The sequence below is a fragment of the Dendrobates tinctorius genome, unplaced genomic scaffold (assembly GCF_039654945.1).
Source record: "Dendrobates tinctorius isolate UK_male_01 unplaced genomic scaffold, ASM3965494v1 ptg000143l, whole genome shotgun sequence".
NCBI classification, from domain to species: Eukaryota; Metazoa; Chordata; class Amphibia; order Anura; family Dendrobatidae; genus Dendrobates; species Dendrobates tinctorius.
In genome coordinates, this window is record NW_027361810.1 from 15,016,888 (window position 1) to 16,135,907 (window position 1,119,020).

At 44.3% G+C, this 1,119,020-nt stretch overlaps 3 protein-coding genes and 3 long non-coding RNA genes across 9 annotated transcripts; 3 read left to right on the plus strand and 3 right to left on the minus strand.

Annotated features, from left to right (window-relative positions):
* The first annotated feature begins 4,470 nt into the window (after positions 1 to 4,470).
* Positions 4,471 to 29,709, plus strand: LOC141049093 (uncharacterized). The gene is made up of 4 exons (XR_012220246.1): positions 4,471 to 4,572; positions 11,065 to 11,204; positions 26,196 to 26,365; positions 27,518 to 29,709. It is a non-coding gene; the product is annotated as an uncharacterized lncRNA (long non-coding RNA).
* Positions 29,710 to 75,605: 45,896 nt separating this feature from the next.
* Positions 75,606 to 80,830, minus strand: CXCR4 (C-X-C motif chemokine receptor 4). Its single transcript, XM_073545558.1, has 2 exons — positions 80,448 to 80,830; positions 75,606 to 78,521 (listed from the first exon to the last, which is right to left on the minus strand). Exons 1-2 carry the CDS (start codon positions 80,457 to 80,459, stop codon positions 77,457 to 77,459), a joined length of 1,077 nt encoding a protein of 358 aa, XP_073401659.1. The 5' UTR covers positions 80,460 to 80,830; the 3' UTR covers positions 75,606 to 77,456.
* A 45,941-nt stretch (positions 80,831 to 126,771) lies between these two features.
* LOC141049094 (uncharacterized) lies at positions 126,772 to 135,110 on the minus strand. The gene is made up of 2 exons (XR_012220247.1): positions 134,703 to 135,110; positions 126,772 to 127,038 (listed from the first exon to the last, which is right to left on the minus strand). It is a non-coding gene; the product is annotated as an uncharacterized lncRNA (long non-coding RNA).
* A 239,686-nt stretch (positions 135,111 to 374,796) lies between these two features.
* Positions 374,797 to 876,108, plus strand: THSD7B (thrombospondin type 1 domain containing 7B). 2 transcript variants are annotated; one of them, XM_073545559.1, is made up of 28 exons: positions 374,797 to 375,033; positions 475,945 to 476,117; positions 531,591 to 532,401; positions 539,674 to 539,919; positions 566,763 to 566,926; positions 590,373 to 590,528; positions 590,756 to 590,956; positions 625,332 to 625,520; positions 626,143 to 626,377; positions 626,690 to 626,805; positions 643,352 to 643,484; positions 652,559 to 652,662; positions 695,109 to 695,303; positions 718,745 to 719,008; positions 729,324 to 729,502; positions 760,072 to 760,205; positions 786,571 to 786,724; positions 794,518 to 794,659; positions 814,708 to 814,823; positions 816,005 to 816,122; positions 829,312 to 829,457; positions 853,329 to 853,488; positions 854,620 to 854,793; positions 858,385 to 858,480; positions 864,786 to 864,868; positions 870,734 to 870,923; positions 874,378 to 874,465; positions 874,853 to 876,108. In XM_073545559.1, exons 2-28 carry the CDS (start codon positions 475,976 to 475,978, stop codon positions 874,932 to 874,934), a joined length of 4,818 nt encoding a protein of 1,605 aa, XP_073401660.1. In that variant the 5' UTR covers positions 374,797 to 375,033; positions 475,945 to 475,975; the 3' UTR covers positions 874,935 to 876,108. The 2 variants fall into 2 exon arrangements, with proteins under 2 accessions (XP_073401660.1, XP_073401661.1); XM_073545560.1 differs by lacking the exons at positions 814,708 to 814,823; positions 816,005 to 816,122.
* Positions 517,925 to 653,666, minus strand: LOC141049286 (uncharacterized). The gene is made up of 3 exons (XR_012220318.1): positions 653,423 to 653,666; positions 531,572 to 531,710; positions 517,925 to 518,327 (listed from the first exon to the last, which is right to left on the minus strand). It is a non-coding gene; the product is annotated as an uncharacterized lncRNA (long non-coding RNA).
* Positions 876,109 to 912,245: 36,137 nt separating the features above from the next.
* HNMT (histamine N-methyltransferase) lies at positions 912,246 to 926,146 on the plus strand. 3 transcript variants are annotated; one of them, XM_073545564.1, is made up of 7 exons: positions 912,246 to 912,367; positions 915,784 to 915,928; positions 920,670 to 920,722; positions 922,277 to 922,384; positions 922,531 to 922,661; positions 922,858 to 922,951; positions 924,128 to 926,146. In XM_073545564.1, the coding sequence occupies exons 2-7, from the start codon at positions 915,792 to 915,794 to the stop codon at positions 924,484 to 924,486; spliced, it is 882 nt and encodes a 293-aa protein (XP_073401665.1). In that variant the 5' UTR covers positions 912,246 to 912,367; positions 915,784 to 915,791; the 3' UTR covers positions 924,487 to 926,146. The 3 variants fall into 3 exon arrangements, with proteins under 3 accessions (XP_073401665.1, XP_073401664.1, XP_073401663.1); XM_073545562.1 differs by lacking the exon at positions 912,246 to 912,367 and adding an exon at positions 915,536 to 915,657; XM_073545563.1 differs by lacking the exons at positions 912,246 to 912,367; positions 924,128 to 926,146 and adding an exon at positions 915,534 to 915,657 and having other exon boundaries at positions 922,757 to 922,858.
* Positions 926,147 to 1,119,020: the final 192,874 nt, after the last annotated feature.

The following is a 1,119,020-nucleotide window of genomic DNA, read 5'->3' on the forward strand; positions in this document are numbered from 1 at the left end:
AAAAGGTTTGCACATCTCTCTTTTGTCTATTTTATCAATATGTAAATCTTTTTTCAAATCGATGGATGAACAAGAGTGGGCGCCATCTTTCCACACATCGGGAAAAAGTGACTTATTAATAGTTTTAGCACTTTGATACGTTTTTTAACACTCTTCAAGATGGAATATTATTCTTTCGAGATGAAGGATAAGCGTCACCACAGGATCGAGCTTCAGGCTGGAACATCTGCCTAATGCATTCATGTAAATTCTCAGAGGTGAGAAAAGATTAATTAGACCATTATCACAACGTGAAGATAATAACCTGATCTTATCTGCATGGGAAAATGTAACTCTGCCAAGGGACAGAATCTGAGCTGACATTCATCACCGCGCTGCGCTGTTATAAATGAGGAAGCTCTGGCGCCAAATGGAGCAAAATATCAACATGGTTGTTGAGCTGGAAAGTGACATTTGAGTCTTGAATTTCAGAATAAAGAATGTGACTAAATGTAAATGGTAAGATTAGGAATAGGAAAACATGAAACCGCACCAGTCTTGTCCTTGGTTTTGTTTGGTAATGCGGCATTTTACTTAAAGGGATCTATCACTTGCTATAAAGATATATGTTTTTTTACCTGGTATAAATGTCGCCGTTGTCCTGAGTCCGGCGATGTTTTTCTTTTGTTCCTGAACCTCTCCATTCCTGAGATATCACCCTCTCTTTACTATATGCAAATCTAGTCTTGTTAATAAGTGGGCGTGGTTATCAATTCTTCCAACTTGGCTAAAGAGATTTGATTTATATACAAGGACGAGGAGGCCATATCTCAGGAACGGAGAGGCGCAGGAACAAAAGAAAGACATCGCCGGATTCAGGAGAACAGCGGCATTTATACAAGATAAACAATTATATATTTATGGCAAGTGACACATCCTCTTTAAATGATGCTCAGCTGCAACCCCAGATGAAGCCATGGACAATGGTGATGCTGTGTTATGCTTTTTTTTTAGGTCATATGCCCCCTATGGATCTCCAAGACTGTGAATACTTAGTTTTTAGTTTTGGAAGGGACACTAAGCCTAAACTCAGGAGCAAGTAGAGAAGGACTAAGGCTGTAAATGTTCCTCAGTGCGGAGATATGTGATATATGGTCATGATTATTGGGGCATAGTTTTCCAATTAAAGAACGCTACAGTCTGATCTTTCCCAACCTAATATGGCTGGTAACAAAGGACAATAGATTTTATTTACTCGCTTGTAAATGGAAATGAAGACATATGAGGAGCATGATTAGGGATGCAGAATCCTCCGCCCAGCTGTATTGTCCGCAGAACATAGGAGAGGGACTGTTCCTCAGATTTCGACACCCTTAGCAGCATATTGGTGAAAAATTTAATTTTACTGATATATTAACCCCTTCTCGACAGGGCAGTTTTCAATTTTTAGGCTTTTGTTTTTAACTCCCTTTCTTCCAAGTGTCATAACTTTTTTTTTTTCCATCAAAATAGCCGTATGAGGGCTATCTGTTTGCGGGCGAGTTGTAGTTTTGAATGCATCCAATTTTTACGGATACGTTGCCGTTATTAACCTAGAAAACTATTCTATAAGGTACATTTTCTGATGTTGATGTATAGGTACAGATGTCACATAAACAAAAACCGGACTCATGAATGAAATACGGCTGTTACACAGATGTAAGAAACAGACACACAACACACGGAGGACAATATGAATGAAAATCATCCTAGTTTTCTGTATGAAACTCGGATGATTTTTCATACACTTGTCTGACCCCAACCTTAAAATCTGGGCTAACATCCCCGGCAGGTGGTGGGAAAAATGTAACAGCTCAGCTGACATGCGACCTTGGTTGTTTTCACACTGAGTTTTGCGATGTGGATTTTTCAACCAGAAAAACCCAATTCAAATAAAAAAAAAAATAAATAAATAAATATTTTAAAGTGGTTTTTGGGATTTTTTTTGTTACTTTTTTTGTATATGAAGTATTTTTCTTCTTTGGTTAATCTAGAGGTTATATTTGCACTATTTTTAAAGCACAAGGGGCATGCTCACATTCTTGTTTTATTTTAGCGGATTTTGAAGCAGAATTTGTATAAATAAAGGTACCCAAATGCCTCAATTACATGTTGCTTCTTTTTCCCCATGGAAAAAAACTTGCACTATGTGGATTATTTGTCTGTTTTCCCTATTTGGATTAAAATAAATCCAAGTGTTCTTTGAGTAAGCTTCCTATTGATTTTCTTAGGAAAACAAACAATTATCCATGTGGAAAAATAAACTTTTCTGCTTGAAAAAAACCCACTCCCAATTTGAATACTTAATCAATAGAATCAGGATAAGAACTTTTTTTTAATGTTAGCCAGAAAAATACACATAAAGGAACTCCTTGTGAACATCCTATATTCGCACAGAATTTTTTTGACAAAGATTTTTCATTCTGCTCCTAAATCCACACTAAAAACTGCTTGAAATACTCTGGTGCTGTTTTTCCCAACTTGCTTCCCTGAGTACTTCCTATTAGAGTATGTATGCACAGAGTTTTTGGAGGAGGAAAAATCCGATAGTGTTTTGAAGAGAAAACCAAGTCAGGTTTTTTCAAAGGTTTTCAGATTTAATTCTCATCATAGAAGTGGCATGTCACTTTTTTATTTCCTTTTCAAGGTTTTTAAAACTTTGTCGGAAAAACCTCACAAAAAAATGCATTAACAACAATCTGCATTTACCACTAAAAGCAAATTCAGAGTATTAGAAATGGTTTGTGATTTGCATTTTCAAGGCATTCCGCTCTCCACTCCACCTAAAACAATAAGAAAGCTGCGACAATGCTCACATGGAGTAAATGCACATCATAAAGATATGACTTACTGTATATTTGCTTGAAAATCCATGGTAAAAACATTAAACAGAACCTTGGAGTTTTGCCCCAGATGTGCAGCTTGTATTATCCCATTCCTATGGATTAGTCCATGGAACCCACTTCAAAATTGGATTTTAGAAACCATTTAAAGGGAATCTGTCACCCCATTTTTCGACTATGAGCTGCCGGCACCGCCATCAGGGGCTTATCTAGAAAGGTCCGGCACCTTCGCACTGCAGTATTCTGCTCTGCCCTCAGCAGTGCGCCTGCGCAGGAGCCACGACAGGCAGCAAAGAAGATGTCACCATTCGAAGAAGGGAGGAGCCGGACCGCAACACCCATCGGACCAAGACCAGACCTTCCCCCGGTGAGTATAATATAACTACTTTTTCTTCTCTTCAGGTTACATTGGGGGCTTATCTACAGCATTACAGAATGTTGTAGATAAGCCCCTGATGGCGGTGCCGGCAGCTCATTGTCAAAAAATGGGGTGACAGATTCCCATTAAATGGAACATATCACATGGTTCATGCTGCCTGAGGCATGATACAAGAAACATGAGGCCTGGCATGTCAGAGTGAGGAGACTTATACGCCATGCATGCTCCTCTGGGAAAGTAAATATGCAAATTTCCTGTTTAGAGAGGAAGAGGACTTGAACTCTAGCGCCACCTATTGGAAGTAGCAATCCTAAAAGTCAATATCGACCCTTCAGTGAGCCTTGCAATGTGACTTATGATAAAAGCCAAACCAGAATCTCAATTTACAGAGACAGTGTTTCAGGGTATTGCCCCTCATCAATGCAAAGCATGAGATCTGATTAGGCTAGGAGAGAGTGTTAGACTGGAATCTAAAGGGTAATATTTCTCCTTGTGGAGAGTGCCAAGCCAGGCCTGATATGTCATAGTGAGGAGACTTATACACCATGCATGTTCCCCTCTCCACAAGGACAAACTTACCCCTTAGATCCCAGTCTCTCACCTAGCCAAATCAGATCTCATGCTGTGCCCTGACGAGGGGAATTACCCAGAAACACCATGTCTGTAAATTGAGATTCTGGTTTGGCTTTTATCGTAAGTCATATGGCAAGGCTATCAGGAAAACTGATGTGAAAAGGATCCCAGCGGACGCAGAACAACATGGCAGCATGTACTAAAATCTTTTCACCTGAAGCCACCGAATGTCAACAGTGGCTAATTGAGAGAGAAAAACAGAAACGTGTGGGGGTATTGTATTGGGCTACTGGATAGAATTGTAGATGACCACTGGTTGGACTTCCAGCATCTCCTGTAAACTATATACTGCAGAATGGTCCATTTTTTGCACTGGATTTATTTTGGAAGCAGATGCTTACAGGGTTAATAGCATCTCTTATGCCGAGCTACATATAATTAATTTCAGCCAGCGATCAGTGACAACGATTGTTATCTGGTGTCTGCCGGTAATAACATCACGAGCCTCCCGCTGCTTAAATACAGTTGATTACTAATTAAACATTACAAGTGCAAATTTGGATGAAGATGAAAGTGAAACCCTCGACTTATTTTTTTTTTTTTGTTTTATGAACTTTAATTCTTTTTTTTTTCTTCCATTGAATATTCATGAAGTGTATAAACTTTTGGGGATCATTCACCCATCATCCTGGGCACATAAGGAGCGCAGGACACAGTGTTAAACCTTCGGATCCAGAAAATAAACCATACAGAAAAAAGGTAACTTGTATGTAAATGTTTCCATTCATCAGTTTTTACTTTAACAATGCATTGAAAATGAAGCTTTTTAAATAATCTTGATTAAAATAATAATATGACTATCGATAGGTTATTAATATGTGAGTCCCGGACAAACCCTTTAGTCTGAAAACGAAGGAATTGACCGTGTCAATCTTGGTCTCTCACTACACACTGCACCGACAGATACAATAGAAAGAAGAGAAGGCCGTGACGTGATTTACCTCTGTTGCTGTGTCTAACCTTCTCCTGCTGCTCCATGATACACAGGAATCCATCTTACATCTCTTATCTAACTATATCCCAGCATGAAGTAAGATAGCAGTACAGAGCTCCCCTGTGCTTCTGTACCCACCACACACAGTTTCTACCCCCAATGTGATATCTCTCAAGTCAGAAGCAGGAAGTCTCATAAACTCTTCAAAATAGTGAGACACCAGAGAGCCCGAGTTCAGCCAACTTCAGTCTCCCTTAATCCTATAGGGCAGTAGCAATTATCACTAAATGACACAAGATTTTTTTCATTTTATTTTTCTAATTTTATGCATTTGATAATTTGGTCTCCTTCTGTTACTTGAAGTTTGTTTGGAGGTGTCATGTCTTCTTTACGTTACAGCTGAAAATAATTTTTTAAAAATTTGATAGAGAACAATCTAAATGTGACCTCCAATCTTTCATGATATGTCTATTTTGTAAATGCAATACTCTAAAAACATTCAAATCTAGAGAACTATATTTTGGAGTATCCCTCTGTTATTCCTCCTGGAAATGCATGTACAGATTGACAACTAGGTCAGATCATTCATATTGTCAATGTGTCAATGGGGTGTTTCTTTCCAGTCTGAAATTGTACATTCTATTTGAAGAGTGCAAGATTGTATAGAGACATCCCCATTAGCAAGGGGAATGTTAATGCCCAGTGTTAAAGGAAATCTGTCACTGGAAAATTGCGGGCTATGTAAATGCCCTGTGTCCGGTCCGATGGGCGCTGTTTCTTCTTTTCTCCACCCCATCCATGGCCGCCGTCCACGATATTTTCCGGAATTAGAGTAGTTCTCCATACTTTGCGCGTGCGCTAAGCAATCTTGCCTCGCGCACGCGCAGTATGCTTTGCCCAACTGCGGGCAAAGCCGAAAATCATTACTGCGCATGCGCCAGTGCACTATGTCTCGGAACACAGCAAAATACTTCCGGGACATAGTGTATCGGCGCATGCGCAGTAATGATTTTCGGTTTTGCCCGCAGTTGGGCAAAGCATACTGCGCATGCGCGAAGCAAGATTGCTTTGCGCATGCGCAAAATATGTAGGAGAACTACTCTAATTCTGGAAAATATCGCGGACGGCATCCACGGATGGGGTGGAGAAAAGAAGAAAGACCACCCATCAGACCGGACACAGTACATTTACATAGCCAGCAAATTTCCAGTGACAGATTTCCTTTAATTTTTACATACATTTCCAGGAGAAAAAACAAAGGAACATCACAATGATAGGTTCTAAAATTGTGAATTCATGGAGCGTACAAGCATTTAGTAAAAAGCCTTCTCTTCTGATTTTTAGTTTGTTTAAGCGAAGTTCACACTAGACGTTTTTGATGCGGTTTTTTTTATTCGTTTTTCATGCTAATTCTCAGCTGCATTTTACAGTACCAGCAAAGCCTATGAGATTTCCGAAATTTCATGCACACACATTGTTTTTTTTTTTGTCATCAGTATTTTGTGCTTTGCATGGTTTTTTTTTTTTGGGACATAGAGCATGTCACTTTTTTCAACGTTTTTTCACTATTTTCCACCCATTGACTTGAATGGGTGTTGAAAAAAATGCTGAAAAAATGCACCAAAGCGCTGATATCATGTTTTGCTGCGTTTTTGTGCCAAAACCTGATTCTATGGAATAGAACTTTTTTTTTCAACACTAAACTTTATCAGCATCAGAGACAAATCTAGCATGATGCCAAAACTGCACAAAAAACTCACAAAAAGGTCCCCCCCAAAAAAACAAGAGAAACCAAGGAAAGCATGCTTTTTTTCTGCAGCTTCTTTCTTGCCAAGAGATCAGGTTTTGCTGCAAAAAACAATGCTGGAAAAATGCCTAGTGTGAACTTACCCTTAAGATGGAAAACATTTGAAGGTGGCTATAAGTGTTTTGTGTAATCCTACTTTTGAAATGAAACAAACCCCATCCTACCATGGAGTCATTCTCCAGCAGCCGGGGTGAGTGCAGCCCAGACAGCCGCAGACTTATTTGTCTCCTCGTAACAAGAAGCCACCATTGATTCCAGCAGTAGGGGAAGCAGCTGAGGGGGTGACAACAGAGTGAAGATTGTCATCAAATGGTGCTGATTCTGCCAAATTGCTGTGTAAATTACACACAGATGACATCGCTCCGAGCTGACACAGAGTTATGTATTTTAATGCCGGGACAAAGCCTCCACAGAGGAGAGAAGCGTTTGATCGATCTATCAGTAATGTTTTATCAGACCCATGAAAATATCTCTTTGTGGAAAGAAAACAACTGAATCCTATACATTAGCGTCAGTAAGTGTCCGCTGCTGTCTGGAATCCTGAATCTCCGCATCAAAGCTCGCCATCGTGAAACGCGCTGGTATCAGAGGGGCCTCATCCCCAATCCCCCTGCACCGATGTCTCTGAAAACTGTACTGATAATGAGGCCTGCCTCTCAGTGTACTGGTAGTCTTTTTTAGAAAAAAAATATCTGTTGTGTCTATCTCTCTATCTATTATCTATCTATCATCCATCTATCTATTATTATACGATTAGTCCCCAATCCCCACAATTTTAAGCGTGCCCTGAAAACGCATTTATTCAGACTGGCCTATCGCCTCAACACATTAACCTAACCTATCCCTGTGTGGCACAGCCAAAAGTTTTACCATAACCAGGTTCCCCGCATCATGTTCCCACATGCTTTATGCCTCCATTAGCCCTCTGTGTCTGTACTGTTACACACTTAACATTATGGCTGGTCCATACAATCAGCGCAACTGTTACCACCCACCTTTCGTGTCTCCCTCTTTCCTCATAGACTGTAAGCTTGCGAGCAGGGCCCTCATTCCTCTTGGTATCTGTTATGATCTATGTGATTATTGTTATGCTGTAATGTCTATTGTCTGTACAAATCCCCTCTGAAATGTAAAGTGCTGCGGAATATGTCAGCGCTATAGAAATAAAAATTATTATTATTATCTATGTATCTATTATCTATCTCTTATCTATCATCTATCTATGTTTCTATATATTATCTATCTATCATCTATCTATCTATTATCTGTCTATTATCTATCATCTATCTATGTTTGCATCTATCTATCTATCTATCTATCTATCTATCTATCTATCCAGAGGTGTATCCAGGGGGGGCAGCCGGGGCAGTTGCCCGGGCGCAGCCAGCAGGGGGGCGCAGTCGGGCCGCCTAATGCAGCGTTCCGCAGTGTCTCCCCCCCCCAGAGGCTGCGTCCTTTGAGTCGGCTGTCCTCTCTGACGGCAGAGAAGGAGGCCGCGGCGGCTCCCAGGCAGCAATTGTACTGGCGTCTACACAGACGCCAGTACAATTGAAGCTCTGACAGCCGGGTCAGAGCGACGTCAGCAGCGTGATCAGGTCATGTGATCACGCTGCTGACGTCACTCCCCGGTGCCCAGAGCAAACGCTGGTGGAGGTGGTAAGTGTGCTCCACTGTGGAGCTGAAGAACCACCGATGGGAGATGGGGGGGAGTTAATGTGTGGAGATGGGGGTTATTGTGGGGATTGTGGTTAATGAGTGGAGATGGAGGTTAATGAGTGGAGATGGGGGTTAATGTGTGGAGGGTTAATGAGTGGGGGGGTTAATGAGTGGGGATGGGGGTTAATGTTTGGGGGGTTAATGAGTGGGGATGGGGGTTAATGAATGGAGGGGTTAATGAGTGGAGATGGGGGTTAATGAGTGGAAATGGGGGTTAATGTGGGGGGGTTAATGAGTGCGGATGGGGGTTAATGTGTGGGGGATTAATGTGTGGGGGGTTAATGAGTGGGGATGGGGGTTAATGTGTGGGGGGATTTGGAGTGGGAGGTACATAATGAGTGGGGGCTACATAATGAGTGGGGGATTTGGGTATAGGGACGGGGGTTATTGAGTGGGGATGGGGGATACTTAATGTGGGGGGATTTGGAGTGGGGATGGGGGATTTAATGTGTGGGGGGGATTTGGAGTGGGATGGGGGTACTTAATGTGTATGGGGGATTGGGGATGGGGGGATTGGAGTGGGGATGGGATTTAATGTGCGTGGGGAGATTTGAGGACACAAAATGAAGAGTATGTATCAGGGCTTGTAAGAGGAATACTGGAGAGAACGGGGTGCTCACTGCCAATTTAGATGCTCAGAGTTAAAAGACATATATTGTACAGTAGAAAAACCTCGGCACACAAAATTTATGAAATATAATGCTCAACTTTATAAGACTAACGCAATTCTGATAAAGTTATTTCAATACATATATGCTGATACAAAGAAAGTACCTCAGATTACCTCCACAGAGATAAACAGTATAAACACTATTGCTTATCTCTGTGGTGGTAATCTGAGGTACTTTCTTTGTATCAGCATATATGTATTGAAATAACTTTATCAGAATTGCGTTAGTCTTATAAAGTTGAGCATTATATTTCATAAATTTTGTGTGCCGAGGCATGTATCTGCTAACAGCTAAATCAAATGGTCACTACTCCATGCTAATTCTCTTGGATCTCTCTGCAGCATTCGACACTGTGGATCATCAGCTCCTCCTCACTATGCTCCGTTCCATTGGCCTCAAGGACACCGTTCTCTCCTGGTTCTCCTCCTATCTCTCCGACCGCTCCTTTACTGTATCTTTTGCCGGTTCCTCCTCCTCTCACCTTCCCCTTACTGTTGGGGTTCCTCAAGGATCGGTTCTAGGCCCCCTCCTCTTCTCTTTGTATACTGACCCTATTGGTCAAACAATCAGTAGATTTGGTTTCCAGTACCATCTCTATGCTGATGACACCCAATTATACGCTTCTTCTCCTGACAATCACGCCAGCCTTTCTAGAAAACACCGGCGATTGTCTAAACGCTGTGTCTAATATCATGTCCTCACTATATCTGAAACTGAACCTGTCAAAGACTGAACTCCTTGTGTTTCCTCCCTCTACTAATGTACCTACACCCGACATTGCTGTTTCTGTGTGTGGTTCCACTATTACTCCCCAGCAACATGCCCGCTGTCTTGGGGTCATACTTGATTCCGAGCTTTTCTTTGCCCCCCACATTCGATCACTGGCTCGCTCTTGTCATCTGCACCTCAAAAACATTTCTAGAATTCGACCTTTTCTTACTTTTGACTCTGCAAAAACTCTTACTGTTTCTCTTATTCATTCTCGTCTCGACTATTGTAACTCTCTTCTAATCGGTCTCCCTCTTACCAAACTCTCCCCTCTCCAATCTGTCTTGAATGCTGCAGCCAGGATCACATTCCTCACCAATCGTTACACCGATGCCTCTACCTTGTGCCAGTCATTACACTGGCTACCCATCCACTCCAGAATTCAGTATAAACTTATTACCCTCACCCACAAAGCCCTCCATGGCTCAGCACCACCCTACATCTCCTCTCTTGTTTCAGCTTACCACCCTACCTGCGCCCTCCGTTCTGCTGATGACCTGAGGTTAGCATCCTCAATAGTCAGAACCTCCCACTCCCGTCTCCAAGACTTTACACGTGCCGCGCCAATTCTTTGGAATGCACTTCCCAGGTCAATACGATTAGTCCCCAATCCCCACAATTTTAAGCGTGCCCTGAAAACGCATTTATTCAGACTGGCCTACCGCCTCAACACATTAACCTAATCTATCCCTGTGTGGCACAGCCAAAAGTTTTACCGTAACCAGATTTCCCGCATCATGTTCCCACATTCTTTATGCATCCATTAGCCCTCTGTGTCTGTACTGTTACACACTTAACATTTTGGCTGGTCCAAACAATCAGGGCAACTGTTACCACCCACCTTTCGTGTCTCCCTCTTTCCTCATAGACTGTAAGCTCGCGAGCAGGGCCCTCATTCCTCTTGGTATCTGTTATGATCTATGTGATTATTGTTATGCTGTAATGTCTATTGTCTGTACAAATCCCCTCTGAAATGTAAAGTGCTGCGGAATATGTCGGCGCTATAGAAATAAAATGTATTATTATTATTTATGTATGAGGAAATAGTTTGCGGGATGGGTGCAGACAGTAAGGGGAGCGAATGGGTGAATGTATGTGGACACAGTATGGGGAGTGAGGGTGATGTGTGAGCAGACAGTATAGAGAGTGAGGGGGTAAATATATGAGGAGACAGTATGGTGAACAGGGGGGATGTTAGAGGAGACGGTATGAGGAGGGAGGGGAACAGTGTGAGACGACAGAATATTGCAGATATTTTTATTTAGGAGCATTATAATGACACTTCTATCTTTAAGGGCATCGTGTGGAGAATTGGTGCAGAAGACCGGAGAAGATGGAAGTCTGCTGAGACGAGATGTGGATGAGAAAACTCATCATGGGGTCAGGACAAGAAGAAGAAAAGGAGAATGACTGCAGAGACGACGTCATATATAAGGTACCTGGTTGTAAATAATATTTGTGATACTGACTAATTCTCATGCTTTTATTTATGTTAGGAACATTAAAGGGGTTGTCCAGGTTTGTGCTGAGTCTGCAGACATTCTATGTGACTGCAGACTTCTGAATTCTCACAGTGCTCACTGAACGCTGTCAGGATTCTCTTGTGCCAGTAATTTACATACATGCGGTCACATGCTGACTAGACATGTGTGGCCTCACTCAATGAAAATGAACGGAGCGAGGCCGGGCACGTCTAGTCGGAATGTGGCCAGAAGTATACAAATCACATGCTTGTGCTGACATGACTGTACATCGGCAAGGGAGAATCCTAAAAGTGTGCAGTGCATTCGTTGTGAGAATTCAGTCATCACTAGAGTTGAGCGATACCAGCCGATACTTGAAAATATCGGATCGGAATGGATCGGCCGATCTTAAAAAAAAAAAAAAAAAGTATCGGTATCGCCGATTCCGATACCGGGAACCAATGCAAGTCAATGGGGCCAAAATATCGGAATTAAAAAAAACCCTTTTTTTCCTTGTAGGTTAATTCTACATGAAGAAAAACAACTAAGAATAATGTAGAATATATTGTGGGAGGTGGAGGAGACATTAAAGCCAGAGAGGTTTAGCCCAATCAAATGGAATAGCAGGAATTAAACTTTTTTTTTAAAGACGTTAGGAGTTACAAAGATATTGACTATGTTAGCCTCATTTATATTTTGCCAGACATGTATGTCTTCTTCTTCTTTCTTCTTTCTTCTTCTTCTTCCTTTTTTTACCTTCTTCTTCTTCTTCTTATTCCTATTTTTACATTCTTCTTCTTCTTCTTCTTCCTTTTTTTACATTCTTCTACTTCCTTTTTTTACATTCTTCTTCTTATTCCTTTTTTTACATTCTTCTTCTTCCTTTTTTTAAATTCTTCATATTCTTCTTATTCAACAATTATTATTCTACATATTCAACTTCTTCATCTTCTTCCTATTCTTCTTCATCATATTCTTGTTTGTGTCAGGCATTCCTGTAGTTGTTATCTAGAAAAGTTAGAAGTTTACACCTTCCGTTCTGCCTGTCACAAAAGATTTACAACAGGATTTGTCCGCGTTCAGTTTGGCCTGCAGCAGCAGGCCTTTTCCAGGGGCACCACGAGGAGGAACGGACTCACCCCCATACACTGCTTAGTCTTCTTCTGTTTATAAATAAGATAATATCATTTGCTCAGAGTATTAGTCTTATGCTTAATGTTCTTCTGCTTTGTTTTTTTATGCTTCTTTGTCTTCTCTCTCTTGTTGTTCTGCATCTTGGTGGTTGTCTTCCTGTTCTTTGTCCTCTTGAACCAGCTGACGGTACTGGCACCCGTAGGGGCAGCAGAAGGAACAAGAGCCAAAGGCACTACCGAGGACCAGCTGACGGTGCTGGAACCCGGTTACTAAGCAGGAGGTACCTGTGCTACAAAGCACTACCAAGGACCAGCAGACGTTGCCGGAACTCGGATACCGAGATGGAGGCACCTAGGCCAAAGGCTCTGACGAGAACCAGCTGACGGTGCTGGAACCCGGAGGGGTAGCAGAAGTTACCCCTGAAAAGCAAAGTTGGCATGCCGCAAGCTGGCCGCAGTTACCGAATCACACAGTCCTACAGGGGGTGCTTGTCCTACTGGCACTACGGAACAAGCCTTTCTTACCAGAACCCGCAGTCCACATAGGAAGCACCTAAACTGCTGGCACCCTAGCCTCGGCTAACCCAACCGCAACACGACATGGCAACTTGGGGTGGCAAACTGACATTGACACTTCCCGGAAACAGCAGGCAGGGCTGGAACCAAGCTGGGCAGGAGGGAGTACCCGTGCCAAAGTCAGTTATGAGCAGCAACTGGCGATGTTGGAGCCCAGGGACAAGCACTTAGCAGGCTGAGGCCTGATGTGCTGTCAATTGGGAGGCAGCAGGACAGATTGCCATCAAAACAGCAGGGGAACAGCTGACGTTACTGAACCCCACAAACACAGGAGCTAGTGTTTTACTCTGTGAAGACGGCACTTCCGAGCAACAACTGGCTGTGTTGAAGCCCAGGGACAAGCACGGAGCAGGCTGAGGCTGCATTGAAGAAATTTTAAGATCGGTTGAAGACTTCTACTAATTTTAACCAAGCTCCACTTAGGCCTGTGGCTTCACTGATTTTCGTATTTCCCCTGTCCTCCAACCCCGCCAGTTACAGCTCCGAAGTGGCGTCTGCACAATCCACACTTGTTCCTGTGTTACAGGTGTTCAGTCCGGTCAGTTAATCCCCTGATGTGTGTCCGGCAATGTCGCCTGCTCTGTCCACATTCCCATAACTAGTTATGGGAATGTGGACAGAGCAGGCGACATTGCCGGACACACATCAGGGGATTAACTGACCGGACTGAACACCTGTAACACAGGAACAAGTGTGGATTGTGCAGACGCCACTTCGGAGCTGTAACTGGCAGGGTTGGAGGACAGGGGAAATACGAGAGACAGTGGAGCCACAGGCCTAATTGGAGCACGGTTAAAAATCAGTAGTGGTACGACTATGTAGGCAGCAGGAGACTTTGCCATCCACACAGCAGGGGATCAGCTGACGTTACTGAACCCCACTGAGACACGGGAGCAAGTATCTCTTTCCGTGTGGACGGCACTTCCGAGCTACAACTTGCTGTGTTGAAGCAAGGAAATAGGAGGGTGTAGGCAGAGGCCTACTGTATTTGGAATGTGGTGACAGCAGGAGAGACTGCCATCCACACAGCAGGGGATCAGCTGACGTTACTGAACCCCACTGAGACACGGGAGCAAGTGTCTCTTTCCGTGTGGACGGCACTTCCGAGCTACAACTGGCTGTGTTGAAGCCCAGGAAATAGGAGGGTGTAGGCAGAGGCCTACTGTCTTTGGAATGCGGAGACAGCAGGAGAGACTGCCATCTCCACAGCAGGGGAACAGCTGGCAGTGCTGAACCCCACTAACACTCGAACGAATGTGTTTGGCTCTGTGGAGACGAGACTTCTGAACACCAACTGACGCTGTTGGAGCCCAGGATTAGGCGTGGAGCAGGCTGGGGCCTGTTGCTTTTGGCAGGTGAAGGCAGCAGGAGACGTGCCATCTCCACAGCAGGGGAACAGCTGGCAGTGCTGAACCCCACTAACACTTGAACGAATGTGTTTGGCTCTGTGGAGACGACACTTCTGAACACCAACTGACGCTGTTGGAGCCCATGATTAGGCGAGGAGCAGGCTGGGGCCTGTTGCTTTTGGCAGGTGAAGGCAGCAGGAGACTAGCCATCTCCACAGCAGGGGAACAGCTGGCAGTGCTGAACCCCACTAACACTCGAACGAATGTGTTTGGCTCTGTGGAGACGACACTTCTGAACACCAACTGACGCTGTTGGAGCCCAGGATTAGGCGAGGAGCAGGCTGGGGCCTGTTGCTTTTGGCAGGTGAAGGCAGCAGGAGACTAGCCATCTCCACAGCAGGGGAACAGCTGGCAGTGCTGAACCCCACTAACACTCGAACGAAGGTGTTTGGCTCTGTGGAGACGACACTTCTGAACACCAACTGACGCTGTTGGAGCCCAGGATTAGGCGAGGAGCAGGCTGGGGCCTGTTGCTTTTGGCAGGTGAAGGCAGCAGGAGACTTGCCATCTCCACAGCAGGGGAACAGCTGGCAGTGCTGAACCCCACTAACACTTGAACGAATGTGTTTGGCTCTGTGGAGACGACACTTCTGAACACCAACTGACGCTGTTGGAGCCCAGGATTAGGCGAGGAGCAGGCTGGGGCCTGTTGCTTTTGGCAGGTGAAGGCAGCAGGAGACTTGCCATCTCCACAGCAGGGGAACAGCTGGCAGTGCTGAACCCCACTAACACTCGAACGAATGTGTTTGGCTCTGTGGAGACGACACTTCTGAACACCAACTGACGCTGTTGGAGCCCAGGATTAGGCGAGGAGCAGGCTGGGGCCTGTTGCTTTTGGCAGGTGAAGGCAGCAGGAGACTTGCCATCTCCACAGCAGGGGAACAGCTGGCAGTGCTGAACCCCACTAACACTTGAACGAATGTGTTTGGCTCTGTGGAGACGACACTTCTGAACACCAACTGACTCTGTTGGAGCCCAGGATTAGGCGAGGAGCAGGCTGGGGCCTGTTGCTTTTGGCAGGTGAAGGCAGCAGGAGACTTGCCATCTCCACAGCAGGGGAACAGCTGGCAGTGCTGAACCCCACTAACACTCGAACGAATGTGTTTGGCTCTGTGGAGACGACACTTCTGAACACCAACTGACGCTGTTGGAGCCCAGGATCAGGCGTGGAGCAGGCTGGGGCCTACTGGATTTTGGCAGGTGTAGGCAGCAGGAGACTTGCCATCTCCACAGCAGGGGAACAGCTGGCAGTGCTGAACCCCACTAACACTCGAACGAATGTGTTTGGCTCTGTGGAGACGACACTTCTGAACACCAACTGACGCTGTTGGAGCCCAGGATTACGCATGCCGCATGCAGAGGCCAATGGGCAGCGGTTTTTATGGAGGTTGTTGACTACTACTGATTCTAACCATGCTCCACTTAGGCCTCTGGCTCCACTGTCTCTACTATTTACCCTGGCCTCCAACCCCGCCAGCTACATCTCTGAAGTGGCGTCAGCACAATCTACACTTGTTCCTGTGTTACTGGTGCTCAGTCCCGTCAGTTGATCCCCTGATGTTTGTCCGGCAAGTTCGCCAGCTCTGTCCTCATTCCCACTACTGGTTATGGGAATGTGGACAGAGCAGGAGACCTTGCCGGACACACATCAGGGGATAAACTGATGGGACTGAGCCACAGGAACACAGGAACAAGTGTAGATTGTGCTGATGCCACTTCAGAGATGTAGATGGCGGGGTTGGAGGTCAGGGGAAATAGTAGAGACAGTGGAGCCAGAGGCCTAAGTTGGGCACGGTTAAAAATCAGTAGTGGTATGAATGTTGATGGAGCTGGTGACTTTGCCGTCCACACAGCAGGGGATCAGCTGGCATTACTGAACCCCACTAACACAGGAGCTAGTGTGTTTCTCTGTGCAGACGACACATCTGAGCGACAACTGGCTGTGTTGAAGCAAAGGGATTATAGTTCAGGTGGTAGAAAAATGAACACACCAGCAGACCTGGATACAGTTGCCAACCACTAATTTAGTGTGTAAGAGGAATGGCAAAGTCTTTGGAGATCCAGGCCTTGTTCATTTTCAGAAAAGTCAGCCGGTCAACATTATCGGAAGATAGTCGCGTGCGACGGTCTGTTAGTACACCACCTGCGGCACTAAAGACACGTTCCGATAATACACTGGCAGCAGGGCAAGCCAGCACCTCCAATGCATACTGGCTAAGCTCTGGCCATGTATCCAGCTTAGAGACCCAAAACTTGAAGGGGGAAGAGCCATCTGGGAGTACAGTGACAGGGCAAGACATGTAGTCTGACACCATCTGACGGAAGCGTTGCCTCCTGCTGACTCGAGGCGTCGCTGATGGTGAAGACAATTGTGGTGGACACACAAAACTTTGCCACATTTGGGCCATAGTGGTCTTGCCTTGTGCTGCGGCGCTGCCTCTGCTCCCTCTTTGTGCAGAGTTTCCTCCACTGCCTCGATGCACAGAGCTGCTTTGTAAAGCAGTAGCAACAATGCTGTCGGGTGGAATGGAAAACATTATGGACTGCACCAGTGACTCTTCGTACTCCCGCAGTTTACGCTCCCGGTTCAACGTTGGTATGAGCCTTTGTACGCTGTCCCGGTAGCGAGGATCTAGGAGGGTGTACACCCAATAATCAGCCGAGACGAGAATGTGGGCGATGCGGCGGTCGTTTCTCAGGCACTGCAGCATGAAATCAACCATGTGCTGCAGACTCCCAACTGCCAAAGAACCGCTGTCCCCTGTTTGAGGCGTGACCTCGGCCTGCTCTGCATCACTCCACCCTCGCTGTACATACTGAGTAGACGTTTGTGTACCTCCCTCCTCTGGAGAGATGTCTTCCTCCTCCATCGACTCCTCCTCATCCTCCTCACAAAGTGTCCCCTGCCTAGGCCTTTGTGAGGAAACATGTAGCGCAGACTGTCCAGAAGCAGATGGCATTTGGGACTCCTCATCCTCCACCTCTTCCGAAACCTCATCCCTTAGTGTTTGCAGTGTTTGTTGAAGCAGGCAGATAAGGGGGACAGTCATGCTGACTAGTGCATCATCTGCACTCGCCATCCGCGTGGATTCATCGAAGGCACGCAAAACGAGGCAGATGTCCTTCATAGAGGCCCACTCAATGGTGCTGAAGTGTGAACGGCGCACAGTGCGACTTGTTTGCGCCTGCTGCAGCTGGTACTCCATGACTGCTGCCTGCTGTTCACACAACCGCTCCAACATATGTAACGTTGAATTCCACCGGGTGGGTAGGTCACATATGATGCGATGTTCCGGAAGGCCAAATCGTCGCTGCAGAGCAGCGAGGCGCGATCTTGCCGTGCTGGAACGCCGCAAGTGAGCGCACTCTATGCGGACCTTGTGCAACAGTGCATCAAGATCCGGATAGTCCCTCAGAAAGCTCTGCACGACTAAGTTAAGCACATGTGCCAGACATGGGATGTGTGTGAGGTTGCCTAGGCCAAGAGCTGCCACCAGATTTCGGCCATTGTCACACACTACCAAGCCCGGCTGGAGATTCGCTGGCCCAAACCACACATCGCTCTCCTGCTTGATAGCATTCCAGAGCTCCTGCGCTGTGTGGCTTCGATTCCCCAAAGAAATTAATTTGAGTACAGCCTGTTGACGTTTGGCCACGGCTGTGCTCATATTGGTCGTAACAGGCTCCTGCTCTGCTGTTTCTGAGGAACTTGAGTAGGAGGAGGAGTCTATGTGTACAGACTGGAGTCCTGCAATCCGTGGCGTTGGAAGAACACGTACAGCGCCACTCTCCAGATCTGTACCCGGCTCCACAACATTGACCCAGTGGGCAGTGAGGGAAAGGTATCGTCCCTGTCCATGGTTACTGGTCCACGCATCGGTGGTCAGGTGGACCTTGCTACTAACGGCGTTTAGTAGCGCATGTTTTATTTTGCCCTCAACATGTTTCTGCGGGCAGGGACGGCTCGCCTGCTGAAATAAAAGCGGCTGGGCACGTTGTATTGGGGGACTGCCAATGCCATTAAGTCCCGGAAGGTGTCAGTGTCCACCAGCCTGAATGACAGCATTTCAACTGCCAGAAGTTTGGCAATGCCAGCATTCAGAGACTGTGCTCGGGGATGGTTTGCCGAGTAAGGGCGCCTTTTATCCCATGCCTGTGCTACCGATGGCTGTGATGGATGGGAACGTGCTGCTATGGGTGGAATCTGACAGGGTCTCCGGACAACAGTGGCAGAGGTTCTTCCTTGGCGATCCTGTGAGGAAGCCGAACCAGCAGTGTGTGAGCTGGAGGAAGAGGCCCCAACACGAACTGAAGAGGTGGTTGGTGGTGCTGTACGTTGGCCTACGTCTTCAGGGTGTCTCTGCAACTCCAACTCGTGCTTGGTGCGCACATGTTTCCACATATTTGTGGTATTGAGGTTGCTGACAATTCTCCCTCTTTTGACTATCTGATGACACAGCTTGCATTTGACAAAGCAAATGTCATCTGCAACTGTGTCAAAAAAGGACCACGCACTGCAACTCTTGGGAGCGCCCGTTTTGCCTTTGGAATGAGGAATGCTCCTAACGGGTGCCGAAGTGGAGGGTACAGGCAACCAAGTCTTCCCCCTCCCTCTGCCTCCTGTTTTGGCCGGTAGGGGAATCTCTTCCTCCGAGCTGCTCCCACCACCTTCCTGTTCCTCACGCCATGATGGGTCAAGGACCTCATCATCTTCCCTCCCCTCTTCAAACAGCTGCTTCTCCGGGGTTGTCTTGCCAGCACCGTACGCACCAGAAAGTGGCAACTGAGTCTCGTCATCATCTGATGCGTACTGAGGTGTGCTGACCATAGGCACTGGCCCACTCGCCTCTTCAGATTCAGAGGGACAAAGAAGTTGCGCATCACTGCATACTCCCTCTTCTTCACATTCAGGAATGCTGCTTGGCTGGCCCCCTCTTTCCAAGCCAACAGATTCCGAGAACAGAAGTAGAGACTGTGATGGCTCCTGTCCATGTCTCTCTGACTGCCTGGGCACTTTGGCAGGTGGTGAAGAGACAGATGGTTGCTCTTCGGTGCTCTGGTCCTGAGAGGCTGTGGAAGTAATTGAAGTCGATGCGTTAGCTGCCATCCATCCGACAACGGCTTCAATTTGTTCCTCCCGCAGCAGTGGGGTACGTTGAGGTCCTACAAAGCTGCGCATAAAGGACTGTTGCCTGCTAAAACTGGGGGATGCTGATCCACTGGTGCCCGCAGCAGGCCCAGAATCCCCACGTCCTCTCCCTGCAGAATCCCCACGTCCTCTCCCTGCTGAAACTCCACGCCCACGCCCACGCGCCTTACTCCCTGCCTTCTTCATCTTGCCAGACTGCTTAAGATTGGCAGAAAAGTACAACGGGGGGCCTTAGTGTGCTTATTCCTGAACAGCTGGTTACAGGTACAAGAAACACTAATTTTATGAAGTGTGTGTGTGGACTACACTTTAATAGGAGCTGATGTGGCCTACACAAGTTCCAAATGTAGTGTTTGGTGAACTTTTTTTGTGGTTTCTTTGTTGGAAACAAACTCAAAGTATGTGAACAAAGAATTGAAACTGATAGTATCACCAACTTTTTGGAGCTATTACAATGCAGGCAGGTAACCTACAATGCAAAAGATGAGGCTCCAAAAAAATTGGGTAATACTAATCTGGCTGCGCCGGCAGGGCACAAGCCAGAAAAAAAGGCTCCTCTATCTACTCCTATATAGTGTTTGCAACCAACCAATGTTGATGGATACGGATGGATGCACACTAATAGGAGAAGAAAAAATGAGCTGCACTCAAAGACAAATATGTGTGAGGCAGTGACGCACGTTGAGCGTCCTACAACCAGACGTAGCTGCAGGACACTCTACTCAGCGTGAGCTGCACTCACACACAGTCAGAGGCCTCTCAGACAGCCGTCAACAGTGCAGCTAAGTGGGCACTGGCACTGACAGGCTGCAGAAAGGCTCCGCTGTGTACTCCTATATAGTGTTTGCAACCACCGTAGATGGAGACGGATGGATGCACACTAATAGAAGAAAAAATGAGCTGCACTCAAATAAAAATATGTGTGAGGCACTGACGCACGCTGAGCGTCCTACAACCAGACGTAGCTGCAGGACACACTACTCAGCGTGAGCTGCACTCACACACAGTCAGAGACCTCTCAGACAGCCGTGAACAGTGCAGCAAAGTGGACACTAGCACTGAAAGGCTGCAGAAAGGCTCCGCTGTCTACTACTAGTGTTTGCAACCAACGTATATGGATACGGATGGAAGCACACTAGATTGAAATTATGTAAAAAATGCAGCTCAAAAAATAAAAGATGTATGAGGCAGCAGTGATCACACTGGGTGGCCTACAGCCTGACGTGGCTGCAGGACCCACTCCACAGCGTGAGCTGCACTCACACAGCCCTTGCAGACAGCTGTGAACACTGCTGCTAGGGCAAAGAAGGCTACAGTGGTGGTTTATGTAGCCTGGGTAAAGCACTAGATGTTTGGTGGAATCGCTATTTCTAACTGTCCCTCACAGTCTTCTACAGCAGCCTGTCCCTAACTGAATTCACAGCAGAGTGAACCAGAAATGGCGGCTGCGGTGGCTTTTATAGTGCATCATGACATCATTTCGGCAGCCAATCACAGCCATGCCAATAGTTAACATGCCTACATGCCTAACAGGATGTGCCCACACTTCGGAGGATTCCCATTGGCTTAATCAAAGCAAGCAGGCTCATAGCATGATGGGAACTTCCGATTCCGATTCCGGAATCCGATATGACAAAAGTATCGGAAGTCAGTATCGGAATTCCGATACCGCTAATATCGGCCGATACCCGATACTTGCGGTATCGGAATGCTCAACACTAGTCATCACATGGACACTTCACTCATATGCAATTTTCACAGTTATGGTCCTGTGACAACGAGCTTCTCATCCTGCTTTCAGTTTTTTACTGAACATTGAGAGCATTAGGGAGAGCAGCTCGTGGGTACTTGCAAGTCGCATATGTACTTGGGAGGAGCGCCGAACCAAATTCTTGCCCCGGGTGCCAGAAAGTCTAGATACATCTATCTATCTATCATCTATTACAAATCTATGTATTTATCTATCTATCTATCTATCTATCTATAATAATAATATCTATCTATCTATGTATTATCTATTTATATATTATTTATTATTTTCACCTTTACAAGCTGGTGTGCTGCCTCCATTTTTTTCTACAATATTGAAGGTTTGGTATTTGCCTTTGGGCACGGCACCCAGATACATTGCTGTTGCTGCTTCTTCTTTTCTTTTTTTTTGTATCTATCTATCTATCTATCTATCTATCTATCTATCTATCTATCTATCTATCTATCTATCTATTTGTCTGTTTGTCTTTATATTATCTCTTTATCTATCTGCATATCTTTCTATTTCATATCTAAATATCATTTATTATCTAATTTTGATATAAATAATATATATCACTTGCTCTACCCATTTTCTCTCTCTTGTTCTATCTATCTGCTTTTATATCTATCTTTCTTAAATTTTTATAATATTTTACACTGTTCACAATTTTCCAGCCATCAAATACAATGTGAGAAACAATTCACCTTATTGACATTTGCAATGTTTATAAATCAAAAGCCATAAAACAAAGTGTTTGTAAATATTTGTAAACACACTATGCTTTACATGTTATATATACTGTGACATTGTATTTAAAGTGGAAGTACGCTTTAAACTGACCTTCAACTTCAAACAGGAAAGTGCAGCTATTTTTTTTTATTACTACTGATTGCCTTGTGAATGGCTCATAAATACTAACTACGGTATATCAGACCCTGGTGTGGAGTTGCAGTACATTGGAAATTTTCTTTAAAGCGTGTTTCCAGAGATTTGGATGAAAGTTATTAGTGGCATTTTTGGGCAATACATTAGCCTGCTTCATGTGCATAATAAATCTTGCATCTTTGATTTTCTTTCTATTCAGGAAGGTGTAAGAGAAATTATTATTTTTACAACCCCAATAGGAAGAGAAGTTGGCTACTTCCTTTTATAAAAAACCCATATGAGAAGTTAGCGTCCTCCCTTTTCTTAACTTTTAGAACAAAAATTGATATACATCCGTCTTTGAAACCTGTAAAATGAAAACTCATTGGAAAAGAAGCTAGCTACTTCCCATTATAAAAATCCATGTGTCCTGATTCCACCCCTCAGTGTGTCTGGGATGCAGATACTGATGGCTCAGCTGTCCAATCTCGTACAGCGACATGCTGAAGCTGTCAGTACTTTGATTGACAGCTCAGTCATCCAGTCTGGTGCAGGAGTGTGCTGAGGTGTCAGTGTTTTGATTGAGAGCTCGGCTGTCCAATCTGAGACTGGCGGGTGATGGCTGCTTCCAGGTGTTCATTGTCCCAGGTGATCGCCAGACTATTTAACTGTGCTGTTAGTCCCAGATGTACATTCAGCTACTGTGTGGTTTGTCTCTCTGTGCCTTGCGTTCTGTTTGTTGATCTTTTGTTGCCCGACCTTGGATCTTGTTCTGACCATCTGTCCGTTTAACTCCTTTTGCTCTGATCCGCTAGCCTCCTGGTATTTTGACCTAAGAACCATTACCTGACTACGCCTTTGTTTCTTCCTTCTGTTTATGACGTACCCTCCTGGCTTTTGACCTCGGGCTCCTTGACTTTCCCATCTCACGGCTTGGCTGTGAGAAGTGACTCAGCTTCACACCAGGTGAGAAGATAACTACTTCTCATTGTAAAACCCATGTGAGAAGATAGCTACTTGCCTCTTTGAAACCTGTAGAACAAATTATTAGCTATTTCCATCTTAAACCTGTAAAAGGAAATGTTATATACTTCTCTCTTTGAAATCTATATGTGAGGAACTTAGCTGAAAAGTTAGCTACATCCTGTGAAATCTGTAGGACGAGAAGTTAGTTACTTCCTTCTTCAATGTCAGTTTTCAACAATTCTTACACCATTTCGAGGGCCCTCGCAGAGCCAAGGTTCTAGCCTTCATTTGTCCCATGAAGGTTACACTGCATTCCCTTAGCTTATTATGTTTGAAGCTTTTTGACTCTGACAAAAGTTAACATGGTGATAATGCATATTTAAAGGGACAGATTTAGTTCAATGAGATATCATGACTACTTTCAATACACCATAGCTTCAATCAAATATATGTATAATTATTGTGTGTTGCAGTAGGTTACGTCCTCTGATACCTAAGTGGTTACGTAATTTTTCCATTTTCGTGCATGACCTCATCTTCTGCTATAGATTCTTTCATTAAGAGATAACTAAATCTATTTAATACACTCGCAGTGATTAAAGAGCAGGTCACATCTGCTGAGCTGCTGCATAAAGTGTATTCCCCAGTGTCCCCTGGGAATACTATGCTCACTTCTAGTAGTAATGACCTAATCCGCTCTTCTGTGTTTATGTCATTCAATTAAAATTCAGACAGTTGGTGATGTCACCAGGACCTATCACTTTAAATGTAAAAATACAATAACCCAAGCTGAGATATATATATCTGTTCAGTGAAGTTCTCGCTATGTTGAGCTGACGAGGACATAGAGGCAACACTGTGATTGGCTTTTCTTGGTTAATAAAATAGTAGAACTGAAGGGTCAAGGAGTTAAAATGAAATTTTCCTTGACTCTGCAAAGCTAATATTTCACCAGGTATAGTGCTATTCTTGTACATTAGGATCAATATCCCCATAGTTATTGTTACGCTCGCACCCTGGCAGGTTGGCGTGAGCCAGGGGGTTGTGGCCCCACTGTGCCACAAAACCAGACTACCCTGGAAGGGGAGTGACTAAGCAACTACCTTGGTGTTCATTTGAGCCTCTGATGGTGAGGTCAGGCTTGTGGGGCAGGTAGCTGCCAGGTACCACTCCAGGGTGGTGTCTGGCTGTGGCTGCTCATCCCACTGGGGGACGGAACACTAGGACAGGAGCAGGCAATGGGCTTGCCTGGCAGGCACGGCTGAGACACTGGCAGGCGGGCATGGCTGAGACACTGGCAGGCGGGCACGGCTAAGACACTGGCAGGCGGACACAGCTGAGACACTGGCAGGTGGGCACGGCTGAGACACTGGCAGGGCAGGTGGGCATGGCTGGCTCTCCAGCAGGACAGGTACTGACTTGGTAGGGACAGGAATATGGGCAGGTATATGGAAACAGGTAGGGGCCTGTTCAGACTGGAGGGTATATGGGAACAGGTTCAGACCTGTTCAGACTGGAGGAACTGGAGCTGATTTGGGAACCAGTATAGACTGGTAGGACAAAGGTCCACAGGATGTGGAACCGAAGCAGAGCAGAATCGCAACGTTGCGGAGCAGAGAAAAGCTGTAAGGTTGCGGAGGAAGTGCTGAGCAGATCTGCAGGTATGTGGAGCAGGGCAGAACCGCAGGTATGTGGAGCAGGGCAGAACCGCAGGTATGTGGAGCAGGGCAGAACCGCAGGTATGGGGAGCAGGGCAGAACCGCAGGTATGCGGAGCAGGGCAGAACCGCAGGTATGCGGAGCAGGGCAGAACTGCAAGGAGCGAAGCAAGGCAGATCTGCAAGGAGCGGACCAAGACAGAACCGCAGGGAGCGGAGCAAGACAGAACCGCAGAGAGCGGAGCAAGGCAGAACCGTAAGGAGTAGAGCAAGGCAGAAACGCAAGGAGCGGAGCAAGGCAGAACGGGACCATAGAGCGAGAGCAGAGCGGGACCGCAGAGCAAGTCACAAGAGCAGGGCAGATGGAGAGGACACGAGGATACCCACAGCAGGGAAAAGAAGCCAAAGACAAGGAGACAAACAGACAGAGGTTAGGACTGAGTTCAGACAAGGTTAGGTACCGGAACAGGATAAGGTACAGGAATAGGACACAGTACAGACAAAGACGGACATAGGAACAGATACTAGACAAGGACACAGGCCTGAGTATGCAGCCCTCAGGGAGGCGGAAACATAGGACACAAAGCACACGGTAAAAGGTCTGGGAATGCAGCCCCCAGAGAAGGCGGAAACAAGACAAGACCTGGCACCTCAGCAGCAAGACACTGACTGAGGGAAATAGTTGCTCAGGCATCCTCTTATGGGCGGGGATGCCTTAAGTACTTGAGGCCTCTTGACAATTGGCTGGGGAAACCTTAGGAAGGTGCACACTGACTCAATAAGAGCCAGGGAGTGTCGGCGCTGCGCCCTATGCACACAGCCAGGAAGTATGCAGAGAGCAGGTGTGGTAAGGGCCCAGATTGGGGGTTGGTCCACTGCTTACTGCACACAGCAGACACACAGATGAGACAGAGGCAGATTTCAGTTGCAACAGGTCTGGGTTTTATTGGCCGTCCTCCTGACGACCGTAGCCATACACCGCAGTTCCTTTACAGCTCTCCGTACTCAGGCCCAGGTACCCTCACCTTTCCTTCAGTCGTAGTGATGTTCCTCGTGGATCTTTCACTGGGGCTGTCCTAGACCTATCTACCGCCAGCGCTTCACCTGCCCGAGGTCGTTGTCCAATCGGTACCCTCGGGGCCTCGTCTGTCCTGCGGTGCTTGATATCAGGGCCACCCCCCCGACTGTCTATTCCTGTCAGTCCCCTGGTCGAGCTCTCCACCGTTGTCAGTCTTCTGCTCCTGAGCTCCTCCCGGGACTAGAACTCTCTGGAACCCACTCCTGTTCTATTTATCCCCTCTCTCACTGGGAATTTCCCTCCTGGGTTCTTATCTCCTCGCCCCCCATGACTAAGCGGTTTCTTAAGCCCTAAGCTGATGTCAAGTCCTGAACTACACTCCCCCTGCCATCTTGTGGTCAATTCTAGGTACTGAACTCCATTTTCTATCTTTCCCAGCTGTTACCCTTCTGTCATTGCCAAACTCCGTCAACAGTGCATAAACCGTCCCCTCCTACTACCAGTCAAGTCTGTCCGTCAAGTCACCTTCCTCACACAGGCAGGAGACAAGAGGCACCCAGCATGGAGCCGGCAGAAGACAGAACTCACAGCATGGCCCGGAGTAGTGAGTAAGTTGGTGTGTAAGGCAGGTGGGGGATGGGAGGCCATGCAGTGATGCCGCAGGGTTGTTACAGTTATATTCATCTACGTAAGGGGCAGTATTATATTAGATATATTCTTGTACACGGGAGCAGTATTATATTAGCTATATTCTTGTACATAGGGGCAGTATTATAGTAGTGTATTCTTGTACATAGGGGGAGTTTTATAGTAGTTATATTCTTGTATATGGGGGCAGTATTATAGTAGCTATATTCTTGTACATAGGGGGAGTTTTATAGTAGTTATATTCTTGTATATAGGGGGCAGTATTATAGTAGCTATATTCTTGTACATAGAAGCAATATTATAGTAGTTATATTCTTGTACATAGGGAACAGTATTATAGTAGTTATATTCTTGTACATAGGGGCCAGAATTACAGTAGTTATATTCTTGTACATAGGGGACAGTATTATAGTAGTTATATTCTTGTACATAGGGGGCAGAATTATAATAGTTATATTCTTGTACATAGGAGCAGTATTATAGTAGTTATATTCTTGTACATAGGGGCAATATTATAGTAGTTATATTCTTGTAAATATGGGACAGTATTATAGTAGTTATATTCTTGTACATAGGGGGCAGAATTATAGTAGTTATATTCTTGTACATAGGGGGTAGTATTATAGTAGTTATATTCTTGTACATAGGGGGTAGTATTATAGTAGTTATCTTCTTGGTACATAGGGGCAGTATTATAGTAGTTATATTCTTGTACATAGGGGCAGTATTATAGCAGTTATATTCTTGTACATGGGGAGCAGTATTATAGTAGTTATATTCTTGTACATAGGGGGTAGTATTATAGTAGTTATATTCTTGTACATAGGGGGTAGTATTATAGTAGTTATATTCTTGTACATAGGGGGTAGTATTATAGTAGTTATATTCTTGTACATTGGGGCAGTATTATAGTAGTTATATTCTTGTACATTGGGGCAGTATTATAGTAGTTATATTCTTGTACATAGGAGCAGTATTATAGCAGTTATATCCTTGTACATAGGAGGCAGTATTATAGCAGTTATATTCTTGTACATAGGGGCAGTATTATAGTAGTTATATTCTTGTACATAGCAGCAGTATTATAGTAGATATATTCTTGTCTTCTCCAGCGATGCTCTAGGAGTGCTGAACGCCTATGGAGAAAAACCCACACACTAGAAGACTTCATCCACTTCAAATTTATGTTAAGAACCTATAACTCTGCCCTTCACCTCGCCAAACAGACCTACTTCACCACCCTGATCTCCTCACTAGCCAACAACCCCAAGAAACTTTTTGACACTTTTCACTCCCTCCTCAGGCCAAAAGCACAAGCCCTTATCACAGATATTTGTGCTGATGACCTGGCCTCCCACTTTACAGAAAAAATAGATAATATCCGTCAGGAAATCTGCTCCCAACCACCAAATGCTGTGACTCCGATCCCTTCCTGCATCTCCCCTGGTTCACTTTCCACATTTGATCCCATCACAGAAGAAGTGTCCAGACTCCTCTCTCCTCGTCCGACTACATTGCACTACCAACCCGATTCCCTCACATCTCCTCCAGTCTCTCTCTCCAGTCGTCACAACCCACCTAACTACAATCTTTAATCTCTCCCTCTCCTTGGGCATTTTCCCATCCTCCTTCAAACACGCCATTGTTACTCCATTACTAAAGAAACCCGCTCTCGACCCATCCTGCACAAACAACTACAGACCAGTCTCCAATCTCCCCTTCATCTCTAAACTTTTGGAACGCCTAGTTTACTCCCGCCTTACCCGTTACCTCTCCACTCACTCCCTTCTAGACCCTTCACAGTCCGGCTTCCGCCCCCTACATTCGACTGAAACTGTGCTCATCAAAGTGACCAATGACCTTTCTGACAGCAAAACGTAATGGTGACCACTCTCTGCTCATTCTTCTTGACCTTTCTGCAGCTTTCGATACTGTTGACCACCATCTCCTACTCTCTAGGCTCCAGTCACTAGGCATTAAGGACACTGCTCTCTCCTGGTTCTCTTCATATCTTTCTGACCGCTCCTTCAGTGTTTTGTTCTCTGGCTCCACGTCATCTCCTCTTCCTCTTGCTGTCGGGGTACCTCAGGGCTCAGTCCTTGGCCCCCTTCTCTTCTCTCTCTACACGGCCCCAATTGGACAGACAATCAGCAGATTTGGCTTTCAGTACCATCTTTATGCTGATCACACACAACTATATACGTCATCCCCTGACCTTACCCCCGCTGTACTACAGAACGCCAGTGACTGTCTGTCCGCAGTCTCCAATATCATGTCCACTCTCTATCTGAAACTCAACCTCTCCAAAACGGAACTTCTTCTGCTCCCGCCGTCTACTAACCTCCCTAAATCTGACATTTCCCTCTCCGTGGGTGGCACCACAATAACACCCCGGCAGCAGGCGCGCTGTCTGGGTGTTATGTTTGACACCAATCTCTCCTTCACATCCCAATATCCCATATACAATCTCTTGCCCGCTCTTGCCGCTTACACCTAAAGAACATCTCTAGAATCCGCCCTTTTCTCACCATGGAAACAACAAAAACCCTCACTGTAGCATTGATCGACTCCCGCCTGGATTACTGCAACGCTCTATTAATTGGCCTCCCCGTCACTCAACTATCCCCTTTCCAGTCCATACTTAATTCAGCAGCCAGGGTCATCTAGCTGACTAATCGGTACTCGGACGCATCCGCTCTTCGCCAGTCCTTACATTGGCTGCCCATTCATTATAGGATCCAAGTCAAAGTACTTGTTCTCACCCACAAAGCTCTCCACAGTGCAGCACCCCCCTACATCTCCTCCCTCATTTCTGTCCATCGGCCTAACCGACCGCTGCGCTCTGCAAACGACTTTCGACTAACCTCTGCATTAATTCGTACCTCCCAGTCCCGACTCCAAGACTTCTCCCGTGCTGCGCCAATCCTCTGGAATGCTCTACCCCAAGAAATCAGGACTATCCACAATTTGCATAGTTTCAGGCGCTCCCTCAAAACACATTTGTTCAGAGCGGCCTATCACGTTCACTAATCAGTCATTCTATGTGTAAGTGTGCCTGTGTAGCCCATTCACTATCTCCATCCATCCCTCACTCCCTCAAGATGGCTGGACCTTCATTGTAAATACACCATTGTAAATACACACCTGTACTCTGTATCTCCCTCACCTCATTGTAGAGTGTAAGCTCTCACCAACAGGGGCGGCTTATTTTGCTTTAATTATTGTATTGTTAACGATGTTACTTATGACTTGTGTTTTGAAACTGTTAAACTGTAAAGCGCTGCGGAATATGTTGGCGCAATATAAATAAAGATTTATTATTATTATTATTATAGTGGCAGTATTATAGTAGTTATATTCTTGTACATAGGGGCAGTATTATAGTGGTTATATTCTTGTACATAGGGGCAGTATTATAGTAGTTATATTCTTGTACATAGGGGGCAGTATTATAGTAGTTATATTCTTGTACATAGGGGCAGTATTATAGTAGTTATATTCTTGTACATAGGGGCAGTATTATAGTAGTTATATTCTTGTACATAGGAGCAGTATTATAGTAGTTATATTCTTGTACATAGGGGCAGTATTATAGTGGTTATATTCTTGCACATAGGGGCAGTATTATAGTAGTTATATTCTTGTACATAGGGGCAGTATTATAGTAGTTATATTCTTGTACATAGAGGCAGCATTATAGTAGTTATATTCTTGTACATAGGGGCAGTATTATAGTGTTTATATTCTTGTACATAGGGGCAGTATTATGGTAGTTATATTCTTGTACACAGGAGCAGTATTATAGTAGTTATATTCTTGTACACAAGGGACAGTATTATAGTAGTTATATTCTTGTACATAGGAGCAGTATTATAGTCGTTATATTCTTGTACATAGGGGCAGTATTATAGTAGTTATATTCTTGTACATAGGAGCAATATTATAGTAGTTATATTCTTGTACATAGGAGCAGTATTATAGTAGTTATATTCTTGTACATAGGAGCAATATTATAGTCGTTATATTCTTGTACATAGGGGGCAGTATTATAGTAGTTATATTCTTGTACATAGGGGCAGTATTATAGTAGTTATGTTTGTGTACATAGGGGCAGTATTATAGTAGTTATATTCTTGTACATAGGGAGCAGTATTATAGTAGTTATATTCTTGTACATAGGAGCAGTATTATAGTCGTTATATTCTTGTACATAGGAGCAGTATTATAGTAGTTATATTCTTGTACATAGGGGGCAATATTTTATGTCATGACTGCTTAAAGGACGTATAGTACTCAACAGGGGGTGAAAGTGTACACAGAAGAAAATTTGTTGTAGATTGTGCCTCCCGCTAATCATGAGAATGAGGTTCTGAATTGCATCATTTGAATGGAGTGATGGTCGCGCATTCCTTTGTCCTTGTACTAATGGCATGTCCAGCCACTGCAACACAGAGCCCTGTTCTCGAGTTGGGTGAGCTCCAGTGTTTGTCCAGAGTAGATTATTTATTACTTATCCAAAGTATAGGTGGGTAACATATTAATTGGTGGGGGTCCGACTGCTGAAATTAAACAGCAGAACGGAGCACTTTTATCCCTGTTGTGCTTTCCGGAGTGCTGCTGCATTCATTCGCTATGGAACTGATGGAAAAAGCGGAGAGCAGAGCACGACAGGCCCATAGAGAGTGAATGGAGCAATGTTCGAAACTGCGCTAACAGGGATTTAAGTGCTCCGTTCTGCCGGGTCTGACCCCCACGATCAGTAAATTATTATCTATCCTGTAGACAGGTTATATTTTGTTTTCACCAAACCTCTTTTAAATACCGTAGTTTGTTTCCATGAAAACTTGGGTTACAACTAAAAAAAAGTCATGACTAGAACCCCACAGGGGAATATAGTTTGTAGTTTATCCCCCTAAGCCATGATGGCCATGTTGGTATCTTACAGCTAAGAAATCTATTAATTAGGATCACTCAAGGTCTTGCACTTAGCCGGGCATTTTTCCTTTTTGCGCGCGATTCCTGCCTAATGTGCGGGAAGATCCAGGACTGTGCGTGTGACCATTCTAACTTCCCATAATTACATGGCTACATGAGGTTAATGGCACCGCACGCTTATTACATGCTCTTTTATGGGATAGCCGTGTATTTTTTAGGGCCGCATGTGAAGTCAAAGGTCAGGGTGAGGTTTCCGAAGATCTGAGGAGGGGGTGGGGGGGGTCTGGAGTCAGATGTCAATAAATCCATACGGGGGGGGGGGGGGGGATTGTTGGCTTTCTGCAAAGTGGTCGAATGTTGTAGGTAGGGTCACATTGTTAAAATCGCACGTGCAATGAAGCTGCCAGCTAAGGCTCCATCTGGGCCCGTTCCTTAGAGACCTCCACACTTAACACGATCAGGCCATTCTATCTGCGCTGCTTCTTACCACTCATTAACTGTATCCGGTTACATAGGCTCCTAATTTTCACCTGTTGCGGGGGGGGGGGCTTTTTGCCTTTGTTTTTTTTCTCCCAACTTTTTTGAGAAGTTCAGACACAGAGCAGGATAAATATTTTCTTAATTTAATTTGCACAAATTCTGATTTTATTGGTTAAAAAAGTAATTAAATTGTTATGAAAACATTTATAGTAAACTAGATGGAGGCCCGCTGCTATCGCATCGGGAGGCCGGTGACGTCCCGATGGGGGCAGGCTTTGCCGCTCTGAGTCGTCACCAAGCGCTCACCCACCTATCCACTATCCCTTTTCACCATGTGCTGAGTTATCCCGTTTGTACAGCGTGTATTATTTTAGGTCCAGTGGTCCAGCGACATGCTGTAACGTGTCTTCTGTAGGTCCAGCGACATGCTGTAACGTGTCTTCTGTAGGTCCAGCGACATGCTGTAACGTGTCTTTTGTAGGTCCAGCGACATGCTGTAACGTGTCTTTTGTAGGTCCAGCGACATGCTGTAACGTGTCTTTTGTAGGTCCAGCGACATGCTGTAACGTGTCTTTTGTAGGTCCAGCGACATGCTGTAACGTGTCTTTTGTAGGTCCAGTGACATGCTGTAACGTGTCTTCTGTAGGTCCAGCGACATGCTGTAACGTGTCTTTTGTAGGTCCAGTGACATGCTGTAACGTGTCTTTTGTAGGTCCAGTGACATGCTGTAACGTGTCTTTTGTAGGTCCAGTGACATGCTGTAACGTGTCTTTTGTAGGTCCAGTGACATGCTGTAACGTGTCTTCTGTAGGTCCAGTGACATGCTGTAACGTGTCTTTTGTAGGTCCAGTGACATGCTGTAACGTGTCTTTTGTAGGTCCAGTGACATGCTGTAACGTGTCTTTTGTAGGTCCAGTGACATGCTGTAACGTGTCTTTTGTAGGTCCAGTGACATGCTGTAACGTGTCTTTTGTAGGTCCAGTGACATGCTGTAACGTGTCTTTTGTAGGTCCAGTGACATGCTGTAACGTGTCTTTTGTAGGTCCAGTGACATGCTGTAACGTGTCTTTTGTAGGTCCAGTGACATGCTGTAACGTGTCTTCTGTAGGTCCAGTGACATGCTGTAACGTGTCTTTTGTAGGTCCAGTGACATGCTGTAACGTGTCTTTTGTAGGTCCAGTGACATGCTGTAACGTGTCTTCTGTAGGTCCAGTGACATGCTGTAACGTGTCTTTTGTAGGTCCAGTGACATGCTGTAACGTGTCTTTTGTAGGTCCAGTGACATGCTGTAACGTGTCTTCTGTAGGTCCAGTGACATGCTGTAACGTGTCTTTTGTAGGTCCAGCGACATGCTGTAACGTGTCTTTTGTAGGTCCAGCGACATGCTGTAACGTGTCTTTTGTAGGTCCAGCGACATGCTGTAACGTGTCTTCTGTAGGTCCAGCGACATGCTGTAACGTGTATTATTTTAGGTCCCGTGACACACTGTAATGTTTATGCTTTAGGTCCAGTGACAGGCTGTAAGTGTAACCTTTTTTTTATGTACACCGATTCAGAGTCCTTTTTTTTTTTTATGTACACCAGTGCAGAGTCTGCTGGCAGGTGCAGCACAGCAATGACATGCTGTGACGCAGTTCATAAATGAGCAACTGAATTCACACATGCGCAGTGGCCGGGATCACAGACTGAATTCACACATGCGCAGTGGCCGGGATCACAGCTGCGTCCTGAATCCGAGCAGCATCACTTGGGTGTACCAAAATGGCGGTTGGCGTACTTCCGGTGCAGAGCAGTGGATTGTGGGATTGGGGGACATCCACACGGAAGTGGATGACAGACTATTTAAGGCAATTATATATATAGATAAGATTTATAAAGCTGGAAAAGCTACGACCCTTCTCTTTTGGCACATATGGGCCATATAAAAGGGTAATCGTCAAGCCCTGTGCCACTGTATGCGGTATTACGGAGGTACTCTACCCTGGAAGCAAACAGTGACACGTGGTTACCCACTACCCTGTGATATGCATTCATAGAGCAGGATGACATCACTCGACGTGGAGATGACATCATTACATGGGAACAGCTACAACACTAAATAAATGTCATCAACTGTATTACAGTCGGTATCACATTGCTGAATTTATTATTTTTGTTCCCTTTGGAGCTGAACTCTGTGTGCAGCATTATTTACCATCTTAGTATCTGCATAGAGCTTGCATTATGGGGCGTGCAGTCTATAAAGGGTTGCTCCCAGGGGATAATTTACCGATCGCGGAGGTTCCGACTGCTCTGACCCCAAGTGATCCTGAGAACAAGGCTTTGCACGTATCTGTATGGAATGATAACAGAGATGCACATCCTTCATTCATTGTTTACGGGCCTGCTGGAGAAAGTCAACTACAGCATGCAACTATTTCCGGTATTCCCATAGGACTGTGGATAGGGATGAACTTTAATTTCTGGACAACTCCATTAACTTTACAAAAATGAAATTTAGTACTTGTTCCCCAGGAAATAATGTGTTTTGCAAAAGTATTACTGACTGTTTTCATTCAATGACAATCAGCAGAATAGTGAGTGCAGCTCTGGGGTATAATACAGGATGCAACTCAGGATCAGTAATGTAATGTATGTACACAGTGACTGCACCAGCAGAATAGTGAGTGCAGCTCTGGGGTATAATACAGGATACAACTCAGGATCAGTAATGTATGTACACAGTGACTGCACCAGCAGAATAGTGAGTGCAGCTCTGGAGTATAATACAGGATGTAACTCAGGATCAGTAATGTATGTACACAGTGACAGCACCAGCAGAATAGTGAGTGCAGCTCTGGGGTATCATACAGGATGTAACTCAGGATCAGTAATGTAATGTATGTACACAGTGACTGCACCAGCAGAATAGTGAGTGCAGCTCTGGGGTATAATACAGAATGTAACTCAGGATCAGTAATGTAATGTATGTACACAGTAATTGCACCAGCAGAATAGTGAGTGCAGCCCTGGAGTATAATACAGGATGTAACTCAGGATCAGTAATGTAATGTATGTACACAGTGACTGCACCAGCAGAATAGTGAGTGCAGCTCTGGGGTATAATACAGGATGTAACTCAGGATCAGTAATGTAATGTATGTACACAGTGACTGTACCAGCAGAATAGTGAGTGCAGCTCTGGGGTAAAATACAGGATGTAACTCAGGATCAGTAATGTATGTACACAGTGACTGCACCAGCAGAATAGTGAGTGCAGCTCTGGAGTATAATACAGGATGTAACTCAGGATCAGTAATGTATGTACACAGTGACTGCACCAGGAGAATAGTGAGTGCAGCTCTGGGGTATAATACAGAATGTAACTCAGGATCAGTAATGTAATGTATGTACACAGTAATTGCACCAGCAGAATAGTGAGTGCAGCCCTGGAGTATAATACAGGATGTAACTCAGGATCAGTAATGTAATGTATGTACACAGTGACTGCACCAGCAGAATAGTGAGTGCAGCTCTGGGGTATAATACAGGATGTAACTCAGGATCAGTAATGTAATGTATGTACACAGTGACTGTACCAGCAGAATAGTGAGTGCAGCTCTGGGGTAAAATACAGGATGTAACTCAGGATCAGTAATGTATGTACACAGTGACTGCACCAGCAGAATAGTGAGTGCAGCTCTGGAGTATAATACAGGATGTAACTCAGGATCAGTAATGTATGTACACAGTGACTGCACCAGGAGAATAGTGAGTGCAGCTCTGGGGTATAATACAGGAGGTAACTCAGGATCAGTAATGTAATGTATGTACACAATGACTGCACCAGGAGAATAGTGAGTGCAGCTCTGGAGTATAATACAGGATGTAACTCAGGATCAGTAATGATGTACACAGTGACTGCACCAGCAGAATAGTCAGTGCAACTCTGGGGTATAATAATGGCTGTAAGTGAGAAACAGGTATAATTCATTTTTGATTCATGCTAGCAAGTTGGGATCCAGTTCTTAAATTAGTAATAAGAAAAACTAGTATGTATAGTTTTATCAGTATAGAAAAAATTTAATGTTTTTAAGTAATAGCGCCACTTTTGAGAATGGCTGTAGCTGGTATTGCAGGTTATCTCCATTCCCCGAGTGAATGTTGGAAAAAGCCTATGTACAAAAGGAGCGCCGTTTCTAAATTCATACTTTTTCAGTACATCTAAAACATGGCTGGAAACAATAAAATGATGGCTCCATTAAAAAATCTCACAAAAATTTAGCATTTTTGTTTTGCTACATTTTCAGTCGAGTATCATGAAGAAGCCAAGTCACCATCTTGAGCGATGTTATAAGTGGCCTCGTCAAGTAATAAATGTACAGGAGATCCTCCAGCCCTATAATGTAATGTGAGAGGCTCAGGGGCTGTTAGGCCTGAGGTTTGTCCGCTGTCAGTATATATTACAGCCTCTATGTGACAACTGCGAACAAGTGATCAGGGAACATTTGTTTCTTTTATTCTAATTGACTATTTGTCAGGATGCCTGAAAAATTACCCAAACTTGTCCAGATTTATGGCCGCACCAAGTAATGAGGTCCAGGTCAAGAGGCTTTTCTGCCCCCTGATAGGATTGTCCAGATCAAAGCATAAATCTTAAGGAGCGACACTTTAGGAGATGGTCACAGAGGGACTGCATTATGGAGAAGAGTCCTTGCACTGAAAGCTGCCTCCATCCTTATTGGAAAAGATTTATAAGACACATATTATTTACTATACAAACTTAATCGGGTGAGAAATTTTAGTGCATGTGGCCCTATTGTCACTAACTAGCCTGAAGTCGGGGTTATGCACTCGGGCTCTTGAATAAATGAAAGGTCTTTTTTGTTCAGTTTTTAGATGGGGAAAAAATGGCAGAATTCACTTTGAAAATTGGTTAAACTTACAATAATTTTGCCCAGAATTTCAAAATAAAATACCGTATTTTTCAGACTATAAGACGCACCGGACCATAAGACGCACCCCAATTTTCAGAAGGAAAAAAATAATATTGTGTCAAATGGGGGTCCGTCTTACAGTCCGAATTCAGCTTACCTGGGAAGGGATCCGGCACAGGTGGAGGAGTGGTCACAGGGGTCATTCAGTGGTCCAGGCTCGTGCGGTGGCGGCTCTGTGCTGGGGCAGATTGGTTGTGCTGGAGCAGCTGGGCTGTACTGGGGCAGCTGGGCTGTGGCAGCTGTGCTGGGGCTGGGGCAGCTGGGCTGGGGCAGTTGGGGCTGGGGCAGCTGTGCTGTGCTGGGGCAGCTGTGCTGTGCTGGGGCAGCTAGGCTGTGCTGGGGCTGGGGCATTTGTGCTGGGGCTGGGGCAGCTGTGCTGGGGCTGGGGCAGCTGTGCTGTGCTGGGGCAGCTGTGCTGGGGCAGCTGGGCTGTGCTGGGGCAGCTGGGCTGTGCTGGGGCTGGGGCAGCTGGGCTGGGGCAGCTGTGCTGGGGCTGGGGCAGCTGTGCTGTGCTGGGGCTGAGGCATCTGTGCTGTGCTGGGGCTGGGGCAGCTGTGCTGTGCTGGGGCAGCTGTGCTGTGGCTGAGGCAGCTGGGCTGTGCTGGGGCAGCTGGGCTGTGCTGGGGCAGCTGGGCTGTGCTGGGGCTGGGGCAGCTGGGCTGGGGCAGCTGTGCTGGGGCTGGGGCAGCTGTGCTGTGCTGGGGCTGGGGCAGCTGTGCTGTGCTGGGGCTGGGGCAGCTGGGCTCTGCTGGGCTGGGGCAGCTGGGCTGTGCTGGGGCTGGGGCAGCTGGGCTGGGGCAGGTGGGCTCTGTGGGGTGAGAGTAGCGGCTCTCTGTGCTCCGGTGCAGGGGCGGCGGCTCCGCAGGCATTTCCTCCAAGCCCGGAGGCCCCCGCACATCTCTTGCTGGCCGCCGCCATGTTGCGGTGGCCTCCGGGAACATGGACGCTGGGAAGATGGCTGCCGGTCCGGGGACGGTGCATGCGCAGGTTCAGATTTCGTCCCGAGATCTTGGGAGACGAGATTCAAATCTCGGCAACGAGATCTCGTCCCCCGAGATCTCGGGACGAGATCTGAACCTGCGCATGCGCCGTTTCCGGACTGGCGGCCATCTTCCCGGCGTCCATGTTCCCGGAGGCCACCGCAACATGGCGGCGGCCAGCAAGGGATGTGCAGGGGCCTCCGGGCTTGGAGGAAATGCCGGCGGAGCCCCTGCACAGGAGCACAGAGAGCCGCTACCCCTTCACCAGAGCACAGCCCGCTGCCACCACCGCACTACAAAGCCCCGCAGCACCCACACCAGCCTCCAGCCATGATCGTAGGTTAGTATATTGCGACCATAAGACGCACCCCCCACTTTCCCCCAAAATTTTTTGGGAAAAAAGTGCGTCTTATGGTCCGAAAAATACGGTAACAGTTTGTATGTAAAAATATAATCCCCTATATATATTACATTTGGGGTACAGCAAGGGAATGTGCTGGAGGGACATGTGCCTCGTATGTGAGGGATGTGAACAAGTCAGTCTTCGCCAGAGCAGCAAACTGGACCTTTGGCAAAGTGTTCAGGTACAGGAGCTTCTCAGAAAATTAGAATATCATCAAAAAGTGAATTTATTTCAGTTCTTCAATACAAAAAGTGACTCTCCTCTATTCTATAGAGTCATTACACATAGAATGATCTATTTCACGTGTTTATTTCTGTTAATGTTGATGATTATGGCTTACAGCCAATGAAACCCAAAAGTCATTATCTCAGTAAATTAGAATACTTTATAACACCAGCTTGAAAAATGATTTTAAAATCTGAAATGTCCTACTGACATGTATGATCAGTAAATGCACTCAATACTTGGTCGGGGCTCCTTTGGCATCAATTACTGCATCAATACGGTGTGGCATGGAGGCGATCAGCCTGTGGCACTGCTGAGGGGTTATGGAAGCCCAGGTTGCTTTGATAGCAACCTTAAGCTCGTCTGCATTGTAGGGTCTGGTGTCTCTCAGCATCCTCTTGACAATACTCCATAGATTCTCTATGGGGTTAAGGTCAGGCGAGTTTGCTTCCAATCAAGCCCAGTGATACTGTTGTTTTTACACCAGGTATTGGTACTTTTGGCAGTGTGGACAGGTGCCAAGTCCTGCTGGAGAATGACATTTCCATCTCCAAAAAGCTTGTCAGCAGAGAGAAGCATGAAGTGCTCTAAAATATCCTGGTAGATGGCTGTGCTGACTTTGGTCATGATAAAACACAGTGGACCTACACCAGCAGATGACATGGCTCCCCAAACCATCACTGATGGTGGAGACTTCACACTAGACCTCCAGCAGCTTGGATTGTGGCCTCTCCACTCTTCCTCTAGACTCTGGGACTTTGATTTCCAAATGAAATGCAAAATTTACTTTAATCTGAAAACAACACCTTGGACCACTGACAACAGTCCAGTTGTTTTTCTCCTTGGCCCAGGTAAGACGCTTCTGGTGTTGTCTATTGGTCATGAGTGTCTGACTCAAGGAATGTGACACTTGTAGCCCATGTCCTGGATACGTCTGTGTGTTGTGACTCTAGAAGCAATGACTCTGTCACGTCACCGTCAGATGCGAGGCCTGCTGTTCCGCCCTCAGCCATTTGGAGGCGACGGACTGTCACGCCGCCCTCGGGCTCGGGGCATGCTGTCCAGGCCTCGGCCACCAGGAGGCGTCGGACTGACACATCGCCGTCGAACTCGGGGCCAGCTGTTCCTGCCTCGGCCACTGGGAGGTGCCGTGGCTCACGCCCGAGTAATGGCGGCAACAGTGAAAGGGCTTCTGCGCAGACGTCTAGTGGACGCAGACTCCGCTCCAATGTCAGTCATGAAGGGGTTGGTGCATCATCATCGGGTCTGGTCCTGGGGGCGGTCCTGATGACATCAGCAAGACAGGAGCCTGTGAGAGATGACCTGATCCCTCAAATACTTTGGGACTGGGCTTGCAAGCCACCGGATATATTTTTGGTTCCCCTGCGTGCTACTTTGTGATTCTATAATTAACTCTGACCTCAGCCTGGATTCTGACTATTCTATTGCCTGCCGTTTTCTTACGTTTGCCTTACTCCTGACTACTGACGCTGACCTTGGCTTGGATTCCCTGACCTCTCTTCTGCCTGCTGATTCTGTACCTCTGCTATTCTCCCGGTTTGTGACCTTGGCCTGGATATTCGACTCTGCTACCGCCTGCCGTTTTTGCACCTCAACCGCTCGCCTGGTTTCTGACTACGTTTTTGGCTCCCTTCCTGCTTTTCTATTGGCGACCGTCCTGCTCTGGCGCACTGCTCCTATTCCGACAGCGCCTCCTGGGCTCTGCTGTAAATCCTGATCCCTGTATCGGGGTTACTCAGGGAGCTGTCTTTTCGCTGCCCAGACTTGCAGACGGACGTTACAGACTCCAGCAGCAGTCCACTCCTTGTGAATCTCCCCCACATTACTGAATGGCCTTTTCCTAACAATCCTTTCCAGGCTGCGGTTATCCCGGTTGCTTGTGCACCTTTTTCTACCACACTTTTTCCTTCCACTCCACTTTCCATTAATATTCTTGGATACAGCACTCTGTGAGCAGCCGGCTTCTTTAGCAATGACCTTTTGTGGCTTCCCCTCCTTGTGGAGTGTGTCAATAACTGCCTTCTGGACATCTCTCAGGTCAGCAGTCTTCCCCATGATTGTGGAGCTACTGAAACAGACTAAGGGACCTTTATAAACGCTTAGGAGCCTTTGCAGGTGCTTTTTGTTAATTATTCTAATTTACTGAGATAATGACTTTTGGGTTTTCATTGGCTGTAAGCCATAATCACCAACATTAACAGAAATAAACACATGAAATAAATCACTCTATAATGACTCAATATAATATATGAGTTTCACTTTTTGTATTGAAGAAGTGAAATAAATTCACTTTTTGATGATATTATAATTTAGTGAGAAGCACCAGTAGGTGTAGACTCTCTTTAGGCTAACTGCACATTTTCTGTCTTTTACAAAAGGATGGTGATTTTGCTGGGTTTCTCCAATTAGTGACAATGAAGGAAAATACTACAATCCTGGCCAAAAGTTCTGGAACTGACACAAAGTTTGGTTTACACATTTTGCCGCTTTAGAGTTTTTCGGTGTTTTAGTTTGCTGTTTCTATGGTCACTGATGGACAATTATCAGCATTTTATAGGTTTTTAAACTTTTATTGACAAAAGAATCAAGTTTATGTGACTCAATAGTTACAGTGTTGACCCCTTTTAAAAAGTTTCTCCACCTTCTCCTATGTGACAGTCCGATGTTATTCAAGTGCGACTTGATCTTTTCATGGATCCATAGACTTGCACTGCTGATTTTGATCTGATGCTGGGATCAATATCGGATATGTTTATGTACTTTTTCATGGACTGCTTGGTCCCCAAAAAGTCCTAGACATGTGAATGGCCCCATAGACTATCACAGGTGCTGTACGAGTTCTGTCTGTGAAAACCACATAAAGCACTCGTGCGAGAACATCGGACGTCTGAATGAGGCCTTTAAGGGTTATTCCCAGAAAGTCAAGTTATCCAATTTCCATAGGACCCCCAGTGATTAGAAGATTGGGGCTTTGTAATCCCGCAAATTGACACTTTGCGGTCCCGTCCTGCATGGAGCCGAGGTGCACTTGTGAGATCTCTTCTCCATTCATTGTCTATGGGAAATAACTAAGCACTGCACTTGGCAATCCCATAGACAATGATTGATGGGTAGATCAAGCATGTGCACCTCCAATCTATATGAGATGAGGCTGCAATGCCTGGATCTTGATTGCTGGGACCCCCTATTGATACGGTGAAACTTTTTTGCCATTGGAGATGAATTGGCCTGAAGTTTAGCAAGAACACGGGATACCCATTATTGTATCATAGTCTGATCCACCGTAATAAAGCATTTGAGGTGGAAAATGGACCCACATGTGCCCCATATTACAGATTCTAGAATACTGACATGTTGCATGTTGATGTTGGGTGGTCCTTCCTATATCTGCAGAGCCATCCTCGCTTCATCCACTCCACAGTGTCTAAACGATATACTACTCCAGCAAACACTCAGCTGTAAGCAGGACTTATATTTACATACATTGAAAGCAAGCAGAGATGTTGAAAATATTGAGGAACTGAAACACAAAGGGCGATATTTATCAATACTGTCTAACACTTGAACAATGCAAACATTGGGACTTATAGAATTTGCATCTTTTTTGGAATAATTTTCTTTCTGTACTGTTTTTTTTTTTCCCACCTAATTCACTGTTTCCACCTTTTTTATGTTTTCTAGATACAGTTACACTTTTTTTGTTGTCCATGTGGGTGTGGATAGCCAATTTCGGTTGTTTATCAATTGAAACTTTTGAAAAAAAAGTCTCAATTTTTTGGCGCAAATGTTCTCCACTATTCCCCTCCTTGGTGTATGTTGTTGTTGCTTTTTTGGCGTAGTTGAAAATATGCAACATTTTTAAGGATCATGCAATTTCTAATTAAAAAAAGGCACAGGACAAGGAAAAGATCTCCATAGAAACATCTTTCAATTTGCACAAAATTAAAAATCATATTCCAGTGTAATGAATTGATGGAAAATGCGCTGACGCATAAAGAAAAGCGAGACACATAAGTGGCTTAAACGTTATGAATCAGTGACTTAGACAACACAGTCATGTGATGCGCCAGATTTGTTATAATGGTTCTTGCTTCTTAATAAATCTGGTGTCTAGTATAAGTTTTTCGCACTTATTACGTTGCTTACTTTGTGCTAGAAACTTGAGCCACAATTATGGTGCCTTTTTCAGTGTGCAAGGGTGTGACGGGCTGTCATATGCCTTTACTTCTCAAAACGGTGTTTGTAGAAAGTATATGATTTTATTGTATTTTTGTGACTGTATTAATATGTGGAACTACATAGAGTTTTATAGGCATTAATGTGTGCGGTTAATGTAAGTACTGTGATAAATGTATATAATGTGATTTATGTATAGTATATAGGGAGAGTATTAAGTTAAGTATTGGATTTTAAGTATTGGACATAGGAATAGCATAGGACATAGGACTACACTTCTCTCATACCCCAAGATCAGACAATAGAGCTGGTGGAGGCGTTGGTCTGCTCCTATCACCAAAATGTACCTTTCATGTTATCCCTCAAGTACCCTCACTTGTCTTCCCTTCTTTTGAGGTCCATGCCGTCAGACTCTACACCCCCTTCTCCATGCGAGTGGCGGTGGTATATCGTCCTCCCGGCCCCTCTCATCAGTTCCTGGATCATTTTGCCACTTGGCTTCCACATTTTCTCTCCTGTGACATCCCTACCCTCATCATGGGAGATTTCAACATCCCCATTACTCTTCCCCTCTCCCCATCTGCTACTCACCTTTTATCTCTAACCTCCTCATTTGGCCTTTCGCAGCTTACTAATTCTCCAACGCATGAAGACGGAAACTCCCTCGACTTGGTCTTCTCTCGGCTTTGTGCAGTGGATGATTTTGCAAACTCCCCTCTCCCGCTCTCTGACCACAATCTTCTTTCATTCTCTATAAAGAACTGCCAGGCTGCTCAGGTCACCCCCACTGTCCAGACTTATAGAAACATACAGGCCATTAACACCCAGAAACTTATGAAGAACTTGTAGTCTTCATTGGCCCCTATCTCCTCCCTCTCATGTCCTGATTCTGCATTGAAGCATTACAATGAAACACTTCAAAGTGCCCTGGATGAATTTGCACCCCCTATAAATAGAACACCACAACGCAGACGGCGACAACCCTGGCACACGGTGCAAACACGTTTCCTGCAGCGGAGCTCCAGGTGCGCCGAACGTCTGTGGAGAAAATCCAATCTACACGAAGATTTCATCCATTTTAAGTTTATGCTTAGAACATACAACACTGCCCTTCACCTCTCCAAACAAACCTATTTCAACACCCTCATCATCTCACTGTCCAATAACCCGAAACGTCTCTTTGACACTTTTCATTCTCTACTCAATCCAAGAGTACAGGCCCCAACCACGGAGCTCCGAGCTGACGATCTGGCCAATTACTTCAAAGAAAAAATTGACCAGATCCGACAGGAAATTATCTCCAAATCCCCTCATACCATGCACTGTCCTCCCTCCCCCACTGCATCTAACTCACTCTCTGATTTTGAACCAGTCACAGAAGAAGAAGTAAGCAGGCTCCTTGCATCTTCTCGCCCAACTACTTGCACCAGTGACCCATTTCCGTCACATCTCCTCCAGTCCCTTTCCCCTGCTGTCACCCCTCACCTAGCTAAAATATTTAACCTCTCTCTCTCTTCTGGTATTTTTCCCTCCTCATTTAAGCATGCCATCATACATCCACTACTTAAAAAACCATCCCTCGACCAAAACTGTGCCGCTAACTATAGACCTGTCTCTAATCTTCCCTTCATCTCTAAACTCCTGGAACGCCTGGTCCACTCCCGTCTTATCCGCTATCTCTCAGAAAACTCTGTTCTCGACCCTCTCCAATCCGGTTTCCGCTCTTTACACTCCACTGAAACTGCCCTCACTAAAGTCTCTAATGATCTGCTAACAGCTAAATCAAATGGTCATTACTCCATGCTAATTCTCTTGGATCTCTCTGCAGCATTCGACACTGTGGATCATCAGCTCCTCCTCACTATGCTCCATTCCATTGGCCTCAAGGACACCGTTCTCTCCTGGTTCTCCTCCTATCTCTCCGACCGCTCCTTTACTGTTTCTTTTGCCGGTTCCTCCTCCTCTCACCTTCCCCTTATTGTTGGGGTTCCTCAAGGATCGGTTCTAGGCCCCCTCCTCTTCTCCTTGTACACTGCCCCTATTGGTCAAACAATCAGTAGATTTGGTTTCCAGTACCATCTCTATGCTGATGACACCCAATTATACGCTTCTTCTCCTGACATCACACCAGCCTTTCTAGAAAACACTGGCGATTGTCTAAACGCTGTGTCTAATATCATGTCCTCACTATATCTGAAACTGAACCTGTCAAAGACTGAACTCCTGGTGTTTCCTCCCGCTACTAATGTACCTACACCCGACATTGCCATTTCCGTGTGTGGTTCCACTATTACTCCCCAGCAACATGCCCGCTGTCTTGGGGTCATACTTGATTCCGAGCTTTCCTTTGCCCCCCACATTCAATCACTGGCTCGCTCTTGTCATCTGCACCTCAAAAACATTTCTAGAATTCGACCTTTTCTTACTTTTGACTCTGCAAAAACTCTTACTGTTTCTCTTATCCATTCTCGTCTCGACTATTGTAACTCTCTTCTAATCGGTCTCCCTCTTACCAAACTCTCCCCTCTCCAATCTGTCTTGAATGCTGCAGCCAGGATCATATTCCTCACCAATCGTTACACCGATGCCTCTACCTTGTGCCAGTCATTACACTGGCTACCCATCCACTCCAGAATTCAGTATAAACTTATTACCCTCACCCACAAAGCCCTCCATGGCTCAGCACCACCCTACATCTCCTCCCTTGTTTCAGTATACCACCCTACCCGCGCCCTCCGTTCTGCTGATGACCTGAGGTTAGTATCCTCAATAGTCAGAACCTCCCACTCCCGTCTCCAAGACTTTACACGTGCCGCGCCAATTCTTTGGAATGCACTTCCCAGGTCAATACGATTAGTCCCCAATCCCCACAATTTTAAGCGTGTCCTGAAAACGCATTTATTCAGACTGGCCTATCGCCTCAACACATTAACCTAACCTATCCCTGTGTGGCAGAGCCAAAAGTTTTACCATAACCAGGTTCCCAGCATCATGTTCCCACATGCTTTATGCATCCATTAGCCCTCTGTGTCTGTACTGTTACACACTTAACATTATGGCTGGTCCATACAATCAGGGCAACTGTTACCACCCACCTTTCGTGTCTACCTCTTTCCTCATAGACTGTAAGCTTGCGAGCAGGGCCCTCACTCCTCTTGGTATTTGTTATAATCTACTGTATGTGATTATTGTTATGCTGTAATGTCTATTGTCTGTACAAATCCCCTCTGAAATGTAAAGTGCTGCGGAATATGTCGGCGCTATAAAAATAAAATTTATTATTATTATAGGACAAAAGGATTAAGTTAAAAAGGGGAACGATTCAGTTGTGGGCATACTAGATATCGGAAGTAAATTGCACAGGTTAGGCTTCAGTTACATGTTTGGGATCAGCCCAAGCATGGGAAGGGGCAGGGGCATTTAATAAGAGGAGCATTTCCTGGCTTTAGCGAGTCTAAAGTTGGAGATAAAGTGTTAGCAGGAGTTTAAGGCCAGAGGACTGGAGGGCACGAGAAGTATGAACTGTTTGGCAGTATGAGAACGTCGGCAGTTGTCTTTAATGGACATTGCTGTAATATTCCGATCCTAAGGTCTGAACTAGGCACTGGGAAGCGTGAGGGACATGGGAGGTGACTCATGGAAACTTTGAAGCCGGGTAGAGTATCCCAGGGGCCGAGGGAGCCATTAAGCGAAGGGATAGCTCAGGCGGAACAAAGAGCGTGGAAACATATTGTGCTGTTGCTGCAATAAAACTCAAGATGCTAAGTAAAGTTAAACTGCTTGTTAAGAAGCGAATGTCCCATGATTTATGTGCGAATGTCCCTGGTTCTGGAATCGTGGACACAGAGGAGGCCTGCGGCTGAAACGTGAGTGTTCTGCACCACACCACATCCACAGCACACAGGGACATTGTTTATTTGCAGGATGCCTGGGTATGGTAACACAGCAGCCCCTCGCCCATGACTACCGCCCTGTGCACCTTACAGGTGTACGATGTTGATCGTTAGACTATACCCCAATTAGTGGAGTGCCCTAAAGTTCCCATTGTGGATGGAATGGTAGTGAGCATGTGCGACCATCACTCCGATAGACAGTGGATGTAGCTTTGGGTGCACATGCTCACTACCATTTCACTCAGAGGACTCACAATCCTAAAGATCTTGTCAGGAACACTGCACTGCACTTGCTCACTGAGCCAGTGCGCATGTCCTGAGTACAAACCTGTGCCCAAAGATACCTGTGGAGCTGGGCAACAGTGGTGACGATGCATGCTCCAGGCTCACAGGACCTGTGTCACTGAAGGTAGAAAGCAGTGAAGGACCCACGATCATGTGACTGCAGGGGGCGGGGCTTAGCATCCTGCTGCTGGAGATAAATGCAGAATTCTACTACAGGGATCCTCAAATCAGACAAACGGGGGTCATACACAGAGAGGGCAGCGCGGTACCAGAGGGACAAGCAGAGAGTAGTCAGAACGTAAGCAATGAGTCATACACGGAGATAGCAGCACAGTACAAGAGGGGCAATCAGAGACTAGTCAGGACATAGGCAATGAGTCAGAAACCAGGGAAGCAGATAAACAGTACAGAATCAAGAGACAAACTCACAACAGGGGACAGAACCAGGTCAGAACCATATAAGCAAGGTAGAAGACAATCAGAAGGCACAGGCACACAGGGGTCACCACACTCGGCCAAATGCAAAAGTATAACTGACAGGGATAGGAGTCTCCCAGGGCTATAAGAAGCTCTCCTTGAGCCAAAGAGAGGCTACAATAATTAACCCCAGGCGTGCAGGTCAAGCCTGCACTGAGCTCAAGGCATTAACCCCTGACGTGCAGGTCAAAACCTGCACTGGGATCATGACAGATCTAAGGGGTAGGATGCATAACAATCATATATTTACCATCTATTGTGAATAAGTAATATATTATTTATGGGTCATTGCTTATATGCAGTGGTAGACACAGACTGAAGAAGGCCTCCTTGCAAGAACAATATATTTGCCCTTTGCAGCCCAATAGCTCATCATAATGCACAATTCCACCTGCTTTGGAGATGGATGTGGCCCCTGACATCTCGGGCATTGTGCAGCTGCACAGGTTGCACCAATGATGTGTCCACTCCTGCTTTTAAGGGCGCCTGACAGTGGATTCTTCCTTCCCTAACCACAAGGAGCATTAATTAGACACCATGTTTTACTCTGAAAATCTTTGAAAAGCCGGTAATTATGCATCTCAGGTGACTAGTCCCCGACAGCTTGTCCCCACCCCACTGCTTTTGACTGACAGGTCTCACCCCATGCACATGCATACATAAAGACAAGTCATTTCAGCGGGATTAGGGCAGGGGGTAGCTGCTGGAGAGCGGTTTTGGACTAGTCAACTGTGATGCATAATGCCCACCCGGATTTTTGCCACAGCGTAAAACATATACTGCTGCAATAACGCTGCCAGGCCCTGATTTATGCTGCCCATGAATCAACTAACAGGTTCCCTTTTAAGCTTTATGTATATAAATTCAGGATAGCCTGCACCTCCTCCTCTATTGTTACATCTGCCCAATCTCCATTGTTTTCAGGGAATCATCATGGGTTCAGCATCAAAACAGTACAGTAATTGAAGAGGGTAGGATAAAAGCATGGCTGCCGCCCTACCTGCCTATTATACGCAGCGGCAGGCACCTGGAGTTATTATTACTGCCGTGCATTATAGGGTCTCGTGTTTCAGCACCAACTGCGCACAAAGGGCCGCTAGCAACATAAGTGCACAACACAATCCGGAGGCAGGAGGGAGGAGGCGCTCCCCAGACATGAAAGAAGCCGCGTTTTCCTAGGGGATGGCCGCCTGCGTCTACAAGTGTTTGACAAACACCATACAAAAAATACTCGATTTGCAATTTCTTTTGTGCTCTCGCCCAAGGTCCGAGTCTCTGAGACAAGAGTAATTTTCATTTTTGGATGAAGTTGCTGGTTACTTTGGCAGCGGCGCTGTCGCAGATTGCAGGCAGATGCTCTACAAACTCCAGCGTGGAGCTGAGTCATATCAGCTTTGGTGAGGGTGACATCTCTTACAAGATCAGGACGGTAGATTTCTGTCCCGAGAACAATAAAGTATCCAGATCTGTATGTTCTCAATGTCTGAGGGTTTTTTTTACAAGGATTTTGGAGCAGATCGGCTTCAAAAACCTCAGTGTGAACATGCCCTAAAGCATCTGGGTTTGATGCAAAGCTTGTACTACGTCTACATCATAAATACATTCTTTTAAGGTGTTATACACCAAATATGAAGTTATCCCCTAGCCACAGAATAAGGGATAACGTATTGACCACTTACTGATTGCAGCTAGTTCCAGCACTCGAGTGTGTGCACGTCTGCTGCATTTAAGATGGCACTCTACAGAAACAGATTCTTGGGATTCAAAACCCAGACATCTCGCCATCTGTGTGTCCCACCAGTCAGACCCCCAGCAATCTGTAAGTTATCCCCTATCCTCTGAGTAAAGGATAACTTCATATTTTTCGAATAACCCTTTTAAGGGGTTGTAGAAAAAAGCATTTTGAAATACCCTTTTGTGAGGGTCACGTGTTCAGAATCTTCATAAATTATATAGCTACAAAGAGCATTTCTTTGGAGGACACGGCATATTCGGGCATTGCTGTTGATTTTAATGAGAACGGTGTAATACTTTATTTTACCTCTGGGAGTGCTGTTGAGAAAATGAATACTTGCTGCCCGCTTACCCCTCAGATCCCAGCAGATCACTGATGATCTTACCAGCAGTCCAGGTAATGGTAATGACGGTCACAGAGGAGCGCCAGCCGTGCGTTATTTGGGGAGAACAATGCAGCTCCAGCCGGGTGCCTCAGGGGAGGAAGTAGGTTGCGGTGACTGCCACCTGACGAACACAAATGCTTCAGTCGAAACGCGTTGTGGACTACAATAGTAAAAGAAGATTTTAAATCTACTTTCCCCTCTCTTTGCGCTCCGTCCGACCGGGTTCATCCAGCACCGCGATCTTACCAGCAGGACACCCTGTGTTAGGGTGGAAGTCAGGGGAAAGTTTGACAAGTCATGTACCCTGGATGCTGGGGCAAGGGTAGAAACAAGTCCTCTGGCTTTGTACAGGGTATTTATATACGGGCCTATGACAAAACTGAATCTTTATCCTAAGTAAACAAAATCATATCTACAACTCTGCCAATATGTTGATCACTGCAGGCTCTATCCTACAAAACCCACCGGGCCCTTTATTTGCAGGGAGTGCCACACCATCTTCATTCCTCTTTGTGTGGATGGGTTCCAGCTTCAGACAATACTTTTGTTCTCCGCGCCATCTTCCGCCCTTTGTATTATTGTGTTTTGCGGTTATTTCTCGCTCACACTCGCAGGTGTCTGTAACCACATAAGTAACCGGCTATTCAGCTCACTGAGTGTTAAGTGTTCTCCTTTGTCCGGCTGAGATGTTGAGAGGTGCAGATTATGGCTCCTAATCTATTTACAATATATCAGCCTGAGGCATCGCAGTCTCCTGAGTAGAAGACCTTCAACACTAGGCCTGTCCAGGTCCGAGGAGCATCCAGGGGTCTGCGCAGACATCAAAGTGGTACCAGAACTCTGGAGCAAGAGGACGCCCAAAAGACAGTGGCATATCTTGTGCTGCAAGCGCCCTGGGCAAGTCAAGAATTGCGCCCTCATGATTGGTAATAATGTCCTCTGACTGTCCCCTTTAGAAAGTGTTAATGCCCCTTTAGTGCCTCCTCCAAATATAATGATGCTCATCGAACTCCCCCTCCAAACGTAATAATGGCACCTTTATGCCACCGCGCAAAACACCAAACTTTATTCTTATCCATACTGCTGAGTTCTCTTTTCCACTAGGCGCAATGCAATGGCGTCATTGATCTGCTGGCGTCAGGATGCTGACATCTTGTACCCTGCAAGATAGAGTGGTGGGGCCTATGGCTCCCTTCTCCACCTGCTCTCTGCAGTTAATAAACCAGCAAGCTATACTGGGAGATTACAGCTGTGAATTCTAAATAACTGAGAATATGGTTTATGATATTTTACTTATCCTTAAAGCGGACTTCCAGTGAGCTGCTGAGATCAGTAATGTCAACTTGACATAGCCACTGCAGCCAAAACACCGGAACCCAAGCAGTGGGAAGGTGTGCTGGACCCTGGGAAGGTGTGCTGGACCCAAGGAGGGTGAGCACATGCTCCAATTGTTATTTTAGGTATACAAAGGGTACAGAACATATTCAGACACCTTTGAATTTTTCACTCTTTGGTTCATTGCAGTCATTTTGTAAATTCAAAAAATTTATTTTTTTTCTCATTAATGTACACTCTGCACCCCATCTTGACTGGAAAAAAAAAACAGAAATGTAGAAATTTTTGCAAACTTATTAAAAAAAAACAAACTGAAATATCACATGGTCATAAGTATTCAGACCTTTGCTCAGACACTCATATTTATGTCACATGCTGTCCATTTCCTTGTGATCCCCCTTGAGATGGTTCCACTCCTTCATCGGAGTCCAGCTGTGTTTAATTAAACTGATAGAACTTGATTTGTAAAGGCGCACACCTGTCTATATAAGACCTCACAGCTCACAGTGCATGTCAGATCAAATGAGAATCATGAGGTCAAAGCAACTGGCCAAGGAGCTCAGAGACAGAATTGTGGCAAGGCACAGATCTGGCCAAGGTTGCAAAAGAATTTCTGCAGTACTCTAGGTTCCCAAGAGCACCGTGGCCTCCATAATCCTTAAATGGAAGAAGTTTGGGACCACCAGAAATCTTCCTAGACCTGACCGTCCAGCCAAACTGAGCAATCGTGGGAGAAGAGCCTTGGTGAGAGAGGTAAAGAAGAACCCCAAGATCACTGTGGCTGAGCTCCACAGATGCAGTAGGGAGATAGGAGAAAGTTCCACAAAGTCAACTATCACTGCAGCCCTCCACCAGTCGGGCCTTTATGGCAGAGTGGCCTGACAGAAGCCTCTCCTAAGTGCCAGACATAGGAAAGCCCACATAGAGGTTGCTAAAACACACATGAAGGACTCCCAGACTATGAGAAATAAGATTCTCTGGGCTGATGAGATGAAGATAGAACCTTCTGGTGATAATTCTAAGCGTTATATGTGGAGAAAACCAGGCACTGCTCATCACCTGCCCAATACAATACCAACAGTGAAACATGGTGGTGGCAGCATCATGCTATGGGGGTGTTTTTCATGTGCAGGGACAGGACCACTGGTTGCAATTGAAGGAAACATGAATGCGGCCAAGTACAGAGATATCCTGGATGAAAACCTCTTCCAGAGTGCTTGACCTCAGACATGGCTGAAGGTTCACCTTCCAACAAGACAATGACCCTAAGCACACAGCTAAAATAGCAAAGGAGTGGCTTCAGAACAACTCTGTGACCATTCTTGACTGGTCCAGCCAGAGCCCTGACCTAAACGCAATTGTGCATCTCTAGAGAGACCTGAAAATGGCTGTCCACGAACAGTCACCATCCAGCCTGACGGAACTGGAGAGGATCTACGAGGAGGAATGGCCGAGGATCCCCAAATCCAGGGGTGAAAAACTTGTTGCATCATTCCCAAGAAGACTCAAGGCTGTACTAGCTCAAAAGGTGCTTCGACTCAATACTGAGCAAAGGGGCTGAATACTTATGACCATGTGAGATTTCAGTTTTTCTTTTTTAATAAATTTGCAAAAAAATCTACAATTCTGTTTTTTTCACTCAAGATGGGATGCAGAGTGTACATTAATGAGAGAAAATGAACTTTTTTGAATTTACCAAAGGGCTGCAATGAAACAAAGAGTGAAAAATGTAAAGGGGTCTGAATACTTTCTGTACCTACTGTATAAGAGCATCTGGGGTCCATTTGTCTTAAAGTGGAAAACCCCTTTAAAATAGGTAATCAGAATATTGCGGGTCTGATTCTCGCTTCCCTTTACTAAGCCATAACCCAACCTTGTGACTCTTCATTCACTATCCGGGACCGGGACCCCCACAGAACCCGAGAACGAGGCTGGAATTGAGCGGAGACTGCTATCACTTTCATAATAAAATGTCATAACTTCAAAGAAAGAGGAAACTGAATACAAATATCATGCACTGTCCTCATTATAATAATTGTACAGTGAAGCAGAAGAATGGAATGGGGTATTCCAATGGAAAGTAAGAATAGAAACTGACTAAATAATGCACTTAAAGGTCAAAGTCTAAGTAAACGCCCCGAGGATTCCAAAATCCCCTTATAAAACACGATTAGACTGTCCCCTGACCGTGGGTGAGGCGGCATGTAGCTCACAGGGGTGTAGCGGATCTTATCGCAGGATTTGTCAGAGCCACGCAGGGCACGCTGGGTCGGAGAGAGCTTAGTTTTTCAAAGTTTGTACCACGTTATCTGTTCCTTGCTCATTGTCTATCCCGGTCTTTTTTTTTTTCTTTCTCCATGAAAAACCACTTGTAAAAAAACATTACTATTCAGATTTTTTTTTTGCATGCTTTAGTCCCATTGTAGTTTTTTTTGACTATTGCACAAAAATTGCAATGGAAACAATATAGGGCCCAACTAATGAATCTGCATGTAATGGGACATGCAAGAAGTGTTTCTAGGGGAGAGTTTATGCTTTATGTAGAAAAAGGACCTGCCCGGACTCCGAGTGGGCACGTGGCAATGCTGTGTGAATGCGTCCTTAGGCCACATGGACATGATTTCCTATGATGTTTCAATGTGGTCTGAGAACTCCCACAACATACATTCTTAGCAAATGCTGTGGATTTTTGCACACGGCTCACTTGCCATTGACTTCCATGACTTCCGTGCCACTTGCCATCAGTTTGGCCAATTTTTACAGCAAAAATTGCATCCCTAAAATACTTCCAAGCCAACAAGTTGCACAAATGTTTTATTTTCTGGTTATAAGTGAGTCTGAAATTTGCTGGCATGTAACATATGTCGCTGCTCGGCCCTTAGCCATATGCGGGCCACTTGCAGCAAGGTAAGACTTCTCATGTGTGATATGGAGGATGCTATATGGCACCTTCACTTCATTGCTGCAGGAGTCTTGATGATTCCAGCTTATACTTTCCAAAAAGCATAAAAAAAGGTTCAAGATGTAACAAGCCCGGCTACAATTAGTACAAGAGGCTAAAAATACGGCTTCTATTTACACGAGAGGCTTAGAAGTCCTCGCACTCAAACTGCCGGAGAACCTGCCCATCTTCTGAGATACATTGTTCTGAGCGGCGCTCCCTCGGGCTATGATGTCAATGGCCTCCTTTTAAGAGGTTTTATGCATAAGTCGGGAATAAATATCAAACTAAAGAAAATCAAAGATGTCCCTGAATACAGTCTTCTCTTTATCTGAGGACACATTTTTGTGCAGATGAATGCTTTGTTTGCAGATCATAGCTGCTGCAGCTCACCCTCTACCCTATAAAACAATTACAGTTTCTGTTTTATTTAAAAAAAAAAAAAAAGCAAGCAAAAAATCCAAAGTTTTTTTTTTGCTTTTTAGACATTTTTAAATCAGAGCTGCTCAATGACTGATCAGCGAACGTCTTCAGATATGCATTTTCCCTGCAGCGGCCACTACAGGTGAAATGTAGTATTACATGTCAACCAATTAAATGTCTGCTGCAGCTGACTAAGTAATATATGGGTGCTCTGTTACATACTTTAGTTTAAATAGAGAATGGAAAAAAGACAAAGTTTATAAAGGTTCAAGGCGCCTCCCCCCAAAAAATAAATTACATAAAAGTAATATTTATTTATTGAATGTGCAAAAATAGCAAAGAATAGTAAAGTGCAATTGAGAGTTTATGTGATCACAGTATTGAAACAAGCCAAGAAATAAAATCAGAGACAGAATGAGAGGGTTATATTAAAGATGAATAGGTAATGTCAAAAATAAACACTAACAAGTAGTAAACAATAATAGAGCCACCAATGCACACCCAACATGCGTTTCGCCAACGGCTTTGTCTGAGACTCTAATAGAGCGTATGAAAAAGGAGTTGTCTATATGAACAAATCACTGCACGAATATTGTGACTTCTTTGTGTAGCCTTCTCGTAGCTGTCTTTAGGAATAATCGAGTACTGTTAAAAACCTACTAATCATGTGACAAATGGCACTAACTGCTTTTTATTCTCTTAGAATGCCTTTTTAATATGGAAGTCAATGAGGATAAAAAAGAGCCAAAGTAATTCAAAAGATGGCAAGGAAAATCACAACTTGATCAAGAAACTGTGCTCAGGGCTAACCCTAGGTTTGGGGGGCCCGTGGCATACTTTCCAACATTTCTGTTGGCAAAATAGTTCCACTGCAAGTTATGCTAGACAAAGCCCCCATACAGAGTGAACCCCCGAGGGTTGGTTTTACAAGTTCTTTTCTGTCCAGGGCATCCCCAAATTTTCTTGGACTGTTTCTGAAAAATCAAGAGAGTTCCGCCAAACTTGGGTCTGTTGCAGATATGCCATGACAATTTGCTTAAACCTGTCCTACATGCAAAAGCCGTGAGTGGAGTTCCCTTGAGGTCCAGACAGTTGTGACTCTGTTATCAAGAGCCCATATACAGTTAATTTGTTTGTACAATAGAAAACATGGAAATATCAAATTTTCCCCAAAAAAATAAATCTGGGAAATAAACTTTCCTTGGCTTGTCCTGAGCTATCGGAGCAGTAAATTGTAGACTTTCTTTGGGTTTTTCTCTGTAGAGTTTCAGCTTTCCTCTGGGACTATTATAAATCTATTTCATCTCATAAAACTAAAGTTTACACAATGTATTTCTGGATTTGGAATAACAGCAGAATATTATCGGAGTCATCAAAGGGCCTGTACGAAACATTAGTAAATGTGGAAAGATTTGGAAACTTACATTTTACATAATAGATCAGTTTTTTTATATAATGAATCATTTACAATGTAATCAGGTTCCAAAATTAGTTTTCCAAAGGATGTTATTGGGTAAATAAAAAGGAATGATTTAGAAAATATTTAAGAAAACACTTTGGGAAAAACAGAACGTTGTGTAATTCCCAGTTCAGGGTCCGAGGGGGTGGGGCCTGACTCTTTTCCTTAGATGTCTGTGTCATGCTCCGCCCCCACGGAGCCATTCGTAAATTGAACTGTTGTGAGCTCATCTGTTCATTCACCTTTTGTGTCCGAGGATCTCCCTCTTCTGGTGAAGGAAGGTAGTGAGGCTGATTTGGATGAAAGAAACCAAACACCTGATCAGGTGGATTGTGACTGGGTAATGGGAACTTCAGCCTGGATATAAGGCAGCCGACGCCCTTCTGAGTGGCTGGTCATTTCTCTGCTGGATTCTTGTAGACCAGTCTGATTCCTGCTTCCCAAAGATAAGCTTTTGCTCTGCTATTGAACTTATTAGTTTTGGTTTTGTTTTCCTTGTTTTCTGAGTTCAGCCATCCCCGGCTGGGGGTATGCTGGATTCTTTTTCCTTGATCAGTGTTCTCTTTTGCTCTGCTTTCAGAATATTCTGAGTGCTGATATAGGGTTTGAAGTCTAGTGACTTCAGGGTCCTTTTTGCTTATCAGTTGTGTTGGTAATATTTTTAGCAGGGTTTTCTTGGATTGCAGACAGCAGCTTTTCTGTCCTGTCCTTTTTAGTTAGCTTGGGCCCCATCGTTTGCTCAACCTATCTTTCTATCTGTGTTAGTGTTTTCATCTTGCTTCACCGTCATTATATGTTGGGGGCTACCTATTGCTTTGGGGTCTGCTCTGGGGCAGTCAGTTTTTCCCTTTTCTCTCTTTAGGCTTATGTAGATCTCCGGCTGTGACGAGGTGTCTAGGATCACCGTAGGAACACTCCATGACTACTGCTAGTTGTGTGATAGGATTAGGGGTCCGCAATCCGCTAGTTTCCAACCTCTCTGATTTTCTGGACTGAGCTTGTGTTTTGTTTTTTCCTCCTCGGTGACTCAATCATAACATTGAACAGTGTATCAGATTAATTTGAAGTGTCTCTTTAAATTTACATATACTATGTTGGTGAATTATTACTATGTTATTCAAGATTATGAAAACATGGCTGCCTTTTCTCAAAAACAGTACCACGTTTGTCCGTGAGTCACTGCTTCGCCCTGCATAAATGCAACAGAAAGCAAAGCTTTGTATGTATGCCAAAATGGTACCATTAAAAACTGCAGCACCGAACACACAAAAAATCAAGTCTTTACACAGCGACATTGATGGAATAACAAAAGACTTATGGGTCTCAGAAAATAGAGACACAAACCAATTTTTTGTAATAATTCTCTTAAACCACTGAAACAAAACCTAACAAATAATGGTGAAAATGCTTTTTTTTTTGCCAATTTCACCGCATTTGGATTTTTTCCCCCCATTTTTCAGTAAATTGTCATTGATGTCATTTTAAACGATAGATCGTCCTACAAAAAACAATCCCTCGGACGGCTATAAGAATGGAGACGTTAAAAGGTTATGATTCTCGGAAAAAGGGAAGAGAAAAACGAAAGCATGAAAACGAAAATTGGCTGTGGTCAAAAAACAGTAACATCTTAATGATACTTATAACTGGATGTAATGACCTTCCTATGCCCCGATAAGACATTTAGACATTGTGAGACCCCTTCACTGGTTGAGTGTCTAAGCCTTTTGTTACAGCGCCACTCTTGCCCACAGGTTGTACTTGGTATTGCGACTCAAACTCCATTAAGGGATTAGGCTGGGTTACAATTCCACTCGTGGCCCATGCAGGATTGGCACTGTTTCAGATCTCATAATCCTTTATTATTAAGTCTTTTAATATGGGCGTAAATTTGGACATGGCTTTAAAGTTGCGACAGGAGATAATTGCTGACAGCCGTTATCTTGATCTTGACCGTCTGTCAGGGTGCACGTCATATGGGCATGGGGCCAGGACGCTGGGTCTGGAGTGATAAGGCTACTTCTGTAAGTGTGGTCAGCTTTAGGGTATGTTCACATGTTTGTGGTTTCCATTCACTTTCAACACATGGAAACCACATGTGAAAACACCAAAGATACCAGTTGACGTGACCATGCCCATACTCGTGCTTGCTCTGGTATCAGAACGTGCCAATCGTGATGGGTTCAATACTTCTTTCATCTTATCACTCGTCATGTAGTGACCATAAGCTTCTCAGAATGACGCCTATAACTTATAACATTTTAGTCATTGACTTCCTTGGGGTCCATAGAGGCATTTTCAGGTCATGTAAGGTGTCTAAATCCAAGGAGCAAATCTCATACTAGAGAATCAAGTGGATGATCAGTTAATTTTAATTTAATGCAACTTTTTGAAACTTTCATAAAGTTAATACAAGATGCTGATTATTTGGGGCACACAGAAAAATAAAAGCATGATCCCCTTTATAAGAGATGTGACATTAGGGCAGCCCCCGGCCTAGGCACATATGTGTCACCGAGGTAGAGATGTGCAATTCGATTTGTGCTGCCCAGATCTGGCGTCCAATCTGGTCCTCCCCGGCAGCCAGACTTTACTAGATCCTGGGCGCCTTTGGCTTATACTAGGCCCCATAACATCGTGATAGTGGGTGAGGCCCAGTCCCTAGACTAGTAATGCGACATCATTATGCTGCAGGGCTTAGCAAGCGACATAGCCACCCAGGATGCAAGGTTGAGGATGCCGGGCTCAGAAGTGAAGACCGTCTGCCAAGGAAGACCGGACTGGATACTAAACCAGGGCAGTATAAATCAAATCGCTCATCTCTATAGAGGGGGAACACCAACTCTCGAAACCCTCATTATTAGAAAGACTTTTGACTTGTTGACGCTCATAGTGCTTTCAGAATTGGCCGTATTGGACTTTAATCTCTGAACTTCTAATCTCCATCACTTGCCACAAAATATATATATTTTTTCAACCTGGTGAAAAAGCCCCTGTTCTCCTGATTCTGGCGTTGTTTTTCTTTTGTTTCTTCTCCTCTCCATTCCCGAGATATGGCCTTCTCTTCCCTATATGTGAATCTGCTCTTTATAGCCAAGTGGGTGTGGTCCTCAGTTCTACTCCCTGGTCGTCTTCTTGAGGACCATGCCCACTTGGCTAGATTAATATAAAGGAAAGAAGAGGACATATCTCAGGAACGGAGAGACCCAGAAACAAGAGAAAGACATTGTTGGATTCAGGAGAACAGCAGCATTTAACCCCCCCCAAAAAATACAAGTGACAGGTCCTCTGTAAAATATGTCACACTAGGGTTTTCAGGCAGCAATGTCTTCTTACTCCTTTATATTACCAGCCACGGTTGTCCCAGATGAATGTGCTCATGAATTGAGGTTATTTCATAGTAAGCGCCATTATTGCATTGATTGACTGAAGGAATTACAGATGGATAGTTTATGGGTTTTCGGGCCTAGGAGGAGGTACCGTGCAGGTCTATGTGTGTCCAGGACGTTTGGGTGTTAATGTGTTGGTGTTTCTCAGCAATTAGCAGCAGCTGTTTCCAATATAAAAGCTGGCTGTATGCCTGGTAAATGGCCTCCAAGGGTCAGAGTCAGCCCTTGTGGCTCCTGCCATTGTCCTGTCCAAGTCCTTCACACAGCTGCGCTTCTGCGGCCAAAAGGCAGGGAAGTCAAATGGCTTCACATCCATCTCTCCGTCCCAGGCTCAGTAATAGCAGGAATGTCGGACCTTCCTCATTCCAGGACCCTTAACATTCTCTTCTCCACCAAATTCTTCATTGTCTGTGCCCTTCTTATATGTCCTTGCTTTGACATTATTTCCACCCAAAATTTCAAATAATCCCTGAAATCGTAAAGCTCAATAAAAACTAATTTATTAATTAAAGGGAATCTGTCACCAAGTTTTGGCTGAACCATCTGAATGCAGCATGATGTAGGAGCAGTGAGCCTGATTCCAGTGATATATCACTTGCTTTACTGGTTGCTGCAGTTTTGACAAAATCCCTTTTTTATCTGCTGTAGATCTATTGGTTCTCTGACTGCTGAGCTCTGTATAACCCCGCCCACACCACTGATTGGCAGCTTTCTAGCTATGCACAGTGTACACAGAAAGCAGCCAATCAGTGGTGAGGGTGTGGTTAGCCAGAGCAGGAGGACTACATGGCACAAGACAGCTAGTCCTCTAGTAATAATCTCCTGCTGATAAAACAGTGATCTCATGAAAAGCACAGCAAACAGCTCAGTAAGTGACATATCACTGGAATCAGTGTTTCTGTGCCTACATTTGACATTAGGTGTCAAAAATGTGGTGGCAGAGTTCTTATAAGGCTATTACCTAGTATTTAGCTTTACCTCCATGCCAATCCACTCACCTCTCCTGTCACCGCAGCTCCCCTCTTGGCTCAGGTCTTCCCTTCGGTCTGTGATCTGGATCTTCTGTCACTGACTTGGCCTCACGTGGTCACTTGGGCCGAAACCAATGTCATTGACTGAAGCGAAGGCTGAAGAGAAGACCGGAGGTATCTGGTGGAGGGACGGCCAGGGGACAACGACGTCAGGACAGGTGAGTATATTCTTACTTAATTTTTTGCCACCTTTAGCTTTGGGGTCTGCAGAGATCTCAGAGAATAAGAAACATGATTCCAGAACAGAATTTTATTTGGACCGAATCGAATGTTCCTGAAGCAAATTTCGTGAGATTTGCTCATCTCCAGCGAGCATGGCTCTATTCCAACGGGGCCCCCGTTCTCAGGATCGTTTGGGTTCCCAGTGGTCAGTAACTTATCGCCTATCTGTGGATAGATTATAACTTTCAATGGTCGGAATCAGAAAGCTGCAGCGCCCCTGCCCCAACCCCCCATGGGCCCTGTTGTCTGGGGCTCAGGACTGAAGGGTTTGGCCTGTGTTGTGAGCATTTGCCTCCCATTACAGATGGCCCATAGAGACATGCAAGAAATTCTTTGATATTTTGTGGAGGATCGGCCCCGTTGGCTCGGTGCATGGCTTCTCCTCGCATGGCTGGCTCTCCAGCTTAATCCGACATGATAATGAAGGCCGCCTGCCTCTGATCATCGCTCAGCTTTGTTTTTCATTTTCATGGTCCGACCTCTGTGGAATTGACTAAAATCCGGACTTAATGGGGCACTAAGGATTTCAAAAACATTTTGGGAATGAGAAATTACGTACTTAAAGTGCGGAAAACAAATGACCCCCACCGGGGTGATATCGGAGGGCTGCGAGACTGCTCCCATCCACAGGCCAGAAGGAATGGGTTAAATGTCTATACAGGACCCAGCTGAGAAGGGAGGGGGTCCTAAGCCGAAAAGTAAACAATAACTTTCTATACCAGGCCATTGTGTGATATGAAAGGGCGGCGCACAAAGGGCGACCATTGTGAAGTTTCCGAAGACTATTTTTTAGTGTATATCCCATTCAGGAATATATTTCCTCAGGCGATTTCCTTTCCCAAACCAATAAAGGAAACTCAATGAAACGAGAACCTGCGGATAGTTCTCTGCCGCCTGTTAGACGTGTTCGCTGGTAGTATCCGATTATTGCTGTAAATGACAGGCATCACTCAGCCTGGTAAAAGGAGGTCATATACTGTCTCTCCTCTATGTATTTACTTTTTCTTATCTCATAGCTCATATATATCTCATATCCATCTATCCATCCATCTATCTATCCATCCATCCATCTATCTATCCATCCATTCATCCATCTATCCATCTTCCAAAAAAAAAAAAAACCCAGCAGCACTCCTAAGGCGTGGAGAGTAGAGAATATTCATTCCCTTTAGTAGCGGGCACACATGATCGCCCGGCCGCTGCAGCCAGCAATGAATATTCACTCCTCTCCACCCACATAGTCCCGCATGGAGAGCAGTGAGTATTCTGGCAGCTGTCCTCTGCTTGTAGGCAGCACATGACATCCCTGCCATGCGCTGCTTACAAGTATAAATCAGCTGCTGGCATTGGAACAAGACGCTGCGAGGGAGCGCAGGGAAGGTAAATAGGATGGTTTATGTTTTTTTATGTTTTTCTGATAGGGGCCATGCATACCAGGATAGGGATGAGGAGGCCATACATACCAGGATAGGGATGAGGAGGCCATACATACCAGGATAGGGATGAGGAGGCCATACATACCAGGATAGGGATGAGGAGGCCATACATACCAGGATAGGGATGAGGAGGCCATACATACCAGGATAGGGATGAGGAGGCCATACATACCAGGATAGGGATGAGGAGGCCATGCATACCAGGATAGGGATGAGGAGGCCATGCATACCAGGATAGGGATGAGGAGGCCATACATACCAGGATAGGGATGAGGAGGCCATACATACCAGGATAGGGATGAGGAGGCCATGCATACCAAGCTTATACTCGAGTCAATACGTTTTCCCATTTTTTTGTGGTAAAATTAGGTGTCTCGGCTTATATTCGAGTATATACAGTACTTGTTTTCCCCACTGTGTATATGTGATACATAGATAGATAGATGATAGATAGATATATAATAAATAGATAGATAGATAGATAAAATACAGATTTAGTTGAAGTCAGTCTTTTTAGATGGACAGAAAAGTTGTGTCTTCTCATTTTTTTTTTTGTACAGCAAATTACTGCTGGATCCGTTCTAACTGATGATTCCTGGACATGTGAACATAGCCTTACTGAATGGAAACAAGAATATTTTCATTCACTGACAGCAATCTTAAATACCATGAAAATAGTGACGAAAGTAAAAGTCTATTAAAAAATTGTAGAACTTTTAATTTTTATATTGATTCAGCTTTATTAACCCCTTCCTTTGCCAACATAGGACATACCAGCACATCCTTTGTCCGGTGGGGATGTATGGAGAGCTCAGGAACTGTATCACACAGCCGACACCTGCTACTAACAGCAGCAACCAGAGCGAGTCAGTGACAGCGGCATTTAAACAGACTGCTTGCCGGTGCGCAATCACTTACCTTTTCCCAAAAATAAAGAAATAAAGAAATAAAATGGTAAAATGGATGTTATCATTCAAAACTACAACTCATCCCGGAATAGACAAGCTCTCTTTTGGATATGTTGACTGAATAATAACAAAAATATGGTATTTGGAAGAGGGGGAAGAAAAAATTAAAGTGAAAAAATGCATACTCGCCACAGTCATGAAGGGTTTAAATTAAAATATGAAAATCTGCTTAAAGGAATTGACCAGGCAAGATAGCTGCCGGCCAAGTGATTGTTCAAACCACCCTTTGGCAGGAAGCCATCTAAGATGTATAGGGACTTAAAGGGACTGTCTGGCCTTAGACTAAAAGTCTGCAGTCACTCTATGTGACTGTAGACCTGTGAATCCTCACATCTCATGCACTACGCCTTGGGAATTATCTGGTGCGGGTGGTCATGTGACCACAAGAATGCAATTGCATACCCTGGCCACATTCCGACTAGACATGTCCAACTTTGTACCCGCTGCTCCCGGCACCAGAGAGTTTTTACAGTGTGCATGCATTGAGAATTCATAAGTCTACAGTCACATAGAGTGACTGCAGACTTGTAGCCTAAAGCCCCCCGTCTCACATAGCGAGATCGCTCACCGATTTTGTGACACAACAGCGATCTTGCCACGTGTGACACATAGCGGCGATCGGGCCCCTGCTGCGATGTCGCTGATCGTGCTCGAATGTCCTGGGCCATTTTTTGATCGCTGATGTCCTGCTGGCCAGCATGCATCACTGTGTTTTACAGGAACAACAACGAACAACCTCAATACTACAGGTCTGAGAGACAGGATCCCAACGACCGTTGGATCGTTCCGTATCGTTGCTGCATCGCTGGTGCGATCTGACTGTTCAACATCTCACCAGCGACCACGTAGCAATGCACCAGCGATTCCTACTAGGTCATATCGCCAAGTGTGACGGTACCCTAACACCGGACACGGCCTTTAAGCCTCTCTACACTTTAGATAGCTGCCTGCCAAACAATGGTTAGGACAATCATTTGGTTGGTAGGTAGCTATCTTGCCTGACTTGCCCATACAGAAGAGTGGTCAGTCAAACTCAGCCGAGTGTTCCATTGTTCTCTATGAGAAAGCCACTGCCAGACATATGTGATGGCGGCTTATCTCAGGCACAAAAAAAGGACCAGCAGTCCAAAATCGGACATGCCGGATCCTTAACTCCCCCGACAATCTTCACACAGAGGCCCCCATATACATTGGACTGTGGGTCGAACTCATCGATATTGGCAGGTTTGGCCAGCGTTCGTCTGATGTGTATGCGGAGCTTTAGTCCTGGATAACCCCTTTAAGTCATCTGTATGAGCATTGACTATATAAAATGTATACAAGCCATTTGCCTTGTAGTTGGGACAGCATTTATCCCCTTAGCTGCAGTTTATAGGAAGAGGTCCCACTAATGGTAAATGGCATCTTTATCTCCTCCTCTGACTTTATAATGTTTGCTTTTCTCTGAGTCTAATGAATGTCCACAAGGACAAAAAAACCTTTTATCCCCGTCCCATGAAACAAATGGACGCAGTGACCATTTGCAGGGTGACATTTTAATTTAATCAATGAAACCCACCATAAAATAACAAGTCAGCTAGATAAGGAAGACAGATCACAAGGGCGCATGCCATGACTTCTACAACTACAACTTCCTTCCAATGAACTTCAATTAAAGAAAAATAAAATCAAGTGAGATTGGACAAGCGGAGAATAAAGGGTCGGGTGTTTATTAGGGCGACTGTAATATAAAGAAAAATATACAAACTCCAGGGACTCCCCGCGGGGCCACAGATCGTTATACCTCCGGCTTCTCATTTTTAACTTCTCAGCTAACTAGGTTTATCTAACTGTATCCTCTGACATTTAGGGCATGTTCGCATTAGGGGGATTTTATCTCGTAATCACATGAGACATTAATAGCAAAAAAGATAAGATCTTACACATGCTTTGGAAAAAAAATCTAACCACAGGATGGGGGGATAACTTTCCAATTGCAGGGCGTCTGACCGCTAGGACCCCCACCAATCCTGTGAACCAAGAGCCTTTTGTGAATCGAGCATTGGTTGATCATCCACAGCGCTGCTCCATTCATTCATAATGGGAATCCTGAAGACCAGCCATATGCTGAACTCAGCCATCTCCGCTGGTCCCATAAATTCCGAGAGATCTGTCTACAGCCCATAATTCTGATGTGAAGACATCAGCTACATTCACTATTAACTGTAAAGTGATGATCTTTTTTTTTAAGAACCTTCGGCTCGATCCCGATCCATGATGACTTGATGAATGAGTGCTTTGTAGGAAGGAAGATCGATCTTGTGCAGCCTAGATAGGTCCACCATGGTCTTCTCCGCCATTTTTTTGATAGTACCAAGCCATTGGGTTGCTGGTCTTCCTCTTTGCCTTGTTCCTTCTATTCTTCCGACCATGATGTCCTTCTCCAGTGTTTGCTCTTTTCGTATGATGTGTCCAAAGTAGGAAAGTCATAGCCTGGAGATCCTTGCTCTGAGTGACATGTCTGGCTTGATTTGTTCCAAAATTGTTCTTCTTGCCATCCATGGTATTGATAACGTCTTTACAGTCACAAAAATCTGAATGGGTTTCTCCATCTTTAAAAATCATGGACCCATCACAGTTGCTTTTATGGGTTGTGAAAAACATTGCTGCATTTTTACAGACTGTCCAGGAATTTCTGGATGGTTGGTAACATGGTGGTATAACTTGCTGTGGTCCAAACTGTACAATGGAGATGATAATCAGATCTCTATATATGCACCATAAGGAATTCTGACTTTTTATTTCTCTTTTAAGATACGTATTTGACAAAGTCATAACTAGAATTTATAAGGCCACACAACAAGACAGGAAACTGAAAAGCAGCATCGGTAGCGATGACCATACATCATGTATCAGAGAAAGCAGCCAATGTGTTATGCCATAGAAAAAGATGCACCTGAGTGGCCCCTCTGTAACATCTGGGCCCCATAGAAGCTACCATGACTGCTACGGCAATAATTACAACCGTGACATTGGGTTCTAACCCTCTCGTTGGAGGCCAGCACTAGAGTCCCTGTCCCCCTGTTGGAGGTTTCCCGATATACAGTTAGGTCCATATATATTTGGACAGAGACAACATTTTTCTAATTTTGGTGCTAGACATTACCACAATGAATTTTAAACAAAACAATTCAGATGCAGTTGTAGTTCAGACTTTCAGCTTTCATTTCAGGGTATCCACATTAACATTGGATGAAGGGTTTAGGAGTTTCAGCTCCTTAACATGTGCCACCATGCTTTTAAAGGGACCAAAAGTAATTGGACAGATTAAATAATTGTAAATAAAATGTTCATTTCTAGTACTTGGTTGAAAACCCTTTGTTGGCAATGACTGCCTGAAGTCTTGAACTCATGGACATCACCAGACGCTGTGTTTCCTCCTTTTTGATGCTCTGCCAGGCCTTCACTGCGGTGGTTTTCAGTTGCTGTTTGTTTGTGGGCCTTTCTGTCTGAAGTTTAGTCTTTAACAAGTGAAATGCATGCTCAATTGGGTTGAGATCAGGTGATTGACTTGGCCATTCAAGAATATTCCACTTCTTTGCTTTAATAAACTCCTGGGTTGCTTTGGCTTTATGTTTTGGGTCATTATCCATCTGTACTATGAAACGACGACCAATCAGTTTGGCTGCATTTGGCTGGATCTGAGCACACAGTATGGCTCTGAATACTTCAGAATTCATTCGGCTGCTTCTGTCCTGTGTCACATCATCAATAAACACTAGTGACCCAGTGCCACTGGCAGCCATGCATGCCCAAGCCATCACACTGCCTCCGCCGTGTTTTACAGATGATGTGGTATGCTTTGGATCATGAGCTGTACCACGCCTTCACCATACTTTTCTCTTTCCATCATTCTGGTAGAGGTTGATCTTGGTTTCATCTGTCCAAAGAATGTTCTTCCAGAACTGTGCTGGCTTTATTAGATGTTTTTTAGCAAAGTCCAGTCTAGCCTTTTTATTCTTGATGCTTATGAGTGGCTTGCACCGTGCAGTGACCCCTCTGTATTTACTTTCATGCAGTCTTCTCTTTATGGTAGATTTGGATATTGATACGCCTGCCTCCTGGAGAGTGTTGGTCACTTGGTTGGCTGTTGTGAAGGGGTTTCTCTTCACCATGGAGATTATTCTGCGATCATCCACCACTGTTGTCTTCCGTGGGCACCCAGGTCTTTTTGCATTGAGGAGTTCACCAGTGCTTTCTTTCTCAGGATATACCGAACTGTAGATTTTGCCACTCCTAATGTTGTAGCAATTTCTCGGATGGGTTTTTCCTGTTTTTGTGGCTTAAGGATGGCTTGTTTCACCTGCATGGAGAGCTCCTTTGACCGCATGTTTCCTTCACAGCAAAACCTTCCAAATGCAGCACCACACCTCAAATCAGCTCCAGGCCTTTTATATGCTTAATTGAGAATGACATGACGAAGGGATTGCCCAAATAGCCTTGGAGTCAATTGTCCAATTACTTTTGGTCCCTTTTAAAACAGGGTGGCACATGTTAAGGAGCTGAAACTCCTAAACCCTTCATCCAATTTTAATGTGGATACCCTCAAATGAAAGCTGAAAGTCTGAACTTCAACTGCATCTGAATTGTTTTGTTTAAAATTCATTTGTGGTACTGTCTAGAACCAAAATTAGAAAAATGTTGTTTCTGTCCAAATATATATGGACCTAACTGTATGCAATTGGTCAGATCCTAGATTGCTTAAGATTTTGGAATAATTTATAATCAGTCAGTCTTTCTTGCCTTCCCCCCCTTCTGGCTGCATCCGTGTTTTTTGGGGGGGATAAGCCAAGCTAAAGTCATATGGGAGCCGCTTATCCTTCCACACAAATAACTTGCTTCCAATACTATCTGGATCACCACCCTGCGTTCCTGGAGCCCTACACGCAGTGATGTAGTTTCTGCTTCTATCTACCTGTGAATATTTAGTATCTGAGAGCTAGGGAAGCCGAGCTGACAACCCTTACGCGACCATATTTAATGTTTTCCAGCTTTCCTAGGAATCTGTAAAGCGCTGTGGAATTAATAGCGCTATATAAATGAGTAAAACAAATAAATAAAATAAAACGGATAAATAGAATTTTTGCCAACATTAGAGACTTTTTTTAAATTTTTTTTGAGGAAATGTCCTTTTTAGACTGTGTCCTCATCGCCCGGCACAGTCTCATAGTCAGCAATGTAATTAGCTCCATGATGTGCGTTGGATTAACCCTTTAGCGATCCATTCTTACATAAGACGACTTTGCAGATCACGGACTGAAGCCCTTGAATTCTTACATGCCAGTGTATAAATCAGCCGATTCCTGTCCCTGACCATATAATGTGGCCATGAAGATGAAGGATTCTGTTCTTTGTTGCGAGACATGAGTTATGTAAATGGTGAGATCAGACATATTTTTACCTCCCTTCCCCCCAACTTGAGGCTCTTCAATGTATATTCTCAATGAACTTCTATTAACGAACATTAGAAATCTGCTCCCTGTCTGGAAAGTTTCCACATATTTTCCCAACCACGGACCCTACATGATCAAATTTTGATATTCACCGCTTTCCCCAAAGCAAATCTACAGGACATACAATGTATCTAAGAATGTTTATAAATTCTTCATGTATCTTGTAATAATGGGTCTCGCAGAAAGCTACAAGCACAATTCGTGGGAACAATGTACTGTCATTTTTTGGTGCAAATGGACCATTTGGGTCCCTCTGGTTCCAGGGCCCCAGGTGCAACTAAAAGCTCTGCACCACTAGTATTAATGGGGTTCGTGCACAAAGAACATTTGTCATTAAATCACTGACTGTATAAAGGCATGGGGGGGGCCTACCAATCACAGGAACAGGGGTCCAGTGTTCCTGACACACGTGGGCACATCCACTCCGCTCATTATCCATGGGATCGATAGAGAATTTACTACTTATGTGAGTCTGATAGATAATGAATGGAGAGGTTGAATCAAATGGGGGACAGTGGGACCCCAGTTCTTTTGACCGATGGGACTTTCAAGGATCATTTATAACTAGAGATGACAAAATAAATTAGTTCATTACAATTTTCCACTACCTGAACAAATATGGCAAGCTGTAATTTTACTGATTTATTCATTTGTAGGGAAAATGGGCTATTATAGTCAATGACAGCAAAAACTGATATACTGATGTCCTACACTGATACATTGTAGCAGAAGAATCAGGGATCAGCTATTATGGAAACTGTAACTCACAGCTTTCCCTGACAACCACGTGATGGCAGGTGACTGTTAGGGCACATTGGGAGTTGTAGTGTCATAGAAGCTTACAGAGGATTGCATTAATAATAATAATAATTTTATTTCTATAGCGCCGACATATTCCGCAGCACTTTACATTTCAGAGGGGATTTGTACAGACAATAGACATTACAGCATAACAATAATCACATAGATCATAACAGATACCAAGAGGAATGAGGGCCCTGCTCGCAAGCTTACAGTCTATGAGGAAAGAGGGAGACACGAAAAGTGGGTGGTAACAGTTGCCCTGATTGTATGGACCAGCCATAATGTTAAGTGTGTAACAGTACAGACACAGAGGGCTAATGGATGCATAAAGCATGTGGGAACATGATGCGGGGAACCTGGTTATGGTAAAACTTTTGGCTGTGCCACACAGGGATAGATTAGGTTAATGTGTTGAGGCGATAGGCCAGTCTGAATAAATGTGTTTTCAGGCGCGGGTAGGGTGGTATACTGAAACAAGGGAGGAGATGTAGGGTGGTGCTGAGCCATGGAGGGCTTTGTGGGTGAGGGTAATAAGTTTATACTGAATTCTGGAGTGGATAGGTAGCCAGTGTAATGACTGGCACAAGGTAGAGGCATCGGTGTAACGATTGGTGATTAATATAATCCTGGCCGCAGCATTAAAGACAGATTGGAGGGGGGAGAGTTTGGTAAGAGGGAGACCGATTAGAAGGAAGTTACAATAGTCGAGACGAGAATGAATAAGAGAAACAGTAAGAGTTTTTGCAGAGTCAAAAGTAAGAAAAGGTCGAATTCTAGAAATGTTTTTGAGGTGCAGATAAGAGCGAGCCAGTGATCGGATGTGGGGGGCAAAGGAAAGCTCGGAATCAAGTATGACCCCAAGACAGCGGGCCTGTTGCTGGGGAGTAATAGTGGAACCACACACAGAAATGGCAATGTCGGGTATAGGTACATTAGTAGAGGGAGGAAACACCAGGAGTTCAGTCTTTGACAGGTTCAGTTTCAGATATAGTGAGGACATGATGTTAGACACAGCGTTTAGACAATTGTCGGTATTTTCTAGAAAGGCTGGCGTGATGTCAGGAGAAGAAGCGTATAATTGGGTGTCGTCAGCATAGAGATGGTACTGGAAACCAAATCTACTGATTGTTTGACCAATAGGGTCAGTATACAAAGAGAAGAGGAGGGGGCCTAGAACCGATCCTTGAGGAACCCCAACAGTAAGGGGAAGGTGAGAGGAGGAGGAACCGGCAAAAGATACAGTAAAGGAGCGGTCGGAGAGATAGGAGGAGAACCAGGAGAGAACGGTGTCCTTGAGGCCAATGGAACGGAGCATAGTGAGGAGGAGCTGATGATCCACAGTGTCAAATGCTGCAGAGAGATCCAAGAGAATTAGCATGGAGTAATGACCATTTGATTTAGCTGTTAGTAGATCATTAGAGACTTTAGTGAGGGCAGTTTCAGTAGAGTGTAAAGAGCGGAAACCTGGAGAGGGTCGAGAAGAAAGTTATCAAAGAGATAGCGGATAAGACGGGAGTGGACCAGGCGTTCCAGGAGTTTAGAGATGAAGGGAAGATTAGCGACAGGTCTATAGTTAGCGGCACAGTTTTGGTCGAGGGATGGTTTTTTAAGTAGTGGATGTATGATGGCATGATTAAATGAGGAGGGAAAGATACCAGAAGAGAGAGAGAGGTTAAATATTTTAGTTAGGTGAGGGGTGACAGCAGGGGAAAGGGACTGGAGGAGATGTGATGGAAATGGGTCACTGGTGCAAGTGGTTGGGCGAGAAGATGCAAGGAGCCTGCTTACTTCTTTTTCTGTGACTGGTTCAAAATCAGCGAGTGAGCTAGATGCAGTGGGGGAGGGAGGACAGTGCATGGTATGAGGTGATTGGGAGATAATTTCCTGTCGAATCTGGTCAATTTTTTCTTTGAAGTAATTGGCCAGATCGTCAGCTCGGAGCTCCGTGGTTGGGGCGTGTACTCTTGGGTTGAGTAGAGAATGAAAAGTGTCAAATAGACGTTTAGGGTTATTGGACAGTGAGGTGATGAGGGTGTTGAAATAGGTTTGTTTGGAGAGGTGAAAGGCAGTGTTGTATGTTCAAAGCATTAACTTATAATGGATGAAGTCTTCGTGTAGATTGGATTTTCTCCACAGACGTTCGGCGCACCTGGAGCACCGCTGCAGGAAACGTGTTTGCACCGTGTGCCAGGGTTGTCGCCGTCTGCGTTGTGGTGTTCTATTTATAGGGGGTGCAAATTCATCCAGGGCACTTTGAAGTGTTTCATTGTAATGCTTCAGTGCGGAATCAGGACATGAGAGGGAGGAGATAGGGGCCAATGAAGACTGCAAGTTCTTCAGAAGTTTCTGGGTGTTAATGGCCTGTATGTTTCTATAAGTCTGGACAGTGGGGGTGACCTGAGCAGCCTGGCAGTTCTTTATAGAGAATGAAAGAAGATTGTGGTCAGAGAGCGGGAGAGGGGAGTTTGCAAAATCATCCACTGCACAAAGCCGAGAGAAGACCAAGTCGAGGGAGTTTCCGTCTTCATGCGTTGGAGAATTAGTAAGCTGCGAAAGGCCAAATGAGGAGGTTAGAGATAAAAGGTGAGTAGCAGATGGGGAGAGGGGAAGAGCAATGGGGATGTTGAAATATCCCATGATGAGGGTAGGGATGTCACAGGAGAGAAAATGTGGAAGCCAAGTGGCAAAATGATCCAGGAACTGATGGGAGGGGCCGGGAGGACGATACACCACCGCCACCCGCATGGAGAAGGGGGTGTAGAGTCTGACGGCATGGACCTCAAAAGAAAGGAAGATTAGTGAGGGTAGTTGAAGGGTAACCTGAAAGGTTGCATAAACTTGATACAACTATAAGCACCAAGGACTATCAGCTCCATTCATCATTTGAGGTTTTTATTTTAGGTCACTTTTCTTTTCCTGTCTTGCGTTCATTCACATTTTTAGCATCAAAATCGAATAGGAATATTGAGCAAAGTAAAAAAAAAAACAAAAAACAACCTTTTATTTTCGTCTCTGGCCTGTTTTGTAGCATCTCAGCGCAAACAAATTGCAAGTTGCATAAAATGGCACAAAACTGGTGACAAAATAACCGTCAGACATAAAATCACTCCAGGAGGATTAGAATACTCGTACATTCGCGCCAAATTTTTATGAATTTTTTTTTGCAATGTAGCCATTGTTGAAACCCCATTATGGCAAAATTTAAAAAAAACAAACAAACTGAGAAATGCGTGTAAAATAGACTTTAAAAAGGTGCAAATGGCAAAGATATGTAAAACACAAAAAAACTATACAAAAAAGGCGCAACACAATAATGAATTGGGTCTTAATCGATACATGCTTCTAATCTATTGATGCTCCACAGGAAGCAGAAATACAGAAAATGGTTAAGAATAAAGAAAATAAATTTATATTAGGAACTTCTACAGCAATTAATTCTTATTTAGATAAAACGGTCCCGATCGATCGAATGTACAACCAGTGACCGGGTCGCCAGAAAGACTGGTAATCCACATAAGCGGGAAAGTCATTTTATGTTACCTGATGACATAGATTGTGCTTCTTATCTAGACCTCCATACTCGTCCGACCGGATCGGAATCTGTATTATCTGACGACAGCAATAAAATGGAGTTTGGATTTTAACTTTGAGAACTGCTAAATAGAGGAAATTCCTGTTTACTGATCCTGGATAAGGCGACTTCACATGCAAGTGGATCCCCTTAACATATGCAAACAGATTTTAGAAAGTGATTGTTGGGAGCAGCTCGGAATAACCTGTTTAGCGCTAGACATAGGTATACAGATAATTATGCAGATTAAACCCCAGAAAACATCTGTATCCATGATCTCAGCCACCACAATGAAATCATTTCTGCCCATTGACTGATCGGACTCTTCTTCCATTCCTCCATTTCTTAGATATGTCTTTTTCTAAGAAAATCTGGGAGACAACTAATATGTCATTTGCAAATCCTGCCCCCAACTATGATGCACCATTTATATTACTGACATCTTCCTATATTGTCACCAGGATGAGAGCGGCCATTACAGCTGTCCCAAATATGGCTACATGACCAAATTCTAACTTCCCTCGGGATCAATAAAGTGTATCGTATCGTAATTGTACCCTTGAAGGAGTTTTCCCATCTTAGGCATCCATAGGAGACGCCATACTGTACATGATAGATATGAATCCCACCTGTTGAGCGAAGAAGGTCCCTTCTAGCACCACCAGGAATGCACATGCAGAGCGCTCTCCATTCACTTCTATGGGAGTTCAGAAAAATGTGAGATGGAAATACCCCATTAAATGGAATATTTACATATTGACAAGTTTTCACCCAACCACATGATTGCTGGGGGTCCAATGCTGCAATTCCCATCAATCCTGAGAAAGGGGTTCTGAGATGCTTTATTAAAATGGAGCGATGGCCATGCACCTGCAGCGTGGCTCTATTAATGGTCTATGGGGCAACACTGGGCAGTCTCATTGACAATGAATGGAGCAGTCATGCGAGAGGGTGGCCATATCGCCATTCTACGGGGGTATTGCTGAAAATCATTCTCGGGATCTTTGAGGGTCCCAGTGATGAAAATTATGTCAATGCTCTTTCATCACGGAATTATAGGTTTCTCACAAACTATAACAAAAGACATTTTTTAAGGAAATAAATCTTTAAAAATTAGTTGATTTTTTAAAAATATTTTTTAATTTAACGAAAATATTTTATTTTGTATATTCTACCATTTAGAGAACAGAATGAAAAAGGATTTTGCACCTATTGATACCAGAATTTTTAGGACACAGTCATTTTTCATGTGTCACTTGTCATATATACTTGCCATTTAAAAAAAAATAAAAAAATATACGATATATATATTTATTTTTTATCTACGGATCAAATACATTACACAGGCAACGTATTGATATTTAAGCTTTGGTTACAAAAAGGCGACGTGACTCCCAAATCACAGTGTCGCATTGGAACATCGCAAGGAATGATTTCCAGTGGTGTCGCACTGAGACCTTCCAGTTGCAAAAGTTTCCGAAAGTTTTCATTTTTGGGTCGCTGGCCGCAGCTCTTATGCATCTCACTGGCCGTAAACTTTAATGCATTTCCCTGCGACTTACGAGCGACTTCTCTGCGATTTGGCTTTTTAGTATTAGCTCTAAAAAAGTTGCGCCGAAGCAAGTTGCAGACAAACTGCACCAATGTTTTTGGTTGCGCGACTTGTCTGATGACTGCAGTCACGCGACACATGTCGCCATATAGCCAAAGCCCAATGGGCATTATGTAATGCTTCCTTTCTCCTGTGGTGGCGCTGCAGGGGGCAAATATTTCCTGGGAACTTTCTTTGCTCGTTTGGGGGCTTTCGTGGCATCGCATTTCCCTGGATAATCAATGTACATGTATTTGCCTCCTAATTCTTCTCCATTACACAGACCTACCAGCAGTGTGACAGGTCCAGTGTAGACGCCAACTTTCATGTTTTCTTCTTTCCCATTATCACTTCGCTTTCTGGGACTTTTACAGGTAAATACTTTATCCTGTTTGGACGTAATTATCAGCATTAGGGCTACAAGTAGAAAATCAGACGGTGGGGCCAAATATCAACTCACACGGGAGAAGGTAATAGACATTATCAATGGGAAGGGTCACAATTCCTCCCCATTCATATCTTGTACAGAGAGCCCCGGAGTTGTCTTGGGTCACAGAACTTAGTAATTTGGAGTGGAGGTTACATTATTTCTTGAAATGTTCACCTCAGCTGCTGCAGAACATTATTTTCAAGAGGAAGAATGAGATCTCCATCCATCTCTCATTAACATGAAATGTCCTCCTCCTTGACAAAGGGGTTCCGCAGCAGTTTTGATGTGTATTATGAGGTTTTGCATTAGCTGAGGTGTATTATGAGGTTCTGCAGCAGCTAAGGTGTATGAGATTCTGCAGCAGCTGAGGTGTATTATGATGATCTGCAGCAGCTAATGTGATTATTATGAGATTCTATAGCAGCTGAGGTGTATATTATGAAGTTCTACAGCATTTGAGGTGTGTATTTTGAGGTTCTGCAGCAGCTGAGGTGATTGCTATGAGGTTCTACAGCAGCCTATGTGTGTATTATGAGGTTCTGCAGCAGCCAAGGTGTGTATTATGAGGTTCTGCAACAGCTGAGGTGTACTATGAGGTTCTGCAGCAGATGAGGTATATTATGAGGTTCTGCAACAGCTGAGGTGTATTATGATGATCTGCAGCAGCTACTGTGTTTATCATGATGTTCTGCAGCAGCTGAGGTGTGTATTATGAGGTTCTGCAGCAGCGAAGATGTGTTATGAGGTTCTGCAGCAGCTGAGGTGTGTGTTATAAGGTTCTGCAGCAGTTGAGGCGTCTACTATGATGTTCTGCAGCAGCTTGGTGTGTTTTATGAAGATCTGAAGCAGCTGAGGTGTCTATTAAGAGGTTCTGCAGCAGCAGAGCCGAGTACCATGTATCTCACTGATTTTACTCTATAAAATATGGAAGTTTTAAAGCAGTTGCATGGAATCAGAATAACATGGCTGCTTTCTCTAGATACAGCGCCACCCCTGGGTTGTGTCTGGGATTTATATGCACATTGCTTTGCTGCACTTCTCGCCCCATCTCCCAGTCAGTAGTTGCATTAATGCTATACATGAAGCATCTTCTAATTTGTGAATAGAACGGAATTGCAATAAAAAGAAACACGACAACGATTTCATTTTTGAAAATTGTATTAAGAAACACTCTGTACAGCGCTCAGTATATGGCTTGTAAGGACGGCAATACTGAATCGGAAGCACGAGAAGACCTAGGTTAACAGTCATATCATATCATATCGATAAGTGCAATCACACAACATGGCGCAGTCCATCCCCAGCGCTCCCCAACCATCAGATAACGGCTAGACGATCGATCGTATCCACCAATGAGCAACAGCAAGTGTTTAATCACGGTAATATACCCTCAGATTAGTGTATGTGAACGTCGGGGTAATACTAAGTCATGGCTAGAAAATAGACATCTGGTCCAGTGTTCTGTTTCCTGAGATCTGTGAGGTCAACTGGTCCAAATGTATGGAATTATAGAAGGGGTCATTCAAAGAGGGGGTCAAAAAATCTTAGAAGGGTCCCCCACAAAGGTTCTAGTACATTGCTTAGTGGATGGTGTCAACTTGAGCCAGGCTTACACCAATAAGGGGGGAAACAACTCAAGGCTTCCCGAGTCTTGGTCAATGGAGGTGGCAAACAATTGTGAGATATGATGGAAGACATGGATATGATGGAGGTGATATGGATATGATGGGATGATATGGATATGATGGGGGTGAAATGGATATGATGGGGTGAAATGGATATGATGGGGGTGATATGGATATGATGGGATGATATGGATATGTTGGGGTGATATGGATATGATGGGGGTGAAATGAATATGATGGGGTGATATGGATATGATGGGATGATATGGATATGATGGGGGTGAAATGGATATGATGGGGTGATATGGATATGATGGGATGATATGGATATGATGGGGGTGAAATGAATATGATGGGGTGATATGGATATGATATGGATGATGGGGGTGAAATGGATATGATGGGGTGATATGGATATTATAGAGGATTTGGATATGATGGAGGATATGAATATAATGGGGTTATATGGATATGATGGATGATATGAATATTATAGAGGATGCATATATGATGGAGGATATAGATCTGATGGGAGAAATGGATATAATGGAGGATATGGATATAATGGAGGATTTGGATATGATGGAGGATATGGATATAATGGAGGATTTGGATATGATGGAGGATATGGATATAATGGAGGATTTGGATATGATGGAGGATATGGATATTATGGAGGATGTAGATCTGATGGAGGATATGATGGGGAATACGGAGATGATAGGAGCTATAAATATGATGAGGGCATAATGTGGAATATGGATATTTTGGGTGATATCGATATGATGTGGGATATAGATATGATGGGGGATATGGATATGATGGGAAGATATGGGAATGTTCAATTGATTTCTTCTATGGGACCCCATTCCTCTATGAACACCCCTGTGAAATCACGAGATTGTATACTGGAATACACACTGGCCATTTTGCTCTACTCTACTATATGGAATAAAGATCAGATCAGATCTGGCACAGATTCCCATTTACAAATAAAAGTGAGCCTAAATTGACAATTACTGCTAGCTAGCCCTCATAGTCCACCCTCCACCCTTAACCATCTACACACAGAATAAATAGCACACAAGACAGTAATGTTGTATACATATATACAGATATAATGGGGTCGGGAGCGCCACATTCAGGAAATGCTGGACGGGTCCCTGAGACCGTAAATTTGGCACTGTAACAGACAAATGTAAAAAACTTTATTGTGGATCAATCAAGAGTCCTTAGGTCCGGCCTACAATAGAGATACAAAAAAAATGAAAAAAAAATTGTATAAATAAGGTTTATGCCTCTCAGTCAATATATGATATATATATACATACATATTACAAAAACAAAGTCCTTGGCATCCAGACCGTTAGCTGGAATGGAAACTGGAGGATTCTGACTCTGTAGAGACGGATGAGAGTCCAGCGCGCTTTTTAGACAGTATTTTTAAGCTGGACCCTCTGCTGACGGACGTGAAGGCATTTTGGGCAGAGGTCTTGAATTTAGCCCCAAGAAAGGCATATAAAATGGGGTTGAGGCAGCAGTGGAAGAAAGCCAAGGCTTCTGTGATGGAAATCCACTTGTGAAGCAGGTTATCGATGTAGCAATCAAACTTCAAGAGTCCCAGTAAGCCAAAAGTGTCGATGGTAAGGCAGATATAATACGGGAGCCAACAGGCGAAGAAGGCCAGGATGAGAATCACAGTCGTCTTCAAGGCTTTGCGTTTTTGATGGCCCTTTGAGTGAGACAACTTTGAGATGATGACGCAGTAGCAAGTTAAGATGACGAGTCCGGGCAGAACAAGTCCAACTGTGATGTGGAGGAAACGGAACCCAATGGTCCAGTTTTCCCTGTTCGTTACCGGGTAGATGCGGTCACACACATAGGTGCCTTCTATGTCTGACACACTGGCAAATACAAGGTCGGGCACAGTCAACAAGACAGCTGGGAGCCACACTCCGGCATACACAATCTTCTCCGCCAAGAGCTTTCTAGATCCTTGACTGTTGGTGGCATGGACAATGGCCAAGTACCGATCCAAACTTATAAAGGCCAAGATTAAGACGCTGCTGTAAAGGTTGACTGTGTAAATGACGTGAACCGCTTTACACAAGAACTCCTTAAAGTACCAACCAATGGCGGCATCCACAGACCAGAATGGAAGCGTGAACACAAACAGCAGGTCGGCGACGGAGAGGTGCAACCTGTACTTATCGGTCATAGTTCTGGACTTCTTCTGATAACCCATGACCAGCACCACCAATCCATTGCCGATAATTCCAAGTAGGAAGATGAAGGAGTAGACGGTGGGAAGGAATATTCGGTTGAAGTCATTGTTCTCTTGGGTGAAACATGGACCCAGAAGATCTAAAAAGTCTTCGGTGTTATTCGGATCTGTAGTATTGTCATCAAAAAAATCTATTGACCCGGAGAACTGGAAAAAAAAGATAAAAATAAGTTATGAATTTCGATAGAAGGTAGAATATAAAACCGAGAATCAACTACAAAATCCCCTATAGTCTTAGTAGTACAAGGCGTGACGTGACACATTCGAGATACTTTGCATGTGAAAGACGAGATGGTTCAGAGCCTGTTCACATTAGTGCTGCGCCCTGCGATCACTAACACTATATGTGGCTCATGTCATTGTTAAGTGCCCAATATTTGCATTATAGGAACACACAAAATATTTCTCCCGTGCAACAACTGACAAGGTTTGTTTCCAAAAATCCATATGCAAACACATCGGCATTAAACGTTCAGCTGGCAGATGGCGAGTGATCGACACCGGCCCAACTGTGGAACAAGTGCCGACAGCTTCTAGACAAGTCAGAGGAAGCAAATGGGGACGGAGCAAAAAGAAAGTCGTTCTACTGCCGCAACAGGTCAATGTGGCTTTCAGAAATGGCTCCTTTACAAGGAGCCAAAAGACCAAATGGGCACCTAGATAGGAACTAATGGTTACGGCAACTAATAAAATCGTTTTTAAAGACACAGTCCACATAATTCAAGGCAGCCAGCAAAAGCTGACAATATGGATGTAATGGCGCCCTCTAGCTGAGATTCCTGGAATCTCCAAATGTAACTTGCACTAGTGTCCTTCCTAGACCTGTTTAAGGCTAGACATGGATAAAGAGAATCCCGATTTGGCTCCCATCTTTATATTTTGTATCAAATATGTCTAAAACCATTCATGCATTTATTTTTAACCTGGATTTCAACATTTTACCCACTTGTTATTGTAATGGAATTAAATTATCTGCATTAATGATCAGATTGTCACTTGCTACAATTCAGTGATAATGACTCCTTACTGATAAAGCGTCCAGTGGATCCAGTAATTATGCAGGTAGATTAGGATCATTTATTGATCTTTTTATTGTCGCACATGATAAGGTTTGTGCTCCAGGCAGGTTACCTGGGGACTGTAGCATCGCCTGTTTGTAAAGTTTTTGTATCATAAAAGGGAAGTATGATTGCACAAATTAACGATTTTAGGGCAGTGACCTAAAGACCAAGCGGGATTTTTAAAAAGGTGAGTAAGGGCGCACAATTGCCTAAATGTTGGGGGGCAATCTGGCCAGAAAAGGAGCAAGTTGGGAGTCATTGTAGACCAAATATGACTGAATACTACAGATCTCTAGCCAGTGTCTTGTATAAGAATAAATCTCCTTACAGATCTGACTCCCAGCAAATCCATAGGACTCTACCAGAGGTTTCTCTTGATCAAGCCCTATTTTCTCATCTTTGTTCCTAAAGTGTTCGGTAATTTCCACAAATGCAAATATTGCAGCAGCTCATCTAGCGATGTATATAGGGCGGATGATGTGCAGGTCTTTCTCATGTATCTCAACACACAAAAGGGACTTTCTAAACCTCATTTACTGCCCTATTTTCCAGGTAGAGATTCTCAGGACAGAATACCACTAATATAAGTGAAGAGTGAAGTACTCAGCAAAGCAACAACTAGATAGAAAGACAGAACTGTGCGCAACAGAACAAAGATGCCAAGGAGCAGAAAGTGATCACTGTGCCCACTGTCACCATCCCAAATGTCAGGACCACCTGGAATTGCTGTAAAACTCCTGGTGGTCCTATACATTTCTTCAACCTTCCAAGCCAAAATCTTCAGCGCAGGAGATTTTTACTCCCTGCACAAGTTTACAGAGTTGCACTAACTCGTAATAAACTTGTAACTCAAGTATTGTAAGAAACTCTCATAAGAAATATTAAAATAATGTTCAAAAAGACTGCTGATAAAAAGTAAGTGCAACATGAAGAGCTGCACTCTGCTGGATCTGATGCTGCAAAAACGCATGGCAAAGTGATCTGGATCTGTGATCTAGTCCTGGGTACTTACTATCTGCTCCATGTCTGTGTTTCCCTCTGTTTCCAGGATGGAGATGAGCTGGAGGTCTATGCAGGGACTGTGTGCAGCGCTTCTCAGTGAGTCCTTGCTGCAGGGACTGTGTGCAGCGCTGTCAGTGAGTCCTTGCTGCAGGGACTGTGTGCAGCGCTCTCAGTGAGTCCTTGCTGCAGGGACTGTGTGCAGCGCTCTCAGTGAGTCCTTGCTGCAGGGACTGTGTGCAGCGCTCGCAGTGAGACCTTGCTGCAGGGACTGTGTGCAGCGCTGTCAGTGAGTCCTTGCTGCAGGGACTGTGTGCAGCGCTGTGAGTCCTTGCTGCAGGGACTGTGTGCAGCGCTCGCAGTGAGACCTTGCTGCAGGGACTGTGTGGGATCGTCACTCGCAGAGGAAGAATTGAGTCGTGTGTGCCGGCTGCACTGCTTTATATAAGCACCCACCCATCAGCCGCCCATCCAATGCCCTCAGCCCTCTCTGCACTCATTGTGCTGCTCCAGGACCTCCTGTTGTTTATCCTGCAGCTGGCAAAGGTTTTGTGTTCAGATAAGCATCTGTAAAAAACATCAGCTCGAAAACAACTCCAGAAATGTCAGTGTTCTGCACAGGAGGAGCCTGCCACACCGAGGGGCAGCTGCACATGTTACTAGAGCTGCCTTCTGCCTTGTAAACTGGCTGCTTCATACTTCGGTTATTGTTTAGGAGAGGTATAGCGCTACCTTGATATGTATAATAATAATAATCTTTATTTATATAGCGCTAACATATTCCGCAGCGCTTTACAGTTTAATAATATAATCTTTATATAGCGCCAACATATTCCACAGCACTTTACAGTTTAATAATATAATCTTTATATAGCGCCAACATATTCCGCAGCGCTTTACAGTTTAATAATATAATCTTTATATAGCGCCAACATATTCCGCAGCGCTTTACAGTTTAATAATATAATCTTTATATAGCGCCAACATATTCCACAGCGCTTTACAGTTTAATAATATAATCTTTATATAGCGCCAACATATTCCGCAGCGCTTTACAGTTTAATAATATAATCTTTATATAGCGCCAACATATTCCACAGCGCTTTACAGTTTAATAATATAATCTTTATATAGCGCCAACATATTCCGCAGCGCTTTACAGTTTAATAATATAATCTTTATATAGCGCCAACATATTCCGCAGCGCTTTACAGTTTAATAATATAATCTTTATATAGCGCCAACATATTCCGCAGCGCTTTACAGTTTAATAATATAATCTTTATATAGCGCCAACATATTCCACAGCGCTTTACAGTTTAATAATATAATCTTTATATAGCGCCAACATATTCCTCAGCGCTTTACAGTTTAATAATATAATCTTTATATAGCGCCAACATATTCCACAGCACTTTACAGTTTAATAATATAATCTTTATATAGCGCCAACATATTCCGCAGCGCTTTACAGTTTAATAATATAATCTTTATATAGCGCCAACATATTCCACAGCGCTTTACAGTTTAATAATATAATCTTTATATAGCGCCAACATATTCCTCAGCGCTTTACAGTTTAATAATATAATCTTTATATAGCGCCAACATATTCCACAGCACTTTACAGTTTAATAATATAATCTTTATATAGCGCCAACATATTCCGCAGCGCTTTACAGTTTAATAATATAATCTTTATATAGCGCCAACATATTCCACAGCGCTTTACAGTTTAATAATATAATCTTTATATAGCGCCAACATATTCCACAGCGCTTTACAGTTTAATAATATAATCTTTATATAGCGCCAACATATTCCACAGCACTTTACAGTTTAACACTTTCAAGCACAACTGTCATAAGTAACAACGTTAACACTAATATAATGATTAAAGAAAACTAAGCCGCCTATGCTCGTGAGAGCTTACAGTCTACAATGAGGTGGGGGAGATACAAAGTACAGGTGTGTATTTACAATGAAGGTCCAGCCATCTTGAGGGAGTGAGGGATGGGAAATCAATGGGAAATAAAAGTTGGCATTGAGCGGATGACATTCATCCACTCAATGCCGACTTTTATTTTCCATTGACTTGCATTGGGGTCGGGTTTCGTACGAAACTCCGACTTTTTTTGCCCTAGTCGGACCAGTTTCATCTGAAACAAATTTTGTTTCATGAAACCCGATTAGACTAAAGTCGCTCAACTCTAGTTGAAAGTCGTTTGCAGGGCGCAGCGGTCGGTTAGACCAATAGACAGAAATGAGGGAGGAGATGTAGGGGGTACCACACCATGGAGAGCTTTGTGGGTGAGAACAAGTACTTTGAATTGGATCCTTTAATGAATGGGCAGCCAGTGTAACGACTGGCGAAGAGCGGACGCGTCCGAGTACCGATTAGCCAGATGGATGACCCTGGCTGCTGCATTAAGGATGGACTGGAGAGGGGAAAGTCAGGTGATGGGGAGTCCAGTTAATAGAGCATTACAGTAGTCCCGGTGGGAGTGGATCAGGGCAACAGTGAGGGTTTTTATCTATGTACATTGGTGGTTCTGGATATTTTTGCATGGTCCAATGTTATGTACAGCTTAGAGAATTTGCAGAAAAAAATGGAATAATACAATAATATTATTACATTAATTATTAATACATTTGTATCCATGCTATATTTATAATTCATAAATTAATAATCATATATAGTAAAAATATCGAAATGACAACCACAAGGACTCACAGCTGTTTGCACAGATCATGTATGATGGCACATGGAGGTTCTACAGTTTCATTCTATGGAGTGGTAGCCTTTCCGACTGACCATGCGACATATGGTGCATCATTATGGAAGAAGCCACAATTTTCCTGTTCTTTATAGATACTAAAAAATCCAGCACACAAAATCTTGGTATGCCAAGAGACCGTTAGATGCACTCATAATAATGCACAATTCCACCTGCTTTAAAGGTGTAAATGGGCTCCCTTATTTACTGGGCCCCTGTGCGGCTGCACAAGTTGCACCAATGCTACATCCGCCCCTGTATAGAGGAATATAAGTGCCCCATGGAGCCCTATTGGTGCTGTAGTAGGGAGCCCAGCTGTGTTTTTTGAAGTTAATGGTCTCCAATGCAAAATCTGCAAAAGAGCTCCGAATTATCACAGGTCTTTCATAGTATTTGTCTTCTAATGAGCCAATACAGATGGGCCGAAGAAACCTTTTGGGGTCCCACTTAGTGATGAGCGAGCATGCTCAGATATAGTGTTATCCCACCATGCTTGTGTGGTAACCGAGTGATTTCGGCGTGCTCGAAAAATATGTTTGATTCCCGCGCGCATGTCTCGCAGCTGTTTGATAGACGCAACACATGCAGGGATTGCCTGATTGTTATGCAATTCCTGTTTGTGTTGCCCCTGTCTAACAGCAGCACGACATGCAGGCGCAGGGTCTTGAACATATTTTTTGAGCACGTCGAAGTCACTCAGCACCAGAGAATGCTCAGATAACACCTTATAAAAGCACGTTCGCTCATCACTAGCCTCACTGCATCCCCTGCAGCCACTATACCTAAACCCCCGATGATGCCATATGACGGGAGGTTTAGGCTACTTTCACATTTCCGTTTTTAAGCATCAGGCACGCTGCGGCGAAAAATGTAAAAACCGGATCCGGCACCGGTTGCCACTGGATCCGGCTTTTTTCCCGTAGACTTGCATTATCGCCGCATTGCGCCTGATGGTCATGCGGCGTGTCTGGCTTTTGCCGGATATGGCAATAAAAGCCTCTCCGGCGTCTGCAAAAAACATTCCCTGCAACGTCTTTTGACAGCGCCGGACCGCTTTTTTGCAGAGCGCATTCCCGAAGACTCTCTCTCCCTCTCCTGCAACGTCTCCGGCCTAAACATATGATCCGGTGGGCTGAGGCTTCTACCGGATCTGTTTTGACAACTTTTCGCCGCAGCCCGCCGGATTAAAAGAACGGAAATGTGAAACTAGCCTTATACAGAATAGAATATACCCATGTGCATGAGCCCTAATTATTATTATTATTATTATTATTATTATTTATTTATATAGCACCATTGATTCCATGGTGCTGTGCATGAGAAGGGGTTACATACAAATTACAGATATCACTTACAGTAAACAAACTAACAATGACAGACTGATACAGAGGAGAGAGGACCCTGCCCTTTCGGGCTTACATGCTACAGGATGGTGGGGAAGGAGACAGTAGGTTGGTGGGTTGCAGCAGTTCCGGTGTTGGTTGAGGTGATATCACCGGTAGTGGTGAGAGAGAAGGAGGTAGCGGGGTCATTGCAGGCTGTAGGCTTTCCTGAAGAGATGGGTTTTCAGGTTCCGTCTGAAGGATCCAAATGTGGTTGATAGTCGGACTTGTTGAGGCAAAGAATTCCAGAGGATGGGGGAAATTCGGGAGAAGTCTTGGAGGCGGTTGGGTGAGGAGCGAATAAGTGTGGAGGAGAGAAGGAGGTCATGGGAGGACCGGAGATTACGTGAGGGAAGGTATCAGAAGATTAGTTCAGAGACATATGTGGGAGACAGGTTATAGATGGCCTTGTAGGTCAGAATTAGTAATTTGAACTGGATACGCTGAGGGAATGGGAGCCAGTGAAGAGATTTGCAGAGGGGAGAAGCAGAGGAGCAGTGAGGAGAGAGATGAATTAGTCGGGCGGCAGAGTTAAGGATGGACTGGAGAGGTGCGAGGGTGTTAGCAGGGAGACCACAGAAAAGGATGTTGCAGTAGTAGAGGCGGGAGATGATGAGGGCATGCACAAGCATTTTAGTAGATTGAGGGTTGAGGAAAGGACGGATTCTGGAAATATTTTTGAGCTGGAGGCGACAGGAGGTTGAAAGAGCTTGGATGTGTGTAATGATGATGTTACAATAAATATTAATATTCTCTGGAGAAGAGATAAGTGACCTGCGGGACTCCAGCTGTTGTGAAACTGCAAATCCTAACATTCCCTGACAGCCACAACCTGTTGAGAGTTGTAGTTTGGCATCAGCTGGACTACTGAACATTGCTTATCCAAACCCTAAAAGATTGGTATCCTATAGCTAACAGTTTATAATTTTATATATGTGGCTTGTAATTGAAATTTTTCACCATTTTGACAAATCCTGAAAGACGAGAGGTCAAAAACTTTCTATTCTTCTGAATATCGTTTAGTAAAATAAAACAACGCCGGCCATTATTCTGTACGTTACATTTTTGTTCTTCATTCTGACACCTGTTTTGTTTAAATATCATAGATGTATAATATATTTTTATGACACACGGGAAATAAATGGAAAAGAAATGTTTTACTACTACTCTAAAATGCCAAAAATAATTTGGGGTAAAAAAAAATGATGTTATTAATTATCATCTTCATTATTTAATTTATTTCAATATCTAAAAAAAATATGAAAGCTAATATTTGCTATTATTCCAGTGAGTGGAGCTGTGTAATGTGACATGACGAAAGTAGCTACAAAAAAACCCCCAGTTTGTGCTTATTATTCTGTACATTTTCCCTCCCCCAGTACACACAGCAATGTCAGGAGCTCCAATGTGACCACTGGAAATGGATATATCCTTGTACTGCAATGGTTTATGGCGGGAGTGCAGATTGTATCAGTGAGGATGACTGTATCATTGTGATACTATATACTATCAGAGTTATATAGTAACTCCATGATGATGTAGCAGCTATGTGGGTTTAGTATCTATCCTTTGTGAATTACATAGGGAAAAGCAACTATTGTATGTAAAGAGGGTGATTAGGGATAGTGGGGGCTTGTGCCAGGGCTCTTATATGGCATTGTGATGTTAATGAGCCATTATATTCCGGCAGGATGGGAGGCCTTGGTATCTGTGATACACTTTATAGTGATTTGTAATACACAAAGTCACTTGTAGATCTGGATTTACAGCTACAGGGAGGACACATAACAATATGTTTTATGTAGATGGCTCTAACATATTCTGCAGCGCTGTACAGTGGGGCAACTTCTAGTCTTTAGGGTAACAGCTTCACCAGCAAGTTCTATCTTTTAGGGTAGCATCATTATCCATCATTCTCACATGCTGGGGTAACAGTCTACATTACTTTTTCTAATCCTTGTTCCCTCCAATCTTTAGGATAACAGCCTCATTTGGTACCACAAAGCCTTGGGGTAACATCCTCTCCTTTATTTCCAATTTTGGGGATAAGAGTCTCCCCTTTACTTCCAAATCTTGGGGTAAAAATTTTATCTATACTTTGAAATGTTGGAGTAAGAGTCTCACTTGGTTCTTCCAATCCTTGGGGATTGTTGTAAGACCTAGTCTTTGGGGTAATAGCCTCAATAGGTCTAACAAAACTTAGACGTAACACCCGCACCTGGCCCTTCCAGTCTTTGGGAGGACACTCTCGCCACCAGCAACTTCCAGTACTCAGGGTGTCAGCCTCACGTACTTTTTCTAGTCCTTAACAGCTTGGTGTAACACCTACGTAATATGTACAGACCCTGAGTGTTAGCACTTTCCCCTGGCATCTCTAGACTTTGGAATTATCCCACAATACTGTGACTTTCAGTCTTGGAGACATATCTTCTACCAGTTCTTCTAGTCCTTCGGGGTTACATTATTCCAATCTTTAGGATAAGCCGTAACTCCAATCTGACAGTCATACCCGTATCTGGGGAGTACAGTTTTTAGAGTAACGTTCACGTCTTCACCTGGTACATCGTGTTTTTCTGGCAGCTTCATCTGATTCTTCATAATTTTTACTTTTATTTTAGGTAATATTTGGATCCAGGATTCTGAGTTGACTCTCCGTGTCTTCCAATTTGACCCCATTTCCTCATCATCAGGGATCTCACATTAGGAGTTGAGATGTGTAAATCTACTGCTGCCAAAATAATGCATCTGTCTCCTAACCCTGGGAAGAGCCTTCTCCATACCTGCCACAGACAATTTAATGTGTGTTATTTAAACACCTCTATTGACCTAGTCATGACAGATCTCTCCAGGTTAGAGATTTACCAGTGTACAGACCCAAACATGCCAAGGTCACGTGAAGGTGAGAGACATTTATACCCCCCCTGTTTAACAATTGGCCATACACATTAGATGGCTGCTGGCCAAACGATGCTTCCAAACGCTCCTGTGGTCTCCATGAAAAAAAACACCAACTGACATGTTGACCGGTGACTTATCTCTCCCGGAGAACAATGTGATCGGCAGTTGAAAATCAGACATGTGTGATAAACATCTCCCCCCAATCATTCGACCGGTGCTCCCATACACAATGGACAGCCGGCGGGCTCGACCAACATTAATCTAAATTGTACAGGGGTCTTTACTTATAATGTCTTCCTATTGTCAAGTTTAGAGTTTACGGTCCCTAAAGATGACTGGTAGGGCAGCCAAGACCCCAGTCATTATTTAAGCTCCATTGCTGGTTGATGACACAGAACCATTATTCCCTGCTTTAAAAGTAGGGATGCAACTGACGTCAATCGATCGTAATGATCAGTGTGGTTGTAAGACAACAGACCGCCAATGCTATAGCTCCCCTAAATATGTGTTGTTCCCAAACCTCTCTTCTTGGAGGTGGATGTAAAATCCATGATCATGATATATATGATAACCTCTGCACTAATCCGTACCTCCCACTCCCGACTCCAAGACTTCTCCCGTGCTACTCCTATCCTCTGGAATGCTCTACCCCAAGAAATCAGGACTATCCACAATTTGCATAGTTTTAGGCGCTCCCTCAAAACACACCTGTTCAGAGCGGCCTATCACATTCACTAATCAAAGTCATTCTCTGTGTAAGTGTGCGTGTGTAGCCCATTCACTATCTCCATCCATCCTTCACTCCTGCAAGATGGCTGGACCTTCATTGTAAATACACACCTGTACTCTGTATCTCCCTCACCTCATTGTAGATTGTACGCTCTCACGAGCAGGGTCGTCTTATTTCGTCTTACTTTGCTTTAATTATTGTATTGTTAGCGTTGTTACTTATGACTTGTGTTTTGAAACTGTTAAACTGTAAAGCGCTGCGGAATATGTTGGCGCTATATAAATAAAGATTATTATTATTATTATTATTATTATATGTGGTATCACAAGTTACTCAGAAAGGATGAGGGATCAGCGGCGCCGGAGCAATACAGAATCAATGACATATGGATTTTTTCAGCAGAATTCCAGCAGGCAGATCCTCACCGATCAATAAGTGGATAGGTGATAACTTGTTTTCACCGGACAACCCCTTTAATCTAGGCAACATTGGAAAATTACAAATCGTCGCGTGTATATGGTACTTTTGAACCTATTATTTTGTCAGTATATTTTATGTACAATCGGCCGTAGATGCACAGGTGCTTTTCTTGCACCAATAATTGCTCTTTGCATCTTCTTTTAGTTTCACTGGGGGGGGAGGATGTGACTGTGTATTGGGGGCTCATTTGGTGATTTAGTTTGTATTTATATATTCAGAATGGAGGCTTCCACTGTAAATAAAGCGCCATTTACATCTCAGTCATTTACTCCAATTATACATGGTTAAACCCAGCACCTCTCCTGGGAGCAAAATGCCCTTTTGTCCACACAATTAATGGTAATTTTGTCTCTTGTGTTTTCGCTTGAGAAACCAGTTGGTGTTGAACATGTCTGTTCTTGCACGGCCGCATGCTTGGACTTGTAGGTTCGGAGATTCGGAAGGCTTTCACATACAATTTTGGTTACCCTTTTTTAGATTATGGGTGCTCAGCTCATTGTTGGCGGTCCCTACGTAGAGAAAATGACTCTCATGATTCCCACTAAAACCATGTGGCCTTGAGCCAAGAGCCTTGTTGGGCCCATCATTTGGCCTTGTATCATTTTTTTATTCTTGATGTATATAAACCGATGATGATACAGGTGAAAAATGGTCCTTTGTTTCTAGATGAAAAACGGACAGTTTTTCATACCCTCCTGTGAACTTATGCCCTTCACATGTCGGATATTGTGGTATCCGTTTTTTTTCACAGATAGAACATCTTCTCATATTAGCCTAATAGCCTTTTTACATGGTCATTTTTATCCAAGACGTCCAATTTTGAACCAAATTTTTGGTTTTTGATCCAAATGCATCGGCATAAAAAATGGACAGCACACATTTTCACTGAGTAGATGCTGGGGAAGCTTGAGAAACTTCCATCATTTTTTTTCTCTTACACGGATAGTAAAATCTGAGACAGACCAAAAATGGATGAATTTTTTTTTGAGTAAAGCTCATACAGACATCTGTGCAAATCAGTCCGATCATGGACCACAATGCATGGACCGACCGCTGCTCTCTCTACCTAAGTGTGACAGCGTCATAGAAATATATGAAGCTGTCATGCTCCGGTCGGGAGACCTTCAGCCAGTCCGTGTATTGTGGTCCGACACTTGCAGGGATGTCTGAATGAGCCCTAAGAGTAAGAAAAAAACCCCTTTTGAAGCACAATATGACCCGTAAGACATGTTCCCATTTCTTTTTTAAGATTCCTTTCTTAAAAGAAAAAGCCATAAAGTATAAATCCTATAGTTAAAGGGTTTATTTGGCTCTAAAAACTTAAAGGGTCCTCTGATTAATAAAACAAAAATGCCTACAAAGAACGTCTCTCTTTATGGAGGACCTTCCATGTCCATACTTTACACAGGCACCATGTAATCCTTCATTTATCCTGTGGAGGCATTGCAAAGGAATTGAACACTTGCTGTCAGGTGCTATTACAGCTGAATTTTGGGGGGGCCTGTGTAAGAGGGGGCCACAGGAAATCCTGGCCTCCTGCCACAGGAAAACTTCCAACTTCTACCGGCGTACCTGTTTGGGTTGCTGGTCCACGGACAGGGATTCCACTGCGGTGCGACCCAGCTCCTGCACACTTGGTTCCAGTGCTCAGGGTAGAAATAACGGCCACAGATACCGGTTCTGATGCCAAATCAACGACTTTACTTTCTTCTTCAACGGTCCCGGACACATCAGTTATATTACAGTCCACACAGCATCCTGCACCAATTAAAATAGATTATACTTTATATGGTAACCACACACATCGGTACTAGGTTTTCCAATTACTGACAAAACTATTTAAGGTATATACCCCCTCCTGATGAAGGGACAAAACGTGCGTTGGGGCGCTTGTGGAGGACCGCATTAAGCAGACCACGAATAATGTAAGTGCTTTGAAAATATCTCTCATGTTATAATAGCCATTGTTCAGGCATCATTGTACTGTAGCTGTTGATTACAGACTGCCAGTACTGGGAACTGTAGATATTTTATGGCTATTTTAGTGAATTATTCTGTGCACTAGGTTACATAAAAAGTAGGTTAAGCTTATGATGTTGTTTACTCCCATAATGATTTAGTAGTGACCTTGTAATGTGATTTGATGTTTTTGCATATTATTTATTCTAATTGTGAATTTATTGAATAAAGTATAATCTATTTTAATTGGCATGTTATACTGGTTTTCTCTTTTGTATGATCATTGATTGCAGTTAGCTGTTGTGCCCTTTTCATTTTTCATGGGTTTTTGTGTTATGCTTCTTTTCTACAAGTTGTGTAGCTGCTATGGCGTCCTGGGCTTAGAGCCCTTGTGGACACTTTGGGCATGCTCGCCCTTCTGCCTAAATCTTATAGCCTACACTTACTTAACCCATAGCAGCTCTTCCTACCGTTAAGCCCTATGTGAACTACCTAACAGCTATACCTAACAAGGCCTACTTGTATACCCCCATATAGTGGCCCACAACAGAACTACGCTTACCCAGTCTATGGAACTATATACTAACAGTGCCCTCCACTATTGAACCCAAAGGATGCACTGGCTTACCTTAATCTAAGCATTAATATGCGGCATACAATACAATATAATACAATATACTGCAACATGGAAACAGATAATGTGGCAGCACCAATGAACAGGAGGTAATACACCGTAGTGTAGCAGTACTGAAACATCATAATATCTGTACATCATTTACAATATATGTTAATATTAGAACTCCTTAAAGGGGAGGTGGCATTAACCCCTTCACGACCTTTGACGCCACGTAGGCGTCATGAAAAGTCGTGCCAGAACGACCCATGACGCCTATGTGGCGTCATGACTTTAAAGCCCCCCTGCGGGTCGGGTGACCTAGGTCACTGAAAGGTCACCCGACCCGCAGATACAGGGGGCTTTGTTCTTCGCCACAGGGGGCGTGGCTTCGCCACCACGTGGCTACGATCGCTCTGATTGGCTGTTAAAAGTGAAACAGCCAATCAGAGCGATAGTAATATTTAATCAATGAAAATTGATGAAATATTACAATCCAGCCATGGCCGATGCTGCTGTAGCATCGGACATGGCTGGAGACACCGATTCCACCCCCCCCACCGGCGATCGCCCCCCCGCAACTGAATGACAGCGGCGATCTGCCGCCGCTGTCATGATCTGCCCCCCTCCCATTCCCTTCGCTCCCCGCCAGCTTCCGGTCCCCCCGTCGCTCCCGGTGTCCGGCGGGTCCGGTTCATGGGCGCCGCCATCTTAGAAAATGGCAGGCGCATGCGCAGTGCGCCCGCCCGAATCTGCCGGCTGCAGATTCAATTCTTTCATTTTGATCACTCTCACAGTGATCAAAATGAAAGAAAAAGTAAATAAACCCCCCGATTATCACCCCCATAGGTAGGCACCACTAATAAAATAAAGAAAATATTTTTATTTTTATTTTTCCATTAGGGTTAGGGTTAGGGTTGAAAAGAGGGTTAGGGTTAGGGTTGAAAAGAGGGTTAGGGTTAGGGTTGAAAAGAGGGTTAGGGTTGAAAAGAGGGTTAGGGTTAGGGTTGAAAAGAGGGTTAGGGTTAGGGTTGGAAAGAGGGTTAGGGTTGGAAAGAGGGTTAGGGTTGGAAAGAGGGTTAGGGTTAGGGTTGGAAAGAGGGTTAGGGTTAGGGTTGGAAAGAGGGTTAGGGTTGGAAAGAGGGTTAGGGTTGGAAAGAGGGTTAGGGTTAGGATTGGAAAGAGGGTTAGGGTTGGAAAGAGGGTTAGGGTTAGGGTTGGAATTAGGGTTAGCGTTGGAATTAGGGTTAGGCTTGTGGTTAGGGATGTGTTAGGGTTAGGGCTGTGGTTAGGGGTGTGTTGGGGTTAGGGTTGGAGTTAGAATTGAGGGGTTTCCACTGTTTAGGCACATCAGGGGGTCGCCAAACGCGACATGGTGCAACCATTGATTCCAGCCAATTTTGCGTTCAAAAAGTCAAACGGTGCTCCCTCCCTTCCAAGCCCTGACGTGTGCCCAAACAGTGGTTTACCCCAACATATGAGGTATCAGCGTACTCAGGAAAAATTGCACAACAACTTTTGGGGACTAATTTCTCATGTTACCCTTGGGAAAATAAAAAATTGGGGGCTAAAAAATTATTTTTGTGGAAAAAAATGATTTTTTCATTTTCACGTCTCTGCATTATAAACTTCTGTGAAGCACTTGGGGGTTCAAAGTGCTCACAACACATCTTACATACGTTCCTTGGAAGGTCTAGTTTCCAAAATGGGGTCACTTGTGGGGGGTTTCCACTGTTTAGGCACATCAGGGGCTCTGCAAACATAATGACGACCGCAGACTATTCCATCAAAGTCTGCATTTCAAAACGTCACTACTTCCATTCCGAGCCTTGACGTGTGCCCAAACAATGGTTCCCCCCCACATATGGGGTACCAGCGTACTCAGGACAAACTGGACAACAACTTTTGGGGTCCAATTTCTCCTGTTACCCTTGTGAAAATAAAAAATTGCGGGCTAAAAAAATCATTTTTTGAGTAAAAAAAGATTTTTTATTTTCACGGTTCTGCATTATAAACTTCTGTGAAGCACTTGGGGGTTCAAAGTGCTGCTCACCACACATCTAGATAAGTTCCTTGGTGGTCTAGTTTCCAAAATGGGGTCACTTGTGGGGGGTTTCCACTGTTTAGGCACATCAGAGGCTCTGCAAACGTAACATGATGCCCGCAGACCATTCTATCAAGTCGGTATTTCAAAACGTCACTACTTCCCTTCCGAGCCCCGACGTGTGCCCAAACAATGGTCCCTCCCCACATATGGGGTATCAGCATACTCAGGGCAAACTGGACAACAACTTTTGGGGTCCAATTTCTCCTGTTACCCTTGTGAAAATAAAAAATTGTGAGCTAAAAATTCATTTTTTGAGGAAAAAAAAAGATTTTTTATTTTCATGGCTCTGCATTATAAACTTCTGTGAAGCACTTGGGGGTTCAAGGTGCTCACCACACATCTAGATAAGTTCCTTGGGGGGTCTTGTTTCCAAAATGGGGTCACTTGTGGGGGGTTTCTACTGTTTAGGCACACAGGGGCTCAGCAAATGTAACATGACGCCCGCAGACCATTCCATCAAAGTCAGCATTTCAAAATGTCACTACTTCCCTGCTGAGCCCCAACGTGTGCCCAAACAGTGGTTCCCCCCCACATATGGGGTACCAGCGTACTCAGGACAAACTGGACAACAACTTTTGGGGTCCAATTTATCCTAGTACCCTTGTGAAAATAAAAAATTGCCAACTAAAAAAATTTTTTTTAGGGAAAAAAAAAGATTTTTTATTTTCACTGCTCTGCATTATAAACTTCTGTGAATCACCTGGGGGTTCAAAGTGCTCACTATGCATCTAGATAAGTTCCTTAGGGGGTCTAGTTTCCAAAATGGGGTCATTTGTGGGGGAGCTCCAAAGTTTAGGCACACAGGGGCTCTCCAAACACGACATGTGTCCGCTAACGATTGGAGCTAATTTTCATTTCAAAAAGTCAAATGGCGCTCATCCCCTTCTGCGCCCTGCCGTGCACCCAAACAGTGCCCCCCCCCACATATGGGGTACCAGCGTACTCAGGACAATCTGTACAACAACTTTTTTGGTTCAATTTCTCCTGTTACCCTTGTGAAAATAAAAAATAGCGTGCTAAAAAATCATTTTTGAGGAAAAAAAATGATTTTTTATTTTCACTGCTCTATGTTATAAACTTTTGTGAAGCACTTGGGGGTTCAAAGTGCTCACTACACATCTAGATAAGTTCCTTAAGGGGTCTAGGTTCCAAAATTGTGTCACTTGTGGGGGAGCTCCAATGTTTAGGTACACAGGGGCTCTCCAAACGCGACATGGTGTCCGATAACGATTGGAGCTAATTTTCCATTCGAAAAGTCAAATGGCGCTCCTTCCCTTCCGGGCCCTGCCGTGCACCCAAACAGTGGTTTATGACCACATATGAGGTATCGGTGTACTCAGGAGAAATTGCCCAACAAATTTTAGGATCCATTTTATCCTGTTGCCCATGTGAAAATGAAAAAACTGAGGCTAAAAGATAATTTTTGTGAAAAAAAGGACTTTTTTTTTTTACGGATCAATTTGAGAAGCACCTGGGGCTTCAAAGTGATCACTATGCATCTAGATAAGTTCCTTGGGGGGTCTAGTTTCCAAAATGGGGTCACTTGTGGGGGAGCTCCAGTGTTTAGGCACACAGGGACTTTCCAAGCGCGACATGGCAACCGATAAATATTCCAGCATATTTTCCATTCAAAAAGTCAAATGGCGCTCCTTCCCTTCTGAGCCCTGCCGTGCGCCCAAACAGTGGTTTTTGACCACATATGAGGTATCGGTGTACTCAGGGGAAATTGCCCAACAAATTTTAGGATCCATTTTATCCTGTTGCCCATGTGAAAAATGAAAAAATTGATGCTGAAAGAAAATTTTTGTTGGAAAAATTAAAATGTCCTTTTTTTCCTTCCATGTTGCTTTAGTTCCTGTGAAACACCTAAAGGGTTAATAATCTTCTTGAATGTAGTTTTGAGTAGCTTGAGGGGTGCAGTTTTTAGAATGGTGTCACTTTTGGGTATTTTCTACCATATAGACCCCTCAAAGTAACTTCAAATGTGAGGTGGTCCCTAAAAAAAATGGGTTTGTAAATTTTGTTGTAAAAATGAGAAATCGCTGGTCAACTTTTAACCCTTATAACTTCCTAACAAAAAAATATTTTGCTTCCAAAATTGTGCTGATGTAAAGTAGACATGTGGGAAATGTTATTTAGTAACTATTTTGTGTCACATAACTCTCTAGTTTAACAGAATAAAAATTCAAAATTTGAAAATTGCGAAATTTTCACAATTTTCGCCAAATTTCTGATTTTTTCACAAATAAACGCAAAAATTATCGATCTAAATTTACCACTAACATGAAGCCCAATATGTCACGAAAAAACAATCTCAGAATCGCTAGGATGCGTTGAAGCGTTCCAGAGTTATTACCTCATAAAGGGACACTGGTCAGAATTGCAAAAAATGGCCAGGTCATTAAGGTCAAAATAGGCTGGGTCATGAAGGGGTTAAAGGGATATTCTACACAATCCCCTACACCTGCAGCTGGACAATCTGTGAGCAGCTTATTTTCATGGGACCATTTTAACAACAAAGTGATTGTTCATGGTGGATAATCTGTTTCATGGTTACATCTGGTTCTTGGTAAACTTGTGATCAAGGTGTCATTTTACATGTTTTTTTTCTCAAAAATCATTGCCAAATATAACTATAATGTGTGAACTTTTCCTGATACTAAATAGATAAATTACTCATCACAGTTTTGTTAAATGACCGGTCAGATAGGTCCATCCCTTTTAAAGGGATTTATTCTATAACAAATAATTTGCAGAATTTTCCGTTCCTCGGTGTCTGTGCAGCCTCTGAATTTACATCACTAATGAACATGACAGACTAATTTAATCAATTTGGTCTGACAGATTCAGGGTTTTATCCGCTAAGTCTATTAACTATTGCAGTAATTACACTCAGACATCAGAGGAAAACTCAGGATTCTGTTTACTAAACTCAGTAGTGTTAATGCACAAAGACCAACATTCCCTTTAAATGAGGATGGAAAAGAGATTAATTCGGACACCTATTTCTACCACTGCCCCTTATATAAGAACACTCAGCCAAGAGCTCCTGTGTTCTCTATGACAGAGCTACTGCCAGACTCCTCTATCCCTTTCAGACTCCTCTTCACTCCAGACTCCTCTCTCCACTCCAGACTCCTCTGTTATTCTTCAGACTCCTCTGTCCAATCCAGACTCCTCTGCTCTTCTCCAGAGTCATCTGCTTCATCCAGATTCCTCTGTCCCCTTCAGACTCCTCTGTCTACTCTAGACTCCTTTGCCCTTTTCCAGACTCATCTGCCTCCTCCAGACTCCTTTGCCCCCTCAAGACTCCTCAGTCCCTCCTCCCAGACTCCTCTGGAGCCTCTAGTCTCCTCAGTCCGTTCCAGACTCCTCAGTACTCATCACTCCTCTGTCCTCCCTCTCAACTCCTCTGTTCCCTCCAAACTTCTTTGTCCATCATCCACACACCTATGTTCACTCCAGGCCCTTCGGTCGTTTTTTCTGTCCCCTCCAGTCTCCTTAGTCCCTTCCAGACACCTCTGCCTGCCCTCCATACTCCTTTGTCTGCCCAAGAGATTCCTCTGTCCATCCTCCAGATTTCCCTGTCCACCCTCCAGACTCCTCTGGTCGCCTCCTAGACTCCTCTGTTCTCTCTAGACTCCTCTCTCCCTTCCAGTCCCCTCTGCCCCTTCCAGACTACTCAGTAATCCAGACTCCAGACTCTTCTTTTCCCTCCAGACTCCTCTGTTCCCTCCAAACTCTTCTATTCCCTCCAGACTCCTCTGTTCCCTCTAGGCTACTCTATCTACCTTCCAGACTCATCTTTCCACCCTCCAGACTCCATTGATCCCTTCAGACTCCTCCGTCCCTTCCAGACTCCTCAGCATTCCAGACTCCGCCTTCTAGACTCCTCTGTTTTTTCCAAACTCAAAGCTCCCTCCACCAGACTTCTCTGTCCTTTCCAGTTTCCTCTGTCCCCTGCTGTCTACTCTGTCCCCTCCAATCTCCTCAGTCCCTTTCAGTCTTTTTTCTCCCCTCCATTCTCCTCTGTCCCCATTCCCCTCCATCCTCCTCTGCCCCTTCCTGACTCCTCAGCAATCCAGACTCCGCCCTCTAGACTCCTCTGTTCCCTCCAGACTCCTCAGTCCCTCCACCATACTTGCAGTGGCTTATCTCCCAGAGAACAAATTAATCAGCTATTGTTCTCTGGGAGAGGCAGCATGGATTCTTTTCTCCCCTGACATCATCTTTTGGGGCAGAAGCCCTCAATCTATAGACATTAGACTGCTGGCCAATCCCGCTGATACCAGAGGGTTTGACTGATTTTAATCCAATGTGTATGAGAGCCATCAAATTAAGAGGCGAATGCAAAATATTCAACACTGACCAACATAAGTCCTAACCTTGGCCCATTAACAAGCGTCGATATACTATATATATGAGATAATTGGCGCTCGTTCATGTCTCTGTTTCCAGAGGCCGACAAAAACTGTACCATCAAATGATGGTTCTACTTTCATACAGTAACATATTATTGGCAGCACATTTCCTATATGCTGCCAGCAACAATGAATTTTATACTGTAGATGCATAAACTAGCTAATCACCCACCGAATGTTGCATGTTTACACGGGATGAAACTCATTCACCTTACTGACCTATGTAAAGAGTCTTATTCTTTGTGTTTCCGTCTAAATTATAATGATCTCTGCTTACTGCCAGTACATAAATGCTTTGGGGTCTGGAGAGATCTTAGAAGATGGTAATCATCTTTTTGGGGAGGTTTCGATTTGGACAGAATTTGCCCATTGTTTCGAGTGCATCTGACCACATTTCAGACGATCTGCTCTTCTCCATTGGCTTCTGTTATAAATGGAAATCATGATGCTCTGATACACCAGTTCATGGTGGCATCAGCTCCTAATTTTCCGACTTCCTCCTACTATTGAATATTAGACGTTTACATTTATTTTACTTGATTTAAAAAAAAAAAATGTCCCCTCCTTCCGGCAATGATCTATCGAGCGTCCGCCATTGCCTGCCTTCGTCCAATCATTGAGCCATTCTTCTGTGATGATAAAATCATCAGCCGCCTCATTTCAGCCGCCGCTGGACGCGGCCTATTTGCCTGATTGAGTCAGTTTCCTGCATTAGCCATAAGATTACTTATCTGAGTGAAGTCATTTTCCCGGTGGCGAGTGATTGCCTCGGATATGATGAGGGTCTTGAAAATTCAGTAATCACCTGTGGTTGGGTGGGCAGGGGGGAGAAAAAAAAAAGGACAGCAAATAAAAGCATTGAAAGGCACCAAATGGAGCCTACAGAAATGCAGAGAACAAGAGCGTAGATGTGCAGAAGAAGCAGAGCTGAGTTTGTCATATCCATAGAAGTCAATGGAAATACGGATCCGTAAAGTTTACCGCTGTTTATGGTGTAAAGAAGAATCAGAAATTTTTTTGCTGGAGTCAAATATAAAAGTATTAGGGGTTCAGCGAAGACATGAAACCTGCAGGAAATCGAAAACTGCGGGCAGACTGTCTCTGATCTTTAATCAGATGATTACATAGGACTGCAGTAAACTCGCGGGATATATATCATGGTGCACAAAGTGAAGGAGTATTCACAAATTCTAATCGAATCACATTTTCCTGCAATTTTGCATTTTTTTTTGCCATCTTCCAAAACTTGGCAATTCATCCATATTTTGGCAGTGCGTTGTGTAAGGCCGTGTTCAGACAGGGCACATTAACCGCTTAACGATGCAGCCAATTTACGGTTGTTGCATTTTCATATTTTCTTCCTCTTCTTACAAGAGCCTTAACATTTTTAATCTTTTATAGCTGCCTGAGGTCTTGTTTTTCACGGTACAAGTTGTAATTTTGAATGACATCGCTCATTTTACCATATAATGTACTGAAAAACGGGAAAAAAAATTCCTGGTGCGATGAAATGGGGAAAAAACCCCCCCACAAATCCGACATTGGGTTTTATTTCCATGACGTTCACTGTGCTGTAAAAATGACCTGAAAACGTGTTTCCACAGGTCAGTATGATTACGGCATTACCAAACTATATTTATTTTTCGTTATTTTAGTGACTTAAAAAATGATAAAAACTTTGTAAAAAGCATAAATAAACTGGTTTGTGTCGCCATTTTCCGAGACCCATAATTTTTTTTTTATTTGGAGCTGTGTGAGGTCTTGTTTTCTGCCTTTGTTGACGTTATTATTGGTTACCACTTTGGGATACATATGACATTTTGCATTTTTTTTTGGGGGGGGGGGGGGGCGGGGAAACTAAAAACTAGCAATATTGTCCTTTTCTTCTCTTTCGTTTTTTGTTCTTACTGTTCAGGTTACATTATTTAATATTTAGATAGATTGGACTTAGATAGAGTGGCCGAGCTTCACAGTAGCTCCAAGCAGGAGGCTGTGCGGCCTACAGAAGGTCCTGGGTTGCCCTACTCCATGACAGATATACACGTCAGGGCATTTGAAGGGGTTATCTGCTGATATCGGTGTTGACTTTGCACTAATCAGCACCAATGTACAGTACAATACTAGATATATAGATATTATCTTGCTTTAAAATAAAGGGGGCAATCTAAAGACCCCATACCGATTATATAGCTGTCTTCCTATCTCTCTTTGATTCGGGATGCCTCCATTGCTGTGTATGGGGTCCTGATATTATGCTCCACTATACCATTATAACATCACATTACGAGACCCTCAGGAAAACTGATTGCCATGACACAATTTCCTCCCCATTCTGTTGTAACACCTCTCCTCAGGATGACATACACTTATAAGCCAAATGGACCCCTGAGGTAATGAATCTAATCCTGATATGTCTGTAGGCACTGACTTCCAAGAAATGACCACATCATGAAGTCACCCAAGCATTCGATATCTCCTCTCCCCAGTGTCTGGAGGTCGACAGCAATTAATTTACCGAAAGTTCATTCGGGCCTTGAACCCTCAGAGACTATGAGCCCCATTCATTATTGTATTTGCACTTTTCTTTGCCTCGTTTTTATCGTTTTCTGCCTTTTTCTCCTTATAATTTGCTCCTTTTTAAAGTCTATTTTCCAATGTTTTGTTTGTTGTTTTTTTGTATTTTTTTATTGTAGACAGGGTTTTGTGTAACTATAGGAGGAGGAGTCCCCGTTATGTAGGCGGGCCGGAACCAAGGGGACTGTCACCCAAGTTCCTAGGGGGACTGTTTCCGGGGGACACAATTAGAGGATGGACGAGAGAGAGTTCTGGAAGGGATGGGGCAGAGCAAGGATAAAAGGGACTGAGGACGCCAGCAGGGGGTAGTCTACCGAGCAGGAGAGAAGGAGCAGGAAGGCTAGAGGGCACCAGAGAGCCATAGCAAAAGCCAGAGTGAGAGCTAGAAGAAGAGAGCAGTGACTGGAGGGATTGAAGGGAGACACACCGGAGACAGGCGAGAGATGGCACCAAGCTGTCCAGCAGAGAGACACCGACCGCCCGACTGCGAGCCTCACGGCAGACTCCAGCCCGCGGCTGTGGCCTGCCCGCTGCCACCCGCAGCCTCCCTCCAGCCTGTGGCTGCGGCCTGCCCGCTGCCGGCCGCAGCCGCCACAGCCCGACTTCAGCCCGCGGCTGCGGCCTGCCCGCTGCCGCCTGCGGCTGCCGCAACTCCTCTCCAGCCCGCAGCTGCGGCCTGCCCGCAGCCGCCACAGCTTGACTCCAGCCTGCGCCCTGCCCACTGCTGGGCTTCTCGGAGCGCCTACACCTGGAGTCCTGGTGGCCCGCACCTTGGCCACTGTGTGGAAAGGGACTGTCCTGGTGCGTTGCGTCAACCTAGAAGACAAAGACATCGTCCTGAAGCTGCGGTTCGAAATTGCGAAACTGGTGAGACCTCTAGAGGAGGTGTTTCCGACCCTGGCGTTCCAGTTAAGAGTGCAGACGGGGGACCCATTGGTGGTCACTATCTGATCCCTTCGAACCACCGGGTCCTCGGTCGAAGAAAAGGGCCAAACCATCCTGGAGAAAATGCGATCAGAACTCTCTGACCTTACCCCGGCCCAAATACTCCAGGTAGAAGTACTTCTGGGCCAGTACCAGGAGGTATTCGCCAACCATGAGGACGATTTCGGATGTACCACAGCCATCATGCACGGCATTCCCACTGCAGGAACGGCTCCTATTAGAGAATGATACCGACAAGTTCCTCCACAACTATACCAGGAGGTAAAAACACTACTAGGCCAAATGCTGCGGAAAGGAGTTATCCGAGAAAGCCAGAGTCCTTGGGCGGCCCCCATCATGTTAGTCCATAAGAAGGATGGCACCTTGCGGTTCTGAGTGGACTATCGAAAATTGAACGCCTGCAAGGCAAGGACTAGTACCCGCTGCCCCGGATAGAAGAGTCCCTATCTGCCCTGGGAAAAGTAACATACTTTTCGACCCTAGATCTGGCCAGCGGGTACTGGCAGGTGCCCATGTCCGAGGAAGACCGCGGCAAGACCGCATTCATCTTACCCATGGGACTGTTTAAATTTAATTGCATGCCGTTCGGGTTGGCCAACGCCCCTGGGACCTTCCAACGGCTAATGGAGCGGTGTCTGGGAGATCTCAAATTCGAAGCCACGTTGATATACCTGGATGACATTATCATCTATGCTGCCACATTTGAGGATCATCTGCGGCTGTTGGGGCAGGTGCTCGGTCGACTGCAAAAGTACGGGTTGAAGGTAAAACCCCAGAAATGCCACCTGTTCCGGACGCAGATCGAATACCTAGGGCATACTGTCTCCACCGAGGGCGTTAGACCGTCCATGGAAAAGGTCGCAGCTATCCAAGGGTGGCCTACTCCTGAGACGGTAAAAGACGTACGAGCCTTTCTGGGGTTGGCCGGATATTACCGTCGCTTCGTAAAGAATTTCACCCGTCGAGCCCGAGCCCTGCAAGACCTGCTGAAGGGGGACCCTGCAGGAGCAAATGGTTGGAAGATTCAGTGGCAAGAACCGCAGGAGGAGGCCTTCCGAGATCTCAAAGCCGCACTTTCGGACGCCCCAGTGCTAGCTTATGCGGATTTCTCGCAGCCGTTCATACTGCACACCAACGGGAGCCTACACGGGCTAGGAGCTGTATTGTCACAAGTCCAAGATGGCCGTGAGAGAGTGATCGCTTATGGCAGCCGATCACTCCACGACTCTGAACGTAATCCCGACAATTGCAGCTCCTTTAAGCTTGAGCTCCTTGCAGTAGTGTGGGCCATGACGGAGCGGTTCGCGGAGTACCTGGCAGGCTCTGAGGTAGTGGTACGAACTGACAACATCCCGCTGGCCCACCTTGATAATGGCAAACTGGGGGCCCTGGAGCAACGATGGGCCGCCCGCATGGCCAAGTTCAAATACAAAATCATCTATAAATGGGGAGCGGAGAATGTGCATGCCGACGCCCTCTCCAGGATTCGACGTACGGCCCCAGGGCGAAGCTGAGACGACGAACTTGAAGGGGAAGAAACACCGTTCACTCTGGCCCCCGCCGGACTCACAGCTGCGACTCGAGAGCAACCCCACAAAGGCCCCGCTAGGGGCATATTAGAACAATCCTGGGATAAATGGATCCAACAGCAACAAGAAGATGGAGAGATTGGACCCCTGCGTCAATGGGTGGCCACGAACCGAATACCCAGCAACACTCATAGGCAGTCTTTGACTCAGGACACTTTGCTAATGCTACGTCAATGGGAGAAATTGGTAATCAAAGTAGGACTATTATACTGAAAAGCAGTGTCGCGGACAACATCAGCGATAGCTTGGCAGTTAGTAATACCGGGAGCCCAACTTAGTGAACTTGCTCGTGAGGCCCATGAAAAGGGGGCTCATTTTGTGGCACAGAAGACTTTTCAGTGGTTACAACAAATGGCCTACCATCCCCGCTTGCAGACCGCAGTGGAAGAAGTTTGCCGTGCATGCCGCCTGTGTGAACTAACTAAACCACCCACGCAACGGGCCCCAGTACAGACAATAGTAACAGCAGCACCCCTTGAACTCTTGATGATAGACTATTTAACCATTGGGCCCACGCACCAGGGATATGAACACTGTCTCGTCATGGTGGACCATTTCACCAAGTTCGCCGTGGTGACCCCTACCCGGGATCAAACCGGCCGCCTGCGCGATTTGTAAAACCTTTATTCAAGTATACGGCTGCCCCCAATGGATCCATTGAGACCAGGGTGCGTGCTTCCTGGGAAAAGTAATGGAAGAATTACACCGCCTCTATGGTATCGATAAATTCTAAACTACTCCGTACCACCCTCAAGGGAATGGGGCCTGCGAGCGATTTACCCTGGAAAGTGACCGAAAGGCCCGCTGGCCCGAATACATCCCTGAACTGGTGTGGTTTTATAGCAACCGGGTACATTGAGTCACCAGCTACACTCCATACTCGCTGCTATTCGGCCGGGAAGGCAAGGGAATCATGGAGGTAGAGTGAAATCCAGAAGAGAAGCAACCATGGACGGGGGTCTTCTCGTGGGTCCGAAATCACCGGTATCGGCTACAAACCCTGCACCGAATCGTACACACCAAACTTCAGGATCTGGAACACCCGGGAGGGGCTCTGCCTCGATCTGCAGGCAGGAGATCGGGTACTTGTACGAGATCAGCGCCCCCAACGCAAGTAGGAACCCCGCTGGGAAGAAAGTCCCTATCGGGTGTTGCGCCGAGTAAGCCCTGATGGGCCAGTGTACGAAATACAATCTGAAAAAGACAGGACCACCCTTCCCGTACCGTACACTGCAATATGTTACGACCCTGTACTTGCACAGACCCTGCACGACCCGAGGCCCCTCCTCAGGTCTCAGAACCTCCGCCAGCAGTATGGGATGAGGACGACGAGGATGACCCTCCAACAGTATGGCCAGACACTTCAAGAAATAATATACCAGCGAACCCAGTTGACACATCACCTTCCACCACCCCAGAGGATCCCACCACAGTCGAACCACGACGCTCCCAGTGGTCAACAGCTGGCAAACCTCCCGAACGCTATGAACAGGATCAGTTTGTGTGGCAGAAAAAACTATCATCTCGAGAGACCGTCCCAGGACCCTCCAAGCCCTCGCCCGAGGACTGGCGAGCATACAGGATGGGGGAGTGTAGGAGGAGGAGCCCCCGTTGTGTAGCCGGGCCGGAGCCAAGGGGACTGTCACCCAAGTTCCTAAGGGGACTGTTTCCGGGGGACACAATTAGAGGACGGACGAGAGTTCTGGAAGGGATGGGGGCGGAGCAAGGATAAAAGGGACTGAGGACGCCAGCAGGGGGCAGTCTACTGAGCAGGAGAGAAGTAGCAGGAAGGCTAGAGGGCGCCAGAGAGCCATAGCAAGAGCCAGAGCGAGACAGAGATGTTACAGCATAGTGGATGGGATTTCATGAAATCCCATCTCCACTATGCATGCAGGGACGCCTCCGGTTTCCCTGTGTAACTGGACATGCGGCGCTTCTTTCCAAACCGCAGCATGTCTATTTATATTGCGGAGACACTCCATCTCCGCAAGATAAAGCCACCCATAAAATGTAATGGGATGCGGTGATTTCGCATGGTTCAATGAACACATGTGGAATCACCGACGTTCAAAAGCGTGCAGCACTTTGGCCGGAGCGGACATGTGCTGCGTCCAAAGCGCTGCCATTTACTGACCGTGGAAACATAACCTAGCATTACATTAGTGTAACACGATGCGACCAAAAATGAGCTAAAACTATGTGAAGAATGCGGTGCCACAATCCACCTGTCATACACAAATTTTATCTTTATTCGTACGTAGCGCCGGCGCCGTAGAAATCACATTTGTCTTTTATGAAAATCACAATTTTCTTCATCTGATAAATATTAGCTTTTCAGACATCGGCCGCATCTTCAGGTGGAAAGTTATAGTATAACCATTCCTGGTAATAGGTTTGTGATGAATAATTCATGAGCCATAATGAGTTAAATTTAAACATGAGCTGGAAGCTGCGGGGCGCATCTCATTACCCGGCACCGTGCCGCCGTGTACTATATAATGACATTCATTTCATTCTGCTTGTAGTCCAATTGTCTCTGATTTACGATATAGAAATACGGTTTGCTGGGGAAGGAGGGGGGAGATTTGAGACCCTCGAAATATGCACTTAAAATCATTTTTTCCCTTTTATGTCCCTTCACCATATTTTTTTCTTCATTTTTTCATTCCTTTTATGTTATTTTTACTTTGTAGATGTGCTTTTGTGTGTATTTTAGTATATACTGTAGAATATTTTATGCACAGTTTGGGATTAGATATGATTTATCAACATTTTTAAATAATTTAATAAAGGTAAATAATTTTGCATCTTATAACACAAATATGACTGTTAATGGACAAGTTGTATTAATATATTGTATCATATTTTACCTTGTTATATTAGTTTTGACTGATAATAGTTGAGACTTATTATATTTTTTTACGTTATATTTATCTTAGGCTTATATTTATTATGTTATATTTCAATCATGAATATAACTATACATCAAAAATAGCTGCTATATAATATTTTTGCATCTTATATTGTTATATTACTATGAACTGATAGTATTTTCTATTTATTTTTTATCTTATGTCCTATTATTACACACTGATAACAGCTGATATTTATTATACAAATTTACTATACTCTAATTATAGCTGATAATAATTTGTGATATAATTTATTAATACAAATTTCTTTTTGGAGTTATATAAGAACTAGAGGTGGGCCCGATGCTATTGCATTGGGAGGGAAGTGTGTGTGTCCAGCACAGGCCGCAAGCCGCGGTCTTTCCTGCTGGCTGTGACTGCACGGAGGTGGATGGGCAGGCAGCGGCGGGATCCAGCATGTGTAGTCAGGCGGCGGCGGGTCCGGCGGCAGGGTCCGGCGGGGGGTCCAGTGGCAGCGGGGGGGTGTCCCGGCGATGTCCCGCTGGTGGTACTGCGAAAGAGCCTGGTACCACCACCAGGTGCCATATTGGAATACCCATCACTTGGGTATTCCAATATGGCGGTCAGCGTACTTCCGGTCGGTGCGGTGAATTATGGGATTCGAGGACATCCAGAAGGAAGTGGATGACGGCCAATTTTAGGTAAATATATATTAGATGTGTCTATGCCTCATACTCATTTTGAGCATATTTTATAGTCATAGGGACTCATTTGATAAAGGAGGTGGGATTCTTTACCCTAAAAGAGATTCTTTGGTTTGAATCCAAAAAGTCCCTCTACCCTATATGAGAACAGTAGTACCATAAATGACTTCCAGAGCTTGTTTCAGATTTTGCGTTCATTCCTGGAGCTTTCGGTCACCACTCGGGTCCTCAGGACAGGTCTGAACGAAGTTCTTGGCTTTACTATTTGATCAGTGTCCTTGAATAGAGGTGTAAATTGAAATGCGGCTTGAACGAGGATGCATATCCTTAAACAGGTTGTAAGTTCACACCAGTATTTATTGGCTCTTTCCCCAGTTGGAAACATTTTTTTTGTAATTAGTAGAATTGTAAAAAAAAACAACTCACCAAATGCAAACTGATTTTGGATATAATGTCATCAAGTCCAAAATGTTTCAAGTCAATAACAGATAAGTTTTGCCTCTATTTATTTTGTGCACTTAAGTTGGAGTCACACATAGCGACTCACCAGCGATCCCGACAACTATATCAACGTGTCAGGATCGCTGGTAAGTCGCTATGTGATCGCTGGTGAGCTGTCACACAGACAGCTTCACCAGCGATCAGCACTGCGACGCCGAGCGCGCGGCGTCGCTGTGTTCGTTAGTTACCAGCAGATCGCTGGTCTCCCGCCTGTCACACGCAGCGATGCGTGCTGGCCAACGGGAGACCAGCGACAAAAGAAATGTCCAGCGGTTTCCTACAGCGATCAGCGATACCGGCAGGGGGGCCGGTCGCTGATCGCTGTCACACACCGCAATCTCGCTGATGAGATCATTGTTATGTCACAAAACTTGTGACTCAGCAGCGATCTCGCTAGCGAGATCGCTATGTGTGACAGGGCCCTTACTCTTAAAGGATATTTGGTTGTCCAACTTTATGGAAAAAAACCAAAGAAAGATAAAAAACAGATATGTCCGGCCACATTGCCCCAATGTTTATACAATGGTGGAAAAAAATATTCAGGTTGCTTAAATGGTTCTAATTGGTCAGTGACAGTGACTACTTATTTGTCCTGCTGTGCAAATTTAGTTTAATCCTAAAAAAAACATTGTAAATGTTAATCCCATAAGTAAACCATTAATAGAGTAACAAAACACAATGTAATGTAACTGGTCGACATGTGAAATGTAGGGGCAGCAATGGCTTTTGAACCATAAGGGCAGCAATTGCTTCAGAATCATCAGTCAGCAATGGCTTCCGAGCCATTGGGGGCAGCAATGGCTTCTGAATCATTGGGGCAGCACTGGCTTCCACACCATAAGGGTAGCAATTGCTTCTGAACCAATAGGCTCAGCAATGGCTTTCAAACCATTGGGGCAGCAGTGGCTTCCAAACCATTGGGGGCAGCAGTGGCTTCCGAACCATCGGGGACTGCAATGGCTTCCAAACCATAAGGGCAGCAATTGCTTCTGAACCAATAGGCTCAGCAATGGCTTCCGAACCATTGGGGCAGCAGTGGATTCCAAACCATTGGGGGCATCAGTGGCTTCCAAACCATTGGGGGCAACAATGGCTTGTTGTTGTTTTTAGTGACAGAACCGCTAGATGATTATAATTTGAAAACTAATGGGTATCCACAGGTATCGATTAGGAACATAAAGTGATTCTGGAAGGAAGTCTAAATTGGTCTTGTGTTGTAGGTGAGTCCAAACTGGTAGCAGACCTGGCCAATATAAGCAGATGACTTGGATTAGGGCAGCTTCCATTTTTCACTGTGTAATCAAAATTGTCTCAAAGGCACTATGCCCAATTGGACATATTGTCAGTCCACCCCTTGGTTTAAATCACCGGATGTTCAGGTCCTTCAGGGTGAGCCAGTTAGTGACCCCCTTACTTTCTCGACATTACCCAACAGACTATTTAGAAACGTGTTGTTCCAAAGGGTCTTCTCCTTTTGTCCCAAAGGTCAAGTAGACTGGCAGTCTTCATGCATGCTATGTAAAGTTACCTAATGTCTTGGGACCTGATATGTAGCTGACCCCACCAGTGTCACATGTCGAAACTCACACCAGCCCATCCTTATATAACTTTTAGTATTACTAACAAAGTTATCAGGTGAATTGATGACCTCCACCTAAGAGCCAATTCAGAAAAGTGATTTTGTCCAAGAGCAGACAATTGGTAGACGATGCTGAAACTGATCTGATACCCGAAATAATGGGCTGTGGTTGTGGGTCGCCCTCCCAGGGCTGTGGGGTACTCGGTATTGGGCCGGTGTCAGGGGAATGTGTCACAGCAGCGGTGACCCGGTCTGTGGCCCTGGGCGCCCAATATCAATGGCAGTGGTGTTAAAGGTGTTAGAGTTTATTGGTATAGTTCGTGACGCCACCCGTGGTATTTGGCAAGTGAGTTGTTAGCCAACGCTGCGTACAGATCCTCTGGGACTGATGATGTGGTGCAGCAGAGATGGTATAGCTCCCCACAGGTGGAGCTGTAGTCCCAGGGCAGTGTAGGTGCAATGGATGAGGAGAGGCACAGGATGTTGTTACCCAGGTATAGCGATGCGGGAATAACTGGAGGACACCAGAGTATGCGGTTCCAAAGCTTTACTCACTGTTTGCAGTTCACACCACTGCCTGCCTCCGTACTGTGTTCTCCAGGTCAGGGCTCCAGCCAACCTCCAGGCAGGACAGGACTCTCCCTTCCACACTCCGCCAATATGTACCTTCACTGAACGACTCCTCAAATGCGCATTTAGGTGCGAAGCACTCCAGTACTTAGTTACCCTGGAATGCCTCTCTCTAGGTGTTCCTAGTCTCTACTTGTATGACAGACAGCTGTAGCCTGCTTCGGGGACTCCTCTCCTGAGTCCCGGCTCTCTATCTGTTTCGCTGTTGTGTCCCAAGTCTATGGTGGGAGTAAGGCGTTAGCGGCTCACTACTCCTCTGGTGTCTGTTGCCGGATATAAAGATCCAATCAACCTCGGGGACCGGGCCCCGGCCTTTGCGCTGAGAACCTATAGGCAGGGTTCCTATCCAACCCAATCCTCCTCTCTGTTCTCCTTCTCCTTCGTTCCGATCTGTTCTATCTCTCTCTTATGGAATCTGTAGTCTTCAGTCTATGTCTCTTTCTCCTTCTCTTCCTTCCCTGAGAAGCTCGTTCCACTAAGACCAGTCCTCAGCCTCTCGTGTCTGACAGCCTTCCACCGCCTTGAGCTTCTCTCAGGCTGACCTGCTGTCAGCCTGCTCTCTTCTCTGGGTCTCTCCCCAGACTGACCCCTTCTGGGTCTCTCCCAGACTGACCTCTTCTGGGTCTCTCCCAGACTGAACTGAAATCCTACACTTTCCCTCTCTTTTATATCATCTAACTCCACCCGCATCCCAGCACATCTCGTGTTACGAAGCAGGGTTCCACGAGGGGTGCTCTGCTAACCCCCAGCCTGTAGCTGTTAGGTGGCCCCACTGAACTATCCTGTGTGTGGAATGCAGGTGTGGAGTGTGGTCAGGAGTTCCCACCTTACCTGGAGGATGGTGGGGCACTACACCTTAGGCGAAGGTGCAGTACCTCTGTGGCGACTGAAGCCTCAGGGGCGCCACAGTTGTTCTTAGCAGACGTGCAAATCTTAAGTCATTGTTTAAAGCCCGCTGAAACTAAACAAAACTTTTTGGAAAACCAAAAAAACAGAGATTGGTATTTTTGGAAAATTTTTGGCTGCTCAACATAAAGGACACCATGTATATTTTTGTAGGTTGCATATATTCTGATGAAGAAATTGCTCATAAGGGAGTTTTTGGATTAATTGACCTTTAAATAATACTAAACATGTATTTTTTGTTATTTTTACAAGGATTTGTGCCCCAAATTCCCAAAGTTTAACCCTAAACAATGATATTATTCCTGTATGTGGCTTTGCTCCTTGCTAACTGATTTTTTTGTCAGGATATGTCCAATTTGCATTTTGCTATAACTTGTCCAGTCATGTTGGTGCAATGGTTTGGCAGTCCTAAAATCTGACCATTTAAGCATCATTTTATGGAAACCAGAGGTGGATTTGATTTCTTCCATTTTACATTGAGGCTAAAGGGGGTTTTACACATAGCGATATCGCTAGCAATATCGCTAAAGCGTCAACGATTTTGTGACGCAGCAGAGATATTGCTAGCGATATCGCTATGTGTGATACTTACCTCTGACCGGCTCCCCCGCTGTCTGTCTCTGATCGCCCGAGATTGGCCGGGTCCATTTCTCGTCAAGCACTTCCTGCTGGCGCCGACGAGCGACGTGGGGACGCGGGCGGGAGGACGTCAGCATTGCTGCGTCTGAAAGGTAAGTAACGACCGCTGCTGCGTGATGAGATCTGCCTGTTTGGCAGCTCACTAGCGACCATTTAGCGATGCACCAGCGATCCCGACCGCGTCGTATCGTGGTTGGATCGCTGGTACATCGCTAAATGTAAAGGGGCCTTAACACTGTGATCAGCTGATCAATAAAGATCCGACTCCTGAACCTGTCGACCTGCTAATTGGGAATTTTCGACAGCCAGCACATGAATGGCTGACCTGATGGATTGACTCGATCAAGATTTTCTGCTCTGCGTCTATGACATTTAGATGTGCCCTAATTGGACATTCTCCCTTTTTAGTCTGCCTCTTTAAAGCACAATGGTACACTGAAAGAGTTAATCCTAACATGAAAAGTTATCACTTATCCAACAGATCCACACTGAATCCGAGAAAGGGGCTCTGAAATTCTCCATTCATTGTTGGAGATAGCAGATAGCTCCATTCTAAAGGGGCATATGAGTACCCCTTTATTGAGATCTGTGGGGGTTCCCATGGGTGGTTTCACTAGTGAATGTTAGCAGAACCCTTCGAAATCAATATGAGAGCCAACGTTGTTGGGAAAGGTTGGTTTGGCTCCCGTGATTTTTTTTTAACGAAATAAATCTTTTGCATATTTTGTTATTTTTTTTATTGCTATTAAGATGAAAATATGCCCAAAATTTCCCAAGTCATTCTGGAAGATGCCGTCCGACCATTGATTGACTGGGAATGACTGGGATCCGCTCATTCCTCAGCCGTGAAACCACAAAAACACTAGTGCATGCTCTTATCATCTCCTGCCTCGACTACTGCAACCTCCTACTCTCTGGCCTCCCCTCTAGCACTCTGGCTCCGCTCCAGTCCATCCTACACTCTGCTGCCCGACTAATCCACCTGTCTCCCCGCTATTCCCCAGCCTCCCCCCCTATGCCAGGCCCTTCACTGGCTTCCTATTGACCAGAGGCTCCAATTCAAAACCCTAACCATGACATACAAAGCCATCCACAACCTGTCCCCTCCATACATCTGTGACATGATCTCCAGGTACCTACCCGCATGCAACCTTCGATCATCTCAAGATCTCTTTCTCTACTCTCCCCTTATCTCTTCTTCCCACAACCGCATACATGACTTCTCCCGTGCTTCCCCCATACTCTGGAACTCTGCCGCAACACATCAGGCTCTCACAATCAACGGAAACATTCAAGAAGAACCTGAAGACCCACCTGTTCCGACAAGCCTACAACCTGCAATGATCCTCGGTCTACTGAACCACCGCATGACCCGCTCTACCCTCTCCTACTGTATCCTCACCCATCCCTGTAGACTGTGAGCCCTCACGGGCAGGGTCCCCTCTCATTATGTACTTGTGTGTCCCTTGTCTTACACATGTTTATTATACTTGTCTATATTTCCCCTTCTCACATGTAAAGCACCATGGAATAAATGGCGCTATATAAATGCATAACAATAATAATAATAATAATAATAATAATAATAATTTAATGCAGTTTCTGTTAGTGAACTTTAATGGTGGAATGAAATGAGCTCCATTCGAGCCTCATCTGCTCACCTCTGACCAGAGAGACAATCGTCAGGAGAAGACTTTGAGGGGTATTGAAGTTTCAAAATGTGCAAATAAATACATTAAGTTTTAAAAAGGAATTGTGGTTTCCTTTGGACACCAACAACCGTTTCTGAAGCTTTTTGTTCCAAAAAAAGGAAACCAAATTTCAGGGTCACATTGTTCGTGCGGATCAGCCATCCCAAGATAGGCGGAAGATTGAACAACTCATTAAAAAAAAATTACTGGAGCCAAATGCAATCTTTCCTAAAAACGTTGGCTAGAATAGTGACTCAAAAGGGTTCCGCAAACATTCACAGAGTGGTGGAAACTTGTACTGCCAGCGCACTGGCCCCCAGAAGATGATTTCTGTTTCTTTTGGGGACCACCTTGTTTATAACCACCTTTACAAATGTCCTATTAAAAAAAAAAGCCAGTCCACATGTGCCCCCGGTCCGTAGTGCAATGTTTATGGCCACTGTGGATACATTACAGATTTTTATGTCAAGTGTTTTGGCTTGTAAAATTAGCGCTCTTAGCAGAACGGCTGCATTGTCGCCCATTACCAAATGAAAGTGATTTACAACCATTTCTTAATAACGGAAGAAAGGAAACAGGTAGCACATTTAGGAGGAGTGCTTTTAAAGGGACTGCGATGGATGACGCCCATTAGGACTGGATGTTGATTGCTCTCTTTATTACTATCGATGGACAGATCCATCCACTTATCCATGTTGGTGTCAAAGTCTCTAGTGCAAAAAATGTCTCCACGTGTTTCTGAGAATTTCAACAGTGTTTAATGTCTCTTGTATTTTGCCATCACTCAAAAATTTTAAATTTTAGATTTAAATAGAATGTTTTTAAATCTAATAAAAAAGCAAAAATATTTAAATAATTTTCCAACATGTCATCATAGGGAGTCCTGAACTCAGAACCCAGCACCGTTTTGTTTCCATTGCAACAAAAATCTGGCAAATTTGATTTTTTTTTAAGCAAAAGGGCAACACATATAATCATTTTTCTTCATTTGGTTATTATATGCATAACGCCAATGCAGAGTGTACCCAGTAATGTCACTGCCTGTCTCTATTTAATTTATTTTATTTTTACACAACTATAAATTCCACAGCGCTTTACAGACGTTATTATTGCTCTCCCCATTGGGGCTCACAATCTATATTCCCTATCAGTCTTTGGAATGTGGGAGAAATAGGAGGCCCTGGAGGAAACCCACGCAACCACGCAGAGAACATACAAACTCCTTCTGTAGGGATGTGGACCATCTTACCCTGTTCCTGCCCCAGAAGACAGCAGATGCATTATGTGAATACTGTTGTGCAGTTTTATATGTGAAAGTAACGTGTGTCTAATGTAATGTAGTATGGTGATGTACAGTATAAGGTGTTAATGCATAATGTGAATGTAACATAAAGGTAAGCTTTGGACAACATATAGCATAAAGGGGGCTTTACACATAGCGATATCGCTAGCTGATTTTGTGACGCAATATTGCTAGCGATATCGCTACATGTGATACTTACCTCCAACCAGCTCCCCCACTGGTTATCGGTGATCGCGCAAGATCGGCCTGGTCCATTTCTCGGCGGCGGCTTCCTGCTGGCGCCGACGAGCGACGCATGGACGCGGGCAGAGGACGTCATCATCGCCGTGTCTGACAGGTAAGTAATGACCGCTGCCACATCGCTGTCAGATCTGCCTGTGTGGCAGCTCACTAGCGACCATTTAGCGATGCACCAGCGATCCTGACCGGGTCGTATCGTGGTCGAGATCGCTGGTGCATCGCTAAATGTAACGGGGCCCTAAGGATAATAGGTTAGTGAGATAGGAACGTTAGGGTTAGGATTATCCCAGTGGTGATAATAAGAAGGGGGGCACTGCCTGGGTAGAGGGAGTTCAGTATTAGCCAGTGAAGCGTGGGGGAGAGTTCAGGTTCAGGTGGGGTGGGTTGCTAGCATGGGCCAAACATTCAAGCTAGTGGGAGCTCAAATGGAGATCCCTGATGGACATTCCAACAGAGTCTGGAGTCTAGGACTCGGACCAGGTACCATGGAGCGGGAATGGTCTTCCGACATTCCGAGGTCGGTGGACATGGAGTTACATGAGGGGCAGGTGGCCGGTCCCGAGTGTACTGCCAGATTGGACAATGAATTCTTGAGGCTGATGGAGCCAGTGGGCTTTAAGGTAGTCCAGAATGAATGGGTGGCAGAACAGAAGAGAAGTTGTACTAAGGAGGAAGGTAGTGTGAATTGCTGTGCCCTATCCCACCTGTACTCGCCTGATAATCTTGGACTGTTTAGTAAAAGTTTGACCATTGCAAAGAACCTGGTGTCCCATGCTTTATGTGCGGTGTTGGCTCCTGAGTACGGAAGCTTGGAAGCAGCGGAGGCCTGCAGCCTACAAGTGAGTGTGATTCACACCACACCGGGACTGGGACACCACTTGTTTGTAAAGTGCCATAGCACAACCATACAGCAGCTCAGTCTTGACAAAAGGCCCCGTCACACTAAGCGATATCGCTAGCAATATCGCTGTAACATCACTGGTTTTGTGACGCAGCAGCGATATTGCTAGCGATATCGCTATGTGTGATACTTACCTCCGACCGGCTCCCCCACTGGTTATCGCTGATCGCGCGAGAACGGCCTGGGCCGTTTCTCGTTGTCAGCTTCCTGCTGGGCTTCCTGTGGCGCCGACGCGTGGGCACGGGTGGGAGGACGTAAGGATCGCCTTGTCTGACAGGTAAGTAACGACCCCCGATTGCTGCTATGTCGCTGGTGAGATCTGCCTGTGTGGCAGCTCACTAGCGACCATTTAGCAATGCACCAGCGATCCATATCGTTGTCGGGATCGCTGGTGCATCGCTAAGTGTGACAGTACCTTAATGCTCTCGGACACTTTACATTTGCAAATGTTGTCCTTGGTTGGATTTGAACCCAGGACCCCGACACTGCAAGGCTGCAGTGCTAGCCACTGAGTCACCATGCTGCCCTAATCACCATTAACCTATAAGAAGTTTTATGAGAGGAGATTGGAAACCTAATAGAGAGAACATACAAACGTCTTCCAAATTTTGACTCTGGTCTCACTTCCACCCATGGATCCAAGAATGACCTTGTTTTCCCAATGTACCTGCTGTGAGTTGTACTGTCTAAAAGGGTGATTAGCTGAATAAGCATAGTGTCCAATTCAGAAAGGTTTCTTTGATGACTTGGAGGACGTCACTGATCACTTTTGTAGGTGGCAATATACAGTGCAACCATTGGGCCAAGCATGAAAAAGGGTTTCAGGTGGAACAAAAACATTATACAGTATGTCCTACGAGGAACAGTTAAAGGATCTGGGAATGTTTAGCTTGCAAAAAAGAAGTCTAAGAGGAGGCTTAATAGCTGTCTACAAATATCTGAAGGGCTGTCACAGGGTAGAGGGATCATCATTATTCTTATTTGCACCTGGAAACGCGAGAAGCAATGGAATGAAACTGAAAGGGAGAAGATACAGGTTAGATATGAGAAAAAACTTTTTGAGTGAGGGTAATCAATGAGTGGAACAGGAGGCCACGAGAGCTGGTGAGTTCTCCTTCTATGGAAGTCTTCACACAGAGGCTGGACAGACATCTGACTGAGATGGTTTAGTGAATTCTGTGTTGAGCAGGGGGTTGGACACGATGACCCTGGAGGTCCCTTTCAACTCTAACATTCTAGGATACTATGATTTTATGATTCTGGGATTCTATTTTCACCCAGAGAGGGAAATATGTGTTTGAGGGTGTCCCAAAAGAGTCCCAAACGTGTGGGTCAAATGTGTGCTTGTCAGATGTAAAAAAAAATTTGGCTGGAAAAATTTTTTTGGGATTCAGAATATTTTCGCCCTGTGTCAGATTTCCAGAGACAGAAATATGTCTGTGAGTGCGTCCGAAAACAGTTGCAGAGTGTTTGGCTCAAAGTGTCCTTGGGACTTAGTCGTTTTTCATCACAATTCTGGACTTTGTCAGAATCTAGGAGAAATCTCTATTTTCACCCAGAGAATTCACCCACACTATGATTCTGTGCATTATCTATTCTATTGTGTCTGTCTGTCTGTCTGTCTGTCTATCTATCTATCATAATTAAAGAAAATTTGGCAGCACTACCAAAAGTAGCCAGGCGCAATAAAACCTGTTAGGGTAAGTGCACACGTAGTATTTTGGTTGTGCGAATTTTGTTGAACAATCCGCAGGTAAATCCGCTGGACAGAAGTCCTGCGGTTTATCTGCGGATTAGCCAGCGGTTTTTACCTGCGGTTTCACACCTCATAATGATAAGGTGTGAAACCGCAGCGGAAACTGAACAAAGAATTGACATGCTGTGGATTGTAAACTGCAGAAAAATCCGCAGCATGTGCACAGCATTTTTTTGATCCATAGGAAATAAACGTACTGTACAACGCAGCAAAATCTGCTGCGGACCTGCAGAGCCAAAACCACTGCGGATCCGCAGCAGAATCCGCAGCGTGTGCACATACCCTTAAGGTGTTATCCAAACCTCCAAAATAGAAAATCAGAAAAAAACAGGCAGCACTCCAAAAATTTAAGTGAAAAACCGTGGCTTACCTGATCTATTAGCAGCAACGTTTCGGCAGCATGCTTGAGAAAGGCAGAGTATTCTGCCGAAACATTGCTGCTAATGGATCAGTTATGCCACGTTTTTTTACTTTAATTTTTGGAGTGCTGACTGTTTATCTATCTATCTATCTATCATCTACGTATCAATAATCTATCATCTATCTATATATTATTTATCTATGATCTATCTATTATCTATCTATTGTGAGGTAGCGCTGTCATTTAAGTAGGGGATCACTCGCTTGGCAGCTAATAAATCAGATCCGGCACAGGTTTTCCATAAAACCAAAACAGTCCATGTGGTTTATTCAGCACCATAAACCCATAACAGCAACATAAAGATCACCTAACAGCATAGCGTCAGTGACAGAGTTCAGCTCTGTTACTCTGTAGTCATACAGGTTATGCCTACACAGGCTTTCTAGCCTCGGTTATCTCACCCACGTCAGGGTAACCTCATGGTTCCTTTATCATACTGCAGATATCCATTCCCTCCAGGGAACTATCAGGCATGTGAAGCCATTCACCACAGCCACTTCACAGGCTGTTAGTGGGTCGCCCTCCCAGGGCTGTGGGGTACTCCGTACCGGGCCGGCCTCTCAGAGTGGGTTGTCACAGCAGCGGTGACCCGGTCCGTGGCCCTGGGCGCCCATGTAAAAGGGGTTGAGTGATGAAATAAAGTTTATAAGTGATTCGTGACGCCACCTTTAGTGTTCGGCAATGAAGGTGTTAAGCCGACGCTGCAGACAGATCCTCTGGGACAGATGGTGTAGTGCAGCAAAGATGTTGTAGCTCTCCACAGGCAGGGCTGTTGGTCCCAGGGCAGTGTAGATAGGTGTTGAGGAAGAGGGTGCAGTGTCTGGCACAGAGATGTAGCAGAGCTGAAGAAGTTGCAGGCAGAAGGCAAGGACACAGCGGAATGTAGTTTCTTTACCTTTACTTGTAAGTGCAGTCCAGGGTCCAGATTACAGATGGCACAGGAGCTGATTAACCTGGAAGCAACTTAGGAATCTCTGTCAGATGGGTTGTGTAGTCTCCTCTCTAGCGCTTACTTGAGGTACATGCAGTACTGTGTTATACTGACGTTCCTCCTTCTTCCCTTTTGGATCTACCTCGTATGGCAGACAGCTGTAGCCTTCTATCTCTCTTGGCTCACCCTTCGCTGTTGTGCCTCCAAGTCTTAGTTGGGAATAGAGCATTTACAGCTTCCTATTCCTCTGGTTTCTGTTGCAGGACCTTCAGTATCCATACAACCGTGGAGACCAGACTCCAGATCATGCACTATCACTGGGAGGGAGCTCTCTATCCTCAGCTCAACCTCCAGCTTCTCTCCACACGTCTACACTCATTGCCGTCCTCACACTAACTGACTAATTTCCCCTCCTGGCCCCCAGAGAGAAGCTCTTCCCCTTAGTATTGGTTCAGAGCTCCCTCTGCTGACCTGGAGTGAGAACTGTGTTGCATGTTATGATTAACTGCCAGAGAGACCCTTCATTGCTTCCAAGCATGACATCTCACTCCCTAGGAGGAAGGTAATGCCACTGCGGTGACCATACTCCTGGGGGCGCCACATTCCCCCCTAGTGCAATTCAGCACTCCTGGGCTGATGAAAAACATACACAACATATAAACGAATAAACAAGTTTAAATGTGCAAGATTTAGAAAAATGAAAAATTACAAAAACCAAAAGCTCCAAAAATAGTCCTGTGATGATAAGTCCATGCATCAACGTCCATGGTCTATTCCTGGGCAAATGGTGAACTATGTACAAAGTTAGTGACCACACTTAGTCCAGTGGCCAAAATGTCCATAACACAAACGAGAAAACTCAAAAAAAGAATTTCTTACAGAATATCTGTAGGCACAAAATTTGAACAGTTACATATATACGTGTTAACACTTACATTGCTTTAACTTATTCATATGCGGAATCTGAGAGGTGGTATATCTTGAGTAGTACGGGTAGATCTACGTAACACTGGTGTGGTTGAGGATCTTACTGGTTGCCTGATGCTAACTACTGGTGTAGTGTTGGAGGTACTGGATACACTACTGGTGGTTCTGCGTAGCACAGGGATACTAGATTTCCTAGGACCACTTCTACTCACTGTGGGCATGACAGATTCACCACTGGCAGGGCGAGGGTTCTCTGGCTCCACTGCTGGTGTGGCATCTGCTGCCTGATTTTACTGATTTTCAGGATTTCCTTGAGTCACTTCTTCTTGTACTACCAGTTGGGGAAATGTCAACACTGGCACCACTATGGCATCATTTACTTTAGTCCAATTTGCAGGGAATTCTCCAAGTATAGTGCTGACCTTTTCTTCTTCTATGGGTTGGATGTTATTTTGTTCTTCTATTCTTTCCTTTAGCTGGTTAGGGCATAATTTCAAATGATCCCTTGATATTGCTGCTGAGGTTTCTCCTCCATCTTTACTAATAAGACACACCTTGGTATTGTAAAAGTTTTAGGGTAGAATGGTGTAGGGTTCAGCTTCCCATTGGTCATCCAATTTATGCATCCTTCTTTTCCTCTTTAGGACTTGTTCTCCTGGTGACAAGGGAACTGCAGGTGCATGCTGATTGTAGTTCCTCTCTTGTTTTTGTCTTGCCTGAGCTAGACTCTTCCACACACTCTTGTACTCTACGGTACTGTTGCTGCCGTTCTGTATCCCAGTCAGCATCTGGTGATGTCACCTCAGGTGTAAGGACTCCCATATCCTAATCAATAGGTAACTTGCCAGGCCTCGCTCTCATTAGGTAGGCTGGAGTGCAGTTGGTGGAATTCACAGGAATGTGGTTGTAGAGGTCTACCAGATCTGGCAACTTTTCTGGCCACAGATTCCTCTCTTCCAAAGGCAAGGTCTTCAGTAGGTCGATCACCACCTGGTTCATCTTTTCACACATGCCATTGGTCTGTGGATGGTACAGTGTTGTCCTGATCTTCTTACAACCATACAAGTTACAGAATTCCTGGAACACTTCTGCCTCAAAAGCTGGACCTTGATCTGTAAGCACTCGCTCTGGATATCCGTGTGGTCTACAAAAGTGCTGTTGGAATGCTCTGGCTGCTGTTCTGGCTGTTGATCCTTGACAGGCACGACTACCAAGAATCTTGAGTAGTGGTCAGCGATGGTAAGAGCATAAATGTAGCCTGAATGGCTTGGGCTTTACATGGTCCAGGGCGACCAACTCAAGTGGCTATTTGGTTATTATCGGCTGTGTAGGAGCTCGCTGGCTGTTACAGTCCTTTCTGCGCAGGTTGCATTGTCCACACTCCCGGCACCAATTTTCAATGGCTTTCCTCATACCAGCCCTGTAGAATCTCTCCCGGAGCAAGGACTCCAACTTCTTCCATCCGAAGTGTCCAGCTCCATTATGGTATGATTCCAAGACCATTGATGCTTCTCTCTTTGGGACTACCACCTGCCAGACCAGCTCATGAGTGCGGGCATTGATACTCCTCTGACACAGCTTTCCTTCATAGATGAACAGCCGACCTCTTTCCTTCCACAACTGTTGGGTTTCTTCAGGAGCATCCGACTCTGGGCGTGAGTCACCTTGTGACAGTAGCTCCTTCACCAGGCCGACTGCGGGGTCGCTATCCTGCGTTTCTGCCCAGTCATGATGCAGCAGTGGATTTAGGGTGGCCTCTTTCAAGCCAGACCGTCTGTTTCTCACTCCTTGGGCACGTTGGGCCGCAATTGGCCGGTGGAAGGCAGGTAACTCGATTTCTTCAAGTGCCTCGGGGTCTTCTCCTGCATCTGGCAGATTAGGCATTCTGGACAGCGTATCAGCATTGGCATTCTTGTGCCCCGCTCGGTACTTGATGGTAAATTCATAGTTAGACAGCCGAGCCATCCATCGCTGCTCCAGTGCACCTAGCTTGGCAGTTTCCAAGTGAGTCAACGGGTTGTTGTCCGTGAAGATGGTAAACTTGGCTGAAGCTAGGTAATGCTTGAATCTTTCAGTCACAGCCCAGACTATGGCGAGGAACTCCAGCTTGAAGGAACTGTAGTTGTCAGAGTTCCTTTCGGTGGGACGCAGCTTCCTGCTGGCGTAGGAGATCACTCTTTCTTTGCCATTCTGTACCTGTGACAGTACTGTTCCCAGTCCCACTTTGCTGGCATCCGTATACAACACAAATGGCTGGTCATAATCAGGGTAGGCTAGAACTTCATCTCCTGTGAGAGCCATCTTCAGTCGAGTGAAGGATCTCTCCAACTCCTCAGTCCATTCAAATGTGGAACTTTTCTGTTTGGCTTTCTCGGACTGTCCCACCAGAAGATTTTGCTTAGGAGTGGCTATTCCAGTGAAGCCCTTGATGAACCTTCGGTAGTAGCCTACCAACCCAAGAAATTGACGTACTTCATGGAGGTTGCTGGGCTTCGGCCAGTCCCGGATGACTGTGACCTTGTCAGGGTCCGGTGCCACACCTTCTGCACTCACTACATGACCGAGGTACTGAACCTTGGGCTTCAGGAGGTGGCATTTGGAAGGCTTCACCTTCAGGCCAAAGTTGGACAGGGCTTCAAACACCTCAGCCAGGTGCTTCAGATGGTCTTTATAAGTCTTGGAGAAAACAATGACATCATCAAGGTACAACAGGACCGTCTCGAAGTTCTTGTGTCCCAGGCAGCACTCCATCAGTCGTTGAAATGTTCCTGGGGTGGTGCAGAGCCTGAATGGCATATAGTTAAACTCACAGAGACCCATTGGGGTGGTAAATGCTGTTTTCTCCTTGTCTGCCTCTGCCACGGGAACCTGCCAATACCCACTGGTGAGATCTAAGGTGGAAAAATAGAAGTTTTAAGTGCAGCTAATGATTCTTCAATTCTGGGTAATGGGTAGGCATCCTTATGTGTAATGCTGTTAATTTTCCTGTAATCAATACACATTCTCATGGTATCATCCTTTTTCCTTACAAAAACTATTGGAGCTGCCCAGGGGCTACAACTGTCTCTGATAACCCCTGCTTCCTTCATCTCTCTCAACATACCTTTGGCACATTGGTATTGTGTTGGGGGTATAGGTCGGTACCTTTCTTTTATGGGTGGATGATCTCCAGTGGGGATATGATGTTGAACCCCTTTTGCCTTCCCAAAATCTAGAGGGTATTTACTAAATACCCGCTCATATTCCTGGGTCACTCTGTAAACCCCATTCTTTTGGTATGAAGGGATGGAGTCAGTTCCCACCTGCAGTTGCTGACACCACTCCTCCAGCTGCTTTACAGAGCCGTTGTCCTCTACCTGGTCGGATGAGACCAAGGGCTCTGCTGCCGGCATTGCATTATTACTGACAGTGATCAGCTTAGCAACTGTGGCATACCGAGGTATTGTGGCCTCCTCCTCCCCACAATTCAAAAGGCGTACAGGTACTCTCCTTTTACGTACATCAACTACCCCTCTGGCTGTCAGGACAGTGGGCCTGCTCTCGGAGTATACAGGTTCTACCAATGCCTGGTAATCTCTCCCTCTGAGGCCTATGGCTGCCCGACACCAAATCAACATTTCACATCTGGGGGGTATTGCAATGGGGAAAGCATCACTCACTCTGACGCTGCCAATTTCTCCGCCAAAGAGTTCTACCTGCTGTCTTTGCATCAGGGCCTTGATCTCCTTCTGCAGGACTCGTTGTTCACTGGAACCAGCAGTCTCGGCCACCTGTTGCAACAAGACAATAACCTCGGAAAGACAATTTTCAATCACATTGGTACCAAGAGTCATCATGGGATTACATTCTCGTCGATCAATATCCACAACTATCAGACCTTGAGATTTTAACTCTACCTTACCCACTTTAACAGTAATTTCTTTACATCCCACTTGCGGTAAAGACTGACCATTACTGGCAACTACTGTCAGTTCATCACTTGGGCCATGGGTAAGTTCAGAGTCAGCCCAATACCGCTTGTAGAGGATATAGGGCATAGTGGTCCCCTGGGAGCCAGTGTCCAGCAAAGCGTTCATGGGGTTGCCGTCAATCACCACTGGAAGGATCGTTCTCCCTCCAACATACTTGGCTCACCAGTTCTTTGGGCCTTGTGGTCCTACTCCTGGGGGTTGGCCCTCTGCCCCAGGGGTTGCTCGTTGAAATAACAGAATCTTGCACGGTGACCTGCCTTGTGGCAGTGACGACAGATGGGACGTCCGTCCTGGTCATAGCGATCGTTGTTCACCCCTCGGAGTGGCGGGGTTCTCCTCTTCCGGAGCCACGGGACATCCTCTGGACTGGAAGCAAGCTGGATCTTCTCCTTGGAGGACACCTGCAGGGACTGCACGGTTTTAGTAAGTGCAGCCATCCCTTTGGTCAACTCCTGGACCTGAAGACGCAGCTCTTCGGGTGGATCTTTATCCAGAGTCTGTGCATTAGCCTCCACAGGGATGGAAGGGAAAGATGTTGCTTCCTGGTGGTAGGTGATCGCTTGGCGCCTAGGGGGCGCTGGACGGCTGACGGTTGGTTCCTGCAGCACCCGGATAGCCCTGTCCTTGAAATCAGCAAAGTCTAGATCAGGGTTCTGTAGGGCTAAGATGCGCAGCTGTGCTCTCTGGGTGCTGGATAAGAGTCCTTCAATAAATTGCTCCTTTAGCAGTTCGTCTCCATCTTTCACATTGTCAGGGTCAATCTGCTTGACGGCTCGCAGTGCCTCCTGCAGGTTAAGAGCATAGTCCCTTATATTGTCCTGCACCTTCTGTTTACATCCAAAGAACCTCATCTTGAGTTCAGCTGCAGTGCGGGTGTCAAAGGTGCTTCTTAGCTTGGCCAAAATCTTTTAACAGTCTCTTTGTCAGTGTCCTGCCAGGCTTTTACTTCTCTCTGTGCTTCACCTGTTAGCTGCCCAATCAGGTTGTTCACCTTCTGGCTTTCAGATAGAGGATACACCTCAAACAAACTGCACAGTCTCTCTTTAAATTCACTCAGGGTATGTGACTCCCCTGAATACTGCGGTAGCCAGGCTGCCCCGGTATGTAAGGCATAGACAGCGGCATTATGGGGACCGCTGCGGTGGGTTTTATTGGAGCCGCAGCCGCGTTGGGCACTGCATCTTGCGGCGATGAGGGGCTGGCGGGGGCGTCTGCCGCTGCATCGGTGCTTGCCTCAGACATTCTCCTTCCCCCCTAGTTAACGGTTGCCAGGCCCCGGGGTTGAGCGGCTTACCGGCTGTAGGCCTCAGCTTCTCCCCTCATCGCGCGCTGTCCTCTCTTCCCGCGCAGCACTTCACTTCTTGCGCTCTTTGGCAGGCTCCGCCCACGACGGCCCACCTCATTGGGTTCCCACGCGCGCCAAGCAGCGGGATAATGGCGGCAATGACGCCAACAGTCCACAGTACTCAAAACAGTCTCACACAGGACCCGGGGATACCGGGCTCCGTAATCCTGTTTGTGATGCCAAAATGGGTCACCCTCCCAGGGCTGTGGGGTACTCCGTACCGGGACGGCCTCTCAGAGAGGATTGTCACAGCAGCGGTGACCCAGTCCATGGCCCTGGGTGCCCATGTAAAAGGGGTTGAGTGATGAAATAAAGTTTATAAGTGATTTGTGACGCCACCTGTGGTGTTCGGCAATGAAGGTGTCAAGCCGACGCTGCAGACAGATCCTCTGGGACAGATGGTGTAGTGCAGCAAAGATGTTGTAGCCCTCCACAGGCAGGGCTGTTGGTCCCAGGGCAGTGTAGATAGGTGTTGGGGAAGAGGGTGCAGTGTCTGGTACAGAGATGTAGCAGTGCTGATGAAGTTGCAGGAAGAAGGCAAGGACACAGCGGAATGTAGTTTCTTTACCTTTACTTGTAAGTGCAGTCCAGGGTCCAGATTACAGATGGCACAGGAGCTGATTAGCCTGGAAGCAACTTAGGAATCTCTCTATCAGATGGGTTGTGTAGTCTCCTCTCTAGCGCTTACTTGAGGTACATGCAGTACTGTGTTACACTGACGTTCCTCCTTCTTCTTCCCTTTTGGATCTACCTCGTGTGGCAGACAGCTGTAGCCTTCTATCTCTCTTGGCTCACCCTTCGCTGTTGTGCCTGCAAGTCTTAGTTGGGAATAGAGCATTTACAGCTACCTATTCCTCTGGTTTCTGTTGCAGGACCTTCAGTATCTATACAACCGTGGAGACCAGGCTCCAGATCATACGCTATCACTGGGAGTGAGCTCTCTATCCTCAGCGCAACCTCCAGCTTCTCTCCACACGTCTACACTTGTTGCCGTCCTCACACTAACTGACTAATTTCCCCTCCTGGCCCCCAGAGAGAAGCTCTTCCCCTTAGTATTGGTTCAGCGCTCCCTCTGCTGGCCTGGAGTGGGAACTGTGTTGCATGTTATGATTAACTGCCAGAGAGACCCTTCATTGCTTCCAAGCCTGACATCACACTCCCTAGGAGGAAGGTAATGCCACTGTGGCGACCATACCCCTGGGGGCGCCACATTAGCCAGGAAGCTCCATCTCAGAGGGACCTTCTACACTGGACCAATCGGGTCCCAGCATTCACCACATGTGACCTACCCTGACCACATTATATGGTTCATAGCCACGCCCACCGGGTCACATGACTCTGACCTCATCACAGGTCCTTCAAGCATTTACACACTCTTTACAACAATTTTCTTTAAACACACCCCCTGGGTGGGTTTGTAGGTAACTGGCCCGCCCATCTCCCTAGTTACCTGGAGACTTCTCCCTGTCACATTAAAGCAGCACCTCAGCAGTATCACTGCTGATCAACACATAAGTCTCCATCTCAAAGCCACCCACTTTGAGATACATAATGGCCATTTAGTATTCTGCCATTCATCCTTTCTCCTGGGACATCCACACAGCGCCCCCCAGCGGACACAGTGGTTACTACACCACACTATCTATTATCTATCTGTGTATTATCTATCTATTATCTATCATATATCTATCTATTATATATCTATTATCTATCTATCTATTATTTATCTATGATCTGTTATCTATCTATCTATCTATCTATTATCTATCTATTATTTATGTATGATAAATATATCTATGATTTGTTTCTTAGAACTATATATATTCCTTAAATGCTCTTTTTTTCTTAACAGTTTTCTGTAAACGATTCCACTGTAATTAAAAAATCAATTAGGAGATGTAAAACACGGCTACATAAAGAAAGGGGGGGTGCAGAGACTTTTTTAACACCTAAAGTGACAAATAATTCAGTTTTGATCGCGATATTGAAAAGACAGTGAGCCAATGGGCCCGGCCGCTCCCTACTCCTGCTCCTACTGGGCGTATGATGGCTCCAGCGCTCATTGTAATTAGTGGCATTGAAAGATAATTTTCTATAAATCCAAAGGTACTGTCACACTTAGCGATGCACCAGTGATATGACGCGGTCAGGATCGCTGGTGCATCGCTAAGTGGATGCTAGTGAGCTGCCACACAGGCAGATCTCACCAGCGACATAGCAGGGGTCGGGGGTCGCTACTTACCTGTCAGACGAGGCGATCCTGACGTCCGCCCCCCCCCGCGTCCACGCTCGTCGGCGCCGCAGGAAGCTGATGACAAGAAACGGCCCAGGACGTTGTCGCGCGATCAGCGATAACCAGCGGGGGAGCCGGTCGGAGGTAAGTATCAGACATAGCGATATCGCTAGCAATATCGCTGCTGCGTCACAAAACCATTGATAGCGATATTGCTAGCGATATCGCTTAGTGTGACAGGCCCTTAAAGGCTTAACAAGATATTGTACCAAGATAAATAATAAAAGGCAAAAAAATACTAAAGGTCTGACCATTTTTCAATATTAAGTTGTATTTCCATTGATGGTAACAGGTTTGATTGAAACAGATATTAGACAAAGGAACAACAGATCGCTGATGGAATTGATCTGACATGAATCCGCAGATGGTGCTGCAGGACAGATACGAGTCTTCGCTCTTTCTTGATGGGATCAGGTGTTTTTATAGAGGCTTTAATTCCAACCTTGACAGGGTTTAATACTTTTCGTCTGATCCGGTTATTGCAATAGAGCATCATCTATCTTCTCCCAATAATGGACCTTTGTAAAAAAAAAAAATTGTTATACTTTTGATTTGTTTTTATTATCTATTTCTTTTCTGTAATATGTCTCTGTTTATGTTTTTTTAGTTTACTTTTATTTTCCTTTTACTGTAAAATAAAATTCCAGAATCATTCATTTGATTTAGCTTTTTTTTTTTTTTTTCCTGCTGTCAAATTCAAGTCCAACTGGCATGAGGTCAGCCCGCCATATTTATCAATTAGGACAATCTGTTTCATTTTAATAGAGATGATTTTCCTCAATAAATCTGCTTTATGGCTCCAGACCACGCTGATTAATGATCTCCCCTTTCACTTACATTAGATAAGGCTTTTTTTCGGGAAGGAATAGGGTTCAATGGCAAGGGCATTCAAAAATAAAAACAATGAAAAAGTAATAACAAAAAAAGGCAAAAAGTATAAAAAAAGATTATGTGCACATAAATACACAAGTATTCATGTATATATATATATATCTGGTCCATACAATCAGGGCAACTGTTACCACCCACCTTTCGTGTCTCCCTCTTTCCTCATAGACTGTAAGCTTGCGAGCAGGGCCCTCACTCCTCTTGGTATCTGTTATAATCTCTGTGATTATTGTTATGCTGTAATGTCTATTGTCTGTATAAATCCCCTCTGAAATGTAAAGTGCTGCGGCATATGTCGGCGCTATAGAAATAAAATTTATTATTATTATTATTATATATGAAAAAAAAGATTTTTTGGCACAGCCAGCTCACCGCTTTGAAGAAAACCAGGAATAAGTCCAGCCTATGGTAGCAGTTCGCACGGAAACGGATTGGGATAAATCCTTGCATGTAAAAGAAAGTGTTGGTTCTCCAGCAATCAGTCCAATGGTGGGGTAAAATATAACTTTTATTTTTCCATTAAAAAAGTTCCCGGTTTCTTCAGTGACAATTTTGCATATGGTCAATCCCTTTTGGACGACATGTTTCGACACTACGTGTGTCTTCCTCCAGGTCCAAGTCTTGGAGAACCAACACTTTCTTATATATATATATATATCGCAAAACAACACATAAACCAGCTAACCTCCGAACTCTGGATGGTAAATACCTGTTTCCTCTGTGTTGCACGGACCAAGACTGGGAACAAGTCCAACAATGTAGAAATCAAGGCAGAAAAGTCCAGCAAGCGGAAACTTCAGGTGGTATAATAAAATCCTAGAATTTTTATTGTTTGAGACCGTGAAGAAGGCGGCAGTTGTTACCGCTGAAACGCGTAGTCTGTTCAGCGTTATGTCCGCATTTTGAATATATACACATGTATATATGTATATATGCTTTGAGCAGGGGGTTGGACCAGATGGCCCAGGAGGGCCCTTCCAACTCTATGATTCTATGATATACACAAGCATATGCATTAGCACTAGAATGAGTATAGTCTATATGGCAGTATTGCTGGTCAGACTCCATATATCCGTTGCCTACGTGTCTTGGTGCACACAGTGGCTGCTCCACTCTTCTATGTATATATTGTAGTTACAGACGCTAGTGCCTGTTCACATTTGCTTCATTCTTTCAGGAGGTACTGGTCGGTTCTTTGTTTCTTTGTAGCACATATTTGTAGGTGGTGACGGTTTTTATACAGTAATTGGATGAGCACTCCTAGAATCATAGAATCGTAGAGTTGGAAGGGACTTCCTGGGCCATCTGGTCCAACCCCCTGCTCAGTCTCAGGCCTCATTAAGATTTTCACCGATATCATTTGTACCTGTGATAGTCTATGGGGCCATTCAGATATCCGACTTCTTTCTTGGAAGCGAGAGGTTTGCAGAAAATATGGGACATGTCTGATTCTGAGCCAAAGTTCGGATCAAACTCAGTAACGCAAGTCCATCTGCGCGCGGTCCGGTTTTCATGAACTGTCGGAATTGAGAAGGTGGAGATTTTTGTTTTTCAATTTATTTATGTATGAGAAAATCGAATGACGCTTGTATCACACCCTGATCGGAGCTTGATCAGAATATCGGTACAGTTTTCTTGTACGCAAAAAAAATAATAAAATAAGATATCTGATTGAAGCTTTAGGTAGAATTCAGGTGTCTGTGAAATACAGTCTGTATAGGGACCAAGATGTCGAGACAGGCCGCGGGGTCTCCTGACACGACATAGACCTATATGAGCCTGCTGAGATCACATCGGGAGACCCCATGGCCGGTCTAGACATCGTGGTCCATATGCAGACTGTGTTTCATAGATGTCTATCTATTTAATTATCTATCATCTATCTATTGTCTATCTATCTATTTATCTATTATCTATCATCTATTTATTATCTATCTATTATCCATCTGTTAACTATCTATTTATTATTATCTACCTATCTAGACATCTACATATTTATATGTACTGTATGTCTGGCTTTATACTTATTAATGCATATGCACTAGACAAAAAAACCTGTATCTTCGTATGGAGGTTCCTAATGACTGGAGAATGTGGCAGCATGTTGATTTCTCCTTATGTTTCTACCAGTTTGTGCCACTGTCACTCCATCATCTATTTGGCATTTTTCCAACCTGTATAAATAATTCCTCCGTTGCACAGATGGTTGCATATTAAGTGGGTTGCATTGATCTGAAGTCTTTGTCTTCCTTGAGATAATGTTATAAAATCTAAGAATTGCTGCAGGCATACGGTCAGCAAGCATTAATTAATTACTAAAGAAATGGATGAGAATATTAGTGAGATTATTGATATCACTAATAACGAATGTTGATTTTACTACTAAAATCACATAAAAGAGAAAACCAAAACCTGATGTGAATGCGGTGTTTAAATCCAGTATAATATTTGTATGTCTACTTAATAAAAATATATATGTACATTTTTTATATAGAAATAACCTTGGACATATAAAGGGGTGGATTCTCTGTCAGCTCAGATTTCCGCAGAGAAGCAGGAGTTGGGCCTGGAGTAATCACCTGCGAGGATCCCGTGCGGGGCACAATAGGACACCTGGGAGACATGTCACATTGCGAGCTGCTGTGTTTGCGGTAAGAAGCCGTTTGAAGGTTTTGTACATGGAGTTTACCTGAGATTGTTTGGACGGTTTTTGTTTTCATTATTTCTGAATGCGATGATTTTTTTGATCTTTTTTGGCTTGTGACTAAAAGTACATAAAAGCTAAAAGGAGAATCAATGGTAACGGCCGGTTTAAGTAGCCGCCTAGCATGAGGTTGGAGCCGCTTTGCTTTCTTTCATTCATGGGAAATGCCATTTACAATGTGATCAAATACTTTGGGAATGATCCTCTTGAGTGCACTACAACTCTGCAGTGTGAGCGGTGATGGTTTCTGACCATAGTGGATGACCTACTGTACTGCAGACACCTGCGGTATCCTCATAGTAGAGTTTAGGCCAATCAGGCGAGTCATTACGGTGGGATCTGCAGAGGTCAGGCTGCTGGAATAATAATCGCCGTCACGTCACTTGTGACCTGATGAGGTTGGTATTTTTACTTTGAAAATCTGAAATTGTTAGAATGGCTGTATAATCCTCTTTTGAAAGTGTAACCCCAATCTCTGCCCTACAAGCATGTAAGCTCCTTAGTGTCCCTCCTTCTCTGTTGCTGCTGAATTTCCTCCCACCCAGCATGACTGACATCTCCTAGTGTCTCTCCTCCCTGCTGCCAAATCTCTGCTCACCCAGCCCGACAGCTCCTCAGTCCTTTCTCCCTGCTGCCAAATCTCCGCAAACATTGTCTGAGAGCTCCTAATTGTCCCTCCTCCCTGTTGCTGCTCAAGGTCACCCACCTAACCTGATAGCTTCTCAATGTTCCTTCTCCCTGCTGCTGAATCTTTACCCACCTAGCCTGATTCACAGCTCCTCAGTGTCCCTCTTTCCTGCTGCTCAATCTCCTCCCATCCAGCCTGATTCACAGCTCCTCCATGTCTTTCCACCCTGCTGCTGAAATCTCACAATGCTCAGTACAAGCTGCAGCTGTCAGACATGTTGAGTGGGAAGAGACTGAACATCCTAGACTCATGAACAGTTGCATTCTTTAGCTGGACTCAAAAAATGCTCATTTTAGCATACAGATTATACAGCCATTCAGACTTGAATTATCAAAGTAAGTACACCAGTCTCATGAGGGCTAAGAGATCTTTGTAATAATATATGCAGTTTGCATTGTTGATGTATACATATAAGACTAGGGTTGGCTAAAATTGCCAGACGGCCAGACCATCTCATGTGATCAGGATCATACATGTTATATTTCAGTATGCCCAATCATTTATTCTCAAGGAAAATAAGTGATGTGACACTTGTCAGTTAGTGGAATAAGGTCATCTTCCCAAGAGACTAGTCAGTCAAAAACACTGATGCTTCATACCAGAAAGTAGATGTGGACTTTACTTCCAAAACTTCCCCATACTGGGGTCCCGGTGGTTGGACCTCCAGCAATATCTTGTGTATATAATCCCTTTAATTATCTTTCAGTCCACAAATTATCTATTTTCTGCATCCACCTGAGAACTTTGGCTTCACAACTTATTACACTGAGCTCGACTGAACACCTGAGCAATAGAAGGCAAAGCAGCACGGAAGCAATAGAAGCAAAATGGCGAAAATTCTGCAATGAAACTCAATTGCATAAATAATTTTTAGCCCAAAATATATACATTTAATAGAAAAAAAAATGTCCCCATAGGTCAGAATTCTGCTTGATGAATTGGTTCCTTGGTCTACATATTGCAAGTCTTATTTTCTGCATTTGGAGACATTTTGGGGACCACATTTATTGTAGTATCAGCTCCCTATGTGGCTCCGAAGGGCCGGGGGAAGAGCTCGACTACAAGACTGAGTTGAGCAAGTTTCCTGAGGTCCGGAATTACAGAATTCTCCTTGCCCTCCTCTATTTACCTACCAGTCTTAGCTCCATAGACTGTAAACATTTCAGCTTGTGGTTTTCTAACCGTCTTTTCTTTGTGGTTTCTGTAACCAGAAGTGGAGCAATCTGTTTTGATGCAAATTCAATTTTTTTAAGGCGGCTTTTAGTGTAGGTCTATGGTGAATTGTACTGAGAAAGGGTAGGGGACTTACAGTGTATTAAAAGGAAATTAATTGCATGGTGATTTATTTATTTATTAATTATTACTTATTTATTTACTTTAGAAAAAATAATAATATTTGATGCTCATTTTAGAACATTCCCAGTATGTCATTTCCTATATACCCACTGGACAGGTTATTACAGTGCTATAGGTAAAGTCACCAGTTTATTTTAATCCTTACCTATATGCGCATCATACGAATAGTTGTGGAAGGGTCTCAGAACTGGAGATACATGACACAAAGTAGTGATGATGGAAGCTGGGGTTAGGATTGGGTGTCATATTGCTGCAGCACCTCACGCAACCCGTGGACAAGTGTGGATCTGGTTTTGGAAGGAAGCAGCGATGGTTTTTATACATTTCTGTCTGCCACAAACCTCAGTCCCGATTCTGAACTATTTTTATGAAGATAAGTGAATGATTTTTGGACATGTATCAGTGTAAACAAGTTAACTAAAATGTGACTTGCAAAGGGAAAACTAACTTGTGAAAAAAATCCATATTGCAAGGACAATAGTAAGAAAAACATGAAATACAGGAAAAGGGGGCATAAAAAAAAAACAGGAAAAAAAAAAGGTGACCCTTTCCAATAAAAGAAATCTCTAAATGTCCCTAGAAATAGCCATATCTGGCCACGGAGGTTGGCATCGTCTAGATGGCACCCCGCTCCCCGGAATCTGGCCCTAACAGCCACTGTTGAACCCTAAAAATACTCACATTAACAGATGTACTGTACCATAAAGGACAACAATGCAAAACTATCAGATACAGGTTGATACACATTAACATCCCTTTACAAAGCAATCATGCAGCTTGTGGAGCTGCAAGTTCAGATCTCAGTGGGTGTTTTCGGTGAAGCATGCGCCTTTTTGCCATCTCTCTAGCTCTAAGGACAGGTGAGAAAGATCAAATAACAGGGATCCTGTCTTGGGAGTGTTGGAACCAAAAACCATAATGGGAAGTCAAGATTGATATTTGCTGTATGTCCCTGTATTATTCATGTATGCTACTGAAATGGAAAGAATTAACTAATGGTTCCCATGGATCACGATCACTCCTTCCATTGTATTCCTGGTGAAGAGGATCCTAGAGTGTTGACCAGCACCAGTTAATAATCTCATGGTCATTGTTTTTTTTTACCTTAAAGGCCGCGTCACACACACAGCGATCTCGCTAGCGATAGCGCTGATTTTGTGACGCCACAGCGATCTCGCCAGTGAGATCGCTGTGTGTGACGGGGATCAGCGACCGGCCCCCCTGCCGGGTATCGCTGATCGTGCTCAATCCGCCTGGTTTTTGATCGCTGGTCTCCCGGTGGCCAGCGAGCATCGCTGTGTGTGGCAGCGAGAGACCAGCGATCAGCGACGCTGGATGCTGGTTTCTAATGTAAATATCGGGTATCCAGGAGCGGCAGCCCCTGGATACCCGATGTTTACATTAGAAACCAGCTTGCTCGCTGGTCCTGATCGCTGGAGGGGCTGTCTATGTGATAGCTCACCAGCGATCTATGTGAGAGCTCACCATGTCGGATCGTTGGTGGGATCGCTGGGACATCGTTATGTGTAACGGGGCCTTAAGAAAGGCGCTGGTTCAGTTCAGAAACGCGTTGGTTCTAATAATATTCATATCTGAAGCGCCAAGGCTCCTCATTTCCCGCAGCGCAGCCCGTTTAATGTAATTCTCTCCATTCTATAAAATGTCAGAGAGTAGCTGTTTGAGAGCAAGGGCCCTCATACTGCTTTTTTCCATAGGGCCCCTAATTATTTGTATGCCTATGGTTTGTAGAATTATCTCACCCTAGGTAATGAAATACATAGATCAATCTTTTCTACTTTATGATGGCCATATAGTACTTTACTTTGGGGCTCAATGTTTTGGCACTATTCATGCCTTGGAGTGTGTAAACAAGATTTTCCTATATGTTGAGATGTTTCCTATTATGCACAGGATACCTGAGAAAAGTTAGATGAAGGGGGTAACTATAGGGGGTATTAGAGATAGTTGTTGCACCTGGGGTCTAAATCCCACTGTAACAGAAGAAGACACCGGTAAAAATGGCACATAGGAAGTGAGGTGGGGGTATTTTAGATTTTGCATTATTGTCCAGGAGTTTCACATTGCACCTCTGGGCAGGGGGGTCACAATCCATTGACTGAGCCTATTTTTTCTTAATCTGTACGTATATTTTCTTGTATCTCCTCCGGACTGCTGATTACATGGACATCACCCTATATCCTCTCTTTGAATTACGTCACTTGCTGTTCACTAAAATAACATTGATTTTGCATTAAGGAAAGCGGAAAAATAAATTCAGGCAATTAGGAGAAGGTAGAGAAAAAGGTAAGAGGACAAAGGGGAATCGAAGAAATTGTGATGAGAGAGCTGGGGGATGGGCTCCGCAGAACATCTATAGAGGAGGGAGATGAGATTGACAAAAGCTCTTTTTCTTCGTTTGTCCTTCTGGTACAACAAAAGATGTTTTCTTGATGAGAATATTCTTAAAGCAACATAATTATGAAAAAATCACTGTGCGACTTGCCCGTCTTACATATGCATTGTCATGTATTCTTTTCTGAACTTACGTGTTCCAGTCTTCCTTCCTCATACTAATGTGACCTTCTGTTTCCGTTCTACCTTCCCCATTACTGTCCTACCTTGTCAATGCCTACTTCATTCCTATTCTATTTTTCTTCGTGACTTCCTACTTCATTCCTGTACTACATTGTCTCCTGCCTTCCACTTTTATTCCTGTCCTACTTTGTCTTCGTCCTGCCTCCTTTCATACTATGAATAAGGACAGTTCTATGCCCAAAACGCGTTCTTTTTTGCCTACATGCATTATTTTTATTATATCTAGAATGTTTTAAGCTGTAAATTTGTGAAGTTTTATTTCCAAAAGGCTGGATATCTTTGTTTGCCTTGTCTTTAGCCTGCCTCCTTCATGCATGTACTACCTTTTTAGGTCTACCTCTTTCATGTCTTCTGCGTACCACTTTCAAGCCTATCCTACTTTGTCTTCAACCTGCCACCTTCATGCCTGTCCTATCTTGTCTTCATCCTGCCTCCTACATGCCTGTACAGCTTTGTTTTCAGCCTACTTCATTCATGTACTGTTTTGTCTTCAGCATGCCTCCTTCAGGCCTGTCCTACCTTGTCTTCAGCATGCCTCCTTCAGGCCTGTCCTACCTTGTCTTCAGCATGCCTCTTTCTTGCCACTCCTACCTTGTCTTCAGCCTACCTCTCCTACCTTGTCTTCAGCTTGACTTCTACATGACTTGACTCCTACATGACTGTTCAATCTTGTCTTTAGCCTGCCTCCTTCATGCCTGTCCAGTGTCCTACTGTCTTCAGCCTTGTGCCTGCCCTGCTTTGTCTTCAGCCTTCCTCTTTCTTGCCTGTCCTACCCTGTCTTTAGCCTGGTGCCTGCCCTACTTTGTCTTCAGCCTGCCTCTTTCATGCCTGTTCTACCTTGTCTCCAGCCTGCCTCCTTCATACTGCCTTTTCTTCTCTCCTGCCTATCACTCCCTTGCATGCAGGTCTCTCCTGCACTGCCTCCCCATAGCAGTCTTACCTTTCCTCCTGCCTGCCTGCCTCCCTCATACTCATCCTCACTTATCTCCTGCTTCTCTCCCATGCTGTACAAATGCATAGCTTGGATTCTCTGGTCTCTTTGGAATAAGCCATAAACTATCTACGTACAATGCATTATACCATTTATTTATTTATTTTTGTAGCTCCATCCTGTACAATAAGGCTGGGTTCACACGTGCGTACCGCGAGCATTCCGGAATTCCATTCCGCTGGAAAAATCGCATTTTAAATTCCCGTGATTTTCCCGCAGAAAAACTAGCATTTTGCAATCGTAATTAGCTTGCAGAATGCTAGCGTTTTCCAAGGGATCTGTAGCATCGCTTGGAGAACTGATTGACAGGTTGGTCACACTCGTCAAACATAGTGTTTGACGAGTGTGACCAACTTTTTACTATTGAGGCTGCCTATGCGGCATCAGTAGTAAAAGATAGAATGTAAAAAATAATAATAAAAAAAAAAATATTGTTATTCTCACCTTCCGACGTCCCGCGCAGCCTTCCCGCCTCTCTCCACGCTCCCGGTCCCAGTAATCCTTTGCGACAATTACCGCGATGACGTCTGTTCTCGCGGGATTGTGACATCTCGCGGTCATTCACGATGACGTCGCGCGAATGACCGCGAGACTTCGCGATCCCGCGAGAACGGACGTCATCGCTCGCAAAGGCTTACTGGGAGCGTGGAGAGAGGCGGGAAGGCTGCGCGGGACATCGGAAGGTGAGAATAACAATATTTTTTATTTTAAATTCTATTTTTTACAGGGATATGGTACCCAAAGCCCGGAGGACAGTCTCCTCTCCTCCGGACCGTGGGTACCATCCGCAAATGTTCTGCTTACTTTTCGCATGGTGTGCACAACCACATGTGGAAAGTAAGCAGAGCAATGCATTCCTATGGGTGCGGGATCACTGCGATTCCGCTAAATTAATGAGCATGCTGCATTTTTACCGCGAAGCGATTCCGCCACGGTAAAAACCGCAGCATTGGCACAGCATTGTGGAATCCCATAGGAATGCATGGGATGCTTACTTTTCGCGTTTTCGCGGCAAAAACGCGCAGAAAATAACGCCGCGGAAACGTGAAAAAATGGTACGTGTAAACGAGGCCTAAAGTATTTGCACCACATTTGATAATCCAGCTTTGTTGTGTGGCTGGGGACTTTGGACCCCTGTGCCTCTATGTTGTCTTGGTCCAGATTTCTAGTGCTACCTCTTCATCCCCCAAAAGTTACAGCACCACAAAAGCTCAATCTTGTCTCCTGCTTCCATATTTATGTCTCCTCTTGCTGAAGCCATGTCTTTTGTTTGTGACACGCCCCAGAGGCTGGGGGATACTCCGTACCAGGCCGGTCATCTTAAAGTGATGTGTCACAGTGGCGGTAACCCAGTCCGTGGCCCCAGGCGGTCATGTAAAAGGGGAGTATTGATTAGGGATAAAGTTTATGCAGTGATTAGTGACGCCAGTTGGAGTGTTCGACTATAGTATAGCCGGCACTGCAGATGAACCCTGGGAGAGTAGATGGTGATGGCAGTGCAGATGTTTAACCCTCTCCAACCAGGGCTGACCCCAAGGGATTGTGATGGAAGTAGAAGGCACGGAGTAATCAGGCAGGAGACAAGGAAAGTCACTTTATCATTTACTGTAGTTCAGGTGCAGTTCAGAGGAGATATTATAACTCTCACTAGGTTACAGTCTGCTCTGCAGAATGGGAGTTATCCTTCACTCTGCTGTGACTCATTGTAAGCTTCCTGCTATTCTAATCCCTTCTGGGACCAAGGCTTCCCGGAGTCTAGAACTTCCAGTATAGTCCTTACTCACTGTGTTTTCCTCCTCTGGCAACTTGCAGCTTGGATCCTGTGTGAAGCTTCAGTTTCTTCTTGCACAATCCTTCACTAATCCTAGTTTGCTGCAGTCTTCCCAGGGAAAACACTCTGCTGTTGGTTGTATAAACCCACACAGTCTCTCAGCTTACCACCCTGCTCTGAAAGCATGGATGGCCTAGGGGCTGACTCCCTGATTCTTATTAGCTTTGATCATGGAGGAAGCGCATGTCATGGCTTCCAGGAGCGTTCTTCATTCTCCCCTTTTTCTCCACTGAAAACAACAACTAGGCTCCTCCCCCTCCCAGTTAGGGTATGTCTGCCAAGCTCTAAGCTTCAGACAAGTAAGGGAGAGAGGTAAATTGTGTGTGTGTGCTGTGGTCTCTAGCAGAGAAAGCATAACTCCCATTGCTCACAAAACACATGCAAAACAGTACATATTTAACCCTTTTGTGGCGGTAAAGACACAGGGCACCACATTTGCACCTTCTTGGTGTATTCTGTGTTTTGTATGGAGCCATCGCTTGCATTTGGAGCCCCACAAATACTACTACACCCATCGCAGCCACAATAGTATCCATTTCTCAACTGTATTTTCTTTAACAGAGAAATCAAATCTTCATCGTGAGTTGGGATATAAGATGTTTATGGTCTCAGGTGGCTTCATACATACAGGTTTCCCCTGCTGTTTATGAGCTGTGACACAAGAGACGATGAGTAAACCTGTCAGGGACGGTCTTCGCCTCTATGGCACCTAAGAGCATTTGGCGAATCCTCATTGTTACCTTAAGCCAGCCAAGAAATGACAGATGGGCGCAAGACTCCTGTAAGTAGCTTTTTGGTGCCTTGCCATGCTGGGTAAGCGAACATTATTTACCCTGTAGACAAAGAGATATGGATTAATGATGTTCTCTATTAGCGTATGGCAATGTAAGGGCTTTATATCTTTTGTGTTACAAAACTGTCATTCTTCGCAGTCTACCTGACATTCAACGGACTAATATTCCACCGACTAAGGGCTTACAACGTGGCTTATTTTTGCTGGACCAATGCTGCAAGCATCAATTGTGCATCATATGCAATGTGTCTCAGAGTTCGTCTCATGGATTTCTGTAAGATTGGAACCATAGAAGCAGCTAATATCTTCCACACTTTTGGATACGAACATTTCTGGGGACATTCAGCACTGCAGACTGTGGGATAAAGTTGTGATCCGGGAGGGCCATGGATTTTTCTTGACTTTCTTCCAGTTTTCCCACAATTCATCAATGTTTTATTTTATAGTAATCCGTCCCTATGCCGGAATAATAAAATATATCTTCATCATAGGCCAAGAGATTACGACTTCACTAATTGCAAAGCAAATGTAACCACTATGTGGAAATAGGATGTGGAGAAAGTCTGCTCTGTACACACCCTGGATTACAGAATACAGCTAGAGATCACACCTCTACTATTACTACTACTACCAGGGGTGTAACAATCACAATCGCAGAGGGTGCGACTGTGACCAGGCCCATGCGAGAAGAAGACCCTCCGATACCAGCGCCTTAATTCAGTAGGATGTGTTTTCAAGGAAGCACAGTTAGCTGAAATGTATTTTGGTGCTGAGACCCGCTGGCTCTCTGCACTGCAATACAAGCCGCCAGCCAATCAGAGACTGGCAGCTGACATTGGCGTGCCTGTCACAGGCGACACATGGCAGTGACATAGGCAAAACCAATTGCCATCTCCTGTGCCAGGTATAGAAGTGGATGTTGTGCATTTTGGGAGTGGAGGAAAGTAAGAAAAATATATATATATTTTTTAATGTGTTGGAATGGAACCAGGAACATTATACCAGGAAGAGCCCCAGGAATGGGGGACATTATTACTGGGAGGGGCCAGGATGGGGACATTATACCAGGAATGGGCCCAGAAATAAAGGACATTATTACTAGGAGGAGCCAGGATGGGGGACATTATTATAGGAAGTGGTTAGGATGGGGACATTATACCAGGAAGGGGCACAGAAATAAGGGACTCTAATACTGGGAGGGGCCAGGATGGGGGGCATTATTATAGGAAGGGGCTAGGATGGGGAGATTATACCAGAAAGGGGCCCAGAAATAAGGGACATTATTACTGGGAGGGACCAGGATGGGGGATGTTATACCAGGAAGGGGCCCAGAAATAAGGGACATTATTACTAGGAGGAGCCAGGATGGGGGACATTTTTATAGGAAGGGGCTAGGGTGGGGATATTATACCAGAAAGGTGCCCAGAAATAAGGGACATTATTACTGGGAAGGGCCAGGATGGGGGACATTATACCAGGAAGGAGTCCATTGTGGGAGTAGAGGAAGGTAAAAAAAATGATTTTTTTTAATGTGTTGGAATGGAACCGGGAACATTATACCAGGAAGGGACCCAGGAATGGGGGACATTTTTACTGGGAGGAGCCAGGATGGGGAACATTATTATAGGAAGGGGCCAGAGTGTGGAACATTATACCATGAAGGGGTTTGGGATGGGGTTATTATACCAGGAAGAGGCTTGGAATAGGGGACATTATTACAGGAAGGTTGCCAGGATGAGGGGCATCATTGTATGAGGGGGCAAACACATATGTCTATAGGATTTTGAACACTACGAGAGCCCTTACATCTCACCAACATGAAGGGGGTACCAGGTCTTCATGTGCTAGCATCATGGCATAGAGTAGCAGAAGCTGAGCAGATTGAGATGCAGGATTGTGGGAAAACATGTAATACAAAGCGATGTGCAGACAGAGATTTTTGGAGAGGGTCAGCTCCAAAATGCACCTAAAAAATATCGATTAAAAACGCTTTGCGCGTTTTTTTTCCTACTTCACGTTTTGAAAAATGACTGACGGGAACAATATAAAGTTCTAAGTTACTTATTTGAAATGGCTCCTAATAGAATCTGCTCCAATCTAGGCACTGTCCAATCAAAAGGCTGCAGAAAAAAAATACCAAAAATGTTTCAAAAACTCTTCAAAATTGCTGCAGAAAATGAATAAAAATTATCCAAAAACTCTCCAAAGAAGCAACATTTCCTGGTGTGATTTCCACTAGAAAACTCCATGTGCACATTATTATTATTATACATTTTTATAGCGCCATTTATTCCATTTATTTACATGTGAAAAGGGGCAAATATAGACAAGTACAATAAACATGAGCAATACAAGACACACATACAGTGGGGAAAAAAAGTATTTAGTCAGTCAGCAATAGTGCAAGTTCCACCACTTAAAAAGATGAGAGGCATCTGTAATTTACATCATAGGTAGACCTCAACTATGGGAGACAAACTGAGAAAAAAAAATCCAGAAAATCACATTGTCTGTTTTTTTTTCATTTTATTTGCATATTATGGTGGAAAATAAGTATTTGGTCAGAAACAAGCAATCCATATTTCTGGCTCTCACAGACCTGTAACTTCTTCTTTAAGAGTCTCCTCTTTCCTCCACTCATTACCTGTAGTAATGGCACCTGTTTAAACTTGTTATCAGTATAAAAAGACACCTGTGCACACCCTCAAACAGTCTGACTCCAAACTCCACTATGGTGAAGACCAAAGAGCTGTCAAAGGACACCAGAAACAAAATTGTAGCCCTGCACCAGGCTGGGAAGACTGAATCTGCAATAGCCAACCAGCTTGGAGTGAAGAAATCAACTGTGGGAGCAATAATTAGAAAATGGAAGACATACAAGACCACTGATAATCTCCCTCGATCTGGTGCTCCACGCAAAATCCCACCCCGTGGGGTCAGAATGATCACAAGAACGGTGAGCCAAAATCCCAGAACCACGCAGGGGGACCTAGTGAATGAACTGCAGAGAGCTGGGACCAATGTAACAAGGCCTACCATAAGTAACACACTACGCCACCATGGACTTAGATCCTGCAGTGCCAGACGTGTCCCACTGCTTAAGCCTGTACATGTCCGGGCCCGTCTGAAGTTTGCTAGAGAGCATTTGGATGATCCAGAGGAGTTTTGGGAGAATGTCCTATGGTCTGATGAAACCAAACTGGAACTGTTTGGTAGAAACACAACTTGTCGTGTTTGGAGGAAAAAGAATACTGAGTTGCATCCATCAAACACCATACCTACTGTAAAGCATGGTGGTGGAAACATCATGCTTTGGGGCTGTTTCTCTGCAAAGGGGCCAGGACGACTGATCCGGGTACATAAAAGAATGAATGGGGCCATGTATCGTGAGATTTTGAGTGCAAACCTCCTTCCATCAGCAAGGGCATTGAAGATGAAACGTGGCTGGGTCTTTCAACATGACAATGATCCAAAGCACACCGCCAGGGCAACGAAGGAGTGGCTTCGTAAGAAGCATTTCAAGGTCCTGGAGTGGCCTAGCCAGTCTCCAGATCTCAACCCTATAGAAAACCTTTGGAGGGAGTTGAAAGTCCGTGTTGCCAAGCGAAAAGCCAAAAACATCACTGCTCTAGAGGAGATCTGCATGGAGGAATGGGCCAACATACCAACAACAGTGAGTGGCAACCTTGTGAAGACTTACAGAAAACGTTTGACCTCTGTCATTGCCAACAAAGGATATATCACAAAGTATTGAGATGAAATTTTGTTTCTGACCAAATACTTATTTTCCACCATAATATGCAAATAAAATGAAAAAAAAAAACAGACAATGTGATTTTCTGGATTTTTTTTTTCTCAGTTTGTCTCCCATAGTTGAGGTCTACCTATGATGTAAATTACAGACGCCTCTCATCTTTTTAAGTGGTGGAACTTGCACTATTGCTGACTGACTAAATACTTTTTTTCCCCACTGTAAGTACAGAAGGAGAGAGGACCCTGTCCGCGAGGGCTCACAGTCTACAGATGGATGGGTGGGGATACACTAGGAGAGGGTTGAGCTGGTCGTGCGGCGGTTGAGTAGACTGAGGATCACTGCAGGTTGTAGACTTGTCGGAAGAGGTGGGTCTTCAGGTTCTTTTTGAAGGTTTCCATGGTAGGTGAGAGTCTGATGTGTTGGGGTAGAGAAATCCAGAGTATGATGGAAGCACGGGAGAAGTCTTGTATGTGGTTGTGGGAAGAAGAGATAAGAGGAGAGTAGAGAAGGAGATCTTGAGAGGATCGGAGGTTGTGTGTCGGTAGGTACCGAGAGACCATGTCACAGATGTATGGAGGAGACAGGTTGTGGATGGCTTTATATGTCATAGTTATGGTTTTGAACTGGAGCCTCTGGAAGATAGTAAGCCAATGAAGGGCTTGGCATAGGGGAGAGGCTGGGGAATAACAGGAGACAGGTGGATTAGTTGGGCAGCAGAATGTAGGATGAATTGGAGTGGTGCCAGAGTGCTAGAGGGGAGGCCAGAGAGTAGGAGGCTGCAGTAGTCGAGGTGGGAGATGATAAGGGCATGCACTAGTGTTTTTTTGGTTTCATGGTCAAGGAATGTACGGATGCGCAAAATATTTTTGAGTTTGAGACGGCAGGAGGAGGCAAGGGTTTGGATATGTGGCTTGAATGAGAGGGCAGAGTCGAGGATCACCCCGAGGCACCAAGCGTGCGGGACGGGGGATAGAGAGCAGCCATTGACATTGATGGATAGGTCTGGTGGAGGGGTAGAGTGACATGGGGGAAAGATGATGAATTCTGTTTTGTCCATGTTCAGTTTTAGAAAGTGAGCAGAGAAGAAGGCTGAGATAGCAGACAGACATTGTGGAATTTTGGTCAGTAAGGAGGCGAGGTCAGGTCCAGATAGGTAGATCTGCGTGTCATCAGCATAGAGAAAGGGTGTTGTAAATCGGTAGATCTGCATGTCATCGGCATCTGCACATACAGTACCTTAACAGTCCAGTCTGTGGTCCTAAACAGTGACGGACTATCTCTGTAATGGTGGTTTTACACTTACCGTATTTTTGCGGGCTGATTTGCATTTCTATGGGGCCACAAAATCGGCCGGCAAAAAATCAATGGTGCACCGTTTGCCATAAGGCCTTGAGGGCCGTGTATTCGGCCGTGATAAAATATCACCCATTTAAATCAATGGGGCCGCAAAAATAAAACGGAAGTTTGTTTTTGCAGCGCGCCGACAGTTCCAGTTTTGCGGAACGCCGTTTTTTTCTCCAATACTATTTCCATAGTATTGGAAAAAAAAAAACGGTGATCCGCAAACATTTTTTGTGGCCTGTTATTGCGCTATACTGAATGGTTGCACACAACACTATATACCAATCCTGCTCTATAATATGATGCCAGTAGTTTGGATTTTTTGGGCGGCATTTTCATGGTGACAGATCCATTTACAACACCCTTTCTCTAAGTTTTTTTCATATACTAGCACTTGATTGGGAAAAATGAAGAGGATGGGGGAGATAAAATGAAGACTTCCCAGCGAACATCATTTACTACCTTCTCTTTTTGGAATATGATATGGGAGCAGTGTTGGGGATAAGGCTCTCATGATCTATAACTGTAGTGTCGCTTTAAGACAGCTTGGTCCTTACTTGAAAATCGTTATGGGCAGCAAAGAAGCTTGGAAAGTCGCTCGCCCATCAATCTGCTTCCAAAGTGAGCTGAAAAGAGAGCTCTATTGTGTGCAGCGAAGGAGGCAGGCTGAGCCTGTAGTGCCCTTTATAAGCAGCTCACACACAATATGACCGAGGGAACCTTCACGAATAATACCCGCCGATGATGTAAACCTTAAGAGTCACAGAACATCTTTTGTCACCGGGTCTCCTTGGCAATCAGACAGTGGAGGAGCAGACTGGAATCTTCAGCTCCAAAGGACCCTTGGAAAATAGGTGGACGGCATACTAATCGTAACCTCACCAGCCCAACAATGATTTCCATTTACATCTGGGAAGATCTTTGTGTAAAAAAGGCTTTAAGAGAAAAGATTTACCAGGCGAAATGTTGTAAGCCCACCAACATCTCATTGTGTCATCGTCATCTATTCAAGAAGAAGAAAACCCCACTGTAGATGCTTACATTAGAAATATGGCGATATAATATGATTACACTCTGACCACCTGCCCTAGAACTAGCCAGGGAACCTGATATTAGATGGGAAAATCTTCTTTAATCATTGTATAAAGAAAAGTTTTACAACTTTGTAATGATTGTGTTTCGATTCTTCATCTTTTTTGGTTTTAACTTATCTTGCTGTCAAGTTGATGGAAAATTTACAATTTTTATTTTTGCACCCAAAGACTGAAAACCTGTGGAGACTTTTGCTATGATTTCACTGCGCTCAGTCAAAGCAAAGCTCTCCACTCCAGGATTATATATTTTACCTACACTGGATACAACATAACAAAAAAAAAAAAAAAAAAGATTTGTGCTCCTGGTGTGTTAAATGGAAGCTGTACTTTCAACAAACTAAAAATCAATACTACAGGTGCATGTATCTTCACAGAGAAATCTGCTTCTTTCTTCACTCCAGAGTCACTTCTTCCCCCTTCACCCTAAATAAAGAATTCACCATTCACGTTGAAAAAAAAATCAGCTCAAAGCCCATCTTGTCTGAGATAAGATAGACTCCCTGCTTGGTGAGTTGTTGGATTGCGCACTCCATTGGGAGAGGGGATGAGTCAGGAGCAGAGTGAGAAAACAGAGACACAGAAAGATCATACTGAGCTTTGTAAAAAGTCTTTCATCTCACCCCGGATCTGGATATACATCTACACTGCTCAGTATTGCAGTGTAAGGCCGGAGTCACACTACAGTGAGATACGGCCGAGTCTCGCAGGTTGAAACCAAGCTCTGGCACCAGCACTCCGGAGCGCAGCGTGCAGCTCCATGTATTGCTGTGCGGCTGCACGCTCTGCTCCGGAGTGCCGGCGCCAGAGCTTGGTTTTAACCTGCGAGACTCGGCCGTATCTCGCTGTGTGTGATCCCGGCCTAATGTCCTCCATCCTATTGCTGATTTGGTCTGTGTGCTAACTAAAGCTGGAGTCACACATAGCGACTCACCAGCGATCCCGACAACAATATCAACGTGTCAGGATCGCTGGTAAGTCGCTATGTGATCGCTGGTGAGCTGTCAAACAGACAGCTTCACCAGCGATCAGCACAGCGACACCGAGCATGCGGCGTCGCTGTGTACATTAGTTACCAGTGCGCTGATGCAGGGAGCTGGTAACTAAGGTACGCATCAGGTATCTATAAGGGACGCACGTCCCTTAGATACCCGATGTGTACGTTAGTTACCAGCTGATCGCTGGTCTCCCGCCTGTCACACGCAGCGATGCGTGCTGGCCAGTGGGAGACCAGCGACCAAAAAAATGTCCAGGGCTTTCCTACAGCGATCAGCGATACCGGCAGGGGGGCCGGTCGCTGATCGCTGTCACACAGCGGTCTCGCTGGTGAGATCAATGTTTTGTCACAAAACTTGTGACTCAGCAGCAATCTCGCTAACGAGACCGCTATGTGTGATGGGGCCCTTATGAATGAAGAACAGGAATCGCTCACATCTGTGTATGCTGCGTACATCAAAAAGCTAGTATCTACTCACTAGCTCAGTGCCAATTGCAAATGAAGAGATAGAAAAATGCAGGATATAATGTCAAAAATAGTGTTATTGTTCATGTGCCCATATAAGACAGATTATTCTGGAAATATACTTGAATGTATGGGTACTCTCTAAACTTCACATAGGACTGCTTAGATGGATATAGGAAGAACTTCATTTATCAAATGTGTCTTAGGGCTCATACTCACTTGCAAGAGACTCGCACGATTCTGGTGCGAATCTCATGCATGAACACCCGGCACTGCCGCCAGCACTGGGACCGGAGCGTGCGGCTGCATAGAAATACATGTAGCCGCACGCTCTGGTCCCAGTGCCGGTGGCTGTGCCAGGTTTTCATGCAAGGGACTCGCACCAGAATCGTGCGAGTCTCTCGCAAGTGAGTATGAGCCCTAATGGAAGAACTTTATTGATCATGGCATCCAATTATCTCTATTTCCTTTTCTGAAAAAGTAGCACCCTTAAACAATATGGAAATGCCTCCTTTTAAAAAGATGTCTTTAGGTGCACCGGACTAATCACTCAAGCAAAATTATTGTGTTGAGACATCCATTTTTTTTGCATGCGAGAAAAATATGAACTGGTGTACTGAATCCAATTTTCACCCATTTTTTATGTGATGTTCGTTTTCATCACCAGTGTGTCATGTGTTTATCTTGAATGCAAAAAAATTATATTTTGCAAGCTTCCACTGTCCTTCCAGTGAAAAATGGATGGCACATGAACGACACCCATGTGCGCTGTCCGTTTATTTCATGGATCTATTGACATTAATGGAAGAGTTTGATCTATGACTTGGATCAAAAATGGATGTGTCTTGGTTTGCCAGAGAAGAATGCGGACATGTGATTCCCGACTCTCCCCTGACAGATATTTAAGCACCTTTTGTTTGGTGGGTAGATAAAGATTCTGGCAGTGAGTCTCACACAGAGAACATAGGTGCGAACTATCAATCTTCAGGAGTGCACCACCACCGACAAAAAGGAAGTCAAGGGGCAGAGGAGCGGAGTGCACCTGGAGAGAAGTTGAGACAATTCCTTTAAGCTTTTAATACAGCTTGTGATATAATTTGTAAGTGATCATTAGTGGCCGGGATTTGTAGGGGTATTACCCATCAGTCATCCCGCGACAAGCACTACAGCCAACTTCTCCAATCTAAAAGTTAGAGCTACACGTAGACATGAACCTCGCGGCATTGAGTTCGCAGTGTCACGTTGCGTCATTTCATCCAATGGTATGCTACGGTGTTGCATTTGCATTACGACTTGTGATCTACTTTCACTGCAACACAGAGTTCCAAATGTGCTTCCAAATGTGTTGGATCTTCTGTCGCTGGTCGCAAGTTGCCTGTGGTCCTTGTGCAAAGTCGCACAACAGCAAGTCGCAGGCAAGTTGCACAAAAGTTTTTGGTTATGAGACTCATCTGAGAACTGCTGCTGCTCGACAGCAAAGTGCGCGGGGGAAAAGACAAAAGATCAACGGCAATGTATAAGGCCGTGCACCGGGTCTTCATCAATATAGATCCGGTCACTAATATTCCGCAGGATGATGAAAGCATGGCCGGCAGAATGATGCCGTCACTCAATGTTTGAGTGCAGTGAAGTCATTGCTTTGAAACTGGAACTTGGGACGTAAGGAAATAATAATAGGGGTTTAGGTTTATTTTCTCACAATATAACCTGCGTCGGCTTCCAAAAGAAAAAAATAGCAGCCCGTAAACCTGCGTTTTTGACAATACTAAAATACACTGATTAAAATCCGGTTAATATTTGTCCGCCTGTATGAAGACATTGTTGGCACCGATACATTCTTGGACGGGATCTTAGCATGGCTCTCTTATATCGCTGCCAAGAGGAGAAGCCGACAATCCACGGACTAATAAATCCCATCTGAGGGAGGCGCTGGGCAACGTTCAGCGAGGTCACAATAAAACCCTAGAAAATTCCGTATACAAAGAATATCTCAGTAATATCCACAGGGGGAATCCTCCATAGCAATAAATTGTAAATTAGATTCTTAGGAGAAATTCCCCCTTTTATCTGAAGTTTGGGGCTGAGGCCCGTAATATGTAATGAAAAACATTTTTGTTCGAGAAAATCAGAATTTTGGCTGGAAAAAGGCAATAAATATCAAATGCCTTATCGTAAATAGCTGCAGGTAATAAGGGCGAGTGCATTATATGGATACAAGTGTTCTAGATGTGCACTGTATGCCTATATATGTTATATGAGAGGCAGAGCAGGCGTGGGATTTTTCCTCTTTGCTTTGTTGGAATTTATTGTAATAAGCTGCAATGCAAAAGATCCATTAACCAGTTCAGCTTCAGGGTGATTTAGGCCCTTGTTACCAGACACGGTTTTGGTGGATATAACTTTTAAATGATTTTCTTTTTAACGGCTCATACTCATCTGTGAGAAAAACGGACGAATTCAATAAGATAAAAAATTGGATTGCAATCTGACCAATGTTAATCTATGAGTCCCGCTCATCTGCAATTTTTTTCTCACCTCAGAATCAGCATGCTGTGACTGTACTCATATATCGGAAGACTTGCCAATGCAAGTCAATAGGTGCGATTTAAAAAAATCGCATGGCACTAGGACCATGCGAGTGCCGTCTGATTTTTACGCATGGAGTAGATACCATGAAATTTTATTAACCCGCAGAGGGAAAGCATACAGCTTGGGACAGATGATTATAGCCTGGAAAGGGGTTAATACCAATGAAGCTTCCCAGGCTTTTAAAATCAGCTCACAGCTGTATACTAAGCCTTTACTGGTTATTTAAATGGGGGACCCCCCCCAAAAAAAAAAAATGACATAGTGTCCCTCTATAATTAATAACCAGCAAAGAGTAGGCAGACATCTGCGGGCTGATAATAATAGGCTAGGAAGGGGCCATGGCAGTAGTGTAGCTACCGGGGGGGCAGAGGGGGCGGTCGCCCATGGGCCCCGAGCTCTGAGGGGGCCCACCAGAGCTACGCTACTGTAACTGTATCGGCGTGCACAGCACGCCCATACAGTTACATTCTGCGGCAGAGCAGGGAGAATCAATCTCCCTACTCTGCCCCCAAGCCGCTATGGGCCCCTGAGAGGGCAGTGGGGGGCCCCGGTGCCAGCAGTGCGCCCCCCACCTCACAGCCAGCAATGTCGTTATGAGCTTTTTTGTGTGCACAGGACCTGTGATGATGTCACAGGAGGGGCGGAGTCAGGGGGGTCACATGATCAGGAGCTTCAGCGGCTGCAGGGCTCTGCTGTGCTGGTTGTCATGGTGCTGGATGAGGTGAAGTAAGTTTCTGTATGGGGTCAGGATTGGTTTACAATGTGGATGTAGCAGAGCTGTGTGTATGAGGTGTACAGAGCCGTGTGTGTAGAAGGTGTACGGAGCAGAGATATGCATGTATGAGATGTACGGAGTGGAGCCGCGTGTGTATGGGGTGAGCAGAGCTGTTTGTGTACGGAGCGGAGCCAAGTGTGTACGGGGTGTACAGAGCAGAGCCGTGTGTGTAAGGGGTGTGCGGAGCAGAGCCGTGTGTGACGGCGTGTACGGAGTGGAGCCGTGTGTGCAAGGTGTACGGATTTGAGCCGTATGTGTACGAGGTGTATGGTGCGGAGCCGCGTGTGTACGGGGTGTGTGGAGCAGAGCCGTGTGTGTACGGGGTGTACAGAGCAGAGCCGTGTGTGTGCGGCGTGTACGGAGTGCAGCCGTGTGTGCAAAGTGTACGGATTTGAGCCGTATGTGTACGAGGTGTATGGTGCGGAGCCGCGTGTGTACGGGGTGTGTGGAGCAGAGCCCTGTGTGTACGGGGTGTACAGAGCAGAGCCGTGTGTGTACAAGGTGTACGGAGCGGAGCCGCATGTGTACAGCATGTACGGAGCAGAGCCTTGTGTGTATAGGGGGTGTGGAGCAGAGCCGTGTGTGTATAGGGGGTATCAGGTGCAGTAATAGGGACACATACGGCAGCAGCGGTTCAGCATTGAGGTATCAGGTGCAGTAATAGGGACATACACAGCAGCAGCGGCTCAGCATTGGGGTATCAGGTGCAGTAATAGGGACACATACGGCGGCAGCGGCTCAGTATTGGTGTATCAGGTGCAGTAATAGGGACACATACGGCAGCAGAGGCTCAGTATTGGGGTATCAGGTGCAGTAATAGGGACACATATGGCAGCAGCGGCACAGTATTGGGGTATCAGGTGCAGTAATAGGGACACATACGGCAGTAGAGGCTCAGTATTGGGGTATCAGGTGCAGTAATAGGGGCACATACGGCAGCAGCGGCTCAGTATTGGGGTATCAGGTGCAGTAATAAGGACACATACGGCAGCAGAGGCTCAGTATTGGGGTATCAGGTGCAGTAATAAGGACACATATGGCAGCAGAGGCTCAGTATTGGGGTATCAGGTGCAGTAATAGGGACACATACAGCATCAGCAGTGGCTCAGCATTGGGGTATCAGGTGTAGTAATAGGGACACATACGGCAGCAGCGGCTCAGCATTGGGGTATCAGGTGCTGTAATAGGGACACATACGGCAGTAGCGGCTCAGCATTGGGGTATCAGCAGGATGATGGGTTTGTGCAGGTTGGGGATACATGGTGATGGGGCTAGAATATGAGAAGTGAAACGTGTCGTTGTTGTATTCTCTGTAGCCGAGTCCTGACTGGAGGAGTTGTCATGTCGGTCTGCGCCAGATGGAAAAGATGTGAAAAGTGACCGATTCCATCAGAAAGAACGTCAGCGGTAAGTCACCAACTATACCTGTGCAGTAATCACATATGTTTTGTAGGACTGGTATTTACCACTGACCATATTGCGGTAATATCCATGTTGGTCTTTATATAGGGATTATTTTCAGTAACAGCGCAGTCATCTCCTACATCCACTATTAGGGGGCGTCACCGAGTTGTAATTACAGTTACCTAGTTAGGGGCCCACTCAGAAGTTTCGCCCCCCCTGAACCGAAACCCTAGCTACGCCTCTGGGCCATGGATGTTGGTCCCCTCCCCAACTAAAATCATCAGCTCTCAGCTGCCCCCAATAAGGTGCATCCACTAGATGCTTGATGACAACACAAAGCTGACATCAACCCCAATATTATCACCCCACTCGCACACGCACCAGAGTAAGCAGGAGGCGTGAGAACAGATTGGTGCATCTTATGGATGCACCTTTTGTTGGGCAGCTGAGAACTGATGTTTTTATTCTGGGATGGGACCTATATCTATGGAGCCTTCCTAGCCTATTAATATCAGCCAGCAGCCTTTGATGGGTATTAATTATAGGGGCACCCTATGTCTTTTTTGGGGGGGTTCCCCATTTTAATAACCAGTAAAGGCTTAGTATACAGCTGTGAGCTGATATTAATAGCCTGAGAAGCTCCATGGGTATTACCCCATTCCCAGGCTATAAACATCTGCCCCCAGATGTCCTCTTTCCCTCTGCTGGTTAATAACATTTCTGTGGATTGCACTCCATTTTTTTCATAAAATAATTTATTTAGTAATAAAATACATGTGCAGTAAGCTACACACGCAAAGCACTGATAATATATTTCACTCACATATCTATCTAATCTATACAGTAGTCTATATATATATATAATATACAGTATATGTATAGAAGAATATTTCCTTGCAAGCTATGTTTAAATGACAGAATTATTCTATGTAAAAGCTCATAGAAACCTTCTCAGTTAGATATGAATAAACAAAAATAAAGTCCAAATTGATAAAGACTTAAAAAAGTTTTTATTTAATTACGCAATAAAAGGAAAACCAAACAAATTGGACATAATACAATACCATAAAATGTCATAGTATAAGGAGATGGTTACATAGTAAACACATGGGCCATGAATAAATATAGTGATCATGAAAAATCCATCAGCAATCTAAAGTGCATATAGTAAGCAGACACAGGGTCTGAAAGCTCAAATAAAGTGCATAGGAAATGTAATAAGATCATAGATACCCGTGATCAGTGGCTCAGTGTGTCTCCAGCTCCCTCCAACGTACGTTTCGCCTACCGTGGCTTTCTCAAGGACGGGTATCTATGATCTTATTACATTTCCTATGCACTTTATTTGAGCTTTCAGACCCTGTGTCTGCTTACTATATGCACTTTAGATTGCTGATGGATTTTTCATGATCACTATATTTATTCATGGCCCATGTGTTTACTATGTAACTATCTCCTTATACTATGACATTTTATGGTATTGTATTATGTCCAATTTGTTTGGTTTTCCTTTTATTGCGTAATTAAATAAAAACTTTTTTAAGTCTTTATCAATTTGGACTTTATTTTTGTTTATTCATATCTAACTGAGAAGGTTTCTATTGTCTTTTATGAATATTCATATATGCTGTGTATATAGTGAGTGATTCTCGCTGATTGTTGGCTTATGTAAAAGCTCATGTTAAAATCGCATTGCATACGGATTACATTTGCATGTGATTTGGATGTCAATCGGATACTAGGTGATAAAAATTGTATTGTACTCTCATGAAAATTATAAGACAATTGCACAACACTTGTCTGACTTTTCAGGAAAAATATCAGACCTTTTGTTCAATATTTGGTCAGTATTTTACATCAGTACTTGTAAGCCAAAATCAGGAGTGGAACAATCAGAGGAAAAGTATAATAGAAACACCACTCACCACTTCTGCATTTTGTACCCACTTCTGATCTGCATTTTTCGTCCTTTGTCATTAAAGACGACCTTTAACTGGATTTTTTTTTCCATTTAAATTGAATGCCTCCTCCATTTGCCGCTGCTCCACTGATTCTGTAACAGTTTTTTTTTTCTGCTCCCCTCCGTTTCAGTGTTATGTCCTCCGGTAATAAAGATGCTAATTTTCCCTTTGACCAACTGGGCGTATACCATAGGACTTCTTTATAGGTTTTTCTTTTTTCTCGGACAATCAAACATGGGTGCGCCTACAGAGAAGTTCTGTGATACACGCCCAGTTGGTTGATGGAACAATGTGCACCTTTATTTCTGGAAACATAACTTTGGAACATAGGGGCAACAGAAGAAAAAAGAAAAACTGTTCCGGAATCAGTGGAGCAGCAGAAATTGGACGAAGTACGTTGTTCAAATTAAAAATTGCAGTGAAAAGTCCTCGTTAAAGGGGTTTTCTCATCTTTGCAAATAGTTTCTAAAACAAACAACTTTGCAATTTATTTATTATTAAAATTATTCTCTGCTCAAGAACGGAGGGCTTTTTAATTTTATTGTTTACTGCCCATTGGCCAGTTGGCCGTCTGCCTCTGCAGTCTATCAGCTATTGTCAGTCTCCTAGACAAGAAGCGCAGCGCTTGCAAGCGCTTTGGTATAAAGCTTGTAAGCGCTACATTGAAGCTTGTTAGTTCTTTAGCACTGGCCAGCTTTGGTGCACCTTTACTGCCCAGTTGCTGCAGAGGCAAAGCAATAACTAAGTCCCTTATGTTATTTTCATATAATTTTGCTATTTATTTACTGCAGGGTATTTGCTCATTTTATTTTTTATTTTTATCTTAGGTTTTGTCTGTTTAGTGGCCAGTGTGAACATGCGCCTACAAGCTGCATGCACACCAACTTATATTCCAGTTCATCTGTTTAGGTTTTTGTTTTCAGGTTTTGCATGTCATTAGACACATGATTTTAATACTAGCCGTTAGCACTTTCCCGAATAGGGTCAGGTTGACGTGGTGGGATGACTTTTATGTTATTTTTTTTTTTAATCAAAATCATGTTTTTATCTTAGGCTTTTCCAATTGGTTTTTAGTCTCCCAAACATGCTCCAATTAAGGTAATTCGGAGTTGGTAATCCCCTACGACTGCCCACATTGGGTTTCTCTCTCTCGATTTGTAAATGAGCCTTATTTATTTCACTGGGTACCGTGTAATGCTTAATTTTCCCTGTGGTGGCGCTGTAGGGGGATAAAACATTTCCCAGCAGAACAGCTGAGGATTGCCGACTTTCCCACCAGAAGGATCAGGTTATTGTTCAAAGACCCATCTGACTTAAAGACATTGCTTAAAGTGATCAAAACCTTTAAGAGCCGGAGCCCTTGAGCCTCTGCAGACCTGAAGGGGCAAACAATGAAGGGTTGTCTTAAAAGGGGGGCTTACACCAGAACTCATGCTTCTTGTATAATGATTGATCCCACTAGCCAGGGTCCCATTCACACTGTGGGTGGCCAAGACAATGCTATGCTGATAAAGAGTGAAGGGTCACTTTGACTTTCAAAGGTTCCAAGTGATACTTTGGTGGCAGATTCTTAAGTGCAATATGTAGTGTAGACCATGTCCTACGTGACCCCTAAATTTGGGTCTGTATACCAGGCTCTGTCTAAGGAGGAAGCATCCTGGTGCCAGGAAATCTTATGGTAAGACTCTCTTGGAGGCTTTTGTGGTGCCATGAGCTTTTTCGGATATTCGGGAGGTCTTACATTTTATTGTGTCGCCTTCTTGACATTTTGGGAGACTTGAAAATTCTAGTAATAAACTTCATTAGATGTTGGAGAAGATTTTTTTTTTATCATGGAGTACCGAAGCTTTCATCCTCTAAAGTTTTATTGGTCCACCGTATATTGTAAGGAGGACGACCGCTTTAATTTGAGCCCGACCTCAGATTTTACATTCTTTTCCCCCCTTTCTTTCTGTATCAAACATGTATTACTGGATGACGATCACCAGTTCTACGGTTTATATATCACACTCATCTCACTGTTTTGGCAGTTGTGCGTCACGTCTCTCTCCTCTGTGTACGTGTAAACCGACTTTTCGAGAAATGAGCAGAAGACAAACCCGAGGTCATGAATTTGTCGTCTAGACTTCACGGCTGAGTTTCAGTGGTTCCTCTATAGGAGAAGTAGTTTGCACGAGGTGAAATTTATTGTCCCACCCACTTGTTCTGTTCTAATCTCAGAGACGCTGGTTCCCAGGTTTCATTTATATAAACTTTCATTGCGGTCAAACAAACTTCTCAACAACCCTGAACATTTGCTTCTTTTAGATCTTCCTGACAGTGGGAAACATCAACCACAAGTGTGATGAAGTATCATTTATTGTAGAAAACAAGTAGCAAACAATGGCTTAAAGGGGATGTCCACCTAGCACTACCCCACCTCCTGATGTAGATCCCATGCCAGTGGTCCGGGTTATGTAGTCCTCAAATGTAATATCACAATGCACTAATTTTTCAAAGCTCCATTTTTTTATGCAAAGTTCGAGATCCCAACATACAGCTGCATAGGGGGCTCAGCGAATCAGTATTTAAAGGGGTTTTCCATCTATCGGGATATTTTTTTTCTGCTTAAATATACGTTTGGGGTTAAAAATTAATTTGTCACCGTTCTTACAGGCTCTTTGCTTCCTTGCACATTCAACTTTTATGTGATGTGCGGTCATATATCAATTTAGAGGGCTCAGATAAGACAGATAAAAGAGTTACAAATGCTCCCAAGACACCATCAGAAGCGCTCACTGATATATTCTCAGTTAACTCACTGTGCAGCCAGCAATAGTAAATGCAACACAAAGCATAGAGAATGCAAATGGTGGAAAATGACATGTCGCCTAGAGAGATAAATTACTATGCATGTCATATGAAGTCCTGCACAACAGAGCTACTGCTTGATAGGGGCAACCAGACCTACGTGCACATGGACCAGGGTCACTGGGGATATAGTTTATGTCACTATGTCAATGAGTAATTTAGTATTGCTCTGCACCGTCATGCAGTGGAGAACTCCAGAGACTAGATTAATTCAATGAAACAGACAGACTTGTCTTCTACAAAAGGAGCGACGTGGTTTTGACCACAGCAACCAGCGAAATCGCTTTCATTCTCTAAAGTGGTAAAAATGACAGTTACCCTCAGTTTCCATACAAGTTTCCTGACATTGACTCACCACCTTCCGACTAACTTATGTACAAAATTGCACCAGGTATTTTATCTGAATTTACCTGGTCAAGGAATTTTTGAGGAAACCAAGATTAGTACTTTCCGTTTCTGCTCCCTTCTCTCACACCATGACGGCTCTGTACATGAACGGCTGCCATACCATGGCAAATCTTTCTAGATCTCTGGTAGTACATCCATGTATCAGTAGATATCATAGAATGTTGGAGCTGGAAGGGACCTCACGGGTCATCTGTTTCAATGCAGGATTCACTACACCATCTCAGACAGATGTCTGTCCAGCCTGTGTGTGAAGACTTCCATTGAAGGAGAACTCACCACCTCTTTTGGCAGCCTGTTCCACTCATTGATCACCTTCACCCTCAATTTTTTTTTTCTAATATCTAATCTATATCTTTTCCCTTTCAGTTTCATTCTATTGCTTCTCGTGTTTCCATGTGCAAATGAGAATAATGATGATCCCTCTACACTGACAGCCCATATGCCATTCAAGAAGCTGAAAACTTGTGACAACTCCCATTGAAGCTATGATAGTAGCCATATCGGTGGCCCTTAGGTACTTCAGGAAAATGATCTATGTAAAGTAATTTTTGGTTGAGTAACCCATATATTAGGTTATTGGGGCATCTCATCACTAAGGTACAATGGGTCTATTGAGGTCCAGTGGTTTAGACTTTGAGTTCTAAACACATTGAGAGCCATCATTTCCAGCCAAGCAAACCTCAATTTAAGGCTGACAGTACATTGCTTGCTCCTATGGATTTTGAGATTTAGCTGTAAGCTGTATAGCTGTAAGTTGAGCCCCTTAGACACTCTTCATTTGGTGGGTTCAGGTGCCTTGGTGGCTCTGGTCGAGTCCCTCTGATTGGTTGACTACAGGAAATGAGCACTCAACAATAAAAGTTTATGCCCTCAAAAACAAGTCATCCCATAACTTTCTGATTGTTGGGGGGTCCAATTTCTGGGACCTCAGTAATCCTCAGATCGGGGCTCTGGAACATTGAGAATGGGGATCTATAGCCCATCCTGAAAAGTCGGTGCAGTCCCATAGACAATGAATGAAGTGGTCGAGCATGTGTACCTCCACTCCATTTAGAACGGCACCTCAGGACCCCGCTCTTGGGGCTCCAGAATCCTGATCCTGGTTCATTGGGGGGGGGGTTCCAGAAGTCAACTTGTTTAAACCTTCTTATTACCTTCTTTCACTGTCTCTGGTAGTTCTGCTACAAACAACGGGTCCAATATTACTCCTACCACTAGTATTAATTGACTGTCAACATGTGGTTTTCACTCCTGGAGTAATCTGTCTTCTGTACCAGTCTGGTATAACACTGGTCTTTGCAAAATGACTCTCCAGGTTTCATGCAAGACCCCATGAAGCCCTTCAGACCCCAGGCAGATGGCCTTTCCTTTACAGTGTGAATGTTCTCCCTGGCGGCTGCCGACCATTACATAAGAGACTGTATTGTCTTCTATTCGTTTCTTCATTACTGTACAAAAGTAGAATTGTAACATTTTCAAACTGGAAATCTCATGGCAATCTTTCCATCCGTACAGTTATTGCTTTTAGGCTTTTCATATAAGTTATGGTCACAGTATTTCCTTTTGGGGTTGACTTTTTTTTTTTTACACCTATAACTGCCTTTACTAATGTATTATACTGTGGACTCCTGTGTCAGTAGGGTAAATTTACACAATGCATACAATTGTTAAAGAAGCAAAGTGTGGAAACCGTCAACAAGTAGCTTGGCTGATCCATTAATGTAAGAAGGCAATTAGAACTAAACATCACACCTGAGTGATGCCTGATCCGCGGGCAGCATGAATCAGTTCGGCGTACCGTCAAAAGGACGCATGCGCCGCCAAACGCATACCTGCGCACAGCCTGCGTCCCCAGTGCTAAAGATAGGGGACGCATGCAGCGTCATGCGCCCGTAGGCAGAGCTACCGGAGGAGGCGGGTCTTAGCCGCGGCTGCTGCCTGAAACGCTAATGTGAAACCACCCTTAGGCCTCTTTCACACATCAGTTTTTTGCAATCAGTCACAATCTGTCAAAGTGTGAAAAAAACAGATCCTGTGCAGATTGCAAAAAACTGATGCACTGGATGGGTTTTTATGAAGGATCCGTCGCAGCAGCCTTGCTGCAGGAAGAGGAGGGAGAGAGGGAGAGAGAGAATTTTTTGGTGCCAAAAAGGTTTTTGGGGTTAAATTAAAGGAACAGAAATGATTCCAGGCATGCTCATTTGGAAAAAAAGGAATCCGACGACGGATCCGTCTGTTGACGCACAGCGACGGAACCTGCGCCCATAGGCTTCCATTATAGCCAACGACCGATAGCGCTGGATCCGTCGCTGTCCGACTTTTCGACGTACACAAAAAAGTTACTATGTCCGTTGTATCCAGCTAACAGACAGAATTTCCGACGGATCCGTCGAAAGACGGATGAAACATGTGGCCATCTGTCACAATCCGTCACTAATACAAGTCTATGAGAAAAAAACGGATCCAGTAGCATCATTTGCTGGATCCGTTTTTTTCACAAAATGACGGATTGTGACTGATGGCAAAAAACTGATGTGTGAAAGAGGCCTAAGTCTTTCTCTGCAATGCTGTGTTATTTTTGGGAAAATGTACTTTGAAAACCCAAGAAGTTTACAATCTCACCGGGTGTAGATAGACTTAATAAAAGGCACAGACCGTGCTCCTGTGTAACATTCCAATGAAGATAAAAAATGCATCTTTAGTCTCAAAACGCGTAAGCTCCATACTTCACTTTATGTGGTTACAACATGTTTTACTCAATATTCAGTAAACAAGATGCATTTTTGGATACTTTAAAAATCCTTCCGTGGGGAGCATGTGGTTCAGGTGACTAGTCCAAGAGGCCAGACCCCAGCTGCTTATCCCCACCCCTCTCGCCTAAGGCTATGTGCACACGTTGCGGATTCTGCTGCGTTTCCGCAGCGGTTTTGGCCCTGCGGAAACGCAACAGTTCCGCTGACATAGTACAGTACAATGAAAGCCTATGGGTTTTCAAAAACGCTGTGCTCACGCTGCGGTTTTTTCCGTGCGGATTTGCTGCGGTTTTTTTTCCACAGCATGTCAATTGTTTGGGCGGTTTCCGCAGAGGTTTCACACCTTTAACATAGTAGAGGTGTGAAACCGCAGGTCACTTTACCTGCGGTTTTACCTGTGGTTCCGCGTGGGAAAACCCGCAGCGGAATCTGCAACGTGTGCACATAGCCTAACAGTTCTCTCCATATACAGACATATAGGAAAATACATGGTACTCAATAGGAGTGATTTGGTGAAAAGCCACCGGGGTCCACCATCGTGGAACGCATGGCCCCAGGGGCGTATCTAGGGGGGGGCAACCGGGGCAGTTGCCCCGAGCGCAGCCGGCAGGGGGCGCAGTCCGGGCCGCCTAATGCAGCGGTCCGCAGTGTCCTCCCTGGCGGCTGTGTTCTGCCGCCCCCCTGGCCTGAGAGTCGGCGGTTCTCTGTGTCAGCTGTCTAGCTGACAGCTGGCGCAGAGAAGGTGCGCGTGCCGGCTCCCAGGGAACAATTGTACTGGCATCTGTATAGACGCCAGTACAATTGCAGCTCTGACCGCCAGGCCAGAGCGACGTCAGCAGCATGACATGTCATGTGATCATGCTGCTGACGTCACTCCCCGGCGCCCAGAGTGAACGCTCAGCGCTGGTGGTAAGTGTGCTCCAATGTGGAGCTGAAGAAACCACCGAAGATGGGGGGGTGTTAATGTGTGGCGATGGGGTTAATGCGTGGGGGGGTTAAAGAGTGGGGATGGGGTTAATGGATGGGGGTTAATGTGTGGGGATGGGGGTTAATGAGTGGGGGGGTTAATGTGTGGGGGGTTAATGAGTGGGGATGGGGGTTATTGAGTGGGGATGGAATTAATTTGTGGAGGGTTAATGAGTGGGGATGGAATTAATGTCTGGGGGTTAATGAGTGGGGATGGGGGTTAATGTCTGGGGGGTTAATGAGTAGGGGATGGAATTTGTGGAGGGTTAATGAGTGGGAATGGAATTAATGTCTGGGGGGTTAATGAGTGAGGATGGGGGTTAATGTGTGGGGGATTTGGAGTGGGGGGTACATAATGTGTTGGGAGATTTGGGAGTATGGACGGGGGGGTTAATGAGTGGGGATGGGGGTTATTGTTTAGGGGGGTTAATGAGTAGGGATGGGGTTAATACGTGGGGGATTTGGAGTGGGGGGTACATAATGTGTGGGGGGGATTTGGGAGTGGGGATGGGGGTTATTTAATGTGTGGGGGATTTGGGAGTGGGGAGATTTGAGGACACAGAGCATGTATGAGGAAACAGTATGGGGGTTGGGGGCAGACAGTATGGGGAGCGAACGGGTTAATGTATGTGGACACAGTATAGGGAGTCAGGGGTATGTGTGAGCAGACAGTATAGAGAGTGAGGGGGTAAATATATGATGAGACAGTATGGTGAACAGAGGGATGTTAGAGGAGGGAGGGGAATAGTGTGAGGCGACAGTATATTGCAGATATTTGTATTTAGGAGCATTATAATGACACTTCTATCTTTAAGGGCATCGTGTGGAGATTTGCTGCAGAAGACCGGAGAAGATGGAATTCTGCAGAGACAAGATGTGGGTGAGAAAACTCATCATGGGGTTTGGACAAGAAGAAGAAAAGGAGACCGACTCCGGAGATGTCATCTATAAGGTACCTGGATGTAAATAATATTTGTGATACTGACTTATTCTCATGTTTTTATTTGTTAGGAACATTAAAGGGGTTGTCCAGGTTTGTACGGAGTCTGCAGACATTCTATGTGACTGCAGACTTCTGAATTCTCACAGTGCGCACTGAACGCTGTCAGGATTCTCTCGTGCCGGTAATTTACATACATGCGGTCACATGCTGACTAGACGTGTGTGGCCTCACTCAATGAAAATGAAAGGAGCGAGGCCGGGCACGTCTAGTCGGAATGTGGCCAGAAGTATATAAATCACATACTTGTGCTGACATGACTGTACATCGGCAAGGGAGATTCCTAAATGTATGCAGTGCATTCGTTGTGAGAATTCAGAAGCTGCAATGTCAGGATTCAGCTCTGCAGGTTCCAGTAGTCATCACATGGACACTTCACTCATATGCGATTTTCATACTTGACAACGAGCTTCTCTTCCTGCTCTCAGTTTTTTACTGAACATTGAGAGTATTAGGGAGAGCAGCTCGTGGGTACATGGCTAAGGCTGGAGTCACACTAACCTGCGCAAAATACGGTCAGTATTTTACATGCGTAATACGGATGACAGACCCCTAAACAGTGCTCCGTATGTCATCCGTAATCAAGGTGTGGTCGCGTATTTTGCGCATGTCAGCATCCGTATGTAATCCGTATGGCGAGATTTTCTCGCAGGCTTGCAAAATGGACATATAATGGAGCCCTATGACAGGGTTTCTAAAGACACTTGGTGCGTATTTCTCGCAAGTCACATGTGTGGTCCGTGTGTAATCCGTATTTTTTCCGCACCCATAGACTTGCATTGGCGTATTACGGGCGTAGTACGCTGACAATCGCAGCATGCTGCGAGTGGCACGGAGCGTAGAATACGGATGAGAAATATACGGCTGGTGCGAAGGACCCCATAGGGAATCATTGGTCCGTGTCTAATGCGTGCTTTTAACGCCTCTCACTCTGCCGTATTCCTCGCCAGTGTGACTCCGGCCTACGAGTGCAAGTCGCATATGTACTTGGGGGGGGGGGGGGGGGGGCGCCGAACCAAATTCTTGCCCCAGGTGCCAGGAAGCCTAGATACGCCTCTGCATGGCCCGGGACAGTTTTTCAAAGTATTTGATTCTGATGGAGCTGGACTCTGATTCATGCCGCCTGTCGTTCGGCAAACAGGAATCAGCTGTCAAGTTCCCTGTAAAATATTTCTGGGGGATTGGAGTACTCCAGCAGAACCAAGAAATCAGGGTCGGCATCAAAACCAGGGGCACATGCCCGTGCTTGGTTTGGGGAGTAACTTCATGATTTTGGAAAACATGTTCTGCAGTTATCAAGTTGTCCTGCAAACAACAATATGAATGACATTTATTTCTAAATCTCAAATTTCCGTTCGGGCCAAGCAGTTAGCAACTCATGGCACCTCTTAATAGGTGGATAAAACTACAACTCCCAGCATGTTATAAAAGGTGTAAGATTGCAGTGTATGCTAGGAGTTGTAGTTGCACGGCAGATGGTAACTCACAGGTTGCAGACCAGTAGTGTTAATTCCATTTACTCGTTGGCCGGAGACTATACAGTATTTCTTCTGAGCACTTTGCTAATGTAAACACTCTTAAGTGCCTGATGTCATAAAGCCGGGGACAAAGACCCTCACTTGTATGGTTCATTTCATGCATCAACAAAGCTGAAAAAAGGGAGAAAAACCCAAAGAACCCAGACAGGCCCCTCAGTCTCTCGACCCCATATCAGCTGCCTTAAGGCCGTATTCGTCAGAAAAACACAAAGGAGGATCAAATACCGAGAGGCCCTGAGGGTCTTACCGATCTCTTCCACTATACATTATTATGGGGGAAAGCAAGTGCCAGGATGGTGGATTAAGGTGGTATCATTTAGTGGCAAAAAAAAAAAAAGAGGGGCTATTCTGCCATGAGTATGGACCCCATGTCTCCCGTGTTGCACCAATCCTCTGGAATGCTCTACCCCAAGAAATTAGGACCAGCCACAACTAGCACAGTTATAGACGCTCCCTCAAAACACATCTGTTCAGAGAGGCCTATCACGTTCCCTAATCAAAGTCATTTTATGCGTGTGTGTGTAGCCCATTCACTGTCTATCTGGGAATAACCCTCCATCAAATTCCACCGCACCCAACAGTACCACAAATAGTGGCTGGTGACTACATCATGCAGCCTTTATCTATCTCCATTCCCTTAAGATGGCTGGAACATCATTGTAAATACACACCTCATTGTAGATTGTAAGCTCTCATGAGCAGGGTCGTCTTATTTTGCTTCAATTATTGTATTATCTTTAATGTTGTTACTTATGACTGTTGTGTATGAACTGTTAAACTGTAAAGCTCTACAGCAGGGGTCCTCAAACTACGGCCCGCGGGCCACATGCGGCCCGCCGAGGACTTTTATCCGGACCCCTGGGCCCAGCCGACATTGAACTTCACTGCAGTTCAATGCCGGCGGGCCTGTAATCGCGGGTGGGACGAGGCGCCGAGGAAAGGCGCTGCGCATGCAGCCCTCACTATGCAGCACAGACCACACAGACGAAGTGATTGTCATCACGCCGCCTGCGCAGCCTGATGACGTCACGCCGCTTGTGCTGGAAGAAGACGGAGATGAGAGGGGCGCCACACAGACGACGTGATTGTTATCACGCCACCTGCGCAGCCTGATGACGTAACACCGCCTGTGCTGGAAGAAGACGGAGATGAGCGGGCGCCTCTTCAGAGCAGCGGGGGACATAGGTGAGTACTGTTTTGTTTTTTTTTACCGCCGGGTTCTATTGGGGACCTGTGCTGTCTATTGGGGACCTGTGCTGCCTATTGGGCACATTTACCTGCCTATTGGAGACCTGTGCTGGCTATTTGAGACATCTACCTGCCTATTGGGGACATTTAACTGCCTATTGGAGACCTGTGCTGCCTACTGGGGACCTGTGCTGCCTACTGGGGACGGTTACCTGCCTATTGGAGACCGGTGCTGCCTATTGGGGACAGTTACCTGCCTATTGAGGACTATGCTGCCTATTGGGGACCTGTGCTGCCTACTAGGGACATGTGCTGCCTATTGGGGACATTTACCTGCCTATTGGGGACCTGTGCTGCCTACTGGGGACCTGTGCTGCCTACTGGGGACATTTATCTTCCTATTGGGGATCTGTGCTGCCATTTGGGGACTATGCTGCCTACTGGGGCCCTAATGATGCTTATTGGGGACCTAATGCCTATTGGGACATTTACTTTCCTTATTGGGGACCTATGCTACCTATTGGGGATCTGTGCTGCCTATTGGGGACCTAATGATGACTACTGGGACATTTACTTCCCTTAATGGGGACATGTGCTGCCTATTGGGGACTATGCTGCCTATTGGGATATTTACTTTCCTTAATGGGGACCTATGCTGCCTATTGGGGACCTAATGATGACTACTGGGACATTTACTTCCCTTAATGGGGACCTGTGATGCCTACTGGGGACTATGCTGCCTATTGAGGACCTATGCTGCCTATTGGGGACCTGTGCTGCCTATTGGGGACATTTACCTTCCTATTGGGGACATTTAACTGCCTATTGGGGACATGTGCTGCCTACTGGGGACATTTACCTGCCTATTAGGGACAGTTACCTGCCTATTAGGGACATTTACCTGCCTATTGGAGACCTGTGCTGCCTATTTGGGACAGTTACCTGCCTATTGGGGACATTTACCTGCCTATTGGAGACCTGTGCTGCCTATTGTGGACAGTTACCTGCCTATTGAGGACTATGCTGCCTATTGGGGACCTGTGCTGCCTACTGGGGATGTGTGCTGCCTATTGGGGACATTTACCTGCCTATTGGGGACCTGTGCTGCCTACTGGGGACCTGTGCTGCCTATTGGGGACATTTACCTTCCTATTGGGGATCTGTGCTGCCAATTTGGGACTATGCTGCCTACTGGGGCCCTAATGATGCTTATTGGGGACCTAATGCCTATTAGGACATTTACTTTCCTTATTGGGGACCTATGCTGCCTATTGGGGACCTAATGATGACTACTGGTACATTTACTTCCCTTAATGGGGACCTGTGCTGCCTATTGGGGACTATGCTGTCTATTGGGGACTATGCTGCCTACTGGGGACATTTACCTGCTTATTGAGGACTATGCTGCCTATTGGGGACTATGCTACCTATTGAGGACCTATGCTGCCTACTGGGGACTATGCTGCATATTGGGGATCTGTGCTGCCTATTGGGGACTATGCTACCTATTGAGGACCTATGCTGCCTATTGGGGACTATGCTGCCTACTGGGGACATTTACCTGCCTATTGAGGACTATGCTGCCTATTGGGGACCTATGCTGCCTATTGGGATATTTACTTTCTTTAATGGGGACCTATGCTGCCTATTGGGATATTTACTTTCTTTAATGGGGACCTATGCTGCCTATTGGGGACCTAATGATGACTACTGGGACATTTACTTCCCTTAATGGGGACCTGTGCTACCTCCTGGGAACTATGCTGCCTATTGGGGACCTATGCTGCCTATTGGGATATTTACTTTCTTTAATGGGGACCTATGCTGCCTATTGGGGACCTAATGATGACTACTGGGACATTTACTTCCCTTAATGGGGACCTGTGCTACCTCCTGGGGACTATGCTGCCTATTGGGGACCTATACTGCCTATTGGGGACATTTACCTGACTATTGGGGACTCTCTCACCACACCAGTCTGAGCCTGAGGTAAAAGCGGAGTTCGACCAATATGGGCACTGGTGAGACTACATTGGTGGGCACTGATCAGGCTGCATTGATGGGTAGTGTAGTCTGTATGTCTCTGTGTGGGCAATTTTATTGCTGGTATAGTTTTTGTAGCGCTGTATAAATATTGGTATTTTACTAATAGCAATTTTGAATCCCTAGGAAACAATGTTATCAAGAAAGAGAAAAAATTGACTCCAAGTGTAGGATATTCAAAGAACCCATTAAAAAAATCGGTAAGTTTGTTGATTTAACTTTACTTATTCTTCATATTAAATATTGTATTTGTTCCTATTTTGTTTTATTACTTCAAAATAAGATATGTGCAGTGTGCATAGAAATTAGCAATTTGTTCATAGTTTTTTTTTTTTTTAAATTATATTCTGGCCCTCCAATGGTCTGAGGGACCATGATCTGGCCCCCGGTTTAAAAAGTTTGGGGACCCCTGCTCTACAGAATATGTTGGCGCTGAATAAATAAAGATTATTTTTATTAATACTAGATGGAGGCCGTATGCTATCGCATTGGGAGGGCGGTAATGTCACGATGGAGGCAGGCTTTGCAGTGTTGAGAGTCTCCCCCCCCATGTGCTCACCCTCCTATCCTCTCTCTCTTTCCCCATGTGCTGACTTCTCCCGTCTGTGCTCTCTTCTTTGACCTGTCTACCCCATGTGTTATCCCCCTTGTCTGCTGTCTCTCTCCTTCCTGTGCTGTGTTCTCCCCTCATGTGCTGCCCCGTTTGAGCCGTCTCCCCCCTGTGCTCTGTCTCTCTCACCCGTGTCTGACCATGTACAGAACATACCACAGCTCCTAGGCAGGGGAGGAAGCAAAAGACAATACTGACATTACAGCAGGAGATCGCAGAGGATACATTTTGTGAGGTAAAATATTGTTTAAAAACAGTCAGTGAAATATTTTACTTCACAAGATGAATCCTCTGTGATCCCCTGCTGTAATGTCAGTATTGTCTTTTGCTTCCTCCCCTGCCCAGGAGATGTGGTATGCTTCATACACGGTCAGACACAGGCAATTTTTAAAATGAACTTTCATTCGTGGGAAAACCCCTTTAATGTGACCGGCTTCCTCTGCCTGTAGACACGTTGCATAACTGCCACTGGGATCAGCCAAATGATTCACTGCACCTGCGCGGAATTTGCGCAGGCACAGTGCAATGGTGTTCCGCTGGTGGTACCGCGCAAGAATCTGTGTGAGTGAGTGTGAGTGTGGCTGTGAGTGTTTGAGTGTGAGCGTGACTGTGTGAGTGTGACTGAGTGTAAGTGTGTGAGTGAGTGTAAGTGTGGATGAGAGTGTGACTGTGAGTGTGACTGTGACTGAGTGTGTGTGTGTGTGATGCGACGGTGTTCCGCTGGTGGTACCGCACAATAGGTTGGTACCAGCAGCAGTGTCCATATTGAGACACCCATCACTTGGGTGTCCCAATATGGCAGCCGTGAACTTCCTCCCCTTGGAATTCTGGGATACAGTGACATCTGGACAGAACAGGAAATGAAAACATTACAAGGCAATTATATAAATAGATTATTTTGCTATGGACTTTTGACACCACATTTTAACAAAACTTTTGCAATCTGATTACTGTGCATAAATTTATGGTCGGTCCATAAAAATAGTGCCAATGGGAGGGGGAAATAATACAGGTACTGATCTACTGTGACTGTGCCTGGTACTGATCTATAGTCATTGTGTCTGGTACTGATCTAAAGTTATTGTGTCTGGTACGGATCTATAGGTGCCGTGTCTGGTGCTGATCTATGGGCACCGTGTCTAGTAGTGATCTTTTAGTATCATGTGTGATACTGATTTATAGGCATCGCTGTCTATGGTGGCGATCTATGGGAACCGTCGTGCCTGGTACTGATCTATAGGCATTGTTGTGTCTGGTACTGATCTATAGGCACAATAGTGTCTGCTACTGATCCATGGGCACCGTGTCTGGTACTGATCTATAGGCACAATAGTGTCTGCTACTGATCCATGGGCACCGTGTCTGCTACTGATCCATGGGCACCGTGTCTGCTACTGATCCATGGGCACCGTGTCTGCTACTGATCCATGGGCACCGTGTCTGCTACTGATCCATGGGCACCGTGTCTGCTACTGATCCATGGGCACAGTGTCTGCTACTGATCCATGGGCACAGTGTCTGCTACTGATCCATGGGCACCGTGTCTGCTACTGATCCATGGGCACCGTGTCTGATACTGTTCTATATATAGCTTTATGTGAATTGTGTCTGCTACTCTCTTTTATGAACATTATAGACAGCCATATCTCCATATTGCCGATGACCCAGACCCGGGGAGACCTAAGAATTACTTTTGGATCTGTCAGTCATTTGTGCATGGTGATTATTATCTTAGTTGCTTTCCTTCATATGATTAACCCCCGCACTACCCCTTCCACAATACTCCGGAGTGTAATTCTGTACCTAGCAGCTCTTTGATTCATTATTTGCCGTTGATTTCTCTCTGTTCTATGAATTGGATATGAATAGCTGTGCATTCAGGGCATGTTTAATATTGTAACCACAGGGCAATGAATAATTCAGGTTCTGTTAGGGGAGGCTTGTGCCCTATTACAGCATTGTCATAATGGGGTAATATGCCCAGGAAGCGGATAACAATCCTATCAGCCTGGAAGCAAAGCCCTTCTCTGGGGACTGTGGAGATTAACACACAAAACACCTGCTAGTTCGGTTGTGATATGGAAATCAGGTAAATTTATGGATTAGTAATCGGATTAACCCTAGAACTACCTGCAAAATGCATTAAAAACAGAGATAAAGAAAAACAGCTGAATGTTTTAGGAGAGAAGAGAGATAAGCGTGTGCCAGACACCTTTTTTGCTGCTTATCTAAGAGACAAAAGGATTGAACTAAAATAAATCCTTACTTTCCCAAATAGCAGTCCCATGATAAAGATCTGCCAGACCCAATAGACATGCTACTGAAATCAGCCACATGATGATCTCACTAAAGAAGGTCTGTTCCTTCCTCTAAATCACATGAATCAGAGTGAATGGTGGAGACAGCAAATATTGCAGTGTAATATCAGTAATTAGTGCTACTGCTATCCTTATCAAAGGGGGAACAATTGAGGAACTGGTGCTAATAAAAGTGTGCTGCAGAAGAGTAAAGCTAAATGATGGCAAAATAGAAAGGTAGAAGAAAAGGAGAGTAAAATACAAAGGATGGAGGAATGGAGTGTAAAGTGCAAACGATGGAGGAATGGAGAGTATAGTGGAAAAGAAGGAGGAATGGAGAGTAAAGTACAAAGGATTAAGGAATGGAGAGTAAAGTGCAAAGGATTGAAGAAACGAGAGTATAGTGGAAAAGATGAAGGAATGGAGAGTAAAGTGCAAACAATGGAGAGTAAAGTGCAAAAGTTGGGAGGAATGGAGTGTAAAGTGCAAACGATGGAGGAATGGAGAGTATAGTGGAAAAGATGGGAGGAATGGAGTGTAAAGTGCAAACGATGGAGGAATAGAGAGTATAGTGGAAAAGATGGGAGGAATGGAGTGTAAAGTGCAAATGATGGAGGAATGGAGAGTAAAGTGCAAAAGTTGGGAGGAATGGAGTGTAAAGTGCAAACGATGGAGGAATGGAGAGTATAGTGGAAAAGATGGGATGAATGGAGTGTAAAGTGCAAACGATGGAGGAATAGAGAGTAAAGTGCAAAAGTTGGGAGGAATGGAGTGTAAAGTGCAAATGATGGAGGAATGGAGAGTAAAGTACAAAAGATGGGAGGAATGGAGTGTAAAGTGCAAAAGATGGAAGAAACGGGAGTATAGTGGAAAAGATGGAGGAATGGAGAGTAAAGTACAAAGGATGGAGGATGGAGAGTAAAGTGCAAAAGAAGGAAGAAACAAGAGTATAGTGGAAAGGATGGAAAAAGCGAGAGTAAAGTGCAAAAGATGGAAGAATGTAGGGAAAAGTGAAAAAGATGTAAGAAAATGGAAAAGAAGGAGTGATGGAAAGAAAGATACGAAAGAAGGAAGAATAAGGTTATGTTCCCACGGTCAGTAAATGCTGCGGGTTGGACATGGCTTACATCTTGCTGCAGCGGCCAGATGTTACAGCATAGAAATCCCATCCCAGAGATGTCCGCGGCTTACCCGCAGAGACAGACATGCGGCGCATCTTTCCAGACTGGAGATGTGAGTCTCCGCAAGATAAATGTCACCTGTACAATGTACTGGACGTGGTGATTCAGCACGATTCAATGAACACATGCGAAATCACATGCATTCAAAAGCCGGCAGCACTTTGGACGCAGCGGACATGTGCTGCGTCCAAAGCGTTGCCGATTACTTACTGTGCGGGCGTAGCCTAAAGAGAAAAGTGCAAAATATGGAAGAAATTAGATTAAAGTGCGGAAAATGGAAGAAATGAGAATAAAGTGCAAAAGATGTAGGATTAGGGAGTAAAGTGCAAAAAACAGCAATGGCAAGTATAGTGTAAAAGATGGAGGAAAGTAAAGTATAAATGATGGAGAAATGTAGAATATATGGTAATGCAAAAAAAAGGCAATGGAAAGAGTGTGATTTGAAAGAGGGTGCAATGGAGAATGTGTTACAAAATAATGTAGACATTGATATCATGTGATGACACAAGGAACAATAGAGAAAATAGTTTAAAAAAAGGGAATCAGTGGAGAGAGTGTTATCTAAAGGAGAGGAGCAATGGAGTTAGTGCTACAAAAGATGGTGCAAAAGAGAGGATTCTGTAGAATGTGATGTAAAAAAGTGGAGAATGAAGAGAGTATCATGCAAAAGAGGGAGCAGTGGAGAGTGTGCACAAGGAAAGGGCAATGTGTAGAATGTGCTGCATAAAAGAGGCCAACAGAGAGTATTCTGCAAGAGCAGGGGCCATTGTGAGAGTGTAATGTAGAACACTGGAGCAGTGGAGACATAGTAATGGAAATAATGTGACCCAAAAGAGGGAGCAATCGAGAATGTAGCAAAAAAGGTAGCAATAGAATCATTGTCAGATTTGATGCAATGCATGTACACTGAGCAATGTTGGACCCTAATAAAACTAAATGTAACCGATAATATTCTTTATTACGATTGCCTTCTGTTGGATAAATCTTTGCTTTCTGAACTCTTGAACTTATACAGCCTGATCTATTTTCTCATGCTCCCCTGCTGCCATCCAACATAATGGCACTTAGAGACAATGGCTAACCCTGCAGCGTGATCTTTTATCGCCTCTTACAAATGTATCGACATGATAACAACGAGCTTCTTGCTGAATTGTTTTGACCCAGAAGTTATCGGGGAAGCCACCCAGCTAGCCAAACAGTCCTGCGGCCTTAACATCACAGTATAAGCAAGGACGGGAGGAGAACTTCCTTGGCTGATGGCTCTGCTCCATAACCTGCCCCCAACCTCTAACTTCTAAAGAGAAATATCTTTTCTGTAGCTTTTTCCTATTTCCTTTGCTACTTCCTTCAGATATTTGGGATGTAATTAATCTTGGACGACTCAGAGCTTTGTCAACTTTATTGCCTAATAACCCGGTCTTGCCTAATTGCTTACTGGTCTACAAAAGGGGGGTAGACTGGTGGAAAAAAAGCCTTTTTGCCATTTCCTACCCCCATTATTGCAGTCTTGTGTAAATGACACATTTGCTACAATTGAGCGATATTATGGCTTTTAAATAATACAGCGAGCCGAGTAATTGTAAAACAAGTACATGTCAGTGAGGTCCGGAGTGGACGGCTAGTAAAGTGCCTAAATGTACTACAAAGTGGTAAAGCTGGCTAATGACACGGGGACGTGCACGGTGGAAGGAGTGTCTCATAGAAAATGTAAGTTTACAGTTTTAGAAGCAAACCTGTCCTTGTTGTACCAGACTTCGTTCCATAAAATACCAGCCACAGTGACCTTAAAATGTCATGGTGTTCCTCGAGAATGGTGCTCTTCAAAGCCCCATCTTCAATGGAGCAAGGTTAGAATGGCTGAAGGAAATAGCAGAGAGCTCTTCTCAGCTTTCTCCAGCAATGACTGAGGGTCATAGATGTTGGACCCCCAGCAATCAGCAAGTTATCCCCTTTCCTTCAGGTAGGGATTGATTTGAGCTTTTGAGAAAAAAACCCTTAAGACCATTTTACTCAGGTTAATGTGAACTGTATGGGGGAAGAAAGACCATTAATACAATCCTCATACAATTTGCATATTGTCAGCAGCACATCCCCTCGCTCAACTTGATCTTCAGATTATTGACACATGTGAAGGGCCTTTAGTTTGACCCCATAACTGCAATAGCGATGCATATCATTTTCCTTGTCTCAATCTCTTTTGATCATCTACAGTCATGGCCGAAGGTGTTGGCACCCTTGAAATTGTTCCAGAAAATGTAGTATTTCTCCCAGAAAAATTATTGCAAATATACTTGATTTGTTATTCACATGTTTATTTTCTTTGTGTGCATTGGAACAACACAAAAAAAGGCAAATTGGACACATTTTCACACAACACCCCCCAAGAATGGGCCAGACAAAATTGTTGGCATCCTCAACTTAATATTTGGTTGCACACACTTTGGAAAAAATAACTGCAATTAATCGCTTCCACAGGTGTTCAATGGGCTTTAGATTCCGACTCATTGCTGCCACTTCAGAACTCTCCAGTGCTTTGTTTCCATCCATCTCTGGGGACTTTTTGAAGTCTGTTTGGGGTCATTGTCCTGTTGGATAACCCATGACCTAGGACACAAACCCAGCTTTCTGACACTTGGCACTCAATTGCGACCCAAAATCCTTTGGTAATCTTCAGATTTTATGATGCCTTGCACACAGTCAAGGCATCCAGTGCCATAGTCATCAAAACAACCCCAACACATCTTTGAACCTCCACCATATTTGACTGTTGGTCCTGTGTTCTGTTTGTGTCAGCCTCTTTCCATTTTCGGTAAACAGTAGAATGATGTGCTTTACCACAAAGCTCTATATTGGTCTCATCTGTCCACAAGACACTTTCCCAGAAGGATTTTGGCTTATATATGTACATCTTGGCAAACTGCAGTCTAGCAGTCTTTGTGTCAGTAGTAGGGTCCTCCTGGATCTCCTGCCATAGCGTTTCATTTAATTCAAATGTCGACGGATAGTTTGTGCTGACACTGATGCACCCTGAGTCTGCAGGACAACTTGAATTTCTGTGGAACGTGATTTGGGCTGCTTATCCATCATTCGGACTATCCTGGGTTGCAACCTTTCATCAATTTTTCTCTATTGTCCATGTCCAAGGAGAAGAGCTACAAATTGTAACCTTCTTTATTATGTTGCGCAACGTGGACAAAGGAACATCAAGATCTCTGGAGATGGACTTGTAACATTGAGATTGTTGATATTTTTCAACTATTTTGGTTCTCTTCTCCTCTTTCTGTTCTCCATGCTTAGTGTGGCACACACAGACACACAATGTAAAGATTGAATCAACTTACCCCCCTTTTTATCTGGTTTCAGGTGTGATTTTCATAATGCCCACACCTGTTATGAGCTTAAAACAAACTTGTTTACCCACATTTTTTGGAAAAGTGACACAATTTTGTACAGATCATTTTTAGGGTTGTGTGTGAAATTATATACAATTTGCCCTTTTCCCCCTGTTTTTTTTTGTGTTCTAATACACACAAAGGAAATAAACATGTGTATAATAAAACATGGGTAGCTGCAATAATTTTCTGCGAGAAATACTTTATTTTCTGGAACTATTTCAAGGTTGCCAACACTTTCGGCCATGACTGTTAGCACCTGACTCTTTGGCATCCTAATTGTAAAAAGACTGGGTCGGGTACAAATCTTGCCATCTATGGCCAGGATTACTAGGCAAAGCCAATAGTCCATAGTCAATCCACCCACTGACCGCAGCCCTACAACACTTGGATAGCTTCAGCTGTCAATAAAACCAAAAGGAAGGCTGTGGAGGCCCATAGACAGTGGAGGTTCTGGGAAACTTGCACATTTTGTCCAGCTCTGATCAGTAGTTATATTCCGGTACGTCTCTTCTTACCATAAAAAATAAACCTCCACTGGTATGAATCCTGGAATCAATCCTTAGTTTTACCCTTCCATGGAAAGCTGGAAGTGTAAGACCAGTAAGGCCAAATATATAGCTACTGGAAAAGTTCTCTCGTCCTACCGTAATATGTATGCAATATATCTTGGCTGATTTGCTATCCATTCGCTAGGCTTGGATTCTGCTGTAATGGCGTCCATATTGGTTGTTGACCATCTTTCCCATTAACCAAAACATCCCAAAAAATTAGTAGCTTAAAAAAAAAATACACAACTTTTTAAAACTACGAATGAGAATCTACAACTTGCATTTTCCTCCATGCACAAGGATTCTAGGAATAAGTCGACAGAATATCACTCATTGCCGCTTCCTGACTCTGGACTGATTGTCAGTGTTTACTGATGATTAGGGAAACGCAGCAGACACAATGAGAGGAGATGCAGCCGGTGACATTACTAATTCATTAAACCCACAATATGCTGCTGACGCTTCGTTCCAGAAAATCCAAGATTCACGCTGCTCCACAAAGGACTGAGATTTGGAGAAGACTAATGAGATGGATGTATTTGTGCTCCCCAAACCCCTCGGTGGGACTCCCTCCGGCTCAGGCGTAATATAAGCAGATGCTGATAACCTTGATTTGGAGAGTGTGCAATTAACAGAAATTGTAGATACAACAGAGTTGCCGTTTGGCTCCTTTGTTTGGAAGGAACTTACGAGATGTTCAGAAAGCCAGCGTTACCACCGAAGCTGTGAGCTGCATCTGGTGCAGGCGACATAAATGGGATTAAAGAGCTGAATATGGGGGTGGATTTCACAAATGAGGACTGCTGGGTCATATTCTAAGGAAAAATGACCCTGAATGCTCCCTTGTCAGTGAATCGTAGGCAGTTTGTTTGCTTTGCTCTCCACCCCACCTCCCCCCCAAATATTATGTGGTGCTCGTAATTGAATTGTATGCAGTTCCAACTTGGCACCTCCTGGATCCATCAGTTAATGTCAACTGGATCCAGATAGCAAATATTTTATTTTTGATACTGATGATGGAGCTATAGGAAGTTCAAAGGCAGTAGTCCCAGAGCATGAGGGGGCCTGAAATGCCATTTTGCCAGCTAAGAATTGTAATAAATGACATATGCTAACCTTCATGGATGTCCCTCCAGGGCAAACATTTTTCCCCCTTTTCAGGCCTTTGCATTGGAGCATAAAGTTTCACAATACCCTGGTCCAGTAGCCACATCAGTATTCGGACCAAAGCCCCGGAACCTCCTCCTACTTGTCTACAGCCCATCGCCCATTAGTGGGCTCAACGCGATGTCACTGTTGTGGTGCAAGTGGACCTACTAATCAGAAGAGGCAGGAAAGAGGGGTCTTGAAGGGCTCGGGTCTGACAACCACAGACTACTGATGGGTCCTCTGAAACTTTTTGCTCTACTTTACAGGTCAAGTTTCTTAAGTGCCCCCCTGCAGTCCTCTGCCAAACCCACTCCATGTCTCTTGCACACCCTTTGAATGATCGTTTGGATGTCCTGCTCAATAAACTCTAAGGGAACGCGGCTTTCTGGGTGGTTTTAGGAGGTTTTGGCAAGTAACCAGGATATTTGCAAACTCCCCCAGGATTTTAGGAGGCCTCCCCTTTTCCCAAGAGCCTTAGGGATGTTTTGGTAGAGTTGGCACCTACTGTATGTGTTGAGCGAAGGACCCTGTTAGAGCCAACCATGGGAATAGAAGCGTCACATTGGATTTAACTTTCCCCAATAGCTTAGCGCCATGTGGCGCCCTTTGTAGCTTGCCTACAACTGCTGTACAAGAGTGTGGATAGTGCCCCATTAAAGCACCAGTGAACACCACTTTGTTTTTCTTATCATTTTGGCCCCAGGGGTCATGTAAGGAATGAGGGAACATGAAAACCCCCTGCTATTGTCATGTAAATATGGACCAGTACGGTTCCACCTGTTTAGTCAGCACCTGTCGGATCTATAGGATTAATTATCACAAGACTCCTGGCCTTTTCTGCTACATAGGAATTCCCTATTCGTACACCCAGAACCTTTTAAAGGGACAGCACAAAAATGTAGGACACATTCCTTGCCCATGCGGCATAAAATAAGCAACAGTTGTTCAGCCTGGGGTCAGTCTGATCTCTCAGGTTTCACTACTGACCTGACTCTGGTAATGACTAAAGTCCAGGCTGCTCAATTACAACCAACACTGACCCCCCAAGTTCACATTTGCTGGGGCACAGCTATTTTAAAAAGTAAATGTTTACCCTACTTGGCGATGTAATAAAATCATGCCAACTGCCCACAATATTGCCGCTCTCTATCCTGTCTCATGAGTGCAGGTATATATCGTACAGTTAGCGAGAAGAGACTGATATTAGGGGATTAATAGTTAAATTTACTATGAGGGGGTCAAAAGTAGTGCCTACCGAAGAGTAAAGGTAAAGTACACCCCAAAGAGACCAAGATTTGAAGACTCTACTGATCTTCCTACGCAATATGCAAATAATATAATGAAAGATAATACTTTGTACAAAAGCTGTGAAGATGAATTGGTTCTTTACCATAAAGCAATAGGGGCGTGGAATAAACACTGCGTTACAAAAATCGGAACAACACCCCCTAATCTCCAATGCAAAGTCAGGCCCCCTACTAGCTATTTGTAATAACTTTGCACAATTATGCGCCATCTTACCCATGCACAATTTGCAGTGGTTTTGCCTACTTATGGCATGGCAGAAATGCTTTTTTGGGTTAGTTAAGTGACGTGTGCACCTCCTATAACTTTACTACTGAAAAGTGCTATGAGATGCCTTCACGCACCCTATGGTGACTTCATTGCTCTGTTACATCTGCCCATCAGTCATGTTTACCCTTACAATGGGGGCATTGTGCCTTCTAATAAGTAAAGTAGTGAGGAGGAGAAGATACTTGCGCCAAACCTGTTTTGTCAACTTCTACATATAGGGGCTGGGTCCTTGAGCGTTTGGTAGGGCCGTTCGGTAGGGCAGCATACATGTAGAAAAGGTGAGTGGGCATGCATGTAAATGGCTCTCTCCATTAGAGTCTATGGGAGGTAATTTTGGAATCTCACTTGGACTGCACCTCTTCTCGATCGGAAAGGATCGCAGACAGTTGGCAAAAAAAATCCCTGTTGGTTGGGATGCTAAAGGAGAGCAATGAACATGCTACGCATTAAAATAGTGACTACCAGAGGTGCAGCTAGAAAAAGCTCATCTAAGCAGATTAGATTAACCTACCTGGGCAGAGAGGTGGAGGATCTTTAGACCGTAAAGGGAGTAAAGGCCTTCCTCATAATTTGGAGAAGAGTCTGATAGTCCAGAAAAGGTAACAGTTTATAGGACATTTTTTTTGGTAAGTTTATATTAGGTTTTCTCTACATAACATTTGACTCTACATTTGTTGTCTACACCAAACATATCCATAGGGCACCATATAACCAATGGTGGTCAAAATATTGTCCTTTTGGTCTTTGTTGACATGGTTTATATCAATGTACATATTTAAGTTTGTAGAAATGACTAATCAAAATGTTTTTCTTTGCAGAGACATCCCACAAAAATATATACTGTTTACTCCGTAATATACATTTTGTTTTTTTGCTTTGTGATGTATGTCTCCGCTTTTGCAGTGGCGGCGTACACTAGAAGTATAAATTAGGAAAGTCTCCTGATCTATCTATCTGGCATCAAAGACCTCGCCCTATCCTGGATCTCCTCATACCTTTCCAGCTGCACATTCAGCGTCTCCCACTCCCACACTACCTCCTCATCCCACTCTCTCTCTGTTGGAGTCCCCCAAGGCTCTGTTCTAGGACCCCTACTCTTCTCAATCTATACACTTGGCCTGGGACAACTCAAAGTCCCATGGATTCCAGTACTACCTGTGTGCTGATGACACTCAGATCTACCTCTCTGGCCCAGACGTCACCTCTCTGCTCTCCAGAATCCTGGAGTGTCTATCAGCCATATCCTCCTTCTTCTCCTCTCGCTTCCTCAAACTCAGTGTGGACAAATCTGAACTGATCATCTTTCCCCCAACCTATCTATAACAATTGACGATATCACGCTTTCCCCATACCGGAGGTCCACTGCCTCGGAGTAACCCTTGATTCTGCCCTGTCCTTCAAACCGCACATCCAAGCTCTCTCCACATCCTGTCGCCTCCAGCTCAAAAATATTTCCAGAATCTGTCTTTTCTTCAACCCTCAATCTACTAAAATGCTTGTGCATGCCCTAATCCTCTCCCACCTCGACTACTGCAACATCCTTTTCTGTTGCCTCCCTGCTAACACCATCGCACCTCTCCAGTCTTTCCTTAACTTTGCCACCTGACTAATTCATCTCTCTCCTCGCTACTCCTCTGCTTCTCCCCTCTGAAAATCTCTTCATTGTCTCCCATTCCCTCAACGTATCCAATTCAAATCACTAATACTGACCTACAAGGCCATCTATAACCTGTCTCCCCCATACATCTCTGAACTAATCTCCCGATATCTTCCCTAATGTAATCTCCGGTCCTCCCAAGACCTCCTTCTCTCCTCCACACTTATCGCTCCTCACCCAACCGTCTCCAAGACTTCTCCCGAATATCCCCCATCCTCTGGAATTCTTTGCCCCAACATGTCCGACTATCAACCACACTCGGATCCTTCAGACGGACCCTGAAAACCCACCTCTTCAAGAAAGCCTACAGCCTGCAATGACCCTGCTGCCTCCTCGTCACTACCGGAGATATTGCCTCAACCAACAAAACACCGCAACTGCTGCAACCCCCCAACCTACTGTCTCCTTCCCCACCATCCTGTAGAATCTAAGCTCGCAAGGGCAGGGTCCTCTCTCCCCTCTGTATCAGTCTGTCATTGTTAGTTTGTTTACTGTAAGTGATATCTGTAATTTGTATGTAACCCCTTCTCATGTACAGCACCATGGAACCAATGGTGCTATATAAATAAATAATAATCTATACTTCCAATGGAAGGTGTGAAAGGAGCCTTACTTGTACTTGCTGCATATTCTTCTATATTCATCACATTAGATGCCCAGGTATATAAACGCCTTTAAGGGGCACAGTCCAGGAAACAGTTGTACAGTGCATGAGGGCACTGATGAAATATTACAATTATACACGTGTGCACAAGGAGATGATACCTCATACCAGCCATTCACATTCCACTGCGTGCTATTGATACCCATCCCCATCTTCCCATCTCCACAAGGGGCCAAGAGGATTCCTCGCCCGGAGGCAAGCAGAATAGGAGTGTGGGCTCACAACAAAGAAGAATGGAAAATACTGTGAAAATTAATTAAGTGATGATAAATTGGGGGAGCTTTATCTCCAGAGGGGGAATTGAGCTCTCATACTGTGCTAATTAAAGAGAAATAGCAATTAAAGTGTTTAATGAACTCCTTGCATGCAAATGAAGCCTTCCAGAGAAGGGGTGAGATACAAACGATGCTCCTCCAAGTTCAGGAAGACATCAGAAAGTTGCACGGAATCCAGGATGTTCTCCTGCTATCAGATGGGTCCTTGTGATTCTTGTGATCAGTGTATGCTTGCAGATAGTTTGTTGCTCCGGTAACAGCGATGAACTCCGCTCTACAGTCACTTCCATAGAGTATATTTGCATTATTAAGGGCATACTATTGACCTGATGATTTTTAAAAGGAAATTTCGGCTTCTGAACAGCAACTTACAAAGTTCCAAAGTTGAAAACTGTAAAGAATGTGAATCAACATCGCAATTGTTTTCTGATTGATTCACAGGGCAACAGTGGGAAACCGGAATTTCTCTTGAGCTTTCCTGTGCGGCATTGATATTTGGACATGATATGATGATATTATTATTCAGCAGATGTATGACAATATTTTTGGGAATGTTGTGATGCTATTATTTAGATACTAAGAACAATTTCCACTGATACATGTCACTGCATAAATTGAAAAATACATATTTCAAGGATAAAAAAAAAAAAAAATCAGAGGACCCTCCAACAAATATAGATCCTACACTAGAAAAAACGGAGTACATAAGTCCAAAAAATTGTAAAAATATCAGAGATTTCATTAACATAAATATCCACATAAATGACAAAATACTGTAGTATACAGACTCACAAACACAAAGCGTACTCCAAAAGGTCATGTGTGAAGGTCACAAAAACACTGTAGTAGCAGCATGGGCATTAGCAAACAAAGCGTAAATGAGATTTACAAAGAGATAATAACATCATAACAGGTAAACTGCAAAAAAGTGCATAGTGCATATGAATTGCAAAGGAGGGATTTCAAATAAAATACTAAAGAGCCAAAGAATCACTAGCACTCTCATACAAATCCCAATTATAAAGACCCCAGTAAGAGAATACTTGTCTTACCCATGAATAGCTGCCAGTGTATGTGTCCAATATGCAGCCCCGACGCGCGTTTCGCCTGGGCTTCCTCGGGGGGCTATAATTTCAATGCCCATGCTGCTACAACAGTGTTTTTGTGACCTTCACACATGAGCTTTTGGAGTACGCTTTGTGTTTCTGGGTCTGTATACTACAGTATTTTGTCATTTATGTGGATATTAATATAAATAAAATCTGATATTTTTACAATTTTTTGGACTTATGTACTCCGTTTTTTCTAGTGTAGGATCTATTATTTAGATACTGTATAACACGATCACTTGGACATGCTATGATGCTATTATTATTTAGACAATATTTTTGGGCTATGATGCTATTATTTAGGCACTGTATAACACATGCTATGATGATAAAATTATGAAACCACTTTTATTTGTGCATACTATATTGATGACATTATTATTAGTAGTAGTAGTATTATGCTGTGATGGTAACATTATTTAGCAGCTCTGTAGTACTAATATTTGGACATGCTATGATGCTAATATTTAGCCGCTATTTGTCACTGTTTTGGATTTGCTATGATGGTATTATGATTTAAGCAATGTGCAAAGGGGAAAATACGCATTTGATACACTGCCGATTTTGCAAGTTTTCCCACCTACAAAGAATGGAGAGGTCTGTAATTTTTATCGTAGTTACAATTCACCTATGAGACAAAATTTAAAAATAAAAACCAGAAAATCGCATTGTATGATTTTGAAATAATTAAATTGCATTTTATTGCATGAAATAAGTATTTTATCATCTACCAACCAGCAAGAATTCATGTTAGTATTTCTACTCAGCTCTTATTACCTGTATTAGTTGCCCCTGTTTGAACTTGTTACCTGTATAAAAGACACCTGTACACACACTCAGTCATTCACATTCCAACCTCTCCATCATGGCCAAGACCAAAGAGCTGTCTAAGGACATCAGGGACAAAATTTTAGACCTGCCCAAGGCTGGGATGGGCTACAGGATAATAAGCATACAGCTTGGTGAGAAGGCAACAACAAATGTTGGCATTGATATTAGAAAATGGAATGAAACACAAGATGACGGTCAGTCTTCACTGGTCTGGTGCTCCCTGTAGGATCTCTCCTTCTGGAGTAAGGATGATTCTGAGAAAGGTCAGGAATCAGCCCAGAACTACATGGGAGGATTTGGTCAATGACCTGAAGAGAGCTTGGCCCACGATCTTAAACACTACCGTTCATAACACACTACGCCGCCATGGCTAAAAATCCTGCAGGGTATGCAAGGTCCCCCTGCTCACTCCAGCACATGTTCAGGCCCATTTGAAGTTCATCAATGACCATCTGGATGATCCAGAGGAGGAATGGTAAAAGGTCCTGTGGTCAGAAGAGACCAAAATTGAACTTTTTGGTGTCAACTCCACTCGCCGTGTTTGGAAGAAGAAGAAGGATGAGTACAACTGAAAGAATACAGTCCCATCCATCAAGCATGGTGGGGGAAATATCGTACATTGTGGGTGCAAAGGGGACAGGACGACTGCACCGTATTGAAGGGAGGATGAATGGGGTAAAGTATTGCAAGATTTTGGCCAACAACCTTTTTCCCTCAGTAAGAGTATTGAAGATGGGTCGTGGATGGGTTTTCCAGCATGATAATGACCCAAAAACACAGCCAGGGCAACTAAGGAGTGGCTCCATAAGAAGTATTTCAAGGTCCTGGAGTGGCCTAGTCAATCTCCAGACCTGAACCCAATAGAAAATCTTTGGAGGGAGCTGAAACTCAATGTTGCCCAGCGACAGCCCCATAACCTGAAAGATCTGGAGAAGATCTGTATGGAGGAGGGGGCCAAAATCCCTGCTGCAGTGTGTGTAAACCTGGTCAAGAACTACAGGAAACATCCGACCTCTGTAATTGAAAACAAAGGTTTCTGTACCAAATATTAAGTTCTGTATTTCTGTAGTATGAAATACTTATTTCATACAGTAAAATGCTAATTAATTATGTAAAAATCATACTATGTGATTTCCTGAATTTTTTATTAAGATTCCTTCTCTCATAGGTGAAGTGTATCTATGATAAAAATTATAGACCTCTCCATTCTTTGTAGGTGGGAAAACTTGCAAAATCGGCAGTGTATCAAATACTGATTTTTCTCACTCTATATCACTGTTTTTTTTTTTTTAAAAGCTATGATCTTAATATTATTAGGGCACTGTTTGTTGGGCATGTTAGGATGGTATTATTATTTAGCCACTGTATGTCACTATTTTGGGGCATGATATGGTAATATTTAGGTCTTGTGTATCACTTATCTGGACATGCTATGACCGTAAATTCACTAAAGCAATTTTATTTTTGCAACATTTTTTTAGGAACTGTAATATTGCTAGTTGGACATGGTTGGACAGTTACTTGCAGTGCAGTATGGCGGTATTATTTATTGATGCACAATATGGTTCTGAGACAGGTTTTTCTGAACCCATTATGAATGGTTCCACAAGTGTTTAGTCCTCCCCTGACCACGATCAGGCCTCTGTTACTTCGGTATTCTTGCATGTAGATAAGTTGTTTGAATTTTACCATATGTAAAATCTGCAAGAAGTTTTAATGTCTTTTATGTTTTTTTCTTCTAGGTTTCCTCCGTGTTATTCAGATTTTTTTTTTTCTACATGCCAAGATTAAACTAACAGGTTAATTGGTTTTCTATGAAATTGGCGCTAGCTTGAGATATGGAAATTAGACTTTGAGCCCCACTGGGAAGAAGGATTTTCTGAGTGCATATCTAAATTACCTAATTCCTGCATTTTCTGTTTTATTTCAATATCTCGTAGCCAGACATAACCCGTCTCAAACTGATTACATTTTAATAAATCCCGCTGATTAGACATAATTACTGTAAAATAAGAATTTTGGCAGGATCAGTAATAAAGAAGTGGATGTAAAGGAATAAAATGAGAACAATGAGCAGGCGCGCAGCGGCCTTATCATTACACATGTACGGCTCCTGTGATTAGCCGATTGTACAACATATCGCTGCTAAAAATGCTGTACCTGACACCGACATTCCCGCGGTCACCCTGGGAAAATTAATTGGTGGAAACATCACACAAAGAACTTTGTGCAGATCAAGACGTCTCAATCAGACGAGGAACACAAAACCCAGAAACGAGAGGGAGGAAATGTATGAAAGGGGGTCTAGGAGGGGCTGCTAACAGATCGCCTTTCCCACATTGCGCTCCGCATTAGTTAGTGCATTGCAATAACATGGACTAATGACCGGGGGGGGGGGGACAGAAAAGAGAAAGAAAGTAAAAACTGAAAATTAAAATTACATTTTTTGGAATATTAATGGACCCTCAATAAGGGCTCATCAATTCGCAGTTAGTGCAGACTTTCCTGAACATCAGACCCAATGCCAGCACCAAGCAAACCCAGCGACGTGTATCGGGGGTGCATTCAACCAATGTACGGCATGGTCTCAGGAACTGTGCAGCCAGCACCCAAGTCTAACTAGTGTAACCCCCTTAAATTCTGCAGCATTTTAACCCCTTGTATTCTGCTGGACGGCCCCCCTAGTCTTACTGCCGCAATCTGAGCATGCTCCAATTGCAGCAGTTTAACCCCTTAGAGTACACCGACTGGCCCCGGCTGTCGACTGTCTCAGGTTGGAAATGGTGTGCGGACGGCTCTGTCATGGCAGCCTGGAGCTTATTGATGACCCCTGTGTCTGCCACTTTTGTACATCTCTAAAGCTCAGTCTGTGGCCGGGCCGAATAGGAAATTGGACATTTTACAATACTCAATTTTTTACTGTATATTGTAGAAGCGAATGTAGGTTCATATCCCTTAAAGGGACCTATAATAAAAGTGAAAACAAAAAAAAAAAAAAGATATATATTTACTATCTCAAATCATCTCCCTCTTCCAGGAGCAGAAATACAGGGTGGGCCATTTATATGGATAGACCTAAATAAATGGGAATGGTTGGTGATATCAACTTCCTGTTTGTGGCACATTAGTATATGGGAGAAGGGAAACTTTTCAATATGGGTAGTGACCATGGCGGCCATTTTGAAGTCGGCCATTTTGGATCCAACTTTATAAATGGCCCACCCAGGTGTATCCATATAAATGGCCCACCCTGTAAAATCTAAAAAAAAAAAAAGAACATATTTGGTATCTATCTAAACTAATAAAATATGTGTATCCCATATGGTGAATAACAGAATCACTGTTTTCTGTTACTTTACTGCCCCAAAAGAATTGATTAAAAGAGATCAGAAAGTAGAACGGACTCCAAACTGATACCACATCTAGGACCTCAAGAATGGCGTACCATCACACACTGTTATCGGCACCTGCACATATGGAAATCACTTATTGTGTATTTCCAGCACGACAAAGTTAAAATAAAGGATTAACCACTTAGTTCATACATGACAGTCATGACACTTTTTTTCAGTCTGATTAAAAAATCTACCTCACTGATCATAGCAACCAATCATGGAGCACCTTTCATTTTTTAAACTGCCCTGATAAAATGAAAGCATCGTTGTGATTGGATGCCAAGTCTATTGAAGCCTGTATTTACGTTGGTTGTGATCTCTAAGGCTCAATGGGCCTTTGTTGCCTATAGCAACCAATCATAGTCCAGTTTTCATTTCTTAAACTGTTCCGATAAGATGAAAGCATTGCTGTGATTGGTTGCTAAGAGTAAAGAGGCCGTCACTGCACAGAACACGTCTCCTCCAGAGTCCAGTGGTGTCGGCTTCACACCACTGCATCCGACACTCGGCATTGTGCTTGGTGAAGTACGGCTGCATGCAGCTGCTCGGCCATGAAGCTCCCGGTGGAGGGGCAGTGTTTGTGCTGATGTTAATACCAGATGGGGTCTGGACTCTGGAGTTATGGGGTCAGCAGAGCCGGTGGTGACTTTTCTGCTCTCTGCTCCTCAGCCCCCCGCCCTGTAACGTTACGGGGTCTCCTCTTCATGGCTGAGTTGCTGCAGTTCCTTCTTTATTCCATAATGTCACTCTCATGTGATGGGGAAATATTTGGGGATAGGGTTATTATCCATGCTGGGGAGGGAGAGCGGAGTGGATGGCAGGAGTGATAGCGATAACAGGGTTTTCAATCCATCTACAAATAATAAAGTGCCATTAACGTGTCCGTATCCACAGCTTTCAGGGATTCTGCAAGTTAAAAAAAAAGCTTCAAGGAGACTTTAAAGTTGTAGAAGTGAAAAAAGGAGGACATTCAGGTGTTGGGACTGGCGGCTGGAATGTGTCAAGTTTTGTCACTGGATTTGGGGCAATATAATTGATGTGGTCAGTTTGTTGGTGCATTACTGGAATTAACACCATCACAAACAATTGCTGAAGTAACGGAGCGTTGTTATTCCCAATGTCTTCGCTAAACGCACTTTCGAAAAAAGAATACATATAGTATACACTCCCATCAGCCATAAGTTTAGAATCCCGGTAGTGACTACAATAGCACCTGTTAACGAGAGGGATTTATTTAGCAGCAAGTGAGCAATCAGTTCTTGGAGTTAGATTGGATGCAGGAAACATGAGCAAGCGTTAGGGTATGTGCACACGTTGCGGATTGCTCTGCGGAATTTTCCCCGCGGAATCGGTATCTTTTGGCAGAATCCGCAGGTCAAAATCCATGCGTTTTTTATGCGGATTTCCTGCGGGTTTCCTGTGGATTTCGCCTGCGTTATTATACCTGCGGATTCCTAGAATGGAATGGGTGTAAAAACGCTGCGGAATCCGCACAAAGAATTGACATGCTGCAGAAAATAAACCGCTGCGTTTCCGCGCTGATTTTTCCGCAGCATGTGCACAGCGGTTTTTTCCCCCCATAGAATAACATTGTACTGTAAATCACTAGCCAATCTGCAGTGGCAAATCCTCAACGTGTGCACATACCCTAAGAATCTCAGGACCAAATTGTGATGGCTACATTGATTTCTGATAGAAGTGTTGCTGGCTATGTAGAAGGGTGCCAGATCTCACAGACTCTATATACGCTGGACTCTTTTGCATGGGACCCTCTCCATTTAAGACATTAAAGGGGTGGTTCACTGATAGTCTGTAGCATTTCACAAATTTATCAGATCCAAGCAAGAAGGCTGCAGCAGATCAGCGGATGCTAACTGGCTGCAGCAATAATGTGACTCAACAATATTCAATGATAGTCGTCATCACAGTGCTGACATCACAGATAACCCCTTTAAAGTATTTGGGAGTTATATACGGAATGAGAAAGCTCCAGAATAACCAGAGCAAGCTCTTGTGCCCTGACAGCGCCCATCCACACTCATTTACCCGGCTGGTGTCCATATTGGAGTTCTGGGGCTTATCAATAATTAAGCACGTCTTTTCTTCAATATGAAGTTACACTTTTTTTTTTTGGAAGGGGTGGAGGTTGGGGCAACAAGATTCGAAAATTATCACCTTATTGTTAAATGATTAATTTGCCTATCTTGAGCGATCATGTAAAGCTGCTGCGTTTGTGGTTTCACATTGTGACAGATAAACTCGAGTAAGAAAAAGAGGGAGAAGGCTTAAGCCGATATTAAGAGCAAACAGCTAAGACAAAGGTGGGCAGCCATGCGGACGTCAGGAAATGTTTGTCCATGTGATTTCTGGAAGTGTCCGGTGTCGACAAACACTACGCTGCTACACGGATTCTGCATCGATGGATTACAAATTGCACTTCCCCTTTAAAAATATATGACTGACATTTTTTGACATCCACAAAACAGTAAAGAACCAACAGACCCCATCACTAATGGTTTCGGCCAAGAGTGGACACATCATTGGTGTAACCTGGGGCCCAGGAAGTTAGGGGCCACATCTACCTCCAAAGCACTCACCTATAGTGCGTGTTTCGAGTCCGCGGCACTTTCTTTTGCGGGTACATTGCGTTTTCTGTGCTGATTTTCTCCATAGACTTACATGAAACGTGGAAAGAAGACGCACATGTGTTTCTAATGTGTTTCTGCTGCGGAAATGCATCAAAAACACATGTAATCTGCACCTAAGTATAAGCAAAAAAAACCCAAGAAGTATCAAGAACAAAGCATGACACACCAGATGAAAATGTAGCATCAAAAACATGATAAAAATGCAAGTAACCTAATTTAAATAATAGATGCAGAAATGGTGCTGAAATTCTGCAACATCAAAATGCACCAAAGGCTCATTGTGGCAAAGTAGCCTTAGGCCTCTTTCACACATCAGGTTTTCGCCGTCAGGCGCGATCCGGCGCTTTTGACAGAAACCGGATCCGGCGAAATGCAATGCCGGATCCGGTTTCACCCCCATTGACTTGCATTTGCGCCGGATCGCGCCGGATGGCCATGCGTTTCATCCGGTTTTCGCCGGATCCGGCAATGTGTCGCAATGTGTTGCGATCCGGCGTCTGGAAAAAACGTCTACTGTAACGTTTTTTGTCTCCGGCGAAAAAGCCGGACACGCCGCATCCGGCGCGTCCGGCTTTTTCACACAATGAAAGCCTATGAGCGCCGCAATGCGCCGGATCCGGTTTTTTGGTCTGAGCATGCTCAGTAGCTCTGCCCACAAGACATATATAAAAGCAAGACAGTGGGACCCACAGCCACACCCAACATGCCACCCAAGAAAGCAACCAAGCGAAGCAGGAGAAGGCAGCAGACATCTGCAGCACCATCAGCACCACCACCACCACCACAAATGGAGCAGCAAATAGAACATGCTGAGGAGGGGAGGCCAGCAGCAGATGAGAGACGGTAATTATCAAATCCCCCATTCCTCCAAACTAGGGCCATGGAATATCAAGATATTCATTGGCCCTTTGTTTCTCTTTATTCAACAGCCGCCAAAGAGATGCAGCCGCAGCACCATCAGCACCACCCCAAATGGAGCAGCATGCTAAACGGGAGGGGAGTCCAGAAGCAGATGAGAGACGGTAATTATCAAATCCCCCATTCCTCCAAACTAGGGCCATGGAATATCAAGATATTCATTGGCCCTTTGTTTCTCTTTATTCAACAGCCGCCAAAGAGATGCAGCAGCAGCAGCAGCAGAAATGGCATCACTGGCAGCAGCAATACCCACAGCCATGGAGTCTGGCCATCAACAGGACAGCACATCTTCTTCTGGGAGCCCTCCCTCGCATCGTCAGCATTTGACGGTAAGTTTTTATTTCCAAAATCCATCATCTCTGTAATATATGTCTATTCATTGCCTTTTATTTCAAAACAGGAATCACAAGATGAAGAGGAGCTCCCAGAAGAAGAAGGAAGGGGTGGACAGACGCTTGGAGTGGGCTCACAATTCGTAAGTTTTTTGCATCAAACGCAGAAACACAACATCACACTACACACAACACATAGAAAACAATGTTCTGCAGACCACACACAGCAAACAAATGCCTACATCCAAACTCATAACATTTTTCGTTTTCTTCTCTAGTCTTCCCAATCTGGTGCTCGGCCAAGAGGTCCTCGCAGTGCCTCCCAGGGTCGTCGGCGACAGCAACGCGGCGGTCACCAGCGTGTAAGTATAAATATTTTTGCTTTGTTTTTTTGCACTTTTTATTTCATTTCTTTTGTGGAGGCTAATTATGTTATTTTTGTCTTTTTCTTTAACAGCCTTCACAGCGTGCTCCCGACTCTGACGGTGAGGATGGAGGGATTGATGTGGACCGCCTCATCGATCTCGTCAGAGAAAGGGAGCCGCTCTGGAATATGGCTGACCGCCGCCACGCTGACCTGATCATTACCCGACGACTCTGGGAGGAAATCTGTTCTCTCCTTGTGGGCCGCTGGGAGGACCTCAAAGCTCGGGCCCAGATTAAAGAGCGTAAGTATATACAGTACCGGTTGCTTGATGTAAACCAGTGTTTCCCGAACTCCAGTCCTCGTGGTCCCCACGGATCATGTGTTCAGGATTTCTATTTACTATGGAAATCCTGAAAACATGACCCCTGGGGACCATGAGGACTGGAGTTTGTGAAACACTGATGTTGTATACTAACCACTCCTTTCTCGTTTCAGGGAACAGAATTGTGAATCGGTGGCGGTCTGTGAGGGATCGTTTCAAGAGGGAGTTCAATAAAGAGATGCGGGCCCCGAGTGGATCTGGAGGACGCAGGAGCAAGTACAAGTAGGCAGAAGCCCTGTCGTTCCTCCGGGAAACAATGCTCACCAGAAGGTAAATATTACACACCACATGTGAAAAAAATGTTAGATGTAACTTTTTTTTTTCAGCCAGGGCCATACCATGTCAGTATTTTAATTGTTTTTTTTTCTCTTTATTCCACAGCACGGTGAGCAGCACTCGGGAGCCTGCACGATTGGACCCTTCTGAGGCGATCCCTGAGGAGACCGGCACCGAGGGACACTTCGACCGCCCCGGTACATCTGCACCTTCCCAGCCTTCCCACACATTCGACCCATCTGTCCCATCCACCAGCACAGGAGCATCGTGGCCGCCTACATTACATGAAGCTGCTGGTGAGGAGATCGCTTTCCCTTTACCCCACCCTTCTGCCCCTGCCACCTCTAGTACACCTGCGGGTACTGGGCGGCAGCGGCAGAGGGGTCAGGAAAAGACTTATGCGCAAGAGTTATTGCATCTGAATGCATCTTTCCAGAACTGTCTCAAAGTCTTGTCAGAGCAAATCTCCGCAGGCTTTCAGCAGATCAACTCCAGCATTCTGGAGGTGAAGACACTTCTGCAAACCATGCATTCAGAAGCAAGATCTTCGCCAAACCACACCTTTTTCAGGTCTGTTGTGGAGCGCATGGAAACGCTCTCTCCTGCCCAGCAGATGCATGTAATGCATTCGTGCCACGGTGCTCTCCAGCAAGTTACCTCCCAACCTCCACCTCCCACCACTGTAGTTCCTCCACCTGCACCCCCTCCAGCCACTTTCCATCCTCCCCCTCCTATTACATCTGCACCCCCTCCAGCCACTTTTCATCCTCCCCCTCCTACTACATACCAGAAACCTGCCCAGTACCAGCAACCTCCCCAGTACCAGTCATCTCCCCACTTCCAGCAACCTGCCCCGTACCAAACTCCTTCCCCATACAACTTTCCATCAACATCATCTGCTCCTACAGTCCCTGCCCAACCCTCCACTCCACCACCCACCACCTCTTCTGCTTCCCACATGTCCACCCATTCTGTAGTTTTTTCCACACCTTCACCTCTAACTGTTCCTTCCCCACCAAGATCCCAGTCCTCTCTCCACACACCCAGTGTCGAAGTGTCCCGCAGCCCCTCCAGCAGTATTTCCACCCCACAGTACACAGAATTGTAATGTGTGTTTTTTGTAATAAAAATGCCCATTGGGTTTAAAACCTTTCTAAAAAAGTTTTTTTGCACTTTAAAAACATTCTACAAAAAAAAAAAAAAATTTAAATAAAAGTTAAATTATCGTTTCACAATGGTTGTCTGTCATTTCTTTCTGCGGCGAACTATGTTTTAAAAAAAGGTTAAATACAGGGTATTTCAAAGGTAAAAAGGTATTCAAAACCAGGTATAACTGTGGGTAAATTTTAGCTTTTTGCCACAGTTGTGTTCCTGGTTGTGTTTGAAGCAAAGTATTTCACCTAAAAAGTTGTGTTTATTGTTGGTGATTTCCTACCAATGTACACAACTTTTGTTAAAAGGTGAAATACTTTGCATAAAACACAACCAGGTACACACCTGTGGCCTAAAGGTAAAAATAGTAAGACCATGACAGGATAGCCAACTTTGGTTGGCAAAGGTATATACTGTTGGTCCAGAAGGTACACAAGTTTAGGGCAAAAATCTCTCACACTCTGTCATCCCAGTGTACTCTGCCTTGAGGTGACATAAAGTATAGTGGAAAATTGTCCCTGAAACCGTCACAGAACTTCTAGTGGTAATATTTCCAATGACAACATCCATCTTCGCCAGTAACTTGCTCTTCTCTCCAACCTGCACTTTCTTCTCTACAACCTGTCAAAGAAGGGCTGTAGGAACATGCTATATCTAGTTTTCCAGTAGCCAATCCCGTTCGGAAGGCCACAAGGGTCAATTTTAAAAACCGGATCCGGCGTAATCCGTCGAAAAACGGATAGAAAAACGGATGAACCGGATGAGACGGATCCGGTTTTGTCTGTCAAGAAAAAGACGGATCCGGCAGAAAACCGGATCCGTCACATCCGGTTTTACGAAACATTTGCCGGATCCGGCGTTCCGGCACGACGCCGGATCGCGCCTGACGCCGAAAACCTGATGTGTGAAAGTAGCCTTAGAACCATTTTCGCTGCAAAAAAGTGTATTACAATGTAGCAGAGGTACAGATGTAATACTTCCAGTTTGTTACTAATTGGTTTTGCATGTGCCAGGTGATGAGTAGAGGACAGGACTTGCATTTTGCTGATAGATGTAAATTCTCCACGGTAATGAGACCATATTGAAGGAACATCCCATTGATGGGATATATTAAACAACCGTCACTTTAAAATGTAGCTTTTGGTGCACTGCTGACGCTTTGGGTAGAAACCTCACATAATCCAACTTTACAAGCCTGTAAACGGAAACCTTTTGCCTAACAATATGGCCGACGAGCCCCTGACAATCTGACCTCCATTTGCTCAGGGGCTCCATCCTGCACAGTCTTATTCCTCCTTACAGTTAGGTGACATAGTAGAAGTAGTAATAGATGCCATCAATTTGGTCCAAAAATTTTGCTTTCATAATACAAGAGCATTTGAGCATCCATAATATAGTCTGGGGTTCTACTGGACTAGACCTAACATTCACTTATTCAAGTCCTGTTCAGTAGAACTACACCCAGTCCAGATATTTTCATTAATTAATATTGATATACTGTATATGTTTAGTCCTTTCTTGGTTTTCTCTGTTTTTGTGCCGCCATAGCTATGCCTCCAGCGTCAGATTCCCCTTCTGAATTTGCAGATTGATGCCATAGCTCCACCTGAATGGAGCATCCTGGTGTCACAGACAGAATCCTTTTGGAGAGATGTTTTTTTAAGAAGTTCATGGAGTCTAAGGCTATGTGCACACGGTGCGTATTCTGCTTTGGAATTTTCCGTGCAGAATTTACTAAATCCGCAGGTCAAATGACCTGCATTTTTCCTGCGGATTTAGTGCATGTTTTGTGCGGTTTTCCACCTGCGGATTTCTAGAATGGAGCAGGTGGAAAACTGCAGCAAAAGCGCACAAAAGAAGTGACCTGCTGCATTTTTCATTCCGCACAAAATCCGCGCGGAAAAAAACCGCAGCATGTGCACTGCGGATTTTGTTTTACATAGCCATTAATGCTGCTGTACATCACATGCAGTTCTGCTGCATATCCGCAGGGCCAAAACCGCTGCAGATCTGCAGCAGAATCCGCACCGTGTGCACATAGCCTTAAGGGTTGTTATGGAGACTTTTCACGTACAGGAGACAGTCCCACGAGTCTGAGAGGCAGTAGTGGGGTAGCTAGAGTCTGATGGGCCCCAGTGCAAGATTTGGACCCCCCAACCTGGTGTATATAATGTATATATGCCCTCCATCCTGGTGTATATGGATGTTCCCCATCCTGGTATATATATCTCCCATCCTGGTATATATGTCCCCTATCCTGGGCTCCATCCTGGTATATATATATCTCCCATCCTGGTATATATGTCCCCTATCCTGGGCCCCATCCTGGTATATATATATCTACCATCCTGGAATGTAAGTCTTTTATATGTCCCCTGTTCAAACACTGTTCTTTAATGCATAGAAAAAAATAAACCAATATACTCACCTTCCCTTTGCTCCCCCACCACACGGCGTCCTCTTCTGAAGCCGGCAGCTGACTTCAGCGTATAAGTGACAGGAGCGCATGACATAACTACTGTACCATGCGCCCCCCCAGTCACGTGCACACCAACGTCAGCGGCTGGCCTCTGATAGGGGGGCAGAGTGTATTGCCACACATGGACCCAACAGATCTCTGCACCGCAATACACTTCAGCTGAATGTGCGTCCGAGGAAAAACATCCAGTTGAAGTTTGTGCTGGCGTCGGCGGGCCCCCACCCATCATGCGCCCGCCCGGTCATTACGCCCCTGCTGAGAGGTCTTCCAATTTTTCAAGAACATGTCGACAGAGTTGGCAGCTATGAAATATGGAAAAGTTGGGAAAAATATAACATTTTTGATTGCCGCACAGGCATTGGAGGGTGACTACATGTTTATTTATTTTCCCAGCTTTTTAGTATTTCAGGGAAATTCTCACCAGTGAAATGACCCAAGTGTTAATCAAGCTCAGCGCAGATTTACCAAATACTAAATCCTAAAACAACAAACTTATTTTCCTTTCCATCATCTCTGGTTGTGCACATGAATGACGCTCTGGATACAGGTCACTTCTGCTGAGAGGTTTCCCATAGGTAACAGGATCCCGCTGACCAGTGCAGTGTAAGGACCTGTTTACCTCTGTAGCCCCAGAGAGCAAATTCTACATAAACAAGTGTCAGGATCAACTCAGCAACGTCCCTTTGAAGGAAACCTGTGAGGCTATGTTCACACTAAGCATTTTTTCAGCTTTTTTTTCTGCCGCAAAACTTAATCTCTTGGCAGTAAAAAGCTACGGCAAAAATGCTGTGTGCATGAGATTTCTGAAAGCTCATAGACTGCTGGTACTATAAAATGCAGCTGAAAATTTGCATAAAAAACAGCTGCAACAATGCCTAGTGTGAACATAGCCGACCTGTCAATTACCTGAAGCGACACTGGGAAAAGCCGTCCGGGGGCTGCACCGGAGTAGTCTCGTCTCCAGCTACAGTCCCTGGATGAATCCCATAAAAAACATCTGTAAATGAATGTCATCTGTATCTGATAAAATCCATTGGGCTTCAACTCAATGTTGATGATGTAGATAGAGGCGCGTCGTCCATGTCAGAGCGAGACAGAGTTCTAAGGGTAAGGCGTTTTCGGAGCTATGTGCACAAAGAGGTTTTTGAGGAGTTTTTGGAGTGAAAACTCTTCAAATCCTTCACAAAAAATGAGGTCTAAGTGGTATCATTTCTCCTGGAGAGTGACATACTGTCTCTGGCATGCCAAGCAAGGTAAGGCTGTGGCATCTCAAAAAATGAAAACTTTGGATTTTTTGCTCCATTTCCATTCCAAAACGTCAGCAAAAAGAATCTTTTTTTTTTGGTGGCCTACAACAATAAGTTTTTGGAGCAGAAACTAAATGGAAACGCAAAGTTTTTGAGGAGTTTTGAGATTTGGAGAGTTTGTGCTAAAAATGATCCTTGACCAAACATAGCCTTGGGGAGGTCGGAGTATGTGAATACAATGTCATTTAGACCCTGGCAAAGCAACCGAGTTTCTCCAGGGGAAGACGCTCCCGTTTTCCCCCCCAGTCAGCTTCTCCACCACCGCTCGGAAGCCGCCTGAAGAATGAACGTTACTTCTTTTCCGCTTCCTGAATCAGTTAAAGGAAGAGACATAAGATGAAACATACGCAAGGTAATGTGAGTTCAACATGGCTGGTAGATTATGTTCATTTTTTTGGCTGCTTAGCTTTGGTGGAGCTTTTTCTTGTCGACCCCGGGCAGAATCCACCTGAAATAAATGTTGTGTGCACAAACCCTTGAAGCGTTTTTTCCTTTTGCTGCCCTTTGACTGGACCTTGCCTACTTCAGATTGTTTTCCATCAGGAGCCACTTCATTGGAGTGACTACACACACTTTTTCTTTCCCACCAGACAATTTTCAAAATCAGAAACGAAAAGAAAAAAAAAAAAATATAAAAAAACTCCTCCTGCACAACAAAGTGGATTTCCAATATAAATGAATAGAAATGGTTTCTTTTTTAAAGTGATTTTTATGTGGTTTTCGGAGTGCATCTTGGTGTAAACATAACCTAAAACTAACAGAATGTGCCAAGAATGGTCCATACATGCCATCGCACCGCTCACTTGATTTGCCTATCGAGCGGGAAAATTAAATAGTGGATTCCATCAGATAAAGTCGGCCATACACTGGACAACTGTCGGCCAATCGCTGCTTCATACACGTTTTACCAAAATGGGGAAAGTCTCAAAGTCCAAGAGCCCGACTTCTCTCACGCCCAATAAAGTCAGTACACCCCCCCCCCCCCATACACATCAGAAGGGCAAAATTACCAAATTCTTTTTTTTTTAAGTTGTTCATCAGAAGAAAAGTGTTAGGTCGTGTTCACACATCGCGTTTCTGAACTTTTTTTCCCCCCTTTCTTTTTCATGTATGAAAATTGCAGCATTTTACATTAGCAACATAATAAATCAGAATTTTACAATCTCATTCACATGGTGCATTTTAATTCCTTGAGTATTTTAAGCTGCTGTGTGACTTTTTTTTTGTAAACAGCCGCATGTCGATTCTTTCCACTTTTTTTTTTTAACCGTTCAATTGAATGCATAAAAATGTTCAAAAAGCACATTAAAATTGTGCATGATATATGCAGCGTTTTCCCTACCAACATGCTGTAGTTTTAATACAGGGAAAAAAAATGCTGCAAAAAAAGCACTTACTAGATGGTCACTTATCTGTGTACACGAGACCGTCCACAATCCCCACATGCCGCTGTGTCTGTGTTTTTACGTAAGCACCTGTCTACAAGCCTCAGCTGAACAGTCTCCCTCTCGACAAGCCATTGTTTGTTACCTCCTGGTTATATAGATGGTGTATCTGCTGGAACAGACTTACGTGAAGCACCAGGCTCTGGACACATCATTTTCTAATGCCGTAATTGGAATTTGATTCCATGGACCATCTCCTGTTCTCTGACCCACTGGGCCAGAAGCTATCTGACATTGAGATGCAACCCTATCAATAACCCAATGTCTGTTATTATTCTATGTGACCGTTAAGATTTCTGCTAATTATGTTTGATGCCAGTTTAGCCGGGAGTCGCATTCCAGACAATCAGATCACCTAGAAAATGGACAATGCCCCCAGTGGTGGACACAGACAGAAGAGGCCCCTGTGCAAGAACAGTATATGGGCCCCTTGTAGCCTAATAGATCCTCATAATACACAATTCCACCTGCTTTGGATGTCATAGTGGCCCCTACACTTTGTGGGCCCCTGCACAGGTTACACCAATGGTATGGCCACCACCGAGAGTCCCCTTAATAATACCAGGCATATCTGCGTATCTGTATCAATAATAGATAACAGTGCCCCTATAGTGATGAGATCTACACCATTGCCCCCATAATAATAACTTCTATTTCAGTGTCCTCATAATAAGGACATCCACGCCAGTGCCTCCATAATAAAAATATCTACTCGAACCCCCATAGTAATGGTTTCTCCTCCAGAGCCCCCATAGTATTGGCTTCTCCTCCAGAGCCCCCCATAGTAATGGCTTCTCCTCTAGTGCCCCCCATAGTAATGGCTTCTCCTCTAGTGCCCCCCATAGTAATGGCTTCTCCTCCAGAGCCCCCCATAGTAATGGCTTCTCCTCCAGAGCCCCCCATAGTAATGGATTCTACTCCAGAGCCCCCCATAGTAATGGATTCTACTCCAGAGCCCCCCATAGTAATGGATTCTACTCCAGAGCCCCCCATAGTAATGGATTCTTCTCCAGAGCCCCCCATAGTAATGGATTCTATTACAGAGCTCCCCAAAAGTCAGTGTCTCTACAATCCTAGCGTTCCCTAGGCCGGTTCCGCACCGGGCGCCGCTCAGGATACCTTTAAACCCTAGCTCGCCCTGCACCTAAACCCTCACTAGGGAAATGGTCGGTGCAGAAACTAATCCCACCACTGCACTAAACACACAAGGAAAAGTGACAAAACAGGGGAACACCACTTAGCTTTGCTCTGTTGCTTACGCTCCCAGCAACAGAGCCCACCACCTGCGTGCATCTTTTCCTCCGACCGGGTCCAACACCATAGTGCAGCCTTGGAGCAAACAGAGTCCACCACCCGCGTGCAGCTGTCCAGAAAACAGAGTCCAGCTTTCTGCAAAAGAGTCCTGCATGTTGAGTCCAGCTTTCCAGCAACCGAATCCAGCATCATGAGTGCAGCTCTACACCATAGCTGCCACTCCACCAAGCCATGCAAGAACTCCTTGCTGACACCATAGCTGCAACTCCACCAAACCATGCCAGCCCTCCTCGCAGACACCATAGCTGCCACTCCAGGACTCTCACTGAGCTGCCCGGGACTCTCTTTCAGCTCCATCCTTCACCCAGGCTTGCATGAAACTGAGGACTAATCACCCAACTGTGATTGACACACCTGACACTCTCTTATAGAGCAATCACACCTGTTACATAATTGCGTGCACAAACTAAAGTAACCAAGTGCAATGACGCTCACCACCACCGGGGGGCAAATTTAGAACAAAAGACACCACAGTGCAATGGCCACCGGGGGCAAAAACCAAACCTTGGCACACAGCCAAAGGAAAAAAAAGGTTACTTTGTACATATATCTGTCAGATCCAACCTGGATCATGACACAGAGTTCCCTAATAGTAATGGCTACTACTCCAGAGCCCCCATAGTAATGGCTTCTACTCCAGAGCCCCTTAAAGTAATGGCTTCTACTCCAGTGTTCCCTATAGTAATGGCTTCTACTCCACAGCCCCCTAAAGTAATGGCTTCTACTCCTGTGCCCCCATTTTTGAAGGGCCACTGAAGGGGCATCAATACTTTTTGATTGGGCACTAAAGGGGCATCATTACTTTTTAATGGGGACACTAAAGGTGCGTTGTTATTATTTTATGAGCATCACTCAGGTCATGACTGTTTTATTAGGGGGCACTTGGGTCATTATTACTTTACAAGGGAACATGGGAGGCATTATTACTTTACAGGGTGCACTAGAGTAATTATAGCCCTCAGAGGCGCACACAGGCGGCTTCTAAGGTTTCTTCGCATGTTTCTGGTGGTCGTGTCTCAGAGCTGGATGTGGGTCTCAAGATTATAAATATTGAAGACCCCATCCTTATCATACTCACCCAGAGTGAACGAGTCCTGTTATAAGGTTAGGTGGGGCTGAACCTGCCCTAAAGACGCCTCTGGCAGTCATACATGTCATTAGAAACCGTCCCATGTGCGACACTGAGAATATTCGATGACATTTTTCTTGGATCAGATGGATTTTTTTAACAGATAGAAGTGAAGCGTCTCCAGACAAAGCCTTGGGCAATGACTGGAGATTAGGAGCTGAGGGAAATCTTTACGACTATGGCTATCTAGAGGAATTGAAAACTGATATGATATTTCCAGACATGTCCGGAGCCCGAGTTTGGACCTCCACCTATTCCCCAAGCTAAAGCTGCCTAGACAGGTAGTTGTCAGCTGTAAGATTGACTGTCTGGCAGCCGTCTCTTCTCTGACTCCTCCATTGATATAACCATTTTATCAAACTTGACAGACCAGCTTTTTCTATTGGGGATTGGAGATAAGCAGCCGCCAGATCCCTTTTGCATCACTTATCTCAGGGCAAACAAAGCACTGGACAGCGGGCCATACACTGTGGACAATTTTGGCAGGACTAGTGGGACGCGTAATGGGGTCCCCAACAACTTATGTCGGAAGACAAGAAGGTTCAGGCTGATAGATTTAAACATGTCCCCTACTTTTATTCTTCAGGAAGCTGGCTGAGAAGATACCCGACCCTCTAATAGACATGATGGCTAGAGAAACAAGCGTGTGGCCACCTTTCGTCAACTTTTCTAATCTTTGCTGCTCGCATTGACGGTCTGGCTGTCTTCATAAATACAAAATTCTTAGAGGACCCAGTGGCGGTGGTGTGTGGGTCCTTTTAGGGAAGCCAAGTATTGAGCCACCTAATTCTCCCTAAGTGCTCCATTAAAACAAATACTGACTCCTGAGTACCCCCTTAAAAGAAGCTATGCCTAGTGACTGCCCCTTTGAAACAAATAATGCCACCATTAAAAAGTATTGTCTTTCAAAAGCGATAATGCCGCCAGAAAAAGAGAGCGTTTACTACATATACTCCGATAATGTGAGATTTGGAGTCCTCTTCTCCGCAGCACCCAGAGCGGGCACAGGTGGCGCAGAGCAGTGACGTCATTGTGCTGCCTGGTGCATCGGGAGGCTGCGTCCTACTAGACGGATGGTCGGACGTCAGGACGCCATGCTGTACAACATCAAAGTGTCGGAGACCTGGAACACCCGGTCAGGAGTCGAGGGCATAGCACTAGTCATTCCACTTGTTTGTTCTTTTTTTTTTTTCTCTTTCTGCAACTAAAAATTTTGCGCCAAGGGCATCCATACTTGTGCCTACCGTCATGCTACGACGCTGAGGAGCCTTTCGAAATTGTAAGGATCACTGATAAAGATCTGATGGCCATATAGGGTGCTACACTGTCCAAACCCCATCAGTTCCCTTTAAGTCACTGGAATCCCAGCGATCAGCGTGGAGTGATCGTCAGTGGGAAATCCCATGTACTAAGTGTTTAGCTTCCCTGCAGTGCCTCCACTGGTGAAATGATGTATTACACCGCTCCTATTGAAATCAAGGGTAGCCAGTGTAATACAGTGGGGTCCTCCACACTTTTTGTTGCTGCTCTTTGTGGTCACAAGAGCGTTTTTCTCTCACCCGAGAAAATCAGTCCGATTATGATAAATACACTCTGATCAGAGCGTGATCTGATTTTCTTGGATGTAGAGAATTAAAAAAAAAAAAAATTCTCCATCTTCTCCATTCAGCGTGTCCATGAAAATTGGACCACACTTGGACGTCATCCGATGTTTTCCATGAACCCATAGACATAAATGGACGAGTGCCATCCGATTATCAGAGGCAACTTGTGCATGCTGTGATTTTTTTATTTTTTATTTTCCTTCGGACTGACAAAAATTGGACATGTGCACGACCCTATAGAATAACATGGGGACGAGTGCTAGCCATCAAAATGACGGATAGCGCTTGTCCGATTTTTACGGTTTTCTGCACGAGCCCTATCAAAGAGCAGAGGTAATTCAGAATTTCCTAACGGGGTATTAAAAATGGGTTTTCTAAAGTGGACACCTCTGTGACCCTATAGTAATAATCAAACCCTGTACGAAATGAAATTGCACGTCCCACAAGGCTGACATTTTCATTTGTTGTAGCGCAGGTCCTATTTGCGTCTTTTACGGGGGTAATTTTAGATAAAGGATGTTATGGAGAGATGGAATGGTTCTAGCACGGATTATAGTAATACCACCTCGCTCCTTGGGTTTGATGTCTTAATTATACCCCGTCTCCTCCCATCACGATCTATAGGGAGCCACGTATTATATATCTGCGTATATTGTCTGCTTCAGCCTCGAATTTCTCGCCACATTCCTCGGATCTGCTGTTCTCAGCGCTCGGCTGGCCAGTGTCAGACATTCACCTGCCCGCATCATATACACTGCAATTTTACAGTGAATGCGCAGGTAATGGGAATACGGAATACGCCGAGGAAACCCGTCATTAAATCTGAGAGTGGAATCTGCAGAACAAAAGACCTGTAATCGCTCAGGAGAGAGTGCGGCACTTAGAGCAGATGGGGGCTTTAATGTAAAGGAGACATAGTGAAAGCGGCGGCATATAGGGAGCGGGGGGGAGGGGAGTTCTGCGCTTCAGGGACAATGCTCATTTTACATGAAAAGGTGAATTTACACGTATTGTGATCAGATTTTATTCATGGTGCCTTACAAAAGTATTTAACACCCCAATATGTGTATAATATGGCTACATTACAACTTATGGCATCCAAAGCATTATATACAAAGAACAAGATCCGCATTGCTGCCATACAGAGACCATAAAGGGGCTGATTATACATATGTATAAAGTGTCGCCTTTCACATTTTTAGGTTACATTCTTTCACTTTTCCATCTTTTTCATCCAACCCAGACCACCACGAAGACTTCTTCCAGACACGACTCAACTGCAGAGTTGGCAACACAGACACAGTTGACTCCCCATCTATTCCCAACAGGCCAGTTTGCTGCTACCCTGAATTATGTCATTCTTGCAGTCCCTGTTCTTGGGGGAGTACTCTCAATATTGTACTTTAAAAAAATACCGATTTCATTGTAGTGTCCCCCAAAAAGTGATAATCCCCCTTCAGCGCCCGTCTAACACGGTAGGTAATAAAGCACTTGAATGCCCCATAGCAAAATAATAATTGCCTCCTGAGTGCTCCCGAAAATGTAATAATGCTCCATAACAAAACAAAAATGCCTCAAATGCCCCCAAAATGTAATGATGCCCCAATAACAAAATAGGGCCCCCTGAGTCCCCCCAAAATGTAATAATGCCCCAATAACAAAATTATAGGGCCCCCTGAGTCCCCGCAAAATGTAATAATGCCCCATAACAAAATAATAGTGCCCCCTGAGTCCCCGCAAAATGTAATAATGCCCCATAACAAAATAATAGTGCCCCCTGAGTCCCCCCAAAATGTAATAATGCCCCATAACAAAATAATAGTGCCCCCTGAGTCCCCCCAAACTGTAATAATGCCCCAATAACGAAATAATAGTGCCCCCTGAGTCCCCGCAAAATGTAATAATGCCCCATAACAAAATAATAGTGCCCCCTGAGTCCCCGCAAAATGTAATAATGCCCCATAACAAAATAATAGTGCCCCCGAGTCTCCGCAAAATGTAATAATGCCCCAATAACAAAATAATAGTGCCCCCTGAGTCCCCCCAAAATGTAATAATGCCCCATAACAAAATAATAGTGCCCCCTGAGTCCCCGCAAAATGTAATAATGCCCCAGTAACAAAATAATAGTGCCCCCTGAGTCCCCCCAAAATGTAATAATGCCCCAATAACAAAATAATAGTGCCCCCTGAGTCCCTGCAAAATGTAATAATGCCCCAATAACAAAATAATAGTGCCCCCTGAGTCCCCCCAAAATGTAATAATGCCCCAATAACAAAATAATAGTGCCCCCTGAGTCCCCCCAAAATGTAATAATGCCCCATAACAAAATAATAGTGCCCCCTGAGTCCCCGCAAAATGTAATAATGCCCCAATAACAAAATAATAGTGCCCCCTGAGTCCCCCCAAAATGTAATAATGCCCCAATAACAAAATAATAGTGCCCCCTGAGTCCCCCCCAAAATGTAATAATGCCCCAATAACAAAATAATAGTGCCCCCTGAGTCCCCCCAAAATGTAATAATGCCCCATAACAAAATAATAGTGCCCCCTGAGTCCCCCCAAAATGTAATAATGCCCCATAACAAAATAATAGTGCCCCCTGAGTCCCCCCCAAAATGTAATAATGCCCCAATAACAAAATAATAGTGCCCCCTGAGTCCCCCCAAAATGTAATAATGCCCCATAACAAAATAATAGTGCCCCCTGAGTCCCCCCAAAATGTAATAATGCCCCAATAACAAAATAATAGTGCCCCCTGAGTCCCCGCAAAATGTAATAATGCCCCATAACAAAATAATAGTGCCCCCTGAGTCCCCCCAAAATGTAATAATGCCCCATAACAAAATAATAGTGCCCCCTGAGTCCCCCCAAAATGTAATAATGCCCCAATAACAAAATAATAGTGCCCCCTGAGTCCCCCCAAAATGTAATAATGCCCCATAACAAAATAATAGTGCCCCCTGAGTCCCCCCAAAATGTAATAATGCCCCAATAACAAAATAATAGTGCCCCGAGTCCCCCCAAAATGTAATAATGCCACATAACAAAATAATAGTGCCCCCGAGTCCCCGCAAAATGTAATAATGCCCCAATAACAAAATAATAGTGCCCCCTGAGTCCCCCCAAAATGTAATAATGCCACATAACAATATAATAGTGCCCCCCCGAGTCCCCGCAAAATGTAATAATGCCCCATAACAAAATAATAGGGCCCCCTGAATGCCCCCTAAAATGTAATAATGCCCCATAACAAAATAATAGTGCCCCCTGAGTCCCTGCAAAATGTAATAATGCCACATAACAAAATAATAGTGCCCCCTGAGTCCCTGCAAAATGTAATAATGCCACATAACAAAATAATAGTGCCCCCCGAGTCCCTGCAAAATGTAATAATGCCACATAACAAAATAATAGTGCCCCCTGAGTCCCTGCAAAATGTAATAATGCCCCATAACAAAATAATAGGGCCCCCTGAATGCCCCCTAAAATGTAATAATGCCCCATAAGTGCCTGTTTAAAAAAAATGCCCCAGAAAACTAAAGGATACTCACCTCAAATCCAAGATGAACCCATCTGCTGAGTCTTTTTCTCTTACATCCAAGTGCAGATGGAGCAATCCGCTCCAACCATGTTCTCATGTCAAACTCATTACATTGTTTACATCAAGTGAGCGCTGCAGCCTGTCGACGGCCACTGATGGGCTGCAGCCTTCACACTTCTGTCAGATGGAACCATTCAGTGGCGTGTTTTGGGTGCCACAATCATATTTCTCCCACCTATGTTGTTCACATAGAACACACAACCAGACCAACCTTTGGACAACATCGCTCCTGCTGCCATTCCTACAAACTAATTATGAAGATGTCATTTTTTTTTTGCTACAAAGCTCCAAATCCACTGCTTGGACAGACGCTACTGACTGCACTATACTGATTAACGTGATAGAATTGTGTCTACCTGCAGCTGCCACTAGGGGGAGCTTACTCTATACTGTTTATATACCCCCAGCTCCCTCTAGTGGTGACTGCAGGCAGCCAGATTTATGTCATTACACTCTAAGCAGATTTGTTGCCCTGTATCAGAAAAACTGGCCTCACACCCTTATAAAGATACGTTATAAAATCAAAACAGAATGGTAAACCAAAATACAAAAGCTCATTAAAAAAAAACGGAAAGTCGCTTTGAAATTCATTGTGTCCAGAATCTTTATTTAATGTTTAATGTAAAGAAACAGAAACCCGGGCGTAAGTTTCCACAACTTCAATGTGAAAGTTTCTCAAAGCTGTCATCTCATGACGCGAGTGAAGTAACGTTATTTCACCACCGCACTTTGTCTTGTTTACTACAACAGATGGAGCAGTCTTTAGTGAACTTCCGGATCTGTTGAGAACACTTTGTAGCTTTTTTTCCTAATTTACATGACAGTAGTACAAAAGTAATAAACACAAAGTTCAGCTGCTACAAAGCTCTCTGCAAACTGATCCTTCAGAGTAGTCATCCCATGTCGTCCCATATATAATCCATGGTGTGAACCCATAAAGCCCCAGAAAATTTGCACCTCTCGTTCCTACAGCCCATCATATAATATTTAGACTTGGCACCCATTGTCAATAGTCACAGAAACCCCATTGACCTATAATAGGAAATTATCAGAACACTGCCCTCAATCTGAATTTTTTTTTTTTTTAAGGAATTCAAACTTGTAAGAGTCTGAGTCTTACAACAAGGCAAGGAGAAGGAGAGTATCATTTCTCATTTATGGTGATGGAAAGACAGAGGCTCATCATAACTTCAGTGCTCATCATCGACATTATAACTCCCGCAAAAATGGTTAACCACCGCCCTGTTGGACTTCAGGTGGATCAGAGTGGAAAAAAAACCCTTCAAGGAATAGAAGATTAATTTAAAGGGAACCTGTCAGCAAGGAAGTAGTTGCACAACTGTGTAGATGGTTGTATCCCAATAAAAATGGTTCTTTTTTGTACAGATTTGATGTGCCAGTCATGAGAAATCTATTGTAAAAATCGCAAGTATATCAGGCTGAAAGTGCACTTGGAGCGTGTCAGAAGGCTCCTTCTAAATGCCTTGACACACCTCTATTGTGTCAGGACTCTGTTGTTGGGTGTCCCGGGACCAGGGGCTCCTTCCTGTCCTTAAAGCTAGAGGTACCCTAGCTCGCCCTGTTCCCAGATTACTTCTGATGGTGAAGACGCCGGGGCCGCGTACCTTACCTTATGTCATGATCCATGCTGGATCATGACAGATAAAAAGCACTAGTAACCTTTTTTTTCCTTAAGCTGTGTGGTTTCAGTTCTAGTTTTGCCCCCGGTGGCCGTTAGGTCATTGCACTTGATGTTTTCTTTGCTTTGCCTTTTGCCCCCAATGGTCACTGGGATTATAGCAGCTTTTGGCCCCTGATCATTTGACCATTCCCTTTTCCTATATAGGGTCACATGGTCTATGAGCAGGTGTTGGTGATATTGCTCATTTCCAACCAAGACTGGTGAAGGAAGGAACTACAGAGAGCAGCTCAGGGGAGCTCTGGTGTAAAGTCTGGTGAAGGAAGGAATTACAGAGAGGTGTTCCTTGCAGCTCTGACAAAGCTTGGAGAAGTAGCAGCTATTCTTGAGGAAAGCTGCATTCTGGTGGTGGACTCTGTTGCTGGGAGCAATAGCAACAGAGCAAAGCTAAGTGGTGTTTCCGAGTTTGTATTTTTCCCTGGTGTGTATTAGTACAGCGGTGGGGCCAGTGCCTGCACCACCCAGCTCCCTAGCAAGGGATAGGTGTAGGGTGTGCTAGGGTGACAGGTATCCGGCTCGGAGACAGGTGAGGAGCCTGTATAGGGAACGTTAGGAGTGTGAGGGACACTGACTCAGGGGAGTGCAGGAGGTCTCCACGTCCCCGTTCCCTATCGCAGGGCCCACCGTTGTAACTGTTGCCCCTTCCCCCGTGTTTTGCTGTTTCAGTTACCGGCCTGCGGGTCGTGTCACACAGGACAGTTACACGTGCCGTGTTTTGTTGTTTTAGTTACCGACCTGCGGGTCGTGTCACACAGGACGGGTCAACGTGACACCTTAGCTCTTGATTCTGCCCTCAGTCTGTACCCTTCCCCCACCCAGGGAAGAAAGAAGTAGTAGTGTACCGTAATACACCAACCAGACTAACAAGGTAATACAAACAGGGATAAAGGAAAATACCAATGATACAAATATACTCACACAAACAGCAGAGGTTACACTGGGGAGTGGAGAATGGGGAGATTAGACAGACCCAAAACCTAGCAACAGTCTCAGATAAAGCCACCAAATGCCTTCTCAAACAACAATCGCAAACCACCATTTCCTAACCATGTAGCATAAGCTAACTCTGACAGTGAGTGCTAGCCAGGACCCAGATTACATAGGAGATGAGAGTGGCAACAGTGAACAGCTGAGAGCCTTAATGCGGGAAAGCTTCCAAGAGTTCTCTACTGAGCAGATTAACCCCTGCACTGCTAATATGAAGGTGAAGTGCTTTTAATCAGTGCAGGAGTAGGAGAAATCGGACCCTGGCTACTCTCTGCTGCAGTAAAACCCATGACACATTGCACTTGCAGCCTGATTTGCATATAGTTTCTATGCTAAATATCTCACAACTGGCACATCAGATCTCTGCAAAAAAAGGTAGCATGTTTATTGGAGGACAAGAGCCTATACAACCATTTCACTACTTCATTATGTAAATCCCTGCTGACTGGTGACCATTTAAAGGGTTTTCTAACTATTCCAAACCTTACTTTGTTCTTAATGAAAGTAAAGATAAACTTTCCCAAATCTCTGCCGATTGCTGCATCTTCAGGCAATATGCACATGGTGCGGATTCTGCTGTGGATCCACAGCGGATTTGGCCCTGCGGATCTGCAGCAGAACTGCATGTGATGTACAGTACCATTAAAGTCTATGTAAATCAAAATCCGCAGTGCACATGCTGCATTTTTTTCCTCGCAGATTTGCTGCGGATTGAAACTTCTTTTGTCCGGTTTTGCTGCAGTTTTCTACCTGCTCCATTCTAGAAATCCACAGGTGGAAAACCGCAGGGAAAAAACGCACAAAAACTTCAGTAAATCCGCAGTAAATCGGCACTAAATCTGCAGGTAAAATGCAGGTCATTTTACCTGCGGATTTAGTAAAATCTGTGCGGAAAATTCCTCAGCAGATTCCACACCGTGTGGACATAGCCTCACCCTGGTCAGGTGACGCCCCTGGTGTAAGATTAAGGCTATGCCCCCACGTATGCAGAAAACTTCTGCTTCAGAAACGGACTCCTTCCCAGAAACCGCGCGTTTTTTGACGCGTTTTTTTCCGTGCTTCTTCTGGACTCATAGGAAATAGCTAAAAACGCGAACTTTTCCGCAAAATTAATGAGCATGCTGCGTTTTTAACCGCTAAGCGTTTCTTATGCGGAAAAAAGCGCATCCATTGGCACAAAAAGGCCAAAATGCATTAAAATGAATGGGATGCTTATTTTAAGCATTTTTTAAGCGGTTTGACCCCGAAAAACGCTTACGTGGGCACACAGCCGTATAACGTTCTCTTCAAGATGTCTCATCCTTGGCAATGTACTGACATTCGAGGCCGGATGTGCCCCTTGGAGTATCTGCAGTTTAAAAGGTCATTAATAGCAAAGTGCTGGAGAGCTGGACCATGCTGGATATCGCAGCTAAAGAGAGCTGGAAGTGCCGCGAGTCAGGGCTTGCGCGCACCGCAGTATTTTCGGTCCGAGTGCGATCCGACAAAACATTGGATCCCACTTGGTCCAATGTTATTCTATGGGGCCGTGCACATCTGATTATTTCCTTGGGCTGAGCAGGTCCAAAGAAAATATTGTGGCATACCCAAAATTGATCCAATTATCGGATGGCACTCAGCCATAAAAGTCAATAAGTCCATGGAAAATATCGGATGACAATTTCCACGGACTGACAGAATGGAGAAGATGGCAACATTTTTTTTTCCACCTTCTCCTCATCTCAGAGAATCGGATCACACTATGATCAGAGTGTGTTTACATAATTGACCCGATTCTCTCGAATGGTAGACTATTAATTCGTGTGACCCGAGCCTAAATGCCCGTGGCGAGACATCGGGCTCAGGATTGCCAGGAGAAGAAACAGCAAAAGTGCAATTTGGAAGCTATTGTTGAAAGCTTTCAACACAGGGAAAACCTTTTTTTTTAAGTTTTTTTTTTTAAGGTATACTTTTGTTTTGGATTCCTCCACTTAAACATCTTGTCAAAAATAATCATCTTGGAGCTGAAAAATACATTTAGGGTTAATTGTGTTCAAAATTCACCCAAATCTTGTATTCATGCATGGATGCTGATCACATCTTTGTAGGGACACACAACGGGTGGAACCACAATTTTACACATGAGCAGCTGCCAAAATGCTGAGATCGTTCTTCATCCAACTGATTCTATTAACACTGTCAATCACGTCAGACACAATCCTGGAATTAGAAATGTACAACTGAATATATAAAACCGCCGTTTACATCACTATACGGACACATACTTTGCATTGTATGATAACTTTATACAATGTCTCTCCTGGCGGCCCCCCGCCTCCCCCGCATGGTCCGCACTCCGCAGATACAAATAAGCTTTACTTGACTGTGCCCTTTGGATGTCCATAGTCCATATGGTACTAGACTTTACGTAGTCTCTGCGCCCCATCTCCAGCCCATCAATCACTGTGTGGCATTCATTCTACCTGTTTAGGATAGATCCACAGCTGACACAGTCCCAATTACTCAATGAGTAATGTCCTTAAAGGGACGGTTTCCCCGCACAGATGGTGGAAGTCTATTGATTCTGTGATGAGTGAGTCTACGAGAGTCTTTTTCACTCACTCACTTCGTTCTTAGGGCAATTATTGCTGATTTTACGTAATGTGCATTTTGGCGGAATTTGCTATGGAATTGCTGTTGCATGGGCCTGGTATAGCTGCAGACTGGTCAGAGCGCCCATGCGGATTAGCGTCCACCACTAAAGGCGTCTGCGGTGGGCATCAGATCAATGAAAGAAGATGCTCGGATGAGTGTGCATCACTTACCTGGGGAAGAGATGGTGCCATGATGCAGTATGGGAAGAAGACAAGCTGGTGGACGCAATGGATCCCTGCACTGCAATACAGCCTGTTGGCCAATCAGAGGGCGGGAGCTGACTTTGGCTTGCCCGTTATGAGCGGTGCACGGCACCTGCCGGCTGCAGAAGAAGATGCTGCACTTTAGAACGAATAGTTTTTTTTTTAATGTTTTGGAAAACAGGACATTATACCAGGAAGGGGCTCAGGATGGGGATTAATTACACCAGAATTGAGGTCATTATACCAGGAAAGGGCCCAGGATGGGGGACATTATAGCAGGAAGAGGCCCAGGATGGGGGACACTATACAAGGAAGGGGTCCAGAATGGGGGTCATTGTTACAGGAATGGGCCAGGAAGGGGGACATTATAGCAGGAAGGGGCCCAAGATGGGGGTCACAATACAAGGAAGGGGCCCAGAATGGGGGTCATTGTTAAAGGAAGGGACCAGAATGGGGGACATTATTATACCAGGAAGGACCACAGGATGTGGGACATTATTACTGGAACGGGCTCAGGATGGGGGATATTATAACAGAAAGGAGCCCAAGATGAGAGACATTATTACAGGATAAGGGCCAGGATGGGGAACATTATTACAGGAAGGGGACAGGATAGGGCACATTATTGCAGGAAAGTGCCATGATGGGGACACTATTACATGTATGTCCTTATCTATCTATCTAGCCATCTATGTAGCTCTCTATCTATGTTCCAGGCTTTGCATTTTTCTTGTTGGTGTATGTTTCAGCTGCTGGCTGCATGTTTCGCTCCATGGCTTTGTGACCCCATCCTGCTGTAATTTTATTACACCTTTTGTGATTTTATTAGCGCAGTCAGTTATGGGAATCCATCCCAAGAATATCAAGTAACATTTTCTTTTTTCATCTGCTCAAGAGAAAAGACAAGGAAGTAAAAAAAAAAAAAGATACCCGGAGCGCTGCATGCATTAGACAGTCCTGTAAGAGACCGCCATTGATTTTAAGCAGTGGTGGAGGGGTGAAGTCATACATAGGAGTATTGCTGTGAAGATTAGCACTGTTTTGTAGTGCAGGATCATATTTTCTTAAAGTTGGAAATGTGATGAATATTTATGAGAGTTGCATGGATGCATCTCGATAATACTGTGCTATCATTGGGATTTCTCTTGGTAACAGTTTAGATGGGGGGGGGCAATTAATTTTCCCCAGGGGCCACATGAGAAACCATGACTGTTGTGGAGGGCCGAACCAATAGCTTGAAATTAATTCTACTCAATATTAATTTATTAATATTAATTGTATCACTTAATATTGAGCAGAATTAAGTATGCTGACACTCCCCTATATCTCTTTAACCCCCCACAGCCCCTTATATACAGCATGACCCTCACACAGCCTACTACATATGTGGTATGAACCCCACACAGCCTCCCTATATACTGCATGAGCCGCACACAGCCTCCCTATATACTGCATGAGCCGCACACAGCCTCCTTATATATGGCATGAGCCGCACACAGCCTCCTTATATATGGCATGAGCCCCACACAGCCTTGCTATGTACAGCATGAGCCCCACACAGCCTCCTTATATATGGCATGAGCCCCACACAGCCTCCTTATATATGGCATGAGCCCCACACAGCCTCCTTATATATGGCATGAGCCACACACAGCCTCCTTATATACGGCATGAGCCCCACACAGCCTCCTTATATATGGCATGAGCCCCACACAGCCTCCTTATATACGGCATGAGCCCCACACAGCCTCCTTATATATGGCATGAGCCCCACACAGCTTCGCCATGTACGGCATGAGCCCCACACAGCTTCGCCATGTACAGCATGAGCCCCACACAGCCTCCATATATGCAGAATGAGCCCCACACAGCCTCCCCATGTACAGCATGAGCCCCACACAGCCTCCATATATGCAGAATGAGCCCCACACAGCCTCCCCATGTACAGCATGAGCCCCACACAGCCTCCTTATATACAGAATGAGCCCCACACAGCCTCGCCATGTACAGCATGAGCCCCACACAGCCTCCCTATATACAGCATGAGCCCCACACAGCCTTTCCATACACTGCATGACAGTATACAGCCTTCCCATAGCCTCCCCATGTGCTGCATGTCACCCCCATAGCCTCCCCATGTGCTGCATGTCACCCCCATAGAATCCCCATGTGCTGCACGTCACCCCCAACAAAGAATTGACTTGCAGCAGATTTGAAACAAAAAAATGCTTTGATTTCAGAAATCTCCTTCACTTTGCTGGTAGTGTAAAACAATGTGTATTGTCCACAACACGAGGGATAAAAACAAAACAAAAACGCAGTGTGTGAACAAGCCCCAATGTAGACAAAGTGACAGGTTTTCTCTGAAAGGAGCAGCAGACTCATTTACAAATTGAAGTTGACTTTGTGTAACCCTCAGAAGAATCATCTGCAATTGACTCAATAACTTAAGTCATTTGTGGTCTGACTCTTTGTGACCAGCGAGGAGCAGATCGGGGCGACATCATCCGGCTCAGCAATGTGATCCATCATTAGCCTTTATTGATTACATGCAGCTCTGCACTCCGAGCGTCGCCCTCTACACCCCGGCCCGCAGCCCGCCCTGTGTCGCTGTGTGATCATCGATCTGTTATGTAGCGCTGATGTGTGGCATATTGACAAGTCATCGACTAGAGGGGCTGAACCGGCACGTCTGGATACAAACCTATATTTTTAGAACAGATTAATGTATCTCCATAAAGAAAAGACTTACAGAATAACAGTAATTTTATTTATTTTTCCCTCCTCATAAATCAGTAGCACATATGAAAATAAGAATCTTATAAGATATTTTACTAAGAGAAATCTGCTTCTTTCTCCTCCTGGACCAATCAGTCTTACATTTCTAAATTCACAGGTAAAATCTGTTTTCAGAGAAAATTGTCAAAATTTTATCCATCTAAAGAAACAACAAATTTTCAATATTTGTTATATTTTTTATGTCATATTTGTGCTTCTGAAACTGGAAGATGTTATTGCAATGTCACAAAATCTCTCAAATAAAAATCCCTCTACCTTCTCACCAACAGTCTTTAATTTCACTGCACAGTCACATTTGTATACGGTACCTTGTGCATTTCTTTCTTGGGTGAAAGTTAGAGCTTAATCTTCCACAATTTGGGATTGAAATATTGATGGCGGGCAGAGTAGAATGAGAGAACAGCCAGAGGAAGACATAAACTTGTAATTAACTTTCAAGTAAGGGTGTATGTATGCTTTGTACTAAGTGTTTTATTTAACCCCAGTGCTAGATTCATGTCTAAACTGCTTTGTACCGCTGTATAAGGTCCTCCAAGATGCTGCTTTACAATTAGTGTTTTATTTCACCCCAAAGCTGGATTCACATCTACACTGCTCAGTAATGCTGTATAACATCCTCCATGTTGCTGCTTTTAAGCTAATGTTGTATCTCAACCTAAGATCTGGATTCACAGCTACACTTTTTAATATTACTGTAGAAAAACCTCTATGCTGTTGCTGCTTCAGTACATCTGCTACATAGAGACTGGGGATCAGGAATCCTTCATGGCTTTGTGTGCTGGGTATGGTAGACATCATAGCAGCTGAGTTATGCTAGTGTAGCTACTCACTTTGGATAATAGGTAAAGCTAAAAACTGCAACTGACGCTGCCGGTTACTGTACAGACTAGAGATCGTGACCCCGACGTTCTTAGTGGTTCCTGCATGAGCAGAGATAGCCCTATCCACAGACTTGAAGATGGCAACTTGGACCTATGTTGCCTGAAAGGCCGTCGAGAGCTTCACGTTCTTCCTAAAGAACCAGAGGGCAGAGCAGAGTACGAATTACCTAAAAAATGGAAAGTGTGCTCAGAAAAAGAAAAATCACAGAGTGAGTAAAACCACAAAATACAAAATGAAGTATAAAGTACATACTGTTAAACTGTATACTTCCTAATTCCTAAAAAGAAACAGAAGATAGGTAGAGCGCAAAGAACATAAACAGCAAAGAGAGAAACCCTAGCTAGAATTTCACTGACTGACTTTAAACTACAGCAGATTGGCTGGATATCCAAATGAGAATATCACCAGCAGGAAAGAATATAAAGCCACACCTTAAAGGTGATAGGGCAGACAAATGAAAACACCTGTGTTATGCTAAACTGACTGCAGCGAAAATAACAGCACCTAAACATTAAGAGAAAAGGTGCATTTGCTGTGGCTTGGCAGAAAGAGAAGCTGACCACAAAACATAGGCTCAAGGGTTCGAACCCAGGAGCATGACAAGCTGGTCTCAGCACACTGAGGGATCAGATTACAGCTACCTGTTGAAGTTCATATAGAGGGAAAAACCAAGAGGGAAGAGAAAAGCAGAGAAATTGGGCTATTCCTTTGTACTAGGTGTTTTATTTCACCTCAATGCTGGACTCGTATCTCTACTGCTGTATAATGTCATCCGTACTGCTGTTTTAGAGCTAATGTTTTATTTTACCCCAAGAGCTGGATTCACAACTACACTGCTTAATGTCATGGTCACATGTGTCTGGACGCAGATGTTGCCGCAAGGCGAACCCATAACACACATGACCCTGGATACAGCGCCTCCAGTGGCGAATTTAAATAATAAGGGGGAACCTGGGAAACACTAACAATGGTGGGTCCTGCGATAGGGAATGGGGACATGGAGACCTCCTGCACTCCCCTGAGCCAGTGTCCCTGCACTCCTCACATTCCCTATACAGGCTCCGCACCTGTCGCCGCACGCGAACCTTAAACCCTTGCTCGCCCTGACTCTAAACCCTCACTAGGGAATTGGTCGGTCCGGAGACTAATCCCACCACTGCACTAGAGACACAAAAGGAAAGAAGACAATACAGGGGAAACACCACTTAGCTTTATGCTCTGTGCTTATGCTCCTGCAACAGAGCCCCACCACCTGCGTGCGTCTTCTCCTCCACCCGGATCCATCACCATCCTGGATCCTACACCATAGTGCAGCCTTGGAGCAGAGTCCATCTCCAGTTGCAGCAGTCCAATAACAGAGTCCCAAGGATGAGTCAGCCTCTGCCAAAATTCTAAGCATGCTTGAGTCCAGCTCTCGGCCACCAAGTCAAGCATGCCGAGTGCAACTCTCTCCATAGTCGCCACTCCACAAAGCCATGCACGCACTTCCCGCCGACACCATAAACTGCGACTCCTCCACGCCATGCCAGCAATTCCTGCAGACACCATTAGCTGCCACTCGTCTCCTCTGGCTGACTGCGCAGGACTCCTCTTCAGCTCCATGTTCACCCAGGCTTCACAAACTCAGAATTAATCAATCAATGGCTTGGCAATACTAGAAAATTTTGCTATAAATTTCCGATAAAAATTAGCAAAACCCAAAAACTTCTGGAGGGCATTCAAAGAAGTGTGCTGAACCCAATCGTGAATGGCCTGTACCTTGGCCGGGTCCATTTCAATAGTTGACGGAGACAAAATAAAGCACAAAAAAGAAATACTCTGTACTCCAAAAAGGCATTTAGATCCTTTGACATACAGGGAATTCTCCCTCAAAATCCGGAACACAGTCCGAACATGTTCCACATGAGAGTCCCAATCCTTGGAGAAGATCAAAATATCATCCAGATAGATAATCAAAAATTTATCCACAAAATCTCGGAAAATATCGTTCATGAAGCACTGTAAGACAGAAGGGGCATTAGTGAGCCCAAAAGGCATCACCAGGTACTCAAAATGTCCCTCCGGAGTATTAAACGCCGTCTTCCATTCATCCCCATGTTTAATGCGAATAAGATTATACGCCCCCCTGAGGTCAAGCTTGGTAAACCAGCAAGCACCTTTAACTCTGGAGAATAGATCCGAAATCAGGGGTAACGGATACTGATATTTAACAGTAATTTTGTTGAGGGCACGATAATCAATACAAGGTCTTAATGATCCATCCTTTTTGGCTACAAAAAAAAAACCGGTGTCAGAGACACCGCACTACACTTGCTCATAGAGCCAGTGCGCGTGTCCTGAGTACAGAAGCAGTGCTAAACGATGTACAGGAGGAATAAACAGATCGGCGATCAGACAAAGCCAAAGGTCATACACAGGATCACAGTACAGTACCAGGGATGAGACAGAGCGGATAATCAGGGCCAAGCAGAGATCAAAACCAAACAGACATAGGAGGTACCAGGCAGAATCCAAAGCGATATCCAGGGAACAGACCGAGTCATACACAGAGAATCAAGCAACCAGAACACAGCACTAACACACTCAGGGGTCACCACACAATGCCAAGGGCAAGAGTATAACTGACAGGGATGGGAGCGTCCTGAGGCTATAAGAAGCCTCCCCCAGAACCAGGGAGAGGCCACAATCATAGCCCCAGGTGTGCAGGTAAGCCTGCACCGGGATCACAACCTTTAACCCCAGAAATGCCAGTCATCAGTACTGGTTCCATACATTAACCCCACGTGTACGAGTCAAACCCGCACTGAGATCATGACAGTACCCCCCTCTCAACGTGGGGCCTCTGGACCCCCAGGCTTGCCCGGGTACTTAGCATGGAAAGCCCGCACCAGGCGATCAGCATGCATCAACCGGGCCGGTACCCAGGACCTGTCCTCCGGTCCATACCCCTTCCAATGAACCAGGTACTGTACCGACCGCCGTACCAACCTGGAATCTACGATATGACCAACCTCGTACTCCACCTGCCCCTCGACCAAAACCGGAGGAGCAGCAGACTCGGAGTCTCCCCGGACTGCTTCAAATAGTTTCAGTAGAGATTTGTGGAAGACGTTAGGGATCTTGAAAGAGGGTGGAAGGCACAGCCTATACGCCACTGGATTGATTTTTTCCACAATGAATTTGGGTCCCAACTTGGCTGACGGAATCTTTAAGTTAATGTTTCACGTGGAGAGCCAAACTTTCTCTCCCACCCGAAACATGGGACCAGGTGTTCGTTTCCTGTCCGCGAAAAACTTATACCTGCCTTGAGACCTAGATATACGCCGTGGACTTCTGCCCATGTATCTTTTAACCGCTGAACAGAGTCCTCAGCCCCGGGACACCCCGAATCCAGATGAGAAAACTCACCGAAATGAGGACTGAACCCATAATTGATCAAAAAAGGAGTCATACCCGTGGATTGACTCACCCGACTATTGAAGGCAAATTCAGCCAACGGCAGTGCATCGCACCAGTCATTCTGTCTAGCAGAGGTTAGACACCTGAGGATCTGTTCCAGGGACTGGTTAGTGCGCTCCGTCTGCCCATTGCTCTCAGGATGGTATGCAGACGAAAAGGACAGAGACATACCTAATTTTTTGCAGAAAGCACGCCAAAACTTAGCCACAAACTGCACACCACGATCAGACACCACATTCAGGGGTCACCACACAATGCCAAGGGCGAAAGTATAACCGACATGGATGGGAGTGTCCTGAGGCTATAAGAAGCCTCCCCCAGAACCAGGGAGAGGCCACAATCATAGCCCCAGGTGTGCAGGTAAGCCTGCACCGGGATTACAACCTTTAACCCCAGAAATGCCAGTCATCAGTACTGGTTCCATACATTAACCCCACGTGTGCGAGTCAAACCCGCACTGAGATCATGACACTTAATACTGCTGTAGAATGTCCTCCATGCTCCTGCTCCTGAACATCTGCTACCTAGAGACTGAAGAGCAGGAATCAGTCATGACTGTGTGTGCATTCTACAAGAGGCATCATATCAGCTAGTCTATACTCACCACCACAAGCTCAGGCCTCTTTCACACTTCAGTTTTTTTGCATCAGTTCAAATCCGCCAAAAAGTCAGACAAGCGGATCCGTTCTTAACTGATGTCAACGGATGGCACAGGATCCGTTTTCAGACGGATCCTGAAAATGAGGAAATTTAAGGGAAACGCTCTCCGGGAAGAGAGAGAGAGAGAGAGAGAATGAATTCGGGTTAACTCAGTGTCTGGAGGATCCGCCAGAGAAAAAAACGTTACAAGCTCCGTTTTGAAATCTTTGAGGATGGTGACGGACAGCAACTTTTGGCGGATCCTCAAAAAAAACGGATGCAACGGACAGCAATCCGTCACAATCCGCCATTAATGCAAGTCAATGGGGAAAAAAACGGATCCTCAAAAAAAATTGAGGATCCGTTTTTTTTCAAAACCTGGCGGATTGTGACTGATTGTAAAAAACGGAAGTGTGAAAGAGGCCTCAGAGACAACTGAAAGTTATAGATAGAGTCTGCAGAGGGAAAAACTGGTGAGCATGCAGGATACAAGTCATATAATGAGCAGGAATAGTGCTGTCCCACATGATAGCTTAATTTGAACAGTCACCTGAAACTGCAGGGACGCTTTAAGTAATGATTCAAGGATTTGAACTGATTTCATAGGGTCACTTTAAGGGCAGCACATTTTTAGATTGTTAAAGAATGAGGATCAGTATGTGGGAATGTAAGTACGGCACACTTGCTACCATCCCTATGGGATTTCAGCAGGTGGAGGGCACAGTTGAACCTGAGACAGCAGCTAAAGATACTATTAGTATTACCTTGTTTTTTCATTACAGATGAGTTATCAGGTCAGGACTGAGCTCTCTTGGACTCATGAGAGAAGATAAAGCTAATGATCGACCAGTTGCATGTTCTTTTAATAAGGTTCCATCTCAAAACCATTTATCTCCATTGATCTCCACTACGCATGCGCAACTGACCTATCCCGCGCATGCGTAGAGTGATACAAAGGGGCACAGGACTAGGTGATAACAAGACTGTCTAGACAGCGGGTACAAGGATTTATTTGAAATTTAGTTCAGAATTCACTGCTGGAACTGAGTCCAACATGTCTACCCACCAGAAATGCAAGAAGAAGTGTTAGCGACATTAAAAAAGGAAGCAGCCATGTTTTGCAAATCCTGGAAATTCCTTAAAAAGGAACCTGACAGCTGATATATGCTGTCCGATCCACTGGAAGCATCTATCAGTCACTGGCTGGATGATCTCAGCAGGGTATGTTTGACTCAAACACTGAAGTGTTTCAGAAAAAAAAACATAGTTTAATAGCCGAACTCAAGACTAGTCAGACAGGTGGATCCCTGGTGGCTTCTCCCCGCCTGCTGTCCTGGATTGACAGGTTCTGTCTATACACGCACATATGGCAAATCAGAGATCATCACAATGCGCAGAGGGGATGAGATCCGGAAAGTATAAGCAGGGTTTTTTTTATTCACACCAACAGATTTCGGCGCAGGATTTGCCCCTTTTTCAGGTTTAAAAACCAAATGCCACATAGGTGGAGACCCGACAATCCAGAGCAACGGGCGCCGAGAAGGCAACGAGGACCCGCCTATCCGACTTGTCTCCCGTGCGGCTCGGTCCTCGGCGGCTATTCGCAGCGTTTTAGAGTTAAACGTTATATTTTTGCTGGAATATATCTTGATCTTCTGTTGCAGTCTTTTTCAACCTTCATTCCCGTAAAGGGACACACAAAAAGACATAAATCTGCTTATCTCTCGTCTCGGAGACAAAGGCAGTCACATCCTCCTGCCTCCTCCACACAAAATATGCCATTTAATAGGTATGAAGCTGTAAACCTGCGTCCCGGAGATCACGGAGCCTCAGAACCTATTAAAGAACCTGTCCTATTAAATGGAGACATCACGATGACCTTCTTCACACAGTCCATGAAATATACAGCAACATAAAAGTGATGCACGGCGCCCGCGGCCGCCTCTCTTCCGCTCTCGCGATGGATATAACTTATTAAGAATACATAGTGCACCCCGTATTATCTCCAGCCGGCCGCAGGCCACCGTGCACACAAATTACTTTTTAAATGCCGTTTTGCTGCTCACGGATAGACATGGCGGCCATTATACCAGTCCGGGAATTGCCATCATTTGTCTTATTTGATCTATGTCATAAAAGTGACAGTGTCTCTGTGCTACAAATGGGTTTTCCCTTCTATTATGGCGACTTTCATCAGTTTTCATGGCTTTAAAGTGAACACACCTTCAGAAAACAACCTATTTGTTTAAGTCAGGTTTTTGTGTTACATGTGTTTTGTTTTTGGCAATTATTTTTTCATATCACGATTTTTGTTTAAAAGTAAAATTAATCATCTTGCAATTTTCACACAGGGAAATGGGGTTATTTTAGACCCCAAGCTCCTCTCCTTTCAGGAACAGCTTTCATTTGGATTTCTTTGGGGGGGAAAATTTTGAAAGTTCTATAATTGATATTCTGGTCTCCAAAAAATTGAAATTAAGATTTCATGTTTTCTCTGATCACTTTGTAACCTTCTGAGCTCTCGAAACACGGCCTTAGCTGGCCTTACTTTGGAGACTCCTAGCCTTTTATTTAAAGGGTTATTGTCAAGAAATGAAGTTATCCTATATCCACAGGATAAAGGATAACTTGCGGATTACTGAAGGTCCAACTCCTGGGACTCCCAGTGGTCCCAAGAATGGAGCGCTTAAACCCAGAGATGGAGGTTCTTCAGACTCTCCCTGAATGTTCATGCTCGGCCTCGGTTTTGTTTGTTGTCTATGGGACTGCCAAGCACAGAACTTGGCTATATCCGTCAGTCCCATAAACAGTGAATAGAAGAAAGGCCAAGCATTCAGGTTATGGCCGTAGATCCCAATTCTTGAGGTTCTCAGAATTCCTGGCATCCCCAGCAGTCGGACCCCTTGTTATCTCGTATCCTAAGGATGTTGCTAGCTCGATTTCATGGGAATAATTCATTAAATGGAAAATCGCCTGTTTCAATAGAGCTTTTATTCTGCTTGGTGAAGTGCTACATGGATGACAAAAGTAATTCGCTCATTCAACACTTTACATTTTTGGTACAGAAATGAAACCTTTTACTGGGACAGATCCCTTTAAAGAGTCATGTGCTCTGGTGAAACAGGGCCCATGGTTTAGAATGGCATTGCTTAAAGCTTCTGGAGATTACTCATTTACTTCTATGGGAAAGTGTTATGGACATGCTCTGTGACCTGTGCAGAGGTCATTGTACTGGAGGAGGAGGAGGCGAGATGTGACATAACCCAGGTTCCTCTATTCATAATGTGTTGTCTACTGTATATAGAAGTTATATCAGTCATAGTACAGGAGGAGGAGGTGAGCTGTGATATCACCTGTAATGAATGGTGCATCCTGTGTTATCTACTGTATATAGAGGTGTTATCAGTCATTCTACAGGAAGAGGAGGAGGTGAGTTGTGACATCACCTATTGTGACTGATGGATCCTGTGTTATCTACTGTATATAGAGGTGTCATCAGTCATTGTACAGGAGGAGGAGGTGAGTTGTGACATCACCTATTATGAATGATGGACCCTGTGTTATCTACTATATATAGAGGTGTACAGTCATTGTACAGGAGGAGGAGGTGAGTTGTGACATCACCTATTGTGAATGGTGGAACCTGTGTTATCTACTGTATATAGAGGTTATTATTCATTGTGCAGGAGGAGGAGGTGAGCTATGACATCACACCATATGTACAGTATATTTGTGATATACATAGATATTGTTGTGATGTTGTAAGGGGGTGAAGAGAAGGAGGAACTTAAATGGGGTTATCTCTCTTGCTCCGTGTCTGGAACCACCTGGCCAGGCAGCAGTGTTCCCTGGGGGAAGGTTATCGGACCTGGACCGACCTTTCCATGTGACAGCAGGGGGCGGTGACCTGTTAGAAAGGGGCTGCACGCAGAAAGCAGAGCAGAGTCAGAGCGGGAAAGTATAGCGCGCAGGAGAGAGAGCTGTCAGCTGTGCCGCATTCCCTGAGCGTGAGGGTCCTCCGGCTGAGAACTGAGACAGACAGGCAGTACGCTGTGAGCGTCCTTTGTGTGAACGTGGACCCGCCTGCCTCCGTGACCGGAGGAGACTCTGCTGACAGGTCAGAGACAGTCACTAGTGTGTGCAGGCCTGGTGTATACAGTGACAGACCTGAGCCCCTGAGAGAAGTAGCTGGACTGACTGAGGAGCCCGGCATCGTTCCTGCGGTGACACATTCGGAGTGTAAACTTGTGACTAAGAGTGGTGAGAGCAGACCCCCTTATAATAATAATAATAATAATAATCTTTATTTATATAGCGCCAACATATTCCGCAGCGCTTTACAGTTGAACAGTTTCAAACACAACAGTCATAAGTAACAACGTTAACAATACAATAATTAAAGCGAAATAAGACGACCCTGCTCGTGAGAGCTTACAATCTACAATGAGGTGGGGGGGATACAAAGCACAGGTTTGTATTTACAATGATGTATTTACAATGACGGTCCAGCCATCTTCAGGGGGTGGGGGTTAGATGGAGATAGTGAATGGGCTACACACACACAAACATGACTTTGATTACTGAATGTGATAGGCCGCTCTGAACAAATGTGTTTTGAGCGAGCGCCTAAAACTATGCAAATTGTGGATGGTCCTAATATTTTGGGGTAGAGCATTCCAGAGGATTGGCGCAGCACGGGAGAAGTCTTGGAGTCGGGAGTGGGAGGTACGGATTAGGGCAGAGGTTAGTCGAAAGTCATTTGCAGAGCGCAGCGGTTGGTTAGGCCGATAGACAGAAATGAGGGAGGAGATGTAAGGGGGTGCCGCACTGTGGAGAGCTTTGTGGGTGAGAACAAGTACTTTGAATTGTACCCTGTAATGAATTGGCAGCCAGTGTAACGACTGGCGAAGAGCGGACGCGTCTGTGAAACGATTAGCCAGATGGACAACCCTGGCTGCTGCATTAAGGATAGACTGGAGAGGGGAGAGTCGAGTGAGAGGGAGGCCAATTAATAGAGCATTACAGTAGTCTAGGCGGGAGTGGATCAGGGCGACAGTGAGAGTTTTTGTTGTTTCCATGGTGAGAAAAGGGCGGATTCTAGAGATGTTCTTTAGGTGTAAGCGGCATGAGCGGGCAAGAGATTGTATATGGGAGGTGAAGGAGAGATCGGAGTCGAACATAACACCCAGACAGCCCAGCACCCTGTTGTTTTCCCCAGATGCCGTTTCTTCATCGTGGACAGAGACTTGAGAGTCTGCACGTGCCGCTGTTGATGTTGCCAACGTTGGAGAATTAGACCCTTCAATCAAGCCTTCTATAGACTGATAAGTTTATTCCTGCCTTCGTTTATTTCCTTTAATACCGTATTACCGTTTACTTGTTGCAATTACCCCCCTCGTTGCTCCTCCTTGTGTGGAGTGAACATCCCTGTAAGTAAACCTTTATCTCTTGGTCTGCCTCAGATCCGTGGCAACATGCTCCGTACCTGCAGGTTATTACAATGTCACAGGTTGCAGTGTTGTTGTACCATACATTGTGTGGCCCTCTATCAGCAACAACCAAATGAAATGACAGAACTGTGTAAGGAAACTCAACAAATCAAACATAAGAGACCAAGCCATCCATCCCACATTCCTGCATTTTGGTGGCACTGGAACATCCATGTAATATTGATTACTGTCCTTTAACCCTCGCCGTCATGGGCAGTATTTATAGTGTTGATGCAGGTGTATAGTAAAGGCAGTGATGGAGCGGAGAGGTCAAGTGATTTGTTCTGCTGGGTACATGATATGTTCTGCTATGTTAACCTTGTGACAGGAAACAGGTGAGAAGTCTGTGATGACCATTGGGGTCTAACAAACTGATGGCCACTATGAAACGAATCCTCAGGAATGCAGCAATGGCCGATGTGGAATTCACAGTGGTCGGCGGTCATACATGATCAGGGGCACAGAGGGCTGTGAGATGTAGCAGATTGGGCACTGCTTTAATATACTTTGGATTCTTTATATATGTTGCACTGTACAAGCAGAGCCTTAGTGTGGCCTGATTGCTCCTGGTGTCAACTGTGGTCAGTTTATATCGCCCCCTCTGGACTGGGGTAAGGTCTGCACCGACTGCGCGGGAACGTTCTAAAACAACCCCTATATTAAAGGTCCTTATCAATTTCTGTAACATAAGGGTCATATACTTTATGTCAAGAATAGTAGCGTTCTTGGTCAGGATTCCCTGCTTTATGCTAAGGATATGTGCACACGTTGCGGATTCGTCTGCGGATTTTTCTGCCTGGATTTGGCTAAATCCGTAGGTAAATCATAAGGTTAAATGACCTGCATTTTACCTGCGGATTTTCTGCAGATTTTGTGCGGATTTCCTCTGGGTTTTGACACCTGCGGATTCCCATAATGGAGCAGGTGTCAAAAGGCTGCGGATCCGCACAAAGAATTGACATGCTGCGGAAATGAACCCGCAGCGTTTATGCACAGTGGTTTTTGTTTTAGGCTCACTTTAAAGGTACTGTACAACGCAGCAAATTCTGCTGCGGATCTGCAGGACCAAAGCCGCTGTGGATCCGCAGCAGAATCCGCAACGTGTGCACACACCCTTATGGCATTATATCCTGTCCTTGGCACGTGTTCCAAGAGATCACATGACTGCAGTCTAAATACTGCCCATGCCAGGGCACTTATCGCATGGATCAATGATATTATCAAAATCAGGTGGATACAGACAGATGGGCTGGATCAGTACAAATACTGATTACTGAGTATGTATCTAAGTGCATTTGGAATGTTTTAGTTAAAGGGGTTTTCTGGTGTTGGAAAAATCCCTGTTGACGGGCAGTAGTTTGCTGTAAAAAACAAAACAAAATGGTATTTGCTCATCCTCCCCCGGTCTAGAGCTGAGTCTCTACTTCTCCTGGAGTCTGTCATTGTCTGCAGTGTTGTTATCACCTCCATAGCGCTTCAGACAATCACTGAGCTCAGATGTTTGCTGTAGAGCTGGCGGCGTGACTATGTGGAATTGGCCAATTTGTGACTTAAGTGCCTTAATTCCATAAGTGCAGTCTATAAGGTAGTAATGCGGCTAAGATTCTATACGTTCAAGGTTTGTATAAATAGCACATATGGTGTGCTGCTGCTGGTATCTATCTATTCATCTATCTATCTATCTATCATCTCTCTCTCTCTTATCTATCTAGCTCTATCTTTCTCTCTCTCTATTATCTATCTATCTATCAATCTATCTATCATCGATCTATCTCTCTCTTATATCTATCTATCTCTCTATGTATCTATTATCTATCCCATATCTATCTGGTTATGATCATGTGCATATACTATTTGCATTCTGTCAGTGAAATAGAAATATTCCATTAAATAATCAACAAGAGGAGGTAAGAGAACTGAAACTGCTTCAGAATCATTGCTATGGAAACAGTTTGTATTTGGGGCCACACCCGGATAATTTTGTAAGATAGCGCTTGTTTATAAGCGATGGCACAAGGTGTCCTGGACGTGCAGTGTTCTCCTCCCCCCCCACCAGTCGGCACTTTTATCACGTGACGCGATGTTTATATTGCTTTATTTTTAACCTGCGTATATAATATGTCTGCAGAGTGAGTTTCTAACTCCAGATGTGGAGCCCAGCGAGCGTGCGAGCCTCTGATCACAATATGGAATAAATGGTGCTATATAAATGCATAATAATAATAATAATATCAGCAATGTGTTATTACACGTTAATCATTGCCTGGTAGAAGAGAGTCTGCGACTTTGTAGCATGTTATTTCTGAATGTTTTCAAATCTCTGCTTGCTGTTAATTAATGATTGTTTGCATTCAGAGGCCCTGCTCACACCAGGGAGAGTTTGTTACAATGTATCAATTGCAAGTACACCTGCAAAGAGATACACAAAGCAGCTTTTGTATCTGACATTTCAGCCAACGCTGAGACTATGTGACAAACGCTCAGCTGGGTGATCCAAACTGCTTTGGTTTCGGAACACAGAAAAAAACAGTATAACAAACGTATAAAAATACTCTGTCGTGCAAAAATAACAGTAAACAGCAAGTGCTAGTAAAAAGATGATAACAAAACAGGGTATTTGGTTGATACATTTTTTTTTACAAAAAATGTATACTAAGGCTACTTTCACACATCAGGTTTTCGGCGTCAGGCGCGATCCGGCGTCGTGCCGGAACGCCGGATCCGGCAAATGTTTCATAAAACCGGATGTGACGGATCCGGTTTTCTGCCGGATCCGTCTTTTTCTTGACAGACAAAACCGGATCCGTCTCATCCGGTTCATCCGTTTTTCTATCCGTTTTTCGACGGATTACGCCGGATCCGGTTTTTAAAATTGACCCTTGTGGCCTTCCGAACGGGATTGGCTACTGGAAAACTATATATAGCATGTTCCTACAGCCCTTCTTTGACAGGTTGTAGAGGAGAAAGTGCAGGTTGGAGAGAAGAGCAAGTTACTGGCGAAGATGGATGTTGTCATTGGAAATATTTTGAAGAATTTGGCGGATTTTATAGCGGAGGCGAATCGTTTGAGGGTGATTGTTCTGGAGAAGGAGAGAGCGAGACAGCAGCGCATCAGGCATCGTAGACGACGTTTGTGGATCCACCCCATCACAGCCAAGAGAATGACGCGTGGGGTCTATTCTACATTCTGCATGGACCTTCGACGAAACCCGGATAAATTTTTTGGATATGTTAGGATGAAAATGGAGAATTTTGATTACTTGGTGGAGCGCATTGCACACCTCATAAGAAAAGCGGACACCTATTGCCGCTTCTCTGTTTCACCCGCAGAGCGTCTGATGGTGACTTTAAGGTAAGCCACATTTATTGGATGTGATCGCATCAGAGCACACTTTCACTGCAATCTTGTTGATGGTAGTTTGTATCTCCAAGTGTTATAGGTCAGTTTTGGTATGTAATGCTGTGATTTAAAACTAATTTATTGTTTTTTAATTCCCCACAGATTTCTTGCAACTGGAGAATCCCTTTCGTCACTGCATTTCCAGTACAGACTCGGGATTTCCACCATATCTGGAATTGTGAAGTACACATGCCGTGCACTGTGGGACTCCTTAGCTGAAGAGTTTTTACCAGAGCCCACAACAGAGAGGTGGATTGAAATTGCTGACAAGTTTCAACAGATATGTCAGTTTCCCAACTGCTTGGGCGCTGTGGACGGGAAACATATCCGCATTGTAAAGCCAGCTGGATCGGGATCGGAATATTTCAATTACAAGAAATATTTTTCAATTGTCCTCATGGCCATCGCTGACGCGGAATACAAATTTATTGCGGTTGATATTGGGGCCTATGGCCGCTCCAATGACTCTCAAGTTTTCAAACTGTCTGCCATGGGGCGTAAACTGTATGTAAACACCTTCCAGTTCCCACCACCTAGACCGCTGCCGCAAACATCTGGTCCACCTATGCCATTTGTCTGTGTAGGGGATGAAGCCTTCCAGCTGTCAGAACACCTTTTGAAACCGTACTCTAGCAGAGGATTGACAAGACCAAAACGCATTTTTAATTACCGCCTCACAAGAGCAAGAAGAATGGTTGAATGTACCTTTGGTATTCTGACAGCCAAATGGCGGGTCCTATTGACTGCGATCAACCTCAAGACAGAAACTGTGGACGAGGTGATCAAAGCGTGCGTGGTACTCCACAATTTTGTTATCTGCAAGGAACCCATTTCCATTGAGGACACCTCTGAAGAAACCACCTTGCAAGATTACCATGACATTACCACTAGAAGTTCTGTGACGGTTTCAGTAATGAGGGACAATTTTGCACTATACTTTATGTCACCTCAAGGCAGAGTACACTGGCAGGATGACAGAGTGTGAAAGATTTGTGCCCAACCAAACTTGTGTACCTTCTGTACCAACAGTATATACCTTTGCCAACCAAAGTTGGCTATCTTGTCATGGTCTCTATTTTTAGCTTTAGGCCACAGGTGTGTACCTGGTTGTGTTTTATGCAAAGTATTTCACCTTTTAACAAAAGTTGTGTACATTGTTAGGAAATCACCAACAATAAACACAACTTTTTAGGTGAAATACTTTGCTTCAAACACAACCAGGAACACAACTGTGGCAAAAAGCTAAAATTTACCCACAGTTATATACCTGGTTTTGAATACCATTTCACCTTTTAAATACCCTGTATTTAACCTTTTTCGCCACAGAAAGAAATGACAGACAACCAGTGTAAAATAATTTAACTTTTATTGAAAAATGTTTTTTTTAGTAAACTTTTTTAAAATTTTAATAAACTTGTTTAATAAAGCTTTGAAACTATAAAACTGAAACCATAAAACTGGTCATTTTTATTTAAATACACACATTATAAATCTGTGTAGTGTGTGGTGGAAATACTGCTGTAGGGGCTGCGGGACACTTCGACACTGGGAGTGTGGAGAGAGGACTGGGATCGTGGTGGGGAAGGAACAGTTAGAGGTGAAGGTGTGGAAAAAACTACAGAATGGGTGGACATGTGGGAAGCAGAAGAGGTGGTGGGTGGTGGAGTGGAGGGTTGGGCAGGGACTGTAGGAGCAGATGATGTTGATGGCAAGTTGTATGGGGAAGGAGTTTGGTACGGGGCAGGTTGCTGGAAGTGGGGAGGTGTCTGGTACGGGGCAGGTTGCTGGAAGTGGGGAGATGTCTGGTACGGGGCAAGTTGCTGGAAGTGGGGAGATGTCTGGTACGGGGCAGGTTGCTGGAAGTGGGGAGATGTCTGGTACTGGGGAGGTTGCTGGTACTGGGGAGTTTGCAGGTACTGGGGAGGTGGCTGGTACTGGGGAGGTTGCTGGTACTGGGGAGGTTGCTGGTGCTGGGGAGGTTGCTGGTGCTGGGGAGGTTGCTGGTGCTGGGGAGGTGGATGGTGCTGGGGAGGTGGATGGTATGTAATAGGAGGGGGAGGATGGAAAGTGGCTGGAGGGGGTGTAGATGTAATAGGAGGGGGAGGATGGAAAGTGGCTGGAGGGGGTGTAGATGTAATAGGAGGGGGAGGATGGAAAGTGGCTGGAGGGGGTGCAGGTGGAGGAACTACTGTGGTGGGAGGAGGAGGTTGGGAGGTAACTTGCTGGAGAGCAGCGTGGCATGAATGCATTACATGCATCTGCTGGGCAGGAGAGAGCGTTTCCATGCGCTCCACAACACACCTGAAAAAGGTGTGGTTTGGCGAAGATCTTGCTTCTGAATGCATGGTTTGCAGAAGTGTCTTCACCTCCAGAATGCTGGAGTTGATCTGCTGATAGCCTGTGGAGATTTGCTCTGACAAGACTTTTAGACAGTTCTGGAAAGATGCATTCAGATGCAAGAACTCTGGCGCATAAGTCTTTTCCTGACCCCTCTGCCGCTGCCGCCCAGTACCCGCAGGTGTACTAGAGGTGGCAGGGGCAGAAGGGTGGGGTAAAGGGAAAGCGATCTCCTCACCAGCAGCTTCATGTAATGTAGGCGGCCACGATGCTCCTGTGCTGGTGGATGGGACAGATGGGTCGAATGTGTGGGAAGGCTGGGAAGGTGCAGATGTACCGGGGCGGTCGAAGTGTCCCTCGGTGCCGGTCTCCTCAGGGATCGCCTCAGAAGGGTCCAATCGTGCAGGCTCCCGAGTGCTGCTCACCGTGCTGTGGAATAAAGAGAAAAAAAAACAATTAAAATACTGACATGGTATGGCCCTGGCTGAAAAAAAAAAATTACATCTAACATTTTTTTTCACATGTGGTGTGTAATATTTACCATCTGGTGAACATTGTTTCCCGGAGGAACGACAGGGCTCGTGCGTACTTGTACTTGCTCCTGCGTCCTCCAGATCCACTCGGGGCCCGCATCTCTTTATTGAACTCCTTCTTGAAACGATCCCTCACAGACCGCCACCGATTCACAATTCTGTTCCCTGAAACGAGAAAGGAGTGGTTAGTATACAGCATCAGTGTTTCCCAAACTCCAGTCCTCATGGTCCCCAGGGGTCATGTTTTCAGGATTTCCTTAGTAAATAGAAATCCTGAACACATGATCCGTGGGGACCACGAGGACTGGAGTTCGGGAAACACTGGTTTACATCAAGCAACCGGTACTGTATATACTTACGCTCTTTAATCTGGGCCCGAACATCGAGGTCCTCCCAGCGGCCCACAAGGAGCGAACAGATTTCCTCCCAGAGTCGTCGGGTAATGATCAGGTCAGCGTGGCGGCGGTCAGCCATATTCCAGAGCGGCTCCCTTTCTCTGACGAGATCGATGAGGTGGTCCACATCGAGTCCTCCATCCTCACCGTCAGAGTCGGGAGCACGCTGTGAAGGCTGTTAAAGAAAAAGACAAAAATAACATAATTAGCCTCCACAAAAGAAATGAAATAAAAAGTGCAAAAAAACAAAGCAAAAATATTTATACTTACACGCTGGTGACCGCCGCGTTGCTGTCGCCGACGACCCTGGGAGGCACTGCGAGGACCTCTTGGCCAAGCACCAGATTGGGAAGACTAGAGAAGAAAACAAAAAATGTTATGTCTTTGGATGTAGGCATTTGTTTGCTGTGTGTGGTCTGCAGAACATTGTTTTCTATGTGTTGTGTGTAGTGTGATGTTGTGTTTCTGCGTTTGATGCAAAAAACTTACCAATTGTGAGCCCACTCCAAGTGTCTGTCCACCCCTTCCTTCTTCTTCTGGGAGCTCCTCTTCATCTTGTGATTCCTGTTTTGAAATAAAAGGCAATGAATAGACATATATTACAGAGATGATGGATTTTGGAAATAAAAACTTACCGTCAAACGCTGACGATGCGAGGGAGGGCTCCCAGAAGATGATGTGCTGTCTTCCTGGTGGCCACACTCCATGCCTGTGGGTGGTGTTCCAGCTGCTGCCATTGCTTCTGCTGCTGCATCTATTGGGCGGCTGTTGAATAAAGAGAAACAAAGGGCCAATGAATATCTTGATATTCAATAGCCCTAGTTTGGAGGAATGGGGGATTTGATAATTACCGTCTCTCATCTGCTGCTGGCCTCCCCTCCTCAGCATGTTCCATTTGCTGCTCCATTTGGGGTGGTGGTGGTGCTGATGGTGCTGCAGTGGTCTCCTGCCTTCTCCTTCGCTTGGTTGCTTTCTTGGGTGGCATGTTGGGTGTGGCTGTGGGTCCCACTGTCTTGCTTTTATATATGTCTTGTGGGCAGAGCTACTGAGCATGCTCAGACCAAAAAAAACGGATCCGGCCACCGGATCCGGCTTTCGCCGGATCAGGCGCATTGCGGCGCTCATAGGCTTTCATTGTGTGAAGAAGCCGGACGTGCCGGATCCGGCGTGTCCGGCTTTTTCGCCGGAGACAAAAAACGTTACAGTAGCCGTTTTTTCCAGACGCCGGATCGCGACACATTGCCGGATCCGGCGAAAACCGGATGAAACGCATGGCCATACGGCGCGATCCGGCGCAAATGCAAGTCAATGGGGGGGAAACCGGATCCGGCATTGCATTTCGCCGGATCCGGTTTCTGTCAAAAGCGCCGGATCGCGCCTGATGGCGAAAACCTGATGTGTGAAAGAGGCCTAAGCCGCTCTACCAAACGTCAAGGTAACCCCATCTCAGAGCAGTCCTATCTAATGTATTTAAAAACCTGACCATCTTATACGTTTGTTATACTGTGATTTTCTGTGTTTCAGTCTTTTGGTGGTGTGAACATCGTCCTACAGACTTGATCACTGTGTGCATGGCCCATGTGTCTGTATTGCTTTGGTTTTGGAGTATAAACCGTTCACTCTTCCAACAAAAATCTTTTCTACAAATAAATAAAGCTGCATTGATAGGAACACTGCTTTAAATCCTGCATCCCAACTCTTGTAGCTGTAGAATACAGAGGGTGCAGACTTTTGTGCTACAGATGAAGGCAGAGCACCCAGTCATCATCGGGTTGCAAGTGCCCAATGACTGGCACCACAGCCTACAATCACTGCCTCTCCGGTCCTTCTTCTCGTTCCTTAGATCAAAAGGCAGCATTTTAATGAAATCTAAAGAAAACATTATTCTGTCGACTGGGAGACAGGAAGCGTCAGACGTTAGAGGCACGAGGAACAATGGAGGGACACGCAGAAATTGTACTTTTCTGTAATGTATACAAAATATAGGGATGTCAATTTCCTGCACTGAGAGTCAATGTATCTGTGGGAGATCACTATTCCCACCCATGAAGGAATGTAGAGTATGTGGACTGATTTTTACCCAATATCTTATCTTCTTAAAGGGAAGCACCGCCATGGGGCAACGTCATACAGTGCGTCAGTAAATTACGTAATTACCAATTAATTACACACATAACCCAAAGGCCACAACACTTTCTGATATATTCCCATGTGGGGACCATACATACATAGATACACTTGTGGCTAAAAGTTTTGACACTGACACACAAAGTTTGGTTTTCACAAAGTTTGCTGTTTCAGTGTTTTTAGATCTTTTTAGGGCTCATTCAGATGTCAGTTTTCCAGATAGTGCTCTAATAATAATAATAATAATAAATAAATGGGAAATGTTTAAGAACATCCTTAATAGGCACTGTAAGTGGTTTATACCTTGTGGGAATAAAAGGGCAAGAAATAGGAAAAACCCAATGTGGCTAAACAAAGAAGAGGGGCAATTAACAGTAAAAGAAAGCATCTACACTACTAAAGCAGGATGGCCCCGCTGAAGATCTAAAAACTACAGGGAGAAAAATACTTTATCTTAAAAACTAATTAAAGCTGCCGAAAAGGAAACAGAGAAGTACATTGCTAAGGAGAGTAAAGGGGGTTTTACACATAGCGATATCGCTAACAATATCGCTAAAGCATCACCGATTTGGTGACGCAGCAGCGATACCGCTATGTGTGATTCTTACCTCCGACCGGCTCCCCCGCTGTCTGTCGCTGATCGCGCAGCTCCATTTCTTCCTGCTGGGCTTCCAGCTGGCGCCGACGAGCGACGCGTGGACGCGGACAGAGGACGTCAGGATCGCCGCGTCTGAAAGGTAAGTATTGTCCGCTGTATCGCTGTTGCATCGCCTGTGTGGAAGCTCACTAGTGACCATTTAGCGATGCACCAGCGATCCTGACCGGGTCATATTGTTGGTCGGGATCGCTGGTGCATCGCTAAATGTAAAGGGGCCTTAACACTAATCCCAAGCTGTTCTTCAACTATATCAATAGTAAAAGAATCATAAGTGACAGTGTAGGCCCCTTAAAAAATTGTGAGGAAAGAATGGTTGTAGATGACGAGAAAAAAGCTCATATATTAACACCTTCTTCTCCACGGTATTCACGGTGGTAAATGAAATGCCGAGAGACAAAGAAAACCCTATATTAAGGGTCACCAATCTAACCCAAGAAGAGGTGCGAAACCGGCTAAATAAGATTAAAATAGATAAATCTCCGGGTCCGGATGGCATACACCCACGAGTACTAAGAGAACTAAGTGATGTAATAGACAAACCATTATTTCTTATATTTAGGGACTCTTTAGCGACGGGGTCTGTTCCACAGGACTGGCGCATAGCAAATGTGGTACCAATAGTCAAAAAGGGCTCTAAAAGTGACCCTGGAAATTATAGGCCAGTAAGTCTAACCTCTATTGTTGGTAAAATATGTGAAGGGTTTCTGAGGGATGTTATTCTGGATTATCTCAATGAGAATAACTGTGTAACGCCATATCAGCATGGGTTTATGAGGAATCGCTCCTGTCACACCAATCTAATGAGGTTTTATGAAGAGGTAAGCTATAGACTGGACCAAGGCGAGTCATTGGATGTGGTAGATCTTGATTTTTCCTAAGCGTTTGATCCCGTGCCACACAAGAGGTTGGTACACAAAATGAGAATGCTGGGTTTGGGGAAAAATGTGTGTATATGGGTAAGTAACTGGCTGAGTGATAGAAAGCAGAGGGGGGTTATAAATGGTATATTCTCTAACTGGGTCGCTGTGAACAGTGGGGACCGCAGGGATCGGTGTTGGGACCTATTCTCTTCAACATATTTAGTAACGATCTGGTAGAAGGTTTGCACAGTAAAATATTGATATTTGCAGATGATACAAAACTATGCAAAGCATTCAATACAAGAGAAGATAGTATTCTGCTACAGATGGATCTGGATAAGTTGGGAACTTGGGCCGAAAGGTGGCAGATGCAGTTTAACAATGATAAGTGTAAGGTTATACACATGGGAAGAAGGAATCAATATCACCATTACACACTGAACGGTAAACCACTGGGTAAATCTGACGTGGAGAAGGACTTGGGGATCCTAGTTAATGATAAACTTACCTGGAGCAGCCAGTGCCAGGCAGTGGCTGCCAAGGCAAACAGGATCATGGGGTGCATTAAAAGAGGTCTGGATACACATGATGAGAGCATTATACTGCCTCTGTACAAATCCCTGGTTAGACCGCACATGGAGTACTGTGTACAGTTTTGGGCACCGGTGCTCAGGAATGATATAATGGAACTAGAGCGGGTACAAAGGAGGGCAACAAAATTAATAAAGGGGATGGGGGAACTACAATACCCAGAGAGATTAGCAAAATTAGGATTATTTAGTCTAGAAAAAAGACGACTGAGGGGCGATCTAATAACCATGTAGAAGTATAAAAGGGGACAATACAAATATCTCTCCGAGGATCTGTTTATACCAAGGAAGGTGACGGTCACAAGGGGGCATTCTCTGCGTCTGGAGGAGAAAAGGTTTTTCCACCAACATAGAAGAGGATTCTTTACTGTTAGGGCAGTGAGAATCTGGAATTCCCTGCCTGAGGAGGTGGTGATGGCGAACTCAGTCGAGGGGTTCAAGAGAGGCCTGGATGTCTTCCTGGAGCGTAACAATATTGTATCTTACAGTTATTAGGTTCTTTAGAAGGACGTAGATCTGGGACTATAGGCTGAACTGGATGGACAAATGACTTTTTTCGGCCTTGCTAACTATGTCACTATGAATCTATGATAGTCTACGGAGTAGTTCACGTCTGATTTTTTTTCCTCCCTGAACCGAGTGGTCTTCACAAAAGCACAGAGACGGGATCAGTGTCGGATCGATGCAAATCTGTGGTCCATGAAAAAAATTTGACACCACTCGAATGTCATCCGTGTGCTGTCACAGATTTATGAATGAGCATTTTTAGTCAGATATTTCTATTGTTACTGAAGTACAATTAAATGTTCCATAAGTTTTTACACTTTTATTGAAAGTTTTTACACTTTTATTGACAAGTACATCAAGCTGATGTAAAGACTCAATATTTACAGTGTTGACCTTTAGGTTATGTGCACACGTTGTTTATGTCATGTTTATTTTTCTACGCAGTTTTGTCACAAAAGCTGAAGGATTTCCTAGTACCAGCATAGTGAATGTGCTTCTTGAAGGCTCATGCACATTGCTTATTTTTTCTTTGCAGATTTGCAGCATGGCAATTCTTTCAGAGTTTTTGCTGCACATTTCACCCATACTAATGAGTGGGGAAAAATCTGCAACAAAAACACAAGTAAAAGATACAAGAAAAATAAATATAATTTAAGCAGCGCTTTCCTGCCAAGTGAGGCAAAAATGATGCAGACACTTCTGCTGCAAATACTTAACTTGTCATTGTCTCCATCATGCTGGAAAAGGCATGGCCACCAGATTGCTCCTGGATCATTGGCAGAAGTTGCTCTTGGAGGAGGTTTAGATTCCATTCCTTGACGGCAGCTATGAAAATCACATACTTGCAATCATAAGATGACCAATATAGCAAGAAACGGAGCGAAATCCTCACAATGTACTCATTGCACTGTCAGGATTCAGCAATCTGAAGCCCAGAAAGCCCATTATAGGCTGGTTTCACACTTGCGTTTTTTAGCTCTGCGCCTCGAGCGCTATCGTGCGCATGCACATTGCTCCCCGATCTTTAACATGGGTGCATTTCTGTGCGCATGCGTTTTTTTGTAGTGTGCGCCTAGGCGCGCCGGACGCAACCTGTTGCATTTTCGGTCCGTCTGACCTGACTAAAAAAAACCCACATGCGCACGTTAGCGCACGGAATGCGTAAAAAAAAGCATTGCAGTCAATGGGAACACACGCGTGCGCTAGGACATGCGCACGCATGCGTTTGAAATCGCATGCGTTTTTTGAGTTAACATGGTGACAAACTGGTTAAATTGCATGTGCAAAAAAAACAGCAAATGCATGCAAAACGCATGATGCGTTTTTTGCATGCGTTTGGTATGCGCACGAGGCGCAGCACAAAAAAAGTTAGTGTGAAACTAGCCTAACTGCGATATTCTTAAAGGAGTTGTCTGATTTGGAAACCTCATTTTCAACTATCCTACTAGAGAAATATAAATTAAAGTCTACATACATTATTAAATAGATCTCTTAGACCTGACGATGATGATGTACTTACTTGGAAAATCACCAACAGTTACACCGATGCGTCTACCTTGTGCCAGTCATTGCACTGGTTACCCATCCACTCTAGAATGCAATATAAACTTATCACTCTCACCCACAAAGCACTCTACTGTTCAGCACCACCCTACATCTCCTCTCTTGTCTCAGTCTACAACCCTACCCGTGCCCTCTGTTCTGCTGACGACCTGAGGTTAGCATCCTCAATAATCAGTACCTCCCACTCCCATCTCCAAGACTTCTCACGTACGGCGGTCCACATTCTACTCTGCAGTGACGTTCTGAATAGCAATTGCACAACAGCTGCCGGAGAAGTGAGCCGGATGTCGGACACAGCCAGACTTCCCTTTGAGACAGCAGAGATGGTATATTACTGCCACTGCCTTCTCTATTACGGTATACACTGCGCTAAAGAAGTGCCGTGCTTATGGAATAGGAAGCGCTCACAGCACTTCCTCCTTTGGACCTTTATGGACATGGGCACACAGCCACTATCCACCACCGAGCATCTAGATCAGCAATCACTTTTTTTTTGAAGTAGGCCTCTATTGGGATGACCTATTCCCAACAGGCCTCCATTCACATAGTGACCTTTTACGATTATATCTTGAGCAGTCGGTATACTGATGAAGGTCCATTAACGACTGAAACGTTTGGACCTATTTTCGACTGCATTAAAAATTCTTCAACGGATTCCTGTGAGTTGAGTGCCAAATTTTATGTTCATAATTGTAATATACCAGCACCACTTACAAGGTAAAAAATCAGGTTAAAAAAAAAATGTGATTGTTGAAATGCCCTCCTAAAGCCTTTTATAAACTTATAGAAGGCAAAATGTGCGAAATAAATAAAAACTAAATACATAAATAAGTATATAAAGAAAAAGCAGAAAGAAAACAAATTAGAAAAAAAAAAGCCGAGGCTAATCCAAATCACTGTTTCTAGCCCCGCCTGCAAAAAAAAAACAAAACATGTCCAATATATATATAAGCAACAATTGTTATTTAAAGGGGAACAAAATTTTGTAAGTATTTCAGTGGTCCTTTGTGGTCATAATCACATGAAAAAAAAAGTGAAAATCAGAAATGTATCTGTTTTATTTTCCCACCGATATCGCCCAATTTATAAAAAAAAATTGAAATAGTGAGTATGACAATAACATAAAAATTAAGCCTCATGTATAACAAGTAAAAAAACAAAAAAAAAAACGGAAACATACGTGATCAGGATTGCAGGAAAAATGGCATGGTGTTGGTGTTGAACTGGTTAAACAGGAGCATTAAGGGTGTGTGCACACGCTGCGGATTCTGCTGCGGATCCGCAGGAAGTTTTTGCTGCGGTGTACAGTAGCATAATATCCTATGGAGAATAAAAAAAACGCAGTGCAGACGGTGCAGAATTTTCCGCGCGGATTTGCTGCGGTTTCAAAACCGCAGAAAGAATTGACATGTCAACTCTTTCTGCGGATTCCGCTGCGGTTTGCCATCTCCTCCATTGTGGAGATGAAAAACCGCAGGGCAAAACCGCAGGCTAATCTGCAGGTAAAACCGCAGGTCTTTTTTACAAAATCCGCGCCGCCAAATCCGCACCCCAATCCGCAGCGTGTGCACATACCCTAAGGCTTTTTTGATGCTTTTTTCCCCTGTTCTCTTGGCAGTAAAAGAGTAAATAGCAGAGGACGATGACGTTGCTTGTAGTGAATATTGTGATTTCTGCTGCGGAATCCATTGACATCCTCATTAATAATAGAGGATACACAGTAACCAGTGTCAGTGAGTCTCTGGTGATGTATGTATCGGAAAATACCGCCTGATGTTTGCCCACAGTGTAGCATGCACATACTGCAGCATGTGGGATTTCTTCGCCATATTCAGATGTCATTAGAGTGAAATATGAATTTCATTTTACATTCACTGACATTTCCCAGAGTTTTCCATCATCCCTGATATCCAAATACACATTAATAACTAAATACACAGACCAAGGTGCAAAAATCTTGACATTTCAAGCTTCATAAATAAATTACACCTACACGGAGAACAAACAATATTTTTTTTTTTTACCAAATCAATATGGATTGTTAGGAAAATGACTGATGACATCACTGAGGCGCAGAGTGATGTCACATTTTGGTAGTGCTATCTTAAAGCAAAAGGTCATCTTGGTGGACATAGCGGAGAGAGTGGGCCACGTACCTGGAAGGAGTGAGACGTGTCCGCCTCGTGGTGGTGGCTCATGCCAATGTGCTGTTGTCCTCTGACCCACCTCTATAACATACATACGACTTTTGGCTTTATTTGGGCGGCTTTTTCCTGTAGTTGCTAATATGAAGACGTCTGCGAATATCAAGCCCTGTATCCATGAAAAAGAAGGACGTGACAACTTTATTTGGACTGCCATCTTTGATGGGCATCACAGCAGTCAATTTGACAGCTTGTATGACACATTGCATGGCTGCATTCATTCGTCCAAAACAGCGCCACACCTATCTGCAGGTTGTGTGAGGGATTGCGGTTCATTACCAGTAAGGTGAATAGGGTTTAGTTCTATTATTCTAATATTGGGCACCCTCTTTAACACCTCCATGTGCATGAACTCTTAGGGTGAGTGCACACAGTGCGGATTGTGCTGCGGATTTACAGGTAAATCCGCAGGTAAAATGACCTGCGGTTTACCTGCGGTTTGCCCCTGCGTTTTGACACCTGGACAATGGAACAGGTGTCAAACCGCAGCGGAATCCACAGAAAGAATTGACATGCTGCGGATTTAAAACCGCGGAAAAATCCGCAGCATGTGCACTGCAGTTTTTAAAATCCATTGGTTAACATTTTACTGTACCTTGCTTGCGGATCCGCAGCAAAATCCGCACCGTGTGCACACACCCTTAGGCTATGTTCACACTTTTTTGCTACATTTTTATGCTAATTTTCAGCTGCATTTTACCATCAAAGTCTGTGAGTTTTCAGAAACCTCCTGCACACACCTTGTTTTTTCCTTTCCTGACTGTTTTGTCAAAGAGCTGCAATTTTGCAAACTGCGGCATGTCACTTCTTTCAGCGTTTTTTTTTTCACTCATTGAAAGCAGTGAGTGGTGCAAAAAACGAAGCAAAAAAACGCAGGTATCAGGTTTTGTTGCTTTTTTGGTACCAAAACCTGATGACGTTGAATCAGATTATTTTTTCACGCACTAAACCTCATCAGCATGCACAAGAGACAAATGTACCCTGATGAAAACACGGCAAAAAACGTGACAAAAACTAAGCAAGACCTCCTTTTTGTAAGCAGCTAAAACTTTGCATGAAAAAGCCGCAGCAAAAATGCAACGTCTGAACATAGCCTTACGTTCACAGACAGTGCCCATAGTTTTATATATTTTGATGAAAATACCAGATGGCTCTCAGAGAGAGTAGAAAATTTGTTATACATCAGTATGAGACACTGAGGCCCTTAAAATAATTTTAAACTGTTGTCCCTGTAGGAAAAATGAGAACGTGAATCCAAGAGCAGATTCCCTCCATATATAAAGAGTCTGCAATGCTATGGTGGCAGAGCAGGACTCCAAGTCAAAGGCCAAATGATGCTTTCCCAAGAACCAATTCTGGAAGCCGTATGTGGTTTGGTGCCATGCCACTTCCATGGCCGCACAGTGGAATAACATTGGCTGGTGCAATGCTACAAGACAGTAATTACATAGGATATCATGATTGATAGAGAAGGGTCCGGCACACGCACTACAGTAGTGTTATCGGTGCGTTTATGTGACTCACAGCGTGTGTCACTTGTTTTACCATCATCCAAGTCATAAACTTCCCACATGTTGTGTTCAATCCTTTGGAGGTCTCGGAAACCCGGTAGGAAGCAGCCTACAGAGTATACGGAACAGGGGTCAGACCGAATATAGAGACCCTCTGCCATCCAGGATGTCCTTTTGTAGGAGATCAGAGATGGGATGAGTACAGACACATTATTAGCTCGTCTTTACAAGTGGAGGCAGGAAACTACACGTGAATATTGAAATAACCTCACAAAATAGAAATAGACCATCATTCCCGACAAATAGAGTTCGGTAAAGAGTCTGGTATCTGGAATTTGGAAGGAGGAATAAACCGGTCTATGTACTGCTTGTGTATTGTCTTCAGTTATTCTTCATAAGTACAAAAAAACTAAATTATTACCTAAGTAAATGATTAGAATAAGCAAAAACAGCAACTAGCATACATGGAAGTCTGTGACCAATGTGACCACTGAGCACCTCCAGATGTCAAGATCAAGAGGTCAGATGACTATGTGCCACAGATTCGGGTCTTCTGAAGTCACATTGGATTAAATTTGGCAAACTTGCCAATTATGGGGACTATCTAATGTATTGCAGCCCCCAGGGACTAAGGATCGGGACCTTATGTTCTTAGGGCAGCTTATCCTCCGCCAGTGGAATCTGGCAGCAGCTTTCTCCCCTATGTCCAATGATGGCACCTGACCTCTTGAGTTGACTGAGGGTTTCTGTGTATGTGGGGTGGTATCTCAAAGATCTTGTATAGAAGCGGTACTTCAGCTCCGTGTCGATTATCCTCCATTATTTCCAAAATGGAGGGAACATTGTCAATTAGCAAAGAGATAGGAGTTATACAGAGAAACCCATTTGTGATCTTTTTTTTAACAAAGTCTTCTCTCCTTCTTTATGTATATCTCATCTCACCAACACTGACAGTTGTAATACCCATCGTTGCATCATGTACATTAGTGTTTCCCAAACTCCAGTCCTCACGGCCTCAAACAGATCAGGTTCTCAGGATTTCCTTGGTATTGCACAAGTGATGAAATTACTATCAAGATATCAGAAGTTGCCACAAGTTCTCCCACCTGTGCAACACTAAGGAAATCCTTAAACATAATGTGTTTGGGGGACGCGAGGACTGGAGTATGGGGAAAAAAAGGCCATCATTCTTTTCCTTCTTCATAGAAATAGAAGGATTGTTTTCATTCCAAGGAAATTCTCCAAAAGTTCAGGTCAACTTCTGTGATGTAAATGGAAGTCTTCTTTTGCGTGGACCGGTTGTTGATCTTATTTCTGGTTGTTGACCTGATCTATTTTCATGGTCTTATCTTAGTCCCCCCATACACATTAGATGGCTTTTGGCCAAACAATGCTTCAACTGATAGTTCGTCCGGTAGCCACCACGATGGTTTGTCCCCATACACCGGAGCGCTCGCTCGGCTGAGCATTCTTTTGTCCTCTATGAGAAAGTCCCTAACAGACATCTCTTCCGGCAGTGTATCTCCAGGTTACCTGCAGTGTACCTCCAGAAGAACTTCCCCAATAATTAATTACCCGGTGCTCCCATACATATTAAAGTGTCAGCTGAACCCAACGATGTTAGCGTGTAGTGTGTGTGGCAAACATTAGTCTATTGTGTATTGTTGGCTTTATTCGACATTTCCTATTATAGGAACTCAGATCTTCAAAAAACCCTTCTTTACTTACCACTATTGGACTGTCTGCCATAGTTGAGGCCTGTTCTGATACTATGAGATTTTTGGGACAGTATAGATGGACTGATTTCCAATCATTTCAAGCAAACTTTGCAAATGTTCTTAAGATCTTCTTGTGTGATGTAGATTGTTCCGATTGTCCCTTCATTTGACCTGATTGTCCTATTGCGGGGGGCATGGAGAATATATTTTTTTTAAGGCTCTTGTAACAATTATATGGGTACTACGGAATCTGATTGCGTGGGATAATACGAAACTGAGACCCAAGTTGATGCAAATGAGTATATTAACAAGAGAAACAAAACTAACAGAGCACTTCCTGCAATAGTAACAAAAACACAGTACAATATAGAATGATGCAAGTAAAGCAAAACTAACAGAGCACTTCCTGCAACAGTAACGAATGCACGGCACAATATGGAAATATCTAGTGTAACTGAAGAGTGGGGCTCGACCGCTAATATGAACCAGTCCAACAGTAATATGACACAGGTGTGCACACAACACTAAACGTGGGAGTCCAGCAGTAAGTGTGAGAGTATGCACACCACGTTTAATACGAAAGTCCAGCTATATTATGAATGAGCACGCACACAGCACTAAAGCATAGAAGTCCAGAAATCATATGGGTGTAAATGCACACGGCACTTAAACGTAGAAGACCAGCATTATACAGGAGTGGTATTAACAGGAGAAGGTCACTATATGTACCTTTTTGGGCTGCAAGTCCAGCACATGTCCAGCACTGCAGCCCAGCAAACACAGGCCTAGAGGAGATGGCAATGTCAGGATTCTGTACAGGCCACAGCAGATGCAGAGGCGAATAGCTCCACCCTAGAAGTCCAGACAGTAGTTAAGCACAGACAGTATCAGGGAGATGCACAGAGGACTGTAGGTAGTAGAACGTGGAGAGGCAGAGCACTGAGTAAAGGGCCCGTTACACACAGCGATCTCGCTGGCGAGATCGCTGATTTTATGACACATCAGCGATCTCTCCAGCGAGATCGCTGTGTGTGACATCCAGCAGCGATCGCCCCCCCCGTGGGGTATCGCTGATCGTGCTGGATCGTCCTGGTCCAATTTTTCATTGCTGGTCTCCCGCTGGCCAGCGCGCATCGCTGCGTGTGGCAGCGGGAGCCAGCAATGAGCCCCGCAGCCTTAGAAACCCGATGTTTACATTGGTAACCAGCGTGCTCACTGGTCCGGATCGCTGGAGGGGCTGTCTATGTGACAGCTCACCAGCGATCAGCTAACAATGTCCCAGCGATCCCATCCACGTTGGATCGTTGGTGGGATCGCTGGGACATCCTTATGTGTAACGGTTCCCTAACGAGCAGCAGCAGCAGGGAGTCCACCAGCAGACAGGCAGGAGCACAGGAGCCAATAGCCACAAAATACTCAGGCAAAGAGGAGCACACGACCCGGACTTAAATAATCAGAACAGACAGGAAGTTCCATGACAAAGCGAGATACAAGACTCCATCTTGCATAAGGGCAAACAGGCACAAAGGAAAATCCAGAATCCTTACATCTCTATTGCCAGGTTCCATGTTTTTTGAGAAGTCTATATTCTTCCTTTTGAATCGATGGCTGATTGACTTATGTGAGACTGAAGAGGTCTCCTTAACAGTCCTTCTATCGCCTTCTACTCCCCTTCCTATGTTACATTACGCTCCCTAATAGCCCCCCCATGCCACCATATAAATCCATAACTCTCACTCTTGATCAGTCATTTCATTCATCCATAGCTTGGACTATCAGTGGAATCACCCTGATGGTCGTTCATAGAAGATACTCCCACACGCGGTATTCTCAGCCATCTTCCACATGTCCATCTGATTCTGAGTGATTGCTACTTTCGCATTCAGTCCCTTATATTGCCCATAGATAATTGATATATAGAGCGGTTTCCAAACTCCCAAGTGAATAACTAACTTGAAGGAATGACTCAATCTACAACAATGGCTGCTCCAACAGCACTACTTTCCCAAGATAATATATGGCAATCCCCCCCCCCACGCTTCTTTTCGGAACGGCACCATTATCTCCTATTAATTGTGTTCCAAACATTTTATGGTTTCTTAACTGCACACAATTTGAATGGGCCTAAATCCTCTTTTGCTGATGGACGTCAGAGTGGAGCCTACAAAAACTTTTCTTTGTGATCCGTCCCATAGACTTTGTGATCCCACCAATAAAAGGTTTTCTTTGCAGGACAAAAGGATTTTAGAGGGCACCAGTTTACCTAGGGGATGATTTAACACTTCACTGACAGTCTAAACATCCTGCTGTTACAGAGAAGAGAGTCAAGTCTTCCTACACAGTGTCAGGATGGCGGGCGCACAGCTCAGCAGGTGGGACGCTCATTGAGTAGTCAAGAACCATTTTTTCTGTGTAGATGAAATAAACACAAATTAGCTAAAGTTCATCAAGGACAGGTTAACAGTGCAAACTCTTTACAACTTTATAGAGCCACAAGGGTCATTAACATCACATCACGAAGACCGATAATGATGTTTCTTTGCTTTCCTAGCTTCTTGGCTACATTTCTGACCTTGTCTTCTGACCATGTTATGACTTTTAGCTATGTCTTCAGGTGCTTTCACATTGAGTTCTGGCACCCGTTCGGTGGCACTGTCGAGGCTTATGTCTGTTACGTTTGTTTCAAACTCAACACTCAATACTTTTGCTTTCAGGGGAGATAAGCCACTGCCAGAGGTGTTTGGCAGTGGCTTTCTCCTCTCTCCCTGTTGAAAACCCAAAAACATTGAGCTTGGTGAATGGAAAAGTTGGAAGAGATAGAGGAAAAGTCGGGAGAGGTCATTTTGTTTGGCTGACAGTTACCTCATGTGTATGCCCAGTGTATAGGCCGGGGTCACACTTGTGAGAAACTCGCACGAGCCTCGCGTCTCAATACCCGGCACTGCCGCCGGCACTCGGGACTGGAGTGGGCGGCTGCATGCATTTCTATGCAGCTGAGCGCTCCGGTCCGAGTGCCGGGTATTGAGACGCGAGACTCGTGCAAGTTTCTCGCAAGTGTGACTCCGGTAAGACTGTACTTACACTTTGGTATATGAGCACACCTGACTCACGATATTCCACTGTATACCTTATACAGTGGTGTATGTTGGAGGCTTTTATAGCAAGTATATATATGAGGGAATACTCCCAACACGTACCGTACCTGTAAAGAAGCAGGAACATAGATGTAAATATGTGCTGCAAATACTTTAATTGTTCAGCTTAATACACAGATATTTGGTGTCATAACTTGTAGATAAATCAAATATCATCAGAATGCACAAATAATACTGCTCCATGGCACATAAACAATGCCAATATGTGATGTTTAGATAAAACCGGCCCCATTTTGCCCAAATTGCACTGCCACAAATAAAACCTTCATATAATATATAACAAATTATATAGTGCAGTGCACAAATAATACCTCTCTACAGTGCGTAAATAAAATGGTAGTACTGCGCACAAATAATAATGCCGTGCAGTGCACTAATTAAACCATTCTATAGTGAATATATTTAACAGAAATATGGTGCTATTATACACTAATACTGTCCCACAATGCACATAAAATAGCATCACATGGTGCTCATATAATACTGCGCCACAATGCATAAACTATACTTACATATAGGACACAAACAACACCTTTGGAAAAAGCAAAACAAGTAATATTATGCACTCTACAAATAATACCTATATAAAGTGCATAAATAAATGGCACAACATTGCACAGATACTACTATAATACAATGCACAAATCCAACCTCTTCACAGTGCATTAATAAAACGTCAGAATGGTGCACAATATTGCCCACCAGTGCAGGATTTCATTTAAATCATATGCACTAATGCTGCACCACAATGCACAAACAATACGATCATATGGTGTGCAAATAATACCGTCCCGCAATGCATAAACTATACTGCAATAGGGAACACAAACGATGCATAAGCATTGCATAATACCGTATTGTAAAAGAAATACTGTCATAAAATTCATGAAAAATAGTCATCAATCAGTGCAGAAATAACAGTTCTTGGTGCTCAAATAGCACTGCGTAATCAGCGCTGGTACAAATAATACCGCCATATAATCCATAAAACATAAAATAATACCTCTCTACAATGCAATGATAAAACTGCAGCATGGTGAACAAATAATCCCTTTTTGACATCTGAATATGGAGGAAATGGTGGAGCCACTGCCCGCTTTTTCCTGTGCAGCTTTTTGGTTGGGCGTATAACTTTCTGCTATCTGATGGATTGATACATGGTGTGGATTTGGTCATATTTAGGCGCCACACGCGTAGAATTATTTTTTACCCAATTTTTAAGGATGTAGGAAGAGTTTCTGATTCCTGGGGTCTCCTCAGTGACTCTTCTGTAAGGAAGCTTTGTAAGGATGGGGAAATAGTTTCCTTATTGATAATACAGATCTTGCTTCACTTCCCAGTAACTTATCTAACATCTGTCACATCACACAGCCAGAGAGGGAAAACACCAGGGACTGCTCCCTCCAATGTTCACGCTCTCCGCAGGAATCGAGGCTCCTCTTTTGATGTTTCCTGATTGCACAAATCATCCATATTCCCAATGTAAATATATGAGTGGGTACGGTATTTTTTTTTAATCGATCGGTATAGGGTAACCCTTAAAGATCATGGTGTAAAAGGTATGGACTAGTGTCATACACATTGTTCCCATCCTGAGGGTGGGAGTTTGGAGGTCCCCGTACACACCAGATGGTCGTCCAGTCCTGCAATACTGGCAGGGTCAGCTGCCTTTTATATAATGTGTAGAGGATGCATTTTCAGGACACGTTTTTTGGACATTTTTTCTAGGTAAACCCTTCACGAAGGCCATGCTGCCATACCAAATCTACAGTGACCCCAATAAGAGTGCCATAAGAGCGACCCCATTAACAGTACCAGCCAGCAGATTGAGACCCATAATAAATCTCCCCTACAAATGGGGTCAACTCAGTGTTCCCAATAAAGAAGGCATCCCGTAATCTGTTGGGGAACCTGGTAGCGAGTGTTTGGTTCCCCCACAGGAGAAATGCAGCATTACATGGTTTCTATTACTCCAGGGGTCTGTCTATGCAATGCATGGACTTGCAGGGTCTTTTACAGAGAGAGTGGGTCCGCTTCTCTTCAAAATTCTCTAGTAGGGTGTTGAAAAATGGGTCTTTTATACTGGCAAACCCCTTATGCATTACACAGCAACCTGATATCAATGAACTCTCTGTGTACCGACAGATGTCAGAGGAGGTCCAGCTATATGAAGTCCATGTGCCCTAAGACCCACATATGACAAGGAGGTTAGAGAAGCCCCTGAGGGAACCCTCCCACCATTACCCACAGAGGCTCAACAACTGGAGGACATTTTTTGGCAACTAGACTTATTTTTACACTTTCTCTTTTTGTAGTGTGGACTACATGAAAGGTGTTAGATGCTTATAGGAGGATGCAAGATGTCCGCCCCCACCGAGGATGGTCAGTCCTATTCTTGAGAAGATTCCAGATGACAGCGTTTTTTCTCTTTGGCTCTTTTACAATGGTCCTTGGTGTGTTGACCTCCCTTCTCACCTTTGTCCTCTTGGGCCTCTAATCTTTATCCCGTTCAGCTTTGTACTCACCATTTGGGCACTGGGCACTCACACCCCTGCCCTGTCCAGTGTCCGGGTCCCCGGTGTTCCTTTGTGTTCATCACAATGGGCATGGAGCATTTTATTGTCTGTTTCTTTATTGTTTTTTTGGCTTTTCAAAACCATTGTGACCAGTCTCTTGATCCTGTCTCCAGAATGGTTCTTTGATTGTAAAGCACTACGCAATATGTTGGCGCTATTCAATCCATCATTTCCCATTATTTTCCATGTGGACGCAGTATCTAGATGTGAAATTCAGCATTTTGCAAACATCACACAGCCCGGTCCTGGGACACTTCACGCAGTAAGAAAATGTAAAAAAATCCATAATCCAGTCTTCTAGATTACATTTTTTTTTTAACGTTGCTTCATTAAAATGAGCTAGGGTTGATCCACCGCTACTCCGAGCAGCAGCCATTGACATTCTGTCGCACAGCGGGCGCCCGAATCTAACCGCTGCGGCTTAACCCTTTAGATACACCTGTCAATTGTGACCGCAACATTTAAGAAGTTGCCATTCCAACCTCACTTCCCCCCCTCCGCAACGTAATTGGCAATGGCAACTTATTGAAGACCTCATCAGAGTCTGCCATTGTTTCCACAGGATTGCAGTGTATTTTACAAGCAATGACAGGTTCAAGACCCTTCGTGGGACTGATAAAAAAATAAAAAAAACCCAATGAATATTATTTAAAAAAAAACAAAAGTTGATTGTTGCCCCAACCTTTTTCCGGAACACAAATAAAATCTAAAAAATAAATTAAAAAAAAGTTATATTATGATATTTATCCCATTCGGTCAATAGTGAAAATCTAAATGGCAGAATTGCTCTTTCTTGGTCACTTTGCCACCTAAAAAAAATTGAATAAAAAGTAATCAGAAAGTCGTATGGACCCCAAAATGGTAAAGATAAAAATTACAGCTCGCACAACAAAAAAAACAAGTCCCCATATAACTCTGTTAACAAAACAATAAAGCGATTATGGCTCTTGGAAGGCAATAGGTAAAAATCAAAAGAAAAGAAAAGCACCATTTACCATACTAGATATTTTAGAGCAATTTTGTTACGAAACAATCACTGACCTCAGGGAGACCAGTCAAAGAAAACACTGTGGCAGCCGGCAAAGGCGCTCAATCACAGTGAAATCCTAGGTGCATTGCTCCCCGGGAAATACAAATATGCAAATAAAGTCCGTGGAGCCTCATTTAAGAGTCTCAAACACGGGACTAGCCAGATCTTCCTCCAGGGAAAATAGAACGAGTCAGAAAATAGTAATATCATTGTCTTCCGGTCCGTGTGTGGTAACACCTGCTCCTCTGCATCGCGTAGGCTCTTTACGTGGAGGGAGAAGTCTCCAGATGTTTTTCTCATCATATGTAATCATTCCTCCCACCATCGGGGGCAGTAGAGAGTTTCACTTTTGTGTTATGTTACGGTATGTTATATATATGGCTGCCGCTGCGTCGGGGTGCGGCATAGGGGCCATTCACCACAGTTCTCCATTGTCTTATTAGACTGGTTTCTAAGACAATGCATTTTATAGAAATATAAAATACGTTATAACCCCCTGTCCTTATGTCGCTCGTCCTTCAGTTATTCTGCCAGTCCCTCCCGGAGCGGAGGCCAGAGACCGGCCTCACAAGATGGCGACACACGTCACAGACATCAATAACACGTGTCGTCTTCCCTCCATTTGACCGTGTGAAGCCAATTAATGGGCACCCCACCACAGAAAAACTAGGCATTTATTGTTTTAATTTCTTCATGTCCTTTGAAAGAAGACAGAAAAATGGTGTATTTTTTAATTGGAGGAGACTGATGGACACGTATGTTCGTATGCTCCTCCATCGGCGGCCATTTTGATAAAAGGCAAATGCGGTCTGTCAGGAAAGCTGTAGTAACATGATCAGGAGGAGAACCTGTAAAACTTATATACATCTAGACGCCACATAACCATGTCCCTAAGAAACACGTGAAGATGAAGTGGATAATATGTGAAACTCATGTAATATATGACCAAGCAAGCTCGGTTACCCGTAACACTTGACTTCTTGTTCTTAGAACCGCCGTTTTCATCAGTGAAATTTGCACTTCCGACATCAGGAGCCACAAAACCACCAACTATCTCGTCGACCATTTGTAACCAACCCAGGGCAGGTGCTGATCAAATACCGTAATAGACGTAATTGTGGTTTCATAATTGCTTGTTTGTTATTTACGCTCCACCAGCCCCAACCGAAATAGCAAATGAGCAAACAAGTCCTCAAGATGGACGTCTGCCGTCACCTCACAACACAGGACTCCTATGATAAGAAGATACGCTGGAGGCAGAGAGCTTCACAGAGCTGCTAACTAAAAGGCCCCGTCTCACATAGCGAGATCGTTAGCGAGATCGCTGAAATGTCACAGATTTTGTGACGCAACAGCGATCTCGTTACATGTGACACATAGCGGTGATCGGTCCCCCGCTGGATATCACTGATCGTCCTCGAATGTCCTGGGCCATTTTTTGATCGTCGGTGTCCCGCTGGCCAGCATGCATCGCTGTGTTTGACACCGATGAGCGACCTCGTTGGCGACGCAGAGCTCAGGGACGCAGAACTCAGGGACGCAGGCGGGAGTCGTCAGAATAGCGGCTGTGTGACAAGATCCCAACGCCCGCCGAGGTCGTTATATGGATCACCGGATCGTTGCTGCGTCGTTGAGTAGATCTGCCTGTTTGACAGCTAACTAGCGACCATGTAGCGACGCACCAGCGATCCTTACCAGGTCGCATCGTTGTCGGATCGCTGGAGTGTCGCTAAGTGTAACGGTACCCTAACATAATGATCTACGCCAGTAGTAATAAATATTAATATCAACTATGCAACAAACATGTTAATAAGTTTTTACATTTTGAATTTCCTAATACTAATCGTGCTTCAGGATGCAGCACAAATGTAATATTGTCTATACCTCAAGTTAGAAGGAACTTTGCTCTGTGCTCATTGTCATCCCTTAATGATGTAAAATGGTGGAAATAAAATAATTGTGATCTAAAGATGATTCTTCAGGCTCACAACATCTTTCCATTACACTCATAATATCTTTCTATTCAACATTAGTAGGGAAGACTGTGGAGAAGATTTTATCTACATTCTATCCCCTATGTACAAGAATATAACTACTATAATACTGCTCCTATGTTCAAGAATATAACTACTATAATACTGCCCCTATGCACAAGAATATAACTACTATAATACTGCCCCTATGTACAAGAATATAACTACTATAATACTGCCCCTATGTACAAGAATATAACTACTATAATACTGCTCCTATGTACAAGAATATAATTACTATAATACTGCCCCTATGTACAAGAATATAACTACTATAATACTGCCCCTATGTACAAGACTATAACTACTATAATACTGTCCCTATGTACAAGAATATAACTACTATAATACTGCTCCTATGTACAAGAATATAATTACTATAATACTGCCCCTATGTACAAGAATATAACTACTATAATACTGCCTCCTATGTACAAGAATATAACTACTATAATACTGCTCCTATGTACAAGAATATAACTACTATAATACTGCCCCTATGTACAAGAATATAACTACTATAATAATGTCCCTATGCACAAGAATATAACTACTATAATACTGCTCCAATGTACAAGAATATAATTACTATAATACTGCCCCTATGTACAAGAATATAACTACTATAATACTGCTTCTATGTACAAGAATATAACTACTATAATACTGCCCCTATGTACAAGAATATAACTACTATAATACTGCCCCTATGTACAAGAATATAACTACTATAATACTGCTCCCTATGTACAAGAATATAACTACTATAATACTGCCCCTATGTACAAGAATATAACTACTATAATACAGCCCCTATGTACAAGAATATAACTACTATAATACTGCCCCTATGTACAAGAATATAACTACTATAATACTGCCCCTATGTACAAGAATATAACTGCTATAATACTGCTCCCTATGTATATTAATATAACTACTATAAAACTGCCCCCTATGTACAAGAATATAACTACTATAATATTGCCCCTATGAACAAGAATATAACTACTATAATACTGCCCCTATATACAAGAATATAACTACTATAAAACTGCTCCTACGTACAAGAATATAACTACTATAATACTGCCCCCTATATAAAAGAATATAACTACTATAATACTGCTCCTATGTACAAGAATATAACTACTATAATACTGCTTCTATGTACAAGAATATAACTACTATAATACTGCTCCTATGTACAAGAATATAACTACTATAATACTGCTTCTATGTACAAGAATATAACTACTATAATACTGCTCCTATATACAAGAATATAACTACTATAATACTGCTCCAATGTACAAGAATATAATTACTATAATACTGCCCCTATGTACAAGAATATAACTACTATAATACTGCCCCTATGTACAAGAATATAACTACTATAATACTGCTCCAATGTACAAGAATATAACTACTATAATACTGCTCCTATGTACAAGAATATAACTACTATAATACTGCCCCTATTTACAAGAATATAACTACTATAATACTGCCCCTATGTACAAGAATATAACTACTATAAAACTGCTCCTACGTACAAGAATATAACTACTATAATACTGCCCCCTATATAAAAGAATATAACTACTATAATACTGCTCCTATGTACAAGAATATAACTACTATAATACTGCTCCTATGTACAAGAATATAACTACTATAATACTGCTTCTATGTACAAGAATATAACTACTATAATACTGCCCCAATGTACAAGAATATAACTACTATAATACTGCCCCTATGTACAAGAATATAACTACTATAATACTGCTCCTATGTACAAGAATATAACTACTATAAAACTGCTCCTACGTACAAGAATATAACTACTATAATACTGCCCCCTATATAAAAGAATATAACTACTATAATACTGCTTCTATGTACAAGAATATAACTACTATAATACTGCTCCTATGTACAAGAATATAACTACTATAATACTGCTTCTATGTACAAGAATATAACTACTATAATACTGCCCCAATGTACAAGAATATAACTACTATAATACTGCCCCTATGTACAAGAATATAACTACTATAATACTGCTCCTATGTACAAGAATATAATTACTATACTACTTCCCCTATGTACAAGAATATAACTACTATAATACTGCTCCTATGGACAAGAATATAACTACTATAATACTGCTCCCTACGTACAAGAATATAACTACTATAATACTGCCCCCTATATGCAAGAATATAGCTACTATAATACTGCCCCTATGTACAAGAATATAACTACTATAATACTGCCCCTATGTACAAGAATATAACTACTATAATACTGCCCCTATGTACAAGAATATAACTACTATAATACTGCCCCTATGTACAAGAATATAACTACTATAATACTGCCCCTATGTACAAGAATATAACTGCTATAATACTGCTCCCTATGTACATTAATATAACTACTATAATACTGCCCCCTATGTACAAGAATATAACTACTATAATACTGCCCCTATGTACAAGAATATAACTACTATAATACTGCCCCTATATACAAGAATATAACTACTATAATACTGTTCCTACGTACAAGAATATAACTACTATAATACTGCCCCCTATATAAAAGAATATAACTACTATAATACTGCTCCTATGTACAAGAATATAACTACTATAATACTGCCCCTATATACAAGAATATAGCTACTATAATACTGCTCCTATGTACAAGAATATAACTACTATAATACTGCTCCTATGTACAAGAATATAACTACTATAATACTGCCCCCTATATAAAAGAATATAACTACTATAATACTGCTCCTATGTACAAGAATATAACTACTATAATACTGCTCCTATATAAAAGAATATAACTACTATAATACTGCTCCTATGTACAAGAATATAACTACTATAATACTGCTCCTACGTACAAGAATATAACTACTATAATACTGCCCCCTATATAAAAGAATATAACTACTATAATACTGCTCCTATATAAAAGAATATAACTACTATAATACTGCCCCCTATATAAAAGAATATAACTACTATAATACTGCTCCAATGTACAAGAATATAACTACTATAATACTGCTCCTATGTACAAGAATATAACTACTATAATACTGCCCCTATTTACAAGAATATAACTACTATAATACTGCCCCTATGTACAAGAATATAACTACTATAAAACTGCTCCTACGTACAAGAATATAACTACTATAATACTGCCCCCTATATAAAAGAATATAACTACTATAATACTGCTCCTATGTACAAGAATATAACTACTATAATACTGCTTCTATTTACAAGAATATAACTACTATAATACTGCTCCTATGTACAAGAATATAACTACTATAATACTGCTTCTATGTACAAGAATATAACTACTATAATACTGCTCCTATGTACAAGAATATAACTACTATAATACTGCTTCTATGTACAAGAATATAACTACTATAATACTGCCCCAATGTACAAGAATATAACTACTATAATACTGCCCCTATGTACAAGAATATAACTACTATAATACTGCTCCTATGTACAAGAATATAATTACTATACTACTTCCCCTATGTACAAGAATATAACTACTATAATACTGCTCCTATGTACAAGAATATAACTACTATAATACTGCTCCTATGTACAAGAATATAACTACTATAATACTGCTCCCTATGTACAAGAATATAACTACTATAATACTGCCCCCTATATGCAAGAATATAGCTACTATAATACTGCCCCTATGTACAAGAATATAACTACTATAATACTGCCCCTATGTACAAGAATATAACTACTATAATACTGCTCCCTATGTACAAGAATATAACTACTATAATACTGCCCCTATGTACAAGAATATAACTACTATAATACAGCCCCTATGTACAAGAATATAACTACTATAATACTGCCCCTATGTACAAGAATATAACTACTATAATACTGCCCCTATGTACAAGAATATAACAGCTATAATACTGCTCCCTATGTATATTAATATAACTACTATAAAACTGCCCCCTATGTACAAGAATATAACTACTATAATACTGCCCCTATGAACAAGAATATAACTACTATAATACTGCCCCTATATACAAGAATATAACTACTATAATACTGCTCCTATGTACAAGAATATAACTACTATAATACTGCTCCCTATGTACAAGAATATAACTACTATAATACTGCCCCCTATATGCAAGAATATAGCTACTATAATACTGCTTCTATGTACAAGAATATAACTACTATAATACTGCCCCTATGTACAAGAATATAACTACTATAATACTGCTCCCTATGTACAAGAATATAACTACTATAATACTGCCCCTATGTACAAGAATATAACTACTATAATACTGCCCCTATGTACAAGAATATAACTACTATAATACTGCCCCTATGTACAAGAATATAACTACTATAATACTGCCCCTATGTACAAGAATATAACTGCTATAATACTGCTCCCTATGTATATTAATATAACTACTATAAAACTGCCCCCTATGTACAAGAATATAACTACTATAATACTGCCCCTATGTACAAGAATATAACTACTATAATACTGCCCCTATATACAAGAATATAACTACTATAAAACTGCTCCTACGTACAAGAATATAACTACTATAATACTGCCCCCTATATAAAAGAATATAACTACTATAATACTGCTCCTATGTACAAGAATATAACTACTTTAATACTGCTTCTATGTACAAGAATATAACTACTATAATACTGCTCCTATGTACAAGAATATAACTACTATAATACTGCTTCTATGTACAAGAATATAACTACTATAATACTGCCCCAATGTACAAGAATATAACTACTATAATACTGCCCCTATGTACAAGAATATAACTACTATACTACTTCCCCTATGTACAAGAATATAACTACTATAATACTGCTCCTATGGACAAGAATATAACTACTATAATACTGCTCCCTACGTACAAGAATATAACTACTATAATACTGCCCCCTATATGCAAGAATATAGCTACTATAATACTGCCCCTATGTACAAGAATATAACTACTATAATACTGCCCCTATGTACAAGAATATAACTACTATAATACTGCCCCTATGTACAAGAATATAACTACTATAATACTGCCCCTATGTACAAGAATATAACTACTATAATACTGCCCCTATGTACAAGAATATAACTGCTATAATACTGCTCCCTATGTACATTAATATAACTACTATAATACTGCCCCCTATGTACAAGAATATAACTACTATAATACTGCCCCTATGTACAAGAATATAACTACTATAATACTGCCCCTATATACAAGAATATAACTACTATAATACTGTTCCTACGTACAAGAATATAACTACTATAATACTGCCCCCTATATAAAAGAATATAACTACTATAATACTGCTCCTATGTACAAGAATATAACTACTATAATACTGCCCCTATATACAAGAATATAGCTACTATAATACTGCTCCTATGTACAAGAATATAACTACTATAATACTGCTCCTATGTACAAGAATATAACTACTATAATACTGCCCCCTATATAAAAGAATATAACTACTATAATACTGCTCCTATGTACAAGAATATAACTACTATAATACTGCTCCTATATAAAAGAATATAACTACTATAATACTGCTCCTATGTACAAGAATATAACTACTATAATACTGCTCCTACGTACAAGAATATAACTACTATAATACTGCCCCTATGTACAAGAATATAACTACTATAATACTGCCCCTATGTACAAGAATATAACTACTATAATACTGCCCCATGTACAAGAATATAACTACTATAATACTGCCCCTATGTACAAGAATATAACTACTATAATACTAACTTCTTTTTACTGTACATGAATATAAAGGGCCCGTCACACTAAGCAAGATTGCTAGCGATATCGCTATTATTATTATTATTATTTATTGTTATAGCGCCATTTATTCCATGGCGCTTTACATGTGAGGGGGGTATACATAAAAACAAGTACAAATATGTGTGATACTTGCCTCCGACCGGCTCCCCCGCTGGTTATCGCTGATCGCGCGAGAACGTCCTGGGCGTGGACGCGGGCGGGAGGACGTCTTCATCACCGCGTCTGACAGGTAAGTAACGACCGCTGCTACGTCACTGGTGAGATCTGCCTGTGTGGCAGCTCACTAGCGACCATTTAGCGATGCACCAGCGATCCTGACCGGGTCGTATCGTTGTCGGGATCGCTGGTGCATCGCTAAATGTGACGGTACCCTAAGTATATAAGAGCAATAACACTTTTATATGTAAATATATCCAGTTGAGGTCATTGCAGGCTGTACATTTCCATATGCAGTGAGCTCCCCCTAGTGGTGACTTTATGAGCTAGAATTGGATTATATTTCAAGTCTTACAAGCAGCCCCTTTTATGGACCTAAAACAGATTGGGGGATATTAACTTTACTAAGATAGCGATTTGGGTTTATGCTAAGGTTTGCTAAGTGATGCCATGGTCTTCTTTTTTGTACCCAGTGCTCTGAGGTTTCCATACCTCTTCATGCTGACTGGCTCCAAGTCTGGTACTGATCTGTTCTTAGGATTCGGGTCGGTTCTTGTAGATGAACTTCCTCCCACCTTGTTGTGAATTCAGATCAAATTGATTTTAGTGTTTCCCTTTAACATACGAGTTTAACAGCAAAAGTCATATCAATAAGTCGCCCTCCGCCGCACTCCTCTCCGTGGACACCGCTATAACCCGGGGCGGTTGTGCCCCAAAAATCAGCTAGAACTGACAAGTGCTCCACGTTTGTGCAGCTTGAGATATTTCCCATGATATGCTGACGCTCACTTTAAATTTTACATTCAGATGATGAATTCGCTGCTCAGCAGCCGGGACCGCGCTCCACTCACTGATCGATATGTGTTCGGTCCCCGATGATACATTGCTGCAGAAAATATCGACAAAATCTAACTCAACTGTACAATAAACAATAGGACAGAATAAAAGCTCAATGCTGGAATAATTATTGTCTTTGCATGTGAAATAGAGAATTTGGGATTTTTTTATGTATTTGGAAGCAGCTTGTAATGAGTGCAGTAATAGGGATCAGAGCAGGATAATGAAACACTACTGCCACCTATTGGTCATATGTGGAATTACACAGAAACTGGATATGTAAACTGCACTTTTTTATCTCATTCTTATGACTATTCTATTTAATTTGTTTACGCTACTATCACATAAGACAGCACATCTGATATGACCTTATTTGCTTAAAGGAACAATCCAGGCAAAATATATATAAGTTACTCATGTCTCCTTTCTCCAGCTCCAGGCTCCCTGCCATCTGTCTGACACTAATAATAATAATAATAATCTTTATTTTTTTATAGCGCTAACATATTCCACAGCGCTTTACAGTTTGCACACATTATCATCACTGTCCCCGATGGGGCTCACAATCTACACAATCACTATCTGCTTCCTATGCTTTTGGGTTACTATGATAAACTATTGATGTCTTGTTCCCTGGCCTGGAGGATGCCTGAGTACTTTGGGGGTCTGCATCCTCTCCGCTATTTTACATGTTGGCTCTGCTACATCCAGATTGTTAGTCTCCTAACAGACCGAGCTCTGCTCCACATGCTTGGCTCTACTACATTCAGATTGTTATTCTCCTGCTGAACCCAGCTCTGCTCCACAGGCTGCACTCTGCTGCATCCAGATTGATAGTCTCTTGACAAATCGAGCTCTGCTTCATGCGCTGTGTGCTTTGCTACAGTTAAAAGCAGGGATGGAGGAGGGAGTGTCAGCTGATGCTTCTTCTCCCATCATTCCTCCTTTGCATCTGATGTCTCATTACAACTTGTTCTCTGTACCCAAATGTGTAAAGCATCTGCAGACACCATGAAGTGACCGAAGTAGCGAGGGAATTGGCAAAGGCAAGTATTTTTTTTTTTTTGTGGGGCCTATAATACTGTATGGAGCACTATGTGGGATCATTATACTATACGGATCACTATGTGGAGCCATTATACTGTATAGAGCACTATGAGAAAAAACGCTCATGAACACAACCAGTGCTAGAGGACATGTACCTAGATGCCTCTACCGTTGTGTAGGACCTAAATGTAGACCAATCGCTGAAAAGCTAATACCCTAGGGTGGTGGAAAAGACCTCTAATATGCGACTAAAGATCCAATATAAAAAATATATAAATCTTTATTGGACAGTTTTACAGGAATCGACAAAGACAGTGTTCAGTAATGCGAAACCGGACAAACTAGCGCCAACAATGGAAAAGGCGCTGCGTACCCCACCGAGACTCCCGAAAGTAAATCAAATGTCAGATGATAACACACTGCAGAATATTATGTATCACATAAACCAACTAACCATAATTATAATACCGCTATGGGTTAAATATATAACTGTGATCTTGTAACACGTTACAGGATATTAGATATCACATACATCACTTTTATATAATCATCATACAACAATGTGTTAAATATATGGCTGTAATATCCATCTCAACTTGTCATGGTTTGTACAGGGTTCTTGCCCTGCACTCACAGGGTTAAGTGTTCGTGGCCTCGTTCTGGATCTGGGAGGGGTATTTATACTCACTCTTTACCAGGGTTCTCTGTCAGCTATACTGCTGTTCTGGTGTGTCTGACCCCTGGTGTGCGTGTACTCTGCGTTGCTTGTTTGCTTCCCATGTATGACCCGGCCTGTCCCCTCACTCTGAACTCCGTCTCACGTTTTAGGTACTATTGTCTTCTCTGGTTCTGTCTTCCTGGCTTGGCTATTGTTATTCCGCTACCGTTTGCCCCTATTGTACCGTCTATTGCCCGTTCTGGTTTTCTGGCCTTTTGCTACGTCCTGACTATCCGCTCTGTCTAACCCTTTGGTACTGTATTGCTATCTCGTGCTTTGACCCTGGCTTCATCTGGTTTCTGTCTCTGTCTATGCTCCTTGGTAACATTGTCCCGTAGTTACCTTTCTAGGAGTTTCCCTGCAGCTCCTAGATCTGTGGAGCTTAGGCCAATCCCCCAGCAGTCACGTGCTTCAGGTCCTGATAGTCTGAAGCACGCATCGTCACCGCTGCTGCCCTGCTCCACAGGTATCTTTGAGCACTGTTTTTGTACTCAGGACACCCGCACTGGCTCAGTGAGCAAGTGCAGTGCGGGGCTCCTGACAAACTGACCGCTACAACCCTGGTCAGATTTGGTGCAATTATCAATATCACATAGGCAGACACTCTATATAATATGTCACCACAATGGGTTAAATCCATGGTTGCCACGTAAATTTCATATTCCAATCTGACAGCTACTGGCCTAGATCTACTACACAGTCACTATGGTTAAATCTTGTCCTATGTCATATCTGACAGCAATAAGTTCTCACCATAGCTATATATTTATATATAAGACATTTTTCCTCCCCGAATGCCCAGTTCCAAGCTGTCTATCCCTTTAACTCTAAAGATCTTACTGTCGCATTGGTGATATAGCTTGAAACAACTCTGAGGGTAATAATAAGTGTCATTTTTATGTAACATGTGCGGTATATGGCTGGTGGTATCTAGATCCATTTTGATATGGATATAGAACTAGGTGGTACTCATGGTGCCATGTGCTGTGACATCTTGTGGGAATTATACAGGGGTTATTCAACTAATGTCTTATATATATATATATAGCTATGGTGAGAATTTAGATGTTATTATATGATCTGTAGGAACTAAATAATATGTTCTACCTTCTGATCATGGATACCATTTATGGATATCCTTAACTATTGACAGACTTAGATGGGGGTTACTATTATTATGTCCCACTTTTTATACTTCAGCACTGGCATGATTTGTTCGACCAGCACGCATGCGCGTCATGGTCCGGGCTGCGTCGCGGCCTCTGACGTCTGTGGTCGGCGGGTTACCATGGTGTCCCTGATGCCCTGGCCTACGCTGAAAGACGCTGGTGCCGCTTCGCATCCCTGGTCATCATGACTGCGGATGCGTCATTTCCGGTCCACGCCTCCTGACTTCCAGGTTGACAGCCTTTTTAAACTTCCCGGTTTCTATGTATTACATGCCCCCTGACGAAGGACAAGCATCCGAAACGCGCGTCGGGGTAGACACGCGGACCCCCGAGACCCGATATTGTGCTGCCTACTACTGGTAACATATACAACATGATTGGTCATATTGTTGTCAGATAAGACATAGGACAAGATTTAACCATAGTGACTGTGTAGTAGATCTAGGCCAGTAGCTGTTAGATTGGAATATGAAATTTACGTGGCAACCATGGATTTAACCCATTGTGGTGACATATTATGCAGAGTGTCTGCCTATGTGATATTGATAATTGCACCAAATCTGACCAGGGTTGCAGCGGTCAGTTGAGATGGATATTACAGCCATATATTTAACACATTGTGGTATGATGATTATATAAAAGTGATGTATGTGATATCTAATATCCTGTAATGTGTTACAAGATCACAGTTATATATTTAACCCATAGCTGTATTATAATTATGGTTAGTTGGTTTATGTGATACCTAATATTCTGCAATGTGTTATCATCTGACATTTGATTTACTTTTGGGAGTCTCGGTGGGGTACGCAGCGCCTTTTCCATTGTTGGCGCTAGTTTGTCCCGTTTCGCATTACTGAACACTGTCTTTGTCGATTCCTGTATAACTGTCCAGTAAAGATTTATATATTTTTTATATTGGATCTTTAGTCGCATATTAGTGGTCTTTTCCACCACCCTAGTGTAAAGAGCACTATGTGGAACCCATTTTTTTATGGAGCACTATGTGAGGCCATTATACTATATGGAGCACTATGTGGAGCCCAGTATACTGTATGGAATACTGTGTGGGGCCATTATACTCTATGGAGCACTATGTGAGGACATTATACTGTATGGAGCACTATGTGGTGCACATTATATGGCATGGAGTATTATGTGCTGAACATTATACTGTATGGAGCACTATGTGGTGCCCATTATACTGTATAGAGCACTATGTGGGGGTCATTATACTGTATGGAGTACTATGTGGGGCACATTATACAGTATGTAATATAGTGTGGTGTACATTATACTGTATGGAGCACTACGTGATACCCATTATACTGTATAGAGCACTATGTGTGGCCATTATGCTATAATTAGCCCTATGTAGGGCCATTATACTGTACAGAGTACTATGTGGGGCCTTAATACTGTATGAAGCAGTAGGTTGGGCGCATTATACTGTATGGAGCACTATGTGGTGCCCATTATACTGTATGCAACACTATGTGGGGCAATTATCTTGTATGGAGCACTATGTGGGGCCATCATACCGTATGGAGCACTATGTGGGGCCATTATACCATATGGAGCACTATGTGGAGTGCATTATACTGTTTAAAGCACTATGTTATGTCCATTATACTGTATGGAACACTACGTGGTGCCCATTATGCGATATGGAGCACTATGAGGAGACATTATACTGTATGGATCACTATGAGGGGCCCATTATACTATATGGAGCATTGTGTTATGACCATTATACTTTATGGAGCACTATGTGGTGCCCATTATATTGTATGGAGCACTATGTTGTGTCCATTAAACTGTATGGAGCACTCTGTTGTGTCCATTGTATTGTATAGAGTACTGTATGTGGGCCCATTATATTGTATGGAGTACTATCTGGGGCCATTATACTGTATAGAGTACTATGTGGGGCCATTATATTGTATTGAGCACTATGTGGGGTGCATTATAATGTATGGAGGGCTATGTGGTGCCAATTGTACTGTATAGAGCACAACATTGGGCGCATTATACTGTATGGAACACTATGTGGTACCCATCATACTGTATAGAGCACTATGAGGAGCCATTATACTGTACAGTATTGAGCACTATGTGGGGCCATTATACTCTGTAGAGTACTATGTGGGTCCATTATACTGTATGGAGCATTATGTGGGGCCATTATATTGTATGGAGCACTATGTGGGGTGCATTATACTGTAGGGAGCAGTATATGGTGTCCATTATACTGTAGGGAGGGCTATGTGGTGCTCATTGTACTCTCTTTATAGAGCACTACATTGCGAACCTTATACTGTATGAAGCACTATATTGTGTCCATTATACTGTATGGAGGACTATGTGGGGCCATTATACTGTATGGAGCACTATGTGGGGCCATTACACTGTACAGAGCACTATGGGGCGCATTATGCTGTATGAAGCACCATGTTGTATCCATTATACTGTATGGAGTGCTGTGTGGGGATTACAGTTGGAGAATTATTCTGTGATAGGGTCACCATTCTTTGTTGGGTGGATTAATGGAGGGAAGGTACAGTGCGGACATCATACCATGTATATGGAGGGTTATGTGGAGGAATTCACAGTGGGGGTATCATACTGTGTTTGGGGGCATTTTTGTTGGCATCATATGTATCTGTATTATTCAAGGTTTTTTATCCTTTGTTATTACATATGTAATTAGACCATTTGGCCATATGCTTTTACTGCCCTTATTTAATATATTAGACAGTATTATTGCAATATTTTATTCTAAGATCTATTAATTAAAATATACTTTGTTCATGGGGCAACCTCTTTTAGTTGGTTTCCATATGAAAAAGTTAATTGTTATGTTTGGTGATAAGGAAAAACTTCCTCAATTGTAGACATTTTTTTAATAAATGTTAAGCTTTGCCCACAACTTTGTCCAAGCTTTTAATTTTGACCTTATGTGTATTTGAGTTTGACATCCCTGTTCTAGAGAAAGAGAGTAGATGAAAAGTATTGGGATTTAGTATCGAACACAAGATTAGAACTCCACGAGGTTATTATCTTGTTTCTCTTGACGAGAGCAATAAAACTAGTGTCCAACTTGTATCAGAAAACACAAATATAACAGGAAAACAACAACAAATAAAAACGTTTGTATATACTGTATATACTAGCTGAAGAGCCCGGTGTTGCCCGGGCATCGTAACTAACTGCCGTCCCACTCTGTCCCTCTGCAGCCCCGCTTTCGCTCCGCTGCCCGCTGTCTCCCTCCGCAGCCCCGCTCTGCACTCGCCGTCCCGCTCTGCACTCGCCATCCCGCTCTCTCCCTCTGCAGCCTCTGTCTCCACTTGCCGTCCCGCTGTCTCCCTCAGCATCCCCGCTTTCTCTGTGCAGCCCTGCTGTCTCCCTCCGCAGCCCAGCTTTCGATCCACAGCCCCGCTGTCTTCCTCCGCAGTCCAGCTCTCCATCCACAATCTTGCGCTCTCCTTCCGCAGCCTCACTCTCCAATTGCAGCAGCTCCTGTCTCCACTGGATGTCCCCCTGTCTCCACTGGATGTCCCGCTGTCTCCCTCCACAGCCCTGCTCTTCACTGGCCATCCCACTCTTTCCCTCCACAGCCCCACTCGCCACCCGCGTCCCACACTTTTCCTCTGCAACCCTGCTCTCCAGCCGCCAGTGGGGGGGGCCTATGTGGAGTGGGCGTGATTTGATACACACACACACACACACACACGCACACACACATACATACACTCAGCTTTATATATATATATATGTATATATATTTTTTTGGTTGCTTGCAGTCACCATTAGGGGGAGCTCACTGCATACATACTCATACAGTGAAGTCAATGGGAGAAACATGCAGGAAATACATGTGCAGCAAACTCCCCCTAGTGGTGGCTGCCCGAAGTCTCTGTTGGAGGCTGATTTGCTTGGCTGCTGTTCTTATTTATTTCTGGAAGACAACATTTTGGATATGCAGACACAGTAAACTTGAGCAACAAGATTTGCAGGACCCTGGTTGGTACTCTGTGGCAGCTGGACCAGGGCATGGTATATTTCCTTGCACTTGAATGCTGGCATCCTGGGTGCGTGCAACTTCCGATTTCTAAGCCCTAACAATGTCATATTGTAACCAGGTGCTCATGACTTTGCAAGGAGCATTGGAGTGAAAGTCGAGGAAGTTTGCCCAGCCTTAGTCCAGCTGCCATGGAGCACCGACATGAACTTCAAAGGTCGGGTTAATCTTTTCTTTTTTGCTCAACTCTAAAACTTTGTATCAAAAGGTTTTGTTGTCGGAGTTCCCCTTTAAATATCATAAACCTTCTACCGACAACTTTTTTCGGCTTCAGCAAAAAAAACTCAAAGTTTCAGCTGCTTTTTGTACATTTTCCTGTAAATTGAGCAGTTCTGAAAAATGACAAATTAAGAGACTGATGGCGAATTCAAACGGAGCCGGTCAGGTGCAGAAATCTCTCAGGAAAAAAAACAATCTTTCATATGCTGGAAGCTAGCGTTAAATCATTGATCACCACATCGTCCTGACAGAAGAATATGTTTTACCCCGTCAGTGCCGAGGGGAGCAGTCATATTTTTCCTGTTGCCGTATTTCTGGTCTCTACAGTGATGCGGCGCGGTCAGCGCCAGGAGTGCGGGAGACGTTGGCAGCGATGATGGCTCAAACTTAATATCTCTCTTGTGTTCCAAATCACAAAAACTACTGGTGCTTCAACATCATTTGGACAGCCGAACCCACCGGGGACACTTCTGTAACGCCGCACGCTGCAGAGCGATGGCTACCGAAAATTAATAGAACTCGGATCCATGAATCTTCTTGTTTATGGAGGAATATTTGACACCGCTATTTTTCTTTGTCAGTTCGACAAAAATTTTGTTTCCTCTCCTTAGAACTCTCCGTTGATGACTTTTCTTCATTTCAGGGACAGAATCCACAGAAATCTGAGACTCAGGATATATCACCCTGAACCCCTTCACTCCGCGTCATAGACCACCACGGACTTTACCATTAATGTAAGAGATTTGTGTAGCAAAAAGTAAAATGTATAATGTTGTTCAGTGGCCAAATATGATGGGTGTTGGCTCATGTTAAAAGCAAACTAATACCCTTCTCTATCTGTGCATTGCCCACGACAGAGAAGGGGGCTGGCTTGGCTACGGAAAAGCGCTAATAGCCAGCCCCTTCACACACATAACTGATGTAACACTGACAACACAAAAAAACCCTTTCCAACACGAGGCCAGGAGTGGAGCCATCAAATATAAAACTGGAGGAAACCTATGAGGATCGGGGCACCTGGGGTAATAGAAAAGTTAATGAACTTAATATTTCACATACTTTTTAATAGAATTGTGTTTACCTGGACAACCCTTTTATTTCGGCATTGTTTGGCGGTAATTAGAGAGGAGCAAAATGATGCACCCTACTCTGGTCCGACGTCCACGTCGGTACCCCATGACAGCAGGAGCAGGACTGTGTGAACTTGAATCTTTGTACCCTGGGTGCCTCTTGCAATTTGTATGTGAATGACCTAGTTAGACCTCACGCAACAGCATGACGTGCGTGACACTGTAACATTAAGTCTTGGGGGTCTAGAAATTGCAAGAAGCACCCAGGATGTCGGCATGCAAGTATTTCACAGGTCTGGCTACAATGGAATACTAACATGGATGCCGGATCAGCATAGTGCTAAACTTTTAGCTTATCTCTAGTAATAATATTAGAACAATGAGCCGTAGTTCTAATTGGCCAATGAAAAGTAGTATTGTATGGGAAATAAATGATATTTTTTAATCTCTGTATAACGGTAATTTTTTTAGCATTGCTGGTGCTATTATTTAGGAATTGAATAGTATTGCGTGGACCAGTCCGTTCCTCCGTGGCAGTAAATCATCACTTCTGGGATTGGCACCAGGGCACCTCCGGTGCTTACTAGGTCCTGCAACGTCATGACATTGGATGAGGCTTAGTAAGCGCAAATAAAGAGTGGACTTGATGCAGGACAAGGGCAACACAAACTAAATTTCTCATCTCTACTAGCCACATGGCTACTGATGACTTGCTGACGTCATAGCACCGCTGAGACCCGCACGGATCCGAATAACGAGGCTCTGAAGGACTCGGTTCCACAGACATAGTCCCACTGATGAGGGTCCAGAGGTAGGTCACCAATTCTTTGGATACCTGATAACTAGCTAAAGTGGGGTGGCCTCTTTAAGTGCTCATCTAGGACGAAGAAGTCCGCAGGGACCTCGTTATATTGCCTCTTGTAAAGAATAGATCCACATGGTGCTGTGGACTTCCATTCCGGATTTCACCCTTTTCAAATCGGCAAAACAATCCACATTTCATGCAGATCTTGCTACAAATTCTCCATATATACAGTATGTTCACATTTACTTATCCTTAAATTGCCCCGAAAAGGCATTAAACATAAAGAGAAAGACAGGTGTTGTGCACTGACAGCGATACCCCCCATCACTGGGAAATGCTATAACTCAGGGGCGCTCTGACCTCTGGGTCACCAGACGATCCTGAGAAGGTTTGAACGACTACATATTTTTTCTGTTTGTTTCTTCAGATCTCGGCTCCTGATGTAACATAAAGTCACATTTCACATCTCAACTAAAAGCTTTTTAACAGATCATTGTGTAAATCTGCTCTGCCATCAAGAGAGTTTGTCTCCAGAATTTTCTACTTTATACTATATAGATTATTCTTTGTTTATGAGTAAAGGAAAAAAAATTACAGGATATTTTGATGCATATAACGTTTTGAAGTTTTGGTTGCCTTAAAGGAGACATATGCCTTTATATGAAAACTTCAGTGAGGGTGGAGCTAAAGTTCAGCAAGGGTGGAGCTAACATTCAGCGATGATGGAGCTAACATAAAGTAAGGGTGGAGCTAAGATTCAGCGATGATGGAGCTAACATAAAGTAAGGGTGGAGCTAACATTCAGCGATGATGGAGCTAACATAAAGTAAGGGTGGAGCTAAGATTCAACTAGGGTGGAGCTAATGTTCAGCAAGGATGGGGCTAACATTCAGCGATGATGGAGCTAACATAAAGTAAGTGTGGAGCTAAGATTCAGCCAGGGTAGAGATGAGATTCAGCCAGGGTAGAGCAAAGATTCAGCTATGGTGGAGCTAAGATTCAGCGAGGGTGGAGCTAACATTCAGCCAGGGTGGAGCTAAGATTCAGGCAGGGTGGAGCTAAGATTCAGCGAGGATGGAGCTAACATAAAGTAAGGGTGGAGCTAAGATTCAACTAGGGTGGAGCTAATGTTCAGCAAGGGTGGGGCTAACATTCAGCGATGATGGAGCTAACATAAAGTAAGGGTGGAGCTAAGATTCAACTAGGGTGGAGCTAATGTTCAGCAAGGATGGGGCTAACATTCAGCGATGATGGAGCTAACATAAAGTAAGTGTGGAGCTAAGATTCAGCCAGGGTAGAGATGAGATTCAGCCAGGGTAGAGCAAAGATTCAGCTATGGTGGAGCTAAGATTCAGCGAGGGTGGAGCTAACATTCAGCCAGGGTGGAGCTAAGATTCAGCCAGGGTGGAGCAAAGATTCAGCTAGGGTGGATCTTACATTCAGCCAGGGTGGAGCTAAGATTCAGCCAGGGTGGAGCAAAGATTCAGCTAGGGTGGATCTTACATTCAGCCAGGGTGGAGCAAAGATTCAGCCAGGGTGGAGCAAAGATTCAGCCAGGGTGGAGCAAAGATTCAGCTAGGGTGGAGCAAAGATTTAGCCAGGGTGGAGCAAAGATTTAGCCAGGGTGGAGCAAAGATTCAGCCAGGGTGGAGCAAAGATTCAGCCAGGGTGGAGCAAAGATTCAGCGAGGGTGGAGCAAAGATTTCCTGAGTGGCCTTGAAGTAAGCAATAGTGTTTTGTAGTCATTAGTAACACTTACCTGCTCTATTATTTGTAACTAATGAGCCGGACTAGATGACTGGATTTTTTTTGATCATCCAAAGAAATGATTCTGGGGTCCCACCGTACATCTACAAAATACACACACATAGATTTATAATTGTATTAATATCATTGTACACACTGAACTTATCATCAATGCAATTCAATAGGTTATTTATGTCCAACCGATAAAAAGTAGTCACTAGTGAAAAGTGAATGGATCAAAACAAAAGTCACCGGCAAGTGAGGTTCTCTTCTGCTGTATGCTTAGCCCATTAATGGGCTACAACCTGGACCCATTAGAGAATGCCCAAGGCAGCTTGCTGATGTGGTTACACTTGCCAGGGTATATGTCTGGATAAGAACATGAGGTCTATATTGATTCTCCATAAGTAACTTCTGACTTTGTGTAACACTGATAACAGTTGATCAGTTTCTGATGGTGCAATCAGAAATCAGAAATCTTCATTTCGGGAAGATTTTTTTGACTCCTCCTTATTGTGGTGCTGTTACATACGTTCTCCAGCAGAGGGCCTCAGTGATACCCAGTGGTTGATTTTCTGTGCGTAGAACTTTTCAACCTGACGCTTTCCAACTGTTGCAAAACTTTTAACTCCCGCAGTCAGCGGCATGCTGGGAATTCTAATTTGGTATGAATTGGATAGTCATAAATTGGAAACCGCTGGTGTAGGGAAATAATCCCATGATACATAGATATAAAATAGAGGCACTGGTTATGGCCGATTTTGGAAGCGTTAAGCTCCTCTAAATTTATGCTATAAAATAGGAAGAACAAGGAACAATTACAAGTTAAGCGACCGGCACCTGAGATTTATTGGCTACATTATAAATAAGATCACCTCATTTCTAATGCCTCCCCGATATCCTTTAAAATCCAGTTTATGACCCAGAACACACTGAACTCAGTAATGTGGGTCCTGGGAGAATACGAACCTCCGCGAGCTGGAAACACAGCCGCCCCCCACCTCACCCTGTATATCCCACCGGACAATTAAATGGCACCGCGGAGCAGGGAAAGTGGTGTTATTTTCTATTTTCTGTAAATGGTTTAAGCATTGAAGTCTTCCCAGAATACAAATATCCATCAGCTAAGCAGGGTTGTAATCCACAAATCCCTACCAGCTCATTTACTGCTGGAGGGGAATATATTATTTACCAGCAATTGTCTAAAAATCTAATTAGTTTTATAACTTGCGTAATCAAGCAAGAAATCACATCAAACACCCATTTATTAGTTGTCATTCATTTACTGGCACGCTATAATTAATTGCTTTGTGATCAACAAGCGGCGATGTTCCGGGCTTCCCTCCTGCCCTGTGATGTTGCCCAACACACAACGCGTAAGAGTCGCGGTTCAGCCGTCGGTACATGATGCCATTTTTGGTTCTTTGTGCCATTTTCTGTTTTCTATTTATTTTCACTCATGATTTTGCCTCCTCTTCATAACCTGTTTTTTCTTTCCGTCTTCGTAGCTGTTTAAGGGTTTAGTTTTGGGATGAGCTGTAGTTTTGAGTTACATTTATCACTAGTCATCGCTGATACAGCTCTGCTACACCAGTCGTTGCCAATCTAAATATGCTGCACCAGTCGTCACTCATCTAGCTCAGCTACACCATTCAATCCTGATCCAACCCTGCTACATTAGTTATCACTGATCCAGCTCTGCTACATTAGTCATCACTGATCCAGCTCTGCTACATTAGTCATCACTGATCCAGCTCTGCTAAACCATTCATTGCTGATTCAGCTCTGCTACACTATTGCCGATCCAGCTCTGCTACATTAGTCATTGCCGATCCAGCCCTGCTACACCATTTATTGCCGATCCAGCTTTACTATATTAGTCATCTGTGATCCAGCTCTGATACACCATTCATTTCTAATCCAGCCCTGATACACTAGTCATTGCTGATCCAGCGCTTCTATTCCAGCCATCACTGATCCAGGTCTGCAACACTATTTATTGCCTTTCCAGCTCTACTACATTAGCCATTGCCGATCCACTCTGCCACACCATTCATTGCCGATCCAGCTTTGTTATTTTAGTCATTGATGATCCAGCTCTGCTACACCATTCGCTTCTGATCCAGCACTGCTACATTAGTCATCTCTGATCCAGCTCCGCTACATTAGTCAACTCTCATCTAGCTCTGCTACACCATTCATTGATGATCCAGCTCTGCTACATTAGTTATCTCTGATCTAGCTCTGCTACACCATTCTTTGGCGATCCAGCTCTGCTACACCTGTCATCTCTGAATTTGGGGTTTCCAGGATGCGTATGACAAAAATTAAAAAAACAAACAAACATTAATTATAAAAAAATTGATTTAGACAATAGATGATTTTCCGGTGACATCTTCCCTCTAAATTTCCTCATCACACCTCTAGTGATAACAGATGGAGCGCATTCCTTCGCCTAATAGCAGCACAGACAGGGAGGCCGGAGACGTGCAGATTCTGTGAACGCAATGTGGCGAATGTTCGGCTTTCCCTCCTGTTACGTCGCAAAATTGAAATGATTTTGTTTTGTTTTGTTCCAAAAATGAATTGTTTTTTCCATAATTCTCATAGGATCCTGGGGCTGATTTACCTGTCGTGTCGCATCCATCTCCGCTCCAGCTCCCTAAGGTCGGATGCATCCTCCTGCGCGGTCCGACATCGCCCTGAGAGTACTTGCCCCGCCGCTGGCCCGCAGATTATCTAGTGTTTATTCCACTCTTATGGTGGTGACTGCGCGAACCTGCAGGAGATTAAATCTTGTGGATAAAAGGCTCTGCTCCAGATTTACAGTCGACAGAGAAGAAAGAGAAAAAAAAAAATCGCCATAAAACAGAGACCCTGCGATCCGGTAATAATGGTGCACGGTCCCCTGTGAAAATTTTACATTTTATTATTTCTACATCTCAGTCTTAGAATAAACGATTTATAGCTTGCAGACTCGTAAAACTGAACAACTGGTTTTACTTAATGCACAATTCACCATTAAACATAAGAATAGTTCTGAAATCCAGAACCCAAAAAATGCAAATATGTGCAGGGTCCGGAGAAATGGGGGAAATGATGGCCAGGGAGGGTTCTGCTTGAGATATTGGGAAACTGAATAATCCCATGACTCATTATTCGTAGCTGTAGGAGGTCCCAGGGGGTATAATATTATTTAACTTATCAGGTATAGAAAAAAAAAAATAGAAATGCCAAAATGGCCATTTTTTGGAAAAATAGTGACATCAATCCATTTTTTTTCAAAGTTCAAAACTTTTTTCAAAATTTCTTTCAGTTTTCCAGTACATTATTTGTTACAATAAACTTTGTCATTCAAAAATACATTTTGTCCCGCCATAAACGACAATGTCGATGGAAATATAAAAAAGTTATGGCTCCGGGAAGGTGAGGAGGAAAAAACAAAAGTGCAAGAGGTTACGGGAAGAGCCCCGGGAGGCCAGGAATTGTGGTATTCCTAAAGATAGAGGGTGCAATCTTTGCTCAGAACCCGTGTAACCGAATAAATAGAATAAAAAAGTCTCACTGTATTTAGTGTTTGCTGCTATCACTTGACACAGGAAAATCATTGGTATTCAACGGGGCCAGGTCAAAGTCTGTGGAGGTCATGCGGAAAAACATTGTATCAGTCACTTCTTTTATCAGGCCAAAGGGGATGACAGAAGATTCTACGAAAAGCAAGATAATAGTGGAAAGTAACAGCTAGTACTTACAGTACACAGCTAGAGAATATAAACAGAAATCGCACAATAGAGTATCATACAGGGACAAAATAACAATAGTGGGACTAAGGCCAGTTTCACATTAGCGCTTTTTAAGCGCACGCACGGCCGGGGGTAGCTCCGCCCCCGAGCCGGCTCTCTGCCCGGCGTGCCCGCCCCTCGCTTGTAGCGCCGCCTACTAGCGGACAGCGGTGCCTGCGATCGGCGCACCCTATCTTTAGCATAGGGTGCGCAGATCGAGCGCAGGCCGTGCGCTAGTTGCGCTTTGACCTGCGCTGCGCACTTTTGACGGTGCGCCGTGCGCGCCAAAATCCGGCGGCGGCGCTACAAGCGAGGGGCGGGCACGCCGGGCAGAGAGCCGGCTCGGGGGCGGAGCTACCCCCGGCCGTGCGTGCGCTTAAAAAGCGCTAATGTGAAACCGGCCTTAAAGGGTTATTTTTTCATCTTCATAAATGGGTATTGTTGGATAGAGCTTGTAAATACAAGCAATTTTGCAATTTACTGCGTGCTAAGATTGTCAGCCATTCTTGAGATATTAACACTTTTCATTTCAATGGAGACCGACCTTTGCTGCTAGACAGCAGAACACGTGCAGCGCTTACAAGCTCTTTTCTGTTGAGTTTAAAAGTGCTGTTTTGAAGCTGGCCAGGATTGCCGGAGCGCTTTGTTACCGGCTAATCCCAGCCAGCGTCAACGCAGCAGGTACAGGCTAGACAGCAGTAGCAGCGGTGGTCGGTCTCCTAGGCAACGAGCTGTAAACTGTTAATATCTCAAGAATAGCTGCAAATTTTAATAAGCTGTAAATTGCGAATGTGCTTGTTTTTACAGGCACTATCCACTGATATATATCTATTAATATGGGGGAAAAAACACTTTAAATCATTACATCATAGAGATGTCAAATATATAGTGGGCAAAGAACCAACATATAGAATCATAGAATCATAGAATCGTAGAGTTGGAAGGGACCTCCTGGGCCATCTGGTCCAACCCCCTGCTCAAAGCAGGATTCGCTGAAACATCCCAGTCAGATGTCTGTCCAGCCTCTGTTTGAAGACTTCCATTGAAGGAGAACTCACCACTTCTCGTGGCAGACTGTTCCACTCATTGATTACTCTGATGGTCAAAAAGTTTTTTCTAATATCTAATCTGTGTCTCCTCCCATTCAGTTTCATCCCATTGCTTCTAGTCTTTCCTTGTGCAAATGAGAATAAAGTTGATCCTTTAGTGCATGATAGGTCATACAATGCCCATACAATGTTATCTTAAAGCACTTTCATGATTGCGAGGCCTTAATAATCAGATCATAGAAAAATAAGATAAAGTTCCTTAAGAATACCACCATACAGAGCCCAGGTAAGGGTGTCCAAATAACAGCAACTTAAGGAATTGAATAGCACCAATTAGAACCAGCTCTTTACTTCTGTCTTTGGTCACAGGATGATTTGTGGTCCGTTACTGATTTGGATTGCCCATGGTGAGGGTGGTCATTGTTTTTGGACATTTGTTAATTGTCGACTTTGCTGTAGAAGCTAGCCGTCTATGATAGCAGATCAATGTGATGCTTTGTCTAGTCTAGGCCTATTAGTTATAAGTGCACAAAAATAACCCCTAGTAAATTGCCATCATTCGTGATGATTTGTGAAACTGCACTCAAGTCTAAACGCGCAGTAATGGCCGAGCATCCCTCCGACTTTACGGAAACCATCAGATGCTCATAATGAAATAAAATGCTCACGATCAATGGACATCCATCTGTAGACACTTAACTTATTATCTCCGAATCAATGTTAGTAAGATGGAAGAGGAGCGGAGCGGCCGAGGCCCGGCCTGGGAATAGTTCATTAGGTGTCGGAGAATATATGAAGGATAGGTGCGAAAAGACAAGTCGCCTAGCCACCGGGGGGTAATTCATTAAGTTAATGAGATATCAGGACCTGACAGGCCGCACGCACAAAGGTCAGGAATCGGGACAAGCTTAACCTATTAGTATAATTGGGACGGATGTTGTATAATCAGACATGTCTCTTAGCCTTATGAGGGTACTGAATTGTCACAGTCCTAGGGCTCTCCGAACAGTAGTCTTATAACACATTATATAGGAAGGCATGACACTTTAAGAGGTTGTACAAGATTAGAGAACAAAAATCAAGGCTTTTTCTAAAAACAGTGCCACCTTTATCTACAGGTTGTATGTGGTACTGCAGCTGAGCCTCATTTACTTCATTAGACCTGAGCCCTAAAACCACACACAAGCCAAGGACATGTTTGTCGCTGCTTTTGGAAGAAAGAAGACATGTCTTTTCTAATCCTGTACAAACCCTTTCAACTCCGTTGATAGCAAAATCCGATTCATGATCGGGTCACTAATAGCATTGAAACAATTTGATACTTTCTTTTTGACTTTTGGTAAATCGATACAAATGATCAGGAGGATATCGAATCACCCATTATATTTGTGTTTTGTCTTGCAAGTGTAAAGAATGAATCTTCTCTCCAGCCCTTCCAGTATCTTTCACACAGTGCAGTGTAGCAGTTTATATACTTAGAGATTTGTCAGTAAAAAAAATTAGGCCTGTGACCGGAAAGAAGGAAAATGAGCTCCAGCCCAGGACATAGAAGTATCAAGCATCAAAGAGAACAGGGTTATTAACTTGTTCTTAGAAAGTGCCACCTACACCTCAAAAACATCTCTAGAATTCGATCTTTTCTCACCTTTGACTCTGCAAAATCTCTTACTGTCGCTCTTATTCATCATTCTCGCCTGGACTACTGCAACTCACTACTAATCGGTCTCCCTTTTACTAAACTCTCCCCTCTCCAATCCATCCTGAATGCAGCAGCCAGGAACATATTCCTGTCCAACTGCTACACCGATGCCTCCATCCTGTGCCAGCCATTACACTGGTTACCCATCCATTACTGAGTCCAGTATAAACATATCACTCTCACCCACAAAGCTATTCACAGTTCTACATCAACCTACATCTCCTCTCTCGTCTCAGTCTACTACCCTACTACTCTCTGTTCTGCTATTGACCTAAGACTAACATCCTCAATAATCCGAACCTCCTACTCCCATCTGCAAGACTTCTCATGAGCTGCTCCAATTCTCTGGAATGCACTACCCAGGACAATTCAATTAATTCCCAATACCCACAGTTTTAAGAGTGGCCTACATACGCATTTCTTTAGACTGGTTTATCGCCTCACCTCATTTGTGTAACTGTTCCATGTCTTTGATTTTTCTTAGAGTTGCATTTGTAAAAGTCAGGGAGATCTTCTTCAGCCTTTTAATGGAATTTCCAGTTTCTTGTCCAATGTTCTCTTGGGACCTTTCTTTGGGGAGCCAGAGCAGAGAACTTTTTTAGGGTACCTATCCAGTTGGCCATTTCTTCCCTGCAGGGGATGAAAGAAAACTCCCTCTGATCACTGATCTCCAGAGTCATTGGGAGTCAGACACTTAGAAAAAGTCTGATCCCCAGGTAGGACGTCCATTTAATGAGGTTGCCTTTATAAATCGACACCTCTACATGGAATATTTTACCGGTCGTTGGACCTCCTAGGTTTCTCCACCAGGAATTGTACTGCATATAAGTATTTCCCAGATATGAAAAATGTCAAAACATTTTCAAAATTTAGAAAATGTATATAAAGTGCATGGAATGATTAGCAAAGAATCTCGCACCGAGTCACCATCATAAGGAGATGGAATTAATAACATTTCGTGCTAAGAATAAATGCGGTGTGTTAACAAAAAAAATAAACAAAAATAGTTTTTTGACATGAAATTAGGAAACGTTCCATTTTCTTATACTTTACAAATCACTGCTGCTTTCAAAGCTGAAAGGTCTAAGATGTCAATAATCTGGGCATGGAAGTTTACCGGAAAGAACACAACATGTGCCGTTCCCGCATTGTGTATCTACAGAGGCTGACCTCCTCCTGCCGTCCTCTGAAGGTGCTCCACTTGTTAGCAGAAAACCTGGAAACCTGGAAAGGAGATGAACATGTCAAGTGTTGACTCTCTCCTCTTCAATAAGAACCTGTATCTCCTCCACCAGCTTCTTGGACATCTCATCCAACCAATTAGTACTTTGCTATTTACTGATAAGGGTCAATCACTCACAAGACAGCTGTCTGTAGATGGGCGTCTCTTCCTTTTGGAGAAGTCTATGGATTGGCTGAAATACGATAATTCTCAAACTTTTTGAGATTTTGCTTGCATTTTTGTTGATTGGGTAGGTAAAAAGTGAAGCTCCTCTACAGCTCTTCTGTTATGGCTCGCCTGGTGAGGTGCATTCTCTAAGCAGGGCTGAATAGCACATGAAATGAGGAACAGCAGCGCTGTATAGGCTACACAGCACCTTGGCCATGGAATGACACAGCTGAGAATGTGGGCAGGCACCTTGGAACAGCAGAGCTGTATAGACTACACAGCACCTTGGCCATGGAATGGCACAGCTGAGAAGGAGGGCAGGTACCTTGGAACAGCAGAACTGGATAGACTACACAGCACCTTGGCCATTGAATGGCACAGCTGAGAAGGAGGGCAGGTACCTTGGAACAGCAGAGCTGGATAGACTACACAGCACCTTGGCCATGGAATGGCACAGCTGAGAAGGAGGGCAGGTACCTTGGAACAGCAGAGCTGGATAGACTACACAGCACCTTGGCCATGGAATGACACAGCTGAGGAGGGCAGGAACCTTGGAACAGCAGAGCTGGATAGACTACACAGCACCTTGGCCATGGAATGACACAGCTGAGGAGGGCAGGTACCTTGGAACAGCAGAGCTGGATAGACTACACAGCACCTTGGCCATGGAATGACACAGCTGAGGAGGGCAGGAACCTTGGAACAGCAGAGCTGGATAGACTACACAGCACCTTGGCCATGGAATGACACAGCTGAGAAGGAGGGCAGGTACCTTGGAACAGCAGAGCTGGATAGACTACACAGCACCTTGGCCATGGAATGGCACAGCTGAGAAGGAGGGCAGGTACCTTGGAACAGCAGAGTTGGATAGACTACACAGCACCTTGGCCATGGAATGACACAGCTGAGGAGGGCAGGAACCTTGGAACAGCAGAGCTGGATAGACTACACAGCACCTTGGCCATGGAATGACACCACTGAGAAGGTGGGCAGGCACCTTGGAACAGCAGAGCTGAGTATGCGGACAGACACCTTGTGAACAGCGGAGCCAAGTTTGTGGACAGGCAGAGAGGTGTTTTTCAGGAGACCGGCAGATAATCAGTGCTGGATTTATATTAAAACACAGTCCAGAGACGTGGAAGAGGCGAGGACTCAGCGTTACTGGTAACGAGAGAACCAGATTCCAAGAATGATAATGTATGAAATGTCTTGCACTATAGTGCGGCATTTTCTCCATTTTATATGGAAATAAGAACAGAAATCACTGTCCTGTTCGGCTCATCCTGTGACCTGCGCTTCGGTGTTTCTGCTGCTGTAAAAACATATTTATGCGATGAACCTAAGTATTGTGACATTTTGTGAATAGACTGTCTCCCCGCCACGGCGCCGTCACCGACAGACTGGAGATTTGGTGTCATTAATACAAGTAATAATTCATTTTTTGAAAGTGCAATAAAAATGCCCTCTGTCGCCAGGAGCCTCTCCACTCACCGGACATGAGAGTTTAGCATAAATGTCTGGAATTAGCCACAGAGCAGGCATTTAAGATGCTTTTGATTAGGATCCAGTATTTTCTTGCTTTTCTGTAGTGTCAAAGTAGCTAGAACGACCTATGTCTGTCATAGAGGTCCATCTAGTTGCCCTAAGCGATGATCGGGTGATCGGGGTATGGTCATCAAATTAGGATGGCGCATGGAAAGTGCGTTCTTATCACCGGAGGGCTCGGCATGTCCATGCGGTACATGGATTGTCTATTACTTTCCATAGGAACTGTGTAATACTTAATTTGTCCAGTGGTGGCGCTGCAGAGAAATTGAATACCTGGTGCCAGGTTGCATTACAGATTGCAGCTGATCACAATGTGATTGTCTACACCTTCTAATTGTTCCTGATCATAACTGTATTGGTTCATATCCCAGCTTAAGCCAGATAAAAATGAGGAATTGGAGAGCAATTTGCTAATAAATTTTCGCATATTGAAAAAATATTGCCTCCCCCACCATTCTACACCAGCCAGAGAAGTCTCACATCACCTCAGGCTAGGCCGGGCAGGCTTCCTCTTAATACCTTGCAGCAATCTCAAGATACAGCGCAGCCAATAGGGAGGGATGGTCATAGCCTGAATAAAAGCCAAGGCAGGGAATTCAGAAGCCCATTTTGGGGTGAACCTGGATAGTGGAACGTTTTCACAGCTCATAGGTTAGCTGTTACTTATAGTCAAATATGTTGAGGTCATTTTGACATTACCAATGCTGTGTTTGTGTTAAAGAGCTTGAAAGGGGTTGGATTCAGTCCTAGGAGACCTCGGAGTGTTACACTCTTCTTTTCAGGACACTTGACAGCTGTGCAATTCTTGCAATTCGCTCTACATCAATTTTTACTTATTTTTTTAGTGAAGCTGATGAAATCGAATTGCAAAATATTATCTTTATCTCATCATTTGCATTGATATTGTATTCATAATAAAATCATAGTTACATAGTTATATAGGTTATAAAAACACTTAGGCCCATCAAGTTCAACCTTTCTCCACCAGTTACACATTATCCAGCACTAGTTTACGAGCCACAATGCCATTTTGTTTTCCTTTCTCCACATTTTTACTTGCACTACCACATCTGACCACATGGGGTGCTGTAAGAAAAGATTCCTCTCCCAATGCAGCATAAGATACAAGTTTCTCTCATTCAAGCACAGATGTAGCGAATGTAAAGGCTAAATGAACGCAGTGCATAGCTGGAGCCGACTTTCCGTGCTGATTTGAGGGTGGAAAATCCACAGAGGAATGCCGTGCAAGCTGCAGAAAAAAATATAATTTATGCGTTTTGGAATTTTTTCCCAAGCTGATTGAACTGTGTTGCGGTTGCTTAATGAAGCTGGTCAATCCTTCCAATTTGGATGTTTTGCCCTTTTCTAGGCATGGGGTGAAATCTGCAAGAGATTGTGACAATTGTGCCTGTTTCTGCTTTGACCGCTTTGTGGCGCCGCACCTTTGTTGCGGCTGATGCTTGACAGCATCAATCCTGTTTTACACCTGAGACTTGTGGCTCTGGCCATTCCAGAAGCTATGGGGTTAATCCTGTTGATTTGGGTTTCTTCCAGAAGTCAGCACTGGATGGGGCTGCTCACTATATAAACTCCTGAGAGCCAGTCTCCTCTGCCAGTCAATGTCTCCTCTGCCAGTCAATGTCTGTGCTACCTGGTTTTACCTGTTTGTGCATCTGTTGTTTTATCTAATTTAGCCTGTTCTCTGACTAAGGCCGGGGTCACACTTACGAGAAACTCGCACAAGTCTCGCGTCTCAATACCCGGCACTGCCGCCGGCACTCGGGACCGGAGTGTGCGGCTACATGTATTTTTATGTAGCCGAGCGCTCCGGTCCGAGTGCCGGGTATTGAGATGTGAGACTTGTGCAAGTTTCTCGCAAGTGCGACCCCAGCCTTAGGGAAATTTATTGATATTTCTCCTAGATTTGACCCGGCTAGATGACTATCCTTCCTGCCAGCTTGCACCACCAAACAACAGCCGACTCCATGGCCCCAGACTAGGGTCCCCTGTGTAAGTCCTAATCCCTGTACAAGGGTTAAAAGATGAATGCAAGGGAAGCCCCAGGGTTCTGCCATTTTGGAGCTGCCGGGTGACCACGAATACTGCCCACGTGACACAAATTTGCTACAAAATTCACAGCAAAATCTATAGGTAACATTAGGGCCCAAGAGCTTACACCTCATGTAGCGCATTACTCTATATAGTGCCATCTAGTGCTCAGTCATGTTAAAGATTAATACCCCGCCTTATGCTTAAGAGGATGCCCTCTACTTCTGCAGGTCAATCATCCCTACAACCTGGATTTAATCGATCTGCTGTAGAAAAAAAAAAAGAGACGAGATTCAAGCTCCTCTAGGAAAGATCCGAGTCAGTAATTCCCGCAAACTGAATTACAAAGTAGGTTCTTCTGGAAAACTTGAAGAAGAAAATGATAAAGAACTGAAAGCAGAACAAAAGAATTATTACACTTTATTGGCTTTGAATGGATTCAGTCCCTAATGGCTTCCTACATAAACTCCCACGCAGCATACATTACCTGATTCTCCTGCATTTATTGTGTTACATCTTGTTTTAACAATTATATATGGGGAGGCAGACATGACTCTATATGGTGCAAACTTATTTTTTAGCTAAAGTTCTCAAACTTTTTTTTTTTTTTTTTTAAGTAAAAAATGATTTAAAAACATCAGAATCAAATCTTCCGTAAAGGGAATGTGTCATCAGAAATGATCTATTGTTTCAATAAAGTATTCAGGTTACATTTTTTTTTTTTTATATATATATAAAACTGAACTTTTAGAAAACTTATTTTATGTAACATTGAGACATGCCAGAAGTTTTGATTGGTGGGTTTTAATTTCTGCTCATTCCGCACTTTAGGTTATCACTCTGACCATTCTTTTATACATGTGCATACAGAGATGGTTGTCAATCAGCAGGTAGAACCACCCACCGGACTCCCCAGTAATTAAATGCTAACTATCTGCAGCCACCACTAGGGCGAGCTTTGGAGCCGGCTGCATAAAGTTATACATAGTAAGCAGGAAGCACCCTCTAGTGGTGACTGCAGGCAACAAAAACATGTGTTTGTGCAGGGGATTTGGAGCTCTGTATCAGAAAAAAAAACCACGGCTCTGAACACTGTAAACATAAAATAGTCCTAAAAGAATTTCAGACTTAAAATCAACATGATGATGAGAGATGAAGAATCGCTTCAAGTTGGGATTTTCCTTACATTTTCTTAAAATTCGAAATTACTTGGAATAAAGAAAAAAAATGAATTTTTAAATTGTATTCAAGTTATTGATGATTTTTTTTTAAATTTTCCTTCTACTTTTTGATGTTTATCTCTGGTGTAAATACCTGATATTTCCATACAATGGCAAAAAATACAATACTGACCAAATCATACAATCACATAAAGCTCTAATTATATCATACAGTATGTATATATTATATAGTATTATATACATTATGTATTATTTGTATGTTACACATTCTGTCCACATTTCCTACACAATGATGCCATTCAATGTCCAAATAATATTACTTAACAAATTATAAAAATGCAGTAAAAAAAATCTATAAGCCAGATTTATTTCTTTTATTTTGGTCGCTGCACCCCGGACTAAAAATGCAATATAAAGTGATCAAAATGTCATTTGTACCTTAAAATAATCCCTATTAAATCTACAGAACGCCACAAAAAACAAGCCCCCCTACTCTGCTCCAACAAAGGAAAAATGGCAAAGGGTTTCAGAAAATGTCGGCACCATTTTTTTTTACAAACTTTTGAATTTTTTTTTTACTTTTTTATTTTTTTTTATAACTATACAAGTTTGGTACCTCCATAATCATACACACCTGAAGAATCAGGATATTAGGACATTTATTCCCGCACAATGAACGCTGCAAAAATAAAACTCAACAAATAATGTCGGAATAGCTTTTTTCTCCATTTTTCAGTACATTATAAGATTAAAGGAACTAATGCCATGATGTCAGACTAAACTACAACTTCTCCCGCAAACAACAAGCGCCCCTATGTAGACGGAATTATAACACAAAGTGCAGGAAAACCAGAAGGCAGGAAAAAATGATTAAAAGGGGAAAAGTGAAAATTGGCCCCTGCAGGAAGGGGTTAATATTGCATTTCTATTTCTGCCATCAGATTTAATGTAATTTCTTTATGTGCCGAGGCCTGAATCTTATTTTGTATAAACGGCTTTATTTCTGTACAAGGTGAAATATTTTAAACCGATGTTTTCTGCCGAATGCGTTTTACTGCGCTGTGCGTGATTGTTTTTTACTTGCTCCTCTATGTATTTGTCCTTGCAGGATATAAATATATATATTTTTTTTTCATCAGCCATTCACTGGTATAGTCTGGTTTTAATGTTACATAAATTAGAGGGCACCAGAAGGTGATGCATCTGCACAGATAAATTCAAAGTACTCTGCAGTCAGATATGGCGGTGGCGTTACAAAAATGGAAAACAGTTAATGAAAGTTCAAAAAAGTAAATATGCAAAAGGCTCCTTAACTTGCTTCGTGCCACTTATTGCACCAGAGTCTTAGGTGGTCGGGGAGCCTTCAGGTGCGATTTATAGTATCAGAGGCTTAGGTTGTCGAGGGGAACCTTCTGGTGTCACTTATAGTACCGGAGTCTTAGGTGGTCACGGAGCCTTCGGGTGTCACTTATAGTATCAGACACTTAGGTTGTCGGGGGAGCCTTCAGGTGCCACTTATAGTACTGGAGTCTTAGGTGGTCGGGGATGCCTTCAGGTGCCACTTCTAGTACTGGAGTCTTAGGTGGTCGGGGATGCCTTCAGATATCACTTATAGTACCGGAGTCTTAGGTGGTCGGGGATGCCTTCAGATATCACTTATAGTACTGGAGTCTTAGGTGGTCGGGGGAGCCTTCGGGTGCCACTTCTAGTACTGGAGTCTTAGGTGGTCGGGGATGCCTTCAGATATCACTTATAGTACCGGAGTCTTAGGTGGTCGGGGATGCCTTCAGATATCACTTATAGTACCGGAGTCTTAGGTGGTCGGGGATGCCTTCGGGTGCCACTTCTAGTACTGGAGTCTTAGGTGGTCGGGGATGCCTTCAGATATCACTTATAGTACCGGAGTCTTAGGTGGTCGGGGATGCCTTCGGATGTCACTTATTGTACCGGAGTCTTAGGTGGTCGGGGATGCCTTCAGATATCACTTATTGTACCGGAGTCTTAGGTGGTCGGGGATGCCTTCAGATATCACTTATAGTACTGGAGTCTTAGGTTGTCGGGGGAGCCTTCAGGTGCCACTTCTAGTACTGGAGTCTTAGGTGGTCGGGGATGCCTTCAGATATCACTTATAGTACCGGAGTCTTAGGTGGTCGGGGATGCCTTCAGATATCACTTATAGTACCGGAGTCTTAGGTGGTCGGGGATGCCTTCGGGTGCCACTTCTAGTACTGGAGTCTTAGGTGGTCGGGGATGCCTTCAGATATCACTTATAGTACCGGAGTCTTAGGTGGTCGGGGATGCCTTCGGATGTCACTTATTGTACCGGAGTCTTAGGTGGTCGGGGATGCCTTCGGATGTCACTTATTGTACCGGAGTCTTAGGTGGTCGGGGATGCCTTCGGATGTCACTTATAGTACCGGAGTCTTAGGTGGTCGGGGATGCCTTCAGATATCACTTATAGTACCGGAGTCTTAGGTGGTCAGGGATGCCTTCGGATGTCACTTATTGTACCGGAGTCTTAGGTGGTCAGGGATGCCTTCAGATATCACTTATAGTACCGGAGTCTTAGGTGGTCGGGGATGCCTTCGGATGTCACTTATAGTACCGGAGTCTTAGGTGGTCGGGGATGCCTTCAGATGTCACTTATAGTACCGGAGTCTTAGGTGGTCAGGGATGCCTTCAGATGTCACTTATTGTACCGGAGTCTTAGGTGGTCAGGGATGCCTTCAGATATCACTTATAGTACCGGAGTCTTAGGTGGTCGGGGATGCCTTCGGATGTCACTTATAGTACCGGAGTCTTAGGTGGTCGGGGATGCCTTCGGATGTCACTTATAGTACCGGAGTCTTAGGTGGTCGGGGATGCCTTCAGATGTCACTTATAGTACCGGAGTCTTAGGTGTTCAGGGATGCCTTCGGATGTCACTTATTGTACCGGAGTCTTAGGTGGTCAGGGATGCCTTCAGATATCACTTATAGTACCGGAGTCTTAGGTGGTCGGGGATGCCTTCGGATGTCACTTATAGTACCGGAGTCTTAGGTGGTCGGGGGAGCCTTCGGGTGCCATATGTAAACAGAGCAACGCTTACTGTCCATGACTTATCTATCCTCGGCGCTGTCCTGGTCTCCTACATTTTCCCACGTATTCGGTACCAATATGAGGTCACAAGATGGTGTGTGGTGTGATGCCACATTACAACACCATGTGTATCAAGCATCAGGCATAGCAATCCATGCAAGTATTGTGCTGATTTTGGATTATAGTGCCCAGCGGTGACCCCCACTAATCACGAAATCGATGGTACCGTAATCCATTGTGTGAATGAAGTGATTAGTGAGCATGTGCGACCAAGCACTGTCTATAGTAGGGGTGGTCGCACATCTCACAGAAGGGACCTTAGGACCCCCATTCTCGGGACCAATGAGGGACTCAGTAGCCAGACCCACCAGTGATTACAACTTTATTAATCTGTAGATATATGATTTTTTTTATGGAACAACCCCACAAAAAGGGAAGATATCTCCAGAAAATGATCTATTATTTAAATCTTTTCATGTGTTACATGTTTTTCTAAAATATTTTTGGTAATGTGTGTTTTTTTTTTTTTTACTTATCACAATCTGTAATTAAAAATAATATATAGAAATCTTGCAATTCTCACACTGGCCACTAGGGCTTCCTGTTCTTTCAGGAAATTGACACGTACATTAGCCACAATGAACAGACTCTGATACTATCTTTTGTCTTAATGCATCTAATGAGCGTACGCAAATGTCATTGTGAGGGAATGTGACGTCACCTATTGTGGTTGGTGGATCCCGTGTTATCAGCTGTGTATAGAGGTGTTACCTGTCACTGTCATCCTGCCTCTGATGATAAGGAAACTGCTGAAAACTCTTCTTGAAAAGATAGGAAATACGAGTCTAAATTAGCCCCAGAGGTCAGTGAAAAAATTGTAACCGTCCCCTTTTAGGCGGAGGTTTCATAAACCCTGCCTCTTTTTGGGGAACTGTATTAGGTTGGAGGTCTCCCTTTTTTTCTAAGAGTTTCCCCAAAGTTATAGGAGTGTTGACAAGTTTGTGCCCAATGTAGGACCTATGGGGTCGGTGCATGACACTGGACTTTAGAAAAGTGAATACAAGACATGACGATGCATGACACACCGGCGAGGTTTGCTAGAGCTGATCTGAATCGGTGCACTTAGCCACTGAGCCACATCCTATCCTAACCATAGAGTCAAATATTTAGCTAATTGTTATTGTTTCCTCGCTAATCCCAGCTTGTTTGTCTTTTGTAATACACATTGCTCACTCCGCCAGTTAATTGTGCCGCTCCTTACTGCAGTCGTAACTCCGCGCACGTTTAGGCCCTCGGCATCGACGCAAGAACATCTTGTCATCAGACCGGCTCTTAATGAGGTTATTAAGGACAGAAATGATGGAAAGTTGTCACCAAGCAATTTGCAACGTTGACAAAAACATGTCACTTCATTTCCAGAGGTGGCCTTGAAACCTCTCTCGCCGCGGCAGTCGTTTATAATCAACGGCACGGTGAGAGTGATTGTACATGACAGTAAACATGGTGTTCACACTCCCGGCATCACCTGGTGCGGCAGGAATCCTCCACATAATAAGAAAGTCACATCAATATTCAGCGCCAGGGTAATCTCAGCCTCCACACAAGCCGCGCAGTCTCTGCAGACAATTATAGGTCGCGATACCGAAAACTGCCCATCTCCAGCCGTAGAGAGCCGTCCGCTGGACCAGGGGCAGCCGGTGTTTTTACTCTCTCACTTTACAATTGCTATGCAAAAAAATGAGGAAAGTCCAAAAGTTTTGGACCAATTAGAAAAATGTTAATGACAAGATTAAAGGGGTTTTACCCCTGTTATTTCCATTGGAACTAGAGAGACATTTTTCTACAGTGCCTCCAGAGGTGAAATGAAGAATGACATGATGCCCCTTGATATGGTGTAATGCACAAATGTGCCAGGTTCTCCAGAGGGTGAAAGTGAAAGATTTTTTTTTTTTTTTTTTGTGGCACTTTTTTGCTTCGGTTAGTTGATTGTTTAGGGGCCTGCACAGATGAGTCAGGTTCTCCAGAGATGGGAAGGAAGAAAGAAAAAAGAAAAGAAAAAAGAAAGACAAGAAGAGAAGAAAGAGAGGACAAAGGGAAGAAGGAAGGGTGAAAAAAAAGAGAGAAAGACAAGAAGAGAAGAAAAGAAAGAAAGGAAAAAAGACAAGAAGGGAAGAAAGAAAAAGAAAGGAAAAAAAGACAAGGAGGGCGAAAGGAAGGAAGAAAGAAAGAAAAAGAGACGAAAAAAGACAAGAAAAGAAAGAAAGGAAAAAATAGAAGAAGGAAAGAAGGAAAAAAGAAAGCGAGAAAGAAAAACAAGAGAAGAAAGAAAAAGAAAGAAAAGAAAATCTGTTGTTTATGGAGAATGTAGGGTTCATTGTCTGCCCAGCTTACAGCCCCCACAAGTGCCAGGTCCACACACAGCCTGTGTGCACAGAGTCCTGCGGAGACACTTTCTTGGCTTGCTTCCTTTTTTCTGCCGCTATTTTCTAACTTATTGCAATAAGTGGTTTTAGCATTGAAAGTGTCACATGGAGCTTGTAAAAAAATTGCCATCCCATGCTGGCCTTTGCTGAAAAGCAGTTCAGCCATGAAGGAGCGCTCTAAAAGCTGCCTTATATTTTCATCAAGTTCCAGACTTAAGAAAAAACCTTTGAATTTCTCCCCTAATCTGAATTTCTGGCATTTCTTGTCCTGTATATACAATGTATATATAATGTGCATGTTATAGTATGCTCAGGTGACTAATGTGATGATTATCCACTTAGGGGTCCTGGGGTCCTGGACTGACGGGTGGGCTTTGGGACTCATGGGGGCTGGCATGCCTTGGTGAGGTCGTTGGCAGCGAGAATATTCGGCTTCTCATTCGTCAGGTAAGAGGAGGAGATGCCAGGATCAATAGGCGCCCAGGATAATGGTGATGAGGGTAAGCGAGCTGCGACTCCAGATCTCTGAGCCATGAAGATAATTAGATGGGATGCAAGGAAAAAATAGAAGGGTACATTTTGGTTCCAAGGGGGCCGAGTGCAGAGGCCGGGGCCGGGCGCCACGAGAACCTGTGATTGACCTATGAAATATTTGGGTCGGTTCTTGCCCATTGATAGCATTTTGGTGAGCTTGTAAGAAGGTCAGTGGCCCTTGAACACAAAACATAACTCCCCAAATGACAATGGCTGGTGACAGAAACAGACAGACACAGGGCACACTTTGCTGGTACTGTAAAACGCAGGTGAAAATTTGCATGAAAAATGCAGCGTGTGAACAAAGCCTAAAGGTCCACTGCACCGAGCCAGGCCAATAGCCAACCAAAGAAAGGTATAGAGTGTGGCGAGTCAGGGGTGTACTTATTTCTGTTTTTACAATACCAAGCAGCATGAAAGTTAAATGAGTGATGATAATGACACACAGCTCCATTACCAGTACATTCATCTTATGATGTAGCAGAGCTGAATCTAACGCTGGCCTGGAGCTGTTCAGTATCATTTTGCCTTTGGATTTTAGCCAATTTTCAATTTGTGCATTTTTTTTTTCCTAATAAGAAAAAAAACCCCAGAAAATAAGCTTTTCTATGTTTTCTTAAGGGCCGGTGCAGATGAGCTTATTTTTGGTCCTAGTGCCATCCAACAAAATATCGGATCTCACTCGGACCAATGTTTTCTATGAGGTCGTGCACATGTCCGATTTTTTCCTTGGACAGAGACTGTTCAAGGAAAAGATCACTGCATGGCAAACATGTTTCAATATTCACATCGCACTTGGCAATCCATGTCAATGAATGCTTGGGAAACATCAGACTGCACTCAGATGACATATTAGTGCAGCCCGTTTCCATTTGCTGACAGAATAGAGAAGATGGAGAAAAGTTTTTTCCCCCTATCCGAGAGATTAGCGTTTGATCAGAGCGTCATTTTCATAATCAACCCGATTCTCTCGAATGAGAGATTGCAATGTCCTCTATACCTGCCCTAACCTTAAAGAAAATATTCATTCGCAGAAGCTGCAGCGAGTACCTGAGACAGAGAGAGTACTAATTGACGACGAAGGGAATATATTCAGCAGTGCAGTCCTGGACCCGTGCGGTGGAGGGGCCTGCCGACACCAGAGCAAACTTCAGCTGGACGTGCGTCCCCCACAGGGTCCGTGCACTGCAATACACGCTTCCAGCCAATCAAAGGCCAGTATCTGATGCCAGCATACATGTGACTGGGGGCGCATGGCAGTGACGTCATGCCCTCCTGTCACTTGCACTCTGAAGTCAGCAGCCGGCTTCAGAACAGGACGCCGCACAAGGGGGAACAAAGGGAAGGAGAGTATAATTGTTTATCTTTTCCCTATGCATTAAAGAACAGCGGCAGAATGGGGAACGTATATCAGGATGGGGCCCAGGATCAGGGACATATATACCAGGATGTGGCCCAGGATAAGAGACATATATAAAAGGATGGGGCCCAGGATAAGAGACATATATACCAGGATGGGGCTCAGGATAAGGGACATATATACCAGGATGGGGCCCAGGATAAGAGACATATATACCAGGATGGGGCCCAGGATAAGAGACATATATAAAAGGATGGGGCCCAGGATAAGGGACATATATACCAGGATGGGGCTCAGGATAAGGGACATATATACCAGGATGGGGCCCAGGATAAGGGACATATATACCAGGATGGGGCTCAGGATAAGGGATATATACCAGGATGGGGCCCAGGATAAGAGACATATATAAAAGGATGGGGCCCAGGATAAGAGACATATATACCAGGATGGGGCCCAGGATAAGAGACATATATAAAAGGATGGGGCCCAGGATAAGGGACATATATACCAGGATGGGGCTCAGGATAAGGGACATATATACCAGGATGGGGCCCAGGATAAGGGACATATATACCAGGATGGGGCTCAGGATAAGGGACATATATACCAGGATGGGGCTCAGGATAAGGGACATATATACCAGGATGGGGCCCAGGATAAGAGACATATATACCAGGATGGGGCTCAGGATAAGGGACATATATACCAGGAAGGGGCCCAGGATAAGGGACATATATACCAGGATGGGGCCCAGGATAAGGGACATATATACCAAAATGGGGCTTAGGATAAAGGACATATATACCAGGATGGGGCCAGGATGGGGGGAAATATATACCAGGATGGGACCATATATACCAGGATGGGGGACATGTATACCAGGATGGGACCAGGATGAGGCCAGGATGGGGGAAATATATACCAGGATGGGAGCATATATAACGGGATCGTGAACATATTTACCAGGATGGAAAATATACGAGATGAGGTTCATTCATATATAGTAGAATGGGTCCAGGATGAGGGGACATAAGTACCAAGAAGGAGCCCAGGATGGGGGATATTAGTACATAATGTTAGAGGTGGGGCATCTTGTATGTCCTTATAGGAGTTACAACGCTACAGAGGCCCATATATCTGACCAACATGCTGGGGAAGGGGGAGGGAGGTGGCCCAGGTCCAAATTTTACATTGGGGGAAAATCGGCGATAGTCACATCACTGCCGGCAGTCCTATGTAAAACCACATGTAACATATTATCGCAATGCGCTGAACTGAGCGTAGCGTCGGCTCTGCTAGATGCGTCTGTGCGTTAGAGAATAGAAGTTACGCCAGTTGTAATTGATTCAGCTGCATGTGACCATTAAAAATTCTAATAGGAGCATGGAAACTTGTGAGACGAGAGGTCGTCTGACCGACTTTGATGTGGATTTTACAATGATGAAAGAAGTCACGGAAGGCTTCATGCTAGTCGGAGAATATTAAAGGAAAACTCTCCGCTGTCACAGCTGGCGATCGGCCGCCTTGCTTCACTTTCACCTCTTCAGATTGTTATTGGCTGTTAGAATCTGACATTTGTAGATAGACAGAAAAAGGCTAAAATCCGAGACAATCACATGATGTGAAGGAACGCGCTCTGTCAATCAACGCGCCCATGGAAAGGAAAACCCAGTGCAGCAGTTCACACCTTTGCTCTTAAAAGAAATCAAATTGGAATTCCCATTGATTTATTGATTTTTTTTCCTTGTACACATAAAAGAATAGGCGACAGATGAGCCTGACGGTCTCGTGGAAACCGGTGAGAAGACTCTCTGCATTTCAATTAACTCCTTACTGAATAAAGAGGTTTTCTTGGAATAGATTTTGGTATCATATAGATAGGATATGATTCCGATGCATGACTAATAATTCCTGCTCTGCCAATTGAGACTTTCATTTTCCTGACTATGCCTTTAGATCGCTGCCTTTGTCCCCCCCCATATCCCAAGCTGTAATTCAACAGTGTCCACTGGCCTTTGCCAATCAGAGTGGGTAAAGGGAAACCTCACCAGGTGACCACCCTGTTACTGAAAAGTGAAATCTCTATACAACGACCAAGACCAATACCACCGCCATATGGTGACCATATAGTGGTAGATACCAGTCCTGCAGAGCATGTAAGAGATCCCAGTACAGTTATGGATGGTGAATTACAGCTGACGTTCGTTCTCATGAAATTGTTCACTTTTCTCATGTTTTCCATCTGGCCCAGACCGACATGACAACTTCTCCAACCAGGACTCGTCTATAGAGCTTACAGCAAAGACACATTTCCAATTTTACATTTCCCATCTATTTCGAACATACACAAACTCCTCATCCTTCTAATGCCCTAATTCCGAGCCGCGGCTGTATTCATCATCCCATCAATAAGTCATAAATTAACTTAAAAACACAAGCTACACTGGCATGTAAAAGTTTGGGGCCCCCCTGGTCAATATTACTAATGTGAACAGTTAAACAAGGTGAAGATGAAATGATCTCTAAAAGACATTGTTTAAAATGAAAAAAAATGACAATTTTTTGCTTTGCCAAAAATATAAAGGAAATGTGTCATCTTTAATTTTAGGCCTTTTAGAGATCATTTCATCTTCAACTTGCAAAACAGTCCACAATAACAGTCATTTTGACCAGGGGTGCCTAAACTTTTTCATGCCAATGTATGTCCTTACTAATATACTTTAGTTACACCAGGTGTTACACTCTTCTGGTAGCTACTCTGGTCAGAGGTTTACCAAACCCCTGGTTTTGAGGGTTTGCATTCATCCCCATGTTATTGTATGGGGCCGTGCCCATGCCCAGTTCTCCTTGGGCCACCCACAGCATGCCCAAGTTGCATCTGATTATCGGATCGACCATTCTTGTCTATGGGTCCTTGGAGAATATTAGATCACACTCGGATGACATCAGATTTTCACAAACTGACAGAATGGAGAAGATTGAGAATGGACCGATTTTTTTTTCGGAGGAGGGAAAGATGGTTGTGTGACGCTTTGCCAACCAAAAGATGCTGTTTTCTGTATTAGAAGATGAGCAGAGCTCAGTGCGGAGGAGGCTGGCTGACTGCTCATTGTAACAGCTAAGTCAGCCACCTTCTTTATCTGGGCATGGGCTGTGACGGGGAAAAGTGCTGGCTCCGCTGCTGAATAGAGGAGTCAGCCAGCCCCCTACTTATCTGGGCATGGGCCGTGATTGAGGAGGGTGCTGGCTACTGAAAGGAGCAGTCAGCCAGCCTCCTTCACATGCAGAACTATTTGCTTAATGAATTTCTAATTTCTCATGAGTCCAGGGCCTCACACGATAGACCAAAGTGTGCAGATGACTCCTATCAGTGAGTCGGGTGAAGATGATGATGTCATGTGTGATGTCGTTCCCTCCCTACTGTAGTGTTTTCTGCCCTCTCTGCGCCCAGTGGAGATGGGTCAATGTGCCTCCGGCATCGGCCCTCTACATTTTTTTTGTCCTGGCTTCTGCCCTCAGACCGTACTCTCAGCCACTGCCTGAGCATTAGTAATATGTATCATTGTACGCAGAGAAGGAAAATGAGGGTGCATGCTGGGGGGGTGAGGGTGCATGCTTGGGGGGTGAGGGTGCATGCTGGGGGGGTGAGGGTGCATGCTGGGGGGGGGTGAGGGTGCATGCTGGGGGGGTGAGGGTGCATGCTGGGGGGTGAGTGTGCATGCTGGGGGGGTGAGGGTGCATGCTGGGGGGTGAGGGTGCATGCTGGGGGGGTGAGGGTGCATGCTGGGGGGTGAGGGTGCATGCTGGGGGGGTGAGGGTGCATGCTTGCATGCTGGGGGGGTGAGGGTGCATGCTGGGGGGGGTGAGGGTGCATGCTGGGGGGGTGAGGGTGCATGCTGGGGGGGTGAGGGTGCATGCTGGGGGGGTGAGGGTGCATGCTGGGGGGTGAGGGTGCATGCTGGGGGGTGAGGGTACATGCTGGGGGGGTGAGTGTGCATGCTAGGGGGAGGTGAGGGTGCATGCTGGGGGGGTGAGGGTGCATGCTAGGGGGGGTGAGGGTGCATGCTGGGGGGGTGAGGGTGCATGCTGGTGCTCCCCCATCGGATGCTGATGCAAAGAAACCGGCAGACGATGCAACACTGAGTACAAAAAAGCGTTGCCAGTTTGGGAGGTGAGAATCTTTTTTTCACTTTCCCGGGTGCATTAATAAAAAACTGTCCAATAACCCCTTTAAGCCCCATCAACTCCAACCAAAGGCAACCCCATCAATATGTTAAAAACCTCCCAAAGTACCAGCATCGAGCCTAAGAATTGTCAGGAAGAAATGCAACACTGCATCGGTGCAAGAATAATGTGAAGTTTGATGTACCAGGAACAATGTATGCAACAATGAGTATTATTGTAAAATATTGATACATTTTGAAATGTTTCTAGTATCAGCTGCAATTCCCTCTAAGGCCTATTGGTGTCACTGTTGTCACTGCTGTCTATGGGCAGATTCATGGCCGTCCTTGCACCTCTCTCCAAACATCAACTCATTTTTCTGGCTTTGCCCCCAAAAAAATCAAATGAAGGAAGATATGGGCAATTTATAAAACAGTGAAGGGGAAGTTCAATGTGAATAATGACGGGTTTCTCAGAATAATTTCCATTCCCATTTTTGTTAATTCCAAAGAAAAATCTCTGTAGCTCAAAAAATCCATATAAAAATCTAGAGGGATTCAGATTTTACAAGATGCAGTGCAGAAAAACTACAATAAAAGGGCCGGGTTCTGCCTGTTAAAGGATATCTAAGTTTTGGTAAAAAAATAATAATTTAAAATTAAATATTTACATAATTGTAACAAATCTGATACGTTTGAGAAATAACAGTTCTGGAGAATCTTTTATAGAATCCTGCACTATTTGGTTCCTCTGTTGAAGCCCTTGGAAATGATAACTGGGTGTTACCGTTCCCTTTGTCAATAGGACAAGGCCATATATACGCGGTGTAATTAGCCGTGGCTGCACCCCATTAACAAGGGAGATGGTAAAACTTAGTTGTTAATTTCTTTGTACATTTCCAGGAGGATTAATAGAGGGACATTGCAATGGAAACATAGCTAATTATTGGTCCGGGAGAAAATACTTCATGTGGACCTGCATAATGGCTTCACGTGGTACTCAACGGCAAGGTATTCATGTGCATTATCAAATATATTAAGTTTTATAATCGGACAGCTCAGAATGGCCACATTAATGTGAAATTATGTCTTTAAAGTGGTCGGAGTCGTGCTTTCCTAAATCTACTGCCCAGAGATGGAGCGCTAGATGGCCTGACTGTTATCAGCCACCACTAGAGGGAGCTCAGAACATTATTGCAGACAGTTAATGCATTGAACTCAATAGAAAATCTGAATGCAGCAAGCTCCCCCTAGTGGTGACTTCAGGAATTCTGACTTCTATTATTTATGTATATCTGTAAAAAGAATTTGTAGCTTTGTATCATTCAAAAAAAAAAAACGCTCAGACAATTAACCAGCGCAGAATTTATCAACTGGTGTTAAAAAGCGCACATTCCCTTTAAGCACAACACACCGCAACTACCGATCTCTTCCAAATTTTTCTTTGTTCAGTCCTGTAGTAAAAGAAAGAAAAAAGAACTCGCTGGGTCCATAATTCAGAAAGCAAAAGTTGTTCATTTCCCTTGTTGTACGAGGATGAATGAGGACTGCGGTCCTGGGAACATCATCCATTGCTCCGGCCGGAGCTGACTTGACAATTTTACGACCTTTAAATTTGTGCACATCGGTAATATAGGTTAATCCAAGTGCAAGTCCAACAGCCAGAAACTCGTCTACATCTTCCGTTATGTGAAATTTTGGCTTGGACCGTGGGTCACATGACCTGATGGAGCGCCGTAAAATGCTACAGTTCATAACTCTGGAGGAGCCGGCAGCGCTAAACCGGGCAGGATGTCCTGATGAATTGTGCAAAGAATTCTACCTCCTAAGCAAGCCCATGGGGTCAGCCTGACATCGATCATAAAGAAACCCTTTCTCCTTCTCTTACTTCTCATTACGGCATTTTAGACTCGTCAGCTTTTTGGGGGGCTGATTTTACTTTGAAAAGTTAAAAACTGTCAAAAATCAGATTTAAAGGAAAGTTCCACTTTCTTTGGCATGTACATTAAGTACATACAGTAAATGAGGGTTTATAACACAGGGCTCTACAGTGTGCACATTGTGCAGCTATCTGAAACCAGTCTACACAATGTCATATAAACCCATCAGCTGCACAGGTCTCCTCTGTAGTCGGTATTTGGGTTGGGCACTCGGGTGATTATCTGGGGCACAGAGTATATGGGGCATTGTTTAGATAATATTGTTCTAGCACTATATATGTGGGTCACTCTGCTGGTGCCAACAGTCTACTGCCACTGTTTATATGGGTCACTTGGCTGTCATTGATGCATATGGGGGGCACACTCTGGCATTGTTTATGTAAAAACTATTCTTGCTCTATTGATGTGAAACACTCTGATGGCACTGTTTATGTGGGAGCGTTTGATGACACTGTTTAAGTCAGGCACTCTGATACTGTGTGTGGGGCTCTCTGATGGCGCTATTATGTGGGACCATGTAAAGGCACTGTTTAGGTGGGGCACTCTGATGGCACTGTTTAGGTGGGGCACTGATGGCACTGTTTAGGTGGAGCACTCTGATGGCACTGTTTAGGTGGGGCACTGATGGCACTGTTTAGGTGGAGCACTCTGATGGCACTGTTTGTGTCAGGCACTGATGGCACTGTTTAGGTGGGCTCTCTGATGGCGCTGTGTGTGGGGGCACTCTGATGACACTGTTTAGGTGGGCTCTCTGATGGCACTGTTTAGGTGGGCTCTCTGATGGCACTGTGTGTGGGGGGCACTCTGATGGCACTGTTTATGTGGGCTCTCTGATAGCACTGTTTAGGTGGGGCGCTCTGATGGCACTGTTTAGGTGGGCTCTCTGATGGCGCTGTGTGTGGGGGCACTCTGATGACACTGTTTAGGTGGGCTCTCTGATGGCACTGTTTAGGTGGGCTCTCTGATGGCACTGTGTGTGGGGGGCACTCTGATGGCACTGTGTGTGGGGGGCACACTGATGGCACTGTTTATGTGGGCTCTCTGATAGCACTGTTTGTGTGGGGCGCTCTGATGGCACTGTTTAGGTGGGCTCTCTGATGGCACTGTGTGTGTGGGGCACTCTGCTGGCACTTGTTTAGGTGGGGCACTGTTGGCACTATTTAGGTGGGGCACTGATGGGACTGTTTAGGTGGGGCACTGATGGCACTGTTTAGGTGGGCTCTCTGATGGCACTGTGTGTGGGGCTCTCTGATTACACTGTTTAGGTGTGCTCTCTGATGGCACTGTTTAGGTGGGCTCTCTGATGGCACTGTTTGTGTGGGGCACTCTAATGGCACTGTTTAGGTGGGCTCTCTGATGGCACTGTGTGTGTGGGGCACTCTGCTGGCACTGTTTAGGTGGGGCACTGTTGGCACTATTTCGGTGGGACACTGATGGGACTGTTTAGGTGGGGCACTGATGGCACTGTTTAGGTGGGCTCTCTGATGGCACTGTGTGTGGGGCTCTCTGATTACACTGTTTTGGTGGGCTCTCTGATGGCACTGTTTAGGTGGGCTCTCTGATGGCACTGTTTGTGTGGGGCACTCTGATGGCACTGATTAGGTGGGCTCTCTGATGGCACTGTGTGTGAGGGGCACTGATGGCACTGTTTAGGTGGGGCACTCTGTTGGCACTGTTTAGGTGGGCTCTCTGATGGCACTGTTTAGGTGGGGCTCTCTGATGGCACTGTTTAGGTGGGGCTCTCTGATGACACTGTTTAGGTGGGGCTCTCTGATGGCACTGTTTAGGTGGGGCTCTCTGATGGCACTGTTTAGGTGGGGAACTGATGGCACTGTTTAGGTGGGGCACTCATGGCACTGTTTAGGTGGGCTCTCTGATGGCACTGTGTGTGGGGCTCTCTGATTACACTGTTTAGGTGGGCTCTCTGATGGCACTGTTTGTGTGGGGCACTCTGATGGCACTGTTTAGGTGGGCTCTCTGATGGCACTGTTTGTGTTGGGCACTGATGGCACTGTTTAGGTGGGCTCTCTGATGGCATTGTTTAGGTGGGGCACTGATGGCACTGTGTGTGTGGGGAACTCTGATGGCACTGTTTAGGTGGGGCTCTCTGATGGCACTGTATAGGTGGGCTCTCTGATGGCACTGTATAGGTGGGCTCTCTGATGGCACTGTTTAGGTGGGCTCTCTGATGGCACTGTGTGTGTGGGGCTCTCTGATGGCACTGTTTAGGTGGGCTCTCTGATGGCACTGTTTAGGTGGATTTCTGATGGCACTGTTGGTGTGGGGCACTCTGATGGCACTGTTTAGGTGGGCTATTTGATGACACTGTGTGTGTGGGGCTCTCATGGCACTGTTTGTGTTGGGCACTGATGGCACTCACTATATTTGCGGCTGTCTGATGCCACTGTTTGTGTTGGGCACTGATGGCACTGTTTAGGTGGGGCACTGATGGCACTGTGTGTGTGGGGCTCTCTGATGGCACTGTTTAGGTGGGGCACTGATGGCACTGTGTGTGTGGGGCTCTCTGATGGCACTGTTTAGGTGGGGCTCTCTGATGGCACTGTTTAGGTGGGCTCTCTGATTGCACCGTTTAGGTGGGCTCTCTAATGGCACTGTTTAGGTGGGGCTCGCTGATGGCACTGTTTAGGTGGGGCACTGATGGCACTGTGTGTGTGGGGCAGTCTGATGGCACTGTTTAGATGGGGCTCTCTGATTGCACTGTGTGTGTGGGGCTCTCTGATGGCATTGCTTAGGTGGGCTCTCTGATGGCACCGATAAGGTGGGCTCTCTGATGGCACTGTTTAGGTGGGCTCTCTGATGGCACTGTTTGTGTGGGGCACTCTGATGGCACTTATTAGGTGGGCTCTCTGATGGCACTGTGTGTGAGGGGCACTGATGGCACTGTTTAGGTGGGGCACTCTGTTGGCACTGTTTAGGTGGGCTCTCTGATGGCACTGTTTAGGTGGGGCTCTCTGATGGCACTGTTTAGGTGGGGCTCTCTGATGACACTGTTTAGGTGGGGCTCTCTGATGGCACTGTTTAGGTGGGGCTCTCTGATGGCACTGTTTAGGTGGGGAACTGATGGCACTGTTTAGGTGGGGCACTCATGGCACTGTTTAGGTGGGCTCTCTGATGGCACTGTGTGTGGGGCTCTCTGATTACACTGTTTAGGTGGGCTCTCTGATGGCACTGTTTGTGTGGGGCACTCTGATGGCACTGTTTAGGTGGGCTCTCTGATGGCACTGTTTGTGTTGGGCACTGATGGCACTGTTTAGGTGGGCTCTCTGATGGCATTGTTTAGGTGGGGCACTGATGGCACTGTGTGTGTGGGGAACTCTGATGGCACTGTTTAGGTGGGGCTCTCTGATGGCACTGTATAGGTGGGCTCTCTGATGGCACTGTATAGGTGGGCTCTCTGATGGCACTGTTTAGGTGGGCTCTCTGATGGCACTGTGTGTGTGGGGCTCTCTGATGGCACTGTTTAGGTGGGCTCTCTGATGGCACTGTTTAGGTGGATTTCTGATGGCACTGTTGGTGTGGGGCACTCTGATGGCACTGTTTAGGTGGGCTATCTGATGACACTGTGTGTGTGGGGCTCTCATGGCACTGTTTGTGTTGGGCACTGATGGCACTAACTATATTTGCGGCTGTCTGATGCCACTGTTTGTGTTGGGCACTGATGGCACTGTTTAGGTGGGGCACTGATGGCACTGTGTGTGTGGGGCTCTCTGATGGCACTGTTTAGGTGGGGCACTGATGGCACTGTGTGTGTGGGGCTCTCTGATGGCACTGTTTAGGTGGGGCTCTCTGATGGCACTGTTTAGGTGGGCTCTCTGATGGCACCGTTTAGGTGGGCTCTCTAATGGCACTGTTTAGGTGGGGCTCGCTGATGGCACTGTTTAGGTGTGGCACTGATGGCACTGTGTGTGTGGGGCAGTCTGATGGCACTGTTTAGATGGGGCTCTCTGATTGCACTGTGTGTGTGGGGCTCTCTGATGGCATTGCTTAGGTGGGCTCTCTGATGGCACCGATAAGGTGGGCTCTCTGATGGCACTGTTTAGGTGGGCTCTCTGATGGCACTGTTTGTGTGGGGCACTCTGATGGCACTGTTTAGGTGGGCTCTCTGATTGCACTGTGTGTGTGGGGCTCTCTGATGGCATTGCTTAGGTTGGCTCTCTGATGGCACCGTTAAGGTGGGCTCTCTGATGGCACTGTGTGTGGGGCACTCTGATGGCACTGTTTAGGTGGGGCTCTCTGATGGCACTGTTTGTGTGGGGCTCTCTGATGGCACTGTGTGTGGGGCCTCTCATGGCACTGTTTGTGTCGGGTACTGATGGCACTGTTTACATGGGCTCTCTGATGGCACTGTTTAGGTGGGCTCTCTGATGGCACTGTGTGTGTGGGGCTCTCTGATGGCACTGTTTAGGTGGGGCACTGATGGCACTGTGTGTGTGGGGCACTCTGATGGCACTGTTTTGGTGGGCTCTCTGATGGCACTGTGTGTGTTGGGCACTGATGGCACTGTTTAGGTGGGCTCTCTGATGGCATTGTTTAGGTGGGGCACTGTTGGCACTGTGTGTGGGGCACTCTGATGACACTGTATAGGTGGGCTCTCTGATGGCACTGTATAGGTGGGCTCTCTGATGGCACTGTGTGTGTGGGGCTCTCTTATGGCACTGTTTAGGTGGGCTCTCTGATGGCACTGTTTAGGTGGGCTTTCTGATGGCACTGTTGGTGTGGGGCACTCTGATGGCACTGTTTAGGTGGGCTATCTGATGACACTATGTGTGTGGGGCTCTCATGGCACTGTTTGTGCTGGGCACTGATGGCACTCACTATATTTGCGGCTGTCTGATGCCACTGTTTGTGTTGGGCACTGATGGCACTGTTTAGGTGGGGCTCTCTGATGGCGCTGTTTAGGTGGGGCACTGATGGCACTGTGTGTGTGGGGCTCTCTGATGGCACTGTTTAGGTGGGGCACTGATGGCACTGTGTGTGTGGGGCTCTCTGATGGCACTGTTTAGGTGGGGCACTGATGGCACTGTGTGTGTGGGGCTCTCTGATGGCACTGTTTAGGTGGGGCTCTCTGATGGCACTGTGTGTGTGGGGCTCTCTGATGGCACTGTTTAGGTGGGCTCTCTGATGGCACCGTTTAGGTGGGCTCTCTAATGGCACTGTTTAGGTGGGGCTCGCTGATGGCACTGTTTAGGTGGGGCACTGATGGCACTCTGTGTGTGGGGCTCTCTGATGGCACTGTTTAGGTGGGGCACTGATGGCACTGTGTGCGTGGGGCACTCTAATGGCACTGTTTAGATGGGGCTCTCTGATTGCACTGTGTGTGTGGGGCTCTCTGATGGCATTGTTTAGGTGGGCTCTCTGATGGCACCGTTTAGGTGGGCTCCCAGATGGCACTGTGTGTGGGGCACTCTGATTGCACTGTTTAGGTGGGGCACTCTGATGGCACTGTTTGTGTGGGGCTCTCTGATGGCACTGTGTGTGGGGGGCTCTCATGGCACTGTTTGTGTCGGGCACTGATGGCACTGTTTACATGGGGTCTCTGATGGCACTGTTTAGGTGGGGCACTGATGGCACTGTGTGTGGGGCTCTCTGATTGCACTGTGTGTGTGGGGCTCTCTGATGGCATTGTTTAGGTGGGCTCTCTGATGGCACCGTTTAGGTGGGCTCTCTGATGGCACTGTGTGTGGGGCACTCTGATGGCACTGTTTAGGTGGGGCTCTCTGATGGCACTGTTTGTGTGGGGCTCTCTGATGGCACTGTGTGTGGGGCCTCTCATGGCACTGTTTATGTCGGGCACTGAAGGCACTGTTTACATGGGCTCTCTGATGGCACTGTTTAGGTGGGGCACTCTGATGGCACTGTTTAGGTGGGCTCTCTGATGGCACTGTTTGTGTTGGGCACTGATGGCACTGTGTGTGTGGGGCACTCTGATGGCGCTGTTTAGGTGGGCTCTCTGATGGCATTGTTTAGGTGGGGCACTGATGGCACTGTGTGTGTGGGGCACTCTGATGGCACTGTTTAGGTGGGGCTCTCTGATGGCACTGTGTGTGTGGGGCACTCTGATGACACTGTATAGGTGGGCTCTCTGATGGCACTGTATAGGTGGGCTCTCTGATGGCACTGTTTAGATGGGCTCTCTGATGGCACTGTTTAGGTGGGCTTTCTGATGGCACTGTTGGTGTGGGGCACTCTGATGGCACTGTTTAGGTGGGCTATCTGATGACACTGTGTGTGTGGGGCTCTCATGGCACTGTTTGTGTTGGGCACTGATGGCACTCACTATATTTGTGGCTGTCTGATGCCACTGTTTGTGATGGGCACTGATGGCACTGTTTAGGTGGGGCACTGATGGCACTGTTTACATGGGCTCTCTGATGGCACTGTTTGTGTTGGGCACTGATGGCACTGTGTGTGTGGGGCACTCTGATGGCGCTGTTTAGGTGGGCTCTCTGATGGCATTGTTTAGGTGGGGCACTGATGGCACTGTGTGTGTGGGGCACTCTGATGGCACTGTTTAGGTGGGGCTCTCTGATGGCACTGTGTGTGTGGGGCACTCTGATGACACTGTATAGGTGGGCTCTCTGATGGCACTGTATAGGTGGGCTCTCTGATGGCACTGTTTAGGTGGGGCTTGCTGATGGCACTGTTTAGGTGGGGCTCTCTGGTGGCACTGTTTAGGTGGGGCACTCTGATGGCACTGTTTAGGTGGGCTATCTGATGACACTGTGTGTGTGGGGCTCTCATGGCACTGTTTGTGTTGGGCACTGATGGCACTCACTATATTTGTGGCTGTCTGATGCCACTGTTTGTGATGGGCACTGATGGCACTGTTTAGGTGGGGCACTGATGGCACTGTTTACATGGGCTCTCTGATGGCACTGTTTAGGTGGGGCTCGCTGATGGCACTGTTTAGGTGGGGCTCTCTGGTGGCACTGTTTAGGTGGGGCTCTCTGATGGCGCTGTTTAGGTGGGGCACTGATGGCACTGTGTGTGTGGGGCTCTCTGATGGCACTGTTTAGGTGGGGCTCTCTGATGGCACTGTGTGTGTGTGGGGCTCTCTGATGGCACTGTTTAGGTGGGCTCTCTGATGGCACCGTTTAGGTGGGCTCTCTAATGGCACTGTTTAGGTTGGGCTCTCTGATGGCACTGTTTAGGTGGGGCACTGATGGCACTGTGTGTAGGGGGCACTCTGATGGCACTGTTTAGATGGGGCTCTCTGATGGCACTGTTTAGGTGGGGCTCTCTGATGGCACTGTGTGTGTGTGGGGCTCTCTGATGGCACTGTTTAGGTGGGCTCTCTGATGGCACCGTTTAGGTGGGCTCTCTAATGGCACTGTTTAGGTTGGGCTCTCTGATGGCACTGTTTAGGTGGGGCACTGATGGCACTGTGTGTGTAGGGGGCACTCTGATGGCACTGTTTAGATGGGGCTCTCTGATGTCACTGTGTGTGTGGGGCTCTCTGATGGCATTGTTTAGGTGGGCTCTCTGATGGCACCGTTTAGGTGGGCTCTCTGATGGCACTGTGTGTGGGGCTCTCTGATTGCATATATAGGAAGGAGAGAAGTCCGGCTTTCAGGATCGCGCTGTTCCAGTCCAAAGTTCACAAGGAGTTAATCCAAGGACCAAGCAGTGATTATAACTTACTTTTTATTCCATAAACTCTACGCGTTTCGTGTACACACTGTACACTTCCTCAGGAGCAAAGTTCATCGGATCCTACCCATTTGTGCTTATGGTTGTTGTGTTTCACACAACTGAACCAGGTGAGTGGATCCATATCTGTTGAAACGTTTATATCATTGGATAAGACCCTATTGTGCGCTTCTGTCTCCCCCTTTTTTGGGGCTCTCTGATGGCACTGTTTAGGTGGGGCACTGATGGCACTTTGTGTGTGTGTGTGTGTGTGTGTGGGGCACTCTGGGCACTGTTTGTGTCGGGCACTGATGGCGCTCTGGGCACTATATTTGGGGCACTCTCCTGATACCGATATTCTAATGTCACTGTTTATATGGGTGACTTGATAGCCACTGTTGCATATGGGGGCACACTGATGCATATTGGGGGGATTTCAGCTGTCATCAGAGGGGCATGGTTTGTACTTGTTGGTGGTGTTAATGTAGAACTAAAATACATGTTGTCTCCAAGTCGGTGAGATATTCTCCATACTCCAAGCCAGATACAATGTGGTGCAGAGACGTCTGGTGTCACAGTATAACCTGGATTTTTGCCTCCACTGTCATCTCAGTGAATATAGATCTTTGTATCCCACCCTACAAGGCACGAATCCCCCCCACAGCACTGCGCCTGTACTTGAGATTCAGAATACATCCCAGACCCCGATGAACCCTGATCACTGAGCACAGCTTTGTCTTTGGAGAATATTCCATTTACACAGAGCGTGGTTTAATTAATGATCTCTTCTTTGTTCCATCCCTTATAACATATCTATATATTTTATACTCTATATAGCAAAAAAGTCAATAGCGGGATAAAGAAATACAATCCAATCTCCCGCTGATCGATACTTCAGAGAAAAAAAAATCAATTTCCTGTTTTGACAAATTATTGGCTGTTGATGAATGTATCATTAATGTGTAGGGCTGGGGGGTGAGCGGGACCTGGGGATAGCACTGGCAATGGGGCCCCGAGCTTCGAGCTGCTGCATTATGTCATTGGCTCAGAAGAAGCTGATTTAAGGGAATGAGTTTAACAATCAGACAAGTAGTATGGCTGTGTAGGTCATAGAGCAACGCAAAAAATGACACCTGTCTTGTATTAATCCGATGTGCCAGCACTGAGAAATCGAGCTTTGAAGCTACATACAAAGTGGCACGCCCACAATGCACTCCCAGGCTAATTTGCATGCAGCCTAAAAGCTTAATTTCTCAGTGCTGGCGCATCGGATTAATAGAAAACAGGTATCTTTTTTTTTGCTTTTCTATGACCTATACTGCCATGCTAATTGTTTCAGTAGTTAAATTGTTCTGACAGGTTCCCTTTAAGTGGCCGCTGTCCTTTTGGAAAAAGTATTCCAATATTGGAACTATAGAAAGTGTAGAAACATTTCAGAGTTTGCGCTAGTTCACACCATAGGATCAACTCGAAGAAATCGGTCTTTAACCCAGTCCTTGCCGTCTTGCCGTCCTGGATGCCATTCTACCAGGAGAACACCGAATCCTTCCGAAATATGGGCTTCCCTGGTCACTCCTGAAGGGGGCGCCACTCACTTATGGTCATGACACTTGGAACTTGCACCCCTTTATGGCAATGTCATGAAAGCGCTTGTACTATACAAGCTCCAGATGACCTGCGCAGCGAACGGTGAGCTTCTGTTATTGCACAAGAGCCAATCAGAACAAGCAGAGCTGCAGTGTAAAGTATGAGGGTCAAGCAAAGGAAGAGCTTGAGGGTGAATTTTAGACTATGCAGCTCAGCTGGAGTCGCTGATCAAAACCCCAAATAGTCTAAAAACCATCTTTAAAGATTGCGGCGGCTGGACATTTATTTTTTTGGTGTGTTGCTGTATACTTCTCGTGGCGCAGCCCTTGCAGTTTAACCCTAAATCTGCAGACTAGTGTGACTAATCAGCCAATTACAGTATATAGAAAGGGTACAATAAAGCCATTTGTTGCTGTAGGAACATTTTGCAGACATGATACGTGTCCATAAATTTTGCCGATGTCATTCTCACCGACTCTTTGTTTTGGTCTACTTGTGAATGTACAGACCGGACCGCCTTTATAATTATAGGGCTCGTATAATTAGGGCGCTCTATAGGCAGAAGTAAATTAGCTATACTGTAAATTGCTCTTTCTATGATGAAGACCGGATTTTAATTACATACCATAATTATATTACATACTTTAATGAGCATAATGGCTTTCCTCACACTTTTAATGTATCAAATAGGACAGGATGCAATAAAAGCCACAAGAGGATCATTTCTATGTGCCTACTCTCACACACTGTTTGAGAAAATAATCCTTTAGAGGGGTCGTGTCAATATTAATAAGGGTTAAAATTGCAAAGTGCCTAAAAAAAACCCAAACAACTTTGCAATTTTTGTTTTGATTAAAAATCATCTCCTTCCTTAACAACAGACACAGTTTTAGCATTAATATACAGTAGTTTGGGGGCAATGGCAGAGTATGTAAACAGTGATGATTGGTGCAGCACAAGAATCAGCCAAAATTAGTGCCCCTGCTTTACTGTTAACCTGCTGTAGGATCCAGTGTCAGAAGTAGCAAAACAACCCCAAAACATCTTTGAACCTCCACCATATTTAACTGTAGGAATGGTGTTTTTCTGGAAGCAATTCTTATTTTTCTTGAACAATTTCAAGGGTGCCTATGTGGCGCCCCTGAAGGTTCAGTCGCCACAGAGGTACTGCACCTCCTCCTGATGTGTGGTACCCCACCATTCAGGTAAGGTGGAGACACCTGACCACACTCCAACACCTGCATCCCACACGACACAGTAGTGTAGCAAAGCACCCTTTGGTGGCTCCCTGCTTGGAACACGAAGCGTGCTGGGAGGTGGGTGGAGTTTAGTCTGCACTAAAAGAGCGGGAAGAGGATAGGATTTAGTGAGTTTTGTCACAGGAGTCTGACGAGGTAAGTCTGTGAAAGGAGATCCCCGGAGTGGGATGGATGAAGGAAGTGCTGCAGCCGACCTCGGTGACCTGGGTCCGCTGGCACAGGAAAGGAACTTTGATAGAAAGCCTGACTCTCCATAAGAAGGAAAGGATTAGTACGGAACAAGAGGAGAAGAAGAGAACTAAGGATTAGGGTTAGAGGAGAACCCTTCCCAAGTTCTGAGCGCAAGGCCGGGGTCCGGTCCCCGAGGTTGTATGGATACTAATGGTCCTGCAGCAGACACCGGAGTAATAGAAGTTGTCACCACTTTATTCCCACACAAGACTTGGGGGCACAACAGCATCGATAGAGAGCCGGGACTTAGTAGCAAGGAGTCCCGGAAGCAGGCTACAGCTGTCTGCCGTACAAGTAGAGTTCATAGGAACATCTGACAGGAGGAACTCCAGTGTAACTCAGTACTGTGAGTACTTCACTAAAGGCGCTAAGAGGGAGACGTTCAGAAAAGGCACATGAGTTGGCGGAATGTCGGAAAGGAGTACTTCATCTTGCCTGGAAGTGGGCTGAGCTCCTGACCTGGAGGACACAGCACAGATGCGGGCTCTTGTGCCACAACAGACTGAGTAAAGCTTTGGAACTACATGCCCTGGTGTCCTCCACTTATTCCTGCGTCAACCTGCCCGGCACTGCTACATCCCCTGTGCCCGACACTACACCATCTAAGTGTCACTTCACCTACACTGCCCTGGGACTAAAGCCCTGCCTGTGGAGGGCTATAACATCACTGCGGCACCCCACCATCTGTCCCAGAGGATCTGTCTGCAGCGTCGGCTTAACACCTCCCTTGCCGAACACCACAGGTGGCGTCACGACTCATTCATTCTAATCATCAAAAGCACACTGAACATTTCCCCTTTTACAATGGGCGCCCAGGGCCACGGGCCAGGTCCCAGCTACTGTGACATCTCCTATTGAAGCTCATCGGGCCCGGTATCGAGTACCCCACGGCCCTGGGAGGGCGACCCACCAACACTTTCAGCCATGACTGTATAAGTCCCCCTATTCCAGTTTGGCTGTCTCCAGAAGGATATACAGTAACCCAGCCTACTCCTTTGAGAATGGGCTTCAAAACAACTGTCTACAGATGTAGGGTTTTTCCATTTGGAAAAGTCTATGCGCTATCTTATCTCCAGAGTCACTTGACAAGGCTTATTAAGGGATTTGACACTGACTTAAGAGGCCTTTACACATAGCGATATCGCTAAAGCGTCACCGATCTTGTGACGCAGCAGCGATATTGCTAGCGATATCGCTATGTGTGATACTTACCTCTGACAGGCTCCTCCGCTGTCTGTCGCTGATCGCACGAGATTGTCCAGTTCCATTTCTCGTCGGGCGCTTCCTGCTGGGCTTCCTGCTGGCGCTGTCGAGCGACGCGTGGACGCGGGCGGGAGGACGTCAGAATCACCGCGTCTGAAAGGTAAGTATCGTCCGCTGTATCGCTGCTGCATTGCTGTGAGATCTGCCTGTTTGGCAGCTCACTAGCGACCATTTAGCGATGCACCAGCGATCCTGACCGGGTCGCATCGTCGGGATCGCTGGTGCATCGCTAAATGTAAAGGGGCCTTTACTGGGTGACTATCTGCAATAGTTTACATTATAATGCCAGTTTTTCTCCTTTTGGAGAAAAGCTCATTTGGATGGCTCCGCTCACACGTAATCTCTGTTTATTTCCCTTTCATGTACACTTCCCACCCCCCATTGGTGCTTTCTGCAGGTTGCTTTATTTGCTTGACAGTCCAACTGAGATATGCCTCAAAACGACCCCTGTAACGGGGTCTACCCAAGCTGGGGTACCTCTTTCAGTACCACCCCGTGTTTTCGGAGGTCCGCTCTGCGTTGGCTGGAGTCTGAATGAATGACGTTGGCTGGAATTCCTTGGTTACATGGGCGCATATAAAAGATCACTGCTTCTCCACGTAATTCCAGTCTGACAACACTTTACTCACAGGACACAGAATATATCACACAGATACAGAGGGCAGGCCAATAGAAAAGCGGCAGGCCAGACATGCATTACAAAAGCCACAGGTGGCTGGAGCCTGCCGATGTTTACTGTGGGAATTACAAAGGTGGGGGGAGGGCGGACAAATTAGGGACATACATCTGACATAGAACCTATTATACATACATATAACTGCACAACATATTCTGGGTGCTAAGTGGTTCTGTAACACGTAACAACCCCCATTTCCTATACTATTACATAGATACCATCAGGAACGGTGAAATCCGACTTGGTTCATACAATCAACAATTGGTGAATATAAAATCTCAGCTACAGAATGCTGAAGCAGCATGGGGTTATTCTCAAGGCTTCTCAAGCATGTCAAAGCAGGGCAGTCTCCTTAGTTTCTTTAATTCTTGCTTTCTAGCAGGGCGGCTACCCTTTTCCTTGAGAGACAGCTCGGGTTAAAGGTAGAGCTGTGGTATTAGTAGAACTAGAAACTGAACACAAGTTCTGCTGTAACACATTCAGCTATCAGTGGTTTGTTCCGGAGTGCTGCACTATTATCTCTGCATTTGCACATAGAGATAACACGACATTTGAACAAGCACATGGCTTTGGACAGTGAGAGCAATGATTAGACATCTCTTCAGAAGATGAGATGGAAAGGGAGAAAGGAGAGCAGCTAACTGCTGTATAGAAATCAATGGGCTGGAGAGAGGTTGGCTGGGATGTTAAGAGTTAAGCCCTCTTCTGGAATGTAGCTCCCATCCTACTCTTCACCAGGGTCTGGAGGCCGGTCCCATGGAAATGAGCTGTACACTGTAAAAGATAAAACTCTCATTGTAGGAGAATGATAGCAGGTAAACATAGCAACTCAATTACAAACCCAGGTTGCTCACTGACTGCACATAGGATTAATCTTCTAATCACTTTCTGAGTGAGCGTCAGATCCACTGAACTCCACTTTCTTTTGGTCCTTTCCTCCAAAGATGACTTTTTGGCCTCGAGGGTAACGCTCTCTGTGTTACAGATACAAAAAGAGGAGTCACAGGAAGTTACCTTTGCCACCATTGCATGGTACACCTACTGATTTTAATAACACTCAGGCAATGAGAATCTAGAGGATACAGCACCAAAAATGGTGCTTCTTCAGGATCTAAGAAGTCACAGGATAATGGACATGTATCTTCATAGACCAACCATTCCTATAAGAATAATAATCTTTACTTTTATATAGCGCTAACATATTCCGCAGCGCTTTACAGTTTTGCACACATTATCATCGCTGTCCCCGATGGGGCTCACAATCTAGTTTCCCTATCAGTATGTCTTTGGAGTGTGGGAGGAAACCAGAGTGCCCAGAGGAAACCCATACAAACTCCTTGCAGGACCCCAGCGCTGCAAAGCAACAGTGCTAACAACTAAGCCACCGTGCTGTCCAGCCTTATTAACCTTGGGAATGGGGGTTGCTTCACTTGAGACACTCCTTCATTACCCAAATTGGCAGCTCGTGCTTTGATGAACCCATGTAGCACATGGATGGTCAATCATTTTGACTCACTACAGACATTAGTGACTTATCGCTTGGCTATACCATCAATATCAAGTTGGCATTGATCCAATCACTAGTCAGAGACCTCCAGACGAAGCCCACCCAAGCTGACCCGCGCTCTAAGATTTTTCAAGATTGGACGGATTTATTTGCGTGAACCTTTTGAAGATTTCTCCATTTATACGGATATACTTGTATATAGGATTAGTATCGTTTTTTATATATATTACGTATATTTTTCTCTATTTTGCTTTGTTCCTGTACAAGCTCTGCACCCAACATCTCCTCTACAGGGTGACAGAAAGGCTAATTCTATAGAAGTCTCAGATACCGACGGCTGCTTCACTTCCATCACTCTTATGTCTACTGTACTTTGGAGCTGGAAGAACTCGTCCTGTTATTTTCGAGGACACAATAGACTTCTCTGCCGAGGACGGCTGTTCTTTTTCAGCTACCTGCTTATTACATGTTTCAATCAAAGGAGCGACACATTTACAGTACACAGATGACAGAGGCTGTGTGTACATAAAACACTCCGCTCCGCAGCCAGACTGAGATGTTTGACGTCTATTGTAAAGATCGATCTTTATTCAGCAGTTTATTGGTGGAACTGTGCTGCAGACTTGCTTGATTTTCTTCTTATCATAACAGAACGGTGGCCGTTTGGAAGTTTTAGGTAAATTACTACTTTATTACATTATTCTAATAGTCCACAGACACGTAGCAAACCCAATGGGGCATTCTCTCCAGGGTCTTCATATGCTGTCTCCCCTATCCCACCTACTCCACTCCCTATGAGGTTCTTTTTAATTTTCTGTGTAGCATCGTTATTTAACTTGTCAATGTTATTGAGGAAAAAATACTTTGCATAAATAAACAGTGCAAGTGAATATAAGAAACTTTGTAATATACCTTACCAGAGAAATGTTTCTTTCTCCACTTATGAGCCACTCTCTTGCCTCCTGAACTCATACCAAAGTCAGAAAAACTGCTAAAATCCGTCTTACGAGAAAATGTAAGACGTTGGGATCTGACTACTGCGGCCTATTGAAGTCTGTGAAGAAAGAAGGAGCATGAACAGAGTCACAAGCAGAGTAAACGAGAGAGTCATGGAGAAATGTAAATTTAGTGTTTATCTTACTCTAGACCTGGATTCACATATACTCAGTCACAGTACTGTTGGGAAAAGAAAATGGTATAAAACCAAAGCCAGCTCACCAACCAGACCATCAGGTGCACGGAACTCCATCCCGATGCGATGTCATCTTGTAATGATAAGAAAAGAGAAAAAGGTTTGTTCCAGCTCCTTTAAAATTTTTTATCCTTTAATGATTCCAAAAAAAGTTTTCACCCGATTAAAAACTCCACAGACAGTGTGCAAATATGAGTGCAAGCGACATGTTTCGATCTATTACAGATCTTTCTCAAAGATCTGAGAAAGGTCTGTAATAGATCGAAACATGTCGCTTGCACTCATATTTGCACACTGTCTGTGGAGTTTTTAATCGGGTGAAAACTTTTTTTGGAATCATTAAAGGATAAAAAATTTTAAAGAAGCTGGAACAAACCTTTTTTTTTTTTCTTATCATTACAGTACTGTTGTATTTTGTCATCCAGTCTGCTTCTTTCTAGTGAGTGTTTTATTTCTACCTAGAGCTGTAATCACAGCTATATTACTTAATACTGCTGTACAACATCCTCCATGCTGCTGCTTTTTAGTAAGTGTTTACTTTACCTGATGCTGGATTCATTGCTTCAGTGCTCAGTACTGTTGTATAATATCACCCATGCTGCTGCTGCTTCTGGACATGTGTTAGAGAAAGGAAAGCAGAAAACCCTCAGGTCTGTGTGCACAGTGAACGTAAAGCGGCATAGCAGCTAGCATAAGTCAATGGTACAATTAAATATGAGATGTTTATATTCACATATGTTATAGGATAAATCTGCTTCTTTCTCCACTTATAAGCCACTTCTCCAACCCCAGCTCCTGAACTCATCATTTACTCTGAAAAACCGCTAAAATCCATCTTGGTCAAAGCAAAACAGATTGGCAGCTCACTGATGGATCAGATTAAATCTGTCTGTTTTTAAAATATGGAGAGGGAAAAGGGAGAAGGTGGGAAGAAGAGAAATGTGATTGATGCTTTCTATGGTTTTATTCCAACTGAGTGCTGGAATCATATCTACACTGCTTAGTATTGCTGTCTTCCATACTGCAGCTTTCTAGCTAGTGTTTTAACTCACCCAGGAGCAGGATTCACATCTGTATATTGTCCTCCACACAGCTGCTTTTCAGTTAGCGTTTTATCTCTGCCCTGAGCTGGATTCACATCTACACTGCTCAGAATTTGCTGTATAATGTCCTTCATGTTGCTGCTGCTCCTAATCATGTGCTACATAGAAACAATGGAGCAGGAATCCCTCATGTCTGTGTGTGCTGTGCCTGGGAGACATTACAGAAACTAGATTCCACCCTCTAGCTCAGAGACAAAAGAAAAGTGGAGATAGAGCCTACAGTGGAGAAAACCGGTGAAAAATGCAGGATACAAATCCAACAATGGGCATAAATAGTGATATTATTCTGAAAACTGACTTGAATTGACAGCATGCATAAAGCACTGCCTGGCACTATTATTTAGGCACTCCATGGCACTGTCCATTGTACGGCACTGTATTGTTGTGGTGCTGTTTTGTGTTCACTTATCTAGGTGGCATTTTTATATAGCGCTGTATTATGTGCGCATTATAGAGTACTGTTATTTATGCACTACATGCTATTTTATGATGCTGTTGTGTACCTTCTGTGGGTTTATATGACATGAGACGGTACTATTATAAAGGCGGTATAATATAAGCACTGTATAATACTGCTAGGCTCAGTGTGGCTTCTGAAACCTACTGCAGTTGTGATATGGTGCTGTGTGCTAGCTTTGAACAAATGCCAGAATCATCTCAGAGGGTTTATAAGGACCATCGACTTTAATCCTGGGCATTGGATAGTGTTCACACTCATGGCTTAATGGAATGACTGAATTTCCTTGGCACTGGATCAACTAAAACTTTTACTTTCTCCGTTCCACCATTTATACCAATAAGGAAACGCAATTTTCAGGAATAGAAATCTTTTTTCATACTTTCGGTAATAATTTAAACTCCCCATATTAGCATGTCTGATGACTTTGCTCAGTAATTTGCCGCTCTACTTCACCGGGTTACTTGATGATTTATAACGGGATCTTTGCAGTCTAAACAGGTTGTGGCGAGATTGACATATCTATTATTAAGCCGCTCTGCAGTCCCATCTCGTTCCTTACAATTATTGGGTTTCCTTCCAATTGTTAACACTTTACAATGACTACGAGGCGTCAGGAAGTGATGGGGCGAGTTATGAGATGAGTAGACGTGTCATGGCTCTGTTCATGGTCTCGGTGGATCTCAGTATTGTTTTACCCAAAGTTTCCAAATTGCGGTCTACTTTCCATCACTCTACTGCATGGTCTCCAGCCTTTGGATTTCCAACTCCCACCACAGACAGTTAGACTATGTGCACACGTTGCGGAATAACCGCGGAAATTTCCGTGGGAATTCCATTCAGTGAGAAATATGCGGGAAAACCACATTTTAATTCCTGCCTATTTCCCGCGGGAAATTCCAAGCGTAATTAGCTTGCAGAATGCTAGCATTTCCCAAGCGATCTGTAGCATCGCTTGGAAAACTGATTGACAGGTTGGTCACACTTTCAGACATAGTGTTTGACTAGTGTGACCAACTTTTTACTATTGGGGCCGCCTATGCAGCATCAGTAGTAAAAAGATCTAATGTTAAAAATAATTAAAAAAAATAAAAAATTGTGTTTTTCTGACCTTCCGGCGTCCCACGCAGCGTTCCCGATCCTGGCGATGCTCCCGGCAGGTCCCGTTCCCAGTGATGCATTGCGACAATGACCTTTGATGACGTCGCGGTCTCGTGAGACCGCTACGGTATCGCGAGACTGCGACGTCATCAAAGGTCATTGTCGCAATGCATCAGTGGGAACAGGACTTGCCGGGAGCATCGCTGAGGCCTGGTGATGCTGCGAGGGACATCGGAAGGTGAGTATACCCCGATTTTTTTTATTTTTTACAGGGATATGGTACCCAGAGCCTAGAGGAGAATCTCCTCTCCTCCAGACCTTGGGTACCATCCGCAAATGTTCTGCTTACTTTTCGCATGGTGGGCATAGCCACATGCAGATAGTAAGCAGAGCAATGCATTCCTATGTGTGCGGATTTTCCCGTGATTCAGCACAAAAAATGAACATGCTGCGTATTTTTCCGCGATGCAATTCTGCCGCGGAAAAATCCGCAGCATTAGCACAGCATGTGCGGAATGCCATAGGATTGCACGGGATGCTTTTTTTTGCATTTTTGCGCGTTTAAAATCGCCACAAAAACGCAAAAAAAAAGCTACGTGTGAACACAGCCTTATACTGTAAGACATCGCTGATGACTGAGACCCACCAAGCATCATCCTGTGCAAACCACAAAATGGAACAGGACAGAGGCTCATTTTTTTGTAGCCCACCCTGTACAACAAGAGCAGACATTGTGATAGTTACTGCTGCAGACATTTCTACGTGTCCATCCTTTTGGAGGTAGCGCGATCGTAGAGACTTGTGGAGAGAATCGCCTTGAGCTGAGCGTTAACCTTTCCGACAATGAATATTTTACGTCTTATCATGGGCATTAGGCATCCAGTTGTGAAGAAGCGTCCTCATGTAGAAGAGCCAGAGTCTATTTCATGTCTCCATGTTTCTATGAATAGCTCGGCGCACGGGTTCAGCTCACCAAGAAGATATTACGCTGGTATTTATGACGGCGAACGAGAAAATCCGACAAGGTTTCTCCACTGCATAAATCCATTTAGCGTCCTCGGGCCAAGAAGCTTCTTGGCATGATGAGGTTTTTTATTTAATTAAATGTTGGGAAAATTAGTAAATAATTTATGATCGTTTTCTTCAAGTTTGCAATTTGTGGCATGGGGTGTATCGGGCGGTTCGGTTTCTTCAGTTCAAATCATTAATGGTGGGATTTTCACTGTCCACATTTTATTGATTGGCACCATCCACCGAGGTTCTCAATAAGAAGAAATGGAGTTTGGCTGCAGGGATGATGTTAGAAAGATCTGAGCTCCGTGCAAAAAATGGATCAGGACCCCAGCATTCCTTATTATACTGTATGTGGCAATCGCCATTTTGCACTCACTTGCCTAAACTTGTAGGGATGTTGTTAATCACAAGGAACCACTGATTCGCAAACGAAGGAGAATGAATTGAACCTTATGCAGAGTCTCCTATATGTTTTGAACCTATTGATGAAGGAGAGAAAAATAGTAATTGGGGCTTCTACATTTACATGTATGAGCAATAAAGGGCACTGTGTGGGGAACCAGTTTTGCCCATTTTACTGCTAAAGTATTAATTGTATAATTGAAACTGTAAAGGATTTGGAGACTTTTGACATGGAAAAATTATATTTACATGCCAGTAACTAACTTTAGTCAATAAATTTTCTCTAATATACAATCTGTAATCTTCATTCTCTCCCAGTGTCTCTCCAAGAAATAAAGGCTGAATGTGAGCTCTGCGTGTCTCTCTCAGTAATATAAGCTGGATGTGAGGTCTGTGTGTCCCTCCCAGTAATATAGGCTGGATGTGAGGTCTGTGTGTCTCTCCCAGTAATATAGGCTGGATGTGAGGGCTGTGTATCTCTCCCAGTAATATAAGATGGATGTGAGCTCTGTGTTTCTCTCCCAGTAATATACACTGGATGTGAGGGCTGTGTGTCTCTCCCAGTAATATAGGCTGGACGTGAGGGCTGTGTGTCTCTCCCAGTAATATAGGCTGGGTGTGAGGGCTGTGTGTCTCTCCCAGTAATATAGGCTGGATGTGAGGTCTGTGTGTCTCTCCCAGTAATATAGGCTGGATGTGAGGTCTGTGTGTCTCTCCCAGTAATATAGGCTGGATGTGAGGGCTGTGTATCTCTCCCAGTAATATAAGATGGATGTGAGCTCTGTGTGTCTCTCCCAGTAATATACGCTGGATGTGAGGGCTGTGTGTCTCTCCCAGTAATATAGGCTGGACGTGAGGGCTGTGTGTCTCTCCCAGTAATATAGGCTGGGTGTGAGGGCTGTGTGTCTCTCCCAGTAATATAGGCTGGATGTGAGGGCTGTGTGTCTCTCCCAGTAATATAGGCTGGATGTGAGGCCTGTGTGTCTCTCCCAGTAATATAGGCTGGATGTGAGGTCTGCGTATCTCTTCCAGTAATATAAGCTGGATGTGAGCTCTGTGTTTCTCTCCCAGTAATATAAGCTGGAAGTGAGGGCTGTGTGTCTCTCCCAGTAATATAGGCTGGACGTGAGGGCTGTGTGTCTCTCCCAGTAATATAGGCTGGATGTGAGGGCTGTGTGTCTCTCCCAGTAATACAGGCTGGATGTGAGGTCTGTGCGTCTCTCCTAGTAATATAGGCTGGATGTGAGATCTGTGTGTCTCTCCCAGTAATACAGGCTGGATGTAAGGTCTGTGCGTTTCTCCCAGTAATACAGGCTGGATGTGAGGTCTGTCTCTCCCAATAATACAGGCTGGATGTAAGGTCTGTGTGTCTCTCCCAGTAATATAGGCTGGATGTGAGATCTGTGTGTGTCTCCCAGTAATACAGGCTGGATGTGAGGTTTGTGTGTAGCCAGACTTCAGGTGGAATAAGCATTGATCTGCACAGGTCAGTCCTTCTAATGAGCCCAGGTGTATTCATTCTCCGCAGCGGAGTTAGTCACGGTGCCTGGTGATAAGTGGGAAGGATGCAACCTAATGAATTACTGAATATGCATTATATATGGATCTCATTCCCCAGCTACAGCGATTCGGCTTCACTCTTACATGCTTCGTGTACTGAATAATTTGTATATTTTTAGTAATAAGACAGAATTATACATAACATAATAAAGTAATAAAGAGGCTGCGATCACAACTGCAACTTTAATGCAATCCGTTCCATTGTCAGCACAATTTCCGGGAGAATCCATCATTATATGAGCAGCATGTATAATAGGAGAATTCACCGTGTACGGTATAGAATCATATATCCACAGCCCCATGTCATTACCCGCTTCACGTCTTATCCTAATAATACATTTTCTCGCAAGAATTTACATATTTGACCCCAAAGTATTATTAAAAAATATCCATAAAGTAATGCGAGTCTGTAATGTTTCACATAGCGGAACCCAAAGTGACAGTTGGCTTATTAACAGCGCCAGACCGATCCCTAACTGGGCGATATATTGTGAAAGTTTCAGCTCTGCTACATCATCTCATTATTCCTGCTCGGTCTCCTTCATAGAAAATTGATGCTGGTGACAGATGCTGAGCGCAGCAAGTGCAGAGTCCGCCCAGCTTTCCACATCAAATGACGTATGAATCTGGACTACAACTTCCCTACGTGGCTTTTTCACTGACAGTTCAGCAATTCTGGAATTATTTTCCTGAACCGGAGGCTTAAAGGGGTTGTTCATGCTGAAATATTCACGTTGTAGCCTGAAAATAGGTCCCTAAGATCAGAATGGTGGGAAGTCGATACCCAGTACCCAACACAACCAGCTGTTACCAGGTCTCTCACAAAAACTGAAAGTTAGAAACAAGCAAATTTGTGCAAGATCAATGGAATCTGCCTGAAATTTAACAAGGAAATTATAGTCGCCAGAATTCAAAATTTTTGCGATTTGTGCCATGCAGATCCAGGGCCAGAAAGGGGTTAAGTAAATCTAAAAAATGAATACTCACTTTGAAGAAAACCCAGTTTGATGCTAATCAAATGTAATGGTAAAATTCAGGGGAACTTCCCAATACGAAAATTTGACAGGTTTGTGTGGCGCCCCTGAGGCTCAGTCACCACAGTGGTACTACACCTCCTCCTGAGGTGTGGTGCCCCACCATCCAGGTAAGGTGGAAACTCCTGACCACGCTTCAACACCTGCACCCCACACCACAAAGTAGTGAAGCAAAGCACCTTCGGCGGCTCCCTGCTTGGAGTATAGCAAAGCACCCATTGGTGACTCCCTGCTTGGAACACGAAACGTGCTGGGAGGTGGGTGGAGTTAGATTACATTTCAAGGAGCGGGAAGAGTTTAAGTCAGTCAGTCAGTAGTTGGTTAGAGAGAGAAGAAGATCCCTAGAGAGAGGGATAGATGGATGGAAGTGCTGCAGCAGATCCCATTGACCTGGGTCTGCTGGCACGGGAAAGAGAGAACGAGAGAGCAACATAGACTGAAAGCTTGACTCTCCATAGAAAGAAAGGATTAGTACGGCACGTGAGGAGTAAAAGAGAACAGAGGACGTGGGTTAGAAGAGAACCCTTCCTAGAAGTTCTAAGCACAAGGCCGGGGTCCGGTCCCCGAGGTTGTACGGATACTAATGGTCCTGCAGCAGACACCGGAGGAATAGAAGTAGTGACCACTTTATTCCCACACAAGACTTGGGGGCACAACAGCAACTGGATAGTGAGCCGGGACTTAGTAGCAAGGAATCCGCGAAGCAGGCTACAGCTGTCTGCCGTACAAGTAGAGTTCATAGGAACATCAGACAGGAGGAACTCCAGTGTAACTCAGTACTAGGAGTACTTCACTCAAAGGCGCTATAAGAGGAGACGTTCAGAAGGGCACAAGTTGGCGGAGTGTTGGAAAGGAGTATTCCATCTGGCCTGGGGGTTGACTGAGTCCCAGACCTGGAGGACATGGCACAGAAACAGGCACCTTTTTGTACGACAGACTGTGAGTAAAGCTTTGGAACTACATGCCCTGGTGTCCTCCACTTATTCCTGCGTCAACCTGCCCGGCACTGCTACCTCCCCTGCACCTGACACTACACCATCTAAGTGTCACCATATCTACTCTGCCCTGGGACTACAGCCCTGCCTGTGGAGAGCTATACCATCACTGCTGCACCACACCATCTGTCCCAGAGGATCTGTCTGCAGCGTCGGCCTAACATCTACATTGCCGAACACCACAGGTGGCGTCACGACTTATTCATTCACATTGAACATTTACAATGGGCGCCCAGGGCCACGGCCCAGTCACAGCTACCGTGACAACTTCCATTGAGATCCACCGGGCCTGGTACCGAGTACCCCACAGCCCTGGGTGTGAGGGCGTCCCATTTGCTCATTACTACTGGAAGTACAGAACAAGAATGCTACAGCATCGCACACTTACACTATGTGGGAGCTGAGCTGCAGTACCAATAACGGCCAGTATACAGTGTACAGAGTGTCAGTATTAGGCCTCTTTCACACTTCAGTTTTTTTGCATCAGTTCAAATCCGCCAAAAAGTCAGACAAGCGGATCCGTTCTTAACTGATGTCAACGGATGGCACAGGATCCGTTTTCAGACGGATCCTGCAAACGAGGAAATTTAAAGGAAACGCTGTCGAGAGAGAGAGAGAGAGAGAGAGAGAGAGAGATAATGCAAGTCAATGGGGAAAAAAACGGATCCTCAAAAAAAATTGAGGATCCGTTTTTTTTCAAAACCTGGCGGATTGTGACTGATTGTAAAAAACGGAAGTGTGAAAGAGGCCTTACACATGCTTCTGGTGCACCTGGTAACAGCCGATCAGTCGGTGTGCCATGGGTTGGATGCGCACCAATGTGATAATGATAGATCTTCAAGAACTTACCCCTTAACAATGCCTTTAAGATGAGCACTATATAAAAAAATTAAATAGTGCTGTTTATCAGGGCCCTTATTGCCTAAAATTGTGCATTAGTGCAATGAGCTATGGACAGTTTGAATCTGTGCTGATGCTGCTGTAATCACAGGATCACATGTCGAACATACAGACACTCAGACATATTGCAAACCCCTGTTTGGATGAGATATTCAAGTTGTCTATCGATCTACAGTTAAAACCAGAAGTTTCCATCCAGTATATATAAAGACACATCTGCATGTTTTTCTCAATATCTGAAATCAATATCAGAATAAACCTTTCCCATTTTAGGTCAGTTAGGATTACCATAATTATTAATATTTGCCAAATGCCAGAATAATGAGAGAGAATGTTTCAAGGCATGTTTATTACTTACTGCAAAGTCAAAAGTTTACATAAACTAAGATCACTATGCCTTTAAACAATTCTGGACTGCCCATATGATGATATGTGTTTGGAAACTTCTGATAGCTTCTGAGTTAATTAGAGACACACCTGTGGATGTATTTTAATGCACACCTGAAACACACTGCTTCCTTGTGTAGCATCATGGGAAAGTCTAAAGAAATCAGTCAAGATATCAGGAACAGAATTGTGGACTTGCAGAAGTCTGGCTCATCCTTGGGTACAATTTCAAGATACCTGAAGGCGCCTCGTTCATCTGTACAAACAATTATACGCAAGTACAAACAAGATGGGAATGTTCAGCCATCAAACCGCTCAGGAAGGAGACGGATTTTGTGTCCCAGAGATGAATGTGCTTTGGTCCGACATGTGCATATCAACCCAAGGACAAAAGCAAAAGACCTTGTGAAGATGATGGCGGAAGCTGGTAAGTTTGTGTCAATATCCACATTGAAACGAGTACTGTATCAACATGGGCTGAAAGGCCACTCTGCCAGGAAGAAGCCATTACTCCAAAAGAAACATAAAAAAGACAGATTAATGTTAGCAAATGCACACAGGAACAAAGACCTTAATTTTTGGAGACAAGTCCTGTGGTCTGACAAAACTAAAACTGAACTTTTTGGTATAATGACCATTATTATGTTTGGAGGAAAGAGGGAGAAGCTCGGAAGCCTAAGAACACCATCCCCACTGTGAAACATGGGGGAGGCAGGGTCATGTTCTGGGGTTGTTTTTCTGCAGGATGGACTGGTGCACTTCACAAAATAGATGGCTTCATGAGAAAAGAAGATTATGTGGCATTACTGAAACACCATCTCAAGACATCAGCCAGGAAGTTAAAGCTTGGGAGGAAATTGGTCTTCTAAATGGGCAATGACCCGAAGCATACTGCCAAAATGGTAACAAAGTGGCTTAAGGATAACAAAGTCAATGTTTTGGAGCGACCATCACAAAGCCCTGATCTCAATCCTATTGAAAATGTATGGGTAAAGCTGAAAAGGCCGGTGCGAGCAAGGCGACCTACAGACCTGGATCAGTTACACCAGTGTTGTCAGGAGGAATGGGCCCAAATTCTGACCAACTATTGTGAGAAGCCTGTGGAAGGAGATCCCAAACGTCTAACCCAAGTCATTCAGTGTAAGGGCAATGGTAAAAAATACTAAGGAAATGGATGGAAACTTTTGACTTTGCAGTAAGTAATAAAAATGCCTTAAAACATTCTCTCTCTCTCTCATTTTTCTGGCATTGGGGAAATAATAATTATGGTAATCCTAATTGGACTAAAACGGGAAAGGTTTATTCTGATTTCTTGTCAGATATTGAGAAAAACCTGCAGATGTGTCTTTATATATAGAGGATGGAAACTTCTGGTTTCAACTCTATCTATCTATCTATCTATCTAATTAGCTCCTCCCGCCACCATTGGCAGGGAGAAAGTAAAGGGCTGCAGTATGTCTCCTCCTATCTCTCCCTAGAAATAGAGTGAGGAGCCTGCAGGGAGATGAAGCTAGTGACCATTAAAACTCACACATTTTTAATTCTATGTTGTAAACTTGAGCTTACACCATGAGGTGTGTTGCATAAGAAGAGGTTACATTTCTTGCTGCGGCCCCTTGTTTTTGGCAGCAGTCATACCCCTACCAAACAGGCAGCTAATGCATAGTCTGATGGCAGTAACACCCCGTTAAGAGCCCTGTATACACCAGTATATGCTGTGAATAGCTTCCCTGTACAGCAGTGTCTATATGATCTTGCTGTACATATTAATATTACCCCTCCAATGACGTGTAGTAGTTTTTGGGGTTGGCTTTTCGGCTCTTACCGTTGGGTTTTCCTTGCGTAGAGCGGATCATCATTATTCCCCATGTGTCACCATATTACAGTGCCGTAAGATCTGCTCATGGTAACCGGCCATGAAGGAGTCTGATGGAAAAGTTCTTTGTTTTTCCTGTTTAATTTCATCTAGATGAATGTGTTTCATTAAGATACTGTGTAATTATTGCATGCAGCAGATCATTGACAGAGAGGCAGAAGGCTGCACCGCGCAGGCAAATCTGCTATCAAAGATCCCAAAACTCAGCGCCTTGTAAAAGCAGCATATGCTCGACGGTTCTGGGAAGACTTAAACCCGAGCTTCCTGCAGCGCTCAGCCCGTGTCACACCGAGCACAAACCTAATCTGATTTCTTCCAATTTAAGGAGCTTTTACACTGAATATATTCACATTAGTGCAATTATGTCTCATACAGAAATTCAGAATGTGAATGATTTAAAAGGAACAGCTCAGAAAATACAGAAAAGAAATAAGAACATTCTCTACTAATGCATAGGCCATAAATCACTGATTGCTGGATCCTTCCTCTGCAGCAGACTGCCGCATACTCCGCCTCCACTCATTGTCTACGGGACTATCGGCAAAAGGTGACTACAGCACCGGGTATTTCAGGCAATACGTAATTACTAGGGATGAGTGGACTTCGGGTTCTGTTACCCGACCTGAGCTTCATTCCATAGTTCGGTTTGGGTATCAGAAAATTCCCAGAACTTGAACCAGAACCCCATTGAAAATAATGAGGACCTGGACTTTTGGGCCGTAAAATTTCTCTCTCTCTCTGTCCGGTACAAACGCCAAACTTTTAAGTTCAGTTTCGCTCACCTCTAGTAATCACCTACTATTGTATGGAGATAGGGAAACTTTCCATTGTAGGGAAAACCTTTTAATTTCCGACATGATCCTTCTTTGTATCATTTTTTCAATACAAACTAAGAGATAAAACTAAAAATTCTTTGTCTCTAAGAAGTTTATCTGTTTCTCCTCTTTAGTGTCCTGCGTCTGGCTGAAAGACACATTTCTGCAGCAGGAGCCTCCCCCCTCTACATTACTCTACAGTGTACAGATCGCTATGCTTCACCCCTTGGAAAAGCTTCACCCCTTTTGTTCCTCAACCAAAAAAAAAGGAAAAGAAGAGCTGGAGATTCTTTGTAAGATGACGCAGAAAATCTTGCAGACTGATAAACTGTGAAGGAAACTTCTCTCCTAATTACTTTGATCATTTCTTTACAATTTTGGAGCTCCATTAAAGATAAGCTTTGTGCATCATTGCTCCAATGCATCTAAAATAGTTAGTGGAGCAGCTGTCCTAATAGTCTGGAAAATCTGCTAATATTTTGGGTATACAGAGTTAATTATCCATCATGTGATACCATCAGGAGGCGTCTGGTTGGCTCCAAATTTATTATGCAGCCGGACAACGACCCCCAACATCGAGCCAGGAGTCCTGGAGGTGATGATCCAGTCCCCAAAGAGCTCTGATCTCTCATCATCCCATCTGTCTGGGATCACATGAAGAGACAGAAGGATCCGCACAAGCCTCATACACAGAAGATCTGGGGTCAGGTGTCCAATATGTTTGGAACAGGCTCCCTATCGTATTTGCCAAGAAAAACTGATGAAGGCAAAAGGTGGTAAAAAAAACAATATTACATTGATTTAGATTTCATCTTTTGGTCATTCACTTTCCATTTTGTTAAAGGAATCTATCAGCAAGATTTTGCTATTAAATTTAAAAGCAACATAATATAGGGTAAGAGACTGATTCCAGTGATGTGTCACTTACTAGGCTGTGTGTTGTAATTTTAATACAATCAGTGTTTTATCAGGAGTAGATTATCCCTGCAGGACTTTGTCTCACATGCACAGCAGTCAGGCTAATCTGTGTAACCCCGCCCACACCTCTGGTTGGCAGTCTCCTGTGTACAAGCTGCCAATCAGAGGTTTGGGCGGGGTTATACACAGCTCAGCATTCATAGCACTGCTCCATGTACAGCAGAGAATTGGATTTATTCAATTGCCCCCATTCATTTTACTCCTGTTCATATTTATTTGTCCCAGTGTTTTAGGCAAGAGCAAAATCTTACAAACAAAATAAAAAAAAATTCTGAAAAGTAAAGCAAAACTTTTTACAAAAATGACTATTAAGATGAGAATTGTTACAGTAACACAAAGAGATGGCAGAAAAGGTCACTTCAATCTAATGCAGAATGAGACTGGCCTCAAAAAAACTGTAAGAAATTTACATCCGGCAGGTGGCTGGTGAGGATCGCTGCTGGTATACTGGGGGCTGTCTATTACCGACTGCCGTGTCGGGGGCTGTCTATTACCGACTGCCGTGTCTTCAATGGTCTCAAACAGTCAGCCGAATAATGAAGGAAAAGTGAAGAGCCTGAACACACGGAGCAAGCGCTAGGGGACGGAAGGAAAGAAGAAGACAAAACACACAGCTGGGAAAAGAAGAGACAGAAAACAAATATCAGTAAATGTAAAATTAATAGGCACAGAATCTTGCGCCAAAAATGATGTGGGGTTAAAAGGCGACAACATTAACAGAACATGTCAATTATTTTTTTTTTACTTCATCTTGTAAGATGAATTGTATCAATAAATCCTCGATTCTTACAAACTCCATAAAGACCTTGAAAAATTACAGACAGACAAGTGGAAGAAATTATTTTAAAGTGAATGTTTTTGAACAGCATTTAACAGCACTTATACATACAGAAACCTGAGAAAAACTGAGCATCTAAGTAAATATATCACATTACGGTACTTATCTTGGGTGTCCTTCAGAGCTGCCCTCACTATTCTGCTGGTGCAGTCACTGTGCACATACATTACATTACTGATCCTGAGTTACCTCCTGTATTATACTCCAGAGCTGCACTCACTATTCTGCTGGTGCAGTCACTGTGTACATACATTACATTACTGATCCTGAGTTACCTCCTGTATTATACTCCAGAGCTGCACTCACTATTCCGCTGGTGCAGTCACTGTGTACATACATTACATTACTGATCCTGAGTTACCTCCTGTATTATACTCCAGAGCTGCACTCACTATTCCGCTGGTGCAGTCACTGTGTACATACATTACATTACTGATCCTGAGTTACCTCCTGTATTATACTCCAGAGCTGCGCTCACTATTCCGCTGGTGCAGTCACTGTGTACATTACATTACTGATCCTGAGTTACATCCTGTATTATACCCCAGAGCTGCACTCACTATTCTGCTGGTGCAGTCACTGTGTACATGCATTACATTACTGATCCTGTACTGATCCTGAATTACATCTTATATTATACTCCAGCAGAATAGTGAGTGCGGCTCTGGGGTATAATACAGGATGTAACTCAGGATCAGTAATGTAATGTATGTACACAGTGACTGCACCAGCAGAATAGTGAATGCAGCTCTGGAGTACAATACAGGATGTAACTCAGGATCAGTAATGTAATGTATGTACACAGTGACTGCACCAGCAGAATAGTGAGTGCAGCTCTGGAGTATAATACAGGATATAACACAGGATCAGTAATGTAATGTATGTACACAGTGACTGCACCAGCAGAATAGTGAATGCAGCTCTGGAGGATAATACAGGATGTAACTCAGGATCAGTAATGTAATGTATGTACACAGTGACTGCACCAGCAGAATAGTGAGTGCAGCTCTGGAGTATAATACAGGATATAACTCAGGATCAGTAATGTAATGTATGTACACAGTGACTGTACCAGCAGAATAGTGAGTGCAGCTCTGGAGTATAATACAGGATATAACTCAGGATCAGTAATGTAATGTATGTACACAGTGACTGCACCAGCAGAAAAGTGAATGCAGCTCTGGAGGATAATACAGGATGTAACTCAGGATCAGTAATGTAATGTATGTACACAGTGACTGCACCAGCAGAATAGTGAGTGCAGCTCTGGAGTATAATACAGGATATAACACAGGATCAGTAATGTAATGTATGTACACAGTGACTGCACCAGCAGAATAGTGAATGCAGCTCTGGAGGATAATACAGGATGTAACTCAGGATCAGTAATGTAATGTATGTACACAGTGACTGCACCAGCAGAATAGTGAGTGCAGCTCTGGAGTATAATACAGGATGTAACTCAGGGTCAGTAATGTAATGTATGTACACAGTGACTGCACCAGCAGAATAGTGAGTGCAGCTCTGGGGTATAATACAGGATGTAACGTAGGATCAGTAATATAATGTATGTACACAGTGACTGCACCAGCAGAATAGTGAGTGCAGCTCTGGGGTATAATACAGGATGTAACGTAGGATCAGTAATGTAATGTATGTGCACAGTGACTCCACCAGCAGAATAGTGAGTGCAGCTCTGGGGTATAATACAGGATGTAACGTAGGATCAGTAATGTAATGTATGTGCACAGTGACTCCACCAGCAGAATAGTGAGTGCAGCTCTGGGGTATAATACAGGATGTAACGTAGGATCAGTAATGTAATGTATGTGCACAGTGACTCCACCAGCAGAATAGTGAGTGCAGCTCTGGGGTATAATACAGGATGTAACTCAGGATCAATTATGTAATATATTTCAGGGCTGTGGAGTCGGAGTGGGAGTCGGTGCTCATTTTGGTGGAGTCGGAGTTGGAGTCGGTATAAAATGGACCGACTCCGACTCCTAAAATATATAATAAATTGGGTACAGTAATTCAATGCAGGATGTGCTGAATATTTTTTCATAGGAGTTTGGGAAAGTTATGAAATGTCCTATAAATGGCTGTTCTATTCCTGATCTAAGGCTACATTCACGCACAGCGTTTTTCCTGTGTTTTTTGAGGATACGTTTTTCAGCTGCAAAAGCTGATCATCTTTTTAAAAAACTGCATCACCTGAAAGGTTTTTAAGCTCATAGATAATGTTTTCAATAGCAAAAGCAGATTAGAAATCTGCTCTATCCATTTATCCATATCTGTCTATCCATATCGTATCTGTACCAAAAAGAATGAAAACCGGGTAGTACACCAATATATATTCTGTTCTATCTAAATATCTTGATTATTGGATCATAAAAATGATTAAATGTCTGAGGTTCACATTGTACTACAATAAATTTTTCACTTAAATATAAGCAATATGTGTGGGAGTCGGAGTCGGAGTCGGAGTCGGAGTTGGAGTCGGTGTAAGGGAAATTGAGGAGTCGGAGTCGGAGTCGCAGGTTTGGCTTACCGACTCCACAGCCCTGATATATTTCCTAAAAGATTAGATTTTATACGTTGTATTTATTTTTAGAGGGTAAATTAGCGTGGGAATGTGGACATATGTTTTATCATTATTAGGTAAGAAAATATTACTCATCTTCATGGAACAATTTATTATACAGGAACCTTTCTAACACGTCTATTACTAACAGATTATGTGAATGTTTTGTATTTAAAAAAAAAAATCAGCCAAATGCCAGATCTATATTTAAAGTGCCTGCACTAGATGAAAGTTCTATAACAATATATTGAAAATTTAAATTAGAGAAATGGAAACTAAGTAAAGACAGAGTTAAGGTTTCAAAGTATTAGTTGAGGTGCAAAGTTTATACAGACAAAGCACAAACATTGGAATAGAAATAGACAAATAATACAATTCTGCCCTCCCACAGTCACCACTAGGGGGAGTTTAGAGGCTTATTATTGAATTCCATGGGAGCTGTTACTGGTAGCTGGGGTTCACAAACTTCTCTTTGATAAAATCTTATTTATTAATCAATTCATAATTACTTGTCTATATCATTTCATATATTCTGCTCTCTTTTTCTAGATGTATGGTTTATATAAAACTTTTATCTTAAAGATATGTGCATAGATAAGTATATAAGAAAAGATTAAACACTTCCCCCAATGGGATTGCCAGTGCTGCTAATCTTATTTTCATCTGTGCATTTCTTTAATATTGTATGAAAATGTTTAGCAACTTTTTAAATGATTGCTATATTGTTGCAAGCCTAAAGAAATAGCCCACTGCTGTGTGTTTACAGCTCCTTTGTTGATGTATGTGTCACCATGGTGACAGACTACAAACAAACCCCGTGTAGTCTGATCCTGCCGTCAGATGTTACTCCACTTCTGCCTCTTATTAATTAGTAAAATTGCAAAAAAACAAGCTTGGAAAAAACATCAAAATTACAATTTCTCGCTTATTAATAATACTCTTCGTTTTCAAGAAAAATAATCCCAAAAAGGGTTAAATACATTAAAGCTCATCCATAAGAGTACAGCAAAAATCCCAAAAGAAAAAATAGGATCAAAGAGCAATAAATAAAATGTGTAAATTTTATTGTTTACAAAAATTGAATAGAAAGTAATATATAATATATAACAATATGAAAAAGGGAATCAGCGACACCTAGATACCACATTCAGACTGGGTCTAGTATCTAAAAGGCAAGTTAGTTGATAAAATCCATATATAACATATACCCAAAGAATATACAATTAGCCATAAGGAACAGCAAGTGTGGAGATATAAATAAACAATAGCTGCCAGATAGAAAGTTTATAAGTAGTTGTGGGTCGCCCTCCCAGGGCTGTGGGGTACTCGGTACCGGGCCGGTGTCAGCAGTGGTGACCCGGTCCGTGGCCCTGGGCGCTCAAGTAATGGGGAGATGTAGTTAATGGTGGAATAGTTCGTGACACCACCCGTGGTGTTTGGCAAGTATGGTGTTAAGCCAACGCTGCGTGCAGATCCACTGGGACTGATGGTGTGGTGCAGCAAAGATGGTGTAGCTCCCCACAGGTGGAGCTGTAGTCCCAGGGCAGTGTAGACGTAACCAGCACGGGGATGTAGCAGTGCTGGAAGCGTAGGGAACAGACAAGACACAGCGATTGTAGTTTCTGTACCTTTACCGAGTACATGCAGTCCAGGGTCCTGATCACAGATGGTATTGGAGCAGGTTAGCCTGGAAGCAGATCAGGATTCTGTCTCAGCAGAAGGGCTGTGCAGTCTCCTTCCTAGCGCTTTGTAGTGTGAAGCACTCCAGTACTTAGTTACTCTGAAATGCCTCTCTTCCGATGTTCCTAGAACTTTACTTGTATGACAGACAGCTGTAGCCTCTCTCGGAGACTCCTCTCTTGAGTCCTGGCTCTCTAATCAATTGCTGTTGTGTCCCAAGTCTTTACTGGGAGCAGGGCATTTACAGCCTCCTACTCCTCTGGTATCTGTGGCAGGACCGTCAGTATCCGTACCACCGTGGAGACCAGGCTCCAGTTCTGTGCGCTCTCAAGCTGAGGGAGCTCGCCTTCTGCAGCTCGACCTCCAGCTCCGCACTCCTCGTCCGCACACTTCACCCTCCGCAGACTATCTCACCATTCTTCCTCCTGGCCCTCAGAGGACACTCCTCTCCAGAATCCTGGTTCAGAGTTCCCCCTGCTGGCCCGGAGTGGAACTGAGTTGCATGCATTAGGTTAACTGCTGGAGAGACCCTTCACTGCTTCCAAGCCTGGCATTACCCTCCTGTGGAGGAAGGCAAAGCCAGTGTGGCGACCATACCCCTGGGGGTGCCAAAGTTGAATAAGTAAATATCTCTCAATTTAGTGAGTATAAAGTCCAATAGTGCAATATAGGTGGTCCAAAATACGGACCTACAATTAATAGTGCATAAGAGATAATATATCCTGACAGCGAAAACAGCGTTCAGTAATATCGGCCATAAGAATACATAGAGAAGGTATATGGAGGTAAGTAAAATAATGAATGCATATAGTCGAAGACCAACCTTGCTGAAATGTGGACAGAATGACCCCAACGCGCGTTTCGCTTCTTTGCATTTAATCATATAGGATAAAAAAAACCACCGCGAAGGACATAAGCAGAGTATTTTTAAAATGTGCACATTCTGACTTTTTTTTATCCTATATGATTAAATTTTAGGTTTTACCTACTTTCCTTTGGTGCTGGAGAACATCCACTTTGGACCAATGAGCCCTAAATGAACTACGCATTCTCCGTGCACCACACCCAGGCCACAGACTGTCTACCCTGGAAGTTTCCTGGGATACTTATCTCTAACACAGGACTTCTGAGATGAATTGAAGCGTTTTATATTTTTGGTTTTTACTCGAGAGCCCTCTGAAGGTGGCCCCATCACCGGTAATCCGGCAGTGCCTCGTGCACTTGTCCGGCGCTGCAGAGCTGCGCCTCTGGTCCAAACTGCGTGCACAGGCGGCTTTGCCTCTGCAGTATGGAGGATGTGCAGGGAAACTGAATCAGGTCGCCAATTTTCATGAGTGCACATAGGAAGCCGGGAGACTGGGGAGCGGTGCACTCCTGAACACTGCGGCATCAGACTACACAGTGTTTGTTTGTAGTCTGTAACCATGGAAGCGCATCGATCTGCGCAGCCGCTGCTTACACAAAGCTTTAGAAGATTTTAATACAGTGTGTAAAGATGCATATTTCTTTTATATTTTGATAAAAAAAAACAAAAAACCCAGAAGTATTTCAAGAGTATACGCGCCATTTAAATTTAGTATCCTTTCTAATTATACAGTAACAAATTTAAAAATCGAATGATCACATCCATTATATATAAATCTGCTGCAGGCAGTGTAGTGGATTTGATGTTTCAAGCGACTTGTTAGTTTGGAAGCTCATGCACTGTGAAGGAAAGACGCGTTCTCCCCAGAAGACATTGAAGTTAATAGAGAAGGCAGATCCGTGTTCCACCAGAGTGATTACATTTTCACCACGGAGCATCGCGACCGCCGCTGTCACAGGAGAGGAGCGTTTCCTCTTCACTTTAATGCTACGTAGCGGGAGCGTGCCTTTCCTTCAGGGTGCCAGGGACTCCTTAATCACTGGTTTCACCATGCCCTTAGATCTTCCTGTATGATACGAACCTCGAAGAAAGGAGCCCAGCACTTTCACACTTCTGGCAAATTACAAGCTGCCCTGTCCCCAACAACAAAACGCAGCAAACCCTGAATTTTCATCAATTCCCTGAGATGGCAGAGGTATCATTACTTTCCACTATTTCCTTTCTATCAATATCTGACAACACATTGAGGCGATGTCTGGTTTCCCAATATTTCACCTGTTGCCTCATCCAAAATCTTTGCATTCACTCTGATGAACACCTGAAACAAGATGAGTGATCAGATTACAGATGCCTATTGAAGTCTATGGACAGGGGAAGGAGTGGAGGAAGAAAGAGCAGAGAGACACAAATGTAGTGCTGCTGTTTTATAGGAAGTATGTTATTTTACTCACTGCTGGGTTCACAGCTACACTGCTCAGTACTGATCTATTTATTCTGCTGCTCCTTATGAACATGTGCTACATAAAGACTGGAGAGCAGGAATCCCCTTCTATTATTGTGTGCTGTGTATGGGAGATAACATAGTGGCTAGTCTCCACTCACCAGCTCAGAGACAGCTGAAAATACATAAAGCCTGTAGAGGGGAAATGATGAATACGGTCACACAGAAGAGCATGCACCCTTTTTATCCAGTCTCGATAATCCTCTGTGAGCTAAATGCATCATCAGCACAAGTCTTGCACCTGCTCTGACAGTTTGATACAATGTGTCAATGCCCAGACTGCTGCAAAGGCCTGTTTCACACTTTTTTGACATCATTCAAAATACGCCAATTTTTAAAAAAACCGGATCTGCCAAAAAAGGGGCGGACCCTTTTCTTTTCTCCCATAGACATACATTAGCGGCGGATGTTGACCGACGGTCGTCCGTCCCACCCGTTTTTTGACAGATCCGTCAAAATTTTATCGTCTCCCGGGCGGATGAAACGGACTCTGCAACGTTTTTTCCGAGCAACGGTCCGCTAATTTCTACTGCGCATGCCCGGCAGAGTCGCTGTGGCAGGGATTTTAACCCCTGAGCGGCGTTCCGGGACAGCGGTGCAAAGAAAAATCTCTCTCTCTCTCCTTTGTTCCGGGCAGCAGTTCCTTTAAAATTCAGCCTTCGCCGGATCCGTCAAAACAACGGTCCGGTGGCACACGTTGTTGTTAAAACGGACACGGATTCGTTTTCCGCCATTTTCACAGATTTCAACTGACATCAAAAACGTATGTGTGAAACAGGCCTTAGAATGGACACAACTGCAATTTCAACTGGGAGAACTTATTAGTTGTGACCGAGCTTTTCAGTCTCTGGCGAAACGATCATATTCACTGACAGCAAGGAGAGATCTTAACAGTGGTGACAAAATTAAATGCAATCCACATTAAAATCTTATCTCATGGTCTGGCTCCATTAAATAAAACTGCCCCTCAGCTGCTGCATAACCTCTTTTTTTTTTCCAAGACTTTCTTTGCAGGGGGAGATTCCGGATTCATCACAAAGCTGCATCATGTGTAAGGCCGGGGTCACACTGGCGAGGAATACGGACGAGTGAGAGGCGTTAAAACCACGCATAACACACGGACCAATGATTCTCTATGGGGCAGCTCCCAACAGCCGTATACTTCTCATCCGTATTCTACGGTCCGTGCCAATCGCAGCATGCTGCGACTGTCAGCGTACGACGGCCGTAGTACGCCAATGCAAGTCTATGGGAGCGCAAAAAATACGGTTTACACACGGACCACACATGTGACTTGCGAGAAATACGCAGGTCTTTTGGCTGGTGACAGGTAATGGGCCAGTCCATCATCAGGAAGCCTAGACATGCAAATGAGCTCAAAAAGCGCTGCAGACATCCCGGAAGTACAACTCCACGGAGTACAGCAGCGTCATGGCGCCATGTTTCCTGAATGTGGAGATGCTCATTGTACTGGTGCAGGAGCGGCCAGAACTCTGGGACCAACGTGATGCCCATTATGCCAACCGGGCAAGAAAGGAGGCGTCATGGAGGCGCATATGTCACCAGATGTTCCACGATTTTGGTGATCGGCTACGTGAGGAGCAGCAGAAACTGAGTAAGTACAAGGCCAAAAACTGTTTAAAAATTCCTCACATCAAAAGATGCATATAGATAGAATCAGCCCCCCCCCTTCCTGTGCTTGTACTTTTTCCTCATGAGGCGGGTAGATTTTGATGTGACAGATGGTTTTACACTGCCATCATTTGGCCCAGGCCACAAGCTCCTCATCCTCCTAGCCAACCAAGTTAGTAAGTGTAGTTACTTGATACCTGAACTCTTGTGACCCTGTGTATCTGAGCTGGATGCCCCAATTATATATGCCACCCTGGGTAGAAAGCACACCCCAGAAGGCCACATGCCTAGACTACTGGTAGCAAATGTGACCGATCAAATATGTGAAATTGAGAATATTTCCTGTCACATTGCAGTGGAAGATGTGAGGAGACGCTGGCGCAGCATCCGTGACCAATACAGGCGGGAACGTCAGCAGCGGTCCAGGAGTGGTGATGCGGGCCACATAAAGAGGAAATACATCTATTATGACCGCCTCTCCTTCCTCGCCCCTGTTCTGGATCTGAGACCGTAAGTAGATACCTCACACCACATTACACCCATACTTTACAGGGCCAAAAATATTGATTTATTTTTGCCTCTGTTCTATTTCATAACAGAACTCAGTCCAACCTTACGGATAGAGGAACGGGCTCGGATACAGAGCCCATCATAGATCCTGTAGAGGATGAGGTGGCTGGCCCATCTTCTCCCCCTACAAGAAGCATGGGTGAAGAATCCTCTCAGGAAAACCCGGTGCCTGCGCCCCAAACCCCACCACCAGGACCATCTGCTGCTGCACCATCAGCCATACAGAAGGAGCAGGGCAACATGAGCAGCAGCCCAACTGCCCAGATCCGGGGCTCCCCACAGCCTGCTGGACCATCCCGGCGAGGACGAAGAAGGCGCCAGATCCCTGCCCAAGATACCCGGACCAATGTGGACACAGGGGTCCTCAACTATCTGGCTAGAGTGAATACAGATGATAGGCATACTCACATAGCCTGGCCCTTAATCTACGTGCCCTTTCCCGTGAGGTGAGGCTCCGTATTCGAGGATGTTTTCAGATCCTGCTTGATGCAAGCACACCCCCCGATACCCCATATGAGCTGTTTGAATATCTGGAGAGGTGGCAGCTTTCACCCAGAAATCTAATGCGCCTTAGACACCCCACACAGATGCTTGCTCAAGCAGGCTCTGAGGATCCTCAAATACGTGGGCCTACACCTCACCCCCTTCCTCCTCCTACCCAACCTTCCCAACAGCAGCCACATATGTCAGCCTCTAGCCAACCCCACCAATATGGCCACTTTTTCCCACCCTGTGTTGGAGGCTGGTCCCAACCTGGTTGGGGACGACATGGCTATATTGGTGGGTATGAGACACGGGCCTACCCGAGCCAACAAGATGCCCCTCTTCATTATTACTCTGGCCAGTACCCCCAACAATCCCAGGATGAAGGACACTACCCACATCATGGGCAACAGTATGCCCCCACACAGGGCGATGTTGGGCAAAGTAGCAGCAACCACAGGCTGCTCTTCCGCCTTCTCCAACTTACCACAATTTATAAGAGCATAAAAACATGCAAATTCTTTACGCATACCGTACATCAGTGTCCATAAGCGGTCTGATGCCAGGAGATGTCCAGTGTGGTTCAACTGGTGCTCTAAATCCCAATACAAAGGAAAAAAGAGGTGTTCTCCATCAGCAAAATTATATAAAAAAGATAAAACTCACATTTATTATGAAGGTTTTCAAATCATATTAATAAGCCACCATGACAGGCAAGGCTACCTTACGGGTTTCTGACACATATTACATGTCTGTAAAAAAGACAATATTTCACTGCGCTATACTGGGAAAGTCAAAGGATCAAAATAGACTACTCACTTGATAATACATAGAGAGCGCGTGATGTTCTTCAGGCTGTTCGCCTTGATTTGGGAATATAGTTAGCTGCCAAAAAAAGTGACTAATTGAATAAGGGCAGCACGCCTTTTCTAGGCATTATCAAGTGAGTAGTCTGTTTTGATCCTTTGACTTTCCCAGTATAGCGCGGTGAAATATTGTCTTTTTTACAGACATGTAATATGTGTCAGAAACGTGTAAGGTAGCCTTGCCTGTCATGGTGGCTTATTAATATGATTTGAAAACCTTCCTAATAAATGTGAGTTTTATCTTTTTCATATAATTTTGCTGATGGAGAACACCTCTTTTTTCCTTTGGATTCAAAATGTCTAATGTAGCAATTTTGTTATTACATTCTGTTTTTTTTGGATATGTGTGAAAATTGTATTTTTCTAAAATGTTCACATCTGCAAAAAGGCCAATTTGGCCCATTGCCCCAGTTATCATATGGCAATAATATGTTTGCCTTTAAAAACAAAACAAAACAAAAAAAAGGCAAAAGTAAAAATTTGTCTACTACAGTTTACGTCTCTGTCTCAATTCTCAAAAACCGTATCAACATACGCTAACCAATGCAATTAAACAGTCATAGAATCAGAAGGGGGAGAAATATATATATTTAGACACACATAAAACCAAAAATTCTAACATAGACACAGCATGCTCTTGCCAAGACGTTTCCCCCTCAGGTGACATAAAGTAATTAGTGAATATATCACGCACTTTGAGGCCAGAGAGCGGTCTACGTTGAGGGATGATAGGTGGTCTCACCCTGCGCACACTGTCCGGCCTACGCACAACACCAGCAGAGGAGGAACAATCATGTATCCTGGTGAAGTTATGAAGAACCACACAGGCTTTCACAACTTCATTCACATTTTGTTCACTCAGCTGAATGGCAGACTGGAGTACCCGCCATTTGGCACAAAGAATGCCAAAGGAACACTCCACCAGTCGCCTAGCACATGATAGGCGCAAGTTAAAAATTCTGCGCCTGTGGTCAAGGTTGCGCCGGGGATATGGCCTCATGACATTGCGCGTTAGCTGAAACGCCTCATCTGCCACAAGGACATAAGGGACTGATTCTTGAGTGGAGCCTGGTAGCTGGCGTGGTGGTGGTAGATCCAACTGGTTGGTGCGTAGCCGCCGAGCCATAATGGAAGTATTGAAGACTCTAGAGTCTCCCGTCCTTCCATAGGCCCCAATGTCAACAATTATAAACTTGTATTGAGGGTCTACCAGAGCCAACAATACAACAGAAAAGTATTGTTTATAATTGAAGAATTGGGAGCCAGAGTTCGGCGGCTTACGCACCCGGATATGTTTGCCATCAAGGGCCCCAATACAATTAGGAAACTGGCAGTCCTCCTCAAAGTCCCTTGATATCCTCAACCAGTCTTCCATCCTGGGCTCAGGCATGACCACTTGATGGAGTCTTGACCATATTTGACTACATCTTGACCTGACTATGCCAGAAATGGTAGATCTTCCAATGAGAAACTCATGGTGGAGGGCAGCATAAGACAGTGCAGTGGACAGGAAGCTGAAGAACAACAGAAAAGGAAGATTTTAGAATGCACAAATTACAAAAAAAGCAGATACATACATACCAAACTTGTGAGGAATTCAGAGCCACTAACACACACATATTTGGTTGCACAATTACTAAGTGATATTCAGTACATATTACACATAGCATTCTGGTCTGTAAGTTGAAACATGTGGACTAAGATGAGGGCATTAAACTTAGTCCACGAAGCAATATCTACATACTTTGGCCAACACATTATGAACATAGAGAATGTGGTTGTGTAGTACATACCGTATTGTGAGTAGAAGTCGCTCCTCTGCAGATATGGCTTTGCGCATCCTTGTGTCCTGAAAGGTTATCCCAGGGCGCACTGTCTCCAAGAGTAGATCAAATGTTGCAAGGCTCATGCGACAGTATTGGTAGAATTTTGCAGGATGCTCCCGCAGAGAAGAATAGAGGCGGTGAAAATGACCTCTTGTGAGTCGTTGCCTCAAAAGTGGATGGACCTACATGCGTCTCCTCCTCCGCGGATCCACTATCACAGGATATGGTTGGCCAAAGCGGCGTGACAAAAGCCAGTTGAAGAGAAACTGCTCAGTTGTGTTGAAACTCAGACTGTCTGCTATGTTGCACAAAGAACACCAACACACCTAGTGAAGGCAAGGTCAGAAATGGACAGAATGGAGGCAGCCACCTGTTCCTGAGCCAATAAATAGGGTGCAGGCTAATGATTTAAATAGTTAGCAGGCCTCAAAACCGTTAAACGTCCATTTTGCAAGCTTGCGAGAAAATTTCGCCATACGGATTACATACGGATGTTGACATGCGCAAAATACGCGACCACACCTTATTACGGATGACCTACGGAGCACTATTTAGGGGTCATTCATCCGTATTTCGCATGTAAACTACGGACCGTATTTTGCGTCGGTTAGTGTGACCCCGGCCTTACTGTTAGGAGGTTGGGCGATGCAGCAGTTGAGTTAATCAGGAGGTTCTGCAGCAGCTGAAGTGTGCATTATAATATTCTGCGGCACAGCAAGCACAAAAGCTGAACTGCAGCTGCTGAAAAACTGATTTTTTCAAGAGCATCATTAAATCGACACGAGAAGAAGTTTTCCTCAATATTAATCTGCGACAGACGTTTTCTGTAGGGATAGATAAGTGACAATGAGTGGCGCCGCTCATCTCTAGGTAAGAATGTAACATCCGATGTTGATCTTGGTTGGATAAATAGGGGAAAATAGTTGCCGTTCTCTTTACGGTGAGTGCACACAGTGCGGATTCAGCTGGGGATTTTTCCGCGCGGATTTGCAGGTAAAAACGCAGGTAAAGTGACCTGCGGTTTACCTGCGGTTTGACACCTGGACAATGGAACAGGTATCAAAGCGCTGTGGAATCCGCAGAAAGAATTGACATGCTGCGGATTTAAAACCGCAGCAAATCCGCGCGGAAAATTCCGCAGCATGTGCACTGCGTTTTTTAAATCCCAATGATTTACATTGTACTGTACACTGTCTGCGGAACTGCTGCGGATCCACAGGGCCAAATCCGCGCGGATCTGCAGCAAAATCCGCAACGTGTGCACACACCCTAAGGCCGATACATTTTATTTTTTTCTTTACTTCTAAGTGTAAAACTTACTTTTCAGAGACAGAAAAAAAAACAAGCGAATTCCGCGTCCGCCGATCCTTCTGCTGCCAGGACATGACATTTTTACACTTTCCCTGCAGGAACCGGAAAACAATCCACCGGTGGCGCTTTGCTCGGCTGAAATAACATCTTCCCTCTGCTATTAGTTTACAGCCCGTGGATTCATATCTCAGATGAGCGGGATAAGAAATCACCGATATAATTCATGTCACCCGTAAAGCGTTTTGTGGCGGGGGCCGCGCAGCCTTCAGGTATTAACTGGATTTTTTATTAAGGTAACGAAGCTCTCGCTGTCTGTCTGGTCTGATGAAAGACAAATCTCTGGGCTGGAAGTTTCCCAACGTCCTGTGTGACTTTCACTGTATCTCGCTGACGTTCCGCCGGCTGTCACTTATACAGATGGGAGCTCACACTGTTACCTTGTAGCATTGGGGTCCTGGGTTCACATCAACCCAGGGGTGACATTGCTTGGGTTTCCCTCTTAGTAAATAAAGTCAGCTCTTTTCCATAAGGCCGCATTCACACTTTAGGTTTTGAGGGACAGTTTTTTTTATACTTAAATGCATGTATTTGGGGCCAAAAAATAATGTTTGCAATTGGGTTTCATTAAAAATTTTGTTCCGTTTTGCTTTTACAGGCTCTTCGTTTCCTGCATATTCAACGTTGATTTGGTCTGTGGTCATAAATCATGAGAGGAGCTCAGATAAAAAGACAATAAAAACTAGTCACAAACTCTCCTGTCCTAGCCAGCTGACAGGTTCTCAGATAACTCATTCTGCAGCCAGCAGTAGACAGTGCAGCACAGCAGCTGTAGAAGGCAAACGGTGCCAAATTTGTTTAATTAAATCCAATTGCAGGAATGATTTTTAGTCTAAGATACATTTAGGCATATATACGCAAAAAAAAGAAAATGGTCCTGAAAAGTGGCGACTTCTTGAACCCTGGATGTTAATAGATGGGTCAAGATATTTCAATGCCCAGCTTGGCTTTCTGCCCCCTGTGACTTTGCCCCTTTGACATTGAACCCAACAGTCCCAGTTATGCCAATACCATGAGATCTGGACATTCTGATACAAACGTGCCCCGGTCAGAGGAGAGCGCAGAAATTACTAGGTGCCATAAGAAATCTCCGAATGCGTCCAACAAATGTTCACTTGGGTGCATGGAGTGCGGTGGGTGCTGCTAACAGAAGCGAGCAAGGATCGAGAAATAATTATAGGGGAGTAAATAGAGAAGAGTTAGATTAGGAAATGTAATATTCCTGCCTCAAAAAATGTTTTTTAGGACACTCATAAAACTATGAGTTTTAGCGAATGAAGCCAATTGCCTGGGGTAGCGCATTCCAAAGCGCTGGCGCAGCTTGAGAGGAGTCTTGTAGATCAGAGACAGGATCATATTATGAAGGATATTGAAGTCATTGTACTCTAGCTTTTTTTTTTATTCTAAAAATGGGTCTTTGTGGGATATGAAAACCCAGAAACCCACACAACCTACTGGACCACTTATATTTCTCTGCTAGTCTGCCCATGTTTCCCATGAGTCTTCTCATGTCCCCTTAGGGCAGAGATTGTCATGTGACCAATGCAGACAGTCAGGGTCCATTAATTAGCTGCAGCAGTTAATTGTAGTCTGAGCCAGAAGAAAGAATGTGGAGAGGTCACGTCTGGCTCAGACTAATGGAATGTCACCACTGCAACTAGTTAGCGGCCACTGATTGCCTGCACCGGTCAGATGACATTTCCTGCGGGGCAGCAGTATAGAGGAATGGAGGAATCTGGTATCTGTTTTTTATTTAAAGACAGGTCATTTTTCTCCTTATGGAGAGTGACATGCCAGTGTAAAGGCCATGCAATGCTCCTCTGGGAAATTACATATGCAAATTGGCTCTTCAGAGAAGAGGATGACTTGAACTCTAGCGCCACCTATTGGAAGTGGCAATCCTAAAAGTCACTATAGACCCTTTAACGAGCCTTGCCACATGACTTAGGATAAAAGCCAAACCAGAATCTCAATTTGCAGACACAAGTTTCGGAATATTGCTCCTCATCGGTGCAAAGCATGAGATCTGATTTGGCTGTACAACGAGAGACCTCTGACTGGCTTCTATAGGGTAATGTTTCTCCTTATGGAGAGTGACATGTCTGACAGAAATGTTACCCCTTAGGGTGTGTGCACACGCTGCGGATTGTGCTGCGGAATTTACGGCGCGGATTGGACTAAATCTGCGGATTTTCTGCAGATTGGTCTGCGGTTTTTCCATGCGGTTTGACACCTGTCATGGAGCAGATGCCAAACCGCTGTGGAATCCGCACAAAGAATTGACATGCTGCAGTTTTGAAACCACAGCAAATCCGCGCGGAAAATTCCGCACTGTGGGCACTGAGGTTTTTGTTTTTCATGCGTTATAATGGTACTGTACACCGCAGCAAAAACTGCAGATCTGCAGCAGAATCCGCAGCGTGTACACACACCCTTAAACTTCAGAGGCCTCTCATGTAGCCTAGTCAGATCTCATGCTTTGCACTAAGGAGGATGTAACAGCCCGAAACATGTCTCTACAAATTGAGACTAAGGTTCGTTATAGGGTCGATATGGACTTTTAAGATTGCTACTTCCAATAGGTGGCGCTAGAGTTCAAGACCTCTTCTCTGAAGAGTAAATTTGCTAATAATAAGACCAGCATGGGACGCTTTTCAAAATTAAAAATATTAGTTTGCAATTCCTTTAATAGTAAGACATCCCCTTTAACGCGCTTCTATTGGTTTATGGTCTTAGCCATGTACACAATATATAACACCAGGTACAGATTACCCCCCCCCGCAATAATATAATCTTTATATATCGGCATATAACGCTCCGGCCTGTGATAACCGCAATTACATTAATCTCATAATCGTTGTTTCCATAAAAGCAAGAAACGTCGGCGCACAATAGCCGCAATGTGACAAGCATTAGGTCCGTCCTTTATCCGTCACCTCTCGTGGGCTGAATGTCGGAGTCTCTTAGAAATGAATACGCCGGTGAGTATTTAGAAATTCTATAGAAGCGCCGGCACCTTAATCCGCTCTTTGTCTCTGATTATAGGATGGAAAATCCGTGTTTTGTGGAAAAACAATGTACAAACTCAATTTCTCATGGTATTGTGACACCGACGTCCAAATAGCAAAGCCGATGTGCGGGGATTTCAGGCACCGAGCCATCGATACAATGAAAGGATTGTGTCGGGGAAGAACCAATGATAAATGGAGAATTCCTGGATAGGAAACATTGTGGAGTCATGTTCTCCGTACAGGAGCCGCCATCGCTACACTCACCTGGGATTGTGGGAAAGGATACAGCAATGCCATTGTTATACACACTATATGGAGAAAAGTATGTGCCCCCTCCACATGTACTGTACCTCCATAGCGTTTGTGTAAATGAGACTAAGCTGCAATACCAGGCGCAGCCACCGCAGGATGTACGGCGCTGTGTCTGATACAGCTGTTGCTAGAATCCTCCAATCGGCTGATCGGTGGGCGGTGCTAAGAGTTTCATCCCCCGGCAACCTGACATTGATCACCTATCTAGGTCAGTTCATTCCATGTTGGGTTTTCTTTACAGATTTTGAGTGACTAAATTGTGTCGATGTCAGTCTTTACTGCAGTGTCACGGGGCAGTTGCGGGGAAACAGGAGACGTGGAACCAGGGCCCCTGAATGGCCCCTCAGGCTAAAGGGGGTGCCCTGACTCTCCTTAACTTGGGGGTACACTTAATGGTAGTGAGGCCCAAGTCCCCGACCTGTCCCTATCTCCTGTTTAGCCCTGAGTTAAACACCCAACCCCCTCCCCAGGAGGTGAGACAGGGAATAAAGTGAACTGCACCAATAACACAAAAGGAAACATAAACAGACACCATGGGATTAAAGCAACTAAAAACCAAAACTTAGCTTTATCTGCTGCCAATGCTCCCAGCAGCAGAGTAAGGCACCCGATCAGCATCCAGCAGCATCACCACTGCTCCAGATAAGCTGAACCCCCCTCTGCACCAGGTAGGTCTAGTCTTCACCAAGGTTGGTTAGCAAATGACCAGTTTTACCAACAGTGATCTGCAGTAGGTGGCCTTATAAAGGGAAGGAGGAATGGGCACACCTGCTGACTAATTAAACATGTAGTAACACCAGCGGCCACCGGGGGGGGGGAACCCAGCAGCAGGCTCACTAGACTTGTAGTAACACCAGCGGCCACCGGGGGCAAAAACCCACATTAACCCCCGAGGGCCAGAAAGGAAAAAGGTTTATATAAAAGAGTCCAGAATGGATCGTGACATGCAGCTCTGGAATTCTCTTCCCGATCTATAATGACCACTCTCTCATGGATAGCCAAGAGAAGCGTCTATGACCATTTCAGGGCACAATCTGATCTCCGAGTTGTCAGATCTAAGAAATTTGCTAAAGATTTGGAAAAAAAAAAACATGTTTTGATACGTTCTCAGCGAGAATCTAATATGTTTTATTACAGGATTAGCATTTTAATCTGCAATAAGCCATCAGCCTCTGACCGTTACACGCACGGGAGCGCTATGAAGTGCGCGGATGTAGGTCAGCCGGGATCTATACAGAACAAATTATTCGCGTGGGACAACGTGATCCATATTGATCCCATATACACCTATAGGGAGATTCTGCAGCGACCGTCCACTCGCAGCTCTGAGCGCCGGCCATGTGTGTTCACGTACAAAGTCAGAACAATGAACGTCTTCCCGGCAGGAGACGTCGCACGCATAGGTGGTGACGGAAAAAAAAATAATAGTTACATCTTAGATCATGCTGAGATTCCTTCTCCGACTTTGCTAGTAATGGGGGTTTTTATTGTTTTGCATAATAATAAAGTGGGATATGGAAGAAGAAATTGGCAGGAAGTCAAAGAGAAGATCTTATCTGTAAATAATGCACGGATCAAGCGGCGGCGGCGCGTTTCGCTGCCTCGCCGGAATGAGCAATGTCTATTGTAAATTATAGAGAAGGGACAAGTCTGCAAGAATGCTCAGCTTAGCGGATGGCGGGGATCAACGCAGCGCTGCGACCGGACCACCAAAAAGCATAGACTCAGAAATGACTTAAGATATACAGGACTATTAGTTGGCAGGGGCCCGGTGCTATCTCTGGAGCCCGGACCACCTTATAGCAGCCACATAGGAGACCTTTACGTCTCTGGGAACTCTCCTCCAGGACTATGAAACCTTTAGAATAGGTCAATATCGGATCTGCTTTTTACGTCCCAGAGGTGCACAGTGCCGATCACTGTAGTGGTCATTTTTGGTAGTGCATCTCAGCCCCTATTGAAGTGAATGTGATCTGAGCTGCAGTACCGGGAATGGCCACTATACGGTGTATAGAGCCATGCTGTATTGTACATCTGACCTCAAAACAGCTGATTGGTGGGGACACCGTGTGTCACCTAAACGGTGTGCTGACATAAAGCATTTTTTTTTCAAATTTAATGCAAAACACAATCATTTTACCGCAATTTCAGAAATAAAAGAAAAGCGCATCATAAACACGTCATATATCGTACCCTAACTGACATCCCCTTTAAATGAGATAGCTGAGACAGTGACTACCATATTCGCGGCACAGTTCTTCCTGCTCGGCTCAGAAATGTGTGGGGAAAAATGCACAAAGTTTTACCGTGAATTGGTGAAGTTTGCGTTTTAATGAGCCTGAAGCTAAAATGTGGCACGAAGTGCGGTACAGCTGCCACTTCTGAACGCGCACCTAGGCTTCTGTCATACAGAATTTTTTTCTAGCTTCTAAAAGATATTATGCTTTTCATGTGTTTTTTTGCAAGCACCAAAGGTGTGAAAAAGACACAAAAATACAGATTGTAGTGTATTTTCTATTTTACAATTTTTTTTTCAAAATGGCAAACAGCTAAAAAAAAGCCACAAAATAAACTGCATTTATGTAAAAAAACTCTGAGTATGAAATCATACAATGACTGTACAATAGAGACACGAGCATGAAGCGCCAGAGATACAAGATGGTACCAACATAACACCTCCGCAATAGTACCATGCACTGAAGTGGAGCCCATAATACTGCCACATAGTGACCATATAATACCTCCACAATATAGTATCATGCACTGAAGTGGAACCCATAACACTGCCACATAGTGACCATATAATACCGCCACACTATAGTACCATGCACTGAAGTGGAGCCCATAACACTGCCACATAGTGACCATATAATACCGCCACAATATAGTATCATGCACTGAAGTGGAACCCATAACACTGCCACATAGTGACCATATAATACCGCCACAATATAGTACCATGCACTGAAGTGGAGCCCATAACACTGCCACATAGTGACCATATAATACCTCCACAATATAGTATCATGCACTGAAGTGGAACCCATAACACTACCACATAGTGACCATATAATACCTCCACAATATAGTATCATGCACTGAAGTGGAACCCATAACACTGCCACATAGTGACCATATAATACCTCCACAATATAGTATCATGCACTGAAGTGGAACCCATAACACTACCACATAGTGACCATATAATACCTCCACAATATAGTATCATGCACTGAAGTGGAACCCATAACACTGCCACATAGTGACCATATAATACCTCCACAATATAGTATCATACACTGAAGTGGAACCCATAACACTGCCACATAGTGACCATATAATACCGCCACAATATAGTATCATGCACTGAAGTGGAACCCATAACACTGCCACATAGTGACCATATAATACCTCCACAATATAGTATCATGCACTGAAGTGGAGCCCATAACACTGCCACATAGTGACCATATAATACCTCCACAATATAGTATCATGCACTGAAGTGGAACCCATAACACTGCCACATAGTGACCATATAATACCTCCACAATATAGTATCACGCACTGAAGTGGAACCCATAACACTGCCACATAGTGACCATAATATACCCATACAATGTAGAATCACACATTGAACAGATACCAGTATAAATATTGTGCTCATTTAACATGTCCCTATAGTGTATCTATATCTAGGATATCATGCATTAAACAGTTACAAGTATTGCGCGGTGCCAGCGTAATTCTGCCATATAGTGTCGACACAATATTGTAGTATCATGATTTGAACATACAACAGCACCATACACTGTCTATGTAATAGTTCTATACAGAATCTACACAATAGTGTCATGCATTGAACTAATAACAGTACCATAAGTGCCTGTATTATACTGCCATATAGTATGTACAGAATAGTGTCCTGCATTGTACTGATAATACCATGTGCACCCATATAATACTGCCATATGGTATCTACACAATAGTGTCCTGCATTGTACTGACAATAGTACCATACAGTACCTACACAACATAGTAGTATCAAGAGTTGAACTTATAACAAATACTGCCATACAGTGTCTATATAATACTTCCATATGTCTACACAATAGTGTCACACATTGTATTGATAACATTACCATACAGTGCCCATGTAATACTGCCATATAGTATCTACACAGTAGCGCCAAGCATTGTATCGTACTGTGCCCATATAATACTGCCATGTAGTACCTACACAATAGTGTCCTGCATTGTACCGTACTGTGCCTATACTATGGTAGTATACATACTGTGCATGCCTCAATACGATGACGGTGGCTTCATGACTTATTTGAGTGGTGATTGCCCAAATGTTGGAGGCCCTGGTGCAATTGCTCCTTTGGACAATACTAAATCCCAGCCTTGATTCTCGTCATATGGGACACATATCTTAGAATGTCATAATATTTAATTTTACAGAAGTCAATTAATGATAACGGATTCACTTGATTAATAATCTCGGAGAATTCTCTGTTCGCAGTCATTATTGGGTCGCGATACTCCGTCTCCTGGTGCTCTGCTTGGCACCGTCTAGTCCTCCACCAGCCTGTATCTTCTGGGTATCTGCCCACAAGAATCTGAAGACACGAAATATAAATTCTAAAATTATCTCAATTATTATCCAAACTGTGGCTCTTCTGCAGGTTTCTATGGTGCTCATCTGCAACAATGTTTTCTTAATTTAGCTGAGCGCATTTCAAATTAAAGGAGCACTCTGTCTAACCAGACTCGCTGGCATGCCATTTTTTGGGGCAGGGTTTAGGTCGATTATCATTAATAGGAAAGTTGAACAGATTTTTCAGTCCTAGTGAGATTCCAGAGTGGTACAGATGTGATCACTGACAACTGAATTCAGACCCCTAAAAATAATGCAGACCCCAGACCAAGCTCCTATAAATAATTCAGACCCCAGACCAAACTCCTAAATATAATTCAGACCCCAGACCAAACTCCTAAAAATAATTCAGACCCCAGACCAGACTCCTAAAAATAATTCAGACCCCAGACCAGACTCTAAAAAATAATTCAGACCCCAGACCAGACCCCTAAAAATAATTCAGACCCCAGACCAAACTCCTAAAAATAATTCAGACCCCAGACCAAACTCCTAAAAATAATTCAGACCCCAGACCAGACTCTGAAAAATAATTCAGACCCAAGACCAAACTCCTAAAAATAATTCAGACCCCAGACTAGACTCCTAAAAATATTTCAGACCCCAGACCAGGCTCCTAAAAATAATTCAGACCCAACACTAGACTCCTAAAAATAATTCAGACCCCAGACCAGACTCCTAAAAATAATTCAGACCCCAGACCAGACTCCTAAAAATAATTCAGACCCCAGACCAGACTCCTAAAAATATTTCAGACCCCAGACTAGACTCCTAAAAATAATTCAGACCCAAGACCAGACTCCTAAAAATAATTCAGACTCCAGACCAGACTCCTAAAAATAATTCAGACCCCAGACCAGACTCTAAAAAATAATTCAGACCCCAGACCAGACCCCTAAAAATAATTCAGACCCCAGACCAGACTGTTAAAAATAATTCAGACCACATACTAGGCTCCTAAAAATAATTCAGACCCAACACTAGTCTCCTAAAAATAATTCAGACCCAAGACCAGACTCCTAAAAATAATTCAGACCCCAGACCAGACTCTAAAAAATAATTCAGACCCCAGACCAGACCCCTAAAAATAATTCAGACCCCAGACCAGACTGTTAAAAATAATTCAGACCACATACTAGGCTCCTAAAAATAATTCAGACCCCAGACCAGGCTCCTAAAAATAATTCAGACCCAACACTAGACTCCTAAAAATAATTCAGACCCCAGACCAGACTCCTAAAAATAATTCAGACCCCAGACCAGACTCCTAATAATAATTCAGACCCCAGACCAGACTCCTAAAAATATTTCAGACCCCAGACTAGACTCCTAAAAATAATTCAGACCCAAGACCAGACTCCTAAAAATAATTCAGACTCCAGACCAGACTCCTAAAAATAATTCAGACCCCAGACCAGACTCTAAAAAATAATTCAGACCCCAGACCAGACCCCTAAAAATAATTCAGACCCCAGACCAGACTGTTAAAAATAATTCAGACCACATACTAGGCTCCTAAAAATAATTCAGACCCAACACTAGACTCCTAAAAATAATTCAGACCCAAGACCAGACTCCTAAAAATAATTCAGACTCCAGACCAGACTCCTAAAAATAATTCAGACCCCAGACCAGACTCTAAAAAATAATTCAGACCCCAGAGCAGACCCCTAAAAATAATTCAGACCCCAGACCAGACTGTTAAAAATAATTCAGACCACATACTAGGCTCCTAAAAATAATTCAGACCCCAGACCAGGCTCCTAAAAATAATTCAGACCCAACACTAGACTCCTAAAAATAATTCAGACCCCAGACCAGGCTCCTAAAAATAATTCAGACCCCAGACCAGGCTCCTAAAAATAATTCAGACCCAACACTAGACTCCTAAAAATAATTCAGACCCCAGACCAGACTCCCAAAATATTCAAAATATTTATACCCCAGACCAGGCCCGTAAAATGACTTTAGATCCTAACCAGAACCCTTCAGCTAATCCAGATCCCAGACAAGACCCTAAAATTAATTCAGACCTGACTCCAGAAAGAAAAATCAAAAAAAGCCTGTTGCATCCAAGTTTCCTACACTTCCATGCGCAGCCACATACATGATGCTGATGCTGGTCATTCCTGCAAACAAATGGCCTCAACCCCACCAGGGAACACTCTCATCTGGCGGATGCCCTCACATTTCGATGGGGTTTACATAAACTTCATATCTTTCTACTGAAAAATCTGTACAGTCCCGGCAAATTCAGGACTATTTATGTCAATGAATTTCATCCCTGATGGCTGGTCTGTGGGACTCGGGACTGATGGAGTCTACTATACAGATTTGAACCACGGTCCACCAGATGAGAACCCCTGCTTGGTGCTTTCTACACCCGGTTGGAGGTTGACATGGGGTGTGGGGGGGTTCACTGTTCCCCAATGGTCCAGCCACATGGGATTCACTAGAAGCTTCGATAGGCTTCAACCCATGGAAGACCTTGCATCGTCCTTACAAAAGCGACATTGTGTCCCTGGTCTGACTAGCTAATGACGCCCTTCACTTCACCCTATATTTAATACGCTAAAAGGTTACAAATGACGATAAAAATAAATGATCTAGAGTTTTAAGGATAAATGGGATGGTGCGACATTAGCCGCCGCTCTTGAGCAGACGTCCCGGTGACCTCCGCAGGAGACTGGAATACAGACAGACGCGAGCGTCCTCTAAATGTTTGACATTGTGAATTATTTTATTCAAATGCAACATCCGACTAATGTGATGCCGCGCCGAGACCTGAGAGCCTTCAAAGCCGCGGAACAAAGGGAGCGAACGCCGCCACATTCTACCCAGAGGTTTAAGACTTTTAGGGACTGTGCTGCGCACCATTGAGCTACAAAGCCACGAGCGATTCAGAGGAGACATGATCGTTAGTGCAGAGGCGCGGACGACGCTCAGGTGACCTAGATTTATATTTTTTCATTTTCTTTCCATGAAATTTAAATGATAAAAAAAATAAGGCAAATTCTCATATTTGTAGCCAAAAGTTGTTTAAAAATCTTTGTGCCCCCGGATCAAAATGATGCAACCCTGACAGACTGTATTAGAGGTGAATGGACTTCGATTGAGCGCCATAGGGATGTGACAAGTTGGATCACAAAAAGGGATCAGAGTTCCTTTATTAAGGCAAATCTCCGTCCGGCTGTATAAACCTGGGGGCGACATATCATCCAGTGTGACTCAGATTTACAGACTTGCATCAAAATAGTGGAGAACATGGTGTGTGACCAAGTTACCATGGACAATTTTGGCAGAATGAGGTGATACCAAAAAAAGAGGGACGTGTATAACATACCAAGCAGAATGCACCAATTATATTGTGCACTATTTTAATAATTATAGTGTCAATTGTACCTATACTTTTGATTTTAGACATAGGCTGAGATGATATCTGCACTTAAGGTATTTAGAACTAAAAGTTATGTCAGCTAAATTACATCCTGTATTATACTCCAGAGCTGCACTCACTATTCTGCTGGTGCAGTCACTGTGTACATACATTACATTACTGATCCTGAGTTATATCCTGTATTATACTCCAGAGCTGCGCTCACTATTCTGCTGGTGCAGTCACTGTGTACATACATTACATTACTGATCCTGAGTTATATCCTGTATTATACTCCAGAGGTGCACTCACTATTCTGCTGGTGCAGTGACTGTGTACATACATTACATTACTGATCCTGAGTTATATCCTGTATTATACTCCAGAGCTGCGCTCACTATTCTGCTGGTGCAGTCACTGTGCACATACATTACATTACTGATCCTGAGTTATATCCTGTATTATACTCCAGAGCTGCGCTTACTATTCTGCTGGTGCAGTCACTGTGTACACACATTACATTACTGATCCTGAGTTACATCCTGTATTATACTCCAGAGCTGCACTCACTATTCTGCTGGTGCAGTCACTGTGTACATACATGACATTACTGATCCTGAGTTACATCCTGTATTATACTCCAGAGCTGCACTCACTATTCTGCTGGTGCAGTCACTGTGTACATACATTACATTACTGATCCTGAGTTACATTCTGTATTATACTCCAGAGCTGCACTCACTATTCGGCTGGTGCAGTCACTGTGTACATACATTACATTACTGATCCTGAGTTATATCCAGTATTATATCGCCGAGCTGCACTCACTATTCTGCTGGTGGAGTCGCTGTGTACATACATTACATTACTGATCCTAAGTTACATCCTGTATTATACCCCAGAGCTGCATTCACTATTCTGCTGGTGCAGTCACTGTGTACATACACTACATTACTGATCCTGTTACATCCTGTATTATACTTCAGAGCTGCACTCACTATTCTGCTGGTGCAGTCACTGTGTACATACATTACATTACTGATCCTGAGTTACATCCTGAATTATACTCCAGAGCTGCACTCACTATTCTGCTGGTGCAGTCACTGTGTACATACATTACATTACTGATCCTGAGTTACATCCTGTATTATACTCCAGAGCTGCACTCACTATTCTGCAGGTGCAGTCACTGTGTACAGACATTACATTACTGATCCTGAGTTACATCCTGTATTATACCCCAGAGCTGCACTCACTATTCTGCTGGTGCTGTCACTGTGTACATACATTACATTACTGATCCTCAGTTATATCCAGTATTATACCCCAGAGCTGCACTCACTATTCTGCTGGTGCAGTCGCTGTGTACATACATTATATTACTGATCCTGAGTTACATCCTGTATTATACCCCAGAGCTGCACTCACTATTCTGCTGGTGCAGTCACTATGTACATACATTACATTACTGATCCTGAGTTACATCCTGTATTATACCCCAGAGCTGCACTCACTATTCTGCTGGTGCAGTCACTGTGTACATACATTACTGATCCTGAGTTACATCCTGTATTATACCCCAGAGCTGCACTCACTATTCTGCTGGTGCAGTCACTGTGTACATACATTACTGATCCTGAGTTACATCCTGTATTATACTCCAGAGCTGCACTCACTTTTCTGCTGGTGCAGTCACTGTGTACATACATTACATTACTGATCCTGAGTTATATCCAGTATTATACCGCCGAGCTGCACTCACTATTCTGCTGGTGGAGTCGCTGTGTACATACATTACATTACTGATCCTAAGTTACATCCTGTATTATACCCCAGAGCTGCACTCACTATTCTGCTGGTGCAGTCACTGTGTACATACACTACATTACTGATCCTGTTACATCCTGTATTATACTTCAGAGCTGCACTCACTATTCTGCTGGTGCAGTCACTGTGTAGATACATTAGATTACTGATCCTGAGTTACATCCTGTATTATACTCCAGAGCTGCACTCACTATTCTGCTGGTGCAGTCACTGTGTACATACATTACATTACTGATCCTGAGTTACATCCTGTATTATACCCCAGAGCTGCACTCACTATTCTGCTGGTGCAGTCACTATGTACATACATTACATTACTGATCCTGAGTTACATCCTGTATTATACCCCAGAGCTGCACTCACTATTCTGCTGGTGCAGTCACTGTGTACATACACTACATTACTGATCCTGTTACATCCTGTATTATACTTCAGAGCTGCACTCACTATTCTGCTGGTGCAGTCACTGTGTACATACATTACATTACTGATCCTGAGTTACATCCTGTATTATACTCCAGAGCTGCACTCACTATTCTGCTGGTGCAGTCACTGTGTACATACATTACTGATCCTGAGTTACATCCTGTGTTATACTCCAGAGCTGCACTCACTATTCTGCTGGTGCAGTCACTGTGTACATACATTACATTACTGATCCTGAGTTATATCCAGTATTATACCCCAGAGCTGCTCTCACTATTCTGCTGGTGCAGTCACTGTGTACATACATTACATTACTGATCCTAAGTTACATCCTGTATTATACCCCAGAGCTGCACTCACTATTCTGCTGGTGCAGTCACTGTGTACATACACTACATTACTGATCCTGTTACATCCTGTATTATACTTCAGAGCTGCACTCACTATTCTGCTGGTGCAGTCACTGTGTACATACATTACATTACTGATCCTGAGTTACATCCTGTATTATACTCCAGAGCTGCACTCACTATTCTGCTGGTGCAGTCACTGTGTACATACATTACAATACTGATCCTGAGTTACATCCTGTATTATACCCCAGAGCTGCACTCACTATTCTGCTGGTGCAGTCACTGTGTACATACATTACATTACTGATCCTGAGTTATATCCAGTATTATACCCCAGAGCTGCACTCACTATTCTGCTGGTGCAGTCGCTGTGTACATACATTACATTACTGATCCTGAGTTACATCCTGTATTATACCCCAGAGCTGCACTCACTATTCTGCTGGTGCAGTCACTATGTACATACATTACATTACTGATCCTGAGTTACATCCTGTATTATACCCCAGAGCTGCACTCACTATTCTGCTGGTGCAGTCACTGTGTACATACACTACATTACTGATCCTGTTACATCCTGTATTATACTTCAGAGCTGCACTCACTATTCTGCTGGTGCAGTCACTGTGTACATACATTACATTACTGATCCTGAGTTACATCCTGTATTATACTCCAGAGCTGCACTCACTATTCTGCTGGTGCAGTCACTGTGTATATACATTACTGATCCTGAGTTACATCCTGTATTATACTTCAGAGCTGCACTCACTATTCTGCTGGTGCAGTCACTGTGTACATACACTACATTACTGATCCTGTTACATCCTGTATTATACTTCAGAGCTGCACTCACTATTCTGCTGGTGCAGTCACTGTGTACATACATTACATTACTGATCCTGAGTTATATCCAGTATTATACCCCAGAGCTGCTCTCACTATTCTGCTGGTGCAGTCACTGTGTACATACATTACATTACTGATCCTAAGTTACATCCTGTATTATACCCCAGAGCTGCACTCACTATTCTGCTGGTGCAGTCACTGTGTACATACACTACATTACTGATCCTGTTACATCCTGTATTATACTTCAGAGCTGCACTCACTATTCTGCTGGTGCAGTCACTGTGTACATACATTACATTACTGATCCTGAGTTACATCCTGTATTATACTCCAGAGCTGCACTCACTATTCTGCTGGTGCAGTCACTGTGTACATACATTACAATACTGATCCTGAGTTACATCCTGTATTATACCCCAGAGCTGCACTCACTATTCTGCTGGTGCAGTCACTGTGTACATACATTACATTGCTGATCCTGAGCTACATCCTGTATTATACTCCAGAGCTGCACTCACTATTCTGCTGGTGCAGTCACCGTGTATATACATTACATTACTGATCCTGAGTTACATCCTGTATTATACTCCAGAGCTGCACTCACTATTCTGCTGGTGCAGTCACTTTGTACATACATTACATTGCTGATCCTGAGCTACATCCTGTATTATACTCCAGAGCTGCACTCACTATTCTGCTGGTGCAGTCACCGTGTATATACATTACATTACTGATCCTGAGTTACATCCTGTATTATACTTCAGAGCTGCACTCACTATTCTGCTGGTGCAGTCACTGTGTACATACATTACATTACTGATCCTGAGCTACATCTGATCCTGCATTATACCCCAGAGCTGCACTCACAGTTCTGCAGGTGGATCACTGTGCATTACATAAGGTATCCTATGTTGGTGCTCTTCTGAGCTGTTAGGTTTGTGTCTGATCATTCAGCTTCCAGGTTGTGTAAGTCCAGGTGAAGTTCAGCATTTGCTTCATATGTATAGCACATATTCACACTGTGGCATTGAAGGAGGTATAGCACAGAACCACAGATATAATAAGGAAACGTGTTTCGGACCAGTGCGGTCTTTAGCCTCTGTCACAGGCTCTCGGGCAGACACTAAGGACCGCACTGGTCAAAAATGTGTTTTTAGTAACAAATACAAGCTGGAAGCTAATAATTACATCCACATGATAGAGGATTCAGCTCTGCTACATCAGGAGCGAGATACATAGCTTTCAGTATTTAGCAGTCTAGTCTTGGGGGGTTTATGCCGTCTGATGAGCGTGGCGTTCCCACTGGGGAATCTCATTATTGCGCTGACCTGCTGCGTCACGGGACGTTTTACCAGGTAACACCAGCTGCGGAGCGTCTGGGCCCGGCTGGTCACTGAGTCACACTGACACAGTTCAGACTAAGGGAATGATTAATTCCATCTCCTGCGCCCGTTAGTCCGTGCAGAACAGTCCGCCCCGGTGTGTCGCTACCTGCGCGCCTCATCTTGTTCCCATGATTACATTAGCAGACTTGCTCCGGGGATGTTCAGTTCTATCTGTTCTGCTGCCATTGAAATGGAACCTTCTCCTCACCTTCTATAAACTCATAAAACTATTTCAGAGAAATATGTGAGAGATTGGAAACGTGTTCACTGCACAGAGGAAAATTCCTTTAATCCGGCACCGGTGGGACTTGACAGGTAGCTTTTAGGACAGGACCCAAACACCTCTGGCCTGTAGACAATGGTGCAGGGTGTTTGCACTTTATAAATGGGAATTAGTAGACAGAAATGTATCCACAGACTGATACAGTGCCCAGGAGGTGATTTACATAGCCCCTCAAAAACCTTGGAGGTCTAACTCCCTGCACCCTCACCATTTACATGTTAGCAAGTCATCGGAAGTACAGAGCCAGAAGAGCACAGCTCCATACAAAGCCAGTGTCAGAGCCACAATCACCTGAACTTGATTACTTATCCTAAATTTAAAGAGATTCTGTCAGCAGATAATCTGAGAGCATCATAATGTAGGGGCTGAGACCCTGATTCCATAAATATATAATTTGCTGTTTTGCATGCTCTCACTTTGATACAATCCTTGTTGAAGATCTAGCACAGCTCAAATGCTGAGCCCTGTATAACTCCACCCACATCACTGATTGGCAGCAGTGTACACAGGAAGCCGCCAATCAGGGGTGGGGGCGTAGTTACACACAGCAGTTGACTATGATGCACGAGACATCTAGTCCTGTAGTGATAATCTCCTGCTGATAAAACACTGATTTTATTGAAATAGCAACACACAGCCCAGTAAGTGACACATCGCTGGAATCAGAGTCTCAGCCCCTACATAAAGCTGCTCTTGGATTACTCAGACAATCTGCTGACAGATTCCCTTTAAGAAATCAATCTCTTAGTCATTATTTATGAGCAGAAAAGTGAGCTGCAGAAAACAGAGAATGCCAGCTTATACTATGTACACAAAATACCGTAACTTTCAGATGATACGTTCCCTGTAAATAGAAACATTTTGTAATTGTTTGAGAAGTTTTTCGTATTGTTGCAGTTTTCTGCCGGATTATCAGATTACGGCACATTGGAAGCAAAACATTTTATAAGGAAAAATAACTTTTTGAATATCAGCAAAAAAAAAGTAAAATTTCCCACAACTTTGATTTAGCTGCTGTGCAGAGTGGCGGTGCCGCCCCAGGTTTCCTCCCTGAAGCCATGTCATGCTGGCAGAGACTCAGCGATATTCCCTATAGGCAATCCTGCCAGCTAGGAAAAAAATCCAAGAAATGTAGAACATATCTGTTTCTGGCAAAGCTGGGTGACAAACAATCTGCAGACCTGTACTAATCCCAGAAACTGCAAATTAGCCGACTATTCGGAGATACAGCGGGGAGGTCGATGTCATCATACATCTAGGGACATGCAGGAAACTGGAAAAGCTGGATTACCAGGAGGAAAATGGGCTCTAGGGTAAAAAGTAAAATAGCCTGCCCTCCCTAAAAGATATAAATGCACTTATACTTGAATGTTTAAGCCATCCAAATGCCCACAAAATATGGGCATGAATAAGATAGTGAAGGGGTTAAAGGGTTATTGCCGACAACGAAATGACAGGACAGGAGCTGTCTTATTGATCGGTGAGGGTCTGACAACTAGACCTCTTACCCCTCCCAATAAAAGGGTCCTGAAATGCCCCTCTGGAATGGCCCGTGTGCACGGGTGCTGTATTAATTCCCTAAGGGACCACTAGAAAAAGCTGAGCGACCACGACTCCATTTTGCCCAATCATATCATGGTCCCATTCTCGGGGTCAGTCGAGATCTCTGTAATCTGCTCTTTATGTATCAGAAAGTTATCGCCTATCTGCAATATTCAGAACGGGAGAATAAGGATGGGTAATTCTGTGCAGCCGTGGAGAAAAAACGACGGATGCCAATCCAATTTCGGGTGGTTTTATTCGTCAACGCGTTTCAAAGTATAAAAAGTATAAAACTTCTAAACGCGTTGATGATTAAAACCATCTGAAATTTGATTGGCATCCTTCATTTTTTCTAAGAATAACCCATTTGTTTTCTCCAGTTCCATGTATCTATATCTTCGTGGGTCTACAGCAGCCTTACAAGTATTTGTGTGAACACATCCCACCCAGATGAGGGCAATCATGCATTTCCTTCTATATATAATTACCCAGATGAGACTCTATTATGTAATCTAAGAGCAGCATGAAGTAGAGGCAGAGACCCTGATTCCATGGATGTGTCACTTAGTAGGCTGTGTATTGCTGTTTCAATACAATCAGTGTTTTATAAGCAGGAGATCATCACTACAGGACTAGCTGTCTTGTTTTTCCTAGTCCAACCACAGGAAGCTGCCAATCAATGGTGTGGGGGTAATACAAGGCTCAACATTCAGAGCTCTGCTAGATCTCCAGGAGAAAAAACTGTGATTCTATCACAACTGCTGCACGCACTAATCTAAGTGACACATCGCTGGAATCAGGATCTCTGTCCCTACACAATGCTGCTGTCAGATTATATAGCTGACAGATTCCCTCTATTAAAGAAATACTTGGCTTCTGATTCATCATTTGCGGGGGTTTTTTTATGTTACGGTACTTTTCTGTTTTGTCTTTTGTTTCTTCTTACTGTTTTTGTTCCAAATTCTTCAAAATGGTGCACGTCTTTTATGCTTTTGGCGCCAAATTAAAAAATGCTGTTTTTTCTATTTTTGATACTTTGCATTTTTTTTTTTGCAAAATAGCACAAAATTGTACAAAAATAGCTGGCGCAGGGGCGGAGATGTCATGGGTAGTTGCTTAAGGCAATAAAGGGGTTAATGGTTATGTTCTTAGTGGTGTATGGAGGTAAAAGTGTAAATGTTCTATGTCACTTCTGAGAATCGGGGGGGGGGCACACTATAAGACGCCGGGGCGATGCTGGGGTAACAACCCCCTTGAATTCAGCTGCTTTGGATCGAGTTGTTTTCACGTTTTGTCATCGCAACATTGAATAATGGATCAATGAAACATTCGCTCGGAATATTAGTTTTCCGTAATGCGACCCTTATTCTTCCTGTTTGTACGGAATATCCATATCATTGACGCCCTTGTTGATTATATACCCGGCAGGTGGACGGCAAACTGAAGGGGCCCAGACAATGCCGGCATTTGGGGACCTGATTCTATACTAAGAGTGAAAGTAAAAGGGATTAAATCATTAAATAAAGAAAACTTTTACAACTTTCACATCTGCCTCCATGAAACTGGAGGAGTCAACTTCATTTTAGCACCTTGGACAGAGGAAGGTTTCCTGCTCTGATTCATTCCAAGACTGTGACATCAGGTGGTTCTCCTGTAAGGTCTGAAAGGGGGTGTCCAGGACTGAAATATTGATCTGTTTTTAGGATAGTTCATCCATATCAGATGACCGAGGGTCCACCATCATCAATGAACAGTTTACTGGTCAAATTCACAATGAATGGAAACAGGTCAGCACAGCGCTGTGTAGTGGCTGTTATCAGGTACTGCATCTCACATCACATTCATTTCATTGGGAGCTGAGTTGCAGTACCGACAATGGCCACTACACTATGCATGGCGCTGTGCTGTTCCTCTCCATACATCCTGTACTTCCAGCAGCCTCTGCACCAGCTATCAGCTGATTGCTGAAGGATCCTGGGTATTGGTATTGGACCCTCACAAATCCGCTGACCTATAGATCCACCATCAACCAAAGCACATGAAAACACAGCACTCCAATTCCTACTACATAAGATATAGGTAAATAAGTCACTGGGATCACATAACCCCAAATCACAGACTTATTCTTATTTAAAGGTGGTGTCCCAATAGGACCCCCTCTCTCCATATGCCTTATAAGAGCATGTACTGTTTGACACAGTCACTCATTCCTTTAATGGGGCACTAAATAATACCACAGTTCCCCAAAAGCTCCCTGATCACAACATGATTATATCTGTTTCCCCAGTGATCAACTGATTGAAGGAGCTCAGGTGCAAGCATTTCGTTTCCCTGCAGCGACACCACTGGGTGATGAGGAGCATTACATGGTCTCTATTGAAACCAATGAGCTATTCTTGCAATGCACATACATACAGGGTGTGACAAAATGTGAAGGAGCCACACCTCACCACCCTGTCAGACGTCAATAATATGTCAGCGGGATCACATGGTAAGATCTCCCCACTTGTACCAATGTGACGCTCCGCACCCCTTAGGGACACGTAAGGTCAGCTTGGTACAGATTTATACAGACCCCCCCTGTCCACACTGGCCCAGGGAGGTATGGGAAGTGAGAGAAGGTGGCCCACACAGTCACTAACGTGGCACCACACTCGTCCACAACCCTGACAGGCTGAGAGGCCCCTTTCACTAGCCCCAGTGAAACAGAACCTTATCAACCTAGTAGGACTGCCACCAGTTCCTCGTTTGACATATGTCTGGTCCGCTAACAGAGTTATATCGGAGCAGAAACCAGCCCCAGTAGCATGTGAGATTAGGTTGAGATCCGACCGGGACCCTGCTACTCATAGAGACTAAACACGATTTTGCTACTTAGTTGCTAGTGGCTGTTCTATGTATCTCCCTTCCCTTGAGTGCTAAAATGACTCAAGACCCAGGCAGGCGCTCGCCCTATTCTGGGGATCTCAGATTTATATACGATGTACGGCAAGGAAGTACAGTATTTACAGAACTCCTTTATGAAATCCTAGCTGGCTGAACAAAAGCCTCAGACCGCATGGCCTGGATCCACATGGGGTCTTCCTGTAGAAGGTTGCCTACCAGCTAGCTGTGGGGGGGCTGAATCTTTTGTTTGAAGCTGGCCATGTGTCATGTTACCACAGCATATGCTGAAAGGGTTTTTGTAATCAGATACTAAATGGGATACAGATGATTGACATGAAACTGTATCTCTAATATTCTTCACACAGGGGCTTCCAGATATCTTGCACCGGAACGTAGGACCCCCCCCCCAATAGCGTGTTTCACCTAAGATGTTTTAACGTCTTTTAGGTAAAAGTATTTCAGATCTTATAAAGATGGAGTTATGATTTTGCCCCCATCTCCAGCTCTGTCTGTCCATCCGGCACGCCATCTCCTGACCTCTCAATGACGCCATTCGTGCCTTGAGCACCGAAAGGGGAGACTTGTCACTGACTGAGTGATAGCAGCAGGAGGGGACCGCCGCTCGGGCTGAGAACTCTCATGTTGAATAATGGGACCCTCCATGAGCCTGGAGCGCACAGAGAACAAAAACCCCATTTGTTTCCTTTTTTTTACAACACATCTGCCGCTCTTCAGGTAGTGGACACACGAATAGGAAATGCGGCTTTAATTATCACGCCGGGTTGCACATTTATCTGTACGTGTGCTCCAAGTGATAATGGAAGGGTGATTAAATCTAATCAAAGTCAATTATTAATGCAGGGAGCTATTAACACCCCCCCCACTCCCCACTGCTTCATTTACGTGTAATGGAGTGCAATTATTAAGTGTTTTAATAGTTTTTTTCAATCTCACTTAAAGTATGTAAAACAACAGAATGAGATTCTTTCATATGCATCATCTCGTATTAGTTAACTCGAATTTGGAGCCAACATTCTGCGCTTCCAGATTTATTCATTTATCTTTATAACCCCATTTTACTGATACAGAGATCCAAATCCCCTCCATAGAAATAGAACTAAACAATTACATTCTGTCTGCCTGCTGCCACCACTAGGGGGAGCTTAGGAGCTTGCTGCATACTGCCTCATTGTGGAGCTCAATTTATGAACAGTATTCAGCTCAGCTCCCCCTAGTGGCAGCTGCAGAAAGTTAGAAACTTAGGAATTATAAAAATATCAAAAAATTAACGAACACGATATATTGAACCTATTTAATTAAAAAACAAAGCAAGGCTGAACCCTTAGAATATGCATGCATTAAGGTCTCAATTCCTGATAATGCTTATAGACTCCTGTGCTGTGCTCGACATTGCAGATGTATTTTGGGAGTTCCTTCTAAATTACAATATTGTAATTAATATCTTATTTTAAAAGGTATACTCCATTAATAAGCTTCAAGCGATTTTGAACCACATTGCAAGATGACATCAGGGTTATGGTACAGTGAAGGGGCTTCTGGTGTTGAATCATTTCCACCAGACAGCCATAGCATTTACCTGCAGCTTCCACTAGAGGGAGCTCACTAGAGATTTCTATAGCTCCCATTGAGTTCCATGCTAGTTGTATTAATCCATATTGCAATGAGCTCCCCCTAGTGGTGGCTGAAGGCAGCCAAAATGTTATCTTTTCAGCAGGGACGTAGCTCATGCTTCAGGTGTTGGGTACAAGGGAAAGGGGGTACTAACAATCCATTTAGCTGTATCCAGCGTAATCAGAATTATGGGTAGCACAGCAAGCTGAACCTTTACCCCAAATGACAGAAAACGCACGTGTGTTATACCCTCTGATATATCATTTCTCCTGTTGCATTATAATAATAAAAATAAAAAAAATAAGAGCAATGTCGAGGCAGGCCCCAATGGCACTTTGCAGATCCCATTGACTTTAATAGGGTGCACTTGGTTTATGGTGTCTATCAATTTAGGTGGACTCATCTATGGTGGCTGTAGAGCAGGTGTGACCCTCGCCTTCCACTCTGAATATGCGAAGAGAATCAGCGATGTGAACGTTCTAAGCAGGGGCGGGGCCAGTTCTAAGCCGAACTCTGATTGGCTGCTTAGGTCAGTGTAACTCTGTAGCAGTTCTCGTTGCCAGCAGCATTTGGCGGCACTATGCTAGGACTCATTAGGACTTTCTACGAAGCAGCAGCTAATTGTAACTATATATTCTGCGCTTTACCGTCCGGGGTGCCGAGTTCTGGGTTAATTTCTAAAACAACATTTTAATGGGGTTGTAGACGAAGCTAATGAAATTAACCGTTCTCTTCACATTTTAGTCTACATATTGTCATCGGCTTCTCACTTGATTATTTGCCAGGAAGACATTTCAAGTGAAATAATTTGAAATCAAGTCGTCCATGCAATTCCAATTTATTTTTCTAATGATTTTGGAGCCTTTTGTCTGACTGTCTATTTATTCAGCGCAGTGATGCCATTTTTTGATCTAACTTGCAGAAAGGAGCGAAACGCCGGGATAAAATGTTTCATTAAATAATTAAAGGGGAAATGCCAGGAATTTCTGCAACATTCACACTGATGGAAGGGAAAAGGAAACAGACCAGTGATATATCCGCCCCGGACTCCAGAGCTGTATTCACATTCTGCATGTTTCAGTGCTGTACTCTCCCAGCGTCCCGTCTATCTCTTACAAAGGATCGTCTTTTCTCCATTCACTGTACAATCATCCTACATACGAAGCCGAGCAGGAACAGCGAGCAGCGTTTGTGACCTCCTAGGACACTGGTGACTGGTGGGACGTCATTGTTTTATTGCGTTCTAGATCCCATACATATTTTAGCCCTTTTTAGTTCTCCTAAATAAGGGTCTGAACAAGCTAAATTGGACTGAATGTCCCCATGACGATGGCTATCTGCTACTGGGTGGAAAACAAGTGCAGTCATAGGGGCTGCAACCTCGTCTGGACCCGCAGACAAGGCACCACCGTACGAGCATACACAGATGCCCTGCAGCAAAGTTTGCCCCACTGGCCATGAGCCTAACAGTGTCTCCAGATTCTATAGCAGCACTGAGCAGTGAGGCAGGGAATCCACCACTAGCTAGAAAGCAGCAGTAGGAAATTCTACAACAATACTGAGCAGTGTACATGTGAATCCAGCTCTCAGGTGAAAGAAATCACAAACGCTTTTAAATTCCCATAATATGCTTTCATCCGCTCTGACTCCTCTGTCTTCATGTGCCGTGCACAGTACAATGTCATGAGCTGAATCAGAATCGATCAATGATGGGAACTTTCAGGAGCAAAATGGTTCAATGGAATAATGAGAATAAAGATGAATCCTGTTCTCCTCCAGAATAACTGAAAACTCCATAATCTGATTAGTCCTGATGTCATGTGATTACAGATTGGATCCATACATAGTGGTTGGTCATAAGTGCTCAGTGCAGGCTGCGGACTTAGAGGAGCCCATGACGATAGTTATCTTTTATTGGGTGGAAAACATGAGCAGGGGCTCAACAGGTGCAGTCATAGGGTCCGCAACCTCGTCTGGACCTGGAGGAGTGAGGTGGCCTCACCGTCCAACCATACACAGTTGCCCTGCAACAAAGTTTGCCCCATATGACTAGTTATCCCACTGGAGATGAGCCTAACATTTCCTCCAGACTGATGAAGCTCTCGGCACATAAGGTTTCCGGGGATGGTATCCCACCTAATGATGGCACATGTACACTTGTTACGTTCTTACGAAATATAACTATATTTTTATGTCACTTAGCTATGTGTGTATTAAAGACTTTTTAAGGGAAAGTGTCTTATTGAGGGCTGCCACCAGGACTCTTCCCAGGAACCACCCAGCTCCGCCTTCCACCTCGGACCTTCCACAGTCCCACCGCCCACTCTTGGAAAAACTCCACTTCTGCACCACATCCACACCAATCACACATTAAGGGTAAGTGCACACGTTGCAGAAAATTTCTGCACAAAAACCTGAATCCCTTCCCAGAAACCGCACCTATTTTTCCGCGGGGGTTTTTGTGCGTTTTTTGCGCGGTTTTGATGCGTTTTTTACCGCTGCGGTTTCTAAAAGCATGGGAGAAGCCTAAACCGCATAAAAAACTGCAAAATTAATGTGCATGCTGCGGTTTTTACCGCGATGCGGTTTTTTCGCGGTAAAAAACGCATCAATGTGCACAAAAAGTGCAAAATGCATTGAAATGACTGTGCACCTTATTTTTAGCGGTTTTATAGCGGTTTTATAGTGAAAACCACGGTAAAAACCGCTAAAAAAAAACTGTGTGTGAATGCTGCAGTTCCCACTGGACACCATAGACACATACATAGCCAGCAGCTTTTGTTTTGGCCAAAAGATTTGATGACAAGGAGACTTTTTTTTGGCAGGGCTCTACTCTGCTCTGACCTATTAAACATTTGTTAAAATATCCAATATTCTTTTTATGTATATTTTATGTTTCTTTAAGGGAGTTTGTCAAATACATTTTTTTTTAAATGATCAATAATACCATATACAAGGGACAATATTGCCAAACCAAGGCCGGACCACATATTACCACCACATAGTGACTGAATAATGCCACATATAGAGACAAATACATCACACCATGACCAAACCACATATTACCACCACATAATGACTGAATAATGCCACATACAGGGACAAATACATCACACCATGGCCAAACCACATATTACCACCACATAGTGACAAAATAATACCACATACAGGGGACAAATACCATCACACCATGACCAGACCACATATTACCAACACATAGTGACCAAATAATACTACATATAGGGGACAAATACCACCATATCATGACCAGACCACATATTACCACCACATAGTGACTGAATAATACCACATATAAGGGAAAAATACCACCACACCATGACCAGACCACATATTACCACCACATAGTGACTGAATAATACCACATACAAGGGACAAATACCACCACACCATGACCAGACCACATATTACCAACACATAGTGACCAAATAATGCCAAATACAAGGGACAAATACCACCAAACCATGACCACATATTACCACCACATAGTGACCAAATAATACCACATACAAGGGACAAATACCACCACACCATGACCAAACCACATATTACCAATACATAGTGACCAAATAATACCACATATAGAGAACAAATACCACCATTTCATGACCAGACCACATATTACCACCACATAGTGACAGAATAATACAACATACAAGGGACAAATACCACCACACCTTGACCAGACCACATATTACCACCACATAGTGTCCGAATACTACAATACTGATCATTAAAAAAAAACACAATGCCACAATGCTAAGATTACCATAAGCGCCATTATACAGGAGCTCTGTCCATAGTTCACGATATATAGTGTCTGGCTCCAGGACCTCAGCTGGAAAAGTAAAAGGAGTCCATACACCTTATATGACCAACGGCTGTTAGGGGTCCTTTTCCGACACATAATCTATAGGTCACAATCCCCTAACAGGGACCTAAACATTCTCCTACATTAGGATCTAGGAATAAACTCATGGTTACAATCATATAAATCATCATAATTAAACCCCATGGAGCTAAAACTGTAAATTTGGTTAATGAATGCCCCTTTTGCGCGACCGCATAATCAAACCCTCGGCATAAAATCAGCTTTTACAATATGAGGCCTTCGCTGATGAGATGACGGAAACCATCGTCTAAATCATGGAAATAAAACTCAAATTAGAATCATCTATCCCGCAATAGTATAAACAGACTGGATGCAATTAGCCGCTCGCTCCAACATCCGCCCCATCCGCGACGTGATCTATCAGCCCAGATCCAGTTACAGCTTCCTCTCTCTTTGTGCTCGCAATTACCCGGTGTCCCGCGAGAGGATCCCGGCGATATGGATTGACTGTCACCCAGGTAGTGCGCGGTGCATTGACAAGGGAATTAGTTTTCTCACCATAGAGTCAGAATTCAGAAAAGCTTTATATCTCACCGTGCCATAACAAGCGCCTTCAATCTATTCGCTGCGTTACTTTGATTTATTGGCATTGCTTAAAATTAAAAAAACCCAGCAATTTACTCTTCTTTTTTTTATATATGCTGACACCTTCTCCACAGATGAGGGAAGGGGAATTTCGGCACTTAATTAAGACGTAGCTCGTGGCGTGGACGCTCCTTCCGCCGGCGCACTCCTGGTGAAGCTGATAATAATCCACTCCGGGTTTATTAACACCTCATTTCTGCCGACCGAAGTTGGAGAGAAGAAAACTTTTGCAATGCTGTGACGGAACGAAAAAAAAAAATGCAAAAGTGTAACGTCGTGGTGTAGGAATCGGTGATGGTAAAGCAGTTATTGTAGGAAGGGAAAGATTCGCAATGAACGGTCCCACGAGTCATAGACCCATTGGGATGAAGAGGAGACGTACAAAAGTTACAAAGGAGTTACAAAAAGCGTAAAAACTTTCCAGGAAAATGGCTACATTGTATTGTGTCTATTCTCCTTTAAAGCTGTTCAAGCTCTGAGTAGTCTACAGCTGTCCTGTGTGTGTACATGAGGAATAACACTATTTCTGGCCATCTTCTAACCTCTAACTTGCATTTTTCCACCGGTTTTCCCCTCTGCAGGCTTTATCTCTAATTCTCAGCTTTCTCTGAGCTGGTGGTGGTGAGTGGAGACTAAGGTCTATGATTGCTCTTGTACGTTTCACACACAGACATGAGGGATTCCTGCTCTCTGGACTCTATGTAGCACATGGTCAGCAGGAGCAGCAGCGTCGAGGACACTCTACAGCAGTACTGAGCAGTGTAGCTGTGAATCCAGCACTGGGTTGAGCTATAACACTTGCTAGAAAGCAGAAGCATGTAGGAAATTTTACAACACTGAGCAGTCTAGATGTGAATCCAGCTCTGGGGTGAAATAAAACACTAGCTAGAATGCAGCAGCATGTAGGAAATTATACAATACTGAGAAGCGTAAATGTGAATCCAGCTCTGGATTGAGCTAAAACACTAGCTAGAAAGCAGAAGCATGTAGGAAAATCTACAATACTGAGTAGTGTAAATGTGAATACAGCTCTGGGATGAAATAAAAGACTAGATAGAAAGCAGCAGCATGTAGGAAATTCTACAACAATATTGAAAAGTGTAGATGTGAATCCAGCTCTGGGTTGAGCTAAAACCCTAGCTAGAAATCAGCAGCATGTAAGAAATTATACAACAATACTCAGCAGTGTAAATGTGAATCCAGCTCTGGCATGAGATAAAATACTAACTACTTGTACCTTCGATTTTGGAATGTGTAAAGCAAGGCTGCACTCTTTAGTTGACCCCTGCCCACTTGAAGGATGCGTCATGAGATGGGGGTGTGGACTCGCTCAATGCAAGTGTATGGAGCGAGGCCGCACTCGCTACACGGGTTCAGGCCAGGAATATGTATAACTCATACATACCTTCCCGATCCTCAGAAACGGCAAATCCCCATACTGCACAGTGCGCACACTGGGGGGGGTTCAAAAGTCTGCAGTCACACAGAGTCACTGGAGACTTATTGATTTGGGCCAGACAACACCTTTAATGATTAAATCATTAAATAGCCCCATAAATAGGATGGAGTCTAGTTGCTGAGACTGAGACCCCTATAGATTCCCAAAACAGGGGCCCAAAGTCTCCTCAATCCTACAGACAGTGGATGGGGCAGTGCTGCACATGCTCAAACACATTTGACTCACACAGGGTCTCAGACCCCGAGGGATCATACGTTTGTCACCAAATGAGACCCTGGAGTGGGAGCAAAGAAGGTCTCTTAGTTATCACCTGGAAACAGTTCAAAAGAGTTTTTACCAACTTTTTTGGAGTATTTTTTCTTCTCATTACAGAATCTATGCCAACAGTATGCAGCATATAGCAGATTTCCCCTGCGTCCTTGCCGCGGCTTTATCTCACTCGTTTGCTCATCTGATTAATCCCTAACAGGATAATGTTTAGCGCATGTGTCATGTGCTGACAGCTCCTCACCGGCGAAGCAGATAATGCGCCACCAGGTTTAATAAAGAGAAAAAAGTGCCGGACCGCCGCGGCCGAGACCTCGCAGATCAATGTTAATTTGCGTCCTACAGCTAAGACCGCCATGGTGGACTGACTTTATGGATTTAGATGATAACTTATATGACCTGGAGACTATGAAGGAAAATACCATTTATTGAAGTCTGCCTATAAAACTTTGCCTTTAAAGTGCCCCGGATGGCAGAAAGCTGAATTTTATTTTTTTTATTTTTTTTTAAATAAGGCTAACTTTTAAGGAAGGAATTCTGTTCCTGGACGGAAAAAAAAAAAGCATTATATGAGATAAGAGAAAGATTGCTGCATTTTACCAGAAAAAAGCTCTTTGTGCAAAATTGCAAGCTCTATGCGCATGCAGCAGCGCCCTTAGGCTGTGTGCACACGTTGCGGATTCTGCTGCGTTTCCGCAGCGGTTTTGGCCCTGCGGAAACGCAGCAGTTCCGCAGACATGGTACAGTACCATGTTATCCAATGGCATTTCAAAACCGCTGTGCTCACGCTGCATTTTTTTCCACGCGGTTTACAAACCGCAGCATGTCAATTGTTTCTGTGGATTCCGCAGCGGTTTCACACCTTTAACATAGTAGAGGTGTGAAACCGCAGGCTAATCCGCAGGAAAACCGCAGGTCACTTTACCTGCTGTTTTACCTGCGGATCCACGCGGAAAAACCCGCAGGTGAATCTGCAGCGTGTGCACATAGCCTTAGGCTCGTAGCCGTATTCATGCTGCTCAGATCTACAGTTCGGCACTTGCCAAAAAGTCAAAGTTTGCTCATCAGCTTGTGCAGCAATTCCTTCTCCAATGTGACTGTAAGCGAGAAGCTGAGTATTTGCCCCAAGGGTCCTGGAAAAGACCCAGAGCAAGAATTAGGCCAGGATCACACATGCAAGAAACACGGCGGAGTCTATCATGTTAATACCCGGCAGTGCCGCCAGCACTCGGGAGCGGAGCGTGCGGATGCATATATTGCTATGCGGCCTCACGCTCCGATCCGAGTACCGTTGGCACTGCCGGGTATTAACATGATAGACTTGGCCGTGTTTCTCGCATGTGTGATCCTGGCCTTAAACACCCGGTTTGATGGCGATTCCCGGCCCGTTGCAATCTTTGCTTTGTAGCCTCGTCTCATTATTATTCCATTAGCCATTGGCTTGCTAGTGACCTGTCGGGACTTCTGCGCTTTCTTACATGAATTGACCTTTTTGAGGTCAGTTACATACAAAATAGGACAGCTGGCCAATTTAATTCCATCTATACTTTTAAGTCATTTTTTTTAATGAAAAATTAATTTTAAAGAAATAATACCGCCATATAGTGCCAAGATAATGTTGATGTAAACAGTCTGCAAAATGCCAACATATAGACCCCAAACGATATCAGGAATTTTAGTATTACTTCCTATAAGCCCAAATAATACCGTCCTGTAATTACACTGCAATTCAATGCACATAAAATACCACCATACACTATTACAGTAGATAGTACCCGCTAATTCTGAGGTTTCTGTCTTCAGGAGTCTCCTATTAGTTAAGGTGGCTTTTGTCATTGCTCAACTTACTGTGTCCAAATAATATTTAGAATCAAAATGATATTCTTTAAACATCCCACATTATACCGCCATATAGTTACTACACGAAACTGCAGTTCAGTACCTAAATTACCCGATGCTGAAGAACTCTGGGTGATTTTACTTTGCTCCTGCGGTTTCTGTCATGGGGGGGCCCTTTAATACTGGGCGATTTGGTTAATTGCCCACATAATACCACCATATAGCTATTACATTGCAATGCCAATCAATATCCAAATAATACCCCCATACAGCGCTAGCTAATACTTGCTGATTGGCCTCCTCAGGGCTCTACTAGTAACTGAAGAATTTGGGCAATTGCTCAACTTGCAATTCCATTAAAAGCCGCTGCGGTTGTCTGTAGGAAACGCGTCTGCTCCATGTTCTCTAGAGCAGCACTCCCATTCTCTCCACTACTACCCATAAGACATATCCTGTGTGATGCATCATAGTAAGAATAAGAAATGGCCATTTTCACCTTTTTTTTTTTACATTTTTTTATTTTTGTGTTTTTCACTTTGTACCGGTCATTGGAGAATTGCGCGGTCTGAGCGGTTATTATCACAGCGGGTTCGCCGCTGTACATAATACGGAGGGGATATTGATCAGGAGCTGTATATGGGATGGAGCATGTTTACCGCACAGCGGTGCATACAAATCAGGGGCCGGAGCCTGGGCCGGGGGGCCGCCATTCATTTCCTGGGGAGATTGGATCTCCAGGATTCATCTTCTTTAGGTCAGGACAGATGGAGACGAACATGGTGGAAAATTACCCCTCCGATGTGACCTGAAAGAAAATCCTCAATCCTGACATCCCCGAGATTTATAGCGACTGATAGAAAGATATAGTTTATCCTTTGTTGTGTCGTGAATATTAAAGAGTTAATATATAATATTCAGTATGTCCGCTGTTATCCAGGAGAAATTGTCACCCGGATTTCCCAAATCTTTAATACAGAGAGGGATGATACATGTATCACTCTGTATCTAAGCTATTAGCCATCACTGTTTCTCTTATTCATTCTCGTCTGGACTATTGTAACTCTCTTCTAATCGGTCTCCCTCTTACCAAACTCTCCCCTCTCCAATCTGTCTTGAATGCTGCAGCCAGAATCATATTCCTCACCAATCGTTACACCGATGCCTCTACCTTGTGCCAGTCATTACACTGGCTACCCATCCATTCCAGAATTCAGTATAAACTTATTACCCTCACCCACAAAGCCCTCCATGGCTCAGCACCACCCTACATCTCCTCCCTTGTTTCAGTATACCACCCTACCCGCGCCCTCCGTTCTGCTGATGACCTGAGGTTAGTATCCTCAATAATCAGAACCTCCCACTCCCATCTTCAAGACTATACACGTGCTGCACCAATTCTTTGGAATGCACTTCCCAGGTCAATACGATTAGTCCCCAATCCCCACAATTTTAAGCGTGCCCTGAAAACGCATTTATTCAGACTGGCCTATCGCCTCAACATATTAACCTAATCTATCCCTGGGTGGCACAGCCAAAAGTTTTTTTTACCATAACCAGGTTCCCGCATCATGTTCCCACATGCTTTATGCATCCATTAGCCCTCTGTGTCTGTACTGTTACACACTTAACATTATGGCTGGTCCATACAATCAGGGCAACTGTTACCACCCACCTTTCGTGTCTACCTCTTTCCTCATAGACTGTAAGCTTGCGAGCAGGGCCCTCACTCCTCTTGGTATTTGTTATAATCTACTGTATGTGATTATTGTTATGCTGTAATGTCTATTGTCTGTACAAGTCCCCTCTGAAATGTAAAGTGCTGCGGAATATGTCGGCGCTAAGGAAATAAAATGTATTATTATTATTACCACTAATCTGGATGCTGTAAGCTGCCTTTAAAAAGGGACGTGGCTCCTTTAAGAGCCGACAGATAAGGTCTGTTTCACACTTCAGTTTTTTTACGTCAGTCCAAATCCGCCAGAGTGTGAAAAAACGGATCCGTTTTAGCTGGTAGTTCATGAAATTTAAAGTGACATGACTCTGAAAAAGGAGAGAGAGAGAGAGAGAGATATTAATTAAAGGGGTTGTCCATTGCTTTAAAAGATTTTATTGACAAACCCAAGAAGGTTACAAAAATGTAATAAAAATGCTCCTTTGTTGGGTGCAATTATTTTTATGCTAAAGTCATCGTTATTAGCAGCACATCGTCCTGTGTAAACATGTGCTGCCGAGTACAAGTATGCACAGGATAGCAGAATTAGGCCGGGGACAGAATTGCGAGAAACTCGCACGAGTCTCGCGTCTCAATACCGGAGCGCTCAGCTGCATAGAAAATAAATACATACAGCCGCACACTCCGGTCCTGAGTGCCATCGGCAGTGCCGGGTATTGAGACGCAAGACTCGTGCGAGTTTCTCACAAGTGTGACCTCGGCCTCAGCAATAGTCCTGTGCACAGGGAATGGCTCTCTGAACATTGCACGACCCGCGGTTGGCGGCATTTTAATGACCTGACTCGATATGTGCCGAAGAGTAAGAATGTCTGTGATTGTCAGCAGTCACTAGACACCGCGGGCGAGCCAGAAGTTTGGAGCGGAGGCTTAGTAAGGTCCATGGTGGCGGCTTTACACCACTTCATCCGACGCTCTGCATTGTGCTTGGTGATGTACGGCTGCATGAAGCTGTTCAGCCATGAAGCTCCTGGCAGTGCTTGTGCTGTTAGGGTTCCTGTCCGGATACCTTTCTCCATGTAGTGTTACATTGTTTCCATTCTCCAGGACACATCTGGCATCAGACTACAGATGGCGCCGTCACATCCGGTCACACATTACGCGTACGGATGACGTCACACTTGTCCTCATTGACCGCTTCTTCTTCAGTGGAAACCGGTAATTTGGCGGTAAATCTGGAGACGTTAGCAGTCGATTTCTCTCCCATGAATTTCTACATCTTCCCTTGAAATGTCAGGCCACTTAGTCCTTTTCTTTTTCAGGTCGTCTGAACAGTTTCTTCTGAACCTCTACGTCCATGTAATAAATAATGGATGATATCATGGAGGCCGCTCTCTGATTGGGCGCTGATGTGGCCCTCGCTCTGCATCCGGGGCCTCAGTAATAATTTAAATCCACCTAAATGGATCTTCTGTGCGGTTTCTTTTCTCGTGGGCAGATGAGCAGGATCCGGCACGCGCTGTAACCTTTCACCTATCGCTGAGTATTGGATTGCGCCTCTGGGGGGTGCAGCCATCTGTTTCATCAGTCTGTGAAAAGAACCATTTTATAGATTTGTTCCTCTGTGATTTTCGCATTTAAAGGGACGTTGTCAGGTGCGGAGCTCTTTTTATTTAATATGAAGTTCAAAGCAGCCGGATCCGAGCAGCGTTTCCATTCATTTCTCTTCCATTCCGCTCCGCTCGTCCGGTGACGTTCCGGTTACATTCTTTGTGACAGGTTCGTTTCTGCACTGAACGCCTTTCTGCTTCACGGTGATTATTATTTTTTCATTACTTTGAGGTTCGGACACTCGGAGATCTGACGCTGGACTAATGTGCTGTCACTATTAGTGCCATCCCTACTGTATGGGCTGCTGGAGGTATTGGTGCACCAGAGTCGATGCATTGGGCACTCGCGACCACCACAAGTCTTCTACTCCCATCTAGTATAGATTGACAGAATATGTCATAAATGACCAACAAATGCAAGTCCCAACTCTGGGACCTGCATCTTCACCCAGGGGCGGTCCGGGTGCGGTCCGGGTCCGATGGGTGTTGCAGGTCCGGTCCGGCGCCTCCCATCTTCTAGCGAGGACGTCCTCTTCTTTGCTTCCCATCGCAGCTCCTGCGCAGGAGTGCTACTCTGCCCAGTTGAGGGCAGAGTACTGCAGTGTGTAGGCGCTAGGAAAGGTCAGAGAGGTCCGGCACCTGCGCATTGAAGTACTCTGCTCTGCCCTCAACAGGGCAGAGCAGTGCGCCTGCGCCGGAGCCACGACGGGAAGCAAAGAAGAGGACGTCATCTCTAGAAGATGGGAGGACCCGGACCAGACCGCGACACTCATCGGACCCGGACCGGACCGCCCCTGGGTGAGTATAATATAACTCGTTTTCCTTCTCTTTCAGGCTACATCGGGGGCTTATCTACAGCATTACAGAATGCCCCAGATGACAGTGGCCGCATCATATATACGAAAAAATAGGTGACAGATTCCCTTTAAATTGGCAAGCAACCCTGTTTGTCAATTGTTCCAGTTCCCATAGAAGTGAATGTATGGTGGTTCATGCCTCTTCTCTGTGGACAGCAGCACGCAATGAAGCCCGGTTCTCCAGATAAATGCGGGTCCTCCTACTATTTATCATACATTTTTGGCATATCCTGGTCATTGTATGTCGTCATTTTTTTTTAACACTGTGTGGCGGTATTTATTTTATGCGGCACTGCTCTATAAGTTATCCTTACAGTGTATGATGGTAGTGGTATTTTGTATAATGTCATAACTAAAGTATTCAATGCCTAATTAACAGGGTGGCGCCCAAATAACAGAGCCGAAGGTACCCCGGACGGCGGCTGTAACTCTCATGATCACATAGTTACATTTTGTTACATAGTTGATAGATCTGAAAAAAGACAAATGTTCATCAAGTTCATCCAAGAAAATGGTAATAGATGCGAAGTGTAAAAGACAAAAAAATGGGCAGCACGGTGGCTCAGTGGTTGTTCGAATCCCACCAAGGACAACATCTGCAAGGAGTTTGTATGTTCTCCCCGTGTTTGCGTGGGTTTCCTCCGGGTACTCCGGTTTCCTCCCACACTCCAAAGACATACTGTGATAGGGAATTTAGATTGTGATGAAAATGTTTGCAAGCTGTAAAGCGCTGCGGAATATGTTAGCGCTATATAAAAATAAAGATTATTATTATTACATATCACAGGAAAAAATGTGGGAACCACTAGCAGCAGCTTGTGCACTACTGACAACAGCCGCCCAGTCAGTGGTGCAACCAAGCGTATGCCACAGATGCCCTCGTTTGACAATTGGGATGACCACCAATTAATGGGAATGACTGCTACGTGAAAATTGATATGGAGTATTTGGAACTTCATCACTCATCTCAATTACAACAGGACAATGTTACCTCTGACAGCGACACCGTCAGTGTTCGGCAATGAATGGTCTGCCTGATCACAAATGACTATGAGGGATAATTTTTGGGCTATTTGTAAATTTATCGGAAGTTTACCTATTTGTGTCACCACACTACTGCATGCGCAACATCACACATATTACTGCGGAAGCAGCAGAGGTAAGCGTCGCCCTCTGCATCTACTACTGAGCCGCTGATGTCAAAGTGACGGCGCTAATGTGATCGGTCTGTCTTCTGACCGCCGTTATGATGGTAAGCTGGAACTGGGACAGGAATCCCATTGATGCAAAGGAGGATGGGAGCAGATTGGGGATTGTATCTGTCCGTGTGTGGCTCCTGGGAGATTGGCCAGCTCTTCCAGGAGTTAGGAAGTGTTCCCCTTGTTGCTCTGGGAGTCACATATAGTTACAATGTAGAAACCATACTGTAACCGTGAATATAAGCAGCTTCTACGTTGTGCAGATGGGCAGTCCAGGATTGAGCTATATTCCAGCAGATTTTAAATTTTGACCATCAGTTTTGAAAATGTTATATTAGATATATAGTAGATATTTGATGTCCCCTCTGTTATATATTCGGGACACCGCACGTTCTTGAGGTTTCTAATACCGACGTTTGTTACAAATCTCCCCCCAATGACCGCAGGATTGAATTACGGCAATGTCAGGGTTTTAGGTCGAGCGACGCTTATGTTCTGGAGAAGCATCACGCCAAAATAGATCTCACCCAGAAGGGGAGTTCTGCCTCGTATAAATGGATCCATAATTCATGAAGATTCTCCTACTACAAGTACGAATGTTTATTCACGGCCAAGTTTAACATCAAGAACCAGAGACAACTCTTGACTTTCAAGTCTGGAATCCTGGATATTTATTTTCAGCCTCTCCAAGACAAATTCAGATTAAAAAAAAAAAACATAAATAAATATATCTATACCAGGTTGTATCACCTTTCATAAAAAGCTGTGGGTAGAATCAGCCCTTAGGGCCTCTTAAAGGGAACTTGTCCTACTGACCTTGGTGTCTGATCTGCAAGCTATAAGAGCTGAGGAGATATATATATATTGCTTCATTCTAACTTGTATATTACGCTTTTAAATCCTTCTTCGTTTTGGGTTTAAGAGTCCAGTGGGCGGTCCTAATCATTGATTGACAGCTATCTCTCTACTCACAGTTTTATAAGAAAAGCTGGAGTGTCAATCATTGATTAGGACAACCCACTGGACTCCTAAGTATAGATATGCCACTCCCTCTTTAAGCCTGCTCAACCATTCAGCAAGCTGCCTTGACTACAGATTCAGGGGGTGGAGCTATCTTCAACTGAGCTCCACCCCACTGACTTTTAAACATATCACTCCACATGTAAATGTATCAGTGTGTGACGTGACCCACGACATTTCGAGGGATATTGACCCCCTCAAAGCTTGTTAATCAAATTAAATAGTTGTTTCTAGTTCTGCTTTAATAAATCATTTCAGAAACCAAAACTGAAAAGAGATCTATCTTAAAGGCAGCTTTCCCTAAAAAAGTAAGTGTTACATTAATACAGGAGGGCGGCCATTTTGTTGCTGTGGTTACTTTAAAGCTAATTACATCCCTCAAACGCGGCTGAACTATAATCTATGAGAAAAAAAAAAAACTCTATTGCTCTGTTTATAGCAACAGACCAGAATATGACCGGTCCCCCGTGTGTATTGATGAACCTTTAAATTTAAAGGGGCAGGGAAAATTAAAACAAAAGTTTTCACAATGACAAAAGCCCTTTATGGAGCAAGAAAAGGAGGGGTCAAAATATAAATAATGTTGATAATATTTTCAGCCAACATGACGGATAGATCCACCGTCACCTCACCTTGTTCTGATGTGAATGTACAGTAAAACCCAGGACACAAAACTGTGAATGTAAACGAGGCGGCGGATACTGTGTGACATGTAGATAACAGGAAGAAATGTAAATCTGCCGCACTATGGATCGTTAATTAGGTTGTGGGTTGCTCTTAGCTGTAGGATGTGTTTTAATTAGACACAATGTGAGTCTATATGTGCATACATCAAATACAATGTAGAAGATGGATAATGAGATAGATTTGGGCAATTCATTAGTCGAGGCATTTAGCTGCAGTCAATAGATAGATAGATGGATAGATAGATGATAGATGACAATTAGACAATAGATAGTAGATTATAGCTAGATAACATGAGGTGCATTTAAAAAAAATATATGTTATGAGATTTAAGATAAATATTATAGATAATTGAACTCCATAAGACATACAAATAGGGAATTTAGATTGTCAGTCCCAATGGAGACAGTGATGATATCTGTAAAGCGCTGTGGCATACAAAGGCGTTATATAAGTGTGCAAAATAAATAATAAATAAACTATAATATTCACATCATATCTATTATCTAACATCTATTTCTTCATTCTGTCTATCCCATATACACATACCATAAGTGGTGTCACTTAGGAGCCCTATCTCTATAACAGACCTGTGCTTCTGCTCTGATGACCCTATCCTGATGTCCTTGCCCTGGTGGCCCTGCCCTGATATCCCTGTTCCCCTGCCCTGATGCCTCTGCTCCGATGCCTCTGTATTGGTGCCACTGCCCTGATGCCCCTTTCCTGCTGCTCCTGTCCCATGCCTCTGTATTGGTGCCCCTGTCCTGGTGCTCTTGCCTTGGTACCCCTGCCCTAATGCCTTTGTATTGGTGCCCCTGCCCTGATGCCTCTACCCCGGTGTCCATGCTCTGATGCCCCTGTCCTGTTGCCCATGTCCTAGTGCCCCTGCCCCATGCCTCTGTATTGGTGCCCCTGCCCTGATGCCCTGGTACCCCTGCACTGATGCCCCTGTCCTGGCTGTTACCCTTGTCCTGCTGCCCCTGCCCCTGTCCCGGTGCCCAATGTCCTGATACCCCTGTCCTGCTGCCCCTGCCCCATGCCTCTGTATTGGTGCCCCTGTCCTGCTGCCCCTGCCCCATGCCCCTGTCCCGGTGCCCCTGCTCCATGCCCCTGTCCTGCTGCCCCTGCCCTGCTGCCCCTGCCCCATGCCTCTGTCCCGGTGCCCCTGTCCCAGTCCTGGCTGTTACCCTTGTCCTGCTGCCCCTGCCCCTGTGCCCAATGTCCTGATACCCCTGTCCTGCTGCCCCTGCCTCTGTATTGGTGCCCCTGTCCTGCTGCCCCTGCCCCATGCCCCTGTCCCGGTGCCCCTGCCCCATGCCCCTGTCCTGCTGCCCCTGCCCCATGCCCCTGTCCCGGTGCCCCTGCCCCATGCCCCTGTCCTGCTGCCCCTGTCCCGGTGCCCCTGCCCCATGCCTCTGCCCTGCTGCCCCTGCCCCATGCCCCTGTCCTGCTGCCCCTGCCCCATGCCCCTGTCCCGGTGCCCCTGCCCCATGCCCCTGTCCTGCTGCCCCTGCCCCATGCCCCTGTCCTGCTGCCCCTGTCCCGGTGCCCCTGCCCCATGCCCCTGTCCTGCTGCCCCTGTCCCGGTGCCCCTGCCCCATGCCTCTGTCCTGCTGCCCCTGCCCCATGCCTCTGTCCTGCTGCCCCTGCCCCATGCCTCTGTCCTGCTGCCCCTGCCCCATGCCTCTGTCCTGCTGCCCCTGCCCTGTGCTGGCAGCCTGGAGGGCACATGTGTGCATGGAGCTGCGCACACCCATGTGCTGAGCCTTGTGCAGACAGGTGGCAGCACTGGCAGGAGGTGGGTCTTCTTGTGCTGGTGGCGCTGGTGCTGCTGGAGCTGGAGCAGTGTGCGCTGAGCTGGCGGCTGGGATCCGCTCCTCTCCGCTGATAGTGGATTACCTCCAGCCATGGACCCTGCAGCCCCGGGACCGGCCGCCGTTAACCCCTTCCACGCCGTGCGGCTGTGACCCGAGGCTCGATGACACTTTCCTTGAGGCTCCAGCTTCTTCCCAGATGCTCCAGAGCTCGGTCCATGGAGCCCGGCTCCAGGGTGCAGGGTCTTCTTAGAGGTAGGTGCTCCTCTCTCCTGGGTGTCTGGGAGAAACTACAAGTCTCTGGCCGGCTGAGCATGCTGGGGGTTGTAGTAGAGCCGCTTATTATCAGCAACAAAACAGGGGAATGGCTGATAACAGAGAGCAACAGAGACAAAGCAAGTGGTCAGTCTGAAGTTGGATTGTTCTGACCTGTATGGGATTAATTGTACTTCAAAATGTCTATCAATCATCTATCATCTATCTATCTATCATCTGTCTATTATCTATCATCTGTCTATTATCTATCATCTATCTATCATCTGTCTATTATCTATCATCTATCTATCATCTGTCTATTATCTATCATCTGTCTATTATCTATCATCTGTCTATTATCTGTCTATCCATCCATCTAAAATTCAGATCTTCATAGTTATTAGATACTATAATTGTAGGACTCTGAGGGGAGGTCAGTAGCAAAACCTACTTCTTAAGATGTTGAATCAATGCAGACCTATGATGGCTATACACATATATTAGAACATTATCTATCTATCTATCTATCCATCTATCTCTCTTCTTTATCTATCGGTAATGTTACTCCTGTAATGACTGCAGACATTCGTTGAGCCTCCATTGATACATCTGATAATTACATAACATTCTGTTGGATATTTCCCCGGGATAGTAATGTAGGGAATCTCCTCTCTCCGGTTCCCTCTGAGGTTTTCTGAATCCCCCTGACTATTTTGTGATTCCTAAGGATTTTATATTTGTGTAACTCCCTGTCAGATAACTGTGTCTCCAACGGGAGTGACGTATCAGTACAGTACCTGGGACGCCCATGAGCCCGGTGCTGTACATCCCCATAGTCCTGGTGCATACACTGGCTCATCCTGTAATCCGGCACTAGATTCTAGCACAGAATGGAAATCGAAGCTCTACCTAGTGGGGAGCTCTGTTACCTTACAGAGTTGAGGTCTTGGGTTCAAATCCCCCCATTGACGATCTGTAAGGAGTTTGCATGTTCTCCCAAGTTTCTGTGGGTTTCCTCCAGTTTCTTCCTACACTGAAAAAACATACTGATAGTGAATGTAGACTGTGATTCCCAATGGGGACAGTGATGATGATGTCTGTAAAGCTGTGGAATATGATGGCGCTATATAATCAGATTAATAATGTCACATGATTTATAGTCTTATGTGTTTTAAATTCCTTTCAAATATTCACTGATTTTTCCAAATATTTGATAATCTTGTATCTATCAGATCACATTGATAATGGAATGCAGAGGCTGAAGGGAAACTTTTCTTGGCAGTTGTCAGGAAATAAGAGAAAGGACCAAACTACAACATTTATAATGTATAGCGGCGATGATGATGGTAGTAGTTATTGTAATGACGATAATAATACCCGTCATTGTGTTAAAGGGCTCATGTGTCCATCCATCCATCCATCCATCTAACCATCCATCTACCCATCCATCCATCCCTTCCTCCATCTACCCATCCATCTACCCATCCATGCATCCCTCCCTCCCTCCATCTACCCATCCATGTATCCATCCATCCATCTATCCATCCATCCCTCCATCTACCCATCCATCCATCTACCCATCCATCTACCCATCCATCCCTCCATCTACCCATCCATCCATCCATCCATCCATCTACCCATCCATCCATCCCTTCCTCCATCTACCCATCCATCTATCCATCCACCCATCCCTCCATCTACCCATCAATCTACCTATCCATCCATCCCTCCCTCCCTCCATCTACCCATCCATCCATCCATCCCATAACCATCTACCTCATCTGTCTGCAAGGCATAGAAAGTGATGAAGCCAAAACAGTGCATGCGCCAAAAACAGACTATTTTTCCTTCCTGACCAATTTTCACCGTTTCCACCAGACTTTCTGGTTTAAAAACAACTGTGCAAGTGAATCTGTCCAGTGCCCAGTACATGGGCATAGTAAAAAGAAAATATTCCAAAAACACAATCTCCATATAATATATACATATAATCAATATAATATTACAGGTTATGAACACCAGATTCTGTGATGGGGCGTTGATCCCGGGAACTCGTCTGACTGCCGTATGGAGCCGGGAAGGAATTTCCCCTAATTTGGAGCTATTAGTGTCTGCCCCATGGGTTTTTGCCTACCTCTGTGTCAACATGTTGGGCGGCTGTGAAAATGATCTTTATTCTGCGCATGCGCCGATCTCAATGGCACGTTTGTGTCATCAGCGTCATCATTTTCCGGTGTTGCTTCAATACTAAGTGGGGGGCAACTCGGTAAGCGATGAAGCTGAAGCGGCGCATGCACAGAGAACCGGTTCATTTCTCTGCCAAGAACAAGGCAAAGTAAATCGTGCATGCACTGCTCCTGTGCTGCATGGCAAACCTATCAGTCAACATGTGGATTCCTTTAATTCCTTCTACCACGAAAATACAACTTATATGATGAGATTACTATTCTATATGTCTGGAAATATTCCGAGCGCCTCTGATCAGCGCAGTCATATCTGCCAAACAGAATTTAATGAGATGTTTAAGGGAAATTTCTTATAAATGCAAATATGTATTTATTTTATTTTCAAAATCAGCGCCCCCTTTGTCCATGGCTATGTTTGGTATTGCACCTTAGCGCAAATTCAAGTGACTATTGCCATACCAGATACAGCCTATGGACAAGAGTGGTGTTGATTCTGGAAAATAAGAGCAGACTCTTTTTTTCCAATCACATATAGTCATTAACATGAATCTGGTATTAATAAATAAGATTGGGGTTGGCATTTTACGGAGGAGATTTATCTGTCTGTGTGATTATTCCTTTTGTATTTTATATGTTATTTATATAGGCTAAAAATTGTGAAAATAATGTTTACATTTTCTGATTTTTTCCCCCATTTTTGTGACAATATCACCACTAGGGGCGCCATTTCATTAGACTCTATAGATAATCCGACTTTCTGATGACAGCGTTGCTTCAGCATTTAGAGATAGAAGTTGGATGATTCTGCACAAATTTGTCTCATTGTGAAGAAAAACTATAGAAAAGGGTCAGAAGTTGTGGGCCGGGGTCTTAGAGGCCTCAGTGCAGCTTCGATTCGATGAATGAGCTCGGTAAAACTATGCTCTGTATTACACACTGTCCCTTTAAATTACAGCTTTACTTTACAAAGACAGAATTATTCTGCAATGCATAGATTGGCCGCTCTCTAATATACTTTGTGCTTCACTTTCCTACTACTTTTAAAGGGAGTGTCTCATCCCAAATTGACAGTATGCACCAAGCACTTCACCTTGTAAGGGATATAGCCCTTATAATTAGGACACCATCAATGCCTCAATTCTGCAAAAAAAAATTAAGTTTAATCAAATATGCTAATTAGGTGCTCAGTGCACCCTAGGTGTGGCCAAGAAGCTCAGTTCCAGTAACTGGATTTACATGTGCCCGCCTTCCTCACTGGAGATTGACTCCATGGGAATGCCTGTGCTTTCTCTGTAGTCCAGTGAGAAAGTCGGCGGCACGACAAAACCAGCGTTGGTAATGGTGCACTGAGCCTCTTGGCCACACCCAGGGTGCACCGAGGAACTTTATTAGTATTTTTGATTGAACTTCAATTTCTGCAGCAGGAAGGCAGCAGTACTGGTGCAATTTTTGTAGGGTCTGTATCTCTCCTACAAGGCTATGTCCTTAATTTATACAGACAGTTTGAGTTGACAGATCTCTGCTTGTTGTCAGTGAATGAGCTCATTGTGGATTGCAATGGGTGGATCGGATCTGATAGAAAACTTATACGTCAATTATACAGTTTAGATGATCCTCTGTGAGCTAAATAAATCTAAAGCAGCCCCCACATTTCTCCTACACATTCTTCAGGGCCTGGAGTAAGCGCTAAATGACTTTACCCAGGCTCTGACTGGCCCATAAGATAACAGGGGAATCCCCCGGTGGGCTCCAGTGCAGATCTGGGCCCCCAGCCCCACTATATGGATAATACTTGGCATAATTCACTTGATTCACTCTGTACAGAAAAATGCATCATCTCATCATTCACTAACCAAACTACCCAGTTTATTGTTATATAGAGATAGAGGTAACTTTGTGATCGAGGGCAGTGTAATATTTATAAGCAGCTAAAAAGTGGCCCCCCCAAAGTCAATGTTACTGGTGGGCCCTTGGCACCCCTGTCCAACACTGACTTTACCATTTTATGTGACATAATTATATTTTACTATAGAGCGGTAAAACAATCCAGCTACAATGTATCCGCCTGGCTTCCAAGCTGCTGAGCTTACAGAGCATGGTCCAGGCTGCTGAGCTCACAGAGCATGGTCCAGGCTGCTGAGCTCACAGAGCATGGTCCAAGCTGCTGAGCTCACAGAGCATGGTCCAAGCTGCTGAGCTCACAGAGCATGGTCCAGGCTGCTGAGCTCACAGAGCATGGTCCAAGCAGCTGAGCTCACAGAGCATGGTACAGGCTGCTGAGCTCACAGAGCATGGTCCAAGCTGCTGAGCTTACAGAGCATGGTCCAGGCTGCTGAGCTCACAGAGCATGGTCCAAGCAGCTGAGCTCACAGAGCATGGTCCAGGCTGCTGAGCTCACAGAGCATGGTCCAAGCTGCTGAGCTCAGAGAGCATGGTCCAGGCTGGATACATTGTGTTCCGCTTGTGTGAGCAGCACTGGGGCGGGATATTCAGCTTCTGGATGTAGAGAAGAAAACTATTGTTTACAGAAAATCTTAATAAAGGTGAGGAATCGAGGTGTGAAATAAACGATAAAGTTACAGATCTTCTTATACACAGTAGTAATGGTAATCAGCTGTATAAACCTCTTTCTTTAATGGCGCAGATCAGCGACTCCTTCGAATAATGGAAGGACAGCTGTAACCAACGTGTCCTTATCTTGTTGATCAAGGGATTAAATGGGTGATCAGATGGCAAGGTGAGTGGGCACAAATACCCCATGCTGCCCCTTGCTTTTATATGTGATAGCAGTTGTATAGCGCCCCCTTTCTTTTGTCCTGTACATACTGTAGGGTAATGTGACTGATATATTTATATCCCATATTTATGATGAGGTTATCCAGGATTTTGATATTGATAGGTATTCAATATCAGTTTCTGGGGAGGGGGAACCTACAGATCAGAATTTTGCGGCGGCCGGATCAATACAAATCCAGAGCTAATACAGCACAATTCCTCACACTGTGTAGTGGTTGCTCTTGGGTCCTGCATATCAGATCACATTATGTTCAACAGTATCTGAGCTGCAGTACCGAGAGTGGCCACTACATGGTGCATGGATCATCGCTGTTTCGGCTCTCTACACTGTGTAATTCCAGGAGCTGCACACAGCTGACACCCAATGATATCATTTTTTGTTAATAGAGGTCCTTCCTCTATGAATTCTCTAAGCAGCAGAATCAGGCTAGAATACAGTGGCCAATGGTAAAATATTGCATCCCCTGGGCACCACATGTGGGCATGTTTTCAGCCCAGTCTAACTAAGCCAACGTAAAAGTCATCTACAGAGATAACCTCTATGCAGGACCTAGTAGCCCATTGATTTTAATAAGAAATGTGTAATGCTTTATTTAGTCTGTGGGGGCGCTGCAGGGGAATTGAACAATTTCTGCCAGGTTCTCCCTCAGTTTAGAAAGGATCTGGGGTAATAGTTGGGGCAATAAATATTGAGCAGACTATTTTTGGAAGGTAAAAAGGATTTTCTGAGGTTAATTCTTTTAAGCCTTTTTCTATTATATCAGGTCTCCTTAAAGCCATCTTTTAGTACACAGATTGCATTTAAAGTAGGCTTGTCACTTGTCATAAATATGTAATTTTTTTTACCTGGTGTAAATTCTGCTGTTCTCCTGAATGCGGTGATGTTTTCCTTTTGTTCCTGCTCCTCTCCGTTCCTGAGATATGACCTCCTCTTTCTATATGTAAATAAGTCTTTTTTCCTCTTTGCAAAGTGGGCATGGTCTTCAAGAATACGCCCATGAAGTAAAGACAATGACCACGCCCACTTAGCTACCAAGGCTAGATTCATGTACACCGAAGAGGAGGTCCTATCTCAGGAATGGAGAGGAGAAGAAATAAAAGAAAAACATCGCCGGATTCAGGAGAACAGCGACATTTACACCAGGTAATTAAATTGCATATTTATGGAAAGTGACAGCTCCCCTTTAAAGTCTGTCTTGTTCCTGCCCTTTCCTATCTAGCCTTTTTTTAATGCACTAGATGTAGTCTGGGTAAGAAACACCGTAAATCAATGTAGAATGGAGAGGTAGCGTAATGTACAGAAGCAAATGTCCTGTGGCCGCTTCCCGTAATGGTCTGGAGATGACTGAATCTGAGCTCACAAGCCCCATAGGCTACTCAGCGGTGGAAGAACAAAAATGCCTGTATAAGAAAAAAAATCCTGCTATTCAGTCAGAATTGTCTAACACGTCTCATCACTTTTCAGATTGAGCTGTGTACACTGGGGTCCACTGTCAACTTATTATTATTATTATAAATGGTAACATCCTAAACCTGAAGGCAGATAGCATAGGGTCACACTGCACTACTGACCATAGGGGTAGAATGCAACTCACCTCCTCCAGTCTACAAAATAGCTACTGTATATTACAGATAACTCAATGCAAATTGATTTTTTTTTTTAACTTTAGGAAATTTGCTGATGCCAGAAAATTTTAACAATTTGTGAATTGACAAAAAAGCAGAACAAAGCACAAGACTGTATTAGTCAGAGAAGGCTCACGTGACTTTGACGTAGTCTGGCAGGATTCCCTATAATGACTTGCAGCTATCGCATCACGTGGTATAGCACAGCCTATCTGTATTGATTAAAATAGCCTGTATAAAAGCCAAGGCAGGAAATGCAGCGGCCACTTTGATGTGAATCTGGATAGTGACAGCTTAAGAACAAAGACATTTGGAGAAAGCTATAAAACACTGAATAAACATTACAGGTAGTGTGCGTGACTACACAGCAGTGAAAATAGTGACCATTCATTTACCCATAGCAATATATGCTGAGGTTGTCCCATGACAATACTTAGGGCTCGTGCCCATCACCGTGAAAAAAAAGTTCCGATCTCGGTCCTGAAAAGTGGGATGAGTATCATGCAATTTTCATGCGAGTACAATCTGATTTTAGCACCTAGCATCCGATTTACATGTGAATGCAATCCGATTACAATGCGATTTTAACATAAGCTTTTACATAGAGCAATTCTGTACGTCATTTACACATAGTTCTCCAAGGGAAAAGTCTTTAATACATTATATATAGAGAGAGATAAGATAGATCTACAGACAGACAGACAGATAGATAGATAGATAAAGAGCTAGACAGATAGATAAAGAGCTAGATAGATATATAAAGAGCTAGACAGATAGATAGATAATAGATAGATAGAAAATATAAATATGTGAGCGAGATATTTAATCAGAGCTTTGTGTGTGTAGTTTACTGTACATGCTTTTTTCAAAGTGCCTTTGGGGGAAAAAAAAGGCATGGGATACCCCATATCCTTTGAAAAGTCGGCAATTCATTTGCCGCATACAGTAAAATCACAGCAGGACCCCACAGAATAGAATAGATAGAATATATATTTACACATAGAATAGATAGATACTGTATAAAGATGTCAGTCACATATATGATCAGTACAGTGCGTGTGCAACTTACTGTACATGTATTTTTTTTTAACCTTATAAAATATTTTCTGAAAAAAAATGGTGTGGAATCTCCCGACATTTTATTAACCAGCAGTGGGAAAGGGGACTGCAGGGGGCAGGTGTTTATAGCCTAAGAAGTGGGTAATGCCCATGAAGCTTCCCTGGCTGTTAACATCAGCTCACAGCTGTATACTTAGCCTTTCCTAGTTATTAAAATGTTTCCCCCCCCCAAAAAAAAGATGTAGGGTTCCACTATAATTAATAACCAGCAAATGCTAGGCAGCTGTGGGCTGATGTTAATAGCCTATGAAGGGGCTATGTATATTGTCCCCCTCCCAGACTAAAAACATCAGCTCTCAGCCGTCCCACAAATGGCGCACCCATAAGATGCGTCAATTGTACCACTTAGCCTCACTTTTCCCCCTTGCCCTTGTTTGGTTTCAAGTGGAGTGATTGTTGGGGGGGTGATGTCACCTTTATATTGTCAGGCGACATCAAGCCCAGACGTTAATAAAACGCCTCCATTACTAACCACATAGTGATACTGTATAAAAAAAACACACACCAAAAATAAAGTCTTTTTATTGAAAGAAATACACAGACTCCTTTAATGAATCCAAATTATACCATACTTATGGCATCACCCAGTCCACTGACGCCAATGTCCCCTGTAACAGAATTAAAATAATGTACAACAATATTCCTCCCCTGTCTGCCGAGAAGATAATTCATTTATCCCATGACACGTCTAGCTCTGTTACATCTAGATGGCACACTGCATTGTTGCATGATGCAACCATACAGCCTGCCATCCAGCAGAGACACTAACCTGTGCATGCTTGCTCAGTATCTCACTCTGGACTCCTTTCACCTCACTGACGTCACCATGAGTGTGAGAAAATTCCTGCGAGTTCACAGCCAATGAACTCAGTTCAAGTCACTCTCATCAGCATCGAATATTTAACGGGTGCACATACCCTTATTGTAGCAGCTCAGAGACAGAACATCACCCCGAAGTCATGTAAAGAAACTAGAGAACAAAAATTGTAATCAGACAATAAAAATAATAATAAACAATAATAAAACATATATGTGAGATGATACATTTCATCTAAACTCAGAACCATTTCTTCATGTTCTCTTTCATCAGAAGTCAGTGCTATGGTGATAGTGTGGGGGACATTTATGTTTTCTTTGATATGAAGACCCTAAGCAGCAATAAAGGGATCGTGGAACTTTTTAAGGTTCTGGAAGCAGAGGGAGATGCCGGGACAGAGGGAGAATATTTTCAATGAATGCCCTCTAATGCTACAGGTCACCTGGCAAATAATTTTTGTACCGCTACCCTCAATAACCGCAGCGCTGTTACTACAAGATCCATTGATACTACAGGATACCATGTATTCAGTCAATAGACTGCACAGAGAGTCTGTCCGGATACACACGGAGAACTTTCCCATTTTCAGCCGATGGCGCCTGGCGGGATGCAAAAGGGGAATTTGATTTTACTTCTGCCCTGCAGGGTAATTATCAGATCTTTCCAGCATCTAAGAAACTATCGTAGATGCAATAACAGGATATTAGGAAATTCAATATACCATGCAGAGTCTCCATTTATCAGGATATTCACTAATCGAATCTACAGAAAAAATGTCATGAGAAATAAAAAGTCAAAAAGTGAAATGTGTTAGAAATAGTTAACGCCATTAAAAGAGAATCTCCACTTTAGAAAACTCTCTTTCCAATGCCGTGCTAGAGAGGGGGTCCTTGTTTCAGGAGACTTCTATATTATCCTGAGACCATTCACTCTGAGCAGCAGCAGGATTCTGCGTGTAGTGTTAAATGTTTAATGTTTCTTTTAAGGTAATGCTGCTGGCAAACAGAATATATTGTTGATTTCTAGTAGTTATATTCTTGTACATAGGGGGCAGTATTATAGCAGTTATATTCTTGTACATAGGGGCAGTATTATAGTAGTTATATTCCTGTATATAGGGGCAGTATTATAGTAGTTATATTCTTGTACATAGGAGCAGTATTATAGTAGTTATATTCTTGTACATATGGGCAGTATTATAGTAGTTATATTGTTGTACATGGGGCAGTATTATAGTAGTTATATTCTTGTACATAGGGGCAGTATTATAGTAGTTATATTCTTGTACATAGGGGCAGTATTATAGCAGTTATATTCTTGTACATAGGAGCAGTATTATAGTAGTTATATTCTTGTACATAGGGGCAGTATTATAGCAGTTATATTCTTGTACATAGGAGCAGTATTATAGTAGTTATATTCTTGTACATAGGGGCAGTATTATAGTAGTTATATTCTTGTACATAGGAGCAGTATTATAGCAGTTATATTCTTGTACATAGGAGCAGTATTATAGTAGTTATATTCTTGTACATAGGGGCAGTATTATAGCAGTTATATTCTTGTACATAGGAGCAGTATTATAGTAGTTATATTCTTGTACATAGGGGCAGTATTATAGCAGTTATATTCTTGTACATAGGGGCAGTATTATAGTAGTTATATTCTTGTACATAGGGGCAGTATTATAGCAGTTATATTCTTGTACATAGGAGCAGTATTATAGTAGTTATATTCTTGTACATATGGGCAGTATTATAGTAGTTATATTCTTGTACATATGGGCAGTATTATAGTTGTTATTTTCTTGTACATAGGAGCAGTATTATAGTAGTTATATTCTTGTACATGGGGCAGTATTATAGTAGTTATATTCTTGTATATAGGAGCAGTATTATAGTAGTTACAGTATATTCTTGTACATAGGGAGCAGTATTTTAGTAGTTATATTCTTGTACATAGGGGGCAGTATTATAGTAGTTATTTTCTTGTACATGGGGGCAGTATTATAGTAGTTATATTCTTGTATATAGGAGCAGTATTATAGTAGTTATATTCTTGTACATAGGGAGCAGTATTATAGTAGTTATATTCTTGTACATAGGGGCAGTATTATAGTAGTTATATTCTTGTACATAGGAGGCAGTATTATAGTAGTTATATTCTTGTACATTGGGGGCAGTATTATAGTAGTTATATTCTTGTAACATAGGGGGAAATATTATAGTAGTTATATTCTTGTACATAGGAGCAGTATTATAGTAGTTATATTATTGTACATAGCAGTATTATAGCAGTTATATTGTTGTACATAGCGGCAGCATTATAGTAGTTATTTTCTTGTACATAGGAGCAGTATTATAGTAGTTATATTCTTGTACATAGGGGGCAGTATTATAGTAGTTATATTGTTGTACATAGGGACAGTATTATAGTAGTTATTTTCTTGTACATAGGAGCAGTATTATAGTAGTTATATTCTTGTACATAGGGGGCAGTATTATAGTAGTTATATTCTTGTACATAGGGGCAGTATTATAGTAGTTATATTCTTGTACATAGGGGCAGTATTATAGTAGCTATAATCGTGTACATAGGGGCAGTATTAAAGTAGTTATATTCTTGTACATAGGGGCAGTATTATAGTAGTTATTTTCTTGTACATAGGAGCAGTATTATAGTAGTTATATTCTTGTAAATAGGGAGCAGTATTATAGTAGATATATTCTTGTACATAGGAGCAGTATTATAGTAGTTATATTCTTGTATATGGGGCAGTATTATAGTAGTTATATTCTTGTACATAGTGGCAGTATTATAGTAGTTATATTCTTGTACATAGGGGGCAGTATTATAGTAGTTATATTCTTGTACATAGGGGCAGTATTATAGGAGTTAATTTCTTGTACATAGGGGCAGTATTATAGTAGATATATTCTTGTACATAGGGGCAGCATTATAGTAGTTATATTCTTGTACATAGGGGGCAGTATTATAGTAGTTATATTCTTGTACATAGGGGCAGTATTATAGGAGTTATTTTCTTGTACATAGGAGCAGTATTATAGTAGTTATATTCTTGTACATAGGGGCAGTATTATAGTAGTTATATTCTTGTACATAGGGGCAGTATTATAGTAGTTATATTCTTGTACATAGGGGGCAGTATTATAGTAGTTATATTCTTGTACATAGGGGGCAGTGTGATATGTTATGTGGATGTCATTTTTTGTATATTCCTATTTTTAACAATTCCAGTTATTTTCATAGTGTCTTTCTTATCACATTGTAAGTCTACAGCCTCACTGTATCTGTCTCTTGATGACCCCCTGTAGTGCATTAATCCCTAAAGCCCCCGTTACACACTGCGATATCGCTAGCAATATCGCTGTAAAGTCACCGATTTTGTGACGTTACAGCGATATTGCTAGCGATATCACTACATGTGATACTTACCTCCGACCGGCTTCCCCGCTGGTTATCGATGATCGCGCGAGAAGCTCCTGGACCATTCCTCGTCGGTCACTTCCTGCGGCGCTTCCTGCTGTGATGATGAGCGACGCGTGGAGCCGGGCGGGAGGACGCAGGATTGCCGCGTCTGACAGGTAAGTAGCGATCCCCGTCCCCAGCGATGTCGCTAGTGAGATCTGCCTGTGTGGCAGCTCACTAGCGACCACCTAGCGATGCACCAGCGATCCTGACCGCGTCATATCGCTGGTCGGGATCGCTGGTGAGTCGCTAGGTGTAACGGTACCCTAAGGCCCTTTGTTCTCTTCTGGGAGGCAACTTGCTTGATTACCCCTGGACAAGGAAGGGGGTGGGGGGAAGAACGGCAGCTGGACAAGTCAGTTCCGGTATAGACAAGATGGTGAAAAGGCTGCATTTCAGAGAGAAGGACCCATTTTTATCCTCTGGATGCTAGAGTTGTGGAATCTCGTTTCCCTGGACATTTTATCCTGATACTAGACTGCATTCTTATTCTGGACTATCTTATCCTCAGTGTGGTGGACTGAATATGGACCTTTTCGTATTTTTGCCTGAATAAAGGTCTAGGAATTGTTCACTCTTCGCTTGCTCTGTTGATTGTGTGATACCAGAGAAGGACCCCGTGACAACTGGTGGCAGCAGTGGGATCAACAGAGCGTAACCCAATGGAGAACCACCCACAGAATGATTACAGAAATTGGACTGTATCCAGTTTACAGGAGAGAGCCAGAGACCTGGGCCTGAACTACCAGGGACTTACTAAACAGGCCTTAATCGATCTACTGGTGGGCGCTAGCCCGGCCACCTCCTCCCAGATGTCTGAAGGACGAGCACTGGAGACAGGGATCCCCATCCAGAAAAGCCAGTGGTTGGTGTGGTATGAAGAAGAGATGGCGGTTCTGGGCCCCGGCGTCTCTCAGGAGTACAAGGAGGAGGCTGCCCGCCGGGCACAGAGGAGACAGGAAGCAATGGAGCTTGAAAAAGGGAGTAACGCAATGTGGAGTGTAACCCCAACAATCCGGGAGCCTGTACGGGTCACCCGGACAGAGTTTAAGCCATTTGATGAGGCTTCTGGAGATGTGGAGGGGTTCTTAAAAGACTTTGAGCAGCAGTGTGCTGTGATGGAGGTGCCCCACTCTAGCTGGATGCGTTTGTTAGTGGGGCTCCTGAACGGAAGCTTGGCGGAGGCTTACCGAACCATTGATGCACTGCGGAATCGGGATTATAACATTGTAAAGCGGACTATCCTGGATTACCATGCTTTCACCCCAGACTCATATAGGGCCAAGTTCCGAGACCTCCCATGCACCACGGGGGGATCGTTTAGGATGTATGCACATAAGATGTTCGAGGCATGTCGGAGATGGCTGGAAGCAGAAAACGCCTTTACTGTGGAAGATGTTATACAGGCGTTCCTTATAGAACAATTTCTTGCCAAGTGCCCTGCAGAGGTACGGGAATGGATCCGGGAGCGCACGCCGTGTACCGTGGATAGAGCTGCAGCCCTGGCCGATGAAGCCCTTACTATCCGGCCGCAATGGAGGAGGCTTCTGGACAATGAACCACGGCCTGCTCCCGCGCCCCGTCCCCATCTAATTATATCTGCCCTTCCACCTAGTCGCAAGCCGATGACAATCACGCCTCACAATCCTAGGCCCCAACAGTTCCGACCACGACCTGGGGGTATCACAGAGAGGAGATGTTATGGGTGTGGGCAACCTGGACATTTGCAGTCTGGCTGTCCCTCCAAGATTCGGAGGGAGCCCCACGCAGCCCCACCTCGTCCAGTGCATCTTGTAAATTCCACCACACCTGAGGAAGAGCTACCACCACCCCCACCAGAGTGGACCACCGACTACGGCACCATAGATACCCCTCCTGGAGTGTACGGACTCCAGCCTCTGTCCTTTAGCTACTCAGAGCAACGACAACGCCACCTGCAGGATGTCTTTATTGATGGATACAAAGTGTCAGGATTTAGAGACACGGGGGCATTCTTGACTATCGCTGACCCCCGTGTGGTTCGACCCGAGGCAATTTACCAGGGTCCGGGAATTCCCATTGTCCTGGCGGGCGGTGCCCGCAAATATATACAGCGAGCTTCTGTGCGTTTGGATTATGGTTGTGGAGAAAAACTGTGTTGGATTGGAGTTATGGGAGGACTTCCTGCAGATATCCTCCTTGGGAACGACATTGGGGAGTTACAGTGCCAATTTGTGGGAGCAGTCACCCGACTACAGGCCCTTCAAGCACTACGTCATCCGGACCCCACCGGGGAGCAACCACCACGAACCGCATCAGAGTCGGTAAGCAATACTTTCGCTGCTACTACATTGGGAGAGTCTTGGGACAGAGAGGAGTTTAGGAGAGAAATAGAGGGTGACACTACCTTAGCAGCCATTAGGCGAAAAGCAGAAACTGGGCACTTGGGAGATAATGGGGATGGCTTCACTCGAGAAAACGGACTGTATTATTGTGTAACAAAGGGAAGTGACCAGGGCAACCCTGACGCAACGACCAGGCAACTCATTGTCCCTCAGAAGTACAGGGCACAGCTACTTCAACTGGCCCATGATATCCCCTTGGCTGGGCATCATGGGAGAAAAAGGACTGAAAAGAGACTCAGCCAAAGTTTTTACTGGCCGGGCGTCTCGCAGTCGGTAGCCCATTATTGCCGCACCTGTGATGTGTGCCAGCGAATGCGGCATCCAGGAGCTCGACATAAGGTACCCCTGCAATCCCTGCCCATAATTGAGGAACCATTTCAACGTGTAGCCGTCGACATCATAGGTCCTCTGGCCCACCCCAGCAGGTCGGGGAAAAAATATATCCTGACCGTGGTGGACTATGCCACTAGGTATCCTGAAGCTGTGGCCCTGTCCAGTATTACAGCAGTAAAGGTAGCCAAGGCCCTTGTTACCATCTTTACCCGGGTAGGGTTTCCTAGTGAAATATTGTCGGATCAAGGCACTCAGTTCATGTCAGATCTGGTCCAGTCCCTATGGCATACCTGTGGTGTTCGAGCCATTCGCACCACCCCATACCACCCGCAGACCAACGGACTATGTGAACGCTTTAATGGAACCCTAAAAAATATGCTGAGGGCTTTTGTTGACGTTGAAAAAGACCACATCTCCTCTTCGCCTATCGGGAGGTTCCCCAAGAGTCCACAGGGTTCTCTCCCTTCGAACTACTGTTTAGCCGGAAGGTCCGTGGGCCTCTCACTCTTCTGAAAGAACATTTGGAGGTTGACATCTCAGATACTGGAATGCCCATCGTTCCCTATGTTCTAGAGCTCAGAGACCGTCTCGCCCAGCTAGCTACCTTCGCTAAAGAACATCAGCGAATGGCCCAGTCCAGACAAAAAACCTGGTATGGCCGTAATGCCAGGAACCGGGAATTTATGGAAGGACAGCAAGTGCTCATGATTACTGCTTCCCCTACCAACAAGCTTCAAGCAGTGTGGGAAGGCCCTTATCAGGTTGTCAAGAAAATTAATGACACTAACTATGTTATTGCCCTGGACTCTAGTGGTCGACGACAGAAAACCGTCCACATTAACATGCTGAAAGACTACCACGACCGATCTCTGCCTGTTCTAGCTGTCTGCCACCCCCCTAGTGATACCGCGGACGACGAGTATCTCCCAGATCTCCTCCAGGTTGCCCAAGCGGGAGGATCACTGGAACAAGTGCCCCTGGGCTCCCATTTATCGGATATACAAAAGAACGATATTGTCGCCGTACTGAGGCCAAGGGCTGCTGCTTTCTCCTCAAAGCCGGGGAAGACTACTCTCACCAGTCACCATGTGGAAACCCCCGGACAACGCCCCATCCAGCATGCTGCCTACCGGGTTCCAGAGGCTGTTCAAGGCATGATAAAGAACGAACTGGAGGAGATGAAACAACTGGGAGTTATTCAGCCATCTCACAGTTCTTGGGCCTCTCCTGTCGTCCTGGTCCCCAAGAAGGATGGTACAACACGATTCTGCGTTGATTACAGACGACTAAATGATGCCACCAAGAGTGATGCTTATCCCATGCCCAGGATTGATGACCTATTGGATCGTCTGGCCAGTGCCCAATTTGTGACCACGTTAGACTTGAGCAAGGGGTACTGGCAGATACCCCTAACGGAGGACGCTCGGGAGCGCTCAGCCTTCATTACTCCATTTGGGCTTTATGAGTTCCTGGGAATGCCCTTTGGGATGAAAACTGCCCCCGCTACTTTCCAGAGACTGGTGGATCGACTGTTACAACAATGTCAGGACTTTGCCTGTGCTTACTTAGACGACATCGCCATTTTTAGCACAACCAGGGAGGAACATCTTAAACACTTGGGCATAGTGCTGGACTGTATCCTTACTGCAGGACTTACCATTCGCCCTGATATGTGCCAAATAGGGATGGCTGAGGTGCAGTACCTTGGGCATAGAGTAGGGGGTGGGACACTAAGGCCTGAGCCTGCCAAGGTGGAAGCCATTAGCAACTGGTGTAGACCCCAGACTAAAAAGCAGGTACTTGCGTTTTTAGGAACTGCTGGTTACTATCGCAAATTTGTTTCTAACTTCAGCACCTTGGCCAAGCCCCTAACCGACCTGACCCACAAGAACATGCCTAGGAATGTGACGTGGACGGCGGCATGCGAGGATGCCTTTTCAGCGTTAAAGACTGCCCTCGTCACTGCTCCTGTCTTGGCTGCCCCGGATTATAAATGCAGGTTCCTCGTGCAGACAGATGCATCCACCTTTGGGATTGGGGCAGTACTTAGCCAAGTGAACACCGCCGGAGAAGAACATCCTGTTGCTTTTGCCAGTCGGAAACTACTGGATCGGGAAGTTGCCTATGCCACTATTGAAAAGGAGTGACTTGCCATCGTATGGGCGCTAAAAAAATTGCAGCCCTACTTGTATGGCAGAGACTTTACAATTGTTACAGACCACAACCCCCTCAGGGGACAATGGAAGATTGCTGCGGTGGAGCTTGTCCTTACAACCCTACAGCTTCTCCATCCAATACAAGCGAGGAAGCCAACACCAGAACGCCGATGGACTGTCTCGACAAGAAGAACCATAGGCTCCCCAGGCCGACCTACCCCTGCCACTGTACAAGGAATTATAAATAACTGAGCAATGTGGACTAAAGTGAGCAGGCCAGAGGTCTGTGTAGACCTCATGGCGTGCTCACTTGTTATGGGGGGGGGAGGTTGTGATGGTGTGATATGTTATGTGGATGTCATTTTTTGTATATTCCTATTTTTAACAATTCCAGTTATTTTCATAGTGTCTTTCTTATCACATTGTAAGTCTACAGCCTCACTGTATCTGTCTCTTGATGACCCCCTGTAGTGCATTAATCCCTAAGGCCCTTTGTTCTCTTCTGGGAGGCAACTTGTTTGACTACCCCTGGACAAGGAAGGGGGTGGGGGGAAGAACGGCAGCTGGACAAGTCAGTTCCGGTATAGACAAGATGGTGAAAAGGCTGCATTTCAGAGAGAAGGACCCATTTTTATCCTCTGGATGCTAGAGTTGTGGAATCTCGTTTCCCTGGACATTTTATCCTGATACTGGACTGCATTCTTAATCTGGACTATCTTATCCTTTGTGTGGTGGACTGAATATGGAACTTTTCGTATTTTTGCCTGAATAAAGGTCTTGGAATTGTTCACTCTTCGCTTGCTCTGTTGATTGTGTGATACCAGAGAAGGACCCCGTGACAGGCAGTATTATAGTAGTTATATTGTTGTACATAGGGGCAGTATTATAGTAGTTATTTTCTTGTACAAAGGAGCAGTATTATAGTAGTTATATTCTTATACATAGGGGGCAGTATTATAGTAGTTATATTCTTGTACATGGGGGCAGTATTATAGTAGTTATATTCTTGTATATAGGAGCAGTATTATAGTAGTTATATTCTTGTACATAGGGAGCAGTATTATAGTAGTTATATTCTTGTACATAGGGGCAGTATTATAGTAGTTATATTCTTGTACATAGGGGCAGTATTATAGTAGTTATATTCTTGTACATAGGAGCAGTATTATAGTAGTTATATTCTTGTACATAGGGACAGTGTTATAGTAGTTATATTCTTGTACATAGGGGCAGTATTATAGTAGTTATATTCTTGTACATAGAGGCAGTATTATATTCGGTATACTGTTATACAGGGGAGTATTATAGTATTTGTCTTGCTCGCTTTTCTGGTATTATTAATATTAATCTCAAATTTGACTGGGTCTTTTAAGGTGTCAATTATTATTGTTATTATTCATGTTATTTATTTTATTATTAATTCTAATACTTATTTTTACCAGATAAGACAAAACATTGAGATGTGTCTTTCCTTCAGCTCGTCCCCTGTAGATAAATCTTGTGGACTGATTCTGTCAATAAATGTCCCCCGCTGCGTCGCTGCATTACTATTCCTCAGTCTCTATCAGGCTGGAGAAGGTGCTGTATACAACATCTTAAGTACGTCTTGCAGCATGCAGGATTGTCATAGGTGATGGATGAAGCATGCTGCAATGTTCAGCTTCCCCAGTGTGGTAATCACTTGTAAAATAGGATATATTCTACCTCCAACATGTTTTTATTAGATTTCACAAAGCATTGGTGCATGCCCGCTTCTGAGACTTCTGCAGCTGGGGTGTGTATTTATATTAATCTCGCTCTCTGGCATGGACTCTTACCTGTGCCGACATCACACAGCACATACATTCCACGCGTTTCATAGGCCATTACGTGGGTAAGAACATGTATTAACCTCTTGGTCCTGGCTGACTAATGTTGTGTGACGCTAACATAAGATTGTCACCCCAAGGCCACATATAATTCATGGGTTAGACTTCATCTGAGGTGGAAAAATTGAAAATAGAAAGGCTTATAGGGCACAATAAGGAAGAGAAAGCGAAAGAGAGAGAAAGGGAGAGAAGAAAAGAGAAAGGGAGAGAGAGCGAAGGTGTGGTGTTTGCAGGTACGCAGGATGCAGTGACGAGTCGCGAGACAGTTAGGTGCTTTCTATATTAACGTTTATAAGACTAGAGGGAACTTTCCTCAGGCCCGGCCTGATCACCAAAAGGGGTAACACGAGTTGCCCTCGCAGGGGTTCTATACAAGCAAACACAAACGGGTAGAACACAACTACTTCCGGCAACAGCCGGTCACTATAGGGCCGCGGTATGGCCGACTACGGGTCCTTAATTACAAAGTCAACTTAGCCGTCCAGACGTCCCTCGCCGTTCATGTTGGTGGTCTTTCGGCGTAGTAGTTGCTGGGCCCAGTTGCTGAGGCGATGACGGAAGTCTTCGCGCACTCCGGCGCGCTGATTACACTGGAGCCCCACAGGCTCCGGCGGAGTCCTTGGACGGTTGGGCCTCAGTGATGTGTGGTGGCGAATGACAGGTCACCTGCGCAGCTAACGACTGCGACGGGAGGTCCGCGGTCAGCAGAGGCCCAGCCCCTGCTGCAGACCGGAGCGGGACAGTGGTGGCCGCCGGCGGTACTGTACTTGTCGCGGCCACTGGTGAGACCAGGGCGGCCGCAGGTGGCAGGGAACAGGCCGCAGCCACGGGCTGGGGCGAGACGGCAGCGGCCACAGGTTACCGCAGGTAGGCCACAGCCGCGGGCTGAGGGGAGGCAGTAGCTGCCGCGGGTTGAACTGGGGCCACAGTGGCCGCGGGCTGGAGCGGGGCAGCAAGTCCCGGATAATCGCCTCGGTACCGTCCTTCTGGAGTCCTCGGTGAGCGTCCTCCCTGGCACTGGTGAGTCGCTCTCGCTTTCAGCCACTCCCACGGTCTCTTGCTGTCTCTGTGTCGGTCTGCTGACGCATCGTCCCGGGAATTCCCCGCATCTTTTATACTGGTCCCTCCCCCAGCCCATCTGTCTGTCACAACGGTCCGTCCCTGAATAATGCCCCCCGGGCACAGTTTCTCCCGGAACCCAGATGACGGCTCCCTTGGTTCCGGCCCGGACACTCGACGGGGGCCGTTCCTCCCAGGAAAGGAAAGGGAGAGAAAGAGCGAGAGAAGGAGAGGGAAAGAAAGAAACAAAGAAAATAACAAAGAAAAAGACAGAATGAAAGAGAAAGTAAGGAAAAGAGACAAAGAAAAAAAAGAAACAGAAAAAGAAAGAGCGAGAGAAAGAAAGAAAGAAGAAAATGAGAAATAAATAAATAGAAAAATAGAAAGAAACAATAAGAGAAAGAGAGAGAAATAAAGAGAAAGAGAGCGGCAGAGAGAAAAGGCGCCAGAACGGGTACAATGCCAAGGCAGGTACAGAGAAGAACACTGCTGTACATGAGATCCACAGACAGGTCGCCCACTCAAGAGCCTCACTTGACTGGCCTCCACAACCTGCCACCAGCCTTCAAGTGGTCCAAACAGGTAGCCACTGAATACAACAGCATGATCGACAGAACCGAGACTCAAGAACTACTTGTAAACTTTAACACAAGTGCCTATACACCAGACCAGCAAGGGGTCAACCTGGCAGTGAACGACTTTATTAACATCCTATATACCAGTGATGGCGAACCTTTTAGAGACCGAGTGCCCAAACTGCAAACTAAAACCTACTTATTTATCGCAAAGTGCCAACACAGTAATTTAATCAGAATATTGAGGCTTTAGATTAGAAAAACAACTCCTATATTAGCGCGCTATAGCGTCTATAGAAAAGAGCTTGTAAGCGCTACACTCCAAGCTTAAAATACTAGCCACCGATTGCAGTGGAGGTCTGTTCTTCAGAATGAAGGGGATTTTTATTCAAAAGTAAAATTGACAAATTGTTTGCTTTTTACAACCTCTTTGTAATTGTAACCCTTTATCATGATGAGAATAACCCTTTAAGCATGGGATGTGAAACCAAATACACAGAGGGCCAAAATTAAAAGCTTTTGGCAAAGTCGCGGGCGAACCTTGATGTTTGTTAAAAAAAATGGAAGTTTTTCCTTATCAAATAAAATGATTAACTTTTGAAATTGTAGTGGAATAATGTTATGTAACAGCAGTAAAAAGCATATGGCCCAATGGCCGGATATATAGGATACATAAACACAGTATTCCTCCATGCACAGTTTGATGACCCTACTTTATTCCCCTCCCTCAATTCTCCAAACAAAGAATGATGAACCCATCACAGTGTGATTCTCCATAGGTAATCCCCACACAGCTCTCCATACAGTATAATGTGCACAAAATGTCCTCAATACAGTACAATGGTTCAACATAGTCCTAGATACAGTGTAATGGGCCCCACATAGTGCTCCATAGAGTGTAATGGGCCCTATATAGTCCTGGATAAAGTGTAATGGAATCCACACAGTGCTCTATAACAGTATAATGGACCCTGCGTTGCCTTCCATACAGTATTATGGCCCCACATAGTGCTTGATACATTATTGCCCCACATGTTGCTCCATTCTGTATAAATGGTCGCCCATGATGCTCCATTCTGTATAGTGGCCCCAAATGATGCTCCATACTGTATAATGGCCCCAAATGATGCTCCATACTGGATAATGGATCCACATGATGCTACATACTGTATAATGGCCCCACACGATGCTCCATACTGTATAATGGGCCCACATAATGCTCCATACAGTATAATGGCCCCACATGATGCTCCATACTGTATAATGGCCCCACATGATGCTCCATACTGTATAATGGATCCACATGATGCTCCATACTGTATAATGGTCCCACATGATGCGCCATTCTGTATAGTGGCACCAAATGATGCTCCATACTGTATAATGGTCCCACATGATGCGCCATTCTGTATAGTGGCCCCAAATGATGCTCCATACTGTATAATGGCCCCACATGATGCTCCATTCTGTATAATGGTCCCACATGATGCGCCATTCTCTATAGTAGCCCCAAATGATGCTCCATACGGTATAATGGCCCCACATGATGCTCCACACTGTATAATGGTCCAACATGATGCTCCATACTGTATAATGGCCCCACATGATGCTTCATACTGTATAATGGTCCCACATGATGCTCCATAATGTATAATGGATCCACATGATGCTCCATACTGGATAATGGCCCCACACGATGCTCCATACTGTATAATGGGCCGAGATAATGCTCCATACAGTATAATGGCCCCACATGATGCTCCATACTGTATAATGGCCCCACATGATGATTCATACTGTATAATGGATCCACATGATACTCCATACTGTATAATGGTCCCACATGATGTGCCATTCTGTATAGTGGCCCCAAATAATGCTCCATACTGTATAATGGCCCCAAATGATGCTCCATACTGTATAATGGTCCCACATGATGCGCCATTCTGTATAGTGGCCCCAAATGATGCTCCATACTGTATAATGGCCCCAATTGATGCTCCATACTGTATAAAGGCCCCACATGATGCTCCATACTGTTTAATGGATCCACATAATGCTCCATACTGTATAATGGCCCTGCACGATGCTCCATACTGTGTAATAGGCCCACATGATGCTCCATACTGTATAATGGATCCACATGATGCCCCATACTGTATAATGGCCCCACATGATGCTCCATACTGTGTAATGGGCCCACATAATGCTCCATACTGTATAATGGCCCCTCATGATGCTCCATACTGTATAATGGCCCCACACGATGCTCCATACTGTATAATGGATCAACATGATGCTCCATACTGTATAAAGGTCCCACATGATGCGCCCTTCTGTATAGTGGCCCCAAATGATGCTCCATACTGTATAATGGCCTCAAATTATGCTCCATACTGTATAATGGCCACACATGATGCTCCATTCTGTATAATGGTCCCAAATGATGCTCCATACTGTATAATGGTCCCACATGATGCTCCATACCGTATAATGGTCCTAAATGATGCTCCATACTGTGTAATGGCCTCAAATGATGCTCCATACTGTATAATGGCCCCACATGATGCTCCACACTGTATAATGGCCCCACATGATGCTTCATACTGTATAATGGTCCCACATGATGCTCCATAATGTATAATGGATCCACATGATGCTCCATACTGGATAATGGCCCCACACGATGCTCCATACTGTATAATGGGCCCAGATAATGCTCCATACAGTATAATGGCCTCAAATTATGCTCCATACTGTATAATGGCCACACATGATGCTCCATTCTGTATAATGGTCCCACATGATGCGCCATTCTGTATAGTAGCCCCACATGATGCTCCATACCGTATAATGGTCCCAAATGATGCTCCATACTGTGTAATGGCCTCAAATGATGCTCCATACTATATAATGGCCCCGCATGATGCTCCATTCTGTATAATAGTCCCACATGATGCGCCATTCTGTATAGTAGCCCCAAATGATGCTCCATACTGTATAATGGCCCCACATGATGCTCCATACTGTATAATGGCCCCACTTGATGCTCCGTACTGTATAATGGTCCCACATGATGCTCCATACTGTATAATGGTCCCACATGATGCTTCACACTGTATAGAAGCCCCAAATGATGCTCCATACTGTATAATGGCCCCACATGATGCTCCATACTGTATAATCGCCCCACATGATGCTCCATACAGTATAATGGTCCCACATGATGCTTCATACTGTGTAATGGATGCACATGATGCTCCATACTGTCTAATGGTCTCCACATAGTGCTCCATACTGTATAATGGCCCCACATGATGCTCCATTCTGTATAATGGTCCCACATGATGCTCCATACAGTATAATGGTCCCACATGATGCTCCATACTGTATAATGGCCCTACATGATGCTCCATACTGTATAGTGGCCCCACAGGATGCTCCATACTGTATAATGGTCCCACCTGATGCTCCATTCTGTATAGTGGCCCCACATGATGCTCCATACTGTATAATAGTCTCCACATAGAGACAGACAGACAGACCCTGATTTCCGACAGCCTAGAGGTGGAAACAGGGCAGCACCGACAGACATACAAGCCACGGGAGAACAGACTGTGCAAGCACTGCCAGCAGGGGGCACTAGAGGATGAGGCGAAATTCTTGCTGCACAGCAGCAAATACTCAGCAGTGAGGGCCCAACACTTCCAGAGAGTCGCCACTCACATCCCAGACTTCCCAATCATGAATGATAGGAGGAAATTACGCATCCTACTGGGGGAAGAGGAATCAATGGTGGAGATCAACGCCCAATATGTCACCACACATCATAAGCTGAGAGAAACGCAAGACCCCCAAATGGACTATTACTGCCAAAACTGTGCCCCCTAAAATCCCATCCCCATAACCCTGATCCCCTTTCCGGTCACATTTTTTTTTTCTTGCTTTAGCAACACTCACTGTATTTTGATCTTGACATTAAAAAACTGTTGGAATTTGAGAGAAAGAGAAAGAGAGCGTGAGAGAAAGAGAGAGCGAAAGGAAGGAAGGGAGGTAATGAGAAAGAAAAAGCAAGAGAAAAAGAAAGAGAGAGAGAAATAGAGGGAGGATGGACGAAAGGATCGCTGAGAGAGACTAAATAAATAAGAAAAACTGAAAGAAGAGAGAGGGAAAAGCAGGAAAAAAGAAATAGAAATAGAGGAAGAAAAGGAAGGAAAGAAGGCAGGAGAGGAAAGAGAGAAGAAAGGAAGGAAGGTGAAAAAAAATGAAAAAGAAAAAATAGAACCATAATGGAGGAAATAAAGAAAGATTGATTTATCTTGTAGGAAGTTCATAATAGACAGATAGATGATAGATAAATAAATAAATAGATAATAGTTAGATAAATAGATAGATAGATAGACATGGGATAAATAGATAAATAATAGATAGATAGACATGGGATAAATAGATAGATAAATAATAGATAGATAGATAGATAGATAGATAGATAGATAGATAGATAGATAGATAGATGGATAGATATCCCACAGCATTTCTAATTTCTGTCATTGCGACACAATGATCATTTTCTGTTTCCATTACTTGATCAGTTCCCGGCGCAGTGAATGATTCCAAGCTTTGGCTGAGGATGGATGGGCATCTGGTCGTCTTAGGATGGATGGCTGCAGAACGTCTGAGGATGGATGAGACGGGGGTCATCACTGTTCTTGCTGCGGTGACAGTGGTTTGTATGTTACTTGTAATGATAAACAGCATCTCTTAGTCAATACTGGGAGTCATTTACAGCCGGGCACCACGGGGCAATCTCATTTACTGGAGGTTATACTTAATTTCATCTGATTGCTCATCTTAGCAGAACATTTGTTACATTGTGTGTAATTCTACATTCACACAATCTGGTTTAGTACACGGACCCAGCTTTATTACAGAAGGCTGATTGCATGGTTTCCTGGTGATTGTCAAATGCTTTAAATAATAATAATAATCTTTATTTATATAGCGCCAACATATTCCGCAGCGCTTTACAGTTTAACAGTTTCAAAACACAAGTCATAAGTAACAACGTTAACAATACAATAATTAAAGCAAAATAAGACGAAATAAGACGACCGTGCTCGAGAAAGCTTACAATCTACAATGAGGTGGGGCAGATACAGAGTACAGGTGTGTATTTACAATGGTGTATTTACAATGATGGTCCAGCCATCTTGAGGGAGTCAGGGATGGATGGAGATAGTGAATGGGCTACACACGCACACTTACACATAGAATGGCTTTGATTAGTGAACGTGATAAGCCTCTCTGAACATCAAATGTGTTTTGAGGGAGGGCCGAAAACTATGCAAATTATGGCTAGTCCTAATTTCTTGGGGTGGAGCATTCCAGAGGATAGGAGCAGCACAGGAGAAGTCTTGGAGTCGGAAGTGGGAGGTACGGATTAGTGCAGAGGTTAGTCGAAAATCGTTTGCAGAGCGCAGCGATCGGCTAGGTCAATAGACAGAAATGAGGGAGGAGATGTAGGGGGGTGCCGCACCGTGGAGAGCTTTGTGGGTGAGAACAAGTACTTTGAATTGGATCCTATAATGAATGGGCAGCCAGTGTAATGACTGACGAAGAGAGAGGACACGTCCGAGTACCGATTAGCCAGATGGACAACCCTGGCTGCTGCATTAAGTATGGACTGGAGAGGGGATAGTCGAGTGACGGGGAGGCCAATTAATAGAGCGTTGCAGTAATCCAAGCGGGAGTGGATCAATGCTACAGTGAGGGGTTTTGTTGTTTCCATGGTGAGAAAAGGGCGGATTCTAGAGATGTTCTTTAGGTGTAAGCGGCAAGAGTGGGCAAGAGATTGTATATGGATGTGAAGGAGAGATTGGTGTCAAACATAACGCCTAGACAGTGCGCCTGCTGCCGGGGTGTTATTGTGGTACCACCCACGGAGAGGGAAATGTCCGATTTAGGGAAGTTAGTAGATGGCGGGAGCAGAAGAAGTTCAGTTTTGGAGAGGTTGAGTTTCAGATAGAGAGTGGACATGATTGGGAGACTGCGGACAGACAGTCACTGGCGTTCTGTAGTACAGAGGGGGTAAGGTCGGGGAATGACGTGTATAGTTGTGTGTCATCAGCATAAAGATGGTACTGAAAGCCAAATCTGCTGATGGTCTGTCCAATTGGGGCTGTGTAGAGAGAGAAGAGAAGGGGGCCAAGGACTGAGCCCTGAGGTACCCCGACAGCAAGAGGAAGAGGAGATGAAGTGGAGCCAGAGAACAAAACACTGAAGGAGCGGACAGAGAGATAGGAAGAGAACCAGGAGAGAGCAGTGTCCTTAATGCCTAGTGACTGGAGCCTAGAGAGTAGGAGATGGTGGTCAACAGTATCGAAAGCTGCAGATAGGTCAAGAAGAATGAGCAGAGAGTGGTCACCATTACGTTTTGCTGTCAGAAGGTCATTGGTCACTTTGCTGAGTGCAGGTTCAGTCGAATGTAGGGGGCGGAAGCTGGACTGTGAAGGGTCTAGAAGGGAGTGAGTGGAGAGGTAACGGGTAAGGCGGGCGTAAACTAGGCGCTCCAAAAGTTTAGAGATGAAGGGGAGATCGGAGACTGGTCTGTAGTTGTTTGTGCAGGTGGGTCGAGACCGGGTTTCTTTAGTAATGGAGTAATGATGGCGTGTTTGAAGGAGGATGGGAAAATGCCCGAGGAGAGTGAGAGATTAAAGATTGTAGTTAGGTGGGTTGTGATGACTGGAGAGAGAGACTGGAGGAGATGTGAGGGAATGGGGTCGGTAGTGCATGTAGTCGGACGAGAAGAAGAGAGGAGTCTGGAGACTTCTTCTGTGATGGGATCAAATGTGGAAAGTGAGCCAGGGGAGATGCAGGAAGGGATGGGAGTCACAGCACTTGGTGGTTGGGAGCAGATTTCCTGACGGATATTATCTATTTTTTCTGTAAAGTGGGAGGCCAGGTCATCAGCACAAATGTCTGTGATAGGGGCTTGTGCTTTTGGCCTGAGGAGGGAGTGAAAAGTGTCAAAAAGTTTCTTGGGGTTGTTGGCTAGTGAGGAGATCAGGGTGGTGAAGTAGGTCTGTTTGGCAAGGTGAAGGGCAGCATTATAGGTTCTTAACATAAATTTGAAGTGGATGAAGTCTTCTGGTGTGCGGGTTTTCCGCCATAGGCGTTCAGCACTCCTAGAGTATCGCTGGAGAAGTTGAGTTTGCGATGTGAGCCAGGGCTGTTTAACTCTGTGCTTGGAGGTTCTGAGGGTTGAGGGGAGCTACTTGGTCAAGGGTGCTTCTAAGAGTGTCATTGTAGTGATGAACAGCCAGATTAGGTCAGGAAAAAGAGGAGATTGGGGACAGTGATGAATGTAGGGAGTCTGAAAGTGTCTGAGGGTTAATGGCTTGTAGATTTCTGACTGTGTGGTAGGTAGGAGTGAGCTGGGGTGGGCGAGGATTTGTGAGTGTGAAGGAGAGAATGTTGTGGTCAGAGAGTGGAAGCAGTGAGTTATTTAGGTGGGAGATGGAGCAGAGCCAGACAAAGACCAGATCAAAGGTGTTACCGCCCTTGTGTGTCTCAGAGGTTGAAAGCTGCGAGAGGCCTAGAGAGGTGGTTAGTGATAGAAGCTGGGATGCAGATGTGGAAATAGGGCTGTTAATGGGGATGTTGAAGTCTCCCCAGGATAAGGGTTGGAAGTTCTGAGGACATGAAGTGTGGCAGCCAGGCTGAAAAGTGGCCAAGGAAGTGGGTGGGTGAGCCTGGGGGCCGGTATATGACCGCTACTCTGAGGGAAAGGGGACGAAAGAGCCTGATGGTGTGGACCTCAAAAGAAGGGAATAAGAGTGATGGGACTGGGGGGATGACCTGGAAAGTGCATTGTGGGGACAGGAGTATGCCGACTCCACCACCATGTCTGTTTGTGGGTCTCGGGGAGTGGGAGAATTGTAAGCCACCATAGGAAATGGCAGCAGGAGAGGCAGTGTCAGAATCCTGAATCCAGGTTTCAGTGAGGGCCAACAGATTAAGAGAGTTGTTCAGAAAGTAGTTGTGTAGGAAAGGAAGCTTGTTACAAGTAGACCGTGGATTCCAGAGGGCACAATTAAAAGATGGAGATGAGGGAGTGCAAGTAATATTAATAAGATTATTATGGTTTCAATATGAGGTAAGGTAGGGGTTGGGGGATGGTGGGCCAGGGTTGGGGGAGATGTCCCCTGAAATCAGTAGGAGTAGGAAGATAAAGAGCAAATAGTTGTTGGAATTGTAAGTAGTTTTTTCTGCGATGTGTTTGGGCAAGATGGGCTGAGGTTTCTCAGGAAGGTGAGGAGTGCATGGGAGCTGTACATGGGAGAGGGAAGTATAGAGGGGCTGATGTGTATGAGTTGTGATGGAGGGGGGATAGGGTGGTGAATGTGGATGGCAAGGGAACACAGGAGGATAAAAATAAAGCACATGGTCAAAGGGGAGAGCAAAGTGTGGGTTACCTGACTCCTGCCCTGACTAACTGCCATGTATAACTGCCGTTTTCATGATGCTTAGCTTCTGTGATGCTTTGCTTATGGGATGCTTGCGTGCTGCACCCCACACTGCGTGCTTCCCCTTAGGAACTACCACATATACAGGCCACACTACAGGGTCAGGAGAGAGGGATTGTGGGAGCTGGTTGGGTATAATTTGGCAGCTGGGGCCAGCACACCAGGGGATGGTTAGATGATCAAAGGCACTAGACCATGCTGTGTCAATATGCTATAGCGCCTTCCACCTGATAAGATCTAGAGAGGCCCCAGTCACGGATCTAAAGCAGTAAGTATTACATACAGTGCAACAAATGAATTATACCAAAGCTTTAGAAAGCACATTAAAATATGCAGCAAAATGGTAAAGCAGCAGAAGTACAGAGTTGTACCATTTGGATATATTGCGGCAGAGAAATAGAGGCAACAGAGGTGGGAAGTTGTACCAGTCAGGATGCTTGCAAGTCTGCACAGTGGACCCTAAATGCTCTAAAATACCAAAATTAACAAGCAGACCACATATTCACCCTCCCGGGTCCAGCGCCAACTCCTGGTGTTTTGGCAGTAACATTGACATCACGTTGAATGAACGTCACCGCTGCAGCCAAGTTCAATTATAGGCTGCAGCGGTGATGCATGCTGTTGACTTGATACCACCATTGCAGCCAAAACACTGAGTCGGGCCGTGGCAGAATCCTGCGCTGGACCTAGGGAGAGAGAATATATGATCTGATTGTTAACCTACTGTAGGTGTTTTTGAGTGTTTCCGGTCCACTTTCCTGAAAGCGGAAAACTGAAACTTATCTTATTCTTCTGAACACATAACTTCCAATCCTATATGTCCTGTGAAAAAAGTGTAGAGTAAATAGAATCTCTCGTTCTGCTCATTCTGAGCCTCCTGGTTCATGTACAGAATCTCAGGCCTCCTGAATATATTAAGAGGAAAGAGACCATGATGGCGTCAGACACAGTCTGCTTATTGTATGCGGATAAAATTTGATGAAAGAAGGTTAAATAGATAGATGGATAAATAGATAGATCCATAGTGTGGTAGACCAGCTCACTCGGCCACTTAACGAGGTAGTCAAAAGAATGCTTTTCGTTTAAATTTTCAGCTGGTTTATTAAAACATGCCTCAAAATCCAGTTGAAAACAAAATAGAAATTCAGTCTTGTTGGCCTAAATAAACATCGTACATTACAGTCAATATAACTGCGGGGTCCGGACGCTCAGAAAATCATGGTTCAGCTCTTTTAAGCAAGAGCCCAGCTCTTTAGGTCAGCTCTCGTACAGAGCACACAGAACAATCTTTAAGACCAGAGGCTTCACCTTTTCCTCCTTGTCATCAGTGTGTCACGTCCTCCCAGGAGATCTGGGGTCAGAACATCACTACATATTGCCAATCGCAGATCTTCTATTTAGCCTGTGTGTTTGTGTCCCACATTAAATGGATTTGATTTTCTTTGATGCTGAAGAGGTTAACGACCCTTTCTATGCTGATCAGAAACTTGCATCCCCATTTTCAGCTGCTTCTGATCAAGCCATTACCTCTTCCTATAAAACCTGACCAGACCTTCTCTGCCTTGCCAGTGAAAGCTTTGCTTCCTAGCTCCTTGGAGATGCTGTGCTGAAAAGGAGTTTGTTGTTGCTACTAGAGATTTATCTTCCTGTACTGAGTGCTAAAGCTAAGTGTCTGGAGTGGTGATCTTTAGTTTGCTGTTGTACGTTGGTGTTTATCTCCTGGGCTCTATTGCTATTTGGCTGGCACATTTCTATCCTTCACTTTTTACCTCTCTACCTTTGGTGAGTGTTTGTATGTCTGTTGCTTTCTGTTATCCCTGTTTTGTTTTGTGTCTTGTTTACATTACTTTTCTACCCAATGTCCCAGGGGGTTGAGGGAGGGGATAGATCAGGGGATAACAGGAGCAAAGTAAGGTCAGAAACTCTCTACCTTCAAGATTACCCCTCGGACAGGGATAGTTAGGGTCCTAGTTCCATGGACAGTTTGAGACCCCCTTCCTTGCCGAGGACCGTCACAGCGTGACACTCCTGGACCACACCCTAGGGTGGAAATATGGTGAACAGCCATCCCTACCAACTCTTTAGCTGTTCACAATAAACTTGGCCCTTTCGTGGCAGATTTAACCCTCTCAGCACATAACATGCTGGAGCAAAACTTCCAGATTCATATCACTGATGCTAATAACCTCAGTGAAACATATCTCCCCTCCAGCACATTACCAGTGACCCTCTTACAATAGATAGAAACATAGCTAGACCCCAATCAATTGATCAATCAAGTTATAGATGCATGAAAAAACACAAAAAAGTCGGCAGCAATCTCTAGCAAATCCCATGAAAAAACTGGTGAATTTATTGACCCATGTGAACAGGTCGCAACGTTTTGGCTCAAGAGCAAGTGAGCTTTTTTAAATGGAGTTTGCTATGGAACTCTGTCCATTTTTTTTGCCTTGGCTTACAAGTTGTGCCCTGGCACCTACACATGTACTTTTGCTGTTATTGGATGCATTATACAAAATAGATTTCAGTATAGCAGTAATATATTATGGGATGGTTGATGAATTAAAGGGGATGCCTAGTAAAACGAGATTATCAAATGTACATAAACTAGTAAGTTATACATCCTACTAATATGCTCCACATGTCCACCCAATCCTCAGATATCCCCCCAATTTTCAGATATCTGATCCTTTGACATCACAGATGGGGACTTTGCTATGTGATGGGAAAGTTTCTAAAAGTTGCGCCTACTTTTTCATCCAGTACGAGCCCTTGTGATAAATGTTCAGCTTCTGTTTGCTCTGCAGGATTCTAGCATTTGCCCCATTACTTGTCATTGTGCCTTGTTCTGCAGCTTTTCGGCCCCTGATAATGGGGCATACAGGCACGGGTACATGATGCCCATGTCTGACATTTCCCTATATTGGTGCCTGTTATTACTTATCCTCAGCAGCATTTACACTTTAGTCGGTATATATAATTGGAAGCAGGTCATCGCCGCTGGTGCTAATTACTGTCCACAGCTTGAGACCCGGGGAGGGATGTGGAGGATCTCTCTGTGGGTCATGAATATTACAAAACTCCTGTGACTTCCCAAGTCCTGTTATGTGCGTCTCCAGCTGATCGACCATAGGTGGGATCATTATAAGATCCTGCTCCTTAGTCTTCTCCAGTCCTTGGTGTCAATCAAAAATCACCCATATACCGTGTAGTGGCGGCTCTCGGTACTGCATCTCAGGTCACATTCACTTCAATAGGAGCTGAGCTGAAGTACCCCAGAAATGTCACTGCGCAGTGCATGGTCCTGTGCTATTCTGGAAGCCATCTGTGGGGACACTGGGAATCGGACCCCCACAGATCTACTATTGATCATTTCTCAATATATATGTCCTGAACAACCCCTGTATCATGCAGCTTTCCAAGAATTCTGAATGGCAGATTTCTATCTTTTTTACAGATTGGATGCAGGGGATTTATTGTCTATCAGTGATTAGACACATATCATCCAGCTTTCCCCGCAGCACAAATATCCAAGAAAATGTGAAATAAGATTTTAGAAAGTTGGTTCAAGGATTTATATTTACTACATATTTCAATGGAGAAATACTCTTTGAATTCAATACAAATCATATTACATTCAGTGGAAATATTTACTCATGAAAGAGAATATGTGATAATGTGATACATCTAAGCCTGCAGGAAACTACAGAACACAGAAAATCTTTGCTTGACTAGAAACAAATTTATTATTCATCTCTAAGGATAAGAAAGAATGTAATTGCCATAATAATGTCTGCTTTGAAGTAAAATATAAATCCTAGTATACTGCCCTCTGCATAAAGCAGAACAACCATTATAATACTGCCCCTAAACACAAGAATAAACGGTAACTACTATAATACTGCCCTATTCACAAGAATATAACTACTATAATACTGCCCCTATGTACAAGAATATAACTGCTATAATACTGCCCCTATGTACAAGAATATAGCTACTATAATACTGCTCCTATGTACAAGAATATAACTACTATAATACTGCCCCTATGTACAAGAATATAACTACTATAATACTGCCCCTATGTACAAGAATATAACTACTATAATACTGCTCCTATGTACAAGAATATAACTACTATAATACTGCCCCTATATACAAGAATATAACTACTATAATACTGCCTCTATGTACAAGAATATAACTACTATAATACTACTCCTATGTACAAGAATATAACTACTATAATACTGCCCCTATGTACAAGAATATAACTACTATAATACTGCCCCTATATACAAGAATATGACTACTATAATACTGCCGCCTATGTACAAGAATATAACTACTATAATACTGCCCCTATGTAAAAGAATATAACTACTATAATACTGCCCCTATATACAAGAATATAACTACTATAATACTGCCCCTATATAAAAGAATATAACTACTAGAATACTGTCCCTATGTACAAGAATATAGCTACTATAATACTGCCCCCTATGTACAAGAATATAACTACTATAATACTGCCCCTATATACAAGAATATAACTACTATAATACTGCCCCTATATTAAAGAATATAACTACTATAATACTGTCCCTATGTAAAAAAAATATAACTACTATAATACTGCCCCTATGTACAATAATATAACTACTATAATACTGCTCCCTATGTACAAGAATATAACTACTATAATACTGCCCCTATGTACAATAATATAAGTACTATAATACTGCTCCCTATGTACAAGGATATAACTACTGTAATACTGCCCCCTATGTACAAGAATATAACTACTATAATACTGCCCCTATATACAAGAATATAACTACTATAATACTGCCCCTATGTACATGAATATAACTACTATAATACTATGTACAAGAATATAACTGCTATAATACCGCAAAGAAATAAAAATCCAGCTCCACGAAAATCCAAAAACTCTTTTTTATTGGTGTGAATAGAAAACACTCCAGTTGGTGAATTAAAATGCCATGGTAGTGGATAAAACAGCTACTTTCAGGTAGTGAAACCGTTAATCATGTTACCACAGAATGGGAAGGGTTGGAACATACATGGCAGAGTCTGGTTTTAACATTTGATGTCTAATTATTAGCAATCAGATTAACCCCTTCACATGCACAGAAAAAAACCCCATGAAAATACTGACAAGAACAAGTGACATATAATGTACACAATATACAGAATGTGTGATGCACCTACAATAAAATAATACATGTACAAAAGATGCATCACATATACAACACTGTGCAATAATTGTGCACAAATTAATCATATGGAAATGCATTATGTATACAATACGCATGATATATGCAAAAATTCAAGGTATATTATATTTTACATTTTATGTTATTGCTGTTGCAGAAGCATATATGTTTACAGAAATTATAAATAATTTTTGTTATAAATGCATTCTTGTTATTACAGTATTTCTATTCTCCATAAACATCTATACCTCGATTTAACATAAGCAATGAGAAGAATAGGAACATTATGATCCAAACCCATTCAATCCTTCATCTACTTTCATGGTAAATATGGATAACTAATAATGGAGGATAATATCTTTTCTGAGATTCAGAAAGCATAATATCCTTAGAGAGGATTGTATGCTCCATTATTAGTTATCCATATTCTCCATCAAAGTAGATGAAGGGTTGAATGGGTTTGGATCATAATGTTCCTATTCTTCCTATTTTCTTATGTTGCATCGATGTATAGGTATTTATGGACAATGGAAATACTGTAATAACAGGAATGCATTTATAACAAATATTACTAATAATTTCTGTAAACATATATGATTCTGCAACAGCAATAATAACATAAAATGTAAAATATAATATACCTTGAATATTTGCATATATCCTGCGTACTGTATACAGAATGCATTGCCGTATGATTTTATTTGTGTACAATTATTGCACAGTGTTGTATATATGATGCATCTTTTGTACATTTGCATATTTTATTGTAGGTGCGTTCTGTATATTTTGTACTTTATATGTGACTTGTTCTTGTCGGTGTTATCAAAGGGTTAATATGATTGTTAATTAGACATCAAATGTGAAAACCGGATTCTGCCCCATATATGTTCCAACCCTTCCCATTGTATGGTAATACCTGAAACTAGTTGTTTTATCCACTACCATGACAGACTGGAATGTTCTCTGTTCACACCAATAAAGAACAGTTTTGAGATTTTCGTGAAGCTAGAATTTTCTTTCTTTCCAATCATTCACTTCCAAGGCGCTGATGCTTTCTTAGCTCCGGATCTTGAAGCAGTGCATGCGGGTGAGCTGGCCTCTATCCTTCCCTGACTATAAAATACTGCCCCCTGTCTAAGGGAACATAGGTACTACAACTCTGCACTGATGTCGTACCGATCCCGCAGATGAATCCTCTTTAGAAAATGGTCTTGGCACTTGCTGGACTTTCTTGGGCTCCATGAATCCTTCTTCCTGGCAATTGAACCTCTATCTTTGAAGTTCTTGATGACCCGATCATTGATTGATTGACATTTGCATTTCTTCTGATCGTTCTTCCTAACAATCAGAGTTATTACAAACTGCTACTCTAAAAACTACAACACAGAAAAACACAGTATAGCAAACGTATAAAAATCCTCTGCTGTAAAAAAGTGACAGTAAAGTGCAAGTGCTAGTAAAAAGATAACAAAACAGGGTATTTGGTTGATACGGTTTTTGCAAAAAATGTATACTAAGCCGCTCTACCAAACGTCAAGGTAACCCATCTCAGAACAGTCCCTATTTGCTATATAGGTACTATACACATGGTCAGGTTTTTAAATACATTGGTTAGGGACTGCTCTGATATGGGGTTACCTTGACGTTTGGTAGAGCGGCTTAGTATACATTTTTTGCAAAAACCGTATCAACCAAATACCCTGTTTTGTTATCTTTTTACTAGCACTTGCACTTTACTGTCACTTTTTTACAGCAGAGGATTTTTATACGTTTGTTATACTGTGTTATTCTGCGTTTCAGTCTTCTAGTGGTGTTAACACTGTCCTACAGACTTGTTCACTGAGTGCATGGCCCGTGTGTTTGTATACTATAAAAACTACAGCAGCAAAGTTTGTGAAAACCAAAATCTGTTCAATTCTCAAAACTTTTTGTCCGTGACTTGTGTTTGTGTGATGTTCCTAAAACAATGAAATCACGGAGGAAAATTCACTATAGGAGTACAATAACTACTACACGGACGAAACCGAGTATCGCAGACGAGGCTGCTATGTTCTATAAGGAGCCCATTATAACGCCGTGCCAAGGAAGAGTCGCACCTCGCGCGGGGGGGGGTCTCGTTAAGTGACAATGTTGAAATCCAAAGGTCATGACTATAAAAAGCATCTGACAGGTTTTTTCGAGGCTCGGAATCTAATTACTTGAGCACAGGAAGAGGAGGTGAAAATTAATTCTGGATCCGATGGAGCCAGACAGTGAGAAATCTCAAGGCGGGTAAGATTTGTGCTCTGTGGTAGCGTAACGCAGCACGGAGGGAGAAGCCACATCTGGGCCATGTATTCCCGTAGATCTCACCGGCATTGGGGTCTGAGGGGGATTTTTACATAGAAAAAAATACATATTGAGTGAAAATAGAGACAGCACCCAATAGTATGCCTTCTGCGTCTCCCATCATCTTTGATGGATAATATAAAAGATTTGAACATTTATTTAAATTAAATTCATTTATAAAAGATTTTTTAAAAAAGCAAATACATCAATAAAAAAACAACAATAAAAAAACACAATCATTGTCAGGTAGAGCCCTGCCAGGACCTTCTTCCTTATGTATTTCAGTGTATGAGGACACAGTCATGGCTGCTTGATAATTCACAGAGACATGGGGTGAAACCAAAAGAGTAAGCAAATCCCAGACAACATACTGGTGTATTGTAGGTGGCCTTGTAGAACAGGTGGCCTTGTAGACCATGTCTGTGTGTGCTGTGTGTGAGAAATCATTGCATCCGGTCTCCACCCACGTGCTCATTGACTGAAAGACTGCAGAGTGGAAAGCTGGTGAAAAATGCAGGATGCGAGTTATTTAAAGGCCAGAAGTGGCGCCATCCCTCGGCCTATTCTACAAGTTATCTGAAATCAGGCTCGGACTGGCCCATGGGGTAACAGGGGAATCCCCTGGTGGGCCCCTGTGCAGATCTGGACCCCCAATCCCAATGTATGGGTGGTACTTGGCATAATTCACTACCTACAAAAAAAAGCATCTCATCATTCATTAACCAAACTACTCAGTTTATTATTATATAGAGATATAGGTAAATTTGTGAAAGAAGGTAGTGTAATATTTGTATGCAAGTGAAAAATGGGCCCCCAAAGTTGATGTTACTGGTGGGCCCTTGAGCCCTGTACCTACCACCTTATTGAGTACTCATGGTAACTTGAATCCTAATCCTTCCTTCCTGACTCACCATGCACAATTTACTCCTATTTCTAACACTGAGAGAAAGAGAAAAAGAAAAAAAAGAAAGAACGAATGAAAGCTAGACAGGAAAGAAAAAAAAGAACGAAAGAAAAAAGGAAAGAGACTAAGAAAGAAACAAAAATAAAGTAAAAGGAAAGAACGAAAAGAATAAAAACAACGAAAGAAACTTAGAAATAAAGAAATTATTCTGTCCTCAATAACTGAAGCAGACTTCATGTAGCTTAACAGGCAGTTAAACCGCTATACCGGGGTCTAATAAGGAGACTGTAGTCGAATCTGTATTTTATTGAACATAGGGTATATTGGCGCGGTGAAACTACAATACAAAAATATTTACACAGAATCAGTATTGGGTTCATAGGCACACATAATAGCTAACCAGAGGAGAGCTGACTAAGCAGGGTGATCTAAGACAGGAATAGATGTGGGAAGCGTGATTACCTACCACCGATGCTGACACAAGGGGAGTAGAGGAATGAGATGTTCCAGAATGCAGGCTTGATAGAAAATGGAAGACTGGAGAGAAAAATGGGGCTAGAGTAGACCATAATGCTTTTCAAACTTACCCAGAATACATTGTGAATTGGAGGGAAAGAGATGATTAGAAAGTGAAACTAAGACACACTATAACACTGCAGTTGTGACTTTGGTCAGTAGATGGAGCCAAAGATACAGAAAACATTAAATCTATGACTGAAACTGAACATTATGGATATTCATAGCAAATCATTGTAGATATTATCAAAATAGACAGTCAAAGGTTGTGAATTATGTCGGAGACAGAACAGAAATAAATAGGAGAAAAAAGTAGAAATACGGAAAGAACGGAAAAACAAGAAAGAAAAAAAAAAGCAAGAAGTTATAGGACAATTCTTGGTTTCTTAATTTTGCATTTAGGAGCCAATTGAAACCCACCCAAAAAAATCATTGTGAGGCTAAGTGCACACGTACCGGAACTCTTGCGGAAATTACCGCGAGAATTCCGGAATTCCATTCCGCGGGAAAATCGCATTTTAAATTCCCGCGATTTTCCCACGGAAAAACTAGCATTTTGCAAGCGTAATTAGCTTGCAAAATGCTAGCGTTTTCCAAGCGATCTGTAGCATCGCTTGGAGAACTGATTGACAGGTTGGTCACACTCGTCAAACACAGTGTTTGACAAGTGTGACCAACTTTTTACTACTGAGGCCGCCTATGCAGCATCAGCAGTAAAAGATAGAATGTAAAAAAAAATAAAAAATGGTGTTATTCTTACCTTCCGACGTCCCGCGCAGGCGTTCCCAGTAATCCTTTGCGAAAATGCCCGCGATGACGTCCGTTCTCGCGGGATCGCGATGTCTCGCGGTAATTCGCGATGACCGCGAGACTTTGCGATCCCGCGAGAACGGACGCCATCGCGGGCATTTTCGCAAAGGCTTACTGGGACCGAAAGCGTGGACAGAGGCGGGAAGACTGCGCGGGACGCCGGAAGGTGAGAATAACAATATTTTTTATTTTAAATTCTATTTTTTACAGGGATATGGTACCCAGAGGACAGTCTCCTCTCCTCCGGACCGTGGGTACCATCCGCAATTGTTCTGCTTACTTTCCGCATGGTGTGCACAGCCACATGCGGGAAGTAAGCGGAACAATGCATTCCTATGGGTGTGGGATCGCCGCGATTCCGCAAATTAATGAGCATGCTGCGTTTTTTACCGCGAAGCGATTCCGCCGCGGTAAAAACCGCAGCATTAGCACAGCATTGCGGAATCCCATAGGAATGCATGGGATGCTTATTTTTCGCGTTTTCGCTGCAAAATCGCGCGGTTAAAACCGCCGCGGAAACGCGAAAAAAATGCCACGTGTGAACTCAGCCTAAAGATTTCAATAGTCGTTAACACACACTTTTGGCTCTTGAGTGCACAGACGTGGACATGGAAAGACTATAAGAGCATAAATGATGATTTGTCCCCTCTACCTTATGGATCACTGAGAATACTTCATATTTGGTAAAGGAGCGCTCATCATGCTCTACTCCTCATGTTATAGAATAATATATTGCAATCCCAAACAATAAGACGTTTCGGTCGTAACTCGGACCTTCCTCAGACAACACAGATTGCAGCAGTAGAAGACGTGCTGCGCGCCCGGCCAGATGCTCAGCTCCCCGCACTTCTGTACTAACTTACACTTGTCTTCTACTGCAATCTAAGTCTCTGAGGAAGCTCCAATGTACGACCGAAGCGTTGTTATTATTTTTTGGGATTGCAGTAAAAATATTCTATAGTATTTAAATTTTAGAGTAACGAGGGTCAAGTTTTGCTTTACTGCTGAACCCTACTTGAGCATCCAACAAGCAGAAGTGCTGTGTATTCAAAATACCCGTCTACTTCATATTTGTATACAATCACATGCATGCAAGGAGCCCAGGAGCGTCCTCTCTGCAATGTATAGAGCCACACTTCATATATGGCTTACATCTGGCTGCCGCAGGTAGTGGCGGATCGGTCGGGTGTGTCGGCGGACATCTCATCATTATGTTAAAACCGGATAAACCTTTTACCCTAAACCTCATGCACACAAAAGAAAATGATCTTCGTAATAAGTGTTGGATGTTCCAACAATATTTCTGAATGTATCAGAATTCCGACCGGACAAGTGGCGTCTTCCAGGTCAGGCCTCCAGGAACAATTGTCTGCTTTAATGAACATTGGTTGTGAAGCCGCTATTACTTCAGGGGGTAAAGCTTAAGATGGAACTGCAAATTGTCAGTAATCCGTGGTTAACCGCGTCCAAGGCCTTTTATAAAATCAATAAGACATTTGCCGCATTCACAGAATTTAAGCGCTCGCCCTGTAATTGTAGCGGTGAGGTTTTGTTGCCAAGCGGACGACTGTGCTTAAAACGTGCCGGAAAATAAAAGGACCGAACGGCAATTTCTCCTAAAGGTTTTTGGTAAAAAAAAATTTAATCCATTGACTTTATCTGAAAAAACGGTCAGGATGTTTCCTACAGCAAAGGGAACACACTGGCCCCCAAATCATCAAAAAGTTTGTGGCAAAAATCTGGCATAAAACTGCATGAAATCATTTTTTTGCCAGCTCCGAAAAGTTTTTGAAAGTGGCAGAGCTTAGCGGGACGGTGGCGCGGCTGAGCGTGGCCGACAAGCTCATTATAATTTACGCCCAAAAAAGTGGAATCAATTACAACTGGAATGTGCTACAGTTCATACTGGCGTATACTCCTTACACTGGTGCACGGCGGCTGGAAGACGAGCCAAGGGCACATGGAACAGCAGAGCTGGATATGCTGACTGGCACATGGAACAGCAGAGCTGGATATGCTGACTGGCACATGAAACAGCAGAGCTGGATATGCTGACTGGCACATGGAACTGCAGAGCTGGATATGCTGACTGGCACATGGAACTGCAGAGCTGGATATGCTGACTGGCACATGGAACTGCAGAGCTGGATATGTTGACTGGCACATGGAACAGCAGAGGTGGATATGCTGACTGGCACATGGAACAGCAGAGCTGGATATGCTGACTGGCACATGGAACAGCAGAGCTGGATATGTTGACTGGCACATGGAACTGCAGAGCTGGATATGCTGACTGGCACATGGAACAGCAGAGCTGGATATGCTGACTGGCACATGGAACAGCAGAGCTGGATATGCTGACTGGCACATGGAACTGCAGAGCTGGATATGCTGACTGGCACATGGAACAGCAGAGGTGGATATGCTGACTGGCACATGGAACAGCAGAGCTGGATATGCTGACTGGCACATGGAACAGCAGAGCTGGATATGTTGACTGGCACATGGAACTGCAGAGCTGGATATGCTGATTGGCACATGGAACAGCAGAGCTGGATTACACCTTGATTAGGCAGAGCCAGTCTGGAAGACTGCACCTTGACATAGCAGATGGGTGTGCAGACAGCAGTTTGGAATAGCAGAGCTGGATTTGCAAACAGGCAACATGATGATGCTGCAACAAGACCTAGCAAAAGCAAAGCTATTTTTTTTTTATTGTGACTAAGCAAAGTATCAGCAGCACATGGGAGCAGCAGGAGCATGCTACCTGAATTCAACAACTCCTGAGCCGGACCTAGAAGGAGTGCACCATTTTTCTTTGGTAGCCTGATGCAAAGAGGAAGGAAGACGCACGGACCGCCGCTGGAGCCAGGACAAGAAAGTAACACAACTAGGAGAGGATTTTGCTAGCATGCATTGATTTATCCTGAGAAATTAGAGTCCATAAAAGGGATGTCCAGGACTATGATACTGATGACCTGTCCTAAAGACCCAGAAACAGTTTGTCCCATCCTTGGTTTTCTGCATAGGCTCCAAGTCTAAGGTCTGGGTGGGCCCAAGGGCTACAGCTATCGGTGCAGCAGGTAGGTGAGGCACCCAGGCAGCAGGCAGCAGAGGTCCTGGAGGCTGCAGGCAGGTAGGAGACCGGGAACAGGTGGCAGAGGTCCTGGAGGCTGCAGGCAGGTAGGAGACCGGGAACAGGTGGCAGAGGTCCTGGAGGCTGCAGGCAGGTAGGAGACCGGGAACAGGTAGCAGAGGTCCTGGAGGCTGCAGGTAGGAGACCGGGAACAGGTAGCAGAGGTCCTGGAGGCTGCAGGTAGGAGACCGGGAACAGGTAGCAGAGGTCCTGGAGGCTGCAGGCAGGTAGGAGACCGGGAACAGGTAGCAGAGGTCCTGGAGGCTGCAGGTAGGAGACCGGGAACAGGTAGCAGAGGTCCTGGAGGCTGCAGGCAGGTAGGAGACCGGGAACAGGTAGCAGAGGTCCTGGAGGCTGCAGGTAGGAGACCGGGAACAGGTAGCAGAGGTCCTGGAGGCTGCAGGCAGGTAGGAGACCGGGAACAGGTAGCAGAGGTCCTGGAGGCTGCAGGTAGGAGACCGGGAACAGGTAGCAGAGGTCCTGGAGGCTGCAGGCAGGTAGGAGACCGGGAACAGGTAGCAGAGGTCCTGGAGGCTGCAGGTAGGAGACCGGGAACAGGTAGCAGAGGTCCTGGAGGCTGCAGGCGGATAGGAGACCGGGGACAGGTAGCAGAGGTCCTGGAGTCTGTAGGCAGATAGGAGACCGGGAACAGGTAGCAGAGGTCCTGGAGGCTGCAGGTAGGAGACCGGGAACAGGTAGGAGAGGTCCTGGAGGCTGCAGGCGGATAGGAGACCGGGGACAGGCAGCAGAGGTCCTGGAGGCTGCAGGCGAATAGGAGACCGGGAACAGGTAGCAGAGGTCCTGGAGGCTGCAGGCAGGTAGGAGACCGGGAACAGGTAGCAGAGGTCCTGGAGGCTGCAGGTAGGAGACCGGGAACAGGTAGCAGAGGTCCTGGAGGCTGCAGGCAGGTAGGAGACCGGGAACAGGTAGCAGAGGTCCTGGAGGCTGCAGGTAGGAGACCGGGAACAGGTAGCAGAGGTCCTGGAGGCTGCAGGCAGGTAGGAGACCGGGAACAGGTAGCAGAGGTCCTGGAGGCTGCAGGCAGGTAGGAGACCGGGAACAGGTAGCAGAGGTCCTGGAGGCTGCAGGTAGGAGACCGGGAACAGGTAGCAGAGGTCCTGGAGGCTGCAGGCGGATAGGAGACCGGGGACAGGTAGCAGAGGTCCTGGAGTCTGTAGGCAGATAGGAGACCGGGAACAGGTAGCAGAGGTCCTGGAGGCTGCAGGTAGGAGACCGGGAACAGGTAGGAGAGGTCCTGGAGGCTGCAGGCGGATAGGAGACCGGGGACAGGCAGCAGAGGTCCTGGAGGCTGCAGGCGAATAGGAGACCGGGAACAGGTAGCAGAGGTCCTGGAGGCTGCAGGCGGCCAGGACTCAGTGGCACTTTAAAGTCTTAATACCAATGCACAGGTGTTTGTCTTGGTGAGCCTTATATAGGCCCAGGCATATGATCACGTGGGATAACGTTTGGCCGTTTACAAAGCCCGACATGGAGCACAACAGAGTTCAATGGACTGGAGTGAGGGGAGCAAAGTCCGGATCCGGGACAGGTGCATAACACAAGCACTGAAACAGCAGGAGATGCGAGCTCTGCAGCCTGCAGGTCTGTGTCCAAGCTGGATTTGATAAACCCGCACAATTTCTTGTATGAGGTCTCCATACCAAGTGTCCAGAACACATTGCTTCTACGTACAACTCTCTGTGAGCAAAGTTCGTTGTTTTTCGAAAACCCTTTTAAAGGGGGTGTTCAGCATTAGAAAAAAACATGGCTGCTCTCCAGTGCCATCCGCAATATGACAACGTAGCTTTATTCAAATGAATGGGGAAGAGATGCAATTCCACCCACAACCTGTGGAAAGAAGTGGCACTGTTTTGGTAAAAAAAACATTTTTTCATCCTTGATGGAAATTGTCAAGGATGAGAAATGTGTGACCACTGAAGAACCTAAAAGTCTGCCCTTTTTCTCGTCTGCGTGGAATAGTCTTCAGGTCAGGGGGCCGGGGTCAGCTAAAAAAGTGACAACTCATGGCGCCACCTTGTGGAAACAAGAGGAATTGTCCTGCCCCAGCAAATATAGCAGTGGACAGAAAGGGAAAAAATCCTCACTGAGAATTGCCGCTGTAAGGGTGGTTTTACACTTACCGTATTTTTGTGGGCCGATTTTTCGGCCCCAATAGCTTTCTATGGGGCTGCAAAAATCGGCCCGCAAAAATTCAATGGTGCGCCGTGTGCCGTACGGCCGTGAAAATATATCGAGCTTGCTCGATATATTTCACAGTGTGCGGAAACGGCGCCTATTTAAATCAATGGGGCCTCAAAAACAAACCAGAAGTTTGTTTTCGCGGCGCCCCGTCACTTCCGGTTTTGCGGAACACCGTTTTTTTTTTCTCCAATACTATTTGCATAGGATTGAAAAAAAAAATGGCGATCCGCAAAGATTTTTTGCGGCCCGTTATTGCAGTACACCACAAAAACTGCGGCGATACGGCCCGCAAAAACGAGCCGCAATAACAGACTGCAAAAAATACGGTAAGTGTAAAACCACACTAAGGGCTCATCCTCACTTGCGAGAGACTGGCACCATTCTCCTGCATGTCTCTCGCATGAAAACCTGGCACTGCCGCCTGCACTGGAAATGGAGTGTGCGACTGCATAGAAAAACATGTATCATAAAAAAAGAAGAAAAATGCAGCACTCACCAATAGAGCTGAAAAACTGTGCGTCTTTATTTCACATGAATTCCATCCACAGGTATGTGGACATGCAGGAGGTTAGAGGAATGCTAGCGGAGGCAGGTGCCGGACAACGGCCGTTTCGCGATTACTCGCTTCTACGGGTCTCACTTTTATGGATCCTGATCTATTTTCAGCTCCGGGAAATTTAATAGAATTTCCCTAATGAAATAATGTCACAGTTCACAAACAAATTGACCTTTAAGTATAGGGTGAGTATACGATGTGCATAATTACGCGAGCGCCTTTGCAATTGCATCTCTGATCATTCTGGCGTAGACGTCGGCTAGGAGGAAACATAATGGGGGAGAGCGGGGGATCTATGGATTATAAATCTCAGAAAAATCTTCCCACAGGTAGGATACTAACATTTTTTAGATAAAGAGTAATAGCTGTTTAGGGAGCCGCTGACTGAAAAGGAAAAAAAAAATAAGTTACAATATCAAATTCGGCTTTTTCATGTTCTTTGCTCCACATGGGTGAAATCTCTCAAATCTGTCTTATTCCAAGACTTCTTCCTGCAATAAATTATTACCGAGTCTTCTAAAAAGCAGAGAAGAAATTGAATCTAATCAAACAGAGAAAGTTTTCTTCAAATGTGTTACATTTACACCCAACTGTGCACTGAGTTCACGTTGTGCTCTAGTCACATCCAAAGCTGCTTTCAAAAATTCTCCAAATACTTAGATATTGTTCACATAGAATAATTGGTCTGACACTGGCACCCCCACTGCGGACTGTACAAAGAGCCAAAACAGCACCGTGTAGTGGCCGCTCTCGGTACTGCAGCTCAACTCCTGTTACAGTGAATGTGATCTGAGCTGCAGTACCGAGTATGGCCACTACACGGTGTATGGAGCTGAACTGTTTTGGCTCCGCACACTGTGTGCGTCTGCCTACAGAGGGGGTAATCTAACATTGCTGACTTCTAAAGATCAGTCATTACCGTCTAAGTACTGGACAACCCCTTTAACATTAAAAGCATCAACCTCATTTTTATTAGTAAGGATCCTGCAAATAAACTGGCCACAGCTGTAATGTGTTTAGGAAGCCTAGAATTAAGTGTTCAGCTCGCCTACAGCGCCCCCACAGGAGAAATGAAGTATCGCATGGTGCCCATTAAAGTCAGTGGTTGTTCTTATAATGCACCGACATGCTCAGTCCTCCAGAGGCGCTCTTCATAGCTGCTCTGCGCTCCTTTTCTGAGCCCCGTTCATTCTTTTGTTCTCTGATAACACAGAATTCTGAATGCAGCTTTGGTTGTGAGTGGAGTAGAAAGGTCATATCCGTTACAAACTAGAGGCTTAAATCATCATCTTACAGATCCTTTAGGATTACAAAGGTGATGGGGAATATATATGATATATTGAGCGATAACATATAATGTAATAATCATATAATGTAATGATATATTGTTTTGTTGGAAAAGATTCAGTACAGCTTTTATTTCATTCTTTCAATCTCTGTTCTTTCTCAGGTAAGGAGTCCAGTGGGTGGTCCTAATCAGTGATAGACATCTCTAGTTACAATCATACAGGGAATGCAGTCAAAAGAACCGCCCACTGTACTCTTTAAAACAAAGCAGGGATTTAAAAGAAGAAACTGCAATTTATACTGAAAATATTCCCACAAACTACAGTGAAAGATATAAATATTTGATCCCTTGCTGATTTTGTAAATTCACCCACTAACAAAGACATGAACAGTCTATAATTTTAAAAGTAGGATAATTTTAACATTGAGAGATAGAATATCAAAAATAAAATCCAGAAAATCACATTGTATAAATTATATAAATGTATTTGCATTTTGCAGTGAGAAGTAAGTATTTGATCCCTCTGGCAAACAAGACTTAATACTTGGTGGTAAAACCCTTGTTGGCAAGCCCAGCAGTCAGATGTTTTCTGTAGTTGATGATGAGGTTTGCGCACATGTCAGGAGGAATTTTGGTCCACTCCTCTTTGCAGATCATCTCCAAATCATTAAGATTTTGAGGATGTCGCTTGGCAACTCAGATCTTCAACTCTCTCCATAAGTTTTCTATGGGATTAAGGTCTGGAGACTGGCTAGGCCACTCTATGACATTAATGTGCTTCTTTTTGAGCCACTCCTTTGTTGCCTTGACTGTATGTTTTGGGTCATTATCTTGCTGGAAAACCCAGCCACGACACATTTTTAATGTCCTGGCGGAGGGAAAGAGGTTGTCACCCAGGATTTTACGGTACATGGCTCCATCCATTCTCCCATTGATGTGGTGAAGTAGTCCTGTGCCCTTAGCAGAGAAACTCCCCTAAAACATAATGTTTCCACCTCCATGCTTGACAGTGGGGACGGTGTTCTTTGGGTCATAGGCAGCATTTCTCTTCCTCCAAACACGGCGAGTTGAGTTAATGCCAAAGACCTAAATTTTTGTCTCATCAGACCACAGAACCTTCTTCCAATCACTCACAGAATCATCCAGGTGTTCATTGGCAAACTTCAGACAGGCCTGCACATATGCCTTCTTGAGCAAGGGGACCTTACGGGCACTGCAGGATTTTAAACCTTTATGGTGTAATGTGTTACCAATGGTTTTCTTGATGACTGTGGTCCCAGCTGCCTTGAGATCATTTACAAGTTCCCCCCGTGTAGTTTTCGGCTGATCTCTCATCTTCCTCATGATCAAGGATACCCTACGAAGTGAGATTTCGCATGGTGCCCCAGATCAATGTCGATTGACAGTCATTTTGTATTTCTTCCATTTTCTTTCTATTGCACCAACAGTTGTCTCCGTCTCACCCAGCATCTTACTTATGGTTTTGTAGCCCATTCCAACTTTGTGCAGGTTTATGATCTTGTCCCTGACATCCTTAGAAAGCTCTTTGGTCTTGCCCATGTTGTAGAGGTTAGAGTCTGACTGATTGAGTCTGTGGACAGGAGTCTTTTATAAAGGTGACTATGCAAGACAGCGGTCTGTAATGCAGGTAACGAGTTGATTACGAGCGTCTAACTGGTCTGTAGGAGCCAGAAATCTTGATGGTTGGTAGGGGATCAAATACTTATTTCTCACTGCAAAATGCAAATAAATTTATATAATTTATATAATGTGATTTTCTGGATTTTATTTTTGATATTCTATCTTTCAATGTTAAAATTAACCTGCCCTTAAAATTACAGACTGTTCATGTCTTTGTCAGTGGGCAAACTTACCAAATCAGCAAGGGATCAGATACTTATTTCCTTCACTGTATACACTCACTGGCCACTTTATTAGGTACACCATGCTAGTAACGGGTTGGACCCCCTTTTGCCTTCAGAACTGCCTCAATTCTTCGTGGCAGAGATTCAACAAGGTGCTGGAAGCATTCCTCAGAGATTTTGGACCATATTGACATGATGGCATCACACAGTTGGCGCAGATTTGTCGGCTGCACATCCCTGATGCGAATCTCCCGTTCCACCACATCCCAAAGATGCTCTATTGGATTGAGATCTGGTGACTGAGGAGGCCATTTGAGTACAGTGAACTCATTGTCATGTTCAAGAAACCAATCTGAGATGATTCGAGCTTTATGACATGGCGCATTATCCTGCTGAAAGTAGCCATCAGATGTTGGGTACATTGTGGTCATAAAGGGATGGACATGGTCAGCAACAATACTCAGGTAGGCTGTGGCGTTGCAACGATGCTCAATTGGTACCAAGGGGCCCAAAGAGTGCCCAGAAAAAATTCCCCACACCATGACACCACCACCACCAGCCTGAACCGTTGATACAAGGCAGGATGGATCCATGCTTTCATGTTGTTTACGCCAAATTCTGACCCTACCATCCGAATGTCGCAGCAGAAATCGAGACTCATCAGACCAGGCAACGTTTTTCCAATCTTCTACTGTCCAATTTCGATGAGCTTGTGCAAATTGTAGCCTCAGTTTCCTGTTCTTAGCTGAGAGGAGTGGTACCCGGTGTGGTCTTCTGCTGCTGTAGCCCATCTGCCTCAAAGTTCGACGCACTGTGCGTTCAGAGATGCTCTTCTGGCCACCTTGGTTGTAACGGGTGGCAATTTGAGTCACTGTTGCCTTTCTATCAGCTCGAACCAGTCTGCCCATTCTCCTCTGACCTCTGGCATCAACAAGGCATTTCCGGCCACAGAACTGCCGCTCACTGGATTTTTTTTCTTTTTCGGACCATTCTCTGTAAACCCTAGAGATGGTTGTGCGTGAAAATCCCAGTAGATCAGCAGTTTCTGAAATACTCAGACCAGCCCTTCTGGCACCAACAATCATGCCACGTTCAAAGGCACTCAAATCACCTTTCTTCCCCATACTGATGCTCGGTTTGAACTGCAGGAGATTGTCTTGACCATGTCTACATGCCTAAATGCACTGAGTTGCCGCCATGTGATTGGCTGATTAGAAATTAAGTCTTAACACACAGTTGGACAGGTGTACCTAATAAAGTGGCCAGTGAGTGTATATCAAGCTGCTCAGCTCCTAATTCTCTGCAATCTGCTGATCAGACACCATGTCCAGCGTGACAGCTTCACTTTAAACTTATCCTAAATCATGGACTTATTTGCAGTAATTAGTATTTCCAGTTTACTTCAATTGTCCAATTAATAGCAGTTTTAGGTAATTTGTAAAGACCCTTCTGTTTCAGGCTGTTCGTTAGTGCCTCCTCCATGCTTTACACTGCAGGACTGCTTGTTGGCATTAGCTGTTGTGTTTCATAAAAATAAATAAGAGCAGATTTCTAATGCAGGATGGTTGGATTAATCATAATCCATAAACACCTAAACTGCCAGTGAGAAGAGAAGATTATCCGGTGACTCCTGCATATTCACGGAGGGGAACGCGCCTGAAGAAGGGGCGGCCCGCGGATCCAATTTACTTTGTTAATACGTGTGCTCTGTGTATTCTCTGCATTTTAAAAATTAAACGTTCCTGGAATCTTCATACATTTCTTTATTCTTTGCATGATACTTTTCATAAACTAGTTATCGTCTCTCAGCCATAAAATACAGATGACAGGAGATGAGGTGCGTGGCACATTCAGCCATCACTCAGCATTCATTTCCAGGGTAATTTGATTTATACAAGTTGAATATAAATGTCACAAGCTTTATTTATCCTCCAATCTAACCTGGGACTATGAGAGAGACATTAGCAGAGGTAGCGGTACTGTGTATACTGCATTCATATGGTACAGCCAGCAAGAAAGAGAAGCTACAGGTCTGTACTGGTCAGCGCTGATGTCATATCTACACTCACTGTGTCATCAACATGTGCCCTCATCACAGTGCCAGCCTCAGTGCTACATATCACTACCAGTAAAGTGCCCTCATCACAGTGCCAGCCTCAGTGCTACATATCACTGCCACTATAGGGCTCTAATTACAGTGCCAGCCTCAGTGCTACATATCAGTGCCAGTATAGTGCCGTCATAACAGTGCCAGACTCAGTGCTACATATCAGTGCCAGTATAGTGCCCTCATAACAGTGCCAGACTCAGTGCTACATATCAGTGCCAGTATAGTGCTCTAATCACAGTGCCAGCCTCAGTGCTACATTCAGTGCCACTATTATAGTGCTCTAATCACAGTGCCAGCCTCAGTGCTACATATCAGTGCCAGTATAGTGCCAGCCTCAGTGCTACATATCAGTGCCAGTATACTGCTCTAATCACAGTGCCAGCCTCAGTGCTACATATCAGTGCCAGTATAGTGCTCTAATCACAGTGTCAGCCTCAGTGCTACATATCAGTGCCAGCCTCAATGCTACATATCAGTGTCACAGTATAGTGTTCTAATCACAGTGCCAGCCTCAGTGCTACATATCAGTGTCACAGTATAGTGCTCTAATCACAGTGCCAGCCTCAGTGCTACATATCAGTGCCAGTATAGTGCCTTCATCACAGTGCCAGCCTCAGTGCTACATATCAGTGCCAGTATACTGCTCTAATCACAGTGCCAGCCTCAGTGCTACATATCAGTGCCAGTATAGTGCTCTAATCACAGTGCCAGCCTCAGTGCTACATATCAGTGCCAGCCTCAATGCTACATATCAGTGTCACAGTATAGTGTTCTAATCACAGTGCCAGCCTCAGTGCTACATATCAGTGTCACAGTATAGTGCTCTAATCACTGTGCCAGCCTCAGTGCTACATATCAGTGTCACAGTATAGTGTTCTAATCACAATGCCAGCCTCAGTGCTACATATCAGTGCCAATATAGTGCTCTAATCACAGTGCCAGCCTCAGTGCTACATATCAGTGCCACTATAGTGCTCTAATCACAGTGCCAGCCTCAGTGCTACATATCACTGCCACTATAGTGCTCTAATCACAGTGCCAGCCTCAGTCCTACATATCACTGCCACTATAGTGCTCTAATCACAGTGCCAGCCTCAGTGCTACATATCAGTGTCACAGTATAGTGCTCTAATCACAGTGCCAGCCTCAGTCCTACATATCACTGCCACTATAGTGCTCTAATCACAGTGCCAGCCTCAGTGCTACATATTAGTGTCACAGTATAGTGCTCTAATCACAGTGCCAGCCTCAGTGCTACATATCAGTGCCAATATAGTGCTCTAATCACAGTGCCAGCCTCAGTGCTACATATCAGTGTCACAGTATAGTGCTCTAATCACAGTGCCAGCCTCAGTGCTACATATCAGTGCCAATATAGTGCTCTAATCACAGTGCCAGCCTCAGTGCTACATATCAGTGTCACAGTATAGTGCTCTAATAACAGTGCCAGCCTCAGTGCAACATATCAGTGCCAATATAGTGCTCTAATCACAGTGCCAGCCTCAGTGCTACATATCAGTGCCAGTATAGTGCCTTCATCACAGTGCCAGCCTCAGTGCTACATATCAGTGCCAGTATACTGCTCTAATCACAGTGCCAGCCTCAGTGCTACATATCAGTGCCAGTATAGTGCTCTAATCACAGTGCCAGCCTCAGTGCTACATATCAGTGCCAGCCTCAATGCTACATATCAGTGTCACAGTATAGTGTTCTAATCACAGTGCCAGCCTCAGTGCTACATATCAGTGTCACAGTATAGTGCTCTAATCACAGTGCCAGCCTCAGTGCTACATATCAGTGTCACAGTATAGTGTTCTAATCACAATGCCAGCCTCAGTGCTACATATCAGTGCCAATATAGTGCTCTAATCACAGTGCCAGCCTCAGTGCTACATATCAGTGCCACTATAGTGCTCTAATCACAGTGCCAGCCTCAGTGCTACATATCACTGCCACTATAGTGCTCTAATCACAGTGCCAGCCTCAGTCCTACATATCACTGCCACTATAGTGCTCTAATCACAGTGCCAGCCTCAGTGCTACATATCAGTGTCACAGTATAGTGCTCTAATCACAGTGCCAGCCTCAGTCCTACATATCACTGCCACTATAGTGCTCTAATCACAGTGCCAGCCTCAGTGCTACATATCAGTGTCACAGTATAGTGCTCTAATCACAGTGCCAGCCTCAGTGCTACATATCAGTGTCACAGTATAGTGCTCTAATCACAGTGCCAGCCTCAGTGCTACATATCAGTGCCAATATAGTGCTCTAATCACAGTGCCAGCCTCAGTGCAACATATCAGTGCCAATATAGTGCTCTAATCACAGTGCCAGCCTCAGTGCTACATATCAGTGCCAGTATAGTGCTCTAATCAGTGTCAGACTCAGTGCTACATATCAGTGCCGCCAGTATAGTTCTCTAATCACAGTTCCAGTCAATATTAAATGGATTTAGTTTCCTCTGGTGCTGAAGAGGTTAATGACCATTTTGATGCTGGTCAGAAACATGCAGCTCCATGTAGATTTGTCTCAATTTCTGGGCTAGGTCCCCTCCCTCCCTTAATGTGTCCAGACATGGGGATAAGACGTCTGACAATTTCAATAGTGGGGACGAGGGGGGTACCAAGAGGGTGTGGAGGCTCGACCAAACCCTGATCAAAGTCAGAGAGAGGGGATTGTTGGGGGGAAGTGATTCCATCCCCTAGTATATGTCAACAGTAGAGATCTAAGGGGTATAGGAGAAAGAGTGTTTTCTATGTTGACCCAATGTTTGTCACTAGAATTCCTAATGAGGTCCACTGATCAAGAAAGCACCGCTGCATAGTAATAGCTTTTGATGTCGGGGGTTCCCATTCCCCTCTATGTTTTGGCAATGATAATGTGCGCGAGTTAATGCGGGGTCTTGCGCCCCTCCAGATGTATTTGAAAAACAAAGAGTTCACTCTAGAGAGGAAATAGTTTAGTACTTGGATGGGTAAAGTTGAGAATAGGTATGTAAATTTGGGAAGGATCAAGGTTTTTAGGAGATTCTTCCTTCCCGTCCATGGCAGAAAATGGTCTCTCCACGATTTAATAATGGACTGCACCTTGTCCAGTAAGGGGTAATAGTTAAGTTGGAAAAGTTCTTTATCAGATCTGGCTAACTTTATACCTAGGTAAGTAATACATCTACTAGGCCAGGCAAATGGGTACAGCTCCTTCAACTTATCCAGCGTGTGGGCTGGCACGTTTAGGTCCAGAACTTCCGATTTTGACACATTCACCTTAAATAAGGTTGCCATATTCCTCAAGAATTCCCAGTAAGGCAGGAAACCCTCGTAGTGGGTTCGTCATCAAGACCAACAAGTCGTCAGCAAAAGCCGCAGATTTATGGTGGTTTTTGCCAATTTTGATGCCCTCAATCTCTTTAGTTTGCTGGATTGCACACAACAGCGGCTTCATCGCTAGTATGAAAAGGATCGGAGAAAGAGGACATTGATCAGATAATGGCGGATGGGGCGCTCCTTCCGCTGACTGAATTGAGTGATCTCTTGGCCCTCTCAAGCTTCACTTTTCTCCACTATAATTCTTTGAGAGAGCTATTGAAACGTATACAATATTGCCAAGACACTCCACTCAAGCTTACACCATATGAAGTTCTCTACTCCAGGGCATCAAGACCAACCAAGGTCCTCTCTACAATTTAGCAGACACTCTTATCTAAAGACCTATCCCTGAAGAGAGCATACATTGCCCACTGGGAAAAAGCAATCACTTCAGTTGTATCTTGTAAGATCTCAAGATCATCAGATTTAAAAATTGAAGATGTCAGCTGTCCCTCTGATCTCCTGGTACAGTCATCTGGGTAGTCATATGTAGGAATCTCCTCTTTACACCGCTCATCACCCCCACACATGTCTCTGTAGTATTAATATGGGTCAATTCTTCACCCTGATGATCCTGAGGAACACTAGGATCTTCTTGTTTACAGTCCTGTGGAAGAAGAGGACGGGGACATCTCTCTAGTGTTGTCCTCTTGCTGGATAGATCTGGTGGTGTGAGGATCTGGGGAACCTCCATCATGACATTCCTGTACAGATCTCTGTGTCCTTCTAAATACTCCCACTCCTCCATGGAGAAATAGACGGCAACATCCTGACTAGAGCTGAGCGACTTTGGTCAGATCGGGTTTCATGAAACAAAATTTGTTTCAGATGAAACTGGTCCGACTAGGGCAAAAAAAGTCGGAGTTTCGTCCGAAACCCGACCCCAATGCAAGTCAATGGGAAAAAAAAGTCGGCATTGAGAGGATGACATTCATCCACTCAATGCCGACTTTTATTCCCCATTGACTTGCATTGGGGTCGGGTTTCGGACGAAACTCAGACTTTTTTTTGCCCTAGTCGGACCAGTTTCATCTGAAACAAATTTTATTTCATGAAACCCGATCCGACCAAAGTCGCTCAACTCTAATCCTGACACCTTATAGGAACCTCTCCAATCAGCAACACAATCATCTTGTAGGTGAGTTCTAGGATCTTCTGGTCATCAATATACTCATGTAACAGGGGGTGAGGTGGAAACCCCGTGATTGGGCTCAGGGGTCTTCCCCATCCCTCAGATACAGGGTCCTGACAGCGATCACTAGAGGTCTTCTTCAGTGCTGTGTAATTCTCTCCAGTAAGCCGGAAGAGGATCTCTAGGGTTAGATGTAATATTTTCTCTGCAATCTTTTATCTGTCCACAGACTTGGACCTGACGGACGGGGGCTCAGGCCAGGTGTTGGCGTTGTGAGGAAGAGGAGGGTGATTACCTTCATATATGGTGGACTTGCCCTGTCCTCCGACCCTTTTGGGCGGCAACAGAGAAATTCGTCAGAGATATCACAGAGTCCCCAGTGCCGCTGACACCCGAGACAGCTCTGCTGAACCTCCCTATATACTTCAAACAAAAGAAGACTCCCACCTTAGTCCACAATATTATAGCTGCGGCCAAACTCCTAATCCCGACTTACTGGGGTACAAAACAGATACCCACTTCCCATCAACTGCTGACAAAAATTGACCAACTATATCGTATGGCTGAGATTGTTGCCTCGGTGAACCATTCACAGTTATCTTTTGAAGAGAACTGGCGCTCCTGGATTAAGTATAGATCTACCCTCAAGCCTCTATAAGTATGAATATTTGATTAACATGAAGCTCAGTCAGTGATGTTTGCGGAATACTCACCCTCTCTCTCTATCTCTCCTCTATTCTCCCTTCCTACCCCCCCACCTCTCTCTTTCCTTCTCTCTTTCCCCCATCTTCTTTACAGCTCTCTCCCTCCTCATCTCTATTGTTAGTTCTACTCTTTCATAAATGAAAATATTTTGCCTTTGCTAAATGTTTTACACCATTACAATCCATGTTACCTTAAATTGGTTATTTCTATGTGGTGTTATAATCTTTTGATTAATCAATAAAAAGATAATTGAAAAGAAAAGAAACATACAGCTCCATGGTCATTACCTCTTCCTATAAAAACTGGTCTTCATGTCCCTGCCGGTGAAAGATTCATCTTCCAGTGCTGAGTGCTAAAGCTAAGTGATTGGAGTAGAGTTGTTGTAGTAGTGTTCTGTGGTTTGCTGTAGTATGTGAGAGTTTATCTTCTGGTCCTTGTTCCCATTTAGTTTATTCCTCCCTGTCCCTATCCTCCTCCCTTTTGCTGGTTTGTGTTTTTGTATGTTAGAGAATTTCTGTAATTTCTGTTTTGTCTTTGTGTCTTGCTTACGTAACATTTCTATCCCATGCCTAATGGGGTGGGGGAGGGAATAGATCAGAGTTTATCAGGAGCATAGTAAGATTGGAGACTCGGGTCTCTCCACCTTCAAGAGTACCCTCAGGATAGGGATAGTTAGGGTCCCAGTTCCAGGGACAATTTGAGGCCCCCTTCCTTACCGAAGACCATCATAGCATGACACTATAAGACTCCGATAAAAAGCCGAGCTCTGTGCTCTGTTATTAAGTGCCATATACAATGAATGGAGCGGAGGCTGAGCATGCATTTCCCCATTGTTCAAAACGGGGCTACACAGCCCCTTTTCAGTTTTCCAGAGTCTATCACATTTTATAACAAAGAACATTTTCTTTGCCCAAAAAGTTGCATTTTTCTTATTGACCGTCGTCAAGTTATTTTAGGTTAATTTTCATTTCTTAAAATATTACTTTTTCTAAACGAAGTCTAATTTCCAGTCATCATCGTTTTTGTGAATAGCTTTGGAGTCACATAAGGATTAGCCATGGCCCGCGGCTCACCTTGTAACAAGCCCTCTTCATCAATTAGAAGATTGGATTTTTATAACAGTTGGCATAATCATTTCAGAAGCCAACAGGGGGTGTATTTTTTTTTTTCATCCAATTACCCACAATATAAGAACTATAGGACCTCGGGCGCTGGCATTGTTCATACTTCTAAAAATAATTAATTTCCCACCAGGGTGCGCAAATTCTAGAACCAAAAGTCAACAGAGAAGCATTAATGGGTTATCTTTCCCTCACGCTGACAGCTGAGCGCACACAGAGCAGTTCTTGGTGGGAGAGTCCTTGTAGAAGGGAACATTCGCCGCGATTCTAAAGGAATACAGACATTGCTACATAAAGGAAAGTCAGGACTATATCTGCAGAACCATAACGTAACATAACCTGCATCGTCTTAAGGATGACTCGTCCCCCCGACAATGGTATTCTGTTATTGTTACTGTATCAACTTATTTGTAAATATTTGAAGTTTGTATCGATGTGACCATTCAGGTCATGACATGTATCACCAGTGGGAACTATTTCTAATCATTTCTCCTCTGCTGAACAACATGGATCTTAATGTAGCTGGGACCACCAGAGAATCTCTTAACCCAGTGCTCTCCAAATCTAGCTATCGCAATCCTCTAAGGCTATGTTCACGATGAGTTTTTCCAAACTCAGATCCGCTTCAAAATCCACATCAAAAACTCCTTGAATATGGATTTTTGAAAAGGATCTATTTGAAAATACTCTTAAAAAAGCTTTGTATGAACATGCGATAACCCTTTACATGCCTGATTCATCCTAATATGGCCGGGATAGAATCCGAATGATCATGTTTAAGATCTGCAGCTGCGGCGAGAACTCTCTGCATACCCGGACTGCACCTACCAAGATGGACTCTGGTCCAGTTCGGCTTGAACTGGGACCTTTATTGGATCCTTTTGCCCACTTCTATCACTCAAGCCCCTCCGGCTGTTGCATAAGGAAACCTGATGTGATGCAGTTGTAGTTTTGCTCAGAGGGTTACTAGCAAAACTTTGGAATGGCTCCCCTCTCCCATACATACTATGACCCCCCCCATAGTGATTAAGCCCTTTGGGGCATTTTTTCAGTAGTAATTCTGCCTCCTGGCAGTGGTGCCCTCTTAGTTTCCATCTCGCAGTATGACGTCCTCTTAATGTCCCCTCATTGCCCCCACACTTCACGTTAGCACCTCAGGTCACAGAGTGATAGGTGGAGCCGTCACTTCCCTGCTCCTCCGCTGTACTCCACTATCAGTGCCCACAGGATGGTGGCGGATGTCCCCAGGCACCATGGACACCATAGCAGCTGAGTGCACTGTCTCCACTGGATGTTTTGCTGCATCTGGAGACGTAAGGGTATGTGCACACGTTGCAGAAAATTTCTGCACAAAAACCTGAATCCCTTCCCAGAAACCGCACCTATTTTTCCGCGGCGGTTTTTGTGCGTTTTTGATGCGTTTTTTACCGCTGCGGTTTCTAAAAGCATGGGAGAAGCCTAAACCGCGGAAAAAAACGCAAAATTAATGTGCATGCTGCGGTTTTTACCGCGATGCGGTTTTTTCGCGGTAAAAAACGCATCAATGTGCACAAAAATTGCAAAATGCATAGAAATGACTGTGCACCTTATTTTTAGCGGTTTTATAGCGGTTTTATAGTGAAAACCGCGGTAAAAACCGCTAAAAAAACGCTGTGTGTGAACACAGCCTAAAGGCTTGTGAGCATAGGATTGTAGGTATAGGGGGTACGGTGGTAGTGATTCTACAAAGAACCATGTTTCCATGGGGGGGGGACTTTGTTTTGCAAGTTAACACCAGTATTACAAATGGCACATGGTATATTGGGGCCGTATTACAGGTTTTGCATTGGGGGTCCAAGAGCTTGGAGTTACCCCTGACACCAACTCTTACCAATACCGCACTTTTCCCATCATGTTTGGCTGCTTTAAACCTTTAATAACGATAAATAGATTTGACTTTTCTTACCTTTTTCTCTTTATCTTGACAATTCCCAACATGATCTGTTGAGCCCGAATGGAAAAACACAAGATTTTGCAATAATCTTGGAGTTATTTGTTGCTGACGTTGTGGCCGTGATGTGCATTGCGGCCTGTTAAGGCTTTTACTAATCCCATCGCTACAGTAGAATGAACAGATGCACTAAACGCACCAGATAAAGACAAAATAAAAGCAAAACGTCGACCGCGACCAACCTGCTTGTTGATGGTTTCCAATTACAGCCCCTATTTATCAAGGAGGTTTTTTTTTGCAAATTTTCTGGTGTAAAACTCCTTAAAAATGACAAATTTTTTTTTTGCACCTGTTGGCGTTTTTATGTCAGGCCTGGCCGGCTCCGTCAAAGAGGATGGAGCTGGTGTGGGACGCGATTTCCCGGATGCTGGAGTAACATCTCTGGCGAAGGTGCACGTAGCGAATGTGGTCGTCTTACTCCAGTGCACCTTTAAGCCTTAATCACCCATGGCCGACACGGTTTATACACCAAGATTCCAGGTTTTGTGTGTGCGTCAGTGATAATACACAGGTGGAGCCGCGGCAGATTTCCGTGATGGATTGGGGAATTTATATTTGTTGCTTTTCCACCTGCACAAATCAAACGAGTCTGAGAATGATTGCGCGAGACTGATGGGTGAATGTGCCGCGATGTTCTCCTCCCGTCAGACGGTACCTGGTTTATGAATAATTTCATGCTTATGTTTTCTTTTTTTGGAGGGATAAGAAGATGTAAGTATGGAGGGAATCTGCCACTAATTAGTGAGATGCACATAATTGCTCATTCCATCGGTTATCACATGATTGCTTAGATACCATTAAAATCCAGATGTTGGAGCCGGATTCTCCCCCACTCAAGAGCCACATTGTGGCTCTAAACTCCCCTGAAGGAGAAGTCAGGGCCGGCCCACCAGAGGATTCTCCAGTTCTTCGGTGGGCCAGTCTGACCCCTGCGTTTTCTATGAAGAGAAGAGCGGCCAATCTGCTCCACATCCTGCAAGAATCGTACTACGGACAAAGCTGCTTCATGACTACCTGTTGCTTTGAACAATATCCGATTTTCTTTTTTTCCCATAAACAGCGCCATCATTGTCCGTGGCCACATCTGTTATTACAGTGTGGCACCATTGAATTCTATAGGGTTTAATAGAAAATGGCTTTGAATGTTCTAAAAGCGTCAGAATCCGAGTTGTGAGAGAGTAGCTTAGGTCCTTATTTTGACTTTTCTCACTTTCAAAACATGTTTAGATGTTTGGGGGTTTTTTAAACCCTTTTAAAGGGTCCGACATTTTGGTGAGATTCGGAATGCTGCGATCTCTATGGATCGCTGCAACAAAGGTGCAGAAATGCTCTTCTGAAGATGCACTCAAAGAAGAGGGGCACTCGGCTAAGCTCTTCTGCCTCTTCATTTTTTGGGGGTCTCAGAACTCTCAAAGTCAGTGAATGGAGCTGAGGTAGAGCATGCGCACATCCATTAAAAATCAGGCCCTGCACCGCCCCATTCTTGTGGTAAGAAGCCCCCCAATAGTTGGGTATCCCTATGATTGAACCCTCAGTAAGACGACAACTTGTGATACTGGGAATAACTTTTTAAAAGAAAGAGATGAGCTGCAGTACCTGACACATCCTATAGGCAAAAGGGGCGCTGCTACTAAAAAAAATAAATAACCCGACCTGTTTTTAAAATCTCAGATAATTTCTTCATTGTTGTAGAAGATCATAATCCTCTGCTGTTACCACCTTGCTACCAGCTATACTTTTTCATATAGTGCCACAGGATGCTCACAAGGGGAATGGGAGATATCTCATTAACCAAATATATATTTATCTCAGATAATCAGATTTAATAAACTACTTTTTTTAATTCCCTTTAAAAATCAAAAGAAAATCATTTTTTTTAAACTATTTGTCCCTTTGGATTATATATATTAAATTTGACCTCCACATATATTCCAATCAAATGTATAAGTTTCTGTCATTGTTATGAAATCTTAGAAAAATCTGAGTTTTATTTTTCTCAAAATATCCTTCTAACGCAGTCATCAAGCGAGATGACGATATTTTCATCACCTTCAGGCACCACCAGGGAAACGAGTGAGCTTGCAGCAGTACATATCTGTCTTCGGTAAACTCCTTGGCTCCCCCTTGTGGTGACTGCAGGCGGGTTGAATTATGTCATTTTATGGAACGGAATATGAGGATTAAGATTAATTCTGGCCAATAAATAAAAGGTCTTGAACATCCACTAATAGAATATTTAGAAAATGTTTGTTTTTTTTCCATTCTGACAACCCCAGTAATTTAAAACTTTTTCAAAACTTCTATATTTCTTGTGTGCTTCTCTGTCCTTATAAATACAATTGGCGAAATAGAATTTAGTTATTTTGTAGTTCATTCAATGGTAACAACTCGACAAAACCCCCCAGACGTTTACAGACTGTATAAAATGTGGCTTTCTTCGGTTTAATACCTCATGGCGTCCCTGCGGGGGAGCGGGATGTCATTCACTGAACACTTTACTTGCCGCTACAATCATCACTAGATTGGAAGTTGCCATCTCTCATCAGTCGGAGTCCCTTGATACAATCAACTTGTTTCACCTTCAGCCTTATTGAGCTTGAAGAGCCCTGTACATTCAGTGCTTGTGACAACCGGCCGGGTGATTACCACCTGATTCCCCTGTTCAGGTAATTGTTGCGGAGACTCGGCTGAATCGCCGCTCGCTCCCCCACTGCCGCTGTGACACTAAATTGCTCACAAAGCACCCAGACATGGCACAGAGCATCAATCCTTCTCCCTTGCACCTCGCTCACTTTGCAGATATTGTATTAATTGTATAACAAAGTGCGTTTGACTTTTCCAGCAAATTGAATTCCAATTATGCTTCCAGGACGAACAGATTGCGATTGTCGCTGCTCTTTTTGTTGCTTCGAAAGGTGGAAATAATGTTAATGATTATTCGAGCGCTGAACGTCGTGGGAAATATTAATGGAGCTTATGGAATCGAATGACAGAAGTTTAACAATATCTGGATGAAAGAGAGGCTACAAATGAAGTGTATTACAGCTGTACAGTACCTCGAGGGCGGGGCTAGGATAGAGGCCAGTGCTGAAACATCCAATAGAAAAATCAGGGCACTGCTCTGGGGAGGGGACAAGTGACCTCATGGTAACTCCTCTACTAAATCCTCCCCTGCAGTGCAGTATATTAATCCAGCATCCGACAGGTTTCTAAATTGGCCAAAAATAAAGAATATCCTGCAACCATCAGGTGCCACTACTTCCAGATTTAATTGTTGCTAAGGTTTCTTTCAAAGTTTTTTTTTCCTCCCTAGCCCTTTACTTGACAACTTTTTGAGAGCTGCTTCCGGGAGGTAAACTTTTATCTGTAGTTTTTGAGAACATGACCCTCCATTTTCCAGTTCATCTTCTCCACGACCCATTACCTGCACTATCTGAATAGAGGAACCGTCTAGAACCACTAGCTTGTAGGAAGTTTTCACTTTCGGCAGACCCTGCTAGAATTGCTGTGTCATGATCCCAGTGCAGGTTTTTGAGCTGCACACCGGGGGTTAATGTCTGGAGCTCTGTGCAGGTTTTGACCTGCACACTTGGGGTTAATGATTGTGGCCTCTTTCTGGTTCTGGGAGAGCTTCATAAACCCCTGGGTAGCTTCAATCCCTGCCAGTTATACTTTTGCCTTTGGCCTAGTGTGCTGACCCCCGTGTGCCTGTTTGTTGCTATAGCTTGTTTATATGGTTCTGACCCGCCTCTGTTTCCCGTTGTGAGTTTGCCTGTTGATTTTGTACTGCATTATTATCTGTGTATGACTCATTGCCTGTGACCTGACTACTCTCTGCTCGCCCCTCTTGTACCTTGCAACTATCTGTGTATGACTCATTGCCTGTGACCTGACTACTCTCTGCTCGCCCCTCTGGTACCTTGCAGCTATCTCTGTGTGTGACTCATTGGCTACGTCCTGACTATTCTCACTGTCTATGCCCCTTGGTAACTTTGCCTCGCAGTTACTCTGCTAGGAATTGTCTGGCAGCTCCTAGCTCTGTGGAGTTTAAGCCACGCCTCTAGCAGTCACGTGCTTCAGGTCCTGTGGCTCTGAAGTACACATCTATTCGGTTGCTGCCCGCTCCACAGGTAGCTTTGAGCACTGTTCGCTTTACTCAGGACACGCGCACTGGCTCAGTGAGCAAGTTCAGTGCGGTGTCTCTGACATTATAACTGGCCTACCATTTTTTTTTCTCTCCTCACTTCTGCAGCATGGACCCAATGTGTGCTTTATCTGAGCAGGTGAAAAGCTTGACTCAGTCACTGCAGAAGCTTAGTTTGGAACACCAAGCTCTGGCCCAGTCCCAACGGCGGGTTGAGGACTCAGTTCAGGGGGTACTTTCCGCAGGCTTCCAGCAGGTGGGGAATAGAGATGTCATTTTAGTCCCACCTGAATCCCCGGTTAAATTGCCCGGTTCGCATGGATCGCAGGCTGCGGGCTAGAGGCATTATGCAACGGGAATTGCCCTTATTCTTCAGTGGCGATGAGACCCAGACTCTTCCTATGGCTATGGAGGTGAGCGCTGTCACCTGTGAGGGAAAGGAAAGAAGACGCCGCCAGGAAAAGCAGTTGTGCTTCTATTGTGGGAAATCTGGACATTGGACGAAGGACTGCCCCTCCTGTCCGTCATCCTCCAAGATGGCGGGAAACGACTAGGTCTGGGTAGTAATCGAGGAGGCTACCCAGACCTTCAGGTACAATTTTCCTCATGTGTAAAAATGGTGCTGCAGGTGGAACTGGAACTTGGTTATGGTCCTGTTCAGACTACTGCTTTTATTGACTGCGGTTCGGCTGTGAACCTGATTGATACCAAGGTTATGACTCTTAATAAGATAGGGACAGTCAGGCTTCATGATCCTGTTAAACTTGTGGCAATTGACTCATCTCCTCTTACCCAAGACGGTATCTGTTGCAGGTCTGAACTTTTTTCTCTAAAAGTGGGTTCCACTCATGTGGAGAAACTAAGTTGTCTGGTGCTAGATAACTTGCCTGCAGGACTGGCACTGGGGATGCCTTGGCTTCAACGCCATAATCCTACCATTGATTGGGTTACAGGGGAAATCACTCAATGGGGATGCAATAATAAATGTGGTAACCAGGGACATCTTGTTAACGCTGTTAAATCCGTGTCTGTGTCGTCTGTCGATCTGGAAGGTATTCCGGAGTACCTGAAAGATTTCTAAGACGTTTTTTCCGAAAGTGAGGCTGAGGCGCTGCCACCACATAGACCCTATGATTGTGCCATTGATTTAGTACCCGGAGCCAAGTTACCTAAGGCTCGATTGTTCAATTTGTCTGGGCCTGAGCGCCAAGCCATGAAGGAGTACATAGCTGAGAGTCTCCGCAAAGGGCATATCAGGCCTTCTGTGTCACCTGTGGCAGCAGGGTTCTTCTTTGTGAAGAAAAAAGATGGTGGTTTGCGGCCGTGCCTCGACTTTCGGGAACTGAACAAGATAACGGTTAGGAACTCTTACCCGCTTCCCCTCATCCCAGACTTATGCAACTAGTTAGCTGGGGCCCAATGGTTCTCCAAGTTAGATCTGCGGGGGGCCTACAATCTGATTAGGGTTCGGGAAGGGGACGAGTGGAAAACGGCATTCCTCACATCAGAAGGACTCTTTGAGAACCTGGTAATGCCATTTTGGTTAACTAATGCACCCGCTATTTTTCAAAATTTCATCAATGTTGTGTTTTCTGATCTGATAGGCCGTTTTGTTATTATTTATTTGGATGATATTTTGGTGTATTCCCCGGACAGCCAATCTCACTTGCAACATCTAAAGACAGTTCTCCAGAGACCCAGGGAGAACCAATTGTTCGCCAAATTGGAAAAATGTTCGTGTTTTGTACAGGAGCTGTCTTTTTTGGGGTTGATTGTGTCCTGTGAGGGTTTTCGTATGGATCCTAAGAAGGTGCTGGCGATCGCTGACTGGGTTCAGCCTCGAGATCTCAAGGGGCTCCAGCGCTTCTTAGGATTTGCGAACTATTACCGGAGATTCATTAAAGGTTTCTCACAAGTGGTGAAACCACTCACGGATCTTACCCAGAAGGGAGCTGATGTAAAAAATTGGTCTGTACTCGCTAAGGAATCCTTCTCTGCGATTAAGAAATGTTTTATGTCTGCCCCGGTGTTGGTGCAACCTGACCCGTCCAAACCATTCATTGTGGAGGTGGATGCTTCTGAAGTGGGGGTGGGGGCTGTGCTGTCCCAGGGTCCGGCCACCCTTACCAATCTCAAACCCTGTGCCTTCTTCTCCAAGAAGTTCTCTTCAGCTGAGAAAAACTATGATGTAGACAATAGAGAACTTCTTGCGGTCAAGCTGGCGTTTGAGGAATGGAGGCACTTTTTGGAAGGAGCGGCTCACCCTATCACGGTTGTCACGGATCACAAAAATTTGGCATACCTTGAATCTGCTAAGAGGCTTATTCCTAGACAGGCCCATTGGTCACTTTTTTTTTCACGATTTCAGTTCTCAATTACTTTTCGACCGGGGTCCAAAAATGTTAAAGCGGATGCCCTGTCCAGAAGTTTTGATCCAGTGTCTCCCCCTGAGCCGCCATCCTCCATTCTTCCCCCAGGGGTGGTAGTGGCGGGGGTATCAACTGAGTTGGAACAAGAAATCCTAAGGGCTCAGGCCCTAGCTCCGGCAACCAGGCCAAGCGATAAACTGTTTGTTCCAGATTCATCGTGGCCTAGACTTCTGCAGGAGTTTCATGATTCTAGGCTGAGTGCTCATCCAGGTATCACGGCCACTAGAGAGGCAGTAGCCAGAAAGGTTTTTTTTGGTGGCCTTCATTAAGGTCCGATGTCAAGGAATTTGTTTCTGCTTGTGACATATGTGCCCGTTCCAAAAGCTCGCATAACCGACCGGCTGGGGAACTCATACCTTTACCGGTTCCTGATAGGCCATGGGCTCATCTTTCCATGGATTTTATTACCGGCCTTCCACCTTCCAGGGGCAATACCGTGATCTGGGTGGTGGTGGATAGGTTTTCTAAACAGGCCCATTTCATTCCCTTGGCAGCATTACCTTCAGCAGAAACGTTGTCAAGATTGTTTGTGCAGCATGTGGTCCGATTGCATGGGGTACCCCTGAATGTTGTGTCTGACAGAGGTGTGCAGTTTGTGGCCAAATTTTGGAGGGCGTTCTGTATGAAATTGGGCATCTCACTCTCCTTCTCGTCGGCATATCACCCGGAGAGTAATGGTCAGACAGAACGCACCAATCAATCCCTGGAACAAATTCTCAGGTGTCTGACCTCCGCCAGACAGGAGGATTGGTGTGATGCGTTACCATTGGCTGAATTCGCTTTTAACAACCGGGTGAGTCAGTCCACCAACATGTCCCCATTCCTGATTAACTATGGCTTTAATCCGCATTTTGGGGAGTTTTCTCGGGTGGATTCCGGTTGTCCAGGAGCAGAGGGGTCCGTTCAACGGTTAAAAAACCTCTGGGCTGAAGTCCGGCGTAATATCTCTCGAGCCCAGGGGAGATACAAATATTTTGCGGACAAAAAGAGAGCCTCGGGAGACATGTTTCAGGTGGGAGAGAAGGTTTGGCTCTCCACGCGTAACATCAACTTAAAGGTACCATCAGTTAAGTTGGGACCAAAGTTCATTGGTCCGTACGAGATTATGGAGATAGTCAACCCTGTGGCATATAGGTTGCGTCTCCCCGCCTCCTTAAAAATATCTAATGTGTTCCATAAGTCTCTGTTGAAACCAGCAGGATCTGTCAAAGAGAACTCTGAGACTGTTGTTCCTCCAGTGCTGGTGGAGGGTCAATTGGAGTATGAGGTCGGACATATTGTGGACTCTCGGCGGGTGCGCCGCTCTTTGCAGTACCTGGTCCACTGGAAGGGATATGGACCAGAAGAGCGCTCATGGGTCCCTGCTCGCTCGGTACATGCAGATCGCCTGGTTCGGGCTTTCCATGCCAAGTACCCGGGGAAGCCTGGGGGTCCAGAGGCCCCCCGTTGAGAGGGGGGTACTGTCATGATCCCAGTGCAGGTTTTTGAGCTGTACACCGGGGGTTAATGTCTGGAGCTCTGTGCAGGTTTTGACCTGCACACTTGGGGTTAATGATTGTGGCCTCTTTCTGGTTCTGGGAGAGCTTCATAAACCCCTGGGTAGCTTCAATCCCTGCCAGTTATACTTTTGCCTTTGGCCTAGTGTACTGACCCCCGTGTGCCTGTTTGTTGCTATAGCTTGTTTATATGGTTCTGACCCGCCTCTGTTTCCCGTTGTGAGTTTGCCTGTTGATTTTGTACTGCGTTATTATCTGTGTATGACTCATTGCCTGTGACCTGACTACTCTCTGCTCGCCCCTCTGGTACCTTGCAGCTGTATCTGTGTGTGACTCATTGGCTACGTCCTGACTATTCTCACTGTCTATTCCCCTTGGTAACTTTGTCTCGCAGTTACTCTGCTAGGAATTGTCTTGCAGCTCCTAGCTCTGTGGAGTTTAGGCCACGCCTCTAGCAGTCACGTGCTTCAGGTCCTGCGGCTCTGAAGTACACATCTATTCGGTTGCTGCCCGCTCCACAGGTAGCTTTGAGCACTGTTCGCTTTACTCAGGACACGCGCACTGGCTCAGTGAGCAAGTTCAGTGCGGTGTCTCTGACATGCTGACTGTTTTCTGAGAGTTCTAAAGGTCTCCTCTTCTTCTGGAAGCCTACAAATTTTGGTAAGGACTAAGATAAAGTGTCCTATTGGTGAACTGCCCAAAGCTTTCTCCCCTTGTGCTAATACCTATATCAAATAAGCAGGGGTGAAAATAGACATCAAATGTCACCATACCAAAAGTCCGAAATACCCAACAACCAAGAAGAGTAGTGGGGGGGTCTAATTTCCACATTTTCTCCAATTTCTTGTTCGTGCCTATGTGGGGAGGTTGACCTGACAGAGGCACTGAAAAGAAGAGAAAAGGGTGTCATATTGAGAGTGACCATTAGAGGGCAGTGGGGAGCTTGTAAAGGGTAGTTATATAACTGCCATGAGAGAGGTTATGTAACTGCCAGAGGTCAAGGTCACTCTCATTGGTCAGAGGTGACTGTCAGGTGACAGTGGGCGGGGCTACCTAGGCTGTGAGTATAAAGACTGAGGTAAGCTTCTAGAAGCTTCAGTCAGCCAGGGGAGCTCACTAGTAAGGAGGGTCTGCTGCTCAGTGGAGAGCCCACAGAGAGCACCAGGCAGTAGAGACGGTCACAGGCGGTGACCCAGGCACACAGGAGCATCAGACGGAGACAATCTGAGCAGAATAGGTACCGGTGTACTCTGATCGGGGAAACGCTGTGGTGGAAGTGCCTAGGGCAGTCACAGTGAGGAGAACCGCAGAGGACACCACGACAGTGACACAGAACAAGTACAGGTACCCGGGTCTGTGTGAGAAGAAAATTGTCAAAGTCCTGTCATGAACTGTGGAGGTCGTCAGGAGGGTGTGAAAAAAGCACGGACCTGTTGAATGCACTTTCCTGTCTCAGTCTCCAGTCTGTCTGCGTCAAGAAGTGGGTCACCCCCCCCAGCCTGTTGGATCAGCACCACCTAAGCACAGCACACCTTCCCCGCCTATCAGCATCATCACCAGCATCACCACCTAATCACCTTCCCTCGCCACCCTTACACCTACTGCCACCAAGTTAATACCTCCATCTCTGTTCCGGTGCCATCCTCCTCCTCCTCCTCCAGGGTTCTTTGCGACTCACATGTCTTAATAGGTTTATACCCATTATTAAAAGTCATGATTTATGGAATGGAGGGGGTCCAACTACTGGGACCCCCACCAAGAGTAGGGCTGTGGAGAAAGCTAGGCTGCCTTTAGTAGTCCCATGGGGGATGAATGATGCCGTGGCGCTCCTGATCCCCACCCCGTGACATCTGCACGTTTCGCCGCTGTGACTCAGAAAACTAGAACTAAGGACCCATTATAAATTCATTATGAAAATATTTTGCAGAAAAACAATACAAAGTGTTGAGAAGGGAAAATAACCCCGTGAGCTCCGCTGGTGACTCGGGCTATGTACTGCACTGCGGAACATGTTGGTGCTACAGAAGCAACAGTATAAATGCATAGGTAAAGATGGCCGGCCTTATTATTTAGCCATTTTGGTAGGGATCTGAGCCGAAGCAAAGTTTAGCTCAAAGAAATAAGCAAAATTGCTAAGGATGCAAGTAACAAATCTGCCTCGGCGTGAGCCAAGGAGCATGCTATGCCAGCCTTGCAGAATGTAAGCTCTGCCTGATTAACGGTCCTTTTGGCTGCCATCATTTATAACATCATGGTGGCTGCGGCGTCTTCAACTCTATTTTCTGAGCCATTTAACAGGAAACTGACAACCCCGCTGATTTCATCTCTAGGGTGTGAAAACAATGAAAACAGATAAATCATAGGCTTGTATGGCGGCATAAATGCCGTTATATGGTCGCCCCTGGCTACTGGGAATTCTCGGAGAAACAGGAAAATTGCTATCGAGGATTTGGTCATCGGATGAGCTCGGGACTTGTCTGTCGGCGCTGAGTTATGTCTTATCGAGAGCTCAATCACCTACCGTGGATCTGGTCATAGGAGACATCCTGGTGTTGGCTGAGGCTGGGGGGCTCACCTCTTCTGAGAGACTAAACCGACCCCTGGTTCAGTTTTTGGCGCAGCAGTCACATTTGCGAGCAAAGACCGGGAGCAGTTTTCATGTTTTGGTTGGATGGCGTGTTTATTTAGGGCGTGCATGGCTGTATTTTTTTTGGAGGCTGTAAGGCAGCATTATACGGTAGATTGGCATGTTAAATCTGTAGAATTTATAGTAGTATTATTTATATCCTCTATGGCGGTATTATTTAAGCATTGTTTTATTCTGTTGGTATTTATTGTGTGGGGGAAGTATAGCAGTATTATTTTGATCCAGTATAAAGGTCATTTGTAATCATTGTATGATAGTAATATTATTTAGTTTTATTTAGATTTTGCATGGAGGTATTATTAAAGGTGCACTAATTATATTGGTGTTTGTATGGTAGCATTGTTTGGATTTTGTACGGAGGTATTATTACTTTGACATTGATTGTGTGGGTATTATATGGCTGTATTATTTTAAGCATTGAGTGTAAGTATTATTATTTAGGAATTGATTGTGTGGATGTGGTATGGTCAGGTTATACAGATCCTGTAAGGAGATTTTATTTAGGCTGTATATAGCAGTATTATTATTTGGGCACTGAATGTGTGGGGGTTATGTGGTAGTGTTATTTAGATCCTGTATGAAGGTATTATTTAAGCATTTATATCTCTATTATTACTTGGTTATGGGTTGGCTGTGCATCTAATTTACATAGTTTATGAATGTATTTTTATGTATTGTATGGCAGTGTTATGTGACAGTATTAATTATACCCTGTAGGGGGGTGTGTTATTTAAGCATTGCATGGCAGTATTATTATATGGCTCTTGATTTTATGTGCACTGTATGGTAGTTTTATTATTTGGATATTGATTGTCTGGACTTTGTGAAGTAGTATTATTCAGCTTTTGTATGGCGGCATTATTTTGGCGGTATTATTATTTGGACATTGATTGTGTGGTGCATTGTACGGTAGTATCCCAGAGATGATATTCTGGAGGGACTTACCGCATACACATTACACATTGAACTCAATGATAATTCTGTCTGTAATGAGCTCCCCCTAGTGGGGAATAATGATATCATTTAACCGAATACTTAGAGCTCTGTATCAGAAATAAATGGAGCTTCCTATTAAGAAAGTAATCAGCACAGCTCATAGACTTTATATCCCCATAGTAGATGACTTATTGGTAGCAGCTTATTCCCCTCTCCCCTCTGAGAACACATGCACGCTCATTCTAACTGAGTGGGCATAGATATGAGGCAGTTGGAATTGAAAAATGTCAGTCAGCAGGTGTTTGGATTATCACTGTCTAAAATATCAAGGTGACTTTGGTGTTAAAAAGTGGAGCCACCTTTTCAGGATATAGTCTAGTTGTAGGAATGTGTGCAGCAATGTGTGACGTTACCCCAGATATTACACTAGATACTATTGAGTGTGTCCAGGATTTATTGCACTGTGATCACTTGTCCAATGCTCGGTCTCATTATTCCGAGACGTCCTGGGGTCCTGTCCGGCTCGTCATCCGGAGGAGGCGGTGATTCATTGGGTAGGTTTGGAGATACACGACATGTATCCAAGCTCCCGGTGGCAGCTTTTCCATTCTGTAAAGAATTCAAATATTTGTCAGAGCTGAATTGGTTGGTGCGACGCTGCGCGGGATGACACGGTAGAAGAAAAGGCTTTTGTCTGAATTAATTGTGGCGGTGACAGAAGTTTGCTACAAAGAAAATCTGATATGAATTCATACTGTCATCTCCAGATGCGCGATAAGAGCGGGCGGGAGGCGGCGACGCTTCGTCCTGTTCTGTCATCCGACAAAGTAAATTTATGATTTCGCCAAGGACGCCGATCATTAAAGAGACTTTGCCTTTAAGAGGAAAAACTGCTCAGAAAATAAAGATCCTTAAGTCGTTCTCTTTCGTCTTTCATGCCATCTTTAGTTCTATATCTATGTGGTGTAACAAGTCTATACAAGCGTACATCCAAGGAAAAAATGGTATCAAGAGCAAGAAATACTCAGGTCTAAGGAAACGGTAACGGCAGCCATGTTTCCATCACTAACTGTGAACAGATGGACCCAAGAAACGGGGCAAAATAGACTGTAACCGCTTAGCCTCTATGTAATATAATATACTGTAACATCAAATATCTGTGCGAAATATTGTAGCCACCGAGCATCTGTGCCGAATATTGTAGCCACTGAGCATCTGTGCCGAATATTGTAGCCACTGAGCATCTGTGCCGACTATTGTAGCCACTGAGCATCTGTGCCGAATATTGTAGCCACTGAGCATCTGGGCCGAATATTGTAGCCAACGAGCATCTGTGCCGAATATTGTAGCCACTGAGCATCTGGGCCGAATATTGTAGCCAATGAGCATCTGTGCCGAATATTGTAGCCACTGAGCATCTGTGCCGAATATTGTAGCCACTGAGCATCTGTGCCGAATATTGAACCCACTGAGCATCTGTGCTGAATATTTTAGCCACTGAGCATCTGTGCTGAATATTTTAGCCACTGAGCATCTGTGCTGAATATTGTATCCATTGAGCATCTGTGCCAAATATTGTAGCCACCGAGCATCTGTGCCGAATATTGTAGCCACCGAGCATCTGTGCCGAATATTGTAGCCACTGAGCATCTGTGCCGAATATTGTAGCCACTGAGCATCTGGGCCGAATATTGTAGCCAATGAGCATCTGTGCCGAATATTGTAGCCACTGAGCATCTGTGCCGAATATTGTAGCCACTGAGCATCTGTGCCGAATATTGAACCCACTGAGCGTCTGTGCTGAATATTGTAGCCACTGAGCATCTGTGCCGAATATTGTAGCCACTGAGCATCTGTGCTGAATATTGTATCCATTGAGCATCTGTGCAGAATATTGTAGCCACCGAGCATCTGTGCCGAATATTGTAGCCACCGAGCATCTGTGCCGAATATTGTAGCCACTGAGCATCTGTGCCAAATATTGTAGCCACTGAGCATCTGTGCTGAGTATTGTATCCATTGAGCATCTGTGCCAAATATTGTAGCCACTGAGCATCTGTGCTGAGTATTGTATCCATTGAGCATCTGTGCCGAATATTGTAGCCACCGAGCATCTGTGCCGAATATTGTAGCCACCGAGCATCTGTGCCGAATATTGTAGCCACCGAGCATCTGTGCCGAATATTGTAGCCACTGAGCATCTGTGCCGAATATTGTAGCCACTGAGCATCTGTGCCGAATATTGTAGCCACTGAGCATCTGTGCCGAATATTGTAGCCACTGGGCATCTGTGCCGAATATTGTAGCCACTGAGCATCTGTTCCAAATATTGTAGCCACCGAGCATATGTGTCAAATATTGTAGCCACTGAGCATCTGTGACGAATATTGTAGCCACTGAGCATCTGTTCCAAATATTGTAGCCACCGAGCATATGTGTCAAATATTGTAGCCACTGAGCATCTGTGCCGAATATTGTAGCCACTGAGCATCTGTTCCAAATATTGTAGCCACCGAGCATATGTGTCAAATATTGTAGCCACTGAGCATCTGTGTCATATTAGGTAATCACCAAGCCTCTGTAAAATATATTGTAACCACCAAGAATCTGTTCTATATTCCATAGAAGCCAAGCAACTGTGCCATTGTTGTGTGCGCATTACATGACAATATAATGTAACAGCTGTAGTATATTCTGCATGGTATGGCGGCATTTGGGCATTGATTGTGTGCACATTATATGATAATATGATTTAGATCCTGTAATTGTATGGCAGAATTATTATTTGGGCATTGATTGTATGGACATTGTGTAGTAGATATAGATATTAGAAGATCATTACTTATTTTATTTTTAACACCATTCCGAGCATCGGTTTTGAAAATTTGAAGTGTCCGGACAATTTCTTTAAAGAGGTTGTCCGCTACTTTTACATCGATGGCAGATAGGCCATCAATGTCTGATCGGCCGGGGACCGATACCCAGCACAACACCCCGCCCCCACAGATCAGCTACTATAGGTGTCTGCGCCGACCGCCGTCCAGAAGTACTCCCTTGCGGAGCTGGCTGTCTACTTTTAGTGGCTGGGGATTGGTAGTCACATCCACCTCCTATGCAAGTCAATAGGAGGCGGATGTGTAGTACCCTGCAGTGGCCACTACAAGTAGACGGAGCTGCTCAGCAAGTGAGTACGCCGCCACCGAAACAGATAACAGATGATCAGCGGGGGTGCTGGGTGTCGGACCCCGGCTGATCAGACATCGATGACCTATCGTAAGGATAGGTGATCAATGTAAAAGTAGTGAACAAATCCTTTAAGTAAACAAGAAAAAAAAAAAAGATTACTTTGTGATCAGCCCGACTACTAGAACCAAGACCAGAGATCTGAAAACCCCCATCACAATGGAATAGATCTGTTAGATCTCGAGATCGTGGGGTTCCCTAGAGGTCGGACCGCCACCAATGAGAAAGTAATTTCCTGGGGCTAGTTGATTACTTCAGTCGTGGCGGACACATCTGTAGGTTTTCTCCCAACTTTCGTAGGGTCGTATGTCCTGTAAGAAAAGTCTAAATAGAAGTTGTAACAACTTGGAAGAAAAAAAAAGTCTGAAAGTTTTATATTTACCGGTGATTATTTATTTCTTTTAGTTTTAGAGAAAAGTTTCAGACAACTATAAATGTGTCATATTTCCATGATATTTTTATCTTCTCAGTTTCTTTTGTCTGCGCTGAGATCTGTATGTTGAAAACCAGGAGCCAACAAGCTCAGGAGATCTGCGCGCGTCCCCGCGTGTGCACAGCATATCCACAGCCTGTGGGATAGAAGGCTGCGCACAGCAAACTCGGCTCTGCTATTCCTCCCAGCATTGTGACTGATGATATGTGTCATTATGGCTGTAATGAAGTTTCCGCTAATTAGCCATCAGCATTGTTATTATCAGCACTGTCATTATGTGGCTGTGATGAGCGCTGGATAAAAAAGTTAAGACAAAGTTAACAATATGGAAATAATTGTATCCTTTTATATGGAGGGAAATCGGCTGGAAACATAAGGTGCGATTCTGCTACATCACATAAATCCTGCTCTACAGAGCTGTGGGGGGAGATCTGCCAACTGGTCTATTGTTATATGCCCCTATAGTCTATTCCATCAGTGCAGCGGGTTTATAGCGTAAATACGGTGTAATAGATGGCGACATGTTCTAGCACTTGGCAGCCATGAACCGGCTATAGTCAGGTTTTGTCCCACATCGCTACATGCCGAGGTTACATAGTCCATAGTGATCAACCCGGAAATTGAACCCTTATCTGACTGCTGTCGCATCCAGTCGCCAATTACGATCCGTCTGTTTATCCTCCTTTATCTCAGGTGATGTGATTTCAGTAGGTGACAACATGTTGCTTTGCTGGGATCATTTTTTATCGACTTCCTGGACCGTCTCATAATAATCTATGACGATACTAGTCCAAACACATAGGTCTCAATTTTTTTGGGGGGTATCAGCCATGGATCCTTTGTTAAGCCACTTCCGCACCAAATCCTGTCCCCTGCTTTTAATCAGAAGGTCCATAAATTGCCCTGCGGATCAGTGGTGTGTTCCTGTGAATGAGTCAGTGTTCGCCTAGGTCTTCACCAGGCTTGGACTGGCCCACAGCAGAACAGGAGAATCCTCTGGTGGGCCTCTGTTCACCACCCTCTTATATGAGCAGTAGTTGGCACAATATACTGGAATCACAAAGGCGGCAATTTATTCATTTAGTAATCTACTAAGCTCATTGTTATATAAATTTGTGATTGAGGATAAGGCCACCTTTGCATGTAGACGAAAAGTGGGGTCCTGGAGTTGGTTACTGGTGGGCCCTTGGCACTGCTGTCCAACACTCCACTATCACAAGGCACCATGTTGGGCACTCGAACGTAACACGACAGCCCTCCAGGACCACCCCTGATAAGCGTCATACTGCACAAACCACACAAGGGGAGCAGGGGGCTGGTTTTCGTGTCCTAATATCTGTTCAATATGAAATCCATATCTGTTCAATATGAGCCTGAGAATAGGTATAGTACCACAACTGTGGAAATTATCGTGTGTGGTACCAGTTCCGAAGAAACCTTATCCGAAAGACCTTAATGACTATAGACCTGTAGCATTGACATCACACTTGATGAAGGTACTAGAGAGATTGGTTCTCACACGTCTCCGTCCTCTAGTGAGCTCGGATATGGACCCTCTCCAGTTTGCCTACAGGCCGGGCATTGGTGTGGATGATGCCATTATCCACCTTCTAGATAGGACGCTCTCTCACCTGGAGAAACCTGGGAACACTGTGAGAATAATGTTCTTCGATTTCTCTAGTGCTTTTAACACCATACAGCCAGGTCTACTGAGAGACAAGCTGGGCCTTGTTGGTGTGGACCTCCAACTCTTCACCTGGATCCTTAACTACCTCACGAACTGACCTCAGTTTGTAAAGGTTCGGGACAGTGTGTCAGACACGGTGTTCTGCAATACAGGGGCACCTCAAGGTACAGTTCTTGCCCCTTTTCTCTTCACACTGTACACTGCAGATTTTAAGTGCAACTCATCTAGCTGCTACTTGCAGAAGTATTCTGATGACTCTGCAATAGTAGGCCTCATCACAGGAGGAGATGAAGGAGAGTACAGAGATACTAACCAAGCTTTTGTGAAGTGGTGTCAGAGGAACCACCTTAGGATTAATTCCGGGAAGACCAAGGAATTGGTGGTGGACTTTCGCAAGGGAAAAAATCCACCAGTAGTGGTGAACATTCAGGGAAATGACATTGAGATAGTCGACACCTATAAGTACCTTGGTGTGATCCTCAATAATAAGCTTGACTGGGCCCATCACTTGGATGCAGTGTACAGGAAGGGCCACAGTAGGCTTTATCTGCTCAGAAGGCTGAGAGCCTTCGGAGTTAGGGGGGCACTCCTTGCATCCTTCTTCAAATCTGTTGTGGCATCAGTCATCTTCTTTGGTGTGGCGTGCTGGGGTAGTGGCATATCAACCAGGGACAGGAATAGGCTGGACAAACTGATTAGAAGGGCCAGCTCTGTCCTGGGATGCCCCCTTGATCCAGTTCAGGAAGTAGGCGACAGGAGGATACTGGCCAAGGTGAGCTACATGGTGCAGACTGATTCCCATCCCATGCATGAGACCGTGACAAAGATGTGCAGTACTGTCAGTGACCGGCTACTTCATCCTAAATGTGAGAGGGAGCGCTATCGAAAGTCCTTCCTTCCTGCTGCAGTTAGGCTGTATAACCAGCACTGTCCAAAACGGAGAACGACCCAAACAGAGAACTGATAGATCCAAAGTTGTGATAGTCCGGTTATATCTTTTTTTTTTTTTCGTATATGTACCTACCTACTGTCAATGTAATGCCTTTATGCATCTGTATCTGTACTTGTTCCTGCCTTGCTGCTGTAATGCTCTGAATTTCCCCATCATGGGACAATTAAAGGATTATCTTATCTTATCTAAATCCTTATCTACAACTAACGTTCCACCTCCGGATCTTGGCTGCCATCTTTTGTTCTCGTAGGCAGCCAGAGTTTACTGGAAACAATGAATATACCATATGTCTCCATTTCAAAGTAGGTGACAATACTTGGTCTACAGAAAAGTACATAGATCAGGGATCTTCACTAGAGTTGAGCGACTTTTGGTTTTTTATGGTCGAGTTTTGTTTCGTGAAACCCGACTTTTCCAAAAGTCGGGTCGAGCAAGATCGGCCGATTATAGGGAAAAGTCGGGGTCGTCCCGAAACACGAAACCCAATGTAAGTCAATGGGGAATAAAAGTCGGCAGTGAGAGGAGGACAGGAAACACACCTACAGTGCTCATTTGAATGCCAAAAGCATCAATTCTTCTTACTTAAGCTTGTCAACCTTAATTAACTTCATAACACAAGTTACGCACTGAAAAATGGGGGTTATTTGGCTAAAGTTGTGGGGGGGTAGGGCTGGCTCCAGGTTTTCATGTGCCCTGGGCGAAAGAGCGCCCCTTTAACACATAATACCACAACTCATCATGCTCCGATACGGCAGAGAAATAGCGGTATAGTACAATGAAAAATACTTCACTTTTTACATCTCATGACGAGGCCCATCTATTTCTCCATACAGAATCATTGGTCCCATATAATGTTTGAAACAGTATATGATGAGCTCCACATAATGTTACAGTATATGTTGGTCCCCATGGATGAAGCTCCACTGTCTTATGGGCCCAAATAATGCTCCAAACATAATGGGCCCCATTTCTAATGCTCTAGTGTATAATGGGCCCTGTAAATGCTGCTCCAGTGTCTGATGTCCACCTTTGGAATGTTCCAGTGTATGGTGGGCCCCAACTATCATTCTCCAGAGTATAGTGCTCCCCAAAAATTGCTGTCCCAACATTGAAAACAATCAAATAAGTCTCCTCGCTAGGGAATCCCTGTACTAGTCTGGACTCCTCGTCGTCCCCATCTTCCATCTCACTGCACAGTATTTCAACCTTGCAAGTGCTGTGATCCTGAGCAAGCAGGGGGGGCCCACTCGTTGGCGACGGCACTGGCCCAGGGCCCCTGATAGTACGGTGGTGTGTCTGATGGCGGGTGGGCCGAACCTGCACTTTCATCTGCAGCTTCCTCTTTGTCACCGTGTAAGATGGAACTGTATATGGGAAGGGTAACCTGAGTTTCATCAGGGTCAGATTCAGGCCGGGTAGCGTGCGAGGGGAATGTAGTGGTCTGGGTGATTGTACCAGCAGATTTATCGAGCAGTGGCTGGGCATCAGTGCACTTGTGTCGCCCCCAGGAGTACGGTCGCCACAGTGGCATTACCTTCCTCCTAGGGAGTGTGATGTCATGCTTGGGAGCAACGAAGGATCTCTCCAGCAGGTTAACTGATTGGGCGGCGTTATTCCCACGAGTCATGACCCTCCAAACAGCGTTCATGAAGGCAAAGTGTTTGTTTTACGTGGGCAGTATGGTTGCAAAGCTAAACCTTAAAGGAATGTCCAGAAGGGCACCACCAGGAGTAATTTGACTCAACACGGGCAACCTCAACCATGCCAGCTACAGAACAGATGCACACATTGCAAGCTTAATTCCGTTAACGAACGAGACTCCGTCATGCCCCGCGGTCCGAGTCCGGCTTACTAGAGGGACAAGTGAGGCTCTGGCACATGAGATTGGCCAATAACTGGTGTGTCATGCCCTTACATGTCCGTGGCTGCATGTGCGCTACACTGAAAAGGCCAGCGTTTGTCGCTTATAGGTGCAGATAACCCGCTGAACAACGTTAGTGATGGGGATCCTTGATTACAATTATTACTCGCGAGCGATGATTTCCCAGTAAGTGCAGGTCAACCGCAGTTCCGGAATTAGGCCTAACCGTCATTCCTGAAAAAAATGAAAAACTTACGTGTGCAAACCACAGGTGCTGTAGCTTGCTTAACAGCTCACCAGCCGTTCTCACGCCCAGTATGGGTTACACGTGATTGCACAAAGGTGAGAAAGGGTACCGTATCCCCGGATAACATGTATGGATAGCGTACACATTCAAAAGATATGTCTATACATCAGGAGGCAGGCTCAGACGGTGTTAGGCCCAGTATGGCTTGCACGTGATTGCACAAAGGTGAGAAAGGGTAGCGTATCCCCGGATAACATGTATGGATAGCGTACACATTCAAAATATATGTCTATACATCAGGAGGCAGGCTCAGACGGTGTCAGGCACAGTATGGATTGCACGTAATTGCACAAAGGTTAGAAAGGGTACCGTATCCCCAGATAACATGTATGGACAGCGTACACATTCAAAATATATGTCTATATACACCAGGAGGCAGGCTCAGACGGTGTCAGGCACAGTATGGATTTGACAGCCCAGACTACACAGCGGAGGAGCAGGGAGAGGTAAAGATTGCAAATGCTGGGGCCCTGCCCAAGCAAGGGGGGCCCACTCGTGGGCGTCGGTACTGGCACTGGGCCCCTCATAGTACGGCGGTGTGTCTGACGGCGGGTGTGCACCACCACCGTCAGAGACACTTGATTGCACTATGAGGGACCCTGTGCCAGTGCCCGCGCCCAAGAGTCGGCCTACCCACCTGTCCAGGGCAACGGCACTCGCACGGTGTCATGCGCTAGGTGGTAACCCCGGCCATGGGGGGGGGAGGCAGCACAGTTAGGGAGTTTTAGAAAGTGGCATATGCTGATGTTGGACATTCAGCTGATGCAAAAGGCGAAATAGGTCAAGTCCCAGGAAGAGGTGGACCTAAACAAGCCATTTTTCTGTCACCCTATGTGTCATCAGGGGAAGGTGGGACAAAATCCTTGGAAACCCATGCATGGTTCATTTTAATGAAGGTTAGATCATCCACATTTTGGGTTGACAGACGGGTCCTTTTTTCTGTCAGGATTGATCCAGCTGCACTGAAGACTCTTTCCGATAGCACACTTGCAGCTGGGCAAGCGAGCTCCTGTAAGGCATATTGTGCCAATTCAGGCCAGGTGTCCAGTTTAGCAGCCCAATAGTCAAAGGGGAATGACCTGTGTGGGAGAACATCGATATGGGAGGAAAAGTAGTTTGTAACCATAGTTGACAACTGCTGTCTCCTGTCACTTTCCTTCGATGCTGTATTACCAGTTGTGTGAGCGGTACTTGAAAAATCAGTCCACAACATTGTCATGAAACCCCTGTCTCCATCGCCACTTCTGCTGTGTGCACCACGAACACCTCTGCCAAGCTGCCCCCGGCCCGTACGGCTCGTGTGAGAACCATCACCGCTGCTGTGTGCTGGGAATGCCTCAAGCAACCGATTTACCAGAGTTGCTTGTTTATTAGCCAATATTAGGTCCAGGTTCTCCTGTGGCATGATGTTTTGTAATTTGCCTTTATAGCGTGGATCCAGGATGCTGGCCAACCAGTAGTCGTCATCGTTCATCATTTTGGCAATGCGGGGGTCCCTTTTTAGGATCCGCAAGGCATAATGTGACATGTGGGCCAATGTTCCCGGTGTCAATGATGCACTGCGAGTGCTGGTTGGAGGAGCACTTTCTGGCAAATCCACATCCCTCCAGTCACGCACAAACCCTGTACCAGACCTTGCCACGCCAACATTTTCACTTGCCCCACGAGATGCATCCTCTTCCCCTAAGTAATCATCCCCATCATCATCCTCCTCCTCTTCTTCCTCCAACTCGTCCAGGAGAGGTCCCTGAGCAGACAATGGCTGAATGTCATCAAGGATTCCCTCCACCTCTTCCTCCTCGTCAACATTGGCTGCAGACGCCTGCTCCTTAAGGTGCGTCAAAGTTTGCATGAGCAGACGCATAAGTGGGATGCTCATGCTTAGGATGGCGTCGTCTGCGCTTACCAGCCGTGTGCATTCCTCAAAACACTGAAGGACTTTACAGAAGTCTTTCAGCTTCGACCACTGCACACCTGTCAACTCCATGTCTGCTCTCAAAGTGCCTGGCCGTGTATCCTCCCACAAATGCATTATGGCCTGCCTCTGCTCGCACAGCCGCTCCACCATGTGCAGGGTGGAGTTCCACCTTGTTGCAATGTCGATAATGAGGCGGTGGTTGGGAAGGTGGAGCAATCGCTGCAGCTCTTGCATACGAACGGAGTGTACAGGCGACCGGCGGATGTGCGCGCACAGTCTTCGCACCTTATGGAGCAGGGCTGTTAACTCCGGATAATTTTTGAGGAAGCACTGCACCACCAGGTTCAAGGTGTGAGCCAAGCAAGGTATGTGGCTGAGTTTTGAAAGGGCTATGGCTGCCACAAAATTACGGCCGTTATCACTAACTACCTTACCTGCCTCAAGATGTACACTGCCCAGCCATGACTCAGTTTGTCGCTTCAAGTACTCGGCCAGCACCTCGGCGGTGTGTCTGTCGCCCAAACACATCATCTGCAACACAGCCTGCTGACGCTTTCCACTAGCTGCTCGATAGGGGGACACCTCGTGTGCAACAGTGGCAGCTGCAGATGGAGTGCTCGTACGACTGCGCTCTGTGGACGAGCTTTCGCTTCTGGAGGAGGAGGAGGAGGAGGGTGGAACGCCTACAGCCAACTGTTTCCTATACCGTGGGCTAGGCAGCACTGTCCCACCACCGCTATCCCCTGTGGACCCTGCATCCACCACATTAACCCAGTGCGCAGTGATGGACACGTAACGGCCCTGGTCATGCCGACTGGACCATGCATCAGTTGTGAGGTGCACCTTTCCACTCACTGACTGCTTGAGTGCATGGACAATGCGGTCTTTCACATGATGGTGGAGGGCTGGGATGGCTTTGCGAGAGAAGAAGTGGCGACTGGGTAGGTCATAGCGTGGTACTGCATAGGCCATGAGTTCGCGGAAAGCTGCGCTTTCCACCAACCGATAGGGCATCATCTCAAACGAGATTAGTTTGGCAATGTGGGCGTTCAAACCCAGTGTACGCGGATGAGAGACTGAGTACTTTCTTGACCTACTCATAGTGTCTGGGAGGGTGAGCTGGACTTGAGAGCTGCATATGGTAGAAGTAGCGGTGGACAGGGCGGACTGAGAGAGGGTTGATGATGGTGATGGAGTTGGTGTTCTTTCTGATGGCCTAGATTCAGTATTTCATTGATATAACAGTGGGATTCCCTGACTGCTGTGGCCTTGCAACGACACCTCAACATTTGCTGCTGTGCTAACCGGTGGGCTTACAGTGGGGGAAACAATGTAGCGTTGCTGACTACCTTCTTTGTGATCAGTTGCACATGTGGCACTTGAGGTTTGGTGTTGTGTCCACGCTTGCAAGTGCATGCTGGTTAAATGTCTAAGCATGCAACTGGTATTCAAATTTTTCAGATTTTTCCCTCGGCTAAAGGTCTTTGCGCACTTCTTACAGATAACCTTGGCCTGATCATGAGGATTTTGTTCAAAAAAGTGCCACACTGCACTCTTCCTACTTTGGCAGACATTTTGCGGCCTAGCACGCTGTGATGTTTTGACCCTCTGGACAAGCTGTCCAGCAACTCTTTTGATTTTTGGAACCTGTCTTTGGAGTGCTCCGGGCCTGCCAGATAACAGCTGTTGCGATGTCGATGTCTGCTGTGGATGCTCCTCATCTGAGCTATTGGAAGCAGCACCCTCTTCCCCCAATGGATGCCAATCTGGGTCAACAACTGGGTCATCCATCACCTCCTCTTCAATGTCATGTGCACCTTCCACTGTGTCACCGTGTATGGTGGTATAGTGTGCGGGAAGGGGCACCTGAGTCTCATCAGGGTCAGAATCAGGCTCTGTACACTGCGAGGACAATGTAGTGCTCTGAGTGAATGTACCAGCAGAATCATCTATCAGCGGCTGTGCATCAGTGCCCTCCATGTCAGATTCATCTTGGCCTGGGTAATTCACCATTTCACTTGATAATCCAGGCATGGTATGTGAAAACAGCTCCATGGAGTAATCACTAGTATGTCCTGCGTCATCCTTCAATCTTGGTTGTGGTGAAGGACACAAGTAAAGGTGTGGTTCATGAACATGAGCCTCCAATGACGACTCAGTGCTTTTACTTTTTACAACTTCAGAAGAGGAGGCGATAGAGCTGGAGGCTGAGTCAGCAATGTAAGACAAAACTTTTTCCTGATGCTCTGGCGTTAAAAGCGGTTTGCCAACTCCTAGAAAACTAAGCCTTCGAAGCCTTATGGAGCCAGACGATGACACAGGCTCAACACCTCCTGCATTCGGTCCTATTTTGCTTTTGCCACTACCATCAGATCCACCACCAACACCATCATTACCAGCTGCCAACCCCCGCCCAATTCCACGGCCTCTTCCACCAGCCTTCCTCATTTTTGGTAGAAATGTAGACAAAATCCAACAAACTATATAGTAAGGTAAAACAAGGTACAAGGTGTCTATAGGACAGGGGAGATTTAGATTTTCTGCACACACTAGTGGACACTGGACACTTTTGGATTGTGTGAGGCCCACTGAATATCAGAGCGCTATGTCACAGGCTCGATGGCACAGGTGTGAAAAAAGTGACTACAGGATAAGGGAGATTTTGAATTTCTGTGAGATTTTGAATTTCTGCAGACACTTGTGGACACTGGACACTTGGATTGTGTGAGGCCCACTGATTATCACAGCGCTATGTCACAGGTTCGATGCAGCAGGTGTGAAAAAAGTGACTACAGGATAAGGGAGATATTGAATTTCTGCAGACACTTGTGGACACTGGACACTTTTGGATTGTGTGAGGCCCACTGAATATCAGAGCGCTATGTCACAGGCTCGATGGCACAGGTGTGAAAAAAGTGAATTGTAGAATTGGGCAGAATAGGAATCTCCCTAGAGTGTAGGTCTGTAAGAACGGAACAAGTCCTCCACAGTGACACACAGATAGCTTCACTGTGGCTGTGATAACAGCCGTTACACGGTACTGTGTGAGGAGCGTACACCGCTGTATGGTGTGAATAAATGCACGCTCAGTGCCTTAGCAGGACAAAAAAAAATTGGGATTGCTTTTAAAAAAGCAGTTTGCAGAGCAGTGGGGAAACAGCAATGCAGCTGTCAGGAAGCCTTAGAAGGCAGCCCAACAACCAACACCGCTGATCCACCACAATATAGCCTCCCCTTGCACTGCACACACAGTGACTGGTGTGTTGTGCAGGCCAAATCGCTAGCAGCAGAAGCAGTTTTTTTGTCTTCTTCCCTGCCTAACGCTCTCCCTACAGAATCAGCAACCTCTCCCTATACTAAGATCGGCAGAAGTAAGATGGCGGTCGGCGTGCACGCCCTTTTATAACCCCTGTGATGCCCACCAAAGCAAGCCAATCACTTGCATGCCCTTCTGAAAGATGGTGGCGACCCCTGCCTATGTCATCACGTTGCCCACAGTGTCCGTGGATCCTGATTGGCTGAAAAAGAGCGCTAAACAAACTTTTGAAACGCGACTTTGGCGCCTAAGTCGCCGACCTCGTGGCCGACCTCATCCTAGGGTCGGGTTTCGTTTCATGAAACCCGACTTTGCCAAAATTCGGCGACTTTTGAAATTGTTCGACCCGTTTCGCTCAACTCTAATCTTCACCTATAAGGAATGCTGGGATATTTCAGCTGTGAAGCCTCCAGAATTAACCACAAGGACAAAGGTAATCGTAGCGCTCCTGCTCTGTGGGTGCACAAGTCGTGATCGTCTCCCTGAAATCAGGCGAGATAGAGAGCTGGCACTCTTTTTGGAAAAACACCAAGTTCAATTCAATGCAGCAACTTATAGAAAAATCCCTAATACCCGTGTTATAGCGGCCAGACGCGGATCAGATGCTGCTGCCGTTAGCTGTGATACGACACGGGGTTGTAAAAGGGTTTTTTTTTTGTAAGACGTACAAGAAAAGCTTTTTACTTAGTGAGAAAAACTGACATGTAACTTCTGTAATTGCTCCTAAGGCGTCCATTATTTGCCACTGCCTCCTGCTCTTACGGCATCTCAATTAGTGGCGGGGCACAGTGCTGACTTAGCGGAGTGCGCGTTTTGTTAGCACTGCAGTTTGACGTATCTCACGAGTCAACAAAAATGTTTGTTCTAAGCACCTTGTGTTAGGATAAGAAAAATCCTCATCATCGAGCGGAAATGGGGCGATACATCGCGGCTCCTGAATCCGCTTTCAAGGGGAAAGTGCAACATATTAATCTGCCGCCTTTTTCTGCTCTTTTTCTGGAAGCCATCACTAAATCAGCCGTTCCATGGCTTCCCGCGTTCAACATTGCCGAGTCTTGGAATAATTCCATCCCGATAGACTGCCCTCTCACAATCAATGATCAGATGTGATCTGTAGAGGAATCCTGCAGCAAGTATTTCATTTCCATACAGCGCCCCCAGAGGAAGAACTAAGCATGACACATCTCTCCTTAAACTTAATGTCTGCCCAGTGAATGGCCATGCTGGATCTTTGAGGAAAAAAAAAAGAGATTGTCCTTGAACCAAGGCCTGTAAAACCACTTTAGTACCAGACCATTTTTTTTGACCAAAGGGACAACACAAAGTTTTTGGATTTTTCACCTTTTTTTTTTTTTTTATCTATGTGGAGAATAAACCCATTTTCATTTTTATTTTTGTCAAAAATATGTGGTCTTATTCTTTGAGGGACAGATTGTAGCATCTACTACACGTACAGATATGTTAGCTTTTTTCTTAATTTATTTAATTTGGGGGGAGGGGGGCAAAAAAAGAACACTTCAAGTTTTTTCCTTTTTAAAGGTGATCCTTACCTACAATAACCGTATATATTTACACTGCATGCTGTGTCTATTAAGAGGATGAAAAATATATGATGGTTTTGTTTGTGCATTTTCTTTAGTATAAATATTGTATATTTATATTTTTTTTAACAATTACAGCGTACTGAAATACTTTTGTATTTTGGAATTTTTTTTATTTTTTTAGAAAAAACGCACCTCTTAAGAGTTTTTTTTTTTTTTTTTGCCTTAAAGGGAATCTTTCAGCAGGATTTCCATCCCCCAAACTATTTCTATGCACATGTACCTCTTTCAAAGACAAGCCCGAAAATATCTCCACAAGGCCAGTCCTTCCTCCGATACTGAAAAATCAGGCTTTAAATTGATATGCAAATGAGGTAGAAGAGCTATGGTAGATCTGAAGCCTCTGTCACTCCAGCTCTATTCCCCGCCCAGTGCTGCCTTCTCCTGCTTGTCTTACTGCCCCTTTACTTTATGTCACGAGGAAAAGAGGCTGTCAAACAGCAGGAGGTGGCACTGGGCAGGGAATAGAGCTGGAGTGACAGAGGCTTCAGATCTACCATAGCTCTTCAGCCGCATATGCATATCAATTCAAACCCTGATTTCTCAGTAACAGAGGAACTTTATGCAGAGGAGGCATTAGTGAAGCAGGGGTATAGATACTGGGCTGGGAATAGAGCTGGAGTGACTGAGGTTTCAGATCTACCATAGCTCTTCAGCCTCGTTTGCTTATCAATTCAAGCACTGATTTCTCAGTAACAGAGGAACTTCAGGCAAAGAAGCCATTAGTGAAGCAGGGGTATAGATACTGGGCTGGGAATAGAGCTGGAGTTACAGAGGCTTCAGATCTACCATAGCTCTTCAGTCTCATTTGCATATCAATTCAAATGCTGATTTCTCAGTAACAGAGGAACTTCAGGAAAAGGAGCCATTAGTGAAGCAGGGGTATAGATACTGGGCTGGGAATAGAGCTGGAGTGGCTGAGGCTTCAGATCTACCATAGCTCTTCAGCCTCGTTTGCTTATCAATTCAAGCACTAATTTCTCAGTAACAGAGGAACTTCAGGCAAAGAAGCCATTAGTGAAGCAGGGGTATAGATACTGGGCTGGGAATAGAGCTGGAGTTACAGAGGCTTCAGATCAACCATAGCTCTTCAGCCTCATTTGCATATCAATTCAAATGCTGATTTCTCAGTAACAGAGGAACTTCAGGAAAAGGAACCATTAGTGAAGCAGGGGTATAGATACTGGGCTGGGAATAGCGCTGGAGTTACAGAGGCTTCAGATCTACCATAGCTCTTCAGTCTCATTTGCATATCAATTCAAATGCTGATTTCTCAGTAACAGAGGAACTTCAGGAAAAGGAGCCATTAGTGAAGCAGGGGTATAGATACTGGGCTGGGAATAGAGCTGGAGTGACGGAGGCTTCAGATCTACCATAGTTCTTCAGCCTCATTTGCATATCAATTCAAGCACTGATTTCTCAGTAACAGAGGAACTTCAGGCAAAGAATCCATTAGTGAAGCAGGGGTATAGATACTGGGCTGGGAATAGAGCTGGAGTGACTGAGGCTTCAGACTACCATAGCTCTTCAGCCTCATTTGCATATCAATTCAAACTCTGATTTCTCAGTAACAGAGGAATGGACCGGCAATGTAAAGGTATTGCTGGACTTGTCTTTGAAAGATCTACATGCGCATATAAATAGTCTTGAAAATTAGATTGCTGGGATCAGAGTGGTCTCTGACTCTGGGTGTCATGGTGGGAGGGCAGTTGTGTGTTACAGGACTGTTATCTTTTTTTATAGGTAGCAGGGTTGATCCAAGCTGATATTTCTGCGGCTGTATCATAGATTTCTTACTTATTAATTTGTGTTTATGTTCAGAGCTCTCTAGGTTGTAGAGGGTCTTGGAGGAGTAGTGGGCTCCACTATGGTAATTGTGTTCCTCCGTTTTCTGTTGTGTAGATAGTTGGGGGGGGCATCGGCTAAGTAGTTAGTGTCTCTCCGGCACAGTTTTTCTTTTCATACTGCGTCTGATGGAAACTCGCTGTTTTTTTTTATTCTTTTGACACGAAGCCTAGAAATTATCCTATTTGCTAGTCACTCAAAATTGATTTCCAGGTGAGTTTGAAACTTTAGCGCCTCTATAGAAATTGATTCTGCGCCTTTTCTTTGCCGCATGCTGTGCCCTTACTTTCAGGATAATAGTCAGTCTTTCACGCCCGCATTTTAGTCAGTGATTCCTTTGTAAGTCACCTGGGAAGTCTGAAAAGGCGAAAAATTATTGTGATTGATTGGGACTTTTACTCGTAAATGATTCAGATCAGTAGTTCAAGTGAGAGCGCCATTCCAAAATCTGTCAGCGACACCCGCAGATCTGCAGCAGATGATGTGTTTACCTTAAATAAGGATTCAGTGAGGAGCCGCTTTACCTTTTATCAGGTCATTAGTGGGAAGTTTTTGCTCTTAATTTATTTCCGTTGCTCCTCTGAATATTCTGCCGCCGTACGGCTTCAGGGATAGGACCCTTTATACTTAGTTCAACTTTTTACAGGAGAAACTGGTGCCCCCCTTGATTAAGACCATACAAATTTCCACTAAAAAGAAAAGCCCATATCTCTAAAATTGTATGGGGGGATTTAAAAATAACAAGATGAGAACAAAAGGAATAAAATAGCAGGAAAAACTGGACGCTTTTGACCTAGTAAAATATCCATTATAATAGTGAACTACATAAACCTTAAGGTCCCTCCGCGTCCTTTACCATAGCAGTGTTTTCATAGTTACACTGTATTTTGTGCCCACCCCATTTCTCTTTTGATTGCCTAAAAGAAGTTTTCTGGTAGCAAGAAGTTATCGCTAGCGGAGAGCAAATCATTTTTGTGATGACATCAATTCATATCAAATTTTTCTTAAAATTTGAATTAGGCATTTTTTGGATTAACTGGCTGATATTTTGTTGGATTCTTTATATTGAAAGTAAGGGGTTAACTAGTTACTACTACTACTACTAGGAAAACTACTCGGACAACCCCTTCTCAATCCCTTCTCCCTAGTAACATAATAACACTTTTTCTCACTTCTGGTGCCGGTGTCATCGGTGTCGGCACTGGCTCTCCTGGGGATCCGGTGACAGCTCTGACTTCCTCTGGATATAAGTGATTCATCCAAAGGAGAGAAGTGTGAAGCCATTACTGTATGGCTGCAGGGATCGCGTGATATAATAGGGTCGCACGGTCCCCAGGAGAGCCAGTGCTTACACCTCTGGAACCATGCCGGCACCGGATGTGAATATAGGTGTTATTATTTTACTATGGGGAATCATAAGGATTGAGAAGGGGTTGTCCAAGTAGTGGATGATCCCTTTAACAGCTTATACTCACCTGTCCGGACCTTCATCCATCTTTCTCTGCAGCTCGCCACTAGGTCCCCCGCTGCCACTATTCACTCCTCAATCTTCAGATTTTTGGCCGTTAACTAGGTCTTACACAGTTACCTGGGGAGTGACACATATCAATGACGTGCTTTCACCCAAAATCAACACGAAAGGGTGTTGTGCATCGTGCCCAAGTTGACCTTGTTTTCTGCAGGCCATACGCATTTGATGGCTGTCAGTTGACTAATTTTTCAGCCGACAGCCATTTCAGCCAACGCTTTGCCGAGAGCTCCCGTGTTCTCTATAAGAAAGTCATCCGCTGATTGTCATCTTCCCAGATCATCAGTCGGCCGCATCCCCCATACACATTGGACCGTTGGCTGAACCCATCGATATCGACAGGATTGGCCAACGTTGGTGTAATGTGTATGGAGGCCTTAAATCAGCACCAGGAGTACTTGAAGAGTAAAGACTGAAAAGAGGGCTCAAGCGGGGACCCAATGGGAAGCTGCGGTGGCTCATCAGGATGGACGAGTCTATTGCTTATTTTTTAGCCCCTTCCCATCCCTCGGTTTACTATGCTTTGAGATCTAGAGAGACGTATAATAAATGTCTTCTCCCAGCCATTTCAATTTGGATCTTGATGCCTTTTATTCAGACCACTATCGAGGGAATCTGTTACAAACTAATTTTGGGAAATTCACTTGTCCATCTCTAGCTATCAGCTATCCAGAACATAGGTGAGATCTTCTATATCAGTGAGGTTTTGACCTCTGAAACCTTTACCTTTTATCAGAATGGGGAATCTTTGTTTCCCCGTCTGAAAGGAGAGGTTCAGGCTTGACCACTGGTCCATTCATTTTCTATGGGACTGTTTTTGATGGCCAAGTATGGCGCTCCTCTATCTCCCATACAGAATGGGGTAGAGGTTGAGCATGAGCACTGTCGCGCCATTCAGATGGGGGACAGTAGTATCCTACTCCAATGATTGGTGGGTGCCGGACACGCGCTAATTTAGAACTTATCACCTATTCTGAAGAGAAGATAACCTCTTGATACCAGGGTAACCCCTTTAAACCCGATGTCTTATGGTAAAAGTTTTGTCTCATGTACAATGTTCTTCATACAGCAGGGACTTTAGCTCCAGGTCCAGTTCTGGTAGATTTGAAACATCCTGGGCTTACGTGGACAATCAATAATTTTACTAGCCACCACCTAATACTACATTTCTTGTTCAGCGGCTGTTACAAGGGAAATGATGATGGGACAACCGCTATAAAGATAGGGCCGCAACGGGTGTAGCTAGAGACGGTCAGAGGTTTGGAAGAAGGAGGCCAGGAAATGGATAAGAGTCAGATTTTCATGTACAGAAAAGAGAAGATAAGGGCGGCGTTGGGGTTTTTTGAGTTCAAGTCACGTTGGTTGGGTTTTAGTATAGGATTGGGTAAGAAGTTGTAGGTGGGGGTGGGGAAAAAAGTTTAAATGTACCTTTAAAGACAAGGATCATCCGGGATTGTCCTCTTCTCTGCAGATTCAGGACCATTGCTCCTTATGTTATCGCTTTGTTTCATTAACATAAAACTCTGGCGGTAGAATGGTGGAATATGGAATTATTTGTGGCTATGTCATAGCAGCTGGAGGTGAGGAGGTCAGTGATGGCGTTGGTTAATGGGGTAGCGTCATCTCGGAGATATGTTGACCCTTCATTATTAAGTTATGGTTTAGTTCCTGCAAGGACGGTTCCTCACGGGGAACATGTAAAAATTGGAGGAGGGACAGGACTGTGATATTTGTCAACCCTGAGATGGAGTGGTGCGAGTGGGGAGTATTTATTCTGGTGCTGTTCACTGTTATTAGGCCATCTCTGATCTCCTCAGAGAAAAAGAGCATTTTATGGTTATTTTTTTAATATATGTTGTAATCAATAAAGGTTGCTGTGGCCATATATTGCCATGTCACTCAGCGTTATGTCTTATTTGATAAAGCTATAGACACTTTACAATACCCTAGTGATGCTGAACTAGCAGAGTACACCAATTTGGGGCCAAATTAGTATAAACATAGCCCTTTGAGATTTGTTTCAGTGGGAAAACTCATATGAAAAAAGATATGTCTGTTAGGACTCGTGCACAATGCCATATTTTTGGTCCCAATAAACATTAGATCGCACTTGGATCAATGATATTCCATGGGCCTGTGCACATGTCTGATTTATTCTTTGGACCGAGCCAACCAGAGGAAAAAAAAAATCGCAGCGTGCCCGAAAGTGATCCAATATTCGGATACTCAGCCATGGAAGTCAATGACTGCGTGGAGACCATCGGACCGCACTCGGATGACGTGTGAGTGCAGATCCATTTCCACGGAGTGACCGAATGGAGAACATGGAGAAATGTTTGCTTCCATCTTCTCCTCATCCAAGAGAATTGGATCACAATATGATCACACTGATCAAACTCGGATCTGGGTGTGATTTGTATAATTGACCCCATTCATTCGGATGAGACAATGCATAGTCGTCTGCACCTAGCCTTAGATTAAGAAAATAATTTTAACTGAAAGTTTTTGGAAACCAATTTATGGGTGGTAAGAACAGAAGAAATCCAATAATTTCCAATAATCTCCAGGAGTTTTCTGGAGTGTTCGTTTATTTTACACTCCTCATTATTATTCTATAAATACATTTCGGTGACTAATACCTGTTAGCAGATAGCAAAATTCACAGCTGCATAACAAGTAAAAAGACACTTGCTTTGCCTTCTAGCTTTGGCCTGAAGACATTAATCCCTAATGTGTCTAAAAGGGGGTTATTCACAGTAGACCACACCTTTAAAAGCAAAGAAGTCCAAAAATAACCGGGTGATAGATCATAAGAACTTCAGCAAGGTTACACAATAGTCGGAGGACTTGTATATGCTTGCTGTATACTTGTGATGCATAGCGGTAGCAGCGAGCCTCAGGCATAATTACATTAGGTTGTATAGTCATGTACGTACCGCATTGAGGATTTCACGCTTAATTAAAATATGGGACAGGTCCCTCTCCGGAGCTTCTAACTTTAAACGTCGTTAAGTGTTTCCTCTGATGTTGGAGGAGCCACGTTCATTAAAATACTTCTATCTACTTTTGTAATTAAGATTCTCAATAAGTGTAATGAGGTTCAGAGTCTCCAAAGAAGATAACAAAAAGTTACCGCAGTGCAACTTGTAATGAAAATGAGTGGGGGCAGGTGTCAATAGCGCCTTCTGTACAGCTTTATCTCTGCTGCAGTGCCAAGGATGGTGGTCTGAAAAGTTATACTAATGTTAGAAGTTGAACTGATGAGGAGCTTGTATGTCAAACTAAGAAGAAGAACTGGCGAGAAACTTGTAAGTCAAGCTAACTGGTGAGGAGCTTGTATGTCAAACTAAGAAGGAGAACTGGCGAGGAGCTTGTATGTCAAACTAAGAAGGAAGTGGTTTGGTACCGTGTTAGCCAGTAGAAAAAAATATATAAAGTGCTCTCAGTGAGAGAAACAAAATAGGAATCTTGTGGGTATGATACCTTTTAATGGCTAACAAATAATAGTGAATGTTGTTACAAAGCAAGCTTTCGGGACTGCTTATGTCCCTTCAGCCTGATGAAGGGACATAAGCAGTCCCGAAAGCTTGCTTTGTAACAACATTCACTATTATTTGTTAGCCATTAAAAGGTATCATACCCACAAGATTCCTATTTTGTTTCTCTCACTGAGAGCACTTTATATAAACTAAGAAGGAGAACTGGCGAGAAACTTGTAAGTCAAACTAACAAGGAGAACTGGTGAGGAGCTTGTATGTCAAACTAAGAAGGAGAACTGGTGAGGAGCTTGTATGTCAAACTAAGAAGGAGAACTGGCGAGGAGCTTGTATGTCAAACTAAGAAGGAGAACTGGCGAGAAACTTGTAAGTCAAACTAACAAGGAGAACTGGTGAGGAGCTTGTATGTCAAACTAAGAAGGAGAACTGGTGAGGAGCTTGTATGTCAAACTAAGAAGGAGAACTGGTGAGAAACTTGTAAGTCAAACTAAGAAGGAGAACTGGTGAGAAACTTGTAAGTCAAACTAAGAAGGAGAACTGGTGAGAAACTTGTAAGTCAAACTAAGAAGGAGAACTGGTGAGAAACTTGTACTGTAAGTCAAACTAAGAAGGAGAACTGGTGAGAAGCTTGTATGTCAAGTCTAAGAAGAACTGGTGAGGTGCTTGTATGTCAAACTAAGAAGGAGAACTGGTGAGGAGCTTGTATGTCAAACTAAGAAGGAGAACTGGTGAGGAGCTTGTATGTCAAACTAAGAAGGAGAACTGGTGAGAAACTTGTAAGTCAAACTAAGAAGGAGAACAGGTGAGAAACTTGTAAGTCAAACTAAGAAGGAGAACTGGTGAGGAGCTTGTATGTCAAACTAAGAAGGAGAATTGGTGAGGGCCTTGTATGTCAAACTAAGAAGGAGAACTGGTGAGGAGCTTGCATGTCAAGTCGAAGAAGGAGAACTGGTGAGATGCTTGTATGTGAAGTCTAAGAAGGAGAACTTCTGAGAGGTTTGTAGGTCAAGTGTAAGAAGGAGAACTGCTGAGAGGTTTGTAGGTCAAGTGTAAGAAGGAGAACTGCTGAGGAGCTTATATGTCAAGTCTAAGAAGGAGACCTGCTGAGGAGCTTGTATGTCAAGTCTAAGAAAAACTAGTGAGGAGCTTGTATGTCAAGTCTAAGAAGGAGAACTGGTGAGGACCTTGTATGTCAAATCCAAGAAGAACTGGTGAGGAGCTTGTATGTCAAGTCGTCTAAGAAGGAGAACTGCTGAGAAGCTTGTATGTCAAGTCTAAGAGGGAGAACTGCTGAGGAGCTTGTAAGAAGGCGAACTGTTGAGGAGCTTGTATGTGAAGTCTAAGAAGAACTGGTGAGGACCTTGTATGTCAAATCTAAGAAGAACTGGTGAGGCGCTTGTATGTCAAGTCGAAGAAGGAGGGGCGTAACTTCAACATCAGTTTATAGTGTAAAATCTGCAATAGGGCCCTAATATACCCAGTGCCATTTATAATACTGGTGTCTACATATGGGATGGGGAGACTGCCAGGCTGTAACCTCTTCACCCTTAGCACTGCACCCCTGGTAATTCTGTTTTATTTTAGTGGCTATAACCAATACATGAGTTTTGTGTCATGGTGTGGAATTAAGAAAGAAGTATAGCTACTGTATGCTCAAAATTGTTGATTGGTGGGAGAGTCTGAGGAACCACAGGGATGGCGGTCCAGTGTCCATCATTTCTGAGTTCAGAACTAGGAGGACCTGAGAGTTGTCCATACATTTACAGGCACTGAGGCACTCACTACTTATATTCTATGAAGGTTATGAAAACAGATGAGCCCAATGGCAAATGTAACACTTATGGATTAATCTCTGTATTATGTTAATGTTATACATTGCCCTAATCCAGCTTCTGCTTGATCTTTTCTGTTCTCTCAGTGTTTCTGCATTATTTCAGTGGTTGTAATGTGTGTCTAGGCTACCGTTGCACGTTGCTTACTTTGCTTCCATACCCTGCATTGTGTTTTTTATTTCATGTCTCCAAGTCGTACTGCTTCTTGCAAATCAGGAGTTAATTGTTCTAAATTTTGAGCTATTTCTGATGCTAGTTCAGTCAATCAGGACCTGAGTGTCAGTTTTGGTGCCTGCCCTGTCTACCCAGTATTATTCCCACTTGCTTGCCTGCTGATGTTCTAGGTCTGTTCTACACCCCAGACAGAGTGATTTCTGTTAATGTTGATGGGTATGGCTTACAGCCAATGGAAACCCAAAAGTGATTATCTCAGTAAATTAGAATAATTAACAAAAAACACCTGCAAAGGCTTCCTAAGTTTTTATAAAGGTCCCTTTGTCTGTTTCAGTAGCTCCACAATCATGGGGAAGACTGCTGACCTGACAGATGTCCAGAAGGCAGTCACTGACACACTCCACAAGGAGGGGAAGGTCATTGCTAAAGAAGCCGGCTGTTCACAGAGTGCTGTATCCAAGAATATTAATGGAAAGTGGAGTGGAAGGGAAAAGTGTGGTTTTTGGAGATAGAAATGTCATTCTCCAGCAGGACTTAGCACCTGTCCACACTGCCAAAAGTACCAATACCTGGTTTACAAACAACAGTATCACTGTGCTTGATTGGCCAGCAAACTTGCCTGACCTTAACTCCATAGAGAAGGTATGGAGTATTGTCAAGAGGAAGATGAGAGACACCAGACCCAACAATGCAGACAAGATGAAGGCTGCTATCAAAGCAACCTGGGCTTCCATAACCCCTCAGCAGTGCCACACGCTGATCGCCTCCATGCCACACCGCATTTATGCAGTAATTGATGCAAAAGAAAAAACAATTCAGATCATAAAATCATTTTTCAAGCTGGTGTTATAAAGTATTCTAATTTACTGAGATAATGACTTTTGGGTTTTCATTGGTTGTGTAAGTCATAATCATCAACATTAACAGAAATAAACATGAGAAATAGATCACTCGGTGTGTAATGACTCTATAGAATATAGGAGGCTCACTTTTTGCATTGAAGAACTGAAATAAATTAACTTTTTGATGATATTCTAATTTTGTGAGAAGCACCTGTATTTGCTAAAACCAATTCACACTGCGCCTACAGGAATTGATGCGTACAACAGATGCAGTAAAATCTCTTAACCCCTTGTTTTTTTAGGCGATGTGCACACATCCGGAATTTCCGCATATTTTATGCGTTTTTGCAGCGTTTTTTCGCCGGCAAAAACACATAAAATAAGTAACCCATTGTATTCAATGGCATTCCGCACATGCTGTGCTAATGCTGCGTATTTTTCCGCGGCAAAATCGCTTTACGGAACAATACGCAGCATGCTCATTCTTTGTGCGGAATCACGGGAATTCCGCACACATAGGAATGTATTGTTCCGCTTACTTTCCGCATGTGGCTATGCCCACCATGCGCAAAGTAAGCGGAAAATGTGTGGATGGTACCCACGATCTGGAGGAGATTCTCCTCCAGGCTCTGGGTACCATAACCCTGTAAAAAATAGAATTAAAATAAAAAATTGTGTTCTTCTCACCTTCCGACGTCCCAAGGCCTCAGCGATGCTCCCGGCAAGTCCCGTTCCTAGCGATGCCTTGCGACAATGACCTTTGATGAAGTAGCGGTCTCGCGAGATGCTACGTCATCAAAGGTCATTGACGCAAGGCATCGCTAGGAACGGGAGTTGCCGGGAGCATCGCTGAGGCCTGGGGACGCCGGAACGTGAGAGGAACACGATTTTTTATTTTTTTTATTATTTTTAACTTTATATCTTTTTACTACTGATGCCGCATAGGCAGCCTCAATAGTAAAAAGTTGGTCACTCTAGTCAAACACTATGTTTGACGAGTGTGACCAACCTGTCAATCAGTTTTCCAAGCAATGCTACAGATCACTTGCAAAACGCTAGATAAAACACGGGAAATATGTGGGAATTGTGCATGTGGATTTCTCGCGTATTTCCCGCGGCATGGAATTGCGGAATTCCCGCGGAAATTTCCGCGGGAATTCAAGACGTGTGTCTGTCTCTGCCTCCAGCTCTTCTACCTCCTCTTCCATAGAGTCTTATAAGCACCAACTATCTTCTCCTATCATAATTACAGGAGATTTCTCTTCACTGAATATAGATTTTACCCATGAATTGAGAAAGAAAGCATCAGTTCAGGAGAACAAAGAAGCAGATGTCTCTGATAAGATATATTACAAAGTTTCTTCTTTTCATGTGTTCTATTGATTTAGGAAATAAAAGTTAAGATGGCACGGAGGACCCCAAAGACATTTCAGGAAAAAGAACACACTCCAGTGTTTTCCTGAAGTGTCTACCTCTTTATCTTTAAGGCGTCACGCTCATGTCACGCATACGGCCAAACGTAGCACTGTTATCACAAACAGAACTTTATTAGGAACTTTGGGAAAGATGTGCACGGAGCCGTCGGCTTGTGATCCTTGTTGTCTTCTTTGGAAATGCTGAATTTTGTTAATAGCCTAAAAATAAAAAATCGTAAGATTAGCATCTTCACGGAAAAGCTGTAAAGTAGTAATAGAAATGTTCTCAAAGAGCGACGTGAATATCATTTTGAAGAGCTGAAAACAAAAAGCACTAAATGTATGAATTATTCATGAGTGGAGTGTAAGGATTGTACTTGGTTAATGCTCTTATATAAGTGAGGCAGGGATATAATTGGAGCGGCTGATGTCTGATACATACTGTATCTATGGATGGGAATGACTCCGGAGGTTCTCAACAATGGACATATGTGATCTATAGATGAGATCATGTAAGTTAAAGGGGTCATCATTTAAAGACACCACAGTCATATTTACTGAAGCCTGAAATGTCTGATAACAGGGAGCAAAAGATTGTATATAATGGAATAGGAAATGAGGCCCCCGTACACATTAGACTAATGTCACCCGATCCCAACCGTATCGACAGCCGAGGGTCTAGTTTTTATGGGGACTGATGGTCGGGATAGATGTCAACCAAGCATGTCTGATTTTGGACTGCCGATCACATTGTTCGCCCTGAAATAAGCAACCGGCCAATAATTGTGGCTCGGAGCTCACAGTAGAATGATCGGTTGTCAGTTCCCTTTCTCAATCTTTAAGTTAGAAGAAGCTAATTTAGCCGGTTCTGCTTCGGGAACATATGGGCACATGTTCCCTTGGACTAGTCCCAGGCTCTGCTGCTGTAATCACACCTACATGGTGTGATTGACATCATATATTGCAGTCTCCATTCATAGCTTCAGTGCAGGAGCTCTCACACAGAACACAATGTCCTGTCCAAAATCCCACCTTAAATTATTTCAGTGGCGTATTAGTTTTATGATTTGGCCTCTTGTGGATCTTTATTAGTGTGTGGAGATGAGAAGTGGAGGTTACATTGCCAATGTGAAGGAAACTCTACCACCTCAGCGCTGAGCCTCCTCCACCACCTCAGCGCTGAGTCTACAACACCATCTTGCCACCGAGTCACCTCCATCACCTCGACCCCGAGTCTCCTCCAACACCTCGAAGATGAGTCTCCTCCACCACCTCAGCGCTGAGTCTGCAACACCAACTCGCCACTGAGTCACCTCCATCACCTCAACCCTGAGCCTCCTCCACCACTTCAGTGCCTAGTTATCTCCATCATCTTGCCACTGAGTCACCTCCACCACCATGGAGCTGGGTCTCCTCCACCACCTCGCCACTGAGTCACTTCCATCACCTCGACCTTAAGTCTCCTCCACCACCTCTACACTGAGTCTCCTCCACCGCCTTGGTGCTTAGCCTCTTCTACCACTTCTGCACTGATTCTCCTCCACCACTTTAGCGCTTAGTTGTCTCCATCATCTCGCCACTGAGTCACCTCCACCACCACACCACCACGGAGTTAGGTCTCCTCCTCTATCTTGGCACTGAGTTATCACCACCATCTCGGCACTGAGTCACCTCCACTACCTTGGAACTGAGTCTCCACCACCCCTTTGCTGAGTCTCCTCCATCACCTCGGCACTAAGTCACCACCATCTTTTTGCGGAGTCTCCTCCATTTAATCCTCTTCACTTTCTGGGATCTTTGCTCCAGTGGGTTGTCCTATCAGTGACTGACAGCTATCTCTCTATGCATTCTTGTACAAATAAAGTTGTCAATCACTGATTGATCCAGTAGGTGGTACTAACATCCCAGAAAGAACAGAGGTTTGTAAGACTAAAACACAGCACTGAGTCTCCACCATCTTGGCTATAAGTCACCTCCACCACCTTCGGCATTGAGTCTCTCCCAACACTTTGGTGCTAAGTATCCACCACCACCTTGGCACTGAGTCTCCTCCTCCACCTCGGCACTGAGTCTCCTACACAACCTTGTTGGCGAGTCACCTCCTCCACCACGTCATTGAGTTCCCTTTACTACCTGGGTGCTGAGTCTCCACCACCACCTCAGTGCTGAATCTCCTACACAACCTCGGCACTGAGTTTCCTACACCACCTCGATGGCGAGTCACCTCCACCACCACATCATTGAGTCTCCTCTACCTAGATGCTGAGTCTCCACCATCACGTCAACCCTGAGCCTCCTCCATCACCTCGGTGCCAAGTCTCCTCCATTTAATCCTCTTCACTTTCTGGGATCTTTGGTCCAGTGGGCGATCCTATCAGTGACTGATATCTAACTCTCAATGTAAACTTATGCAAATAAATCTGTCAATCACTGATAGGACCGCCCACTCGATCAAAAATCCCAGAAAATAGAGGATTAAATGACTAACAGACAGGTGATACTGAATATTTTCTCATTAATTCTCAATCTACTCACCTCCCCCTGCTCTATAACATATTGGACAGCATTTTCATGGTGACAGGTTATCTTTCAGTTATATATTAATTTTTACATGAAAATTATTTTTAATTTTCAATGACATTATCTAAGTTTAAAATAATTTGCGATCTGGCAGTACGGTGAATTCTGAACTCGACACAGAGCATGCCCACAACATTGTCCCATGGAATTAAGAGGTTGTTCTCCAACTTATAAGGAGTACCCCACTAATTACTGTCATCTCGCTGGGGGTCTGATCACTGAAACAAACAAGGATCGAAAATGCCCAAAGTGAATGTATTGGTGCTGCGCCTGTGAGATCGCCGGTCATTTCATCTCTGTTGGACTGACTAGAGTAGCCGCCATCACATCAATCAAACGGCAAACTGCGATCCGTGTTCTGCTGAGTCATTGGTAATTAACTTTGGATTAATCTGCCGCACTTTAAAAAGGAAACGAGAGCAGTAAAATTTAATAGTTCGCTTATTTAAAGGGATATTCCCATCTTTTACGAAAAGTATTGGCGCATTGCTAGACGATCAGGATATGATGACAACACAACAATTCTGGGATTATTCTCACTCTCTTCACCAATTTACTGTAATGTAGATCGTGTATTACCCTGACGAAGGAAAATTAAATATACAGTATATTTTTATAATGTAGCAGAGACATCAAATTAAAACCCCAAATAGAGAAGCTAATAAAGATTACAGGCAGAGGAATCGGAGACAAATTACATCAGATCGGATTTTATAAGGGGAGCACAGATGGAGCGCACAGAATGATTAAATACATAATTTCTTTACTGCGTGCCGTAATTAAATTGCTGTTTTGTTTATTTTGAGCTTAGACACATTAGTTGATCTTTTGCGGATTCACAAACTATTGACAGAAGGGATTCGCCCTTCACGCACTCTGTGCTCGTCCTTGGGAAATACCGACAGCGACGTAGACTGATCATACATAGACGTCAATAATAAAGCAGTATGCAGTAAGCTCCTTATCTCCCCCTAGTGTTGACAGCGAGAATTTTAATATATCCTCCTTTGGGGACAAAGTTCTTTCATTATTTACCGTATTTATTTTATTATGTATTTTAGGATAAGAATCAAGTTTGCAATTTGGTTTCATTGAATATTTTGCACCATTTACCTTCTATTGCTCCTTGTGTCACGCTGCGTACTGCTGGCTGTAGAATGTGTTAACTGAGAATCCATCAGTGAGCTTCTTCTGATGGTCTGATGGGAAGTTTGTAACTCTTTTATCTGTTTCCTTTTTCTGAACTCATCTCAGCTGATTTATTTCCCTGTGCTTGGGATATACCGACAGCTTCATAGACTGAACATTACCTAAGACGTCAATAATAAAGGAGTACGCAGTAAGCTCCTAAACAGTGAGAATATTAATATATTGATACGTATAACAGTCTCATCAGCAATGTGATTGCATTCAGGTCACCAGGGGTTTGAGAAAGAAAGTAAAGATCTTCAAAACAAAAAAAAAAATTAAAATTAATTCTTGGCAATCCCGTTACATGCAGCTTAATGGAAGCAAAAGTATCACGAAACTATCACAGTTTGATTTGTATAAATTCCATCAAGAGGTGGATTTTGATGGCGTAAAAAGGGGTTAGAATTATAAATCCATTGCATTCGCCTCTTCTTGGCTTTCCCCATTCCTGCTGATGGTCCTCCGATCGTCCTCATCCTTCTTTCTTCTATCTTATTCTGCCAGAAGGCTTCTGGCGCTGCCGGGATCCACTAGATCACGCGGGACCCCATGTACGTTAATGATGTGGGTTGTGCCACGTGTAATCAGGGGTGAGATAGGTACTGTATGAAGAGGGCCGAGGACAGAGGAGCATAAAAGGGGTTTTTTTTTTAATCCCTTTGTTACGGATTTTATATGATGCAAAGAACATTTCTGGGGTGAATTAGAATTTTGGGAGATTTGCTAACTCTAGTGGCGACCCTCATAGGAGCCTCACAGGCAGCCATATATGTTATCATCCAGATTTCGCAGAAATTGCTATAATTACATATTTTTTTTCTTATTTTTAGGAGCAGAAAGTCAGTGAAGAACGACAGCAGAATGTACGTAAGAAATGGAGCATCTCCAGGCACCTGCCCCAGACTGACCATGCGCCGGTATCTCCTGCTCATGGCGATGCTCCTGCCTCTCACAGAAGCCGATTTTACACTTCAGGAAATCAAACCGTTCACTTGGAAATCAGGTAATAAGTTTTATTATGTGGTGTAAACAGACGAGTTATATCTCACTCTCTGCAGGATCCTGTAGGCACGTGGACTGCGGTGGCTTTCGGTGGGGGTGTAATTATAGGGGGGTGTAATTATAGGGGGTGTTCTACCAAGAAGCTGGTGCTTGAGGGAGTCCAAAATTCCACCCCCCCCCCACCCCCCCCGGGCACATGAGAAGGTGCCAGTATTATCAATGAGACATCGTAGTTACAGATTTTGCAATAATCCCAAGAGCTTCAAGTTAACGCTTTTTTTTCCAACAAAATTGCCAAACCAAGCCTATCAGGAGCGCCATCAGTTCAGCTTTAATTGAGTCGTATGAGTTCACCAAAACCTTTATTTTTAGCTTAGAAATGTCATCATTCTCTCAATAGGGCACAAGCTGTAATTCCAGAAAGAGCCATCATTGTTGCCTCCTATCATAAACAGCGCCACATCTGTCCATGGGTTGAGTTTGGTATTGCAGCTAAGCTTCATTTAAAGGGGGTCTGTCAGCACAGAAGTACAAGAGCTCAGTGCACCCTGGCCACACATTTAAGTACTCCCATCTGCTTGTTTTCCATGTATCTACGACCTTCTCTGGCTCTATTAATACAGAACTGTCAATCAAAATAGAGGAGGGGTGGATGTAGGGAACAAACTACTAGGTGGCAAGGAGCACTTAAATGTTTGGCCACGCCAAGGGTGCACTGAGCGCCTGTGCTTGGTTTGAACAGTCATTCTGTGCTGACAATCACTTTAAGTGAATTGGGCTGAGCTGCAATACCACACTCAGCCTGTGATCAGTAGTGGCGCTGTTCCTGAGTGAAACTCTGATCCTCTGATATTCTAATGCTAATCTATCCATAAACTAATCCCATACAACCCAAATAATCGCTCTTACAAAGTATTAGATCTCTTTATGGACGTCCAGTTGGTATGGGGTATCTTACGGGCAATGCTTGCTGGGAAAAGCATGCAAATGAACTCTCCAACAAAAGGAGGACAACAGTCTCTCTAGTGCCACCTATAGGTAGGTACCTTGTATGTCAGTGTCCAGCCCATATCAGCGCCTGCAGACAGCAGTGTTTCAGACTTCTCACTCCTCATCAGTACAGAGCAAGTTTCTCAGCGAGATCCCTGATAATCCCTGATCAGCTGCAGTTCTCCCGATCTGAACGCAGCAGTCGAGTCAAGTTCAGGACCGGGATTCATGATCCATGCTCCCTATGTAAATCGGATCTGAACAGCATACATTAACTCTTTCCTGACACTGTAGATCCAGAAAGCCAATGAATGCCCAGAGTAGACGACACCCGCGTATTTTCAATCATTGCTATCTTATTTTACTGTATATCCAACCTGACGGAGATTGATTGTGTGATTGCAAACTGCGGCTTCTTTATTTCAAACTTCCAACAATTGCTCAATTTTCAGTAATCCCCTTTTTTTTTTTTTTTTTTAAATTGATCTAAAAAAAAAAAAAAATGAGACATTGTTATATAGGATCTCAACAGCAGAAATGATTTATTGCAGCGGGAACCTGCACTATTACTGTTGCCAAAGGCTATTTGTTTAGCATTTATCAGTGAAGAAGAAGCATTGTACATATAGCGGCCGCATGCAAATTGCCCAAATACCATGTATCATTTTCTGCAGCCCCATCCCCCCACTCTTCGCCACCCCACATTTCTTCCCTGTCCGTTACCATTATTTTATCTGCAGTGAAACGAAACTATGAATTTTCATACATTTCTGCGGCTTGTGTAGACAGAGCAGCGAGCTAGTTTGTACATCTATCATAATCATACTGATAAATACGGCGGCCGCGGGATATAAAATACACCGGTTTTATATTCTGCCGTACGCCTTCTGTTCTCCGCTTATTATACCGCCAGAGTGGGAGCTTTGTCTATTAACATGCCCTACCAGTTTAATAATTTACTGCAGTTATCTCACTCCCGCGCCTCTCTCTTCCCCATCGGAAATTAATTAACCCTTTATCACAGTCATTTATTATTTTTCTTTCCCCGCTTTGTCAAGAAGTTTGAAAACAAAAAAAAATGAATAAATAAAAAGAAAAATATTAAACACCGGAATAAATATTTCACAATTTAAAGCTAAACGTTCTTATTGTCGAAATGGTAAATATTGAGGGAAATGGAGGGAATATCTCATGGGTTAGATATATATATATATATATATATATATATACACACACAGAACATCTCTGTAGTTGTGTCCCAAAGAGAAATATTTGCTTTTGTGTTCTGCTTTTTTTCTATGAATATATAGCGAACAGTATGTAAATCTAGCACTTTGGAATGTCTTAGACTCTCTAGGACTCCTGTGCTGGATGTGCGGCACATTGATCCAGTGGTTTGTTTGTAAATTAATCTTCTCTTTTTATATTCTTTTTTTTGCGGAACCGGCATAGGGAACGTTAGGAGCGTTAGGGACACTGACTCAGGGGAGTGCAGGAGGTCTCCACGTCCCCTTTCCCTATCGCAGGGCCCACCGTTGTAACTGTTTCCCTTCCCTTTGTCTTGTTGTTTTAGATACTGGCCTGCGAGCCGTGTCACACAGGACAGTATCACATGCCGCGTCCTGTTGTTCTAGTTACCGGCATTCTGGTCGCGTCACACAGGGCGGGTCCACGTGACACCTATGTGCCAAACTGGGAGCAGATTGGTCCTGTTTAATTATAAATTACAGTAATATTTGCTTTTGTACTCCGTTTTTTTTCACGGACAAATATCTTAAACATGGTAGGTCCTATAGAAACCTGGCCTGAAACCTTCGGATGAGCCTTATTTACCTATTCACTAAATTTGGCGTGGATTGGTCCATTCATTTGACTGCAAATTAATATTTAATGTCATATTCAGTTTTTTAGGGGCGAATATTTCAAGAATAGCATTTCCTACAGAGCCGTAATGTTGTCTAAAACCTTTGGGAGAGCCTGATTTACCTGTGGACCAAGTTTGGTGCAGATTGGTCCAGTCATTTGGATAAAGAACGGGCATCTGACAACAGAAATTCAGTTTTATATATAGAGATATAGGACGTTATTATTATGCTTTGTTGATATAACGCTATCTTATTCCGCAGCGCTTTACACACATTATCATCACTGTCCCCAATAGGGCTCACAATCTAAATTCCCTATCTGTATGTCTTTGGAGTGTGGGAGGAAACCGGATAAACCCGGAGGAAACCCAGGCAAACACGGGGAGAACATACAAACTCCTTGTAGATGTTGTCCTTGGTGGGATTTGTGTGTGTTATGGACCAGCGAGTGGGAGTCAATGGTCAATCATATGTCCAGGTAGAGACCAGGGGGAGACACGAGAGCTACACACACTTTATCCATGTCTGTAGTGTTAAGGCCCACATACATGGTAGACTGATGGTAGATGAACCCCGTCGTCGTTGACGGATTTGGACGACATCCCAATGTGTATGGGGCGCCAGCCGACTGATCATCAGGAGAGATGTCGATCGCATATGTCCAGTTTTGGACTGCCAATCGCATTGTTCTCCCAGAGATACGCTGCCGGCCAACATTTTAGCCAGTGGCTTTCTCATAAATAACACAGAGCGCTTGGAAGAACGAGTGCCCGAGGGTATGGGAGAGACGGATGAGACAACTGTCAGCCAAAGGATCAGCTAAAGCATCCCACCAATACTGGGAGATCTGGGTGCTTTTAATGTGTAAGGGGGCATTTACTATCCTGCTTTATCAAGACCTTCATAAGTACGACAGAACTGTTATGAAATCCTCTATTTTATAATAATGAGATAACTCAGCTTATTCAACCTCAGTCTACACAGCAAAGCTAAAAAATTGAAAATTGCACATGAGTAAATAGAAAATGTTAGCCTACCATGCATATGCTTCAGTGGCCTTGAATCTGGAATATTTCAAGATATTTTTGAAATGAAAAACAAAGAACTAGCAAAAAAAATTCAACAAAAGTGTAAAAATAATTATACAGTTTTACTTGCTCATGAAACACTTCTTTTACCAGTGTTTTGTTATTTTATCTATGTTAATAAAAAACTATTTTGACTCTTAAGCCGATTCCATCTGAAATTTATTAAAATTTAATTTTAAAAAAATGGAGCGCTGCCGAACTGATTACTTAGAAGCAATGAGGCGGAGCTTTAGGAAGGGTTTTGCAACTTTTTTTTTTGTTTGCAAAAATAATTGTATATTTTGTCATACAGCATTTTAGCACAAAAAAGTTTTGTAAACTTTTTGCCACTTTTGAAAAGTTGGTGGACAAATGGAAAAACAGCCTTAGACAAAAGTTTCCTATTTTTTTTTTTATCACCCTTTTGCCGTCCATCTCCAGCGACTGTAGTGAATTTAGTCCCCAATAGACCCCGACATTGTAATTCTGGGACTGAACATCCTTGTAGTGGAATCAGTGGGTGGAGGAAGAGATTATTACAGGGAGAATTCTCAGCTGGACCATTATCTGCATCGTGATTAACACTGGTAAGAAATCAGTTCATTACTATGAACGTTCAACATTTGGGTTCCGCTAAGTGTTTTCTTTTGATAACGTAATGAACGCAATTTACAGCTATGGAAAAGTCCCTGGCGGATCACTATCGACTTCCTGATAGTTTGCAGCCTCTTGGGGCATTCTATTAATCTTTCATTAGCAGCCACTATGGGTAATTGGAAATTCTTAGCTTGAAAGAAAACTTCTGTAAGTTTCAAGATCAGTTCAGGTCATAGGAAGAGTCATGGGTGTAAATATGTAGATTGTGTAGGAATCTTATGGCTTGGACAATCCACCCCATTTGTAATTATCCAGACTGAAAATGATGTGGGTGTTCTCACTTCTGACACCCTCACGTTTAGTGATTTCTATCAAGAAAACTATAATGTAAATGCTCAATTTGGATCATAAGAAGATCTTGCAAAATCGTCAGTGTACAAAGACTCATTTACATTATAGGATTCAGTATGTAGTAATCCAAAATGTGGTTAGAGTAGCTAAACTTTTATTTTTTACTTTGGATAAAGTTTTGTAATATATTTAATTACCTTATTTTTCTTCCTTCTAAAAAGCCAAATTCTTGTTCCTTTAGAAGCTGCTTTGAACAGCTGCACAACAAGGTAATATAATATATTTAGAGAATCAGTGTGCTGATTATGGAAAGTGTATATTTGGTTCTGGTTAAAGTTCGCGAGAAGCAATTCTTATGATCCGGCCCGTCGGACATGTCGGTAATTTGTGTCCGTTGGATAGGAGCCCTGAGAATCGCCTCTTACCTCCCGTCATCCATGGGTCATCCTGTGATTAACTGGCCTGGCGCAATGTCACATGTGCATCACGCACAATGATGACATTGCACCAGGCCAGCTAACCAAAGGAAGACCCATGGATGACGGGAGGTAAGAGGTGGTTCTCCAGGATCCCGTCCAACGACCACAGATTACTGATGTGTCCGATGGACCGAATCCTGCGAATTGTGATGCCTAATGAATTTTTCTCATCGGGCACCGGAGTTAGTGGGCATCCAACTGGTGTTTAAGCCTCAAACTTTTGCAATATGGATGGATTTGAACAATTTGACAGACCCTTTGAATCTTTTTGGATTTCTCGTACCTGGTATATTAATTTTGAGCTGCATGATAGGAAGCGGAAACACAAAAGCTTTGAGAGTCTGATGGAGGCTTCTCATGAAAGTAGGATGGAGCAGAATAATTGAGCCCATGCTTCATCATTCTGGGTAGGACGTACAGGGAATATTAAGGTAGAAGCCTCTGTTAGACGTGTCAGGATACGCTCTGCTCTCCAGAAATGTTCACAGCAGCCGAGCGGCCTCTGATTTTGGATGCTGCAGCTCATTTGTCAATGTCCCAGCAATTTTATAGGCAGCCAAATTTCTCTATTAGAGCGTACGGCTACAATTCATTCATCCCTTCTCACTCGGCTCCATGCTGGCAAAGTGTTGGAGTCCAGAACGGGTCTTAATTAACATCAGTCAGACAATTTATCACTGCAGAGATCCCTGTCCTGGTCCATTAGGCCCTGAGATGTGTGACTGGCAAATGTATGTGGCTCAGAATTGCCAGCTATGTAAGACCAGTTACCAACATGACTGATGTGAGCCCGATGGGAACGACCCCATCACCACACGAGAACACCCATTTACGGGTGGTGACGATAAACCACATCCTCATTGTCACCAACTGTCTCAAATTTTCTGAGGCTTCTAAAGTGCGGTTAGGTCAAAACTGGGCACTATAGGTGAATGTGAGGGCAATGCCGCTAAGAGACCCTGGGGAAGGGTCATGGGCAAAACTTTAACAATCCAAGAACAGTTGCCGGTATGGGACATCCCTGAGTTTCCGAAACATCTGCATAGTCATAGCAAATCCGGTACTCTTGATATATGAAATGTGATTGTCAGGTTCACGCCATGATTGGGCTATATAATGTGGAATGAGTCTCTGAGGTGGTGTCCATGGGCGAAACTCAGTGGAGAGGAAACACACAGTCTCATCCATCCCATCCACTCAGCGGCACCGATTAAAGGTTCTGATAAACTGTCTCAGCAGACATATGTCACACATGATACGCTTAGCTACAATGGCTCGGCACCAGAGGCATAACTATAGTGGTTGCAACCATATCCGGTCCTAGACGCAGAAAAAGTCCCTTTAGCATCTATGAGAAAACCAGTACTATTAAAGACCGGTTATATTTAGAGGTCCTGTTGGAGATTTTGTATTGGGTCCATAAGCTTCAAATTTTGTCAGTACTCAGCATCACACAGTGCCACCATTAGGTTCAGATACATAACTCAGCCGACACCAGCCTTAGATACACAGCGGCCTTCACGGCACAGCGCCCACACCCGATGTGATGATTGCACGTAGCATAAAGTGGCAGAGAATCACAGACACCGTGCGCTCGCCTCTTGTCCTCGTCCAACCTAATGTTCAGATCAGACTGGGAGGAATCGGAGAAATAACTTTCTTCTCTTTGTTTTGTTCTCTGCTGTTAAATATCAAAGTAATTTCCTGTAATCAATAGTGGAGAGGAGTCAAGTGATGTCTGCTCCATGTTTACTGAGAAAGGACTGCACCGAGGATCCGGCACTGGACGATCGAGCTGACACCCTGCAAATGCAGCACAGGCAACCTTGTCACGTACTGTATGTGTATTTATATATATACACACATACATAAGTCCTTCACTATAAAGGTCTAAATAGGTATAATATTAATAAAAAATATTCTAAAAATATTATTTTTTTTATTATACAATCATTACTGGAAATGTAAAATTTATTTTTCTTTCTTTTAAAAGGCATTCCAGCAACAACAAAATAAATAAATTATATATATATATATATATATATATATATATATATATTTTTTTTTTTTTTTTTTTTTTTACTTATATAGTGCACCATGGGCTGTTATTAAAGAATAATGTAGAGACTCTTGTATACGCGCATTATTATAAACCCTTGTTTTTACTGATGTGCCATTTTTAGATTTAGATTTAGTTTTCTAACCCTAACTAACTAGGATTAGGTCTAGGATTAGGTCTAGGATTAGGACTAGGGTCATAAAATAGTTCAATAAAGGGAAAAAAATAATAAATTAAAAAAATGTTCTGTTGGGTTTCAGCAAAAAGATGAAAAAATAGAGAACAAAAAGGCACCATGATTTTCTTAAAATCCATTGCAAGTGTTTGAGTACCTTCCTCAAGTTCAGTATTAAACCCCTTATCCCCCCACAGTGCTATCGGTCCACGGGTTTGGGAAGAGTAAAATACTTTCCCCAGGTGCCGAGAACTTTTACTATGCCACAGCATGACCCTAATGGTCAATAATCTAAAGGCCGACAGTAATAGATCTGTGACGTAGATCTGCTGAAATGTAGTACAGAGTCTGAGTGTATGCTATGTGATGCAGCTTCAGTCTGTTTCCCCTGCCTCCTGCTGATGATAAGTTTCTCTGTCAGCTCTTAGTTGTATGAAGCTGCATCTCACAGGAATCCACTGCAGTTCTTCACACAACACTTATACATATAGACAGGCAGTGTAAGTCAGGTCTATAACTTTACAGCATGTTCTCATGTACTATATCACTGCTTTCTTTTATAAAGCAGAATTGAAGGTGCAAATAAATGACAACTGTCTAAAAGAAAACTAAAATGTGTCTGCAGTAACCCATGACAGTGTAGCTTTTATCTTTCAAGGGCAGAATACAGTTGGAAAGCATTGCTTTCCTTTGATTGATTGCTCTGGATAAAGAGAGTTTTTCTTCTAGACTGTTTCATAAATCTTCCTCATCAGATAGCTTGAGCTACATTGGAGGACATAAAGGACAAGGAAGGCAGAGCTGGGTGGTGAAGGGTCTGAGAGCTGCTGGCAAAGATTTGCTATGTAATTATGTCATCATGGAGTTGACAGGAAGTAAGAGACTGACTTCCTGTCTGCACAGTAGCGCACGTACAGAACTGGTGGTCACACTCATAACAAAGGGGAAGGGGGATTGATGGATGTAACTCAGCTGGGATGAAACAAATTACACAATGCTGATGGCTCATTAGTTTTATTTGTGTAAATATAAATATATATTTTTTATGGAATACTAAACTTTGAAAACTTTATTTTTTAATTATACCTGCAGTGCAAAGAACAGACAGATATGTATGTATGTATGTATGTATATATAGCAATTCTTATTTTATATATATACTGTATACATATCTGGCCATTGTGATTTTTGCCAAAAAAAAGCATAAAAAAATGCATTGAAAAAAGCATGTTTTTCCTCAAAATACTATGTATGTACTGTGTGTGTGTATATATATATATATATATATATATATATATATATATATATATATATATATATGTATGTACACATACACACACAGCTCTGGCAAAAATTAAGAGACCACTGAACAGTTTTATAAAAATCGGCTTCTCTCCATGTCTGACAGCCATTCCATTCCAGTGTCAGTTGAATTCCAACCAGAGTACACCTCATTCTACTTACTGTGCTTCTGATTAGGTGATCACCTGAACCAAATCTTATTTAATGAAGGAAAGTATAAAAAAACCCTGCTGTGGTGTTCACAATCCTCTTGCAATAGGACAAGCTGGATTACAAAACAAGTGCTAGTAATATCCCAAAAGTAATACGAATGAAAAAATAACTTTTAACCATGCCAAAGGAGTTGAAAAGAAAAGTCTCGGGTGAGGAAAAGAAGGGCTCAATTCTGGCTTTACTAGCAGAGGGATACAGTGAGCGTCATGTTGCATCCATCCTTAAAATTTCTAAAATGGAAGTCCATTACAACAAGGTCAAGCAGCAGATATTGGGGACAACAAAGCTTTTGACTGGCAGAGGGTCAAAACGACTCTCCACTGACCAGGATGACCGTCATCTTATTTGAATGTCACTCAGCAACTGCAGGATGACATCAAGTGACCTACTAAAGGAATGGCAAATGGTAGCTGGGGTGAAGTGCATGACAAAAACAGTTCGTAACAACAGGCTCCTAGAGGCAGGGCTCAAGTCATGTAAAGGTAGAAAAAAGCCTTTCATCAATGAGAAGCAAAGGAGAGGCAGGCTGAAGTTTGCCAAAGACCGTAAGAATTGGACCATAGAGGACTGGAGTAAGGTAATCTTCTCTGATGAGTCTAATTTTCAGCTTTACCCAACCCTGTCGTCTAATGGTTACTCGGAGACCTGGAACGGAGTACAAGCCACAGTATCTTGCACCCACTGTGAAATTTGGTGGAGGATCAGTGATGATCTGGGGATGCTTCAGCAAGGCTGGAATTGGGCAGGTTAATCTTTGCAAAGGACAAATGAATCAAGCCGCATCCAAGGGTATCGTGGAAAAACAGTTGATTCCTTCTACTCAGGCAATGTTCCCCAACTCTGAGGAGTGGTTTTTCCAGCAGGACAATGTGCCATGCCACACAGCTAGGTCAATCAATGTGTGCATGAAGGACCACCACATCAAATCCCTGTCATGGCCAGCCCAATCTCCAGACCTGAACCCCATTGAAAACCTCTGGAATGTAATCAAGAGGAAGATGGATAGTCACAAGCCATCAAACAAAGAAGAACTGCTTACATATGTGTACCAGGAGTGGCATAAGGTCACCCAAAAGCAGTGTGAAAGACTGGTGGAAAGCAGCCAAGACGCAGGAAAGCTGGGATTAACAATCATGGTTATTCCACAAAATATTGATTTCTGAACTCTTCTTGAGTTAAAACATTAGTATTGTTGTTTCTTAGCATTATTTGAGGTCTGCAAGCACTGCATTTTTTTTTATTTTGACCATTTCTCATTTTCTGAAAATAAATAAAAAATGTCATGCTTGGAAATTCAGTGACGAGGCAGTGACTCAGCAAAGTTCAAAGCAAAGCGTCTCTTTAATGTTCAACTCAAAAAACACAGCACACGATGTCCTCTGGTTTGCAGACGGGAAAATGGACAGTCCACCTCCGGAACATAGCCGGGAATAAGACAGTCCACCTCCGGTTCGCAGCTGGGCACATATCCTCTGGATTACAGTCACTAAACATGCCAGTCCACCTCTGACCCGTTGTTGTGGGCGACTGCACCGTGGTGTTAATGTTCTACTTACAGCATTGCACAATACACGATATCCTCCGGATTACAGCCAGTAACCATATCCTCCAGTTTACAGTCACTAAACACGCCAGTCCTACTTCGAGCACAGGATAGTCTACCTCCGGTTCCCCGCCGGACACGGCAGTCCATATCCGAGACCAGTTGCCTTGGGCGACTGCACCACCATGTACACGGTGGGTGCCAGGCTTTCAGCTGCCTTGGCTGTTTGGCTCTGCTGGCCTGTGTTCCCTCACACAGGTGGAGCTCTGCAGACCCTCCTGCTCTGTACTCCTGCCAACACCAGACTGACACTGACTCTGAACCTGACACACCCAAACCTTATGCTGCAGGGCTTTCAACTAGAATCTGTGGCCTTCAGCCACATGAAAAACCCGGCCAGGAATGAAACGGACTGCACCACTACCATCTGTAGTCTGTTTCAAAGCACAAAAACCCAGAGCAGGTTTTCCCTAAATCTGTCTTGGACAAACAGCCTGTCATAGACCAATACTCACTTTAGTCTGCATTGCAACCACAGCTACGCCTGTGACTGCAATGCCCTCTTATGGCCTCAATACGCCTCCGTGAGTATCCTGGGGGGAACATATAGTGACCCTCACATGTAACACATATATATGTATATATATATATATATATATTTGTTTATGCTCATATGTAGATATTTTTCTCCCGTTTTCTTACCATCTGTGAGACACATGGAGTTGGCGCTGTCTGGACGACGTACAAAACTTTGAAATTTAATATACAAAGATGAAAAAGTGCCCGTCTCCCGCTTGTTTATTTCCATCCCGTGGCGTGCGGTTGCTATAGTGAGAACCTCCTGGTGGATATGGAATCCTGAACAGACAACTCTAAAGAATAATTCTCCAAATTAGAACTTCACAAAAACTTTTCTTTTTTTTTTTTTTCTCGGAGCGGTAAGCCTGTCTCCCAGGGCGATTAGCAGTTTCATTCCTTTCTCAGCAGTTGGGTAATGATTACGGCTCCAGATGCTGCCGGAGTGATAAAGAGATTGATTAATTTTGCTTGAAAGGGCATATGTTCAAAGCGAATCCAATCGGAACACAGAGAAGGAGCATTTGACATCCTACAAGTCAGACTACCAGGACTTAGTGTCGAGCAAACAAGAGTTATGTATCGTGTTTAGCACGTAGGGAATCAGATTTGTTATGCAGCCGTTTAATACGGGGATTGAGCTGCGGCGGGAGTAAGAAACGCAAGTAACCACAGTCAGCCCGCTATCTTAGAGATTAATACGCAGCACAGATAATCTGTGCAGCAGCTCGATACAGTATCAACTGCGCTAAGCTCCAGATTCTGTACCATTCATGTATTTCAAAATTTACACCCATTTGGTTTTCGGTTCCTCTATCCTTGGAATTGAGGATTACATCCTGATCACTGGGGGTCCGACTTCCAGGACCCCCCCACTGTGCCCAAGAACTGGATGTGTAAATGGAGTGGATAACGATCCCGTGCATTGCTGCTCCATTCATTCTTAAGGGAGTGCCAGCCGAGCCCAATGCATTCTCGATATCGGTGGATGGACCCCCAGCAAGTAAGAAATTACCCAATATCCCAAATTTTGTCGTCAAATAGACTTTCATGAAGTTTTTGAGGGACAAAATTGAACACACATAGAGCAGTATCGCCTGGTAAGTAGAGTGAAAGGCGGGAGTATGTGCTCATCTAGTGTTCTGTGAAGGCACAACACCTTCAGATGCATGTAACTGCTGCTGCTGCCCCGTGGCTACAGGAGGAAAACTTCTTCCAGATGAATAACATTAGAGGAAGACGAAATCACGTTGAGTGAGCGGAGCTGTGGTAAATGAGAGTCTTTTTCTGTTCCAAAATAGTTCTTTTAACATGTTTCAGCAACTATATTTGTTGTGGCCAAAACGCGTTGGTCCCAAAAAAATAAAAACAATTTTGAAACAGAAAAGGCTCCTCATGTATCGCAGCACAGCTCGTTCAACATAATATTGTCCGCTACTAAAAAGACGTTCATGAAGCAGTGGTGAAGGGAGACAAAGGTGCACATAGGGTGATAGCCAACAATTTTTGCATTATTGATGCGACAATGTTCACCTTGGGTGGTTGCGGCAGGCACAGCTCCTACAGTAGCATAAAAGCCCAGTTGCTGCTGCTCCGTGTTTTGAGCAGTCCATCAACATAAAATTTGCGTGCAGGAATGAATGTGATGTCCCCGAAGTCATTCTCAAGGTCCCGGGTCTGACGTGATTGCTTGATAATTAATTTCAGACAGGTTTTTTAAAAAAATTATGAATATACATAAAATTTACATAACTACACATCATATGGCACGAAACAATAATAAAAATCAATAATACTAAAAATTGTTTAGAAAGGAGACAAAAGTAAAAAGTAAGTACAATTCAAATACTCCCCCCCCAAGATCCCAACCACTGGCTCCACCAGATATGGATCAAGAATTGTTTGGCCAGGACTATTTGTGTTTATAGACAGAACCCATAAATGTAACACTAATATTAATCAGAACCTCGCCTAGCTAAGTTATATGATGTTCAGCCAATGGGTGCGCTCAATACTAAGGGTCAATCCCTCCGGAGAAAGAGAGGCCAACTTATATACCCAGAAGGATTCTCCGTTCCTCAGCCTCTATCCGATCCGGACTGGTCTCAGGTTTATGTTCAAGAATGGTCAAACGTAAATTATCAGGCCTTTTATGGTGATACATTCAATCAATTCTTGATCTAGATCTGGTGGAGTCATCCAGGTGGTTGGGATCTTAGGAGTATTTGAATTGTACTTACGGTACTTTCTATTTTTTTCTCCTCTTTCCAAACAATTTCTTTTTAGTGTATAATGGATGTTTATTATTGTTTTTGTCTCATATGATGTATATTAATGTAAATTTTAGGCATAATCATGATCATTAATAAACCTGTAGGTTATAAATTATCAACCAATCACGTCAGTGCCTGTCTAACTAAAGCACTGAGCGTGGTATTCATTTTGTACCCACCTGATGAAGAAGACGGATCGTCCCCGAAACGCGTTGTGTGTTGAATAAATCGACTTTTCTTGTCTGACCCGGGTGGTGTCCTGTGGATCTACATTGAACGCCTTTCAGTCGGTTTTCACCAAGAAGATATTCAGGGCATACATCGGATAAATGGGGCTCTGAGGATAAGTTTGATGCACATGCTTAATAGTTTTGAAGGCACATGTGAAAATGGCTATAACATGATTACACATAATATCCCTCGAATTCCGCCCCATTTTATTTCTCTTCGCTTCCAGTTGGTGAATGCACACAGTCATGTAAAAACTAAGCTCCACCTGGGATAAAAAAAAATTAATTAGCATTAATGTATCATTGGAATTTATATTCTCATATTTATAATAATAATAATAATACATTTTATTTTTATAGCGCCGACATATTCCGCAGCACTTTACATATTTAGAACTGGAATCCATAGTAATATATGATAGAAAACAGCAATTTATTAATCATTTTCTCAATAACTTGTCCTTATATAAATTATCATTCAGCATAACAATCGACATGTTAACATCCTCTATAATGAATGAAAGTTAATGAACCGTTATTTATTCTCTAATGGACTCTCACCATATTGAACATGAAAAAGGTAAAAATAGATTCCATATTGCCTGAATCTGTTCTGTTACCCCCCACGGCCCGTAGAGTCCTGGTCTCTGTACACAGTTTTTTAATAGCCAAGTAATGAAATCGTTATCACACTGCCAATATCTCTGCTCATTGCAGCTAGAAAGATTGCTGCTCTCCTGCAACCTCAGATCTCTTGTGGGGTTCTGATCAAAAAAAAGAAATGAGGAAGCGTCATGATCAATCAAAACAATTAATTGTCGGAGATTGCATCGGGAATGAATGACATAGGCTTCATAAAAAGCAAATGATCTAATGATTTTGTGTGAAACAAGATAACATCCAATAAATGGAAAAGAATGTGCAAGAAACAACTACAGAACAAATGAAAATATCTCAATTTATATCATAGTCATAAAAGAAGTATTATAGTAGCTATATTCTTGTACATAGGGGGCAGTATTATAGTAGTTATATTCTTGTACATAGGGACAGTATTATAGTAGTTATATTCTTCTACATAGGGACAGTATTATAGTAGTTATATTCTTGTACATAGGGGGCAGTATTATAGTAGTTATATTCTTGTACATAGGAGCAGTATTATAGTAGCTATATTCTTGTACATAGGGGGCAGTATTATAGTAGTTATATTCTTGTACATAGGGACAGTATTATAGTAGTTATATTCTTGTACATAGGGGCAGTATTATAGTAGTTATATTCTTGTACATAGAGGGCAGTATTATAGTAGTTATATTCTTGTACATAGTAGCAGTATTATAGTAGTTATATTCTTGTACATAGGGGCAGTATTATAGTAGTTATATTCTTGTACATAGGGGCAGTATTATAGTAGTTATATTCTTGTACATAGGGGGCAGTATTATAGTAGTTATATTCTTGTACATAGGAGCAGTATTATAGTAGTTATATTCTTGTACATAGGAGCAGTATTATAGTAATTATATTCTTGTACATAGGGGCAGTATTATAGTAGTTATATTCTTGTACATAGGGGCTGTATTATAGTAGTTATATTCTTGTACATAGGAGCAGTATTATAGTAGTTATATTCTTGTACATAGGAGCAGTATTATAGTAGTTATATTCTTGTACATAGGGGCTGTATTATAGTAGTTATATTCTTGTACATAGGAGCAGTATTATAGTAGTTATATTCTTGTATATAAGAGCAGTATTATAGTAGTTATATTCTTGTACATAGGGGCAGTATTATAGTAGTTATAGTCTTGTACATAGGGGGCAGTATTATAGTAGTTATATTCATGTACATAGAAGCAATATTATAGTAGTTATATTCTTGTACATAGGAGCAGTATTATAGTAGTTATATTCTTGTACATAGGAGCAGTATTATAGTAGTTATATTCTTGTACATAGGGGCAGTATTATAGTAGTTATATTCTTGTACATAGGTGGACGTTATAGTAGTTATATTCTTGTATATAGGGAGCAGTATTATAGTAGTTATATTCTTGTATATAGGGGCAGTATTATAGTAGATATATTCTTGTACATAGGGGCAGTATTATAGTAGTTATATTCTTGTACATAGGAGCAGTATTATAGTAGATATATTCTTGTACATAGGAGGCAGTATTATAGTAGTTATATTCTTGTACATAGGGGCAGTATTATAGTAGTTATATTCTTGTACATAGGAGCAGTATTATAGTAGATATATTCTTGTACATAGGAGGCAGTATTATAGTAGTTATATTCTTGTATATAGGGGCAGTATTATAGTAGTTATATTCTTGTACATAGGAGCAGTATTATAGTAGATATATTCTTGTACATAGGAGGCAGTATTATAGTAGTTATATACTTGTATATAGGGGCAGTATTATAGTAGTTATATTCTTGTACATAGGGGCAGTATTATAGTAGTTATATTCTTGTACATAGGAGCAGTATTATAGTAGTTATATTCTTGTACATAGGGGCAGTATTATAGTAGTTATATTCTTGTACATAGGAGCACTATTATAGTAGTTATATTCTTGTACATAGAGGCAGTATTATAGTAGTTATATTCTTGTGTATAGGGGGCAGTATTATAGTAGTTATATCCTTGTACACAGGAGCAGTATTATAGTAGTTATATTCTTGTACATAGGGGCAGTATTATAGTAGTTATATTCTTGTACATAGGGGGCAGTATTATAGTAGTTATATTCTTGTACATAGGGGGCAGTATTATAGTAGTTATATTCTTGTACATAGGGGCAGTATTATAGTAGTTATATTCTTGTACATAGGGGGCAGTATTATAGTAGTTATATTCTTGTACATAGGGGCAGTATTATAGTAGTTATATTCTTGTACATTATAGCAGTTATATTCTTGTACATAGGGGTCAGTATTATAGTAGTTATATTCTTGTACATAGGGGGCAGTATTATAGTAGTTATATTCTTGTACATAGGGGGCAGTATTATAGTAGTTATATTCTTGTACATAGGGGCAGTATTATAGTAGTTATATTCTTGTACATTATAGCAGTTATATTCTTGTACATAGGGGTCAGTATTATAGTAGTTATATTCTTGTACATAGGAGCAGTATTATAGTCAGTGTATTGTTTTTACTTTTATTTTCTCTGCAGCTTTTTTCTTATTTCTTGTGGTTTCAGGATTTCTGACTATATACAATAAGCCAAACATCACTTCAGAGATGCAAAAAGTCATTTATTGCTATTCCATCCTTCTATCTTTGAAGAAAACTTGAAATATAATCATTTTTTCCTACACAATATGTAAACCCAGAGGAAAAGGAGAAGAATTTGAGGATCTTTTCATGTGGGCTGAGCTCCAGCTTCTGAGCATTGTTCTGGATTTTGTTTTTTTTTAGCGTTTTGCTGATTATCACATCTCAGTTGGGAGTTACTGTACAGTCAGCTTTGTGAGTGTAATGGGAAAGCCAGACTGAATAGAATCACAATATAACCAATGTCTTGTAAACTGTAAGCTCCTGGGACCAGTAAACCAAAAATACTTTGCATTGCTAAAGTGCGCCTGTCGCAGCGGATTAACATTTTAATAGTGCAGTAAAGACGCTCACACTTTATGCTTTAGTCTGCTCCTGAATTCATAATGTTTTGTGTGGGTTTTTTTTCCATTCTTTATAACTTGAGAAGGGTAAAATGATAAGTCAAGTCTGAGATGAAAGTTACTAAATTGCAAGGTTTGGACGGACAATTTCCGGAGCCCAATGCTTAGTGTCTAGAGCTATCAATGGAGTAGTTTACTCCTACATTAAAGTCATGTGCCACAAGGTAAGTTTTCTGGGCCTGGGTTTGTGGGCATCTGTGTCGCTCCATCTAAAGGTGGTCGTAAATGAGAGAGCTGAAAGCCAAGATCTCATTCAACCGCGCCTACCAATTCCCGCATGGACATGAGCGCTCGACTCGACCAAACAAAACAAAAAGATAGGCCAGTTACATTTCAAGGGGTAGAATTGGAAGTGACCCATAGGTGGTCGGCCAAATCTTTCAAAATTGTTTGGTTCGGATGACTTTCATCTTCTGTTTATGGTGGCCTTATAGGAAGACACACCTAAACAACTTCTATATTCTTTGAGACTCTATGAGCCAAGACTATTTCTTAGAATAAAAAAGCTGCAGCGATTTTGGTAACCATTGGCAAATATCTTAGAGTGGTCTGTGCAACTTTTCGGACACCTGGGAGTTGAGTTTGATCGAAGACTCCACTAAACATCTTTGACTAACAAGACGAATCTCAACATTGTCAGTGGTTTAGGAGACTAGACCACCATCGATTGCTAAGATGAAGTGCCTGGGACAGGGTCCAGTCTTCGGAGTAGAGATTTTAGAACCACCCCCCCCAGAGGGTAATATTTTTCAGCCTTCATTTATGTGGAAAAGATCGGCTACAAATGAGGCTATCTTATGCCGGATATTCGGGATCCATTATTTTGTTAGAGCCTTAATCTACTAGAAGTTCCTCTAGACATCTGGTGGGCCAGTCCAACTCTAAATAGGATTGGACCAAACACTAGAGTGCACTCAAGTAGTCTTCTGAAGGAGCTAGAGAATGGGGGTGAAGTCTCCTAAATTAAGTTCACCAGTTGAAATCAAGAGAAGTGCAATTTGTGGATGACTTCATATGACATGAAAGCATTGGCAGAAGGCTTGTCCAGTCTGGAGAGTCATAACCATCAGTACCACCGGTGGTATCAAAATGTAGGAACAGTGGTGAGTGGTCGTACTGAATTCATAAAGGAAGTATGTCAAACATCTCTCCTTATTACCAGCTGCATTAGAGGGTATATTGCTTTTATTAAGTCATGTTTGACCAAAACGGATTGTCAGCACCGATATATCAACATTGAATTCTTCTATTAATGTAATGAATCTTGAGTACTGTGACTAATTATGCCGTATTATGGTTCCACCTTCCAGTGATTGCCGTCAAACAACTGTAGGAGATGTAATGGTGGCCATATCGGCTGACCCCCAGTATTTACCAGAAATTACTGACTAGTAGGAGATTTTACCTTCATAGAAAAAGGGAGTAATATTTACTGTAGATTTAATATGAAAATTCTCTTAAGCTGCTGATTGTATTACAACTATGAACAAAAAGTCTAAAACGATTCTTCTAGTAAGTTCTGACGGCAGGAGAGGCCCCCAATCTGCAGAACTGTATAAATACGGATATACGACTCCCCACTTCATAGTTATCTATAGTGCAGAAATTGCTCTTCACTCTGGTAAAGAGCTCTCAAGGGCTGATTTATAAGAGCTCTTCCCTCTGCATACATCCAAATTAAATGTGAGAACCTCTGACTAAAATTCAATTGCTCGGAGGCTATGATTCAAAAGGATAAAAAATAAATCAATTTTAGTTTCATTTAAAAGGAAAGTAACTTAGATCCACATTTGCCTCCCACCTAATACTGAAATCATTGATTGAGCTAGTTTACATTGTAAATAAACACATTTCTTGCAGTAATGCTGATACTAAGAAAAGAGAAAAGTGGAGAAGTTGGCAATTATAATTCAATCATTTCTCAGGGGCCATTTTTATGCGTTAATTTATAAAAGATGATATTTACTGGAATATTGCCTCCCCAGGTACAACAACATGACTATTATAATACTGATCCTATGCACAAGAATATAACTACTATAATACCCCCTATGTACAAGAATATAACAACTATAATACTGCTCATATGTACAAGAATATAACTACTATAATACTGCTCCTATGAACAAGAATATAACTACTATAATACTGCCCCCTATGTACAAGAATATAACTACTATAATACTGCCTCCCCATGTACAACAACATAACTATTATAATACTGCCCCTATGTACAAGAATATAACTACTATAATACTGCCCCCTATGTACAAGAATATAACTACTATAATACTGCCCCATATACAAGAATATAACTACTATAATACTGCCCCTATGTACAAGAATATAACTACTATAATACTGCCCCTATATACAAGAATATAACTACTATAATACTGCCCCTATGTACAAGAATATAACTACTATAATACTGCTCCTATATACAAGAATATAACTACTATAATACTGCCTCTATGTACAAGAATATAACTACTATAATACTGCTCCTATGTATAAGAATATAACTACTATAATACTGCTCCCTATGTACAAGAATATAACTACTATAATACTGCCCCTGTGTACAAGAATATAACTACTATAATACTGCCCCTATATACAAGAATATAACTACTATAATACTGCCTCCCCATGTACAACAACATAACTATTATAATACTGATCCTATGTACAAGAATATAACTACTATAATACTGCTCCAATGTACAAGATTATAACTACTGTAATACTGATCCTATGTACAAGAATATAACTACTATAATACTGCCCCTATGTACAAGAATATAACTACTATAATACTGCCCCCTATGTACAAGAATATAACTACTATAATACTGCCCCTATATACAAGAATATAACTACTATAATACTGCCCCTATGTACAAGAATATAACTACTATAATACTGCTTCTATGTACAAGAATATAACTACTATAATACTGCCTCTATGTACAAGAATATAACTACTATAATACTGCTCCTATGTATAAGAATATAACTACTATAATACTGCTCCCTATGTACAAGAATATAACTACTATAATACTGCCCCTATGTACAAGAATATAACTACTATAATACTGCTTCTATGTACAAGAATATAACTACTATAATACTGCCCCTATGTACAAGAATATAACTACTATAATTCTGCTCCTATGTACAAGAATATAACTACTATAATACTGCCTCTATGTACAAGAATATAACTACTATAATACTGATCCTATGTACAAGAATATAACTACTATAATACTGCCCCTATGTACAAGAATATAACTACTATAATACTGCCCCCTATGTACAAGAATATAACTACTATAATACTGCCCCTATATACAAGAATATAACTACTATAATACTGCCCCTATGTATAAGAATATAACTACTATAATACTGCCCCCTATGTACAAGAATATAACTACTATAATACTGCCCCCTATGTACAAGAATATAACTACTATAATACTGCTTCTATGTACAAGAATATAACTACTATAATACTGCTCCTATATACAAGAATATAACTACTATAATACTGCTCCCTATGTACAAGAATATAACTACTATAATACTGCCCCTATGTACAAGAATATAACTACTATAATACTGCCCCTATGTACAAGAATATAACTACTATAATACTGCCCCTATGTACAAGAATATAACTACTATAATACTGCTCCTATGTACAAGAATATAACTACTATAATACTGCCCCTATGTACAAGAATATAACTACTATAATACTGCCCCTATGTACAAGAATATAACTACTATAATACTGCCCCCTATGTACAAGAATATAACTACTATAATACTGCTTCTATGTACAAGAATATAACTACTATAATACTGCTCCTATATACAAGAATATAACTACTATAATACTGCCCCTATGTACAAGAATATAACTACTATAATACTGCCCCTATGTACAAGAATATAACTACTATAATACTGCCCCTATGTACAAGAATATAACTACTATAATACTGCTCCCTATGTACAAGAATATAACTACTATAATACTGCTCCTATGTACAAGAATATAACTACTATAATACTGCCCCTATGTACAAGAATATAACTACTATAATACTGCCCCTATGTACAAGAATATAACTACTATAATACTGCCCCCTATGTACAAGAATATAACTACTATAATACTGCTTCTATGTACAAGAATATAACTACTATAATACTGCTCCTATATACAAGAATATAACTACTATAATACTGCCCCTATGTACAAGAATATAACTACTATAATACTGCCCCTATGTACAAGAATATAACTACTATAATACTGCCCCTATGTACAAGAATATAACTACTATAATACTGCTTCTATGTACAAGAATATAACTACTATAATACTGCTCCTATGTACAAGGAATATAACTACTATAATACTGTCCCTAATAATGCAGGCAGGACTGACTGATTTTTTCACACAGGGTGGGCGACAGCCAAAATTCACGTATTCATGTTCCAACAGGAGCAGTAGGATAGATTTTGCTTTTGTCAGTCCTACTGAGGCTGTCGGCGCCCTGAGTGAGAAGGTCGTCCCTTACTCTGATCACCTCGCCTTGTGCTTCTCTTTGGGGACCTCAAACCGTCCGGACATTGGTAGAGGGTGGTGGAAGCTCAATTCAAGTCTACCGGATGATTCCTATGTTCAGAGCCGTGTTCACTCCCTTATCCAGCTTCATCTAGACAGGGTTGACTTCTATGACAACATGACCGACTGGTGGGAGGACGTCAAGGAGGATATTAGATCCCTCTTAAAGAGACAGTCAGTTAATAAAGGGAGGAATAAGTACAGCCAGTACCTAAAGCTGCGCAAAGAATTGGAGTCGCTGTATTCGGCGGGCAGGGATGACAAAGTGAAGATCGACCGGCTGAAATCTGAGATAAAGCAGTATCAGTATAGCAGGTATATCTCCCTGGTTCTTGAACGGGATTATGGGTCCTTAGGGGCCCCTGACCCCTTTGGGAATTGCAGGGAGAGGGTGGCCAAAAAAATGGTCACAGGTCTCACCGACTCCCAGGGTGTATTGCAGGATTCACGGGAGGGTATCCTGGAGGTGGTGAGATCTTACTATGCTGACTTGTTTCAGAAGAAAGTTTTGGATAATGATAAGATGGCACAATTCTTGGAGGCAACTCCAGTGCCTGATACTAATGATTTGAACTTTTCTCCTTTGACAGCAGAATTAACAGTGGAGGAAGTTAAGGAGGCTATTGATAAGTTATATCTGAAGAAGGCACCAGGTCCGGATGGTATAACAGCAGAATTTTATAAGAAATTCAGAGACCTCCTGGCTCTTATCCTCGTGGATGTGTATAGAAATTGTCTAGAAAATCAACTGATGCCTCCATCCATGAGAGTGTCCTCGTTAATTCTGCTGTCTAAAGGTAAAGAGCCGAGCGACATCAAGAACTGGAGGCCAATTGCCCTCTTGAATGTGGACAGGAAGATTCTAGCAAAGATCCTATTTTCCAGATTGTCCCTGGCACTGTTGGCAGGCTCTCAGTTTGGCACAGTAAAAGGGCGGAACATCTCTGGAGCGGTCATCTCGATACGGGAGATGTTTGAGAGATGTAAAGCTCTGCGGTGTGGGAGATATGTTGTCAGTCTGGACCAGGCTAAAGCCTTAGTCATGATCAATCCTGTCAATCTGTGGGCCACTTTGTCAAAGTACGGTATTCCCGGACAATTTGTGGATTGGCTGAAGACGTTGTACAGAGAGGCGGTGAGCTTTCCTCTGATTAATGGTTGGCAGGGTGACACTTTTGGAGTTGGGGCGGGGGTGAGGCAGGGCTGCCCACTGAGTCCGCTCCTGTATGTTTTTGCCCTAGACCCGTTTCTGAGGTCACTGCAGGATTGCGATTTTCAGGGGGTGCCGGTCCCCCCACTGCCCGCCTCTGAATGTTGTTGCCTATGCGGACGATGTGACGCTGGTGATCTCCAATCCTCGTGAGGTGCAGATGTTATCTGCGTCCATCAGAAGCTACTCAGAGGCCTCCGGGTCTCTGGTCAACCTTGAAAAGAGTCAAGCTCTGTGGACATTAGATACTGAGCCCAGCTTTGATCTGCCGCAGTTTGCAAAAGCCTGCACCCATATTAAGATCCTAGGGGTTAATTTTGGGAGGGATGATAATGCCACGCTAAATTGGGAGGAGAAATTGGAAACTGGAAATGCAAAGGTTCAGCGATGGAAGAACTGGAGGCTGACCTACAGAGAAAGGGTCACAATGTTTAAGACGTATCTGGTCCCCGTTTTCTTGTATGTCTCTGTCGCTTTCCCTTTGCCAGAATCTTTCTCAGCGAGGCTCTTCAGCCTGTTCTTCCAGCTCTTGTGGGGGAATAGGTTGAACCTAATAAAGAGGGGAATAACGTACCTATGGCGGAGAGAGGGTGGGCTGGATATGTTGAATCCAAGGGTTTTCTTTGACTCCTTGTTTCTAAAGGTGAATTTTGGGAACATGGACTCAAACAGTAGCTCCCTGTGGGTAAATAGTATCAGGTACTGGATATTGCCTTTTGCAGACTCTTGGGTGCGAGGCGGCAGTCTCAAGAGGAGGAGATGGACAGGTGACCACCTCCCCCAGTATCTGGACTATGGTCTGAAGTGTGTTAGGAGGTGGGGACTGGAGAGGTCTTACATTGAGAGCAGTACCAGAAGAGACCTGTATGCTCGTGTATGTAGGACTTTCTTCTACTCCCCACTGGCCCTGAGAGATTGTGTCACCACCACCCTGCAGGAAAGTCTTAGGTTCCTAAACGGGAAACGGCTACCTCCTAAACTGTTTGATGTCACTTGGCTTTCACTGCATAGTCGGCTCTTTGACAGGGGGAACCTGAAACATCTGTGTGTCTCTGATCGGAATTTTCCCCTTGGTTGTCAGCAGGAGGAAACTATGGAACACTTTATATGTGATTGCTGGGGAGGGAGGAAGATCTGGGAGGAAGTGTCAGATAATCTAAAAATCCCCAGACTGCGGACCCTAAAGTACCCTGACACAATCTATGGTGTCCCCTCCACTGTTAGTAACATCGACAGAGAGACAATGTAAATTATAATCAGTGTCATCAAATATTATCACTGGCACATGAGAACCCGGGTGTCACTGCACAATGAGCTGTTCGATCACACCGCTGCCGCCAATCAGGTTATGTCAGAACTCCGGTGGATAAAATCACTGGAAGTTGGAAGGAGTCCGTGAAACATAACGTTATGGAGAAACGTAAAATTCAGTTAGGAAATATGATTTATTTATTTTTCCCCAGTTGTGGACACTTCAATTTATTTATGAATATGATCTGATTATTTAGTGCTTGTGTATATATAACCTAAGTGACTTGTGTTTTGTAATGCTGGATGATTTTTGTTTTGTTATAACTGTATTTATGTTTGGTTTTATAATAAAAATTGCCCCTATGTACAAGAATATAGCTACTATAATACTGCTCCTATAATAACTACTATAATACTGTCCCTATGTACAAGAATATAACTACTATAATACTGCTCCTATGTACAAGAATATAACTACTATAATACTGCCCCTATATACAAGAATATAACTACTATAATACTGCCCCTATGTACAAGAATATAACTACTATAATACTGCCCCTATGTACAAGAATATAACTACTATAATACTGCCCCTATGTACAAGAATATAACTACTATAATACTGCTCCTATGTACAAGAATATAACTACTATAATACTGCTCCCTATGTGCAAGAATATAACTACTATAATACTGCCCCTATGTACAAGAATATAACTACTGATCCTATGTACAAGAATATAACTACTATAATACTGTCCCAATGTACAAGGATAAAACTACTATAATACTGCCCCCATGTACAAGAATATAACTAATATAATACTGCCCCTATGTACAAGAATATAACTACTATAATACTGCCCCTAGGCACAAGAATATAACTGCTATAATACAGCTCCAATGTACAAGAATATAACTACTATAATACTGCTCCTATGTACAAGAATATAACTACTATAATACTGCTCATATGTACAAGAATATAACTACTATAATACTGCTCCCTATGTACAAGAATATAACTACTATAATACTGCCCCTATATACAAGAATATAACTAATATAATACTGCCCCCCTATTTACAAGAATATAACTACTATAATACTGCTCCTATGTACAAGAATATAACTACTATAATACAGCTCCTATGTACAAAAATATAACTACTATAATACTGCTCCTATGTACAAGAATATGACTACTATAATACTGCCTCCTATATACAAGAATATAACTACTATAATACTGCCTCCTATGTACAAGAATATAACTACTATAATACAGCTCCTATGTACAAGAATATAACTACTATAATACTGCCTCCTATGTACAAGAATATAACTACTATAATACTGCCCCTATGTACAAGAATATAACTACTATAATACAGCTCCTATGTACAAGAATATAACTACTATAATACTGTCCCTATGTACAATAATATAACTACTATAATACTGCCCTTATTTACAAGAATATAACTACTATAATACTGCCCCTATGTACAAGAATATAACTACTATAATACTGCTCCTATGTACAAGAATATAACTACTATAATACTGTCCCAATGTACAAGGATATAACTACTATAATACTGCCCCCATGTACAAGAATATAACTAATATAATACTGCCCCTATGTACAAGAATATAACTACTATAATACTGCACCTATATACAAGAATATAACTACTATAATACTGCTCCTATGTACAAGAATATAACTACTATAATACTGCCTCCTATGTACAAGAATATAACGACTATTATCCTGGCTCTACAGGTAAGTTTTTTCCTACTATAATACTAAAAATCTCCAAATAAAACAATGCACATACTTGAAAATGGATATTTTAGTATACAGGGATATGAATAATTGATACAACGATGGAATATTATGTAGGGACATTTATTGCTCTTTAAATCAGCTGTTTTATAGTTTTTATTGTCTAAGCTAAGAACGTTTTTCAGGAATCTGAAGAAGAATTGCTGCAGTTTCTTTGTTTTGTGTTGATTTCATCCCGAGTCGCTTACATCGGACGCTTGGCTTCCCATCTGTTCGCTGTGAGGCTGCCAGGTATTACCAGCTGAGCACACCGATACCCACGAGGCAACACTAACTGGATTGGACAGTAACTATTCATGTGCTGACAGCCATTACTGGGCGGCTTATCTCAGTCCCAGAGACAATTCTCTGATATTAGCTAAGATTTAGGGAACTTTGTATTTACACTGAGATTTATGGGGTAATTCCACTAAAATGCAGAACAGACTCATTTGGTTTCTTTCCCATTTTCGCAGTGTCGATATTAGATGCATGTGTTTGCTAAGCAATCAATGTATGAACTGACCACCTCTTATTTCTGGAAAAACTCTTATCCTTTAATGAAAGGAGTTGCTTGTGTTAGGCAATGCCTTTTTGGTTGGTTTGGCTTCTTCCCAGTTAGTCACAGGCTGCCATGCCACTGGGATCCCTATAGATCAACTGTAATATGTGGGAATACCCAGTAGAAAGCATTTAGTTCTCCTGCAGTGCCTCCACAGGAGAAATTAGGTATTACACAGTTTTCACGTCTTTGTTGCTGGCTAAGAGATGAGGATCCCTAAATGTGGACTTTCTCTATAAAATAAATATTCAAGATTGCGGTATTTAAAGTGGATCGGTCACCAGATGTCACAATATCAATTGCACACATTATTAAATAGATCTTAGACCTGAAGTTGCTAGTGTATTTACTTTGAAATTCCATGTCTGAATGGCAGTATAATTCTGATATTTAAGTGAGCTTTTTATGAATCTTGCAATAGAATGAAATAGCCTGAGGCCGAGTGCATTCATTCTCTGTCAACTCAGTATAATGGAAAGCTGCAGCTTGTACTGGGCAGTGTGAGATCTCAGCAGCAGCAGTGAGGAGGGACACTGAGGAGCTGTCAATCAGGCTTGCTGGTTCGAGATTCAGCAGCAGCAGAGAGGATGAACAGTGAGCAGCTGGCAATCAGTCAATCAGGCTACATGGTTGCAGATTCAGTAGCAGGGAGGAAGGACATGGAGCAGTTATCAATCAGGCTAGCTGGGTCAAGATTCAGTAGCAGCAGAGAGAAGGAACAGTGAGCAGCTATGAATCAGGCTACATGGTTGTTGATTCAGTACTTAGAGAGGAAGAACAATGAGCAGCTGTCAGTCAGGCTGCATGGACGGAGGTTCTGCAACATCAGAGAGGAGGGACAGTGAGCAACTGTTAATCAGGCTAGATGGTTAGAGATTCTGCAGCAGCAGAGAGGAGGTGCACTGAGGAGTTTGTCAATAAGGCCAGATGGGTGGAGATTCTGCAGTGGAGAGGAGAGACAATGAGCAGCTGTCAGTCAGGCTAGATGTGAGACTGGTCAGACCCATCAACCCTATTTAACTCAAAGTGTACAATGTAATGAAGACAAAACACTTATTCAATCCAAACACTTTTTTCTTTTAATGGGTGAAGATCGGTCACAGCTAAAGGGGCGTGCACAGTATGTGAGTATCAAAAACCACAGGTAAGGCACTATTGGTCAGCTGAACAGGTACGAATCGATACGCCCAGCCGGACTCCTGCTGCAAGTCTGACATTGTACATACAAAAAACTCTTTATGGTATAACAATAGTCCGCGGCGGTGACTTGTATACAAAACACAATATCAACCACGACACTGAAGAAACAAGAGGTAAGGGAGGGAGGGTGGAACAATGCCGCCTCTGAGTCCCACTGTTGTGAGTAGAGAGGCAGGAAGAGGCTGGCACATCCTTTATATGAGGGGGCACAAAAGGAGGAGAAAAGGAGGGGTGACATATGACAAACAGGAAGGGAGGCGATAAGGCAAACCAGGAAACATGGAACACAAGCCTTTAACCCTTTCTAAACAGGGCCCAGCAGTCAGGGCCCAGGGGGCATGCAATAAAGAATGGAAGTGCCCCACATTCTGCGGTAGCAGGGAGGACAGACAGTGAGCAGCTGTCAATCAGGCTGGATGGGTGGAGATTCAGCGGCAGAGAGGAGGTGCACTGAGGAGCTATCAATCAGGCTAAGGCTGGTTTCATATTAGCGTTTTTTTGCGCAGCACATCGTGTGCGTCCATGCGCATGCGTCATGCATACCTATGTTTAACATGACGTGCGCATGGTCTTGCATTTGCACTTGATTGTATGCATTTTCGTGCGCATGCGTTTTTTTCGTCGTGTGCGCCTAGGCACGCAAGACGCAACCAGTTGTTGTTTTGGGTCCGCCAAAAGGTGTAAAAAAAACGCATGCGCACAGAATGCGACAAAATAATGCATTACAGTCTATGGGAACGCAAGCGTGCGCATGGACATGCGTACGTCTGCGTTTTCGGCGTAAATATGTGTAGACACTGGTTTTAACCCCTAGAGAACGAATGCGCATAAAAAATGCAAACGCATGCAAAAACGCATGATGCGTTCTTTGCATGCGTTTGTATTGCGCACGATGCGCTGCGGAAAAACAGCTAATTTGAAATTATCCTAAGTGGGTGAAAATGGAGTGAAATTTTCATAAAGGAATATAGAGCCTTACTGACATAGATATTCAAAGTCAATACAAGATCCTTATCAGGACTAGAGATGTATTTGTGTATGCGGTTTGCATTGTGAAATTTGGAGACCGCGCAGCTGAACAGCGGGTTTTTCTAACCCAGACAACCCCTAATCATCATATGGAGGTCCAGCTGACATTTTCTCTCTAAAGTAGAGTAACTGCTTTTAGTTTTTCGGTCCTACATTGTAATCTGTGTCAATTATCTTTTTTTTTTTATATATAGAGTGCTTCCAAATTTTCCTTCATACAGCAATAGATAAAGGGGTTGTTCAGGACTACAATACTGATGACCTCTCCTCATGACAAGTCGATATAAGATCATTCGGGGTCTGACACTCGGCCCCCCGCCAGTTAGCTATAGGTAGGGTTTAGTAAAGGCCAGAAAGTATGAAACTAAAACAGCACAGCTCCACACACTCTTTAGTGGCTGCTCTCAGCTACTGCAGCTGAGGTCCTATTTACTTTAATAGAAGCCGGGCTGCAGTACCTGAGAAAGGCCACTACACAGTGTAAGGCGCTGTGCTGTTTCACCTTCGTACACTTTGTACCTCCAGTGTTTGAGGAACCTAGTAGCAGCTAATCAGTGGGTAAGCCAGATAAGACCTCACCAATGTGATATTGATGTCTTATCCTGAACATATGTCATCAATATCATAGTCCTGTATAATCCTGGACAACCACCATAAAATTGATTACATTCTGGCTGTCTGCAGCCACCACTAGAGGGGGCCAAGAAGTTATAAAAAAACTGGTTTAGTCAATTGTACATGGGCTGGGATGCCATCGATCACCAAAATAGGGGTCTCGGGTCCTCCATTTAAATAGAAAAGTGATTGGGTATTCACGTCGTTGTTCAATTTAAATTTTGTGGGATGGATGGAGTGGAGAACTCAGATTTGCTGAATATAACCCATTACATTTATAATAATTCAATAGATGGATAATAAATATATCTTTACTGTGGGTCCGACTGCTGAGACGCCCATTAATCAGGAGAACACAGTAGGCTTATTTTCCCGTGTGACTGAACTGATCGTGAGCATGAGAGACCACCACTCCTACAAGTGGTCACACATACTTATGCACATAGGACTTATACATCCCCATTGGGGTTGTGATGTCGGCGCTGGGATCCCCAGTGGTCTTACATTTATCTTCTATGTACGGTATATGTCATACGCTGACGAGCAAAAGGGTAACAATGTTTTGCCCTTCTGACTTTCAGGCTCCATATCTCACTATATACTGCTGCTGATCGTGAGACCACCATCATTTTATAGACAATCATCTTGGATATCTTATACATAACTTTGACTTGCAGCTATTTAGCATGTGATTAGTTATGCAGATTCTCGTCATGTCATTGCATTGTTACTGTTTTGCTCCTGGTGGTGGAAACATCTTTTTCTTCCTGAATACTACAACATACACCCTGTTCTCACATTCCCTAATAGCTCAGTGTGTTATTAGGTTGATTCCCAAGTGAGAGGTCACTGGTTCGTATCGAGGAGCCGCCATGAAGATTTTCCAAGAAAAAAGAAACAGCCTCATCCAGCTTATCGGTAGCAGCGTCTCGGCCAAGAAAATTGCCAAACTGCAACATGTGAGCGCCATGACAGTTGGAAGTATACGAAATGAAGTCCATCCATTCAGAAACGAAAAGGTGGACGTCCAGGCAAAATATCGTAGTCAACAAGGCGGCTCATACCAAGGTCACACAGCAGTGGAGGAGGCTCATATGCTTCATAATGGTGAGATCACAGACGTCCACCGTGTGACGCACAAGTTGGGAATGGTGACCTGAAAAAAGGTGAAGAACCTTGACTTCCATATCATCATAAGAAGCGTCGGCTTGAGTTTGCAAAAAGTACGAAAAGTGGAAAGTAGAAGATTGGAAATGGGTGATTTGGAGCGATGGCACAAAAGTCAATGGACTAGGCTCTGATGGGTGCAGATGGGTCTGGAAGAAACAAGGGAAAAAGGGGCTAATGGATGGAGAAATTGAAGGATCTGTCAAGTTCGGTGGAGGAAGCCTGATGATGTGGGGTTGTTTCACAGCCAAAGGTGTTGGATACTTGACCAGGATCGATTGTGGTCTCAATGCTGAGCTATATGTGAGTGTCCTACACGACGAGTTACTTCTTACACTCGAGTACTATGGGTATGAAAAGGACAACATAATCTTACAGCAGGACAACGACCCGAAGCATACGGCGAGACTGAAGAATAAATGGTTCAATGACAATGAAGTAGAGGTGCTGGATTGTCCCCGCAGTCCCCAGACCTGAACCCAATCCAACACTTGTAAGTAGAGTTGAAGAAAAAGCTGTATACAGACCCAGGTGAGACGACCAGTGTGCACCAACATGGGGAATGTGTAGAAGAGACCTGAGATCAGATTTCGGTGGAGACATGAATGAACCTGATTGAGAGCAGCCTAGAAGGATTCAGACAGTGCTAAAAACCAAAGCTGGATTTAAAAATACTAATAAAATAATAAAAATTAAAATGTAGACTTGGAGGAGCAAAACAGTAACAATACAGTGACATTACAAGAATCTGCATAACTAATCATATGCTAGATAGTTGCATGTCACATTTACGTATGAGATATCCAAGATCATGGTCTATAAAATGATGTTCGAGGCAGCAGTGGATGGTGAGATATGGAGCCTGAAAGTCAGAAGATCAGGACATTGTTACCCTTTAGCTTGTCAAGGTATATGTTTATGGGACAACCCCTCTACGGTCCTATTTTCCCCAATTAGTGGCTGCAGGCCAATAGACGGTTATCATTTACCTATACGTCTGTGCAAAAGAAATCAGAGTATATGGAGCTGTGGATCAGGAAAATTAAGCTCCTGGATATTTACAGTTGCAAACTTTCTTCAGAGTTTGTTTAGACCCAGCGGGTCAATATATAAGGTAATACGGTATAGATTGCTTTGTGCTCAGATTAATAAGCGTCTAACACAAAATCCCATTTATTCAATATGTTCAGTACATCCACATGCCGCTCAGGGATCTAGGGCGGCTGGTCTCATTAAAAGGATCCTAATTAAAACCGTATTTTTTTTAATTCTCTTTACAATTCTTTGTGTGTGAGCCATTGATGTCTGCTATGCGCTGGGATGTGAAAAACATTTTGCTTTTTTCAGGTGCCTCTATTATTGCTTATTTGTCACATTGTACGGTATTAAATAAAATGTAACCTTGAATAAAGGAAATGGTATTAACCACGGAGTATTGTAATCATTACAATATCAGTCTTCCCTGAAGCCCATCATGATGAATCTAAACCCCTTTATGTGCAGCGATCACCACATTGTACAAGGAGAGTATTAAAGACTTAAGACAAAAGAGGAAGCCAAAAGTAAAAAAGTTTGGGGAACGGGAAAAAAAATATTTCTATGGTCGTCAAATGGTCGTAGTCAATATAAACGCATTAGGAGCTGCTGGAAGTAATTTTTGCGCTTGTTCCAGTGTTTTCAGCTGATTTCATACATCCGTGTAGCATGGTCCAAGTACGGATTATGATTTACGGACCGGCCAAGGATCTCCTGACCCAAAACTCAACAGCCTAATACATTCCTATGATGTTGTTGAATTCAGGTTAGGAGACGGGCGACTAGTCAGTACTCTGACGTAATACACAGACGTATGAAGTTAGTCCTAGTAAATCTTTCCAGTAACTTGCTGACTACATATAAGGTATAATATGGCAGTCTGATAGTGAACCACCCCTCCAATTATCTTACTATCATACGTTGACGTTTCGTCGCCCCCCCCCAGCAGCAGCCATGAACTTTACCGTGTGCACAATGTACCCAGACAGTATTTTTAAATAACATTTATTACACACAGCACTTGGTGTTAGGAAAACAGTGCTCTTAAACAGATGGATCCGCTGCTATAACTGCCAGGAGCAGATGGTCTTATTAGGTTTTAATAGAAAAAGTTAGAGAGGAGAAATGTATGAGGAACGATTTTGAGTTTTTCCGGAAAAAGAAAATAGTAATCATTGAGCGGGAGCCGAGTATAATGAGTCCGGCTGGATCCATATAACCAGGCTGTGCATTATAGTCGTAGAAGTGGTGAGAAAATCTGTTCACTGTTCTTTGTGTTGTTGTCATTGAAGCTCAAGTAGAAGAGATGGAAGGAAATATCATAATGCAATCTTTACACAGAGGTGCACACACCTCCAAGATGTCCCTGTTTTGGAGGGACTATCTACGTTTGACCAAAGTCTTTCTGTTCCTTCTCGTTCCTTAAGGAGGTAGTGTGATAATAACCTTTTCCACCCATCCATATGATAAGTGGAACATGTCTAATCACTGGGGGGCCCCATCATTTGACCTTTCACCAATCACTAGAATGGCAGTATGTGGCGCCCCTGAGGCTCAGTCGCCACAGAGGTAATGCACCTTCTCCTAAGGTGTGGTGCCCCACCATCCAGTTAAGTTGGGGGCTCCTGACCACGCTCCAACACTCGCACCCCACACAATAGAGTAGTTCAGCAAAACCACATTGCGGCTCCTTGCTTAGAGAGAAGCAGAGCACCTTTGGTGGTTCCCTGCTTGGAACACTAAATGTGCTGGGAGATGGGTGGAGTTTAGAACACATAAAAGAGCGGGATGGTTTAGGACTACAGGTCAGTGAGTCAGTGAGTGAGGGAGAGAGAGGAAGCCACTCGGAGAGGAGTGGGGATCCCTGGAAGAGGGATGGAGGAAGGAGTGCTGCAGCTGCCTCAGTGATCTGAGTCAGCTGGCACGGGAAAGGAAAATGTCATGATCACGTGTGTCTGGACGCAGATGTTTCCGCAAGGCGAACCCATGTGACACACGTGACCCTGGATACACCGCCTCCAGTGGGGCGCATTTAAATAATAAAACGTGCAGGTGGATACGCCGCCTCCACCTGGCAAATTTGGGTATTACACGTTATACATACAATCTGGAAACCCCGCCTCCAGTAAGGCGAATTTAAATAATAAGGGGGACCTGGGAAACAATTACAATGGTGGGCCCTGCAATAGGGAATGGGGGACGTGGAGACCTCCTAAGCTCCCCTGAGCCAGTGTCCCTGCACTCCTTACGTTCCCTATACAGGCTCCGAACCTGTCGCCGCACGCGAACCTTAACCCCTTGCTCGCCCTGAACCTAAACCCTCACTAGGGAATAGGTCGGTGCGGAGACTAATCCCACCACTGCACTAATAACACACATGAGGAAAGAGACAATACAGGGGAAACACCACTTAGCTTTGCTCTGTTGCGGGCGCTCCTAGCAACAGAGCCCACCACCTGTGTGCGTCTTCTCCTCCACCCGGATCCATCACCATAACAGGATCCTTCACCTTAGTGCTGCCTTGGAGCAGAGTCCACCACCAGTTGCGGCAGCTTAGTTACAGAGTCCCAAGGATGAGTTCAGCTTCTGCCACGAAGTCAAGCATGCTTGAGTCCAGCTCAGCGGCTAAGTCCCACATGGTGAGTGCCACTGTCCATAGTAGCCACTCCACCAGACCATGCAGACACTTCCCGCTGACACCATCACTGCGACCCCACCACGCCATGCCAGCCCTTCGTCCAGACACCATAGCTGAAACTCTTCCCCCCTGGCTAAGCTGCGCAGGACTCCTCTCCAGCTCCATCCTACCAACAGGCTCTCCAACTCAGAGTGAACACAATCTCACAATATCACAGGCAGTGATTGCACACCCCTAGCACACCTTTATAGGGTGTCACACCTGATCCATAATTAAGTGCACAAAAACCTAAAGTGCAATACCACTAACCACCACCGGGGACAGTCAAGTCACTTGGCACTTGCCAAAGTAAAAAAAGTTCACCCTGTGCAATTTAAAACTGTCAGATCATGACAGAAAGAAGGAGAAAGACATTGAACTGAAGCCTGAGCTTCCATAGGAGAGAAAGACAAGTACGGAACGTAGGAGTAAAAGGGAACACAAAGGACGTGGATTAGAGGAAGAACCCTGCCTAGAAGTTCTAAGCGCAAGGCCAGGGCCCGGTCCCCGAGGTTGTATAGACACTAATGGTTCTGCAGCAGACACCGGTGGAGTAGTGGGCTGTAAATGCACTACTCCAATCTAAGACTTGAGGGCACAACAGCAACACGGATAGAGAGCCGGGACTTAGGAGTAGAGAGTCCCCGAAGCAGGCTACAGCTGTCTGCCGTACAAGTAGAGTTCTTGGGAACATCTGTCAGGAGGAACTCCAGTGTAACTCAGTACTAGGAGATCTTCACACTTAAAGGCGCTATAGAGGAAAAGGCACATAAGTTGGCGGAGCGTGGAAGGGAGCATTCCATCTTGCCTGGAGGTTGACTGAGTCCCTAACCCGGAGGACACGGCACAGAAGCGGGCACTACAGACTGTGAGTAAAGCTTTGGAACTACATGCCCTGGTGTCCTCCATACCGTTCTGCGTCCATCCGCCTGGCACTGCTACATCCCCTGCGCCGGACACTACACCATCTAAGTGTCTCCACATCTACACTGCCCTGGGACAACAGCCCTGCCTGTGGAGGGCTATAACATCATTGCTGCACCACACCATCTGTCCCGGAGGATCTGTCTGTAGCGTCGGCTTAACACCTCCCTAGCCGAACACCACAGGTGGCGTCACGAACTATTCATCTAACTACATTCTACCATTCACAACATCCCCTATTAATTGGGCACCCAGGGCCACGGTCCGGGTCACCACTGCTGTGACACTTCCCGCTGATACCGGCCCGGTACCGAGTACCCCACGGCCCTGGGAGAGCGACCCAAGTACGAAAACTCCTGTTTTTTGACGTGATGGAAAGCTGTACTCCAGTGACTCCACTGTATTCCATTAAAGGGAATCTGTCACCCCTTTTTTTGACTATGCGCTGCCGGCAACAACCATCAGGAGCTTATCTACAGCATTCTGTAATACTGTAGATAAGCCCCCGATGTAACCTGAATGATAGGAAAAAAGAGTTATATTATACTTACCCAGGGGGCGGTCCAGTCCGATGGGTGTCGCCGTCCGATCCTGCACCTCCTATCTTTTAACGGTGACATCCTCTTCTTTGCTGCCTGTCGTGGTTCTGGCGCAGGCGCACTGCTCTGCTCTATTGAGGGCAGAGCAGAGTCCTGCAGTGTGCAGGCTTCGGGAGAGGTCCGGCGCCTGCGCACTAATACAATATTTGTTAGTATTTGACAACTCCTTTAAATCATTTTCTTTCGTTGAAATTTGGAACTTAAACATTTCTATGTTCTGACGGGTTTTGTTTTAATTTGCTAAAGATTATTTAAGCATATACAATGCAGATGTATGGAAAATGGACCTTTCAGGAAATTTAACCAAATTTTCCTCTTCGACAGCCCAAAAAGTTGGAAGCTATGGAAGAACAGCTAAGCATATCCTCTTGTCTGACCACTGCAATAAGTCCATGCATCATTTCCAAATCTGCAGCATATCCCTGATGTCTCCACATGGCTAGAGGGGGTGCAGCCAGATCCTGCAGGAAGTTAACCCTGCTGTGTCCTGCAGGATTTTTATTCCCCAGCCAATCACCATCCAGCATGAGCTATATCAGGCAGCACCGCCTTCCTCACCTTTTGTCTGAGCTTAGGTTCCAGTTTGCTGTTAGCATCTAGTGCCAGTCAAGGTGTTTTGTTATTTATCCCTCCCGTTATTGACCCGGCTTGTCTTCTTATCCTGTCTGTTCTCTCTGCTCCTGACCTCGGCTATGTATTCTGATCCTGTGCTGCCTGTCCTGACTCCGGACTGTCTGACTACACTTCTGTTTTGCCTCTCTGTACCTCGTACACCTGCTCTGTGAGTCAGCTGCTGCACGTCCGGACACTGCCCTGGAGTGGCACCTGGTGGTTATCGGTGTTATCTTGTGGCCCAAGCCTATCCTCACCATCAGAGCCACTAGTGAAGACCAGTTAGCCACTTAGTCACGTCCCTCCAGGGTAAGACTGGCCCAAGACGCAGTGGATCCACACCCGCCAGCGTTACACACAGTTTGAAACTTTTTACAAGGAAAAACTTTTAACTTGGTCATTTTGCAGTATATGTACAAGTCTTGGTTCATTCATCCTTCTCATCTCTTATTCTGACTCCATAACTAGGCTCAGTGGGTGGGGCACTTGACAAACAGTTTCTCTGTCTCTCTATGTACCGTTACTCACAAAATGGTTTCATCAGTAAGTTTGAATAGACTGTAGAGGAACGTGTGAAAATTCCAGAAGAAGGATTATTTTCCAGTTGCATTCTTCCAGTATGCACAATTACAGTAGGTAAAAATAACTTATTCTGAACCACGGATGCAGACACGTATGCTACTTAACATGGCTCCTTTTGGATAGAATATTTAGGCTTTAATATCTATATCTATTAGTACCGTTACCTCAAGTAAAAGAAAATATTTTCTCCAAGCCCCCCATAATCAAAACCACTAAAATGACTGCACCACTTATCGAAGCCATGAAACACCTAGAGAATATTAAAGAACAAATGACACGTCTCAATAATGATAAAATTATTAATTTTGATAAAGAAAAAAATCTTATGGACACGATTAATCCTACTCTTGACACTAATCAAATAATCACACCTATCCACATCGAAATTTCGTCCCCAGCACTTATGGAATTCCCAGAAGGAACACAAGAATCACTTTTAGATCTTTCAGTATCAGATACACCCAAAATGAATACAATTTTAATTGATAATTCCAATACAGATAACACTACTGTCCCTTTTTTACCACGAGCACTAAAACCTTCACACATAAACAGTTTTTTCTCACCAAAAAATGGAAAAAGGAAAGGGTCTTTAGAGAAACCAGAGGGGGGAGGAGAAAAAAAGAAAGGGAAAATTATATAAAAAGTAGCTCTGGCATAGAAGATGATAATATTTTCAACCTATCCTCATATAGCCTCACACCTGATGAAATTCAGGTCCTGTCTAAAGGACTCACTTTTGTCCCACATTTAGAACAAACGATTTTAATCTGTTTTTAGATCTACAAATTTTTATAAGGAGATTGACTCTTAAACGACATTTCGCATTACAGGAAACTGGTCAAATAAAAACTAGCGATATACTTATAGAGGATCCAATTGATACAGGTAACCTGGGATTTCATTTGGAAGTACCAAAGAAGTCCAAATTCTATCCTATCGAGAGCAAAGGACATCATCTGAACGTATTTAACGATATGGTACAGGAGGAATTTAAGGATTTATTCCGCAACAAGAAAAATAACTATAAAAATAATATGACAAAAAATGAGAAAGTAGCACTTAATATGTTAAAATCCCGTACTGACATCGTTATTCGTTCAGCAGATAAGGGAGGAGGTATAGTCATCCAGGATTATAAGGATTATTGTGGTGAAGCCTTGAGAATTTTATCCGATAAAAAATATTATATGAAAACTACATTTGAAGCACTAACAAAAATCCAGACTAACTATGATAAACTTATTTCCGAAGGAAGGGATCATCATATTTTCGATAAAAATGAATACAAATTTTTAACTATATCCAACCCTCGTACACCATTTTTTATCACCTTCCTAAAATCCATAAAAATATGGATAATCCCCCTGGTCGTCCTATTATATCCAGTATTGGTTCCATTACCAGTAACTTGTCACAATATATAGATAGAATCATGGTGACTCATATACCCTTACTAAATAGCTATATTAGAGATTTCACACACCTTATTCAAATACTTCAAACTATCCGATGGAAACCGCAATATGTGTTTTTAACCATGGATGTGTCCTCCTTATATTCCAATATTCCCCATGATCTGGGATTGGCTTGTTTCAATAAGGTTCTAGTGAAAGATAAGAGACTGTCACCTCTGCAAAAAAAGTTTTTATTGAAAGGGATGGAATTTATTTTAAAAAATAATTATTTTACTTTTGATGAAAGCCTGTACCATCAGCGGCTTGGGACTGCAATGGGGTCCCAGGTCGCACCTACATATGCAAATATCTTCATGGGAGTGTTTGAGGATTTTTATATCTTTAAATCTAAATTTCATAATAATATTATTACTTACAAGAGATTTATAGATGATTTATTTTTTGTGTGGGATAACTCCAATAATGATATTGATGAATTCATCATGGACATAAATAATAACTCTTGGGGTCTGTCTTTTTCCTCATCATATAATTCTTTTACTATTAATTTTTTAGATATCACCATATTTATTCAGAGTAATAAAATTTTAACGAAAACTTTTTTTAAACATGTTGATAAAAATAGCTATATTCCTTTCAGCAGCGGTCATTTTAACAAATGGCTAAAAAATATACCTGCCAACCAATATAAAAGAATTAGAAAAAATTGTACTGACACAAGTGATTTTGAAAACCAAGCTGGAATATTGAGAAATAGGTTTTTAGCTAAGAAATACCCTGAAGGATTGGTTAAAGATGCGTATAATACTAGTAAGAGTCTCTCTCAGAATCTTTTAATTTATGGAACCAATAGGACTACAACCGATAGTGGGAGATTTGCTGGCAATTTTATTACGCAATTTTGTGCTGAGAATATTAAGATCAGAGAAATTCTGACAAGAAACTGGCATGTTCTTTTAAATGATCCCATTTTATGTAAAATTATCCCGAAGAATCCTGGTATCACCTTTCGTAGAGCACCTACTATTAAAAATCTAATTGCTCCCAGCCGCCTCAGAATAAAACCATCTTCCTCTCCCTTGAATCCAATAATAGGGATATATAAATGTGGCAAAAGGAATTGCTTATGTTGCGGCATTATTTCCCATAAAGAAAAAACCTTTGAGTCCACTTTTACCAAAGAATGCTTTCCCATTAAAAGTTTCCTAAATTGCACTACAGGATTTGTGATATATGTAATAGAATGCGACTGCAAAAAACAATATGTTGGAAGGACAACTCAGCCCCTACATCGAAGGGTTAATTCCCATAGGCATAACATTAAAATAGGTTTTATGCAACATGGTCTTTCCAGTCATTTTGCTCTTAAACATGGGAAAAACTTCAATGGGTTAAAAATAAGTCCCATTGAACATATACCTAGTGACCACCCTGACAGATTGGGACAATTGAACCGTAAGGAGATATTCTGGATTTATAGACTGAATACGCTGAAGCCCAATGGTCTCAACGAAATTACAGAAGTTTTCCTATAATTTTATTTTTTTAAAATATCTTCTTCTTTTAATAATTTTTTGGAGTTTTTTTAAAGAGGATTCATTGTATATTTATCCTGTCTTCTATTAGAGCGCTCTCACTGATTGATTAATTTAATTTTAATTATTTCCCTCAAGAATTTTTTCTTATTCAGGCGAGCTTCTCCTTCAGGTTGCGAACCTACTTCTGCATCTTCATTTCTGTAGGTCCGCTCCTTTCCTCATGCACCCATCAATTATTTTGATATCCTCACTGGAGCCATATTCCCAAGCCTTATAAAAGAAAAAAATCTTCTCCAAACAATTATCAATCCAACTCAATTTTAATAATATACATATACAGTTTTTTATATATACATTTTTAACAAATTCATATTTTTAATAAAGGAATTTTTAATGACGTTTTTATATATATATATTTTATTTATTTTTTTCTCTCCCGTAAAAATATATAGATTTTTGTTTACAGATATTTTATTACTCTTTTTTCCTTTTAAAAGTGTTCATATATACATATATCAAAAAATCAAGAAGAACCAACAGTCAAAAAAGACCCATAAAAAAGTCATACTTTATTAATTCATTTACATCATAAAATGACACAGGTAATCGTGAAAAAGGGGAATGAAGAAGCATACAAATTGGCAAGAATAGGCCATGCGTGCTGTCAAGAATTCAGGATTCTAAGTGAATATAGGAATCCCTATAAATCATGTAACACCAAGCCCACAAAAATCTTCTTATTGTATGGCAATATAGGTAAATAAAAGTAATTATGCTTATAAATATCAAAAAAAAGGGCACTGGTGGTACATGATAGAAGTTGTCACCTGCATGCTCACAAATCACAGCAGTAAGCCTAGCAGTCATCTGAAAACTGTGCAACATATAGGAAACGCAAGTGCATAACTGCCTATACTGTGAATCAACCAGGCTCACTGCAGGTAAGTGAATGGGAAACCAAACATGACGCATATGGAACCAGAAGTTATTACCTGATAAGAGACAGACACGCAGGCCGGACCCCGACGCGTGTTTCGGAGCAACACAGCTCCTTCCTCAGGGGGCGTGGCTAAAGCGCGGCTATGTAGGACTTATATAGCGCTAGCCAAGAAATTATTCGTCATGTCGACTGTCCGTCATGCACAGGGCAGCACCTCCCCAGAGAAACCGGAAACACGCGGGCCCCACGTGATCCGGCGCATCAGAGGGAGGAAGCAGTCACTGGGCCGACTGGACAGTGTACAGAGCGCATGACAGGAAGGACACTATCCACCATCTTGGAGGGGGCAGTTAAGACAACATAGGTAATAATATATAAAAAAAGACAGTACAAAACAAGACATATGGAACAAAAAACAAATAAACAACAAAGCGCTATCCATCATATTGCAAAAAGCAACTATATAGTGCAAATAGAAATATATACACACACATGTGAAAAAACAAAATAAGCTCAAAAACGCCCCATGTCCAAGGTAATATAGAACGGTCATAGTATAAGAAAAATACCAGGTAAGCTCTATATAAAAGGAAGCAGTATAATAAATGTTGGAGCGTTTGTAGATCAACAACTGCACACATAACAGGCATATCAATCGGTATCAAAAATGCAAATCATGAGAATAATATCATGTGTATCTAAACTTAAAAGGTGCAGTATGCACCCATATAAACCATCGCCATATAAGGCAACTAACATTAGATCGGCAAAGTGGAATAGATACAGATTGAATAACCATATATGCAAAGATATATAGATACGTTATTTTAAATAATATATGAAGATCGATGAGAGCGCTTCCAAGGTCTTCATCCAAACATGGATAGAGCTGAGAATTTGATTGAAAAGGTATCACCGGCATACTCCATATTGATGCATAGGTCATATAAGCAAACTGAAACAAAAAATGTGTATGTTAAAACCAATAAAATATAATATTAAAATATAATGCCAAATTGATGCCAATGTCCAAAGAGCAGGGACTACAAAATTGGGGCATATGATATATTTTCATTCAGGCCATCCGGATGTAAAGTGCCAAGTGTCCAAATCCACCTGGTCTCTAATTGAGCCAGGCGGCCAGAGAGTCTCCCACCTCTTATATTTATTTTAAGAGCATCGATGCCACGGAACCTCAGTACCGTGCTATCACACTGATGAGTCTCTTTAAAGTGCCTAGGTAAGGTTTTAAGAAGGGAATCATCTGTGCAGGCTAATGCAGCCTGTATTCCCAAGACGTGTTCCCTCACGCGCACTTTCAGCTGTCTCGTGGTCATGCCCACGTAGATCAAACCACAGGGACATGTCGCATGATAGATTACATAACGGGTGGTACAAGATATCCAATGTCTGATTTCAAAAGACTTTGTACCATCATGGTTGGTAAAGGAGGTGCACCGCTCAATATTAGAGCAGGCCACACATTTATCACACGGAGAACAACCTTGTCTGGGTACAGAATTATCCAAGAAAGTACGTATTGGGTGACCCCCATAGTGACTGGATACCAACCTATCACGCAAATTACTGGCTCGCCTAAACGTAATGGGAGGCCGGTCCGGAAGAAGTTTGCTAAGAATCGGATCGACCTTGAGAATAGGCCATGCCTTCATCATTACCCTACGCATCATCTCATGTGAAGAATGAAATGAAGTAATAAACCTCACTGAATTATCTTTTTTAGGTCTATTTAAAGTGGAATCCCTGTAGAGGAGCTCATTACGGGCTACATGCTTGGCACGTTGAAAAGCTCTTTTGACACAGCGCTTACTATAACCGCGTGACAAAAAACGTGCCTGTAGTTCCTTAGCTCTTATATGAAAGTCACCGTCGGATGAACAGATTCGACGTAGACATAGGAACTGACCCACAGGGATTGACCTAATAAGATGGTGTGGATGGCAGGAAGAGGCATGGAGAAGCGTGTTAGTAGCAGTTTCTTTACGATATATATCTGTCTGGATAAATCCATCAACATCTTTCCTAATAGTAACATCAAGGAAATTAATCTCTCCCATATCCCATACTAAGGTTAATTTAATGTTAAGGTCGTTGCGGTTTAAGAGAGATATAAATTGCAGAAGGTCGATGGAACTACCCTGCCAGACAAAGAAGATATCGTCAATGTAGCGTGCCCAAATTTGGACACGCTCCATTGACCCCTGTTTGTCGGACAGGAAGAGGTCCCTCTCCCACAGCCCCAGGAAGAGATTCGCATAGGCAGGCGCAAAGGCCGCACCCATAGCGGTCCCCTGGAGCTGCAGGTAAAAGGACCCCTTGAACACAAAAAAGTTGTGTGTGAGAGTGAACTCGAGCAGCTCCAAGATGAGGTCCCTGAGTGCCACCGGAATATTAGATGTATTGAGGAAGAACCGGACAGCCGCCAATCCATCATGATGTTTAATACTGGTGTACAGGGACTCAACATCAACAGAAGCCAAAAGAGTATCACTCTCCATGTAGAGTCCATCGACCTTCCGCAAAAAATCAGTCGTATCCTTTAAGAACGAAGGGAGGCAGGTCACCAATGGCTGAAGATGATGATCAATCCACTTGTTCACGTTTTCGAGAAAGTTCCCCCTGCCCGATACAATGGGCCGTCCTGGTGGACAAGAAATATTCTTATGAATTTTTGGCAAAAGGTAGAGAGTAGAAATGGTGGGTTCCTTCACAGTAAGTGCCAGGGATAACTGTTTGGTAATAATACCATTGATGACTGCTTTACTAAGAATGTGGTCTAGTTTGGCAACAAATGCTGAGAGGGGATTATATTACCTATGTTGTCTTAACTGCCCCCTCCAAGATGGTGGATAGTGTCCTTCCTGTCATGCGCTCTGTACACTGTCCAGTCGGCCCATTGACTGCTTCCTCCCTCTGATGCGCCGGATCACGTGGGGCCCGCGTGTTTCCGGTTTCTCTGGGGAGGTGCTGCCCTGTGCATGACGGACAGTCGACATGACGAATAATTTCTTGGCTAGTGCTATATAAGTCCTACATAGCCGCGCTTTAGCCACGCCCCCTGAGGAAGGAGCTGTGTTGCTCCGAAACGCGCGTCGGGGTCCGGCCTGCGTGTCTGTCTCTTATCAGGTAATAACTTCTGGTTCCATATGCGTCATGTTTGGTTTCCCATTCACTTACCTGCAGTGAGCCTGGTTGATTCACAGTATAGGCAGTTATGCACTCGCGTTTCCTATATGTTGCACAGTTTTCAGATGACTGCTAGGCTTACTGCTGTGATTTGTGAGCATGCAGGTGACAACTTCTATCATGTACCACCAGTGCCCTTTTTTTGATATTTATAAGCATAATTACTTTTATTTACCTATATTGCCATACAATAAGAAGATTTTTGTGGGCTTGGTGTTACATGATTTATAGGGATTCCTATATTCACTTAGAATCCTGAATTCTTGACAGCACGCATGGCCTATTCTTGCCAATTTGTATGCTTCTTCATTCCCCTTTTTCACGATTACCTGTGTCATTTTATGATGTACATGAATTAATAAAGTATGACTTTTTTATGGGTCTTTTTTGACTGTTGGTTCTTCTTGATTTTTTGCTGTTAGTCTTTAACAGTTGCCCTTCGTAGTCCTGTATATATATACGTATATATATGTGCCCTAGAGTGTATTTCTACCATGTACTATGGGTAATCCTGGTTATATACACATATATATTATGTACATCACAATCTTATTATAATATATACATATATACATTTTTCTGCAATAATTTCTGATCTCTTCTTGCATCTGACGCTATACTCATACAGTATCTGTGATCAGCGTAAGTTTCTTTTGTTTTATTTTTATGTAACTGTATATGCTGTATTGTTTTGTCCCCTTTGTAAAATATTTTGCACATTTTTTTATAAACACTGCCTATCGTTTTGGATTAAATATAACACTTAATAGTTCTATTCCTTTTGTTCTGTAACCCGTACCCCAAGGCCTTATGTTACCAGAACCAGGCCTCCAGTCAGCTTGTATAAAAAACAACTGGTGGTGGAGTAAGACTTGGGTTAGTGTGAAGTGACCATATCGGGATTTATACATATATTCCATGCATTAGAATCGGAGGTGTATACTATACGCTCACTGTTAGTTTCCCGATAACCAGCCTATTAGTGGAAACGGCCTGCGGCCTCCTTCGTTGATCGTCAGTCAAACACGTAATTGCCTGGACGATAGGGGGCAGCAGAGAGCTGTTTGCTCCAAAGACAACGCGGTAGTTCTGCACAATCTCCCAGGGTTCGACCTTTGACAAATTGGTGGCTTTGGGATTCTGAGTGAACCCTCCGATGCCGCCTCCTTGACAAATTGGTGACAGCGGTGGGGTTCTGAGTGACCCCTCCGGTGTCCCCTCCTTGACAGTGCTCTTTAAAATTACTTACATGGTTGTTACGGTCTTTGTACCTGATAGAAACTGAAAGAAGATTCATCCATGACAAATCTGCTTTAAATAGATAGTTCAAGTTAGAAACTAATACACGAATGTCCAATTCTAAGTAAAATGTGGGGGATGGAGTAAAATGGAGAGTAAAAACATTCTGCTCCCCACACATTTCCAGTAAGACATAATATCATTTATGGTGAGCATTATGCCCATCTAAATTATTATATTAACCTATAATCATCCAGTATTTTTGTTAGCAGTGTATGGCGGTATTATTTTGGATTTGAATTACATTATAATGTAACAATCATATGTTGTATGAAGGCTTATTAACATAGCATCATTTGTATATCGCATTATGTGGTGGCATTTTATGGGCTTTATATGGCAGTATTATTTTGGCACTATATCGTTGCACTGTGCGTGATGTACGTAGCAATATTATTTTGGCACTATGAAGTGGAATTATTTGCAATGTAAATATCAGTATTTTTAAACTATATGGCGACTTTGGTTTGGGCTATTATGGCAGTATTATTTTGGCACTCTATGGTGGCATTATGTGTGTTTCCTGTGGCGGTATTATTTTGGCACTGTACAGTGGCATTGGTTGTGCTGTAAATGGCAGTGTTATTTTGACACTGTTTGGTGGCATTGTGTAGGCTGAATCCAGCAAAATTATTTTAGCGCTACATGGTATCATTGAATGTGTTGTATCTACAGTATCAGTATTATTTTAGCTTTGGTGGTATTGCGTGTGCTGTATGTGATAGTACTATTTAGGAATTATTTGGTGGCATTGTGTGTGATATGTGTGTGATATATGGTAGTATTATTTTGGCACTACATGGTGGAATTATTTGAGCTGTAAATATCAGTATTATTTTCACACTATATAGTGGCTTTGTGTGGGCTATATATGACAATATTTGTCAAGGATATACCATGACAGAGAGAAGCCAGAAGATCATGGAGTCTGGTTTCATGAACTCCTGCTCTGGTAAAGGGCCTGTCACACTAAGCGATATCGCTAGCAATATCGCTATAACTTGTGACGTTATAGCGATATTGCTAGCGATATCTCTGTGTCTGATACTTACCTACGACCCGCTCCCCCGCTGGTTATCGCTGATCGCGCGAGAACAGGCTGGACCGTTTCTCGTCGTCAGCTTCCTGCGGCGCTTCCTGCTGTGACGAGCGACGCGTGGAGCCGGGTGGGAGGACGCAGGATCGCCTGGTGTGACGGGTAAGTAGCGACCCCCGTCCCCAGCGATGTCGCTGGTGAGATCTGCCTGTGTGGCAGCTCACCAGCGACCACTTAGCGATGCACCAGCGATCCTGACAGCGTCATATCACTGGTCGGGATCGCTGGTACATCGCTAAGTGTGACGGTACCCTTAGAAGTACTTCACTATTTTATTAAACAGTGCAGATTTTTTTCCTTGCTGGCTGTGCAAGGGTTAAACTGTTCAATTGGAGCTTTCCTAACTGGATTGCGTTAGCTGCATCCCTCTGTTACAGTGGGTACAGAAAGTATTCAGACCCCGTCAAATTTTTCACTCTTTGTTTCATTGCAGCCATTTGATAAATTCAAAAAAGATCATTTTTTTTTTCTCATTAATGTACACTCTGCACCCCATCTTGGCTGAAAAAAAAACAGAAATGTAGAAATGTTTGCAAATTTATTTAAAAAAAAAAAAAAACTGAAATATCACATGGTCATAAGTATTCAGACCCTTTGTGATGGAGTGCCTGTCACGGTGTGACACGACCCAATGGGTGTTCGGTCAACTAATGGCACAACTCACATACAGCGGGATGGAAAAGGTGAGAGGAAGGCCCTAACGATAGGGAATGAGGGATGTTCACCACCTGAGCTCCAAACTGAGCCTGTCCCTGCACTCACCTAATGCCCTATGCTGGTCCTTCCCCCCCCCCCGCCGCCGCCTTCAGGATACCTCGTCCTTATTTGTCACCTAACTCTGCCCTGGCTAGTGCTCTGGCCGACAAGGAGCACTCGCCTCACCTCTGCAGATAATAAACACAGGGGGAAGTGACACTCCAAAGGGACAAGGTAACAAAAACACCAGACTTAGCTTATGTACACCGCTGCTAAGCTCCACACTGCAGATAACAGCAACTGGACTCCAAACGCCAGACGTGGCTGACACAATAGAACTGTTCCTGCTTGGCTGGTCTCCAGAAAAGAGCTGTATCACCAACAGTCCCCACCCACATCAGCATGAATGCAGCCAAGTACAGAGATAGCCTGGATGAAAACCTCTCCAGAGTGCTCTGTACCTCAGACATGGCTGAAGGTTCACCTTCCAACGAGACAATGACCCTAAGCACACAGATAAAATAACAAAGGAGTGGCTTCAGAACAACTCTGTGACCATTCTTGACTGGCCCAGCCAGAGCCCTGACCTAAACCCAATGGAACATCTCTGGAGAGACCTGAAAATGGCTGTCCACCAACGTTCATCATCCAGTCTGACGGAACTGGAGAGGATCTGCAAGGAAGAATGGCAGAGGATCCCCAAATCCAGGGTGTAGTGTCGTGATGTCGGCGATAAAGAATTCAGAGACGTACACTGATGTGCTGGTGCTTGGCTGCTAGGCCGTGCTTTTCTTTTATTCCTTACTTCCTCCTTCCTCTCCACGTCCCTGCCCCCGACTCCTCCTCTCCCCTACATCACTGTTACTAGGCAAAGAATGCAAACAAGGGCAACAGCCCACAAACAACAGGAGATGTGACAACATCACACCTCTTCTTTTCTCACAACAAAAAAAAACTGAAACATTTGAAGAATATTGTCGTTCAAACATTAAGTCTCACTGCAAAACATAGTCTGTAAGGTGGGCAGGTGGTCTGCGATAGGTCCTAGTCGGATAGCGGTGAGACGGCCCATCACCAGATAAGCCCTGAGTATCCCCGGAGACATCCCCTGTTAGGCTTACGGCATCTCCAGTCTCTGGCAGGAAGTCGTCGCTCTCCGCTTCCTCAATAGGCGTGGTTTTTGGGACGTGGCCCCGGAGTTTTTTAAAGTGGGACACATTTCGTGTGACCTGACGACTGATTCCGGGCAGTAACCATGGTGCCCTTAACGCCTATAACTTGAAAGGGTTCCGGATAGTACGGTGACGCAAACTTGCTAGTCGCTTTTAACCTTTGTGCCAGGACCCAATCGCCCACCTGTATTGCCGGCTGTCTGCCTCGATGGTTGCGCTTATCTGCATACCGTTTCATCTTTTCCTTTGATATGGAGTCATTAATAGAAATCGGGGTCTGGACGGAGATTGCTGGAATGCTTGGAAGTTTGACCCGTAAGGGCCTGTTGAACAGTGCCGTTGCAGGTGGTATTCCCGTTGTAGAGTGGGGTGTAGCCCTGTACTGTCTGAGGAATGCGTTCAACTCTTGCTGTAAGTCCTTGTGCTCCATGGTAGCAATCCTTATGGTCTTGTTGAGCGATTGCATGAATCGTTCGACTTCACTGTTGGCCTGAGGCCAGCAAGGAGTTATTTTCCGGTGTGTGAAACCCAGGTAGGTTGCGAAGGACTGAAAGTCTGTGCTATTAAAAGGCGGTCCATTGTCAGATTTCACGATCTCCGGTATGCCATATGCCGAGAAGATCTTGTCTAATTTTGGTAAAACAGCCTTGGCCGAGGTTGTAGAAACATGTTCGATGACTGGAAACCTTGAAAAGTCATCCATGATCACCAGCAGATAGGAGCTATCCGGTAGACTGCAGAAATCGATGCTAACAGCTATCCATGGGCCGGCTGGCAGGGGTGTCATTTGTAATGGTGCACGTCTATGGGCAACTGTAGTGGCTTGGCACGGTATGCATGTTTCAATGAGTGCCTCCACCTTTTTGTCAAGTCCGGGAAACCACACTTTCTCCCGCAGTAGCTGCTTCGTTTTCACGACCCCTTGATGAGCTTCATGCGCCAGATCCAGTACCCTGCTCTGAAGTTTCTGAGGTATCACCAGGCGATTATCTCTTAAGAGCATATATGAGTCTGATACTGATAGTGAATGTCTCGCATTAAAGAAAACCTCCAGGTACCCAGCTTGATCAGTAGGGTGAAGGCGGGCCTCAGCGAGAAAACTGCTCCAGTTCTTAGACCGAACCGTCTCTATCACAAATTGAAGTTGGTGATCGGCATCCAGCGCTTGCTTAATTTCCTGTATGGTCATAGTTTTCGGTACCGAATGGGCGACGACAAAGTTGACATGCTCCTCCGCCAGAATCGTCGCGGGGATGTCGTCTGTGGTGGGCTGTGGTGCTGGGTGTCTCGAGAAATAGTCTGCAGGATTTCCAGCTCCCGCCTCGTATCTCAACTGGAGATGATAGTTCTGTAAGCGGAGCAACCAGCGTTCAAGACGCGGGGGAGGCTTTGAAGAGGGCTTATTGAAAATTGGGACGAGTGGCTTGTGGTCAGTTATCACTGTGAATTGATGTCCAAAAAGGTATAAATGGAAATGAAGGCACCCCCACACAACTGCCAGGGCTTCTCTCTCAGTTTGTGAATATCGCTGCTCTGTATCCGTTAGTGTCTTGCTGGCATATGAGATTGTGGATATGTCGCCTGCGCTAGACACTTGTGTGAGAATTGCCCCTAGGCCTACTGGACTAGCATCCACCAGTAGCTGTGTGGGTTTTGACGGGTCAAAATAGGCCATGACAGTGTCGCTGGTTAGGTTGGTTTTCAATGCGTCAAAAGCTGCTTGCTGCTCAGTGCCCCATGTCCACGGAGAGTCTTTCTTTGTGAGCTTTCGCAGAGGTTCAGAAACAGTGGCTAGGTCAGGTATAAATCGCCCACAGTATGTGACCAGTCCTAGGAAGCTGCGAACATCTGACACATTTTGCGGTGGGCTAGCCGATTTTATGGCAGCCACTTTCTGTGGGTCAGCTGAAACTCCTTGTTCAGAAAATATGTATCCAAAAAAAGTTAATGATTTTTGGTTAAATTCACATTTTGACGGATTGACAGTGAGATTGCAGGCTTGGAGTCTTTGAAATACTTGTTCTAGGCGATTGTCATGTTCCTCTTGGGTTGTGCCATAAATGAGAATGTCATCACTGACGTTGAGGACTCCTGCAATGCCAGACAGAACCTGGCTGACGATATTCTGAAAAATTTCTGCGGCCGATGAGATGCCAAAGTTCAATCTCTTAAATCTGCGTAGGCCCACATGCGTGCTAAAAGTTGTAATGTACCTGGAGTCTGGATGCAATTCAAGTTGATGATAGCCTGAGTTTAGGTCAATTTTTGAAAATACCTTCGCTCCATTCAGGTCTGCGAGAATGTCATCAATAGTGGGCGTGATGTGCCTTTCTCTTTGGATCGCCCGATTGGCGTGGCGCATATCCACACATAGTCGGATTTTACCTGGCTGCTTCGGTTTAGGTGCAACAACGATTGGTGAAACCCAGGGGGTCGGGCCTTCAACGCGTTCGACGACATCGGACGCCTCCAGGTCTTGCAGTTCTTGCTCCACAAGCTTGCGGACATGGAATGGAATGCGCCTGTGGGGCTGAATAGAGGACTGTACTGACGGATCTATATGCAATTTTATTTGAACATCCTTTAGCTTACCTAGGCCTTTAAAGAGATTTGGGTACTTCTGCATAATGTGGCGGGCCGAAGGACCTGTAATGCTGTTGACAAGGTTCACAAGGCCCAGAGATATTGCACTGGTACAGCTGAGAAGTGTGTCCGCAGAGCATTCTACCACATAGAAGGTGTCAGTGATGGACTTTCCTTCAGCTGCTACTTCTGACTGAAATTTTCCGCACAGGGGCAGTGCAGCTGCTGAGCCATAAGGAAAAATCTTTATGTTAGTACTTTGTAGAGTAGGTTTGTTTAGGAGCTGGTTGTAGACTGTATGACTGATGACATTGACTGATGCCCCCGTGTCCACCAGGGCTTCTATTGGATTGCCATTTACTAGGATTACTCGTTTTGGATTAGTAACTGCGTGCACAGTATTAGATCCCTCTTCCGTCACGGAGAATAAATAGGTGCTGTGGGACTCGTCATTAATCTGCAGTGTTTGGATCTTTGGTGGCCTAGGTTGTGCGGTGGTATGAGGAGATTGTGGCTTGGATCTACACACCTTTGCAAAATGATTTTGCTTTCCGCAATTATGACAAGTTCCTCCCTTTGCTGGGCAGACATTCTGGTGAGGATACGATCCACCGCAGTTGTAACATGTGGCTGCCTGCGTGCGAGGCACATTTAGTTTCTGTGTAAGGTTTGCTATAGAAGATGTCGCGTCTGGCTCATGCTCGATGTTCTCTATCAGTTTAGCTTGTTTGTCTGCAGCATCATTTATACGCGCTGTATCTAGCAACTTCGCTAACGTCATGGTGGGGTCTCTGAGTGCTTGTCTCCATAACTTGGAGGAAATACATCCTTGTACGATCTGCATTTGGATTTCTTTGTCTACCTCCGCAAATTCACAGTGCGCTGCAAGGTGTCGTAGCCGGACATGATACTCAGCCATGCTTTCTGTTGGCGACTGCTTTGACTGCCTGAACTTAAAAATTTCAAATGCCGGATTTCTGTGAGGGGAGAAGTGCTTGCTTAACGCAGCTTTGCTGAGCTCATAGTCCTTGTCCTCCCCTGTATTCGGCAGAGTAGTGAATATATCGTAAACCTGCTCCCCTGCGTAGTGTAATAGCATGGCTTTTTTCCGGGTATCATCAGAGACATTCATGGCTTGCAGAAATATCTCGAATCGCTTTAGCCATTTATCACAAGATACTGCCAGGTTTGCTTGGGACTGATGCACATCAAAAGCGGGAAATGCGGGTAGACAAGCCATAGTGAGTGCTGATAGCCTTGTAGACTGTTCGTGGGACTGAAATACCTGTGGCTGATAAATGAACGCTTCCTCGTCGCCAGTTGTAGTGTCGTGATGTCGGCGATAAAGAATTCAGAGACGTACACCGATGTGCTGGTGCTTGGCTGCTAGGCTGTGCTTTTCTTTTATTCCTTACTTCCTCCTTCCTCTCCACGTCCCTGCCCCCGACTCCTCCTCTCCCCTACATCACTGTTACTAGGCAAAGAATGCAAACAAGGGCAACAGCCCACAAACAACAGGAGATGTGACAACATCACACAGGGGTGAAAAACTTGTTGCATCATTCCCAAGAAGACTCATGGCTGTACTAGCTCAAAAGGTGCTTCTCCTCAATACTGAGCAAAGGGGCTGAATACTTATGACCATGTGATGTTTCAGTTTTCCTTTTTTAATAAATTTGCAAAAATTTCTACATTTCTGTTTTTTTTCAGTCAAGATGGGGTGCAGAGTGTACATTAATGAGAACATTTTTCCGCTTTTTTGAATTTACCAAATGGCTGCAATGAAACAAAGAGTGAAAAATGTAAAGGGGTCTGAATACTTTCCATACCCACTGTATATCTGCTCACCTCTTGCATTTAGGAATTACCAGTGTTAGTTCTTATTGCCTGGTTTGGAGTTGGAGGTGTAGTTTGTGGTTGGAGATTGTTGAGGAGATTGTTCCTGTTTCTTGGAGTTTTTTCTGTGTGCAGATCCTCATCCTCTCCTATTTGGTTTCTCCTTCGTTATACTCCCTTGTGTCCCACTCTGTTGTTTGGTGAGTGTATTTTTTATGATTGTTATTTTCAGTTATCCCTGTCTGTCTTCCCTTGTTTGTCTGCTTAGTGTGCTCCTATATACTTCAGCTTCCCACCCACTGCACTGGGTGGGTGATGGCACAGATAAGAATTGATATAGGAGCGTAGGAAGGCACTTGTCATCACCTTCAAGAGTAATCCAGGGGACAGGAATAGATAGGGCAGCCCTTTTTCTAGGGACCTGGTAAGTGCTCACAGTCCCAAGACTCTGCGTGGCAAATTTATTTTAATATTATTTTTTCACTTTATAGTAGCAACGTGTGTGATATAAATGGCAGTATTATTTTGACACTCTATGGTGGCATTATGTGGGCTGTGTATGGTGGTATTTTGTTGCAAGATTTTGTGGAAGCATATTGGCTGCATATGCAGTATCATGCGGACACTGTATTACAATATTATTTAGGCACGGTTTGACAGTATTATTTGGATAATTAATAGCCATCCACTTTGAGCAGTTTATTCAGCATATTAAAAAATAATCTAAAAGTGTCGAGCATTGTCTTTACTTTGCTCATTGTCCAATGCCCCATCTTCTATAAAACCATCCCTGAGACATAGTTTTCACGCGGGCGGTTATCCAGCTTTCCCAGACTTCATCATGGTAAATTTATCTCGTTACACAGTGACAGTCATAGCCCCTAACCTGAGAATACCGCCTAACCAGGCACACTTAAAGAGCGATTGGTGAGCTGGGTGTTGTTTATTAAACCGCCAGGACTGGATGTCCCTCAGATTTCCCACACAAGGATATAACTAAGCAATATATAATATATATGGGTCTCGTGACCCTGCTTCTGAGTGTTTGTGCTCCAGAGTTTGGAGATTGCTTATTAGTTTGTGCAGAATGAATGCAATCTCATTGTGTTCAGCCAAGTTTTTCTCTTTTCTTTTTTTACAAACTGCAACCTTGAGAAGAGCTGGAATACAGAAATATGAAATATGACTAAGCTGAATAGAGAATCCCACGTAGACTGAGAAATACAACAAACCCAGCAGCAAACAATGCAGCCGCTAACAATTAACATTTGGGAGCACAGACAAAGTGTATTATGTAACGAGACAGTTATCCTTCTGTGCCCTCCCTATGATTGTATGTGTGTACATGAACTTATATTGTTACTGCAGCTACAGATCTTATAGATAATTACATCCCTGGCACCAGTGCATCATTTACATTTACCATAGAGGAAAAAACACATTCTTCATTGTATCAGGTATAAGTTGTAATGAGGTATACAGCCGAGCCTGTTCTGCCTGACAAATGTGGTGATGACATTTAATGATCATTCAGTTTAAGGATCACTAAAACTACAGACCTCTATTCCACTGACCCATTTTATAATGATCATAAAATACCACATCTAAGGATGAGATTATAACTACTATAATACTGTCCAATATATACAAGAATATAACGACTCTACTACTGCTCCTATGTACTAGAATATAACTACTATAATACTGCTCCTATATACAAGAATATAACTACTATAATACTGCCCCTATGTACAAGAATATAACTACTATAATACTGCTCCTATATACAAGAATATAACTACTATAATACTGCCCCCTATGTACAAGAATATAACTACTATAATACTGCTCCTATATACAAGAATATAACTACTATAATACTGCCCCTATGTACAAGAATATAACTACTATAACACTGCTCCTATGTACAAGAATATAACTTCTATAATACTGCCCCTATGTACAAGAATATAACTACTATAATACTGCTCCTATGTATAAGAATATAACTACTATAATACTGCCCCTATGTACAAGAATATAACTACTATAATACTGCTCCTATGTACAAGAATATAACTACTATAATACTGCTCCTATATACAAGAATATAACTACTATAATACTGCTCCTATATACAAGAATATAACTACTATAATACTGTCCCTATGTACAAGAATATAACTACTGTAATTAGATTACAGTTATGTAGTGCATCTAATGAAATTAGTTTTTATTATGCTTTCCTATAAATAACAATATACAGTTGTATAGATGGGGAGAACATGGCATATACTTATGATTACTTACTCGTATTTTTGTTTTCCAGGCACATGGGGGCAATGCATTGGTGAATGTGGATCTGGTGGACTACAAAGTCGATCAGTTTGGTGTGAGCATGGAGAAGGTTGGGTGGCACATATCAAAAACTGTGATCCACAGGATGAGCCTGCAAGCCAAAGGAACTGCTTTAAAATCTGTGACTGGCACAGTGACCTCTTTCATTGGGAGCCTACAGATTGGGACACTTGTATTTTTATCCCCTACGCGAGCAATGAGGTCAAAACTAGAACCTCAGAGTGTGTGACTGCTCAGCGGGGCGTACAGCACAGAGATGTCACCTGTATCCACAAGATCAACAGGTCCGTTGTACATTCCGAAATCTGTGGACATTTTTCACCGCGGCCACCAACAGAACAAACCTGTCTGGTTCCTTGTCCTCAGGATTGTATTGTTTCCGAATTTTCCCCATGGTCTACATGCAGTAAAAGCTGTGGGACCCATATCCAGCACAGAACACGTTCCGTCGTGTTTCCGCCTGCTTACGGCGGAGCAGATTGTCCCAACCTTACGGAATGGAGGTCATGTCCATTACTCAGCTTCTGCTCTTTCGGAGAAGAGGAACATACATACAGTCTTAAGGTTGGGCCATGGAGTGAGTGCAGGCTGCCTTATTTGAAGGAAATTAATCTGAGTGGAAGGACCATGTTGGATTTTGGGTCGGATTCTGGAGAAAGAAGCACATTTAGACAAGAGGGTTCGAAGTCCTATGAACGATCGGATTCCTGGGATTTGGAGACTGGTTATCAGACAAGGCAGGTGCAGTGTACACGGAGCGATGGAAAGAACGCTTTACTAAGGTAGGAATGGCTACTATGCAATATTATCTTAACTTATTATAACATGACATTAACTCCAGGGCAAGGTATGGACCTAAAAGTAGAAGAAAGGGTGCACAGTACGTAACAGAAGTGTAAAATAATACATAAGATAAGAATATAAGTAACGCAAAAAAATAAGTGCTATAAACAGGATACTGGAGAGAGGACCCTGCCACATGCGCTTACTCTCTACAAGGGAAGGAGGCACTAGGGGAGAAGCTGCTTATATGGTAGTGGGTCGTCCATGGGGTCATTGCTAGAGTTGAGCGATACCGTCCAATACTTCAAAGTATCGGATCGGAATGGATCGGCCGATCTTAAAAAAAAGTATCGGTATCGCCGATTCCGATACCGGAAGTCCCATTCAAGTCTATAGGACTTCCGGTATCGGAATAAGAAAAACCCTGTTTTTGCCTTGTACAGCCTCTCTGGGGTCTGTACGGGCCTTTCGGGGGGCTGTGCCGGCCTGCCAGGGGGTCTGTGCAGGCTCCGGGGGGCTGTGCCGGCCTGCCGGGGGGCTGTGCCGGCCTGCCGGGGGGCTGTGCCGGCCTGCCGGGGGGGCTGTGCAGGCTCCGGTGGGCTGTGCCGGCCTGCCGGGGGGCTGTGCAGGCTCCGGTGGGCTGTGCCGGCCTGCCGGGGGGCTGTGCCGGCCTGCCGGTGGTCTGTGCAGGCTCCGGTGGGCTGTGCCGGCCTGCCGGGGGGCTGTGCCGGCCTGCCGGGGGGCTGTGCAGGCTTCGGGGGTCTGTGCAGGCATCGTCCGATGGGACTACAAGTCCCATCGGGCGATGCCTGCTACCATGACAGTGATTGACACATTAGCCAATGATGGGACAGTAGTAGTCCCATCATCCGGCTAATGTGTTGAATGTAAAAAAAAAAATAAAAATTACATGCTACATACATGCTACATTCATACTACATACTACATACATGCTACATTCATACTACATATATACTACATGCAACATACATACTACATATATACTACATGCATGCAACATGCATACTACATATATACTACATGCAACATACATACTACATATATACTACATGCATGCAACATGCATACTACATATATACTACATGCTACATACATACTACATATATGCTACATATATACTACATGCATGCTACATACATACTGCATGCTACATACATACATACTGCATGCTACATACATACTACATGCTACATACATACCACATATATACTACATACATACTACATGCATGCTACATGCTACATACATACCACATACATACTACATACATACTACATGCATGCTACATACATACTACATGCTACATACATACTACATATATACTACATGCATGCTACATACATACTACATGCTACATATATACTACATGCTACATATATACTACATGCTACATACATACTACATGCATGCTACATACATACTACATACATACTACATGCATGCTACATACATACTACATGCTACATATATACTACATGCATGCTACATACATACTGCATGCTACATGCATGCTACATACATACTACATACATACTACATGCTACATACATACCACATACACTCACTGGCCACTTTATTAGGTACACCTGTCCAACTGTGTGTTAAGACTTAATTTCTAATCAGCCAATCACATGGCGGCAACTCAGTGCATTTAGGCATGTAGACATGGTCAAGACAATCTCCTGCAGTTCAAACCGAGCATCAGTATGGGGAAGAAAGGTGATTTGAGTGCCTTTGAACGTGGCATGATTGTTGGTGCCAGAAGGGCTGGTCTGAGAATTTCAGAAACTGCTGATCTACTGGGATTTTCACGCACAACCATCTCTAGGGTTTACAGAGAATGGTCCGAAAAAGAAAAAAAATCCAGTGAGCGGCAGTTCTGTGGCCGGAAATGCCATGTTGATGCCAGAGGTCAGAGGAGAATGGGCAGACTGGTTCGAGCTGATAGAAAGGCAACAGTGACTCAAATTGCCACCCGTTACAACCAAGGTAGGCAGAAGAGCATCTCTGAACGCACAGTGCGTCGAACTGTGAGGCAGATGGGCTACAGCAGCAGAAGACCACACTGGGTACCACTCCTCTCAGCTAAGAACAGGAAACTGAGGCTACAATTTGCACAAGCTCATCGAAATTGGACAGTAGAAGATTGGAAAAACGTTGCCTGGTCTGATGAGTCTCGATTTCTGCTGCGACATTCGGATGGTAGGGTCAGAATTTGGCGTAAACAACATGAAAGCATGGATCCATCCTGCCTTGTATCAACGGTTCAGGCTGGTGGTGGTGGTGTCATGGTGTGGGGAATTTTTTTCTGGGCACTCTTTGGGCCCCTTGGTACCAATTGAGCATCGTTGCAACGCCACAGCCTACCTGAGTATTGTTGCTGACCATGTCCATCCCTTTATGACCACAATGTACCCAACATCTGATGGCTACTTTCAGCAGGATAATGCGCCATGTCATAAAGCTCGAATCATCTCAGATTGGTTTCTTGAACATGACAATGAGTTTACTGTACTCAAATGGCCTCCTCAGTCACCAGATCTCAATCCAATAGAGCATCTTTGGGATGTGGTGGAACGGGAGATTCGCATCAGGGATGTGCAGCCGACAAATCTGCGCCAACTGTGTGATGCCATCATGTCAATATGGTCCAATATCTCTGAGGAATGCTTCCAGCACCTTGTTGAATCTCTGCCACGAAGAATTGAGGCAGTTCTGAAGGCAAAAGGGGGTCCAACCCCTTACTAGCATGGTGTACCTAATAAAGTGGCCAGTGAGTGTATATACTACATACATACTACATACAATACATTCATACAATACATACATAGACATACAGTACATATAACATAGAGTAACATACTTACCAATACTTGTCACATTGTTCCCCGAAGCCATTGTCTTTTAAAGGAATAAATATTAACATAACAAACCACAAAAATACTCACCCACGATCCGAAGCAGTCCACGAGTGTGTCCCACGACGATCTTGGGTAGAGAACTGCAGCATCAGCTGATGCCGCCGTTCTCTACGGGCTGCAGGAATCCAATGACGGAAGGTAGGTATCCTTCCGCACTGTATTCCTCCGCCACTTAAAAAAAAAAAAGTCCCTAGTCTCACTTTATGCCATTGCTGTGTGGGAATTTTTTTTTTTTTTCAAGTCGGTATCGGAATTCCGATACAGCAAGTATCGGCCGATACCCGATACTTGCGGTATCGGAATGCTCAACACTAGTCATTGCACTTTGTAGACTTTCCTGAAGAGATGGGTTTCAGGTTGAAGATAGCGAAGACTCTGACCAATTGGAGCAATAAGTATGGGGGATGCAAGAGCCAAATCGTACGGAGCACAAGAGAGGAGTAAGGAAGCGGGTCCTCTGAGAAGAAGAGGTAACGTTCAAGGAGCTAGCTGGGATTAGAGCAGATATGTATGGAGGGGTAGGTGATGAACTGGAGATTAGGTGTGTGGAGGCGTCGGGAGATTAGGGCATAGATGTATGTTGAGGACAAGTTATGGACCAATGATTACTTGTAAGGAGATAGCAGGAGATTGGGTCAGACATGAATGGAGGAGGTGGGTCGCCCTCCCAGGGCTGTGGGGTACTCGGTACCGGGCCGGTATCAGTGGGATGTGTCACAGCAGCGGTGACCCGGACCGTGGCCCTGGGCGCCCAAGTAATAGGAAGATGTGAATGGTGGAATGTAGTTAGATGAATAGTTCGTGACGCCACCTGTGGTGTTCGGCAAGGGAGGTGTTAAGCCGACGCTGCATGCAGATTCGCTGGGACTGATGGTAGGGTGCAGCAAAGATGTAAAAGCTCCCCACAGTTGAAGCTATAGTCCCAAGGCAGTGTAGATGTGGTTGGCACGGGGATGTAGCGGTGCCGGAAAGGTAGGAAGCAGACAAGACACAGCGGGGTGCAATTTCTGTACCTTTACTTGATAACTGCAGTCCAGGGTCCTGATTACAGATGGTACCGGAGCAGGCTAGCATGGAAGCAATTCAGGGATTCTCTCTCAGCAGATGAACTGTAGCCTGTTCCAGGGATTCCTCACTCCTAAGTCCCGGCTCACTATCCGTGTTGCTGTTGTGCCCTCAAGTCTTAGATGGGAGTAGTGCATTTGCAGCCTCCTACTCCTCTGGTGTGTGCTGTAGGACCATCAGTGTCCATACAGCCGTGGAGACCAGGCTCCAGTTCTTGCACTCTTACGGGAGATGAGCTCTTCCTCTCAGCTCTATCTCAGCGCTCCTTCCACATGTCTGCACACTTCACCCTCCGCAGACTAACTGACTACTCCCTCCTCTTGGCCCTCAGAGAGCGCTCCTCCCCTTAATCCCGGTTCAGAGTTCCCCCTGCTGGTCTGGAGTGGAACTGTGTTGCATGCATAGATTGACTGCGAGAGAGACCCGTCATTGCCTCTAAGCCTGGCATTACCCTCCCTGGAGGAAGGCACAGCCACTGTGGCGACCTTACTCCTGGGGGCGCCACATTGGCAAATGTTATGGATTTGAGGTGATCTGAGCAGATGGCTAAATGAGATTCGAACAGAGATGTATGGAGAGGACAGGTTATGTGTAAGGTGGTATCGGGAGGTTAGGTCAGATATATGGAGAGGAGAGTTTATAGACTGGAGTTTATATATTGGGAAATTGAGTGAAGGGTGTATGGAGAAGACAGATTATGAACTGGTGCCATCAGGAGATTAGATTAGAGATGCATGGAGAAGACAGGTTATGGATTGGAGATTATGTGTAGAGAGGTAGTAGGAGATTAGATTACAGATGCATGGAGGGGACAGATTGTTGATGGCTTGTAAATCATTGTCGAAGTTTTCCAGTAGGGAATCTGGGCTCAGCCGCTCTTGTATTGTAGACGGTACGGGCCAACATGACTGGGGCAACAGCGCAGAGCAGGGGAGGGTGAAGAACTGTTGAGTTTATTTTCAAGGAGCACAAGTCGATGGAGCTACACAAATGATCATTGAAAACCTTTTTATTATTGGGAACTGAATTTCATAAGCAATAGCTTGTAAAATGAAATGCTTGCTAGAAGAAGGGAATTAACCGGTATGGCTGGATAAGAGGTGCGACTGCTTACTAGATGAGAGGCCACAGAGACAATGTTGCAATAGCCTAGGCTGAGGATTATTAGGAGTCGGACATGTTTTATCACTTTGCTCAAAGTTAGGCTTCATTCAGACATCCATTTTTTTGCATAAGAGTGCTGTCCGTGCTTTTCATGGATCGCACTTGTACCTACAATAGTGAATGAGATCACTCACATGTCCGTGATTTTCTGTGGACCGATCTTGATCTGAGTGTTGGATCAAAATTGGCAATGCAAGTTTATAGGTCTGTGAAAAAGTTGGACTGTTTTCAGAGGATATCCAAGTACAGTCCGATTTTCATCCACTCTCGCGTAGCAGAATTTTTTTTTTTTCTCCACCTACGAGGAAAACTGATGACACTTGGAGAACAGTCTGATCAAGCTCTGAATACAGTCTGATCAAAATAATCTGTGCATTTTTCTGGTAGGTGAGACAATTAGACATCTGAATGAGGCCTAAGGGATAGAGCAAATTTAAGAAAATTTGAATAAGTTGGAGGAGGGCAGGTCTTTATTGTGGGGTTTGAAAGGCAGGGTGGAATCAAAGGTTACAGCAAAGTGGTAGATTTGTGATACTGGGGAAAGTGTGGAGCTATTAAGTAGGATTCATAGTTCTGTTGAGGAAAGGGGCTGAGATGGTGGGAAGATGATTACGGTAGTTTAGTTCTTTCTTTGCTGTTGCTTAGAAAGTGGAAGGAAAAGTATGAAGGTTTGGGTAGGTTCACAAGACCAATTTCTCCACACCCCAGAAAAATCATCCGATTTTGATCAGAGCTTGATCAGAGTTTCATCAGAGTGGCATTATAATTACCCAGACTTGGAGAAAAAAAATTTTTTTCCACCTTCTGCTTTGTCAGTTTTTGAAAACTGGACTGCACTTGAATGTCATCAAATTTTTTTCATGGACCACACGTGAATAACATTGCAGTGCCGTTTTGATTTGACCCACAGATCAAAATCGGACAATTCTCCAATTTTTTCGGTGGAGCAATCGGTCTACAGAAAAATCAGACACATGCACATCCTCATAGAATATCATAGGTAAGAGTGCTATCCATAAAGCCCACGGATAGCACTCTTAGGCCGGGATCACACAAGTAAGAATCTCGGACGAGTCTCGCATGTTTATACCCGGCACTGCCGCCGGCACTCGGATCGGAGCGTGCAGCTGCATAGCAATACATGCAGCCACACGCTCTGCTCCCGAGTGCCGGGTATTAACATGCGAGACTCGTCCGAGTTTCTCGCAGTGTGTGATCCCGGCCTTATGAGAAAATCGGTCATGTGCATGAGCCCTTTATCTGATAGACACTGCTTTTGGATAGCAGAGCAGGGAGGTGACATCTGGTCAAACGTCAATATGGTGCATAAAGCTGGAATTCTAGGATTTGTACTCATAACACGTCAGACATGGTAGAACTGTGTATATTCCAATCCAACTTTTCATGCAAAAAGTTGTAGTTCTAAAAAGTGACTTTTATGACACATCAAGTCTGACAAATAGAATCCCAATTATTGGGATCCTGACAAATCCCAGAAAGTGCCAATACAGGTGAGATGTATCTACTGAACAAAGACTGCCTATCATGCAAGATCACTCGCCATTGAAATGTAACCTCTGGGAACTTGTACCTTGCTACAATTCCAGTTCTATGGTCATGCCCAACTGCTTTCTACCTATGTTGGCACCAAAACAGGAATATAAGAAAGTTTTCATTATTTTAATTACAGTTTACTAAATTAAATGTAAGGGCTCATTCACACGGCAGTTTTTCACGTAGGAACGGTAGAACTCGTACCCATTATAGTCTAAAGGGCTCCATGTTTATCTGAGGATCGAAACACAGAGGCATGTCCAATTTTTATCCGAGACATAGATAAAACTCGTCAATACAAGAGGAAAAATTGGAAAGCACTTGGATAAAATCTGAGTGCCATCTGTGTGCTATTCGATTTTTATGTTAATTCGATAGAAGAAGATTGAGAACTTCTGGTGTATAAGAAAAGAAGACAGCATTAAGTTTTTAGTGATAATATATTTGCATCTGAAAATATGTTTTTGCCCCTTGAATGGTTACAATGTATAAGGTAATGCAAAAAAGTACGATACATACAGTAATTATGGTCATCTGTCTTCTTAGCATTTGTACCCAGGACAACATGCCTCTACATTATCAGTCGTGTGTGATGCCAAAAGACTGTGAAGTATCAGAATGGTCTGAGTGGAGCGTCTGTTTTAAGACCTGTCAGCCCGAAGGGACCATTCTTGGACTGCGGAGCAGGAGGAGGACTGTGAAACACATGGCCGTTGGAGGAGGGAAACATTGTCCGGCCCTGGAAGAAGAGGAGGCTTGTGAAACAGGAGGACGCCTGCCTCCATGTCTTGGGTATGTTGTTGATTGTCTAGGTCCCATCCTACCCCTTGGCGTAATGCAAGGACCTTGCAGACAGATGACCCAACCCAGGTTGGAGCGATACCCTACTGGCTAGTAAGGATTTTCTGATTGATCTTTGGCCTCAGTAGCATAGGACATAGGGTAGAGCAGAAAAATACACCAGATCCTTCAGTTCTGGATAACAAATTTCAATATCATGTGGTCAAGATTTAAGGGCTGATTCTGTAAGGTGTTTCTGCTAAAATTCTGGCATAATGCAACTTAATAAGTCGCAGTAATTTTCTATATTTTCATATCTCACGTATATGTATGCGGAGTCTCATTCCGTACTTTCCGCTCACTTGGACATTGATTGACTTACTGTGGTGTACCTCTGGATGATTACTGCTCTCAAAAGAATGGGAATGGCCATGGTTGTAGATTTCTCTTTATTAAAAAGCTTAACTGGACTAACCACAGTTAATAGCAATCACTTGCATAGCTCATCACGTATACAACGTCAGGCATATTGGTTTTAGGTGGCAGTACAAGGCTTAACATTTCCAATCTTGATGCACACATCTTACACAGGCTATAATTAGTGTTGATTGATCAGTGAAATGCTAGAGTGCTCAGTACTCGAAACGAGCACGTCGGGCGCTCGGACGTCCTCGACTTGAGGAACGAGCATAATGGACGTTAATGGCAAAGATGAGCATTTTTCCGGAGGATGGAAAAATTCTCTCTAATTCACTTACATGGATCCAAGCACTCGTGAACCACGTGATATTCGGCACTGCTCTCTACTCAATCTGGCGCCCCGATTATTCCTTGCTAGCAGTGCAACTGTTAATCAGTTCAGTTGAGAGCTTCTGGATGTCAGGACTCTAATGTCAGGACCCTGTCAGCATCGGCAAACTGCCACGCAGGGCAGGGTGACTTACCCACACTATGGGAGAGCACGGGGTCCAACACTGTAGTGATGGTTCAAGCAGACAGGACCTGCGGCACAGAAAATAGTAAGGAGTCCTAGGACCTACAATCATGTGATGGCAGGGGGCGGGGCTTAGTATCCTACTGCTGCAGATGATGTAATGTACCTACTGCAGGGCAACTGTTGTAGAGGAGAGGAAAACGCAGGTCAGACAAGCGAGGGTCGTACACGGAGAGGGCTGTGCGGTACCAGAGGGACGAGCAGAGAATAGTCAGGTCACAGGCAGAGGGTCATACACGGAGAGATAGCACAGTACAAGAGGGTCAGGCAGAACTCGTAACAGGGACAGAACCGGATCAAAACCAAACAAGCAACAAGTTATCAGGCACAAGGCACACGTACGCACGAGGTCAACTAACTCAGCCGAGGGCAGGAGTATAACTGACACCGGACCAAGGTCGAGTGAGCATTAAATAGCCGTCCTCTGCCAGAGAGAGGCAGAAACAATTAACCCCTGTCTGACCAGGACGGGCCAAAGACAAACCCCATCCTGGATCATGACACTGGAGCTTTCCTGCTTTGATGGTCTTAGCTGTTCAGTGTTGGCCACTCACCTCTGCTATGTATACTTGCCTCTGGCATTTAGGGATTGCGAGTATTAGTTTCATACTGCCTGGTTCTGGAGTTGGAGGATTGCTCAGAAGATTGTTGCTTGGAGTTTTGTGTGTGTGCATATCCTCATCCTCTCCTATTTAGTTTCTCCTTCATTTTCTCCACGGTATTCCACTCTGTTGTTTATGAGTGCATATTAGTATGATTGTTATTTTCATTTATCCCTGTATATTCCCTTGTTACTCTTGTTTGTGAATTCTTATAAGCTACTACTCCCCACTTCCCTGGATGGAGACGTATCAGGGTAGATATAGGAGCACAGCAAGGCACGTGGCCCCGGTGTCTTCACCCTCAGAAGTAATCCAGGGAGCAGGGATAGACTAGGGGCCCCCATAGTTTGAGGAATAAGGAATGAGCCCCTAGCCCCAGAATATCCTACTACCGAGCCGTGACACTAAAATAGTTAACTTTCTTCTGTCTGGAGAGTAAGCACACTGTCCAATCATGCCTGTCAACCCCTTATGTTGAACACTTTCATCACAGGTCAGTAAGGAAAGTGTGGAGCTGGCTCAGGAGATGTGCCTGCTGCATACCAGGTAGATGCTGGCTGTGTAACAAAGCATTCATCTGCCTGCAGCTGCAGAGTCCGGAGCGCACTCCGATTGCAGCAATTTAACCCTTTAACTGTATCTGTCAATTTCTGACAGGGGTATTTAAATGGCGCAATTTCACATATGTTCCCATGTCCACACGACACAATTGCGTGGAACCGATGGGCTACCATGGCAGTAGGGAGCCCTATAACTGTCATATCGTTCGTCGTGTGAAGTGCAGCCAGAGACTAAGCTTCATAGGAGAACCACAGTTTCTCCATATACTGCAATACGCTAGTTTCGCAGATTCAAATCCCCTATGTGGACTAAAAAGTACGAGTAAAAATGGAAAAAAGCTTTACTTTTTTTTAAAATAAACAATATATAAAAATTTAAATCCCCCTTTTTCACAATTAAAAATAAATGTAAAAAATATTTGATATCAAGTTTGATCTTTCAAAATATAACATTATTTTAACCACATTGAAAAGAAAAAAAATTGGACTGCCAGAATTGCCATATTCCCTCCAAAAATACAAGAGTCAAAATTTCATATCTACCTCCAAATGGTATTAATAAAAGCATCAGCTCAGTGCGCAAAAATAAAATAAATACCGTAAGTTACTGGTCTCAGAAAATGGTGACAGAAACAACAATTTTTTTTCCTTACAGATTTCCAAAAAACCTGGACAAGTTTGGTATGACCATAATCATATTGACCTGGAGAATCATGTTTCCTGGTTACATTTAATATCTTATACAGTAAAATGAAAGGTGTATTTCAAAACTAAGATCAGTCCTGCAAAAAGTAAACCCTTAGGCTAAGTGCACACGTAGCAGAAAATTTCTGCTGGAAAACCTGACTCCCTTCCCAGAAACTGCGCGTTGTTTTCTGCAAGTTTTCTGCGCCTTTTCTTGCGCAAAAAATGTGCGGTTTTTATGCGTTTTTTTCCCGCGCGTTTTCAAAATGCATAGAAATAGCCAGAAACGCAGAAAAATCAGCGAAATTAATGAGCATGCTGCGTTTTTTACCGCAAAGCGTTTTTTTTTTTTCGCGGTAAAAAACTCATCAATATGCACAAAAAGTGCAAAATGCATAGAAATGAATGGGAAGCTTATTTTTAGTGGTTTTTTAGCGGTTTTATTGGGAAAACCGCTAAAAAATGCTGTATGTGAACACAGCCTTATACTGTCATGTCGATGAAAAAATAAAAAATTAGTTGTGGTTCTTGGAATAAATGGAGGAAAAAACTAAAGTGCATAAGTAAAAAAATGCTGTATCCTTAAGGGGTTAAAGTGATGTACACCATAAAGTATTTACAATATATAGAGTGAAATGAGCTCTCCCAGACCTCAAGGATATAGATACATTACAGAAGCGCATTCACTATTCCGGTGATGGGGTCACCTTTTCATACAGGTTGCGAGCAGCTTAGACGTTGGCCTCGATTTCCGCGATATTTGCATTATGCATCCATTAGATTGTTTGTTCGCAGCCAATAATACTGTAAGTAACTGACTTTATAGCAAAAACTTATCAACAGGAGAAGATGAAAACTGAGACCTGGCATTGACATCACACCAGCTACTGCACAGTTACTCTGCTAAGAAATGCCACGGTTTCCAGATTTCCTTCTGCTGTTGTCTTTCTCTCTTTTTTGGCTTCATCTAGTGAATGCAATCACAATTTCTAATTTATTGCTGATAAAATTAATGTTTTGTCTCTTTTTGGCTCCCAGTAATACTCTAGAAAATAAAAAGATACTGCTGTAGCACAAATGTGCCTGATATCCCGGGCTCCACTCTCTTCTCCTGGGTCCGCCGCCTTCTGTTGAGCTCCACGTCGGGTTTTGCAGGTTGCCTGATCCTTGTATATGGTGTGACCTAATTCTAAGACTCCTCTTGTAAGCTAAAAGTTTTCTAAAGGTTGGAAACGAGTTATTACATATCCACAGGTAGGCAGAATGGGGAGTTTTTATCCAGACGGGGAACTTTTATCCCCATTATGAAATGGAAGGGCAGGTTGGATACCTGACCGCAGCTCCAATTCCATTTATTCTCTGGGGGCTGTTGGAAAAAGAAAGAAGCAGCCCTTTAGGGAATGAATGGACCCTACATTCTAAAAGGGTCTGATTCCGCCAATCAGTGTAGATCCCCGCGGTCAGACCCCCACCAAACAATAAGTGTCACCTATTCTGTGGATAGGTTGATAACATGTTTTCAAAGAACAGTCCTTTTAAAGGTTCAATGAGATGGATGATAACCTATCCTGTTGACCCTTTATTTTTTAAAAGGTTGTCTGATGGACTGCAATGGCAGACAGGGGATGGCTGAAAGCCCTTGTCTCTGTCATCATGATGCTCCAGCGAAGCTCAGCCACAGGCTGGGCTTCATTGGAGGTCATTATTTGCACTATATCCTGCAATACTGAAGAGTTTCAGTACTGAAGACCACAGGCTCAAGTTTAAAAAAAAAAAAAACCCTAAACAATAAAGTGAAAAATAAAGTAAAAAAGTCAAATCCAAAGTAATAAGACATCTCCAAAACATTTTGTTCTACCCCATGATATTCATAAAAAAATTCTAGTTTCTTCAAGTCACCTTCTATCTATACGATCAGTGGAAGTCTGACCACTGAGAACCCTCCGATCGCCAGAACAAATCCCCCATCATCACCTTTGTCTAAAGTAGAGCAAACGTTCTTCAGCTTTGCAAAGATGCCGCCGGTTGCAATTCTGAGAGCTTGGATTCCGCTATGTTTTTTTTTGTGTATGTGTCTGAAATTTTTGAATGTCATCAAATAAAAGACTATTTTGGCTGTCAGGACTATTTCAGCAATCTGCAAACACAATTTTAATTTCAGCTATTTCTTTTCTTCTGTTGTCTTGGGTAGTTATAAAACGGCTTTTTTACTCGGCAGACTAATGTACTATAAGTGCCCGTTATTCACTCTATTAAACATTGTAAACATTACTTCTCCTCCTGGAAGATGAATTTATCGAGACGTTAGAAGAGATAACAAGTTATTGTGCCTATTGATTAGAAATGAAAGATGCAATTTTGGAAATTGTCGGAGCTCATTGTGTGTTTCTAGAAATATTAGTGATGTGGGAGATATTACATAATCGATGTATTGTAAGAGGACCAGAAATGGTGAGGGAATGCATATATGAGATAGTAATGGAGATAATGCCTCCATCCCTGATGGTTTAGACTAATGGAGAAGTCAATGTCAGGTTTCCTTGTAGTCCAGAGTATTGGACATGTATCTTCCTGTTTCCCTGGTGGGCTACAGTTGAGGACACCTTGTGGTGTAGGATAGTAATTGATGGGTTATTGCCTTCTTTTCTGGTGATATAGGGGATATTTTTGAGTAATTTAAAGGGTAATATTACTTCCCTGATGATTTTCAATAATAGATGGGATAATATTGCTTCCCTGGTGGTCTGCAGTAATTGAGCAGTTACTATTACTTCCCTGGTAGTGTCGAGTAATTGAGAGGATAATATTATTTCCTTGTTGGTGTAGAGTAAATAAAGTGGTTAATATTACATTCCGGTTGGTCTAGAATAGTAAAACATTGAATATAGGGGTGTAGCTGGGGGAAGGTTGTCAGAGCATCAATGCATGATACAGGCTTCACTTGTGCTCTAAAGCAGTAGAGAGATTAATATTGGTTTCCCTGGAGGTCTAGAGTAATTGAGAGGATAACATTACATCTCTGTTGGTCCCTGGAGATATAATTATAGACTCTTGGTGGGACTAATGTTCCCTTACCTATAGGTACAGGGTAGGACAATGGTTTAATTTCCTCTCCAAGTACCAGAGATGTGTCTCCAATTGTAAGTTGAAGGTATTGTGGTGACTGCTGCCCGTCCTCTAGTGTACGCAGCACCACATGAAATGTGATGGGAAGTGTCAGAGCATAGTGACTTATTAGTGGGGACAAAGCCAGTGTCAGTAATAATAGTTCTACTGAAGCCAGACCACAATGAAGTGTCCTCGGAGATACGTATTCTTCCCTGATACTTATTAATAATTAGATGGAGGAGACAAGCAGAATTTTATCCTTGGTGAGCGCCAATTATCACGATATCTGTAGTGACACCTCTTAGAGAGATGAAGGTTTCTCACTTTTTTGTAATTTTTGTGCAAACCCTGTCTTATGAGGAAAGGTTGCAGGATTTGGGAATGTTTAGCCTGCAGAAGAGAAGACTGAGAGGAGACTTAATAGCGGTCTACAAATATCTAAAGGGCTGTCACATTGTAGAAGGATCAACTTTATTCTCATTTGCACAAGGAAAGACTAGAAGCAATGGGATGAAACTGAATGGGAGAAGACACAGATTAGATATTAGAAAAAACTTTTTGACAGAGTGATCAATGAGTGGAACAAGCTGCCACGAGAAGTGGTGAGTTCTCCTTCAATGGAAGTCTTCAAACAGAGGCTGGACAGACATCTGACTGGGATGATTTAGCGAATCCTGCTTTGAGCAGGGGGTTGGACCAGATGGCCCAGGAGGTCCCTTCCAACTCTACCATTCTATGATTCTATGAGAATCACAAATAATGAGCAATTCGATATCGGCATGGTGTCGTATAACGCCATATAGTGTATGCGTCATACGGCTCATATTCTGTGTTGGAAACAAGTGCTAGATTATTAAACAATATTATTAGAATTTCCAGATTATGTGATTCCAGATGAAAGAAATGTCTCTGTAAGGAAAAAAATAACTTTGTGCCCAGTAATCAGCACCAATATGTCATACTTGCTGCAGTTATGATGAGTGACTCCACCTTTGCTGCACTGTCTAGTGATTGTCCCGCGGTAGTCTGAGATTTCCTATCTACTTTTAGGCTGCTGTTCTTCACGCAGAATGATTGAATCTATAAATTATAGGAATCCTTATCCAGAATGGCACATTATAGTAGGTGGGGAGCAGGTACAGATTTTGCATTGGGGCTGCGGATCTTCACTAAACTCAATTTTGTCCTTTGCTTGTTGTTACCTTGTTACTTCTGTAACAAGTGTTATAGGTGACGGCATCTCCTGCTGACTACCTATAGAGGTCACGGTACCGTGTGCAGCCTCAGGTCGGGGTTGGTGTTGTGACTCGGCATTACTGTACAAATTATGGAAGAACAATGTTTACCTTCTTAAGGTTCATTTTTATTTCTTCCAGAGTGGGAGACGTTCTTGGTGACAATTTGTTCCAGGTCCCAAACTACAGATGTTCCCCATTAATCCCTTTATGACATGTAGGGGTTCAGCCTCCAACCCCCCATTGTGGGGGAAATAAGTATTTGATCCTTTGCTGATTTGGTAAGGTTGCCCACTGACAAAGACATGAACAGTCTATAATTTTAAGGGTAGGTTAATTTTAATATTGAGAGATAGAATAACAAAAGTAAAATCCAGAAAATCACACTGTATAAATCATATAAATGTATTTGCATTTTGCAGTGAGAAATAAGTATTTGATCCCCTACCAACCATTAAAAGTTCTGGCTTCTACAGACCAGTTAGACGCTCCTAATCAACTCGTTACCTGCATTAAAGACAGCTGTCTTACATAGTCACCTTTATAAAAGACTCATGTCCACAGACTCAATCAGTCAGACTCTAACCTCTACAACATGGGCAAGATCAAAGAGCTTTCTAAGGGTGTCAGAGACAAGATCATAGACCTGCACAAAGCTGGAATGGGCTACAAAACCATAAGTAAGATGCTGGGTGAGACGGAGACAACTGTTGGTGCAATAGTAAGAAACTGGAAGAAATACAAAATGACTGTCAATCAACATCAATCTGGGGCACCATGCAAAATCTCATCTTGTGAGGTATCCTTGATCATGAGGAAGGTGAGAGATCAGCCTAAACCTACACTGGGGGAACTTGTTAATGATCTGAAGGCAGCTGGGACCACAGTCACCAAGAAAACCATTGGTAACACATTACGCTGTAAAGGTTTAAAATCCTGCACTGCCCGCAAGGTCCCACTGCTCAAGAAGGCACATGTGCAGGCCTGTCTGAAGTTTGCCCATGAACACCTGGATGATTCTGTGAGTGATTGGGAGAAGGCGCTGTGGTCAGATGAGACAAAAAATTGTCAGATGTGGATCTATGGGACCACCCCCCAGATTACAGGAACACCGACAAGGGGTATATGGAGGACTCTTACCCACAGCTGTGAGGGTCCGGTGTATAGCGTGGGTATGAGCAGACAGGATCCAGGACCTGCGGGAGGCGGAGCAATTGTGAATCGCTCGATACCCACAGGACCTGCGGTCATGTGACCGCACATCAGGGAGAGGGGCGGGTTACCACCAAGCCCCTCCGGGAGCTGACAGCAGTACTTGCAATACAGCGGCGAAGAGGAGTAAACAGTAGCCAGGTCAGACAAGCAATAAAGTCATACACAGGGCGGGCGGCGAGGTACAGGCGGGATAATCAAAGGGAGGTCAGGATATAGCCATAAGTCATACACGGAGCGGGAATCAAGGTACAGAATCAGTAGACAAGAGACGTTAACCGTGACGGGACCGGATCAAACACCAAGCAGACATACAATGATAGGCATGAAGCACAGACAGAACAGGGTCAGGCAAACTCAGCTCAGAGTATAAACGACAGCGAACGGCTCCACCATGAGGCTATAAGAACCCTCCCCAGATCCATAGAGAGGCTTTCCATGTTAACTCTTACACCACCTGGCCTGTAACCCCAATAAACCATGGCAAAAATGAGGTCTTTGGCATTAACTCAACTCGCCGTGTTTGGAGGAAGAGAAATGCTGCCTATGACCCAAAGAAAACCGTCCCCACTGTCAAGCATGGAGGTGGAAAAATATGTTTTGGGGGTGTTTCTCTGCTAAGGTCACAGGACTACTTCACCGCATCAATGGGAGAATAGATTGAGTCATGTACTGTAAAATCTTGAGTGACAACCTCCTTCCCTCCGCCAGGACATTAAAATTGGGTCGTGGCTGGGTCTTCCAGCAAGATAATGACCCAAAACATACAGCCAAGGCAACGAAGGAGTGGCTCAAACTCTTTCTGCGGATTCCGCTGCAGTTTGCCATCTGCTCCATTGTAGAGGTGGTAAACCGCAGGGCAAACCCGCAGGCTAATCCGCAGATAAACCACAGGTCTTTTGACCTGACAATTTACCTGCGGATTCTTCCAAATGCGCAGCACCTAAAACTACATGTGCATATACCCTTATGGAGGGAGTTCAAGCTCCACGTTGCCAAGTGGCAGCCTCAAAATCTCAATGATTTGGAGATGATCTGCAAAGAGGAGTGGACCAAAATTCCTCCTGACATGTGCGCAAACCTCATCATCAACTACAAAAAGCGTCTGACTGCTGTGCTTGCCAACAAGGGTTTTGCCACCAAGTAATAAGTCTTGTTTGCCAGAGGGATCAAATACTAATTTCTCACTGCAAAATGCAAATACATTTATATAATTTATACAGTGTGATTTTCTGGATTTTATTTTTGATATTCTCTCAATGTTAAAATTAACCTATCCTTAAAATTATAGACTGTTCATGTCTTTGTCAGTGGGCAACCTCACAAAATCACCAAGGGATCAAATATTTATTTAACCCAATGTGTAACTTCAGCAATTGGGGTTAGCTATGAACCCTGCAGTTTTACGCCTTAGATGCTATCGCTGATTATGACTGAGGTATCTAAGGCGTTATGCAAAGGACAGTCCTCTGTCTCCCATTATCTGCAAGCTTACACTACAGCTGGTGGAGACAACCAACTTCCGTAGGCATTAGATAAAAATGAGCTGAAACCACTGATTTCGGAGGGATTGGTGACCTTCTAATGTGTATGGGGGGGGGACTTCAAATAGATGAAGTTGGGGAGAAAAGGACCCAGGCATTGAAATTTCAACAGCCGATACTTTTGTTCGCCAGGAAGATAAACCGCTTCCAGAAGAGACTGACGGTGACTTAACAAAAACCCAAGAACGCTCCGCCAAGCCGGTTCCTCTGTATGGACAAACTGGGGAAAAATGACTGGTAGTCGAACAATTGCCCAGCCATCGGCTGTCTAATATGAATGGGGGCATTTATGCTTGTCCTCCTATGCTATTTTACAGTGAACTGGCCTCCCCTATAAAGGATGTAAAAAGTACTCCAAAATGGTTCTTATAAAAACTACAACTCGTTATTAAAAAGTAAATAAATAAATAAAAAACAAATAAATAAAAAACTTACTTCTCTATGGATAAAAAAAACCAAAAACAAAACATGAAAGTGGTATTTCCATCTCCAAGATCCTATCCCAATATGTAGTTGGTGTAATAATGATGTTAGAAAATACCTCCAATTAGAAATATAGTATAGTTCTTCTGATTCGCTATGTCTCTTTCCTCATGTGCAGGACAGGACCTTAGGTATTCATAGTTGTGACCACTGACAGCTAGTTACTAGTGGTCGTAACCATGGATCCCTTAGGTCCTGCCATGCCTACACATGAGGAAAGAGACATGGCGAATCAGAAGAACTAAAGTATACTACATTTCTAATTGGAGGTATTTTCTAACATTATTATTACACCTACTACATATTGGGATAGGATCTTGGAGATGAGAATACCACTTTAAGTGTCTCTAAATTAGCCACACAATCTATTTTTTTTACTTTAAGGCAAAAAAATATATAAAAATTGGCCATAATTGTACTCAAATGTTTTTTAAAAAATCTTTCGCCTTACTCTACAGGTTTGCAAAAGTTAAGATAAACCCCGGGATAAGGGATCACCCAATGCTGTCTCCACCGCTGCTGTCTTCGTTCACATGCTGCAGCGCTGATTTTACACCTAAGGTCGGGGTCATGCTTGCAAGAAACTCACACGAGTCTCGCGTCTCAATACCCGGAACTGCCGCCGGCACTCGGGACCGGCGCGCTCAGCTGCATAGAAATACATGCCGCCGCACACGCCGGTTCCAAGTGCCGGCGGCAGTGCCGGGTATTGAGACGCGAGACTCGTGTGAGTTTCTCGCAAGTGTGATCCCAGCCTTACGCACATATCAGCAGCCAATGACTGGGCTCAGCATTCTCCTTCCCGCTACCTTGTTGTTTTTAACCCCTGCAGTCCTGTTCAGTAAAAAAGAAAAAAAATTATGGGAAAACCCTTTTATCAAGTCATTTCTACAGCAAAAATGAAACAGAGAAAATAAGGTTTTTTTCGTCCAGTTCATCCCACAAAAGTTTTTTATTACATCCGGCCAAGGTCAGAGTCAACGGCACCCTGTCAGATAGTTTTGGGATTAGCAACGGGACTAGACAGGGTTGCCCCTTGTCGCCTTCTTTGTTCATTTTAGTTATAGAAACTTTGATACAAAGCATCAGACAAGATCAACGTATAGAGGGGTTGATGGTGGGTCAGAGGTCACTTAAGACTCTAGCTTTCGCAGACGATTTGCTTTTCCTTATCTCCAATCCATCCCAGGCCTTTCCAATTATTCTCCAAGCCTTTCATCATTTTGGTCTCCTTTCTAATTTCAAAATCAATTTGTCAAAATCTGAAGTGTTAAACATTGGTCTCCCTCACTCTCAGACCTCCACCATTCGTACGCAGATTCCATTCTCTTGGGCCACTAATTCTATTAGATATTTGGGAATAATGATAACTAGAGACCCCACTAACCTATTCCATGACAATTACACTCCTTTAATTCAAAAGGTCAAAAACCTGATGCAGAAGTATAGCTTACCCACTTTATCCTGGATGGGTCGTATTAATGTGTTTAAGGCATATATAATGCCCATTATACTATATACCATGAACATGGTTCCGATTCGGATTCCCCTGACATTTTTTGGAACATTAAAATCCCTTATTGGAAAATTTATATGGAAAAATAAAAGGGCTAGGTTACCTTATAAGTTTCTTTCTCGTCCTCTCTCTTTTGGAGGGTTAGGGGTTCCAGACCTTCTTTTATATTATAAGGCTATCCATCTCAGTAGATGGTTAAAGGTGGTGTCCTGTGCTGAAAGGGAGGAGGGGGATAGTGTTGACTGGGCTTTACTGGGCCCGAGAGGTTTGCCGTATCTCTGGACTAGGGCTAAGCCGCCGGCCTCTCTTAGGTTGGATGATGTAACTACAACTACGTTGCGTATTAAAAGATTGGTAATGGGAGAGTTCCCGGAAGATACTTTCCCCTCCACATTGACACCGATTGGCTCAATTCCCTATTTGTTAGAGCAAGACTTTCAGGATCCATACAATTTATGGTCCAACCTCCCTAGAGAAACGTTAAATAGTTTTTATAGTAATAACACTTTGCGGGAGGGATCTTGGCCACAGGGGGCATCGGTCCAACCAACAAATTTTCTCCAGAAACAACACATCAAACGCATACTTTTACAGTTTGGAAGGAGATTCCCGTCTAAATCTAATTGGTCCTGGCTAGATATTATGATTAAACTTCCATCCCCACGGCAGAAAATTATATCCCGCATTTACTCACATCTCATCTCTCCGAATGTACATTCTAAACCCTCATTTATACACTCGTGGGAAATTGAACTTAATATCACGTTTACAGAAGATCAAATATCTAAAATGCTGTCAAATGCTAGGGGTTTTTCTAGATGTGTACTTTTGCAGGAGAATTCTTATAAAATATTAACTAGGTGGCATTTAACTCCAGCTAAGTTGTTCCAGTTAGGCCTCGTGGATAATGATGATTGCTGGCGATGCCTCAATCCTAGAGGACATCATACGCATATATTCTGGGAATGTCCTAGATTGCGAATTTTTTGGGAGGGAGTTGAGTTAGTTCTCAAAAAATTAGGATTAATAAAGGTGGATCTTGGAGCCACGGAAGCTCTCCTTTCATGCCCGTCAAAAGATTTTTTACCAAAAAAACATGGGCTTCTTCCACTGATGTTGAGTGCGGCGAGACAGTTGATAGCTACCCATTGGAAGGATGTAGCTCCTCCCACGTTGGGAGAATGGTATACGAAAATAAATCAGATTTATCGTTTAGAGGAGCTGTCTAGCTGGGAAATTTATAATCATAAAGCTTTCGTGTCGACTTGGGCCCCTTGGAATAGGTACTTAGAAGACAATCCTCTTTAGGAACATTCTGGAGTTTTTTGTTTTGTTAGGCTCTACTGAATTGGGTGGCTTCTGCTTTGGGGCTCCTGGCCTTACTACCCCATATTAGATAGCTCAATTGTAATACATGGAGAAGCGTTATTTTTTGAAGTGCACCCATGCAATGATTGTGCTCATGTTGTCAACCACATGTTGTTATTGTTAATGTTGTTGATATTGTATATGAATATGTTCCCTTTTCCCCTTCCCTTTCTTTTTTCCTTTCCTCCCCTACCTATTTTTTCCTTATTTTCTCCTCCCTTCCCGCCCTAAACCAGACACTATTTAATATGTCGCCAACTGTACCTGAGAATTGGTGTTGTGTTTAATGGTGATGTTCAAAAACTTAAAAAATTCTAAAATAAAGAATTTACAAAAAAAAAACTTAAAAAAAAACTTAAAAAAAAAAAAAAAAAAGTTTTTTATTACATCTTTCAGTACAATTTATAAAGAAATGTCCCACAGAGGGAAAAAAAGGGATAATAAAAAAAAAAAACAGCAAAAAGTTTCAATCGTGGGAAAGGTTAACACGGAGGATTTGAAAATGGATTATTTAATCCGGCTATACCTGAATCATTTTAAAGGTATAATACCTAATTTCTCCGCAATCTCTAAACTCAACTGATTTGCATAGGTAGATCCCCCGTAAGTTGCAAGCAAATTAATTTGTCACCGTATCACTTTGCTTCGTACCAGCGCAAGTGACGAAAAACCCACCGCTACGTAACGGAGTGTTGTAGTGCTGTCAGCATTAGAACATTTCCTTTAAATTACAGTCATTACCAGATCATCAGATTGAGCTGTTTCCTCACTTAATGACACCCTGCTGCTTGTGACTCGGAAAGCCCGCAGGTTCGCTAAAAGAAAAACTCGGCGGCAACGTTGTAATTATATGTTTATATTAATGTTTCTCCGTGAAAAAGTCTGGGAGTTATTTACTAGAGAACAAACAAGCGTCGCTGCTAAAATATTAATGCCACAGTTTCTCCGGGTAGAGAAATGAGTGAAGACTCCATCATTAGCGGGGACTGTGCCTGTCACCTCCGATCATATAATCATCTCCTACTGGGGATTATTATCTTTATTATATTAGTTTACAAATAGTCGCCAATTTCGCAGATTGCTGAAATGTATCTGCATCGGCGAGTGCCCACTGAAAGCAGAAGGGATATAGACACTTGATACATAATTGCAAATATTAAGAAATGAGGGATTGCTACCTGGATAGTGTGTCGAGTGCCCGGCGCTCGGGGATGGCAGTGTTGGGAGGTGGATTATGTTATCGCCAGTCTCGGATTATTTACTTACTGCACTAATTAGTAAGTAAATACATTGAGTTAGGAGCGCACATTGTCTAGTACGGCGGCCGCGGCCTCGCTGCAATCACTGTAGACTGTCACTTCTTGCAAGACTGAGTCGCGATGAATGGGCATCGAAGGCAAACAATTTCAGGCCCTTTTATATGGGCCGATAATCAGTGAACGATTGTTCAGTACGCCTTTGGTCAACCCAACAAACAAGGAAAACGCTCAATTTCTAAGTAATCTGATGGTTGGGTCGCAAAAGAACAGAAACAAGATATTTATGGATGTTCTTCCCAATACAGTTTTTGTCACCTTGTGTTAATTGTCCAGTAAACGAGCACCGATGGAATTGTATGCAGTCCATCGCCGCTCGATGATGGCCAAAATCGGCCAGAGTAAATGAAAATTAAAGTGATCCACCGCCCCCAATCTTCAATGTGACATTTGGGGATGAGCGGAACCGTGGAATTTTGGATTCTGATACTTGAATCCCATTGAAATCAATCGGGACCTGAACTTTGTAGTTGGAACATATCTATCTCTCCCCCTCTCCGGACTCATGAACTGTAAAACAGACTTCAAGGAGAAGTCTGAGTCCGGAGTTGACCATCGTGTCCGGTACGAACCCTGAATTTTATAGTCTGGGTTTGCTCATCTCTAGTGACAATAGTAACAATACATTTCACATTCCTGCTGCCTCTTTATCTCTCTGTCGTATTGGCAGCTTGTTTTTCTCTACTATAGAAAATGGGGAACACTGTGAAAAGTCTGAACCACACCTCCCCCGCCTTTCCATTGGTGTAGGATGGACCAACGGCGATGACAATGAAGAAAGGCAAAGGAGGAGAAGTTTAGGCTTTCCACAACTCTTTTCAGGCCTCGGCAGTGATGATTGTGCAAAAGATGAGAGTGGGCTGCAGATAACAAAGGCAATCAGGAGCACCAGATAATGGCGCTACACGTGGGAAATGTTGAGTCAGGTTTACTTTTAAGGTCACATAGTGAGCTAGCATCGTACTGACGCATTTCACATTTCTCCTTAGTAGGATTGAGTAAAAACTCCTTGTACGGGGCCGATAACACAGTGAGCAAGTCTTCATAAGAATATACTTTCCTGATCACTGGCCCTACAATGCCTTCCTCACTTGGCTAATCGGTTCGTCTATACCAGTGGTTTTCAACCAGTGTTCCGCGGCACACTAGTGTGCCGCGACACATGGTCGGGTGTGCCGCGTGTCCGCATGACTAATTTACATGCGATGCAAATTAGCCATGTGGAGGCAAGCAGGGCGGCGGGTCGGAGAGGCAGCAGTCCCGTGTTCCTGTGTCGCTTCCTCCCTGACACAGCAGTCAGCGGCGCGGCTGGATGACATCATCATTCAGCCCCGCGGCTGCTGTGCCAGTGAGAGGAAGCTGCCGGTGAGGAGAGGTGAGGGGTGTGTGTGTGTGTGTCTAGGTGAGAGGTGTGTGTTTGTGTGCGTGTGTAGGTGAGTTGATGGATGAGTGTGTGTGTGTCTAGGTGAGAGGTGTGTGTTTGTGTGCGTGTGTAGGTGAGTTGATGGATGTGATGAGAAGCAATGATGGGAGTCATGGAGAAGGCGGTGATGGGGAGAGGGCAATGGAGAAGGCGGTGATGGGGGTGATAAGAAGGCGGTGGTGGGGTGAGGGCAATGATGGGGTTGTCGAAAGGGCAATAATGGGGTGGTGGGGAGAAGGAAATGATGGAGGTAGTGGAATGGGCAATTTCTACATGAAGGGGATTATGATGGGGCATATTACTACAAGAAGGTGATAATGATGGGGCATATTACTAAAAGAAGGGGATAATGATGGGGCATATTACTAAAAGAAAGGGATAATTATGTGGCTCATATACTGCAATATAAAGGGGTACAATGAGAAATACTATGGCCATGAGGCTGGAGTACAAGCGCCAGCTCCATATACTATATATATATATGGTATATGCTGATAATTATGTGGCTCATATACGTGGGACTGTATGTATGACTTTACATGGGACTGTATATATATATGGGAATACATGGGATTGTATGTATGAGGTTACATGGGATTGTATATATGAGGGGGTTATCCTTTTTTATTTAACTTTTTTAAAATAAATAATTTATTGAAAGGACCTCTGCCAGGCATATTTCACTCTTGAGGGCTTAAAAAGCAGCTCTTGTGGTGATAAGAAGCTGATTTAAAACCCCCAAGAGTGAACTCCGTGAGAGCTGTATGTGTGGAATAATAAATGATATTTTGCCGGTCTTCAGCAGTCATGTCCTGCTTGAATTGTATTGAATTGTACTGTTTTAGTGTCATTTTGTGCCATTTTGGTTGGTGGTGTGCCCCGGGATTTTTTACGTATAAAAAGTGTGCCGCGGCTCAAAAAAGGTTGAAAATCACTGGTCTATACTGCTTAAAAATCATTATTGTCTGCAGCACATCTCTTTATGTAAACAGGGAATGTGCTGCCGACAATTGGCAAAATGTCTGGAGACCAGAGGATCATATTATGACCCTGCGCCTCCATTAGACCTTAAATGTGTGCAAACCGACTCGTTATATCGTCGTTAGGCATTCATAATGGATTCGAATCTGCCAGTGTAAACCCACGCTAGGAAAAAATAGGCACAAAAGATTTTTTTTCTGTAGTAATAGCTCTGATTAGAAATTTTGGGGCTAAAATTAAATCTAGGTCTACAGAGGTCACTGAATTTTGCATTTCTTAGTTGTAGCAGAGGCCGAGAATACTAAGGGTTTGTGAGGCTCAAAACAGATTAGCCCCCTATACACGATAGACCCATGTCGGCCAATACCACCGATATCGAGAGATTCTACCAATGGACTAATGTGTATGTGGCCTCCAGCCAACTGATCATCTAGGAAAATGTGGATCAATTCTGTCCGATTTCGGACTGCCGATCACTTTGATTTCCCCTAGAGATAGGCCGCCAGTTGAGATGTCTGTTGGCGGCATTCTAATAGAGAACACAGGAGCACTTAGCCGAACGCTCCAGTGTATGGGAGAGATGGCCGACATGGCTGTCGGACAACCGATCGGCCAAAGCATCGTTCGGACGACAGACAGCTGATGTGTATGGCAGACTTAAGAGTCATTGGGTCCTGAAATGTGCTTCACGTCTCTTTGTGTTGAGATTCTCCAGCAATTGCAGATGTAGGAGGAAGGAAGGGAAGGGTTGACCTTGTTGGATTTCGACATTCCCCATCCCTTAGTTATTTTGTGAAATAACCAACACCATAAGTGTCTGGCAGCTGCTTGGTCCCTTCTAACATTAAGAATTTATGTTTCAATTTTGCATGAGTGTGTAGGAATTAGAAGGCTTCATCCCACAGCCATATTAGGTGTTTTAGGTTTCTTTGTAATGGCTGTGAATAAGTCAGTCGAGCTTAAATTGCATTTCATGTTTATTTGTGACAGCTGTGACCAAGGGCCCATTAAGACAGGCCCTTATTTTCTGATTTTCAACCTGTCTAAGCAAGGAGCCACTCACCCGATGAATGAAACGTTCATTCGCCGGGTGAGATGATTCTGAAGCTCGTCGTTTAATGGCCGCGGTCGACCTGTCTAAATGCAGCATAAGAGTTATTGAGCTTTGAAATGGTTTCTTTGTCTCTAGAAGGTATTAGAAAAAGTCAGTGTGGCTCAAAATGCAGATTGCTTTTTTTTATGGAAGGTTTGTCTAAGGACGAATCTACACTACCTCACCCCAGCTTTTAAATGATCAGCTACATACAAGCCAATTGGTGGTCATTTAATGGCTTGTTTAGACTGGCTCACCAAAATTCATACAGAACCGTCATTAATACAATTATTCAGTAGAACATAAAGTTTTCGGCAGCACATGTGCTGCAGAGCATGATAATTTTGAAGCAAGTTTAAAGCACCACTCCAGCCTAGAGTTGAGCGACTTTTGGTTTTTTAGGGTCGCGTTTCGTTTCGTGAAACCCGACTTTTCCAAAAGTCGGGTCGAGCAAGATCGTCCGATTATAGGGAAAAGTCGGGGTCGTCCCGAAACACGAAACCCAATGTAAGTCAATGGGGAATAAAAGTCGGCAGTGAGAGGAGGACAGGAAACACACCTACAGTGCCCATTTGAATGCCAAAAGCATCAATTCTTCTTACTTAAGCTTGTCAACCTTAATTAACTTCATAATACAAGTTACGCACTGAAAAATGGGGGTTATTTGGCTAAAGTTGTGGGGGGGGAGGGCTGGCTGCAGGTTTTCATGTGCCCTGGGCGAAAGAGCGCCCCTTTAACACATACCACAACTCATCATGCTCCGATACGGCAGATAAATAGCGGTATAGTACAATGAAAATTACCTCACTTTTTGCATCTCATGACGAGGCCCATCTATTTCTCCATACAGAATCATTGGTCCCATATAATGTTTGAAACAGGATATGATGAGCTCCACATAATGCTACAGTATATGTTGGTCCCCATGGATGAAGCTCCACTGTCTTATGGGCCCAAATAATGCTCCAAACATAATGGGCCCCATTTCTAATGCTCTAGTGTATAATGGGCCCTGTAAATGCTGCTCCAGTGTCTGATGTCCACCTTTGGAATGTTCCAGTGTATGGTGGGCCCCATCTGTCATTCTCCAGAGTATAGTGCTCCCCAAAAATTGCTGTCCCAACATTGAAAACAATCAAATAAGTCTCCTCGCTAGGGAATCCCTGTACTTGTCTGGACAGGTGCTGTAGCTTGCTTAACAGCTCGCCAGCCGTTCTCACGCCCAGTATGGATTGCACGTGATTGCACAAAGGTTAGAAAGGGTACCGTATCCCTGGATAACATGTATGGATAGCGTACACATTCAAAATATATGTCTCAGGAGGCAGGCTCAGACGGTGTCAGGCCCAGTATGGATTGCACGTGATTGCACAAAGGTTAGAAAGGGTACCGTATCCCTGGATAACATGTATGGATAGCGTACACATTCAAAATATATGTCTCAGGAGGCAGGCTCAGACGGTGTCAGGCCCAGTATGGATTGCACGTGATTGCACAAAGGTTAGAAAGGGTACCGTATCACTGGATAACATGTATGGATAGCGTACACATTCAAAATATATGTCTCAGGAGGCAGGCTCAGACGGTGTTAGGCCCAGTATGGATTGCACGTGATTGCACAAAGGTTAGAAAGGGTACCGTATCCCCGGATAACATGTATGGATAGCGTACACATTCAAAATATATGTCTTAGGAGGCAGGCTCAGACGGTGTCAGGCCCAGTATGGATTGCACGTGATTGCACAAAGGTTAGAGAGGGTACCGTATCCCTGGATAACATGTATGGATAGCGTACACATTCAAAATATATGTCTCAGGAGGCAGGCTCAGACGGTGTCAGGCACAGTATGGATTTGACGGCCCAGATTACACAGCGGAGGAGCAGGGAGCGGTAAAGATTGCAAATGCTGGGGCCCTGCCCAAGCAAGGGGGGCCCACTCGTGGGCGTCGGTACTGGCACTGGGCCCCTCATAGTACAGCGGTGTATCTTACGGCGGGTGTGCACCACCACCGTCAGAGACACTTGATTGCACTATGAGGGACCCTGTGCCAGTGCCCGCGCCCAAGAGTCGGCCTACCCACCTGTTCAGGGCAACGGCACTCGCACGGTGTCGTGCGGTAGGTGGTGACCCCGGCCATGGGGGGGGAGGCAGCACAGTTAGGGAGTTTTAGAAAGTGGCATATGTTGATGTTGGACATTCAGCTGATGCAAAAGGCGAAATAGGTGAAGTACCAGGAAGAGGTGGACCAAAGCAAGCCATTTTTCTGTCACCCTATGTGTCAGCAGGGGAAGGTGGGACAAAATCCTTGGAAACCCATGCGTGGTTCATTTTAATGAAGGTTAGATCATCCACATTTTGGGTTGACAGACGGGTCCTTTTTTCTGTCAGGATTGATCCAGCTGCACTGAAGACTCTTTCCGATAGCACACTTGCAGCTGGGCAAGCGAGCTCCTGTAAGGCATATTGGGCTAATTCAGGCCAGGTGTCCAGTTTAGCGGCCCAATAGTCAAAGGGGAATGACCTGTGTGGGAGAACATCGATATGGGAGGAAAAGTAGTTTGTAACCATAGTTGACAACTGCTGTCTCCTGTCACTTTCCATCGATGCAGTATTACCAGTTGTGTGAGCGGTATTTGAAAAATCAGTCCACAACATTGTCATGAAACCCCTGTCTCCAACGCCACTTCTGCTGTGTGCACCACGAACACCTCTGCCAAGCTGCCCCCGGCCCGTACGGCTCGTGTGAGAACCATCACCGCTGCTGTGTGCTGGGAATGCCTCAAGCAACTGATTTACCAGAGTTGCTTGTTTATTAGCCAATATTAGGTCAAGGTTCTCCTGTGGCATGATGTTTTGTAATTTGCCTTTATAGCGTGGATCCAGGATGCTGGCCAACCAGTAGTCGTCATCGTTCATCATTTTGGCAATGCGGGGGTCCCTTTTTAGGATCCGCAAGGCATAATCTGACATGTGGGCCAATGTTCCCGGTGTCAATGATGCACTGCGAGTGCTGGGTGGAGGAGCACTTTCTGGCAAATCCACATCCCTCCAGTCACGCACAAACACTGTACCAGACCTTGCCACGCCAACATTTTCACTTGCCCCACGAGATGCATCCTCCTCCCGTAAGTAATCATCCCCATCATCCTCCTCCTCCTCCTCTTCTTCCTCCACCTCGTCCAGGAGAGGTCCCTGAGCAGACAATGGCCGAATGTCATCAAGGATTCCCTCCTCCTCTTCCTCCTCATCAACATTGGCTGCAGACGCCTGCTCCTTAAGGTGCGTCAAAGTTTGCATGAGCAGACGCATAAGTGGGATGCTCATGCTTAGGATGGCGTCGTCTGCGCTTACCAGCCGTGTGCATTCCTCAAAACACTGAAGGACTTTACAAAGGTCTTTCAGCTTCGACCACTGCACGCCTGTCAACTCCATGTCTGCTCTCAAAGTGCCTGGCCGTGTATCCTCCCACAAATGCATTATGGCCTGCCTCTGCTCGCACAGCCGCTCCACCATGTGCAGGGTGGAGTTCCACCTTGTTGCAATGTCGATAATGAGGCGGTGGTTGGGAAGGTGGAGCAATCGCTGCAGCTTCTGCATACGAACGGAGTGTACAGGCGACCGGCGGATGTGCGCGCACAGTCTTCGCACCTTCTGGAGCAGGGCTGTTAACTCCGGATAATTTTTGAGGAAGCACTGCACCACCAGGTTCATGGTGTGAGCCAAGCAAGGTATGTGGCTGAGTTTTGAAAGGGCTATGGCTGCCACAAAATTACGGCCGTTATCACTAACTACCTTGCCTGCCTCAAGATGTACACTGCCCAGCCATGACTCAGTTTGTCGCTTCAAGTACTCGGCCAGCACCTCGGCGGTGTGTCTGTCGCCCAAACACATCATCTGCAACACAGCCTGCTGACGCTTTCCACTAGCTGCTCGATAGGGGGACACATCGTGTGCAACAGTGGCAGCTGCAGATGGAGTGCTCGTACGACTGCGCTCTGTTGACGAGCTTTCGCTTCTGGAGGAGGAGGAGGAGGAGGAGGGTCGAACGCCTACAGCCAACTGTTTCCTATACCGTGGGCTAGGCAGCACTGTCCCACCACCGCTGTCCCCTGTGGACCCTGCATCCACCACATTAACCCAGTGCGCAGTGATGGACACGTAACGGCCCTGGCCATGCCGACTGGACCATGCATCAGTTGTGAGGTGCACCTTTCCGCTCACTGACTGCTTGAGTGCATGGACAATGCGGTCTTTCACATGATGGTGGAGGGCTGGGATGGCTTTGCGAGAGAAGAAGTGGCGACTGGGTAGGTCATAGCGTGGTACTGCATAGGCCATGAGTTCGCGGAAAGCTGTGCTTTCCACCAACCGAAAGGGCATCATCTCAAACGAGATTAGTTTGGCAATGTGGGCGTTCAAACCCAGTGTACGCGGATGAGAGACTGAGTACTTTCTTGACCTACTCATAGTGTCTGGAAGGGTGAGCTGGACTTGAGAGCTGCATATGGTGGAAGTAGCGGTGGACAGGGCGGACTGAGAGAGGGTTGATGATGGTGATGGAGTTGGTGTTCTTTCTGATGGCCTAGAATCAGTCTTTCGTTGATATAACAGTGGGAGTCCCTGACTGCTGTGGTCTTGCAACGACACCTCAACATTTGCTGCTGTGCTAACCGGTGGGCTTACAGTGGGGGAAACAATGTAGCGTTGCTGACTACCTTCGTTGTGATCAGTTGCACATGTGGCACTTGAGGTTTGGTGTTGTGTCCACGCTTGCAAGTGCATGCTGGTTAAATGTCTAAGCATGCAACTGGTATTCAAATTTTTCAGATTTTTCCCTCGGCTAAAGGTCTTTGCGCACTTCTTACAGATAACCTTGGCCTGATCATGAGGATTTTGTTCAAAAAAGTGCCACACTGCACTCTTCCTACTTTGGCAGACATTTTGCGGCCTAGCACGCTGTGATCTTTTGACCGTCTGGACAAGCTGTCCAGCAACTCTTTTGATGTTTGGAACCTGTCTTTGGAGTGCTCCGGGCCTGCCAGATAACAGCTGTTGCGATGTCGATGTCTGCTGTGGATGCTCCTCATCTGAGCTATTGGAAGCAGCACCCTCTTCCCCCAATGGATGCCAATCTGGGTCAACAACTGGGTCATCCATCACCTCCTCTTCTATGTCATGTGCACCTTTCTCTGTGTCACCGTGTATGGTGGTATAGTGTGCGGGAAGGGGCACCTGAGTCTCATCAGGGTCAAAATCTGGCTCTGTACACTGCGAGGACAATGTAGTGCTCTGAGTGAATGTACCAGCAGAATCATCCATCAGCGGCTGTGCATCAGTGCACTCCATGTCAGACTCATCTTGGCCTGGGTAATTCACCATTTCACTTGATAATCCAGGCATGGTATGTTAAAACAGCTCCATGGAGTAATCAGTAGTATGGCCTGCGTCATCCTTCAATCTTGGTTGGGGTGAAGGACACAAGGAAAGGTGTGGTTCATGAACATGAGCCTCCAATGACGACTCAGTGCTTTTACTTTTTACAACTGAAGAAGAGGAGGCGATAGAGCTGGAGGCTGAGTCAGCAATGTAAGACAAAACTTTTTCCTGATGCTCTGCCTTTAAAAGCGGTTTGCCAACTCCTAGAAAACTAAGCGTTCGAGGCCTTATGTAGCCAGACGATGACGCAGGGTCAGCACCTCCTGCATTCGGTCCTATTTTGCTCTTGCCACTACCATCAGATCCACCACCAACACCATCATTACCAGCTGCCAACCCCCGCCCAATTCCACGGCCTCTTCCACCAGCCTTCCTCATTTTTGGTAGAAATGTAGACAAAATCCAACAAACTATATAGTAATGTAAAACAAGGTACAAGGTGTCTATAGGACAGGGGAGATTTAGAATTTCTGCACACACTTGTGGACAGTGGACACTTTTGGATTGTGTGAGGCCCACTGATATCTGAGCGCTATGTGACAGGCTCGATGGCACAGCTGCCTGTGACCAAAGTGACGAGAGGATAATGGAGATTTTGAATCTCTGCGCACACTTTTGGACACTTGTGGATTGTGTGAGGCCCACTGATATCTGAGCGCTATGTGACACGCTCGATGGCACAGCTGCCTGTGACCAAAGTGACGAGAGGATAATGGAGATTTTGAATCTCTGCGCACACTTTTGGACACTGGACACTTGTGGATTGTGTGAGGCCCACTGATATCTGAGCGCTATGTGACACGCTCGATGGCACAGCTGCCTGTGACCAAAGTGACGAGAGGATAATGGAGATTTTGAATCTCTGCGCACACTTTTGGACACTGGACACTTGTGGATTGTGTGAGGCCCACTGATATCTGAGCGCTATGTGACACGCTTGATGGCACAGCTGCCTGTGACCAAAGTGACGAGAGGATAATGGAGATTTTGAATCTCTGCGCACACTTTTGGACACTGGACACTTGTGGATTGTGTGAGGCCCACTGATATCTGAGCGCTATGTGACACGCTCGATGGCACAGCTGCCTGTGACCAAAGTGACGAGAGGATAATGGAGATTTTGAATCTCTGCGCACACTTTTGGACACTGGACACTTGTGGATTGTGTGAGGCCCACTGATATCTGAGCGCTATGTGACACGCTCGATGGCACAGCTGCCTGTGACCAAAGTGACGAGAGGATAATGGAGATTTTGAATCTCTGCGCACACTTTTGGACACTGGACACTTGTGTATTGTGTGAGGCCCACTGATATCTGAGCGCTATGTGACACGCTCGATGGCACAGCTGCCTGTGACCAAAGTGACGAGAGGATAATGGAGATTTTGAATCTCTGCGCACACTTTTGGACACTGGACACTTGTGGATTGTGTGAGGCCCACTGATATCTGAGCGCTATGTGACACGCTCGATGGCACAGCTGCCTGTGACCAAAGTGACGAGAGGATAATGGAGATTTTGAATCTCTGCGCACACTTTTGGACACTGGACACTTGTGGATTGTGTGAGGCCCACTGATATCTGAGCGCTATGTGACACGCTCGATGGCACAGCTGCCTGTGAGCAAAGTGACGAGAGGATAATGGAGATTTTGAATCTCTGCGCACACTTTTGGACACTGGACACTTGTGGATTGTGTGAGGCCCACTGATATCTGAGCGCTATGTGACAGGCTCGATGGCACAGCTGTGACAAAAGTGACTAGAGGATAAGGGAGATTCAATTGCTTTTAAAAAAGCAGTTTGCGGAGCAGTGGGTAAACAGCAATGCCAGCGTGTCAGGAAGCCTTAAAAGGCAGCCCAACAACCAACACCACTGATACACCACAATATAGCCTCCCCTTGCACTGCACACACAGTGACTTGTGTGTTGTGCAGGCCAAATCGCTAGCAGCAGAAGCAGTTTTTTTGTCTTCTTCCCTGCCTAACGCTCTCCCTACAGAATCAGCAGCAACCTCTCCCTATACTAAGATCGGCAGAAGTAAGATGGCGGTCGGCGGGCACGCCCTTTTATACCCCCTGTGACGCCCACCAAAGCAAGCCAATCACTTGCATGCCCTTCTGAAAGATGGTGGTGACCCGTGCCTAGGTCATCACGTTGCCCACAGTGTCCGTGGATCCTGATTGGCTGAAAAAGAGCGCAAAACAAACTTTTGAAACGCGACTTTGGCGCGTAAGTCGCCGACCTCGTGGCCGACCTCATCCTAGGGTCGGGTTTCGTTTCATGAAACCCGACTTTGCCAAAAGTCGGCGACTTTTGAATTTTTTCGACCCATTTCGCTCAACTCTACTCCAGCCTTTATTTTTTTCCTTCCGGCGACTTCACCTCTTACCAACAATACTCCGGTCCCGCGGCAACATCTTGTGACAGTAGCTTCTGACTGTCCGGAAGCTAGTCAGAAGCTACATCACAATCTCTCAATGCATGTGTATGAGAGCCAGAATGAGGATGTCATAGACTTGTATTGAAAAGTGACCTCCGACGCGCTCCAGCAGATACTGAAGCGCCCCGGCAAGTTACTTTTTGCTGGATACGGACCTGAGCGATGCTGTAAAAGAATGAAGGGGACGACAGGTGAGTGTGAGACAGCAGGCAGGGGACTTAAATGTAAAGCACCATTCCTGTGGTGCAATGAAAAAAAAAATGCTGGAGTGGTGCTTTGAAAATCATTTCACCTGACGAACAAGCGTTTTGCTCGTTCGTCGGGTGAGTGCTGGTCTGTTTAGACAGGCGACGTAATTTCCTGATTGCTAATTTATCTGAAGGGGCTCTAATAGTTCACTGTCATTTGCTGTTTTATTACTCTTTGTGGTACCTATGACTAAGGTCCCATTTACAATACTCGATTGTGGCCGTTAAACAACTAACGATCAGTTACGTATAAACCGATCAGAAATTTTTTTTACAGCTGGTGTACACAAACTGACTGCACTTCCATGCACACAGAAAGATCATGTTATCGGCAGCACGTTTACACAAAATTACGTGCTGCCGAGAATGATGATTTTTAATGAAGCTTCAAAACCATTTCACTTGACAAACAATTATTTTGCTTGTTCGTCGGGAGATTGCCCACCTTTTTAGACAGGCCAATAATGGGAAACAAATGCTCCTAGGAAAATATACACAGTTTTACGTTGAGGAGAGGAGCGATATAACCTTTTTGCCATCCTATGAGCTTTCAGTCTTAAACAATTATTACATGTGTCACTTTTTTGTATTCTTGTTTTCCTTCAGTTTTCTTTGGAAAACGTCAGAATGGACAGAATGTAAGATCTCACTGCTGACGGACCAGAGTACTGCGTCCCGCGTGGAGGATGCAGCACGTTGCGGTGGTGGCGTTCAGACTCGTCAGGTGTTCTGTGCCCAGCGTATCATGGAGTCTGGAACAAATAAGGAAGGTGAGCGGAGTGACCGTGCATGGGTCGATCATCATCGATTATTTCATTGATTTAAGGTTAAAGTAAAACACAAATCCATCGAGTCCAATCTACAACCAAACATGAGAGCGTTAACTTGTTTTTAATAATTATAGTAAAGGGATATTTTGGGACAAAAAATTCCTTCTCCATCGAGTAGGTAATAGAAGTTGAATCATTTTGTTTGTAAAGCTGCGATTCCCATTAATTGTGACGTTTTATGCCTAATATCATGGGCGCTCAATATTTTTGTAAGTCAATGATTTAAAATTTAAAGTTTGAAAATGTTACAATCCTTGAACACCAGCGGGTTTCTAAAAGAGTGTCCAACATATTTTAAAATCTAAAAAACAATGAAAACCTTCACACTTTTATGTCTTTTTGATTACTGCTGTCCCAGGTTTCACAAGCTTCGCATCCTTCCCCTGGATTTTCTGCCCTCTGTTGTGCTCCATGTTGCGTTTTGTATATTGCCTGGAGTGGATCTGTGGCATCATCCCCTTAGACCTATTTAGGGCCCATTTAGACACCTTTGTCTTGGGATTGAGACTCTAGTCTTTTGTTTGGTGTGCTCCACTATCTGTGCTTTTTTGTTTGTGCGTCCATTCATCCCTGCCAGGTTCCACTTCATTTGTCCTGCTGCTCATGAGATTTCTGTGTTGTCAAGTCCTCGCTGCCCACGTGCCTTCCTTCTTGCTGCACCAATGTCCGCAGTCCGTGTGCCCACCGTTACCTGTGCTTAGTGAATCAACCTCAACTGGTGTGCCTAACAGCTTTAATACTTGAACCGTAAGGCTGGGTGCACACGGTGCGGATTGTACTGCGGATTTACTTGACATGACCTGCGTTTTACTTGCGGATTTAGTGCGGATTAGCCTGCGGTTTTCCACTGCGTTTTGACACCTGGTAATGGAGCAGGTGTCAAACCGCTGCAGATTCCGCACAAAGAAGTGACATGCTGCGGATTTAAAACCATAGATAATCCGCGCGGAAAAATCTGCAGCATGTGCACTGCGTTTTTCATTTTCCATTGACTATAGTGGTACTGTACAACGCAGCAGAAACTGCTGCGGATCCACAGGGCCAAATCCGCTGAGGATTCGCAGCAGAATCCGCAACGTGTGCATACACCCTAAGGATATTTTCAAAATAGGTTGTTGGTCTTTTTTTTTTTTTTTTTTTTTTATATAAATGTCCACAAAAAAAATCCAAAATTCGATCAATGGACGAAACCATGTATTGTCTATGGGACTGGTGGAAACAGTCAAGCACATCGCTCCGTCTACACACCATGTAATATGTTATACCTAATATAAATTTGGTAAAACATAATTTATGGCAAAATGCAACAGTCTATTGTAGAAATGTTGGGGTACTTCTAAGGTGCCTTGCATGGATGTGGTTAAGAATGATTCTTTAACACTTTTAACGGTACGATCAAAAGTGAAATAATTGGAAGGGGGTCCCCTTGTCCCCATCTTCCTCCTTCAGCCCTGGCAGCCTGATGGCTTTATTTGGCATGGTCCCCAAGGCTGCCCCATGATATACTTGAGTGTTGTGGGCTCATTTTCGGGTTTGCCTCTGGCTTCTGGTGAGCGTTATGGAGCTGGCTGTGCTGACAGAAGAGTAGTGAGTTCTCTATCTGGACTCCCTCTGTTGGTGAAGGGAGGTAATGAAGCTGATCTAAATGGCAGAGACCGGCCACCTGAGGAAGAGGACTGTGATTGGACATCAGGAATTTCTGATTGGATTTAAGGCAGCCGACTCCCTAGTTTCTTGCTGGTGATTCCTCCTGACTGTGGCTTCTGGTTTCCAGTTTGGTTCCTGCCTTCTCAAAGCTAAGTTTTCTCTGCTATTGTTCATATGACTTTTCGGCTGGTTTACTTAGATTTGTGTTCAGCCAGCCCTTGCTGGGACTTGGCTGAATTCTCATTTTGTTTCTGATCAGTTGATCTCATTTGCTCTGTCTTCAGAATATACCTGAGTGCTGATATAGGGAATTGAAGTCTAGCGACTTCAGGGCCTTTTTCTATCACACGTGTTGGACATTTTTTGGCAAGGTTTTTTGCGTGATTGCAGACAGCAGCTTTTCTTTCCTGTCCTTTCTAGTTAGTTTGGGCCCCATCGTTTGCTCAGCCTATCTTTCTATCTGTGTTTGTGTTTTCATCTTGTTTCACCGACAATACTTGTTTGGGGCGGTCTATTGCTTTGGGGTCTGCTCTGGGGCAGTTTAGATTTTCCCTTTCTTTCTTTAGGCTTATTTAGTTCTCCGGCCGTGACGAGGTGTCTAGGATCACCGTAGGCACGCTCCACGGCTACTGCTAGTTGTGTGGATAGGATCAGGGGTCTGCAATCCCCTAGTTACCAACCTCTCTGGTTTTCTGGGCTTAGCTTGTTTTTTGTTTTTTCCTCCTCGGTGACTCATTCATAACACTTGAGTCAAGTATCTTGGTAATTTATTGACAGTCACATTCTCATGACCTCTGTTAGATGTTTCCATTATTAAGCCAAATTAGAATGTAAACACTGCATTCCTTAAAGAGTTAATTAAAGTTAATAAAAAAAAGCCTGCTTCTTCCGAAAGTAGCGCCATTCCAATCCACAGGTTGAGTGTGGTGCCAGAGCTCAGCCCCCTTCACTGCAATTTGGGATAAGCTCCATAGACAACCCATGGACAGGTGTAGCGCTCTTTCTAGAAGAAGGCAATGTTTTTTTTTTCCTAATTCCGTACAACCCCTTTAAATGTTATAAATAATACAAGATTCACCTGTAAATGGAAAGCAATTTTTTTTTTTTTGGTGGGAGCAGCGATAACATTTTCCGCATTTTCAATCCTCCGTCGTCTCTTTACTGCATCTTAAGCTGTGTAATTGGTTTACATTTTCCGAGCTTGTAAGATGAAAGTAGCGATTTAACACGGTGAACGCAGCTTTAATTAAAATTGATGGCCACTGGAATAACTATTAAAGAAGAGCTGCTATGATCCATCGAGGCTTTTTCTAATCGAAAATTTTCAAATTATTAGAGCGGCGCGAGCGTGATACATAATTTGCAATGTAAACACATCTTCTCCCCAGAACCTGAGATATAGCCGTATGGGTTCATTAAATTATTCACTGCGATGTCTCCGAATAGTTTGTATTGTCAGATAAAAGGATGTTCTGAGTAATACTCCCCGATAGGAGCCGAGCGCCGCTTCTCTCTGAACCAGTGTGAATTTAATAGCAGTTTTGGAAATAGAATGTATGGATTGTATTTGTAATCCATTGTCTCCAGATTTAGGCATGCAAATTATTTTGACAAGTTCAATTTAATTACTGAAGAAATTCACAGTTTTTTTAAATTTAGAAGGTGAGACTCGGCTGAGCAATTATATCGTTATATCGCTTTGCCTCCTTTGGTTTCGAGGGTGATTTCATAACGGGACGGTGAAGGCAGCGAAGTATAGAGCAAGCCGAGCCGAGCAGATTGATATATTGTTTTATGGAAAACAAAAATCAGTATATTGTAATTTTATCATCAATTATCCCTATACTGTTGAAGTTCAAGAGTCCGATGGGTTGTCCCACTCAAATGATTGACAGCATGTCATAAGCAGGAGAAATTGAACAGATTGATATTTAGTTGTATGAAAGCACATTCAGTAAAACAGTAATTTATTATATCTTACAAGCATGTTCTATTTTTGCTAACTTAATTCCTTCTGCTTATAACATGCTGCCAATCACTGAGTAGGACCGCCCACCGGACTCTCAAACCTACGGAGGAGGTTGCAGGAGGAATTAAGTAGAATAAGATATAGTTTTATGAAAACAAGTTCAGTGTTATAGTAATTTATTGATTGAAATGATTGCTGTCGGGGGGGGTTTAAGAGTCCATTAGGCGGTCTCAATTAATGATTGACAGCATCTATTTATATAATTGCCTTGTGATGTTGTCATTTCCTGTTCTGTCCAGATGTCACCGTATCCCAGAATTCCAAGCAGAGGAAGTTCACCGACCGCCATATTGGGACACCCAAGTGATGGGTGTCTCAATATGGAAACTACTGCTGGTACCAACCTATTGTGAGGCACCACCAGCGGAACACGTCACACCACACACATACACACATACTCTATATGCCATACACTCACACAATCACACAGCCTCTTGCGCGGTACCACCAGCTGAACACCATCTCACTGCGCCAATTCCACGCAGACGCAGTGAATCATTCAGCTGATCCCACGAACGAAAGTTAATTTTAAAAATTGTCTGTGTCTGACCGTGTACGGAGCATACCACAGCTCCTGGGCAGGGGAGGAAGCAAAAGACATTACTGACATTACAGCAGGGGATCACAGAGGATTCATCTTGTGAGGTAAAATATTTCACTGACTGTTTTTAAACAATATTTTACCTCACAAAATGTATCCTCTGCGATCTCCTGCTGTAATGTCAGTATTGTCTTTTGCTTCCTTTCCTGCCCAGGAGCTGTGGTATGTTCTGTACACGGTCAGACACAGGGGTGAGAGAGACAGAGCACAGGGGGGAGACAGCTCAAACGGGACAGCACACGAGGGGAGAACACAGCACAGGAAGGAGAGAGACAGCAGACAAGGGGGATAACACATGGGGTAGACAGGTCAAAGAAGAGAGCACAGACGGGAGAAGTCAGCACATGGGGAAAGAGAGAGAGGATAGGTGGGTGAGCACATGGGGGGAGAGAAAGCTTGCCCCCATCGTGACATTACCGCCCTCCCGATGCGATAGCATCGGGCCTCCATCTAGTGGTATTAATAAGGAGGAATTGAGCAGATTGACATATAGTTTTATGAAAACAGATTCTATCTAACTTGTAATGTATTAATTAATATCCCTGCTGTCAGGGGGTTCAAGAGTCCAGTAGGCGGTTCTATTCAGTAATAGCTATCAATCTATGTCTCTATTTCCTTACAAAGAAGGCTGTCAATCAAAAAATGAGTTAATTCTGTCGGCTCCGGAATCCATATCCGGTGATATCATTGAGCAATTTCATTTGAATACAAACATGGCAGCACCCCTTTTTACAAGAGGGGGCGACAGGTGACAGATGGGACCCCCCCCTTCCATCCAACCATTTTAATGCCAGTGTCATGACTGGAAGCTGCATATATAGCGTTAAACGGAGGCAGATTTGTCTGGATCACACTTTGCTCGCTCACCTGCACATTTCATTACCATAGAGATTCCTATTGCAACGAGCCCTGCAGCCGTGTGAGCGGCACAAGAACATTAATATTCATCCACTACAAACAGTGAATCTAAATACAGTGCATCACTCAGCTTTATCGGCTGAAAACTCTCCTGTCCTAGACCTGCTCGCACAGCTGCTGGTTTGTGACAGTGTATCAGTCTAAGACAGAGCAAGATTCATGGATATCTATGTAAAAAAAATAGGTATAAAGGGTTCAGAAAACAATTGCCCACTGCCCATAGTTTATCTATAAAATGGAGGCTCGGATATAAAAAAGAAATACATTTGAAAAACAAAATAATTCTGGAGTCCCCGATAATCGCACATAGATGACAGCTACGACCCCGACTAATAAAGCTCCGTAAGTAACATACGAGTCGTTGTCATTTCCTTGTGAAATCCTGAAATGTCGCTAAGCGCTGGAAATTACATTTGTGTGACTGGCAAATGACTAGTTCATTTACACGGCCGTCCTTCCCTGGAGATCGCTCCCTCGGAGAAAGGAGATATAACTTTATAACCCAATTTATTATCCCCAGCCGGTGAAAATGAAGTGAAAATGATTGCAAATGGCAGAAGGCAGACTATTGGCAGAACATTGATGTTAGGCCGCGGCATCATTTAATCCGATGCTCGGTAGATCGGGGGCTGATATCTCCTGGGCCGAGATTAGAGATGCAAACAAGGCGGTTTTATGGAGGTGCAGATCAATCACCGGAACAGGGCAATGTAAATATTCGAGATGTGTGAGATGGAGGATAGTAAAATATCTCCCTCCACGCCACGGGAACTGTGGTTTTTGGAGAATTGCTTTAATTTGGCATTTAACAGAATCATAGTCCAGTAAGAGCGAATAATAATATGGGGCCTCGATGGTACCAGGACACCCAGAACCAAGGCAACCTAGGACAAAAGGACTCAACTTTTTCATCATCTCCTTTCCATAACCCTTGGGACATAGGGGGTCGCCCTCCCAGGGCTGAGGGGTACTCGGTACCGGGCCGGTGTCAGCGGAATGTGTCACAGCAGTGGTGACCCGGTCCGTGGCCCTGGGCGCCCAAGTATTAGGGAGATTGAATGGTGGAATGTAGCTAGTGGAATAGCTCGTGACGCCACCTGTGGTGTTCGGCAAGTGAGATGTTAGGCCGACGCTGCATGCAGATCCGCTGGGACTGATGGTATGGTGCAGCAAAGATGTAAAAGCTCCCCACAGGTGAAGCTGTAGTCCCAGGGCAGTGTAGATGTGGTTGGCACGGGGATGTAGCAGTGCCGGAAGGGTAGGAAGCAGACACAGCGGGGTGCAATTTCTGTACCTTTACTTGATAAATGCAGTCCAGGGTCCTGATTACAGATGGTACTGGAGCAGGCTAGCCTGGAAGCAGCTCAGGGATTCTCTCTCAGCAGATGGGCTGTGCAGTCTCCTTCTTAGCGCTTATTTGAGTGAAGTACTCCTAGTACTGAGTTACACTGAAGTTCCTCCTAATTCTCTTCTACTAGCACTCCTCGTATGGCAGACAGCTGTAGCCGCTATTCCTCTCTTGGCTCACTCCGTGCTTAGATGGGGGTAGGGCATTAACAGCCTTCCTACTCCTCTGGTGTCTGTTGCAGGACCATTAGTATCCGTACAACCGTGTAGACCAGGCTCCAGTTCATGCGCTCTCACTGGGAGGGAGCTCTCTTTCCTCAGCTCAACTTCCAGCTTCTCTCCACACGTCTACACACATGACCCTCCTCACACTAACTGACCACTCCGTCCTCTTGGCCCTCAGAGAGCACTCCTCCTTTCAATTCTGGTTCAGAGTCCCCCCTGCTGGCCTGGAGTGGAACTGTGTTCCATGTATAGGTTAACTGCGAGAGAGACCATTCACTGCTTCCAAGCCTGGCATTGCCCTCCCTGGAGGAAGGCAAAGCCACTGTGGCGGCCATACTCCTGGGGGCGCTACATTCCCCCCTAGTGCAAGTCAGCACTCCTGGGCTGAACAAAACATGAAAACATATAACCAATATAGTTGTACAAGATTTTGAAAAATGAAAATGTACAAAAACCACAAGTTCCAAAAATAGTCCTAAGATGACAAGTCCAAGCATCAATGTCCATGGTCCATTCCTGGGCAAATGGTGAACTATAAACAAATTGGTGACCACACAAGTCCTGTGGTTCAGTGTCCATAAAACAAGATAAAAAACTGGAAAACTTCAAAGGAAACTCTCTGGCTCCACTGCTGTGTGGCATCTGCTGCCTGATTTTCCTGATCTTCAGGATTTTCTTGAGTCACTTCTTCCTGTGCTACCAGTTGGGGAAATATCAACACTGGCACCACTATAGAATCATTTACTTTAGTCCAATTTGCAGGGAATTCTCCAAGTATGGTGCTGACCTTTTCTTCTTCTGTGGGTTGGATGTTATCTTGTTCTTCCATTCTTTCTTTCTTTCTTTTAGCTGATCAGGGCATAATTTTAAATGATCTCTTGATATTGCTGTTGATGTTTCTCCTCCATCTTTACGAATAAGGCAAACCTTGGTATTGTCAAAGTTTGAGGGTAGAATGGTATAGGGTTCAGCTTCCCATTGATCATCCAACTTATGCAGTCTTCTTTTCCTCTTGAGGACTTGTTCTCCTGGTGACAAGGGAACTGCAGGTGCATGCTGATTGTAGTGCCTTTCTTGCATTTGTCTTGCCTGAGCTAAACTCTTTTCCACACATTCTTGTACTCTTCTGTACTGTTGCTGCCTCTCTGTATCCCAGTCAGCATCTGGTGATGTTACTTCAGGTGTCAGGGCTCCCATGTCCAAATCAATAGGCAGTTTCCCAGGCCTCGCCCTCATTAGGTAGGCTGAAGAACAGTTGGTGGAATTCACAGGAATGTGGTTGTAGAGATCCACCAGATCTGGCAACTTTTCTGGCCACAGATTCCTCTCCTCCAAAGGCAAGGTCTTCAGTAGGTCAATCACTACCTGGTTCATCTTCTCACACATGCCATTGGTCTGTGGGTGATACGGTATTGTTTGGATCTTCTTACAACCATACAAGTTACAGAATTCTTGGAACACTTCTGCCTCAAAGGCGGCACCTTGATCTGTAAGCACTTGCTCAGGATGTCCATGTGGTCTACAAAAGTACTGTTGGAAGGCTCTGGCTGCTGTCCTGGCTGTTTGATCTTTGACAGACACGACTACCAGGAATCTTGAGTAGTGGTCCACAACGGTAAGAGCATAGATGTAGCCTGACCGGCTTGGAACCAGCTTCACATGGTCCAGGGCTACCAACTCAAGTGGCTGTTTGGTGATGATTGGCTGTAGAGGAGCTCTCTGGCTGTCTCGATCCTTTCTGCGCAGGTTACATTGTCCACACTCCCGGCACCACCTCTCAATGGCTTTCCTCATACCAGCCCAGTAGAACCTCTCCCGGAGCATGGCTTCCAACTTCTTCCATCCGAAGTGTCCAGCTCCATTGTGGTATGCTTCCAAGACCATTGATGCCTCTCTCTTTGGGACTATCACCTGCCAAACCAGCTCATGAGTGCGGGCATTGATACTCCTCCGACACAGCTTTCCTTCATAAATGAACAGCTGGCCTCTCTCCTTCCACAACTGCTGGGTTTCTTCAGGAGCATCTGACTCTGGGCGTGAGTCAGCTTGTGACAGTAGCTCCTTCACCAGGCGGACTGCAGGGTCACTATCCTGAGTTTCTGCCCAGTCATGATGGGGCAATGGATTTAGGGTGACTTCTTTCAAGCCAGACCGTCTGTTTCTCACTCCTTGAGCACGTTGGGCCGCAAGTGGCCGGTGGAAGGGAGGTAACTATTTCTTCAAGAGCCTCAGGGTCTTCTCCTGCATCTGGCAGATTAGGCATCCTGGACAGCGCATCAGCATTGGCATTCTTGTGCCCTGCCCGGTACTTGATGGTAAACTCATAGTTAGACAGCCGAGCCATCCAACGCTGTTCCAGTGCACCTTGTTTTGCAGTGTCCAAGTGAGTCAACGGGTTGTTGTCCGTGAAGATGGTAAACTTGGCTGAAGCTAGGTAAGGCTTGAATCTCTCAGTCACAGCCCAGACTATGATGAGGAACTCCAGCTTGAAGGAACTGTAGTTGTCTGGGTTCCTTTCGGTGGGACGAAGCTTCCTGCTGGCGTAGGAGATCACCCTTTCTTTGCCATTCTGTACCTGCGACAGTACTGCACCAAGTCCCACGTTGCTGGCATCAGTATACAACTCAAAGGGTTTGTCATAATCTGGGTAGGCCAGGACTTCATCCCCTGTGAGAGCCATCTTCAGCCGGGTGAAGGACCTCTCCAACTCCTCAGTCCATTCAAATGTGGAATTCTTCTGTTTGGCTTTCTTGGACTGCCCCACCAGAAGATTTTGCATAGGAGTGGCTATTTCAGTGAAGCCTTTGATGAACCTTCGGTAGTAGCCTACCAACCCGAGGAATTGGCGTACTTCATGGAGGTTGCTGGGCTTCGGCCAGTCCCGGATGACTGTGACTTTGTCAGGATCTGGGGCCACACCTTCTGCACTCACCACATGACCGAGGTACTGTACCTTGGGCTTCAGGAGGTGGCATTTGGAATGCTTCACCTTTAGGCCAAAATTGGACAAGGCTTCAAACACTTCAGCCAGGTGCTCCAGATGGTCTTCATAAGTTGTGGAGAAAACAATGATATCATCAAGGTACAACAGGACTGTCACAAAGTTCATGTGTCCCAGGCAGCACTCCATCAGCCGTTGAAATGTTCCTGGGGCAGTGCAGAGCCCGAATGGCATATAGTTGAACTCACATAGACCCATTGGAGAGGTAAAAGCTGTTTTCTCCTTGTCTGCCTCTGCCACGGGAACCTGCCAATACCCACTAGTGAGATCCAGGGTGGAAAAGTAGTTAGCAGTTTTAAGTGCAGCTAATGGCTCTTCAATTCTGGTTAATGGGTAGGCATCTTTATGTGTAATGCTGTTAATTTTCCTGTAATCAACACACATTCTCATGGTACCATCCTTTTTCTTTACAAAAACTATTGGAGCTGCCCAGGGGCTACAACTGTCTCTGATGACCCCTGCTTCCTTCATCTCTCTCAGCATACCTTTAGCACATTGGTATTGTGTTGGGGGTATAGGCCGGCACCTTTTTTTAATGGATGACCTCCAGTGGGGATATGATGTTGGACCCCTTTTGCCTTCCCAAAATCTAGTGAGTGTTTGCTGAATACCCGCTCATACTCCTGGGTCACTCTGTAAACCCCATTTTTCTGGTATGAAGGTGGAGTCCGTTCCCACCTGCAGTTGCTGACACCACTCATCTGGCTGCTTCACAGAGCCATTGTCATCCACCTGATCGGATGAGACCAAGGGCTCTGCTGCCTGCAAAGAGTTGTTATTAACAGTGACTAGCTTAGCAACTGTGGCGTACCGAGGTATTGTGGCCTTCTCCTCCCCACAATTCAAAAGGCGTACAGGTACTCTCCCTTTATGTACATCAACCACCCCTCTGGCTGTCATGACAGTGGGCCTGCTATCAGACTATACTGGTTCTACCAATGCCTGGTAATCCTTCCCTCTGAGGCCTATGGCTGCCCGACACCAAATCAACATTTCACATCTGGGGGGTATTGCAATTGGGAAAGCATCACTCACTCTGACACTACCAATTTCTCCGCCAGAGAGTTCTACCTGCTGTCTTTGCATCAGGGCTCTGATCTCCTTCTGCAGGACTCGTTGTTCACTGGAACCAGCAGTCTCAGCCACCTGTTGCAACAAGACAATAACCTCGGAAAGACAATTTTCAATTACATTTGTACCAAGAGTCATCATGGGATTACATTCACGTCGATCAATATCTACAACTATCAGACGTTGAGATTTCAACTCCACCCTCCCCACTTTAACAGTAATTTCTTTACATCCCACTTGTGGTAAACACTGACCATTACTGGCAACTACTGTTAGTTCATCAGTTGGGCCACGGGTGAGTTCAGAGTCAGCCCAATACCGCTTGTAGAGGATATAGTGCATAGTGGTCACCTGGGAGCCAGTGTCCAGCAAAGTGTTCATGGGGATGCCGTCAATCACCACAGGAAGGACCGGTCTCCCTCCAACATACTTGGCTCGCCAGTTCCTTGGGCCTTGTGGTCCTACTCCTGGGGGTTGGCCCTCTGCCCCAGGGGTTGCTCGTTTACAGGACAAAATCTTGCAAGATGACCTGCCTTGTAGCAGCGACGACAGATGGGACGTCCGTCCTGGTCATAGCGGTCGTTGTTCCTTCCTCGGAGTGGCGGGGTTCTCCTCCTCCGGAGCCAAGGGACATCCTCTGGACTGGAAGCAAGCTGGATCTTCTCTTTGGTGGACACCTGCAGGGACTGCACGGTTTTAGTAAGTGCAGCCATTCCCCTGGTCAACTCCTGGACCTGAAGACGCAGCTCCTCAGTTGGATCTTTATCCAGAGTCTGTGCATCCGCCTCCACAGGGATGGAAGGAAAAGATGTTTTTTCCTGATGGTGGGTGATCGCTGGGCGCCTAGGGGGCGCTGGACGGCTGTCAGTTGATTCCTGCAGGACCCGAATAGCCCTGTCCTTAAAATAAGCAAAGTCCAGATCAGGGTTTTGCAGGGTTATGACGCGCAACTGCCCTCTGTGGGTACTGGATAGGAGTCCTTCAATGAACTGCTCCTTTAACAGTTTATCTTCCTCCTTCACACTGTCAGGATCATCTTGCTTAACTGCTCGCAGTGCCTCCTGCAGGTTAAGAGCATAGTCCCTTATACTGTCCTGCGCTCTCTGCTTACTTCCAACGTATCGCATCTTGATTTCAGCTGCAGTGCGGGTGTCAAAGGTGCTTCTCAGCTTGGCTAGAATCTTTTTAACAGTCTCTTTGTCAGTGTCCTGCCAGGCTTTCACCTCTCTCTGTGCTGCACCCGTTAGCTGTCCAATAAGGATGTTCACTTTCTGGCTTTCAGACAGAGGGTATACTTTAAACAAACTGCACAGTCTCTCTTTAAATTCACTCAGGGTATGTGACTCACCCGAGTACTGCGGTAGCCAGGCCGCTCCCGGAAGGTAGGGCATAGACAGCGGCATTATGGGGACCGCTGCGGCGGGCGCAACTCCTTGCGGCGCTGAGGGGTTGGCGGCGTCCGCCGCTGCATTGCTGCTTAGCACAGACATTCCCTTCCCCCCCTAGTTAACGTTAGCCAGGGCCGGGGGCTGTGTGAGCTTACCGGCGGCCGCTTCGCAGGCCCAATGCTCCGGGCTGTAGGCCTCAGCTCCTCTCCTTCTCGCGCGCTGTGCTCTCTTCCCGTGCGGCACCTCACTTCTTCGCGCTCTGCGGCAGGCTCCGCCCATGAAGGCACGCCTCTTTTGGTTCCCGCGCGCGCCAAGCAGAGCGGCAATGGCGGCGATTGGCACCAACACAGTCTTTTACACAAACACAGTCTATGGCACACAGGACCCGGGGATACCGGGCTCCTTAATCCTGTTTGTGACGCCAAATTGGGTCGCCCTCCCAGGGCTGTGGGGTACTCGGTACAGGGCTGGTGTCAGCGGGATGTGTCTCAGCAGCGGTGACCCGGTCCGTGGCCCTGGGCACCCAAGTATTAGGGGAGATTGAATGGTGGAATATAGTTAATGGAATAGTTCATGACGCCACCTGTGGTGTTTGACAAGTGAGATGTTAAGCCGACGCTGCATGCAGATCCACTGGGACTGATGGTATAGTGCAGCAAAGATGTAAAAGCTCCCCACAGGTGAAGCTGTAGTCCCAGGGCAGTGTAGATGTGGTTGGCACGGGATGTAGCAGTGCCGGAAGGGTAAGAAGCAGACACAGACACAGCGGGGTGCAAGTTCTGTACCTTTACTTGATAAATGCAGTCCAGGGTCCTGATTACAGATGGCACTGGAGCAGGCTAGCCTGGAAGCAGCTCAGGGATTCTCTCTCAGCAGATGGGCTGTGCAGTCTCCTTCTTAGCGCTTATTTGAGTGAAGTACTCCTAGTACTGAGATACACTGAAGTTCCTCCTAATTCTCTTCTACTAGCACTCCTCGTATGGCAGACAGCTGTAGCTGCTGTTCCTCTCTTGGCTCACTCCGTGCTGTTGGGCCTCCGAGTCTTAGATGGGGGTAGGGCATTTACAGCCTCCTACTCTTCTAGTGTCTGTTGCAGGACCATTAGTATCCGTACAACCGTGAAGACCAGGCTCCAGTTCATGCGCTCTCGCTGTGAGGGAGCTCTCTTTCCTCAGCTCAACTTCCAGCTTCTCTCCACACGTCTACACACATGACCCTCCTCACACTAACTGACCACTCCGTCCTCTTGGCCCTCAGAGAGCACTCCTCCCTTCAATTCCGGTTCAGAGTCCCTCCTGCTGGCCTGGAGTGGAACTGTGTTCCATGTATAGGTTACCTGCGAGAGAGACCCTTCACTGCTTCCAAGCCTGGCATTACCCTCCCTGGAGGAAGGCAAAGCCACTGTGGGGGCCATACTCCTGGGGGCGCCACATTAGCGCCCTAAGGATGTCTGCACACAACGTTTTTAACAGATGGGCAAAAAGGATGACGTTTTCAAGCTGGAAATGATAGCGTTTTTTAAATTTTTTTAAGTATCTTTTTGCATGTTTTGGGGAATTTCCTTAAAATTCCACTACTAGGACAACCCCTTCTTAAACTAAATGTTTGGCCCCCATAAAATAAAAAACCTATACTCACCTCCCGTGCTGGCGCTGTTCCAGCGATGTCGGCAGTCGCGGTTCCGGAGCTCTCATGTGGTGTTGTGACTTGTGAACCTGGCGTCCAATCAGCACTGGCATTACTGTCCCCGCCTTCATACGGATTGAACATGAAGAGGAAGCCAGAGATCAGCAGTAGTCCGGACCTCCTCTTTATCGTCAATCTGTATGAACTAAGGCGGAGACAGTGACACCAGCGCTGACTGGGTGCCGGGCATCAATTGTCACAGCATCGCTCAAGAGCTCCGGGACTGCGAGTGCTGACAGCGGGGGAACGGCGCCGCCACTGGAGGTGAGTATAGACTTTTATTTTATCGAGGAAAAACGTTTAGTTCAAGAAGGGGTCGTCTTCGTAGTGGACAACCCCTATTATTATTATTATTATTATTATTATTAATAAGTAGTTTCTAAACTTTCCATTATTATTATTATTATTATTATTAATAAACAGTTTCTACACTTTTTTTTTTAATTTTCTTAAGTGTTTTTTTAGTCAATTGGTGTGAGTTTTTTTTTTTTAGTCTATTAAGCAATTAATAAAATGCACATGTTTTCTTAGGCAAAAACCCATAAAAACTGCTCTGAAAGACGCCCATCCAAGCAGGAAAAGGCCGGAAGAATGGATCGCTCACAGTGTCAGACGGGTCTGCCATCAGTAACCAACTTCAGTCCCCCACTTTTCAGATACAAGCAAATGTGACATTACCTGCAATCACAAATTTATATAACAATGAACTGGGTAGACTGGGAAATAAATAAGATACCGCCTTTGTCTGTACATAGTGATTCAAGTATATAGTGCTAAGGACTGCTCATATAAGAGGGTGTTGGCCCAATACTGCACAGGGGCCCGCCAGAGGATTCTCCTGTTCTTCTGTGGGCCAGTCCAAGCCTGATCGCTCATTTCTTTTAACTGCTTGTTGTTTTTGGAAATCTGAAGCAGTTAAAAGAGGCTCAAAAGCCTGAACATATGACAAACAAGTTGTTTTTTCCATATAAATGAAGAGGAAGATGTGTTATTTCTGAGTGCTTTTTTTAAGGTGTTTTTCGGAGTAGACCCACTCCAAAGAAACCTATAAAAAGCCTATCATGTGTAGGGTGCGTTCACACTGATTTATTTGCTGAGTTTTCAGAGCAGACACTCTCCGACTCTCCGATCACATCTCGTGGCCTTTGAATTCCAATAGTTTTTTTTAAAATTTCTGCTTCAACAATTTAAAAAAAGAGAATAATCAGTGTGAACACACCCCTTGGTACGTTGCCACAGGCCATCTTACAGCGGATTGTACATTTTTCTGAATTGCATGTGGATAAACCGCTGGGCATTACAGCAGTACCAGTGTGTGAGGGAGACTTTGAGACGCCACAAAGAAAACCCGGAGCATATATTGATCGACACTGAAGATTTGTAATCTGGAGCTAGTGAATGCATGTGGTGGCTATCATCCCTCTGCCTTTGTGGCACCCCTGAGGCTCAGTCACCACAGAGGTACTGCACCTCCTCCTGAGGTGTGGTATCCCACCATCCAGGTAAGGTGGAGACTCCTGACCACGCTCCAACACCTGCACCCCACACCACAAAGTAGTGTAGCAAAGCACCCATTGGTGGCCCCCTGCTTGGATCACGAAACGTGCTGGGAAGTGGGTGGAGTTAGTTTACATTACAAGGAGCGGGAAGAGTTTAGGAAGGGAGGTCAGTTGGTTAGAGAGTTGGAGAGAAGAAGATCCCGGGAGAGAGGGATAACTGGATGGAGGTGCTGCGGCAGATCCCGGTGATCTAGGTCTGCTGGCACGGGAAAGGAAGAGAGAGAGCAACATAGACTGAAAGCCTGATTCTCCATAAGAAAGAAAGACTAGTATGGAACGTGAGGAGTAAAAGGGAACAGAGGACGTGGGTTAGAAGAGAACCCTTCCTAGAAGTTCCAAGCGCAAGGCCGGGGCCCGGTCCCCGAGGTTGTGTGGATACTAATGGTCCTGCAGCAGACACCGGAGGAATAGAAGTACAGACCACTTTAATCCCACACAAGACTTGGGGGCACAACAGCAACTGGATAATGAGCCGGGAATTAGTAGCAAGGAGTACCCGAAGCAGGCTACAGCTGTCTGCCGTACAAGTAGAGTTCATAAGAACATCGGACAGGAGGAACTCCAGTGTAACTCAGTACTAGGAGTACTTCATTTAAAGGCGCTATAAGAGGAGGCGTTCAGAAAGGCACATGTTGGCGGAGTTTTGGAAAGGAGTATACCATCTGGCCAGGAGGTTGACTGAGTCCCTGACCCGGAGGACACGGCACGGAGGCAGGCACCTGTTTGTACAACAGACTGTGAGTAAAACTTTGGAACTACAGGCCCTGGTGTCCTCCACTTATTCCTGCGCCAACCTGCCCAGCACTGCTACATCCCTTGCGCCTGACACTACACCATCTACGTGTCACATCATTTACTCTGCCCTGGGACTACAGCCCTGCCTGTGGAGGGCTATAACATCACTGCTGCACCACACCATCTGTCCCAGAGGATCTGTCTGCAGCGTCGGCTTACATCTTCATTGCCGAACACCACAGGTGGCGTCACGACTTACACATTGATACTGAACATTTACAATGGGCGCCCAGGGCCACGGGCCAGGTTCCAGCTACCGTGACATCTCCCCTTTGAGGACCATCGGGCCCCGTACCAAGTACCCCACTGCCCTGGGTGTGAGGGCGTCCCACCTTCCGTTTCCCCAGTATGGTCTCCTTATGTTCCACGGCTATTCAAAAAAAAGGCTGCAATAACTCGTGTGATCTCTGCAGAAGTGGACTGGAGACAAGTCTGTCCTGTCTGATGGCGCTGATCTGGGAAGGAAAGCTTCTGTTCAGTCTAAAACAGTGTGGAAGGACAAAGCTCCCCAATTAAAATTATAAGAACTGTTTCCGACAACGTGGAGGGGTGAGAAGAACTGAGGGGTAAAACAAAAGGGTCGATTTGTCAAAGCTTTCATGCCACAAAAGCTAAATTATTTGTTTGTTTTCCTGCACATTCAACTTTGATGTGATCCGTGGTCATAAATCAGCTGAAAGGAGCTCAGAGAACACAGATAAAAGAGTTTCAAACTCTTCCATCACAGTCATAGGCCACTGATTGATGGATTCTCAGTTAATTCGTTCTAAAGCCAGGGATAGTCTGTGCAACACAAGAAGCAAATGGTGCAAATTTTTGAAGAAAACCTAATTGCTAATTTTTTTTTTAGTCCCAATTGCATGCATTTAAGTAACAAAAAAGTCCTTTTTTCAACCTTTTAACAAGCTGAGCCTGCAACTTTCCCGGCAGATGATAGCTGTGTTAATTAGCCATCATCTGCCTATAACAGCCGCGGGTGGAGCAGAGCTGTTAATGTGACAAATGCCACTGGTAATCTGAGACAGTGCCATTGATAGCACACTGGCAAGAGGGCGCACACTTCTAACTGCTCCGCAGCGCTCCCGCATTGTGATCGCGAGGTGCTGATCGGTTTCCATGACAATCAGGGATCTGCTGAAGATTCTCATGCCTGACATCATGGTACTCTTGTGAGGGCTAGCCCATGGCTGTTTTCACTATATACACCAGTACTATGGTATTGCTATGTACGGCACAAACGACCGGATGATCACACATTTAAGTCCCCTAAGGGAGCTAACAAATACAGCGAAAAGTAAAAAAAAGAAATAAAAAAAAATCTGAAATAAAAAGAAAATAAAAGTTCAAATCACTCCCCTTTCCCCCCCTCCCCCATTAAAAATTAAGAAATTAAAAAACTCACCCCGTAAAAAAAAAGTTGTCTAAGCTATGTGGATGGAAAAATTAAAAAATTATGACTCTTGGAATAAGGGGAGGAAAAGAACGATAGCACAAAAATGAAAAATCGCTTATATTATGGGGTTAAGGGAACCATATCAGAAGGTAAGAAAGGTTGAAGACTGCGGACAACACAGAAGAAGCACAGTAGAATGATAATAGCCTATGTTCCAATAGATAGGGAAGATTTCTTTTTTTTTTCTGGAGTGCTCCTTTTAAGAAACGATTATATTTAATATATGCAGCGATAATGAGCTTTATACATATATTAAATATAGATAGAAGATAATTGGTCAGAGTTTCAGCTACCGATTCCTTATTCCAGCTCAACGTACATTTATCGGTAATTATGAGAACTTTGAGTCACGTTAATGGTTTTACTTGGATCGGCGTCGGACCATTTAGATACATCTGGGCTGTTATCATCTCAATTTTACAAGTATGTAATTACTCCCGATGCCGGAAGCGTATGCGCCTATTATTACTAATTCTGCATGTGCTCAGTCTTCGAAGCATCTAGAAGTATTTTTAAGTAGTTTTTCAGTTTTGCTCTTTTGTCTGAGACCCAAGCGGCAATGAGTCCCAGCGTGTTGTGCTGCCGTACGATAATATCCTGCGAAATTATATCAATTAGAGAGAAATTTCCTATCAGCTCCCTTGGGGCCCTTTCTGGTATTATTATGTAATTGCTATATAGGGATAATCCAGTAATAAGGTTTTTTTTTTTGCATGAACTGTCCAGACGCTTTTGCTGGTGGCTGCAGAATTTCTTATGTGGTTGTATTAATGAAGGGAGAAAGTTCACTCAAAGTTTTAATAACTAGAAGGCAAGTTGCTGCTGCCCTGATATAACCTATTAGTACGGCTCCTTCCCCTCTTGGAAAGCTTATATCGCCCAGACGGCATAGGACGGATTGTCATATCATACGGTTATTAATCAATTAAACAATATAGTAATTATGGCACTTCTGTGGATGGGGCCCAAGTAGGATCTTATTCCATACAAAACTTGGAGAAAACTTGGCACTCGGGTAAAAGATGAAACAAGGTAATTGTATTGTGCATAGGCGATCTAAAATGAAGAAGACGATTCGGTCATACAGTGACCTTCATCAGTTAGACTGCACATAAGGAACAAAAAACAGATATATATATATATATATATATATATATATATATATATATATATACATACATACACACACACACACAGCGTCGGACTGGAGCACCTCGGGCCCACCAGAGAAAATAATTCTTTGGGACCACTATGTAACGGTGTGGTAAAATGTGCTAATATCAGGGTATAATATAAGGTAGTACACGTCTTAATTATGTAGCAGGGGTTGGGGTAGCCCCCTCATAGAATATAAAGTACCATCCTATCATTGCCTCTTCCCCCACCACCACCATTGTCCTTTCCACCACAACTATTATTGCCTTCTCCCCCACCACCCCATCACTGCTCTCTCCATCACCCACATCATTGCCAATCTCCAATACACACACAGTACAACACCACTCTCTCATTCACACTCACACACACAAAGCACCGCACCACATACACACACAGACACGCACGCAGACAGACACACACAGCACCACTCACCTCTCCGCATGTTCCCCGCAGCACATCCCGGCAGCATTTTCGCCGATGGCAGCTTCCTCTCTGAAACAGCTGCGCACTGAATGATGACGTCATCAAGCTGCACTGTGTCAGACAGGAAGCGCCGGGCAGGAAGCAGGACAGCATTGGATCCCTGCAGCTCCACTCCACTGCCAAGCTGCAGGGATCGCTCCCTACCCACCGATTGCCCTCGGGGCCCGGATGCAGTGCACCAGCTTTACATGCGAGCAGTGTTAGCCTCTGCATGCAGCTAACACTGCCCCCTATTAAAGTGAAATGAACATTCATTCCTCTCCACGCCCGTGGGGGCATGGGGAAGTGTGAATATTCATTTCTCATTAGCAGCGGGGACAGGCTCCTGTCTCCAGCTGCTGCTCCGCTGGCATCGGGCGGGCCCCCCTAACTCAGGGGCCCCATAGCAGCTGGGTGTGCTGCCATTAGCGACATGCCACTGGCTGGGGGCCCCTGGAGCAGTGGGGGCCCTAGGCCTGGGCCCACCGGAGAATCCTCCGGTTTTCCAGTGGGCCAGTCCGACCCTGTATATACATCAATCAACCGAAATGAAAATAAACTATAGAAATGGGATAATGCAACAAATCTCCAATCTACTAAGGAAGCAGAAAAATAATGTGCCCAAACAGAGTGAAAGGGGAAGACCAGAATGATACATATGAGGGAGTAGCAAAGAATGAATGGCGAAAAAATGAGATATGAAAAACAGGAAACCATTTTTTTTTCTCTTTTTTTCCCTTTCATTTTTGTCTGACCTTCTGGTACCTGATGTTGGCTATTCCCCTGACTTTTCTTAGTCACCTGATATTTTTTTTTTTTTACAGTTTTTGACACCTCAATTATTACACTTGTCCTTTTTACCACTCTTTTACTCTTTTGGAGGAGAGAAGGTTTTTCCACCATTGTAGAAGAGGATTCTTTACTGTTAGGCAGTCAATTCCAGAATCTCACTGCCCTGAGGAGGTGGTGATGGCAAACTCAGTCGAAGGGTTCAAGAGAGGCCTGGATGTCTTCCTGGAGCGTAACAATATTGTATCTTACAGTAACTAGGTTCTTTAGAAGGATGTAGATCTGGGGATTTATTCTGACGGAATATAGGCTGAACTAGATGGATGAATGTCTTTTTTCGGTCTTGCTAACTACGTTACTATTCCTCGCTCAAAATTGCCATCAGATACTTCATGAGTGCAACCCGGGGGCCCTAAATTCATATTTCTTTTTGATTCTCCTTTGGCTGACCTTCTGGTACCTTATCTTTGCTCTTCCCCTGACTTTGCCTGATAAACAAATTTTTTTCCCGTTTTCAACACCCTAACTATTGCACTTCTCTTTTGACCACTCCTCTATCAAACTAGCTATTAGCTACTTTGTGGATGCAACACAGAGGGCCCTGATGTAACTTCTGACCTCTGTATAGGAGTTGAAGGGTGAAGGCCAGGGTACCTCGGGAACCCACTAAGCGGATTTACATGTGCCAGGTCTGTCAAAGGTTCCAATTTTTAACTGATGGCCCTAGACAGACCCATACAGGAAATACCTTTGTGCTCTAGTAAGCAACGTAAAAACTGCAGGATTTGGGAATTTTTGAATTTCTCAAGATTTATAAAATAAAATTGACTTCCAATTCCCTGGCGTCCGATCACCTGGCTCAGTTGACTGTTCCTCCTAATTGCATCAACTCTTTTTATTTCATGTCAGTTGTGATTTTCCTATTGCAGGAAGTTTATAGTAATTGCCCAGGATGGTTCAGTTTAGAAAGTTTAGAAAGAAAATCAGCCCTGGAGTCGAGCGTGGCTGATTAGGATAGATAAATGTTGCAGATATGGTGAATGTCAAGTTGTTGCTGCATTTTCAGAGCTTCAGATGGATGAATAAATGGTTGCAAAGTCCCAATCCTCAGCCCTGTTGTTTGTAGAGAACGTCTCTTCTTATCAAGACAAAGCTTCACTTGCCGCGTGGAGAGAAATGAGAAGTTCCCCGGCTCAGATGTGGTTTTTATCTTACAGAAAATGCACTGAACGGAGTCTAAGCAATTTTATGTTTTCTTATGAGCGCCAACCAACCACGCTTTTATTATCTGGATAGAAGATGGATAATATCTTCTTAGCAAAATGTTTTTTTGACTCTGATTTTTGATCCTTTACATTCAAAAATTAGACCAAGTATGAAAATTGATAAAATATAGAGAATCTCACTGCTGACTGCACTGCAGCAGCCGCCTGTCTGGAAGAATAGCAAAGACTATGTTCACAAATATGTAGATTGATATGTACTCAAAATGGAAAATATACTATAAGGGTTTACAAAAATAAATACCGCTATGGGCAATGGCATACCTTGAAACTCATGGGCCCTAATGTAAAATCAATAACGAGGCCCCCAATTATTGCAAATCTTTAACAGTATTGGTCTTTTTATAAGGGCCAAAGGGACCTTTTTTGGGACCCCTTAGGCTCCAGGGCTTAGGTGGGATTGTATCTCCTGCACCTATTGTAGTTACGCCCCTGTCTATAGACAATATTATAACCAGCATCATTTGCAAATAGGAAAGGAAACGGGGTCTCAAGTGCCACCGACTGGAAGTAGCAATCCTAGAGGTCAACATTGACACTTTAAAGAGCCAAACCAGAATCTCAGTATGCTTTCAGCTGTTTTGGAGTTCTTGCCCCTCTTCAGAAAAGCAAGTCACATGGTGCGGTTTTTTTAAAGGGTCAATATTAACGTGTAGGATTGCTGCTTCCAATAGATGGCGCTAGAGACTCTGTCCTATTTGCTAGAGATGAATGAATTGATTTTGCTCCAAATTTTGCTTGAATCCATATTTTAGGGGATTTGATTTGTGCAAATTCTGAGGGCATAGATATAAAAAAAACAAGAAACTCACGTACAACCTCCCCTCCCTTACACGTCCCACAGACGCCGCTCCTCTTCCTTCTTCTTGTCCCTCTGTGTTTCTGGTGACAGCGCTGATGACTAGTAGAGATGCCGGCACATGACGCACATCAATGTAGAGAAGCCAGATGTAGGAAGGAAGAGAAGTGGTGGTACAGATACGCAGAGGTCCGAAGAGTGGGGGCAATAGTTTGGTTTTATCCCCAGCCGTCAGAATTTGTTCAAATAGAATCCCCCAAAATTTGGATTGAGGAACATTTGTCGCAAATTTGTTTTTTTTTTAGAATCCGTTCACTCATCTCTAATTGAATGGACAGCTTTTTGATTGCCATCAATCGGAAGCAGCAATCATGTAAGTCTATATAGAGCCTTTTAAGGCCTCTCAACATATAATTTGCCCTTCCAGAGAGGTGCAAGAACCCCGAAATAGAGGTTTGTTTTTTTTATAATCCCTTCCTAGCAGATTCGATTTGCACTAAACTTATTCGATGCAAAATTGAATCTCACCACTGAATGGAGAAGATCTGAGAAAAACGATTTTTGGGAGATTTGCTTATCTATTATTTGCATATCATATTTCCCAGGAAGCATTGCATGGCCTATATGGCCTCCAATGCCAAATAGGCAGTTTCTTTATGGAGGAACTTCATCCCATAAATCAGCATTAGGACTCAATTCTCTGTCCAGAATTGTATGATCCTGAGAACAGGAACATTTTAGCGGTGGATGCTCTTATGTGGCCGATGAAATGAATGTGCATTATTGGCAGCAAATGCTTATCAGGAGTGGAGGCACCTGCCACGAGAAGTGGTGAGTTCTCCTTCAATGGAAGTCTTCAAACAGAGGCTGGACAGACATCTGACTGGGATGATTTAGCGAATCCTGCTTTGAGCAGGGGGGTTGGACCAGATGGCCCAGGAGGTCCCTTCCAACTCTATGATTCTATGATTCTAGGTGCCGGAAGGCTTCTCATCCACACAGCGTTATAAAGGACTGACCATTTATCAAAATTTCCCACCAAGGTTTAGGATCTTATGCCTCTGAATGGTGGAGACAAAAGCTCTGTTGCATGTAAACCCTTGTAAATACCAATGACGTGAACCCGGAATGGTTTCTATATTTTAAGTGTCACAATTTTGTCTCGTCTTGCTTAGTCTTCAGACCCGCGGAGCTGGAATTTTGTGAGAAGCCGGCACCATCGACTGTTCAACTGTGCAACGTCCCCTGTCCATCAGATTGCTTGCTGACTCCGTGGACGGAATGGGGGCCATGTAGACATGAAAATTGTCTGGAGCCTCATGGGAGAAAAGGTTTGTTATAATTTTTTTCCCTGTTAAAAAAAAATATATATATATAAATATTTTAAAAAGTATTGATTTGTGTCTGCAAGAAACGGTAAAAAAGCCCACGAATGGTCATAAATCTGAACAACAGCCCATAAGTGGAACATTTTGATACATGTATCTATATAATTTTCAAAAATAAATTTGATACAATGTATTTATTAATTAGATGAGAAAAAACTTTTTTTCCCCAGGTTTTAAATTCAGAAGAAGACAAGTTGTGGCAGAGCCCAAAACAGCGGCTGGAAACTGTCCCCATCTAGTAGAATCAGTCCCATGCGAGGACCCCGTGTGCCATCGGTGGGCGGTATCAGGACAATTACACTGCGTGCCCGAAAATGGAGAATGTGGACATGGAAAATACGACATAAACACAACGTGCCGAGGGGAGAATGGTGAGTATCGGGGTCATTATCATTCTCTGGTTTGTGATGTCTGTGTAATTGAAGGTGATCGTCATCAATTGTGGAGATCCGGCTGAAAAAAATGTTTTCAGACCCGGACAACCTTTTAAGTGTCTTCACCTGTCAACTTTCATAAGTAAGGGTTGCATTAGCTTGTGGGTATAGTAATGTTTCTGTTCACTGTCAGCGTGTAGACATCTGGAAAATGGTGAAAAATACAAAGGATATTAGAATTTTGGAACTTTTCAATATATGATGAATAAGGGTCATTCACATTACAGCATGTTGCATTTCGGCGCACACGGCGCACCGTCAAAAGTGCGCAGAACGCTACTTTCACACTGGCAGCGCATGATCTGCGCACCCTATGCTAAAGATAGGGTGCGCCGAACGCATGCGTGCAAATGCGAAAGTAGGCGGTGATCCCGGATGGGGCGGGCAGGGAGCCGGATCGGGGCGGGGCTTACCGACGCAGTGCGCAGCGTTGTTTCAACGCGAATGTGAAACCAGCTTTAGCGATTTCCACATGCAATCAGCATTCAGGTTTACACAGCACAGATTGTGGAAAATCTGCAGAAAATGGTGATCTGGTCACATTACTCGCTGCCTGATAATTCTGCACAGTGTGCACAGGACGTCCAAAGTTACACCATCTAGTGCACCAAAAATAGCTTGTTAGTGCCAAGGGCAGACATCCCGTTCCTGGCGCTGTGGGATAACATAAGGTTAATCCTGTCCCCTACATTTCCATCCCCAGAGCGCTGGTACAGAACAGATTTTGATTAACGATTGTCCTGGGAATCAGCGCGTTGCTTATTATCGTGGCAGGGGTTACTGATATATGTAATAAAAAAGAATTACTTTCAGCCGGCTGCTAGGACGCCTGTCCCCATATATATTGTGGTTTATGTCTAACTCCGCTCGGTGCATGAAATCAGGACTTTTACACTTTCCACAACACTATGAATATATTTTCATTCCGCAACTTTGAAAAAAAGTTTGATGCATGTGGAGATGTGATAAATCACGATATAAGATTACAGATAAGAGATCCAGTTTAGATAATTATTTACCAAACCCCCTGATTTCACCACAGTCGGCCATTGAATATCTATGAGGATGTCCCGACTCGAAAGAAATGAGGATCGGGCATCTTGCATTTCAACATGCCTGATCATTTGAGCAAAAAATTGCCACCAGAAATGTCTGGGGATGGATTATTCCCCTCTCCCCATTGGGAATGCGTGCAGCACTGAGCATGCATGTATACAGGGAAGTAGGAAGGAATAGTTGTCAGCTGTCGCCTAATGATATCCAGATCACTGGGTGTTTCCAGCAATCAGCTCAGATGTGTTCAATTTCCCTGCAGCAGCTCCACAGGGCAAATTAAGCATTACACTGCCCTCATGTAAAGCTATGGTCTCTCATCTCAATACCCGGCAGCAGTACCAGAGCGTCTAGCTCGGACCAGAGCGTCTAGCAGCATACAAATACATGCAGCCACACACTCCGGTCCTGAGTGCCAGCGGCAGTGCCGGGTATTGAGACGCGAGATTCGTGTGAGTTTCTCGTAAATGTGACCCCTGCCTTAAAGGAAGTCTGTCACCCCCAAAACCCAAATTTAAATTGGACAACCCTTTTTGAATCTCTATGTTTCCCCCCAGTAAAATAATAATACCTAAACTCACCTCTGGTGCCGACGCAGTTCTAGCAGCGTCGATTCTCCCGGGGATTGCATGACATTGCTATGTTACACCATCCCTGGGGACAGTCAGCATTGGCTTCACTCTCCTATGGACATAGTTGACATATGGAGCAAATGTGAGGTGCTTCTGCCCTATCACTTCCTCCTGATGTCTTTATTTTTCCAGAGGGGAGAGTGAATCCAGCGCTGATTGGCCCCTGGGATAAAAATGTCACACAATCCCTGTGAGAGCCAGAGCAGGCACCTGAGGTGAGCATAAGTGTTTTATTGGGGAGAAACATAGGAATTTGGAAGGGTCTGTCTGGGTAGTGGACAACCTCTTTAATTAACATTGCTCGCTTGCTCAGGGTGAGCTCTGCCTGAACTTCAAATTCCACGCTGCGTGCACACTTACTGACAAAGCTGAACCAGTGGGTATACACACACATCCTCCTCTCATGTCTTCTGTGGTCATCACAACACTGATCCACAAAAGTGCATTGAGCTAGTGGCTCCAGTTAACAGGAGAGAAGGATGTGTGCATGCCTGCTTGATTAGCTCCTACAGGGTCAGTGTGCATGCCCAGGGCATAGTCTTCAATCTAGGCAATTTTTGCCCTGTTAGTGTCAATCAACATGAGGGGAGAGGTAGAATGGTGCACTGAGAACTTGACCAAGCCAAGGCTGAGCTGAGCACTCTCATTTGCTTAATAGATCAAGATTGTTTTCTTGAAAATCATTAAAAAAAAACAAGTCTGCAGTGATAATTTTAGCAGGGCTAGGTCCCCTACAGTGACTTGCAAAAGTATTCACCCCCTTGCCTTTTTTTTTTTTTTTTTTTTTTTTTTTTACCTATGTTGTGACACTACAACCGGTGTTTAAATAACTTTGTAATCCAATTTGTGTATGATGCATCAGTGCTAAATAGTGTAAGTTGGTGAAGTGAAGGGAGAAAAATATAGGCAGAAATTAAAATTTATAGGATGAAATAACCAAAAAATGGCATGTGCATATGTATTCACCCCTTTTGGGGTAACCTAACCTATCCCTGTGTGGCAGAGCCAAAAGTTTTACCATAACCAGGTTCCCAGCATCATGTTCCCACATGCTTTATGCATCCATTAGCCCTCTGTGTCTGTACTGTTACACACTTAACATTATGGCTGGTCCATACAATCAGGGTAACTGTTACCACCCACCTTTCGTGTCTCCCTCTTTCCTCATAGACTGTAAGCTTGCGAGCAGGGCCCTCACTCCTCTTGGTATTTGTTATAATCTACTGTATGTGATTATTGTTGTGCTGTAATGTCTATTGTCTGTACAAATCCCCTCTGAAATGTAAAGTGCTGCGGAATATGTCGGCGCTATAAAAATAAAATTTATTATTATTATTATTTTGTGATGAAGCCCCTAAAATCTCTGGTGCAAGCAATTCTCTTCATAAGTCACATGCTTAGTGACAGGATATCCACCTATGTGCAATCTGTCACATGTCTGTCAGTATATTCACTTTACCTTTTCTGAAAGGCCACCGAGGCTGCAATGCACGCCATTAACAATAGGCACCACTAACCACATACCATGAAGACCAAGGCGATCTCCAAACAACACCATGAAGGCCAGGGAGATCCCCAAACAACCCCATGAATACCAAAGAGATCTCCAAACAACCCTATGAAGACCAAGGAGATCTCCAAACACCGTGAAGACCAAGGAGATCTCCAAACAAACCCATGAAGACCACGGAGATCTCCAAACAACCCCATGAAGACCAAGGAGATCTCCAAACAACCCCATGAAGACCAAGGAGATCTCCAAACAACCCCATGAAGACCAAGGAGATCTCCAAACAACCCCATGAAGACCAAGGAGATCTCCAAACAACCCCATGAAGACCAAGGAGATCTCCAAACAACCCCATGAAGACCAAGGAGATCTGAAAACAACACCATGAAGATCAAGAAGACCTCCAAACAAGTCAGGGACAAGGTTGTTGAGAATATCTCCCAATCTCGGATGATCCCCCAAAGCACCACCAAATCTATTATCATCAAATGGAAAGCACATGGTTTCAAAACAAACCTGCCAAGAGAGGCCGCCCACCAAAACTCTCAACCTGAGAAAGGGGAGCATTAATCAGAGAAGCAGCACAAAGACCAAAGGTAATCCTGAAGGAGCTGCAGAGTTCCCCAGCTGAGATTGGAGTATCTGTCCATATGACCACAATAAGCCGTACACTCCATAGAGGTGGCCTTTATGGAAAGTGGGCAGAAAAAAAGTCTTTACTTACACAAAACAATTGTAAGACTTGTTTTGAGTTTGCCAAAAGACATGTGTGAGAATCCCCAAATGTATAGAGGAAGGTACTGTGGTTAGATGAGATCAAAATTGAACTTTTTGGCCACCAAAGTAAACGCTATGTCTGGTGCTAAACCAACACAGCTCATCACTCCAAGAACACTGTCCCCAAAGTGAAACATGGTGGTGGCAGCATTATGCTGTGGGGATGTTTTTCATCAGGAAGGACAGGGAAAATGGTCTGAGGTAAGGGTAAGACGGAAGGTGTGAAATACAGGGATATTCTTGAGCAAAACCTGTTTATCAGTGATCTGACATGTGGACGGAGGTTCACCTTCCAACAAGACAATGACCCAAAGCATACTGCTAAAGCAACACTTGAGTGGTTTAAGGGGAAGCGTGTAAATGTCAAAGTCCAGACCTTACTCCAATTGAGAATCTGTGGTCAGACTTGAAGATTGCTGTTCACCAGAGGAAACATCTAGCTTGAAGGAGCTGGATTAGTTTTATCTTGAGGAATGGGCAAAAATCCCAGTGGCAAAATGTGGAAAGCTCATACAGACATATCCAAAGCGACTTGCAGATGTAATGACAGCAAAAGTAGGCGCTACTAAGTGCTGACTTTACGGGTGTGAATAGTTCTGCACACTGAAGTTTACGGTTATTTTGTCCTATTTGTTGGCTGCTTCACAATAAAAAGAAAACCAAATGTTCACAGTTGAAGACAAGTTCTTTACATGATCATACAAACCTTCAAAAAAATAAAAATAAAAAAACAGCGAAATTCCAGGTGTTGAGGCAGCAGAACACAAAAATAGCCAAAGAGGGTGAATACGTTCGCAAGCCAATATATATGACTATCTGATTAGTATAAATTGGGTTTTGGGGATGACAGACTCCTTAATTATTCTCATGTCTCAACATTACTGGTAAAGTTATTATAGGTAAGAATGGTACAGGGACTGTCATCTAAAAAAAGGACTTGCCAAAGACTCGTTAGACAGTGAAAAAGGGGCAGGCATTCTGATGCTGCACATTATCGACCTCTCCGAGCAAGCAATGTATATGTCAAACTCTATTGATAGATCAATCTTAATTATGGTACCATAGCATAAGTCTGACCTGATTTAGTCTGGAACATTCTATATATGAGGACCATCATTTTTTGGCAGCATTTTTTTATAGTGCCACAAAGACCACCATGGGGAATGGAGAGTTCCAGGAACTTCAAGTTTTATGCTTCTTTTCTAAAATTTTAATGCAATCTTTAAAAGAATTATGAGTAAAGTAACACTCAGAGCAAAGGAACATCCAAGAACCATTAGGATACATCTATGTATTTACGTCTCGCTACGTCGGATGAATTTCAAGCTCCTCTAAAATGCATGTCATTAGTGTTTGAGGACAAGTCAAAACCAAGGCAAGCTGCAGGCAGGAAAAAAGTATCATGTCCATAGAGGATCCCTAAATGTGGCGCAGAATTAAATATTCATTAGCCATTGTGTTGTGCGTATAATGGTCTCCACTAATGTCCATATATTGTTTAAGACATGTCTTTGTAGATGTGTTTGAGTGACTTTCTGAATATTTTGTTTATTTTTATTGGCTTATATAGCACCATTAATTCTGCAGCACTTTACAGACATCGTCATCATGTGCCTCATTGGGGCTCTCAGTCTACATTCTCTATCAGTATGACTTTTGAGTGCTGGAGGAAACCCAGGCAAAAACACACAAACTCCTTGCAGATGTTACTCTAGGTGGGATCTGAGCCCAAGACCCCAGCGCTGCAAGGCTGCAGTGCTAACTACTGAGCCACCATAAATAAAGGGGAATGTAGAAAAAGGTGAAGTTGAATATTGGAGCCAATTGATTTTTTATTTTCTATCCTTTTTTATTGTGGATTTTCAGCTTCATAAAAGTTAAGATCTTGGTACAGAAAGAAACACAGAGGCTTGAGCCATGAATTTGCTGCTTCTCCTGGCCACAGATCCAGATTAGTGATGAGCGAGTATGCTCGTTGCTCGGGTGTCCTCCGAGTATTTTGGAGTGCTCGGAGATTTAGTTTTCGTCGTCTCAGCTGCATGATTTGCGACTTGTAGACAGGCTGAATACATGTGTGAATTCCATAACAAACAGGCATTCCACACATGTATTCAAGATGTCTAGCAGCCTCAAATCATGCAGCTTAGACGACGAAAACTAAATCTCCGAGCACGCCAAAATACTCGGAGGACACCCAAGCATGCTCAGGAAAACCCAAGCAACGAGTGTACTCGCTCATCACTAAACCAGATCTAGACAATTTAAATTTGCTCAGGACCACAAAATGTATAATTAATCCTTAGTATAGACCATCAATATCAGATCCGTGAAGGTCCAAGATATGCACCGGCATTATTCAACTCATTGGAGGGGCCGCAATGATCCCATTCATTGTTTGCTAGGTGCAGCTCCAGAATTTATGTACTTGCTGTATCTGGTTTTGGAGCTCGGCCCCATTCCCTTGGCTGCCAAAGTTTCCTGCTGTCAAGACCCTCTGCAACCTTGCGCCTTGAGATGCACATTCACAGGGACAGCAAGGGGTATGGCTTGGGCTTTGAAGAGTCTTGGAGGGGTTTGAAAGAGTCTTAGAAAGGAACAGAATAGGCAAGGCTTAAAAAAGGGGAATGTCATTCTAGTCGTGCCATTTGTGCACCACAATCATTGTCTCAGAAGGGCAGCCCCCCAAAAAATTGGCAAGTATCAACTATGCTTTGCAAACAATGAAGGAATGTGGAGCCTACCTGATATAATGACCTGTCCATTAACAAACCTTAACTTTGTAGTTTCTGAGATCTTCTTTCATGCAAAGCTCCTTGGGATAAGTGTGCCGATTAGGTCTCCTCTCTATGGGTGGCCGTACAATGTAAGTAATGCATTAAATTTCAATTACATTTTAGGGTTGAGATGGCAGTCTCCCTATAATGGGGTCTTATGGAATCCAGGTTTTGTAGGAATAATAGGAACACAATTATGGATATGCAAAACCGTTCTTAGATCTTGGTGCAGCGGCTACCAGTTTCTCAGCTTGGGCACGGAGTGGGTGAATATATATATATTTACCTGGTTCCTTAGACCCCTCCGAGCTCATAAAAAATTCTCATCATGTGCAAACTTAATTCATATTCTGGACATACATAATAATGACTGGTGTTTGTCGCCTTTCACCTCAGAAATGACAAGATCTCAGACAGCAGTGCCTCCGCCACATGAGGATTCTCCAGCTCCTTGTGACTCATTTTCCTGAAATACATACTAGATGATGCTGCAGACGTAAGAGAAAAATCTGGATTAAATAACAATATATGACAATCCACCGCTGTTCAAGAGGGTCAGAAAAAGGGTCCAGCTGAGCCGCTATTATCATTACTAACTAGATTGTGTGTGGAGATTGGATAAATGCGATTTTCGAGTATATCCGGCTAATGTGCAGCTGGCTGGTCAGATCCAAAGAACTGAAACGCTCATGAAATGACAGCATTTTATCTGAATAAAGCCGGCATGTGATGCCACAGAAGGAAACTGATTGAAACTTGTTTGTGATGTCACAATAACTGAAGCATCAACCTTAGAGGCCTTCTGACTGTATAGGGGCTCCAGCATCTACTGCAAATATGTAACAGTGGGGAGCAAGTCATAGATCTCCTCATTTATGGCTCTGCAGAAAATTCCTCACCAGATGAGTCAGTATGCTGCACATTCATTCATGTTTTACCCAGATCAATGATTTGCGGATGCAGCACTGCATTATCTGCCTGGCAGTTTTTAGAAACTCACAAGCCTAAAAGGAATCTGTCCCCACATTTGACATAACTATTAATATGGGCATACAGGTTATAGACGGCTGAGAACCGTCCTCCCTGTGTCTCAAATCAGCTGTGTTGTTGCCAAGAAATCATCTTTTATCACGTGATATAAATGACGTCTTCCAGGCTCCAAGGCGGATGGTGTCTGGAAATAACTCTGGTAACTCTGACTTATGTATAAAATAAGCTCTGGAGGCAGAGTTATGTGTGATGGCCACTCTCTGCTCTCCTGATCTGGCTGCAGAGCGGTGTGTGATTATACCCGACATATCCACAGGTTCCTCTGGGATTCAGTTTCCAGCTCACAGGCAGAGTGCAATATTGTTACAATACAGCAGAGCTGAGAGAGAAGGAAAAATGTATTTGCAAGAAGACAAATTTCATTTTTCCTGTCACGTGTTAGTTACTTGTCTCACACTGGGAACACCTCCTTCATGTGAAAGAAGCTCTGGAGGCAGAATTATCTCCCAGGCTGTGTGTGCAGAGGAGGAGGAGACTGCTGTGTGGGGAGGAGGAAGAGACTACTGTGTGCAGAGAGGAGGAGACTGCTGTGTGTGCAGAGGAGGAGGATGAAGAGACTGCTGGGTGTGCAGAGGAGGAGGAGGAGACTGCTGTGTGCAGAGAGGAGGAGGAGCAGACTGCTGTGTGTGCAGAGAGGAGGAGACTGCTGTGTGCAGAGGAGGAGGAGACTGCTGTGTGCAGAGGAGGAGGAGGAGACTGCTGTGTGCAGAGGAGGAGGAGGAGACTGCTGTGTGCAGAGGAGGAGGAGACTGCTGGGTGTGCAGAGGAGGAGACTGCTGGGTGTGCAGAGGAGGAGGAGGAGACTGCTGTGTGGGGAGGAGGAAGAGACTACTGTGTGCAGAGAGGAGGAGACTGCTGTGTGTGCAGAGGAGGAGGATGAAGAGACTGCTGGGTGTGCAGAGGAGGAGGATGAAGAGACTGCTGTGTGTGCAGAGGAGGAGGAGGAGACTGCTGTGTGCAGAGAGGAGGAGGAGCAGACTGCTGTGTGCAGAGAGGAGGAGACTGCTGTGTGTGCAGAGAGGAGGAGGAGACTGCTGTGTGCAGAGGAGGAGGAGGAGACTGCTGTGTGCAGAGGAGGAGGAGACTGCTGTGTGCAGAGGAGGAGGAGACTGCTGTGTGCAGAGGAGGAGGAGACTGCTGTGTGCAGAGAGGAGGAGACTGCTGTGTGCAGAGAGGAGGAGACTGCTATGTACTGTACTTGCAGTCAGTCAGGACTGAGAACAGACATTGCCTCCTTGCTGCTGGACTCTCCCTGTAATACATGTGCACTGTATAGTGATCTCTCGGTTCTGGCAGATCCTGCCTCCATGTTATTTTGACCTGAGTTAATGGGTCTGTTAGTGACAGTGACGGTATAGCCGCAGCTGCTGTTGGGATGATCAATGTTTTCTTAGTTCATCTTCTTAATAAAGTGGCTTAGATATTATAAGTTTAGTTCTGCTGTACAGAAAGTCGTGCCCTGAGTCCTTCACCCTCCTATGATCCTGCAGCTTCTCTATGGCTGTACACTCAATGACTTGGCTGCATTTGAAATTTATCCTGCTCACTTAGGAATGCAATATAGAGGCAAATGGATTATGTTACCAAATGTTCACATCTCCACGACCGAGAATGCAAAATGCAATATCTCCCCCGCCTCCAATACAATGGCCGTTTCATTGCTCATTTTCATGAGGATTACTTTTACTATCGGCTTCTTTGAGCATAAATATTTTGCAGAGACTCAATCAGAAGGAGAAATATTCAACTAAAGGACATTTTGAGAACAGATACATGCTCATTCCGGATTCTAGAAACTAACAAGATTCCAGCAAGCCACCATTGCCTAGTGTGATAAATTCATAAATCATATATGTGGATAATATTCTGCTCGAGTTTCTAAATTACTTTCTGTTTCTCGGCTTATATTTATCTCACCTCTGAACTCTTATTTATTGCGGTTTCCAGCACCTGGGAGAAGTAATGCACTGCTGTCTGGATTATATTCATGCATATTAAATGGAAATTCTGCAGACTCCACCACTTCTTCTCATGTCGTGGATGGACTGAGCGTAATGGCTTGGCCTAGATTTACCACGATCATTCGTGTTGAGATCTAGAATGGATTAGGATTGCTCTCTGTCATCTAATTGGTGGGTTGTAACATTAATATAGCCACTTTCTCTGTGTCCTACTAGAGCATATGGACAATACAGGCACAGTAAGTTGTTTTTCCATTCAAAAGTCTAGAGAAAACTGGAGACCATCCATATTACGGCTGTTCCCCCCCTCCCAGAGCATACGGTCATCCATGGGATCACCGTAGGGCAGCACAGTGGCTCAGTCGTTAGCGCTGCAGCCTTGCAGTGCTTGAGTGCTGGGTTCAAATCCCACCAAGGACAACATCTGCAAGGAGTTTGTATGTTCTCCGCGTGTTTGCTTGGGTTTCCTCCGGGTTCTCTAGTTTCCTCCCACATTCCAAAGACATACTGATAGGGAATTTAGATTGTGAGCCCCATCGGGGACAGTGATGATAATGTGTGCAAACTGTAAAGCGCTGCGGAATATGTTAGCGCTATATAAAAATAAAGATTATTCCTATTAGGAGGACTAGTATGCTCCACACTATGCGATAACTGCAAGGTGTTAAAGGGAACCTGTCAGGAAGATATTACTGTTGCCGATTTTAGCTTTCAGCGGAATCATTCAGCAATCAGACACTTGGGAGAATGAACTGTTTTACTTAAACGCAGCAGTCATTGTCTTTACCATCGCAACATAAAGGCTAAAGAGAAGAACTGTCACTAACATGGCTGAGAGGTCATACAGTACAGTATAGATGCACACATTAGCAAACTTTGTTAAAACAGTGCCTTCTGCTATCTGCTAGAGATAGACCCCCTCTAGCATAAGTCTGCAGCTGTTGTTAACTCCAACCTTTAGCAATAACACTTGTGTGGGCGTAAAGCTCATAGTACAACAATAAAATGATACCTGTCTTGTAGTAATCCTATTTGACAATGCTGAGAAATCATGTATTTAAATGATATGTAAATTAACTTGGAAGTGCATTGAGGTTGTTAATAAATGTAGTGCACTGACACCCCCCCAATGCACTTCTGGATAATTTGCATTGATTTTTCAGCACCTGCAGATCAGATTAATACATAACAAGTATTATTTTTATTTTTGCACACAGACCTACTATACACTGTAGGTGCCCTGTAAAGGGAAATTTGTGCCACTCAGTCTGGACTCCAGTTTTATCTGGAGACATATGGCAGAAACCACAATGGGGAAGGCTGCAGACTCCTTTATAGTGAATGGAGTCTGCAGAAGTGAACTAAACCTTTCTGTACTTGGACAGATACTTTGTATCTATCAGGAAAGGATAAAGTGTTCTTGTTTACCTTTTTTGTGTTTATATTTATTTAGCCACAAATGAAAGTCTTGTGCGGATACAATCGTAAACGTCTGACAGCGGTGACCACTATTAGGTCTGTACAGGGATTTTCAGCCACTGAGTGATAACAAAACCAAGAAGTTGACAATTGTTTGGTCTTGTGTGAATAAGGTCCTGGGAAAGAGAGGAAGAGGGGAAAAAAAGAGGGAGAGGGGAAAAAAAGAGGGAGAGCGCTAGCTAAGCCTAGTAGATGAGTCAATTCTGCTTGGTGAGAAAAGTACAACTTCAGACTTGCTCACCTGGTGTGGTTGTACAAGGAGGCACAACACTGGGAAAAGTGGGCAAACAAGGGTGATCCTTCCACCGGTGTGCTGCCCGTCTGTAATAGCATGGAAATACTCTTCCTCTCCCAGAAAGAAATTTTCCTCCATGTGATATTGCGAATAAAGAATATAGGAAATCTGAGACTGTGCAGTTTCCATCCCGTTTATTTGACGCTGACCATCTCTCCAATTAATTAAATTGAAAAGATATCTACATTTTCTGCAAATGCAGCATCCCCAAAAATGTATGGCTCTTTGTGCCAGAAAAGTAGTGTAAAGCCGTTGATAAATACTTAAACGTTGTTAGAAATAACTTTAAACACCATTTTTTTCAAGAAAAAGGGTTATTATTCAATAAAAAAAATAAGTTATGTTTTATATATAAGATAGGGAAGACCTTGCTGATTGATGACACCCCCAGCAGGGTTCCGGAAACAGGGAACCAGCCTCTGCAGCCTCATCCTGAAAGGAGAAAAGGTACCGGTGCGACCTCCACTCCATTCATTGTCTATAGGACTGCCGGCTATTTCCATCAGTCCAAAAGACAATGAATGGAGCAGAGGCCGAGCATGCGCACCTCTGCTCCATTCAGGATGGGGACAGTAACTGCAGTATCGGCACATTATATAAGTATAGCAGCATTATAAGATGAGCGGACAATATTTTTTGTGGTTGTTAACACTGGCGATATACTTGTATAACATACAGTAGCGAATGTGATAAAAATGGTATTTTCTGGACTTCAATTTTATGGTTTCATTAATGAGCTTAATAGTTGGTTTTAACCTGAAGCGGCTGATAAAGAATAGTGACTGCAATTCCAATGTGGATCGGATAGAGACTGAAGGGTCTCTGAACTGATCCCAATGATCACTTGCAGTGTCTAGCAGTCGCAGCGCCATACATTCAGCAGTGGTTGTGTCTGGTATTGCAGCTCACTAGTATAGAACTGCGCTGCAACACCAGGCACAATTCCTTACAGTCGCCTGATCTGTGGGGGGCGCCGGAAGTCAGACCTCCACCAATTCAAAACTGAAGCTGTATTCTAAAGCTGTCATCTAGTGCAAGTCTGTGTGTAGCTTCAGCCTAAAAGAAGAAAATCGTGTTTATTCCTGGTAGTAAATGTTCACTGGAACCAAATGAATTTTTTTTCTGTCCAATTAACGTCAGGATGAAGTAGCAGAGCGACTCTGAGAAATTAATCTTATGAGATTTAATAGCAGAATAAAACCCGCTCGTGTGGTCGGGAAGCGTTCCCTCTGTGTAAGAGTCAGTGATTTTATGTCCTGCACTCAGAAAGTACTAAATACATAAAATATATTCTGCTATTATTATATGGAGGGTATAAAACTTAGAATGGAATTCCGTCTTTAAAAAAAAAAAAAATTTAAACAATCTTTTTTTTTTTTATTAGAACGTTTTTGGCTACAGCTTCCTTGTAGATCTATGCGTCTCCATGGTAATAGACTACAAGCAAACCCTGAAAAGTCTGATTTTGCAGCTACACTGGCTGACATCTGTTCCCTCGCTAAACTATTGAAAAAGTAAAGAAAGGATGAAAGTGAGTATGGCTGCAGGATCAAACTTTCCACGGTTTGTTGTCTGTTACCATGGCGATGTATAGATTTACATGAGAGCTGCAAACAAAAAACTATTAAAAATTTAAGTCTTTCCAAGAGGAAGGCAAACTACCATGAAAGTGTCGTATACTAGCGGCATGTACCTCCACAAGTCAATCTTGGACCCATGCAACCTATCCTAAAATATTGACTAAGCCAGACAACCATATGCAGACAGCTGTTTCAGGGGATTTGCCCCTCAGCAGTGCAGAGCAGAGTTTGGCTGATTGAATGTGATATCCTTGATGCTGCTATAAGAAAAGGTTTGGTACAAAGTTACTACCTCAAAAGGCAACATTAGCAAGGAAGCGATCTTTTCTTAGTTCCCGTGAAGCCTTTCCATTTTTTTTTCATTTCCATATATAATAATAATCTTTATTTTTATATAGCGCTAACATATTCCGCAGCGCTTTACAGTTTGCACACATTATCATCGCTGTCCCCAATGGAGCTCACAATCCAAATTCCCTATCAGTATCTTTGGAACGTGGGAGGAAACCAGAGAACCAGGAGAAAACCCACACAAACACGGGGAGAACATACAAACTCCTCGCAGATGTTGTCCTTGGTGGGATTCAAACCCAGGACCCCAGCGCAGCAAGGCTGCAGCGCTAACCACTGAGCTGCCCTGCCCATATATCATAGAATGGTAGAGTTGGAAGGGACCTCCTGGGTCATTTGGTCCAACCCCCTGCTCAAAGCAGGTTTTGCTAAATCATCCCAGACAGATGTCTGTCCAGCCTCTACATACTGTATACATTGTATTCCACTACATTTCCTATTCACTTATAGAGTAAAAACATAATTTTTCTGAGACTTAGTTGACAGATGATGAGAACAGAAGACATGCCCAGGCTTGTCATGGTCAGCGCTCTCCAGGGTCTTGCTGGAGTGTTCATATATTTATAGGCTTCATGAATATAGGCGTTCCATACATATAAGTAGGAGCGTCTTACATGTTAGCAAATAGCAGAATTCATGTTGCCTAATAAGTAGAAGGCACTCCTTGTGTTCACTCGGCTTAATCTCATCCCTCTTCAGTTTTTTTCTTCTTGTTCTCCCTCTAGAACTTCCACACCCTTCAGAGAATTTCACACAAGTGTATAAAATAATTGTATGATTTTCATCCAGTAAAAATGGATGAATTTTCATTTGCATGGTCATCCGTGCTCCCACGTTTATACATTAGTAGTTATTAAAGGGGTTATCCATGGCTTTTTTTATTTTTTACCAAGGGCCTACATACTAACATGCAAGTAGTTGTTACCTACCTATATGTTGTGCCCGACGCAGATCTCCGCCGGCATAGAGCGGTCAAAGACCATTCCTGCAGCCCATTCAGGGGCCTCTGCTGACGTCACATTGACAGAGCAGTGGCTTTTCTTTTGCCCTGTTGATGTGATATGATTGCTGACTGCCTAACTGCGGGGAACGGGCTGTCAATTAGCATGACGTCAGCAGTCACGCCCCATTGATCAAGCAGCCTGGAAGAAGAAGAAAAACTGCTTTGTTGACGTGGAGCAGCTGAATTGCTGGCAGGAGCGGACGGTCACCATTCAGAGCCAACGCCAGGTTGAACAGGCAGGCAGTTAGCAACTACCTACATGTTAGTTCTTACCCTCAGAGTAAAAAAAAAAAAAAATGGTCCTGGACCCCCTCCTGTAAAATGGACAAAAGCAAATACAGTTTCCTATGTTAAAAACTGCAATCTGTAAAGATTGGATGCTATATAGTTGATCCGTACGACATCTGTTTCGTTTTTTTCTCATGCACTAATAGGCGAATCTTATCCAAAGTCCGAGAGACCAGTATGCACTGAAATAGTTTTCTTCCACTCAGTCCATGTAAATAGAAAAATGGTAATCTGAGCAGCCATATGGATTAACATTGATCCGAGCGCTGTCAGTTTTTTTTTTGTTTTAGGAAAACAACACTTGGACCGAAAATATTGCCTGACTGTGAGATTCGACAGGCTGAAGACATTAACCCCATTCCTTTCTCTAACACCATGCTTACCAACGTAACATTCAGCTCATGGGCTCCAATGAATATTCTCCAATAGGACTCCTATTATTGGTTTACACACGTGGTCAGAATTGTTGGTAGCCCTCCCTCGTTGAATGACAGAAAAACCCACAATGGTCACAGAAATAACTTGAATCTGACAAAAGTAATAATAAATCAAAAATCAATGAAAATGAACAAATGAAAGTCAGACATTGCTTTTCAGCCATGCTTCCACAGAATTTGAAAAAAAAAAATAAAACTCCTGAAATCGGCCTGGAGAGAAATGATGGCACCCCTGAAAATAATGTGAAAAAAGGGACATGTTACATTGCGGTGTGCCCACTAATCATCATCACAGGTGTGTACAATCCTGGAGTCAGTGAGTGGCCGGTATAGAGGCTCCAATACTCACTGTGCTGTGTGTGGTGACATGGTGTGTATCACACTCAACATGCACCAGAGGAAGCGAAGGAAAGAGTTGTCTCAGGAGATCAGAAAGAAAATTATAGACAAACATGTTATAACTTTTACCTGTAAGACCATCTCCAAGCAGCTTGATGTTCCTGTGATTACAGTTGCACATATTATTTAGAAATGTAAGCTCCATGGGACTGTAGCCGACCTCCCTGGACGTGGCCGCAGGAGGAAAATTGATGAAAAATAGGAATGAGCGAGTATACTCGTTAGGATTCGGTACTCGGCGAGTAATGCGGTACTCACAGTACTTGAATCCTAGCGAGTTTTTCACTACTCGCCTCACAATATTCGGATCTCCCGCCGGCATGTGTCAGCCAATCACAGTAAAGCCGCCGCCTTCTTTGTTGTGGCATTACTGTGATTGGCTGGCCACGCAGCGTCGTGTGTGCGGGGCTCTGTGCGGGCTGTGCCAGCCGATCTGGTGTCTGTGCGGCTCTGCCGGCCTGATCGGGTGTCTGTGCGGGCTGTGCCGGGCGATCGGGTGCCTGTGCGGGCTCTATGGGGCTCTGTGCGGGCTCTATGAGGCCTCTATGGGGCCTGTGTGGGCATGGTCTGATGGGACTACTTGTCCCATCCGGGCCGGCTATGCCCGCTACAGTGGCAGCATTAGGGATGATGGGAAAGTAGTATTCCCATCATCTGGCTAATGTGGCGAATGTAAAAAAAAAACACAAATAGAACATACAACACATAACAGACAGTACATACTCACCGCACACACCTAATTCCCCAAAGCCTTCGTCTCCTGTAATAAACAGAAGATAATAAAGCAACCTAAACTTACCTTTCCACCGTATTCCACTAATAACGAGGGTCCCACGTCGATCTCCCGTGGAGAACAGCCGCATCAGCTGATGCGACCGCTCTCTACGGGCTCCAGTGATACAGCGGCGGAGGGTTATCTCCATCATTGTATCACTCCGCCGGAGGTCACAGGAGTTCACCTGTGACTTACGGCAGCACTGCATCGTGAGAATTTTCTTACGCAGCAGTGCTGCCGTACAGCAACTCCAATGACACACTGCGGGAGGTTATCTCCGGTCAGTGTGTCATTGGAGGCCTATAGAACAGTCACATTGTAGGTAGGGTAACCGACTGGGGGGGGTGACCCACTTTTTGCCGCAGACAAACACGAGACAGACAGAATTTGTATTTAACAGGTCCGTTTTTATTGGCCGCCCTTCTGACGACCACGCAATTCACCACAGCAGCTTCACATTTCTCTATACACAGGCCCAGGTACCTTCACTTCTTTTTCACTGTAGTCATGGCATCTTTCGTGGCTCTTTTCACTGTGGCTGCCCTAGGCCCATCCACCACAGTGCTTCACCAGTCTGAGTCCGCCATCCATTTGGTACCCCCACCCTGTCTTCGCCTGCGGCTACTGTCCTCTGAGCCACCCCCCGTGACCGCCTCAACTGTCTCTTTCTCCTCAGCAGAACTTCCTCTCTACTGTGCTCCTCTCGCTGACTGACCTTTCCAGAACATTCCCTCAGCCTTTTATACTTCCAGTTCTGGTAACTCCGCCCACCATGAACTGACAGTTTCTCTGACCAATGGCAGTTGTTCAGTCCCACTCTTACACTCTCCACTGCCCTCTAACGGTCAAACTACCATACTACACCCTCTCTTTATCTCAACGGTTTCCCACTACAGATGGATTGACGGACGGACCTTCCCTACAACATCAGCAAAAATTTTGACAATTGTGTACATAGTATTGGTCTTCTTCTCATGTGAGCTACAGAGCTAGGGTACAACTGTAACCCCTGTGTGTATTAGAGTTTCCAGACAAAGAGGAAACGTCCATAGTCTCCTCTCCCTCCCGGAAGAATTGCCAAATCTGGACACAGCTGAAGTATCCTGAAATTTACCGAAAATCAGCTCTTTGGAAAGGTTTTTGAAATAGGCATGTATTGTCATCAATGTCCAATTTCACATTTTGGGGGCAGTGAATGGTGTTTTAATGGGGTTCCAGTTTTGGCACAAAAGTCTGCAGGCACTGTATATGACTGCAGACATGTGAATCCTCACAGCACACATGGTGCAGGTTGCCAGGATTCTCCGTTGCCGGCACTGGAAGTGGGTGGTCATATGACTGCAAGTATGTGTTGTGCATACTCTTGGCCACATTCCGATTAGACTTGCACGGCCTAGCTGAATACAAGCGAATTGAAGGAGGCTGCGCACGTCTAGTCGGTATGTTGCCGTAAGTATCAGATGCTTGTGGTCATATAACTGCCCACTTCTGGCAAAGGAGAATCTGACTTTTGTGCAAAACCTGGATAGTCCTTTAACGGGGCTGGTGAGTGAGTGTGGAAAGAGCGTGGCGTCAAAAAGAGGCGCGATCATATGTAGAAATTTTTGGCAGTGCAATATTAATCTCACAACTGACTGTAACCGTTGTCAAGTGTGCCCTATAGATATTGTTCTTCCACGGATCCTACAGCCTCATGGACACGTATGAGACCAGGCCTGGGGTCAGTCTGGGCTTTGCAGTCCATATCCGTATCTTGAAATACCCCAGTCTGAACCAGGACTAAAGCAGGAAGATTAGCAGCTTAACTGCTGATAGGGAGAAACATTTTCCCATGCGAAATCATTGCTTACCACTATGCCAGATTGTAGGCACAATAGCGCCCCCTATTTCTCCACTTTTAGGAAATATGTGATTTGGTAATGTTATTCCCCAATAGTCACAGTTTATCCACAGTTGCAGACACCCTTATTGGGCCTCATTAGTTTCTCATAGTGTATGAGGCTTTCCATGTGTTGTATAGTGGAAAGTTATTGTTTTGTGCAATGCGTTATTCTAATATAAAAAAAAATAAAAATAGGATAATCATTAAAAAACCATAAACAGGAACAAAGCCGTAAAACTGCAATAAGCCGAGGCTAAACTTTCCTAATGAGGCTCCTCTCCGGGGACCCAACCAATGCAGGACTGCTGAACGGGGATGAAATCCAGCTAATATTTTACATTTTTTCAAACTGAAATATTTATTAGTTCAGATGATATTTTTAAAGGGCTGAAGGCAAAATATAAACCTTGAGATGCTGCCGCTTCTTCCTCCAGCTTGGGCTCTGTCATTTTAGTTACTTATCACAAACTAACAATAAAGGAATGTCATATAGTATTTTTTCTTCTACCATGGTTCACAGTGTCTGCTTGCTGCCTGTGAATGGAAACGTTATGGTTCACAGTGAGGATATGAAAATGCGCTGCACATATGTGTCTGTGGCTCGGTACCATGTCTATCCTATCATCTAACGTGATTGCAGCATTGGGGCTTCTTATGGGTCAGTAAGACTTTGAGTTTTTTTATGTTTCATGGTCGCGCTTAACCATCGCATCTATAGGGTTGATCAGAGCGTTCTCAAATTGCAGAAGTTGTCTGCTGTGTAAAACTGATGGCACCCGCTGGGCATGGAACGGGCTCAGCGCATTAGCCCACTCCAAACATCTGCCGTCCACACACAGCGATGGTCAGGAGAAGTGGGCGGACGCCAGGCAGGGGTAGGATACTACTGCCAGAAATAGAAAGGGTCACATTTTAGGTCGAGGCTCCTGTTGCACATTTTGCATTGGGAACCAGTAATCACTGTTCTGAAACTGAAGTTACTCCTGCCCCCTCATGATCATCACATGACGTAATGATTGATATTCAATGACAGCAAGTAGAGATTTTAAAATAATTAGGAAACTGATACAGACAGCATTATTTTTTTTTTTTTTCATTTTTACCATGAATAACTTGTATTTTTGCTGATTGGAATATCCCTTTAAAGAAATCGCACTCCGTCAACCCTGAAACATACACAATTTCCATGTAGCTGAGAAATAATTACGATCTGCATAAGAATGAAGCAAACACGGACCCAGCTGCAAATACATATTTTTTTGGCCTGAGAGATTGGCATCCACAGCGGGTTTCATCATTTTCCTCATTTGGCAATCATCTGAATAATAGATGAAGGGATCGCATCTACTGTTCTGCTGCGCTAACTTCTTAGATATCATTTTGGATATATTTTGGGAGCACCGCCTGGAATTGGAGGGCAGAGAATAAACTATGTATTATAGATGATGGCTCTTTCATTTCTGGGGGACGTGTTTGGATAAAATAGATATGACGGTGGTTTTCCCTTTGTGAATCTACAAGAGCCGCTCAGCGCTCATGTTTTATGCATTTGAGGGATTAATAGTCACTTAGGAGGAAGGAAAAACGGAGCGCGACAGCAGCGGACTCTTCTTATAACATAGGTCTTTATATTCTCCTCCTAAACTGACGGTGGCCATGTATGTTAAAGGTTTATTCCTATCATTCAAAACACGCACCATACAGATCATGTGGGATCTGATCTCTGGGATTTCCACCGACCCCCAGAATGGGGATCTAAATTGCCCTGCTCTACAGGAGAGGTAGCTGCACCTGCGTGATATCACTCATTCTCCATGCAATAGCACCCAACTTTGTCTGGCCGTCCAATAGAGAAAGAATGTATCAGTGGCGTTCATGTGCGGCCACTGCGCCATTGTGATAGATCTCTGGATCTGTGGTGGTTCCAATGATGGGGCATTTCGGAGCCTTGATCTCTGGATCTGAGGTGGTTCCAATGATGGGGCATTTCGGAGCCTTGATCTCTGGATCTGTGGTGGTTCCAATGATGGGACACAGAACCTGCAGCCAAGAATCAAATAATATCAATGCAACATCACACCATAGTTATAGGGAACATGGTCATCTTGCATCCAGCAAGTCGCCGCCGCCTTGACATTCAAGTCACGAGCGGACTAGCAGATTTGGCGTTCTTGAAACTTGTACTTAGTTTATCACATTCACTTTCATTGAGGTGTGATATTACATGAGCTTTGATCCTGTGATACTTGTCCATCACTTGGATCCACACCAATTCATAGGATATGGATATGAAATGCCAGAATGGGGTGCTGGCTGCACAAGGGCGCCACTTCTTAATTCAGCCTGTATAGGACACCTGGAGAAAACTGAGGACCATACTTGGCTATGTCCAGGATGAATGCAGTGGTGGTTACTGCTCCATTTTCACCAGGCATTACAATGCCTAGTAATGGTTCCATTAACGGGAATCTTAAAGTGTAGCCAAAGACCACACAATTGCAATGCAACATTAGACCATCCAAAAACAAAACAAAATTGGAGCCAAAAGTGTAAAGGATTGAATGGAGAAGAGATCCATGATAAGAAACTTTAATGTTTATTAAATGACAATTATGAAAAATCAACACTACAATAATAAGCAGAGATTTCACAGTAATAGGGGACGCTAAGGTGGCAACCAAAAGACAAGGATGGAATAAAAGTAATATGGTAAGTAGAGTGGTGTTAAATTCCAATTCCTTGCAATGCAGCAGATCGCTAACACAAAGCGAGAAAAACACAATATATAAAAGATGATTTAGGAGTGGGGTACTAGTCCCTCAATAGTGTGGAGAAGTCTCCAAACAATACTATAGGGCAACACCAAAAGGGACCGAGCGCTGCATGTGGCCCCTGGGCTTCAGGTCGTGCACCCCAGCTTTCAATAGTTCTGCCGAGTGAGTGCTGGTGAATAATATAAGGGGTAGTTTCCATTGCAATCAGCAAAATTTTTTTCCGCTTCAAGCAGATTTCTTGCTGCTGTTTCTTTTGTGGACGTCTGAAAGAAAAGCAGCAGATGAAGACGAGAGTCCTTGAACGCCGCATAGAATTTATGTTGGCAGAAGCTGCGATAGGGAAGATCATGAAGTTGCATGAGTTGGCACGAGGGATAGTTTAACCCTCTGAACTATCACACCGATGAATCTAGTAAATAAGTCTAGAAGATGAAAGACTTGGTATGTGCAGATGTGTCCAACTGAGTCAGAATGTGGATGGAGGGGAGAAAAGACACAGTATAACAGCTATAATACAAAGAAAAGTTCTGTCACTTTCTTAGGCTGGTTTCACACTTGCGTTGGGCAGCGCTGCGGAGGTCTGCGTAGTTCCTCCGTTAAGCCCCTCCCACTGCCACACCTCTTCCATTCAGCTCCGCCTATGTTGGCATGCATCCTGCGTACCTATCTTTCACATTGGGTACGCAGGCCATGCGGGTGTATGCGGATGCCTCCGCATGCGTCTTTTGGACGCTGCGCCGAAATGCGTCGGCGCCGTGCGTCACTTCAAGAAATGTATGCCAGTCGGACTAGAGTACATTTTCGGCATACTGTACCCCACTTAGTTTTGGGATGTAAATCATGAAGAAATTGTTATCGCCCTCTCTCAGGGAAGCTCCATCGACTTTTCAAAAAGTTGTCTAAGATTGCCAAAAGTCACAAAATCTTTGCACAACTACGAGTTGCTCAAAGACGTTGTGAGGTTTCCTCCAGTTTGACACCAGATTTCTAACACCCAGCACCTGACAAGTCAGTCCCTCCCCAGCTATGTTGCTTTTGGGGATTGCATACATTGCACCTCCTCCAATGGTTCTCTGATTTTGAGAAGGAAATCTTGCAATCAAATGTTATTACCATGGGAAGTGGTTAACACTCATCTTCAGTTCACTAACAAAGACTGCAGTTGGGTTACTCCACTCTCTCTACTACGCATGACTGCAGGATCAGACTACACAGGGATTGTTTGTAGTCTGTAATCATGGCTACAAATAAGTCTGCATTGAAGCTGTGTACATAAAATAGCTGGATTTTTTATTTTTTTTTTGTGTTTTTTTAATTTCCATATAAAAAATAAAGAAGTCATTCATAGAGAGACTAAGAACAACACCCCTCATAAAACCATCAGGCGAAACGCGCGTCGGGGCACGGGCAGGTGATTTCCCCTCTTTAATCTACATGTGTAAGCAACACTGTCTATATTCATGAGTCTGCTTTATATTTGAGCCCTGTAGGCTTTTTTTCGGGATTCCTTTATGTTTGTTGATGCTCTCAGTTTACTTTCTACTCATGTATTCCAAATCTGCACTTGCTACTTTATTCCTTCAGGAATTGGGAGCATCAGCTACACATCCGTGTACCTAATTCTTTAATTCTCAAATCGCTTAATTTGAAACAAATTGTCTACCCATATTTATTGGCTGTATAATCTTGTTGCATTTGTCATTTTATATTTTCTTCAGGATTTTGGATATATCAAATAGGCTAAATTCTATACCTAAAGAAATGTTTATTGCATTTGCAAATTTTTTATTATTTTTTGGTGAGGGTAGCTTACTCCTTCCTTTCTTCCGCATGTCTGAGAACAACATATGTATAATATTTGTTAACCTTTTACTAAACATTTATCAAAAATGTATGACCACTTAAAACAGCAGCTGAATTAAAAAAGAAGGGAAAGAAACTCACATCTAGTATATTATTGTATATGGTCAAAATGAAAAAGTGATGTTATGCATGAGAAGTTTCTATCAAATTTTGGCTCACGAAAATCTAAAAAAAAAAAAAAGTAAAAAATCTAGGATGATTGCGTTAAAAAAAAAAAAAAGAACCATCTGTTCCAAATTTTGATATGCTTATCTAATTTGTCCACTATAATTGCTCTTTTTTGTCCAATTGTTTTAATTTCACATATTTCATTAAGCCATTCCTTAATACATGATGTTCTATTGTCTTTCCAGTATCTCACAACTAATTTTTGGGCCACATTGCTAATATGAAAAGTATGGGGGGGGGGGGGTTATAGCTGATAATTTTAATAAGAATGATTTTTATATTCTCAATAAAACATTGAATAATAACAATCTAATACTTTCTCATATTATGAAAGATTCCACTCCTTTTTGAAAAGGTATAATTAACAGATCACCTCTTCCTAAGCCTATCGCTACTATATGCAAACTTACAAAGGAGTTGTGGGACGCCCTCACACCCAGGGCTGTGGGGTACTCGGTACCGGGGACGGTGGATCTCAATGGAAGTTGTCACGGTAGCTGTGACCCGGCCCGTGGCCCTGGGCGCCCATTGTAAATGTTCAGTGTGAATGAATAAGTCGTGACACCACCTGTGGTGTTCGGCAATGTAGATGTCAGGCCGACGCTGCAGACAGATCCTCTGGGACAGATGGTGTGGTGCAGCAGTGATGGTATAGCCCTCCACAGGCAGGGCTGTAGTTCCAGGGCAGAGTAGATATGGTGATACTTAGATGGTGTAGTGTCAGGCGCAGGGGAGGTAGCAGTGCCGGGCAGGTTGACGCAGGAATCAGTGGAGGACACCAGGGCATGTAGTTCCAAAGCTTTACTCACAGTCTGTCGTACAAACAGGTGCCTGCTTCTGTGCCGTGTCCTCCGAGTCTGGGACTCAGTCAACCCCCAGGCCAGATGGAATACCCCTTTCCAACACTCCGCCAACTTGTGCCTTTCTGAACGTCACCTCTTATAGCGCCTTTGCGTGAAGTACTCCTAGTACTGAGTTACACTGGAGTTCCTCCTGTCTGATGTTCCTATGAACCCTACTTATACGTCAGACAGCTGTAGCCTGCTTCGGGGACTCCTTGCTACTAAGTCCCGGCTCACTATCCAGTTGCTGTTGTGCCCCCAAGTCTTGTGTGGGAATAAAGTGGTCACTACTTCTATTCCTCCGGTGTCTGCTGCAGGACCATTAGTATCCGTACAACCTCGGGGACCGGGCCCCGGCCTTGCGCTTGGAACTTCTAGGAAGGGTTCTCTTCTAACCCACGTCCTCTGTTCTCTTTTACTCCTCACATTCCGTACTAATCCTGTCTTTCTATGGAGAGTCAAGCTTTCTGTCTATGTTGCTCTCTCGTTCTCTCTTTCCCGTGCCAGCAGACCCAGATCACTGGGATCTGCTGCAGCACTTCCATCCATCTATCCCTCTCTCTAGGGATCTTCTCTCTCCAACCAACTACTGACTGACTGCCTTAAACTCTTCCCGCTCCTTGAAATGTAATCTAACTCCACCCACCTCCCAGCACGTTTCGTGTTCCAAGCAGGGAGCCACCAATGGGTGCTTTGCTATACTCCATGCAGGGAGCCGCCGAAGGAGCTTTGCTACACTACTTTGTGGTGTGGGGTGCAGGTGTTGGAGCGTGATCAGGAGTTTCCACCTTACCTGGATGGTGGGGTACCACACCTCAGGAGGTGGTGCAGTACCTCTGTGGCGACTGAGTCTCAGGGGTGTCACATACCCCCCCCGTTAAACACAGCACATCCGCAGGCTGCAAAGCAAACAAAGTTGACAAACACGGGAACATACAAAATTTTTGCAATGCTTAGTAAACAGTTCTTATCTAATCTTCTCAATGTGAGAGGCACTCATTCTTGAGCGTTGCAAGCAATTCTTACTTAACTGTCTAAAGTCTTAATTCAAAAGTGCAAGTTTCATCATCAACATATTTCTTCATCTTTCCTTTTTCACATTTTCTACTTTTCTGTCATTAGCTTAAAGTGACAACCGCTGATACCTGGGTCATCACCTACATTTTACAAGTCTTCATTCTCTATTCAAATCTCTCAGATCTTTATTAAAACATTCCTAAATCTTATATGTAAAGCTATCATAAATCTTATATAAAAAGCTATCATAAGACACATTATCAAATACTTCACATTAAAACTTTCAATAATTCTTGTAAGTGCTGGACACCACTCCCAGCCGGGATCTCTTGCAGTGTCCTTTGATTGGAGTCATGCTCCAGATGAGGTAGACCTTACCTTCGCAAAGTGTCTATGTAAAACCAAGAGAAGGCACCTAAAGAGGTGCAACTATTTACAAACACAGTTCTGGGTCATTCAGCGTCCATGATCTCCACAGTTCCAAATGAAGAAATGCTGCCAATCAAACTGGGCAACAATAGTGCAAACAGAAAAACATGAGGAACAAAATTAGAAAAAAGGCACAACGGTGCAAATACCTTTCTGGGCAACAAAGTTAGTCATTTTGCAGGTTCTGGCTAGTTGTCCCCTCCTGGGGTACTGGAAGCTGTTGATTTGGGCTGCTTCCAGGCGAGATGCTTTGGGAGTCTTCATCCTGTGATTGATTGCTTGCTAATCGCAGGTACTCTGCTTCCCAAAGGGTGACATTGGGACCGGTCGGGGTAATCGAAAGGGCCATGGAGACATCGACTGCCTTGGGGGGATGGCGCGTCAGCAAATTTCCAGGGGTACCTCTGCTGCGGTCAGCGGTTCAGCAGGTGTTGTTGCCGGCACCACTGGATCATCCTCTTCCAGTTCCATCAGGACCTCCATGATGGGTACTGTAGCCTGGGGCCACCGGCGAGGGTCGATCAGGCCATTCCAATTCTTTGGCTCTACTCCCAACACCAAGGTCATGCCCGGAGCGGTAATCATACCTTGCGCTCCCTGCTGAGGCTCCGGTCCCGATGCGGGTGCAAGGTACTGAGCAGCGGCGGCCACAACTCCCGGAGTCGCCGGCGGGGCAGGTCGCAGCTGGATCTGGCCAGGGGCAAGGTTGGTTTCTGCCAAGGCCATCAGCAAGGGCCCGCGTGGCCATGCCCGGTCCAGACGGGGCCGCGGTCCCAGTTCTCCATTCGGCTCTGGAACCCTCATGTAACTCCTCTGGGCAGGCCTTAACCAGTGACAATATCTGCTTTGAGGTGGTGACAGGTGCTGCAGAGGGTGTCTCAGCGGGCGTATACTCCGCAGGGGCGGCCTGGGGGCAAGTTGCTTTTCCTCCCCCTGTTCTTCTGGCTTCTTTCCTCCTTCCATCATGGAGTTCTGCCGTTCTTCCTGTCTGAGCTCTTTTCCTACCACTGGCCTTCGCCCCTCCTTCTGAGGGCGGCATCTTTTTCCTACTCCTCCATACCAAGCCAGTACACGAACCCCTCAGGGGGTGGGCCATGTTGCAGTTGCATAGAAGTTCAGACAGGGTAGGCCCAAAACAGTTTGCGGTCTTTTCTTAGGACCACCCATGTTGTCACGCCCTTCTTCACCGCACCAGCGGCCATTTTTAGCGATCATTTTACAGTCTATCAAATAGGGTCTTCGGCACATTTCCACAAACTTTTTAGTTCAATAAATCGTAGGCACACAGAACCCGATGGCATCGGGTCTCGTCATCCTGTTCGTGACGCCAAGTTGGGACGCCCTCACACCCAGGGCTGTGGGGTACTCGGTACCGGGCCCGGTGGATCTCAATGGAAGTGGTCACGGTAGCTGTGACCCAGCCCGTGGCCCTGGGCGCCCATTGTAAATGTTCAGTGTGAATGAATAAGTTGTGACGCCATCTGTGGTGTTCCACAATGTAGATGTTAGGCCGACGCTGCAGACAGATCCTCTGGGACAGATGGTGTGGTGCAGCAGTGATGGTATAGCCCTCCACAGGCAGGGCTGTAGTCCCAGGGCAGAGTAGATATGGTGACACTTAGACGGTGTAGTGTCAGGTGCAGGGGAGGTAGCAGTGCCGGGCAGGTTGACGCAGGAATCCGTGGAGGACACCATGGCATGTAGTTCCAAAACTTTACTCACAGTCTGCCGTACAAACAGGTGCCTACTTCGGTGCCGTGTCCTCCGGGTCTGGGACTCAGTCAACCCCCAGGCCAGATGGAATACTCCTTTCCAACACTCCGCCAACTTGTGCCTTTCTGAACGTCTCGTCTTATAGCGCCTTTGAGTGAAGTACTCCTAGTACTGAGTTACACTGGAGTTCCTCCTGTCTGATGTTCCTATGAACTCTACTTGTACAGCAGACAGCTGTAGCCTGCTTCGGGGACTCCTTGCTACTAAGTCCCGGCTCACTATCCAGTTGCTGTTGTGCCCCCAAGTCTTATGTGGGAATAAAGTGGTCACTACTTCTATTCCTCCGGTGTCTGCTGCAGGACCATTAGTATCCTTACAACCTCGGGGACCGGGCCCCGGCCTTGCGCTTAGAGCTTCTAGGAATGGTTCTCTTCTCACCCACGTCCTCTGTTCTCTTTTACTCCTCACGTTCCATACTAATCCTGCCTTTCTATGGAGAGTCAAGCTTTCTGTCTATGTTGCTCTCTCGTTCTCTCTTTCCCGTGCCAGCAGACCAAGATCACTGGGATCTGCTGCAGCACTTCCATCCATCTATCCCTCTCTCTAGGGATCTTCTTCTCTCTCCAACCAACTACTGACTGACTTAAACTCTTCCCGCTCCTTGAAATGTAATCTAACTCCACCCACCTCCCAGCATGTTTCGTGTTCCAAGCAGGGAGCCACCAAGGGGTGCTTTGCTATACTCCAAGCAGGGAGCTGCCGAAGGTGCTTTGCTACACTACTTTGTGGTGTGGGGTGCAGGTGTTGGAGCGTGGTCAGGAGTTTCCACCTTACCTGGATGGTGGGGTACCACACCTCAGGAGGAGGTGCAGTACGTCTGTGGCGACTGAGCCTCAGGGGCGCCACAGTTGTCCAGGACTTAGTTTTTTAAGCCGATAGTAAGGAAAAAAAAAAAACAAAACAAAAAAAAACAGGCAGGTACAGTAGTTGCTAGTTACCTGCCTGTTTGACCCGTTATCGGATCAGAGCAGTCACAGACAGCTCCCGTCGGCAATTGATCTGCTCAACATCAACAGAGCAACTCTTCTTCTCCAAGTCTGCTCTGTCGATGGGGTGTGACTGCCGATGTCATGCTGACTGACAGCCGGCTCCCCATGGCTAGGCGGTAAGGAGCCACCTACCAGTTAGCATGATATCGGCACTCACGCTCCAGCAACAAAGCAGAGTGAATGAGAATTTGCTGCTCTGTCGACGTTTCTTCAGTGGAAGCTGCTGAAACACCGGCAGAAGTCTGTGGCCACTCTGTGCCGGTAGAGATCGGTGCCAGACACAACAGGCATGTAGTTAGTTCTTAGGTACGCAGTAAAAACTAGAAATAGTCCTGGATAACCCCTTTAAGTTTAGACCCAACAGTTCTTACCTTCTTATTTGAATGGACCTCAGAACTCAACACATATTTCAAGACTCAAACAGCAAAGATCCTAATTTTTTGTCATTCTACTTCTCTAAGGCTAGGTTCACATTGCGTTAATGCAGTCCGTTCAACGCACAGCATTGACGTACTGCATTTACACTACTGTCATACTGTGATCGCGTTATGCTATACCGCTAGCGCAGCTTCCCTATCTGTGCTAGCAGTGACGTTCCCCCGAACGCTGCAGACCTCGCCGGAGGGTCCGTCACAGAATGACGGCACATTGTGAACTCATGCCGATTATGACATGCGTTGGCAATGCGCTCGTCTATTGCAGTCTATAGGTGCGTTAACGCATCTGTTACATAGCATTAATGCCGCTATGTAACGGATGCGTTAAACGCTGCCCACAAACGCAATGTGAACCCAGCCCGAGTATGAAAATTCAGGAAATTACAAACTAGTGACTAGTTTGTAAAGAACATCTGAACTTTTACAGCAGCGTCTTGCATTTTGTTTTATATCTATAGTACTCCAGCAAACTGTTTTATTCCGTACTCTGCGCATAAAAACTGCCAAGCAATGAACATCTGCAATCAGACGCATTTTTGTTTCCATCCATTATCAATTTTCCTGGTCTCTGCTTGCTGTCAGTGATTAGGAGTATCCTTGTTCACATATATAATTGAAAACCTTCATTAAAGAGGTTTTCCGGGATAATCATTGATGAAATATCTGACAGGTAAAGTAGGATCCCCAGTTATTAGACGGCCACTGTTGTGTCCATCACAGAGAATTAAAGCCTCCCTCCTTTCAGTTCTATGGGCGGTGCAGACAAGTTGGAGCAATATGGTTTATGGCTTCCTAAATGTGCTTTGTGTTTAATTTTCAAGATTCCTGCTTGCTGGAAACTTCTTCTTTACATGCAGAAACTGAAAAGGTTTCCAGACTTGCTAATTCTCACAGATGATGAATTACATCCAGTCTTCCAGGCTCTGCAGTGACGCATTTGATCTGCGCAGACACATTGTAGCAGAGAGATGATATTCATGTTGGATACATTGTGTCTCACAGAAGGCCACAGACTGGTTGTAATTGTCAGGAACTTTTCATTTGCTGACAAGTAGAGATCTTAAAAATGGTGAAATGATGAAAATATTGGTCCACAAGTAACTTGTTTCACACGTCTGCAGACCATATTACATGCGTATATCAGGAATGATGGAAACTTCCCATTGGCTAAAAGGAAGTGATTGCAGTGATGGTGCCGTATTATGGGATTGCTAGTTTTGCTGTGGCCTCAGCTATTCTTTGATATGTAAAACCATCATTCATGTATGAGCTGCCGGTATTATGATTTTATGCATATAGGATTGTTGTCGTGTCTCTGTACTGGATAATGAGCTGTCGGTTTTGGCATGCAGCTCTCCTCTCCACACTTATGTCTGCTTTGTTAACAATCTTTCAGGCTTATTTCCCTACTGATGTAAGTGTTCTCCGCTGCGTTCTGCTGAGATGGCAGCATATGTCAGCACAGTATGGTTAGTGTGTATTTTACTCAAGAGAGGGAGGCGATTATATATGATTGCACCCTCTGGTGATGCCTCACCTTCCATTCAGTCTATAATGCTATGTGAAGTTACATAGTTTTTTTTTCACCATTGAATAAGCTCCTCTGCAAGGTCACATCCTTCATTGACTATCATGGTACATGTAATTAAAGGGCACTCTGTAATTATTATAGTAAAGCTGTCCTTTCACACAAAATCTGCACAGAAGCATGATCTTGCTGCTCTTATCCCCTACAATATGGTAAAACTGCTTCTGGAGCACATACCAGTCTATTATGTCCAGAAATTGTCTGAATTCTCATACTGTATATGAGAATTCCATCCACAGTTTTTGAGTAGGTTGTTCCCTTTTTACATGAATTATGCCAGCACTATAGGTACAGGAATTTACTTTCCCTCACCTCCTAGTATGCATTGCTCCTGCCATTGCCCAGTGGCTTGTCTGCTCAAAACTTACATCCCACATTTTAATATACCTGTATTCTTGACAGACAAGAGAGGAGCTAGCAGCAGAAAAACATAGATATGCCCCACCTTCAGTAAAGACAAATACCCAACCACCATTTCCTTAAAGGGAATCTGTCACCCCTTTTTTGAGATATCATATAATGATATCATTCAATTGTGTCACATAAGGATTCTCTTCGTACTTTTGCTTCCCCCTGACCCCGCACCTTTCATGCATAAATACCTTTTTTATATCAGTTCAGATGTATGTAAACTGCCACGGTCTGGTCCGCTGGGCGGGGTTTATTCAACTGCTCCCCCTCCCTGTCTTGCTCTTCACAAGAAGAAATGCGTAGAGCAAGACGGGGGGGGGGAGCAGGTGAATAAGCCCCGCCCAGCGGACTGGACCATGGCAGTTTACATACATCTGAACTGATATAAAAAAGGTATTTATGCATGAAAGGTGCGGGGTCAGGGGGAAGCATAAGAACTAAGAGAATCCTTATGTGACACACAATTGAATGATATCATTATATGATATCTCAAAAAAAAGGGTGACAGATTCCCTTTAAGAGACAAAGACCTGCCTCCCACTTCCTGTAGAGAGATAAGGACTCCAACATCACTACCTGTAGAGAGATACCACTTCCTGTAAAGAGATAAAGACACACACACCACTTCCTGTAGAGAGATAAAGATTCACCCACCACTTCCTGTAAAGAGATAAAGACCCACCCACCACTTCCTGTAGAGAGAGAAAGATTCACCCACCAAATCCTGTACATAGATAAGGACTCCCAACACAACTACCTGTAGAGAGATACTCACTCATCACTTCCGATAAAGACTCTCTGTAATGGGGATATCGCGACAGAGAGGGGCCAGAATATCGTAGCATCTGGTCACATGAAATCCTGAATGCAATAGAACTGCTTCACCATCCTATTAAACAGTACAGATTTTTTCCTTGCTCTGTCATTGCAAGAGTTAATCAGTTCCATTTACCTCCTGGAGCTCTCCATCCTGAATTGTCTCAGCTGTTATGTGTTAGGCACTCTCCTATGGTATGTATATGCTTGCCACTGGCACTTGGGAATTGCAAGTGATAGTTCTATTTCCTGGTTAGGTGTTGGATGAGAACTTCAGTGTTTGGAGTAGAGAATTGGAAAGTTGTTCAGGAGATTTCTGCTTGGAGTTGGTTTGCATGCTTATCCTCCTCCTCTCCTATTTGGTTTCTCCTACCTATGCCTCCCCTGTATTCCACTCTGTTGTTTTGTGAGTGTATTCGTATGATTTGTAGTTTTCTTTCATTCCTGTCTGTCTACTCTTGTCTGTCTAGTTATTGTAATGCTATACACTTCAGCCTCTCACCTCCCTGGGTGGGGGAGAGAAGAGATAAGGTTTAAGATAAGAGTATAGCAAGGTACCTGACCTCGGCATCTCTACCTTCCGGGGTAATCCATGGGACAGGGATAGACTAGGGCGCCCCTTAGTTCAAAGGACCAGGTACCTAGTCATTATGTGACACTCATCCACCACTTCCTGTACAAATATAAAAACTCACTCACTACTTCCTTTAGAAAAAACAAAAACAAAAAGTATCACCAAAAACAAAAAGGGTGCAAAAATCCTTCCAGGCATATACCAAACCTTATAAATAGACTCCAAAAACTGAAGGCAGCACACCCATGAAAATATCAAGTGCAGATTATTGGCCCATGTGTGATGTTTCGGTCCCAAGTGTGGACCTTTTTCATGCGTTATATTTTCATAGATGTGCTGCCTTCGCTTTTTGGAGTCTACTTCCTTTAGAGAGCTAAAGAGATAAAGACCCACCCACCACTTCCTGTGGAGGAACAATGACCCACCACTTTCTGTAGAGAGACAAAAACCCACCCACCGGTTCCTGTAAATTTCAACAATTTATATTTTCAGAAATCAAAAAATTAAAGAAAATGGCTATTGTTGGGACAATTTTTTTTACTTAAATGCATATATTTAGGGCTAAAAACTGGGTTCATTAAACAGTTTGCACCCTTAGTAGTTTCCAGACTCTTCTTTCCCCTGCACATTGGTGGATGCAGAGTTATCTGACTGGTGTGTCCTATGTTCTCTAGATAAGACTGTGCTCAGTCACTGTCACTCACTGATATCTTGAAAGTGGTGAGGAAGTGAAGCACAAAGGATTTGCTAATGTCATTTTTCTTTTTGGAAAGTTTCAAAAATTACAGTGCGCGCCACGTTTGTTGCATAATTTACAACTTTTTCATTGTTTTCTACCAAAATTTTTGCAAAGTATGTGGGGCATAGCCGGAGGGTGCAATTCAACAAAATTATTAATATTATGTGAAATATCAGTCTTAATAAATTATCTAAAATATTTAAATAAAATGCAGAAACTTTCATTTATACAGTAATTAAGGGGGGTTGTCCATGTCTTAGATATTCATAACCAATCCTTATGATAGTTCATCAGTGTCAGGTCAGTGGGGTCCAACACCCAGAATACCCACTGATCAACAGTTTTCAGGTCCCGAAAGTCAACAGTGGACAGAGCCAAAAGAGCACAGCACCCTAGTGGTCATTCTTGGGTACTGTAGCTCAGATCCCATTCACTTCAAAAGGAGCTGTAGTTTCAGTTTATCAAACAGCTGGAAAAACAACAAGACACAATTTTTCTGTCCATATAACTTTCGCAGCGAGTCTCTGCATTTGTTCCCAGCTTTAAATTTAGAAAGTTTCAGTTCTGGGAATAACTCAAAGGTAGAAAACAGAATAGCGACAATTCAATTACCCCAGAAGCCGGCATGTTCTGTCCATGCAGATTGATCACAGTCTGGAACAACACTCAGTTTCTCAACAAACAGCAGATCCGGGCCATGCATATTTAATAGTGGAAACTCACAGCAATGGCGGATGTGAGTCAGAATGGAATTTAAACGGGAAGAGACATATTAACACTATAGGAATTTGATTAAATGTGCATTTCCATGCGCCTATGCATCTCAATATTCTGTAGATTCTTTCCTCCCCTCTCTTAGAGAAAGACTGTTGTATGCAACCCCTGTTGTATCACATTTTAATTTAAAGGGGTTGTCTGCCAGAGCTGGTGCAATTCTGCATTAGAATGCTTAGCAGCGCTGATGATCATGCACCGGCAGACACCTGTGGGGATGTGGGCACAATCGGCAGCATTTTTTAACCTGTCCTCTTCATTCCGGTCGGTGTCTCCCAAACCAACGTTACCAGTGTCACTCATTTCCCAATGTGCAAGTGACCACCCATAAGACTAGGAGCATGTGGGTCGGATACACAACGGATGTTGTATACAGAAAATCTGCTGCAGATTACAACATTGTGCATGAAATGTTATGAAATCTGCTGAGACAATTCCCAATGGGAAAAAAAAAAACAGTGCCTCCGATTTGTAATTTTTGGCATGTCCGCACTGAAAATCTGCAGTCACAAAAACATACCTAATTATATGACTTCCCTGGATGTAAAATCCACAGCACTGGTGAATTGCTGCTGCAGAATTTCTCTGCAGCACATGGATGAGATATTGTAAAATCTGCTGCACAATGCAGACACTGTAATCTGCTGCGGATGGTCCATCCTGGAAAACTCGTCAATAACATATTCGGTAGAACTCGATGTATTTCCTTTAGAACATATAGAAATATTAGTCCTAGTTTTATTTTTCTTGTTTCTATGTAAATTTTACCCTCTGACTATGGTAGAAGGAATGACACTATTATTACAGATGTAGTTGTCTTCTGATGCCCGACGGCTGCTGCAGAGGACCCTAAAGTGTCTATTCCATTGTAGGCTTTCCGGTCTCTCCAGAGCGGTGTGTGGATGAGCCCCCCGTGCAACTGGTATGTAAGGTGCCCTGCAGTCTGGACTGTGTCATCAGCGAATGGTCGGACTGGTCGCCGTGTTCCAGGTCGTGTTCTACGAAAAATGCAGAAGGGAAGCAAAGCAGAACCAGGTCAATCCTCGCCTACCCCGGAGAAGGTGAGTGCCCAGCAGTGCTGTGTGAATGGGAACCTGTGTACGTTTCCAGGGAAGAAGAGTCAGGCATGGCATTGACTACTAGGAAAAAAGTCATGACTGGCCAAGCAGAGCCTGCATGCATTCGTAAGGGGTCTCGAGGTTTAGCCATTAGTTGGGAATATAGTGATCCAAAGTGTATTTCCATCTTTAGCGCCTCTCCAGATGGTGGTCCTGAGTGGTGGACCCTTGTCTATGATGTTCCATATGCCATAATAACATACATAGAAAACTTTTTAGAATGACCTTCAAGGGTTACGAGGTTTCCCTAAATAGCCATGACTTCTTTTTTCATGAGCGCCCCCTTTTGCCTTGGTGATGCGTTCTTCTGGAGCATCTGAGGACCACTGAATCTTCCCAAAATGTCCCAGAAAGGAAGTTTTGGAAGGAATTGGCCTGCACCAAATGCTCCTGAAGAGTTGGCAAGTTTGCATTTTACAGTAAAAGGACAGGGGTTGTCATGATAGTTACACCTTTAAAATGGACGGTTTAAAGGAAATAATCTGAAGTTTATTTTTTTGGTTTAAATTGCAATACACGATGGAATCTCAGGTAACACAATGATATCATTCCTCATCTGCTGCAGGTGGAAAGCTCTGTCCTTCAAACCAAGCCTTGTATGAATATCGATTGTGCAACGACCATCCCTGCTCGACATTTTACTGGGAGGCATCACCATGGGAACCGTGCGCTGCAGACGTAAAGATAACACAAGCTAACGCCACCATCGGCTGGAACAACGAGGCGGCATGTGGCCTGGGGGTGCAAACCCGGAGAGTCTCCTGTATGAAGAGCCATGGAGGTCAAGTCACCAGCAAAAGGTCCTTTACTAAATGTTAATGGAATGCAAAATAACAAACTTGTGTAGTGTACAGTATTTCCAAAGAGATTCATCATCTATTTCAAAGGCGTCTATGCCAGAGACTTCATTTTTTGATTAATATCTGTGCAAATTTACTAAATGTGAAGGGGAAGAGAACACTGAGGATGGATCTATAGAGAAGAGTGGGGGCTCCGATGCCGTCCTTCTCATCATACAATTATATATTCCTGCCTCATCACTAGAGAGCGCTAATGATAGAAATATTCAGAGACTTGTAGATTTAACATTGTGCTTCTTTTATACTTTTTAGATGCCCAGAATCTACAAAACCTGACACATTTCGGTCCTGTACTTTGCCTTGCACTAAGGATTGTATTGTGACTTTATTTAGCAACTGGACTCCGTGTCCCAAAGCCTGTCAGCCTGGTGAGTATATGTTACTGTAGCAGACTTTGTAATGGTCAGTATTGTAGTTATATTCTTGTACATAGGGGCAGTATTATAGTAGTTATATTCTTGTATATAGGGGCAGTATTATAGTAGTTATATTGTTGTACATAGGAGCAGTATTATAGTAGTTATATTCTTGTACATAGGAGCAGTATTATAGTAGCTATATTCTTGTACATAGGAGCAGTATTATAGTAGTTATATTCTTGTACATAGGGGCAGTATTATAGTAGTTATATTCTTGTACATAGGAGCAGTATTATAGTGGTTATATTCTTGTACATAGGAGCAGTATTATAGTGGTTATATTCTTGTACATAGGAGCGGTATTATAGTGGTTATATTCGTGTACATAGGAGCAGTATTATAGTAGTTATATTCGTGTACATAGGAGCAGTATTATAGTAGTTATATTCTTGTACATAGGAGCAGTATTATAGTAGCTATATTCTTGTACATAGGAGCAGTATTATAGTGGTTATATTCTTGTACATAGGAGCAGTATTATAGTGGTTATATTCTTGTACATAGGGGCAGTATTATAGTAGTTATATTCTTGTACATAGGAGCAGTATTATAGTAGTTATATTCTTGTACATAGGGGCAGTATTATAGTAGTTGTATTCTTGTACATAGGGGCAGTATTATAGTAGTTATATTCTTGTATATAGGTGCAGTATTATAGTAGTTATATTCTTGTACATAGGGGCAGTATTATAGTAGTTGTATTCTTGTACATAGGGGCAGTATTATAGTAGTTATATTCTTGTATATAGGTGCAGTATTATAGTAGTTATATTCTTGTACATAGGGGCAGTATTATAGTAGTTGTATTCTTGTACATAGGGGCAGTATTATAGTAGTTGTATTCTTGTACATAGGGGGCAGTATTATAGTAGTTATATTCTTCTACATAGGAGCAGTATTATAGTAGCTATATTCGTGTACATAGGAGCAGTATTATAGTAGTTATATTCTTGTACATAGGGGGCAGTATTATAGTAGTTATATTCTGTTAGGTGTCAGGTTTCTGCGTTTGCTCTGCAGGAATCCAGACCCTTACATTCTGCGGTCTCTTGCTGTTTATCTACCGCAGAGGAGATTGCCTTGCAGCAAATCTCTCCTGAGGCTAAGTCCTTCTGTCCTCCTACTGAGCATGCTCATGACACAATTTCCCATTGGAGATCGGGAGTCATGTGCTCAGGTCCTGCTCCAGATTTCATTGGTCCATCTCGGAGATCTGGAAGCTTGCAGAAGGTCCCGGCTGCTATAAAAAGCGCGCATGACTGTTCCACCATGCGCTAGTATAGTCTCTAGTTGCTGCTGTGTGAATGATGATGGATGTATGATTCTGGTGAATGACTAATTTGAAACCCCTTCCCTCTGATATTATGTATGTGGACAGGGACTAAGCTTAGAGTCAGCGCCAGCGCGCCACTACTGCATCATCCACAGTTGCTAGCGTCCGACATTGCGCTTGCGTACTAGCTGTGTCGTCCAGCGGCAGTGTCCTACGCCGCGCTGCAGTTGCAGTCCTCCTTGGCATCCGCAGTTGCGACGTCGCACGCACGGTAGGTCTAGACGGATGCAGTTCCGCTGTCTTTGGCTCTGCTCCTGTGACCAGATACCGTGTGTGCATTTACTCTGAGTACTGTGACTCCAACAGGCTCAGCCTTATTGTATTTGTCTTTGTTGGCACCTCTGTGACTTAACAGAGATTGCTCTGCTCACCTGGGTGACGTTTAACCCACGTGCGCATTTCCGCCATATTGCTTGCCTGCCACCACTTAGCAGCAGTCATATCATCTACTGCACGGTGGACCCTGAGCGGCGAACGCACTTTATTATTTCTATTTAGTGCGTTCCGCCCAGGGCTGTGGAGTCGGTAAGCCAAACCTGCGACTCTGACTCCTTAATTTCCCTTACACCGACTCCAACTCCCACATATATTGCTTATATTTAAGTGAAAAATTTATTGTGGTACAATGTGAACATCAGACATTTAATCATTTCTATGATCTAATAATCAAGATATTGAGATAGAACATAATATCTATTTATTGGATTACAACTTTGGAACACAGAAAACTAATAAATTGTAAATATGTAATACACTGTATACATGTACATGTATACGGTACAGACAAGTTTGGACACACCTTCTCATTCAAAGAGTTTTCTTTATTTTCATGACTATGAAAATTGTAGATTCACTCTGAAGGCATCAAAACAATGAATTAACACATGTGGAATTATATAATTAAAGTGTGAAACAACTGAAAACATGTCTTATATTCTAGATTCTTCAAAGTAGCCACCTTTTGCTTTGATTACTGCTTTGCACACTCTTGGCATTCTCTTGATGAGCTTCAAGTGGTAGTCACCAGAAATGGTCTTCCAACAGTCTTGAAGGAGTTCCCAGAGATGCTTAGCACTTGTTGGCCGTTTTGCCTTCACTCTGCGGTGCAGCTCACCCCAAACCATCTCGATTGGGTTCAGGTCTGGTGACTGTGGAGGCCAGGTCATCTGGCGTAGCACCCCATCACTCTCCTTCTTGGTCAAATAGCCCTTACACAGCCTGGAGGTGTGTTTGAGGCCATTGTCCTGTTGAAAAATAAATGATGGTCCAACTAAACGCAAACCGGATGGAATAGCATGTGTCATGTCGGACACTGTTCACACCAGGGTGTCCGGCAGACAGCGGTAATACCCTGTTGGGTATTCTGTTCCAGTCGGGATAGGGTTAACCAGGTTGTCATGCTGGCTGAGGGCTGGGCCACGCCCTTGGTCTTTAAATAGTTCGTCCTGACTATGGGCGTCGCCGACTATAGCTTTAGCCTAGTGCTAGCAATACCGGTCAGCAGTGGTGGTGTTGGAGCGTCTGATATCTGGTGCAGTATATCCCTCAGTGGTTCTTTCTCCAATCTGTTATATATATATATTTGGTTGCCCTTGCACATTATTGTATTCCCTTGTGTATTAACTGTGTGGTGTTTCTTTTACCCCTGTCCATACGTATTTGTGGGGTCTGGTGTCTGGTCCCCTCGCTGGGTGGAGGGTGGTGGGTTCAGCTTAGGGCTGGACAGGAGACAGGGACAGGGTGGAGGCTCAGGCAGGCACACCTTCAGTGTAAACCCTGGGTAGAGGGACAGACAGGGTTCCCCTAGTCTGAGGGACATCACAGGGGTCCCGGGGTTTTTGCCTAAAGTAACCTAGGCATACCATGACATTATAGTCGGCCCAAATAATAAAGTGAGAGAGGAAAAAAAAAAAAAAAAAAAAAAAAAAAAAAAAAAAAAAGGTATAGATAGGGAATATAGGGGTTACTTACTATGGATCCTATACTTTCCCTAACCAAGCAGCTGGAGGCTCTATCCATACAGGTCACTGAACTCAGGGGGGTGGTCCAGCAACAAGGCCTGTCAGCTCCTGCAGTACCTGCTGAGGCTGCAGCCAGGGCAGCTGAGCCCAAGTTTCCCCTTCCTGAACGATTTGCTGGTGATCGTGGTAAGTTCACGGTGTTTCATGAATCATGCAAATTGTATTTCCGTATGCGTCCACATTCCTCAGGTAATGAGGCTCAACGCGTGGGCTTGGTGATTTCTTTGCTGAGTGGTGACCCACAGGCCTGGGCCTTTTCACTCCCTTCAGACTCACAGGCATTTGAATCTGTAGATTTTTTTTTTCTCTGCTCTGGGTTTGATCTATGACGATCCGGATAGATTAAACTTAGCAGAGTCTAAGGTACGCTCACTGCTACAGGGTTATCGACCAGCTGAGGATTACTGCACGGAATTCCGGCGCTGGGCGGTGGACACGCAGTGGAATGACCCTGCGCTTAGAAGTCAATTTTTGCATGGGGTTTCTGGAAGGGTTAAACAGACTCTCCTAATGTACGAGACTCCTGCCTCTCTGGAGGCTGCGATGGCACTTGTAGTACGCATAGACCGACGTCTCCGTCAGGGGGCGCTGGTTTCGTTGCCTCCGGGAGGTGGGGGAGTGGTCGGTGAGGTTGCCGCGGGTGAATCCGTGGAACCCATGCAGATCGCTGGTATAGCACAGTCACCGAGTAACAAGCCTAAACGTCCTTGGCACAGAAGGCAGGGGCTCTGTTTTTTTTTGTGGCAAAGGAGGACATTTTATTAACGCTTGCCCCCTGGTACCTAAGAAGGGCGCGCCGGCGGAAAACTGATAGGCTCAGAGGGTTTGGAGGAGTCTAGTCTTAGCCTTTGTGTATCCTCCGTCATGGTTTCCCAGTGTATGCTCCCTGCTAGGGTGGTACTTGGGGGGCAAATGCTCTCTATTACAGTATTTATTGATAGTGGCTCAGCTGCCAATCTCATTGATGAGAGGTTCGCGCATACAGCGGGATTTCCGGTGGAGAAATTGCCAAACCCCATCCGGGTGGTTACCATCAATGCTTCCCCGTTGTCTCAAGGGGAGATCACAGAGTGTGTGTTGGATATACAACTCCACATCGGAGTATTACACTCAGAGCGGGTAACTTGTAAGGTGCTTAGTAACTTACCGGCTCAGATGGTTCTGGGCTTTCCATGGTTGTCAATGCGTAATCCTGTTATTGATTGGAAGACCCAGGACATAATTCAGTGGAGCAGGGAGTGTCAGGAGAGGTGCCTGGCTACATGTATTTCCGCTTTGACCCCCAGTATCCTGGAGCCGTTGCTGGATTATGCGGATGTATTTTCTGAGAAGGGTTGTTCGGAACTACCACCGCATCGCCCCTATGACTGTGCTATTAGGTTGAAACCAGGGGCCAAGTTACCTAAAGCTAGAATGTTTAATATCTCAGGTCCCGAGAGGCTAGCTCTCAAGGAATACATTGCGGATAGCCTGAGCAAGGGTCATATTAGACCTTCCTCTTCTCCTCTGGCTGCTGGCTTCTTCTTTGTTAAAAAGAAGGATGGCGGTTTACGCCCGTGTCTGGATTTCAGAGAACTCAACCAGATTACGGTCCGTGATCCTTACCCTATGCCACTTATACCCGATTTATTCAACCAAGTGGTTGGTGCCAGGTGGTTCTCCAAACTGGACCTCAGGGGGGCGTACAATCTTATAAGAGTCCGTCAGGGGGATGAGTGGAAGACAGCGTTCAATACCCCTGAGGGTCACTTTGAGAGTTTGGTAATGCCGTTTGGGTTGACTATGGCACCGGCGGTCTTTCAACACTTCATTAATGATGTCTTCTCTCAGTTGTTGGGGAGGTTTGTTATAATTTATCTTGACGACATCCTCATTTTCTCTCGCGACCATGATACACATATAGAGCATGTTAGACAGGTTCTGCAGTTTCTCAGAGAGAACAGGCTCTATGTCAAGCTTGAAAAATGTGTGTTTTTCGTACAGGAGCTACCGTTCTTGGGTTATATAATCTCCGCCTCAGGTTTTAAGATGGACACCGCAAAGGTGCAGGCGGTACTACATTGGGATCGGCCTGATAATCTTAAGGCGCTTCAGCGATTTCTTGGCTTCTCCAATTACTATAGGAAATTTATTAAGAACTTCTCTATGATTGCCAAACCACTGACTGACATGACTAAGAAGGGTACCGACTTTTCTGACTGGTCCGAGCCTGCGGTACAGGCGTTTGAATTCCTCAAGAATAGTTTTGCCTCAGCGCCCATTCTGGTGCAGCCCGATGTCTCCTTACCGTTTGTCGTGGAAGTGGATGCGTCGGAGGTTGGAGTGGGGGCTGTACTGTCTCAGGGCCCTTCTTGGGCCAAGTTGCATCCGTGTGCCTTCTTCTCCAAGAAGCTGTCGCCTGCGTAGCGTAATTATGATATTGGCAACAGGGAACTATTGGCCATCAAATTGGCATTTGAGGAGTGGCGACACTTCTTGGAGGGGGCTGTTCATCAGATTACTGTGATAACCGACCATAAGAATTTGCTTTATTTAGAATCTGCTAAGCGCCTGTCCTCCAGACAGGCTCGCTGGGCATTATTCTTCACCCGGTTCAACTTCATTGTTACCTATCGACCTGGGTCAAAGAATGTTAAGGCAGACGCTTTATCCAGGTGTTTTCCTGGTGGAGAGTTATGTGAAGAGCCGGTGCCTATTCTCCAAAAGGGTGTGGTGGTATCTGCCATCACGACAGAGATTGAGGAGGCTCAGGAGGTGGTACCGCCGGGGTTGCCTGCTAATAAATCTTTTGTGCCGCTACATCTACGCTCTTGAGTGTTGGGCGAACATCACGACATGGTACTGGCAGGTCATCCAGGGGTTAAGAGCACTCTGGAACTGGTATCGCGTCGTTTTTGGTGGCCTAAAATCCGGCAGGATGTGGCCTCATATGTGGCTGCCTGTACCACGTGCGCACGGGCCAAGACTCCTCGTTCCCGTCCCGCTGGTAGCTTGCAGCCTCTCGGGGTGCCCAGTAAGCCATGGACTGAGATTTCCATGGATTTTATTACTGACTTGCCCGCCTCGGCAGGGAACTCGGTCATTTTGGTAATTGTTGATAGGTTCTCCAAAATGTCACATTTCGTTGCTTTACCGTCTTTGCCCAATGCTAAGACTCTTGCTCAGATATTTATTCGCGAGGTGGTCAGACTTCATGGTGTCCCGTCTGACATTGTGTCTGATCGAGGTACGCAGTTTGTGGCAAAGTTTTGGAGAGCTTTTTGTTCTCGCCTTGGAATCAAATTATCTCATTCATCGGCTTTCCACCCTCAGTCGAATGGACAGACTGAGCGGATGAACCAAAACCTGGAGCAATACTTGCGCTGCTTTATTTCCGACAATCAGGAAGAGTGGTCAGCGTTTCTTCCTCTGGCAGAATTCACAATAAACAACCATTGCCAGGAATCGTCTGGGGAATCTCCTTTTTTTTGTGTGTATGGTCAACATCCTCAATTTTGCACCTTGCGTCAGGGGTGCTCAGTTGGCGTCCCTGAAGAGGACCAGTTGGGAGCTCAATTGTCGTCTGTTTGGAGGAGAGTCAAGCAGCGCTTGTTGAAGGTGGGTTCCAGGTACAAACGGGTGGCTGACTGCAGACGTGTGCCAGGTCCGGACCTGTGTGTGGGTGATTGGGTGTGGTTATCTACTAGGAACATTAAGCTCAAGATACCGTCACTTAAGTTGGGTCCCAGGTTCATTGGCCCATTTAGAATCTCCGCAGTGATCAACCCAGTGGCATTTCGTTTGGAGTTGCCGGCTGTGTATAAGATTCATAATGTATTTCACAAAGCATTGCTAAAGAAGGTTGTGGGTTTGGTGGATGGTTCCCCCGGGCCACCACCTCCCATCTTGGTGGATGGCGCGTTGGAATTTGAGGTGTCCAAAGTGGTGGACTCTAGGGTTGTGCGTCGCACTCTACAGTACCTGGTCCACTGGCGTGGCTATGGTCCTGAGGAGAGGACATGGGTGCCGGCCTCTGACATTCATGCTGATCGACTGGTTACTATGTTCCATCGTCGCCATCCGGACAAGCCAGGTCCTCGACATGGTGAGGTTCCGGAGGTCCCTCGTAGAAGGCGGGGTACTGTCATGTCGGACACTGTTCACACCAGGGTGTCCGGCAGACAGCGGTAATACCCTGTTGGGTATTCTGTTCCAGTCGGGATAGGGTTAACCAGGTTGTCATGCTGGCTGAGGGCTGGGCCACGCCCTTGGTCTTTAAATAGTTCGTCCTGACTATGGGCGTCGCCGACTATAGCTTTAGCCTAGTGCTAGCAATACCGGTCAGCAGTGGTGGTGTTGGAGCGTCTGATATCTGGTGCAGTATATCCCTCAGTGGTTCTTTCTCCAATCTGTTATATATATATTTGGTTGCCCTTGCACATTATTGTATTCCCTTGAGTATTAACTGTGTGGTGTTTCTTTTACCCCTGTCCATACGTATTTGTGGGGTCTGGTGTCTGGTCCCCTCACTGGGTGGAGGGTGGTGGGTTCAGCTTAGGGCTGGACAGGAGACAGGGACAGGGTGGAGGCTCAGGCAGGCACACCTTCAGTGTAAACCCTGGGTAGAGGGACAGACAGGGTTCCCCTAGTCTGAGGGACATCACAGGGGTCCCGGGGTTTTTGCCTAAAGTAACCTAGGCATACCATGACAGCATGCCGCTGCAAGATGCTGTGGTAGCCATGCTGGTTCAGTATGCCTTCAGTTTTAAATAAATCCCCAACAGTGTCACCAGCAAAGCCCCCCACACCATCACACCTCCTCCTCCATGCTTCACGGTGGGAACCAGGCATGTAGAGTCCATCCGTTGACCTTTTCTGCGTCGCACAAAGACACGGTGGTTGGAACCAAAGATCTCAAATTTGGACTCATCAGACCAAAGCACAGATTTCCACTGGTCTAATGTCCATTCCTTGTGTTCTTTAGCCCAAACAAGTCTCTTCTGCTTGTTGCCTGTCCATAGCAGTGGTTTCCTCGCAGCTATTTTACCATGAAGACCTGCTGCACAAAGTCTCCTCTTAACAGTTGTTGTAGAGATGTGTCTGCTGCTAGAACTCTGTGTGGCATTGACCTGGTCTCTAATCTGAGCTGCTGTTAACCTGCGATTTCTGAGGCTGGTGACTCGGATGAACTTATCCTACGCAGCAGAGGTGACTCTTGGTCTTCCTTTCCTGGGGCGGTCCTCATGTAAGCCAGTTTCTTTCTAGCGCTTGATGGTTTTTGCCGATGCACTTGGGGACACTTTCAAAGTTTTCCCAATTTTTCGGACTGACTAACCTTTATTTCTTAAAGTAATGATGGCCACTCGTTTTTCTTTACTCAGCTGCTTTTTTCTTGCCATAATACAAATTCTAACAGTCTATTCAGTAGGACTATCACCTGTGTATCCACCAGACTTCTGCACAACAGAACTGATGGTCCCAACCTCATTTATAAGGCAAGAAATCCCACTTATTAAACCTGACAGGGCACACCTGTGAAGTGAAAACCATTTCCGGTGACTACCTCTTGAAGCTCATCAAGAGAATGCCAAGAGTGCGCAAAGCAGAAATCAAAGCAAAAGGTGGCTACTTTGAAGAACCTAGAATATGACACAGTATTTTCAGTTGTTTCACACTTTTTTGCTAATTATATAATTCCACATGTGTTAATTCATAGTTTTGATGCCTTCAGAGTGAATCTACAATTTTCATAGTCATGAAAATAAAGAAAACGCTTTGATTGAGAAGGTGTGTCCAAACTTTTGGTCTGTACTGTGTGTGTACACACACACACTATGACTTATCTCAGCTAAGATAAAGCCTAAATCCTCAGGCTACATTCACACTATGGGCGTAGCCAGGATCACACCTGGGGGGGGGGGGGGGGGGGGGGCAGAATCTCATACTGTTCCGCAGAATTTCATACTGCACACCCCAGCTGCTGCAGAACCTCATACTTCGCACCCCTACACTTGAAAATAAAGCCTGCACCATAAGAAGATGTGGTGATGAATGCAGTCTATTTATTCCAACTATCAGTTGATGTTGATGTTACTGAAGATGGGCAATGCCTGTCCTGGGCGTCCTTTTGGGCAGCTATGAGGTGTACCTGACTGGTGCTAAAAAAAATGGAGTGTTAGTCTGTGTGCTGTCCGGCTTTCATTCTTTTTGGTACAGATATGATATGGATAGACAGATATGGATAAATGGATATATAGATAGAGCAGATTTCTAATCTGTTTTTGCTATTGAAAACATTATCTATGAGCTCAAAAACCTTTCAGGTGATGCGGTTTTTTAAAAATCTGATCGGCTTTTGCAGCTGAAAAACGTATCCACAAAAAACGCTGTGTGTGAATGTAGCCTTAGATCAGGAATAGAACAGTCATTTATAGGACATTTCATAACTTTCCCAAATTCCTATGAAAAAAAATTCAGCATATTCTGCATTGAACTACTGTACCCAATTTATTATATATTTTAGGAGTCGGAGTCGGTCCATTTTATACCGACTCCACCAAAATGAGCACCGACTCAGACTCCACGACTCCGACTCCACAGCCCTGGTTCCGCTGTTCCTAACATTATACTAGCGCCAGGGTCTGGCTAGTGATGGCAGAACAGAAGCAACTCTTAGGCCGGAGTCACACTAGCGATAAAATCGGACGAATGCAATGCATTCGTCCCAATGTTATTCTATGGTGCTGCTCCCATCATGCGTTTTTTTTTATCGGATCCGTTCCTCGGACCGAGACAATCGCAGCAATTGCCAAACTCTGTGCCGCCGGGCAAGACCTTTGTCCCTCCCCGCCTTCGGCTGAGGGTTCTCGCGTGGGCACACGCCTCCAGGAGGGGTGGTCACTGTGGCTACATGCAGACCACAAAACTCCTGGCGGGGTCGTATTGGTGGCCGCACAGGGCTCGGGACGTTAAAAAGTATATTTGGGCCTGCGCCTTTTGTGCTCGGAATAGCTTCCTTAAACAGAGAGTGGAGACGCCAGCCGACACACTACGGCTTTCCACTTTAGCTTCTGCTCCTGGCAATTTTGCCGCCCCCGTTGTCTCCCACGCGTCCCTTCTCAAACCTGGCGACCTTGCTGCCTCTGATGCCTTCCACGTGTCACCTACCGGGACATCAGACTTGCCTTCGGATGGGTCTGAGGTCTATGCTCCTGATGGCCAGAAGGTGGTGGATCGGAAGGCTTAGGGAGGAGGGGGCTCTAGGAGGGGGGTGTTATGTTATGCGTCAGGTTTCTCCGTTTGCTCTGCAGGAATCCAGACCCTTACATTCTGCGGTCTCTTGCTGTTTATCTACCGCAGAGGAGATTGCCTTGCAGCAAATCTCTCCAGGGGCTAAGTCCTTCTGTCCTCCTACTGAGCATGCTCATGAGACGATTTCCCATTGGAGATCGGGAGTCATGTGCTCAGGTCCTGCTCCAGATTTCATTGGTCCATCTCGGAGATCTGGAAGCTTCCAGAAGGTCCCGGCTGCTATAAAAAGAGCGCATGGCCATTCCGCCATGCGCTAGTATAGTCTCTAGTTGCTGTTGTGTGACTGATGACGGATGTATGATTCTGGTGAATGACTCATTTGAAACCCCTTCCCTCTGATCTTACGTATGTGGACCGGGACTAAGCTTGGAGTCAGCGACAGCGCGCCACTACTACATCATCCACAGTTGCTAGCGTCCGACATTGCGCTTACGTACTAGCTTTGTCGTCTAGCGGCAGTGTCCTACGCCGTGCTGCATTTGCAGTCCTCCTTGGCATCCGCAGTTGCGACGTCGCACCCACGGTAGGTCTAGACGGACGCAGTCCCGCTGTCTTTGGCTCTGCTCCTGTGACCAGATAGCATGTGTGCATTTACTCTGAGTACTGTGACTCCAACAGGCTCAGCCTTATTGTATTGTTGGCACCTCTGTGACTTAAAAGATTGCTCTGCTCACCTGGGTGACGTTTAACCCACGTGTGCATTTCCGCCATATTGCTTGCCTGCCACCACTTAGCAGCAGTCATATCATCTACTACACGGTGGACCCTGAGCGGCGAGCGCACTTTATTATTATTTCTATTTAGTGCGTTCCGCCGTTCCTAACATGTTCTTGTACATAGGAGGCAGTATTGTAGTAGGTATATTCCTGTACATAGGAGGCAGTATTATAGTAGTTGTATTCTTGTACATAGGGGCAGTATTATAGTAGTTGTATTCTTGTACATAGGGGCAGTATTATAATAGTTGTATTCTTGTACATAGGGGCAGTATTATAGTAGTTGTATTCTTGTACATAGGGGCAGTATTATAGTAGTTGTATTCTTGTACATAGGGGCAGTATTATAGTAGTTGTATTCTTGTACATAGGGGCAGTATTATAGTAGTTGTATTCTTGTACATAGGGGCAGTATTATAGTAGTTGTATTCTTGTACATAGGGGCAGTATTATAGTAGTTGTATTCTTGTACATAGGGGCAGTATTATAGTAGTTGTATTCTTGTACATAGGGGCAGTATTATAGTAGTTGTATTCTTGTACATAGGGGCAGTATTATAGTAGTTGTATTCTTGTACATAGGGGCAGTATTATAGTAGTTATATTCTTGTACATAGGGGCAGTATTATAGTAGTTGTATTCTTGTACATAGGGGCAGTATTATAGTAGTTGTATTCTTGTACATAGGGGCAGTATTATAGTAGTTGTATTCTTGTACATAGGGGCAGTATTATAGTAGTTGTATTCTTGTACATAGGGGCAGTATTATAGTAGTTATATTCTTGAATATAGGGGCAGTATTATAGTAGTTATATTCTTGTACATAGGGGCAGTATTATAGTAGTTATATTCTTGTACATAGGGGACAGTATTATAGTAATTATCTTTTTGTATATAGATGGCATTATAATGCTTAAATTCTTGTAGATAGGTGGTAGCATTATAGTCTTTCTTTGTGCATCAGACGGTATTATAGTTACAATGTTATTTTTTTTGTATCAGTATTATAAGTGACAACCATTTTTTTGGGCCAGAAATACATTCAGAATAGTTGTCACTTCCCTTTCCCTTCTCCTCTGGCAGATAATACAAAGCACAGAAACATGATTTAATATATCATATCTCTTTGGAATAATCTATGCTGTGACGCCTACTATGAAGAACGTCGTTGTGTATTTGTTGTATATAAAGCAAATATATAAATGAATAGTGAGTGGAGCGTGCAGTGAACCTGACACAGCCGCCATGTCCCTGGGCTACACTGCCTGAACATTCAAGCACTAATGAAAGGAATAACAGTCTTACGCGCTCCTTGAATGGAATCTGCAACATCTGTGCTGCTATTATCAGCTGCTCAAAATACCTGCACAATTATAGAAAGAAATGATATAATGTTCATGGGGATGCTCACTTCTCCTCAGTGTGTGAGATAAGTATCTATGTAAAACATTCTGCAGAATGCATTAGACCATAAATAGGAGAGGGGAAGCTTAACCCTCTAAATACTTATTTCTATCCCGTAAATTATAAACGTATGACCCTTTATAGCCAGTGGTGCATATAGACCTGTATCGGTTCCAGGGCAATTATTGAAATGGGGCTCCTTCTGGAGCTGGCTGATGTCACCCCAATTTGTACCTGGACAGTAACACTTGATGCTGGTTTGCGCCTCCATTGGTTTTCCAATATCCATGAGCTGCTTACTGATTTTGTGGGGGTCTGTAAAGAGGGGATCCTTGTACAGTTTTTGACTTTCCTTTAGGAGAAGTGATAAGCCTTGCCTTGGTGTTCTGTACACTCTTGATCTTGGCTCTCGGGCTTCAGACATCCATCATTCACCCTCCAAATGGACTGCAATGTCTGACCCTGCCGTGGGTCTCCTGACTCAGACTCCTATATGCCATTTAGGCTGAGTTTGTGTTCGGGTTATGAGATCCGGGACCAGTCTGCACATTGTGATCCAAATTTGGACCATGAATAACCTATGTTTAAAGTAAGCCTTAACATGTGCGCATAGAAAAAAACTTAAGACTCGGGTGTCACCGGGATCACCTGTTCTTGCTGACTTGGTTTGATTCTTGCTTGCTGAATTTATAAACCCACTATAATATACCCTAGTGGGTAATTCTGAGTTAGTTGTGATGGGTGGACATATTCTAGTCAGTGAGGTAGAGAGGGTCTCTGACTCTACAGGTCCTAGACAACCTGTTGATATGAAGGTGCATTGTGTAATACTTAATTTCCCCTTTTGGGGGCGCTGTAGGGAAATTTAAACCTTCCTTCCAGGGTCTCCCATAGATTACAACTGATCATTGAAGGGAAACTTTCTTATCTGGCTTTGGTCAATAGGACTCTAACAAGTAGGCACTGCCCAAAGTGGAGAAACACCCCAAGTACCCCCATGTAAGTATGAGGCGGGTAGATACTGTAGTGGTAGGCTCATGCATATACCATAGGAATGTGCCAGTCTGACAGAAGGTTTAAGTCATCCGCTACAAGCTTCCATCTGAAATTTACAGTGGTCTCAAGAGGGTAGGTTGCAGAATGAGCAATCCACCAATGTCCGGACCGGTCACTATAGATTGCTGTCACTGCTATGCTGATAATCCAACAGATAGGAAGTCAGATTTAATCCTACATGTTTGTTGGCTGCATTGATTCGAACTGTTATAGGTCTTTACCAAGTTGCTTGATGAAGACCTATAACATATAGAAAAACGTAGCCATTACGTATTAGGCATAATACATTTATATTTCATCCCTAGTAACCGTTTGGACACTGTCTACTTATTTATGGATGTGGATTTTTCCAAATGGGACTCCTTGGTGTAGGACTCTGCGACCTGCTGATATGAGAGTACTGATGACAGCCTCATGTGCCTCTGGTTTAAGAGACATGTCTTCTGAAGACAACCCCACCCCACAAGCAGAAAGGCTATAGACATTAATATTATTATTTATATAGCACCATTAAATTCAAGGTGCTGTACATGAGAAGGGGGGGGGGGGTTACATACAAAGTTATAGATATCATTAACAGTAATCAAATGTACAATGACAGACTGGTGCAGAGGGGAGAGGACCCTGTCCTTGCGGACTTAAGGCCCCGTCTCACTAAGCAATCTCGGTAGCGAGATCGCTGCTGAGTCACAACTTTTGTGACGTAACAGCGATCTCACCAGCGAGATCGCTGTGTGTGACAGCGATCAGCGAGCGACCCCCCTGCCGGTATCGCTGATCGCTGCAAGAAACCTCTGGACATTTCTTTGGTCGCTGGTCTCCCGCTGGCCAGCACGCATTGCTGTGTGTGACAGCGGGAGACCAGCGATCAGGAGTAAAAAAATAATAAAAAAAATAAAAAATAGTTATTCTCACCTTCCGATGTCCCGTTCAGCCATCCTGCCTCTCTCCACGCTCCGGTCCCAGTGATCCTTTGCATGAATGACCGCGAGACTTTGTTATCCCGCGAGACCGTGACATCTCGCGGTCATTCGTGCAAAGGATCACTGGGACCGGAGAGTGGAGAGAGGCAGGATGGCTGAACGCAACGTCTGAAGGTGAGAATAACTATATTTTTTATTTTGATACTCTTTTCTACAGCTATAGCCAGCGATGCCGGGCGCTCGGCATCGCTGTGCTGATCGCTGGTGAAGCTGTCTGTGTGACAGCTCACCAGCGATCACATAGCGACTTACTAGCGATCCTGACACCTTCATATCGGTGTCGGGATCGCTGGTGAGTCGCTTAGTGTGACGGGGCCTTTACATTCTACGGGATAGTGGGGAAGAGACAGAAGGTCACGGGTGCAGCAGCTCTGGTGGTGATGGGACGGCAGCTCGGGTGGTAGTGAGGCGGCAGAATGGTTATTGCAGGCTGTAAGCTTTCCTGAAAAGATGGGTTTTCAGGTTCCGTTTGAAGGATCCGAGGGTGGTGGATAATCGGACGTATTGAGGCATGGAATTCCAGAGGATGGGGGATATTCGGGAGAAATCTTGGAGGCGGTTGTGTAAGGAACGAATAAGTGTGGAGGAGAGTAGGAGGTCTTGGAAGGATCGAAGATTACATGAGGGAAGATATTGGGAGATTAATTCAGAGATATAGGATGGGGACATGTTGTGGATGGCTTTGAAGGTCAGTGTTAGTAGTTTGAACTGGATTTGTTGGGGAATTGGGAGCCAGTGGAGGGATTTGCAGAGGGGAGAAACAGGGGAGTAGCGAGGAGAGAGGTGGATTAATTGTGCAGCAGAGTTGAGGACAGACTGGAGTGGTGCAAGAGAGTTAGCAGGGAGGCCACAGAGGAGAGTGTTGCAGTAGTCAAGGTGGTAGAAGATGAGGGCATGTACAAGAGTTTTAGTAGATTGAGGGCTGAGGAAGGGACGGATTCTGGAAATAATTTTGAGTTGGAGGCGGCAGGAGATGGCAAGAGTTTGGACGTCTGGTTTGAAGGACGTGGCAGAGTCGAGAGTTACTCCGAGGCAGCAGATTTCAGGTGCGGGAGAGAGCGTGATGCCATTTACCATAATAGATAGATCGGGTAGGGAAGATATACGAGATGGAGGAAAGATAATTAGTTCAGATTTGTCTACATTGAGATTTAGGAAACGAGAGGTGAAAAAGGAGGACATGGCTGATAGAGAATCCCAGATTCTGGACAGCAGAGAGGTAGATCTGAGTGTCGTCCGCATATAGGTGGTACTGGAAGCCATGGGACTTTGAGTTGTCCTTGGCTAAGGGTATAGATGGAAAAAAGTAGGGGCCCCAGGACATAGCCATGGGGGACTCCCAACAGAGAGGGGGCGAAATGAGGAGGTAGTGTGGGAGTGGGAAACGCTGAATGTGCAGTCAGAAAGGTATGAGGCAATCCAGGACAGGGCAAGGTCTTTGATGCCAAGGGAAAAAAGAATCTGTAGCAGTAGGTAGTGGTCGACTGTGTTGAAGGCAGAGGACAGGTCGAGAAAGAGGAGGATGGAGAACTGTCTGTTAGCTTTGGCAGCGAGTCATTTTTGTCAGGGCAGTTTCAGTGGAGTGGTGGGGGCGGAAGCCAGACTGCAGGATGTCAAGGAGGGAGTTAGATGAGAGGTGGGAGAAAAGTTGAGCTTATTCTGATAGTAATTTGACTGTTTCAATCCATTTTAGGAAACGCCTCCACGGTGAAACAATGGCGATACAGGATACTATTACAAGATGCTGTGAATGGTGGTCTGGAGTGTCCGGATACCCTATATGAGGAGAGGGAATGTGAAGATGTCCCCATCTGTCTTATGTACAGGTAAAATCTGTTGTGCTGTCCTAGATATGATAGGGGAGCGTCATTTACACATCACTCTTCCTATTAGTCTTAAATGTTGAAAACATTTCCAGGACCCTGGTCATGGAGCCATGTTATCAGTCTGTGTCCACCAGACAAGAGCCCCGCGTACTGGCGGACACAGACAGAAAATGGCCCCTGTTCAAGAACAATATAAGGGCTCTTTGCAGCCCTAAATTACATCTGCTCTGGTGGTAGAAATGGACCCCCTTACCTCTTGGGCCCCTGTGCAGCTGCACAGGTTGCAGTAATGATATGTCTGTCCCTGGCCCTGCGAACCTCCTCCTACCTCCCGGCATCCCCAGCAGTTCTTCTGATTAGTAGGCAATGTTATTAGAAGAGATGCCGGCAGGTAGGAGAAGGTTGGCTGCAACTACTGATTCAGCCACTGGACCCCTGCTCTGCTAAAGGAAATATACACTTTTTTACACCATGTCCGTAATGATTTATTTAATCAGTAAAGCATCTTTAGAGCAGGCAGTTCCCCTGTTTCCTGATACAGAGCCACGTATCCCTTCCATACAAAAATGATGAATTTCTGTCTGCCTTCCGTCAACACTAGGTGGAGCTTAGGATTTGCTACTTATGACGATGATCAAATGCCGAGTTCAGGTGCATTTGAGCTTACTGCAGATTGTAGCAGTGTAACGCCTTAGATGTCTCAGTCATTAGGAACCATGGTATCGAAACGATTGAATGATGAGGGGAGGAGCCTCAGTTACTGTTCGTCACTATGTCCTATAGAGTGGTGATTATGATGGGCCAATGGGTTGTTAAGGCCCCTGGGTCTGCCACCTTTGTTCTCTAATTAAGCCCTGCCACAAATCTCAAAAGGCTGTTCCCGTGTTTATAGATGAATATGATGAGAAAGTGCTTGTAATAACAAGCACTTTTGCAATATTCTGCTTAATAAAGGTTTTTGAGGCAACAACACTTTTCTTTTGTTCACAGCTTGTTGCCTTGGAGGCCGACCACCACTGATAGGGAGCAGAACATGCGCAGTGCTTGCAAACTTTTCTTTTGAGCTTGTAAGCACTTAAAGCTGTCCAGGATCACTGCAGTGCACTGCTACCCACTAGTCCTACACAGCTTTGGCGTAGTGCTTACAAGCTAGACAGTAGAGGTGGTTGGTTTCCTAGGCAAGGAGCTGTAAATAAAGGTGTTAATATCTGAAGAACTCCTGAAAATTTTAATAAGCAGTGAAATGCAAAAGTGCTTGTTTTTCAAAGCTCAATCCAAGTACATGCGTTTATGAAGATGTCAGTAACCCTTTAATAGGAGATCACTAATAAAAACAATATACTATAATTAATCATTTCTGGGTTCAAGTCGCTTAACAACATTAAAAAAAAAATAAGTTTAAAAAAAAATATATATATTTTTTTTTCCCTTCTTGACTTCACAGTGTTCCTAGAGTTCCAAACTAATAAAATATCACATAATGTATTCTGCAAAGCGAAGGCTGTTAAAAAAAAATATACATACACACTCACTGGCCACTTTATTAGGTACACCATGCTAGTAACGGGTTGGACCCCCTTTTGCCTTCAGAACTGCCTCAATTCTTCGTGGCAGAGATTCAACAAGGTGCTGGAAGCATTCCTCAGAGATTTTGGACCATATTGACATGATGGCATCACACAGTTGGCGCAGATTTGTCGGCTGCACATCCCTGATGCGAATCTCCCGTTCCACCACATCCCAAAGATGCTCTATTGGATTGAGATCTGGTGACTGAGGAGGCCATTTGAGTACAGTGAACTCATTGTCATGTTCAAGAAACCAATCTGAGATGATTCGAGCTTTATGACATGGCGCATTATCCTGCTGAAAGTAGCCATCAGATGTTGGGTACATTGTGGTCATAAAGGGATGGACATGGTCAGCAACAATACTCAGGTAGGCTGTGGCGTTGCAACGATGCTCAATTGGTACCAAGGGGCCCAAAGAGTGCCAAGAAAAAATTCCCCACACCATGACACCACCACCACCAGCCTGAACCGTTGATACAAGGCAGGATGGATCCATGCTTTCATGTTGTTTACGCCAAATTCTGACCCTACCATCCGAATGTCGCAGCAGAAATCGAGACTCATCAGACCAGGCAACGTTTTTCAAATCTTCTACTGTCCAATTTCGATGAGCTTGTGCAAATTGTAGCCTCAGTTTCCTGTTCTTAGCTGAGAGGAGTGGTACCCGGTGTGGTCTTCTGCTGCTGTAGCCCATCTGCCTCAAAGTTCGACGCACTGTGCGTTCAGAGATGCTCTTCTGCCTACCTTGGTTGTAACGGGTGGCAATTTGAGTCACTGTTGCCTTTCTATCAGCTCGAACCAGTCTGCCCATTCTCCTCTGACCTCTGGCATCAACAAGGCATTTCCGGCCACAGAACTGCCGCTCACTGGATTTTTTTTCTTTTTCGGACCATTCTCTGTAAACCCTAGAGATGGTTGTGCGTGAAAATCCCAGTAGATCAGCAGTTTCTGAAATACTCAGACCAGCCCTTCTGGCACCAACAATCATGCCACGTTCAAAGGCACTCAAATCACCTTTCTTCCCCATACTGATGCTCGGTTTGAACTGCAGGAGATTGTCTTGACCATGTCTACATGCCTAAATGCACTGAGTTGCCGCCATGTGATTGGCAGATTAGAACAGATTAGAAATTAAGTCTTAACACACAGTTGGACAGGTGTACCTAATAAAGTGGCCAGTGAGTGTATGCTAGTGTAATATGCAAGGCATACAATGTGATACATATTTTACCTGCGCTTTTGTCTTAGTTTTTTTTTTTGTTTCCCTCTGTGGTCGGATCAAACTATGGAGGTTAATAACGCCGATGTGGTGTCATTGATTACACGAGTTGATTAACAGCAGCGATGTTTTTCGATATTGCAGGAGATTAATTCTCCGCAGTATTTAAAATGAATGAATCTCAAAGCGAGTTTCTATCAGCCGCTGACCTTTGTCAGAGAGATATAATTACAGTTATGTTTTGTGAAACATCGGATTAATTACAGATTATACCTAAAATAAGAGTCTGCTCGTATTACCGGAGCCGGTACCCTGACCTGCCGACGTCTCTCCGCTCCCATATTTGTTCTGATGATCTGACTGCATTAACCTCATCTCCTTTCATTTATCGCTATGAGCCAATGATTGACGTCAATTCGTTATTTGAATTTTGGATAATTCAGGTTGTTTTATAAAGAGTCACCAATGTTATCTAATGTCAATATGTGCTAATAGCTGGTGAACAGACATGGATTTCCTCCCTTGGGTGCACATTGAATCAGAATTTTTTTTTTTCCTGGAATATTTCCTGCCTCATACACGGAATACAGACTGCCATAAATCTAACCTACCGTTCTGCAGAATGGCCGAAATGTTCAAAAAGTATAGTGCGCCTCGCATATCCAACCACTAGGGCGCTTGCACCATAGAAACACCCCATGCAGCTCTCATGGGTGCCCTGAAAAGCAGGCTAGTGATGAGCGAGCGTTCTCGGACAGGGTGTAAACCGAGCACGTTCGTGTCCTAATCATGTACTTTTCATCGTGCCAGAAAAACATGCTCGAGTCTCCACGGCTGCATGTCTCGCAGTTCAACAGCCGCAACACATGAAGGGATTGTCTAACAAACAGGCAATTCATGCATGTGTTCTGGCTGTCGAACAGCTTCGAGGCATGCAGCCGCGACGACTTGAGCATTTTTTTCCTGACACGCCATAAACATTCAATTAGGACACAAGCTTTCTCAGATAACACTTTTTCTGAGCACTCTCGCTCATCACTAGAAGGAACCTCAAAAAGGAAAACCTGCCAGTCCATGAAACCTGGCATGAGTTGGACCAAGAGTCAAAGAGTACCGAGTGCTTCTAGGTAGAAAAGGGTATGGTGCATAACAAGAGAGATACCTATACCGATTCTTGGTATAGACCAGGGGTGGACATATCATTGGTGCAACCTCTGCAGCTGCACAGGGGTCCTAGACATCACGCTGCCTACCACTACCTCCAAAGCAGGGAACCGAGAGAAAATCGCCAAGACAGTAGATATTTTACCTCCAAAGCAGGTAGAATGATGCATTATGATGGGCTATTGTGCTGCAAAAGGCCCCATATACTGTTCTTGCACGGGGCCTCGTCTGTCTGTGTCCGCCAGTGGCATACACATCACTGTCCCCTTATATGTATCATGTGGATTTCCACCTTCACAAGAAATTTTTATTTTGCTTCTGCATTTAAAATGAAATAACTTTGCAATAGGTCTTGATCAAAAAATGTTCTAACACTTTGAGGCTCGGTGCAAACGAGTGTAATTTGTCATCCGAGAAAATCGGCTAAATTATGCAAATGACACTCTTATCAAATTCAATGTGATCCAATCCTCATAGTATCTACATAGTGTGATCTGATTCTCAGAGGATCGGCATAGTGTGATCTGATTCTCAGAGGATCGGCATAGTGTGATCTGATTCTCAGAGGATCCGCATAGTGTGATCTGATTCTCTTAGATGCGCTCATTGACTTGCATTGCAATCCGAATATCAGATTAAACTTGGGCATGCAGCGATATTTTCCTCAGACCGGCTCAGACATGAGCCCTATAGAATAACACTGATCCGAGTGCGATCCACTGTTTTACCAAATCGCACTCGGACAGCAAATCCGCTCATGTGCACCTATCTTGATTCATTATTGCGTTTGCGCTTTGTCTATTTTTTATGTTTTCTTCATTAGCGCCTCATTTTTCTTTTGATTTGTACCTTTTTTTAATGTCTATTTTTTTTATGTGTTCACTTTCTTGTTTTTATTTATATCCAACATTATAGGTAGCGTTTGGGTGTTTTCAGATTTGTCCGCTGATTCATGAATTTCAACTTTAAGAAGTCTCAACATTTTTGTACAGATATATTTCAGTTCCCCTGGAGTAATTTTATGCACATGTATATATTTTTTTTTACTTATTTTAGCAAAATATGCAGCTTTTTGAGCTAAAAAGTTGTGAAAAAGGTTAGAAACAAAAATAAACAGCATTTTGGATTTTGTGCAAGGTTCATGAACCATGTGCATTATTTGGCGCAAAAAAATCAACGAATACCACAACACACAAAAAAGTGTCTTAAAAAAAACTGCAAATGGACTCTTGGTGTATACAGCTCCTATGCAAATCTATGTGTCTCTATAATAACAGACAACAGACCCTGTGTAGTCTGATTCAGCAGTTAACATCCAGGGAGTTAAAACTAAAATAAAAGTAAGCATAATTGGGTCGCCCCCCCCCCCCAGGGCCGTGGGGTACTCGGTAACGGGCCGGCGGGATGTGTCACAGCAGCGGTGACCTGGTCCGTGGCCCTGGGCGCCCAATTAACAGGGGAAGTTTGAATGGTGGAATGTAGTTAATGGAATAGTTTGACACGCCACCTGTGGTGTTCGGCAAGTGAGATGTTGAGCCGACGCTGCATGCAGATCCTCTGGGGCTGGTGGTGTGTTGCAGCCAAGATGGTGAAGCTCCCCACAGGTGGAGCTGTAGCCCCAGGACAGTGTAGATGTAGGGTAGGGGTAGAGGAGAGGCACAAGCGGTGTAGAAGCTGGTACCCAGATGTAGCGGTGCTGGGTGTGTCGGCGCAAGAATCAATGGAGGACACCAGGGCTTGTAGTTCCAAAGCTTCACTCACAGTCTGTAGTACACACAGGTGCCTGCCTCCGTGCTGTGTCCTCTGGGTCAGAGACTCAATCAACCTCCAGGCCAGATGGAATGCTCCCTTCCAACGCTCCGCCAACATGTGCCTTTCTGAACGTCTCCTCTTATAGCGCCTTTAAGTGTGAAGTACTCCTAGTACTGAGTTACACTGGAGTGCCTCCTGACAGATGTTCCCAAGAACTCTACTTGTATGGCAGACAGCTGTAGTCTGCTTCGGGGACTCCTTACTCCTGAGTCCCGGCTCTCTATCCGTGTTGCTGTTGTGCCCCCAAGTCTTAGATGGGAGTAGTGCATTTACAGCCCACTACTCCACCGGTGTCTGCTGTAAGACCATTAGTATCCATACAACCTCAGGGACCGGGCCCCGGCCTTGCGCTTAGAACTTCTAGGCAGGGTTCTTCCTCTAACCCACGTCCTCTGTTCCCGTTTACTCCTTCGTTCCGTACTAGTCTTTCCTTCTTATGGAAGATCAGGTTTCAGTTCAATGTCTTTCTCCTTCTTTCCTTTCCCGTGCCAGCAGACCCAGGTCACCGAGATCTGCTGCAGCACCTCCTTCCTCCATCCCTCTCTCAGGGATCTTCTTTCCTCAGTCCTCTCTGAGTGACTCTCCGACTGACTGACTCCCAAATCCTAACCCTTCCCACTCTTTTATGTATTCTAACTCCACCCGCCTCCCAGCACGTTTCGTGTTCCAAGCAGGGAACCACCAAAGGTGCTCTGCTACACTCCAAGCAGGGAGCCGCAATGTGGCTTTGCTGAACTACCGTGTTGTGTGGGATGCAGGTGTTGGAGCGTGGTCAGGAGCCTCCAACTTACCTGGATGGGGTACCACACCTCAGGAGGAGGTGCAGTACCTCTGTGGTGACTGAGCCTCAGGGGCGCCACATAATCCCAGCTGCTGATTGGCTGCTCCTTACACAGCTGCCTATTAGCGGCTAGCTCACTGGTGGTCAGTGACATCACCACTATCGCACTGGCAGGACTTTCGGAGCAGGAGCACTAGAGCAAAGTATAGGGGCTTGCTGGGAGTATACTTTTTTTTTTTATCCCGTGACTGCAAGTAGCCAAATTAAACTTTTCCACTGAGAACTACTTTAGTTTATATTCAGCAAGAGACTGAGCAGTAGGAAACTGATGGATCTGCAGAATCAGACTACACAGGGTACGATTGTTGTCTGTTACCATGGATGCACATGAGTTTGCATAGCAGCTGTATACACAAAGTGTTAGAACACTTTTAATCAAGAACTTTTTACTTTTCGACCTAAAGCTGGAATGAGGTGGAAGAAAGTATGAGAGCAGGATCAGACTATACAGGAATTGTTGTCTGTTACTATGGTGACGCATAGTTCTGCAATGAAACTGTTGACACAAATTGAATTACTTTTCATTTTACGGCACTGGGACAATATATTAATGGCTGTGAAGGTGTTCATACGCTTTAATACAATCAATGTCAGGATAAATCTGTTCGGCTACGGCCACACTATCAGTATCTAGTCAGTATTTCACATCAGTATTTGTAAGCCAAAACCCAGAGTGGGTCAAACATGCAGAAGTGGTGCACTTGTTTCTATTATACCTTGTCCTCTGATTGTTCCTCACCTGGTTTTGGCTTACAAATGCTGAGAAAAAATACTGAACAAATACTGATAGTGCGGCTGTAGCCTTTCATCCTAAATCAGAGAAATAAGACGATGTCAATAGACATGTGGCCTGATATCCATGATTGAATGACTGGTCACATACAACAAAAGGGAGCTCCACTCTGATCCCATTTTGTGAAGCTCCCAACTTTTCGGATTGATGTAGAGACTGCAGCACCTGAGGAATTATTCTGCCTTTGGACAACTTAAAGGAAGCAGGAGACGGATGTTCAGAGACGTGACATGAAACATCTGAAAAGCGCGCGGTTCAATGTGTCCGGATTGTGAGTTCCCACTTATCTGTCAGTGATTCTATGAAGATAAATGGCGAAGTTGACATTATGTCCAATGCATCGAGCGCCGGATAATTACCGATAAGTGGAATCATTTTAGAATTTATTCTTTTTAACCCGTTCTTGTTTTACTTTTCACTCTTTCATGATATTTTATTTTTAAGGGCGATTTGGTTGAACATTTTTTTTTGCACAGCTAGATGTCTCTTTAAAACACATTACGTACAATAGAAAAAAGTATTAAGAAGAATGGTAGTGCACACAACAATCCTAAAGTTAAGTGGAGTAAGATGCACCTAATTTATTAAGAGGCGCGAGCATCGCTGGCCGTCTGTCCAGTTTCTGGTATAATTTATAGAAAAATTGAAGAAGGTCTGCTCCTTAACTAAGGCTCCCATATTAAAGCTGGGAATAAATATATTATGCACAGGATCAGTACAGTTATTTCCTGAAATCCTCTGTGGTGCTGTGGGTGCTAGACATTTAACTTACCGGTAATAATCTGTGGACCTCCCACTTGTTTCTAGTCCCCTTTACTCACATTATAACATCTGGTTCAGTCTCTTCAGCCCAGTTTTCACATCACTATAGATAGGTCAATGCCTGATTGTGCAAACCTGTCCACTATTATTTCCTGAAATACTCTGTACTGCTAGGAATGCAGTATAGTTCGCCTAAGTAATAAACTTTTCTCTAAATCTCCTTATATCATGACACTGCTGGCAAATCTCATGGCATAACTATGAGACAAGTCACAACCTGCAACAAAATCAGCCCGCTCTCTTCCTGAAATCCTCTGTGCTGGTGAGGCACTGATGTTCTTACATTAACTCTAACCTTCCTCCCTTTATTACAACACTGGTCCTTTTACATGCAGCCTTGCCCACACTGTCCCATAAAAGGACAGATTACTGCCTGCCACAAGATCAGCACACTCTTCTACTGCTGTCATCATTCCTAACATCTTCATGGCTGCAGTGTTCTGTAAAATTGTCTGCTGTACGTGGATAATCCATAATAAAAGTATATTCGTTGCAATTTTGCAAAAACCACAGTGCAACAAAAACTACAGCATGAAAAGTCACCGCACTGCACAGAGAATGTGCGAAAGGTCAGGTACAAAGGCATCAAGATCGTGCACGTCAGGACTGAAAAGTGATAATGAAATGGACGTATTTATTTTGCAGGATTAAAGGGAATGCGGTATAATTAGCCTTCGATCTGCAAAAATCCATTTTCTACCGTTAACTGGTTTATACCTCAGAATTAAATGGGAATTAGCAGCTGCACATCTCCATCGATACCGTAACGATTCGTTTCCCAATGCACAAGTATATGGGGAGGGCGATCTGTGCACCCCTGGTCTCATACCTGTGTCTTGTAATGGTTTGCAGGTGGAGGCCCCAGGAGTGGAGTCAGTGCATCCTTGTGCCAGATTATGTCAGACAGGGAATTGCAGGAACCACGGAGTCCTGTGGCCCCGGGATACAATCTAGAGGTAAGTCTTGGAGAAATCTATTTATTGAGTACATCTTGGTCACATTGCTTGACCTGCAGTTTTCCCACATACAGAACTTGGAAGCGCCGGTCCCGTAATTGCTTGTCCTGGAGGCAACGATTTCACTGCCCTCGGATATGATATATCGGTGACCGGAACAGTCCATCATTGTTAATGTGTTTTTAACATAAGCTAAATTACGCAAAAGTGGCACCTGACACCATTATATGGTCTGATAATTGCTGCACGTTCTATGTACAATGAGATGAGTGTGAGACCAGCGGAAAATACAAAGTATGTTGTGTATGGCAGGGACAGAGGATTTAGCTCATTTGTGGGAAAATTATAAACACAGGAACGTGATAGTTAATTGTAACTATCCCTGGTGACCACATTCAAACACATTTTTTGTTGTTGCAAGAGGTAAAAAATTCATGATAGAGGGCTTCTATAGCATTTTTGCAGTTGATTCATGAAGGAGTTACAATAGGCTTGTGGCTTATTGCGTTCCTTTTTAAGTCTGAACCTAACCCATTTAGGGCTCGTTCAGACGTCCATGGAAATCAGTCCGATCACGGACATGGCGCGGGTCTCCTGACTCCAGCGAGGCCGTTTTGTATATTTCGAGGAGGCTGTCGCACTCGGGTTGGGAGAGCCGCAGCTGGGCCACACATTGCGGTCTGATATCTGACCGAGATCCATGGAACATGTGCATGAGCGCTAAATATTAGTGACCGCTAGAGTGCTCAAAAAAACTTACCTATGAAAGGTAAACTCCCCACACCCTGACTGATGCACTAGCAGGATGCAGCAGACCTCCACTGATAAAGGCTTAGGGCAGCACAGGTGCAACCCACTGATGAAGACAGCCAGTAACCCAATAAAAGAGGGGCTGGCTGCCTAGTAGGAAAAATGCACACAGATAAGGCTTGTGTAGGACATCAGTCACACAGTGCGGTGCAAAGTGTCTGAACAGCGTACTGCTCACGCCCATAGTATTAGCAGGCGGGCTGTTCTGCACTATATACATGCATCACGCAGAAAAACCAAGCCAACATGAAGAGGCCTAGCTGCACCCTGCAAAAATGATAAAAAGATAAAGATATGGGGTATTAGTTACTATTTTGGCCAAGACAGATAAGCTCACAATCCAAACGCCAACGATCCCCAGATTTTGCGAGTCCCTAACACTAAATCTGAACAGCTAACATAAGAGTGCTCAACCAAAAATGACCGCCACAAGATCTATATTAGGCCACGTTCAGTATTTTACATCAGTGATTGTAAGCCAAAAACCAGGAGAGGAACAATAAGAGGAAAAGAATAATAAAAGCACGTCACCACTTCTCTATTTTTCACCCATCCTGGTTTTGGCTTATAAATACTGAATGTGTGAAGGTGGCCTTAGGCTATGTGCACATGGAGATTTTTGGCTCTGCGGATTTTGTAGTAAAAACCACAGATAAATCCGCAGGACATTGCCCTGAGGTTTTACACCTCATAATGGATGAGGTGTGAAACTGCAGCGTTTCTGCACTAAAGAATTGACATGCTGCGGATTGTAAACCGCAGCAAAACCGCGCGGAAAAATCCGCAGCATGTGCACAGCGGTTTCCAGTTTACCATTGAAAACAATGGTACTGTACAACGCACCTAAATCTGCTGCGGACCCGCTGCTGCAGAATCCGCACCATGTGCACATACCCTAAGGCTGTGTGCACACGCTGCGGATTAGGTGCGGATTCATCCGCGCGGATCTTGTTAAATCCGCAGGTCAAAATACCTGCGGTTTTACCTGCGGATTGCTCTGCGGTTTTGCCCTGCAGTTTATCATCTCTACAATGGAGGAGATGGCAAGCCGCAGGAGAATCCACAGAATGAATTGACATGTCAATTTTTTCTGCGGATTGAAAACCGCAGATAATCCGCGTGGAAACTTCCGCACCGTCTGCATTACGGTTTTTGATTCCCATAGGGAATCATGGTACTGTACACCACAGCAAAATCCGCAGCGTGTGCACACAGCCTTAGGCTAAATTCACACAGGCATATTTTTTGGTCTGTGCGCTATCCAAGTGCAAATAGGCCATTGTGCACATGGAGAACTGTCCATGTAGACCTCAGCTCCGCAGGGAAAAAAAATCCTAGCATCATGTGCTAGTCTGCACTGATTTACAATATTGCATGTACAGAGTAGGGAGGCCCTGCACCCGTCCACTACGCAGGTGAGCACATGGAGAAAAAATTACAGTAACATAAAAAAACAGCCATATGGGAAACTGACGTAAATCATTCCCCTCATGATAAATTCCACCGTACAGGTATATACAGGAAATGGGGGTAAATGTTATAATTTCCTCTAAGCCAGAAAACTTGTGTGGCACCCCTGAGGGTTCAGTCACCACAGAGGTACTGCACCTCCTCCTAAGGTGTGGTGCCCCACCATTCAGGTAAGGTGTAGAGACACTAGTGATGGGAAGTCCGGCTCTTTTTGGTGATCTGGCTCACTCGGCTCCGCTCACCAAAAAGAGCCGGCTCTGCTCACCAAAAAGAGTCGGCTCTTTTTGGCTCAAAAAGCGGCTCTTCTTGCAAAAAGTGCTACTTTCCCCACTTTTATCACTCCAGTCTCTTAACTATAAAGCCTGGGCCTCGTTATACAGCTGTACAAGTGTCTAGTGAAGGCTTTTTAGCCATTTTCTCAGAGTGTAAGCTCCTGGGATCAGGCCCTCACTCCTGTCCGTATTGCTGATTTGTGTTATCCTCTAAAATCTGATATTTGTCCATGTGTTCTACGTTAGTCAGTGCGGTGACATCTGCCGGCACTGATTATTCTAAGGCTATGTGCACACGTTGCGGATTTGCTGCGGATCCACAAGTGATTTACAGTACAATGTTATAATATGGGGAAAAAAAGTGCTGTGTACATGCTGCGGAAAAATCCAAGCAGAAACGCAGCAGTTTATTTTCCGCAGCATGTCAATACTTTGTGCGGATTCCGCAGCAATTCTACACGCATTCCATTATAGGAATCCGCAGGTGTAAAAACGCAGGTGAAATCCGCACAAAATCCACAATAAATCTGCATAAAAACCTCACGGATTTAGACCTGTGGATTCTGCCAAGAGATGCAGATTCCGCACAGAAAATTCCACACAGCAATCCGCAACATGTGCACATACCCTTATAAGTAAATCCTTGGAGACATGTTCCAGGTTCTTACAGAGTAAGGCCGGGGTCACACTGGCGAGGAATACGGGAGAGTGAGAGGCGCTAAAAGCACGCATTAGACACTGACCAATGATTCTCTATGGGGTTCCTCGCACCAGCCGTATATTTCTCATCCGTATTCTACAGTCCGTGCCAATCGCTGCATGCTGCGATTGTCAGCGTACTACGCCCGTAATACGCCAATGCAAGTCTATGGGTGCGCTAAAAATACGGATTACACATGGACCACACATGTGACTTGCGAGAAATACGCACCAGGTGTCCTTTAGCAAAGCCGGCAATTCAGTGCACGATACAGTAAACTCATACTGACAGGTTTAATAAAGAAACAAAAGAATAGATATAGACACATATATATATATATATATATATATATATATATATATATACACATATATATGTATATATATATACATTCTATGTGTCTATATCTATTCTTTGGTTTCTGTTAGAAACCCTGTCATAGGGCTCCATTATATGTCCACTTTGCAAGGCGGCGAGAAAATCTCACCATACGGATGCCATACGGATTACATACGGATGCTTACATGCGCAAAATACGCGACCGCACCTTAATTACGGATGACCTACGGAGCACTATTTAGTGGTGATTCATCCGTATTACGCATGTAAAATACGGAGCTTATTTTGTGCAGGTTAGTGTGACTCCAGCCTAAACTCTGATATCTGCATCATACATGGCACCCCTTACCTACCAATCCTGGTATGCATGGTCCTCTCGCCCCCCAATCCTGGTATGCATGGTCCTCTCACCCCCCAATCCTGGTATGCATGGTCCTCTCACCCCCCAATTCTGGTATGCGTGGTCACCTCACCCCCAATCCTGGTATGCATGGTCACCTCACCCCCCAGTCATGGTATGCATAGTCCCCTCACCCCCCAATCCTGGTATGCATGGTCCCCCCTCATCCCTATCGTAGGATGTATGGTCCCTTCATCCCCAATCCTTGTATACATAGCACCCCTTACCTACCAATTCTGGTATGCATGGTACCCCTCAACCCCAAATCATGGTATGCATAGTCCCCTCGTCTCCCAATCCTGGTATGCATGGCCCCGTCATCCCTATAATGGTATGCATGGCCCTCTCATCCCTATTCTTGTATATATGGTCCCCTCACCTCCCCCCAATCCTGGTATGCATGGCCCCCTCTCCCCCCAATCCTGGTATGCATGGTCCTCTAACCCCCCTATCCAGGTATGCATGGCGCCACAACCCGCCCTCTACTGACTTCACATTGAGTACCCGATCGGTAATCTTTTGTGCCGTGATGTGAGGAGAGGGCGGGTTGTTGGCCCAGAATTGGCGCCTGCACATTCCTCTCTTTCTGGCGCCATTTTCTTGTAGACACACTGCAGTGTGACTTCCACAAAATGGCGCCGGAAAGCGCGGACTGCCCATGCGCTGATTCCGGCCCAACAACCCGCCCTCTCCTGTCATTACTGCCAGACGCAAAACCCCGTGGCAACACCGAATCGGTAAGTTGTTGTGCCAGAGATCGCGGTATGCGCTCAGTGCTTACGCATACCGCGATCTCCTGGGGGGAGTGCGTCTACCGTGATCTCGTGGAGGGTGCGTCACTCTGTCTGGAGCAAGGCTGCCCAGGTGCGTCGCACTTGCGGAGTCTATAAAGGCTTCGGACAGAGTGATGCTTAGAGCGTTATATTATACACTAGCTATGAACCCGTTCTACGCCCAGGTGGCGAGCATTTTTATTGGTATATGGTCTCCCACCCTGGTATGTGCTGCCACCCTCCTATCCTGGTATGCATGGCACCCCTCATTCCTATCCTGGTATGTATGGTACCCTCACCCCCCCAATCCTGGTATGCATGGTCCCCTCACCCCCCAATCCTGGTATGCATGGTACTCCCTCATCCCTATCCTGGTATACATGGTCCCCTCACCCCCTATCCTGGTATGTATGGCCCCCTCACCCCCTATCCTGGTATGTATGGCCCCCTCACCCCCTATCCTGGTATGTATGGCCCCCTCACCCATTATCCTGGTATACATGGTCCTCTTATCCCCCAATCCTGGTATGCATGGTCCCCTCATCCCCTATCTTGGTATGCATGGTACTCCCTCATCCCTATCCTGGTATGTATGATTCCCTCATCCCCCAATCCTGGCATGCATGGTCCTCTCACCCCCTATCCTGGTGTGCATGGTCCCCTCACCCACCTATCCTGGTGTGCATGGTCCCCTCACCCACCTATCCTGGTGTGCATGGTCCCCTCACCCACCTATCCTGGTGTGCATGGTCCCCTCACCCACCTATCCTGGTGTGCATGGTCCCCTCACCCACCTATCCTGGTGTGCATGGTCCCCTCACCCACCTATCCTGGTGTGCATGGTCCCCTCACCCACCTATCCTGGTGTGCATGGTCCCCTCACCCACCTATCCTGGTGTGCATGGCCCCCTCACCCATTATTCTGGTATACATGATCCTCTTATCCCCCAATCCTGGTATGCATGGTCCCCTCATCCCTATCCTGGTATGTATGATTCCCTCATCCCCCAATCCTGGTATGCATGGTCCTCTCACCCCCTATCCTGGTGTGCATGGTCCCATCATCCACCAATCCTGGTGTGCATGGTCCCCTCACCCACCTATCCTGGTGTGCATGGTCCCCTCACCCACCTATCCTGGTGTGCATGGTCCCCTCACCCACCTATCCTGGTGTGCATGGTCCCCTCACCCACCTATCCTGGTGTGCATGGTCCCCTCACCACCCTATCCTGGTATGTATGGCCCCCTCACCCCCTATCCTGGTATGCATGGTCCCCTCACCCCCCTATCCTGGTGTGCATGGTCCCCTCACCCCCCTATCCTGGTGTGCATGGTCCCCTCACCCCCCTATCCTGGTGTGCATGGTCCCCTCACCCCCCAATCCTGGTGTGCATGGTCCCCTCATTCCCTATCCTGGTGTGCATGGTCCCCTCATTCCCTATCCTGGTGTGCATGGTCCCCTCATTCCCTATCCTGGTATGTATGGTACTCCCTCATCCCCCGATCCAGGCCTGAGGAGTGTGGGATTGTGCGGCCGTAATTGGCGCCCGATTTCGGCGCCACAACCCGCCGTCTCCTGACTTCACGGCGAATACCCCGGTAATCTTTTGTGCCTCCTGTGATGACAGGAGAGGGCGGGTTGTTGCTCCGGAATCAGGGCCTGCGCATTCCTCTCTTTCCGGCACCATTGTCTTGAAGACACACTGCAGTGTGTCTTCCCCAAAATGGCGCCGAAAGCGCGGAGTGCGCATGCGCCGCTTCCGGAGCATAAACCCGCCCTCTCCTGTCATCACAGCAAGACCCCGCGGCCACACCGAATCGGTAAGGTGTCGTGTCGGCGGGGGGCTGCGTCTACCGCGATCTCCGGGGGGGGGGTGCGTCACTCTGTCTGGAACCAGACTGCGCAGGCGCGTTGCGCTTGCGCAGTCTGTAAAGGCTTCGGACAGAGTGACGCTTAGCCCGTTATATTACAGATATACCCCGGATCTGTCCACAGAGTTTCTCTGCCTCAGATTTATATTATTACTTTCTCACTGTAGAGCAGCAGAAACTACAGAACATAATGAGAGGGATAAGATGGCTGTCAGTGCCTGACCTCAGCGCCTGACCTCAGCGCCTCTGCTCATCCAGCAGCTGCCGGACATCCACTGTTATGTCAGTGACACTGACAGTCTGTGTGACTGCACATTGTGATCTATCACAGATCATGTGTGCACTCACTGCACTGAGCAGCCAATCACAGTACAGCTATGTGTTCATGTGGGAGGAGCCCAGTCGCAAATCAAAGAATGGCCAGTCACTCCCCACTTGTACTCACTGCTCTAAGTCTCCTCCTCAGCTCCTCCCAGCCCCCAGCCAGGCAGGAAGAAGCTACGCAAACAGCAGGGGGGAAAAAAAACAACAATTGGCTCAGCTCCCAGTGGTGAGCCGACTCCCGTCGGTCACATGAAAGAGCCGGCTCTTTGTCTTGATTCGTTCACGAATGACACATCACTAGGAGACACCTGACCACACTCCAACACCTGGATCCCACACAACATAGTAGTGTAGCAAAGCACCCTTTGGTGGCTCCCTGCTTGGAACACGAAGCGTGCTGGGAGGTGGATGGAGCCTAGTCTGCACCAAAAAAGCGGGAAGAGTTTAGGATTTGGTCAGTCAGTCTGACGGGGTCAGAAGGAGAGAGAAGATCCCCGGAGAGGGATGGACGAGGGGAGTGCTGCAGCGGACCTCAGTGACCTGGGTCGGCTGGCACAGGAAAGAGACATTGATGGAAAGCCTGACTCTTTATAGGAAAGATAGATTTGAATGGAACATGAGGAGGACTGAGGATTAGGGTTAGAGCAGAACCCTTCCCAAGTTCACAGCGCAAGGCCGGGGTCAGGTCCCTGAGGTTGTATGGATACTAATGGTCCTGCAGCAGACACCGGAGGAATAGACGTCACCACTTTATTCCCACACAAGACTTGGGGGCACAACAGCAACGTGAGTGAGCTGGGACTGAGTAGCAAGGAGTCCCCGAAGCAGGCTATAGCTGTCTGCCGTACAAGTAGAGTTCATAGGAACATCTGACAGGAGGAACTCCAGTGTAACTCAGTACTGAGAGTACTTCACTATAGGCGCAAAAGGGAGACATTCAGAAAAGGCATATATGCTGGCGGAGTGTTGGAAAGGAGTACTTCATCTTGCTTGGAAGTTGACTGAGCTCCTGACCCGGAGGACACGGCACTGAGGCAGGCACCTGTATGCTCAACAGACTGAGTAAAGCTTTGGAACTACATGCCCTGGTGTCCTCCGCTTATTCCTGCGCCAACCAGCCCAGCACCGCTACATCTCTGTGCATGACACTGCACTATCTACGTCTCTCCCCTATCTCTTCACCTACACTGCCCTGGGACTACTGCCCTACCTGTGGAGGGCCACAACATCATTGCTGCACCACACCATCTGTCCCAGAGGATCTGTCTGCAGCGTCGGCTTAACACCTTTCTTGCCGAACACCACAGGTGGCGTCACGAATCATTCAATGAACATTTCTGCTATTTACAATGGGCGCCCAGGGCCACGGACCGGGTCATAGCTGCCGTGACAACAACCCCACTTGTGGAGCTCCGCGGGCCCGGTACCGAGTACCCCGCCGCCCTGGGTGTGAGGGCGCCCCACTTGCATAAAAAAACTCTAAATTTGTCACAGAAAGTACTTTGCACAATATTTTTACGGCTAGCGTAGACTTCATTTGCCGCACCTTACTGCAGCTGACTATTGGCTCAAGACTGAGGTAAAAATATATATATATTTTGTAGGAAGGCTGATTAGTGATCCATGCAGCTGTCATCTATCGTCTATACTGTTGTATGTCGATGTCAAACTTTAATGACCACTCCGATAACCTGTGAATAAATAACAAATTTACTAGGCCTCATTTAGGCCTCCATCTTAGAGATATGCCCTTGTTGCCCATAGCAACCAATCGTAAATTCAGTTTCATAACTTATTGATAAAAATTTAAAGCTAAATTTCTTGCTTTGGACGACAAGGCCGAACCTTCTCTACGACGGCTTTCATCAATGATCCCCTTAGAGTCCATGTTGGATTAATATTTGTTCACATCAGTGACTCCGCTTCCATTAATAATTCAGTCAGATTGTCAAGAATATTAGGTCTTATGAAGTCGCTGAGGGGTCGTTGTGATCGATCACATAAAGGGCGTAGATGTTATCACAACCATACAGCATTCGGCTTTCATTACCAAACTACTCCTTAAAATGACGTCTGGTTGCCGTGAGCGACGCGGCCTGTTGTTCTCTAACATGGCTGTCATCCGTTACCCCCATAGAATACACTCACCGTCCTCTCCTCGGGAGATGGCGCAGTGTGAAGCTAATGACTCTTTTTTTTCATGTCTCAAGTAGTGAGATTATGTCTCTAAGCTGGAGAAGATCATTGTCATGGGCCTGTAATAATCTACTTATGAGGAGATATCATAGTCATTAAGTCTGGGGAAGATAATATACATAATTAATTTCATTGTACAAGTCGCATTAAATTTGCCAGTAAGCGTTTCAGTCGTCGCGTCCTGAAAGAGTCAAGAACACAGGAAAAAGTGCAACTTCGTTTCTATGACGAAGGGCTTAATTGGACGCGCTCATTGTACTTGTTATCTTATGTAAAGTTCTGAAATGGTGATTATTCTATAAATGGCCACAGTTTATTATGGTTTTCAATGTCCCAAAAGCTTCACGCTGTGTAATGTCTGATCAGATTGAGCTCATCGCAATGAAAGAGAATTCAATTGTAGAGCACAAAACCTAAAAGACATACGCCCTCTTACTAGTTAGGGGCCCAAAAAATATTCTTTTTTTTTTTTTTTGGAGGGGGGACACCAAGAGCAATAAAAGTCTTTGATGACAGAGAAACTGTGATATTCTGTATATCAGAAAATCTTATAAAATCTGAAGTAGAGAAATAACCATGCCATCCATCCAATTCCTCAAATTTAAAGGGTTATTCTGGAAGGATGTAGTTATTACATGTCCATCAGATAGATAATAGCTTCCAGATCACTGAGGGTCCTAACATTGAGAACCCCACTGCTCACCTCTCAAGGATATGCACCATGACTGAACTCTTAGCGAGATTGTCATGATGGCCACCAGCCCTTATACTACAGTAGCATCATACTTTCTGTTCTGAACAGAAGACTTTTCAGTAGCCTCATTATCTAACAACTCTTTATACATAGGAGTTGACAGAGGAACCTCCATTTTAGAATGCATAATGTCACAGCTCACCTCCTCCCCCTCCTGTACAGTTATTGATAACATCAATATTCATTAGATTACAGAAAATCCACCATTAATAGGTGATGTCACAGCTCACCTCCTTCTCCTGGTCAATGACAGATACCACTGGCTCTTGTGACAAAGTCCCTAGCAAAGTGCTGGAGGGGAGATACGTCTCACTGAGACGATTATCTGCAGTGATTTGAAACCTAGAAGTTTGCCCCAACACACTATGTGTTGAGAGGGGTTAATCAAAGTGACAACACCTCTATATGCAGTAGTTAAAAGCGTTGTCCGGTCCAAACCGATAAGTCTACTGACACACTGTGTGACTGCAGACTTATGAATCCCCCTAGCGCGTGCACAGTGCGCTGTGGGGATTCGCTGGTTTGAGTTGGAACCGGAGGGTATGTATGCATCCTACATACATGCTTTTGGCCAGTGTGAGCGGCCTCACTCTCCATACTTACTAGAGGACACGGTCTCACTCCATACAAGTGTGCGGAGCTCGAGACCGCTCCTACTGGCCAAGAGTATGTATGACACATAAGTACCCTACAGTTCTGACTCAGAAACCGACAAATCCCCCACAGTGCATGCACTGGGGGGGATTCATAAGTCTGCAGTCACTCTGTATGACTGTAGGCTTATCAGTTTGGATTGGACAACCCCTTTAAAAGAGGACCCCCCTCCCATTCAGAATACATAATGTAACAGCTGCCCTCCTCCTGTACAATGACTGATAACACCTCTATATTCAGTATGTAACACAGGATCCACCATTCACAATAGGTGATGTCACAGCTCATCTCCTCCTGTACAATGACTGATAACTAGAGTTGAACGAATTTGTTCGGGTTTGGTCTCCAAATCTGAATTTTTGCCATATTCGAGCTACATTCGAACGCTATTTGTGCTGAATGTATGTTTGATGATTGGTTCTGAACATATTCGGTAATTTCTGCTCCCATTGACTCTAATGACGTTTGGCTGTGTTCGGCTAATATTGCAAAAGCAATATTCCATGCCGATCGTATTATGAACCGAATCCGAATAAATTCGCTCAACTCTACTTATAACACCTCTATATACAGTAGGTAACACAGGATCCACCAATCACAATAGGTGATGTCACAGTCCACCTCTTCTGACTGATAACACCTCTATATACTGTAGATAGCTTTTGTGTACATTAAAGCATGCTCGGATAACATTTCCATACAACAGAATAGCTCTGAGTCGGCATACTGCAGTGAATATCCACGTGCCCATCAAGGAAGCAGAAATCGAATATTGGGTCTAGAGGACAGTAGAAGGTGGTGATGATTATGATGATGATAAAAAAAAAACTTTAAGAAAAATATTATTTTCATGGAAACTTGATTTTAATATTTGTTTTTGTTTCTGATGACTCATTGTCTCATTTATGTCCTTCATCGATTGGTCAGAGCAGTAAATGGCTGCAAAAAGCTTCTCTAGGGCCGCATGGTGTCGTGTTGTGCGACCTGAAGATGACATATGCCGAGTCATTGCCGACCCTATACTTTCCCACAATTGTATGCAGACTTGTCAACTGCATGTGAGCTACCTACACTGAATGGACTCCAGGTTGTTTTACTTGCACTGATACATTGTAGCAATCAAAACATTAAGGCTGGGTTCACACATAGCGGAACTCTCGCGGAAATTACCGCGAGAGTTCCGGAATTCCATTCCGCGGGAAAATCGCATTTTAAATTCCCGCGATTTTCCCGTGGAAAAGCTAGCATTTTGCAAGCGTAATTAGCTTGCAAAATGCTAGCGTTTTTCAAGCGAACTGTAGCATCGCTTGGAGAACTGATTGACAGGTTGGTCACACTCGTCAAACATAGTGTTTGACGAGTGTGACCAACTTTTTACTACTGAGGCCGCCTATGCAGCATCCATAGTAAAAGATAGAATGTAAATAATAATAAAAAAAATAAAAAATGGTGTTATTCTTACCTTCCGACGTCCCGCGCAGCCGTTCCCAGTAATCCTTTGCGAAAATGCCCACGATGACGTAAGTTATCGCGATGACCGCGAGAACGGACGCCATCGCGGGCATTTTCGCAAAGGATTACTGGGAACGGGAGCGTGGAGAGAGGCGGGAAGACTGCGCGGGACGTCTGAAGGTGAGAATAACATATTTTTTATTTTAAATTCTATTTTTTACAGGGATATGGTACCCAAAGCCCGGAGGACAGTCTCCTCTCCTCCGCACCGTGGGTACCATCCGCAAATGTTCTGTTTACTTTTGGCATGGTGTGCACAGCCACATGCGGAAAGTAAGCAGAACAATGCATTCCTATGGGTGCGGGATCGCCGCGATTCCGCAAAATTAATGAGCATGCTGCGTTTTTTACCGCGAAGCGATTCCACTGCGGTAAAAACCGCAGCATTAGCACAGCATTGCGGAATCCCATAGGAATGCATGGGATGCTTATTTTTTGCGTTTTCGTGGTAAAATCGCGCGGTTAAAACCGCCGTGGAAACGCGAAAAAAACGCAACGTGTGAACTCAGCCTAAACGTTTGGAATGTCCACAATGGATAAAACTGTGGCAACCTCTAAACTTTGTGATGTATTCCATTTGTAACAATTTGCAGCCTTTGAAAGCAAGTAGAGCTCTTGAATAGAGATGAGCAAATTTGTTCGGATTTTGGCCCCGAATCTGATTTTGACCTATTTGTGCCATATTCGTGCCGAATGTATGTCTTATGATCGGTTTCAAACATATTTGGTAATTTCTATTCCTATTAACTGTAATGACGTTCGGCTGTGTTCGACGAATATTGCAAAAACAATATTCTATTCCGATCGTATTTGGAACCGAATCCGAACAAATTTGCTCATCTCTAAACTTGAATATGGTGAGGAATGAATATGCAAAGAATATTAGAAAGTTGCAGAACTTTTTTATTTATTTTACATTGCCATAAATAAATCCATTTAAGATGCAGTGTCCATCATTGCTGACCCTGAAATGATCCCTACAGAGAGAACGCCGCCATCCATTTGGTTTCTATTAGATTTGTAGGGACGATGTTTGTGCAGCCATGAGTGCTGCAGATCATTTAATATTCACTTCACACCTGGGTCTTAACATGGACTCTGCATTAACACTTTGCTCCCATATCTGAGCCCAGGCCTTAATAAAATGCTCCGACTGTAGAATTTATGATGCTACCACCTCGACTGACACTTGAACTTGTGAGAAGATGCCATTACTGCGGGGGACTTTCACAGCCAGCGGTCAAACAAGACAATCAGGAGAGTGTAAAAACTTTAGCAAAACATGAACACAAAGGTTGTCATCAGGGTCATCATCATAGACATCAACAAGTAATGAACCAGCACAGGGTAATGGACGGTCACCATAGGACACCGCGTGCAGCGACACCAAGATAACAGGCTCATGCAAGTGATAATAAGACGCCGTTGGGCCCGTCCTGCCTTCTATTTGTGATAATTACACGCCTGCTTTTTGACTCCGTCGGTCAATGAGACGGTGCCAGATGTGGTTTCAGCATTCAGTGCCAAAAAGGCATTTTAGAATTCAGCTACACAGCATCTAGTAATTCTGCAATTCTGTTTCTTTTCATATTAACGATAGAAGCACAAAAACAAAAATATCAAAAATTCATGCTGACTGTTTCCACAATTCCCATACAAGTGAATTCAACGAGATGTGATCAGGCCCAGCTATATCTCTCTTAATTCTACACATTCTACATTAATGGTGTGTGCACACGTTGCGGATTCTGCTGCGGATGCGCAGTATTTTCTGCTGAGTTGTACAGTACCATTTTAGTCTATGTAAAATGAAAACCGCTGTGCACACGTTGCGGATTTTTCTGCGCGGATTTGCTGCGGTTTCAAAACCATGTTAATTCTTTGTGCAGATTCCGCAGTGGTCTGGCACCTGCTCCATGACAGGTGTCAAACCGCAGGCTAAACTGTACTAAATTCGCACATAAACCGCAGGTCTTTTGACCTGCGGGTTTAGACAAATATGTGCAGAAAAATCCGCAGCAGAATCCGCAACGTGTGCACTGCGTTTTTCATTTTACATAGACTAAAATGGTTCTGTACAACGCAGCAGAAACTGCTGCGGATCCGCAGCAGAATCCGCAACATGTGCACACACCATTAGGTCTGGCCCAATAAGTGAGGGTCACGCATCTATCAGACACTTATATCATGTATTGTGAATATATAATTAGACAGAAATGTTGAAGAAAAGCCTCACTTTTTTAATATCTTTTTTGGTTTTAGTTTTTTTTTGTTTTTTTTTTTTTTTTACAAACAGGGACTGAGCACCATTTATTCCAAATAACATAAGTTATCCCTGATACCCTGATAAAAATTACTTATCGCTGGGGTCCAACAGCAAAGTCCTGCTGAACCCCATTTTGAATAGAGAGGAAGGTGTGCATGCTCATCCTCCACTCCATTCATTGTCTAAAGGACTGCTGACAAAAGTCGAGCAAAGTGTCCCACTAATTCAGGCAGATTCATAAACCATGAATAGCGCATGGGCACCTCCGCTTCATTTAGGATGGTGCTCTGCAGAGTCCGGTGCTCTGGAGTTAGAGCTCCGTTCTTGAGAAGGGGATAACTTCCTGATTAATTCTGGTCCAACCATCACCACCCTCCCATCAGCAAGTTATGCCCTGTCCTGTGGCTAACAGATAAATTATCATCTTGAGACTATCCCTTTAAAGGGAATGTCAATTAAAGGGGTTGTCAGGTTCAAAATAGTAAGTCTGCAGTAACTCTGTGTGACTACTGACTTATGAATCCCCCAAGTGTGGTACTCGCAGGTGTGCAGGATGCAGTGACGAGTCGCGAGACAAGTAAGTGCTTTCTGTATTAACGTTTATAGGGCCAGAGGGAACTTTCCTCAGTCCCGGCCTGATCACCAAAACAGTGGTAACAAGGGTTGCCCTCGCAGGGGCTCTATACAGGCACACACAAAACGGTAGAACACGACTACTGTACTTCCGGCAACAGCCGGTCACTATAGGGCCGCGGTATGGCCGACTACGGGTCCTTAATTATAAAGTCAACTTAGCCGTCCAGATGTCCCTCGCCGTTCGGGTTGGTGGTCTTTTGGCTTAGTAGTTGCTGGGCCCAGTTGCTGAGACGATGACAAAGTCTTCGCGCACTCCAGCGCGCTGATGACACTGGAGCCCCACAGGCTCCGGCAGGGTCCTTGGACGGTTGGGCCACAGCCCCTGGCCTGGGGCAAGCGGTAGCGATGTGTGGTGGCAAAGGGCAGGCCACCTGCACAGCTAACGGCTGCGACAGGGGTCAGCGGAGGCCCGCCTCTGCTGCGTACCGGAGCGGGACAGTGATGGCCGCCGGCGGTGCTGTACTTGCCGCGGCCACTCGTTAGAACAGGGCGGCTGCTGGCAGCGAGGAACAGGCCGCAGCTGCGGGCTCGGGCGGGACAGCAGCAGCCGCGGGTGACCACGAGCAGGCCGCAGCCGCGGGCTGAGGGGAAGCGGCAGCGGTCGCGGGTTGAACTGGGGCTGCAGTGGCCGCGGGCTGGAGCGGGGCAACAAGTCCCGGATAGTCGCCTTGGTACTGTCCTTCTGGAGTCCTCGGTGAGCGTCGTCCCTGGCACTGGTGAGTCGCTCTCCCTTGCAGCCGCTCCCACTGTCTCCTGTTCTCTCTGTGTTGGTCTGCTGACTCATCGCCCCAGGAATTCCCCGCCTTCTTTATATTGGTCCCTCCCCCCAGCCCATCTGTCTGTCACAGTGGTCCGTCCCTGAATCTTGTCCCCCGGGGACAGTTTCCCCCGGAACCTAGATGACGGCTCCCATGGTTACGGCCTGGGCACTCGACGGGGGCCGTTCCTCCCACACTCCCCCGCCCTGTATGCTCGCCAGTCCTCGGGCGAGGGTTTTTGTAGACTCGGGCTAGTCTTTCGGGACGCCAGTCCTTGTCGCCATACGAACTGGTCCTGTTCGTAACGTTCAGGGGGTTTGCCAGCTGTTGACCACTCGGAGCGTCGAAGCTCTGGTATCGTGGAGTCTTCTGGGGTGGTGGAGGGTGGTCGCATAGTGGGTTCTGGTGGGATGTCCGGGTCTACTGGAGTGCCACTACTGGGGCGACCCGCAGATGTGACGGGGGAGTCCTCTTCGTCATCCAGGTCCCAGACTGTGGGTAGGGGGTCGGGGACCTGGAGGGTCAGTTTGAGCCGCGGGGGATCGGTAGACGTACAAGGTCGTAACATGTTGCGGTGCACAATTCGAGTGAGAGGCGCGTTTTCTCCTTCTGATTGTATTTCGTACACAGGCCCGTCGGGGCTTATTCGGTGCAACACTCGGTACGGATTCTCCTCCCACCGTGGCTCTAACTTGTTTTGGGGATGTTGATCAAGTACGAGGACCCGATCCCCAGTCTGAAAGTCAATGGGTGGGGGCAGTGTTCCCCCCTGGTGTTCTAGATCCTGAAGTTTCGTGTGGACGATACGGTGAAGGGTCTGCTGCCGGTGGTTTCGGACCCACGAGGATACCCCGGTCCAGGGTAGGGGCTCCTCCGGGTTTAATTCCACCTCCGTAATTCCTTTTGCCTTCCCGTCCGAACAACGAGTAGGGGGTGTAACCATTCACTTGATGCACCCGATTGTTTTATACCCACACCAGCTCGGGGACATATTCAGGCCAGCGGGCCTTGCGGTCGCTCTCGAGAGTACGTAGCATTTGGATTAGCGTGCGATTGAATCGTTCGCAGGCTCCATTTCCCTGCAGGTAGTACGGCGTAGTCCGCAACTTATCGATGCCGTAAAGATGGTGTAGCTCTTCCATGACTTTTCCTAGGAAGCATGCTCCTTGGTCCGAATGTATCCGTTGTGGACAGCCGTACACTTGAATAACGTTCTTACAAATCACATAGGCGGCCGACTCCGCTGCTTGGTCTCAAGTGGGGGTGACCACGGTGAATTTGGTGAAATGGTCCACCATAACGAGACAATGTTCGTACCCCTGATAGGCCGGACCTATAGTCAGATAGTCCACCGTAAGAAGCTCCAGAGGGGCTCGTTGCCCGGGGGGTTTAGCGAGCTCGCACGGACGGCAGGTTTGACAAACTTCTTCTACAGCAGCGTGCAAGCGTGGGTGGTATGCTATCTGCTGCAACCATTGTAAAGCCTTTTGAGCCCAAAAATGAGCCCCCTTCTCATGGGCTTCCCGGGCCAGTTGGTTGAGATGGGCTCCCGGCACGATCACCTGCCATATTGTAGCTGACGTGGTTCGTGACATGGGTTTTCGATATAAAAGTCCCTTTTTGATGATTAGTCTTTCCCACTGTCGCAGCATTAACAACATATCTTGGGTCAAAGCCTGTCTCTGTGAGCCCGTGGGCAATTTACCGGTGGCCACCCATCAGCGCATTAGTCCAACTTCTGTGTCTTCCTGTTGCTGCTGGATCCATTTGTCACGGGGCTGTTCCAGCATCCCTCCTAGGAGCCCTGGATGAGGCACTTCCTGCGTGTTGACTGTAGGCGCGGCGGTGGTGAGGGCGAACGGTGTCTCGTCTGCTTCTAATTCGTCGTCTCGACTTCTTCCTGGGGTGGTGTGTCGGATTCTGAAGAGCGCGTCGGCGTGCACGTTTTCAGCACCCTGTTTGTAGATGATCTTATACTTGAATTTGGCCATCCGAGCCACCCACCGCTGCTCCAGGGCCCCCAGTTTGGCAGTCTCCAAATGGGCAAACGGGTTATCGGTCCGCACTACTGCTTCGGAGCCCGCCAGGTTCTCTGCGAATCGCTCCGTCATTGCCCACACTACGGCGAGGAGCTCAAGCTTAAAGGAGCTGTAATTGTCCAGGTTACGTTCTGAGTCGTGCAGCGACCGGCTACCGTAGGCAAACACTTTCTCCCGGCCGTCCTGCACCTGTGACAACACAGCTCCTAGTCCCTGGAGGCTCCTGTCGGTATGCAGGATGAACGGTTGCGAGAAATCCGCATACACCAATACCGGGGCATCCGAGAGAGCAGCTTTGAGATCTTGAAACGCATCCTCTTGCGGTTGCTGCCACTGGATCTTCCGTCCATTCGCCCCGGCGGGAGCCCCCTTCAGCAGGTCCTGCAGGGCTCGAGCTTGGCATGCAAAATTCTCCACGAGTCGACGGTAGTAGCTGGCCAACCCCAAGAAGGCCCGCACGTCCTTTACCGTTTCGGGGGTAGGCCACCCCTGGACGGCAGCGACCTTTTCCAGGGATGGTCAGACGCCCTCTGCCGAGACGGTGTGCCCCAGGTATTCAATCTGGGTGCGGAACAGGTGGCATTTCTGGGGCTTTACCTTTAACCCGTATTTCTGCAGCCGGCCGAGCACCTGCCCCAACCGCCTCAGGTGGTGCTCGAACATGGCGGAGTAGATGATAATATAGTCCAGGTATATCAATGTGGCTTCAAAGTTGAGGTCTCCTAGACACCGCTCCATCAACCGCTGAAAAGTTCCTGGGGCGTTGGCCAGCCCAAACGGCATCCAATTGAACTCGAACAGTCCCATGGGAAGGATGAATGCCATCTTGGCTCTGTCTTCCTCCGACATCGGCACCTGCCAGTATCCACTGGCCAGGTCTAGGGTTGAGAAGTACATCACGTTCCCCAGGGCGGACAGAGACTCTTCTATGCGGGGCAATGGATACGAATCCTTGATGGTGCAGGCATTCAACTTCCGATAATCCACGCAAAAACGCAGAGTGCCATCTTTTTTCCGAACAGGACAATAGGGGCCGCCCAAGGGCTTTGGCTTTCTCGTATGACCCCTTCTTGGCGGTGCTGTACTTGCCGCGGCCACTCGTGAGAAAGGGCGGCTGCTGGCGGTGGGGAACAGGCCGCAGCCGCGGGCTCGGGCAGGACAGCAGTGACCGTGAGCAGGCCGCAGCCGCGGGCTGAGGGGAAGCGGCAGCGGCCGCGGGTTGAACTGGGGCCGCAGTGGCCGCGGGCTGGAGCGGGGCAACAAGTCCCGGATAGTCACCTCGGTACCGTCCTTCTGGAGTCCTCGGTGAGCGTCCTCCCTGGCACTGGTGAGTCGCTCTCCCTTGCAGCCGCTCCCACTGTCTCCTGCTCTCTGTGTCGGTCTGCTGACTCATCGCCCCGGGAATTCACCACCTTCTTTATATTGGTCCCTCCCCCAGACCATCTGTCTGTCACAGTGGTCCGTCCCTGAATCTTGTCCCCCGGGGACAGTTTCCCCCGGAACCTAGATGACGGCTCCCATGGTTCCCGCCCGGGCACTCGACGGGGGCCGTTCCTCCCACACCAGCATACACACTGTGCGCGGAGGGGATCACTGGTTTCTGAGCCGGGACGAGAGGGTATGTATGTGTTATACACACTCCCGGCCAGAACCTGACTAAGGCCGGGATCACACATGCGAGGAATATGGCCAAGTCTCGTATGCTAATACTCGTTACTGCCGCCGGTACTTGGGAGCGGAGCGTGCGGCTCCATGTGTTATTATGCGGCCACACGCTCCGCTCCTGAGTGCCAGCGGCAGTGCCGGGTATTAACATGCTAGACTTGGCCGTATTCCTCGCATGTATGATCCCGGCCTAATAGGCACGGCCTTGCTCTCCATACACTTGTATCGAGAGAGTTGCATCCACTGTACGGTTGTCACTAGACGGGGTGCGGCCGTGCTCAATACAAGTGTATGTAACGAGGTCTCGCCCAGTGACTGGGACTATGTATAACTCGTACATACCCTCCAGTCCTGGCTCAAAAACCAACAAATCCCAGCAGCACATAGTACACTCAGAGTAACTGCAGACTTATCAATTTGGACCAGACAACCCTTTAATTTAAAACGCATTGATTCAAGGTGTTGAGAACATAAAACAAAAGAATGAATATTCCTCTACTAGACTCTCTCTGCTCATCCTTCCTCCACACTTCGTCCAATACTGGTCTCCTAATGAATTTTGGTACAGGGCATCACATGACTGCTGCAGCCAATCAGCAACTTTGATTGCCTTCAATTTTTTTACATTCCAGCCAAGTCAGAAAAAATAATTCCTATTTCACTTGGAGGAAATGTGAAACCTGCTGCTGCTCAGCAGATGCTGACTATCTGCAGCGGTCACATGATATCCGCCCCAGGAGTAATAATAAGCAGCCAGGAGACCGGTAGGAGACAGTGTGTTGTACGGAAGAGCGGTGGTGCTTCGGGAGGTGAATACCGAAATTTTTATTTATTTATTTATTTATTTTTTTCTTTCCCTTTATATTTGTAATTCGCCACCACCCGGAGTTCATTCAGGAAGTCTTTGTTACAGTAGCGAACAGCCCCTTTAAGAAATGTATACATAAAAGGTTCTACAAGTTTCTTATATACTTTGGCCCTGGTTCATCAGTTGTGGCAGAATTCTGGCGAAAAACAGGTAAATAATTTGGACAACGAAAGGGTGAGTCTTGGCTTTTTTTTTTACTTTTTGAGAAGTGGTGGAGCCTAGTCGTAAGGGACATGGCTGAGAGCAGTGACGGTTTAATTATAAATTACCCACAAGAGGGACCTAAATTACGACAAAAATATACTCCAGTACTGAATTTCTTACGCTGGTGGGCGGCAGCCGAAGGATACTCCGCAATCATAAAGAGACGCCCTTGTGTTTTCAAATCCTGTCTGTTTTCAAGATTTCTGCTTGCTGACAGTGAATGAGAACACTCTTATCACTCTTATGTGAAGTTGGAGGCTGCAATCGCTACTCTCAGAAGAGAAGTGGATACAATTGTATTCAGTCTAGACTGATACATTGTAGCAAACAATCAGAGCCATTTCTGTCTCAGACTGAATTATCCTGTATCGAAAGTTTCCAACAAGCGTGTCAGTCCAGCATACATCAGCCGCAGTGTCGGACTGGGGTGCCAAGTGCCCACCAGGAGCCAACTCCAGGGCCCCATTTTTCAGCTACAATGCAAATATGACATTATCCTCAATCGCACATTTACATAACAATGAACTGGGTAGATTGTTAAATGAATAAGATGCTGCCATTGTCTGTACATAGTGATTCATGTGTATTGTTACTAAGTACCGCTCATATAAGAGAGTGGTGGGCCGGTCTTGCACATGGGCCCACCGGAGGATTCTCCTGTTGGCCAATTCAAGCCTGCATCAGCCTTCCAGCCGTCATGGTAAGCTACGAGTTCTAGTTATATAACAACTAGAGAATCTCATATTGGAGACCAGTAAAAGAATATAGAGCAACTTCTCGCTTGCGTATAGGTTAGTCGTGTTCATTACAGAGGAGACCCTCCAGAAGCTGAGCTCATTTATAATGTATTTGCATCAGAGTTGCTGCCCGGGTCATTTATGTTTTACAGATTTGCAGATCTTCATCGTTGCTCCACATAATCTGACACTGAGAATCGCAGCTAATTAGTGCAGCCGGATTACCGCTCGCGTCTGCAAAGCTCCACTTCTCTCATCCGCAGTCATTATACAGTCGTTTTTGTAAAGACCTCATAACCTTGGTGTTTAGGGGGCGGGAAAAAAAAAAAAAAAGTACAGAGGAGACAAAAATAAAAGAACTAGTTGGTATAACGCATAACAAAATCCTGCTGGTGAAGAAAAAAAAAATATCATAAACTGAAATATTATTGTGTAAAACGATTTACGGTATTACAAATTAATTGTAGCCAAAAATCCATGCTTTAGATTGAGCTGCATTACCAGACTCCCACACTAGACAGGAGTGGCACTGTGTCTGGAGGAAGGCTACTCTAATTCACTAGTTCCAAACAATCCATCTAAAAGGATATGGACACCTTCTGTGACTTTTTTTTTGCTTAAATATGTTTAGTTTGGGCTAAAAGTAACACTTTAAGCTGGGTTTCGCTAAAATTGTGCTACCTTTGCATTCTGTAGCCTCTGTATTGTGCTGTCACTGGGTGCACAATGAGTTAACTGAGAATCTGGGAGAGAAGGTTCATGAGGACTGTCCTCCAGCATCAATGAAAAAATGTCAAAACATAACTTATACTGTACAATTAAAAGCATGGTGAGAAAACAAAGATAAAAGATAAGGTTACGAGTTTCGTGTTACTATCTCTTATTCATAGCTACCTCCATTTATGACGGACGCTTTTACGTTGCTTTTTGTTATTCTCCGTGGAACTTTGGGGCTTAGGTCCGAGCAAAACTCAATTCGGACGTATGCATCAACTGGGCTATAGACTATAATGGTGCCGGCCGAGTGAACGTGCGCTCTGCCGTGCATCATTTTCAGCCGTGTACTCCTACTGGAGCTGGACACTCAGACGCAGTCTACTACATTCACTCTGTCGGCACAATTGTAGTCTATGGCCTGAGCGTTTGGACGGGACCAACAAACGGGTGCCAAAATGCAGCGTCAAAGGACCATAAAGGTTGCTAACCTGAAACGCGTAAGCTTATGGATCCTTCACTTTTTCATCTTGTACAGTCTATTGTAAAGTAAGTTATGTTTTATCATCCTCATTAATGCTGGAGCCCACTTCTCATGGACCCATCTTTCATTTCTGACCTGGATGCGAGCCTGGTGCATTCCTACACTCCCTGGACCACACCCTGACCGAACCTAGGTCTACTAGGGTTCCTATGTGAGTACAAGCAGTTTCACACTTACCAATTGTCCTACCTAGGTGAACCAATTACCATTTTTTTTCCTCCTCTCCTAAGAGTCTGTCAGTGAACTCCTTTTTGAATGGGAGTTTTAACTCTTTTTCTGAGCTCCTCTCAGCTAATTTATGAAAGTTACATGAAAGTTCAGCTCTTCTTTTGATGTCATAAATCATCTGAGAGGACCTCAGTAAATAGGTGAAAGGCATGTAATTCTACTGGCTGACCATAGACTTGGTGGACTAGCCTGGTCCTCCAGATCTTGAGGAGGTTTTTGTTACTGTCTGTCTGTTTTTCGATTACAGAGGGATCCTGGACTGCGGACCACGCTATGCCTTTTTTAAGGGAAGTCTCCATATGATGTGACTTTTTTTTCCTTTCTTGCCGTCACTAGAATACACAGATTTATTTCCATCCTTGGTTACGTTCACTGAAAGAAAAGCGTAATAACAGTTTTCATGCTGTTTACAGTTATGCTCTTAACTTTTTTGCTTTTTTTTACCTTTATGCCATTATTATACTTAGAGATATAATGGTTCGGTTTATCGTTGCATATCGAGGGGAGGAAAAAAAAATTCCAATTTGTACAACCAGAACAATGGCAGCTGCCGCTGTTCGTCTTGCTGCTGGTTACACTCCGTAAACTTAATGGCGCTGTTTGTCAGCGCGCTAAGTAAGTGCACATTAAGTATAATTTCAATCCCACAGCCCTTGATTTTCAGTAAACTGAGACATTCTCGTTCTCCACATTTTCCTCTTATTTTATTTTTATCTCCGACTGTAACGCGTTACCATCGACGGCTCCAACAAGGTGTTCATAAGCCTGGCATTAAAATGCAATTTGGGAAGAATTAGTCCACCCCAAACAGGACCTGCTGAGGACTTGTTACCGCTGTGACAAATGGAAGCAATCAACATAATAGTCACAGAAAGGGTTCCTTACTGCCATAAATTGGATCCACCGCTGAATCAATAACCAAAAAAATAGTCGAATGTTAAGAATATAAAAACTTTCTATATTAGTTTTGAAAAATAATTCTACCTGTAGTACGCTCTGTAAAATTTCAATGTTTATTGGTCAGAGATTGGTATAACATAGAAAAAGAAACCTGCTGTGTGGATGCTGGAGTTTATGCAGTTGACTACTCCAATAAAGGGAACACTTAAACACAATGTAACTCCAAATCAATCACAGTTCTGTGAAATCAACCTGTCCAGTTATGAAGCAACACTGACTGTGAATCGGCTTCTCCTGCTGTTGTTCAAATGGAACAAACAGGTGTATATGATCCGCAATTAGCAAAACAATCCCTAGAAAGGAGTGGTTCTGCAGGGGTGACCACAGACCATTTATCTGTTCTCATCCTTTTTGCTGTTTTGGTCACTTTTGCATTTTGTTATTGCTCTCACCCCTAGAGGTACTGTACAGTAGCATGAGGCGGTGTCTACAACCCACAGAAGTTGTTCAGGTACTGCAGCAAATCCAGGATGGCACATCAGTGCGAGCTGTGGCAAGAAGTGTAGCTGTGTCTGTCAGTACAGAGCATATAGCAGATACCAGGAGATGTGGCCATAGGAGGGCAACAACCCAGCAGCAGGACCACTACCTCCTCTTTTGTGCAAGGAGGCGCAGTGCCAGAGTCTTGCAAAATGACCTCCAGCAGGCCACTAACATCCATGTGTTTGCTGAAACTGTCAGAAACGGACTCCATGAGGGTGGTATGAGGGTCTGATGTCCACAAGTGGGTGTTGCACTTGCAGGGCGATTGGCATTGGCCTGAGAACACCATAAGTAGATTCGATATTTGCGCCCTATGCTTTTCACGGATGAGAGAAAGTTCACACTTAGCACGTGACAGATGTGACAGAGTCTGGAGACACCATGGAGAACATTTTGCTGCCTGCAACATCCTCCAGCATGACCAGTTTGGCAGTGGGTCAGTAATGGTGTGGGGAGGCATTTCTTTGAAGGGCTGCAAGCCCTCCATGTGCTAGCGAGAGGTACCCTGACTGCCATTAGGTACTGCGATGAGATCCTCAGACCAATTGTGAGACCATATGCAGGTGCACTGGGCCCAAGATTCCTTCTAATGCTTGACAATGCTAGGCCTCCTGTGGCTGAAGTGTCAACAGTTCCTGAATGATGAAGACATTGATGCTATGGACTGGCATGCTCATTCCCCAGACTTGAGCCAATCAAGCACATCTGGGACATCATGTCTCGCTCCATCCACCAACGCCACGTTGCATCAGACTGTCCAGGAGTTAAAGGGGTTGTCCGGGCTTTTCACATAATCTCAGTACATATCTGGGCTGCAGAATTATGACAATAAGTAATTTACTTTCTGTCACTAGTTTGCACAGTTTTCTAGATATTCTGAACAGAACGTCCAAGGGGGGGGTGTTATGGCATTGAAATGAGAACTAGTCGTAACCTCCTACTCTACTCCAAACATGAACATGCCCTCTATAGCAACAACCCCACTCTCCATAGCTACAGGCCCTCCCCGTCCACATGAAGAAGCCCTCATCACACAGTAACAAATCCTCCCCCTCTAGCAGCCTCACTGCAGAGAGCAGACCACCCAGCTGCTCCTCCCCCAGACACACACTGAACAGTGATCTATGGAAAGTGAAACTAGTGAGGAGGGAAAATTGTCCTGTATTCTGGGCCACTCCATGATTACAATACATAACTCCTTATCAGTAATTCCTTCCCTGACTGTCCCAGGCTGCTGGCAGCAGTGAGAACAGACTGTGTGATGGCCAGTGATGGGGGTCTGCAGCTTCTAATCTGCACAGGGGATGGCAGTCACTGATGTAATCTGTTGTGTGACAAAGCCTCTGCTGTGTGAATGAGACAGCTCTGTGTCACTGATGTCTTCACACAGCAGCAGATTTGGTGCAGTGTATGTGTGAGCACTGTGTCTCTAATGACACAAATACTGATGGGAGCAGCCTGTATTCCCTCCTCACTAGTTTCACTTTCCATAGAACACTGCTCTCTGCAGTGAAGCTGCTAGTGGGGGAGGATTTGTTACTGTGTGATGAGGGCTTCTTCATGTGGACGGGGAGGGCCTGTAGCTATGGAGAGTGGGGTTGTTGCTATAGAGGGCATGTTCATGTTTGGAGTAGAGTAGGAGGTTACGACTAGTTCTCATTTCAATGCCATAACACCCCCCCTTGGACGTTCTGTTCAGAATATCTAGAAAACCGTGCAAACTAGTGACAGAAAGTAAATTACTTATTGTCATAATTCTGCAGCCCAGATATGTATTGAGATTATGTGAAAAGCCCGGACAACCCCTTTAACTGATGCTTTAATCCAGGTCTGGGAGGAGATCCCTCAGCAGAACATCCGCCGCTTCATCAGGAGCAATCTCAAGCATTGTAGGGAGTCATACATGCACGTTTGGGCCACACACACTACTGAACATCATTTCCTTGTCTTGAGGCATTTCCACTGAAGTTGGATCAGCCTGTAATTTGATTTTACACTTTGATTTTGAGTATCATTCCAAATCCAGACCTCCCATGTGTTTTAGTTTTGATTTACATTGATCATTTTTATGTTTTATTGTTCTCAACGCATTCCACTATGTAATGAATAAAGATTTGCAACTGGAATATTTCAGTCAGTGATATGTAGGATGTGGTATTTGTGTTCCCTTTATTTTTTTGTGCAATGTAAATAATATACAGCAAGTGAAGGGAAGTATTGAACACATCACCAATTTTCTAAGTAAATATATTTCTAAAGCTGTTATTAACATGAAATTCTCACCAGATTTCAGTAACAACCCATCCAATCCACACGTGCAAATAAATCAAACCATAGATGTCCATAAATTATGTGTAATAATGAGAAATTACCCAGGGAAGAGGTATTGAACACATGAAGAAAAGAAGATGCAAAAAGCCCAGGAAAGTCCTGACACCAGCTGAAATCTATCTGTAATTAAAAAGCAATCCTTATACTTTAGTGAAAAATATCAGCTGGTTCAACTGATGGCCTATAAAAAGTTCTCTCAATCATTATCAAGGTGAAACACACAAGATTCATCTCATGATGGGTAAAATCACTGGACTGTCTCAAGACCATCACAACCTTATTGTTGAAAAACATACTGATGGTATTGATTACAGAAGAATGTCTAAACTATATAATTATTTATACACACAAACCTCATACATAGATATATAATCATAACTCAGATACATATAAATAAACCTCATACATACTGTAGCAACATACTTATACACATACAAAAGTGCGTTTTTATTGACCACTAAACTTCTCTTAAGGCTACAATTACACAACAGTTTCATATATGCCTACGAGGCTGATTGATTGTGTTAGGTCGGTCTGGGCATTATAATACATTCATTTAATACAAATTATACACTCTGCCATATAACTAGCGAGTATCCACATGGAGATGTTGCAGCAGAGGAGCAGGATTATCCACACACTAGGCATCACCTGTGGGCCAATTTGCTTTCTCAAGCATTTGAGTGTGATGTGTGTGGTGCTTTATTAGTTTATCTACATATACATGAATGTCTTACATAGAGGATACGTATACATCATACATGGGAGGACAGGTACACATCATACATAAAGGAAATGTATAAATCATACAGAAAGGAGGAAACAGACATTGTACATGGAGGACAGGTACACCTCATACATAGAGTAGAGGATATGTATACGTCATACTTAGAGGATACATCATGAATCATGTGTGGTACTAGCAGGTACGCAGGATGCAGTGACGAGTCGCGAGACGGTTTGGTGTTTTTGTAATAATGTTTATGGGCCTAGAGGTGACTTTCCTCAGGCTCGGCCTGACTGGCAAAAAGGGGGAACACGGGTTGTCCTCGCAGGGGCGCAATACAAATAAACACAAACGATAGAACACGACTACTTCCAGAAATAGCCGGTCACTATAGGGCAGCGGTATGGCCGACTACGGGTCCTTAATCATAAAGTCAACTTTGCCGTTCAGATGTCCCTCGCCGTTCGGGTTGGTGGTCTTTCGGCGTAGTAGTTGCTGGGCCCAGTTGCTGAGACGATGGCGAAGTCTTCACGCGCTCCGATGCACTGATGACACTGGAGCCCCACAGGCTCCGGCGGGGTCCTTGGACCATTGGGCCGCAGTCCCTGGCTTGGGGCAAGCGGCAGCGATGGGTGGTGGCGGGTGACAGGCCACCTGCGCAGCTAACAGCTGCGACGGGGAGTCCGCGGTCAGCAGAGGCCCGGCCCCTGCTGTGAGCCGGAGCGGGACAGTGATGGCCGCTGGTGCTGTACTTGCCGCGGCCACTCGTGAGGACAGGGCGGCTGCCGGCGGCGGGGAACAGGCCGCCGATGCGGGCTCAGGCGGAAGCGGCAGCGGGTTGGACAGAGGCCGCAGTGGCCGTGGGCTGGAGCGGGGCAGCAAGTCCCAGATAGTCGCCTCGGTACCGTCCCTCTGGAGTCCTCGGTGAGCGTCCTCCCTGGAACTGGTGAGTCGCTCTCCCTTGCAGCAGCTTCCACTGTCTCCTGCTCTCTCTGTGTCGGTCTGCTGACTCATCGCCCCGAGAATTCCCCACCTTCTTTATTTTGGTCCCTCCCCCAGCCCATCTGTCTGTCACAGTGGTCCGTCCCTGAATACTGTCCCCCCGGGGACAGTTTCCCCCGGAACCCAGATGACTGCTCCCATGGTTCCGGCCCGGGCACTTGCCGGGGGCCGTTCCTCCTGCACATGCGTAGAAGCAGTGTCGGACTGGAATGCCAAGGGCCCACTAGTAACCAACTACAGGGCCCCACTTTTCAGCCAAATGCAAATGTGACATTATCCTCAATTATCCTCACAAATTATATATATGTACTGTGTAGATTGTTAAATGAATAAGATGCCAACTTTGTGAATCAATTATATAGTGCCAAGGACTGCTCATGTAAGAGGGTGGGGTCTCACTGTTGCACAGGGGCCCACCACAGGATTCTCCTGTTCTCCTGCAGGCCAGTCCAAGCCTGCATAGAAGATATGTATAACTTTATACATGGAGGCTACGTACTCCTCATACATGCGGGGTGCATATACATCATTTAGAGACCTCACTATATTCCATGCTTCCAGTTTCCACACCAGTGGAGCATTTTAGCAGACTAGGATGACATTAGCTTTCCACCCTCTTTGCTGCACGATCTCACGGAGTTCTGTACTGGCGGCTGCTCTGCTAATCCCGACCAGGGGAATCTGTCAGGTTTATAGATTTCTTTTATTTTTTTTTAAGAAGTTTATTAATTTGTGTGACTGGTTGTGTGAAGAATTGTGCACTGAGCGTTGAGATTGCTGGAGAGCAGGAATACAGAGAAGCCGAGATGCGACCTCGCAGAACTTCACGAAGGTGGAAATGAGTTCTGCCGAGCTGCCTTGTGGTGGTTTAATAACCAATCCTACTGAAAGGTTTTTATCTTCACGCTGGGCGCTGCCAACTCTGAATCTGTGTGCGGCCTCTCCAGCTGTGACAACTAAAATCTAAATGGACGTCTTGTAAAACTCCCAAAGACGTCAACAAAGTAAAGAGTCTTTTTCTTCATTTGTATTGGTGTCTCCAATGCTTAGTGGGTTATTATGTTCCCAATGCATCCAGGAGTCTCCGACAGTGATGGACCCTTACTGCCATTGTGTCACCGTTTTTTTTTGGGGGGGGATCATTACATTTTTTTTTATCTGTCAATGGAGCTTTATAAGAGCTTGTTTTTTGCATGACAAGCTGATGTCATAACTACCCCAAATTGGTATAATTTAAAAACATTTTGATTTATTTTTTCCTTTTTAAGGGGGAGGTGCAGTGACCAAAAATAGGGCAATTCTCGTGGGTTTTTTTTCTGCTTACCAAACATGACTTTTTTTTTTAAATGAGAAAAGGGGAGGAATTTTAAAAACACATTATGTTTTAATTTGTTTTTTACTCTTCGCCACGACAGCACCCACTTGGAGAGAGGGATCCGCCCATAGGAACAGGAAACCTACAGAGATAAAAGAGGGCGGTCCACCTCTCCCCCTCAGTTGGTTTCCTGTTCCTAAGCGGAACCGCAGGATACACTACAGACTTACCTGGGCCAAGTAACCGCCTGTGCAGTGTCTGCGGGAACGGCAGGGGTTCTGGTCCAGAGGCAGCGACGGGGGAGTGTTGGAATCCGGCTCCCTCCTCGGCTGGTACAAACGGATGCAGAAATGCCGGTACCGGGTGGCGCCGACCGGGTGTTCCTCTGCGGATAATATGGCACCGGCGGGGAATCCATTCCGGTCCATGTGGGGGCGCAGGAACCGGAGAGAAATGGCAGCCTCCGGCGTTCCTATGGGGCTTCAGCGTCCAGGAGGACGCACATGCAGCAGCAGGAAGTGGTAAGGAGGAACTTCCGGGTTACCGAAGGTTCCTCGGCTCACAGCGCGCGCATTTGGGCGGCACCACAGGGTAGAGGCGCTCCCCACCCCCTCCAGGAGGGAGAAAAAAAAAATGAATGGTTTAAACCTGCAGAGCGCGGGCGGCTGGAGTCAGCGCTGAAGCGCATGCTAATGGGTCGCAAATAGGCGCACCTGGAGGGGGAGGTACCAGGTATGAAGGGGCTTACAAAAGGCCTGGGGCAAAGGAATTTGGCGTGCAATCATGTCTTCACCAAGGCAGGACACGCATCCCCAGGCAAGCGGTGCAGCAGCCAAGGACCACACAAGACGGGGTTCCTCGGACCGCAGCCACAGAAGCCACGCCAACAAGCCTCCTTCTCAGCCTCCTGAGCCGGTACCTACAGCTTCTCTGGGTGAGTGGACGACGCTCTGCCTATCAAGCTGATAAAATGTCTCTCTCTCTCTCTCTCTTTCTCCCCCTCCGTCATGATGTCTCTATCTCAGACTAAGAGGAAGGAAAAATCAAAAAATAAAGTGTGCCCTGTGTACACGTCCGCTACCGGACTCTTACACAAAAAGGCTGTGCAAAGGATGCATTAATGAAACAGCAAAACAGGCATCAACATCAGCCACAGATATAAGGGCCATAATTAGGGAAGAGCTACAAGCCCTAAACCAGAGCAGACCCTCTAATATCGAAACTACCAAGCCAGCGGCGGCCGTAGACACTGATGAGGGAGAAGTAGTCTCAGATAGTTCCAATGCATCCACATCAGCATCCTCCTCAGATATGGAGGGCCGTTGCTGTTTTCCTTTAGGTCATATGGATAATCTAGTTAAATCCGTGAGGAATACAATGGGATGCACAGACACAAAGGAGCCGCAAACGACTCAAGAAATCATGTTTGCAGGTCTAACAGACAAAAAGAGGAGAGTTTTTCCGGTTATTCCAGCGATAAAAGCGCTGGTTAAGAAGGAATGGGAGAGACAGGACCAGAGAGGGTATCTTCCCTCAACCTCAAAGAGAAGGTACCCCTTTAACGACGAAGAGTTGTCGACATGGGGTAAGGTCCCGAAGGTAGATGCGGCAGTGGCCTCCCCCTCAAAGCAAACGGTCTTACCAGTGGAGGACACGGGCGTTTTAAAAGACCCGCTTGACCGCAAAGCTGACGCCTCTTTGAAGAGGGCATGGGAGGCAGCTACCGGCACGTTTAAACCGGCAATAGCTAGTACATGCACAGCTCGTTCTATGCTGGTCTGGATCGATCAATTAGACCAGCAAATAGACCAGAAGATCTCCAGAGACAAACTACGAGCCGCCATACCATTAATCCGCGGTGCAGCAGCATGTATAGCGGATGCTTCTGCTGATTCCTTATGCATGGCAGCCAGAACAGCGGGGTTGGCTAATAACGCCAGACGTAGCCTGTGGCTTAAAAGCTGGAGAGGTGACACCCAGTCCAAAGCAAAGCTGTGTACCATTCCTTGCGAGGGTGAGTTCTCATTTGGATGAGCCTTAGATGAAATCCTTACGAAGGCAAAAGAAAGGAAAAAAGGATTCCCTAACCCTCCTCTCCCATTTTATAGGAGGGCGTTTAGGAGAAGACCTTTTGGCCGAGGAAGACCAGCAGAAAATCAAAACCGCTGGGCCACAAAGGAAGGAAAGGGCAAAGGTGCCATGTTTAGAGGGTCCTCCTTCCGCAGGGACAGGAACTGAGGAGCCAGTCCCTCCAGTAGGAGGGAGGCTAAAAAAATTTTTCCGAGAATGGGAGAAAATTACGGCTAGCCCTTGGGTTCTAGGCATTATCAAAGACGGGTTAAAGATAGGATTCCATCATGTACCCCGTAATTCTTTGATCATAACATCCTTCAGCTCACCAATCCAACAGCAGGCCCTGGAGGCTGAGATTCGGAATTTACTGGACAAAAGAGTTTTGGTCCATGTGCCTAAGGGGCAGGAAGGGAGAGGATTTTACTCCCCTCTCTTTCTGATATCTAAACCAGACGGATCGTTCCGGACGATAATCAACTTGAAAAAATTAAATTCCTTTATAATAAATCATAAATTTAAGATGGAATCCATAAGATCCACGATTAAGCTCCTCTTCCCCAATTGTATGATGGCAGGCTTGGAACTGAAGGATGCTTATTATCATATTCCCATCCATTCCAGATATCAGAAATACCTCAGAGTGGCGGTCCTCCTCGATGGCAAGATACAGCATCTCCAGTTCACAGCCATGCCATTCGGTATTTCCATCGCACCACGAGTATTAACAAAGGTGATGCTGGAAGTGATGGCTTTTTTACGCCAGAAGGACACACTAATAGTACCCTATCTGGATGATTTTCTGATAGTAGGAAATTCAATTCGGCAATGTAGTGATCGAGTTGCTGATACGATCTTGTCCTTACAGGCCCTAGGGTGGATAATAAACTTCAAGAAGTCCAGAATCGAGCCGTGGTCTGTTCAGTCCTTCCTGGGTCTCGAGCTAGACTCCATAAGCCAAAGGTGTCTGTTGTCGCAGGTAAAAATTTCAGCAATTAAAAAGAAGGTTAGGATAGCAATAGATCGGCCACACATATCTTTAAGGGAAGCAATGTCCCTCCTGGGATCCCTTACTGCCTGCATCCCGGCAGTTCGGTGGGCCCAGTTCCACACGAGGAAGCTACAACACTAAATTCTCTTAGAGGAGTCCCGTGACCGGGGGAATCTGACAAAGAAAATCACGCTGTCCCAGGAGGTCCTAACCTCCCTTGCGTGGTTGCTAAAAGACGAAAACCTAGCGAGAGGAGTACCTTGGGTTATAACACCCTCCTGTATAATTATCACGGATGCTAGCCCCACAGGATGGGGAGCCCATATGGGGAATATTTTTGCCCAAGGCCTATGGGATATAGGCAAAGATAAGGATTCGACAAATTTAAAAGAACTAAAGGCAGTCTATCATGCATTATTTTGTTTTCTTCCACAGTTACAAGGGGAAAACGTGAGAATCCTTTCGGACAACACCACCGTAGTCGCATATCTGTACAGACAAGGCGGAACTCGATCAGTCACCTTAATGTCTTCCGCAAGAAGGATTTTATCCCTAGCAGAAAAACATTTTTTTTCTCTCTCAGCCCTCCACATAAGGGGAAGAGACAATGTGGAGGCAGATTTTCTAAGCCGCCATACACTGCGGCAAGGAGAGTGGTGTCTAAGCCGGGGAATATTCACACGCATCGTGTCACTATGGGGTCTTCCCCAAATAGATCTCTTCACCACCAGAGGAAACAGGCAGGTGCGAAGGTTCGCCTCTCTAAATATGACAGACAATCCGGAAATTCTGGATGCCCTCCAGGCCCCGTGGCAATTCAAACTGGCATATGCTTTCCCACCATTCATACTACTACCGCAGGTGATCAGGAAAATCAGAGCAGAGGAAGCATGAATAATCCTAATAGCACTATTCTGGCCCAGGAGGCCGTGGTTTTCATGCCTGCAAGCAATGTCAGTGACAGACCCGTGGGTGCTTCCCTCAACCCCCAGGCTCCTCTCACAGGGGCCATTCTTCCATCCTCAAGTGGACAGTCTCCACTTGACGGCCTGGAACTTGAAAGGGAAATGTTGAGATCAAGAGGATTCTCGGAGGGACTAGTCAATACACTCCTACAAAGTCGGAAAGTGACAACGACAAAAATTTACACCAGAGTATGGAGAAAATTCCTAGAGTCCCACACAGGCCCCGAATCTGGAGAAATCCCGATTACAGCGATCCTAGAATTCCTACAGAAAGGAAAGGAATTAGGGCTAGCTGTCAACACACTAAAAGTCCAGGTGTCGGCTCTAGGGGCCCTCTATAGTTATAATGTGGCAGACAATAGATGGATAAGCAGATTCATCTCGGCCTGTGAGCGGAGCGAACCAGTACACATACCTAGAGTTCCTCCTTGGGACCTAAACCCGGTTCTGGAGGCTTTAACACGTCCGCCTTTTGAACCTTTAGATTCAATATCCCTTAAACACCTATCCTTCAAAACAGTACTGCTAGTTGCACTAACCTCAGCCAGAAGAGTTAGCGACATACAAGTACTTTCAATAGAACCCCCTTTTCTGTTGACATTCCAGGATCAGCTAATATTAAAACCAGACCCCTCATACTTACCAAAAGTAGCAGGGAAGTTTCATAGGTGACAAGAGATCCACCTCCCTTCATTTTTTAGTAACCCTTCTACTCCAGAGGAAGAAAAGTTCCATACACTAGACGTTAGAAGAGCAGTATTACAATACATTGAGAGGTCTAGCAGCTGGAGGAAGAGTAGGGCTCTATTTGTTTCCTTCCAGGGCCAAAAGAAGGGATATGAAGTCACAAGGGGTACTTTGTCTCGGTGGATCAGAGACGCGATTGGGCTGGCATACTCCGAGAGCAATGAAGATCCTCCGGAGGGTATCAGAGCACATTCCGCCAGAGCTATGGCTTCCTCTTGGGCAGAGAGGGGAGACGTCGCAATCGAGTCTATATGTAAGGTGGCAACCTGGTCTACACCCTCTACTTTTTATAATCACTATAGGCTTGATTTATCATGCTCATCCGACCTAGCCTTTGGTAGAGCGGTCCTCGGCACGGTGGTCCCTCCCAGGTGAAGGTCTATGAAAGTCTCTCCAAGTTGGTGCTGTCGTGGCGAAGAGTAAAAAGCCGGATTACTTACCGGTAATGCTCTTTTAATGAGTCCACGACAGCACCCGTTCACTAACCCTCCCTAGAAGTTAACATAATGTACATACACCTTCTTAGTTGTAAAGGTAATAAGTTTAGAATAGTGGATAATATAATGGCCTAATAATTGGCGGTCCTCCTGGTACTCTGAAATCCAACTGATGGGGAGAGGCGGACCACCCTCTTTTATCTCTGTAGGTTTCCTGTTCCTATGGGCGGATCCCTCTCTCCAAGTGGGTGCTGTCGTGGACTCATTAAAAGAGCATTACCGGTAAGTAATCCGGCTTTTTCTTATTTTCCCCTAAAAGACTTGATCCCACGATCAAGTGATTGCTTGTACAATATACTGCATTTCAATTTGTAGAGGAAATGACAAGATTAGAGTCTTCTCAATGGTAGTGGCAGAGATGCTAAGCTGCACATGCTCAGTGCGCATAACTGTCCACATTATATTGCTGTGAGCAGGACTGGCCAATCAGAAGAATCGTCCAGTGAGCGAATTAAAGAACAAATTCATCCAATCTGAGGTCCTATTTCCCTGTTCAAATCCTTCTAACTTTTAAACCACGCCCCCTGATGAAGTAAGGACGAAACGCGCGTCGGGGTTGAGGAACACTGGCGTGGATGCCTTACACTATCAAGAAAGTAATGGCCACGGCGTTAGCTTCTTCATTATTTGTATTGTATGCAAACAGCACTTTGTATCTATGACCTGACAATTTTTTAGTGTGACAGATTGAGTCCGCAACAGGGACATGATGGTTGGCATATAGTAAAGTCCCTGGACGTCCACTTTTCATGTTGAGGTATATTGGTATGCAATAATACTTATATGCCATCATCTGAGGCATCAGTTTAATGTATAATCACAGTATATGTTTATTTCTGAATAATTAACAACATTGTATTTTTTAAACAAATTTTTTCTTGCGCTTTTCTGGCCACTAACTCTGATTAGAGTATGTAGTGTGACCGATGGGGATTTATTACTAAGCTATAGGCATGGGATACAATATGGATCAAAGAGTTTTGATTTAATAACTTTTGAACCAGTGCAAAAAAAAACTGGAACTAAACTCTGGATGTCATAAGCCAGGATAGTAGTAATATCAATTATACATACAGATAAGACTAAGCACGCAGCCCCCCTGCCGCTTCCTCTGTTGGTACTTCATTTCCTGGATACTGCATTGGCCTACTGTCACTTATGTCCATTTACTTTTATATTTTGCATATGGTTGCACCCCCTATAGCAATGCATCTGTTTTAGTCCTGCTACAGTTCCCTTAAAGGAAACTAAAATTTGGGTTCTGAATTTTTTTTTTTTTCTACCTTTTCTGGTTCTGAACCTGTGAAATTAGTGGGGATGTATTTCTCCTTGGGGATGAAGGGTCTTTTATCATGTTGCTCCCCCCCCCTTTATTGCGCTCAGTTCTAAACAGGAAAATGATAAAGAATATTTAATGATATTATAAATACGGAGCGGCTTTGATGAAAGTCACAATGACACAAGGTAGCGTCTTTCTTGGACACTTTGTTGTTTTATCTTTTGCTTTTCTTCATCTCAAAGTAAGATCCGAACTTGTTAAATAGCAAATTATTTCCAGGGGGTCTCTGAGATGATCAGCGGCGCCTTTGTCATACATTGTACCTGATATTTTAGGGGATAGAACATTGTTTATCATCTTTGATCTATGGGGCTGAATATTTAGTGCTGAGATTCTTGGAGTGAATTCACATCTAATGAGGAAACCTTTCGTATGTCCCATCCCAGTGATAAACGTCCTAATGGTTTCACCTGCATTTCCCAAAGGAACAGCTAAATAATAACTCCTCTATGAAGAATGAAAGTCTGTGTTCAACTTTGAGCTCCTTATTGTCAGTAAGTCCGTGCTGAATGATTGCGGATAGAAAGTGGTCAGAACTTTTTTTTTCTTCTGATACAAAGCTCCAAATCCTCTGCACACTAATTAAGAGTATCTTCAACATTTCATCAGATTGTCTGCCTCCAAACTGAATACTGATTGGATGAAGCAGATCAGATGGCAGAATTATTAGGCAGCTTGTTTTCCTCAGGCAAAATGGGCCAAAAAAAAACAAAAAACGTTTTAACTGATTTTTAAAATTTTGTTTTAAATAGTCACCAGGGAGCAACAAAAATGTGTAGAGAAATAAAACCACAGATTAAATCAAACACGAAGCCACGAGAAGCAGTTATCCTCCAATGCTGCCGTATTCTGGAACTACAACCTCCCTGAAGGTCCAAAGTACAAGGTATTCAGTGCTCGGAGACACAGCCGAGGTGAGGAGGCCGAGCCCAACCACCAGTGAGCAAGACACAGAAGTACAAGGTGTTACATTACCTATCCGGAAATGTATCCTGTATTATACTCCAGAGCTGCACTCACTTTGCTGGTGCAGTCACTGTGTACATACATTACATTACTGATCTTGAGTTACATCCTGTATTATACTCCTGAGCTGCACTCACTAAAATTTCGCCTCACAACATAGCTTAGGACGCTCTCGGGGTCCAGACGTGTGACTGTGCCAAATTTTGTGGCTGTAGCTGCGACGGTGCGGATGCCTATTCCGGACATACACACATACATACATACATACATACATACACACATGCATACATACATGCATACATACACACTTTGAGCTTTATATATTAGAATATACTCCAGAGCTGCATTCATTATTCTGCTGGTGCAGTCACTGTGTACATACATTACATTACTGATCCTGAGTTACATCCTGTATTATACTCCAGAGCTGCACTCACTATTCTGCTGGTGCAGTCACTGTGTACATTCATTATGGGTCTCCCCCTCACACCCAGGGCAGCGGGGTACTCTGTACCGGGCCGGTGTCAAGGTGGGAATGTGTCACAGCAGCGGTGAGCCGGTCCGGGGCCCTGGGCGCCCAATATCAATGGCGGTGATGTTAATGGTGTTAAAGTTTATTAGAATAGTTTGTAACGCCACCCGTGGTGTTTGGCAAGTAAGATGTTGAGCCAACGCTGCATGCAGATCTGCTGGGACTGATGGTGTGGTGCAGCAAAGATGGTGTAGCTCCCCACAGGTGGAGCTGTAGTCCCAGGGCAGTGTAGGTGCAATGGATGAGGAGAGGCGCAGAATGGTATAGATGTTGTTACTCAGGTGTAGCGGTGCTGGAATAACTGGAGGACACCAAAGTATGCGGTTCCAAAGCTTTACTCACTGTTTGCAGTTCACACACACGCCTGCCTCCGTACTGTGTTCTCCAGGTCAGGGCTCCAGCCAACCTCCAGGCAGGATAGGATTCTCCCTTCCACACTCAGCCCTTATGTACTTTCACTGAACGACTCCTCCAATGCGCCTTTAGGTGCGAAGCACTCCAATACTTAGTTACCCTGGAATGCCTCTCTCTAGGTGTTCCTAGTCTCTACTTGTATGACAGACAGCTGTAGCCTGCTTCGGGGACTCCTCACTGCGTCTCGGCTCTCTATTCAGTTGCTGTTGTGTCCCAAGTCTATGATGGGAGCAAGGCGTTAGTGGCTCACTACTCCTCCGGTGTCTGTTGCCAGACATAACGATCCATTCAACCTCGGGGACCGGGCCCCGGCCTTTGCACTCTGGACTAGAAGGGTTCTCTATCTTTCTTCAACCAGCTTCCCATCGTCCTTCTAGTCTCCTTCGTTCCGATCTGTTCTATCTCTCTCTTATGGAAGGTTAGGTTATCAATCTTATCAGTCTCTTTCTCTGGTCTTTTTTGTGCCAGCAGCCCAGATCACTGGGACCTGCTGCAGCACGTCCCTCAGACACCCATCTTCTCTCTTCTCTCCCTCTCTCCAACTAACCAACTAACTCTCACTCTTCCCACTCTTTTGTATCATCTCACTCCACCCGCCGCCCAGCACATCTCGTGTTACGAAGCAGGGTTCCACGAGGGGTGCTCTGCTAACCCCCAGCCTGAAGCTGTTAGGTGGCCCCACTGAACTATCCTGTGTGTGGAATGCAGGTGTGGAGCGTGGTCAGGAGTTCCCACCTTACTGGATGGTGGGGCATTACACCTTAGGAGAAGGTGCAGTACCTCTGTGGCGACTAAAGCCTCAGGGGCGCCACAGTTACATTACTGATCCTGAGTTATATACTGTGTTATACTTCAGAGCTGCACTCACTATTCTGCTGGTGCAGTCACTGTGTACATACATTACATTACTGATCCTGAGTTATATACTGTGTTATACTTCAGAGCTGCACTCAATATTCTGCTCATCCTTGATCTTGAGTTTTATCTTGGCTTTTCTGACACATAAGTCAGCAGTGGTAGATGGTGGGGCTATCACTAACTTTGACCGGAGACCAAGAATTTGCAGTAACACGTTAGAGATCCCGACCACACAGATCAGTAATTCAGCCTGCAGGATATGGCTGGATACTGGATACCATAAAGCGCTGGATACGTCTGCGTCTACTGATACGGGTTTCTAAAACAAATTTCATTCACCACGCACATTTACTACAACTTTGAAAAGTGAAACACTAATCTCTCAGCTGTCACCACTCACCGCGCTTATTTCCCAGCTTGCAGCGGTAACCTGGCAAGTGAATAAACGTCTGTGAGGCCTTCACGAATGACAGATGTCTGTCGCCGAGAGAAATTTAAATGCAATTTTCTTTTTTTGCTTATAAAGTTACAAAACCACTTCTATATTATTGACTGCGCTGTGAGCTGACACCACTCACATTTATCTCCAAGACCACGCACGGCGGGACCAGTCTGCTGTTTGACCCCAAACTGGACACCTGGACCTTGGTCCAGATAGTGGACATAATGTTTCCTTCAAGGCTATGTTTGGTGTGATTTCCAATTTAGTATTCTTATTATTTTTAGAGCAGAGAAAACCTGTATTATCTGGGTATGATTTATGGCGAAATAATACCGCCATACAGCGCTGAAATAATAGTAACATACTCCATATAATACTGCAATGCATTGCTCAAATAATATTAGCATACTATTCCCAGAAGATACCACCATACATCACTGACGTAATGGCAACATTTTATACCCAGATAATACTGCCATATATTCCTAAATAATATTAAAATGTTATCAGTATTGTTTATGTGATAGAATTAATTAAAATTATTTGAGCATATATGGTGATGGTGAAATTATCTTGGCATATTTTATCAATATTATGTCAACAATATATGCTTTTAATATCTACATACCGTACCTTATGTTATTTATATTATTTAAGCAAACATATTATCTGTGTTTAAATTTGTTAATATAATTTTAGCAATTTATGGCGGTATTAATTTTTTAAAAATATTTCAGCAACATGTACAATCTTACTATATTTTTAAGTTGTTTTTTTTTAGATTGATATTTATACCATATGACCCTATTGGGTTATTTTGTTAATACCAACCTACTTTAAATAATCACAAATAATACCGAGATAATACCACTATATGTTGCTTAAATAATATAACTAACATAATTTACCAAGTTGATGCTGCCATAATAATTTTTACCAACATATGTCCAGATAATACCGACATACGTTGCTCCAATAATATTATCTGGGAAAATTTTGGTAAAATCATTTCAGCATTGAATGGCAGTATTAACTTGGTAAATTTAAGCAGCGTATAGTGGTATTATCTGGGTATCATTTACTGTTAATACCGCTATGCATTGCTCAAATTATCATCTGAACAAATTCTTATAAATATTTTCTGAGTGGAGAATAATCTATGTATTTCTTGTTGTTCATATTCTTTCAGCAATGTATGGCAGTAGAATCTTGGTATATTTTTAATTAGTTTACATTCTGTTATTTACACCATATAACCATATTATGTTGCTATAATTACATAAGCAGTGTATGGTGGATTTATTTTGCCATAAATAATTGGGTTGATGAGTTTTTATGATTGTGGGGATCTTCATGGGCGGGAAGACGATGAAGGAGGCCAAGCCCATGCTGAACCATTAACACCTGGGCCAATGAGCTTTTAGAAAGATTTCTGTAATGATACTTTCCATTTAACAGGTTTCCAATAGGTTTATTGTATCGAAAGGAAGAGTTGCCCAAAGGAAGTTTTCATTTTAGAGGAATCTTCTTTTAAAAACAGCCATTTGTCAACCAATCAGACGGCTCGTAGAGTTGCTGACACCGTCTTATCTATACAGATGGCGCCTAGGGCCGCCTCATGGTGTGATCCTATACAGAGCAGGCATTGTCATTTATTTCAGATGTTCGGAAGTGAGTGTTAGCGGTCCCCGGCACGCTGTGAGGAATGTCACTTATTAACAGTCACAGGTTGTGAGGATGACAGATCTCGCTCCCTTTAAAGACTTTTTCTTCAGACAGCGTGGGGCGACTTTCTTCTCCGGAAGCGGCAGCTAGTAAATCCTCACTTAAATAGGTTCTTCTAAGGTACGATACAAAGTGTTTTGGTGCTTTAATGTGCATCGACCTGATACATTCGGCAAGTTACTATGGTGACAAAAAAAATAAAAAAAATAATATATATAATGTACTTTTATGATCCGCTGCTTGTCAGCGCTATTCACGACAGAATTCCACTTATTCTGAAGGCTTTGTATGCGTAGTCTGGGTGCGAGGAATGTATGCAGCTGCTGTTCATTACAATAAAATGTCGAACAAAAGTATCTCTACCATTCACTGAGAACAAAAAATGTTTTTGAAATTCTATTTTTTTTATTTAAACGTTAAAAAAAATTAACGTAGGGTGCAGTCAGATGGACGATGACTGCGTTGCAATCCTTGGACTTCTGACTCCTGAGTGACAGCAGCATGGAAAGTGACAGTCCGAAGATGGCAATTGTGTTATACGGCCGTCAAACTGCGCCCTTAAAGATTGCGTCAGCCAGAGAAGGTTGAAAAGACCAAGAGCACGGCTGGATGGGTTTTGCCATAATGCTTTGCAGGTTTTATGTCACATGGTTTAACACAGCCAATCAGTAAAGACTATTGGAACCTGTATAAAAGCTGAGGCAGAGAATGCAGCAGTCATTTTGTGGGGAAACTGTATAATGAGACAACCTCACAGCTTAACAATAGAGAGAGAGAGAGAGGGAGTCATAAAACACTGAACTAATTGTGCAGCTAGTGTGTGACAGCCCAGTGGATCAGAGCGGTTACCATCCATTTACCCATAGCCATATATGCTGAGGTCATGTTGACATTACTAAGACTGTCTTTGTGTTAAAGAGCTTGAAAGCGTTTGAATACAGTCCTGGGAGGCCTCAGTCAAAGCATTACTTATGTCTTTTCAGGGCATTTGGCATATCTGTAAAGTGAAATGACTTGATTCGCTATAAATGTTAAAATATTTGCTCATCTCAGCCATCTCTACCATCTTCATAATGTTTACATAGCCTCTGCTGGAAAAAAAGGACCCCTTGTTGTCAGTGGTACCATAGGCGACTGCCTACTTTGCCCCCACATTGCGCCATCCTTGGTTAGGAGCCAGACACAGAAGCATCAGACTTTTTTCCTTTTTTTTATATATTTTTTTCTTCCTACTGTATCTTTTCTCCACTTTGAAACAAAAGAAATGATTTCAACTCTACTGTAATATACTGTTACAAAGTTTCTAAAGTGCTCAGAGATTAACTCCATTGTGGTCCTGTCTTCCAGAAGTGAACTGTGTCACTGCTGATGATCGTCCTGCTGATGTGACTGGATGTCTTCGATGGGCCGGTCCAGTCCCACCGTCGGCACAGGAGTGTAACGTCCCTTGCAAAGAGGATTGTACATTTACCCCATGGACTAAATTTACATCTTGTACCCCAAACTGCACCTCAACTAAAATAAGGAGAAGATCCCTCACAGGTAGGTTACTTTGTAAATCAAGTCCATTACGTACACCGCCCTAATGTTACATCATATATTATGCCCCAGAGCTGCACTCACTATTCTGCTGGTGCAATCACTGTATACATACTATACATTACCATACTGATCCTGTACTGATCCTGAGTTACATCCTGTATTATACCCCAGAGCTGCACTCACTATTCTGCTGGTGCAGTCACTGTGTACATACATTACATTACTGATCCTGAGTTACATCCTGTATAATACCCCAGAGCTGCACTCACTATTCTCCTGCTGGTGCAGTCACTGTGTACATACATTACATTACTGATCCTGGGTTACATCCTGTATTATACCCCAGAGCTGCACTCACTATTCTGCTGGTGCAGTCACTGTGTACATACATTACATTACTGATCCTGAGTTACATCCTGTATTATACCCCAGAGCTGCACTCACTATTCTGCTGGTGCAGTCACTGTGTACATACATTACATTACTGATCCTGAGTTACATCCTGTATTATACCCCAGAGCTGCACTCACTATTCTCCTGCTGGTGCAGTCACTGTGTACATACATTACATTACTGATCCTGGGTTACATCCTGTATTATACCCCAGAGCTGCACTCACTATTCTGCTGGTGCAGTCACTGTGTACATACATTACATTACTGATCCTGGGTTACATCCTGTATTATACCCCAGAGCTGCACTCACTATTCTGCTGGTGCAGTCACTGTGTACATACATTACATTACTGATCCTGAGTTACATCCTGTATCTCTTTTATAAAATATCAAAAACAATACAACACAACATTCCAGAAAAGAAAACACATAAACCAAAATACACACATTAATCATACACTTAGGTCATACAGAAGCTTGTGCAAAACCGCAACTTGTTATAGTCCCCAAGCTTTCCAGCTTAGGGGACCCCCAGCAGGAACTTTCCAACAGAAAACTTTTCCCATAAAATAATGAAAAACAGTTTTTAATCTTTCACCCCCATTCACTCTCTTTCACTCCCCATACACACTTCCACTCATACCTATATACAGGAAAACAAAAATAATATTCTTGGCCCATGCTGCCTTAAATAAACCTAGCCAATTCTTTTTTGGCAAAAATACCTACACCAGCTTAACACATATATATATATATATATATATATATATATATATATATATATATATATATATATATATATATATCATTTTTTTATTTATTTATTTTTTTTATTATTTTTTCCCACCACCCACACCACAGGTCCATAAATGTCCATGGCCTTATCACGTCTAGGCCTGATGAGCACGAAAGTTTATGCCCACAAGCAAAACCCTCACCCATTTGCCCCCGATGTGCTCAAAAATGGTCCATTTTCCATAATTTCCATGGTATATGGTATATCCATTCGCCACTTTCCCCTTGTTTTAGGGTCCTTTTACTTTTTTTTCCGCTCTCACCACCCTATTCACCCCCCTCCCAACCTCACTACGCCCCCCATGCACCTCTGACTACGGAAAAGAATAACAACACATACTACAATACATATACTACAATACATATTACAATACAATATTACAATGCAATGTCATTACATCATTTGCTTTACCGAATATTACCACACCACAAACCTTTACTTACAGGCCCAAGTTCAGTGCCTGCAAGCCCAATATCCATTATTTCTCTATCTCAAAACAAAAATCTAGGTGTGCCATGCAGTAGCCCACCACCAGGAAAAAGGAGTTCTAGAGGCCCCATCCCTCACTAACACATTCACCCTGTCCCTCAACAACTAAGACTGTCCCTACTTCTGTCCCTAAAGAAACTGTCCCTATCTGTCCTTACCTGCCCCTACTCTACCTACTTTATCATAACTAACTCTCTATCTGTCCCTCAGTGCCTGTCCCTCCCTGTCCCTATCTGCCCCTACTTCTGTCCCTCACCACCCACACCACCTTATGCTGTCCCTACCCACATTCACACAAAATCTAGCTCTCCCTAGAGTGCGTTTTTAAAAGGAAAGGCCCCTCCAAAGCCTAGAGGCCCTCCTCACACCCAACCTTTCGAACTCCAAAGAACGCACCTTCACCAGGTCACCCAGGATGTTACTAACCACCTCTTCCCTTGGGAGGGCTTTCTGCCGCGTCGAAACTAAGCACCGTGCATTCCAAATGTAGAACCTAACCACTACACTGACTAGGAATAAAGTGCCCCGGTCTCGGCCACCCAGAGTTCTGAACGCTCCATAGGCCCACTCGGCATAGGAGAGGGACGCCAGCCACGGCCAACGCATGGAAGCCCCCACCCTGTTGTAAACCTTAAAGGGACACTGAAGCAGGAAGTGCTCCATGCTTTCCAGCACGTCGCCACACTCCTCACAGGGACAACCCCGATCATCGGATTTCCTGCACTTCAGGTTATCCTTTACATACAGCCTCCCGTGGAAGCAGCGCCAGGTCAAGTCCCAAAACTTCGTGGGGATCCGCTTAGAATATAAAAGCCCGAGCCCCACCTACAGATCCCAGCCTGGGCAATCCTTAAGGGCCAGGGGCTTCTGGAAATGGGTCAACAGAACCCTCCTGTCAAGGCATTGCCGCAACATGGTCCTGATTTCCCACATTCCCAGACCCCACCGGCGGATCACCTTCAGAACCGGGGTAGCATAAGCCGGGAGATGCCCATGAGGTGTGCGGAGGTCCTTCACTTGCCCTCCTGTCTCCCATTCCTGGAAGAAGGGCCGAAGCCAACCCTTGCAGGAGACTACCCACGGAGGAGCCCTCTCTAGCCAGAGGTTGGAAATGTTGGCTTTAAGAAAGGTGTTCACTAAGAACACTACCGGGTTGACCATACCCAACCCACCTAGTCTCCTTGTGCGGTATGTGACCTCTCTCTTGATTAGGTTGAGCCTATTCCCCCATAACAGCTGGAAGAACAGGCTATAGACCCGTGTCCAGAGAGGTTCTGGCAAGATGCACACGCTGCCTAGGTAAATTAACAAGGGAAAAAGAAAGCCTTTAGCCAGGGCAACCCTTTCCCTTAGGGACAAAGACCAACCCTTCCATTGGTCCACCTTTTGGGCGGCGATCTTAAGTCTGCCCTCTAGAGTTGAGCGAAATGGGTCGAAAAATTTCAAAAGTCGCCGACTTTTGGCAAAGTCGGGTTTCATGAAACGAAACCCGACCCTAGGATGAGGTCGGCCACGAGGTCGGCGACTTACGCGCCAAAGTTGCGTTTCATAAGTTTGCTTTGCGCTCTTTTTCAGCCAATCAGGATCCACGGACACTGTGGGCAACGTGATGACATAGGCAGGGGTCACCACCATCTTTCAGAAGGGCATGCAAGTGATTGGCTTGCTTTGGTGGGCGTCACAGGGGGTATAAAAGGGCGTGCACGCCGACCGCCATCTTACTTCTGCCGATCTTAGCATAGGGAGAGGTGCTGCTGCTGATTCTGTAGGGAGAGCTTTAGGCAGGGAAGAAGAAAAAAAACTGCTTCTGCTGCTAGCGATTTTGCCTGTACAACACACCAGTCACTGTGTGTGCAGTGCAAGGGGAGGCTATATTTTGGTGGATCAGCGGTGTTGGTTGTTAGGCTGCCTTCTAAGGCTTCCTGACGGCTGCATTGCTGTTTACCCACTGCTCTGCAAACTGCTTTTTTAAAAGCAATCCCAATTTTTTTTTTTTGTCCTGCTGAGGTACTGAGCGTGCATTTTTTCACACCATACAGCGGTGCACACTCCTCACACAGTACCGTGTAACGGCTGTTATCACAGCCACAGTGAAGCTATCTGTGTGTCACTCTGTGAGAATAAGTCGAGGACATGTTCCGTTCTTACAGACCTGCACCTTCTAGTTTTGTCTAGCTTTCAAACAGTTAAATATATTTGCTGTTTGATCACATTCAAAACTATAGAGAGACAGCGTGTGTCAGTCCGTATACTTAAAAAACACGGAGCTTGACAATTTTACGTACACCGGACAGCCGTGTACGTGCATGCTCCTCTCAGTACCGTGTAACGGCTGTTATCACGGCCACAGTGAAGCTATCTGTGTGTCACTCTGTGAGAATAAGTCGAGGACATGTTCCGTTCTTACAGACCTGCACCTTCTAGCTTTGTCTAGCTTTCAAACAGTTAAATATATTTGCTGTTTGATCACATTCAAAACTATAGAGAGACAGCGTGTGTCAGTCCGTATACTTAAAAAACACGGAGCTTGACAATTTTACGTACACCGGACAGCCGTGTACGTGCACGCTCCTCTCAGTACCGTGTAACGGCTGTTATCACGGCCACAGTGAAGCTATCTGTGTGTCACTGTGGAAGGATAAGTGGAGGACTTGTTCCGTTCTTACAGACCTACACTCTAGGGAGATTTCTATTCTGCCCAATTCTATATACACCTTGTAGTTTGTGATACACTAGCCAATTTCTGCCTGTGACATAGCGCTGTGATATTCAGTGGGCCTCACACAATCCAAAAGTGTCCAGTGTCCACTAGTGTGTGCAGAAATTCAAAATCTCCGTGATCCTGTAGTCACTTTTTTCACACCTGTGCCATCGAGCCTGTGACATAGTGCTCTGATATTCAGTGGGCCTCACACAATCCATAAGTGTCCAGTGTCCACAAGTGTGTGCAGAAATTCAAAATCTCCCCTGTCCTATAGACACCTTGTACCTTGTTTTACATTACTATATAGTTTGGTGGATTTTGTCTACATTTCTACCAAAAATGAGGAAGGCTGGTGGAAGAGGCCGTGGAATTGGGCGGGGGTTGGCAGCTGGTAATGATGGTGTTGGTGGTGGATCTGATGGTAGTGGCAAAAGCAAAATAGGACCGAATGCAGAAGGTGTTGAGCCTGCGTCATCGTCTGGCTCCACAAGGCCTCGAAGGCTTACTTTTCTAGGAGTTGGCAAACCGCTTTTAAAGCCAGAGGTGCAGGAAAAAGTTTTGGCTTACATTGCTGACTCAGCCTCCAGCTCTATCGCCTCCTCTTCTGAAGTTGTAAAAAGTAAAAGCACTGAGTCGTCATTGGAGGCTCATGTTCATGAACCACACCTTTCCTTGTGTCCTTCACCCCAACCAAGATTGAAGGATGACACAGGCCATACTACTGATTACTCCATGGAGCTGTTTTCACATACCATGCCTGGATTACCAAGTGAAATGGTGAATTACCCAGGCCAAGATGAATCTGACATGGAGTGCACTGATGCACAGCCACTGATAGATGATTCTGCTGGTACATTCACTCAGAGCACTACATTGTCCTCGCAGTGTACAGAGCCAGATTCTGACCCTGATGAGACTCAGGTGCCCCTTCCCGCACACTATACCACCATACACGGTGACACAGAGGAAGGTGCACATGACATTGAAGAGGAGGTGATGGATGACCCAGTTGTTGACCCAGATTGGCATCCATTGGGGGAAGAGGGTGCTGCTTCCAATAGCTCAGATGAGGAGCATCCACAGCAGACATCGACATTGCAACAGCTGTTATCTGGCAGGCACGGAGCACTCCAAAGACAGGTTCCAAAAATCAAAAGAGTTGCTGGACAGTTTGTCCAGAGGGTCAAAATATCACAGCGTGCTAGGCCGCAAAATGTCTGCCAAAGTAGGAAGAGTGCAGTGTGGCACTTTTTTAAACAAAATCCTCATGATCAGGCCAAGGTTATCTGTAAGAAGTGCGCAAAGACCTTTAGCCGAGGGAAAAATCTGAAAAATTTGAATACCAGTTGCATGCTTAGACATTTAACCACCATGCGCTTGCAAGCGTGGACACAACACCAAACCTCAAGTACCACATGTGCAACTGATCACAAAGAAGGTAGTCAGCAATGCTACATTGTTTCCCCCACTGTAAGCCCACCGGTCAGCACAGCAGCAAATGTTGAGGTGTCGTTGCAAGGCCACAGCAGTCAGGGAATCCCACTGTTATATCAACGAAATACTGAATCTAGGCCATCAGAAAGAACACCAAGTCCATCACCATCATCAACCCTCTCTCAGTCCGCCCTGTCCACCGCTACTTCCACCATATGCAGCTCTAAAGTCCAGCTCACCCTCCCAGACACTATGAGTAGGTCAAGAAAGTACTCAGTCTCTCATCCGCGTACACTGGGTTTGAACGCCCACATTGCCAAACTAATCTCGTTTGAGATGATGCCCTATCGGTTGGTGGAAAGCGCAGCTTTCCGCGAACTCATGGCCTATGCAGTACCACGCTATGACCTACCCAGTCGCCACTTCTTCTCTCGCAAAGCCATCCCAGCCCTCCACCATCATGTGAAAGACCGCATTGTCCATGCACTCAAGCAGTCAGGGAGTGGAAAGGTGCACCTCACAACTGATGCATGGTCCAGTCGGCATGGCCAGGGCCGTTACGTGTCCATCACTGTGCACTGGGTTAATGTGGTGGATGCAGGGTCCACAGGGGACAGCGGTGGTGGGACAGTGCTGCCTAGCCCATGGTATAGGAAACAGTTGGCTGTTAGGCGTTCGACCCTCCTCCTCCTCCTCCAGAAGCGAAAGCTCGTCCACAGAGCGCAGTCGTACGAGCACTCCATCTGCAGCTGCCACTGTTGCACACAAGGTGTCCCCCTATCGAGCAGCTAGTGGAAAGCGTCAGCAGGCTGTGTTGCAGATGATGTGTTTGGGCGACAGACACACCGCCGAGGTGCTGGCCGAGTACTTGAAGCGACAAACTGAGTCATGGCTGGGCAGTGTACATCTTGAGGCAGGCAAGGTAGTTAGTGATAACGGCCGTAATTTTGTGGCAGCCATAGCCCTTTCAAAACTCAGCCATATACCTTGCTTGGCTCACACCTTGAACCTGGTGGTGCAGTGCTTCCTCAAAAATTATCCGGAGTTAACAGCCCTGCTCCAGAAGGTGCGAAGACTGTGCGCGCACATCCGCCGGTCGCCTGTACACTCCATTCGTATGCAGAAGCTGCAGCGATTGCTCCACCTTCCCAACCACCGCCTCATTAGCGACATTGCAACAAGGTGGAACTCCAACCTGCACATGGTTGAGCGGCTGTGCGAGCAGAGGCAGGCCATAATGCATTTGTGTGAGGATACACGGCCAGGCACTTTGAGTGCAGACATGGAGTTGACAGGTGTGCAGTGGTCGAAGCTGAAAGACCTCTGTAAAGTCCTTCAGTGTTTTGAGGAATGCACACGGCTGGTAAGCGCAGACGACGCCATCCTAAGCATGAGCATCCCACTTATGCGTCTGCTCATGCAAACTTTGACGCACCTTAAGGAGCAGGCGTCTGCAGCCAATGTTGATGAGGAGGAAGAGGAGGAGGGAATCCTTCATGACATTCAGCCATTGTCTGCTCAGGGACCTCTCCTGGACGAGGTGGAGGAAGAAGAGGAGGAGGAGGATGATGGGGATGATTACTTAGGGGAGGAGGATGCATCTCGTGGGGCAAGTGAAAATGTTGGCGTGGCAAGGTCTGGTACAGGGTTTGTGTGTGACTGGAGGGATGTGGATTTGCCAGAAAGTGCTCCTCCAACCAGCACTCGCAGTGCATCATTGACACCGGGAACATTGGCCCACATGTCAGATTATGCCTTGCAGATCCTAAAAAGGGACCCCCGCATTGCCAAAATGATGAACGATGACGACTACTGGTTGGCCAGCATCCTGGATCCACGCTATAAAGGCAAATTACAAAACATCATGCCACAGGAGAACCTTGACCTAATATTGGCTAATAAACAACCAACTCGGGTAAATCGGTTGCTTGAGGCATTCCCAGCACACAGCAGCGGTGATGGTTCTCACACGAGCCGTACGGGCCGGGGGCAGCTTGGCAGAGGTGTTCGTGGTGCACACAGCAGAAGTGGCGTTGGAGACAGGGGTTTCATGACAATGTTGTGGACTGATTTTTCAAGTACCGCTCACACAATTGGTAATACTGCATCGATGGAAAGTGACAGGAGACAGCAGTTGTCAACTATGGTTACAAACTACTTTTCCTCCCATATCGATGTTCTCCCACACAGGTCATTCCCCTTTGACTATTGGGCCGCTAAACTGGACACCTGGCCTGAATTGGCACAATATGCCTTACATGAGCTCGCTTGCCCAGCTGCAAGTGTGCTATCGGAAAGAGTCTTCAGTGCAGCTGGATCAATCCTGACAGAAAAAAGGACCCGTCTGTCAACCCAAAATGTGGATGATCTAACCTTCATTAAAATGAACCATGCATGGGTTTCCAAGGATTTTGTCCCACCTTCCCCTGATGACACATAGGGTGACAGAAAAATGGCTTGCTTTGGTCCACCTCTTCCTGGGACTTGACCTATTTCGCCTTTTGCATCAGCTGAATGTCTAACATCAACATATGCCACTTTCTAAAACTCCCTTAATGTGCTTACTCCCCCCCCCCCCCATGGCCGGGGTCACCACCTAGCGCACGACACCGTGCGAGTGCCGTTGCCCTGGACAGGTGGGTAGGCCGACTCTTGGGCGCGGGCACTGGCACAGGGTCCCTCATAGTGCAATCAAGTGTCTCTGATGGTGGTGGTGCACACCCACCATCAGACACACCGCCGTACTATGAGGGGTCCAGTGCCAGTACCGACGCCCACGAGTGGGCCCCCCTTGCTTGGGCAGGGCCCCAGCATTTGCAATCTTTACCTCTCCCTGCTCCTCCGCTGTGTAGTCTGGGCCGTCAAATCCATACTGTGCCTGACACCGTCTGAACCTGCCTCCTGATGTAAAGACATATATTTTGAATGTGTACACTATGCTATCCATACATGTTATCCGGGGATACGGTACCCTTTCTCACCTTTGTGCAATCACGTGCAATCCATACTGGGCCTAACACCGTCTGAGCCTGCCTCCTGATGTATAGACATATATTTTGAATGTGTACACTATGCTATCCATACATGTTATCCGGGGATACGGTACCCTTTCTCACCTTTGTGCAATCACGTGTAATCCATACTGGGCCTGAGAACGGCTGGCGAGCTGTTAAGCAAGCTACAGCACCTGTGGTTTGCACACGTAAGTTTTTCATTTTTTCAGGAATGACGGTTAGGCCTAATTCCGGAACTGCGGTTGACCTGCACTTACTGGGAAATCATCGTTCGCGGGTAATAATTGTAATCACAGATCCCCATCACTAACGTTGTTCAGCGGGTTATCTGCACCTGTAAGCGACAAACGCTGGCCTTTTCAGTGTAGCGCACATGCAGCCACGGACATGTAAGGGCATGACACACCAGTTATTGGCCAATCTCATGTGCCAGAGCCTCATGTGTCCCTCTAGTAAGCCGGACTCGGACCGCGGGGCATGACGGAGTCTCGTTCGTTAACGGAATTAAGCTTGCAATGTGTGCATCTTTTCTGTAGCTGGCATGGTTGAGGTTTCCCAGGTGGAGTCGAATTAAACCGTAGGCTCCACTCCTGGTGGTGCCCTTCTGGACATTCCTTTAAGGTTCAGCTTTGCAACCATACTGCCCACGTAAAACAAACACTTTGCCTTCATGAACGCTGTTTGGAGGGTCATGACTCGTGGGAATAACGCCGCCCAATCAGTTAACCTGCTAGAGAGATCCTTCGTTGCTCCCAAGCATGACATCACACTCCCTAGGAGGAAGGTAATGCCACTGTGGTGACCGTACTCCTGGGGGCGACACAGGTGCACTGATGCCCAGCCACTGCTCGATGAATCTGCTGGTACATTGACCCAGACCACTACATTCCCCTCGCACGCTACACGGCCTGAATCTGACCCTGATGAAACTCAGGTTACCCTTCCCATATACAGTTCCATCTTACACGGTGACAAAGAGGAAGCTGCAGATGAAAGTGCAGGTTCGGCCCACCCGCCATCAGACACACCACCGTACTATCAGGGGCCCTGTGCCAGTGCCGTCGCCAACGAGTGGGGCCCCCCTGCTTGCTCAGGATCACAGCACTTGCAAGGTTGAAATACTGTGCAGTGAGATGGAAGATGGGAACGACGAGGAGTCCAGACTAGTACAGGGATTCCCTAGCGAGGAGACTTATTTCATTGTTTTCAATGTTGGGACAGCAATTTTTGGGGAGCACTATACTCTGGAGAATGATAGATGGGGCCCACCATACACTGGAACATTCCAAAGGTGGACATCAGACACTGGAGCAGCATTTACAGGGCCCATTATACACTAGAGCATTAGAAATGGGGCCCATTATGTTTGGAGCATTATTTGGGCCCATAAGACAGTGGAGCTTCATCCATGGGGACCAACATATACTGTAGCATTATGTGGAGCTCATCATATACGGTTTCAAACATTATATGGGACCAATGATTCTGTATGGAGAAATAGATGGGCCTTGTCATGAGATGTAAAAAGTGAGGTATTTTTCATTGTACTATACCGCTATTTCTCTGCCGTATCGGAGCATGATGAGTTGTGGTATGTGTTAAAGGGGCGCTCTTTCGCACAGGGCACATGAAAACCTGGAGCCAGCCCTACCCCCCCCACAACTTTAGCCAAATACCCCCATTTTTCAATGCGTAACTTGTATTATGAAGTTAATTAAGGTTGACAAGCTTAAGTAAGAAGAATTGATGCTTTTGGCATTCAAATGGGCACTGTGGGTGTGTTTCCTGTCCTCCTCTCACTGCCGACTTTTATTCCCCATTGACTTACATTGGGTTTCGTGTTTCGGGACGACCCCGACTTTTCCCTGTAGTTGGCCGATCTTGCTCGACCCGACTTTTGGAAAAGTCGGGTTTCATGAAACGAAACTCGACCCTAAAAAAACAAAAGTCGCTCAACTCTACTGCCCTCCCAATTTTGCTGGGGGTAGTCCCCGGGGCCAAATTCGATGCCTAGAACTTTGGCGGTGGCCTGGGGCCCTGGAAGGGTGTCCGGGAGATCAAAACTAGGATCTCCCCCTCCCAGCCAAAGACTTTCACACTCATCCCGGTTGATCATGGACCCGGATGCCTCCGAATAGCGCACTACCTCTGACATGACCCAATCCGCCTCCCCCCTCAAGGACACGAAAAGGGAAACATCATCGGCGTACGCCACCACCCTCAGAGAGGACCCAGAGCCCGCCTGGTCCATCCCGACTCCCGCCAACGGTCCACGATCTACCCTCCTTAGGAAGGGATCGATCGCGAACACGTATAAAAGCGGGCTCAGCGGACAGCCCTGACGGACCCCAGAACCCACCTCAAAAGGGCGACCTGACCAACCGTTCACCAGCGGAAAAGTCTCAGCCCCTTGGTACAAGATCTCTAACCATTTTACAAACCTCCCAGGCAGACCATACCTCAAAAGGACGGACCAGAGGTACTCATGGTTGACCCGGTCAAAGGCTTTCGCTTGGTCTAACGACAGCAAGTACCCCTTCCAGTGGCCTGCCCTACCCTGCTCCACTGCCTCCTGGACACCGAGCACAGCACTAAAAGTACTGCGGCCTGGAACAGAGCAATGCTGGGCCCCTGAAAGGAGCCGGGGTGCAAACTTCTCCAGCCGATTAAACAGCACTTTGGCCAGAACCTTCCGGTCCGTATCGAGAAGCGCTATGGGACGCCAATTCTCGATACGGGACGGATCTTTACCCTTTGACAGAATAATTAGGGCTGACTTCCTCATTGAGTCGGGAAGAGTGCCCGAGGATAGACACTCATTAAAGACCCCTGTCAAGAGGGGGACCAAGGAGTCCCTAAAAGTCTTATAAAACTCGGATGTTAAGCCATCCGGACCTGGCCATTTCTTGGGCCGAAGCCCATCAATGGCCAGTCTCACTTCCTCCTCCCTAATTTCTTCTGCCAAAACACCAAGAGAGGGATCACCCCCTGGCTCAGGGACGGTTTCAGCCAGGAAAGCCGACATCCTATCCCGATCCAGATACTTCTTTTCCAAGAGGCGCGAGTAGAAGGATCTGACCACCTCCAGGATCCCTGATTTGGATCTGTTCAGGGACCCCGTACTGTCGATCAGTCCTCTCACCATCTTACAATTCACTGACATCTTACAGTTTCTGTAAGGGTCGGGTGAGCGGTACTTCCCGAAGTCCCTCTCAAAAACTAAAGATGTGTGTCTATCATACTGACACCTCTTGAGCAAAGATTTCACTCTGGAGATTTCCTCACGGTCACCTCCAGTCGAGACAAGCTGCTCGAGTTTCCTCCCCAGAGACTGATACAAGCGGTGCCTGTTCAGACTTCTGAGGTTCGAGAGCTGACGGAAGAACCCCGCCACCCGCTTTTTGAAGATCTCCCACCACTCTGACTTACTACTACAGAGATCCAACAGCGGTACCTGGCTCTGAAGAAAATCCTCGAAGGATTGTCTCACCTCCGCTTCTTCCAGCAGGGACGAATTGAGCTTCCACAGCCCTCTTCCCATCCGAGGAGTCTCTGCAACATTCCGAGAAAAGAAAATTAAACAGTGGTCGGAGAACTCCACCTCAACGGCGGACACAGCAGAAAAGATGGCGTCCTCCTTCAAAAAAAAACCTGCCCCTTGCCTCCATGGCGTTTTTCTTGCCTCCGCTCATACGCGGGGCCCCTTGCCTTAGCATTGCCCTTCCTCACCGGCCCCTCAGCCCTTCCCCCTCCGCCACCACCTGCCACGGCAGAAGCGCTGCCAGAGGTTGCCCCCTCACGGTCTCCCCCCACCGGGCCTGCAGAGGTATTGGAAAAAGAGCGAGGGCAGCGGCTGAGCGGGTGACCTAGGTCACCACACAGGTGGCACCGAATGTCTTTGCACAAGGCGGCCAGGTGGCCTACCCCACCACACAAGGCACACTTCTGCACCTTGCAGCTGGCGCTGAAGTGGGTGGGGTCGCCGCACTTGTGGCAGACCTTCGGTTGCCCCTGGTAGAAGACCAGGATCCTGTCCCTCCCCAAGAATGCCGAGGAAGGGATGTGGGTGACCGTGCCGCCGGAAACCTTCAGCTTTACCATGAAGGTCCAGCCCCCCGACCAGATGCCAAATTCGTCCCTGTTCTTTTTTGGGACCTCGGTGACTTCCCCGTAACGAGAAAGCCACGTCATAATGTCCACGCCGGCAAGTGACTCATTACAAGTGACCATGGTCACTCGTTTGACGGAATTTTGGCGAGACACCGCTTGCGCAACGAAGTCTCGCCATCCGGGCTCTTCTCGCACCAGCTCGTAGTTCGACCAGAAGAGCTCAAGCCCCTCTGGCCGCACGAAACTGACATCAAAGAAGCGGGATGCCGAAGGATGTATCAGGGCAAAGATGTCTTTCGCTCCGAAGCCCATCTTTAGGAGGAGCTCCACCACCTTGCTCCCGGGTGGAGAGGCTTCATTGCCCCCCACCTAAGACGGACCACATTCATTCTTGGCGGCCCCTGCCCGGCTGTGGGGAGAGACCAAACAGTCCCTCCCTCCCTTTGATTTTGGAAGGCTGCAAGGCCGTGTCTCTCTATCCAGAAAGACAGGTCCACTGTCCTCCCCTCTATTGTTACTGACCTTTCTCCCCTTTTAAGGGCCTCCAGGAAACGGTGGTGCAAAGCGCCGTCCCTGGAGCCCGGAGGCGAGGAGACCCCCCCAGGACCACCCTGACCCCCAGCCGCGGCCCCCGCATAGTTACGTTGGGGTCTCGCGGCTGGGGGGGCAGATGGGCCAGCCCTCCCACCACCACTTGTGCCTGCACCCTCATTCGTCCTCCCACTCACTCTCTCATTCACTCTTTTATTATTCCCACTCACCCCAGCATTCACTCCAGCACTTTCAGCCACATTCACTCCCTCATCCATGTTACTCACATCCCCATTCACGTCCGCAAACAACTCCTCAAAAATATCAGTCACAGAGGGCAGCGGGCCTGCCATGGCTACGCCCCCCCCGCCAGTCACGGCCACCACGGGCAGAGCAGTGACCCCTTGCGAGGCCACGCCCCCCCAGGTGACGCGGACGTAGCGAGCGGGACAGCGGCCGAGGAGGACATGCCCCCCCGCATGCCACAGCCTTTGCAGGCCGGGCAACACTCGGGGAGGCCCCGCCCCCTCGCAGACCACCGCCACCACTCTGTGCCCACCACTTGCCACGGGCAGGGCCGGCCACTCCCCCTCGTCGCCCAGTGGCGGCGGAGCCCCCTGCACGGACCCCTTTTTGGGTCGACGTGCCGGAGACCCCGCTCTTACCACGGGCGCCGCCATGGGAGCGACCAGCTCCCTGCACCACTTCAGTTGTCGTTGGATTTTTTGTTCACCCTTCCTAGACTTCTGGACCCCCACTAGCGATCCAGACTTAGCGGATCCGTACGTGGGGGGTCCAGAATCCCCAGCACTCGCCACCGGAGGTGCGGCCCTGGCTGTACCAACTTTACCTGGCGCGAGGCCAGCCCCCCCTGCCACCGAGGGCTGAGCCTGGACACCACCACCAACACCACAACCAGCACCGACCTCCATGTCGCTGCCCTGGTCTGAACTGTCACCAGATGCGACAGTCAGGTCACAACAGTCATCTCTCTCCCCGCTCCCTCGCTGCGGACCCACCACAGGGCCCGAGCTGGGGTGGGTAGCGGGTTCCACACAGCGGGACAGAGGGGCCCTGGGAAGAGGAGCAAAAACCAGTTGTTCCTCCACGCCTTCAGAGGCCTTACGCCTGCTCCTCCTGTTTCTCCTCTTCCCGGTTGCCTCATCCTCCGGGCAGACTTCATCCCCAAACAACAGAGTGCCAAACCGTGCTGGGGATTCCATCTGCCGCACTTGCCTGAGGATGAGGCAGCCCCCCACGGTATTACTCCCACTCCCTCCATCCTCCCCCTCGCTCCTGCTTTCCTCCGCGTTACTGGAGTCCAGAAGGAGGGCCAATTGCTCAGGGGCTATCCCGCTGCATGTTACCTGACTCCTGCTGGTGTCCGTCAGGTCTTCAGGTGGAGTCGGCCCGGGTGTAGCGTGGGCGCCATCTTGCTCTTCCTTCTCCTCACTTTCCTCCACCTGGGTGGGGCCTCCTGACCCTCCAGGAAACCCACCGGCCATGGCCCTGAACCGGTCCTCGTTGTGCATCTTCTCCTGGAAGGGGCCGCTGCTGGCCATGATGACACTTCGCCGGCCCTCCAGGGCCCGAATCTCCTCTTCCAGCCGCTGGACTGTGGCTGCAACCTCCGCTTTCTTTGAGGTACGGAGCCTGTTTTTAGCTATTATCCTGGCTCCCTCCAACTCCCCCCGAAGTTTCCTCAGCTGCTTCCTGGCCTCCTCATTCGGAGAGGTGGGCATGGATGCGGGAGGCGTAGGTGGTAGCCAGCTCTCCCGCAGCCTTGGAGCCCCAGATGTTAAGGGGGGGCCCCGCCTCACCTCTGCCGGCTGCTGCACCTCCGGGGCAAGGGCCCACCACAGCCTTCACTTCAGGGGTCCCGGACCCTGGAGCCTTGCGGCCCCCTGGGGTCCGCTTTTTCCCCATCCCTGGGACTGGCTGGCTGTGCCTTTGGCCTCCTGATGGTGGATGAGGCCCCCCCACCCCCAGCCGGCTTGCCGGGGGGTGGGAGCCAGGGGCACAGCCCCAGCGCTCAGTCCCAGGGAGAGTCCTCTTTCCTGGGAAGGGGGCAGATGGAAAGTCCTTGCAGGAAAAAAAACCTCCCTTCGCAGGAGCTTAGCAAAACCCCAGCCTGCAGACACTCAGCACAGACGCTCCTGCTCTTCCTGGGCGTGCCCAGAGCTGCACTCACTATTCTGCTGGTGCAGTCACTGTGTACATACATTACATTACTGATCCTGGGTTACATCCTGTATTATACCCCAGAGCTGCACTCACTATTCTCCTGCTGGTGCAGTCACTGTGTACATACATTACATTACTGATCCTGGGTTACATCCTGTATTATACCCCAGAGCTGCACTCACTATTCTGCTGGTGCAGTCACTGTGTGCATACATTACATTACTGATCCTGTTACATCCTGTATTATACCCCAGAGCTGCACTCGCTATTCTGCTGGTGCAGTCACTGTGTACATACATTACATTACTGATCCTGAGTTACATCCTGTATTATACTCCAGAGCTGCACTCACTATTCTGCTGGTGCAGTCACTGTGTACATACATTACATTACTGATCCTGAGTTACAGTTGTGGCCAAAAGTATTGACACCCGTGCAATTCTGTCAGATAATACTCAGTTTCTTCCTGAAAATGATTGCAAACACAAATTCTTTGGTATTATTATCTTCATTTAATTTGTCTTAAATGAAAAAACACAAAAAGAATTGCCCTAAAGCCAAATTGGATATAATTCTACACCAAACATAAAAAAGAGGGTGGACAAAAGTATTGGCACTGTTCGAAAGATCATGTGATGCTTCTCTAATTTGTGTAATTAACAGCACCTGTAACTTACCTGTGGCACCTAACAGGTGTTGGCAATAACTAAATCACACTTGCAGCCAGTTGACATGGATTAAAGTTGACTCAACCTCTGTCCTGTGTCCTTGTGTGTACCACATTGAGCATGGAGAAATGAAAGAAGACCAAAGAACTGTTTGAGGACTTGAGAAACCAAATTGTGAGGAAGCATGAGCAATCTCAAGGCTACAAGTCCATCTCCAAAGACCTGAATTTTCCTGTGTCTACCATGCGCAGTGTCATCAAGAAGTTTAAAGCCCATGGCATTGTGGCTAACCTCCCCAGATGTGGACGGAAAAGAAAAATTGACAAGAGATTTCAACGCAAGATTGTGCGGATGTTGGATAAAGAACCTCGACTAACATCCAAACAAGTTCAAGCTGCCCTGCAGTCCGAGGGTACAACAGTGTCAACCCGTACTATCCGTCGGCATCTGAATGAAAAGGGACTGTATGGTAGGAGACCCAGGAAGACCCCACTTCTTACCCCGAGACATAAAAAAGTCAGGCTAGAGTTAGCCAAAACTTACCTGAAAAAGCCTAAAATATTTTGGAAGAATGTTCTCTGGTCAGATGAGACAAAAGTAGAGCTTTTTGGGCAAAGGCATCAACATAGAGTTTACAGGAGAAAAAAAGAGGCATTCAAAGAAAAGAACACGGTCCCTACAGTCAAACATGGCGGAGGTTCCCTGATGTTTTGGGGTTGCTTTGCTGCCTCTGGCACTGGACAGCTTGACTGTGTGCATGGCATTATGAAGTCTGAAGACTACCAACAAATTTTGCAGCATAATGTAGGGCCCAGTGTGAGAAAGCTGGGTCTCCCTCAGATGTCATGGGTCTTCCAGCAGGACAATGACCCAAAACACACTTCAAAAAGCACTAGAAAATGGTTTGAGAGAAAGCACTGGAGACTTCTAAGGTGGCTAGCAATGAGTCCAGACCTGAATCCCATAGAACACCTGTGGAGAGATCTAAAAATGGCAGTTTGGAGAAGGCACCCTTCAAATATCAGGGACCTGGAGCAGTTTGCCAAAGAAGAATGGTCTAAAATTCCAGCAGAGCATTGTAAGAAACTCATTGATGGTTACCGGAAGTGGTAGGTCGCAGTTATTTTGGCTAAAGGTTGTGCAACCAAGTATTAGGCTGAGGGTGCCAATACTTTTGTCTGGCCCATTTTTGGAGTTTTGTGTGAAATGATCAATGTTTTGCTTTTTGCTTCATTCTCTTTTGTGTTTTTTCATTTAAGACAAATTAAATGAAGATAATAATACCAAAGAATTTGTGTTTGCAATCATTTTCAGAAAGAAACTGAGTATTATCTGACAGAATTGCAGGGGTGTCAATACTTTTGGCCACAACTGTACATCCTGTATTATACCCCAGAGCTGCACTCACTATTCTGCTGGTGCAGTCACTGTGTACATACATTACATTACTAATCCTGAGTTACATCCTGTATTATACCCCAGAGCTGCACTCACTATTCTGCTGGTGCAGTCACTGTGTACATACATTACATTACTAATCCTGAGTTACATCCTGTATTATACCCCAGAGCTGCACTCATTATTCTGCTGGTGCAGTCACTGTGTACATACATTACATTACTGATCCTGAGTTACATCCTGTATTATACCCCAGAGCTGCACTCACTATTCTGCTGGTGCAGTCACTGTGTACATACATTACATTACTGATCCTGAGTTACTTCCTGTATTATACCCCAGAGCTGCACTCACTATTCTGCTGGTGCAGTCACTGTGTACATACATTACACTACTGATCCTTTAGTAATCCTCAGTTACATCCTGCATTATCTACTCCAGAGCTGCACTCACTATTCTGCCGGTGGATTCACTCTACATTGATCTTGTGTTACAGTGGCCAACTGTCATGATCCAGGTTGGATTATGACAGATAAATACACTTAAAAAACTGAAGTCTGAACTGATAAAATAAATTAATGTGTATGCACAATGTAAGTGCATATTAACACATGACCATTAACCAGAGAAAACAAAAAGCAAAAAACACAAATTTTATTTGTGTTTTTGCTTTTTGTTTTCTCTGGTTAATTGTCATGTGTTAATATGCACTTACATTGTGCATACACATTAATTTATTTTATCAGTTCAGACTCCAGTTTTTGATTCATTTCATTGTGCATTCAGTGCATATAAGGGTGTGACCGCCCTCTTTCTGAGCTGGGAAAACCATCCAGTCTGGCCTATGCTTTTACTAGTGGGTCAGTCCCTCGATCCTTGTTCACATTCACGTCACTTGGCAAGTGAAAAGGTTTTAAATACTAGAGTAGGACTGTCCCACTGGGGTTGCCGTGACGTGGCGGGATGGCTTGTACATTATTTTGATCAAAATTATGTTTACTAAATACTATTATTATTATTATTATTATTATTACATTTATGCATTATTTGCAGTTTATTTTTTACTTTTTATTTGTGTTTTTTGCCTTTTGTTTCTTCAGATAAATGCACTAGTAACCTTTTTTTTCCCTTAAGCTGTGTGCTTATAGATAGTTTTGACCCCGGTGGCCATTAGGGTCATTGCACTGTGGTGGTTTCAGTTCTAGTTTTGCCCCCAGTGCCGTTAGGGTCATTGCACTCTGGTTACTTTAGTTTAGTGTACGTGATTATGAAGCAGGTGTGATTGCTAGCTCTCTGCTATAAAAGAGTGTCAGGTGTTGCAATCACTGTTGGTGATATTGGTCATTTCAACCATCCTTGGTGGAGGAGCTAGAGAGAGTTCCTGGCAGCTCAGTCAGAGTCCTGGTGTGGAAGGAGCTAGAGAGAGTTCCTTGCAGCTCTGACAAAGCTTGGTGAAGTAGCAGCGATTCTGGAGGAAAACTGCATTCTGGTGGTGGACTCTGTTGCTGGGAGCAAGAGCAACAGAGCAAAGCTAAGTGGTATTATCCCTGTTTGTGACTTCCCTTATGTGTGTTTCAGTGCAGTGGTGGGATTAGTTTCTGCACCAGCCAATTCATTAGAAAGGGCTAGGTGCAGGGCGAGCAAGGGTTTTTAGGTTCCAGCTCGGCGACAGGTCCGGAGCCTGTATAGGGACTGTTAGGAGTGTAAAGACTGGCTCAGGGGAGTGCAGAAGGTCTCTACGTCCCCATTCCCTATCGCAGGGCCCTCCATTGTATCAGTTTCCCTGGTGTTTCCCTTTATTATTTAAATTCGCCCTACTGGAGGCGGTATATCCAGGGTCACGTGTGTGAGAGAAATTCGCCCTGCTGGAGGCGGTGTGTCCAGCCACACATTGACCATCACACCAACAAATTTCTTACCAGCAGGATATGCCAAGAAAATTCAGCTTAGAAGTTTTCAGAATTGTGGATAAATCTCTGGATGATAATATAGGCTTGATATCAGGATCAGTTTAGTGTATTTACAAAACTTTTTTTGTTGAAGGACACGTTTGTGTGTGTGTGTGTGTGTGTGTGTGTGTGTATCTCACTGTATAATGATGGTCACATGAACCTTTATTAAAGGGATTGTCTGGTCTTAAGCCACAAGTCTGCAGTCACAGAGAGTGACACATAGTGACCGCAGACTCTTGGCTCAAGGCCGGACAGCCCCTTTGATGCTGGAAGTTGATGGACATATCATAAAGAGCACTACTCTCATGTACGATATGCAGTATTACATCACTTTCTGCTTCACCATCTCTTACCTAATAAACGCTTACCGAATATCACGGATTCCTGCACCGGCATACTTGGCATCCTCCTGAGACACAGCTGTTGTGTCCCGCTGCGATGTTAATTGTGCTTAGTGGATTAATTTAGTGCAGGAATCCTGTCTACAACTGATGTAATTAACAATAAATTACTTTTCTGTTAACTGAATAGTAATATTGGCTCACAATGAGAGATGAACCTTTTGCCAAAGCTTCATTTCTTCTGCCGGAGGCCACCCTGCACTTGTTCCCATAGCCGGGAGAAGCTGACCTCCCACCTTCAGCCCATATATCTCCATAGCAGTGGTACCGTTACCATTTACCCAGAGCTTTCTAACCACATTCCCAAATCTTCAGGGATTTGCTTTACAGCAAAACTGTAGACCGGAAACAACTCATTAACTTCCATGGAAAATGACTGAATGCATGAGCTGTGATCTGTGCAGAGATGATTGTACGAGGTGTGAGTGCTGGGGGTGAGCTGTGACATCACCTATTGTTAATGTGGATCCTATATTATCAGCTGTATATAGAGGTGTTATCATTCTACAGGAGGAGGAGGTGAGCTGTGACATCACCTATTGTTAATGTGCATCCTATATTATCAGCTGTATATAGAGGTGTTATCAGTCATTGTACAGGAGGAGGAGGTGAGCTTTGACATCACCCATTGAAACTGTAGATCCTGTATTATCAGCTGTATATAGAGGTGTTCTCAGTCATCATACAGATCTCGATTTTATGACCCAGCAGGGCCCACAGCAGCTTCATAACCCCGTTCCACTTGATCTTACAGCAAGTTTTTCAACTCCAGTTCATTACAAGCCTTAATGAATCTATAACTCTGACTTGATTAGAAGATCCAGCCGGCATATAAATCCAACTTCATTAGAACAAACAGCATAAAACATCAATAAAAAAACAAAAAAAAAAAACATAAAGCATAATCCGTCTCCGCTTCATCTTCATGGGCTTTAAAACTTCAAAAAGAATTGTGTACAGAAAATCTCAGCTCCACGTTAAATTTCATTTATTGCTTTGGCGTAAAATACAGCCGCCGCCGGGGACAGCAGAAAATTGTGAATATCACTTGAAATGTTTATTGAAAACAATGGCAGAGTAATTGTTTTACACGGGGCATGTAATTGAGGAACATAAATAGCCCACGTAACCTACGTATTAGCAAAGCGGCACAATGGCGTTCAGTGCCTGTTCTTTGATTTACGACTGGTCTTTCCCTTGTTTCATGATTGAGTGTTCTGGTGCAGCGTCATTTCTAATGAGTAATTCCATTCTTTATCATCCTCTGGAGGCAGTTCTGTTCAGTTCCATGCCCAAACTACAAGGAGGGATTAAAATCGGCATTTTATGAGTTGAGCCAGAGACAGGGAAAGTCTTTTATGCTCTATGTGGACTATTGGGCAAAAAACCCTTGGATTATAGATGTATGCAGCCTTAAATTTTCACTAGCCTTGTTAATGACAAGCCATTTTTGTATGTTAATCTCTTCCATTGCTCACGATACAACATAGATACATTATGGTCGCATACTTTGCAGGCTGCAATTCATGCTATTGTAAAAATGCAATAAAAAGCAAAAGAAGGAGCAATGATCATAAATCTTGATAAATAGTAACAATTTTTATTAAATATTTACAAAAATATAAAAAACAACAACATAGAAACATAATCAAACACAGAAACATAGAAACATAGATCATAATGACATGGGATAAGGCAACAGACTACAGGCAGCTAATGCATAGAGTTTCTCAAATAATGGTTATCAAATGAGAGCTAAAAAAATATGTTTGTGTCTCTATGTCAGTATAATATAGCATGTTTGCTGCACCAGACAGCCTCCAATTATATAGCCGAGGTGTATCAGATCTCAATTGCATACATGTGGTATGTATATAATATACAACACCATCGAAACTATCATTATATATAGGCACTTATATTAAACTTTCAAAGAATGATCCATTTATATAAAGATTATATCACTGTGCTTAGACATGAATAAATAGTAATACAAGCACCAATATCATGCACTAATAGAATCATATACCTGTGGTCATGATGAGAAGTCTACACTACCGTTGCCTGAAAAAAGAACACCTCGACGCGCGTTTCACCGCCTCTGCAGGGGATCATTATATATTGTATGAGGAACTTCTTTGGCTTTATTCAATTCATGTCATAACCACTGGTTGGTCACATGTAGACACCTATAGAAGTAATTACTCCTGACAGAGTATTGTGAAATCATATTATTTTCACCAAAGCCGGTATTATCAATATTTTAGCCAGAGTGGATACAAAGAACGTTTCACACTCTGGAGGACCGGATCTGTCCTTTGTTACAGAGAGATCCTGATTGGTTTCACTAATCACTATGTAATTCTCCATTACACCTGTGATGGCGCTGCAGGGAAATTGAATACTTTACACCCTGGCTTAACCAAATTTATTAGCTGTAGATCTCAGCATGAGGAAACTCTGTGATCTGCTTATTTTCAAGAGACCTTTTGAATAAGTAGGAACTGTCCCAAGCAGAGAGCCACTTCCATGTATGTGTTTTCCACAGTTCTTTTAAATCCCATCCCATAGATATAGGTTGGAGGCAAATGAAATTTTCCTTGAATTTTACAAAAAAATTTGGACTCTCCTAAATAATATTATACGTTTGCTTTGTGTTAATTAAGGAAAATAGCAGCTATCTACAATCACTTTACTGAATTGCAAAGGACCCCAAATGAGTTACAAAAAAAATGATTCCTCTCCTTTTGGGGCTCTGCTGTCCTGCCATTGCATCCCCATGTCTGGTCCTCTACAAAGCTCCTTCCTTGGTGGAACATTCGGAGTATCTTCACTTTTCCATGGAGTTTTGCTGGCACCAATAAGTGCATCAACCAAGAAGCTGATTGGACCTTTTTAGGTTGTGTATTGTGACATTAAACACCTACTCTGCATCGGAGGGAAGCACACTGAAAAAAATTATCAAAGTTGACATTGTGAGCCAATCATAAAAGATACTGGTAAGAACTTCATGGAGGAGTGCAGGCAAGTATTTATATTTTACATTTTGTGATTAATGCCCTGGGGTCTACAGGGACTTAATCATACTAAGGAATATTCGATTTCTAGCTAAAAACATGAATGTACATCAAATTGTCTAGTCAAATTCAAGCAAACTGATGAAATCGAATTTCACAAGATTTGTTCAAAGCTGCTATCCACTGTATTTTGTACAAAAACCTATCTCTTATTTTGCCGACGTCCTTGCTATAACTGCCCTTAAACGTTAAGACACCTGAAAAGATGAATATTTGTGCATTTAGCCGAGTTGTCTAACGCTTTACAATATTTTTGATTTCATTAATACTATTCTGCTCTGGTTACAGGGAGAAGCAAGAAGCGGGACAGATGTCAGAACGCAGAGGCTTATCCGTTAGTGGAGACAGAGGCGTGCGCCTGTGAAGTATATAAATCTCAGCCGTATGGAAATTGGTCGGACTGCATAATACAAGATGCAAGAAATGAGATGCAGCTGGGAGTGAGAACTCTGGGAAACATGAAAGGCTGCGGCGGAGGCATCCGACTCCGAGCCATCGCTTGTTACGATTTAACTGGCAGAATAGTTGAGCCCACTCTCTGTAGTCATTCTGGTAAGAAGAAATATAGAATTATTTTTAGAGCTGCCATCTATCATTGAATGGTTTTAATTGTGAAGGTGGGGAAGGGATTTGTATCCATGTAGTCTTCGTTTTATAGAAGTGAAGTTGTCTAACAATTAGAAGATCCAGGCCTGCGCTGTGTGGGAAATTCTCAGTCAGATGTTCCTCTATTTACCAGACTGGATAGGGAGAAGAAGTGCAGAAAAAATCTAACAATCAAATGTATTAATCTCTGCAAAACTTACAGTAAATTGGATCCATAGGAAGCAGTGTTATAGTAGTTATATTCCTGTACATCAGAGCAGCATTATGGTAGTTATATTCTTGTACATATGGGCAGTATTATAGTAGTTACCGTATATACTCAAGTATAAGCCGAGGCCCATAATTTTGCCACAAAAAACTGGGAAAACTTATTGACTCGAGTATAAGCCTAGGGTGGAAAATGCAGCAGCTACTGGTAAATTTCAAAAATAAAAATAGCTACCAATAAAAGTAAAATTAATTGACACATCAGTAGGTTAAAGGTTTTTGAATATCCATATTGATTCAGGAGCCCCATATAATGCTCCTTACAGTTCATGATGTCCCCATAAGATGCTCCATACAAAATATGCCCCATATAATGCTGCACAAAGGATAATAATGGCCCTATAAGATGCTCCATAGAATAATATGCCCCATATGCTGCTACATAAAGGTTATGGCCCCATAAGATGCTCCATAGAATAGGCTGCATATGCTGCTGCAAATTTAAAAAAAAAAAAAAAAAAAAAAAAAAGACATACTCACCTCTCTTTGCTGTGGGCCAGGTGCCGGTGTTGCAACTGGCTCAGGGCCCCAGCACCTGTTATTCACCTGTCCCCATTCCACCGCTGCTCTGTCTTCCGGGTCTCTGCAGTGACTGTTCAGGCAGAGGGCGCGCACTAACTACGTCATAGCGCCCTCTGACCTAAACGTCACAGCCAGAGGACACAGCGGCACACGGCGGTGGAATGGGTACAGGTGAATGTAGCATGGCTCCCCCCGTCCTCCCTGTCATACTCACCCCCTCCTGGCACGTCTCTGCAGCCCCTGCTTCTCCCATGGTCTTGGCGCTGCACCTTTTCCAGTGTTCAGCGGTCACGTAGTACCGCTCATTAAAGTCATGAATATGTGCATATTCATGACTTTAATGAGCGGTACTATGTGACCACTGAACACAGGAAGAACTGCGGCGCTGAGACCATGGGAGAAACAAGGGCTGCAGAGACCGTGCCAGGAGGGGGTGAGTATGATCTGACACCCACGCTCCCCCCTCCCCCACCCACCCCCTGGTATATGACTTGAGTAAAAGCTGAGAGGGGGACTTTCAGCCTTAAAAAATGGGCTGAAAATCTCGGCTTATACTCGAGTATATACGATATATTCTTGTACATAGAGGCAGTATTATAGTAGTTATATTATATATAACCAATATAACCAATCCGTACAGACTTTTAAACCTCCTTAGATTGAAAGAAATAAAGATGGGTATATTTTTGCACTGATATTTCTTATATGACTGAAGGGTCATTTTAAATTGTTACATCAGTAAAAATAAATTTCCGCTTTTTATGCATATTAGTATTTTTCACATTGCATCGATAAAACTACATAAAATGTTAGATCCTTTTCCCCTTTGTCTAGTATAAAACCATTTATTGCTTTCTCATACTCTGTCCTATTTTGTCACCGCTGACTCCATTCTTCGCCGACCCGATTATATCTTGCAGGTTAACTCACTATTATAGATAATCTTGTTTCATTTACCAGTAGCACAGTTCTGTAAGGTCTGTGATAAGGTGATCCAGCTTACATGAGATGTTCCTATTATAAAATGGCTACAGTTACAGCTGGATCAAGATAATTGGGCAGGGTATGTGCAGAAAAGCCGAAACACCGTTACTGGGAGATAAAGCGTGTTTGTGTTCTGAAGGGTCAGTGCTGAATGAATAGACTGGACAGAGTTTTCCTGAGCTCCTGCATGTTTCATCGAATGCTGCAATAACTTTCTTATCGCACCCTGCAGACATTCGGCATTAAAAGGGTCAACGTGTGTCGGCGTCAATAGGAGGTGAAGGGGGCAGAAAAAGGCACAATGCCAGATCCTTGCTCCTGCCCTCTTACTGCCACTTTAAATGAAAAACATCTTATTATTAAAGGGCAATTCTTGTCACGATGGATATTTTAATATCACTGATTCCTAAGTTATATGACATTTAGAAATCAAACCGGGCTTAATACCATTTTTGCATTCTTATCTTTGCTCCCATCATGACTTGGGGTTAGGAGTATAAGGGTGGATGAAATAAGCACGGATAAAATTTAAAATAATGCTCAGTATAACTACTATAATACTGCCCCCATGTACAAGAATATAACTACTATAATACTGCCCCGTGTACAAGAATATAACTACTATAATACTGCCCCTAGGTACAAGAATATAACTACTATATTACTGCCCCTATGTACAAGAATATAACTACTATAATACTGATCCTATGTACAAGAATATAACTACTATAACACTGCCCCCTATGTACAAGAATATAATTACTATAATACTGCCCCTATATACAAGAATATAACTACTATAATACTGCCCCTATGTACAAGAATATAACTACTATAATACTGCCCCTATGTACAAGAATATAAGTACTATAATACTGTCCCTATGTACAAGAATATAACTAGTATAATGCTGCCCCCTATGTACAAGAATATAACTACTATAATACTGCCTCCTATGTACAAGAATATAACTACTATAATACTGCTCCTATATACAAGAATATAACTACTATAATACTGCCCCCTATGTGCAAGAATATAACTACTATAATACTGCCCCTATGTACAAGAATATAACTACTATAATACTGCTCCTATGTACAAGAATATAGCTACTATAATACTGCTCCTATGTGCAAGAATATAGCTACTATAATACTGCTCCTATATAAAAGAATATAACTACTATAATACTGCTCCTATGTACAAGAATATAACTACTATAATACTGCTCCTATATACAAGAATATAATTACTACAATACTGCTCCTATGTACAAGAATATAGCTACTATAATACTGCTCCTATATACAAGAATATAACTACTATAATGCTGCTCCTATATACAAGAATATAACTACTATAATACTGCTCCTATGTACAAGAATATAACTACTATAATACTGCTCCCTATGTACAAGAACATAACTACTATAATACTGTTTCTATGTACAAGAATATAACTACTATAATACTGCCCCCTATGTACAAGAATATAACTACTATAATACTGCACCTATGTACAAGAATATAACTACTATAATACTGCTCCTATGTACAAGAGTATAACTACTATAATACTGCCCCTATGTACAAGAATATAACTACTATAATACTCCTCCCTATGTACAAGAATATAACTACTATAATACTGACCCTATGTACACGAATATAACTACTATAATACTGCACCTATATACAAGAATATAACTACTATAATACTGCTCCTATGTACAAGAATATAACTACTATAATACTGCCCCTATGTACAAGAATATAAGTACTATAATACTGTCCCTATGTACAAGAATATAACTACTATAATACTGCTCCTATGTACAAGAATATAACTACTATAATACTGCTCCTGTGTACAAGAATATAACTACTATAATACTGCTCCTATGTACAAGAATATAACTACTATAATACTGTCCCCTATGTACAAGAATATAACTACTATAATGCTGTCCCTATGTACAAGAATATAACTACTATAATACTGCCCCCTATGTACAAGAATATAACTACTATAATACTGCTCCTATGTACAAGAATATAACTACTATAATACTGCTCCTATGTATAAGAATATAACTACTGCTTAATGGAAATCGACTTCAAGGATTGAAGCCGTTTTGGCTATATTCCTAGGGCAATTTTAAGATGTTACAGTGTACTGTAGGGTTTCTGAAAGAAATGTTCAACTTGAGAGGGTGGAAGCAGCTAACTTCTCTTGGTGCTTTTCATTAGGTATTTATAGCTGAAGCTTGGAATGTAACTGCATGATAAGTAAAGTGAAATTTTACAGATTTGTGAATTTTTTAGTAAATGTTCTCGTTTGTTTTTATCCTCAGAGTTCAAACCTGACTAATGTATGTTCAGCACTTTAGAAACCTTGTTAGTTTTCAGCAGTGCCTAGAATTGAGATATAGTTATTTCACCATAACATTATGTAAATCTCGGTGAGCCTGCTTTTAGTGACATTATTTCAATTTATGTAAAATGTATTTCTATGCTTTTCTGAAAATATAACTTATTTCTCCTTTTGTAGATTTCTTTTCATTTTACCTTCTGTAACTCCAATTCTGTAATAAACAGCTACTACCGCTCATTACAGGCCCCAGTAAACGCAATAACATTATCGCCACCAGAAAGCCATTGCATGCTTTTACGGAAAAGAGCTGTGTTCCAGAGAGGTGTTAGTAGTCTCTGCTGCCCTTGCAGGTCAGGGAGCGCAGGAACACAGCGTGCTGACTGCAGTTATTACCTGTCACTCCCACAGCACAAGTGATACTTCTATAAAGCTTCCAGCTCACAGAGGTACAATGTACTCAAGACTTTACAAGAGCAAATCAAATGGGAAGACAAGATAAAAAAAAATAATGAACTGGAAAGACCACCCAGGGGCAGAGTTCTACTTTTAAGACTCCATTGCTCGAACACTTTCCAAGCACAAAAACATAGTAGTAGCAGAGAAGCGATCATTCAAATACTTGTGCTGACAGTGGAGCTTTCATTGTTATTTTAATGCTGATTAATTCTTATATCTTTTGTACATTCATGACGTTTGAGGCAATAGATGCCATTGCATGTTTTATTTTATTGCCTTTTATTGTATTGTGTGTATTGTATATGAAAAAAACACAATTCTGTAATTGGTGTTAATTGTAAATGTTTGTTTTTTCTTCTGTAGCATGCATGTGCTAAATTACAATGCAATCTGCTTGATGCTGTTCAGTGTCAACCCTGACACCTAGGCTCCCTTTCAGCTCTTTTGCGAGCCTCTGCTGAAAGCAAATCTAAGCTTCGTTAAGAAATTGGAGGAAAGTGGGAGGTTCAGACCTTGGATGGCCTTGCTGTCTTAATTGTCACTGAACTGCATCAAGCAGCTTGCAATGTATTGCAATGCAGGCAAGCTGCAGAAAAAAAAGTGCCTATTGCCTAAAATATTTTACATTCCAACAAATGCAATGCCCTTTTTAAAGGGAATGTCATGTGAAAACAAGTGATCTCCTATCCACAGGATAAGTGACAGCTTGCTGATTGGTGGAGATCACACCATCAACAGGACAAGAGCTTTTATCTCCGTAAAAATGGAACTGCAGTGCTCATGCTTGACAATCTCTCTACATTTATTTGCTATGGGGCTATCTACTACTGCTCTCTGCTATTTCCGACGCCTCACATCTTCCAGAGATTATATCCTCCTTCTTACTTCTGCTGCAGCTCCTGTGCAGGCATACCTTATCTGCCCTGTTGAGGGCAGAGCAGAGTACTGCAGTGCGCAGGCACCGGGAAAGGCCAGAGAGGTCCGGCGCCTGCACAATGCAGTACTCAGCTCTGCCCTCAACTGGGAACCGCAACAGGAAACAAAGAGGAGGACGTCATCTCTAGAAGATGGGAGACGCCGGATCGGACTGCGACACCCATCAGACCGGACCCAGGACCGCCCCTGGGTGAGTATTACCTAACTCATTTTTCTTATCTTTCAGGTTACATCGGGGGCTTATCTACAGCATTACAGAATGTTGCAGATAAGCCCCTGATGGGGGTGGCCGCATCTTATAGGCCAAAAATGGGGTGACAGATTCCCTTTAAGGCAATGCAACAGGAAACTAATGCTGCTGACTCTGCATACTCGGAATGGGTGTAATCCAAGGTATTGAACTACTACAAGCATAAAAAATAACTTGTTTCTTTGCGCAACACTTATGGAAGGTAGATGAGTGTGATGCAAAAAAAAAAAAAATACTGTATTTATTATGCTTTGCTTATATAGCGCTATCATATTCTGCAGCGCTTTACATATATTATCCATACTGTCCCCGATGGGGCTCACAATCTAAATTCCCTATCAGTATGTCTTTCGAGTGTGGGAGGAAATCGGAGAAAACCCACGCAAACATTGGGAGACCAAACTTTGCTGATGTTGTCCTTGGTGGGATTTAAACCCAGGACCCCAGCGCTGCAAGTCTGCAGTGCTAACCACTGAGCCACAATGCTGGGTAAAAAATGTATCCCCTTCATGCTTTGTTTCTCCCCTAAATGTTCATTTGGATATCAGAGCTTTCAAAGTTGTTAACGAGGAAGCTACTTTAAGTTCTCATTTTTTTTGGAGGTCTCGCCAGGTTTAGGTGTTTGCCCATTTGCTAAATGTTCTGGGAGTCTGAAAGATATTTTTCTTGTATGTGAGCTTTCCTGGCATATAGGTGAGTAGGGATGTACTGTATGTATTAAAGTGATGTATATCTTCGAGAACTAGGAATTGAGCTCTCATTAGGTGGTTTTGATAAATTACGGCCATTCTGTTATTCTGAGCATAGGATCTACAAGGGCGGAGCAAGACCAAGAGATTACGGTATCTTTTTTTTCTTTGACTTCCTGATTCCTGCCTCCCCCACCCCCTCGGATCCTGCAATCATAACACCGCGTGCCAGTTGTGGTGGAGTTGCCTAACTAGTTTGAGCTTTTCCGTGAGACTTGCAAGGTTTCGAAAATAACATTTAAAAAGTAATTTCCCAGTTGTCTCCATGTTTTTCTGTTTTTGTTATAAAACATATTTGCTTCAAATAATTTAACTTTGTACCTTGTATAAAAATGATCTTCTCCTTCTGTCCTTTGTCCAACAACATAAGAAACCTTGACGTCTCGGGGGAAATCTCCGATAAAATTAGCTGTGTGCATTGAGAAAGCATAAAATACTTTATTGCAGGTGCTAAAAGAGAATACAAATAGATTGGTTCTTGTTCACACCCGTAATAATAAAGTGTGATTGTAATTGAAGGGTAGAGCAAGGCGGCCTTATATCACAGCCCCCAGTCACTGACCGTCCGGACGACAAGAGGAGAAGCGCTTTAAATTGGTTTTATGCTGACAGAGCGACAAGCGGTTATTAATATTACAAGACACTGTTGGTTCTGCATTTATGGATGGCTGAGCTGAGTGATTTGGTCTCGAGCTGCAGCATAAGCAATATATCCAGAATATATTCTACACATTCAGCACCAGCTCTCCAGACAATCGTCTGCATTTATCCTGATATCCTCCTTAGAGCAAACAGTACAGAGAGCACTCAAGTGTCCAATTTTGGAAAAAATATCCCCAAAATTGAGATGGAGAGATGGAAAACAGCAGTGCCTGGACACTGACCTGTTGTCTACACAATAGAGTGGGAAAAAAAGTGGCAGCACTACAAATAGTCTAAAAAAGTGGCCTTGATCTCATTGAGTTGGGTTAAAAAAGTAACCCTTCTTTTTGTAAACTATTATCTGGAGTGAAACATGCCTTTCCTCTTGATGGATGGATAGATATGAGGTGTGAAATACAGTGGCTTTCTAAAGTATTCACCCCTTTGGCATTTTTCGTGTTTCGCAACATGGAATGTCACTGTTTTTGGAGGGTTTTCATCAGTTCATGTATAGAACACACCTACATCTGTGAACATTTGGTTTTCTTTCTATTGTGAAGCAAACAACAAATTGGACAAAATAACTGAAAATATCAGTGTGCGTAACTATTCACCCCCCTAAAGTCAGCACTTTGTAGAGCCTCCTTTTGCGGCAATTACATCTGAAAGTCACTTTGGATAAGGCTCTATGAGATTTCCACATCTTGACATTTGGATTTTTGCCCATTCCTCAAGACAAAACTGCTCCAGCTCCTTCAAGTTAGATGTTTCCTCTGGTGAACAGCAATCTCAAGTCTAACCACAGATTCTCAATTGGATTAAGGTCTAGGCTGTGACTAGGCCACTCCAAAACATTTACATGTTTCCTTTTAAACCACCTGAGTGTTGCTTTAGCAGTATGCTTTGGGTCATTTACTTGTTGGAAGTTGAACCTCCAGCCCAGTCTCAAATCGCTGAGACTGAAACAAGTATTGCTCAAGAATATCCCTGAAGTTTGCACCATCCGTCTTCCTCTCGACTCGGACCATTTTCCCTGTCCCTGCTAAAAAAAAAATCCCTACAGCATGATGCTGCCACCATGTTTCACTGTGGGGATGCTGTTTTTAGGGTGATGAACTGTGTTGGTTTGGCACCAGACATAGCGTTTACCTTGGTGGCCAAAAAGTTCAATTTTGGTCTCATCTGATCACAGCACCTTCCTCCATACATTTGGGGAATCTCCCACATCTTTTGGCAAACTCAAATCGAGCCTTACAATTATTGTGTCTAAGTAAAGGCTTTTTTTTCTGCCCAATCTTCCATAAAGGCCACCTCTACAGAGTGTACGTCTTATTGTGGTCATATGGACAGATACTCCAATCTCTGCTTGGGAACTTTGCAGCTCCTTCAGGGTTACCTTTTGGTCTCTGTGCTGACTCTGATTAATGCCCTCCTTGCCTGGGCTGAGAGTTTTTGGTGGGCGTCCCTCTCTTGGCAGGTTTGTTGTTGTATCATGTTATTTACATTTGATGATAATGGATTTGATGATGCTCTGGGGGATCATCAGAGATTGGGAGATTTTTTTTTTTTTATATAACCCAACCCTGACTTGTGCTTCTCAACAACTTTGTCCCGGACTTGTTTAGAGAGCTCCATGGTCTTCATGGTGGTGTTTGGTTAGTGGTGCCTCTTGTTAATGGTGTTGCAGCCTCTGTGGCCTTTCAGAAAAGGTAAAGTGTATATAGTGACAGACATGTCACAATTAGATTGCACACAGGGGGACGTCCTGTCACTAAGCATGGGACTTATGAAGGGAATTGCTTGCAACAGAAATTTTTTGGGGCTTCATCGCAAAAGGGGTGAATACATATGCACATGTCAATTTTTAGGTGTTTTGATCCCATAAATAATTTATGCCTATGTTTTTCTCACTACATTTCATCAACTTAGACTATTTTGTGCTGGTGCATAACACACAAATCAGATTACAAAAATATTTAAACACCGGTAATTAGAGATGGGTGAACCCGAACAGTAAATTTCAGGGTCCGTACCAAGCACCTGCTGTTCAGGCACAGACACCCCGTACACGGATTTCACCAGGAAGTCCGTGTTACTGTTTAGGTTCGTAGTAGTAGCCCGTCAGCCGACGCCAGCGTGGGAACCGTGGCTCTCTGACCAGTGGTAATGATTTTACTGTAGATCAGAGGCAGTGTTTGCCGCACATGACAAATACTGGATGTTCAGGCCTCCCGTTCAAGTGAATGGGGTCCAAGTTTGGGTCTGGGTACTGTTCTGGTAACTAAACCTTTAACTATTCTGCCAAACCCTAACATCCAGGGTTTGCCCATCTCTCAAGTCGGTGGATACTTTTACCAGCCACTGTAGATAATGATAGAAGAACGAAATCTGTTTATCTGTTAAAAAATCATATAGAATGATTGGCAGATAGATATACTAGCGTAAGAAAAGATGAAGAAAAAATGTCAGATGGATATAAAATACGGTAGATAGCTGGGTAGTAAGACAGAACTTGTAGATACAGCATTTGTAGCAAAAAGCATAAAGAAAATAGAAATATTCACATGTACCGTAATTTAATATTTTTTTTTTTAGTGTGGATAGATAATTAGAAAGATAACTACTGTTTATAAGAGATGATGAGATGGATAGATATGTGATAGATAATAATATATTATAGATGGATAGATATGAAATAAAAAGGGAAGATAAATATAAAGTAGAAATATATAAATAGATACAATCATTGTAGGTGACATGCACTCAGAATTAACAAAGCTTTAGAATTATCAAAGTCTATAGGGTTTTTATGGAATTTCAGCCTTTTTGAACTCTATTTTGGGGTGAAATTGAATCCTAGTGACTTTTTCCTATATCCATGTTACCAGTATTTCAAAGCCAGTTAGCAGGCAGTGTAAAGACCACCGCTGTGGCTGAAGACCTCAGTATTTGTTAGAAGGTAATGGGGAACAAAGACAAGGCCCTCCAGGGCCACATTACCCTAATTGCTTAATCTAGGATTAGAGGAGGTGATTATATCCCCATCACTTATTTTGGACTTTTCTGCTCTTTTTGCAGGATTCCTGGAGGAGCGCTGTGAGATTCCTTGTCCGTTTGACTGTAAGCTGAGTGACTGGTCTGGCTGGTCCTCCTGCAGCGCCTCTTGTGGATCCGGAGTGAAAGTTAGATCGAAATTTTTGAAAGAAAAACCTTATAATGGGGGGAGGCCCTGTCCAAAGCTTGACCTTAAAAATCAGGTGGGTAGTGAGTGACCAAAACTAATCTGTAAAATACTGTACAATTTTTCATGTTAGTGTACAATACCTGAAAATGTCACAAAATGATACAATACGTGAGAACGGGTTCTGTTTGTTTTATACGTTTTGCTACAAATACTGTATTTACAAATTTTGTCTCTGTCTAGCCTGTTTTCTGTCTTTCATTTAAATCATCCATTTTTCTTACCTATTTTCTATTTTTCTTTCTTTTCTTTCTATCTTTTTATTAATTGTCGCTTTTTTTTTCCTTCTCTCGCTTTCCTCCTCCTTCTCTCGCTCTCCTCCTCCTTCTCTCGCTCTCCTCCTCCTTCTCTCGCTCTCCTCCTCCTTCTCTCGCTCTCCTTCTCCTTCTCTCGCTCTCCTTCTCCTTCTCTCGCTATCCTTCTCCTTCTTTCGCTCTCCTTCTCCTTCTCTCGCTCTCCTCCTTCTTTCGCTCTCCTCCTCCTTCTACTTCTTTCGCTCTCCTCCTCCTTCTCCTTCTTTCGCTCTCCTCCTCCTCCTCCTTCTCTCGCTCTCCTCCTCCTTCTCTCGCTCTCCTCCTCCTCCTTCTCTCGCTCTCCTCCTCCTCCTCCTGCTCTCCTCCTCCTTCTCTCGCTCGCCTCATCCTCCTCCTCCTCTCGCTCGCCGCCTCCTCCACCTCCTCCTCTCGCTCGCCTCCTCCTCCTTTTCTCGCTCGCCTCCTCCTCCTTCTCTCGCTCTCCTCGTTCTCTCACTCGCTCTCCTCCTTCGCTCGCTCTCCTCCTCCTTCTCTCGCTCTCCTCCTTCTCCTCCTTCTCTCGCTCTTCTCCTCCTTCTCTCGCTCTCCTCCTCCTTCTCTCGCTCTCCTCCTTCTCTCGCTCTCCTCCTTCTCTCGCTCTCCTCCTTCTCCTCCTTCTCTCGCTCTCCTCCTCCTTCTCTCGCTCTCCTCCTTCTCTCGCTCTCCTCCTTCTCTCGCTCTCCTCCTTCTCCTCCTTCTCTTGCTCTCTCTAATTCAAATAGGCTTTGTTGTCAGGACCAAAATACAGTGAGTGTTGCCAAGGCAAGAAAAAATAAGTGTGACCGGGAAGGGGATTGGGGTTATGGGGATGGGATGTTAGGGGCACAGTTTTGGCAGTAATAGTCCATTCGGGGGTCTCGCGTTTCTCTCAGCTTATGATGTGTGGTGATATATTGGGCGTTGATCTTCACCATTGATTCCTCATCCCCCAGTAGGATGTGTCACTTCCTCCTCCCATCCATGGACGGGAAGTCCGGGATGTGAGTGGAGAGTCTCTGGCAGTGTGAGGCCCTGTATTTGCTGCAGTGCAGCAGGAAGCTCGCCTCATCCTCTAGCGCCCCCTGCTGGCAGTGCTGGCACAGTCTGTTCTCCCACAGCTTGCATGTCTGTTGGTGCTGCCCTGTTTCCACCTCTAGGCTGAGGGCAATCAGGGTCTGTCTGTCTTTGGGGCGGCGTAACCTCTCCAGATATGGGGCCAAAGTGAGGTCCCTCCGCAGTCACCGGTAGATGGTGAGTTTCTGGGCGTTCTCGAATTCACTCTTCCATCCCCTTATGTATCTCTTCTTGCAGCTCTCTGAGGTTCCCATTATTTGGGCTTTTATCAGGGTGTGTTGCTGACTTTGGCTGGACTGGCTGCCGAGGTTCGTGGCTTGCTCTGGGCTCCGGCTAAGCAGGGCTTTATGATGGTAGGCACTGGGGATGCTGCTCTGTATGTGCGCCTGGTGTGATGGCGCCCTCTTGTGTATAGTGAGCCATATGGGGAATCGGCTCAGCTCTATCCGACAAGCCATATTTGAGGCGCTGCGATGGACCTGGACGAGATACTTCCAAAGTGGAAAGAGTTCGGTTGGGCTGAGATCCCACTTTGTCTGGTCTGGGTAGGTTGCTGGACCCCATAAATCGCTGCTGTACGCAGTATATGGATGAAGACGCTGTCAAATACCTTCAGCCAGACTCTCACCGGTGGTTTGAGATTGTACAGTTGTCTTCTGATGGCGTAGAAGGTTCTGCACGCTTCTTTTCAGGACCTCTGCTGCTTGCTTGAGGCTTTCAGTTTGGCTTTGCTCAAGACCGAGGCAGGCATAGCTGCTGGTCTTCTCCAGCCTGGAGCCATTTAGGCTTCTTTTACACTTACCGGGTTTTTTGCGGCTCGTTTTTACCTTCTCGGATCGCCGTTTTTCCCTGTTATAACAAATTGGTGGGAAAAATATGGTGATCCGCAAATAGGGTGTACCGCAAAAACAAGCTACTGTTGTTTTTGCGGTACCGTTGAAATATATTGTGTCCGTAAGCCGTGAAAAATATCGAGCAAGCTTGATATTTTTTCATGGTCGTATATACGGCCATACAGGATATGGCCATACAGGACATGGCGCTCCGATTAATTTTTTCAGGTGATGCTGAATGTTACCAGCACTGCCAGGTTAGTGTTCTCTCCCTCTCCCCCTCTCCCCCATCTCTTTCTCTCTCTTGCACTTTCTCTCTCTTGCGCTCTCTCTTTCTCTCGTGCTCTCTCTTTGCCCCGTGCTGTATCTTATGTGATTTTCACATAAACAAGCAGACTTCTCTCTATCTTTGTCTCACTATCTCTATTTATTATCCATCCTCCTTCTTGTGTTTATACTGTAGCAACCATAAATTATTGTGGATACAAATTCTTCCTTCCTATGAAGACTTTTATAATTTCCTCCTCAGTAAATATGACATTAATGCCTCGTCGCAGTGGGGAACAGATGCGGGTGCGGTCCTGTCCGTGTCATACACATGTAATGGGATTAGTATATGGACGCAGTAAAAATCCATTATCACTAACCCTCAGCGCTGCGTTCATCTGATGGTAGAAATCTTATTGATGCTGAGTTTTGTTTCCGATAAGTGTGCCAGGATGGGTCATCCTGTTATTATATAGAGGAGGCAGTGTGTCATAAGGGAAATATTCAGTAATGGCTACTAATGCCATAATGGACACAGGTTATCAGACCTGCGAAGCAGAGGAGTGAAGACTCGATCCCCAGGAGGCGAAACTGCAATCTGCTGATAAGTAGAGATATAATTACCCCAGAACTGACCCTATAATAATGATTATACCAGAACTGACCCTATAATAATGATTACCCCAGAACTGACCCTATAATAATGATTATACAAGAACTGACCCTATAATAATGATTATGCAAGAACTGACCCTATAATAATGATTATACCAGAACTGACCCTATAATAATGATTACCCCAGAACTGACCATATAATAATGATTATACCAGAACTGACCCTATAATAATGATTATACCAGAACTGACCCTATAATAATGATTATACCAGAACTGACCCTATAATAATGATTATACCAGAACTGACCCTATAATAATGATTACCCCAGAACTGACCATATAATAATGATTATACCAGAACTGACCCTATAATAATGATTATACCAGAACTGACCCTATAATAATGATTATACCAGAACTGACCCTATAATAATGATTACCCCAGAACTGACCCTATAATAATGATTATACAAGAACTGACCCTATAATAATGATTATACCAGAACTGACCCTATAATAATGATTACCCCAGAACTGACCCTATAATAATGATTATACAAGAACTGACCCTATAATAATGATTATACCAGAACTGACCCTATAATAATGATTATACCAGAACTGACCCTATAATAATGATTATACCAGAACTGACCCTATAATAATGATTACCCCAGAACTGACCCTATAATAATGATTATACAAGAACTGACCCTATAATAATGATTATACCAGAACTGACCCTATAATAATGATTATACCAGAACTGACCCTATAATAGTTATACCAGTACTGACCCCATAATAATAGTTATACCAGAACTGACCCTATAATAATTATAACAGAACTGACCCCAAAGTAATTATTATGCTAGAGCTGATCTCATAATAATTATACCACCACTGACCCCATAATACGGTAATTTTACCAGAGCGTATCCCACAATAACTATACCACTACAGACCTTATAATAATATTTACACCAGTATTGATCCTATAATAATTATACCAGAACTGACCTCATAATAAATATACGGGTAGAGAACTGACTTAATAATAATTATATTTTATCATAAATTTATATGTCTTTAGTAGAGATGAGCGAGTCAGTTTGATGTAAATCGAATTTGCAAACTTTTTGGGGAACTTGCTGGACCCAGCGATACTGAACAATTTGTCATTTGCTTTGCGTACATCGTTAAAAATGGCCACCATCATTTTACACAATGTAAAAGATTACATCAGCCAAGATAAGGCTCACACGCTGTCACGCGCAGCCAAGCGAGTTCCCCCATAATACCTTGCATCTATCACATCACATTGTATAGCATAGCCAATCAGGAGGGATTTTCATAGCCTGTATAAAAGATGAGACAGGGAACGCAGCGGCCAATTTGTGGTGAATCTGAATAGTGAGAAGACAACTTATCAAAAAGATAAAGTGAGAAATCCATAAATTATCCGAGGCTGCATACACACATGGTGGACTCCTTGCATTTTTAGGGTGTAATCTCAGACAAAAACACTTTCACCACAATTTTCAAAAATCGCTTCAAAATCTTTGCGGTGAACACAGCCTAAAGATCGTGTGTCACAGCTCAGCAGGTTTTTTTCAGGGTAACTGGAGGCTGTGTAGGAATTTTCATTTGTCACAAATAGAATATTCTGGATAAATTTGGCCAGTCTGGCAAATCACAATTTTAAAAGATTCTCTCGTCTCTAGATTTTCGTTCTTGGATCGTAGGCGTAGGGACTCCATATTCCAGTTCTGTGCGCACACTTGAGCTATATACATGAGGTCTATGCGCTACGATCCTATAATACTTTTTATGAGATCCGTTACATTAAAATTTATAAAACCAGACAAATAAGAAATGGCAAAATAAGAAGCGTGAAAATCCTCTGTTCTGATCATAAATGTTCCTCCTTTTGTCTGGATTGATGGTGAATAGAAGATACGAATTCCTTGTCCTAAAGTTTTCCGTACCGCAGGCAAAGGCGAAACCTACGGAGAAATCAATATTCCCTCCTTGTGCTACCGCTTTTATTTTGTTTGGAGTTGGTTTATATTATTACGGAGTCTGGATAAGCAGACAGAAGAATGAAATCAATTAAAAGTAGACGAGCCAATATCTGTGGCGACCAGCGTGGAACACGCTTTGATTTTCTTTTGGCGCTGTCATTTTTAGACCGGGGGTAATAAATCCTGAAAACATGTCCGTCCCTGCGTGGATTTATAGAGCCACTTCCTATTTGTCAGATCCAAAGCTGTAATGATGCTAATCGCTAGTATACAATTTATACAGTAATGATGATCAATGTGCTTCTGCCACGACAAATGGCAACTGCAGCGCTGACTTTCCTAATTGGGAAACTGTAAGATGTGTTGAGTGCCGAAAAAGAGGTCAACAGTGCCACCAGCTGAAGGTCGCAATAATATAAGCAAATATTGACCCTTTTTAGAGGGGTTCTATAGGAAATGAGGAACATCAATAAATGATTAAAAATACCTTTTAATTATATTATTTGCTCTCGTCTTGTGTAGGGGTCAATTGTAGAGTCAGGGAAAGATAGTCCAGGTCACCCGCATGCACTATTTGAAGATGCGGAGCAAAGGAAGCGTCCGTGGCTTGGACGTGAAAAAAAAAAAATTCCAGCTCCACGAAAATCCCCAAACTCTTCTTTATTGGTGTGAATTGAAATTACTTCATTCGCTGGATTAAAATGTCAGTTGTAGAGTACCGTATTTCAGAATGGCTGCCAGTTAGTGATCAGCGAACGTGCTTGGATACCGTGCTAACCAAGTGTCTTCAGCGTGCTCGAAAAATATGTTCCAGTCCCCACAGCGGCATGTCTCGTGGCTGTTCGACAGATGCAACATATGCATATTGCTGGTTTGTTAGGCAAATCCCTGCATGTGTTGCGGCTCTCGAACAGCCGCGAGACATGCAGCCACGGGGACTTGAACATACTTTTTAAGTATACTGAAGTCACTCAATTAGCACACTGTATGTGTATATAAAAGCTGATATTATCTCTCAGCTGAGGCACAGGCAGCTAGGACGGAAGTTGCAAGCATAGAGGAGGAGGGACGGGGACAAGGTGTTGGCTGTGGGAGATGTAAATGCTGCTGCTTCTATACAATGTTTGAAAACCTCTTCCACAGCTTTGATCTCCTCCCGTCCATCCTCCTCATTGTTCATAATTTCCGATGTTGCTGCCTGTGCTTCAGCTGAGTTATTTCAGCTTTGATATGCACACTTTAGGGGGTTTTACACATAGCGATATCGCTAGCAATATCGCTAAAGTGTCACTGATTTTGTGATGCAGCAGCGATATTGCTAGCGATATCGCTATGTGTGATACCTACCTCCGACCGGCTCCCCCGCTGTCTGTTGCTGATCGCGCAGCTCCATTTCTCGTCGGGCGCTTCCTGCTGGCGCCGACGAGCGACGAGAGGACGCCAGGATCGCTGCATGTGAAAGGTAAGTAACGACCGCTGTATCGCTGCTGCATCGCTGTGAGATCTGCCTGTGTGGCAGCTCACTAGCGACCATTTAGCGATGCACCAGTGATCCTGACTGGGTCGTATCGTGGTCGGGATCGCTGGTGCATTGCTAAATGTAAAGGGGCCTTTTCTCTCCTCATGGCCACAGAAGGTGGGAGAAACTTCACAACTACCACAAACCATCCTCCTCTCTGTCTAGGACTGGTTTTATTTAAAGTACTATGATTGCAGCTGTTTTTTGTTTTGTTTTTTTTTGTAATCAAGACCAGTGTAAATAAATAATAATGTAAAGTACTTATAAATTTGCTTATTTATTTTCTCATATATTAATTTTATAAAACCCCTTTAAAGATTCTTGCCGCATGACTTGATAAGATCCTCAAAGTCTGTATGGGGAGACTTACAAGTCAGAAAATGCATCCTAGGTAAACCGTAAGCATATAGTCCTGAGACAGCTGTCTGTGAGTTCTTTTTCATTTTGGATAAATTCTGGTTTGGGATCATGTCATAAGTTGTGACAAGGCTTAGTGTTGAGTTTTAGGATTGCTACCTCTAATAGGAGGCACAAGAGACCCAGTTTCCTTTGTTTATGAAGAGGATATTTGCATACCTTGATCCCAGAGAGCATTGCCTTAGCTATGGCTCTCTCTAGGCAGGTTTGGTGTTCTCCTCAAGAATAAACTTTACTCTTCACAGTGACACACTTATCTGGTGATATCGGAAATGAGGGAGGGTAATGGGGTCCATAAAAAGGGGGTTGGAGCAGTCAAAGTTGTCTCTTTCCCTCTGTGGGCAATATAAAGTTTGGCGGTTTTGAAGTAGACATAGGATGGGAAGCGCATGAAGAATTTACCGATACCAGGTGACAAGAGTTGATATGGCTCTTGTAGGGCCTATAGGGAGGTGTCTGTGCTCAATTTGTCTCCATTCTTATTTCCCACGTGCAGTGTAAAATTCTGAAGTTTTCAACCTTTCCATATCAAAGCCGGCCATAGACGTTAGAGAGCTGATGGGTGGATGATTGTTCAGCAGCCATCTTCCCCGACTCCCTCAAACTCAAGAACATTTGACTTGGCTCTCTTGTGATCTCCATGAGATTCATCAATCGAATCATCTGGTAGCAGCTTATTTCTCAACAGAAACAAATGGTTCTAGTTTATCTTGTATGTATGGAGGACTTAATGGCCACCGGAGGCCATGAGGAATAGGGTTGAACGTAAACAAGTGCCAAGCCTTCCTATAATCAGGAGGCATGGATTCTTGCATTGTCACATGCAGTGTATAAATTTCCTTCACACCCCGCCAGCCGCTGATATTTGGGATCCGTACATGATTATCTTTGGTCACAATTGGTGAATTTTATTTTACAAAGTTGTTCAGTCCTGGCTGCGGCACAATACAGCGTGCAGCGGTATGTGGTACTGTACATTACTGCCGCAGTACATTAGTGCCAGGCATAATGAGCAGCTAATGATAAATCTGAGCAGTTTACAATAATTCTGCTGCTGCTGGTACAGTGAAATAAGCCATGTCTCTCCTCCATACTGATCCTGATCATGTCCTACAGGAACATCCAGAGGTCAAATTACCTAATTTGATAAACTACAGAATAGCCCAATGATGTTCCTTTTTTTCTATTTATATAGGTGTATAATTGGGATCTAAATGAGTAAAATAAATAAATCTGGCATCGGAGGTTTGAGGTTTTAGGTTATAGAGATCAGACATTAATGATCTATGTGCCTATTTGCAGCAGTTTGGACATGGATTTTCTGTATATATAACAAGAACATCTAAATAACATTGTGCAACAATTTTAGAGCTGTGATCTTGCTATAAAAAAAATTGCAAAAATGGGAGGCCAGTCTCGTCCAAGTCATAATCGCACCCAACTTGAATTGTGATCTGTGGTGGCAAAATCACGGCTGGTCTGCGACCAAAAATCCAACCGGTTGGGAATTTTAGGGAGTGTCAAAATCGCACGTTTTAGTACTATCATTAGATGTGATGTTACAATGTGATATCACAACTTTCATGTTGTGCACTTCTTGCCATGTGGCCCAAGAAATTGTTCGCCTGAGTATTTTTATTTTTTTTCAAGTATATATACTCGGAGATAGAGATAGATAGATATATATATATATATATATATATATATTATGCACTGCTCAAAAAATTAAAGGGAACACTTAACAAAAGAATATAACTCCAAGTAAACCAAACTTCTGTGCAAATGGAATAGACAACAGATGAAAATTATTGGTCACTACACTGACAGACAAAGCAAACCTTCTTGCCACAGCTCGCATTGATGTGCCATCCTGGATGAACTGCACTACCTGAGCCGCTTGTGTGGGTTGTATAGTCCATCTCATGCTACCACGAGTGTGAAAGCACAACCAACATTCAAAAGTGACCAAAACATCAGCGAGAAAGCATTGGTACTGAGATGTGGTCTGTGCTCCCCACCTGCAGGACCACTCCTTTTATTGAGGGTATCTTGATAATTGCCAATAATTTCCATCTGTTGTCTATTCCATTTGCACAACAGCATGTGAAATTGATTGTCAGTCAGTGTTGCTTTCTAAGTGGACAGTTTGATTTCACAGAAGTTTGATTTACTTGGAGTTATATTCTGTTGTTTAAGTGTTCCCTATATTTTTTTGAGCAGTGTATTTACATATGTATGTGTGTATTGGGGGATCAGTGAGGGGAAAATATTGTTTCATTTTTTTTGTTCTACATGAAGCCTTTAATGATGATCAACCAGTTAACCCTTTTATAATTGTTATTTATGGCCAGAGTGTGGTCCCTCACAACCACGTTCCTTACTGGCCCATGGGGCATTGGCAGGTCCTACTAAGTAACATATTCAGTTCTACTATATAAGCAAACTCACTTTCCCAAAACTTGTATTTATGGGGCGAGTCAAAGGTCAAGAACCAACCAAAGTTTTGACCAATAATCAGTAATGTTAATTTCTCCCAAGACCAATCACGCTACAAACAAGCAAAACACTCATGCATTGGTTGAAATTACTTTTATGCTTGTTTAAAAATTGTTCTTCTCGGCAGCACATCGTCCTATGTGCATAGAACATTTGCTGCCGAGAACAATGGTATTCTTTGCACACAGAACAATTGTAGTGTTCTAAGCTCAAGGACATGCGATCAGCCTGACTAAACGGCCTACAAAACAATGGTCGATCTGCTTGCACTAAACCGATCAGTGGTCATTTAACGGACTCGATTGGCCAGTGCTAATGCAGCCTTAGACACTTAAAGTCCTGCTCAACCACTATTGGCACCTCTTCACTTTTTTCATAGACTATACAACATCTTCAGAAATAAATGAAAATTTACTAAAGTTATGCCCTCAGGATTTTTTTAATTACTAATACAAAGTAATACAATAAAACATTGTTTTTCAACTTACATGTTACAATTTCAAAGAAGAAACTGAATAAATATAATTAATGCTTAGTTGCACACCATTTGACATTGATGACAGCCTCCATCTGTAAGCTTCTTGCACTTCTCAGCTGGCATTTTCTCCCACTCTTCCTTTGCAGTTTGTTCAAGCGCTTGAATGTTTGGCGGGTTCTTTTCCCAATGGCAGATTTCTGCTCACACCAAAGATTTTCAATAGGATTGAGGTTAGGACTCATTGATGGCCATTTTAAAACTGTCCATTTATGCTTTGGGTCATTGTCTTGCTGGAGGATCCATGATTTTTGACTCAAATCAAGTTTTCTTACACTGGGTTGGGTAGGACATTTCGCTCTAAAATCTCTTGATAATTCTCTGATTTCATGATTCCTGTGATATGGTTAAGGCCTCCAGTACTAGAGACAGCAAAACAACCATACAGCATTATGGATCCTCCACCATGCTTAATGTTTGGAAGGGTGTTCTTTTCTTTATATAAGCTTCATTGCGCCGTCTGTAAGCAAACTGTTGCTTTGCATTGCCGAAAAGCTCTGTTTTTCTTTCACCTATCCACAGAACATTTTCCAAGAAGGATTGTGGTTTGTCAAGGTAATCTTTGGCAAAGATCAGTTGTTCCTTTTTATGTATTTTCTTCAGCAATGGTTTCTTCCTTGGCCTTCGCCCATAAATCTCTGCTTGGTTTAGTCTGTGGCGTATGGTACTTGTTGAAACCATGACCCCAGACTGTTCCAGGTTGGCGTTCAGGCCTTGGGATGTTTGACGTGGTGTTTTTTCCACCATTTGCACCAACTTTTGAAGACCTCTTGTCAATTTTCCTCTTTCCCCTGCATCCAGGAAGGTTCTTAACTGTTATATGCTTGGCAAACTTCTTAATAACATTGCGCACTGTTGAAACTGGGATACCAAGGTCTTTGGAGATGGCCTTATACTTTTTGGAAGTCTTGCGTATGCTAATAGCAGTTCTCATGTCATCAGGCAGCTCCTTTTGTCTTCACCATTGTGACAGAGGAACAGAGCCTATCATGTGGCTTTTTAAAACACTGAAGTCATCATTAATTGGCTAATTCATGTCACATGGGCACTGGCAATCACAGGTGATTCTCATTTGTGGTTTAGCACAGGCGAGTCAAAATGTGTTTTTATACTAATCTAATGTAAAGGGTGCCGATACCATCACAGCAGCTTTAGGTTTTTCTATTTTTCCCTCCCATTGGTTTTTGTTTCAAATCATTTGCTCTTTTGTATTTAACACAAGTGCTCTATACAAAAAAAAACCTGTTTCACTTGATTACATTTTTTTCAGGAGATCTTCCACATGATGTACTTACACTTCATGGGTGCCAATAACGATGAGCATGACTGTACTGTTCTTCATAAAACCAGCTGGCATACTGTGGCTATCACTTACCTAACCACGCATCTTAAAAGTTGCAGGTGCAGCTTTACAAAAAAAAGTTTATAATAAAAGGTTTATAATGAAAATGTCTAATAAAAGTTTATTATATTGTTAAATCCTATCATCTTACCCGTCACACACTGCAGTGAATCAATGTGCCGAGATCTTGTATAATTAGTTTCCGCGATTCCACGCCACATATTTATTGTACAGTGATCACAGCGCAAAACCCAAAATCAGACCTAGAGAGGATGGTGAAGTTATGAGAGGCTGATGAGCATCTGGTGGGCATTTGTCATCAAGGAGGTGAACTAATGGCTATGTAATTTTCTTTTCTCTCTGCTTGTCACGCACACTGCTAATCTGGACCTCGACAAAGGCTCAGGTTGGTATTTCATTCTCTGTATTGATTATCATTTCAAATCCAGTGTCATTACTCGTTTTGTAGACCCCGACAGCGGGCGAGTTCTCTCTTTCGTCTGCGCTCTGTGTGTAAATACTAATTTGCCTATGAAGTGTTGTATGTAATTTCCATAATACAGACTAGCATGAGATGTTGGATAAATCTCAGGGGAGCTGGAGGAGAATTCATGCCGCGGTATCTGCCGCTGCTTTCTTGTGCGGTTTAGATGCAAAAAAAAGTTTGCTTTAAAAGAACTTTTTCCAAGTAAATAATAAAAGTATAATTTCACCTGCTTGCATACAGTATATACTCACAGGAGGCTAAGGAGATCTTCGCACAGAATTATTAATTTTCATTTGCTTGCTAAATATAAAGCTAAGCAATTTCCTAAATTGTCTTCTTTTAAAAATGTTCTACCATTTGTTGCTTGAGAGTTTATAAGTCTATCGTGGAGCGGAGTGCTCTGAAATAATGTAACAAATCTCTCAGAGCTCCTGATGGTTCTCGGGTGCAATCCTCCTCCCTTGTCTCAGTGTTAGAGATAGCAGCAGGGAGGGGGCTGTGCACAGATCTCCACATTGTGGAGAGAGGGCAAATCATGTCAAGTGTCAGGGAGATCATGGGAAACGGGCTACAGATAAGAAAGTGCAGGATAGAAGCTGTGCTGATCTATAAGCTTAAGTTTTGGAGCACACACAGCTCATATTCTGCCTAAAATAGTGGAAGAGATGCTCCTGCAAAAGAAAAATCTGAAATTTGTTTCTGGCTTACACACTGTATATCAGGTGCTCTGATAACTGAAGCAATGAAGAGTGTAGAATAGAATTTTAATTACTAAAGGTAAACAGGCTACTTTCACATTAGCATTTTTCAGCGCTGCGCTTCGTGCGCAATAGAAACGCATGCAAAAAACGCATCATGTGTTTTGCATGCGTTTGCGGTTTTTAGGCGCATGCGTTTTAACCAGTTTCGAGCCATGTTAACGCTTAAAACGCATGCGATTTCAAACGCAGGCGTGTGCATGTCCATGCGCACGCCTGCGTTCCCATAGACTGTAATGTGTTATTCTGGCACATTCCGTGCGCATGCGTTTTTTGATGCCGTTGGACGGACCCAAAAATGCAACAGGTTGCGTCTGGCGCGCCTAGGCGCACACTACAAAAAAACACATGCGCACGAAAACGCATATGAACGCGTGCAGACGCTAGACCATGCGCCCGCCATGTTAAACATAGGGGCGCATGGACGTGCACAATGCGCTGCACTAAAAAACGCTAATGTGAAACCAGCCTTTAACCTGTGTCAAAACAAATATTTTTGTGATGCTGAGTTACTTCTCACCCACAAGCTTTGATTTGGGATTGTCAAGGAGTCTGAGGTCAATAGCCAGAAGGGTATGTCATAAACAGAGGGAATAGACAAAGGCATAACGGTCTAAGGTCAAAATACCAGGAGCATGGTGGATCTGAGCAAAGGGGTTAAACAGACAGAGGATCAATATGAGGTCCTAGATCAACAAGCAAAGCACTAGGCACAGAGAAAACAAACCATACTGAGCTGAAGCTACGGCTGGCAGCTATCTGGGTCTGCCAGCCCAGTTAAGTAGCTGAGTAATCAAGGAAACGGGGAGCACCTCAGGAAAGCTCAGTACCTCTGTCTCAGATTGGATGGCCAAGCTAGACATTAGACATTGGTGTACCCGTCATGGACTCCACATAGGAAATGTGGCTGCCTTGGGTCCTTTGGTGGACGTGTAATTAATTCTCCTGGTTGCCAGTCATTGATTAGAACGTTATAGCCGTTTCCTATAGTTACCACTATTGTGGGATCACTAGAGCAGACCCCTTATTACCCCATTTGGAGAAGAAAAACTTAAAGGGATTGTCTGGAAAGTAAAAAAAAAACCCTCCCATGACAAAATTGGTTAAAAAAGGTAAAAGAAGCAATAATCACCACACTGAGCCTCATCTTCCGACATAGCAATGTGCTCCTTTGGGATCCACTTCCTGCTGCAGCAATGATTTCACAGAATCATGTGGTTGCTGCAGCCAATCACTGACTAGCATATTATCAGTGTAGCAGAAAGTAGAGAAGAAGAGCATCGAGCGGCATAAGAATGAGAGACGCAGGGAATATATGTAAGTTTACTCTTATTATTTTGATCCAATCTGAGCATTTTAAAAACTATTTTGGGACTGTTTTTACAATTTAAATCCTATAAATGTGGCAATGAGTCATATTTGCTATTGGGTTTTATTACAAGTTTTGCACCAATCACTTTCTCTAGCCTCTGTGTTGCATTTTATACTGCTGGCTGCAGAATGAATTAACTGAGAATCTGTCAGTGAGTCCATTCTGAAGATCCAGTGGGAGAGTTTGGAACTCTTTTTATGTCTTTTTCTGAGCTCCTCTCAGTTCATTTGTGACCACAGAACACAACGTTGAAAATGCAGGAGACAAAAAAAACCTGTGAATGCCAAAAGTTGAAAAAATTTTAATAAACCCAATTTAAATGCATATTTGTTGGGACGTATACAATTTTTTTTTTTTAAGTAAAAAAATATCCCCAATGGCAAGCAACTGTTTTAAAGCTATGAACTGGGAATGTCCCATGAATCAATGAAAGGAACATTGCACAAAAGAGATTAAATATGTTTCAAAGGAGATCGGCCCACAAGATAGTGATAAATGTGATCTCTGGGGATCCCACTACTGGCACCAGCATCGGTCACTAGAATAAGGGTTCTGATTCCCTGTCCGTCTTCTCCATGGTCTGTACTGGATGCAGTAATGTGGTCGCACATGTTTGGCCATCATCCTCTCTATAGACAATGATTGCAAACGTGGTACCAGGCTTCTGTGTCCTTCCCTTAGACAGAGATTGTAGGGATCCAATCATATATTTATCATGGGATTTCCTTTTAAAGAGCACCTGACACCAGTTAATATGTTACCAGTGTTTGCGCTTTTGCTCTTATTTTATTACCACTACTCTCCTCAATATTCTATGTATTTTAAGACCTGCTAAACATTTCCAGATACCTGAGTGTTTTTATTTGGTGATATTTGTTGTCTTTTCCAAGGGGGTGTGGCCCACAGGGTAATTATGCAGAGAATTCTACAGGCACGCCCCTGAGGATCCTGCGAGCCACGCACCCTTGGTAAAGGTAGTAAAAATTAGAACTGTGAATATATATGACAGATTTCTGGAAACAAAAAAAGAAAAACTCAGGCAGATTGGTAGTAGTAAAATAAAAACAAAAACTGGCCGCTTTTGATCTGGAAACCACTCCCTTATAAAGAACACCAGATGAAGAATTTCTGTCCGCTTTTGGGTCATGTATCAGTTATGCCAGGAGTGTTTCTATCGGATACGTGAGATATTCCAAGCTATGTGCTCTTCCTGCTACCATTGACCATTTTTCTGCTAAGTTCTAAACTCTTCTTGGTTTTTATAAGTGACATATATAAGGGCATAGAAATATATGGTTAGTAATCCCCCTCCCTGATTATAGAGGAAATGGAAGCACAGAACCCATTCTCCATTTGTAAAGTAATAGTCGACTGCTGCGCACCAGAAAACCTCGTGCAGCTTGCACATCTTATGTGGGTCGTGAAAAAGCAGTGCAATAATTACTGTAATCTGTTTTATGCCGCCCTGTTAGTCCCCATAGATCACGGAACCACACATGGAGTTATTTATTCTAGGAAAGGAAGGACACCTGCGAGTCGTAGTAATTACCCATTCCAGCTTTACAGCACATCCTATATCTTCAGATGCAACGTGCGTTCACTGTAAATTATTCAACAGCATTTCAGAGTCTTCACAAATGTCGCACTAAGAATTGCTTGTGTGTTATATACAGCAGTCAGTGGATTTCAGCCAAATGACTCCTTTTTAAGAATAAGTGAAATTACACCCACACTGCTCGGTCCTAAAGCTTCAAAAGAAGCATAAGTAATATATAAAACAGAAAAACGGAATGGAGGTAAAAGTTTCTTTTAAATGTTTAAAAAATATTGAAAAGTTAATCCTATTAAAAAGAACCTGTCTTAAAAAAAAAAAAAAAAAAAAAAAATGGCCATAGTGGTGATCTACAGATAAATTGCATTGTAAACATTTTCGGAACTGAAAGAGAAGCTGCAGGGAGGAAATGAAATGATATTCTCCCTGCAGCTGCTCAGTTCTAGTTATCAGTGCAACGCTGGGGCTGTGAACGGTCAGTGCTCACAACTGGTTATTACTCCCCCTGTGCCTTGCCAGGCATCCTGCTCTCCACATATGGAGCACACACACTGGGGAGGGCGCTGTCAATCAATGTGCCTGGTAGAGAAATGTGACTGTTTACTGCCCCGGACGCCACCCCAGTGTCTGCAAATGAGCAGCTGTAGGTAAAATAACTGCACTTGCTCCCAGCAGCTGCTCTTCCAATACTACCGAATATGCTTAAAACGTTATTTACCTTCAGATTACCGCCATTTCTGAAGGTAAATAACATTTATATTGCTGACCTTTTCCCTTTTAAGGTATTACATACAGTGGGGAAAAAAAGTATTTAGTCAGTCAGCAATAGTGCAAGTTCCACCACTTAAAAAGATGAGAGGCGTCTGTAATTTACATCATAGGTAGACCTCAACTATGGGAGACAAACTGAGAAAAAAAAATCCAGAAAATCACATTGTCTGTTTTTTTTTCATTTAATTTGCATATTATGGTGGAAAATAAGTATTTGGTCAGAAACAAGCAATCAAGATTTCTGGCTCTCACAGACCTGTAACTTCTTCTTTAAGAGTCTCCTCTTTCCTCCACTCATTACCTGTAGTAATGGCACCTGTTTAAACTTGTTATCAGTATAAAAAGACACCTGTGCACACCCTCAAACAGTCTGATTCCAAACTCCACTATGGTGAAGACCAAAGAGCTGTCAAAGGACACCAGAAACAAAATTGTAGCCCTGCACCAGGCTGGGAAGACTGAATCTGCAATAGCCAACCAGCTTGGAGTGAAGAAATCAACTGTGGGAGCAATAATTAGAAAATGGAAGACATACAAGACCACTGATAATCTCCCTCGATCTGGTGCTCCACGCAAAATCCCACCCCGTGGGGTCAGAATGATCACAAGAACGGTGAGCAAAAATCCCAGAACCACGCGGGGGGACCTAGTGAATGAACTGCAGAGAGCTGGGACCAATGTAACAAGGCCTACCATAAGTAACACACTAGGCCACCATGGACTCAGATCCTGCAGTGCCAGACGTGTCCCACTGCTTAAGCCTGTACATGTCCGGGCCCGTCTGAAGTTTGCTAGAGAGCATTTGGATGATCCAGAGGAGTTTTGGGAGAATGTCCTATGGTCTGATGAAACCAAACTGGAACTGTTTGGTAGAAACACAACTTGTCGTGTTTGGAGGAAAAAGAATACTGAGTTGCATCCATCAAACACCATACCTACTGTAAAGCATGGTGGTGGAAACATCATGCTTTGGGGCTGTTTCTCTGCAAAGGGGCCAGGACGACTGATCCGGGTACATGAAAGAATGAATGGGGCCATGTATCGTGAGATTTTGAGTGCAAACCTCCTTCCATCAGCAAGGGCATTGAAGATGAAACGTGGCTGGGTCTTTCAACATGACAATGATCCAAAGCACACCGCCAGGGCAACGAAGGAGTGGCTTCGTAAGAAGCATTTCAAGGTCCTGGAGTGGCCTAGCCAGTCTCCAGATCTCAACCCTATAGAAAACCTTTGGAGGGAGTTGAAAGTCCGTGTTGCCAAGCGAAAAGCCAAAAACATCACTGCTCTAGAGGAGATCTGCATGGAGGAATGGGCCAACATACCAACAACAGTGTGTGGCAACCTTGTGAAGACTTACAGAAAACGTTTGACCTCTGTCATTGCCAACAAAGGATATATCAGAAAGTATTGAGATGAAATTTTGTTTCTGACCAAATACTTATTTTCCACCATAATATGCAAATAAAATGAAAAAAAAACAGACAATGTGATTTTCTGGATTTTTTTTTCTCAGTTTGTCTCCCATAGTTGAGGTCTACCTATGATGTAAATTACAGACGCCTCTCATCTTTTTAAGTGGTGGAACTTGCACTATTGCTGACTGACTAAATACTTTTTTTCCCCACTGTATAATTAAGAAAGTGACGTAGAACAATAGTGGGGTAGTTGTACATAACGTGTGCCTACTGTTATACTTTTGCATATATTTTATTTGATGAAAGTGGTGCTGATGTCTCTTCTCAAATGTCAATTCCCATTTTGTAAGTAGTTTTGAACCATTTCAATCACACCAAAAAATCAATCGACTTCAAATGCTAAACAGGTTTTGTGGGTCGGAGGGGGATGCAGCTGCAGTATCTTTTTCTGTGCCAGTGAGACTGCATGCTGTGTGAGGGGAGGAGAGGCAGAAAAAGGAGACATTTAATTGGCTAATGGAAGCTCTGACATCACAAAAGAAATGCCTGCCCACTAATGAAGCATGGTGGGAGAAAATGTGCAATTACAGAAACCATCAAGGGGAGGGGAACAATCCTTAAATTTACTGGCTACTAACTTTTATACCGTATTTATTAAATATACAGCTTTCAAAGGGGATATTGTAATTCTTCCTGCTAAGTGAATTTTTTATACAACTTTGTCCCCTGCATTCAAGATTCCAAACTACTCATTAAAGGATTATTCCTCCCCCTCAAAAGACAATTATCCCCCTTAATCAGGGTACAGGAATAACTTGCTGACTTATGAACCATGGTCTGGAGTTTTTGAGCAGAGCGTCGCCATAAAGCATTCAATGATGAACGTTGCTTGAATCGCCTAACCGTTGCAGGCAATCACTGGTTGCAGCAGTTCAGTGGCTGCTGGTTCCTGCCTCTGCATTAGGGCCAAGTGAATGCCGGTAGGTTACTATGACTGAGTTTATTTTTATTTTTTTTTCTTGTATTCGGTCCCCTGGGAAAAAATTTTTTTATTTTGCCAGACAGCCCCTTTTATAGAGTTTATGATTCCACTTTGTAAATGTAAGGCTGTAGTAGATAATCCTTACTCAAAATATTAAAAAAAAGTGTCTAATCTACAGGTTTACTATATAAATCACACACTGATGAATAATGAAGTCAGATCACGTCAGTCGGTCGTGGCACAATAATAATGTGAATATACGTTTAAGGATCTCTAACAGAAACTTTATATAAGAAATCATTTTCCTAAATGCTTAGTCTTTCAATAATTGGACTAGAGGGAATATTGCCGAGGCAGCACGAAAATGAGTGATTCACGGTGTCCAGTAAGAGTAATGACTTTGGAGAGGTCTCGTCATTTAACAAATTATTCTAAGAAGTGTCATAATTATGATTGATGAAATATTTTATCACACGCCAGCACTTACTCTAATGTGTTCAGTGGTGAGTGCGAGCTCGTCACCGCTCTCTCTTTTATAACCCAATTTCTAAATTAGTAACCCAATGGGGAGATAAAGGGTTAACGGTTAACCTAAATAAAGACTCGATCCCTTTATTTAAAGGGGTATTAACAGCAGAAACATTTATCACCTATGCACTGGATAAGAAATAAATGTTTGCTGGGATTTCTAGTGATCCCGTCAGTCGATTAATATAGGGAACATCAATCGCCCGTCTCCCCAAGCGACACTACCGTGGCACGGAACGTTTGAGCGGAACGACGGTCTAGTGGTTAATGACTAAGGAATGAAGGTCATTGGCTGAAATATCCCATTAACATAGTTCAGTCTTTATCTCAGATTGAGATCCATGGATTAAACAGTTCAAAAAGTTTTAGAAACTTTTTTTAAATATTTTTATAGCTAATTTGATACATTTACAGCTTCTATGAAAGCAATGTTGCTGAAGAGACTAAAAGCAAATCCATCCGGGTAGACATCCAGTAAGGTTTTTTTTGGCATCCTAAGTAGTAATGAGTGAACATGCTTGGATAAGGTGTTATCTCGGCATGCTCGGGTGCTAACCGAGTGACTTCGGCGTACTCGAATAACATTTTCGAGTTCCCCTGGCTGCATGTCTCGCCACTGTCATCACAAATGGGCAATCCATGCATGTGTTGCAGCTGTCGAACAGCTGCGAGACAACCAGCCGCGGGGACTCGAACATATTATTCTAGTACATTGAAGACACTCGGTTACCACCCGAGCATGCTCAGATAACACCTTATCCCAGCACGCTCGCTCATTACTAATCCTCACCTTTAGTGAGCAGTGTAGTCAAAGGTGCCAAGTTTGAGTTTTGGCCGGTATAGGGAAGGGTGCCTCTTGAGCGTTTCCTTTTTTTTTATGCATCCATCATCCTTTTGTGCACATCACTATCGTTCACTGATTTGATCGTCACTAAGTGCTCAAGACAACCGCAAACTAGAACTCCGCTTTCAGTTGACAGCCGACTGGCGGGAACAGATTACTAATACTATATTAGGTTGCATCCACATGTTCTGTAATTATCCGTTGACAGGAATGTTGTGCAGGCACAACCATTCTGTCTGGCTACAAAAAACTGATTTTCAACGGGGTCTTTTTTTTTTTTACATTGAATTCTAGGGAAAACAGATCTGTTAATTGGCCATCCGTTTTTTCTTCCATTTGAAAAGGATCCGTATTTGCTCACTGGATCAGTTTCAAAGCGAAGAAAACATTGTTATTTAGAGGATCCGCTAAATAGCCCTCCATTTTCTTCTATTTGAAACTGATCCAGTGAGCAAATACGGATCCTTCTCAAATGGAAGAAAAAACGGATGGCCAATTAACAGATCCGTTTTCCTTAGACTTCAATGTTAGAAAAACGGATTTTGTTAAAATAATTTTAATTTTTTTACAGGACAAAAAGTTGTGTTTGCACAACTTTCTTGTCAGCGGATTACTGGCGGATCTGTTCTGATGGGTGATTTCTGGACATGTGGACATAGTCTTTATGTGTTTGGTGCATTGATAAAGAAAATGGTGCTGAAATGAGAAAGTTCAGTATGTAATAAGGCCGATTACACGCAACTGTAAATCGCCACTAAACACCAGGGATGGTTATGCTAAAGCTCTACAGGGTGCATAGTTACAAAAGGCAGGGGACTGCGGCACTAAATCCTTAAACACCTGAGCTAGAAAACTGGGACTGTAGCACTAATGAACACTTGGCTTTATGGCACGAACCCTCCAGCTACATACCAGGAACAGGGGCTGGAAAAGAACTCTGACATATCAGGAACATTGAGAATTTGGAGAAACTGAATATTCCTCCGGCACCACAGACGATCCTGGAGCACCAAACTAACTAGCACTGTGGCACTAAATTACGAGAACTTCGGGACTGTGGCACCAAACTATCCGGCACTTCTGACCATGGCTCTGAACTTCTTGATTCCCACCTACCTTACTCCTGCAATGGCGGCTAAAAATCATCTCATACTCGGACTACAGAACTGAACCACCTGATATCTGGGTCGGCAGCTATGGCGTAACTTGAAGTTCGTGAGCCAGAGTGCAGAATTTCCAAGTGAGTACCCAACTATCCTGGGTCATGGTGGTCCCATATACCATCCTTTCCTCAACGAGGTTTTACAGCCTTCTTTTAAGGTGGTAGATTGTCAGTATCAGATTATTGGATAATGGACACAGCCAAGATCAGCTGTTCAATGTGAATAGTGAATGTAGTCAGAACATCCCGGTCCGTACATTGTATAGTGGCCGTTCTCTGATCGGTTCTCAAGTCCCACTGAAGTTACTTAAAACAGAAAACGGCTGATCCAAGTGTTGGACGCCCTCCTCCAAATTAGCGTCGATGAGTAGTCCTATACGATAAAACAAAGTGCAATCGATATTCTCCCAGAGTGGTATTCCTAGAAGTTGTCACATATGTGATCATTTCGTCACCTATGGGTAAGAGGAGTAGTTTCAGCGATTAATCCCATCCAGTTGTGATCAGAGCAGAATCCTGGATTCTTGTCCTCGCTGACATTCATTACACTTGAATAAAAGTGTCTAACTCTAGATGATGTGGATGTGTCTTTAATGAGACATGAGGGTTTTTTTTTCCCTTCTCTTTGCTGCGATCCTGAACTTAAGTTAAAAAGCTGATCTTGAAATGTCAATCTTTGAAGTCTCTCCGCACAGACAAGACTGGAGAGCCGTTCTCTATTGAACTGCCCTGGAAATGTCACAGCGAAAGTACAACTATTTCATAAGGTTAATGATGGAGGTTGAAGCTAATGATGGAGACTCCAGATGAGACATTTCACTTTTGTACCCGGACTCTAAATGTGTGAAATGGAGACTGATAAGATAACGTCATTGCGTTGTTAACAAAAGGCCTGATTTCTATCCAAACATCAAAAATATATTGCACACAGGGTTGAAGGATATCTACAGATTATATAGAATATACGTTCATCTTCAGTCACGGTCACGTGTGTCTGGACGCAGATGTTTCCGCAAGGCGAACCCATAACACACGTGACCCTGGACTTTATCACAGGCCTGTGATAATGTCATGGTCACGTGTCTCTGGACGCAGCGGTTACCGCAAGGCGAACCCATAACACACGTGACCCTGGAAACACCGCCTCCAGTGGGGCGCATTTAAATAATAAAACGTGCAGGTGGATACGCCGCCTCCACCTGGCGAATTTGGGAATTACACGTTATACATAAAATCTGGAAACCCCGCCTCCAGTACGGCGAATTTAAATAATAAGGGGGACCTGGAAAACATTTACAATGGTGGGCCCTGCGATAGGGAATGGGGGACGTGGAGACCTCCTAAGCTCCCCTGAGCCAGTGTCCCTGCACTCCTTACGTTCCCTAAACAGGCTCCGCACCTGTCGCCGCACGCGTACCTTAACGCCCTTGCTCACCCTGACCCTAAACCCTCACTAGGGAATAGGTCGGTGCGGAGACTAATCCCACCACTGCACTAACAACACACATGAGGAAAGAAGACAATACAGGGGAAACACCACTTAACTTTGCTCTGTTGCGTACGCTCCTAGCAACAGAGCCCACCACCTGCGTGCATCTTCTCCTCCACCTGGATCCATCACCATAACAGGATCCTTCACCTTAGTGCAGCCTCGGAGCAGAGTCCACCACCAGTTGCAGCTGCTTAGTACCAGAGTCCCAAGGATGAGTTCAGCTTCTGACACGAAGTCAAGCATGCTTGAGTCCAGCTCAGCAGCCAAGTCCCACATGGTGAGTGCCACTCTCCATAGTCGCCACTCCACCAGTCCATGCAGACACTTCCCGCTGACACCATCACTGCGACCCCACCACGCCATGCCAGCCCTTCGTCCAGACACCATAGCTGAAACACGTCCCCCCTGGCTAAGCTGCGCAGGACTCCTCACCAGCTCCATCCTTCCTCCAGGCTCTCCAACTCAAAGTGAAAACAAACTCACAATATCACAGGCAGTGATTGCACACCCCTAGCACACCTTTATAGGGTGTGCTAGGGGTGTGCAATCACTGCCTGTGATATTGTGAGTTTGTTTTCACTTTGAGTTGGAGAGCCTGGAGGAAGGATGGAGCTGGTGAGGAGTCCTGCGCAGCTTAGCCAGGGGGGACGTGTTTCAGCTATGGTGTCTGGACGAAGGGCTGGCATGGCGTGGTGGGGTCGCAGTGATGGTGTCAGCGGGAAGTGTCTGCATGGACTGGTGGAGTGGCGACTATGGAGAGTGGCACTCACCATGTGGGACTTGGCTGCTGAGCTGGACTCAAGCATGCTTGACTTCGTGTCAGAAGCTGAACTCATCCTTGGGACTCTGGTACTAAGCAGCTGCAACTGGTGGTGGACTCTGCTCCGAGGCTGCACTAAGGTGAAGGATCCTGTTATGGTGATGGATCCAGGTGGAGGAGAAGATGCACGCAGGTGGTGGGCTCTGTTGCTAGGAGCGTACGCAACAGAGCAAAGTTAAGTGGTGTTTCCCCTGTATTGTCTTCTTTCCTCATGTGTGTTGTTAGTGCAGTGGTGGGATTAGTCTCCGCACCGACCTATTCCCTAGTGAGGGTTTAGGGTCAGGGTGAGCAAGGGCGTTAAGGTACGCGTGCGGCGACAGGTGCGGAGCCTGTTTAGGGAACGTAAGGAGTGCAGGGACACTGGCTCAAGGGAGCTTAGGAGGTCTCCACGTCCCCCATTCCCTATCGCAGGGCCCACCATTGTAAATGTTTTCCAGGTCCCCCTTATTATTTAAATTCGCCGTACTGGAGGCGGGTTTCCAGATTTTATGTATAACGTGTAATTCCCAAATTCGCCAGGTGGAGGCGGCGTATCCACCTGCACGTTTTATTATTTAAATGCGCCCCACTGGAGGCGGTGTTTCCAGGGTCACGTGTGTTATGGGTTCGCCTTGCGGTAACCGCTGCGTCCAGAGACACGTGACCATGACATCTTCATTCCATTACCTGGTGGTCTACACAGTCTTCACTTAGTCCTAGAGCCTCAGTTTGTGCTCAAGAGCTGCAATTCTCTAACTGTGAGCAGCTGATTGCAACCATAGTCAACCATTTTGGAGGTAATGGAGAGCTGTCTTCTGGTCACTCGGTCACCCATTTATCTATACACAGTCACATTTGTAGTTTTTCTCTGGCCCACCAGAGTACCACTGGGCAACTTCGCAGAGTAGAGAAACTGGAGATGCCTTTACCAGTTTCTTTACCTTCTTTCCCCGTACAATCTCTGCCATCTGGTCTGCAGCGTCCTGTGCTTATCTGAAGCCTCAATAAAAAAGTTTGGTTCTTATTTTCTTGGGATATCATTGCGGCCGGGGGTCTACTGAAGCCCCCTATCACTGCCATTTTTATCCTTCTATTAATGAGACCGGTAATTTACATAAAAATTGTAGTATTGCAGCAAGACCCAAAGACCTGCAAATACATTTAGATAATTTATACAATGTGATTTTCTGGATTTTATTTTTGATATTCTATCTCTCAATGTTAAAATTAACCTACCCTTAAAATAATAGACTGTTCATGTCTTTGTCAGTGGGCAAACTTACAAAATCAGCAAGGGATCAAATACTTATTTCGCCCACTGTACGTTTGACGTATATGTCTTCCTCAGTGCCACCATATAACCAACTATATGTTTAATAAAGGTTTTTTTTTTACTTATCTAAAACTACGGGATTATTTGCGACCAAACTGGTTCTTTGTTTCTGTGTTTCTCCGGTTGCTCTATACAAATATATATGGGTCTTGTGTATGCCTATAGTGGGAATGGAAAGTATTGAGACCCCTTTAAATCTTTCACTCTTTGTTTCATTGCAGCCATTTGGTAAATTCAAAAAAGTTCATTTTTTTTCTCCTTAATGTACACTCTGCACCCCATCTTTTCTGAGAAAAACAGAAATGTAGAAATTTTTGCAAATTTATTAAAAAAGAAAAACTGAACTATCACATGGTCATAAGTATTCAGCCCCTTTGCTCAGTATTGAGTAGAAGCACCTTTTGAGCTAGTACAGCCATGAGTCTTCTTGGGAATGATGCAACAATTTTTCACACCTGGATTTGGGGATCCTCTGCCATTCTTCCTTGCAGATCCTCTCCAGTTCCGTCAGGTTGGATGGTGAACGTTGGTGGACAGCCAGTTTCAGGTCTCTCCAGAGATGCTCATTTGGGTTTCGGTCAGGGCTCTGGCTGGGCCAGTCAAGAATGGTCACAGAGTTGTTCTGAAGCCACTCCTTTGTTATTTTAGCTGTGGGCTTATGGTCATTGTCTTCTTGGAAGGTGAACCTGTGGCCAAGTCTGAGGGCCAGACCACTCTGGAAGAGGTTTTCATCCAGGATATCTCTGTGCTTGGCCGCATTAATGTTTCCTTCAATTTCAACCAGTCGTCCTGTCCCTGCAGCTGAAAAACACCCCCATAGCATGATGCTGCCACCACCATGTTTCACTGTTGGGATTTTATTGGGCTGGTGATGAGCAGTACCTGGTTTTCTCCACACATACCTCTTAGAATTATTTCACTGTTGGGATTTTATTGGGCTGGTGATGAGCAGTACCTGGTTTTCTCCACACATACCTCTTAGAATTATCACCAAAAAGTTCTATCTTCGTCTCATCAGAACAGAGAGTCTTAATTTTCATAGTCTGGGAGTCCTTCATGTGTTTTTTTTTTTTTTAACAAACTCCATGCTGGCTTTCATATGTCTGACACTGAGGAGAGGCTTCCGTTGGGCCACTCTGCCATGAAGGCCCGACTGGTGGAGGGTTGCAGTGATAGTTGTGGAACTTTCTCCCATCTCTCTGCTGCATCTATGGTGCTAAGCCACAATAATCTTGGGGTTCTTCTTTATCTCTCTCACCAAAGCTCTTCTCCCACGATTGCTCAGTTTGGCTGGATGGCCAGGTCTAGGAAGACTTCTGGTGTTCCCAATCTTCTTCCATTTAAGGATTCTGGCGGCCACTGTGTTCTTAGGAACCTTGAGTACTGCAGAAATTCTTTTCTAACCTTGGCCAGATCTGTGCCTTGCCACTATTGATGAGCAAATATACTCGTTGCTCGGGTTTTCCCGGCCATGTTCGGGTGTCCTCTGAGTATTTTGGCGTGCTCGGAGATTTAGTTTTCGTCGTCTCAACTGCATGATTTGCAGCTGCTAGACAAGCTGAATATACAGTATGTGAGGAATGCCTGTTAGGGAATTCCCACATGTATTCGGGTTGTCTAGCAGCCGTAAATCATGCAGCTACTTTGACAAAAACTAAATATTCGAGCACGCCAAAATACTCAGAGAACACCCGAGCAACGAGTATACTCTCTCATCACTACTTGCCACAATTCTGTCTCTGAGCTCCTTGACCAGTTTCTTTGACCTCATGATTCTCATTTGATCTGACATGCACTGTGAGCTGTGAGGTCTTATGTAGACAGGTGTGTGCCTTTACAAATCAAGTCCTATCAGTTTAATTTAACATAGGTGGACTCCAATGAAGGAGTAAAACCATCTCAAGGAGGACCACAAGGAAATGGACAGCATGTGACTTACATATGAGTGTCTGAGCAAAGGGTCTGTATACTTATGGCCATGTGATATTTCAGTTTTTCCTTTTTTAATAAATTTGCAAAAATTTCTACATTTCTGTTTTTTTTCAGTCAAGATGGGGTGCAGGGTGTACATTAATGAGAAAAAAATGAACTTTTTTGAATTTACCAAATCGCTGCAATGAAACAAAGAGTGAAAAATTTAAAGAGGTCTGAATACTTTTCGTACCCACTGTACCTTTAATTCATCAGTACTATCTGCTGTCATACCAACCCCCTTTCTTCCCAAGGACATGAATTTGCAAATCTAGCTGGAGATCCCCTTTAAGAATTGTGCATCTGGATAAGCAACCATAAATAAAAAATATTTTGCCAGGGTCCCTTCAGATTTCCAATACAGCCAGTTTGAAGGAACATAGAAACTTGTAACAGGGGATTCGTGCTGAGCTGACGACTGAGCTGCAGGATTGCAAACCAATTGGGCCGAGTGTGTTTATAATTGATGTTGAAGTGTTAAAGATACTTGTTATTGCCATATGGAGCTTCAAAGAGCACAAACCAACCTTGAGGACGCCCGACTCAAAATCCAACTATCTCAAATAGATTTCACACATGTGTTGGGACCGAAATGTGAAATATGTAAATTTTCTGTTTGATTCCAGCTTTCCCCGGCCTCTGATATCTACAAGGAATGATTAGTTTTGTCTCTACTGACTGTCTCTTGTTTTGAGTCTCTGTCAAATGAAATACAACGTGATGACATTTAAGGCTGTCTGTTGTACGGGAGAATGTTTCCTTAGAGTCTGTTAATCGAAACCTGTTTTCAGATCATGTTGTAAATCAACTTCATACATCTCATCAAGTGACTGGAAACGTCTCAAAAAATATTCATGTTTACGAAAGCTCCCAAGACTTATTGAATGGTGTGTATGGCAATCAAGGTCGTCCTATAATACTGCAGAAAACTACGCGAGGATGTAACAGAATGACGCACTCAGTATGATGGACTATTATGTCTTGGGATCGAAAGCCGCAATATTACATATAGAATGGTTCCATGTAAAAAGTTGAGAAACTTTGAAAATACATTTCATTACTTATCCTATACTATGCTACAGAGCTGCACTCATTATTCTGCTGGTGCAGTCACTGTATACATACATTACATTACTGATCCTGAGTTACATCCTGCATTATACTCCAGAGCTGCACTCACTTTTCTGCTGGTGGAGTCACTGTGTACATACATTACATTACTGATCCTGAGTTACATCCTGTATTATACCCCAGAGCTGCACTCACTATTCTGCTGGTGCAGTCACTGTGTACATACATAACATTACTGATCCCTGTACTGATCCTGAGTTACATGTTGTATTATACTCCAGAGCTGCACTCACTATTCTGCTGGTGCAGTCACTGTGTACATACATTACATTACTGATCCTGAGTTACATCCTGTATTATACCCCAGAGCTGCACTCACTATTCTGCTGGTGCAGTCACTGTGTACATACATTACATTACTGATCCTAAGTTACATCCTGTATTATACCCCAGAGCTGCACTCACTATTCTGCTGGTGCAGTCACTGTGTACATACATAAAATTACTGATCCCTGTACTGATCCTGAGTTACATGTTGTATTATACTCCAGAGCTGCACTCACTATTCTGCTGGTGCAGTCACTGTGTACATATATTACATTACTGATCCTGAGTTACATCCTGTATTATACCCAGAGCTGCACTTACTATTCTGCTGGTGCAGTCACTGTGTACGTACATTACTGATCATGAGTTACTGTATAGCCTGTATTCTACTCCAGAGCTGCACTTACTATTCTGCTAGTTTCAGATTGGAAATGTCCCAGGATTCACAACTGTATCATTCTCAGTAGAGTATAATCTGCGCGTTGGGCTGTATTGTTTCTACACCACATGCTGTAATATACTTTGGATGACACTTACTCTCCCTTTTTCATGATGGGACTCTGCTATTTCCTTGGGAAATTGTTGGAATATGTTTGCTGCAACAACTCCATTCCTGTCTGAATGTTCAGTTGCTTGATTTGTATGCTGTTCATAAAGTTAGAACAAAAAAAACTAGAGGCTCACACAGGGAGAACATGTGACTGTGTTTCCTGTTTTCCTGTGTCTGTGTATGAGAGAAGAAGCAGCCTGCTGTAGGTGCTGCACAGGTAGACACACAAATGATTTTTTCCAGATCTATTAAGCTTATCATATATTGTTCCTGAATAAAGAAGCTCTATTTTCACAGGCTTGGAGAGTATCGTGAGTAATCCGCTGCCAACGGAAATGTTTGATTACATTGACATCTTCCAGTTAGGAGTTTGGGTTGCGTCTCTTCAAACTCTGACACTGTGCTGTGGAAAGTCACACCTCTTTGACAAGAGAACGGTTACACCCAATTTTCGATTTTTATTCTATAAATGTCCAGGAGGAATAACAGGGGAACGACTCAACATAAAGTTGTTAGGGACGGCAGAACGCACTAAATATAAAATAATAGTGCGTTCGCCACCCGGGGTCCACTGTGCAGAGGTGTTAAACTGCTGCTATATAATGGCAGCCGCACAATATGGCGGTATATCGCACACTGGTTGAACGTCACCCGGTGTGCACTGGGCGTACTCTGTTATATCCACAGAGTCGCCTTAAGGCATAAACATAAATGCCGAGCCTGTTGACCTTACAGGTCTCAGCGGTGTGCACGCACGGTATATGGTCACCGGACTCGGGCCCAAGACACAGGGTCGGTGTCCGTCTAGACCTACCGTGCCTGCGGCGTCACTACCGCGGACGCCCACAAGTGCTGCTGACCGCAGCGCGGCAGCTGACTCAGCCACTATACGAAAATGCCCAGGAGGGGCGCACTGTCGGATGCTAGCTCTGTGGAGATGAGCACTGTGGCTTGTAGCATGCCACTGACTGGCGCTGACTCTAAGGCTACGTCCCTATCCACACACGTAATATCAGAGGGAGGGGAGTCTTAAGTCATTCGCAGGTTCATGCATCCATCATCATTCACACATGTAGCAATTAGAGACTACACTAGCGCATGGCCGAGAGGCCATGCGGACCTTTTATAGCCGTGCGGGACCTTCCAGAGCTCTGGGATGGACCAATCAGATCAGGAAAAGGACCTGAGCACGTGACTCCCGATCTCCAATGGGAGATCGTCTCGTGAGCATGCTCAGTAGCGTGACAAGAGGATGTAGCCACTGGAGTGGCTTGCTGCAGGGCAGCCTGCGCTGCTATTGCTGACCCAGAGGTGGCAGCAACAACCAGTTCTACAGAGCTGGTCTGAGCAGAGCGCCTGCAACGCCGAGATTGCTGTGCAGGCTCCTGAGAGGTCGGAGAAGAATGGGAGACCGCAGGATGCAAGGCTCTGGATTCCTGCTGTGCAGCTGCAGGAACCCGACGCCTAACAAAAGTATTGAGAAACGATGATGCAGATTTTGTACATTAGGGAGAATGCATGTAACTACTATACAGACAAGTCAGAAGAGCTGCCACATCCTATTTAAGCAACTTCTGAACTTTTTCTCGCAGGTCAGATTATAATGTTGCACTTTATGTAATGGGGGATAGCTAACAGATTGTACGACATATGTACTGGGGCCCGAAAAATATATATCCAGAAATGCTGGTGTCTGTAAAGAATCGTGCGGGTCTGACAGTTGCTAACACTGATTAGTGTTGTTTACGCCCTGCACTTTTGTGTCTCCTGACAGGTCTATGAGGCAGTCCCATGCTACAATGAATGCAATCAGTACTTGTGGGTGACGGAACCGTGGTCTGCCTGCAAACTGCACAGCGAGGAAAAGACGGCCAACTGCGGGGCAGGAATACAGATCAGGAGAGCGCGGTGAGTGGCACTGACTTACATTTCCAATGACAGATGATCGATAAAGAACTGACAGTTTTTGTTTTTTTTTCTATTGATATTGCATTTCAGCTAATCAATATATTACCGTTTAATATGTCAGACCAGACTGATCCAAATTGCATTAAGGGATTTATATGTAAAACACATTGTGAGATCATCGTCAGGACATTATAAATTTTTTGGATCTAAAATAAAGGAGTCTGTAATGGGCTTCTTTGGTAAGGTGGATTCTCTATCCCATAAATCATGACTAGCACGGACTGGAGGTGATGATGCAGCGGGGATATACCTGCTGGATAGCACATAGATCTGCGAGGGTTAGCCAGATCACAAAGCGAAGCTGGAAGTACTAGATGCAACAGGATGTATAAGCAGACTCGGACTGGCCCATAGGGGAACAGGGGAATCCCCCGGTGGGCTCCTGTGCAGACCTGGTCCCCCACCCCCATTGTATGGGCAGTACTTGGCATAATTCACTTGATTCACTCTGTACAGTGATCAAACTACCCAGTTTATTATTTCTGTAGAGATATAGGTAAATTTGTGATTGAGGGTAGCGTAATATTTGTATGCAGGTGAAAAGTGGGCCCCCCAAAGTCCAAGTTACTGGTGGGCCCTTGGCACCCCAGTCTGACACTGTGTATAAGTGATCTGGAATCTTGCAGAAGAGATGCAATTACACACCAGAGATGGATCAGCGCTCTGGAAGCTTACGGCAAGGGAGTAGTTTCACACAGGAACAGCAGAGTTGTGAATAGGCGATCGCAGTAAAACAGCAGAAACTTTTGAAGGGTAATTTTGATTTGAAGAGAGCAGTTTGTAGATCTGTAATTTACAAAGCAGAGCCAAAAAGCACCATTAGTGGCTGGACATCGCTGGATTACAGAGGGGAATAGCTGAGAAGAGGTGATTATCTGGTAGCTTAATGGTAGACTTTCATGTGTTTCTGTGTTTGATGTGTATGGGAGATATCATAGCAGCCAGTCTCCACTCACTAGCTCAGAGGCAACTGAAAATTGGAGACGGAGAATGCAGAAAGGAAAGAAGAAGGTACAGAGTACAAGTCATAGAATGACCAGAAATAGCTTTATTTCTCATGTCATCACCCAGAACAGAATATCCTAAAATGACAGGTGCGCCTTAACTCTTTAGAGGCCTCTTCTTCTTGCCCTTTTGTAAAGTGTCTCAGCTCTTGAAATATTATTTAAACTTGCCAAGCTGTCTTCTTTTCACAGTGAGATAATACCACTAGTTAGGTAAAACTTGTTTTTCTACGGCAGATGCATTGGCTGAGTTAATTATCTGGCATAAAGGACATTTTTGTAACATCGGTTAACAAATTCAACCCAGGTTATTGCAGCTGAACAGAAACAGATTCTATATCTCGCAAAAGAAGTCTGGATGTAGAGATTGAATAATATTAATCTGAAGACTCATTCATCAATGTGCACAAAATTTTCATTACTGCAAGGCATGAACCTTGGCCTCTTATGTCTGCCACCTGGATGATCAACATTGTAGATAGACTGGGAAGCTCCCAAAACTACCAGGGGTGTACAAGTAGGGGGTGTGATGGCCAGCAGAGAATTAGTGATGTCATAGATCATAATTGGTGATGTCATGGGTCACAAGTTGAGGATAGGTGATGTCATGGGTCACAAGTTGAGGATAGGTGATGTCATGGGTCACAAGTTGAGGATAAGTGATGTCATGGGTCACAAGTTGAGGATAAGTGATGTCATGGGTCACAAGTTGAGGATAAGTGATGTCATGGGTCACAAGTTGAGGATAAGTGATGTCATGGGTCACAAGTTGAGGATAAGTGATGTCATGGGTCACAAGTTGAGGATAAGTGATGTCATGTTTTTGAATAAATCATTACTAATGCCCTGAGTCTACAAGGTGGGTATTAATGATGTCATGGCTTCTACTAAGAGATGTTTGGATTCTATGAATCTCTATGAAAGTATTAGTATTTTCTTGAGTTTCTAGAATAGGATTGGTGATGTCATTGGACACCATATAAGGATTTGTGATGGCACTTTTAGGATTTGTGATGGCATGGGTTCCTAGTAGATTGTTATTGATGTCATGTGTCACCTTGTCAGGATCAGCAATGTCAGGATTTTCTAGGAAATAAGAATATGATGGCAGATTTCAATTATTGAATATTAAATATATCATGGGTTTCTGTTCAGAAATTATTAATGCCATTGGTATCCAGATGAGGATTAGTGTTGGGATAAATTCCTTGAATAAAATAGGTGATGTCAGGAGTTCCCAATAGATGATTGGTGATGCCATTGGTCACCAGGTAATGATAAATGATGCCTTGGTTTTCGAGTGCAGAATCGGTAATGATGACATGTGTCCACAAGTTATTAGTGATATCATGGGTTTCAAGTAGGAAATTCTTATCATGGATCTCCAAGTAAGGATTAAGTTTGTCATGAGTTCCTAAAATAGATTTGATAATGTCATGGGTCAACAGATGAGGATTAGTGATGTCATGAGTTTCTAGAATAAAATTGGTGATGTCCTTGATCAGCAGGTGAGGATCAATGATGTCATGTTTTCATAGGAGACAGTTGGGAATGTCATAAGTAGACCTGTTCAGTAGAGATAAGTGAATCAATTTTCAGGACCCTGGTCACTTCCGTATACCATGATTTTCAAAATGGAGCGCTATGAAACGCCTCCTACATGCTACTTGTTTGACTAGTCAGCTTGGCTCGCCAACATCGTGGTGGAGTGCAGCACACATGATGTTGTGGCAAGCCGGCTAATCAAGACATAAGCCATGGATGCTGGTAGGTAGGAGATGTTTCATAGTGCTCCTTTCTGAAAATCATGGAATACTGATGTGACCATTGGACCAGGGTCCTGCAAGTTGATTCACTTCACTATGACATTCCCAACGACTAATCAAGACCTAAACCAGTGGTGCTGGTAGGTAAGAATCAGTATGCTGGGCTCCTATTTGGCGGCCAGGGAATACTTACTTGGTGGCTAGATCTGGGTCCTGCAAATCATTTAGCTCGTTTTAAATGGTTAATTAACGATTTAATTAATGATATCTTCATTTTCTAGTAGGGAATTTGGAATGCCATGTCTTCACACCTGATCTTCAGGTGAAGAATAGGATTAGTGATGTGAAATACTGTAATATGTTTTATGGTGATGATTAGAGATGTCATCGTCTCCGGGTGAAGATGTGGCACTAAACTGAATATTACAAAATAACAATAATACTAAATTAATACACTGTACCAGCAAAGAAAGTAGTGGTGGCCATAGGAGGAAGGCTTCTTGGTGCCCCCGCCTCATGATACTTTAGTTAAACTCCCGTTCTTGTGGCTTTCTCCATCCACCAGCTGGAGTCTCAGTTACCATATATCGTATGGCTATTTTTTAAGCTGATTGAGCCCTTTAAGTCATTTGTGAAGCGGCTGTGACAAATTTATGACAACTTTTTGTAGTGACTCCAGGCATCGCGGCAGCACGAGGAGAGGAAATAAACTCCTTGGCATGAAGAAAAAAAGTTAATCCATCTCATTGATTAGTGACAGCGTCTGATACTGACACCTGGTAATCAGAACGGCCGCATTAGGACATCAAAGCACATATTTACGCCGGCACTGATTCATTTATTTTTCAAGCAGGTGACTCGGTGGTTATAATTTTTCTACATATTAATGAATTGCGATGTGGCCGTTAAATCGGCACCCTGAAATTGCTGTTGATGGGGTTTGAGAATAATAATAAAAATACAATGTTTTAGATTTAATTAAATTCTGGAAATGTTTTTAGCCCGAGATTATATTACGCACGGCTGACATTTATATAACGTATGAATACAATAATTGGAGTGTGTTTTGAAGGTTATGGAGATTTATGAAGGATATTGCTGTTTTCATACTCTATACATAACTCTGAGTGTAAATATTGAGAAACGAGTCATGTATGCAAATGGCCGGTAATTCAGGAGGAAAAAAGCTGCCGAAATGTCTAAACTTGATTATCCAGAGTACCTACACGCTTCAATATTGAAATTGCAACACCAAGATCGAAAATGTTTTCAATTATGGAAATCAATAGACATGTTAACTATCTGCAAATGATACAAAATGGAAGCAAAAATTTTCAAAATACCTCAAGTTATTCAATATGGAGTATATGTGCAGGAATCCCAGCACTTACAGCCTCAGCTGCTATCAGTGAGGTTATTAGTGGACGGCTGAGAAGATTCTGAGATATGCACTTGGGCATATCATCAAGATCCACTGCTGGCAGCTCCTGTGTGATCACCGACCAATGACGTCCCAGATGTGCTCGATGGGAGACAAGTCCGGAGACGCTGCAGCCATGAGATCACATGTAGGGCACGCAGGCTGCTCACAGAAGCACAAGCATTGAAAACTTTGGAGAAATTACTGTACCACTTTAAGGATTTATTTATGTGACACTCAGCATTGTTCATCCTGGTCCTCAAGATTTATTATCGTAAGACCTATGGATTGTGAACCCACTTCGCTATGGCTGGGTTTACCCTGAAGGGGTGTAATGAAGCAGCTACCTGGTATTCACTGGAGCCACTGATGGGGGAGGTCAGGCTTGTGCGGTAGGTAGTTGCCAGGTGCCACTCCGGGTCAGGGATGCTGATTCGGATTGTGTGTCCCAGACATGATAGGATGGCCACTGGTACAGGTTCAGACTGTGCAGATTCAGGATGGCCACTGGGACATGTTCAAACTGTGCAGTTTCTTGATAGCCGACAGATCGACCAGTGGGACATGTTCAGACTTTGCAGTTTCTGGATAGCATACTGGTCAGGAATTCAAGCAAGATACAGGTTAAACAAAGCAGGATCTGATTAGACAAAGCAGTCAAAGGGATCTAACAGCATGCAGGCAAGTATAAACTAACTGCACAAACATTGCTCAGGCACCTCCCAACAGGTGGAGGTGCCTTAAGTAGTAGGAGTCTCCCAACTTTTGACTGCGGACACTTTTACGAGAATGTGCACTGTCTCTTTATGAGACAGAAAGCACACTGCCAGGAGACTTGCCAGATATGCACAGACCCTGGGGAGTAGGAGCGGAAACAGGATACACAGACGTGCGGTCAGGGTGGTGAGTAGGTTGGCGCCCTTGCCAGGGGAAGGAAGAGGAGGCACACAAGAACACTGGCCTACATTAGCCATTCCCTTTACACACACCCCCTTCATCAAACCCACAAGGAATTTCTCCAGCATAAATATTCTCCTTGGGTTCATATGATCTCTCCTCTGGACTGAACCCCTTCCAATCCACAAGTAAAAAGGTTTTTCCTCTTACCCTCTTTGTGGCCAAGATGTTCTCTACCTTGAATACATCCTCAGAGCTGACTGCTGCAGATGTGGTACTCGGATCTAAGAAGAAGGAACTTAAGATGACTGGCGTATCTCCTGTCTGAATGTTTCATGATCCAGGCATCTCTTGGCGTGCATTTTCATACGTTCAGAGGGAAGTTGCCTGGGAGTTTTGTTGTGGGCACAGAGAAGACAGGCTGACAAACTCCACAATATCCCTTTGCATTGTTGGCCAGCAATAATCGCACAAGATAAGTCTCAGTCTGTTTCCACCCAGCATGACCAGCCAATGTTGAAGAGTGAGCTCACAACAGGACTTGCTTCTTATCAGATTCTGGCACAAACTAACTCCCTGGAGGAATCAGTCAAGACTACTGGAGCCACAATGACCATCTTGGAAGGCTCAATGACAAGTTGGGGGTCATCTCTTTGGTGGGAGGAAGGGACGGACCTAGAAAGCGCATCCATTTTGACATTCTTGTCAACTGGCAAGACTGAACGGGGAGGGACAAGACAACCTTCATGGCAAGACTGTCCGCAACTAAGCATCTTACATGATTTCAAGTCTAGGACAAGTTCATGACTACTAAGCCGCAGAAGGCCCAGCAGAAGTGGATGTGACATACTAGGCAACATATAGAAGGCAATCTTCTTCGTATGCAGCCCTCCTGTCATGTCGGACGCTGTTCACACCACAGCGTCCGGCAGGCAGAGGTAGTTCCACCTCCGTCCACTATAGCCTCAGTGGCGCCGGCTTGATCTTCAGGCTCTCGGGGGTTAATCTTGCTGGAGACCAGGTTGGATGTTTAGTCACGCCCACGGTCTTTAAATAGTCATGCTGGCCTATGGGCGTCCCGATTATAGCTTGTGTTTCTTACCAAGTGGTTCTGGTCTGGAGTGGAGGTGTTGAAGAGAGAGAGATTCGTATCTGGTGGCGTATGGTCCGTCGTTATCCTTTCTCCTTCCCATATTTGTGTTTAGTTGTGCCCTGTTCACATTACTGTATATTCCTGTGTGCGTGCGGCGCAGTGCAGTTTAAGTTCTCCCTGTCTGTCATAATTTGTGTGGGGGCTTTGGTGGTGTGTCTCCTCACTGGGTGGAGGGTGGAGGGTTAAGTGCAGGGCTGAGCAGGAGATAAGGAAAGGTTGGAGGCTCAGGCATTTGCACCATCAGCAAAAACCCTGGGTTGAGGGTCAGACAGGGTTTCCTCTAGTTAAAGGGACATCACAGGGGCCCCGGGTATTTCAGCCTTAGTTGAACTAAGCCCCGCGTGACATTATAATCGGCCCACATTTTTCAGGAGTCCATGGATCCATTAGATTCCATAACCCGCCAGTTGGCGGCGCTGTCCTTACAGGTCTCAGAGTTGAAAGGGGCAGTTCAGCAGCAGGGCCTGGTAGTAGCGAAGGTCCAAACGGCATCTGCAGGTATCGGTGCAGAGCCGAAGTTTCCACTGCCAGAACGATTTTCAGGGGATTGCAGCAAATTTGTCGTATTTCGGGAGGCCTGCAAGTTATACTTCCGCATGCGCCCTATCTCCTCAGGTAATGAGGTCCAGCGGGTAGGGCTGGTGTTGTCATTACTGAGTGGTGACCCCCAAGCATGGGCATTTTCCTTACCAGCTGACTCTGCTACATTTCATTCTGCCGATAATGTTTTTTCTGCCCTCGGGCTCATTTACGATGATCCTGACCGACTGGCTCTAGCGGAATCTAAAATCCGCGCCCTCCGCCAGGGGGAGTGCTTGGCAGAGGACTATTGTTCGGAATTTCGCCGTTGGGCCGTAGACACACAGTGGAATGACCCAGCACTGCGGAGCCAGTTTATTCATGGGGTATCAGGGAAGGTTAAACAAGCCCTCCTGATGTATGAGTCTCCGGCATCGTTGGAGTCTGCCATGAGTTTGGTGATACGTATTGATCGCCGTTTTCGTCAGGGGGCACAGGAGACGCTACCTCTGGGGGGAAAGCAGAGGTGCAAGTGTGGTTGAAGTAGATGAGTCCCCTGAACCTATGCAAATTGCTGGCGTGGCACAGGTTAAGCGTCGCGCTTCGGGATTCCGGAAGCCTGGAGCATGTTTCTACTGTGGTAAAAGAGGTCACACCGGCGGAAAACTGTTAAGCTCAGAGGGTATGGAGGAGACCCAACTGAGCGTATGCATATCCTCCATGATGGTATCTCAAGGTATGCTCCCTGCCAAGGTTATTATCGCGGGCAGAGAGCTACCAATATCAGTGTTTGTGGATAGCGGTTCCGCCACCAATCTCATAGATGAGGAGTTTGCACACACCGCCGGGTTTAAGATCGAAAGACTTCCTCACCCCATACAGGTGGTTACCATTAATGCTGTTCCCCTCCCTCAAGGGGAGATTACGGAGTTTGTGGCAGAGGTGAGACTCCACATTGGGGTCCTACATTCTGAGTCGGTTACATGTAGGGTCCTCCGTAATCTCCCAGCTCAAATGGTCCTGGGTTTTCCATGGCTGTCCAGGCACAACCCGGTGATTGATTGGAAAACTCAGGACATAATACAATGGAGTGGTTTCTGCCAAGACAATTGCTTGGCCACATGTGTGTCCGCCGTGACGCCCAGCCTGCCGGAGGCTTTGCAGGATTTTGCGGATGTTTTCTCTGAGAAGGGTTGCTCAGAACTGCCTCCACATAGAGCCTATGACTGTGCGATTAGGTTAAAACCCGGGGCCAAATTACCTAAGGCCAGGATGTTTAATATTTCTGGTCCTGAGAGACAAGCTCTGAAAGACTACATCGCGGAGAGTCTGAGCAAAGGACACATCCGGCCTTCATCCTCGCCTGTAGCCGCGGGGTTTTTCTTCATTAAGAAGAAAGATGGGGGGGTTACGCCCATGTCTGGATTTCCGAGAGTTAAACCAGATTACTATCCGTGATCCCTACCCAATGCCGTTGATCCCGGATTTGTTCAACCAGGTAGCGGGGGCGAAATGGTTTTCCAAGCTGGACCTCAGGGGGCGTATAACCTCATAAGGGTCCGTCAGGGGGATGAGTGGAAGACGGCGTTTAACATTCCTGAGGGTCATTTTGAGAGTCTGGTTATGCCGTTTGGGTTGACCACCGCGCCTGCCGTTTTCCAACATTTTATTAATGATGTATTTGCTCATGTCCTGGGGAGATTTGTGATTGTATACCTGGATGATATCCTCATTTATTCTAGTGATCGGGACACTCATTTGGAGCATGTCAGGCAGGTGTTACAGTTGCTCCGGGAGAACCAGCTCTATGCTAAGCTGGAAAAATGTTTATTTTTTGTCCAGGAGTTGCCCTTTTTGGGATATATTGTGTCCGCAGCTGGGTTTAAAATGGACACCGCTAAGGTGCAAGCGGTGCTGCAATGGGAGAGGCCGGAGAGTCTGAAAGCACTCCAGCGGTTCTTTGGGTTTGCAAATTATTATAGGAAATTTATAAAACACTTTTCGACTATCGCCAAACCGCTCACGGACATGACAAAAAAAGGTGCCAAACTGGCGAGCTGGCCTGAGGTGGCTATACGTGCATTTGAGCATCTGAAGAATAGCTTTGCTTCAGCCCCCATTCTGGTGCAACCAGACATGTCTAAACCTTTTGTGGTGGAGGTTGATGCGTCGGAGGTGGGAGTGGGGGCAGTACTGTCTCAAGGTTCGGCCTTGAGCGAGATGCATCCATGCGCCTACTTCTCTAATAAACTGTCGCCGGCCGAACGGAATTATGATATCGGCAACAGGGAGTTGTTGGCCATCAAATTGGCTTTTGAGGAATGGCGACACTTCTTGGAGGGGGCGGCTCACCAGGTCACAGTCAACACCGACCATAAGAATCTGCTCTATCTGGAGTCAGCCAAGTGTCTGTCTCCTATGCAGGCCCGCTGGGCATTGTTTTTTACTCGTTTCAATTTTCTTGTGACTTACCGTCCCGGGGCTAAAAACACCAAGGCGGATGCTTTGTCTAGGTGTTTTCCGGGGGGAGAACCTCGGGAAGAGCCGGTACCCATCCTCCAGGAAGGGGTAGTGGTCTCGGCTCTCACGACTGAGGTAGAGGTGGAGATTGCCAAGGCCCAAGAGGAGGTACCGCCAGGACTTCCCGCCAACAAATCATTTGTACCCCTGCATCTTCGGCTTAAGGTGTTGAAGGAACACCACGACTCGGTACTGGCTGGTCATCCAGGGGTGAAGGGCACCTTAGAGCTGGTATCGCGTTGTTTCTGGTGGCCCAAAATCCGGCAGGACGTGGCCTCATACGTGGCAGCTTGCATCACGTGCGCTAGGGCTAAGTCACCCCGAACCCATCCTGCTGGCACGCTACAGCCTCTGGGGGTACCCAATAGGCCATGGACAGAAATCTCCATGGATTTCATCACTGACTTGCCAGCCTCGACGGGGAACACGGTCATCCTGGTGGTGGTTGACCGTTTTTCAAAGATGGCGCATTTTGTGACGTTGTCTTCATTGCCCAATGCAAAGACGTTGGCTCAGGTATTTGTGCAGGAGGTGGTCAGACTCCACGGAGTTCCGTCGGACATAGTATCCGATAGGGGTACGCAATTTGTGGCGAGGTTTTGGAAAGCTTTTTGCTCACGTTTGGGGATCAAGTTGTCACATTCATCGGCGTTTCATCCACAGTCTAATGGACAAACCGAGCGCATGAACCAAAATCTAGAACAGTATTTACGATGCTTTGTGTCCGACAACCAGGAGGAGTGGTCTACTTTCCTTCCTCTGGCCGAATTCGCGTTAAATAATCACCGCCAAGAGTCATCGGGAGAGTCTCCATTCTTTTGTGTGTACGGTCAACATCCTCAGTTTTGTACCTTACGTCAGGGTGACTCGGGGGGTGTCCCGGAGGAGGATCAGCTAGGAGCCCAATTGTCATCGGTCTGGAGGAGGGTGAAACAGCGTTTGTTGAGCATGAGTGCTAGGTACAAACGGGTGGCTGACAGTAGACGCGTACCAGGTCCGGACCTGTGTGTGGGTGAATGGGTGTGGTTAGCTACGAAGAACATAAAACTCAAAATTCCATCTTTAAAACTGGGTCCAAGGTTTATTGGGCCTTTTAGGATTTCTGCCATCATTAACCCAGTGGCTTATCGATTGAAACTTCCTGCGGTGTACAAGATACACAACGTGTTTCACAGGGCTTTATTGAAAAAGGTGGTAGGCTCTGTGGACACGACGCCGATGCCACCTCCAGTCATGGTGGATGGCGATTTAGAGTTTGAGGTCGCCAAGGTAGTGGACTCTCGAGTAGTACGCCGTACTCTTCAGTATTTGGTGCACTGGCGGGGGTATGGTCCGGAGGAGAGGTCTTGGGTTCCAGCCTCAGACATACATGCGAATCGGCTGGTCAGTTCCTTTCACCATCGTCATCCGGACAAGCCGGGTCCTATGAGTCTTGAGGGTCCGGGGGTCCCTTGTAGAAGACGGGGTAATGTCATGTCGGACGCTGTTCACACCACAGCGTCCGGCAGGCAGAGGTAGTTCCACCTCCGTCCACTATAGCCTCAGTGGCGCCGGCTTGATCTTCAGGCTCTCGGGGGTTAATCTTGCTGGAGACCAGGTTGGATGTTTAGTCACGCCCACGGTCTTTAAATAGTCATGCTGGCCTATGGGCGTTGCCGATTATAGCTTGTGTTTCTTACCAAGTGGTTCCGGTCTGGAGTGGAGGTGTTGAAGAGAGAGAGATTCGTATCTGGTGGCGTATGGTCCGTCGTTATCCTTTCTCCTTCCCATATTTGTGTTTAGTTGTGCCCTGTTCACATTACTGTATATTCCTGTGTGCGTGCGGCGCAGTGCAGTTTAAGTTCTCCCTGTCTGTCATAATTTGTGTGGGGGCTTTGGTGGTGTGTCTCCTCACTGGGTGGAGGGTGGAGAGTTAAGTGCAGGGCTGAGCAGGAGATAAGGAAAGGTTGGAGGCTCAGACATTTGCACCATCAGCAAAAACCCTGGGTTGAGGGTCAGACAGGGTTTCCCCTAGTTAAAGGGACATCACAGGGGCCCCGGGTATTTCAGCCTTAGTTGAACTAAGCCCCGCGTGACACCTCCTATCTGAAGCTCCACCAGTTCAGTAGCAAAAAATACTGCCTCGGACAGGGCCCTTCCGTCGCCAGTCAAGCATTCTAGAGGCGTCGGACAGGAACCTGATACTGATCAACCATGGCTTGCTGACAGAAATTTCCCTCTGAACCAGAGTGAAAACATGCTGCCTCAGTGAAGCGGGTAGTTCCATGAGACAGCCATCTTAAGGCAGTTGACCTGCATAGGTTCTGGAAGGACAGCTGCCACAGGTGGCTGAGGAAAGAGCGGTTCCTGAAAGGACTGGGCAATACACCTCTCTGGAACATTCCTGAAATCAATCCGGATGGCCAGGGAGATAAGGTCATTCAGGGAAATGGGTACAGTTAGGTCCATATATATTTGGACAGAGACAACATTTTTCTAATTTTGGTTCTAGACATTACCATAATGAATTTTAAACAAAACAATTCAGATGCAGTTGAGGTTCAGACTTTCAGCTTTCATTTGAGGGTATCCACATTAAAACTGGATGAAGGGTTTAGGAGTTTCAGCTCCTTAACATGTGCCACCCTGTTTTTAAAGGGACCAAAAGTAATTGGACAATTGACTCCAATGCTATTTCATGGACAGGTGTGGGCAATCCCTTCGTTATGTCATTCTCAATTAAGCAGATAAAAGGCTAGAGTTGATTTGAGGTGTGGTGCTTGCATTTGGAAGGTTTTGCTGTGAAGGAAACATGTGGTCAAAGAAAGCTCTCCATGCAGGTGAAACAAGCCATCCTTAAGCTGCAAAAACAGAAAAAACCCATCCGAGTAATTGCTACAACATTAGGAGTGGCAAAATCTACAGTTTGGTACATCCTGAGAAAGAAAGCACTGGTGAACTCATCAATGCAAAAAGACCTGGGTGCCCACGGAAGACAACAGTGGTGGATGATCGCAGAATAATCTTCATGGTGAAGAGAAACCCCTTCACAACAGCCAACCAAGTGAACAACACTTTCCAGGAGGTAGGCGTATCAATATCCAAATCTACCATAAAGAGAAGACTGCATGAAAGTAAATACAGAGGGTTCACTGCACGGTGCAAGCCACTCATAAGCATCAAGAATCAAAAGGCTAGACTGGACTTTGCTAAAAAAAATCTAAAAAAGCCAGCACAGTTCTGGAAGAACATTCTTTGGACAGATGAAACCAAGATAAACCTCTACCAGAACGATGGAAAGAGAAAAGTATGGCGAAGGCGTGGTACAGCTCATGATTAGAGTTGAGCGATACCGTCCGATACTTCAAAATATCGGATCGGAATGGATCGGCCGATCTTTAAAAAAAGTATCGCCGATGCCGATACCGGAAGTCCCATTCAAGTCTATGAGACTTCCGGTATCGGAATTGGAAAAACCCTTTCCTGCCCTTGTACAGCCTCTCGGGGGTCTGTACGGGCCTTCCGGGGGTCTCTGCCGGCCTGCCGGGGGGCTGTGCCGGCCTGCCGGTGGGCTGTGCGGACTGCCCGGGGTCTGTACCGGCCTGCCGGGGGGCTGTGCCGGCCTGCCGGGGGGCTGTGCACCCTGTGGGGGTCTGTACCGGCCTGCCGGGGGGCTGTGCCGGCCTGCCGGGGGGCTGCGCTGATGTCCGGGGGTCCGTGCAGGCATCGTCCGATGGGACTACAAGTCCCATCGGGCGATGCCTGCTACCATGACAGTGATTGACACATTAGCCAATGATGGGACAGTAGTAGTCCCATCATCCGGCTAATGTGTTAAATGTAAAAAAAAAAAATAAAAATACTACATACATACATACTACATGCATGCTACATACATACTGCATGCTACATACATAGTACATATATACTACATGCATGCTACATACATACTACATACATTCTACATATATACTACATGCATGCTACATACATACTACATGCATGCTACATACATACCACATGCTACATACATAGTACATATATACGACATGCATGCTACATACATACTACATACATACTACATATATACTACATGCATGCTACATACATACTGCATGCTACATACATAGTACATATATACTACATGCATGCCACATACATACTACATACATACTACATATATACTACATGCATGCTACATACATACTACATGCTACATATATACTACATGCATGCTACATACATGCTACATACATACTACATACATACTACATGCATGCTACATACATACTACATACTACATACATACTACATACATACTACATGCATGCTACATACATGCTACATACATACCATATATACTACATACATACTACATGCATGCTACATACATACTACATGCTACATACATACTACATACATGCTACATACTACATACATGCAACATACATACTACATGCATGCTACATGCTACATACATACAACATATATACTACATGCATGCTACATACATACTACATGCTACATACATACTACATACATACTACATGCTACATACATACTACATATATACTACATGCATGCTACATACATACTACATGCTACATATATACTACATACATACTACATACATACTACATGCATGCTACATACATACTACATGCTACATACATACTACATACATGCTACATACATACTACATGCTACATACATACTACATGCATGCTACATACATACTACATGCTACATACATACTACATATATACTACATGCATGCTACATACATACTACATGCTACATATATACTACATACATACTACATACATACTACATGCATGCTACATACATGCTACATTCATACTACATGCATGCTACATACATACTACATGCTACATACATACTACATACATACTACATGCATGCTACATACATACTACATGCAACATACATACTACATACATGCTACATACATACTACATACATACTACATGCATGCTACATACAATACATACATAGATATACAGTACATATAACATAGAGTAACATACTTACCAATACTTGTCACATTGTTCCCCGAAGCCATTGTCTTTTACGGAATAAATATTAACATAACAAACCACAAAAATACTCACCCATGATCCGAAGCAGTCCTCGAGTGTGTCCCACGACGATCTTGGGTAGAGAACTGCAGCATCAGCTGATGCTGCCGCTCTCTACGGGCTGCAGGAATCCAATGACGGAAGGTAGGTATCCTTCCGCACTGTATTCCTCCGCCACTTAAAAAAAAAAAAGTCCCTAGTCTCACTTTATGGTAAAAGCTGTGTGGGATTTCCCACACAGCTTTTACCATAAAGTGAGACTAGGGACTTTTTTTTTTTAAGTGGCGGAGGAATACAGTGCGGAAGGATACCTACCTTCCGTCATTGGATTCCTGCAGCCCGTAGAGAGCGGCAGCATCAGCTGATGCTGCAGTTCTCTACCCAAGATCGTCGTGGGACACACTCGTGGACTGCTTCGGATCATGGGTGAGTATTTTTGTGGTTTGTTATGTTAATATTTATTCCGTAAAAGACAATGGCTTCGGGGAACAATGTGACAAGTATTGGTAAGTATGTTACTCTATGTTATATGTACTGTATGTCTATGTATGTATTGTATGAATGTATTGTATGTAGCATGCATGTAGTATGTATGTAGTATGTATGTAGCATGTAGTATGTATGTAGCATGCATGTAGTATATATGTAGTATGTATGTAGCATGTAGTATGTATGTAGCATGCATGTAGTATGTATGTAGCATGCATGTAGCATGTAGTATGTATGTAGCATGCATGTAGTATATATGTAGTATGTATGTAGCATGTAGTATGTATGTAGCATGTAGTATGTATGTAGCATGCATGTAGTATGTATGTAGTATGTATGTAGTATGTATGTAGCATGTAGTATGTATGTAGTATGTATGTAGCATGTAGTATGTATGTAGCATGTAGTATGTATGTAGCATGCATGTAGTATATATGTAGTATGTAGCATGTAGTATGTATGTAGCATGCATGTAGCATGTAGTATGTATGTAGCATGCATGTAGTATATATGTAGTATGTATGTAGCATGTAGTATGTATGTAGCATGCATGTAGTATATATGTAGTATGTATGTAGCATGTAGTATGTATGTAGCATGCATGTAGTATGTATGTAGCATGCATGTAGTATGTATGTAGTATGTATGTAGTATGTATGTAGTATGTATGTAGCATGTAGTATGTATGTAGCATGCATGTAGTATGTATGTAGCATGCATGTAGTATATATGTGGTATGTATGTAGCATGCATGTAGTATATATGTACAGTGGGGAAAAAAAGTATTTAGTCAGTCAGCAATAGTGCAAGTTCCACCACTTAAAAAGATGAGAGGCGTCTGTAATTTACATCATAGGTAGACCTCCACTATGGGAGACAAACTGAGAAAAAAAAATCCAGAAAATCACATTGTCTGTTTTTTTTTTCATTTTATTTGCATATTATGGTGGAAAATAAGTATTTGGTCAGAAACAAGCAATCAAGATTTCTGGCTCTCACAGACCTGTAACTTCTTCTTTAAGAGTCTCCTCTTTCCTCCACTCATTACCTGTAGTAATGGCACCTGTTTAAAATTGTTATCAGTATAAAAAGACACCTGTGCACACCCTCAAACAGTCTGACTCCAAACTCCACTATGGTGAAGACCAAAGAGCTGTCAAAGGACACCAGAAACAAAATTGTAGCCCTGCACCAGGCTGGAAGACTGAATCTGCAATAGCCAACCAGCTTGGAGTGAAGAAATCAACTGTGGGAGCAATAATTAGAAAATGCAAGACATACAAGACCACTGATAATCTCCCTCGATCTGGTGCTCCACGCAAAATCCCACCCCGTGGGGTCAGAATGATCACAAGAACGGTGAGCAAAAATCCCAGAACCACGCGGGGGGACCTAGTGAATGAACTGCAGAGAGCTGGGACCAATGTAACAAGGCCTACCATAAGTAACACACTACGCCACCATGGACTCAGATCCTGCAGTGCCAGACGTGTCCCACTGCTTAAGCCTGTACATGTCCGGGCCCATCTGAAGTTTGCTAGAGAGCATTTGGATGATCCAGAGGAGTTTTGGGAGAATGTCCTATGGTCTGATGAAACCAAACTGGAACTGTTTGGTAGAAACACAACTTGTCGTGTTTGGAGGAAAAAGAATACTGAGTTGCATCCATCAAACACCATACCTACTGTAAAGCATGGTGGTGAAAACATCATGCTTTGGGGCTGTTTCTCTGCAAAGGGGCCAGGACGACTGATCCGGGTACATGAAAGAATGAATGGGGCCATGTATCGTGAGATTTTGAGTGCAAACCTCCTTCCATCAGCAAGGGCATTGAAGATGAAACGTGGCTGGGTCTTTCAACATGACAATGATCCAAAGCACACCGCCAGGGCAACGAAGGAGTGGCTTCGTAAGAAGCATTTCAAGGTCCTGGAGTGGCCTAGCCAGTCTCCAGATCTCAACCCTATAGAAAACCTTTGGAGGGAGTTGAAAGTCCGTGTTGCCAAGCGAAAAGCCAAAAACATCACTGCTCTAGAGGAGATCTGCATGGAGGAATGGGCCAACATACCAACAACAGTGTGTGGCAACCTTGTGAAGACTTACAGAAAACGTTTGACCTCTGTCATTGCCAACAAAGGATATATCACAAAGTATTGAGATGAAATTTTGTTTCTGACCAAATACTTATTTTCCTCCATAATATGCAAATAAAATGAAAAAAAACCCAGACAATGTGATTTTCTGGATTTTTTTTTCTCAGTTTGTCTCCCATAGTTGAGGTCTACCTATGATGTAAATTACAGACGCCTCTCATCTTTTTAAGTGGTGGAACTTGCACTATTGCTGACTGACTAAATACTTTTTTTCCCCACTGTAGTATGTATGTAGTATTTTTTTTTTCTTTTTTTTTTTTAACATTTAACACATTAGCCGGATGATGGGACTACTACTGTCTCATCATTGGCTAATGTGTCAATCACTGTCATGGTAGCAGGCATCGCCCGATGGGACTTGTAGTCCCATCGGACGATGCCTGCACAGAGCCCCGGACATCAGCACAGCCCCCCGGCAGGCTGGCACAGCCCCCCGGCAGGCCGGTACAGACCCCCACAGGGTGCACAGCCCCCCGGCAGGCCGGCACAGCCCCCCGGCAGGCCAGTACAGACCCCCACAGGGTGCACAGACCACCGGCAGGCCGGCACAGCCCCCCGGCAAGCTGGTACAGACCCCGGGCAGTCCACACAGCCCCCCGGCAGGCCGCTACAGACCCCCCGGAAGGCCCGAAATGACGGCGCATCATGATGCGCACACACCGCGCATCATGATGACGTCATTTCGGCTGTCAATCAACTTTGAACTTCCGATTCCGATGCCCGATATTGAAAAAATATCGGATGTCGGTATCGGAATTCCGATACAGCAAGTATCGGCCGATACCCGATACTTGCGGTATCGGAATGCTCAACTCTACTCATGATCCAAAGCATACCACATCATCTGTAAAACACGGCAAAGGCAGTGTGATGGCTTGGGCATGCATGGCTGCCAGTGGCACTGGGTCACTAGTGTTTATTGATGATGTGACACAGGACAGCAGCAGCCGAATGAATTCTGAGGTATTCAGAGCCAAACTGTGTGCTCAGATCCAGTAAAATGGAGCCAAATTGATTGGTCATTGTTTCAAAGCAACCCAGGAGTTTATTAAAGCAAAGAAGTGCAATATTCTTGAATGGCCAAGTCAGTCACCTGATCTCAACCCAATTGAGCATGCATTTCACTTGTTAAAGACTAAACTTCAGACAGAAAGGCCCACAAACAAACAGCAACTGAAAACCACCGCAGTGAAGGCCTGGCAGGGCATCAAAAAGGAGGAAACACAGCATCTGTGTCAGGAACACCGCACTGCACTTGCTCACTGAGCCAGTGCGGATGTCCTGAGTACAAAGACAGTACTCAGAGATACCTGTGAAGCAGGGCAGCAGCGGTGACGATGCGTGCTTCAGAGTATCAGGACCTGAAGCACATGACTGCTGGGGGCGTGGCCTAAGCTCCACAGATCTAGGAGCTGCAGGGAAACTCCTAGAAAGGTAACTACGGGACAATGTTACCAAGGGGCATAGACAGAGACAGAAACCAGACGAAGCCAGGGTCAAAGCACCAGATAGCAATACAGTACCACAGGGTTTAGACAGAAAGGATAGTCAGGACGTAGCAATAGGTCAGAAAACCAGAACGGGCAATAGACGGTACAATAGGGACAAACTGTAATGGAGTAACGATAGCCAAGCCAGGAGGTCAGAACCGGAGAAGACAGTAGTACCAAAGCGAGAGACGGAGTACAGAGTGAGGGAACAGGCCGGGTCATACACGTGGAAGACGGCGTTTAACATTCCTGAGGGTCATTTTGAGAGTCTGGTTATGCCGTTTGGGTTGACCACCGCGCCTGCCGTTTTCCAACATTTTATTAATGATGTATTTGCTCATGTCCTGGGGAGATTTGTGATTGTATACCTGGATGATATCCTCATTTATTCTAGTGATCGGGACACTCATTTGGAGCATGTCAGGCAGGTGTTACAGTTGCTCCGGGAGAACCAGCTCTATGCTAAGCTGGAAAAATGTTTATTTTTTGTCCAGGAGTTGCCCTTTTTGGGATATATTGTGTCCGCAGCTGGGTTTAAAATGGACACCGCTAAGGTGCAAGCGGTGCTGCAATGGGAGAGGCCGGAGAGTCTGAAAGCACTCCAGCGGTTCCTTGGGTTTGCAAATTATTATAGGAAATTTATAAAACACTTTTCGACTATCGCCAAACCGCTCACGGACATGACAAAAAAAGGTGCCAATCTGGCGAGCTGGCCTGAGGTGGCTATACGTGCATTTGAGCATCTGAAGAATAGCTTTGCTTCAGCCCCCATTCTGGTGCAACCAGACGTGTCTAAACCTTTTGTGGTGGAGGTTGATGCGTCGGAGGTGGGAGTGGGGGCAGTACTGTCTCAAGGCTCGGCCTTGAGCGAGATGCATCCATGCGCCTACTTCTCTAATAAGCTGTCGCCGGCCGAACGGAATTATGATATCGGCAACAGGGAGTTGTTGGCCATCAAATTGGCTTTTGAGGAATGGCGACACTTCTTGGAGGGGGTGGCTCACCAGGTCACAGTCATCAACAACCATAAGAATCTGCTCTATCTGGAGTCGGCCAAGTGTCTGTCTCCTATGCAGGCCCGCTGGGCATTGTTTTTTACTCGTTTCAATTTTCTTGTGACTTACCGTCCCGGGGCTAAAAACACCAAGGCGGATGCTTTGTCTAGGTGTTTTCCGGGGGGAGAACCTCGGGAAGAGCCGGTACCCATCCTCCAGGAAGGGGTAGTGGTCTCGGCTCTCACGACTGAGGTAGAGGTGGAGATTGCCAAGGCCCAAGAGGAGGTACCGCCAGGACTTCCCGCCAACAAATCATTTGTACCCCTGCATCTTCGGCTTAAGGTGTTGAAGGAACACCACGACTCGGTACTGGCTGGTCATCCAGGGGTGAAGGGCACCTTAGAGCTGGTATCGCGTTGTTTCTGGTGGCCCAAAATCCGGCAGGACGTGGCCTCATACGTGGCAGCTTGCATCACGTGCGCTAGGGCTAAGTCACCCCGAACCCATCCTGCTGGCACGCTACAGCCTCTGGGGGTACCCAATAGGCCATGGACAGAAATCTCCATGGATTTCATCACTGACTTGCCAGCCTCGGCGGGGAACACGGTCATCCTGGTGGTGGTTGACCGTTTTTCAAAGATGGCGCATTTTGTGACGTTGTCTTCATTGCCCAATGCAAAGACGTTGGCTCAGGTATTTGTGCAGGAGGTGGTCAGACTCCACGGAGTTCCGTCGGACATAGTATCCGATAGGGGTACGCAATTTGTGGCGAGGTTTTGGAAAGCTTTTTGCTCACGTTTGGGGATCAAGTTGTCACATTCATCGGCGTTTCATCCACAGTCTAATGGACAAACTGAGCGCATGAACCAAAATCTAGAACAGTATTTACGATGCTTTGTGTCCGACAACCAGGAGGAGTGGTCTACTTTCCTTCCTCTGGCCGAATTCGCGTTAAATAATCACCGCCAAGAGTCATCGGGAGAGTCTCCATTCTTTTGTGTGTACGGTCAACATCCTCAGTTTTGTACCTTACGTCAGGGTGACTCGGGGGGTGTCCCGGAGGAGGATCAGCTAGGAGCCCAATTGTCATCGGTCTGGAGGAGGGTGAAACAGCGTTTGTTGAGCATGAGTGCCAGGTACAAACGGGTGGCTGACAGTAGACGCGTGCCAGGTCCGGACCTGTGTGTGGGTGAATGGGTGTGGTTAGCTACGAAGAACATAAAACTCAAAATTCCATCTTTAAAACTGGGTCCAAGGTTTATTGGGCCTTTTAGGATTTCTGCCATCATTAACCCAGTGGCTTATCGATTGAAACTTCCTGCGGTGTACAAGATACACAACGTGTTTCACAGGGCTTTATTGAAAAAGGTGGTAGGCTCTGTGGACACAACGCCGATGCCACCTCCAGTCATGGTGGATGGCGATTTAGAGTTTGAGGTCGCCAAGGTAGTGGACTCTCGAGTAGTACGCCGTACTCTTCAGTATTTGGTGCACTGGCGGGGGTATGGTCCGGAGGAGAGGTCTTGGGTTCCAGCCTCAGACATACATGCGAATCGGCTGGTCAGTTCCTTTCACCATCATCATCCGGACAAGCCGGGTCCTATGAGTCTTGAGGGTCCGGGGGTCCCTCGTAAAAGACGGGGTAATGTCATGTCGGACGCTGTTCACACCACAGCGTCCGGCAGGCAGAGGTAGTTCCACCTCCGTCCACTATAGCCTCAGTGGCGCCGGCTTGATCTTCAGGCTCTCGGGGGTTAATCTTGCTGGAGACCAGGTTGGATGTTTAGTCACGCCCACGGTCTTTAAATAGTCATGCTGGCCTATGGGCGTCGCCGATTATAGCTTGTGTTTCTTACCAAGTGGTTCCGGTCTGGAGTGGAGGTGTTGAAGAGAGAGAGATTCGTATCTGGTGACGTATGGTCCGTCGTTATCCTTTCTCCTTCCCATATTTGTGTTTAGTTGTGCCCTGTTCACATTACTGTATATTCCTGTGTGCGTGCGGCGCAGTGCAGTTTAAGTTCTCCCTGTCTGTCATAATTTGTGTGGGGGCTTTGGTGGTGTGTCTCCTCACTGGGTGGAGGGTGGAGGGTTAAGTGCAGGGCTGAGCAGGAGATAAGGAAAGGTTGGAGGCTCAGACATTTGCACCATCAGCAAAAACCCTGGGTTGAGGGTCAGACAGGGTTTCCCCTAGTTAAAGGGACATCACAGGGGCCCCGGGTATTTCAGCCTTAGTTGAACTAAGCCCCGCGTGACACCTCCTATCTGAAGCTCCACCAGTTCAGTAGCAAAAAATACTGCCTCGGACAGGGCCCTTCCGTCGCCAGTCAAGCATTCTAGAGGCGTCGGACAGGAACCTGATACTGATCAACCATGGCTTGCTGACAGAAATTTCCCTCTGAACCAGAGTGAAAACATGCTGCCTCAGTGAAGCGGGTAGTTCCATGAGACAGCCATCTTAAGGCAGTTGACCTGCATAGGTTCTGGAAGGACAGCTGCCACAGGTGGCTGAGGAAAGAGCGGTTCCTGAAAGGACTGGGCAATACACCTCTCTGGAACATTCCTGAAATCAATCCGGATGGCCAGGGAGATAAGGTCATTCAGGGAAATGGGTACAGTTAGGTCCATATATATTTGGACAGAGACAACATTTTTCTAATTTTGGTTCTAGACATTACCATAATGAATTTTAAACAAAACAATTCAGATGCAGTTGAGGTTCAGACTTTCAGCTTTCACCCAATTGAGCATGCATTTCACTTGTTAAAGACTAAACTTCAGACAGAAAGGCCCACAAACAAACAGCAACTGAAAACCACCGCAGTGAAGGCCTGGCAGGGCATCAAAAAGGAGGAAACACAGCATCTGTGTCAGGAACACCGCACTGCACTTGCTCACTGAGCCAGTGCGGATGTCCTGAGTACAAAGACAGTACTCAGAGATACCTGTGAAGCAGGGCAGCAGCGGTGACGATGCGTGCTTCAGAGTATCAGGACCTGAAGCACATGACTGCTGGGGGCGTGGCCTAAGCTCCACAGATCTAGGAGCTGCAGGGAAACTCCTAGAAAGGTAACTACGGGACAATGTTACCAAGGGGCATAGACAGAGACAGAAACCAGACGAAGCCAGGGTCAAAGCACCAGATAGCAATACAGTACCACAGGGTTTAGACAGAAAGGATAGTCAGGACGTAGCAATAGGTCAGAAAACCAGAACGGGCAATAGACGGTACAATAGGGACAAACTGTAATGGAGTAACGATAGCCAAGCCAGGAGGTCAGAACCGGAGAAGACAGTAGTACCAAAGCGAGAGACGGAGTACAGAGTGAGGGAACAGGCCGGGTCATACACGGGAAGCAAACAAGCAACGCAGAATACACGCACACCAGGGGTCAGACACACCAGAACAACAGTATAGCTGACAGAGAACCCTGGTAAAGAGTGAGTATAAATACCCCTCCCAGATCCAGAAAGAGGCCACGAACACCTAACCCTGTGAGTGCAGGGCAAGAACCCTGTTCAAACCATTACAATCTGGTGATGTCCATGAGTTCAAGTCTTCAGGCAGTCATTGCCAACAAATGGTTTTCAACCAAGTACTAGAAATGAACATTTTATTAACAATTATTTAATCTGTCCAATTACTTTTGGTCCCTTTAAAAACAGGGACCACTGAGCTGAAACTCCTAAACCCTTCATCCAATTTTAATGTGGATACCCTCAAATGAAAGCTGAAAGTCTGAACTTCAACTGCATCTGAATTGTTTTGTTTAAAATTCATTGTGGTAATGTCTAGAACAAAAATTAGAAAAATGTTGTCTCTGACCAAATATATATGGACCTAACTGTTTGTCATGACCAGCCAATCTGTCCTTAATTTGTCTGGAACTCTATAATATCCATATGATTGATATATTTCATATTGGGCTACTTTCACACTTGCTTTGTTTTGCAGCGCGTTTTTCCCACAAAAAAACGCATAGAAAAAACGCATACAAATGCTGCGTTTTTTTCAAGCATTTTTATGAGCATGCATGAAAAAAACGCAGCGTTTTTAGTGCGTTTTTACCGCGTTTGCGTTTTTTTCCAACATTAGTTGGCCCCTCACACTAACCCAAACCATGACTTTACTAACCCTGACCCTGACCCTAACCCTTAATCAAACCATACCCTAACCCTGACCCTAACCCTGACCCTAACCCTTAACCAAACCATACTAACCCTAACCCTTAACCAAACCCTACCCAAACCCTAACCCTAAACCCTATCTAACCCAAAACCCTAACCCTTAACCAAACCATGCTACCCTAACCCAAACCCTATCCCTAACCCTAAACCCCCTTAACTAACCCTAACTCTAACCCAAACCCCTAAATTCCATTGTCTAACTAATGGTCAACAAAAAAACGCATGCGCAAAAAAAGTATACATGAGCATGCCAATGCGCACATATACGCACCCATAGACTTATAATGGGTGTCTTGCTGTAAAAAAACGCATTGCGCGCGCATGCGTTTTTTTGAGGCAAGTCGGACGCCCAAAAAATGCAACAGGATGCATTTTGTGCGCCCGAGCGCACACCACAAAAAAACGCATGCGTGTAAAAACGCATACAAACGCATGTGTATGCGCACATAAGCGCATCCCATGCAAAATATAGGGGGAAAAAACGCACGCATTTTTTAGCGCTAAAATACAGCGCAAAAAAACGCAATTGTGAAACCAGTCTTAGTATTGTAATATGGAACCAAACTATGAAACAATGCCGATGTCTATGAAACCATTTTAGAAAATTTGTACAACATATGCAAATGCTGTCATGTATATGCAAATCTAAAATTTCATATTTTACTCATGAATCTTATACCATTGATGAAGTGGCCCCCTTTGCCTTAAAATATGGAATTACTCGAAGTATCTGTGTATTGTATTCCACATGACAAATAACTGCACGTGGGATTTATTGAGGAGCTCACTTGTTACTATGTAATGATGCCCGAACTATGGAATCCACCCGATCCTTTATCCCTGCACTTAGATTATGTTTACATAGAGAAATTGCCGGAGCCTCATTGACATGAATTTACTTGGCGTTCAGAGCGAGAGTGAAATATAGGCCAGTAAAATGCATGTGATGTTAATGTAGGCAGAAGAGCAGGGGGCATTCTATCAAATGGGACATGTCTACATGACTAGCCGGCATAGAATCCCATCCGGTGGGGCCATTACAGTGAGGCGGCGGTGCCTCCTGAGACCTCATTCATCATCACGACGGACTCTTATCTGGTGAAAGACGTTTTCTTCTTTTCTGCAATATAATTGCTTTCAGCTACAAGGTGGAGACATTTCCTGCAATGTTTTCATAGCTTTTCGTGCAAAGTTTTAATAATTTTAACTTTTTTTTTTTTTATTTTTTTTTTTTTATTTGGATCGATCATGAATTTCAAGGTGGGATATAGGCTTGATGCTGAAGATCAATGAAATGGTATGGAGTTGGAAGTTTTGCCTTTTTATATAGGACCCAGTTCTGTCCTCATTAGGCAGCATTATCCGACACCAGAAGGTTGGACCATGAATGGTGGCGCTATAGAGAGCTCTCATTATGGCCAGAGAAGCAAAGAAGAAAATAATGGAAACAAATTTATTTATTGCTCTTTATCACGGATGGGGAGAGCAGTGCAGACAACAGCCGTTTCGCTTTACTTGATGCTTCATCTGGCCAACATTTCTGAATACCAGAGGAAGCGTCCATTGATATGAAACGTCAGATGTTGTGTGTATGTCTGTACCGTTTGGCTCATCTGAGATTTGGTGCAATAGTAATGTGTTGAGTCTCCACCGGTTAGTGACACTATTTTCTTCTTAATCTCCCTGCATTCATGTGTTTAGGCGTATTGCAGAGCACCACTGTTTGCAAGTGTTAGTGGTCCCTGTGCCTTAAATGGAACTAATTGTTACTCATTAAAAGGGATATCCAGTCACATCATATCGATAACCTATCCATAAGATAGGTTAGCAATATCAGGTTGATGGGGTTCTGGCACCAGGCACCTCCATTATATGGCTGCCATAAGCTCTGTCGGCTGCCAGATGTAAGTACATTGACGTTGGGGACTGCAATGCGCAGAGGTTGCTGGGTACCGAAGAACATCTAGAGTCTTGTAGAGGTTGTTCTTTGGTTCCTGGCAGTGACTGCTACCCATTGGTTGTAATGTTGGGTTTTGGACCCCCAGAGATCTAATATTCTCTGATGGAAACCTCAGCAATAGCTGTTATCTTTGTTACTAGCAGTAAGGGCTGTCTGTTTTGCTGCAGTGTTAGCACTGGGGAAATTGAGTATTACATAGTAGATAACAAGTCCTCCAGAGTGAGAGACCATCCTTGTAGCTAATATACCAAAAGTTGAACTCCATAATGTGATACATAAATAGGGTTTTCTAAACTACACATCCCTTATGATCTAGAATGTTTTACATGTAAAGCAGAAATTACTAAAACAGTCTGCATGTTTCTGAATATCCTTGCTTTTTCATGAACTTAACATCTTATTCAGCCATATTGGAAGGTATGGAGCTGATTCTACTGGTGGTTCCTTACCTGCTCCCAAATTTATTTCTTATTTCTTTTTTGCCCCTTCCTGCCCCATTTTCCCCCCTTTTCCGTCCATCATGTGCATATCCATTAAATATAAATATCCTATGTTCACCTACATTGATTTGGAACATCTACACGACAGCCCACATTTATAGTATCTACCAACACATCACATAATTATTTCCTGGGTGATTGAGAACTAATGAACCAACTGATTCGTTTTCTCCTAGGTGTGTGAATATTTCTGATAATGCCGAGGATGCTGTTGTAAATAATACATATTGTAAACACCTGGAATCTCCCTCATCCAAGCAGGAGTGCACCATTTCTTGCCAGGGAGAATGTGTAATGTCTAACTGGGGTCAATGGAGCCAGTGCACAAAGGTAATGTAGTAATTTCTATATTGCTTACTGTACTAAGAAAATGGTTTTGTTTACTGTGAAAGCTTGTAGTATGTGTAGTAATGTAGGTACGTGCGCCGACTGGGGGGGGGTGCTTTTGCGCCGTGAACAGAATGCAGACCGAAACCAATGTACATTCAACAGGTCTTCTTTTTTGATCGTCCTCCGGACGACCTCAGCGACACGGCAGCTTCCGTACAGACAGGCCCGGGTACCTTTCACCTTCCTTCTCTTTCCTTGTAGTGACGTCCCTCGTGCTTCTATCGCTGTGGCTGCCCTAGACCTACCACCACGCCTGTCCGAGTCCGTCCGTCTGGTACCCTCGGGCTTACTCTGTCCTTCGGCTATCCTGTCAGGGCAACCCCCCCTGACCGTCTCTCCTTCCAGTCCCTCTGGAGCTCTTCCTTTTTCCGTCTTTCCTCCTTCAGTCTCTTCCTCCTTCCTTCTTTCCTCCTTCAGTCTCTTCCTCTTGCCAGCTGCTCCCCCCCTGGACTGGCTCCCTTGTGGAACTCTCTCCCTATTTATTCCCCTCCCTGGGAATTTCCCTCTCGAGTTCCCGTAACTCCGCCCACCATGACTATGCGGTTTCCTAGCCTTTAAGCTGCTAAGCCCTTTCCTTACTGCTCTCTACCTCCATCTTGTGGCCACATCTTAGTACTGTACAGTCTCCTCTTCCTGCTGTTCTTTGTCTCCCCTTGTGACCAAAGCCCAGTACTTCACCATCTTCCAGTCTTTCTAGCTGTCTCCCCACTTGTACACACCAGTTCACATGAAGTATATTTACGGCACATCTCACATTCACTCTCCTGCTTCAGACAGGTCCACAGTCACTTCCCTACAGTAAGACAGTCAGCTTTTATATGTCAGTCTTCCTACAACTGAGGACTAAAATAAGGATGTAAATAAAGGTATGTGCTCTCTAAGATTTTTGGACCAGGTCTGCTTAAAAAAAAAGGAAAATGAAGATAATTTTAAAAATGTTAACGCATACTAATAAACTTAGTGGATATTCTGTTTTATAGAACTAAGCTCCCCCATTATACAAAGGTGCAAAAATTTGAATGTATTGTATAAATGTGACATCTTGCATTGTAAAAAATGTACATAGTAAATAATATTAGAAAAGGGAGCAGATTTAATATTGCATGAAAAAGACTGACTGACATACATTGCATATAAAGTTTTGTTTACATTCATTTATAGGTCAGTGAAATGCAGTGTTGCCTTTCAATTTGTTTTCTTTCTATACTATTATTCATTAAGGTGCACTATATATGCTAAATTCTATCTATCCTATTCATAATACACTGCTCATTCTGACTCATGGACCAGGCTTCAGCTACGCCAGTATAAGTAAATGTAACTGACTGTACTTTACCAAGCTAAGCTCTCTAATTATCCAAGGGTGCAATTATGTTTATGTAGTCTTTATGTGACCTTTGTGAGTTAGATGGTTAGTTGAGTATTTGATGAAAACCACAAGAGTACAATAATATGAAGGGCTTTTCTTGTAGACATTATTTTTATACCACATTAATGCCACGGTTCTGTATATGCAAAGAGTATTTACATACATACTGTAAATGATTAAAAAAAAAAACACAAAATGCAGCAAGAAAAAAACAAGACATACTGGTACAGAGGGGAGAGGACTTTGCCCTTAAAAGCTTACAAACTATAGGGTATGGAGGAAGGAGGCAGTAGGTCGTAGGGGGGAAGGAGTTGCAGCAGCTCTGGTGGTAGTGGGGTGACAGTGGGGGTCATCGCAGGCTGAAGATATTTCTGAAGATTGTTTTCAAGTTGCATCTGAAGCTTCAATCTTGGGAAACAAATTGATGCTCGGGAAAAATCTTGGAAGCCATTAGGTGAGGAACATATAACGGTGGAGGAGACTAGGTCTTGTGAGGACCGGAGATTATCTGTTGGGAACAGACTAGGACTGGCCCACAGGTGAACAGGAAAATCCTCTGGTAGACCCCTGTGAAGGAATGAGGATTGCTAATGAGTTGTTACACTTAATTCACAATTTTCAGAAAAAGTTATAATCTAATCATTCATTAAACAAGCCAGCAAAATGAATGTTACAATAGCAGAAGTAGATTGGTGTACAAGGGTCAGGTTATTTTTGCACGTAGCTGAACAGTGGGCCCCAAGCATCAATGTTGCTGGTGGACCTTTGCCAACCCAGTCCGACACTGGTTGGGAAGATATTGAGAGATTAGTTTGGACGTGTATGGAGGAGACAGATTGTGGACGGCCCTGTAAATCACTGATGGTAGTTTAAACTGGATTCACTGGAGAATTGGAAGCCAGTGAAGGGATTGGAGGGGAGAGGATAGTTAAATGGGCAGCGTAGTTAAGTGTGGATTAGTAGGGTGCCAGAGTGTTAGTTTTGGAGGCCTCAGAGGAGGGTATTGTAGTAGTCAAGGCAGGAGATGGTGAGGGCAAACATGGGTCCTTCAGCAAAACAGACTCCATTATAAGCACCATTAGAAGCCCATTTTCCAAGTTTTTCAGTGTTGTTCATTTATATATCCATTTCCTGGCATCGGAGACCCCCTTAGCTGCCAGAACTTCTGCCTAAACCCATGCTGACATCTCTATGCATGATGGATGTTTGATCTACCCTCCTAGGTGATTGCTACTGTGTTGTAAAATGACATTTCCATTACAATAATGTATCTAAAACAACTAAAATTCAATTTTCAGAGGAACCTAAATCGGGGAACTTTATAATAACAGGATTGTCATTTCCACAATATATTTGTGTAGAATGGCTCCAAACACAATAGCTGCTCATTACTATTCACCCCGCTGCTGGAATTAAATTGCATTCATGTTGTACACTTGACTCCGCAGGAAATTGTCAGTCTCTTCTTTGCTGCCAATTTGGATTCCGAACGTACAAAACGGCCTCTTGTTTGTCAAAGTCGCTCCTTCTCCTTTTTATTTCCCCTCTACTTTTCTGTATTGTGAAAGCTGCATAAACGACATGGACACATTTATAGAGAGGCCATGTGAGACACCGGAGCCTCCTCTGTGCGTCCTTCTCATGCCAGAGAGGATCACGTTCATTAACATAAACACCAGAATGTATTCCTCGGAAACATGTTGAATATGGATAAAAATAGAGATGGATTGCGCCTTAGTGCGGCGGAATGACAGTCACCCCTGTCTTGCATTTCCATTTTTTTCAGGTGCTTTGCACCAAAGAAGATCGCAGTGTAATGTACCTGCCATTCCCACAGACGTATATCCTTCATCTGTAGAACGAGTCACAAGTCGGCGCCTTTGGGTTGCGCCTGGACAATGGAAGCTACTCAAAAACATATATTTTTCTTAGGGCCTATGGTTTTTTGTTGGGTGTAAGTTTTAAGAATGTCCTAGTATAATTTCTTAACTTCCAAGAAATATCTCAAAGAAGTTGTCCAATAAGTAAGTGTTATCAGCAATCGACGGGGTAGATGATAAATGTATGACCGCAGAAGGTCTAGCTGTAGAGCCCCCCACCAATTTCCAAACGTGAGAATCAAGAATCCTTGTGTGTATAGAATGGTACTTACTGAGCATGTGCAACCACTGGTCCATTAAGTGTCTATAGGTTGCACATGCTCAGTAATTACCGTTCTATACACACAAGGATTCTTGATTCTCACGTTTGGAAATTGGTGGGGGGCTCTACAGCTGGACCCCACTACCAGCTCACTACACCTCCATTCACACAGGGGACTTTAGGCTCCCTGTTCTCTAGATTGGTAGAGACACCGGTAATTAGATGACAGGTAATCAACCCAACATTTATCCTCTGATATGGGGATTTGTGATATCCACAGCACCAATCATGCTCAGCAGACTTCAGACAACAGGTGGTGACTCTGGACACTCTCTTTTTATTCCTCCAAATTTGACAGCTTCGTTCAGCACCGTACGTGCGCTCTCTTGTATCTTGAACCGCTGTGGAATATGTTGGCACGAGGTTAGTATTGGGCACAAAGCCCATCTCAAGCACTATCCTCTTACCTCTACTTCTGACTTTCAGTGATTAACAGAGATACGGTGATTGTCTCTAGCTCCTCGCTTTCATTTCTGTGGCAACTTTCCACTGGCGCCAATCCTGTACTTGACTCATCATAGCTGACATTCGTAGGACTGGCCGACCTGCAAATAAGCCATATTCAGTCCAAATAGCAAATCGTGCAGCTGCGTGTACATTGCCCTAAAATACAAAATTACTGGAACTTGATATTGCCAGTAAAAACCATTATATTGCTCACAAAGGTCTCTCAGCACCAAAGAGGAACTGAATAAGCTTTTTTTTCACTTTAATTATCCTCCAGGTATTGCAAAGTTCATAGTTTTTGTAACATATTGCATTGCCTTATTTTTCTTTCTTCTCTCCCCTACAATATGCTGCAGTGCTCCTTTAGATGCTGCTTGCATTTGCTGCTCAGCAAGCTCCATAGTCCAGAGCTGTGGCGTTGGTAAACCAAACCTCCAACTCCTCAATTTCCATGACTCCGACTCCACCAAAATGGACTCTGACTCCAACTCCACAGCCCTGCTCTATACATTGCATTCAAACGGAGTATAAGCTCAAACAGGGGAATTCTTATTTGCTTCTTACTTCGGGGGAATTCCCATACACAAACTGAATATAGTGTACAGATCTCGGTGAGCAGCAGATCAAAGCAGCTTCTAAAGGCACAAGAGCTAGGCTTTGAAACGGCCTTCTGCATGGTGGTAGAGTTTCTGTTTGCAATTGCTCTGCTTGTGTGGGCGTCTTGGTAGTTCTGACATTATGCAGGCTGATCTGAACAAATATTGTTATTGTTCTCTCCCAGACAGCAGTGCAAGATATAGTGGGAGAACATGTGAAACTTGGGATTAGTATCAGTCAGAAACACTAACCGGCATGCCTGGTTTGATATCGGCTGTCAGGTGGAGGTCCTCAGCCTTTCTTCCTATATCTGATCTATGGAAGCCTCTGCAGTAACCTTTTATTTTTTTAGCAGATTGGCACTAGTAAAAGACGGTCTCAATGTTGACAGCCGCCGTCCGGGGAGCGTGCTGAGATCCGCCGCGCTGTTTAATCATTACTTTGATCATTCCAATTAAGCTACCTGAGGGTGAGCGTGAAATATGGTTTTATACAGAGACATTGATGAGGAGTATGGAGAGAATCTGCTGATGTTCACCCTACACAGGAACATTTAGATGGCAGATAAAGGCCAATTAGCTGCCTAGCCCATCCACTGCGATTATTAATCGTTTTTCTCAGGACAGACTCTGTAAATTAATTCACCCCTTTATTTCTAGATAACAAGCTGTCCCTTTAAAAAGGAGCAGAAATTTAATAAAATCCCGGAAATTTCCTGTTTTTTTTTCCCCCTTCCCCCACTTATTTGAGCTTATCGGCCCGGAGTAATCCGCCAAGCTGCCGGTACTGAGCGAAGGATCGCGGGAAGTTAATTAAACACAAGAGAACGTACAATGAAAAGTAGAATAGGGAGTTATTGACGGAAGTTTAATAATTGGCTCCGGCTGGTAATCGTCTGCTACGGGTGCCAGTTATTGGAAAGCTTTACTATACATGTAATTAATAAATTAATCAAGGCTCATTCTCAACTGGGAGTCGCTATAAACGTAATATGCCACCGTTGCAAGTCCAAAATTCTGTTCCGGTCAATTTCATAATATAAGTACCACTAGTAGGCGATAGATGCATATGGAATTATAGGTCTAGAATCAGACTGCATGGGATTGTATACATTTGTAGGCGGTCGGCTCCCTCTGGTGGTGGCTATCTAGTGTCATTGCAAACAGGAAAAGCAATTTAGCCCCCTTCTTCTTATTTTGGACCCTGTTGTAGGCACTTTCACTATCTCTTTAGTAGGAAGGACCTGGCCGTGACTTGTCCTCAAACTGCTTGCTATTATATAACGGACGGATGTAATATAATTTCAATTAATGGGCGATTGTTGTGGATAATTAAGGGGGTTGCACGGTGCTGAGCTATTTTAGGGCAATGTGCGCCATTAACAAGCATTTTCTTAATGCCTTTAAAATTAAAAAGTGAAGGAACATTGTAGTTGGTGTTAATGAAAAAAATCTTTACTGCTTTATTTCTACAACTGCGGTGGCCCGGATTCTTCATTTGCAAAATTTTTTTTCAAGTCGCTTTTGCCTTCTGTTCATCGCTATATATTTTTTTTTTTTTGCACAAAATTCTTCCCAATGCCGCACGCGGTTCATGAATTTTACCCAAAGTCAAAAATTGTCTTTATCTGCACCTATAACTTTATCTTTGTGATCATTTTACCATAAAAAAGTTAGTTGCATTTATTTTTGTAAAATGGCACAAAAGTATCGTGCATACATAAAATCATTCGGGGGGGAGGACACGTTGGCAAACAAAAAAAAAAATAAAACAGGTGAACACACACAAAATAGACTTAAAAAATGTGCAAATGGAAAGATGAATATGACGCCAACAAAAAAAGGCGCTAAACGCCAAAAACTCAACATAAAAAGGCACAAATGCAATATTGACAACACACAGGGTCTGTGTAGTCTGATCCTGTAGTCGTATACTCCTTTCCATCTGTCCCTTATATCTGCAGGAATTTTACACTAGCCTATTACTATGGAAACACATACTGTGCATCGGAGCTGTTTAAGCAGTAATATCAATTTTGTATTAAAGTGGATATTTCGGATCTCCTATCTAGGGGAGCATGGCACAGAAGAAGAGGCGTTGATCTCGGCAATATATGCTTTCTATTATTTATTTTCATTTTTTTTCTGTAAAAAGCTGTTGAAAAGCAGCCAGGACTCGTAGAAAAAGCCTGTGAGTCCTGATGACTCCGCCCACACAGTTTGGAGTGACAGTTTTTCCTGTATGAGTTAATGCTCGCATAAAGTTGTCTACCGCTGTATGTGAGCAGAATGCACAGGCTTTCTCTAAGAAAGGAGGGGAAGTAATAATCACATGAGTTCTCAGTGAGTGAATGAGGGAAGATGGACTTGAATGATTTTTCCATGAGTGGGCGGGCAGACTCTGAGGCTTTTTTTATGAGTGGGTGGGGTAAATAGGATTTGCAGACTTTCTTTATGATTGGACGGAGGAATGTGGGTTTATCATCTTTCTGTATGAGTTGGTTGGGAACAATAAAGCTCATATGCAGTGGGAAGGGGAGCGAGGACTCACAGGCTTTCTTGATAAGTAGGCAGAGACTCGAAAGCTTAAAGGATTTCTCTATGAGTGGGTGGGGAAAGCAGAAGTTAAAAGACTCTGAGTCTGTCTGGGATGACACGAAGAGACTGAAAGATTTATGCAAGTGACATCTACAGATCAGGGGTCACTTCTCCAAGATGTTTGGAACAACCTCCTGCCGAGTTCCTTCCCCAAATTGTGTTCAGAAGAGATGAAGACGTCCGACGGGCGGTCACCAAATATTGATGGGATTTAGATTTCACTTTGCATTTAGTTAATTGATAAAAATAAACTATTACTTCACGCTTTGGGAGCTTCTTACTTTGCAGCATTGTTTTCTACACCTGCCTAAAACTTTTGCACCTTGCTGTATAATAACAAAAATCGAATTCTTTCCTATATGATATATTCCTAGACAAGAACTTGTCTCCTCTGCTATCCGATCTTCGCATCGAAATCTCGAGCTTGATCGATGTCTGTGAATATTTCTTCCATAGATGTTTCTTGCAGAGGCCGGTATGTTCCTGACACTCACCGCTTTCTCCTCTGCTTTTTCCATCAGTCATGCGACACCAACTCTGCGAGGTCAAGGACGAGATTTCCACTGAGAATAGCGACTAACGGGAAGACTTGTCCCGAGGACCTGGAAACTGAATCGTGTGTCCTGAACAGTAATTGTTTCCACTACCAGTATAAAGTCACAGGTACGAGCGCACCGCCCGGATACTATAATCTGTACTAGCAGCGCTGACTAATAAATCCCCCATCGGATGTGCCCATGTATTATTCATTCATTTGGTCTTCCTCTCTTCAGGTTTGTGTCACTTATTTGGGAGATTTTATACAGTATATCTTATTATATAACTAACTGATCCCCAGAAGAAGCCGATGAATAGAGAAACCTTGAATACTGGTGGATAATTAGCAGGGCCGGATTATAGGAAGGGAGCAAGAAGCCTCCTCCAACTCCCAAATCTAAACTTTTACTACGTAAATGTGTAAAGATTTTATTATGCAGCTTGAATTATGAAGGAGAAGTCGATATTTTACTGCAGCAGATCATGTAACAAATCCGCAGAGAGTGCGCATAAAGAACATGCAAATTTTTCTGCAAATTCACTGCAGGTTTTTCAAACCTGCTACGTTAAAAGGGGTGAAATCGATAGAAAGTGTCACTCGACATTCTGCAAAATGTGGATCAGATTTGTAAAATCTCATGCAGTTGGCTGGTATTATAATCCAAATCCACAGCAATTTCATACTTTGTGGACCCTAAAGGTTGGAGCGCTGCATGTTATGTAGGTGGCTGTGATATCCCTATTTATTGTCATAAACATGGAGAAAAGAAGCTGCCAGGTAGCACTGGATCCGCTTATCTCCTGGATGATGGAAGAATCGGAATCCAGAAATTTCACATGTACTCTTCATTGTAAAATGCCACACTCCCCGACATTTCTTTTGGGCGGAATAAGGGATGTTTAAAGGGTAACTATTATTTTGTGAAACGTTGTTAATTGGTGGGTGTCCTGGTTACCGGCCCCCTGATCGGTCATCACAAAGCTGTGAAGTGCAGTGCTCCTGCGTGAGCTGTGAGCACCGAGCAGTTCGCGGGCTAAATAGGAAGTCTACGGACCACCATTAGGGGGAACTCACGGCATAAGAATAATTAGATAATTAAACTAGGAGAGATAATTAGAAGCATAGAAAAGTATGTACAGTGGGGGGAAAAAGTATTTAGTCAGCCACCAATTGTGCAAGTTCTCCCACTTAAAAAGATGAGAGAGGCCTGTAATTGACATCATAGGTAGAACCATAACTATGAGACTCCAAATGAGAAAACAAATCCAGAAAATCACCTTGTCTGATTTGGCAAGATTTATTTTTCATATTATGGTAGAAAATAAGTAGTTGGTCATTAACAAAAGTTCATCTCAATATTCTGTTATATATCCTTTGTTGGCAATGACAGAGGTGAAACTTTTTCTGTAAGCCTTCACAATGTTGGCGCACATTGTTGGTGGTAAGTTGGCCCATTCCTCCATGCAGATCTCCTCTAGAACAGTGATGTTTTGGGCCTGTCGCTGGGCAACATGGACTTTCAAATCCCTCCAAAGGTTTTCTATGGGGTTGAGATCTGGAGACTGGCTAGGCCACTCAAGGACCTTCATATGCTTCTAACGAAGCCACTCCTTCGTTGCCCTGGCGGTGTGCTTGGGATCATCATCATGCTGAAAGACACATCCACACTTCATCTTCAATGCCCTTGCTGATGGAAGGAGGTTTGCACTCAAAATCTCACGATAGATGGCCCCATTCATTCTTTTATGTACACGGATCAGTCATCCTTGTCCCTTTGCAGAGAAACAGCCCCAAAGCATGATGTTGCCACTCCCATGCTTCACAGTAGGTATGGTGTTCTTTGGATTCAACTCAGCATTCTGTCTCCTCCCAACATGACGAGTTTTGTTTCTACCACACAGTTCTACTTTGGATTCATCAGACTATATAACATTCTCCCAATACTCTTCTGGATAATCCAAATGCTCGCTAGCAAACTTCAGACGGACCCTGACATGTACTGGCTTAAGCAGGGGGACACATCTGGCACTGCAGGATCTGAGCCCCTGGTGGCGTAGTGTGTTACTGATGGTAGCCTTTGTGACGGTGGTCCCAGCTCTATGCAGGTCATTCACTAGGTCCCACCGTGTGGTTCTGGGATTTTTGCTCACCGTTCTTGTGATCATTTTGACCCCACGCGGTGAGATCTTGTGTGGAGCACCAGATTGAGGGAGATTATCAGTGGTCTTGTATGTCTTCCATTTTCTTACTATTGCTCCCACAGTTGATTTCATGACACCAAGCTGTTTGCCTATTGCAGATTCAGTCTTCCCAGCCTGGTGCAGGGCTACAATTTTGCTTCTGGTCTCCTTCGACAGCTCTTTGAGCTTCACCATAGTGGAGTTTGGAGTGTGAATGTTTGAGGTTGTGGACAGGTGTCTTTTATACAAGTTCAAACAGGTGCCATTACTACAGGTAATGAGTGGAGGACAGAGGAGCCTCTTAAAGAAGTTACAGGTCTGTGAGAGCCAGAAATCTTGGCTGTTTTTAGGTGACCAAATACTTATTTTCCACCATAATTTGCAAAATAAATACTTTTTTCCACACTGTACATAGATATTAGATGCGATTAGATAGGCAGATATTGGATACTTTTATAAAGATAAAATTATGATGGAATTTTTATACAAATTTTAATCAAACTAAAATAATATTGTATTTCTTAACCATTGGTTATCATGAATGGCACATTGCTCCTTCATGTCAGTAATGTAGGACTTAACTGTCTGTAGCAATATATTTCTTGAACCTATAAAAATCAGTAGTGTAATTTTCGCTCTCGGTATTTAGTCATTAACCGGTTTAATGATGCACTGGGAGAAGAATTATTAATTGTATATTTCTTAGGCCCATAAATACTCTGTTCACGCATCATTACTTGTGGTCTCTGGCACATTAATATTGTCCACATCTCAACAAGTTTGCTAATAGAAAACTTTGAGACTTCAGAAACCAAAGTATAATTTATAATGTTCATTCTGCACTATGTAAATACATCACAGACTGCAAAGAGGACTCTGTTCCAGTATTAAATGGTGTAACTGTACTGATCCTGCAGAGCTGCACTCACTATTCTGCTGGTGCAGTCACTGTGTACATGCATTACATTACTGATCCTGAGTTACATCCTGTATTATACTCCAGAGCTGCGCTCACTATTCTGCTGGTGCAGTCACTGTGTACATACATTACATTACTGATCCTGAGTTACATCCTGTATTATACCCCAGAGCTGCACTCACTATTCTGCTGGTGCAGTCACTGTGTACATACATTACATTACTGATCCTGAGTTACATCCTGTATTGTACTCCAGAGCTGCACTCACTATTCTGCTGGTGCAGTCACTGTGTACATACATTACATTACTGATCCTGAGTTACATCCTGTATTATACTCCAGATCTGCACTCACTGTGTGCATACATTACATTACTGATCCTGCGTTACCTCCTGTATTATACCCCAGAGCTGCACTCACTATTCTGCTGGTGCAGTCACTGTGTACATACATTACTGATCCTGAGTTATATCCTGTATTATACCCCAGAGCTGCACTCACTATCCTGCTGGTGCAGTCACTGTGTACATACATTACATTACTGATCCTGAGTTACATCCTGTATTATACCCCAGAGCTGCACTCACTATTCTGCTGGTCCAGTCACTGTGTACATACATTACATTACTGAGCCTGAGTTACATCCTGTATTATACTCCAGAGCTGCACTCACCATTCCGCTGGTGCAGTCACTGTGTACATACATTACATTACTGATCCTGAGTTATATCCTGTATTATACTCCAGAGCTGCGCTCACTATTCTGCTGGTGCAGTCACTGTGCGCATACATTACATTACTGATCCTGAGTTACACCCTGTATTATACCCCAGAGCTGCACTCACTATTCTGTTGGTGCAGTCACTGTGCACATACATTACATTACTGATCCTGAGTTACATTCTGTATTATACTCCAGAGCTGCACTCACTATTCTGCTGGTGCAGTCACTGTGCACATACATTACATTACTGATTCTGAGTTATATCCTGTATTATACCCCAGAGCTGCGCTCACTATTCTGCTGGTGCAGTCACTGTGTACATACATTACATTACTGATCCTGAGTTACATTCTGTATTATACTCCAGAGCTGCACTCACTATTCTGCTGGTGCAATCACTGTGTACATATATTACATTACTGATCCTGAGTTACATTCTGTATTATACTCCAGAGCTGCACTCACTATTCTGCTGGTGCAGTCACTGTGCACATACATTACATTACTGATCTTGATTTACATCCTGTATTATACTCCAGAGCTGCGCTCACTATTCTGCTGGTGCAGTCACTGTGTACATACATTACTGATCCTGAGTTACATTCTGTATTATACTCCAGAGCTGCACTCACTATTCTGCTGGTGCAGTCACTGTGTACAATGTACATACATTACATTACTGATCCTGAGTTACATCCTGTATTATACTCCAGAGCTGCACTCACTATTCTGATGGTGCAGTCACTGTGTACATACATTACATTACTGATCCTGAGTTACATCCTGTATTATACTCCAGAGCTGCATTCACTATTCTGCTGGTGCAGTCACTGTGTACATACATTACATTACTGATCCTGAGTTACCTCCTGTATTATACTTCAGAGCTGCACTCACTATTCTGCTGGTGCAGTCACTGTGTACATACATTACATTACTGATCCTGAGTTACCTCCTGTATTATACTCCAGAGCTGCACTCACTATTCTGCTGGTGCAGTCACTGTGTACATACATTACATTACTGATCCTGAGTTACCTCCTGTATTATACTTCAGAGCTGCACTCACTATTCTGCTGGTGCAGTCACTGTGTACATACATTACATTACTGATCCTGAGTTACATCCTGTATTATACTCCAGAGCTGCACTCACTATTCTGCTGGTGCAGTCACTGTGTACATACATTACATTACTGATCCTGAGTTACATCCTGTATTATACTCCAGAGCTGCGCTCACTATTCTGCTGGTGGATACTTTTTTAGTATCTGAATTACTTCCTAGGTAACCCATATCTGTTATGGCTGATAACAGGGGACAATTGATTTCTCTTTTGTTGATGGATTGAATGCACACACAGGCCTTAGGTGCAGCATTTCTAACTTCTCCCTGTGATCTATAGGATCTCTTGGACTGTATTCAGCACTTCCATCTATAATGACTGATAACGAGGAACAATAGATGTAATTTCCCCCCTGTATATTTGATATTATTATTATTTCGGTAACCTCCTAATAATCTCGAGCTCTGATGAAACGAATCACAACCTATTTTTACTCACTTTAAAATATTCAGAGAAATTTCAGTCTTATTACAATGTAGAACAGACATTTAATTAAAATGCAAATGATTGTATTTCATTTAATTATAAAACAATGATAAAACTTAATTAATTTTTGTTGAATTTCTAGTAATTGCTTAATTATTCCATCCATTACCATCCGCTCTAATATTTATTACAGTATTCCCATGTAGCATCTGTCACTATCTCGCCATGGAGGAGAAGGGTGTTTTGGATTCTGTTCTGATGCGAGAAGCTCAGGGTTTCTGGCTGCGATTCCCCACGTTTATCACATAGAGAACTAATTCATACAATGTGGCAATTATCCCTTAAATTTCTAGCAGATATTTATTGTAATACAGCCTCTGGCCCTTCCATCCCCAAAACTCCCCAGAGTTTTGTCTAATGTTATAGAGATGTGGGGGACAGGAGAGAAGCTATAGAAACCCAGGGATATAGTATGTAACATGGGCCCTATAACAAATTTCTTGAAGTTTCCCCCCCCCCCATCTTTTTACACATGAGTATTGTCGGATACTGCTTGTAAAAACAAGCAATTATTCCATTTACTGCTTGTTAAAATTTTGAGCCGTTCTTGAGATTTGAACACTTTTGTTTGCAGCTTATTGCCTTGGAGACCGACCACCGCAGCTAGAAAGCAGAACATAAATAGTGCTTACAAGCTCTTTTCTACTGAGCTTGTAGGCACTGTTTTGAAGCTGGCCAGCATTGAAGTTCACCAATACCTCCTAATCCCGGCCAGCTTCAGCCCAGTGCTTATAAACTACGCAGCAGTGGTGGTCGGTCTCATAGGCAATGAGCTGCAAACAAAACAAAAGTGTAAATATTTAAAAAAAAGCTGCAAACTTTAATAAGAAGTAAATTGTTAAAGTGCTTGTTTATACAAGCTTTATCTGAAAATATCCATCTATGAAGATGGGAAATAACCCTTTTATGGGGCCAACGCCATTGTCATCACCAGCTTTGACAGCATTTTTTGTGGAACATGCCCTACAGCAGACAGGACTTAATTTATCCCCTTCACTTCCAAGCAATTTTTTTTCTTTTGAGATTTTGCTTTTTCCTCCCATGCTTCCAAAAGTCATTACTTTTTATGTTTTTTATGAAACCGTTTTAGTATACATATATTTATTCGGACTCCCATGACAGCACCATGAGAGAGGGGATCCGCCCTATAGGAACAGGAAACCTACAGATACAAAAAGGGCGGCACCTCTCCCACGCATCAGTTGGTTTCCTGTTCCTGAGGGGACGGGATCCTACAGAAGAGCCGGATCCCAGGCCGGCCAGCCGATACCGGTAGCGAGGGGGTCTCCTACCTCGGCCTGGTGCGGATCTCCTGGAGGACGCCACGGTGGCCCAGGATGGGTGTCACGGCGGTGGCGTGTGCAGCAGGGAGCGGCGTCCGGAGGATGTCCGTCTCCGGAATTAGGCCGCCGCCGGTGAGTATATTCCCCCCGGGGGTTCCCGGCTCCGGCGGCGCAGGTACGACGGCAGCGCGGCTGCAGGGGGCTGCAACTGGGTGGCGCTGCTTCCAGGGCTCCCGGGCGTCCCGCGTGACTTCCGGTCTTTCCCGGGGTAGCGGTGACGTCAGGGGGCGGGCGGAGGATGCGCTTCCGGGTCAGCGAGCCACTGCGCATGCGCGAGGAATCCAAGATGGCGGCGCCCATCGGAAACACCGATAGCGTCGGCTTTCGGACCGGGTCCGGCGCCAGCTGGGGTAGGGAGCCCTGTTAAGGGGGGGAGGGGCGCGGCATGGATACTGCTGACCGGAGGAGGGGTATTTAGGCAGGACCCTGGCAGGGTACCTTGCCTTGGCCACATTATTGCATGCAGCAGCGTACAGCAGCAGTGGTAATGGAGAGTGATCGAGAGCAGCAGCAGCGGCAGAAGCAAGGGCGACAGCAGCGGCAAACATCACTGCTGCCCCTGGATGACCTTCGGCAGGTCAAACAGAAAAAGAAAGTGTCCCGTGACAGTAATGAGCGGCCGGGACGAAGTGACCAGTCCACTCGTAAGAGCTCCTCCAGGCAGACAGGAGCATCGACCGAAAGAAATCCCCCTCGTTCTCCGGTACTTGCTTGTGGCACTGGTAAGTGATCTTCGTGAAAGTTCACTCAGTGACGGGACCCCCCTTCTGTGTTTTTTTCTAGGGGAAAAAAGCTACAAGTAAAAATAAACATAGGGAATGCGCACTCTGTGCATGCCCATTACCGGACGCGTGCCTCAAAAGATTGTGCCCCCCCTGTATTCAGCAGACGGTGGCAGAAGAGTCGCCCGCGGTAGCGGCGAGTTTAAGGGACATTGTCAGGGCAGAAATGAGGGAAACCCTAAAGTCCTTGTCCCAGCCGGAAAGTCTAAGGGGCGAGGTCCCGGCGGAGTCCGATTCCTCGGTAGAGTGGAGAAAAAGCAGAGACTCCCAGGCTTCATCTCCCTCGTCCTCCTCAGGAGAAGAGGACTCGGGGCGATTTTGTCTGCCTCTTGACCGGGTAGACAAGCTGGTCAAAGCAGTCAGAGGGACAATGGAGGTAGAGGAGCCTAAGCCCCAATTGTGCATGCAGGATGTCATGTTCTGTGGGCTGGAACAGAGGAAGCGGAGAGTCTTTCCGTTAAATCAAAAGATACAGGATCTGATCCACAGAGAGTGGAAAAAAACGGACAAAAGAGGGTCGCTACCACCAGCCCTCAAACGAAGATACCCCTTCGACGATCCGGCAGTGAATTCTTGGGACAGAGCCCCCAAATTAGACGCAGCCATTGCAAAGGCATCAAAAAAATCCTCGCTCCCCTTTGAGGACATGGGATCCCTTAAAGATCCCCTAGACAGGAAGGCTGATACTTTCCTGAAAAACACCTGGGAAATGGTGGCCGGGTCCTTAAGACCAGCAGTGGCTTCAACGTGCATGGCCAGGTCCATGATGGTCTGGTTGGACCAGTTGGAGTCACAACTAAAACAGGGTACATCAAGACAGACAATTCTTGGGGCCCTACCGACCATCCAGGAGGGAGCAGCCTTCCTAGCAGATGCCTCAGCGGATGCAGTGAGAATGGCCGCCAGAGCAGCAGGTCTCTCTAATGCAGCTCGCAGAGCCCTGTGGCTAAAGTGCTGGCAGGGAGACATCCAGTCCAGAGCAAAGCTCTGTGCGATTCCATGTGAGGGCGAATATTTGTTTGGAACTGTCCTAGACGAGCTGCTTGAGAAGGCGGGGGACGACAAGAAAAAATTCCCAAACCTTTCGTCTGCGTCCTACCGTCGTCCATTTGGTAGAAGGAGATTTGGCCAGGGGAGAAGGCGCAACTCTTCGCCTGTTAGAGATCGGCCCAGATGGGAAGACAGAAGGAGACGAGGTACGGGCTATATGTTCACACGCTCATCGAGAGATCAAAAGAGACCAAATCAATGACTAGCAATTCCCGTGGGGGGTAGACTGTCATCCTTCTTCCCGGCATGGTCACAGATTACGAATAGTGACTGGGTGCGCAAGGTAATATCCACCGGGCTTAGGTTGGAATTTACCCAGATCCCGCGGGACACCTTTAAACTAACTCCCTTAAGATCTTCTCATCTCGAACAAGCGGCTTTAGAAGCGGAAGTCTTGAGCCTATGCCAGAAAAATGTCCTGGTAGAGGTTCCAGAAGCTGAAAGAGGAAGAGGTTTTTACTCTCCCCTGTTTCTAATCCAGAAACCTGATAAGACGTTCAGAACGATTATAAACCTTCGTTCCCTTAACAAGTTTTTGATTAATCGTACATTTAAAATGGAGTCCATTAATACAACAATAAAAATATTGTTTAAAGGTTGTTTTATGGCGGTCATAGATTTGAAAGATGCGTACTATCATGTACCTATCCATACAGACTTCCAGCAGTTCCTGAGGGTGGCAGTTTCAGTAGAGGGCTCAGTGCGTCATTTTCAGTATAGAGCCCTTCCCTTTGGTCTCTCAGCAGCACCCAGGGTTTTTACAAAGATAGTGGCCGAAGTTATGGCTCATTTACGGGAGGTTGACGTCTTAATCATTCCATATCTAGACGATTTCTTGATTGTAGGAAAATCAGTGGGTCATTGTAAATCCCAGATAGAAAAAGCTAGATCCAGGTTAGAAAACCTTGGATGGATTTTAAACTACGAGAAATCCCGACTCCAGCCCTTAAAAATACAGAAATTTTTAGGGTTATTACTAAATTCAGAGACTCAGCGGTGCCTGCTGCCACTAGATAAATTACAAAAGATACAGGAGCAGGTTCTTCGGGCAATTGATAATCCATCTATGACCCTCAGACAGGCCATGTCCCTGTTGGGCTCTCTAACGTCATGCATCCCAGCAGTTAGGTGGGCACAATTCCATACCAGACCCCTTCAAAACGACGTCTTGGTTAATAGCAGGGCCCTGGAAGGCTCCTTACAAGGTCGGATGTTGCTAAGCCCCTCAACTGTTACATCACTGAGATGGTGGCTTGATAGCGAGAACCTAGCGTCAGGGGTGCCCTGGATAACACAGATAACCCGTATTATAACCACAGACGCAAGTTCCTTCGGTTGGGGAGCCCATATGGGGGACATAGTGTTACAGGGACAGTGGGATTCTGATTCTGAAATCTCATCCAACCAGAGAGAGCTATTGGCGATAGAACGGGCAGTCAAGAAACTCATTATCTACCTACAGGGCCATCATGTGAGGATACACTCGGACAACCAGGTAGCGGTAGCATATGTCACCACCAAGGTGGAACCCGCTCCAGCGCTCTGATGCAGATAACAGAACGGCTCCTCCAGATAGCAGAGAGAAATTGTCTATCTTTAACCGCGCTCCACATCAGCGGAAAGGACAACGTAAGAGCAGACTTTTTAAGCCGCAAGGCTCTAAGACAAGGAGAATGGGCTTTGAACAAAGATATTTACCACCAGATTGTCCGCAGATGGGGTCAGCCAGAGGTAGACTTCTTTGCCACCAGAGAAAACAGAAAAGAAAGATTGTTCTGCTCTCTGAACCCCAGGGAAGATCCCCTGGCGGTGGATGCCCTCCTGATAAGATGGGACTTTTCTCTGGCATACGCCTTCCCACCATTGAATCTTCTTCCTCTGGTAGTCAGGAAGATCAGAGAGGATCGGGCAAAAGTCATACTGATTGCCCCCTTTTGGCCGAGGAGGACCTGGTTCGCGTGGTTGAGGACCATGTCGGTATGCGATCCCTGGGTACTGCCGAACCTTCCGGATCTCCTCTACCAGGGGCCAGTCAGCCACCCACAAGTAGCGGGACTTCATTTGACGGCGTGGTGTTTGAAAGGTCACTATTAAAAGATAGAGGGTTCTCCAAGAACTTAATTGACACCCTCCTAAAAAGCAGAAAATTAACTACCACTAATATCTATGCTAGGACCTGGAAACGCTTCCTGTCCACCTTTCACTTTGACATCAGAGACGGAATTCCCACGAAACATATTCTGGAATTTCTCCAGAAAGGTTTCGAATTGGGTCTCTCCACAAGTACGCTAAAAGTGCAAGTTTCAGCCTTAGGGGCCCTGTTTGCAGGTGATATTGCAAAAAATTTTTGGGTAGCAAGGTTCATCAGAGCAGCGGCCAGATCGAGACCTATACACAAAGACAGATGCGTGCCGTGGGACTTAAACTTAGTCCTTACAGCCATGACGGAAAGTCCGTTTGAACCTTTAGATTCCGACTCACTAAAGGTTATATCTCTTAAGACAGCATTTCTGGTAGCAATAACATCCGCGCGTAGGGTGAGCGATATACAGGCACTTTCCAGATTGCCTCCTTACACAGAGTTCTTACAGGATAGAGTAATCCTAAGGCCAGATCAAGCATACCTTCCCAAGGTAGCAACACAATTCCACAGGACACAGGAGATAGTTCTGCCTTCCTTCCTCCCTAATCCAACCAACCCTAAAGAGCAGAAACTTCAGGCGTTAGATATTAGGAGATGCTTACTGACATATTTAGCAGCCACGGATCCTTGGAAGAAGGAGAACGCATTATTCCTATCCTTCCAAGGTCCCAGGAAAGGATACAGAGTATCAAAACGCACATTAGCAAGGTGGATTAGGGAGGCTATCTCTCTTGCCTACACAGCAGGTGGCGGCCCAGCTCCACAGAATCTGAGGGCGCATTCCACTCGGGCCGTGGCATCATCCTGGGCGGAAAGATCTGGAGTATCAGTTGATCAAATATGTAAGGCGGACACCTGGTCATCTCCTTCCACCTTTTTTAACCACTATCGGTTAGACATGGGTGCCTCCTCAGACCTCACCTTCGGGCTAAGGGTGCTGCAGGCTGTAGTCCCTCCCTAAGTTAGTTTACATCTCTGTAATTCTCTCGTGGTGCTGTCATGGGAGTCCGAATAAAGTATTAAGTTACGTACCGGTAACGGTATTTTTCGGAAGCCCATGACAGCACCCTTAGTTCCCTCCCTTGTTCACATATAGGGGTGCACTCCTTTAGAAGATTGTTCATAGAATCACCATATGTGGGAGATGGTATGAAATAATTTGGTTAAATAGGGTAGATAGGTTGTATATATTATATGTTGTGTACTAACCATGGTAGCCTCTCAAGCTCTGTAATCCAACTGATGCGTGGGAGAGGTGCCGCCCTTTTTGTATCTGTAGGTTTCCTGTTCCTATAGGGCGGATCCCCTCTCTCGTGGTGCTGTCATGGGCTTCCGAAAAATACCGTTACCGGTACGTAACTTAATACTTTTGATCACTTTTTATTGCATTTTTGGGGAAGGTGCAGAGAGGGAAAAAAATGATCATTCTAACGTGTAGATTCTTTTTTGTCTTTGGTTTTAATATTTTGATAATCTGACTTTTACGAACATTGCATTACGTACTAGGTTTATTTTTTTATCATTTTTTGCTTATTTATTTTTTAGTGAAGAAGGGGGGGTGATTTGAATTTTGTTTTTTAATTTTTTATAATATTTTTAAACATTTTTTTTCCACTTTTCACTCTATTCTTTAGTCATCCTTGATCATTTGTTCTATATTCTAAAGTTTTACAATAGATAGTGAAAATAACTATTAATATCTCGTATAATGCCAATCTAGCTGGGCCTTACCATATTCCAAAGATGGCAGCAACTGTTGCTTTTAACAGGCATACGGCTGCCAAAGCAAACCAATGGCACCCCGCAATCACGTTGTTGGGGGGTGATGAGCATTGACTGATTGCTTCCACTGGTAATCAGTGCAGTGAACACAGCCGGCATTGGGCATGTACACAGCGTGCTTAGCTCCTGATATACAGGCCCTGGTGCTGATGTACAAGTTATGTCCATATACACAAAAGCGTTAAATGTTTTGAACATTTCCCATAGAAATGAATTGAGGGAGATACATGTCTTCATTCCATGAGAGTCCGAGGAAGGGCCCTGGTCTTGAGATAGATGTAGATCCAAGAGATAGTCTGCTTATATTGGACATTTATTATATATGCTATCAAAATGCCATAAATGTCCTAAATGGGGCAACCCCTTTAAATCTCCAGCTCCAGGAATTGCCCCAGGTTGCAAGTTTTCATGAACTAGGACTTAATGGATTGTCTAGCCAACATTGGGACTGTTGACACGTACAATATTAGGCAACTTACTTCCCAAGGTCCCATATTTTGCTGGAACTTTCCCGATTTTGTAAGAAACAGATTTGGCAAACTTAAGGATGTTCTGGACCAAAATAAGGGGCATGTTTGCAAAGATCTTGCCTCAAAGGAGAAACTTGAACTTTGTGGACCTCAATGCAAAATCTCCAACAGGTGACCCCTTCTATCATGGCTCTTTGTTGGGCTCCAAATCATCTCCAGTTGTCGAGTGCGATTGCAACCCCTGCACCCACTATATTTACACCCCTACTCCACAAATAGGGCAGGGTTCCTGGTGGGAGTGGGGACAGAGCTAAAACCTCCCTAATTTGCCGACTTACATACTGATAAGTACAATACAAGAGTCTCTAAGGCTATGTGCACACGTTGTGGAATTCCCGCGGACGTTACCGCGGGAATTACGGAATTCCATTCTGCGGGTAAATCGCTTTTTAAATCTCGCGATTTTCCCGCGGAAAGACGAGGGATTTGCAAGCGTAATTAGCTTGCAGAATACTATTGTTTTCCAAGTGATCTGTAGCATTGCTTGGAAAACTGATTGACAGGTTGGTCACACTCGTCAAACATAGTGTTTGACGAGTGTGACCAACTTTTTACTATTGAGGCTGCCTATACGGCATCAGTAGTAAAAAGATCTAATGTTAAAAATAATAAAAAAAATAAAAAATGGTGTTTTTCTTACCTTCAGGCATCCCGCGCAGCATCCCCGATCATCGCGATGCTGCTGGCAGGTCCCGTTCCCAGTGATGTATTGCGTCAATGACCTTTGATGACGTTGCGGTCTCGCGTGATGCTACGTTATCACAGGTCATTGCTGCAATGCATCACTGGGAACAGGACCTGCCGGGAGCATCGCTGAAGCCTGCTGATGCTGCGAGGGACATCGGAAGGTGAGAATATGACAATTTTTTTTAATTTTAATTCTATTTTTTACAGGGATATGGTACCCAGAGCTCGGAGGACAGTCTCCTCTCCTCCGGATCGTGGGTACCATCTGCAAATGTTCCACTTACTTTTCGCATGGTGGGCACAGCCACATGCAGAAAGTAAGCAGAACAATGCATTCCTATGTGGGCGGAATCGCCGCGATTCCGCAAATTAATGAGCACGCTGCGTATTTTTCCACAATGAGATTCCATCGCGGGAAAATCCGCAGCATTAGCACAGCATTGCGGAATCCCATAGGATTGCATGGGATGCTGTTTTTTTTGTGTTTTTGCGGCAAAATCACGTGTTAAAAACCGCCGCGAAAAAAACGCAACGTGTAAACGCAGCCTAAAACGTAGAAACAAATGTGTCAACCATTGTGTGTTATCCCTGTGACACATTGTCTCCATCCCAACAAATTCCAGTTGTATGTTGTTACCTTCCATTCTTATCCTGGTATCCGATACTTTGTCACATGATAGCGAAGCTCCTGCCTAAATGCTAAATATTAAAAAAAAAAAAAAAAAAAAAAAAAATGGAAGGTGGAAATTATGTATCATGGGGGAAATAACTAAAATAAACACCAATGCGCAATTTTCAATCCCAATCATCCTTGGCATCCTATAGTGGTTTTATTAGGCTACTTTCACACATCAGGTTTTCGGCGTCAGGCGCGATCCGGCGTCGTGCCGGAACGCCGGATCTGGCAAATGTTTTGTAAAATCGGATGTGACGGATCCGGTTTTCTGCCGGATCCGTCTTTTTCTTGACAGACAAAACCGGATCCGTCTCATCCGGTTCATCCGTTTTTCTATCCGTTTTTCGACGGATTACGCCGGATCCGGTTTTTAAAATTGACCCTTGTGGCCTTCCGAACGGGATTGGCTACTGGAAAACTATATATAGCATGTTCCTACAGCCTTTCTTTGACAGGTTGTAGAGGAGAAAGTGCAGGTTGGAGAGAAGAGCAAGTGACTGGCGAAGATGGATGTTGTCATTGGAAATATTTTGAAGAATTTGGCGGATTTTATAGCGGAGGCGAATCGTTTGAGGGTGATTGTTCTGGAGAAGGAGAGAGCGAGACAGCAGCGCATCAGGCATCGTAGACGACGTTTGTGGATCCACCCCATCACAGCCAAGAGAATGACGCGTGGGGTCTATTCTACACTCTGCATGGACCTTCGACGAAACCCGGATACATTTTTTGGATATGTTCGGATGAAAATGGAGAATTTTGATTACTTGGTGGAGCGCATTGCACACCTCATAAGAAAAGCGGACACCTATTGCCGCTTCTCTGTTTCACCCCGCAGAGTGTCTGATGGTGACTTTAAGGTAAGCCACATTTATTGGATGTGATCGCATCAGAGCACACTTTCACTGCAATCTTGTTGGTGGTAGTTTGTATCTCCAAGTGTTATAGCTCAGTTTTGGTATGTAATGCTGTGATTTAAAACTAATTTATTGTTTTTTAATTCCCCACAGATTTCTTGCAACTGGAGAATCCCTTTCGTCACTGCATTTCCAGTACAGACTCGGGATTTCCACCATATCTGGAATTGTGAAGTACACATGCCGTGCACTGTGGGACTCCTTAGCTGAAGAGTTTTTACCAGAGCCCACAACAGAGAGGTGGATTGAAATTGCTGACAAGTTTCAACAGATATGTCAGTTTCCCAACTGCTTGGGCGCTGTGGACGGGAAACATATCCGCATTGTAAAGCCAGCTGGATCGGGATCGGAATATTTCAATTACAAGAAATATTTTTCGATTGTCCTCATGGCCATCGCTGACGCGGAATACAAATTTATTGCGGTTGATATTGGGGCCTATGGCCGCTCCAATGACTCTCAAGTTTTCAAACTGTCTGCCATGGGGCGTAAACTGTATGGAAACACCTTCCAGTTCCCACCACCTAGACCGCTGCCGCAAACATCTGGTCCACCTATGCCATTTGTCTGTGTAGGGGATGAAGCCTTCCAGCTGTCAGAACACCTTTTGAAACCGTACTCTAGCAGAGGATTGACAAGACCAAAACACATTTTTAATTACCGCCTCACAAGAGCAAGAAGAATGGTTGAATGTACCTTTGGTATTCTGACAGCCAAATGGCGGGTCCTATTGACTGCGATCAACCTCAAGACAGAAACTGTGGACGAGGTGATCAAAGCGTGCGTGGTACTCCACAATTTTGTTATCTGCAAGGAACCCATTTCCATTGAGGACACCTCTGAAGAAACCACCTTGCAAGATTACCATGACATTACCACTAGAAGTTCTGTGACGGTTTCAGTAATGAGGGACAATTTTGCACTATACTTTATGTCACCTCAAGGCAGAGTACACTGGCAGGATGACAGAGTGTGAAAGATTTGTGCCCAACCAAACTTGTGTACCTTCTGTACCAACAGTATATACCTTTGCCAACCAAAGTTGGCTATCTTGTCATGGTCTCTATTTTTAGATTTAGGCCACAGGTGTGTACCTGGTTGTGTTTTATGCAAAGTATTTCACCTTTTAACAAAAGTTGTGTACATTGTTAGGAAATCACCAACAATAAACACAACTTTTTAGGTGAAATACTTTGCTTCAAACACAACCAGGAACACAACTGTGGCAAAAAGCTAAAATTTACCCACAGTTATATACCTAGTTTTGAATACCATTTCACCTTTTAAATACCCTGTATTTAACCTTTTTCGCCGCAGAAAGAAATGACAGACAACCAGTGTAAAATAATTTAACTTTTATTGAAAAATGTTTTTTTTAGTAAACTTTTTAAAAATTTTAATAAACTTGTTTAATAAAGCTTTGAAACCATAAAACTGAAACCATAAAACTGGTCATTTTTATTTAAATACACACATTATAAATCTGTGTAGTGTGTGGTGGAAATACTGCTGGAGGGGCTGCGGGACACTTCGACACTGGGAGTGTGGAGAGAGGACTGGGATCGTGGTGGGGAAGGAACAGTTAGAGGTGAAGGTGTGGAAAAAACTACAGAATGGGTGGACATGTGGGAAGCAGAAGAGGTGGTGGGTGGTGGAGTGGAGGGTTGGGCAGGGACTGTAGGAGCAGATGATGTTGATGGCAAGTTGTATGGTGAAGGAGTTTGGTACGGGGCAGGTTGCTGGAAGTGGGGAGATGTCTGGTACGGGGCAGGTTGCTGGAAGTGGGGAGATGTCTGGTACGGGGCAGGTTGCTGGAAGTGGGGAGATGTCTGGTACTGGGGAGGTTGCTGGTACTGGGGAGTTTGAAGGTACTGGGGAGGTTGCTGGTACTGGGGAGGTTGCTGGTACTGGGGAGGTTGCTGGTACTGGGGAGGTTGCTGGTGCTGGGGAGGTTGCTAGTGCTGGGGAGGTTGCTGGTGCTGGGGAGGTTGCTGGTGCTGGGGAGGTGGATGGTGCTGGGGAGGTGGATGGTATGTAATAGGAGGGGGAGGATGGAAAGTGGCTGGGGGGGTGTAGATGTAATAGGAGGGGGAGGATGGAAAGTGGCTGGAGGGGGTGTAGATGTAATAGGAGGGGGAGGATGGAAAGTGGCTGGAGGGGGTGCAGGTGGAGGAACTACTGTGGTGGGAGGAGGAGGTTGGGAGGTAACTTGCTGGAGAGCAGCGTGGCATGAATGCATTACATGCATCTGCTGGGCAGGAGAGAGCGTTTCCATGCGCTCCACAACAGACCTGAAAAAGGTGTGGTTTGGCGAAGATCTTGCTTCTGAATGCATGGTTTGCAGAAGTGTCTTCACCTCCAGAATGCTGGAGTTGATCTGCTGATAGCCTGCGGAGATTTGCTCTGACAAGACTTTTAGACAGTTCTGGAAAGATGCATTCAGATGCAAGAACTCTGGCGCATAACTCTTTTCCTGACCCCTCTGCCGCTGCCGCCCAGTACCCGCAGGTGTACTAGAGGTGGCAGGGGCAGAAGGGTGGGGTAAAGGGAAAGCGATCTCCTCACCAGCAGCTTCATGTAATGTAGGCGGCCACGATGCTCCTGTGCTGGTGGATGGGACAGATGGGTCGAATGTGTGGGAAGGCTGGGAAGGTGCAGATGTACCGGGGCGGTCGAAGTGTCCCTCGGTGCCGGTCTCCTCAGGGATCGCCTCAGAAGGGTCCAATCGTGCAGGCTCCCGAGTGCTGCTCACCGTGCTGTGGAATAAAGAGAAAAAAAACAATTAAAATAGTGACATGGTATGGCCCTGGCTGAAAAAAAAAGTTACATCTAAACATTTTTTTGTCACATGTGGTGTGTAATATTTACCTTCTGGTGAGCATTGTCTCCCGGAGGAACGACAGGGCTCGTGCGTACTTGTACTTGCTCCTGCATCCTCCAGATCCACTCGGGGCCCGCATCTCTTTATTGAACTCCTTCTTGAAACGATCCCTCACAGACCGCCACCGCTTCACAATTCTCTCCCCTGAAACGAGAAAGGACAAAGTGGTTAGTATACAACATCAGTGTTTCCCAAACTCCAGTCCTCATGGTCCCCAGGGGTCATGTTTTCAGGATTTCCAAAGTAAATAGAAATCCTGAACACATGATCCATGGGGACCACGAGGACTGGAGTTCAGGAAACACTGGTTTAAATCAAGCAACCGGTACTGTATATACTTACGCTCTTTAATCTGGGCCCGAGCTTCGAGGTCCTCCCAGCGGTCCACAAGGAGCGAACAGATTTCCTCCCAGAGTCGTCGGGTAACGATCAGGTCAGCGTGGCGGCGGTCAGCCATATTCCATAGCGGCTCCCTTTCTCTGACGAGATCGATGAGGTGGTCCACATCAATCCCTCCATCCTCACCGTCAGAGTCGGGAGCACGCTGTGAAGGCTGTTAAAGAAAAAGACAAAAATAACATAATTAGCCTCCACAAAAGAAATGAAATAAAAAGTGCAAAAAAAACAAAGCAAAAATATTTATACTTACACGCTGGTGACCGCCGCGTTGCTGTCGCCGACGACCCTGGGAGGCACTGCGAGGACCTCTTGGCCGAGCACCAGATTGGGAAGACTAGAGAAGAAAACAAAAAATGTTATGTCTTTGGATGTAGGCATTTGTTTGCTGTGTGTGGTCTGCAGAACATTGTTTTCTATGTGTTGTGTGTAGTGTGATGTTGTGTTTCTGCGTTTGATGCAAAAAACTTACCAATTGTGAGCCCACTCCAAGTGTCTGTCCACCCCTTCCTTCTTCTTCTGGGAGCTCCTCTTCATCTTGTGATTCCTGTTTTGAAATAAGTGGCAATGAATAGACATATATTACAGAGAAGATGGATTTTGGAAATAAAAACTTACCGTCAAACGCTGACGATGCGAGGGAGGGCTCCCAGAAGATGATGTGCTGTCTTCCTCATGGCCAGACTCCATGGCTGTGGGTGGTGTTTCTGCTGCTGCTGCTGCATCTATTGGGCGGCTGTTAAATAAAGAGAAACAAAGGGCAAATGAATATCTTGATATTCCATAGCCCTAGTTTGGAGGAATGGGGGATTTGATAATTACCGTCTCTTATCTGCTGCTGGACTCCCCTCCCGTTGTTCAGCATGCTGCTCCATTTGGGGTGGTGCTGATGGTGCTGCTGCTGCAGATGTCTGCTGCCTTCTCCTGCTCCTGGTTCTTGGCTTGGGTGGCATGTTGGGTGTGGCTGAGGGTCCCATTGTCTTGCTTTTATATATGTCCTGTGGGCAGAGCTACTGAGCATGCTCAGACCAAAGAAACCGGATCCGGCGCATTGCGGCGCTCATAGGCTTTCATTGTATGAAAAAGCCGGACACGCCGGATCCGGCGTGTCCGGCTTTTTCGACGGAGACAAAAAACATTACAGTCTCCGTTTTTTCCAGACGCCGGATCGCGTCACATTGCCGGATCCGGCGAAAATCGGATGAAACGCATGGCCATCCGGCTCGATCCGGCTCTAATGCAAGTCATTAGGGGGGAAACCGGATCCGGCATTGCATTTCGACGGATCCAGTTTTAGTCAAAAGCGCCGGATCGCGCCTGACGCCGAAAACCTGATGTGTGAAAGAGGCCTTAATGTAGCAATAGGTAAAGATTGGTATTTCTCGGATTTTCTTGCGTACTGGGGATACACGAGAGATTATAGAGTTACAAGTGGGAGCGAGTGAATTTAAATCATCGTCGGAGCTCGAGTGGCACTTAAGGGGTCAACGATGTAGTAAAATGGATAATTTATTGCAGTGGCTGAATCTAAATGGGTTTTGTTGGTGATTTTCAGAGTGGAGCGCCTGTCAGCTCAGTGAAAAGGCCATCTGCGGTGAGGGAATAAAAACTCGGCTTCTGGACTGCACCCGCAGCGATGGGAAATCTGTAAAAATGGCCTTTTGTGAGCAGGTAATGTTCAGCTTACAAAACGGATCCAGCCAGGCGCCTCTTAAACTCCGCTGTGCCGGGGCCCAGCGTGACGGCTCTGGAGTTCACTCATCACACAGTCTTGTTTTTTTTTTTTGTTTTGTCCAATACAGGAATTGTTACACTGACCAACTTAAAAAAAAAAAAAAAAACTCCAGAAAAAGTAAAAAAGAAATAAAACCATAGAAACGTACAGGGAAAAAACCCCACAATTTAAAAAAAAAAAAATGACAAAATTATATGATGCAACGTTGTAATTGGATTTACTGTGCAATCTCACCACGGAATTCAAGATGTAATTCTGCTAAATAATAAATGTTCATATGGAATGTTGGGTGAAATGGAAAATTTAGTTTAACCCTGATCTAAATTGCAAAATTATTTGACAATTTACAAAACAAGAAAAAGGAGAACGAGTGGAGAAAATTGTCCCGTGCATAGACATGGCTTACAAAAACATCCCCCACATTCTGTACTTCCTGTAGTCACCACTAGAGGGAGCCTAAAAGTTTACTGTATACATATTATCCATTGAACTGCATTATAAATCAGTATGCAGACAGCTCCCTCTAGTGGTGTCGATAAGACGCTAAGATTTTAGCATTTTCCTCAATGCTGTAGCTCAGTACGAAAAAAATGAGGTCTAGCAATTTAATAAATTAATCAACACAAAATATTAAATATATTAACCCGTTTCCAAAATCCACTGAACGTGCACGGCACTTGTCAGGTGCAAGTGTATATAGCTATACAGCCAACTCTGATCACTGCTGTTCAGCCACCTAAATGCCGCTGTCCGTTTCTGTGGCACAATCTGAATAGGCAGAATTGCGTTTTTTCATCATTTGATTTTTATTTTCCCCCATTTTTCAGTTAATTATACAGTAAAACGAACGATGTCATTCACATCTACAGTTTTGTCCCGCGAAAAAAAAAAAAAAAACCTCGTACTGCCATATCGATGGAGGAAAAAAAATATGACCCTTGGAAAAAGGGGCAAAAAAGAAAATTGGCCGTGGCAGGAAGTGGTTAAAGACTATAAAGTGAACATTCCTTTTAATAAATCTATTGACTGTCCTATAAAATGAGTCGCCTTCTGTTAGTGGCTGATATTGCTTGGATCTTTTCAGGATTTTTTTTTTTTTTTTTTTTTTACTTTTTAGCTTGGAATGAAGAAACCTGAAAAGCTGAGTCTTCGCTGTCTGGTGGAGTGCAGCATCGACTGTCAGGTGTCGGACTGGTCGTTCTGGTCATCCTGCTCACAGACGTGCGGAGTCGGAGGTGCGCCATACAAACGATGTATTCTACATTCTGCTTTACATTGTAATGGGTCAAGAACATAAAGGGAAGCAGTCCGGACACATAATTATGGGATGGACTAAGCACATCGTTTGCCCAACAAATTTTCCTGTCGTTCCAAATTCTGCCGGCGAGATTTCCAGACAAGAACTTCATTGCAATATGCTAATTAGGATGTTGGTGCTTTGGGGGCTGTCCGGAGCACCTTCCCTCCGTTATTCTGCCCTCCTAACTCCTCTTGCCTCTTTAGTTTGGCCTGCCCTGCCTGCATTGTAGCCCGCGCATGCACAGAGTGTTGCAGTGTCGGTGCATGCGCATAAGGTAGGTGACCAACTCCAGGAGAAATGGCAAGTGTCAATATTGTGATGAGTCCTGTGCAGTCAACCCTGGTTCATCTGTCAACCAATGAAGAGGAGGAGGAGCCGAGAAGGCAGATTAAATAAGGGAAGGTCCCCCCGACGCGCTGAGGACCTAATTAGCATATCACCTTGAAAACTTTTTCCAGTAATTCTTGCTCACAGATTTTCGAACTACAGGTATTGTCTTTCTGAGGGCCAGCTGCCCTAAATGCTGAGATGCTTAGTCCATCACATCATTTTACTCCTCACTCCTTTAAAAGCAATTACTAGGATTTTTATTTTTTTTTTGCTTAAATGCATGTATTTTTGACATTCTTTTGTTATATGGTTTGCTTGAAAATGTTGGATTGTTTGTCTTGTACATCTATGCATCAAAGTACATAGCAGAATACAAGAAGAGTTGACATTGAGTCTTAATTGTCTGGCCAAGATGAGCAGAGACCACTCCTCTCTGCTTCACACCTGACTGCACTTAGTTGTACATATATTGCAGAGCACAAGTCTGCATAGACTTCAGTCTGCATTGTGATTGCTATAAGTGTGTGCTAGAAGTGTGAAGATTAATTTAAGAATTAAAACCAGAATTGAACCAGAAGGGAACTGAAGGTAACTGGACACAGTCACTGTAAACAATGTTTCTGTTTGTTTTCACTTTCACCCCAATAATCCTTCACTTTCTGCTAATTCCCCTAATCCCTACTCCTAGTAAGGAACTGTTCATCTCTTCTTCAATCCTCCCCATCCACCTCACCTCCGCCTCAAAACTGTTCCTTAACATACAATCCTCTGTCTCCAAACACAGACAGCCCCCTCATGCCCTCTCCTGCTCCCACCTGGTAACACTTTCTCTGCTCCTTCTCACCGCTGGTGATATCTCTCCAAATCCTGGTCCTCCTCACCACATTCCCACAGTCATTTCTACCTCCCATCCACGCTCTATCACAACCTTCCATAACCTCTCCAACCTTATACCCATTCACCCAGCCCCCGCTTCCCCAGTCCCACTAACAGGAGCTCTGTGGAACGCTCGCTCTGTCTGCAACAAGCTTTCCTACATCCATGATCTTTTTGTTACTACCAAACTCTCCTTCCTCGCCATCACCGAAACCTGGCTCACCCCTTCTGACACAGCCTCTCCTGCTGCACTTTCGTATGGCGGCTTCCACCTTTCTCACACCCCCCGCCCCAGCAGCAAACATGGTGGAGGAGTTGGTTTTCTCCTGTCAGATACCTGCTCCTTCACCCCAATCCCACTGCCACCCTCTGTTACCCTCCCTTCCTTTGAGGTGCACTCTGTGCGCATCTACTCCCCCTCCAACCTCCAACTGGCTGTCATCTACCGCCCCCCAGGGCCAGCCACCACCTTCTTTGACCACTTCACCACCTGGTTACTTCATTTCCTTTCCGCGGACATCCCTACTATCATCATGGGCGACTTCAACATCCCCATTGACACTTCCCTCTCAGCTGCCACTAAACTTCTATCTCTCACTTCCTCCTTCGGCCTCACTCAATGGTCTTCTACAGCCACCCACAAAGATGGCCACACACTGGACCTCATCTTCACCCGCCTCTGCTCCCTATCTAACCTCTCTAACTCACCTCTTCCTCTCTCTGACCACAACCTGCTCACATTCTCTTCCCTCTTCACTCCATGTCTACAATCCCCACCCCACAAACTTTCACACCCTCGCAGGAATCTTAAACACCTTGACCTACACTCATTCTCCGAATCCCTCCTCCCTCTTACAGATATAAGTTCCTTACACAATGCGGATGACGCTGCCGCTCTATATAACACCACAATAGCTGTAGCTTTGGAATCCGCTGCCCCACTTACACATACCAAAACTCGCAAAATCAACAGACAGCCCTGGCACACCAGCCTGACCAAAGAGCTGAGGCGAGCTTCCAGGGCTGCTGAGCGCAGATGGAAAAGATCCCACTCCAACGAGCATTTCATCGCATTCAAACAGTCCCTCACTACTTTCAAGACCACACTCGCCACAGCTAAACAAACCTACTTCTCATCTCTCATATCCTCCCTGTCTCACAACCCTAAACAGTTATTCAACACCTTCAATTCTCTCCTCCGCCCCCCAGCACCTCCTCCCTCCCCACTCATCTCAGCTGAAGACTTTGCCTCATTTTTCAAGCAGAAAATTGATAACATCAGGGACAGTTTTGGTCAACAACCCCCAGAGCCCTTCCTCCCGACTTCCCAGCCCTCCACCTTCAAAACCAACTTCTCCACCATTACAGAAGATCGACTCTCCACTCTACTCTCAAGATCACATCTCACCACCTGTGCACTCGACCCGATCCCATCCCACTTCATCCCACACCTCACCACAGTCTTCATCCCAACCCTAACCCATCTCTTCAACCTATCACTAACAACTGGTGTTTTCCCCTCAAGCTTTAAACATGCCTCCATCACACCTATCCTCAAAAAGCCCTCTCTTGACCCATCCTCTGTATCTAGCTATCGCCCTATATCACTTCTCCCATACGCCTCCAAGCTACTGGAACAACACGTCTACCTTGAACTGTCCTCCCATCTCTCTTCTTGCTCCCTCTTCGACCGCTTACAATCTGGCTTCCGGTCACACCACTCCACTGAAACTGTCCTTACTAAGGTCACCAATGACCTCTTAACTGCCAAGAGCAAGCGACACTACTCTGTCCTCCTCCTCCTGGACCTGTCGGCTGCCTTTGACACAGTGGACCATTCCCTATTATTACAGACCCTCTCATCCCTCGGCATCACAGACTTGGCCCTCTCCTGGATCTCATCATACCTAACAGACCGGACATTCAGCGTCTCCCACTCACACACCACCTCCTCACCTCGCCCCCTATCTGTCGGAGTCCCACAAGGTTCAGTCCTAGGGCCCCTGCTGTTCTCTATTTACACCTTTGGCCTGGGACAGCTCATAGAATCTCATGGCTTTCAGTATCATCTTTATGCTGATGACACACAGATCTACATCTCTGGACCAGATATCACCTCCCTACTAACCAGAATCCCTCAATGTCTGTCCACTATTTCATCCTTCTTCTCCACTAGATATCTGAAACTCAACATGGACAAAACAGAATTCATCATCTTTCCCCCATCTCACGTGACCCCCCCTACGAACCTATCAATTACAGTAAATGACTGCCCACTCTCCCCAGTCCCACAAGCTCGCTGCCTCGGAGTAATCCTTGATGCTGATCTCTCCTTCAAACCACATATCCAAACCCTTTCCACTTCCTGCCGACTTCAACTCAAAAATATTTCACGCATCCGTTCATTCCTCACCCAAGAATCTGCAAAAACCCTAGTCCATGCCCTCATCATCTCTCGCCTTGACTACTGCAACCTCATGCTCTGCGGCCTCCCCTCAAACACTCTCGCACCCCTCCAATCTATTCTAAACTCTGCTGCCCGACTAATCCACCTGTCCCCCCGCTATTCCCCAGCTTCTCCCCTCTGTCAATCCCTTCACTGGCTCCCAATTGCCCAGAGACTCCATTACAAAACCCTAACCATGACATACAAAGCCATCCACAACTTGTCTCCTCCATACATCTGTGACCTCGTCTCCCGGTACTTTCCTGCACGCAACCTCCGATCCTCACAAGATCTCCTTCTCTACTCCCCTCTTATCTCCTCTTCCCACAATCGCATACAAGATTTCTCTCGCGCATCACCCCTACTCTGGAACTCTCTACCACAACATATCAGACTCTCACCTACCATCGAAACCTTCAAAAAGAGCCTGAAGACCCACCTCTTCCGACAAGCCTATAACCTGCAGTAACCACCGATCGACCAAACCGCTGCACGACCAGCTCTACCCTCGCCTACTGTATTATCACCCATCCCTTGAAGATTGTGAGCCCTCGCGGGCAGGGTCCTCTCTCCTCCTGTACCAGTTATGACTTGTATTGTTTAAGATTATTGTACTTGTTTTTATGTATACCCCCCTCACATGTAAAGCGCCATGGAATAAATGGCGCTATAACAATAAATAATAATAATAATAATAATAATAATAATTGAGTCAGTCAGTGAGCTCATTCTCTGATCTGTAACTCTTTACCTTGATTGATAGCTCACTGGTGGATGTCAGTCGTTAGGCAAAGAAATCACACAGTAAGCTATCAATCAAGCTAAAGAGGCTTTTGCTGGGTGGGGAAACAACCACTGGAGGTAGAGGCTCGGGAAGTGCTCTGCCACACCCAGAGCACTTAATACCTCATTTGCATATGAAGGAAAGTGTTAAATACTCAGGAATGCAGCAACTGATAGAAGATATCCATGTGTCAATGGACTAAGCTTTCAAAGATCCTCATGCAGTTGAGGGGGTTGATGTTATTGATGGCTTCCCTGGGGAAACAGACCGGACAGGCAGTAATGCGTGGCACCGGGTGTCTGGCAGCTGCTCACCTTACCAGTCTCCATGGGATTGACACATACATTAACACAACGGTCATTTATTTGATGATTTTTATTTTTTAGTTGACATTTTTTTTATCTTGCAGATTTAGACATCTTGTGTAATGATTATGCCCGCGATCATATCCGCCGGCCCCGGTATGTGTGGGCCCGCCGTGCCTCTGATGAGTGGGATTATGAGGTGTCTTGGGGCTCTGCAGATGAGTGCAGAATGTGAATAGGCTGCAGCTCATTTCCAGCACACTGAGCACTTCTATTTCCTCCAGAATTGCCGAACGAGGCAGAGCGATTAACGGAACGCTCCTCTCCTCTTATTAAGCCAGATAGAATTAGGAGATCGGCTACAGAGAACATTTCAATTCATTTCTGCTCAAGGTCGCCTTAACTTTCGGCTTTTTTGCTCAGAAGTTTGGAGATGTGAGACTCCGGGGTGTTTAGTATTTCACTAGAAATTTACTTCAGACCAGGCAAAATGAGACAGCGAATGTGCCGTATAAGCCAGGATTTCCTCCACGGGGCAGAGTTTCAGCTTCCTACCTGATGCCCCACTCCTGACGCCAGCTCCCGGGGCACGTGCCCTTCTCATACTTACCAATATTGCGATGTGTATCATAGGACTGTTTAAGCCCCGCCTCTAATCCCACCCAGGAAGAACTTTAATCCCACCCATGAGCACCCCAAAATTGGAAATGAATGCCCTCTTTTGGATACCCTTTCCAACTCAGGACATCCCCTGATTTCCAGGATTGTAGATGAAAAATAGGACAATTCTAGATTGATGACAGCTGCCAACTATGACTTTTTTCTCTCCCCGGGCTACGCCTCCGATTATACACCTCATGTTGGAGTGATAAAAGTCTGACAACCATATGTACTTAACAGGCTGTGGTTGTTAAACACGGTCCTAGAAACCATCCAGCAGGCCCCTCCATCCATGAGGCCCATCACTGGCCTCAGCATCAAGGGGCAAATACCGGTAGAACTGAAGACAGGCAGGCAGTGGCCTAGGATAGATGAGTATCATATATTTTATTATTTTTAACCCCTTCCCTGCAATCATTTCTTTTTTTTTTTATTTTGGGTGGTCTTCAGCACAATAAACATGTTTTTACTGCAATTAATTTGGATATATTTTATTCCGCTGGACAAATTGAGCAAATGAACAAATGTTGGGAGATTTCTCTCATCTTGAGCAACATTCAGCTATTAATTTATTCATACATTTCCCAGAGGAATAACAGAGGAACAGCACGGAGTTAAACATAATTCCCAGAGTCATGATTACTATAAATAATAATAATACGATAAGAATTATTATTACAAGACTATTATAACTACTATTACTGTCAATAGTAATAATAATAAAATACTAATATTAGTGATCATAAAAGTATTAATATTACTTTTAGTATCTATTATTATTACTAATAGTATTATTAATATAATAATGGTGACAAGTATCAATATTATTATTACTTTTATTAGCACTATTACTAATTAATACAATAATACCAATATCAGCTGTAAGGGTATTATTAATTTTATTATTTTTATTCATACTAGTAAATATTACTATTTTTTAATATTGCTATTACTGTTATTAATATTTTAAGAACAGTCTTTGATTTTTTTTTTTTTTAATGTTTTTATTTATTTTTTTTTTACGTTTTACAGCGTCGTCTGCACATAAACATGGCGCAGTTGCCCACAGCAACCAATCAGATGACTTCTTTCCTTTTTCCCACATGCACAGTAAGCTGGATTGTGATTGGTTGCTATGGTAAACTCCTCCCCTTGTGACCTGCCCAGTTGATGCTCGCAGTCTGTGATTCTGCCTGAAGCGCGTAGCGGAGAATTTTTCTCCACTTTTCGACGTTGCTATGACAGCTCCTCTCACTCGGTGACATCCTCATTATAAAGGAGACCCGGCGCCTTCACGGCATTTTTTTTTGTTTAATACATCAGTGAAAGAAGCAATGAAGTCCCACAGTTAATAAAGGCAATTTCTATTTTTAACAAGCAGATAAATCCATTTTTTATTAATAAGTCCGGAGATTTGTGTTTGACGGGTTCATTTTTAGCATGTCAGTGAATGCGCGGGCGCATCTTGTGTTTCACATTACCGAGCGGTTCACGTTCGCTGATTACTTATTTTCCTACGTTTTACACCATTTCAAGGGCAATTTGCGATTTCTGTAAATCTGATTAAAATAAGCAGCGAGAACTGACAATCAGGGCAGAGATCTAATGACGACACGTTTGTCACATGACCAGAAGACAAAATCTTCATACTATGCACTACAACTCTCAACATGACCTGACCATCGGACACAATCCTATTCTATGCACAGAACAGTAAATATGTGTGAACAGATCCAGTGATCGGAAAACAAGGGCGATTATTAACCCCCTTTAAATTTTTTGCACTTTTGTTTTTTTTTTTCCTCCTTTTCTTCGAAGAGAAGAATTGGGTATTTTTCATCGCCATACGACGGCATGATTTTTTTCTTGGACAAGTTCCATTGAGACAATTCACTTTTTCATATAATACATTGAAAAACAGGAAAACAAATTCCAAAGTGTAGTGAAATAGTAAAAAAAATTCAATTCTGAATTTTTTTTTTTTTTTTTTTAAACTTTTGTTCATTGTATTGTATCTGCCCTAAATGGAGCAGGCTTAGATCCTGAGTGTGAGGGGTTTAATAGTATATACTTTTGATCATATTTACCAATGGGTTATTATAGGGGGTCAGAATTGGGCCCTCTTCTCTTTAATATGCTTCTTTTCAATCTTAACACCTACACAAATCCAGCACAAGACCGATAATGAAATATTAAAATAAGCTTTATTGAGAACAAAGTGGACAATATCCTGAGGAAGCATTGTGAAACGTGTGTTGGAAGGTGTGGTTGAGGACAAGCAGTGCATTTTGACTCTATGGGTTTCTTAATCCTTACATGGATGTGATCACTCTTTCTATGAACTTTGTATATTATTGAATGATCTATTTTTGGTATTCCATCATTCATTCTGATTTGAACTCTATATTGTTATGAATTTAGCGCTGCATGTTTTTATTGTGCACTGGCACTTTATTTTGTTGTATTTATGCATTCATATATTTTCACTCTGCACTTTCTTTGACTACTATATTTATAGATGGGAATCTCAAGAACCAAGCACGTTTTGATCATTATCAGTGTCTGTAGGATCTTCTTTCTGATTATTTTGTCTGGGTCACTCTTAACTATAAATTTACATCATATATTTTGCATTGTATTCCTCCACCTTCATTTATTTTATGTTGTCTGTTTTGTCGTATACAGTTTTTTAATTTGTGCCTAATCCACTTTGTTTTCAATAAAGATTATTTTAATATTTCTGATCTGTTTTACACTGGATTTGTGTATTTGTTATTATGGTTCTTTAGATTTCCAACTGACTTATTTACTAGTCCATAATTTATGCTTTTACTCTTTTGTAGGTGTTAATATTCTTTTTAACCTTGTTGATGGCTTACAGAGTAGAGGCTGGAGAGTTGAGCTGAGAAATGGCAACTTAAGTTTCATGTACATAAAAATAAGGTCATACAAAATGTACAACTATCATCTTAGTGCAGGAAACGAGTGAATCTTTTGAAACGTTTAGAAAACCTTAAATTCTTCTTTGTGAACAGCAAGTACGCCAATTGCTGTAAAGACACGCATGGCGCTCTGAGGTCTCCTTGGACTGTATGCCTCCTTTTTCAAGCTCTTTAATGCAGATACAGTTTTAATGTCCTAGTGACCAACTTAAACAGCTATGGGTGAATGGATGGTAGCTGTTTTTTCCTTACTGTTCAGTTACATCCTATCTGTAATATTTTTTTTCAATGTTTTAAGCCTTTCTTTTCCTATCTCTACTTCCCTACATGTGTCACCTTCTTCCCCCCTGCAGGGATGCCGACGTGTTCACTTACCTGTTGGTGTTCCCTCATCATCTCTCTCCTCCCAGGACCTGCGCACGGCATGCAGGTCTCCTGGGAGAGTGTTTAGGGCGTGCCCGGGCTCCCTGCTTCTCAAAGGGGCGTTTCTAAAATGTCCCCAGCCAATGGCTGGAAGACATTAGGTATTTAAGGCACCTTCCCCAAAGGGGAGGTGCCTTAGCAACCTCTGATCCCATCCATCCCATTTACCTGACTCTGTCTGGTCTGCTGCACCTCCACCAAAACCAGTCTGGCCTGTGCCTAGTCTCCTTCCTGATCTGTCTGAACCAGCAGCTGTGATCCCATACCTGTGGCCATTCTGTGTTCCTGTACCTGTCCTGCCTTTGCTTGATTACTTATTTGTCTACCAGCCGTATTCCTCCTGCAAATCCGGTTTGTGACTGGTCCCGTTTCCTGTCCCCTTGGGAGTCAGCTGCCGCAGCTCTGAGTGTCGGCCATGTAATACTATGTGGTGTCCACATGGGTACAAGTCTAAGCACACCATCAGGGGCTCTAATGAAGAACTATGTCTTCACTTAGTTATGCCCCACCAGGCTCTCCCCTGACCGCAGCACAGTGGTTCACAACCGCGTGCGTAACAGTCTATACTGTGACCTGTCCTCCACTATCAAGATTCACTACAAATCAGTTGCTGCATTCCTTTCCTAGGCTTTTATACAGGCTATAATAGTTCCTCTTGATTGGCTGTGCTATAAAATGCAATGTGATAAACTGCAAGGCATTATTGGGAAGTCCACTTAGCTGTTCCCGAAGTTACAGTGGGGAAAAAAAGTATTTAGTCAGTCAGCAATAGTGCAAGTTCCACCACTTAAAAAGATGAGAGGCGTCTGTAATTTACATCATAGGTAGACCTCAACTATGGGAGACAAACTGAGAAAAAAAAATCCAGAAAATCACATTGTCTGTTTTTTTTTCATTTTATTTGCATATTATGGTGGAAAATAAGTATTTGGTCAGAAACAAAATTTCATCTCAATACTTTGTGATATATCCTTTGTTGGCAATGACAGAGGTCAAACGTTTTCTGTAAGTCTTCACAAGGTTGCCACACACTGTTGTTGGTATGTTGGCCCATTCCTCCATGCAGATCTCCTCTAGAGCAGTGATGTTTTTGGCTTTTCGCTTGGCAACACGGACTTTCAACTCCCTCCAAAGGTTTTCTATAGGGTTGAGATCAGGAGACTGGCTAGGCCACTCCAGGACCTTGAAATGCTTCTTACGAAGCCACTCCTTTGTTGCCCTGGCGGTGTGCTTTGGATCATTGTCATGTTGAAAGACCCAGCCACGTTTCATCTTCAATGCCCTTGCTGATGGAAGGAGGTTTGCACTCAAAATCTCACGATACATGGCCCCATTCTTTCTTTCATGTACCCGGATCAGTCGTCCTGGCCCCTTTGCAGAGAAACAGCTCCAAAGCATGATGTTTCCACCACCATGCTTTACAGTAGGTATGGTGTTTGATGGATGCAACTCAGTATTCTTTTTCCTCCAAACACGACAAGTTGTGTTTCTACCAAACAGTTCCAGTTTGGTTTCATCAGACCATAGGACATTCTCCCAAAACTCCTCTGGATCATCCAAATGCTCTCTAGCAAACTTCAGACGGGCCCGGACATGTACAGGCTTAAGCAGTGGGACACGTCTGGCACTGCAGGATCTGAGTCCATGGTGGCATAGTGTGTTACTTATGGTAGGCCTTGTTACATTGGTCCCAGCTCTCTGCAGTTCATTCACTAGGTCCCCCCGCGTGGTTCTGGGATTTTTGCTCACCGTTCTTGTGATCATTCTGACCCCACGGGGTGGGATTTTGCATGGAGCACCAGATTGAGGGAGATTATCAGTGGTCTTGTATGTCTTCCATTTTCTAATTATTGCTCCCACAGTTGATTTCTTCACTCCAAGCTGGTTGGCTATTGCAGATTCAGTCTTCCCAGCCTGGTGCAGGGCTACAATTTTGTTTCTGGTGTCCTTTGACAGCTCTTTGGTCTTCACCATAGTGGAGTTTGGAGTCAGACTGTTTGAGGGTGTGCACAGGTGTCTTTTTATACTGATAACAAGTTTAAACAGGTGCCCTTACTACAGGTAATGAGTGGAGGAAAGAGGAGACTCTTAAAGAAGAAGTTACAGGTCTGTGAGAGCCAGAAATCTTGATTGCTTGTTTCTGACCAAATACTTATTTTCCACCATAATATGCAAATAAAATGAAAAAAAAACAGACAATGTGATTTTCTGGATTTTTTTTTCTCAGTTTGTCTCCCATAGTTGAGGTCTACCTATGATGTAAATTACAGACGCCTCTCATCTTTTTAAGTGGTGGAACTTGCACTATTGCTGACTGACTAAATACTTTTTTTCCCCACTGTATGTGAGTATTCTCAGGCTGATGCAGTCTTCTGCATCATGTAAAATGGTGGCACGCATTTTTGTAGCAATTTGCGTGAAACGAATTTCAAATTGTTCATCGGTTCCAGTGAAAGTAAAATAAATTAACACAAATTTTATTTTAATTAAATCAATTCATTTATTTATTCGATGTACTAAATAGTAAAACTGGCAATAAAAAAAGACTTTGGTGCATCGGTGGACAGAAAATTCAGTTTTAGTGATCAATGTCAGGCAGCTGCTGCCAAGGCAAATAAAATAGAACATAGATTTGCCTCCATTCTGTTCACTAGCATCTTCCTCCATGTCACTGGGATATATCAGATGATGCTTTCAGGTTGGGTTTACCCCTTACATTTCTAGGTTTCTCATTGGATCTCCTCGTCTATAGGGTGATATTCCAGAAGTAGGACCCATACTAGTTTAATTTTCTCTTAACATTTTGCTCATAAAGTCGACCAGATAACACTTATTAACACTGAGACGCAGTTTCCTAAGTGTTTTTTTCAGGGAGAGATGCAGAATAAGGCAGGAAAGAAGAAAGCGAATCTGTAATGAGGTTCAGAGACGACAATAGCGGGATGTTGTGGCAAATCAATAGTGGTCGTCTTATTACAAAACACTTCTTCAAAGGCGAGGGAGCCGCATTGTGACTCTAATTGTATCCCGGTAGCAGGGACCCGTCAGAAATATTAACACTGCGAAAAAAGAAGGGATCAAGAGGGCTCTCTGCGAAATTACAGCTAATTTATTTGATAATTATAACCCATCGCCTACAGAACAGTCGCCAGTGTCTCCGGTCACAATTACACGTGTGTTTTCATCTGGGATAATTGTGAGTTCTGTACTCTTCATTATCATATAAAATAGCTGGTGGATTTTCCAGCAATTTTGAGACAAATTTTACAAGTTTTGCTCTTTTCTTTTAATCCTTTGAAAATATCCTTGGAAAGAACAGTTGCCGTTGTATGAAGGCATTATGGCGACTACTGTACTTATAGATGGGTCGTTATCATTTCATAAATTTCATTTAATGACCGGAATTTCTCACAATACAAATGGAATACATGGTAGTGGAGCATGGTAGTAAAACCCTCGACAGACTGCAATACCCGTCGTAACCACTGTGTGGCCACATATAGGTAGGTGCAGCATAAACATCTCCCCACAGAGTATCAACAAATCATTTTTTTTTTAATGCAAATTATTTTGAGTTGCTCATGTTGGGATATGTTGAACCAAAAAGAAAAGTAAGGAAGTACACATTTGTGTATACACTGTCCTCAAGATAGGTCATCAGCACCAGATTGGTGGGGGTGCGACACCCGGAACCCCCCTCCCCATCAGCCATTCCTGGTGTCAGCAGTAGCAGGACGCAATTAGAGTGGAGCAGCACAGTTCTGCCAGCTTCATAGTAGCCCCAGTGCGATGCAGATCTACCCCTTTGCATTTGAATAGGGGTGTCATGTAGCTGGGAAGAGCTGGTCGTTGGGGGTACCGGTTGTTACACCCCCCACCAATCTGGTACTGATGACCTGAGGATTGGTTGTAAATATTAATGTACATGAGAAGCCTTTTGGTACTAGTGTCTTAACATGCACAGAGGGACCTCAAGGATCAACAGGGCCCGGGTACAGTTGCCATCTGCACCCTGTTGCTATACGCTTGGCATACTTACTATCCTTTTGAACTTAAAATTTGGGAAATTTAAGTCCCACCCAGGACCTCTGCGAACATATGTAAAAAAACTCAAGAACACCAACAAAATTGCCACTTTTGGGTTTGGCTTTAGTAAGCCTTGCCTCTTCTGTGGTCCACTTCCCAGGAATGTCCTGGTCATCCGGGAGAACTGTTGCTAGTGGTCCAGTAGCCCTTGGTCCTTTATTCTGATCCTCTGTGTAATTGCACATTTGGTTTCCTAGATTCAAAATTGATGAATATTTCAGTGTTTCTCGAATATGGGCTGCAATGAAGTGACAATTACGTTTCCATCTTAGGTCAACAGATGCGATCTCGCCTCATCAAGATGCAAGCTGAAGGAGACGGGAGACCATGTCCAATGCAACTCGCCCAGTACAGAAGTTGTGCCGTCTACCCCTGCTATTCCTGGAACTTTGGGGAATGGTCGGTGTGCAAAGTGGAGGTATGCAATCGGAAGGGATCAAAAGAGATTTCAATTTTTAAGGTGTTCATTAGGGATGAGCGGAGCCATGGAAGTTAAGGTTATGGTACTCTACCCAAACTTTATTCCAAAGGTCGGTTCGGCTACCAGAACTTTATCTGAACTTGAACCAGAACCTGAACCCAAACTTTGGAGCTGGAATATATTCTCTCTCTCTCTCACGGACTTCTCCCGGAATTCTGAACATTACAACGGACTCCCGGGAGAAGTCCCTGTTCGGCATTTAGCACCGGACACTAACTGTCCGATAAGAATCCCGAACTTATAAATACAGGTTCACCCATGTCTAGTGTTAATGCGTCCATCAGACTCCAGGACCAGGTACAGCAGCAAAGAGTATAGAAGCAGGCAAGAAAAGAGATCTGTCATCAGGAGCTTGCTAACAGATTAGCGTGTGAGCATTCTGAAAATAGATGCAAAGAACAACAAAAAATAATACAGAAAAAGTACATTGATTGCATAGCAAATGTCGCAGATTGACATTCACTTAATTTTAAGAGGACTTGTCACTTTCCATAAATATGTAACATATTTACCTTATGTTAATGGCGCTGTTCTCCTGAATCTGGTGATATTTTTCTTTTGCTCCTGCAGCGCCCTAATCTTGAGATAAAGCCCCCTCTTCCTTGTATGAAAATTGTCTATTTAGCCAAGTGGGATGGTCCTCTAAGCGTCACTGTGGGCATCATTAGGAGGAACGCCTCCTTGACTAAAAAGGCTACTTACTGGGAAGAAGTGGCCATATCTCCGGAACGGAGAGGCTCAGGAACAAAATAAAACCAACGCTGGATTCAGGAGAACAGTGGCGTATACATCAGGTTAATTAAAAGAAAACATTTCCAGAGCTAGAATATTGATGGTGTATATTTAGGATCAATGGGACCACAACTCCCAGCAGCCTCCATCTCTATATTTATTTTTTTTACCATGCACAGCTTTGTATCTGGCAATGGCAGGTATTACAGTTCACTACACCGTGCATGAACACTACAAAAAGAATAAATCTGTGCCTCGTAAACAATTACAGGGGTGTTTCAGTGTTTGTAGATGAGTCTCTGCTCTGATATTGATAACCTATACTTAACATATTATTATTATTATGCATTTATATAGCGCCATTTATTCCATGGTGCTTTACATGTGAAAAGGGGAAATATAGACAAGTATAATAAACATGTGTAAGACAAGGGACATACAAGTACATAAGGAGAGGGGACCCTGCCCGCGAGGCCTCACAGTCTACAGGGATGGGTGAGAATACACTAGGAGAGGGTAGAGCAGGTCGTGCGGTGGTTCAGTAGACCGATGATCATTGCAGGCTGTAGGCTTGTTGGAACAGGTGGGTCTTCAGGTTCTTCTTGAAGGTTTCCGTTGATGGTGAGAGTCTGATGTGTTGCGGCAGAGAGTTCCAGAGTATGGGGGAAGCACGGGAGAAGTCTTGTATGCGGTTGTGGGAAGAAGAGATAAGGGGGGAGTAGAGAAGGAGATTGGTTGCGTGCGGGTAGGTACCTAGAGACCATGTCACAGATGTATGGAGGGGACAGGTTGTGGATGGCTTTGTATGTCAGGGTTAGGGTTTTGAATTGGTGCCTCTGGGCAATAGGAAGCCAGTGAAGGGCCTGGCATAGGGGGGAGGCTGGGGAATAGCGGGGAGACAGGTGGATTAGTCAGGCAGCAGAGTGTAGGATGGACTGGAGTGGAGCCAGAGTGCTAGAGGGGAGACCAGAGAGTAGGAGGTTGCAGTAGTCAAGGCGGGAGATGATAAGAGCATGCACTAGTGTTTTTGTGGTTTCATGGTTGAGGAATGAGCGGATCCGGGAAATATTTTTGAGTTTGAGGTGGCAGGAGGAGGCGAGGGCTTGGACATGTGGTTTGAAAGAGAGCGCAGAGTCGAGGATCACCCCAAGGCACTGAGCGTGCGGGACTGGGGAAAGAAAGCAGCCATTGACATTGATGGATAGGTCTGGTGGAGGGGTAGAGTGAGATGGAGGAAAGATGTTGAATTCTGTTTTGTCCATGTCCAGTTTGAGAAAGTGAGCAGAGAAGAAGGCTGAGATAGCAGACAGACATTGTGGGATTTCAGTCAGTAAGGAGGCAAGGTTGGATCCAGATAGGTAGATCTGCGTGTCATCGGCATAGAGGTGATACTGCAAACCGTAGGATTCTATGAGCTGTTCCAAGCCAAAGGTGTAGATGGAGAATAGTAGGGGTCCTAGGACAGAGCCTTGAGGAACACCAACAGACAGGGGGCAAGGTGAGGAGGTGGTGTGTGAGAGGGAGACACTAAATGTTCGGTCTGTTAGGTATGATGAGATCCAGGATAGGGCCAAGTCTGTGATGCCAAGAGATGAGAGAGTCTGTAGCAGGAGGGAATGTTCTACGGTGTCGAAGGCAGAGGACAGGTCCAGGAGAAGGAGTACAGAGTAGTTTTGCTTGCTCTTGGAGGTTAGTAAGTCGTTAGTGACTTTAGTTAGGGCAGTTTCAGTTGAGTGATGCGGTCGGAAGCCAGATTGTAACCGGTCAAAGAGGGAACAGGAGGAGAGGTGGGAGGACAGTTCAAGATATACATGCTGTTCCAGTAGTTTTGAGGTGTAAGGGAGAAGAGATATTGGGCGATAGTTAGACACAGAGGATGGGTCAAGGGAGGGCTTTTGGAGGATGAATGTGATTGAGGCATGTTTGAAGGATGAGGGAAAGACACCATTTGTAAGTGAAAGGTTGAAGAGGTGTGTTAGAAATGGGATGAAGACTGTGGCCAAGTTAGGGATGAGGTGAGACGGGAGTGGGTCGAGGGCACAAGTGGTGAGGTGTGATCTTGACAGAAGGGTGGAGAGCTGATCTTCTGTCATGGTGGAGAAGCTGGCTTTTGCAGAACAGGGCTGAGCGGCTTAGAGGGGCTTTGGGGGCTGAGGGCCAAAGTTTTGTCTGATCTTGTCGATCTTCTGCTTAAAGAAGGAGGCAAAGTCTTCAGCAGAAATGAGAGGAGGGGGAGGAGGTGCTGTCGGACAGAGTAGAGAATTGAAAGTGTTGAAGAGTTGGGTTGTGAGACAGGGAGGATATGAGAGATGCAAAGTAAGTTTGTTTAGCAGCAGAGAGCGTGGACTTAAAGCTGGCAAGGGACTGCTTGTATGCGCTGAAGTGCTCAGTAGAATGGGTTCTCTTCCATCTCCGCTCAGCGGCACTGGAAACCCGTCTCAGTTCTTTGGTCAGGCTGGTCAGCCAGGGCTGCCTGTTGTTTGTTCGAGTTTTGCTCTGCGTGAGGGGGGCAGCCGAATCAAGTGTTGCTGTTATTGTGGTGTTATAAAAAGTGGCAGCAGCATCTGTGTCGTGAAGGGAAGCTATGTCTGTAAGACGGAGAAGGGACTCATAGAGTGATTGTAAATTGAGGTGTTTGAGATTCCTGCGAGGGTGAGCGAGTTTATGGAGCGGGGGTTGCGCAGTAGGAGAGGAGAGGGAAGAGAATGTCAGTAGGTTGTGTTCAGACAGGGGGAGGGGTGAGTTATTGAGATTAGTGAGGGAACAGAGACGGGTGAAGATAAGGTCCAGCGTGTGACCATCTTTGTGAGTGGCCACAGAGGACCATTGAGTGAGGCCAAGGGAAGCCGTGAGTGATAGAACTTTAGAGGCAGCAGGGGTGGAAATGTCAATGGGGATTTTGAAGTCGTCCATGATGATGGTGGGGATGTCCGCAGAAAGGAAATGGAGTAGCCAGGTGGTGAAGTGGATGAGAAAGGTGGAGATGGCTAGTTCTGGGGGGCGGTAGATGACAGCCAGTTGGAGGGGGAATAGATGCGGACGGAGTGCACCTCGAACGAGGAAAGAGTAGCGGAGGGTGGCAAAGGAATTGGGTAAAGGAGCAGGTATCGGAGAGGAGCAAGCCAACTCCTCCACCACGTTTTTTGCTGGGGCGAGGGGTGTGAGAGAGATGGAATCCGCCATAGGAAAGCGCAGCTACAGAGGCTGTGTCAGAGGGAGTGAGCCAGGTTTCAGTGATGGCAAGGAAGGAGTTTGTTGGTGATAAAGAGGTCATGGATAAATGATACCTTGTTGCAGACAGAGCGTGCGTTCCATAGTGCTCCAGGTAGGGGGACTGGGAGAGTGGGGGCTGGATGAATAGGTATGAGGTTGTCATGGTTGCAAAAAAGTGTAGAGGATCGTGGCAGGATGTTAGAAATGAGTGTGGGGATGTGTTGAGGAGGGCCAGGATTTGGGGATACGTTAGAAGGTGGGAGCAGGATAGGACATGATGTGGCCGTGTGTGTCTGGAGAAAAAGGATTGTATGTGGAGGAACAGTTGTGACGAAGAGGTGAGATGGCTGGGAAGGATGGAGGGGGAGATGACTAGTTCCTTACTGGGTGCAGGGATTGCAGGAGTTAAGGAGAAATAGAGTAGTATGGGGGTGATAGTAAAAAGAAGGTGAAACATTGTTGTGGTGTTATAGTCCGTTACCTTACAGTCAATTCCAGTCCAATTCCAGTCTAATTCAGAGTACTTAGAATTATGGATTTTGAAGTAGATGGAGCCGACTACGTCTGGAGCAGACCCATGGTGCTGAATATATGTGTTGCTAAACACAATCAGCTGTGAGTGAAAGTGGGGTGTGACTGCCCAGGCCAAATGCACAGAGTTAAGCAAAGGTCATAAAAGGGGGAAGGGGTTATACAGACCACTTAGATGTATGGCAGAGATAACAAGAATGGAGTACAATTATGGATACAAGAAGATGGGTAAGCAATGCATACCATATAAAAATACAATGCAGTTCACATGGGGCATTCAGGAGCATGGGAGAGAGGAGTGGAATTCAGCAATGCATACCATATAAAAATACATAGGCCATTAATATTCTTTTAAATGCTTCTCGGCGTTGGACAGTTCTCCATGTTGGGAGTTGGGACCCCCAGCAATCGACTGTACTCTGTACAGAAATCTGGCAGCAAGTGTTCATTTTCCCTGCAGTGCCACCACTAGGGTAAATCAAGTATTACACATTGTCCACTGTAATGAATAGGGTGTGTAATGCCGGATAGGACAGGTCCTCCAGAGCTTGTCCACTATGGCCATGGGATCCTGACCACCTGACCAGAGTACCTCAGTCTATAGCCCTGCTGGGGTATATGACATTGGGTTTTCTACGTCAGACACTTCTTTAAGTATAATATAAAAGGTAATTGCCACATATCCACATTGTACAAAGAGTAGATCCATCAACAGCAGCTTGGTGTCAGTTTTAATGGCAACAAGTATAAAAAAATACTGAAGCGATATTGCAAAGATGTTGTTTGCTATATATCCAATGATAACCACAGGCAAAGCATTATCAAAATTAAAGGGGTTGACCAGTGAAAATCACTTATCACACCACAGGATAGGTAATATCTTATTGATTGGTAAAGGTCTGACCACTCGGCCCTGCTCAGATCGTCAGAACCAGGAACTCTTAATCCCAGAAGAATGGAGCAGCAGTGCGTATGCTCAACCGCTGCTCCATTCATTCTCTATAGCGCTGCACTCCCTCTTTCCAGAAGCCCCATAGAGAATGAATGGAGTAGCCGTAGAATGTGGCAGCAGTGCGCACGTCTGACTGCTGCTCCATTCACTCTAACTAGGGCTGCTGGAAAAAGCCGAGTGCATCGCTATAGGGAATAAATGGAGCAGCGGTTGGGCATACGCACTGCTGTTTCATTCTGATGGGGATTAATGTGCCCCTTTCCGCTGCGGGGCTCAGCAGTCAGACCTCTACCAGTCAATAAGTTATTGTCTATGCTGTAGATAGGCGATGGCTTATACTCCCTGGACAACCCCTTTGCGCAATTATTTGAGCAGTCAGTTTACATGATTCTCTGATTCAAGCAATGTCCTGTCTATCGTGCCGAGCATTAACATGGGTAATAAAGGTCAAACATTTCTAGCACCTATTCCTGCTTGATCTTGATGTGTAAAATTAGGATAAAGGTTCTCCCATTACAGTCTTGTCCTTATTGGCTTATTTGCCGCTGTCTATATTGACAAGGAATATCCATATTATACAGGAGATACTTGTATATCACTCAGGAGTAACTCAGAAGCCCTTCTATAATACAGTGTATACCTTATGTTGTTGTTTTGTAGCGCAGTGGTCTCTTGTTGCAGGAAGGCTTTGCAATTGGCAAGTTTGAGGGCATTTTCTCTATCTATACATGTTGGGTGTATGGGTCCATCCTGGGGTGATGTCAAAGCTGTGCTGAGAGCTCTGAGCTGCTCTTCTTCCCCTCTCACAGCATGCACTCGCATGTAAACAAATAAGGAGGCGAATTGCAGCTGCACCTCCCTCCTTCCCCATCTTACTAGAGGGATATTTTTAGTTTAGGTCTACCATCTCAAATAATACACACGCTCTACCAAATCGTGCAAGCAATTTTTTTTATCTTTATTAATTTTAAAGTTCCGTAATGGTAATTGTGAGCTTACTGTAATTACGAGTGCACCTATAATAATGAGGACAGCTTGTCACAGATTCATAGAGACATCTATAACAGATTACAACTGATCCTTTACTAAAGGGCCTGTCACACTAAGCGATATCGCTAGCAATATCACCATAACATCACTGATTTTGTGACGCAGCAGCGATATTGCTAGCGATATCGCTATGTCTGATACTTACCTCCGACCGGCACCCCCGCTGAGAACGTCCTGGGCGTTTCTCGCCGGGCGCTTCCTGCTGGGCTTCCTGTGGCGCCGACGAGCGACGCATGGACGCGGGCGGGAGGACGTCAGGATCGCCTCGTCTGACAGGTGAGTAGCGACCCCCGACCACTGCGATGTCGCTGGTGAGATCTGCCTGTGTGGCAGCTCACTAGCGACCACTTAGCGATGTACCAGCGATCCTGACAGCGTCATATCACTGGTCGGGATCGCTGGTGCATCGCTAGGTGTGACAGTACCTTAATAGAGAATGGAGCTGCTAAACGGATGACAGCTGATCCTTTACTAGTAGAGAATGGAGCTGCTAACAGATGACAGCTGATCCTTTACTAGTAGAGAATGGAGCTGCTAACGGATGACAGCTGATCCTTTACTAGTAGAGAATGGAGCTGCTAACAGATGACAGCCGATCCTTTACTAGTAGAGAATGGAGCTGCTAACAGATGACAGCTGATCCTTTACTAGTAGAGAATGGAGCTGCTAACAGATGACAGCCGATCCTTTACTGGTAGAGAATGGAGCTGCTAACAGATGACAGCTGATCCTTTACTAGTAGAGAATGGAGCTGCTAACAGATGACAGCCGATCCTTTACTAGTAGAGAATGGAGCTGCTAACAGATGACAGCCGATCCTTTACTAGTAGTGATTGGAGCTGCTAACAGATGACAGCCGATCCTTTACTAGTAGAGAATGGAGCTGCTAACAGATGACAGCTGATCCTTTACTAGTAGAGAATGGAGCTGCTAACAGATGACAGCTGATCCTTTACTAGTAGAGAATGGAGCTGCTAACAGATGACAGCCGATCCTTTACTTGTAGAGAATGGAGCTGCTAACAGATGACAGCTGATCCTTTACTAGTAGAGAATGGAACTGCTAACAGATGACAGCCGATCCTTTACTAGTAGAGAATGGAGCTGCTAACAGATGACAGCTGATCCTTTACTAGTAGAGAATGGAGCTGCTAACAGATGATAGCCGATCCTTTACTAGTAGTGATTGGAGCTGCTAACAGATGACAGCTGATCCTTTACTAGTAGAGAATGGAGCTGCTAACAGATGACAGTCGATCCTTTACTTGTAGAGAATGGAACTGCTAACAGATGACAGCCGATCCTTTACTAGTAGAGAATGGAGCTGCTAACAGATGACAGTCGATCCTTTACTTGTAGAGAATGGAACTGCTAACAGATGACAGCCGATCCTTTACTAGTAGAGAATGGAGCTGCTAACAGATGACAGCCGATCCTTTACTAGTAGAGAATGGAGCTGCTAACAGATGACAGCCGATCCTTTACTAGTAGAGAATGGAGCTAACAGAGAATGGAGCTGCTAACAGATGACAGCCGATCCTTTACTAGTAGAGAATGGAGCTGCTAACAGATGACAGCCGATCCTTTACTAGTAGAGAATGGAGCTAACAGAGAATGGAGCTGCTAACAGATGACAGCCGATCCTTTACTAGTAGAGAATGGAGCTGCTAACAGATGACAGCTGATCCTTTACTTGTAGAGAATGGAGCTGCTAACAGATGACAGCTGATCCTTTACTAGTAGAGAATGGAGCTGCTAACAGATGACAGCCGATCCTTTACTAGTAGAGAATGGAGCTGCTAACAGATGACAGCCGATACTTTACTTGTAGAGAATGGAGCTGCTAACAGATGACAGCCGATCCTTTACTTGTAGAGAATGGAGCTGCTAACAAATGACAGCTGATCCTTTACTAGTAGAGAATGGAGCTGCTAACAGATGACAGCCGATCCTTTACTAGTAGAGAATGGAGCTGCTAACAGATGACAGCCGATACTTTACTTGTAGAGAATGGAGCTGCTAACAGATGACAGCCGATCCTTTACTAGTAGAGAATGGAGCTAACAGAGAATGGAGCTGCTAACAGATGACAGCTGATCCTTTACTAGTAGAGAATGGAGCTGCTAACAGATGACAGCCGATCCTTTACTAGTAGAGAATGGAGCTGCTAACAGATGACAGCTGATCCTTTACTAGTAGAGAATGGAGCTGCTAACAGATGACAGCCGATCCTTTACTAGTAGAGAATGGAGCTGCTAACAGATGACAGCCGATCCTTTAATAGTAGAGAATGGAGCTGCTAACAGATGACAGCCGATCCTTTACTAGTAGAGAATGGAGCTGCTAACAGATGACAGCCGATCCTTTACTAGTAGAGAATGGAGCTGCTAACAGATGACAGCCGATCCTTTACTAGTAGAGAATGGAGCTGCTAACAGATGACAGCTGAACCTTTACTAGTAGAGAATGGAGCTGCTAACAGATGACAGCCGATCCTTTACTAGTAGAGAATGGAGCTGCTAACAGATGACAGCCGATCCTTTACTAGTAGAGAATGGAGCTGCTAACAGATGACAGCCGATCCTTTACTAGTAGAGAATGGAGCTGCTAACAGATGACAGCCGATCCTTTACTAGTAGAGAATGGAGCTGCTAACAGATGACAGCCGATCCTTTACTAGTAGAGAATGGAACTGCTAACAGTTGACAGCCGATCCTTTACTAGTAGAGAATGGAGCTGCTAACAGATGACAGCCGATCCTTTACTAGTAGAGAATGGAACTGCTAACAGATGACAGCTGATCCTTTACTAGTAGAGAATGGAGCTGCTAACAGATGACAGACGATCCTTTACTAGTAGTGATTGGAGCTGCTAACACATCATTGACAGCCAATCCTTTAGTGATAGAGAATGGAGCTTGTGAGATCTGTGGAACCCAGCCGTTGTTGCCCAAGGCCATTACCGACACACTCCAGGGACATTGGCATAATTTGGGAAGCTCATTTGCCGGCTTTGCCTTGGGCACTTTTCCTTCTGGCACCAGACATTCAGCAATGTAATCCTGTCTGCTTTTCCATATGGCTGCGCCTCAGTTTGTCATGGCCAGATAAAGAATCCCATTTCCGTTTAACACGATGTGTGGGCTTCGTATTTCCAGAATATGGTAACCAGTAAGTTATATAGAGGCAGTAAAAGTGACTGAGAGCTCGGTTAATCTTAGCAATTGGGAAGATGAATACATATTTTCCTCCTGTGAAGTGTTCACAAGACACGGCCGTTATAGGACGCTCTCCATCTATGCCCCAGCGCGAGTATATAAACATTCATCTATCAAACTGCCAAGAGTGTCCATAAACGGAAAAACCTTTAGAAATATCTTCATATTCACTGACTTCTAATGCACCTTTTTTATTGGACTATAAGACAACAACCTTGGAAAATTGCCGGATAGATGCGTTTATTAAAATCTTCATGTACCTAAAAAACTGAAAGCAATGGCTCTGGGTGCAGTCGGAAGAGTATGTGTATATATAATATATATTTCATGTATGTATGTATGTGATTATATATATATATATATATATATATATATATACACTCACTGGCCACTTTATTAGGTACACCTGTCCAACTGTGTGTTAAGACTTAATTTCTAATCAGCCAATCACATGGCGGCAACTCAGTGCATTTAGGCATGTAGACATGGTCAAGACAATCTCCTGCAGTTCAAACCGAGCATCAGTATGGGGAAGAAAGGTGATTTGAGTGCCTTTGAACGTGGCATGATTGTTGGTGCCAGAAGGGCTGGTCTGAGTATTTCAGAAACTGCTGATCTACTGGGATTTTCACGCACAACCATCTCTAGGGTTTACAGAGAATGGTCCGAAAAAGAAAAAAAATCCAGTGAGCGGCAGTTCTGTGGCCGGAAATGCCTTGTTGATGCCAGAGGTCAGAGGAGAATGGGCAGACTGGTTCGAGCTGATAGAAAGGCAACAGTGACTCAAATTGCCACCCGTTACAACCAAGGTAGGCAGAAGAGCATCTCTGAACGCACAGTGCGTCGAACTTTGAGGCAGATGGGCTACAGCAGCAGAAGACCACACTGGGTACCACTCCTCTCAGCTAAGAACAGGCATCTGATGGCTACTTTCAGCAGGATAATGCGCCATGTCATAAAGCTCGAATCATCTCAGATTGGTTTCTTGAACATGACAATGAGTTCACTGTACTCAAATGGCCTCCTCAGTCACCAGATCTCAATCCAATAGAGCATCTTTGGGATGTGGTGGAACGGGAGATTCGCATCAGGGATGTGCAGCCGACAAATCTGCGCCAACTGTGTGATGCCATCATGTCAATATGGTCCAAAATCTCTGAGGAATGCTTCCAGCACCTTGTTGAATCTCTGCCACGAAGAATTGAGGCAGTTCTGAAGGCAAAAGGGGGTCCAACCCGTTACTAGCATGGTGTACCTAATAAAGTGGCCAGTGAGTGTATATATATCTCTCTTCGACCCCTGGTCCAGCATCCTTCAAAACTGTTTTAGGATAAATGTACAGGATGATGATACTTTTATTATTTAATTTCTTTTTAAATAGGTTGTTGTTGTAGTTTTATAGGGTTCGTAGTTCTGTTGATTTGTTACAAAATATCAAATATTCTGATTTACTTTGAAAATGATAACATTTTCACTGCTTACAGTTACCACTAGAGGGAGCTTAGGAGGTAGTTTAGACACTGAGATCATTGGCAGCCGTATACATCTGTGTACAGTTTGCTTCCTCTAGTGGCTGCTCCAGGTAACTACATTGAAAGATGTATGAACGCTGGAGGTTCCAACAATCACAAGGACAGGGGTCCTGTGACTCCCATTTGAATGGAGTATGTCGATTCGACTGATGGAGATGGTGAGCATTGTACTAGGCTACAATAAATGGACAATGAATGGAGTAGTAGTGCACATGGTAGGCAGTGGCTGCACACAAAAGGTGAACCCTAGTCCTTATTTACCAAAATTAGTGCTGTGTATGCGGTGGAGTGTTTAAAGTGATGCACCCAGTCTTTCGGGAATGCTACCAACAGCCCAGAACTGCCCACTTTTAGGTGGTTTTAAATTAACCTAGACCCTTAGATTTTTAGACAGTCCCAAATTTGCCAGGACTGTATCAAAATTCCGTAAAATCTCGTAAAATGCCGGACCACATTTTTGTGCTGTCCTAGACATGGGATTGCCAGTAATCGTACATTTGTTACTTGAGCAAATGGATTTGCAAGGGCCTGGTCCAGTGGCCTCATCGGTAGTCTTATTGGCATCCCCAGCGCCTCTCCTAGTAGGCCAGCACAATGTCATCGTTGCGGCACAACACATACATGACATCGAGGGGACCGACTAATCAGAAGAGGTGCCAGCCAGGATGCTGACCTGTAGAAGGGGGTGCGGAAGACATTGGTTTTGGGTCAAGGGCGCTGCAAATCATCTAATTATTCCCTACGCAGTGTGCCGCTACATAGGCTCCATAACACCGCTCTACTGTGTGCGTGAGCCCAAACAGCAAGTCAAACAGATTTTAAAAACCCAAATCCCAAACTCAGAAATGTGAACTCTTGCTGGCGCCTTCCCCCGCTGCGCCTGTGTTGGCGCGTCATGTAAACTCCTGGATTTGTGAGGTTATTTCCTCCAGCAGCGAGTCGTCTTTACGCTTTTATTTTCTTATCTATACAAGAAACGGCTTTTATTGGTTCCTTTTATTTGTTTTCATTCTGTCTTCTCGTTTAACATGTCGCGGTGAAACGCTCGGCTGGAATTGGACTATTGCTTTGTCTTATAAGACGCACTTACGTCTTTTAAATGAACATTGTGGCACTCAACCAGAAATAATGGCGCTTGTAATGAAAGGCGGAAAGTTTTAATAAGTTGCCGGGAAGGGTTTATGTTACTTAATAAGAGACGTGTGTTTTTCTGCCATCTGGTGATTTCATTGACAAATATCGATTCAGTAAGACATTTTGGGTCTCGTACATTTAAAATAGTGTGAATAAATTTGGAGCAGTTGCCTCTAACGGCCAGCCATCTTTGGGTAGAAGGCGCACAACTACTGTCGCTGTACCAATCCCTAAAATTAATCTCTACCCTGGAGCACCATTCATTTTAATCTACGTAGGTCCAAAGTTCAGTACAGATTAAATTCTTAATATTTGCTCAGAAATTAACTATTGGGAATTTTTGGACCTGACGTGACCATAACAGATGCATCTTGTATCGTTGCGATATGCAGTTATGATGAGTGGGGGTAAGGCTTCTGAGACCTGAAAAGGACAGATACACAGCATCAGGCTTCTGCACGGAAATCTTGTGCATGCGCCAAGCATACACGGTGTTCAAACATGGTGCGGATGTGCAAGATTACATGGCCAAAGACAGTGAGATGGCAGAGTGCTACTACCAGGAGCCGACACAGACCGAAGAGGGCCCTGTGCAACAACCTGATGTGAGCCCTTTGCAGTCCAAAAGCTCCTCATAATGCACAATTCCACCTGCTATGGTGGTGGTAGTGGCCCCTGGACCTCTAGGACTCCTGTGCAGCCACGCAGGTTGCACCAAAGATATCTCCACTCCAGGCTACAACCTTCAATCCTCTTTGAAAGGGGAGGCATCATGTGGGGTACAGTGTGAAGAGGAGAGCTGGGGCACTTGCCAGATCATTTGCATGAGTTCATTGCTATACCACATCCCGTTGCTGTCTAGTCCTAATCTTAAAGGGGATTGTGCACTTTGGACATTTCCATTTTGTTAGACAAGAACCTTATGAATTAGGTATGGTCAGAGGCTGTGCAGCTGCAAAGATCCCCAGCGAGCAGCTGAAATATAAGGGAGAACCTTGCATCAAGTATTCAATTTCCCTACAGTGCCCCCACAGGTAACATTGTGTACTACACGGTTCCAACTAAAACCAATATATATACAACGCATTGCCCTGCTGGGTCCTCCAGAGTGTATAACTTTTTATAGTCCTATTTTCCCCACCTGTTCTCTATTATCACCCTATTAAGGGTATTGTAAAAATCCAAAATTAGTATCATTGTCGCGTGGATCGCTCCATGGTGGTAGAACTTGAGTCAGTTTTTTTTATGTAACCTTGGATGACCTTCAACCTGTATCCTGCCGTCTCCCTTGAGGACCAATGGAAATCATAGCGATGACTTCCATGTTAGTTTTTTTTCACGGCTGACATCTAAATTGCTTGTATCTTGCTCCTAAATTCTTCCAGCTGTGGCGCAGATTTGTAAGAACGAAATAATGGAATTTCTAAAAGATGTTATTTACTGGGATATTTCTAGAAGTCTAAGACTCTGTACATACCGTACGGGGTAGTGATGATGGCACAACAGAACGCATTCGGTGTTCACCGCAGATTATATAGTTAGCATAAGACACGCAGCAGGAGCGGTCCATACTGCTAAATGCACAGTAAATATTCCCAGTCTGAATAACAAGACGGAGCAATCTTCTCACTTTCTCGCTTACTTTACCTCCCGGGGGACCAAAGTTTAGAACATTTTAGAGAAGTTTTAGCATTGCAACTTTTCATAGCTTGGAGAGTTTTCGGGGCTTGTTGGTTTAGAAGGGAACTCGTGTATCATGAATATTTAAAGAGCGTTGTCAATGGATTACACACAATGACAACTCGGGGCCCGTGACTGCTCATCTAGAAATAGCACCATACATTTTTACGATGAGGTTTGGCATGTCCTTTTCTTATACGTGAGCTCCCAATCCCCCCCCGATTTCTAAAATGTATCTGAAATTCCTAATGTGTCCAAAATTGTACCTGGTTTATTACTTTTGCCTGCAGTCACCACTAGGGGGAGCCCACTGTATACAGTTCCTGGACAACATGGCCATGGCTGCAATTCATCAGAACACGTGGCACGAAAAAAGGAGTGAATTATTTTGTAAAATTGAACCCAACATGGCAGTCAAAATAGGAGACCGGTTGGTGACTAAACCTATTATTATTATTTATTGTTATTATTATTATTATTTCACCACCAAGTTTACAAAAGATAGTTGTGGACAGGCATCCCGAAGGGTAATTTTTTTTTTTTTTTTCAGATGAGTTTAAAAAGTAAATGAGGCAATACTTACCACTTAATACCCTTTCGCTCATGTTCCAATGCAACCAGGTCCCATCACAGTCACTGGTGACCTGTAACAGTCCCTAGTTGGGACAGAGTCAGTGCAGCTGGAAGTAGAGACCAGTTGGGGACCGCCCCCATAATAAGCCGCACAACATCCTGACGTTGGGGCATGACGCACATCATGACTTTGCATGAGGTGTTGTTACTAGACAATATTTATGTATATAGGTGGGCACCACGGAAAATATGACATGAATATGATAACTTTTTTCATGTGTTGTTACTAGACCTCACGTGGCATCATGGCGTGGCAGGGTCTAGTACGTACAAGGTGCCAACAATATCGAACACAGAAGTGAAGACAGCCCTGGTCCTGCTGCCATAGAGGACCGGACTGGACGCCAGACAAAACATCAGATAGCACCCTGACCATCAGGCTATATACGTTAATTTTTTTCTCATCTGATCAAGCCGATCCAGGGAAAAAAAATCTCAGCATGTCCAAGTTTGATCAGATATTCAGATCGCACTCGGCCATGCAAATCAGTGAGTCCTAGGAAACCATCAGACTGCACTCGGATGACATCTGAGTGCAGACAAAATTTCCCCGGACTAACAGGAAGGAGAAGATGGAGACTTTTTTTTCTCCGTTTTCTCCTCATCTGAGAGAATGTGATCACACTCTGATCATACTCTGATCTAACTTTGATGAAAGTGTGTTTTGCACAGTCGGCACAGTCCTATTCATAGTGGGGTTATAAACCTATTGTGTCAGATGTAGGGCCCACCCGGACCCCATCATAAAGTTACTTTCATTGATCACTGTAATAGTGCAATATCTCCAGCAGTGATCATCACCCAGTGGCCATTACTGGTACTGCAGCGTTATTGTATTATGTAGATGTGGGGCGGGCAGTATATAAATGGGCGGGGCCTATATGAGAAATTGTCCTCCCCCCATTTAATACATCGATCTTCAGGCTCTCATCATTGTTGATTACCGATAACAGAACTTCCGGATATCACTTCGAGGCTGATAACATGAGTATTTATAAAGTAAATTTTGCAACTTTTTTAATAATGGATATACTGTACGGGATTATGCTGGCGCAGTGTTTGATGAGCTTCTTTTCTTTTCTTCCTCGTCGCTGTGCATTTAAAACCTTCCAAATTGCAGTTTCACGTATAAGGCTGGAGGATTTTGAGAGATAATGTTGAAATAATGAATCTGGCCAAGAATAACTTCTGAACAACTCATTAGTTGTAAAACGCTTCTATTTTTACAAACTGGATTATTTTAATGGTTTTGTTCTTGGTTTCGTGTGTCCACTCCGGCCCCCTCCGTCGCTCATTATCTCTCCCCGCCGCTGGAATATAGATTTGCTAACCTGCTATTCCCCTGTCTGCTTTCCCTACTCTTACAAATAATGAAGTGCTTCCTCGTTTACAAGTCTCTTCTTTTTCCACAGTTTTTTTTTCCTTTTCATTTTACTTTGACACTTGTCAGAATAATCATTGTAAATGGCGCTGACTGTTTACATCTCAGGAACAATTGTGAAAAGTCAATATAATGCAATAGCCGTAGCGTTTACTGCCGCTCACAGATGAGGGTCCAAAAAGTGAGTAATTACTCTCACTCCTGTGCTCCGCTTGGGAATATGGTTTTATTATAGAATTCTTCCAGGTGAAGATTGGGTTAGTTTACAGATATTACCTTGCAAATTAATCCAAATTGTCCACAAAAGACAAAAATTGTCTATGGCACTTCAAAAAATTCATATACCATAAACCGGAGTAAATAAACTCGAGAAAGAAGAGTTCCATTTAAAATAAAGTTTATTTCAATATATTTTAAAAAAGACATAATAAAATGAAACAAGATGTCTCCAAGATGAGACGTCACCACAAATAAATTAACCACTATTTGTACAAATTCTATGGTAACCAAAATTATACAAGGAATGAATTTACATAAAAATTTTTTTTTATCCTTCTATATATAAATATATATACACATATACACATGGCTCTAAAGTCATATGCCTAAGTGTATTTATTTACAATCATCAAATTCAAAATATATAATGTATTGTAATACCAGACAATTATAGTGGACTGATATAATTATTATTGAAAAAATACCAGGTAATATATCTTTAAGTAGGAGCCCATGAGTTAAATATATCGAGTGATACAGAGTGCATATTAAGCGCTTCTATAAGGAATACATACCTGGTATTGTATGGTGGTGGTGTCTCACTACCCCGACGCGCGTTTCGCGGTGTGCTTCTTCCGGGGGCGTGGTTTATTGTGGGGGAAGGGAGGTATTTAAATATACCGGTGTCCAATAGCAGTGTAGGATTAATGAATATCTGCCGGCGGCATAGTGACGCATGAACGCTAATGCCATGCCCCATGGTAACCATCGATTCCCTAGAAACCGCTCAGTAAACCACAGCTATCAGTTAGATGTGGCTGCATAATGAGTGCCTTAGTGAATCGGCCAGGGTCTGGGTAATCAGCGCATGCGTACTGCCATTCGGCATATTAAGGTTAAAAGGATGGAAAACGGGGAAATTACCAGCCTCAATGAATCGGCTAGAGTCCAAATAATCAAAGCATGCATACTGCCATTCAGCATGCTAGGAAACCAACAGCCGTGCGGTCAAAAACGGACTATTTGTATTAAGTCCGAATTCAATATAGGCACAATCATATAGTAAAACCCTCAGTAAATCAAAATGGGTTTAGACATATAGCACATATAATAGAGTTACAAAGAAAAGGGATTTCATCATAGAATACCAACAAATACGAACCCTTTATATTAAGTTTAAGATCAACAAATCCAGAAAAAGTAATATAAATAATTAAACCGCCATATAATTTTTTTAAAAAGTTATATAGCGCAAAAATCAAATCATGAAGTGCAAAGTGATGGATAAAATTATAAATTATTGATAAATATATTAAATATATTAAAATAAATGTGAGACCACAAATAAAAAAGTGATTGGATCATAAATAAGTACAGAGTTGTTGAAGTGCATAGTGCTAAAATGCAGTGAACAATTCTTTTTTATTATTATTATTATATTATTATTAAAGACAGCTGCACCATAGGGCAAATACAGATAATAAAGTGCATAGTGATATAAATACATATGTACAATATAATGATCCACGTATAATTATATAAAAAAATTATCATAAATATACAGAAATCTTTATAATATTTTTTATAAGCAAATATTATTTTAGAATAAAATCTCAAGCTTATAAACATGTGTATTTCCTTTGGAAAAGATGCATTCAACTTCCTTATAACCGATGGTAATATATTCAACATGCTAGAAGATGATATGGCCACATTAAGGAGGGACATCCAAAAACATCTAGATAAAAAACAGAAAAAAAAAACACTAATACGATAAAATATAAAAAACATTACATCAAATGTTAGAATTGAAATTAAAATTAACACCCAACCCCTAAAAAAGAGATTTGTTGATCTTAAATTTAATATAAAAGGTCCGTATTTTTTGGTATTATATGGTGAAATCCCTTTTCTTTGTAACTCTATTATATGTGCTATATGTCAAAACCCATTTTGATTTACTGAGGCTTTTACTATATGATTGTGCTTATATTGAATTCGGACTTAATACAAATAGTCCGTTTTTGACCGTACGGCTGTTGGTTTCCTAGCATGCTGAACAGCAGTATGCATGCTTTGATTATTCAGACTCTAGCCGATTCATTGAGGCTGGTAATTTCCCAGTTTTCCTTCCTTTTAACCTTAATATGCCGAATGGCAGTATGCATGCGCTGACTACCCAGACCCTGGCCGATTCACTAAGGCGCTCATTATGTAGCCATATCTAACTGATAGTTGTGGTTTACTGAGCGGTTTCTAGGGAATCGATGGTTACCATGGGGCGTGGCATTAGCGTTCATGCGTCACTATGCCGCCGGCAGATATTCATTAATCCTACACTGCTATTGGACACCGGTATATTTAAATACCTCTCTTCCCCCCACTAAGCCACGCCCCCGAAAGAAGCAAACCGCGAAACGCGCGTCAGGGTAGTGAGACGCCGCCACCATACATTACCAGGTATAAATTTATTCCTTATAGAAGTGCTTAATATGCACTCTGTATCACCCAATATATTTAACTCATCTCACTGAAATATATGATTATGGGGTTAATGCAGTTGGGCTCCTACTTAAAGATATATTACCTGGTATTTTTTCAATAATAATTATATCAGTCCACTATAATTATCTATTATTACAATACATTATATATTTTGAATTTGATGATTGTAAATAAATACATTTAGGCATATGACTTTAGAGCCATGTGTATATGTGTATATATATTTATATATAGACGGATAAAAAATTTTTTTAATGTAAATTCATTCCTTGTATAATTTTGGTTACCATAGAATTTGTACAAATAGTGGTTAATTTATTTGTGATGATGTCTCATCTTCGAGACATCTTGCTTCATTTTATTATGTATGTCTTTTTTAAAATATATTGAAATAAACTTTATTTTAAATGGAACTCTTCTTTCTCGAGTTTATTTACGCCGGTTTATGATATATTAGATATTACCTTGCGTTATACTCCAGAGCTGCACTCACTATTCTGCTGGTGCAGTCACTGTGTACATACATTACTGATCCTGAGTTACCTCCTGTATTATACGCCAGAGCTGCACTCACTATTCTGCTGGTGCAGTCACTGTGTACATACATTACACTACTGATCCTGAGTTACCTCCTGTATTATACCCCAGAGCTGCACTCACTATTCTGCTGGTGCAGTCACTGTGTACATACATTACACTACTGATCCTGAGTTACCTCCTGTATTATACTCCAGAGCTGCACTCACTATTCTGCTGGTGCAGTCACTGTGTACATACATTACATTACTGATCCTGAGTAACCTACTGTATTATACCCCAGAGCTGCACTCACTATTCTGCTGGTTCAGTCACTATGTACATACATTACATTACTGATCCTGAGTTACATCCTGTATTATACTCCAGAGCTGCACTCACTATTCTGCTCGTGCAGTCACTGTGCACATACATTACAGTTGTGGCCAAAAGTATTGACACCCCTGCAATTCTGTCAGATAATACTCAGTTTCTTCCTGAAAATTATTGCAAACACAAATTCTTTGGTGTTATTATCTTCATTTAATTTGTCTTAAATGAAAAAACACAAAAAGAATTGTCCTAAAGCCAAATTGGATATAATTCCACACCAAACATAAAAAAGAGGGTGGACAAAAGTATTGGCACTGTGCGAAAAATCATGTGATGCGTCTGTAATTTGTGTAATTAACAGCACCTGTAACTTACCTGTGGCACCTAACAGGTGTTGGCAATAACTAAATCACACTTGCAGCCAGTTGACATGGATTAAAGTTGACTCAACCTCTGTCCTGTGTCCTTGTGTGTACCACATTGAGCATGGAGAAAAGAAAGAAGACCAAAGAACTGTCTGAGGACTTGAGAAACCAAATTGTGAGGAAGCATGAGCAATCTCAAGGCTACAAGTCCATCTCCAAAGACCTGAATGTTCCTGTGTCTACCGTGCGCAGTGTCATCAAGAAGTTTAAAGCCCATGGCACTGTTGCTAATCTCCCTAGATGTGGACGGAAAAGAAAAATTGACAAGAGATTTCAACGCAAGATTGTGCGGATGTTGGATAAAGAACCTCGACTAACATCCAAACAAGTTGAAGTTGCCCTGCAGTCCGAGGGTACAACAGTGTCAATCCGTACTATCCGTCGGCGTCTGAATGAAAAGGGACTGTATGGTAGGAGACAAAGGAAGACCCCAATTCTTACCCCGAGACATAAAAAAGCCAGGCTGGAGTTTGCCAAAACTTGCCTGAAAAAGCCTAAAACGTTTTGGAAGAATGTTCTCTGGTCAGATGAGACAAAAGTAGAGCTTTTTGAGCAAAGGCATCAACATAGAGTTTACAGGAGAAAAAAAGAGGCATTCAAAAAGAAAAAAACACGGTCCCTATAGTCAAACATGGCGGAGGTTCCCTGATGTTTTGGGGTTGCTTTGCTGCCTCTGGCACTGGACTGCTTGACTGTGTGCATGGCATTATGAAGTCTGAAGACTACCAACAAATTTTGCAGCATAATGTAGGGCCCAGTGTGAGAAAGCTGGGTCTCCCTCAGAGGTCATGGGTCTTCCAGCAGGACAATGACCCAAAACACAGTTCAAAAAGCACTAGAAAATGGTTGGAGAGAAAGCACTGGAGACTTCTAAGGTGGCCAGCAATGAGTCCAGACCTGAATCCCATAGAACACCAGTGGAGAGATCTAAAAATGGCAGTTTGGAGAAGGCACCCTTCTAATATCAGGGACCTGGAGCAGTTTGCCAAAGAAGAATGGTCTAAAATTCCAGCAGAGCATTGTAAGAAACTCATTGATGGTTACCGGAAGCGGTTGGTCGAAGTTATTTTGGCTAAAGGTTGTGCAACCAAGTATTAGGTTGAGGGTGCCAATACTTTTGTCTGGCCCATTTTTGGAGTTTTGTGTGAAATGATCAATGTTTTGCTTTTTGCTTCATTCTCTTTTGTGTTTTTTCATTTAAGACAAATTAAATGAAGATAATAATACCAAAGAATTTGTGATTGCAATCATTTTCAGGAAGAAACTTAGTATTATCTGACAAAATTGCAGGGGTGTCAATACTTTTGGCCACAACTGTACATTACTGATCCTGAGTTACCTCCTGTATTATACTCCAGAGCTGCACTCACTATTCTGCTGGTGCAGTCACTGTGTACATACATTACATTACTGATCCTGAGTTACATCCTGTATTATACCCCAGAGCTGCACTCACTATTCTGCTGGTGCAGTCACTGTGGACATCACCAGACGCTGTGTTTCCTCCTTTTTGATGCTCTGCCAGGCCTTCACTGCGGTGGTTTTCAGTCGCTGTTTGTTTGTGGGCCTTTCTGTCTGAAGTTTAGTCTTTAACAAGTGAAATGCATGCTCAGTTGGGTTGAGATCAGGTGACTGACTTGGCCATTCAAGAATATTCCACTTCTTTGCTTTAATAAACTCCTGGGTTGCTTTGGCTTTATGTTTTGGGTCATTGTCCATCTGTCGTATGAAACGACGACCAATCAGTTTGGCTGCATTTGGCTGGATCTGAGCACACAGTATGGCTCTGAATACCTCAGAATTCATTCGGCTGCTTCTGTCCTGTGTCACATCATCAATAAACACTAGTGACCCAGTGCCACTGGCAGCCATGCATGCCCAAGCCATCACACTGCCTCCGCCGTGTCTTACAGATGATGTGGTATGCTTTGGATCATGAGCTGTACCACGCCTTCGCCATACTTTTCTCTTTCCATCATTCTGGTAGAGGTTGATCTTGGTTTCATCTGTGCAAAGAATGTTCTTCCAGAACTGTGCTGGCTTTTTAGATGTTTTTTAGCAAAGTCCAGTCTAACCTTTTGATTCTTGATGCTTATGAGTGGCTTGCACCGTGCAGTGACCCCTCTGTATTTACTTTCATGCAGTCTTCTCTTTATGGTATATTTGGATTTTGATACGCCTGCCTCCTGGAGAGTGTTGGTCACTTGGTTGGCTGTTGTGAAGGGGTTTCTCTTCACCATGGAGATTATTCTGCGATCATCCACCACTGTTGTCTTCCGTGGGCACCCAGGTCTTTTTGCATTGATGAGTTCACCAGTGCTTTCTTTCTTTCTCAGGATGTACCAAACTGTAGATTTTGCCACTTCTAATGTTGTAGCAATTTGTCGGATGGGTTTTCTCTGTTTTTGCAGCTTAAGGATGGCTTGTTTCACCTGCATGGAGAGCGAGCTCATTTGACCGCTTGTTTCCTTCACAGCAAAACCTTCCAAATGCAAGCACCACACCTCAGATCAACTCCAGGCCTTTTATCTGCTTAATTGAAAATGACATAACGAAGGGATTGCCCACACCTGTCCATGAAATAGCCTTGGAGTCAATTGTCCAATTACTTTTGGTCCCTTTAAAAACAGGGTGACACATGTTAAGGGGCTGAAACTCCTAAACCCTTCATCCAATTTTAATGTGGATACCCTCAAATGAAAGCTGAAAGTCTGAACTTCAACTGCATCTGAATTGTTTTGTTTAAAATTCATTGTGGTAATGTCTAGAACCAAAATTGGAAAAATGTTGTCTCTGTCCAAATATATATGGACCTATCTGTACAATACATTACTGATCCTGAGTTACAGCCTGTATTCTACTCCAGAGCTGCACTCACTATTCTGCTGGTGCAATCACTGTGTACATTACATTACTGATCCTTACTGATCCTGAGCTACATCCTGTATTATACCCCAGAGCTGCACTCACTATTCTGCTGGTGCAGTCACTGTGTACATACATTACATTACTGATCCTGAATTACATCCTGTATTATACTCCAGAGCTGCACTCACTATTCTGCTGGTGCAGTCACTGTGTACATGCATTACATTACTGATCCTGAGTTACATCCTGTATTATACTCCAGAGCTGCACTCACTATTCTGCTGGTACAGTCACTGTGTACATACGTTACTGATCCTGAGTTGCATCCTGTATTATACTCCAGAGCTGCACTCACTATTCTGCTGGTGCAGTCACTGTGTACATACATTACATTACTGATCCTGAGTTACATCCTGTATTATACTCCAGAGCTGCACTCACTGTTCTGCTGGTGCAGTCACTGTGTACATTACATTACTGATCCTGAGTTGCATCCTGTATTATACTCCAGAGCTGCACTCACTATTCTGCTGGTGCAGTCACTGTGTACATACATTACTGATCCTGAGTTACATCCTGTATTATACTCCAGAGCTGCACTCACTATTCTGCTGGTGCAGTCACTGTGTACATACATTACATTACTGATCCTGAGTTGCATCCTGTATTATACTCCAGAGCTGCACTCACTATTCTGCTGGTGCAGTCACTGTGTACATACATTACATTACTGATCCTGAGTTGCATCCTGTATTATACTCCAGAGCTGCACTCACTATTCTGCTGGTGCAGTCACTGTGCACACACATTACAGTAATACTGAATGCTGGCTCTGTCTCTCCACATTATTCTGGTGACACAATGATTTATTTTCCTTGATCTTTACAGAACGGTGAATGTGGAGAAGGCCTGAAGTCCCGGATCCTGACGTGTCAGGTGCACAATGCCTCCAGCTCTGCAGTGAAGATACAGGTAGACCCGAAATTCTGTGGTCAACTGACAAGAGAGGAAGGTGCCCTGAGTCTGCCCTGCCATGTGCCCTGTCCAGGTAACGTCACTGCACATATTTATCTTCACTGCACTGGGTGACACAATAAGCAATCACCACTCTGTTGCAATGTCACTTAAAGGGGTTGTCCAGTTCTAAAAAATTGGCTTATGACGGTCCTAATATTAAATAATACACAAAATCCCTGTTCCTCTTCCTCCTGTCCCTGCTGCCGGTGTCCTCCATTAGTGTCCTGGATTCCTCTTCCTCCAGCCAGGACCGGTGTTTGCTGCAGACAATCTGTGGCCACGGATTGGCTGCAGTGGTCACATTGTTTTTTCCTAAAGGGGAAGTCGAGAGACTGATAACGGACACTGCTAGAATCACCGAGGTGCTGCAGGGATCTTGTAGGTGAGGGTCCTCGGTTGGTGCCTTATTATGTGGCATAAAACACATGCTTTGTATGAGTACCCTGAATGAGGATATGGTGGGTCTATTAAGGTGACAGACTCCCTTTATAGGGGTTCAGTATCCGGTCACTGGGGTCCAACTCCCATCAATCTGCTGATTTCACTGGTTTCAAGCCACAGCGCTGTACATTTTGTAGTGGCCATGTGTGGTACTGCAGCCCACGTTGATGGGCCTGTAATACCAGGCATGGCCACTGCATAATGTCTGGCACTGGTAAGCAATGAAATAATGGTGGCTGCAGCCGCATCAATCAGCTGATCGGTGGCAGCGCCAGAAGGTGGGTCCTCCACTTATCTGATACGGATTGTTTAGCCTAAGGAAAGGTTATTAACATTAAAGCCCTGAAATGTTCAAGCCCCTTTAATTGTACTGTAGCTAAAGTGTATTTTGCGATGGGAACTTAAAGATTCATTTATCCTGTCCACGGCAGGGAGGTATGAAAACAATGGAGATTTCTGCCTTACTTTATATATCAGATATTCAGTGTGAAATGTGAAGCTCCCCTCCACCGGCCGCACATGATTATCTGCTGCTGCTCGGTGCTTTCTGACTCCCCTGGAATATATGCTGCTTTGCATAAAAAGAGCCGCCGCGTGCCGCGCCGCAGTGCGGGGTCAGCTCCCGGGTGTATCATTACACAGAGTACTGACATTTCTTGATAGCACAATATTGGGCCTCAGTCACATTATAATTTCCCTGACCGGTCTGCCTGGGTCCTAGGTGACTGCCATCTCACAGAATGGTTCCCGTGGAGCTCCTGCCAGGTCCTTTGCATCGACGGACGAAGCTTCGAAACCAGCGCTCGCCAGTCCAGATCTAGAACCTTCATTGTACAATCCTCCGAGAACCAGGAAAACTGCCCCAAGCCGGCGATTGAGACTCGGATGTGCACAGGTCGGTGGCTCTATTCCCCTTGGTCGGAGAGGGGTTAAAAATTGCTTTAATATTCGCACGATTGATAGGTGAGTCTGTTGAAATTAAAATTTGTCAGATCTGCTTGATTGTGGCCCGGAAATAAGACTGCATGACGTCTGTCTCATTCTGCTCTGCGGTCTCTCCCGACCCGAGAGGTTCACGAGTCTCCTCACTGCTCACCTGTCCTGCAGCCGCTGCTCTCCGACTGGTCGTCCGATTTTTTCCCTGTGGCTCCGGTGACTTTTTTCTTCCCGCCATCATTCAGATCTTCTTTGCCGGTGCTTCCGGAGCAGACTAGAGTTCGGGCGACGCATGTTATATGATGACGGTACAATGTCAGGACATGAGTCGCACGAGGAAAAATGGGCAAAGGCTGAAAATCTGGAAGAGGATGTCCGTCACTACACAGACACCGGAGCCACAGGGAAAGACTGGATGACTGGTCGGAGAGTTGGGATTGCAGAACAGGCGAGTCATGAGGTGAGTATATTTTTATGTTTTTTTTCACACCAAACTCCCCTCCCCCACCTGCCCCTCCATGTCTGTATGGAGCTTGTACACTGGGCACAGTCATGGGAAACAGGAAAGGGTCTTCCCCAAACTGTTCCCACAAAGCTGAAGCTACAATTGTCCTCAATGTTTTATGCTGAATATTAAGATTTCCCATCACTGGAGCTGAGGGTCCAAGGCCGCCCAAACAAGCCCATAGCATTACTGTACAGGGGGCACAATGCAGTTAGGCGGCAACGTCCTGGAATCACCAAACCCAGACTCCTCCATCAGACGCAGATAGAGAAGTGCGATCCGTCACTGCACAGGACACGTCTCCTCCAGAGTCCAGTGGTGGTAGCTTTACACCACTCCATCTGATGCTCGGCCTTGTGCTTGGTGGTGTACGGAAGCATGCAGCTGAAGCTCCCGGCGGGGGCACATTTTTTGTGCTGATGAAATGTGGTGGGGGCCCGGATTGGGGGGTGGTCCACTTCTTACCACGACCAGACGATGCAAAGACGAGACGGAGGCAGATTCCAATTGTAACAGGTCCGAGTTTATTAGCCGTCCTCCTGACGACCGTAGCCATACACCGCAGCACGTTTACAGCTCTCCGTTTCCAGGCCCGGGTACCTTCACCTTTCCTTCAGTCGTGATGACCTCCCTCGCGGATCTTTCACTGGGGCTGTCCTAGACCAATCTACCACCAGCGCTTCACCTGCCCGAGGTTGTCATCCAATCATTACCCCCGGGGCTCCGTCTGTCCTGCGGTCCATTGTGTCAGGGCCACCCCCCTGATTGTCTCTTCCTGTCAGTCCCCTGGTCGAGCTCTTCCACCGTTCTCAGTCTTCTGTCCTGAGTCTTCTCCTCCTGAGCTCCTCCGGGACTAGCCTAGCCTGGAGGCCTGTCCTGTCCTATTTATCCCCTCTCTCACTGGGAATTTCCCTTCTGGGTTCCTATCCCCCATGACTAAGCAGTTTCTATAGCCATAAGCTGATGTCAAGTCCTGAACTTCACTCCCCCCTGCCATCTTGTGGTCAAATCTCGGTACTGCACTCCCTTTTCTGTCTTTCCCTGTTGTTACCTTTCTGTCATTGCCAATCTCCGTCTGTAGTGCACAAATCGTCCCCTCCTACTTCCATTCAAGTCTGTCCATCAAGTCACCTTCCCAACACTTATGCCAGAAGAGATCTGGACTCTGCAGTTATGGGGGCAGCAGAGCGGTGGTGAGTTTTCTGCCCCCCCCCCGCTATGTAACAGTATGGGGACTCCACTTCGTGGCTGAGGTACTGCCGTTCCTTCAACTTCTCTATAATATCACTCATAGGTTATGGGGGAATATTCAGGAGGAAGAAATGTCTTAAACAAACTTGTTATCCCGGTGGCTCCTATTACAGGACCATGCTGGTATCCGTGAGCTCTGCACCACCGGCCGTTCTGTCACATGTCCATACAGGCTGACTGCATGGTGGGGGGTCAGAGATAATATACTGGGGGTGGGGGATAGGAAATTATACACTGGGGGCAGGGGGGCGGAGTTATACTTTGGGTGCAGGGGGGCTGGAGGTTATACACTGGTCCACTGGGGGGAGGGGGGGCTGGAGGTTATACACTGGGGGCAGGGGGGCGGAGGTTATACACTGGGGGCAGGGGGGCGGAGGTTATACATGGGGTCGGAGGTTATATACTGGTCCACTGGGGGGTGGGGGGGCCGGAGGTTATACACTGGGGGTGGGGGGCCGGAGTTTAATACTATGGGGGTGGGGCGCCCGGAGATAGTACACTGGGAGTGGGGGGCCAGAAGTTATACACTAGTGATGGGGGGCCCGGAGATTGTACACTGGGAGTGGGGGGCCAGAGGTTATACACTGGTGGGGGGGGCCAGAGGTTATACACTGGTGGGGGGGGGCAGAGGTTATACACGGGGGGTGGGGGGGCCAGAGGTTATACACTGGTGGTGGGGAGCCAGAGGTTATACACTGTGGTGGGGGGGCAGAGGTTATACACTGGTGGTGGGGGGCCCAGAGGTTATACACTGGTGGTGGGGGGCCCAGAGGTTATACACTAGTGGTGGGGGGCCCTGAGATTGTACACTGGGGGTGGGGGGGGCGGAGGTTATAGACTGGGCGTGATGGGACTGAATACAAGACCTGATTTCAGTTCTTAGGACGTGGGGCTGAAAACTTCTCTCCATACAGAGTACTCAGTACATCGTACATATACGGTGAGTATACTTATGGAATATATACATGTATACCCGCTCTCGGACGCATGGCTTTCCCACAGTCCCACGAGTCCTTGGGCCGCATGTTGTTGCTATAGCACCTGCTTTTAAGGTCACTACATTCAGATCCTTGTATCCTTGCTGCACATTATAACCTATTTGATGTGATTCTCCATCGTAAGCTGATATTGCTCAGGTGTCCTGGATTGTGACCCCATCCGGTAAACCCTCACCTACCTGGTGTCCTTCTGTGCTGCTTCCCCTGGAGGACGGTAATGGGCAGCGATCATGATCAACCTCAGTGTAGACACAAACACTCCCCCTGCTGGAGGCCGTCATGTCCTACAAGCACCGTACTTGTAGATGTATCATGGGGGGAATGTAGAGAGGGATGGGCTGCCGCTCCCCTTTCTCTTTGCACTTTTTACCCCCCAGTTATGTTTTTTATGGCATTTAAAGTTGTCAAAGTAATTATTTCCACAATTTCTACAGAGGCCGACTTGGCAGCAAAATCCACAGCTGAGAGGCAGAACTTGGCAGCGCCGGTCTATAATAATGGCTGGCATACATTTCAGTTACTCTCTCGGCCTCACTTAGAGTTTATTAATAATCCAGGATTCCGGCTCCGCGTTAGAAGCTTTTGCACCTTTTTGGCTCCAGCATCATATATGCCCGGTGTTCCTCTCCACTGGTAATAGAGATCGTATCCCCGGGATCGAGTCCGTCGCCTCCGTCTAATTCAAGCAATTAGTCGCCGACAGATGGAGGTTTCCTGCCTTGGAAAGAGAATCAGATAAATAATAATTTGCAGGTGACTGGAGGGCTAGTAATGCGGCTCGTCTGCTTATTCGCAGGGGGGAAGTGTTTCCGATACTCGTGGAGGATGAGCCCCTGGATGGATAATAAGAGGTCGGTCTGGTGCCAGCGCTCGGACGGCATGAACGTTACAGGTACAGGACTCATCCCCGTATATCGTCTGTCCTCTAGCGACATTTATTACCGTCTTGCCTTTTAATCATCTCTGAATGTCAAGTCTCCGCGGATGGAGATTCAGCTTCTGATCTGTCTCTGGAGACGTTTGGTTTCCAAAAAGTGCAGTCATTAGTTACTGTGCCACTTATTAAATAAATACCTGGAAAATTCAGATTTTTTTTGTTTTTTAATTTGTAAATTGCAACATTTCTGTATTTCCACCACTGATTAGTCCACCATAAAAAAAATGCAAACTAACCTCTGTACCCCTGTAACGATGAAAATAACCCGGCGGCCACACTCTTAGCAAGTAGAGTTTGCCCCCAAAAAGAGCCGGGCAGCAAGAAAACACCATAACTGTAACATCTCTATTCGGAGTCCCCCCCCCCCCCAACAAAGCCAAGCTGCCACAAAATCCCAGAACAGCACCATCTAACTAGAGTTAGCCAGTCACAGACTCCCATGGTATGTACATATTGCGCTTATTCCACCTGTCAGAGGTTCCATCCTAAAGCTTTGAAAAATTTGACGGACTTATGTCAACCTCAAATCTTAAATTCTATGAAACTATTTTAGAAATCTGAGTTTACATTTTATTGTTGAATTATGCAAGTGAACCGTAAGTGCATCATGGCGGACACCGCGCTAACAGCTTTGCTGCCCCTCTTCCCCCCGCCTGCCGCCTCTCTTCTCTCAGTGATTGACAGTTCACTCTTTCAGTGACCTGCCTCTCCCACCCAAGATCTAGCACAAGCACCTATCATTTCCCAGGGCGGTGCATGCACAATAAGATCCTGATCTGCTAAGTGACCATCTTCTTTACTCCTGCTGCTCGTTCATCTTAGTGAGGCAGGCGGTCAGTGTCTGGCAAACTATGCAGATCACTCCAGACACTGACCGCCTTCTTCATCAGGAGTTTACTGTGTAAATTACGCTCCCCAGAGGCTGTGAGATACTCTGTACCGGGCCGGTCATCTTAAAGGGATGAGTCACAGTGGCAGTGACCTAGTCCGTGGCCCCAGGCGGTCATGTAAAAGGGGAGTATTGATTAGGGATAAAGTTTATGTAGTGATTCGTGACGCCAGTTGGAGTGTTCGACTATAGTATAGCCGGCACTGCAGATGATCCCTGGGGGGGTAGATGGTGATGGCAGTGCAGATGTTTAACCCTCTCCAACCAGGGCCGACCCCCAGAGATTGTGATGGAAGTAGAAGGCACGGAGTAATAAGGCAGGAGACAAGGAAAGTCACTTCATCATTTACTGTAGTTCAGGTGCAGTTCAGAGGAAATATTACAACTCTCACCAGGTTACAATCTGCTCTGCAAAATGGGAGTTATCCTTCGCTCTGCTGTGACTCATTGTAAGCTTCCTGCTATTCTAATCCCTTCAGGGACCAAGACTTCCCAGAATTTGGGACTTTCCAGGATAGCCACTACTCACTGTGTTTTCCTCCTCGGCAACTTGCAGCTTGGATCCTGTGTGAAAATTCAAGTTCCTTCTTGCACAATCCTCCACTGATCCTAGTTCACTGCAGTCTTCCCGGGGAAAACACTCTGCTGTTGGTTGTATAAACCCACACAGTCTCTCAGCTTACCACCCTGCTCTGAAAGCATGGATGGCCTAGGGGCTGATTCCCTGATGCTTCTTAGCTTTGCTTCTGAAGGAAGCCAGAGCGTTCTCCATCTTCCCTTCTTCTTCACTGAAAACAACAACTTTCGACTCCTCCCCCTCCTAGTTAGGGTATGTCTGCAAAGCTCTAAGCTTCAGACAAGTAAGGGAGTGAGGTAAATTGTGTGTGTGTGTGTGTTGTGGTCTCTAGCAGAGAAAGCATAACTCCCATTGCTCACAAAACACATACAAAACAGTACATATTTATCCCTTTTGTGGCGATAAAGACGCAGGGCGCCACATATGCACTGCCCTGGGGAATAATGGCACTTGCACAAGATCTCAGGCTGGAAAGGCCGGTCACTGAAAGAAGAGTGACCTGTCAATCAATGACCGGAGGCAGGCAGCAGGCGGGGAATGGAGAGATAGCGGAGCTGTAAATGCAGGGTCCGCCGCAGTTCATTTGCATAACAATTTAACTATAAATTTCTCTAAAATATAAACCCAAGTTTCTAAATTAAAGGTACAGATGTAATCGGCATTACAGTGCATGTACATTATTATTATTTATTTATATAGCGCCATTAATTTCATGGCGCTGTACATGAGAAGGGGTGTTACATACAAAGTTATAGATATCGTTAACAGTAAACAAATTTACAATGACAGACTGATACAGAGGGGAGAGGACCCTGTCCTTGCGGACTTACATTCTACAGGATAGTGGGGAAGGGACAGAAGGTCGGGGTGCAGCAGCTCTGGTGGTGATGAGGCGGCAGCTCTGGTGGTGATGAGGCGGCAGAATGGTTATTGCAGGCTGTAAGCTTTCCTGAAAAGATGGGTTTTCAGGTTCCGTTTGAAGGATCCGAGAGTGGTAGATAATCAGACGTGTTGAGGCATGGAATTCCAGAGGATGGGGGATATTCGGGAGAAATCTTGGAGGCGGTTGTGTGAGGAACGAATAAGTGTGGAGGAGAGTAGGAGTTCTTGGGAGGATCGAAGAGTACGTGAGGGAAGATATTGGGAGATTAGTTCAGAGATATAGGGAGGGGAAAGGTTGTGGATGGCTTTGTAGGTCAGTGTTAGTAGTTTGAACTGGATTCGTTGGAGAATTGGGAGTCAATGGAGGGATTTGCAGAGGGGAGATACAGGGGAGTAGCGAGGAGAGAGGTGGATTAGTTGGGCAGCAGAGTTGAGGACAGACTGGAGTGGTGCAAGACAGTGTTGCAGTAGTCAAGGCAGGAGATGATGAGGGCATGTACAAGAGTTTTAGTAGATTGAGGGCTGAGGAAGGGACGGATTCTGGAAATATTTTTGAGCTGGAGGCGACAGGAGGTGGACCGAGCTCGGATGTGCGGTTTGAAGGACAGGGCAGAGTCCAGGGTTACTCCGAGACAGCGGACTTCCGGTACAGGGGAAAGTGTGATGTCGTTAATTGTGATAGGTAGATCAGGTATGGAAGATCTGTGAGATGGGGAAAGATGATGAGTTCAGATTTGTCCACATTGAGTTTGAGGAAGTGAGAGAAGAAGGAGGATATGGCTGATAGACACTCCGGGATTCTGGACAGCAGAGAGGTGACGTCTGGGCCAGAGAGGTAGATCTGAGTGTCATCAGCATAAAGGTGGTACTGGAATCCATGGGACTTTATGAGTTGTCCCAGGCCAAGTGTATAGATTGAGAAGAGTAGGGGTCCTAGAACAGAGCCGTGGGGGACTCCAACAGAGAGAGGGCGGGATGAGGAGGTAGTGTGGGAGTGGGAGATGCTGAATGTGCGGTTGGAAAGGTATGAGGAGATCCAGGATAGGGCAAGGTCTTTGATGCAAAAGGAAGTGTGGACATGTGTGGACATGCTGCTCCAGGAGTTTGGAAGTGAATGGGAGCAGCCATATTATACATGAACAAAGAGGGAGAAGGAAGGAGTTTCTTGGTTAAGAGTATAGCTTATTTATAACATTACATTTTAAATGGTGCAAAAAGGTACAAAAATAGTAATAGTAAAGTGCTCAAGGATGGAAACATAGGATCACCGGTGCCAATTACCAACCAAATGCATACATGATAAAAGGCAAATAGCTGCTCAATGCAATATGTATAATAAATAAATGTCAAGTGACACCATAAGATACACTCATGTCAAGAGCAGCGCTTACCAGTGAGTATGAGGGGCAAGAGGCACCCCAGTTATACATGGACTGGTGGGTTGCCTATCCCCAGCAATTGGGAAGTTATTCCCTATCCCACAAACTTGAGAATACCCATTTAACTCATTATTATTCATGCGGGCAAAAAACATAACATCACACTAAAAAAAAAAACCCTATAAAATACAACGAAGTGTGGCAGAACTCGTATAACTCGACCACAATTACATCGTTCATAAGACCCAGAGCTCAATTATACAGACGTAGCACAAAATGAATCTGATCATGAGAATATTGGGCGTCGCAATGGAGAGGGGCGAATTCAACAAGAAAAGTAACCGATCTGAGCACAAAGGACGACCCGAGGATTATGTAAGGATTTAATATTCAATTAAGATCGGAAAACCCTCTGCAAGGTTCTGTTCTTCTGAATCTTATCATATTTTCTGAAAACTTTCTTAAGCTGGAGCTGTAGATTAACCGGCAGTCCCATGTAAAACCATGCCCATGAAAATGACTGAGTTTGCTGACATAATCCTGCCTTTTGAGCGTTACCTCTGTGCTCTTTTCCATGACATATTTATTGCATCCTTTAAGTGGGCAGTAGCCAAAAACGACAGGTTTACTTATGTGCGATTTATGATAAATAAGCTTTAATTATAACCCTGGAGGAATGACCGGATCCAGAATGAGAGCCGGACCAGCAGTGGCGGAGATTAACCTGTAAACCCTGTATAGGAGTCCCATATACTGCCGTCTTCCTAAATCCAAGGACTGATAATATTTTGATCCTTGCTATAACCAGAGACGTGATGACAAATCAAGGTCATTTGCCCAATGTAGCGCTGCTCTCTTCCCGCCACTAGGGGGCCCAATGCATGGCGTTCCAATAGGACCAGGCAGAACAAAGAGCGGCCCCTAGTGGTAGCAACCCACAATGAAGATTTTAACAAGAGAAGAGAAGTTCTGTGCTCTGCTCTAGGGTAGAGCTATACAGTTAATAGGTTGAGATGTACCAAGTGGTGCATGATGCATCTGATAGCAAAAAAGGAAGCCATATTCCCACAATGCAATGTAGCAGAGCCTAATGCGCTTCAGTTGGGATGTAAAGGGTGCATCTTGTTACAAAAATGCTATAGCTCCCACAATGCTATGCAGCAAAGCATAATGTGTTAATATAGATCTGCTAACATGCAGCTTTTTTTTTTTTTTGCTCAAAGATCAGCTCCTTTCAACTTACTCTCTTAAAGGGCATCTGCCAGCAAGCTTTTGCTATGGAATCTGAGAGCCTTATGATGTAGGCTCTGAGACCCTGATTCCAGCGATGTGTCACTTACTGGGCTGCTTAGTGCAGTTTTGATAGAATCTCTGTTTTCTCTAAGGCTATGTGCACACGGAGTTTTTTGGCTCTGCGGATTTTGTAGTAAAAACCGCAGATAAATCCGCAGGACTAAAGTCCTGCTGTTTATCTGCGGTTTTGCCTGCGGTTTAGCCCTGCGGTTTTACACCTCATAATGGATGAGGTGTGAAACTGTAGCGTTTCTGCACTAAAGAATTGACATGCTGTGGATTGTAAACCGCAGCAAAACCGCGCGGAAAAAACCGCAGCATGTGCACTACGCTTTTTTATTTCCATAGGAAATAAAGGTACTGTACACCGCAGCACAATCTGCTGCGGACCCGGATCCGCAGCAGAATCTGCACCGTGTGCACATACCCTAAGTTTGTTCTAGCAGGGCTCAGAATGCTGAGCTGAGTATAACCCCGCCCACACCCCTGATTGGCAGCGTCCTGTATACACTGCCAATAAGTGGTGGGGGGGCATGGTTACACAGGTTAGCTGGACTGCCTGGCACGTGACACCTAGTCCTGCAGTGATAATCTCCTGTTGATAAAACACTGATTGTATTGAAATTACATCACACAGCCTGATAATTGACACAGTGCTGGAATCGGGGTCTCTGACCCTATACTTTTCTCCAGATTTCAGATTATATAGCAAAAACCTGGTGACAGCAGATTCCCTCTAACTATAACGAACCATGCTCTGATATATTGCATTATGGAACATGTAACGTTTTTGCTAAAAGATGCACCCCTTACATTTCCCACAAAGCAATGCAGCAGAGCGTATAGCAGTGAAGTGGATCTGCTAAGATACAAGGGTTGTATCTTTTACCTGTCGCCAAGTGCCCAGCTTTTGGAATTTATACAGTGTCGCAGACTTTGGAGAATATTCAGAATTTTTGTGTCTTCCCCCATCCGACGTGTGCTCATCCCTCCCCCTCTGGCCTCTATCATCTTGCAGTGCCGCAGAATACTGTGCTGTATAATAAGCAATATAATGGGATATTTGCAGCATCGATCCCTGCCGCTGCCACTCAGGATCAGCGAACCTCCGCACCGGCACAAAAGGGACAAAAACACAGCCGGAGCGCAAAACATTTTGCAGAGGGCTGCTGTCGAGGCGGGAGGAGGGTGAAGAAAGTGGCTTAAATAATATCAGGTATTGATGTTTTTCTCCTTGCAGGAGGCTGCGCTCCGAACTCCCGGCCGGCAGCTGTTCGACACTGCGACCCACCGTGCAAAAAACCATTTTCGTATTGTATGCAGGTAACCTACTTAGAAAAGACGGACTGGAAGCGAAAAGAACTGTCAGAAGGGAAATGCTGCCTCCTAGTGGAGGTTTGGGGTAATGGGTAACATGGACATTGCATTCCGCAAACTTGGTTGCAGCTTATTGAGGATCATTTTCCGATTAGTCAATGGGCGTCAGATGGTTTGTAGTTCTCGACTTCTACAGGGACCATTTTTTTAATGAAACCCAATTGCAAAAAAAAAGTGGGGTACCGCAGGGATCGGTGTTGGGACCTCTTCTCTTCAACATATTTAGTAACGATCTGGTAGAAGGTTTGCACAGTAAAATATCGATATTTGCAGATGATACAAAACTATGTAAAGCAGTCAATACAAGAGAAGATAGTATTCTGCTACAGATGGATCTGGATAAGTTGGGAACTTGGGCCGAAAGGTGGCAGCTGGGGTTTAACAATGATAAATGTAAGGTTATACACATGGGAAGAAGGAATCAATATCACCATTACACACTGAACGGTAAACCATTGGGTAAATCTGACGCGGAGAAGGACTTGGGGATCCTAGTTAATGATAAACTTACCTGGAGCAGCCAGTGCCAGGCAGCGGCTGCCAAGGCAAACAGGATCATGGGGTGCATTAAAAGAGGTCTGGATACACATGATGAGAGCATTATACTGCCTCTGTACAAATCTCTGGTTAGACCGCACATGGAGTACTGTGTACAGTGGGCACCGGGGCTCAGGAAGGATATAATAGAACTAGAGCGAGTACAAAGGAGGGCAATAAAATTAATAAAGGGGATGGGGGAACTACAATACCAAGAGAGATCAGCAAAATTAGGATTATTTAGTCTAGAAAAAAGACGACTGAGGGGCGATCTAATAACCTTGTATAAGTATATAAGGGGACAATACAAATATCTCTCCGAGGATCTGTTTATACCAAGGAAGGTGACGGTCACAAGGGGGCATTCTCTGCATCTGGAAGAGAAAAGATTTTTCCACCAACATAGAAGAGGATTCTTTACAGTTAGGGCAGTGAGAATCTGGAATTCCCTGCCTGAGGTGGTGGTGATGGCGAACTCAGTCGAGGGGTTCAAGAGAGGCCTGGATGTCTTCCTGGAGCGTAACAATATTGTATCTTACAGTTATTGTTAGGTTCTTTAGAAGGACGTAGATCTGGGGATTTATTCTGACAGAATTTTATAGGCTGAACTGGATAGACAAATGTCTTTTTTCGGCCTTACTAACTATGTTACTATGTTACTATGTATGTTAAATGAGTTTTATTAATAATTTTGCATCATTTGGCTTTAACAAGCTCTTTATTTCACTGTCGGCTGCAAAAAAAACCGAATCAACTAAGAATCCATCAGCGAGTTCGTTCGGACAAGGAGGTTGCACCTATATTATCTTTAATTTCTCTGAACTCTGATTTATGATCACGGTCCACATCAAAGTACTTTGTGGCTATAAATTAGATAAATCTGAAAAAGAAAGATAAAAAGTTACAAACTCCCTGTCAGAACGAGCTCACTGACAGTTTCTCACTGAAATCATTCTACAGCCAGGAAGGTACAAGGAAATTAAGAGCCCATATAACCAAAATGGTGCAAAGGTTTTTTTTTTTTTTTTGTTTGTTTTTTTTTTAAAAATTAACACTAATCATTTAGATGAGAAAAACCGACCTGACCTGTTCTGACCTCTCGTTCTTATACATACAAACCCATCTGAGAAAGCAGAGCTGCAGTATTAAGCATAGAGGAGAAGGAATTTGGTGGATTTCTTGTCACCTTACACCAGCATGAACTGATCAGAAGAAGCCATCAATTCAGCGATAACACTTTTTGATAACACTAGGGGGCGCTCACTAAATATAAAGTCATCAATGAGTTCCGTACTATTTTTTACAGAAACAGCGCCACCATGGACAGCATCCGGCATTGCAGCTCCTTTCACTTAAAGGAACTGTCCAAGATTAGAAATCCATGGCAGCTTCTTTTCAGAAACAGTGCCACATGTGACTGTGGTTGGTGCATAGTATTGCATCTCGGCTCCATTGACTACTATGGGGCTGAGCTGCCGGGCCAGATACAACCCTTTGCCATTTGGCCACTATGATTTGGTGCCAGACTATTTTCTCTTTCCAAGGGCAATGGCCGGATATTCTTAGCAGCTAAGAATGGAGAAAACATTGTGAAATAATTAAAAATTAGCACGAAACAGTTAAGAAAAGTCTTTCCGTGTTGTTCAAAAGAGCAATTATGTGATAAATTTGAGATCTTTTCAGCACTGAGTTGACCCGGAGTCCCAGGCTGACCACCCTCTACCCTCTGCGGGCTGGAAGAGCTGCAGGGAGAAGAAATAATAGTCCCTGTACTGACACAGTAGTGACTGGCGCTAAGTAACGAGTCCTTCCAGGGCGCATTCTGGGTATGGGTCAGTGCAGTCTGCAGAGTACAATGAATCATTATGTCAGCAGCATAAATTACTTTACAGCTTCTAAAAGGGGAAGCTTGTCCTCCTCAATGTAGATTTCTAGCAATGGCTTGCAATAGGAACTTTCATTAAAGGGATATACAAATGTTTAGCTGCAACTTCAAAAGTTGCCTGAACTGCAGCACCAGACACAATGCATATATATGAGTGGCACGTCGTGTGAGAGGTCATCAATATGACATCAGAGGAGGTCCGAGATCCAGCACCCCCGCCAAACAGCAATTTGAAGGTCCCATGGAAGCTGAAAATAAACAGTATATGGAACAAGAATAGCACCACTCTGTACAATGTGTAGTGGCCATTCTCGGGCACTGCAACTTACTTCCCTTCCCATTCACTTTAAGGGGTTGTCTTGGACTTTAACATTGATGGTCTCACATCCAGCCTATATTACTGGGAAGGACATACAGATCTCACACCCAGCCTGTAACACTGTGAGAAACACACAGACCTCACATCCAGCCTATATTACTGGGAGAGAGGCACAGATCTCACATCCAGACTATATTAATGGGAGAGACACGCAGCCCTCACATCCAGCCTATATTACTGTGAGAGAGGCACAGACCTCACATCCAGCCTATATTACTGGGAGAGAGGCACAGACCTCACATCCAGGCTATATTACTGGGAGAGACACACAGGCCTCACATCCAGCCTATATTACTGGGAGACACAGCCCTCACATCCAGCCTATATTACTGAGAGAGGCACAGACCTCACATCCAGCCTATATTACTGGGAGAGACACACAGACCTCACATCCAGCCTATATTACTGGGAGACACAGCCCTCACATCCAGCCTATATTACTGAGAGAGGCACAGACCTCACATCCAGCCTATATTACTGGGAGAGACACACAGACCTGCCATCCAGCCTATATTACTGGGAGAAACACAGATCTCACATCCAGTCTATATTACTGGGAGAGACACACAGACCTCACATCCAGTCTATATTACTGGGAGAGACACACAGGCCTCACATCCAGCCTGTATTACTGAGAGAGGCACAGACCTCACATCCAGCCTATATTACTGGGAGAGACACACAGACCTCCCATCCAGCCTATATTACTGGGAGAGACATACAGACCTCACATCCAGCCTATATTACTGGGAGAGACACAGATCTCACATCCAGTCTGTATTACTGTAAGAGACACACAGATCTCACATCCAGTCTATATTACTGTAAGAGCCAGACAGACCTCACATCCAGCCTATATTACTGGGAGGGACATTCCCACTATATAAAAATCTGTTTGTCCCTCTCAGTAAAATAGGTTGGATGTGAGGTTTGTATGTCTTGCTCTAGTAATATCCCTTTTTTCCTGAGCTTATATCATGTGTTTTTCTTCTTGTCTGTAGTTTTTTTTTCCGTTTACATTACTTGTTAGAAAACACAGATAACGCTGAGCATATTACAGTGTCATGTTAAAGTTTTGGCACCCCTGGTCAAAATTAATGTTATTGTGTACAGTTAAGCAAGTTGAAGATGAAATGATCTCAAAAAGGCATAAAGTTAAAGATGACACATTTCCTTGGTGTTTTAGACAAAAAAACTAATCTTTTATATTTTTTAAAGTACAAAAAGTAAAATGGACTGTTTGGGCACCCTGCATGTTTAGTACCTAGCAGTACCCCCTTTTGCAAGTATCACAGCTAGTAAATGATTTTTGTAGCCAGACAAGAGTCTTTCAATTCTTGTTTGAAGGATTTTCATCCACTCTTCCTTAGATAATTCATCCAGTTCTGTGAGATTCCTGAGTCGTCTTGCATATTCTATTTTGAGGTCTAGCCACAGATTTTCAATAATGTTCAGATTAGTGGACTGTGAGGGCCATTGTAAAACCTTCAGCTTGTGCCTTTTGAGGTCGTCTATTGTGGACTTTGTGTGTTTAAGATCATTATCCATTTATAGAAGCCATCAACCTCTTTTCACCTTCAGCTTTTTTATAAATGGTGTTATATTTGCATCAAGAACTTATTGAAATTTCATTAAATCCATTCTTCCGTCTACCTGTGAAATGTTCACAGTGCCATTAGGTGCAGCACAACTCCACAGCATGATTGATCCAACTCCATGCTTAATGGTTGGTGAGATGTTCTTTTCCTGAAATTCTGTGCCCTTTTTTTTGTCAATACATGCCTTTGATCATTGTGGCCAAATAGTTCTATTTTAACCTCATTGGTCCACAGGACTTGTTTGCAAAATGTATCAGGCTTGTTTAGATGTTCTTGCATACTTCTGATGCTGAATTTTAATGGTGAGGATGCAGGAGAGGTTTTGTTCTGATGACTCTTCTATGAAGGCCATATTTGTGCAGGTGCCTCTGAACAGTAGAACAATGTACTACGACTCAAGAGTCTGCTAAATCTTTCTGAAGGCCTTTTGCAGTCAAGCAGGGGTTCTGATTTGCTACTCTATCAATTCTAAGAGCAGCTCTCACTGAAATTTAGCTTGGTCTTCCAGAACTTATGTTGACCTCCACTGTTCTTGTAACTGACATTTCTCAATTACATTTCAAACTGAGGAAAGGGCAACTTGAAAACACTTTGCTATCTTCTTACAACCTTTTCCTGCTTTGTGAGGCTACACCATTTCCATTCTGAGAGCTAGGCAGCTGCTTAGAAAAACTCATGGCTGTTGTTGTTTGGCACAAGTTTAGAGGACGCTGGGTTTTTATATTTGCATCACCAGGCCTTTCCTAATGATGAGAGTGACCAAGCCATAACCCTAATAAGCACATTAAGGTCTGAAACCTCGGTCAAAAGTTATGTGAGCACATAATTTTTAAAATGTAATAAATTAAAATATATTTACATTTTTTTTGCCTAAAATACAAAGGAAATGTCATCTGTAACTTTAGGCCTTTTAGAGATCACTTCATCTTCAACTTCCTTAACTGTTCATAATAACAGTAATTTTGACCAGGGGGCCCCAAACTTTTACATGCCACTGTATATGGATTGGATACATGGATGGGGGGTTCTGCACTCCTGAGTAGCCCCCTAGGTGATCCCTTTAATGTGCCATGTATATTTATGTTTCGTTTTATACATTGATATCTGCAGTCCAACGCTTCTTTTTTTACGTTCATGACATGGAGAGGCCATCACATGAAACAGAGCATCAATAGCCCCAACCCAGAAGAGCCGTCTGTGGTCTATCATCCATATTGATCAGCCGCGCACACAGATCAATAATCCTTCTTTATGTTTCTGCTCGAGCTGCATTCACCGTTCATTGCACTCAGCCTACGGAAATGTGTCCTCCGCAGGTGGTAGACGGCCGGCGTGCACGACTCCACAGAAGGCTTTTATAGGTTACCATCGGATATCGGTGGTTTTTAGATGTTTTTTTTTCCGTTCCACAGAGCGGAGTTTGCGGCTGCGAGAGCGGATACACACAGATCATGAGATCGAGCGGTGTCCTCGACTACTGCTTAAAGGTCCCGGGCATCGAGTCTAAGAAGGCCGACGTAAAAACTTATATTCCCAAGAGTAAACCCATCAACTCCAAACTCCCGGAGATATTCAACTGGTCGATTCAGCTATTTGACCAAGGCAAGTATGAGAAGAAAAAGTCTATGGCGCCTAGATAGGTCCCATTGTGAAAAAAAATACCCCATGGCTATTACAACCCTATGGACACAGGTAGCGAATATTTGCCTTTATATTGATAGTTTCCTGCAAATCCAATAGTAATCGGCAACATTAAGGCTACAGTATGTGCACACTTAGTTTTTGTTTCTGCGGATTTTTCCGCACGGATTTGTGGCGCCCCTGAGGCTCAGTCGCCACAGAGGTACTGCACCTTCTCTTAAGTTGCAGTGCCCCACCATCCAGGTAAGGTGGGAACTCCTTTCCACACTCCAACACTTGCACCCCACACAACAGGGTAGTTCTGCATAACCACATTGCGGCTCCTTGCTTAGAGAGTAGCAGAGCATCTTTGGTGGTTCCCTGCTTGGAACACTGGACGTGCTGGGAGGTGGGTGGAGTTAAGATACATAGAAGAGTGGGAAAGTGTAGGATTACGGGTCAGTCTGACAGAAGGTCAGTCTGGTAGGAAGTCACTCAGACAGGAGTGAGGATCCCTGGAAGAAGGGATGGAGGAGGGAGTGCTGCAGCTGCCTCAGTGATCTGAGCCAGCTGGTACGGGAAAGGAAAAGAAGGAGAAAGACGTAGAACTGCAACCAAAGCTTCCATAAGAAAGAAAGACAAGTACGGAATGAAGGAGTAGAGAGAACAGAGAGGACGTGGGTTTGAAGAGGAACCCTGCCTATAGGTTCTCAGCGCAAGGCCGGGGCCCGGTCCCCGAGGTTGTATGGACACTTATGGTTCTGCAGCAGACACCGGTGGAGTAGTTGGCTGTAAATGCACTACTCCCATCTAAGACTTGGGGCACAACAGCAATTGGATAGAGAGCCGGGACTCAGGAGTAGGGAGTCCCCGAAGCAGGCTACAGCTGTCTGCCATACAAGTAGAGTTCTTGGGAACATCTGACAGGAGGAACTCCAGTGTAACTCAGTACTAGGAGATCTTCACACTTTAAGGCGCTATAGAGGAGTCGTTCAAAATCTAGGCTGCAACACACCATCAGTCCCAGAGGATCTGCATGCAGCGTCGGCCTAACATCCTACGTGCCGAACACCACAGGTGGCGTCACGAACTATTCCATTAACTACATCTCCCCATTGCTTGGGCACCCAGGGCCACGGATCGGGTCACCGCTGCTGTGACACATCCCGCTGACACCGGCCCGGTACCGAGTACCCCACAGGGCGACCCAGATTTGTAAAAATCCACAGTTAAATTTCAGGTCAAAAGACCTGCGTATTAGCCTGCGGTTTATCACCTATTCAATGGACCAGATGGTAAACTCCAGTGGAATCCGCAAAAAAGAAGTGACATGTCAATTCCTTCTGCGGATTAGAAACCGCAGCAAAACCGCGCGGAAAATTCCGCAGCATGTGCACAGCGGTTTCCATTTTACCCGCAGGGCCAGAAAAGCTGCGGATCCGCAGCAAAATCCGCAACGTGTGCACATAGCCTTACCTCTTCCCGTAAGGCCAACTTTTTTTTTTTTTCCACCGTATGAGGGTTTGTGTTTTGACGGATCAGTTGTAGTTTTGATTGGCCCCATTCACTTTACCATCCAATGTACTGAAAAATGGGGAAAAAAATAAAATTCCAAAAGAGGAGAAATGGTGAAAATTAAATGCAATTCTGTCTTTTGTAGTTTGCTTTGTTTGTTTACATGGTGTCCACTGTGTAGTTGAAATATATCATTCTGTGGGTCAGTGTGACTATGGATATAGTAAAGTTGTTTATTTTTTTTAAGTTATGAAAAATATTTGGGAAATTTTGTAAAAAGAAAAAAAAAATTGCTTTGTGTCTCCGTATTCTATGACCCTTTGCATTATTATTTTTCCGGTGATGGAGCTGGGTGAGGGCTTGTTCATTCCATAGTGAGCTGAACATTTTACTGATACCATTCTCGGTGGCTTACAGCGTTTTAATCGCTTTTGATTGCATTTTTTTCAGCAAGTAAGAAAAAACCTTGTTTTAGCGTTTTCATTTTTCTTCATTTCAGATTTGTGTGGGTTGTACATTTACAGATGCAGAAATACCAGACCTTAATGAGGGAAAAAAGAGGATAGATTCCACCATCTCTACATATACCCTATGTGGAATTTATCCTCTTTTCCCTTATTAAAAAAATAGTAAAAAAAAATAATAAAAATTAATGTGTATATAAAATTTAACCCCTTTTCCCTCATTAGAAAAAAATATAAAATAAATATTTATTTTGTTTTACATATTTAGTTCCATTAAGGAACTTGAACCTGCGATCGTTTCAATGCTTGTTCTATGTGCTGCAATACAGCTCTATGACAGTCATGGGGGTCTTCAGCAGGCACCTGGTAGCATTGGTGATGGGCGGCGTTGGAGTCCATTGTGCACCGGCAATCGTCAAATGAATGTTGCGGTCAGTTATTGATAGCGACATTTAAATGGTTAAATATGAGCAACTCTGCTGCTGTTACAAGCAGACGGTGGCAGTGTAGCACAGCCGGCATCTAGGGGATATGGAGCCGGGTCTGATCCTGGGTTCTCTCCACACATGAGGACTTGACATAGGAAGAACTATGTCTGATATGTTGGGAAGATTTAACTAATCAGGCTAGAGAGAAGTTGCAGCTGCCTACCCTTCTTATTATTTATTTATTTTTATAAGGATAACAAAAAAAAGTTAAAAAATACAGATTTAAAGAGTAACTAAACTTTACTATCCTTTGTTTTCTAAACAATTTTGTCCAGCATGGAAAGTTCTGAAACTTTGCAAATTACTTTATTTAGGGAATTTGTCACCATTTCTGTAAAGAAAAAAACAATAGCATGTAAGCAGCTACAAACCCCGGCTTTTCGTTTCTATCAGAATGTTCTGATTTAGAGTACAGCTGATGGCAGTGATGGGTCAGCTTACCCCCAGAGCTAGTGACATCGGTGCTGACCCATCACTGCCATCATCTGTACTCCAAATGAGTACTTTCTGATATCAAAGTAGCTGAAGGCAGGGAAATAGACCGGAGAAAACTCCAGGTTTAGAAGCCACTGACGGGCATTTTTGTTTTTTACAAGTGTGAAAACAAATCCTCCTAATAAAGTGATTTGCAAGTTTCATAACTTTCCAAGCTGGATCAAACTTATTAAACAGTAGATCATCTCCTGATGACACATTCCCATGGAGTTGAAGGCTGTAGAAAAGTAAGCGATTGACTAGGAGACCTCACAATGATGCTACTAAATGGAGAGATCAGGATCCCATGACGCGAGCCTGCAAGAAGCTTCTGGTCCCGGTAACATTCCCGCATTTGGTCACACTGCAGATCCCCCAACCAGAGGTCCTGTCCCATAAGACAACGCAGAGAGAACACAGAAAACCCAATTTTATACACCATCAGGTTTGGCGCTGTCTCCATTGGTGTTGACGCATTTCCTGTCTCGTTTGCAGACGGACGAGTGAGTCTCTGGGTCTACGTCGCAGGCGTTGGGAGCTTCCTCATCTTGGTTTTCCTCATCATCATTTCTTACTTGGTCTGGTATGTATTTTTTTTCTTTTTTTTAAGATTTTGTGACATCCAACCACAATCTGCCTCCCATGCATGTCAATGGTGTTCCCATAACCCTCGGTCACATGCTTCGGAAAATTTCTGGGCAGATTTCGGCCATGGAAATTACAGATTTGAATTTATTTGAAAAGTCCATGGGGTAGAAAAGGATGGCCATTTACTCCAAAAACAGTGCCACACCTGTCTATGGGCTGTATCACCGTTCAGGTCCATTGAAGTGAATAGTCCTGAGCTGCAATACCACACACAACCTGTAGACCGGTGTGGCACTATTTCCTATATCTTTTTTATTTCTGGTATTTTCCCTGTAGACGACGGTTCATGACATTTTGTTGTCTCCTGTTTTCCAACTTGCAGCAGAAAGCCACCGAAACCGAAGACAGTATTTCCTCCACAAAAGCCCCTCACCTTGGCCTATGACGGAGATTTTGATATGTAACTCACGATGTGGAATATTCAGCTGCCTTAACTGTCATCCCAAGAATTCCGAAAAAATAAAAAGTAAAAAGAATTCTAAACAAACAAAGGAAAAAAAATAACGGAAACATTTTGGTTGTTACAATTCTTCTGGGTGAAACCTAAAATGTGTAGGACTGGAGACAATATGGAGGATGTGGGATGGATAACCCAAGTGGGTCGTGCAAAATTTGCCTCTGTGGAACGTGATACCGGACTCACATTTCGATCTGGACCCCCGACATCTTGTAAAAAAAAAAATCAGGATTTGTTTTTATGCGTTTTGGTCTCTACAAGACGCGAATTAAAGCTTTTTAGACCAACTTATTCCAACACTTGGAACGCCTACAGTCATCGGCTCCAATAATGGTGTCTGTCCATGCCAGTCAAAAAAAATTATCCGGGTCTTCTCCTGACCTGTTCAGATACCTACAAGGGCACGTGGATTTTATACAAAGGGGTCAGAGAATGAATCAGGAAGGAGGATCGCCCTGTAGGAATGTTCGCCAATCTGCCGGACTCGAGTCCTTCTTACCACAGTCCGCGGCTTTCCCCTGCAAATTACTTGGGGGGGTTACACTTCAAGGTGCACCGCCGATCCGGGGTCCTCATCGTTTAGATGGAGTTTGCAGATCCTCCTTTCTTTGCAATTATATTCACACAGTTCTCCGAGAAAATCAAGAAGTTTTTGCAGTGAATACGGAGGCACATCAGGAGCACATGGCGGGCGCCAAATGTATTATGTGTTTTTGACACTTTTTCCGCATCTGTCGGTGCATGCTGGGAGTTGTAGTTTCGCAGCTGGAGAGTATCGACTTGAAGATGACGATCGTAGACGATCCGGTGATACAGTCGGCACACAATAGTTTCTCGGCTCCTGGCCGTGCCGCCATCTGTCCGTCACGTGAAGGCTGGAGTCTCCTCTTGTCCCTCCCCAGTATTATATGCAGTTGTATATATTGTATATACTTGATCTCACATTTTAACACCTGCAAAAACAGTTTTTTCTACATGGGATTTTGTGATATATTTATAACCCGAATTTTGTATTTATGTACAAATCTATCATCCGTCCGCCTCCACCAGTGAAGCCTTCAGCGAAAGACTCGTGATGGGTTCAGTAATTATTGCAAATAAACGTCAGTCAGAAAAACTTCTGCAGATCGTTCCGCTGTCTTATATCACATGTTTGGGCAAGACCTCAGGGGATGTCTCTCAGGAGTGTGGGAGGGGCCCGTCTTGGTGGACATGATGCAGTAAGGGTGCTACATAGAGTGGCATTGCCATAAGCATCGTAACTGGCCAATCCTTGGAGTCAGTGTTACAACTGGTCGATGGCAGTGGGGTAACTTGAGGCTCATGGGCCCCAATGTAAAAGCTCCAACGGGGCCCCCAATTATTGCAAGTTGTTAATAGTACTGGTCTTTTTATATAGGCCAAAGGGACTTTTTGGGCCCCCTAGTCTCCAGGGTCCGGGTGTGATTGCAACCTCTGCACCAATTGTACTTACACCCCTGATTGATGGGTTCTCATAAGTAAATTGGCCATGACTGGTGTCACGGAACATCTCCAATATAAACCATTACACCTCGGGACTTCTATGTCTTGAAAAATGTTTAGTACAAGTCCTATTTGGGCTTTTTGGGATCCTAAGTAGCGAGGTCTGCTGGAATCCATGGACAGTCCAAAGGCACACATTGCATTGTTTTTTCATGTCCCCTCTTGGAAGTCTCACTGCTGAGCAAATTATTGGAGGCTCCATAAATTTAAAGTGTGATTGTCCATGGTCTAAAATGCAATGCTTTTTAATTTCGTATTATATGGGTATGGTGGTCCAAGTTCAGATTCTTTTGATTAGGAGCCTCAATTCCCCTCCATAGACACAAGTTGAAACCAAATGTTGCAGTCGCCACTAGAGGGAGCTCACTGCATACAGATTTAATATGAAAGTCTGTGCGTAATCAGTATGCAGCTGACTCTCCAGCTCCCCCTGGTGGTGACTTGAGAAGCCAGCGTGTTTTATCTTTAATCTACAGTAGTTGTGTAATAGGGATTTGGAACTCTATATTAAAGGAAAAGAAGAACAAAAACATTCTCATCTCCTTTTAAGATATAAGAAATTAATTAGAGCTTTTAATCTATGTTAATGAAACAAAAAACACAGAAACCCAAAAATAGTTTTCATAGATTTTTCAACTTAAAATCATCAAAGCTGTGTGTGAAAGGGCTGACCGACTCATGTCACTGGCTATATCAGCCCTTTTCTCGGCACAGAAAAAGAAGGGGGCTGGCTCAGCAACAGTCAACCGGCCCCATTCACACACCGCTTTTATGATGACCAAAAGTGGAGCTGCCGAGACTTGAGCAAATACCAGAAGAATGAGACAGTTTTATGATTGAAAGGGAACCCATCAGCATGTTTGTACATATGGTTGTAGCGGTATGGCTCCCAAGAAAAATATATATTTTTTTTATACAGTTCCTATGTCCCATTTATGGGAAATCATATGCAAATCAGGCTGGAAGTGCACTGGTGCATAGTCAACTGCTTTTACTAGATGCGCAAATGTAGCCACCCCCTCAGGGCTGTGGGTTATTCAGTACCGGGCCGGTGTCTTAAAGGGATGTGTCACGGCAGAAGGGACCCAGTCCATGGCCCTGAGTGTCCATGTAAAATAAGAGCTGATGGGTAATAAAGTCTATGCGTAGATAAGTTCGTGACGCCACCTGTGGTACTCGGCAATAAAGGTGTTAGCTGACGCTGCTTGTACAGACCGCTGGGACTGTTGGTGATGCAGCAGAGTTGGTTCAGCTCTCCACAGGCAGAGCTTAACCCCAGGGCAGTGTAAGTGCAGGATGGTGGATAACTGTAGTGCAGGGCTGCGTGTGTGATCAATAGACCGAAGCACTGGTGCAGATGGAAATGGAGATCCAGCAGCCTGAAAGCAGATCAGGGTCCCTTGAACCAAGTGTTGTTGGAGGCCTCCTTTCTGTGCTAGTGTCTGAGGTCCCTGCAGCTTGAAGCTATACTCGGTCCTCTGTTCCCTACAGTCCTTAGTACTTGCCCTTATGGCAGGCAGCTCGAGCTTCTTCCTCTGTGGCAGCTCCAGGCTCTCTTATGCTGCTGTGCCTCTGGAGTTTTGGTTAGGCCAGAAGCCTGCAATCTCCGGCTCTCCAAATTTGACTACTGAGACTGTCGTTCCCAGACAGCCATGGACTCCGGTGTCCAGAGCACTGACCTGGGCTGAGCTTCTTTACAGCTCCACTTCCCCAGGCTTTCCTTAGCTCTTTCTCCTTTCCTCTCTCTACTTTAGTCTGGGGAGCAGCTCCTTCATGCTTCCTGCTCCTTCTCACTCCCAGACTCAACTAACTAACTCCTCCCCCAGCCCAGAACTTGCTGGAAGCTCCCCTAAAACTGGGTTCAGAGCTCCCCCTTCTGGTCTGGAGTAGGAAAAGTGTTGTGTGCAGTGGTTACCTGATCAGGGAACGCCTCTCTGCTTCCAGGCATGTCATTCACCCCCCGGGAGGGAGGCAATGCCACTGTGGCAACCGGAATCCTGGGGTGCCACACAGACACGCCCCTGAGCACTCCCAGGCTGATTAGCATATTATTTCTGTTCTGGATTTCTCATGAGTAGAGCATCAAATCTTTACAAATAAAATATAATTTTTATTGGGGGGCAAGCGCTCATACAGTTAAATCCTGATGACTGGTTCCCTTTAAAGGGTATTCCCATCTCCAAGATCCTATCCCAATACATAGTAGGTGTAATAATATTAGCAAATACCTCCAATTATAAATGTAGTATAGTTCTTCTGATTCGCTATGTCTCTTTCCTTATGTGCAGGACCTTAGGTATCCATGGTTATGACCACTAGTAACTAGCTGTTACTATATCAGTAGTCGTAACCATGGATATCTAAGGTCCTTAAATGTCCTGCACATGAGAAAAGAGACATAGCGAATCAGAAGAACTGTACTAATTTCTAATTGGAAGTATTTGCTAATATTATTGCACCTACTACATATTGGGAGAGGATCCTGGAGATGGGAATACCACTTTAAGTATCAAAGTCACGTATGGTGAAGCCGTATAACAACCACTGTGTAATCCAGCGAATGTACAGAGCTAAATATGTGCACAAACTATACAACTACTGCAATATAAAGCTACAGGAACAGCCCCGACGAGGAACATTTGGCTCCAAGGAGTTGTTAATTCAGGCTGGAAATTCGCTCACGTGACCGAGCGCTCACTCAATCGCTTCCCTGGAGCAGTTTTACCAAACAAGTGAGATTGAAAGCCCCGATTCTACAGAAGACTTATGTCGGCTGTCAGGAGTCTGGAGAATTGGGACATGAAATGTTTACAGATCACGCTGAGCGAACCTGAGGGAGATCAGAGCCTGACCGAGAATCTTAATGGACTCGGCCAAGGAGAAGCCGGAGGATTGTAGAGATGTCACGCCACATGGCAAATGTACGAAACGGAGACGGAGCGGTATACATGAGGCATTATTCTGATAAAAGGATGGATGGAAGTAAACCAGGAGCTACTGACACCCCCACTGTAATACAGAAAGGCGTCCATAACAGTGTCAGGCAGGAGAAAAACTAACCCTAAGGCCAAGTTCACACGATCAGTATGTGGTCAGTATTTTACATCAGTATTCGTAAGCCAAAAATCAGGAGAGGAACAATCAGAGGAAAAGTATAATAGAAACACGTCACCACTTCTGTATTTATCACCCACTCCAGGTTTTGGCTTACAAATACTGATGTAAAATACTGACCAAATACTGAAGGTAAGGTGTGAACGTGGCCTTATACTCAAAAGAGATCCAATATTTGTGGAATTAATTTCCTAATAGAGGCTTTTCCATAGTCCTAGACTCCCTGCATAGGCACAAGAGCAAAATGATAACATTGCCACTACCTGCAGCCTCCACTAGAGGGAGCTGTAAATTCAGTGTATAACAGCATGCAGTGAGCTCCCTCTAGTGGTGGATGCAGGCAGCTTGGATTTCATCATTTCACTCTGGGTTTATAGAAGAAAAAAACTGCAAACCCTGCCCCCGATAAAGACCTATTCTATAAAAAGGCTATTCTGGTATAGCGAGAGGAAATGTCATAGATGTGGATCCCAACTCTGCAACTGATACCCATCTCCAGAACAGCCTGCCTGGTGGCTCAGCTCCGCTATTGTCAGAGATCTTATAGAAGTGCACAAGATGGATGTACAGCATACACATACAAATTAACGATACCTGGCGATGGCGCTCACATCCCAGCAGGTATCAGTAGACATGATATCAATGTGATGATGATTGTGAGCGAGCCGCGATAAACCTTTACGCTATTTTTTATGTACACAATGTCACTTTTTGAGTCAGATTGTTACTTTTTACCCCCAAACCGTTACAAACTCTTAAGTTTCAGACCATGATCCAGACATTTGCGTTTCACATCCCCAGTCGTAAGCCGCATTACGCGAAACACGGCTGTGATTCCCAGTAAATTTGGTGCCAGTCCGTGCAAGAAGATAAAATCCGCACCAACTATGATCGAGGACAGAATGTGAGAATAACTGCTAAATTGAGATTTTGGGACACTCACTCATCTTGTGACACTAGCCCTAGATGACAGATCCCATTGACTATTATAGGGTCCGCCTTGTTTCCGCCATGGAATCTGGCATTTTATTGAAGAAACTAGGTGCAGCTTGTTGGAGATGTCACGGATCATCTAATGCAGTCAGGTGTGAACACGGTCTTAAAAAATAAACCAAAAATCTGCACCAAAATGATTGCATGGCACACTGCTGACATCTGCTGTTCATTCATGGTATTGCAATCTTGCTACAGAAAGACTGATTTATTAATATTAATTATTTATTATTGGTTACACCAAGTGGGATCAAAAACCCAATAGAGGGAGAAAAATGCCCCGGTATTCAGATTCAGTTTCTGCCCCAAAAAATGTTTTACCACATTTCAGAATATAAATCTTTTCTGCTAATTGTGTGGTCTGGACACCCTATCTCAGCAAATAAATACTGATTGTTAAATTAGTGACAGGTGACTGGCAGGTCTGGGCCTATGGTTGTGAAACAGCTGGTTAAAAGAGAGGAAGGGTACATCCAAGATGAGTAGGAAGAAGCGAGGTTGTGATGGAAGGGGAAATAGACTGGGTGTTCAAGGTGTACGTGGGTTAGGTAGTAATGTTACTGAAAGCTCTCCTGAACAAATACCATCTCATAACATCTGTTACTGGATGGGCTACTTGACTCCCTTTCTTTGGCAGATGCACAGCGGTACGCCTCATAGATGACAGCCAGAAACAGCATGTACTCCAGTGGATGGCAAGCGCTGCATCAAATGGCCTCTCCTCTTCCTCCACCTTAACATCACGTGCAGTACAATAGTCATAGGTAGAGTTGAGTGACTTTGGTCGGATCGGGTTTCGTGAAACCCGAATGAAACCAAATTTGAGTCGGATGAAACTGGTCCGACTAGGGCAAAAAAAGTCGGAGTTTCGTCCGAAACCCGACCCCAATTGAAGTCAATGGGGAATAAAAGTCGGCATTGAGTGGATGAATGTCATCCGCTCAATGCCGACTTTTATTTCCCATTGACTTGTATTGGGGTCGGGTTTCGGACGAAACTCTGACTTTTTCTTGCCCTAGTCGGACCAGTTTCATCCGACTCAAATTTTGCTTCATTCGGGTTTCACGAAACCCGATCCGACCAAAGTCGCTCAACTCTAGTCAGAGGTGATGCCCCAATTACCCTTGTTTCCTCCTATGTCACAACTCTCCAACCGCAAAACTGACTGCAGAGAATCACAGATGGGAGAGTCTGCAGAGCTGTTCACACATACTATTCCAGGGGCATCAGAGGTCTGCTCCAAAAATTAACAGAGTCAAGAGGAGGAAAGCCTCTGCACCATTACCCACAATTTTTTTTCATTTGGACATGGGGCCGGTTGAAGTAGGGTCCGAACAGAATCCTGACCCTCATCACCAGACATTCCCCCCAGGGATGGAGGTGATCCTGATGATACTCAGATACCTGAGTCGCACGCGGACTGTACTGTGGTGTCCGGTAAGGAAGAGGAGGGTGGCGACTCTCAAGGTGAGGAGTGGAAGAACAGAGAGGATGAGGATAAAGTTGTAGATCCCACTTGGAGTGAACCCAGAGGCATGCAGCTGAGTAGCTCAGCAGAGGAGGTGGATGAAGAGGAAGACAAGGAGGTTATGTGGAGGCTTCCTGCACAGAAATAGAGTAATGCAACTGCAACAAGCGCTGCATCCTCAGCCACAACTCTGGTTGTGGCCAGCAGCAGTCGTAAGGTCTGCAGTTTGCAGGGGCAGCAAGGGTTGCCTAGCCTGGGTCTTTTTTGAGACCGCAAAGGATGGCCCAACTCATCTTCCAACTTTGCAAAAAACAACTCAGTCGAGGCAAAAATTGCAATAAATCGACTACTATATGCACGAATCAGCACATGCGTGATCAACATGCATTAGTCTGGGAATCTCACTGTGCTAAAATGCAAACTAGCGGGCCTCACCAACCACCATCTGTCAAATCAACCACATCTACCTCCTCTGTCACCGTGACAAATTTTCTCACACAGGTATCTGGCCACAGCACCTCCACTTGTTTACCCCCTACAGTCAGGGTGAGCGAGAGACCGTCAGCTGATATGGAAGTGGACACAAGTATTGTAATCAGTAAGACTTGCATGACAAACTTTTGTATCTACCACTTCCTTCACTGCTGCTGCCTCCTCCTCTGTCTCCTGTAGGGCCTCCATCTGCGCCCTCAATCTCTGCCTTAATTAGACACGCGTTCCAACAGTGCAGAGAGAATCCCCTCCAGCTCCGCACTGCGCAGCCAGGGCTCACCGCAATCGGGCAGTGTTTAATATGCCTTGGAGATCGGAGTCACACAACTCAAGACTTGTGGAGAGGTTTCCTGGCCGAGTAGAGCAATGGCTGTCTCCACTGAACCAGGAGCCATGGAAGGCTGGTGAGAACCTGATAGCGGCCCTACGCTGGAGTAACCTGACACATGTGACTAGCATGGCTCATGTCCTCAACCAGGTGGTACAGCAATTTGTTGTCCACTATCCCGGTCTGGATGCACTGCTGCCGAAAGCATGGTCGCTGTATGCTCACTTCCACCATTCGCACCCCACAGTTTATCGACTTGCATTGCCACACACTCCTTTCGGCCTACCATTTAACCGTTTGATATGCGATGTGTCGACACAATGTAATTCCACTTTGCATATGCCACTGTGGCAGCAGCGACAAGCCCTGCTGCAATATATCCTTTTGCATAGTTTGGGCCAACGCAGTCCAGACGAGGTGCAAATCAGGCTTGTGGAGTTGGCACAGATGAAGGACCTCTGCACCCTTCTGCACAGTTTCAAAATGGCTGCTATGATGGTTAGCATTGACGATGCCATCACCAGCATCGCTATTCTGGTCATGCACAGTGTGCATGTGCATCACAGTTATAGACTTCCAACCCCGTCGAGTCATCAAAGCAAAAACATTAGCAGCAGCAGTTTAAGTGGCAGAAGCAATTTATTTTGAGTCGTTTCACACATTTTTTAGACCAGCCTGTGCACCAGCTCGACAGAGTACAAGTCTGACATGTTCTGGTTGGAGAGGATGGTGCAGGAGTATTTCGAGCTCAATATCAATGCCATCAAAGGGGGGGCTGGTTGGACCCTTTTGCATTTTGGTCTTCAAAAATGGGAGATTGGCCTGAGCTTGCCTGTCACACCTTGGTGGTTTTGTCATGCCCAGCAGCCAGCGTTCTCTCAGAATGTGTCTTCAGCACTGCTGGTGGTGTCCTGATGGATAAACGCATACGTCTGTCCCCTGAAAGTGTAGACCACCTAACTTTCATCAAGATGAACAAGTCTTGGATCTCCAAGGACTTTTGCACTTCAGTCCCAAACTGGGCAGACTAGGCGATGGTGTAGTTTTTGGTGTGCTGCACTGATCTTGCATTATTGCAGCCTGTTACACCTTTGTTGAGACTTCTGTGCCTGCTGTTGCTGCTGATGTTACAAACTATTTTTTGAAATGTGGAGACTCCAAGTTGGGTCTCTTTCATGTGTGTTGGCTGTAGCAGTAGAACTCCCAGACTGGCAGTCTTGCTCTTCAGTTGGGTTTTTGTGGACAACCATAGAGCACGTGGGAGGTTGTTCACCTTATCTCCACCCCAGGGTGCAGTCTGGGATTTAAATAGTCAGCCTCCAGAGGCATTCCGTGTTCGGTAGGCGTGGAGAGTGGAGCTCCAGTGCTGTGCATCCTGTTAAGGAAAGCCGAACCTTTGTATGCTGATTTCTCCTGAGCAGACGGATCCCCGCAGATGTATGGGCTGTTTTGTTTGCATGTTTTGCCTAAGGGACGTGTTTATTTTTACTTCACCTTAGTTTATGCCGCATGTATACAAACTCATGAAGGACCTAAAGAGGCAGCGTTACCGTGCCTACCTCTTCAGCAAGCTCAGCTATACAATCTACCACAGGTGTTGTTTTGAATGGGAGCAACATTCCAGGAACACGTATTGCGGCTGTGAACAAACTTTATTTTCTGGGTAAAGGCGTCCATAAGACAGGAAATAACGACAGACAGCGTGGAGGAGATTATCAAGCACCTGGTCCAGGTCCAACAACAATAGCAGCATCAACAGCAGCAGCTGGAGCAACAGGAAACGAATAAACATTTGGTGCAGAAGCTCCAACAGCATCAGTGACAACAACAGGAGGTGCTTAGCGGCAGATGGAACACCTCACAGAGGACATTCATGGGAGGCCGGCAGCCCCTTCCCTAACTGCAGGTGATGACTTGTAAGTCCAGAAAGCGGTAAGATGTGCCATGCAAAAGATTACCCCTGGGGATGATGTGGAAGTATTTTTGACTGTTTTTGAATGGGTCGTAGAGTGGGAGAAGCCACCCCCAGAGCAGTGGGTGGAGGTTCTGGCCCCCTTTCTAACTGGTGAGCCCCAAAAGGCTTATTATGACTTGGCATTCAGGAGGCGCAGGAGTATGCCAAACTAAAAACTGAAATCTGGGCACGCGTGAGAGTGACTGTCTGTCAGACCAAAAAGGGTTCACCACTAGGTATATTATGGTGACAAACCCTCTCGCTCTCAAATGTTTGACTTACTGCATCTTGTACAGAAATGGCTGCAGCTGGAGTCCTCCACTCCAGCCCAGATGGATGAGCGAGTTGTCATGGGTGGATTTATTCACTCCCTAGGCTGGTGCAGACCTGGGTTGTCCAGGGAGAATCCCGGAATGCGGAAGACCTGGTTGACCTCGTAGAAAGGTACAAGGTGATTGAGAGGTACATAAGGAAGCCTGGAGATGGTGCAAAAGAGGGGTAGTAGAGCCACTAATGAGGGAGTCCAAGATCCCAAGGGGTCATTGAGAGGTGGCCAAGGGCTGCTAGTAAAGACTTGCTCTGCTCGACATGTCACAGTCCTGGACACAAAGCCACCTGTTGTCCTATGTCCTCTGAACAAATGGACGGCAGCATAGGCAGGCGATAGGCATAGTGTGAACATCTGGAACCCCATATGAGGGTCAACCAAAAGCCGTATCAGATTTCCGAAGTCCGCCACGAGGTGATCTCCAAGGGGGAGAGAGTGCTGAATCTGGGCGTCATTAAGGAGTACGAAGATTGGTTGGTCCAGCCCCATTGTCCTTGTGCTGATGCTGGATGGAGAGTGGCTTTTCTGTAATGAATACAGGAAGCTGAACAAGGTGTCCAAGTAAGAACGCATATCTGATGCCCCAGGTCGATGACCTCATTGAGAGGCTAAGGTCAGCCAGGTATATGACTACCCTGGACCTATTAAAAGTGTACTGGCAAATTCTCCTGTCCCCAAGTGCCACCCAGAAGACAGCCTTCTCTACGCTTGACGGGTGCTTTCAGTATACCAGGATGCCGTTCAGTCTCCAGGGAGCCCCAGCTACCTTCCTGAGGGCAATGGACCCTTAGCCTCTCACAAAAAGTATACCGCAGCTTACCTGGACAACATTGTGATGTTCAGCCCAGATTGGGTAAGTCATCTTCCAGGCGGTAGGGGATGTGCTGGGGAAGGCAGGGTTTACCATAAACCCAAAGAAGAGCACCATGGGGAAAGAAGAGGTGAAATACTTGGGCTATATAGTGGGAAGGGGCAAAATCAAGCTGCAAGTAATTAAGGTAGAGGCAATCCAAAATTGGCCTCAACCGGTCTCCAAAAAGCAGGTTAGGGCATTTCTGGGAATAGAGGGATACTATCGGGGATTTAACACAAAAATTTCTCCATTATGACCACCCCTGACTGATCTTCTTAAGGGCACAAAGACGTCAATGGCCAAATAGTCCTCTGAAGCGCAGATGGTGTTCCAGGAGTTGAAGTACGCCCTATGCAAACAGCCAGTCTTGGTCGCACTGAATTTCATTACATAGTTCATAGTCCAGACGGAAGCCTCAGAGGTCGGGTTGGGGGCCGTATTGTCCAAGGAAGTAAACGGGGAGAAACATCCCATCCTATACTTAAGCAGAAAACTCTCTGCCTATGAGAAAAACTATGCCATCGTGGAAAGAGTGCTTGGCTATCAAATTCGCTTTTGACACGATGAGGTACTACCTGTTAGGCCAGAAGTTCAGGTTAGTGTCAGACCCTGAGATAAAACCGGAAGAATGCCCGGGTGACTAGGTGGTTTCTGTTGCTTCGGGACTTCAGCTTCCACATGGAGCATAGGCCAGGGAAATTACATGGTAACGAAGATGCCCTGTCCAGATTTCCCTGCTTAGTGAGTAAAGATGCCAAAACCCTGGGATTTGGGCAAAGGGAAGGGGATATGTGACAAAGTGATTAACAGAGTGTTGGAGGGGAGATACGTCTATGTGAGGTTATTAGCTTCAGTGATTTGAAACACAGAAGTTTTGCTCCAACACACTGTGTTGTGAAAGCTTAATTGGCCATTTTAAGGGTTGTTTTTTTGTGGACAACCATAGAGTGGGTGTCCACCTTATCTCCACCACAGGGTGTGGTCTGGGATTTAAATAGTCGGTCTCAAGAGGCAATCAGCGTTCAGTAGGACTGGAGAGTGGAGCTCCAGTGCTTTGTGTCCAGATAAGGAAGCTGAACCTTTGGATGCTGAATTCCCCTGGGCGGGTGGATCCCCGCAGACGTATGGACTGTGATATACCATTTTGTTTTGCTGGCCTGTTTTGCTCTAAGGACCATGTTAATTTTTACCTCATCGTGGTTTATGGCGCATATGTGGCGCCCCTGAGGCTTCAGTCAACACAGAGGTACTGCACCTCCTAAGGTGTAGTGCCCCACCATCCAAGTAAGGTGGGAACTCCTTTCCACACTCCAACACCTGCATCCCACGCACAGGATAGTTCAGTGGGGCCACATAGCAGCTTCAGGATGGGGGTAGCAGAGCACCCTTCGTGGAACCCCGCTTCGTAACACGAGATGTGCTGGGAGGTGGGTGGAGTTAGTATAAAAGAAGGGGAAAGTGTAGGATTTGAGAGTCGAGTGGAGAGAGGGAGTTCAGATCAGTCAGGAGAGTCTGCAGAGAGGGCAGGCGGAGTAGGAAGGAAAGTCACTCGTTGAGGAGTGAGAATCCCTGGGAGAAGGGATGGAGGAAGGAGTGCTGCAGCTGCCTCAGTGACCTGAGCCAGCTGGCACGGAAAGGAAGGAAAAGAGAAGAGACTTAGACCTGACACTGCAGTTTCCATAAGAAAGAAGGATAAGCACGGAATGAAGGAGAGAGAACAGAGAGGAGTTGTGGGTTGAGAGAGTACCCTGCCTATAGGTTCTCAGTGCAAGGCCGGGGCCCGGTCCCCGAGGTTGTATGGACACTTATGGTTCTGCAGCAGACACCAGTGGAGTAGTGAGCCGCTAACGCCTTACTCCCATCATAGACTTGGGACACAACAGCACTTGGATAGTGAGCCGGGACTCTGGAGATAGAGATCCCTGATCAGGCTACAGCTGTCTGTCATACAAGTAGAGACTAGGAACATCTAGAGAGAGGCATTCCAGGGTATCTAAGTACTGGAGTGCTTCGCCCCAAAGGCGCATTGGAGGAGTCGTTCAGAAAGGTACATGTTGGCGGAATGCTGGAGGGGAGAATCCTATCTTGCCTGGAGGTTGGCTGGAGCCCTGACCTGGAGAACACAGCGCGGAGGCAGGCATCTGTGTGAACTGCAGACTGTGAGTAAAGCTTTGGAACCGCATCCTCTGGTGTCCTCCAGTTATTCCAGCACCGTTACACCTGGGTACCCGCACTTACACCAACTGCGCCTCCCCGCCATTACTACATCTACACTGCCCTGGGACTACAGCTCCACCTGTGGGGAGCTTCACCATCTTTGCTGCCCAACACTGTACTTGCCGAACACCACAGGTGGTGTCACGAACTATCCCTATAAACTACATCACAAAGCACCATTCTATTTGGTTCCCAGGGCCACGGACCGGGTCACCGCCACCGCAGCACATCCTCCTGACACCGGCCCGGTACCGAGTACCCCACAGCCCTGGGAGGGCGACCCACATGCACATAATAAACCAATGAAGGAATTAAAGAGACAGTGTTATTGTGCCTACCTCTGTGTACAGCTGAGTAAGCCGCTCTACCATAATATATAGATAGATTACATAGATCGATCTATGAAAAGCCGGCAAGTCATCTACCACGTACAGTAAAATCATAGTGTGTGTGACAGGTTAGAATAGAATAGATTCCATACAGTAGGCACACATAGAATAGAAAGATATAAAGATGTCAGTCACATATATAATTAGTACACTGCTTGTGTAGCTTACTGTACATGTATTTAATAAATTATTATTTTTCAGAAAAAATGGTGTGGGCTCCCGCATAATTTTCATAACCAGCAGAGGGAAAGCCAATGGCTGGGGGCAGATGTTTCTAGACTGGGAAGGGGGTAAAACCCATGGAGCTTCCTAGGCTATTAATATCAGCTCGCAGTTGTATACTTAGCCTTTCCTGGTTATTAAAATAGGGGACATCCCTCCCAAAAAAATGGTGTAGGGTCCCCCTATAATTAATAACCAGCAAAAACTAGGCAGAGAGCTGCAGGCTGATATTAATAGCCTAGGAAGTGGCCATGGATATTGACCCAATCCCAGACTAAAAACATCAGCTCTCAGCTGCCCCAGAAAAGGTGCATCCATTAGATGTGCCAATTCTGTCACTTAACCACACTCTTCCCACTTGCCCTGTAGCGGTGGCAAGTGAGGTAATAGTTGAGGGGGTTGATGTCACATTTGTATTATCAGGTGATAACAAGCCCAGAGGTTAGTAATGGAGAGGAATCGATAAGAAGCTCCCATTACTAACCCCATAGTCACATTGTAAGAAACCACAGACACCCAGAATAAAGTCCTTTAATTGAAAGGATGACACAGACCCCTTTAATGAATCTAAATTAAACCATACTTACATTATCGCCCATTCCAGTGAAGCCAGTGTCCCCTGTAACAAAAATAAAATAATAAAGCAACCTAATACTCACCTCTTCGACGAGAAGATAATCCAATTGTCCAGCGATGGGTCTAGCTCTGCTACATTTAGGGGGCAGCCTGAATTGTTGCATGAAGCAATCCAGCAGAGACACTGAGCATTGTGTGCTAGCGCTGCTCGGTGGCTCGCGGTGATGAACTCCTATGACCTGACCGACATCACTGCCACCGTGAGAAAGTTCACACACTCGTGGTGCCCTCAGAAAGGTTCTGAGAGTTCACAGCCATTGAACTCAGGAAAAGGAAGGAAACTAGAAAACTGCTAAAATAAATACAAATAGCCATTTCATGGGGTTGTCTGATTTGGACAAGGGTGGACAGCGACTACAAAGTGCGTCTGTAGCTCTGAGGATAAATCTGTACATTACTTTGGACTGCCCTTTAATCCTAATATGCCCTGTGTAATGTTCCAATTCCCCTGTGGAGGCGCTGCAGTAAAATTGAAATACCGCAGGTGCAGCGCTCTGCACATTACTTACCCACTCCTGTACATAGAACTTATGCTATTCAGTTCTATGTTGCACTGCTGCCATCTGGTGGACAAACCTGAGAACAACAAGGAAAAACTTTTCTGACCTAAGATAAAAGAAGTTGTAACACATGAATGTGTCAGTCCATGAGCATAAAATTAAACGACACTGTGAAATACTTTTATACCCTTGCTTTTCATTTAAGCTGTTTTTTTTTTCAAACCGAGGATAAGTTAGATGAAAGGGGAACTTTTATTCTCACCTGTTCTTATGCAACCTCCATCACCTCTACATCAGCTCCATTTTCTCTACATTTTCCATTACTCGACTTGCTTCCTTCTGGCGCCGAGGCAAATGTGGGGTGACACGGCATGTGGGGTGTTGGCGGTGACGCACGTCAGTATGACTTCAGAGAACTAAAAAGGAGCAGAAAATATTTTATTTCCTTTTATTTTAACCCCTTCGCGAATGGCAAATGGAGCACTTTAGCTTCAGACCAAACTTATTTTGGACCCAATCGAATCAGCAATGAATTTGAGCGAATCCGCTTGATCGCTTTTCCGGAGAATCGCTCATCTCTGGTCACCGATTGTCATTTTAGTGACTGTGAAATGCTGCCACCTAGTGTTAATAAAGTGAAATTGCAAGTGGTCAAAAAATGCATAAGAAACATAACAATGCTGAGTTTTCCTGCTGTTTCTGCAGCACTTATATAATGCATGCTGCTATGTAACACACGGAGTACTGATACGTCCCGCACCAGGAATCCTTCCCGTGGCCTAAATACTAAATGTACTATTTAATTGGCCCAGCTGCCATTCCATAGAGAATGCAGAGGAGATCCATTAGTGTGGGTTATGTCATGCCAGAGTCTTCATAAATCCATAAGTCCTATGCAGTTAAACAACAGATGAAGTAATGAAAGAAAACACTTTTGGTAACTACTTCTGGTGAGTGGAGGTTTATGGCGACGCCGGGAAAAACCACATGCAGCGTGCACCTAGAGTGGCATGAATTGCAAAATTTATGACAATCTCGTAACATTTCATGCTGCAATTTTTTTTATACTGTGTTTAGATAGGATACTAATGGCATTCTACAGATTTTCAGTGCAACCCCCCCCCCCCCAAATCACAGACTATTACAAACTATATCAATATCAGCCACAAGTCTCTTGTGATTATTTTGGTTGCATACTATATAGTAAAAATTACTTAACGATATTTTGGATATTAATTGCAGTAAATTTTTAAATTAATGAGTCGCCAAACTGTCCCATCTGGCAGCACAGTAATATGGTTTATTAACATTGCTGTTCACACTATCAACACCAGGTGGCAGCAGCTGTCTATATATACACCTAAACATCTAGATATTTATACATTCAGCAAGAATTATATAGAAAAGTCGTATTCTTCCATATAAAACTCATATGAATTCTTTTTTCGCTGTGAAAACGTCCAGCTGGAGCAGATAAAGTCCTCACCCAGGTCCAAATCCTATACCTGGACTCTCACCTGTCAGATTACATGATATAGGGACTATATACAAAGCACAAATGAAGTCTCCATGTGTCTATTGATCTTCCCTCTAACATCCGTTCATATTGACTAAAAGGGACAGTAGGAGGTAGCCGGGCGCTCCCATAAGGATGAACAGAGCGCCAGTGAGGATGATCGATCTCCGCCCCATTCATAAGTCACAAAAGAAAAGGCAAAAAGTAATATAAATTCTATCCAAAAATGTGAATACAATCCTAAATAACAAGGAGACTCTACTACTATACATGATACAAAAATCTTTGTTATTATTTATTACGTTAAAAAATTCCAACAAAAATCCATAAACGGCGAGGATGGCATAACAAGATGGAGGGTAAAGTATGGTGGCCAGCGTTAATATTATTACTGGGTACAGGTCCGGCTGTGAGGATAACCAATGAAGCAGTAGCGCAGCCAGGCTCGGTCTGGCCTGGCGGGGTACCGGGGTAATGCCCGGTAGGCCCCGATGAGAGGGAAAATAGGTCGCTGGGCCCTTTAAAAATGCGGCCCCTTTACCGAGGGGGCAGTGGCCCAGGGCCCCGCGCTCTCAGGGGGCCCACCCGGCGCTACGCTACAGATGCACTTTGCGGCAGAGCAGGGAGAGTCTGGCCGCTATGGGCCCCTGAGCAGGCGGGGGGGCCCGGTGCCAGCAGTGGGCCCCCCGCCCGTCATCACAGGGTCAGCTACATGCCGACACAGCTGACCACATTGATGACAGAAGGAGCGAGCGCTCCTCTCATCATCCCCCTGTCAGCGTCTGACGTCACCGACACTGACAGGGGGCGCGATGACGTCAGTACCCGGCGCCTGCAGTCGGAGATGAGCGGGATCAGCGCAGGAACCAGGAGCAAGAGAGGTGAGTATTTAGTTTATGGGGGAGTGGTGCATTATCCTACAGAGGATGGCTATGGGGGTGCATGTACAGAGGATGGCTATGGGGGTGCATATACAGAGGATCGCTATGGGGGTGCATATACAGAGGATCGCTATGGGGGTGCATATACAGAGGATGGCTATGGGGGTGCATATACAGAGGATGGCTATGGGGGTGCATATACAGAGGATCGCTATGGGGGTGCATATACAGAGGATGGCTATGGGGGTGCATATACAGAGGATGGCTATGGGGGTGCATATACAGAGGATGGCTATGGGGGTGCATATACAGAGGATGGCTATGGGGGTGCATGTACAGAGGATCACTATGGGGGTGCATATACAGAGGATGGCTATGGGGGTGCATATACAGAGGATCGCTATGGGGGTGCATATACAGAGGGTGGCTATGGGGGTGCATATACAGAGGATGGCTCTGGGGGTGCATATACAGAGGATGGCTCTGGGGGGTGCATATACAGAGGATGGCTATGGGGGTGCATATACAGAGGATGGCTATGGGGGTGCATATACAGAGGATGGCTATGGGGGTGCATATACAGAGGATGGCTATGGGGGTGCATATACAGAGGGTGGCTATGGGGGTGCATATACAGAGGGTGGCTATGGGGGGTGCATATACAGAGGATGGCTATGGGGGTGCATATACAGAGGATGGCTATGGGGGTGCATATACAGAGGGTGGTTATGGGGGTGCATATACAGAGAATGGCTATGGGGGGTGCATATAGAGAGGATGGCTCTGGGGGTGCATATACAGAGGATGGCTATGGGGGGTGCATATACAGAGGATGGCTATGGGGGTGCATATACAGAGGATGGCTATGGGGGTGCATATACAGAGGATGGCTATGGGGGTGCATATACAGAGGATGGCTATGGGGGTGCATATACAGAGGATGGCTATGGGGGTGCATATACAGAGGATGGCTATGGGGGTGCATATACAGAGGATGGCTATGGGGGTGCATATACAGAGGATGGCTATGGGGGTGCATATACAGAGGATGGCTATGGGGGTGCATATACAGAGGATGTCTATGGGGGTGCATATACAGAGGATGGCTATGGGGGGTGCATATACAGAGGATGGCTCTGGGGGTGCAAATACAGAGGATGGCTATGGGGGTGCATATAAAGAGGATCGCTATGGGGGTGCAATACAGAGGGTGGTTATGGGGGTGCATATACAGAGGATGGCTATGGCGGTGCAATACAGAGGGTGGTTATGGGGGTGCATATACAGAGGATGGCTCTGGGGGTGCATATACAGAGGATGGCTATGGCGGTGCATATACAGAGGGTGGTTATGGGGGTGCATGTACAGAGGATGGCTATGGGGGTGCATATGCATAGGGTAGCTATGGGGGTGCATATACAGAGGATCGCTATGGGGGTGCATATACAGAGGATGGCTATGGGGGTGCATATGCATAGGGTAGCTATGGGGGTGCATATACAGAGGATCGCTATGGGGGTGCATATACAGAGGATGGTTATGGGGGTGCATATACAGAGGATGGCTATGGCGGTGCAATACAGAGGGTGGTTATGGGGGTGCATATACAGAGGATCGCTATGGGGGTGCAATACAGAGGGTGGTTATGGCGGTGCATATACAGAGGATGGCTATGGCGGTGCAATACAGAGGGTGGTTATGGGGGGTGCATATACAGAGGATGGCTCTGGGGGTGCATATACAGAGGATGGCTATGGGGGTGCATGTACAGAGGATGGCTATGGGGGTGCATATGCATAGGGTAGCTATGGGGGTGCATATACAGAGGATCGCTATGGGGGTGCATATACAGAGGATGGTTATGGGGGTGCATATACAGAGGATGGCTATGGCGGTGCAATACAGAGGGTGGTTATGGGGGTGCATATACAGAGGATCGCTATGGGGGTGCAATACAGAGGGTGGTTATGGCGGTGCATATACAGAGGATGGCTATGGCGGTGCAATACAGAGGGTGGTTATGGGGGGTGCATATACAGAGGATGGCTCTGGGGGTGCATATACAGAGGATGGCTATGGGGGTGCATATACAGAGGATGGCTATGGGGGTGCATATACAGAGGATGGCTATGGCGGTGCATATACAGAGGATGGCTATGGGGGTGCATATACAGAGGATGGCTATGGGGGTGCATATACAGAGGATCGCTATGGGGTGCAATACAGAGGGTGGTTATGGCGGTGCATATACAGAGGATGGCTATGGCGGTGCAATACAGAGGGTGGTTATGGGGGGTGCATATACAGAGGATGGCTCTGGGGGTGCATATACAGAGGATGGCTATGGGGGTGCATATAAAGAGGATCGCTATGGGGGTGCAATACAGAGGGTGGTTATGGGGGTGCATATACAGAGGATGGCTATGGCGGTGCAATACAGAGGGTGGTTATGGGGGTGCATATACAGAGGATGGCTCTGGGGGTGCATATACAGAGGGTGGTTATGGGGGTGCATGTACAGAGGATGGCTTATGGGGTACATATACAGAGGATGGCTATGGGGGTGCATGTACAGAGGATGGCTATGGGGGTGCATATACAGAGGATGGCTATGGGGGTGCATATAAAGAGGATGGCTATGGGGGTGCATATACAGAGGATGGCTATGGGGGTGCATATACAGAGGATGGCTATGGGGGTGCATATACAGAGGATCGCTATGGGGGTGCAATACAGAGGGTGGTTATGGGGGTGCATATACAGAGGATGGCTCTGGGGGTGCAATACAGAGGATGGCTATGGGGGTGCATATACAGAGGATGGCTCTGGGGGTGCAATACAGAGGGTGGTTATGGGGGTGCATATACAGAGGATGGCTCTGGGGGTGCATATACAGAGGATGGCTATGGGGGTGCATATAAAGAGGATCGCTATGGGGGTGCAATACAGAGGGTGGTTATGGGGGTGCATATACAGAGGATGGCTATGGCGGTGCAATACAGAGGGTGGTTATGGGGGTGCATATACAGAGGATGGCTATGGCGGTGCATATACAGAGGGTGGTTATGGGGGTGCATGTACAGAGGATGGCTATGGGGGTGCATATGCATAGGGTAGCTATGGGGGTGCATATACAGAGGATGGCTTATGGGGTACATATACAGAGGATGGCTATGGGGGTGCATGTACAGAGGATGGCTATGGGGGTGCATATACAGAGGATGGCTATGGGGGTGCATATAAAGAGGATGGCTATGGGGGTGCATATACAGAGGATGGCTATGGGGGTGCATATACAGAGGATGGCTATGGGGGTGCATATACAGAGGATCGCTATGGGGGTGCAATACAGAGGGTGGTTATGGGGGTGCATATACAGAGGATGGCTCTGGGGGTGCAATACAGAGGATGGCTATGGGGGTGCATATACAGAGGATGGCTCTGGGGGTGCAATACAGAGGGTGGTTATGGGGGTGCATATACAGAGGATGGCTATGGCGGTGCAATACAGAGGGTGGTTATGGGGGTGCATATACAGAGGATGGCTCTGGGGGTGCATATACAGAGGATGGCTATGGGGGTGCATATACAGAGGATCGCTATGGGGGTGCAATACAGAGGGTGGTTATGGGGGTGCATATACAGAGGATGGCTATGGGGGTGCATATACAGAGGATGGCTATGGGGGTGCATATACAGAGGATGGCTCTGGGTGTGCATATACAGAGGGTGGTTATGGGGGTGCATATACAGAGGATGGCTATGGCGGTGCAATACAGAGGGTGGTTATGGGGGTGCATATACAGAGGATGGCTATGGGGGTGCATATACAGAGGATGGCTATGGCGGTGCATATACAGAGGGTGGTTATGGGGGTGCATATATAGAGGATGGCTATGGGGGTGCATATACAGAGGATGGCTTATGGGGTACGTATACAGAGGAAGGCTATGGGGGTGCATGTACAGAGGATGGCTATGGGGGTGCATGTACAGAGGATGGCTATGGGGGTGCATATGCATAGGGTAGCTATGGGGGTGCATATAAAGAGGATGGCTATGGGGGTGCATGTACAGAGGATCGCTATGGGGGTGCAATACAGAGGGTGGTTATGGGGGTGCATATACAGAGGATGGCTATGGCGGTGCAATACAGAGGGTGGTTATGGGGTACATATACAGAGGATGGCTATGGGGGTGCATATACAGAGGATGGCTATGGGGGTGCATATGCATAGGGTAGCTATGGGGGTGCATATAAAGAGGATGGCTATGGGGGTGCATATACAGAGGATGGCTATGGGGGTGCATATACAGAGGATGGCTATGGGGGTGCATGTACAGAGGATGGCTATGGGGGTGCATATACAGAGGATCGCTATGGGGGTGCATATACAGAGGATGGCTATGGGGGTGCATGTACAGAGGATCGCTATGGGGGTGCATATACAGAGGATTGCTATGGGGGTGCATGTACAGAGGATCGCTATGGGGGTGCATATACAGAGGATGGCTATGGGGGTGCATATACAGAGGATGGCTATGGGGGTGCATATGCATAGGGTAGCTATGGGGGTGCATATACAGAGGAAGGCTATGGGGGTGCATATAAAGAGGATGGCTATGGGGGTGCATATACAGAGGATGGCTATGGGGGTGTATATACAGAGGATGGCTATGGGGGTGCATTATACTACAGAGGATGGCTATGGGGGTGCATATACAGAGGGTGGCTATGGAGGTGCATATACAGAGGATTGCTATGGGGGGTGCATATACAGAGGGTGGTTATGGGGGTGCATGTACAGAGGATGGCTATGGGGGTGCATATGCATAGGGTAGCTATGGGGGTGCATATACAGAGGATGGCTTATGGGGTACATATACAGAGGATGGCTATGGGGGTGCATGTACAGAGGATGGCTATGGGGGTGCATATACAGAGGATGGCTATGGGGGTGCATATAAAGAGGATGGCTATGGGGGTGCATATACAGAGGATGGCTATGGGGGTGCATATACAGAGGATGGCTATGGGGGTGCATATACAGAGGATCGCTATGGGGGTGCAATACAGAGGGTGGTTATGGGGGTGCATATACAGAGGATGGCTCTGGGGGTGCAATACAGAGGATGGCTATGGGGGTGCATATACAGAGGATGGCTCTGGGGGTGCAATACAGAGGGTGGTTATGGGGGTGCATATACAGAGGATGGCTATGGCGGTGCAATACAGAGGGTGGTTATGGGGGTGCATATACAGAGGATGGCTCTGGGGGTGCATATACAGAGGATGGCTATGGGGGTGCATATACAGAGGATCGCTATGGGGGTGCAATACAGAGGGTGGTTATGGGGGTGCATATACAGAGGATGGCTATGGGGGTGCATATACAGAGGATGGCTATGGGGGTGCATATACAGAGGATGGCTCTGGGTGTGCATATACAGAGGGTGGTTATGGGGGTGCATATACAGAGGATGGCTATGGCGGTGCAATACAGAGGGTGGTTATGGGGGTGCATATACAGAGGATGGCTATGGGGGTGCATATACAGAGGATGGCTATGGCGGTGCATATACAGAGGGTGGTTATGGGGGTGCATATATAGAGGATGGCTATGGGGGTGCATATACAGAGGATGGCTTATGGGGTACGTATACAGAGGAAGGCTATGGGGGTGCATGTACAGAGGATGGCTATGGGGGTGCATGTACAGAGGATGGCTATGGGGGTGCATATGCATAGGGTAGCTATGGGGGTGCATATAAAGAGGATGGCTATGGGGGTGCATGTACAGAGGATCGCTATGGGGGTGCAATACAGAGGGTGGTTATGGGGGTGCATATACAGAGGATGGCTATGGCGGTGCAATACAGAGGGTGGTTATGGGGTACATATACAGAGGATGGCTATGGGGGTGCATATACAGAGGATGGCTATGGGGGTGCATATGCATAGGGTAGCTATGGGGGTGCATATAAAGAGGATGGCTATGGGGGTGCATATACAGAGGATGGCTATGGGGGTGCATATACAGAGGATGGCTATGGGGGTGCATGTACAGAGGATGGCTATGGGGGTGCATATACAGAGGATCGCTATGGGGGTGCATATACAGAGGATGGCTATGGGGGTGCATGTACAGAGGATCGCTATGGGGGTGCATATACAGAGGATTGCTATGGGGGTGCATGTACAGAGGATCGCTATGGGGGTGCATATACAGAGGATGGCTATGGGGGTGCATATACAGAGGATGGCTATGGGGGTGCATATGCATAGGGTAGCTATGGGGGTGCATATACAGAGGAAGGCTATGGGGGTGCATATAAAGAGGATGGCTATGGGGGTGCATATACAGAGGATGGCTATGGGGGTGTATATACAGAGGATGGCTATGGGGGTGCATTATACTACAGAGGATGGCTATGGGGGTGCATATACAGAGGGTGGCTATGGAGGTGCATATACAGAGGATTGCTATGGGGGGTGCATATACAGAGGATTGCTATGGGGGTGCATATACAGAGGGTGGCTATGGGGGTGCATATACAGAGGGTGGCTATGGGGGTACATTACACTACAGAGTGTGGCTGTGGGGGGTGCATTATACTACAGAGGGTGGCTATGGGGGTGCATTACATTATAGAGGCTGCCTATGGGGGTGCATTACACTACAGAGGCTGCCTATGTGGAATTCATTATACTATAGAGTCTGCCTATGGGGAGTGCATTATGTACAGTATAGAGTCTGCCTATGGGGAGAGCATTATACAATATAGAGTAAAAAAAAGCATTATTACGTTCTAGGGGACAAAATGTGGGCACTGTTTTCTAGGGCATTTGCACCCGGCCTTAGTATTTTCTAGAGGGTTGCTTTAAAATTTAGAGGTCACACAGGGCCACACAGCAGGTGCATTAATAGGGTCACATATGACCGCAGCGGATCAGCATTGGGGCATCAGCAGGATGAGGAGTTTGTGCAGGTTGGGAATAGTCCCGTTTTGGACAGTGCTGAAAATGTGAGAAGTGAAACATGTCTTTGTTGTATTCTCTGTAGCCGAGTCCTGGCTGGAGAAGTTGTCATGTCGGTCTGGGCCAGATGGAAAAGACGTGAAAAGTGAACGGTTCCTTCAGAAAGAACGTCAGTGGTAGGTTATTATCTGTAGCTGTGCTGTGATCTTATACAGTATGTTCTGTAGGACTGAGATCTACCACTGACCATATGGCAGTAATATCAATGTTGGTCTTTATATAGCAATTATTTTCAGTAACAGCGCGGTCATCTGCTGAGGTTCTCCTCCACTATTAAGGTGCGTCACCCAGTTATAATCAAGGTTACCTGGTTAGGGGCCCACTCAGAAGTTTCGCCCCCCCCGAACCAAAACCCTAGCTACGCCTCTGCAATGAGTGCATTGTGTTTGGCACTGGGGGGCTTAGTGTAACTACCACCATATAGGATCGCCTTTGCCGGCACTGTAGTGCACAGATCAGATGATACACATTTTCATTTAGTAGATGATACAATTGTAAGGGGGTGTTGTTGTTATTGTTATGGACAGTAGAGACACGCTGCCACTTTAAGAGACAGCACCCCCTTGGTTGGTGTAAAGGCACATCCTGCTCTCCCCTGCAAAAGACTGTGTGATGTGCTGCCAAGTCTGAGAGGAGAGGGGTTGAACCTGTGTGTGCATCCTGAGCTGGAGATTCTGCAGAGAGCTGCGGTGCATGGAGCTGTGAAAAGAGGACGCACAGCCTGAGACTGACTGAACTTGTGAGGTTGCATAGATTCTTCAGGGATAGCAAAAGTGGCTGTCCTGTGCTGTTGTGAGAAGCCACGAAGAGACCCAGAAGGGAATCTACAGTTTCCAGGAGCATCTCCAGGATCCTCAAGCAAGGAGAAGACCACGTTTCACAGATCTTCCAGACAGACGTGCGCACCATCGTACAGGACTGCTGGGGGCCCCCGGGACTGGACGGAGTCCCCAACATTACTGTGAGTTTTAACCCCGTTTGTGCACATGTTAGAGCCTAGAGTAGGCTTCAATAGACAGAGCACGGCAGCCGTGTGGCCTGTGTAGCAGAGGCCAGGGAGGCTACAGTTAGAGTAGCATCATCCCGTGTTCATTGTGTTGTTTTGCCTGTTTGAAATATATTGATCTGTAATAGTTGGAGCACCGTGCTATTTGACAGCCCAGCTAAGAAATACAACTATTGTAAATTATCTTTTGCCATTGCATACCCCTGTTTGCACCTTCCTCACCCACTTCATTCCTTGCCTTTCAATAATTATTCAAAAGAGGCTCTGCAGCAGCTGAGGACTTAGAGGCCTCATCTGATATGTGGGTAATGGAATATGCATCCCGTACTAGTTGGCTCTGACCTATAGGCCTATAACTATCTGTAAAGCCCTGTGGAATTAATGGCGCTATATAAATGAGTCAAATAAATAAAATATAATTATTACGCTACCCTACCTGTCATATCCAGCAGGTGTCACTGTGGTCCCTGAGATTCTGAGATCTGGCAGAAATATTAATGAATTCTAAGTGTATTCATAAATGTGGATCCGACACCGTCACCGTTATTATCAGAGCTGAACCGTTCACATACATTCCCTCTCCAAACATACACTGCAGCCTTCCCAGGTCCACACATCTCCTGATCCTGGAAATATGAATATTAAACAAAGTTTTATTTTCTTATATTACAGGAAGAAGTTATTACAGCGACGAGCAGGTAAACACGTCTCACCCAACAAGCCGACACAAGCAAATCACCGCATTTTACTTATTGCACAAGGCTCCTTCTGATTAGGTTTCTGGAGCAGACGAGGGAATGTACGAGACAGCGGCCTCCATCGCCCGCTCCTTCATCAGGATGGTGAGGAGTGCGATTTTATTGTAAATTAAAATGTTCTTTAATCAAGGGCGCCGGGAGCCTCGCCATACATTATCTGACAGAGGCGGCAGCGCCGGATTCTTTTTTTTATGATGTGAAACAAAATTGCTTTTGGACAAGATCCTCAAACTTGAAAAGGATTTTGGAGAGCGAGGAGCCATTCAGCCTCAGAGCTGTGGACTTGTGAAGCCGAGGGGTTAACTGGAGGGAGATCCTGGGACTAAAAGGAAAACTGCAACAAATGAGAGGATACACAATGGTGTAATGATGGGCGCTCACTGGGCAATATCTGGTGACTCTTTAGCGCTATGTACACCTTTGAAATGGGAAAAAATAATGTTAGATATGTTGGTGGTGACATTTAGTTAATATAATTAAAGATTAAATATTCATTACTTCATTTATTTTCAAACTCTGATTTTCAATTTGGAACTTGAACCAAGTTTCAGATTTTTCTCTTGTGGGACTGTCGCTCCCAGTAATATAGGTTAGATGTGAGGTCTGTGTGTCTCTCCCAGTAATATAGGCTGGATGTGAGGTCTGTGCGTCTCTCCCAGTAATATAGGCTGGATGTGAGGTCTGTGTGTCTCTCCCAGTAATATAGGCTAGATGTGAGGTCTGTGTGTCTCTCCCAGTAATATAGGTTAGATGTGAGGTCTGTGTGTCTCTCCCAGTAATATAGGCTGGATGTGAGGTCTGTGCGTCTCTCCCAGTAATATAGGCTGGATGTGAGGTCTGTGTGTCTCTCCCAGTAATATAGGCTAGATGTGAGGTCTGTGTGTCTCTCCCAGTAATATAGGCTGGATGTGAGGTCTGTGTGTCTCTCCCAGTAATATAGGCTAGATGTGAGGTCTGTGTGTCTCTCCCAGTAATATAGGCTAGATGTGAGGTCTGTGTGTCTCTCCCAGTAATATAGGCTGGATGTGAGGTCTGTGTGTCTCTCCCAGTAATATAGGCTGGATGTGAGGTCTGTGTGTCTCTCCCAGTAATATTGGCTGGATGTGAGCTCTGTGTGTCTCTCCCAGTAATATAGGCTGGATGCTAGGTCTGTGTGTCTCTCCCAGTAATGTAGGCTGGATGTCCCCATCCCTGTAGACTGTGAGCCCTTGCGGGCAGGGTCTCCTCTCCTTATGTACTTGTGTGTCCCTTGTCTTACACATGTTTATTATACTTGTCTATATTTCCCCTTTTCACATGTAAAGCGCCATGGAATAAATGGCGCTATATAAATGCATAATAATAATAATAATAATAATAATAATAATAATAATAATGTGAGGTCTGTGTGTCTCTCCCAGTAATATAGGCTGGATGTGAGGTCTGTGTGTCTCTCCCAGTAATATAGGCTGGATGTGAGGTCTGTGTGTCTCTCCCAGTATTGTAGGCTGGATGTGAGATCTGTGTGTCTCTCCCAGTAATATAGGCTGGATGTGAGAACTGTGTGTCTCTCCCAGTAATGTAGGCTGGATGTGAGGTCTGCGTGTCTCTCCCAGTAATATAGGCTGGATGTAAGATCTGTGTGTCTCTCCCAGTAATGTAGGCTGGATATGAGGTCTATGTGTCTCTCCCAGTAATATAGGCTGGATTTGATGGCTGTGTGTCTCCCAGTAATATAGGCTGGATGTGAGGCCTATGTGTCTCTCCCAGTAATATAGGCTGGATGTGAGATCTGTGTGTCTCTCCCAGTAATATAGGCTGGATGTGAGAACTGTGTGTCTCTCCCAGTAATATAGGCTGGATGTGAGAACTGTGTGTCTCTCCCAGTAATATAGCCTGGATGTGAGATCTGTGTGTCTCTCCCAGTAATGTAGGCTGGATGTGAGGTCTACGTGTCTCTCCCAGTAACATAGGCTGGATGTGAGGTCTGTGTGTCTCTCCCAGTAACATAGGCTGGATGTGAGGTCTGTGTGTCTCTCACAGTAATGTAGGCTGGATGTGAGGTCTGTGTGTCTCTCCCAGTAACATAGGCTGGATGTGAGGTCTGTGTGTCTCTCACAGTAATGTAGGCTGGATGTGAGGTCTGTGTGTCTCTCCCAGTAATATAGGCTGAATGTGAGGTCTGTGTGTCTTTACAAGTGATATAGGATGGCTATACGGTCTGTGTTTCTCTCACAGTAATATAGTCTACATGGATACACAGCACTCAATGAAATATTGCTATGTGTCATGTTAAATTAATATTCCATTAAAGGTGCAAGGGTACAATTATTAATTTCATTGCAGTGTATTATCAGGTTATCTGGTTGGGATCTATGGAATTTTTTATCCAAAGCTTTCAAGTTGAGCTCTCATTTCTGGACAGGCAGTGAAGGAGAGTAGTACAACAGAGCTGACAGTGTTGTCAGAGGAGTAGAGCTGATAGAAGGGTTTGCAATGTGACACAGCTAAACCCAGCTGTACTGCCCTTACCTACCACATTGACCTTATCTGAAAGCTGTAAGTGATCTGTGCTCTATACTTATCATTGTCTAATCCTACAGGAGGTGGGACCAGGAGATCAGCTCTGTATCCTTACATTACACACTGAGAAACCTAAACTATGGTGGGGCATGTTCTCTCTGTAAAATGTTCCTTCTTGCTTATGATTAGACAACTGATACAGGAAGACGAAGAACATGCCCTCAGTGCAAACGGTCTGATAACATCCACTTGGTTAACTTATGTGTCAACATTCTGATTGCTAATATCTCCACAATGGTATTGGGTCTGTTTTATACGGACTGCAAATTCGGACACATGCACACACATTGTATTCAATGGGGGTGTGCACGTCAGGTTCTTCCCACAGATTTTCCGTGTGGAAATACCGCAGACATGTCCTTTTTTTTACAGCACCGCGGTGGAAATGCATGCCGCACATTGATGATACACGGATGACACACATGTGAAACGTACCCGAATGAAATGATCTGGCGGCATGCTCTGGTGACTCGGAAAAGCATTACAGTTAGCACTGTTCCTAGGTGCAAGGTGCTGACTACAATTCTCATCATCCTCCCCTGTTCTCCTTGCAATCAGCTATACCAGGTGACGCTGATGACAGTTGTAGTCAGCACCCGCCATCTTGGAATAGCACGCATTAAATAAATTATCATTCTGGGAAGGGGCCAATATTTATGTAGGTTCCCAAACTATTAATATCAGCTCACAACTGTCTGCTTAGCCTTTACTGGTTATCAAAAAGTTCTCAGGCTGCGAATGGTGACGTCAGTAAGGTTAAAGCAGTTCCTAGCTGGTGGATCACACAGAGGTTACAGTAAGAACCACCGCCTGTGACCTGCGGTAACCTTAATGACGTCATCACTCGTCACTGCAGCCAGGTTCTCACGCTCCTCTGTGTGTTTCGCCTGCCATGGTGAGCAGTAATGTTACTGATGTCACCGCTCACCACAGACTCCAGATGTAGCAGAGTTGGGAATCGTCATTGGACCTCATTATTAATTTATCGCAAACCCTTATGAATTACATTTTTTGTTGATGGTATTAAATGAGTAAAAGAGGGTATTTGTCAGGGAGTGCTTTTTACAATGAAATGACTTTTCCCCCTGTGTATGTTTATTACTTTTGACTATTGTGTTAGTAATGGGAGTGTCTCACTGCTACTTCTCCATTACTAGCCTCTGCGTTTGATGTCAGCTGACATTACACAGCTCACATCAGCACCAAATTATTACACTGCTTTCCAATGCACCAAGGCAAGTGGGAAGAGATGAGGCTAAGCGCCAAAACTGGCGCATCTAATGGATGGATGCATTTTTGAGCAGCTGAGGGCTGGTGTTATTAGTCTGGGAGGGAGGCCAATATCATGACCCCTTCCTAGCCCATTAAGATCAGCCTGCAGCTGTTTGTTTAGCCTTTGCTGGTTATTAAAAATAGGGGGACAACCCATGTCATATTTTTTGTGGGGGTTTCACCATTTTAATAACCAGTAAAGGCTACGCAGACAGCTGCGAACTGGTATTAATAGAATGGGAAGATCCAGAAGTATTGGTACCTTCCTGAAATAATAACACAATAATAACATCTGTTATGATTGAGTCACCGTAGGAGGCAAAAACAGAAATGCTAGCTAAGTCCAGAAAACCAGAGAGGTTGGCAGCTATCGGATTGCAGACCCCTGAACCTATCAACACAACTAGCAGTAGCCGTGGGGGGTTCCTACGATGCCCTAGACCCCTTGATCACAGCCGGAGAATTAAATAGCCTAAAGACAGAAAGGGAAATCTAAACTGCCCCAGAGCAGACCCCAAAGCAAAAGGCAGCCCCCCACATATAATGACGGTGAAGCAAGAAGAAAGAACACAACACAGACAGAAAGATAGACTGAGCAAAGACGGGGCCCAAGCTAACTAGGTAGGAAAGGACAGGAAGACTGCAGTCTGCAATCCGTGAAAAACCCTATGAAAATAAGAGCCAACAGACTGACAGTAAAAAAGGCCCTGAAGACGCTAGGCTTCAAAAAGACTATGTCAGTACTCATGAATATTCTGAAGACAGAACAACAGGCAAAAGAAGAATCAGCTCACCCCAGCAGGGAATGGCAGAATCCAGAAAAGCAAGGCAAACAAAAGCAAAACACAAATGCTAAAAGGCAAAGCAGAAAACTTAGCTTTAGAGGAGCAGGAATCAGACTGGTTTCCTAGAAGTCCACAGAGAAATCACCCGCAGGGCAGAAGGGCGTCAGCAGCCTTATATCCAGTCCGTGACTCCACTCAGCCAGTCATCATCATTAGACTCAGGTGCCTGATAATCAGGCTCATTACCTTTCTTTACCAGAATAGGGAGTTCACCAGACCTCAGTGACGAAGGGGAAAATGAACTCACAACAAACATCTATACCTTCGGCTTGGGACAGCTCATAGAATCCCACGGCTTGCAGTACCACCTCTATGCCGATGACACGCAGATCTACCTATCTGGACCCGACCTCGCCTCCTTACTGAATGAAATCCCACAATGTCTGTCTGCTATCTCAGCCTTCTTCTCTGCTCACTTTCTCAAACTGAACATGGACAAAACAGAATTCATCATTTTTCCCCCATCTCACTCAACCCCTCCACCAGACCTATCCATCAATGTCAACGGCTGCTGTCTTTCCCCAGTCCCGTACGCTCGGTGCCTTGGGGTTAGCCTCGACTCTGCGCTCTCTTTCAAACCACATATGCAAGCCCTCGGCTCCTCCTGCCGCCTCAAACTCAAAAATATTTCCTGGATCTGCTCATTCCTCAACCACGAAACCACAAAAACACTAGTGCATGCTCTTATCATCTCCCGCCTCAACTACTGCAACCTCCTACTCTCTGGCCTCCCCTCTAGCACTCTGGCTCCGCTCCAGTCCATCCTACACTCTGCTGCCCGACTAATCCACCTGTCTCCCCGCTATTCCCCAGCCTCCCCCCCTATGCCAGGCCCTTCACTGGCTTCCTATCGCCCAGAGGCTCCAATTCAAAACCCTAACCATGACATACAAAGCCATCCACAACCTGTCTCCTCCATACATCTGTGACATGGTCTCTAGGTACCTACCCGCACGCAACCATCGATCATCTCAAGTTCTCCTTCTCTACTCCCCCCTCATCTCTTCTTCCCACAACCGCATACAAGACTTTTCCCGTGCTTCCCCCATACTCTGGAACTCCCTGCCGCAACACATCAGATTCTCACCATCAACGGAAAACTTCAAGAAGAACCTGAAGACTCACCAGTTCCGACAAGCCTACAGCCTGCAATAATCCTCGGTCTACTGAACCACAGCATGACCTGCTCTACCCTCTCCTACTGTATCCTCACCCATCCCTGTAGACTGTGAGCCCTTGCGGGCAGGGTCCCCTCTCCTTATGTACTTGTGTGTCCCTTGTCTTACCCATGTTTACTATGCTTGTCTATATTTCCCCTTTTCACCTGTAAAGCGCCATGGAATAAATGACGCTATATAAATGCATAATAATAATAGTTCACAGCTGTCTGCTTTCCCTCAGCTGGTTATTAAAAATAAGAGCCCCATGCCATTTTTTTCATGTGTTAATTATTTGTGTGCTAAATACATGTACAGTAAACTACACAAACACTGCACTGATTATATATCTCAGTGACATATTTCTATTTATCATCTATCTATCTTTCTCTATCATTGCAAATACAACACATAAACATCTGTCTTTTGTATTCTTCATTCTATTACAGTACTTGTCACACTGTTGGTGCACACGGATGGCAAACGATGACATAGCTTTTCCAGTGCCGTAATCACCAGGATGTGTGAAGGAGGCCTTGCACGATGTGTCCAGTTTAACGTGAAAAATTTGGAAAAATTTAAATAGAACTGTAACATTCTTTATTCTTCGATAATCAGAAACAAACAAAAAAAACTAAGAAAGGCATGCTTAAAGCCCCGGTTCTAGGTATTAATAATGGTCTCAGTGGTTGACCCCTAGTGGTCGAGAAGTTATTCGTTATGCATGGGAAATTCCAAACTTGAGAATATTCCATTAAAAAAGAAATGTAGCTGTCCTCGATTTTTGCTATTTTTACAATTCCGCAGAATTTTCAGCATGATTCTGAAACAGTTATAGGTCGTCTTTCTGCAGACAGGGCAGAGGGAGAGGTTTCTGCTGCAGACAGTTGTACAATGACGAGGATCAAGAGAATGGACTCGGATGACCTCCTGACGCACAATGAAAATTTGTTTTATTTTCCAAATATAGCTGAAAAATATATAAATTTTTACAGAAAAAAAAAGAGATTAAAAGGAAATTACTGGAATATTTATGTTACTTATTTTGTATATTGTCTGTGTTTAATGTCCTAACAATCTGTGTCAAAATTTATTAAATAAAGTTGCAGTGAAACAAATTACCGCACCACGAGCCAACATTAGAAATATCTGCCAACTGTTCTTCAATGATTTAATCAATGTTAATGAACTTCTCTCGCACTAATTAATTCATGTCCTGTACAAAGGTTTATTACACAATGTCCATCCTGTTCAATCACACGGACTAAACAATCTATATGTAATTACAGAATCACAACCGACATGTTCAGGTGACAGCGACAGAATAATGATCACACTGACAATGCATGTAATTGATCCATTGTAGGCAGATCAGGAGGAGGAGGAGGGTAAAGAACATATCCTGAGACTTAACAGCACCCAGTGCAAATAATCCTCCTCCTGGGTAATATGGCTAATTATCGAGGTTCATATGCTACATTTATAGTCAACAAAAAAATACTGTAACTACTATAATACTGCCCCTATGTACAAGAATATAACAACTATAATACTGCTCCCATGTACAAGAATATAACTACTATAATACTGCCCCTATGTACAAGAATATAACTACTATAATACTGCCCCTATGTACAAGAATATAACTACTATAATACTGCTCCTATGTACAAGAATATAACTACTATAATACTGCTCCTATGTACAAAAATATAACTACTATAATACTGCCCCTATGTACAATAATATAACTACTATAATACTGCCCCTATGTACAAGAATATAACTACTATAATACTGCCCCTATGTACAAGAATATAACTACTATAATACTGCCCCTATGTACAAGAATATAACTACTATAGTACTGCCCCTATGTACAATAATATAACTACTATAATACTTCCCCTATGTACAAGAATATAACTGCTATAATACTGCCCCTATGTACAAGAATATAACTACTATAATACTGCTGTCAATATACAAGAATATAACTACTATAATACTGCCCCTATATACCAGAATATCACTACTATAATACTGCCCCTATGTGCAATAATATAATTGCTATAATACTGCCCCTATGTACAAGAATATAACTACAATAATACTGCTCCTATGTACAAGAATATAACCACTATAATATTGTCCCCTATGTACAAGAATATAACTACTATAATAATGCTCCTATGTACAAGAATATAACTATTATAATACTGCCCCTATGTACAATAATATTACTACTATAATACTGCTCCTATGTACAAGAATATAACTACTATAATATTGCCCCCTATGTACAAGAATATAACTACTATAATATTGCCCCCTATATACAAGAATATAACTACTATAATACTGCCCCCTATGTACAAGAATATAACTGCTATAATACTGCCCCCTATATACAAGAATATAACTACTATAATACTGCTCCTATGTACAAGAATATAACTACTATAATACTTCCCCTATGTACAATAATATAACTACTATAGTACTGCCCCTATGTACAATAATATAACTACTATAATACTGCCCCTATGTACAAGAATATAATTACTATAATACTGCCCCTATGTACAAGAATATAACTACTATAATACTGGTCCTATGTACAAGAATATAACTACTATAATACTGCCCCTATGTACAATAATATAACTACTATAATACTGGTCCTATGTACAATAATATAACTACTATAATACTGCTCCTATATACAAGAATATAACTACTATAATACTGCCCTCTATATACAAGAATATAACCACTATAATACTGCCCCTATGTACAAGAATATAACTACTATAATACTGCTCCTATGTACAAGAGTATAACTACTATAATACTGCTCCTATGTACAAGAATATAACTACTGTAATACCGCTGTCAATGTACAAGAATATAACTACTATAATACTGCCCCTATATACCAGAATATAACTACTATAATACTGCCCCTATGTGCAATAATATAACTACTATAATACTGCCCCTATGTACAAGAATATAACTACTATAATACTGCTCCTATGTACAAGAATATAACTACTATAATACTGCCCGTATGTACAATAATATAACTACTATAATACTGCTCCTATGTACAAGAATATAACTACTATAATACTGCCCCTATGTGCAAGAATATAACTACTATAATATTGCCCCCACGTACAAGAATATAACTACTATAATATTGCCCCCTATGTACAAGAATATAACTACTATAATACTGCCCCTATGTACAAGAATATAACTACTATAATACTGCTCCTATGTACAAGAATATAACTACTATAATACTGCTCCTATGTACAAGAATATAACTACTATAATATTGCCCCCTATGTACAAGAATATAACTACTATAATACTGCTCCTATGTACAATAATATAACTACTATAATACTGCCCCTATGTACAAGAATATAACTACTATAATATTGCCCCCACGTACAAGAATATAACTACTATAATATTGCCCCCTATGTACAAGAATATAACTACTATAATACTGCCCCTATGTACAATAATATAACTACTATAATACTGCCCCTATGTACAAGAATATAACTACTATAATACTGCTCCTATGTACAAGAATATAACTACTATAATACTGCCCCTATGTACAAGAATATAACTACTATAATACTGCCCTTATGTACAGGGCTGGCCCGAGAGATTACGGCACCCTAGGCGAAACTATTTTGTTGCGCCCCTACTATTCTTGGCAGTAAATGAAAACTTGGGATATAAATTTAGGAGCAAAATAAACCACAACAACAATGATTAATTAACTCTCTCCTAACTCTTTAATCTTCTGAGAAGTTGTATAGGACAAATATATACAAAGTAATCAATAACACAAAACAAAAACGACCATAGGTAATTAAAATTTTTGTTTCCTTGCCTTTTTTTTTTGATAAGGATGACACTAAGTCACCGAGATTAATTTGTTTAGCAACTTCAGATTCTATCGAAATTGTTGCCAACCCAACCAACCTCTCTTGCGTCATATTTGCCCTTAAATATGTACACTTTTCTTTCCATCCCTAAAACTTTTTGCCTTTTGAAAAGATTTTTTATAATTTTTTCTATTTTTTCCTCTGGTGCCCCCTTTGGGTCGGCGCCCTAGGCCCTGCCTATGTACAAGAATATAACTACTATAATACTGCCCCTATGTACAAGAATATAACTACTATAATACTGCTCCTATGTACAAGAATATAACTACTATAATACTGCTCCTATGTACAAGAATATAACTACTATAATATTGCCCCTATGTACAAGAATATAACTACTATAATACTGCTCCTATGTACAAGAATATAACTACTATAATACTGCCCCTATGTACTGCTCCTAGCGTATCGTGTGCGCAACTGCAAACTCATGCAAAAACTAATGCAAACGCATGCATGCGGTTGCGGACGAAAGGCAAGTACTATTTTCCCAGCAAATTTTTGAATTTACACAAGCCACGCCCAATGGGCGTATCTTATGTAAATTCTTGCAAATGCAAAGCGTACGCATGTTGTTGCATACGCTTGCGTTTCCATAGGCAGTAATGCGGGGTTTTTTTACGCACGTTATCCGCAGTCATCCGCATGCGGATGACAGGGAATATTTGACACCGCAAAAAATGCAATAAGATGCGTTCGGCGCACCCCACCGCATACTGCGAAAAGACGCAACAGGTCGGAAACGCATACAAACGCATGTCCCTGCATACCCCATGTTTACGATAGGTACGCAGGACGTATGCGGATCAAACGCAGCGGACTATACTGCAAATGTGAACCCAGCCTAAGACTTCTAGCAATCAGGTATGATTAGTGCGCTGTGTTTTTGGTGCAGATTTGAAGCCGCGGTTTATATTGCATATTTTTTTTTTAACAGATGGTGTCTTATTCTCCACTTAAAAATGCAACATTCGCCTTTTTCAGGCTCTCTGTAGAGAAAAAAAGCACTAAAAATGCAATTTCAGCAGCATCTTTAGACGCACAGTGGGCAGGAGATTCCATGAAATCACTTCCACTTTTCTTGGACAGTTAAGTAAAGTAAATTTCCTGCACAAAATACACAGTGGAAAATGGGAGTGTTGGTGAAAGGGATTTTCCACTCTGCAAAAATGCGGAGGAATGCTGCGGAGGATTGTCAGTTTTCTCATTCTTCCCTATTTAGAGAGACTCGATTGTTCCGGTGTCGTCCGCAGACCGCAGTCACTTCATGGGCGCTCACTTGTCCCAGAATCTGTGGGAGGGGAGAGGCTGAGTCTACAAAAACTTCCCATCCAGGCACTGCAGCCGGTGGTGAGTACAGGACAGGGAAAGCTGCAAACAAGACTGAATAGTCACAGGAAAGATGTATATCTTTGTACCGTGTTAGCCAGTGGATAGAATAGTCACAGTAATCCATGTGTGAGCGATACAGGAGACCCCCACCACTGTCCCTAGCTGCCCCTCTCCTTCCTGTTTCTCGCCTGAAATGCTTCCCCTTGGATACATTGAGACTATCTATAGTGCTACAATCTATCAGCTACCAGTGGCGTAACATGAAGCTTGTGGGCCCCAATGCAAAAGTTCTACTAGGACCCCCACAGGTCTTTAAGAGTAAGAGTCTTTTCATATGAGGAAAAGGGACCTTTTGGGCCCCCCCCTTAGTCTTGAGGGATCGGGTGCGATTCCAACCCCTGCACCCATTTTAGTTCTGACCCTGCAGCTACCGCTGCGGTCGGTCCACAGTTACCCCAAGTTATGTGTAATCTCAGAGTCACATGAAGATTTAGAGAGTGCAGATCCTGGCACGGACAGCACTCCAATTTGTGGATCCCACGGATGGCCTGATATCATCCGGTGCATTCGGATATGCAGCTTTATATTGGGACCCATGGTGGCTTCTAGACGTCTGATTGCATGATGCACTATGAGAAATACATGTAGCCGCACGCTCCGATCCGAGTGCCGGCGGCAGTGCCTGGTTTCATGCGAGAGACTCGCACAAGAATCGTGCAAGTCTCTCGCAAGCGAGTATGGGCCCTTAGAGTGTCATGTCCATAGCAGATTTGAGATATTCCACCATGTACAAGATTGAGCCATGGTCTTCAAATGTGTAGTTCTGAACGTGAAAACTGGCGAAATCTTGGGACTCCCCAGTGTGATTAACTTTTGGTTTAATGATCTTTGCAATGACGGGTAGTAGGTAATTTCAAGAAACAAAGTTTGAGAAGCTTGGGAATAAATTAAAAGTTATGTGTAGTCTCCGAAGAGCAAGAAATTCTTTAATCTGGAAGTTCCCACAGCCCCAGCACAATAACGATGGGATCCTGCTCATAGTTGTGTTACCAGGTGTAATCTGGAGGTTTTCTGGTTTCTCTGCCCTGGTTTGGCCTTGCTATTTTTTCTGTGATCTTTCAATGCAAGACCCTGGTCTGCCTCCCTAAAAAACTGCACAGGACCAAAGCTGTCCTAAAGGATCTGCATTGACCGGCATTTTCTGTGGCACTCATTCACTCTCAAATCTGCCACCGAGTTCTCTCTACTGATGTTTGCCTTTTTCTACTTGCGGGAAGAAAAGGCAGAGACCTGAAGTCTCCCAAACTATCACTATAAGGATTGGGATCCCGTCTCTACGTTACAATGCACCTTAAGCAATGTTGAGGTGTACAACTATGGTGGCTTCTAGGTGTAGGGCTCAGTGATGGACTACTTAGGGTCTCACATCTATGGTGGCTTTCAAATGTACAGTTCTGTCATATTCTATATGGGGGGTATACCGGTAGCGTGGTTGCCTTTAGCCGTAAGGTTCTTCATGGTGTAATATCTATGATTCCTTCCACTGGTCACACTTCCTCGGTAGACGACTATAGGATTTGCAGTCCTATCTACAGTTGGCTTCAGACTACTCTTCTTTGATGAACTGCTTAGTCACCACATCCCTGGTGCATCCAGGTCGTCAGTTGTTCAGGGTATTATTTTATGATATCTTAGGTGTACAGAGATCCATGGCACTTGGACAGATTGCAGTGAAGATTATAGCGCCATATTTCTGCTTGCAAAGAAAGCAGCACCGGAGGGGGTACAAAGCCTCCCGCGGCTCTCCACTTAGATTTTGTCCACATTACACTTGGGACACACATTAGTGGCTTCGTTGGAGCTTCCACCTGAATTCCTAAAGAACAGGACTCGGTTGGAGCCATTCGCGATAATTTGGCAGTCCTAGTCATTTTTCTCTCTGTCTTTCCTCTGTTTCGACAGTGTCCAAAAGAACAGTTGAAAAATTTTTTGTGCCGGTCTCAAAAAGGAAAAAATGGAGGTCAGACGGAGCACAAAGTGACTCCATCCACCTAATTACAGTGAATGCCTCAATTGGGAGCCGCATCTGAATCCAATTTTTCATGTGTTCAGACAGAAGCCAATAACGTGTGACCATATTGTAATGTGAACATACCCTTAGTCTCTCAGTTTTCACATTACATAAATAAAAAAATAAATATAAAATTAAAGCAGCGTTCCAAAATCATGGCTGTAGTTGTTCCTGGACATATAAGTGTGACATGGGTCGTTTTGGGTTTTCTTGTCTACTGGGGTTTCTAGATGTTCCATCAAAGCCTTGAAGTTGGAGGAAACATAAACTGGTGAAACCGCTGCGGTCACATATCTCGCTGTTCAGTCATTTCTAGCTAATATATGGATTAAAGTGATGCAGACTCTTCTCATTGTATACTTTGTCGGAGTGACATCAAATATAGATGACCCCTTTAAAGGCTTGGCAAACCTATGGAAGGAGAAGAAAAGGGTCCAATGGTTGATCACCAGTGTGAGAAGCTGGACCAGAGGTCACCTAATTTCTATGTTGGTTTGTTCTCAGAAAATGTCCAGTTGAAACGATCTCTTTTCAGATTAGTTTCGATTTTTAATAGATTACTTTGTTTCAGAAACAGCGCCACTGCTAACCATAGGTTGTCTCTGGTATTGCAACTCAGCCCCATTGAAGTGAATGTAGCTATGCTGCTATACCATGCAAAAGCTATTATAATGGAGTGTTTCAATATCTGAAATAAAGCAGTCATGTTTTTCTCATCTTAGACAGCCCCTTTAAATTGTTAGAATGTCATCAGCTTTCCTATATTAAAGATGCAGTCGGGGCAAAACTGATGCACTGTGTGATGTCTAGTGCTGTTTCTCCGATGCCCCCTAATGGAGGTAGCTATCCGTAAGTCAAGGTCTTCCCCTTTAATAAGCTTTGATACATGACCAGGCACATTAGCCAAACCAGCGCCTCATTCAAAAGGAAAGACCCATATTTAGAGACACCTGTTTCAGGGTTCTTGCCCCTCATCAGTGCAGAGCAGGGCACTGGTTACCTAGGATTCCATACATGCCCCAGATGCTTTGGATTATGACCCTGCAGTAATGCGGGGTAGGAGTCTCACATTAGGGGTTCCAAGGGCCCCTCTTCCAATGTTTTGCACAATATTGCACTATAGAAGGTCTGATTGTTGCAGAGATCTGACAGTGAGGAGATGGTGCAGAGGATGAGTACACAGGACCCTGTATGCACAGACATCTACCTAGATTATCCGGCACTGCTGTATCTACAGGTGATATCTCCTTATAGCATTGCATTAGTCTCCATGAGGAGAGATTAGTTCTCAGGCAGGAACTTGTACTGAGGCCAAGAAAAACACAAGAACGACTCCTTCTCTTCTCCCCTCCTTGCTGCACAGGAAGAAACATGGAGCCTGGGATGAGAAGCCTGCTCTCGGATAACAGCAGATACGTGGAGTCTTTCCGCCTCTTCCTTAAGAATTCCACCGAGCACCAATGCATGCAGCAGTATATAGAGGGCAGGCTGCCCGACGTCGTATCCAGGTAATCCGTCATCTCCCTATATTCCGGCATATAATACTGGATGTGCTGCCCTATTACCGCCTGCCCTCGTACAGTGGGATCAGTGGATGGGATTTCATACACATCCAACTCCCCCAAGCTGAAGCACAGTGCAGTAATGGGCCCTGGCGCAAAATGTGGACCCTGGCCTCCCACCCTGCGTGTTATTCGGATGTATAGACCCTTGTAGCATTCTAAATCCTATAAAGACAAGTGTTCCCCCCTTCGTTATGTAGTAATATCACCCAGCCTGGGCCCCTTCCAGGGTATATATGTGCCTCATTCTGGTTTATACTGCATGTCCCATATCCTGGGACCCATCATATACCAGGAGGAGCCCATATGTCCCCCATCCTGGGCGCCATACTGGTATATACCGCCCTTATCCTGGGCTCATCCTGGTGTATATGTCCCCCATCATTGTATATATGTCCCCCATCCTGTACCCCTTCTTTATATATATATATATATCTCCCATCCCGGTATATATGTCCCATATCCTGGACCCCATCATGGGCTCATCCTGGTGGATATGTCACTGATCTTGGGACCCTTCCTGGTATATATGTCCCATATCCTGGGTTCCATTATGGGCTCATCCTGGTATATATATCACTTATCCTGGGCCTCTTCCTGGTATATATGTCCCCCATCCTGGGCCCCATACTGATATATATGTCCCTTATCCTGGACTCATCCTGGTGTATATGTCGCTTATCCTGGAGCCCCTTCCTAGTATATATGTCCCATATCCTGGGCCCCATCATGGGCTCATCCTGGTATATATGTCCACCTTCAAGGTATACAAGTCCCCCATCATGAGCCCCTTCTTGGTATATATGTCCCTCATTTTGGGCCCCTTCCTGGTATGTAAATTCCCAATCCTGGGCCCCCTCTTGGTATATATGTCCCCCATCCTAGGCCCCTTCCTCGTATATATGTCCCGTATCCTGGACCCTTTCATAGGCTCATCCTGGTATATATGTCCCCCATCCTGGGACCCTTTCTGCTATATACTGTACATCCCCCATGCTGGTATGTCTATATGTCCGCCATCCTGGTATATATGTCCCCTATCCGGGACTTCATCATGGGCTCATCCTGGTATATATGTCCCTCATCTTGGGCCCCATCCTGGTACAGTTGTGCTCAAAGTTTACATACCCCGGCAGAATTTTTGCTTTCTTGGCATTTTCTAAGAGAATATGAATGATAACACCAAACCTTATCTCCACTCATGGTTAGTGGTTGGATGATGCCATTTATTGTCAAACTACTGTGTTTTCTCCTTTTAAATCATAATGACAACCCAAAACATCCAAATAACTCTGATCAAAAGTTCACATACCCCATTTCTTAATACCGTATATTGCCCTCACTAACATCAATGACAGCTTGAAGTCTTTTGTGGTAGTTGTGGATGAGGTTCTTTATTTTCCCAGATGGTAAAGCTGCCCACTCGTCTTGGCAAAAAGTCTCCAGTTCCTGTATATTCCTCGGCTGTCTAGCATGAACTGCACGCTTGAGATCTCCCCAGAGTGGCTCAATGATATTGAGGTCAGGAGACTGAGATAGCCACTCCTGAACCTTCACTTTGTTCTGCGGTAGCCAATGACAGGTCAACTTGGCCTTGTGTTTTAAATCATTGTCATGTTGGAACGTCCAAGTACGTCCCATGCGCAGCTTCCGGGCCGATGATTGCAAATTTGCCTCCAGTATTTGCTGATAACGTGCTGCATTCATTTTTCCTTAAACTCTGACCAAGTTTCCTGTGCCTTTGTAGCTCACACATCCCCAAAATATGAGCGATCCACCTCCATGCTTTACAGTAGGAATGATGTTCCTTTCATCATAGGCCTTGTTGATATCTCTTCAAATGTAATGTCTATGGTTGTGGCCAAAAAGTTCAATTTTGGTCTCATCACTCCAAATTACCTTGTTCCAGAAGTTTTGAGGCTTGTCTCTGTGCTGTTTTGCATATTGTAGATGAGATACTTTGTGGCATTTGCACACTTATGGCTTTCATCTGGTGACTCGACCATGCAGCCCATTTTTCTTTAAGTGCCTCCTTATTGTGCATCTTGAAACAGCCACACCGCTAGTTTTCAGAGAGTCCAGTATTTCAGCTGATGTTTTTTGTGGGCTTTTGTTTGCATCCCGAACAATTTTCCTAGCAGTTGTGGACGAAGTGTTTGTTGCTCTACCTGACCATGGTTTTATTTTTACAGAGCCCCTGATTTTCCATTTGTTAATCACAGTTTGAATGCTGCTGACTGGCATTATCAATTCCTTGGATATCTTTTTGTATTCCTTTCCTGTTTTATACTGTTCAACCACCTTTTCCCATAGATCCGTTGACAATTCTTTTGCTTTCTCCATGACTCACACTCCAGACATGTCAGTGGCTGGATAAAAGATGCAAGAGTCTGTCTGGATCCCAGAAACTCAGTCAGCTTTTATGCACACACTGATTACAAGAAAACAGGTCACAGGTGAGAATGTTAACTTTAGTAGCCATTCAAACCCATCTGTGTCAACTTCTGTACATGTTATCAGGCCCAAATCACTAGGGTATGTGAACTTTTGATCAGGTTAATTTGGATGTTTTGGGTTGTCATTACTGTATTTTCTCTTTTAAATCATAGTTTGACAATAAATGGCTTCACCCAACCACTAACCATGAGTGGAGAAAAAGTTTTGGTGTTTTCATTCATATTCTCTGAAAAAGGCCAAGAAAGCAAAAATTCTGCCGGGGTATGAAAACTTTTGAGCACAATTTTAGATGCCCGTTGCATTCAATATATTTTCTTCAGCTGCTTTTTAGCTGTGTTGTATTAGCACACAACTATGAGTAACCTGTATAGTCTGAAATATGATTCCTGTCTCATCAGTGGCTCTGGCTGTAACTTAACCCCCCATACTTTACACTGCTTCGCCGTCTCCTCAGACTCAGGTTGTGTATATTTGCACCACAGATGCTTATGTAGTTAATTAAATCACTATAGAGAAAAAGAAGATCATCAGACATGAGCATCAATGGCTGACAGTTGCTGGAGTATGAATAAGGAGAAGAGGACCCCAATATTGTAATAAGAGGGAGTCCTGGAAGTGGATACGGCACTAAATGATACACTTGTGGCATATACTTTCCATATGTATAAATGTCTCCAATATTAATACTTTATAAATTTTTATTGCAGCCCTTGGACTAGGCTCCATTTGACAGTAATTTGTCGTTGAGACCAGAAAAGATAGTGCACCTGTAGGGAAGGTGACCTGACGGACGGACTAGTCAGAGTGAAGAAGGAAAGGTTTGCACAGTGTAGGTAGGTGTCAGTTATTACAGTGGGGAAACAGCTAGGAAAGTGTAGTGGACGTGCAGTACCTGAGTTGACCATTAGAGGGCAGGGAGGAGTGTGAGCAAAGGACTTGACATCAGCTTAGGGCTTAGGAAACCGTTGGTCTTGGGGGGCGGAGTTACCGGGAACCGGGAATGGTATAAATACTGAGGGAGGGTTCCAGAAGGTTCCAGTCCCCAGAGGGAGCTCAGGTGACAGGAGGACTACGACAGTCTGTGCGCTGTGAGGAAAACCGTAACAGGGGGACTGAGGAGAGAGAACGTCAGGGGGGTGGTCCTGACAGGAAGAACCGCAGAAGAGACGAGACACCGGGTGTGGGACACCGTGTTGGACATGACGACTGATCAGTGGAAGTGCTGTTGTTTATGGGCCTAAGGCGGCCACAGTGACGGACCTGTCAGGAGCCTCGATGAGTGCAGAGGGGACGGTGTATGCATACACGTCCGCAGTGTAAAAGTACGGTGTGGAAAGCGGCCCTGGAAGCGGTGGGCTGTTAGGTGATGGAAGTGCGGTGTGCTGCTGAGGCCGTCAGGTGGACGGCGAGTGAAAATAAACTTGGACTTGTTGCACCCAGAATTGGCTTCCATCTTGTCTCTGTTTCGTCTCTGCACGGTAAGAGAGGGACCACCCCCCAGCTCGGCCCACCGACCCTACACACCCCCAGATTTAGACAGAATGATCAGAAACTATTGGGGTTCCACTGCAAATTTTGTTGTAGCACATTTCATCAACACGATTTTTGGGTAAAAATTTGCAAATTTTTGTTAATTTATCCTGCAGTTGCCCAGTTTAAAAAAACATGTTTCTTTTTTACCTATACCTAAGAAGGTTTAGGCCAAATATATAAATTGCAATTTTTAAAAAGGTGCAAACTAACTCCAGTATGGGTGTGCGTCCGTCCTTACCTTTTTCTGAATTTGATTAAGCACTTTTATCTCTTACAATAAAAAGTGAGGAACTACTAAGCAACCATCTAGTAAAACCTAGGTAGTAATTCACATCGCAACCAATGGGTGGCGCATACAGAAACATATAGCATAAACATCTCCAAACAGAGTATGACAAAATCTGGCTGGACATCTCGCAGACAACATTTTGGGATATGGTTGAATTAAGAACAAAGGTAATGAGGGGCACATCTGTATATCAACGAAAGACATTGCAAAAGTAGCCATTGAACCTGTTTCTTGGTGCTCGAAGATGGTATAGTATTATGTATAGCACATGGTAGGTGGGTACATTAGTGCCCAGGAGCTTTAAAGGCGTGTTTTAATTTGTCCCCCAAAACCAGGAAACCCCTTTAAATTGTACCTCTAGATATTACTCATTTGTGTATATTTACAAGTATCTTGTTTGTTTTCCAGTATAGGAAATGGAAAAACCATCATCAATGTTCTTGGCGTAGGAAGTGGTTCAGGTAAGATCAGATTTCACACCTGAAAGTCATTGCATATTGGGGTGTAAATTATTATACAATGTGCAGAGTGCAGACATAATTATGGAGGATTTCTCTGGGTCGAGACATCTGGGCGATGAAGTCTACATCCATCTGTAGAGAAGAAAGATTGAAGTTTGCCCTGAGCCGGATGTTCCTGAGTGCTGGGGAATCGGGAGAGACAGCTCTGGTCTGGATTGTGCAGCCGACAGCTATCTAATGTTTGTGGCCCGATAGGTCATCAATATCAGATTAGTGGGGTCCAATCCAGATGTATGGGACCAAAGCAGTTCAGTAGGAGCGGAGCTGCAGTTCTAGGGTCTACACAGTGAACGTAGACCTCCTGTTCCACCTCCATCCACTGTTTACTTCTAGCCAGCGCAATCGACCTATTGAAAGGATAGATCATCAATATGACAGTGCTGGACAACCACAGAATGTTGGGCAACGAAGCACCTGATGGGGCAGGACATGCCCGATGAGCCGCGGAATGCATCATTCTAAAGACCCATATACATGAATAAAAGTTGTCCGAACAATCAGATGTGTATGGCGGCCTCCCCACTCTCATCCGAAAGATTACATCAGGGGGGCGGGAGAAGCATATGATCCATTGCAATTTTAATGCTCAATCCTTTCGTTCTCCGGGAGATAAACCAATTACGTGTGACAATGGCTCTCTCAGAGAGAACTCAGGAGGAGCGACCCGCCGAGCCGTGCCTTCCAGAAGTCATGAGAGATAGCAGTGAGTCTGTAGAGCGTATATCCGGCTTTAGGGCAGTATTGTATATGGAAAATGACAATTATACCATGCTCACGTTGTGATCTAAGGGTCTAGTTGGGTGCTCACCTGTGTTCGACATCTTCTTTAAAGTGGTCAATGACCTGGGTGGGTTATGCTACAGAAGAGAGCGCTGGTAAAGTGACGTGGGCCTGGTATGGGAGGGCTGTGCCTTCTGGTGGAAGGTAAAGAGTATGCAACTGAGAAGAAGTGGGGTCCTATTTAGATTGATGTGGCAGCAGAGATTGAGACACTGAGAGACCGTTAGCGTGGTGGTAGTAGAGTGCTATCATAACGGGAGGGATCCCAAGCAAAATGGAGAATAGTAAACATTACTCAATGGATCAATGGAAATCTGACTGCTCGGACGCACACCAATCTCAAAAATACATGGCCAAGCTTGTTACGGAATTTGACATTGACTTACGGGGTAGCAAACTCAGTCATTTTTTATTTTTCGACAATTTTGCTACCCCAAATGTTTTAGAGAGATTCCTCAAATTTGAATTTTACCAAATCTAAAATGTTTTGAAGCATCTCACTGAGGTCTCTGCTTAGAGTAAGGTATTGATTTTACACTAAATTCATGAACCGCGTGGGCTATTTTGAAGAATTTGGTGCAAAAATATCAGGAAAGTATCGGAAGACAAAAAAACAAAAGAAAAGTGACTTCAAGAAATTGCAACTGATTAATCTGGCTGTTAAACCTTATTATTTGCTCGTCTGACACCTTTCTTTATAAATTCTACATTTAGGTGAAATAGACCTAAAAATCTTCTCCAAAATACAAGCGCGATATCCCGGAATCCCCATCAATACCGACATTGTGGAGCCGAGCCCCGAGCAGATGGTCAGCTACAAGGGTGAGTGTCTTGTCCCTGCTTTTTTGCTTTGTGGACCTTGCACTTTATTTTGTCAATGTCTCACTCTCTTGTGAACTTTGGAAAGAATGAACTCTTTTCTGCTGTTGTTTTATGGCTGTAATCTGATTCTGCTCCATGCGTTTCAGAGCGTGTTGCCAAGACCACGGGTCTTGAAAATATAAATTTCAACTGGCACAAAAAAACATCCTCGGAGTTTGAGCTTCAAGTAAAAAAGGAGAAGTCAGAAAGAAAATACGATTTGATCCACATGATCCAGGTAATTGGATTGTAGTGTTTGCCTATCCTGCGCTGCTGAGAGCTAAAAAGTCAGAAACCGTTCAGTGCTCTAACACAAGTGTTGCTCACCTGCAGTGTTCGTTGGCAGCATGGGCATTGGACATGGGTGAATCTAAGGGAAAGTGTATCGCAATATGACACCCAGGCCAGTACTTTATTGCTCTTTATGCTTCCAGATGTTGTACTATGTAAAGGATGTGCCAGCAACTCTGAGGTTCTTCAGGAGACTTTTGGCACCAAATGGAAAACTCCTTATCATACTTGTATCTGGTAAGACATTGAAAAATACCATTTACTACTCATCATATGGAGGCACCTCCAGCGTGGATAGAGATATGTGTACGTGTGGCCAGAGATGGTTTTAGAGAAAGTGTAGGCTGAGCCAAAAAATAAAAATGGGGTCACAAATGCTAACAGCACCATCACATAGAAACATTTGGGTGCATGTACCTGAGCGGATTTCAGATCATTAAATAAGCAACGATGGACTATAGTCAAGACGATGATATTATTTTGGCCTAAACAAGACAATCCCTCTATAATTGAGCATTTTGTGAGTGTTTTGCTCGTTGTGTGACTGCCGGCATATTTATACCTGTGAATGCAGAACTTTTATATGAGGATATTTCACACACTGTATGTCACACGTATGTTACACACATTAAAAGCGATACACACTGCATGTTACACACATACAGACACATACACACAGTGTAGAGGACATACCAGGCTCTCTCCATCTCTTCAGCTCCTTCAGGCTTCTGCAGGGTGAAGGACCTTTGGTCACATGACCATGATGTCTCCACAGGTTCTTAGGGTTAGGGTTATCTAACCCTAACCCTAATCTCGGAAACTGCACTGATGATGCAGGACTGGTATTATTATTGCAGTTATTGGCTTGTAAAGGCTGGAGGTCTTTTTGGGGTTGGAGGTTCTGGACAATTGCCCAGTTTTCTTGTCCCCTACTGTCGGTCTTGTATGTGGCCATTCCAAGAGGAAAAATAAGACTGGAGATCACAGGCATTTATAGAGACTATTGGAAGATTATCTTGGGCTTATCTTAGTACAGAAATAATAATCATAAGGTGAGACCAACATCTCTGGACTCCTATATTACCATAATATGGAGGGAGGAGACAAGCTCCTAACTACAACGCTAAACTCCATTATCTCTGAGGGAAGAAAGGACTGCACAGATAAGAGTCCAATCTGTCTGATCCTTCTGTCCCAAAATAAGGCTGGGAAGTTACATTGCTGGAGAATCCCATAGACCTTGGGATCCTGTATCTTAATAAGCAAGTATGTTATTTGTGTGGGGGGCATAATACTGAGAGCTGCACAGAAGGACGTGCTCGCGAATCCTCCCACGACTCCCCACTTCATTGCAAATTACAATAATTTACTAGATATTTTTGCCTTTCATCTGACTTTCTTTCTCCCCATTAGGAAAAAGTGGATGGTCTACTCTGTGGAAGAAGTATAGGTCCCGTTTGCCTCTTAATGACCTCTGCCTGTACATCACAGCTGGCGATATTGCCGAGATGCTGAGTTCCGACGGTGCAAAGTATCAGAGTTATGAGCTACCATCTGACATGGACATCACAGAATGCTTCATCGATGGGGACAGGAACGGGGACTTGTTGTTGGACTTTCTAACAGAGACCTGCGAGTTTAACAAAAATGCCCCTTCGGCGCTGAGAGAGGAAATAATTCAAGATCTCAAAAGCCCGGGATGCAGCACCGTAAAAGATGGAAAGACCATTTTCAATAACAATCTGAATGCTTTGGTGGTGGAGAGCGACTAGGTGTGATGTCGAAGGATGAACGAGTCCAAGTGACTGGTCCACTGGGACCAAACGTTCTAGAGGATTCGAAAATCTGTCAAACCCTTGACTCATTCTAGATGTTTTTGGATGCCGGATTTGTACATTTTTTGATATTCTGGGGGATTGTTGATGGAGTAGAATTCAGTATCAAGGAGGGACAAACTTTGAGAATTAGCTAGACATCTCCTTGGACTAAACCAGTGTTCCCCAACTCCAGTCCTCAAGAGCCACCAACAGGTCAGGTTTTCAGAATTTCATTAGTCTTGCCCAGGTAAAGGAATTATTGCCTGTGCAGGTACTGCAATTATCACATGGGCCATGCTAAGGAAATCCTGAAAACATGAACCGTTGGTGGCTCTTAAGGACTGGAGTTGGGGAACACTGGTCTAAACTAAACTTTTCCTTATTTTTAGGTAATATACAACATCTATCCACCCACAAACTTTTCCCCAGTGGTCGCCCCTTTCCATAACTATATAAACGTCAGCAAAGTAGACCACACGCTACACGGAATTGTCAGACCCTTTCCAATAGATATTGCTCCCAAAAGATACAATATGCCATAAATGTAGAAGTTAGGAAAGGTTCATTCACGATTGTGTATAAAAGTACAGATGAAAGATGGATGCACAAGTAAAACTGTCATAAATCTGCCCCATTTTTCCGAGTGAACATTTTGTACAATCTACAAGTCAAGAGATCGACGTCACTAAAGATGGAGGCAGCTCCTTGAGACACTAATTACCGCGTTCGCTCTCCGAATTCTCAGGTTACGATGACCTTAACAATAACAAGTCTCACAATATGAGCTCTGGTAAAGCTGTTCCTGTTTTCCATATTTTTGCTTCTTTTTACGTATTCCTCCTTTTTTCTTATTACGTGTTAATGGCTTATTATGGGCCGGTTGTGCTAACAGGATAACAGCAATATAGAGTAGAGGCTGTGGGTCACGACGTCATGTCAAGTGCTCTACAAGAGGCTTGTGCCTTGTGGCTCCAAAGTCGTCTTGTTAATTCGGTAGAGCTTTTTTTATTATTATTTTTTTCTCCTGTTATTAATGTTTGTTTGTTTTTTTTAAATAAATGTGACTAATGACCATAGCAATTTAAAAAAAACTTTTTAAGGCTGTGTGCACACGCTGCGGATGGTCATGCAGATTTTTCCGCGCAGATTTGTCAAAAACCGCAGGTTTATCTGCAGCTTGCCTGCGGTTTTCCCCTGCGGTTTGACACCTGCCATGGAGCAGGTGCCAAACCGCAGCGGAATCGGCACAAAGAATTGACACGCTGCGGTTTTGAAACCGCAGCAAATCCGCGCGGAAAAATCCGCACTGTTTGCACAGCAGTTTTCATTTTGCATTGATTTTAATGGTACTGTACACTGCAGCAGAAACTGCTGTGGATCCACAGGACCAAAACCGCTGCGGATCCACAGCAGAATCCGCAGCGTGTGCACACACCCTCAAAGTTTCAGCTTCAAAAAATGTAGGTTGTCATCACAGTTTAAGGAACCTCTTCAGTAGTGGGGGGTGTAAATGGCGGTATCCCTGACACTGTTCTTAAATGGTCACTGTTTTATTAACTAATTGTACATAACAATAGTTCAAGAGAATAAAAAGAAAAAACTTTATTATACAGTATATCTTAAAAGAAAAATATGCTTCTTTCTCCACTTATGAGACACTTCTTCTTACCCTGCCTCTGGAATGTGTCATTGCCTGATAAATACAGCTAAAATACAGCTTGCTGCCCATTGAAGGCCCATAGAGAGGGTGTAGGAATGAGGAATGAGCAGAGTGATAGTGAGAGAGGCAGAAGGACAGAGCCACTGCTTTCTAGTGAGTGTTTCATCCCAACTTTTTGTTGGATTCACAGCTACACTGCTCAGTATTGATGTATAATGTCCTCCTTAATGCTTTTACTTCTGAACATGTGCTACATTGAGACAGGAGAAAGCAAAAAGCAAAAAAACACAAATATCCTGAACTAAAAAGTAAAAAATAAACTGCAAATAATGCATAAAGGTAATAATAATAATAAGGGTATTAATTAACATAATTTTGATCAAAATAATGTACAAGCCATCCCGCCACGTCACGGCAACCCTTGTGGGGCAGTCCCTACTCTAGTATTTAAAACCTTTTCAGTTGCCAAGTGACGTGAATGTGAACAAGGATCGAGCGGCTGAACCACTAGTAAAAGCTTAGGCCAGACTGGATGGCTTTCCCAGCTCAGAAAGAGGGCGGTCACACCCCTATATGCGCTGAATGCACAATGAAATGAATAAAAAACAAATCTGAACTGAAAAAGTAAGTTAATGTGTATGCACAATGTAAGTGCATATTAACACATGACCATTAACCAGAGAAAGCAAAAAACACAAAAAATGGTTTTTATTCATTTCATTGTGCATATAAGGGTGTGACCGCCCTCTTTCTGAGCTGGGAATACCATCCAGTCTGGCCTATGCTTTTACTAGTGGGTCAGTCCCTCGATCCTTGTTCACATTCACGTCACTTGGCAAATGAAAAGGTTTTAAATACTAGAGTAGGGACTGTCCCACAAGGGTTGCCGTGACGTGGCGGGATGGCTTGTACATTATTTTGATCAAAATTATGTTTACTAAATACCCTTATTATTACCTGTATGCATTATTTGCAGTTTATTTTTTACTTTTTAGTTCAGGATATTTGTGTTTTTTGCTTTTTGCTTTCTCTGGTTAATGGTCATGTGTTAATATGCACTTACATTGTGCATACACAATAACTTACTTTTTCAGTTCAGGTTCGTTTTTTATTGAGACAGGAGAGCATGATTCTGTCATGTCTGTGACTGCTTAGTCTTCATTTAGCCACTTCTTTTCCTCCCAATGCCATCTAAATCTCACCATTTACTCTGAAAAAGAGCAAAAAACCTGTCTTGCTCCAAAGAAGATGAATAGTCAGCTCACCAAGGGTTGGGACTACAGCTGCCTATTGGTGTCTATAGGGAAGGAAGCGAGGGGAGGAGAGCAGAGAAGCAGGGGCACACACTGATCCTACTGTAATTTTCTAGTAAGTGTTTTATCCCACGCCAGAGTTGGATTCTCAGCTACACCACTCTGTACCACTATATAATGTCCACAAGCTGCTTCTGAACATGTGTTACATAGAGATAGGAAAGCAGAAACCCCTCATATCTGTGTGTGATGTGCACGAAAGACATTATAACTGTTACTCGAGGAGATAGCTATATTATAGCTGCCTCGGCAGACACCCACTAGCTCAGAAACAAATGTAAATTGCAGATCGAGATTGCAGATGGGAAAACTAAAAAAAATGCAGGATGCAAGTCACATAATTTCCAGAAACAGTATTATTCTGCACGTACACAGGAGAGCTTATTTTGAATAGTCACCAGAGATGACGGGGACAATGAAAGGCCAATGGGGCCCATATATGGCCTTTGCATAGGGGCCCTTTGCTATCTATGTCCATCCCTGCAGTCGCGGCTCCTCTTGTGGACCCCTTCGCTGAGCATTTATCTAGAGCAAGATCCTTTGTGTGTCTCAGAACGGCATATCCTTACCTGGGAGCTTAGTCAGTGGGGCGATTCCAGTCTACAGACTGGCATAAGCCAAAGCATCCAATGCTGCAAATGCAACTGCCCCATCCCCTATAGTTAATTTGTGGCACATATAGATATTAATATTACCCACATTTTCAGAATTCAACAAACAACACGTTACATTTTGCAGGACAACTCACCATGTAGCCTTTATCTGCTTTATTATAGACAGTAAATGGATTTATAGCATTGGAAAATCACAGCTGCTCTGCAGAAATCGCAATGCAACCGAGCTGCAATACCACACACAGCCTGTGGACGGAAGTGGCGCTCTTTTAGGTATTATTTTTAGGTATTATTCACACCCTGTAATTTTTGTAACCTTCCCCCATTTGGACATATTGACCAGCGATGTCCTGAATGAGCAACGAGAGTGAAAAGTAGAAGCAGAAGACTTGATGGAAAACACGGGAGAAAGACGAGGAAGAGAGGTTTCTTCCTTCCCCTGATCCCGCATCAAAATGAGTTAGCGCAGCACTTTGATATATCCGTGAGATAAAGTTCTGGGTGAAGAATGTGTGTCCTGAAGGTGAATTTGATTTACAGGCGCTGTCAAAAAACGGGCCGAGCGCCCGGGAGTCCTTGTTAGTAATGCCGTGGGTCGGTCCCTGAATAAAGCAAATAATTCACCTAAAAGGGCGTTTTATTAAGGATATAACACCAGGGATGTGAGCGTGCATCTATAACTGCGGGTGTCTGAATATGAGGTGTATACAAGGACGTCAGCGACACAATGCAAGTAGGAAATATAATGTAGGGTTAGATAAATATCACCGGTGACCGACCGCAATTCACATTACAGCCACCGGGCGGCCACATATGGAAACATAGAACATAAACGTCTCCAGACAGAGTATCACAAAATCATGTTTTTTGTTCAAAGTTGGCCACCCCACTTATTTTGGGAAATGTTAAGCCAAAAAGAAAGGCAAGAAAGGACACATCTATAACAGGAAGTAGAGACTCATAGGGGACGAAGCAGGGTTTTAGTGACCGCAGCAGGGGATTTGATGAGGATTATATTTATTTTTTTATTATTTTAACCCATTATCATCTTGTAGAAGTGGACAGAAGTGACTGTATGCAATAAGCTCGTTGATGCCCCCTAGTGGTGGCTGCAAGTAAGCAGTATTAAGGTTTTTGGAGTTAGGTATCAGGAAAACAGAGCTCTTACCCCTAAAAGAATATATTATTATAATCATCACCCCGCTGTTATATATAAATTCTATTTCAAATATCATAAAAAATGAGCAATATTTTAAAATGTTTATGCTTTTAAAAATAATGATCAAGTAAAGAGTCCTGCCATTTACTTTCATAGAATGGCGCCATCTGGTGCTCAAAGCGTATAGCACTGTGCACGCCCCTCTAATTGGCTGAATGATGGTGGACACACAAGCTCAGTCACTCTCCCCAGTCTGGTCTTTGTACTGTGATCTTCTACTTGCGGTAGAGTAGCCAGTTACAATAGATTTCTATCCTGCTGAGAAAATATGAAGGGACAATATTTTCAGCTGCCAGATGGGGATGGAGACTGATTTTGTCCAGAGCCATGTAAATTAGCGGTAGGACCAGAGGGATATTATTGTTTAACTTATTAAAGGAATTGTGCAACTTAGAATCTCATTGTGAAAAATGGTGTCACTTTAAGCTCTAAAATGAGGGGAATACAAAGTTTGACGGCTATTTATGGAAGTTTGTAAAGTTTTCAACCAGAAAGCAGGAATCTGTGGCTTGGAAGAAAAAAAAACCTGGATGGTGACATTAGGCGGTAGCTGGCTCTTTCTGGAAGTATCTATTTCTGGAAGACGTTGTGTGTTACTCAGAGCGAGATTGGACCCGATCATTAATGGAAGCAAAAGGAGAGCCAAATGAAAGCTATTCATTTAAACAATTAATATGATTGAGCGGCTCGCCGGACGCGGTGTGAGTATAGAGTGCGCTGATTACTTATTAAATAAGATATATTATCACACACATCAATTTGCACTTGTGCCGGATCGAGATCGCTTCCCCTCATTTCCTCTTTCTTGCTGCATTCTTGCATTTGTAGAAAATATCATTTAATAAAATATAGGATGTCATCTCATCAGCGCGAACGCCGTCTGCCAGGAAGCTGCCCTATAATCCAAACTTTTCTAAGGAAACTTAAATGATGTTGGTTCATCTGAAAGTGACACTAATAATAATTGTATAAGGAAAGATGAAAGAAGATGAAGCCTGAAAATGCAAAAAGAGAAGGCGAACTGTGGACATGTTAGTTATCACCCAGCTTTCCTACAAACAGGGGCATCCTGGTTTTGGATGAATCATGAATGAACAGATCAGTGGGGTCTGACATCCAGGACCCCCAAGCCACCAGTAGTACACATTGTAGGAATAGCACAGCGCCATACACTGTGTAGCGACCATTCCCCATACTGAAGCTCAGATCACATTCACATCAATAGGATCTGAGCTGCAATCATCGAGAACGGCCACAACAGAGTGCATGGAGCTGAGCGGTTTCAGCTTGGTCCTTCCAGAAGCTGCAGAACCTGAAAACAGCTGATCAAAGGCAGTGTTGGGTGTTGGCCCCTCACAAATCTGATATTAGTAATTACAGGAAAGGTCATGAATACCGTATCTTAGTTATGAACAACTCCTTTAAGTACCACTGAATGTCCCAATCATGAGATGGATGCACAGATGCACCGCTCAAATTTATCCTAATCATGTGATTATCTTAGTAATGGGATGGACACATGGGTGTTGGGTTCATTACAAGACATAACACTGATACTCTAGTGTAATGAGCCATGGCCCTATATATTCAAGCCATGTTAGAGATGCAAAGGGGCACTGCTTGTTACGGTAGTTGATCTACTATGTGCAAATATTTTCCATCTGGTGCCTAATGGTGGCCACTGAAAAAAGGTGGTCAAACCATATGAATAATATTATGTAGAATATGATCATGTGGCAACTCTAAAGGCAAAAAATAACACTCTAAATTCATTCACGCTCTGCCCATGTACTGTACTGTACTCTGAACAACAAGACACAAAAGTTAGAACCATTGGTCTTGAGTAGTGATGAGCACGTATACTCGTTGCCCGGGTTTTCCCGAGCATGCTGAGGTGGTCTCTGAGTATTTTGGCGTGCTTGGTGATTTCATTTTCCTCGTCTTATCTGCATGATTTGCAACTTGTAGACAGGCTGAATTCATGTGTGGAATGCCTGCTTGTTAGGGAATTCCTACATGTATTCAGCCTGTCTACAAGTCGCAAATCATGCAGATAAGACGATGAAAACTAAATCTCTGAGCAGGCTGTGGGAAGAAGGGCCCCCGCCGAATGTCCGGGTCGGAACGAAGGGGACCGTCACCTATGTTCCGGGGGAGACTGTTCCCGGGGGACAGAGTTCAGGGACGGACCGTTGAGATGGACATATGGGCTGGGGGAGGAACCAGTATAAAGGGGGTGGAGATCATCTACAAGAGAGGGGCTGAAAACGTGCACGCTGATGCACTCTCCAGAATCCGACACACCACCCCAGGGAGGAATCGAGACGGCGAATTAGAAGGAGAAGAGACGCCGTTCGCCCTCACCACCGCCGCGCTTACAGCCACCGCGCAAGAAGCGCCTCATTCGGGACCATTACAGGGAATGCTGGAACAGCCACGCAACAAGTGGATCCAGCAGCAGCAGGAAGATGGAGAAATTGGACTCCTGCGCCGATGGGTGGCTACCGGCAAATTGCCCATTGGCTCACAGAGACAGACTTTGACCCAGGATATGTTGCTGATGTTGCGCCAGTGGGAAAAACTAGTCATCAAAAAGGGACTTTTATATCGGAGAGCCGTGTCGCGAACAACGTCTGCTACAATATGGCAGGTAATCGTGCCCGGAACCCATCTCAGCCAACTAGCTCGGGAAGCCCACAAAAAGGTGGCTCACTTTGGTGCTCAAAAGACTTTGCAATGGTTGCAGCAGATAGTGTACCATCCACGCTTTCACGCTGCTGTGGAAAAAGTTTGCCGAACCTGCCGCCCGTGCGAGCTCACTAAACCTCCCGCGCAACGGGCCCCGGTACAGACAATTGTAACATCAGCTCCCCTCGAGCTCCTCACGGTGGAATATCTGACCATAGGTCCTGCCTACCAGGGGTATGAACATTGTCTTGTTATGGTGGATCATTTCACCAAGTTCGCCGTGGTCACCCCCACCTGAGACCAGACAGCAGAGTTGGCCGCCTATGCGATTTGTAAAAACTTTATCCTAGTGTACGGCTGTCCGCAACGAATACATTCGGACCAAGGAGCGTGCTTCCTAGGAAGAGTCATGGAAGAACTACATCATCTCTACGGTATGGATAAGTCTCGGACTACACCATACCACCCGCAAGGAAACGGAGCCTGTGAATGATTCAATCGGACAATAATCCAAATGCTGCGTACCCTGGAGAGGGACCGAAAGGCCCGCTGGCCTGAATACGTTCCTGAGCTGGTGTGGGTATATAATAACCGGGTGCACCGGGTGACTGGTTACACCCCCTAATCATTGCTGCTTGGACGGGAAGGCAAACGAATCACGGAAGTGGAATTAAACCCGGAGGAACCCCAGCCCTGGACCGGAGTATCCTCGTGGGTCCGAAACCACCGGCACCGGCTGCAGACCCTCCACCAAATCGTCCATACAAAGCTCCAGGATCTAGAACACCCGGGGGGAGCGCTGCCCCCGCCAATTGACTTTCAGACTGGGGATCGGGTACTCGTACTAGACCAACGCCCCCAAAGCAAGTTAGAACCATGGTGGGAGGAGAACCCGTACCGAGTGTTGCGCCGGATAAGCCCCGACGGGCCTGTGTATGAAATACAATCCAAAGGAAACGACGCACCTCTCACTCGTGTTGTGCACCGTAACGTTACGGCCTTGTGCGTCCACTGATCCCATGTGACCCGAACCGATCCCTCAGGTCCCCGACCCCCCGCCCAAGGCCTGGGACCTGGACGATGAAGAGGACTCCCCAACCGCATCCGCGGGTCACCCAAGTAGTGACACTACAGTGGACCCGGGCACCCCACCAGAATCGACTAAGAGGTCTAAGAGGAAGCCAGAGGTCAAGCATTCATGTTTATTGCCACTGGGGAGAAGAAGACAAGTGTCTACCAGAATTTGCCAAGTCTGCTTACCTCCAGGGGAACAAGGGAATGTGCCATAAAATAGTTGAATTATTATAGTATGCCTTTGGAGGATTCAAAATACCCAAGTCCTAATACTTTCTTCATCTCCCTACTAACCGTCGGTTGCAGTTTTACCATTGCTTGGCCTATAGCTCTATGATAAGATTCATCAGATATTCCTTTTCCAAAGCCAGTACCTATGGCGGTCTACCGGGAGTATCTCTAGGTAATTAGCTGGGAATTTGCTCTTCAGCCAGTCGTTCAGATGAATAGTTGTCCTTGTAATACAATGATGTATTAGAAGCAATGGGATGAAACTGAATGGGAGGAGACACAGATTAGATATTAGAAAAAACTTTTTGACAGTTAGAGTGATCAATGAATGGAACAAGCTGCCACGAGAAGTGGTGAGTTCTCCTTCAATGGAAGTCTTCAAACAGAGGCTGGACAGACATCTGACTGGGATGATTTAACGAATCCTGCTTTGAGCAGGGGGTTGGACCAGATGGCCCAGGAGGTCCCTTCCAACTCTGCGATTCTATGTCTTGAGCCCACCAGGACAGGGCCGCTCATACAAAGGCTCATAAAGCGAGGTCTTGAGTGAGGGAACCAACCGATGTGTTCTCCAGGTGCCCTCATAGAACATATGAAAAAGGGACATCTTACGAGACAACGCCTTCAGGACAAAGTTAAGAAGTCAACAGGCAAGAGCTGGAATTTGACTTCTTTACTCAATGAAAGACGTTCCAGAGTTAACTCATTTCCCAATCTGACAAGTGCAGATGGATTTCAGAGCTCGGTAATCCGCACGGAAACTCCGCACAATATCATTAATTCCTACAGGATCTACATAATCTGATCAGGATTCCCTCTGTAGTTTAGACAAGCACTTTGATATGTTGTAATATCTGAACATTGCACTTATTTAGGCAAATCTCTGTTACCGGGACAAGGCCAGCAGGTAGCGCATTGTAATTTACGACAAGAAGGCCGTTTGGCAACCGGATCAATGCAAATGGAAGATGTACCCGCCGCTGACAATCCTGTCATATCGCTACTTAATATTAATGCTGCAGAATGAAGATCAAAGATCGCTCTGACTTTTCTATTTATTATTATTTTTTGAAGGATTTTCATTGGAACGTTGCTTTAAGTGAAGAAATTAATGGAATCACAGCCGCAGTTAACGAGGGATTGAGGATGGAGAGCGGCGGCGGCGTTTGGCAGAAGCGGGGATTCTTTACAGGACCAGCTCTCCTTGCAAAAAGCAACCTGCTGCAACTCCAGAGGCTGCAGCTGGAAGATAAGCCTATAAAGCCGACTATTTGCATGCAGCGAGGACGCCGCGCACATGAAAGGCGTAATGATGATACAAATACGCTTAGACTGTCTCGCACTAGACAGCTCATTTTTCATACTTCAGTAATTTATGGAAACACAGTCAGTTCTCTAAAGATGCTCATCCACAGCATTGTTTTGGAAAATATTTTCTGTTCTTTTAGGGGGTCCAAGGAAACGTGGGAGGCGTCTATGTACATACCGTATATAATACGTATATTTTTACGTTTTCATTTCTCATTTACCTTGTTTTTAACCCCTTGAGTTTGCATTTCTTTGTTTTTGCTGCACCGCATTTTTACGCCACATAATTTATATTGTTGCTTTGTTTTTTGCATGTTTCATGTTGTAATCCATTATGTATTTTTTTGCTATACCAATAAAATACAATTTATTATTTACTTTATTACTTTTCTTTAGAAGGATGCTGAAAAAAAATGGTCTTCTGCCACAACGTTGTGCATTGAATTCTATAAATGAGCTATTAAGCTATGGACACATGGAGATTTTGGACTGTGTCTGGTAAAAAAACCCAAAAAACCCTGAAAAATAATTTTAAAAATGCTTTAAAGACTTTTCCTATTCATTTCTTTTGTAAGACCTCTTTGCTCTTCACATGTTCAGCGTTTTAAGAGGTTTTTTTTTTCCGATTTAGGATTTCAAAAACGCCTAGTGGGAAAGAAGAAAATGCATGTTAAGTGGCTCTTGATCAAAACTGCTCCAGACTTAGCACTGTCCAATCAAAAGGCTGCAAAAAAAAATCTTCCAAAACTCTTCAAATCCACTGCAAGAAACAAAAAACTCCCCTGCAGTATTAAAGTAGTCACATTCTTGCACTTCTCCCAAAAGAATCAATGTTCCCTGAAGTGGCTTCTGCTTAACTATTTGTTGTTTTAGACCCCCTCTAAAACGCTCCATCTGAACATACCCTTAATAAGGCCAAAATGGGAATTTCATATTACAATGAATGACTTTTTTACTTAAAATTCTTTTTTATATATAGTAGTTGTCACGAATCCACCACTCGCTGTGTCCTATGGACACTTTGAATGACAGCTCTGCCGCCCTATGGGATGGAGGGCTGGCTGAGCTGTCACTCACAATCCTATCTGAGTCAGGGGCGAATAATATGAATGACAGCTCAGCCTTCCTATCTGGCTGGGTCTGTGGGGTCTCCTCCTGGTGTCATCCATTCGGGTGAAAATAGGGCTATTTAGCACTCTGACATTGGTCAGACAATTGCCAGTTGTAGCTTTGCTCAAGTGGTGTGTGTGTATGCTCTGTGCTCTTATTTGTATTCTGATTTCTGTTGCAGACCTTGGATTTACCTTTGATTTACCTTTGACTATTCATTTGACTTACCCCTTTGTCTTGATCTGTTACTTTCCCGATACTCTAACCTCAAACTGTGACTTGATTGCGCTTTTGTCTTTTCCCTTTGTCTTTTATGAAGCCTCCTGGTACTGACCCCGGACCTCTTGACTATCCTGCCTCACAGCAAGTCCGTGAGTAGTGACTAGCATCACATTGAGCAGTGACTAGTGTCACAATATCATTCTTGGATTTATTCCCTTTTGCATTTTTGCAGCTATTTAATGGCACAACCTACTTATGGACGCTGCCCCTATTTTTAGTGACAATAACTTTGGAATGCTTTTGCTTATTAAAAGGTTTCTATCAAGTCTGGATGTCATTCTACTGGCCACCCCCGCCATCGAACTTGAGAACGTAACAACAGGCAAAACACCCCCAGATCAGGAAGCCATCTCATATCTATTATCATTCTATACTTGATACAAAACACTTAAATGTACTATTTTAGTAGAAAATTGAGGTCAATATGTTTTGGGTTTGTGAAAATAAAATTCTGCAATTTACAAGAAATTTGGAAACATTTACACTTTCTAATTTTTTTGACAATTTTTCAAATTTTCAAGAAACTTTCAGACACCTATTTTTTAAGGACTCCAAGAACCAAAATATGACACTTCAGGTTTGAGTCGTAATAGTACATCATAGCGCGGGAAGGGGTTTGCAATTTATTTTACTACCTTAGTAAGGAGTTGGAATAACTTTGTCTTCCAATGCATTACAACCTGTGCAGCCGCATGTCAGGACAGACTCTTGTCAGGCTTCGTTCACATGTTTCATCAGTGATTTTTATCAGAGTTTTAACAATTTTTCTCTTTCGTGAAAAAAAATATAATCGTTTATCCACCTTCCATCTGTTAGTCCATGAAGTTGGATTTTTTCACGGACTCATTGACTTGAATTGCCGATTGTGATCCGATTCTCGGATTACATTTGGAACATGTCTCCGCAATATTGCATGGACCTCTCGGTCTACAAAAAATCTCAAGACTTGTGAATAATCCCATTCTCATTTATAGGTGCGAGTGCCATCTGTGAAAAACAGGCGTCTGAATGAACCCTTACCACAGGGTGCTATCTGCTAAACAATCCCATACACCCTACCCTACAAAGTTGGGCACTACAATGGTTGTAAATATTACTGACAGCACTGTACTGCGTAGGATGAGGAGAGGTTCCTTTTTTGGAGGCGTATTTGCCTTTTTGGGCTCTTCATGTCCCTTCCTGGAGCACAGAAGGGGCGCGGCAGATAGGATGAGGAGTGAATATTGTTTAGACAGGCAGTCCAGCCCTGATTATCATGAAGGCACTATCTGGCTGGCACAGGTAACAGGGACACGAGTGATTTATCTTTTAAGATGTCAGAAAACAAAATCTTAATTATTATTTCTGACAATGAACGATTCTTCCAAAATCCAACCAATGCTCCCCATAATGTGTGCTGTAAAACCGTCTTAATGATTAAATTGACTTATTTATTTTGCATAAATATTTTTGCACAGGTTAATTATGTAAATTTAGTCAATCAGAGTAAAAAAAAAAAAAGAGAAAGATTTTTCCTTTAAATGAACAGAGGCGACCGCTGTGCTGAGTGACATTACCTATATTAAGCGAACAGGAGGTAAAGTGTTTTCATAAATATGCAAATCTCCCCCACGAAGGCACGGCACCGCATCCCGCTAATGTGAGACATTACATAGACAGGCAATTAAATACTGGAAATATCTTTTTTTCCTTTTTTTTCTTGTAAACATTCATCATAATTGACTACAACTAAAGGCTATGGGCCCACGGTGCGTGTTACAACGCACACCAAAAACCGGACTCCTTCCCAGAAATTGCGCGTTTTTTTCCGTGCGATTTCACCTCGATTTTACAGCGATTTTGCCACGATTTTCGCGTGCGATATTCAAGCACTTTCCAAGCGATTTAAAGCATCGCTTGGAAAGTGATTGACAGGTTGGTCACACTCGTCAAACATAGTGTCTGACAAGTGTGAGCAGCTTTTTACTATTGAGGCCACCTATGCGGCCTCAATAGTAAAAGATAGAATGTTAAAATGCTAAAAAAAATAAAAAAATCGGGGTATATTTACCTTCCGGCGTCCCGCGCTGCATTCCCGGGCCTCAGCATTCCCAGTAATGCCTTGCGAGACCTGTGATGACGTAGTCTCGCGTTGATATAGCGATCTCGCGAGACCGCTAGAGTCACGCGAGACTACGTCATTACAGGGCCTTGCCGCAAGGCATTACTGGGAACGCTGAGGCCGGGAATGCAGCGCGGGACGCCGAAAGGTAAATATACCTCGATTTTTTATTTTTTATTCTTTTTTTTACAGGGGTATGGTACCCAGGGCCTGGAGGACAGTCTCCTCTCCTCCACACCGTGGGTACCAACCGCACATGAGACGCTTAACTTCCCGCATGGTGGGTATAGCCACATGCGAGAAGTAAGCGGTTCTCATGCATTCCTATGGGTGCGGAATCGCGGCAATTCTTTGCGATTCCGCACAAAACAATGAGCATGCTGCGATTTTTTCCGCGATGCGATTCCGCCACGGAAAAAGCGCAGCATTAGCACAGCATGTGTGGAATGCCATAGGAATGCATGGGGGGGCGTTCTGTACATGATTTTTAAACGTTTTCGGTCTTTGGAGGTGGTCTGTGGATTGTCCTTGACTGTTCTCACCATTCTTCTTCTCTGCCTTTCTGATATTTTTCTTGGCCTGCCACTTCTGGGCTTAACAAGAACTGTACCTGTGTTCTTCCATTTCCTTACTATGTTCCTCACAGTGGAAACTGACTGATTAAATCTCTGAGACAACTTTTTGTATCCTTCCCCTGAAAAGCTATGTTGAATAATCTTTGTTTTCAGATCATTTGAGAGTTGTTTTGAGGAGCCCATGATGCCACTCTTCATAGGAGAATCAAATAGGAGAACTACTTGCAAGTGGCCACCTTAAATACCTTTTCTCATGATTTGATACACCTGGCTATGAAGTTCAAAGCTCAATGAGGTTACAAAACCAATTTAGTGCTTCAGGAAGTCAGTAAAAAGTAGTTAGGAGTGTTCAAATCAAGAAAATGATAAGGGTGCCCATACTTTTGCATCGGTCAAATTTTGTTTAAATGCAGATTGCACATTTTCTGTTAGTACAATAAACCTCATTTGAATCCAGAAATATAACTGAGTCCATCAGTTATTAGATATATGAAACTGAAATAGCTGTTGCAAAAAACAAAATTGTTATAAAGAAAAAAGGTTAACATTAATAGGGGGTGCCCAAACTTTTACATATGACTGTATATCCCACATCTGTTTGAGTACATAGAGATAGGGTATGTAAAATGGCATTAAAAGTCAGAAGCACAAATATCACAACGTTGTGTGCACGGAGAGATTCAACCAGTGGCATAGGGAGGAGGAGGAGATAGGAGCAGAGTGAGTGAGTCGCACACAGAATCATAGCATCCTAGAATGTTACAGTTGGAAGGGACCTCCAGAGTCATTGTGTCCAATCCCCTGCTCAACGCAGAAGTCACTAAACCATCTCAGACAGATGTCTGTCCAGCCTCTGTGTGAAGACTTCCATTGATGGAGAACTCACTACCTCTCGTGTCAGACTGTTCCACTCATTGATCACCTTCACTGTCAAAAAGTTTTTTCTAATATCTAACCTGTATCTTCTCCCTTTCAGTTTCATTCCATTGCTTCTCGTGTTTCCATGTGCAAATGAGAATAATGATGATCCCTCTACCCTGTGACAGCCCTTAAGATATTTGTAGACAGCTATTAAATCTCCTCTTAGCCTTCTTTTTTGCAAGCTAAACATTCCCAGATCATTTACCGTTCCTCAAAGGACATACTTTGCATTCCGCTCACCATTCTGATGGCTCTTCTCTGAATTTGCTCCAGAATTTTCAATGTCTTTATTAAAATGTGGTGCCCAGAACTAGACACAGTATTCTAGATGAGGCCTGACCAAAGAGGAGTAGAGGGGGATAATTACTTCACGTGATCTAGACTTTATGCTTCTCAATACATCCTTGAAATGTATTTGCCTTTTTTGCTGCTGCATCACACTGTGGACTCATGTGCAGTCTGTGATCTATTAGTATACCCAAGTCTCTTTTACATGTGCTGTTGCTTAGTTCTATTCCTCCCAGTCTGTAGATGTAATTTTTGTTTTTCTTGCCCAGATGTAGACTCTTGCATTTCTTCCTGTTAAACACCGTTCTATTATTTGCTGCCCATTGCTTAAACTTATCTAGATCCTTCTGAATCCTTTCTCTGTCTTCTTTAGTGTTAGCTATCCTTCCTAGCTTTGCATCGTCTGCAAATTTGATCAGTTTACCCTCAGTTCCCTTATTTAGATCATTTATAAAAATGTTGATCAACACTGGGTCCAGGACAGAGCCTTGGTGTACCACAGTTGAAACACTCTTCCTATTGGATGTGAAAACATTATTACCACTCTTTGAGTACAATCACTGAACCAGTTATGGATACACCTAACCGTAGCCTTGTCAACCTCACATTTGGTAATTTTATCAATAATGATAATATGAGATACTTTATCAAATGCTTTGCTGAAGTGGAAATATACTATATCTACCACATTTCCCTGATCAACTCAGTCAGTGATTCAAACATATAAAGAAATTAGATTAGTCTGACATGACTTGTTTGCTACAAACCCATGCTGGCTCTGGTTAATTAGTGTATTTTTATTCAGCTACTTACATACATGCTGTTTAATAATTTGTTCAAATATGTTTCCTGGTATAGAAGTAAGGCTTACAGGCCTGTAATTTCCTGGCTCTGTCTTCTTTCTTTTTCTGAAGATAAGGACAACATTTGCCTTTCCTCCAGTCTTCTGGGACTTTTTTTCCTGACTGAATTGTGAAAAGAGAAAGATTTATCTATCCAGCTTTCAAATGTCTGCCTCCCTCTAATAAAACAATAATGAAGTGTTTTTATCTTTATGGACCATCCCTTTACGTTTCATAACTCAGGCAGTTTTCATAAATAATCCTGAACTATTGGAATCCTCAAGCATAAAAATGTGGTACCACGTGAAGCACTTTCTGCAAATAAATGATAAATTTGGCGATGCAGTGAGTACCTATACAAGGGTTAATCTGCCTTTGCCTTATGATGTGACTCTACCCCCAGATGATGTCTGGCATTATAGCAGTTCTGCTGACTTTCCCACGTTTGCTCCTTGTGGGCCAATGTGAACCTGTGCATATGACATGAGCAGGGATTTAATGTTCTGCTACAGAAGGATCTGTTCCCAGGGGCTTATCCCCGCCTAATAATATGTAATCGTACCCGGCATATGTGGCGGTTTATGGCATCGCTTTTTATAGAGGCCGACATATTTTTAATTAAATGTGATGTTCGAATGCTAGAGGACATCCTGTATAATACGAGATATCGGAAGACAGCCCTTCACCAGAAGAAGAAGAATATGCTAATTTTGTAAAAAGACAGTATATATGTAGTGCATAAATCATGGTACTATATGTAATGCACATATAATAGAGCCATAATAATGCACATATAAGAGTGCCACAATGGTGCACATACAGTGCCATAATAATGCACATATAATAGTGTCATATGTAGTGCACATATAATAATGCCACAATAATGCACATATAATAGTGCCATACGTAGTGCACATATCATAGTGCCATAATAGTACCATATGTAGTGCACATATAATAGTGCCACAATGGTGCATATATAATACTACCATATGTAGCGCACATATAATAATGCCACAATAATGCACATATAATAGTGCCATACGTAGTGCACATATCATAGTGCCATAATAGTACCATATGTAGTGCACATATAATAGTGCCACAATGGTGCATATATAATACTACCATATGTAGCGCACATATAATAGTGCCATAATGCCACATATATAACCGTAGCTTTTGCACTGCATATAATGCAGATATAATAGCGCTATATATAGTGTGTGTGTAAAATAGTGCTCATAACGGCGCACATGTAACATAGTACCATACATAGCTCATATCAAAGGTGCATTTCTAATAGCAAGCCATGTGAGAGAGGCTGACACCCATTGGAAACAGTCGCTGTGTATGGTTTCCAGAGCTTCTCATGGTAGCCCCATTATCTGACACGTCTGCTCGGTTTCCCCATAGCTGCAGTATTCCCCATCTCCACAGTAGGGATGTCAATGGCCGACACCGAACTTTTCCAAAACAGATTTCATTCTCAAACATAATTTCTCATTACAAAGAAAGAATTAAGCAATTATTATTATTATTATTTTTAAATGTCCAAATCTCTAGTAATTTCTGAGCTACTGAATTATGTAGCAAAATGAAAAAAACCCTGCTATAATTAAATAAGTACAAAGCAAAAGTGCATTTAAATCATACAGAGTTCTTAGTAATACTGTATTTGATCAAACATAGCATAAAAGCCGTCCCACCATCCACAAGGTGACTCTGCGGTCGGGGCGGTCCTACACCGTCTAGTATTAATAACCTTATCATGTGTCAAAGTTGACGTCTGTGTGAATAATTGCAGACAAGGACGGGTCCCAACCACCGGACACCAGTCAGGGGAAGCCTGCTTGGGACCCAGTCCTTATCTGCCCTTATTCACACAGAAGTCAACTTTGACACATGATAAGGTTATTAATACTAGACGGTGTAGGACCGCCCCGACCGGAGAGTCACCTTGTCGATGGTGGGACGGCTTTTATGCTATGTTTGATCAAATACAGTATTACTAAGAACTCTGTATGATTTAAATGCACTTTTGCTTTGTACTTATTTAATTATAGCAGGGTTTTTTTCATTTTGTCTTTTGTAGGTTTTGTATGCTTTTTGGCCATGTGAACATTCATTTATATGTTGCATGTGGACCAACTCAAACCAAGCTCAATTTTTGTGTTTTTTTTTTTAATTATGTAGCAGTATGGGAAATTTACATATTGCAGCCGATCTGACACATTTCACGTCCCGGGCGAAGCAGCAGATCTGATTGGTTGACAAGCCTATAAACCCTGGTGGATAATTTCACACAGTAAGCGCTAATCACATTTGCATACACAGGCAATTGCAAAACAGCTCTGAAGGCATAATGATAGCAAAACCAGCTGTGCTTCATCCTAACAACTGAACATACAGTGAAAAGATCGAAAAACATCATTTAACTGTATGTAAACATCTCCACATATCACAATGCAGTCATTACGGCGCAGATTTTGTGTCTGAGCTTTGGAAGGACATCAGCATGGTCTGGGGTCACTAATATCTAGAACCCGCTCTATGCAAATGCCTTAAAAAAACCTTTTTGGTAATTCTTTCTGCTGCCACCAGGGGGAGCTCCCTGCATTGAAGCTATGTGAATCTGTATGCCCTATGCACCCTCTAGTGGTGGCCAAAAGCAGACAGATTTTTTTCATGGCGTGCCAAAGCATTATAATGAATTGTGTGCACATTTTCTGCCCTTCAATATTCATATTGGGAACATTCTTAAAGAGGGTTAATAATGCAGGAAATTGCCACCCAGAAGCAAATGTTTTGGGACCACCAAAGACTGGACCCCCTTTCCTCAAGGGCATCATTGCAGCATCAGTATTAGCCAATGCATTTTCTTAGAATTCCTGCTAAATAGCTTTAGACCACCAGGACTGAAAAATTCACCCCAAAATTCCCTTGTATAAACATTTTTATAAGGGATGCTTTAGGGGTAGAGTGTGAACCTCTCTGCCCTTGGCACCATTGTGTATAGTAACCCTGCATTAGCCCCGTTATACACAGAACTCATGGCAGTTGTCACTGTTTTATGCTTTTTTGGGGTGACAGTCACAATTTTGGTAACAATATAGAGAAATAGTTCTGCAGAAAAGCGGTTTACAAAAAATGGTATTCAATTTTTAAATGGATTGTTGCATCTTCATCCCTTAGGTGTGCACCACTCCTCTGCCTACCGGAGTCTTGCTTTTCGGGGGAGTGGTGCACTCATGAACAGTGACAGTTCAGACCAGTAGCACAGATGTAGCCACTGGCCCGACCAGTACGCTCTATCATTGCTGCAAGTAGAGGCCCCCCTACCTGTGGAGCACCGGCGGTGTGAAGGGGAACTGAAGCTGGACAGATCCAATAATCAAGCCAGTTTCTCAGCAGCACTTGCAAGCTCTGCAGCAAAGAGTTTGTAAAGGCTGCACTCTTTAGTTGGGGAACTGGCCACTGCTGATAGACTGCAGAGGTGGCAACAAGCAGTAAATAATGAAATTAAAAATATTCATTTTACTAACAAGTATATTGCAAAGATGGTTTTATTAGCCAGCACTTTATAACTGTACCTATCTAGGATGATGAAACAGTTCCTTTAAACAAGGTTACTTACAAAGCTTCTTAAAGAGGTTGCCCTGCTTTGGAAGTTGTCCTCTTTTTTGTATTTGGATCCCATTAAAAATGTTGCACCATTTGTCTTTTACAGTCTCTATTTTACTACCTATTGATAGCAGAATAATTTAATGAAGCGCTCCTCCTCCTTTTCCTCCTCTTCCTCCTTCTTTTCCTCCTCTTCCTTCTCCTCCTCCTCCAATCAAACTTTTTATCCTCTTAATATAGTACAGTCATCATATTATACCGCACTGTGTACTTACAATTGCTCATTTTGCCTTTCTACCCAGTTAATTCTTCTCTTTCCTTTAGGACTATGACATCACGTGATAAAAAAAACTGACTTGCTGAATCCTTCTATGTTGTAACAAGAAGTCTCTTTTCCCTGCATGAGTTATTCCCCTCTTCAACTCTTGTCCCAGCTATTCCCCATCCCACCTGCAGGGACTTTTGCAGTGATGACTCATGCAGGGAAAAAGACACCTCCTATTTCTACACAGAGCTTAGAAGAATTTAGCTGGTCAGTTTTTAATCACATAATGTCATAATTATAATGGAAAATAATAGAATTAACTGGGTAGAAAGGCAAAATGAGCAATTGTAAGTGCACAGTGCTGGTATATTATCGCAACTACAATCAGGGCTGCCACCAGGAACAGGCATTACTGCCCTTACCGTTGTACACACCCGGTTCTCAGAAGTAAGGAGGGGTGGCCCAAACCTCTTTTTGCTTCTCCTCACCGAGCCTCAGGGGAAGGTTTTGGCCGATTCAGTAATTGAATGTGCATCCTCGGATGCACATTCAGTTTAAATTTTCTGCCGCGCAGGAGGCCACCGCTTCCTTCACTGCAATAGTTAACAGCTGCCAGCCAGTCAGAGGCTGGCAGCTGACATCGGCATGCACGTCACTGGTGTATGACATCGCTGCCATGCGCTGACACATCTGTGCCTCAAATGGATGAGCGGGATGATGCCACTGGATTGTGGTCAGGTAAGGAGAAACTAAAGAAAAAAAATGTACTGAAAGCCGCAATATGGGGCCAGGATGTGAGGACATATGGGGGCAGAATGGGAGGATATATAGAAGCAAGATGGAGACATGAGGCAGGATGGAGACATTTGGGCAGGATGGAGAACAGGACAGGATGAAGACACACGGGGCAGGATGGGAGGACATGTGGAGACAGGATGAAGACATGTTGCTAGACTAGATGGAGTCAGGATGGGAGGACATATAGGGGCAGGATGGAGGAATGGGGCACCCGGCCAGGGCTATCGGGGAACCGGGCCCGTTGATCTCAATGGGAATTGTCACGGAAGCTGTGACCCGGTCCGTGGCCCTGGCGCTCCATGGCAAAAAAGGGGGTGAAAGAACAATGAAATAGAATTGATCAATAGTTCGTGACACCACCTGTGGTGTTCAGCAAGGGAGATGTTAAGCCGATGCTGCATGCAGATCCTCTGGGACTGGTGGTGCGTTGCAGCCAAGATGGTGAAGCTCCCCACAGGTGGAGCTGTAGTCCCAGGGCAGTGTGGATGTAGGGGTAGCTGAGAGGCGCGGGCAGTGTAGAAGCTGGTACCCAGATGTAGCGGTACCAGGTGTGTTGGCGCGGGAATGAATGGAGGACACTGAGGCTTGTAGTTCCAAAGCTTTACTCACAGTCTGTAGCACACACCGGTGCCTGCCTCCGTGCCGTGTCCTCCGGGTCAGGGACTCAATCAACCTCCAGGCCAGATGGAATGCTCCCTTCCAACACTCCGCCAACATTGCCTTTCTGAACGTCTCCTCTTATAGCGCCTTTAAGTGTGAAGTACTCCTAGTACTGAGTTACACTGGAGTGCCTCCTGACAGATGTTCCCAAGAACTCTTCTTGTACGGCAGACAGCTGTAGCCTGCTTCGGGGACTCCTTAATCCTGAGTCCCGGCTCACTAACCAAGTTGCTGTTCTGCCCCCAAGTCTTAGATGGGAGTAGTGCATTTACAGCCCACTACTCCACCAGTGTCTGCTGCAGGACCTTTAGCATCCATACAACGTCGGGGACCGGACCCCGGCCTTGCGCTTAGAACTTCTAGGCAGGGTTCTCCTCTAACCCATGTCCTCTGTTCCCTTTTACTCCTTCGTTCCGCACTAATCTCTCCTTCTCATGGAAGATCAAGTTCAAGTTCAATGTCTTTCTCCTTCTTTCCTTTCCCTTGCCAGCTGGCACAGATCACTGAGGCAGCTGCAGCACTCCTTCCTCCCTCCCTCTCCCAGGGATCTTCTTTCCTCACTCCTCTCTGAGTGACTCTCCGACTCACTGACTGACTGACTGAAATTCTAAACCTTCCCACTCTTTTATGTATTCTAAACTCCACCCGCCTCCCAGCACGTTTCGTGTTCCAAGCAGGGAGCCACCAAAGGTGCTCTGCTACACTACAAGCAGGGAGCCGCAATGTGGATTTGCTGAACTACCGTGTTGTGTGGGATGCAAGTGTTGGAGTGTGGTTAGGAGCCTCCAACTCACCTGGATGGTGGGGTACCACACCTCAGGAGGAGGTGCAGTACCTCTGTGGCAACTGAACCCTCAGGGGCGCCACATTCCCCCCCGTTAAACACAGCACGTCCGCGGGCTGCAAGTTAAACAGAGTTAACAATACAGGAACATACAAAATTTTGTAATGCTGGATAAACATGTCTTATACTAAACTTCCTAGTATAGGAGGCACGGTTTCTTGAACGTTACAAACAAATTAACTGTCTAAATCTTAAATTATGCTACCTAATTTAAAGTGCTATATAAGCAAACTCAATATCTATTCACATTTGCTAGCAACACATCTCCTTTCCAATATCTTTCACATTTTCCTCTTTCTACTGTCTCTTCTAGACGTAGGATGACAACCGTGGATACCTGGTTCGTCACCTGTACTTTTCGATTCTATATTCACATTCTCAACATCTTTATTCAAAGTTCTGTGAACTGTTATGATCGAGTCACCGTAGGAGGCAAAAACGGAAATGCTAGCTAAGTCCTGAAAACCAGAGAAGTTGGCAACTATCAGATTGCAGACCCCTGAACCTATCAACACAACTAGCAGTAGCCGTGGGGGGTTCCTACGATGACCTAGACCCCTCGATCACAGCCGGAGAGATACATAGGCCTAAAGAAGGAAAGGGGAAATCTAACTGCCCCAGAGCAGACCCCAAAGCAATAGGCAGCCCCCCACATATGATGACGGTGAAGCAAGATGAAAACACTTACACAGACAGAAAGACAGGCTGAGAAAAGAAGGGGCCCAAAAACTACCTAGATAGGAACGGATAGGAAGGCTGCTGTCTGCAATCTGCCAAAATCCTATCAGAGACAAAAGCCAACAAGCTGATACAAAAATGGCCCTGAAGCAACTAAGCCTCAAAAACTAAATCAGCACTCAGGTACATTCAGGAGACAGAGCTCACGGAACACTGCACACTCCAGCAGGGAGTGGCAGAATCCAAAAAGCAAGAAAAACAAAAACATATCTTAGATGCAAAAAGGCAAAACAGAAAACTTAGCTTTTAGGAGAGCAGGAATCAGACTGGAGTCCAAGAGTCCACAGAGAAATCACCCGCAGGGCAGAAAGGGCGTAGGCTGCCTTAAATCCAGTCAGTGACTCCACTCAGCCAATCGTCCTCATCAGTCCCAGGTGTCTGATAATCAGGCTCACTACCTTCCTTCACTAGAATAGGGAGTTCACCAGGCCTCAGTGACGGAGGGGAAAATTAACTCACAACAGTACCCCCCCTTGAGGAGGGGTCACTGAACCCTCAACAACGCTACCAGGGTGAGCCCGATGAAAGACACGCACCAATCTTTTGGCATGAATATCAGAGGCAGAGACCCAGGAATTATCCTCCTGACCATAACCCTTCCACTTAACCAAATACTGGAGTCTCCGTCTAGCCAGACGGGAATCCAGAATTTTCTCTACCTCATATTCCAAGTTACCTTCAACCAATACAGGGTCCGGAGGTGCCACCTCAGGCACAACTGGCTCAACAAACCTCTTCAACAAGGACTTATGGAACACATTATGGATCTTAAATGTGACAAGAAGAGCCAAACGAAAAGAGACCGGATTAATAATCTCCAAAATCTTGTAAGGTCCAATAAATCTAGGCTTAAACTTAGGAGAAGCCACCTTCATAGCAATATTTTTTGATGATAACCACACCATATCACCAATCTTAAACTGGGGACCAATGGTCCTATGTCGATTGGAAAACCGCTGGGCCTTTTCCTGGGAGAGAGATAACTTATCCACCACTTGGTCCCAGATCTGGTGCATTCTCTCCACCACAGTGTCAACACCTGGGCAGGCAGAAGGCTCCACCTGCCCTGAAGAAAATTGAGGGTGAAAACCAAAGTTACAAAAAAAAAGGTGACATCAAAGTGGCAGAACTAGCTCTATTATTTAAAGCAAATTCGGCCAAGGGCAAAAATGAAACCCAATCATCCTGATCAGCGGAAATAAAACATCTCAAATACGACTCCAAGGTCTGGTTTGTTCTCTCTGTCTGCCCATTGGTCTGAGGGTGAAAAGCAGAGGAGAAGGACAACTGAATTCCCAACTTGGAACAGAACGTCCTCCAAAATTTAGACACAAATTGAACTCCTCTGTCAGATACAATGTTCTCAGGAATCCCGTGCAAGCGAACCACCTGTTGCAAAAACAGAGGCACCAACTCAGAGGAAGATGGCAACTTAGGGAGTGGTACAAGATGAACCATCTTAGAGAACCTATCACAAATCACCCAAATAACAGTCATTCTTTGAGAGACCGGCATATCAGAGATGAAATCCATTGAAATATGGATCCATGGCCTCCTGGGGACCGGCAAAGGCATCAACAACCCACTAGAGCGAGAACAAGATTTAGACCGGGAGCAAGTCCCACAGGACTGCACAAAATTCCTGACATCATGAGACAAGGTGGGCCACCAAAAAGAACGACTCACCAGATCTCTAGTACCAAAAATACCTGGATGACCAGCCAATGCAGAGCAATGAACTTCAGACATCACTCTCTTCTTCCACTGGTCAGGAACATACAACTTTCCACTGGGGCAACGCTCAGGTTTGTCCTCCTGGAACTCTTGCAGAGCAAGTCTCAAATCGGGCGAGATGGCAGAAAGAACTACCCCTTCGCCTAAGATGGTGGCAGGCTTGGTCACCACCGGAGAATCAGCAAAGAAACTCCTAGAGAGGGCGTCTGCCTTGACATTCTTAGTTCCAGGAAGGAAAGAGACCACAAAATCAAAACGTGTAAAAAACAAGGCCCACCTAGCCTGTCTAGGGTTCAAGCGTTTAGCCGACTCTAGGTAAATCAAATTTTTGTGGTCAGTGAGGACCACAACTTGATGTTTAGCTCCCTCCAACCAATGTCTCCACTCCTCAAATGCCCATTTCATGGCCAACAGTTCCCGATTCCCCACATCATAGTTACGTTCAGATGAAGAGAACTTACGGGAAAAGAAAGCACAGGGATTCATTTTAGATGTTACCGGATCCTTTTGGGACAACAGCCGCTCCTGCACCAATCTCAGAAGCATCCACCTCTACCTGGAACGGGAGTGAGACATCAGGTTGCCGCAGAACCGGGGCGGAGGTAAATCTACGCTTCAGCTCCTGAAAGGAAGCAACCGCCTCCGGAGACCAATTCAACACATCCGCACCTTTCCTGGTCAGGTCAGTCAATGGTTTGGCAATACTAGAAAATTTTGCTATAAATTTCTGATAAAAATTAGCAAAACCCAAAAACTTCTGGAGGGCCTTCAAAGAAGTGGGCTGAACCCAATCATAAATGGCCTGTACCTTGGCCGGGTCCATTTCAATAGTTGACGGAGACAAAATAAATCCCAAAAAAGAAATTCTCTGTACTCCAAAAAGGCATTTTGATCCTTTGACATACAGAGAATTCTCTCTCAAGATACGGAACACAGTCCGAACATGTTCCACATGAGAATCCCAATCCTTGGAGAAGATCAAAATATCATCCAGATAGATAATCAAAAATGTATCGACAAAGTCTCGGAAAATATCGTTCATGAAGCACTGGAAGACAGAAGGGGCATTAGTGAGCCCAAAAGGCATCACCAGGTACTCAAAATGTCCCTCCGGAGTATTAAACGCCGTCTTCCATTCATCCCCCTGCTTAATGCGGATAAGATTATACGCCCCCCTGAGGTCAAGCTTGGTAAACCAGCAAGCACCTCTGACTCTAGAGAATTGATCCGAAAACAGGGGTAACGGATACTGATATTTAATAGTAATTTTATTGAGGGCACGATAATCAATACAAGGCCTTAAAGAACCATCCTTCTTGGCCACACAAAAAAAACCGGCACCTAAGGGTGAAGAGGATGGTCTAATATGACCCTTCTCCAACGCCTCCTTAATATAGGACCGCATGGCCTCGTGCTCGGGTACAGATAAATTGAAGAGCCGACCCTTAGGAAATTTACACCCCGGGTTTAGTTCAATTGCACAGTCATAACTCCTATGAGGAGGCAAGGACGCAGACTCATTCTCACTAAATACATCATAGTAGTCCGCCAAATAGTCAGGCACCTCATGCGACTGAGGAGAGGTGGAAAAAACCGGAGCCTCACTAAAGGTACACCGGCAACCCCAACTCACCACAGACACAGAGTTCCAATCCAAAACTGGATTATGAATCTGCAACCAGGGAAACCCCAGAACAACGGCATCATGCAGACCATGCAACACCAAAAATCTGCAATTTTCTTGGTGGTCTGGGGCGACCCGCATGACCAACTGGGTCCAAAACTGAGGTTTATTTTTTGCCAGAGGGGTAGCATCAATCCCCCTCAAAGGGATAGGCGTCTGCAGAGGTGTCAACGGAAATCCACAACGTTTAGCAAAATCCAAGTCCATTAGGTTTAGCGCTGCTCCCGAATCCACAAAAGCCTTGGCGGAAAATGTGGACAGGGAACAGATCAGAGTAATCGCCAAAAGAAACTTAGGCTGAACCCCACCAACAGAAAACGTGTGTGCAAAGCGTTTCTCACGTTTAGGACAAACAGAAATAACATGTGAGGCATCTCCACAGAAAAAACACAGCTTATTACGCCTTCTGAATTCCTGACGTTGCGCCTTAGACAAAACTCTATCACATTGCATAGGTTCAGACGTCTGTTCTACCGGTGGCAACACCTCTCGTGTATTCCTGCGTTCACGTAAACGCCGATCAACATGAATGGCTAAAGACATAGAATCGTCCAGACCAGAGGGAACAGGAAATCCCACCATAGTATCTTTTACGGCTTCTGACAAACCCTTCCGAAAGAGAGCAGCCAAGGAACTATCATTCCAGGTAGTAAGGACCGCCCACTTTCGGAACTTTTGACAGTACAACTCTGCAGATTCTCGACCCTGGTTCAATGCTAACAGGGTCTTTTCAGCCTGATCAATAGCATTAGGTTTGTCGTACAGCAACCCCAAGGCTTGAAAAAATGCGTTCACATTAGTCAGAATAGGGTCATCTAGTTTCAAAGAAAACGCCCAATCCTGGGGATCGCCACGCAGCAAAGAGATGACAATTTTAACCTGCTGCGCGGGGCTCCCTGACGAGTTAGGCTTCAAAGCAAAAAATAATTTACAATTATTTTTGAAACTCAAAAATTTAGATTGATCCCCAAAAAATACATCAGGTGTGGGGATCTTTGGTTCAACAGCATGTGAACGAGCAAGATAGGCGGAAATTCCTCGCACTTCAGCAGCGAGCTGCTCCACACGATCAGACACTTGCTTTATCTCCATTGAGAGAAAAAAAAAAAAAATTCCCCCTACGGCCTCAGAGATATAGAGGAAAGAATATACACTTTTTTTTTTTTTTTAAACACAATTCTTTCCTGCTATTGAGTACCCCAGGATCTGCGGTTGGGCTGGTGATTCTGTTATGATCGAGTCACCGTAGGAGGCAAAAACAGAAATGCTAGCTAAGTCCTGAAAACCAGAGAAGTTGGCAACTATCAGATTGCAGACCCCTGAACCTATCAACACAACTAGCAGTAGCCGTGGGGGGTTCCTACGATGACCTAGACCCCTCGATCACAGCCGGAGAGATACATAGGCCTAAAGAAGGAAAGGGGAAATCTAACTGCCCCAGAGCAGACCCCAAAGCAATAGACAGCCCCCCACATATAATGACGGTGAAGCAAGATGAAAACACTAACACAGACAGAAAGACAGGCTGAGAAAAGAAGGGACCCAAAAACTACCTAGATAGGAACGGATAGGAAGGCTGCTGTCTGCAATCTGCCAAAACCCTATCAGAGACAAAAGCCAACAAGCTGATACAAAAATGGCCCTGAAGCAACTAAGCCTCAAAAACTAAATCAGCACTCAGGTACATTCAGGAGACAGAGCTCACGGAACACTGCACACTCCAGCAGGGAGTGGCAGAATCCAAAAAGCAAGAAAAACAAAAACAAATCTTAGATGCAAAAAGGCAAAACAGAAAACTTAGCTTTTAGGAGAGCAGGAATCAGACTGGAGTCCAAGAGTCCACAGAGAAATCACCCGCAGGGCAGAAAGGGCGTAGGCTGCCTTAAATCCAGTCAGTGACTCCACTCAGCCAATCGTCCTCATCAGTCCCAGGTGTCTGATAATCAGGCTCACTACCTTCCTTCACTAGAATAGGGAGTTCACCAGGCCTCAGTGACGGAGGGGAAAATGAACTCACAACAGTGAACATTCACTATGTCTTTTTCTTAAGATACTTCCATAAAATCTGTCATCAGGATTTTCATCATATACTAATACTTTCTAGTTTCTATTCAGGAAATAACATTAAGCATTATCATTAAGTGCAAAAGTAGACGCTGGTCCAGCCATCGTGTCTGGAAATGTTCCTATAATGAGGTAGGTCTTCTTTTACGAAGAGAGTCCTATGTAAAACCAAGAGAGAGCACCTAAAGAGGTGCAAACTATGTACAATAACAGTTCTGGACCATTCAGCGTTCATGATCTCCACAGTTCAAATGTGAAGGCTGCCAATACAACTGGGCAACACTGGAAAAACAGAACTAAAGCATGATAGCCAAAAAATAGAAAACTGGTACAAAAATAGGAAACAAAGCACAACTGTGCAAATACCTTCCTAGGTAACGAGAGTTAAAGTGAAGAGGCATCTTGACTAGTGATTGTCCCCTCCTGGGGTTTCTTGACTGGAACTGCTTCCAGGGGTGAAGCTTTGGGTGTCTTCATCTTGTTGCTGGTTGCTTGCCATAGGGCTTGGTTGTGGCAGCTGGTGTGATTGCCACCTAGGGTCTTGTAGCGGTGGTAAAGGGAACCCATGATGCATATCGATACCCATCAACTGTTCCTCATGGGTGGGTATCTCTGTTGCTCTGGTGCGTGGCCTAGCACTGAGGGATGCCGCAGCTTGTTGGCGCTGATAGGCGACTACATGGGGACTCGGCAGCCAAGGGATCCTGAGGTCACTATCCCAAAGCGAACTAGACTCCTCCAATCCCCGAAGATGCCGAATCGTGCGCGCCTGTTCCAGCCATACCCTTCTCTGTAAGGACCTCTTCCACCTCCCCATTTCCGACAGTCTAGTGCCCCCAGCTGACTCTTCCAACTGCCCCATTTCAAGTTCCCGCAAGCCAGGCTCTGATAACGTGAATTCGGGGGGCAACCCGCTAGGGGGGCCGGGGTATATTCCTGGTGCCTCCCGGTGGTGTGGCTTCTGCTCCGGTGCCGGTGGGAGCTGGCCGGTGGCAGCAGGCCGTGGTGCAGCGGATGGTGGCTCCGGGCCCACGGGGGCCTCTGGTGGGACCTGCGCAGCCGCGTCAGGACCGGGCGGGAGCTCCTCTTCCTCCGCTTCGGCTCCCGGGGCCTCATACAATTCCTCCTGTGGTGGCAGCGAAGGGGCTCCGGATGCTGCTGGTGGTGTGATTGCGGCTGCAGGCTCCGTGGAATCTGCCTGGGGAAGTTCCGGTGCAGTAGCGGCAGTTACCGCAGGTGTAGGCCCTTCCCGGGCGTGCTGCCAGTTCAGCCTCCACAAGGCCTCCTGCCTCAGCCGCAAACATCGGGTCAGCCGGGCAAGCTCCTCCTCCAGCTGCCGTCGATTCATCTTAGAAGCAGGGTCCGAGCCTTCAGCCATGGCGCTGCTGCAGTCGATTCATCTTAGAAGCAGGGTCCGAGCCTTCAGCCATGGCGCCGGGGAGATCCAGCTCAACCTCCCCGCGCTCCGCAGGCCTCCTTCCCTTTTCTTCCATCATGGTGTTCTGGGGTTCTTCTTCCTGTCTTGGCTCTTTTCCCGCCACTGGCTTCCGCTCCTCCTTCTTGTGGCGGCGTCTTCTTCCAGCTCCTCCATACCAAGCAGCATACGAACCCCTCGGGGGGGTGGGCCATGTTGCCGTTGCATAGTAATTCAGGCAGGGGAGGCCCAGGACAGTTCGCGGTCTTTTCTTAGGACCACCTATATGATCACGCCCTTCTTCTCCAGGCTGTCGGCCATTTTTAGTATTCATTTCACAGTCTATCAAATTGGGTCTTCTGCACATTCACAAAAGTTTTAAGTCCAACAAATCTTAGGCACACAGAACCCGATGGCATCGGGTCTCGTCATCCTGTTCGTGATGCCAGAATGGGGCGCCCGGCCAGGGCTATCTGTGCACTCGGCACCGGGCCCGTTGATCTCAATGGGAGTTGTCACGGAAGCTGTGACCCGGTACGTGGCCCTGGCGCTCCATGGCAAAAAAGGGGGTGAAAGAACAATGAAATAGAATTGATCAATAGTTTGTGATGCCACTTGTGGTGTTCGGCAAGGGAGATGTTAAGCCGACGCTGCATGCAGATCCTCTGGGACTGGTGGTGTGTTGCAGCCAAGATGGTGAAGCTCCCCACAGGTGGAGCTGTAGTCCCAGGGCAGTGTGGATGTAGGGGTAGCTGAGAGGCGCGGGCAGTGTAGAAGCTGGTACCCAGATGTAGCGGTGCCAGGTGTGTTGGCGCGGGAATGAATGGAGGACACTGAGGCTTGTAGTTCCAAAGCTTTACTCACAGTCTGTAGCACACACCGGTGCCTGCCTCCGTGTCGTGTCCTCCGGGTCAGGGACTCAATCAACCTCCAGGCCAGATGAAATGCTCCCTTCCAACACTCCGCCAACATATGCCTTTCTGAATGTCTCCTCTTATAGCGCCTTTAAGTGTGAAGTACTCCTAGTACTGAGTTACACTGGAGTGCCTCCTGACAGATGTTCCCAAGAACTCTACTTGTACGGCAGACAGCTGTAGCCTGCTTCGGGGACTCCTTAATCCTGAGTCCCGGCTCACTATCCAAGTTGCTGTTGTGCCCCCAAGTCTTAGATGGGAGCATTTACAGCCCACTACTCCACCGGTGTCTGTTGCAGGACCTTTAGCATCCATACAACCTCAGAGACCGGACCCCGGCTTTGCGCTTAGAACTTCTAGGCAGGGTTCTCCTCTAACCCACGTCCTCTGTTCCCTTTTACTTCTTCGTTCCGTACTAATCCCTCCTTCTCATGGAAGATCAGGTTTCAGTTCAATGTCTTTCTCCTTCTTTCCTTTCCCATGCCAGCTGGCTCAGATCACTGAGGCAGCTGCAGCACTCCTTCCTCCCTCCCTCTCCCAGGGATCTTCTTTCCTCACTCATCTCTGAGTGACTCTCCGACTCACTGACTGACTGAAATTCTAAACCTTCCCACTCTTTTATGTATTCTAAACTCCACCCGCCTCCCAGCACGTTTCGTGTTCCAAGCAGGGAGCCACCAAAGGTGCTCTGCTACACTCCAAGCAGGGAGCCGCAATGTGGCTTTGCTGAACTACCATGTTGTGTGAGAGGCGAGTGTTGGAGCGTGGTTAGGAGCCTCCAACTCACCTGGATGGTGGGGTACCACACTTCAGGAGGACGTGCAGTACCTCTGTGGCAACTGAACCCTCAGGGGCGCCACAGAAACATGGGGCAAAGATGGGAGAACATATGGGATCAGGAATGAAACACATGGGGTGTCACGGGGGCTTAGTTCAACTAAGGCTGAAATACCCGGGGCCCCTGTGGTGTCCCTTTTACTAGGGGAAACCCTGTCTGACCCTCAACCCAGGGTTTTTGCTGAAGGTGCAAATGCCTGAGCCTCCGACCTTTCCTTATCTCCTGCTCAGCCCTGCACTTAACCCTCCACCCTCCACCCAGTGAGGAGTCACACCACCAAAGCTCCCACACAAATAATGACAGACAGGGAGAACTTAAACTGCACTGCGCCGCACACACACAGGAATAAACAGTAATGTGAACAGGGCACAACTAAACACAAATATGGGAAGGAGAAAGGATAACGACGGATCATACGACACCAGATATGAATCTCTCTCTCTTGAACACCTCCACTCCAGACCGGAACCACTTGGTATGAAACACAAGCTATAATCGGCGACGCCCATATGCCAGTATGACTATTTAAAGACCGTGGGCGTGACTAACCTTCCAACCTGGTCTCCAGCAGGATTAACCCCCGAGAGCCTGAAAATCAAACCGGCGCCACTGAGGCTATAGTGGCTGGAGGTGGAACTACCTCTGCCTGCCGGATGCTGTGGTGTGAACAGCGTCCGACATGACATGGGGGCCAGGATGTGGCACATTATTACAGGAATGGGCCAGGATGTGAGACATTATTACTGTAGGGGCTAATTATGGGATATTACTGCTGGGATGTATTTTATTTTTGAGGATACGGTTTTCAATGGGGGGCTGTTACTGTGCAAGGTGACACTATGTTGCTTTTTTCTTCATCTATCATAGTGTAGAAGTTGGGGAAAAAGTGGGGAATGTACTCTGGAAGTGATCTGGTCATGGTGTGATGGAATTTGTCTCTTGTATGTGGCCTTATTTGGTCACTATGTGGTGGTAATATGTGGTTATGTGGTTTGGGCATGGTGTGGCGGTATTTGTTCCTTGTATGTGGTATTATTCAGGCACTGCCCTGACTGCAATATATATATATATGTAGGGTATAACAATTTTGATGGGAGGAGTGCTTCTTTAACTGAGAATCCATCAGTCAGTTCACTCATAAGGGACTTTGTTTCCTGCACATTCAACTTTTTATGTGGTCTGTGATCAGCTGAGAGGAGCTCAGAAAAAGACATAAAAAAAGCTACAAATATCCTGGAAAAGCCAAATGATGCAAAATTATTAATGAAATCTAACTGCAAAATTGATTTTCGGCCCCAAATACATGCATTCAAGTTTAAAAAAAGGCCCTAAATATGGACAACCCCTTTAATTTTTCTATTTTAAATGCTTTGGATCAATTATAATGGTTGAGCATACAGTATTTGCACAGTATAAAATCCCATAAGGCATGCTACATATGGCTCATATTGTATCTATGGACGTAATTATCATTAACGGTGTAAAATGTCTCCAATTCACTTTGTCTGCAGATTTTTCCTAGAAGGTGAAGCAATGATCGGCCTCTGCCTGACCTGCAGTGAATCATGGCGCGTCAGTGCAGCTCCTTCACCCTATGATCAGTGCAGAGACGCCTTCTAATATTCCATATATGCAGCGAGCGGGTCAGCACCAGCAATGTTATATCTAAAGTCTTATCACAGATCACTAGAGGACAGCACCAGCACACACAATCACCGAGCGGGATCCGGCTCCTGCGCAGCATTAAGGAGCATTACATCTTCATTCATTGCATTTTTAATTGTAAAGACATATCTTTTAATCCACCGTATAACAGCCAGAAAATTCCGACAGTTGGAGGATTGTTCTCTTTATAGACCTGCACGATATTTACAGAATACTGTGCGGAAAATCAATTTGCTGCAGTATTACATCAGTCTGATTCTTAGGAAATGGAGATTCTAGATAGACTTCTAATTAGTGATGCGTGAATGTGCTGGGGTAAGGTGTTATCTGAGCATGCTCAGGTGCTAACCAAGTGTCTTCGGCGTTGTCAAAAATGCAACCGTATGGGCTCGGATGTATGTCTTGTGACTGTTCGACAGCTTAAACACATGCAGGGATTGCCTAACCCCTGCGTCTGTGGCGCCCCTGAGGCTCAGTCGCCACAGAGGTACTGCACCTCCTCCTGAGGTGTGGTGCCCCACCATCCAGGTAAGGTGGAAACACCTGACCACACTCCAACACCTGCACCCCACACCACAAAGTAGTGTAGCAAAGCACCTTCGGCGGCTCCCTGCTTGGAGTATAGCAAAGCACCCATTGGTGGCTCCCTGTTTGGAACACAAAACGTGCTGGGAGGTGGGTGGAGTTTAGTTCGCACCAAAAGAGCCGGAAGAGTTGAGTCAGTCAGTGAGTGAGGATGTAGAAGGACAGAGTGTGAGACAGAGAAGATCCCCGGGAGAGGGATGGAAGAGGGAAGTGCTGCAGCAGGCCACAGTGATCTGGGTCTGCTGGCACAGGAAAGAGACAAAGAAAGGAAGCTTGATTCTTCATTGGGAAGATGGATTAGCACGGAACGTGAGGAGAATAAGAGAACAAGGACCAGGGTTAGAGGAGAACCCTTTTCAAGTTCTAAGCGCAAGGCCGGGGTCTGGTCCCCGAGGTTGTGTGGATACTAATGGTCCTGCAGCAGACACCAGAGGAATAGAAGTAGTGACCACTTTATTCCCACACAAGACTTGGGGGCACAACAGCAACTTGTTAGTGAGCCGGGACTTAGTAGCAAGGAGTCCCCGAAGCAGGCTACAGCTGTCTGCCGTACAAGTAGAGTTCATAGGAACATCTGACAGGAGGAACTCCAGTGTAACTCAGTAATAGGAGCACTTCTCTCAAAGGCGCTATAAGAGGAGACGTTCAGAAAAGGCACATATGTTGGCGGAGTGTTGGAAAGGAGTACTTCATCTTGCCTGGAGGTTGACTGAGTCCCTGACCCGGAGGACACGGCACTGAGGCAGGCACCTGTTTGTACAACAGACTGTGAGTAAAGCTTTGGAACTACATGCCCTGGTGTCCTCCACTTATTCCTGCGCCAACCTGCCCAGCACCGCTAAATCCCTCGCGCCTGACACTACACCATCTACGTATCACTTCACCTACACTGCCCTGGGACTACAGCCCTTCCTGTGGAGGGCTATAACATCACTGCTGCACCACACCATCTGTCCCAGAGGATCTGTCTGCAGCGTCGGCTTACATCTCTATTGCCGAATACCACAGGTGGTGTCACGAATCACTTATAAACTTTCACTACCATCAGCACACTGAACATTCTCCTTTTACAATGGGCGCCCAGGGCCACGGGCCGGGTCCCAGCTGCCGTGACATCTCCCATTAAAGCTCATCGGCCCGGTACCGAGTACCCCACAGCCCTGGGTGTGAGGGCGTCCCACGTATATTGTGGCTGTCGAACAGACGCAAGATATGCAGCCTCGTGGGCTCGGACATGTTTTTCGAGCATGACACGGTCACTCGGTCAGCACCCGAGCATGCTCACATGACACCGTATCTGAGCAGATTCCCTCATCACTACTACTAATGCTTGAGATAAAAAATGGACAGACACCCACCTATGTGCGACCCCAGCCCCCCAAATGTTCAATGACACAGTAAAATTACCACTGTCTTTAAAACACATTTTGCAAAAATTAATAGTACAAATGAATATGAAAAATGTAATATATATCTCATCAGAGAAATATGCTTCCTTCTCAGCTTCTTTTCCTCCTCTACTTGCTCTTGAACTCATCTACTCGGACAAAATAGATTTTACTAGTTTTTTAAAGTCTCCTATGGAAGGATTACATTACAGCTGCCTATTAAAGTCTATGAAGCTGGGAGGAGCAAGGACATCAGTGAGAAGCAGAGAGAAACAAAGGCAGACAGACAGAAACCGATCTAGCTGCTTTTAGATCAACCTGGAGATGGACTCGCAGCTACACCGCTCAGTATTATTATTATTTATTATTATAGCGCCATTTATTCCATGGCGGTTTACATGTGAGGAGGGGTATACATAATACATACAAGTACAGTAATCTTAAACAATACAAGTCACGACTGGTACAGGATGAGAGAGGACCCTGCCCGCGAGGGCTCACAATCTACAACGAGTACTGCTGTATAATGTCTCCATGCTGCTGCTGCAGCTTCTGAATGTGTATTACATACAGACAGGATAGAAGGATTTCCTCTGTATGTGCTGTGTATTGGAGATATTAAACAGCTGGTCAGCACACACTAGCTCAGAGACGACTAAAAATAAGTGAGAGAGACTGAAAAGGGGCATCACTAGCAGCCGTGTAATATAGCCAACATCCTGGTCCAGGGACCGGCATTAGAAATCACTGTTATACCCACTATTTAACACCTTACATGCTGTGCCTTCTGAGGCTGGGCCTAATAGGAGGATTGTCAAAAAACACATGAATAAATAAAATAATACAAATCAATAAATATTATAAATAAATAAAATTCCAATAAAATATTCAAATAAATGCCTGTCAAAATAAAATCAATAAATAAAAATCAATAAATATTACAAACAAAATTCCATCTTTCCACAAAAAAACAAAAACAAAAAACTGTTTTCCTTTGCAAATTCATAGCTGGAAACACCATATCAATAAGAACCCGTACAAGAAAATAATTTAATAACGGCAAAAAATAAATAAAAACAAAAAAAAAGTATTCCAGAACTGATGCTTATCCCACTTTCCAAAAATGGAATTAAAAGTCAGCCAAAAAGTCGAATGTGCCCCCATTTGATACTGCGCTAATCGTAAAAGCCCTCAGAATAAAAGTTATCATGTCATTAATACAGAAAAGAAAATGCTGCAAATCCCTTTATCCAAAAATAAGCAGATGAGATGTACCAGTAAGGCTGCGTTCACACACGATGGCCATACTGAGCCGCTGTTTTTTTAATTGTTCTTATGCCATCTTCCTGGAAAATAGCTATTTCACCTGCAAAGCTGTGCACCCCTGTCGCAGAAATTACCTGTGATAAAATATCGATTTTATGGAGCAGGAGGCGCTAATGTTATTATAGGGCAAAGGACAGATTCATTTGGATTCAATTTTCATTTTTGTTATTTGGGTACGGTCTCCTGCATCTTTTTTAAATATGATATAATATTCCCATCCATACTAAATATGCCTATTCACACAAAAAATACCAGCTATAGTGCAGCCACTGGGGGGCGCTGTATGTATTCTGAAATGGAGTCCTCCTTTCATCTACGATTATATCGGTAGAACACGAATCACAAAAACGTCAGTTCTCGACAAATAAAGAGTTTTCCATAATTTATTGTGTCAAGCACATCCCTCGACTTCTCGGAGAAGAACATTGGAGCTTGTGCTCAGCTCTTTCTATATAAGAAACACGAGTCCTGGGGGCATTTATTTGTCCAGAAATTAAATTACAACTGTCTTACATCAGGCAATAATATTGGGTGATGGATCCTTTTGGTTGGCCAGATGGACAGAGATTTACAGCAATTCTAACATCAGCCACTAAAAGACGTAACGACCTAGGAAAAAGCAAGAAATGGTGGAAAAGTCCCGAGTGATGGAGAGATAGATAGATAGATAATAGATAGATAGATAGATAGATAGATAATAGATAGATAGATAGATAGATAGATAATAGATAGATGGATAAATGTTTTATACAGCATTTTTGTCACTGGAAACTCCTGACAGAGATTTCTGTGCAAATATTAATAATACAAAGTCTTTAAGGGGACCTGTCAACTCAACTCAGCAGGAGGAGCTGAGCGGATTGAAATCAAGGTTTATGGAGAAAAAATAATTATAACCATTTAATTTATTGAAATCTCTATTTATTCTGATCTGATCAGTGATTGGTAGTCTGCTTTGCACAAGTACCGCCTACTGGACTCCTAAGCCCAGAATATTTAAATAAATATAACACAAGTTATCCTGATATTTTTTCCCCACAAACCATTTATGATTTTGCTCACCTCCTCCTGCTCCACAGCCTGCAGATCAGACACTACGTTCAATAAGACAGGTTTCCTTAAAGAAGCCCTCCTCTTCCTCCTCCTCCTCCTCCCATCAAAATTTTTATCCTCTTAATATATTCCAGCCATCATATTATATAGCACTGTGTAATTACAATTGCTCATTTTGCATTTCTACACAGATAATTCTTCTCTTTTCCATTAGATCTATGACATCACGTGATCAAAAACAAAAGAACTTAATCCTTCTAAGCTCTATGTAGAAACAGGAGGTCAATTTTCCCTGTGCGAGTCATAAGTCACTTCAAAAGTCAATCGAAAGGGCAAGGAGGGAACAGCTGGATCAGGAGTAGAAGAGAAGAATGATTCATGCAGGAAATAGAGACTTCCTATTTCTACCTAGAGCAGAGTAAAGAGGAGAATTAACAGGGTAGAAAGGTAAATTAGCAATTGTAAGTATACAGTGCTGTATAATATGATAACTGCAATATGTTGAGAGGAAAAAACTTAGATGGTCGGAGGGCTTATTTAAGGGAGCACTCTAATGACTTTTTAAAATTTTCCCATCTAGCAGCAAATAGTAATAAGCATGCAGAGAGTGTATTTTATTACTTACCAGGTGTCGTTTTGTGCCGGTTTCCAGCATTACTCCGGTCCGCTGCCGCGTCATGTGACCACATACATTTGTGGCCAAAAGTATTGACACCCCTGCAATTCTGTCAGATAATACTCAGTTTCTTCCTGAAAATGATTGCAAACACAAATTCTTTGTTATTATTATCTTCATTTAATTTGTCTTAAATGAAAAAACACAAAAAGAATTGTCCTAAAGCCAAATTGGATATAATTCCACACCAAACATGAAAAAGAGGGTGGACAAAAGTATTGGCACTGTTCGAAAAATCATGTGATGCTTCTCTAATTTGTGTAATTAACAGCACCTGTAACTTACCTGTGGCACCTAACAGGTGTTGGCAATAACTAAATCACACTTGCAGCCAGTTGACATGGATTAAAGTTGACTCAACCTCTGTCCTGTGTCCTTGTGTGTACCACATTGAGCATGGAGAAATGAAAGAAGACCAAAGAACTGTCTGAGGACTTGAGAAACCAAATTGTGAGGAAGCATGAGCAATCTCAAGGCTACAAGTCCATCTCCAAAGACCTGAATGTTCCTGTGTCTACCGTGCGCAGTGTCATCAAGAAGTTTAAAGCCCATGGCACTGTGGCTAACCTCCCTAGATGTGGCCGGAAAAGAAAAATTGACAAGAGATTTCAACGCAAGATTGTGCAGATGATGGATAAAGAACCTCGACTAACATCCAAACAAGTTCAAGCTGCCCTGCAGTCCGAGGGTACAACAGTGTCAACCCGTACTATCCGTCGGTGTCTGAATGAAAAGGGACTGAATGGTAGGAGACCCAGGAAGACCCCACTTCTTACCCCGAGACATAAAGCCAGGCTGGAGTTTGCCAAAACTTACCTGAAAAAGCCTAAAACGTTTTGGAAGAATGTTCTCTGGTCAGATGAGACAAAAGTAGAGCTTTTTGGGCAAAGGCATCAACATAGAGTTTACAGGAGAAAAAAAGAGGCATTCAAAGAAAAGAACACGGTCCCTACAGTCAAACATGGCGGAGGTTCCCTGATGTTTTGGGGTTGCTTTGCTGCCTCTGGCACTGGACTGCTTAACCGTGTGCATGGCATTATGAAGTCTGAAGACTACCAACAAATTTTGCAGCATATTGTAGGGCCCAGTGTGAGAAAGCTGGGTCTCCCTCAGAGGTCATGGGTCTTCCAGCAGGACAATGACCCAAAACACACTTCAAAAAGCACTAGAAAATGGTTTGAGAGAAAGCACTGGAGACTTCTAAGGTGGCCAGCAATGAGTCCAGACCTGAATCCCATAGAACACCTGTGGAGAGATCTAAAAATGGCAGTTTGGAGAAGGCACCCTTCTAATATCAGGGACCTGGAGCAGTTTGCCAAAGAAGAATGGTCTAAAATTCCAGCAGAGCATTGTAAGAAACTCATTAATGGTTACCGGAAGCGGTTGGTCGCAGTTATTTTGGCTAAAGGTTGTGCAACCAAGTATTAGGCTGAGGGTGCCAATACTTTTGTCTGGCCCATTTTTGGAGATTTGTGTGAAATGATCAATGTTTTGCTTTTTGCTTCATTCTCTTTTGTGTTTTTTCATTTAAGACAAATTAAATGAAGATAATAATACCAAAGAATTTGTGTTTGCAATCATTTTCAGGAAGAAACTGAGTATTATCTGACAGAATTGCAGGGGTGTCAATACTTTTGGCCACAACTGTAGGTGTCCTGGCGGATCACTGTGTCTGCGGTATGGAGCGGAGGTCACTTTTTCAATTTGTTTAATGACAGTCTATGAGACTCAGAGCAAAGCTGTCTCAACTCACTCAGCACAGAAGACGCTGCCGCATTCGGCGGGTCACAAATGCAGCCACATGATGCTGGAGAGGAGCGGTGCAGCCAATGGCAAAGGACGGCAACCGGTAAGTATTGCAAAACACTCTCGACATGCACATTACTATTTACTGAAAAAAAATCGCTGGAGTTCTCCTTTATACAAGAATTATTCTTATTCTCCGAAAAAAAGATGAGATTTTATAATGCCGAGGAAATGAATCTTAATTTGTGTGATTTTACTTTTTGCAACAATTAAACTCCTAGATGAGCTGAGTAATTTCTGCACTGAGTAGTACAGAAATCTAATAACAAAGATTTTTTTCTACGATCCTTTTTCCTTTACAGTTTTCTGCCATTATAAAATATTAGCTTTGAGGGGTTGTCGGCTTGTCGAAAATCTTTGACCTCACCCGCAGTTTGTCATAAGATAACAAACCACTTTTTCTTCCCCATCCCTGGAGCCACCGCTGAGTCTCTGTCCCTGTCTCTGGAGCCACCGCTGAGTCTCTGTCCCTGTCCCTGGAGCCACCACTGAGTCTCTATCCCCATCCCTGGGGCCACCGCTGAGTCTCTGTCCCCATCCCTGGAGCCACCACTAAGTCTCTGTTCCCATCGCTGGGGCCACCGCTGAGTCTCTGTCCCCGTCCCTGGAGCCACCACTGAGTCTCTGTCCCTGTCGCCACCGCTGAGTCTCTGTTCCCCGTCCCTGGAGCCACCGCTGAGTCTCTGTCTTCGTCCCTGGAGCCACCGAGTCTCTGTCCTCGTCCCTGGGGCCACCGCTGAGTCTCTGTCCCCGTCCCTGGGGCCACCGCTGAGTCTCTGTCCCTGTCCCTGGAGCCACCACTGAGTCTCTGTCCCCGTCCCTGGGGCCACCGCTGAGTCTCTGTCCCCGTCACTGGGGCCACCGCTAAGTCTCTGTCCCCATCACTGGGGCCACCGCTGAGTCTCTGTCCCCGTCCCTGGAGCCACCACTGAGTCTCTGTCCCCGTCACTGGGGCCACCGCTAAGTCTCTGTCCCCATCACTGGGGCCACCGCTGAGTCTCTGGCTCTGCTCCCATTGTCTAGTATTGGCCACGGCGCCGCAGTTACGTCCACAGTCAATCAGTAAGCATAACGGCCCTGAGTGGGGACATCTGAGCTCACCCTTTGGCTGCTACATTCTCGACATGACATCAGTGCCTCTGCCAATACCAGTCAGCCGGGAGCAGCAGCGGAGACTCGGCACTGTACAAAGATTCTCTGAAAAGGGTCAACGCCTTTAGCAGTAGCTGTATACTCAGTATATAGATAGCTCCCCCTAGTGTTGACTCATTTAGAGGGGTTGGACCCTTTTTTTTTACATGTGGGAAATAGGGGACTTACATTTTCCAGATGGAGGATTGGGGGCCTTTCTTTGGGCCATTGGGTGGAGTTGGATTTTCCCAAAGATTTTCTTCCCCAGAATAGAAAATAGAATTAAAAAAAAATCTTTATGGCGTACATATAAAGTAGTTGATGACCAAAAAAAAAAACTTTTTAAATTTAATTGTGCAAAAAAAGTGTGGGCTGTTATATCGCAAGTGTGAATTTAGCTTAATACAAAGATATTGGCCGTTCTGCTTCAAAACACAGAGAAAGGGAAAAAGACATCAGGCCATCTCGCTGAGCCTCTAATTCTCTGTCCCTGCTGGAGAACATCTTGGCTTGATCCCGGTCACAGGTCTTGAAACTCAATGTGCTAGAAAATAGAAACGCACCAGAAGCAGCAGAGCCAAGCACCAGAAGCAGCAGAGCCGAGCACCAGAAGCAGCAGAGCCGAGCACCAGAAGCAGCAGAGCCGAGCACCTTCAGGTCTGTCTTCAAAGGTTCAGTGTTAACGCGTAGCCAATAAGATCAGGCCATACTCATAGGACAGTGGTTACATTGTGTTCTCATGTATCTGTCCCTTGAATTACGGAAACACTTGTGTACTGTACAACTGAAACAAAGGTGCAAGTGTAAAATAAGTGATTATACATTTGGCACCATTTTCTGCACAGTCAGCATATAGCAAACATTTTAAGGCAGATGTTGTATTATGTCCCACAATGTCATCTTAATAGTTTGCTGTATAGCGAAATAATGACTAGAGATTCTTGTAAAAATTCTAAAATACCTCTCAGATTCATATTTATTCCCAAAGCAGGCGATATTATACCAGCTATTAACTTGGCAGCAATATTATAGTAGTTATAATCTTGTACATAGGAGCAGTATTATAGTAGTTATATTCTTGTACATAGGGGCAGTATTATAGTAATTATATTCTTGTACATAGGAGCAGTATTATAGTAGTTATATTCTTGTATATAGGGGACAGTATTATAGTAGTTATATTCTTGTACATAGGGGACAGTATTATAGTAGTTATATTCTTGCATATAGGGACAGTATTATAGTAGTTATATTCTTGTACATAGGGGCAGTATTATAGTAGTTATCTTGTACATAGGGGCAGTATTATAGTAGTTATATTCTTGTACATAGGAGCTGTATTATAGAAGTCATTTTCTTGTATAAAGGGGACAGTATTATAGTAGTTATATTCTTGTACATAGGAGCTGTATTATAGTAGTTATTTTCTTGTATAAAGGGGACAGTATTATAGTAGTTATATTCTTGTACATAGGAGCAGTATTATAGTAGATATATTCTTGTACATAGGGGCAGTATTATAGTAGTTATATTCTTGTACATAAGGGCAATATTATAGTAGTTATATTCTTGTACATAGGAGCAGTATTATAGTAGTTATATTCTTGTACATAGGGGACAGTATTATAGTAGTTATATTCTTGTACATGGGAGCAGTATTATAGTAGTTATAATCTTGTATATAGGAGCAGTATTATAGTAGATATATTCTTGTACATAGGGGCAGTATTATAGTAGTTATATTCTTGTACATAAGGGCAATATTATAGTAGTTATATTCTTGTACATAGGAGCAGTATTATAGTAGTTATATTCTTGTACATAGGGGGCAATATTATAGTAGTTATATTCTTGTACATAGGAGCAGTATTATAGTAGTTATATTCTTGTACATAGGGGGCAATATTATAGTAGTTATATTCTTGTACATAGGAGCTGTATTATAGTAGTTATTTTCTGTATAAAGGGGACAGTATTATAGTAGTTATATTCTTGTACATAGGAGCAGTATTATAGTAGATATATTCTTGTACATAGGGGCAGTATTATAGTAGTTATATTCTTGTACATAAGGGCAATATTATAGTAGTTATATTCTTGTACATAGGAGCAGTATTATAGTAGTTATATTCTTGTACATAGGGGACAGTATTATAGTAGTTATATTCTTGTACATGGGAGCAGTATTATAGTAGTTATAATCTTGTATATAGGAGCAGTATTATAGTAGATATATTCTTGTACATAGGGGCAGTATTATAATAGTTATATTCTTGTACATAGGAGCAGTATTATAGTAGTTATATTCTTGTACATAGGGGGCAGTATTATAGTAGTTATATTCTTGTACATGGGAGCAGTATTATAGTAGTTATAATCTTGTATATAGGAGCAGTATTATAGTAGTTATATTCTTGTACATAGAAGCAGTATTATAGTAGTTATATTCTTGTACATATGAGCAGTATTATAGTAGTTATATTCCTGTACATAGGAGCAGTATTATAGCAATTATATTCTTGTACATAGGAGCAGTATTATAGTAGTTATATTCTTGTACATAGGAGCAGTATTATAGTAGTTATATTCTTGTACATAGGAGCAGTATTATAGTAGTTATATTCTTGTACATAGGGGCAGTATTATAGTAGTTATATTCTTGTACATAGGAGCAGTATTATAGTAGTTATATTCTTGTGTATAGGGAGCAGTATTATAGTTGTTATATTCTTGTACATAGGAGCAGTATTATAGTAGTTATATTCCTGTACATAGGAGCAGTATTATAGCAATTATATTCTTGTACATAGGAGCAGTATTATAGTAGTTATATTCTTGTACATAGGAGCAGTATTATAGTAGTTATATTCTTGTACATAAGGGCAGTATTATAGTAGTTATATTCTTGTACATAGGGGCAGTATTATAGTAGTTATATTCTTGTACATAGGAGGCAGTATTATAGTAGTTATATTCTTGTACATAGGGGCAGTATTATAGTAGTTATATTCTTGTACATAGGGGTAGTATTATAGTAGGTTTAGTCCTTTCTGTATAAATTTCAGTCTAACACTATGTAATTTAAAAATATAGATTTAAAGTAATTTTGCTTTTACAATACAATACATTAGTGTCCACCATTGAACAACAGTCTGTTTTCTTAAACAGATCCAAAATCCTGAGCAAAGTTTCATAATATACTTTTGTAGTAATTCTCTCTTCTCCAAAACTTCTCCTGTTTATAGAGTGAAAATCTGTCCTCTGGCCACCACTAGGGGGAGCTTCCTGCATACATTTATCTCTCTCTTAGCAAGGAGCTTGTAATAGGAAACTGAGTGATGACTCCCGCAATGAGATATTAGAAAAATAATCAGCACTAACACGATTGTATTAAAATTGGATATTTGCTTTATCTATTTAATAAACCAACTTTTTGTATGTTGTTAAAGATTCTCATGCGGTGCCCCCTTTATTATTAATAGCATCAATATTAATAACATGGATACAAATGTTACAGAAACAATTCAGCAGTGTGGGAGCAGCAGGTATGAAGTCTGGCAGGATCACGCTTCGCAGGCCCGGTGATGCCCGTCGGGGGGTTTTATCAAGTGACTAAGATGGATAGCAGGAATTTTTCACACAGGCGCTGCACAGATTACAATGTCCATGATGGGAGTGATCCCCAGAGTAAATCCTCCTTACCGATCAGATAACTTTTCTAATTAACCTGGAATAATGTAAGTAGTAATGTTCCCCACTGAAGACACAGGCTTTATAAGAATCATCATTAATCAGGTTCCATTGTACATACAGGGGGCCTTTTTTCATTTCACATAATGAAGAAACCAGTATGACCAGTAGCCTTTCATTAACAGCTCAAGTCTGGGATTTTTCACCTGTTCTCTGGTTTGGTCATTGAAATAATTTTTGAATTTTTTTCTGTTATAAATGGGATTTATTTTGATGCTTTCTTTATAGAGATTTGTTAAGTTTTTTAATTTTGTGACATAGTTGTGAGCCTGGCATATTTAGGGCTGTCCTAGGTTGAAAAGGGGCATGGTTTGTTTAAAAAATCAACCCAAAAATGGGAAGCTCTAAGTATTTGGGGTTTGTCCCCTGAGAAGCTTGGATCAGTGTCTGGTAAATATTTAATTAGGAGAAAATGTAAAAAAAAAATATTATTATTATGTATTTTTTGAGCACCATTGATTCCCTGGCGCTGTAGTTGAGATGGGGTTATAGATAAACTACAAATATAGAACGCGCTGAACAAACTAAATGACAAACTGCTACAGAAAGGAGAGAGTCCTGACAGTCTACAGTTTAGGATAATGGGCATAGAGACAGTAGGTTCGGGGGTTGTGGCCGCTCCGGTGGTGGTGAGGTGGCAGCTCCGGTAAGTGGTGAGGTGGCAGCTCCAGTAAGTGGTGAGGTGGCAGTTCCGGTAAGTGGTGATGTGGCAGCATTGGTGGTGGTGTGGTGGCAGTTCCAGTAAGTGGTGAGGTGGCAATTCCAGTAAGTGGTGAGGTGGCAATTCCAGTAAGTGGTGAGGTGGCAGCTCCAGTGGTGGCAAGGTGGCCATTCCGGTAGCGGTGAGGTGGCAGCGGCATTGCAGGCTGTAAGCTTTTTTGAAGAGATGGGTTTTCAAGTTCCATCTGAAAGTTCTGAATGTGGTGGGTAATTGAATGTGTAGGGACACAAAGTTTTGGAGTATGGGAGATACTCAAGAGAAGCCTTGGAAGCAATTGGGTGAGGGCCGCAGAATTGTGGAGGAGAAAAGGCAGTCTTTAGAGGAATTAAGGTTACAGAGTCGAGGGTTACTCAAAAGCAGGGTAGGGACAAGGGGTTGACAGGGTAGGCACCTGCCTAGGGCGCCACCTCCTGAATTCCCAAGGGGGGGCGCACTTTAAAAATAAAAAAAAAATAGCTGAATGCCTGCGACCACCAGCCACTTTACTCTGGCCATAGACATTCAGCACAATGACGGCCAAGGCGCAGGCACGGAGGTGAGCCATATCGTTCACTGCTCTGTCCTGTGCCCTAGCCATCGCTCCCCTCCCTGCACGTAATTGTTTTTGTGTCTGTGCACTGCCCAGGACAGGAGATGTAATCTCTCCTGCTCTGCCGGGATCTCCAGCAAGACATAGGCCGGAAATGTTGCATGTTGCTGGGGACGGCGCACGTAGGGGACATCGGATGGTGCGATAGAGTGATGTTATCGAACCGTCCAGTGTTCACTGCTACACTTCACAAAAGAGGAGCCAGGATTAGGGGAGTATAAGTATTTTTTTAATTTTTATATTACTGTGCTGAAGGGGGAATAAAATGTTGGGCTGTGCACATGGGGGGAATAAAATGAAGGGCTGTGCAGATGAGGGAGGAATAAAATGGAAATATGGATGTGAAGAGAGGACAGCGCAAAATGAAGGAACAATATGGAGAGGGGTTAGCATGGCGGCGGGGGACAGTGTGGATTTACAGAAAATGTAATTGAAAATTAGACAGGGGACAGTCATGGTATAGGCCGTAGTTCATAAGGGCGGATGGTGTGGCAGTTATAGCTGATAATGGTAGACAGTGTGGAAGTCATGTGCCATAGGAGGCTTATTTAGGGTCATAATATGGACAAACATTTTTAAGCAGAAGGCATTGTAATAACACTCTTATTTATAAGGGAACTGTGTCGGGATGTGCTGCAAAAAGTTGTAGAAGAGGGAGGTCTGCAGAGAACAGCTGTGGATGTGAAAAGTCATCATGTTATCTAGACAAGTAACAGCTCCCAGTATCTCCTTACCATTGTTAAGAGCATATTGGGAGTTGTAGGTTCATACGGTACAATTGTTTTTGGGGTTGACTTGATATTACAATTGATCGTTGTACTAAGCGTGATTCTTGTATTCTTGGTCCTAGTCCTAGAACTCTAGAGTAGGGACTGTCCCACAAGGGTTGCCGTGACGTGGCGGGATGGCTTGTACATTATTTTGATCAAAATTATGTTTACTAAATATTATTATTATTATTATGACCTTTATGCATTATTTGCAGTATATTTTTTACTTTTAGTTCAGGATATTTGTGTTTTTTGCTTTTTGTTTTCTTTGGTCCTAGTCCTGTATTCATGTCCTTATGGTGGTTCTGGTGATATAATCATGTACTGATGGAAGTTCTTATGTAGTAAAATAATTGATTGTGGGACTGTTGATGTATTCATGTACTGATGGTGGATCTAGTGAAATATTCATATACTGATGGTGGTTCTGGTGAAATATTCATATACTGATGGTGGTTCTGGTGAAATATTCATATACTGATGGTGGTTCTGGTGAAATATTCATATACTGATGGTGGTTCTGGTGAAATATTCATATACTGATGGTGGTTCTGGTGATGTGTTTATTTACGGATGATGTTTCCGGTGCAATATTCATGTATTATTGATGGCTCGGGTGCTCTCATTATGTACTGATGGTGATTTTTGGCTTTGTATTTATGTACTGATGATGGTTCTGGTGATAAATAGATCACCAGGATCATCATCACTACATGAATACAGCACCAGAACAACCATCATTACATGAATATGTCACCAGAACCACCATCAGTTTTGTGCAAGCTGTATTTGTCGCGTGATGGACGCAAGAATCATCAGACATATCCCTTTATTTATAATAGGGGTCTGTCTGTTTATTTTCAATTAGGTTATCTGCCAAATTCTGAACACCTTAATTAAAACCAAATGGCCCCAATTAGAGTTACTGTTTATTAGTTTCCATAACTATCCTTGGGTTCTACATGTAAAATATAGGATGTCAGGGATAAATATCGCTATTTTTTCCCCTGTATTGTGTAAATGGTCTGCAAAAAGTGATTGATTCTGTGTCTAACTTTGAAATTGTACTCCCTGTTAAGTCATATTTTTAAAGTACACCACTTTTTTTTTAACTTTTGAGGACTATTTTCGTGGTATTGGTAATCAGAGTTTGTTACCTAACCCATCGGAGGGGACCATTGTATGTTCCTTACATGGTCCTATCGCATGGTGTTATGGCACCAAGCAGTGCCCTTAAAAAGGCTCCGTTTAGCCCCGTCCAACATCTGCTGCAAGAGCACAGTAACCTGCAGCGGAAGTTGTCAGAATGTACAGAGAACTCTAGAAACTTGTAGAAGGACCAACGTCCTGATACATTTCATGAACCTAATATCTCCATTGCACTTATTATAAATACTTGCCGTAGTTCTCCACTGGCTGTAGTTCTCAGTAGTAGTAGCATTGTTAATTCAGAGGTGCCCTTTGGGGTGACACCATGTTTGCTTCCAGTGGGACAGGAAATGCGTCTGTGTCCACGCAGACCCAACCTTCATTATGTAAATTGCGACTTGCGCAGGAGTAAAAAAAAAATGAACTGCCCGTTTCTCGGAGGGAGTACACCGCATATAAAAGCACATCAGAAAGGATGAGCTTCCAGATAAGATTCAAGATTATCCACGGATTGCCACAGCTTAGCGAGCAAAGAAGCTTATTCCACGTTAATTCCAGCAACTACATTCAATTAATGGTAAAAGTTCTTCTGAAAGCAATAATAGAAAGGAAGACTGATAAAATGTGATCCCTCTTCCATTACTCAGAAAGTATGATGGCAGATTAAATGTCACGTGTCCTCCATCAGGTAACCGGACTCCATCGCCGTTTATGGCTAGGAGCATCACAGAAATTTAGGTCATGGAAAACAAATTGGATGACATATATAGAGAGAGAGATAAAAAATACCTTCTTTCTTTTAAGTTCTCATCTCCGCTTCTCGGAATTTAAAGGGGATGTAGAACACTGCAGCGCCACTTTTCTCCATGGCCGATTGTGGTATTACTACTCAGACCCAATTAGGAGAATAAAAAACACATGAGACATGCACAAAAGTGAACAGGTCGGTAGGACAGTGTTCACACCACCCAAAGACTGAAACACAGAAAAAACATAGTATGACAAACGTGTAAAAATACTCTGCTGTCAAAAATATATACAACAGTAAACAGCAAGTGCTAGTAAAAAGATGATAACAAAAACAGGGTATTTAGTGGATACGTTTTTTGAAAAAAATGTATACTAAGCCACTCCACCAACGTCATGGTATACCCATCTCTGAACAGTCCTATCTAATGTATTTAAACCTGATCATGTGAACAGTACCTATATGAGCAGGATTCAGAAAGGCGCTGCCTGATGTGGGCATGCTGTGCAAGACGGCTCTTTATCTGCATGTCTCACAAGAGAGGGGCGGGAATTAGGAGAATGTTGCAATGCCACATACGGCCATGAGCAAGGGTGGCGCTGTCTATCACATAAAATAGACTTTTGTGTAGGATCTAGGCGATATTGCATACATAGCAATTCCGTATTGTATTAATACTTTTAGAGAAGTGACGTGAAGCCCTTGGGCATAATACAAGATCTGTAACAGCACCTTTTACCTAACACGCATGCATCTTTTATAGTACTGGTGCTTTGTTATATGGTCTTTTTCGGTGCCTCTTGGTTACTAAGGTCTAGGTGCGACTGCTATCTTTGCACCCCCCCCACTAAGGTGTGGCATGGAAAAAATCCTTTAAATAGCTCTGCAGTTTTATTAATAAGTGAGTCCCGCTGGCAAATAAGGTTATTACGTTAAAGAGGTTATCCAGGACTATTTGATTTTACTTTTACTATGGCCTTTAGAAATGACGAGCAGGTAATTGCTGCCTACCTGCATGATGTGACCGGTGCCGATCTCTTCCAGCAGAGAGATTCTGTGGCTTCCACTGTGGTCACTGCGACAGAACAGAGGTTTCTCTTCCTCTCTGCTCTGTTGACGGGGTGTGACTGCCAGTGTCATGCCGATTGACAGCCGTCTCCCTGATTCCTAACTGTGGGGTCACAGACTGTCAATCAGCACGACACCGGGAATCAGGCCGCGTCGACAGAGCTGCCAGGAAGAAGAATAGCTGCTCTGTTGACGTGAAGCAGATGAACTGTCGACAGGAGCTGACGGTGCCGCTCAGAGCCGACGCCGGGTAAAGAAGACAAGTAGCTGCCTCTGTTAGCAACTCCCTGTTTGTTAGTATTTAGGCTCATAGTAAAAAAAAAAAAAAAAAGTCCGGGACAACCCCTTTAACCCGAATACATTAAGGCTTTGCTATTTGTGCAATTTTCTATTACAGCCTTTAAGATTCTCCCCAAATACAAAAATCATAGACTACTACGAATAAGACAGTTTTTTTGGTGAAGTATTTCTAGGTTTATACAGTGACCACCTATACAGATGTAGCATAATGTTAGTCAATAATAATGGGGTTGTTCAGGATTGAAGAAACTTGGCTGCTTATTTTAAGAACAGCGCCCCCCTCCTTCCTACAGGTTGTGTCTGGTATGGCAGCTCAGACCAAGACAATGGAGCCATTGACAGGTGCGGGCTGAGTCTACAATTCTGACCAAACATTTAAAACTTCAATCATTGTATGTAATTATTAAAGGCATTTTCCAGTTGTATGTAAATTTAAGGGGTTGTTCAATAATTTTTCAAGATCTAAAAAAAAAGTGTCTGACATTTTTGAGGGGCTACTTCCTTAGCTTTCTTGGAAGGGCACTTTTGGGGTACTTAAACAGTGGCATGTGAAACATCAACTAGCATGTACAATATGTACAGACAAGGACTTTCTTAGCGTTTCTATTTTTTTAACATATCCTGAGATGAACGGCACAAGATGGCCAGGTTTGGAAAAAAAAATATCATAATTTTGCGATACTCTGTTTGAAGATGTTTATACTGTATGTGTCGACTGTGCATGGGTCCACCCAGTGGTTGTGATGTGAATTGCAGCACTGTGATTGGTTTACTAACATGTTGTCATAATGTATTACATTTTGGATATTGAGACATTGGAGTCCTTAATGAAATTCCAATTAAAGGTAATTGCATATTTGTACGAGGGGTGGTGCCTATTCTTCATTTGTGCCATATTGGATGATATGACTTTTTATTGCTGCTGAATACCTAATTGGAGACAGTGTAACAAACTCTGCAAAATTTCAGCTGTATTTTATCATCCTAAATAATGGTGTTTTGACACTGCCGTTCAGGCACCCATTCAGTGGCTCCGTCGGGGCTTACGTCTGAAATCCCCTGCAAAACGGGATTGAGGCGTATGTGCCGACAGGGCCATAGACTATAATGGTGCTGACAGAGTGAACGTACGTTCTGTTGTGCATAATTTTCGGATGTGTATGCCTACTGAAGACGGACACTCAGCTGCAGTCTACCATGTCTGAGTGTCCGTCTCCAGTAGACGTACGTCGTACACGACCAAAAATGATGCACGGCAGACCGCACATTCACTCTGTCGGCACCATTATAGTCTATGGCCTTGTCGGCACATACGTCCGAATCCGGTTTTGCTGGGGGTTCAGATGTAAGCCCCGACAGAACCACTGAACGGGTGCCTAAACGCAATGTGAAAGCACTCTAGACTCTGCATAATCTGTATCAGATTCCCTTTCCCAGCACAAGGTCTTCGTTCGCCCCCAGGCTCTGGCTTCCAGATGTGACTACAACCTCTGCCCCTTCCCTATTTAGTGCCGTAAGACTCTTTTCTTCTTCTCATTGAGCACTGCTGGGTTCAGGTGCAGATGCTCCGTCTTACCCGAGGCTATGACCACGTTCACCCGTTCTTCGCTGATGCATACATAATACTAATAATCCCATCATTTCAAATAGTTAAAAAATGAATCTTCTTCCCGAAGTTCAGTGTTGGTCGTGTATTACTCATCGAGCCCAATCATATTATCTGCTTGGCCCTGGAACGTAGCAATGTGTAATAGCGGCGGATATTGATTTTTACACTCCTTGTTCCAGTGGCCGGACTGACAGTTACTATAACAGAATGGTAATCCATAATCCTTTTTCTATAGCAATTACCAGGCAGAATATAGATTTGTTACCGTTTCTCGCTCCGATTACAGGAACGAGTTCAGTCCTTTGTCAGATTATTACAGCTGATCCTGCGGGGGCGGGAGGGAAGGAACGACTGGTCACAATCATTAGAATGTTTTGCTATGCAAGGAGACTTCTGATTTCCAGATATACCGGATATTAATAAACAATTTATATCACTTCTCTACAAAATTTATAATCACTGGAAGTCTGACCCCCACAAAACATAAGAATAGGGGTCCCATGGAGCTGTAGTGAGTGTTGCTCCATTGTCCTGGCTCCGGTGCCGGGTAATGCGTCCTCCTCAATGTGCTCCTGTGATGTCTATATAGTTCAGGATCAATGGATGTCATGAAAGTATTTAGATAGTTGGCGTCTACACCGTTACCATGGACAGCTTCTCTGTCATAGAATCTCCCGTCCAACTCCTCTCTGCTATAACACTTTATTAGCTCTGTTATACCACTGCTAGTTCTACATCAGTCTCTGTTATATACTCAGTTCTGCTATACTATTGAGTAAGATCTCCCATACTACTGTGCCAGCTATGTACTGGACTCTGTTGCAAACTTAGCTCTGCTATATCGCTGAGTTATTGCTGCCATATCGCTGTGCCAGCTCTGCATTGGATTCTGCTGCAAATTCAGCTGAGCTAGATCATTTGTTTACTCTGCTATTTCACCAGTCCGATTCTGTCTCTGAACCACTTTCACAACTCTGCTCTTCTTCACCAGTTCCTCAATGCTCCGTTACTCTGCTCCTTCGCTAGTCCAGTTCTGCCTCTGAACCTCTTTCATAACTCAGCTCTGCTTCACCGGTTCCCCAAATCTGAGTAATTCTACTTCACCCCACCAGCTATGGCTCTGAAACTCCTGGGCAGCTCCGTTTTGCTTCATTGGTTCTTCACCACTGAGTCTTCTCTGCGTCCCTGTGGATGAAAACTCTGGTAAATAATAATAATACATTTTATATCTATAGCGCCGACATATTCTGCAGCACTTTACATTTCAGAGGGGACTTGTACAGACAATAGACATTACAGCATAACAATAATCACATAGATTATAACAGATACCAAGAGGAATGAGGGCCCTGCTCGCAAGCTTACAGTCTATGAGGAAAGAGGGAGACACGAGAGGTGGGTGGTAACAGTTACCCTGATTGTATGGACCAGCCATAATGTTAAGTGTGTAACAGTACAGACACAGACAGAGGTGTATCTAGGCTTCCTGGCACCCGGGGCAAGAATTTGTTTCGGCACCCCCCCAGCACATATGCGACTTGCATACTTAGCCATGTACCCACGAGCTGCTCTCCCTAAGGCTGTGTGCCCACGATGAGATTTTTAAGCGTTTTTGCCTCGATTTTTGGCGCAAAAACGCTGCGAAAACGTTTAAAAACCGTGTACAGAGCGCACCCCATGCATTCCTATGGCATTCCGCACATGCTGTGCTAATGCTGCGCTTTTTTCCGCGGCGGAATCGCATCGCGGAAAAAATCGCAGCATGATCATTCTTTTTTGCGGAATCACAAAGAATTGCCGCGATTTCGCACCCATAGGAATGCATGAGAATCGCTGACTTCCCGCATGTGGCTATGCCCACCATGCGCAAAGTTAAGCATCTCATGTGCGGTTGGTACCCACGGTGTGGAGGAGAGGAGACTGTCCCCCAGGCCCTGGGCACCACACCCCTGTAAAAAAAAAGAATAAAAAATCGGGGTATATTTACCTTCCGGCGTCCCGCGCTGCATTCCCGGCCTAAGCGTTCCCAGTAATGCCTTGCGGCACGGCCCTGTGATGACGTAGTCTCGCGTGACTCTAGCGGTCTCGTGAGATCGCTATAGCAACGTGAGACCAACGTCATCACAGGTCTCACAAGGCATCGCTGGGAACGCTGAGGCCGGGAATGCAGCGCGGGACGCCGGAAGGTAAATATACCCCGATTTTTTATTTTTTTATCATTTTTAACATTTTATCTTTTACTATTGATGCTGCATAGGCGGCCTCAATAGTAAAAACCTGGTCACACTTGTCAAACACTATGTTTGACGAGTGTGACCAACCTGTCAATCACTTTCCAAGCGATGCTTCAAATCGCTTGGAAAGTGCTTGAGAAAATCGCGGTGAAATCGCAAACAGAATCGAGGTGAAATCGTGCGGAAAAAAACGCGCGATTTCTGGGAAGGAGTCCGGTTTTCAGTGTGCGTTTTAACACGCAACGTGGGCACATAGCCTAATGCTCTCAATGTTCAGTAAAAAACTGAGAGAAGCAGGAAGAGAAGCTCATTGTCACAAGACCATAACTGTGAAAATCGCATATGAGTGAAGTGTCCATGTGATGACTACTGGAACCTGCAGAGCTGAATCCTGACACTGCAGCTTCTGAATTCTCACAACGAATGCACTGCACACTTTTAGGATTCTCCTTTGCCGATGTACAGTCATGTCAGCCCAGGTATGTGATTTATATACTTCTGGCCACATTCCGACTAGACGTGCCCGGCCTCGCTCCGTTCATTTTCATTGAGTGAGGCCACACACGTCTAGTCAGCATGTGACCGTATGTATGTAAATTACCGGCACGAGAGAATCCTGACAGCGTTCAGTGAGCACTGTGAGAATTCAGAAGTCTGCAGTCACATAGAATGTCTGCAGACTCCGTACAAACCTGGACAACCTCTGTTCCTAACATAAATAAAAACATGAGAATTAGTCAGTATCACAAATAACATTTACATCCAGGTACCTTATAGATGACGTCGTCTCTGGAGTCAGTCACCTTTTCTTCTAGACCCCATGATGAGTTTTCTCACCCACATCTCGTCTCTGCAGACTTCCATCTTCTCCGGTCTTCTGCAGCAAATCTCCACGCGATGCCCTTAAAGATAGGAGCATTATAATGACACTTCTAAATAAAAATATCTGCAATATACTGTCTCCTCACACTGTTCCCCTCCCTCCTCATACTTTCTCCTCTAACATCCCACCTGTTTATCATACTGTCTCCTCATATATTTACCCCCACACTCTATACTGTCTGCTCACACATTCCCCTGACTCCCCATACTGTGTCTCCACACATCCCATCACCCTCACTCCCCATACTGTGTCCACATACATTTTTCACATCGCTACTCATACTGTGTCCACATACATTTACCCGTTCACACCCCTTACTGTCTGCATCCATCCCGCAATCTGTTTCCTCATACATGCCCTCATACATACATACTCTTCATTTTGTGTCCTCAAATCTCCCCACACATTAAATACCCCCACCCCCACTCCAAATCCCCCATCCCCAATCCGCCACACACATTAAGTACCCCCCATCCCCACTCCAAATCCCCCCACACATTAAATCCCTCATCCTCACTCCAAATCCCTCACACACAATAAATAACCCCCCATCCCCACTCCAAATCCCCCCACACATTAAGTATCCGCCATCCCCACTCAATAACCCCCGTCCCTACACCCAAATCCCCCCACACATTATGTACCCCACACACATTAACCCCCATCTCCACTCATTAACCCCCCACACATTAACCCCCATCTCCACTCATTAACCCCCATCCCCACATTAACCCCATATCCACATTAACCCCCATCTCCACTCATTAACCCCCATCCCCACATTAACCCCCAGCTCCACTCATTAACCCCCTTCCCCACATTAACCCCCATCTCCACTCATTAACCCCCATCCACACATTAATCCCATCTCCACTCATTAACCCCTCCACTCATTAACCCCCATCCCCACATTAACCCCCACACATTAACCCCTATCTCCACTCATTAACTCCCCACACATTAACCCCATCCCCACTCATTAACCCCCCACTCATTTACCCCCATCTCCACTGATTAACCCCCATCCCCACATTAACCCCCATCCCCACTCATTAACCCCCATCCCCACATTAACCCCCATCTCCACTCATTAACCCCATCTCCACTCATTAACCCCATCTCCACTCATTAACCCCACACACATTAACCCCCTTCTCCACTCATTAACCCTCTACTCATTATCCCCCCCACTCATTAGCCCCCATCTCCAATCATTAACCCCATCTCCACTCATTAACCCCCCCACTCATTAACCCCCATCCCCACTCATGAACACCCCCCATCTCCCATCTTCGGTGGTTCTTCAGCTCCACAGATGAGCACACTTACCACCAGCGTTCGCTCTGGGCACTGGGGAGTGACGTCAGCAGCGTGATCACATGACCTGATCACGCTGCTGACGTCGCTCTGACCTGGCGCTCTGGTCAGAGCTTCAATTGTACTGGCGTCTGTATAGACGCCAAGTACAATTGCTGCCTGGGAACCGGCGCAGCATCCTTCTCTGCGTCGGCTGTCAGCTGACACAGAGAACAGCCGACACACAGGACGGGGGGCGGCAGAAAGCCGCCCCCGGGGGGGAGACACTGCGGACCGCTGCATTAGGCGGCCCGACTGCGCCCTCCTGCTGGCTGCGCCGGGGCAACTGCCCCGGATGCCCCCCCCTGGATACGCCCCTGGACACAGAGGGCTAATAGATGCATAAAGCATGTGGGTACATGATGCGGGGAACCTGGTTATGGTCAAACTTTTGACTGTGCCACACAGGGATAGATTAGGTTAATGTGTTGAGGCGGTAGGCCAGTATGAATAAATGCGTTTTCAGGGCACGCTTAAAATTGTGGGGATTGGGGACTAATCGTATTGACCTGGGAAGTGCATTCCAAAGAATTGGCGCAGCACGTGGATAGTCTTGAAGACGGGAGTGGGCGGTTCTGATTATTGAGGATGCTAACCTCAGGTCATCAGCAGAACGGAGGGCGCGGGTAGGGTGGTATACTGAAGCAAGGGAGGAGATGTAGGGTGGTGCTAAGCCATGGAGGGCTTTGTGGGTGAGGGTAATAAGTTTATACTGAATTCTGGAGTGGATGGGTAGCCAGTGTAATGACTGGCACAAGGTAGAGGCATCGGTGTAACGATTGGCGAGGAATATGATACTGGCTGCAGCATTCGAGACAGATTGGAGAGGGGAGAGTTTGGTAAGAGGGAGACCGATTAGAAGAGAGTTACAATAGTCGAGACGAGAATGAATAAGAGAAACAATAAGAGTTTTTGCGGAGTATGCCTGTTGTTGTAATCTCACCTTCATCGGGCTCCATGGTTCCAGTTTGCTCCTTCAGGTGCTGTGCTACCACAACAGCCTCCATTGTTCTATCCCTTTGGATTGACTGGGTCATATAATATTTTGTAAAGTGCCCTTTTTGGGCATTTCAGGAAATAAGACTCTCTCTGTTAGCTAAAGCAGGGGTCACCTTTCTCTCTGGAGGACCTATTACATCTATCAAAATCTGTAGATGGACTCTTGATTTTAATAAGTGCACTACTAGCCATTTGTGATGAGCTAACGCGCTTGGATACGGTGTTATCTGAGCATGCTTGGATGCTAACCAAGTGTCTTCGGTGTGCTCGTAAAATATGTTTGACAGCCGCAATGCATGCATGGATTGCCTATTTGTTAGGCTGTCGAACATCCGCGAGACATGCAGGCGCAGGGACTCGAACATATTATTCGAGCACACCGAAGATGCTCAGGTAGCCCCCGAGCATGCTGAGATAACACCTTATCCAAGCACGTTCGCTCATCACTACTAGCTACATAAGCAGATCACACAACTGCTGCTTCAGATGCATTGGATCAATAAATATGTAACATGCCCTTCTGCTAATGCACTAAAATCGCGATTCAAACATCTACAGAATTGTCCTCCCTTTCCCTCCCTGTTGGATTGACTTATCCTGAGATGAGTGGCTCCAGATGACCAGGTTTGAAAAAAACGATATTTTGCAATACTCCGTCACAAGAGGTTTCTGCTAAATTTTTCGATGTGTGGCCGCCAAGTGGTCGTGTTGTGAATTGCAGACTGTTGGAGATTTTCCTAGTAAATTGTGATAAATTTGCAAGTAAATTCAAGGAAAGTTATGGGTGGACACACTGGGATAAATGCATTTATCTGGATGTCAATAGTTGCATTAGAAATTAGAATGTAAACCTAACTTCACAAAACTAAACTTTAAAACCACAATGTGATATTATGCAGCAGAAGAGATGAATGTGAGACAAGAATACAAAGTGCGGCATCTCTAAATGTCTCGTAGGAAAATCACTGATTGATTTAACGGCATGAAAGTGAGTGACAACATTGTGCTCAGTGTCACATGATGACATTTGGTGACACAGAATGTAAAAAGTACTTGCATGATGTGTCAGTATAAATGGTATTTGGTATGTGGACCCCTTACTGTGCTGATCAGGGGCTTCACAGACCCGGACCCTTATAAATTTCATATTGATTTAATCCCAATAATATTATTAGTATTTATTTTCCATATTAAAGACAGGGGCCGGAGCGAGCCGCACAACCCCCCCCCCAACAGCGGCTAAGTGGAGGCCCTTCATGACGGTGGGTTGGAGGGAAAGGGTTAATGATCCCAGGGAGTGGAGGAGGTGGATAGAGGGGGATATATTAGGAGGCTCTAGGGGCGGTTACCTTCAGTTCCCGCTCTGGAGCCACGAGGGATTCTCCCACCCGCCCGCCCTAATTTTGTGCAGGATTGGTGTCCAGGGGGCATGTTATTCAATATCACGGGTCATGGTGGCCGGTTGGCATTTGGGGGGAGGGGGTCCTTGAAGTTGGTGCTAAGTTGGTTTTGGGGGATCTGTTGTAATATGGATTCCTCAATGTTATTATCCGTGGTTTGGGTCCGGTGATTTGGGGGGACTTCCAGCAGTGGTTGGTCAGATCCCCAGGGATTAAGTGGACAGTGCAACCCCGATGGGGTTTTGGTGCTCCCGAGTCAGTGGGGTAACGGCTGGGAGTAATTTATGGTATGTGTTTGTCCACAAAAAAGTATTCTTTACGCTTTGGTCACCAGATTTGGAGCTTCAAGGACCCTCCCCAAGGTTGCGTTATATATTTACAAATGTTGTATGTTACTTAAATAAAAGGCTGCTGTGGCCGTTATGTTCCATTCTGGTGTCCTGGTGTTATCTGGGGCTCAGGTGGGTGGGGAGTTTACTTGGGGTTAGGGGTTGGAAGAGGCAACTCAGCCGCACATCGCCAACTCCAATGTCATGCATACACAGCTCATGGTGCCCGAGGTGACGATTTTCAGAAGACCCCATATAACATAGAAGACATGTGGATGACTGATGTGCATGGCATCTACGGACCCCTGTAGAGCCATATGCAGCCTTCTGGTCACACGTCAGCTGTCAGATTGCTGCCACTATCTGGTATGGTGCGGCCATATATGTGTCAGCCTTAGGGACTCGGATGTCAGATTTATTCTTTGAGGTATGATTTAAGAAACACTAAATCAGGCTGCAATCAAAGGGACATATAATAGTTTTATCAAAAGAGCACAGTATGTCATTTGGCGGCATAACATATTACTAGGTAACACAAACACGCCAAACTATTTTTTTTTTTTTTAGACATACAGTGGGGCAAAAAAGTATCAGTCAGCAATAGTGCAAGTTCCACCACTTAAAAAGATGAGAGGCGTCTGTAATTTACATCATAGGTAGACCTCAACTATGGGAGACAAACTGAGAAAAAAAAATCCAGAAAATCACTTTGTCTGTTTTTTTTTCATTTTATTTGCATATTATGGTGGAAAATAAGTATTTGGTCAGAAACAAAATTTCATCTCAATACTTTGTGATATATCCTTTGTTGGCAATGACAGAGGTCAAACGTTTTCTGTAAGTCTTCACAAGGTTGCCACACACTGTTGTTGGTATGTTGGCCCATTCCTCCATGCAGATCTCCTCTAGAGCAGTGATGTTTTTGGCTTTTCGCTTGGCAACACGGACTTTCAACTCCCTCCAAAGGTTTTCTATAGGGTTGAGATCTGGAGACTGGCTAGGCCACTCCAGGACCTTGAAATGCTTCTTACGAAGCCACTCCTTCGTTGCCCTGGCGGTGTGCTTTGGATCATTGTCATGTTGAAAGACCCAGCCACGTTTCATCATCAATGCCCTTGCTGATTGAAGGAGGTTTGCACTCAAAATCTCACGATACATGGCCCCATTCATTCTTTCATGTACCCGGATCAGTCGTCCTGGCCCTTTTGCAGAGAAACAGCCCCAAAGCATGATGTTTCCACCACCATGCTTTACAGTAGGTATGGTGTTTGATGGATGCAACTCAGTATTCTTTTTCCTCCAAACACGACAAGTTGTGTTTCTACCAAACAGTTCCAGTTTGGTTTCATCAGACCATAGGACATTCTCCCAAAACTCCTCTGGATCATCCAAATGCTCTCTAGCAAACTTCAGACGGGCCCGGACATGTACAGGCTTAAGTAGTGGGACACGTCTGGCACTGCAGGATCTGAGTCCATGGTGGCGTAGTGTGTTACTTATGGTAGGCCTTGTTACATTGGTCCCAGCTCTCTGCAGTTCATTCACTAGGTCCCCCCGCGTGGTTCTGGGATTTTTGCTCACCGTTCTTGTGATCATTCTGACCCCACGGGGTGGGATTTTGCGTGGAGCACCAGATCGAGGGAGATTATCAGTGGTCTTGTATGTCTTCCATTTTCTAATTATTGCTCCCACAGTTGATTTCTTCACTCAAAGCTGGTTGGCTATTTCAGATTCAGTCTTCCCAGCCTGGTGCAGGGCTACAATTTTGTTTCTGGTGTCCTTTGACAGCTCTTTGGTCTTCACCATAGTGGAGTTTGGAGTCAGACTGTTTGAGGGTGTGCACAGGTGTCTTTTTATACTGATAACAAGTTTAAACAGGTGCCATTACTACAGGTAATGAGTGGAGGAAAGAGGAGACTCTTAAAGAAGAAGTTACACGTCTGTGAGAGCCAGAAATCTTGATTGCTTGTTTCTGACCAAATACTTATTTTCCACCATAATATGCAAATAAAATGAAAAAAAAACAGACAATGTGATTTTCTGGATTTTTTTTTCTCAGTTTGTCTCCCATAGTTGAGGTCTACCTATGATGTAAATTACAGACGCCTCTCATCTTTTTAAGTGGTGGAACTTGCACTATTGCTGACTGACTAAATACTTTTTTGCCCCACTGTAGCAGATTTTGTGCCACCCGCATAGACCTATTCAGATCTCGAATCGATCAGTGATAAATCGATGTCATATGTGAATATCATTTGGGCAAAGAATACAGGGTGTCAAAACAATTTTGGCGCAGAATTAAATTGGGTCACATTATTTTTAATTTTTCTTTGTTGCAATTCAGCAAGTAATTTTACTGTTTTTTTTTCTGGATGTATCTATATCCTAAAATGACCAATTATAATCAATTCTATATCACATACGTAAATGGAATTTGGCCAAAAGGGACAAAAAAATACCATTGTGCGATGCAAAATAATAATCCATGGCGTCGGTTCTTTTTGTGATGCAGAATTCCATTTTGTGGGACACCCTGCCAATGTACCAGATTTTTCGGACACTCGTATGGATGTTGACGCCTCCTAAAACTACTGTGTGACCCAAAGTATCATTTCGTGATTCCAAATAATATTTTGACACACGATTTAAACACGACCTACAGATGTATTTTATGTAGCAGAATTCCATTTGGTGACACAACAAACATTTTTTTTTTGGGGGGGGGGGAGTTTTGTGTCTTTTCTCGCAGTTCCACTATTTATATTAAATTTTTCGTGCCATATAATATTTTTTGTGTGACCTAAACTTTAGATTCGAGAAAGGCAATCGCATTACAATTTCAGTCTAACGTGTTATGGACAGTGAAATGGATAACTGTATGTATACTGTGACGTCATTGGTGATGTCATAAATCCTTGCGGAAACCTGGAGGCAGCAGATATTTGTTATCCACTTGCAAATAGGAATTGCAATAAAAGAGACTTCCCTGCAACCGACGCATCTACTAGTGATGAGCGAACATGATCGGATAAGGTGTTATCTCAGCATGCTCGGGTGCTAACCGAGTCATTGGTGATGTCATAAATCCTTGAGGAAACCTGGAGGCAGCAGATATTTGTTATCCACTTGCAAATAGGAATTGCAATAAAAGAGACTTCCCTGCAACCGACGCATCTACTAGTGATAAGCGAACATGATCGGATGAGGTTTTATCTCAGCATGCTCGGGTGCTAACCAAGTGACTTTGGCATGCTCGAATAATATGTTCGAATCTCCACGGCTGCATGTCTTGTGTCTGTTCGACAGCCGCAACACATGGAGGGATTGCGTTACAAAGAGGCCATCCCTGCATGTGTTTTGGCTGTCGAACATCCGCGAGACATGCAGGCACGGGGACTCCAACATATTAGAGGCGCAAGCCGCAGACACTCGATTAGCACCCGAGCATGCTGAGATAACACCTAATCCGATCACTAGTATCTACATTCAGTAATGCTTGTATTTCCTTTGCAATGTCTACACTAAGTCTGATGAGTCAATATATAAGGAAGGAATTTAACGGAATTGGCCCTGCTACATATTGTTGCCAAAGCTTCATCATCATCTTCGCGCAGGTCGAGCCCGTCTGTGGGACACGTCCACTTTTAAATCTGCAGTTTTATGAGAGACATTAGGCGGCCTCATAATAGATGACATCTCCTTTTTATAGGCTACGCCTTGGAGTAGACAACAGGGTTCTCAATCACTCGATAACCTTGAAACCACTGTGATACCAAATTGCCATCATGAATATTGTACAGACGTAGATATAACTCAGCAAACTCCCGCTGTGCATACTAATAGGCACAAAGAAATCATCCAGGTGAGCGGATCACCCTCCGGTTCATCCACAGCCAACGCCAACTTCTCAATCAGCACTGAACACTGTGCATTTAACGGCACCGAGGAAAGGTTTAAAGGGTTTGTCACCTCTGGGGCCTTTCTTTTCTTTTTTTTTTTAAACTTAAAACATTTTTGCATTTGGGTTTCATTAATCATTTTGCACAGATTGGCTCTTACAAGCCCTTTTTTTCTTGCACTTTCCACTTTGATGTGGTCATAAATCAGCCGAGAAGAGCTAAAAAAAAGAAAAACAAAAGAGTTACAAACTCCTTGTCAGACCATCAGAGGGAGCCGACTGACAGATTCTCAGTTAACTCATCCTGCAGCCAGCGATACACACTACAACAGAGAGGATATCGAAGGTAACGGATAAAAAAATCTTCAATGGAACACAATTGCAAAAAATTACTTTTAGCCCAAAATACAAGCATTTAAGTAAAAAAAAAAAAATGTCCTTAAAAGGTGGCCATCCCCTATTACAAATATTATTTCATGAACTACATCTAGGCTTTGAACTAGTTAGACTTTTATTTTTTTCTTCTGTTGCGCTCCAATCCGATAAATAGCCCTAAACATAAAATTAAAGAATTCTGTCTCTCTGCGACGACCACTAGGGGGAGCCTTTGAGCTTACTGCACTGTTTCGTTACTTACTTGTAAGGTTGTGTTCACACACAACTTTTTTTTTTTCAGCATGAAATGAACAGGCTACAGCCAAGAAACTGTGCATGGTTTTGGAGTCCTTTTTATGCATTTTTGATGTGTGTTTTTTGGCGCTCAGTCGTTTTAATCTCAATGGGGATAGCTGCAGTAAAGACACTGAAAGACGCAACGTGTTTATTTTTTTAAAAAACAAATGCAATGTAGGTGAAAAAAATGCATTGAAATAAAATGTCCCCGCGTGAATGAGATTTCCCAAATCGTATTCATTTTTCTATTACTGTAAAAAGCATTTTTTTCACAGGAAAAATATTGCTAAAAAAGAAAAAAAAAACCTCATCAAAAACGCGACGTGTGTACAAGCCATTAGGTCTCAAATTAAAATGGAGTGAGGTGCTATTTAGAAAAATCCTGCAATGCTAAATTTAGGTTGGGGCTACATGGCGACTTTGGCCATGACAAAGACCCCCACACTGCACCCCTGAATACAAATATGCAACACACTATTAATATATCATTCACTACTGTGCAACCAAATACTTAAAATATAAATTGATAAGCCAGCACTGTGCCCACCATTAACTATAATGAGCTACTTTTCCAATAAAAATCTAAGTTAATTTGCCACTGTGCTTCTCCCCCCAATTAATTACAAGTCCTCGTCTTCGCAAACCTCACCCGCATCACGCTCTTCCCTACTATGTAAATCACTTACCTCTCCAGATGATCCCCCGTGGTGCTGCTTCCATCCATTTATAGCATAGTACCTCCTAAATGACACAGACTAATGGCATTTCTTTACATGATAGGTTCCCTTTAATTGTGAAGTACTTTACTTAGTATGTACTGATCCAGAGTTACGACTTGCATTACACTTCAGAGCTGCGCTCACAATTCTGCTGGTATTTATTGTAAAATTCTCATCAGTCAAACTCCTATCAGCATAGCTTAGCGATTACAATGTCGGAGGATTGATGATCTGGACTGATATTTTTACTATAGTACATGGCCTATATTCTCTCGCCCACTGTATATTCTCCTCCAAGATCGGGCATTGGGAGAGGAGCCCTTCTAATGCTATGTGCTCAGTGAAGTCTTTTACATACTCTATGTCTTCGCCACAACTCAATGGAAGGTAGAAACACTACCAGAGAGCCACAGACTGCACTGCTTTGTTTGAAAGCGTATTCTTAGTTGAAAAAACATAATAGTATTCTTCTTTACAGGCACAGTGTACTGGTATACACAGATTTATCCCTACTAAATATGCTGGTAAATTATATATAACAAAATAGGCTGAATAGTAAAAGTCAGATTTTTTTTTTCATGCCAAAAAAAAGAAAAAACAATTACAGGTCATTTTTGTAATGTAAATGCTCATGCCTATTTTATATATGTCAGTGTACTGTACGTACATGTCTACTGCGTGCATGTACTCTAGGTCTGTATTGTCGGTATACATAATATGTATATACCGTAAGTCTAATCTGTGTGTGGGTAATGTGAAAATGTCCATTTGCATATTTTTAAATGAAGAAAATTTGGCAGAAAAATCCAATGTAAATGAATAACATCCTTACATTTAATATCCACTAAAATGCAATGGGCATCGTGGTCATATATATTTGTTGACGCGTTTTGACCGTAAAGTCTGAAGCGTAGTATATGATAAGGTGACATATTACGATTACGACCTTACGGCGGTAACGCATCAACAAATATATATCGTGATAAATCTCATTCAATTGTAATAGGTATTACATTTTAATGTATATTAAATAAAATGATATTTTTTCAATTAAACTGGATTTTGCAGCCAGATTTTCTTCCTTTGGATACTTTGCCTGAACAAGTCGATTGGGCAATCCACATTCAAGTACTATGCGGTTCTGAAAGAAAACTGAAGTTGTATGCGAATATCCCTGTTTTTTCTTTGCTAGTTCACAATATTTTATAAATGCTAATGTACATGTTTTGAACTTTTGACTTTCAGGCCCCATATCTCACCCTCCACTACTCCTTTGAAGGTTAGACGACCATCATTCTATAGACATAGACAATCCTCTTGGCGATCTCATACATAAATGTGACTTGCAGCTATTTAGCATGTGATTAGTTATGCAGATTCTCGTCATGTCACTGCATTGTTACTGTTTTGGTCCTGGAGATGGAAAAATCTGCAAAATACAACCTGTTCTCACATTCCTTTATTTCTCAATGTGTTATTAGGTTGACTCTCAAGTGAAAGGTCACTGGATCGGATCGAGGAGCAGCCATGAAAAAGATTTCCCAAGAAAAGAGAAGCAGCATCATCCAGCTCATTGATAGCCGTCTCTCATCCAAAAAAATTGCCAAACTGCATCATGCGAGCGCCATGACAGCTGGAAGATACGAAATGAAGTCCATCCATCCTGAAGCCAAGAGGTGGACGTCTAGACAAAATATCGTAGTCATCAAGTCTGCTCATCCCAAGATCTATTAGTTCTGATGTGGCAAACACGGCAGTGGCGGAGGCTCGTATGCGTCATAATAATGACATCGTAAATGTCTGTAGTGGTGGCGCAAAAAAATGTGAAGAAGCCTCAACCTCCATATTGTGATAAGAAGCGTCGGCTCAAGTTTGCAAAAAAAGTATGAAAAGTGGACAGTAGACGAGAGGAAACGGGTGATTCAGAGAGTTGAGAAGAAAGTCAATAGACTAGGCTCTGATGGGTGTGGGTCGCCCTCACACCCAGGGCAGTGGGGTACTCGGTACCGGGCCCGATGGTTCTCAATGGGAGATGTCACGGTAGCTGGAACCCGGCACGTGGCCCTGGGCGCCCATTGTAAATGTTCAGTGTCAAGGTGTAAGTCGTGACGTCACCTGTGGTGTTCAGCAATGAAGATGTAAGCCGACGCTGCAGACAGATCCTCTGGGACTGATGGTGTGGTGCAGCAGTGATGTTATAGCCCTCCACAGGCAGGGCTGTAGTCCCAGGGCAGATTAGGTGAAGTGACACGTAGATGGTGTAGTGTCAGGCGCAAGGGATGTAGCAGTGATGGGCATGTTGGCACAGGAATAAGTGGAGGACACCAGGGCATGTAGTTCCAAAGCTTTACTCACAGTCTGTTGTACAAACAGGCGCCTGCCTCCGTGCCGTGTCCTCCGGGTCAGGGACTCAGTCAACCTCCAGGCCAGATGGAATACTCCTTTCCAACACTCCGCCAACATATGTGCCTTTTCTGAACGTCTCCTCTTATAGTGCCTTTGAGTAAAGTACTCCTAGTACTGAGTTACACTGGAGTTCCTCCTGTCCGATGTTCTTATGAACCCTACTTGTATGGCAGACAGCTGTAGCCTGCTTCAGGGACTTCTTGCTAGTAAGTCCCGGCTCACTAATAAGTTGCTGTTGTGCCCCCAAGTCTTGTGTGGGAATAAAGCGGTCACTACTTCTATTTCTCCGGTGTCTGCTGCAGGACCCTTAGTATCCATACAACCTCGGGGACCGGGCCACGGCCTTGCGCCTGGAACTTCCAGGAAGGGTTCTCTTCTAACCCACGTCCTCTGTTCCCTTTTACTCCTCACGTTCCGTACTAGTCTTTCTTTCTATGGAGAATCAGGCTTTCAGTCTATGTTGCTCTCTCTCTTCCTTTCCCGTGCCAGAAGACCCAGGTCACTGGGATCTGCTGCAGCACTTCCATCCATCTATCCCTCTCTCCGGGGATCTTCTTCTCTCCAGCTCTCTAATCAACTGACTTCTAATCCTAAACTCTTCCTGCTCTTTGTAATGTAAACTAACTCCACCCACCTCCCAGCACGTTTCGTGTTCCAAGCAGGGAGCCACCAATGGGTGCTTTGCTATACTCCAAGCAGGAAGCCGCCAAAGGTGCTTTGCTACACTACTTTGTGGTGTGGGGTGCAGGTGTTGGAGCGTGGTTGGGAGTCTCCATCTTACCTGGATGGTCGGATACCACACCTCAGGAGGAGGTGCAGTACCTCTGTGGCGACTGAGCCTCAGGGGCGCCACAGGTGCAAATAGGTCTGGAAGAAACAAGGGAAAAAGGGGCTATCGGATCAAGAAATTGAAGGAACTGTCAAGGTCGATGGAGGAAGTCTGATGAACATTGGATACTAGACCAGGTTTGATGATGAGCTATATGTGAATATCCTACAAGATGAGTTACTTAATACACCTGAGTACTATGGGTATGAAAAGGACATCAGTGTTCCAACAGGACAATGACCCGAAGCATACGTTGAGATTGGCGAAGAAATGATTCAATGACAATGAAGTAGAGGAGATGGATTGGCCTCATAGTCCCCAGACCTCAGTCCAATCCAACACTTGTGGGTAGAGGTGAAGATAAAGCTGTATACAGACCTCAGTGAGACGACCCGTCTGCACCAGCTATGGGAACGTGTACAAGAGACCTGAGATCAGATTTTGGTCAAGACATGCTTGAATTTGACCAAGAGCAGCCCAGAAGGATTCAGGCAGTGTTGAAAACCAAGAGGTGGATTTATAAAATACTAACAAAATAATAAGAATTAAAATTTAGATTTTTAGGAACAAAACCAAAAACAAAACATGACAAGAAGCTCCATAACTAATCATATGAAAAATAGTTGCAAGTCACATTTAATATATGTATGAGACAGCCAAGATGATGGTCTATAAAATGATGGTAGCCTCAAGATCAAAGCAGCAGTGGATGGTGAGATATGCGTATGTCTTTTTTTGTGTGTATCTGAGTATAACATTCTTATGTATATGCATGTTTATATCCAGAAGATTGGGAAGGGGATGGGTGCAGTGGGGTCTAGACATTTCTCCTGCACCTTTTGCTGCCAGTATACTTATATCGGACTATATCACTAACCACCAGATTCTGGTAAAACCTTTATTACTGGCTGCCAAGGATTGCTAAAACATTTGCACTTTAAACTACATCTTTGCTGAAGAACGTTTCATATTTTTTTTAATCCAACTCTCATAAAGGGAAGAGATCTCATGATGAGCGAGAGAACCTTTTATTATTTTGGGTCTTTGCTAATAGACCCGTTTAGAAAGATGCCAACCCTGTAACAACATAAGTCAACCGCAATTATGATCAAACAGCTCATTTCCGCGCATTCAACGTTTCATGATTTCCCTCCTTTTAAGTATTAATAGAGGATGTGGTCCCGGGGCCAAGATTTAAATACAAAAGGGTCCACGGAAGACAAAAACTTGAAACTTGCGAAACGCACGAACAAAATAAAATATGTGAAGTTTCTAATTACTGCCCTGTGCAATCTGACCAATTGTGTCACCGAGCGAGCAATGAAAAAAGAATGAAAGATGACATAATTCAGCTATTATACTACAATTATTTCTCCGGGAGGAACAACAGCCATGGAGATTATTTAGGAAGGAATATAGAATTATCCGTGACATTGAAGAAAAAACGTGGTGATTACCTTCTGCCATATTTGTCGCTATTGAAAAAAAGAACAAGAGGATCTAAGTAGGATAATTGATTGTCATTTACAAAGGCAAAGAACATTGGCATTTTCAAAGCCGCTGACGTACAAATATAGATATATCCGGAGACAGGAGGCGCCAACATCACTTCTCCGCTTTATTAAGATCTCGCTTTATCGTCGCCTTTTGTGTTAATTTATAGATTTTTTTATTTTCCTATATTGTAAATAATATGCGTTACTATTTGAATCTCTGCACTCGGCTGTGGACTGACAAGGACTATTTTATGAAAAGGAAGAAGAGTGAAGGTTACGTAAAAAAAGGGCTTAAAATAAAATCGGTTATTTCATAACTGGCAAAACATTGGTTTGGGTACGTGATACTTTTCGGATGTGAGCGTCTTCAGGTACAGAGAATATTTCATCGGGGGAGTTCGAGTCATGAATGTGAAGAACGTACTACAGGCATATCATCAATAATTTAACACAAGAGTTATCTTTTCTTTTTTTCTTTATTCAAAGTTTGTAACTCAAACCTGTAACTTAACTAAATAAAATGGTGCATATACAAATAAAAGGGCCAGGCGATGAGACTTTTTTAAAGGCACCTTAAAGACCTTCCAATAGGGAATTTAGATTGTGAGTCCCAATGGGGACAGAGATGATGTCTGTAAAGGACTGTGAAAATGTATTGAGCTATATAAGCTCAGAAAATTAGTTTAGAGGACTGTGTCTTGTGGTAGATCGGCTCACTCGGCTGGACACGAAGGTAGACAATGGAACACTGTCTCTTTAAGACTGTCACTGGTTTATTAGAAGTGCTGCATAAGCCAGTACAGAGTTATCAAAAATAAACAAGGTCTTCCTGGCCTAAAGGAAAACAAACGAAAACATACAGCACAGTCCCTGTGGTTGCAGGGATCCATCTGTTGAGGAATATCCAAAACACACAGGTTCAGCTTCCTTGTCTGGATGGAGTTCCACTCTCCAGCCCTACTGAACAATGAATGCCTCTGAAAGCCGCCTCCCTTGGGTGGAGATGAGGTGGACAAACTCTGACCCCTCTATGGTTGTCCACAAAAACCCAGCCCTTAAAATGGCTGATTAACCCCTCTCAACACAGTGTGCTGGAGCAAACTTCTAGGTTTCAAATCACTGAAGCTAATAGCCTCGGTGAAACGTATCTCCCCTCCAGCACTTTGCCAGTGACTCAGTCAGGACCCATTGTGGAGTTTCCCTTTCTCATGAGCCAATATACTCCTAGACATGGTCAATGCCATCACAATATGACCATTCACCCAAATGTGGGTTGGGGCTGACACGCATTGTGAGTCCGACTCTATCCCCACTGGTATCAGACACTATTTTTTTATGGATGACCGAAGAATACCGTTTTACGAATCCAATATTATAAGAAAAACTACATAGGGCAAGTAGAGGAAGTTTTTTATTTGTTGTATATTAAACTGCATATTATTTCACCAATATATTGTGGTATTATTGAACAGTTTTACCTTGGCACTAATTGGTGGCATTATGTGGACATACAAGAAAAACTAAAAAGGACAATTAAAAGGGGATTATTTTACTTAATGTATATAGTACTACATATTATTTTAACACAATAACTATGCTGTTTTCTCGGATGTAGCACAATTTTACCTTGGCATTATATGGCAGTATTACCTGGACTAAAATTACTGTAAAAACTAAACAGGGCAAGTACAGGAGGATTATTGTATGTGTTTTATACTATTGGAAATACTATATTTTGGTTGTTCATATTATTATTTGAACACTGCATTGTGGTAATATCTCAGTTGTGTTTAACAGTTTTATCCTGACACGATATGACAGTAATACGTGGGTTGAAATGATAAGAAAAGTGATATAGGGCAGGTAGTGGGGGCTATTTTATTTGTTGTATATTATACTATATATTATTTGAACACTATATTGTGGCATTATTTCTTGAGTAATACAGTTTTATGAAACTTAAAATAAATAAAATTAAATTAAAAAGAAAGGAAAGCCATCGAGGGCTCATATTCTATAAAACTGTCTTTTTTGTTAAAGGGATATATATTATGAAAGGTTCTCTCTCTTTAGGGTTACCGACCGCTAGATGGTAAAAAACACTGTGCGACGTGGGGGCAGCGGTCACAGTTTTGCCAACTAAAAAAGTCATTTTAGAGCTCATTCTATTTGTAAGGTTCTTGCTTCACAGGTGTCAGGATTTAATTTCACTAGTCTGCTTGATATTGCTCTGACGCAGCTGTAAGCTGACAGCCGACCTCAGGCGCTGCACATTTAGATAAACGGCGGCGCTTTATGCACCCCCCTAAGGGCAAAAACAGTGGTTTTTTGGAAAAATTCCTTCCATTTCTGGACAAGTAAAATATATAATGAAACATGTTATGGTAATGGATTGCTCCATCTTACTATTCAGTCCACAGAACAGAGGATAAAATATGGTGACATTTCCCTTAGACAGTTTAGTACGTTCCGCCACGGCATGGCGACTAAGAAATTTAAAAGATGTTTGCCGGAGGGCAGGGGGCTAAAGGCTAGCATTACCGCTACACAACCGTTTGTATGCTTCATTGGATTTACACCGTATTTGGTCTTTGGTGTTGATTACATTGCTCTTATGGAACATGAAGGTCATTTAAAAGGCAAAAGAATGAATCGTCTATGCAACGATATGCCCAACAGCAACACGTTAATGTCAGAACTCAATTATTAGAAAAAAAACCTCATATGTTGATCATATTCAAAATCAGACAAGGGCACTGCCACGCTGATGACGCGTCCAATAACCTATGCCCAGAAATTTCATTGCAATAATAAAGACATTAAATCAATAGAATTAAATTAATATACTGATATGGTAAACATGTTTTCTTCACTGCTGTGCATTCACTTGTTTAATGGAATATACTACAACTATGTACAAAAATATCCACCTACATAAAAGAATACAACTACTATAATACTGCCCCTGTGTACAAGAATATAACTACTATAATACTGCCCCTATGTACAAGAATATAACTACTATAATACTGCCCCTATATACAAGAATATAACTAGTACAATACTGCTCCCATGTACAGGAATATAACTACTATAATACTGCCCTATGTACAAGAATATAACTACTATAATATTGCCTCTATGTACAAGAATATAACTACTATTATACTGCTCCTATGTACAAGAATATAACTACTATTATACTGCTCCCATGTACAGGAATATAACTACTATAATACTGCCCTATGTACAAGAATATAACTACTATAATATTGCCCTATGTACAAGAATATAACTACTATAATACTGTCCCTATGTACAAGAATATAACTACTATAATACTGCTCCTATGTACAAGAATATAACTACTATTATACTGCTCCCTATGTACAAGAATATAACTACTATAATACTGCTCCTATGTACAAGAATATAACTACTATAATACTGCCTCCTATGTACAAGAATATAACTACTATAATACTGCCCCCTATGTACAAGAATATAACTACTATAATACTGCTCCTATATTCATGAATATAACTACTATAATACTGCCCTATGTACAAGAATATAACTACTATAATACTGTCCCTATGTACAAGAATATAACTACTATAATACTGCTCCTATGTACAAGAATATAACTACTATAATACTGTCCCTATGTACAAGAATATAACTACTATAATACTGCTCCTATGTACAAGAATATAACTACTATAATACTGCTCCTATGTACAAGAATATAACTTCTATAATACTGCTTCTATGTACAAGAATATAACTACTATAATACTGTCCCTATGTACAAGAATATAACTACTATAATACTGCTCCTATATTCATGAATATAACTACTATAATACTGCCCCTATGTACAAGAATATAACTACTATAATACTTCCCCTATGTACAAGAATATAACTACTATAATACTGCTCCTATGTACAAGAATATAACTACTATAATACTGTCCCTTTGTACAAGAATATAACTACTATAATACTGTCCCTATGTACAAGAATATAACTACTATAATACTGCTCCTATGTACAAGAATATAACTACTATAATACTGCCCCTATGTACAAGAATATAACTACTATAATACAGCCCCTATGTACAAGAATATAACTACTATAATACTGTCCCTATGTACAAGAATATAACTACTATAATACTGCTCCTATATTCATGAATATAACTACTATAATACTGCCTTATGTACAAGAATATAACTACTATTATACTGCTCCCTATGTACAAGAATATAACTACTATAATACTGCCCCCTATGTACAAGAATATAACTACTATAATACTGCCCCCTATGTACAAGAATATAACTACTATAATACTGCTCCTATATTTATGAATATAACTACTATAATACTGCCCTATGTACAAGAATATAACTACTATAATACTGTCCCTATGTACAAGAATATAACTACTATAATACTGTCCCTATGTACAAGAATATAACTACTATAATACTGCTCCTATCTACAAGAATATAACTACTATAATACTGTCCCTATGTACAGGAATATAACTACTATAATACTGCTCCTATGTACAAGAATATAACTACTATAATACTGCTCCTATATTCATGAATATAACTACTATAATACTGCCCTATGTACAAGAATATAACTACTATTATACTGCTCCTATGTACAAGAATATAACTACTATAATACTGCTTCTATGTACAAGAATATAACTACTATAATACTGTCCCTATGTACAAGAATATAACTACTATAATACTGCTCCTATATTCATGAATATAACTACTATAATACTGCCCCTATGTACAAGAATATAACTACTATAATACTTCCCCTATGTACAAGAATATAACTACTATAATACTGCTCCTATGTACAAGAATATAACTACTATAATACTGTCCCTATGTACAAGAATATAACTACTATAATACTGTCCCTATGTACAAGAATATAACTACTATAATACTGCTCCTATGTACAAGAATATAACTACTATAATACTGCCCCTATGTACAAGAATATAACTACTATAATACAGCCCCTATGTACAAGAATATAACTACTATAATACTGTCCCTATGTACAAGAATATAACTACTATAATACTGCTCCTATATTCATGAATATAACTACTATAATACTGCCTTATGTACAAGAATATAACTACTATTATACTGCTCCCTATGTACAAGAATATAACTACTATAATACTGCCCCCTATGTACAAGAATATAACTACTATAATACTGCCCCCTATGTACAAGAATATAACTACTATAATACTGCTCCTATATTCATGAATATAACTACTATAATACTGCCCTATGTACAAGAATATAACTACTATAATACTGTCCCTATGTACAAGAATATAACTACTATAATACTGTCCCTATGTACAAGAATATAACTACTATAATACTGCTCCTATGTACAAGAATATAACTACTATAATACTGTCCCTATGTACAGGAATATAACTACTATAATACTGCTCCTATGTACAAGAATATAACAACTATAATACTGCTCCTCTATTCATGAATATAACTACTATAATACTGCTCCTATGTACAAGAATATAACTACTATTATACTGCTCCTATGTACAAGAATATAACTACTATAATACTGCTTCTATGTACAAGAATATAACTACTATAATACTGTCCCTATGTACAAGAATATAACTACTATAATACTGCTCCTATATTCATGAATATAACTACTATAATACTGCCCCTATGTACAAGAATATAACTACTATAATACTTCCCCTATGTACAAGAATATAACTACTATAATACTGCTCCTATGTACAAGAATATAACTACTATAATACTGTCCCTATGTACAAGAATATAACTACTATAATACTGTCCCTATGTACAAGAATATAACTACTATAATACTGCTCCTATGTACAAGAATATAACTACTATAATACTGCCCCTATGTACAAGAATATAACTACTATAATACTGTCCCTATGTACAAGAATATAACTACTATAATACTGCTCCTATATTCATGAATATAACTACTATAATACTTCCCCTATGTACAAGAATATAACTACTATAATACTGCTCCTATGTACAAGAATATAACTACTATAATACTGTCCCTATGTACAAGAATATAACTACTATAATACTGCTCCTATGTACAAGAATATAACTACTATAATACTGCCCCTATGTACAAGAATATAACTACTATAATACTGTCCCTATGTACAAGAATATAACTACTATAATACTGTCCCTATGTACAAGAATATAACTACTATAATACTGCTCCTATATTCATGAATATAACTACTATAATACTGCCTTATGTACAAGAATATAACTACTATTATACTGCTCCTATGTACAAGAATATAACTACTATAATACTGCTTCTATGTACAAGAATATAACTACTATAATACTGTCCCTATGTATAAGAATATAACTACTATAATACTGCCCCTATGTACAAGAATATAACTACTATAATACTTCTCCTATGTACAAGAATATAACTACTATAATACTGCTCCTATGTACAAGAATATAACTACTATAATACTGCTCCTATATACATGAATATAACTACTATTATACTGCCCCCTATGTAAAAGTTTATTGCCTCCTAATATTTCCCTTATGTAAAAGAATGTTTATGAGGTGAGGAAGGATTTCTAGAAGTAACTGTTGCCTCTCGGGGGTATTTCTGTTGTGCCCCCTGCCCCAGCCACTTTCTCCACCACTATTAAATTATCATCTAAAACAATAAATTAAATGGGAAATTGTGAGCAATATTGTGACTTGAGTATGACTATGTATGTAAAAATGTTACCAAATATCAGACATAAACCTATTAGAGATATAAATCTATTTTTGCCCTTTTCACATGCACCTGTGCTATGTGACTGTATAATTATCTCTGTATATTAAGCACCATACACTGATGCGATATTATCCATTAAATGTACAAACACTAAAAGGTGAGAAAAATCTGTAGAAAAAGAAAAGTGTTTCTGAGGCAGGAAACATGTGCAGTAATTATATATAATTTGTTATCACTTCCATGAGGTGACATGAGCAGGAAAGCATGGCTGAGAACAAAACCTTTTCATGAAAAATGGTTACAGAGGATTGACACCAAAAATCTCCCCAAAATATGAAACCCTTGAGATAAATCTGTATCTGGGAAAGCAGGAGGACAACCAAGTTGGTCGCCATTCTGGATATCACAAGGGAGAACACTCAGCTCTACCAACTTCCTCGCTATAAAGGTGATTACCGGTATATTGGTTGTCACACAGATGCCCAAAAACAGATAAATTTAATAAAAATCTGCAAACAATTTTAGCAATTTCACTAAATAGCACGACTCAGGAATATGTATTTAATGGGGTTTTCTATTTGATTAGGCATTACTTATCTGGGCGTTGCATGATAATTTCTTAGCACTGTAACCACCAAGCGGATTGTGGCATATAAGGAAACTGGTAGAGGTTCTCCATGTGATACGATGGTTCCCCATGCAATATAAAGGCAGACAATCCCAGGTCCATTTTAGGTCCCCATCCGACTATAATACCAATTGTTACCGCATAGTTAAAGGGGTTGACTCGTCATGTGATATTGATGAGCTATCCACAGGATGTCTTCAATATCAGATCAGTGAGCCAACACCAGATGGCAACCCCACCAATCAAGTGTTTTTAGCTCTGGGCGAATGTAAATAATGAATGGTGCTGGAAGAGTCCATCACCATTCATGGTGTAGTAGCCGCTGCCAAGTACTGCAGCTCAGCTTTTATTTCATTGACAGCGTTCACTACACAGTAAAGGGAGCGGAGCAGTTCTGTCTCCATTCACTGTATACACCAGTCCGGAGTTGAAATTACCTGATCATAGGGGGTTCTAGGTGGCTGAAGCCCACTGATCTCAAATTAATTGGCATTCCTATGGATAGATCATCAATATCATAAGGCCAGACACAACCCCTTTAAGCCCTCCATACACATTACAATCCTCCGTCTGTCCACATCTTCCACACCTTCTTTCCATATCAACTTCTCTCCACACCTTCTCCGTCTATCTACTGTACATCTCTCCACACCGTCTTTTCTGACTATCCACGTATCATCAAACCTTGACCTCAATCTATCCACGTCTCTATACCTTCTCCAAGTCTCTTCATACCTTCTTCTCTGTCTATTAAAGTCTTTCCACACCTCCTTCTCCAACTATCCACATCTCTCCACACCTTTTCCCCCATTTGTCCACACCTTCTCCTCTGTCAATGCATGCCTCTCCACACCTTTTCCTGTCTATCCACATCTCTCCACAGCTTCTCCTCCATCCATTCAAGTCTCTCCAGACTTTCTTCTACGCCTATCCACATTTCTCCACATCTTCTCCGACTTGCCACACCTCCTTCTACAACTATTCACAACTCTCCACACCTTTTCCCTGTCTATCCACATCTCTCCACACCTTCTCCTCTGTCTATTCAAGTATCTCCTCACCTTCTTCTCAGACTCTCCACACCTCCTTCTACAACTATCCACATCTCTCCACACCTTCTTCCCCATTTGTCCACACCTTCTCCTCTGTCTGTGCACATCTCTCCACACCTTTTCCTTGGTCTATCCACATTTCTCCACAGCTTCTCCTTTGTCTATTCAAGTCTCTCCACACCGTCTTCTCAGCCTATCCACATTTCTCCACACCTTCTCCTCCATCTCTTCATGTCTTCTCCTCCATCTATACACGTCTATCCACACCTTCTCTGCCAATCCATACCCCATCCCATGACTCCTTCAATGAATAAACCTTCTAGAATAGCTGGTTTCAGGCAGGTTCAGTGAGGCCCTAGAGATTTGCTGACTCTTCGAGGAGTCTTCTAGGTCACTTCTAATTTCAGGAGCCTTCCAGAAGTTCTAAAAATAATAATGTTAATGGAATAATGGAAGGCAAATAGGCAAAAAATAAAAATTATTCAGGACCCCAAACCTAAAATCAGCAGATTGCACTACAGGCTAACTTAAAATGGTTGAGAGTAGTCAGTTATCATGGCTTATTGGCATTTGGGTAAAAATAAAGGGCTGCCACCTCTTCTCCAGCAGTAAAATGGCCGCAGGATTAAGAGTGCATAATAGGATGATCTTCCTTGATAACGACCCCAGCTTTCCCCATTGTTGCACCTGAAGCTATTCAGCCGGAAACATGAGGCAATTAATTTAGGCTGCCAAACAGAGGCAAGACGTAACGCTATTTCAAATATCAAGTCCAATTTCATTAAGACTTAAATGATTTTTCCGCTCTCTTTTCATGTAGATACCTCTGCAGTCAATTAGCATTGTCACTTTTAATCTCCCGGACTCGGAGACTGGTTATTTCCTATTATTGTCTTATTAAGCAGGATCTTTATGGTGAAAGAAAGTGAAAAAAAAAAAGGAAGTGGTTAGTATCCGCATGACATTTGCAAGTTGGCAACAAAAAAAAATTGAGGTATTTAGGAATTTCTTCTTTATCTTAAAAGGAAAAACGTTTGCAACAATTCCTAAAAAAAAAAAAAAATCAGAATGTTTCTTTTTAGGATATAAATATTATATTCATTTTTTCAAGTTAGATCAGAAGCAAACGTGCAGAATTAGAAAGTAAAAACTTATATTAGCTGGGGATTAAAAATGTAGATAAAGACTAGATGACATCATTAACCCTTTTCCACCCAGCACCGAACATTTACTGCAGACGACTGGTTCTTTATGGGAAGCACCCTAACTGTATGGAGCAATGATGGTGAGGGCACAAGAGCTGCAGAGATATTATCAGAGGAATCAGCTGCAACACAGAGATGATTGATCACATCTGAACGGTTAGACAGAGACCTCCTGAATCAGCCCATAAAAACAGCGCCAAGATCACAGGATGCTGACGGGTTTAATAAAGGCCCCTTGATCTGCCCAAAAACAGTGACATTCCCAAACCAAAGTTTTGTGTGCTTCTGAGATTCCATACTAGACACAGTTTGGGAACTAAAGTGCTGGTTTAAAAAGGATTTTCCCCACTAAAGATTACATATATCACTTTCCACAGGGTAGCTGGGAATACGACCACTGGGATTCTGATCAGTCTTGAGAATGAGGGTCCTAATGTCTTCTGTTTCAATAGGGAAGCGGTGCAATTGTACCAACACCGCTTCATTAATTTGTATGGGACTGATGGGATGGTTATATGAAGTGAATGGAGAGATGGTCAAGTGTGCGTACTGACACTCCAATTACAGAGAGGACTTTGGAACCCCAATTCTTGAGAATGTCGGGGTTCCTATTAGTTATGGGTCGCCCACCCAGGGCTGTGGGGTACTCGGTACCGGGCCGGTGTCAGGGGAATGTGTCACAGCAGCAGTGATCTGGTCCGTGGCCCTGGGCGCCCAAATCAATGGTGGTTTTGTGATATAGTTTATGTGATAGTTCGTGACGCCACCTGTGGTGTTTGGCAAGCAAGATGTTAAACCAACGCTGCGTGCAGATCCTCTGGGGCTGATGGTGTGTTGCAGCATAGATGGTGTAGCTCCCCACAGGTGAAGCTGTAACCCCAGGGCAGTGTAATGGCAATAGATGTGAATAGGCGCAGGCGGTGTGAGGAATGCTGGTACCCAGATGTAGCAGTGCTGATGGTGTTAGCGCACAAATTAATGGAAGACACCAGGGCTTGCAGTTCCAAAGCTTTACTCACAGTCCGTGGTACACACTGTTGCCTGCCTCCGTGCCGTGTCCTCCGGGGCAGAGACTCAATCAACCTCCCGGCGATGTCAGGATTCTCCTCTCCAGCACTCCGCCAACATGTACCTTTCCTGAACGACTTCTCGATTGCACCTTAAGGTGTGAAGAGCTCCAGTACCATGGTACTCTGGAGTTCCTCCTGTTAGATGTTCCTAACAACTCTACTTGTATGGCAGACAGCTGTAGCCTCTCGGGGACTCCCTTCTCCGGAGTCCTGGCTCTCTATTCAGTTGCTGTTGTGCCCCAAGTCTTAGATGGGAGTAGTGCATTTACAGCCAACTACTCCACCGGATACAACCTCGGGGACCGGGCCCCGGCCTTGCGCTGAGAACCTAAAGGCAGGGTTTCTCTTCCGACCCTCAACTCCTCTCTGTTCTCTCTACTCATCTTTCCTATGGAAGCTTAGGTTGCAGTTCTACATCTTTCTCCTTCTGTTCCTTTTCCGTGCCAGCTGGCTCAGATCACTGAGGCAGCTGCAGCACTCCTTCTTCTCTCCCTCTTCTAGGGATCTCCTTCCTCTCGGACCCGTCCTCAGACTCTCCTGACTGACTGTCCAGACTAAACCTTCCCAACCTTTTATATCGATCTCAACTCCACCCACCTCCCAGCACATCCAGTGTTCCATGCAGGGAACCACCAAGGCACTCCTAATGTCTAGGAGGAGAGAGACACCTCAATGTGGTTGTGCAGAAATACCCTGTTGTGTAGGGTGCGAGTGCTGGAGTGTGGAAAGGAGTTCCCAAGTTACCTAGGTGGTGGGGCACTACACCTTAGGAGAAGATGCAGTACCTCTGTGGCGACTAAGCCTCAGGGGCGCCACAGTTAGACCCCAGACATCATACATTTATGAACTATCTTGTGTAGGTACAAAATGTCCACTAAACGATAACAATATAAAGGAAGGTAAGATTACCTAGTCTGGGGTCATAGAGAGGTAGCATGAGATAAGTCATGTTTGTCAATAGCGTTCCTATAATCATTGGGAGTTCACCCCAGTTTCCCAATGTTTGTATTTTCTTCCTTGATGACATCTAATGCCTTGGGCATTTCTTTGTACCCTTTTCCTGACTGATAACCTTCAACAATGAGATCCCTTTGCTGTGTTGTCGTTTACGGACTGTGGCCTTTGCTGTAAAATGCAACTAAGAAAATTTCAGGAAAGTCTATTTTATATTTGGAGTTAATCAGAATCACTGTGTGATAGCAACTGTGCACTGACTTCTATGTAATTGGAGTTTAAATGTGATTCTGTATTTCTGAACACAGCCATATCCCCATTTATAAGAGGGTGCTCACACTTATGTGTCCACATTATTTTAGTAGTTTTGTCATTTTTTTGCCCCTACAGATTATGGGTGCTTTAACAGCGGAGTGCAGAAATTTTAGATCCATTGCAGAACATATACAACAACAAGAACAAGAAGCGCTTTCCTCACAATGGACTCAAAGCGCATGAGAACGGTGCAACGCTGTGGAGAGGATGGGTACAGTGATATAGATGAGATGAGGAGAAGATGTAGGGCGTAGAGCATTTTGGAGAGGGAAGAGCGGTAGATCGATAAGAGGATGAAATGTAGCACGGGTAGGGTGGTAGTCAGAGATGAGGAGAAAATATAGGATGGTGCAGCACTATGGAGAGCTCCGAGTAGGGTGGTAGATTGAGATGTGGGAGATGTAGGGCGGAGCAGCAATGTGGAGATGACAGAAATGGTGGTAGATAGAGATGAGGAGGAAATATAGGATGGTGCAGCACTATGGAGAGCACGGGTAGGCTGGTAGATAGAGATGCGAGCCATGTAGGGCGGAGCAGCAATGTGGAGATGACAGAAATGGTGGTAGCCAGAGATGAGGAGGAAATATAGGATGGTGCAGCACTATGGAGAGCTCGGGTAGGCTGGTAGGTTGAGATGTGGGAGATGTAGGGCAGAGCAGCAATGTGGAGATGACAGAAATGGTGGTAGCCAGAGATGAGGAGGACATATAGGATGGTGCAGCACTATGGAGAGCTCCGGGTAGGGTGGTAGGTTGAGATGTGGGAGATGTAGGGCAGAGCAGCAATGTGGAGATGACAGAAATGGTGGTAGCCAGAGATGAGGAGGACATATAGGATGGTGTAGCACTATGGAGAGCTCGGGTAGGCTGGTAGGTTGAGATGTGGGAGATGTCCCATTGTCTGGGAGCCTCCAGGACATTCCAGGAGTTGGAAAGGAGCTCATAAAGTCTCTGGGTCATTGGCCTGACCTACAAGCAATGTGTATTCTCAGTATATGCCCCAAAATATTGTGGGCATCTCCTCCCAGTCCCAGCTGTAATCCTCTTAGCACTTTGTGCTGCAGAGACGCATTGTGCGACAGGGACAGATTTCCGAATACTGATCACAGATGTCCTTATCTTCAGCGCGAGTTCTCGGTTATCTTCATATGCCTTTATAACTGGCATGCAGTCTCCATTCGATCCCTAGCTTTTCCTTCTTGTCCCCGGACACATCTTTTTTTTTTCCCCTCTTAGCTCTCCTAGAAATGTTTAAATTAAAGCAGCTGCAGCTGCTCTGTCAGAGGCTCGCCGCGCGCTACAGCCATCGAAGCAATTAAGAAAAAAATTGCACAGAAGGTAATTAAAAGCCTTACTGGTTCTTGCTATTAGACTGACATTTTAGATGTCTCTTGATGCTTTATTGTGCCAATATCCTATTTCCCTCGTCTCGGAGAAAAATGCTACTGACAATCAGTCATTCTCCAAAATTATCTTCAGGTAATGTTATGTCCCGAGCAGTAATAGATATTAGGGCCGAGAAGAGCTGGAGCGCTCAATGGGATATTTCTGCAGGGGCGGTCTACATTAGCATCACTTGCTCGTAGCACTCGCTTATTATACACAGTGCGGAATGCCAGCCGTTACTTCTGACAATGTGGCCTGTTATAACAGTGCAGGCAAGTTGCCGTACAACTCGATTTGCCCGTGGATCACAATGGATTGCATACACAAAAGGATGCATCAGCTGTGGGTGACGTGGGACTTTGCTCTTCATATGCCGGTCATGTAAATTAGCTCTCCTACAAAAAAAGCAGTCTCTCCACTGCCAGCTATTGGACGAAACTGCCCTTTAAGTCAATGTCTGACCCTTTACAAGGATATTGACTTACAGACATACTTCCAATAGGTGGCACCAGAGAGACCGCTTTTTTTTTCCTTCGGGAGTTGAGCAACTTTACATATGCTTTTTCCTAGGGAGCATTGCCTGATCGATATGATTCCCTAAGTAACCTGATAGTCTATGCTAGGAAAATGATGAACATCGTAACATCATAGAATGTTAGAGTTAAAAGTGACCTCCAGGGTCGTGCCCAGGCCCCTGCTCAATGCAGGATTCACTAAACCATCTCAGACAGATGTCTATCCAACCTCTGTTTGAAGACTTCCATTGAAGGAGAACTCACCACCTCCTGTCGCAGCCTATTCCACTCATTGATCGCCTTCGCTGTCAAAAAGTTTTTTCTAATATCTAATCTGTATCTTCTCCCTTTCAGTTTCATCCCATTGCTTCTCGTGTTTCCAAGAGCAAATGAGAATAATGATGATCCCTCTACCCTGTGACAGCCCTTCAGATATTTGTTAACAGCTATCAAATCTCCTCTTAGACTTCTTTTTTGCAAGCTAAACATTCCCAGATCCTTTAATTGTTCCTCGTTGCAGACCGGTCACCATTCTGGTAGCTCTTCTCTTAACTTACTCCAGTTTTTCAATGCCTTTTTTTAAAATATGGTGCCCAGAAATGGACACTGTATTCCAGATGAGGCCTGACCAAGGAGGAGTAGAGGGGGAGAATTACTTCACTTGATCTAAACTCTATGCTTCTCTTGCTATATCCCAGTACTGTGTTTGCCATTTTTGCTGCGGTATCACACTGTGCAGTCTGTGATCTATTAGTATATCCAAGTCTTTTTCAGACATGCTGTTGCTTAGTTACATTCCTCCCATTCTGTAGACACAATTTTTGTTTTTCTTGCCCACATGTAGAATCTTTTCTCCCCATTAAATACCATTCTATTATTTGCTGTCCATTGTCCATAGTTCAAGCTTATCATGAGAAGAGCAGACAAGGATGTAGCAGAGTAGCGCTTTCAACAGCTGTAGAATAAGTTCTTCACCAACAGCCTCCTTCAGAAGGGCCCAGTGTTCTTATGTGAATGCAACTGCATTTATTTATAGTACTATAAATCCTTATTGAGCTGTAAGTTCGGCATAAGGAAAACTGTACACCCCCCCCACGCCAGTAAGCACTACAAAGATTCTGCAGTCTTCCTGCAAGTACATCGGTCCCCTCATTGTTACGCTATCCTAACAATGGGTCACCAATGGTCTAGATATAAGAGATCCCTCTAAATAAGGGTACAATACGCTCCCATGATAAAGGACTATGGTGGACCAAAAAGTTAGCACCTTCTGTAGGCCAACTCACAATAGAGGTCATTTTACGTTGCTTTGGCCATTCTTATAGGTAGATTTGATGCATAAATTCGCCACTGTCACACACCATGGTCATCTGTACCTGGACCTAGTATACTGTACGTCAACTATTAGACAGCATTATTAAATGTGCCTCATTGTGCAGTGTTATTATAAGATGCCCAAGCAAGGTAGTTGTGAATACGCTGCTGCTGCCACCCTCTCTGGCACCCTACAGGAAAATCATGTCCTAGTCCCGGTGTGCTGTTAGGTGTGGGGTGCATCACACTCACTTGTGGGGCATAGGCCTCTGCTGACTCCAGGCTTCCTTGTTCAGGAACCACGCACATAATCCAGGGGACACCAAGTGCTTTTCAACAGTCAAACTTTTACTGAACAGTTCACAACCTTACAGTGATCAAGGATGAAAGGGATTAGTAGTGGATGGTTTCTGCACTTGCTGACAGTTATTGAGACATATCCCAGTGAGGTTAAACCAAACAGTGGTTTATTCAACATGTTTCGAAGTACAAATGACTTCTTCTTCAGGATAGACCACAAAGTTTCTTTGGACATGCTATACAGTATAATACACAGCACACAGTTCTTGATAGAGTATAATGCAGCCCTGATATACTGTAGTATAACGCCGCCCCATATAGTACATATAGTATAATGTACTTCCCATAGTCCTTGATAAAATACACTGTCGCCCCATAGCGTACAATGCCAGTGCAAAGAGTACAATGTAGCCCCCCATAGAGTATAATGTGGCCCCCATAGAGTATAACACAGCCTCAGAGTATTTTGAAGCTCCATATAGTGTAATGCAGCCTGAGAGTATAATGCAGTCTCACATGGTGTAATAAAGCCCCCATAAAGTAAAAATGCAGTACCCATATAGTATAATGCAACCCCATATAGTATAGGGCAGCCCCCATAGAATATAATGCAGGCCCCATATAGTAGTATAATGCAGCACCATAGAGTACAAATAGTAGAAGTCACCTCATATTACTCTAGTATTATGGCCAGCACAATGTACTCACTGATTTAAAAGATACAATAGTCAGCTCTCCCTATTCCCCTGCAGCTCTGATCTCTGCAGCGCATCTCCTCAGCAGCATAGCATTCAATGTAGCGATGTCATTGCACTCACTATGTCAGACACAGATCAGGAATGATGGGAGAAGGAGCACCAGCTGCGGCTCTCTCCTCTATCATTGCTTTCAACTATATCGGCATCGGGTCCCCCTGACTCACGGGCCACATAGCGGCCATGTGGTGTGCCGTTATTAGCCGCATTAAACTGGCTGGGGGCCTCTGGGGGATTGGGGGTCCGAGGTAAATGCCTAGTTTGGCTGCCCCTAATTTTGGCCTTGCCTCTAGGGATCCCTCTCTGCAGATGCCAGTGCACCCAGATTCCATTATCCTCGACTTTTGAGGATCTGTGTCTATCTTCTTCTGCAGGCTTGCAAGTCCGATGTGGCTGATGGCCCCAGTGCCAATCTCCAGGTCCCGGGCCCGACGAATGTGGGCCTGTACCTAACATTAACCATTCCTTATCAATTTCCTATCTCTACAGTATATTAGTGTCAGGATCCTGACAGCGCAGGCGTACAGCCTCGGCTGAGCATGGACTCACCCGCACTGTAGAGGGCCCGGGGACAGGTACGGCCGGAAAGTACAGATGCACAGGACCTGTGGACGCTGAAGTTTAGGAAGCAGTCACAGGACCTATGGTCATGTGACTGCAAGGGGGCGGGGCTTAGCGTCCTGCTTTCAGAGATGGCAGGACACTATACAGAAAACTCAGAGTCAGGCAAAACGGAGGTCATACACAGTACGGGCAAGCGAGGTACAGGAGGGATATACAGATGGGAGGTCAGACAAAGCCAAAGGTCATACACAGTATGGGCAAGCGCGGTACAGGAGGGATATTCAGGAGGGAGGTCAGACAAAGCCAAGGGTCATACACAGCACAGGCAAAGCAGGTACAGAGTCAGCAAACCAGAGACGTAAACCATAACAGAGCAGGGTCAGAATACCAGGCAGACGGACAATGATTGGCGTGACACACAGACAGAGCAGGGTCGGGCACACTCAGACAGGAGTATAAGCGACAGGGGACGGCTCTCCCCTGAAGCTATAAAAACCCTCCGCAGATCCACAGAGAGGCTCTCAGTTAACTCCTACACCACCTACCCAAAACACACCATGACAATTAGAAATAATCTTTGCTTCCTTTTATCTATAATCCACTTATCTTTTTACAGTATCATGGGGTTTCCGCATTTGCCCCACTAACATACACATTACATGCATAAAACCCATAAACTGTCCACTTTACACTTATGCGCATGGTGGTTGTCTTCAGGGTAGGGACAGGGAAAGACAGTCCACATCCTCACATTATATTACGTGTCAGAGCTTGCCGATATACAGTGATCACTGCGCGCAAATGTAAGGAGATGAACAAATGAGAGATTTCAACACTTTGAAGCATAATAGAGTGTCGGCAAGCAGGCATATCTGCTGGTCAAATGTAGAACATGGCAAGCAGCAAGAAGTGCATCAGCAAGAACTGTAGGATGAAGTGCATGGTTCCTAAGGGGAAAAGATTGGAGGAAACACCAGGTCAGAGAAGGGGAACACCAGAAGGGCAGAGAAGGGGGAAGAGTCGGCGCCTGGACTTGTAGCTGAATGGGCATGCGGTGCAGCGGATTTGGCTTATAGCCCCATTACAAGTAACCAGATCCGAGTGAGAAACCGAGTTACCAGAACTGAATGAGCAGATCTGAGTGAAGAACCGAGTGACCAGAACCAAGTAACCAGACCCGAGCCAAGTGCGCAAAGTCAGAGTACAGGGAGACAACTAGACCACAGGAGAGGAACGTTCGTGTGAGCTGTAACTTCTGGTGTAGACGTGCAGTACAAAGGCGACTAGGGCCAGGAGTCTCCGGTGACCAGCACAACGAGTGTGCAAAGTGACTAATTGATAAAGGACTTGAGGCCTAGTAGCATAGAATTCTAGACTTCCGTTATGGCCTATATGAAGATTCGTATTGCCTAAGAGAATGTTGATGATGATGGAGCCAATAGTACTGTGGCGCACTTCTGGTTGGGTTATTAGGTCCCAGACACCCAGGTTCATCAGTAACAATAGTGCGTGAATAGAATTGTGTTAATATCCAGTATAACCGAATTTCTGTATTCTCATTGTATAATAACTTACTGCATTTCCACTGTTTGCTTCACCCCTTGATATTGTGCCGCAGGCACCACATTCATCCGTGATAATTAGAGTTGTGTGAAACGGGTCGAAAAAATTCAAAAGTCGCTGACTTTTGGCAAAGTCGGGTTTCATGAAACGAAACCCGACCCTAGGATGAGGTCGGCCACGAGGTCGGCGACTTACGCGCCAAAGTCGCGTTTCAAAAGTTTGTTTTGTGCTCTTTTTCAGCCAATCAGGATCCACGGACACTGTGGGCAACGTGATGACATAGGCACGGGTCACCACCATCTTTCAGAAGGGCATGCAAGTGATTGGCTTGCTTTGGTGGGCGTCACAGGGGGTATAAAAGGGCGTGCACGCCGACCGCCATCTTACTTCTGCCGATCTCAGTATAGGGAGAGGTTGCTGCTGATTCTGTAGGGAGAGCGTTAGGCAGGGAAGAAGACCAAAAAACTGCTTCTGCTGCTAGCGATTTGGCCTGCACAACACACCAGTCACTGTGTGTGCAGTGCAAGGGGAGGCTATATAGTGGTGTATCAGTGGTGTTGGTTGTTGGGCTGCCTTCTAAGGCTTCCTGACAGGCTGGCATTGCTGTTTACCCACTGCTCCGCAAACTGCTTTTTTAAAAGCAATCCAATCTCCCTTATCCTCTAGTCACTTTGGTCACAGCTGTGCCATCGAGCCTGTCACATAGCGCTCAGATATTCATTGGGCCTCAAACTGATTTTTTAAAAGCAATCCCAATTTTTTTTTTTTTGTCCTGCTGAGAAGAAAAAAAAACTGCTTCTGCTGCTGATAGCAATTTGGCCTGCACAACACACCAGTCACTGTGTGTGCAGTGCAAGGGGAGGCTATATTGTGGTGTATCAGTGGTGTTGGTTGTTGGGCTGCCTTTTAAGGCATCCTGACAGGCTGGCATTGCTGTTTACCCACTGCTCCGCAAACTGCTTTTTTAAAAGCAATCCAATCTCCCTTATCCTCTAGTCACTTAGGTCACAGCTGTGCCATCGAGCCTGTCACATAGCGCTCAGATATCAGTGGGCCTCACACAATCCAAAAGTGTCCAGTGTCCAAAAGTGTTTGCAGAGATTCAAAATCTCACTTATCCTCTAGTCACATAGGTCACAGCTGTGCCATCGAGCCTGTCACATAGCGCTCAGATATTCATTGGGCCTCACACAATCCAAAAGTGTCCAGTGTCCAAAAGTGTGTGCAGAGATTCAAAATCTCACTTATCCTCTAGTCACTTAGGTCACAGCTGTGCCATCGAGCCTGTCATATAGCGCTCAGATATCAGTGGGCCTCACACAATCCAAAAGTGTCCAGTGTCCAAAAGTGTGTGCAGAGATTCAAAATCTCACTTATCCTCTAGTCACTTAGGTCACAGCTGTGCCATCGAGCCTGTCACATAGCGCTCAGATATCAGTGAGCCTCACACAATCCAAAAGTGTCCAGTGTCCAAAAGTGTGTGCAGAGATTCAAAATCTCACTTATCCTCTAGTCACTTAGGTCACAGCTGTGCCATCGAGCCTGTCACATAGTGCTCAGATATTCATTGGGCCTCACACAATCCAAAAGTGTCCAGTGTCCAAAAGTGTGTACAGAGATTCAAAATCTCACTTATCCTCTAGTCACTTAGGTCACAGCTGTGCCATCGAGCCTGTCACATAGCGCTCAGATATTCATTGGGCTTCACACAATCCAAAAGTGTCCAGTGTCCAAAAGTGTGTGCAGAGATTCAAAATCTCACTTATCCTCTAGTCACTTAGGTCACAGCTGTGCCATCGAGCCTGTCATATAGCGCTCAGATATCAGTGGGCCTCACACAATCCAAAAGTGTCCAGTGTCCAAAAGTGTGTGCAGAGATTCAAAATCTCACTTATCCTCTAGTCACTTAGGTCACAGCTGTGCCATCGAGCCTGTCACATAGCGCTCAGATATCAGTGAGCCTCACACAATCCAAAAGTGTCCAGTGTCCAAAAGTGTGTGCAGAGATTCAAAATCTCACTTATCCTCTAGTCACTTAGGTCACAGCTGTGCCATCGAGCCTGTCACATAGTGCTCAGATATTCATTGGGCCTCACACAATCCAAAAGTGTCCAGTGTCCAAAAGTGTGTACAGAGATTCAAAATCTCACTTATCCTCTAGTCACTTAGGTCACAGCTGTGCCATCGAGCCTGTCACATAGCGCTCAGATATTCATTGGGCCTCACACAATCCAAAAGTGTCCAGTGTCCAAAAGTGTGTGCAGAGATTCAAAATCTCACTTATCCTCTAGTCACTTAGGTCACAGCTGTGCCATCGAGCCTGTCACATAGCGCTCAGATATTCATTGGGCCTCACACAATCCAAAAGTGTCCAGTGTCCAAAAGTGTGTGCAGAGATTCAAAATCTCACTTATCCTCTAGTCACTTAGGTCACAGCTGTGCCATCGAGCCTGTCACATAGCGCTCAGATATTCATTGGGCCTCACACAATCCAAAAGTGTCCAGTGTCCAAAAGTGTGTGCAGAGATTCAAAATCTCACTTATCCTCTAGTCACTTAGGTCACAGCTGTGCCATCGAGCCTGTCACATAGCGCTCAGATATTCATTGGGCCTCACACAATCCAAAAGTGTCCAGTGTCCAAAAGTGTGTGCAGAGATTCAAAATCTCACTTATCCTCTAGTCACTTAGGTCACAGCTGTGCCATCGAGCCTGTAACATAGCGCTCAGATATCAGTGGGCCTCACACAATCCAAAAGTGTCCAGTTTCCAAAAGTGTGTGCAGAGATTCAAAATCTCACTTATCCTCTAGTCACTTAGGTCACAGCTGTGCCATCGAGCCTGTCACATAGCGCTCAGATATCAGTGGGCCTCACACAATCCAAAAGTGTCCGGTGTCCAAAAGTGTGTGCAGAGATTCAAAATCTCACTTATCCTCTAGTCACTTAGGTCACAGCTGTGCCATCGAGCCTGTCACATAGCGCTCAGATATCAGTGGGCCTCACACAATCCAAAAGTGTCCAGTGTCCAAAAGTGTGTGCAGAGATTCAAAATCTCACTTATCCTCTAGTCACTTAGGTCACAGCTGTGCCATCGAGCCTGTCACATAGCGCTCAGATATTCATTGGGCCTCACACAATCCAAAAGTGTCCAGTGTCCAAAAGTGTGTGCAGAGATTCAAAATCTCACTTATCCTCTAGTCACTTAGGTCACAGCTGTGCCATCGAGCCTGTCACATAGCGCTCAGATATTCATTGGGCCTCACACAATCCAAAAGTGTCCAGTGTCCAAAAGTGTGTGCAGAAATTCAAAATCTCCCCTTTCCTATAGACACCTTGTACCTTGTTTTACATACTATATAGTTTGTTGGATTTTGTCTACATTTCTACCAAAAATGAGGAAGGCTGGTGGAAGAGGCCGTGGAATTGGGCGGGGGTTGGCAGCTGGTAATGATGGTGTTGGTGGTGGATCTGATGGTAGTGGCAAGAGCAAAATAGGACCGAATGCAGGAGGTGTTGAGCCTGCGTCATCGTCTGGCTACATAAGGCCTCGACCGCTTAGTTTTCTAGGAGTTGGCAAACCGCTTTTAAAGCCAGAGCATCAGGAAAAAGTTTTGTCTTACATTGCTGACTCGGCCTCCAGCTCTATCGCCTCCTCTTCTTCAGTTGTAAAAAGTAAAAGCACTGAGTCGTCATTGGAGGCTCATGTTCATGAACCACACCTTTCCTTGTGTCCTTCACCCCAACCAAGATTGAAGGATGACGCAGGCCATACTACTGATTACTCCATGGAGCTGTTTTCACATACCATGCCTGGATTATCAAGTCAAATGGTGAATTACCCAGGCCAAGATGAATCTGACATGGAGTGCACTGATGCACAGCCGCTGATGGATGATTCTGCTGGTACATTCACTCAGAGCACTACATTGTCCTCGCAGTGTAAAGAGCCAGATTCTGACCCTGATGAGACTCAGGTGCCCCTTCCCGCACACTATACCACCATACACGGTGACACAGAGGAAGGTGCACATGACATAGAAGAGGAGGTGATGGATGACCCAGTTGTTGACCCAGATTGGCATCCATTGGGGGAAGAGGGTGCTGCTTCCAATAGCTCAGATGAGGAGCATCCACAGCAGACATCGACATCGCAACAGCTGTTATCTGGCAGGCCCGGAGCACTCCAAAGACAGGTTCCAAACATCAAAAGAGTTGCGGGACAGCTTGTCCAGAGGGTCAAAAGATCACAGCGTGCTAGGCCGCAAAATGTCTGCCAAAGTAGGAAGAGTGCAGTGTGGCACTTTTTTGAACAAAATCCTCATGATCAGGCCAAGGTTATCTGTAAGAAGTGCGCAAAGACCTTTAGCCGAGGGAAAAATCTGAAAAATTTGAATACCAGTTGCATGCTTAGACATTTAACCAGCATGCACTTGCAAGCGTGGACACAACACCAAACCTCAAGTGCCACATGTGCAACTGATCACAACGAAGGTAGTCATCAACGCTACATTGTTTCCCCCACTGTAAGCCCACCGGTTAGCACAGCAGCAAATGTTGATGTGTCGTTGCAAGGCCACAGCAGTCAGGGAATCCCACTGTTATATCAACGAAAGACTGATTCTAGGCCATCAGAAAGAACACCAACTCCATCACCATCATCAACCCTCTCTCAGTCCGCCCTGTCCACCGCTACTTCCACCATATGCAGCTCTCAAGTCCAGCTCACCCTCCCAGACACTATGAGTAGGTCAAGAAAGTACTCAGTCTCTCATCCGCGTACACTGGGTTTGAACGCCCACATTGCCAAACTAATCTCGTTTGAGATGATGCCCTTTCGGTTGATGGAAAGCACAGCTTTCCGCGAACTCATGGCCTATGCAGTACCACGCTATGACCTACCCAGTCGCCACTTCTTCTCTCGCAAAGCCATCCCAGCCCTCCACCATCATGTGAAAGACCGCATTGTCCATGCACTCAAGCAGTCAGTGAGCGGAAAGGTGCACCTCACAACTGATGCATGGTCCAGTCGGCATGGCCAGGGCCGTTACGTGTCCATCACTGCGCACTGGGTTAATGTGGTGGATGCAGGGTCCACAGGGGACAGTGGTGGTGGGACAGTGCTGCCTAGCCCACGGTATAGGAAACAGTTGGCTGTAGGCGTTCCACCCTCCTCCTCCTCCTCCTCCAGAAGCGAAAGCTCGTCCACAGAGCGCAGTCGTACAAGCACTCCATCTGCAGCTGCCACTGTTGCACACGATGTGTCCCCCTATCGAGCAGCTAGTGGAAAGCGTCAGCAGGCTGTGTTGCAGATGATGTGTTTGGGCGACAGACATACCGCCGAGGTGCTGGCCGAGTACTTGAAGCGACAAACTGAGTCATGGCTGGGCAGTGTACATCTTGAGGCAGGCAAGGTAGTTAGTGATAACGGCCGTAATTTTGTGGCAGCCATAGCCCTTTCAAAACTCAGCCACATACCTTGCTTGGCTCACACCTTGAACCTGGTGGTGCAGTGCTTCCTCAAAAATTATCCGGAGTTAACAGCCCTGCTCCAGAAGGTGCGAAGACTGTGCGCGCACATCCGCCGGTCGCCTGTACACTCCGTTCGTATGCAGAAGCTGCAGCGATTGCTCCACCTTCCCAACCACCGCCTCATTATCGACATTGCAACAAGGTGGAACTCCACCCTGCACATGGTGGAGCGGCTGTGCGAGCAGAGGCAGGCCATAATGCATTTGTGGGAGGATACACGGCCAGGCACTTTGAGAGCAGACATGGAGTTGACAGGTGTGCAGTGGTCGAAGCTGAAAGACCTCTGTAAAGTCCTTCAGTGTTTTGAGGAATGCACACGGCTGGTAAGCGCAGACGACGCCATCCTAAGCATGAGCATCCCACTTATGCGTCTGCTCATGCAAACTTTGACGCACCTTAAGGAGCAGGCGTCTGCAGCCAATGTTGATGAGGAGGAAGAGGAGGAGGGAATCCTTGATGACATTCAGCCATTGTCTGCTCAGGGACCTCTCCTGGACGAGGTGGAGGAAGAAGAGGAGGAGGAGGATGATGATGGGGATGATTACTTAGGGGAGGAGGATGCATCTCGTGGGGCAAGTGAAAATGTTGGCGTGGCAAGGTCTGGTACAGGGTTTGTGCGTGACTGGAGGGATGTGGATTTGCCAGAAAGTGCTCCTCCAACCAGCACTCGCAGTGCATCATTGACACCGGGAACATTGGCCCACATGTCAGATTATGCCTTGCGGATCCTAAAAAGGGACCCCCGCATTGCCAAAATGATGAACGATGACGACTACTGGTTGGCCAGCATCCTGGATCCACGCTATAAAGGCAAATTACAAAACATCATGCCACAGGAGAACCTTGACCTAATATTGGCTAATAAACAAGCAACTCTGGTAAATCGGTTGCTTGAGGCATTCCCAGCACACAGCAGCGGTGATGGTTCTCACACGAGCCGTACGGGCCGGGGGCAGCTTGGCAGAGGTGTTCGTGGTGCACACAGCAGAAGTGGCGTTGGAGACAGGGGTTTCATGACAATGTTGTGGACTGATTTTTCAAATACCACTCACACAACTGGTAATACTGCATCGATGGAAAGTGACAGGAGACAGCAGTTGTCAACCATGGTTACAAACTACTTTTCCTCCCATATCGATGTTCTCCCACACAGGTCATTCCCCTTTGACTATTGGGCCACTAAACTGGACACCTGGCCTGAATTGGCACAATATGCCTTACAGGAGCTCGCTTGCCCAGCTGCAAGTGTGCTATCGGAAAGAGTCTTCAGTGCAGCTGGATCAATCCTGACAGATAAAAGGACCCGTCTGTCAACCCAAAATGTGGATGATCTAACCTTCATTAAAATGAACCATGCATGGGTTTCCAAGGATTTTGTCCCACCTTCCCCTGATGACACATAGGGTGACAGAAAAATGGCTTGCTTTGGTCCACCTCTTCCTGGGACTTGACCTATTTCGCCTTTTGCATCAGCTGAATTTCCAACATCAACATATGCCACTTTCTAAAACTCCCTAACTGTGCTGCCTCCCCCCCCATGGCCGGGGTCACCACCTAGCGCACGACACCGTGCGAGTGCCGTTGCCCTGGACAGGTGGGTAGGCCGACTCTTGGGCGCGGGCACTGGCACAGGGTCCCTCATAGTGCAATCAAGTGTCTCTGACGGTGGTGGTGCACACCCGCCGTCAGACACACCGCTGTACTATGAGGGGCCCAGTGCCAGTACCGACGCCCACGAGTGGGCCCCCCTTACTTGGGCAGGGCCCCAGCATTTGCAATCTTTACCTCTCCCTGCTCCTCCGCTGTGTAATCTGGGCCGTCAAATCCATACTGTGCCTGACACCGTCTGAGCCTGCCTCCTGAGACATATATTTTGAATGTGTACGCTATCCATACATGTTATCCGGGGATACGGTACCCTTTCTAACCTTTGTGCAATCACGTGCAATCCATACTGGGCCTAACACCGTCTGAGCCTGCCTCCTGAGACATATATTTTGAATGTGTACGCTATCCATACATGTTATCCGGGGATACGGTACCCTTTCTAACCTTTGTGCAATCACGTGCAATCCATACTGGGCCTAACACCGTCTGAGCCTGCCTCCTGAGACATATATTTTGAATGTGTACGCTATCCATACATGTTATCCGGGGACGGTACCCTTTCTAACCTTTGTGCAATCACGTGCAATCCATACTGGGCCTAACACCGTCTGAGCCTGCCTCATGAGACATATATTTTGAATGTGTACGCTATCCATACATGTTATCCAGGGATACGGTACCCTTTCTAACCTTTGTGCAATCACGTGCAATCCATACTGGGCCTAACACCGTCTGAGCCTGCCTCCTGAGACATATATTTTGAATGTGTACGCTATCCATACATGTTATCCGGGGATACGGTACCCTTTCTAACCTTTGTGCATTCACGTGCAATCCATACTGGGCCTAACACCGTCTGAGCCTGCCTCCTGAGACATATATTTTGACTGTGTACGCTATCCATACATGTTATCTGGGGATACGGTACCCTTTCTAACCTTTGTGCAATCACGTGTAATCCATACTGGGCGTGAGAACGGCTGGCGAGCTGTTAAGCAAGCTACAGCACCTGTGGTTTGCACACGTAAGTTTTTCATTTTTTCAGGAATGACGGTTAGGCCTAATTCCGGAACTGCAGTTGACCTGCACTTACTGGGAAATCATTGTTCGCGGGTAATAATTGTAATCAGTGATCCCCATCACTAACGTTGTTCAGCGGGTTATCTGCACCTGTAAGCGACAAACGCTGGCCTTTTCAGTGTAGCGCACATGCAGCCACGGACATGTAAGGGCATGACACACCAGTTATTGGCCAATCTCATGTTCCAGAGCCTCACGTGTCCCTCTAGTAAGCCGGACTCGGACCGCGGGGCATGACGGAGTCTCGTTCGTTAACGGAATTAAGCTTGCAATGTGTGCATCTGTTCTGTAGCTGGCATGGTTGAGGTTTCCCAGGTGGAGTCGAATTTAACTGTAGGCTCCACTCCTGGTGGTGCCCTTCTGGACATTCCTTTAAGGTTCAGCTTTGCAACCATACTGCCCACGTAAAAAACAAACACTTTGCCTTCATGAACGCTGTTTGGAGGGTCATGACTCGTGGGAATAACGCCGCCCAATCAGTTAACCTGTTAGAGAGATCCTTCGTTGCTCCCAAGCATGACATCACACTCCCTAGGAGGAAGGTAATGCCACTGTGGCGACCGTACTCCTGGGGGCGACACAAGTGCACTGATGCCCAGCCACTGCTCGATGAATCTGCTGGTACATTGACCCAGACCACTACATTCCCCTCGCACGCTACACGGCCTGAATCTGACCCTGATGAAACTCAGGTTACCCTTCCCATATACAGTTCCATCTTACACGGTGACAAAGAGGAAGCTGCAGATGAAAGTGCAGGTTCGGCCCACCCGCCATCAGACACACCACCGTACTATCAGGGGCCCTGTGCCAGTGCCGTCGCCAACGAGTGGGCCCCCCCTGCTTGCTCAGGATCACAGCATTTGCAAGGTTGAAATACTGTGCAGTGAGATGGAAGATGGGGACGACGAGGAGTCCAGACTAGTACAGGGATTCCCTAGCGAGGAGACTTATTTGATTGTTTTCAATGTTGGGACAGCAATTTTTGTGGAGCACGTTACTCTGGAGAATGATAGATGGGGCCCACCATACACTGGAACATTCCAAAGGTGGACATCAGACACTGGAGCAGCATTTACAGGGCCCATTATACACTAGAGCTTTAGAAATGGGGCCCATTATGTTTGGAGCATTATTTGGGCCCATAAGACAGTGGAGCTTCATCCATGGGGACCAACATATACTGTAACATTATGTGGAGCTCATCATATACTGTTTCAAACATTATATGGGACCAATGATTCTGTATGGAGAAATAGATGGGCCTCGTCATGAGATGTAAAAAGTGAAGTATTTTTCATTGTACTATACCGCTATTTCTCTGCCGTATCGGAGCATGATCATTGATGAGTTGTGGTATGTGTTAAAGGGGCGCTCTTTCGCCCAGGGCACATGAAAACCTGCAGCCAGCCCTCCCCCCCACAACTTTAGCCAAATAACCCCCATTTTTCAGTGCGTAACTTGTATTATGAAGTTAATTAAGGTTGACAAGCTTAAGTAAGAAGAATTGATGCTTTTGGCATTCAAATGGGCACTGTAGGTGTGTTTCCTGTCCTCCTCTCACTGCCGACTTTTATTCCCCATTGACTTACATTGGGTTTCGTGTTTCGGGACGACCCCGACTTTTCCCTATAATCGGACGATCTTGCTCGACCCGACTTTTGGAAAAGTCGGGTTTCACGAAACGAAACGCGACCCTAAAAAACCAAAAGTCGCTCAACTCTAGTGATAATCAAATAAATATCTATCGGTCAAGTTACTTACGGAGTCGTCATTCTCTGCATCCACGCGCCTGTTTTACACACACATATTTATGCATTGACTTATAATAATATTCTCAATCATTCATTATCATCCAGCAAAGAAAGAGACTTGGCTTTATCCACTTATAATTTCTGACAGATTTGTCTTGAGATCTTCTCCCGACCTTTACTTTATTCCTAGCTTTATTTTTTTTTTCCTTTACACTCAAGTCATTCATCACTGCTGGCATTGCATTTTTCGCTAGTATATTATGAAAATGTGTTATTCTCTGTTCTTGAAAGGTTAGAATTGTTGAAAACTTAATTTAATTGAATTTGCTGGAAATTAAAAAAAAAAATTTAGTCCAATTGCGTCATCTCATCTGTATTTCTTCCGGATCGAATTGACAGTATTTGTCCGATAATTCGTCAATGCAAAATAATCGATTTTCCAATCTACTGGAACTTCACAAAAAAAATAAAAAATAATGAAAAAAAAGAAGTGTTCTAAGTTTTCAGTTGGAGCTTCTAGATTTTGATACTAAAATCATTATTATGTTGGATTTAAACTTTGGCCAACCATCTTTTGCTAAGCAGGTCCAGCCAGCCGCTATCCATAGCCACTAGTCCCTCTGTAATTATAATTAAACCAACGATTACAAACAATGGATAACATTTTCTGATTCTCTAGCCACCATTGTTCAGATGTGCACCACTACCCTGTCTCCAGGCTTCCTGTCTTCCCAGGGATTGATGCCTTCCCTATTAATTAACAAGCGGCATACATGGTGCCACTGCTGTCCCAAACTGTGCGCTGCAAGCAGAGGCAGAATTGGAAAAATGCAATGGACACTAAGGTTGTCTGGATGCAGCCAGCTTCAGAGCAGCACTTACAAGCTCTAAAGCAAGCAGCTTGCAAGCGCAGCTCCCCCTGCCAGGGAGACCAGCCACCACTGATACACTGCAGAGGTGGCCAGTAACCTAGGCAACGAGCAATAAACAATAGAATTAAAATTTACTCCATTCTTGAGAACAAAGAGGATTTTTGATAAGAAATAAATTGGAAAGTTGCTTGTTTTACAAGCACTTCAGAATTTTACCCATTTAATGAAAGTCAGAAAACGAATACAGTTTTCATTAAAGAGACAAGGCAGTGGAAGAGGACTTATTTTTAAGCAATGGTGCTAAAATAAAATGTAGATTAGCACTCCTCCAGAAGTAAGCTATTTCTTATCATACAAAAGGACATGAGACCCGGGGTAGAACGGATTTGCATCTTTTTTTTTTTTACATGCGACAGTGGCTGGAAAAAGCCTTTGTACATCACTGCTTAATTTTAACGAGAGCCAATCCGTCCCTCCTAAACTGCATCCAAGGCCTCTCATCAGCCAATCAGTGCCCTGCTCAGCACCGATGGAAGCAAGAGCGCCATGCGGCCATTTGCAGATGGGTCACTGTACCTAATCTTAAAGGGGAAATGCACTTAAAGGGTTTTCTTTGCTGCATATAATAATTGTGGGATATAGCTCTAAAAAAGGTAATGTAATGCTATGTAATTGTGATTCCTACAGGGAGCGAGCGCCAACATGTTTAATGGTACATTCATCACATGCCCGATATAATCTGATGTGAGATATTATCGCATCCGGCTATTGGGCTGATTTATCACACGGGGAGTCATTTCAGACACAATAATGAATCAGCCGTATGGGATAACATCCCCTGTTGAGGCATCTCCCTATAAGATCATATCACATGTTTGATTAATACATTCTCTGCGTTTCCCCAGAAAAAGTGTTTGCGGTGAGATACAGACAGAGATCTCCGTCCTGGTCGCTCACCAAACATAATAGAAAAATGAATTTTCCTGTAGCTCTGTGGGGTACGAGAATGACGGCGCTTTCATATTCCCCCAGTAAATATTCCAGATCACCATCGTAAAGGAAAACTAATGTATCCAGGGAGATAACAAACTGTAGCAAGGCGGCTTTCACTTTAATTTCTACAGTTAAAGCCATTAAGCAGGCAGTCACCCCCCATAGCATTTGATTTAAAGAGTAACCGTCGTTTTAATTTTTATCTCATGTGAAAATAAGCTATTTTGTAATATACCTGATAAGGGAAATCTGCTTCCTTCTCCTCCTAGATTCATCTTTCACTCTCAATTTAAGGGTAAAATCTATAAAATTTGCATTGAAAACAGATTTTCAAATTACTGAGACAGGAGATGACAGTTGGTGCTTTTAAAATTCTATGGAGGGAGGAGCTAGAGGCTCCTGCTCTAAGTTCTCATGAAATGACAGTTATTTTAGAGCTACTTTTTATGAGCATGGCTCACAGGATCCTCTTGGGCATGTCTTTAGGCCGCTACTCATGACGACCCTGTGAGTCACGCCCCCTAGGAAAGACTATAAAAATGAGAACAGAATAAAGACCCAGATCTCTTGAACCATATGGCGGAAATGAAAAAAAAAAAAACAACACAACAAAAAACGGATTACTCAAGGGAACATAGGGAATAAAGGAAAACCAAAATTGGCTTTTTTTTTACATGGTGATAAGTCCTCTTTAAAATTAAAGGAGCACTCCCAGCAATTTTCCCCTAATGCATTGTAAATAAATTATACTTCCTTGATATACATATTAATGTATTATCTAGTGGATCCCTTTTTACAGATTTATAGGAACCCACTGCCCCCAATTCACTCCGTTATGTTCATTCTCAAAAGAGTGCGCTCCGACGACGTCTAGTTTGAAAATCAATCCAGAGATGTAGCCAGTAGATTCCAATGAAGTGGACATAGCCACAAAATCATCCAAAAACCTTAACATTTGCCATAAATTTCACAAACTGGACTTTAAAGGGAAAATTTTTAATTTTTGTATTTTCAGCTTTTCCTACCTTTTACCTTTCTTACTATTTTTGCAGGACAAGATGTAGTTTTGCATTATATCATTCACTAGACATTATAATGTACTGAGAAATGAGGAAAATAATTATTTGGTGAAAAAACCCACAATTTTGCATTGGTCTCTTGGTTTTTTTTTTTTTATTGGTGTTCATTGTGTGGTAAAAATGACCCGTTGATTTGATTCTCCGGGGTCAGAACAATTATGGTGATTCTAAACTTTTTTTTTTGGGGGGGGGGATTTTAAATTAAAAATTTATGAACAGAGAAAAAAATATTGCGCCACCATTTTTTATTTTTCCCTTGATGGTGCCGTCTTCGGGCTTGTGTTTTGTGTGGTAAGTTTTCATTTTTATTGGTGGCGTTTTGGGTTACATACGGCTATTTAAAAATCGCTTTTTATTACTATTTGGGGGTTTCAATTTTTTTTTTTTTTTTTTTGCCAAAGTGGTTAAAATGATTTTATATTTCGATAGACTAAATTTTCGTGATTGCGGCAATACCAAAATATATTTATTTTATATTAATCTATTATTTCATTATTTCATTGTTATTGTTTTGGGAAAAGAAGTTTCAGAGTTTTTATTTTCTAATATTATTAAAAATTCTTTTTTGTATCAGATTTTTTTTTGGAGACAAATAAGCAGCAACTATCCTTTACTTAATGGGTTAAATACGGCAATTTGATCGCTTTGTCTTGCTATTCTGAGGTTTAGATTTTTTTTTTCTTTTTACAAAGTTTGGCATGGGGATCAAACGATTTTAGATTTTGATAGATGGGATTTTTTGCTGTTGCGGTGATACCCAAATATGAGGTTTGTGTCTTCTCTTACTTTTCTTCTTGACTTAACGCAACTTGAGATGAATGGCGTGTGATGACCAGCATTGAAAAACACGACATTTTGCAACTATCATCGAGAGCAGAGAGCGACTCTGAACCTGCTCTCAGGCCTCATTCACACATCAGTGTTTAAACATGTACATGAAAAACGGTACCGGTGTCTCCAGTGTTTTAGATCAGCGTGCCGTCATTGTGCGATCTGTGTGGCCATTTTTACACTCAGTGAACAGTCCGTGTGTCCGTTTTTACCATCAGTGTGTCATCGTTTGCCACGGATGAATAATTAAGGCTGGTTTTACACTTACTGTGGGTTTTGTGGGCCGTTTTTGCAACCCCAATAGATTTCTATGGGGCTGCAAAAATTCAACGGTGCGCCGTGAAGGCCGTATTTGAGTCTGTGAAAAAAAGATTGAGCCTGCTTGATCCTTTTCACGGCGTACGGACACGGCCCTCATTGTAAATCACCTGTTTGTTTTTGCAGTGACCGTCACTTCCGGTTTTGCGGAACGCTGTTTTTTATTTCCATAGTATTGGAAACATGAAAAACGGCGATCCGCAAGTTTTTTACGGTCCATTATTACGGCAGACCGTAAAAACTGCGGCGATACGGCCCGCAAAAACGGGCCGCAAAAAACCCGGTAAGTGTAAAAATAGCCTAAATTAGCAAGCTTCTCCTATTCTTGGGGATGTTAGATACGCATAACACGTGGATGGCGCACACATGCCATCTGTGTGCAGTACATGTTTTTCACTCACCCATAGACTTTGACATGTTTCATTGGTGATACCCCCCCCAAAAAAAAATAAAAACGGACATGTCTATGAGGTTTGCACAAACATGCGGTCCGTGAGAAAACACAAACATGTGAACAGCTCCATAGATTATAATGGATTCATGTTTTAACTGTGAAAAAGTACGGATAGAACACATCTGTGCGTCACGGACATCTGAATGAGGCCTCAATATTGTGACGCCCCAAGGGTGATACATGTACCTCACACCCAAACTAATCAGAAAATGGGTATCCCGATTCCCACATTTGGTTTTTTTTCCTAGTCTTTCCTAATTTTAACCTACTGATTCATTTCAATGTATCAGAGCTGCAATACGATCAATGGAAAAAAAAGTTCTCCGGTTTCCAAGATCTACAATCCTAACACCCTTTAACAATGCAAAACAGAAACTTGCAATAATCCCACATTTCCACTGCCCAATCTCCCGCCAGCCGCCCTTTTTTCAGATTAATTAAAATGACGATTAATTACAATTATCCTGCCTGTTCTGGAATCTTGGGAGTCTTTGATCTTTCAGGTGTTGTCGAAGCAAATGTATAATAAAGCATTTTGGGATTATCTCCGGGAAGCTTTGGCTTCATCTGCTATTCTTCACTTGCTTCGCCCTACTTAATCCATTCTTTGTCACCGCATTTAATTTGATTCATTCTTCATGAGAGAACAGAAGTCGCGTTTACCGCTGTGAGATTGATAACACGGAGCGTTATCAATCTCAGAGTTCTGATACAGGGACATAGGCTTCAACTAAGAGATTCCATTTATGCTATTAATCTCCGAGATTCCAGCAGCTTCCAAGCCTGGTCTTCAGGCTTCTTGTTTTTTGTTTTATTTATTACCATTGGCCAAAATGAAGATTATGACTCCGTTGCCAATGAAAAGTCAGGTCATCACATTTATTTGCATGACTTTCACTCCAGGTGAAGCTTGTACTTTGTTAAATCCATACGTTACATGACCGTCTTCCATACTCCTACGCTCCCGGCGCTGCAAAAAAAACAACTTTTTATAATTATACAGCTTTCCGTTAAATACTCCTCTTTATGACAGATCACACAAGCCTCCCTGAAAGACTTTATCCTGTTTCATGCTGATTCGGTAACTAGAAGTATATTTATGTCTGCCGCTGTCATTTTATAATTAAGTTAAAAGTGAGATGAGATTTTTAGCAAGGTTCATCATCATCATCACACCACGTGCGAAAATGACGGAAGGAAGCTTCCGAAAAACTAATAACTGGGAACACCAGGGAGAATGGATATCATCGTCTATAAAAATCCTCACTTGGAATTAAAAAAAAAAAAGAAAAACAGAAATAAGAAAAATTGTATCTGATTTATCACAATGTAATTTTAAATGGCAAATCATCCCGACACTATTTATTTTCACATCAATAGTAAATGCTAAAAACACTTTTAAGGCTACATTGTCACGGGAGCGAAAACACGGAGGATTTTCTGCTGCGTATTTGCTTGTGGAAAATCTGCTGAAATTTACAGCGTCAGCAAAGTGCACTTATTTTTAAGAGCTCTAATGCACATGCTGAGAAATATATCAATTTATGCTGTGAATATAGCGGTTTCACTCTTAGCTATGCAAAGGGTCAAATGTGCAGCTTCCTGCTGAAATCATTGCAGGATCGCTGCTGCCAGAGACCCACAGTAACTACATTCATGGCAACATAGCCTAGAACTGAGAGTTTATGAACGGAATGTAATGTCACTTCTATCACGACTTAGGACGAAGATAAGATCCTTAAAGAAGCATTGTTCCGTGCTCGTTGCCATATCCTACCGTGTAATTTTTGAATAAGTTTCAAATAGAAGGGTGAAAAAGGAAAAGGACACAGATATCAGCACAGTATTAGTACAAGAATCTAACTACAATACAGCAACATATATAAAATAATATAAACAAACTATAATACTGACTGCTCCTATGTATAATAATATAACTACTATAATACTGCCCCCTATGTACAAGGATATAACTACTATAATACTGCCCCTATGTACAAGAAGATAACTACTATAATACTGCCCCTACGTACAAGAATATAACTACTATAATACTGCCTCCTGTGTACAAGAAGATAACTACTATAATACTGCCCCTATGTACAAGAATATAACTACTATAATACTGCCTCCTGTGTACAAGAATATAACTACTATAATACTGCCCCTATGTACAAGGATATAACTACTATAATACTGCCCCATGTACAAGGATATAACTACTATAATACTGCTCCTATGTACAAGGATATAACTACTATAATACTGCCCCTATGTACAAGGATATAACTACTATAATACTGCCCCCTATGTACAAGAATATAACTACTATACTACTGCCCCCTATGTACAAGGATATAACTACTATAATACTGCCCCCTATGTACATGGATATAACTACTATAATACTGCTCCTATGTACAAGGATATAACTACTATAATACTGCCCCCTATGTACAAGGATATAACTACTATAATACTGCTCCTATGTACAAGGATATAACTACTATAATACTGCTCCTATGTACAAGAATATAACTACTATAATACTGCTCCTATGTACAAGAATATAACTACTATAATACTGCCCCCCTATATACAAGAATATAACTACTATAATACTGCTCCTATGTACAAGACTATAACTACTATAATACTGCTCCTATGTACAATAATATAACTACTATAATACTGCTCCTGTGTACAATAATATAACTACTATAATACTGCCCCTATATACAAGAATATACTGTAGCTAATATAAGACTACCCCAATGTACAAGAATATAACTACTATAATACTGCCCCTATATACAAGAATATAACTACTTGTATATAGGGGCAGTATTATAGTAGTTATATTCTTGTACATTGGGGTAGTCTTATATTAGCTACAGTATATTCTTGTATATAGGGGCAGTATTATAGAATATACTGTAGCTACTATAAGGCTACCCCAAAGTATAAGAATATAACTACTATAATACTGTCAAATAAAAAAGGGGAGAAGCCAGCGCTGCTTGTGGTCAGAACGCAATACATAAAGTGTATATGCACATATTAATTTTCTAACTGTATTTCAAAATGAGACATTTAGCAAAAAATTGATCAATCATTTGAGCTACCCTGCCACGTCAATCTCATATGGGGGGTCCTACTCTACATTTTGTATATTCGCTGTGCCATTGCGGCCTCCTAAATGTATTAAAAGCAAGACCATATTAAATGCACACTATACCTGAAGCGTTTCTGAATAAACTCCCATGGAGCCAGAAAAGGTGAGCACAGATAAAGGCCAACAAGGTCCAGTCAGATATTTCAGGTTTAACCTCCAGTTTTATGAGAAAATAATATATGTTACGTGAGATACATTTCTTAATGGTTTTTTTTTTGTTTTTTTCCCCTACTACGCTCTTGGCCGGGATATACCTCAGTGATCCCTTGGGTCATTCTAGTTCACTCAGCACTACTCTCTCTGGTGGACATAATTATATTATAGTTGAGTTCACGGCTAATTCTCATTTTTAAATACATTTGTTTTTAATTCGTATCAGTCCTTTTATTAAGTTGGTTTTTGGAATTTAAAAACTTCCCCACAAAATTATTTTTAAATAATTTTTTAAATAATTTTAAAACACATCTTTAAATTAAACACTTTGGTTTTATATTTTTCTCTCGCATACTTGCACACTGGGAATTGTGGCAAAATGCTTCTAGTTCTTTCATAGATCTGCCATGTGAATGACAACATAGAGAAAAAAAACAAACAAAAAAAAAACAAAAACATCGGTTTAAAATACACAATTTCTCCAAATATAGCTCCTTTTATACACTCCCATTTATCACTACTATTGGTGAAAGGAAACTTTTTGCACTCTTTATCTTCACTAGTTATATCAAATGAGTAATTACTCTCCACTACTCCTCACCACTGGTAACTCATCACTCATGATAGCTCAGTGGTGAAACCGCCAGACATTTGTCTCAAACTCACCACGATGAAACTGGTTCTTATCCTCTCTTGTTCCCTTTTTTTTTTGTGTTCTATATATTTCTTTTTATTTAATTATAAAAGTCCATATTATTGCATTGATTGTCTGAATAGGATACACAATACTATCACGATCCCGAATATATGTTTTTCTATATATTTATGTCACTTTGCTTGTCTTTTCCAAATATCTTTATGTGCAGCATGTGCAGGTTGACGCCCTTCTCTCACAACGGGGGGTTACGCCCACACAGCATATAAGGCTGTCATTTGTATAGACCGATCACAACTCTGTACTGTAACCTGAAGAAGAGGTGCGGTTTGTCACCTCGAAACGCGTAGTTTCTGTAGTACATATAATAAAGAACTTGAAAGATTTATATGGATTTCTGAAGAATTCTTATCACTAAAGCAGCGCGGATGCTCAGAAGTGCTTTTCTTGGATCCTCAACTTATGATACCTAGTGGACGCTGTCCACCTGCACGAGCTCTGCAGCAGCTATATGACTGCAACAAACGTTGAGAGTGGTTGTGTCTGAACACAACCCATAAAGGGTGAGTACTCCAGAGTACTTTTATATTTTAATTGATTTATACCAGGTGAAGCCCTATGTCTGCGCCCCCGCCCTTGTTTTCTCTTATACAGGTTTAACCTCCACACTCTCCTGACCAGCAATCACAGATGAAGGGTAATACAGGCCCAGACACAGGTGCACAATTAAATAGATCTCTGGGACAGGGCTAGCCTGCTGTGTGTGCACAGCAGCCTTGATCAATCATAATGAATACAGAAAGAATGGCGAACATAATCCAGCGCGCACGGCAACCGTGGTGTTCAGCCACAAACCAACATCAAGAAACGCTTCAGGTATAGTGTGCATTTAATATGGTCTTGCTTTCAATACATTTAGGAGGCTGCAATGGTACAGCGAATATAAAAAACATAGAGTAGGACTGCCCCATATGAGATTGCCTTGACTTGACGGGTAGCTCAAATGATTGATCAATTTTTTGCTAAATGTCTCATTTTGAAGTACAGTTAGAAATGAATATGTGCATATGCACTTTATGTATTGTATTCTGACCACAAGCAGCGCTTGGCTTCTCCCCTTTTTTACTTGATGTTGGTTTGTGGCTGACTACCACGGTTGCCATGCGCGCTGGGTTATGTTCGCCGTTTTTTCTGTATTCATTATGATTGATCTAGGCTGCTGTGCACACACAGCAGCCCAGCCCTGCCCCAGGGCTCTATTTAATTGTGCACCTGTGTCTGGGCCTGTATCACCCTTCATCTGTGATTGCTGGTCAGGAGAGTGTGGAGGTTTAACCTGAAATGTCTGTCTGGACCTGGCTGGCCTTTATCTGCGCTCACCTTTTCTGGCTTCATGGGAGTGATTCAGAAACTCTTCAGGTATAGTGTGCATTTAATATGGTCTTGCTTTTAATACATTTGGGAGGCCACAATGGCACAGCGAATATAAAAAACGTAGAGTAGGACTGCCCCATATGAGATTTCCTTGACGTGGCGGGGTAGCTCAAATGATTGATCAATTTTTTACTAAATGTCTCATTTTGAAATACAGTTAGATATTAATATGTGCATATGCACTTTATGTATTGCGTTCTGACCACAAGCAGCGCTGGCTTCTCTCCTTTTTTTACTTTAATACTGCTCCTATGTACAAGAATATAACTACTATAATACAGCCCCTTTGTAGAAGAATATAACTACTATAAGACTGCCCCCTACGTACAAGAATATAACTACTATAATACTACTCCTCTGTACAAGAATATGACTGCTATAATACTGCCCCTATGTACAGTAATATAACTACTATAATACCGCCCCCTATGTGCAAGAATATAACTACTATAGTACTGCTCCTATGTACAAGAATATAACTACTATAATACCGCCCCCTATGTACAAGAATATAAGTACTATAATACTGCCCCCTATGTACAAGAATATAACAACTTTAATACTGTCCCTATGTACAAGAATATAACAACTTTAATACTGTCCCCTATGTACAAGAATATAACTACTATAATACTGCTCCTATGTACAAGAATATAACTACTATAATACTGCTCCTATGTACAAGAATATGACTACTATAATACTGCCCCTATGTACAGGAATATAACTACTATAATACTGCCCCTATGTACAAGAATATAACTTATGAGGGCTCGCTCACAAAAGCATGTCCATCAGAAGAATGCTATCCAATGATTTTGTGGGATAGCACTTAGACATTATACTATGGGTCAGTGCATATCTATGACTTTTTCTCACTCCGATGGAACATGAGAAAAAGTTGCAGGAAGCTGCAAGTGGCTGCGAAAATCAGATTGAACTCACTCATTCAAGTCTATGGATGCTTGTAAATCATTGGACTGCACTCGGATGACTTCCAAGTGCAGTCTGAATTCCGCACACAATGGAGAAGATGGAGAAATCTTGTTCTCCATCTTCTCACCTGTGCTGCAATTCTCTAATGTGAGAGAATATGATCACAGTAAGCTGACATTTGGATCAGAGTTTGTGCCGAGTGTCATTTATATAATTGATCCGATTACACTGTTCTACATATTTTCAAAAGTTCTCAGGTTCAGTTATGAAGTGAGCAATTTCTTAATGATTTTGGCCTCCTGAATTCAAATCTGATAATGAAAATGTTTAGTTACCTCTTGTTTCTATGATATCAAAGAGTTTTCCTTTTACTGCTACATATAATTAATGTATAAAAGGTTCAGTACTTTGAAACATTATTACGTTTGCAAATATAAAGATGCAGAATATTTTATTATGCCAGTTTTATATTTTTTTTAAAGTAAACTTAGCAACAATTCAGAAAACTAAAACTTGTCTAAGCGCTATCGCAAATTATAAAACGTTACTTAAATTGCACTACAAAATTTGGTCGTAATTCAGTGAGAATTAGTGTTGAGCGATACCACCCGATATTGAAAAATATCGGATCAGATTGGATCGGCCAATATAAAAAATGTATCGGGTATCGCCGATTCCGATCCCGGAAGTCCCATTCAAGTCAATGGAACAGAAATATCGGAATTAAAAAAAAACCTTTCTCTCCTTGTAGTTTAATTCTACATGAAGAAAAACAACTAATAATAATGTAGAATGTACTGGGGGAGGTGGAGGAGATATTAAAGGCACAGAGGTTTAGCCCAATCAAATGGAATAGCAGGAATAAATTTTTTTTTTTAAAGATGTTCGGAGTTACAAAGATATTGACTATGTTAACCTTTTGTATATTTTGTTAGATATGTATGTTTCACTACTTCCATGCTCTTCACCTTCTTTTTTACTTCTCCAACACTTTCTCCTTCATCATCCTCAGCAGCAGCATCTTTTTCATCAACTTCTTCTTCACCTTATTCATCTTCTTCTTCATCTTCTTCCTATTATTCTTTTTTTTGTACATTCTTCATATTCTTCTTGTTCATCTTCTTCTTCATCAAATTCTTATTTGTGACAGGCATTCCTCTAGTTGTTATCTATAAAAGTTTGAAGATTACACCGTCCGTTCTGCCTGTCACAAAAGACTTACAACAGGATTTGTCCGCGTTCAGTTTGGCCTGCAGCAGCGGCTTTTTCTAGGGGCACCACGAGGAGGAACGGACTCACCCCCATACACTGCTTAGTCTTCTTCTGCTTATAATTTAGATAATATCATTTGCTCTGATTTTTAGTCTTATGCTTAATGTTCTTCTGCTTTTGGTTTTTCCGCTTCTTGCTCTTCTGTCTCTTGTTGTTCAGCATCTTGGTGGTTGTCTTCATGTTTTTTGTCCTCTTGGTCATCTTCTTCAGGGTCATCTTTTTGGTCTTCTTCGGTGTGGTCTTCAGGGTCGTCGTCTTCAGGGTCGTCGTCAGGGAGCTCCAGAGTGAGATCCAAAAACCATTTCCACAAGCTCGAACTTGGAAAAGTAGCAGAAGGTACAAGAAGGCTGAGGAACTGCTGAGAACCAGCTGACGGTACTGGAACCCGGATGGTTAGCAGAAGGAACAAGAGCAAATGGAACTAGCGAGGACCAGCTGATGGTGCTGGAACCCGGAGGAGCAGCAGAAGGAACAAGAGCCAATGGCACAACCGTGGACCAGCTGACGGTGCTGGAACACGGTTACTAAGCAGGAGGTACCTGTGCTACAAAGTACTACCAAGGACCAGCAGACGTTGCTGGAACTCGGATACCGAGAAGGAGGCACCTAGGCCAAAGGCACTGCCGAGAACCAGCTGACGGTGCTGGAACCCGGATGGGTAGCAGAAGCTGCAAGAGCAAATGGAACTAGCGAGGACCAGCTGACGATGCTGGAACCCGGATGGGTAGCAGAAGGAACAAGAGCAAATGGAACTAGCGAGGACCAGCTGACAGTGCTGGAACCCAGAGGGGCAGCAGAAGGAATAAGAGCAAATGGCACCACCGTGGACCAGCTAACGGTGCTGGAACACGGTTACTAAGCAGGAGGTACCTGTGCTACAAAGCACTACCAAGGACCAGCAGACGTTGCTGGAACTCGGATGCCGAGAAGGAGGCACCTAGGCAAAAAGCACTGCTGAGAACCAGCTGACGGTGCTGGAACCCGGATGGGTAGCAGAAGCTGCAAGAGCAAATGGAACTAGCGAGGACCAGCTGACAGTGCTGGAACCCGGAGGGGCAGCAGAAGGAACAAGAGCCAATGGCACAACCGTGGACCAGCTGACGGTGCTGGAACATGGTTACTAAGCAGGAGGTACCTGTGCAACAAAGCAATACCAAGGACCTGCAGACGTTGCTGGAACTCGGATACCGAGAAGGAGGCACCTAGGCCAAAGGCACTGCCGAGAACCAGCTGACGGTGCTGGAACCCGGATGGGTAGCAGAAGCTGCAAGAGCAAATGGAACTAGCGAGGACCAGCTGACGATGCTGGAACCCGGATGGGTAGCAGAAGGAACAAGAGCAAATGGAACTAGCGAGGACCAGCTGACGGTGCTGGAACCCAGAGGGGCAGCAGAAGGAATAAGAGCCAATGGCACCACCGTGGACCAGCTAACGGTGCTGGAACACGGTTACTAAGCAGGAGGTACCTGTGCTACAAAGCACTACCAAGGACCAGCAGACGTTGCTGGAACTCGGATGCCGAGAAGGAGGCACCTAGGCAAAAAGCACTGCTGAGAACCAGCTGACGGTGCTGGAACCCGGATGGGTAGCAGAAGCTGCAAGAGCAAATGGAACTAGCGAGGACCAGCTGACAGTGCTGGAACCCGGAGGGGCAGCAGAAGGAACAAGAGCCAATGGCACAACCGTGGACCAGCTGACGGTGCTGGAACATGGTTACTAAGCAGGAGGTACCTGTGCAACAAAGCAATACCAAGGACCTGCAGACGTTGCTGGAACTCGGATACCGAGAAGGAGGCACCTAGGCCAAAGGCACTGCCGAGAACCAGCTGAAGGTGCTGGAACCCAGATGGGTAGCAGAAGGTACCCACGAAAAACAAAGTTGCAAGGCTGCGAGCCGGCCGCAGTTACCGAAACCCACAGTCCTACAGGGGGTGCTTGTCCTATTGGCACTACGGAACCAGCCTTTATTACCAGAAAACGCAGCCCACATAGGAAGCACCTAAACTGCAGGCACCATAGACTCGGCTAACCCGACCACAACACGACTGGACAATGTTTTGGTGGCAAAGTGACGTTGACAATCCCTGGAAACAGCAGGCGTGCTGGAACCAGGCTGGGCAGGAGGGAGTACCCGTGCCAAAGACACTTCTGAGCAGCAACTGGCGATGTTGGAGCCCAGGGTCAATCATGCAGCAGGCTGAAGCCAACTTGGAGCGAGTAGTAAATAAGATGTACTGTGATTTTGGAGGCAGCAGGAGACTTTGTCGTGCACACAGCAGGGGAGCAGCTGGCGTTACTGAACCCCACACTGGAGCATGTGTTTTTCTCTGTGCAGACGGCACTTCCGAGCAACAACTGGCTGTGTTGAAGCCCAGGATCAATCATGGAGCAGGCTGAGGCCTACTTGAAGCAAGTTTTATATCGGTTGTACACTACTACTGATTTTTAACCGTGCTCCACTATGGCCTCTGGCTCCACTGTCTCTAGTATTTCCCCTGGCCTCCAAGCCCACCAGTTGCTGCTCTGAAGTGGCGTCTGCACAATCCACACTTGTTCCTGGGTTACAGGGGCTCAGTCACGTCAGTTGGTCCCTTGATGTGTGTCCGGCAAGGTCTCCTGCTCTGTCCACATTCCCACTACTAGTAATGGGAATGTGGACAGAGCAGGAGACCTTGCCGGACACACATCAGGGGATCAACTGACGTGACTGAGCCCCAGTAACACAGGAACAAATGTGGATTGTGCAGACGCCACTTCAGAGCAGCAACTGGCGGGGTTGGAGGCCAGGGGAAATACTAGAGACAGTGGAGCCAGAGGCCATAGTGGAGCACGGTTAAAAATCAGTAGTAGTTCGATTGTGGAGGGAGCAGGAGACTTTGCCGTCCACACAGCAGGGGAACAGATGGTGTTACTGAACCACACTAACACAGGAGCTAGTGATTTTCTCTGTGCAGATGGCACTTCTGAGCGACAACTGGCTGTGTTGAAGCCCAGGGATTACAGTTCAGATGGTAGAAACATGAACACAACAGGAGACCTGGATACTGTTGCCAACCAATTATTTATTCTGGTAGAGGACTGGCAAATTCTGGCGAGATCCAGGCCTTGTTCATTTTCAGAAAAGTAAGCCGGTCAATGTTATCGGAGGATAGTCGCGTGCGATGGTCTGTTAGTACACCACCTGTGGCACTAAAGACACGTTCCGATAATACACTGGCAGCAGGGCAAGCCAGCACCTCCAATGCATACTGGCTAAGCTCTGGCCATGTATCCAGCTTTGAGACCCAAAACTTGAAGGGGGAAGAGCCATCTGGGAGTACACTGACAGGGCAAGACATGTAGTCTGTCACCATCTGACGGAAACGTTGCCTTCTGCTGACTGGAGCCGTCTGTGATGGTGTAGACATTTGTGGCGGACACACAAAACTTTGCCACATTTGGGCCATAGTGGTTGTGACCTGAGACTTTGGTAGATCTCCTGGAGTGGACTCGCTGGACCGTGGCAACGAACCTCCCACGGGCAAGCTGGCCAGGTGGACCACCCCCTATACAGGGAGTGTTTGGGGCAGGCCCACGGGTAACTATCACCACAGCAGCTGGTACCCAGAGAGAATACAGGAGAGCCGGCAAGAGGCCGGAGACGCTGGCGGAGGACCTCCCCAGAAACAGGAACACGGATGGCGGACAGGTCAGGAACACAGGCGAGACGGAGGGAAGCAGGCACGAACTGGAGAACTCAGCCAGGGGACCCGTACAGACCGGAGCACGACCTCAGACTTCCAGATCCTAGGAGAGAGGACAGTGGAGAAGATGGGTAAGCTACAGGCAGGGAGGAAACGGGGGTGCACACAGAGATAAGGGCCAGAATCACTTAGCAGGGCACAAGTGATAATCAGGCACCACCAGCAGGAAGAGGCGGCCTGATATAGGGAGTCGTGGCAGGGACTTCCGGGTCATGACCCCTCCCAGCGCAAGGTGAGGAGAGCGCACGGCCTCAGGAGGGGTAGAGAGCGCGCGTGCTCCTGACCACAGTGTGCGCGCGCGCCCGCCGAGGAGCAGGAAGCTGGGCCGGGGCGCGCGCCCAACGGGACACAGGAGACCGGGCAGGAGCGGGCGCCGGGAAAGAGAGACGGGGAAAGGAGGAGCACGGAGAAGGCCGAGGCAGCCGGGACCGCGGCGTGGAGGCTGCCAGAGAGTGCGCAGACTGCGGCAGAGGAGAAGGTATCGGCGGGGGCTGCGGTGGCAGCAGCGTGACAGTGGTCTTGCCTTGTGTTGAGGCGCTGCCTCTGCTCCCTCTTTGTGCCGAGCTTCCTCCACTGCCTCGATGCACAGAGCTGCTTTGTAAAGCACTAGCAGCACTGCTGTCGGGTGGAATGGAGAACATGATGGACTGTACCAGTGTGTCTTGGTACTCCCGCAGTTTACGCTCCCCGTTCAACGGTGATATGAGGCTTTGTAAGTTGTCCCGGTAGCGAGGATCTAGGAGGGTGTACACCCAATAATCAATCGTGTTGAGAATGTGGGCGATGCGGCAGTCGTTTCTCAGGCACTGCAGCATGAAATCAACCATGTGCTGCAGACTCCCAACTGCCAAAGAAACGCTGTCCCCTGCTTGAGTCGTCATCTCTGCCTGCTCTGCATCACCCCACCCTCGCTGTACATACTGACTAGAACATTGTTTACCTCGCTCCTCTGGAGAGAAGTCTTCCTCATCATCCTGCTCACAAAGTGTCCCCTGCCTAGGCCTTTGTGAGGAACCACGTAGCGCAGACTGTCCGGAAGCAGATGGCATTTGTGACTCCTCATCCTCCACCTCTTCCAAAACCTCCTCCCTTAGTGCTTGCAGTGTTTTTTGAAGCAGGCAGAAAAGGGGGACAGTCATGCTGACTAGTGCATCATCTGCACTCGCCATCCGCGTGGAATCATCGAAGGCACGCAAAACGAGGCAGATGTCCTTCGTAGAGGCCCACTCAGTGGTGCTGAAGTGTGACCGGCGCACAGTGCGACTTGTTTGTGCCTGATGCAGCTGGTACTCCATGACTGCTGCCTGCTGCTCACACAACCGCTCCAACATATGTAATGTTGAATTCCACCTGGTGGGTAGGTCACATATGATGCGATGTTCCGGAAGGCGTAATCGGCGCTGCAGAGCAGCAAGGCGCGATCTTGCCGTGCTGGAACGCCGCAAGTGAGCGCACTCTATGCAGACCTTGTGCAGCAGTGCATCAAGATCCGGATAGTCTCTCAGAAAGCTCTGCACGACCAAGTTCAGCACATGTGCCAGACATGGGATGTGAGTGAGGTTGCCTAGGCCCAGAGCTGCCACCAGATTTCGGCCATTGTCACACACTACCAAGCCCGGCTGGAGATTCGCTGGCAGAAACCACACGTCGCTCTCCTGCTTGATGGCATTCCAGAGCTCCTGCGCTGTGTGGCTTCGATTCCCCAAAGAAATTAATTTGAGTACGGCCTGTTGACGTTTGGCCACGGCTGTGCTCATATCGGTCGTAACAGGCTTCTGCAGCGCTGTTTCTGAGGAACTTGAGTAGGAGGAGGAGTCATTGTGTAGAGACTGGATTCCTGCAATCCGTGGAGTTGGCAGAACACGTACAGCGCCACTCTCCAGATCTGTACCCGGCTCCACAACATTGACCCAATGGGCAGTGAGGGAAAGGTATCGTCCCTGTCCATGGTTACTGGTCCACGCATCGGTGGTCAGGTGGACCTTGCTACTGACGGCGTTTAGTAGCGCATGTTTTATTTTTCCCTCCACATGTTTTTGCAGGGCAGGGACGGCTCGCCTGCTGAAATAAAAGCGGCTGGGCACGGTGTATTGTGGGACTGCCAATGCCATGAAGTCCCGGAAGGTGTCAGTCTCCACCAGCCTGAATGAGAGCATTTCAAGGGACAGTAGTTTGGCAATGCCAGCATTCAGAGCCTGTGCTCGGTGATGGTTTGCCGAGTATGGCTGCCTTTTATTCCATGCCTGTGCTACCGATGGCTGTAGAGTGGCCTGGGAGTGTGGGGATGACTGGAAACATGGTGCTGTGGGTGGAATGTCACTGGGTCTTCGGACAACAGTGCCAGAGGTTCTTCCTTGGCGATCCTGTGAGGAAGCCGAACCAGCTGTGTGTGAGCTGGAGGAAGAGGCCCCTACACGAGCTGAAGAGGTGGTAGGTGGTGCTGTACGTTGGCCTACGTCTTCAGTGTGTCTGTGTAACTCCACCTCGTGCTTGGTCCGCACATGTTTCCACATATTTGTGGTATTGAGGTTGCTGACATTTTTACCTCTTTTGACTTTCTGATGACACAGCTTGCATTTGACAAAACAAATGTCATCTGCAACTGTGTCAAAAAAGGACCACGCATTGCAAGTCTTGGGAGCGCCCGTTTTGGCTTTTGAAAGAGGAATGCTCCTAACGGGTGCCGAAGTGGAGGCTACAGGCAACCAAGTCTGCCCCCTCCCTCTCCCTCCTGTTTTGGCCGTTCGGGGAATCTCTTCCTCAGTGCTTCTCCCACCACCTTCCTGTTCCTCACGCCATGATGGGTCAAGGACCTCATCATCTACACTCCCCTCTTCAAACACCTGCTTCTCCTGGGTTGTCTCGCCAGCACCGTACGCACCAGAAAGTGGCACCTGAGTCTCGTCATCATCTGATGCGTACTGAGGTGTGCTGACCATAGGCACTGGCCCACCCGCCTCTTCAGATTCAGAGGGACAAAGAAGTTGCGCATCACTGCATACTCCCTCTTCTTCACATTCTTGAATGCTGCTTGGCTGGCCCCCTCTTTCCAAGCCAACAGATTCAGAGAACAGAAGTAGAGACTGTGATGGCTCCTGTCCAGGGCTGACTGCCTGGGCACTTTGGCAGGTGGTGAAGAGACAGATGGTTGCTCTTCAGTGCTCTCGCCCTGAGAGGACGTGGAAGTCATTGAAGTCGATGCGTTAGCTGCCATCCATCCGACAACGGCTTCAATTTGTTCCTCCCGCAGCAGTGGGGTATGGCGAGGTCCTACAAAGCAGCGCATAAAGGACCCTTGCCTGCTAAAACTGGGGGATGCTGACTCACTGGTGCCCGCAGCAGGCACAGAATCCCCACGTCCTCTCCCTGCAGAATCCCCACGTCCTCTCCCTGCTGAAACTCCACGCCCACGTGCCTTACTCCCTGCCTTCTTCATCTTGGTAGACTGATAAAGATAGGCAGAAAAGTACAAAGGGGGGGCTTAGTGTGCTTATTCCTGAACAGCTGGTAACAGGTATAAGAAACACTAATTTTATGAAGTGTGTGTGTGGACTACACTTTAATAGGAGCTAATGTGGCCTACACAACTGTCAAATGGAGTGTTTGGTGAACTTTATTTTGTTTTTTGAAAAAAAGCTAAAAGGATGTGACCAAAGATTTGAAAGTGATAGTATCACTAACTTTTTGGAGCTATTACAATGCAGGAAGGTAACCTACAATGCAAAAAATAGGGTAATACTAATCTGGCTGCAGCTGAAGGGCTCAAGCCAGAAAAAAGGCTCCTCTATCTACTCCTATATAGTGTTTGCAACCAACCAATGTAGATGGATATGGATGGATGCACACTAATAGGAGAATAAAAAATGAGCGGCAATAAAAGAAAAATATGTGTAAGGCAGTGACGCACGCTGAGCGGCCTACAACCAGACGTAGCTGCAGGACACACTACTTAGCGTGAGCTGCACTCACACACAGTCAGAGACCTCTCAGACAGCCGTGAACAGTGCAGATAAGCGGGCACTAGCACTGAAAGGCTGCAGAGAAGGTCCGCTGTCTACTCCTATAGTGTTTGCAACCACTGTCTATGGATGGATGCACACTAATAGGAGAATAAAAATTGAGCTGCAATAAAAGAAAAATATGTGTGAGGCAGTGATGCACGCTGAGCGGCCCACAACCAGACGTAGCTGAAGGACACACTACTCAGCGTGAGCTGCACTCACACACAGAGACTTCTCAGACAGCCATGAACAGTGCAGCAAACTGGGCACTAGCACTGAAAGACTGCAGAGAGGCTCCGCTGTCTACTCCTATAGTGTTTGCAACCAACGTATATGGATACGGATGGATGCACAGTGCACACTAATAGGAGAATGAAAAATGAGCAGCAAAAAAATAAAAATATGTATGAGGCAGTGACACGCTGAGCGGCATACAACCAGACGTAGCTGCAGGACACACTACTCAGCATGAGCTGCACTCACACAGACCTTGCAGACAGCTGTGAACACTGCTGCTAGGGAAAAGAAAGCTACAGTGGTGGATTATGTAGCCTGGGTAAAGCACACTATGATTGTGAAAATTGCTATCTCTAACTGTCCCTCACAGTCTTGAACAGCAGCCTGTCCCTAACTGAATTCACAGCAGAGTGAACCCGAAATGGCAGCGGCGGCTTTTATAGTGCATCATGACATCATTTCAGCAGCCAATCACAGCCATGCCATTAGTTAACATGCCTACATGCCTAACAGGATGTGCCCACACTTCTGAGGATTGTCATTGGCTGAATCAAATAAAACTGGCTCATAGCTGAAGGCAGGAAGGGAGGCCCTGAGAGAACGGGGCTGCAGAGCGGAGAGCGCGCCAGAACGGGTAAGTATAGCGATATTCACCTGTCCCCCGGTCCATCGCTGCTTGCTGCTGTCTGGCACGTCATCTGTCAGTGACGTTCAGACAGCAGAGGGCACGGTGACATGGTTAGTGTGCACCGCACCCCCTGCAGTCTGAACGTCACTGACAGATGACATGCCAGACAGCAGTAAGCAGCGATGGACCAGGGCACAGGTGAATATCTCAGGTGCCAGGAATGACACCGGCACCTGGCCCCCAGCGACGGAGATGTGCGTATGTCATTTTTTCATTTTTAAATGCATCAGGGGCAGCACATGGGGGCATAATCTATGGAGCCTAATATGGGGGCATAATCTGTGGCGCATCTTATGGGGGCAGCATATGGGGGCATAATCTGTTGAGCATCTTATGGGGGACAAGATATGGGGGCATAATCTGTTGAGCATCTTATGGGGGACAAGATATGGGGGCATAATATATGGAGCATAATATGGGGGCAGCATATGGGGGCATAATCTATGGAGCATCTTATGGGGCAGCATACTTTTATTGGTATCTATTTTTATTTTTTAAATTCACCACTAGCTGCTGTATTTTCCACCCTAGGCTTATACTCGAGTTAATAAGTTTTCCCAGTTTTTTGTGGCAAAATTAGAGGGGTCGGCTTATACTCGGGTATATATGGTATTACTAATGCGAATGCTACTTATTCAGCCTTTTCCTTCTCCTGCAATAAAGGGAGAATCTCTTCATCATGAAAAAGGTTATGAATCTGAGGTCCAATAAAGACTCCTTCCTTTATCTTTGCTTCCCTCAACCTTGGAAATTTATCAATGAGATACTTGAATACGTCTCCATTTTTATCCATTGCCTTTACAAAGTTCTTCTTTTGGCCCAAATTGATATGCAACGGTGGTAACAAAATCTTACGTGGGTCAACAAGTTCTGGATGGAGGACATTATTACTCCTCTCTGGCTGAAGTGAATGTCAAAGGCCAGTCTTTTATTGTAGGGATATTCTCTTGTATGACTATCCCACTCACACAGAAAGCAGCACTACAAGTAAGAGAGCAACCACCTTAAGACCCCCACAGAGGGGCCACAAATGTTGGTCATAGTTCAGGCACCTCAACAGCTTTTTCATATTCTCATAGGTTTCTTTCATGTGGACGGCATAACCAACTAGAATTGAAGGTAGCTCATTTCCATTATGCAGCATGACGGTTTTTAGGTTTGTTTTGGACTAATCGATGAAGATCCTCCAGATTATGACTCATCGTCAGAGCTTCTATTAAACTGTTGATGTTGTTGCATGCTACAAGTTCACCCTCCATGAAGAAGTATTGGACAGGATCTTTATCACGGTTGCGGAACAAAGAAATCCGAACAGCGTCCGCTAGGAGATTTGACTTCTGTAGCTGGGAACCTAAGAGCTCAGCCTTACTACTGTAGCTGGGAACCTAAGAGCTCAGCCTTACTGCTGTAGCTGGGAACCTAAGAGCTCAGCCTTACTACTGTAGCTGGGAGCCTAAGAGCTCAGCCTTACTGCTGTAGCTGGGAACCTAAGAGCTCAGCCTTACTGCTGTAGCTGGGAACCTAAGAGCTCAGCCTTACTGCTGTAGCTGGGAACCTAAGAGCTCAGCCTTACTGCTGTAGCTGGGAACCTAAGAGCTCAGCCTTACTGCTGTAGCTGGGAACCTAAGAGCTCAGCCTTACTGCTGTAGCTGGGAACCTAAGAGCTCAGCCTTACTGCTGTAGCTGGGAACCTAAGAGCTCAGCCTTACTGCTGTAGCTGGGAACCTAAGAGCTCAGCCTTACTGCTGTAGCTGGGAACCTAAGAGCTCAGCCTTACTGCTGTAGCTGGGAAGTATTACCCTTGGGTAGATCCAAATCTCTAACAAGATCGTTCAGTTCTCTTTGTGTTATAAGGTGTGATTTCGTGGAGGTTGCTGACAGAAGCTCTGGATTGTGGGAGGAAGATGATTCATCATGACACCAAGCATTCTCTTCATCACATGACTCAGCTGAAAATGTTTCTGGTGCTTTTGGAGCCTGCAGTTCTTCTGTATGTGGTACTGGGCGTATTGCAGATGGAATGTTTGGCTACTGTGAAGTCCACTTCTTCTTCCTTGAAACTCCTTTCCTAATGGGGGGCACCATGCAGAATTACCAATTGGTAATGCGATCGGTTGGCTTTCTCCAGAACATTGGGACTGCAAAAGGTATAGATTGCCTCTTCCCATGTAACCAGTGTATAAGATGTGAAGTACATCTATTGCAGCATATGTGTGGAGCCCAACTCGTGTCCCGATCTCCCATTCTGAAGCCAAAATACAGGTTGTAGGTTTCCTTATCATGGTAGACAAAGTTTGGCTTTTGTGATGTACTTTTCACCATATGTAGCAAAAAATCTATCCACTTTTTTATTGCAAGAACGAGGCATATTTGAAAAAAAAAAATATAGAAACATGTCAATATGCTAAAAAACTAAGCTAATAAATCCTAAAACTGTATACCTTACACAGAGAGCATTTATAAAAGTGGGTGATACAACAGTAATTAGGATTACGTCATCAGAGCGGAATTGGTTTTATTGATTGGTCGCCCCGAGATGATAGACTGAAGGCTCAATAGACTAAATAGATGATGTAATAGACGAACTACTAACAATGTAATAATAATGATGATGATGATGATGAAATAATAACACCATTTTTCTGTAAGCCTGCAGGAAAGGTGTCATAAGTAATTGCAACCTCCTCTGGATCTTGAAAATTAAAGCCAATCAGCAAATGTAAGCATCATATTCATTTTCAGCACCAAAAAATTAGTTATCTTCAACTGATTTTGAACCAATTTGGCTGTAGAACAGTGTCTTCTCGGAAGAGAGAATCATCGCTTCTGTGACTCTAGTGTGGCGCCCCTGAGGCTCAGTCGCTACAGAGGTACTGCACCTTCTCCTAAGGTGTGGTGCCCCACCATCCAGGTAAGTTGGAGACTCCTGACCACGCTCCAATACTCGCACCCCACACAATAGATTAGTTAAGCACAACCACATTGCAGCTCCTTGCTTAGAGAGAAGCAGAGCACCTTTGGTGGTTCCCTGTTTGGAACACTAGACGTGCTGGGAGGTGGGTGGAGTTTAGGATACATATATATGAGCGGGATGGTTTAGGATGACAGGTCAGTCTGACAGGAGGTCAGTGAGGAAGGAAGCCACTCGGAGGGAGTGGGGATCCCTGGAAGAAGGGATGGAGGAAGGAGTGCTGCAGCTGCCTCAGTGACCTGAGCCAGCTGGCACGGGAAAGGAGAGGAAAGAAGGAGAAAGACGTAGAACTGAAATCTGAACTTCCATAGAAGGGAAAGACAAGTACGGAATGCAGGAGTAAAGGGAACACAGAGGACGTGGGTTAGAGGAGGAACCCTGCCTAGAAGTTCTGAGCACAAGGCCGGGGCCCGGTCCCCGAGGTTGTATGGACGCTAATGGTTCTGCAGCTGACACCGGTGGAGTAGTAGGCTGTAAATGCACTACTCCCATCTAAGACTTGAGGGCACAACAGCAACACGGATAGAGAGCCGGGACTTAGGAGTAGAGAGTCCCCGAAGCAGGCTACAGCTGTCTGCCGTGCAAGTAGAGTTCTTGGGAACATCTGTCAGGAGGAACTCCAGCGTACCACGGTACTGGAGATCTTCACATTTAAAGGTGCTCTAGAGGAGACGTTCAGGAAAGGCACATAAGTTGGCGGAGTGTGGAGGGGAGCTTTCCATCTTGCCTGGAGGATGACTGAGTCCCTGACCCGGAGGACACGGCACAGAAGCGGGCACTACAGACTGTGAGTAAAGCTTTGGAACTACATGCCCTGGTGTCCTCCATTCCTTCCTGCGTCCATCTGCCTGACACTGCTACATCCCCTGCGCCGGACACTACACCACCTAAGTGTCCCCTCATCTGCACTGCCCTGAGACAACAGCCCTGCCTGTGGAGGGCTATACCATCATTGCTGCACCACACCATCTGTCCCGGAGGATCTGTCTGCAGCGTCGGCTTAACACCTCCCTTGCCGAACACCACAGGTGGCGTCACGAACTATTCACCATTAGCTTATCCCCCTATTGCTTGGGCGCCCAGGGCCACGGTCCGGGTCACCGCTGCGGTGACACATCCCACTGACACCGGCCCGGTACCGAGTACCCCACAGCCCTGGGAGGGTGACCCACTAGCCTAATACTGCCCCTATGTGTAAGAATATAACTGCTATAATGCTGCTCTACTCCTCATGTACAAGAATTCCATTGTTGCTGCAGAGTAGTTTGCTGGATGGATTTTCATGGATGGAAAAGGAGACCGGCTGCAGCATTGCGATGTTCATAAGCACAGAACAGTACAATGCACACTGCAGCTGCTGAAGAACTTCTTCTTATAGAGAGAGGGAGCACTATATGCAAGTCCATTAGTGCATGGAAAGGCGGCAGGGTGGCATACTGCTCCTGCAGGAAGAGATTAGCACAGACTGTGTTGTCCCGCTTATCTCTAAAATTTCCAGATTTTATCAGAATGTAATGGTTGTATAAATGTTACTTACATGTCAGTGGAAGATTTCCCTTGATTGGTTTTATATATTTGCAATGAATCATTAGCCATTTCTTATATATTATGCATCTTATGTATCGGCATTTCGGCTGGGTTCTCGCACACCGCTCACACTCACGTTTTTACCCATCCTGCTGTACAACTGAATTGATTTCCTACTAGACTATGGGTTATCAATAAAAGCAAAGCGACACGTTGGTTCGATTGATGGCTGAGGGTGACCCCTGGGATGCGCAGTTCTGCTACAGTGCCACCATTATTCTAGAATACTGTGCCGGGTGCAGGAGAAAGGAGGATATATAGAACATACTGCTTATGAGATCCCCGAACTGATGAAATCAGAAAGCGCAGTGTCCAGCGACTGTGAGAGATGTGCCGGCCTCCGCTGTCACACGACATAAACACGCTCCTCATCATACCCTACTTAGCCCGGTAATAATAGTGAATCAGTTTGACCCGACAGGTCATTTTCTTAATACACACTTTTTTTTTTTTTTTTTTTTTTTGCAGGTTCACATTATTCATTTCCTATTAAGTTTGTCATAAAATCTTCCAATTCAGGTGTAATCTGTTGCAATCAATATAAGATGTGATATACATCCGGATGGGGGACAGTGGCTGTAATTCCTTACTAACTGCAGCTGTGGGAACAGTAAAAGAAAATATTGAACGATGCTGGATAACGGCCATAAGAGCGGACTGTGCTCGGCCCGTACAGATCCCAGGAGAATACTTTGGTTAAATGTTCAGGGGAGAATTCTTCTTCCTTTCTTCTTTTCCATGTTTCCTTTCCTATATTCCTTTGTTTCCTTCCTTCATTTTTTTTTTCTATTCCCTCCTTCCTATTTATCATTTTCAGTTCAATACAGCAAAGCTTAAACGCCGTAGTATAAATCTATTCAGTTTGGCTCTTTATCTGTATTTTTCTGAGCTCTTCTCAGCAGATTTACTAAAAATGAAAGAGGAGTTGAACATAATGATCATAAATAAGCAAAGCAGTGATAAAAGATAGAAAGAACGGTCAAAGACAGCTGCTGTCATGTCCGATAACGCTATTACCCTGCAGATGTGCGATTAATCTGCAGGTTAATAGGATTATAAAAGTGTCCGGGCGATGTACTGAAAGTGCGACATCAAAGGTCATTCTCGCAAAGCACGCCGGGGAACGGAACTTGCCGGCAACGCCATTGAGGACCGGGACTGCCACTGAGAAGATCGGGGGCCGCCAGGAGGTGAGTATATCCATATTTTTTAACATTCTTTTACTATTGATGCCGCATAGGCAGCATCAAAAGTAAAAAGTTGGTCACACTTGTCAAGCACTATGCTTGACAAGTGTGACCAACCTGTCAATCACTTTTCCAAGCGATGCTTCAAATCGCTTGGAAAAGCGCTAGCATTCTGCAAGCTAAAAGTGCTTGCAAAACGCTTGTGTTTTGCGGGAAAACGCATGCGAATTCCGCACGCATTTTACCCACGGCGGGGAGTTGCGAAAATGCTGCAGACAATTCCGCAGCATTTCTGCAACATGGGCACTCAAAGTGCCTAGGTGTACATACAGTCGTTGACTTTAGATGCGTTGGCGTGCCTGCATGACTGGGAGCAATAAAGTTTATATTCTTCTGGATGCCGCACTTTCAGTACCGAAGCAGGGCACCCCCATAACGCTATTAATTTGCAGATTAAAGAGCTTGTCCACTACTCAGATAATCCCTTCTGCATCCTTAGGTTTAGCCCCAGTAAAACAACAACAATTACAAGTGCTTCTCACTAAATTACAATATCATCAAAAAGTTAATTTATTTCAGTTCTTCAATACAAAAAGTGACTCTCCTCTATTCTACAGAGTTATTACACACAGAGTGATCTATTTCATGTGTTTATTTCTGTTAATGTTGATGATTATGGCTTACAGCCAATGAAAACCCAAAAGTCATTATCTCAGTAAATTAGAATACTTTATAACACCAGCTTGAAAAATGATTTTAAAATCTGAAATGTTGTCCTACTGACATGTATGTATGTTCAGTAAATGCCCTCAATACTTGGTCGGGGCTCCTTGGGCATCAATTCCTGCATCAATGCGGCGTGGCATGGAGGCGATCAGCCTGTGGCACTGCTGAGGGGTTATGGAAGCCCAGGTTGCTTTGATAGCAGTCTTCAGCTCGTCTGCATTGTAGGGTCTGGTGTCTCTCATCTTCCTCTTGACAATACTCCATAGATTCTCTATGGGGTTAAGGTCAGGCGAGTTTGCTTCCAATCTAGCACAGTGATACTGTTGTTTTTACACCAGGTATTGGTACTTTTGGCAGTGTGGACAGGGGCCAAGTCCTGCTGGAGAATGACATTTCCATCTCCAGAAAGCTTGTCGGCAGAGGGAAGCATAAAGTGCTCTAAAATGTCCTGGTAGACGGCTGCGCTGACTTTGGTCTTGATAGAACACAGTGGACCTACACCAGCAGATGACATGGCTCCCCAAACCATCACTGATTGTGGAGACTTCACACTAGACCTCCAGCAGCTTGGATTGTGGCCTCTCCACTCTTCCTCCAGACTCTGGGACCGCGATTTACAAATGAAATGCAAAATTTACTTTAATCCGAAAACAACACCTTGGACCACTGACAACAGTCCAGCTCTTCTTCTCCTTGGCCCATGTAAGACGCTTCTGGCATTGTCTATTGGTCATGAATGTCTGACACAAGGAATGTGACACTTGTAGCCCATGTCCTGGATACGTCTGTGTGTGGTGTGAAGCAATGACTCCAGCAGCAGTGCACTCCTTGTGAATCTCCCCCAAATTTTTGGATGTTTTCTTAATCCTTTCAAGGCTGCGGTTATCCCGGTTGCTTGTGCACCTTTTTCTACCACACTTTTTCCTTCCACTCCACTTTCCATTAATATTCTTTGATTCAGCACTCTGTGAACAGCCGGCTTCTCTATCAACGACCTTTTGTGGCTTCTCCTCCTTGTGGAGTGTGTCAATAACTGCCTTCTGGATATCTGTCAGGTCAGCAGTCTTCCCCATGATTGTGGAGCTACTGAAACAGACTATGGGACCTTTATAATCTCTTAGGAGCCTTTACAGGTGCTTTTTGTTAATTATTCTAATTTACGGAGATAATGACTTTTGGGTCTTCATTGGCTGTAAGCCATAATCACCAACATTAACAGAAATAAACCTGTGGAATAGATCACTCTGTGTGTAATGACTCTATAGAATATAGGAGATTCACTTTTTGTATTGAAGAACTGAAATAAATTAACTTTTTGTTGATATTCTAATTTAGTGAGAAGCGCCTGTATACTCCCCTCCGGTGCCAGTGCTGTTCCAGCAGTGATGGCACTGACTCTCCAGGGGATTGTGTGACATAAAGTCAAACCTTGTGGCCAATCAGAGCCAACATCACTCTCCTACAGACATAACTGACATCAGAGCAGCAGCTCCTCTGTTACTTCCTCGGGATGTCTTGATTTGTCTAAAGGCAAGGAGGGTGAAGCCAGCGCCGACTCCCCACAGTGGAGGGGAGTATAAGGCTAAGCTTCCACTATCAGCTTTTGGCGAGTTTTGGATGCTGCAGAATTTCTTCACCATTTCTGCTGTCATTATTTATTTTAGGTTACTTGCCGTTTTTCGGCAATTTTTCATTATGCGTTTTTAGCACATTTTTTGATGATGCCTTTTTTCGTCTCTTTTGGGCGTTTCATGCTTTAAATAAAACTGCCTTATTTTTGAAACGTCACGTTATTTGACTATGACAAAACTTTACTGATATAGTTAGGCGCGGATTATATAAGTTTTTGATGTGTTTTTCCTCATGCACTAAAAGCGTATTTGTGTTTTTTGCCTGCGGATTGTCCGTATCTAATGTAAGTCTATGGTGAAAATCCGCAAAGAAAAATCAACATGCCAACAATAGAAATTAATGCAGATTTTGAAACACGCAACGCCGATCAGTTTCCCCTGCGTAAAAAAGAAGCACATTGCGCACGAAATTTCTATCAATCCCATTCACTTTTCTGGAACTTTAAGATGCTGCATTTTTTTTTATATTTTTAATTTATTTTTTTACACAAAAATGCACCAAATGCTCATCCTGGGAACGTAGTCTGTGTTAATATTTTATTAGGTGGAAACTTAGGAATTTAGAAGGTGTGGTCTGAGTAGTGAACATCCCCTTTAACCCTTTATCTGTAGGTTAATAGCGTTATCTCATCGGACCCTTCGAACTCATTCAGGAGTCGGCAACGCACTGGAAAATAAAAAACCTGTAAAAGCCAAAAGGTGAAAAATACTTAATAAAGCCCATCTGCAAAAAAACAAAAAAATGATTTTTTTCCCCACAAAACAGATGCATTTAAAAATAAAACTATCCCCAAAGGTGTCTCTACTCTCTACGCCTTTTAAGTTGATGCTGGGACTTTTTTTTCTAGGTAGGGGGGAGGAATAATTAGTTTATTAACTACTTGCCAATGGCCATATTTGTTAGAAACAGTGAATTAAAAAGGTGATAAAGTAATTTTTTCCTAGCTAATAAGTGCGATTCATCACATAAGAACGTCTTCTGCCTCTCAATCCTGTTTTTTAGAAAAATTACAAAGCAAGTTTTAAATACGAGTGCTGACGAGCGAACGTGCTGCGATAAGGTGTTATCTGAGCATGCTCGGGCGGTAACAGCATCTACGGCATGCTTGAATACTATGTTCGACGCCCCGCGGCTGCATGTCTCGCGGCTGAACGACAGTGACATCACGTGCAGGGGTTGCCTGTCGAACAGCCGCGGGGAGACGAGCATAGTATTCGAGCGCGCCATAGATACTGTTACCGCCCGAGCATGCTCAGATAACACCTTATCGCATTCATTACAAATCCGTCACCAAGTCTCAAAGACTTTCTTTAAAGTCATAAGAAGAACCCCTTTATTTTAACCAGTTGGGATGATATTTATGCTCTTTGTTCATCTATTTGGCCCTTTTTAGGTTTTTTTTAAGTAAAATCCTCATTTCGATTCTCTATAGGTCCCTTTTGGTTCCTTTATTCTTTACATGTAAACACAGATAAATCCCACACACGGCTTCTTATGGGGTTTTCAAATACAGGATGTTCCGGATAGATAAAAAATTTCATCATGATAAAAGTGCGTTTTGCAAAGACGGGGTCCCAGGTGGTGCCGCCAACTGGTATAATCCAGTGATTAAGAATATATATTTGGCCCGGGAGGCGGTTGCTCCTGAATCTGGAGACAGCTGTAAACGTTATTCTTTCAACATCACCACCTAAAAAAAATAAATAAATAAATTAAAAAAAAATTACATCTTTAACTGTACAAGCCATAGCCGCTGATAATATGATTTTACTTATTCATCCGGCCTTTCATGGAGACATCCAATTTAGATAGTGCACTGCAAGGAACCGCATTCCCTAAAGAATGGCTCCGGGAATATTTATATGATATTTGCTTTTTGGCTTATTTTCCCAGCAGCCTACAAATCTACTGAGCTAATGCTGTTTTGTGTGTACGGCGTGGAGTCCTACAATACAATGCACTTTATTTTTTTTTACTATCTCGCCTTAAGAAATGTATTTATTATCCAGCGGATATTGAACCTCTACCGGCTGCACAAAGAGCAGAGCCAGATACAATACAGAAATCGCCGGTATACAGACTGTAAATCCTCCAGTTACCGTCATCTGGAAGATTGGGACAAATTTTAGTTGTTCCTGACATCCAAAGTTACAGATTCCACATGCGTCCCCCATACTTCCCTGGTGGCTGTGTGCACTCTCTATACTCCCTTTTACTGACCAGGCAGGGCCAGCATGAAGCCACATGACTAATCATAGAGGGAAACGGGGGCTGTTCAATCACAGATTCACACACCTCCCTAGTTAGCGTTGCACTGCTCAAGACCACCAGGGATGGTACCTTATATCTCTACACTGCTCAAGACCACCAAGGAAGTGACACTATACTACTACACTTCTCTAGGCCACCAGGGAGGTGACACTATACTACTACACTGCTCAAGACCACCAGGGATGTTGCATTATATCTCCACACTTCGTGCTCTAGACCACCAGGGATGCTACATTATACCTCTACACTGCTCTAGATCACAGGTGTGACAGGGTAATCAATGAGTGGAACAGGTTACAATGAGATGTGGTGAGTTCTTCTCCAATAGAAGTTAGAAGTCTTCAGAGGCTGGAAAGACATCTGTTAGAGATGGATTAGTGATTACAGATTCCACACGCGTCTCCCATACTTCCCTGGTGGCTCTGCAGACCCTCTATACTTCCTTTTACTGACCAGGCAGGGCCATCATGAAGCCATATGACTAATCAGAGTGAAACAATGGCTGTTCAATCACAGATTCACACTTCCTCTCTCTCTCTCTAGTTAGCGTTAAACTGCTCAAGACCACCAGGGATGCTGCATTATACCTCTACACTGCTCTAGATTACCAGTGTGACAGAGTAATCAATGAGTGGAACAGGCGGCCATGAGAGGTGGTGAGTTCTCCTTCAATAGAAGTCTTCAAACAGAGGCTGGACAGACATCCTGCATTGAGCAGGGGGTCGGACGTGATGACCCTGAAGGTCTCTTCCAACTCGAACATTTTATTAATCTATGATCCTATGATACACTGCTATAGACCACCAGGGATGGTACATAACATTATACCTCTACACTGCTCTAGACCACTGGTGATGTTATGGCATACCTCTACACTGCTCTAGACCACCAGAGAGGTTACATTATACCTCTACACTTTTATCGACATCAGGGATACCACTACACTGTTCAAAACCACAAGAATGTTCCATTGTACTTCTACACTGCTCTAGACCATCAGGGATGATACATTATATCTCTACACTGCTCTAGACCATCAGGGATGATACATTATATCTCTACACTGCTCTAGACCATCAGGGATGATACATTGTATCCCTACACTACTCAAGACCACCAGGGATGTTACATTGTATCTCTACACTGCTCAAGACCACTAGGAATGTTACTTTATATCTCTACACTGCTGTAGACCACCAGGGATAGTACACTATACCGCTACACTGCTCTAGACCACCATGGACATTACATTGTATCTCTACTCTGCTCTAGGCCACCTCTGACACCCACCATGGTCCTATCAATCTCTTCACTATCATAGACCACCAACCATTAACGTCTAAACTTCCCTCAACCCCATCGGCTGTAGCCATAAACTGCTTCACTATCCTTGGCTTCTTGGGGCACCATGGCTTTTCGTCAGTGGACGTCTGAGCTCAGGGACCCTCAATCTAACCTGCCTCAAAAAAAAGATTTTAGTCGAATTTCCCCTTTAAAACTTGGCAGCGAGAATTCAAGGTATCAATTCTTTCTTTTCACTTCCTATTATGCTATTCAGAGAAAAGTCTACTCTTCCAGCTGAGAAAGTAACTTATTGTGTAAAGTCACAGCAAGTTTTCCTTTATTCTCACAAAGACAGGCACTGAAAGATTATATTGCAGCGATATCATGCTCCATAAAATATCATCCTTCCAGAGACACAAGTAATGGGGGGACATAAAGGAAGGAAATATTATAGCCTTTTACAGAAGCTGGGGTATAGTGCGGATTACCCATGTACTGAAGGACGGTAAGCTCATCCCCCGCTCGCATGGAAAGATTGATCTTACGTCAGTCCGATATGAAAGTATGAAGTCAGGATACATTCGCCGGGACCAGCACCAAATAGGAGAATGGAGGGGCGCACAAGGAAAAGTTCTCAACTCATTAAATTCAGGACTGAGCTAATGATGCACCACCATCTTCCCGGAGCGCAGGACATAGAAATCCAAGAAAGTATCTATACATGTAATTAAACAGTATTAAAAACATTACAAAAAAACTTTTTTAATATTCTGTCCTTCCTACTGTAAATCCCATCGGTAAAAGTCTGACGTATGAAAATATAAAAATATTTGACCCATAAAATAAACGATGTAAAGAAAAAGAAAATCTAAAAATTCCATAACTACTGTTTTTCAGTCAACGTAACCTCCATAAAAAATGCAATAAAAAGCAATAAAAAAAGGCATATATGCACCTAAATGGCATCAATAAAGACTACAGCTCACAATAAACAAAGACCTCGATGGAAAAATAAAAAAGTTACGCATCTCAGAAAATGGGGAAAGAATCATTTTTACTGCACAGTGAGCATAATACAGAATAAATAATATATAGAAAAGAATAAAGGCCAAAAACAACAGCAGAATTGCATTTTTTTTCACTGTTATCACTCACTTGGATCCCCCCCCCCCCTCCATTTTTAGGTAGTCTACATGGTAAATTGAAAGGTGACATTCTGGTCCCACAATAAATAAACCCTCAAACTGAAAATTTTAAGTAGTTACAGCTCTTGGAATAAAGGGAGGGAAAAAAAAACAAAATAGTGCAAAAAATGAAAAATCCCATGTTCAAAAAAAAAAGGGAGAGAAAAAAAAACAGTGCAAAAAATGAAAAATCCCACGTACCTGAAAGGGTTAATGTAAAATCTGATGGAAAAACCTCTGCGTGCCTCAGTATGGGTCTATAGATTTAAGCAAGAAAAAAAAATCAGTATAGAATAGTAATTGATCAGGTGGATGATGCCATAATGAGAGGCAGTCTGTACTGATTACACGTGACATATGTTACCTTTATGCCCCATGTCAGGACAGGGTCAACCACAAGGTCCCTTTATAAGGGCTCATTCAGATTAGCGTATTATACAGACATGTGATGTCCAAGCAAATGTTCTCAATGGGTCGGTTCAGATGAGTTCAGATGAGTTTTTTCATATGGACCGAGCAAAATTTACATCGTGCATTCTGTCGGATGAGACTCTTCTATGTCTGTCTATGGGTGTGCAAAAAAAAAAATCGTATCCAGTCTTATAGCATCTGATTTTAACGGATACGTTGCCATTAGTAATCTAGGAAAATGTGTTTGGCCATGCACATTTAAAAATGCTAATGCATAAATATTCATATCACACGGCCGTAAAATATGGACACGGATGGAACACAGAAAACAGTCCGGGTTCAGATAAGCATACGCAAAACTGGCCGTTTTTCATCCAGAAAAATCAATTTTTCAACTGTATTATCATCTGCATCCACCCGTGTGTCCTTTTTTTTTACATCCATGTGCAAATTACCGTATGTCCATCATGCTATGACCAGGGATACAAAAATGTTTTGCCACATGGTATCCCTGGTCATAGCATGATGGACATGAAGTTACCTTTTAATACAAGTAATTTAAAGTCTCAGAGAGCGAGAAGAATCCGAGTACAAATTTATGAAAACTTTCGACACATTCAGTGCAGGTATTAATGTGTCGCATGGATTTATGTCTTTTTACATCAATTAAGGAATTTGCCCCTCAGACCTTCTGGGGTCATCACAACAGATCGGTAATCAGAGGGCAATAAAACCTTCACACTCCTTATCTATGAAAGGCTCCAATATTTATGCTCATCTCTCTCCCACAATGACTATTCCGCTTCACATCACTTGTCTTATCTATTGAGTTATTTCTGTGCTGTCTTGTGTATAAATATGTGATTCTTCAGATTTTGTATTAGTCTAGCCTGATGAAGAGACCTGAGTAGTCTCGAAAGCTGCAATTTGTTACCATCTTTTCAGTTAGCCATTAAAAGGTATCAACCACTGAGGACTCTCAATTCTAAATATTCTTCTATCTACTGGCTAACACGGTACAAAGATATATATCTTTCCTGTGTGAAAGTAATAAACACTTAAATACAGTTTCGTACCTTTATTATTATAATGGAACCGAAGCATGCACGGTAACCTGTATATGATCCGCTCGTTATCCTTATCCACCCATTGGCTTATAAATGGGCGAGTCTGATCCGGAATACGCATTAAGGGTTCTTTCACACATCTTGAAATTTCTCATGGTGAACTGCGGTAAATTCATTGAGCCGAGTGCTGCACCGTGAGACTTTCTCTCGATGCTGTGGTCACCGCAGTTCAGGGGCCCAGCCTCAGTGACTGGCAGTAACCTCGATGATTTCCCCGCTAGTCACTGAGGCTGCGCTCGCAGAAGCTCATTCACCAGTGGTTCTCAGCCTGGATGGTCGCATCTTGGTACTGTCCAGGTTGAAAACTATTTATCCACCAGACATAGATTACGGTGTGGGATAGAACAACAAACAGGTGAGGGATATGATTGTTTTTTATTTTTGTTTTGTTACAGGGTACGAGGGCTTCAATGGAATGGGCATTAGGTGAGTATAACTGTGCTGGTTATTTTTAAATGAAAAAAAGTGTAGTTTGTTTTTATTTAAAATAAAAGACTTTATCCTGGTTGTGCCTTTAATTACCATATAACTATAGGATTAGTAATGGATAGGTGTCTTATAGATGCCTCTCCATTACTAATCCATGGGTTAGCGTTACCAGACAATACAAAGGTGACATGAACCCCACAAATATGAACCTCACTTGCCACTGCAACAGGGCAAATGGGAAGAGTCAAAGTGCCAGAATTGGCACATCTAATAGATGCACCTTTTCTGGGAGGCTCCGCGCTGCTATTTTTACCAGCTTGAGAATGCCAGCCTCCAGCTGTCTGCTTTAGCTTGGCTGGTTGTCGAAAATGGTGGAGACCCCACGCCGTTTTTTTTAAATGATTTAAATAATTAAAAAAAAAAAAAACAGGGTGGGGATCCCTCTATTCTAGATAACCAGCTATGATAAAGCTAACAGCTGAGGATTGCAGCCCGCAGCTGATATTTTTGGTAACCAGCCAGGCAAAACTATGGGTGATCCACACTTTTTTTTTTATCATTTATTTATAGATCAGGCACCAGCTGGTTAATACTCCCATCAGCTGCTGCCTGCTCTGGCTGTTATCAGTTGAAGACAACTCTCAACATTGTCCCCTGCTTGCTCTGATCACTGCGTGGGCAGGAGATAGTGACGTGAACTGTCTTCAGCACCCGGTGCTGGGAAACATCGTGCTGATTCCCAGGAGCCGGTGCGTGTCACACTGATGACAAAGGGATGTCATCAGTGTGCACGTGTGTGTGAGATGTTTTGACCGCAGCATGTCAATTACTCTTGCGGAGATCCCAGTCTCCGCAAGAGAAATTTCACCAATAGAATGTATTGGATGCAGTAAATGTGCACAGTTCCGTGATCACATCCGGATTCACCTGTGTTCAATAGAAGGCAGGGCTTTGGATGTAGTGAACATGCGCTGCGTCCAAAGCGCAGCTAGTCCCGGATCATGGGCACCCGGCCTTAAAGAGATCTAAAGTAGTATCTGCTAGTCTGAATGGGCCCCTTATATTATTATTTTAGAATAAGCATTTACATTTCTCTACATTATTATAACAATGGCTCTCAATTTATTTTTCCTGGAATTTTTTTAAATTTTTTTTATAATTGTTCCAAACGAAGAAAAGGTTTCCTATACACGAGAGAGAACAATTCCATTACACACAGAGTAATGTGTTCCAGGTCCCTTTGGCAGTGTAGGGATTAACTACTGTGTTTAAAAGGAATGTGTTTTATTAAATATCTAACACACATTTTTTTTGCACTCGTCTGACATGAAAAACCATTATGTGCAAAATAATTAACAGCTTCAATAAAGCGCTTGCTCGCTAAGGTAATAGCCAGAGAGGAAAAACATAAAAATGTAAATTTAGCAAAAGGAAATATAGACACACAAAAAAAAAAAAAATCTATATCAGATCTGAAACTCTCTCCAAATACTGAGGACGAGAAAATAAATCTAAATTTATTAGCATTTACATTAGGACTTAAATAAGAACAATTTTGAAGATTAATATGTTACTTACAATGAATTCGTAAACTACTTTGTGCTTCTCTAAATATCTTATGAGCCAGTTTAAATAAATAAAAAAAAGTTACATTTACCGTTTTTCTGCCCCTTACGCTCAACTTTCTGGTTTAGAAATCCCATTTTCAAATCAATCCTCTATTAAGGAATTAACAGTGGGGAGTCCCTCGTTCTAGAATAATAAGAGGGAGCATATTATCCGTATTATGCGTGGAAATAATCAGATTGCACTCGGATGACATCGGAGTGCAGTGCGATTTCCACAGACTGACACAATGAAGAAGATGGAGAAATCTTGTTCTCCATCTTCTCCGCACCTGTGCTGCAGTTCTCTCATCTGAGATAATCGGATCGCACTAAACTGACGCTCTGATCAAACTGGGATCGGAGTTTGATTGGAGTGTCATTAACACAATCCTCCTAAGGCCATGTTCACACATTCAGCATTTTACATCAGTATTTGTAAACCAAAACAAGGAGAGAGTGAAAAATACAGAAGTGGTGATGTGTTTCTATTATACTTTTCCTCTGATTGTTCCTCTCCTGATTTTGGCTTACAAATAATGGTGTAAAATACTGAACAAATACTGAATATGTGAACGTGGCCTATGGCTATATTCACACTAGGTGTTTTCTAAGTGCAGTTTTTTAATGCAACTTTTCAGCTGCGTTTTACAGTACCAGCAAAGTCTATGACATTTCACAAATGTCACACACACACCTTGGTTTTTTTTAGTCATCAGCATTTTCTGCTTTGCATGTTTTTTTTTTGCACAATGTAGAATGTCACTTCTTTCAGCTTTTTTTCCAGCATTTTTCACCCACTGAAAATAATGGGTGGTTAAAAAACACTGAAAATGCAAGTATCAGGTTTTGCAGCGTTTTTTTTGCCAGAATCTGATTAAATAAAATGAGATTTTTTTTTCTTTTTTTTGCAAGAAATGTTATCAGCATGCACAAGAGACAAATGTATCATGACAAAACCGCCGGAAAAATGCACAAAAACTCAGCAAAACAGCTCAATAAAAAACAAGCAAAACCTGCATTTTTTTCTGCAGCTTCTTTCAAAAAGCTGAAAAAATGCCTAGTGTGAACTTAGCCTTAGTATGGGTGAGTGCACATGGCACCTTCTAGATACCAGCATATGTCCATAATTTTAGCTGTAGGAAGAAGCTTCAGGAAAACACCAGCTGTGCCTTTTCTGACATCTTATTGACTTTGCCGTCAGGATTTTCTTTTTTTTTTTTTTTTTACAATCCATATATAAAAGTCGTAGTTACTCACCGGTTAACGGTATTTTTCGGAGTCCATGACAGCACCACCTGAGAGAGGGGATCCGCCCTTCAGGAACAGGAAATCCTACAGATACATAAGGGCAGCACCTCTCCCACGCATCAGTTGGTTTACAGAGCACAAGAGGACCACCAAGGTTAATAGCATAATTTATGTACAATACTTTACACAACTATTCATTACCAGTGTACATATAAGAGGAAGAAGTGCACACCCAAATTTAAACTAAAGGGAGAGAATATACGGGTGCTGTCATGGACTCCGAAAAATACCGTTAACCGGTGAGTAACTACGACTTTATTCAGTTGTCCATGACAGCACCACCTGAGAGAATTACAGAGCGTAATAATTACTTTAGGGAGGGACTACAGCCTGCAGAACCCTGACACCAAAGGAGAGGTCTGAGGAAGCACCCAGGTCTAGTCTATAATGGTTGTAAAAGGTGCTCGGAGAGGACCAAGTAGCTGCCTTACATATTTGGCCGATCGAGACTTCCGATCTCTCTGCCCACGAGGTTGCCATGGCCCTGGTGGAATGCGCCCTCAGCTTGCCAGGAGCCGGTTTGCCTTTTGAGGTGTATGCTAATGAAATGGACTCCCTAATCCACCATGCTAGCGAGCTTTTTGAAGCCCTAAGGCCCTTTCTAGTGCCCTGATAGGAGATAAACAAGGCATTATCTTTTTTCCAGGGGTCGGTAACTGCCAGGTACTGTAGGAGACATCTCCTAAGGTCTAGAGTGTGTTGTTTCCTTTCCTTATCGTTCGTGGGTTAGGGAGGAAGGATGGAAGAACTATCTCCTAAGTTCTATGGAAACTGGAGGCTACTTTAGGCAGGTATGCTGGATCGGGTGTAAGAATTACCCTGTCGTCCCTGAATTGTATGTACGGAGGAAGTCTAGATAACGCCTGGATGTCACATACTCTACGGGCTGATGTCAACGCTACCAGAAGAGCTACTTTAAGAGACAGGTCTTTTGTGGAGGCTGATGAGATAGGCTCAAATGGGGCCTCCGGCATGGCTGTGAGGACTAGGTTTAGATCCCATGGCATAAATTTATTTCTTACTACCGTTCTGGACCTGCCTGTTGCCTTAATTCAGCATTGATCCAATAGTTACTGGCGATGTTGCAGTTAAAAAGGGCCCCTAAGGCTGACACCTGTACTTTAAGGGTGCTGGTGGAAAGCCCCATGTCCAGACCTCTTTGTAAGAATTCTAGGATCTGCGCTATCGGTGTGGACTGCCCAGCTACTACCCCTGAACGAATCTTTTACAGATCCTAACGTAGATTTTGGTTGTAATTGGTTTTCTGCTTTTGAGCAGGGTGTTAATTAGGGCTGGGGAGAATCCTTTCTCCTTTAGTAGTGCCCGTTCAAAATCCACACCGTCATATGTAGGACAGCCACCTGAGAATGGTAAACTGGGCCATGGGATAGGAGATCTGTGATGTTTCGTAGGACCCAAGGGTCGGACACCGACATGGTCCTGAGGCATGAGAACCATGCCGTCCTGGGCCAAAACGGGGCGATCACTATAATCCTAGCCTTGTCCTTCCTGACGTTCCTCATCACCAGGTGTAGTAGAGACAGGGGAGGGAAGGCGTATGCTAGCCCAAAGTCCCATTTGATCAGAAGAGCATCAACTGCCAGTGGCTTCTCTCTGGGATTTAGAGAGCAAAACTGAGGCACCTTCCTGTTCTCTCTGGTGGCGAAGAGGTCCACTTCTGGCTTCCCCCATTTTTGTACAATCAGGTCGAAGATGGAGGTTTTTAAGGACCATTCCCCCTGTCTTAGAAGGTTGCGGCTTAGGAAGTCCGCTGTGGTGTTTTCTCTTCCTTTTATGTGCAGAGCTGTTAAAGACAGAAGATGTTGCTCTGCCAATTGAAACAGCCGCTCTGCTACCTTCATCAGGGGTCTGGAACGAGTCCCACCTTGGTGGTTGATGTAAGCCACGGTGACCTGATTGTCGGAGAATATTCGAACATGGTGACCCTGTAGATACACAAGAAGGTTTTAACTGCCTGCTCTATGGCTGTTAGCTCTTTCAGGTTGGAGGACATTTCCAACTGATGGTAATCCCATAGGTCCTGGATTAGGACCTCCCCCATGTGGGCCCCCCCAACCCGTAGGGCTTGCGTCTGTGGTGATTACCCGGGTTACGTTATATTCCCAGGGCACCCCTCTGGCTAGACTGTTTTCGTCTAGCCACCAATCAAGGGATCTTATAGCATGTTGGGACAAAGTCAACTGGCCTTCTAGATAACTGCCCAGGATTTTTTGATGACGTAAAACCTCGCCCTGTAGCACCCTTATATGGAACTGGGCCCACCGGACCACGGGGATGCTGGACGAGAGAGAACCCAGGAGGGACATTGCCTTCCTAAGAGACATGGTGGGGTTATTGGAGGCGTTCAAGACCTGATGTCGTATGCAAACTAATTTTTCGGGTGGAAGACGACACTCCTGATTCTGCGAATCTGGGATTAGGCCGAAGAACTGCTGAACTTTCATGGGCTGTAGATGGGACTTCTTAATGTTTAGTAGCCACCCTAACCATTGCAGAGCTGATTTTGCTTTTTGCAATTGATCCAGACAATGGTCTGCTGTTCTGCCTACAATAAGGAAGTCATCCAGGTAGGGGATTACCAGGATGTCTGCTTTTCTTAGATGGGCCATAACCTCCGCTATAACTTTAGTGAACACTCGGGGGGCGACTGCTATACCAAAGGGAAGGGCGACAAATTGGAAGTGCTGTACCGACCCCTCTAAATGAACCGCCACTCTGAGGAAACGATGATGAGATGCATGGATGGGTATATGGTAGTAGGCGTCTTTTAAATCCAACACCACTATAAAGCAGTTTTCAAACAGTAACTTTATTGTGGAATTGATCGTTTCCATTTTAAATGGCCGAATGATCAGGTATCTATTGAGTGCCTTCAGGTTGATTATGGTCCTGTAAGAACTATCCGGTTTATGGACCAAAAATAGCGGGGAGTAGAAGCCTTCACCCTTCTCTGCCTCTGGTACCTTTATCAAGAAGTTTTTTAATGGCATAGGTCATGGATTTCAGTCTCTAGGGCAGCCTGTTCCGACAGGGAAGACCTGAGCAGGGTGACCTTAAAACTGTTGCGGGGGGCACAGGAAAATTCTAGCCTTAGACCTGAGGCTACCAACCCCAGGATCCAGTTACTGGTTGAGATCCGTGACCAGGCTTGGTAGAAGGCTGATAGTCTACCTCCCACAGGAGCCGCTAGTCATTGGGGAGGTTTCTTGGTCTCACGGGATGCTTCCTGGCGTCCCCCTCCAAACATAAACCCAGTACCTTTTTTCTTTTTATCTTCCCATCTGCCCCGGTCTCTGGATGATCTTCTACGGAAAAATCTCTTTCTAGCGAAGGGACGTCTATAGGAAGGGGTGGGCAGGTAAGGGAATTTCTTTTTATCGTCGCCTGCTTTCTCCAGGAGTTCATCTAGGACTGGACCGAATAGATATTCCCCCTCGCACGGGATGGAGCAGAGCCGGGATCTGGCCTGGATATCCCCGGGCCAGCATTTCAGCCATATAGTCCTTCGGGCTGCATTAGATAGACCTGCAGCTTTGGCCGCCATTCTTGCAGAATCTGCTGAAGCGTCGGCTACAAAGGCTGCCGCATTCTGGATGGTAGGTAGGGTCTTCAAGATAGATTCTCTCGAGGCTCTGTCCTCTAATTGTGACTCCAGCTGGTCCAGCCAGACCATCATAGATCTGGCTGTGCAGGTAGCCGCTACTGCCGGCCTCGGGGCGCCAGCTGACAATTCCCACATCCCTTTCAGGTAGGAGTCTGCCTTTTTATCTAGTGAATCTTTTAAGGAAGCCATGTCGTCAAAGGGAATAGCGGATTTTTTTGGACGCTTTAGCCACTGCTGCGTCCAATTTTGGAGCTTTGTCCCATTTGTTCACCAAGGGGCCCTCAAAGGGATATCGTCACTTAAAAGCCGGTGTTAGGGAGCCTTTTCTTTCTGGCTGCTTCCATTCCCTATTGAACAGGTTCTGAACCTTGTCGTTTAATGGGAACGACTTACGTTTCCTGGGGTCTAAACCACCGAACATTAGGTCCTGTGCGGACCGTTCTGGTTTTGCGTCTGTTACCCCCATGGTGGCCCTAACTGCCTTGACCAATTTATCCACTTGTTCTAGACCCAAGCAGAAACGACTGGCGTCATCCTCTGAGGAGGACGCAGACGAGGAGGTCGAGGCCTCTGAGGAATCTTCCTTTCCTCTAGGGTCAGCTGAGGTGGCCAACCCTGAGAAACTTGCTCACTCTTTTCTTAGATGATTCCCCCTGGGATACGGACTTCAGAGCTTTAACTTCTGTCCTGATAATTTCCCTTAGACTCGTAGCGAAGTCAGGGGTTTCTTCCGCCACTGTCTGCCGTATACATGACTGGCACAGTTTTTTAGGGTAGGTGTCCGGCAAGGGGCAATTGCAAAGGGCGCACTCCCTGTTTTTTTGCTTTGTCAGCGCACTTCTTCCCCTATAGGAGGAAAAAACATAAGGGGAACACTGCATCAGGGCACATTCACGAAGATCTCTTACCCTGAGCAGTAGGCGTAGGTACCGGATCACGAGGGGGGGCGAGCTGGATCCTTCGGCCTGGCGGAACTTCTGTGGCCGGATTGTCCAGTTAGTTTTTTCTTTTGCTGGGAGCTTGTCTGGGACCTCTCTGAGGTACGCTCCTGCTCTCGGTCAAGCTGGGTCACGGGAGCTTCTGGCTCATCCATTGCTGCACATGAGCTAAAGCAGCCCTGCAGCGATTCTGTGCCCTTTTTATCCTCCCCCCGGAAATCCAGGTTAGCAGGTGTCATGGCCAGTGGCTAGTTTCCCCCCGACCTGAAGTCCATGGACTCCACCCCCTGTGTCTCGCCGCCGCTATGCCGGCACCGGCGCCGCTGCGCTCGGCGACGCACAGAGGAGGAAAGCTGGCCGGCATCTGACTTCCGGCCCGGCACCACCGGCCCCGCCCCCCGCCGGCCGCATCACTTCCGGCCTCCATGAACGCACGGGGGCACGCCGGCCACCAGTGACACGGTGCTGCCCGACCCGGCACGGCGCTCCCTGCCCGCCACCAAGCCACCGCAGCCGGCCCCAGACCGCAACCCGGACCGCGGTGTTACCGCACCAGTAGCGCCAGGGATCGGGGTCCAGGGGGGAATTTATACTTACCTGCCGGCGCTGGAGACTGACATCTGCCGGACCCAGCTCCCACCTGCTTCGCACACCGTCGTGGAGCCCTGCCCGGGCCCACTGTGGCGCATCCAGGGGACCCCGCACTGCCCGAGGTAGGAGACCCCCCGCTACCTGAGTCGGACAGCCGGCCTGGGGATTCCTCGTCCATGATGGTACGATGTGTAGGGAATCCTGTCCTCCAGGAACAGGAAGCCAACTGATGCGTGGGAGAGGTGCCGCCCTTATGTATCTGTAGGATTTCCTGTTCCTGAAGGACGGATCCCCTCTCTCAGGTGGTGCTGTCATGGACGACCGAATAAATGCTGGTGGTTGCCATATGTAGTATGTACAGGTCAAGGTCACTTATTTTAGCTGCTTTCAAAAGAGGAGCAGTTAAAAGAAGTGACAAGAGACGGAACATATGCATAGCAAGTCGTTTTAACATTGCAGGGCATATGTTCATGGCGATTGATGCTGTTTTTATGTTTTAGAGCATTTTCATAATCCACCTGAAAAACATACTTGTGCACATAAAGCATACCCTCCTGAAACATGAGGAAGATTCACAGGAAAAAAAAAAGGGAGACCGCAGACTCTCGGAAGACCTGGCACTAGTGATGAGCGAGTATACTCGTTGCTCGGGTTTTCCAGCGCATGCTCGGGTGTCCTTCGAGTATTTTGGCTTGCTTGGAGATTTAGTTTTCGTTGTCTTATCTGCATGATTTGCGACTTGTAGACAGGCTGAATACATGTGGGAATTCCCTAACAAACAGGCATTCAGGCTGTCTAGCAGTCGCAAATCATGCAGCTGAGACAACAAAAACTAAATCTCTGAGCACGCCAAAATACTCGGAGATCACCCGAGCATGCTCAGAAAAACCCGAGCAACGAGTATACTCGCTCATCACTACTTGGCGCCTCTGCCGGTCTCCGCAGATACCTTCCGGGATGCAGTGCTCCTAGAAGCATTTTTGTGCTTGATACCAGGATACCTCATCTTTACACACAACCCAAATATACTTCCAAGTCGGCAAATGATGGTGCAGGAGGTTTTATGGAATAGACTTGGACTCAACCTAGCATGGCCAGTATCAAAGATGGGACCAAAGATAGCCAAGAACAAGCTCGGATAGATTCATAGATGCTGAAAGGAGTGGCGGTGCGCCTGACCGTAGGGCCATTCAAACTTTTGCAAAATGGGGGTCGCAGCCGTGGGGCCCCCTGTAATCAATCATACATTTATTATGTATCCTGTGGTTGATCACTGAAGAACATTGGAAGGGCCTCAAATGCTTCTCCGTGTTTCTGGTGCGTAAATCCTCCTATCATTTCTCCAAAAGGAGGCAGATAAGCAAATCCCAAAATAAGACAAATAAGCAAGGAATTTCCTTAGATCATGGGTAAAGGACCGGGTACTGTATAAAGCAGATAACGTATAGTATGGCTCCAACCACAGAGCTCCTGGAGAAGGAGCAATGCTCAGCCCTGGTTTATGGCAAGTCGAACATCACAGGATCCATTACGCTCCGTTGTCTGAGGAACATAAAGACTTCTTGCTTATGTTCTGTGCAAATGTTTGCAATATACCAAAGTACCAGCAGGTCTATGGCTGCATTTTCTAGAATCGCAGCTTCTCTTTCTTCCATATATCACAACATAATGGGAACATTTCTCAAGACTGCAGCAAAGCCAAGAGAATTTTAGCAATAAATGAACCGGCGATTGCGGTAACTGAAGGAGAAATGTGAAATAAGAAAGCGATTCTTAATATATATATATATATATATATATATATATATAATTAAACGGGGTGTCTGTTTCAAAGAACTCGGCATGCCACCCTATGGTCACGGAGACTCCATTATTAGGGAAGTACCCTAAACATCATCTATCACTCATACAGAAAACAGATTATAGAGACCCCGACCAATCCCAAGAACAAGGGGGAATGCCTTGCAGCTGTCACATCACATGGTATAGCACAGACAATCAGGAGCGACTATCTTAGACTGTATAAAAGCAGGTGCAGGGAATGCAGCAGCCATCGTGTAGTGAATCTGGATAGTGAGGCCATTTCACAGCTCACAGCTCAGTAACAGAAATAGGCCACATTCATACGTTCAGCATTTGGTCAGTATTGTACATCAGTATTTGTAAGCCAAAATCAGGTGTGGGTGATAAATACTGAAGTGGTGATGTGTTTCTATTATACTTTTCCTCTGATTGTGGTCACACAAGCTCACTACTACTTCACTGACATAGGACACTTTGAGACCTTCATGCTTCGCGGAAAGACCTCCAGCAATCATAACATTTTTCCTATCCAATGGATAGGTGACACACATTATCCCATAAACAACCTCTTTAAGAATAAAGAGTAAAAAGTAACTCCACTGTCAAACTTTCAATATGTTATAGTGATAGGTCAAAAGCTTTGATCATTAGAGATCTGGGTGCCGAAACACAGGTGCAGATTCTCAGTAACAAGTAAAAGTTTTATGGGTTATTTTTTGATTTTTTTCAAACTTTGCAATTTTTATTACAATCGAAGCAAAAATGGATCAAGATGCAACACTTTTTGAGAAATCGAGAAATCATGTCACAACTAGTACAACCAAGAGAAGGGAGAAGATAAAGGGAATGGGGTTGTCATGCTGTGACGATCTCCAGTAAGGAAGGGGGCCTCCAACTGTCCCTGGAAATGGGACCCAAACTATCCCTGTCCCAGGGGTACTCTTGATGGTGGAGAGGCCTGAGTCTCTGAACTTACTATGCTCCTTTTAAACCCTGATCTGTACCCACCCCCATCCCATGAGGCAGGGACAGAAATGTAATTTAAACAAGACACAAAGACAAAACAGGGATAACAGAAAACCTCTATTGTACAAATGCACTAACCAACACCAGGGAGGATGATAAGGACAGGGATGAATAAACTAAATGGGATCAGGGACCAACAGATAAACACACTTACTACAGCAAACTGCAGGACACTTCGACAACAACTCTACTCACCCAACTGTGCTTTCGCACACAGCAGTGGAAGACAAATCTTTCACTGGCAATGACACGAAGGTCTGACCAGTTTACATAGGAAAATGCAATGAGCAGATCAGAAGCAGCTGAAATGGAGCTACATGTTTCTGATCAGCATAGAAAGGGTTGTTAACCTCTTCAGCACCAGAAGAAACTAAATCCATTTAATATGGGACACAAATCTCTAAAAGATTACCCGACATGACCGAATAACTCCAGGTGGGATGTGACACCCTTGTGACAGGGGTTTAAGTACAACCTTTAAATTATTTTTCAAATTTTACCAATAGTACCCTCTTTACACGATAACTGAAGTTAGAAATTTGGTGTCACAAGGAATTCCTTGTGTGGTGGATACCCAGCAATGAATTTTCTTGGTGACCCAGGTAGAAATTACTTTGAAAAACATAGAAACATAAAATTGAGTACTTGCTGGCTGTACCGACCATTTCATAGTTAAGAATAGAGGAATGTGACAAAGAATATGGCAACATAGTCAAAGCTAGCCAAGATAAGAATATGGGGGTGAGGATACACTATACAGCCACCACCTAAGAGGGCACCAACTATGAATTAGGCTGTGTGCACACATTCAGGATTTTTCGCATTTTTTTCCCTGCAAAAAACGCTTAAAAAACGCTTACATTAAGCATCCAATCTTTAGAATGAAATCCGCAATTTTTGTGCCCATGATGCGTTTTTTCCGCAAAAAAACAAACATTGTGGAAAAAAAACCCACAGCATGTTCATTAATTTTGCAGAAAATTGGCGGATTTCAATGTTTTAGGATGCTCCGGAAAAAGAAACACGAAATCCGCAAAAAAAGGGCAAAAAAAATGCAATAAAAACGCGAAAAAAAAATGCGGATTTCCTGGGAAGGAGTCTGGTTTTTCTCAGGAAATTTCTGCATACGTGGGCACATAGGCTTAAAGTCAAACGGCCTTAAGAATGAAAATGGAGAATATCAGCAATCCAGACAAGAGGGTGTAACGCTGTTAAGTATTCTGCGATTGGTCAGGTGTGCATGCACATTGCGCATATGATGTGAAGTGTCCTGGTAGGTTTCAATGCAGAACACAAATCATCAGCAGCCGGGTCCTGCAACCGCCATTGAAGCATGACTATGTACCGTAAGTTTTTTTTTTTATAAGTGTAGCTTCTTGATTCTCTGCCATTTACAATGTTGGTGGGAATGCAAAATATGTTCTGCATAAAACATTATTCCTACCAAGTCAATATTTTTTTTTTACAAGCCACAATATTGGCATGACTATTGCTAATATCCATCCCAGCATAAGATTTGTTTCTTGTACTTTTGCTTCTTATTTAATCTCCTTTTGCCCCACTGCATCCAGCATCACAGAGCTGACTGGGCGGTTCCATTTTTACCTGTTAAAACTAGAGATCCCAGCAGCGCCCTGCTTCTCTTCAGTGCTGTAAGCCCTCCCTCTGCTCTCTCATGTGCTCCCTGATAGACGTAGATCTCACTCAGCATGGGCAATTATTATTTAAAGGGATGATATGATCATTGACAGTTTGGAATGTAGTGACTGTGACCAGTGTGGAAGTAGAGTCTGACAATCCTCAGTACAAGATTTAGACCTGCTGGGGGGGGGGTGTATTGCAGTGCAGGGAGTCAGTGGGAACTTCAACATAGCGTAGCTAAAATATGCTACACAACCTATATGAAAGAATCTTTATTAGGCAGGGTCATTAGGTGCCTCTGAGCATGTTAGACCAACAGCAATAGAACTACTGTAGGACGGATCCACTTGGTAAAGAGAACCCATGGCTCATCAATAGGCTGCAGATAGTTTGTATTGACACACATGATTAAACTGGCATGTACAGAAAACTGAGACCATATTATGGTTTTGGTAATAACCTAACCTTTTCAGTGTGACCACTGGGCACTGGAGTTTCCAGTACAAACCCATAAAGAAAAATTCTATGCAGTTAGAGTCCCGATCAGAATTTAAGCCGGGCTGCAGTGCTTTCGATAGTTCTGACGAAGGGTTGCTTCAGTCTCCCCCCATGAGGACTTTCACATTTTCCTAATTCTAGCAGTTCAGTGAAACTGCAAGTGCCAGAAGGCATCTAAATATTGTAGCATCTGTTAAATTTTACACTCTGTAGTCACAAATCTCTCTCAGCCCCGGTGCGCTTTACACTGTATACTCTGTAAATGATGGAAGATTGATGGCTAATGTGATTGCACCTTCTACTTTATGATGCTTCCTAATTGAATGAAACACAATAAATGTTATTTTACTCTGCATTATAAACTCTGCAGATTTTTTTTTTCTTTACCTTCCTTCTACCGACTGAGTGAGGACAGCTTGCAGATCAATGGCATATAGGGTAGTGGAAAGGAGCTACCTAGGCTTAGAAAAACAAAGCTACTTTCTTGCAAAAACAGCGCCACACTTGTCTACAGGCTGTATGTGGTATTGCTTCGTCAAGTTCCATTTAGGTGTATAGGAATGCACTGCAATAGCTCAAACAACCTGCAACATTGTTCTTCTGTAAGATATAGTTTAGACACCACTTAGATTTCCCCTAAAAAAAAAAAACCCTTAGCCATATATTAAAAGATGTCAATGTTCACATATTGCATTTTGCTGTGATTTTTTTAACACTACCAGCAAAAGCTATGAGATGTCAGAAATCTCATGCACATGCTTGTTTTTTTCGTGACTGAATTGTAAAACTGATGCGTTTTTTAAAACTGCAGCTTAGGAATTCTTTCATCCATAGAAATCAATGAGTAAGTGCAAAAATACAGTAAAAATGCTGCTATCAGTTTTTGCACCGTTTTTGATGAAAAAATGCAGGTACAGCAGGTTGTGAAGCTTATTTACGGTATTTTTGTGATTTTCTCAACTATAAACCATAATGTATTGATATCTTCACATGACAATGGAAGTTAGCATTGGTACAGTTTAATTAAATTAGTGATATATGTTAAATAAACAATTCCTTGCCAACTCAATGCCCTACTAATGTGGACAAGTAAACAATGCCCCCACAATTCAATGCCCTACCAGTATGTGAAAGTGAACAATGCCTAACCAACTCAATGCCCTACTATTGTGTGCAAGTAAACAATGCCCTACCAACTCAATGCCTTAGTAATATGTGAAAGTAAACAATGTCCTAATAATGTGTGAAAGTAAACAATGCCCCATCAACTCAATGCCTTACCAATGTGTAAAAGTAAACAATGCCCTAACAACTCAATGCCATACTAATGTGTGAAAGTAAACAATGTCCTAACAACTCAATGCCCTAATAAGTGAAAGTAAACAATGCCCCATCAACTCAATGCCTTACCAGTATATATAAGTAAACAATGCCCTGCCAACTCAAAGCCCTACTAATGTGTAAAAGTAAACAATGACCTGCCAACTCAATTCCCTACTATTGTGTAAAAGTAAACAATGCCCTAACAGCTCAATGCTTTATTAATATCTGAAAGTAGACAATGCCCAACCAACTCAATGCCCTACCAATGTGTGAAAGTAAACAATGCCCTACCTACCATCTCAATATCTTAACAGTATGTGAAAGTAAACAATGCCCTACCAACTCAATGCCCTACTATTGTGTGAAAGTAAACAATCATGTTACTCATGTTACCTTGGGCTGGAAACACAGCTGAATTTTGGGATCCTGAAAAACACAGCAATAAAAGCATCAAAAGGACAGAAAAAAATGAGTTTTGCCAGCAACTTTTTTTTAATGCTAAGAAATCAGGTTTTATTTGCTTAAAAACACAGCAAAAAAGCAACTTGTCAACATAGCCCGTTATGGATTTAAGCTGTTAGTCCTTTTAAAATTGTATGAAAAAAATTATTTGGGTTTCATCATTATTCCTATAAATAAGGTGTGGTCCTACACAGTCAGACACTGTCCAGCCACTGCACAGAGCAGTGTTTATATATGCCCTGTGGTATGGTGATTGATCATGTGGTTAATGGGCGGTATGTATCTCAGAGATGGGTGGCCCTGTGATGGAAGCATGGGTGTTTTCCCTCAGCATATCTACTGCTGAGGGATTTGCTATACATTGGGAAGGCTTCCAGGTGACTTGGAGACATGGGTGGGTCCAGTCACCTACAGTGCTGGCTAGTCTGAGCCAGAGTGAGGAGGCCTGTGATATACCTCCGGGGAGGACGCCTCTGAGGATAAGAGGTATCCGGGAACCTGTGCACTCGTCACGGACAGTTAGTGAATACTAATCTGTGTTAGGCACACGGGGCTCAGCAAGGATTGTGGGTTCTATGAAGCTGAAAGGTGGTCGGATGGCGCACGGGGTGCTACATGTTACCAAGTACCTGAAGTTCGGTTTATGTTGTGTATTAATAAACCGAATGGACTTGTTTTAACCCTGAGTGTCCCAGCATATCCCTCGAAGACCAGTCGAGTACTCCCCATCCATAGATAGGAATAAAGGGAAGGATAGTAAAGTAGAAAACCAAATGGGAATAGGATAATGGAGAAAGCATATACCCAAAAACAGCAAACAACAATCTCCAGCAACAACTACGAACTCCAACTTCAGCAAGCCAAGAAGTAAATTTTCACAGGTGAGGAAGATAAGGTCTGGACAGGTTTTATAGAGAGAAAATGAGCAGATCAGGATCAGCTGTGAGATGAAGCTGCATGTCTCCAACAAGCATACAAACCTCTTCAGCACCAAAGGAAACGAAGTCCATTTAATATGAACAACAAAACACAGACTAAATGGAAGACCTGCGATTCTTAGTAGGTAAAGATCACCTAACCCCAGATCTAACAGGAGGACGTGACTCACTCATGACATCTTGCAGTTTCCCTAAACATAGTCCACCATAAACCTTACCAAAGCAGTTTTGCATCGGTCGTTGACATACAATCCCCCTCTGTCCTTGGGGACATCATCATATCGCTGATTTATAGATTTGCCACTACGTAGAGTCTTGTGTGTGTAAACGATAACATATTACCTGGGGTCTTCATCTACCTAGGTGATTATTTCATGCAGCATGCTACATCCTCTTCTGCGCTGTCTTGCTCGACTCCTCAGCCGGAGCTCTGAAGTGCAGAATCAGCCATCCTTACGATTGTCTACTACAAGTTGACAGCTAGTGAACGGCAGCTTTGGAAAGCTGAGTTATTGAGATTAAATGCTACTGGATGGACTATAGCCTTCTGAAGTCTTTAATTATATATTTATTTGCTCTACATCAACAGGGCCGGCCCGAGAGATTACGGCGCCCTAGGCAAAACTATTTTGTTGCGCTCCTACTATTCTTGGCAGTAGATGAAAACTTGGCATATAAATTTAGGAGCAAAATAAACCACAACAACGATTAATTAACTCTCTCCTAACTCTTTAATCTTCTGAGAAGTTGTATAGGACAAATATATACAAAGTAATCAATAACACAAAACAAAAACGACCATAGGTAATTAAAATTTTTGTTTCCTTTCCTTTTTTTTTGAAAAGGATGACACTAAGTCACCGAGTTTAATTTGTTTAGCAACTTCAGATTCTATCGAAATTGTTGCCAACCCAACCAACCTCTCTTGCGTCATATTTGCCCTTAAATATGTACACTTTTCTTTCCATCCCTAAAACTTTTTGCCTTTTGAAAAGATTTTTTATAATTTTTTCTATTTTTTCTCTGGCGCCCCCTTTGGGTCAGCGCCCTAGGCGGCCGCCTAGTTCGCCTATACGTTCGGGCCGGCCCTGTACATCAATCCAAATGGAAGGGTTGTACCAAATCTTTTCGAGACCCAGTACAAAGATTCAGTGTGAAGCTGCCATTAAAGCATGACGCACAAATTGAATTTAATGGGAACCTCTAGTCAGGATTTTACACCCATATTTAATGACTTGTATATAAAAGGTCCTTTAATGCTCATTAAATCCTTACCTTCCTTGTAACGTTTCTTTTGGAAGCTTTAGAGAAATCCAGCATTCAAGTTTTAATTTCAAGTGTAACGGGGCGGGCATTGCACTTTCAGCTATCCTGCCTCTGTCACTTTCTCACCTTTGGTCTTCTTGTCTCAGTGACCTGCCTTTACTGCCCGAGATTTTGCCTAAGTGCCGTCATTGCCCGGGGTCGTCTACACCGAGGTGGCGGTGGATGCGCAGATCAGTGGTCTGTTATCAAAAGCTTACTATGCGTGCATTGCCCCCTCTGTAGAGACAACCCCAGACAATGACAGCGCCTGTGCACACTCTCGGGAAGGAGGATGTAGGTCACTGAGACAAGAGTGACATGTCAGTCAAAGACTGGAGGCTGGGGGTGGGTGGGGAAAAGCAAGAGGCAGGAGAGCTGGAAGTGCAGGGCACATCCAAATGCACTTGCAACTAAAATGTAAAATCTGCAGTTCTCAAACTTTCAATCACAATTCTACAAGCAAGGTAAGGATTTAATAAGCATTAAACGACCTTTACACACATGCCATAAGTTAAGGTGTAATATCCCGATGAAAGGATCCCTTTAGCTCAGTTCATTCGCACATAAAATTTAACGTTGCTGCAATATTATATTCAGTCGGTCAGGCCAGGAGCTGCATGTACTTGAATATAGACAACGATTTTTCTAAGCTAGACATACTGTATATTGTAAGGATTCACTCTCTCAGGTAGGCATTAGGTAGTGTTCACGCAAGCATTGCAGTTTGGTCAAAACAGGTGAGGTTTTATTTCTTTTATAAAACTTCAAGGGATTCAAAGCCAAAAATAGGCTCTTCTGGGCACACAGGTATCACAGCAAATAAACAGTTCATTCAGAAGGCACATATATCAGTGCGGGATCACCCGAACAGATTACAGTCCTTTCACTCGGAGCAAGCTTGAGGCTGGGTTCACACGTAGCGGAACTCTCGCGGAAATTACCGCGAGAATTCCGGAATTCCATTCCGCGGGAAAATCGCATTTTAAATTCCCACGTTTTTCCCGTGGAAAAACTAGCATTTTGCAAGCGTAATTAGCTTGCAGAATTGCTAGCGTTTTCCTAGCGATCTGCAGCATCGCTTGGAGAACTGATTGACAGGTTGGTCACACTCGTCAAACACAGTGTTTGACGAGTGTGACCAACTTTTTACTATTGAGGCTGCCTATGTGGCATCCATAGTAAAAGAATGTAAATAATAATAATAAAAAAAAAATTGTTATTCTCACCTTCCGATGTCCCACGCAGCCTTCCCGCCTCTCTCCACGCTCCCGGTCCCAGTAATCCTTTGCGACAATTACCGCGATGACGTCCGTTCTCGCGGGATCGCGACGTCTCGCGGTCATTTGCAATGACGTCGCGGGAATGACCGCGAGACTTCGCGATCCTGCGAGAACGGACGTCATCGCTCGCAAAGGCTTACTGGGACCGGGAGCGTGGAGAGAGGCGGGAAGGCTACGCGGGATGTCGGAAGGTGAGAATAACAATATTTTTTATTTTAAATTCTATTTTTTACAGGGATATGGTGCCCAAAGCCCGGAGGACAGTCTCCTCTCCTCCGGACCGTGTGTACCATCCGCAAATGTTCTGCTTACTTTTCACATGGTGGGCACAGCCACATGCGGAAAGTAAGCAGAGCAATGCATTCCTATGGGTGCGGGATTGCCGCTATTCCGCGAAATTAATGAGCATGCTGCGTTTATTACCGCAAAGCAATTCCGCCGCGGTAAAAACCGCAGCATTTGCACAGCATTGCGGAATCCCATAGGAATGCATAGGATGATTATTTTTCCCGTTTTTTGCGGCAAAATCAAGCAGTTAAAACCACCGTGGAAACGCGAAAAAAATGCCACGTGTGAACTCAGCCTTACACGTTGAAGAGGTACGGTCACCATGCCTCAGTATCCCCTTGAACCTGAGCTCCAGCAGCTTCCAGCACCAAACAGAAGTGTACAGTTCACACTGAACTGGCTGAAGCTTCTACATGTTTCTCTGCAACTCCAACACACAGACTGCTCAGCTCTCCTAGCTGACCCGTGCAGTTTCCTTTCAGAGAGACACTCTGGTACATATCTATCTCTCTCAGCTGCAGCTCACATTTTGACTGGTCAATCACCAGCAGCACACTCGACCCTGCTCCATCCAGCAGTCTTACAACCCTAGTAAACACAGACCCTGGTTCTAGTAAAAATCTAGGCAGGTGCATCTAATCAAATCTTGCAGAGCTAGGGCTTAAACCTGTCCTGCCTAGCTTTGTTACGATGCTTACAACAGTTATCACTTTCCTTCCCCCTATTCTTGTTGATTTTAAAATCGTATTCATGATTAAATTACCACTTACACTGTGTGCAGAATTATTAGGCAAATGAGTATTTTGATCACATCATCCTTTTTATACATGTTGTCCTACTGCAAGCTGTATAGGCTTGAAAGCCAACTGCCAATTATGTAAATCAGGTGACTTGCATTTCTGTAATGAGGAGGGGTGTGGTCTAATGGCATCAACACCCTATATAAGGTGTGCTTAATTATTAGGCAATTTCCTTTCCTTTGGCAAAATGGGTCAGAAGAAAGATTTGACGGACTCTGAAAAGTCAAAAATCGTGAGATGTCTTACAGAGGGATGCAGCAGTCTTCAAATTACCAAACTTCTGAAGCGTGATCACCGAACAATCAAGCGTTTCATGGCAAATAGCCAACAGGGTTGCAAGAAGCGTGTTGATAAAAAAAGGTGCAAAATAACTGGCCATGAATTGAGGAAAATCGAGGTTGAAGCTGCCAAGATGCCATTTGCCACCAGTTTTGCCATATTTCAGAGCTGCATCGTTACTGGAGTATCAAAAAGCTCAAGGTGTGCCATACTCAGGGACATGGCCAAGGTAAGGAAGGCTGGAAAACGACCACCTTTGAACAAGAAACATAAGATAAAACGTCAAGACTGGGCCAAGAAATATCTTAAGACTGATTTTTGTAAGGTTTTATGGACTGATGAAATGAGAGAGACTCTTGATTGGCCAAATGGATGGGCCTGAGGCTGGATCAGTAAAGGCCAGAGAGCTCCACTCCGACTCAGACGCCAGCAAGGTGGAGGTGGGGTACTGGTATGGGCTGGTATCATCTAGGATGAACTTGTGGGACCTTTTCGGGTTGAGGATGGAGTGAAGCTCAACTCCCAGACCTACTGCCAGTTTCTGGAAGACACCTTCTGCAAGCAGTGGTACAGGAAGAAGTCGGTATCGTTCAAGAAAAACATGATTTTCATGCAGGACAATGCTCCATCACATGCATCCAAATACTCCACAGCGTGGCTGGCCAGTAAAGGTCTAAAAGAAGAAAAAATAATGACATGGCCCCCTTGTTCACCTGATCTGAACCCCATAGAGAACCTGTGGTCCCTCATAAAATGTGAGAGCTACAGGGAGGGAAAACAGTACACCTCTCGGAACAGTGTCTGGGAGGCTGTGGTGGCTGCAGCACGCAATGTTGATCGTAAACAGATCAAGCAACTGACAATCTATGGATGGAAGGAAGGTGAGTGTCATCGTAAAGAAAGGTGGCTATATTGGTCACTGATTTTTTTTTTTTAGTTTTTGAAAGTCAGAAATGTTTATTTCTAAATTTTGTGTTGTTATCTTGGTTTACCTGGTGAAAATAAACAAGTGAGACGGGTATATATTTGGTTTTTATTAAGTTGCCTAATAAATCTGCATAGAATAGTTACCAGCACAAACAGATGTCCTCCTAAGATAGCCAAATCTAAAAAAAAAAAAAACCCCACTCCAACTTCCAAAAATATTGAGCTTTGCTATTTATGAGTCTTTTGGGTTGATTGAGAACATAGTTGTTGTTCAGTAATAAAAAGAATCCTCTCAAATACATCTTGCCTAATAATTCTGCACGCGGTGTAGATTTTGATACCAGTAGTGAGTGGAATTGACCCTTACCAGACGTCTTCACTTTCTATTTAGTCCTGTGGATGATTGGTCATCGTAGCACGAGACATCGCAGTCCATAGTATCAGCTCCTTCGAAGCTCTAATTACAGTATGAAGCTCACAAACAGCTTGTTCTGCTCTGATTAGCTTATTTGTTTATTCTGGATCAGAGGGAGAGAGTTTTGGGGCATCGTCGGTAAACTTAGTGGAAATTAGGACAGAGAATGCATTGTCTCTGCTCATTAAACCATGCCCCTGCAGATGTTCACTATTTCACGTTTGTGTTGTATGGTGTTTGTTTGCTGCCTCTCATCTCACTTCTTACGCTTCGCAAATAGATGGCTCACAAATTACACAGGTAAATATTTGTGCACGGAAAATATCAAACAGACATTTCAATCGCCTAAGCGTTTGCCTAAATCAACTCGCTGTTTACTCCGGCAATAAAAAAATTACACAGATTTCATTAAACGACAGCACTGGGAGCTATAGAAGACGGCTGCGAAAATATGCACGGAAGGCTGGGAAGAGGAAGCAGGAATCCTGCACTAATTGCAGCGGTGTGTAATTACACGGAGAATGAGATGAGATCTGTGGATTTTTATTACACTGTGGGGCTTTAGAAAAGTTATGCAATAATAATATTTCCGTATATTATATTTAAAAAGGAGTTGCCTCATCATAATAAATGGGTAAAAACAAGCAACTTTACAACTTACCTCTTCTCACAACAGATGGATTTTTAGCTCGCTGCTCTTCGCCTAGGTTACATGCCACCGCTGAAATCTATCAGAGGTGGCTGGTGTGAGGAGAGATAAGAGAACCCAAGGTAAGAAACTAAGACACACTCAAATAAGGTGGAGGGGTGAAGGTTAAGGAGATAAAATAAAAAAAACAAACAAGCAAGACCTCCCAAGAAGCTAAAAGTGGTAAAAGGAAAAGATGTTGGGGGGGGGGGAAGAAGTAAATCATCTTACTCCAGGAAAACAAGCTTACCCAGCAAGGTAAACCCCTAATATAAAAAGCTGGAACTCCTAAATATAAAACCACCAGGAAATATAGCCAGCAAGGTAGTGCAGAGAATGGATACTCTATAAAACCCCACCCAGAATGTAATATGGCAAAACGGGAAAATGGAAAACATCTGGAAAAGAGCAAACTCATAAGGAAGAATAAGGACAAAGTAATCAGCATTTGGAGAGAGAAATAAAAAAAAAATCAATAGCTCAACAGTCAGAAGAACTAATCACAAAGCAACACGTCACCGATCGAATCCCCAAACCGAGCCATGATACTCTGGCTGTTATGACCTGCTGCTTTTTGATGAATATCCAGACACTAGCTTAGGGCAGTGTTCCCTGGGAATCTTAGTCCAGTCCTCATGGGCAATGACCTCCAGTTTACTAATATTTTTGAGATTTCGTGCTACAACCACCTTCATCAAATCGCACATTAGATTTTCTGCAGGGTATCTATGGGTGCACTGGTAAGACAGCTTTCTTCCTTCTTGCCAAGAGCTAATTTGCATACTTTTTTCCCCCCAAGTAGCATTGCCTGAAAGTCTCCTTACAACAGGGATCTGTCATGAACTCATTTTCAGCTCCACCAGTTGAGAGTTCCCCTTCCGTTCTCCCTCTGGTGGTGACCGGAGGTAGTGCGGTTGGTTTAAGTGGTAGTGATCTGCCACCTGATGAGGAAGATAACGATTGGATCTCTGGAGTATCAGACTGGTTATAAGACAGCCGACGCCCTATCCTGGTGCTGGTAATTCAGTCTGCTTCTCAGGTCCTGGACTTCAGCTCTCTTCCAGTCTTCTCAAGTTAAGTTTATTTTTTGCTAATGTTCACACTTGCGCTTGTTGGTCAATTCAGTTTGTGTAATCAGCCTGCCCCTTCTTGTGCTTTGCTGAAATTCCACTCCTATTAACCAGTATTTGCCAATCTGCTTTTTGTCCCTTATTAGATTGGCCTCTTTTTTGCTCTGTCTCAGAATATTTCAGAGTGCTGATATAGGTTTAGAAGTCTAGTGACTTCAGGGTTAATTTTGCTATCAGAAGTGTTGGACAATATTTTTGTAGGGTTTTTTTGGCAGATTGCAGACATTGTCTTTACTTTTCTGTCCTTTTTAGTAAGCCGGGCCCCATCGTTTGCTCAGCCTATTTTCCTGCCTTTGTTAGTATTTTCATCTTGCTTCACTGTCAATACATGTGGGGGGCTGTCTTTCCTTTGGGGTCTGCTCTGGGGCAGTTAGTTTTCCTCTTTTCCTGCTTTTGGCTTATGTAGTTCTCCGGTTGTGACGAGGCATCTAGGACCAACGTAGGAACGCTCCACGACTGCTGCTAGTTGTGCGGTTAAGATCAGGGATCTGCAATCTGCATAGTTACCAACTTCTCTGGTTTTCTGAGACTTAGCTTGTTGTCTTTTTTTCCTCCTCGGTTTCCCATTCATAACAGGGATCCCTAAGTGCAGCTGCTCGATGACTTGGAAAAAAAACCTGGGAAATTACTAATGCTGCAGATCATGTGGATAGGAGGTAACAAGCCTGTACATTTGAAGAGGAAGTAACAAAACCTCAGGGACTAACATAAATGGTGTATCCTGGGCTATTTTTGCTTTTTTTACTATGGGCCTAAAAACTAACAGGCAGGTAATTGCTAACAGAGGCAACTACCTGTCTGTCCTACCCGGTGCCAACACCAAGCCGTTGACGGTTTCTACCGGCGATTCAGCTGCTTCACTGCAACAGGGCAGTTCTCCCTCTTCCGGATTGCTTTGTTGACAGGATGTAACTGCCGATATCATCCTGATTGACAGCCGGCTCCCAGGGATCAATCAGCATGATGTCAGCAGGAATGCCCCGTCAACAGAGCAGAACGGAAGAGAAGCTGCTGCTTTATCGACTTGACATCAGCGGAAGCTGCTGAATCGCCGGCAGGAGCGGTCTGTGACCGTAGATAGGTAGGTAGCAACTACCTTCCTGTTAGCACTTAGGACCTTTGTTACAAAATAAAAAGTACCAGATGACCACTTTAAAGGTATTCCAGTAAGAAGTCAGTGGACGTCCAACTGCAATTTCAATCACTCTTAATGGGACTGTCGCCGATAGCTGACCACAGCGCTTGTAAGAATAGTCTGTGTGTGCAGTTGTGGCAAGTATTGTCCCATTGATACTGGAGCGTCATGGTCCCTTTGTCCGTCGGTCAATAGGGGTAACAAGAGTCTTCAACAAAACATTGGTGGTTTATCCTAGTAATTGGTTCTCAATGTTGATTAATCCCAAAAAGCTTTAATTAGGGTGGCTAGATCAGACTAGAAGGTAAAAGATTGGATTGATGACGGCGGACTCCATTAGTAATATGTAATATGTAACTTCTTTGATGATTTTTCTAACAATGAAACACAAATCAAAGTCTCCATCTTTAGCGAAGGTCACGGATTTGTGGTTTTCCTTGGGGCAAAATATGAAAATAGAAAAGATATCAGTCTCCCGGGTAAATATATGTTCCTAGCAGATATTCGACGTCAGGAACAGATGACTCATCCGGTTGAGTGTCATATGGTGTTGAACGCATGGAATCAAATACAAGAGTCCTTCAATGACCCCGTCACGAGATGAGTTGTACTATATAGAAAAGACAAATACTCATCGTACCATAAGAATATAAAAGTTCTCATCATCTGCTATGATTTATTGTTATATTATAATATGATGCATATTTATTTAAATTACCTGCTGGAAACCATCCTTTCTTTATGGTTGATTCTTATTGAAATGGTCACTGTCGTTTCAACAGAACGCATAAATCAATAGTAAAAGAAAATATATGAAACGTTGTTATATATTTTGGAAGAGAAATATGCTTTTTTCTCCACTTATGAGCCAATTCTTTTTTTCCTTCCGACTCCCGAAATCATTGCATCTGAAAAACTTAAAATCCATCTAGGTCAAGAGAAAACAGACTACAAGCTCACTGAGGAATCAGATTACAAGTGGAAAGGTGGAGCAAAGCAAAAGAGAGAAGCAAAAAAAACACAAAGATTGTGCTGCTACTTTAACAATTGACATATTTTACTCCAGTGCTGGATTCACAGCTACACTGCTCAGTACTGCTGTATTTTGTCCTCCGTGCTGCTGTTGATTGCTGATTCCGAACACGTGCACCATAGAGACAGCAAAGCAGGAATCCCTCATGTCTGTGTGTGCTTTGTATGGGAGAAATTATAACAGCTGGTCTCCATCCACTAGCTCGGAGACAACTGAAAACTCATCTGACATAAGTACATGGCTTCTTTCACATCTTAAAAAAGCGCTCTTGCGATTAGGCTCGTTTGACAAAAGTGAGCTCCTTTGCGCAGACTGATGTGTCTCCACAGTCACAGACCACAAACAGACCATATGTGTTGCCTTAGTCTGCAGTCACTTATTGCTAATTTTCATCTAACAAATGCATCTATTCCTGCTACTTTGCCGATGTCACCAACTTTAGGCACAATGTTCAGTTTGTGAGATGCGGTATATGGGCGCCATTTATTATAGTCGTATTTAGAAGGTATCATTTTGCCAAGTCAATCAGACTTCATAGAAACACCTAGCTCCTGATTGTCTCCACCCAGTGTGGATACACCTGTAAGGGGGTGAGATATAATGTCTTTCATGTTTCCCTTCCCTCTGATTGTCTTCTCCCAGTGTGGATACACCTACTGGGGTATATTATGAATTACAAATAATTGCAACAAAACAATTGTGCCTTCTTCCTTGTCTTTAGCACGATTACTACATGAAACTTTTCGTATGCGTGATAGTGTATGAAAGTGGCAATTTTACCACCAAGACCACTACAGGTCTGTGACGCTCAGGAGTAGACTACGTCCGAAAGTGGACCCTCTGGGTCGCGGATCTGGAGCCCCTGGGTCGAGCGCACCAGGTGATGACCAACCCCTGTACAGGGATCGTTAGGGGCAAGACCACAGAGGTCAGAAGCGCGACAGCCGGTACCAAGAGGGACGGCTCACCGGACAAGCAAGGCAAGAGGCAGGCAGGGAAAACAGGGAGAGACTAGGGGCCGAGCAAATCAAGCGAGGAAAGAACCCAGCACAGATACCCGTAGGGGCTACAGAGAGAGGCACAGAAGACGAGAAGAGCAGACGAGGAAACCCCAGGGGAAAATATATATATACTGACGAGTATATGACAGGGGAACCAGGAAGGCAGGAGTCTGTTCAGGGGAAGCGACAACCAGAAGGTAGGCAGAGAGACTGTGCGGGGAGAACGGACAGGGGGAACGGAGGCGGACAGGAAGGACAGCAACAGCACCGGAACAGGGACAGAAACGAACACCAAGTAATAGCACTAGACAGGAAGAACACAGGCCAGAACAGTGCGGAGGATCCACACAATCACCAGGCGCTCATAGAGAGGACGCCTGAAGTACCTTAGTGCCAGGAAGTGCGTCCCAAGCCCTGCCCTTCAGCGACGCCCTCCGCCAGAGGAAGGGGACGGGCGGACTCGCCCACGACCTAAGGCCGGCGCGTGTGACCGCAGCAGGATGGAAGACAGGGCGCGCAGGTGAGAGGATGCTGCGGCGGGTGCCGCCGCTGATGGGGCATCAGCAGGCATGGCCGCCGATGTCACAAGGTCACAAGAACAGAGGTCTCTGGTCCTTTGCATAAATATAGTAAATGGGGGATTCATCAACCTCGTCCTATGACAGTCTTGACAGAGTACAAGGCACCAAATTCATTAAGTGGTGTGCCATGTTAGAAATGCTGCTACAGGGAGGGAGCAGCATTTGTTTTGCCGTCCAGCTTGTCCTATTGCAAGAGGATTCTGAACACCACAGCAGGTTTTTTTATACTTTAGAATTCAAAAAGATTTTTGGCCTAGATAGGTGGCTCTTCCAACACAACTATCATCAAAAAAGCATTACGGAAGCATGTAGCCATAAAATACTACCATTTTATTAAGGTCAATGCAAAAGATAAAAAAAACAACAATATGTGTAAGATAAAAGGAGATGAGTATCCAATAAGCCACCACAAAGTACATATGCGCTATAAAAGTGATATACTCAATGCTAACATCATGCACATCATCTGTAAAGCAATATACATGAAGATGGTTTATAAGTAATACAGCTAAATCACACCGAAACAAAGCCCATATGGTATATTACAAGATATTTCCACCAAAAAAATGGGTGAACAGGGCTAACTCTATTCACACAGAGCCTCGTGCACTAATATGATAATGCTAGTTACTGCCATACATTAATACCTGAGTGGTAAAAAGATCGAATATCTGGAAAAACATCAACAAATGTCCCTATGTAGTACAGCTCCATAGTGGAGCAGGAGTTGCTCCTATAGAAAGATGAAGGCAACAACTATATAAAAACTAGTTAGGCTGTGAGAAGGGTAGCTGAGAGTGCTACATGCTAGCATAAAAGGTGACAGCCCAAAAACGGGTAAAATACAAATAGAGCATACGACCTGTTAGTGTGGAGGTCCCCGACGCGCGTTTCGCGTAAGCTTCGTCCGAGGGGGTAAGTGTGTATTTTTCATTCCTATTTCTTTTGGGATATTACTAGTACTTGTTTTGCCATCCAGCTTGTCCTATTGCAGGAGGATTGTGAACACCACAGCAGGGTTTTTTTTTATACTTTAATTTGTTAAATAAGATTTGGTTCAGGTGATCACCTAATCAGAAGCACATTAAGTAGAATGAGGTGTCCTCTGGTTGGAATTCAACTGACACTGGAATGGAATTGCTGTCAGACATGGAGAGAAACTGATTTTTATTAAACTGTGCAGTGGGCTCTTAATTTTTGCCAGAGCTGTATGAAGCTTTCATGCTTGGGTTGGAGAGCCACCAGCCAGTCCATGCATTACGCCCTGATCCGGGTCAGATTTATACAGCTGGCTGGTGTTGCTGTAAAACAGAAATGTTTCCATGTAGTCTTAGACGTATAGCAATAAGATTAGTAAAAAGTATGTATTTTTAAAAAAAAAATAGTGCCCCCTTTGACCACTGACTGTGACTGGTATTACAGCTACATTTCTGAAATATTTTGAGCGGTGTCACCTTTTATGTAGAAATGCCTTGAATTCTGTCTTGAATTTTGATTTTGATAAACAACGAATTATCCCAAGGCAATATTACACATATTACACCAAGACAACATTGATGGCTTCTTAATAAAATAGATTTGTTTAGAGAAGTATCTTATTGTTATTCCGCAAGAATAAGCTAAAGAGGAGGCGAGATAATTGCCACTGCAGGGGCAGTCCTAGAGCGAGCATAACATTATTTCTGAAATTATGCAACGTATCTAATTACTTTGTGTACATTTGTAGCAAATTAATTGGATTTCTATTATCCCCATCATATACAATGTTTCCAAGTGTAATATCTAAATGTATAGCTGTCCATCAATACCTCCAATGTAGGCAATTCGGGATGGTTATTAATTAGTTTTGTGTCACCACCTTATCAAGATGCAGAACCGAACAATTAATTAAATCAGTTAGATCACAAATGCAGTTATTTGGCGATTCGACTGTCGCGTTTCTCAAGCTGCTCACGTACTTCTCCTCCAAGGACATGCACGAGAAGTTAGATTAGTATCTAGTCTTCCTTATAAACTTTCCTTAGTTAATGGATCGTGTTCATTAAACACAAGCCCGGAGAAAGAAATATTAGTTTATAAAGAACACATAGCCAGATTTGCATCATCCAATTATCAGGGGTTAGATCATCCAATTCAGGTAAGAAATGGCGAAGACTGAGAACGAGTAACGAAGGAAGGATTAGGGTTTAGCCAATGAGAATGACAAGTCATGCGAAGAGGTCATGATCAAGGTGGAACTAATGACATCACTTTGAGGGGTGGCACGGTGGCTCAGTGGTTAGCACTGTTGCATTGCAGCGCTGGGGTCCTAGGTTCAAATCCCACCAAAGGACAACATCTGCCAGGAGTCTGTATGTTCTCTCCGTGTTTGTGTGGGTTTCCTCCCACACTCCAAAGACATACTGATAGGGAATTTAGATTGCGAGGCCCATTGGGGACAGTGATGATAATGTCTGTAAAGCGCTTTGGAATTAATGACGCTATATAAGAGCGTAAAATAAATAGATAAATAAAATGAATTCATTAATCTCTCACTGAGAGAACCACCATTAGGTCCTGTTATTTAATGGGACTGATGAGGTCATGCTGTTGGATGAATAAACGCTTCCATACACATGAAAGTCAGCCGAACCCAGCAATTTTGGTGGGAATGGCTGACTATCTGATGGGCATGAGGGATTGAAGTATCAGAGAGTTGAAATTTCAATGGCGGATCTTTTTTTTTCTATTTAAAAAAATATCTGGCTGACCACTCTCATGTGCAGGTGGTGACATACCATAAGTAAGTTCAACTATACAGGAGCACCTGGGGGACAGGGGCCCAGTTGCACTACAGGATGCTGCTTTGATTGTCCTATTTTTCCTTATGTAGATTGTCTTCCACCATTACTGTTAGAGAGGCCTCGTTATGCACAGTAGATGTCCATCTATGAATAACTAATTCTTTGATATTCTTGAAGTGAGATCTTTCACAGGATTCAAATTCACAACCTGTAGCTTGGCAGACAGAAACTATCAGAGAACTGGAGGATTTTTTCTGCCTAAAGATCTAAATAATATTCTTCTTCTTTACAGGCATATTGTACTGGTACATAGAGATACATATGTCTATATACTAATACATCTCTATATACCTGTATATTAGGGGTGAAATAATTGACAGATTTTTCCCCCTATAAAATTACTAAAAAACAATGACAATATTCACATTTTAAACACACTTTTTAAAAATATTGCAAACCAGTAAAAAAACATATTTAGTGTTACTGTAAACAAAACTTTTACAATACAGTAAACATATTAATTACAATGACGAGTAAATGGCATAGATTTTAATTTTTTTGTCATTGAGCTCGCGTTGTAAAAACCTTATAAAGTGAAGCTTAAATAAATATTAAAAAGTTATGGCTGTAACGACTGCAAGCAAGTGGACAGTGTAAAAGCGTCCAATTGTCTGAACATGTGCATCATAAATATGTCACCATGCGTCTTTTTTTTTTTATATACCATACTTGCGTGCATGTTTGTACTATGCATACATTATGTATAACTATGTGCATAATGTTTATGTGCATATTCCATATATGATTGCCTAATGTGAAAGGGCAAGTAAGGCTGGTTTCACACTTGCGTTTTTTTGCGCTGAGTTTTTGCGCACACATGCGTTTTTTTCCCTATACTTAACATGGGTGCGCAAAGTCATGCGTTTGTATGCGCATGTGTTTTTTTGTAGCGTGCGCCCGGGCGCACAAAATGCATCCTGTTGCATTTTTTGTGCGTCCGACCTATCTAAAAAAAAAACGCATGCGCACGAAATTCACCCAAAACCCATTAAAGTCTATGGGAGCGCTGGCGTGCGCACAGTCATGCGCACATCAACGCCAAAAAAAATGCTTTTTTTGCAAAAACCACGCGCAAAAACCAAGAAAACGCATTAAAAACGCATGATGCGCTTTTATGCGCGTTTGCACTGCGCACGCAGCGCAAAAAAACACAAGTGTTTGTTTATCGGAAAAATGTACTCCAGATCCTCTAAGGGTATGTGCACACGTTGCAGATTGCTGAGCGGAATTTTCCGTGTGGAATCTGCTTTTTTGGTAGAATCCGCAGGTCAAAATCCGCTCATTTTTTATGTCGATTTCCTGTGGATTTATTGCGGATTTCGCCTGCGTTTTTACACCTGCAGTTTCCTATAATGGAATGGGTGTCAAAACGCTGCGGAATCCACACAAAGAATTGACATGCTGCAGAAAATAAACTGCTGCGTTTCCGTGCGGATTTTTCCGCAGCATGTGCACAGCTGTTTTTTATTCCCATAGATTAATATTGTACTGTAAATCACTTGCAGATCCGCAGCAAATCTGCATCGTGTGCACATACCCGAAAGGGGCAGAATTTTATCGTTGCGATTGTTCCCTGGATCTCCGTGTCATCGGCCTCTCTGCAGAGTCTGTCCCAAGGGAATAAGTTCTGAACTTCATCCAGATTAAATACTCCGGAGTTGTGTTATTTACAGCAATTGGAAACAATATAAAAAAAAATAATCCTTCATTTTATGTCCTAATCCAAAATATAATCCTGAATATGAAACTGCTGACCTCAATATTATAAAGTATGGTGATGGGTTTTGCCAAATGTTCAAGTTCCCGCTTTCAGGATGTTTTTTTTTTAATCATGTTTATTTAATGATTTATGTATTTGTTTATTTTGTTTCTTTATTTTATTGATGTAGGTATAGGGGTTTTATGTGTATTTCACAGGATAAATGTTTGATTACTGCTGACCTCATCAATGGGACCCCCAGCAACCCCCAATGATCATGAACCCGTTGCTTTTCACTCGCACAACCATGGTGAGAAGTTCACTGAAGAATCCCGGTAATGCAGCAATGGTTTCGGAACCCGCCGTAATATTACTGCTACCTGTTTAGGCTATGTTTAATATGTTGAGTTTTTTTCCCGCAGGCAAAACCTGCTCTCTTGCCAGTAAAGAAGCTGCTTACAAAAAGCAGATTTTGCTGCGTTCTTATTGCTTCTTTTTTGTTGTCTCTTGTGCATGTTGATAAAGTGTAGTGCCCCCCCCAAAAAAAAAACAAACAAAAAAAAGAGTAATTTAACTTACCGTATATACTTGAATATAAGTCGAGTTTTTCAGCCCCCTTTTTGGGCTGAAAAAGACCCCCCTCAACTTATATTCGGGTCACGGTTCAAACTTACCTGGTCCCCGTCGTCTCCGCGTTCCCTGGTATGTGTCTGCGGTCCCCTGCAGCCTGTCAGTGTCCCGGCGGCGGCGTTACAAGTCGCTGTGCGCCGCTCTCTCCCAGCGCGCCGCTCTCTCCCGTCCTCCGGCAGTGACGTGCAGGGGGAGCGATGACGTGGATAGCACGCACCCTCTGCCTGAGTCACTGAAGAGCCGGTAACGCTCAGGAGCAGTTGTCAGCAACGGAGGTAAGTATATAGTGTTTTTTTTTGTTTTTTTTTTAAATTCCAGCAGGGGCAGCAGCAACATGATAGGATTACGGTACCTGTAAGACACTTAGGGCAGGTTCACATGTGGTGTAATTGCAGCAAATTTTTTTTTTCACCAAGAAAAACAGTTTTGGCAAAAAAAAAAATGCTTAGTACAGTACACTTGTTTTTTTTAATACACTTTAATGTGCATTTTTGCAGAGTTTTTACAATTTTTTTTTTTTTATTAAATGGAACGTATGACTGACGCTGCAAAATTGCTGAAAAAAAAAGTGATGGTTAAAGAACACAAGGTAAAAAGAATCAACGTGTGCAAAAGATTTCAGAAACTTTCATACTGCAATACTCCACGTGTGAACACAGCCTTAGGCTACTTTCACACTTCAGGTTTTCGGCGTCAGGCGCGATCCGGCGTCGTGCCGGAACGCCGGATCCGGCAAATGTTTAGTAAAACCGGATGTGACGGATCCGTCTTTTTCTTGACAGACAAAACCGGATCCGTTTCATCCGGTTCATCCGTTTTTCTATCCGTTTTTTGACGGATTACGCCAGATCCGGTTTTTAAAATTGACCCTTGTGGCCTTCCGAACGGGATTGGCTACTGGAAAACTATATATAGCATGTTCCTACAGCCCTTCTTTGACAGGTTGTAGAGGAGAAAGTGCAGGTTGGAGAGAAGAGCAAGTTATTGGCGAAGATGGATGTTGTCATTGGAAATATTTTGAAGAATTTGGCGGATTTTATAGCGGAGGCGAATCGTTTGAGGGTGATTGTTCTGGAGAAGGAGAGAGCGAGACAGCAGCGCATCAGGCATCGTAGACGACGTTTGTGGATCCACCCCATCACAGCCAAGAGAATGACGCGTGGGGTCTATTCTACACTCTGCATGGACCTTCGACGAAACCCGGATAAATTTTTTGGATATGTTAGGATGAAAATGGAGAATTTTGATTACTTGGTGGAGCGCATTGCACACCTCATAAGAAAAGCAGACACCTATTGCCGCTTCTCTGTTTCACCCGCAGAGCGTCTGATGGTGACTTTAAGGTAAGCCACATTTATTGGATGTGCTCGCATCAGAGCACACTTTCACTGCAATCTTGTTGGTGGTAGTTTGTATCTCCAAGTGTTATAGCTCAGTTTTGGTATGTAATGCTGTGATTTAAAACTAATTTATTGTTTGTTAATTCCCCACAGATTTCTTGCAACTGGAGAATCCCTTTCGTCACTGCATTTCCAGTACAGACTCGGGATTTCCACCATATCTGGAATTGTGAAGTACACATGCTGTGCACTGTGGGACTCCTTAGCTGAAGAGTTTTTACCAGAGCCCACAACAGAGAGGTGGATTGAAATTGCTGACAAGTTTCAACAGATATGTCAGTTTCCGAACTGCTTGGGCGCTGTGGACGGGAAACATATCTGCATTGTAAAGCCAGCTGGATCGGGATCGGAATATTTCAATTACAAGAAATATTTTTCAATTGTCCTCATGGCCATCGCTGACGCGGAATACAAATTTATTGCGGTTGATATTGGGGCCTATGGCCGCTCCAATGACTCTCAAGTTTTCAAACTGTCTGCCATGGGGCGTAAACTGTATGGAAACACCTTCCAGTTCCCACCACCTAGACCGCTGCCGCAAACATCTGGTCCACCTATGCCATTTGTCTGTGTAGGGGATGAAGCCTTCCAGCTGTCAGAACACCTTTTGAAACCGTACTCTAGCAGAGGATTGACAAGACCAAAACGCATTTTTAATTACCGCCTCACAAGAGCAAGAAGAATGGTTGAATGTACCTTTGGTATTCTGACAGCCAAATGGCGGGTCCTATTGACTGCGATCAACCTCAAGACAGAAACTGTGGACGAGGTCATCAAAGCGTGCGTGGTACTCCACAATTTTGTTATCTGCAAGGAACCCATTTCCATTGAGGACACCTCTGAAGAAACCACCTTGCAAGATTACCATGACATTACCACTAGAAGTTCTGTGACGGTTTCAGTAATGAGGGACAATTTTGCACTATACTTTATGTCACCTCAAGGCAGAGTACACTGGCAGGATGACAGAGTGTGAAAGATTTGTGCCCTAACCAAACTTGTGTACCTTCTGTACCAACAGTATATACCTTTGCCAACCAAAGTTGGCTATCTTGTCATGGTCTCTATTTTTAGCTTTAGGCCACAGGTGTGTACCTGGTTGTGTTTTATGCAAAGTATTTCACCTTTTAACAAAAGTTGTGTACATTGTTAGGAAATCACCAACAATAAACACAACTTTTTAGGTGAAATACTTTGCTTCAAACACAACCAGGAACACAACTGTGGCAAAAAGCTAAAATTTACCCACAGTTATATACCTAGTTTTGAATACCATTTCACCTTTTAAATACCCTGTATTTAACCTTTTTCGCCGCAGAAAGAAATGACAGACAACCAGTGTAAAATAATTTAACTTTTATTGAAAAATGTTTTTTTTAGTAAACTTTTTTAAAATTTTAATAAACTTGTTTAATAAAGCTTTGAAACCATAAAACTGGTCATTTTTATTTAAATACACACATTATAAATCTGTGTAGTGTGTGGTGGAAATACTGCTGGAGGGGCTGCGGGACACTTCGACACTGGGAGTGTGGAGAGAGGACTGGGATCGTGGTGGGGAAGGTACAGTTAGAGGTGAAGGTGTGGAAAAAACTACAGAATGGGTGGACATGTGGGAAGCAGAAGAGGTGGTGGGTGGTGGAGTGGAGGGTTGGGCAGGGACTGTAGGAGCAGATGATGTTGATGGCAAGTTGTATGGGGAAGGAGTTTGGTACGGGGCAGGTTGCTGGAAGTGGGGAGATGTCTGGTACGGGGCAGGTTGCTGGAAGTGGGGAGATGTCTGGTACGGGGCAGGTTGCTGGAAGTGGGGAGATGTCTGGTACGGGGCAGGTTGCTGGAAGTGGGGAGATGTCTGGTACTGGGGAGGTTGCTGGTACTGGGGAGTTTGCAGGTACTGGGGAGGTTGCTGGTACTGGGGAGGTTGCTGGTACTGGGGAGGTTGCTGGTACTGGGGAGGTTGCTGGTACTGGGGAGGTTGCTGGTGCTGGGGAGGTTGCTGGTGCTGGGGAGGTGGATGGTGCTGGGGAGGTGGATGGTGCTGGGGAGGTGGATGGTATGTAATAGGAGGGGGAGGATGGAAAGTGGCTGGAGGGGGTGTAGATGTAATAGGAGGGGGAGGATGGAAAGTGGCTGGAGGGGGTGTAGATGTAATAGGAGGGGGAGGATGGAAAGTGGCTGGAGGGGGTGCAGGTGGAGGAACTACTGTGGTGGGAGGAGGAGGTTGGGAGGTAACTTGCTGGAGAGTAGCGTGGCATGAATGCATTACATGCATCTGCTGGGCAGGAGAGAGCGTTTCCATGCGCTCCACAACAGACCTGAAAAAGGTGTGGTTTGGCGAAGATCTTGCTTCTGAATGCATGGTTTGCAGAAGTGTCTTCACCTCCAGAATGCTGGAGTTGATCTGCTGATAGCCTGCGGAGATTTGCTCTGACAAGACTTTTAGACAGTTCTGGAAAGATGCATTCAGATGCAAGAACTCTGGCGCATAAGTCTTTTCCTGACCCCTCTGCCGCTGCCGCCCAGTACCCGCAGGTGTACTAGAGGTGGCAGGGGCAGAAGGGTGGGGTAAAGGGAAAGCGATCTCCTCACCAGCAGCTTCATGTAATGTAGGCGGCCACGATGCTCCTGTGCTGGTGGATGGGACAGATGGGTCGAATGTGTGGGAAGGCTGGGAAGGTGCAGATGTACCGGGGCGGTCGAAGTGTCCCTCGGTGCCGGTCTCCTCAGGGATCGCCTCAGAAGGGTCCAATCCTGCAGGCTCCCGAGTGCTGCTCACCGTGCTGTGGAATAAAGAGAAGAAAAAACAATTAAAATAGTGACATGGTATGGCCCTGGCTGAAAAAAAAAAGTTACATCTAAACATTTTTTGTCACATGTGGTGTGTAATATTTACCTTCTGGTGAGCATTGTCTCCTGGAGGAACGACAGGGCTCGTGCGTACTTGTACTTGCTCCTGCGTCCTCCAGATCCACTCGGGGCCCGCATCTCTTTATTGAACTCCTTCTTGAAACGATCCCTCACAGACCGCCACCGCTTCACAATTCTCTCCCCTGAAACGAGAAAGGACAAAGTGGTTAGTATACAACATCAGTGTTTCCCAAACTCCAGTCCTCATGGTCCCCAGGGGTCATGTTTTCAGGATTTCCAAAGTAAATAGAAATCCTGAACACATGATCCGTGGGGACCACGAGGACTGGAGTTCGGGAAACACTGGTTTAAATCAAGCAACCGGTACTGTATATACTTACGCTCTTTAATCTGGGCCCGAGCTTCGAGGTCCTCCCAGCGGCCCACAAGGAGCGAACAGATTTCCTCCCAGAGTCGTCGGGTAACGATCAGGTCAGCGTGGCGTCGGTCAGCCATATTCCAGAGCGGCTCCCTTTCTCTGACGAGATCGATGAGGCGGTCCACATCAATCCCTCCATCCTCACCGTCAGAGTCGGGAGCACGCTGTGAAGGCTGTTAAAGAAAAAGACAAAAATAACATAATTAGCCTCCACAAAAGAAATGAAATAAAAAGTGCAAAAAAAACAAAGCAAAAATATTTATACTTACATGCTGGTGACCGCCGCGTTGCTGTCGCCGACGACCCTGGGAGGCACTGCGAGGACCTCTTGGCCAAGCACCAGATTGGGAAGACTAGAGAAGAAAGCAAAAAATGTTATGTCTTTGGATGTAGGCATTTGTTTGCTGTGTGTGGTCTGCAGAACATTGTTTTCTATGTGTTGTGTGTAGTGTGATGTTGTGTTTCTGCGTTTGATGCAAAAAACTTACCAATTGTGAGCCCACTCCAAGTGTCTGTCCACCCCTTCCTTCTTCTTCTGGGAGCTCCTCTTCATCTTGTGATTCCTGTTTTGAAATAAAAGGCAATGAATAGACATATATTCCAGAGATGATGGATTTTGGAAATAAAAACTTACCGTCAAACGCTGACGATGCGAGGGAGGGCTCCCAGAAGATGTGCTGTCTTCCTCATGGCCACACTCCATGGCTGTGGGTGGTGTTTCTGCTGCTGCCATTGCTGCTGCTGCTGCTGCATCTATTGGGCGGCTGTTGAATAAAGAGAAACAAAGGGCCAATGAATATCTTGATATTCCATAGCCCTAGTTTGGAGGAATGGGGGATTTGATAATTACCGTCTCTCATCTGCTGCTGGACTCCCCTCCCGTTGTTCAGCATGCTGCTCCATTTGGGGTGGTGCTGATGGTGCTGCTGCTGCAGATGTCTGCTGCCTTCTCCTGCTCCTGGTTCTTGGCTTGGGTGGCATGTTGGGTGGCTGAGGGTCCCATTGTCTTGCTTTTATATATGTCCTGTGGGAAGAGCTACTGAGCATGCTCAGACCAAAGAAACCGGATCCGGCGCATTGCGGCGCTCATAGGCTTTCATTGTATGAAAAAGCCGGACACGCCGGATCCGGCGTGTCCGGCTTTTTCGACGGATACAAAAAACGTTACAGTCACCGTTTTTTCCAGACGCCGGATCGCGTCACATTGCCGGATCCGGCGAAAATCGGATGAAACGCATGGCCATCCGGCTCGATCCGGCTCTAATGCAAGTCATTGGGGGGGAAACCGGATCCGGCATTGCATTTCGACGGATCCGGTTTTAGTCAAAAGCGCCGGATCGCGCCTGAAGCAGAAAACCTGATGTGTGAAAGAGGCCTTAGGGTGTGTGCACACGCTGCGGATTCTGCTGCGGTTCTGCAACGGATTTGGCCGCTGTGGATCCGCAACAGTTTTTGCTGCGGTGTACAGTACCATAATATCCTATGGGAATACAAAATCGCAGTGCAGACGGTGCGGATTTTTCTGCGCGGTTTCTAAGCCGCAGAAAGAATTGACATGTCAATTTTCTGCGGATTCCGCTGCGGTTTACCATCTCCTCCATTGTGAAGGTGAAAAACCGCAGGCCAATCCGCACCCCAATCCACAGGGTGTGCACATACCCTTACTCTATTGCCCATTGATTGCTCTACAATATGAATCCGGTTAACGAGGACAGGCCGCTCCTAAAACAAAGCTGAAGAGTTGCCTAAGGCCGGAGTCACACTACAGCGAGATACGGCCGAGTCTCGCAGGTTAAAACCAAGCTCTGGCACCGGCACTCCGGAGCGGAGCGTGCAGCTCCATGTATTGCTGTGCGGCTGCACGCTCCGCTCCAGAGTGCCGGCGCCAGAGCTTGGTTTTAACTTGCGAGACTCGGCCGTATCTCGCTGTGTGTGATCCCGGCCTTAAGTTAATTAATAAAGCAAGAAGAGTACGGAGACAAATAATGAATTGCCAAGAAAGGGCTGCACTTTGTCTAATTTGATGCATCTGTCCTCTTATATTTTGCACCGCAAACAGCAGGGGGAGATGACGGTGGAAGAAGAAACCCGCCATGATTTGCACTGAAGCGTTCACAACTGCAAGTGCTAAAGTTTCATTAGAGCCCATCAGGTGCGGCGGCGTTCTCATTACGGAGCGAGATTTGTAGTGTTTTAGATTTTAGATTGCTCCTTAATGTCCTGACAAATGACATGAAAAATGGAGCCATCTCCGGCGGCGCGCGCCATTCTCTCCCCCCTCTCGCTCAGCTGTAAACGCAGGCCGCTCTCCATTTCCATTTAGTGCTCTTTAAACCTCTCGCACAGGAGACCCCCAGGCATAACCTGTTGTATTAAACAGCTGTTGCTGCAGAGACTTTATAATGAAGGGAACCAGAGAAGTGAAATCCGTCTTGCCGAGATCACTGGTGCACTTCCAACAGTTGACTTGTAATTAAAAAGACAAAGCATTACCATGAAAAGCAATATACTGTAGAGCCCCTTTAAAAAACAACAACAATGTTGCTTCCCTGGATGCAAATGTGCATTTGGCTGCACTGATCGCACCCAAAATACACATAAAACCCGGAATGAACTGGTTCAAGACGTACGTGCCCGTTTATCATGGAAATTAAGAATACTCTCAGACGTTCCTGCTTTCTGTGTCCTATCTGCTTGCAGAGCTGCAAGCTCTGACCTCAGTGGGCTTTCCCCTCTCTATCTCTTCATTGCTCTGTACACTTATTTTTATTCCTGGAAAACGGCGTGAATCGGGTAGTTTTAAACGATTATGTCAACACCCTTGCCCTCCTCCGCCTGCCAGCATCCAGACTGCTGGGGGAAAGGTTTGTTCCTGAATGATTGATAGTTCGGACCAGCGGCATAGTTGCACTGCTGGCCTGTACTGTGCACTCGTGGATAGTGCAGGATTCTAGGGGCACTCAAACTGGTCGACTCCAGTGATCTAACCAGCTTCAGAGCAGCGATTACAAGCTGTTATGATTGAGTCACCGTAGGAGGCAGACACAAAAATAGAAGCTACGTCCAGAAAACCAGAGAAGTTGGCAACTATCAGATTGCAGACCCCTGAACCTATCAACACAACTAGCAGTAGCCGTGGGGGGTTCCTACGGTGCCCTAGATCCCTCGATCACAGCCGGAGAGCTAAATAGCCTAAAGACAGAAAAGGAAATCTAAACTGCCCCAGAGCAGACCCCAAAGTAAAAGGCAGCCCCCAACATATAATGACGGTGAAGCAAGATGAAAAAACACTCACACAGATAGAAAGATAGGCTGAGCAAACGATGGGGCCCAAGCTAACTAAACAGAACAGGAAAGGAAGGTTGCTGTCTGCAATCTGCCAAAACCCTATCAAAGACATAAGCCAACAAGCTGATATGGAAAAAGACCCTGAAGCAGCTAGGCTTCAAAAACTAAATCAGCACTCAGGTATTTTCAGAAGACAGAGCTAAAGGAATTCAGCTCACCCCAACAGGGAATGGCAGAAATCCAGAAAAACAAAGCAAAACAAAGTCAAAGCACAAATGCAAAAAGCCGAGCAGAAAACTTAGCTTTAGAAGAGCAGGCATTCAGACTGGTCTCCAAGGATCCCACAGAGAAATCACCCGCAGGGCAGAAGGGCGTTGGCAGCCTTATATCCAGTCAGTAACTCCACTCAGCCAGTCATCATCATTAGGCTCAGGTGTTTGATAATCAGGCTCACTACCTTTCTTTACCAGAAGAGGGAGTTCCTCGGGCCTCAGTAGTGAAGGTGAAAATGAACTCACAACACAAGATCTATAAAAACAAGCTGCCGTGTTTGACTAGGAGACTGGCTACTCCTGATAAACTGCAGAGGTGGCCAGTATCCTAGGCATCTAGTAGTTAATATTAGAAAAATATAAAAATCTCTCTGTTCTTGAGAACGAAGAGGACAAGTAAATTGCAAAGTTGCATATTCTTACAAAACACTTTACAATTTTTCCCCATTTATAATGTTGAGAAAACCCCTTTAAGGCACATGTGCACATCTATTATGGAAACTAAACAATTTTTTATACATTCCTTCTTTCTATGCCATGTCTGGTAGCGGAGCTACAAGCTCGGAGTTTAGTGGACTTTTCCCGTTAAACATGCTCTCTGTGTTCTCTCATTTTGCATGCCTGTCTCTTGTCCTCCCTCTCAGAAGCGTGGTAAGATGTAAGAAAACGTCAATTACTCGTCTTCTTATTTATATATATAGGTTTTGTTGATATACAAACATTACAGCATTTAGGAGGAAGTTATCAAGATGCAGTGATGGAACGCATGGCTGAAGAAACAGGCTATGCACAGGGCCCATTTGTAGTTGGTGGATCTGCAACCTCTGAGCTTAGGGGGCATTTTCCTAGAACACATTCTCGCTACCTGTCCCTTCTCTCAATGCTCCAGCACTGTGCCTGTATCACATCTCCATCTCTCCTACACTGACCTGGCTGTAAACTGTGTAAGAAAATGCAGCTGTTTTTTGCTGTACAGCAGCCTCCGACCACTAGATTGCGCAGAGAGCTGCAGCCATCCCTATTAATATGAATGAGGCAGGACACAGATGCACAGCAGCCTCTGACCACTTGACTGCAGAGTGCTGCAGCCACCCCCATTATGGTGAATTAGGCCGGATACAGATGTACAGCAGCCTCCGACCACTCGACTGTGCAGAGAGCTCCAGCCACTCCCATTAGGGTGAATGAGGCCCGGATACAGATCTACAGCAGCTTCCAACCACTCGACTGCACATAGAGCTGCAGCCACTCCAATTAGGGTGAATGAGGTCGGATACAGATGTACAGCAGCCTCCGACCACTCGACTGTGCAGAGAGCTGCAGCCACCCCCATTATGGTGAATGAGGCCGGATACAGATCTACAGCAGCCTTCGACCACTCGACTGCACAGAGAGCTGCAGCCACCTCCATTAGGGTGAATGAGGCCCGGATACAAATCTACAGCAGCCTTCGACCACTCGACTGCACAGAGAGCTGCAGCCACCTCCATTATGGTGAATGAGGTTGGATACAGATATACAGCAGCCTCCGACCACTCGACTGTGCAGAGAGCTGCAGCCACCACCATTAGGGTGAATGAGGCCGGATACAGATCTACAGCAGCCTTCGACCACTCGACTGCACAGAGAGCTGCAGCCACCTCCATTAGGGTGAATGAGGTTGGATACAGATGTACAGCAGCCTCCGACCACTCGACTGTGCAGAGAGCTGCAGCCACCGCCATTAGGGTGAATGAGGCCGGATACAGATCTACAGCAGCCTTCGACCACTCGACTGCACAGAGAGCTGCAGCCACTTCCATTAGGGTGAATGAGGTTGGATACAGATGTACAGCAGCCTCCGACCACTCGACTGTGCAGAGAGCTGCAGCCACCGCCATTAGGGTGAATGAGGCCGGACACAGATCTACAGCAGCCTTTGACCACTCAACTGCACAGAGAGCTGCAGCCACCCCCATTAGGGTGAATGAGGCCAGATACAGATCCACAGACAGCCAAGTGGCGGGTAGACTGCTGTGCAGAGCAAGACTGTTAAATGGATGCATGTCTCCATTGTTAGACTTGGCATGGGTCCGGACACTATCCAAATAGTGTTGGCATATCCTACCAATATGCAATAGTATTAAGACATACCCCTTTGATTCTAGGTCTAGGATTTGCATTTGAGGGTGCAGTCAGATGGCCATATAGCACGGATGATGATCTCATGCTAGGACTGGCTGTCAGCTCTCCTGACCAGAGCGTGACAGCTGCATAGAAATACAGGCTGTTCCACTTGGGTCAGGAGTAGAGATGAGCGACTTTGCCTTATTTTGGGTCGAGTCGGGTTTCATGAAACCCGACTTTCCCAAAAGTCGGGTTGAACGAAATCGGCCGATTTTTGTGAAAAGTCGAAGGCCGACTGAAACACGAAACCCAATGCAAGTCAATGGGGAAGCAAAGTCGGCAGGGAGTGGAGGCCAGGAAACACACCTACAGTGCCCTTTTGAATACCAAAAACATCAAATCTTATTACTGAAGCTTTTCAACCTTAATTTACTTCATAATACCAGTAACGCACTGAAAAATGGGGGTTATTTGGCTAAATTTGTGGGGGGTAGGGCTGGCTCCAGGTTTTCATGTGCCCTGGGCCAAAGAGAGCCCCTTTAACACATACCACAACTCATGATGCTCCGATACAGCAGAGAAATAGCGGTATAGTACTATGAAAAATACTTCACTTCTTACATCTCATGACTGATATCCATTTTAAATTCTCCAATAGCTCCAAAAACGGACAGTATCTTACTCCATACAGTATTATGGCCACCGCATAGTGCGCTATACAGAGTAATGAGGCCCATATATTTCACCATACAGAATCATTGGTCCCATATAATGTTTGATACAGTATATGATGAGCTCCACATAATGCTACAGTATATGTTGGTCCCCATGGATGAAGCTGCACTGTCTTATGGGCCCAAATAATGCTCCATATATAATGGGCCCCAGTTCTACTGCTCTAGTGTATAATGGGCCCTGTAAATGCTGCTCCAGTGTCTGATGTCCACCTTTGGAATGCTCCAGTGTATGGTGGGCCCCATATATCATTCTCCAGAGTATAGTGCTCCCCAAAAATTGCTGTCCCAACATTGAAAACAATTAAATAAGTCTCCTCACTAGGGAATCCCTGTACTAGTCTGGGCGTACAGACGTGATATCATTACGCTCTCTGATCAGAATATCACTGTCAGGAAACGCGGAAGACGTCATGGCGGTGGAGCAGGGAGAGGTAAGTATTTCAACTTTGCAAGTGCTGTGATCCAGAGCAAGCAGGAGGGGCCCACTCGTTGGCGACGGCACTGGCACAGGGCCCCTCATAGTACGGCGGTGTGTCTGACGGCGAGTGGGCCGAACCTGCACTTTCATCTGCACCTTCCTTTTTGTCACCGTGTAAGGTGGTACAGTATATGGGAAGGGTAACCTGAGTTTCATCTGGGTCACATTCAGGCTGTGTAGAGTGCGAGGGGCATGTAGTGGTCTGGGTCAATGTAACAGCAGAATCATCTATCAGTGTCTGGGCCTCAGTGCACTTGTGGCGCCCCCAGGAGTACGGTCACCACAGTGGCATTACCTTCCTCCTAGGGAGTGTGATGTCATGCTTGGGAGCAACGAAGGATCTCTCTAGCAGTTAAACCAACACACAACACATTTCCCACTCCAGGACAGCAGGGAGACCTCTGAACCTGACTGCTGAGGAGCTGCGCTCTGTGGTCGAGAGGAGGGAAGTTAGGGCAGTCTGTGAAGGGAAGGGGAAGTGTGTGGACGTGAGAAGGGGAGCTGGAGGATGAGCAGAGTTAAGGCTCACTCCTAGCTTGAGCGCATGGTCCGGATTCCGGTCTCCGAGTTTGTAGGGACACTGACGTTCCTGCAGCAGAAACCGGAGGAAGTAGCAGCTGTAAATGCTCTGTACCCAACTAAGGCTCGGAGGCCCCAGCAGCGATGTGTGGGAGCCAGAAGGAAAAGGCTACGGCTGCCTGCCATACGAGAAAGTTCCAAGAGAGAGTCAACAGGGGGAACTTCATTGAACTCAGCACTGCGAGTACCTCAGATAAGTGCTAGAACGGAGGCCACACTACCTATCTGCAGAGAGAGAATTCCAAAATGGCTTCCAGGCTGACCAACTCCTTCTCGATCTGTACTCTGGGTCCTGGACGGCACTTACCAAGTACAGGTAAAGGAACTGCACGACTGTGTCTGTCCTCTTTCTCCTGTGCCTGGTGCACGGCTCTGCTACATCCTGCACTGCACACCATCTACCAACTCTTTCATGTGCCCTGCGACAATAGCCATACCTGTGCAGGGCTTCTACATCTTAGTTGCACCACAACTTCTGTCCCAGAGAAGCGCCACTGCAGCGCTGGCCAATCTACTCAGAAACCACAGGTGGCATCACGTATCATTCACCTATAAATGTAATTCACCCCTTTGCATGGACACCCAGGGCCACGGAACGGGTCACCACCACTGTGACACATCCCAGGGAGACACCGTCCTGGTACCGATTAACCCCACTGCCCTGCCTGGCCACCCACACTTCAAGTCAGATTCATCTTGGACTGGGGAATTCATGATTTGACTTGATATCCCATGCATGGTATGATAGAAAGAGCTACATGGACTAATGTGAAGTGTGGCCTGCTGCATCATTCACTTTGGGTGGGGGTGCAGGAGACAAGGAAAGGGGTTCTTCCTGACCAGGAGCCAGCACTTGACGACTCAGTGCTTGCATTTTTTGAAACTTCAGAAGAGGAGGGCACATTTGCTGGAGCCTGTTTCGGCAATCTAAGCCCAAACCAGTTCCTCATGCTCCGGCTTTAAAAACGGTTAACCTACTCCCAGAAAAGGTAGCCTTCCAGGCGTTCCGTAGACAGACCATGATGCAGGCTCAACACCTCCTGCCTTAGCTGCTATTGTGCTTTTGCCACTACCAGCAGATGCACCACCACCATCAGCACCAGCTGGTCCCCCCACGGCCACGTTCGTGGCCTCTTCCACCAAACTTCCAAATTTAGCACAAAATAGACACAAAATAACATCAGATATATGGCACTGCATCAGAAGCGTACAGCTCTATTCAGTCAAAGGATAATTGTCAATCTCCATATATATTCCATCAGTCACACAGAGACACTCCCAGGCTCAGTATGGATTAGACAAGAATATAAAAAGTAGACAAAGTGTACAGTATCATCAGATAGCAGGTATATATAGCATAGTTTAAACATTAACAATGTACGTCTATATATCATGAGTAGTGCTGAGCCACCACGCTAGTGTTTTGGTTCGTCGCACAGGAGGCAAGTTCGTCGAATGTTCATCGAACCACACTGAAAACAATGGCAGGCAAACACAAACACATACTAACACATACAAAACAATTACAAAACACCTTAAAAGGTGTCCCAAAGTCGACAAAATCTCAGAAGCCAAAAATAACATATGGAAAAGGGCAACTACATTTACAAAAGAGGTGAAGAAGTAAAAGGAGGAGGTGGAGGAGACACAGATCAAGGCTTGTCATGCCCTTATGAAGTCAAGAAAGTCTGGACTAAAAATGTAAAAACCAAACCCAAAAAAACAAAATCTGAAAACGAACACGATCATATACCGTCGTACTTCCCACCAATAAATTACGGCAACTGGCGATCGGGCGGCGTTATTCCCATGAACCTCCAAACAGCGTCCATGAAGACAAAGTGTTTGCTTTCCGGGGGCAGTATGATTGCAAAGCTGAACCTTAAAGGAATGTCCAAAAGGGCACCACCAGGAGTGGAGCCTGCGGCTTAATTGGACTCCACCCGGGAAACCACAACCATGCCACCTCAAAAAAAGATGCACACATTCAAAGCTTTGTCGATTGTGTGTGTGTGGTGTGGTATGTCCGTTTGTAGTTGTGCTAGCGATTTGTCAGCTTTATTCCGTTAACGAACGAGACTCCGGCATGCCCATGCGGTACGCGTAAAGCTTACTAGAGGGATACGGGAGGCTCTGGCACGCGCGATCGAGCAATAACAGGGCTATCATGACCTTCCATGTCTGGGGCTACATGCGCGCTACACTGAAAGGACCATCTTTTGTTGCTTACAGGTGCAGATAACCCGCTGAACACCGTTAGTGATGGGGATCTGGGATTCCAATAATTTGCCGTGAACGATGATTTCCCAGTAAGTGCAGGTCAACAGCAATTCCTGATTTCGGCCTAACCGCCATTCCAGAAAAAATGCAAAACATTACGTGTCCAAACCACAGGTGCTGTAGCTTGCTTAACAGCTCTGCAGCCGTTCTCAGGCCTAGTATGGATTCTACAAGATTCGAGAAAGTTGATAAAGGGTACAGTTTCACCAGATAACACGTATATATGTTGCATAGTTTACACATTAAAAACCTATGTGTATCGATCAGGAGGCAGGCTCAGACGGTCTCAGGCCCAGTATGGATTAGACCAGATTGTACAAAGTTGAGATAGGGTACATTATCACTGGATAGCAGGTATATAGAGCATAGTTTAAACATTTAAAATCTCCGTGTTCTCTGCATGGATTACACAACAATCTAAAAACTAGAAAAAAGGAATTGTATTTGAAGCGTACACCATGATACACTTTTGGTGTTATTTTTAAATCTTCATTTATATTTCTGTCTCAGTAAGACAGCCCAGACTCTCTGCAATAGGAAATTAGATGCATACAATTATTTACCTAAAGTCTAGTGATTGCAGAAATCTATGAATTACTATTCATGGGAACAACTTCCATCACAATTCTCAGAGGCGATGCTGACCCTCAATTAATTAGTGTGTGGACACAGCAAAAACCTTTCTTTGTGAAGAAAGTGTTGCTGTATCGCAGTACCATTTATCCCATCGCCGTTACTCATATCCATCCAATTTTGATCACAGGGAGAGATGTAAACATGGTGCTCACTGCCTATCATGATCTGTCACGTAACTTTGGAGTGCAAAACACAGAAGCCACAGGCCATAGGCGATTCAATTGGATTGGCATGAGAGGGAGGGCACACTTAAAAATGTGCGCTGGAATGTCACACGTCTGTGGGTAGGAAAACTGTTAGATGCAGTGGTGGTTTCTCATCAGCTTTCATTGTGAGTCGACGTCCATAAGAAATTGAAGCCATTGATCATCTGAAGCTGTATCCCGGCCAGCGGGACAGGGCATAGCTACGTCTTAACCATCATCTTCTATCAGTTCACCAAATTTGAAGTGCCAGTCCCAGTGATGGATTTGACAGCCCAGACTACACAGCGGAGGAGCAGGGAGAGGTAAATATTGCAAATGCTGGGGCCCTGCCCAAGCAAGGGGGCCCACTCGTGGGCGTCGGCACTGGCACTGGGCCCCTCATAGTAGGGAGGGGTGTCTGATGGCGGGTGTGCACCACCACCGTCAGAGACACTTGATTGCACTATGAGGGACCCTGTGCCAGTACCTGCGCCCACGAGTCGGCCCACCCACTTATCCAGGGCAATGGCACTCGCATGGTTGCGTGCGCTCGGTGGTGACCCCGGCCATTGGGGGGGAGAGGCTGCCCAGTTAGGGAGGTTTACAAAATGGCATATGTTGATGTGGGACATTCACCTGCTGCTAAAGGCGAAATTGGTCAAGTCCCAGGAACAGGCGGACCAAAGAAAACAATTTTTCTGGCAACCTATGTGTCATCAGGGTAAGGTGGGACAAAATCCTTGGAAACCCATGCATGGTTCAGTTTAATGAAGGTTAGATCATCCACATTTTGGGTCAACAGACGGGTCCTTTTTTCTGTCAGTATTGATAGAGCTGCACTGAAGACTCTTTCCGATAGCACACTTGCAGCTGGGCATGCGAGCTCCTGTAAGGCATATTGTGCCAATTCAGGCCAGGTGTCCAGTTTAGCTGCCCAATAGTTAAATGGGAATGACCTGTGAGGGAGAACATAGATATGGGAGGAAAAGTAGTTTGTAACCATACTTGACAAGTGCTGTCTCCTGTCACTTTCAATCGATGCAGTATTACCAGTCGTGTGAGCGGGACATGAAAAATCAGTCCACAACATGGTCATGAAACCCGTCTCCAACGATGTGATGTGATCACCACCAACACCGCTTCCAAGTTGCCCCCGGCCCCTACGGCTTGTGTGAGAACCATCACCGCTGCTGTGTGCTGGGAATGCCTCAACCAACCGGTTTACCAGAGTAGCTTGTTTGTTAGCCAATATTAGGTCAAGGTTCTCCTGTGGCATGATGTTTTGTAATTTGCCTTTATAGCGTGGATCCAGGATGCTGGCCAACCAGTAGTCATCATCGTTCATCATTTTGGCAATGCGTGGGTCCCTTTTTAGGATCTGCAAGGCATAATCTAACATGTGGGACAATGTTCCCGGTGTCAATGATGCACTGCGAGTGCTGGGTGGAGGAGCACTTTCTGGCAAATCCACATCCCTCCAGTCACGCACAAACCCTGTACCAGACCTTGCAAAGCCAACATTTTCTCTTGCCCCACGAGAAGCATCCTCCTCCCCTAAATAATCATCCCCATCATCATCCTCCTCCTCTTCCTCTTCTTCCTCCACCTCGTCCACGACAGTTCCCTGACCAGACAATGGCTGACTGTCATCAAGGCTTCCCTCCTCCTCTTCCTCCTCGGCTGCAGACGCCTGCTCCTTAATGTGCGTCAAAGTTTGCATGAGCAGACGCATAAGTGGGATGCTCATGCTTATGATGGCGTCATCTGCGCTTACCAGCCGTGTGCATTCCTCAAAGCACTGAAGGACTTTACAGAGGTCTTTCAGCTTCGACCACTGCACACCTGTTAACTCGATGTCTGCCCTCAAAGTGCCTGCCCGTGTATCCTCCCACAAATGCATTACGGCCTGCCTTTGTTCGCACAGCCGCTCAACCACGAGCAGGGTGGAGTTCCACCTTGTTGCTACATCGATAATTAGGCGGTGCTTGGGAGGGTGGAGCAATCGCTGCAGCTTCTGCATACGACTGGAGTGTACCGGCGACCGGCGGAAGAGCGAGCACAGTCTTCGAACCTTAAGGAGTAGGCCTGTTAAATCCGGATAATTAGTGAGGAAGCACTGCACCACCAGGTTCAAGGTGTGAGCCAAGCAAGGTATGTGTCTGAGTTTTGAAAGGGCTATGGCTGCCACAAAATTCCGGCCGTTATCACTAACTACCTTGCCTGCCTCAAGATGTAGACTGCCCAGCCATGACTCAGTTTGTCGCTGAAAGTAGTCGGCCAGTACCTCTGCGGTGTGTCTGTCGCCCAAACACATCATCTGCAACACAGCCTGCTGACGCTTTCCACTAGGTGATCGATAGGGGGACACCTCGTTTGCAACACTGTCAACTGCGGATGCAGTGCTCGTGCGACTGCGCTCTGTGGACTAGCTTTCGCTTCTGGAGGAGGAGGAGGGTCGAACGCCTACAGCCAACTGTTTCCTATACCATGGGCTAGGTAGCACTGTGCCACCACCACTGTCCCCGGTGGACCCTGCATCCACCACATTAACCCAGTGCGCAGTGATGGACACGTAACGGCCCTGGCCATGCCTACTGGACCATGCATCAGTTGTGAGGTGCACCTTTCCACTCACTGACAGCTTGAGTGCATGGATAATGCGGTCTTTCACATAAAGGTGGAGGGCTGGGATGGCTTTGCGAGAAAAGAAGTAGCGACTGGGTAGTTCATAGCGTGGAACTGCGTAGGCCATTAGTTCACGGAAAGCTGCGCTTTCAACCAACCGATAGGGCATCATCTCTAACGAGATTAGTTTGGCAATGTGGGTGTTCAAAGCCAGTGTACACAGATGAGAGGATGAGTACTTTTTTGTCCTACTCATAGTCTCTGGTAGGGTGAGCTGGACTTGAGAGCTGGATATGGTGGAAGTAGCAGTGGACATGGCGGACAGAGAGGGTTGATGATGGTGGTGGAGTTGGTGTTCTTTCTGATGGCCTAGATTCAGTCTTTCGTTGCAATAACAGTGTGAATCCCTGAATGATTTGCCCTTGCGACGACAACTCAACATTTGCTGCTGGTGGTGTGCTAACCGGTGGACTTACAGTGGGGGAAACAATGTTGCGTTGCTGACTACCTTCTTTGGGAGCAGTAGCACATGTGGTACGTGAGTTTTGGTAGTCCATCCACGCTTGCAAGTGCATGGTGGTTAAATGTCTTAGCATGCAACTGGTATTCAAAATTTCTCAGATTTTTCCCTCGGCTAAAGGTCTTTGCGCACTTCTTACAGATTACCTTTGCCTGATCATTAGGATTTTGTTCAAAAAAGTGCCACACTGCACTCTTCCTACTAGAGAAGACAGTTTGAGGCCTTGCATGCTGTTCTTTTTTGACCGTCTGGCCAAGCTGTCCTGCAATTTTTTGGGTTTTTGTAACCCGTTTTTGGACTGCTCCGGGCCTGCCAGATAACAACTGTTGCGATGTCGATGCCCGCTGCGGATGCTCCTCCTCCTCTTCTGAGCTATTGGCAGCGGCACACTCTACCCCCAATGGATGCCAATCTGGGTGAACAACTGGGTCATCCATCACCTCCTCTTCAATGTCATGTGCACCTTCCTCTGTGTCACCGTGTATGGTGGTATAGTATGCGGGAGGGGGCAACTGAGTTTCATCAGGGTCAGATTCTGGCTCAGTACACTGTGAGGACAATGTAGTGCTCTGAGTGAATGTACCAGCAGAAAAATCTAGCCGTGGCTGTGCATCAGTGCACTCCATGTCAGATTCATCTTGGCATGGGTAATTCACGATTTTACTTGATAACCCAGGCATGGTATGTGAAAAGAGCTTCATGGAGTAATCTGTAGTGTGACCTGCCGCATCCTTCAATTTTGGTAGGGGTGAAGGACACAAGGAAAGGTGTGGTTCATGACCATGAGCCTCCAATGACGTCTCAGTGCTTTTATTTTTTAAAACTTCAGAAGAGGAGGCGATAGAGCTGGAGGCTGAGTCAGCAATGTAAGCCAAAACTTGTTCTTGAAGATCCGGCTTTAGAAGCGGTTTACCTACTCCCAGAAAAGGGAGCCTTCAAGGCCTTGTGGAGCCAGACGATGACGCAGCCTCAACACCTCCAGTATTAGGTGCTATTTTGCTTTTGCCACTACCAGCAGATCCACCACCAACACCATCATTACCAGCTGCCAACCCCCGCCCACTTCCATGGATTCTTCCACCACACTTCCTCATTTTTTGGAAAAATTTACAGAAATTTACACCAACTCTCTGGTACTGTAAAACAAGGTATAAGGTGTATATAGTACTGGGGAGAATTGGAATATCTCTACACTTCAGGACACTGTGGGATTCAGTCAGGCCCTGTTTATTTAACACCGCAATATGACAGGCAGATTCTCTATGCTGTTAGAAGGGTGTATAGAGGACTGTGGAGAATTGGAATGTCTCAACACTTCAGGACACTGTGGGATTCAGTCAGGCCCTGTTTATTTAACACCGCAATGTGACCGGCAGAAATTGCCTAGTGTATGACAAACTACAAGGTGTATATAGAATTGGGCATAACTGGAATCTCCCTACAGTGTAGGTCTGTAAGAACGGAACAACTCCTCGACTTATCCTTACAGAGTCACACACAGATAGCTTCACTGTGGCCGTGATAACAGCCGTTACACGGTACTGAGAGAGGAGCGTGCACGTACACCGCTGTCCAGTGTATGTAAAATTGTCAAGCTCCGTGTTTTAGTATACGGACTGACACACGCTGTCTCTCTATAGTTTTGAATGTAATCAAACAGCAAATATACTAAGCTGTTTGAAAACCTGACAAAACTATAAGGTGGAGGTCTGTAAGAACGGAACAACTCCTCGACTTATCCTTACAGAGTCACACACAGATAGCTTCACTGTGGCCGTGATAACAGCCGTTACACGGTACTGTGTGAGGAGCGTACACCGCTGTACGGTGTGTGAAAAATGAACGCTCAGTAACTCACAAGGACAAAACAATAAAATCTGGATTGCTTTGAAAAAAGCAGTTTGCTCAGCATTGGGCACACAGCAATACAGCTACCAGGTAGCCTTAAAAGGCAGCCTAATAACCAACAGAGCTGATGCACCACAATATAGCCTCCCCTTGCACTGCACAGTGACTGGTGTGTTATACAGGCAAAATTGCTAGCAGCAGAATCAGGTTTTGGTATCTTCTTCCCTGCCTAACACTCTCCCTACAGAATCAGCAGCAGCTCTCCCTATTCTGAGATCAGCATGAGTAACATGGCGGTCGGCGTCCCCGCCCTTTTATACCCCCTGTGACGCCCCCTAAAGCAAGCCAATCACTTGCATGCCCTTCTCCAAGATGGTGGTAACCGCTGCCTATGTCATCACGTTGCCCACAGTGTCCGATCTTCCTGATTGGCTGCAAAAAGGGCGCTCAAGCATCTTTTGAAACGCGACTTTGGCGCTAAAGTCGCCGACCTCGTGGCCGACCTCACGCTAAGGTCGGATTTTGCTTCATGAAACCCGACTTTGGCGAAAGAAGTCGACTTTTCAATTTTTTCGACCCGTTTCGCTCAACTCTAGTCAGGAGAGCTGCCAGCCAGTTCGAGCATCGCGATGCGATCGTCATCCGTGTTATACGGCAGTCTGACTGCGCCCTTAAATGCAGTTTGAAATGAGTCTACCCTTACAGATGTGTCCATTCTCACCCTACCTCTCGTCTCAACAAATCTTCAGCCGAGTGACATCAGATGACCACGATATCCTGTCAGGATATGTTTATGCTATGAGTATCTATACATGGCCACCCACTGGTTTTGATGCGAGTTACAGTTGCATAGTGAGAAAACAGAGTCCCTAAAGGAGTTTGTCCGGTGAAAACAAGTTATCATCATCGACCCACAGGACCGATTGGCAGAACGGGAAACTTCTATCTGCGGTAGAATGGTACACATACTCGGCTGCCGCTCCAATCATTTCTTTTGGGGCTGCCGAGCGCTGCGCTCATCTTTTTACGGCAACCCCATGGAAAGTGAATGGTGCGCCAATCGGGCATGCAACTTGCAGCGCCATTTTGTAAACGGGGGTAAAATGAGGCCTACCGATCAGAAACTTATCCATGAGCTATCCTGTGGAAAAATCTGTACATTACTTTCAGGGAAGAACCATCATCCAACAGGTTAAGTCTATTGTAGCATTACCCGTCCCTCCATAAGGGTAAGTTCACACTAGGTGTTTTTTCCGCATTTTTCTTTTTCTCATAGAATCATAGAATCATAGAATCGTAGAGTTGGAAGGGACCTCCTGGGCCATCTGGTCCAACCCCCTGCTCAAAGCAGGATTCGCTAAATCATCCCAGTCAGATGTCTGTCCAGCCTCTGTTTGAAGACTTCCATTGAAGGAGAACTCACCACTTCTCGTGGCAGCCTGTTCCACTCATTGATCACTCTAACTGTCAAAAAGTTTTTTCTAATATCTAACCTGTCTCCTCCCATTCAATTTCATCCCATTGCTTCTAGTCTTTCCTTGTGCAAATGAGAATAAAGTTGATCCTTCTACAATGTGACAGCCCTTTAGATATTTGTAGACAGCTATTAAGTCTCCTCTCAGTCTTCTCTTTTGCAAACTAAACATTCCCAATTCCTGCAACCTTTCCTCATAAGACAGGGTTTGCAGACCGGTCACCATTCTGGTCGCTCTTTTCTGAACTTGCTCCAGTTTGTTGATGTCTTTTTTAAAATGTGGTGCCCAAAACTGGACACAATATTCCAGATGAGGTCTGACCAGAGAGGAGTAGAGGGAAATAATGACTTCACGTGATCTAGACTGTATGCTTCTGTTAATACATCCTAGAATTGCATTTGCCTTTTTTGCTGCTGCATCACACTGTTGACTCATATTCAGTCTGTGATCTATTAGTATACCCAAGTCTTTTTCACATGTGCTGTCACTTAGCCCTATTCCTCCCATTCTATATATGCTTTTTTCATTTTTATTGCCCAGATGTAGTACTTTGCATTTTTCCCTGTTAAAAACCATTCTGTTAGTTGCTGCCCACTTCTCCAGTTTATTTAAATCTTTTTGAATCCTTTCTCTCTCTTCTCTAGTATTAGCTATCCCTCCTAGCTTTGTGTCATCAGCAAATTTAATCAGTTTACCCTCAATTCCTTCATCTAAATCATTGATAAAGATGTTGAACAATACAGGGCCCAGGACAGAGCCCTGTGGTACCCCACTTGAGACATTCTTCCAACTGGATGTGCAGCCATTTACGACCACTCTTTGGGTCCGATCACTAAGCCAGTTATGAATCCACCTAACAGTTGCCTTGTCCATTCCATACTTAGTCATTTTTTCAATAAGGATTGTATGAGAGACTTTGTCAAATGCTTTGCTGAAGTCAAGATAAACTATATCTACAGCATTTCCTTGATCCACCCAATCAGTGATACCGTCATAGAAGGAAATTAAGTTAGTCTGACATGACTTATTAGTTACAAACCCATGCTGACTCTGTTTAATCACTTCATTCTTATCCAGGTATTGACATACATGTTGTTTAATAATTTGTTCAAAGATCTTTCCTGGTATAGAAGTCAGACTCACCGGCCTATAGTTGCCTGGGTCCACCTTCTTCCCCTTTTTGAAGATAGGAACAACATTTGCTCTTCTCCAGTCTTCGGGCACTTCTCCTGTTCTCCAAGAATTTTCAAAGATTATGGAGAGGGGTTCAAAAATTTCTTCTGCTATCTCCTTCAGTACTCTGGGGTGTAATTCATCTGGACCTGGAGACTTGAATTCATTTAGGTTAGCTAAGTGTTTCCTCACTATCTTTCTGTTTATAGATATCCTGGATTCTTCTATTCCCTTAATAGGACAGTGAAGAACAGTTGATGTTACATTTCCTTTCTGAGAGAAAACAGATGCAAAATAGGAATTTAAAAGTTCAGCCTTCTCAACATCCTGTCTTACCATTTCATCATTTTCATCCTGTAAAAATCCTATAGCATCTTTGACTTTTCTTTTACTTTTGACATATCCCCAAAATCCTTTATTATTGCTTTTGACATCTCTTGCAAGCCTCAATTCATTTTCAGCTTTAGCTAATCTGATTTGTGCCCTGCAGGTTCTGCAGACAGCATTATATTCTTCTTTAGATATGCCTCCCTCTTTCCATTTTATAAACATGTTTTTCTTCCTTTTTAGCATGTGCTTAAGTTCTGTGTTCATCCATCCTGGTTTCCTTAAATGCTTCCTATTCTTCCCTCTTTTCGGAATTGTTAACAACTGTGCTTTAAGAATTTCATTTTTCAAGATTTCCCATCCTTCCTGGACATTTTTGTCTTTTAGGATATCCAGCCATTGGATCCCTCCAATTCTCTTTCTGAATCCCTTAAAATCTGCCTTTCTGAAATCTAACCTTGACGTCTGAGTCTTCACAGGTCTTCCGCCTCTAGTTATCCAAAATTCTAAAATAGCATGGTCGCTACCTCCTAGGGTCCCAGCCACTTTTACCTCCTCAACCATTTCCTCCCTGTTTATAAGGATTAGATCCAAGGTAGCAGTTCCCCTTGTTTTCTCCCTTACCTTTTGGAAGATAAAGTTGTCAGCAAGAGAGGATAAGAATTTCCTTGACCTGTTAGTTTTGCCTGAGAGAGATTCCCAACAAATGTCTGGATAGTTGAAATCTCCCATGACAACTATGTCATATTTTTTGGAGAACTTGGCGATTTGATGCATAAAGAGTTCATCCATATCTTCAGCTTGCACAGGCGGCCTGTAGTAAATGCCTACAATGGTGTCCTTTCCATTGTTCTGTCCTTGTATTCTTACCCAAACAGTTTCCACAGAACTCCCAGTCTCTGAAGCTTCAATCTCTGTGCAGATATACGCGTTTCTAACATACAATGCGACACCCCCTCCTCGTTTATCAAGTCTGTTTCTTGCAAATAAGTTGTATCCTTCTAGTCTTGTATTCCAATCATGTGTATTGTCCCACCAAGTTTCAGTGATTCCAATGACATCATATTTCTTTTCCTGTGTTAGTAGTTCCAATTCTCCTTGTTTGTTGCCCATGCTTTGTGCATTAGTATAGAAACATTTTAGTTTGTGATTGGTTTCTCTTTCTCCAATATTTTTATCAATTAGATTATTTCGTCTTTGTTCTTCCTTTCCACTTCTAATAGCAGAGTTCTCAATAGCATTTGTCAGGTGTATGGCTTTTTCTGGTCTTTTGCTTCCCTTCCCATGTTGTTCTAGTTTAAAGCTCTCCTTACAAGTGTAGCAAGGCGACTTCCAAATACCTGCTTTCCAGTCTTCGTAAGGTGCACCCCATCTCTAGCAAGTAGTCCATCGTATAAGTAGTTCACTCCGTGATCCAGAAATCCAAATCGTTGCTGACGGCACCATCGACGTAGCCAGTTGTTCACCTGCAGAATCTTATTCCACCTCCTTGTTCCATGGCCATCCACTGGGAGGATGGAAGAGAAGACCACCTGCGCTCCCAGTTTCACTTTCTTGCCTAAGTCTTCAAAGTCTCTGCAGATGGTTTCCAGGTCGTTTCTTGCGGTGTCATTTGTCCCCACATGTAGTAGCAGGAATGGGTAGTCATCTGTAGGTTTGAAGAGTCCTGATATCCTGTCAGACACATCTTTAATTTTTTTTTCTGTAGCAAAACGTGATCTTTTGGGAGGAAAGAAGCTGTAGAAGAAAAAAAAAAAAAGCAGGTTTTGCTTGGTTCTTCTTCCGTTGTTTGCTGTGTTTTTGGCACGCTAGATTTGTCTCTTGTGCATGCTGATAAAGTTTTGTGCAAAAAAATCAGAATCAGGATTTGGCACAAAAAAAAAAAAAAACCAAAAAAAAATCAGCAAAACCTGATACCTGCATTTTTGCTGCGGAATTTCAGCATTTTCTCACCACTCATTCATGTTAATGGGTGGAAGAAAAAAAAAAAAAAAAAAAAATCACAAAAAAACCCACATGAAAATAGTGACATGCTCCATTGTGCAAAAAAAATCATAAACACGAAATACTGACAAAAAAAACAAGGTGTGTGCATGAGATTTCTGAAATGTCAGATAGGTGGAACTGTAAAACGCAGCTGAATATTTGCATAGCAAATCGCTAAAAAAAAAACGCCTAGTGTGAACTTGCACTGAGTATGGCATTACAACATTTTCAGTGCAACAGAAACTAAATATTTTAATTCACTGACAGCAAGCAGAGATCTTGAAAACGATCGCTGAATAAAACACCTTGTAAATTACTACAAAGGATTGAAGCGCGATATTTTGGAGAATGCGCTCGGTCCTCATTGCTTCCATGCATCCTCCTGCGCTGCTTATTATCACCTTTTCCTTGCTGCATTGTATCGCCGTTTGCAGACCCCGGATAGCATCCATCGCCGTCTCCTGCAGCTACTTGATTAAATGAAAATCCATACCTTGCAATGATTTTCTCCTATCCGCTTTGTGGAGTGTTTTATGTTATGTGACCTGCCCCTTTTTTTATCGTAAGAAATGATTTGCGCGGCGAATGGATGTTTAATTCATTGCGGCGCGGCAGATCTCCTGCAGATAGCGGCTTGTGACAGGAGACGTTTGATTTGCTTGGAAAATAAGAAATCGTTTGCCATCTGACTTTGACGGATACCTTTCAGAGATGCAAAGACCTAATTAATTAAATGTCGTCAGCTGTCGGTTCTCTCGCCCTGGGGGGCTGCTGTGCACACTCAGCACTATCCCCCATATGTTGGGATCCTGCACATCTGTACATGGCGTGTGCACCGTGCCTGCTGGTCAGCGGAAGGCCTCTCTGTGTCTTCACAGAAGATCTGACTTCAACTTTTTAGCAGTGAAATATGTGTGGCACAGCAAAACTATAAATAAAAGCGCTTAAAGTGAAGCACGCGTTATTAAATCACTTTTTTTCTCCCCTTAACGCTCTCGTAACTTTAAATCAAGGCTGAGATCAGGCGTGGGATTTGGCAGTCTTCTAGTGATAAAGTGTCTTTTTTTTTTAACCATGCGGCTCCGATTTTATTTATTTTTTATTCCTTAGGGAATCTAAACTTATTTAAGAACAGATTTTTAAAAATAGTCATCAGGGATTTATATAGGAAACATAGGCAAATATATCTACTTATTACATGTAAAGTCCTTCTTTTGTCTCTATTGCTCCAATATAAAAAAAAAAATTAGGCACGTTTGCAAACAGACTACTGTATATTCATCACATAGGAGACAGACTGCTGTATATGCATCACATAGGAGACACTGAGACTGCTGTATATACAAACATCACATAGGAGACACTGAGACTGCTGTTTATGAATCACATAGGAGACACAGACTGCTGTGTATACATCACAAAGCAGACACTGAGACTGCTGTGTATGCATCACATAGAATACACTGAGACTGCAGTACATGCATCACATAAGAGACACTGAGACTGCTGTATATATATCATATAGGAGATACAGACTGCTGCATGGTTCACATAGGAGACACAGACTACTGTATAAACATCACATATGAGACATTGAGACTGCTGTTTACAGCCAGGGCTGCCATATATACATCACATAGGAGATGCAGGGGCTGGTGCATATACGTCACATAGGAGATGCCGAGGCTGGAGCATGTGCATCACATGGGGTGCGCCGGAGCATGTACGTAGGAGAAGCTGGAACTGGATCATGACATAGGAGACGCTGGGGCTGCTGTGTCCACCTGTGGAACAGAAGTGAAGAGCATGCTGACTTCACCCACAAAGTATGCAATCCTTCACTGCATTCACCACATTGTTCAGTATTGAACGCAATGTACGTGTGCTCGCTGTGAAAAGAGCACTTAAAGGGCCAGCAGCTGGTAAAACACAGTCACCGGCCTGAGCACTGTCGTTCCTGGGAATCTGTGAGGGGCCAAAGCAAAGGACATTGCGGGATGTTCCCCACCATTGCTGTAAGTAATATTCACCATGTCAGACACCCATCTACAGACAACTGGTTTGGGGTACTTTCTGGCATGGCTCATATCCCTGGTCATGTTCCAAGGCTTATTAATTGACTTGTAAGGTAGTTGCCTCCATTAGATCGCACTAGATTTTAACACCGAGTCACCAGCTCTAAAACAAAAAGTACAAAGCTATCCATAAACTTCGTAGACTTGCGTCCTGTCAACCACAGCCAATAAGTTTATCCAGTCTCAAATGACACAAGGACAGGTAATGGCGTAACCAGTTTGAGGTTGGAGGCAAAATATTCCACTTTCCCCGCTGTTCTACACGACTCCTCATACGGATCTGTGACTTGGCACCGTGGAACTGTTGCTTTTTTTCCTCTTTGCATGTGTGTTTTTCTTGCGGCATAGCAAGTATCAATACTGGAAATGGCTCCAATTGGGACATTTAATAGAAATGTCAGTAAATAACTTCATGAAGTGTTGCAGCAATATGTCTTACCCTGAGGCTGAAGGAAACTTAATCTACAGCACCCTAAGACTGGGAAATTTAATTAAAAATAACAGCATTGTTTGGTTCATATAGAGTGCATTAGATGGCGGTAATGGCTTCTCAGTTTGCATGCAACACATTTGGAAATTACAATGTTTTTTTTATTTTCTGAAGCATTTGCCGAATGTTCATAAAACAGTAATTTAAAAGCTCAAAATCGGATTCGATTGTTTCCTTTGATGGATCCAATGTAAATGTATTTTTCTCAACGCTTAAAAGGATGGTTACATTTTTGGAAAAGACACAATACACAGAATGTATGGGGAAGCAAAAATGGCAATCACATCACCGAAAGATGCAAACGCTTGTTTTTCAAAAATGTAAAGGGTTTTGGACTAGAGATGACCGAATGTATTTAGCAGGACCCTGGTCCAGCAGCCAGGTCAGTATGCTGCGTCACAACGACGGAAGGCCTGGTAATTATCTCTCTGCGCCTCTTCTTTTGGTCAGCCAACCGGGAGCGGTGTCATTGTTAATAATAATAATCATCTTTATTTTTTTATAGCACTAACATATTCCGCAGCGCTTTACAGTTTGCACACATCATCATCACTGTCCTCGATGGGGCTCACAATCTAAATTCCCTATCAGTATGTCTTTGGAATGTGGGAGGAAACCGGAGAACCAGAAGGAAACCCACGCAAACACGGGGAGAACATACAAACTCCTTGCAGATGTTGTCCTTGGTGGGATTCGAACCCAGGACTCCAGCGCTGCCAGGCTGCAGTGCTTTCCACTAAGCCATCGTGCCACCCCTGTTGCACTGCAATGCAAACACTCACACCATCGTGCTATGTCTTATCAAAACAGCAGCTGCCGCGAGGTCGGAGGAGGTTCTCAGAGCGCGAGGTCGGAGGAGGTTCTCAGAGCGCGAGGGCGGAGGAGGTTCTCAGAGCGCGAGGGCGGAGGAGGTTCTCAGAGCGCGAGGGCGGAGGAGGTTCTCAGAGCGCGAGGGCGGAGGAGGTTCTCAGAGCGCGAGGGCGGAGGAGGTTCTCAGAGCGCGAGGGCGGAGGAGGTTCTCAGAGCGCGAGGTTGGAGGAGGTTCTCAGAGCGCGAGGTTGGAGGAGGTTCTCTGAGCGCGAGGGCGGAGGAGGTTCTCAGAGCGCGAGGGCGGAGGAGGTTCTCAGAGCGCGAGGGCGGAGGAGGTTCTCAGAGCGCGAGGTCGGAGGAGGTTCTCAGAGTTCCTGTTCAGGGGCCATGGAAGACTAACCTCTCTGCTGCACCAGGGTCCTGTATGATCAGATAACAGATATCTTCCTTTTGTAAAGCCATTTAGTTATCAGGTTCAGCATTGACCGCAGCATCTAGAGGGCTCAAACCACGAGGATCAGAGGTACCCCATTTGCAGAAAAATTTAAAGGGGTTCTCCAGGACAGACATTTTCTGCAGTTAGGGTATCCGACCGCAATATGCACATTGTCAGGATTACGCTCTATATATCTGCTGAAGCGCTTTTCATGTGACTGCTCA

Bases quoted from the DNA above. Each gene is read 5' to 3' on its own strand.
- THSD7B (XM_073545559.1), top strand. From the start codon at position 475,976: ATGTACGTAAGAAATGGAGCATCTCCAGGCACCTGCCCCAGACTGACC. The intron at 829,458-853,328 runs GTATGCAATCGG...TGATCTTTACAG, and splicing joins GGTCGGTGTGCAAAGTGGAG to AACGGTGAATGTGGAGAAGG. The intron at 864,869-870,733 runs GTAACCTACTTA...TCCGTTCCACAG, and splicing joins CATTTTCGTATTGTATGCAG to AGCGGAGTTTGCGGCTGCGA.
- HNMT (XM_073545562.1), top strand. From the start codon at position 915,612: ATGCACAGACATCTACCTAGATTATCCGGCACTGCTGTATCTACAG. The intron at 915,658-915,783 runs GTGATATCTCCT...CTTGCTGCACAG, and splicing joins CGGCACTGCTGTATCTACAG to GAAGAAACATGGAGCCTGGG. The intron at 922,662-922,857 runs GTAATTGGATTG...TTATGCTTCCAG, and splicing joins ATTTGATCCACATGATCCAG to ATGTTGTACTATGTAAAGGA.